Source organism: Diabrotica undecimpunctata, chromosome 4 (assembly GCF_040954645.1).
Source record: "Diabrotica undecimpunctata isolate CICGRU chromosome 4, icDiaUnde3, whole genome shotgun sequence".
Classification (NCBI taxonomy): Eukaryota; Metazoa; Arthropoda; class Insecta; order Coleoptera; family Chrysomelidae; genus Diabrotica; species Diabrotica undecimpunctata.
Window position 1 is genome coordinate 154232970 of NC_092806.1, and position 971804 is coordinate 155204773.

At 33.5% G+C, this 971804-nt stretch overlaps 20 protein-coding genes and 1 pseudogene across 43 annotated transcripts; 9 read left to right on the plus strand and 12 right to left on the minus strand.

Annotated features, from left to right (window-relative positions):
• Positions 1-888: 888 nt before the first annotated feature.
• On the minus strand, positions 889-238622 carry LOC140440249 (nucleoporin p58/p45-like). Of its 2 annotated transcripts, none has more exons than XM_072530626.1 (6): positions 238411-238622; positions 13418-13958; positions 11785-11983; positions 10808-11075; positions 7778-8090; positions 889-1276 (listed from the first exon to the last, which is right to left on the minus strand). In XM_072530626.1, exons 1-6 carry the CDS (start codon positions 238468-238470, stop codon positions 1053-1055), a joined length of 1605 nt encoding a protein of 534 aa, XP_072386727.1. In that variant the 5' UTR covers positions 238471-238622; the 3' UTR covers positions 889-1052. The 2 variants fall into 2 exon arrangements, with proteins under 2 accessions (XP_072386727.1, XP_072386726.1); XM_072530625.1 differs by lacking the exon at positions 238411-238622 and adding an exon at positions 14093-14455.
• Positions 14739-16648, plus strand: LOC140438526 (nitric oxide synthase-interacting protein homolog). The gene is made up of 6 exons (XM_072528186.1): positions 14739-15047; positions 15132-15349; positions 15515-15627; positions 16002-16189; positions 16335-16443; positions 16499-16648. Exons 1-6 carry the CDS (start codon positions 14872-14874, stop codon positions 16568-16570), a joined length of 876 nt encoding a protein of 291 aa, XP_072384287.1. The 5' UTR covers positions 14739-14871; the 3' UTR covers positions 16571-16648.
• LOC140440248 (probable sodium/potassium/calcium exchanger CG1090) lies at positions 23620-206128 on the plus strand. 2 transcript variants are annotated; one of them, XM_072530623.1, is made up of 14 exons: positions 23620-23753; positions 69149-69195; positions 145458-145916; positions 148798-148873; positions 167740-167881; positions 170596-170706; positions 178024-178201; positions 185260-185522; positions 185701-185748; positions 185869-186030; positions 188912-189094; positions 189198-189300; positions 192649-192779; positions 195341-206128. In XM_072530623.1, the coding sequence occupies exons 3-14, from the start codon at positions 145462-145464 to the stop codon at positions 195538-195540; spliced, it is 2052 nt and encodes a 683-aa protein (XP_072386724.1). In that variant the 5' UTR covers positions 23620-23753; positions 69149-69195; positions 145458-145461; the 3' UTR covers positions 195541-206128. The 2 variants fall into 2 exon arrangements, with proteins under 2 accessions (XP_072386724.1, XP_072386725.1); XM_072530624.1 differs by lacking the exon at positions 69149-69195 and having other exon boundaries at positions 23644-23753.
• Positions 238623-242945: 4323 nt separating the features above from the next.
• On the minus strand, positions 242946-254764 carry LOC140440251 (uncharacterized). Of its 2 annotated transcripts, none has more exons than XM_072530628.1 (5): positions 254632-254764; positions 250663-251316; positions 249672-249862; positions 247960-248263; positions 242946-244749 (listed from the first exon to the last, which is right to left on the minus strand). In XM_072530628.1, the coding sequence occupies exons 2-5, from the start codon at positions 251302-251304 to the stop codon at positions 244483-244485; spliced, it is 1404 nt and encodes a 467-aa protein (XP_072386729.1). In that variant the 5' UTR covers positions 251305-251316; positions 254632-254764; the 3' UTR covers positions 242946-244482. The 2 variants fall into 2 exon arrangements, with proteins under 2 accessions (XP_072386729.1, XP_072386728.1); XM_072530627.1 differs by lacking the exon at positions 254632-254764 and adding an exon at positions 254530-254552.
• A 2193-nt stretch (positions 254765-256957) lies between these two features.
• Positions 256958-257580, minus strand: LOC140439013 (small ribosomal subunit protein uS11B-like; annotated as a pseudogene).
• A 1672-nt stretch (positions 257581-259252) lies between these two features.
• LOC140440252 (4-aminobutyrate aminotransferase, mitochondrial-like) lies at positions 259253-266942 on the plus strand. The gene is made up of 9 exons (XM_072530630.1): positions 259253-259507; positions 260144-260286; positions 260355-260522; positions 261901-261981; positions 262275-262517; positions 262669-262870; positions 263569-263785; positions 264850-265118; positions 265241-266942. The coding sequence occupies exons 1-9, from the start codon at positions 259459-259461 to the stop codon at positions 265378-265380; spliced, it is 1512 nt and encodes a 503-aa protein (XP_072386731.1). The 5' UTR covers positions 259253-259458; the 3' UTR covers positions 265381-266942.
• A 12384-nt stretch (positions 266943-279326) lies between these two features.
• LOC140440253 (4-aminobutyrate aminotransferase, mitochondrial-like) lies at positions 279327-296566 on the plus strand. Its single transcript, XM_072530631.1, has 8 exons — positions 279327-279567; positions 288928-289046; positions 291814-291981; positions 293701-293905; positions 294100-294378; positions 295100-295361; positions 295949-296214; positions 296296-296566. The coding sequence occupies exons 1-8, from the start codon at positions 279519-279521 to the stop codon at positions 296415-296417; spliced, it is 1470 nt and encodes a 489-aa protein (XP_072386732.1). The 5' UTR covers positions 279327-279518; the 3' UTR covers positions 296418-296566.
• A 923-nt stretch (positions 296567-297489) lies between these two features.
• LOC140439014 (uncharacterized) lies at positions 297490-298137 on the minus strand. Its single transcript, XM_072528645.1, has one exon. It carries the CDS (start codon positions 298135-298137, stop codon positions 297490-297492), a length of 648 nt encoding a protein of 215 aa, XP_072384746.1.
• A 4900-nt stretch (positions 298138-303037) lies between these two features.
• On the minus strand, positions 303038-308185 carry AIMP2 (aaRS-interacting multifunctional protein 2). Of its 2 annotated transcripts, none has more exons than XM_072530636.1 (4): positions 307771-308185; positions 307266-307433; positions 303960-304191; positions 303038-303435 (listed from the first exon to the last, which is right to left on the minus strand). In XM_072530636.1, exons 1-4 carry the CDS (start codon positions 307966-307968, stop codon positions 303074-303076), a joined length of 960 nt encoding a protein of 319 aa, XP_072386737.1. In that variant the 5' UTR covers positions 307969-308185; the 3' UTR covers positions 303038-303073. The 2 variants fall into 2 exon arrangements, with proteins under 2 accessions (XP_072386737.1, XP_072386738.1); XM_072530637.1 differs by having other exon boundaries at positions 307789-308178.
• Positions 308186-308516: 331 nt separating this feature from the next.
• Positions 308517-358767, plus strand: E(bx) (nucleosome-remodeling factor subunit NURF301 E(bx)). 3 transcript variants are annotated; one of them, XM_072530633.1, is made up of 19 exons: positions 308517-310122; positions 312581-312863; positions 313458-316510; positions 317217-317352; positions 323928-324145; positions 326812-326895; positions 332127-332411; positions 332600-333150; positions 333212-333592; positions 333746-333950; positions 334084-334310; positions 342540-342783; positions 349660-349942; positions 351349-351532; positions 352984-353241; positions 353352-353557; positions 354099-354294; positions 354616-354700; positions 355785-358767. In XM_072530633.1, the coding sequence occupies exons 1-19, from the start codon at positions 309096-309098 to the stop codon at positions 355985-355987; spliced, it is 8109 nt and encodes a 2702-aa protein (XP_072386734.1). In that variant the 5' UTR covers positions 308517-309095; the 3' UTR covers positions 355988-358767. The 3 variants fall into 3 exon arrangements, with proteins under 3 accessions (XP_072386734.1, XP_072386733.1, XP_072386736.1); XM_072530632.1 differs by having other exon boundaries at positions 308520-310122; positions 323895-324145; XM_072530635.1 differs by lacking the exon at positions 326812-326895 and having other exon boundaries at positions 308524-310122; positions 323895-324145.
• A 4426-nt stretch (positions 358768-363193) lies between these two features.
• LOC140440256 (zinc finger Ran-binding domain-containing protein 2-like) lies at positions 363194-374099 on the minus strand. 2 transcript variants are annotated; one of them, XM_072530640.1, is made up of 2 exons: positions 373993-374099; positions 363194-373808 (listed from the first exon to the last, which is right to left on the minus strand). In XM_072530640.1, exon 2 carries the CDS (start codon positions 373800-373802, stop codon positions 373173-373175), a length of 630 nt encoding a protein of 209 aa, XP_072386741.1. In that variant the 5' UTR covers positions 373803-373808; positions 373993-374099; the 3' UTR covers positions 363194-373172. The 2 variants fall into 2 exon arrangements, with proteins under 2 accessions (XP_072386741.1, XP_072386739.1); XM_072530638.1 differs by having other exon boundaries at positions 373937-374068.
• Positions 374100-375260: 1161 nt separating this feature from the next.
• SNRPG (small nuclear ribonucleoprotein G) lies at positions 375261-376148 on the plus strand. The gene is made up of 3 exons (XM_072530641.1): positions 375261-375423; positions 375474-375621; positions 376023-376148. Exons 1-3 carry the CDS (start codon positions 375392-375394, stop codon positions 376071-376073), a joined length of 231 nt encoding a protein of 76 aa, XP_072386742.1. The 5' UTR covers positions 375261-375391; the 3' UTR covers positions 376074-376148.
• A 16904-nt stretch (positions 376149-393052) lies between these two features.
• Msp300 (Muscle-specific protein 300 kDa) lies at positions 393053-870482 on the plus strand. 15 transcript variants are annotated; one of them, XM_072530648.1, is made up of 42 exons: positions 393053-393126; positions 406427-406785; positions 440153-440504; positions 579216-579277; positions 591657-591752; positions 598135-598311; positions 604283-604522; positions 606686-607184; positions 607297-607592; positions 608247-608448; positions 608875-610667; positions 614351-621518; positions 621576-621791; positions 622116-622386; positions 622441-622780; positions 625557-625631; positions 628821-629071; positions 629262-629973; positions 630141-631259; positions 631354-635721; positions 635975-636148; positions 641312-641416; positions 643522-646539; positions 677353-677515; positions 680251-680393; positions 681553-681704; positions 721135-721945; positions 735416-735574; positions 740426-740638; positions 743428-743688; positions 756395-778618; positions 783535-783642; positions 806335-806508; positions 807270-816794; positions 841239-841541; positions 855647-855904; positions 855966-858967; positions 859055-859093; positions 861188-861560; positions 864854-865261; positions 865563-865624; positions 869316-870482. In XM_072530648.1, exons 2-42 carry the CDS (start codon positions 406486-406488, stop codon positions 869545-869547), a joined length of 60444 nt encoding a protein of 20147 aa, XP_072386749.1. In that variant the 5' UTR covers positions 393053-393126; positions 406427-406485; the 3' UTR covers positions 869548-870482. The 15 variants fall into 15 exon arrangements, with proteins under 15 accessions (XP_072386749.1, XP_072386758.1, XP_072386759.1 ...); XM_072530645.1 differs by lacking the exons at positions 393053-393126; positions 406427-406785; positions 440153-440504 and adding exons at positions 495960-496341; positions 550863-551313 and having other exon boundaries at positions 756395-763492; positions 763544-778618; XM_072530646.1 differs by lacking the exons at positions 393053-393126; positions 406427-406785; positions 440153-440504 and adding exons at positions 495960-496341; positions 550863-551313 and having other exon boundaries at positions 756395-763235; positions 763299-778618.
• LOC140438037 (uncharacterized) lies at positions 426362-439760 on the minus strand. The gene is made up of 6 exons (XM_072527751.1): positions 439687-439760; positions 435336-435463; positions 433927-434056; positions 430134-430514; positions 428838-429191; positions 426362-426465 (listed from the first exon to the last, which is right to left on the minus strand). The coding sequence occupies exons 1-6, from the start codon at positions 439724-439726 to the stop codon at positions 426362-426364; spliced, it is 1137 nt and encodes a 378-aa protein (XP_072383852.1). The 5' UTR covers positions 439727-439760.
• Positions 456010-466825, minus strand: LOC140440258 (uncharacterized). Its single transcript, XM_072530642.1, has 5 exons — positions 466638-466825; positions 464707-465084; positions 464019-464213; positions 460062-460167; positions 456010-458431 (listed from the first exon to the last, which is right to left on the minus strand). Exons 1-5 carry the CDS (start codon positions 466719-466721, stop codon positions 456582-456584), a joined length of 2613 nt encoding a protein of 870 aa, XP_072386743.1. The 5' UTR covers positions 466722-466825; the 3' UTR covers positions 456010-456581.
• On the minus strand, positions 573737-576080 carry LOC140440261 (uncharacterized). The gene has a single exon (XM_072530659.1). The coding sequence runs from the start codon at positions 576025-576027 to the stop codon at positions 573763-573765; it is 2265 nt and encodes a 754-aa protein (XP_072386760.1). The 5' UTR covers positions 576028-576080; the 3' UTR covers positions 573737-573762.
• A 3005-nt stretch (positions 870483-873487) lies between the features above and the next one.
• On the minus strand, positions 873488-877452 carry LOC140440262 (uncharacterized). Its single transcript, XM_072530660.1, has one exon. It carries the CDS (start codon positions 877450-877452, stop codon positions 875002-875004), a length of 2451 nt encoding a protein of 816 aa, XP_072386761.1. The 3' UTR covers positions 873488-875001.
• Positions 877453-895097, minus strand: LOC140440263 (uncharacterized). 3 transcript variants are annotated; one of them, XM_072530662.1, is made up of 4 exons: positions 894776-895096; positions 894593-894718; positions 894411-894536; positions 877453-879368 (listed from the first exon to the last, which is right to left on the minus strand). In XM_072530662.1, the coding sequence occupies exons 1-4, from the start codon at positions 894891-894893 to the stop codon at positions 877453-877455; spliced, it is 2286 nt and encodes a 761-aa protein (XP_072386763.1). In that variant the 5' UTR covers positions 894894-895096. The 3 variants fall into 3 exon arrangements, with proteins under 3 accessions (XP_072386763.1, XP_072386762.1, XP_072386764.1); XM_072530661.1 differs by lacking the exon at positions 877453-879368 and adding an exon at positions 879388-885260 and having other exon boundaries at positions 894776-895095; XM_072530663.1 differs by lacking the exon at positions 877453-879368 and adding an exon at positions 888651-890504 and having other exon boundaries at positions 894776-895097.
• Positions 895098-898498: 3401 nt separating this feature from the next.
• On the plus strand, positions 898499-938211 carry LOC140440265 (uncharacterized). The gene is made up of 18 exons (XM_072530664.1): positions 898499-899384; positions 902832-903292; positions 904029-904274; positions 906106-906432; positions 906495-906750; positions 912257-912496; positions 912902-913137; positions 916411-917810; positions 918007-918612; positions 920351-920567; positions 921189-921296; positions 921375-921557; positions 923582-923719; positions 923905-924154; positions 924289-924503; positions 924631-924852; positions 924977-925416; positions 930556-938211. The coding sequence occupies exons 1-18, from the start codon at positions 899116-899118 to the stop codon at positions 931234-931236; spliced, it is 6495 nt and encodes a 2164-aa protein (XP_072386765.1). The 5' UTR covers positions 898499-899115; the 3' UTR covers positions 931237-938211.
• A 5449-nt stretch (positions 938212-943660) lies between these two features.
• LOC140440267 (WD repeat-containing protein 91) lies at positions 943661-945030 on the plus strand. Its single transcript, XM_072530666.1, has 4 exons — positions 943661-943947; positions 944002-944142; positions 944226-944341; positions 944393-945030. Exons 1-4 carry the CDS (start codon positions 943704-943706, stop codon positions 944702-944704), a joined length of 813 nt encoding a protein of 270 aa, XP_072386767.1. The 5' UTR covers positions 943661-943703; the 3' UTR covers positions 944705-945030.
• Positions 945031-946200: 1170 nt separating this feature from the next.
• Hr96 (Nuclear hormone receptor HR96) lies at positions 946201-967177 on the minus strand. Its single transcript, XM_072530665.1, has 6 exons — positions 966469-967177; positions 960123-960350; positions 959792-960011; positions 957739-957951; positions 949418-949630; positions 946201-948732 (listed from the first exon to the last, which is right to left on the minus strand). Exons 1-6 carry the CDS (start codon positions 966978-966980, stop codon positions 948535-948537), a joined length of 1584 nt encoding a protein of 527 aa, XP_072386766.1. The 5' UTR covers positions 966981-967177; the 3' UTR covers positions 946201-948534.
• Between the last annotated feature and the right edge of the window lie 4627 nt (positions 967178-971804).

The window sequence follows — 971804 nt, forward strand, 5'->3', positions numbered from 1 at the left end:
CGGATAGATTTGGGAATCCTCAAACAACCAGTCTCAGATGTTTGCAATTAATCTCGAAAGAGACAAATATTTACTCATTGTTATTACATTACTCATTACTCATAAATAAAAAAATTGCAGAATTGATAAAATATACGGTTGGGTTTACCGAAAGTACAAGCTGAATATAGCCGCAAATGTCAACCAAGAATTAAAATCTTTCGGTTTGGCAGTGTTGGCATGTTTTTATAACGCATATGTTGTATGCTTCAAATATAAAGAGATAAAGCTTTTAAAAAGTACATTTTGATTATACTGTTTTATGAATTCTGCAATTTTTAATTTATATGAAGCAATAACGAGTAAATATTTGTCTCTTTGGAGATTAATTGCAAACATCTATTGTAATCTGGCAACTGCTGATTTGACGATTGCCAAATCTATCCCCTAATCTATCAAAGGATAATTGCTAAAAAAATTTCTAATAATTAACTGCAATTAATCTCCAAAGAAACAAATAGTTACTCATTGTTGTTTTATATAAATCAAAAATTGCAGAATTCATTCATAATATAAACAAAATGTACTTTTCTAAAGCTTTATATTTGAAGCATACAGCATCAACATTATAAAAACATGCCAACACTGCTGTACCGACATTTTTTGTTCTCCATGTTTGACATTTGTGTCGTACGCAAAACAATAGGAAGGGGGAGTGGCCGGTTAATAAGACGGCCGGTTAATGCGGGATCGGTTAAGAGGGAGTCTACTGTATAAGGTAAATTCGTTTTATTGACCTGAAGAATGCCTCTGAGTTCATAAAATTTTAAAAATAAAATAAGCACATAAAAGAGTGCATATTTTACAATGTAAAGTACTTGCAAAGTAAACAAAATTTAAATTCCTTACTTCGTTTTGATCATTTATTCGTCTTAAAATATTCCTCGACAAATATTAAAATTACCTAAATTATCAAAAATACAAATACAAAAATAACAGTAAGTCTATTTTTTATATATAGTAGTATTAGGTTAATATTTATGACAATGTGAGCTAACAAAGTTAACTATAAACTACTGTTTTCCTCTTTTATTTCCGGTGGGTGGTTTTTGCAACTGAAAACTATTCGTACTTTGTCCTAGAGAGGGCGCGGCAAACAACTGTGACGAATTCCCGCCCAATTGGCTTACAAAACTCGTGCCAAACGTCATACTTCCGAAACCTGACGCTGCAGTCGTGGGCGTCGAAAAAGACATCGTACTTTGATTTTGTTGTCCAGCAAATAGTGGTGTACTACCTAAAAACGATCTTTATTTAGATAATCTGCACATAATTGTATAATAAACAGTAGATATGTTGCCTTATCATTTATGTAAGAAATAAAATAAATAAAAAAAAAATAGTGTGTATAGTATACATTTTCAATTCTGTTAGTATAAGAAAAGGTGGAAAAAGGCTTAGTAGCCTTAACAAGTATCGAAGTTAAAATAAGGTATCGAAGAAAATTATAGAAATAAATACTTGTCAGAATATCTGCGTTTTATTTTTTATTGTGTGCTTTTCAGCGCTTTGGTATTTTAATGTAATGTAATGGAAAACAGATATAGTCGTTCTGTAAATGCAAAGTGTACACTATATTTTCGGACAGAGAGAATATATTTTTTGACATACATATCGATGGCTTGGTTCCAAATGTGGCTACCTACAATTTTTCCATTTTTGAGTTATTTACACAATAAACCGCATAATTATTTTAAGTATTTTAAGTTTCAGTTACCAGCGGAAGTCCGTTTGAAGAGGTTTACCCTCCGGACGCTGGTACTCACGTGAGGCATGGTTATATGTTGCCTGAAGTTAAATCTAATAAAATATTCACTCTAACATCACTCACTTTTAAACAACAACATGTACATTTTTTGGTAAGGTGAAGTGGGGTAAATTTGATCTACTTTTTGATTAGTTCAACTTTCATTTATTATAACACTGTAAAGAAACGTTTCAAAAATTTATCAAAAAAATCATATACATTTTGAACGGTTTTGTATTCATTGTTTAGAAAAAAATTAAATAATCTTTAGTGTTGTTAATGTTGCATGATGTTTTTTAAAATCATATCAATATATCACATTTACCCCAGGGACCGGGGCAAATGTGAAAAAAGTTTACATTTTTGTACTAAATATTATATTTGATAGTCTGGGGTAATTGTACAAAAATGTAATTCAAGCTCTCTACTTGTGTTTTTTTAGAATTTATTTTGTTGAAAAAATACAAAAGAATTTAAAATGTTCGAAAACAATGTCAGAACAAAGGAAATAAAAATATAATAAAATTAAACAAACACTCCAAGTTTTCTTTCAGTTAATGTTGAATGTTAAAGCCTTTAAAGGTAACTGGAAATTCGTACATTCCACGTCTGTCGACGATAGGATCTGGTACTACTTTTATAATATCCTCTTGTGGTACAGTATCAATGTCAGGATTTATTGGCCATACAAATTTGTTTCCTTGAGGTCGTGTAAATTGAGGGTGGAAATGATGTTTCAGGGATGACGTGACGATTAAAAGGAATGATTCCGCCTTTTTTAAAGCCGTTGATAATTACTTCGGAGTTCACCTGTTTCCAAGTTGTACACAAAAATTGGGAAAATATTTGTTTTGGTAATTTTTGGCCTACATTTAACTTTAAAGGATTTAAAAACAGCCAGGTCTAGTGGCTGTAAAAGGTGGCTAGAATGGGGTGGCAGTTTTAGAATTATAATATGTTCTCGCATAGCGGCTTCTAACGTCTCGATATTCATATGAGTGGAATGTTCATCATAAATAATTAATATTGGTCTTTCAGATGGAAGTGATGGAATTATAGTGTTTATGAAGTAATTTTTAAAAACGGCTTCTTCCATCCAACCTTTTTTTGTCGCTGCATAAACAGTACCCTCAAAATCAGTAGCTGGTGGAGCTATCCATTGATCCCATAAGTGCAAACCTTTATAAATTATTAATGGTGGAGCTTTTTGGCCAGCTGCATTACACATAAGAGCAATTGTGGTATTTTCTTTACCAGGAGAACTTATTGTTCTCGATGAAGGTGTATTTATACCTTCCACAACTTTTGTCTTCCTGGGGTCAATGCACAAGCTACTCTCGTCCAAATTCCAGATTCTCTCAGATTTGTCGTGAAGTGCATATTCGTCCATTATTGATTTTAATAAATCATAAAATTGGTATATTATAAAAGAGCCTTTTTTCGAGAGTATTCCACGTTTTGTGGAACTTTAATACTTAATCTATACCTCTGTTTAAACCCCAAAAACCAATCTTCGCCTGGAACTCCATCCTTAAAATTAGTTTCAATATGGATAGGCTTTACAAAGTTTCCTACAATTTCTAATACTTCTTTTCTTGGTATCCCCATTTCTCTATCGTTTTTAGACCATTGGCCAATCTAACTTCGTTAGCAGTAGAAATTGACGTTGGACGTCCTTTAGTTGCTTTTACTGCTCCTCGTTTACCTTTTACACGGGAATGTAGGGTCACATATGGTATTTTGTATAATTTTGCGGCCTTATAAATTGATGTTCGAGCTGCTAAAACATTAGACATTGCAGCGTTGAGATCAGCTGCCGAATATTTTCCTTCATTTGAAGTTTTTCTTTTGTAGCAGCGAACCATGGTATCTATAACAAAAAATAAACCTTGTAAAACTTGCCCTACCACTGTTTAAATTTTAAATTCAAGAAGTTATATAAACGGGGTAAATGTGATATACTAATGACACATTTACCCCAATGTGTAATAATACATTTACCCCAACGACAAAATTCCAAGGGGCAAATGTGTTATAACAAGAATTTGAGGTTAATGTTAAGTTTTTATTTAAATAACCTACACCATAATGTTCTCCCAAACTAGAATAAACGGCTATGTCAATTAAAATTATAATAATAGTCTTACTTACCGAAAAAATAATATAATACTTCACGAAAGGGGTAAATGTATAACAAATTCTGTGTTGAATTCGAACACACTCATCGGCTATCCCTACTCAACTAAAATCTGGTTTTGGATTTACGTAGTTTCTAGTGGTGGCTCACTAGACTAACATATTTCAGGTTCCGTCTAATAGGTGGCACACTCGTAATTATTTAAATATCCATTGTTAAATGCACTATTACAATTGCCCCATTATCACATATACCCCACTTCACCTTAACTTTAATTTTTGTAAAGGGTTATACCCTAATATTTTGGTGGCTCAGGCATTTTAACCTGATGATGGAATTATTATTCCGAAAACGTTTGTTTTTTTAATGTAGCCCTTTTAAGGGTTTTTTTAAATATACCTAAATACAAAGATTTAAACCTCTTTTTGTGATACATGGTATACAGCCAGCTGCAGGAATTTATTTTCCTTGTGGATTTTATTTTAAGTTTTGTTCCAAATGTGGCGAATTCCATTAATTTAAAAATTGGCGCCAGAATATATAGAACCATCAGTATGTATGTACACAATGAACCTAGTTCGCAATTCCATATGTAGCTAGGAACACATAGCCACCTTTGGAATGGACATCTTTCGATGTAGGTGAAGTTAGAGCCATTTGTTTTATTATAACCCATGGTATAATGAACACATACTAAAACCATCACATTTAATTTAACAATCAGTTATGTTATCATTCAAGTTACTCTCCTCTAAAATAATTATATTGTACAACCAGCAGGAAATACTTTTCGGGATCTCGGAAATCTTTGTACGAATGTTTCGAACATTTTAATAAAAAAACTGTTAATGGGAAGGATACTAGTTTTTTTGTAGTTTAACTTTACAAACTGCAGGAACACCACTGCGGTATCTAATGCATAAATTTTCATCGCCAGCAGATTTTCTTTCCTCTAGTTCCTTTTTGCTGCCTTATAAGAGTCTTATTCCATCTTAGTTTGATGCTTTGAGATTCTATAAACCAAGAATTATCTGAAAATCTATAGAAATTGAAAACGTCCGAATTGCCTCAATAAAAGAGATAACAGCACCCGGTTCCCTTGGACATAGAGACCCTTCTTAAATAAAATATCGCCCGCTCCACTTACCAATCCTAATCCCGAATACTGCAGTAGTGCAGTAATTAGTAAACAGTATAGTATCTGAGGGCTCCGATTGCGTTATGATTATTTGTTGAAGATAAAAAAAATGTGAAGATAAAAATATTATTTACTTTGATAAAACACATGAATTTGTTAAGAAAGGTAAGAGATACAACATTCTGAAAATAACTAGAGAGTTTTATAAAGACATCTACACGTACAAGTAATGTACAAAGACAAGTACTCTCATAAATCAGGAATCTGAAGTACTTTTACCAATCACAGTGTCAAAAAAAAAAAAAGAACAGCTTTAAAGTAAATAAAGAACCATCAGTTACCGGAGGCGTGCATCTCCGATATAAATTGACAATAAAAAGTTAATAATATATGAGGAGGAATTCAATGCTGTATCACAAATACCCAACAGCAGAAGTAAAATAGAACGACAGTAAACGAGAAAAATAAAAAAGTAATCATAACGTACCAAAAAGTCATTAATGCAATCATAGAAACTGAAAATAAAAGAAATTTTTAATAATCCTTAAAAGCAACCAATAATTACCAAATCGTATCAAAAACAAAGATTACTTCTTGACAGAAAAGTGTCCGGGAGGTTCTTCGGTATTATTGATCAGAGAAAAGTTTATGACATCAGGAAATGAATGGCATAAGTGTGAAGAATATGAAGGATACAGAAAAACAAAGCCGTTAATCTGTAGAGTGCGTTAGAGTTGTTATTCGGAGAGAACGTATCATATAACATATGAAGTGGAAGAGCAGTGAAGGATGAATGTAACGATGTGGCAAAAATAGAAATGATATCCTGCCAAAAAGAAGCTACAGAGGAGTTTTGGTATTACAACGAAAGCGGAGTGACCAGGAATCATAAAATATCTATATCGAAAAATAAAAGATGTATGGACGTATATTTCTAAAAGCTATATTAGAAAGGGAGAAGGGATGACTAAATAACACAAAAAAGCATTCCTCACGAGTGGACCGTAAGAATAAAAAACAGCCCTATTCTAATTAAAAACTCCGTCTAGATGAAACATGCTTCACAATTCGAGGTACCGCCGTTTCCATGGCACCCAACCAACAACCCCTTACAACAATCACCATCCTCCAGGTCACAGCCTGGACAATTTCAGTGCTGACATTCAAAACACTGACACAACATACAACACACAAATTACTAACTACACATCACAAAGACACCCCAAAACTCATCATTCATAGCCACCCCACAAATCACAGAGTATTACCACAACTCAAATTTTACACACACATCTTAAACACCGGAAGCCATTCAAAATACGACATCGGAGACATGACACAATACATAAACCACTTTATGTTACAAAACACTCACCTCAACTTAGAGCCCATACAAATATTTACAGTCGTTGAACAGGAAGTTGATAATCAGTCGGTATGCATACGCTCATCCCGTTTGTCCCGAGTGTCTATTACTATAGATGGATGCCCGGTTCAAACAACTGAGATTCAAACACTCACACGACACAAAATACATAATAAACCACATTTCAACCAAATTCTGCAGCCAAACCTCACTCATCCTAATCATTCCGGTGACGAAAACTATTTCTTTGCAGTCTACCCTAAAATCCCCATACCTACACACCCCTACAAACACATTCTCACCAACACATACTCAACCAACACCATCACCCATACACTCACTCACCACACTACAACAAACCGCACCGTTTAAGACCGTGGAATTATGAATATTAAACTGGTCTGCAATGGTCCGAGAACTTATTTTAGGATTTTCTACAACTCTGTTAATACATTTATTTAATTTTGATTTTATAAATTTCTTGGCACCTTAGCAATATTGTTGTTTGTACAGGTACAATTAGAAATCACGGTCCCAGTATTTTCAAAATTTTGTAAAATCCTTTGAATTGTTTAATGACTTAGAATTGGTTAATTGGGACATCTTACGCTAAATAAAGAACTGACAATTCGCGCACTATTGCCTGAATTAAACATTTTTATTATTACTACTTTCTCCTCAACTGAATACATTTTTAATCAACTTTATTGTTTTTTAAACAATAAATCACAAAATAAAAATTTTGGTAATTCAAATATTGTCAAATATCAGAAACATCAACATGACCAAACGCAACATGTCATACACATTCTTGCAAAATTTTGGAATACGTTTAATTCATAGAACAATTTTATCATTTGTTTTCGTAACATATTTCAGTCCTCTACAAATAGTTTTTCTTGACTTTTGGTGTAAAATAATTAGGGAAGCAGGAATTCAACAATTTAGAATTTTCCTATGGTCCGTTTGACGATTCACCACCCTGTATAAGTTTTTAGTAGCAAATTATTTTTGAATTTGCCGCCAAATATGTTAGTTCATGGTCCGACCACGTGTGGCGCTAGTAACTCTCTCCCCAGAAACTATAGGAGATATCATGCTAGAAAGTTATGTGCTTAGTGTGCATCAGTAGTTTTTAGGAAAAAATTGTATTGTAAACTGTTAAGAAATTTTCTTCGATACAGTTAATAATTCATCGATAAATAAGTGTGCTTTCAAAAAATGGTATGCACCAAGCTCTATAGTATTGACTATTCTCACTTTTACAAAAAATATTTAATCATTAGAAACATAGTTTATTGTTTTAATGTAAGACATAGTTTAAATAATAAAAAAATGTCGTAACCTTACCTAAAGACAAATTACTGAAAGGTGTAGGTCCAGTAGCGATTTTCGGCAAAGGATAATTGAAAATATGGCTGAGGTTTCCTTCGTGACTATCGAAAGGATTGGAATTGTCGTTGTATAACTGTTTTCGCATCTGCAGATACGCTTCTTTCTGCGATTCTACTTGAGAGTGGACCGAGTGTAGACGACCCGCTAGAGCGACGAAAGATTCGTGGAGTCTGCGCATTCCCAACGCCATATCCTGAGACGTCACGGGGTTTGGATTTCTGTGATTTTTGACGTAACTTTCGGCTCCTTCTATTTGAGATTTTAATGCCTGTAATTTAAATATAATTATATTATATATAATTCTAATATAAACATCATTCAGGTCTATGCACCGACATCAGACTCTAGAAGACTCTCTAAAACTGACCAAAAAACATGAACTTACTATTATCATGGGCGATTTCAATGCCAAAATAGGACAAGGTACAGTCGAAAATATCGTGGGGTCATATGGTCTTGGCATAAGAAACGAAAGAGGAGAAAGAAGAAAGGAGATCTAATTCTGCCAAGAGACGGATATGGTTATAACAAATGCACTTTTTAAATTACACCCAAGAAGGCTTTCTACATGGAAAGCACCCGGTGATACCCCAGGAAAAATCATAAGAAACCAAATTGATTTTATCAACATAAACAAAAGGTTTAGAAATTCTATCACCTCAACAAAAACATATTCAGGGGCACATTTCTTCTCAGATTGGTTGCAAATATCAACCTACGACTCAAAACAATTCATAAGAAAATGAGGCCCAAGATAGATATGTCTACTAAAAGAAAATGCAGAAAAAAGTAAAAACAGATATTAATAAGAATTTTGCGAAAATAGTTGAAGGCACTACTGGAGACATAGAAGAACAGTGGAACGAAATGAAGACATCTATTAGCACAATTTCGTATGAATATCTAAAATCAAAAAGAGAAAAGAAGCAAGAATGGATGACAGATAAAATATTGCAGATGATGAAAGAGTGAAGAAAATTAAAAGGTAGAAATGACAAAGACTACAAAAAGTTGCATAAGACTATATTAAAGGAGACAAAAGGAGCAAAAGAAGCATGGCTGACTGAGAAATGTACGAAAATTTAAACACTACAACTCAAACATGACGATTTCCACATGCACAAAAAAATTAAAGAGGTACAGAACACCAGAAAACAACGCAATACAGGCATAGTTGTAGACATTGAAGGCCCGATTTTGACTACCATTGAAGATAAATTACGAAGATGGAAAGAATATAATGCAATAATTATTTGAAGATGCAGCATGAAGTCCGACTGAAATAAATAATCCCTATGACCCAGAAATAACAAACGAAAAAGTAACTATGACCATTAAACGGATTAAAGATGGGAAATCACCAGGACCCGATGATGTGCATGGTGAAATTTTAAAGCTATTAGAGGCACAACAAATCACAACTCTTACGAAGCTATTCAACAATATCTATGAGACTGGTTATTTACCAAAAGACTGGCTACTATCAATATTCATTACACTTCCTAAAAAAGCCAACGCTAGAAGATGTAAAGAACACAGATTAATTAGTTTGATGAGCCATGTACTTAAGTACTCCTTACTATCATTCACTCGCACATATACACCAAATTAGAAGAACACCTGAGTGAAGATCAATTTCGATTCAGAGCAGTACTAGGAACGAGGGAAGCACTTTTCAGTTTGCAAGTTCTAATACAGAGAGCCAGGGATGTCAACTGCGATGTGTATGCATGTTTCATTGATTTCGAGAAGGCGTTTGATAAAGTCCCACATGGGAAACTAATCGATATCCTAAAAACATCAGGACTCAATGGTAAGAATATAAGACTAATCTCAAACTATCCAACAAAAAGCAACAGTGCGATTAGAAAATGAACTGTTTGAGATCTTCACAGTCGAAAAAGTTGGACAGGGTTGCATATTGTCACCGGCATTATTTAACATAACCAAATATTCACTGACGTGGAAGAAACTAAGTATTGTTCTGAAGCTATTTTCTTGTCGCATCATTATTAGAATTACTATTTTTACTGGAATTAACCACAATTTTAGTTTAAAATGTGTTTATTTTGACGTTTCGATTTCCACTTCAGAAATCATTCACAAAATATGAAGTGTTAACAGATAAATACAGATTTTTGTAAAAATCAAACAGATATGTTAGAAGAAGAAAGTATGGTTCTACTCAGTGTCTCCTTGCAATGCAATTTGAGACAAATCTGACAGCTGCCAAATTTGTATTAGCCAAATGTGCACTTGTTACAAAATTAAAGTGGTATTTTATTACAATTTGCTGCTAACTGCGACTGAGAATTACCAAAGTTTTGAGATTGATAGCATCAATCACGCAGAATATATGGGATGGATGGAAACTTGTGAATTTTTACATCTTTATTAGTTAAAATTAAATACTTTTTGAATAAATAAAATTTTTTTCATCTTAAAGCTAGAAATTATCATTATTTAATATTAGAATTATTTTTAACTGTTTTATTATCTTTTGTTTTAGCCTGAACAGCGATTTAAAGTTAATACCGAAAGAAATATTTGGCAAATCAGATAGATAATGTTTTATATTCCGTGATGAAATCCTAATATTAAAAAATAAACATATATTACTACCATAATTAATGCTAAACTCACTAAAGAGTACATTAATTACTTCCTAACTACCGATTATATCACAAACATTTCAATAATGTCTTAGGTTATAGCAGTAGGTATGCGCTAGCACACCAAATGCCTCTCATGATCAGACATATTTTTAACAGAAATTGGATGATACACACATATGACAGAACAAGTTAGAAAGTGTCATTTATACAGTCTCATAAGGTTAAAGATAAGAGTGATGACTGAACAAGTAATCACAGAGGGACATTCTTTTACAAATTCATTTTTTGTCACTCTCTGGATATATTTTTTCATTAATTTTTCTTAAAGAGCTATGAAAAATTACATAAAATATGTAAAGACTGTTCTCACCTGCATATCCCTTTCAAATTTGTCCGCAAGATTCAGGAAAAACTTCAGAGGTTCTGTGTTTTCGTACTGCAAACCAGGCGGAGTGTCTTGAGTTCTTTGTGCTATTTCTACATTTTGTAAACATTTTGCTGTATCATATTTTAAATTTTCTGCTAATTGCCTATTTATTTGTAGCTGATGTTCCACTTCCTTCAGAAGAGTCGTCAACTGCTTAATGTCTTGTTCTACTTTCTTAAAATCTCGAATTGAACATTTCGATATGTCTGAACTAAAAAAAAAATACATAAAATATGAACAATTATTATAGAACTATACAATGTCATATTTATATATAAAACTAGACATGTCTGTGATGAAAAATCAATATTAAATAACAGTTGAATCTGATCAGGTTTTCATATTGGCACAAAGCTAGACCTATAGTAGATTGCAGAGAAGACAACGGAATCAATGCGCTATCAATTTCTTTATTTGATAAACAATCAATCAATCAATAAACTTTTTAATATTGACTTTATATTATAAGTAATTTCAAGTTTTGAATCCTAACTGTGATATTGTATATTGCAATTTAAACTGTTAATGGGGTTATCCCATGTATTAAATAAATAAATAAATCAAGTACTTATTTTGACATAGTCAAAGTATATTATGCATATGCAGTACTCATAATTTTTACAGAACATAGGAGTTAAAGGTGGCTGTAGATAATGCTGTGTAAGTGCAGTATTATAGTCAGTGTTTGAGACAGAAAGTATTTAGAATAATAAAATGCAATACCTTCGAACTACACATGAGTAGCAAGCTGACAGATATTTTTTGATAAGCATAATATGGTATCTGTTCAGTATGACCTAAGAGGTAGAATTTACTATGAATCAGAATGAAAATAAAAAGTAAAAACATTCACTAAAAAAAAATGTTTAAAAATATAATAACAATGTGAGCACATTAGTAAATATTATTTACTGGAGTACCTGTATACTTTCTGTTGCTTCACAAATCCTTTGAAGGCTTCTACAGTTTGGAGAAGTTCGTTAGGAAGTGGCTGATCTTTGGGTGTGACATCTTTTTGTGCAGTTACTACTTTGGCTTGTGTAGTAGCTAGTCCTCCTAGACCAACGGATGGTGTTGTGGTGGTACTACTAGTAGTAGCAACTGTACTGGTGGTAGTTGCTGAAAAATAGAAAATGAATATCACTAGACCTTTAAATAATTTCCCTTTTTTAAAATTTGGAACATTATTTTTAGAGTCAGAAATTATTTGTCATAAAGCAGATCCCAGAGAAAGAATTAGAATATAATACATGCATTCCTATGATGTTTGATCAACTTGAAGAAAGCATCTGAGAGAGTAAAAGACTTACAAGATGTAATACATCTTTTGTATAATAGAGAGATATCGTTGAATATTATAAAACAATTGAAAACATCTATAAAAACAATGAGATGTAAGTCAGAATCGATGGACAACTTATGGAACTTATAAATACAGGTAATAGAATAAAACAGGGAGATTCACTAAGCCCTCTGCTATTCAATCTAATCATGAATGAAGTCACAAGATTGAAAATAGTGAAGGGAGAACATGTTGACATTGATTGATGAAATATCAGAAAATGTTCCTTTTGAAATGTCTTATCTAAGCATCGCTTTGTCTTTTGTACAGAACACCCAATAAATGTATATACTAAAAGAGGTTGTTATTTTCGTAAATAACTATATTCTGTATAAATATTACAATACTGAATAGTCATCTGTGGTATGCAAACTGGAATTAATGACAAGTTTTGGTTTTGCAATCTATGTGAAGTATAGTATGTTTTAAAAATGGAAAATACAGAAGAATTGACATACAGTGCTCAATAATATACACTATAAGTATCTTGGTAACTGAAGCAGAAACTATTAATGTACATTTAAAGTTGGTAGGATAGGCACACTTATTTTTATAATACTGAATAAAGTACAGAGTGGTAGAATAGTACAATGGTAATAAGCCCAATCAAGGTTTCACTAGAAATTTGCAGGCAAAGAAATGGATTTCAACTTGTCTTTTTAGATCTGCACTATCATCATAAATATATTGCACTATTATAATAAACAATAGAATTATCATTATTTAAAAATGAGCGTATTGAAAGATTATGCAATATATTATAACAATAAAATAAGTTAAGGAATTATCGTGCAATAACAAATATTTTATAAGACACAGTAAATCTTCAAAATGATAACCAACTACAAAATTATAAAAGAAACTGTTTGTGTCCGCTGATCTTTAAACTAATCTATTACTGTTTTGCTCTTTTGACGGAATTCTATCTACATGACCTTTTTTGTATTCAAATGTCCAAATTATGATTTAGAATAATTAATGAAACAAAGTAAAAAAAAATTAGGTACAGTAATTTTATTTATCAAAAAATGGATATATGATTAATATCATTTTTTCGATATTGTGAAAGCGATATTGCTTAATTTACTGTGATCCTTCTAGAAATATTTTATTTACATTTTATACCGTCATAAAATGCATAAGATTTCAATACATATCACACATACCTCTTGCATTTGATTTAAAATATAATTTTATATTAAACAACGTACCTCCAAGATTAAATCCCAAGCTAGTATTTAAAGAAGTGCTGGTTGTTGTAATTCCAGTACCAAATCCCAAACTTGGTGCTGTGGTAGTAGCAGCCCCAAATGAAGGAGCAGTTGCAGCACCAAGTCCGAATGTAGGTGCTGCAGTAGTGGCAACTCCAAATGTGGGAGCAGCAGTGGCAATTGCCCCAAATGTTGGAGCTGCACTTGTTGTTAAACCAAAACTAGGTGTAGCTGTTGGTGTTGCCCCAAAAGTTGGGGCTGCAGTAGATGTTGCTCCAAATAAGGGACTAAATGTTTTATCCCCAGAAACTTGAGTAGCAGCAGCAGCAGGACGAAAACTTGATGTGGCAGTGGCTGTAGCTCCAAAACTGGGTAAAGAAGTTGTAGTAGCTCCTAAAGTAGGTGTAGCAGTTGCTCCAAAAGTAGGTGCAGCAGTTGCTCCAAAAGCAGGTGTTGCCATTGCTCCAAAAGCTGGTGTGGGAGTAGCAATACCTCCTAGAGCGGGTGCTGTGCTTTGTTGAACTCCAAAAGCGGATACATTCTAAAAATAATAATAAAATAATTAAAATACTAAAAAAATATTTTAAACAATTCCTTGGTGTTTAAAATTACTTAACCTTTGTCATATACATGAATTACACAATATTACACATATGATTTGTAAAGAAATGTTACCGGGGGTGCAGCTCCTGGAGTAGTTCCAAAACCTCCTATTCCAGCATTTGGTGGAGCCCCAAAGCCAGTAGTTGCTGTGTTTCCAAAAAGCGATGGAGCTGCAGATGTAGTTGTGCCACCAAATAATCCTGTTCCAGTTCCAAAGGCAGGTGTAGCTGTTTGTGAACCAAATAATCCACCAGAAGCGGGTGTTGCAGTCGGCTGTGCCCCAGTTGCTCCAAAACCAAATGTTTGCTGATTTTGCATTTTCAGTTTTTATTTGTTTATTTATTTTTTGTTTGGTAAAATATAGCTGTAATTTCGGTAATGTTCAAACTAACCTACATTTTTTGAATTATACCTCTTATGACAGCCTTTTATACAAGACAGTACCAACATTAAAAATTTTATTTGATAGTTTAAAGTCATTTATTAAAACAATTTTGTTGTTCTTGATAAATATTATTTACAATTATAAGTACTTGATCAACGTTTATTAAAGTACTTAATTTATAAAGACATACTTATGAGTATTTTATTCAATTTCAATAACTATTTCGAAATAAAAGTTGGCCATAGCTGGTTGAATTAATAATAGAGCCGAGGCCAGGTAATTGACATGTAAACGTAAATTTTTGACGTATGACATGTATTTATTATTGTTTGGATTTGGAAATTAGATTATAATTTTGTAATAATTCAGTCACAGCACACAGCATATTATTTAGATTTTGGATTCTTTGTGAGTGGTTGTATTTGCAAATTTGCTACTAAGCATCTAATTTATTTAGTATAAAGCAATGACTAGACACGCAAGAAATTGTACAGCTGGAGCTGTTTACACTTACCATGAAAAGAAAAAAGATGCTAAAGCTTCAGGATATGGCACAAATACTCAAAGACTTGGAAAGGATTCAGTGAAAGATTTTGACTCTTGTTCATTGTCGTTACAACCGTGTAGAAATCCTGTAATAACGTAAGTAAAACTTATTAATATTCTACAATTATGTTATTGAATAACCAGAAAATGGGAAATTTAAATGTGAATTTTTTCCTTTAGGAAAGATGGATATCTGTTTGACAAAGAAGTAATATTGGAGTATGTTTTAAAAAAGAAAAGCGAATACAACCGCAAGTTAAAAGAGTACGAGAAATTAAAGAAATTGGAGGAGGAAAAGGATGCTCAGAAAGAAGCTGAGCATATTGGAAAACAAGTGTCATCATTTCTCAAAAATGAAGATAATATTGTTAGTAAATCTTTGGTCAAGATGGATACAGGTATGTCAATAAAACATGTATTTTAAATATAATTGGTGTATGAAATAAATATAATTTGTGATTTGATTTTATAAAGTTTACTATAAAAGTTTACTGCCTTCACTAGATGTTTTCAAGTCAGAATTTTGTTTATATAGTAATTTCTAATTCCTATTTTTTATTCAGACGGTGCTGGGCCTTCGATATCCAATATGGCTTTAGGGCGAGATAAAGAATTGCCTGCTTTCTGGGTTCCTTCCAAAACACCAAGTGCGGAAAAAAAGGAGTTGGAAAAGCCAGTAAGTGCTATTATATTTCTTTAAGTAAATTTCATAGAACAAGAAATGGTTTCATGCGGTTTTACATTTTTATTTTCAATAACTTTTTTAGTTTGTGTATATTAAAGTTGTTTTTAAGATATTTTCAGTGTAATTCTTCCAAATTTTAATTTTTCTTGGATGTTATTTTGAATTGAATTGTTATTTAGTCACTTATTCCAAAAACAAATACATTTTACAGAATAAAAATAAATAACTAGACTTAGTCTAGCACTTATGTAAATATCTGTATTAATATTGCTTCGATGTTAATTTTATTGCCTCATTGATTCGAGAACTCCATATGCCTAGATTATTTTGAGATTTTAGAGGAAATTAATATCTTTTATTTTTAGGATCCAATAGTTTATTGCCCAATATCTAAGAAACCCCTGAAGATAAAGGACTTAATAAATGTCAAGTTTACACCTGTCAATGATCCAGATGAAAAGAAGTCAATATACACTAAAGAAAACAGATATATGTGTGCTGTTACCCACGATATATTAAGTAATTCAGTTCCTTGTGCTGTTCTAAAACCAACGTAAGTGTCTATATTCAGAAATATATTATTAGTGAATTATTTATAGAACCGATTTATATGTATATATTTTCTTATAAAATTTTTAACTATTATATATTCATATATCTTCATCCGTATCATTCATATATATTCAATTTTGTTTTAGGGGAGATGTGGTCACAATGGAATGTGTGCAGAAGATCATCAAAAAAGATATGATTCATCCCTTGACCAATAAACCTCTCTCAAAGAAAGACATAATTATAATGCAAAGAGTAAGTTAAAGTATTATTGGTTTGTTTCATTTGTATAATTTCGTATTGTTTTTAGGGTGGAACTGGTTATGCTTTCACAAATGAGAAGTTGAGTGCCAAACAAGATCGTCCTGCTTTACAAGCTTAGTTATTTATTGGTTGTTTAATTATAATTTATGTATTATTATGTACATAGTTACTTTAAATATATTATGTTAATATTCTATTTACATTTAGTTTTATTTACCAAATCCTTTAATTAGTAAGGAGTTGCAATTTACAACTAATTATATATAGGAATATACTTTGGTTTCACAAGAAAGAAAGAAAATCAAAGTATTGATACAGATATAGAACATCAAAGCTTAAGTTAAAAACATTGGACAAACATACAACTTAGAGAACTACAATTTTGATATGGAAACAACTTCATATGACGGTTCTCTTGTCATCATCATTCTGTCTTTACAACCCTGTGTGGGTCCTAGCCTCCTCAAGAATTTCTTTTCAGTCGTCCCTATCCATTGCCTTCCTCTGCCAAGCATGTATTCCCATATTTCTCATGTCTTCATTGATGTTATCAAGGAACCTTGTTCTGGGTCTTCCTTTTCTTCTCTGACCAATGGGTTTATCAAGGAGGGTTTTTCTAGCTGGGTCATTTTGTTCCATCCACATTACATGCACTATCCACCTCAGACATCCTATTTTAATATGCTTTATGATATCTGGTTCCTAGTGTATTCTATAAAGTTCGAAGTTGTATCATCTTCTCCACACTCCATAGATTCGCCTTCGTACTTTTCTTTCTAAACATCCTAACATGTTTTCATTACTTTTTGTTAGAGTCCAAGTATGTGACCCATATGTTAGGACTGGGCATATTATTGTTTTGTAGAGTTTTATTTTTGTATTTCTCGATATAATTAAGGAGGAGATTGAGCCCAAAATAGCATCTGATGGCAGTGGAAATTCTGCGGTAGTATTATTTTCAGCCCGGTTCTCTTGTAACCAGTAATAAATATACTGAAATAATGTCATTTGTGTAAATATCACAGTGTGTGTCACAGTGATGAATTTTTAAATTCTAACTTTAATCTTTGGAACTGGGTTGATGAATCCTCTTCCGTTTATACCTGGGAACTCAGAGTGTAATGTTTGTCTTAAACATTACATAATAAACAACTTGAACTTGAGATCTATAGCAAATCATTATTAGGGCAGTGATATTATACATTCTATGAAAATAACGATTAAAATTTTTCCAAAATTAATACTAGAAGGAAAGGTAGAAGATAAGAGAGGCCTAGGGCATAAATGGCCGACCAATCATTAATATACGGTTTGCCGACGACACTATTTTATTAGCGGAATGTCTTGAGGATTTACAACAAATAGTTGACGGACTGGTAGAAGTCAGTGAAGAAAATAAACTGTCTCTAAACACAAAAAAGACACAATTTATGGTAATTACAAAAGCCCAACAACGCCAAGAAAACATAACAATACATGGAGAACAAATTAAAAAAGTTGAAAAATATAAATATCTGGGTACAATAATTAACGAAAATAATGAGTACATAGAAGAGATTAAGGCAAGAATAGGACATACAAGAAATTCTTTCAACAAAAAAGTACTCTGCAGCAGGCACATTTCAATTTCTTTAAAGATAAGACTTCTGAGATGCTACGTGTTCTCCGTATTATTTTATGGGTTGGAGGCTTGACCATTAAAGAAAGATGTTTCGGACAGATTGGAAGCCTTCGAGTTATGGGCCTACAGAAGGATATTAAGAATAAGTTGGGTGGATAGAGTCACGAATGTCGAGGTGTTGAGAAGATTGGGAAAAGATAAAGAGGTTTTAAATACAATTTAAGTCAGAAAACTGCAATATCTGGGACATGTCATGAGGGGCGAGCGTTATAACTTGTTGCAATTAATAATGCAAGGAAGAATACAGGGTAGAAGGAGTTGCGGAAGAAGACGCATCTCCTGGTTAAACAATTTGAGAGAGCTTGGTTTAACTGCACTTCTGCTGAAGAGCAGAGGTATCGAAAGTGCGAATAGCCATCATGGTTGCCAACCTTCTTAGAGGAGATGGCACATGAAGAAGAAGAAGGGCATAAAAAGGTGTCATGTATGTGTACCATTCGCCACTTGCCAGGAATTGTGTGGCGGGATAGAGGCAGAAATACATTGGCTTAGACTTTTACGTCCGGTCTTTGCTGTAACACTACTATTGCTACAGATAAAATAGAATAGGTATAACCATAAAACATACAATTTTTAAAATCAGAATATAACAATAACAGTATGAAAAGTACTAAAAATAAATTAAGCTGGTCGTAGAAAGTTCAAAATCAATACTAAACTCAACAGAACAGAAATACCTGTATTTTATGAACCATGGACGTATTATAAACCCACAGCTCCCTAAATTATACTCTAATATTAAATTATACAAACCTGACCATCCAATAAAACCAATAGTTTCTTGTTATAGAGCTCCGTAATATAAATTTTCAGAAAAACTCTTAGAGAATATTTCAGAACATATTATATATATTACCGTAAAAAATACAATCGAACTACTTAATAAAATACAACGTTTTCAATTACCCAACAACTCCAGATTGATTTCATTTGACATAAAAAATATTTTTGCTAGTAATCCTCCTACAGAAACTTTTGTTTTAGTAAAAACCTTTTAGACCATAATAATACAAATCCAAATATTACATCGGAAATTTTACGTCTTGAAATTTGCATAAATCAGAACTACTTTGAATTTAATAGTCAAATATATACCAATAACAGTGCAACCCCTATCAAGGGTAATCCTCTAAGCCCATTTTCATTTAGAAACAAAGATTTTAGAACATTCCTTATTCAAACAGTTTTTATATTGGTGGAGATAAGTGGACGATATACTGGTATGCATTATAGGAACTTGACTATTTTTATCTTACATGCATTCACTCCATAGTCATATTGAATTTACTGTTTAAATTCAAATCTGGTTGTGTAAATTAATCGATACATTTGTCCTCCCTGTATCCCGACGATTCCTATAGTACCGATCGGGGAATGCATCTCGCGATCCACAGCGTGACGGTCGATAAGAGGGACAGATGAAACTCGACAGTAAACCAATTCAGACATATTAAATTCGTTTTGTTCGTTGTTTCGTAATAAAATAAAAGAAGCAATCACTTGAAAAAGGCACTCTACCGTAACAGCTGTAGTAAAAATAAATTGTAATAAATTTTGTGGAAGTGCAGAAAACAAAAGTTTTCAGTGTTTTATTTTTTAAAAACTCTTCTTAAAAATCTATGTTGCTTCCTCTTTCTATTTTCGGTTGCAGTTCGATCTTGAGCCTCAAAGAACCGCTCTAAAATCGAGTTAGAACTCTTTAATAAAGCAATTAGAGTAAGTGTGGTAACAAAAGACGAGTTACACTGTTCTGACGACAGTTCTAACTTCAAATGACACGTTTTGAGCGTTAGGCAATCCTTTACAAATTACATTACTGCTGCCTTTGCCTACATACCTCTACCTAACTCAATAATAATACCAACCTATTAATTTTCTTTCAACCGTTTTTCCTGCTGTAACAATAGCGTCAGAGATACAGTTACGTAGCGTAGCGCAGACGCGGTGTTGCCAGATCCCGATCTGTTACGTCTTAATTCAATATTAGCAGGAATTATATTTTCTTTCGGCGGGCTTTCAGAATGAGCATTTTAGTTTATGATTTGTTTTGATATTCAGTCTTCTTCTAATATTTTTACATGTCTGCACCATATCATATGAGTTTTTCTGACGTATGTCGTTACTAACCGTTCGTTCTACCAAAGAATATAGAGTTCTACTGTGATATTACAATTTCGTTTTGATTTTCTTCTTTTTGTCCCATTTTTGCATTGAAATCACCCATTATGATTATAAACTTTGCATTATTTCGCACCATTGCTTTATTAATTTATTCATAGAATTGTTATATATCCTCAGCTCTGTGAAGTTGAGGCGTAGGCCTTATTCATTTTAAACGTACACTGTGGGTTAATTTAAATATCTACTGATATTAATGTCTTCAATATATCATTATATTGTGTGAAAATAAATATGGAGCCATCAATGACAATGAATTACAGAGGAAACGTATTTTATTTGGAGCTATACCACTTATGCAGAGATCTACTTACTTACTTTACTTAATCAGTAGAACCCATTTGTACCTTTCGGTGTTGGGCCGTTTACAATACAATTCATTAAATTACAATATTTGACAGTCTTCTGAGGTGTCCTAGCTCTTAACGAACTTTCTCCATTCCTTCCTATTGGATGCCATCTGTGTTGCTTCCTGCCAAGTCTTACCCTTACTCTGCAGTATCTGCGAGATGTCACTGTTCCATTCTTTAATGGGTCTTCCTTTTCTGTTCTTCCCTATTGGTTTGGCGTCCCACACTCTTTTTACTTGTCTATTATTGTCCATCCGGGTTAGATGTCCGAACCATGCCAATTTTTTCTCTTTGATTGACTCGAGTATCGGTTTGATTTTGAGTCTTTCTCTTATTTCTTCATTTCTGATTCTATCAGTTCTTTTTACTCCTATCGTTCTTCTGAGGTATTTCATCTCTGCTGCCTGAATTCTGCTCTGATGTCTTTTGTTTAATATCCAATTTTCTGCTCCATATGTCACTGTAGGTCTATATATTGTTTTGTATATTGTCATCTTGGTCTTTGTTGATATTTCTTTGTTATTAAGGAATCCTCTATTTAGTGCTTGGAATAGTTTTCCTGTGTTTTCCATTTTGTTGTTAAGATCATCCTCGATGTCTCCTTTGTTGTTGATTACTGTTCCTAAGTATTTGTATGAATTTGTCTGTATTATTTTTTGTTGGTCTATCATTACTTCTATTTGATCTTCCGTCCCTTGTTTCCTTGATATTTTCATTATTTGAGTCTTCTCTTTGTTTACGTTTAAGTTGTATTTGCTTGCTTCTAGGTTCCATTTCTCTAAGTTGTATTTCAGTTTTTCTGCAGTTTCCGCAATTAATAATATGTCGTCTGCAAATATACACATCTCAGCATTTATCATTTGCATTTTGTTCCAACCGATGCAGTATTTCTTGAATGTTTTCTTACATTCTTTCACTATCTCATCTATTACATTTATGGATAGTACTGGGCTGAGACTTCCCCCTTGTCTAACTCCTTGGGTTGTTTTAAATGGTTCTGACTGTATATTTAACATTCTTACTGTATTTGTTGTTTTCATGTATATACTCTTTGTTGCTTCTATCAGTTCTTCACTTACTTGTTTCTTCTTTAGGCTTTCCCATATATCTTTTCTTTTGACTGAGTCGAATGCTTTTTCCATGTCTATAAAGCTCAGATGTATTTCTTTATTTTTCTTTAAGGCTTTTTCTATTACTTGCTGCATGGTGAATATATGGTCTTGTGTGTTGTGTCCTTTCCTGAATCCACTTTGTACATCCTCTAATTTATGTTCTATTTCTTTTCTAATTTTCCTTTCTATTATGGTTTCGTATACTTTTGCTGCTACACATAGTAGTGATATACCTCTATAGTTCTTACAGTCTCTTGTGTTTCCTTTCTTGTATATAGGTATAATTACTGCATTTGTCCATTCTCTGGGTATTACTTTTCTCTTCCATATTAGGTTATATATGTATAACAATTTTTCTTTTGCTTTTACTCCTATATATTTCATCATTTCTGGTGCTACTTCATCGCTTCCTGGTGCTTTTCCAATATTTATCTTTCTTATTGCTTCTTCCAGTTCTTCTTTTTCTATAGTTTCTGGATTTTCCGTGTTTCTCATGGATACTCTCCTGTTGTGGCTTTCCTTCTCCATTGTATTCGCTTGATTTCCATTCAGAGGTCCATGCAGAGATCTAAATATTATAAAAAACAATTAAAATCAACAAATTGAGATGTTTAGGGTATGTCTTAAGGATGAAAGATGAAGACTTGATTCGAAAATGCATGTTTAAAAACCTGATGGCCAGAGATAATAAAGAAGACCAGAAAACGCTTCCTGGACTATGTAAAAGCAGATCTAAAAGTACTGGGAATAAGGTTATGGAGAAAACCGCCCCTGAAGTTTGCTGAAACTGCTAGAAATATATTTTAAGGGAAACCAAATCTTATTAAAAGCTGCAGAGTTATAAATAGACTAGAGTGGATCTGTGAAAAACGATCTAATTTGGATGTGAAAGGTGGCATTCGGATTTTTGCAGAAAAAGTTGTGGCGTGATAAGTTCAGTAATAGATCGGGAACATTAATAGAAATTAAAATATTTAAAAATTAGTAAAAATATCGATTTTTTCTACTTTTCTTGCTTATAACTTTAAAACAATTTATTTTGGAGCAAAGAAGTAATAAAATAAAATAGCGATAATTAAATTTTTTATAAGATACGACTGGATAAAAATATTTTGATTTATTACCCGTGCTGCAAAATAGCAATGAATACATCAAAAGAGGGAGAAACAATCCTTTTCTTATTTTAATAGTTTTCAACCACTTAGATTGCACGTAGGACCTTCATAATTCGTCCAGAAAATCTTTATAATTCCTATAATAAAACTGCCATTCAAATTTCATTAAAATCTATTTAATAGATTTTACATAATAATATTGCAACCAAAATTTTCTTTAAATTGAAATTTTTTAAAATATTTTACATCAAAAACTAGAGGGTATAGAAGTTTGTAAATTTTTTTACTCATAGAAAAACACTTTATCCATGTAACGTACTTTATGGAATTAAAATCGGATTATTCGGGTGGCCTCAGGAATGTTAACGAACGTTAACAGATCAAGGAATTGAAATAGAAAGAAAATACAATTCGGATTCAGAAAAGAACGGTATGAGAGAAGAACTTTTTGCTCTCAAGATATCTATGTTTCCTTCATTGATTTTCAGGAGCTATTCAAGAGTGATTTGAATAAAGAAACAATTTAAAATTAAAAAGATTTACATAAATAATTATACCTAGTCTATTCCTTTACAAAGGAATGATAATGATAAAATAGTTATATGACAGCGTACAATTGTTTTGTCGAATATAGACAAAAAAACAGAAATTAGAGCAGAACCGACAACGCCGCACAGACGCCCGGAGTCCAAAAAGCGCATGTACAATTTCCCACAACGAACTCCGCTGGAAATTCACATAATTTCAATCTCTAGTTACGTTTCGTGAACTCAAGAAAATCCAGGTTCCGGGAAAGTTTACTGTAAAACGTATCAATCGAGTTAAGTGCTTTCTTTTGTGAAAACAGCCCAAATTGAAGTTAACGGTGAGAAATTTCATTAATGATTGTTGAGTGCTTATGTGTTTTTGTTATAATTCATGAAAAACATACAGGGGGATTATATACGGTGAAAAAATAGCAATGGTATTATGTAAATGTTAGGGGTAGATGATGTTTTTTTATTATTATTCAGTATTGAGAACATGGTTAATGCGGCACTTGATAATATTTGGAACCCAATGGAACTATAAAATAGAATATTTGAAAAAATTTTTACTACTAAAAGGATTTTCATATTTCAAAAATAATAAACAGATGAATCATTGTTAAATAATAAAAGAAAACGCTGTTTTTTAATTTCCTCAGATGATCGTTTAACATGTTTCGCTTTAACATCAGATTCCTCATAAATTCAACTATAACTTTGGAATTTTGCATAAAGAACAAACAAATAAAAAAAATTAATCGAAAAATTTGCAATTGTTTTAAAAGTACAAATTTAATTCTAATTGAACACACATATATTAGAAGCTCTTCTCTATTAAGCCCACTGGGAACTTATTTAAGAAGAAAAGACTGTTAACTCCGTTAGTTATTACAAATTGTTTGGAAAACTAAAATAGTTAGTTTAAAGTTTCTCTTCTAAGGAAGATGATATTGTAGCGAAACTACTCAACTTGTCTGTGGATAATAAAAACCTTGAAAACTCCACTATAACTATATATATATATACTTATAATTAACTCCAATCCCATAAACATAATTATTTTTATTTTCAATTTCCGCGAGATTATATTTCAAACTGTAAAGGAATTTGATTCCTACTTTGTTCATTGTCATTTTCCAGATTTATTTATGTTAATACTATCAATAACTATCATTTTTCTTCATAAAGTATGGGAGACCGGAGTTTATTTTTGCAATAATTAATTTTTACTGATTTATTTTTTCATCATGATAAGTGGCTCGACAATCCGTTGTGGATCTTGGATTGCTCACAAAGAAGTCGCCATTCCTGTCCACAATATCTGGATCGGTGTATAACTGATATAGTTCAAAATAGTATATTCGACGCCATAGCCCATTTTCATTTACGGCCCCATAAATCTTTCTAAGAATTTTTCTCTCAAAAATACCAAGAAATCTTTCATCATTTTGAGATAAGGTCCACGTTTCAGTCCCATATATCAAAACCATTCTTATTAAGGTCTTGTATATATTGAGCTTTACTACACGTTTTATATTTTTATTTTTTAAATGTTTCTGGAGAACAGTTCTGTTTGCTATTGCTATGCGTCTTTTTATTTCGTCGCTTGTTTACTAGCGATCCAAGATATGTAAATTCTTTGACTTGGTCAAAGGTATGGTTGTTAATTTGAATTCTCTGTTGGATATTTCGGGGGTTTTTAGAAACCAACATATATTTGGCTTTTTCCTCGTTTACCACAATTCCTAATTCACTTGCCGCGCCCGCAAGCCTTGTAAAACACTGCACCATGTCTCTCACACTTCTGCCCACTATAACTATATCGTCAGCAAATGCGAGAATTTGCGTCGATCTATTAAAAATAGTTCCATTCATTCTAATATTTAATTGTCTGATTGCCTTTTCCAAGGCAATATTAAAGAGGAGACACGCCAGTGCGTCTTAGACCATTATTAACGTCAAAGAACGTAGAGTTTTCTTCTTCAATTCTAACGCATGAGCTTACGTTTTGCACTGTTAGTTGGGTCAACTTAACCAACTTAGATGGGATCCCAAAGTCTATTATTGCATTATATAATGCAGTTTTTTTCAGACTGTCATAAGCTGCTTTGAAGTCGACGAAGAGATAATGTGTATCTATGTTATATTCTAGTGACTTTTCTAGAATCTGCCTATGTGCTTGAATTTGATGTGTAGTTGACTTTCCAGCAGTAAATCCGCATTGATATTGACCAACAATATCCTTTGTAAAATGTATTTTAAACAATACATTGCCGAAGATATTATACGCAGATGCTAACAGATTAATGCCTCTATAGTTCTTACACTCCAGTTGATCACCCTTTTTATGCAACGGACATATTATTCCCTTTAACCACCCTTCTGGTACCAATTCATTCTGCCATATAAGTGCTATTAATTTATGGATTGCTGCAAAAAGTTAATCACCACCTTTTTTATACATTTCCGAACAGATTTCATCGATTCCTGGGGCTTTATTGTCTTTGATTTTAGGATGGAATTTGACACTTCTTCTCTTGTTGGGTCTTCACTATGTAGTTGACGTTGTAGATTTTGTTTATTGTCTATGTTGCAACCTCCTTCGATATCGTTTATATTTAGATGTTCGCTGAAATGTTGTGCCCATCTGTTAAGAACTGAGTTTTTATCATGTAGAATTTCACTGTTAGTGTCTTTACAAATTTTTAATTGCGGTTTAAATTCTCGGCGGCTATTATTTAAGGATTTGTAGTATTTCCCCGTTTTATTTTTATCGAAAAAACTTTGTATCTCATTGAGAGTGTTCTGTTCGTATTCCCTCTTCTTACGTCGATTACGTATATACGTCTTTTCCTCTCTTTTAAGACGTCTATACTTTTCTTTATTTCTCCGTGTACAACCTTCGTCGATGATTTTGATATGCTGCGTTCTATCTATTTGTGGCCATTTCGCAATTCATAATCAAACCAATGATTTCTTTTTTCTGGTTTTGTTTTGCCCAATATTTCAATCGATTTCTGTAACAGAATATCTCGTATATTTGCCTATAGTTATTTAATGTTTTCTTCTTCTTCTTCTTCTATGTTTTTTGTCCTTATTTGATCTTCTATTTGCTGTCTGTATACATTTGCAATGTCGGGATCTTTTAGTTTATTAATGTCGATTTTTTCTTTCCTTTTCCCGATCTCCTTTTTTAAACTGGATATTCCATCTTTAAATCGTGCTTTAACTAAATAGTCATCACTATCTATGTTTGTTCCTCTAAAAGACCTAACATCTAATAAGTTAGAGGTCTTGCATCGATGATTATGTGATCTATTTGGTTAATCGTTATTATAGGGAGATTTCCAAGTTCCCTTAGGTATATATTTATGGGGAAATCGTATCCTAACTATTAGCATGTTCTTAGACACCGCAAAGTTTATGATTCTGAGACCGTTCTCATTAGAGTCTACGTGGAAGCTCTCTTTTCCGATGGCAGGCGAAAATATATTCTCTCTTTTGACTTTGGCTTAAAGTCTCCTGTTATTATTTTATTTATTTACTTTTTTGCTTACTGTTAAATTCAAGTATGTACACTATTCAAGTATAGCAAATAAACCCAAGTGGTTGATGTTGTTATCAATAAAATAAAAAAAATGACCCCGAATAGTGATAAAGACGAAATAAATAATAATAATGATCTTAACTATAATTTTTCTTAATTTCTCTTTAGTAGAGTTTGATTCAGATTTATTGTATCGTTACATAAAACAATACCTAATTATAAGTAAACTAAATTTTAATCATTTTAAAAAACTTCCCTTGACTTTATCGTTTGTGATTATATGTTAATGCGATTGCAAGTTCAAAAAACATTAAAATCGAATCTTCAAAATACGTTGATCTTTACTGTTTAAACAGAACAATGTGTAGATTTGTTTTGGTTGATAAAACAATCAAAATATAGTTTCAAATATTTAATATCCAATGTCAATAATGTTTGTTTAATTGATGGCTATTGAATGAACCAATATTGTGAACGGAAATCCGATTGTACAATATTTTGTAGATGTATGATTTTTGTGTTTTTGTTTTATTAAGTTCTTATTTTTTTCACATATGACTAAAGTAATGACAAACATATCAATATAAACATGAATTAAGCAAGTAGGTACTTCAAAAAATTGGTAAGTCACGTGAAGTTGTTTATCGGAGACATCAATGGAATGATGAAACAGGAATCGCCTAGACACGATAAAAAATAGTGATGTTGAATGCTTTAGTATGATATGTGAACAACATGAATTTCTCATTATGAATTTATAGTAAAAGCATCAAAATATCAAGAATTGAACTGAAATCGCGGACAAATAAGTCTTTTTGTCATAGAAATTTGATGACCAGAAAATTATTTGAAGATTGCATCAAATGTGGATTCATCATCATCATTGTGACTTTATAATCCTGTAAGGGTCCTAGCCTAATCAAGAATTTCTCTTCAGTCGTCTCTATCACGTATTCCCATATGTCTCATATCTTCATCGATATTATTAAGGAACCTTGTTCTGGGTCTTCCTCTTTTCCTCTATCAATGGGTTCATCAAGGGGCGTTTTTTTCATTATTATCATTGGCTACACTACCCATGGTGGGTCTTGGCCTGCTCAAGGATAAGTCTCCATTCTCTTGTATTCTTCGCCTTGGCTTTTCTGTTTCGACTCCCAACATTCTCAAGTCTTCCTCCACCTGATCCTTAAATCGTGCTCTGGATCTGCCTCTCCTTCTCACTCCATCTCTTCTTCGGTTATAAATATGTTTTGGCGGCTCCATATCATTCATTCTCTCTATGTGACCTAACGACCGCAGCCGGTTTATTTTGATGGACCTAATAATATCAGGTTTGTCATAGAGGCAGTAAAGTTCGAAATTATAGCGTCTACGCCATAATCCGCCTTCCTGTACTCCTCCATAGATATGCAAGAGGATTTTACGTTCAAAGCAACTTAAACGTTCTTCATCGCTCTTTGTCATCGTCCATGTTTCCGACGCGTAGGTAAGGATGGGCTTGATAAGAGTTCTGTATATCACTAGTTTCGTTCCTTTTGTAAGTAGGCTTGTTGTTAAAATTTTTTTAATCCATAATGGGCTCTATTTGCCAGATATATCTATCTGTTAATTTCTGCACTTACTGCATTATTCTGATTAATTTGTAAGCCTAGGCATATAAACTCTCTTACTCCTTCGAAGGTATATGTTCCGATCTGCGGGCGTTTTTCTAGCTGGGTCATTTTTCTCCATACGCCATCTCGTTTTTTCAAAAGAAACTTCAGAAAAAAGTGAAGGGAAATCGTCTTTACACTTTATGATTGGACCCACTTATCTATCTCGTAAGTAAGGGTATAACTATAGTCAAAAGTTTTGTGTTCTCCCGGTATATGCGCATGGCAACTTTTTACACGACAAATAATCCTTTGCTATAATTAGATACACTTTGTGGTTTTGATATCGTCTTGAATATCATACAAAGCTAAATGGATAATATGAAATTACACCGCTGATTATATAATACTGTTGTTACTTGTTGGTTGATTAAAGTAAAAGATAATTTATTATGTATACCTTTTTTCAGTCGAAACAATATTTTAACAAAATCTATCAAACACGAAAATATTCTAACCAACTTGAATATTAAGAGCCAAAAAATATTAAAATCAGACAATATATTTCTTTTATTGTCCGAATACATAGGGAAACAAGAAAAAGCCAACTGGGAAAAATAAGAAAATTTCAACTCCATTTATTTTCATATCTCGAAGCAGTGAGCGATTGAAAACCTTTAAATAACTGATTCAAACTCCCAAGTTGAGGCATTTTATATAATATCTTCACAATGGTAACCATATAATTTAAATTCAGAAAAAAATGATACATTATTTCGCAAATATATAAAAAAAAACGTCAAGAAATCCAAACTATTACTATAAAGTGTTTCCACAGTTTTCATTGAATTATTATTTCTCTCCTGCTCTTTCCTACCTGCCAATCTCCGTCTTGCAGGTATCTTATGTCCATTGATTCGCCTACTTCATCTAAATGATCTTCAAGGGCTTCGTTTATTTCCTCTTCTTATCGAACTCTCTCTCATTTTATAATTTTGTTTATCCTTCACTCTTATATCAATATGAGTCCATTCTTTGACATGTTCCTATCACGCTAGTCTTTTTATTTATCTCTGCTTTATTTATTGTCTTCTTTGAAACTCTTCATCTTTCTCTTCATCTTAGAAATGCCATCTCATTATCGTTATTTTTGTTATTTATTATCTAGTTTTCAGGTCCGTAAGTCAATATACCTCTTGTCATGGTGTTATATATCCCCATTTTGGTTTTTCTGATAATGTTTGTGTTCCATAACATTAAGTTTAGTTTTTTATACAGCCTAGTGTTTATATCAGAGGCGGATACACGGGGGGAAAATTAAAAGGAAACCTATTATTTATGTCTTTTATGCTGTGGCGCACCCAGGGGGGGTTTTGGGGATTAAACCCCCCCCCCCAGGGCATATAAAGTAAACAATATATAAAGAATAGTAGGAAAATGTACCTTATGTCTTTCACACATAATACAAAAAATCCAAAACGCTGATTGAATAATTAAATTACCACTTTAAATAAGTAGAACACAATAATTATTGTATTATTGTATTAATACACAATAATTCATAATATTTTTCATTATATTTAGATATCGATACCTAATATTAGGCTTATGAAAAAGTAGACAGAACGAGTCTGTTGCGAGTAGCATGCGCCTACAGGACTGTATCTGCGGTGGCCTTGTGAACTATCACGGGTTGTATTCCTCTGCATGTGTTAGCAGTAGAAAGGAGACATCTCCATGGGAGAAGAAAGCATACAGCTATAACAGCTATAAAAAAAAAGAAGAAAGGGAAAGATCAATGGAAAGATGGCAAGAAGAGTGGAACAACAAGGAAGATGTTGCTCAGTGGACAAAGATGCTGATCCCGAGCCTAAGGGACTGGGTAGATTGTCTGTTTTAGGGCGTATCTTGATGGGTTCAGAAAGACAGATACAGATAAATACCTATACTGCGAATATTCCGACATTGTTACTCACACAATGCTGGAGTGTAATAGATGTACAGTGGAAAGAAACAGAATGTATAAAGAAATAGGTATGAACCCTGTGACTGTAAGAGAGATGATCGTGAAAATGACGGGAAATACGGGGGAATTGAATAGTGTTCACAATTACATCCAAGCAGTCATAAAAAAGAAAGAAGAAGAAGAGAAACACCAACCGAGCTAACGACAGAGATAAGATCTAATTACTATTTTAATGGAAATAAGTCGTAATTGAAGGTTAAAATAAGTTTATTGACGTTTGAATTTTTGATCTTTGATCTTGCACTGATAACTTCATCGACCTAGAAAAGGCGTATGATACAGTTCCAAGACTTAAATTGTGGCAAGCTTAACAACAACTCGACATTAGTTTATACCTTTTAGGAATAATCACAGAAGTATACTGGGATAACACTACTTACGTAAAAATAGGATATAGACTATCAGAGCCAATAAAAGTAACTAAAGGACTAAACCAAGGATGCAATATGTCACCCTTACTGTTTAATTTATATATTGAGACAGCCCTCCAAAATTGGAAAAACCCCTGCCAGGGAATGGGGATCCCCATAGGAAATGACGTACTGTTCTCCCTGAACTTTGCGGATGACCAAGTCATCCTAGCTTAAGATTCTTTTGATCTAGAATTTATGATAAAGCGTTATAGAGAGAATATTTAAAATGATGGTTACAAGTCAGCATGAAGAAAACAGAATATTTACTTAGTTATCAATTCAGATGCAAGGTTTGAAGTGTTGATAGACGAGGACGTGTAAATCAAACAAGTGGCAAAATTTAAATATTTAGGTCTACTCATTAATAAGAACAGCTTGGAAGAAACCGAAATTAAACACAAATTAATCAGGAACGTAAAATTGTAGGATGTCTGAACTCCTTATGGTGGGATCACAATATTTCCAAAAGGAACAATAAAAGAATAGGGCAAAAAATGGTTGAATCAGTTCTTTGTTATGGCTCTGAAGTATGGACAATTAATGTAGACCTGAAGAGAAGATTGTTGGCAGTTGAAATGGATTATTTGAGAAGTGCTAGAACATCACGGCAGGAAAGGAAGATCAACGAATCTATAAGAAATAACATGAATGCTACAGAAACGGTCATTGACAGAATAGAAAGAAGAGGTTTAAAATGGTTTGGACATCTATTGAGAATGCCTGACGAACGTTGGCCCCAAAAACTTCACAAATGGAAGCCCCCTGGAAGAAGAAAAAGAGGTAGACCTCGACGCTCATGGAATAAAGGAATTAGAAGAGCGATGGAATCGAGAGGTTTGGAGGAGGAGCATACCTTGGACTGGGAGGATTGGCGGAGGAGAACGGGAATACGGCTATAGCCGTCTTCAAAATGTATTGTATTTACAAGTTGGATTTATTTCAAACGTCAATAACCTTATTAAAACCTTCAATTGTGGCTTATTCCCATTAAAATAGTAATTTCTTTAAAATGCCACAAGAAAATAGCTTCAGAACAATAGATAAGATCTAGATAAGAGAAGGGAGTGTTCCAAAAATGTCGTCAGCCTTACAGTGGCCACCCCACTTTCGGAGTACGGTACGTGCGACAGTCAACTGCGCACAAGTAAGAGAGGGTGGTTTTAGTTGGTAGGCAGGATAATAGATACCTGAATGCATAGCGGTTTGGCACCGCTATCTTCAGTACTTTAAATTAAACCAAAACTTAAATTTTAGGAACTCAAAATAGAGGTAGGTAGCATAAAAAAATTTCAAAACCCCCCCTAAGACAAATTCTGGGTGCGCCACTGCTTTTATGTTTATCTTTTTTATGTCTTTTGGCTGTTGATTCATTAAAAGTTCCTCCCTCTCCCTAATTTGGAAGTTCCCACTGAAGGCAAATGTTTAAATCCGCCACTGGTTTGTATTACTCTCGTATTTATATATGTTTGCTACTTTGGGTCCCAAATATTTAAAATCGTTTCCTTTAATTTATGTTTTATCAGTTGTCTTAAATGTTTGCCTTTTTTTTAGTATTCGGTTTTGTTGTAGTTTATCTCTATTCCATCTGTTCTGTACTCCTGTTCTAATTTTCTAGTCATAAAATTGAGGTTTTCATCTTGTGCGAAAACTAGTTGATCATCAGCGACCATTCCTTCTTATGGCCATTCATTCGTAATTTCTTTGTTAGAGTTTTAGAGTTTTTTTTAAGAATATTTTTAACAAGTAGAGAGAAGTAGCTGTGCGTGATTTTAATAGCTACTTTATTATCACTGTAGAATGCTTTTATTAGTTTTCTGTAACTTCTATATCGTCCATTATCCGACATCGACATACGGATGTGGATCTTCGACCCTACAACAAGAATGTTGCGAATTCTTTGGATCTACCACAGGACAAATAATTAATTTCTAAATAAGCTAAAAGTCAGCATACGGCTTTTCATCAAAGTCCGTCTCCAACAATCAAAATACTTTAGACCTTTTATGAGAGCAGACACAGAAAACATGGAAAGACTTAGATATGGAAAGATACTGGCCTTCTAAGCCAGAGCCGACGAGTTCGAATATCGGCACAAACAACGACATTTTTATTTTTAAAAATGATAAGAGTCGTTCATCATGCTTCGGAAGGGACGTAAAGGCATCGATCCCCCTGGGCTAATGTGCATCGACACTAACTACTTGAAACATGGTTAAAGATCCAATTGGTACCGGAAAGGATTCAAACCAAAATCTCCTCGGCAAAATTGCCATACGACATTACTATACTTACTATATAGATATTTAATCGTTTGCCTTCTTGAGGTCTGTAAATACTAATTAGATGAGTCCATTTGTGGCCATTCTTTTTTATGAGATGTTTTAATGTATAAATATAATCTATTATACATTATTTTTCTGCTGTAAATCATTATGGTATTTCTATTGTTATCACTGATTTGACCGTTCTAATGTCTTCAGGTATTGGTAATATTTTTTAATTTTCAACCGACTTTAAGATACGCCATGTAGACCAGAGGAATTAGACAAAAACCAGTGGCGCACCCAGAATTTGTCTGAGGGAGGGTTTCGAAATTTGTTTATGCTACTTCCATTTTGGGTCCCTAAAATTTGAGTTTTACTTTAATTTAAAGTACTAAAGATAGCAGTGCCAAAGATTCAGGTATCTAATATCCTACCTACCAACTAAAACCACCCTCTCTTACTTGTGCGCAGTTGATTGTCGCACGTACCGTACTCCGAAAGTGGGGTGGCCGCTGTAAGGATGACGACATTTTTGGAACACTCCCTTCTCTTATCTAGATCTTATCTATTGTTCTGAAGCTATTTTCTTGTGGCATTTTAAAGTAATTACTATTTTAAAGGGGATAAGCCACAACTGAAGGTTTAAAATAAGTTTATTGACATTTGACATTAATCCAACTTGTAAATACAATACATTTTGGAGATAAAATATCACCGTATTTCCGTTCTCCTCCGTCAATCTTCCTGGTCCAAGACATGCTCCTCCTCCAAACCTCTCGATTTTATCGCTCTTCTAATTCCTTCATTCTATGATCGAGGTCTACAAGTTACATTTTCCTACTATTCGTTATTTATTTTTTACTTTATATGCCCTGGAGGGGGGGGGAGGGGTTTAACTCCCAAAATCCCCCTGGGTGCGCCATGCGCCATAGACAAAAACAAGCCTTTTTCGAGACATTCTTTGATATAGGTATCTAACAACTGCTTTTGGTAAATTTTGTAATAACAATATATAATTAACAAAATATGCAAAAGATTAAACGTCATTTTTACTTATGAATAATATATAAACAATATTAGATTGCTATTTTATTTTAAATACTAAAGTTGAATACAGATAAATTATAGGAGAAGCGACATAATAGAAAATCCTTTAAAATTAGAGATTGCCAAGTTATTTTTGTTAATTCGTTGCTTAATTATTCTTCAACATATAGCTTCAAAAGTCGATTGTCTGAAAATTATTAATAACTTTTATAAAAATGCAAAAAAGCTTTAATTTTGCGTGAGAATGGGGAAAATATCACAAATATTTAGCTTTAAAAATTTCAAGAAGTTTCACTTAACAGTTATTGCAAAAATGAAATGTTTTATTTCAGAAAACTTTTATCAAAAGATCTGTCACTTATCACACATCTTGGTGTCACCACCAAGATATGTGAATTCTTTGACTTGCTGAAAGGTATTGTTGTTAATTTGAATTATATGTTGGATATTTCGGGGGTTTTTAGAAACCAACATATATATTTGGTTTTTTCCTCGTTTACCACAAGTCCTAATTCACTAACCGCGTCAGCAAGCCTACTTCTGCCCACTATAACTATATCATCAGCGAATGCGAGAATTTGCGTCAATTTATTAAAAATAGTTCCATTCATTCTAATATTTAATTGTCTGATTGCCTTTTCCAAGGCAATATTAAAGAGGAGACACGCCAGCGCCTCCCCCTGTCTTAGACCATTATTAATGTCAAAGAACGTAGAGTTTTCTCCTTTAATTCTAACGCATAAGTTTACGTTTTGCATTGCTAGTTGAGTCAACTTAACTAACTTAGGTGGGATCCCAAAGTCTATCATTGCATTATATAATGTAGTTCTTTTCACACTGTCATAGGCTGCTTTGAAGTCGACGAAAAGATGGTGTGTATCTATGTTATATTCTAGTGACTGTTCTAGAATCTATCTATGTGCTTGAATTTGATGTGTAGTTGACTTTCCAGCAGTAAATCCCCATTGATATTGACCAACAATAGCCTTTATAAAATGTTTAAGTCTTTCAAACAATACCTTGCCGAAGATTTTAAACGCAGATGCCAAGAGAGTAATGCTTCTATAGTTCTTACACTCCAGTTGATCACCCTTTTTATGCAATGGACATATTATTCCCTTTAGTTACTCTTATGGTACCAATTCATTCTGCCATATAAGTGCTATTAGTTTATGGATTGCTGCGAAAAGGTGATCATCACCTTTTTTTGTACATTATCGAACAGAGTTCATCGATTCCTGGGGCTTTATTTTCTTTGAGTTTTAGGATGGCATTTGACACTTCTTCTTTTGTTGGGTGTTTGCTGTGTAGTTGATGTTGTAGATTTTCCTGATTGTCTATGTTGTTTTAACCTCCTTTAATATCGTTTATATTTAGATGTTCGCTAAAATGTTGTCTTATCTTATGGATATATTTATGGGAAAATCGTGTCCCAGCTATTACCATGTTCTTAGACATCACAAAGTTAATGATTCTGAGACCGTTATCATTAGAGTCTACGTGTAGGCTCTATTTTCCGATGGTGGGCGAAAATATATTCTCTCTTCCGACTTTGGCATTAAAGTCTCCTGCTATTATTTTGATGTCATTTTTTGGGCAATCATGGTACTCTCGGTCTAGTGCCTCATAGAACATGTTTTTTTCATCATCCTCTTTTTCTTCCGTTAGAGCATGGATGCTAATAATGTTAATATTGGCGAACTTCCCTTTAAGTCTTATTCGACATATTCTATGATCAATAGCTTTGAAATCGATTGCACTATGTTTGACCTTGCTGCTTACAATAAATCCGGTACGAAAAACGTGTCGGGTAGGATGTTCACTGTAGTAAATATTGCTTAAAAGCATGCCTAGGTTTTATTCCATCCCTCTTAGAATAGAAACTCTTCTTGTAGAACATGATTGGTCTTTTCACTAATTTAAACGCAGTGTGATTTTCCAAATTTACATATTATTTAATTGGACAATGCTTTCGAGCATTTAGTTAGACCTTTGACCTAGAACCATACAAACACAGGCATAGGTTTTATTTTTGAGCCATCCCGCTTAGACAGTATTCCTTAATTGAGTTATTGTTAAGGAAAATTACCAGAAAGAAATAAAAATGTTTTATATAATAATTATTCTATTAATTACAATAAACGTGGTGTTTCATTCTCAGAAAAATACATAAACATTGTATTCTACCACAAAATAAAATCCATAAGGTATTTCCGCTACTCGCGACCTGGTAGTAAGTAGTACCAAACACTAGGCAGCATATTTGAAGAGTTTTCATTAACTCTTAATTGTATTTTTATCATGTATAATTAATTTTTAATGGCGAAAATTACGTGTAAAATGATTTATTTACCTTCTCGCATTCCACTATTTGTTAACGATACTTCTGAAATGTACAGTGTATATAAAAATGAATGGCACTCGCTAAGTTTTCAAAGAAAAATTTCAATAATTTTTTTCGTATAAATCTTCTTCTAAGAGTGCCGTCTCCCTAAGGAGGTTTGCAATCACAATGGCTATTTTTATTTTTGAACTTGCTGCTCTAAACAAATCAATCGATCTGCATCGATACCAATCACGTAGATTCATCAACCATTAGTTCTGCCTTCGGCCTACAGATCTTCTTCCTTGAATCTGTCCCTGTATTATGAGTCTCAAAATTTCATATTTTGGTCCCCTCATCACGTGGCCTAGGTATTCCAGTTTTCTTGTTTGTATAGTGGTGATTAGTTCTGTTTCTGTTTAACCAGAGTTCGAAAGCCTCGATTCTTTTTAAATTGCATTTTTTTAATGTTCAAGTCTCAGCTCCATATAATAATATTAAAAATATATAACACCGAAAGGTACGTAGTCTGATCTCCAAATTTAGATTTTTGCACGTTAGGAGTGGCTTTATTCGTATCAATGCTGATCTGGCAATCTCTATTCGCCTGTTTATTTCTGCAGCATGATCATTGGTTTCATTGATCAAAGTTCCCAAGTACTGATATTTTTCTACTTGTTCTATCACGTTACCATTGATTGTCAATAGGTGATGTATATTCTCCTATTGTATAACTCCTCTACAGATATTCATTTCTTCTGAGTGTTGCCCATCAATTTGAACTATGGCACTTTGGTTCCAATATAATGTTTGCACTATATTTATGATTTTCGCTGTCAATGCGCTTGTTCATAAGTATTGATATTAGTTTTTCATGTCTTACTTTATCGAAAGCTTTTTCGTAGCCAACAAAGCACAAGTGTAGATCAACGTTTACATCCCGACATCGCTGAATCAATATGTTGATGGCAAATAGTCCTTCTCGAGTACCTAATATCCTCCTCAAGCCTTTCGTATATTCTCTTATGTATTACGTTCAGCAGTACTTTTAAAGTATGACTCATGAGGCTCAGTGTTCGATAATCAGAGCACTCTTTTGCTGCTTGTTTTTTAGAGATGGTTATAAATGCTGACTTCAGCCACTCTTGTGGCATCTGCCAATACTTCCAAGTTATCCTCTTCCACTAGTTTTAACAGTTCTACTGGTATTTCATCTAATCCAGCTGCCTTATTGTCTTTAGAGTTTTTGATAGCATATTTGATTTCATCTATCGTGATCTTCTGTCTCTCTAAAGGATTTAATTCTTGTATTTTATGCATTTCACCTCTTTCATCTTGGAAAAGTTCTCTAACGTAATCCTTCCATCGCATCGTCTTAATTTCTCTGGTAAATCTATTAGTGGTACTCCTTTTTTGTCTTTTATGTGTCCTTGCTGTCTATTTCGACCCATTCCAGTCACTTCTCTTATTTTTTTGTGCATATTTCTCATATCATATTTTGTTTCTAGTTCTTGTATCTCTTTACATTGTTTCATCAAATAGATTTCCTTAGCTGTTTTGATTTTTTCCTTAATTATTCGTTGTATTTCTTTATACTTCTGTAGATCTTTTCCTTTATATTTCCTTCTTTCTTCCATCTGTAATAGTATTTCTTCTGTGATCCACTGTTTTTTAGCCTCCGACCTATGTTACATCAACCTCGTATAAATCAGTGAGTGGCAATTCATAAAAATCTAATACTTTTACTCTCATTTCGTCATTAACATCATCAACGCCTTTTAATATCATAGGATTATGGTAGACGTTGTATAATATCTTTTTATATTTTTCTTTTTTACCTCTTAGTGTTTTGATTTGGTTCCAGAATAATCTATTGTTTTCCTTGTAACTTGAATTTAATTCTTCTTCGAATTATCTCCAACTTTCCTTTTTTGCCTTATTTATCAATTTTTTAACTTTGTCTATGAGTTTATGTTACTTTCTATTGGCCAGTTTTTTGTATTTATGTATTCTTTTCGTGTTTCTTTCTTCTTTTTAACTTCTGTTTTTATATTCTTGTTCCACCATCTTGTACCTTTTCTCCTTTTTTTCAATATAGTCATTCCGCATACCTACTTCCTTTGCCGTTTCCAATAATATTTTTTTTTGAATTCTGCCCATCTATTTTCTAGATCCCAGTTCTTTTCTGATTCGTCCAATTTCATAAATTCTTGTTACGGCTTAGCTTAGCAGATTTAACGAGTGCTTACTTCATTTAACTTAGCTATACGTAATCTTTCGTTTTGTTTAGTTTCTTTATTGTTTCCAATGTCTAGTATTATCTGTGCCTGCACTAATCCGTGACTTGTGCTTATATCTGCGTATTTATCCCCACCGCACCCACCACACAATCTTTCGATGAACTCTATCGTATGCGTTCTCAAGATCAATGACTACCATATAAGCGTTTGCTTTTTTTTATTTCTGTACACCAATAGCTTCGTAAGAAGCTATCCAATATCCAATATCCAATTGTTTTACCTTTCTTTATTTTTTGAAGTACTTGAATAAAACTAAATCGTTGGTTATTTTGATGACCGTTGCCGTAACAGAGTAATATTTCATTAATTATCCAACAAATTTATTAACGATTTGAGTAAATGTTTGTATAATCGAATACTGATAACAATAAAAACACTCCCATTCTGTTTTAATCTCGTCTATCCATTTTAATCAAAAGAGATAAAATCTGTCAACTGACTATTAATCAAATACTTTCGAAATTTAATACATCAATTTGTTGAATTAGTGTCAATAAAACAATCAATAATACCGCTTTGTAGTACAACGCTTGGATCCTTTAAAAATTAATTACAACCCAAAGTGAATCTTTTAACCCTTGTATATAATTACACCTTGACGCCCTAAAGAATTAGAGGGACGCCGTAATAGGCTGTAATTACAATTTCTAAAGGCAGAATGAGAAAATTATTTCCTACTGTAGGAGGTGATTTAATAAACTCTTTAGTGAACATACAGTAAGAATCGTGTCATACATGTTTCTTGATATACAGGATGATTACTATTTTGTTTGTTTGGTCGAAAATACCGGGTTATCAAAAAGAAATAGTATATGACATATATCATGGAATAAGCCTTCCCTCTTTTGAATGCTTAGTCATGCCCATACAAAAATCATAAAAAACCAAACAGCATATAGTCCAATCGTCAGAGATTTGACTCTTAAAAAGCATACGAACAAGCTGAATTTTGACAAAATATCAATTTTGGGATCTCAAAAAGTTTACCACTTCTATCCCCGTAGTTCCCCCTAAAACCACCCTCGTAGGTGGGTAAAAGAGCAAAAAAAAATGTAGCTGATATAATTTTTATGATTCTCCTAAGGAAGGCATGTGTGGTCAAGACCATATTTTCTACGGGGCATATATGGACACAGGTTTTGATGGAAATTAAATAATATTTTTTTATAAGTGCAATTTTTAATATTTATTTAACATAATACATTGAATTATCCCATATTATACCAATGAAAATAACGGAAAACCTAAAAAAGGAGCTGGATCTTGCTGTCCCAATTTTTTTTTTCAGGAGCTGGCAGAAATATCGTTTGCAGAAATATGACTCTCATCCCTCTGATCTGGAAATAAACAATCTTGTCGCGGTGTCATTTTTAAAAAAATTACTAAAAATTCTGACTCTTCTAGTTCCTTTCGATCTGACCAACAAAGAATTTGAGTGTTTTTTTGTAGCAAATTTAATGAGAACAAAATCCCCTTTCTGAATATTCGTAAGATAGAATCCAAAATGTTTACCGTCTTCAGTCTCAACTTCCATGAGACTATCATTTGATTCTTTGCAATAATTCTTAATTTCGCTTTCTGATGTCTCCTCATCAAAAAGTTTGCGAATATGGGATTTGGATTTTTTTTCTATATTGCTTGCCTATCTTTCCTGAGCCCGTTTTTTTCCTCCTTCTCTCTTATTTCATTTTCTAATCTATTTTTTCTGATGTAGCGGTCAGAATGGTTGATATTATTTTTTCCTTTCTTAGAACTTATTCTCACGGCCTTTGGGTATGGACAAATTTGTTTCGGAGTAAGTTTTACTTTGGAAATAATTACAATTTTGGAACTTTGTTTTTCGGTAGTTAAAACAGGTTGACAATTATTGTTGACTTGTGGTTGAACATTTGCCGATGATGATGTAGAAGGCATTTCGGAATTAGAGACTGTACTGCAATTTAGACAATCATCAATTGTGGTATCTCGCTGCGATACATCACTGACTTCTGTAACCTCAGCTCCTACGAAATCTTCTGTGAGATAAATATTTTTATTGAAAGTGTTTAAAAGCCCAGAAATAATGTTTTCCTATTAAATGCTTCCTTCGTCAAAGGCTGGAGCTGTTATATGTGCAATGTCCCAAATTGTTATAGCTTTTCCCGGATTTGTAGACATCCTTAAGTTAAATGCTGCACGACAACGACCCTTAAAAGCCAAATACACACACATCTAGAGGCTGCAAACGATGTGTTGTGTGTGGAGGAAGCGTTAAGAGTACTAAACCATTTTCCCTGCAATACAATAAGAAATTTAACGTTGCATGTGTATTATGGTTATCCAAAAGTATTAACTCAGGGTTTCCTTAGAAGCATGCATGTTTTGTTTTAATATGTTTTACAACTTCGAGGAATCCCACGTTGGTCATCCATTCACTTGGAGAAGCAATACCAATGCTGCCTTCTGGAGCTCCAGTCGGGAATGACTCTTTAAATCGCATTCGTGGGAAGATATAAACAGGTGGAATAGCATTTCCATTGGTAATGATTATTCCAACAAACGTCACTTGCTCACCTCACTCTGCTCCAGCTGCTTGTCCCACTTGCTTACAGCCCTTATTTGCGACCACTTTGGGCATTTTCAGAACAGTGTTTACTTCGCTTTCATCTACGTTTACGATTCTATCACTAGTAAATTTGTACGTTTTCTCTAGGTTATCAAAAAACATGTCTACGTTAACTTTATTAAAACTGATGCTTCTGGTTAGATTCGTAGACTCCGGTTTTCGCAAAGATAAATTATTGTGACGCTTCATGAAATCTTTCATCCACTTAATTCCAACAAAATGATTTTCCGACCATGACTTTGGCACATTTTTTTCAAGCTTCAGAGCATACTCATATGCGAATGTTCGCATTTGAAAGTAGGTTAATCCATAGTGTAACTTCGAATATTGAAGAATATAATTTACTAGACTGTCCTCTTCTTGATTTAAGAAAATCTGCTGTGTTGTATATTTTGATGAAAACTTTATTTCAGATATGTCTGTATTATTTATATTTTTTTGATTCAGTTTTTTTAATCTTTTATGTAACATCAGTTTTTCTGATGTAGGTTCTCATCATTATTTCGAACTGTAAGGTAAAAAAAGGATATTTTAGGTTGTTTTGTTTTGAAAGAACCTATGGGGTACAAGTGGACACTGTTCACTTGTTCCTCTGCATGGTGTCCACATCTGCCCCGTATGCATAGTTTTTCAAAAGTACCGGATATCTATGTTTAGGTTATGACGAGAACAAAACTGTAGAAACTTACCTGATATCAAATATGACAATATTCAAAATACGATGCACTTTACAAGGAAACACAGAATGTCACTAAATAATATTCTTCTTCTTCAGGTTCCTTCTCCTATCGAAGGTTGGAAATCATCATCGCTATTTTAATTTTATTGGCCGCGCTTCTGAATAATTCTAATGAGCTGCAACTGAACCACTCTCTAAAATTTCTTAGCCAGGATATTTTGCGTCGTCCTGGGTTTCTCTTCCCTTTTATCTTCCCTTGCATAATTAACCTAAGTAATACGTACTTCTCGCCCTTCATTATATGACCCAAATATTGAATCTTTCTCACATTTCAAAGGAGTTTAATTTTTTGATTTCAGACCATTTTATTGTCCACGCTTCCATGCCGTATAGTAAAATAGAAAAAACGTAACAACGTAGCATTGTTGTGCGGATCTCTAGATTAACGTTACGGTTGCAAAGTAAGTTCTTCAATTTTATGAACGTGTTTCTTGCCATTTCTAAAAAATATTACAATCTCTAAAAAACTGTTTATTTACTTTTACGCGGCAAAAGTAACACAACTTCATGACACAAACAAATGGCAACTGACATTGAATTTATTTATTGGAATAGAACTATAACACCAGTGCCACCTAGGAGAGTCAGTTAGAACCACTCGAAAAGAAATCTAGACGGAAAAAAATCAACTGTCCACATGTCCCTCTCCTTCCCCTAGCACTTTTGTAACATACAGAGGGTATCTACTTGTCAGGAATGTAATAAAACTCATAAACAAGGTCATTTAAAGTTAAACCGATTCCCTTGCGTGTTGTCTGTTTCAAGTATTTCACAATTTTTAAGAATATGTTAATCGTGCAAGCTGTCGAATTACACTTCGTATCTACACTATTTCCTCCTCAACGTATGTATAATAATCAATTCACGATGTGGCGTTACCTTCGTCGGTTTAGCGACTAAAACTGGGGGAAAAAGTTTCTTTCGGCGTTTGCCAATTGATTTTTCAGCATTACCTTTTACCCGATTTGTATCGTAGCTAAGAAAACGGAAGCTGCTGGAATAACGCAATTAAACCTAACCTAATTTTTAAACGAATTTTTCATTTAAAATATCTCGCTTTTTATATAAAATCGCCACCTTTAAAATATTTTACTGGAAAAACAAGATGTAAATTAGTTTGCGGAGTGTGCTTTTCATTTGCCACCCGGACGGTTTTTACATTTTTGCATTCTAATAAAAGAGGCAGAAAATAAAGTTAGCGGTAAATTACATTTTCGGTCTTGTCCATGAGAACCTAACAAGTGTTTTCTAAAGGAGAAAAGAACTCTTTGAAAACTTTGTATCGCTTTTTACAATGTTTTAAATTTCACCATATTTATAGAACAAAGAGGAAGAAGATAAAAATCTTGAATAACATTTTCCAAAGTTTAGAGCTTAAATCGTGACCAATAATGTAAAAGGAATATTATGATTTGTTTGCAAACACTTGTTTATTTCACACTTACTAAGATACCGTCAATTTTAAATTCCGTGAATACGAAGCCGAAGTAGATATTGAAGTTATCATATGTACACCACTGTAAAAAAGTAATGTAAATAAAGATCGGAAATTATGTATATGAATGCCGTACTGTATCAAATTGCCAAAAATGGGGTCAAAATTTTCCTTCTTCTTCTTCAGCTTTTCCCATTATGAGTTCGCCGTTTTCGTCCTCCACAGCACTCTATTCTCCCAGTCACCTTCTCTGAGGTCTCTATCTATCATAACATTTCCGACGTATGTTTTCCATCTTGTAGCAGGTCTTCCTCTCCGTCTTCTTCCCGGCGGGTCCCAGTTTAATATTCTTTTCGGCCACCTATGTTCTGGCATTCTTTGTACATGCCCGTACCACTGCAGGGCTCTGTTTTCCAATTTTTTTGTAATTGAGCATTTTACTTCCATTCTGTTCCATATTTCCTCCGTTTTGTTCCATATTTCCTCCTCTGTCTTGTGATTTGTAGACATCTTCTCATAAAGTCCAGTTCAACTGTTCTTATTTTATTTCGTATTGTTGTTGTCATTGGCCATACTTCCGCTCCATATAGGGTAATATTCATCACTATGCTTTGAAAGATCCTCTTTTTGTTTTCTTTGGTTAGAGTGTTGTTCCATATCACCCCATGAAGTGCTCTTGTGGCTTGTTTTCTCCGTGCTATTTTGATTTCTATATCTTTCATACAAGTACCATCTCGGCTAATCATTGACCCTAAATACTTAAAAGCCTTACAACTCTTAATAGTCTCTTCTTTTAAACTTAAGTTCAAATCTGCAACCTCGGGTCCAATACATAAGTATTCGGTCTTGCACATATTTATCTTGAGTCCCCAAAGTTCATATTCTTCCTTTAATTTCCTTATCATATATTCCATATCCTCCCTGTCTTGTGCAAAAATGACTTGATCATCTGCGAAAAGTAGTGAATGTAATATATTCTCTTGTACTGGTATGCCCATTGTTCCGCATTTTCTATACCATCTTTTCAAAGCCTGATCTATATATATATATATATATATATATATATATATATATATATATATATGTTAAAAAGTGTAGGTGAGAGACCACATCCCTGTTTGAGGCCTTTTGTTGCGGTGATTGTTTTTGTTATTTCATTACCTAACTTTATTTGCACTTGTGTTTCTTTATACAGTCTTTGTGTTATATTTACCCATTTCTCTCTAACGCGCATTCTTCTCATTGCTTCCCATAGTTGTTTCCTAGGCACGCTATCGTATGCTTTCTCTAAGTCGATAAAGGTAATATGTGTTTCAATGTTTTTTCTTTGTTCTTTTCAATCGCCTGTCTCATAATTAATATATTATCTAAACATGATCTGGCTTTTCGGAATCTGGCTTGTTCTTCGCTATAATAGTCCATGTGTTGTTCTAGTTTTTCTTTTATAACTGATGAAAAGAATCTTGCTATTGAAGGCATTACACTGATCCCTCTGTAGTTATTTGGTGACCTTTTGTCACCTTTTTTGAAAATGGAGGACATGTATGATAAATGCCACTCATCCGGAATCTTCTCTCCTGCTTCTATTTTATTGAACAACATTCGTATAAAGGATACTATCCTTGCGCCTCCATATTTCAGCAGTTCCATTTTTATGTTCCCTGGTCCTGGTGCTTTATTGTTTTTGGATTTCTTTAGTGCTTTATTTATATCTTCCTCTGTGATTTCTGCTTCCTCAGTTATTATTGTCACAGGGTCGTATGAGATATACTCCGGCCTATTCTCATGCAATAATTTTGTGTAATGCTTTGTCCACTCTTTTGATGTAATTATCTGTATGGTATTTTTACTTCGTTTATTACTTCTGATGTTTTTTATTTTTTTCCATGCTTCCGTTGATCTGTTATACCCTATCGTGTTGTCTATGTCTCTGCATATTCTCTCCCAGTATTCGTTTTGCTCGAGCTTTATTCTTTGTTTAACTTGTTGTCTTAGGGTAACATATTCTCCCCGTGTTCCTGGGGTTCTGTCGTTTAGCCATTTATGAAATGCACTTTTTTTCTTTTAATCATCTCTTCTAAGTCGTCGCTGTATTTCCCCAAATATGTATTCTTATGTTGTTCAATACCCAGCACTTCGTTTGCCGCTTTGTTTATTTTTTCCTTTATGTGTTGATACATTTCTGTTGGGGTCCATTCTTCGTTCATCTGTAGCACATTCTGTAGCCTATTCTGATATAGTGTTCAAGTACTAAATTGTTGTAGAAGTTCTACTTTATACCTCGTATTTGCGATTTTTTGCATCTCCTCATCTTTCTGGATATTGTCTTTTTGTCGTCTTCCCGTGTATATGAATTTTCCTAGCACTAATCGGTGGTTACTTGCACATTCTGCTTATCTGTATACGCTAAGACAAAATTTTCCGAAAATCAAATATTCTCACATTATAGCCCTACAAATACGTTTTGGCCAAAATGCCTTCCCTTTACAAATAAAAATTGACGGAATAGTTTCTTAAGTTGTTATTACATAAGTATTGATTTAATTGTGATTCATACTGGGTTAAATGACCCCTTCAAAATGTCCCATGGGCTTGTAGTCTACAAAGCTTATTCTCTTTAATATTGGTTCTTGAAAAATTTAAATTGTTTTTTATTCCCCTTTTTTGAATAGCAGACTTAGTGTGCTAGTTCTCTATTCTTTTGGTATTTTATTGCATAATTTTTTTAATTATTGCTTTTAGTTTTTCTGTCATTGCTGCTCCACAATACATTAGTTCGTTTGGTATTCCGTCTTTACCTGTAGATTTTCAAGTTTTTTTTATCCTTGATATTAATAAATATTATTTTAATTGACCTTCCTCTTTTTGAGATGAGCCATGTCATATGAGCTCGCGTGTATGTGGGATAATAATTTTGCGTACAGTATCTCGTTTTAGCCGTATCGGTTTTTGCAGAAATGATTATAACCCATAAACACAATGGCGTTAATCGAACAAACGTGTTTGTAGTCATTAATGCGAATAAGCTTTGTCACTTGATATTATGGGAAAATCACTTACAGTATCTCGTGTTTAAACCGTGAGGAAGGTTATTAGCAGCCCAAGGCGTCATTTTAATCCTTCTATCGATTTATTGTAAATGATTTATAGTTGGAAGTAAAATTTCAATTACCGGATTTATCACAAAATATATCATCATCATGGTTTATTCACTCCTGGCGGAGTGTTTGCCGCCCTTTTGGTCTCTCTGATTCATTTCTGTCTACAATTTTCCTCCATTCTTTCCGGTCCTTACAGCACTTCTTCCAATTGTAGATTCTCAGCTTCTTTATGCCTCCTAAGACATGATCTCTCCATCTTGTTTTGGGTCTCCCCTTTGGTCTCTTTGTTGTTGGTCTCCATCCAGTTATTCGCTTTAGCGTAGTGTCTGGGTTAGCTCTTTCTGTGTGTCCCAGCCACCTGAGCCTTTGCGTCTTCACGAACTTGATTATGTCTTCATCCTCGATGACTTCTTTAATTTCTTCATTGGTTCGTCGAATTATCTTTCCCTCTAAGATTTCCAACCTCATTTCATCTTTTTGTGTTAGGCACATCGTCTCTGCACCATAGGTGATCACTGGCCTGATTGCAGTCTTGTAAATTTTTAATTTGGTTTTCTTACTAATGTGCTTTTCTTTCAGGAATTTTTGGTAGTTCCAGTAGGTTTTATTACCCAATAGGATGCGTTCATTTATTTCATCCGTTCTATCATTTCTGTCATTCACAATCACTCACAGGTATTTGAAACGGTGTACTCTTTCAAATGTATATGCACCAAGCTTAATTTCTTTCTCTATGTTCGTATTCTCTCTTGAACACTTGAGGTATTTTGCTTTGGTTTATTACTAGCCCTCTCTTCTTTGCTTCTTTATCTAGTATTAATATTATGTTCTTAACCATATACAAAACCCTTATACAACCAGTGTTGACATATGGGTCTGAGGCATGGACCATTTCCAAGGCAGATGAAAATCTCCTGCTTATATTTGAACGAAGGATCCTGAGAAGAATATTTGGTGGCATCTGTGAAAATGGTGTTTGGAGAAGGAGGTACAACTACGAGATATATCACAGATATAAACATATATTTGGTGGTAAAGACGTAGTATCCTTTATAAAAATAGGAAGACTAAGATGGGCAGGACATCTGGCAAGATCACAGCAGAACAACCCTCCTAGAAGAATCCTTATGTCACAACCTGTGGGAAGTAGAAAAAGGGGTAGACCAAAACTCAGATGGAGGGATGGTGTAGATGAGGATGGTAGACAAATAGGCGCAGCAAACAGGCAACAGTTGGCAATGGATAGAACTGACTGGCGTAATAGACTTGGGAAGGTCGAGGCTCTTTTATAGGGCTGTAGCACCAATGATGATGAATATTATGTTCTGCATGGTTTTTAAATCTCTAATAACCAGTGCAATATCGTCTGCATACGCTATCAGTTGGGCTGAAGATTCGATAATCGTTCCCATAATTTTGGCTGATCTTACTGCCCCCTCTATGGCAATGTTAAATAATGTTATTGACAGGGAGTCTCCCTGTCTGACACCTACCTCCATTTGTACTTCATCTGGTTCCCTTGTTAGGATTAGTGCCTTGGATTCCTTCATCGTCATTTTCGTGATACTTATTAGTTTTTCTTGGATGCCTAATTAATTCATATCCTTAATTAGCTCCTCCTTTATTACACTGTCAAAAGCTTGCTTGTAGTCAATAAACAGTATATGTAGATCTATTCCGTGCTCGTAACTTTTTTCGACGATTTGCGTTACAATGTGTATTGCATCTATTGTTGACTTACCTTCTCTGAATCCATGTTGGTATTCACCTATTTTTGTTCTAGTTTCTTTTTCTATTCTTTGTCTGATCAAATTAGTTTTTTACTATCAAATCAATTCAGATCAAATTTTAGAACAAAATATATATATTTTTTTATTTGAAACTGCTTCAACCGCAAGGGTTATTAGAAATGGTCGATTTTGCAGATAACATAAATATAAAATAACAAAGAATACAATTAGATTTTGTTGATTAATCCTGACTAAACCAAAAAAAAATTGGTACGATTGTGCCCACTATGTTCACTTAGAATGTCTTTTATTGTTATAGGTAACTGTTTATGTTCTCTTTAAAATGTGTACAACGGAAACTCCACTAATAAGTGATGTACTGTTAGACCACTATCACACGCGTAACACAAGGGTTTGGGTTGCTTCTGTAGTAGGAAATCATGTGCGATCTTGGTGTGTCCTAATCGTGGTCTGGAGATGATAACTTGACCTCCACTAGCATGGAATCCCGTCGTCCTATTCTTAAAATATGGTGTATAGTTTTTAAGATTGTGACACGAATTTGCTTTGAAATGTGTTTCTTGCAAACATAGGATGGATGGATGAAATTTATGTATAAGGATTTTAAGATCTTTTAAATGGCTGTGGTACCCATTTAGGTTCCATTGAATAATAGAATTGAAAATAGTTTAATTAATAAGTCTCCGGAGAGAAATCGCTAGGATCATCGGTAGAAATATTACTTAAAATTTGTTTTGAAATTTTATTTTTTATTCTTGAACAACGGGATTTAAGATATCTTGGACTTAACAATGATAGGATAACATAGGATGTATTTTCTTTGAAAGATCTATCAATTATTCGATATGCTCCGAGTAAATTCTGGCGACACTGAGAGGATCTGAAGAGAACCATGCGCAATTTCAAAGAAGTCATTAAGTTCTTCCTGTGTTAAGTATCCATTGTTGGAGTTTGCTTTGAAGAATTGACTGGTGCATTTAATAAGATCTTCTACTAGTTTGTAGAGTTTTTGTTTTTTTGGTTCGTGGCTTCGGTTCAACGAAGGCATTTTCGTTATCTCTTATTGGGGGGGATATTATTTCAGATACGTTTAGGGTGACGATCTTGATCTAATATATCCATTTGAGTCTCATTGTGTAGGTCGCAGTTTATCGGAGTATGCTTAATTCATTAAGAGTTAATGATTTTTCTAAACGTTTCAGCCTCAGTAAGAGAGGATTGTGTGGAGGAATTTATCGACCAAAGCAATTGATTGTTGTACTGTAGTTTCAGTCTTAGTAGGAGAGGATTGTGTAGAAGAAATTGTCGAAAGTGGAGCTGATTGATGTACTTCCTGTAGAGAGTTTAGATGAACATTATTTTAGGTGTTGTTTGAAGGAGTCTGATTATTTTTATTGGGACACTGAGATGCAAAATTTCCTTGCTGCTTGCATAAGTAGCAAGATTGCTTTTCGAAGGAAAAGAAAATTCGATAGTTGTTATGCTCATGGTTAATTAACATAGAATTGGGTAATTTGTCTAAGTAAGTTGGGGCTAACTTATACCTAAGTTTTTAAGAAGTTGTTCTTCTATAATGCTTTCCGGAATACTTAAACATATGTTGGAAATAATCAATCGTTCGTTTGGATTATTATTATTTTCGTTATTAGTCTTCCGGCTTGAATACGTTCTTGATTAATTACTACAAATCCCATTGTCGTTTGCGAGAAACTTATCGACTGTCTGTTCACTGGTAAAGAAGATACAAATACGATCGTTTATAATTTTAGGAATATAATGTATTTTTCTGGGATCCACTTTACAAGTTACTGCAGTAAAGTAACCTTCAATCTTAGAGTTTGGGAGTGAGTGAAGTAGAATTTCTTAATATATTTCTTAATATATCTCAATAATTTTGATTGTTGGTTTACAAGTAGATTGTCAGAAATTTCCATGGTGGAAGATCCCGCTCTTCTTCTCATTGCGCCGTCTCCTTTCGAAGGTTGGCGATCCAAATGGCAATTGTAGTTTTGGAAACTGCTGCGCGAAAGATCTCTGCGGATGAGCGGTCCAACCATCTTCTCAGGTCTTTCAGCCACGAGTTCTGGCGTCTTCCTACTGATCTTTTGCCCTGTACTTTTCCTTCCAGTATAACTTGAAGTAATTCATATCTTTCGCCTCTCAGCACATGACCCAAGTATTGCATTTTCCTCTCTTTGATTATTCTTAGTAATTCTTTTTGTTTACACATGCGACGAAGTACCTCAACATTAGTAACTCTTTGTACCCATGGAATCCTCAACATTCATCTGTATATATACATCTCAAAGACATCTATTCTTTTTTCTATTTCAGAGTCCATTGTCCAACTTTCACAGCCATACAGTAAGATAGAAAAAACGTAACATCTGATCATTCGGATTCTAAGCTGTAGACTGAGGTCTGATCTTGTAAAAAATGTTTTAATGCTCATGAATGTTTTCCTTGCTTGTTCGATTCTTGATAGGGTTTCTTTTTTTGGATTACACTGACTATTGATATTTGTTCCCAAATATTTTATGGAATTTACCTGTTCTATTATTTGACCCTTGGCATACACCTGTACGTTTATTGGTGTCTTTGAAAATACTAAAGTTTTAGTTTTGGAAACGTTTAGATGTAAACCGAACATTTCGCTGTGGTGAACTACCGCATTTATTATATTTTGTAGTTCTTGTGCGTTGCTTGCCATTAAGACGGTATCATCAGCATATCTGATGTTGTCTATGCTGATTCCGTTAATCTTAATTCCGCCTTGCACCTCGTCTAATGCTTCTCTGAATAAAGACTCCGAATACAAATTAAAGAGTAGCGGTGATAAGACGCAACCCTGTCTCACTCCTCGTCGGATTTGTATGTCTTCGGATGTTGTGTGCTCTATTTCAATTGTTGCCGTTTGGTGCCAGTATAGTTCTGAGATAATTCGCAAGTCTTGTTCGTCAACTCCAGTTGTTCTCAGAATTGTGCTTTTCGATAGTCAATAAAACATGCATATACATCTACATTCATGTCTCTGCATCGTTGCGTTAACACATTTAAAGCAAAAAGAGCCTCTCGTGTTCCCAATCCGTTTCGAAATCCGAATTGAGTGTCACTCATCTGGAACTCGCACTTCTTGTAAATTCGTGTATGGATAATTCTGAGAAAAGTTTTAAGGACATGAGACATCAAGCTTAATATTCGATAATCATCGCATTGTGAGGAATTCGATTTTTTTGGTAATGCTACGAATGTTGATTTTAGCCAGTCTGTTGGTATTTTACCTGTGTCATATATCTTATTGAATATTGCTGTTATTAAATCTAGGCTTTTACTTTCGTTATCTGCAATTAGTTTAAGTATTTCGACATTGATATTGTCTGGACCGGTGGCTTTTCCATCTTTCTGAGATTTTACTGCATGAATCACTTCTTCTTTGGTTATTTCTGGGCCTTTTTCATTTATTCGATTATCTGTGGATGGTGGAGAACAAGGTCTATCGTCGCCAAAAAGAGTTTGTATGTATTCTTTCCATCTCTCTAGTTTGTCTTCTGTACCCATAATTATTTCGTTATTATCATTTTTTAATATTGTTGCTTGTCTCTTTTTGTGTCTACCTGTCATTTCTTTTACTTTTTTATGAATATTAAAGATGTCGTATTTTTCCTGAAGTTGTTTGATTTCTAGGCATTTTGTTGACATCCAGTTTTCTTTCGCCTCCCTGCACTTTTTTCTAATGATTTTGTTGATTCGCTTGTATTCTATTGGGCTTGTTTTATGTTTTCGTCTTACGTCCATGAGGTCCATGATCTCTTGCGTTATCCATTCTTGTTTTTTGTTGTGTTTTATGAACCCGATGTCTTCTTCTTGTATCTTTATTATTTTTGTTTTTAGAGCAGTCCATGTTACTTCAATGTCTGTCTGTACCAAGTTTTCGATCGTTTTTATTTCTTCCTCAAGCTTGATACTTATTTCTTTTTTCTGTTCAGGGTTCTTCAGTTGTGAGATGTCTATTTTTCTTGTCACTGTTTACTTTTTGACTTTGAGAAATCTTTTTAATCTAAAATCCATTATAACTGGATTGTGATCGCTATTTATATCAGCTCCAGGGTATGTTTTCGTAGATTGTATGTATTTCTTAAAGGTGTTATTGAGCAAAATGAATTCAATTTGATTTCTAACAATTGCAAGATCCCGCTGCTGAATCCATTTCCATGCTTGGGATAAGTAACCTGAATACGGCTCTGGTGCTTATAATGGATCATTACCGGAAGGACTGGTAATTAACCTTACGCCAAATCGGCAAAATAGTTGTTTACCCTTATTTATTATAGATGAAATTTATTGTAGTAAATAATAAAATAACAAAATGGCAATACATGGAGGACAAGACTTTGGAATTTGGAATTAGTAACAGCATTAGATATGGTGATTGTTAATACATTCTTTCGAAAGAAAGTCAACTGATCATATACAAAAGTAGATAAAATCGTTCTCAAATACAACTACTTCAAGACAAGAAAAGAGGATATACCCAAGCACTACAAAGCAATAGTCTGTGAGACTATAAGATAACAAAATAAAGTTATTTGTGCTGCACATTGAAGTAAAAACCAAAAACAAAACAAAAATAACGCAGAGGATCGCAAAAATCAAATAGTGTATATTAAAGAAGGTCTATTCAGGATAAAATAATAGAAAACTGTGTTGGAATGTGCAGAATTAGACTTCACATTATGTGATTCCCAAGCAGTGCGTTCATTAATTTGATATTTGTGATACTAAATACATTTTTCTGTGAGATCTAAGAGCTTTTTGAATAAGATTGGATGCCCAACGAATGGAGCGAATATTAATATAAAATTTTATGCACCTTGAAAAAAAGGAGTACGGGTCGAAATCAAGATATTTATCTTGATTAAGTCTTTCATTCAATTGTACTCCTTTGCCCTTTCAATACGACTTCTATATCCCTGCGATGAAGTTACTTCAAAGTAATGAATTGCAAATTATACCCAATATATGCTAAAATGCTCGTCCCTAGTAAAGTTAATAATAACACGGCATAGAGTTCATAACAGCAAGGTGAGCACTTTCATTAAAATCTGAATAACTCCGAATAAGCCTGATGGCGACCGCACAGGGAAGGCTCCTTCGGGGTGGCAAAAAGGGTAGCCCTTTCCTTATATGCCACAAAAAGTTATTCTTCATAAAATGCTCTAAACGAACTGCATATCCATAATTAGGTAGAAACAGCTAAAACATTACTATCATTTTTTTTTTGATTACTACACAATCACAATATTTATGTTGTGTTGAGGAGATATCTTTAGTATGTATACAGGGTGTTTGGTAGGTCGATGGAAATTTTTTAAGGGATAGTAGGGGACGCCATTTGCAAAATTTTTTGCTAATAATGTATCGCTCAAACTGTTAAGGTTTCCGAAATAAAGTTAAATTTGTCAATATTCGAAAATAAAGCTGCTCATCCATTTTATTTTTAAAAATAATTATCCAAGCGAGAGACTTCCCTGACATACAAAATACCTTACGTATTACTTGCTCAGATTGCAAAAACCCTTCGTTGAATATCAATGCATTGTTAAAGTAACCTTCAATAATGAAACGGGTAAGAAAGGTAAAACATAACAACGATACATCATGCTTTTTGTAACATTTATTATGCCTTATTAAGTATGTACATAAACTTCAGAAAACAGTCATTGTTGTTCAAAATGAGAACCACCTGTTGCCCTGCGTCGTATTTCTGATGTAGTTACTTTTAACCTCAATTCTGCCCTTATAATGTCAGCTGCTTCGATTATCCTTTCCATTAAATAAGCTCTAGTTCGGATTGGAAGTTGAAAAACAAGTTCTTTGAATCTACCCCAGATGTGGTAGTCACACGGTGTTAAATCGGACGATCTAGTAGGCCAGAAAAACGGTCCAGTTCGTCCGATCCACCTATTGGGATAGTGATTGTTGAACCATAGCAGGTATATTGTTTTTTGTTTGTTATGCGTTCGGAGAATGACGATAGCTGATGGAAATTTTATTCGAAGAGTCAGTGTTGTAGGTTTACATTTTTATTCCATTCGTAAAACAGGGAGGTAGTACGCCTAGATAATTTTTAAACGTTAAATTGTCAAATATTGACAAATTTAACTTTATTTCGGAAACTTTAACAGTTTGAGCGATACATTATTAGCAAAAAATTTTGCAAATGGCGTCCCCTACTATCTCTTAAAAAATTTCCATCGACCTACCAAACACCCTGTATATCTGATATTATGCTAGATGAGTATTGTATCTTAATTTTCGTACTTAGCATAATGCACTTAGCACGTATTCATTAAAATTGTCATTTACTTCAAGAAAGTTTGCATACATCCAAGTTTATGGTGTTCCTAGTTCTTGTACCTCAGAAATATTGTGTTATTTATTGAATAGGACAATAAGAAAATAACGAAAAACTCTTACAGTCATTTTAAATGAATGAAATCAAACGGCAAATAAATTAACGAGAACGGAGTATGCTGAGAAGAAAACTGTTCAAAGAGGTACTGATCTCAGAATTCGTTAAACTTTAGAGACTTCGATGAATTGGTCATGGAGTAAGAATGGAGACCAAAAGATTACAGAAAAGAGTTTTAGATAATAAAATGCACAAGACCAAAAGAAAGGCCACGGAAAAGTTGCAGCGGACGCACAAAATTTGCTAACAGTGAGAACTTGAAGAAGAACGGCGTGGAACCTGCAATGATGGGGGCATTGTTTGGAGGAGGTCAAGAATTTTTAACACTAGATACATGAATGAAAGACTTCTGGAAGTTTTGAGAAACTTCCAGAAGTCTTTCATTCTTACAACAGATATGTTTCATGTTTGGTAAATATTATTTCGACGTGAACATATCCTTAAGGCTTACTAATTTGCACTATATTGCGTCATATATAAGTTTGTCAGGGTGATCATATTATTTAAATAAATTATTGTATCAAACTAATACGAGCCGGTATCCCTATTTATAATGTTTATAATATTATTTTAATAATATTAATAAAGTCCTGTATGAAGTCCTTTATGCAGAACAGTCATTTCCTTATAAAGACAGTTGTAATCTTCTTCCATATTCTTATATCTCATGCATATAAACTTTCATCATCAACAGCTATTCAATCCATGTTCGGATGGATCTTATTTGCTCTTATTCGTCATTCAACAATTCGCTTCGTCCAACGGTTGTCTTCCCTTCTTCATATATGTCCCGCCCAGTTTCATTTTAACAGCAATATTTTGTCTTTTCTTACTTTTGATCGTCTTTCTATTACCATATTAGATATGCAATCAATGAGCTTATTGTTAAGCATTCTACGCTCCATCCTTATCGGTACAGGTGAATCACAGGTAAGATACACTTAACACTCAAGGAGGGAGGGACTTTTTGGCCAAACATATTTGTACGCTATTTATAAATTAGGTAGGTAATACAAAAATAATGACCTGCGACCTAATGCCGTACAAAAATATTGGTACCAGGAGCAGGGAAAATTTTTTATTTTCGGAAAACTTTTTCCTATTCTTGGTAATTTGACACAGTACATAATTCATACACAAAGTTTCGACTCGGTATATAGAAAATTTTTTTGCAACTGTATATTTTGACTGGGGGTGAGAAATCTAAGGCGCACCCTTTAATTTGAAAATCCTATGCTTTGTGTACCGATAAGAATTGGTGGCATAGTTTATAAAGTTGTTATTACATATCGTAGTATTAATTTATATGTCATTCTTCTTCTTTAAGTGCCGTCTCCCGATCGGAGGTTGGATATCATCATCACTATCTTTACTCTATCTACTGCTGCTCTGAAGAGTTCTATAGAACTGCATTTAAACCAGTCCCTTAAATTCTTCAACCATGACACTCTCCTTCTTCCTATACCCCTCCTCCTCCTATCTTTCCCTGTATTATCAGCCTTAGCAGTTCATATCGCTGTTCCCTCATTGCGTGTCCCAGATATTGTAACTTTCTTATTTTTATTGTGTTTATTATTTTGCATTCTTTGCCCATTTTTCGCAATAATTCCGTGTTAGTTTTCTTATGTGTCCATGCTATTCTAAGCATCCTCCTGTAACACCACATTTCAAAGGATTGTAACTTATTTATGTGTTCTTCCTTTAATGTCCAGCTTTCAAGTCCATATTGCAATATCGAAAACACGTAGCATCTCAGTGCTCTTACTCTCAGTTCTAATCTAAGAGAATTCAGAGAATTCTTTTCATTTTTACAAACGCATTACTTGCTATTTCTATCCTTGCTCTTATTTCGGTTGTTTGATTATTATTGTCTGAAATCCAGGTTCCTAGGTATTTGTATTTATCAACCCTTTCTATCGGTACATTTCCCAAATGTATGTTTGTTGGTATATTTGTTTTCTTTGTTATTATCATGTATTTGGTCTTTTTTATATTCATTTTCAGTTTATATTTTTCACAGAAACCTATGTCATTTATACTGAATCAAATAATCTAATAAAAATGTCCCATGGGCTTGTAGTATATTAAAGTTTGAGGACTTTGTTGTTCTGCCTTTAAAGTACCTATTTGGTAATTTTGATTTCAAAACTTTTTGTTATCTCCCAAATGCTGCCTATGCTGAGAAACATCTTCTATTTAAATCAGCCTTCAGTTTTTGTCATAAAAACTTTTTGTCATAAATATATAAACGACTCAACTTTTTCTATATCATTAGTTATATCTAGAGATTCAGTTGTTAGATACATATTTAGTTTTTGCTAGATTTATTTTTGGTCCTATTTATTGTAGTCTTGTGTTTAGGTCTAATCGCATTTCCTGCAATTCTTCTCTGTCATTTGATATAACGGAACAGCATCGGAAAATCTTCAGCAACAGATAGGCTATAACGATAACTGGGATATAAACAAAGGAATAAGAACACGCATTGAAAAAGCCACAGCCACGTTCTATAAACCAAAGAAAATTTTTATTAATAGAGATATACATTACCTTAAAATCAGATTAATACGCTGTTACATACTTTCCACATTGCTGTATGGCATGGAAAGCTAGAGCCTTACAGATACACTAATAAAAAAAGTTGGGGCCTTTGAGATGTGCATCTACCGACGAATACTACTGATAAGTTGAGTTGATCGAGTAAGAAATTACACAAAAAAAAACACAGAAATAAGGAAAATAATACAAATTCAAAAGCTACAATATTTCGGCCATATAATGAGATATCTAAATAGGTATAACATCCTGGCTCCGAAATCTCTGAGAGTGGTATCAAGAGATATCCACTAATCTGTTTCAAGTTGTCATTAACAAATTTCGATAATTAGACAGAGCACTAAAACAAGAAGAAGAGAAACATAATACAAAAAAAATGGAGACAGGGGAGGAAGTAGTACTAGCATTCGTAGACTTGAAATTGGCATTCTACACAGTAGATAAATAAAATAATTGATAAAGCTACAAACCTCGAGTAAATTAATACAAGTAATTAAATCAATATATGAAAATACTAGAGTGAAAATGCAAATCAGGGGAGAAAGATCAGAAGATTTTTTCCTATAATAGAAGCCACAGTTAGAATGCAGTCTAGGTAAGACAGGCAATATCTTTCTTACGGGAGAACGGCCGACCACGTTGCCTGTTTGCCCCAAGCGGCGCATCAGGACCGGATTTAAGAATCATAGCACTGAAATGCATGCACACACAACAATTGCCTACGGTTGTATAAAATACTATTATTATTGTTTCAACTAAAGCATGATTCAATCATTGATGTATAAATAAGAGAGTTACATTGCCGAACTCAACAATAACATGAAGAAAAATGTAAACCTTGTTTATACCGATGAGTTTTGGACTAAGGTCGGTGCTTCAGTAAAAAAGGAATGGAGGAACACAACGATCAAGAATCCACGAGATGCCTTCATAAAAGAGCTCTACTGGACTGAAAGCTCCAACCCAGAAGTCCTCAGTTTGTTCTTCTTTATGCTGGTAGCGAAACTGGATTTGTTGTATGGACCGAATTAACTTTCTTGGCTGATTACCACGAAAAATGGACAGGTATCTATATAAAGAATGGTTTGAGAATATCTTAATACCAAACTTGCCGAAAGACAAAGAAAACTTTGTTCTTTCGGATAGCGCGTCATACCACTCCCGCATATTTGATTTCCAGAAAAAAATTGTGGAACAAAAAGCAAATCAAGGATTAGCCAATCGAAAAGAACATTTTCTTCGAGAAAGATTACCTAAAAAGTAAATTACTGGACACTGCGGCCGCATTTAGAGATGAGTACGACGAGTACAAAATTTAAACAGTTGCGGAAAAATATGCCGTTAAGATTTTGAGACTGCCGCCTTACACCAGCAAAGACAGAATCAGAAATAATCAAATAAAAAAGTAACTATATTGAGCCAGAGTCCATAATAAGTAAAATAACCAGAAAACAATTGGAATGATTTGAACACGTACAGAGAATGGGAGACGAAAAATAAGTTAAGAAAAGTAGAAGAAGAATGTTTTTTGTTAATTATTGAATAAAAACTGGACACCTATAATTTATAATTTCTTCTTCTTTTGGCATCATAACCCTGGATGGGTCTTTGCCTGTCTGGCTATGTCCTTCCATTCAGATCTCTCTTGTGCCCTTCTTCTCCATTGTCTTATGTTCATTGTTTTCAGGTCGTCTTCCACGTCATCCAACCATCTCGTTCTGGGCCTTCCTTTTTTTCGCCTTCCTTTGGGCTTCCATTGTAACATTTTCTTTGTTATTTTTGCATCGTTTTGTCTCTGCACATGTCCCAGCCATGACAGTCTTTGACTTTTCACAAATCTTACAATATCATAACCTTCATTTAACTCATTAACCTCGTTGTTTCTCCTGATTCTCCATGTGCCATCTTCCTCTTGTACCGGGCCATATACTTTCCTCAGTATTTTTCTCTCGAATGTCCTGAGTTGGGCTTCATCTTTTTTCGTCATTACCCAAGTTTCACATCCATAGGTTACTACGGGTCTAATCAGTGTTCTGTAGATAGTCATTTTGGTTCTTTTGTCTAATAATTTCGATGTCATCAATCTTTTATTAGCATAGTATGTACGATTCCCGCTGGAAATACGTGCATTAATTTCGCTACTTACGGAGTTATTCTGATTGATTTCTGTGCCGAGATAATGTAAAAGCATCCACTCGTTCGATAGTATAGTTGTCTATTGTGATATTATTTTCATTGTAAGTTATTCTTTTGACTGTCATATACTTCGTTTTTGCTTCGTTTATTTTGAGACCTCTTTTTCTTGCTTCAGGATCAATTTGTTTGAACACTTCCATTAGTCGTGGCTTATTCCTACTAATGATGGCTACATCATCTGCATATGCAGTAATTTGTACTGATTTGGTGTTTATATGGCCGGTTATATTGGTTTTTCTGATGACTGCCTCAAGAACTAGGTTGAATAGCATGGTTGATAGGGCATCTCCCTGTCTTACTCCCATGTTGATGTTAAACAAGGGAGTCAGTTCTCCATCTACTCTGACTGCGGCTTTTGAACCCTGCAATGTCATTTTTATGAGGCTGATGTATTTCTTAGGTATACCTAGATTACAAAGGTCTTCCAGCATTTTGTCTCTTTTCACACTATCAAAAGCTTGTTTAAAGTCTATATACATATTATATAGGTCTATGTCGTATTCATAAGCTTTTTCTTGTATCGTTCTTAGTATGAATATGTTATCTGTAGTGGCTCTATTTGGTCTGAATCCATTTTGATAATCACCAATTATATTTTCGGAGTATTCTAATAATCTATTGTAGATTATACCAGAAAGAATTTTGTATATTACATTAATTATATTAATTATATATTAATTATAATTATATATTAATTACATTAATTTATAATTTATTTAATGTAATTTTAGCCTAGCGAGCTGTAGTAAGAGCGCCACTGCTTCACAGGTTGGATAAATTTAATTAAACGGAATTGGACTGGGGGTTTCTTGGGCTCTGAATGATTCTTGAGCTCAAGAAAGTTCTCTGACCTTAAGCGAAACGGCTGCTTCCTTATTCCATCAGGACGAGTTTATGTAAGCTATATAAATAATTTTTAAAAGTACGTCGGGGAATTTAGTTTACTCTTTCACGTTCGTTACGAAATATAAACGGGTGGTTAGCGATGGATTCCTGAGCTGGGATTATGTTTTGTCTCGTTCAGAAGCTCATACAGTCTCATGGTATTGGAAAAGTCAATTAAGATTGTGTTTTGAAACGTAGAATTTATGTATATATTAGGTTTTTGAATACTAGATAAAGAAACGATGGTCTAGAAAGAGGAAAAGACAAAGTGTTGTGAATGTTCCTTTTCCTCAACATAAGACGAGAAACAAACTTTTAAGTGGTTGATTATAAAAGACTCCGATTAATCAATTAATCTTATTTGAGCACACAATTATTTTAACATTTAGATTTAAAATAAAATTTAAATTGTAATATTTTAGAATAACACATGGAAAACAGTTTTTTCACGTCAGTACCTAAATCCAAAGACAAGTCTATTGTTCAAAACTGCCGTCCTATCAGCAAGATTAGTGTGATTACCAAGTTCTTTTTCTTCTTCTTCTTCTTTAAAAAGTAGTTCTGCTTGTTCATTGGCGGATTAATACCTCTATGGAAGGTTGTCACTACATCTTTTGCGCGGTTGTCCGATATTTCTTCTGCCGATTGGTGACTTATCTCTTGCTACTTTGACGACACGGATCTCACCCACCTCATATTTCATTCTTTTTTTCTATTTTGTGTCCATTCATTTATATACTGTACGTTGCATTTTTTTCTAATCTCTTCACTTCTTTTTCGATCTCTCAGCGTATTTCCTGTAATTCTTCCTAGTACTCTCATCTCTGCCACAGAATAAATAACAATCAGAATGCCCTCACCTTTGAAGTGTGTCAGCACGCGATCGCCATATTTTAAACGGAAACATAGACTCGGATTGAGAAATTTGTGACAAGCTACGACAAAACTGTAAATTAAATTTTTAGAGATTAATAATTTAGTAAATTTGAAATAATTTAATCTATTCTGCAACTAAAAGTACGAATAAAATAGTGCATATTATGTCTATGGTTGCCGTAAATAAATTAAACCGGGTTAATTTTTCTAAGCACACCAGATAAAATTTCACTGAACCACACTGGTTGGCTATAAAAATCGCTCCAACACAGACAGAAGACTATAACAACATAGACTCAGCTTGGAAAAATATCAAATTAGCTCTGACAAGCGTATAAGATGAAATAATAGGGTACAAAAAGAAAACAACAAAAAAATGGTTCGATGATGAATGCCTGAACTCTATAACAGCAAGAAATATGGCTAGAAAGAACATGCTACAAAACCCCTCGCACAACAATAATGAAATGTATAGACAAAAGAGAACAGAGACAAGAAAATTAATGAAAAAGAAGAAGAGGGAGTATCAGGAACAAATAATCGGAGATATAGAAAAAAAAAAGAAAGAACAAACAAGCGAGACAATTCTTCAAAGGAGTTTCAGATATCAAGACCGGGTACCAAGCAAGAACAGGAAACTTCCTTCAAAACGACAGCGGGCAGCTTATTACTGATGACAAGGAAATCCTAAAAACCTAGAAGGAATACTTCTATCAACTATTGAACGACCAATCTAGAAGAAATACATCAAACATAGAGGTACATACAGCTCAAATAGAAGACCAATACCCGACATACGAAGAAGTAATACAGGCAATTAAAAAACTTAAAAATAATAAGACACCAGGTAACGATGGTATACCCGCAGAGTGCTTAAAACATGGAGGAGAAGCGTTGTACTGTTCTATATACAAGCTAATTCAAGACATTTGGCGAGAAGAAACAATGTCAGATGAATGGAAAGAAGGGGTTATTGTACCAATACACAAAAAAAGGAAACAAAAAGCAATGTACTAACTACCGGGGAATAACACTCCTAAACACCACCTACAAAATCCTTGCAAACATCCTGCTAGAAAGAACCAAAACATACACAGAAGGAATCGTTGGAGATTATCAATGCGGATTTAGACCGAGCCGCTCTACCATTGACCAGATATTCACATTAAAACAGATAATGGAAAAATGCTGGGAGTTTGATCGTGAGCTTCATCAGATGTTCATAGATTTTAAACAAGCATTTGATAGAGTATGCAGGGCCAGACTGTGGACAGCGATGCAGGAACTTGGCTTTCCAAAAAAACTAGTCAGGTTGATACGGATGTGTATGGAACGGTTACGATGTAAGGTGAGAGTTGGACAACAATACTCGGAGACATTTGAAATAAACAATGGACTAAAACAGGAAGATGCACTTTCACCACAACTCTTCAACTTAGCTCTGGAACACATAATCATAAGTGCAAGAATCGAAAAATTGAATACAGTATTTCATCGAGAAGGACCAAAGTTACTACTGGCATTTGCAGACGATATCGATCTAATAGGAAACACACGATTAAGGATGAAGGAGACTTTCGTAAGGTTCGAGAAGGAAGCAGAGAAGATGGGGCGCCAAATCAACGAAAACAAGACGAAATATATCTATATGAGCCGCAATAACCAAAGCAGAGACAGAATCGGTCAGAACATCACCATCGATGACTTTAACTTTGAGCGCGTTAGAGAATTCAAGTATCTTGGAACAACAATAACTGAAGACAATAACGGATCACAAGAAATAAACAACAGGATCCAGGCCGGCAACAGATGTCTTTTTGCCCTCCAAAACCTTATAAAATCGAAACAACTAGCAAGACCTACGAAGATATAGGTCTATAAAACAATCATACGACCCGTTGTGATGTATGGAAGGGAAAAGTGGACGATAACAAAGGCAAACGAAGAGAGACTACGTGTTTGAGAAAGAAAAATCCTAAGGAAGATCTTTGGCCCTGTGCAGGATGAAGCATAAGGACAATATGACGAACGAACAGTAAGACTGGTGTGGGAGGAAGTCCCAACTTGAAGGAGACCACGCGAACGCCCTCGTCTCCGGAGATAATATAGCAGGAGACCTAAGCACTATGGGCGTGGAGAATTGAATGGAGGTTGCTTAAGACATAAAACACTGGAGGCATGTTATTGAGTCGGCTAAAACCCACGAAGGGCCACGAAGGTTGTAACGCCACGGAGTAAGTAAGTAAGCACTGGTTCCGTTTAAAACATGGCTGATTCCGTCTGAATTAACGAGATGCGTGAACTTATCTTGACAAGCAGAGTGGACATTTTGATTGTTTATTATTCTGTGTCTCTGCTGTTTCCAGTAGCCTTTGTGTTGTGGCTGGATCGGGTCTTGTTTCTGAGGAATATGTCATTATTGGTCTTACACTGGTATTATCAGACAACCGATGGACAAAACATATTTTAGAGTGGAGACCAAAACAAAAAGCAATACGGAGCAGAAGACGCTTATCAACTAGATGGACTGACGATGTGAAACGTGTTAGCAATAATTGGATGCAAGCCGCACAAGACAGAGACAGGTTGAAAAAGCTGAGGGTGACCTATGTCCAGCAGTGGACGCATACAGGTTGATGATGATGATGAAGCTAGATTGGAAAGTTCATGCTATCTAATTTATCTTATATTTGTTCTATATAATTTATAAAGATAGGCTACCTTGATTAACCAATTGACATCATGAAAACTGTCCTTAAATTGAAATATTGCATCCTTAGCCGTTGGTGGATGTTGTTCTAAGAATATTGAAGTTTCTTCCTTCAACTCAATAAGTTTTTTTAAAACATTCCTTTTTGATAGCCAACGCACTTCGCCATATAAAAGATGTTTATGTTCATTTCCAAAAGCTTCATCGCTCCATCGCTACTTAGTCCCACACATTTATGCCATTCAATTCCATTGTCATTAATGTAGCTATCAATCAGATTAAATGTTTCTTTAGTCGTTGTTGTTATTAACAGAGATTTACAAAATAGAAATTCTTTCTGAAGAGTATTTTCAAAATGGTATCTTACAAAACACATTAGATTAACATTATCTTATATGTCTGTACGTTTATCAATTTGCAAGGAAAATAATTACACTCCTTTAAGTGGCCTATAATAGTTTCTTCAATATTATCTGTCATCCCCACAATCCTACACTTCACTATGTTATTTGATAGAGCCAGCGAATTCACTTGCATTTCCTGCTTTTTATCACATGTCGGAGATGCTACTATTTTCATTGCTGGAACTATTAATTTCTCGGCAATTGTGTGAGGATAACCGGTTTCAGCAATTAATTTTGATATTTCACAAGAAGCCAGTACAAGGTTTTCAGATTGAGCGTCCTGAGAAAAATTCAAAGATATATACTTTTTGGTAGCTATTAATTCTCTTTTTATTTATAAAAAATCTATTGGCTTACCCCTGTCTTCCTGGTGCTTGTATTCTAAGTGCCGCTTCATCTTAGAAGGTTTCATGGACTCATTTGAAAGTGCTCGTAACAAATAACACATAATGGTTTGTCATCAGTACTCTTTACAAAACCGAACTGTAATAGTAATCTTTTGTAATTACCACTTGTATCTGTCTCTGGATGGACGTTATTCGACTGTCTATTTATTGTCGCTCTTAGAACTTGTACCCGGCTGTCTGTTTGTGCAAGTCTTAGAACTTGTACTTTGTTTTATAACAAATTTATCCATCGTCAAATTCAACATAATCAATATGCACGAAAAATACGCGCTTTCTAGCTTGACCCTAAGCTTAAACTGAATGGAATAAAAGAATCAGATTAAATAAAAGCAGTAGCGTTAGTCAGAGTGCGGCCTTAAAAAGCAAGATGTAAAGCGAAGAGACGAGGCGACCCGGTACCGGGTCGCTCCCCACTATTTGGGAAACTTTGTTCTAGATAATTTCTGCATGTTTGTTGAGACCAAACATGTATTAATTGTAAGTGTCTTCTCGGTTATGCTGAATAATTACTTGAATCATAATTGGCTTACTGAGCGCGCAATTCTGGCGGCGAAAAATGTTGATGTTAACGAAATTAACTTCCAGATTCAACAGTTGTTACCAGGTGATCTGATATCTTTTAAATCACTCGACAGTATTGTTATTGAAGAAGAAGACGTAAATTATCCAAAAGAATTTTTAAATTCTCTGGATATGCCGGGGATGCCATCACGGATTTACCGTACCACAATGCGTGGGCGGGTCAGGTAGTACTATAATATCTTTTACATTCTGTTCTTAATCTTTTTGGAATGATTTCCCAGAAATTAATACCAGGCGAACGCAATGCTTTTCTATAAGTATTATGTACATATTTAAGGACACATCTGGAAAATGCCGTAAAACTGGACATTCCTGCATTTGTTAATAACACTTTCTGCTCATGAAATATTACGATATCAATTTCCTACGCTCTATTTCGCCACTCTAAAAAGCAACTCAGATAAGTACTTAAAGCTTTCAAATCTTAGGGATTTAGCACAAAGCATGTGGGAGATATGGGTATGGCATTTATAATTCAAACACTGATTACTCTCCGTGTTTAGTAGTTGAGCGTTGCTTCGGTGGCGAATTTTGGATAAGGGGTTTAATTTCGTGATGGAATAATTTGATTTGAGCAAATACACCAGATGAATATCACATGAAAAAAAAAAAACGAAAGTCAGACTAAAATAAGATAGAAATGTTAAACAAAAATATTTTGTTTATGTTTATATGAATTTATATAAATTCCTCGTCAAATGTTAGAGATATTAATAAAATAAATGTTAAGCATTTAACATAAAAAAGTTTTGGTTATTTATTCACAATAAAGGTTCTTTATTCACAAAAAATATCTGTGAAATATTTGGAAATGTATAAACTTTTTTTTCTGATATGTTCTGAATACCAGATTTACTTAATTTTACACTGACAATAACAATTAACATCTATTACGTCATTCAACTTGGTAAACAGATACTGACAAGCCTTATAAACAAGGGAATTTTTAATTACGTTATTTTCAATAGTGGCTCTATATCATCATCAACATTCTGGATTTACAACCCTGCGTGGGTCTTAACCTCCTCAAGAATTCTCTCAACGTCCCTATCCATCGCCTTCCTCCGCCAAGCATGTATTTCCATATTCCTCATGTCTTCATCGATGGTATCAAGAAACCTTTTTCTAGGTCTTCTTCTTCTTCTCTGACCAATGGGTCTATAAAGGAGCGAATTTATAGCTGGGTCATTTTGGTCCATCCGTATTACATGTCCTATCCACCTATTAACGATCACCCAGCAACGATGTACACCCCGACATCGGAGCTGTTTAAAGGGAATATCGGATTATCTTTTCATCAATCGATTATCAGACAACGAACCGATTTAGAAGAAACCGCTACTGATCAACCATGTTATAACAGAAGCGGAAATCATCGGCGCCTTACAAACCATGAAGTCTCAAGCAGCGGTCTTGACTTTATTAAGATCAAGGAGCTGCGTAAGGTACCTGTTCAGAAATTGGTTCTAGTCTACAATACCATGCTCCAGTTTGGTGTTATTCCTAAGGTGTTAAGAGGCTAGGGAAGAGGCTTGCGGTGCTAGATTTTCACGAGAACCAGAGAGGCGTTCGGCAGGTAAATGGCGTTTTATTGAACAACCTGACGCTTCAAACGGTAATCAAAGAAAGAAGAAGAGGCCTTCGTCTCGCAACGATCAATTGAACGGGCCATGAATCGCTTCGGGGTAGACGCAACATTTAAGCGGTATATGGTGGACTCGTACATGAACATGAAACATCGAGATGTATAGAGGCGTCAAACAGGGAGATCCCTTGTCGCCATACCTCTTCACCATGGTGGTTGATGAGCTAATATGCAAGCTTGAGGGAGACAAGCTTGGCCTTCCAATTGCAGATGGCAAGAAAATCTCAGTGTTGGGTTACGCTGACGATTTAATCCTGCTATCCGAAGAGGGGGATGACGATTAACGCTGGTAAGAGTGCAGCTATTATGGTTAACGTTAACCGCGGTAACCTCTTAATGCGTGCCTCGTTCTCTCTTCTTTGTCGGCAACGACAGGATTCGGCAGCTGAAAGCTTCTGAGTTGATTACCTAGGTCGAAGGTATAATGCACTAGGACAGACCAAGGTAGCCTTCAACGAACTGCAGACACAGCTCGATCGTATTCATCGAGCGGGGCTCAAACCAGCACAAAAACTGCTGGTACTTAAAACATACCTGCTAACGAGATATATTGATAAGTTTCAGAGTCCCACATGTAGGCACAGATGCCTACATCCACGCTTCCACTAAAGAGGGTGATCCGAGCGTCATGGCCATGGCCATGCACGTCCCGGCTATCATGGGAAGAAGACTGACTAAATTGATCAGCTCAGCAACTGATACTATGTCATTAACGTTCAGTCTATCATCGGGTCATCGTTTGGGTCATAGATCGCACGTGAGTTGAGCCAGAAACTTGAGGACGGCTATAGTGGAAACGGACTTCGTCAGGGCTCTTTACACTCCGAAAGCTCTGCCTGGATAAGCAATCCATCGCCCTACTGGTCGAAGAGAGATTTATTAAGGTAATACAACTGCGAGGAAATCTACTTCCAACTAGAGGCATCCCTTCAAATCTACGACATGAGCGTAGGTGCCGAAATTGATGCGAACGTAACGAGAGCCTTAGTCACATTTTACAAAAGTGCCCCGCAGCACACTGGCACCGAATAAAGAGACTTGATCAGCTTGTTACGTATCTTCGCAAAGCAGTTGAAAAGAAAGGGTGGATTTGAAAGACAGAGCCGCGAATAAGATGTACCGACGTGACTCTAAAGATACCTGACCTTGTCTTGCAACAGGATGAGCGGGTAATTGTCGTAGATGTTGTCGTCAGCTAGAAGAATCCCGAATGCCTAAGTACAGCCACCACCAATAAAACGGCGCTGTACACTAAGCCTCGATTCCTTTAGACCATGCAAACCCGATATCCTGGGAAAACTATTTGCATGGCACCTTTAATCGTTGGAGCTCGCTGAACATGGTGTAAGCCGAATTCTCGTGTCCTAAGAATTTTTAATCTTTCAAGGTTCGACGTCCGCAATTTTATTACATTTTATTAGGTGTTAGCATAAGAGGTTTATGGCAATTTTACTTCGAGTGTAAGTACCGGCTTCTTCCTATCGAGGGGTCTACGCTTGTCTAGTTAGGTTTTTATCTATTTGACCAGCGTAGATATTGTGACCAGGGTTGCAATCTGATGATTTGGTGCAAAGTATTCCAATATTCCAATCATTGGGAAGAGATTTCTGTGTTCATATTTCAAGCCGCTGTACATCAAGAGGTCTATATTAACTCAGGTCTTTTAGATTCTAACATGACTAAAGTTAGTTAATGGATACCTCTATGAATTTTATTGCAATTTAAAATATTCTTGATTTACCTTACTTAATACTCCAGTATATAAGCTAATATTATTCGTCAAATACGAGTAGCTTTGTACGTTTGCTTAACAGTAAAATCAAATGAATTTTTATTAATTTTTGTATTTTTTTTCAGCCGTCTGATAAACGACTGGTTAATAAAACGAACAAGGAAAACAATAAGTAAGTACACAACACTTACACATATTCCTAAAGTATCTTAACGAGAACAAAACAAATTATCTCAATTTTCACATATACTAATAGATTTTATTTGTAGATGTGTTTGTTTAAATCTCATGAAACGTTTTTCTTTATTCTGAGAGCAGCAAATCTTTTAAACATTAAATATTAATTTGCTGTATATTATACAGGGTGTTTCAAAAAAAGGTAACCCCGTCTCTAGGGTAGGTAAAAAACTGAAAAATAATTGGGGTTTGCTTAGTAAAAAATTTTTGTAAGGCCATCCGTTTTGAAGATACAGGGCGATGAAGAAAAAAAATTTACGCATTTTTTACGATTTTGCCGAAACTACTGGCAACATTGTAATGAAATTTTATACGAATATATTTTGGAAGCTGATACATCCCATGAATTTGTTTTTATATCTGATTCTCATAGAGGGCGCTAGTTACACGGATCGTACTAAGTATTAGTCAATATCACTTTTTTAAGAGTATAATTATTAATCAAAATTTCAAGTAAACTTAAACATCATTCAATTTTACACGAAATAGGTACTCTTGGTAAAACTCGATACTGTGTACCGTTGTCGGAATATTTTGATTTGAAAATTATGAAGTAATAATTGATGCTGGTAGTAATGATAAAGTTCTAATAGGTATACCCCTATTTTCTCCAAGTGTGCCATGGAAATCTGACATTTATTGATTGTTATGACGATAAATCAACAATAATTAGAGTTTTGAAACCTTGTTATTTGTAAAATAAAATCAAAATGTACTCAAATGTTGAATACACTGACATGTTATTAACATTAGGCGAATGTTTAGGATGTTCTAGTGCAGCTGTGACACGTTATGCAGAAAAGTTTCCTAGAAGAAACTTACCAAGTAAAAAACATTTAGGTTAAGATCCAACAGTTAGCGTAAGGAATATAGCAAGACAAACAAATACTTCTTCTTCAAGTACTTGGCGGATACTGAAAGAACAGCAATTACATCCTTATCATTACAGACAAGACCAAGAGCTCTTGCCAGATGATCTACCGGTTAGAATGGATTTTTGTGAAACATTGCAACAAAGGACAGCCCACAATCCAAATTTTTTAAAATGCATTCTTTTTACGGACGAGGCCACGTTTACGCGACAAGATATGTTTAACTCCCATAATGCACACTACTGGTGTGATGAGAATCCACGAGTCAAAAGGGTATCACCTTACCAACACTCATTTAAAGTTAATGTTTGGGCAGCAACTTTAGGTAACAAATTAATAGGTTATCATATTCTACCTGGAAATTTAAATGGTGATATGTATCTTGATTTTTTAAACAATTCCTTATTCGAGATATTAGAAGATTTAACGCTAAACGAGCGAAGATCTTTATTTTTTATGTACGATGGAGCTCCACCACACTTTGATAGAAGGTGTCGTAATTGGTTGAGTAATCATTTTCCGAATCGATGGATTGGTAGAGGTGCAGAAGATCCGATTCATTGGCCTCCTCGCTCATGCGATTTTAACCCTTTGGACTACGCAGTTTGGTCGTATATTAAGGAAAAAGTCTATGCTACAGAGGTAAATTCACGCCAAGAATTGGAAGAAAGAATTCAACGTCAATTTAATGACATCATAGCTGACCCCCTACCGTTTAGAAGGTTAATGGAATCTTTAGAAAAAAGAATAGACTTGTGTATTCGCGAAAACGCAGGGCATTTTGAACACTTACTGTAATTGAATTTTATTTTATGTTCTTAGTCAATTATTTAATTTTCTTCTTGTGAGTTTTGTTTAATTACTAACTATTTTATACCAGCATCAATTATTACTTCATAATTTTTAAATCAAAATATTCCAAAAACGGTACACAATATCGAGTTTTACCAAGATTACCTTTTTCGTGTAAAATTGAATGATGTTTAAGTTTACTTGAAATTTTAATTAATAATTATACTCTTAAAAAAGTTATATTGACTAATACTTAGTACGATCCGTGTAACTAGCGCCCTCTATGAGAATCAGATATAAAAAAAAATTTATGGGATGTATCAGCTTCCAAAACATATTCGTATAAAATTTCATTACAATGTTGCCAGTAGTTTCGGCAAAATCGTAAAAAATGCGTGAAATTTTTTTTTCTTCAACGCCCTGTATCTTGAAAACGGATGGCGTTACAAAAATTTTTTACTAAGCAAACCCCAATTATTTTTCAGTTTTTTACCTACCCTAGAGACGGGGTTACCTTTTTTTGAAACACCCTGTATATATTGCTGTGAAATCAAACTTAAATCCGCCATTAGAACCACTAAAAAGAGCAGCACTTGGAGAAGTTGGCAATACACTACAAGAATCACAAAAAGCACAAATTGGTCTCGGTCCTACTAAAAATGCTTTTAAAAAGCACGAAGGTGGTTTGCAATCCAAAAAAGACGTAGTAAAAACTTTGACTAACAAGGACAAGGCAAGTCCGATAAAACCTATAGCTATACTAAAAAGACAGGAAAGTTTATTGAAACCGGTACAAGAAAAAGTGATACAGCCTAAAGTACCAAGGACATCAACATTCGTAAATAATATTTTTTATTCTTTATCTCTTTCCTTTTACTAAAGTATTCCACCGAATATTGTTATTCAAATTCCATAACAAGCTTAAATTTATAAAAAGTCAGGGATGACATCCTCAAAGGGATGTCTTCCATGCACATTTCTTTTATTATTAACATGAACATGACAGGATAACATAAAACTTTTTTTATATATTTTACATATCATAAAAAGGTCGAAGGTCGACGTACAAAAAACTGAACCTCACGAATTTCTATACTCGGTCCGACATATTTCCGGACGTATAAAAACAAAGAACAGGAAATGTATACCCTTGTGAAAGCTACACCACGTTGGCTTATCCTTCATATAGAAAATTGCCTGGTTTCCGCTTTTCACTTAACATTTCAAAGCTTTGTGGAACCTCAGAAAGAAAATTTTACTCTTAAACGGTCGGTTCCGTTCGCGAATAATCTCAGAAAGTTAAATCGGAGAATAAAACCGAAAACGTGTGGATATCTCATTTTAAATTATGTTTGAAGTGTGTTAAGCGTTTGAGAACTTAACAGTATTCGGAGGATAATAAATATGAGGGAGTGTTCGCTAAATGTAGGTCAAAAAGCGGGGATCGGGGGATATTTAGGCGTCTGCTTAAAACTTTCAACATAATTTTACAAAAAGTAAACATTTATTGAAAAATACATAGCTTATTTCACTAAAGAGTGTTTTACAATAATAATAATTTTATCAATATTAGATCTAATTAATTTTTCCGATTATATGCTTTTTGGAGATGAGGATATATTTCACAAAAATGTAACAGTGAATCGGCATAATTTTGATTACTTACATCAAGCTATCCCTACTTTATTAACAGTCATTGTCAAACTAGGTAATCTATAAATGTAATCAGTTGCCTTTACTACTGCAAAAACTTCGACTTAATCTTTGACAAAGAGGTTTTTACACCAGACAGAGGGGAACCAACTGTTTGGCCATTGCAATCACTGGCATTGTCAAAAATAAATTTTTTATGTATATGTAGATAGATACGTTTATTGACAATTTTATAATAAACACGACATGTCATGTCACAATATAAATAAGTCACTTATGCATATAGGAAATAACTAAGAAATAATTGTTGTTGTTGTTTGTTTGGGTTTATATGACTGCGGACACTGAATCCATTCGCCAATCTTACAATTTTTACTCATTTTTTCATTAGTTATTGTTTCGTATACAATCTTATCCTAAATCTATTACTAGTATTGATCTCTAATATATAGTCTTCTTTTTTGGTAATTTGTTTCTAGTTTTTTTTTCTATTCGGTGCTTTTTTACTTATTTATATAATATAAAATAAGTGATGAGGTCCTCAGAGTTACACAGCAAACTCTTCTGCAGCTATCTACTTAATTCAATAGTTACTTTACTACGGACTGGCCAAGTTCCTCATTTTTCCTCTTTTTTATTTATTTATTTTTTATTTTTTTTGTTTTTTTTTTAATTTTCTATCTATCTATATAAGGATTTTTACAGCTGTCGCCGCCTTCCTTCTTTCAGCCAACGTCTCCAGTCCTTTCTGTTCTGCCATTCTCCATCTCTAAGGTCTCGTCTTTCCATGGCCTCGTCCACTTCATCCCTCCATGATCTTCGGGGTCTACCTCTTTTCCTCCTTCCTATTGGGCTCCAATCCGAAATCTTTGCTATCCACCTTGTATGATCTGTTCTTCTCACATGTCCATACCAAATTAAACGTTTTTCTTCGATGTAGCTGAGTATGTCTTGTTCTACTGCCATTCTTCGTTTTATCTCCTCATTTCTGATGCGATCCATTTTTGTCACTCTGCAGCTTCTTCTCATGAACTCCATTTCGGTTGCTGTGATTTTGGACCTGTTTCGTTTATTTATTACCCAATTCTTTGCTCTATAGGTCATTATACTGCGTACCAAGGTGTTATAAATTCTCTTCTTTGTATTTCTGGTAATCTGTCTATCCCACAGTACTCGTTCATTTGTTTAATACATGTTCTTGTCTGTGCTAATCTGCTGGTTATCTCTTGCTCGGTGGTTCCATTTTTTGAGAGTATGAATCCTAAATATTTGAATTTGTCAGTGCCGTTAATTTCCCTATTATCGTCCATTTCCAAATTTCTCACTGGTTCTTAGGTTCTTGCTCTGTTGTTAAATATTCGGTCTTTTCTAGATTTATTTCCAGTCCATTTTTTGTGTATTTCTTTTCTAATTTTCGGAGCATATAGCACAGATCTTCTTCATCTTGAGCCGTTACCACTTGGTCATCTGCAAAGCTTAATGTGTACAAGAAGTTGTCCCGGATTAGTATTCCCATCCCTTCACATTTTCTTTTCCATGGTTTTAATATTTGTTCGAGGAATATCTTGAACAGTGTCGGAGATGTAGAGCATCCCTGCAATAAGCCTTTTGTGGTCTTAAATTCGTTGGAGTATTTATTGCCGGTTTTAACTCTTACCTAGTTGTTGTTGTAAAGGTTTTTTACGGCTTCTATTAACCTCTGAGTTATTCCGATTTCCTTCATCGTGTTCCATAGTTGTTTTCTGGGGACCGTGTCATATGCCTTTTTTAAATCTATGAATGCCATGTGTACTGGTCTATTTTTTGCCATTTTTTTTTTCAATTAATTGTTGGATTGTATATATGTGGTCTATGCAAGATCTTCCTGCCGTGAACTCCGCCTGATCTTTTCCGATTTTATTTGAGATAGATTTTACTTCGATTAATGTTATCTCAATCTGTTCTTCATTCTGATTTTGTTGTTGTTCCTGTTCTGTGTCTGTCTCTATGAAATCTGGGCGGTTTTCTGTGAGTAGTTCTTTATAGTAGTCTATCCACTCTTTTTCTGATATGTATTGTATTTGGACCTTTTCGTTGTTATTCTTCCTTAAAGATTTCAGTATTTTCCAGGATTCCGAATTCCTTGTTCCTCCTATGTATTGTTCAATTTGTGCATATGTTTCTTCCCATTCTTCATTCTTTTCTTTTGCCCTTCTTCGTTTTACTTCTCTGGTTTTCTCTTTGTACTCCTGTGTGTCTTCAGGGAATTGGGTGCTCATACTTTTCATATATAGAATTTTCTTCTCCTCAATACATTTTTTGGTTTCTTTGTTTATTTTTACTTTGTGTTGGGTATTTCTTTTCTCAAGTTTCCCCAAAGCTTCTAATACCGCCTTTTTTATGCTGTGTTTGACGTGATCGTACGTTTCTTTGACGTTTCTGAAACCGAAATCCTGCAACTTCTGGTCCAGTCTTCTCTGGTATAGGTCCCTTATGGATTCCTCTTGAAGTAAATTTATGTTGAACTTCATTTCTTCTTCTTTCTGTTCATTTTCTACTTGGTCTTCTTCGTGTTCTTTATTCCTTCTAGTTTGGGTGTTCAACGTGTAGGGAAACCCCATATGTGAAATTATTAATCGGTGGTCTGTGCTCCTCTCTTTACTCGTGTATCTCTAATTTTGATAGTACTACTTTTGCTGACAATTATGTAATCGATAATGGATCTTTTGTTGTTTTTGCATGTGCCAGGACTATCCAAGGAATTCCAAGGATTTCCTACCCACTACCCATTTATAATTTTCTTTTTCTACTATTTTTTTATATATTTTTTTATATTCTAACAAATTACAAAGAAATACTTATTCTACATTTACAATGACAATTTGAGTTTAATATCTAAAACATGTTTATACAATAATCTATATAAAAACTCATTGTTTTCTAATGTTAATAAATAATTTAAATTAATGGGATGGTGGACATATGTCAAAGAATACAGCGAATTTAAAAAATTATTAACCTTATTAGATATAAGAGAACAGTCCAAAATTTTATGTTGTAGGTTACCTATCTGACCACAAGTACATTGTGGACTATCAGCTAGGTTCATTTTAAACATATATATGATGGTGTAAGACAGTGGTTAAATCTCATTCTGCATATAGTTCTTGTCATATCCTTTGTCGACTCCGTTTTAGCAAACCAAGATTTATCCGAAATGGATTTATGGTTTCTGCTTGTTCTTTAACGGTTTCCTCAATAATATACCTTTCTTTCCATTCTTTCTTAAGCTCTTTAACTATGTCTGATTCTATATCTCTAGACGTACAAAGATAATGAGTTATTACTCCTTGTGTCACCGCGTTTTTTGCCAATTCATCTACTATTTCATTTCCAGTTATTCCACAGTGGTTTTTAATCCATGCCAACTTAACATTTTTGTCTTGTTGCTGAAGTTCTTTAATTTTATTTATTTCAATGTAATTTACTTTTGATAAAGGATTTATGGCACTAATTTTACTTAAAGAACTTTTGCTGTCACTATAAATTATAAACTTTGAATGATTTGTATTAGATAAATATTTTAGTGCTTCAACTATCGCTATTATTTCAGCTATGTACATATATACTCATAATGGAATTGAGTTTAAACATTTTACTGTTTTTATTTTTGTTATCCGAGTATGCACATCCCGAACCTTCGATACTTTTGGATGCATCTGTATATAGCATATAACAATCTTTGAACAATTGTGAACTGTCAGATATAAACATTAATTTTCTTAAAGATAAAGGCAAACTGCTGTAGTCCATTAAAACTATAACTAAACTTGTTCCAGAGTATTAAAGTCAATATTGTAATTTGGGTTTATGTCATATTTATATAGTTGTTTATCATACATTATCATTTTTGAATAGAAATCTACTAGTTTTCTTTTTTATCCAATATTTTTCTGTTAAGTCTACTAAGAACAGCTGGTGTATTTTGGATATTAAACTTGACTTTTTCTCGTACAATCTAACTAAAAGTCTGATGCCAAGTTTTTTTCGTTTTATATCCATTGGCATTTCACAGCATTCAACTTGTAGGTTACTAATCGGTGTACTTCTTAGGGCTCCTATACACAATCTAAGGCATTTATTAACGATTTTTTCTATTTTGTTTAAATGACACTGTGATGCGTCACTGTATAATATTGATCCATAGCTTTTATATTATTTTTTAAATAATAATAAAGAAATATTTGATTCTGCTTTCCATCGTAAGTGTGACACGAATCGAAGAAGATTTATTCCCTTTTCCGTTTTTTAACTATATTGTCTATATGTTCTTTCCAGAGAAGCTGTCTGTCGAGAGTAATACCCAAATATTTAACATAACTTTGCACTAGATAGGAGATGTAGTTGGGTATTTTTTTTTCGTTTTCTTGTATAAATACATAATTTAATTTTTGAATCAGACATATTTAGTCCATGTAATTCACTTTATGTTTTAATATGTTTAGCTCCTTCTTCAATAGATTTGACTGGATTTTCTATATTAATGTGTTTTTGATAAATGACTATATCATCTGCAAATTGTAAAATTCTTGTGAAGTTCAAATTTTTTACTAGATCAGCAGTATAAATTAAATATAACAACGGGCTTAATATTCCTCCTTGAGGTAAACCATCCATCGCTAGCCTTGGACCAATTGTGTTACCATTTACTGATATATAAATTTTTCTACAGTCATATAATTTTATTATTTTTTGACAAAAACATTCGGGAAGACCTATTTGTTTGATTTTGTTATATAGTATACTTAAATTAATATTGCGTATGCTGATTGAACATCTAATAAAGGAGCTGTTACTGAAGAATTTGAAGCAAACGCTAAATTTATATCTGTTACCAATTGGCTCACTGCTTCCTTAGTAGAATGATTTTTGTCTAAATCCAAATTGTGTTTCTGATATTTTATTATTTTTTTTTACCATTTTTCGAGCTTAAGTTTTATCATTCTGTGTTTTTGTTATGCAGTAGCTTAATGAAATACCTCTATAAGATTCTGCCGAATCAGAATTTCGATTTGCTTAAAGTATGGGAATCACCCGGTACTCTCTCCAACTATCTGGAATATCTTATGTTTGCCAGATTTGTTTAAAAATTTTTAATTTGCCAATATAATATAATGTATATTATCTACTCCCGGAGAAGTGTTTTTCTTGTTCTTAAGACTTATTTCTAATTCATATAAACTAAATGGCACTGAAAGTGGATGATTAGAGTTTTTCCTCTCCATTATATTAATTTTTGAAAATATATTATCTGGACATAATTTTCTCAAAAAAACCCATTCTCCTTCGGTCACTGAATTTATTTGTGGTTTAAAGATGTTTTTAAATTAAATTAAATATAGTTAAAAATAAATTTTAAGTTGTATTTTTGCTGATAAAATTGTAGAATGTTTAAGTTAGGAATAAATTTTCATTCCTAACCTAACCTAACATTCTTAAAGACGCTTTTGACGTAGTGAACAACTAGGATGCATGCATTTAATTAGGCAACAAAAATTGTGTATGAAGTTTATTTAATACAAAATATATGTTTATTTGACACATAAAATTCTTCTTCTTCTTTAAGTTCCATCTTCTACCGAAGGTTGGAAATCATCATGGCTATGCGGACTCTGTTGACTGCCGCTCTAAAAAGTTCTGCACTACTGCATTCAAACCATTCCCTTAAGTTGTTAAGCCAGGATATTCTTCGTCTTCCCACATTTTCCACGGATTTTGCCTTGCATAATAAGTTGTAATAATGCGTATTTTTTCCCTTAAATTAAATGTTCAAATTGGCACCCGCCTGCCTCTTCTCAGTAATAAAACCGAAACGACGACGATAATCTATATCGATGTTTACGTAATTTATCTAAAAATGTTTATATATATATATATATATATATATATATATATATATATATATGTATTCAAAAATATACACGAACAAGTCTTTACCATTTCAAAGCAGAAATAATTACGACGATCAACCCTTTCATTATATGTAAATCCTTCGGATATTTGTGTGTGTGTGTGTGCTCCTGTTAATAGTTTTCTGGAAATACATATTTGCTGAGTATATATTAGCTGTCAACATGCATTTCCTGTTATACTTGAGTCCTAATATTAGTATTATATGATATCATTAATGGACAGAGATCAGCTTTTATTTTACAAATTGATGGAAAAATATGCTTTTACTTTTATCTTATATAATGAGAGTAATACAAGATTAGAACTTATAGGTACAATTAGTGTGATTATAGTGATAAGATATTGATCACTCGTTTTCAAACAATGAATTTCAGTAAAATATTTTGCTACTTATAAAATTTGTTTCCAAAAGCAGTCGTTATAAAAGAAATGTACTTATGTAACATTCATTGCTATCCATAATTCAATAGTGATATAAAATATTGTAATTTGTGTCATAGCAAATAAAGCAACTGAAGGGTTGATTATTATACTATACAGGGTGTTTTAAAAAAAGGTAACCCCGTCTCTAGGGTAGGTAAAAACTGAAAAATAATTGGGGTTTGCTTAGTAAAAACGCCATCCGTTTTCAAGATACAGGGCGTTGAAGAAAAAAGAATTTTACGCATTTTTTACGATTTTGCCGAAACTACTGGCAACATTGTAATGAAATTTTATATGAATATGAAAAAGGTACTCTTGGTAAAACTCGATACTGTGTACCGTTTTCGGAATATTTTGATTTGAAAATTATGAAGTAATAATTGATGCTGGTAGTAATGATAACGTTCTAATAGGTATACCTCTATTTTCTCCAAGTGTGCCATGGAAATCTGACATTTATTGATTGTTATGACGATAAATCAACAATAATTAGAGTTTTGAAACCTTGTTATTTGTAAAATCAAATCAAAATGTACTCAAATGTTGAATATACTGACATGTTATTAACCTTAGGCGAATGTTTAGGATGTTCTAGTGCAGCTGTGACACGTTATGCAGAAAAGTTTCCTAGAAGAAACTTACCAAGTAAAAAAACATTTAGAGCCGTTGAACGACGTTGTCGAGAAACTGGGAATGTGAGACCAAATAAAATAAATTCTGGTAGACCAAGAACAACAAGAACAATTAATAAAGAAAATAATATTTTAAATTTACTTGATCAAGATCCAACAGTTAGCGTAAGGAATATAGCAAGACAAACAAATACTTCTTCTTCAAGTACTTGGCGGGTACTAAAAGAACAGCAATTACATCCTTATCATTACAGACAAGTCCAAGAGCTCTTGCCAGATGATCTACCGGTTAGAATGGATTTTTGTGAAACATTGCAACAAAGGACAGCCCACAATCCAAATTTTTTAAAAAGCATTCTTTTTACGGACGAGGCCACTTTTACGCGACAAGGTATGTTTAACTCCCATAATGCACACTACTGGTGTGATGAGAATCCACGAGTCAAAAGGGTATCACATTACCAACATTCATTTAAAGTTAATGTTTGGGCAGCAACTTTAGGTAACAAATTAATAGGTTATCATATTCTACCTGGAAATTTAAATGGTGATATGTATCTTGATTTTTTAAATAATTCCTTATTCGAGATATTAGAAGATTTAACGCTAAACGAGCGAAGATCTTTATTTTCTATGCACGATGGAGCTCCACCACACTTTGATAGAAGGTGTCGTAATTGGTTGACTAATCATTTTCCGAATCGATGGATTGGTAGAGGTGCAGAAGCTCCGATTCATTGGCCTCCTCGGTCATGCGATTTTAACCCTTTGGACTACACAGTTTGGTCGTATATTAAGGAAAAAGTCTATGCTACAGAGGTAAATTCACGCCAAGAATTGGAAGAAAGATTTCAACGTCAATTTAATGACATCATAGCTGATCCGTTTAGAAGGTTAATGGAATCTTTAGAAAAAAGAAAAAAGAATAGACTTGTGTATTCGCGAAAAGGGAGGGCATTTTAAACACTTACTGTAATTGAATTTTATTTTATGTTCTTCGTCATTAATTTAATTTTCTTCTTGCGAGTTTTGTTTAATTACTAACTATTTTATACCAGCATCAATTATTACTTCATAATTTTCAAATCAAAATATTCCGAAAACGGTACACAGTATCGAGTTTTACTAAGAGTACCTTTTTCGTGTAAAATTGAATGATGTTTAAGTTTACCTGAAATTTTCATTAATAATTATACTGTTAAAAAAGTTATATTGACTAATACTTAGTACGATCCGTGTAACTAGCGCCCTCTATGAGAATCAGATATAAAAACAAATTCATGGGATGTATCAGCTTCCAAAACATATTTGTATAAAATTTCATTACAATGTTGCCAGTAGTTTCGGCAAAATCGTAAAAAATGCGTAAAATTTTTTTTTTCTTCAACGCCCTGTATCTTGAAAACGGGTGGCGTTACAAAAATTTTTTACTAAGCAAACCCCAATTATTTTTTAGTTTTTTACATACCCTAGAGACGGGGTTACCTTTTTTTGAAACACCCTGTATAATACCTACTAATATTGGAAAAATACATAATTTGTTGGTCACTGCTTATTAAAGTTTGTTTCAAACTCTACGACAGACAAGAAATAAATGATTTTTGATCTTTTCGAAGATTATTTTTGTCAGATGATACATTTCCTACCGATCTGTTTTGGCATAGTTAGATACTATAAAAATATTTTATAACTATTACTTCTCCAATTTGTCTAACAACTGCCTTCATTAAAATCTGACTGAGGTTCTCCAGTGTAAAATTTAAAATGTGGAGCACTCATAATACCGTTCAAATGAAATATTTCCTTGTCCGTGACTAGTTTTTAAATTGAAATTAACGTTTGTTATTTGCATTTTTCCTGCAAAGATAATTTACATGTTTATTCTTTACCTTTTTCTTTCTGCATCCGATCTACATCAGACGTACTAATCAAAATGTATGACCAGAGCAAAAATAAGTGGATCTACATAGCAATTTCCATTCAGGCCATGTTTTCAAAGGAAAAGCTTTTATAAAATACACGTTTTATTAGTAAGGTTCGGGAAAAAGACATCTATAAAATAGTGAAACTAATTAAAAAATAAATTTATGGCCTTTTTAAAAATCTCGATTGCCGTGAATGTGGGTGTATATTATTATTAAGGTAGAAAAGACACCAAGGGAAAATTAATTAAAAACCAAGTTTACTCAATTTAAAAACAAATTTTATTTCACAAATATCGGCATATATAGCGGGTTTGAAAATTCAGTTTCGAGTCTGTTTTTTAATATTATCTAATATATATATATACATATATATATATATATATATATATATATATATATACATATATATATATATATATATATATATATATATATATATATATATATATATATATATAAGAAATACAGGATATTCATGACTGTCGATATAAACAAAACCACCAGTTTATTAGGGCTGCAGTCAGAAGGTTGGCCGAGATGTTAGAGAAACACTCTTTTGACTTTTTGTCTAGCTTTCGGAATTCTTTTATTCCTTTTTCAAGACACTGTAATATAGACAAATTTACACATTTTTATAGAAGAAGCGATTCATTAAATATAAATTGTTTGTGAAACACAGCATCTCAAATGGGTACACAGTTAGCTGGTTCATATTCTTTCTATCTATCTATCTATCTATCTATAGCCCAAAATCTATTCATGTGTAGGCCTCTCCCATTTGTCTCTGTCTTCTGTTTGTATTTTCCACATTGGACCTGCGCTTTGCTCAATGTCATCTTTTCATCTCATTTGCGGTCGACCTCTTGACCTTTTTGCAGTATATGGTCTCCAGCGGCCAATTTCTTTATTCCATCTTCCATCCTGATATCTTTCGTTATGCCCAGCCCATTTCCATTTTAATTTCAATGCATGTTCGACAGCGTCTATTGTTTCGGTTTTGCATCTTATCCACTCGTTCCTCTTTTTATCTCTCAACGATATTCCCAACATTTGTCTTTCCATAGCTCTTTGAGTTTTCCTTATTCTATCTAAGTTGCTCTTGGTACACGTCCACGTCTGGGCACCATATGTCAGAACAGGTAGGACGCATGCATTAAATACCTTCGTTCTTAATTTTAAAGGTATTTTTTGGTTTTTGATAGTATATGAGAGTTTTCCGAATGCTCCATTCTTATTCTTCTGGTTATTTCTTAAGTCTGGTTACTTTTGTCTGCTCTGATAGCTTGTCCTAACTAAATATATTCTTGAACGTGTTCTATGTTTGTTCCACCTATGGTAATTACTGATCTGTCTTCTGTATTAGTCATTATTTTAGTTTTCTTTAGATTAATTTTTAGTCCTTTCTCAAGAGATGTTTTTTATAGGTCTGAAATCATTATTCGTAGTTGTTCCATAGTTGTTGCTATCAGGAGTACATTATCGGCGAATCTTAGATGATTTAAATATTTCCCGTTTATACAAATCCCTTTATGGTCCCAGTCTATAGATTTAAAAATGTCTTCCAACGCCAGAGTAAATAGTTTGGGTGAGATTGTATCCCCTTGTCTGGTACCTCTACAAATTCTAATTAATGGAGTTTGTAAATCTCTGTTAGCTGAATTCTCATAGTGGCCTTTTGATATATATATTGTGGATTAACATTCTGTACCGTGAATCTATTCGGAAATTAACTAGCGCTTCTTCCACTGCCCATAGTTCTATATTGTCAAAGGCTTTTTCATAGTCAACAAACGCTAGGTATATTGGAAGGTTGTATTCATTGGTATTTTCAATCAATATTTTAAGGGTTTGAAGGTGGTCGGTTGTGCTGTACCCCTTTCTAAATCCTGCCTGTTCAACTGGTTGGTATACATTAAATTTGTTGTTTAGTCTAGTTGTGATCACCTTAGTGAAAGTTTTATAGATTTGTGACAAGAGAGATATTGGTCTATAGTTAGCTAATTTTGATCTATTTCCTTTCTTATATATCATAATTGTATTTGCCTTGTTCCACTCTTGCGGTATTTGTCCTCTAAACAAACATTTATTGAAAAGTATCTTTAGGTAGTCTTTTATCTTTTCCCCTCCTTCTTTTAACATTGCAATTAGAATTTCATCATCTCCCGGAGCCTTATTTCTTTTCATATCTCTAATTGCTTTTTCTATTTCTTCTCCGATTATGGGGGCTAATATTTCAGAGTTTACATTCATTATTTTCTTTTTCAGGTTTTGTTGAGTTGTATCATGTGGACTGGTTTTAGAGCTGTAGAGGTCACTATAATATTCCCTTGTTATGTTAGATATTTGGGTTCTGCTTTTTTCTATTACACCTTGTTTATTTTCCATCTCTATGATTTTATTTCTTCCTAGGTGGGACTTGATAGATCTTAAGTTTCTATTTTCTTCTATAATCTTCTCGATTCGTTCTTCTTGATATCGTTTGAGATATTGTTTTATATGTCTTCGTATTTGTGTATTAAGGGTTTTGTATTCTGTTGTATTTCTTTTATTTTCTTGTAGTAGACTTCTCCGTTGTTGTAGCGTGTCTAAAGATATGGCACTTAGTTTTGATTTTTTGTCTGATTTTGCTGGTGCTACTTCTAAGCTAGTCTTTAGAAGTTCTTCAGTGATGGCTTTGTTTAGTTGATCTAGATTTAGGTCTGTAAGCTTTAGTTCTTCAGCTGTTCTTAATTTGTTTTGGTATTGTTCTTTATTCTGCTTTAATTTTTCTGGGTGGACTTTTTTCCTAGAGTGTACATATTGTCTTCGATCTTTTTTGTGTTTAATACTTATTTTAGCCCGTATCATTCTGTGATCACTACCAGTAGAGATTGAGTTTATTACTGTGATGTCTTCGAAAATGTTCTTTTTGTTTATTAATATGTAGTCAATTTCATTTTTAGTGTTCCCATCTGGCGACATCCACGTCCATTTCCTATGTGGTTTTTTCTTGAAGAAAGAGTTCATGGCAAATAATTTGTTAGTTAACCAATAGATCTCCTCTTTCATTTATTACTCCATGTCCAAATTCTCCAATACAGTTTTCGTTTTCTTCTAGTTTTTTGCCCATTTTCGCATTGAAATCGCCCATTATAATCATGTAGGTAGTGTTTCGATACGTCATGGACTCTGTGGGGTGTTCATAGAATTCTTCCATTTCTTTGTCTCTGTGTGTGTGTGTAGATGTTGGCCATAATTCTTTCTGTTATTCCTACGTATTCCTCAATTTTATGAGCGTATTTTTTCGAAATCAGAAAACCAACTCTATCTAAACTTTCGTTTTCTCTACCTTTAAAATACAATATATTTCCGGACTTTAGCGAGATGCAGTTTTCAACTTTTCTTTTTACCTCCGATAGTCCGATTATGTCCCATTGCAGGTGTTTAACTTCTTCCTCTAATTCATAGAGTTTCTCGTCTTTAGACAAAGTTCTTACATTGAAAGTTGAGATATACATTTTTGTTGTCTGTATTGACGAACTATTGTCTCTCCGAGATCCGATGAGACTGACCTTATTAGATAAGGTGTAGGATTTGCCACAACGTGAACTACCTACCTGGAGACCAGTTCCGTTCGGGTTTTTATTCGCCATTTGAGAAGGGAGGTGTTGACCATAAAACACCGCGCTGGTCAGACGGGTTGGTGAGTGTATATTCAGCCGCCCACTCTGGGTCAGACGCTGTTCGTAGCTGTCCACTTTGGATGAGACGCTACTGATTTTATATTAACCCTAAAATTAGGGGGTGCCACTTCCGCCATTCTCGCCGTACCGAAGGTATCCTTCTCCGCCTTGAATGCCGTTGTGGTCTTCATCCGTGACCCTGGACAAGGGACCCTGAGCAGGTACTAGTTTCCCGGGTCAAGAAACACCTGGAATCTGTGGAGGTTCATATTACCAAGTGATAATGGACATTTTTACTTTAACATTTATGATCTGATTATTGACACCTGCACAACTTCTCTTCCCGAAGTTCTCATCGAACACCACAAAGAAGCAGAACTAATCTGACTTGATAATGGCAATTTAAACCTTGCCGAAACGTCGTCAAAACAATATTTTTTCTGAAAAACCAAAATATATCATAATAGGAAGAATATGTTTCTAAAGTAGTAAGTACTACATTACTATGTCATATGTATATGATATCGATGTGTAGCTATAGCTTCTGTAAGGTCAAAAAGTTATTTTTGAGAATTTATGTTTTCCACTCGTAAAGTTCTTGAACTCACCGATTGAATTGTATTTTATCTTTCTATTTTTATTTCAAATTAAATATAAACATCCCCATTCCACACATTACGGAACTCATCTCGGCCGTAACACGGTTCTTCCAACTCAAATATTTTTCCATAAACACAGCAACTACCGCTAAACCCGTCGTTCCACACTTCCAGACATACCGCAGAATGAAAATGAAGAAGTTTAGTTAGTTCGGGAGGCTTAAATAAACTGTAGGGGCGTGTTCGCTACCGATATTACCTTCCAACTTAGCAGAAAAGGATAATCTTGGAGGACGGAAAAGGAGTGCAGGACCGAGACAGAGCGGTATCGATTCGGTGTCGAGTGTTAAAAAGAATTTCAAGTGCAATTAAGGCCATTTTTAGTGTTGGAGCTGCTTTGTAAAGTTTAAGATAATTATGAACAAGAAACACTACATTTTTACCGCTTGTTAAAGGGATTTGAAGACGTTTACGTTCTCTACATTTTAAAAGGTCAAATTATACCAGCAAATAATTATGTTTGGAATTTGTTATAAAAGTTAAGTTTATAAAAAATTCTTAAGCACGTAAATGGAAGGTTTTTTTATCTGAAAATATTCAGACATTTTTAAGAATCAATAGTTTTCCATAAGACCCCAGTAAATCATAATTCTCCATGTGGTGGAGTAATAATAAATGTCTTTCTTAAATTTATTGACATTTGATTGATACATGGCAAAAAATATCGATGTATTTTTTAAATCAACATCCCTAGATTGGTTTATATAAAATAGATGAACCTAGGAGCAACAGTAACTTGTTTAAATTTCTAAGAGATGATAATAATATAAATTTTTATTTGGTGAATAAAACATTCGTAAAAATCTATTTTTTTATTGTTGATAAAATCTGAAATTTCATGTTATAGATTGTAAAGATTAGACTCTAACAATGAAAATTCTATACCGACCAGTCAATGACAGTGATAAATTTTATTGATTTCGTGAGAATCGTAAAACTTGCAAAAATTGAGTAAAGTTTTTTATTTTTATAGAAACTCATAGACATCAGTATATAAACTGACTTCATTTGCGGCAAAATGCAAAAATTGCATACTTTGCACCAGCGTTTCCCAAAGTTTTTTGGTCGAGGAGCACTATTCAGGACAGAAATTCTGTAGGTAGCACTTACCATATTGCACCTGAAACCTATATAGGTGCCACAGAGAACGAGTGATATTAGTTTGGGGTGGGGAGGGGGGATATTACCCATTACATCTTCTATTCACTTTATTCACTTTTGTTTTCAATTGCAAAACATAAGAAACATAATTACATATAACGAAAAACAAAAATAAAATGAACACACAGATTTTATTTCTAAAATCGTAAAAACGTAATGTCTTCATTATAATGTGAATAATGAGGCTGCCTTTATTTGCACAGGTTAGTAATATCCGGTTGAATTTGGGATAACTGCAATCGAATGTCAGGTTCCGCATTCAGTCGAGATCTATATTTTGTTTTACTGGCCACATAGACAGAGAATGCTGCTTCACATAAGTACGTTGTTGCAAAAGGGAAAAGAATAATTTTCGCTTTATCTGACAAAATTTTAAAGTCGTCTTTGAGTTGACACCAAAAATCTACTAGCGATTTGTTTTTAAAATGTTTTTTTTTATCACAGAATCCGATGTCAAATCTATCAGGATTTCATACTGCTCGTGTGTTAACCGAGTATGACGAATCCTGAGGCGAGTGAAGGTTATTTGTTCTCTTCTATTGCTAAATTTTGGGAATTTTTGATGATTAATATCAACTTCGTACAGTTTGGTTGAGGAGTTCTTCCATGTATCCTGCCATATTGAATTAATCTTTTAATTAAAGATTGCTTCTAAGTCGGTGTGAAGAGATTTCGTATTCTCTTCTGCGTTTGGGTTAGTAGGTGCATTTTTTGCTATTTTATCTACAACCTTGTTTCCTTCGATTCCAGTATGTCACGGTACCCATATAAAATTAACTTTAATGTTCATATTTTCTGCATGTCTTAGTTCCTTTTTAATGAGAAGAAGTAGTGGAAGATTATTTTAAAGTTGGTTTAATGCCATTATTGAGCTGAGAGAATCTATAATAATATTTCTCTTTTTATTTTTGTTTATTATCAGAACTAGTGATTTAAGTATCGTATACAGTTCAACAGAGAACGTTGTTGTATATGAAGGCAATTATCGGTGTAAACTTTGAAACAGCTACCATATTTGCTTAATATTTTAAGAAATTCTTGATTAATTTGACTTGCTGGCGTTTCTGATTAATTTAGGCGCAATAAGCTGATGTCAGTAGTGGGAAGTTCGAATTGGTCAAGGAGGAGGGGTTTGAATTTAAGAGATATCGTAGGTGTCTGAAAAATGGATACCTATTGTTAACAAGTAGGTATGTAAGTGATCAGTTTGATTTGAAGTTTGGAAACAACTTTTGAAGCGATCAGCGAATACGATGTGTATAAATGGATTAGATTGATTAGACGATACTGCCGCGGCACAAGAAGGACTTAGAATATTGTCTTCTAAACGCGAGTGGAATCTCTCAATTCGAAGAACTGTATTTTGAATAAAATATATTGTTTTTAAGTACGTTTTTTTGGAGGAGTTGTAAAAAATTGAGTTGCAATCCAGTTTGGAACGTACTAGGGCCTTGTAGATATGTAGTAATGTAAAAGAGTCGGCGCCCCATTTTTTTAATTCGAGTGATAGTAACAAATTTATTTCAGACTGACATATCTTTTTTTAATATTATAAATGTATCTTCCAAGTTAGTTTTTGGTCAAAGATCATACCAAGGAATCTAACTTCGTCTACATATTTAAGCTGTCCTCTATTTAATTATAAGTTCTTCGGTTGTTTTTGGTTACTTTTCGTAAAACATACTACTTTGGTTTATGATTTATGGCTTTTTGGACATGGTTATTGATGGTTGTCATGTTTATTTTTGTATGTAAGCAAAATTATGTTTTGTAGTAACCTCGTTTGTAGTATTTCGAGTTTATTCAAATGAAAAGCATATGTTTCACCCCATGCTAAAATGGTATATCTAAGACGTGACTATCAAAGAATAGTATACTATCCGTAAGTAAGACAAATTAAGGATATTGCTGAGATATCTAAATCTGTATAGTAAACATTCTTAGAGTTTTATATACCATATCAATATATACAATGTACATCTCACTTCAAGTGACAATCAATATAAACGCCTAAATATTTTATGTATTTTTTCCTATTCCTATTCCTATTTATTTTAATGTACGCGTTATTGTAGCTTAGATTTAATTCCAAGAAGTCGCAGTCGGGTAAATTATTTTTGTATATCGAAAATGGTATGAAATAGGTTTTATCAGTATTCTTCTTTTTCTTCAAGTGCCATCTCCGCGGCGGAGGTCGGCAATCATCATAGCTATTCGGACTTTTGAGACAGCTGCTCTGAAAAGTTCATTTGATGTACATCCGTACCATTCTCTCAGGTTGCGCAGCCATGGCATTCTACGCCTCCCTATGCTTCTCTTTCCTTGGATCTTTCCCTGCATAATTAGTTAAAGCAAGGTGTATTTCTCTCTACGTGTAATATATCCGAGATATTCCAATTTTCTTGTTTTATTTGTTTTTAAAATTTCTATTTCTTTATTCATCCTTCTCAGAACCTCTTTGTTTGTGACGTGTTCTGTCCACAATATTTTCAGAATTCTTCTGTAGACCCACAGCTCGAATGGTTCCAGTTTTTTCATTGATGTCGCATTCAAGGTCCAAGGTTCTATTCCATAAAATAAAGTCGAAAAAACATAGCACCTCGCCAACCTAACTCTTAGTTCAAATTTTAAATCCCTTGTACAAAGCATTCTTCTCATTTTGTTGAAATTTGCTCTAGCCTTTTCTATTCTGATTTTGATCTCCTGAATGTAATCATTTGTAGAGTTAATAATTGTTCACAGATATGCATATTTGTCCACATGTTCAACGTTTTTTTCGTTTATTAGAAGATTCTCGTTATTTCTTTGAGTTTTCGATATTCTCATAAATTTCGTCTTCTAAACGTTCATTGTTAGACCGTACTCTTTTCCATACTCCGCTATTCTGGTCACCAGTCTCTGAAGATTCAATATTTTCGGCTAAGATATTTTATAGTTATCAGTATTAACTGTCAGTAATTTCCTATTTAGCCATTCTAGAACCTTTATAGTTTCTTTTTCTGCTAGAGTTTTAAGTTTATTCCAAGAATCACTAGTGTAAAGTATGACAGTATCGTCAGCAAAACAAATAATCTTTCCATGTATTTTCATTGCTGCTAGGTCATTTATATATATTGAAAACAGTAAAGCACATTCAACAATACATTGAGGGACACCATACTCAATGATCTTTTCAGCACTTACTTTGTTATTAATTTTGACAATTTGCGATCTACTACTCTAAAAATGCCTAAGCTAGATCGAAAAATATCGCTAAAGTAGAAGAGCCATTATCCAGTATCTTGTACAAACAATCAGTAACAGACATTATAGCATCTGAAGCGGAATTTCCCTTCTGGAGACAGCAGGTTAAACTTTGTAAGATATTGATTTACTCATTCGGCTAAGGCCTCTTCAAAGCTTTTTGCAATGCTGGTAATAAGTGATATAGGACGATAATCTTTTACCAATTTTGTATCATCTTATTTAACTATAGGTATAATTACAGCTTTTTTAAAGTGGTCAGGACATAGTACTGTGTTCAAATATTTTATTTATTAAATAAGTTATCGGATCAACAACATATAGTATTTTTCATATAAAAATGCGTGCACGTCATTCAAGATTTACGACGTCAGAACCCCACAGCGTTGCCAAAACATCAGAATAGATAGTAAGTGAGGAATTTTTAAAATGTCAACTATTTGTCAAACTATTATATAACGGTAAATACACTTATGTCCAGTTGCACCAACAAATAAACGTTTGATTTTTTGATTTGGATTGCCCGTTTATTTTAGAATATGTTGCACCAACCATTACTCAATTGGAACCGACTGTTTTTCATCTGTCAAAAGTAAACAACCGATTTTCTACGGTTATTTAAAAAATCGACTGTTTTTAACCTCACTTTTACACTGTTTATATTATTAAAGTGTTTTTAGCAAAGATTTTGTTTAAAGTATTATAGATTATAATTTAAAAAAATTATCATCGTCGTCGTCGAGTTCATCTTCTGACGATTTGGAAGATATAATGCATATGTTACCAAATATAAGATATGTATATAATATAAGATATGATAGGTAAACGTCTATATTCTTTGGTTCAATGTTCAATTGGATTGGCATAACCTTACAAAACTTTTTTTTGACAATCTTTTTGACAGATCACAGTCCGATTCGAATGAAATAATCAAAATAATATGTACTCGTGCAATGTTGCCACATATAAATTGTCGGTGGGTCAACCAATTGTTTTTTAGAATGGTGCAACTCGTTTGAAAAATAACCATTGATCGTTGATTTAAATCGTCGAATTGACGGTTAGCAAATCAGTTGATTTACAGTCTGTTGGTGCAACTGGGCATTAGTTTTAATACTACTGCAACACATAAAATACATTATAGAACATTTAATACAAAATTACATATTCTAAATTTTAAACTTACCTCTATTTAGAGCATTAATAGTAAAAACGTCCCGCCATTATTTCTTGTTCAAAATAATCTATCTTATATGAAAGCTTATCAGCTTTCTACAGACTATTTAGTTGTTTTGGCATATCACAATCACAATACACAACAATAATTAGTTTTTAAAGCTATTAATCTAAATTTAATATTTATTTATAAATACAATTTATTAATATATAATATATTATCATCAAATTGTGTAGGAAATCAAAACATAAACAAAATTCTTACTCTAAAAAAGCGGCAACACTTTAAACAATTTCGTCACACACTGAACTGTCAAAAAATTTGAAGTATTCCCATATCAGTTGCGTACAATTGACTAATATATTTAATTAAAATTATTATTTTGAGGAATATTAGACTTAAAGAGTTATTTTCTAAAATTTATATTATTAATAATAACAAATGTTTTTGGTTATTTAATCAATATAATTCTAAAATTCCCAATATAATGATGATTAGATTTTTCTCATTATTATACCATGTTGACGCCTATGAAAGATCGAGCAGTTCCGTATGGGTTTCGTATTATTAGCTGTGTTAGGAAAATTTGAACTCTAAGGTTGACGTTCTGGAAATTTAAATAAATAAATAAATTGTGACGTGCACGCATTTTTATATGAAAAATACTATAATTAGAAATTATTTTATCGAAATAACAGATCGGCGGAAATTTTGTCTATGCCAGGAGATTTTTTTGGTTTTAGAGAATAAAGATTACTCCTGAACTTCTGATTTCGTTACGAGTTTTAGAAAAACGTACTATGACATGCAGTTTTTAAAAAATCAGAAGAAAAGGGTATTTTAATATTTTTAGCAAGCGTACACTCTACATTACAAAAATGATCATTAAAAATATTGCTAATATTCTGACTATCCATGTTTACCTCCCTTATTTTGATTTAAAATGGAATTAATTTCACTTTTTGTGTTGTTATTATCTAATTTTTTAATAGTATTTCATAGACCTTTAGAATTGTTTTTTATATTTTGTAGTTTCCGTGCGAAAATAATTTTTTCTTACCTTAATAATTAGCTTATTTAATTTATGTTTGTAAATTGTGTATCCTTTTTTTAATGTTAGGTCATCTGGGTTGTTTATAAATTTTCTGAAAAATTCATTTTTTTTATTAACCGATTTTAGGAAGCCGTCTGTTATCCAGATATTTCGCTTAACCTCAAATCTTTTTTTCGTTTATTTCTTTGGTATTTTAGTTGATTAATAAAATGATTTGGTTATTTTTTAACAAAAATTTCCTTCTTTATTTTCCGTTTAATTTAAGGCAACACAATATGTCATTAATTAAACAAAAATTAGTGTAGTGTTTTTTAAAATTATATTGCAAAGAACTTTGGTTTTTAATACTATTTAGCTATTCCACACTTTATGTAGTTTGATGAATTCTATCATTGGCTAATTACATTAAGGTAATGTGCATATATTAGTCGTGATTATCTATTACTGCCATATATCATCATATTTTAATTAATAAACAGCATTTGGGACAACTATAATATTGATTGACAATGTCAGATAACATTAGATAAATCCTGGATTTATACGTCGCGTCGGCTTATGAAAGAATAAACATGTAGATAACACATATAATAACACGACTTATTTTGCCACATATGTCATAACTTACATACGCATTGATGTACACGTTGTAAAATTCTATCAAACTGGAGATTTCATTTTCTTAATATTAAAACGAAAAGCTCGAGTACAAAAGAAAACAATATAAGGCCGTTCTAGCACAAAATTGTAAACTATTGTCACGTACACCATACGATCAATGAACAAGAACGAGAAGTTTTGTCACCTAATTACACTAACGAATCAATTAACGGAGTAAAAGAAAATTCTTGGCAACAAGAATGATTTCAAACAAATAAGACTACTGTTGAGCATTCGCTAACGATGAACATATTAATAGAAGAAGGCTAATAAGTATGATATACTATCTTTGAAAACTATAATTATATAGCAAATAGATATTAGCAATTTGATAACTCTTTAGTTGTTCCAAATACTTTCGTATTTTAATGGATTTTTATTAAGCGAATTCACATCTTTGTGAGATGTTTAATATATTGTTATGTGACTGTAATATCTCTAAAATTCTAGCTGGGATTATATCAATGTTTTACTAGCGATATTTTTCTGGAATTTCGGTTAAAAACGCTGACTCAGCTTTCAGTGTAATAGATATGCAAAATATAAAAATTACGATCTAATGGAGTGCCTAAATAAATTCAATGATTTATTGATTAATTTTGAAATAACCCTGATAAAAACAACAACGAAATACCTTGAAATACAGTCAAAAAAAATTAAAGTTTTAATCAAACCATAACATAACCTCAAAATATGAACATTCATAGTAAATATCTTAATCCTTTGATATTCTTACCTCACAAATCTACGAACAACAAATAATACCAATCGCACAGAATGAATGTTCATGACCAAAAGTCCTTATTTAGTCTTCAAACATTAAAAAAACCAATATTTCCAACTTCTTATGGACCAAATACACTCAAATTAGAAATGTATGGAAAGGTTTTTAAAATCCCCGCCCATTGTGACGTCAGAGCTTAGGTAGTCCATCATTTAATGCGGTGATCCAGCGTTTGAAGTTTAGTTTTCATGCGATTAGCGAAGTGTTTATCTTGTAAAGTGATAAACGATAATTATTAATGGAGTAAAGACAAAATTATGGGACAACGATTTCCTGGAACCACTAGTAGGAACAGATTAGAGTTAATTCTACGATTTCTTAACTGCATTGGCAAAATAAGGGGCTTATAGATGAATTAAATTGTAATTTCAAGCAATATTACTCTTCTAAAAAAGATGTATGTGTATATGAAAATATGGTTTTATTGGACGTCAGTATAACAAACAGAAACAACACAAATACGGTTTTAAACTATTCAAATTGTGTACGATTCATGGATACACCTACAAGTTACAATTATATTGTGGAAAAAATAATGATGTAGTAAATAATACGCCAACCAATGTGGCATTATCCTTGTGTAAGGATTTACTTAATAAAAGGTCATACAATTGCAACTGACAACTGGTACACTAGTTTAGAGTTAACATACGAACTATTAAAAAATGATACCCGTATGGTTGGTACAGTTAGAAAGAATAGGAGATGGTTGCCTAAAAAAGTTGTGGAAACTAAACTTCGTCCCGGAGAAAGTATTGCACAAGAAAACGAAGATGGAGTCACCGTCATAAAATGGAAGAATGAACGAGATGTCCTCATGTTATCCACCAAACATTCAAATAAATTTTCTACGATAAGAAAAAGAGGCAAGTTAATAAAAAAACCAAAGATGGTTCTAGATTATTATAATAAATCTAAATCTGCTATTGATATGAGCGACCCAATATCTTCATATTCATCCCCACTAAGAAAAACGGTCAAATGGTGCAAGATACTGGCGATTGAATTGTTGTTAAATACTGCTTTCTGTAAATGCCTCTATTATGTACAGTGAAACAACCAAAAACTGTATGTCAATGGTAGATTTTAGAAAGGCTCTAGTTAAGTATCTCACCAATTCCAAAAAAGAAGATGAACCTGAAGGAAGAACGTCGCGGACAACAAGAATCAAACATGGATTGGGAACGAAACCAGGGAAAGTTCGAGATTCAAGAGGTCATTGTGTTCAATGTTACAAACTTAATGTAGTACAAGTGGGCAGAAAACTAGCCAAAAGTAAAATAAAAAAAGGTGAACAGTTTTTGCATGCATTGTGAAGGTAATCCTCATTTGTGTTTGTCGTGTTTCAATAAGGTACATAGATATGTATAATTTTCTATATTTTTCAGAAAATGGTTTTTATTTAATTTTAGTGTTTTATTGTTAACAGTTTATTTCAGTTATGTCATTACTTTCCATAAATATTTATAAAAGATAACATTTTCAATAACATTATATAAAAATTCAAAACTCATTCTATATCTTTTTTACTTATGTAGGTCGATTTGCTCCATTCAAAAGATTTATTCTAGTGCGGCTTGACGGTCGTTTTTATACATAATATTAACAATGAGTGACCGACGGCACAGAAAACAACTTTGTATAATGATATGTTGCAGAGGTCACCGGTGACCCCCACAGCGCAATGGGACGTCAAAGCTGGTGGTCACCGGTGACCCTCATGGGATTGAACACGTTAAGAAGTTTTTACACGAATCAGATGTTTGTCTTCAAGGAATTATCATCAGCTATCTCTCTTTATCTTTACCTTTAGAAACTTTAAAAACCTGTATAAATTTTTTTCAGCTTTTTTTCCTTTACTGGTCTATTAGCCTCTTATAGAAGGTGGATGTCATGTTCTTCTGACCAGTCCAAAAGGGACGAGCCATTTTTTCATTGTCAGAGTACTTTCAGCTCTTATGGTGACTATTAAAATGACAATATGATAGTCAACAAAACTCAGGACAAACAAAATAAGTTCAGATAGTGTCGCTCTTTGGCATTAATTTGTTACACCAGGTTTTTGGAAATGCCTTACGCAAGTTCGTCGCATAGGAGATGTTTGCGTAAAAGTTGTGGATGAACCCTGTCAACTTGATCATAGGAATCAAATCAGTTCCTAGAGTAATGTTTTTATAATACAATCTTTTCCCCCCAATTATCTTCCCTTTGTATTTGAATTTATGATACACTTTTACATAAAAAATAGGATTTTATAGTAGATATGAATTTGCCAAACAGTTTTGTTCAAAACTTGTGAGTTTTTCTATGTAAATGCTTGTCGTTGGGTTTTATCAATTCGTTTTTGTAAATATCAAATTGTACTTATTTATCCTATCTTGAAACGAGTCCCAGTGCTAGTAAATAATAAAGGTAAGCGAATTATGTATACAACAAAACGAAAAATTTTGCAGTTTCCTCTGACTTGCAAATTATGCTTGAATTTCCCTAAGATTTTTCAGTTAACAGCACTCATTAAAAGTTAAGGTAAACATAGAAATTTCTAGCACAACGAAAAGTAACTCTTGAAATCTCTCACTCAGAATCTAACAGCTAATAACTATATTTCCCTCACAATGCCTTTAAAACTTATTTCCAACGTTTTGCCGAGCAAAAATTTCTCAACAACACACTCAACTGGGTATTGGCAACAAGGAATCTCGCGCCACCTTTTCTTCCTTTCCGCTTCGTGAGTTATCGTGCATCCCTTAACTGATTAACTGTTTTAGGAGATCTTTAAATCCCAACGAGATAAACGCCTCAGTTTTCACTTTATTTATACGATTCGGAACGGAAAATTATCTCTGAATTATTAGATTAAATATATTTTAAGCTTTTAGGTACGAAAAGGTCTGCGTCGATTTTTGGCTAAAGATATTTCTAGAGAATATCCCAATGAAAGCATATCCATTTAACGTTATTAATTTTAGTTTTGATAGTGTCGTGTAGGTTTTGGAAATTGTATTAATAGTTTTATATTGCCTTCTTTTATTTCTTTTCTTTATATTAGGCCTTATGCCTGTTCTTGTTTGATCTTAAGATTATAGACGAATTTATTGCGTTGATTACCAGCTATCTGGTTATCTTTTAAAGGGTTTTCTGGTGTTCTGATTTCTGTTTGTCTTAAATATCTTCTCAATCAGGCTATTTTCTCGATATCCATTCTTGTAAAATTCTAGTTGTGTGGATTTTAGAGAAACATTTTATTCGGTTATTTGTTATTATGTCTCTTAAACCCAGTCCCAGCAATGTATTCTTGTTGTTTTTGCTGTATCTGATCTCGTTTTTATCGCAGCACATTTCTAATATCAATATTCTTTTATATGACACCCTTTATATCTTGATATAAGCTGTTGTATTGACTTGCTTTCTTACACTCTCTTTGAGGTTCCCTTTTGTTGGATATTTCTAGTCATAGATACTCGAATATCTAGGCTTGTTTGATTATTTCGTCGTTTAATTACTAGTTTACATCGATAAGATTTTCTTGAAATCTCCCCATAGCCCAGGCGGTACCTGTTTTGGGTTGAGTAAATCGTATATGATCCAATTTTCTTACTTTAGTCGCTTCAAAATATTAATGTAAATGATAATTGAAGTAAAGCTTCTATACTAGCGTTGTATTACTTTTTTCTCTATAGTATAATGCTGAAGCGAGCGTCACGGAACTAGCTTCACAAGATGGCGTTGTCACGGGTAGCGTCATAAAACAGCCGTTCTTCACATCGATTCACTACTCTCGATCAATTCGTTTCTAGTTATAATAGTATGAGTATATATCAACGTAAAAAATTAAATGTATATATCGGCAAGTAGAGTTTTTATTCCCATTATGTGATTTCCAAGATGCATTGCTACGGTTATTTGTACTTTAACACGAATTGATTCTTATGGAGGTGCAAATTCAGAAATATATCGTTCAGAAAAAGATTTTAAAAATTAGGAATATTGTTGCAAAATGGTAAAATTTAATAATAGTAGCATACAAAGATTTGAAGCTGGAGACTTTGTTAGGTTTGTACTATTTTTTATAGTTGGTGAGTGAGGTTACAGTTTGAAATCATATTTAATGACACCGCTAGACAAGATGCCAAAACATAAGCAGATAATCTTTATAATGGATCTCCCATAGAACTAGAAATGTTTGGGAAAGGCAATACAGGGTAGAAGAATGATGATTTCCAATTTTTAAAAATCTGATGAGATTAAATTTGAAAATGACTATGAATTTAATAGTAACAACAGCAGTACTTCATAACATCACCATAGAAAATGGAGCCTTGTTTCATGTAGATCATAATATAGATCAACAATAAGACCATTTAATTATGGCAATAAAAACGAAAAAAAGAAGACAATTTCACTAAATTTTAAGGAAGTTTAGATTATACAAGACATGAATTTAGATTATGAATTAATTATTAGACAACATTTTGCAGAAGTAGATTCACAATTTCTAAAAAAATATTTTCTATTAAAACACTTGTTTCTGAGGTAATTTACAATGTATAACTTCTACACTTACTTTCACATTTGTCAAGATAAATTCTATAGAATATTATGATGCTCATATTTCATCATTTTTGTACTGTGTTCTTAAAATTTGTGTATAGTTTAAATTTACTTATTTAACATAAATGACATTAAAACCCAACACTTTTTGTAAAGTATATTCCACGTTCCACGGCTTCCAAAGCTCATTCCACAATAGAAAATATTACTCATCTAGTCAGTAGTATTAATATTATAAGTAAATCTAGGAATTTTACATCAACAAATGGTGCGGATTGGATTTAGTTGTGAATTTTCTAGAAAAATATTAAAATTATATCGTAATCGCATAATTAACCTTAAAAGAAATGAGGAAATTTGTGATATAAGAACAACAAGTCTGGGATTACCTCAGGGTAGCGTTTTAAGTCCTATATTGTATACAATCTATACCTTTGACCTAGAAAAGCTAACAGACGAATTCAGCGACATTAAGATACTGGAATATGCTGACGATATATGCATTTACATTGGTAATTGTGATCTTGAATCTGGTTACAGTTCTTTAAACCAATTTTTTCTTCGATTTAACCAATGGTGTCACGAGAAAAGTTTAAAGTCTCTAACGAAATCGAAATCATGTATATTTACCCGAAAACGAACTGTTCCCAATCAGATTGTTTTACAAGAGCATAGTTTTCCGTTATTTCTCACGTAACATAACTAGGAGTAACAATTGATAGAAAATTGGTCTGGAAAGAGCACATAGAAAGAATATTAAAAAAAGTAGTGAAAGGATTAAATATATTAATAGCTGTAAGTTCTTATAGCAGGGGAACCGATTCAGAAATGTCCCTGTTATTATACAGATCATTTATTAAATCAATTCTGGATTACCGATGCTTTCTATACACTCAAGCAGCCTTAAGTAACCTAAAAATTAGATAATTTAGTGAATAAATGTCTAAGATTGTCCCTTAGAGCCTTTAAAAGTATACCAATTTTAAATCTTCATGTAGAATGTTGCGAAATGCCTCTAGAGCAAAGAAGAAAATATCTCTGTAATAAATTAGTAACAATCTCTGTAATAAGTTAGTTAAGTTCACAACAAATTTATAATGGATTTAACTAATAAGTACTGGAAGAAAAAAGAATCATTGGTTTTATGTAAATCAGATCAAGACTGCTTACAATATAAAGACAATATGTATAAAAACGAACTGTTACCGATATACCAAACAAACTTAACTGATGTACCTGAGATAGAATACGCTTTCTAAGAGATTATTCTAATTCTAAGTCATTGAGAAATGTGATGTTTAATTTAGACATAGAAAATGATTTTAAACATTATCATATCATATTTACAGATGCTTCAAAAAAAGACGAAAAAACGTCTTGTGCATTTTGGGACCCTACACAAAACTAATTCGGGGCCAAAAAACTTCCGATTGAATTTTCAAGTTATTCAGCTGAACAACTCGCTATATTATAAGCATTAAAATATATTAAAACTAATTTATTTAATAATAAATTTTTTTAAATAATATCAGATTGTAAAAGTGTTTTACATAATATTTTAATTTCAAAAATATATCTACTAATATTAATAATAATTATATCTAACATAATATATTAACCAATTTTAAAAACTTGTACGAGAAAGAAAAAATGGTTAATTTTGTTTGGGTTAAAGCTCATTGTGAGATCATCCACATTAAAAAAAGTAGACATACTGGCCAAGGAAGCAATAAATTTCGATAATTTTGTAAATTATTCATTAATTCGGGAAGACCTTTATATTATTTCAAAAAATATAATTAGGTAGGAATGGATGGATAAATATGATCATTCCACCAAGGGACTTTTTTATAAAGGCATTCAACCGAAAATTTCTACCAAACCATGGTTCTGTAATTTTATAACAAAAAATCGGTTGCCTGTAAAGTCGGTTTTACGGGCGAAGATTTTACGTGACAACGTCTTTTTCTCGGTAGAATATTTATTGATATGAATATTATTAAATTGCACAATAGGAACAAGGAATTGAATGAAAATAAGAATTGCACAAATTTTAACTATAGAAATATATTTTGTTTACTAAAACATTGTACATGTAAACTTAAACTTAACTAATTTCTATTTGAGTAAGAGGTTATAATTTGTTATTTTAAATGTTTGACTAGCAATACGCGCGGTTTCTTCTCAATCGACTGAATTACGATTGATTGCAGAGTGATTTAAACTAATAATTTACTTAACACTATCAACATTTGTCAATAGTATGACATAACCTATAAACTCAGTTTCTCAACTTTTGTGTCAATCTAACAATTAATCAATCAATCATAGTTTACGATAATGAAATATTAGTGTACAATTATTTACCTTTATTGTTGTAGTTGTTGTAAATGACGAATCTAAGCACTCCACATTTTCACTACAGACACAGCTGACGATACTTTCAACGATTTTCAACTTTAGCGATTCAACGCGCCTAATTCTCTAGTGCCGCGCGCAGCGGACCGATCATGTTTGAGTGGGAGAGAGACGCAAGGCATTCGCCGGTCCGGCGGGCCTCTCTCTCTTTCGGCGACTCACTGTAACAGACGTGAGCGGGCGTTACACTTTTTCTTAAATGACTCCGAGCCACAACCTAATTTAAGACGTTGTCACGTCAAAAAAAGATGCAATCAGAATTATCTGTAGAATTCGATTCAATCATTCCCTAGCGCCATCTCACTTATTTAAATAAAAAATTGTAAATTCTCCAAACTGTGTGAAGAATATGGTACACTAGAACATAATGATATTAAATTGTAGTAAAAATAGGATAAAGACCAATATTTTTATGGAAGCCATTATGAAAATAAAAATTTTAGTAAAACCCATCAACCTTTATGGGTTAATAGTTTATAACAATTTAGAAGTTTATAAGTTGCTATATCATACATACAATACATACGCAGTTTAAAAATAAGAATATAAAACAATAGTTTATAAAGACCAATGTATACTAAAACTTGTACACAAATAAAAAAAAATAAATCAATAAAAAATATATATAAAAAAATCAAAATAAGATGTTTAAAACAAAATATAAAAACGCATGTTAATAATAAAAGAAAAATTATAATAATAAACAATATTAATACAAAAAATACCTACATAAAAAATATTGAAAATATTGAAAAAAAAAAGAAAACAACAAAAAACAATTTATAAAAAAAATAAAATAAAATTAAAAACATAGCTTGCGGAACTGGATAATACTGAAAAAACATAACCACTGGATGCATGGATATGAGACTGGATACTATTAGAAAATTGTATACAAAATTGTATAAAATTGTATAAAAAATATATGATTTTTGTAAGTTCACCAATTGTATAATGTAAAATTTTTTACCGTACTTATATTGTTTTTACAATATAATACTTACAAACAAGTCTACCCAATTAGCAGCATACGCAGATGACATAAACATAATGAGCAGAACAATGAATGCAGCGGAAGAAACCTACGTTGAGTTGAAACAGAGTGCAGAAGCAGTAGGGCTAGCAATAAATACAAATAAAACAAAACTACTCATACAAACCAGATCAAATAGACCGGTGCAACAACACTTTATTGACGATATAGAACATGTAAATAGATTCACATACCTAGGAATGGATCTGGTCGCAAGCAATGAAGAAGAACCGGAAATAAATAGAAGGCTTGTGCTGGCAAATAAAGCCTATTTCGCGATGGGCCACATATTCAAATCGCGAGACGTACACCGGAAAACAAAACTCCGGGTCTATAAAACAATAATCAGGCCCATAGTAAGTTATGGTTGCGAAACATGGGTGGTGACACAGAAATCTGCCAGTGCATTAGATGTGTTTGAAAGAAAAATATTACGTAGGATCCTGGGCCCAATAAGTGAAAACAACAACTGGCGAATTAGGTACAATAGAGAAATATACGAGCAATATAGCGAACCACCTCTAGCACAACATACTAAACTGCAGAGATTACGATGGGCAGGGCACGTGGTCCGCATGCATGAGAATAGAATCCCCAGAAAATTATTAAATGCAAGAATGCAGGGAAAAAGACCTGTTGGAAGACCTAAAAAGAGATGGGAAGATGAAGTCGATGAGGATGCCAGGAACTGCCTGGGAACGCGTTCATGGAAAAGAACAGCGGTAAATAGAGATGGTTGGAGAAGCCTGTTGAAGGAGGCCAAGGCCCGATTTGGGCTGTAGCGCCATTGGATGGATGGAGTTATATTGTTTTTAAATTATTAATAATGTAAATTTCAAATATTAATAGATTTTATTTTAATTATTGTCTTAATAATCAAAGTCAAACATGATGAGGCGAATTACCCAGTAATTTTTTTTAATATCTATAAAAAAGACACTAAATAAAATTTCAGCCCAATTTATTAAGTAGCTTTCACAAAATAATTTTGCAATCCAAATTTTTGAAAAAAAGTTATTATTTTCCAAATTTGCAAAGCCAACAAAAAAATTTTTAAACATCTGAAAATTTTTATACGTATAAACGGGCATTCAAGCTTTTAAATAAAATTCGAATAATTGAAATCCATTGAGTAAGAGATCCTAGAAAATTTTTTAAACAGTACAATTTTTAGGCTAATAAACAAATAAAACTTTTTCAAGTATGTATTAACATTTTTTTTTAAACTTATACTTCATCTAATTTATTTACCGTTGCACGTCATCCGCGTCATAGCCCGTGAGGTCACATGATACCAACACGAAATATTTAGGCGGTAGGTTTGTTCTTTAATAAGATTTCCTACTTGGCGAAACTGAATTCAAATCTTTACCACTGTGATTTCTACAAGTTGCAAAGCAGACAGATTGATGAATTAGTCGTCAAGGGAATCTAAAATATGCATTCCACATACAGTTCATCATGGTCGAAATTCGTAGTGAATTCAGTTTCTGGTACTCCAATCAGAGAAAAGAAATAAAACATAATGGACGGTATTAGATTATTATTTCGATGCAGGGCAGCGGCAAGCCGCTTATACGTATTTCAACCTCTTTGTCTGCTTTGTAACTTGTAGAAAGCACAGTGGTAAAGGACTTGAATTCAGTTTCGCCAAGTAGGAAATATTTTTTTTATATTAAACACCTACTGTGTTTATACCATTGGATTCTGGTCAACGCTGACCAATTATCAATTTTTATCTGTCTTAATTTACTAAAGGATGCATTCTAAGAGCTAACACTATGGCGTCCTCTTATTTTATCTAACAGCTATGCACTAATACCTAACATGCAAATTCACAACACAGCACTATGCTCTGCTTTTACACTAATTACACTTTACACTAACTTAAATGGTTTTGTTCGTTTTATTTTATCGATAATTTTATTTACATCTTCCATTTCAAGGTCCTTGGAGCTCGAAATTTCTGATGTACCAAGGAGCATCAATGATGTTCCTTAGTACTTTATTCTGGAATCTCTGGATGATCTGGATATTACTTTTATTAGCACAGCCCCAGAGTTGGCAACCATACATCCATACTGGTCTCAGTATTTGCTTGTATATCAGTTGTTTATTATGTGTGGACAAAACTGAATTTCTTCCCATCAACCAAAGCATTTTCCTGTAACGGATACCTAGTTCCTCCATTTTCTTTTCTATATGGGCATTCCAGCGAAGCTTTGCGTCAAGTGTGATACCCAAGTATTTTGCAGTAGATGCGTGCAGTATTTGGGCATCATTTATTCTAATTGGAATGTTTTGGATTTTTTGTTTGTAAAATGAACGTGAATTGATTTAGACTCGTTTAGTTTGATTTTCCATTTTTTTGTCCACTTATGGATTTTATCTATTGACAATTGTAATTTTTCTGCTACTTCTTCACTGGTATTGCCTACTGCTAGAATGACAGTATCCTCTGCAAAGGTGGCTATAGCATTATTTTCTAGTTCAGGTATGTCGCATATGTATAATAGGTAAAGGACCGGACCTTATACACTTCTTTGAGGGACTCCTGTTTTAATTTATTTTAAATCTGTGTAAACGTCTTCTTCTTTGATTCTGAAGTATCTATCAGATATATATGACTATAGAATTTCTGAATATTATCTAGACATAAAGGATTTCAGTTTATACAGTAAACCTTCATGCCATACTTTATCGAATGCCTTAGCTACGTCTAAAAATATTGTAGAGCAGACTTTCTTTTCTTCTAACGATTTCTCAATTATGTTGGTAATTCTATGTACTTGATCAATAGTAGAGTGTTTATTTCTGAAGCCAAATTGGTGGTTTTGGAATCAGTTTTTTCTCTTCTATTATCGGTTTCATTCTTTTTAGTAAGAGTTTCTCGAACAGCTTTGACATCACTGGTATGAGTGATATTGGCCTGTAAGAAGAGACTTCTGTTGGTGATTTACCTGGTTTTGGTATCATTATTACCTCAGCTATTTTCCATAAATTTGGGACATATCTTAATCTAAAAGCAGCATTAATTAGGTTGGTCAATTTAACTATGGCTTCGCGAGGTAGGTTTTTTAGTAATTCTTCAGTAATTAGATCGTATCCTGGGCTTTCTTCAGATTTATGTTTTCTTTTATTTTATCAGCTACTTCTTTTGGGGATGTTGGTATGATTGTTTCTTCTATCTGATTAGGCTCTATCCATATTTGATCATTAATTTGGTCTCTTATGATTTCTCTTGTTAATAAAATTAGTCTTTAATTTAAAAAAAAATATGAAATACGTAATTTTGGAAGTGAATATTTATTTATACGTAAAATCATAAAAATTAAATATTAATACGCTTTTCAAAGTATCATACTTAAAAGTTTGAACTAACAGGAGCCCAGTTTAAAAAAATTGTTTAAAATTATTGGTCCACCAGAAGCTGAGATATGGCTGATTTTAGAGCTGGCTCACTAATGACCGTATTTAAATTCTAGTATCTCTAATAATACTCGTTTTTCATACATTTTTGGTCTAAATAAACATAATTTTTGACATTAAACACTTTATGATTCATTTTGTTATTTTTTATAAACTAAACCAGTTGCAACAATATAAAACCATAAGACCATTCTTATCCAGCAATACGTTTAGGTATAACTATTTATGAAACGTTTCTAGGCCAAATATTTTTATACGCCCCTAATTATCCCTTATCTAAATCTCCTTTGACCTACATTTTAACCGCCCCGCAAGTAAAGGCCATTCAGTGACTATTAATCCATTACAACACATCAAATTTTTACATCTTTACGATACGTACATCTTATATTTGTCGCATTTATTCGATAAACTCATGATTTTATCTGGGGCACAACTATTTCGAAAGGCACCCATAACGAAGAGAGACACGAAGTCTGACCTTAAAATTCTCTTGCCAAAAGCACAACATCGTTGTCGTATAATCGATAGCGAGTTGGTAAGTTTATCGTAATACAATGAGAAAAGGTTTTGCCGGTTCAAAATGGAAATAGGTTAGGGGTGAAATTTTCCGAACAATACTTAAATAAACGTATAATACGAAGCATTTGGACCTACTGTTGTATTAGTATAGACGTTTAAATATTATTTGTTTTATTGGGTCCATTTTGAACCTGGTTAATTAAAATTTTAGGGAGGTATGAAAGGGGGTAGAAAGGATATTAGGGAGAGGAAAATGCTGGAATAATGTCTGTATTTAAATATATTAAATGAAACACTGTAATAGATATAATGTTAAATACGAGTACAGTGTCACAAATTTAACTTTTATGATTAGATTTAGTGCCAAATGTGTTAGTGTTAATTAAGAGGTTCAAAGGAGTCTGTCGTATTTGTCAATTTGGATCTGGACTTTGTCTTGCTAAGGCAGTAAACGAACAATTTATATATTTGACGTAAAAATTAATATAGGTGTATTTTCATTCACCACTGTTTACTACTCTTAATTCATAGCTACACCAATGTTCTACACGTGTTTTGAGGATTCACCTCTAACCAGGAACACTTGTGGTAGCTCGAACTGAAATGAAATGTTCTTAATCTATATGACCGTTATAGTAATATAACATGTAGGGATTGCAATCCAGCAGCATTTTCAGTCCAGCTGGATTTTTGCAAGATTAGCCTGAATTCAGCTAGAACCAGCGCGTCCACCAAAATGTTGAATAAAAAAATGATTTTAATGTTTTTTTTTTTGTTTTTATTATTTAGGCTTTTTAGTACAAACTAATAAAATAAAAACTCAAAACACAAATTATCTTAGTTGTATATAATCTAATAAGGATGTATTCAGTCGCAATCAATCTTACCTCTCTTTAAAATGAGATGCCAAAGATCAGATTCCAAAAAAAATGTCATGAGAATTGTCATGAATGAAATTTTATCCAAATAAACTTATCTTTTGTATCTTTTGTAAGAGTAGTTCATTTGAAGCTAATTTCATTAATGGCAATTTAGAGCTAACACAAGTTAAGTAATATGTTTTTCTTCCATGCCTTACTGAGAACGAGTTTTTTTTTGGTCTCATGATAAAAATCAGTTTGTTTTTTAAATTTTTAAACAATAGAAACATGAATTATTTAGTTTTTTTGAAACTGAGACCTTAAAAATCATATTTACATATAGCCAGTTTATTTCGATCTTTTTCAAGATTTCCTTTTTCAAAATCTTTTCGTAATTATTTTGAAAATCTGTTTTTTTGGTTATAAAAGTTGTCTCTCTCTCGTTTCAGTTCAATCTTAAGTTCTTGTTCTAAAGTAAAATTCACGGACTCCGAATTAGCTGGTCCATCTGCTACTTTCATTATGATCTCTTGCACTGGTTCCACAATGACGTGTTTATTTATACGACAAATTTTTCATCACTTGCCGCTTTGCATTCTTTTTTGGTATGGGGAAATAACCAGGATTGTTTAGTCCTTCTCAAACTTTTTGGATTTTGTAAGTACATTAATGTATAGTATTTTTCATATAAAAATGCGTGCACGTCACAATTTATATAAAGTGACGTCACTTATATTTAAAATTTCCAGAACGTCAACCTTAGAGTTCAAATTTTCCTAACATAGCTAATAATACGAAACCCATACGGAACTGCTCGATCTTTCATAGGCGTCAACATGGTATAATAATCAGAAAAATGTAATCATCATTATATTGGGAATTTTAGAATTAAATTGATTAAATAACCAAAAACATTTGTTATTATTAATAATATAAATTTTGTGAAATAACTCGTTAAGTCTAATATTCCACAAGGATACAGTAGCGTTTCTATGCGGAAAAGTGCCACTACAATAAAAAATTTTGTTTTTAGTAAATTATCACTGTGCTTAACATTCTGGCCAAATTTTAATTAATTTAATTGTCAAAAAATAATTCATTCTTGTACTTTAAAATAAAAAAATCTTTCGATCAACACAGCGTGAACTGTAAAATAATACGAGACATCTTCAACCGCTTTAGAGAATTCAATAATGCATGAAATAAAACATGAAAAGTATTTTGTCGATCCCTCAAAGGAGAAACAAAAGATGTCCAGGGTATAAAATAAATCGGGCGAAGACCGCACGCAAAATCTTTTTAAATCTCCGCGAGGCTGTAGAGAAAATTCTGAATTTGCTGACATTCGGGAAATATAAGTCTGGGATAAACCGACGACGCACAAAATAAAGATATTTAAATTTTTTGTTTTAAACATGAGAAGGCACTTCAAATACGAGCAGTGTCCACGAAGGTAGGAAATCATTGTTTTTATATAAAAATTGTCTACAAAGATGGAACGCAACAAAACAAGAATAGAACAAAATAACGAAAAAAAAGGAACATCAATAAATGCAACACTATGAAAATATGTGTTATAACCCTAGAATTTGTAGAAAAGAGGACTAAAAAACTACTACTTTACTATATAACAAATCAAGAATTTATGGAGGCGATCACAATATTAAATAATAGAACACGAACAAATAAACATGGAACTTCTAATGTATGGAGGTCCCTTTCTATACTTAAGAATGCTACATCTTCTTCTTCTTGTTAGCCTTCTGTAATTCATATTTGGATATAGGCCTCTCCTCTCAACTTCTTCCATCGATCTCTATTCTGAGCCACATACTTCCCCAATTTATTTAGAGTATTTATATGATGTGATCTACCCATATCATCTACGGTCTTTCTCTTGATCGTCTACCTTTGTCGGATCTGCAATATTGTATTCGTCATTCTAACGAAAATTTCAAGTTATCGATCTGCATTTTACGTTTTTTTTTTGAGAATTTTTCAGTTAGTTATACGTCAGATACGTGTTGAGAACTAATAAATGAAAAGTTACTAATATTAATATTCTAATATCATTAATATTCAATAATCAGAAAAACAGGTATATTCGCTTTTCGGCCAGAGACCTACTAGGACATTTGTTTAAGACATTACTAAAAATAGGTCTCGGAAAGGAAGGTAGATATCTTCATCAATGGGTTGAGAGATAGTGAACTACAGAAAGCTTTACGACTAGCAAGACCGAAAGTTTTAGATGAAGCCATTGCCTTGGAACACGCAACAGCTAGTCAAGCTTCACGGAGCTCTCGAGTACGAACCTCTGAAGAGAGCGACGAAAAAAACGATAAACATCTGGAGGAAATCGTACGGAAAGTAGTTCGTAACACGATGCCGAAGAGACGCGAACCCAGATATTGGAATGGTGGCGACATAGGTCACATTTGCCGTAAATTGCAACAGACAGATCGAACACTAGGCTGAAAAAAGTCATTTAAATACTGATGCTCAGTCAAGACGACCATGCAGTGTAAATTGTAATCACTGTCTTAAATTGGAGGAACGACTTTGCCCCGTGAGACGAACCACCGTCAATAATGATCAATGGCAGCCTCAATAGCTACAAGACGCTCAAGAAGATGATCCATGGATTAAAAGAGTATTAGATTGGATGCATCGAAGTGAGAGACCTACTTAGCAAGACATTAGTGCATGTAGTCCAGAAGTCAAGTGTTACTGGAGCCAATGGAATTGTCTAGTGCTGAAAGATGGTTTTCTATATAGAACCTTTGAGAACAATGATGGTACAGAATCTAAGCTTCAGTTGATTGTACCTAACAGTAAAGTGTTGCGTCAGTTGCACGACGGTGCATCAGGTGGACACATTGATATTACGAAGACTTTGCAAAAGCTTCGAAAGCGGTTCTATTGGGCGAACTGTAAAAATGATGTAATAAGATGGTATCGGAAATGTGAACTGTGTGCAACCAGTAATGGCCCAGGTGGTGAAAAGAGTACCATGAAACAGTATAATATTGGTAGTCCTATGGAAAGAGTAGCAACTGACATTGCAGGTCCATTTCCAGATGCAAATAATGGAAATAAATATATCCTGATAACCAAGGATTATTTTACGAAATGAACTGAGGCCTACATGATACCAAATCATGAAGCTGCTACCGTTGCAGAGGTACTTGTTAAAGAATTCTTTAGCCGATTGGTGTTCCCTTGGAGATTTATTCCGACCAAGGGCGAAACTTCGAGTTAACGCTTTTCCAAAACGTTTGTAAATTGATTGGTGTCAATAAGACCAGAAACCTCTGCATCCTCAATCAGATGGAATGGTCGAGAGGATGAACCAAATGATGGGTAAACACCTGTCTAAAGGTATATCAGATCACCAAAGAGATTGGGACTATTCATTTATTATGAATGAAAGTACAGATCAGATGTTGGGTTATGAAGTTCGTTTGCACTGCGACCTAAAGTTTGTCTGAAGACCTTCCGACGAACACATAGCAAGCGAAGAATATGTCAACCACTTGAAGTTAAGAATAAACAACATTCATGAACTAGCCCGACATCACATCCAGTTAGCTAGTGACATAATGAAAGATGAATGCTATAAAGTATGTCGTCTTGTTTGGCTTTATAATCCACAACGTCGTCGAGGCTTGTCTCCCAAACCGCAAAAACATTGCAGGCATCAAGAATTTTTCCTTACTCAAGATAGACCATGCACTAAAAAATCTGGATGGAAGATTGTCAGAAGCATGCTTGAAGTGATCTTCCGAGAAACCGGCATACGAATTTCTGTGTGTTGCATTAACCCGAAGAGATAGTGTCCTTCATAAAAAGTAGACTGTTATTTCTTTCTGAGGAGTTCATGCAGAGCTGCAGAGTCCTGTAGATTTCGGCATTCTGGGCCTACATATAGAACTGTTGATCGGGATGTTTAGATCTAAGAGGGGAGCAATATAACGAACATGCTTATTTCGACGCACCTCATATAACGGTTGCATCTCGAGACGATGATCTGTGTTCAAGAATGTTCATGATCTATCGACCGGCGGCTAGATTGAAGTACTGATACAAGTGAAAATAGAGGTATACTATTCCAGATTATTCTAGTACATAATAACTTGTATACATAAGCTGCGCTGATATTAGTTTGGTTTATTTAACAAAATTTATAAGGGTGTATAGTACCTTTACTTACCGGCAATTATGACAAGGATATGTCAAATAGTTTTAAATGACTGGGTACATACATTTTTTAAATTTTTAAATAAAACACCCTATAACTTAGTAAGGAGTCACATTTTATTTAAGTTAGTTGTTAGTTATTTCCAATTATTGGTGAAACACCCTTTATATTTAAAAATATATCTTTATTACTATTATTAAAATTTAAAAAATATTTAATATTTGCTCGCAATTGCTTTTATTATAAAATCGCTTGTTTGCATTGAATAAAAGAATGTAGCTGTCATTTTTGGTTTAACAAAGATCTCCATAAAAAGCCTGAATAAATCTTAAATAACGCTCCAATCGATTCCAAGTGGTTCACATTACTTAATAAATAAATTTCACAACCAGGATAGACCAAATTAAAATCAACAACTCCTTAAAGCTCGAGTTCTTTATTCGACTCTCTCCATTATGATGAAGATGACATCCACTAGTGCCGTTGCCGTTGTGTTGACTGACTCCAACCTATTCTTTTTTGGATTTGTGTTGTCAGCAGTTTTCGAACTTGGCTTTTTTCATACTCTCGTGTTCTGAAAGAGATTATCCTTCGGTTTAAGTTGGATTTATTTTGTACACGGAAAGTATTTATTGCGAAATGAGTGATTTTAACGGTCGATTCATGAAATCAGTCGATTAATTGAAAATGTAGAATTGGGGATGGCTTTGCTCCATGGAAATCGATTATTATGTGAAATAAATATTTTATTAGTCCTATATATTTTTTAATTTTCACGTATAAATTTACGTGTACAGAGTGGCCGGACGAAAACGAAACAGAGTAGGTACGTACAGGGTTTCTCATTATATTTTGAGCCCCCACTTATTTTCCTTAATTTCGGGAATACAAAAAAAAAGTTTCAAATAAAAGTTGTATTATTTTATTTGTACCAACCAACAGTGTAGCAACAGACCAAATTTTGTATACAGGCAGTGCCCAATAAAATGCATGTTCAATATTTCAAATGGGACACTCTGTATTTTTTTATAGTTTTGAGTAGCATTTCCTGATTACAAATATATAACATAGTGTAGCATTAGTTTTGTTCTATAATGGCGTATGGTACTACTATACTATACTAAGATAAGAAAAAAATATATTTAGAAAGTCAACAAAATTAATGACTTACAATACTACATTTAAGATTACAATAGATGCTCAAAGTGCTCTCCATTGTCAATGCACAAGTAATATCTTCGTCTCAAATTTTCTAATGCGTCAGATATTGTGTTATTATGACCATTGAAATTTTCAATTTCCGCGCTCAATTTGATGTTTCAAATCGCAAATCGAGATCTTATAAAAATTCCTTGATTATACGAAAAGTTTACATATAAAATTAGAAAAACGGTTTTTATTGTACATATATATGGCACAAACAGTTGTCCAAAAATATTTTAATAAAATTCTGAATTGTGGCAACACTGTAAAATTAGTGAGCTAGTACAATACCGCAGCTGCACCTCTCCCAGTTGTAAATAAACGCATCAAACAAAATCAGTTGTTGGTTTTTAGCAGTTCGAGGTGGTTTATCGCTGTGTTTCGAATTAGTGCTATTTATTTGTTATTCTATTCTTTTTTCGAGCTATGGAAAGGAGACATTGTGTTAATAATACAATGTTATATTTGTGGCAGTTTTGTGATTGCAAAACAAAGTCATAACATAACCTTATTTGCTCGTAATGCGTATCATGCCTATTTTGGAGTGAAAATAGGAGAACAAGACAAATCTTGGGTACCACATATTGTATGTAAAGTTTGTGTAGAAGCTTTAAGAAATTGGACAAAAGGAAGAAAAAAGTCATTGAGTTTTGGAGTTCCCATGGTGTGGCGTGAGCCACAAAACCATTCTGATGATTGCTACTTTTGCTCCTGCGATTTAAAGGGATTTAATTGTAAAAATAAAACAAGTATTTTATACCCGAATCTAAAATCTGCTATTAGGCCTATTTCTCATGGCCCTGATGTACCCATACCTATTCTACCAAAGGAGTTAGAGAATGTGTTATCGTCTGATTCGGAACAGTCTGCATTTGAGTCCACAGATCCCGACGTTAATTTTGAAGCAGAAGAAGGACCACAACTATTTAATCAAATGGAATTAAACGATTTAATAAAAGACCTTAATCTTCCCAAAGATGCCTCAGAACTTCTAGCCTCTAGACTTCGTGATAAAAACTTGCTGGCTCCAGATACATCCACCAGTTTCTACAGAAATCGAGAAAACGACCTGAGTCCATATTTTACTCAAAAAGATTCTTTAGTATATTGTAACAATATCTCCGACTTCGTTATTAAGCTAGGAGCTGACTCTTATGAAAAGGAAGAATGGCGACTATTTATTGACTCTAGCAAAAGTAGTCTAAAAGGTGTTTTACTGCATAATGGTAATACACTATCTTCTATTCCGGTAGCTCATTCTGTTCACCTTAAAGAAACATAAGCAAACTTAGAACTTCTCTTAGAAAAAATTAAATACCGAGACCATAACTGGATGCTTTGTGGAGATCTAAAAGTTCTGTGTATGCTACTTGGGCAACAGTCAGGTTATACTAAATATCCTTGCTTCATTTATGAATGGGACAGCCGAGCACGAGATAAACATTGAACCCAAAAAGAATGGCCTAAAAGAGAAAACCTTACGCCAGGAAGTAAAAACATAAAACACAATGCCTTAGTTGATCGTGAAAGAATTTTATTGCCCCTTCTGCATATAAAATTAGGCTTGATGAAACAGAGTGTTAAAGCTATTAACAAAAACGGAGAATGTTTTAAATATATTTGTTTAAAATTTCCCAAGTTGTCCGATGCAAAATTAAAAGAAGGAGTTTTTGTTGGTCTCGACATTAGATTTTTATGCAAAGACGAAAACTTTCAAAATTCTATGACGCTTATCGAAAAGTAAGCGTGGACTTCATTTAAAGAAGTTATCGAAAAGTTCTTGGGAAATATGAAAGTTCCAGACTATGAGAACATAGTTACAGAAATGCTACACAATTTTCTTTTGCTAGGATGCAATATGAGTTTAAAAGTACATTTTTTATTCGGTCATTCGCATATCGAGACCAATTTCCAGGAAATCTTGGAGCTGTTAGCGAAGAGCAAGAGGAACGTTTCCACCAAGATATTAAGCAGATCGAAAGACGTTATCAGAGTAAATGGAGCGTATCCATGATGGCAGACTACTGTTGGATGCTACAATGTGATTAACCTGACAAAATTTCTACCAAACGCAGTTTGTTGACAAAAAACAAAAGATTTCATTAAGTTGTGCATACAAAATATATAGTTTTCTTTATTTTGAGCATTACTCTTATTTTTAAAATATATTAATAAATGTATTAATAAGCACATTTAGTGTATTTTTTATTTTTTAATTTGCTAAAATATCTTACGTGATAGAAAAAATTGGTTTGCAGATTTGGAATCAGCGCACCAAAATTATATAAAATCACTTGTCAAATTTAAATCATCTTTCAAAAAGTTTTTTTTGTAGACCTGTTATCGCACCAACTTTTTCTTGGTCTGTCAATACTTCTTTGTCCATTTGGTGACTTGCCTCGTACTATTCGTACTATCCTATCCTTTGCCATTCTACTAATGTGTTCATTCCACTCCTGTTGTTGTTTGGTCACCCATCCCTTTATGTCTTCTATATCGCATACAAAAGGTTTCGTAATGAAGTACAAAGTGTAAAAACCTATCCAAGCGCAGATGCAGATACGGATCATAATCTATTAGTAGCAAACGTCAACATTAAACTCAGGAAATCGGAGAAAAAAGTTAAAACCACCAAAATTAACATCAAAAACCTAAAAGACGACAACTGCCAACAGCCACTAAATGCAGTGATAAATAAATTAACTGAAGGAAGCGTTGAATGGGCAGATATGAAAAAAGCCATACTAAAAGCGGGAAAGGAGGTCCTAGGCGAAGAAGAGAAAACCACTAAAAAAGACTGGATGACACCGGAAATAGTTGAGCTAATAAATGAAAAAAGAAAATACAAAAATAAAGATGAAAATAAATATAAAACCATCAAGAATAAAATCAAATATGAAATCAGAAAGGCTAAGGAGGAATGGATGAACAAAGAATGCCAGGAATTGGAAGAACTCAGCAACAAACATGACACCTCAAACTTACATAAAAAAATGAAAGAACTTACAGGCAACACCAGACAAAGAAGAACACTCATAACAAGAGATAATAATGGAGAAATACTTACTGAAGAGAGCAAAATAAAGGAAGTATGGGAACAATATATAATCCATCTGTTCCATGACGAGAGAGAAAATGAACAAGATATAGGTGAAGAAAAACAATACCTACAAATTTTACCCTCAGAAGTAAAGAATGCCCTACAGAATGCAAAACAAGGAAAAGCACCGGGTCCTGATCAAATTCCAGTTGAAATGTTAAAAGCCTTAGATGACGGTAATATAAAGAGACTCACCCGAATTCTCAACCACATATATGTAGAGGGCAACATCCCGGAAGAATGGCTTAAATCGATACTTTTACCTCTACCAAAAAACAACAATCCCAAATCATGTAATGACTATAGATTGATAAGTCTAATGTGCCACCCTTTAAAGATTCTCTTGAAAATTGTTCAAAACCGAATTTATAAGAAATGTGAGGAGCAGATAGATGAAACTCAGTTTGGCTTCAGAGGAGGCATGGGTACAAGAGAAGCATTATTTGCGTTGACGGTACTCTTGCAGAAATGTGGGGAATTTAACAAGAGTGCATATGTATGCTTCATAGACTTTAGGAAGGCCTTTGATCGAGTGCAGCATATGAAGTTAATAGATGAATTAAAAAACATCAATTTAGACAAAAAAGACATTGAGTTTATTAAGGCTATATACTGGAACCAGAAAGCAGTAGTAAAGGTGAACGATATAGAAACAAATAATATACCGATTGCGAGAGGGGTTAGGCAAGGATGCGTCTTGTCTCCGACGCTTTTCAACGTGTACTCACAGGTCATATTCAGAAAAGCCTTATGGGAAAGAAAAGAGGGAATAAGAATTGGTGGAGAAATCATAAACACCATGAGATTTGCAGATGACACGGTAATTATGGCTGAGAGTATAGAAGAACTACAAACTTTACTAGATGCAATAAATAGTGAATGCATTCAAATGGGACTTGACATCAACACAGATAAGACCAAATTTATGATAGTATCAAGGAGTCCAATAAATAATGAACAACTAACTCTTGGTGGACAGCAAATAGAGAGAGTGACAAAATATAAATATCTGGGAGCTTACATCAACACAGAATTAGATCCAGACCAAGAGATCCGGGTAGGAATAGAAATGGCAAGGGCAGCGTTCTTAAAATTCAAACAATTGTTCTGTGACAAAAATCTGAATACTGCGCTGAGACTGAGGTTTGTTGAATGTTACATCTGGTCGCAACTATTGTACGGGGTAGAAACATGGACATTTAAAGCGCAATTAGTTAAAAAGATTGAAGCCTTTGAACTTTGGATATACCGGAGAATGTTAAGAATTCCATGGACTGCCACGGTCACCAATGAGGAAGTGCTGAGAAGGATGGGTCGAGACAAAAAATTGTTGAGAAAGATAAAAGTACGCAAGACTGCATACCTTGGACACATACTAAGAAATAATAAATATAGTCTTCTGCAGGTCATCATGCAGGGTAGAGTCGATGGCAAAAAGGAACTAGGTAGAAAGAATAAGTCATGGCTGCGAAATATTCGAGACTGGACAAACATGACTGTAGATGAATTATTCCACGTTGCAAAAGACAGAGAAGCTTTTAAAAATGTGGTCGCCAACCTCCGTTAATGGGGACGGCATAGGAAGAAGAAGAATATCGCATACTCTTCTTATGTTTTCGCTTCTCTCCTTATCTTTCCCTATCTCGTCTCGTTTGAAATGTGTCAGGTCTTATATCCGCCGTTTTCCATTTATCTTTGCCTGTATTCGATTATGGAAGTAGATGTTTTTGATCATTTGTATATTATTGTTATACTTTCTCCTCCGTGTTTTAGAAGATCGTTGGTTATTCCGTCTTGTCCTTGTGACTTTCTAGAGTGAATTTATGGCTATCTCTACTTCCTGAAAACTGATTTCTATTTCGTGTCTTAATTCAGGTACGTTATTGTGTTGATTATTATTTTCCTTTCCTTAAAACAGTTCCGATTCATTGACACACATGACACAATTTTTCGAAAACGATTTCCACATTGAATGTTAAAACATCCAGAACAAAAAAAAGCAAGTATAACCATAATCATTGTAATTTATTCCCATAAAATAAAATATTCGGGCAAAACTTTTGTGAGAAAGACGTTGATCCTCTCCTAAGTAGATCTATTCAACATCGTGATGGATATATTATAAAAGAGAAACTTCTTTTATATTTATTTTGCTTTTCAGTATCCCTCTGCATTTTATACAACTCCGAAATATACTTTGAAAGGTGTCGCTAAACTGCAACTCTAATGGACATCTAAACAACTTCTCTGTACTCTCTTGTTTATTTTGTTAACACTAAAAGACAGCTAAAATAACCCAAGCGTATTTATATGTCAATAAAGACGGTTTTAGTGAGAAGGAAGTCGCATTGGGGCAGTATGTGTTCCATTTATGGTACACTAAAAAGGTTTTTCTTTTAAAAAGCTTTTATGAAGTGTCCCACAATTTATGCGATGCCATTTGTATCGTAAACTATTAGGAATAAGAAATAAAAACTTGTTTTTATTAAAAGTTTAATGGCTATTAACACTATGGTTATATATTCCACTGGCTAATGTGTGCCTAAATAGTTACTATTTTAAATCTTTGCTCATTTAGCACACACCATTTTAAGTAGTGTCATCCAATTCTCGATTTTAAAGTATTGTGAAAGGTTCTATACTAAAATCACAATTAAGATGCACTAGAAATAAATAAACCACAGAACTTTTTTTTTATTTTAGTTTGATAGCCTTGACCGAGCCAATTAGCCAGACAAATTTAAAGACAAACAATTTTTACAATCAGAGGAATTTTTCTTTTTTTTTTAATTAAACATACAATTATCCGTACACTTTACCGTACAATTTTTAATAAATTACAATTTTTTTTTTAAATAAACATACAATTATCCGTACAATTTTTAATAAATTATAATTTTATTTTTTATTTTTTTTTTCTCCTGCGCTAAGACATAACCCGATTCAAAATCTCGGAGGTTTACATCTTCCTTTTTATTTTTTAATTCTTTAATTTTTTTTCCTGCTATAATATAATACAATATTTCTTAAATGTAAGGGTTAGTTTTAAAGCTAAAATTTATCCGTAAAATAATCCGTTTTTGATATGTTCGTAAATCGTTTTTAATATATGGATATCTCTAGAGAAAATCAAATTGTTCAGGTAGACGGGAAGTGGAATTTTTAATATAATAAGATTATCACAAAATTTGTTTATGTTGACTGATTCGTGGGAACATTCAAGAAAAATATGTAATAGGTTACCTTCTTTTCCACACTTGCAATTAGGTGACTCCGTGAGACCCAGCTTGTACATATGAAGGGGGGTAAGAGCATGATTAGATCTTAATCTGTTTATAAGCCTTATGAAATGGCGATTTGATAGAGTATGAAACACAGAACTTCTAGAAAATACATAAAATCGAGAAGACATAGCATAAATATGAGATTTATTCCTGAATAACTCTGCTCGTGAGTTGTATTATATTCCTGACAGATAACTCTAATGCACATCTCATAAAGTTATCCAGAAAGACTTTAATCTACTTTAGATGCCTTTTAGATTATTCACAGAAAAAAATGAAATAATAAACATATGAAGAGAATATGTCCAAGAGATGCTACAAACTCACTGCTATCAAGAAGATAACAACCTGTTGAACCAAATAATAGATGATAATGTAGATCGTATAACCATAAATGAGCTGCTAGAAGCTCTTGCAGAAATGAAAACCGGGAGGGCAACAGGGTATGACAGAATAATAAGTGAAATGATGAGAAAATTGGACAAAATTCAATAGAGTTATGACTAAAGTTATTTAGTGCCAAATGGAGAGAAGAACAGATAGCAATTGACTGGCAGAAGGCTTAGATAGTACCAATTTATAAAAAGGGCAATAGAATGGATTTCAACAACTACAGAGGAATAATACTCTTGAGTCATCATTGTCATCAATCTGTATGCGTCAACTTCTGGACATAGGTCTTCCTCAGCTCTTTCCATCTATGTCTATGTCTATTGATAACACGCTTCAGGTCGTCAGTTTATCTAGTTGGTGGGCGTACTCTGCTCCGAATTGCTTCTTGTCTTCGTCTCCACTCTACAATATGTTTTGTCCATCGGTTGTCTGATAATCTGGCGACGTGCCCTGCCCAATTCCGTTTTAGTGACGCGATTTTTTCGCTGGCGTTTGTTGTTTTTGTTCTACGACATACTTCTTTGTTTGGGATTCGGTCTCTGAGGCTAATTTATGCGACGTAGGAGCTCAAATTTCTGGTTAACTGTGCTCAACCGAATTTCTAAGTACTTATACGATGTAGTGTGCACAATATCCTTTCCATCAACAGCAATATTTCGATTTAGCACCAGATTGGTCATTATTTGCGTCTTGTTCCCCCAACCAGTTCGGGTTCACAAATGCTGTTGGTACTAGAGAGGCTTTGTTCTCAGTACAAGTCTTATTCCAGAGATGCAGAGACGTCAACTGCGACGTATAAGCATGTCTGGTTGAGTACGAGAAAGCGTTTGATCTAGTACAGCACGCCAAGATGATGCAAATACTAAAATAAACAGGAATTAACAACCAAAATCTGAAAATAATTAGAAGTCTCTACTGGAATCAGACAGCAAATCTCTGAGTTGAAGGTGAACACACTGACTATGTGAAAATCATGCGTGGAGTGAGGCAAAGATGTATTTTGTCTCCTCTAATCTTCAATCTGTACTATGAAAGAATATTTATCGAAGCTTTGCACCAAACTGAAAAAGGTATTCTAGTAAATAGTTACCGGCTAAACAACATCAGATATGCAGATGACACCATAGTATTTACGGACAACTTAGAAGACATACAAGTTCTTATGAACAAAATCACGTATTACAGTCAACAATATTTACTCAATATAAACGTTAAGAAGACAAAGCTTATGATAATTAACAAGAAAAGAATGACAGAAGGTCAACGCTACGTCAACCAATCCCCTGTAGAAAGAGTGACGCACTACAACTACCTCGGCACCATAATAAATGAAGAATGGACCAATAACCAGGAGATTAGAGCACGCAACGGAAAAGCTAGATCCATCTTCAATCGGATGGGGGCCTTCTTCAAGAGTCACAACCTCTCTCTTGATACAAAAGTAAGAATGCTGTGATACTTCTCTGTCCTTTTTTAATGTGTTGAATCGTGGATCTTGAACGGAGATATGTGCAGAAAACTGGAAGCATTTGAGATGTGGCTATATCGGAGAATGCTTAGGATCCCGTGGACTGACCGAGTCACAAATGAGGAGGTGCTCAGAAGAATGAATATTCTTCGGACATATTATGCGAAATGAATCCAGATATGTTCTCCTTCAAGACATCTTGCAATGAAAAATATTTGGAAAACGAGGTCCAGGAAGAAGAAGAACATCTTGGTTAAAGAACCTCAGAATCTGGTTCAATACAACATCTGTGCAGATTTTCGGCGCTGCTGCAGATAAGATAAAGATTGCCATGATGATCGCCAACATTCGTAACGGATAGGCACATCAAGAAGAAGAAGATGCTCGTTTAGATGTGCCTTCTTACAAGTATGTTCAAAAAGCCTCGTGAGTAGCTTTGCAGAGACTAGCTGTGGCATTTTGGTAGATAAATATTTGATTATGTTATTGTAGCGATGGTCTATTCGGCATTCTGTTAATGCTTTTAACATTTTCTGATGGCTTATGATATCGAATGCTTTCTTGTAGTCGACAAATATCAGTGCCAATGGTTTGTTGTATTCTGCAGACTTCTCTATCAGGTCCTTTATCACTAGTAAGGGGTCGTTAGTGCTGTATCCCGATCTACATCCAGCTTGTTCTCTAGGCTGATAGAAGTCTAATTTAGCGTCCAGTCTTTTTTGATTATTTTTATAAAAAGTTTATATATGTGTGAAAGCAAACTGAGAGGACGGTAGCTTTTTAAATCTGTTATGTCTCTTTGCTTGTGTAATAAAATAATGACTGTATTGTTCCATTGAGAAGGAGTTTTTCCTTGGTAGATGCATTTGGTGAAAAGCTTGGACAAAGCCTGGATAATTTTATTTCGACCTAGTTTGATCGCTTCGATCACTACTCCGTCATCGCCAGGGATTTGTTATTTTTCATTCAAGTGCCGGTTTGATTTCGTATGGAGTTATTTCTCGTATTAATTCTGATCCCTGGTTTGTAATTTTGGGGCAGGAGCTGATCTTGCCTTTCGTTGGTGCTCTCATACATTTCGCGATAAAATAATTCGACAACCTCAAGGATTTTGGTTCTATCAATATTAATGTTTTCATCTTTGTTTTTTATTTTGTGCATATTTTTGTTGCCACACTCTTAAGTACTACCATGAAAATATACGAAAAAATATCGAACAAAGGAATAACCGGGAAAATTGACAGAACACTTGAGGAATCACAAAGCGGACTTAGAAAAGGCAGAAGCACCCATACTCATATATTTAACATTAAACAAATAATAGAAAAATATTAGGAACAGAAAAAAATTTAATTGACTTATATAGACCTTGAAAAGGCTTTCGACATGGTACTAAGGCAAAAATTATGGGAAATATTAGAGAAGAGAGGTATTAGTAACAAAATGGTAAGGCTAATTAGGAACATTTACAACAGTAATATGAATCATGTCATCGGTCAAAAAAGAACATCAAAATCATTTACTACAAACGAGGGTTTGAGGAATGACCGACATGGGGAATCTAAAATTGCATTCCACATCATATCGATTGATCTAAGTAAGAACCTTTCATGAACTGGCTTCTAATACTCAAAATACGAGTAAATAAAGATATAGAAAAATTATATTTTAAAGTAAGAACTGCTTGAGGTCCACTGATCATCGTTTAATCCCAAACCGTCCGTCTAACATGATTTGGACTATACCTAAACGTTGGAATAAAGAAGGTATTTAATATAAAATATTAATTGTTATGTTATACTAATAAAAAAAGTACTTTTTGTAGAGAAATATTAATCTAGACACTTTTTAAAGTGATTCAGTAATTAAAAAGAACTATAAATATATAAATTCGTCTAGGTCGTTAGTGAAAGGAGACGTTCGTGTTCTATTTAGACACGGCAAAAATCCATTAGTTGGCAGGAAATTCCGAAAAATTTATTTAGAAGTTACCAGCGGTTCTTCTTCCTTTGTTGTCAAATGAAATTTATTGTATATTGGAAACTGTTTGCCATTAATCTAATGCATATAAGCAAGTTAGTTTGTAAATTAATCCGTACGTACTAGATATATTGAGCTATTATTGGATTTATTTCATTAAGCATTCAGTTTATCTACTCTAATTAACACGTAGAACGCAAATATAATATATATCTGTATTCTAAACATTAAAAAAAACTTATATACACATATTCTATTCCTAAAGCTCGTGTGAAGATCACTTGGAATCGAATTTAAAACTTTGCATTGTTTTCCTAGTTGTTCGAGAACTGGTAACACCTCATTTCGAATGCTTCTAGGTTTTTAATGTTGGATTTTTTAAGTGTCCAAGTTTCAACCCCATACAAAAGAGTAGAGAAAATATAACATGGAAGCATTCTTATTCGGAGCGATATATTGATATCGCGATTACAAAAAATTTTCCCATTCTATTAAAAGTTGACCGTGCAATTTCAATGCAACATCTTATTTCTTTTGTCTGATCAGTATCTTCTGTGATCCATGCTCCAAGGTACGAAGATATTTGTTCAATTTCTGTATTATCTGTAATATCTTGTACTAGCTTAACTTTGATGTTTTGTGCTTTTGTAAATACCATGAACTTGGTTTTCTTCAAATTTATTTTTAGTCCATAATCGTTGTAATATATATTTAGTTGTTCAGCAAGGTGTTGCAGTTCTTCTAGTATTCCAGCCAGAAGGACTCACCCTTATTAAGTGGCTCACCGTTTATTATAAGGCCCTCACTGACCTCGGCAAGCGCTAATTCTGAGATGGCTTCACTGTATAAATTGAATAACAAGAGTGATAAAATACAGCCTTGGCGGACCCCACGGCGAATCTGGATATCCTCGGTCAGTTCATTTTCAACTTTCACTTTTGCTGTTTGGTTCCAATAGAGGTTACATATGATTTTATTGTCTCTACTGTCTATGTTTTTATTTAATAAAATTTATTCAAGCCGATTATGCTGCACTCTGTCAAATGCCTTCTCAAAATCAATGAAACAGGCATATACTTCCTGATTTATATCTAAGCATCTTTGCAAAAGAACACTTACTGTAAACAGTGCATCTCGTTTTCCCAGTCCTTTCCTAAATTCCATTTGTCTATTACTTATGCCTTCATTTAATATCTTATGTATTCTATTTACTTTTAAAAACAATTTCAAGACATGATTCATTAAGGCTATGGTGCGATGTTCATTGCACTCCTTTGCATTGGCTTTTTTGGGCAGCAGTATGAATGTTGATTGGGGCCATTCTTTAGGTATTATACCTGTTCTATATATGGTATTGAATAGATACAAAAAAAGATCAATAGATTCAGTATTCACAATTTTGAGTAATTCGATAGAAACTTCATCAGGCTCAGGAGATTTACCACCTTTAGCTTGTTTTATTGCATATTCAACTTCTTCTCGTATAATATCAGGCTCAGTATCATCCTTAAATTCTTTTGGTGCTTCTGTTCTCTTTTTGTCTTCAAAAAGTTGTGCTATATATTGTGTCCATCTCTGCATTTTTTGGTTTATATCTGTTATAAGTGCACCACTTTCATCTCTTAGTTGCCTAGTTTGAAGTGTTTTTCTCATTCCTGTTAATTCTCTAATTCTTTTATGCATGTCAAAAAAGTCATATTTTTTCTCAATTTCTTCTAGTTCTTGGCACTGCTCATGTAACATTCTCTCCTTAACTTCTTTTATTTTCTTTTTAATTAATCGATCAGTTTCATTATATTTAATTGGATTTTTTGTTTTAAATGATTTTCTTTCATTCATTAATAGTAGTATTTCTTCAGTCATCCAGTCTTTATGTTTTCTTTTCTTTGGTTTTAAGTTTTTATTTGCTGTTTTAATTATTGCTACTTTTATATTTTTCCATTTGTGATCAATATTAGAACTACTTTTTTTATTCAGTTCTTGGGCATTACGTAGATTTTCAGTAAGAGTTTTTATAGTTTGTTCCTTTGTTTGTAGTTCCCTTAATTTCTTAATATAAATTCTACTTTATGTGGATTTTTTAACCAGTTTCAATTTGGTTCGTAATGTTACTACTATGGGGTTATGGTCTGAACCGATGTCTGCTCCAGGGTAAGTTTTGGCAGACAGTATAGAATTACGAAATCTTTGTCTAATGAGGACAAAGTCAATTTGATTTCGGATTATTCTATTCGTTGTATCACCGGGAGATTTCCATGTATACAATGTTCTTTTTGGTAACCTAAAAAGTGTATTAGCTATTACAAATTCTTCCGTCTGGCAAAATTGTATCAAACGGTCACCACGTTCATTTCTATTTCCTAGACCATATTCCCCCACATATCCATCCACTCTTCCCTGGCCAACTTTGACATTAAAGTCGCTCATTACTATTGTAGTGTGATGTTTCTTCATTGATTTTAAGACTTGTTCCAAATCATGGTAAAATAGTTCGATATCGTCGTCATCTTTATCTGCCGTAGGAGCGTAAACTTAAGTAAAATTTACTATACCTTTTTTAGACTGAAGTTGTATTGATAAAATCTTATCATAATAAGACAACTAAGATAGCAACACCATAGCGATGATTGACCTCGTTGTTACCTGAATAATACATGGTTCCATTATTTGTAATTTTTTTGCCTGAACCTGGCCACTGTACGTCACTTATACCTAAAACAACAATTTCGAGGTTTTCCATTTCAAGCAGTACGTTCGCTAATTAACCACTTTATATTCGTCGAGATTCTCTTGATGTCATCTTACCAGCTGGTGAGAGCTTTGACTTAGCTGCGTTTTCCACTCCTTAGTCTCCATTACAGAACCTTCCTTGCCCTTCTCCTATCTCGCAATCGTGCTTCATATCCCGCCCATCTCTATTTAATGCCTTGTAATGCGTTCGAGGCTAGTTGATGATGATGATGATGAATGCGTTCAAGAACATCATCCACATACTATTTCTACGGATTTCATTGTTTTACCATCTCTTAGTCTTAGGCCAAGCATTAAGTGCTCCGTTTTTCTTTGGGTTATTTCTGTCTAGCTGTTTTTTTTTGGGCATAGTGTCGCCTTGTTTTATTCCTTTCCTGATGTCTATTTTATTGGTGTCTCGTGGAGATTTATAGTAGCTGTTGCATTTTTATATTTTCTGCTATAAAATCTGCTATTGTTTCGTTATTTCTTCGCCTGCTGTATCTATTAAGCTTCAAGAAAGACTAGTTGCCCTTGTTTCGTTCTCGTTCTCTGTTAACAGTAACCTATTAAGCTCTTTTAATTCATAACTAAATTTAATAAACATGAATTTGACCAAACTTTGCTACATTTATATATGTATATCATTTTTGCCAGGTAGAATAATTGTCATTGTATTGTGTAGCTATATAAACGTCCAAGAAGTTATTTTGAGACATTGTGAAAAATGAAATAACGAGAACAAAATAAAATGCACCAGATAAAAACGTTTTGCAAAAGCGAAGTAAATCAAATTTTTTAAAAATGCATAGATTATTCATATTCTTTTTGTCGATCACAACTTCCGTAAACATTCAAACTTTTCAAAACATAGTAGATCACATTTCCCATTAAATAATCAATCTTTAAAATTAAAACGTGGAGCTCTAAGGAGACTCAATACCTTAAATGGACCTTCCATTAAAGTATTAGTTTAATGTTTTCATAACGGTAGGTTCCAGGAATAGCGAATTTAAGCTTTCGTTTCTTTATCGAAGCCAGAGTGGGTTCTAAATCGTTGCGTTGTTAGTGTTTAATTAGATTTTGAGTTGGGATATTACAAAAAGACTCTCATATAGGGATTCATCAGTTTTTTAGTGGACATATTTTTAAATAAAAAATCAAAACGCTAAACTCATTATTTCGCTCACAACTTAAAAATTTTAAAATTAATACACTCGCGATCATAAAATCCGGGTTACCTTGAAAATCACCGATATTTCATTTTTAACGAGCTTTATCGTAAATAATAATAACACAAATACAAACTAATGCATGTTTCTGGGAATTGTTGTGGGCTTAGCGGTTTCCTTTGCAACAAAGAATTTCAATAGTGCCGATTTCGCGGGAAAGCGCACACTTCCCAAAATGAACGGTACCTGTAACTGCCGCTTGTTTTAAATGTCTTATTTGTGCTTCGACTTTCTGTTCAAATGCAACGAACAAACGTTTATTATTGCCACCATTAGTGTTTATTAGTGCCATTATTAGTGTTTATTATTGTTTATTTTTTGCCAAAAATACCCTTGACTGTTGTTGAAACGGCACAAATTGTTGCGCTTGTGAAAGACGGTCACACTCAACGGCAAGTCGCAAGAACTGTTGTCGTAAGCCTTTCTACAGTTCAACGAGTGCTTCAACGCTTTCAGGAGAAGGGTTTGCTATCCAGACAACCTGGCTCTGGACGAAGAAGAATGACCACGGTACGAGATGACCGTTTTCTTGTGTTTCAGGCTTTACGAAACCGGACCTCAACTGCGATTATGCATCGAAATCGTCTACAGGAAGTACGAAATCGCAATGTTAGCGTTGCAACAGTCAGGAGAAGATTTAGTTCTTTTGGACTATCTTCTCGGGTAATGGCTACAGGACCGCCACTTCACCTGGCGCATCGAGTTGCACGACTAACTTTTGCTCGACAATATGCGCATTTGGGAATTAACGATTGGAGCAAAGAATTATTCTCAGATGAATCCCGTTTCTGCCTAACTGGATCCGATGGACGTGTAAGAGTTTGGAGGAGAACTGGTGAATGATTTTCACAAGCTTGCATTGCTCCAAGAATGCCATTTGGTGGAGGCTCGGTCATGGCTTGGTGAGGTGTATCTTTCGACTTCCGCACAGAATTACCCTTCATCGAAAATGGGTCCTTAACTGCACGAAGGGACATTACGGAGATTCTGGAAGAACATGTTATGCATACCATGGCAAAGCTTGGAGAAAACGTCGTTTTTATGCAGAACAACGAGCGAAAGCACGTTGCCACGATCAGTATGCAATACTTGGACGAGGTTGGAATTACGAGGTTACCCTGGCCAGCTAGGTCTCCGAACCTGAATCCCATCGAACATATCTGGGACGATTTGAAAAATTGTATTCAACCCCTAACATCTCCTCCTAACAACGGACAGGAGCTTAAGGATCTGTTAGTGAGAGAGTGGAATAACATACCACAACATGTAATCCGGACAAAAATTGAGAGTATGCCCCGTCGTCTGCAAGAGGTTATTAGAGCAAGGGGAGGCAATACACGATATTAGTCATTAAAATTTCACTGACATTTTACCACGTTCTATATTTTCCATTTTTTCGTATGCCTGTTTTATCAACAATTTGGTTTGTTTTCTGCCTTTTCAATAAAAACAATAAAAAACGGTTTTTTTTCTTTCAAAACAAACATTGATGACAAATAAAAAATACGTTAGCATAAAAAAAGGTTATTACTGCACCAGAGGCAAAAATATTCCAAAAACTTGAAATTTTCAAGGTGACCCGGATTTTATGATCGCGAGTGTAGATTGTGATGGAATAAAAGGAAGTTTGGCCATGTGTAGGAACTGGTAACTTTCTTAAGAGAAAAACAGGACTTCTGATCGGGCTGTCTTAGGAAGTAGACGTATCTTTCTCTCGTAGTGTTTTTAACTACTAATTAAGCTATTTTATTTAAATATTTCTGTTTTTGATTACATAACGTCCTTGTTTATACAATTTTGTGTTTTTTTTTTACTTCTTATTACGTCAGTCAATAAACCAATCACGGTCCTAACAACATTGTTTGCAAAAATTATTCTTTATTCATCAAAATATTCTCCTTTGGCGACAATACAATTATTTCAAGGCTTTTCTAGTTTTTTGATGCCGCCATTGTAAAACGATTTACCTTTGCCTTCAAAATAGGCTTCAGTCTGGGCAATTACTTCCTCATCGGAGTAGTAACTTATGTCACAAAGCATTTTTTAGAAAAGAAAAAAGGTGGTAGTCGATAGGATCCAGATCTGGACTATTCAGTGGGTGTAAAAGCAATTCCAAGCCCAATATTCGTGCATTTTTACCATCGTTTTCATCGCTCGTGACACGGTGCATTATCTTGGTGAGACAACAATTTTTTCTTCAATCAATGAGACATTTTCTTTACGATTTCGATCTTCAGTCGCTCCAATAAAATCAATATAGTAGTATATGTTGATTGTTTCTCCATGTTTCATATAGTCTATAAATATAATTCCTTGCGGGTAACAACATACAGAGGTTTACCTTTCCAGCGGTTTGTTTCGTCGCTTTGGACGGCTTTCTTCGGGTGCCCTTCAATCAGATGACAGCCGATTTAATTCAAAGTGAACAAATGGATCCATTTTTCATTTATTATGACATACCGTCGTAAAAACTCAAACTTATTCTGATTAAACATGTCCAAATAGCACCGAGACTCATCAATTTGTTGTTGTTTTTGTTCTGGTGTAAAAAACGGCACCTATTTGTAAAACAGCTTTCTCATACCGAAATATTCGTGTAGAGGCGTGTTTTTTAAGTAAGTACCGTTTTGGGATTAAAAAAAGTCGTGCATAGATATGGCAATAATTTTATTTTTACATGAAAGCCTGTACCTTAATCTACTTTTCTACATAATTTCCGTGAATATTAAGGCACTTGTCATAACGTAGCACCAGTTTTTGAATACCCTCCTTATAAAATTCTGCCACCTGACTTGTTAACCACTGCATTACAAATGTTTTGACTTCTTTATCGTCTTGAAGACGCTGACCGCCCAGGTGTTTCTTCAAGTTCTGGAACAAATGGTAGTCGCTGGGCGCCAGATCAGGGCTGTATGGAGGATGATCTAGAGTTTCCCATTTAAATGATTTGATGAGATCTTTGGTCTGATTAGCCACATGTGGACGGGCATTGTCATGCAGCAAAACGATACCCTTACTCAACTTGCCACGTCTTTTGTTCTGGATTGCACGACGCAAATTTTTCAATGTCTCACAATAAGACGCTGCATTGATTGTCTCATTACGAGGCAGAAACTCCACTAGCAATACTCCTTTTCTGTCCTAAAAAACTGTGCACATGATTTTCCGGGCAGAAATTGTTTGCTTATACTTCACTCTTTTGGGTGATGATGAATGTCGCCATTCCATGGATTGTTGATTCGATTCTGGTGTGACGTAGGCCACCCACGTTTCGTCACCAGTAACAATTTGGTCTAAAAAATCTTCACCTTCACTGTGGTACCGCTCAAGGAAAGTCAATGCACTGCCTAAACGTTGGGTTTTGTGCAAAACCGTCAACATTTTTGGAACCCAACGTGAACACAATTTCCGGTAATTCAAGTTCTCGGTAACAATGCGATACAAAACACTACGAGAATACTGAGGAAAGCAGTCGGACAATGATGAAATTGTAAAGCGTCTGTTTTCTCTCACCTTTTCGTCCACTTTCTGCACCAAATTTTCATTAACGACCGAAGGACGCCCACTCCGTTCTTCATCATGCACATTTGTGCAGCCATCTTTAAATGCTCTCACCCATTTCCTTACCATTCCATCACTCATAATGTTTTGTCCGTAAACTTCAACGATCTCACGATGAATATCCATCGGTTTTATCCAGCGTGACTCACGATTGTTGGAGGCATCTTAAACACTGGAGTAAACAAGAATACAATAAAGAATCAGACTGTAATGGCGTCAGTGCATAGACAAGAGATGTAGGTAACCAGCGCTCATGCGCGGAACGCCGACCGTAGCGCTGCGGCGGCGGAATCGCAAAACGGTACTTACTTAAAAAACATGCTTTAGAGTGATAGCTATCTCTTGCAGCATTAATTTGTGGTTTTTGAATAATAATTTTCAGCGCATTTGAGAATGTTTTCGGGAATAAATGTCTCATTTGGTTTTCACGAGCGCTCAGCATTATTTGTGTTAGTACGACCGCGTATGAATTCGCTTATCATCTTATCATTATTTAATGGTTGTAATGAATGAAGCAGAGTTCCGGTAATACTTTTTGCTTAGTTTGGACGGCATTTTTTTTCCATCAAATACCAGTAAAAAATCACAAAATTGCTTTGAATCCATTGTGCACAAAAAAAGCGTTATTTCAAGCACTGTAAATCGGTAAATAACCCAAATGACAATAATAAATACATTTTATTTATTTTTATTTTAATTATGGTTAATTATTTAGAACGAAAAATCAACGACGCGCTATTAACAAACATTAGTTCGGTGGCCAGCTCTTATAGGCGAGCGGTTTACCCCTCAAAAGACGCTTAGAAACAGAATATACCGACTAAAATTGTTTTTGCATTTCTAATGCACCAAACGTTTTTTATTCGATTCTATATATTTTTCCAAGATGAAATGTATTTTTTTTTAATTTTTACAAGTGGGCCGGCAATTGTTATTAACAATAATAACTAATACAAAAAAGCAATTTCACCGAATTGCTTCGGAATTAATTTTTTTAGGTGTATCTCATTAAAATAAACACTTTTTCTCTCTTGATAATTTTTCGAAAAATGCTTCCTTTTCGAAATTTTCCTTTCCGCTTTTATTTGCATTTGTTTGTTGAAAAAATGCCTTAATTAGTGATTTTTGGGATTTTATTTCTAAAAAACTACTAAATGAATTGCAATTCTACAAATAGCTTTATAATCTTTAAACCGTCGAGTACAAGTTAGAATATTTTGACAAGGATAATTTTTTTCTATCTTGCTAAAAACGTGGACCCAAATATTTCGAATATGCCTTTCGAGCAGTCTACCGCTAAGTGTGTACAGCGGTTGCGGCGATACAGGCGTGCGGCACGTAGAAATATTTGTTTAAATTTAAAAAATTAATTCAAATCAAATATTACGTACAATTTATTAAAAAAAAGATATTTCTAATTATTTTTATATAGACATATTATAATTAAAACAATTAAAATTAATTTTTTACAATGCTATAATAATGTAATTTTTCTTTTAATATACGTGGTGACTATATTATTGAATGTTTTATTACAGTGAAATACATTAAGCAATATATAATTAATTTTCATTGAAAAATATAATAAAATTAAAATATAATATTAATTATACATCGTTTTCATTGTCAATAATTTGAAAATTTTCGTCAACAGCAACAGGATTTCCATCTAATAAGCTGATTTCATTGTCTTCAATAGAGTCGTCTTTAACATTTTTACAATTCTCTGGTGTACATGCACATACTGCGCAGCATTCTAAATTATAGGAAATACAATTACAATTTTTCGTAGAACATTTTCCGGTACATAAGCAGAAATACTTTTGTAACATATCTAAACTAGTTTCGCCTTCAAAATAATTAAAATCGAAACAATTATTTTCCATTGTCCAACCATGGGTTAATGGATCAAGAGATGAAATAATATTGTTTTTTACTTGAATCCATTCATTTATTTGCCACTTTGCTCTTAAGTAATTTTGTAATAATGCTGGTTTCGAAGGTGGTAATTTTTCATTAGATGCATTTTTTTTAGGGCCTACAGCCGAGATTTAGCGAGATAGAAACCATTTATCCTTGTCAAAATATTCTAACTTGTACTCGACGGTTTAAAGATTATAAAGCTATTTGTAAAATTGCAATTTAGTTAGTAGTTTTTTAGAAAAAAAATCCCAAAAATTACTAATTGCGGCATTTTTTCAATAAAAAAATGCAAATAACTCGAAAAGGAAGCATTTTTCGAAAAATTATCAAGAGAGAAAAAGTGTTTATTTTGAAGAGATACACCTAAAAAAATTGATTCCGAAGCAATTCGGTGAAATTGCTTTTTTGTATAAGTTATTTGTTAATAAAAATTGCCGGCCCACTTGTAAAAATTTAAAAAAAAATACATTTCATCTTGGAAAAATGTATAGAATCGAATAAAAAAGGTTTGGTGCATTAGAAATGCAAAAAGAATTTTAGTCGGTTGATGCTCTGCTTATAGGGGTAAACCGCTCGCCTATTACGTACCCACTATTATCAAAGTTAAGATCGTTGCGCCCGGATGAAGTCATTAACTTGGAAGTAACGATTTTCATAGTAGCAACGTTACCTTTAGTGGATGAGGTTAACGGTTCCTTCCCTTAAAATGTCGTGCCGTCCCTGCACTACTACGTATATTTATGTAGGCTCCATGGATATTGATCAAAGGAGGCCGCCCGGCGCCAGCTGAGGTTCACTTTTCGACGTTGATGTAGGTTGGAATCTGTGTCTGTCCTAAAAAAAGAAATTGGGACTATTTGTGTACCTATTAAGAAGGTTTGATTCATTACATTCTTCCTGATTTTGATTTACTGTTCGATACGTCCTTTTCTTTGTATTTATTTGAAATTGCTAAACGTTTAAATTTACCACAATCACAATTTAGCCACTGAATTGTTTACTGTGGACAAATTCGAATATAATTAGTTCTTTGGCGAAAACGTTCGGCGAAACAATTGATACTCATTAGAGTCTTTCTTGCAGATTTCCCCAATACTTAAGAGTTTACTATATATATATATATATATATATATATATATATATATATATATATATATTGTTATGATGTATTGTTTGTGAATGATGAGCAATGAGTATTTTTAATAATATAATATATAGGGTTTTTATCGCGGTTCTCAAAGAATTAGTTTGTAAGTACTTTTTTAAATTATCTTTATTATATCTACTATGAAACACACATATATATCTAACCTAGCCAATGTAAATTTAAAATAAACTATCTTTAAATTGATATTCTTATAAAACTAATTAAATTCTATAGACAATGTAAAATTTAAACAAACTATCTTCAAAATTGAAATTGTTATAACACTAACTAAATTATATTAACAAAATTTTTGTACCTTTCTGTCACTGAATGCCTAAATGAACTGTTTTCCACTGTATAGATTCTAATCACCACTCAATGTCTTCGTGCTTCGGTTATCCTTGTTTTTGTGAAATTACTTTTTCCAATTATCAGCTTCCACCAATTTAAAATATATTTCTTCTTAAGCATTTATAAACCCCCAAGCAAACCAGCAAACAGCATTTATATTTATTCTTCTTTTCAGTATACCAATATCCAATCACCAAATATATTATATAATTTTAATTTTCAATTAATACTTCTTGCATTATCCAATCACCATTTATACATTACATAATTTTTAATCTTCAATAATATTTTCTTTATACTGTTTCTTAATCTTCATTTAACTCACTATATTGAACAATTGGACCTTCTGTCTGACTATAATTGATCTGACTTCTATTTCATGCTAACTCTAATTAACTTTCATACTAAACTGGCCTCATAGTAACTGTAACTCATAACTGATAACTGATCTTATACTTTATAACTTTCTTACTATAACTTTCTGACTGACCATCTTGAATCCAAAGCACCGGGTATTTATATCTTTTTCCATGTTCCAGAATCATCTAGCAAGAAATCCTGTTCGATTTGTTCCATTAAACACATGTCTGAATTTTCTAGAATAATCCATTTCGCACACAAGGCCATCTCCGGTGATCTAGAGAATTCCTTACTTTTCTATCGAGAATTTTGTTGACATTTAGGCTTTACAGATCAGAATATACACTTAAATTAGTAACTAACACTCTAATTTAATAAACTACACATTTTAAACAACATAATATTATAACCACACTTTATATTCGCAACCATTACTTAAAATGTCACTTGGAGAGTATGTATATCTGGTTGCCTAATCACATGGCTCACTTAAATATATTTACAACATTATAATTATAAAAAAATACTTTTTATATGCTAATTTCTTAAAAATGCCCTCACATAAGTAATTTTTATAAAATTCTCTAGTATATCTTCTTCTTAAAGTGCCTATCCTTTCCGGATGTTGGCGATCATCACGGCTATCTTTACTTTATTTATTGCAGCGCGGAACAGTTCAGTGGTAGTCGTGTTATAGTCGTGTTAGTCTAGTATATAACTTATTAAAATAACCAAATACTTTTTATATCTAATATTATCTAATGTGTAACGTATAAATTATTTTCTATAAACACCAATCATATCAATATATACACGTTAAATACTAGGTATAACTTTATATCAGCTTCTATGTATTTTATCATTTTTTGTTCTAATTTGAGCGGGATTATATGACACTAATTGGTACATTTTAAAACGTATTTCTGCTTTGCGAGAAATAATATTTTACATTTCGAAAACGAGAATTCCTACCGGTTTAATTAAACCGGACTTAAAAAGCATTTAGTATTGGTATTTTAATAAAGTTACGTACATCCACTCTATCTATAGGATAAAATCCTACTTTATTCGTTTAATAATGTTATTTTTAATACTAAATAACTTGTAGGCATTCTGAATTCGACGGATATTGATTTCGTAGTAACTGTAACGTTTGCTGCTGAAGCTAACCTTTTAGTTAATTATAAACAGACTAAGGCAAATATGCTCAGAGCATATTTTGCATATTTTATATAAATTAAAGTAAATTGCATAAACACACTAAAGTAATGCGCGTATTTGTATACAATCCATTTAAAATTTCTTGGTATTTTACAATACATAAAATTCTCTTTGATAAAAGGGATAAATATTTATTATTTGTAGTTTTAATGGAAATAAATGGTGCTATTGAATCTTCTTCGTATTTCACACTATAACAATAACAATATAATCCCTTTATTGACTTTATAAGATGGGAAATACAAATCTGCTGTTGGAAATTTTAGAAGGTATTCGCTCCGTGCGTGACCATGGTAGGGGTACCTTGAAACGATGCCAGCGTGCGTAGCGGCGAAATATGACAAAATTGGGATCATGGAATCTTTTTACGCATAAACTTTATCAAAAATGTGTGCAAATACATGATGCGTATTTAATTGTGCTAATAATATCAAAAATAGTAAGTGCAGTTTTTATAGGTTCCCAAAGATTACATATAAATTAGAGAAAAGAAAAAGATGGATCCGTGCTATTAATATGAAAAAATATCACATAACCTCATTTTTATGCAATTGAAATAGGAAATATTTAAATAATTTACCTTAAATGATATTTTATAAGACTTCAAGCTAACTGCAGAGTGCCTGATGACTTTAGCTTTTATATCATACCTTTTACTATTACTGTTTTTAATTATATGCTCTTTCACGTGAAAAACTTGATTTGCCAGTACTAGATTTTTCCCTTTCTTTTCCGTTTGGGGTTAAAAAGATATATTATGATTAATTTTGAGAAACCCAGTTTTTAATACTACATTTATTTTGTACATAAACTGAAAAAATATAATTAAAAAGTTAATTATTAATAATTGTCAATTTCGCCTGTATTTAACAATGTCAAACATATGTCATATATTTAACCTGAAAATTGGTAGGTCCAAAACAGTCAGATGAAGGCGGTAGGTGTCGCGTCAGTCACGCACGGAGCGAATAGATAATATTCGGCATTTTAGAAACATTAGAAAACAAACCAACGAGGATTAGTTGTGTTTGTAGTTTGTGCTCGAATAATTATGTTTTAAAATTTGTAAAAAACTAACTGTGCTCTTAATTGGATTAAACCATACAAGGAGCTTTATATGAATTCTGACAAGGTTTACTATTTCATTTAAAGCAAAATTGTAAGTTAATTTTATTTTATTTTTAAATGTTTTTCAAAGTGCAAGTGCTCGCCAAAAATTTGGATACGTGTAATAGTCTGATAGTGATAAGAATAAAGCTCTGTTCTGTGTTAAGTCTTTATTATGGACTGTTTTAAATAAAATATTATTAATTAACTAGTGATTTTGCCCTTTGCTCCCTTCGAGAACTGACACCTCAGTTTTCTGAGGCGCTAGCTGTAGATCGTTCTCTCTGATCCACCGATCAACACCCCGTCTACAGGACATTTCACAGGATAGGACCTAGTACTGAACCCTGCGGAACATCCTGCGACAAACTAATGCTGGTATCTTTTTCTCTTATGGACCTGTCAGTAAAGTATCTGTCAATTAGATTGACCAGGTACTCACTAACGCCCAATTCTCTCAGCTTGGACATGATTTTTTCCCATGATGCCGTATTAAAGGCCTTCTTGACGTCAAGCCACTCATCTCTTTGTATCCTGCGTAACTAAATAGGTGACTTCTGTGATTGCATCTATGGTAGACCTTTTGGCCCTAACATTATATTGGCGGTCGCTCAGCGCATGCTTTTCTTCTAGCTCTCGCTCAAGGTGACCTTTTACAAGCTGTTCGTACAATTTAGCTATCGAACTAAGAAGGCAAATTGGCCGAAATTGCACCTCTTCCTCTTCACCTCTACCTTTCGGGATAAGGACAACCTTAGCTTCTTTCAACATTGCTAGAAACTGCTGTTGTTCAAGCAGTTTGTTTAGCAATCTCAGGAAAATCTGTGGGTAGCTTAATGTGGCGAGTCTTACTCTCTCCGGCATGACTCCATCTATGCCACGTGCCTTTCGGATCTTCATCCGTTCAATAGCCTCGCCGAGTTCCAACTTAGTAAAAGGTTCCGTATCTACCAAAACAATAACTTACTTTCACCTACTGTATCTGTCACGCCTATCCTCCACCTGAGGAAAGAGTTCTCGTATTAAACGGAGTTTCTCCTCCTCTGGTAGAGGGTAGGGTATCTTCTCCTTCAATTCGGTACAGACAATCTTGAAGGCCTGTCCCCAGATATCCCTTTTGAGATCCTGAAGCAGGTTACTCCATCTTTCTTTCTTAGATCTTCTTACCCCATTCCTGTATTCATTCTGCATTCGATTTAATTCATTTATTCTCCCTTCCAAATCTCCTGCTTGTACTTTTCTTAAGCTCTTATACTCCCTTCTTACCCTCATGCAATTTTTCCTCAGATTTTCAAGCTGCTCGTTCCACCAGTATGGTTGTTTTCTTTCATACCTCCCATTTAATCTTACACAAGCCAACTCCTGTGCACCACTTAGACCCTCATTAACTCACGCACATTTTTACATCCCGGACCAATCAAGCCAAAAGCATCTACAAAAACCTCCTCATTTAAACATCTCTTTAGATTGATATCCCCATTTTTACGTTTCTGTCTTTTGCTAGCTATTTCAAAACTCACATACTTGTGTAAGATAAGCGATTCTTCCTCCAAAACAGTCCAGCTTACGACATGTTTAGAAATGTCGTTGAAACCAGTGTGATGTCCAGAAAGGATTTACTATTACCTATTACATCTACAACTGTAGATGTAGAGTTTTATAAAAAAATCTTATACTTACAATTAAAAAAAATGAAGTTTATTCATCAAGATAAAAAGTAGAAGTTGAACCAAATAATACACATTCACAAAATTTCATTGGAATCGGTTAAGTTGTTTCGGATATTTGCGTAATAAGACTATATCTCTATGATTGGTTAAATGTACGATATAAACAAAAAGTAGAATATCTGATTATTGACGTAAAACTAAGCTTAGATAAAAACCGGCAATTTTTGTAAAGACCTCTATGTATTCTCCTAGTTTAATATGCACGATAATATCCTTTGCCTGCAGTCTAATATTGCGCCAAAAAGAAAAATCTTCGTGGGTAGCAGCAAACATGTACAAGCTGGTTTTATTGCTCTCTTGAACATATATAAATGGCATCATGTTTGTAATATAAACAACTACTTTACATGTATGTTTGACTATAGCCTGTGAGAATATATTTTTTACTTTCTGAGGGATCGCTATTTTTTTAGAGCATGTCATGAATAAAGTGAAAAGAATGTTGAGAATGTAACGGGGAGGGTTGATAAGTATATACATAAATGCAAATGTACTAACAGGTAAAATTTACTTCATAAAAGCTCTAAGATTTTTTGGGAAGCTTTCGGCTTTTGTAAGGGGCATATGGATTTACGTTGTCTAACACTTTTGAGAGAATTTGATACATACTTCACCTTCTTTTGAAGATTTATGAAAGAAGTTACCTCCTGAAAATATATGCGCATACTTAATATGAACATATTCCATCATAAAAAATGTTTAGAAGCTGTATCTACAGTATGGTGGAAATGAAAGAATAAATTCGTTATTTCGTAAACCGGAGACTTTAAGGAAAAATCCTGAAACCCGTCGATTTTTATTTTTAAATAAGCTATTCGTAAGATTACATTTTTATTTTTGACGTCATCTATGTGAGCGTGATGACGTCATTGCTAAAATTTTTGAATAGAAAGGGGGGTATTGTAATACATCATTTGAAAGGTCTTTTAAATACCTATTCAGCTATATCAATATGTCTAAGTAATTAAAGTTTGTAATTGTTTAAAAAAATAATTAAATTTTTATTAATACAATAAATACTTACAATAAATACAACGAAACCTAAATTAAGTGCTCAAATTGTTTACCTTCAGCTAAAATACAATGAGAAAGGCGTGCCGCGAACTCTTCTCTAACATTCTCTAAAACTTCCGGAGTTATTTGAACAACCTCATTACGTATTATTTCTTTCAGTTCATTAATATTTTGTGGTCTATTTTGATACACCTTACTTTTTAAATATCCCCATAAAAAGAAATCAGGAGGAGTTAAATCGGGTGACCTAGGCGGAAATTCTATTGTTCCTCTTCGACCTATCCACCGATTTGGAAAGACGTTGTTTAAGTAGTTGCGTACCAAGACAGCATAGTGTGGAGGCGCACCATCTTGCTGTAGTCATAAATCATTTCTGTTTGGAAACAACCGGTTCAATTCTGGAAGCAAGAAATTTTGAAGAAATTCTAAATATCGAGGACCTGTTAAGTTTTCTTCGAAAAAGTATGGTCCAATACACCTATTATCTATTATTCCCACCCAAACATTAATTTTCTCTGGGTATTGAGTACGGTACTCTTGCACCCAGTGTGGATTTTCCGTAGCCCAGTACCGATAAGTTTGACGATTGACATGACCGTTTAGTAGAAATGTAGCTTCATCAGAGAAAATAATCTTTTTTAAAAACATCGGATCTCTGTTATTTCGTTCCATTATAATGTCACAAAATTCAATTCGTCTATCAAAATCATCTTCCATAAGTTCTTATACTAAACTTACTTTGTAGGGATGCTACTTTTCCTTCTTTAGCTGTTTAAGAACTGTTGAATTGTCCATGTCATTATCTAATGCTGCTTGCCGTGAACTATTATGGGTATTATCTTGAAAAGCTAACAGAACGTCTACTTGTTGGTTTTCAGATATTGGTTTTCTACTACCTTTAGGAAGGTCTTTAACATGACCCTTTTCTCTAAATTTTTTCTCAATTTTGCTTACAGTGGATTGTGAAATTGGTTCTCGACGGGGGTATTTATTATTAAATATCGCACATACTTCTTTCTGCGTACGTGTTTTATCTCCATAACCAATCATTATGAGAATTTCAATTCTTTGCGTTTCAGTTAGCTTCATGTTCAAAGATACAAAGACTTTTTGAATACGTTTACTACAATAATACTATTAATCACTTGACAGAAAGATAATTAAGTTTGAATGTCCAACTATCAATGTTCATATTGATAAGGTAACTAGTTTTTTTAAAAAGGTAAAAAGTAGATAAAAAAGACATTTCATTACCAGTGATGGCCTTTATAAAATTTATTTTTGGGTGTCAATAATACATCATATCTATACTTAATAAATATTTATTGTAATAATAAATATTTAATAATTTTTTTAAACAATTACAAACATCAAATACTCAGACATATTGATATGGCTGAATAGGTATTTAAAAGACCTTTCAAATGATGTATTACAATGCCGCCCTTTCTATTTAAAAATTTTAGCAATGACGTCATCACGCTCACATAGATGACGTCAAAAATAAAAATGTATTCTTACGAATAGCTTATTTAAAAATAAAAATCGACGGGTTTCAAGATTTTTCCTTAAAGTCTCCGGTTTACGAAATAACAAATTTATTCCTTTCATTTCCACCATACTGTATAATGTTTTCTGAATATAAATATATTACTTAAATCCAATCGAGGGAGAACATTTTTATATTAAATATTATTATATATAATAAAAAAATATAGAATACTATCTTTGTCGGGTCGGTACTCGATCCGACCCGAAGTACCGAGATCGTTCAGATATAGCATGCGAACATGATGAAAACGACTTTACTTAGTAACAAATCAATAGAAAACAATATAATACATATGTGTATAAGATGGAAGGCAACCGTATATACCTACGTGCCTCCTATCTTATACACATATTTATTATATTGTTTTCGTTGGTTGCGAGCTATGTCGATACTTTCTACCTTTATTTTACTATTAACTCGTAATTATATTTAGATGAACAAGTTCTTGTTTTTATTGCATCAAAATGGACTTTGTTGTTATTGTCTAGGCACCTGTTGCACTTAATGTTGATATAGGAATTCAGAAATGTTTATAATTATACCTATTAACTGAAACATGGCTTATAGATGGAATCTCCGATGAAGAACTTTTTGATAATCGCTACATAGTCCTCCGCAAAGATAGGCCCAGTGGCAAGACATTGGGTGGTGGAGTTATGGTAGCATTAAAAAAGAAATTTATTGTTGAAAGTATTAAAGTTAATTGTAATATAATTGTTGAATGCTTGTTACTTAAGGTAAGGTTTAAAACATATTCATTTTATGTCTCCTGTGTATATACAGACTTATACCTCCTTATACCTTATACCTCCTGGTATAAGGTCAGATATTTATGAAGAACTTTTAGAACTTTATAACAAAGTATTGTCAGAAAATGTTAATATTATCATATTTGGAGATTTTAATATTCCTGGATTTATTAACTTAAGTTGTGAAAAGAGCAGCTTGCTTAAAGAATTTCAAAATCTAAACAATTTAAATCAATATAATACAATTTCAAATTGTAAAAATAAACTGCTTGATCTTATACTGTCAAACATATCCATAACCAATCTAACTAGGTCTGGGTCTCCTTTGGTACCTGAAGATTATTATCACCCGGCACTAGAAATGTTACTAGAATATAAAGATAATTCATACACTGAGAGTAATATACAACAGTCTTATACGTATGATTATGCCAGGGGGGACTTTAATCTTCTGTATCAATTAATAAGGGACACTGACTGGTCAGATATGTATAATTGTATAACTGCTACAGATTGTATTAATCAATTTTACGATAAATTGTATGACTGCATTGATCAAGCCATCCCAAAAAAAAATTATTATAAATAGACAAAAAAAGAAATATCCAGCTTATTTTAGTATAGACCTTATTAAAAAAATCAGACAAAAAAACAAATTAAGCAAACATATAAAAATAGGGAAAGCTAGTGCTATTGATAACAATAAATTCAAGAGTCTTAGAAATACTATTAAAAAGCAAATCAAAAATGAATTTATGCAGCATCAAAATAATATTGAAGATAACATTTTGCATGACCCAAATAGTTTTTGGACATTCATAAAAAGTAGGAGACAAACCAGCGGTTTTCCTCACGAGATGTCTTTAAATGATCATACATATACAGGCCCTCAGGATATTGCCATGGCTTTCTCTCATCATTTTAGCTCAATTTATCAGGTATCATCCACACATCAGGGTAGTTCACAGGGATAACTTTTCAGTTATTAGTGAAGAAGATGTGAAGGTTAGTATAAAAAAATTAAAGCCAAAAAAGGCCACAGGTAGTGATAATATCCCTGCCTATATCTTTAAAGGATGTTCTGATATATTTCAAAAGCCATTATCACATCTATTTAATCTATCTCTTAAAACTAACACCTTTCCAGACAAACTCAAAGAGGCTACCATTACTCCAGTTTTTAAATCAGGTAATAGAAATAATATAGAAGACTATCGTCCTATAAGTATCCTTAATTGCCTGGCTAAAATATTTGAATCTATTCTCTATATGAATATACTGAAAAATTTTGAAAATGAATTTGCTCCAGAACAACATGGTTTCTTGCCTGGGTTATCCACAACTAGTAATCTGTGCATTCTGTCTAATTTTGCTAGTAAGGCAATAAATAATAAACTCCAATTGGATTTAATAATGACTGACTGCTCAAAGGCCTTTGATATGGTTGACCATGGCATTCTTTTATCGAGATTGAATGAGTTTGGTTTTTCGCATGATGCTTGTACATTTATAAAATCGTATGTGGATTCAAGGTTTCAACGAGTCAAAATTGGTAGGTGTTTATCAGATAAATTTCAGGCTATATCTGGTATCCCCCAAGGGAGCAACTTAGGGCCTTTGTTTTTCTTAATTTTTGTCAACTCACTACCACAATCTCTTAAATTTTCTTCTAGTTTGATCTATGCTGATGGTTTTAAGCTTTTTAAGACTATACATACTTCAAATGATTGTCAGTTACTACAGGAGGACCTGACCTCAGTTGTGGAATGGTTTAGGGACAACAATATGATCTTGAATATTAAGAAGTGTAGAGTCATATCTTTTACTCGCAAAATCGGCTACATTCAAAATAATTATAGAATTGACAATTGTGTAGTATCTAGGAAAACCAAATGTAAAGATCTGGGAATATACTTACAGGCTTACATGAAATTTAATGAACACTATATAAATATTGTTAATAAGGTCTACAAAATATTGGGATTTGTAATAATAAATTAAAAACACTTTAGTATAAACACAACCATTAAACTATAGAACGCTTTAGTCAGACCAAACTTGGAATATGCATCAGTGGTATGGACTCCTGAAGCCAAAGTTCATATTAATCATATAGAAAAGGTACAAACAAGATTTCTAAGGTATTTATACCTTAAGAAATACAATGTGTATACTCACCTTACGCCATCAAAAGAGTTGCTTCAAACATTTGGCTTGCAGTCATTACAGCAAAGAAGAAACATGCATTGTGTTGTGTTTATTCATAATATCATTAACAATGTTAAATATAAGACATGTGGTTTGATCAACTTTATTAGGTTTCATGTGCCAAAGGTCAACCTAAGGGTAAACAGTAATGACCTATTTTCTTGTAGTCCATATAAATCTTGTGCAATAATAAACTATATGCAATATTAGTGTAATGAGTTAATAAAGATCTGTGATATAGACCTCTTTACCTGTAGTGTAAGGGATATTAAAAAATGTTATGAATAGATAAGTAGTGGATGATTGAATTTTAAAATTTTATGAACTTGTGTCTTTTTTTTAATGTGTTTTACTTTCTGTGTTTTTATTTTGTACTTGTGTGTATATTGTAGTTTTTGTGTGTATATTTTTATACCAAGTAATGAGCACTCTTACATGTAATTACTACCTAGGTGGTGTTTGTAAGTTTTAATAAATAAAATAAAAATAAATAAATAAAATAATTATCGGTGAATATAAAATGAGTTGGTTTACAATAAAATTTCTGTAAAGTGGAGAACTTTTTTGTTATTTACTTTGTCATTCTGGACTGCTTTAATACAAGTTCTAGTGTTTTTATTTTTGATTAAAATCAAATATCGAAATATAAAGAGATTTTGTAGAGAACTCGTGATTGAATTATAGAGAGGTTCGAATTATCGCAGGTTTGAATTAACGCAAGTACACTGTATATATATATATATATATATATATATATATATATATATATATATATATATATATATATTGTCATACTTCTTCTTTCCCAACCAAAGAAAAAAATAAATAAAAAGTTCCATCGGAATAAAATTTTAAGATATCATTATAAACAAAATGTATATAGTAATTTAAGATAAGATTTAGTGTAGATAAGAATAGAAACTTGTTTGGCAAACGACCTTTTTCGGTTTCAAACAAAATTATCAAAAAAACCTTTGTTTAGAATTAGAAGACATTTTACCTGAAAGTTAATCTTTTCATTGTTTGTATAATCGAGTATTAAATGACCATATTCTAATCTTTTGAAATATGTATAAATTGTGTATTGACAAAACCAATTTTAAAGTAAGCTATTTAGTTTTTCTCTGAAACCGAAATTAGGCTTTTCCAAAATCATGGTAGACACAATTTGAGCTTTTGATTGAACGGTCGTTTTTAAATGGAAATTTGTGAGCCGATCATGAGAACCGGAGAGGCAGTTATAATTTGGTTATCGAAGGAAACAGTCGTTTGTCTCAAGATAGAGTGTGGTTCGTGAGTTTGGATACCGGCATTGTGAAAAGAAGTGAATAGTTTTGCAGAAGGAGATAACAAGTAGATTAAAAGAGGTCCTTGTATCTACCGTGGGCATTTTGTGAAGTATATGTAAAAGCAGTTTTACGGCATCAAGTTGACAAAAGGAGGTCCTTGTGTCATAAATAAGTAGCTGAGTTTGGAGAAGTGAATCAGGTGTTTTTGTGTAGTCTGCAGGAGGTTTGCAGAGACGTTAGGAAGGAGCCGAGGTGCCAAAGAGGAGAGATCACATCGTTGAGGAGACTGGACTTTTCTGGATATGTTCCAACATACAACTCAATAAGAAAATAAGCTGTAAGTGTTTTGTACAATTGAATTTTATATCTGTGAAGGATCGGTTTGACATCATGGTCATTAGCATTCAAATTTAAGAACTGAGGTTTTGTTAGGCTAATCAAAAGTTTAAAGTTTTGTTGTTTCTAGTTTCAAGTAAAGAAAAATTTAAGTAAAATTGGTTTTCACTTAATATAAATGTATGTAGATTTAAAATCTTATTATTATAAAAATTTGATTTATTTTCTTGTATGCTGATTGATAAGATAACGACAGAATTTGATAATTGTTCTATTCGTTCATATAAAATAAAGAAACGTAAATTTTTGTAATATAATATTTTTTTATTCTTATCCTTCTTCTCTATCCCGATAAAAGACAACTAGAAAATCTTTGAATCCATCGAACACGGGTAATATAAGGAGTTTATTTTACTTTTGATAACAAATAAGTTATATTTTTTATTGGGTCAAGAAACTAAGAAATAAACAATCATAACAATATATATATATATATATATATATATATATATATATATATATATATATATATATGTAAACAATTTTTATTTTTTACGTTTAAAGAATTAATAACATTTTTATTTTTTTTTTTTCAGAACGATGAAGCGTACACGTCGCCACAAATACCTCCAAATATCAGTATTCTTCCTCATATACTCAATAATACAAGTACTATCAATAGGAAACAAAGAAAATGCAACGAGTTCAACCGAAAAATCCGACACAGCAGCCCACGACCATCTCCTGGGCCTGATGCATTCCCACACAGGACACAGCTCAGTGGGAAAGGCCACCGAAGCAACGACGACGAGTACTAGTACGGAGAGTAATGCAGCGCACGAGCATTTGTTCAGCATGTTGCATTCGCATACTGGTCATAGTTCGGTTGGTAGTAAGGGCAAAGCCACGCCGAGTACCGCTGTCCACGAACATATTATAATGAATATGTTACATGCACATGGACACAGTATTATTGGAAATAAGAATATCACGAATAGTACGAAAGTTGTTGCTTCCGTAGGTGACCATGTGGTAAATGACATTTTATTGAATGGGTAAGTTTTTAACATAAAATCTCAGTAGTTAACTAGAATACAGTAGTATTGTAATAAAAGGCACGGTGAACTGCTTGAATATCATATAGATATGGTAATTTGCTGCTGCTGATCTAACATCGATGAAGACATAAAAAATATGGGAATACGTGCTTGGCGGAGGAAGGCGATGGCTAGGGATGACTCGGATGATGGTGATAATGATGATGATCTAAAAAGATGAATGAACTTCAGTTAAACTAGTCTCCAAGATTCCTTAGCTATAAAATACGACTTCTTTATATATTTATTCTGTCCCTTACATAATGATCCTAAGCAGTTCATAAGAAATGGGAGATATAGCGGATCACGTTGACTTAACGAAATTTTATACTATTAGTTAGCTTTTTTCTAGTCTATAGGCATCTAGGCGACTGAATAGGCACCTTTTTTCGTCTTTTATGAGGGGGTCGGTCCAAATGTTCGAAACATACTTCAGTTCTTGACAGTGGGCAGAACCGACTTTCTTAATGCATTGTTATGCAGGATTCCTCCAGCGTGGCCACGATAATATCCTAGACCGCGCGCAGGTGTTGTTCTGACACCATCACCGTCAATGCTAGAGACCTGCTAAAAAAACACCCTCCTCAACGGTGAATTACCGGCCGGATCACCCTAATTGGGACGCAACACCGGTACGGCATTTACCAGATCGCTCATTCACACTCAATTCTCACGCATTCTAGCACTTTCTCACTACGACTGAATTTTTCTCTCTCTCTGTTCCTCCCTGTTCATGTTCAATCTCGCTCTTTCTCATTCTGCCTTATCTTCTTGCTTGCTCCTGGGCATCCCGCCTCCCTTCAGGTCGCCTTTCTTTTTATTCTTCTCTCCAACGTTTTCCTCACATATCTCTGAACTGCTCTCCATCCATCTGACGATCTAAGCATCTCCTTCACCAACTCCGTGACTGATTGCACCCTACTTCCTAGCTCTCTTTCAAGTAAGCTCCTCTCACCTATCCATCTATTGCATACCATTAGATTATGTGAGACAGTGTCTGATATTTCACAGTACAAGCATTTGTCATTTTCTGCCTTTCCAAATCTGTAAAGATATGCCCTGAAGCAACCATGTCCTGTGAGCATCTGCATCAGGAAGTAATCCAAACGTCGGTGCCCGTAGTCCATCCATCTTTTTAGATTAGGAATCAACGACTTCGTCCACTGCGCCACCCTTCTCATCTCGTCCCATTCCTCTTGCCACCCCATTATGGACCTCTCCTGTTTTTCTTTTTTTAAACGTTTTGTTGCTATGTCTTCATTTCTTCTTTCGTATATTCTTCATCTTTCCTTTACTAGCACGTGCATTGGGATACAACCGGTGAAAACTCCCAACGCCTCGACAGAGACTGTTCTGTATACATATGCCATCCTCAATAGACTCTTATTAGGTGCTCGGGTAAGCTGATTTCTGTACGCCTTTATTAAAACTGCAGTACTCCAGACAGGAGTAGTGTAGGGGACCATCGATTGCGCAACAGAATAAAGGGCCCTCCTCCTCTCACTTTTGGCCCCTACGATGTTGGGCATGATCCCCCAACGCGGCAGATCTCACCACAGCTCTATAAGTCACCGCCTTTACGTGCTCTCCCCACTTTTCGTTTTGATTCAGAGTCACCCCTAAATACCTTACGCATTTCTTTGGAACCACTCTCTTTTCTGCACATTCGAATGTTATTCCGTCCCTTTTCCTTGGTCCCTTAAGAACTATAGCCTCGGTCTCACCCGCAGCTAGTTCTAGCTCATGCATTTTCATCCATTCTTCGACTTGATCGCAAGTACGCTGTGTACCAAAGATAAGGTCCTCCTAGTCCCGCGCCAATATCAACATAGCGAAGTCGTCCGCAAATGCGAAAGGGTTACACACTCTCCGTATTGTTGACCTGAGCAGGCACGTACTAACAGTAATATTGGCATCATCACTGGTCAGGTTTTTCTGTGTAGGATGCAGATCACACATCCATTATTTTAGGAATAAAAGACCCTGTATACTATTGTTATAAGACGTAGATGAAGATACGGATAGAACCACATAATTTTAAATTAAACACAATTGTATCTTGCAAAATTTGATACACTTTGATCCGCAAACAGGTAATAGCACTCCAAATAGTTTCCAATAGGTGCGAAACCAAATGTATAGGTAATTTTAAACTATACACCGAAACATTCGATATTCAACTGTATGTCAAACAAATTTTTGAAAAGATCAACACGCAGTATTTCATATCATAGGGTTTTATTGAATACTCTAATTACTGAAACTGTTTCCAAAATGTACATCACGTTAATTAACTGTCACACAGGCACCGGTAATTAAAAGCAAATTGGAAATACATCATTAACTTGTCTGTAAGCGGACTAAAAAAATAAATATTATGCTAAAAGAGATATTTTAAATACAAAAAGGACTTTCTATAAAGTCCAGCTTTTTGTACGGTTCTATTATCTGCTTGTGCATTTATACAACGAATAGTTTATGTATTCTACAGCAATTTAAGGAAAATTATCTTTATTAAATACAAATAGGCACACAAAATTTACCGTAAAGTATGGAGTTGGATTCACGCAAATTTAGCCGATTCATGTCTTAATGTTATTGGTCTAAATCGTCTGATGTCTAATTTTTATACCATTCGATTATATAATTGACTTCTAAGATTTCTGCAACTCATTCTTTAAGATTTATCCAAACGCAGGTATTTAAAAATTGGTGGATTCGCCTTAAAATTTTGGTGGAGCCTTAGGAAACAAAAAAGTGAAAATGTTTCATCTATGTGTAAATAGTACATAACATTGCCGAAAAATAGTTTTAACTTAAAATACGTTCTTTGTTGTAGCACAACCGAAGAACCAACAACGAATAACCCATCTACAAATGAAACCGATGAATGTACTCCCCCGGCAATAAAACAGGTTCGTTTTTTGTATTTTTTCAATTAAACCTATTAATATTTTAAATAAATTTTACACCAAAATGAACAACTCATGCAATACATTTACACCGCTAATTGGTACATTGCTTACCATAGTTTTAATATGCATATCTGAAGAGGAACCATACTGAAACCAATCAAAACAGATAACTGAAAGAAGATATCGTGAGCAAAATAAAACAATGGAGAATTAGATGGCAATTGCTAATTGCAGTGAAAAACTAGTATATACAGGATGAGTCATAACTATTGGGACATGGACTAAGGACAGGTTATTTGGACCAAAATATGGCTATTGGGCCAAATATGCCTTAATAAAATGTTGCTGAGAAAAAAGATACAGGGTGTTAAAGTTAATTTTTGTTTTTCGTTTTTTGCTAATAGTTTCCCTGTATATTTATAAATTGCTATCAAAATTGGCACAGAGGCATAATCTTAGACAAGAAATAGTATTTTATTTACAATTCCACTATCAAATACCAACCTAATAAACAAAGTTGCAATTAACGTAAGGTTTCCGTTTTGACGATAAATCAAAACTAAACACACTTTAACTTAAAAGAACTCACAAAAACTCAAACTAAATGTTCTACATGGTCTCCTCCGATTTCTATGCCTTTTCGAATTCTATTTATAAAGGATTTTCGGACGTTAAAAAAATATTATTCTGTTCTCTTATAAGATTAGCTGCATTTTGAATGTATCTCCAAAGTTCGTCTCGTGTACTAATTTCATTGGCATAAACTAAGGACTTCATATGTCCCCAAAAATAAAAATCTAGCGGGTTGTACTCAGTACTTCTTGGTGGCCATTGAAAATCACTGCCTCTGCCAATCCATCGTTGAGGAAATACGTCATTAAGATGATTTCTAACAGCTAATGAAAAATGAGGTGGCGGTCCATCCTGCATAAACCACATTTTTCTTCTTACATCCAGTGACAGATCATCTAAAATATCACTAAGAGTATTTTCCAAAAAGAATAAATAAGAATTTCCATTTAAATTCGGAGGAAGAACATAAGCCCCTAGTAGTTGGTCGCCTATAATGCCACACCAAATATTCAATTTAAACTCATGCTGAAAATGTCTAGCTTTAATAGCATGCGGGTTTTCTTCTTCCCAATAATGACTATTTCGCCAATTAAAAACCCCTCGTCTGGTAAAAGTTGCTTCGTCGGTGAACATAATATTCTTAATAAAGTGTCTGTCATTGCGATGTTTATTCAGAATACGTTGACAAAACTGTAACCGTCGTGGAAGATCTGTTGGAAGTAAATTTTGAACAGGAGTGAAGTGATAAGGATGGAGGTTCTCTTTTTTTAGAATTCTAACAATAGACGACTGACTTCCTGTTGCTGCTGATAGATGTATACTTATTTCAGGATTTTCATCTACTCGAACCAAAAGTTCATCTTCTTGATTAGGTGTGATTTGTTTCGGTCGACCACCCCGATTTTTAGTGTGAAATGACCCAGTTTCACCTAAACTACGATATAATCTTGCAAAAGTTTTGTGATTTGGTTGCCTTCTGTTTGCGTATAACATTCCATACCTTCTGGCTGCCGAGCGACCGCAAAAATTTTCTTGTGCGTATACACAAATCATATCTCGCATTTCTTCATTAGTAAAATGATTGTGACGAGGCATTTCAATCAAAAAAAGTAATCATTACTTTTAAAAAATGCAACATTACACTACACTGTCACATCAAAAATAATTTACTCTGAACAAATGACATTTACCAACAACAATTATCTGACAGTTCAAAGCATACTTTTCATAAATGAAATAATATTTGAAATCCTTTTTTAAGACGCTAAGCAGTTCGACTGCGTTTTTATCGAAAACGGTTGAAATTATCATGTTTAAACAAGAGTACCAATTTTACGTAAAAATGATGTTTACGTCATATTTTCTAATAAAAATTACTAAAAAGTTTCATCAGAAAAAGTTCAGACTCAATTTGATCATTAGGAATGATCCACGTGGCGCCCTCTATGACAAAACGTAAAATTGTAAATAAAATACTATTTTTTTTCTAAGATTATGCCTCTGTGCCAATTTTGATAGCAATTTATAAATATACAGGGAAACTATTAGCAAAAAACGAAAAACAAAAATTAACTTTAACACCCTGTATCTTTTTTCTCGGCAACATTTTATTAAGGCATATTTGGCCCAATAGCCATATTTTGGTCCAAATAACCTGTCCTTAGTCTATGTCCCAATAGTTATGACTCACCCTGTATAAACAAAAATTTTATTTTGAGCTTACAGTTATTAGCTTAAAGGACAGGATATAAGAAACTCTTTGTTTATATCTAGCTTTCGCAAAATTTATTTGTTTTTTCAGGATATGCTACAATAAGTTTAAAATTATTTTTGCAGTAAATACAATGAAATTATGATAAAATACATACAAAATGATAATAAAAACTTACAATATGAGATAAATCCATAAAATTTTCAATATTGCCACAAAATATTAAAATTTAAGTGCTTAGTTTATTATACAATCATAGTGTTTGAATTTAATTTACTATAATATTTATTTCTTGTCTGGTCATAAGCTGAGCGGCGCGCTTAGTACGCGAACAACCGAACCGTGGAAAGAATTTGTTGTGTTTGAGTCGTGCTGTTTTAACGTCACCGCGGAGATATAATTGTACTATACTCCAAATTCAATAGGATTGTCAGGGCAGACATTTTGTAGTTCGTAAACACTTGATAGTAAGCGGCTATATATTTATTTATTTATTAGCACACAAATATACTTCTCAATTATCATTTTTGCCGGTTACATCTGATATAAGTCCGAACTGGATAAAGTATACAAGCTTTGTTGCGAAATTTATTATTTAGTACCGCGTGCAGCTTATCAGTGTCGTTAAGGTGTAACTGAATGTCAAGAAAGGGACAGGTGGACATTGTTATCTTTTTCGAAAATAATATTCTTATTGCAATAAGGCAACATTGTTAAAACTCGACGTAAATAATGAAAATAAATATTAAAATCAGGTAGTCAGAATTATTACATGAGCGCACAGTCGGGTAATATGGCATCAAAACTAACATGCAGTACATCTGTTGATAAATCGAATAGAAGGAGGTAGTTATTTGTGAAAGAAAAACAAATGATCAAATCGGTTTATGAGGGATTACGTAGAAGAAATCAAGATATGTTTATAGAGGACGTCGCGGCATTGTGTGGTGATTTAACGAAAGTATCGGCTCGTAAGGTTTTTCGAATAATTCAAGGTAATTAACCACTTCAAAAACCTATTCATAAAGGACGTACAAAAATTGTATAGGATGATATTACGAAAAGTATAATCCGAAGAAAAGTTCGTGGATTTTATCTTAGGAACGAAATGCCCACGTTAAATGCTATTCAACGAGAAATTAATGCAGACGCAGATGATACTTTAAATAAAATATCCATGCGGATATTACAAAGAACATTATGTGAAATGGATTTTCGATATGTAAAGAGAAGTCGGAAAAGTTTGTTAATCGAGAGAGACGAACTAGTGATATGGCGGAGACAATATTTACAAAAAATTCGTGATTAGATGTCTTGGGACGTAAAACTTATTATCTGGACGAGACGTGGTTAAATAAGGGTTATACGAAATCCTAAGTATGGCAAGACTTAAATATTAAAAGTTCATGACAGGCTTTTCATGAGGGACTTTCAACCGGCTTAAAAGCACCTTCGGGCAAAGAAAGACGCCTCAATATTATGCACATAGAAAGTGATTCAGGTTTCTCGAAAGGCAGATATAGTAGATTGACAAAAAAGCAAAAATATAGATTTTGATGAATACATGAAAAAAAGTTCAATTACTTGATGTAGTGCGGAAACATAAGACTTCCTACATCAGATTTGCAGTAGACGAAATGGCACGTGAGCATGGCATTACCGTGTTAAGAATTCCACCGTATCATTGTGAATTGAATCCTATCAAACTGATGATATGGCACCTATAAAAAATGAGGAAGCGCAAAAGAACATACCCTTCAAATTAAAAGATGTCAAATTATTATTAGAACAAACCATACAAAATATAACTGGCAGTCATGCATTAAACATGCACAGAAAGAAGAAGATAAAATGTGGGACGTAGAAGACAGTAGTGATGGTGAATTAACATCTGGTAAAGTGAATCAGCATAAAAAGATTTATTTTTAATAATAACTAATATACTTAGTTCTAGTGAATTTGTTTTTTGTTGCTGTTGTTGTTTTGTTATTTCCTTCTCCTACGAGGTTATATTATTGGAAGTACTTACCTAATAACTTTATTATTATTATGGCAAATTTGTTTCTCAAAATGAAGGTATACATTAGGCTGCTGGGACTATTATTATTATTATTTTCTCTAAAGCATTTGGTGTTTAATTTGAATATAAATTTTATTTTAAAAATATCAATAGGTACATAAGATCATTATTCCAATATCAGTACGTTTAAAGAAGTCTAGTGTACAAGGTTTTTTTCGAATTAGTCCTCACAATGATTTCCTTATTTTAAAAATGGACACGCCACCATTGAACTACACTCGTCTCTCATTTCGTGCCCTTCCCTATAATTTTAAAGCGATACCCTGACAATCCTATTGAAGTTGGACTATACTTGAGATTTTTATTATGGATTCAGTCCGAGAGAGACAACTTTTGGCGTGGTTAGATAAAATTGAAGCAGAGGAGAATGAAAATAAACCTGGTTTACAACATAAAGAAGACAGTGATATTGACCCCAGTATGAAAATTTAGGTGATAGTACACACTCCGAATTGTCAGCAGATTCTGATGACAGTGGCTTCTGTTTGTCGTGAAGGTGATCCAATTTATCTTGGAAAAGATATTATAAAAAAAGGAAGTTTACCAGGTGTAAAACAAATAGCGAAAAATATGTTAACACCTATTGAATGCTGGAAATTGTTTTTCTCTGACGAAATGATAAGCGAAATTGTGTAACATACCAATAAGTATTTAGTAAAAATGCGCAACCAGTTTTCTCGTGAAAGGGATGCAGTATGTACCAATAGTGATGAAATTAGAGCACTATTTGGCTTGTTGTACTTAGCTGGTACTTTCAAGGCTCCTCATGTAAATCTGGACGATCTTTGGACTACAGATGATACAGCTCCTGAATGTTTTCGGACAGTTATGTCAAAGAAGCGATTCTATATCCTCCTTCGTGCACTACGCTTTGACGATATCCAGTCCAGAGCAGAACGACGAAAGCATGACAAACTTGCACCTATTAGAAAAGTTTTTACGAGCGATGAAAGCTCGACGAGTTTTTAGAAAAGTGCATGGCTTGGAGTTATAATGTATTGCTGCATTGACGAGATGCTTGAAGGTTTTCGGGGAAAATGTAGCTTTCGTCAATATATACCCAGTAAGCCGGCAAAATATGGGATAAAAATGTTCGCACTTGTTGATTCGCGAACTTTTTATACAGCAAAGTTGGAAATACATGCAGGAAAGCAGCCAGAAGACCCCTTTGAGATAGATAATAATCCTAGTAATGTGGTTAAACATATGATAGAACCAATTGCCCATACTGGACGCAACATAACTTGCGACAATTGGTTTATGTCCATTCCACTGGCTACTAACTTGCTACATAATTACAGGACAACTCTAGTAGGAACCCTAAGAAAGAATAAACGACAAATTCCTCCTCTTTTTGTAGCTACAAAAGGAAGACCACTGAACAGCAGCATTTTTGTTAATGGTAAAGACTGTATTTTACTATCATACGTTCCCAAGAAAAACAAAAATATTCTGATGTTATCTACGTTTCATGATGATGACACAATTGATGAAGAAACGGGTGAAAACTTTAAGCTGCAGGTTATAACCTTCTACAATACGACAAAGGGAGTAGTGGATGTTGTGGACCAGATGAAACGTAATTACTCCGTTTCTCGAATAAGTTGCCGATGGCCACTTACAGTCTTTTTTTCACTGATGAATTTTGCAGGAATAAATAGTCAGGTAATTTATTATAGCAATACTAATACTAAATTAGAACGCCGTAAATATCTAAGAGAAATTAGTACAGATCTCATCAGACCCCATCTGATAAGTCGTGCGTCAATAACAACATTGCCAATATTATTACGACTTCAAATAATGCACCAAGCAGGTCTTCCTGATGAAGAAACTTCAGTAGCAAGTGCAGAAACTAAACATAGAGTCAAATGTTTTTACTATCCTCGAAGTAAAAATAGAAAAACCGCTTCAAGGTGTGCAGATTGTTCAAAACCTATTTGTGGTGAACATATAATTACAATATGTCAAATATGTCGCAATAAATGCTACGAGAGTGAATAAAGTGTTTACATTTCTTTTATGTTATACAATTTTTTCTATATGTATTATTTCATTAATAAAAAGTACATACATTCATGTTATTTATCACTAATAAAATTTTTAAAGAACCAGCAACCGACTAAGTTTCGTTAATTATTGAATATCTTAATAAAATATAATTAAATGAGAAGAAAATGGCGACTGAGCGCAGCCACAGTATATTGCTTAAAAAGAATTCTTTTTAAGCAATATACTGTGGCGCAGCGCTCATAGGCGAACAATCGCGTCATTTTCTGATACGTGAACAATGACGGGTTAAGTTGAGAAAGGACATGGTAAAATAATTTAGTTAAAATTTAATCAATCTCGTAAACATTCTCGTGAACACGTCTGTGTTTATTAAATTTCAAGTTTGTGGATAACGCGGGCATTACACGATAGAAAAACTAAATATTAACAAACTTGAAATATAATAAACACAGATGAGTGTCTTTCTGACATTTATTGAATTTTAAGTAAATTATTTTACCATGTCCCTTCTCAATTTACTCAAAATGAAATTAAAACATTATGATTTCTTTTATTTAGTTTATTGTGTCTCAACTACAAGGATATTGACACTGGGTCAATTTTGTTACTATACATTTTACATTACGTTAGGTATTTACAATAAAGAGAATATGCAACAGAGAAAGTAATAAAAAAGAAAACAATAAATTTTGTAATACAAGTTTGTTTCTCTAAGGAAATCTAGTACATTCTGAACAAGTTCTAATTGGCTGAGGATTTCATTTGTAAGACCTTGTATTAGAGTATGTTTCTTGTTCTTGCTCGTATTTGACACACTGTATAAGAATATGTTGAACTTTTGATGATTCCCTACAGTAGTGTGTATTGGTATGCCCAAAATGAGGAGGAGGTCAATGATATAGACATTTGGCTGTCTAGACAAGATCTTGTCAACAATGATTAATTATAACAATGATTAATTATAATTATAAATTACCAAGGGGGATCTAAAATAGGGTGGGGGAATATATGATATTACTGCATGCAAAATGAGGAAGAGGTCAATCAACCGAGGCCGGTCTAGACAACATTTAGTAATAGGGTGATCTAAAAATAGGGTGGGGGAATATATCATATTACTGTATGCAAAATGAGGAAGAGGCATATACAGTAGGGTAGGGTAGGAAAAATGTGTATAAGAAGCCGAGACTTGTAGACATCGATCAGAATTTCAAAACGAGTGCTATATTTCGAAACGTATTCTTGGGTGAAGGAAACATTTTACAAACAGGTGATTTCTCCGAAGCGATCAGGTGTCCATGTGTTAGCCGTGTGTGACCAATTCTTAGCCCGCGAAAGATTAATTTGTCTCTTCTACTGAAGTTAAGTAGCTGAAAGATTTCGATGGTAGGTTATATTTTGTGTAATTTCGAGGTTGAATTCTTCCATTGGTTTTGCCAGGACTTTTTTATTTGGGACCTGAAAAGTGGTTTATATCTGATGCTAGTTGAACAGATTTGATGTCTTATTTGGTTGTAATTGCTCCTATTGCAGCAGTATCAGCTGTCTCATTACCTAAAATACCAAAGTGTAAAGGAATCCAGATTAATGTTATGTTTGTTCCAGAAGAAGTGAGACAGTTTGTTGCTTTATGTATGGTATGAACTAATAGATGTTCGGAATATATATTTTTAATCGAGTCGATGGAGGACATAGATTCTGTACGCATTGCAGTGTTCTTGACTTTAGTTTGGTTACATAAGCCTTTTAATGCTTGTAAGATTGCGTACAGCTCTCCTGTATGGATAGAGATGGATTGTGGAAGGTAGAACTTCTGAATGATACTATTTGAAGTTGTTACAGAATATCCGATACCTGTCTCAGTTTTGGGTGCACCTGTGTAGAGAATCTCATCATATGAGTTTGTGTGGACCAGCTCTAGGTAAGATTGCCTCAGAATTTGACTTTTGGTTTCATTTTTGTAATAATTATTAAGCGAAAGGTTAATTTTTGGTACATTATTAATCCAAGGAGGAGTTGATGACAGTATATGATTATCTGTTATTAAAAAATCAACATGTCGTGAAAGGGAAAGTAAAATTTGAGATAATGTCTGGTATTTATTGTTAGGCTTGCAATTATAGGGTTTGTAAATCTTATATATAAGGTTGTTTTAATTCGAAGACACTCTAGCAAAGTATTCCAAAAGAAGTTATTGTCTGCGAAGCGAAAGGGGAAGTTCGCCTGTTTCACAGCGAATACTTACAGCGGGACTGGATCTGAAAGCTCCGAGACAAATTTGTAATGCGGTAGTCTGAATAATGTAAAGAGTCCTTAAATAAGTCTTTGATGCATCCATAATCCACTCGAGAGCGAAAGAGAGATCTGTATACCTTAATTAAGATATCTTCATCAATTCCCCAGTGATGGTTTGCTAAAGATTTTAATAGATTTAATCTAGTTAAGCAATGGCTTTGACGTTTATAATCTGTGGTTTCCATATTAGTCGACTATCAAAAATTAAACCTAGTATCTTGTATTCATTATCTACTGTGAGCGGAGTACCATCTAATGTAATTTGAGGTAATAACATGCTACGTGTTCTTTGACTAAATTTGAGTACTTTTGATTCTTTAGCAGAGAAATTAATACCAAAAATTATAGACCAAGAAGTTAGTTGATTTACTGCTTTTTAGATTAAGTTTGTAGTTGTGAACGTACCTTTACCTCGGCAATATAAAATCAGGTCGTCAGCATATAAGTTGTACTTCACTGGGTTATGAATATTCTTGCAAATATCATGTTCTTATAAATAAAGTGGAATTTTCACTAATTTCTTAAGTATTATTTTTATTAAATCACTACAATGAATTGCAGAATTTTTATTCTATTTGATAATTCTAATTTACACCAAATATTTTTTCATTGCAAAAGTTTATTTCTCCACCGTAATTTTTTTAGTACATGTGTTAGTATTGTTTACAATTTCCTGTATTTTCTGTTAAACAGACGAAACCATCAACACAAAAATCCCCGTTTGTTGTTAATGAATAAACGATGTGAAGTTTAAAACCCCAACCGTTGCGATATTATCGGTATACAAACATTCACAAACTAAATTTTCTCTTTATGACATGTCCCAAAAAGTTCGTGTTTCGAGTCGCGTCAAAACGATTTCTACGGAATTTGCATAAACCTTTGGGATTAAAACATCAAACAGAACATAAAGAGAGAGAGACAGTTTAACAGTTTTTTTTTTCTGTAACGTACCTTAGATGAAAATAAAACTGTGTGGCATAAATTTTAGGCTTGGGTACAAAATGGATATTTATGATAACAAGCATATCGTCGTTCAGTGAAGAAATCTAACCCACATTTGCATTAATATAAGTCAAATCTATGAACGAAACCCGCTTTGGTATTAAATTCTGATAACTTTTTTATATATTTTACCACTGTCGCTAGAGTGGACGAATCACAGTGAAGATTGCCACTCTGGCCGGCCAATTACAAGGGCTTTTATTAATTGCAATTGTATTGGCCTTCCGACGGAATGCAACCGATAAATGCATAAAAATCGGGATCAAGTATCTCTCGATCGGGATCAAGCTCACAGTTGCGCGATATCTCGCAACGCAAACGGTCACATAACAGAGAAGCAGTTCCAGTTCCAGAAAACCGTTGCTTAAAAGAAGACAACAGCAACGGTCCAAATCGGAAAACCCGCGACACGGCATACACGTGTATCAACAACGTTACCAAATTGTTTATATCGACGTCACCATCGCAAAATCACGCACCGAGACACGTGCAACATTAGCTTGTGAAAGACCAGCTTGAATCTTATTCACAGCACTTAACATTTAAACATGTGTTCAATGCCGATGCTAAATAACTATCTCTGCGTTTAATAATCTTATTTTAGTAAAATTTTAAAGTAAATACAGATTATCTTTAAAATTTCAAGCAATTTATCGTACGAGTTTGAGGCGCTAAATTTGCCTTAATAAAACAGTGCAATAGGTTCCCTAAAATGGACTAGAATGACACATGGTGGCGTAATCCCCTTTCTACAAGTATAAAAATGTTATATAATTTCTTAAATCTACGCATGTCATTAGAAAATGATTCATGTTATCTAAAAACTGTTATCGAGAAAGAAATATGTGGGTCGCTTATTTATAAAAGATCTCTTGTCACAATATGTAAATTTTGGGAAACAACAAAAACTGTTAAGTTTTATGAAATCCGTTTTATACTTTTCTGATTTTTCGAAACATATTGAGGACCTTAAAATTGAAAATAAATTATGTTAATTACACCTTTTAATATTATTATTGAATTTTTTTTTATTATTGAAAATAGTTGACAAAAGGCCTTGCATAAACAAAAGTCTTGTTTTATGGGGAAAGTTTTGATTGATGGAAGAATTTATACCGTGTTTATTTATAATAATTATTATATTAATGGAAACGGTTGAGCGAGGGAAGGCAGTGAATACTGTAGAATCCCTAAATATATATATATATTATATTAATTAATATTAAAACAGTTCTATACAATACAATTAGCTAAAATTAATTGCCATTTGGTACATTTTTCCTCATTTTTTGCTTGCAACCGTTGGCCATTGGGCAAACTCATTGTAAGACCACTCGTGTTCTTGAGGGAACGTACTGTAAAAGTTTCTTCAAGTCATTAATTTTTTCTTGATGAATTGGTAACTATGCTTCATGAGTTTTACTTCCTAATGAGGAAGGGGGAGATGACGCAGCAATACACAGTTGTTTAGATAATAATTTGAAGGTTTTCTTAAGAAATACACCTATAAAATTAGATACAAAAACCACTCCTTTTTGAAATAGTTCGCAAGTAACTTCGTAGTAGAAAGAAATAGTAAACATTTTCTTTTTTTTTGTTTTTCTCAGTTTTACTTTCTTCTGAAACAGTATTTTTCTTGCAAAATTAGGGTCACCAACTTTGAAAGTCCAAAACATCTGCATTGTCCACTTAATCTACAGTAAACTTTCCTTGTTTTATAGATGAAAGTTTAGTTCATGTTAGGCCCTAGTCCAAGGTCGAAGACCCTGTCACATGGCAAATAGTCACCCCTTAGTGGAAGTCTATAGACAACTGTTTTGAATCTTCCACTATCTGTAAGTTGCATTAAAAACCTAATCATCGTGTGATTTTAATTTTGTCTTGTACAGTTATAACTGTATAAGTACAACTCATCTGTACTAGCTGGAACATTCTCGCCAATATACTTCTTTAAGAAAGAGCAAACTTCATTATTTCCCTTTACAGCAATTCCCTGGTGGTATAAGTAAAATGTTGCAGTGTTATTACTACTATTGTGGATATCAAACGAATAGATGGACAATTGTCCAAGGTAATATATTTCCTGTATTAGAATCGTAGGAAGCGGTATATTTGCCATATAATCAAAACATAAAAGCATCTCATTTTCGTGTTTGGCACGTCTGTCGAAGGGATGAAAAAAACTTTTTGCTACGCCTCTTATGCACATGTAGCTGCGTCACTGCAACTCGTTTGACTGTTTAATTCAACTAAGGATTTCTTATCCTATTCACATTCACAACAAGTGTCAATTTGGAGCCTTCCAAATCTATCATTGAAATGTTCTTTGGAAAGTTTATAGTAAAAACTATACTTCACGTTCAACTCGTTTCTCTTGGAACAAATTGAACATTCTTTTTATGTCCAGCTTAGCATCTAAGTATTTTATTTCCTTAGACGAATTGTGACTTATTTTCGGTAGGAATGACTAAGTGTGTCCTATTACAAGATCCGTATAATCTTGTGGAAGGGTCTTCCGATTCATGTGTTGGCCTCTTAAATCTCTAGGAGACTCATCTTTCACAAGAAGATCTTGTAGTCTTCCTACTCTTTCTTCACCAACGCCGAGCAGTATCAGAAAAGCGTTTTTGCAGACTTTGATCTTTTTCTCACGAAGCAAGGTATACAATTTAAAAGAACTTTTATGCTCAATGAATGGATAACTAACCAGACTGAAGACCATATTATTAAGTTGCAGGCTTTGCAAGATCGCATTGTTACTGCATCACGAGACTCACCAGGTTTTTGTAAGTTGCCAAAGTATAAGAAATAGACAGCATGAAGTAGGATTAAATGCTCGAAAACCTGTGGAAGTGCCTGTTTTATCCAGAGAAAATCAGTGGGCATAAGAACACGTAAATTGAGTTAGACGTGAGTGGGCCTATACTTTGTTCACAGATGGGTCTTGATTTGGATTTGCACTGGAGATAAGAATTAATATAATAATAAGATAGGAATTTGGAGACAAGACAACTATTGACGACAGCAAGGCGGAAGTATAATGGTATGGGGTGGCATCACTGGGTGGAAGAACCAATCTCATTTGTCTGGAACGGTTCCTAAATGTAATAGACTACCGCGATATTATTCTCGAACCTACTGTTGTAACCTTCTTGTACAACAACCTGGTCTCCTATTTCAATTAATGTACGACAATGCGCGTCCACATACTGCCACGCTCTACCTTTATTCCCCTGCCCAAGAAAGTCAATGCAAAAAGATGTGAGGATCACAGACTCATTAGCCTGATGAGTCACACTTTAAAGATATTCTTAAAAATACTACATCAAAGATTTTACAAAAAATGTGAATGGGACATCAGTGACTCCCAGTTCGGGTTTAGGCAAGGTTTAGGAACACGAGAAGCAATAGTAGCAACACAGGTGCTGGTCCAAAATTGTTACGATCAGAAGAAGGATGTGTTCCTATGCTTTTTAGATTACCAAAAGCGTTTGATCGTGTCCAACACCACAAGTTAATGCAGATCCTCAAGAAAGTTGATATAGACCAAAAAGACATAATTTGCATTGAAAACTTGTACTGGCATCAAACGGCACAAATAAAAATAGACAATTCTCTATCCAAACCCATACATATAAGAAGGGGCGTTCGACAGGGATGTGTGCTTTCCCCTCTTTTATTTAACATTTATTCGGAAGCCATATTTCGATGCAAAGATGGGAATCAAAGTGATCAACATTGATCAACAACGATATGCTGATGATGGTGTCTTAATTTGTGACAACATAGTCAATCTTCAATAACTTGTCACTATAATCGGAGAATACAGTAAGCGAATGGGATTAGAGATTAATACCAAAAAAACCAAATTTATGATCATCTCCAGAAACTTGGATGCACTCGAAAACTCCACCATAACACTGAATACTAAGTCCATAGAAAGAGTGAGTAAATTTAAATACCTGGGATCGTGACTTTTTGAAGACTGGGCATCGGACAGGGAAGTAAAATGTCGCATTGAGCAAGCTCGACAAGCTTTCGTAAAATTCAAGAAGGTACTGCCTTGTTCAGAATTCGAACTTCAACTGAGACTAAGGTTTACTAAGTGCTACGTGTGGTCAGTGCTGCTATATGGCGTAGAGGGCTGGACACTCAAAACGAGGGATATAAACAGATTAGAAGCTTTCGAAATGTGGCTCTATCGCTGTATCCTAAAAATACCATGGACAGCGAAAATCACAAATATAGATGTCCTTAAAAGAATAAACCAAGAACGCCAACTTTTCGAAACCATCAAGAAAAGGAAAACGGCGTATCTAGGTCACATCATGCGAAATGAAAAATACCAGTTCCTCCAACTTATAATCGAGGGTAAAATTGAAGGCAAGAGAGGAATGGGACGCAAGAAAATGTCCTGGCTCCGAAACATAAGGCAATGGACAGGGATTAACGACATACAATATCTGATACATATTGCAAGAAATAGAGAATTAATGGAAAATGTAATCGCTAACATCCATTAGTGGATTTGCATCTGAAGAAGAAGATACTGCCAGGGTCGTGCGAATATTCCTTGAGGATAATAAAATTGAGGTTTTGTCATGGCCTCCACGATCACCAGATTTAAACCCAATTGAGCATGTATTGGACATATTGGGCAGACGCATTTTACAACAAAATATTGCGTTCAATACAAGACAGCAACTGTTTGAGGGCCTTTCAATGGAGTGAAATAGAATAGCGCAGCAAGACATTGATCATGAGTTTGCCTTACAGATGTAGGACAGTAACCAACAATCGTGGAGGTCATACACTATACTAACCTAACCTAAAGACTACTTTGTTGGGAGATGAGGGCAACAAATTAGTATTATATTTTTTCTTGTTGCCATTTTTTGACTAATGGAGTTGTCTTTTAATTTTTGTTAAGAGGTATTCCGGTAATTTTAAGAAAAAATGTTTATTTTATATTCGGGACACACGATTATAACTTTTTATTAAAAATATTTGAAATAGATTATTTGAAATCCTTCTCTAATCTCGGATTTTGTTTTGGTCTTCTAGATTATTTTGATGTATGTTTTTTCTTACTTTTCCAATGAGTTCGATTCTACTATCTACAATTTTTTTTACTTTTAAAATTTTCAAAGGTCTTTCCTGGTAAAATAGTATTCCGAAAGCTGATATGAGCGACGTATCTGCCCATATGCAATCTTCTTCTTCAAGTGCCATCTCCGCGGCGGAGGTCGGCAATCATCATAGCTATTCGGGCTTTTGAGACGGCTGCTCTGAAAAGTTCATTTGATGTACATCCGTACCACTCTCTCAGGTTGCGCAGCCATGACATTCTACGCCTTCCTATGCTTCTCTTTCCTTGGATCTTTCCCTGCATAATCAGTTGGAGCAAGGTGTATTTCTCTCCACGTGTAATATGTCCGAGATATTCTAATTTTCTTGTTTTTATTGATTTTAAAATTTCCATTTCTTTGTTCATCCTTCCCAGAACCTCTTTGTTTGTGGCGTGTTCTGTCCATGATATTTTCAGAATTTTTCTGTACACCCACAGCTCAAATGATTCCAGTTTTTTCATTGATGTCGCATTCAAGGTCCAAGATTCCATTCCATAAAATAAAGTCGAAAAAACATAGCACCTCGCCAACCTAACTCTTAGTTCCAGTTTTAAATCCCTGGTACATAGAACTCTTCTCATTTTGTTGAAATTTGCTCTAGCCTTTTCTATTCTTATTTTTATCTCCTGATTGTAATCATTTGTGGAGTTAATCATTGTTCCCAGGTATGCATATTTGTCCACTTGTTCGACGTTGGTTTCGTTTATGAGAAGATTCTCGTTATTTCTTTGAGTTTTCGATATTCTCATAAATTTCGTCTTCTTGACATTCATTGTTAGGCCATACTCTTTTCCATACTCTGCTATTCTGGTCACCAGTCTCTGAAGATCTCCAATGTTGTAGGCTAAGATCACAGTGTTCTCCGCATATCTAATGTTGTTAATGGGAACTCCATTTACCTTTATTCCAGTTGTTTCACCTTCAAGAGCTTTTTTCAGGACCTCTTCGGAGTAGGCATTGAAAAGAATGCCTATAATTCTGACAGCTGTTCGTTAACACGTAGTTTTGCTCGCTGTTTATAGTATAAATTTGATATGATCCTGAGGTCGTTGTAGTCAATCTTCTTTGATTTCAGGACATTCATTAAATGTTTATGTCGTACTTTATCGAATGCTTTATTATAGTCAATAAAACATGCGTATATATCTTGATTGACGTCCAGGCATCTTTGTATTAGTATATTAAGTGAAAAAAGAGCTTCACGTGTTCCTAGGCCTTTGCGAAAACCAAATTGTGTATTATTAACGTCTATGTCCAGTTTGTGATACATTCGGTTATGGATGACTTTAAGTAGTAACTTTAGCGTATGAGACATTAAGCTAATGGTGCGGTAATCGCTGCATTCTCTTGCGTTTTTCTTTTTAGGGAGACAAATAAAAATAGATGTTAACCACTCTTTGGGTAATACGCCTGAACTATAAATTTGGTTCAAGAGTGTCACTAAAACATCAATGTGCTTCTCATCTAGAATTTTTAGGATTTCTGTAGGAAGCATATCAGGTCCAGGGCTTTTCCCGCTCTTCATTGTTTTTAATTCGTGCAATATTTCTTCTTTTGTAATATATGGACCTATTTCTTCTGACGTAAGTTCTATGTGCTCCAGATCTCCTCTTTTATCATCGAACAATTCATCGATATATTCTGCCCATCTTTGTATTTTCTATCCAGAATTGCACAAGTGGGATTTTGTTTTCTTAGTCCTGCCAGTTCTTTGACTTTCTTGTGTAGGTTAAACAGATCATATTTATTTTGAAGGTCTTCGATCTCTTTGCATTGCTCTTCAAAGTATTTTTCTTTTACCTGCTTTATCGTCTTTCTAATCTCGTGGTTTATCTCTCTGTATTTATTGTTATCCTTGTTTTTAAATTGTCTCCGTTGTTCCATCATATTGAGTATCTCGTCATTCATCCATTCCTCTTTTCTCCTTGAGGAAAGCATCTATATGCAATGATTGCATCTAACTGCATTCTTTGTAAATAAATATATTCAGCACACGTAAATTTTATTGAAAAAAGTAATTTAAAATAAAAAGAAAATTGATATGAAACTGTAATCAATTCAAATATTTTCATATAAATCCCATTTACTGTCTGTTTGATGCAATTTTCTGTTTGTTTGATTCTATATATACGGGCATTTCAAACAGTTCATTCCTGTTTGAGGATTTGATTTATTAAATTTCATAGTTCGTGTGTAGGTTTTAAAAAATATTGGCCATTTAATCTTTAAAGGCAACCTCACTCAGCAAAATAGTTTTGAGTGGTTTTAGAGATGAAACACAATAATTTATGGGATCGATTCGGACTGTCAAATAATTAGATTCAACGGCGTGGGAGGTTTTAATAAACTTTTAACTGTCTGCACATTTTTTAATAATAAGTATGTATCGAAATGTAACGAAATCGAACAAAGTAGAAGTAAATAGAGTTATCGCAACAAAAAAAAATAAAAAAGTGAGAAGTCAAAGAAAATTCGAAGGCATTCACAAGGATTAACAACGGGCATATATGACAATAAGAATTTTTTGAGTCTACAGAGAGTCTAAAAATATGGAAATAGTACGTTAAACTGTCGCCTCAAACTGTTCTAATAAATCCTCATGTGCAAATTACTTAACTGAACTCACAAATGAAAGTTTTTCTGCAAGTTCCTAAAAAATAATATTTAAGAAATACTCTAGGAGTTATTATGTTAGGAAGTCTTAGCTAGTTTTCATAGAACAAAGGTTTATTAATGTTGCTGCTGGCAATGAAAATGGTTTCGGTTAGGATTCGTAATTCGGTAGGGATTAATAAGAACGAAAATCAGAGAAGCGAAAGAAAAAGAAGCAAGGGAAAGATGCAAAGAAATTGAGACTCTGCAGTCAAAGTACGTTAGTGACAATGTACATAGGAAAGTTGAATAACTCACAGGGGGACCAAGACGAAGGCAGAAAGGAAATATAACTGATTCTGACGGAAACATCATCTTGGACAAACAGACTAAAATAAGAACGTGGAAAGAGTATCTAGAAAAACTATTTGAAGGCCAAAGAGATAACACCTTTGAGCTAGAAGAAGAGATAAATGATGGACCAAGAATATTACAGCAGGAAGATTATTCCGCAATAACACAGTTAAAGGATGGCAAAGCGGCAGGCCCTGATAATATACAAGCAGAACTAATCAAACTAATGGACAACAAATCAATAGCAATAATCACAAAGATAGTCAACAACATATACAACTCTGGAGAAATACCAACAGAATGGCTGAAATCTGAGTTTATTGCTCTTCCAAAAAAACCAGGAGCTAAAAAATGCGAAGATTACCGTACTATAAGCCTCATGAGTCAAGAAGAACATCTTGGTTAAAGAATCTCAGAATCTGGTTCAATACAACATCTGTGTAGCTTTTCCGCGCTGCTGCAGATAAGATAAAGATTGCCATGATGATCGCCAACATTCGTAACGGATAGGTACATCAAGAAGAAGAAGAAGGATTTGTATTTGAGTTAAAAATCTCAATCTACATCCGGTGATTTATCACAACTATATGAACATATTAAAAATAAAAATTTATTTTTCACTGAAATTTCCATTTAAATATATGACAACACTGCAGTGAATTTATCGTTAGGAGCTTGATCTCTTTCGCTTGACGACCAGAAAAAAAAATGAATTAAGTAATAGTTTAAATTTTGGTCAATGCGCAACAAACCACTTCACGCTTGTCGTACTGTAATCGATTCACAATTTGGGTTCCGAAATGCTAGTGGCCCAATTAGCCATTTAATCATATTTTTTTTTTTCGAAAAATAGTACTGTCCATTGAGCATACGAAAACATTTTAATTTAATAATATATAAAATCTATTAATACTCTAGCAGCGCTGCTGAATCGATGATATATGGTTTTTTTAGATAACAAGCATAATAATCCCAAATTATTTTAAAGTTTCCATAAAGTATAAAAAAAACGAAAATCGAATAAATATTTTTAAACAAAAATATTCTACAAACCAAAGACTGTTATAATCTAAAATTACGTAAAAGAAATAATATTTTTTAATTCTTTTTTCAGTTTCCACATCCTATAATGAGTCCTGTAACAAGACGACATGGTGGTTTGATTATCCACATCATTGTAGCCGTATACATGTTTCTGGGATTGGCGATTGTCTGTGATGAGTATTTTGTTGCATCCTTAGATCGAATATGCGAAGGTAAGAGCGTAAAATATGAGCAATTCCTCGAAAATTGTCACTCATCAGACAATGGTAGGCTAACAGATACCAGTAGATAGAAAGGCCGTTCCACTGGTAAAGTTTAGCAGTCTGTAAATAATGAAACGAAAGTGGTTTTTAATATTTCCACCAAAGGTTTAAAACGCCAAGTAATTTTGTACGTTTTTTAATGGTAGACATGAGTAGATGGCCTTGTTTTCGTCCAATTTGTAGATAAATCAGTGCTAACTTTTAGACAACAGTGAAATAAATACACACTTTTGATTATAGATAATCAGTTTGTTTACTGTTTGTAAAATTTTTTAGAAACACCTATTGCTACTGCTATTTCATATAATAAGTTTTGTTGCTCTCCTCACTTTTAAGATATGAGTTACTATTTTCCAGTTAGAAGAGGAGCTAATTCTAATGAATTACGTGAATTTCAACAGGATAAGATTATGTGGCTATGTGAAGTCAGTTGATTTGGGAAATCGGCAATAGGGTTAGTAAAAATGATTCTACGGCAGTTTGAATTTGAAATTATTGGATCATAGAAATTAAGCAACAAATTCGTAGAGGTACTGGTGCTTTGCGAAGAACGACAGACCGTAAAGAACTTCTATTAAGCATAAATGCACTTAGAAATCGTTTTTCTACCGCCACGATTTCGTAGTTCAGTACTCGTAGGTCAGTAGCACAAAAGTATATAGCTGCTACATGACGATGAGGCATACTGGAGATGAGATTTGGTGCTGGAGTCTGCTTTTGTCAAATATTTCGCCCTGCACGCCAGTTGAAGGATTCAATATCTTGCTTTGTAGGTCTTAGACGTTGATGATATGGTCCACATAAGATATTTTTAATAACTTTCTGTAGATCCATACATCAAAGGCTCCGATCTTCTTTTTAGCGGCTTGGTCTCTAAACTTCTCCAGCGTGGTTCCTTTGTGAGTTAATCGTAGTTCCATGGTAGCTGAATTTGTCGCCTCTTTCGATCTCACCATTCGCTGCCATTAGCGCCCGGGATCTACATTTATACGGCTAACCATGAATTTAGTTTTCCTAATGTTGAGGTCTAAGCCTCATTTCTCACGCGGCGCATTACGGTCTACATATCATTTAGCATGATCGCTAGTAGCACACAGTATCGTGGCGGTAGCGGAGATTGTTGATGTATTCTCTGTTAATTCGGATTCTTTTCTCTAGGTTCGTGAGAGCTTTAGTCAAAATTTCTTCAGATTATATATTGTAAAGAGTCGATGAGAGCAAACAGCCCGGATTTACTTTTCGCATAACATTTCCTTGTCGATCAACTTGCCTGCGACCCTGACTTGAGTGCTCTGGTTCCGGTACAAATTCTTGATTATTCGAATGTCCTCATCTAATACTAGTCTTTGTAGGTTGGCGATCATCTTCTGGTGTTGACAACGGTTTGGCGTGGTCTTCTTGTTCTTTTTCTTCCTTCTTGTACGTAGGCTTTAAAGTCTGTTTCTTTTTTTCACCTCTATTTTTTTGTCGTTCTATTTTCACCAAGCGGGCTCTTAATAGTCGACCATAAAAAACATTTTATTGCTTTGAATTTACAAACTACAAATTTACAAAGTACGGAGAACCGGATCTGCCAAACAACTATTAAAACTAATCCAAAAGATAATAACAAAGCAGACTAAATACCATAAGAATGGAAATCAAGCATTATAATATCTCTCTTTAAGAAGGGGGACACATCGTACCCGGAGAACTACAGAGGAATTCACCTTTTTAAATACAATACTAAAATTAACAACCAAAGTTATAACAAATATACTGAATGGCATTACAGAGTAATAATTCAACGTCAAATATGCAAAATTAATCAGTCTACCCCTCTCGAATTGGCTTAAGTTTTACAGGTGTATTCTGTTCTATAAAATATGACGGTTTTTTAATAAAATATGATGTTTTGAAAGTTTGATAACTTGATACACTATATAAACCCTTTTTTATTATTAAAAATCTAGGTACATAGGATACTACATATGCTTTGGATGATAACAAATATCAAGGTAATAGACGGATGGGAAATTAACTAGAAGTCTTAATTGACTAGCGAAAAAAGGAAGACTAAATATTTGGGCACCTTGTGAAAGAACAAAAGTCTTATTACTTTAAACTCAAGGCAAAATTGAACAGAAGCTGGCTGTAGAGCAATGTAATAGATGCCGAATTTAAGATAATAGTTTGACTATACAAAAAATACTCATTTTAGATCAGCTCTAAATAAAGTACAATTTATGATTTTAAATCTCCTTCAGGAACGCCAAAACATGAAGGAGAACAATTTTCCTGTCTAAAAAGTAATTAGAACCTTAAGTAAGTTTATTGTAATAATATACAAGGAAAGTTAATGAAATTTACCAAAGTTAATAGTCGATTTGTAGACTAACAGAATTTCGGGAAATCTAATTAATAAGTTCGTAATGAATAAGCGTAATTTGCTAACAGTTTGCCGGTAGTTTGCCTTCAAGGTAATTTTATTACATAAATTTAATCATCCTACATGTTATGCAAGTTGAATTATTTTATAAATTACAAAAGCAACTTTCACGAAAACTTCAATATATAATAATATTATAATATATATAATGTATATATAAATAAATATATAATATTAAACATTATGTTAAAGAAAACAAGCCTTTTAATCTCAATAATGACCTTTCTATTTATAGAATTAAAAATGGCTCCGGATGTAGCGGGAGCCACGTTTATGGCAGCAGGAAGTTCGGCTCCCGAATTAGCGACCGTCATAATCGGAGTTTTCTTGGCAAAGGACGATATCGGTAAGATAATGTAAAAGTATTTTCTTTTTAATATATAAAAAAATCTTTGTAGAGATTTCTTTTAATAACTTAAGAACTTTATATCAAGGAAAGCCAATGGAAAGCTTGCCCCGGGCCTTTTCCTTTGAAGTGATATTTACGTGGGCGAGTGGTTTGTATACAAGAGGGTTTTTTATTTTATTGACATTTTGTTGTTTTTGTTATTTTATTGAGTATATTTACTTGTAGTAGAATGTAATTTGTTTAAATAACCAGAAATTTATCAAATGAGAAGAGTGGCAAATCACGATTTTAGTCAAGTAGTTTTTTACTATTTTTCCCGTATTTTCGTAAATAAATAAAATATTTATAGAGGTAGTGTAATGGGTAATTTGGAAGTGATATATTTTTACATTGTTTTTATCTTTTTTGTCTTTGTAGTTCTTAAAATTGTTTTACAATCAAATAAAAAATTTGTATTAGAACCATTCAGTCACAATAAGAACAAATTGTGGAAATGAACCGACGGGAGCGATCCAGATGATTCTGAAAGGCATTAAGCAAGGATATATATTTTCACCTGTATTATTTAATCTATACTCGAAGAAAATATTTGGTAAAACCTTGAAAAATTGCGAACATGAAATAATTCTAAATGGAGAATGTCTAAATAACATCCGATATGCGGATGACATAGTCATTTTTGCAGTCTACAGTTTAACCATCTTAAAACAAAGAATGGGATCACTTACAGGAGATCAAAAGTAAAACAGAGAAAGCTAGGAGTGCATTCAAAAACAAGGCCAAACTATTTAAAAGTCATAACCTTAAACTGGACATTAAAGTAAGGCTCCTACGATATTAATCATTCTGGATTTACAACCCTGCCTAGCCTCCTCGAGAATTTCTCTCCAGTCGTCCCTATCCATCACCTTCCTCCGCTAAGCAAGTATTCCCATATTTCTCATGTCTTCATCGATGTTGTTAAGGAACCCTGTTCTGTCTCTTCCTCTTTTTCCCTGAACAATGCGTCTATCAAGGAGCGTTTTTTTAGCTGGGTCATTTGGTTCCATCTGCATTACATGCCCTATCCACCTCAGACGTCCTTTCTTAATATGTTTTATGATATCTGGTTCATAGTATATTCTATAAAGTTCGAAGTTGTATTGTCTTCTCCACACTTCATTGTCATTTACTGCTCCATAGATTCGCCTTAGTACTTTTCTTTCGAAGCATCCCAACATGTTTTCATTACTTTTTGTTAGAGTCCAGGTATCTAAACCATATGTTAGGACTGGGTGTATTATTGTTTTGTAGAGTTTTATTTTTGTATTTCTCGATATAAATGTGGATTTAAGGAGGAAATTAAGCCCAAAATAGCATCTGTTGGTTGTGCAAGTTCTGCGGTTTATCTCTGCGGTAGTATTATTTTCAGTGTTAAGGAGCGCTCCCAGATATTAGTGCAAAGCAAGCACTTCCCCAATGATTGGAATATTGAAATACTTTGCTCCCAGTGCAACGTATTTCAATATTCCAATCATTGGGGAAGGATTTCTGTGTCCATATTTCTTTTATAAGCTGCTGTAATGCAATTTTGGTATTATGGCCACTGGTGGAAAGGGTAAACTTTGTTGCCAAACTATCCACATTTAAGAGAGGCGTATTTGAACACCTAATTGCTTCAAAATATTTATTAAGGACCACTGAAGCAATAAAACAATTGAAATGTATTTTCCTTCGATTTATTTACACAATAGACTTAAGGGCTGGTTCAAACATTGACAATTATCGCAATTCTGATAGTTACATAAAGCGTTATACAAACATTAGCTTTACAGTGAGTGCGGGGAGACAGTAACAGATATACATAAAATGATAAAATTGAGAGAGACCAACTATATACGTTTTAACACAAAACACCGGGTTTACAAGCGCATTTATCACTTACGCACCACGCACTTTTTGGGATCACACACAACACCCGGCCTTCACTTGCCGAGAGGCAAATTGGCACTGTCTGACTTAAGTTACATAACGAGGGGAGGACGGGTCCCTGATCTAGGAAATCAGTCGCACACACGTTAACACGATAGCTGCCGACCTGAGCGCACAATTTGATAAAATAACTATACTACGATTACACTATTATACAGGTTGTTTTTACAACAGCCACCTTCTTTATATAGTTTTCCTGAGAGAATATCTATTCCGGGTGATTTGTTTCTGACTAGTTTTTTAAATGCATTTTTAACTTCAAGAATCAATGGTGGTTCCTCTTTTCTCTTGTCTGTTCCCCTTACCTCATCTCTTTCGTCATCCAGGTTTTCTTCGTCTTCCTCTATATTAAGTGCTTGGTTAAAGTATTTCACCCATCTATTCAATACATCTTTTCTTGTTGTTAATAAATCACCATTTTGCCTTCTGCATTGTTTTGTCGTTGCCTTGAATTCTTTTCTGTTAATATTAACTTTCCTATAGAATGCTCTAAATTCTTTCTCGCTGTTGAGGTTTTCTATATATTTAAGTTCCTTATTTCAGTGGTTTGGTTTTTTTTCTTTTATGTATCATCTTTTCTTCTCTTTTTATTGTCTGGTAATTCTCTACAGTTGTTCTAGTTGGTTCGGTAAGGATCTTTCTGTAGGCTTCATTTTTTTTTCTTTTGTTGCATTCTTGCATTCGTCGTCAAAATGATTTTTATGGGCACAAATTTCTGTTATCCTGCTGGTGATGTTTTCCGAGTACCGTTCTGCAATTGTCGCCTCTCTCAGCTTTTGCATATTCCATGTTTTTCTATTAATTTTATTTTCTTGAGGGTGTTTAAAATTCTAGCCCTCAGTGTTGAGATCACTAGGCAATGATATGAGTCTATGTTTGCGCTTATACAACTTTTGCAGTTTATTACGTCTGTTCCATGCCTTAAATCTATTAAGATGTGATTAATCTGACTCGTTGTTCTTCCATTAGGAAAAGTCCAGGTTACGTCCTACGATATTATATCTTCTTAATAATATACGATGGAATTGAATCCTGAAGACTCACTGAAGCGATGGAGAAGAAATTTAAAACCTTCGAGACCTGTCTATACAGGCGAATCTTTAGGATATCAAGGTATAGCAGGGTAACCAATGAAACCATACTACGAAAAATGAGGAACGAAAAAGAAGTGATGTACACGATTAAAAAGAGAAAGATAGATCATTTCGGATACATAATGAGAAACGGTCCTAAATATAGATTACTAAAAAAAATTTTCCAAAGCAAATGGATCTTCACAACAACTAATGTACACATAGTTTCAAAAGTTGTATATCACCCCTGGTATTCACGATTTTTATTCTTTTATAAATCCGTATCCTTATCATATATTTAATAGACTTTTTTCATATAAAATACATCTTTTTTGGTTTTTTATTTTATTTTATTATCTATTTAATTAATCAGGTTTTGCCAAGGTATAAACATTTGAAAAATTTATGCTGGTAAAATTTTGTGAAAACATTATTTACAATGGATCGTAATTTAATTTTTGAATCGAACCGTGCAAGAATTATCTCTTTAGTTGAAGACGGCCATTCACAACGGTTCGTGGCGCAAAGAATGGGTGTTTCTCAGAGTGATGTCTAACGAATATGGATAGATTTCATTAGACAAATTCGATAAAGAATAGAGCTCGCTCTAGTATACCCCGAGTTACCAATGAGCAATGGAATTTCCTTTCGAAGAAATTCTTCTATGTCTGTACCAGCCTCTCAAAGAAACTTCAGGCATGCTACAGGATTCAAAGTATCCTTGGATACAATAAGAAGAAGAATTCTAGGTATATTTTGCACCGCCTCTAGTGGGATCAAGAACACAAGCTTCCTCAACAATTTTGGAATTTTGTGCTCTTTTCAGACTAGAGGAATCTGGTTAAATAGTGATAACCGGTGAATTCGGGTTTGGCGAGAACCAACAAGAGCTACACAACTAGCACATACCCGTCCCATATTTCCTTTAGCTGGTGGTAGTATTTTGTTCTGGACAGGTATTATGGCAGGTGGATGCACGGAATTGGTGGTTATTGACGAGACTCTTACAGAACAAAGGTACATCTCATGGAACAAAGATAGAATCTCATGTGAGTTTTGGGTGAAAATTTTGTATTTATGGATGATAACGCCCACCCATATAGGACTCAAGCGATTAATGAATATCTTGAGACAGAAAGTATTCGCCGTTTAGAGTGGCCTGCGAGGTCTCTAGGCATGAACCCCATTAAATATGGGGTTCATGGGATGTGCTCTCCAGAGCTGTTAATGCCCGAAGGAACACATTTTTTGCTGATTGGCAAAAAAAGCGAAAATTTACCGTTTTTTGACATTAATTTGTTAATAACTAATTAAGCCAAAAAAATCTACTGCAGGTAAAATAAAGATTCTTGTTGTAGTGATCCATACAATTCAAAACAACTCTCGTTTGCCTTGCGGAGTCAGTATCACAAACAAGGTACTTTTTTGCTTATTTCCCTGAACTATAAAACTAATGTTAAAATTACACTTAAGACAGAAGATTCAATCAAATATATATTTTATATGTTTTATATTTTTGTACTGATAGTTCTGCTACTTCAGAGAGTCTTGTACGAGCCGGATTCTGGAAGTGTGACGTACCGGGTTATTATTTCAAAATTTGGACAAATTATTATTCATGAATACCAATCACGTTTTGGGTTTGTAGTTTATAGTTTGACTAAATAAAGCTTTTTAAGGAATTTGACTTTTTATCGGTAGATACTATTTTTAAAATTGTATGCATAAATACAATTATAAAGGCAAGAAAAAAGTCAACTAGTAGATTTAAAGAGAAAAGCTCTGACATACGTCGATTTTTATGTTTAAACTTGCATTAAATTTGGATTAAATTTAATGTATCCATTTTATATGACGCGGCTATTAATATTATTTTATAGTTATAATAAAATTGTACTATAAATATGGATACCTGTTGGAGAATAACAGTATTATTTTTTTTTATTTATTTATTTACGCTGCAACCACAAGGGTTATTAGCGACCTAAAAAATATAATACAGGATGATACAGGTAAAGGTAGAAAAAATTACAATAATTGATACAGTTCTAAGTCTTTAAGATAACTTATTGTGTTTTTTAATATTCATGTTTTTTCCTAAGACTTGTGATGGAACAGACATGAAGTCAACAGTGATATTATTATTCTTTAGAGGAATTATTTACCGATGAGTCGGAATCTTCTTCCGATAATGAAGTTTTCACTGTAGAGAGTAAACCTATGTGTTTGCCAAGTTTTCGTATTAATTTGGTGCTTATGGTTTTCATTCTTTTGTCGATGTAGTATGAATGTAATTCCGTTAGAAACTTTATAAGTACATAAGAGTCTTCTGAGTACAATTTTGTTACGCTGATTATGTCTTTTGATCCTTGTATATTTTCGAATAGATCCACTACTTGATCGAAGCTTAACAATTGCTTTTCCCTTTCTACATATTCTCTAACTGGTTCCAATAATGTTTGGAGATTTGGTATATCATTTCTTAAGTTATTGTCATCAGTTTTGGTTTTTTTCTTTAATTGAAACTTAGGTTTTTCAAAGTTTTCTTCGGAGGGTGGCGTGATTGCATCTTCTAGGGTTCTTTTTCCGGTTGCTTTGTTCGAAGTTACTTGGGGTTCGTAAGAATTCAAATGTGTATTTTTATTTGGAGGTAAGTGTTGACTTGTTTCGGGTAAGGTTGATTTATGTTTTTGGGTATTAGAGGATGACTCAGACGATGTAGGTGTTGCGATTGTAGTGTTAACTGAAGAAGTGGTCAAATGTATGGATGTATTTTGTAGTGAGCACTGTTGGGTTTGGTTTATTGATAAATTTGGGATTGCTACTCTTTGTAATGTGGTTTGAGAAGACGTAGTAAGTGTGGAGGGAGTGGTATTTGAGATTGCGGGAGTATTTTGTAGATTATCTTGTTGAGTATGATTTATTGATGAATTTTGTCTTATTTCTGTTTGCATTGCACTATCATTGTGAGGATGTTTAGAAGGTGAAATATTTGGACAATTAGCTGCCTGGTGTCCAGTTAATTTGCATTTGAAACAATTTTCGTTTTGGGCTATAAATATGCGGTATGATGTTTGTTCCAATTCGACAATAAAACATTCAGATAGTACAAAGTTGTCATGAAAAGGTGACACGAAAATTTGTCTTCGGAAGCTTAGAATATGACTAAAGGCAGGATTGGTTGCTTCTATCCGTAGATATGATATGTCTGAGAGAGGATTTAAACCTAGTTTTATTAATTCTTCCATTATTATGTTAGAAGGTATGCTTGGACATACATTGGACAGAATTAAGCGGACTGATGGAGTTATTAATCTTCTCGCTTCTAGTATATTTCCATTTACTATTATTTTCTTTGTTTCTGCTATGAATTTATCTACTAGGTTTTTGGATGATAGATATATGCATATTCTACCGTTTGATATACGGGATGCGAAAATTATATTTTTCGGTTCTATATGCTGACTCAATCCTTCAAGATAGTCATTAATTGTACAATTCTCTAGAGTGTTAAACAAAATAGCTTGATCTCTGCTTGGGATTAATATACTACGTGGTTGACTAACTGCTTTTGAGTATGATGCATTTTGTGGTAGCTGATTGGAAGATGACATCTTTTAAATGGATTTTAAAATCCGACTAAAACCGGTGCTGTTTTACAGCTTTCGTTGTGATACCAGTTCATGTAAATTGGATAATACTTATAACTGATTGCAGTTGTTTACTTAAATATAAAAATCAAAATAGATGAAAAAAGTATATTTTATCTACTCACGATTCCAATATTCAGTATACAAATCACTTTCACTTTTATGCTTAATTACTTTTCTTAAGTTATTAAACCACTATAAAATTAACTTCTTTGCGAGCTATTTTAGATTAGACTCGAACATGATTTTGATTTTAATATAATTCACTATTTACATGTTCAGAACTGAAGAAATAATCGTTTAAATATTTAAATTTTTAAGAGAAACTTTGAAATGCGTCTAAACACTTTGACAGTTTTTTGACGTTTTTTCTAACAGTACTATTATTATTATTATTTAGTATACATCAAAAACCAATCCATCAACTATTTTGAAGAGACTTAGTTTTAATTTAGATCTAGTACTATATTTGTTCAAATTAAATTGAATAATATTGAATATTTGTTCAAATATTTGTTTAAATTAAACATCTTGTTAGCTCTCGTCATGAAACAAAATTTACAAAGATAGGTGGTTGTTGTGCACATGCGATGTTTGTTAATACAGCTTTATTTTTGCAGGAATCTCTGGGGTAATTGGCTCGGCTGTGTTTAATATCATGTTCGTAATTGCCTGCTGCGGACTGTGCTCCAGCGCCGTGGTTTACCTCAATTGGTGGCCGCTCGTCAGAGACTGCTTCTTCTACGCCATTTCCATACTCGTCATGTTGGTTGTCATTTTCGATAAAAAGATATCATGGTGAGTTTTCCAATTAATTTGAAACATAAATTATGATATACAAAAAAGAATAATAAAAAAACATAAACTGTAAGATTAAACACAGAACGAAGGAAAAAATCAAATATTTGAATTACAATTTAAAAGGAAAATTCTCAGTGGTTTGTGAACTTCTTTATGTAAAATGGTATAAAATTTTATTATTAAAATTTTTAAAAATTATTTAAAATGGATTTGTAAATTTTCAGAACGTTTTTGATCCTATAATATCATCATCAGTGAAAAATGTATATGAAGACATTTTATATTCGTTTCACCTATCAAATTAATTGTCGTATAGATTTGTATACGCTTCTGCTTTAGCTTTTGTTACTGCTACTGTCTCTTAATTCTTGGCGATCTTGTAGATTTGAAAATCTACGAATAACGAATAATATACGTGAATAACGAATTTCTTTCTTTCCACTCTTTATATGGTTTTCTCTTCTTTAGTTTTCCTCGAACTTCATTTGACCACCACCAAGTCTCTTTATTGTCAATCTGAGGTTTTCTTAAGTATTTAATTTGTAATATATATCATTGTATTAGGAATTCTTTTCATATATTTCATATTCCAGCTTATTTTCTCTATTTTTGCCCTAAATAAAATTTTTTCCATTTTTCAACATCCACCAATTGATTTTTCACGTCATCTTACTTGTGGTCTACAAATTCCAACAGAAAATATACGAAAACTTTGATAACTTAGATACTAACACCTACGAGATAAATCAACAATCGGAAACATTAAAAACTGGCTCCTCGTTCCATACAAAGAGATATTAAAAGAACCGATAAGAAAGAGAGACAACTGGATGACCGACGAAATACTCGGCAGGATGGATCAAAGAAGACAAGCCAAGAACAAAGACAGTCACAATTACAAAATTTAACAATGAAATTAGACAAATGATAAGAGAGGTAAAACAAACTTACTATGAGGAAAAATGTAAAGAGATCTTAAGAACAAATACGACCTATTCAACCTACATAAAAAGGTTAAAGAAATGGCAAAGCTGCAAAAAAGAAACCACAGCACAACTCTTTTAGATAAAATGCTACGATAACGACTGACGAAAAGCTAAAACATGGAAAGAATATATGGAAGAGCTCTTCGACGACAAAAGAGGAAACCTACAAGACATATCTTTCGAGGACAGTGAAACAAGTATAGAAATTACAAAGGAAGAAATTATGTATGCACTTAAGAACACCAGAAAAGGAAAAAGTTCGGCCACTTGGACACTTAACGCGTCGATTACTAAAAAGTTTTAAGAATTTGAACTGTGGGTATATACAAGAATCCTGAAGATATCATGTAGCGAGCTTGTGACAAACAACGAAGTCATGAGAAGAGTCAACAAAAGAATGGAAATATTGGAAACCCTCACGGGTTTGGACACGAAAGCTGCCATACCTGGGGCATTTTATGCGTAATGAAAGATACAACATACTTCAATTAATTATACAAGGGAAAATCCAGAGCAAGAAAAGTGTAGGAAGGAGAAGAATCTCATGGTTGCGTAACTTGAGGGAATGGTACGGATGCACATCAATCGAACTATTCAGAGCGGTAGCATCTAAGATCAGAATAGCCATGATGATTGCTAACCTCCGTCGCGAAGATGGCACGTAAAGAAGAAGAAGACTTTTTTTTATTTTTGTCTTCAATATTTTAGTTTCGTTTCACTTCTTAGTTAAATGTCCAGAACAATCAACTTATCTTGTTGGATTATCTATCATCTCCTATTATAACTTTCTGCTCTGATTGAATATCTCTAAATGATCTTCTAAATAAAGCATTTCTTTTATTCTCACCTAGACCGACTTAAGTAGCATATACACACAACATTCAACACTTTTTATTCTTTATTAAATACAAATTTTATTCGTATTAGTATATCAGTCGTTCTTACAACTTCTACCTCTAAACTAAAGAAAATAGTTTAATTTAAATATTAATGAAAACCTATACTTTTCTTCTTATAAAAAATATTTATGGAGAATTTCAAAACTAAAATAATGAACTAATTTAAAGTTTCATTTCACGTCGTTTCAGAACATTTATCGGATTCCTTGGGAAACTTTAAATGAGAATAATTATTTTACCTTAAGGAAAACTTTTCTTCGTTCTTATAATAGTGTTGAAATATTCTTATATTTAGTAAGGTGAGATTTTGTGGAAAAGTTGAATTGAAGGCAAGCCTGACAATGCGTTGAATTTGTTAATATGTATAACACGAATAACTTCTAATCTTTGACATTGTCATCAACATTTGCTTATGTTAACATAATATACAAATCCATTCACAAAAGTAAGACAATATGAAGTTTTGTTAAAAAAGAAACGTATAAGGAAAATACTACGTCCAATCTGAACTTAACACCAGAAGATGTTAACCAATACTTTACGAATATACCAGATATTATATCGAAATCAATAGGAAACTCTGAGCATGACATAAACTACTATCTTAGCAGGCAACATAGAAGGTCGAATTCGTTCTTTATGGCCCGAATAGTAGCATCTGATGTGAAAAAATGCATACGTAAATTAATTAAAAAATTCCTCATGTGTTGACTACTATGGTTTTAACAGTAAAATTATTAAGGCATCTCTAGATATAATTATTGACCCACTCACAATAATATTTAACAAATGTATTAACGAGGGTTACTGACCTGAGGTATTCAAAATATCAAGTAATTCCACTTCATAAGAAAGGAAATAAAAATGCTCCAAACAATTACAGACCTATTAGCATAGTACCAATAATAAATAAAATTTTTAAAATCTTAATTAAACATCGTATAACAAATTATTTGTATAACAAATTAATTATATCTAGCTCTCAATTTGGTTTTAGAAAAAAAATACTCAACAACTAAGGCTTTATTAGAAGTAATAGAACATATTGTTCACGGTCTTGATGCAGGTGAACCTACTAATGGATTAATGTGTGACCTTACCAAAGCTTTTGATTGTGTGGATATTCAAACACTATTAATAAAATTGGAGTACTATGGAATAAAGAGTACCATACACGACCTTTTAAAATGATATCTTACAGGAAGAACACAGATTGTTGCATTTTTTTTTAACCTATTTTCTATCCTTCCATTGTTGGATGTAGGTCTCCCCCAGTTCTCTCCATATTTTCCTATCTTGAGCTGTTCTCTGCCATGTGGGACCTCCTTGTTTCCTGATGTCATCTTTCCACCTCATCTGTGGTCTGCCTCTTGATCTCTTTGCATTGTATGGACGCCACTTTCCAATGGCATTGTTCCATCGTCCGTCTTGGAGACGTTCATTGTGTCCAGCCCATTTCCATTTCAGTTTTGCTGCTTGTTCTATCGCGTCTACTGTCTTTGTTCTGGTTCTGATCCAGTGGTTACGTTTTCTATCTTTAAGTGATATACCCAACATTTGTCTCTCCATCGCTCTTTGTGCCTTCCTTATCCTATCCAAATTGGCCTGTGTAAATGTCCATGTCTGTGCTCCGTAGGTGAGCACCGGTATTATACAGGAGTTATATACCTTGCTTCGTAAGTATAGAGGGATTGTTTGATTTTTTAGAACGTAAGAAAGTTTGCCGAACGCTGCCCATCCCATTCTTACTCGTCTCGATATTTCGGCTGTTTGATTTTTCTCTGTTAGCTCTGATTGCTTGTCCTAGATAGATATACTCATTTACCTGTTCTATTTTTTCTGTTTGTATTTTTATTGCCTCTTGATCTTCCGTGTTTGTTATTACTTTTGTTTTGTTGAAGTTAATTTTTAGGCCTTTTTGTAGTGATTTTTCATGAAGTTCATTCAGCATTAATTCGAGTTCTTGTCGTTCCGAGGAGATCAGGAGTATAGTTGCATATAACAATCAAGAATTTAATACTCTATCAGTTTCAACCGGAGTACCACAAGGATCAGTTTTGGGACCTCTGCTATTCTTGATATATACAAATTATTTACCAAGTGCGTTCAACTGTGTTCTTTTTGCAGATGACACAACCTTATTATGTAGAGGTAAAACTGATTACAGTCAGGAAATATTAGAAAAATCTAAATCCTGGTTTAACTGTAACAAACTTAAGTTAAACGAGCAGAAAACTCAGACAATAGTATTTAGTTCCGATAGATGAGTTAAACCATCTGAATCAGTAAAGTTACTAGGTGTTACTATGGATACAAAGTTGAACTGGTCGCACCATATTGAAGGATTGTGTAAGAAGCTCGTCTCACAGATTTTTGCCATGCGCAGATTGGCTACTTCTGTGAGTCGAGATATTCTTAGGTCACTTTATTATAGAAGAGTTCATAGTATCCTGACATATTGCATAATTCTTTGTAGAAACTCGTCTTATGCATATAAACTTTGAAAATTAAAGGCAGATATCGAGCACAGTTTTATTAATTAAATTTTTCCCAAGTGCTTTCGCTCCCTAGAGCATCTTCAGAGAAATTTCGTCAATTTTTGAGCTATCCAACTGGAATGGAAAACAGACTCGTTTAAAGAATTAAGGACGAAGGACCACCAGCCAGGGGCTGGAATGAAAAACAGATTAAACAATAACTTATATTTAATGTTAAGATTAAATAGAAATTTCTGTTAGCCGTCCGAAAACACTGTGATATGGGATACTTCACTACACTTTTCACTGACGCTATTTTCACTATTATATCTAATTACAAGTAGAATTGCTTAGCGGAATGTCGTTTCTATGTTTAAAGCGAACTACTGGCAACACTGCTGGTTTGAATAGATTAACTGTTTATATGAAAATTATAACTGCGGTTTTAGAAAACACTGGTTAGTATAAATGATTGGCTTGATAATTTTTATGAATAATGCGATGCGAGTGTAACTACTTAGTTACAGATACCTATGATATATTAATAAGCGAAGAGAGTATTTGTGAGCGATATATAGCGAGTTTAGCTTACGAGATTTTGCGACCGACTTTTGTAACAGCTTGTTATCAAGTGACTGATAATATCCAAATTATGTAGGCAGGTAGCGCAGGGCTCCTACCCCTAAAAGTACCGTTAAATATCTTTCTTTATTCCTTCTAAGAATTTCAATATCGTCATGGTTAAAAATTAATATCAATTGGAATGGAATTTCGCCACCAACAATTGCAAAATGTCATACACATAAAATGCATATAAAATGTTTGCATATAAAATTGTCACTTTTCAAAAAACAGTAATCCGAATTATTGACTCAGCAGAATATCGCGCCAGCTGCAAACCCTTGTTTAAAAAGTATGGTATTCTTCCTTTACTTTCAATATATGTATATATATATTTGAAAGTTTGTTAACTGTTTATAATAATATATATAGAAGATGTAAAAACACATGCTGATCAACATCAGTACAATACAAGAAACAAAAGTCATATCATTATACCATATTCCAGATTGTGTGTTACACAACATAATACTATAGATTATAATCTGTATAATTGTTTTTTAAACTTGAACACAAATATTGATATTAAGGCAATGAACTCAAAACAATTCTATAAATTAGCAAAACACTTCTTGCTGGAACACTGTTTCTATAGTATGCAGGAATTTGTTTGTTTGAGCTCTTGGTGTGGTCGTTTCTATGAAAACTACTTTACACCTAACTGATTTTTTTTTATATTTTTATATTTCTAGTTTTCACTGTATATGTTATATTATGTATTCTTGTATTATTTCCTATGTATACATAAGTCACTTATTTATGTTGTGACATGACATGTAGTGTTTACTATATAAAAATTGTTCATAAACGTATCCATCTATCAGTTTATTACTCATAGAAATTTGTTCCAGTTGATTGCTATATCTATTCCATGTTCTCACTTCACCAGATATGATCAATTTGTTAAATTGTATTTTATCCTACACGGACTTCTACCCAAATATACGGGTGAAGACCACAACGGTAGGCACGGCGGAAAACGTCTTCATTACGACATGGATGGCGGAAGTGGTAACCCTGGATTTTAGAATGGTATAAAATGAAACCGACAGCGTCTGATCCAGATTAAGCGCATGTCAACAGCGTTTGTAATCACAATGGAAAGCTGCCATAAAACTCGCCAACACGCAAGGCAAGCGTGACGTTTAAATTGCTATTATCCCTTAATCATATCAGATCTGGAAACAAAAACGGAGTTGCCCAAATGAGTAAAATGAAAAATTAAGAATCTCACACTGATAGAGTATCAGTCAGTCCCACGAATTCTGGTGAGGACAAAAATCTAAAATATTTGAAAAAACCATCTAACAGATATGTATATAACGCATGCTTGGAAAATAGTACTTACGCGGTGGTTAAACACTGAAAAAATCATGACCAGGTTTTTAGATTTTGCCAATGATTCCATTTAAAGTAATTTTTGAAAATTTTCCTCTAATTTTAGACCAAAAATAGTACCAGACTCTTGAAAAAAACCTTAATTCCATAAACATTAAAACCTAAATTCCCTTAAAACCCTCTCATTTGAATTTTTTTATTTAAAAATTCATTTGAAAACTTTTCGCTAATTTTAGAACAAAAATAGTACCAAAATCTTAAAAAAAACCTTAATTCCATAAAAATGAAACCGGAATTCTCTTAAAACCATCTAATTTGATTTTTTTTATTTGAAAATTCATTTGAAAAATTTCCGCTAATTTTACACCAACAATGGTACCAAATTCTTTAAAAAAAACCTTAATTCCATAAAAATAAAACCTTTATTCTCCTAGAAACATTTCATTTAAATATTTTTTTATTTGAAAATTTATTCAATAACTTTCCGCTAATTTTAGTCCAAAAGTAGTACCAGATTTCAAAAAAAAAATCTTAGATCCATAAAAATAAAACCTTAATTTCCTTAAAACCATCTCATTTAAATTTTTTTTATTTGAAAATTCCTTTTACAATTTTTCGCTAACTTTACACCAAAAATAGTACCACCAAATTCTTAAAAAAAAAACTGAATTCCCTTAAAACCATCTCATTTCAATCTTTTTTATTCGTTCTTCATACTACTTATAATGTTTTAGGCTGGAATCTTTGGTTATGATCCTAACCTACATCGTCTACTGTATAGTTCTACACTTTAACACTCCCCTCGAACGATGGGCGCAGACTTGGCCGGTCCCGTTCAAAAAGATGGCTCCTACAGAACAATCAGGACTAGTTAGCTACAAGACTTTGGAAGATGGAGGTAAACACCAATCCTACGGTATGGAGCAAACGAACACTGCTCAAGGTTACGGAGTAGAGCAGACTCAACAGTTTCAACAACCTGATTATTCTGATCCAGGTAACAATATAATTTCCTAGATTTTACAACGACATTTCAGAATCGATATAAAGTAGGCATTAAAGAATCTCATATTAAAATATTAGAGAAAATTTGATGCAAAATAGAACTTAGATCGTATTGTTCTATTTAACTTGATTTATATTCCTCAAGAAATATTATAAAACAACTGTTCTAGGTATGAACAATTTTGGCATGGCATGGTCTCCAGAAAAGTATCAGGAGGGTAAGTACTTATTTACCAAAAAATATTTTTTTGCTTTAAGTTGAATTTCACTTAGTTGTATAAATTTTCTTCTGAGTTCTGAATTTTAATATTTAAAAATATTTGCAAACAAAATCGTAGGTTTTGCTAGTCAACTAAGTGGAGCAGAGCTGAACCAAGCTAGTCAGCCAGAACCTACCGCACCCCCTCCTGTACCCGAACCAGTACGACCAGTTCAACCGGATTATTACAGACCAAAAGAATATGACCCAGCTGCTCACGTCGATCCTCTAGTAAGACCAGGTAAATAAGTTATTCACGGATATATTATATTATATGAGTTTGAAATTGACGAAAAAGTTGCCAACGTGAATGCAAACTAAATACTGACAAGAGAAATATACAAGTCCTGGATAGCACTAAATTGTGGTTACTCTAGAGCAGTGTTTCCCAAAGTGGGGGTCGCGACCATGAGGTACTAGGGGGGTCGCCGAACATTTACAAAATAAGACAAAAGCACCACTTTGTTAGATCATGCATTTTTATTTTAACAACGCCGTAAATAGAAATTAACAATTAATTATCAGACGAAATATAAAACTAAATATTAAAGCCCGTAAAAATAAAAGAGTAAAACAAAGTCAAATATTATAATCTTAATGAGAGCTATGCGCCTGTTTCTGTGAAACTAATCTTTCAAATCTAGGCTGTGTATTTGAGACACACACAATTATATCATTTTCAAGTACGAGACGATTTCTAACTCTTGTTTTAATGGCAGTCATAGACGAGAAACTTAACTCACACAAATATGATGTTACAAATGGAACCAAACATTTTACAGCTTCACTCGCCAACTGGGGGTATTCCTGCATTTTTTCGGTCCAAAATTGGTCCGAGTTCTGGGAAAAAAATTGGAGCTTCAACATTCCATCACTTGATATTTCAATAAGTTTTTCTTTCATGTTTATTGGTATTTCAACATGCTGAAAGGAATCGGCTAAAAACGGATGTAGTATCCATCTGCAACTGTCGTAACTATTTTGAATTTCTTCGGGGAAATAATCACAGAGCTGTTGTTTTAAATTGAGCAAAGTAACATGCATGTCAGCAAAAACTTGTTCAAAATTTGTAGCACTGTAATTGGATACATTTTCCATAATTTCCTGAAGGCACTGGAATGAATCGAGTTGTTTTTTGCCAAGTGAGATCGACCATAAATCGATTTTTCTTAGAAACACCTTAATTTTATCTGTCGCTGTAATTATATTAATGTCGCGACCTTGTAAATTACTGTTCAAAATATTTAATTGCTCGAAAATATCAGCAAGGAAACCTAGTTTCAGAAGTCAAATAGGATCGGAAAATTGATTTTCATATGGGGACTTCTCATCTTTCAAATACATTAAAAGCTCTGCTCTTAAGTGAAATACTCTTTTTAAGACGTTGCCCCTTGAAAGCCACCTTACTTCGGCGTGATAGAGAAGATTTTCAAATAAAGCACCCATGTCTTCGCAAATTTTTCTAAAAATACGGGTCTGCAAAGCTTTTCCTTTAATGGAATTTACAACTTTAATAATAGTTTTCATAACACAGTCCATTTCAGGAGATAAAGCTTTGGACGCAATAGCTTCTCGATGTAAAAAACAATGTCTCCATTTGACATTATTTCTTGTAATTTGACGACAAGACCAGATTTATGTCCTGTCATAGCTTTAGCGCCATCTGTGCATATAGCAATACATTTACCCCAGTCAATATCATATTTACTTGTACGTTTCACAAAAGTGTCGAGTAAACATTTTCCAGTGGTATTGGTCTCCAATGGGGAACAAAATAAAATATCTTCTTGAATGCCATTATTTGTATCATATCTTACAAACGTAATGAATTGGGCACAGTTAGATATATCTGTGGATTCGTCCATTTGAAGAGAGAAGTACGTGCATTTATTAAGATTTTCCACAACTTGCGCTTGAATATCTTCTGCCATATCACTAATTCTTCTTTGGATAGTATTATTTGACAGAGGTATAGTATTTAATTTTGCAGCCTCTCTTTCCCCACACATTATATGTACCATTTCAACAGCTGCTGGAAAAATCAGATTTTCAGGAATTGTGTGCGGATTACTAGTTTTGGCAACACGATAAGCAACTTTATAACTTGCTAATAATGCTTTTTCATTAGTAGTGGTTGCCAAGGGAAAACTGTCTTGCTGTTTGTAAAGGACGTTCAGCTTTCTTTCAAAGAATTCTACGGGCTTGTCTTTTTTATCTGGATGTTTGCTATTTAAATGTCGAAGTAACTTTGATGGCTTCATGCTTTCTTTTGACAAGACTTGTCCACAAATAACACATTGTGGTTTATTGGAAATAACGGTAAAACCATATTTAAGATATTCATCAATGTAGAATCTGTTTTTCTTTTTATTGCTGCTACTGCCACTTTCAGACGTAGATGGTTCTGCACTTCTTTTTAAAAACTTATCCATAATTTATAATTTATCGTAGACGTAAATACGTAAACGGGAATACGTAAGTCGTAAAATATTTACTCATTACTCAACACCGCGTTCGCCACCATAGGCTGTTTGGATTCGAACTGAGGTTTCGTTGCACATCGCCGCTTATATAAAGCCAAAACGAGGCTACGAGAACGTTCCAGAGTGCCATCTAGTAGCGAGCGCTTTCGCGATTATCATGGAAGAGTTTTGCGATGTAGACACAAGCTAATATGTCGCGGTATACAATGTGCAGTCGACTTCTTATTATTTATTTTTATTGTAAATGCTATTCTGGCAGAAGTACCTACTACTAATTACTAGTGGGACCGATCGCAATCATTAAAATCATTGTATTAAAATAAAATAATTGTTTTTGATTTAAACTTAAACAGTAAGGTAAAATTAAATTTTAGAAACCATCAGATAATTGTAAATTAGGCACGCTATTTCTGTCAAATAATATTGAATAAATGAGTGGGGGGAAATTGGGGGGCGCGAACAAATTTTTTAGCAAAAAGGGGTCGCGGTTTAGATAAGTTTGTGAAACTCTGCTCTAGAGTTACCAATATTTAGTTTTACCCCGAGAATGGAATACGTTCTTTCAGATAACCATTGTTTTAGTAGTCTCACAGTTGTACGTAATCTAAATTAATAATCTAAATCTAACTTATTTTACAGAGGGGGGATGGTACCAACAAGCTTCGTGGGGATTGATCTTTCCCATCCATTGGCTCTGCCGAAAAACCATGCCCGACTGTAGAAGTGAGAAATACAGAAATTGGTACCCCTTTACATTCTTTGTATCGATGGTTTGGATCTCATTTTATTCTTACTTTATGGTATGGATGATTACGATCATCGGTGAGTTTAAATTTATATCCAGATGAGGTATTTATTTAGTTTGTGCGTGCAACGTTAAGAAGAATCTGACTAGAATTTGAAGGGTTAATTATCGTTATTTTAGGTTACACTTTGGGAATCCCAGATACTGTCATGGGTCTTACGTTCGTAGCAGCAGGAGTTTCTGTTCCAGATGCTTTATCTAGCGTTGCAGTGATTAAAGAAGGGTAAGATTTTTAGATTAACAATAGTTAAGTTGAGTAAATTTTAAATATAATTAGCTTCTGGCAACACTTCTTCCGCTTTTTCGTGAGACAATTTATAGAAAACACCAAAAGTAAAACAGAAAGCCAACAGAAAGAATACTCATCCTACGCAATTGCAATGTACTAAGTTATATGAAGAATCTGAGAGAATGGTTTGGATGCAGCTCAAAACAACTATTTAGAGCTACTGCCTCAAAAAATAAAATAGCTATGATGATACGCCATTCTATTCTGTCCCTCGCTTGCATTTTCCAGTTGCCGACTCCGATCTTCTCGGCATTTTGTGTTACCCCGTCCATCCAACTCAGCTTTGGTCTACCCCGTCTTCTCATTCCCACGGGTTGCGCTGTTAGAATCTTTTTTATCATGTTGGACTCAGGGGCCCGGGCTACATGTCCTGCCCACTGCAGGCGGTTTCGCTTAATTATAGTGGTAAGAAGAAGTTATATGAGGCAGAAATTCACTGGTCAACTAAGGATTAAACCAGAAGCAGTCCTAAAACTACCAATGAGGAAATTGCTGGTCTTTGTTGAGATAACAGAACTTATTTGAGTTTAATGAAAATAAAAACAGGGTATGGTACAAAAATTTTAAGTGCCAGATATTTAAGTGTCTCACCTGAACTATGAGGAAGAAGACCTGTTTATCGCTTAAATATTATTCAGTTTTAAATCGAAAGAAAGTTCAGAAGTGGTTATCCATTCACTGGTCATCGGATTATTGAATTGGCTTAGCATTGTAAAAAATTTAATGAGAATTTGGTAGGTTACCAGTGGAAATCGTGGATACAGCTGAAACAGTGGGTACAGCTGAAACCAATGGACGACATCGAAGATATAAACGCAAGCTGGGAGAAAATTAAAAACTACATTGAAAAAGTAGCAACAGAAGCGCTAGGAAAACGTAAAGTCATACTGAACAAAAGAAGAAACAATAACAATACACTATGGTTCAGAAAAGAAATAAAAGAGAAATGTAAAGAGAAACGAGAGGCTCTATATAGAAAAGAGATTCATAAGAAACCAACGGAAAGAAATGGCAGAATTGAAGGAATACAATAACAAACCAGCAAATGAATGGGAAAGATACCTGACGGATTTGTTTAAAGGAAAGGAAAATAATAATCAACACAATACCTGAATTAAGACATGAAATAGAAATCAGTTTTCAGGAAGTAGAGCTAGCCATCAATTCACTCAAAAATAAAAAGTCACCAGGACCATACGGAATAATCAACGAACTTCTAAAACACGGAGGGGAAAGTATAACCCTAGAGATGACAAAACTTGTACAAAAACTAATATTGCACTGCAATATACCAGAGGCATGAAGAAACAGCATAATGATACCAATGTTCAAGAAGGGAGATAAAGAAGATCCCAACAAATATAAAGGTATAAATCTACTGAACACCGCACTTAATCTTACCACAAAAGTCCTAACCAACAAAATTAATAAACTAACAACTTTATCAGAAGAACAACAAGGATTCAGATCCGGAAGATCCTACGTAGACGCCGTATTTGTACTTAGACAAATCACAGAAAAGGTCATCAAATACAATAGACCTGACAAAGGCTTTCGATCGCATCCAAGTCGAAGACGTCTTACACCAACTGTATAAAACAAACATACCAATCAATATTATACAAACCATCGAAAACATTTACTTACATAATCGAATACAGGCAAAGATAAATGGAAAACTAACACAGTGTATACCAGTACAAAGCGAAGTCGGACAGGGTGACTCGTTAAGCCCACTTCTCTTTAATATATTAATGGACGAAATAATACATGTAGTACGTAAAGGTCATGGATACAGAATGGGGAACAAAGAAATCCAAATATTATGTTATGCCGACGACGCATTAATCGTCGAGACATAAGACGAGCTCCAAAGATTAACACACATCTTCAATACAACAGCCAAGAAATACAATATGATAATATCAGCAGAAAAAACGAAATGTATGACAACATCTAAATACCCACTACGATGTAAAATCGAGAATGATGGGAAAATTATAAAGCAGGAAGCAAGGTTTAGGTATCTGGGAATAGATATAACTAGTTACGGAAATGTTGAAGAAGAAGTACGACAACAAAGCTTAAAAGCAAGCAAATCGGCGGAATTTTTTAATAATACAATCTGGAAGAGCAAACACCTAAGACAAGACACAAAAACAAGAATCTATAAAGCAGCAATTAGACCTATATTAACACCTGACACATGAAAGACACATGAGATGAAAATACTTCGACGAATTTCAGGGAAAAGTCTGTTGGATAGGGAGAGAAGCGAAAACATAAGAAGAGCATGCAATATAGAAGACAAAAATGGATGGGTGACAAAACGAAAACAGGAGTGGAACAAACAAATTAGTAGAATGGCAGAGGATAGCACGGTACGAATAGCACGAGATAAGTCACCAAATGGACGAAGAAGTATTGGCAGACAAAAAAAAGATGGTGCGATAATTTAAACAATTTAGTAATCTAATATTGAAGAAGAAACAAGCTTTAAAGCCCACATGTAAGAAGTAAGAAGAACAAGAAGACCAGTGGAAATTAAGCATAACCACTGGTGAGAATTTGTAGAGCACCAGTGAAAATTAAAATTGTTGGCGTCAAAAATTTGCAGATCAACGATCGAAATTAAGATTCTAAAGCAACGAGAAATTGCTTGAGCAAAAATTTAGCAGATATAATTATATTGTGTCTTATACAATTAAACACGGATGTCCCGACGAACAGAAGTGGTGTTACTACTTCTTCAGCAGCAGACGGAAAATGACATTTGACAATTTAGGTATATTTATATTCATTCGCCAAAAAACTATCTATTCTGAACCTTAGTTAACGGTTTTGGAGATTGCATTCCACAAATATTGAATTTAGACCGTGGTAGGCAGAAGATAACGGTGTTTTTTTAAGGATAATAAGTCAATAAGGAGTCATTATGTAGAATATTACAAAATATCTAGTATTGCTGGAACTTTTATTACTGTTTATATATAAGAATAAATTGTGGAGTAGTTATAACAGAATATCGCGAGAAATTAGAGCAGAGAAATAACTGAATATATAGGATGTCTTATTAAATTAGAAAAATAAAGAGAAAATAAATAGGTAAACTGTAACGTGGAAGCTTGTTGACATGTTACAAAGTGGCAAAAATATATCACACTGTTTTATATTTATTTTTGTCTATTATATGAATAGCATACATAAACAGATGATGATACTGGAGTGTCTAAACAATTTTGTAGTGTTGGTTAAATATACTAATGGGTGTAATCGTTTTAGATATGGTGACATGGCTGTTTCCAATGCAGTGGGAAGTAACGTGTTTGACATTCTTATATGCTTGGGATTACCTTGGTTTATCAAGACAGCTATAATTCGACCAGGATCCACGGTTCGTGTTTTGAGCAAAGGTAAATATTCTTATAACATTTCTTTAATTGCCATAATTTTTTAAATCTGAATTTTCTGATACAATTTATGTTAACATAACAACATTGCAAATATCTCACAAAATGTATATAATAGGTAATCACGATTACAATATTAGACTGCCATTAAAATTTTTTCTATCGTTCAGTAGTTGTATGGTCCAATCAACAAGCCAATCTAACCGCAAACTGCGAACGCTGACTATAGGCTAATTGGCCCTGTATTCATTCTCCAGTACTTAAGTTTGCTTGTAACTCGCGACTTTGTGATCTGACCCCCTATTAGTTAACCAAAAATTGTATCCTTCTTACATCGGGCGACACATTACTTGGTCACGAGACCTTAGTACCAAACTTTGTTCTTTATTTAAACTCAACCAAGAAATCATGTGATCTTGATAATAACCAACAACTTTCAATAACACAGAGGGTTTAAGGATTTTGTTCTGGATTTAACCGATATTTACCTCTCTTCATCACTAAGAATTTCACATTCACGAAGGACACATATGGCAGTGCCTTCTTCTATTCTTCATGTAGTGCTTAATGGATCATTCACTCTGCGTATTGTGTAGAGGTGTTTACTTAGTTGATGGTGTCCAGTGATACTCTGTGACCGTCTTTTACGATTCGATAGACTAGAAAAGTCTCTTGTCAATGTTACCACTGGTTTTCTTCATTTGGGTTTGTTTGTTATTATGGCTTTTTACACTTCTTTTTGAGTTTGATGTTTAGCAGCATCACTTATGATGCAGCAGAATAATTCTGGGCTTTGAATGAGTTTTTTAGCCAGTGACTTTGAAAGTTCATTCCCCTGGACTCCTTTATATCCTCACATCTGTGATAGAGACGCCTTATTAAGGAGATTCTTGCAGTTTTTTGTCAGTTTTGATTTGGATTAGGTGGATTCTTAATCGCTAATATTATTGTCTGTGTCTCGAAAAGGTGTGTATTCATTTCGCTCTGTAGATGATCTTAATGATTTGATCAGCAAGGCTACTTTAGTCTGGGATACTACAGGGTGTTCTAAACTCTAGCTTGCGCTTAATTTGGTTGTCTGTCCAAAAACCTTCGATCTGGTTTTACGAACAATTTTTGGTCCATCAGTGAACCGTATTTGATATATGTTAATATATTTTATGTGACAGATCATTTAGTATTAAGATGTTTTAGCTTTTAGGATGATCAAAATAGTCAAAATACATAATTACAATGGGCGAAGATCAGTGATAACTTCTAACGGTGTAGTTTCTGTCATGTTCAGGAGAATCTGTCTCTATAGATTAGTGAAACTATGCACAATGTGCTACTATTTTGTGCATCACAGTACTGATAAACCAGTACACCATAAAATATGCACAATGTGCTACAAAATGGAGACGGTATAAGAAAATTTTATCCTTGGTAGTATTACAATTTTATCTGTGAAACCTTGTGTCTATATTCCTTGGTTGCTAAGCTCGTAGATCAAATCATTAACCACTATGTTCAAATGCGTTAATATAAGGACTTTTCCCTGAGGCCATCTCTTTGTTGAAGTTCAGTAAATAGCTCCTTGAATCGTTTTCGCGCAAAAACTTCGGATATTTCACGAATTATTTTGGTTTAAATAATTATTATTAAATAATTAATAATAATAATAATACTAAGAGAATTAAATGTCTTTAAGAAATAAAATGAAGGCAGCTAATACTACCGTTTAGTTGCTACCTTAAGTCCTTTTAGAGAAGTCTCCGGACCAATAACCCTCGTTAAGAGCTTACGTTGCCATGAAGTGAATCTGCTTAAAATTTTAACATCCTACATAAATATCAGCAATCTTGTAGTTTAATACCAATTAAATAACATTTAAAGGGTTTTTACCCATATATTTAGTGGCTTTAAACATGTATACTTAGTAGCAGCACTGAAGATGACATTTATTCCGAAAACGTTCCGTGATTTAGCACGAAAGGGTTTTTTTAATAAATATACCTTTTATAAAGGATTTTTTAATAAAAAAATTTGAGGATTCCTTAATAGCTTTTCCTATTTCTTCTTCTACTTCTGGTTCCTATCCGTTTCGGATGTTGGAAATCATATTGGCAATCATGCCCTTGCTTGCTGCCGCTCGAAACAGCTCCGTTGAGGTTTTCTTAAACCATGTTCTTAAATTCCGCAGCCATGATATTCTCCTTCTACCGGGTCCACGCTTACCTTTGACTTTACCTTGCAATATAGAGTGCAGCAGGGAGTAACGGTGCTGATTTCTCATAACGTGTCCCAGATATTGCAATTTTATGCGTTTGATCGTAAACACAATCTCTGGTTCCTTCTTCATTTTTTCTAGAACTTCCTTGTTCGTGATCCTTGCTGTCCATGATATTCTTCTATAAAGCCACATCTCAAATGCTTCAAGTTTTTTAATAGTGGTGTCTGTAAGCGTCCATGCCTCCGCCCCGTACAACAACACAGAGAAAACATAGCATCTCAAATGTCTCATTTTTGTATCTAGGTAATTTTACTCCTATTTAAAAATGTAATTTTATTCTTTTTAATTTCAGGTTTAACGTACTCCACATTATCTCTCCTCTCGACAGTAGTATTCCTAGTAGTAGCGACTCACATGAACGGATGGAAGTTAGATAGGCGCTTCGGCATAATGCTTATGGTTTGGTACCTAGTATTCATAACGTTCGCCAGCATGTACGAACTGAACGTGTTTGGCTACATGAATCCACCAGAATGTAGTTGCGACTGGTAATTTCAAACCAAAGAAATGATACAACTTATAGCTTAAATATATTTATCGTTGTTACCATACCCTGTTACTGGTTTAGAGTTTTGAAACTTCAAAAAGTGTGAGACGATATCAACAGAGTTCTATCTGGTATACAACTCAAAATATGATGGTCTTATTCTTATTAAGATTGGTGTTAGTAGCTTTGTTGATAGAAGAAATGGATAATTAAAAATATGTTAGGGCTTTTTAATTTTTTCAGAATTTATCTGAAGAATTTCATTTTCATTGTCATTATTTTATTTGAATCGCTACACAGGGTCTGCTTTTGTAATTTAATTTTTTTATATTTTGTGTTTGGGTCATTCTAAAATTAGAATCATCCACAGAAATGTCTTATCTTTTTCCTGGCTTCCCTTTCCATTCCTTCAAGGAACTCTTTTCTTCTACCTCTTCTAGGAACTATGTAACAAAGATAACATAACCTAAAAATGCATTTCTTTCAAAAAAAGTGTATAATTTTTTTTTGGTTGAGTGGGTGGGAAACTAAAATTGCCCTGAGGTTTAGTTTTTAATCACATAGAATGTAAAAACCTTTACAACAACAATAAGGTAAGAGTTAAAACCGGCAATAAATACTCCAACGAATTTAAGACCACAAAAGGCTTATTGCAGGGATGCTCTACATCTCCGACACCGAACAAATCCGATATTCCTCGAACAAATATTAAAACCATGGAAAAGGAAATGTGAAGGGATGGGAATACCAATCCGGGACAAATTCTTGTACACATTAAGCTTTGCAGATGACCAAGTGGTAACGACTCAAGATGAAGAAGATCTGTGCTATATGCTCCGAAAATTAGAAAAGGAATACACAAAAAATGAACTAGAAATAAATCTGGAAAAGACCGAATATTTAACATCAGAGCAAGAACCAGTGAGAAACTTGGAAATGGACGATAATAGGGAAATTAACGGCACTGACAAATTCAGATATTTAGGATTCATACTCTCAAAAAATGGAACCACTGAGCAAGAGATAACCAGTAGATTAGAACAGACAAGAACATATATTAAACAAATGAACGGGGTACTGTGGGATAGACAGATTACCAGAAATACAAAGAAAAGAATTTATAACACCTTGGTACGCAGTATAATGACCTATGGAGCAGAGAATTGGGTAATAAATAAACGAAACAGAGTTCATGAGAAGAAGCTGCAGAGTGACAAAAATGGATCGCATCAGAAATGAGGAGATAAAACGAAGAATGGCAGTAGAACGAGACATACTCAGCTACATCGAAGAAAAACGTTAAATTGGGTATGGACATGTGAGAAGAACAGATTATACAAGGTGGATAGCAAAGATTTCGGATTGGAGCCCCATAGGAAGGAGGAAAAGAGGTAGACCCCGAAGATCATGAAGGGGTGAAGTGGACGAGGCCATGGAAAGACGAGACCTTAGAGATGAAGAATGGCACAATACAAAATGTCTGAGACTTAATGCAGCTTGGCTAGCAGGTTATGCCGAAGAATGACCAATTGACACTCAAAGAAGAATTCGGCCATTTAACTAAGAATGAATGTGACTATTAGCTAGAAACAATTATAAAAGGGATGAAAATAAGAGAACTGAAAGCAGGAACTTACTAAAGAAGGTTTTGGGCACCAGAAAAGTATCAACGTTTACTTCCCAAGGTACCTTATATTGCTGCAGAAGTTGTCTAAATAATTTCTGAAACTGTAAAAAATGAGGTACTAATAAAACATATTATGTACAACCCAATTTAATTCCTAATTAGTTAGGAGTAAATATATACATATACCGTTTAACTCCTAATAGTTTAGTATCCCTACGTACAAAATAGACTGTAATCCTCTTACCTATTATGTACAGACTATAACTACATTTGAGTACAATGAAATCCCTAAATATAAAAAGTATAAGGCTTTCAACTATTATGTACTTATAGCCTAATATTAAATTTTAATAATAAAAAATTAAATACTTAATCTCAAAAATCTAATCCACTTGCCAAACTCAGAAAGGTATATTGCCACAATTTCGGCTTCGATTAGGATAGTTACCCAAGCAAGTTAAATGGGAAAATCTATTCTGATGGAATAGATCCCAAAAATATCAAAAAACTAACTATCTGATTTAATGTGTACACACTGACTTACATATAGAATTTATGAGGCTATCAAAGCATCCCTTGCTAAATAGTTACTATTAAATAATATTATACTTGAATACCAGTAAACAAATTAATACCTTGAGGAGGTTATTGCTTAATCAAAAGTAAATATTATTTAAATATACCACAAAAAAATTGTTGAAAGTACATAAAAAAAACGAAATTGTTGAGATCCTACCATTTAGGGCGTATCCCTAAATACACCCTAAATGGTAAAAGTATCTTCATGGTACCAAATATTCGTTACTTAATGCCTGATTGGTTGTTATAGCCAAACATGCTAAACGTTGAGACCAAAAACAAATAATATGACAATAAACTCAATAAATAACTGAGTAAAAGCCGACAAAATTAAGGGACTGAAACCAAAATATTTAAAGAAAGCATAAAGCACACTTGGAGTCTGCTGAAAAGTGCAATTTTGGATGCACAAGAAAATATAATTAAAAGATAAGAAAAAAACAACATAAATGCTGGAACAATCCGCAAATACAAAGAATAAAGAAAGTCCGGCAATTCTTAAAATAAAAATTAGAAATACTAAAGAAGCATGGATGATGGAATGAAGCTATTTACCTAATGTAGTTGTGAGCATTTTAAAATCAAATTAATGAAATGGTCTATCTTATATTTTGTATTCTGTATATTTTTACATGCCTTTCGTCTAAAAGAAAATTAAGTGAATCTTCTTTTTTTTTAAATTAGATTCCGTAAACTTAACATTTCTTTGCTTCCAAATATTCCTTAAATTTTTTTTAATGGAATTATGTAAGCTGCAAATCGCAGATAATGGAACCTTTCCCAATCTACCACCGATGATTATATGGTACCAGAATAGACCTACAAGATCTACAAGTAAGTCCAATCTCAATACGTATGAGACCAGATTACTATTCATAATAATTCTCATTTAGAGAAGACGTTACAAAACTCTTAAACCATATATAAATCGCAAAAAAATAAAAATTAATGTTATCCATTTTTAACTGGTAGGTGGATAGTTGTTAACTGTTTACTTTACCTAACCGTTGCGTTGTGGTGTTAATGTTACATGGTGTGCTTTGGATCAGTGTGTTTTAGTATTAAATATTGTAAAATATATACCTAAACCTAAACGGTAAATGTAGAATCTATACTTCTAAACTTCTTCCGTTTTTCTCTTGTTCTCGTTAGAATCTATAGATCTCGTATATTGTTATATTGGTCTCAGAAGTATGTATATAGCAAAAACCACAAAGAGAATATATTATATATTTATAACATTAATAATAGAATTTATAACAGAAACTCTTATTAAACATTTGGTTTTTACCAGAATTTTAAATTTGACGTTTGAAGTATGACATTTGACAAGTGAAATACCACACGTCACTGTCAAATTTCATTTCAGTTAAACGTTAGATTAAAAAAGCTTTTCAATAAAGCTATCAGATGTATCGAATTTGTGGTTTTAAGAAAAACATAGACACACAAAGCAACAGACAAGTTGGTGTAGAAATGGCATATAATGGAACTGAAAGACAAAAACGCTGTGCTGATTAGAGGAACCTGTCGATTTGTGAGACATCTCAGTGATAAAAGATCAGTTGAAGATTATTTTGTATGGCGATTTCAAGCGACATTAAATATAAAAAACAAATTTAATACATCGTAGAATATATACAGGGTGATCCATTACCAAAAAGACATTTTAAAATTATTTATTAATTGAAGAAGAGCATTTAGGTAAAAATATCTTGTGTGATATGTTTGTATACACCTTTCTGAGACCCTTGTATAGAATACATTTTATATGCAGCTTTTAGTAATTTGTAATACTTCATTTGGTACGAAGCAACACATTTGACCAGTATTATTATAAGGAGAAACAAATGGTACAAAATATAAGATTATAGAACGATCATTCACACAAGAATCCGATTTAGTTAAGATTTTGGTAATAAATATTTTGTACTTATCTATTTCTCGGTACTATTTCAACAATGGATATGTTCCTATGTTTAAGGATTATTTTAGTTTCCTAAAAAATGTGATATAGTACAGATATGATTTTAGAAAAGGTAGTTGATGAACAAATTTTTGAAGGGTGTGTAGATCTTCCATGTTTATTAATAATAACTTTCTTGATGTTTTGATAATTTATACCTTTACAAGAAAATTTTCACGGTACTTTATTTACAGGCTCTTAAACAATAAACTTTAGCAAACTTTTAAGAAATGTTCTAAAAAAATTGTTTGCCTATCAAGCCGAGAAAAAAATTTTTGGTTCATAATTTTGTAGAGTTTTATTTTTGTAATTCTCGATTTAATTGTGGATTTAAGGAGATTAAGCCCAAAATATCATCTGTTGGCCGTGCAAATTCTGCGGTTTATCTCTGCAGTAGTATTATTGTCAGTGTTAAGGAGCGCTCCCAGTTATACAATGTCATTCACAGCTTCGATGACGTCATTTTCTGCAACAAGTGGTCGTGGGATTTGTGGTTGCGTGCTTATTTTCATATACTTTGTTTTGTTGGTGTTTATCGTACAACGTTTTCCGTTCTCCCAATAATATTGATATGATCAGCATAGGCCAGGATTTGCACTGGTTTATTATATATTGAACCAGTGGTTGTGATTTGTAACATACGTATTACTTTGTCCAAAACCAGATTAAACTTTATACAGGAGAGAGGCCTTGGCGCAGCCCGTTATTTATTTTAAAAGGTTCACACAGATCCCCCTGAATTCGTACTCTACATTCAACTTTTTCAAGAGTTAGTTTTGTTAAATTTACCAACTGATTTGGTATTCCTAGCTCTTTCATTGCTTTGAACACTTCCCTTCTATTCACAGAGTCATAGGCTGCTTTGTATTCTACAAATATGTGACGAGTAGCAATGCTATATTCCACTGTTTTTTCTAAACTTTGTTTCAGGGTTTCAATCTGATGAATTGTCGATTTACCACTTCTGAAACCAACCTGGTATTTTCCTACTATCCGTTCTGCATATGGTGCCACACGGTGACATAGTACTGTGGAAAATATTTTATACGCTGCATTTAAAGCATAATTCTCTGTGGTTAGAGCATTCAAAGACATCTCTTTTTTTATGTATAGTGCAAAGTATTCCAATATTCCAATTAACTGAATTTTTAACTTCAAGAATCGTTAGTGGTTCCTCTTTCCTCCCGTCTATTCCCCTTACCTCATCTCTTCTGTCTTCCAGGTTTTCTTCTTCTTCTTCCTCTATATTCAGTGCCTGGTTAAAGTATTTCACCCATCAATTCAATAAACCTTTCCTTGTTGTTAATAGGTCGCCATTTTGACTTCCTTATTGTCTTGTGGTTGACTTGAATTATTTTCTGTTGATGTTAACTTTCTTATAGAATGCTCTGAATTCTTTCTCTCTTTTGAGGTTTTCTATATATTTAAGTTACTTATTTAAGTGGTTTCGTTTGCGTTTTTTTCTGACTTGGTAAATAAAAAACAAAAAACCTAAAACTCAAAACTATTTCTATTTATTTGATGGCTTGGTGCCCAGATAAAAACCTTGAATACAACTTCCCATATGGAAATCGAAACGTCAAAAAAAACACATTAAAGATAAAGATAATATAACTTGTGGGATGTATAGTATCATTATGGATTTACTAAATGTTAATTTTAATATTAAATTTTAATAATCTTTAATTCCTCTTCCTTTTGACAATTAAACAGCTCTGTATATTAGTGAATCTTCCTTATTATTCTTATGAAACTTCTTTTCAAAAATATGTTCATTAGCAATCTTATAAATAAATATTATACAAGCTAAAAAAAATGTAGACAAAGAAAAGATGGTATCCTATAATATTAGCACATTTAAAATACCGTATGATGCGCACAAATTTTTTGAAATATACCCCTTATATTCGGTACCTCGGAGGTAAAGGACACTATGTCCATTTTCTTACTTTTTCAGGAGAGCAGTTTTAAAATTTTTTAAATTTGTAATCAGTAAATACTCAAATGTTTCTTATATTTAACCAAGATTAATATATTATTATTGTGGTGTGTATAATCGTCTTTCATTCCATGAAGTGTTATCTACCTGAGGTTTACCGTTCATTATTTAAAATTTTTTTTAAAATGTGTAGGTAGTTGGACATATGTAGTGTTTACCTCTAACAACTTTTTTAAATAATGTGGCATTGCATGTTAAGGTTTTTACGAAATAAACAATACAAACACATTAAACAGCCTATACTATTATTTTATTAGAGGTAAATATTATAATGTTATAATAATTAAGTAATATTATAGACGACAAGTTTCAAAATTGTTAAAGATGCTCCATATCATCTTCATCTTCTTGTGGGTAATCGTTTGTGGCTTCATCGCTATGTGTTAAATTTTGATAAAACGCATGACAAACTGACGGAACAAAAGGCAGTAGTGCAAAGTCATTGTACTTTTGTTCTGTGATTGGTAATGGGATTACTGAGACTTGATTTAATTGGGCTGGAAACGTTACTTGCTGTCTTCGATACCTCATGAAGTCTACTTCATACATATTTTGATTATTGAAATCGGTGTTATAAAAGAACTTTCCAATGTATTCTTGTTGGACTTGTAGGAAAACACATGTTGACAGTAGAACAGGGTCTTTATTAACATTTTTTTTTCTACTTACAAAAGGAGGATTAGATGACAATTTCTTATCGAACAGCGTTTTCAAGTTTTTGAAATCTGCAAGTTCCATATTGTGCACTGTGTATTTACCTGATGTTTGCCTAACTAGTTGTTGCCAGTCCCATGGTGTTAAAATGGCCAAATTGGAGAGTTTCTTTCTTTTTCTTTCGATTTAAGCATGAACAGTGTCTGCTTCTATATGTGTGTGCCCTTTCAGTAAACACTTTTGAGTGATCGTCTTTATTTACAGTATCCAAAAATAGCACATTATAATATTTATTATATAATAGCACTTATATTTTTTGATTTTGATTTAGTCCATAGCAGTTATCGGTCCAACGAGTGATGTCCTCTACTTGACTACCTGGAATTGTAATGTCAGTCCATTTTAAAATTGACGAGTCGATTTCATTTGCACCTCGGGCCCCTTTCGATTCGTCCCACATTATACATTGTACAGAAGAATCACTGGCATCATGTAATGTAAAATTTAATGTCCAAAGCTTCCTTTTGTAGAAACTAATACAATTGTTTGTTAGTGGTAAAGGCAAACATTTTTGCAAATCACCAGATAGTACTTTGTATTTTGGTGACTCTTTAGCTATTATAAAGTCCAATTGTTTTAAGTTATACCGAGTTTTAGATTCAATTAGGTGAGCATCATGATCAGCCTAGCCTGTACACTGGTTAGTTCATCTGCAGTAAGATTATTTTTTAATTGAGCGGTGAATGTACTGCATGTATCGCAAATGTCTCTTTTGGGCGGTTTAAACGACAACTTGAAGTCTTTATTAAAAATATCTGCGTACAACCACTTTTTTGCTCTGAGCTTTGGATCTACATGTCTTTCATTGCATTCATCAATGTACAGTTGATACATCTTTTCTATTGTAAGTTCTGTGCCCAGATAATCTCTCTTATTCCTTTCTCTGGAATAATGACTCTTTTTTTCTTGATCGAAGAGTAGGTTGGATGTCGATACATGAGAAGATTAATTGCTTTTTAAGATCTGAAACGTTTGTCTCAGTCCAGTATGAGTTGAAAATTTTGTGTCTTTCGTATTCTGGCAATCTTTCAGAGCATGTCATGTGACACATGCAAGGAGGCTTTAACATTTTTGCAGGCATGTCTTTTCCTCTTTTACTGAGATACTCTTTCCCACCAGCTATTTTTCGTTTGCGAACATTACAGGCCCAATTTTGTTCATTTACTACACATTTTTTACCTTTTTGTTTGCACTTAGTTATATTTTGTACCTTTCTTTTAACACTTTCTTATATTTTTTACCTTTTTGTTTGCACTTAGTTATATTTTGTACCTTTCTAAAATAACTTCATTATGTTCATTGAAATTGCCTGCATCACTGCTTAGAGATAAATCGTCCTGAAGAAGATTTTTTTTATTGCCCCACTAATCGTACGAGTAAATAATAGCTTTCTCTTTTACCTTTGTTTTCGCTGGTTTACTTATACGTTTCATATCATTGTCGTCCGATTCTGAGCTTTCACCACTTAGAGGCTCATAGATTTTATCAATATCCGAATTTTCATCTCCAAACAAATTATCATTTTTGTCCACTCCTTTCTTATAACGAATATATTATATCAAACCAGCTAAAAGAAGGACTTGAATCGTGTTTTATTATAATTTATGAAAATATTTTAATTAAATAATATTAAAAAATAAAAAATTTAGACATGACTTTAAATTATTATGTTTAATTTCAAATCGAGAGCTGTCATTCGCTTCTCGTAAAGTGTAGCACAAAACTGTATTGAGTTGTGGCATACTAGAATAAATAAAACACACTAAAAAAACTAAAAATTTAATTTGAAATTAATACAAAATGAATAACTTTTTCAGTGAACAAGTGTGGAATTTAAATATATGTATTATAATTCGAAACTTCTGAAATAATAGTATTTTGTCATATCTCCATTATTAAAAAATTCTTCAAACATTTTGGACATTAACTCAACCGTCTCTCTGGTTATTAAATTTATTAGATACCGTGTTTTGTTGTTAATAATAAAAATAATATTTATCTAAACACATTTTTAAACGTTATTTTTTTTATTTAGATTTAGTGCAATTCCGTTATGTGTGATGGCAACAATGAATTGTTCCACGAACCATTGTCTCCAGTCTGAACCAGAGATATGTAAGAGAGGCTCTCTTATATATCTCTGGTCTGAACACTGGTTTACATTGGGAAAAAAAAGTTTAGCATTTTTATATGACGGGAAGTGTACAAGGGTACATAACACTATGTCCGGATGGTAAATGACGGTGCACACATATAGTAGAGGTAAACAACACCAAGTCCACATGGTGTTGTTTACCTCTGACTGGAAGTGGACTTGGTGTTTATAAAAAAGTCGGTAACTTGCCGTAAAATTATCTCTGGACATAGTATGCTTTACCCATGTGTAGAGCCAGAAAAGTTATATTCAAAAGTGCAATAATCTAAATTTCGATAAAAATGGACATAGTGTCCTTTACCTCCGAGGTACACATATATATTATATAAATAAAAGTAAAAAACATACCCCTTTTTTAAACGTTTATTTTGTAAATAATTTCGATGAAAACGCAATATGCATTTAACTTCTGAGATAGTTTAAGTCTTAAAGAAACCTATGAAATTTGCTAAATGTGTCTAGCATCATTAATAGAGTAAGTTTAATAGTTTAAATATTTAGCCTCAGGGATAAATAAATGAAATAACTTTTAAAATATTTGACCGATCGGGGCAAATTTTGCACAAATTTAAAAGACTGTAATTCCTCGATGTTCAAATGTATTAACAACATTTTATTTTGTTAATAGACAAATTAATAAAATTTATAAATTAGTTCACAAAAACTGCTTTTTTGCAAATATTTCCGATAATTATTTATCAATTTTAATTTAAAAAACGGGAAAATAAAGATATTCTTGATAGAAAAAAATGATATAAATATTGTTTATGTAAAATATAAAGGAAAAAACTTATAGACAAAAAATCAAATTGTGACCATAAATTATTGTTAAAAAAAACGCAAGATAAAAATGCGAGTACTTTTTCATCTATTCGTCATCTAGTATCCCCCACCTTTGTCTTAAAAGCTTCAGATATCTGCGAAAAATTTTTCGACCTTTTTTTAACCAGACTGGGCTATTATAAAGTTTGGTCTATTGCGGAAGATACTCAAGTCATAAAGGTAGGTGAAAAGGACGCAAAAAACGAAGTAGAACGTACAAACTTAAAAAAAAGTTAAAAAAAACTAGATATACCACTACAGAAGATACGTATATGACATAGAAGATTATTGTTTTATAATTGATAAATGCCGTGTAGCCAAATGAAGCACAAAAAAGTTCATAAATTTTTATACCTTACGTCAAAATTATTGTTTAAATATTACCGTTTTAAACGAATCAAAAAAACTTAAAATATGTTTTAACTTCTCTGGTATGTTTTGATTAAATAATCAATTCTACACATAAACATAAAAGCGATTGAAAAAGGAAGCCTTAAAGTTGATATCTTTTCTTCAGCCTGTATAATATTTATTAATCGTAGAATAATAAGTTTTATTGTGATATGTTAAAAAATAGACGTGTTCATTACTATAGCGTAAGTCAAATTGACAATAAAGTTTGTAATGATCAAGTCTCTAAAGAAATTTTATTAAAAATATATAGTGTATATTTTTATTTATTTGTTATTTTTAAAGTTGGTAATAAAGCAAAATCTTGGTGTGGCACTTTATTTAAGAATATTTGAAGAATTGGTTAAATTTTCTCTATCTACATTGAGTTTCAAATATTTTCGCCTTAACGCTTAATTTTTATTCACATATCTTCACTTTTGAATAATTTTACTCCATTTTCAAACTAAACATTAACGAAAGACTAAGAAAGTAAGTAAAAGAACAAATAATGGGGTATTTGGATACGTTTTTTAAAGAAATGGTTTTAAGAAGCTCACCATATAAGGAAAGGTCAAAGGTAAAATAAATAGAGGCAGATCTCCCATATTTCTTGGGAAATATGGGAGACGTGGGAGTGATTAGAAGATATAGAAAAATGGGAGATGTAGAAAAAATCAACTCATGAAGTCATGGTATTAGATACCTGTAATAGGTTTACGTTTAAAAAAAAATACTGAGAGGAGAAATGTTTCAGAAATAGTAGGGGTTACTAAAAATAAAAGAAAAAAACACATTCAAATAAAGACAGTAAACAAGAGATAATTATAGAGAACGAGAAGACAGAAAACTTGTTAGTGAAACTACAAAACAATAAAATCGCAGGGGAAAATAATATTTGTGCTGTAATGCTGAAAAAAAAGGTTGTCGAACTTTCAAAAAAGATAAGATGTCATAAAATTGGAATGAAAGCTAAAAATATGAGGCAGGAAGAATTGCGATAACTACCGAGACGTTACACTGTTGAATTTTTTAGATCTGGCTAATTGGTCTTTACCAAAGCCATCCAATTCAGAAAAAAAAATTGTTTAGATGTTATTGTGTTTATGATGATAATTTGGAAAGAAGTGTTATATGATTGAAAACAGCGACTTTAAGGGAGAAAATAAAGAAGTATATTCATTTCTATCAAGTAAGGATACTGTTTTGTGTCTGCGGAAGCTGACATACCTAATTATGTCACAAAAGCTGGTACTACAATGGCTAAAATTTCGTTCACTTCAAGAGTGGAATTTGAGTGTTCACTTCAGTTAATTTGAGAAGAACTAATTGGACTTGTGCTTATTTTTGACGCATTTCGTGCTCACAAGAACCTATTACTATGTTATCAAACAAAGGTCCTGCAGTTTTTTCACCAACTCTGTTAAAAATTCTTATATCAACAATGTCTCGAACATTATTGAATCAAGTATGTATTTCACAATCCACTATTTCAGTCAGGCATTTCGCATTTCTTCCAGACGTATTATTAAGTATAGGAGTCTAAATTCCAAAAGGCTACCTTCGTACTTTAAAATTTCCATGGCCTTTAAATTATCTTAACTGTTCCAGTGGCTTTCCTGTTTTTGAGCGAAAAATGAAATATTTCTGTATATTTCTCGAAATGTTCTGGGTTCGGGTTGTACCACAGATTTCTATAGGACTCTAATTATTGACTCATTGAGATAACATTCACACGTTCAATGTCTTTTCATCTTTGTTTAAATGCTTCATTATTTTTATGCTACTTCTTGTCGTCCATGGATGTTATATTTGATGTGACTGATATATCTTGCCTAACTGAATTGCTTATTTTAGCATACACTTGATATTTCTCAGGATTTTAAGGTTTTACAAGAAAATTATAAGGATGGACAAATAGATGTGAATTTATTGGAGGACAATTAAACTAAACTATTTTATACTGTCTGTTTATACCTACAGTTATAAAACAGTTGTTAAAAAATTAAAAAAAAAACGAGATTTTGTTTTATCACCATCTTATGTTTATCTTTAATTGAAATATGTCAATAATCAAATTTGTCAATGAAACATAAATTCAATTACTAGTCGTATATAATAAATAGATAGAAAACATTTTAATATATTTATTGCACCAATAGATGCATAGTTGCAAAAACAAACGATATGATAGAGAATAATTATTGCAAATCTTACTTAACTAAAAGCTTTGCGAATAGTTATTGAAGAGATGGTCAGTTTTATCAACAAAAGTCGTAATAATCCTCTTAGGTACATCTTATTTATTTCGTGCATATAAATACATGGTCATAGTACCCAAACTACAAAGTTTTCTTATCATTCGTTCATTGTACTTCACAATTTTCTTGCACCATCTCTTCTCCTTCTTTGTACAGGTTTCCTCTGTGTCTTTTCGTCTATATATGTTTATACCATCTTAAATTTTAGCACCTAAGTGATGTTTTTTATAACCATTTAATCATGGTGTTTTTTTGACTCTATATCGGTCTATATTCCCTGCAGATTTGTTTTTCTATTTCACTAATTTTTCTATTTAAACATTCAATAATGTTCCAGATTTCTGCGCAACAGGTTCATGTACTTGTTATCACGGTCTTTTATATTCCCACTTTTGCCTGTATGCGGTTTATTAAATATTTATCCAAATTTATGATTTCAACTATATTTAGTTGAGTTTACGACGAAGATTTTTACAGATGTCACATATTAGCGTTACATCGACGTTCAGTCAACACCGATTCTGCAGCGAGTCATCGCCTCATGTAAAATGTGAGATCTGACATGTGATTAATCCATATTATATATTTAATATTAAGCGAAGAAGAAGAGGACCTTTGCTGAGGAAAACACTGTGCGCCTAATATCAAAAATAGAAGAAATAAGAAAATATAAGCAAATATACTGCAGAATTAAGTCAGGGATAAAATGAATACGAACGAAATAAGTCAGTATATCTATTATATCTTAGGTTATCCATTTTGATCTTCACATTTGATCAATTAGTGTCTATTTAATATTATTATCTGGTATTTAGAGTACTATTAGAGACTTCTTTATTTGTCTTTATTCTGTATCGTCTTCTCTTGTTGACACTTTTTTCTAACGTCATCCATGATTAAATTGAAGAACATAGGGCCTAATGAGATATCTGGATCATTGCTGGTTTCCATGTTATTGTTTTGGTATGTTGTAAATAATCATAAATTATGGTATCAAAAGGCACTTATCTATTATAAAAAAGATAAAACGCTAGTCTATTACACTCTAACAATTTTTCAGTAATTTTCTTTATGACGAATACTGCATCTATACATGATTTTTCTATACGATTTATTCGTTGATCATCATTCATTCTGGCCTGACAACCCTACGTGGGTCCTAGCCTCCTCAAGAATTTCTCTCCTAGTCGTCCCTATCGCCTTTCTCCGCCAAGCACGTATTCCCATATTTCTCATGTCTTCATCTATGTTATCAAGAAACTTGTTCTAGGTCTTCCTCTTCTTCTCTCACCAATGGGTCTATCAAGGAACGTTTTTTTAGCTGGGTCATTAAGTTCCATCTGTATTATATGCCCTATCCACCTAAGACGTCCTATATTAATATGTTTTATGATATCAGGTTCCTGGTATATTCTATAAAGTTCGAAGTTGTATCGTCTTCTCCACACTACATTGTCATTCACTGCTCCATAGATTCGCCTTAGTACTTTTCTTTCGAAACATCCTAACATTCATTATTTTGTTTTAGAGTCCAGGTCTTTGAACCATATGTTAGGACTGGGCATATTATTGTTTTGTAAAGTTTTATTTTTGTATTTCTCAATATAATTGTGGATTGAGCCGCTAAATAACATCTGTTGGCCGTGCAAATTCTGCGGTTTATCTCTGCAGTAGTATTATTTTCAGTGGTAAGGAACGCTCCCAGGTATACAAATTCGTTCACTGCTTCGATGACCGTTTTCTATAACAAGTGGTCGTAGGATTTGTGGTTGCGTGCTTATTTTCATATACTTCGTTTTGTTGGTGTTTATTATTAAACCCATTTTTGGTTTAATAATGAAACGATTTATTCGTTCTTGTCACAAAAATAAAGCTTTGTCAATATATTAACTTAACAAACTATATAATGGGAAAATAGAAAATATATAACAAATTCAGGCGTTTGACTGTTAATTTTTTTTAATAGTTACGATAATAATGCTAAATAAGCATCATCATCATCATCATCATCTTGGTGCTACAGCCCTTAGAGGGCCTCGACCTTCTCAAGCTTTCTACGCCATTCTGTTTTGTCCCTTGCTTGCATTTTCCAGTTGCCGACTCCGATCTTCTCGGCATCTTGTGTTACCCCGTCCATCCACCTTAGCTTTGGTCTACCCCGTCTTCTCATTCCTACGGGTTGCGCTGTTAGAATCTTTTTTATCATGTTTGACTCAGGGGCCCGGGCTACATGTCCTGCCCACTGCAGGCGGTTTCGCTTAATTATAGTGGTAATATCTTTACCACCAAACGTATGCTTGTAGATATTCTGCAGTTCAAAGTTATATCTACGCCTCCATACTCCGTTCTCACAGACCGCTCCGAATATCTTGCGTAGCACCTTTCTTTCAAAAATGGATAGAGCGGATTCATCTGTTTTCGTTAGCGTCCATGCCTCTGATCCATATGTGAGAACGGGGACTATCAGTGTTCTATACAGCCTTATACGAGTTTTTTGAGACAGACGTTTGTTAGCTAAGTACTTTGATAGACCATGATAACACCTGTTTGCAATTATTATTCGCCTTTTTATTTCCTCAGATGTGTTATTATTGGGGTTAACCGATGTCCCTAGATATATGAACTCTTTGACTGCTTCGAAGTTTTGGTCATTGATGTTTAAATTTATGTCAACATTTCCAGCTCTTGTGTTTGTGTTAGTCGCCATGAATTTGGTTTTATTTTGATTTATCGGTAACCCCATTCGTTCTGCTGCTGCTACTAGCTCGGTTAGGATTTCCGCAGTTCTCGCCCTAGTTCTTGTTATAATGTCCACGTCGTCTGCATATGCTAGAATTTGGACTGATCTATTAAATATTGTTCCCCTGCTATCTAAATTAGCGTCTCGTACAACTTTTTCTAAGGCGACATTAAAAAGCTGACACGCCAGCGCATCTCCCTGCCTTAACCCCCTATGTATTTGAAATGGGGTTGACGAGTCGTTTTGAATGGTAAATAAGCAATATTTTAAATAATATATAATCACAAAACGTAAATAATATTGTTTTATACAAACCACATAATCTATTAATGTCATATAAGCTTCAAAAAAATATGTAAAAATTAGTATAATAAAACTAAGTAATGGGACAATATGAAATAACTGCTAAAAACCACAGAAGGCAATTAGGCTGCGAAAACAGTGCAATTGGATACTGTAACGAACGTCAAACAATTGTCTACAGTTGTCTACAAACGTCTACAATTAATTTCTAGTCAAATTGAATCCATCGCTGTATTATTTCAATAAAATGGTTCCTGGTATCTCTACAAATTAAATTCGTGAGTTTTTGGTTAAAAATAATTGCCACCATAAAACAATCCTTGAAGTAGCGGATGAAATTAATATTCCTAAAACTACAGTGTTGAATATAATGGAGCATTATGAGGAAACCAGAAGTATCTGAGATAAAAAAAGGCTAATGCTTGGGTCGTCCAAAACTAATTTCTGATAGAAATAGAAGAATATTAGTAAAAGTTTGCAAAAAATGTCTAAGAAATACTATAAGGCAAGTTATAGCTGAATGAAATTATGAAACTGGATTAAATCTGTCGATGTAGTGGCTGTCGCAAGTAGAAACATAAATCTGGATTAGGTAAGTTTTATAAGGTTGAATTACAGATAACAACTTAAGTATACTGGTAGTTTGATATATTATAACATATTTTAATTGAAAAGCCGTTAACAGCAAAACAAAAGCAAGCCAGGCTCATTTGGGCAAAATATAAACTTTCTTGGTCGGTAAAAGATTGCTTCCGAGTCATTTTTAGTGAAGAATCAAAATTCGACGTATGTGTTGATGATTACGCAAACGAGTTATTCGCACTACACAGGAGGCTTTTAACAAAGACTAATTTCCTAAATTAATGATGATTTGAGGTTGTATGGAAGTTTCGGGGTCAGCATCTTCTTAATTTAAAGGGAACCATTAGTGCTGCAAAATATCAACAAATACCTCCTTTAATATCAAATGAAAAATTATTTTATCTTCGCATAATTAGTTATTAAATGTTAAAAGACAATTTAGATTCCTAATTTAAATTAAAAAAAAACAAATAACAAACACAAAATATATTACGAAATATAATTATCTATGCGACTTTTGTTTATGAAACTGGCGGCCTCTAGTGTAAAATAAAGACTTTATGTAGGTAAGTACATCGAATCTGTTGCATATTACTACTGTATATATCATCCATTTCTCAACTTAACCCTCACAATATCACATTTCATATATCATCGTTTACTTTTTCTCTCTTGCTACTTTTTTCTAGATATATTATTATATATATATATATATATATATATATATATATATATATATATATATATATATATATTTATATATATATATATATATATACACTACCAAGCATAAAATTAAAGGGCACCCCGTAATTTGAATTTATTTTAGAAATTATTATTCTGTTTTAACTATTTTCGGTTGTAACATAGTTTACTAATGGATTTCTTGAAAAAAAAATTGTTGTTGTTGTTTCGACAAGCATTTGAGATAAAAAGGGCCCCTTAGCCTAATTCCTAAAAACCGTTATCAGCACAGTTTTTGTTTCTATGATTTTAACGTCAATTGTAAATTGTTTGTGTATTGTTGTCACTGTCAGTTTATTGCAATGAGCATAACTTCTGTTGTGGCAGCAAGAATTGTGGCGGCGTTAGAAGATGGCCACGGTCAGCGCGAAACTGCGAGAAACGGTGTAAGTCTCTCGAGTGTGCAACGAGTATGGCAACGGTAGAGATGACCGCTTTGTCGTTTCTAATGCTTTGAGAAACCCAACGGTCACGGCAGTTTCTCTTCGAAATCATCTGCAAGAAGTGAGAAATGTAAACATAAATGAATTGATAGTAAGAAGACGACTTCATGTTGCTGGTTTATCTTCTCGAACTAGAGTAACTATGGCCGAACACCGAATGGCCAGATTGAATTTTGCACGAGAACACTTGGCTTGGACAATGCAGGATTGGAGTCGTGTATTGTTTTCCGATGAATCGAGATTCTGTCTTACGGGCTCAGACAAACGTGTAAGAGTGTGGCGACGTCCAGGCGAGAGATATGCTCAAGCATGTGTTGCCGAGCGTCTTCCATTTGGTGGAGGGTCAGTTATGGCATGGGGAGGCATATTGTTTGATGCTTGCACGGAATTAGTCTTTATCGAGAATGGACATTGACAGCGCATAGGTACCTGACACAGATTCTGGAAGACTATGTTTTACCGTTTATGGTTATTCTTGGAGACGACGCAACATTTATGCATGATAATGCACGGCCCCACACTGCTAGGATAGTTACCGAGTATCTTGACGAGGTTCAAATCACACGATTTGTTTGGCCTGCTCGCAGTCCAGATATTAGTCCCATATAACTTGTTTGGGATGAGATGAAGAGACGTTTACGGAGTCATGTGCCGGCCCCCAGAAATTCGAGAGAGCTTCGCGACATATTGGTGCAAGAATGGAATAATCTTCCGCAGAATGTGATCCAAAATCTGATCCAAAGCATGCCTCGTCGTTTGCAAGCTGTTATCACTGCCAGAGGAGGGAATACTCGCTACTAAAGTTCTTAAAATTTCTTTTTTTCGACAAAAAGCACATCAAATTAAAATTATCCTTTTTCAATATTTAGTATATCAAAGGAAAATTCTTCATTTCCATTATTTTTAATAAACTTTTAACGACAAAAACGTTGTTTTCTTTAAGCAATCCGTTAGTAAACTATGTTACAACCGAAAATAGTTAAAAGAAAATAATAATTTCTAAAATAAATTCAAATTACGGGGTGACCCTAATTTGATGCTCGGTAATGTATATACATAGGTATGTATGTAATTAAAACATTTAAGTTGAGATTAAATCAAGCGAGAATTTTTTTATTATTTTGTTGGTAGTGAGGTAAGAAATACAAGTCTGTTTCCTCAAAAAACGGAAATGAAATGATACTAGATTTGCTAATTTATTTAAAACTCCTAGTCAAGTAGGTAGTTAGGCAACGGAACTCGATTAAGCCAGAAAGTTGACCTAGTCTTCGAACTAGTCTAAGTACAATTGATTCGGAAACATTTTGGATGTAGTTCTGAGCATTACTGTTTCTTCAAAGAAACACCAATGAATGGATATATACATTTCGAAGCCTATAATGTCCAACAGAATCAACCAAAAAAAAATATGAAATTGTTAAGTCACTGCAATCCATTTAGTATTTGAGGAAACGACTATGAATATCAAAGAACAGCTATAACACCGATAAAGTAATATACCGAAGTTAAAATTTTATTGTGATATTTTTTTCAATTTAAATTAACAAATGTCTTCGCTTTATAAAAAAATATATTGTTATATATCATGCGATCATATCAACAAATGTTTATATAAAAATAAATTATTTAAACTTCTTTAAAATATCAGAAATAGCCAAAGCGCCTCACGCTCTCCAACTTGATAGTAGAAGTAATGCATGTGGAAGTCCCAGGACTCCCATGTGACAAGCATTTTGCCGATTTGTAGCCGCTACAGCACAAAAACGTGATATCGGGGAGTGGAGGATGATCTGAAACATTGCATTGGATCGAGGTGGAGTGCTTCCTGATCTACTTGTATCAATTCCCCTCACCCCAATGAATCTACCTACCCACCTACATGTCATTTTTCATTTCTTTCTAAGGGGTTGCGTGTCTCACAGGCTGGGTTCGATTATATTGCTTTTGTTTTCTTCAGAGATCGGTCTGAAAATATAAATTCTCAGAAAAAAAAAGTTCTCAGAATGGTCGTCGGTTGGTAGCTCGGGTGCGTATTTTATTGATACATCGCGAAACAGGCTTGATCATCGAAAACAGATGTCCTTGGCACATAACAATTTTTGGTAAATTATACAATAGAACGATTTTAACTAAATTTACTGATTCCGTTCTATAGGTTGAATGTGTCCACCATCATAATCTTAAAACTCTATCTCATACCAAATTTTATACGTTCAGATAATACAATCATTCTTCTTCTTCTTCTCGTGCCACTCCTAGCGGAGATTGGAAATCATCATGGCCACTGCGACTTTGTTAGCAGCGCGCCTAAAAAGTTCAATCGAACTACACCCGAACCATTCACGTAGATTACGAAGCCACGATATTTTTCTTCTTCCCACACTTATTTTGCCCTTAATTTTGCCCTGCATGATATTTCTTAAAAGTTCGTACTTTTCACCTCTCACAATGTGCCCCAAGTACAATCATTAACACTATTTAAGTTGTTTTAAAAACATTTAAACATATTTCTGATATTTTACAATGAACCATGTTTATATTTTCCTTATTAGTTAGTAGGCAGCATTCAGTCATTTCGTACGAATTATCACACAAAAAAGTCATATATTTTTATTAATAAGTATTAATGGAACATTTGACAATAATACAGCTTTACGCTTAGACATAGTTCCGATTAATTGTAAGTTTTTTTAGTATACAAACATTTTACGTATCAGATGTACACTACATTATTCTGATAACTAGCTTTTATTTTATTTGCTGCCATAAATGTTTCATTACTTCGAAAAATATAATGTTCCCACTATCCATCTCGTGGTTTAGGTACATAATGGCTGTGCTAATACAGATAAACTTTCTATAGTTTATCTGTACGCCATAGTAAATAGTAAATTTAGCAATTCGGCGAGTATACTTTGTCTATAATTTATATTAGCCACAAAAACATTAATTGAGAGGAGAATTTGTGATCAGAACTCTCCGCTAATTGTTTAGAAATTAATAAATAAGTTACTACTAAACGCCACATAGGAAGATCCAACCTCGCGCATGTGGCGTGTGCTGACTGTATCCGAAGAGGTGGACAGTGGCGTGATTATGCTTTTTATACAGGGTGAGTCATGAGGAACTTTACATACTTCTACCATATGTAGAGTCCCTCAGGGAGCATATCATGTGACCACTAAAAAATGTCAACTCCTCTTCTTTATTAATTAACAGGGTGATTTGTGTAATTGACCATTTATTTCATTTTACTGTAGTGTTTATACGGCTCATTTGATTTTTTTAATTTTTGCATGATACGGTACACTACTATCAAGCATTCGACTGGTATTAGCTAAACTAAAAAATTCCAGGACTGGCTTTGGAAATATTAACTTAGGGATTCGTATTAAATATTACACCCTGTATATATTTTTTAAAATGCAATAAGTGATTTTCAAACTACATAAATACCCAATGAAAACGACATATGCGACAATGTTGTCGCACTTTTATTAAATTTTTAGTGAACGATCAAATCTTACCAAAAATAGAACAACCATAATGAAGTATCAAATTATAAGGTAATTAATTTAAACAAATGTTATAAATTTCAAACATTTTAATTGAAATGATAAACTGAGTCACTGCACAACAAAAAACAGTAACTACTAACAATAACGAAGAACAATTAAAAAAAAAACTAAAAATATGTACATAGTTATGATAAACCCATAAATTAGAACTGGAAAAGATACAATAATGGTAACAAAATAAAAATAATTCAAAATAGATTTTCGAAATGGAACCCTGCAGCCTGTACACATTTTTGTTGCCGAATTGTTAATTGACGTATTGAATTACGGATACTCTGGGGATCGTTTCTAATAGTATTACAACAATGTATAATTCTATCAATTAATTGTTGTCGGTTATTAATATTCACTGCGTAAACTAGTTGCTTCAATCGTCCCCAAATATGGTAATCAACAGGATTGAAATCACTGGATCTTGAAGGCCACGAAATAGGACCTGCACGTCCTATCCACCTGTTGCCATAAACATTATTGAGATGTTGTCTCACTGCCAGTAAAAAGTGTGGGGGTGCCCCATCATGCTGAAAATACATCCCTCGGATAGCAACGTTCGCGTTGGCAAGCAAATTCGGCAAAATATTTTGTAGAAAGTTCAAATAGACCTGCCCTGTTAAAGGACCATCAAAAAAGTGAGGACCTACTAATTGGTTATTTATGACACCAATCCACACGTTAACCGAAAACCTTAACTGAGAACGACGTTCTCGAATAGCATGGGGATTTTCTTCTGCCCACACATGTGAATTTCGTGAATTATTAATCCCGTCTCTGGTAAATTGGGCTTCATCTGTACATAGTGTCCTGTATAGCGTTGGTCGATTATTGTTAATCCATCTACAAAATTTCAACCTATCGATCTCATCTCCAGCATGTAGTCGCTGAACCATTTGAATGTGATATGGGTATAGATTATTTTTTTGTAAGACTCTACTTACTTTTGATTGAGTAACATTGAGTTCTCGACTTACTTGTCTAGTGCTTATTGTAGGGTTCATAGTAACGGCGTCCATAATGTCATCTTCCTGTGCTTCATCTACATGTCGCTCTGTTGTCCCACTAGGAAAAGTGCCATTTTCTCGCAAATAATTAAAAACTGACCCAAATGTTGGATGACTGGGAGTTCGACGATTAGGAAATCTCCTGCGATATTCTCTACTAGCAGTCCTACCATTCCCATTACAGAATCCATAAACAAATATTATGTTTGCATATTCTGTGGTTGAAAACTGATGTGGCATTTTGAACGAAAGTAACAAAAGCTCTACCAAAACTAACACAATGTACTTAACGTAGATATGACAGAAGAACTATGTATTCTTGTACACATAAATAATAATTGATAATGACAATAATGTCAATGGGTATAAAATATCAAGAAACGTCAAACGGTCAACGCCAACCTTCATTTTAAACTTTTTTAGATTTATTTTTATTTAGTACAGTTGATGCAATGTATTATTATTTGACATAAAATTTTAATCATTTACAATCAACAAAAACTAACACATACAAGAGGTTTGACTTTTTAATCAATTTAATTTATTATTTATCGAAAATAATGCCCCAATACGATCTATGAGTAAAAATTTAAAATTGAAAAACAATTGATTCTATCGTAGAGATAATACAAAGTGACAGTAAAGATGTTAATTTTCTACGTATTAGATTATGTTGTAGGAACTCATTTTAATTAAAATGTTTGAAATTTATAACATTTGTTTAAATTAATACCTTATAATTTGATACTTCATTATGGTTGTTCTATTTTTGGTAAGATTTGATCGTTCACTAAAAATTTAATAAAAGTGCGACAACATTGTCGCATATGTCGTTTTCATTGGCTATTTATGTAGTTTGAAAATCACTTATTGCATTTTAAAAAAAAATTATACAGGGTGTAATATTTAATACGAATCCCTAAATTAATTTTTCCAAAGCCAGTCCTGGAATTTTTCAGTTTAGCTAATACCAGTCGAATGCTTGATAGTAGTGTACTGTATCATGCAAAAATTAAAAAATCAAATGAGCCTTATAAACACTGCAGTAAAATGAAATAAATGGTCAATTACACAAATCACCCTGTGAATTAATAAAGAAGAGGAGTTGACATTTTTTAGTGGCCACATGATATGCTCCCTGAGGGACTCTACATATGGTAGAAGTATGTAAAGTTCCTCATGACTCACCCTGTATAATTAATGGTGCGAATTGTTACCGCTGCGCTACTGACAGAGTGGATAAATATGTAAACAACGCGCTCGGTTCGAATCGGTACGAAAATAAGAATTTGCGCTGGATCTTGGTAATTGGCGCCTACTGTATATCATATGAATTTCGAGTTTAGACATCCTGATTTACGTCTAAGCTTTGTTTGGTAAGTAATTTGTATGTTAATAGTACTTTCCTTGCTATCACATCCAAAATAAGAAATATTAAGATAATTCTATTGAGGAAACAGATCGGGATCAAGATAGAAGGCAAAAAGCAACAAAAATATGACTGACTATACATACATCAATAACTGAAGTAACAAGAGCTCATAGAAATTAGAATTAGTAGATAGATTCGATCAGAACAAAGTATTAAAAAGTACGATAGCAGGAAAAATCAAAAGAATTTATAACAATCAAGAACTAGAAGCAAAAAAGGCAATTAATTCGATTAACCATTGACCGTTTTCGCACCACGTTTACTCTAAATGATAATACGCATCCACAGAAACGTCGTACAGTGCGTACAGAGCAAGATGTTGCTAATGTAGAGCGTAGCGTAGAGAAAGATCCGAATCAGTCTATCCGCCATCGTGCACAGCAGTTGGATATGTGTCCATCCACTTCATGGATAATTTTGACCAAAGATCTTGGTTTGCGTGCCTACAAAATCCAACTCGTGTAAGAATTAAAGCTACACGATCACTTAGCAAGGCGTAGATTATGTGAATGGGCCCAAAACAAGATTGCCGTTGATCTTGAATTTCATAAGCGAATTTTGCTTAGCGATGAAGCTCACTTTTGGTTGAATCGCTATGTCAACAAACAAAACTGCCGTATTTGGAGTGAATATAATCCTCAAGTGTATGTTGAAACACCATTACATCAGAAAAAGTGACTGTTTCTGCTTTGCTTGCTTTTTCAAAAACGATGCTGGCCAAAACGTTACAGTCAATGGTGACCACTATAGAGCCATGATTACTGACATTTTTATTCCTTATTTGTACAAGCATGATGTACAGGAGCTGTGGTTCCAACAAGACGGCACAAAATGTCACACAGCTCGTGCCATAACTGATTTATTGAAAGAAACGATTGGGGACCACATAGTTTCACGTTTCGAACACGTGAATTAGCCTCAAAGATCGCGCGATTTAACATCGCCAGACTATTTTCTGTGGGGATATGTAAAGTCGCTAGTCTATACCGATAAGCCTGAAACGATTTACCACTTGTAAAATAACATTCGCCGTGTTATTGCCAATATACGGCCACAAATGTTGGAAAAAGTCATCGAAAATTAGACCTCTAGTTTAGACTATGTCAGAGCTAGCCATGGCGGTCATATGTCATAAATCATATTTAAATTATAGCGCCTCTTGAATAAAGTTAATTTCATGTCAATTTAAAAACTCATCTTTGTTTTATTTTATTTTAAAGTTCTCTAAAAAACAGCGTTTATAAGCTATAAAAAATAATAAATTTACAAAATTTACCGGAAAATAAGACAGCAATTTAAAAATGTAGTATATATCTGATACCAAGACTGATTTAATATATTTTCTTTCTAGATTTGGTGTAGTTCTGTAGTATGTACCATAATTAAATTATTTTTAAAAATTCGTGATAAAAAATAATCATGTAGTTATTTATTTTTTACCCTTAGACTAACAGTAAACGGAAAACCTTTTCAATGCAACTAATGAATATAGATGCTCAGAGAAGGTTACCGCTTAAGGACTCGATGTCCATCGTTTTAAATATGAAAAGGTTTGTAACCCGGTCAATAGAGACGGTGATAATCAAATTGTTCGCACAGTTCGTACTAACTTCTGACAATCGCCGTGAAAATAAGGTTTAGTCGAATCGTAAAACACACGGTTATTATTCTTGTGGATCTAGTGGATGTAGATATCCGAATTTATTGTAATAAATATATTTAAGAGATTAAATAGCAATTTTGTCATGCACGAAAAAATAGCGTCAAACGGTCAATTGTTTATGATAGCACTCGATATTTACAGCTTTACTAATGATGCAATAATTTCACTAAGGCTATGGCTCCACGAGCGACAGATTGTCGGTAGCAGTAGCAGTAAAATGTAGCTTGATAAATGAAAACAACAGCAGTGATACTGAGTGGATCCACGCGCTGTAGATTGTCGCTTCGTTTTAGACCGAGACGCGTCGTCAAGGTCGTGTCGCGTTTGAATAGATCCGGACCTATTGTTTAGCAGTAATTTGCAGCGCGTTTGTGGCTCCACTAGCAGTAATTTGTCGCTTTTAGCGGTAATTACCATTTCATCGGATATTTTTGTTCTTGTTTCTTTATTTCTCTGTGTTTGTTAAGTTGTTTCTTTGTTTTTATAAATTACTTTAAAGTTTTTTCATACAATTTTGTGTCTCAAATCATAACAAAAAATTATAAGTTCTAAGAAAGAAATAAATCCAATATTTTCTTTATCGGTATTCTAGATAACAAAAATCAATGGATGGTTTTTTTTTTCAATCCCAATTAACCGTATCAAACTGTACTTTATAATAGATGCCATTATTAAACAAGAAAAAGTTGAATAGAGAGAATAAACAGTTTTTTATTGATTTCCCGAAAATCTATTTTTTGGATTTCCTTTTTTGAACTGGTGATTCATTTCTATATAAGTGGTTGTCTAATCATGTCATATAAATAAAATTTTAATAATTATTGTTTATAGTAAAATTTTATTATCCTTCAGTACTAATGTTTCGTTTTCGATAGCTTGGCGTGATTCATAAATAAAAGAATGCAACAAAGCAGATTTTATGTCGCATCAGAATTTTTTAAATTATTGTAACATAAAAAAGCAAGTTAGATATTGGAAAAGGAAGATTCATTACATCAACCTAATATGATAAATGAATATAATCGACATATAGGAGCCGTCGATCTACTTGATAATTCAGTAGCTAATTACAGAATACGCAGAGGTAAGAAGTGATGGCGGCCCCTTTTTATTCTAATGAAAGTTAAATAGTTAAATATTTTGTTTTTTTTTTATTTTTACGTAGATACATGTATAGGATTATAAAATATGTAATTTGAAATCTTACTTTAAGGTAGGTAATTGCAAAGTTTTCTTCTGGGCTTAGGCTATCACGCATTGATGTATCCTGTTTTCGTATGACATCTTCTATTTCACATAATAAAAAATTAAAAGAAGACACTGACATCCTGTAATATTTAAAAAACTTGTCAGGATATTCTTTTAATTTCTTGTGTAAAAGAAAAAATTTTCCCTCTGTCTGTCTAGGCACTAGAACAGGGTAAATCCACCATTTCCGTTGTTTTTTAACCCTACGTCGACGGCACAATGCCAATATTAAAGCAACTTTTTGTTGAAATGATAGATTATCCATACTATATTGTTGTATTATCGGTGTGAATTTATTTTACTTATTTATTTATTTATTTTATCTACTATATACACGGACATTATATAAACGGACAAGATACCACTGATTGTAGCTGCGTCATATTAACGCTCATGGAGCCACTACAAGACCAAAACGCGGCGATATGCGCTCTGTAATCTGTCGCTCGTGGAGCCATAGCCTAAAACAAAACCATTTGATTTATAGCTTGCTTTAATCATCAGATAGCCAATACTGTCAAGCACGCAAAAACCTTTCCGTTTGGTTTCCATAGAGTACCGTAGAGTTGGGTTACTTGATTACAACTTTGATATTAATTCAGTAATACCTGCCATACTGATAAATCTATCACAAAACAAAAACTATGGTCTTATCCCACTTTGAGCAAAGAATAGAACGTATGTAAAATTTTTTTGAAAAAAAGTACACAAAAATAAAAACCATGTTCCTCAAGTCACTCTGCCTGTTGGGTGACTTCAAAATGTAAGCAAAAATCAGTGCCAATGGCAAGTAAAGCTGTTCTATAAGTAACTTGACATTAAATTTTACTTTTAAAAAATCTGTTACTATTGTACAGGGTGAAATAAATTTTTGAGACATCTTACTTCAAAACGTTTATTCCGAAAAAATTCTCAAAAAGTTTACATTGTATTATACTTAAATCTTAGTTAACAATATTTTTATTAATGTAGTTACCTAATCTATTTGTTTATAAAACATTATCAGCTTCAACCAAATCTGTCAAAAGTTTAAAACGTTCTCGGTGAAGAAGGTGTGGAGCTGGAAGGCTTCATTCACCATCGATTCGTCTATTACGTATAAATGATATGAAAAAAATGTTTCTTTTTTACCCACATTTTTTCTTAAGAATTTGATATGAAGGTGCTCTTCATCTATGACTGGACAGATTTCTCCAACATATTTTACAAGCCGTTTCTCTGTATTAAAGTTCACGAGAATAAACTCCCCACATTGAAAAGAATGTGGTTCCACAGGTTCTTTATTTTGCTTGAGTCTTCTTTATTTTGCTCTTCATTTCACATTTGTAAATTATTATCCTGGGGCTCAGTATCGCTGAATTCTTCTTCGTCGGTCTCGTCTTCAAGTTTTACATCATCTATTTCACTTTGAGAAGAAAGTTCGTATTTATTAGACTTGCGTGACTTCGGGATTTTTTTAACACTTCTCTTTTGATTAGGTAGTCCTACTTCCACCGTTGTCTCGTCTGGTTTTTTTGCTTCTAAATCTTCTCCACAGATGCTCTCCCCTGGAGCAACATTTAGTTTCTTCCGTCTACCGGACATAGTCGGTTTTACATATCCTGTTGTTTCAAACATATCCTTCAACACGTTGACAATTTCCCTAACAGACCTATCTTGAGATCGAATTCGTTTAAAACAGCTTCTCGGTCGAGAGGAATAAGTTGCTTTTGTCACCTCGGGGGAACAAATAAGGGTCTAACCACCTTCTGATATCCCCGGGTGCTCTGTAGAGGGCTTCGAATATACTGTCGAGAGCTCCTCTACTTAAGTCCATTTTCGGGTTATGGACTCGGAAAATATTTATCTTCAGTGTCTTGCCTTTAAAAAGGCAAGATATTTCTTACATGACAATTTCTTCGTCGAAATAAAACACCAAGTTAAGTTCTAACAATTCTCAGCCTCAGAGTATGGAAAATAAGTGCAGGAAGCAGAGCCCCGAGAGCACTAAGCTCTCGGAGAGCCCGTGAGGGACTGCCCTGGCTGACCTGAAAATCGCCAATATTTATATGCGCTATTCGAGCGATAAATAGGGATTTCCAGGTCAAGAGCCAATGGGAAAATTCGAGGCGGGGCGATGCGCATCGAAATGCGCACTAGTCCACAGACTATGGCATTCGATGACACTTTGAACCCGGCTTTTATGCTGTCAGCATTTTTTGTCCCTAGTTTTACTAATGTTACTTTCAGTAGACCTGGGAATCGATCTTTCCTTATAGGGCCAGGTTGTGTTTGCTTCCAATTAGTCAAAACAGATCTCCAGTTACCCTTCAGTGGTCTAAAATAGCAAACATCCAGCGGTTGCCTTAGATGCGTGCTATTGGGCGGTAAAAGAACAAAGCTAATATTATTGTTTTGGCATTCTTGTATGAAAGGTCCAATACTTCGGTCATATAATGAGAGGACCTAAATATCGCTTACTCCGGTTAATCATTCAGGGCAAAATCGAAAGAAAACGTTGGGTCGGAAGAAAACAACTGTCCTGGCTGCGTAACATTAGACCATGGACAGGTCGAACGGTCGAGGAACTGTTTCATCTAGCTGCCGACCGAGAATCATTTCATCAGCTTGTCAATATGACGATAGCCAACGTAGATCAACCCATCGCGATTTGCTCCGATTGTAACGATAGTTTTCAGGACCATTTTCTATACATGTAGACCACAGCTAATCTGCCTTATATACAATATAAGGTGGCAACATAACTCCTGATCAACTAACGAAAAACATCACACTCGTTGTAGATTTATGGATGGACCATACAAGATTGTGTATGGTCCATAATTTTTTCAGCATGTTTAGATGTGCGTCGAACAACAACTTTGCTTCGTCCAGGATCATCGGTGAAACATGTTTCATCCTAATTTACGATATTCTCATCAGAAATGTCTTTTAAAGTAACAGCCAACTTATCACAATATTCTCTTAACACGTCAATATAAACCGCAGCACAACTTCGCTTTATATTTTCTGATAGGCGAATGGATAACTCACTATGACGAGTAATAAATGCCTAGTACCAACTATTACCCGGTCTGTTGCCGGTGAAATATCCTAATCTTCGTCTTTGTCTGTTTAGATAGTTTCGAACGAGATCTTTAATATTGTCTTTATCTAAGGGGAAATCTCCACTCCGCTCCGCAGCAAATAAAACAGCATCTTTTACAACCACTTTCTCCTCCTTTGTCAATGAAGTCTGGCCTCCATAAGTTATCATATTTTTATTTTTTTTAATTTTCGATACAATGTAGATTTTGATATACCCGTATTACTTGAAGCCTCCGCCAATGTCCATCTACCATTACGAATATTTGTTAAGACTTCTTCTAATTCATCTTTACTGAAGTCATGGTATTTTCTCTTACCTAACACTCTCTTATACTTATTAGGCATTTTGTCAAGTCAAAAAATAATTGCCTGCTGTGTCAAGTCACCCCAACAATTTCAAGTCACCCAACTCTACGGTAGTTGGATAAGATTAAATACCAAATCATCAGGTAGTTATTAAGTAACTTTAAGACTAACAGCACTTCTGTTTGCTTGAGTGTAATCATTTCGATTTTGAACTGCACAAAAAACAAGGAAGAAATAGCAAACACTGGATTTAAATTAAACATATTCTGCACAAAATCTTTTTTTTTCGGAAAATTAGCTAATACTGTAAATAAATTCAACTTCACTAGTAATTAAACTTTTAATAACAAAAAGTTTTTTATAAAGAATGGTACATACTAAATGGTTACTTAAAATTCTCTTTTGTATGGTAGTTATACCGATTATAAAGTTTTAAATTATATAGTTAAGTTCACATTTGATTGATTGTACATGTTACACAAGTTGTAGTAAATGATTCGAAAAAATATAAGCTTATTGTAAGTTTAGGCTTAACATTGATTTTGAAATTTTTAACTAGAAAAAGACTATGTGCTGTCGAAACAGCGGTAAAACAAAATACAAAACAGCTTGCATTTTTCGGTAAGTCATTAGCAATATGTTTCTGAGAACATAAAACTTTTGAAAATAGTCAATTAAGTTGTTATAGTAACGATGTATTATCGAAAACGAAATAGAATAAACAAAAGTATATTTTATTTGGAAATATAGGGTTTTATATTAATCAAAATATAGAGTTTTTGTGTTATCAGAAATACTATAAACTTTTAGATCACTATATTGTAAAAAAGTTAAAATTAAACATAGCTTAACTTGTTTGAAGAAGGACAAAGTTGACCAAATATTTAAAATGTCTTTATGTATAAGAGCATATTGTCCAAGGCTATGGAATAACCAACTTTTTAACCCACACACTAACAAATCAGACTAAATAGAGATTTGTGACTTCTCTGAGGTGGGTTTAAATGCAAAGGGAGGAATCATCGGAATCTTGCCTACAATGATCTATTCTGATAGCAACATTGTAACATTCTGCCTCAGCGTCCACAAACTATACAAAATAAAACGATCGATTTGACACAAATAATTATATACGGAATGTTAACTCATTAGTGCCCAGTTTATTTTTTCGCAGTTTTTAATGTGACGCTAATATTTTGTTGGGAGCAGTTTTATTAAAAAACATAAAATTAAATGAATTTACGCATTCGGATTTATAAATCGCTCAGTATATGATATTACCTATATGTAACGCTAGGACCTACTGGGTGCAAAAAATACAAAATATATCTGTAAACAGTTCTATTTATTTAAAAACTGAAAATAATGAAAAAGGAATTTAAACATTTTGGTTTGCGTGATAGGTAACGAAAGAATCAATACAGAAACCTAAGTTACATTTTTTACACATCGTGCGTGTTGATCTTTTGCAAAATCTTCCAGCACAACGTCTTCTTTTGTCGTTTGGAATTTTATCCACTAGGTGTTCCATCCTATTATATCTTATTTCATCGGCTACTCTTTGCCCATTAGAAGATGGAAATGGAGTCCCCCCAGTGCTTTTGGGAGATAACGAATATTTCTTCAAATAAACTTGTACGATAGCCCTTCGAAAGTCTATTTAGGACATCTGAGAGTTGTTTGATTTTCGATACAAACACCACGCGTTATTAACTGAAACATCAAGAACCCATGTAAACAATGCCCAGTACCATTTTCTGCTTCTAATTTGAATACTCCAACATTCTGATCCATTCGATCAGTACCACCCATTTTTTTGTTATACTCTGCAATTACTGCTGGTCTGCTAACTTGTATGTGTTTTTTTTTCTTTTGCGAATAACGTCTAACATTTGCTATTGGATTGATGCCATATCTATTTGAAGCAATTCAAACTACGGAATTATCGACCCACTTAGCTACTAGTACAGCATCCGTCTTACTAATAGTACTTTCATAGTATCCCCTTTCTTTTTTCTGAATATCTTTTTTAGCTCACAAAGGACAGCTCCTAGGTAAACGGTTTTCCCTTATGATCCCCGTGCCTCCGTATCCTTTCAAACGCAAATAAGACAATAAACTGAAGGTAGTAAATAAATTATCAAAGTAAAATAAGAATGGAAAAGATTTCAGATTATCAGTTAGTTCTTCTATCATTTTCACCAGTGGTTCTGCCGCTTTTCCAAAGTTTCTTTCTATGTCAATATCAGGAGTAACAGATTTTCCTTGATATATCTCGAAATCGATCAAATAACCCATCACTGTATTTAGGCACCAGACTTTATATACTTATACTTATACCCATAAATCTTATGAGTTTGGCTCTTAAAAATTGCTTGCAGCTATGTTTACCGTAGTATTTGACCATACTTTCGTCGAAAGCCAGATCTTTTTCAGGAACAAAATACTTTCTAAATCTGTCCTTTACTTTATTTATAAATGGCCGTATTTTCTAGAGCGTATCACCCTTATCAATATTTGCGTTAGAATTCAAGTGAATAAGCCTCAAAATTTGTTCAAATCTGTTGCGTCTCATAGCATTATATAAAAGTTCGTTTCTAGTGTCAAGACTTTCCTCGCCTTCCCTTTGCTGGGAAGATTATTATAACCACTAAGAATCAATATAGCAATAAAACATTTCATTTCTTCTGGCGAGACTCCCGGGTAGATTCTTGAAAGTAGCATATTGGTTTGTTTCCTATACCAGAATAAAATGATTTCTTCATCTAATAACATTTCGAATGAATCAACAACTGATTTGTTTTCAAACAGTGAATAATCTGACTCAGGAAATTGTTTCTCGTTATATGTGACATCTCCCGAAACCCAACCCCGGGATTCAGAAACTTTTGGATATACCATATGAGCAGGTGTAATATCGATATCATTTGCCATAGAAATGTTACCTTCTGTCGATGCTGACTGTTGAATAGGAATTTCTTCTCTTAGTATAATTCCATCAGCAGTTCTAACTTCTCCATCGACAAGTAGCTGACGTTTGCTCAAATTGTCGAAATTTTCGCAATCCTCATTCGTCAGAGTAGGCGGATCCAATGGCGCTATATAAATTGCATCTATAGAGTCATTTATCTCGTCATCATCATCATCAATGGCGCTACAACTCTTCGTGAGTCTTTGCCGCGTTTACTATTGCCTTCCATGTTTGTCGGTCTGTGCCAGTAATTCCCATTGTCGCACTCCCATTTTCTCTAGATCTTCTTGACTGCATCTTTCCACCTTTTTCTAGGCCGCCCTACAGACCTTCTTCCCTCTGGCCTTTCCCAGAACACATTGTTTATAAGGCGATTGTCGTTACTGCGTATCACATGCCCTGCCCATCTGAGTCTATTGGCCTTTATATATCTGACTAGATTTTCTTTTCCGAATAGAGACTCTAGCTCTTTATTGTATCTGCCCCTCCATTCGTTTGTCATGCTGTCTTTTCAAGGGCCATATATCATTCGAAGAATTTTACGTTCCCACACCAGAAATTTATTTATTTCTCTTTTTGTTAACGTCATGTTTCGCTTCTATACGCGACTGCTGGCCGTATTATGGTCTTATATATCCGGATTTTTGTTCCTCGTGAAAGAAGTTTTGACTTCATTAGATGTTGCATTGCAAAGAAAGATCTATTTCCTGCCATTATTCTCGTTTCAACTTCTCGCTCTAATTTGTTGTCATTTGTGATTGTTGCTCCTAGATATTCAAATTCTTTAACCACTTCGAAGTTGTGATCATTTATAGTAATGTTTTGCCTTATTCGCCGTCGTTCTTGTTTTGAGACGACCATGTATTTTGTTTTGTCTTCATTTATTCTTAGACCGATGTTTAATGCAGCTTCTTCAAAGCTCGAGAAAATATCCTTAATTTCTAATGTTGATTGTGCTACTGCGTCTACGTTATCTGCAAAGGCGAGTATGATTTTTACTCTCCGAGCAGTTATGTCTGGTTTGATTTTTGGATATATTTTTCGCATGACATATTCTAAAGCCAGGTTAAACAACAATGGGGACAACGGATCTCCCTGTCTCAGTCTAGAATTTACGCAGAAAGCATTTGATATTTCTCCCCCTATTCTACCTTGTGCAAAAGAGTTACTTACACACATTTGTGTTACCGCAGCTAGTTTCTTGGGTACGCCGAGCTCGATCATTGCCTTCCATAATGTTGCACGATTAATCGAATCATAAGCCTGTTTGAAGTCTATAAAAATCTGATGCACGTCGTGATTATATTCCCAATACTTTTCAAGCATTTATTTTATTGTAAATATTTGATCAATAGTCGATCAACCAGGCCTGAAACCACACTGGTAGTCACCAACTATTTCTTCGGCGTATGGTACAAATCTTTTTAATAATATCGAAGCCAATATTTTATATGTAGTCGTCGTATGCTCCAAATGCTGTATCAATAGCTTCTTGAATAGTCAGACCTCTTTAAAGAACTGCAGCAAGGCCTCTGAAACAAAAAACAACTTAGTAGGTACATACTGCATTTTAAATTTCAAATTTTTAAATTTTAAAGTTCTATAAACACTCTATACTAATACTTCGAAAAATGTTACTAAAAATATCATACAATGAGAACAAAACATATGATATTATATTGGTACAAAATAACTGGAGAATATGCTTATATTACATTCTAGCGTTACAAATATGTAACAGTCAATTTCCTAACCGAACAACTTTTTTATTGAAAAAATATTAATGCTTTTTTACACAAAAAATATGTATTTATATTTTCTTATACTATTATGTTTTCTAATATTAACTTTATTATACAAAATAAGATTTATATACTTACTCTTTATCAACGAAGTCCATTATTTGGAGCTTTATTTCTTTCGTTATATTTTATCCAGGCACAGATTCAAAACAAAGTTCTAATAAAATCGCACATTTACAACAATGTATACACTTAGCACCTTCTGATAAGAACTGACCTGTTTTCAACTGAAAATTTGCGACGCAGGCGACAGAGGATCTATTTAAATGGCACCACTTTGCCGTACATAATTGTAACGCTAAGAAACATTAGGTTTAAATGGGTGACAAAAAGCTCTTTTGATTCAATTATTTTAGTGCAATTTGTTTTTGTGTGTTGGTTAAACACTAAAATTTCAAAACCAGCAAAAATTAGGATCTAGTAAATAGATCAATTTTACACAATTTACAATTTTATAAAAAAATTTAAATATTGGTAAACTTTGTTCCGGAAAGGTATGTCCAAGAAAGAAATACTTAGGGTTAAAACTATCAACAGTTTACTGTACTGTTTAGAAAATGCTTTTTGAATTAAACTTAAACTCTAAGTTCTTACTTGTGTTATCGTTTTCGAAATAAAACTTGTAAAATGACTGAAAAGTAGTATATCTTAGTAAGCATCTAGATTTGACTTTAATGTCTACCTAGATGCCTCTATATTTAATAATACTTGTTTAACCAATACTAAGACTAGACTTTCACATTAAATTATTCCAAAATTTAGATTTTATGCGAAAATGTACAGAGGAAATGGACAAAACCAAGAAGAAGAAGAGAATCCAGAACAAATGTGGGAAATAATTAAGAGAGGGGTGGTAAAATCAGCCAAAAACAGTAGAGAAGAAATTAAAAGATAAGGAAAACATGGTTCGATGACGATTGTAGTTTAGACTAAAAATGATGAAATTAGGATCAAAAGAGTGAAAGTGAGAATACTGAACAGCACAAACGAATTAAAAAAATATTAAGAGAAAAGAAAAGAAGATATAATGAAAATCTACTTGAAGGAATTGAAAATTACATAAATAAAGACATAAGAAATCTATATCTGGGGGTAAACAATGAAAAGAAAGGATATCGTGTTAAACCTCTATTTATGAGAGACCAAAATGGAAAAAGCCTAATGAACGAAGAAGACATTTTAAACAGATAGAAAGAATATAAATAAATAAATTTTCTTTATAGATAAAACCATATTTACAATAAAGACGAATGTTCAGTTTTCCAGACATAAACCTAGGTTTTTCGGTGACAGCTCATTACCCTGTGTTATTCATCCTTTCTTTAAATTTCTTGTAAACCTCAAATGATCACATTTATTATTACTTTAGATAATTTGCCTAGATATTTAGCAATGGACATAGTGTTCTTCTTTTAGCAACCTTCTAAAATACTGATACGATTTTTGATTTATTTATATAGTGCCGCATGTGGCTAAATTCCTTTGATGATTTGTCCCTTACTTTAGCAATGCTCTATAAACTTTTCATCGCCCAGGTTTTTCCAACTCTTCATACAGCTATGTAGGCGATCTTCTACTTTGCTACCTTGTATATATCCTTATTTTTCTAAGCTGTTTGCTAATTTGTTTGATACAATTATGAAAATTGGATAGAAACTACTCTAGTAAGTACTGGAGAAGGATTTGAGCACCTAGTTGCAACTATAAAAATAATACCCAACAGTCTACAGATTATCAGATCAAAATACTTCTTCGTCATATTATGGAATCATCTATCTATCTATGATTATCCATGAGTCTAGCATCCATATCTATCCATGAGTATGAGTCTCCCTTATTAATTTCATTCTTCTTTATAATTCCGTCTTTAGTGTTTTCTCTAGTCCTTTCAAAGAAACATAGAAAAATAAAAGGCAATAATTGATAGGCACATACTTTAAGGAATACAAGTATGTGAAAATAAGGCAGATGTGTTTTATTTTTTATATATTATATTGGATTAATTTTTCTACAATTTGATCAAATTTAAAATATATTTATTTGGAAGACTTTGATGTGAAAGGTCTTATGTCATTGGTTATTGTATATACTAACTTTATTACAATGACTTAATCTTGTAATATTTGTCACGAGATATATATCTTAAACGCCTTAGTTTTAACTTTAAAAGTTTTACTAAAATAATTAGGCATTTCAAAACTTCAAATACTTTAAAATACAATTAGATTTTTCTAAACCTGTTTTTTTACAATTTTTTTTATAAAGGATTTTTGTTCTTTCAAAAACTTTCAAATATAGAGATCTCTAAAAGCTTGTCACGCCACTGACCATAACATACGTCAATGACAGGAGCGTAACAAAGTGTCGTAAAAGCTAGCCTCTTGATATATTTAGCGATCATTTACAATGGGCAAGTCTTTCAAACCTTGTTACATCAATTGTTTAGGTGTAGTATATTTAGTGACTTTACAATGTGATGGTCTCTAAGACCTAGTGATCAAACGTGAGGGTCTCGAGACCAGACTTTGTTAACACTACTATCTTTAGCACTTGTTATTGACACTGGCGTAACAAAGTGGCGTAAAGTAACGTAACAGGGTCTATTAAAATGAGTCCTCATTTACATCGTAGTGGTATCTGAAAATTTTTGAATTTGATGGTATAGATCTATTATATTTAATAATCTCAGAGACTTTGATACAGTTGTAATAAATTACTTGATCGACTGTGCCATATTCATTCAATGATATTTAGAACAAGGTGTTCTCTGAGACCTACTTGCCAATCAATTATCACATTAATTCGATTATGAGAACAGAGTGATCTTTAAGAATACTAATATAATGATACATCATTACTACATTAAATCAATAACTTAAGGTAAGCAATTATCTTTTCAGTAAAAATTGATATTTTATACAATAATTTGGTTATTGAAAGTTGAATATCTCGATGACAAATACAATTTTCACTAAAATAACTAACTATTAGGTGTATCTATACATTTCTATGTTTAATGTAATGTAAACTTTTAAACAATTTTGTCGATTATGACTGTAAGCTAGGCAACAACTTGATCGTTTAATTACTATGTTTTCTCTACTATACGAGCCCAATAAGTTTCAATTTCAATAATTTATATTGAGGAGGAGTGGTAATGTTAAGGAATACAAATATATGCTCAAAAAACATTATTATTTTATTATTTTAAATGACTGCGTGTATTATAAAATATTCTACATATTTAACAAGGTTAAACAAGCGGCTTCCAACTTAGACAATATTCATTTAGTTTTTACTTCCCAACAAAACTGAGACAAAATATTTTAGAAAATGAATTTAGGTTATGTTAGGTTATGTTACGTGCTCGCTTTTATTTTCGGTATTAATGAAAATCGAGCATTAGGTGTTACAAACAAATGTGTGTTACAAATTAAAGATCATAAAATAATGAAATTTATTGAGAGAATCAAAATGTTAACAGCAATACAAAGATTATACCAACATAATAATTCGGCTATAAGTAGCATTAAGATTAATTGCTGGTTTTGTGTTGAAGTATGAATTCTATTTGAGTATATGTTTGTTCCTTTCATCAGAATATTCAAATATAAAATTACTTTTACATTCTATGACCAGTGGAATAATTTTTGGCTTTCATCTTACTTCTTCTCAGTTTGTGGTCAGTGTAGATGAATACGTGCCTGATGGTTGTTGTTTAGTTTATTAGATCAAAGCATTTTTAAAATCTAAAATGGTCTATAAAAATGTAGCACTCTAGATGGATTACCTAACAATTTGCACATACCAAATGACCCTAGTGTTTGACAATGTATATGTATGGTCAAAAGTTAATAATAAAAATTTAATAATCTGTTTGTTTTATTATTTATTACCCTTTTTATGTTAAAGAAAGATCAGGACGACCCATGATATAGTCCAATAATAGATAATTTCAGTAAACTTTAACTTACTTTCTTGAGTTTGGATACGACAACAATTTTTCTGTCCAGTTTTGGAGAATCGTCGACCAGGTCAGTAGTACGTTCGCGCATTATAATTGAAAACAAAGAGCTAAGTGAACAAGAGATAAGGAATAAACAATTCCTTTATTGATCTAAAGAAGGCCTCTGACTAAGTACAAAATAAGCAACTAACCGAATCTTAGCATATGATGTTTTTACAACGACGTGAGACGTATTCCATATTTTATATTTGCAATGTTGTCAGATTTGCCGTTTCTCTTATATTATTAGTAACTTTGATTTTTCAAATTCATCACCCTGTATATTCAGTCATTATTGGAATCTTATATTCAATACGAGTTCAACCATATGTAAAACTTATGATTTTATGTAGCCTGGAAGGTCTTAAAAATATAAAACAGAAGTCTGACAACGCCTAATTGTCTCAATAAATTTTTTAATACTAACTATTTTTACAAAATTTTTTAACATAATGGTTACTTTATCAAGTGTTCAAAATGTGCTCCATTTGTGAGTTGACAGTACCCTAATCGATGGTAGAATGCGTCTATAAAAATACCACATTTCTCCATGATTGTCTAGAAATTATTCGAGATTCATCGATAATTCGTTGCCTTAGCTCTGAAAGACTTGCTCGTTTAGTTTTGTAGACTGAATTTTTCAAGTATCCCCAATAAAAATAATCTTTAGGATTGAAATCAGGTGACCGTGGAGGCCATTCAATTCTACCTCGTCTATTAATCCATCGTCCGGGAAATATCTCATCTAAATAACGCCGAACATTTACACCAAAATGAGCTGGAGCTCCATCTTGCTGAAACCATATCTGATTAAAATTGGCCAAAAAACAAGTTTCTCAGTGTTGGTACAATTTCATTTCAAAGTAATATTTCGTAACCATGTAACGTTAAATTTCCTTCGGTAAAAAATGGCCCAATTAACTGAGTACCTACTATACCTGACCATACATTTAATTTTTGTAATCTTTGAGTATGATTTTCACGCTTCCAGTGTGGATTTACGTCACTCCAGTACCTTAAATTGTGTCGATTTACACTTCCACACAGTTAGTCCAGTTACTGTGGCATTTTCCCTTTAAATTTTTTATAACTGCACCGATTTATCTGAAATTTTTACAGTGGATAGTAAATTACTCAAAAAACATAAGTTATATGGTGCCGATGTGTGCTTCTACCCCTGGGGTGGTTGGCTCCCCATCTAGGGGGTTGAACTTTTTACACTCAAAATAACTCCGGGAATTGATAGAGAATAAAATTTTATCAAACAAACAAAAAATGTCATAAATTTTTTTCGCTAAATCAATACTTTTTGAGTTATACGCACTTAAAAAAGTAAACTTTTCGCAAAAAAGAACATGTTTTCCAATGATTTTGTACGGGAAAGCGTTTTATTGAAAAATCTATAATGAACAAAAATAAAGTTTATAAAAAACAAAGAGATTGTTTTTTTATTAAGTTTTATAAGTACAATACTAAGCGATTTATAATTGTTTGAAGATGACTTTTTATTTTTGGGATACTATAATCGATGCATTTAACATCAAATATCGGAAAATGGACATCTTTTTTGATAAAAACTCATACAACACTTTTTAAAGAGCTAGAAAAAACCTTTAAAATGAGCTATGTTAAACGCCATTTCGCTTAAAACAAAGCGAAATACGAAGGAAAGAATTTGAATTACTCTAGCGTTTAAAAAAAAACGAGCAGTATAAGTAACACTATTTCGATCAGAATAGAAATTAAACGTATGTCTTCTACAATTCATTTTATTTTAGTGTTATTTATAAGTTTTAAAAGTTTAGCCTGTTTAAAATGCGTATTTTTTGAAAAAATCATGTTTAAATTAAAAAATCTTTTTTTTTAATTATCTAAAAATTTACTTTTTTTTCAAAATAAATCTAAAACTATAAGAGATACGTGAAAAATGGTTCTATACTAAAATGTAGTTTTTTTCTTAACAAAAATTTTGGTTTTTTTATTTTTGTTGTAGCTCGAAAAATAATAGAGATATAGCCAATTGAAGTTTGAGATACAGCGGCTGACACACCTGTAATCAGCACTTTGGCCCTTTACTATTTAAAAAGAAAGAATTTTGACATATTTTAATCTACTTAGTCTTGTAGCTTTTGAAATTACCTTCAAAATATTTTTTTAATGGACACTATAGCTTAAAAATTAATGGTGTTATTCTAAAAAAATTTTGGAGCATGTTATTTATATTTTGGAGCATCAACTTATTTTCTGTATATATAAATGCTTTATTCAAGTATATTCGAAAAACTGGTAACAGACACACTAAAATTCAAACAAATATGTATATAATACATACATACATACATCTATATATGTTATGTATATAATATAGGCACCTCTAAACTGAACATTTGCTTCAGAGAACTAACGAACAGAACTAACGAACACAGAGAAGCGACACTCCTTTGAAGTTGCGTGGGCAAGCCGCCAATGAGTGCCAATGACAGGAGTACTTCAGATCTCGAAGACATATTAGAAGCTAGGAGATACTGTACAATTTTGCTGTATGGCCTTGCGAAAGACACCCACATGAACAAAATAAATAAAGTCGAAGATTATTCATCATTACTTGAACAACTGCGATACGAATCCTTTATTAAAGCCACAACTAAAAATAGTGCAGTTAAATTATCATCTCTTGTACCAACTGTAAGTGCCCTGGATGAGCATATCAAAAGAGTTTATTTACAAACTCAGATATGGCTTGGAAACAAAGAGATTGATATAACGGATTGGGAATGGTTCAAGAGTGATGATATTTTACAACCAATAAAAATGAAAAGTTCACCTGCAAAAGAAGAACTATTGAAAATGATTTTTTGCAATTGCAAAAAGAGTTGCGGCTCAGCGTGTGGCTGTCGTAGACTAGGTCTATTTTGCAATGCTACGTGTGGAACATGCTCTTCAGACAATGAATAATTTGATATATTGTAAATAATTTTAATTTTTGTAAATACATTTTGTATACTTTCTAATGTAAAGTATTTTCATGCATAATTTTTTACAATAAAAACATCATGAGTATACTTAATTGTTTTATTTAGACATTTACCAAAGAAGAATAGAGCATAGAGGTGGTTTTTAAGGGTTGAAAATAAGCAATCAATCAAAAAATATTTTATTGATAAGAAAGGAATTTTTGAATATAAATGTACATTAAAAACTTTTGAAGTTGTTTAAAAAGATTTTTTTATATATTTTGACATAGGGGGTAGTTTTTAAGGGTTGAAGTGTTGCAATTAACCAAAATTATTTTATATAAGCAGAGAATTACATTGTAGATGATATAAATGCACTACAAAAGCGTTTGAACCTTTTAAACGATTTTTTACAATTATTTTTATTAAAAGGGGTGGTTTTTAAGATTATTTAAGGGTTGACAATGTACACAATATCCATTAATATAATTGACAATATTTCAATTACCTAATTTAACACGATTTAAATCCATAAAATGCTTTAATATAAATTTTTTTCATTATTTTCAATAAGGGGTGATTTCACCCCTTAAAAATAAAAAGCTCACCTATCGCATATATAACTTTTGAAGAGGGAGGTAAGATAAGCCTAATTCCAAATTATTAGCAAAATCGATTCAGTTATAAAAAATTTAGAGGTATTGACCTCTTTTCCTCCACAGTGACTGGAGTAAGTGTAAAGGTTGCTTCATCGGAAAAACATATTCTGTTAACGAAATTTTCATCATTATTAATTTTATCCATCATTACCTCAGTAAACTCTAATCTACGATCCAAGTCATCTTCACTTAATTCTTGCAATAAGTTAATTTTGTATGGTTTAAAAGTCTGGAAACGAAAAATTATCTCGTAAATTGCACAGGAGAGTCATAACAGTACCAAATCATACCTTATATTTACTTGGCTTAAGTATACGCAAGAAGTTTATTATTTTAAAAATTTAACGAGTGACTGTAGATGGCAATTGATTGGATCTCCCGTCACACGCGACGAGCAAAATTACGAGTATGAAAATAAAATGCCAGACTTAAATAGATTGAACATATCCAGCGATTTTTGGAACAATTTTAAATGCATCCATTCAATCGCGGAAATTTTCCCAAAAACCCTAATATTTCTCTTTATTTACAATAAATAACAAAATACCCGGCACTTCTGTATTTTAATAAAAGCAAGTCATGCATTTTCAACGCAAGATGTGCATAAAAGCACAAAATACTTCGAATAATAACAAAAACTTGTTTACTATTAGATACATTTGATGTGTATAATATATTTAATTTCTAAATAATTCGTTTCAGGTTTAAAGAAAGATAAAACAATATTTTATTTTTGTAAGATTGTTAGTAGGTACCTAGTAAACAATTATTATACATACTTAACATTTTGAATATATATCTTCTAAGAAATATCGGTAATCAACTTTTTTATTTATATTTACTTACTTTTTGAGGACTTTTTTGTCTCTTCGGTGATTGAAACTTTCCTTGTCTGTACGTATTCATTGCGTTTATATTGTTTTTATCACTTTACAACACTAAACAAACTAACTAAAAAACTTTATTATGTCTTTGTCAAATATTTATTAAATTTCCTTACAATAATTGTTTATTCGCATGTAAGGAACACCGGCTCATTCGTTTTACATACGGCATAACGCTGTCAATAACAAAAAAATCAAATTTTCAGTGTAATTTGGGTTGCATACATTTGCCCAAGTTACTTTTATGTGATAAATCCTACATTACTCCCAAAACAATTTATCAGAAGAGACCAAGAAAGTTTGCTATGTAATCGTAAATAAATTATTTCACAATAAATTTTGATAATAAACTACTATTCGAACAATTCCAAATAAGTTTATATGAGTGTAAGACAATAATTACTATTGTAACATTAGCTTCAACTTCTGGACATAAATAATTTTCACACCTTCCAAAAATTTTCTTGTGATTTTTTGTGATATACTAATAGCTTTATTTCATCTTTCTTCATTTTCATTTTTCATTGAAGTTAGTAAACTTGTAATATTATAAGGTACTTTTATATAAAAACGGAAATACTAAAGATGGACGACAAACTAAAATTATAAAAAGACTCCATTGAAAAGTTGTTCGACGACTAAAGAGAAAAACTAGAGCACATATCCTTTGAAGAAAGGTACGTGCGCAAAAATTACATAGTAGGAAAAACTATATGCTCAAAAGAATACATATCTTCTTCATCATTAATCATCATAGCTATTCGGACTTTTGAGACGGCTGCTCTGAAAAGTTCATTTGATGTACATCCGTACCACTTTCTCAGGTTGCGCAGCCATGACATTCTACGCCTCCCTATGCTTCTCTTTCCTTGGATCTTTCCCTGCATAATCAGTTGGAGCAAGGTGTATTTCTCTCCACGTGTAATATGTCCGAGTTACTCTAAAAATAACAGAAAATAAGCACGTGGATGTCTCCTGGTAAAGAATTTGAAATCTACCATTCATTTGGGTGTTCTTCTTAAAGTTCCGCTCCTATCGGAGATTGAAAATCATTCTGGCAATTATAATTTTGTTTGTTACGCGTCTGTATAGTCCACAACTAATAGTTATTAAACTGAAGGGTTTAATTATTGATATTTCTTTACACCAACCGATACGAGCGTTTATTATTTTTGAAGAATTGTCAGATTATGTATTCTACAGAAAAAGAACCTCTTCTATTAGAATATTAAATGCCTGTGAGCGAAACTAATTCCTAAACATTACTAAATTTTACAGCACATGTCCTCAAAATATTAGTTTACCCATAGCATAGATGGTTTAAGCACCAGCTTGGATTTTAGACGGCCTTCACGACATTCGTCACATAATTTAAATATATATATATATATATATATATATATATATATATATATATATATATATATATATATATATATATAAAATAATATAATATATAAATAAATAAACAATTCTCGTTGTTTATTGGCGGATTAATACCTCTATGGAAGGTTGTCACTCCATCTTTTGCGCGGTCGTCCGATACTCCTTCTGCCGATTGGTGACTTATCTCTTGCTCATTTGACGACACGGGTCTCCTTCATGCTGCTTATGTGTTTATTCCACTCTTTTCTATTTTGAGTCCATTCATTTATACACTGTACTTTACATTCTTCTCTAATGTCTTCACTTCTCTGTTGATCTCTCAGCGTATTTCCTGTAATTCTTCTCAGTACTCTCATATCTGCCGTTTTCAGTAGTCTTTGCGTTGTCGCTGTATCGGATCTTTTTTCTGAGGCATATGTCATTATTGGTTTTACACTGGCTTTATAAATTCTTGACTTCATCTCAGTTAATGTGTCTGTTTCGCGATAAAGTGTTATTAAGTCATCCTGCCAGTCTATTTGCTTTTTGTACCTGATCCCTCACTTCTTTGTCCAGGTCTCCAATGCCGACAGTGTAATTCCCAGGTATTTTATTTCCATTAACAATCCCTGTACCTACTAACAGAGCTATTTAATAGATGTCTCCATAATAGCAAGATCCCTAAAGACTGGAACGAGAGTCTAAGTAATACTCTTACACAAAAAAGGGGACAAATGTGATCTACAGAATTATAGACCTATATCGTTGCTCAGTCAAGTATACAAACTATTTATGAGAATTATTAACAACAGGTTAACCTACAAAATGGACAATTACCAACCGGTTGAACAGGCTGGCTTCCGTAAAGGATATAGTACATCAGACCATCTGCTGACAATGAGAACATTGATAGAGAAGGCAAATTAATAGTAACTACCCGTATTTCTTGCCTTCGTCGACTATGAAAAGACGTTTGATAGTATCGAGATGTGGGTCATAGAACAAGCTATTAATAATTGTAGAACAGATTCGAGATATAGGCAACTAATACATAATATATATGAAAATGCAACTATGATAGTACAACTAGACGAAAATACTAATCCCATCCCCATTAAGAGAGGAGTGAGACAAGGAGATGTTATATCGCCAAAGCTTTTCAACCTAGCCCTAGAAGACGTCTTCAAAACTACAAATTGGTCAACCTACGGCATTAACGTTAATGGCAACAAGTTAAACCCCCTCAGATTCGCTGACGACATAGTGATTATAGCGAGCACATTCGAGGAACTGCAAATTATGATGGGGGAACTAGCAGCCAGCTCCCAATAAGTCGGCCTAAAAATGAATATGAAAAAAACAAAAATAATGACAAACACAGATGACCCCAGACGTATAAACTATAAATGGCAGTGAGATAGAACAAATCCAGGAATATATCTACCTAGGCCAAATCCTGAGACTTGACAAAGAGAACCAAAGTGCGGAAATTACTAGTAGAGCAAGACAAGCATGGGCAGGATTTGGAAAACTTAGATACTTGAGGAGCAAAGTGTTAAACCAATGCATCCTTCCTATCATGACATATGGATGTCAAACCTGGACCCTAACCAAGGCAAACATGAATAAACTAGCCACAACAGAAAGAACAATGGAAAGAGCAATGTTAGGTATACGACTGTGAGATAAAAAGAGGAATGACTGGGTAAGATCCAAAACAAAAGTCGAGGACATAGCAACAAAAATTGCCAAACTTAAATGGAGCTTCGCGGGCCACACTGCTAGACAAAAAGACCAACGTTGGAATACTACAATACAACATTGGAGACCTTGCGAAAGTAAACGACCAAGAGGAAGACCACAGATGAGATGGGTTGATGACATTAAAAGAATAGCCGGAACAAATTGGAAATATGTTGCTCAGGATAGAGACCGATGGAAGGAGTTGGGAGAGGCCTATGTCCAAACATGGACGACAGAAGGCTAACAAGAAGATTTTATTTCCGTTACTTGTTCAATACTAATGCCATTAATTTCTATTTTACATCTGGTTGGTTCTTTGCTGACTACTATTGTTTTAGTTTTCTGAGATGAGATTGTCATATTAAATTCTTTTGCTCTTATGTTAAATCTGTGGACCAGTCTTTGCAGACTATCTTCATCTTAGTCTATCAATATTGCGTCGTCTGCGTAACAGAATATTTTTATTTCTTCGTCTCCCATTCTGTATCCTCTTTCTTTGTTAACGGTTTTGATGACTTCATCCATGATTAAATTGAAGAGCATGGGGCTCAATGAATCCCCTTGTTTTATTCCGCTGCCTATTTCTATAGGTTCTGTAAGTTGTCAATCTATTCTAACTTCCATTTTGTTGTTTTGGTAGATATTTTCGATAGTTTTTATAATATTTAGGTGAATTTCTTCATTATACAGAAGATGGATTACATCTTCGAGTCTTACTCTGTCCAACGCTTTCTTTAGGTCAATCAGACACAGAAATGCTGGTCTATTATACTCTAGTGATTTCTCAGAAATTTGCTTTATAACGAATATTCCATCTGTACACGATCTTCCACTACGAAAACCCTGTTGTTCATCTGCTAAACTTATCCTCTGATTTATTATAACTTGTAAAATTTTAGTTGTAAGTTTTAGGGTAGTACTTAACAAGTTTATACCTCTAGTTTTCTGACTGTTTTTTAACTCCTTTTTTGAATAGTAGAATTAGTTCGCTCGTTCTCAATTCTTCGGTATTTTATTGTGTTTTATAATTTTATTAATTAATGTTGTTAATTGTTCTGTCATTGCTGCTCCACAATATTTCAGTCCTTCAATTGGTATCCCGTCTTTACCTGCTGCTTTTCTGTTCTTCAACGTTTCAAGTATTTTACTAACTACCTATACATTTATATTAAGTTCATAATTGGGAGGAAATTAAAAGGAATTTCGTTCATTCTAAACAAAATATTTTGAATAAATATATCGCTACAAGCTAAAAGGCACGTTTGACATTTTGATATGGGTGTTATATTTTTTCTTAAACCTTATGTAAACTCTTGTAAATAGGGTTATAGGAGAAGGAGTAGGAAGATTCGGAGGTCATTCGTTTTTTTTTTTAATAAATAAACCATACCACGTTATCAAGTCCTTATATTGACTATAGATAAACGTACAGACTTTAAAACAAATCTAACTTTTTTAACAAAATAAAAGGTATAACGTTTCTTTGAAGATTTTGGAACAATATCAAATTGAGTAAAAACTTACAAAGTATTAAAAAAGAGAACATAATACAAATAAATGTAAACCTAAGCTGATTATAAAAAGTAGATTGAATATACAAACATTCGAACTAAACAGTAATACAGCAGTACAAACATAAAAAAACATTAATGTGATGAAAAACGAACTAAAAAGTTGTTAAGAACAAAAAATATTGCAGATCTGAATCCTAGTGATATGATGTAGTGCAAATAACAAAACATAGTATTTTATATTAACATTAAACAATAATTATTAATTGGTAGATAATTTTAAATTTAATTGAGATCTTAAACTTCAGTTTAGTATACTCAAAGGGCGATTCCTTGCTAAATAAAGCAAAAATGTGGCGGGAAATTTGTGAAAACAGTCAAAATGAATAAACTGGTAACACAGTTGTATACAAATTAAAGACTAGATTGGCCTGTTGAGCAGTGGAGTCAAAGTCAAAATTGATTAAGCTGATGTCAAAGCTGTAAAATATTTTCGTGAAAGACTTTATTAGCTACTGTTACCAGCTTATGAACAATTTCCACTAATGACAGTTGACAGCTGCCAACCATAATCCTCCAGATCAGTTATCATTATCTTAATTAAAATGAATAAAATCTGGGAAGCTTTGATTTCCTAGATATTTTAACAAATCTGTGAGAACTCTGTATTTTTGGTGCCTGATTCGAAGATTTGTTGACCTTTTGACAAAACTGACTCGTGTCAAGAAGTTATCAGCTATCATCCTTCAGATCAGATGTTATCATGGACATAAAGTACAAAATTTATAGTTTCCCAGAAGCTTTGACCAAGCTACGAGAAATCTTTGTATTTTGGGTGCCAGATTGAAATATTTGGTGACCTTTTCATACGGATATCAGTTTATGAGGAATTTCCAGCAGTGACAGTTGACAGGTGCCAAAAAACTGTCAACCATCATCCCCCAGGTAAGGAAACAAATAACAAAAATTGATCATTTTCCAGAAATGTAAACAATGCTGCGAAATATCTCTATATATGTGTATTTTTGGGGTTTTACTTAAAGATTTGAGAAAGTTTTTAGTTAATGATACCAGTTGGTACGAATAATATCAACTAATGACAGTTGACAGCTGCCAAAACGTATTAAAACGTAACAAACTGGTAATAATACCTCGAAATGTAAATACGATTATTTTTAAAATGTATAAAGACCATGTTTTAACTATAAACGCAGAAACTTTATAAGGAAAAAGAATTACCAACTGTTGAAAACTAAATATCTCTAATATTGATGAAAAATTGTTGTAAAGATGTCTTGACTCGCCCAGATATGATTACAAAAACGCTTTTACCACGTATATTTACTGTCTTACTGTAACTAATCTATGAAACAAGTACAAAAATCAGATCTTATACTATGTACTACTACCACATCTTACATAAGCGAACACCACTTCTTACTCTCGTCCCCTCCGGCATCTTCTATCTGCTGCGATTCCAAACCGTCACTAAAATGAATATCACTCCTTTCGTCCTTGTAACTGATCAGTTCTGGTGTACTGGCATCGACGTGACTCTTGAACCTAGTTGTAAAACCGGCGAAAGAGTTGGAGAGGAAGGACGTGTATCCTGGTGAGTCCATTTTCTGTTTTTTAGAACCGTCCGGTGTCATACTGCGCAGTTTGCGTTTAATACCACCACACTGAAAATAAAAAAAAAAACAATAAATTCATTATCAATTCAACAAGTGTTCTCAATAAAAACGTTATTAGGCTTTCATTAATATGTATATGGCGTACAATGCATATGCGTTATGTAGCAGCGGAGAGAGGGTGAAAGCGCCTTAAAACTGGAACATGTCGACTAAGGGAAGAAACCCCAACAGAAAATCCGGTCCTCCAAGCTTGGGGGTTGGAGTGATGGGCCAGTCCCTCATCATCTGGAAAAAATTCCTTTGACTAAAAATTCTAACGCCGAGCCTCGGAATATGGATGGAAACTTACGACGACGACACCTGGCAAAGAAAAGGACTTTGAAAATTGGTACTTGGAACACTCAAGTCATGACTCACAAGACAATGGAAATTTTTGAAATGACGAAGCAAAAAATGGGCATCATAGTGCTCTCTGAAACCAAAAAGAAAGGCCAAGGAAATGAACAGATTAAAGACTATATTCATATATGGTCAGGAGTAGAGAAACACGTACACACTAAATCAGGGGTCTCAATTCTTATACAAAAATCGTTAAAAAAATATATAAAAGACTATAACAGACTATATAATAAGAAATAATACTGTTAGAGACCTAAATGCCAGAGTAGGTTCTCAAATAGACGATGACGTGGTGGGACGGAACGAAGAAATAGTTAAAAATGGTTCAGAGGACAGCTTAATTGAGTTCTGTCAACTTTTTGGCTTAAAAATAATGAATACCCAATTCTAACATAAAGATATTCATAAATACACTTGGGAACGGCCTTCACTCCAATAGAAGTCGATCATAGACTATATAATGAGACAGAAATCAAAATTTAAGTGTCAAGTCAGCAAAGTAAAAAGAGGATCTAACTGTGGGACAGATCACCACTTTCGTTTAGCTAATCTTTAGTGCCCGTTTAAACAATACTACAAACAGAACACCGAAAGTGAGAGAAACAATACTACACAGTACAAAACGGAGAGATATAAATTGCACCTTTTATTCCAACCCAGTATTAAACATATTTTTCAATCTAGATTAGAAAACGAACTAAATGAGATGGAAACAAATATGGATGTAGAACAAGAACAACCTCAAAAAGGTTATAAAAAAATGCTTATGAAGTATTAGGGAAGAGAACAACGACAAAAAACACCATGAACCACCATGGGTGACAGAAAACGTAAAAGAAATGATACAACAAAAAAAAACAAAATATATAAGAAATAGTTAACAAATAAAACATCTAGCAATAGAGTAACATATCAAAGAAAAAACGGAGAAGTACGCAATCAAATAAAAGAAGCAAAAAACAATTTCTGGGAACAAAAATGTGTCTAAGTTGAAAATTTAATTGGTGGTTCTTAGACTACGGAAGCATGGATAACTATCACTAATCTAAAGAAAAACACCCATAACTCCTTAAGCAACTTAATTCCTATAGAAAAGTGGAAAAATCACTATAAAAATTTACTCCAAGAGTCCAGATTGGAATATATGGGAGAGGAATACAGTATGGAGAGACAAACAAATAGTAACATTAATTCAACTAACAACTAGGTCCGTACTACGTTAATTAAAATGAAAAACGGGCGATCTCCAGAATCTGACAATATAGCTGTAGAGTTACTTAAAGCAGGAGGTCCACTCCTAATAGAACAAATAACTTTTCTAATGAATCAATGCTGCCAACAAATTAAAGTACCATCTGAATGGAAAACCGCCTTTAAAAAGGGTAAACCGGGTCCCTTTAAAAAGGGACCGCGGTGTCCATCTTTAAAAAGGGTAATCGAAAAGATCCAAATTGCTACAGAGGATTAAGTGTCCTACCTACTTTCGGGAGATTGTTTGGAAAGATAATAAATGGAAAAATACAAGATGATGTAGAACATCTAATTAGCGAAGACCAAAGTGGATGTACCCCTGGTAGATCTTGTACTGATAACTTCTTTATACTCCAAAAATTAATAGAAAAAAAGAATAGCGGTTGGTACCAAAGTACATCTAGCCTTCATCGACATAGAAAAGGCGTATGGTACAGTTCCAAGACTTAAATTGTGACAAGCTTTACAACAACTCGGCATTAGTCCATACTTTTTAGGAACAATCACAGAAGTATACAGGGATAACACTACTAGCCCAAAAATCGGAAATAGACTATCAGAGCCAATAAAAGTAACTAAAGGACTAAGACAAGGATACAGTATGTCATTCTTACTGTTTAATTTATATATCGAGGCAGCCCTCCAAAAATTGGAAAAACCACTGCCAGGGAATGGGAATCCCCATCGGAAATGACGTACTGTTCTCCCTGAACTTTGTGGATGACCAAGTCGTCCTAGCTCAAGATTCTTATGATCTAGAATTTATGATAAAGCGTCTATACAGAGAATATGTAAAATGGGGGTTACAAGTCAGCATGAAGAAAATAGAATATTTAGTTATCAATTCAGATGTAAGGTTTAAAGTGTTGATAGGCGAGGGGGTGGAAAACAAGTGGAAAAATTTAAATATTTAGGTACACTCATTGATAAGAACGGCTTGGGAGAAACCAAAATTAAACATCGAATTAATCAGGGATGTAAAATTGTAGGATGTCTGAACTCCTTATGGTGGGATCGCAACATTTCTAAAAGGAACAAAAAAAGAATAGGGCAAAGCATGGTTGAAATAGTTCTTTGTTATTACTCTGAGGTATCGACAATTAATGCAGACCTGAAGAGAAATTGTTGGCAGTTGAAATGGATTATTTGAGAAGAAGTGCTAGAACATCAAGGCTGGAAAGGAAGACCAACGAATCCATAAGAAATAACATGAATGCTACAGAAACGGTCATTGACAGAATAGAAAAAAGAGGTTTAAAATGGTTTGGACACCTATTGAGAATGCCTAACGAACGTTGGCCCCAAAAAGAGGTTTGGAGGAGGAGCAGCATGCCTTGGACCGGGAGGATTGGCGGAAGAGAACGAGAATACGGCGACAGCTGTCTCCAAAATGTATTGTATTTACAAGTTGGATCCTAGGCTTTCATTAAAATGTGAAAAAAATTATTGTTTATGTTACATTACAATTCAGAATTTTAGAATACTGTGACAGACATAAAAAATCGTTTTAAAATCTTCAAAAGCATCTTCAAATTCGAAAGAGTTATTTTTGAAAATTAGAAATATAATGTAGATACAACAAAAAAAAATCATAAGACAAAAAATTACCGGTTCATCCAGATCGTATGGCAAATTAAGATCAGATCTGTACTGGGCATTTATCAACACCTTCTTTCTGTAGTCGTCCGTCATCCGCAACGGTCGCCTGGCCGACAAGACCCTCGCTCTGAGATTATTCCGATAGGCTTCATCGAAGTGGTTTTCTTCTGTGGGGGTATTTGTCGTTTCTATAAAATCTAGACGTGTCGAGTTGCCTCCAACCTCAACATTTGTGGATGTGTTGAGAGTATCGAGGGAATCACTCGAATCATTCAGATCTATCTTTGGTACATTGATATCGTTTGGCAAGTTGCTAGAACAGAGAGAGATAATTGTTCAAAAATGTATATTTTATAGAATTAAAGGAAGTAAAATATAGCTGCAGATATACAAGAGACTTACAAACCTGTGAAAAATAGAAGGATTCCAGTTTCGTTGACATATTTCAGTCTTTTTCTATTTTAGTCACCTTATTCTAGTCATTTATCTAATAACTAGCAAATAACTTTTACCTAATCACTGAAGACAGTATTCCCAAGATTTCTCGTTTCTTCCTTGCCAAAAGTATAAATTTTTAATCGTAGACATCTCGTAGACGATTTTACCAACGAAACAATTACCACTTGAGATAATCTGGTTTATAAAGGTGCAATTCATCGTATTTTGTTATAGTACGTTCAAAATATTCCTGCTTCGATTTCAAATTAAATGTAACGGTGTTTTGGAGCCTAACCAGTACAGAAGACTGTCATTTTCGCTAGCTAGCTACGACTATTTCCACAAATTTCGGCTATGTCTCCTCGTAATCCTCATTCCATATCTTAATTACACAATTTTAGATCAGGTATAAATGTAAGATAACTTTCAAAATAAAATAAACTTTACACAGTGATGAAGGCTATATTTCAGATGAGAGGAAAAAAAGAAGGATGGATAAGTGGCCGATAAAATTGAATAAGCTGATGAAAAAATTGATAAAATCTTGGAGGTCCTTGAAAACTTAAGACAGAAAATAAAAGAACTTAAAATGGAGCAATAATAATACGTGAATCAGTTACAAACAAACATTCAGTGAATTAATATATTCTATTGACTCAGAGGGACCTGCCGTTAGATCTTATGGGACACTTCAATAATGTGGTCGATGATTTGGTTTTCCCCAGAGTCGGATTGAGAAGACGACCGCTTTCTGGATTCCTGTCTGGTCCGTATTCTATTTAGAGTGAACCATGTTTTCCGTGGAAGATCAAATCCTGGTGGCTTGTGGGTAATGCAGGCCATGTTGTTATTGTGCTAAGCAGTCCATTCCAGGGATCATTTTTAGGAGTATCCTTAGGATCTCCTGACTAAACAACACTTCCAACACAGTATCCATAACATATTACATGTTAGTCGAAGGAATTTAGTTAGTTGCTCTCCTATGACCTTATAATACCCTGAAGACTTTAATTACTGGTCAACTACGAACAATACTGACTATATTTAAACATTCAGTATCCTAGTATGGTGTAAACGCACGTTATCGTTCAAAATTATAAAATTAGACTTTGGGAATGACCTAGTGGAAGCGAGGACCATACCTTACGGCTATTTGACTGCTACAAAATTACAAAAGAAATAAATATTGATTACCAAGAACAACATATTATTTTGGTGAACAACCGTACACTAAGATCTGCATCAGTACAAAATAATAGAACAACAAGAAACACATTACTTACCAAATAGTCTCTTCAGCTTGATCAGTCACGGAATTCTTCTCAGAATCTGGATCATCGGATAATTTTGGAGTTCTTGGCGTCGGAATATTTCTTGTGAAAGATCGTCGTGTAAAACATCTTGGAATTACAGGTGATCCCTTACCGGATTCTTTATCGGAATTTTCTTCCAGAAACTGTAGCTCCGATTCTACCTGAAAATGTATTTTAGTGGAAACATACTGAAACACTTCATAACAGATTGTCAAGTAGTTAATGAACGAATTTATAAGATATGAATAAAAACTTACTTCTTCAACTTATACACAATAAATAAACGTTCACTGTCCAATGAATGAACAAGATAAGGATACAAAGTAGCTTTTTACCAATTACTAGAGCAAACATATGACCTAACAATAAAAAACAACATCAAAATAGTTATAGGTAACACAAACGCAAAGTTAGAAATTGAAAAAGAATACATCGGAATAATTGGGAGGCATAGCCTACATAGAGACACGAATGAAAACTGCCAATATCTTATTGACTTTGCAGCCAGTAAAATTACCCTATTTCCCCACAAAAAACATACACATAAGACTACGTCTTAATAGAAAAGTGATCAGCAACAAGCATTTTGGACGTAAAAAGTAGACAGGTCGCATGGAGCGGCTCTGACCACCTACTAGTTCAGGCACTTCAGATGTAGGATCCGTCGACTTAACCAAGAAAAAAAATTCTAGATGTGGGAAAACTGAAAAGACCCGAAATTCAAAAGAGATTTGAAGAAGAAATAAGAAATAAGTACTAAAAGACTAGTAGAAAGTAATAAGTAAATCCACATTAACTGCAGTAAAATCAAAGCTATGAACTAAAGAAAGGAAAGACGACCAATGGTTTGATGATGAGTGTAAGGCAGCAATTGAAGAGCGAAATGAAGCACATGAAAATGAAAATATTCAGTAATTATAGTAACAAATTTAAAAAGAAAACAAACTCAATGCTAACTTACCTCATCTCCAACAACAAGAGGTTCCATTTCCACAGAGTCTGACTCCGGCGATTTGGATTCTTGTTGATTCGTTTTTTTCGGAGATTCTGGTTTTTCTGAGTGTTCTTTATCCTTAACAGTTTCATTTATTTCAGTCTCTTGTTCTTTTAGTGCTTCTTTGGCTTCTTCAATCTCAATAAATCCTTTAAATTCATTGCCGATAGGTTCAACGTCATTACAATTATCTTCAGAAACGCCGTTACTTGATCCGTTTTCCTGTTTGTCCACGCCGTTTTTGATCTCTGTCAAATTAGTTTCTCCATCAGATCCATTTACATCTGCTACTTTATCTTTCATAGGTTTCGATTCTTCCGTACTTTCTCCCCCATTTTTTTCTATGTCCTGTTCTGAAGTTTCTTCATTTCCGTTGTGTGCTTCCTCCTCAATTTTTTTCATAGAAACATGGATTATCTTGGGCTCGTCATTTATTGTCTGAGGCGTTTTAGACCGACTCCTTCTTCTGCGTTTAGAATTAGTTTTGTGGCTTTTTTTGGGACTATCTTTATTCTTATCTAAAGATGCCTCCTCGCCATTTTTTATGTCTTCAACTTGTGGAGTATCCTTTACATCGCCTTCTTTCGGAAGTTCCGTTTCTACATCCATTATGGATGGTGTCTGGAATAAAAAAAATCGTTATGGTGCAAAATGCTTAACCAAAATAACCAAAAAAAAAAATATAAAAAAGTATGATATAAATTTCTAAAACACAATGAGAAAAGGCAAAAGTGAATTATAGATTCGGTTTTATGTTCTTGTATTTGTACAGGGTGGTATATAATATCTCCTGTTACATCTGGTACAGAAATTATATCATTTTTCTGGAAAGTAAGATAATTAAACATACTGGACATAAGACCCCAGTCGAAAATGGCTCTGAGCCTCTAAAAATCATACTAACAAGCCGAATTTTGCGGAAAATGTCAATTTTGTAACCCTAAAAGATATGCAAAAAAGTTTGTCACCCCGAGTATCTCCCTTAAACTCCCCCTTGTAGGGGGGGAAACAGAAAACATCGATTTACCAAAATCTGTACAGGTAAGAATAAGCTTAGCAATAGCTTAAGTCAAAAAATTCCTCAGCTTCTCAAAAAATTCGTGCACAGAACACTTGAAATAAAAACATAAAAAAAGGTTTAAGAAAACCATTATTTAAAGTGGGAAACATTTTGACCAACTCAATATAAATAAGCCAAAAAAATAAGCAGAAATTTTATAATATAAAAATCAACTATCTAATTACCTTAAGAAATAATATCCCAATTATTGTGAAAACTTAAGAATCAATGGCCTAAAGGAAAAAAATTAAAAAGTAATGTTTCCTTTATATAGTAAACCAAATGTAGTTCATTCACACTTCTATGAAATAAAAGTAATACAAAAGATGTAAGTAGTAGATTTTTATCAGGTATTAAAATTACTAAAAATATCTTTGCTATCTTTCTCATAATTTCTTTACGGCAATGTAAATGCTAGCCCAGAAAAACAAACATGTGATCATTATTTGAATTACAATGTTATTAAAGATAGACAAGATATGAAATAACCTTTATGAAGCTAAGCCTAAACTATGTATATATATATATATATATATATATATATATATATATATATATATATATATATATATATATATAGTTTCATAGATCAATCAATCAATCAATCAACAAATCAATCTTGGAAGCCAATCTCCCTCACTTCCTTTTTTACATGCTCTCTCCAGCTTTTTCTTGGTTTACATTGTGTTCTTCCATGTGGTTTTTTTTAAGTAAGCCTACTATATAAATTATTTTGTTCCTAGTGTTAGTTGTGGTAATGGTAGTATGTCATGTCCCATAATTTTTTAACTTGGCGAGTTGAAATTGCATTAAAATGCCACAAGAAAATAGCTTCAGAATAATATTAAGGTATTAGATTGTAATGATTGCATTATTTTGATAATTGATGGCTTGCTACAATCCCACTAAATGATCCCGTATCTCCTAGATTGGTCAGATTGGCAGCAAATATGAGAGAGAACTGACAGTGAACATACACAATATTCTTGTATATTTTTATTGACTTTTTTTTGTTGTATTAAACATTTTATTGATTTCAATTTGTTATTGATTATTTTCTTTTGTTTATATGTAAAACATTATTTAAGTTAGAACTTCTTTTTGTATATTAGGTTACCTATTTGAAATAAAAATATCTACCTGTCCAAGTAATATTTATAGACAATCAGTTTGTTTTCAAGAGATAAATTGGAGTTATTATTAAATAGTCAGTACCTACATTTGTTTTATTCTTAGATCAAATTGGTATGTTTTTATTTTTATGTGTTTCTATATCAGTTTCTCATCCAACTGGAGTTAATGATATATGATTCAGTTTTCACAGATATAGGGTCATTATTTACTGTTACCTGAGCTGAGAATTTACAATGCACAAAGGTGTAAAAAAGGGGCACAGTTAGAATCTCTACTGTTGATAAAAATAATGGACAGAATTATAAAGAAAAAAACAAAGAAAATGATGAACCACGTAACAAAATAATAGAATACAGAAATTTGAATCCTATGTTTAAAACTATAATTACACACTAATGATATAGTGCTGATAGTGAATTTCAAAAAAATAAAATGAGAGCAAATGAGGATAAGGCTAAATTTAAAAACAAAAACAAAACAATTATAAATGAAATATAAATAAGAAAATAAAATGCATACATGGCACGGATATTAGAAGAAATAAAAATATTTTCGAGGTAGTTTTATAAACAAAATGATTGCTTGGATCTATCTTAGATTTAATATCCGTTTTATTAACCTTTTATGTGATTTAATTTGAAATTAAAAAATTTGGTAGTGTGTGTTGATTTTCTAAATCATTTATTTAAATATCGTTAATATCAAGTCTTCTAAGATTAAAAAATCAAAAAAATGGTAATTTATGGGCACCTAATCAAAGGAAGTATATCACTGTTCAATTAGGACCTATTTACATTTAAAATGTCTATGTTTATAGTTTATTATAAGTTATGCAAATATTCAAGCAATGGAATAGACTATGGCAGATAAATACAAAACATTTTACTGAAGGATAAAATTTTAAGTTTGTAGAAATTGTCAGGCACTGTATTTATACTTCAGTTACATCTAGATTTAAGTTTTAATGATTATACCCTTATGATAAAATACCTAGAAATTACACAATTTCTTAGAAGCATACACTAACATTTTTTATTGTGCAAACTTCTATTGCAACCTTTGAGAAATAAGAAAGTTGTGCAAAAGTATGTAAGTTTAAAAATGCACAGGTTTCTATTGAACATTCTTTCTTTATCTCTTATAAAACTTCCTTGATATTTGAAGATAAGATATAGAAGCATAAAACAATAACAAACTATTGTAGTAGTCAAAAACTAAGTTATAGTTTTGTTATATCAAAGAAAATCAATTTTCTAATGAGATTATGTGGTTTTATTGATAAGATATCCTTGAAAAGTAACATACAGAATGCTGGGCACCTAACCCTGAATTTGATATTCAAGCTCGTTACATGTACTTATTTTACACGGGATAATTTAACCATACAATTAGTGGGGAGTGCCTGAACGTAGATAAAGAACAATCGCAGCACAAAATACTTATTGCATAAATAGTTATTCAACCAGAACCAGAACATAGCAGTCCATAAAATTCTAATTAACTTAGATTAGAAAATGACACACTATTTCAATGAACTTGATTTTTTAAAACAAGTTTATGTCAAAAGATTATTAACCGTAATGGTATGTTGAGCCACTTTGTAAGATAATAAGAGAAAGAATGTAACGGAATATGCATACCATAAATTAACCTTCATTCCATTAAATTTAATAGCAAATTGGTCAAAAAACTTCAACAACTATATAATAAATACAAATTTCGACAAATAAAAGTATGCTTACCAGTTATATTATTTATATTATTAACAATTAACCCGGCAACAATATTATAACACTGTCAACACTTCCAGCCAATAAAATAAAGTGTTTAAACTTCTGAAATACGCTCAAAATGGCATGGGACAGTTGACAACAAAGAAATCTTTGTTTTGGACTAGAGTTTCGGTAGGAAGATCATAGGTGGTACTAGTGGAAGAAATTGATGAGGAACGAAAAATTAAAATAAAAAAAAATATTTAAAAAATCCTTTATAAAAAGGTATATTTATTTAAAAAGAACCCTTTTGTTTTACATCACAGAAAGTTTTCGGAATAAAAATCCCATCATCAGTGATGATAGGTATACGTGAGTGAAGCCACTAAATATGTGGGTAAAACCCTTTATTGGTATTAAATTTGTTATATATTACATTAAGGCCACTTAAAGAGAATGGACGAGATGGAGCCGTCGAAACACATTTATAAAAAAAGACCGGATGGAGTGAAAAGAGGTTAGGTCTAGAGCACGATTTAAGGACCAAGTTGAAGACGAGTTACGAGTGATATCTAAGAGTACGAAATTGGAAGACAAAGGCGAAGAATAGGAAGGAATAGAAGCTCATTCTAGGACAGTCTTACATTGTTGCTGATAATTTTATATGATGTTAAAGTTTTAAACAAATTTAAGTACTTCATGACAATGTAAAACTTCCAACTGGGGTTGCTGGCCCTGAGACGTCATCTCTATATGAGCCTTAGGTAGCGAAGATATATTTATATATAGCTAAAAACATAAAGTAAAATTCATAGAACAATATCAAATATAAATATCGGAATAATTTATTTGTAGGATTTCAGTGGCTGGTCAAAATAGTGCGAGAATACGGCTTTGAAACTATTTTGTTGTGACTATATCTACTGTATTTAATTTCCAGTAAATATAGTAGATACCGCTAAGAATAGCTTCTAACTGTTGATATAATTCAATATAGATCCCCTAGTCAATGTCTCTCACTTCCTACTTAGAGTATGAAAATAGACATTAACGAATTAGGCCAGTATTTGGAGGCAAACTAAAAGACAAATATTTTTGATTAATTTCGTTGTGTAAAATAACATATTAAAACCAACAGGGTTGAACTAAATTGGATAATTAGGTATAGTATAATAAAAAATAACAAACTTAATTAACAAAGTATATATATACAGCTCAACAGGACCTAGAGGTCCATGGCTTGGAAAATTCCACTGTTTTCCTCCGTTTTCTTCTGTCCATGGTCGCAGTTCTCCAATTTGATATCCCGGTTGTTTATAAGTCTTCCTTACACGCTTATGCCATTTTTTCGTGGTCGTCCTCTTCTCTTCTTTCCTTCTCCTCTCAGCAGCGAGTCCTTTGCCCACCTTCCAGCTACCATTCTCACTAGATGTCCTAATCATTTAAGACTCTTTGTTCTGACGATCTGACCAATTTCTTCATTCTTTTCTTCAAACGTCTTCATTCTTTAAACATCTTTATAGTCTTTTACTCCCCCGAATATCTTTCTTAAAACACTCCGTTCCCAGATGTTCAGCATATTTTTCTGATTTGTATTCATAATCCATGTTTTGCTTCCGTGCAGAGCTGTGGGGTTGATCACTGTTCGTGTAGTCTCAATTTTGCCTCTCTGGAGATGTTTTTTGCGCTTAGTAGTTGGTGTAGAGCTCCGATCGTTTTCCTTTCTCCCTTTCTCCGCGAAGGTAGTCTTCACTTGTGTCTTCATATGTGGTCTGTTCCATTTCCATATACTTTGTTTTCTGCTCATTAATAATCAGTCCATACTGTTTAGCCTTCGCTTCAAAGAGTTTAAAAATCCTCTACAGTCCACTTTAGTTCTTGGCATTAACACTATATAGTCCGCAAAACTAAGACAAAGACTAGACCTGGCTATTGTTGTCATAAATCATACCTTTTGTTTTTATTCCACTCTCTCTTATTACTGCCTCCAGCAAGAAATTGAAGAGTATTGTGGATAGCGGATTTCCCTGCTTTAGTTAGCTTCTTACTACAAATTTTCCTGTTAGGTTTCCTTCTACCATTAGTCTAGTTTCGGTCTTCATTAAGGTCATTTTTACTAGTCTGACCATCTTTTCTGGAATTCCAAGTACTCTTCTAAATCTATAAAGAGGAGGTTAAACTTTAACTGTTGCTTATACGTACTACTCTGAATCATTTTTAACACGAATACTTCATCTATGGTAGATCTGCCCTTTTTTAATTCTCCCTGGTATTCATTAACCTGCTCGTTTAAGTGCCTTTCCAGTCTACTTCTTATGAATTAAAAATTGCAATAAATCGATAAAGTAGACACTGTTTACAATCTACGACCACGGCGACTTCCCTTCCTACATTTGGAATCAGATGGAATTGAAGTCACATCTTCAATTTTCATGTTAGAAAGAGCTAAAGCTCTGAGTGCACTTTGGACTCCTGGTCCAAGGGCTTTTGTTTTGTTACCACCTGTGACCCTTAATTTGGACAGACACTCTCTGTCAGCTTTGACTTTCATACCTCCAGTGACTCTGGAGATAGTTGCTATTCAAGACAAGTCAGTAACATAAACAAATGTATTATTGAAACTAAGGGAAATGTGGGCTACACCTAAAACTATTTCACCTTCACGAACTTGAGGTCCAAGAGATAGTTGAACTTCTTCTTGGGCTGTTTTCTTTTCTAGGGTCCATGTGTTAGGTTACAATAAAATATGAATCTTATGACTCTTGTTACATCCAGAGAGTGATACTTCTGTAGTTTTCGCACACTACTTTATCTCCCTTCTTAAGAATGGGACATGCTATTGCCTCTCTCTTCCTGTATTTCCTCTCGCTCCTATGTTTTCGTCAGCAGGCTACATATCCGCGTTATAAGTGCTTCTCCCCCAAGCTTGATTAGTTCTGCAGGAATACCATTGCTGACTGCACTTTTATTGTTTTTCATGCTATATATATATATATATATATATATGTTTTCTCTTATTTCTTACACGGTGGGAGTCTCCATTGTTTACGCTTTTAATAACAATAAATAAAATGGAACAAGTGAATTTATTGTTAAGGAACGTGCTCAAAGATATTTTAAATTTTAACATGCATTTTATTAAATGTACAATTATATCAGCAATAATGTCATTTTAATATTCAATTTTATTTATATGTATAATCTTTTAATAAGGCAAATACTGGAAAAAACCAATGAATTCAATATCGACACATACCATCTTTTCGTAGATTTTAAATCGGCCTATGATAGTGTCCTAAGAAATAAATTGTATGAAGCCATGGATGAATTCCACATCCCCGATAAACTGATAAGATTGGTTAAGGCTACAATGCGTAAAGTTGTTTGCAAAGTCGAAATACAGGGCGAACAATCACAGGCATTTGAAACGCATGTTAGGCTGCGACAGGGAGATGCGCTGGCGTGTCTCATTTTCAACATAGCTTTGGAAAAGGCGGTCAGGGATGCCCAAATAGACAGCAGAGGAAACATTTTTAATAAATCATCCCAAATTTTGGCATATGCAGATGATGTTGATCTAGTTGCCCGCACAACACGCAAGCTAGAAGAAATGTATACCACCTTGTCAAACGCCTCAAAAAATATGGGCCTGCAAGTAAATGAAAATAAAACTAAGATAATGGCATCAACACCCAACAATAGAGCCAGAAACATCGGCCACCAATTCACGGTTGATAATTCTACCTTTGAAGTGGTGGACAAATTCACATACTTAGGCTCCCTGATCACCAAGGAGAACGTCATGACGGAAGAAATCAAGCGAAGAATAATACTAGCAAACAAATGCTATTTTGGACTGAGTAGACATATGAGAAGCAGAAACTTAAGCCAAAAAACAAAAATAACCATATACAAAACCCTTATACAACCAGTGTTGACATATGGGTCGGAGACATGGACCATTTCCAAGGCAGATGAAAATCTCCTGCTTATATTTGAACGAAGGATCCTGAGAAGAATATTTGGTGGCATCTGTGAAAATGGCGTTTGGAGAAGGAGGTACAACTACGAGATATATCACAGATATAAACATATATTTGGTCGTAAAGACGTAGTATCCTTTATAAAAATAGGAAGACTAAGATGGGCAGGACATCTGGCAAGATCACAGCAGAACAACCCTCCTAGAAGAATCCTTATGTCACAACCTGTGGGAAGTAGAAATAGGGGTAGACCAAAACTCAGATGGAGGGATGGTGTAGATGAGGATTGTAGACAAATAGGCGCAGCAAGATTTTTATTTAACATAGACCACATACCCGATATTTCCAACATATTTATAAATTTTTTTTTGGTCTAAATAATCACGTTTAATATATATATATACATATATATATATATATATATATATATATATATATATATATATATATATATATATATATATATATATATATATATATATAATATAGAAGTACTTATATATATATATATATATATATATATATATATATATATATATATATATATATATATAGTTCTTCTATATTTTAGGACGTTTATGACAAATTTTATTCTATTGTATATATCCCAATCCCAGTCTAATTTACTAAATAAATGATCGGAGAAAAAATAAACACATTAAGTAGTGTATTAGTATCGTTTAAAATCATGTACTAAACCTTCTCTGAATTCCGTATCGTCGTGTACCGATTGATGTATTTTAATTAAAAGGAAAGTACAATCAATTCCACCCTGTTGAACAGGAATATCAGGGCGCGCGCAACCAAATCATATGGACCAAAATCAATTTTGAAGTCTGCGGCAAGAATTCAGATCTAAATTTACAAAAAAAAAATGTTATCCAAGCTGGTTAAACCTGTTTGTAGAAATCCTTTACCTATTGGTAAGTTTTTTTTAATTCTAGAGTGATTTATGTATAGATTTTTTTAATATAACAGTCGATGATTTACATTTGATGTTACTTTTTAAATAATTTCAAATAAAAAACAGATATAGTTACTCAGAAATAAGAAGATAAAAAATAGTATTGAATTGTAAAAAGTATTCAATAAAGAAACACTTTAAAAAAAAAATTTTTATAACATTTTTTTAATACTATCAAACTAATTTAGGGGTTATAATGAAAATGACTTCTAATCTAACTTCTAGTATGTACCATTACAAGAAAGGTAGGAGAAGAAATGCTACTATTCAATTGCCTATTATTTAACTTTACTATTATTAATCTAAATCTACTATTCATTCCAAGGACTTGTAACTCAGTCATTCTTACAACTGAATGATTACCTATTCCTGATTCTTTTTAGCTGGCCAACATTATTCGATCATGAAAACGATAAATACCACATTGTTCAAGTTATATTGTAAAATAAAAAATAAATTAAGACTGTCGCCTTGTTCGAGTTCTCGTGTCATTGATATTTCCTATGATATTTAGTTCTTTGTTCATATTCTTGCGCCATTATAGGTCTTTTCCCCATAATTATTAACACCTTATAAAAATATTCTTATTTTACAGAAAATATACTAAAACTAGCAACATGCAGAGGAAATGCCAGCGTTGCCAATTTTGTACCAGAAGAACCTTCTGGACCTTCAATGAAAACCGATATACCTGGACCTAAAAGCAAACAACTAATGAAACAATTGAGCAATGTCTACGTAAGTAGCAACTGTTTTTTATACTATATATTCCTACGAGTATATGCAACAACGGTTTCACTTTATAGAACCTTGGATCCACCCAGTACCTAGTGAATTATGAGAAGTCATCTGGTAACTACATAGTTGATGCTGATGATAATATTATGTTAGATACATACACGCAAATATCTACGATGCCTTTGGGGTACAATCATCCAGCGTTATTGAATGTGTTCAATGATGAGCACAATTTGGTAAGTATTTTTGGGATAATCTTAGAGGTTGGAATTACAGAACATCAGATTTCGTATCAAAACTTGGTCGTTTTAATAGTGGAAAATTTTTCCTGCTGTCTATAAATGTTCAATGGCTAATGATCTTTGATACTTCTAAATATGTCTCTCTCGTTGTCTTTCCCTCATTGATATATCTAATATAGGTACTATACTAGTTGATAGTGTCTTTGTTTTATTCGATGAAATATATATATATATATATATATATATATATATATATATATATATATATATATATATATATATATATATATTGTAAATATATAGCCTGTTTATTAAGAATACTTTTAAATAGTCAATATTAGAATTCCATTAGATGGTTTTAAATTTCTAATCCTTTGATTAAGATACCAAATAGGGATAATAACCAGCTTATTATTCAGCTCTTTAGTTATAGTGAACATTAATAGTAAAATAATAATAAAATAAACTATAAGCATATCCTAAAGACCGTTTTACAGCTCGCAAGAAAACTTGCTGCAATTTCTTGCATAACTAACAGTCATGCAAGTCTATTTCAAGGTCTTTATGTGCGATTTTACAGCTTGCAATGCAATTAATGTTGAAATTTTTACCCTTAACCTTAGAAACTTATAAACTTTTGTTTTTTTAATTACTTATTGCGGTTTATTTAACACTATTTAGTAAATTTCGAAATGCCAAGACCATGATATTATTATTGATCCGTATCAATCAGTGATTATGACATTTGAAATTGTGGAAAAATCAAACTTTCTACAAATTCCCCTAAACTTGCATGAAAACTTGCAGAGAAAATGGTACCAAACCGATTATAGCGCAATTTCAAGAAGTTGCAGGAAATACAGCTGACGACATACTGCGCATGCTTCTAGGCAACTTTCTTGCGTCTTGCAGGTACAATTGCAAGCTGTAAAACGGACTTAAGGAATGGTCACTTGAGTCATGTATTACGCTCTCCCTCACTACCAAATGAAAATTGTTACAAAGGTTGATTTTAAGCAGTCAGTTGGAATTTTGTCTGGATCATATATTAGGTTGAACAAATACTGCATTGGGAGATGCTTTTGGTCAATTTTTTTTAAGAACTTTTACACGTAAATTGTCATGACCACCGATCTTCTTCATTGTTCTTAGAGCTTGCTAAACCTCAGACTTCAGAATTCCTGGACCAGACCACTCTCCTTAGTTGACAAAGTCTGGTTTCTCTGATCTTCAAAGAGCAATTAACGTTACTTCATTTATGTATGATACTTATTATATGTGTATATGCATTCTCAGAAATGAGTACTGTTCATTTCTAATATGTTTTATATTGAAATTATTTAATTAAACTATATACCATTTTTTATTGCAGAAAAGTCTTATAAATAGACCAGCGTTGGGGGTATATCCTGGCATAGATTGGCCTCAAAGAATGGAAAATCTCTTTAAGCAGGTAAGTACCCTATTACTATTATTTTATTACAAAGACTCTTAAATGACAAAACTACAATATTACGGGAAACATTTAAGAGACGTTTGTTGGCATCTGATAAGACTGGTAGGTCGAAATGGTGTCATAAGTACTATACACTGCGCCAAGCTTTCGACATCCTCTCTGATCTCTTCTTCAGGGCTACCAGGGTCTCAGTTTTCTGAGCTCCCAAACACTACACTGTTCACTACTCACTGCTCTGCTGCTCTGCTGTGAGCTGTGATATTCCATTTTGAACTTATCTATGTTTATAGGTATCTCCCAAACTTCCAAAAATAACACCAATGATGTGCGGCGCCTGCTCCAATGAGAATGCGATAAAGACGTCGTTTATAGCATACAGAATGAGGGAAAGGGGCAATAAAGACTTCACAGAAGTTGAAAAAAAATCAAGCATAATGAATCAGTTACCTGGATGTCCAGAGCTATCTATTTTGTCATTTAGGGGAGCCTTTCATGGAAGAACCGTAGCCACATTATCTTGCACACATTCAATGGTAAGTTTAAAAGATACGTTGTTATATTTATTTGATATGTTGGATTGTATGAGTTTTATAGTTATTGTGTTCAATTTAAATTTCATTTGACTTCATTAATATTTTAAATTGTTTTAAAATTGTTGTGTTATTAATGACAATTCTTTTTAAGGCTATACACAAACTAGACGTGCCCTCTTTTGCCCATTGGCCAATTGCAACCTTTCCCATGTATAAATATCCACTGGAGGAAAACCGTAGAGAAAACGAAGAAATAGACAATAAATGTTTAGAAGAAGTAGAAGATCTTATCGAAATGCAAAAAAAGACTTGCCCTGTAGCTGGTTTAATTATTGAACCGATTCAATCAGAAGGTGAGATTGTTTTTGAGTTTAAGATATTATTTTTCTAAAAATAAACGAGATGGCCACGTAAAGATTCAACAGTCGCTTTTGTTGGTTTTTTCTGCTTGTAGTAACATCCTTATTGAACGCTGGCTATCAATCTAGCCACCTACGTCTTTTTATAGTAATTGTAAACAGTTTTAGTAATATTTAGACACTATATTGATTTCTATTTTTTAGCTACGATATCCGACCTCTTCTTGAGTAGATATGATATGAACGTTTTGGCGCAATCCCTAGATTGCAACTGGTCGTAAGCGACAAGGCATCGTCAAGACAGCCTGTACTTAGCGTTGTCAGCATCATGTCAGCGTCTAGTCAGCGTCTTGTCAGCGACAAGTTAGCGACAAGTTAGCGTTGACAGCATCAAATCAGCGTCTAGTCAGCTTTTAGCCAACGACAAGTTAGCGCTGTCTACATTATATAAGTGCGATTTAGTAGTTGCGATTTAGGGGCTGTGCCACAACATACATAGCATATCTACTTTTTTTCTCCTTAAAATGATGTCTCCCTATGGAGATTGGCAATTATATTAACTATTTTTGCTGTTAAAGTGAACTAGTGGTTTCCTATTTACCAATTTAAAACTCCATATTTCTTATATTTTTCATATCAGTTATATTTTTGTAAACAAATACAACAAAACAATATGCTCTTGCTCTTTTCAGGCGGTGACAATCACGCTTCGCCAGAGTTTTTCCAGAAGTTGCAAAAAATTTGCAAAAAGAATGGCGTAGCATACATCATCGATGAGGTTCAAACAGGATGTGGACCTACTGGAAAGTTCTGGTGTCACGAACATTTTAATTTGCCAAACCCTCCAGATATTGTTACTTTCAGTAAGAAAATGCAGATGGCCGGGTTCTTCCATTCAGACGAAATTACGTAAGTTAATAGTGTGATCAGTACATACTTATAGCTCAATGAAAATTTGAAACTTTTTTCGCTGTAAATAATTTGTAATATCAAATTAACACTTTAAGTCTTAGCGTTATAAATAATATGATATTCTAAACGACAAAATGACTGCCAATGCGTTTCTTCATTAGTATCTCTAACTATGGAACATATTAAAACCTATGAATAGAAATTCAAACGAATTTCATGAATGCAATTGCTAGTTTTAGTATTTATTTAATTTATTTATCAAAATGAGCTTAAACTCAAATAAAATTAGTATGGTTGAATTAATAGGTATTTTCAATACCTTTCAAATTTCACTATTATAACAATAACCGTTCAAAAGATACAAGGGGGCGAACGGACTTTTGACTAGCACTGTATAACGTATAGTAGAGTGCCTAGCGTTTCTTTTTGCTTCTATCTTCTTCTTCTTCATGTGACTTCTCCGCTACGGAGGTTGGCAATCATCATAGCTATTTTTGAGGCAGTAGCTCTAAATAGTTGTTTTGAGCTGCATCCAATTCTCTCAGGTTTTTAAGCCATGAAATTCGTCTTCTTCTGATGCTTCTTCTGCCATCTATCTTTCCTTGCATTATGAGTCGCAGGATGCCATACTTCTCGCCCCGCATCACATGTCCGAAATACTGTAGCTTTCTTTCTTTAATTGTAAGTTCAACTTCCTTCTCTTTACCTATTCTTCTCAGTACTTCATTTTTCTACATGAGCTGTTTTAAAATCTGTCCAATTTCATTGATGTTATTTGATGTGTATTCCCTTAAGTCTTTTATCTTTTTCATTTATCATCTGTTCTCTTACTTCTGGGTTTCGTAGTTTATTGAGATAAACTGCTTTGTATTGGGTTGTGTTGTCAATTCTTTATAGGTTTTTTACCATTCTTGTAACCAGTGGATTATAATTAGAAGATATATCTGCTCCAGGGTATGTTTTAATTGACATCGTGCTATTTCTGTATCTCTTATTAATTAGTAGATAATCTATTTGGTTTTTAACTATTTAATAAATACATTAATTTTCAAATATTTTAGCGTGAAGCACCCTTCCAGGATTTTTAATACTTGGATGGGTGATCCAGGTAAAACAATTCTTTTAGAAGCCATTCTCGAAGTGATTAAAACCCAAAATTTACTGGACCAAGTAAATAGAACAGGAAAACGATTGTTTGAAGGACTGGAACAATTACAAAAGGAATTTCCTGACATGCTGCATTCTCTAAGGGGCAGAGGTACGTTTATTGCAATCAACGCGAAGGGTAGCGAATTAAGGGATAATATTATCAAGAATTTAAAGAAAAATGGTAAGTGTTAATTTGTAACTATGTTTAATTTATTGTATTAATATTTACTGTGTTTGTCTTACTTCAAATCATTACAAATATTATTCTTTGACTTTATTTGATGAGATTTACTTCTTTTTTAGGTGTTCAAAGTGGTGGATGCGGAACTGAATCCATTCGCCATAGACCAGCTCTCATATTTAAAGAACACCACGCTGATATCTACTTGGATATACTAAGAAACGTAGTAAAGGATCTTAGTAAAGGAAAGAAGAGAAACTAAAATGCGCACTATCTGTCACAATCTTGTTTGGCTGTATATCTTTTAGGAAACCCATTGAGCTGTGCAAATAATAATATTCGAGAAGTTGTTACTTAAGTTTTGAAAAATGAGGAAAAAATAGCTGTCCATGAAGATGAAAATATATTTACATGTGTTCCATGTAATACTTTTCATCAAAAATGCTTTTGACACAGCAACCACCAAGTGCTCAGGTTTCGAGTAACGCTAAAACGTTGTTGCCAAGTCAATTGATACCAAATCAAGACTGCATAATGACCAATCCTCTAATTAGATGTTCTGTGTTAAAATGGTCACTTGTTTAAGCAAACTGTTACAAATAGTGATTACAATATCGATGTTCGTTGTTTGCTTCATCACCTTTATCACAAAAGTTGGCACGTTCCTAAAAGCATAGCGGCAGATTTTAAAAAATTATATAATTAGATGATTTTGCAAAAAAATTACTAAAAAAATGTATTGCACAAAACTTAAGTAGCTTCTGTCATATATATTATAATATAAGTATGTAATATATACAGCTAGATAGAAAATTACGTTCTTAACACCGATCAGTCTTTTAGTAGTAATGTTATTGATTTTCTCGAATTTATCAAATTTAATCGGGATTCTCTCCTTCTTTTACTTTTCTATACCCTCTTTCCAAAATTTTCTTGGTCCAACTCTTTTTTCTTTTCATGTGATGTCCATTTATCCATTTATTCGTATTTGTTTTTGTATAATATCTGTAAAATATTTTCCATTTTGTTTTTGTACAATATTTTCCATTCTTTGCATTATTTTGTCATATTATTCATCGGTTGCAGAACAGTTTCCAAGCAGACAGGTTTCGACCCGACATATTAATATTAATAATATTTGGAAGGAAATATAAGAAAAATAAAAAATAAGGTAATGAACGGTCTTTACTATTTTTATTTCACTGTAACAAAAAAAACAACAACAACTTCTTCATCCAAACATATAGCAATTATTGTTAATTTTTTATCCACGAAATTTGCCATCTTTTCAACAGATTGGTCGCCGAAGAATGATGTATTCCGGGTGTGCACGAACAGACGAAACGAATAGTTCTGTGACGGGACTGTACCGGTTCGGCGCTGGATCTGTAACGTTAAGAATCGACTTGAATCGACCTTAAGAAAATACAGACTCGCGAATGAGAGTTGACTGTATGACTATCATAGACTTTTGTAAATCTACAAACGATTAATTACGACGTATAGAACAAATGATCGACAGTAGTAAACAGAAGTAATTCGGTCTTTGCTTAGTCTGACCTGTGTCTGAGTAATAAAAAATGAAAATCAATCAAGATTTCGGAAGTCCAACATAACAAACATTCATCAATATTATTAACGGTTCGTATGACTTATATCTAGCTCTATATAAGAAAACATCTAACAATACTGTTGTCTTCCAAAAAGTGTCATATATTTTAAGGTATTAAAAAGAGTTTTAAGATATTTTTAGCCTAGTTAGTAAAAGATAAATGTTTAATGTTGAATTTAAGTAAAAATGTTCAAATATATTATTTTTATTAGTATTTTGTTTCAAATGATTTTATATCCTAAGTAATAAAAACTGTGTTTAAACGCGAACTTGTAACAGAAGAAGCAAGACATAAAAATTAAATGTCTAGATACTTAAAACTAATTTAATAGTTCATAAATACATGAGTCATCTGCAAAGTACAAGTACACGGCCAACATTCGCAAAAGTGACAAATCAATGATATAAGATGGATAACAAAAACAATAATAGAAAAACCGGCATGTTAACACTAGTGTGGGAATGCCTTAACACCTAGAAGAAGTCGATAGATTGGTTATACTGGCATGAGTTCCAGGTCACCAAGGAATGGCAGACGAAACCAAGAAAATGGCCCTTACTCGGGAACACCGCTTAAATGGGGAGAGGGTGCGAAGAATCTCCCCGTCAACTACTACTGAGATACAAGAAAGAGGACAAATAATCTAAATATATGTCATGATAGTACCCATTGCCACCTGGAACGTACGCAGCTTATTCATGTCCAGGAAACTGGCCATCACTCAACCCTAGATGATAAGAATGAAAATAGACATCTTTTGGATGAGTTAGTAAGATGATTTGGTTTAGGAAAACAAAAAATAAAAAAAAGATGGATACATCTATTATTCAGGAGCAAGCGACCCAGAACATCAATACGGAACGGCTATATTAATATCGGACTTCATTCCCTTAATAAATGATAGAATAGCAATGTTGAAATTACGAACAACTCATAGAACCCTAAATATTATTTAGGTCTATGCTCCAACAAGTGACAAGTCAGAATAAGAAATCGAAAAATTTTATAACATAGATGAAATAATGTGACTGACAAAAAGAGGTGAGATAAAGATGATCATGGGTGACTTCAACGCCAAAATTGGTCGTGGTGCTGAATGAGACAACATAAGAGCTTACTGTAGCTCAGTACCAGAAACAATAGGGGAGATAGACTAGTACAGACTACTACTAGTAGGGAACAGCCTCTTCAGCCAACACCATATATATATTTAGGGATTCTACAGTATTCACTGCCTTCCCTCGCTCAACCGTTTCCATCTCTCTCTGTTGTTCCATTCTCCATCGTTCAGTCCTCTCTTACTCATGGCGTCGTCTACTTCGTTCCTCCAGGATTTTCGGGGTCGTCCTCTTTTCCTCCTTCCTATGGGGCTCCATTCGGTTATTTTCTTTATCCATCTGCTGTCGCTAGTTCTTCTTACATGTCCATACCACTTTAGTCTTTTTTGTTCTATATATGTTAGTATGTCTGTTTCTATTGATGTTCTTTGCTTTATTTCGTCATTACTTCTCCTATCCATTCTTGTTACTCTGCAGCATCTTCGCAGGCATTCCATCTCTGTTGCTACTATCTTACTGCTGGTTTTCTTGTTTATGATCCAATTTTCAGCCCCATATGTCATAATACTTCGCACTAATGTTTTATAAATCTGCGTTTTTGTCTTCATATTTAGGTGTCTATCCCACCATACTGAGTTAAGTTGTCGGATTGCTGTTCTTGTTTGTCCTAATCTTTGTGTAATTTCTTCCTCTGTTGTTGCCTTTTTCGTGATTATAAACCCCAGGTATTTGAATTTATCCTTTCCTTTGATTGTTACGTTGTCATCAATCTGTAGATCTTCTATGTCTTCTTCACTTGTAGATAGGTACTCTGTTTTCGCGAGGTTAATATCTAGGCCAGCCTTGGTATATTCTTCTTGTAGTTTTTTCATCATGTAGCTGAGGTCGTCTTGGTCTTGTGCAATCACTACTTGATCGTCTGCAAAACTTAATGTATATAGGTATTCGTTCCGTACCGGTACTCCCATGCCTTCGCATTTTCTTTTCCATGTAGTCAAGGCTTTCTCTAAGTATATTTTGAATAGGGCTGGAGATATGGAACAACCCTGCAGGAGCCCTTTTGTTGTGGTGAAGTCTCCTATGATTCTTGTTCCCATTTTAATGGACACTTTATTTTCTTTATACAGAGCTTTTGTAGCGCTTCTATGAGTTCCGTCTGTATTTCTAATTTGTACATTGCCTCCCATAGTTCTGACCTTGGTACAGAGTCATACGCCTTTCTCAGGTCCACAAATGCCAAGTGTATATCTCTATTTTTTGCTTTTTTCTTTTCCAACAGTTGTTCCAGTGTGTATATGTGGTCTATGCATGATCTTCCTGCCGTGAAGCCTGCCTGATCCTCTCCGATTTTGCCTTTTATCGCTTGCTCTATCTTTTCTCGTAGTATCTTCCCATATAATCTTCCTATTGATGATATTACGCTTATTCCTCTGTAGTTTTCGCATCGTTTTCTATCTCCTTTCTTAAATATAGATGTCATATATGCCGCCGTCCATTCCTTTGGGAGCTGTTCTCCATTTATGGCTTTCTGAAATATCCATTGTATCATCCGGTGTAATTTTTTTGATCCGTATTTTATAAGCTCAGGTGAGATGCCTCCAGGTCCCGGTGCTTTCTTATTTTTGATTGCTTTTATGGCCGTTCTCATTTCCCTATCTGATATTTCTATTTCTTGTTGTGGGAATCTGCTTCGTCTTCGCCTGTTTTCTTTTCCAATGAATTGTGGTCTTTGTTCTGTTAATAGTTCCTTGTAGTAGTCCTTCCATTCTTTGTCCTGTATATTTCCCAATTTAATTTTTTCTTTTGAGTTTTGTTTCAATCCTCTCAGTACTTTCCATGACTCCGAAGTTCTTGTACCTCCTATATATGTTTCAATATTTAAGCAGATTCTTTCCCATTCTTCATTCATGTTCACCAACATCAATCAAACAAAATCCTAGAAGGCTATACACCTGAAAATTACCTGCAGACAGAGAAGATAGAATTGTGATAAATCAAATTTTCATTTTGCTCGATATCAATCTATGAAAATATACCCTGGAGCTGACATTCATAGCGATCACAATCCAGTTATAATAGATTTTAGACTAAACAGATTTTTGAAAGTTAAAAGGGAAAAAGTGACAAGAAAAATAGATATCTCACAACTGAAAGCCCCTAAAATGATAGAGAACTTGGTATAGAATCAAAAAAAGCAGTTCAATATTTTCAATTTAGTTTGTACAGAGAAAATTCTTGGTTATGTGGTTGCGAGAAAAATAAACGGTATTGTTGACCATGTCTTCTGTTTTCTACAGAAAAAAATAGGTGAACCAGCGGCGGTGTCCACGATTTAAATTTTTTTAGAGTTTTAAAAAGGAGACATGAAGTTTCTCCGTTACATGTAAGATATGTAGCCAATTTGATTTAGTTTACCAAAACAAGAATCGAAAATTCTCTTAACCAAGCTTTTAAAGCAAGTATGTGTTTTAGCCAAACAAGAATTAGCGTTTCGGGATCATTTTGAGGGCGATGACTCTGACAATCAAGGCAATTATAGGAAATCATCATCATCATTCTGGCTTTTCAAACCTTCATGGGTCCTAGCCTCCTCAAGAATTTCTCTCCATCGCCTTTCTCTGCCAAGCACGTATTCCCATATTTCTCGTGTCTCCATCGATGTTATCAAGGAACCTTGTTCTGGGTCTTCTTCTTCTTCTATGGCCAATGGATCTATCAAGGAGCGTTTTTCTAGATGGGTCATTTTGTTCCATCTGCATTACATGCCCTATCCACCTCAGACGTCCTATCTTAATATGTTTTACTATATTAATAACAGGGAATTGTTAACATTAATTGCCAAAAAATATCAAAAAGTTCGCCCAAATCTAGAAACATTAACTGTTTTTTCGAGAGTTTCAAGTGATGTACAAAACGGTATTATTGAAACGAATTAATATCAATTTATTGATGAAATTAAATCAGAAATGACCGAAGCAAGTTTTGTAGCTGTTATATTGGATGAAAGCACTGATATTTCAAACCATTCGCAACTTTGTGGGCAACACAGTGGCCTACAAAAATTGGTTAAAGGTAAGTATTAAGATGCAATTTTTGTTCATTCTTATGCGTATAGACTCAATTTGGTTTTACAGCAATCAGTGGAACATATTAGAGAGTGTATAATTTTTTTTAAACGTTATCAGGGCTTGCTGCATTTTTTTCAAAATCGTCCAAAAGGGCTGCTGCTTTTTGTAAATTAGTACAAAAACGTTTACCAAAAGTAGCAGCCACAAGGTGGATTACATATTGTTTGGGAATAGTGATTCGTTTAATTTTATCCTACAGGCTTGGATTAGCCGTACGATGCTCCAGTCCAGTACGTAAAATAATATAAAATACTTAAAATAAACAAAAACTTATATTTGGGACGTTCAAAATAATTTTGACGTGACAACGTCTTAAATTAGGTTGTGACTCGGTGTCACTCATGAAAAAGTGTAACGCCTCACGTCTGTTACGATGAGTCACCGAACGAGACAGAGGCCCGCCGGACCGCCGAATGCCTTGCGTCTCTCTCCCACTCAAACATGATCGGTCCGCTGCGCGCGCAGCACCAGAGAATTAGGCGCGTTGAATCGGTGCGTGCTTGTGTCTCTGTCTTTCTCGAGCGTTCTTGGCGTTGGAAAACCGAGAAAGCGTCATAATACAAGTTCACACGTGTGGTTAAAGTATCGTCAGCTGTGTCTGTAGTGAAAATGTGGAGTGCTTAGATTCGTCATTTACAACAACTACAACAATAAAGGTAAATAATTGTACACTAATATTTCATTATCGTAAACTATGATTGATTGATTAATTGTTAGATTGACACAAAAGTTGAGAAACTGAGTTTATAGGTTATGTCATACTATTGACAAATGTTGATAGTGTTAAGTAAATTATTAGTTTAAATCACTCTGCAATCAATCGTAATTCAGTCGATTCAGTCATATCAATAAATATTCTACCGAGAAAAAGACGTTGTCACGTAAAATCTTCGCCCGTAAAACCGACTTTACAGGCAACCGATTTTTTTAAATAAGTTTTTTTTACATCTGCTTTGGTAAAACTTTAGAAAAAGTGACGCATCGCCACTGCAGAATAGAATACAAAAGAATCAATAAAATCATTATAAAAAAGTGTAGAAAAGCTAAAGAAAACTGGATGTTAACAAAATGCCTAGAAATTGAACAACTTCAAAGAAATCAACGAGGAGAAACAATGATTATCCTTGCAGCTGAACATGACTTAATGCTAAACACATTATACAAACTACCACCTAGACGACTGTATACATGGAAATCACTTACAGACAACGGAGAAGACGTTATTATAAGAAACCAAATAGACTATACTTGTTAACAAAAGATATCGAAATAGTTTCAACAGTGTTAAAACCTACCCAGGCTCTAATATTCAATCTGACCACAATCCTTTAGTGGGCGTGTGTAGAACCAAGTTACAGAAAACACGCGGAAAAACTGTAAAAAAAACATGACATGAGAAAACTGAAATGTAGTGGAGTAAAGAAATAGTCAGCAAAACAATAAATAGAGAATTCAAAGAAATCGATAATACAACGGAAAGCACAGAAGAGAAGATATAATCCCTTAATAAAAGATAGACGACATTAAAGATAATTTTATGAAGAACGAAGAAGGAAAGAATAAAACATGGATGACGACAGAGATTCTGCACCTGACGGAAGAAAGAAAGAAAAACAAGAACAATAACTCTATGTATAAAACATTACAACGAGATATACAGAGAAAGATCAGAGAAGCTAAACAAAAAGAACTGGAAAAAAAAATGCCAAGAAATCGAAATTCTATAAAGTAAATACGAAGGCTTAAACGTGCATAAAAAGGTAAGAGAAATTACAGGCAAATTTAAAAACAGAAGAGTAAGTAAACTTGTTAATGACAACGGAGAGGTAATCATGGGCAAAGAGCGTATTACCTGGAAAAATTACATACGAAATTTATTTTTTGATGAAAGGGAGAACCAGTCCCCAATACTTACGGAAACAGGACCAGACTGAATTTTTTAAACTTCTTGATGATGAATCTTTAAGAATACTATCTAAAATCTTCTGTAATATCGCTTGTCAAGAATACACCAGTGGACCGAGTAAAAGAGTTTACCTATCTTGGAACAATAGTAAACGAACAATGGGATCACTCACAAGAAGTAAAATTTAGAATAGAGAAGGCTATGAGTGCATTCAACAATATGGCCAAACTCTTTAAAAGTCACAACCTTAATCTGGAGATAAAAGTAAGTCTCCTACGATTTTATATCTCCTCAATATTGTACTACGGAGTTGAATCCTGGACACTTACTGAAGCGATGGAGAAAAAACTTGTAGCCTTCGACATATGGCTATACAGAACAATTATAAGGATATCATGGACGGACAAGATAACCAACGAGACTGTACTACGAAGAATTGGGAAAGAAAGAGAAGTGATGTATACGATTAAAAGGAGAAAGTTAGAATATCTCTGACACATAATGAGAAACGGCACTAAATACAGATTACTGAAAATAATCCTTCAAGGCAAAGTATTCGGAAAGCGAGAAATTGGGAGAAGAAGAATATCATGGTTAAAAAACCTGAGGAAATAACTAATCTATTTAAAGCATCAGTTAATAAAATAATTATAGCCAGAATGATTGCCAATATTCGAAACGAATAGGCACCAAAAGAAGAAGAAGACGTACAGATTAGAACAAGAAGATATCTGTCTAATAGACAAGAAAACCTGATGCTACCTACATGGGCCAGAACATAAAAGAAACAGTGGCTCAAAAGGTTGGAAAATGTCTTAAAAATGTACCTACTTAGCGGGTACATAAATATTTTCCTCGTTGACTACTATTTAGTGATTGCTCTTCATCGTCTAATTCGATAAACCTAACTGAGATGGCTTTATATGTTTGTTACGGATCTATTAGTGTCAGGCAAGAAACTAGAGAATGAACACCAGTCTCCTAGAAGTCGGTAGAAGACTAATGTAACCCGATTCCACTTGACCGTGTTCACCTTATGCCAAATTATCGACGATTAAGCATACAGAACTGCTCTACCACTACTAGGTCTCGGACGACCTACTAAAACTGTACCAATTCCGTGAAAAATTGCTGACATAGCAATGTATCTGCAACAAAAAAATCACCACATGACCATATACGTATATGTTCAGAAGATAAGTTATAGCAGTGGCACCTCTAATATCAGTTATGTTTTTGATTCCACATATTTATAAGTATATAGTATATAGTTATACTTATTTTTAGATTGCAACTAAAAGATTAAAAATTTGACGAGATATCTTATTGTTATAACACGTGCGATCCAGTGATGTATAAAATTATTCGCTAAAAATATTAAAAACAAAGATATCACAAATAAACATCTTGGATGTTTTAGTGTCATTTAACAGTTTATTATAATACCGACTTGACATAAACCATGTTAAAACAACACTTAACACAGGGTCGCAAAATTTTCAAGGATATCCTGATAAGATCACATGTGAACAGATGGAATCTGTTACTATGTAATTCTCCTGTAATTTGAATATATATTATTTACTCAGTTTTAAGATACGGTGTCCATATCAATAATGATTAACATGAGGTTTAATAAGATCAAAATCATTTAGATATACAAATGATAAAAACAATTTAGGAAGTAAAATATTCAGTGCTGAAAATGCAGCAAGAAAGGAACAAAATTTAGATGATATCTAGATTATATAATAAAAGAGACTATAGGAAATGAAGCACCAAAAAGCACCAAACCTACCAATTTTCCGCAGCAAGACGAATATACGAATCGCTGTGCAACTTTTGGCATTCGATTCGGAAAAGTGCCAGGAAAGTTTGTAAACAAAATTTATGGTGGTAAAATAAACATTGCATTTTGAGCATAAGGAAAATGTATTTCCAAAGTACATTGAAAAAGAAAAACTTGCAGCTCATAAAATCTCGTCCGGAATGAGTTCAATTTTGATACTCGGGGGTTTTTGAGGTCGTTGAACACGAATATTATGACGGTGATGATCTCTAAGGTATTTGGTGCCCAGGGTGATCTCGTCTTTTGGAGTTTCAGTGCTAACATGCTTTCATTACTTTTCGTTAGAATCCAGGTTAGGACTGGGCGTATTATTGTTTTGTAGAGACTTACCTTTGTATCTCTCGATATAACGAGAATTTAAGAATAAGATTGAGGCCGAAATACCACCTGTTCGCCGTACAAATTATGCAGTTTACCTCTGCCGTATTGTTGTTTTCAGTGTTAAGGAGCGTTCCCAGGTATATAAAGTTTTTCATTGCTTCGATGACGTCGTTTTCTATATCAAGTGGCTGTAGGATTTGTGGTTGCATGCTTATTTTTATATACTTGGTTTTGTTGGTGTTTATTATTAAACCCATTTTTGTAGCCGATTCTTTTAGTGCTACTGGTCACAGGGTCTCCCTGGCGCAGCCCGTTATTTGTTTTTGAAGATTCAGACAATTCCCCTTGGATTCGTACTCCACATTAAACATTTTCAAAAATTAGTTTTATTAAATTTACCAACTGATTTAGTACTCCTAGCTCTTTCACTGCTCTGAACATTTCTCTACTATTTACAGAGTCATAAGTGCCTTGTAATCTATAAATATGTGATCTATGCCACATTTCAGTGTTTTCTTCTAAAATTTGTCTCAAGGTTGCAGAGATTGCCGATTTTTAATTATTAAAAAGATTTAATCTTTTTCGTTCAAAGCAATTGGCACCTCTGTACGCTAACCACTGCAGTGATCAAGTTTTAGGAGACATTCGTTGGACTTTTCGAGTTTGAATTTATATCGGCCCGAGTGTCTGATGAAGCAGAGATGCTGAAATGAGTCATAACACTCTATTGATACCGATTCGAGCACGGGAAGTTTAACGAATTTGTCCTCCTAGGCCATATATTTGGCCATTTAATTTAATATATATACAGTAAGGTCTCGTTTTCGTAAGAATATAAAAAAATCGAATAAAAAAGAAATTACTTGCCTTGAAAAAGTAGGGATAAGTTTCATAGCCTTCTAAAATTACATAAAACCAAGACAAACAAAAAAAAGTTTGCAGAAATTAAAAGAAGTATGCTGCATGATAAATTACTTCGAATATCTGCAAGAAATTTATACAAAACCTTAAAAAAAACTTGTATTAAAAACTTAATTACTTTTATTTTATGAGAAAGTATTAGGTACATATAATTTTACATTTACATTTTTAATCATTATCACTATCTGAAAATGGTTTATACCGTTTGAGAAGTGGCTCAAAATCATCTTCATCGTCAGAAGAAACTGTCTCTGCAAAATATATTTGCGGTAAATGAGATGGATTTTCACAAATTCATTCTCGTTCTGTGTAACTCTTCCTTTTCTGACATGATGCTAGTAATTTTTTATGTAGTTCATGATATCCTGACATGCAATTCTGCAGCTCACGTTGTAATTTAAAGGCTCGTTCAGAATTGCGGTCATTAATAAGAAAATGATTTTCTAATTTACTGCAAAGTTGAAGACCTTCTCGAATTAATTTGACAATGAGTGGGTTGGTTTTTCTTTTCCATCATTATTATCTTCTAGACTCACAACGCCATCTAAAGTTAGATCTAATTTTGATCAATTATATCATGGCCACTTAATCCATCATCCATAAACAATTCATCTAGGTACATCGTGGCTGCAGATATTAAAACCATCTCGACCAATTTCATGTGCCAAATTATATATTTCATCTGATAGTGTCGATGTTTCCATGGTTAGATTGCTTGTTACATACGCTGGTCAAACTTTTTTCCAACAGGCATTTAAAGTTCTTGGTCTTATTTGAGCGGAAGCAGATGCAAGATGAATCAAACAATCAAAAATAGAAAATTGCTTCCACACGTTTTTTACTGTTAAGGGCTCATTTTCTGGTTTACTCACAATGGATTTGTAAGTTGAGTTTTTGTAATATTTTTTAAATGTTGCAATTATGCCTTGATCTAATGGCTAAATAAGGCTTGTTGTATTGGGCGAAAGAAATACTATTTTAACGTTTGGATTTTCTAAGTGTGGATGACCTGCTACATTGTCAATAATTAATAAAACTTAAAAAATATATACTGGAATTATATGCCCCATACACAAAAAAGGAAACGTTCTTGAATGTTCCAACTTTAGAGGGATTTCCCTTCTTAATACAGCGTACAAAATTGTGTCCCTGATACTTAACGAACGACTGGCACGGTATACTGACAATATAATAGGATCCTACCAAAGAGGCTTCTTGAAAAATAAATCTACCATTGATCACATATCATCTATCAGACAAATATTAGAAAAAACGACAGAGTACGACATAGACTGCCATTACATCTTCGTAGACTTTAAGGCAGCGTACGACACTATTGACAGGTCCCAATTATATTCGGCGATGATCGAATTAGGAATACCAAAAGGATTGGTAGAATTAATTAAAATGACAATGATGAAAGTCGAATTTAAAGTGCGCGTACAAGGGGATGTTTCAAAACAAATTTAAAACCAACAGAGGACTGCGCCAGGGAGATGCTGTATCATGCATGCTGTTCAACCTAGCGTTAGAAAAAGTTATGAGAGATTCGGGAATAAACTTAAAAGGTACGATATATACCCGTAGTATACAAATAATGGCATACGCTGATGATATCGTCATAATTGGAAGAACCCAAAATGAAGCAGTGGAGGCTTTCACACGTATCAAAAATGCCGCAGAAAACATCGGACTCCTGATTAACATCCAGAAAACTAAATATATGCCGGCCGTATCAAGAATTCAACAAAATAACTTAGAGGTGCAACACGAAACGATAGAAATGGTAGAAGAATTCTGCTACTTAGGATCACTGGTAGACTACAAAAATAACACATCCAACGAGATAAAAAAAGAATATGCGTGGCTAACCGCTGTTATTTTTGGCCTGGACCCTCAACTAAGAGCGAGAAGTATGTCAATAGCAACAAAGTGCAAACTTTATAAAACAATAATACGCCCAGTGCTCGCATACGGATCGGAAACATGGGCAATGACGACCCGAGATGAAGAGTTACTGCGAGTCTTTGAAAGAAAAGTATTGAGGACCATATATGGCGAAGTAAACGAACAGGGTCTGTGGAGAAGGCGATATAACTTTGAACTCTATAGACTTTTTGGTGATGCAGATATTGTAAAGACCATCAAAATAAACCGCCTAAGGTGGGTGGGCCACGTTATGCGGATGGATGAGAGTGATCCCACTAAAATAACTATGCTAAACAGGCCGGTCGGAAGAAGAAGAAGGGGCGACCTAAACTCAGATATCTGGACGATGTACAGGAAGATCTGGGGGAGATTGGAGTGAGGGGCTGGAGAAGACAGACACTCGATAGGGAAGGATGGAAAAATGTTTTGAAGCAGGCCAAGGCTCACGAAGGGCTGTAGTGCCAACTGATGATGAGATTGCAGAATATTACAATAGACATTACTAAGTTTATTGTTGTCTGCTTTATAATTTATTACATTTCTTGTTTTTGTAATGTAACACATTTTAAGAAATAGCTTGTTTTTATAGTTATCTAGTGTGGAAAATTTTAACATCATCATAGTTCAACTGGTGGTCTGTGTTAATGAAATGTTCGGCAACATCGCATGTGTTTTTACCTTTGTGACAATCACTTTTGTGCTGGGTAATACGTTGTTTTAGCCATTGGCTTGTCTGTCCAATATAGCAGCCTTTGAAGCTTAAACATGGTAGTTTGTAGATCGTATTGCTAGTGTACATTGCTAGTGTCTTGTCTGTAATATGAGAAAGCAAACTTTCGGTATTAATACAGCTGTAACTGCCAATTTTGATGTTAGTGTGTGGTAATTTTATTTATCAGGTTTCTAACGAATAGCGATCTTGTGTATTCAAAGTCTTGTGGAGCATATCTATCTAACGGTATACCATAATAGGGTAAGTTGTAAATTAATTATTTTAGTAATGTGTTTGGATAACCGTTGTTAAATTAAATTAAGTTTTAAATCTTTTTCTTCAAGAGCTTGTCTCCACTGTTCTAGATTTGCTGTAAATCTCTTTTAGTATTTCCATTCTATCATTATATCATCAACATACATTAAACATTACCTTTACCCTGCAGTTTCCCTGTTATCTGATTTAAAACTAAAGAGAATAAAGAAGAACTCATCACTGAAGCCTGATGCAATTCTACTTTTACATAAAAATCAGACTTTCCCGTACCGTCCCAACGTTAGTTAACGTTAGTTGTTACTCCTTCAAACGTATCTCTCACAATATTCACATGCTCACCAGGGAATAATACAAAGAAATAAATATTGCAAATAAGTTAATAAATAAATAATTAGCTTTTGTAAACGAGTTCTTTTATGAGCAATAAAAGGTTTTACGGTATATAATATTCATAGTTGATCTTGATTTATAATCTTTGTGTCTTGATAAAAAGCTTCAGTGCAGGCGCTGACGAAAAACAACAACTTGCCGAGCTATATTACTAAAATACCCGCATACGAATAACACAGTTGATTATTTCTCCACGGAGGTGAATGTTTTTAGACGCGTAATTTTCAATTGAATAAAATAAAGCATCGTGTGTTCTGCTTTACTGCTGTTGTTTTTCAGTACGTTGATATTCGAATCATGTGGGCGAAGTCTCTAACCACAGCCGTTCAAAATGCAGCTAAAACAAGTGAGTAAATCTTCATTGCGTTATATTGATAATGATTAATTATATTTTTATTTTATATGGTAAAATCATAAATAAAATGCAAACTCAATAATCAGAATTTTATTAGATATATACATATTATATTTAAAAATAATGAAAATATTAAATATCTGCGAAATAAAACTATAATATTCAATTCAATTAATATAAATTCGCTACAAAGTACATTATTAGATAATTTTCTTTGGAAATTTTGTCTTAAAGGGTAATTTTTAAGGGTTACAAAATAATTTTATATTATAAAATGCATTTCCATAAGATAAAAAAATCTTTATTTAAAATACTTCTTCTTCTTCTACGGCACTACAGCCCAAAATGAGCCTTGGCCTCCTTTATTTTTTGCCTCCACCCTTGTCTGTCTGTGGCTGCTCTTCTCCATACACGGACTCCTAAAAGTGCTTGTGCGTCGCTGCTTACTGTGTCTTCCCAGCGCTTTCTTGGCTTTCCAACTGGTGCATTCTGGCGTTTCCCTGCATTCTGGCGTTCAGTGCTCGTTTTGGTAGCCTATCCTCTCCCATTCGTATCACATGTCCGGCCCATTGCAATCTTTGTATTCTAATGAAGTCTGACAGTGGTGTTTCCTTATACAGTTGATAGAGCTCGTTGTTATATCGAATTCTGAAGATTCCGTTTTCCCTCACAGGTCCTAGTATTCTCCTCAGTACTTTTCTTTCGAATGTGTCGAGTTTGTTTTTGGATGTTTCTTTCAGGACCCATGCTTCGCTGCCATAACATGCTATTGGCCGAATTAAAGTTTTATAGATTCTCATCTTTGTATTTCGGTGGACACTTTTAGACCGAAATATATGGGAGAGGGCAAAATAAGCTTTGTTTGCCTGCGTTATCCTTTTTCGTATTTCTCCATCCTCTGCTCCATCGGCATATATTTCTACTCCCAGGTATGTAAACTTTCCAACCGTTTCAATGTCATCTTCATGCATAATGTTTTGTGGGATTATATTTCTTCTCGTCTGTACCATTATTTTTGTTTTTTCTGTGTTAATTTCCAGACCTAGCCTTTTCGTTTGTGTTTTTAACTCTGCGTATGCTTCCTGTGCTCCTGTTGATGTTCTTAAAATACTTAAACATGATTAAGATTTAAATAGCGCACAATCTTTAGTTTTTAATTTTGGCTAAAAAGGCGTAGTTTTCACCCCTTAAAAAACACCCATTTTAATCATATATCTTTTGAAGAGAAAAGGAAGTTAAGTTTATTTGCAAAATGTCATCAATTGTGCGTTTCTTTAAAATTCTGAGGTTTGACAATATTTTACCGTGGAAGAATGGATTATGAACAAAGAATGGAAGGACTATTACAAGGAACTGTTAACAGAACAAAGACCACAATTCTTTTGAAAAGAAAACAGGCCAAGACGAAGCAGATCTCCACAACAAGAAATAGAAATATCAGATAGGGACATAAGAACGGCCATAAAAGCAATCAAAAATAAGAAAGCACCGGGACCTCGAGGCATCTCACCTGAGCTAAAGTACGGCTCAAAAAAATTACACTGGATGATAAAATGGATATTTCAGAAAGCCATAAATGGAGAACAGTTCCCAAAGGAATGGACGGAGGCATATATGACATTTATATTAAAGAAAGGAGATAGAAAACGATGCGAAACCACAGAGGAGTAAGTGTAATATCATCAATAGGAAGATACTGCGAGAAAAGATAGAGCAAGCGATAAAAGACAAAATCCGGGAGGATCAGGCAGGCTTCACGGCAGGAAGATCATGCATAGACCACATATACACACTGGAACAACTATTGAAAAAAAAAGCAAAGAATATAGATATACATTTGGCATTTGTGGACCTTAGAAAGGCGTATAAATCTGTACCAAGGTCAGAACTATGGGAGGCAATAGGCAATGTACAAATTAGAAAAACAGACGGAACTCATAGAAGCTACAAAAGCTCTGTATAAAGAAAATAAAGTGTCCATTAAAAGGGGAACAAGAATCATAGGAGACTTCACCACAACAAAAGGGCTCCTGCAGGGTTGCTCCGTATCTCCAACCCTATTCAAAATACACTTAAAGAAAGCCTTGACTACATGGAAAAGAAAATGCAAAGGCATGGGAGTACAGGTACGAAATGAATACCTATATACGTTAGGCTTTGCAGACGATCAAGTAGTGATTGCACAAGACCAAGAAGACCTCAGTTACATGATGAAGAAACTACAAGAAGAATATACCAAGGCTGGCCTACAGCCTTGCGAAAACAGAGTACCCATCTACAAGTGAAGAAGACATAGAAGATCAGTATGGTGGGATAGACACCTAAATATGAAGACAAAAACACAGATTTCTAAAACATTAGTGCGAAGTATTATGACATATGGGGCTGAAAATTCGATTATAAACAAGAAAAACAGCAGTAAGACACTAGCAACAAAGATGGAATGCCTGCGAAGATGCTGCAGAATAACAAAAATGGATAGGATAAGTAATGACAAAATAAAGCAAAGAACATCAATGGAAACAGACATACTAACATACATAGAACAAAAAAGACTAAAGTGGTATGGACATGTAAGAAGAACTAGCGACAGCAGATGTATAAAGAGAATAACCGAATGGAGCCCCATAGGAAGGAAAAAAAGAGGACGACCCCGAAGATCCTGGAGGAACGAAGTAGACGACGCCATAAGTAAGAGAGGCCTAAACGATGGAGAATGGTACAACAGAGAAAGATGAAAACGGTTGAGCGAGGGAAGGCAGCGAATACTGTAGAATCTCTGAATATATATACAATGGATTATCAAAGGCATTAACAATTTTGTGGAACATCCTTTTACAATAATGATGCTTTTTATGATACTCTGGTCCATGGGTTGAAGTTTCGTAGTGACATTTGGTTTAAAAAATATCAATTCAACGTTGGTAAATTTTTTATCTACAGCAATTGGATGTGTAGGACAGTTGTCCGGTACATCAAAATCTTTGGTTGTTGTCTTTTCATTGTGGTATCCAATTCTTTAATCAATTTTTCGAAAACCTCCGAAATCATCCATGCTTTTTTATTATTTACATAATCCAATTCCAGAGATTTAACTACTTTCTAAACAATGTGGATTTTTGGCCTTCTCTGAAAATCTGTGACTTCTGTGAGTATAGTAGGAGTAATAATTTTTCAGGGTGGTGCAGTTGGGTGAGTAGATAGCGAATATGTCAACAAATTGACCTTGATTGTCTATTACTTTCGTGGGAGATGTTATTTGTAATCAAAAATTTAGAAGCAGGTAATTAAAATTGCTGACATTTCCACAGTTTAGCAGCGTATCTTCAGGACATTATTATTATATTATCACTTTTAAAAGTTGTTTGATATAATATGTGTATAAATGCGTCCGTTAGAATCTCTGCATCTTCAATGGGATTCATTTCTATTTTAGCGAGTTATTCATTCCTAACTTTTAGCTCGACCTGATCTCTGTGTTGGTATTTTGATAAGTACTTGTATTTTATCGGGGTGTTTTTTAGATGACATCTTTTTTAGTCTAAGTTTATATGTTCTCCATGTGTGTTATATTTAAAATGTTTTAATTAATTTGTTAGAGTTAGAGTACTTATATAAGTAATAGATACCTATTCACAAAAATTAGTAATCATAAAAAATTATATCTATATCCGCATTTAAACGACATACTCAAAAAAATTTTACAATGTTTGATTGTTTAATCTTATCTAATATTTAAATCAATTGTTAACACTGAACTCACGCGTCCCTGGTATAATTTTAGAATTTTCAAAATTTTATATTCAAATTTAAAGTTCAAGGTGAGGAAGGTGACATACATTTAAAAACTTGATTTGTTTTTTGACGTATATTATTAATTAGCAATATTTTAAATATATCATCATCATCAGTGGTGCTACAGCTCTAGTTGAGCCTTGACCTTCCCCAGTCTATTTCGACAGTCGTTTCTGTTCATCGTCAACCGTTGCCAATTTGCCGCGCCGATATTCCTTGCGTCCTCGTCCACACCGTCCCTCCTGCTCAGTCGTGGTCTGCCTCTACTCCTATTTCCCACTGGGACCGATAATAGAGTTCGTCTGGGTGGGAAATTTTCATTTGCTCTTGACACATGTCCAGCCCATCTAAGCCTACCTATTTTTATGAAGGATATTACATCTCTACCATTTACTATTTTTTTATACTTCTCGTACAATTCGAAATTATATCGTCTTCTCCAAATACCATTCTCACAGAATGCGCCCATTATTCTTCTTAGTATCTTCCTTTCGAAGACGAGCAGAAGATTTGCGTCTGTTTTGGAGATGGTCCATGTTTCTGACCCATATGTCAGCACTGGTAGGATGAGTGTTCTATATATTATTAGTTTGGTTTTCTGGCTTAAATTTCTGTTTTTTAGCTTCTTGCTTAGTCCAAAATAACATTTGTTTGCTAGCAGTACCCTCCGTTTTACTTCTTCAGATGTGTCATTATCGTTTGTTATGAGAGAACCCAAATATGTAAACTTATTTACTACCTCAAAATTATATTGGTCTATACTGAAGTTTTTTTCGGCGTTTCTAGCTCTATCTCTGTTATTTGGAATAGATGCTAACATTTTGGTTTTTTCCTCGTTTATTTTAAGGCCCATATTTTGTGCGGCTGTCAAGAAGGTGGAAGTCATCTCTTTAAATCCTCGTGTAGTACGTGCGATCAAATCCAGATCGTCAGCGTAAGCCATAATCTGCGTTGATTTATTAAAGATTGTTCCCCTATTGTGTAACTCGGCATCTCTTATAGTCTTTTCTAACGCTATATTAAAGAGAAGGCACGCCAGCGCGTCTCCCTGCCTTAACCCTGCATATGTTTCAAACGCTTGTGACATATCGCCTTGTATTTGCACTCTGCAGATCACTTTACTCATAGTTGTTTTTACGAGCCTTATTAATTTATGGGGAATGTTAAGTTCATTCATGGCTTCGTATAATTTACCTCTTAGGACGCTATCATACGCTGACTTAAAGTCCACAAAGAGATGGAACGTGTCAATATTAAATTCATTGGTTTTTTCTAAGATTTGACGTAGCACAAAAATCTGGTCAATTGTTGACCTACCTGGCCTAAAACCGCTTTGATACTCACCAAGGATTTCTTCCACGTACGTACTTAAACGGCTGTAGAGGGTGTTGGAGAATATTTTGTACATTGTATTCAGAAGAGTTATACCCCTATAATTTTTACATTCCAACAAATCTCCCTTTTTGTGCAGTGGACATATGATTCCAGTGCACCATTCCTCTGGCATTTGTTCTTCTTCCCAGACTTTGACTATTTTAAATATATATTGTATATATATTTAGTTCTTTTCTTTTCTTAAATCTTAAGAAAAGAATTTGTAGAACATTATCAACAAGAATATTCCGACATGAACACAATTAATAAAGAAATGCAACGAAAGCTCTTGAAAACAGGACTAAATGTTGCAAAGAAAACGAAAATTAAAGAAGATAGAATAAGTGATGGAACAATACGGTTGATGAAAAAGAGACGCACATTTCTAAGCTAAGGAAAGTGAAACACTGATCCTTTCAAAGAATTGAATAAACAAATAAAGAAGGGAGTAAAGGAAGATTTAATTATCTACAATGAAAACAAGGTAGAAAAAATAATAGAAAAGAACCGAGGCCTGAAATGCTTAAGATCAAACTTAGGAAAGCCTATAATAATCTCATTGAAGAATAAAGATGGAAAATAAATAAGAGAAAAGAACGAAATCCTAAAAGTTACTCAAACATTTTACCGTGATTTATATTCCTCAAACAAGAACCCAGATAACACTGCAAAGGAAGATCTTAAGAGAAAGATAACAAGTGTCAACTCAGAAATACTCGCTAGATTCCTTCGAAATAAAACAAACTATGGCACAAATAAAGAACAATAAGGCTCCGAGCCCAGATGGAATACTTGTAGAAATGTTGAAGGAGGGGAGTGAAATTATTCTCGACGAATTGAAAATTTTTTCAAAAAGTCCCAGATGAATGGAATGAAAGTTTGACAATAATTCTCTTCAAAAAAGGAGATATAGGAGATCTGAAGAACTATAGGCCAATCTCCCTGCTGTCCCAAATGTACAAACTGTTTATGAGAGTAATAAATAACAGGTTAACGTCGAAGCTCGATAGCTATCAACCGGTAGAACAGGCAGGATTCCGAAAGGGTTACAGTAAAGCGGATCATCTTCTTACAGTCAGAACGCTGATAGAGAAAGCTAATGAATATCACTTGAACTTATACATTGGCTTCGTTGTTTATGAAAAGGTATTTGACTCATAGAACTTTGGGCAATAGAGAGAGCTATGAATAACTGCAGGATAGACTCCCGATACAGAATGCCCATACATAATATTTACAAGAAAGCTAGAATGAAAATACAAATAGATACGAAAACCAAAGCTATACCAATCAACAGAGGAGTTCGCCAGGGAGATGTGATCTCACCAAAGATATTTACATTTGGACTGGAAGACGTGTTCAAAGACATTAACTGGGCAGATAAAGGAATAAATGTTAGTGGAAGAAAACTGAGTCATTTGAGATACGCTGATGACATTGTAATATTCGCTACAAGTTTCGAAGAACTACAGACCATGATGACACAACTATTTCAAGCTTTGGAAAAAATAGGTCTTAAAATGAACTGAAGATCTAAGATAAACTAAAAAAACAAAAATAATGACAAATACACCGAACATTAGAGAAATAACCTTGAACGACATAAATTTAGAAACAGTAAGCGAATACATCTACCTGTGATAGATAATCAAAGTTAACAAAGAAAATCAAACTGCCGAAATTACCAGAAGAATAAGGTTAGCGTGGGCAGGATTTGGAAAACTGTTGGATCTTGAAAAGCACTAAAATAGAACAATATTTGAAAATCAGAATTTACGATCAGTGTATACTCCCTATACTCACGTATGGTTCACAGACTTGGACACTCACCAAGTCTAATATGGATAAAATAGTAAAAGCACAAAGAGCGATGGAAAAATCAATGCTCGGGGCGAGACTTATAGACAAAAAAACAAACAAATGGATTAGAAGCAAAACCAACGTAAAAGACGCAGGAGAACATGCTGCCAAATTAAAATGGAGCTTCGCCCGACTGAAGGATAAAAGATGGAGCCACTGAAGACCACAAATGAGATGGGCTGATGACATTCGGAGAGACGAAGATCGGAGAACACAACTGAAAGCAAGTGGCGCAAAATAGAAAACACTGGATTGATTTGGGGGAGGTCTATGTCCAAAGTCGGATTACTTAAGTCTGAAGAAAAAAAAAAAAGAAATTTATATTTAGTGATTTTTTTTAAGGAGTAGTCAACAAAGGTAAAAATGAAGTAAAATCTCCCAATTTTTTCGAATGGCAGGGAATTTCCTGAAAATTAGTATTTAACACAACTCATCTGACCCTCTAAATAAAAAAAATTTATTTGTCCCGATGTGTACTATTTGCGGGTAAAAACTACCCTTGTATAAAAAAATTATAAGAGTCCAAATTTAGGTATTTTAAAGATTCAATTCATGTTCAAATATTTTGAATAAAGTTCCTTTCAAATGTTTTAATATAGTTTATAAAATAATTAAATTACTTATCTGCCCTTAAAATCTTTAAAAACTACTCTTTCGTGTCCGAAAAAATTGGGAAAATCGTTTTTAGAAGATTAAAATGAACTTTGGGTGCATTCACAATGTGTTATACCTCTTTTATTATTCATTAGACAACCTATCACTCATTAAAAAGTTACAACTATTAAAAAAGCAACCCTTAAATAAAATTTTATAAAATAATAAAATAAAGAAAACAACTATTATTGAAGGCTTGAGACTGGTATACATACGATGAATTGTAAATTTTTAAGTTTTCAAATAATTTTTCAAAAAGAATGTGATTTTATTGAACTGAGTTTATTTATCTAATTTACTAACTTTATTTATTATAAAAAATGTTACTCAGTTTATTAAAGTCTTTATTTATACAAATTTATTACACTAATACACTAATTTATGTCACACTGTAATTATATAATTTGTTTACAACATTTACTACAATTTATACTCCCGACAATACGCGGCGCGTTACATTTCAAAACTCGACTCGATATTAATTTTTGACTAACTTCAACAATGAAACTTTCTCTATATATATCAAACAGCCGTTAGCCTGGAATCTCTCGAAGCGGACGGATGTTGAGCTGTGCTGACCCTTCTCGAATAAAAGGGAACGCCAGACCGGTTTCATAGCGGCCCGCAGAACCTACGAGAACATACTAGAAAATTCGTATTAGAATAATAAATTGCTTACAGGTTAAATATGATTCATATTTATCGTAACAATATTGTAACTTTTAGAAGACATACCCATTTTAGAAAACCAAACAACATTTGAATTTTAATATTGTTATCAACATTTCCTACATTCTAATATCTTTTCTTTTAAATTTTTCATAAAACTTAATACAAATTATATTCGTTTGAAATTATAATCATGCGATTTTTGATTACTAGCAAAAACTATATTTACACATAGGCTGTAGATAAATACTTTCAATCAAAACATTTTATAATACAGTATGTGTATGAATAATTTATAAGGCTTTTATTTTTATTTTAATTTTATAAACATTGCATTTCTAATGGAAATGCGTCATTGGTTTTGCTATAATTGTTATTCTTGTATATTGCATAACATGTAATTATCACTAGCTGGTTATAAATTTTTAACAATAACAGAAAAAAAATAACTATTTTAATAATATTTCTCGCAGATCCGTACTTTCTCAATAATATCCATTTCAAGAATTTTCCTTTCTGTACGGAAGAAATTTTTTGTGGGGAAATTAATATTCTATTTATTTATTTGGCAATAGTTACTTGTATATGTGCATGTTATTATTTTTCTATACAACAATTTATTTAACAAAATCACTCGACTGACGTCTCGTGATTTAAATGTCAAAATTTAATTCGCGAAAATTGCCAGGCAACAAACTTTCATAGCAGTCGAAAATATTGCGGCAAAATTGTCTCTCTTATGATTATTATATACGATTAAATACCAATAGAAATAATGCATCAAAATTTCGAATATTTTTATTACCGCTAACTGTATTTGTCATTGACAAATGGTTTTTTTATGAATTATTATTGAACGACTCAGATTTGTTTGTCGAAGACTAAATTGTTTTATATTGCTTTTAGCTGAATTAATAATACCTAAATGAGATCGTGCCTGTGCACTCTTGAACATTTTGTTGTACTATAAAAACAGATATATTAAAAATTTTTTTGTAGGTGGTGTTCGGGCGGCTTCTACAATTTTATCTGGGGAGCCTAAAGAGCCAACTATAGTCACCTCGGAAATACCTGGACCAAAATCGAAACAGCTTATTTCAGAATTAGATACTGTGACAGTAAGTCTTCATTTGTTGTATCTTCCTTACAAATGTATTAAATGTGAACTATACTTAATCCTAAAATTGTTTTCTTAATTTACATTTACATAATTTAAAATACAATCACTTTACTTAATTTTTTCTGTCTTCCTCCTATTTAAGGCTAGGACGACAACAGAATAGTGTTTTAATCTGTTGTAGAACTTTTATAACAAATAAGTCACTTTTGGAGAGTCGATGAACTTTTTGCCTAAAGTCGTCTTATGAAATCGTCCTACGTTTAAAACCAGCGAAATTCTAGTTTGGCAATTTATTTGTTGGGAAAGCTCGAGTTTTGTATTATATTTTTTACCGATCACCAAATTCGCACAAATAAATTTTCAAAAGAGTCAATTTCTTGAAAACAATAGAAATCTTTGGGGAAAATTGTCATGTGATGATTTTATATAGTTTTAAAATCGGCCGAATTAAACAACAATGCGTCGATTGATTTTCTCTTCTTGGATAACCATCATTTGTTCACAAATAGAAGAATTCAAGCGTGAATGCACCAGCCTCAGTGGTGCATTCACGTGCTGCCTCAGAGATAGCTGAAATTTGTTTCGGAGCATTGCGACTGGTAATAAAACATGGATAATATTACTATGAGCCCGAAACGAAAAATCAAATCAATGGTATAGGTGTTACATCGTAGCCAACAAAAATTTTTCGCGCACCCAATGTTGGCAAACAAATGGTCTCGAGTTTTTTTGGAAAAAAATTATTTTATCACGATTTCATTAGATAATTGTAGAACTGTTAGTATTGAATGGTGTACAACATTTGTTTGTTAGAAGTTTTCACAAGTACAGCCGGAATCCTCACATCGTCTTATCAGGACAATTGCAGTTCTCACACGGTTCGTATAACGTTCGATATTTTGAAGGTAAAAAGACATCGATTTGATGGGCCATCTGCATACAGTTTTGACTTGGCACCGTGTGATTTCTTTGCGTTCCAGAGAATCAAAAAGAAATTACGCGGTAAACATTTTAAGATGCCAGATACGGCGGTCGAATTATACAAAAACCTTATTTCTGATATATCTATTTCGAACTGGTATAAATGCCCGCTACACAAAAAGGGCGATGAATTAGAATGTAGAAACTATAGGGGAATAACCCTCCTTAATACAGCATACAAAATATTTTCGAGTATTTTATATGGTCGCCTGAGTGAATATTCAGAAGAGCTTCTTGGCAAATATCAAAATGGTTTTAGGCCTGGTCGATCAACAACAGACCAGATCTTTGTGCTAAGGCAAATACTGGAAAAAACCAATGAATTCAATATCGACACATACCATCTTTTCGTAGATTTTAAATCGGCCTATGATAGTGTCCTAAGAAATAAATTGTATGAAGCCATGGATGAATTCCACATCCCCGATAAACTGATCAGATTGGTTAAGGCTACAATGCGTAAAGTTGTTTGCAAAGTCGAAATACAGGACGAACAATCACAGGCATTTGAAACGCATGTTGGGCTGCGACAGGGAGATGCGCTGGCGTGTCTCCTTTTAAACATAGCTTTGGAAAAGGTGGTCAGGGATGCCCAAATAGACAGCAGAGGAAACATTTTTAATAAATCATCCCAAATTTTGGCATATGCAGATGATGTTGATCTAGTTGCCCGCACAACACGCAAGCTAGAAGAAATGTATACCACCTTGTCAAACGCCTCAAAAAATATGGCCCTGCAAGTAAATGAAGATAAAACTATAATAATGGCATCAATACCCAACAATAGAGCCAGAAACATCGGCCACCAATTCACGGTTGATAATTCCACCTTTGAAGGGGTGGACAAATTCACATACTTAGGCTCCCTGATCACCAAGGAGAACGTCATGACGGAAGAAATCAAGCGAAGAATAATCCTAGCAAACAAATGCTATTTTTAACTGAGTAGACATATGAGAAGCAGAAACTTAAGCCAAAAAACAAAAATAACCATATACAAAACCCTTATACAACCAGTGTTGACATATGGGTCGGAGACATGGACCATTTCCAAGGCAGATGAAAATCTCCTGCTTATATTTGAACGAAGGATCCTGAGAAGAATATTTAGTGGCGTGGACTTGGACTAATAGACTTGGGAAGGTCGAGGCTCTTTTATAGGGCTGTAGCACCAATGATGATGATGATAAATGCTCTGAAGCTATTTTGTTCTGGCATTTTTATTTTTAATTTTATTTCTTGTTTCTGGAACGACTTTTTGCAAAAACAGTTTGCATTCCCAATCAAAATAATAAATGGCAGAAATGTTTTGACATGATTGGTTTGTTCAAATGCATATTGATCTGAAAGACGAATACTTTGAAAAACAAAAAAGCTGTTTTTTCCAAAAATATATTTTCTTTCTATTATTTATGTTAAGGACGTTTATTATAATGAAAATATCGATGGTCCAGAAACATGGATTACACGGAAGGATCACGTGTTAATGTACTGCTAAACTCTTTGAATTTTTATGATCTCATTCGAATTAATAGGTATCTTTAATAGCAAAGAAATTTTACTAGGTTTGACCCTTACAAATCGTCATAGTGTGGTGATCGAAAACTCAATTCGCTATTTCAGAATAGTATTCGTCAGACTTTATTATCGTTTGATTTAGAGTTTGGTGGTTTTCCATGATTTTAGTCTTTATTTTACTATTGAATGTATATATGTCTCTATTGAACTAAATTGTAAAATTTTTTTAATTATAGATCGAAAATAATAACTTCTTTTTTTTTCAGCAAAGTGGAACTATACAGTTTTTTGCCGATTACCAAAATTCCATTGGAAATTACATAGCAGATGTAGATGGAAATAAATATTTAGATATATTTATGCAAATCTCATCGATGCCTCTAGGATACAATCATCCAGAAATGTTAAACGTTTTCAAAAATGAGGAGAGTCTAGTAAGTCAAAATAATATCAATAATATAAGTTGCCGATTATACCAGAGTATTCGATTCATTTTTACATACACAACGCGTTTGTTCCAGTTGATAAACTAGAATGAGTCAAAATAAAACAAAACGTAGGAACAATATTTTAAAACCATATTTCAAAATAAAGGCGTGCTCAAAAAATAATATGAAATTGTAAGAATAAAACTCAACAGTGTATAAAGATAAACATTGAGAAAAACTTGTCAGAAGCTTCTGCATAATCCAAATTTTACTAGGCATTTACTGACTGAAAAGTTTTAAATTAAACACCGATATACGAAGGGATATGTTTTATTTCGTCTATACCCGCAAGTTCTATCTGACGAGCTAATAATAGCGAAATATGTATAATATAATGGCAGGTTAACGAGGTAAGAATATTCCTTTTCGTATATTATTTAAATATTAATTTTACTTTGTTTAAAGTAGAAAGTTGCGAATTATTTCTACATGGTTAGCGTTCTTAGATATTTTATGAAAAATATCATGCGCGCCATCTTGTGTTCTTTATAGAAAAAGGGCAGAGAATGTATATATATATATATATATATATATATATATATATATATATATATATATATATATATATATACAATGGAACAACCTGGAACACCTGGAACAACCAAGGTCTATGTATAGATGGAGAATACCTAAACCATCTTAGATTCGCTGATGACATCATTCTAATTGCTAGAAGTCCTGAAGAATTACAACTACAAATTAATGAACTTAATACAGCTAGCAATGAGGTAGGCCTAAAAATGAACCTAGCAAAGACTAAAATAATGTGCAATGATCTGATCGCCAACGTGGAAATAAAAATTAATGAAACCTCGCTAGAAGTAGTAGATGAATACATATACCTGGGACAGCTCATACATAAATCGGGATCACTACTTCCAGAAATCAACAGACGAATAAACCAAGCGTGGTCAGCATTCGGACGAAATTCCATAGTCTTCAAGTCCAAAATGCCACTATACCTCAAGAAGAGAGTATTTGATCAATGCATATTACCCGTCTTGACATATGGATGTGAAATTTGGATATTAAAGAGAGAAATAACGTCGAAACTTCAAGTAACTCAAAGAGCAATGGAAAGATGTATGCTAGGGATAACAAAGAGGGATCGTAAAAGAATTGAATGGATACGGAGGCAAACCCAGGTGACTGATGTAATCCAAAGAATAAAATCCCTGAAATGGCAATGGGCAGGACATATGGCAAGAAGAACAGATAACAGATGGACCACTAGAACAACTATGTGGTACCCCAGGAACGCTAAGAGACCAAAGAGGCGCCCGAATCTCAGATGGGATTATGATATAAGAAAATTAACAGGAACAACGTGGTCTCGAATAGCACAAGATAGAAAAATATGGGCGCAAATGAGCGCAAATTATTAGAACAACGAATAACTAAGACATCGTCGAATAATAATAAGAACATAGAATAACATTGAAATAAGGGAGGCTGCACCGTAATTGGAAACGGTTGATAAAGCTGCACATGATGATGATATATATATATATTATATATATATATATATATATATATATATATATATATATATATATATATATATATATATATATATATATATATATAATTGAGGTTTCCGTGCTGTCAAACATTAAAAAATGCAGTATAGTTAAAAAGCTCGTTAATAATTTATTATTTATTTAGAAAGTTTTAGTCAACCGCCCAGCACTTGGATCTTTCCCTACAGAATATTGGCCCAAAAAACTGAAAGAAGTCTTGATGTCAGTGTCACCAGGCCTACCAAATGTAATGACGATGATGTGCGGTTCGTGTTCTAACGAAAATGCCTACAAATGCTTGTTTATTGCTTACAGAAAACATCAAAGGGGAGAAGATGTGGATTTTTCTGGTAAGCATATTCCACCGTTTCACACAGTTTTTTTGGTTCAATAATAATTTTCCATTTTTATTCATAGACGCTGATTATGTTGGAAATTTTGATCAGCAACTAAGTTGGCTTGTATATAGCAAGGCTAGTGTAAATCTGCGATATTAAAATTTGAACCACTTTGTATAATTTGTTCTGTAAATGAATATTTTCAGAGTTGGAAAAATCTTCATGTATGGTCAACCAACCTCCTGGTGCTCCAAACCTATCACTACTTTCATTCCACGGTGGTTTCCACGGCAGAACCATAGGCACTCTATCTACTACACATTCCAAAGCTATACACAAACTGGATATTCCCGCATTTGACTGGCCAGTGGCGCCTTTCCCAAAGTATAAGTATCCATTAGAACAAAACGAGAGAGAAAATCGACTTGAAGATGAAAAATGTTTAGCCGTCGTAGAAGAGCTGATTGAGAAATACAACAAAAAAGGTTCGTTTTGTTTTTTTATCTTATATGCAGAGATTGAAACCAATACATCTGAAGTATCAACAATGTTTTATTTCAAACTCTTTAATAAATTTGCTATAATCAGTTTATATTTACTATATTATATTATAGAGGGCGCTATATATATATATATATATATATATATATATATATATATATATATATATATATATATATATATATATATATATATATATATATATATATATATATATATATATATATATATGTATAATTTACTTGGAACAATGCAAAAAAAAAAGATTTCAACACATCAGCAATAAGAAGAAAAGTTTATTAGTCAAGCACGAAGCACTAATTTGTAGTCCGAATGAATTCGATCTCTTTTTATATAGAATTGTTACGATAGCATTGCTACGCTACTGCACGACTATGCGAGTGCTCGTTTAGAGATTCCGAGTACAGGCGCTCGACAAAGATCTAGATTTTCTGACGTCACGAGAGGTCTACAAGCCAGATATATTAATTTGTATCAGTTAGTCGATCAAATAAATGGGTACCGATAAGTAAATAAATGTTATAAATTAATTGTGATTTTAGTGTTAGTGTTACAATACTGTAAACAAATTAATACCAATATCACAGAATAATTGCATCTACTGTGCGTTTGTTCTATCCAAATTATGTTTCTTCATTGGTCTCCATTTTTATTCAACCAACAAATTTTCTTACTCTTTTGAAGGTGTTCCCGTTGCTGGTATAATCATCGAACCAATCCAGTCAGAAGGAGGAGATAACGAAGCATCTCCTGAATTTTTCCAAAAACTACAAAGAATTGCAAAGAAACATGGTGCTGGCTTTTTGGTAGACGAAGTCCAAACGGGTGGAGGGGCGACTGGAAAAATGTGGTGCCACGAACATTTTAACTTGGACAATCCCCCAGATATAGTTACTTTCAGCAAGAAAATGCTGACTGGAGGATTTTATCATAACTTAGATCATAAGTAAGTGTTGTGCGTGAATAAGATTTAAATGTCGCTTGTCAAAATGTTTAATGTGTTTTAAATGTAATCATTTTTTCCGAATCCTGAGAAAACTAATAAGTATATTTGAAAAATTTTAACGCAGAATAAAAGATTAGGTTCTTACCGAGGCCCAAAAGTCTCTGAAAACTTCTATAATGTTTATTTTAATAAGTTACAGGGGTGAAAAGGAAAAAAAAATTAGTGTGACTTCAAATATTTCATTCAGAAGAAACTTTTTGGTTATTTTAAGGGACTTTTAGCCCTCGGTAATAATGCAATCATTCATTCTGCGTTTAAATTTTTCAAAAATACTCTCAGGATTCGAATAAAATGAATACATTTAAAACACAGGGAACATTTTGACATACGACATTTTGCGCCTATGCCCTTATTTTGCACCTATGCCCATTATTTGGTCCTTCAATATTGAAAATACTAAATTTTTCTTAATTTCGAATCACTTTGAAACACATTTAGAGATAGCTTAGATAAGGTTAGGTTTCCTTTTAATACTTATGTGACTTTTTCTGTTTTTTGCTAAACTTACCCAAATTTTGTTTTTTCAGACCAACACAAACTTACAGAATCTACAATACCTGGATGGGAGACCCAAGCAAACTACTGCTGCTTGAATCATTCCTGAAAGTGATGAAGCAGCAAAACCTTTTGGATCAGGTAAACACTGTTGGAGCGAAGCTAAAGGCTGGTTTACATCAATGCCAAAATGAATTTCCAGTACTAAATTCTGTCAGAGGAAGGGGGTCATTTTTGGCGGTAAATTTGGAAACCTCTGCTTTGAGAGACAAAGTAGTGGCAAACTTAAAGAAAAAGGGTGAGTTATGTTTATTCTATTGTATTTACAACAAAAATACTATCATTTATATACTAAGTGGTTGTATTTAATATTTTTTAGGTATACTTACTGGAGGATCCGGTGAATTGGCTATAAGATTTAGACCATCTTTGACACTGCAAGAGAATCATGTAAACGTATTCTTGGATCGATTCAGGCAAGTCCTCAAGGGACTAAACTAAGAATGTTTTTAGAGACACCGACGACGTTTTAATAAAGTAAAATATTTTTACTGTGCATTTATTTTTGTAATGATATTGTAAGAAATAAAAATAATATACAATGAATTTTTGTAAAACAAATTGTTCCAATAAAACAATTTAATACCGTGCTTCAATTATTTTTAGTTTTTTAAATTATTTTAACAGTGCTGGCGGCAATAAATTAATCAACCAATGTTTTCTAAACCCGGACATCTATAAATTTTTTATATACTTCTTTCGATAACTATTGTAAAATGGCACTTACCTGTAACATTAATTTTTTCTATAGTAAAATCCACAGTTAGAATGCAGTGTAGGTAAGATAGGCAGTATATTTGTTACATGAGAACAGCCGATGTTACGTTAGGAATGTCCTACGGTTAATTTTCGCAAGAGACTCCTGGTTCGAAAAAATACAAAATTAAATTTCTATTACAAAAAAATTACTTTTGTAGTAAAATACACAAATGAGACTTTAAAGTTTTATTTAATTCAGTTTGCTTCGGTGGTACAATTCGACTCTTAGCTGCTGCAAGGAAAATTGAGACAACATCATTCCGAAGAACTTTTAAAAATACTACAGCCGCAAAAGCTTTCTTAATTGCATCTGAAAATATGTGCAAGCTCAAATGATCAGCTTCCATGGGTCCAGTCTGAATCCAGCGTGGAATCTCAATACTCGACGGTTCAGGAAGATGAGTAACCCAATTACATAATTCTTCAGCCATATCATTCTTAACTGGAGTATCCCATCTTTGGCGCTTTTCCCAAAGTTTCCGTAGTAACAGTTTGGGGAATAGGGATACTGGACAGGTAAAACCAACAGGGTCAAATATACTCTGAGCTATGGAAAGCATCAGTTTCGTAGTTATGGGACGTTTTAATTCCATTCCTTGAAAAGTGTCACTATTGATTTTCAGAGTGTCTCTCGAAGACTCCCAGAGAAGATCAAGAACAGGGACAACTGTTTTTGTATTACCAGAGGCCTCCAACCCTCTTAAGTCTATCTTAGCTTCCTCCATAAGGGCGGTTGCTTCTGATCCAAACATTCTCAACTCACAACACAGTTATCCACATAAAACCCAGTCATAAGCTTTTCAATTGTGTTTTTAGAATACGAATTATCATTACATTTCTCCAGCGCCTTTCTTAAATGAAACTCTACATTGGCACCCAGAAGAAATGGCCTACAATTGACTCCAAAAACGACCCTCTTGTGTCGAAATACAAATTCCTTTCCTTCATTGTTCACCCATAGGAACCTCAAGAAATCTCTGACCTTTGAATGTATAGAAATTTGAAGAAAAGCCTTTCGAATATCCGTTACAACTCCTACCTTTTGTTGCCTGAATCGTAATAGAACAGAAGGAATAAGTTCAATAAGATTAGGCCCTACCTCCAAACACTGATTTAAAGGACAACCCTGTTCATGAGATGATGCGTCAAAGACTGGCCTAATTTTTGTGGTTTTACTATTATTTTTAATAACGGGCCTGTGAGGTAAATAATGCACGCAATTATTCTCTTCGGGATTATTCACTATTTCAATCACACCCTCGTTCAACCACTCATTGAATATAAAGTTATACGATTCAAACAAATTAGACCTTTTCAATTTATTTAAAGTATTATCTAACCTTCTCCTAGCGGTAACTAAATTATCTGAAAATAAAGGATGCTGGTTCAACCAAGGTAACATAACTTTATACTTGCCTTCGCTGTCACGTCGTACAGTGTCATAGAAAAAATTCTTAGCCTCTTTCGTGTTATTTTTTCTACAGGGCCGGTTATCCCAATAACATCAAGCTCCCAGAGTTTCGCTACAGAAGAATTATCAACAAACAACGAAAATGTAATCATTCTTGTACTAAAATTAGAAGCAACCGCCGGCACCTTACCCATAAAAGTCCAACCTAACAAAGTTTCAACTGCTACAAGACCACACTGTAACTAATATTTCCTCCCTGTATACAATTTGCCTACAATATCAGCTCCAAACAAAATCTCAATTGGTGCTGTCTTTCAGACATCGCTGAGTGAAGTATTCATGTCACTGAGTTCCTCAATCCAAGGGCCGTCATAAATAGAAGAGACATCTGTACAAATTTTTGGTTGATCTAAGGCATCAAATGAACAAGCGTAGGTTCCTTCATACGCAGTTACCTCGTACAATTTATGTCGTTGTTCAGAAGGGCTTCTATCGCCAAATAATGCATGTACAATCTTTTCCGTTCCCTTAGCAGAAAAACCCATTTCTTGCGCGGTACTTTGTAAAATATATGTCCTCTGCGATCCAGTGTCAATAAGTGCCCTTAATAGTTTAGAACCATGTGCACTTCTTATGTTTATTCGCAGAATTTGTAAAAAAACCTGTGTATTATTCAAATTAACAAGCGTCTGATCCTCAGTAATATTTTCTTCCGAACGGGTGGTACTTGAGGTCGATGTATCAATTTTATTAACAGGCAAATTAGGGTACATCAAAACAGCATGTGATTTACAACATAATATACAGTTCAAACGTCCTCTACACTTTTTAGAAGAATGTCCTACTTTCAGACATCGAAAACAGGCTTTCTTTTCTGACAATGTTCGACGTTTCTGGTCCATAGTAAATTTTTGTGCTTTAAAACAATTTGTACTGTCATGCTGCCCTTCTCAAAATACACACCTTGAGGGGGAGCCTTATAACTGGCTACCCACACTCGAGGGTTGGAAATCTTTTGATTCCAAGCCTTACTTCAAAGGACTTTTGTATGGATGTATCTCCTTAGGTTTGGTTCTTCAGTGACCGTTGAAGGATAAGGATTGTTAATGTGAGCAAATATAGCTCCAGAGAAATAAAATCACTTTAAGTTTATCGACTTATACTTAAATATTTTTAAAGTAGAGAGGCCCAACACGGCCGTAGTGTACTATACAATGTCAAAAAATTCTTTCTTTATAACACGTGAAAGAGAAAACCGTATGTATAAAAAACCGATTTCGGCGTAGAGAAATATTTTATACATGAATTGAGAGTGTTTTAAAAATACACATGCCTCAAGGGCGATGTGTGAGAATGAACTGATCTGATAATACTACTTGATGCGTAAAAGTTAAGATTACTCTTCTTTTATTTAGGTGTGAAAACTATTTAAGAGGTTGAGGCGCCAATGAGTCGGGTGTCCCGAGCAAACTAGATAAAGTGACTATTTTACTTATTCTACACTAAGAAAAGTCTAAAAAATTACATTTTTATTTTATATTTTAAAAACAATATGTTCATTTCTGGAACACACCTGTAAACCTCATAATTTACTAACCCAGCAGCGGTCGCTAAGGGCTGATCAGTTGCTTGCTTAGGTAATTTTACATCTTTCTTGGCAACGAGGCTATTGAATCTAAGATCATTAACAACCATCCAGAATTTCACTGACTTTTTAAAAAAACAACTCACAATATCATTATCGAATATGTTGAAAACATTAGATGATGCGTGTCCTTCGTAAGGAACACCTAAGGTGGCCATTATTGACTCTTATTCTATTGTCAGCAACCTTAACTCTTTGACTATGATCTGAAGGAATTTTTGATTCATTTAACTGAACACGAAATCCCACAAAAAGCAATTTTGCAAGAATTTGATGATCAACACGATCAAATGCTTTACTGAAATCAGTATATTGCTTTCGACTACTAAACTAAATTAGTAGCTGTAGATTTTTTGCACAATACGGACTCAGACTAAATATCACAAAAACCAAATGGATGTTAGTAAGCAAAACCCAACAACCACCACAGCAACTGATATTAGACAATGAAAGAATTGAACACGTGGATTCGTACATCTACTTGGGAACAACAGTTAACTCAAATTGGGATCAAGCAAAGGAAATACGTATAAGAGTAGAAAAGGCAAGAGCATCGTTCACTAGCATGAAGCAAATTTTCACCTCTAAAAGCCTCACCCTACCTCTCAAAATTCGACTTCTGAAATGTTATGTATTCCCGGTTTTGTTATATGGAATGGAGGCGTGGACAATGACCGCAACAATGATGAAAAAAGTAGAGGCCTTCGAAATGTGGGCTTACCGACGTATATTACGTATATCCTGGACTGAGCACGTGACCAACAAAGAGGTACTACGCCGGATAGGTAAAGAGAGAGAGGTAGGAATAAGTATAAAGAAAAGAAAGTTGGAATACTTGGGTCACGTTATGAGACATAATAAATATAGAGTACTACAACTGATCATTCAAGGGAAAATAGACAGCAGAAGGGGTCCAGGGAGGAGAAGACACTCGTGGCTCCAAAACTTGCGGCAATGGTTCGGATTGTCATCTGCTGAACTATTCAGATCTGCCGTAAACAAAGTCAGAATAGCCATGTTGATTGCCAACGTTCGGAACGGACAAGGCACATGAAGAAGAAGAAGATTTTTTGCACAAAAACCATGCTGAGACAAGCCCATTGCATAACCAAGATAACTGTTTAGCTATCAAACTATCGAAAAATGTAGGAATTGCAGACTTGATATATGTATACACTTCGATAATTTTAAATGTTTTCTTTCTGACCACATTTAAAAATCGGCACAACAAAACGCTCCTTTCAAGCATCAGGAAATAAAGATGACCATAATGAACTATTGAATAAATTGTGTAATGGCGTGGTAACAATGCAAATAAACTTTTTTAAAAGAAAATTGGGAACATCATCAGATCCACAGGAAATCTTATTTGGAAGATAACTTATGCAATCAAAAATATCGATAAGAGTGATTTCAGATATATTATAATTTGTGATAACATTGCTATTGATGGGGACATTGATAAATCTGAAAGTTATTGAGTAGACAGTTTGAAAGAAGTCGAACAAATTAACAATTTCTTGCCCATTAGAAGCAGTCTGAACCTTGTAAAACTGTGACTAGAACGTTTATTATTGACATATTTCCAAAATGATTTAAAATTTTTTTTAACCCAGCATCGATACTTGTAACATATTGATTAAAGCATATACCCGACAAACGTTAGTATTTTGTCCTAAGAAGAGAAAATTCACTATAATTGACATTGGTACGATATTTCATACACAATGAGTGAACATACTTTTCCTCGGAGGTCAAAATTCTCATGGAAAACAATTTAGGAAAAGTTGATATTTTCTATCTATTCAGAGGTATAAAGTAGAAAATCCCTAGTGAAAGATTTTCTTAGAATATATTAGTTAAACATTAATATCATCGGGAGCCCAGCAATCTTGCCAATTAATAGGGGCCAAAAATGTATTAATTCAGTGTAACTGCCATTTGAAAAATCATAAACAATTCCTCATAAGCTATTCTTGACGAATTAGATATATTTGAGATTGTTAAACAACATTCATAGGCAATATGATGTAGACCAAATCTAAAAGATTGTATAGAATTACATTGATAAAATTTTTAATAACCAAGTGTTTGAGCAACATCCATAGCTAGATCTCCTCTTGGACAATGTGCCAATACACCATACTCCAATTTCAATGGAGTGGCAGTGTTGGATATCAGACTTAAGGGGCAATTCAGGAGAAATATAAACACCCCCAATAACAAGTTGAGATCCATGAACTTTGCACAAAATGTAATGCTGTTTATATGATCTTCTAATAGAAGAAAATTGAAAATTGATTGAAAATCGTTGTTAATGAATATTAGAACTCCACCTCCACTTCATTTCTTACTCGTTCTACTGCTTCTATCACTACTAGAAATGTTAAAATCTTTACAATTTAATTTACTATCCATTACGCTGTTATTTAGGTTAGTACTGTACTTTTGACTCCAATAATTATATCACAAGAGCAGCATGGAAGACTTTTTAGATCAAAAGTTTAGTACATAGACTACCTACATACTGGTAATATACTGTTACTGGACTAGAGCTAGAGCCTCTTTTTTTGTTTGGCTACCACCACTAAGGTGACGAATAATCTAGTTAATCTCTCCAGCAGATGTTCTTTCCAATCATTCTTTTTTAGCAGCCTTGTTCTATTTTTGTCAGGTCTTTAGAGATCTTAAATGTGGTTTAAAAGTTTAGCCCCAGATTTAAGAGCTAATTTAACTGTTGAATGACTTTGACTGGTCTATTTCGACCAGATGGTTTGCCTACTCATATAATACAACTTATAGTAGCTTTATAAAAAACTGTAGCAAATCATAATCAGTTATTCCTTTATCATAAGTTATTGAGATTGGTTTTCAAGAATATTGTAAATCATATGATTACGAGATCTTTCTATGCGTTGCTAAACTTCTTAATAAACAGCACTGGGTGTATTCTTAGTTTTGTTGCCTTTCAGAGACACAATCTTATCCTTTGTTTATTTCTTCTTCCAACTTAACAATTTTCTGAATAAGGATTGCAACACTTTTAAATATGTACCTACATCTACAACAACAGCTCTTGCCTCAGAGGTCAACAATACACAACATTTTTCTACCAAGTATAATTTAGTTCGACAGCGATCACAAGCAATGGTCTGTTCTAATTCTAATTGATAATTGATTGTGATTGTAAACTAGTGGTGTACTGAAAAACTATAGACAGTATTTGATCAAAAATCAAACAAAATAAAGGTTTTGAAGCTTATATTTATAATAAAAACAATTTTATACAACAGTTTCACACCGCTGATACCACTTCGTCAAATTTCCATTCATTTCTCTACCATTCGTAACCTGTTTAAGGGCAGAATAGGCAGCAAGATCCCCCACACTATAACTACTTCGACCTGCTAACCATTGGGATTTTCCTAAGGATTTATTTAATGTAGCAACATGTCCTGCCCTTTCACTTTTCGTTTGCGCCCTCAGAAGAAGATAACAGGTGTCTAATATCGAATCGATTTCTACACTATCGGAGTCGGAACTGTAACTGAGCGGAGAACTGATTACCCTAGTTAGATATCGTAATAAGTTGACTTCTCCAAAAATTGGAACGTGTGATACCATGAGTTCTGTGTCGATGCCCACTAAAAATAAAGTCAAAATTAGGCTGACAAATTTCAATCTTACATATGTTACAGTAAACAATGCCATTATATACATATACAGTTTTAAACTTTGTTATAATAAATTTTTATTAAAAAATTAGCATTTTTGTTTGTTTTCCTGATAATATCTTATTGATTATATAAAAAATGAATCCTTATTTCCCTATGTCACGCCATAAATTAAGAACGACTTTACCGATTTCATTGATATTTTTCTACATTGCACAGAAAATTGAAAAATTAACGATTGTAAGGAAACAGTCAAAGCAACAATTCTATTTTAATATAAACAAACAGTTAATATTATACTCTTTTGATTTGATGTCACTAAAACTGCAGCTATGTTCACATTTATTTACTTTAATACACATGTCTGATTTTCGGTTGAAATTAATTTGTTAATATAAATAAATTTTATATCAATAAAGAAAAGCAAACAATGTCATAAATGTGCAGAGTTTCACTGGTCGGACTATAAGTAATATTTTAACAAACCTACTTACCATTTTTCCATATCAATTTAATGTTAACACTTGGTACACCACTTTTTGGTACGTAACTTGCCAATGAGTCACCGAGTTTTTTGGCATTTTCATCCAATGTTGAAACTGAGGAGTGTATATGGGACGTAACCTTCAATTCGACAATGTCATGTAGTAGCTTCTGAATTATCAGTAACGAATATGGCGGATTTGTTGGGCTTGCGTTCACAACAAGATCAGGAAGAGCATCCAGCTAAAACATTTTTATGTTTATTATACAATTATATTACAAAAATAATATCATAATAGTATCAGGCACTGTACTGGGCTCACATACTAATCAGTAGCACATAATAGACTGGATCTAATACTAGTTATAATCCTTTAGCAATTGAGATGGAGTGGTACATTAAAATTTTAAGGAAATTTATAGCACTGGCGGTTTAAACAAAATATGTATTTTAATTATGTCTGCCCTAAAAATGTTGTGAATTTAATACTTTTACCTATGCCCACTGGTATTGAAGAAATATATCAATAGTTGACCCTTATTAACAATAGCAGATTCCAAAGGGTGTAACTATGGTTAAAATAGTATTGTGACCATACTACAGAAGCATAATATAGGATGCTACAGACGAAAGTAAGATATAATGTGGATACCAAAAGATCTCGAGAGTTTCTTGTGATAAAACCTAGATTTTGGTATGCTTTATTTGACAAATTGTTGATGTGAGAGATAAATCATAAGGAAACACATTATTTTTAGATTTGCTAAACATAACACTTATCTTTATTCAACTGGAGACCATTGGAAAGAGACCAATTATATAGGGAAGTCAGGTCTTCTTGGATCCTTAGACAGTCAGATTTGAAACTTTGAAGTATAGTTTAAGGTTATCAGCAAATAGCAAAAACTGACACAACTTTATTACTCCATAAATATCATTAATAAACAATTTAAACAGAAGAGGACCCACATGTGAACCTTGTGGGGCCCCTGAACTAACCAAGATAGGAATTGAGAGTGTACCCTTTATACAAACAAACTGAACTCTTTCATCAAGATAACTACTTAACAATTAAAGGCCCACTCAGGAAAGCCAATACATCTTAATTTAAAAATGAGCAAAGAATGGATCACTGTGACCTTTGAGAAATCAGTATAAGTAGAGTCCACTTGGTACCCATCCTCGAAAGCCCTGACAATGTAGTTATAATACAAAACAAGATTTGTAAACATGGATTTACCCTGCCTAAATCCATGTTGTTCATTAATCATGAGATTTCTACAATGCTAAGTGAGATATTTGTTTAGAATTAGTTCAAAAAGTTTAAGGAGGGCAAATAACATAACAACAGGCTTATATTTTTTTATATTGTCTTTCACCATTTTTAAATACTGAGGTTATCAGAACCATAACTTGCAAACAAGTTTTGCTATATCCTCACTTGATTCAGCTGATAATTCATTAAAATGCATAACATTTCAACATTTTGGCCTAGAAATAAAACAGGATATGTCAAAGTACATGATACTCAGAGACACAGAGAAAAAAGAAGATGGTCAGTTTGCTTTCACATCTAAGTGGATGTGAAGACCATGAAGAATGGATGTGGAGTGGACCATTTTACTTATCTGGAAGTTATTATAGAAATATATTAAAGAAAAAGGATATAAAGAATTGGCAAGGTAAATAAAGATGATCTAAGATCCCTGATAAAATCCAAATATATGTAGAGAAAAAGAAATATAAGAATATATAACAATAATAAGATCCAGAGTAACATATGCTAGTAGAAAATTGGAATAGTGGGAAAGAAAAATGTTCAGAGCTATATTTGGAGGCAAACACATGGTGGAAGGTTGGGTATGGCAAACAAATATGGAACAAAAAAAAACTGTATAATGGATCTAGTATCAGCAACTTCATAAGGCTGCAAAGAGATAGGTGGATGGGACATTTGAGTGGAATGGATAATGAGAGGATGACAAAGATAGTCTTAAAACAGGGCTCAATCACGAAAAGAAGAAAATGACAACTAAGATAAAGATGGTTTGATAGATTACAAGAAGATAGAAAAATAATAGTTCATGATTGGAGAGAAAAAACAACAAACAGAGAATGTATAATGATTATAAATAATAGTTATCAACTTTTGGGTGTAAATTATTTCTATTTCTTATACAATCAGTGGGAATGCAATTTCTGTGATAGATTTTTTTACTCTCACTTGAGCTTGATGTTGAAATTAACAATTTGACATTTTTTTAGGTAAATCATTTATATTTAATAGACTGTATCAATAAATTATTTTGGATTTCTTTCCTGATAATTAATTTTTATTTTAAGTGGTCATACCTTTTCAAAAAGTGGATTTTACTCAAAAAGACATAAGAAATACAAGGTAAGAATATATAAAGTTCTTCACACCTAATATTTATTCTTTTATGTATAATTTTTATTTACTTTTACATATTTTTATATAAGAACAATTTCCAAAAGAATGATTATAAGCAATATATATCCTATTCACAATAAATGAGACAAGACAAAAGTCATAGACTAAGAATACATAAGAGGGAAGTATTTAACAGTACAAATTAATAAAAATTGGGGAAATTGAGAGGTTTGAATATCTATGAAAAATTATAACAAAAACCAAACATAGAAAAAAAAATCCAAAATAGATTAATGAAAGCGAACAAGTATGTTTATGTATGAAATACTTATTAATAAGAGCATATCAATGTCCATATGAAAAAATGAAATAATATAACTAGTACAAATAACACCATTTAGAGGACTCAAGTAGCTGATAGATTGTAGATTGAAAAGAAGACTAGTATGTCTTAAGTTAACAAGGAAAACTAAACAAAAAATAATATATACAACAATTGCAAAAAGGACTAAAATCTACAAAATACTTATATATACATTATATAATCTACCAAATTTATTTTACACATACTGCCCATTTTTGTTTTCTACTTATGTACAAGTTGATGACATATGGACATTATAAAATTACTAAGAAATTACAGATAGCATGGAAGGATAAGCAATTATATTTATATACTAAAAATTCAATGTCAATCAAAGGTGACCAACCCCAAACTACTTATACAACAAAACAAAAATGTATAACTTTTTATCTTTGGCTCCCTAAGGGATACAACACATAAATTTGGTATTTTTAACAGACAAACAAAATAGTAATAAAATTAGATAGAAACATGCTTTAACAATGATGAAATATACTAAATATCTACACAAATGCCATTTTGAACCTATTAAGATCTGAATATTACAAAATACCACTCACCTTTTCTGCTGACATACTTGGGGAAGTCTTATTTGTTGCTACTGAATTTGCATTAATTTTTAAATCCAATTTAATTGAGAGAATTTGTTTCTTGAGGTCTGCCAGCTGTTTTAAAATTTCCTCTTGTTTAGCTTCTAATTCTGCCATGCCAGGAATTTGATGGTTATTCTGAATTGAAAATGATTAATAAATTAAATATCCTTAAATAGCATTAAAAAATGTGCTTCAGATGTAATACATTCTAATACTACAGTTATTATTAATTAGGATGGTACACAATTATGCCACTAAAAAAATGAACAGAGAACAGAAAAGTCAACAGGAAAACAGTAATAGTTCCTTCTTTGCTTTGAATAGTTATTTGACAGTTGTTCGCAAAAATTGATAAGTGTGGTATCATGCCAGGTGATTTTGTGGATTTTAAGGTAAGTAGGGCATTACATACACTTAAAAATATATTCAACAAAAAGCTTAATGCACTTAAAATATTTAAAATATATAAAACCTTTAAAAACTGTTTAACCTGGTCGAATATCCTCGATTTTTCGTTCGTTCTGGAAACGTGATCTGTGGACTCGTCGACCATATCTTGGGAGTCTTTTGAGTAGATATTTTTTAGAGCATACATACACTTCGGTTTGTCAATCTTTTGATCGTGATGAATAATTTGTCGTGTTCGATACATTTTTATCGGCCCATTCATTTTTCTTCGCTAAAATGTTACAATTATCTTTAGAAATTCGATATATATTTTTTTGGTAATCAGTCTTCCCTCCGCTAAATAATTTTTCACTGGCGCTCTTAAAAAGGGGTGCAGATGATATTATATATCATCTTTAAAAGAGGCAAAACTTCATATTTACTAAGCCTAATTACATAATTCTACAAAATTAATTTTATTAAAAATTTTATGATGAAATCTAGTAATAAAATAAGGATTTACAATGTTTTATAATTTAATAAAAATATATTAACGAGTCGATAATGTGTATTGACAAACCAGTTCTGTCATTCGGCCATTTTGAGTTTAAAACTCACTGCGCCGTTGCGGATTTGCACAATATGTTTATTCTCTGTCTCTCTTTCCGGCTAGTACCGGAAATGAGCAAAATTTTTAAAAATTATTTGCAAAACGTCAAAATATATACATATATTTTCCTGAAAAATTACTTATAGACTCTTTAATAAGTATGTTATACATTTATACGTAATTTTATTACAAAATTTTAAAATTATGTTTCAAAGATTGTTAGCGACATCTATAATTTTTATCGGGAGTCAGTTATGAAGGCTTGTGCTGAACGTCTGGGCACAGCAAGAAAATCAATTTTTGGTTAAAGTTGAAGCGTGTGTGGTTTCTAAAAAATATTTGTGCAATAAAATTTTAGTGAGAACTATTTTGGCATAAAGTGAAGTGGTGGTGTATATTTATAAACGATATATACATTATAATTGCAAGTTGTCATGGCGGCCGTGGGATCGACCAATAGGAACGCTCGATGCGTCGGTTGTTAAAGTGTTCTTTTTCGCTTTGCGATACGCGTCATTTAAGTATTGAGTGATTTTTTGCAGAAGTGATTAATTTCATCTTGTTTAATAACAGCAAACGCTGAAAATGACATGAGAAAGCATGTTTGTGCAAGAAAAATGCAAAGCATCGAAGCACAATGTATTTTGTGTTGTTTATCACGTGACCTATCCGATTATTATGGCGGAAAGATCGGACAACGACCATAAAGTAAAATTTTGACATTCTCATTTGTTGTTTGTCGTTTGTTTTCCTAATCTACCACGTGTATTTTATTCAAAGATTGACAGTTGACCCCAAGGATGTCAACAAGAGGTATGAAAAAGAGGGGGCGTCCCCCTAAGGTCCAAGTAGCAGAAAGAACCAAAAAATTTCAGATACACCTCCTTAAGAAACCCAAATATTTGTTAAATTATAAAGGTCCAGACTCTCAGTCAAGTACTCCAACAGCTTCTAGAGCATCTTCCCCACATGAGAGTGAGTCTAGTAGGCGTAGTAGTAATAGAATTAGGGGTAAAGATGGACATAGAGCTGGTCGAAAATCTGGTTATGCTGGATCTGTTTATCAACGTAGGGGCTACAATACGGCCCCGAATGACTATCATGAATCTGAGTACCATTATGGCTCAGATTTTGGAGATGATTCCAGTGAAAACAAAAGTGATATTGAAGATGAAATGGCATTAAGCGAGAGTGAATCTGAAGGATCTGTGCCTGACCGTGGTAGTGATAGTGACTTTTCATTAAGTGGTTATAGTACTGTTAGTGGAACTCCTCGTAAATGTTACAGTTTGAATAGGGCGCCCACGCCAGATCCTCCTTTATGGCTACAAAACCGAGAAATACCTCCCCTAGTTTTACCTAAGTCTTCAGATGATTTATTAGTACCTAAGGAAGAAATAATGGAAGTGCTTAGTATATATGAAGTATTAAGACATTTTAGAAACCTGGTAAGATTATCTCCGTTTAGATTAGAAGACTTCTGTGCTGCTATAATGTGCGAAGATCAGAGTAGTCTTTTGGCTGAAATTCATATTATGTTACTCAAAGCTTTATTAAGAGAGGAAGATTCACAGCAGACTCATTTTGGACCTCTTGACCAAAAAGATAGTGTAAATATATCTTTGTACCTGGTTGATTATATTACTTATCCTGAAGTTTTAAGAGCTTATATAGAAAGTGATAAAAGCTTTGATCAAAAGGTATTAGAAATTCTTTCTACTACTGATTATCCTTTCTCAACACTTGAGGATAGAATAAAAGTTCTTCAATTTTTAACAGACCAATACTTGACTACAAACCATGTAAGAGAGGATTTGATCAGTGAAGGTAGGTGTTTAGTACTTGATTTAAATTTTATATTGTCTGTATTTGTTATACATTTTATACATTTTTTTCTTACAACTAATCAATTGAACCAGTCGTTTATGCATAAAATCAGAAAAATTTGCAAGTAGTATAAAAACGTTTATTATAATAACAGACATCAATTGCTAACAGTGTATTCATTTGCTTCATATTGATCTGTGTAAGAAGTTCTTCAGCTTGTTTTACATGTCTACCACATCTATAAACTGTTATCTGCAATTATTTTTGTAATATACATAATAATAACTGAATGGAGGTAGGTATTACACAAAATGAAATAAAACAATATATTTTTTTCTTAATATTAATTTATTTTTTATGAATAATACTCAAAATGTGTTAGGTATTATCAATTTATGCAATAGTTATTATATTGTACCATATTTCTAAAAAATGATAAATAAGTATCTTACCATTTTACAGAATATTTATCTGTTGTGCTATGTACCTATGTTTATAGTTAGAAAAAACAATTACTTTATCACACCTTTTCTTTTCACATCATTTTCCATTACATTGGAGTAGTTTTAATTGCATATTATTTTATTGGAAAAAACCCTTGTATCTCAAACTACTACATATTTCTGAAATAATATAGTGATCTTAAGGCATACTAATCTTATTAAAAATTGATTTTTTAAATTTTTTACTCTTTTATTTGAAGACAATACAGTTACAAATTTTATTCAACAAGATTGTGCAATCTTGCTGCCCAATCTGTAAATAGATTGTGCTGTTATTAAGTTTGGGTAGATAATAAAATACTGTCTAAAAGATTGTGTTTAATACTCCACTTCAAAATCATGATCGTCATCAGCCCTTGTTTACTAGACTACATTCTTATTTTCATTTTGATATTCTGAAGCCACATTCTACCAATTTTTAGTTAAAATTTATGAGGGGAGAATGTCCAATAGTTGGCTGTATACCATAATTTAAAATGTTAAAAGGAAGTATAAATTTTTTTTTAATTATCCACATCCCATTATCAAAATATTTTAAGTCTTATCAGACTATTATTAATAATAGTTGTACACTTACAACTAGGTATAAAACCTTTGGTTTGCTCATTAAAACATTTTAAATTTTTAATATCGATGAAATAATATTGATTTTTAACTATAAGGTATAGTATTTATAAAGTCAGTTGAAACATTTCACTCCTACGAGATTTATAAGGGCAGTTCAATATTACATTTACCGGTAATCAAGTTAAAGTATAAATAACATGCTTCAATGTTTCAAACGTATTTGAACAATCCCCGTACTTCATAGGAAAGAGATAGAAGAAAGAGAGAATGAAAGATACATCCCATCAAATAAATATTGGACAATGATATGTTATTCAAAATCACCAATATTTAACGGACTACTTGGAGGTTCGGTTCCAGCCGGTGGCAATGGTGTACAGATAAGAAACGCTGTTGATTTATGCCAGTGCTGTACAGCTAAAATGTTTATTATTTTACGAAGTATAATAACTGTTTTAAATCATTATACTGTCAATATGGCCTATTGCCATTATATATAAATTATTTTTGTTGCTAAATATGACATGTTAAAAACTTTTTTATACACTTATGTACTTTACGACAGTTTTAAGTAAATTAAAATTGTCCTTATTCTGTTCTTCATTAATCTATATTTGAATATAAAAATAAATGATGCGCCCATGTCTGGTAATATGATGTTATTCTTTTAATGTTTGTCCGCAACCATTTTTTTGGGTGTTTCAACTGACTTTATAAATACTATAACATCTTTACTTGAAAATGGAGACTGCGAACTGGATAAGCCTACAATCAGTAGCCAATCACATATATTTGTACTTTTTACAAGCATCACTTATAATGGGTCTGTTAAGGCCGAAATTGTATCGATGTTAACTAATACTTTTGGATTTTATTATTAAAAATGGACCAATTACAAAAAACAAGGTTTTATAATACCTTCTAATGTTACAATTTTTAGTTGTTTCTTTTTGGCGTCTTTAATGCATTAGTTGTGTTTCTCCAGATGTGTTCGCCATCTCCTGGTACCTATTAAATGATCACGTACACAAAAACTAAGCCATTATTCATTTATAGTTGTAATGTTGTACAATTATATATTGGCTTTTTTGATTATTGTGTTGTCATTATAAATAATAGTGATTGACAATTTGACAGTTTGCATTTAAAATGAAATGGTGACAGCAAAATTAGAAAATTTCAATTTAAAGATATGTTTGACAACTTGTCTTGCACCTAATGTACTAAATTTAGAATTTATGTAACCTAAATGAGAAATTATCGCAAATCTTACATTGAACAATGTATACTTATTTCTTTCCTTATAAAAGATAAAATTGTTAATTCTAAACTTTGTTTATCAATGAAAATTACTGGTTTAATTTCTTTAACACCATATTTCTTTTCAGTATCTATTGGATATGATGACCACTGTCGAATATGTCACAAGCTTGGAGATCTACTGTGCTGTGAAACATGCCCAGCGGTATACCATTTGGGATGTGCTGATCCCCCCTTGACTTCTGTTCCTTTAGATGATTGGCAATGTCCACTATGCAGATCTCACAAAGTCTCCGGTGTTGTTGATTGTGTTCGAGGTTTGGAGAAACAGGGACTATTATCCAGACAGGAGCCTTTAGGATATGACAGACACGGAAGAAAATATTATTTTCTCTGCAGAAGGCTGTTTGTGTAAGTTTTTAATTTAAAAAAGCTATGACATGTATTGGTAGGCTGATATTCATTATAGTTTAGGCAAAATAGAGTATAATCCACAAAACAATCTTGAATTTAGCCAATCTCTTTCATCTAGATAGGTTTTTCTGTTTTTGTTTGTAAAATTTTTCTTGTCTTTCAGTTGCAATAAATATATTTTTTGTTCAACAAATTACTAAAATAGAAAAATTTTTAAATCGATCACTTTAGAACCACATAAAAAATATTTTCTTCATTTTCATATCTTCAAATTATTCTCTAGTATGACTTTAGACTTCTTTTGGTATTATTTCGATTCCTGTTTTCTTTTTAGAGTCATTCTATAAAATAGCTGTTTACTTTTCACTAAATGAATTTGAGTAATTAATGATCATTCGCAGGACAACACATGCTAATATATCTGTTTTTTATGTTTCATTACAACATTTTATTGTATTGTTGCTACACCATAGTAAATTACAACTATAATATTTATCATGCAAATAATTTATCCAGCCTTTCATGTCATTTAGCTATGTGAATATGCATTATGAATAGTATTTTTATTTATAAATTTATTTTTGATAATAGTGAAAGTCAAGAAGGTGAAATCCATTATTACTCAACTCCTCTTCAGTTCCAAGAAGTGATGAAGACCCTTGATGCCAAAGATATGGAAAGTGTTTTATACAGAGAGCTTCAAGATCTTAGCAGTGAAATAACAAAACATATGGAGTTGACAGAAAAGCTCACTAATCAATATAAAGCTAATAAAAAAACCTATCTTGATGCTGAGAATAGTGCTATTATTAAAATGAATAAAGAAAAAGAGGAAAAGTTGGAGGAAGAAAGGCGTCAGTTGGAGAAACATGATGTTGAAAATGAAGTAGAAAAGACGGAAGAAATTGAAACCACTGAAGTACCAATGGATGTAGAAAATACTGAGGTTGTAACTACATCAACTATAGAAAGTACAATTGATACTAGTGAAACAGAGAAGGAAGATGAGAATAATAAAAATAAAGAAGTGGTTACGAGATCTAAAACTGGTGCCTTAGTACCTAGAACATTTAATCTGGATGACTTGAGAAAGAAGACCTTGGGCCTTTTAAACAGAGATGATACTGATGAGTCTAGAATGACAAGGTTAAAATCTAGTCAAATGGCCAATGGCACATATTTGTTTAAACTTGGCATGGAAAACTCATTTAAAATGTATGTTAACCAATTCACAGTAAATGCAATTGCCTTAAATAAACCCCAGAAAAATGAAGAAAGAGATAAGAAAAGACATCTTTCTCATAAATTCTCACTGACTCCTGCTTCAGAGTTCAAATGGATAGGAGCATGTAGCGGTTCCAAAACTCTTATGTCAAATACTTTAAGACAGTCTATTTTACAACTTGAGCAGCAAGTTCAATCTTCTTTTATGCATCCCAACTGGCATCTGCTAAGGAAACACTGGTTGAATCTAGTCTCAAATTGCCAACAACCTAAGGATTTTGCTAGGGTTCTTGTTGTACTGCAAGCTTGTATTAAACCTGTTGTCTTTGCTAATGTATGGCATGAACATCTGGGACATATTAAGTTAGCTAGAGTTACTGCAACTGAAAGGGAGGAGCGAAAGAAGCTAGAGAAAAGGGAAAAGAAGGAAAGGGAAGAAGAGGAGGAGAGGAATAGAATGATCATTAGTGGTTATGTGAAATATACAATGAGTTTTAAGCACCAGCTGTGGAAACAGAAAGGTGAAGAGTACAGAATTCATGGAAGGTGGGGTTGGTTGTGGATTAGGACACCTAGAAATTTTCAGCATGTTGATTGTAGACAACTAGGTTTAGCTTCACCTCAGAGAATAATGGTACATATAAAAGATAGCAAAGGAACTAAGGTAATGTCACTAGATCCAGCAGCATACAAATTTCTTAAGTCTGGTAATTTAAGTGATACAGATGTTCCAAATTCCCTGAAAAACATTGAAATTGTCCCTTCTGTTAAACAATTTGAACAAATTAATGTCAGCAAAGCTCTAACTGCTACTGGTCGAATATTATACCCAAAAGTTGCCAAAAAATCAAAATTAGATAATTTATTGGCAAGAAGAATCCAACTGAAAACTTTGGAAGAACAGAAAATTTCAACATCAAAATCAGAAGGAGTCAAAAAAGAGGAAGATGTTGATGTAGAAACAGAAGAAGAGCCTGTCAGTGAAGGTATTGACAAGCAACTAAATAATTTGATGACTGGAAAAGTTATTTTACCAAATAATAGTCAACAAACTCCAGCCCCAAACAGAGATGTACTGAATTCTATAGCAAAGCGTATTAACCTTTTAAGAACTCAGTATACCTCTATTGCTAGGTTAGCTAAAGATTTTCAATGTTATGTTAAAGGATGCAATTCTGGGGCAGGTAACAGTATAGAAACAACCTGTTATTCACCTCTTTGTATGCAGAGAGTAAGAGTGAGAAAAGATCTGTTAAGTTTACTGAGAAAAGCAAATCTAGCAACAAACTCACCAAATAAACTGATCACAATACAAGCACCTGCCAGTGTCATTAAAAAGCCATCAATTTTAGAACAAACTCTAAAGGCACCCCAATTGAGTTTATTACCTAAAGAAAACAAAGAAACCCTTCCTTTAACAAGAGAAAATATCTGCAAAGGATTAATTACTGCTTTAGACACAGCTGCTAAAGTAGAAAATCAGAGTGACATTTATGTACCTGTCAAAGAACTTAAACTTGAAGTCAAATCTGAACCGCAAGAGATGGATTTGAACAAAATATCTGCTGAAGCAGTAAAAGAAATGATTTTAGGAGGAAAACCTTCTAAAACTATGACACACACTGTAACTACAACATCCACAGTTACCACCAGCACAACAGTAGTTGATGGAGCGGTGAGAAAGTTATCTTGTTCTGAAAACATAACGGATGTTGTTACAGTAACCAGTTCTTCAAATAATGGGTCAACTAGTTCGTTACAAACTTTCAATAGCAAGACTACTGCATACAGTGCCCAACAAAACAGAAGATTTTGTGCTTTTAAACTAGGCACAAAAAGAGAAGAAAAGACTATTAAAGCAGAGCGTGCAGAAGATGGAACTGAAAGAATATATTCAACCCAAAGTACTGAAGGGAAAATAGTATTAAAGAAAGTACCTTCTATGGACAATAAACGCAAAACCAAACAGATAGTAAAATATCCAGCCTGTTCTTCCTTTAAAACATTAAAAAGTTGTTCTTCATTATTAGTACTACCACCTCATGATACTAGAAAATTAGGAAGAAATGCTGGAAGGATATATATTCCTGGTTTCCATGCATTGGCAAAAGCAAATCATAGTGTTTGGCCATATCCCTGCTCTAGACCACTATTCAAAACATGCTGGGTCTTTAGAACAGTCAATTTGAAATCCCTAGCTTGTGCTGCTCTTCAGTTGAAGATATTGTGGGCTTGCTTAAGGTGGGATGACATGCAAGTGAAGCCACAGAATGCTGACGGAAAACACCAGATTACTACAGAGACTGAAATTTTATCCTTGGAACTGCTGAAGCATAGGCATAAGGGAAGGTTCCTGGAGAAGACACAGTATCTGAGAAGGAAGGTTGTGATTCCTTTGGAGCTTCCAAAAACTGTTCGAGGTTAGTATTATAATTTTTTTCTTCGTTTGCATTGGCTATTTTTAAGTTTTTACAAAACATTGGTAATATAAAGAGTTTCTCAAAATCTTGTGATTGATTTATACATTTTTTGGATCAATTTCAGAAATGTTTCTCAGTTAATATCTTATATAGACATAGTATCTTGTAGAAATAGTCAATATTTTTTAATAATAACCCATTTGGGTTGGGTTTAACAGATTGATCATTTACAAATGCAATAATGTCTACAAAAGCATGCAACAGAATTGTAAACTGTGCTTTTAGATGATAAAAAGTTTAAATTGGGTGTTTCCCTAGGTTTTTATCTACAATAATGTGATAGTTACAAATTGTTGTCAACTTGATATAACATGTTGGTTTGGAAAAAGTCTGAAACAGTTTAGAAAATATCAAAAGAACATCTGATCAAACTGTTTAAGTTTGGATTTGATTTAAATATACAGAGGAGACATATTTCACTCTAGCCATTAAGTGATAAGCTGTAACATCTTAAAAGGTCATAAAATTTCCATTAAAATGTAAGTTTTATAGTTTTTTTTTTTTAGTTCAAAGATATTTTTTGTTATAGTTCAAAATTTGCTAGCATGGGCCAGTGACATTGATCTTTTAGTAAAATATTTCAATTCTATCCTCTATGTTTACAAAAATAAATAGTTTAGATGTTTTTTTTTGTATATATATATAGAAGTAACATCTATAAGAAGTGGACTTAGAAAAAGAAAGCGACCAGAATCACCACAGAATATGGATCCCCAGGTCTCTGAAGAATGGGTGGATGAAGATAAACTAGAGTTGTGGGAAATTAAGCAATATGGAGAAAAGTAAGTGTTGATTTTTTCTTTTTTATTGATTTTTTTATAAAAATTCCAGGAAATCTATTCCTTATGCAGAAGTAGTTTAAATAATATTTTTATATTCATAACCGACATTGTTGTGTGTGCCAACAATTGTTTAAGTTAAATAGTTGGTGTTGTACATGAGTTTAAAGGAAAGAAGATGTAAGGGAGTGCAGTATGTTCAGATAATTAAGATCAAAAGAAACAGTGTATTTTTTGTACTTCATAAAATTTGTATCATATGCCTGACACCTTTTCGTATATAATGTGAAGTATCAAGTGAATTTTCTGTTCCATTCGTTTCTTCGGCTTCCTGTTCTGAAAATAGTTTTCTTTCTCCTCAACTACCAGTACCTCGTCTTCATTTTTGTCAAATTTACCTAACAACGCATCTTCATTTTCTTTCAACTCCTGTCAATCATTTGACCAAAACTTCTAGCTCTCTACTTGCCATTATGTAGTTACTAGAATTCATAAAAAATTTATTAAGTACACAAAATACTTGCCTGGACTATTTTTCTATCCCACTGCATATATTTGCTTTGAGTTTCCAGAAAAAGTAAAATACAGCCATCTTCAGTGTTTACAACACACTACCAACGAGAATAGTTGAAGTCTTGTAATGCAACCATGCGCAGATGCGACCCAAGCATAGTTTGATAATGCTTAGGATACAAATATTCCTCACCTGAGTACTGAGTGGTTAAAGAATGTACCCAGGCTCTGCAAAATAAAATTATAAGATTCAACGAAAGTATTCCGTATACAAATGAAAGTAAAAGGTCCATTTGTCTCTCTGTGGCAGTCTCGTCAGAAAATATTTTTAGTATTATAAAGGTACTGTGTCTATAGTTCATGTAGGTCTTTAAAGAACTTTGTACACACGAAATACGACCACAATTCCGTGCATTATAGTTGAGAAGAAATGTCTGTTCGCTCACCGACAGAGCCAATCCAAAAGCTTAAGTTCACAGTTCAACTTAATACTGAACTATAATTTGAATTTCTTACTTTTACCAAGATCCTCTGCGAAATTATACGATTATTGGCAAAAGTAGGAAATAAAGGGTATGTAAAGAATATTTCCTACATTTACCGTCGACTCTGGTAATTGTATACAATTACCGGTAATTGTGCACAATTACCAGATTCCTACTCTTACCGTAACATATATATTACACTCCATAATAAATATATCACTCCACCGGGTTACTGTTTATTGCTATTACATATTCATTTTTTTGTAAAACCGTAAAAGTATTGTAAAAACAATTCTGTAAAGGAATATTTTTCTTTATCTCTTAGGACAAACTCCAACTTATTTTTCACCTGTTCATGTTTGACTGTGTGTGTTAAAATTAACAGATCTTTTGACGATCTTTTTAGTAATATTTAAATATAGTAAATGTAACAATGTAGGATAACAATTTGGGTGAAGATTAATAATAAGTATGAAATACAAACAAGTGCTGCAAAATACTCATCGACAGTCACAATAACTTCTTAATTTGATGAATAGTACGAACCCACCAAGAAGAGCTACAGTTTTGAGAATAATTCAGCGATTTATAGTGCAGATCGTCCAATTTTACCATTGTTAAGACCCTTTTACCATTGTTACCATCAACCCTTTCGTTGATAGCAGTCGAGAGTTGTATTCTCAAGTTATGGTTTTGCCTTTTTTAAGATAATCAGAATAATTCCTTAGGATTCTTAAATCACCGACACCGTGATTTTTTTTTTTTTATTTCTCGGGTTCTTCTTATACTGCCGTGTACCTAGAGTGCGTTGGCGAATTATCTTAAGGCCAGACGTCTGTCTTTTGCGGCATGCAAAAGATCGCCAGTGTTATTTATGCCTGTCCAGTTCTTTATGTTCCGTAGCCACGACATTTGTTTGCGACCTACTCCTCTCTTGCCTTCAATCTTTCCCTGGATGATTAGTTGAGGGATTGCGTATTTTTTTTTTCCTCTCAGAATATGGCCGAGGTATCCAATTTCTCAGGTATATTAGTATTTTCATCTGTCTATTAGATAAAACAGTTATTAGTCATTCGCCTACGTGCCAATACCATCCCAGTTGATTTACCACCGTTGTTTGATCTGTTTCGATCATGTTTCTTTTCCTTTTTAATATAATAATCACTTTTGAACTGAACTTGGTGCACTTTATCAGATAACAATAAGGATTCAGATCCGGAAGATCCTGCATAGACGCCGTATTTGTACTAAGACAAATCACAGAAAAGGTCATCGAGTACAATAAACCAGCATATCTATGTTTTATAGACCTGACAAAGGCTTTCGATCGCATCCAAGTCGAAGACGTCTTACACCTTGATACCAATCAATATTATACAAACCATCGAAAACATCTATTTCAATAATCGAATACAGGCAAAGATAAACGGAAAACCAACACACCAAATGGGGACTCGTTAAGCCCACTTCTCTTTAATATAATAATAGACGAAATAATACAAGCAGTACGTAAAGGTCATGGTTACAGAATGGGGAACAAAGAAATCCAAATATTATGTTAAGCAGACGACGTCGCATTAATCGACGAGACAGAAGACGAGCTCCAATGATTAACACACATCTTCAATACAATAGCCAAGAAATACAATATGATAATACCAGCAGAAAAAAACCAAATGTATGACATTCTCTATCTAAATACCCACTATGATGTAAAATCGAAATTGATGGGAGAATAATAAATCAGGAAGCAAAGTTTAGATATCTGGGAAGAGATATATCTAGTTACAGAGGTGTTGAAGAAGAAGTACGACAACAAAGCTTAAAAGCAATTAAAGCAGTGGGATCTCTTAATGACACAATCTGGAAGAACAAACACCTAACACAAAAACAAGAATCTATAGAGCAGCAATTAGACCTATATTAACATTCACAGGCGGAGACCTGACACATCTAAAACGAGACGACTACTAGAAACAACAGAGATGAAAATACTCCGACGAATATCAGGCAAAAGTCTGTTGGATAGGGAGAGAAGCGAAAACATGAGAAGAACATGCAATACATAAACGGATGGGTGACAAAACGGAAACAGGAGTGGAACGAACATATCAGTAGAATGGCAGAGGATAGGATGGTACGAATAGCACGAGATAACTCACCAAAAGGACGAAGAAGTATTTTCAGACCAAGAAAAACATGGTGCGATAATTTAAACAATTTAAGATGCTAATATTGAAGAAGAAACAAGCTTTAAAGTCTACGTACATACAACAAGAAAAAGATCATTCTTTTCTTGTGGGTCTAAAAAATCGCTTATTATATCCCAATGACCGCGCCACCTTAGGCAAGTACCGAACCGAAGAAGATGAGAATTTCGTCGTTTTTATACCGGTTATATAATACTTCGTATAATACTACATAGAGATGGTTGGAGAAGCCTGTTGAAGGAGGCCAAGGCCCGATTTGGGCTGTAGCGCCATTGGATGGATGGATGGATATAATACTTCATTTCCACAACTTTTATAGCTTTAATTTTATTGGTCGTTGAAAATGAATTATTCTCTTCTCTTTTAATAAGCCTTTTGATCATTCGAGTATTACTATTCATCGTTTATTTATATGTTTTATAAAGAACAATATGGACTTATTTTTTTATCTTACTTCAAGAATAGGTTATAATAAATAATGGATTATTATCGTAAATTTACCTTAAACAATCTTTCCCAAATTGTTTTAATTATGTATATATTTTATATTCTTTCAATTATTAGTTTAACTACACTGGTTCATAACAACGGGCGCTTGAAAATTTTTACAAATTTTGATCATAAATAACTTTTTGCAAGATGGAAAATCGTCCCAGGTTAATTCACATCACACAGAGTGGACTCGCTAGTTAGATGTGTAAGAAATCGCGAAAAACTACCTTAGTATGCTAATTCATGGAATGATTCGGAAAACACCATAATTCAAACTTAGAGAGGACAATATCCGATATTGATATTAAGAAGATGGTTTCTTCTTCCAATATCTTCTTCTTCAAGTGCCATCTCCGCGGCGGAGGTCGGCAATCATCATAGCTATTCGGAATTTTGAGACGGCTGCTCTGAAAAGTTCATTTGATGTACATCCGTACCACTCTCTCAGGTTGCGCAGCCATGACATTCTACGCCTCCTTATGCTTCTCTTTCCTTGGATCTGTCCCTGCATAATCAGTTGGAGCAAGGTGTATTTCTCTCCACGTGTAATATGTCCGAGATATTCTAATTTTCTTGTTTTTATTGAATTTAAAATTTCCATTTCTTTGTTCATCCTTCCCAGAACCTCTTTGTTTGTGACGTGTTCTGTCCATGATATTTTCAGAATTCTTCTGTACACCCACAGCTCAAATGATTCCAGTTTTTTCATTGATGTCGCATTCAAGGTCCAAGATTCCATTCCATAAAATAAAGTCGAAAAAACATAGCACCTCGCCAACCTAACTCTTAGTTCCAGTTTTAAATCCCTGGTACATAGAACTCTTCTCATTTTGTTGAAATTTGCTCTAGCCTTTTCTATTCTTATTTTTATCTCCTGATTGTAATCATTTGTGGAGTTAATCATTGTTCCCAGGTATGCATATTTGTCCACTTGTTCGACGTTGGTTTCGTTTATAAGAAGATTCTCGTTATTTCTTTGAGTTTTCGATATTCTCATAAATTTCGTCTTCTTGACATTCATTGTTAGACCATACTCTTTTCCATACTCTGCTATTCTGGTCACCAGTCTCTGAAGATCTTCAATGTTTTCGGCTAAGATCACAGTGTCGTCCGCATATCTAATGTTGTTAATGGGAACTCCATTTACCTTTATTCCAGCTGTTTCACCCTCAAGAGCTTTGTTCAGGACCTCTTCGGACTAGGCATTGAAAAGAATTGGCGACAATACGCATCCCTGTCTTCCAATATGCTAGCGTTTAAATTAACCCTGGCCTCCTGTAAAGTATGGCTGCAATAAAGGCGATTCGGTGCCTCTCGACTCCCAAGTTCTGACGTTCATCAAATTGTGCGTGCCATGTCCCAACTGTTACGTGATCTTCTTTTCGGTCTTCTTCTGGAGTCGTATTTTCGAATTCACGAATTTTTTCGTGTACGAGTTAACTTGGAAACAGCAGATATGAAAACACTTCAGAGAGAACATCTACACTACTACACTTCATGTAGAGAACATCAAAAACTGGGTAAGAAATAGAAGAGTAGAATATAACGATCATATAAGCCGAATGACAACAAATAGAGTAGTAAAGACGGCAAGAGACGGTTCTCCAATATGAAGACGATCAGTAGGAAGGCCACGAAAACGATGGAACGACAACTTACTGGAGGCACATTGAAAAACAGACCTCCACATAAAAAGAAGAAGAGTTAACTCGAATGAAAAATTTCGTATACAAATCTGAATGTGTATTTTTGAACGTTCTTTGAAATGTTATACGTATAAGAGAAGAATTTGCACCGGCAACACTGCAAATTCAAACAACCAAAACTAAAATAAAAGATTCGGATGTTTTTCTTTACAACTGTCCAAAAAATTCCAAAATTGGACCACACATAAAAAAAATAAGATCAAAACTTGTTAACATTTTTAAGCGGCTGTTTTTGTGCACCTGAATTTTTTTATACATAAGGGTTTGATGGATTTTTTGAACCCCGCAATATACCCTTATTTACCTTTAACCTTGCAGAGACCAATTATAAATTTCTTGTGGAACTATACACAATTGAAGAACTTAAAACGCACACTATCTACGCATTTGTCCTATTTGCAGAACAATGCTATACATTTGCATAGCATGTGTCTTGATATCAACATGGAAAATATAGTGCAAGGCAATATGTATTTTTTACAGTTTTGACTTTACAGCTATAGGGTCTCGACATATTCCTATCGATGCTCCTATTATTCTTATTATGACCTATAATGCACAATCGACACGGGCTGATTAACAGCTAACATTGGAAAAGAAATTGTTTGATATGTGCATCTATTTTCAATAGACAAAAAAGAAAAAGACTTACTCATGAGTAAGTCTTTTCTTCTTTTTACCTTTTGTAAGTCTTTTTATTTTTTACCTATTGGAAAAGGTGTTATAAACATATGTAAAAGTTAAAGTCGTAAAAACATACAGTATACCTTGACCTGCACTATAAAATATACTCTATCAAGGACTGTATTATATGTGTTTTGTATTTCCTTTGTTAGGAAATATTTCCTTTTGGCGATTCGTCTGTAAATGCGTTAGGCATTATCAAGATCAAACAAGTGACGGGCTATTGTAGCATTAGAGATCAAGGAGAAGAAGGACGAAACATTCCTTTGTTACGGAAATTAAGTAGTTTCAACAAAGGTTCACAACTACAATTTGAATGTGTTTTAAGTTATTTCATTCTTTAAATGAATAGTGTACAACATGAATTGGCTAAAAATAAACTGTGTCTCTGTCCCATACCACCTTTTGCATGCTCTGTCCACTAACCGCTTGTGTCGTGTTGATTTTCATCGCAGGATCGAAAAGGTTAATCAGCAAGTTATAACTAGGAGTCGTACCGGCAATCTTCCGCCAGCCAAACCGACCATCGAAGCTCCCGATATCAAAGTGGCGGTCAGCGGCAAGGCTACGCCGGAAGAGATCAAGGAGAAGATGGAGCAGCAGCTGCGCCTACAGAGGGCCGCTCATCAACAGAAGAGGGCTCTCGAAGTCAAGAATTTGGGATTGAAGAGCGGTGTGTTGGAGATGGTGGGCAGTACGGCTCAATGTAAGTATAAAACTTGTATGTTTTTTTTTGTATAAAGGAAGATTTGTTTTAAATAAAATTCTTGTAGACACAATATTAAAGATGACAATAATTTAGTTTGTGCATCTGTATACTCAGTTTGAGAACCAGTAGTTTAAATATTTGCCAAATATCAAAAAAATATATCAAAAATCTGCTACAATAACAGCTATACCTTCGCTGGTGATTCGCCTAATGAGGAGTCAGGGGGAAAACAATCTGAGTCCACAAAAACAGTTTTCATGGAAATCGAAATTTAATGTTTTAAATTAAAACAAACTGTTTTAACTCAACCGTATAAATCGGTAAATTTTTTCAGTAGTACGTTGACATGTTTACAGAGGAAAAATCAAGAGAAAAAATATTTTATTGGTGAAACATCATACAAAAAATTGAGTGTGCCGGCATAGACCATGAACGTTCTTCCCCAGTAGCTTCTGCGTCACAAGATGTTTCTTCCTCTGAACTTCCCTCCTGTTGTACCTTGTAAATGAGTGTAGAACTTTCTAGAGTTTACGTTTTCCAAATATTTGGTCAAGTGGAGAAGATCTTCTAATTTAGCAGCTTTGACCGGAAGTGGGCCGTTGTAGTAACTTTCGGACTTGTGATATTATGAGCTTTCCTTAGATTTCTTTTCGGGTTTCATTTAACTTTGCATTTAAACAGCGAGCTTGTAAATAACTCTATTCTCTATTCTCTAGAAATAGGTATTCTTGTGAAAGATAAATTGAGGGCTATTTTTCCTGATTTCCAACACTCGAATAGGTCTCGTAGGCATTGGGCATTTCTTGGGATACTTGTTGGAGAAATGCTTAGTCCAATTCAGTAATTTGATATCTTTCCCATAGTCCACCACTTGGAACGGTTTCGGTTTCATTCTGCTGTTGCGGAGGACTTCTCTCCAATCATCTGGAGTTTCCGTATAAGCTTTGTCATTAATTAAACTCATGTCTCGGTCGCACTCTAGATAGGAATGTCCTCTGATGGGAAAAATTACTTTCACAAACTCAAACCGTCCATCTGTCTGAACTGGATAATGAAGAAACCGAAAAACTGTAGTCAGCCCCCTTTTTTGTTACCGATTCGTCATAAGTATTGAAAACAGAGGTAGAATCGGCCAATACATGTACATTAAAGCTTATAAAATTAAGTTGCCGTTTATATTAGACATCGTTTGAGGTCACATTAGGGGTTGGTAAATTTTTTTGGAACTCTATGGTTATGGCTTCGGTATCGATTCGAAAATTTTTCACTTCTCGCAAATGAAAATGTTTCTCGTTGTTTTTTTCTTGTAGTTTCTCCAAGATTGTCATACGATAATTTATTATCGAGATTTTTTTCTAAGTACATACATAGTATGTAACTTAAGTTATGTTGAGTTCTTCAGGGAGATTTTCCGGGAGTAATGCGATTTTCTTCCTTTCAAGGACCCAATCAATTCTGTCACTTTGACGATAGTATCTTCAGAAATTTTGTGGGGCCTATTTCCGTGTTTTCCTCTAGCGTCTAATGGTACAGATAGATAGATAGATAGACAGTGCCAGTTGAGGCCAGTGATTTTCTAATTCTTTGCGCTCGGAAAGCAGAAATTCCATGAATGGATAAGAATGGTTTGAAACATACTTGCACATCACTAAACACTCCATCAGGGCTACGATATTCACATTCTAACACGATATGAATAAGAAGCAAGATTAGGTGTCCCTGTACCCAATCGAATGTGTCGCACATAACTGGGATAACGGTTATCAGACCAACTAAATAACGGTTCTTATCGTCGTAGTTAGCAAGTTCATTGAATTGAGTCAAAATGCGTCTCCTTTCGTCTTCATTGACGTTCCCAAAACAACGAAAACGGTGACACTTGCAATCTGGCCCTATATCATGAGTGGTGGCTCTCAGAAGTTTCATAACATCACGAACACGGCCTTTCCGGTTTTTCTTCTTTTTTTAGCAGCAGTCCCCACATCTACATCACTACAATCGCTACGACTACTTTACATTTTAATCAGTATGCATTCACTACTTTACTATTGTTCAAATAGAATCAACTGGCAAACTAGAATACACCAATGAAGTCGCTAAACTAAGAAAGGGAATCACAGAATTGCTGCACCCGACCTGTTGAGACAGGGACGGGGCGCCTTCGGACCCTGACGGTTATTCTCTCGCATCGCGCGGCCTATGATGGTTCTTCCCCAGTACACCGTTTCAGTTAACATTTGTTATAAAAGGACTGTAAATGTTTTCCCTTTTACTTCGTACCATCCGAAAGTAATATGTATTCATCACTAGAAAACTTCGTCATCTCAATTTCGACCAAAAGTGGATGTTTGTGGTTTTCCCCATGACTCGTCAAATGTTTCCAACCACACTGCACTATGTTGCGAAGTTGCCACGCAATTAAATTTTAATGATTACTTCTTGTAATTTTATTCACTTCCTCTTCACGTTTTACAAATATTTTAAAACAGAGCTTCCTTAAACAGATAATAAATACCACGAGAAATACTTGATATTCATGTAGCTGAAATTATATTAGTTGTATCTAATATAGCGATACTTGCACAAATTATAATATAGCACAAAATATTAGATAAAACTTAGTTTATTTTGATATTTCTATTGATTTCTCTATTATTATAAAGCAACCTCTGCTAGTAGTACTACAGTAACAACATCAAAAGCGTCATCTACAAGTAATGCACCATTACAAGCAATACAACCTAAAGGTAGGTTATTTTTGTTGATGGTGTTGTCTGTCTTTACTTTATTTCACAGCAGTCGTTACTTTGTTATACTTTTATCTTTTTATTTTACATATTTTCCCACTAGGGGATTTTATTCAGTTTTACAAAAGGATTAAACTACCTCTGAATAGATGTTTAGACATGGTTCATTTCTTTTTTATTGTGCATGTAATAGGTTAATGTGTTATATTTGAATGTAGTCTGTGATCAAAGCTGCAATAAATTTCGCACACGTACGTACAGTAGATCCGCTGGATTTTTGCACATTGCCATCATTTGTGTTATAGGAAATAAACCAAAACATGTGAGCCAAACTTACGTCGGTTATACAAAATAGAAAATGGCTAATATTACAATGGACGTTTTGATACTTCTCTTTTATTTCATTTATTGGATTTTGAAAACTGAGTATACATTTTATGAAAGTGATTTTCCAATTTTTGGAAACCTACAGGTTGTTCAATAACAACTACAGTAAATAAATCTTTAAACGGTAGTAATCAGAAGTGATTTCATTGCATATAAGAGAATCATATGGGTTATGATCTAAAAAACTAAATAGAAATCTACCTCAGTGCTCCATTATCTTGATCATTTTGTTTATTCAGTTCTAAATATGGTTGTCAGAATTAATTAATGACTTTGTCATTGCTCCAAAGGCCCTCCATACATTTTTTTCTAATTCGAAATACAACACATTTAACAAGTTGTTGTGCTTAAGAACTCAATGGCTTTCCAGGCATACTCTAAAAATAAAAACTCTTCTAAAAATTTATACGACACTACTGTCTTCTCTCTGCCAAAGCAAAATCTTCAATTTCCGATTTCTCTGTTTTTAAGATTAATCATTTCAGGGGTTTACAGAGTAATCATCTCTCGTTTATTTTGCCGCAAAGTACCAATAATTGTAAAGTTGTAAGGAGGTTTCAAAAAAGTATCCGCAAGGTTCACTGAAGTGAACCAATTGTCCATTGTGACTTTTCGGTAACTTCCGTAAGTAGTTTCAGTCAACTTTTTAACATAGTATTCTCCTGAAGATTCTCCATTTGTGTGCGTATGTTTGCCGAGGTAAGGGTCTGCGTTCAAAATGACGTTTATTCCGTATAATTTGTTGTGTGTTCGTTGGAGAATTAAGTAACGAAACTCTGAATGAAATGCACAAATTTATTTAATTGTTTACAGCTTAGGGTATAAAACTATACTGACATTTATAAATACAAACTATATCTTAAAAACCTCTCATAGTTCTTGATCATATCGCTGACACCTCGAGATTATCAGCTTGGGTATTTATCTTCGATGTAGTCTGAATATTGAGATAAAACACACACACACACACACACACACACACACACACAGTGGCGTGCTCGCCACAACACCTCCCTCCTGAAGACCGAAGCTGGGGTGTCCAAGAAGGGCTTCTTTTGCAGCTTCGAAGTTTTGGCTTATAGTGAAGAGCCTCTACGGACATACTCCGCACAGGGCTGGTAGGGCCACATAAAACAAAGAAACCAACCGGCAATAACTCATTCTACTTTTGTTGTTATGAGAAGGCCGTAGATGAAGTGTACCACAAGATAATCGAATTATATGTTGCAGTTACGTCGTTAGTTGCCATTGTATTAACAAAAATAAATTAAACAAATAAAAAATGCAAATACTAGATATAATAGCTTAAAAGTTTGAAAATAGCGAAACAGAGTAAATAAAAAAATGAAAATAAATAAAAAATTAATATAATTCGACTAACCTTAAGTACTTCCGTGAGAACTTGGCTTTACACCGAAAAGCGTTGAAAGTTTGAAAATGTTGCAGCGTCTCAGATCAAGTGGATTTACACTGGAACGGGTGGAGAACGTTGTACCTTCTGGATCAAGTGGGTTTACACTGGAACTGGTCGAAATTCTACTATGAAGAAGATTATCTTTTTGTTCTCCAGAAAATATAAGTCGTCCAACAAGACCATTTAATTCATCCCTTGTTACGAGAGAATTAGTATGTTTAAAAACTTTAAAATTTTTAGACTTTAGGCTGAATTGGGTATTTGTGTGCAACAGAATTTTTTCGAACATAGAATCGTTCATTAAACACTGAAATACATCTAATGGTACATTATCATCTTTGCCTGTCCAGATGGTCCTTGAACAATATGCAAAATATTCCTTTTTTTGTAGTACGTTTCCGAAGATTAGATACAGTACTCCAGCTATGACCATTTTTGCCTTTGAGACTCGTAGTCAAATTGGAAGTATGCGGTTCAGATTCGTCCACAATGTTTTCGGTTTCTCGCTCTTCAACTTGTTGAAAACACACTTCTTCATTACCTTTTTCGTTTTGATGAGGCTGAGTTATTATTTGCTGAAATGAATGGTCTTGTTGAAATCTCATATTGAACTCTATTTGAAGTGCTAGGCATAGAAACAGAAGTAGAGTAGTTATTAGGCTTTCTTTTTTCGATTTAGGACTTCTTCTTCTCGTAGCACAACACCCCGGGGTGGGTTTTGGCTGACTGCACAACTTGCTTTCATCTTGAACGGTCGTCCATAATAGGTGGGTCAGTGGGTAGCCCCATTGTTCTTAGATCTGACCATATATTGTCTCTCCATCGCGTTAGTGGACGTCCTAAGGGCCTTCTTCCTGTGGGGGCCGTTTTAGGACTGCTACACTCAAAATCAAAATTCTAATTGGGTTAAGGATTTTGTACTCTTACCACTTATCGTCACATATTCTAGCCATTTTTTAATTAAATTTTCTGTGAATGAGAAAAGAAAATAATAATACCAAGATAAAAAAAAACTTACATCAACACTAACCTTTCGTAAAAAATACGAACCAACTGCGATCTTGCGGTTAACGACTGCACAAAGAAAGGCAACTACACTGTGAATGTACTCGACAAACTGATTCCCGAACCCGAAGCTACTTCAGTACCACAATACTTCTACACATCATGCAAGGTTGCCAAATCTTAAAAGAATAATCAGCGTTCGTAAATTTTACGAATGGTTGGTGTTCTAGAAAATAACTAAATGACAATTTAGAGGTTAGAATAAATGTTATATTATTCGCTATTAGCTAATAAATAAATTCTTACCCTAATAAATCGACCACGAAGGTAACACTTAATCGTTATAAAAACTGTTTGATAAAAATATGTATATTCAAAGTACGAAAAAGGATTGAATATTTAAATGACATAAAAATAATTTATAAACACTACAAACGCTGTCAAAACTTACAATTATCGGTAGGTGAATCAATCACCAACCATCTTCATATGGCTGTCTATTCGATGTATGCTGTTGTGTATGGACAAGAGGCTTAAGTTCATCGATTTATTTCCGAGAGTAGAAAAGAGATGTAATATAACAAATAATTCGTGAATAATATGATACTCGTGCAAAGATCTAACGAATGGACTGAACATAAGTTGTCGGTTAGCAGTAGTGTGTGGGTGTCGAGGTATTCTGTCAATCTGTTGACCATTATATCTTCTTTTTCTTCTTTTCTCTATTTCAATACATACCAGCACCTGTGTGAAGAGTGTCAAGTGCCACGCAATTACAGTTTCTATATTTCCTAGGCATATACTGCTTTATCTTCTTCTGTAAGTACCTTGTCTTCCAGAAACATTGGTGGACAGTCGCATCATCTTTACTTTGCCCGCAGCGGACCTAAATAGTGTGGTGTTCCACACCACTGGCGGAGGTTCTTTAATCAGGATGTTCTTCGTCGTCCAGGACCACATTTCCCTTCTATTTTTCCCTGAAGATTTACATATAGTAATTTATATTTAGGAGTTTTCATGACGTGGGCAAATTACTCCAAGTTTCTCCTTTTTATGGTATTCAGAATCTCTCTCTTTGTTTCGGCGCTGTAAATTTACTTAAATCGTCACTCTATCCACCCACGATTTCGTCAACATTCGGCAGTACGCCCACATCTCGAAAGCCTCAATTCTTTTACACATTGTTTCAATGAAAGTCCATGTTTGCCGTAATATACCATTCTTAAGGGGATTCTTAGCCTCTGTCGGTTAGTACAGACACTCCCACGGTTGGACAATGATTCACATCATTATCATAGGCTCTACACTCCATAGTTTGTCTTGGCCTATTCTAGGATCATTTTCCATTTTGTACTCTTACCACTTACAAGTCGTCTTCCCCTGGTCCTTAAATCGTGCTCTAAGTCTACCTCTTCTCTTCACTCCATCCGGTCTTTGGTTATAAATGCGTTTCGACTGCTCCATCTCGTTCATTCTATCTAAGTGGCCCAGCCACTGCAGCCTGTTTATTTTGAAGAAGCTACCAATACTAGGTTCACTATAAAGGCGGTAAAGCTCAAAATTATAGCGCCTACGCCATAATCGGTTTTTCTGCTCTCCTTTACAAATATTTTTGAGGATTTTACGTTCAAAATAGCCTAAACTTTCTTCATCGGTGTGTGTCATCGACGATGTTTCTACCTTTCGATTATAGTTTATCCGAGACGTTGTTGTCTTATACTTTGCAATGACCAACAATTCTAAAGAAGGACACCATATTGTATTTGCTTGATTCATTTAGTTTTCTCAAGAATTTGATTATTGGGTGATTACAACAATATTTTGTCTACAATACGATTTATTAAGGTTAAGGTAGGTTCGTCTTCAAGCTGTATGAATTTTGACATCCAGACCTTTTTGAAATCAGCTTTTAGATCAGTATACTTGTAAACCAGTTCCTTTTGCAGTTTTTCTTGGAGAATACTTTGTATTATTCAAAACATTCCTATGACAGTTTTCTGTCTTTCTATGGTGCTGTTTTCTAATTTCATGTCATATTTTGTCATTCTTCTTATATGGTTGTGGTAATTTTCGTACGTTTTTGCATGTAGGTGAGTTGTATTTCCATGTTATCTTTGTAACTAGGGTAGTCTCCTTAGTTCTACATCCCGATCTCTCTTAAACATTGAAGATTTTGCAAATTGAACGAAAAAATCTATTCTTCCTCTTCAAATTACATTTTCAGATCTTTCTGGCTTTCACATAACACTTTGCTTCTCACAATGTTATCAATATGCCTCATTTATCAAGAGGATTTGTCTACATTGTCAGAATATGACACTTTATAGCGTTTTTTAACTACTTTTATCACAGATACATGTTCAAATTGAATTCTATCATCAATATTCGTACATAGTCATTTATTAATTTTAATTTGATCCTCCAGTGACGACTAGCGATGGTCAAGTGAAGATAGTAAAGAACGTCGTAGTTCCAAGCCAGGCCATAGTCAGTGGTAAAAATACTCTAACCTCATTACTTACTTCGAATACTACTAAATTGGCCGGTCGAAGGATATTGATGACAAAGGGACCTGATGGTACCACGAGGGTCATAACGGGCTCTACTATCATACCTAAGACGCTACCTACAACACAACAAAGCCTGATAAAATCTCCTGCGGTTACCGGAGCACAACTGGTGCAAACGCCCACGCAGAGTCAACAACCAAGTTAGTATATTTTGATTTTTTTGTTTTTAATTACGCTTTAGGAGACACTGACTTTACAACGAAATTGCGTGTGTATTATACATTTATTAATGTGTGTTCAAAGTCAAGAGCAAAAATTTAATTCTTAATTTATAAATCGTTAGAGCTTTTTATATTATTTCGTTTACGCGTTTTCTTTTTCTCTGCAGCAACTTCAACTTCAACTTTAGCCAATTCGCAACCGCAAACGCCGCAATCTACCAAAGATTCTCCGCAACGTGTCCAAATAATGCGCATGCCCGATGGCCGCATCAGTGTCAAAGGTCTTTTACCTGGACAACAGCTCGTTCAATATCCGGACGGTAAGCTTCAGGTTTTAACAACATCACAACTCCAATCGTCCGGTATCGTAACGTCCAAACCGGCAGCTCCAGTGACAACAACTCCCAAAGCTATCATTAAACAGACTATACAAACTTCCGCAGGTACTAGGGCGATTGTTCAATCGTCTCCAGTCGTAAAGCAAGCCATCATTGGTCAACCCCAAGTTCAAACTCCGCAAGCTGTGAAGAGTGCACAACCGCAAGTATCCACTCCACAATCTCAACCTCAACAAGTAATTATCAAGCAGACTTCTTCTGGCCAACCATTGGTGCAAAAACTCGCTCAAGGAAATGTTGTTTTGGGAGCTGGAGGACAAGTTGTACAACAGCAGGTACTGCTCAGCACTAATCAAGTCATCAACCAAAATGGACAACAGGTTGGTACTTATATAAATTACATTATTTATGAAGACCAATTTCTCTTTTCAATTGTTCCAGGTTATAACAAACCAAATTGTCGTCAATAACCAGTCACTAGCCCAGCAATTGGCTACGGGAAAAGTTCAAGTAGCTACAATTAACGGCCAACAAGTACTAATTAGACCAACTGGTAATAACCAAGCCCAGGTTGTCGCCCAATTAACTCCCGGACCCGTTACTCAAACAGTGCCACAAGCACAGACTCCGGTTAAACAGGTTATTCGTCAAACAGAACCTCAGCAGCAAGCGCAGCCGCAACAACAGCAACAAGCGCAGCCGCAACCACAAGTGCAACAGCAGCCGCAACCACAAGTGCAACAGCAGCCGCAACCTGCCCAACAGCCACCAACGTCAACACATCAAGCTATTCAGCAAGCTTTACAGAGTCCAACAAAACCGGTAAGTGTAAATTCAGACTGCCCATTTTCTAACAAGTTCTTTGTTAAAAATTTCCCCAGTTTCTCGTTTTTCATATTTCTTGGTCTATACTACTGTTAACTTACTGGTACTTAATGATCGTTAAAATAACCGTAAAAAATATATTTTTTTCAGGCGCAGGATAATCACATCGATCAGGCGACCATGGATCAGTTGATGACAGGTCAGCCGCCCGGAACCGTCATTAAATGTGTCACCGCGCAGGTTATCCAAACCCAGCAAGGTCCCAGGATCGTTCTACAGGGGCTACAAGGAGCTGACTTTACTCCTCAGCAGCTAGCAGCTGTCCAACAACAAGTTAAACAACAGTTACTTAAAGGTTAGTAGATATTGTTTGTAGTTTTGAGTCGGTAAAAATATAATTAAAGTTGAAAACTATTGTAGTAAGGTTCATCTTCTGCATGTACCCATGATCCAATTACAGACCATGTATGTTTACTGTTTATTTTCAGCTCAAGCTTCAACCGGCAAGCAAGGAGTATTGGGTCCGACCAAGATCTATCTCGCGGTACAGCCCAGTAGTACAGAACCGTCAACGGAAACGACATCAACAAATCCCCCGCCTTTGGCGCCGGTACAACAAACCACCGCTCCCGCTCAGCCAGTTGTTACCCAGCAAGTCGTCAACCCTACTGTCGTAACTCCGAAACAAACACCCGTTAAGCATATACAGCAACAGGTACGTAAACAATCTCAGCAAAATCAAAAAGTTAGTGTTCAATGATTAGATATGGGCTATTGGATGTATCTTCGTAAATGTCGTAAATGGTTTTGCGAGAAATTTTTCAAATATTTAGGATTATTTTTAACTTTTAATCCAAGTACAATTTTGTGACATATTTTAAATTTGTTTAAAACGCAATATGAAATTAATTAGTGCACTGTACCTCAACAAAAAGTATCATTTTATATACGCAAATGAAGAATTTATTTATTTAAAAAATATTTACCTAGTTTAAAGCTTGCAATACAATTTTCACGATCGTACAAAACACATTGATCGCCAAGGATATTAAGCATATATTCGTTAATCTGCCTACCTTGGTCGTGATTTTTTATAGATGTTATACATCAATAGGAACAGACATACGAACATATATAGAACAAAAAAGTTAGTCTTTGATTGTCAGTGGTATGGACATGAAGAAGAACTAGCGACAACAGATGGATAAAGAGAATAACCGAATGGAACCCCATAGGAAGTAGGAAAAGAGGACGGCCCCGAAGATCAAAAAGCAATCAAAAATAAGAAAGCACCGGGACCTGGAGGCATCTCACCTGAGCTAAAGTACGGATCAAAAAAATTACACTGGATGATAAAATGGATATTTCAGAAAGCCATAAATGGAGAACAGTTCCCAAAGGAATCGACGGAGGCATATATGACATTTATATTTAAGAAAGGAGATAGAAAACGATGCGAAAACTACAGAGGAATAAGTGTAATATCATCAATAGGAAGATACTGCGAGAAAAGATAGAGCAAGCGATAAAAGACAAAATCGGGGAGGATCAGGCATGCTTCACGGCAGGAAGATCATGCATAGACCACATATACACACTAGAACAACTGTTGAAAAAGAAAAAAAGCAAAAAAATGCCAAAGTATTTGGCATTTGTGGATCTGAGAAAGGCGTATGACTCTATACAAGATACTAGATACCAGGTCCGAACTATGGGAGGCAATGTACACATTAGAAATACAGACAGAACTCATAGAAGCTACAAAAGCTCTGTATAAAGAAAATAAAGTGTCCATTAAAATGGGAACAAGAATCATAGGAGACTTCGCCACAACAAAAGGGCTCCTGCAGGGTTGTTCCACATCTCCAACACTATTCAAAATATACTTAGAGAAAGCTTTGACTACATGGAAAAGAAAATGCGAAGGCATGGGAGTACCGGTACGAAACGAATACCTATATACGTTAAGCTTTGCAGACGATCAAGTAGTGATTGCACAAGACCAAGAAGACCTCAGTTACATGATGAAGAAACTACAAGAAGAATATACCAAGGCTGACCTAGATATTAACCTCGCGAAAACAGAGTACCTATCTATAAGTGAAGAAGACATAAAGATCTACAGATTGACGACAACGTAACAATCAAAGGAAAGGATAAATTCAAATACTTGGGGTTTATATTCACGAAAAAGACAATAACAGAGGAAGAAATTAAGCAAAGATTGAGACAAACAGGAACAGCAATCCGACAACTTAACTTAGTATGGTGGGATAGACACCTAAATATGAAGACAAAAACAGAGATTTATAAAACATTATTGCGAAGTATTATGACATATGGGGCTGAAAATTGGATCATAAACAAGAAAAACAGCAGTAAGATAGTAGCAACAGAAATGGAGTGCCTGCGAAGATGCTGCAGCGTAACAAGAATGAATAGGAGAAGTAATGACAAAATAAAGCAAAGAACATCAATAGAAACAGACATACTAACATATATAGAATACCCGTTTGGTCTGTATCGTTTAAACTGACAAGAACCAAGTCGAGCAAAGAAACATGTTGCTCTTTAAGTATTAAAATCTTCAACCATTGTCATCGACCTAGGGTCGCATTATAATTTAAATTTAAATATGTAAAACCATATATTGATGTCTCCGCTACAATTTTAGTGTTAGCTTCAAGTACCTACCAAAAGAAGGCACTGAGGATGATCTGAGCTAGATCGAAAACGTTAACGTTATGCATCTATAAATTTTGGACGACACTTTTAACAAATTTTAAATTAAATGTTCTTATACTAATACAAATTTTGAAGTTTTTTTACTTCTGGAAAACATGATTGTTCTATCGTTTGATAGAGGTTCAGTTTATTTTCTAGTCCTCGAGTGCCTATTTTGGTAAAAACTTTACTCAAATGGGACAGGAGACTGATAGGTGTACAATATTTGTATTTCCGTAGAGTCTCCTTTTTTATAGATTAATAACATTAGAACTGTGCTCCAATCGCTTGGAATTATGCTCTGATATAAGTTGGAAAAATTCCAACTTTTCAACTTTAATGGGCTCAACTACTGTACCATGTTCTTCGGGTGCCTTCCCGTGTTTCATCGTTGTGAGTGCATGTCAAGATCGAATTTTATTTCGTCCTTGGTAATTTCTGACATATCTTCTGAACCCTGGTTAACCACTCACCTTCTTTTTTTCTATCTCTTCGAGTATGCTCTGTATCTTTTGCTGGCTTTTATAAAGAAAATCAAGAATCGAACAATCAAGGAAAACATTCATGAGCATGAAAACATTTTTTTTTACAAGATCAGACCTTAGTCTGCAGCTTAGGATCCGAATGATCAAATGTTACGTTTTTTCTGTCTTACCGTATGGCTGTGAAAGTTGGACAATGGACTCTGAAATAGAAAAAAGAATAGATGCCTTTGAGATGTATATATACAGACGAATGTTGAAAATTCCATGGGTACAAAGAGTTACTAATGTTGAGGTACTTCGTCGCATGTGTAAACAAAAAGAATTACTAAGATTAAACAAAGAGAGATAAATGCAATACTTGGGTCATGTGTTGAGAGGCGAAAGATACGAATTACTGGAAGGAAAAATACATGGCAAAAGATCAGCAGGAAGACGCCAGAACTCGTGGCTGAAAAACCTGAGGAGATGGTTCGACCGCTCATCCGCAGAAATCTTTCGCGCAGCAGTTTCCAAAATTACAATCGCCATTTGGATCGCCAACCTTCGAAAGGATACGGCGCCATGAGAAGAAGTATAATTTCAAAACCAATATGATAAAGTAAGAGAAATGATAATTCACTGATTGAAAAGTAAGTGAACTCAACCTTTAATGACGAAGAATAATTTTTAAGTGTAATAGGCTATTCAATAAGTTTTGCGATTCAATAAGGGAGGATTAGCCTAATTTTGTTATGTTGGTATACTCTTCATATGAACGTATGTGAATTTTCATTATTCCATTTCTTCAATTAATACAGTAGAAAGATGGGTTAAGGACGTCCAAAAACAGCAACAACTCCAGAAATCGTAGAAAAAATACAGGATATGGTATTGGAAAATCGTCGAGTGACTGAAAGAGATTCATTGGGAAGTGCAAGCAATATTTTGATTAAGGTATTGGGTTTCAGAAAGCTGTGTTTACAATGGGTGCCGTATTTGCTAACAGTAGAACAAAACACATTCGAATACGACTTTCTCAGCAAGATTGGCAGCGTTTTCAAAAGCATAAAGTGGACTTTGTACGCCGATTCATCACTATGGATGATACTTGAGTCTATCACCATGATCCTGAAATCAAAACAAGATGCTAAAGAGTAGTGTGAACCTGGTTCTTTGGCTCCGAAACGAGTTCGTGTCCAGAAAGCGGCCAAGAAAGTGTTAGCATCAGTTTTTTGGGATACGAAAGGAATTTTGTTTGTGGATTACTTGCAAACTGGTAAAACAATCAATTAATCTGATTGTAATCTTTTAGACCAGCTGAAGGAAAAAAATCGTAAAAAAGATACGGTTTGTAGAAGGAAAAAATCCTTTTTATCAGGACAATGGCTAATATTTATGAATTAAGATTAGAATTGTTGGAGTATCCATCGTATTCACCAGATTTGGCCCCCAGTGACTTTAATCTGTTTCCATAACTAAAAAAAAATCATGCGTGGAAAGCGTTTTTCATCAAATCATGAGGTCATAACGGAATTCATAAATTGGAATCTAGTTGGAACAAGTGTATTGATGTTCAAGGAGACTATACTGAATAATAAACTGTATTTCAAACCATAAAATTTTGTTTTTCTTTCTATTGATTCTATTCTATTCTTCTATTGAGTCAAAGAAACAATCTTTTTTCAACGATAGAACACAAACTGTTAAAAAAAAGTCTATGTATAAAATGTGCAATGAAAGAAGACGTAAGCAATTGTTGCAGTGCAATATTCTCGTTTTATTTGTTTTTGATAGCACAACATTAATTTAGTATCACAAAATGATCGTGATAAGTGTAAATATCCAAGTACGCCCCTGTCTATATTTCCGAGTAAAAGAAACAGACAACGTTTTTCAGCGATAAAACAAAAAGTCGCTTACTTAAAAAGCAATAAATTCGGAACCAAAGAAATTTTTAACGTCTGGCTTTATTTTTGTGTGATGTGTAAGGTGTGCAAATAGTGGAGGAGGAATAAACAATTACAGTAGTGTGTTATGATGGGTGTTACATTCTCCTTTTTGCAGTTGCCTGCATTATTCCAAGCTAAGTTTTATTTGTTTTTCTTAATATAACATATGATCAATAATGACTCAGATTATATAAAAAAAAACAGCTGTTTATCTGTTACTCAGTTTAACTTCTCAAAATAATTCCATTTGTATGTCGTAACTGTATGTTATGCTCGGATTTTTGCACTGTATTTCTCATTTACTTATTCGAAGAACTTGTAGATTTTTTCTTTCTTCTAAGGGTCCCCAATATACATTTTTTTGACAATTAAGTTTATAAAGTAATAATTGATGGTATGTTTTTGCGACCGATTTCTGAGTTTACAATTTTACTCTATCGTCAGTCCTAATGTACGTATGTTAATGTACGACAGTTACTGCAGTATTGACTAAAAACGGCTACAGACACAACTGCAAGCTTGTCCAGCATACTTTGGCACCACACGTACAAGCTTGCTTGATAAAAATAGAAGTAGTTTAATAAAATATGTTTAGGACGATACGCTCGCTTTGGCAGCTTTTGTTCTTGTGAAAAAAAGAATAAATAAAAAAGCGTGCGGTTTGGTGTAAACAATGGTTGATGAAAAGGAAAACCTATTCTCACATTAGCTTACTAAGTGAGCTGAAAATATATCCGCGTGACTGGCACAATTATCTTAGAATAGATGGACAGACGTATTTAAACCTTTTGTCTCTTGTATCACCTAGGATTTAAAAGCAAGATACGATCATGAGAGAAGCCATAACACCACATGAAAGATTTCTTGTGACGATGACATGAAGTATTCAACTATTAGTGAGTTCTTCATCTTCAACTTTTTTTCTTGTCTCTTCTATAATTAGTCCGGAAGGAGTTTATTTTTTTAATAACTTCATCCTTATCGGCATTAACGTTAATTAACCTATACTTTTCTATTAATATTTTGTACGCTACATCCCTCTTTGCTTCGTTATGATAAACTTTGGATTTAACGTGTCAAGGCCATGGCTAATTTTGGTATTCTTGAATAAACTCTTCCAATGATTCATGGTTAACCTTTTTGCGGTCACTAGTCATGACGAAAATTACTCAAATGCTACCTCACAAAGCAATATAACGGACGCCAACTTGTTCAAGCTTGAAAATCGTGGGTACACACGTACCGTTTTGCTTGCGCAAGCGCGCTTAATTCAAGCATGCATAATTAAGATCGTTTTAATCCTCAAGCCGCTTGTACAATCACAAAGCTTGCACCACATTTCCCTACCGAGACTCAAGCGAGCTTGTACAAAAAGATTGAAGAAGCGTGCTGTACAAGCTTGCATGTGTGTCAGTAGCCGACTTAATAATTAACTACACAATAAATTGGTTTTACTAAAATTTGATGGAATATGTGGTCAATACAGTATGGTAATACTGTAAGGGCAGGAACATACCATCACTTATTACTTAATAAACTTAAACGATTGCGAGTAGAGACTTTTCTTTCCACATCACCAGATATTTTTTTTTATTTGTGGTCTATCTAGTAATTGTAACTTATATTCAAATATCCTTTTCACAGATGACACTTAACATGTCTCTCAGGATTCTTCGTTCAAATATGAGCGGGAGGTGATATGTTCGATGTTTTCGATCCATATGTCGGCACTGATATTATAAAGGTTTTGTATATTGTTACTTTTGTTTGCTGGCCCAAGTTGGAGTTCTCATTGGTCGTCAGTGAGCCTAGGTATGTGAATGTATCCTCCACTTCAAAACTAGAGCTATCAACAGTGAATTGATGACCGACGTTTCTGGCTCTGTTGTTGGGCGTTAATGCCATCATTTTGGTCCATATTTTTGAATCATAGGCTTCGTTCCTCTATGATCTTCATGGCTCTCTTCTTTTTTTTTTTCTTATTAATTCCATTCCAAGATTTTTGATATCAATCTCGATTGATCTGCTCCTCTTAAGTGTCTTTACACAAATTAGGCGTTTCTCTTCTATGTCGATCAGTATTTGTTCCATATTGCAGAAGAAAAAAATCCAGTGCTTTCCTTCGTTTTACTATTCATTTATAATATGGTCCAATCTCGTTAATCTCAACTTTCTCAAGAAATCTATAAAATTTACCGAGTTTTATGCCATATATGTCACCATAGTGAGCACCATAGCATCATAAATTTTCCATGACAATCAAAGATGGGTGTTCTAAATTAGGAAGTAATTGTGTTCTTATCCATTTATTAAATATTGTAGGTAGTATTCATTTCACCGTGATAATCTGCAGTCAAGGATTTGGAACAAAATAACAATCGGACGTTTGAAATAAAACATTTTGCTGAACCGGCATGAACCACAATAAATCTTTTTCCATCATAACCACCTGGTTTACGTACATTTCTGCTGTTGTCATTCTGCCACGACATCATTTTATTTCCTCTAGAAAAAATCCACGTTTCGCCTAAAAATGCAACAAAAAATTATTTACGTAAGAAACACGCTCGTTGTGCTGCGATATGAGTTCTTGCAATTAAAGCTCTTCGATAATAATCTTTTTTAAATTGAAGGCCCAAATATTTTAATATTCTACTAAAGGATGTTTTACTTGTAGAAACAATTCTTTCTTTAGCCTGCAGCTCATTGATCAACGCTTCACGGGTTACATGTTCCTCTAAAAAATTATCTACATATTTTAATATATTACTATTATATATTAAATCCTACTCTTAATTCTCAACAGAAAGTTGGTTTATTTACTATCCTGGTACATATTATATTTCGAATTGCAATTTTATTGCCCTCAGGTTAATCAGTAGTTTTCGTTTTTAAACGAGGTTTGCTTTTTCCCGGAGAAGATAAAAGAGGATTGTTTTCTTTTATTTTTCGTATATTGTATACTGTTTTTCTCGCCAATTTAACTGCAGCTGCTTCCCTCTAAAACAAAGTTAAAACATCAATATTTTTAATTGAAATTGAAAAAAAAAAACAAAAATAAAAAGTTCCTAATTATAAATATTTTGTTATGTAATAGAGTTGTCAAATAAATAATATTACTAATATATAAGCTTCATAATAGTGCACATTTGAAAATTGTACATTTTGTACCTCTTGAACAGCTGACAACGGGTCCCCATTCCTTTTTCTTGTTCAAAATACTCGATTAAATTTAAAACGAGTTCTTTTGCTTGTGAGGTAAGAGTTTTTCCAGGCATAATCTAAAAAAATCAATAAAATATTTTCTTTTTGTCATTTATTTCACTTTTGAGGAAATTTAAACAAAACCATTCCTTAACTCTGTGAATGAGGTTAGCTTTGTATGTAAATTAGTGGCAAAATAAATAGACTTACCAAAAAATTTCAAACTCCAAGATAAAATTAATTGTGAAAACAATTGTTTGTGTAATATAAATAACTTTCTAAATGCAAAAACAGGACAAAAATCCAACAAACTGACAGCCGCAAGTAAACAATCCAGAAACGGCACAAATTGTACTTAAAATCTGAAAACGTCCCCAAGTGTCTTTTTTGTATCTATCTCTTTTCGAGGTTTGTCTTTAGTTTCATGCGTGGAAGACAATGATGCTAGATAAAAAGTATGTGTTTTATCTCGCCAACTGTAGAATAGATTACTTCCAATAAATTATCTAATCGTGGAAAAGAATAAACATCCGTTTTGTGTCTGGTTTTAGTCTATTACTATATATCTGTGACATTCTATTAATTATCATATTTTTTTTACAGGCTGGCGATGTTCCTTCCCACGTGCGGCAGATACTAGTAAATGGCCAGCAAGCCCAAACGTCGGCCCTGTTGCAACCCATCAAGCAAGTAGCCGAAAACCAATCGCAGCAGTCCCAGTTGGTTTCTACGCAATCTCAGTTACAGTCGTCCACTCAGCAGCCACATTCTCAGCAGCAACGGGTAGTGACCTCAAGTGCCGACGCCAACAAGCAGTTCGTGGTGACTCCAGATTATATTCAGCAAAGTATGTTAATTTTACAACCATCAGTTATAGTTTTTAATCACAACAGAATATACCCATTGCAAAACGAATTTGCTTCAAGGTTTCATAAAAGATAAATTGAATGGTGTTAGATCTGTTCCGTTATATTTTACAGGAGATAGGCTGGAAGATCATTTATCATCAATAGATGGTTGTGGGAATATTTGATCTTACTTATGGTATCTGTAAACAAAATAGGTTTAGAATTACAAAGATTTTTATTGCAGTTGGGAAAGATTTCTTTATAATAATCTTTCAGAAGTAATTCATAGGAAACCCACACTTTCACTCTTCCCTGCAGGCTTCAAGACGTCAGTATTAAGTAAAAAGAGTTATATTCGGTAAATCTTTTGGTTCATCTTCTTAAGGTGGTATCCTCTTGTGTTGGTTCAAGATATTCGCAATCATTAATGGATTTTTGTTTAGCAAAATGATCCAGTAAAGTTCCAAACCACTTTCGCAAGTTAGCAGCAAGCCAGTAGATTCTTCTCTTTCGGGAACTCGCCTGTCATCAATTGTTCCATAGATAATAATCTGGAGTAACACAGATTTTTCTTTTTTTTTTCCTCATGGTATTCCATCTTTCGATTTTTTTATTGTAAAATAGTAGTTCGCGTTTAATATTGATTCTTCTAAGTACTTCATCGTTGGTAAATCAATAGAACCGAGAATTTCTGTTATATCCACATTCAAGTGTTTGCATTATCTTCATAACACGTAGTAAATTATAGTACTCTTTGTATAATTTCATATTTTTCCATTAATGGATGAAATGTTTTCCCTTTTTAACACTATACCAAGAACTTTATAGGCGTTTGTTATTTATTACTATACGAGTTGGACTGTTTTCTGGGCGAGAAGACATACTAGATGTTTTAGAAAATGTTCTCGAGAGTGCTGCTTCTCATATCTCTTTCTCTTTGTGTGTGTGTACCAATACCAAAAAAGTTCAGAGGACCAGTACTGTGCAAAGTACTTGCAGTGGTGTAAATTATCTTCGGAAAGATAACATTGATATAATTTTTGAATTCCTGTCTATAATCGTAATCGGACCCACATCATTTGGAACCACGGGCTGATATTGCCTATGAGGTACCTAGGCCGTATCCACTGACCATGAAACAGACGATTTAAAAATTTTGTCCCTAAAAGCAGTGGCCATTGATATCAGGAGCTCCTGTTGCCTTGTTTATGCGTCATACCGACCACTACTAACAGCGTATTCTTTTTTTAACTCTTAAGCTACATTTAGGGTATCAAAGACAGAGTATTACTGTAGTACTTTTGGGGTAAGTTTAAAAAACAATGGTTGTGGGACATAATTAAATTTACGTAGATACATTTTTTGTCTGTCTTGCTTTATACAACACTTCTCACTATTCAATTGATCATTACGGATAAGCAAGGGTCTTGAATTGTTTTTAGATATTATTACATATTTTTTTCTGTGATATTTTCGTTCTAGTGGAATGAAGACTGACTTATTTGTTGTTTTGTGTTTAATTATTGTTAGAAGTTTTGATGGGAACGTTTCTGAAAATTTATTTTTAAATTAGATGCCTTCACCGTTACCGGTAACAATTACAAAGAAAAAAATTAACATAGACAATCTGTAATCAGTTTTATCTTGGAAATAGGTATAGATCTTTGGAACAAAGTGCTGCGAAGACTTGTAGTATATTCACAAAATTTATGTATTAATAGTGATGGTAAACACATTGCTAAAACTAATTACAAAGGAATTACAGCAAGAACTACGTTATTTTGCTAAATAGAGAAAGGCTCATTCCTAAATATAGGTCATTGGTGAAACTGCACAGATTTTACATGACAGCATTTGACTCCTTCGTTGTAATTATTTTCAGAACTTATTATTTTGTAAATTTACTCAGTTTATCAGTTCACAAAGTCTTAGTAAGGCTTACTATTATAGTTTCATTCTTTCTTTTTCTGTTTGCCTTTATTCATATGTGAGGCCCGCTTCCCTAATTACTTTTGGCAATAACACCGTTAACACAATTTCTGCACCGAACCTAATTTTTGCTTAATGAACACTTTCTGTAACCCACCTAAAGGTAGACTATACACCTGGATACACTATACTGGTTTCCAGTAGATACTCAAGAAAAGATAGTTCAAAATCAAATCATCATATTAAATATCAATTGTCGTCAAATGTCTTGACCTAACCATCTTAAGTTATGCTATCTCATGTTGGCACCCGTTTGTGTGATCCCTAGACTTCCTCTAATATACTTATTCCTAATTGTATCCTTTTTTGTCATTACACTTATCCATCGAAGCACTCTTATTACCTCCACGTGCATTCGTTGTTCCTCGTTCCTTTTAACTGTTCAACATTGAGTTCATTACACTATAGCTGGTCTTATAACAGTGTTATAGAATGTTCCTTTCCATCACACCACTTGTTTCCTTCCACTTCATCCATCCTACTTTAATTTTACTGCATCCAATCATCCAGTTATCATTTTATTTGTAGTAACTCCATCTGTAAATGAACATTCCAAATACTCTGTTTTTGTCCTACTAAGTTTTAAAACTTTTTCCTCGAGAGCTTGTCTCCATTGTTCCAGTTTTTGTTCTAAATCCCTTTCAGTATTTCCTACTAACATTACATCATCAGCATACATTAACCACCAGAGAATGTTACCCTGTAGTTACCAAGTTATCTGATCTAACACTAATGAAACTAAATAAGGACTAAACATCGAGCCCTGATGCAATCCTTCTTTCACATGAAATTCATCAGTATCTCCCACAACTGCCCTAACACTACTTCCTATTGTTATACTCTCTGAAGTTTCTCAAAATCTTCGCATACACAAAATTTCTCCCTGATCATAACGAACAGTACAAAATTATGTAAAAAACTCAAAAAAAAAGAAGCAAAGAACAAAAAAAAACAGTACAATTTGAACTCAATAACGAAAAAACAAAGATGGATATTAGTAAAAAATAATTAGAAAAAGAATTTCAACGGATAAATGAAGAAAATCTGGCAGAAAAAGTACCTGAAAACTGGAAGGATATATAAAAAAAATGTGTTTAAGAAAACATATTCAGTTTATGACTTTATATCGAAAGTTAAGACACTTACGTGCTTTAACTCTTTGGGATTATTTACTTAAAAAGATCAGTGAACAAATTGAATATTCAGATACCATTGTGATATGAAACGTCATCAGAAGGAAATCAAAATTTATACACTCGATTTCCACGGAGCAACTGAGCACTCTTTGCACAGTGTTGCCACGACCAAATTTTATTTTCTGTAGATAATCTTGTCAAAATCCGATAGATTTATTTAGACGCATATTATTGTATGAAAATGTGAAGATTGTCAGTTGCCTAGTAGACACTTAGCACTTCAAATAACCTTAAGGCCAAGTCCATCTAAACTTCTGATGTTGACAGTTAAAAAGTTACTTAAACCAAAGAGACATAAGTATTATTAGAAATACATTTATGATAGAAATACCCCTACATGCAAGGTATATGTTAGTGTAAACAAACATTCGTGAAGATAAAATAATTATTGATTTGGTTACCAACTTATTAAAGACATCCCGAATTTTAAGATAGGTTTTGAATTAAGTAATATACAGTGTGTCAATTTTAAAACTTACAATATCTCACGAACAAAAGCTTATATCGAAAAATGCTTGAAACCGTTTCTAGGATAGTAAGGCTGAATTAAAATGACATGAAAGAAAAACTCACTTGGGAAATTGCGAGAAAGAAATAACGGAAGCATGTCGCGCTAGTACTAGAACAACATTTGCCAAAGTTCGTGCAGAATTTGAAAATAGGCTGTATTATTGTTTACAAAACAACGGAACCCACTTTGAACATTTACTTAATTGACATTTTTAACAAATTTGTAGTTCAACAAAAACCTCATTAGGCCCGAATTATTGCTTCACCCTGTATAATTATTATTTATACTATTGGATGGCATTTTTTATAGTCTTTTCAATGATGTATCACAAGTAGGGGTTTGCAATTTAAACTTTTTTGATTGTGGTGGGTGGGGCTTAGGGGATTGATGGGAGTGAGTTCTCTTCTATGTCATTTTAGTTCCTCCTTACTATCGTAGAAACGCTTTCAAGTCTTTTTTGATATCAGCTTTTGTTCGTGAGATATAGCCCATTCTAAGTTTTAAAATTGACACACTGTATTTGAAAACCACTTCAGCATTAACCTAAAAAAACAGTTCAGATAAATGTTCCACATGAAGAAACCTTGTTGATATTCATTTCACTGCCCTTATTGGATATATTTCAAATCGCTCGCTATTTAGCACTAAATGTGATCAATTTATTGTCAGCAATATCAGGCAAATAGCGAAAGTGTTTAGCCTGATCAAGCACATGGCTAAAATACTACAATCTAGCTGGACTAGAGTAAAAAGTTTGGTATCTATAGTTTAGCAAGACAACAAAACATTTAGAACTGATAGTAAAGACTGACTTAATAACTGGTATGAAACGTTTCCATTAAATTCAAATTGCATAAAGAAGCTGGAAAGTCGAATTCGTTCTCAGACCAATAATTCCATAGACTTTTCCGCTTTTTTAAGCTCTCCTAGGTCTCTTTTTAGACCTTTGTGGTTACATAAATGTTGATGTAACTGTTCCAGACTGTAATCAAGAAATTTATAATAAAACCGTTTAAACATTGACTTTGACTTTTCTTGTAACAAAACCCTTGCACTCCGTATTTTATTTTATTTTGTACTCGTTTTGCTTTGGGTTTCTTTAGATTTATTAGTTTTATGTTTTAACTCTTCCTTTTTATTTATTTCTTTTTATTTTTACATGTAACAAAATTGATAAACACGGTTAATGCTTTTAGTTACAAAAATTAAGTACTTCTGTTTGAAACTGGTATCAATTTTGTTACATAAACATATTAAACAATTGCGATGTTTTTTTTTTACTTAATCTTTTAGCGGGTCACGTATAGTTAAGTGTTTTGAGCATTTAACCATTTATCCACCACTTCACATTACTATTAGCCACGCTGTAAATTGTTAGAGTTGTTATACGAAGTTACTCTCAGACCTCTTTTTAAGATGGCAGCCGAGACGTCATCAGAGTGCAAGTTAACGTAGCCTCGTCTCTTAAGGTCACTCCCACCATGTGAAAGCAATCCTTTGGCCATATGGTGAGCGGCCGCAAGATCTCCCTCTTAGACCTGGTGAGTGGCCACATTATAGGCCTGACCTTGAGATAAGAGCCTAGGGGTAATATTGCATTCTGATGATGTCACGGCTGTCATCTTGAAAATCGTTATATAATGAAAACTTGTTAGGTTATCAAGATTCTGAACAAAAACAATTAGCTCTGATATTTTCATAGAAAATATCTTAGATATTTCCACAGAAAATATCTTTCAACGGGAGAAATGTGTTTCAATTTATTAATTAAATTTTTTTTATCGTATATGAGTAAGGTCAAATGAAAGCTGGTTTAAGTTTCCCACCGTCATCACAATTGGTGTAACGACCCTAGTTGAGCCCCGACCTTCCTTATTTCTCCGTTCGGTCTTCTTCATTCTTTGCACAGTGGTGCCAGATTTTCCTGGCATCCTTATCCACATTATGATTTTATTTCAACCTTGGTCTAGTTCTCTCGGGTTTCCTCAGTAGATGTCCTGCCCATTGTAGGCATCTAATTTTTATTGCAGTAACTACAACTTTGGCTTCTTCTTCTTCCTCTTTATAAGCAATTCTGCTTGTTCATTGGCGGATTAATACCTTTATGGAAGGTTGTCATTCCATATTTTGCGCGGTCGTCCGATACTTCTTTGAGTCTGACTCTGTCAAACGCTTTCTTTAGGTCAAACAGAAATGCTGGTCCATTATACTCTAGTGATTTCCCAGTAATTTGCTTTATAACAAATATTTCATCTGTAAACATCTTCCACTATGAAAACCCTGTTGTTCAACTGCTAAACTTATCCTCTGATTTATTATTATTTATATGTTTAGTTTCTCATGCAAAATTTGCCTCACGGTGGTCCACACGTCCATCAGAGGCGCTAATACTTAATCTGCAATCTTTTTGAACCATTTCGGTAATTTTTTGAACGTTCTAAGTCACTTTTTGAAGTCACAACATAGTCCCTGTCGTCCTTAACAAAATTGTACCACTGAAAAACTCTGGCACGAGATAGGCAATCATCCTCTTTAAACCCTCTTTAAAGCTTAATAGATTTCCGACGCCAAATTTTGAATTCATTCTGCTCAATTTTTTTATACAACGTTTATTCGGCGCGAGAAATGTTTTCACCATTGTTATTTGAAGATTTAAACGAGACTGTTGGTTGCAACTGCTTCAAATGTTTACACAAGAGCAAGGGATGTTACTCATGTTTGTTTTCTGTGTACTAGAACTCATTTTTTCGCTACCCTATATTTTGAAATACCCGTTCCAATTCCGTTCTTTTTTTTTCAGTCAAAACCACTATATCCATATCTAGTTTGGTAATTTCTTTATGGTTTCGGCCATCTTTCCGCTCACAATCTTTTTATCCGAGCATTTTTTAGTCGATCACTTGCTTATTTGTCATTCAATTTCGTCAGTGTTCATCTTCGTTAATATTCAAACGGCACAATGTTGCTTGTTACTGTTCCTTTCTATTTTCCATTTACTTTTCACTCCCGAGAAACGACCTTCTTGTTTATTTCTGTTGTTTCCAGTTAAGTTTCTTTTTCATTATTTTCTACAATCGTTCCTTTAAATTTCCGTGTACTATATTGTATATTTCGCCATTGTTTGTACGTACTATACAATATCTGTGAAATCCCCATATTTTTATCGTTCTCCTCTACAGCGATCAAAACGGCACTGAAACAAGAAAACCTAAATCCGGAAATCGAAGAGAAACTGCTTCAACTTCAAAGGTATCAGGAGCGGCAGATGAAACACGAACCCGAAGTTCCCGCACCGGTCGTGAAACTCAGTCAACCGATTGTCAACTCTCGACATCCGACCACGTCTCGAAAACGGCCTTTAAGTTCCTCCAAAAATGAAGACGCTGACTGGGTTATGGAAACTCCGAAGAGGAGCCGACCGAATAGGACCGTTGAGGTTAAGAAAATCGAAGTGGAACCACAGTAAGTAGAATCTTATTTGTTTTCTATATAATTTGTGTTGGTGATGGTGTATCGTTTTACGACCAAGGTACTTTAGCCATCGAGTCAGTATTAGAATTTCTCTGTTTTCTGGGGAGAGGTTTTGTATTTCGTAGCGCTAAAGTCCTCATTCTGTTGAACTTGATTGCTTGGATCGTCCACTGTGAACATACACGTAATAGTAGTTAGAAAATCTACTAAGCATCTGAGATTTTTTGAATGAAGTTAGCTAAGGTGTTTTAGGCATGTCGAGAATTATTGCGTGCAACTGCAACTTGACACAAATCTGACAGCTGCTCGGAATGTATTAACAAAATGTACTCATGCCATTTTATTGCACTTTGAACCAAAAAACAAAAAAGTTTTTACGGGAGTGTGTATAAAAAGCAAAAAGACAAAAGCTTTGATTTTTCTTTTTTAATGATAGTTTGTGTTTTTTGTTTAAATAACTGAAAGAACGGTATAATAAAATAAATATATTGGCAAAAACAAAATAGTCAACTGTTTAATGACAAAACTGTTGTTTTCATAACATTGCAATGTATTAGAACATTTTGGTATTCGTGATTTTGAGTTCATTAGTAAACAAAAGGTCAGACACTGAAAAATATTTACAAATATAAAGCGTATATTTGTTCTGTTCTTTTGATTCAATTAAATACATATCATCATAAGTGGCTCGACAATCCGTTGTGGATCTTGGCCTGCTCACAAAGAAGTCGCCACTCCTGTCGATTCCTAGCAACTTCCCCCCATCTTCTGACTCTCAGAATCTGTAGGTGTTCTTCCACATCATCAATCCATCTCCTTCGTGGTCGTCCTGTACTTCTTGTGCCCTCTGGTTTTGAAAATGTTAATCGCTTCGTGTATTCGTGATCTGACATCCTAGCAATGTGTCCATCCCATCTAAGTCTCTGCCCTTTAACGAATTTCACAATATCTGGATCGGTGTATAACTGATATAGTTCAAACTTCGGCGACATTTTCATTTACGGTTCCATCATTTTGAGATAAGGTCCACGTTTCAGCCCCATATATCAAAACCGGTCTTATTAAAGTCTTGTATATATTGAGCATTACTGCACGTTTTATATTTTTATTTTTTAAATGTTTCTGGAGACCGTAAACAGTTCAGTTTTTGGCTGCGGATATAATAACAAACGGCTTTCGAAACAAAAAATTATATGTTTGGGATAATCTATTTTTCTTCGTCTCTAACTTAGAAAAAACTGTCGTATTAAAAAAATATGTATTGTTGCAGTATGATAACAGTTAAAATTAAGCAAATGAGCTTTAAAAATGTAAGAACGAATGTTACTTAATAACTGTGAGTTGAATTTAAATCTAAATTGCGACGTTTCTAAGTTATTCTTATTTTTATCTACTAGACATGAGCCCGCCAAAGAAAAAATAGTTTCTCCCAGGACTAAGGTGAAAATAAAAGAAGTTTGTGACTCCGAAAGAAAAGTTACAAAGCTGATGGTTATGCTGTTCAGGCACAAAGAAATGCTGAAAAAGGATATACTCAGGAAACGAGCTCTCTTAGAAAAAGAATTACAGTATGAAATTCAGGTAAGCAATATAATAAAATATCTTATTTTTAACAGTTTTATTATTTCGCATTTAATTTCTCTCGATTTAAAACAAAAAATATTTACTGAGAAAATTATTATGATTCAAACTATGATTCAAATTTGCCGCCATCGCCATTTTGACGGGGATAATTGACGTTTCCCCTTCCTTTACTTTTATAATTTCCTCCTTCACGTTTCACGTTTTTAATTTCGTTCTTTTGCGATTGTTGGTTCGAGGTGTGAGGACGTTAGTTTTATTAGAAACGTCTTCAACATTATAATTTGCATTCAAAATTATAATTAATAAATTTTGGAAAGAAGTAATTTCCAAAATGCACCAGTTACAGAAATTTCCTCGCGAACCGAATGAGGTTATAAAAACTCGTGGTAAGTTTTATTGAATTTGTGGTTTTAACTTACACCATGTTACTGAAAATTCAGGAATTATTACTGTAATTAATCTTCAAACCGTGTTTTTAAACAAATAAATCCAATTTTGTTTATTAGTTAATTTAACTTCAAAAAATAATTTTGTTTGAGGTTAGCTTAGCGACACACGTGGATTTTATCGTTTTCATGTTGAATAAGTTCCGATTGCAATCAAACAAAGAGTAATTAATATCATAAATAAACCAGAAACAAAGAATAACATTTAAAAAATCTAAATTCGTTTATTTATAAATTTTTGTTTGCCACACCTAAAATCTTGTCTGTATCTTATATCATCACATTCCTCACTTTTATGCATTACTAAAATATTATTGAGCATATTTTTAATATTTCCGTTCCTCGAGGAAAGCTTAGTGCTGCATTCTTTTAAAATCCATCAAAAATTTTTATTAATGTAAAAATGTCCATTGTCCATCCAACCAATGGCTTTACAGTCCAATTCGAGCTCTAGCTTCATTACAGTTTGTAGCTATTCTCCCCCCACGATTGACTGCACAGGAGATTTTTTCATCCTCATGCATATCACTTATATATTTCGATAATTGTATGTGATTCATCACCTGTTTTTCTCATTTATAGGGCATAGTATTCGTCTGTACCTTTTTTTCAAAGATATTCATGTGGTTTACAGATTTTAAGTCAATACCTAAGTTTCACATCCATAGCTCACTATCAGACCAGGATTATGGTCTTGTAGATTCGTATCTTGGTTCTTTGATGTGCATGTCGTGATTTAAATATCTGGTACATGTGTAAAAATCTTTATATAATTTTTATGACCTGCAAGCTATATTTTTGATTGTTTTGTAATGTTAAAATATAGTTGTATTTATAAAAAAACAGTTTTAAGTATAATAATACCATGATGATTCAACCTTTATTGTCTTCTTTTCCCGTCTGAAAAAGAATGAAAGACACCTGTATTCTGAAGTCATATTAAAGCAAACCACATGAATTATGTCTTTAAACTTTGTAATACATGGAAAACTGTAATTTTAGCGGGAGGTGACAGAAGAATTAGCTGCACGCACGAAAATCGAAAGGACCAAGCAGGATGAAGTACGAACTGGTAGTAGTAAGAGAAAATCTGCTGCTACAGCTACCACTGCTGCCATTACACCTCCTCAACCAAAGACTTCCACCTCCTCATCCTCTTCGAGACATAAGAAGACACCTAAACATGGAACGCCGCTGAAACCAGGACCTTCTCCACCTACTGCAACTACTCCATCCAAAGGACACAACAAACGAGAGAAGGTTTGTATAACTGATAAAATTCTACCAATTGTTTAAAAAAAGGATAATAAATATTTTGGATATTAATTTATCAATAGGATTTGTTATTAATTATTATATTTATGTTTTAGGTTTATTGCATTTGTCGAACACCTTATGATGAAACTAAGTTTTATGTGGGTTGTGATCTATGCAATAACTGGTTCCATGGTGATTGTGTTGGCATAACAGAAGAAAGTAGCAAGACACTAACAGAGTTTATATGCAATGAATGTAAACAGGCAAGAGATTCACAAAAGTTGTACTGTTTGTGTCAACAACCCTATGATGATTCACAGTAAGTGTATATACAAACCTAATAGTTATTGGACACTTGATTCTTGTTTCAAATTGCTCCCTATAAATTATTTTGAATCTAATATAAAAAATAAATATTTTGATGTTTCTGTTTGGTACAGAAATACAAACTTTGCTAATTACAGAACCAAAAAAAATGAAGTAATTATTTAGTGAGTAAAACTTAAAAAATCACCCCGACGCCACGCTCAGTTAGATTTTTATATCTAAAATAGAGTGCCAGTATATATTACAAAAGGGGAATATCATATCCTGCTAGGAAACAGGCAAAACTTTTCTTATAATTTTGCCTGTGCCGAAAGTTGAGGAGACAATAAAAAACTATATAGGACATATTGTGTAAATCTTGTTATCAAGTTATCTAAAATTATTGGTATAAAAATGTCTTTAGAGAAAAAAAGTTTGACTAATGGACACAAAACTAAATACCTTAAGTGTCCAGTAACCATTATATTCACCCTAATTCTTTTTGTAATTTGTTATGTTAAAAATGGATTTATTTATGTTATATTTTCCTGCAGATTCTATATATGCTGTGATCGTTGTCAAGACTGGTTCCATGGAAGGTGTGTGGGCATTCTGCAGTCAGAAGCAGATAATATCGATGAATATGTATGTCCAAGGTGTCAGAGAAACAATTCCGTCAACTTTGCAAATATGAAAGATTTGCAGGCTAAGGACCATGAAGGATTGAGGAAGCTTATCAAGCAATTACAGGTAAAGAAAACAAAACATTTATAGTGTGTAATATATACTGTAGGTTTAACCAAAAATACTTAATTGGTTTTTGTGTTGTCCTGTGATATTTGAGAAATTTTGTTATAAATACAAATTTTCTTGATGCACACAGGTAAATTAAATGAGGAAACCCGTGCTGACATAACCAAGATTTACCACTATAACAGTCTTATGACTATTATCTGGTTTTTCACATTTATCCTCAGCTCCGTTTTTCCTAAGACAAATTTTTCTAAGATTTTTTTTGTCTTACTGGGATGTCGAATATGTGCACATAATTTATATTTTCTTTTCTTGCAGGTTCACAAGAGTGCCTGGCCATTTATGGAACCCGTGGATCCAAATGAGGCTCCAGATTATTATAAAGTGATAAAAGAACCTATGGGTAAGTTGAGACTATTATGATGGATTAGGTAGTTATTTTTTGTTGCAAGGAGAATTACAGTTTGAGCTTTTTGTGCGTTTACTGTTCAGACACCTTGCAAAATTATTTTGGTTAACTGTTTTTAGTTTTATTGTTTGAATGATATTCAAACAGTGATTATAGCAGTAATCTACAGGCCATCTTTACTTATTCACTATGCTTGCTGGTTGACTAATATAAGTCTCAATGCATTCGTAAATAGTTTTATAGTTAATTTTAAAAAATCTAGAAATAGCATTGAATTTAAAAAAAACACTGAAATGGGTGGGGTCATGAGTTGCAATGTCGACATGAGGGAGGGTATTAAAAAGTCCAAATTTTTTATGACGTAGTTTATGTTTGTTCCCTATTATTGTATGGTGTATAAAATTTCCTACATTTAAAGTTTATAAGAAATTTGTTTTATTGGAAAGAGATGCAACTATATGACACTATGCTGAACAGCTGGTCAGATGTTAATGATAAACGATTGTGTTGATTATTATACACAGTGGCAGGTAAATGGTTTCATACTGAATACCATTGAACTACATCAGGTGCTAACTCAGGAGATTACCATGATAACATGAATGATAAAAATGTTTGGTGATAGGAGCTGTAAAAATGTTGATGGAACAGGAATTTTTTAAAGTAACTGTAAATAACTGGAGGAAACTGTGTGAACATGTCAAGGTTGAAAATTGGAAAGAATTGGAAAATGGATGTCACATCGATGTAATTACTGAAGAGTTAAGTATTGATTTAAATTATGTGTGTTAACGACAGTCAATTTGATTATGATCATGAATAACATGATACAAGGTGTTGTCTCAAGGGAGTAAGACTTCTTAAATTGTCTACTCACCTCATACATTCTGCTAAGGGGCATCTGCCATGATCTCTGTCACACACATACACATATTGTTTCTTTTGAATGCTTTTTTGTTGGTTTTGTCATTTTTTACCTGTCGCCAAGTTGACCTATTGTAATTCATTGCTTCGTTAGGCTATGTATTACATATATCACCAAATATTTTCCACCTTTTTATATTTATTTTATTTTCAGACTTGCAAATGATCGAAACAAAAATAAACGATCAGGTCTACACGAAACTGAGCGAGTTCATCGGTGACATGACGAAAATTTTCGATAACTGTAGATATTACAACCCCAAAGAATCGCCGTTCTACAAGTGTGCAGAATCGTTAGAAGCATATTTCGTCAACAAGATAAAATGTTTTCGGGACAAACTGTATGAGAAACAATAAGTGAATATAAAATAAAGATTTTTTAAATTTTTTCTATATATAAGCTTTCCAGAAGACTTTCAGCAGGTCTGAACGATCTCAGCTTTATTAATTTTTGTAGTATTTGGTCTATTATTGTTAGTGATCTGCTAAAAGTCTTGAATGTAAATATATATTTAAAAACGTAGTTCTGTGAATATGTGTATGAATGAAATTTTATTTTGTAGTTATTTTGATATAATTTTGTTATTTATTCCTAATTATTTAAATTGATTTTTAAGTCTTTGCCAATGTGTATATGTAATTCTATAATAAAATCAAATATCAAATATATAAGTTTTAAATTGCTCAGATTTGAGTCAAAAAGTGTACAATGAATGATACATGCAAGCTGTTGATTATTAAAAAGTGTTTAATAGATTTTTCTATCGTTTTAATAGTAAAGATAATATCCTGCTTTATTATATTGGTTTTTTTATCGAAATTTTTAATTTATTAAAACCCTCTTAAATATGACAATTGGATATTAGATCTAGCAGTAACAAATCCGGTATATATTTATCCATTCCTAAAAAATGGTCATTTTTAGACTATAATAGATTTGGTAATAAATAAGCCTAAAATACATATTTTCTAAAAATATGTTTTTTTTTTAATTAACACATTCGCGGCTGCTCTTTTCGAGAGGTGTTACCCAGGAGCGTCAATAACTTTTTTCTAAAATATTGTAATTGATATTACAATATATATTAAATTAATTAAAGTGTATATTTATAGAATATGATTTGAATTTTTGACTCCGATCGGAGTCATGCGCACCTGGCTAAAAATTTCTGCTATAACGCTGACCGGCTACGATCAGCACAAGGCAAATTAGAACGTTTTTCGAGAAAAATAATTATATAATGGAATTTTAGCAAAAATCAGTTTATTTATTCTATAAAATACAGAAAGATTCGCATATTGATTTGATTTTGATTGACATATGAGCAATTTCGAAGCATTCAACACAAAATCCGGGTTGATCAGGACATTTTGCTCAGAGATATGTTATCTGCTTTCTAATTTCGTTTTTGGGGCATATTTTGCAACTCTTTCTCTGTGTTCATCTCTTATTAACCATAGGAACTTTTAAAATAATATGTCTGGAGGCAGGAATATTTCTTGTGAAGGGTCCGGCATTCTTTCCGCCATTTTAAACTGCCACAGCAAAGGACTGCTTTTTGGCACTTCAGTCCTCAATCACACACTGACAAACATTAACTAACATCGGCGTCGTACTAAGTAAAATATACCGTTTTAAAAATCAACAGGTTCTGTCCCCGATCGGAGCCATTCGCAGCGAAAGTGTTAATTACCGTCCGTTGCGATTCATCTAATTGTGATTTTTGGCTTAACATTTTCTCATCTGTTTACGCTCCCTGTAGTACTCCGGCAGCCTGTAGGTCTGCTAGTGTAATTTAATTACCTGTACAGATAGAGTATCCGTTTTTTTTGTCTCCTATTCTTCCTTGGTGGACACTGTTGCATAGTATAATTTATTCAGTTTTTCATGCTTAATCTCAGTATACTTTTCCCACATGGGTTTTGCGATAGATAGGTTTATCTTTATCAGTATTGTGTGCATTTATCTCATAACCATAGTTGACATCTCCACGAGTGCGGTGAATAATTATATTTATACATATGTCTACTAATTATGTATTAATTAGAATCTGTCTTCATCTTCTAAAAACCGTGCCAATGACGTATTATGTCTTGTTGACATGAGATTTTAACTCGCACCGTACCGAGTTTTATGAAAATAACATTTCACTTTTGTTTTTTTCGTGGGAAAAATTTTTTCCACGCAGAAAAGGGGAACAGTTTTAAAGAAGTTTTTTTATGATATTCCAGATTTCTCTGTGTCAATGTCAAATTCATTTTTTGGAATGTGTGAATCTGTTTTGAAATTTGGTGAGCTAGTTCATTCATTTAATTGAAGAATTAAATTTTTCTCTATCTTTACCAACTGTTCGGTCTGGTTTGCAGTCCGCCTGTAAGGTCAAAACTGAGGATTAGAGTAATCAGTGTTGCTGCACACCTATAATACAGTATGTCTAATTGAAAAATTAACTCGATGTATAATTACAGCAATTAAGTAGCTGAAAATAAATTACTATTTGGTATGTCCACACTTCTTACTAAGAAATTCTAATCAAAATTTATCTTCTAATGTAGAAGTGAAAATGTCCTAATTGAGCAAAAACTGAGTTGACTGTCTCTTTCTTGTTGTGCTACTGTTTATATTGCTCATTCCATGACATTATTGCACTATTTCTGAGATAGGAAATTTATGACAGGAAGAAAATTTAAAATTATTGAGTTCGCTTATTCCGGTTGTCACATAGGTTAGAGACAGTCCATTGGATGAAAGAGACATTCGTACAACGTAGATGACATTACGTAACGTGTCCATACTAGAAATTTGGCCAAGAATCTTGCCTTTCTTCGATATTGTTCTGAAGCTATTTTCTTGTGGCATTTTGAAGTAGATACTATTTTGGGAACAAGCCACAATTAAAGGCTAAAGTAAGTTTATTGACGTATCAGTTTCCACTTCGAAAATCGTTCTCAAAATACAAACATGAATAAATTAAACAAATTTTGTTTTGTTGGTGAAAAATTCTTCTAATAATTTAATTTTATCTGACTCATTGATAATTCAGACATACATTATACATTTTAAAGTAGACGGCTTTAAAATGATATTGCCAATATTGATGAGTTGCGTTCCTGGTACGACTTTAGCGTAAGATAGTTATTCAATTACATAAAATCAACTTCAACTTAATAATATCCGTCAGAAAAAATCATAGCATGTGATTCGTCTATAAAAAGACAACAACTGCCATGATGGCAGTAAAATTCTCCTGTTTGTTGATTCCTCGAGTATGTCTTCTATTTTTACCACTATTTTAATTATCAATAATCTTTATTTATTAGTTACTCGATTTGCATAAATTCTGTTTCCATTGTGTACTGAAATCTGTCAATTTGAGGCCCAATATAACCCGAAACATGTTATGTTTTAGTGGTTGCCTACATTTTGAACAATCCTAATCTTGTATAAAACATATTTAATTTTGAATATTGTACATACGGAAACTATGGTAAAAATGTACACATCTGAACAAAGTCTAAAAGAAATATTAATATGATTTATAGTGATTAAGCTCAGTGGATGTTTTATATAAAATTATATGTTGTATTACAATTATGTATTATGTTTGTGATATACAAATTGCTCTTGTGCGCATCAAATAGCATTTTAATTTGGCTCGTCCTCTGTTTGTACGAATAACAGCTATCTGAAACTATGGCATGCGGATTATGGCATGGATTTTAATACTTATACCTTGTATTGGACATACCTTGTATAACATTTATGTTTTGCCTTTCTTTAAGTACTTATGAATCTTCAAATAGCATTTATCATTATTGGCTCTACACCCTAGTTAAGCCTCTATCTTCCTGAGCTTCGCCTTTTGTTTCTGTCTATAGCTAATCTTGTAAATTTTCCGCGTCAATCCTCCTGGTCCACACGATTTCTTCACCCCAGCTTTGCAACGCTTCTTATAATTTTAAATCAAACTGTTTGCTACTTAGAGATACAAATACGAACAGCAGCAGATGAAGAAAACAAATAAATTATAGAATAGTGACAGAAAATTTTAAAAGCTTTATTTTATTGAAAGAGTTACAAACGCTGTAGTGCTGAGACATCTGCAAAAGAACTAATGTCATAAAAAAGCTGGAACATGTGGATCTTATTATTAGAGGAAAGAAGATTGATATACTTTTTTACTCGTTCTACAGGAAAATATTAAGAGTAAAAGAAGTGTAGAAAATAAGAAGGATAACAATCTCAGCGCATGGTTGAATTGTACCTCGATATATCTTTTCAGATAAACGACTAATAAAAAAGTCTGATCGATCATTTTTATTGTCTAGAAATAGAATTATAGTTTCATTTTTATTGTCAGGAATTTGCTTTTCCACATTATTTAATGTAGAGTATTGTTGTTTTTCCGATTTTTTAGCCTTTCTGTAGTCATGCCATCTTCTTCACACAAAATATAGCTACAGCACAACTCAGATTCAGGGTTTTATTAATTAAAATATTGTACCATACATTTTGCACCTCTGAACAAATAAGACTACATGTCAAGTATCTATCAATCAATCATTGACATATGTAGCAATCATTGACCAGAAATTATGAGACAAAAGTATGGTAGAGGACAATAACGAAAAGGAAGGATGAATACGGACTAAAAGTGGATATTTTTCTGTTATTTATGTAGCTGATATGAGGATACTTAAAAACTTTTGGATATTTTATGATTTGTCAATGTTTTGACTATACTTTCACCAAAAATCTTTAGCTTGATAGTAAAAATCATTAACACATTACCAGACTATAATTTTTAATATATATAAACTGGTTAAAAATTTAGGATTAATACAAAACTTTGTGATATTAAATGAACAACAGTTTGTATATATCAGTTCCATACCTATATAATTTCACCATTAGAAAAGAGAGATGTTTAGCGATAGTGCCATTTTGTAGATGTATATAAATATATCAAGTTTCAATTTCATAAGTTGCAGAGAAATTGATGGTTTAAGTTTGCACATAATTCAAAATTTTTTATAATTGGTCAGTAAGAGTATTGACAGCGTTTTAACAAATAAAATATTTACATAATTTTGTGTTTGGTTTTATTTATCTCTTGTTTTTATGCGTATGACCCTCTCCTATACGATTAAGACAGACGCCTCGTCTTATAACATGTTCGGCCATCCAAAAATGGTTAACCCACCTGAATAACCATTCTTTCCAGTTGCTTTTCATATTAGACATACCTTTTTATGTCTATTTTTTCTTTGGTGGTGTTAAAGTGATAATAAAAAAAAATAAATGCTACGCGAATGCTTATATTTATCTTTTCCGCTTAATTTTGCACTTTTTTCTCTTCCTTCTTTTATGTAGACTTTAAAGCATGTTTCATGTTGGCCTAATAAATTGTTTAAAATATCGCACCATCTTTTTCTTGGTATGCCAATACTTCTTCGTCCATTTGGTGACTTATCTCGTGCTATTCGTACTATCCTATCCTCTGCCATTCTACTAATATGTTCGTTCTACTCCTGTTTCCGTTTTGTCACCCATCCATTTATGTGTTCTATATTGCATGCTCTTATGTTTTCGCTTCTCTTCCTATCCAACAGACTTTTCCTGTCCGAGTATTTTCATCTCTGTTGTTTCTAGTAGTCGTCTCGTTTTAGATGTGTCTTGTCTCCGCAGTGTATGTTAATAATTGCTGCTTTACAGATTCTTGTTTTTGTGTCTTGTCTTAGGTATTTGTGCTTCCAGATTGTGTCATTAAGAGATTCCGCCGCTTTACTTACTTTTAAGCTTTGTTGTCGTACTTCTTTAACACCTCCGTAACTAGTTATATCTATTCCCAGATATCTAAACCTTGCTTCCTGCTTTATTATTTTAAAATCAATTTCGATTTTACATCGCAGTGGGTGTTTAGATGTTTTCATACATTTGGTTTTTTCTGCTGATATTATCATAAAGGGTGTTCCATAATAAAATTTAGTTTTCAAATGAGCCTTATGCCGACCCTGTGCAATTGTATGAAGTCGTACCACTGCCGTCGCCTCGTAGAATCGTGCAGATTTGGAGAGAATTTATTGTCAGTAGCCTTATATGCTGGAGGCATACTTTAAAGGCGATGATTCGTTCACCATAGCTCGTCGTCAGTTTTGTGAACACTGGGCGAATGAGAATCCACGACAATTACACCAGAAGCAACTCCATTCTAAAAAAGTGACCGTGTGGTGTGGCAGTCACACGGAATAATTCGGCCATATTTCTTTGAAGATCCAAATGAACGCAATGTAAGTGTAACCAGCGAGCGGTATGTCGACATAGTAAGAAATTTTCTTGCGTCCCAAACTACAGAATTTTCCGGGTTATAATGAAGACGGCACCTGGTTCCAACAAGATGGTGCCACACCACATACAGCCATTCTCTCGATGAACGCGGTTAGAGAATTATTTCCAGGCACCGTCATCGCATTAAGCGGTGATATCCCCTTTCCGCCACGATCGCCTGATCTAACCCCGCTGGACTTTTTTTGTGTGGATACCTAAAGAGTGTGGTAGACACTGACCCTCAACAACCAGAGCACAGTTAAAACATCGTATTCCAGACGCTATTGGGAACATTCCTGTGAATATGTGTCAACGAGTTTTTGCTAGCTTAAGATCCAGATTGGAGCAGTGCCAGGAACAAGACGGTCAACATTTAAAAGACCTTTTATTTAAACATTAAAATCCGCATGTCTTTTGATTTTAAATTTTTAATTAAACTTATTTTAACATGTAGGGTAACGGAGTTTCATTTATTCAAAAACTAAATTCCATTACGGAACACCCTCCATTATATTTCTTGGCTGTTTTATTGAAGATGTGTGTTAATGTTTGGAGCTCGTAACCGTGGCCTTTACGTACTGCTTGTATTATTTCGTCCATTATTATATTAAAAAGAAGTGGGCGGAGTCACCCTGTCTGACTCCGCTCTTTACTAATACTGTGTTAGTTTTCCATTTATCTTTGCCTGTATTCGATTATGGAAGTAGATGTTTTCGATCTTCTTCTGATTTCTAGAGGCATTTAAAGAATTGTTAATCTTAACTTTTCCTATTATTATCAATATATACTTTTTTTTATTTCGTTTTTCTTATAGTTGTTAATAAACACATTTTCTCATTCAATTTCTTTATTGAACCTTTATTTCAGTTGATAGGAATAACAAGCCAGTTTTGTCTTTGCCTTAATTAGTCTTAAAAAAATGTTGATGTGCAATAGTGGCACAACTCAAAGTAAGGGTTGAACTTAAAAGTTTGTGTTTCAATTCATTAAAGGCTACCTAACTCTCTTAGAAATACACCAAAATTAATTTTTTTTTACAAAAATCCCATCCATGTAGTAAAACAAATAAGACAAAATTATTGGCACACAAACTTTAAACCCCTGTTTTGTGTTGCGCCACTATGGCAGACAGCCGACGTTATGTTCAACAAATTCATCTGTTGATGATGCTAGTATTCATGTAAGTATCGCCAGCCTAGCTATCTTCTAACATTTATTCATAAATAACAACGATATGATTTTCATAAATTTATTTTCATTCATAAGCAGACAGAACATTTCTATCCTTCCAATTGTAGGACTTAGTTTACATTTAAAAAATATTATAGATTATTATTAATATAAACTATTAATAAGAATAAATTTCAGCAGAAAATAAAAAATACAGTGATTATGACCAATCAGATTTATTATTTCTTAAATATGGAATATTTCCGGGAATAGCGCACCTTCCACCATTACTAAAGATAAATGCCACTCTTAAAATAGTTTGAATGAGAAAAACAACAACCAGATTTAAACTCATTATATCTAGGGATCAAAAATGTTAATCTAACCTATACGCGTGGTGAATATGATTAAATCCGGTGCATCTTGATAGAATAAAAATAGATCACTCTAGTGATCGAGTATGTACGGTATACATAACCCTAATATAGTTATCTCTCTTCAGTCCCGACTCCCAGGAGGAAGTGTAGTGGTCATCGTGTATTGTCAGTTTCCCAAGATCTGTCTCTGATCATTTCTTTTACCTAATGCATAGGTCTTTTGCACATTCCGGTAATTTGGTCGATCCATCTTGTTGGGATCTTCCCCGTGATCTTCAGCCTTCTACCTTCCCTTTGATAATAAGTCTTTCTATGTTTTCTATGTCTGCTCTCATAATAAGTCCATTAATTATTGGAGATGGACTTTGCTGACCTTTAGCTCATTTAAAATTGAAAGATTTGTTCTGTGGTCAGTCCATAGAACTCGTAACACTCTTCTCCAACAGAATTCATCACCATTAAGGAAGTGTAATTTTCAATAATCGTCGAAATTTATGACCAACAAATCCTTTTAAAGAGTGGCATGTCCAAAAATTGACAGTAAGGCACAATAGATTATAATTCTCAGTGGCTTCGACCTCCATTGGTTATTTTCATTACCATATTCCGTTTTCTGAGGGTTTTTTAACTGCAATCCCGAGTCTGCATTTTCTTTTAGACGATTTATCCTAATAAAATTTCGTTTGTCACACTATTTTCCATGTGTTGCAAAGAGGGCTTACTAATTATGAGTATTACAGGTGTTTCTTCGAGTTATATAAACCAAAACATGTAACATGAATAAAATAATTGAGATGAGTATCTAGGCCACTGAACACTGGGAAGAAATCATGTAGAGTACAACAAAATATATTGGATGAATCAATGGAAGAACAAGCTATCACTATATACTTTTAATATTATTGAAAAAAAAAAACATCCTCTTAGGTTTGAAACTGTGGAGATACTCAAGACGAAAATTATTTTCACAATGAACTACATCACAACTTAATTAATTGTATTTCGTTTGGAATGATGATCTATTAAAGGTGGTCTTATGATCTATCAACGAAACGAAACAGGGTTTAGGTTTAGCGATATAATAATAAATAAACTTGTTTTAACGTTACACTGGGAACTGTCCAGTTTAAAGAATTATTTTAAACAATAATTGAATAATACTTCATATACAGTAAATTCAATCAACTTACACCTCTAAACTATTAACACGTTGCCTGTCGTCTCGGTCTATGTGACCGAGAAAAAAATTGCTCTGCACGCCAGCGAGGTTTATTTGACCGAGAATTTTAATGTAACTGTGATCCCGTCTCGGTGACTATGGCGTGAACGGAAAGTATTACAAAATCCTCTACGGCAGGCAACGTGTTAACGGAATTCGCAGAAAACCTTTCGTTGTAGTTAAAGCAACATTAAACTGCACTAGTGTTCTCCATAATAACACTTTCCTAAATTTTAGGTATAAAATAAATATGTGTCATTAACCCGTTGTTCATAGTTTTACATATTTTTTTAATAAATAGTATTCTTGCATATTGTTATTTAACGTAAATTTCTTTCACTTACTTGTTTAATGATTTTTTTCTTAAACAAATACTACCGTGCTAAGGATAATTTATATTTAAAGTAGATAATACAAAGTACTAAAATATCACTTTTAATTTTTGTTAAAAAATATTTCGGAGTAAACTAGAACATTTTGTCAATTTAAATAGTGGTGATTAGATTGACCATATGTCTGTTAGAGTGTACCGTTTTTGAGACGTCTGTGATTACGAGTTAAAGTTAGGGTTTTGGTAAATATATTTAACTTTTTATTTTCAAATGAAAATACTTCTTCTTCTTCTTCGGCCTTTCCCATTATGAGTTCGCCGTTTTCGTCCTCCACGGCACTCTATTCTCCCAGTCACCTCTTCTGAGGTCTCTATCTATCATAGCATTTCCGACGTATGTTTTCCATCTTGTAGCAGGTCTTCCTCTCCGTCTTCTTCCCGGCGGGTCCCAGTTTAATATTCTTTTCGGCCACCTATGCTCTGGCATTCTTTGTACATGCCCGTACCACCGCAGGGCTCTGTTTTCCAACTTTTTTGCAATTGAGCATTTTACTTCCATTCTGTTCCATATTTCCTCCGTTCTTATTCTATCCGCTCTTGTGATTTGTAGACATCTTCTCATAAAGTCCAGTTCAACTGTTCTTATTTTATTTCGTATTGTTGTTGTCATTGGCCATACTTTCCATATTCCATATAGGGTAATATTCATCACTATGCTTTGAAAGATCCTCTTTTTGTTTTCTTTGGTTAGAGTGTTGTTCCATATCACTCCATGAAGTGCACTTGTGGCTTGTTTTCCCCGTGCTATTTTCATTTCTATATCTTTCATACAAGTACCATCTCGGCTAATCATTGACCCTAAATACTTAAAAGCCTTACAACTCTTAATAGTCTCTTCTTCTAAACTTAAGTTCAAATCTGCAACCTCGGGTCCAATACATAAGTATTCGGTCTTGCACATATTTATCTCGAGTCCCCAAAGTTCATATTCTTCCTTTAATTTCCTCATATCCTATATTCATATCATATATTCCATATCCTCCCTGTCTTGTGCAAAAATGACTTGATCATCTGCGAAAAGTAGTGAATGTAATATATTCTCTTGTACTGGTATGCCCATTGTTCCGCATTTTCTATACCATCTTTTCAAAGCCTGATCTATATATATATATATATATATATATATATATATATATATATATATATATATATATATATATATATATATATATATATGTTAAAAAGTGTAGGTGAGAGACCACATCCCTGTTTGAGGCCTTTTGTTGCGGTGATTGTTTTTGTTATTTCATTACCTAACTTTATTTGCACTTGTCGTTTCTTTATACAGTTTTTGTGTTATATTCACCCATTTCTCTCTAACGCGCATTTTCATGAAAATACTTGTACTAATAAAATAATTGTGGAAACATTTTAATGTGTTTATGTACGGTTTCCAACCATTTTTAAACTTTTCATCAAACATAATTAAATTACAATCGGCATTCCTAATGATCATTAGGCTAATTTGCTTAATGTGTTTAGGATCTTTGTAAGCTGTTATATTATATTTTACCTCTCAAGCACAACAGTTAGAAAGTTTCTGTCATATTGATCTAAACTCAGTATATTGTAATTCAAACGTGTAGTTTCAAGTGACCATCATGCCTAGACATAAGTTGGTTATTGTGGAATTAATTGCAAATGTGCATAAATACTTTACCATGGAAAAAGACAATGGTGGAACTTTAAAGTCATTATTATGTATAAATCAACGCGTTTGTGACGCACTCGGGTTAAGTGAAAGCGAGCTAAAAACTATAATGAAGACTGTCAGAGATTCTCAAGATCTTACTGTGACTGAGTATCACGAAGACAAGAAAACAACTCGTAAACATTCTAGGAGCATCGACTTACTTGATGGAGAAAAATTTGAAATTCGCAATATTTTGTATCGAATGGGTGAAAACAATCAACATGTCAGTTTAGATACTTTACTGGCCAAAATAAGAGAAAGACAAGTTTCTGGAATTAAGAGGACTACCCTTTGGAAAGTGTTGAGATTTAGGATTGAAATTCGAAAAGAAAATAATAGGTTACTTTTATGCGAAAGGAGTAGTGTGCAAAAGAATTAAAAAGACGACAGCATAAAATCAATCAAACCCACAGATAGCGAAGGCAAAAGACACATCATTATTCATGCAGGCGGGAAAGAAGGCTTTATATAAAACGCAGATTTGATTTTTTCTTCAAAATCAAAATCTGCTTATTACCGTGAAAACATGAATGCAGATATGTTTGTTAAATGGCTTGAGGAGAAACTGTTACCTAGTCTGAGTGAAACATCAGCTACAGTTTTAGATAATGCACCTTACCATTCGGAGATTTTGGAGAAACAATCAAAACAGTCGTGGAATGTACCAAGCGTAAAAAATTGGTTAGTTAAAAATAATATCAATTTTCCGGAATACGCCTTCAAATCTAGAGTTACTGGAAATTTCGAAACGTAATGAAAAACCAACACTTTATATAGTTGACCAAGTTCAAGTTATGGACATCCAGTACTACGGTTACCGCCGTATCACTGCCAGTTTAATCCCATCGAACACATCTGGGGTATATGTAAAACGTATTATGATAATCACGTTGGATGCTGTGGATACAATGACGGTGCAGTTAGGGAAATGTGGCAAGAAACTCTTAAAACTGCAACTCCGGAAATATGGACCAAAACTTTGAAAAATTAATAGAAGAGTGGTGGATCCGGGAAAATAAAATTCTTGAAATTAATCCAGTGATTATAGATTTACATAATGATAGCGGTAGTGAATTTAGTGACGATGATGATGATTTATAAATTTAAATAATCCATAAGTACACTATTATAATGTTATTTACAAAATAATTGTACAGCAGGTTAACCATTATATTTATACATTCATTATTAGCCAAATAAACAATATTTAAAATTCCATTTGAATTATTGCTCCTCATTTTATACAAATACAGGCAAAAATATTCTAAACAAAGTAAGTAATTAAAAAGATTATGGAGAACACCAGTGCAGTTTACCGTAACTTTTACTACAACGAAATGTTTTCTGCGAATTCCATTAATCGTTTAGAGATGTAAGTTGGTTGAATGTACTGTAAATTTCTTTTTCTACATTATCCAAATAACATTCGTTATCTTAACCTACAATACATAATTTACAAAAATTGTTTATTTAACATAAATATTTAAGAAATAAAAAGTCACACAATTAATATAAACTTTGATTTTTTGCCGAAAGTTATTCTTCAAATACACTAAAGTGTAGTGGCCCTTGAATTTCGTGAATTGTATAAACGTTAACAAATAACACCTAGAAATAAATTTAGACACCTGCACTAAATGATATTTGCATCACAGTAAGGACTCTATACATTTAATTCATAATGTGACTAATCACACATTATTTGTTTTTACAGGATTATCCAAAAATATGGAATTGCAAAACAACTGAATGATATATTACAAAATATATTACATTTATATTGGACAAACAGGTAATATGTAAAAAATTAGATTATATACACACATAACTTCAAATATTCATTTACAGCACTTTTGTATATTCTATTTAGCGTATTTTCTGTGCAGCTGTTAATTACTGTACTAAATTTTATATATAATTTATTTTTTGTCTAATATGTCCAATTATTTCGGCTATGTTCCGAATTCGGCATCTGTTTCAAACACATCTATATTTACGTGAGGATGGGGCCATTAAAAAAGCGAAACAGAATCTATAAACTACTTACTAAAACTTTACAGCTATTATACCAATAGTCTCAAAACAAAATTGTCTCACCATAAATTGAATACAAATGCCCAAATTAATTAAAAAACAACTTCCATATTTTTGATATACCTGTAAACTATTATTTTTTTGATTCACTGATATTTTTTCTTCTATAGAAAGCAAATATATACAAATATAAAGAAGTATAATCATTACAATTACCATTATAGAACATACAAAATAAAACTGCTGCATCTAATATTAAATTAAGAAATCCTCTATTACTCTTGAAAAGTTGATCGATGATATATGAAGCCCAAATGAAATTATCAAAGGAGGCAATCTACAGTTCCAAAGAGATTTTAATTTATTATTGTTTTTCCATAAAGATGTATTTCTTATAGAATAGAAATATGCTGTATTGTCAGAACTAAAATGATTTCCTTTGAAACAAATCTTAATGCCTAGAAGGCTGAGGTTAGTTTCTTACTCAACAAATTGATATTAAGGGACCATTTAAGGTTGTTGTCTATAAAAATAACAAGAAATTTTACAAAATCAACGACACTGATTTTGCTGTAATTAAGAAATAAATATTGAAGAGCTCCTTTATATGGCTACTGTCTTATCCACGTGAAAAGAGAGTAAATTAGAGTCGACCAAGTTTTTATTTTAAGTAGATCAGAAGTTATAGCTGCATCTTTGCAATATTAGAGATTCTTCAGGTAATACTGGTAACATCAGCAAAAAGAAAAATATTTTTATTGATTTTTAAGTTAGTGATGTCATTTATAAAGATAAGGATAAAGAAAGGACCCAATACTGAACCTTGTGGTACTCCACATACAATGCTTTTGTGAGTATAATCAGTATCATTTGCTCTAACTAGTTGTTTCCTATTTCCCAGGTAAGATTGGAACCAATTCAATGAAATCCTCGAATTCCATAGAAATTTAATTTTTTTATCAAAATGTTGTGATTTACACAATCAAAAGCTTTGGCATAGTCACAAAAAACAATGGCAGTATAAAGATTTTTGTTTAGTGCTTGGTAAACCTCATGAAGTACAGAAAACATTGCATCACTGGTACATTTATTAGATAAAAAGCCGGACTGATTTTGTGATAAAATGCTGTTTTCAACGAGAAAGGACATAAGTCAGACTTTTATAAGTCTCTCAATAATTTTTTATAGTACCGGTAGTAAGGCAATAGGTCTATAGTTGCAAGCATTCGATTTTCTCTCACCCTGATGAAGAGGAATAATAATGGCTGTCTTTAGGCACTCTGGAAATATACCTTTTTCAAAGGAATCATTATGTAGTGAGACCAGGGCTTCCAACATATTTTTTGGGAGATTTGACAAAATTTTTATGGATAGTTCATCAGTACTACATGAAGATTTGCTTTTGATACTATTATTGATTCTTTCTTTCCTAAATAAAATAAATGACTGCATACAGATTTGCCATGATAACCAAATCCTTTGTATTAAACCAATCTACATAAACCGTAGAGCAGAAAGTTTCATTCATTATTGTATTTGTAATTCATTAAAACTTTGATTTGATTTGGACACCCTTTAAAAAATATACACATGTTACTAAGGGTTTGTTTCAAGTTTTAAAATTTATAGTTTTTTATTAAATAAAAATATGGATAAGACCTTGACTTGCAAAGTCTGTAATACTGTTTTATATATACATTGTAACAATGAAAGCTAAAAATCTTTTCATTTGCAGTTTCTCTTTCTCTTAAATCAATAGTTTGTCTTTACTTGTTTTATTATCAAGTTTTTGCCTCTATTACCAAAGAGATAAGAAAAAATATAAAATAGAGAAGAAATATGGTTTCTTATTTTCAAAATGCAACAGTTTCTATCTTGTATTAATAATTACAACTACACTCAGTGCAATTTAAAAGCATGATTGACGAAAATATTTAGGGCACTGTATATTCTATTTTACTACTTTTACCTAATCCAATGAAATGTAGTCGAAAAACATCATTAAAAATTCTAAAAAAACAGCACACAACAAAATTTAAAATGGATATAAAAACAATTAATGAAATATCTTAGGTTTACAAAGTCATATTAGCTGGTTGTAGGCATAGTTTTAAAAACATTCAGTTTAGATAAAAATGACAATAGGAAAATAAGATTTTTTTTATTTTAGAAATTGTAATGAGGCCATATATTTGTACATTAGTGGTAAATGATCGTTGGAGGACATCTAAATGGCTGTAATTTTAGGGAAAACAAGGTTTAAATGTTTATAACATACATCAGAGGAATAAAGAGAAATCGAAACATGCAATTGATTGAGACTCATTTTTTGAAGATTCCTGAAAACTCTCACCATAGATATCTAGAGAGAACTCTATTTGAAGAAATACTCTACATATCAATACATACAATAAACAACTTTCTTTTAGTGGCTTTCTTTTCATGATTGTAACTTAATAGCTTGAAAATATTGTAATTACCACTATTTTTTGTAATTTTTATAGTTTTCAGTCTAAAAAAATAATTTAATGTATCCATAATAATTATGTAAATTGGCTGAAAGACTTGTCATATACATATATACCTTTTGGTATAGAACCTCAAAAAACTGAGAGTAAGAGCACTGAGATGCTACGTGTTTTCCATACTGCAATATGGACTTGAAAGCTGGACATTAAAGCAAGAACACATAAATAAGTTGGTCCTTTGAAATGTGGTGTTACAGGAGGATGCTTAGAATAGCATGGATACAGAAGAAAACTAACAAGGAAGTATTGCGAGAAATGGACAAAGAATGCGAAATAATAAACACAATAAAAATAAGAAAGTTACAATATCTGGGACACGTAATAAGGGGACAGTGATATGAAGTGCTAAAGCTGATAATATCATGAAAGATAAGAGGAGGTACGAGTATAGGAAGGAGAGTGTCATGGTTGAAGAATTTAAGGGACTGGTTTAAATGCAGTTCTATAGAACTCTTCAGAGCAGCAGTAGATAGAGTAAAGATAGTGATGATGATATACAACCTACGATCGGGAGACAGCACTTAAAGAAAAAGAAGATAGAACCTCAAATTTTATTTTCACTAAAAGTACAAAAACAGACATGATCATTTACCTCTAAGGTACACATATATAATTCCGTCCTAACTGATCTAAATATATTATGTAGTGAACAAAAATTCCTTCATATGTAAACTATGTAGCCTATAGGTTGATTCCAAGAACATCCAGTTATATCTAAAACCTTCAAAATCCTGATATTAGATGTAATCTTGGCGCATAACAGCAAAATAGAATTACACAGCCCAACAAAATGAAACAACATTTTTGGTGTTGGAGAATATGGAATTTTGATTTATTGGATGTGTTGTTCAAAAATGTTTTATCAACAGGAAAGTGCCATTCAATACAGTGTTACACTTCTCTACCCCATTGTGTCAATCAACAAAAACTGAATGACCTCGTAGAGACCTGAAGCTATCCCAGAAGGTTTCTGAATTACAAAAAAGAGCATAGGAGGAATTTTATAAACAAATGAGTTTATCGAAATACATACCATAAGAATGGTCCCTTTTTATTTACAGTTTGAAATGTGCCCTTTTACACTATAAAAATAAATTTGGCTCAATGCCCACTGCTCCTTCTTCTAGTATGAAATAGGAATATCCAACAATATCACTAGTGTTGAAAAAAATTAATTATGAAGAGTGGATAATTTGTATTGATTTAAAAATGGTAAACTGTCTACTTGCATAGCAAAGTGGATATGAAAAATATCCTTGTTTTTTATGTCTTTGGAACAGCATAGCAAAAAATCAACACTGGGTTAAAAAAGATTGGCCTTTGAGGAAAACAAAAGATCACTTCAAATTTTTCTCTGCTGCTGGTAGGAGCTTTCAACCAAACATCACATGTATTGAGGTTCCAATCCACAACTCCATGATCAATTGTGAATAGTGAATACCTTATTGGTGTTTTAGCAGCTCAAATTACTATATCTTACATATTACAAAGTTGAAGAAGCTCCTCCAATTACCAGAATAATTCCTAGGATTTAATAAACAAACGAACCTACATATAGAAACAAATAATTCCAACAGAGATTAAATAAAAACTGGTATTAAAGACCTGATTTAATGCATGTTTTACCCCCACTTTACTTTACAATTTAATGACAAAAATTATACAAAAAAAATCTTATTTTCCTATTTAACCTGTCAACACATATAAAACAACTTATTGATATTTTAACAGTTACACATTTTAAAAACAGATTATGCATTTTATATTCCTGCATACCTAAACATAATTTCTGTAAAAATAGTTTATTTTTTAATAACAGGGGAATTTGATCGCGATGTAGATTTTGATTTATCATTATTTTTATCTGTACCTGCATCTCCCCAGTCAGATAAATCATATTTTGATAGATCTTCGTCATCATCTTCCTCTTCCTCCTCTTCTTCTTCATACGTTTTCTCCTTTCTAATCTCTTTCTTACCTCTATCTTCAGATTCTGAATTATGGCGACGCTTTTTCCTTCTACCAAACTCGTCATAGTCATCATCAGAGTCCTCTCGTTCTTTATATTCTACAATACCCCTATCATTATAACCTCCGCCGAAACCTGTCCTTTCTTCAACTTCTCCAAACTTAGGAGCGTTGCAAACGTTACAAGACTGCCGCCTCGCCCAGTTTACATTACCGCATTTATTACACTGCCAATCATCAGCACTGAAGAGACCCCTGCTTTTTTCAGCAGCAGCTTTACCAATTTCAGTACCTAATTTACGTTTATTACTTGCAGCTATGCTATGAGACTTACTTTTTCCGCATCTATTACAAGTGCTCCTGCGGGCAAAATTAAAATTTGAACAATCTTCACATAACCAGTCTCCATCACTTGCATTCTTTAGGCTTGGAGGTGGAGGTACTTCCAGCTCGGTGTCAGACATTGCGATCTAAAACAAATAATAATGCTAGATATCATGATTAATTAATTTAGTTGCCTACACAAATTGTATTTAATGTTTAGAGCTAATAGAAAATTCGATAATATGTATTCAGATTTTATAAGTTTACAAACTACTTTATATATCATTATTCCAATCAAGATCACTAAATCTTCCTTGAAGATCCTTATACCTTTACAAACAATAAAAGATCTAATTTATCTTAAAAATACGAAAATTTGAGCTGCTTAAACTTTGCTACGACGATGTTGGTATATTATTGTGACAATTATGACATATGACATTTAATACTAAATTTTGACTAATAAGAATGTAGCCTTTGTTGTATTCCCTGGCCAGCTACTTCCTAATGCTTGTATTTGTCAAAAATTCTTAAACAAAACATCAAAATATTGTTTGTGTTAAAATTAATTTATTCCAAAATTATGTTCGTATTATGTATTTTGTTAAAAGTGATAATTTTGCCTGGCTATATAACTTAATAAATATAAACCATCTTTCTTCTTTCTGTTTAACCTCTTCATTCACAGCACACTCATAAGTAGCAGTGCCGGTCCTATGTTAACAAGTAAAACGACGATTGACTTGTGCCAGGGTGCGTAACTATATAAATATATACATGGCGGTACATTCAAAAGGCACGTAAAATTAACTAGAATTATAAACTCATTTTAAAGTAAGGGAAAATCAATATAATCCTAAAATAACAACAAAACTGACAAAACCCTTATTTTCAATTACATTAAAATGCCAAAGTGGTTAAAAAATTAAAGGATAAAATATAGAATAAAATCTTTATTTATAATAATGTTATGTTACATGTGTTACAAGAAATATTAATAATACAAGCCAAGTGTAATATAATTTATTGTTCTTAATTTTGTAGGAACTTACCAGTATTTAAATAATTGCTTTCGCATTCTAATGTCAAGTTTTATGTGAATACATGCCTGCTCTCGGTGTTCTTACCTGGTTCGCTGGTCGTGGTAAAAACAAACTTGGAACGGCTCCTCTCTTAATGCCCCTCTGTCCAACTTTGATTATATCTCTTTATCTACTGATCTCTTTAAAATGACAAGGGCATAGGGCATACATGAAAATTGTTGTAGTTTCTGTTGAAAATTGAACACGGATAATCTAGAACAACTTTTTTGGTCAGTTCTTCATATTTCCATCTAATGTGTTTGATTTCATAATTAAAAATCGTCTAAAATTGTACATTTTACACTATTTATGAAAAATTAAACATATAATAACAATAATGGCGTCTTGTTCTTATTAAGGGAAGGAACCTCTCTTTCCTTGTCTAAGGAAGGAACGAAGGATTATTGACATTAACATAAAGTGAAAACGAACAACGTACAGAACGAGACTAGCAGTGCCACCAAACGGAAGGGTGCCAAATAAAAACGTGCTTTTTTTGGCTATCTTTGTCACCAATCTAGGTTTATTTTACTGTGCTCCTCATTCATTGAAGCTTGGATTTTATTTAAAGAAAGTAAACGTTATTTTTCGTTTTATTCCACCCTCCACAGTATATTTATTCTTTGTTAAACTAGACTACTCCAAAAATGTCAAAAGCTCACCCTCCAGAATTAAAAAAGTAAGAATAAATATTTAAATAAATAGTAAATATTAACATATTTTTTGTAGATATATGGATAAAAAAATGTCACTTAAGTTGAATGGTGGCCGGCAAGTTACAGGAATTTTGCGAGGATTTGACCCTTTCATGAATTTAGTAATCGATGAATCGATTGAAGAGTGCAAAGATGGATCTAAGAATAATATTGGAATGGTGGTAAATATATTTTCACTTGATAAACATAATATTTTTGTGTGTGGGTTTTTTGGTTTATATTCTGTACATTATAACAACTTTTTTACCTTGTTGCTATTTAATGTGTACTCATTTATTTAAACCCCAAGATACCACAAGGTACCTTAGTATCTAATTAGTATTATTGTGTCTCCTTCACATCATTTAACTACACATGTTCTTTGATATAAATATATCATTTTGTGAGTGATTATCTTTATATTATTTTCTGCCCTAATGTATATTTATTTAGGTCTAGTTTGAGTTATTCTCTTATTATTTTGTTATGATTATTATGTGTTAATTCAACCCAAAGTTTGGGTTTTTAAATGTTCATTGAACTAGAAAAAATGTTATTAATTTATATTTTTCTTATGTTTTAGGTAGTTCGAGGTAACAGTATTGTGATGTTAGAGGCACTGGATCGAATATAATAGGATCAATAATTTAATTTAAGTTATACTTATATATTTTTGTTCAATAAAACTTAATGTGATTTCGAGTAAATACATGGATAATTTTTAGTTTTGGAAATATTTGAAATTCAATTTTTATCGCACTTTTTATTGGTTTTCTTTTGTTCTGTCAAATTTAACCTTACACTTAATGACGATACGAGACATAATGCTTAAAGATTTACATAAATAATAGAAGGAAAACATATTTTTGGGAAAGGCCATCTTCATTGTTTTTCATAGTATTTTTATTTAAGATAATATACTTTTTCATTCAAACAAACCAATTGACAAAGCTTTCATTCAAGTCAGAAATATATATCTCAGAAAAAACAGATTTTTGTATGCTTTGACTGCCTCAGCTGGCATCATATTGTCTAGTACATAGTTTGTTGTTGATTATTGGGAACACAAAGAAATCACATGGTGCCAAGATGACTGAATGCAGGATGAATCATCAGATCGATGTTCTTCTTCAAATAGTTACATGTGTTATATGAGGATTGTGAAAGCTGGCATTGCCTTGTTGCAAGAGAATACAATGATTTAGGTTGTTTTTGCAGAGTTCATCAATTACTTCTGCCAACAAATAGTTGTATGCTATTCAGTATTATTGGTTCTACCATTATCTAAAGAAATTGTGACATGTCTCATTGTTTCAAAAAAACTTTTGACCATTTATTTGCCAAAACTTGGAGTGAAGGATACTCTTTGCTTCTTCTTCTTCTTTTTGGAAAAACTTCCACACTGTTTTATCAGTCACGATGTTCCCTATCAAATTTGAGCTGCCTTTGTTGAATCGTTTAGTGTGATGTAGCAAAAAAAAATGGACACACGACTTCTTATGAACTTTTATATGCTTGAATTTTTCATATGTGTAAACAATTTAAATCAATTTACACATTATTGTTAGGCCAACTATAAAATCATCACATGAATAGTGTCCAGATTTCTATTTTTTTCATGAAATTGATTGTTTTGAAAATTTGTTGCTAAAACATGCGATGGATTTTCAATCTGTCAATGATGTTTAAGGGGAGGGGTAGAGTTTATTTTTAATATTTAAAATATAGTTTAAGAGTTATTTTTTGAAAAATTCTTTAATATAAATTTATTTATACCATTGGTACATTATAGTACATTTCAACAGTACTTTCTGAAATTTTGGTACAGCAATATTAAAAATTGAGCGAATGATAGTTAATTTTCCAAGATGCAATTAAAGTCTCTTTGCAGTGTTAATAGTAACTTATAACTGGATCATGTGTTGACAAAAAAATCTAGAAGATTTCGTTAGTTTATGTGTTTCACTCATAAATGTCTATAACTCCATCAATTTTGCTCTGATCACTCTGAAATTTTAACTGGATATTCTTGAAGGGATATATTATCGCATAAAAAAATAGAAAAAATGCTGTAGCCCCTTAACATAACAAGATATGTCAAAATTTAATAAAATCATGTTTATAAAGTCAAGTAACTTCAACTAGGTGGTTCTGTTCAAAACTTTCAGTGTATTCCTTGTAGACGCAATCTCAAAGGATTCTTTAAAATGATTTTCCCCTTTGAAATAAGAATATTTTGGGACAGTGGAGAAAGAACATTATTTATTTATTTATTTCAACGGTAGAACCATTTACAATAGAATATAAAAAATAGTAAAAAGTAAAGATCATGTACAATAAACATCAAAACAATAACAAAGAAATAATTAAACAGTAAAAATTTGTACATTAAAACTATATCAAATGACAATGGTTAAAAAAACATCCGCTCTCAACCTGTGGTTTTTCAGTGTAGCAATGTTAAATTGAGGCAATATTACAGAATAATCAATGAAATAATTTTCAGTATCTTTTACTAATATGTGCTTTAAAAGCTAAATATCTTAGAAACTTTCGCTGAACGCTCTCCAATCCATCAATGTAGACTGCAACTTGGACTTAGTTTCAGCAAGCCCAGGTGAGATTTATCGATACCAATTTATCAAGAAGTTTCGGGATTGCTGATTGAATAGTTATACCTCTATAATTGTTAACACACTCACGATTGCCAGATTTATAGATAGGTTTAAGAAAACTATTTTTCCAATATTGTGGAAATACCGATGATGACAATGATAAATTAAAAAATTGTTATAAAGGTTTACAAAGGGAAAAAATACAGTTCTTAAGTGGTGCAGGTATACCATCAGGCCCTGAAAAATAGTTTTTAAACTCATAATTCCCCCGAAAACATCAGTCAGACTAAATTTCAGAATCTGGAAATCCACACTACAGTCCAATTCAAAATTAGGTAAATTATACTCACTATCAAGATATGTACCTGAAAAATAATTGGCAAATAGATTGACTATTTCATCATTAGTAGAGCTGGGAAGAGTCATTTTACTCTAAGGAGTAGATTAAGCATAATAGACAGAGTATCAGACCCTTGAAACTACCATAGAAGAAAATTTGAGATAGGAGAATATTTGTTATTTATAACCAAAAGTGTTAAATTATTTTTGTATATTATTAAAAAACTAGCAAGAAATCACCTAGTCATTTCATGAGAGTGATGCTGTATATAATGTGGACTTCTCAATAAAACGGAAAATTGTACAAATAATAAAATATTGATAAATGACACCTACATATCATAATGTAAATACAAACTTTGTCATTTATAGTTAATATAATATTATTTCAAAAAGTGGAGTTTACTTAATAGTACAGACCTGCTTATATTACTATATAGGGTGTTAACATGTTGGGAAAATAATTATTGAGTTTAGAAAATATGGTCAATAGTAAATAACAGAGAAAGCTATATTTTCTAAGAGTATCACAGTGTATAAGTGCTTTCACAAATATAGATTACAAGAAGTATAATAAATATACGTAAGAAGTAAAAATAAGTTGTGTTTCATTTGTACCTTTCCCAAGTATCTATCCTACAATTTGTGTTCACTTGTGACAAACAGTGCTTAAGTGCTTTCTGGTTATTTGGTTTCATTTCCCTTTGATTACGTAATTAATTTATGTATTTAATAGGAATACCTATTACATGAAAATGTACTTAAGAAGGGAACTTAAATACCCATCTTGATGTGAAAGCTGTTATAATATTTATAAAAATAACATAGCAGTGGTAAAAGTGGGCACAATGATGTCAGAATTTTTCTGAGTGAATAAAGGATTAAGACAGGGTTGCTGCCTATCCCCAACTCAATTTAAAGTATATATTCAGGAGATACTAGATACCTGGTGCAGGAAGTGTTACAGAATGGGTATAGAGATGGAGCAAGACACTCTGTACACCTATTATTTGCAGGTGATCAAGTAGTTTTAGCAAACGATGATGAAGATAGGTAATTTAGTCCTACAGGAGAATTGTTTACATTTCCAGCAGAACGATGTTTCACCTCATGAATCTCTTCTTGTTCGACGATATATGGATTGATAGAAGGGGAGCAATTGAATGAACTCCGACATCAACGGAGTTAAATTCTTTTTTTTTAGTAATGTCTTGAATATTTTTTCTTATAAAGCAGAACCCGACCATATGGACGAACTTATAACACGATTTCGTTATCGTTAAGCAATTCTTGGCAGTAGTCTTTCGTTTGGAAATACAAACGTCTTGCAAATTAATAAAAAAATCTAAATCGTAGTAATTTCAGATATTAAGTAATACTTATACATATCAACAATCCTCATTAATCAAAACACCTCATGTAGCTCTTTTTTGTGAAATACGTAATCTATTTCTATTCCAGTAATATCATTTTACTAACATCAAAAAATATCACGAAAATGTTTCGATTCCTTTAAAATTACTTGTGGTTTCTAGAAATAAACTTGCCGAACGCATCTTTTGGTAGTTCAGCTACGCCCAGCTGTTCAAACCCATCAAACTTCTTCACTGACGCGTGGCCTTTAGAACCGAAATATTAAACGAGCCATCTTCGAACAGAAATAGTTTTACGCGAGGAAATCATTTGAAGATAAATGCATTCTAAAAGACTATTGTTGTAAATAAAATTCAAAATACATACAAAATATTAATTTCTGGGAATCTACGAAAGTTTTTAGCGGAAGCTTCTTCTTTCGGAAATTCGTTGAATATGTTCATTCTAACTATTTCCGTATTGGCTTAGATACCAATATACAATATTTAAAATGCCAATATTAGGTATTTTAAGTTAAGGTCCTAAAACTCTTCTTAAAGATAATTCACACAAGAATATACAACAGGTGTGAAAGAGACATTACCCCCACACAGTTCGGTTTCAGACAAGGATTTGACACAAGAGAAGCACTTTATAGCTTAACTGTCCTACTTCAGAAATACAGGGATCAGCAAAAATATGTCTTCCTATGCTTTATAGATTACCAGAAAGCGTTAGATTGTGTTAATCATTCAGAATTACTAAGATTGCTCCTGGAACGTTCAATAGATGAGAATGACCTTAAAATCATAAAGAACCTTTATATGAATCAAGTGGCATCTGTGAGAGTAGGACTGGAATCTACATCATATTTCTCAATCGAAAAAGGTATACCACAGGGTTGTGTTCTGTCACTCCTTTTTTTTAATCTTTACTCTGAAACGATTTTCGATAGAACCTTAAGTGACACTGACGATGGAATCAAAATCAACAGACAGACTATTAGTAATCTTCGCTATGCTGATGATACAGTCATAATAGCTGATAGCCAAGAAGCGCTACAACGACTAATGGATAGAATAAATATTGAAGGAGAACGACTGGGCTTGAAGATTAATATAGACAAGACGAAGGTAATGGTGGTTAGCAGAACACGAAATATGCAATTAAATATAAGAGTAAACAATAAGAACATCCAAAAGGTCCCCAAGTTCAGATATCTTGGTAGTTGGATAACTGAAGATCTAGATCCAGACATAGAGATACGTAGCAGGGTTGAGCAAGCCAGAACAGCATTTACTAATACGAGAACCTTGCTAAGCAACAGCAGCCTTAACTTAACGCTTCGATATCGCTTTGTGTGTGTGTGTGTGTGTGTGTGTGTGTGTGTGTGTGTGTGTGTGTGTGTGTGTGTGTGTGTGTGTGTGTGTGTGTGTGTGTGTGTGTGTGTGTGTGTGTGTGTGTGTGTGTGTGTGTGTGTGTGTGTGTGTGTGTGTGTGTGTGTGTGTGTGTGTGTGTGTGTGTGTGTGTGTGTGTGTGTGTGTGTGTGTGTGTTTGGTGAGTTGGCTTGGAAACTAGTCCTTTAGCCACAGAATTGTAATGTAAGATATTAGTTTTTAAATAATGTAACCAACTTTAAATAAAAAGTTACATATTAGTTCGTATACTTCTCTACTATCTAAGGAGAGTAAATGGGTGATGTTTATGGGAGTCTGAATTTTAAGTTCTGATAGTTTTGAATACAGCTGATTCTGATCTGTTTCATACCTATGTTTATCGCACTTAAAAAGAATATGGTTGATGTCACATTGTGATATATATCGCTTTGTAAAATGTTATATTTACTCCATACTGCTATATGGTCTAGAAATCTGGACCATAAAGGCCAAGGAGATGAACCGATTGGAGGCCTTTGAAATGTGGTTATTTAGAAGACTACTTAAAATTCCTTGGACAGATCACACAACAAATGTCGAAGTATTAAATCGAATGGGCAGAGAACGAGAATTGCTGCCAATCATAAAAAGAAGAAAAACTGCTTATTTGGATCATATATTTCGAAATTTCAAGTACCAGTTCTTAAACCTTATTATGAAAGGGAAGATAGAAGGAAAACAGGGCATCGCAAGAAAGAAATACTCATGGCTTAAAAACATAAGGGATTGGACAAACCTCAATGCCCATGCACTCTTTAGAGCCACACAAGACCGAGAGGAGTATGCCAGAATTGTCGCCAACATCCACTAATTGGATAGGGCACCATAAGAAGAAGAAGGGCAGCTGTACTGGAACCCCAATAAGACTCGAACTCCGACCAGAGACTCGAACAAAGAAAAATATGTTATTTTGAAAGATGCTAAATTGATTTCCTTCGAAACAGATCTTATTGCATAGCAGGCTGAGGCTAGTTTCTTACTTAACAAATCGATATGAAGGGACCATTTTTAAGGTTGCTGTCTATAAAAATAACAAGAAATTTTGATAATATACTGTATACTGAAATACTGATCTTGCTGTTATTAAGAAGCAAGGGTTGAAGAGCTCCTTTATAGGATAATGCTACTGTTTTATCCACTTTAAAAGAGAGTAAATTAGAATCGGACCAGGTTTTTATTTTAAGTAGATCAGAAGTTATAGTTGCATGAAGAGTTGCAATATTAGAGTTCCTCCAGATGATACTGGTATCATTAGCAAAAAGAAAATTTTTTCCATTGATTTTTAAGTTATTGATGCCATTTATAAAGATAAGGAAGGGTAAAGGACCCAATACTGAACCTTGTGGTACACAATGCTTTTGTGACTAGAGCCAGTATCATTTGCTCTAACTAGTTGTTTCCTATTCCTCAAGAAAGATTGGAATAAATTCAAAGAAATACCTCGAATTCCGTAGAAATTTAGTTGTTTTTATCAAAATGTGATTTACACAATCAAAAGCTTTGGGATAGTCACAAAAAACAGTGGCAGCGTAAACACGATTGTTTGGTGCTTGATAGACCTCATGTAGTACAGAAAACATAGCATAACTGGTACATTTATTAGATAAAAAGCCGAACTGACTTTGTGATAAAAAGTTGTTTTCAACGAAAAAGGACATGAGTCGGGCTACTACAGGAATATTTGCTTTTGATACTACTGATTGTTTGGATCATTTCAGATTTATCAACTGGTCTTATAAAGAATGAATTCTAGACCTTTTTTGAATTGGGGAGATAGGAAATAGGATATTGTTGTGGCAAAATAGTTGGTGTTATATTTTTACTCACATTAACGAAGTGTTCATTTAGATTTTCACAGTTTGGAAGAGAAAATGTTTGAGCTGTGTCAGTTTTATTTTGAAGATCGTTTATTATGGACGATATATTAAGTTTCTTTTGCAACATTTTTAGAGCTTCCCAGATGATTCTGATAGTACATTTTTTTAGCTGTTTTGATAATTTTTAGACTACAGCTTGTTATAACTGAGACGTACGAGTTTTTTCCATATAATATAATCCTCTTTTTGCTAATAAGTTCGTGGAGTATTAAAACATTTTTATTTAAAGAGTAAAAAAAATATAGCATATGTAAAATAAAGCTGATTAAGAGTAATTTAAAAAGAAATGTTAATAGTCATTAAAGTTTTAGTCTCAGCCAAACAAATATCACCCATGTTTCGTAAAATTTTCCGCTACCCCAGATAAAAAAAAACAATCAACTTAACTTATACTTTTTGGCTTTAAATAGCGGTTTTTTTTTGTAAAATAAAAATTATATATTCATAAAATATAGGCCTTTAACTATTGAATGGCGCCGGTTTTAATTCCTAATTGTTATAAACAAAGCAGCTGTGATTTTTTAAACAAATTAAGCTAATTAGTCGTAGAAAACATTTGTCTTGACTTAATTTTGTACGCAAAAGTTACCTCTACTTTAAAGCAATAAATAAGGGGTTGAAACATGTTTTAATCAAATATTTTTATTTCTACATCAAAATAAAATCGACGAAGAAGGGAATCCATTTAGAATTATAACTCTATCTTTTTTATAAAAACAGTTATGACCCTGCAAAATTTATAAACATTTAAGAATTTTTATAAACAAATAAACGTATCTCGAAAACGAATAGACCAATCGGATCTTCCAATGTCTCATTCGATTTATAATTAAAAGAGTTAACATATAATGATTTTTGCATAAAAAAATAATTTTTGCAAAATTTCAAAAAGTAAAATTGGAGAAAAATTGACAGTTTTGGACCATCAATCATTAGTTTTGCGTAAACTATTGGATCAATTTATTGTAGCATAGTTCAAATTAAAGATTTACGTTGAAATGTTGATTTCATACAATAAAAATTATAATATTAAAAAACACCTTTTTTGCACCTTAAAAGTGCCATAACAAAATTATAACCAACAGTTTGGAGTTGCAAACATTTGGAGGTTACTCCAGGTTAGAGCTTGGACTAATTGTATATATTTATTTTCTTAAATTCATTATTTGATATACAGTCGATCTCTACGTTTAGATCTGCTTTAGAAAAAGGAATGAGGAAGTCTTAGAACTCGTTATTCAAAAACTCATTCATTTAATTTATTTCCGGAGAACTTTTATTAATGACTATGTAATGGCTCCCTCATTAGCACCCACATGACTAAGAGTAGGTATAATAGGTGTTTCTAAAAATACGAAAAGCACTGCCAACGCGGCGCACAAGAAGGCAGTTACCTTTCAATGGCATATTAACTTTTATTACAAACATAAAGAGAATAATATAATACTATGTATATAAAATTATTAGGTGTTTAGTAATTAAAAACGGACAAATCTGTAGAATTACGCGAAGTAATGCATAAATTAGAAGTAATTTTGTAGCTGTACCAAAATGTGTATATTTTAGACAAAATATAAATAATATACAGTGTTTTCAGATAAAACTATCCATCTTAAATAACTTTTAAGCTTCTAATATTTAGGAAAAGCTCAAAAACACGTCAATTATTATTTGAAGGGGAAGACATTATGACATATTTAAGATTGCTAGGAAATGCACCCATGCACCCTCTCACCCCCCGTTATTTTTTTTATTACTTCCCCCCTTTTTTAAATTATATTTGGATTCTCTTTTTTGTACTGATTTCAAAAATGTATAATACATTCGGCTAGACTTGGGCGACAATTTTTAAACGAAACTTTTCCCGCTCGTTAGATAGGTAGAAGAAGACAGAAAATGGGTTGGCTACCTAGGTCACTGAGTTTAACACCTCTAGATTTCTTCTTATGGGGTTTAAAAAAAATGTATGCTACTCAACCAGAATCTCTAAATGATTTACGACAAAGAATAGAGGATGAATGTCGACAAGTGAAGAATTTCAAAATTGATTGTACTATTGTATGGAAGTGAATGGAAGTCATTTTGAAGAATTATTGTAAAAATCTTTGGTAGTGGTGAAATGTCCATTCTAAATGTAGAAGTAATTTAAAAATAATTAAAGGATGATACGGGGGGTGAGACGGTGCCTTTCCCGACAAGCTTAAATATGACATATTGTCTGCCCCTTCAAAAATTAATTGGCGTGTTTCTGCGCTTTTCCTAAAAATTAGAAGTTTAAAAGTTATTTAAGGTGGATAGTTTTATCTCAAAATCATGTACATATATAGAACTTAACCTAACCTAACCTAACCTAACCTAACCTAACTGTATATAGTAACCATGTCTTTTCTTCGTATTTAGATCGGTTCGAGTAGAAAACGTTTTTGATTTTACCCCGCTATTAGTATTATTGAAGTTCTCATTTGTATAAGATGTCATAAGTTAACACTTCATATTTTTAAAGTATTCATCTCTTTTTAAACACTTTAGCAGATAGGGACAATCTTTTCGAAGTTAGTATGTAATTCATTTACAAAGTCTTGAAAATCTTTGCAACCAAAAGCGTAGGTAAACATTCTTTCAGGAATTTAAATCGAAATCGAATTTCTAAATACAGGATGTTTACAAATGATACGCCATTTCCTGAACTTCAAATCACAGTAACTTAATAATTTTAAATTAAGCACTCCATTTTTATTGAAACTGTATTTTACGGGTAATAATTTTACACATTTGAAACACCTTGAACTTTTTGATTTTCCAATAACAAAAAGTGGCAATTTATGCTTCCATCGGAATTAGCACAGCACGTCAATCTGTTCTTTGGAACTTTTTCGCCTACAGCTTTGTTCTCTAGGAAACAAAAGGTGACATCCGGAGGTTTCGTCACATTTGTACACGTACACTAGTTCATAATTTTTAATCAATGAAAGTAACATATTCTTTATCTATTTATTTGTAGCAGATACATCGGCATCATTTGCTTTTTCAATAATTTTTTTGAAGGAAACTTGTGAATGATTTTTCCATCTACAAAACCATCCAATTTGTCGCCTTTAAGTTCACATTATCCAAATTTTCAGCTTTTTCTTTTAAAACTGGACCGCTGATAGAAACATTTCGGACTCTCTTCTGAGTAAACCACTCGGCTAATGCATGTTCGACATCTGAATCTTTCCGACTACGTTTTCGTTTTGGGGTCGATTTTGAATTAGCTCGCCAATCGTTGACGAAACTGACTTGGTTTTTGCTCACTTGAACTTGTGAAACTTGAAATTGTGAATCCAAATTTTTTAGCAATTTTGATTTGACTGTACTTGGATTGTTTCGCCTATTCAATTACATCAACTTTTTCTTTTAAAGTAAGATCCCTTCTCTTCAAAGTTAATGCAAATACCCTGGCCAAACTAGTACTATTGTGTCAAAGCTGTATGTAGGTACTCTATTTTTGAATAGAAACAATGTTTCAAAAAGTGTGATTTAATTTTAAGCTTAAATCATAACAATCTTTTGCTATGCTCTTTGTCAACCTGAAACGTTGTGCTCTAAATCTTGTATCGTGATCATGGAAGTTGGAGTTTATGTTAAACTTACCTTCGTTGGCATGAATTTCAATCAGCGTCTCATATATATATATATATATATATATATATAATATATATATATATATGTATATATATATATATATAGTGGCATCATGGACGTATAAACATAGATGGACCCAGCAATAAGATACCTTAAACACACACTGTTTTGAAGCTTCGATATTCCTGGACAAGAGGGTAAAGGGGAGTAAAACGGGTATCGATAGACTGTGATACTTCCTCAATGAGCATAAGCGTGCTTGTATTTTTCTCGCGGGGATAATTATTCAGACGTTAATAATTGGAAGTAGTAATAATGTATAAAAACACGTTTTTATAGAAAAAATAAAATACAATTTTATTTGCTTTAAAATTAATACAATAAAATATAGTTGAGCTCAAGTTAATTTTTTAATAGGTATCAAATAATCCTACGATAAAAAAAAACAATTAAAAAATATACATTTGTCAAATTTAAGTACATACCAATATTTATTGATAATGTGTTAAAACATATTTTTTCAAATTGTGACAAATTTGTTTTAATACAATATCAATAGATTCCACGTAGTAAGGGTTTCTGCTACAAAATTATTTATTGATCATTCCAAAGCTCTTGCTGGCATTTGACATAAAATTATTTGCAAATATACCTACTTATTAAAAAGTAGGCGTGAAAATGTATAAATTATTGGAAAGCTATTTACCGAACAGAAATATTAAAGTAAAAATGGTAAATAGACATAATAGAAAACGTTGGTATAGAAATAAATTTTTATTGATTGCGAAAAACAGTCTTAGTAAGAACGCTTCTTATGCGCACGGTGTTAGCATCTAAAGTAGTCCTCGTTTCATGATGAATTCCAATTTTAAAATATTTCTCAAGAAACAATTTTAAAAGTTGCATAGAGTGACCATCGATTGCATCTTCATCATACATATGGTCACCAAAATGCTCATAGATTGATTTTGGGACATTTTGTATGGTTTTATTAATCAAAATATTCATAAAGTTTTTAACTAGTCTGTTGTAGATATTTATAGTTTTATTTAAAAAATCTGAAATATTTTTCAGCTTCCTTACAAGTTTAAATAACCAAAAAGGATGCTTTTAAAAGGTTTTTTTATACTGTTTTCTCTGTTGAAGTTTAGAGTAAGTTTAATCATTAATCAATATTATTTGGAAACCTACGTAGAAAAATAAATGAGTTTTATTCATTTCACTCATTTATTGTTAATTCATGAGAAATATTAAATTAAAAAGCTACTAAACAGATCTTTTTAATCAGATGATGTCTACTTACAATTTAAAAATGTCTATACTAATTTCATGAACTAATATCTTGTTCAGTACATTAATTAATATGAATAAACCCAATGGTACGCCTATGAAAGACATATTTTAAAATGTAAACACACAGGCTTCCTCAGTTCCTCATCTTAAATAATGTAAACAAACAGTACTTACAAATTAAATGAGACATTGGGATGTAAATATTTCGTTTTTTTTGCAAATGCAAAACTGTAGCACCATTATTATAATTTGTTTATTTAACTGTTTACAAATATCACTTAAAATACAGCCAAAATATCGAAAAACAACTTTTCCTCATCTTGGGTAAAAAGTAAACAAACATGGACATGACATGGAACAGCATTTGAAGTTTGACGTAGAGCCATAAGACAGAGAAATGTAAACACCGTTGCCATTAATAAATAGGTTTCAGTGCTTCTACATATAAAATAATTGGTTGATATCTGTTATACGCTATTATTAAATGATATGCACACTATGTGCACATTTGATGCTTTAATTACAATTAAATATATTAATATAAGTAATAAATTATTATTTTGGTTTGATAGCACCTGTAGAGTATAAAATAAATATAGTAATATTTTCAGCGATACGTGAATAAGATATTTTAATAAAAAAATGTGACAACATTTGAAGGTGCTGAGAATGTGACCTAGTCAAATAATTTTGGCTTCACATTTTTATGTAAATAACTGAGTCCATCTGTGTTTATACGTCCATGAGTGGCATAATACCTAAATCCAGAAATAAAGGTTTACAGTGTCCCCTATACTCTGCTCTTGCAAGTATCCTCACTCCTCTTTTTTGTACTTTAAAAATTCGATCTGCGTGAGAAGAATTACCCCAAACAGTTATTGCGCACTGTAAATGGCTCTAAGGGTACTTTTAGGAATCATATAAACTAAGTTGCGTATTAAAAATATACTTGTAGCAAATCTAGAACTTAGGTAACCTGTATGAGCACTCCAATCCAAATTATCATCTAGAAAGATTACTAATAGTTTAACACTATTTCTTGAGATATACTTCCAATCGAAACTAAAAATCAAATTCTGATTTTTCTCTTCATTTAGCTTCAGCCTATTATGTAGAAACAGTTTTAAAGTAAGATCCCTTCTCTTCAAAGTTAATGACGCCCTAATTCTTTTGCAAACAAGTAGCTCTCTGGGTAATTTATAAATTAACTATTAATTCTAAGTTAACTGTTTCTAAAAATTTATGCCAATGAAGTGGGTGGGCAATAGACACTTTTAGACAAGTAAAAAGGTACTTTATGACCTATGGATGTTTCTATAATGATTAACACTTTGCTAAATTATGTAAACTTTTTATAATTAAATAATATAATTAAATTACAATCGGCATTCCTAATGATCATTGGGCTAATTTGCTTAATGTGTTTAGGATCTTTGTAAGCGGTTATAATATATTTTAACTGTCAACCACAACTGTTAGAAAGTTTCTGTCATATTGACCTAAACTCGGTATATTGTAATTCAAACGTGTAGTTTTAAGTGACCATCATGCCTAGACGTAAGTTGGATATTGATGAATTAATTGCAAATGTGCATAAATAATTTACCACGGAAAGAGACAATGGTGGACCTTTAGTCATTATTGTGTATAAATCAACGCGTTTGTGACGCAATCGGGATAAGTGAAAGTAAGCTAAAAACTGTAATGAAGTCTGCCAGAGATTCTCAAGAAGATCTTACTGCGACTGAGTATCACGAAGACGAGAAAACAACTCTTAAACATTCTAGGAGAATTGACTTACCTGATGGAGAAAAATTTGAAATTCGCAATATTTTGTATCAAATGCGTTGCAGTTTAGATACTTTACTGACCAAAATAAAAGAAAGACAAGTTTCTGAAATTAAGAGGACTAGCCATTGGAAAATAATAGGTTACTTTTATGCGAAATTAGCAGTGTGGTTCACAAAAGAATTAAATTTTTAAGAGAATTGTAACGATATTATATTTTGCCTACCTCAGGGTAAGAACATAGAGGTAGAAAATTGGGGACAGAAACTAATGGGGGTGAAGATAGGGCAAGCAAAACAATCGTTACTTGTGCGAACGGCACTCAGAGGTTAGCTGGAGAGCTGGGGTCGTGGATAAGTGAACAACAGGGGGGTTGGATTGGGGTAACTACCAAAAAATGAAATAAAGGGATACTTACATAAATCTCCTGGACAAAATGAATAAAATTGACAGACAAGAAATACCTCTAGCTACTTCAAATGGACGCCGCTTCGAGAAGACTTCCTGCTGGAGGAAGAAAGAAAATTTCTTCTTCCCTAAAATAAAGAAACACAAACAGATTAGGAAATTTTTCTAAAATAAATAAAAAATGGATCAGAGAAACAAATCAAAACGTTTATTTTGTCTCAAACAAACAGTTATCAAAAATACAGATTGCACAAAAATATAGTATATAAATAGTTGCAGAATACAGAATAAAAAAAAAAAATTACATGTGTCCGTTTACAAACTCCAGGGGTTGGAGATACTACAAAAACTTACCAATGTTACCGCACAGAGATTAACCTTTTTTTAAAACAAACAAAACAATTTAATATCGAAAAAAATAAAGCTAGCTGTTATATGTTAACATTAAATTAAAAAAAAAACAATTAAAATGACAGCTAAGTTAAACCATAAAATTTAATAGTTATTTAACCAACAAGTGTATTAATAAGGGCGATTAACAATTGAGATATATTAACGCGCGAGCGAAGCGAGTGCGTTAATATTTGAGATTGTTAATCGCCATTTTAATTCATGAGTTAGTTACAAAACTTTTCCGTGGACCGTACTTTTCAGAAATAAAGATATCTTAGTTTAAATATTTATTTACTTAACGATAAACAACAATTTTTTCAGCTTTCATTGACTTTATTCAAAGTTTCCTTAGTGGTAGTTTTATTATAGTAAACATTAATATTCGAAATGGTACAATTACTGAAATTAAAGGAAGATATTGATAAATAATTATCTGCTGTATAGCATTTTGACAAATTTATATTTTAGTCTTCTTGGACCTCTGTAAATTCTGTGATAGAAGAAGTTAAATTCTGGTGGAGTTAAATTAAACTCTTCGTCAATATCCATCCTTTGATTTTTCAAATACACAGAATTTTAAACAATAAAGTAAATAATGACATACAATGGCAGATAGTACTAACATCGGCTCATGTTAAATTAATTTTTTAGTGGGTTTATAAATAGGTATATGTTTGGTTGCCTACACCACAGGTCACTGCCAATCTCAGAGCGTTTAATTAATTTATGCAAGCAATGTATGTTGTGTTGCCTATAATAAAATCGTTCATTAACAGAAAATCATTCATTAATAGGGGTCATTAATCAATGATTTTGAGGGTGTTAAAATTGATCATAAATGGTCGGTCGACGGAAAAATTTATTAATTATTACAAATCGTTTTAAATTTTAATGAAAGCAATTATTACTTTTAGCAAAAAAATGTCTGTCTAATTTGGAAAAATTAATATGTCAATTGTTACCTTGATTCACAAACTTTGCCACTTAACTTCAAAAAAAAAAACTTGCTACTATCTTTGGGATTGGAGCTGCAAGGACAAAACTCTCAACAGGAATAAAGGAAACAATTTCCATACTTCAGGAACGACGATCTAAGACGTAAATGGGGTTTGATCAAGCAGGCAAACGACAACAAAGCTGGTGGGACATCCTATATAGTCATTTTCTAAAATTTCTTCAGTTCCGGTGTACTGCACAAATCTTATGGTGATTACTCTGTTCTAAACTGCCATTATTATCACCTTAACCGGCCTTAAGACATTAAAAAAAAAAATTGAATCGACTCCCGATTCAAAATCGCCCAAACATCTTTCTACTCTGAAATCTCTTGCTTGACTCCTATGCGTTAGATTTTACAAATTCAACCAAAATAAATTCTCCTCGCGTCTCACAGCTAGTTTTGGTCTATGAACCTAAACAAACAATCTACCCTCCTTAACCTCGTTCTTAGCAACGAACCGACAAAAAAACATCTTGATTATTTACTTTTAAATTGGGTAACTGGAAATAAATTCGTAAAAAAATAACACATAACACGTATTATATTGATTATTTTAAATGTTGCAAACAGACAAACAGGGGCGTCTTTAGAAATTTTTAACATATAAATATTTCGTAGTTAAAAAAATTTAAAACGCTACAGAATATACTAGACTTAAATCTGAAAAGGCAACATTCGTATACTTAAATGAGACATCTATATTTGCAAAGGGTGAAATTAAAAGAATTTGATAAAACGAAAGCATAAAATCAATAAAACACACAGATAGCGAAGGCAATAGACACATCATTTGGTTTTTTCTTCAAAGTCAAAATCTGCTGATTACCATGAAAACATTAATGCAGATATGTTTGCTAAATGGCTTGAGGAGAAACTGTTACCTAGTCTAACTGAACCATCAGTTATAGTTTTAGATAATTAACCACCTTACCATTCGGAGATTTTGGAGAAACAACCAAAACAGTCGTGGAACGAACTGAGCATAAAAAATTGAACTGAATGTACTATAGACAGTTATTCCTTAACCTGATAAATATTCTATTAAGCAGTAGTATTTTTATTAAAATGTATTCCTATAAACGAATAAATTTATTAAGGAGTAAATGGAAACGTTTCGGGACCTCAAACTATTCCTTAAACCGGGATATTCCTATAACCGGTATTCTAATAAGCGGGTTCAACTGTAGTCATATAAAATGAAAATATTGCTAAGATCTGTAAAACACTTTTAAAAAATCCCAACTCCAGCTTTTGAGGCCGGCAATACTGATATTTCTTTTAAATCGATAACAGACATAGCAAATTGTGCCATAAAAGTTTCATCCAGTATGGCATACGTGAAATAATTTTGGAAATTTGTGATAGAATGTCCTAAATCTCAGCTTGCGGCAGAAGCGTTAAGCCAAGGCGTCGCAATGCCAATATCTATATTTAAAATTTCGCTGTAGAGGAAGGGGCGTCTCACACGCCGACTTTTTCGACGTCGCGTCTAGAATTTTCAGTTTTTAAGTGTTACCGATATAAGGTAACACGCCGCGTGCCCTTTTTACGAAAATTCACGGTAATTCCATTTTGTTTTTGTTAATTAATATTAGTTTTAGTTATTGTTAATTATTTGTAACAGTGAAAATGTGACCAAAGGAGTATGATCGATTTTTTGGAAATAGAAGAGATTTGTTGTGAACACGTGGTGCTTATATCTCACACATTGAATTAAGATAAAAAATATCTATTTTACAAATAATCTTTAGGTGTTATTTACAAAATTAATTGATTTAACTGAATATGACAAGCCGGCTTTGTTTCCGAATTTTAGTTGAGTTGTGCATTATATTTTTTATACGACTGTCTTATAATCGTATAGGTAATTTTGTAAAGCATTTAAAAAACACACATTGAGATGTTTATAATGTTAATCAAATTCTTTAGGTATCTAAAAGAAGGTTTCTAATAATAATTTGACGATTTAAGACTTTTTACAACATCTAAACTTTATATTATTGAGCTATTTCATTTCCTCCTCTTTTTTGTTCTTTATTATTCCCTTTTTTCTGTTTATACCGACCAAATTTTTTATTTTTCTTTACTGACTACATTTTTTTTGACTCTTTTAATTGCAATTTTCGGTGTACGAGAAAAAGAAAAATGCTGTGACTTTCTGAGTCTTCCCCCTCTCTGCATCTCTTTATTTGTAGTGTTGTTTTCATAAGCTTAATCCTTTACATTTCTTTTAAAGTCTCGGTACAAATAAATTGTTCCTTATAAGTTTTTTATTTGATCGTTTATGGTTTTGCTTGCTTCTATTTTTTTTTTCGTTGTATGTTATTTAACCCAGTTGTCTCTCTTAAATGTTTTAGCTACTAGTTTTTAACCAACTGTCTTCTTTAATAGCTAAATCTCTTTTATAAATACACATCGATTTATAGAGTCCTTTGAGACTGTCTGATTTCTAGTTTCCATTCTATTCTGTTGTTTCCGTAATCTTCTCTTAGGTCTCTCATCAGTTTCTGGATATTTTACATCCAACTTACCCTTGGTCTTTTTGAAAGCCTGGAGGAATCAACTCGTAAAGTTTGTCTTGGCGACATCTCTGGAAATGTCCTTTATTTAAAATGCCCGTGCCAAATTAGTTAACGTATTTCTATATCAACAATTGTTGAAACTTCTATGATCATGATTCCTTTTACTTCTCTGTTTTTTATTCTATCTCTACTGTATCTATCTTTTTCTGCCGATCTTCTAAGCATGTCTACATCTACTGTTTCAAATCCATACAATAGATTCTTCTTCAGCTTATTTGCGTCCACGCCTTGACAAAGGCATCCCCATGAGTTCTCTGCTCGTTTCGTATATGTTCTCTCAGAGGAACTAATAACATAGCCCGTTTGATAGCAGTCTGTGTTGTTCTTAATTTATTGGCTGATAACTCTTTGTGTGTTGTACCAATAACTGGTAGCATACAACTGTTGAATATCATTTTCTTTTCAACACAACTTTTCAACACAAAACTGAGTCTTCCTAGTGATGCCCAAGTAGTCGGATTATTCTAGTGTTTTCTGCCGTTTGATCCTATTTGCCCAGTTTGATCATGTGAGCTAAGTACATATGGCCTTCGATACCACATTTTTTTATGAAGCTTCATTTTTAAACCGATTTTCTCAGATTCTCGTTTAAGTTTTTTTAGTAGAATAGAATAGAATTTATTTAGTCAATATACAAAAACAGTTTTGTTTTTTACCAGTCAAAGGAATAGTGACAATTTTTACATACATACATATAAAATTTTTGCGAATTTAAACATTACAAACAGATATTTAATATTAACAATTTAAGAAACGACAAACACACTAAATAAAAATATAAAAACAAGCAATATCATCATAATAGGCAAATACCCTGACCAAACTAGTACTATTGTGTAAAAGCTGTATGTAGGTACTCCGTTTTTGAATAGAAACAATGTTTCAAAAAGTGTGATTTAATTTTAAGCTTAAACAATAACAATCTTTTGCTATGCTCTTTGTCAAGCTCTTTGTGCTCTAAATCTTGTATCGTGATCATGGAAGCTGGAGTTTATGTTAAACTTACCTTCGTTGGCATGAATTTCAATCATCGTCTCATATATATATATATATATATATATATATATATATATATATATATATATATATATAATACCTAAATCCAGAAATAAAGGTTTACAGTGTCCCCTATACTCTGCCCTTGCAAGTATCCTCACTCCTCATTTTTGTAGTTTAAAAATTCGATCTGCGTGAGAAGAATTACCCCAAACAGTTATTGCATGCTGTAAATGGCTCTAAGGGTACTTTTAGGAATCATTTAAACTAAGTTGCGTATTAAAAATATACTTGTAGCAAATCTAGAACTTAGGTAACCTGTATGAGTACTCCAATCCAAATTATCATCTAGAAAGATTACTAATAGTTTAACACTATTTCTTGAGATATACTTTCAATTGGAACTAAAAATCAAATTCTGATTTTTCTCTTTATTTAGCTTCAGCCCATTATGAACAAACCAGTTTTTTGCTTTCTGGGTATCACTATCTATTTTAATGTTTAAATTAAATTAATATCAGTATTAATGAGAGTTGTATTATCTGCGAAACAAACAAATTTTATAAGAAAAGTATAGTGAAATAAATCATTTAGATAAATAAGAAACAAAGTTGGTCCTAATATCGAACCTTGAGGAACCCCATATTCGACAGTGGCAAACTTAGAATAGCTGTTATTAAGAAAAACTGTCTGTTTTCTATTTGATACGTATGATCTAAATAGATTAAGAATGTTTGCCCTAATACCGTATTTATGCTTTTTTTTCCAACAGTAATTCATGCGAAACACAATCCAAAACTTTGGATAAGTCACACAATGTCAAAGACACAAAATGACCTTCCTCCAAGCCATCAACTATATCTCTCATAATTTTCTGTATAGCTAGTTTAGTGCTACACTTTTATATATATATATATATATATATATATATATATATATATATATATATATATATATATATATATATAGTCGGTTTTTTATAACGTCTTACGACGTTGTCCGACTCCCAAACGCCACTGTATTCTGTCTTGAGTTAGGTTTTCGTCCAGATTTCGAGCGCTAATCGCTTTCCTAACTCCCAGGGTCCAGCTCTGTGGTGGTCGTTCTCGTTTCCTCTTCTCTGGGGGTCCACATCATCGTTTTTTTAGGCAATCTTTCGTCCCCCATTCGGCTCACATGCCCATACCATATGAGCTGTTTTCTCTCAATATCCTCAACTATAGTGCCCTCTATACCCATTTGTTGTTTTATCACTTCATTCCGTATTCTGTCGGCTCTTGATATTCTCATCGATCTTCTGATGGCATCCATTTCCGTGGCTTCGACCTTTTTCTTATATTTTTCGGTTATTCTCCATGTCTCAGCTCCATACAGTAGCCTAGTTTTAACCATTGTCTCATAGATGTTCCATTTTCTTTTCTTTGATATTTCTTTACTTCATAGAATTCCGTTTAAACATGCTATAGCTCTTCGTGCTTGTACAATTCGATGTTCTATTTCTCGTTCGTCTTTTTCACTACGGTCGAAGATAACGCCCAGGTATTTATATTCGTTGCATGGATTTATTTTTTGATTGTCATCGATATCGAGTTGTTCTGCTTCAGCTCCAATTGAGAGGTATTTTGTCTTTTCTAAATTGATATTTAATCCCCATTTCTGGTATTATTTAATTAGTTTTCTAAGCATGTATTCCATGTCATCTTTGTCATTTGAGATTACCACCTGATCATCTGCAAACTGTAAAGTATATATGTAATCCTGATCGTTCAATTGCATACCCATTCCTTTGACTTTCCTTTTCCATTGTTTCAGAACTGCAGAGATATAAATCTTAAATAGAGTCGGAGAGATACAACATCCTTGTCTGAGACCCTTAGTAACTGCAAATTTTTCAGCTAAGAGGTTTCCGAATTTCATTTGGGAGTTTGAACCATAATATAGATCTTTGAGAGCACTAACCAATGTTTGATGTATGTTTGATGTGCCCAGGACTTCCCATAGTTTATTTAGCGGGACTGTGTCATATGCCTTCTCAAGATCTACAAAAGTCATATGTAACTCTCTATTTGTCACAATTTTCTTTTCTATAATTTGTTTAAGACAGAAGATGTTATCTGTACATGAACGACCTGCTCTAAATCCTCCTTGTTCTTCGTCTTCAGACGATTGATAATCTTCCTCTATCAGGTCCCGTAGTATTCGACCGTATAGTCGACTCATTGAACTTGTGACCGATATCCCTCTATAGTTTTTACAATTTCTCCTGTCACCTTTTTTTCTATACTATTTACATACTACACTACATGCTACACTTTTTTCTAAACCCATATTAATTACAGTGAAGTATTTTGTGTTTTTCTAGTTTTTCTAAAGCTCCCTTTTTGAACACTGGTAGCACTTTTGTTACTTTTAATACATCTGGGAAAATTCCTTCAGTAAGACAATTATTATAAAGTATAATTAATTTGTTAATAATTCAATTGATTGTTTCCACAATTATTTTGTTGTTTAAGAAATAAAAATCCGTGCAGTGTGAATTTTTCAATCTATGCAAAACATTCCTGATTTCAGTATCACTAACAGGTAATAAAAATAAAGAGTCGCAAGGAGAGTATACATCTTTCAAAAAATCTATGGCTACATTTTCATTTGTAGAATTAAAAGAACTTCTAATATGTTTAGCTACTGAAGAAAAGTAATTATTGAAATTGTTTGATGTAATCGCGCTTGGACAGACTTTTTTATTTTGAGTAGTTCCTCTGTATCATTGCTTACAAGTACTATGTTATCGGCAATTCTTAGATAACTTAAAAATCTACTATCGATTTTAATTCCGCTCCTAATTTCTCCCTGTATAACTCCTCTTTCCGATTTTATTTTGCTTGTTCTGAGACCTTCCGCTACGTTTAGTTGCATAGTGGCATTGACGTATATCTATTTTTGGAGTATTCCATATCTGACATCAATCCTTACGCTATTCATAATTTTTAATACGGCCCAAAGTTCTATGGAATCGAATGCCTTATTTAACCCACAAATGTCAAATGAAGCGATTTGTTACAATTTTCTAGCTAGAAGTGTCCTTATTGTCTATAGGTGTTCTATTCTATGGTACCATAACCTTTACGCAATCCCGCTTCGTCATAATGGGCGGGGATTTTAAAAACGTTTCCAAACATTTCTAATTTGTGTGTATTTGTCCCATAAGAAGTTGGAAATATTGTTTTTTTTAATTGTTTGAAAAATAAAAAAGAACTTTTGGTTATGAACATTTATTCTGTGCGATTGGTATTATTTGTTGTTCGTGAATTTTTGAGGTAAGAATATCAAAGGATTAAGATATTTACTATAAATGTTCATATTTTAAGGTTATGTTATGGTTTGATTAAAACTTAATTATTTTTTACTGTATTTCAATGCATTTTGTTGTTGTTTTTATCAGAGTTATTACAAAATTATTAAATAAATCATTGAATTTATTAACGAAGTTAAAAAATATTTAAACCTAATTTTTTTACCTAAATGTGATTTTGCTAGTAATTTTATCCCCTAAAAGACTAAATATATTCGTTTTCTCGTTGTTTAAATAGTTAATGGTAGTTTTGTTGTCATTACTGACAAAATTCAGTAGTACTGGATATCTTCAATACACGTTTATTAGCCATTATATACCCAGATCTAAAAAATAAACTAAAAAATTATTACAACATTTAAAAAACGTTTTTTAAACACATATTATGGCGATTCGATAGAAATGTTTCCGCAGAATGTTATATTACAACTTAAACTACGAGAAAACGAATATCTTGAGTATTTAACAGAATAAATTCACAATAATTTAAATATTTTTTAACTCCGTAAATAAATTCAATGATTTATTGATTGATTTTGAAATAACGCTGATAAAAACAACAAAAAAACATCTTGAAATACAGTAAAAACAGAATTAAAGTTTTAATCATATAATAACATAACCTTAAAATATGAACATTGATAGTAAATATCGTAATACTCAGATATTCCTACCTCACAAATAATACCAATCGCACAGAATGAACGTTTATAACCAAAAGTCCTTATTTATTCTTCAAACATTTAAAAAAACCAATATTTCCAACTTATTATGCGACAAATACACAAAAATTAGAAATGTTTGGAAAGGCTTTTAAAATCTCCGCCTATTGTGACGTCAGACTTAAGTAGTCGATTACATAGATACCTAAAATCAGCGGACAGCGGCAAAAAAGAAATTTACTTACAATCTAAACGCCTGTGAACTCTATACTCTATGTTCTGCTAAAAAGCTAGAACAGCCAGCAAGAACCACTTTCACAAATAATTAAGCCTTTAACTTTTTAGCTATTTCACCAGACCTTGTCTCTAATTAATTTTAACAACCATTTAGCAGCATTTCAGAATTCTTCTTGTACAGGTCTAGTTAACGAGGATCATATGTTTTTTGATTTGGTTTGGTGGCTTGATAATCTCCAAAAAGTATTTGCCACCTAGTTCTAGCAAATGCAAAATGTAGTTGATTTTTTTAGGTTATATGCCACCGTCTGCAACTTAATTATGTATGAAACAGCTTTACAAATACTCAGTAAGGAAGCCTTTTATTATTCTTGCTGTAAATTGATTCTTGCTTATTTTTCATAGTACTTCAGCCCTATTAACGTACGTCCGAGCAATGTACATTTTACCCTACGCTTGTCCGAGTATTTTTCCAGTGGTAGTTCGGCCCCAGCTTTTTTTTGTCGCTGACATTGATTTTTGATCCGGAGGTGGAGTTAGAGGTTAAATAATTATACTCATATTACTTTTGCGGTCTAAGTCGTTTTAGTTTAGTCTTTTACATCATCAGTAGGATGCTAGAGCCCTTAGAGAACCTCGATCTTTTAAAATTTTCTGTCCTGCAATATACCGTTCTGTTCTATGCCTTCTCGTACTTACTGCTTGTAGAGTTGTGTCTACAACGTCGAGCCAGTTGTCTGATTGACCGCTGAGTAGATCGATCAGCTCAGCGGCCCCACTGCCGATTTCAAGCCCGGATAAAATAGAGAATTGAGTGCCGTATTAACCTGCTCATCAAGATTAGTTGTTTCCGAGTTACAATTTTCGGTTTCAGACGGATAGACAGATAACCCGCGTGATTATAGATGATGCAAATAATAATCAAAGACAAATTTGAAGTTAAACTTTACAAAAACTTGACAATTAGTTGATAATATAATTGAAAAACTCCAAAGAGTCTATAACAATAGAAGGACAACGAACAAGAAAAAAGAAGTTAGTTTGATGGATATAAATAATATAATTCATCACATGTTACAAATAATCTGGAATTTTACATTTCTAGTAACCAATTTTGAAGTATTGTTTAATAAAATTTGTGCTCGTAACTTTTCATTTCATTTGATTCGATTCACATTTTTAGTGGACATTAAATCATAACAGCCACGTTATGATCCAATATACAACCCACTAAATAAAATTCCGTTTCGGTCCACCGGTCATCTCATGCATATACGTACAGAAATAAATAGATACACTTTTTAATACTGTTGCAAAGATTGAAGATAAAACGCCTACTTGCCTGCAAAAAATATTTTCGTGCGAAATTCGCGATATTTTTAGATTTTCTCTCGACCAATTCGAGAATCGTTCTCCAGACTCCTCGTACGTTTAGTGGTTTGTAATAATATCAAAGATAATTTTATCCTCAATGAATCAGACAAATGAGAGGTATTTTTAAGTATCATTTCATTTGTGGCACTTCAGATTTTTGAGTTGAATTAGTTTCTTGCACTGAAAACTCGTTAGTATGACGTCAGGATGTCAATTTTATTAATATGACGGCGCTGAGGTGAAACAGAACATGATGCTTAGCAATAACGAATCAAGAAATGAACACTCAGATTCCCAAAAAAAACCTACGATAAGTTACAAAGAGTCTGTGTGTGCTGTTCGCTGTTTTACCAAATCATCTGTATTACGAAGATTACCAATCGAAATTCTAAGTCCTATCAATGAATTTATTAATTGTATTTTACATTTTTCTGCTATCCTTTTATCCTTTATGACCATTATATATCATATGTCTCAGTTGAGAAAAGAGCACATTACGCTGTTTACGTTGTAAAAGGTACTTCTATTCTCACTTCTCAACTACCTGTTGAGCCCTGTTCGACCTTGTTTACTAGCTTTTTTGCATTTGCATCTTTTGTTTATTGCTATTCTGAAAGTCTCTAAGGCTGTATTTCGTCCAGTCAAAGATGGCAACAATATCTCTTAAATTTCCGAGAGCCAAAAAGGTTAAACTAATATGATTTGTATTGTTCTGAAGCTATTTTCTTGTGGCATTTTAAATTAATTACTATTTAAATGGGAATAAGCCACAATTAAAGGTTAAAATACGTTTATTGACGTTTCAATTTCCACTTCGGAAATCTTTCTCAAAATACAAACATTAGTAAATGAAACAAATTTTGTTTTTTTGTTACTTGGTGAAAAATTCTTCTAATAATTTAATTTTATCTGGCTCATCTATATTGACAATTCAGACATACCTTATACATTTTAAAGTAGACGACTTTAAAATGATATTGCCAATATTGTTGAGTTGCGTTCCTGGGACGACTTTACTTATATACTATACTTAAGATAGTTCATTCGATTACATGAAATCAACTTTAACTTGAGAATATTCGTCAGAAAAGATCATAACATGTAATTCGTCTTTAAAAAGACAAATACATGCCATGATGACAGTAAAATTCTCCTGTTAGTGATTCCATAGTAAATTATGAGGGAAAAACCAGGAAAAAAACTTCATAATACTATCCCGACATGGTAAGTATTTGATCGTGCATTTAGTTTACCTTCAATAAACACCAAATTCCGATTTTATATGTTTGTTATTTAAAAAACATAAATGTGGCCTCATGGATCAGAGTTGTTGGACACATTCCTAAATGATATAAACGATAAAGAAGAGACAATAACATTTACTATGGAAAAGGAATATAATAACACATTACCTTTTCTGGATGTTTTAATCTCTAAGAACGATACTGGATACGAAACTCAGGTGTATAGAAAACCAACACACACCAACAAATATTTAAATTTCAAATCAAATCACAATATTAATATTAAAAAGAGAATTATTAAATCCTTATACGATAAGGCCAAAATTACTTGTTCTAACGAAAATTCGTTCTTGGAGGAAAAACATTTGTTAACATCTGTTTTATTAAAAAATGATTATCCTTTATCGTTTATAAATAAGGAATTTTCAACAATCGATCGAATAGAACAAAACAACTTAGAACGAGATCCTACAGCATATGCAAGGAATAATACGAGGAAAATAACAATACCATACATAAAAGGATTATCGGAAAAGCTTCAAAGGATAGAAAATAAATTCAACATTTCAACAACATTCAAAACAACAAACACGTTGAGATCTATTTTGTCCAAAACCAAACCTAACAATGAACAAGAAAGGACAAAGAATTGCATTTATAAAATACCTTGTGAATTCGATCAGTTTTATTTAGGTGAAACATCAAGACCATTAAATGTTAGAATAAGTGAACATCAATCCTATATTAAAAATAGAGAATTTGATAGATCTCAAATCTGTAAACACGCATGGGATAATGAACATAGGGTTCAATGGAATGATTCAAATATAGTCCTAAAAGAAACGGATGGTAAAAAGAGAAAAATCAAAGAAGCGGCTCTAATTATGCTAAATGAGACCAATTGTGTCGCGAATTACTCGGCAGAATGTGGTAGGATCTGGTTACCCATATTGAAAGAGGAAGTTATTAAAAGGAAAATACCAGTATTGGTAAGTCAGTAACATATAGAGAATACATCATTTATGTTTTTTAAATAACAAACATATAAAATCGGAATTTGGTGTTTATTGAAGGTAAACTAAATGCACGATCAAATACTTATCATGTCGGGATAGTATTATGAGGTTTTTTTTCCTGGTTTTTCCCTCATAATTTACTATGGAATCACTAACAGGAGAATTTTACTGTCATCATGGCATATATTTGTCTTTTTAAAGACGAATTACATGTTATGATCTTTTCTGACGGATATTCTCAAGTTAAAGTTGATTTCATGTAATCGAATGAACTATCTTACAAGTAAAGTCGTCCCAGGAACGCAACTCAACAATATTGGCAATATCATTTTAAAGTCGTCTACTTTAAAATGTATAAGGTATGTCTGAATTGTCAATATAGATGAGCCAGATAAAATTAAATTATTAGAAGAATTTTTCACCAAGTAACAAAAAAACAAAATTTGTTTCATTTACTAATGTTTGTATTTTGAGAACGATTTCCGAAGTGGAAATTGAAACGTCAATAAACGTATTTTAACCTTTAATTGTGGCTTATTCCCATTTAAATAGTAATTAATATGATTTGCTAAATAACAGTAGTTCTGCTGCGACTATTTCCATTGATAATATTGATTTACGATGGGATCGATCCATGTATCCACGTATGGATATTGTATTCTTTTAGATGTGGGAACTTGGAAATTGTCTGTGAAAGATTTACGTGGTAGGGAAATTTCAATGAAGATTCCACTCTCAGCTTGGGGATTCGTCTTCTCGGATAGACGAGATCACTAGTGTATATTTAAAAAAATGAAACCGTTTTTCTTCTGTGCCCAATATAATGTTTCTTCTTTGATCCAAAAATATATTGCGTCTACTGCATTCCTTCTTTATTTAATATTCTTACCTTTAAGGACTCCATTTCTGCTATAGATCTTTAATCTTCTGGTTGTATTTGTCTTTATATTTCCTTTTTTCACCAATATAATGATTTTTGTAAAGACATCATTGTAAAGGTTTTTAGGAGTATGGAAATTACGATAAAAATCACACTTGAGAGGCGCTGGAGCTATTTTGAGTTGAGTTTTGAGTTGAAACGAAATTCGAATATCTGTTATTGTGTGTTTGGTTTTCTATATCTTTGTTTAAATATCGTGTATCCTCCTTTGAAGTATACACTTTTATAAAATATGTTTTTGTCCATTGTCATGTACTGGAAATATCCATTTTGATGTTTACTTATCTTTTATCGAATTTCCTCATATTTTGTACTCCAATTATTGGGACAACGTGTATAAACTGCCTAATATCTTTCTCGCCGAAAAAAAGAAAATATATCGTTGAAAATACAGCAAATATTTTCTTTAGAAACATGAATAACTCAGTTCAATGCGATATGTTTACTAAACAATCACTACATTGTGTTTCCGAAGTTGTGTTTACTTGTGTAATAGAAGAAAGCATATTGCCAAATAAAATTGAAATATAATAATAACAATGTGGACACTTAAAATAAATTATTGTTTTGAGAAGTATTTCAAAAAAAGTTAGATTAAACGGTAATTCTATAACAAATAGTAAACTAAATCAGAAAGAACACGACTGATCTCAATTAAAGAAGAAATGTATAATAAAAACAAATAAGTATGAAAAAAAAATTATCATCATAGAAGCTGTGATTTTCAAATTATATCAACTTTAAAATTTCTGGAGCATTCTTCACTATTATTTCCTATTATTGCCTATCTTTATATTTATTTCTACTGTTTATTTTTTGCATGTTCCATACCTTCTTTCACATTTTGTTGCTTGTATTTATAGTCCTCGTTCAATATATTTCTTTTGCTACTTTTCTTATTATCTTTATATGTTGTTGAGTTCCCTTGTTGATTGTGTCATTGTATATGTGTGAATATCTTTATGTTTATAGATGTCGTTCATTATTCGAAGATCATAATCTACACACAGGTCTATTAATCTTTCTCCGTTGTCATTTACTGTATTTTCCCGTGTTGTTCCACTATCTTACCATTATTTCTTTTGCTGGTTCGGCTATTAAAATCTTTAAGTAAATTTTTTTCTCTGATATCTCCTATGTCGTTAATAACCTTTCAAGCCTCATCAAAGAAGTCTTATCATGGTTATAAATACAATCCTTTCTGTTCTCCATGACGTTCATGTATATTTTCATAATTCGTTCAGTTATGATGTCAATATTGGTGATGAACCTTTTATATTCCTTTTTATCAACATGTCTACCCTTTTCTGCTCCTTTTTCTTTGAATAACGGCGTTACATAATGCATTCCCATGTACGTTATACATTGCCCAGGAGTCACGAAGACGTGGACGTGGAAGTAGTACTTATCGGGACGTTCTATGAACTATGAAAGTTTCTCAAAGTTTTATTACAGTTATGACTTCGGCAACCCTCACTACCACCGGGGTTCAATCCTTACCATTTAACATCCTTTGACGTGATATATCTATTATAATTTTACCCCTTTTACTGAGGGTTGTGAGAGTAAAAGGGTAAAGGTACACGGGAACAAAACCCGAACCCGAGACAACTCATTGAAAAGTCTAGAGAATTTCAAGTACCTATGATTATATGCTTCGTTGACTACCAAAAGGCATTTTATTTATAAAGGCAATTCAAGACCGAAAGAGGTGTTAGACAAGGGTGCGTGTTGTCACCTGACTTATTCAACATTCATGGTGAACATTTTATGAGGATGGCTTTAGATGGATAAAGGCCAGTGGAATAACAGTGGTTGGTAGGAAAATCTCCAATTTAAGATTTGGTGATGACACTACACTTATAGCAGCAAATGAACAAGAAATGTTTAATCTCCTGCGAAGAGTTGAGTACGAAAGCAATAAAGTTGCTCTGAAAATCAATAAAGCTATGATAAAGATAATGGTGGTCGACAGATTCCACACCATTCAACTGACTAATATGTTACAGGAATACCAGATAGCGGACATTTTTGTCTATCTCGGGTCTAGTGTTACTAACGATGGTAACTGTGAAGCAGAACTTCGGAGACGTATTGGTATGGTAAAAAATGCGATGAGTCGCTTAACTGAAGTTTGGATCTCTCAAAATATCAAGATGAGACTGGTAAATGCTCTTGTATTTTCAATATTTCTATACGGGGCAGAGGCTCTATACTCTTTTTTGTCTTCTCTTGAATTTTCTTCTATAAACATGTCAACGTACTACTGAAAAAAATTACCTATTTATACGTTTGAGGTAAAACAGTTTGTTTTAATTTGAAACATTAAATTTTGAATTCCATGCAAACTGTTTTCGTGGACTCCTCTTTTGTGGATTGTTTTTCTCTACTCCTCAATTTTTAATTTCGTTGATTTTGAATTTCACATAATTTATAGAAATCTTTGTATTTTTTCCAGATCCGATGGCAGGAGAAGCACAACAAACACAAAACTAACCCTCGCTTATCCAGTACACAATGTCGGGCGGACCAGGCCCTCCGCCCTCTTCGGGCAACCATCGGAGTGGCACGCCGGGAGGCTGGTCGCCTCTCCATTTCCGACCAGGCTCCCCTTACACACCATCGCCGCCCCCTCGAATGGGCAGCCCGGCCGCCAACATGTTCGGCAACCGGTTGCCGTACGGTATGCCGTGTCCGCGGCCAAGATGGCCGACGCCAATGTCGCCGGTCCCGGTTCCGCCGCATCCGCACGCTTTTTCGCCTCCTCCACCCGGGCAGCCACCCGGACCGAAGCCGTTCAGACGTCCTTTACACCCTGTAAGTATTAAATACTCCATATATTTTATTTTTTGCATCTTTATAACAAATTCACGTTAAGTTGCTATAATAGGTAAGCTCAGTAAACGTTTGTTTTGATCTATTTGAAGAATTAGATTTATTTCTAGCTAAATTGCATATACATTGATTGTGAATACGAATAAATACAGTGATGGGTCATGGTTGAAAAAATTTATTTTATTTTTAGATTTTGCATCATTTCTATTTTTCACTTTACGATACTGTAAATATTATTCATTGAATTGACTGGACAAGTCACATTGAGAACAAATCTAATAGAGGAGCCAACATTAAAAATAAACAATGATATAAATGTCAAGGGAAATAATTCATAATACTGGCGCTAGGTAACTCTCTAAAATAATTAGCAGTTTTGCAATAGTCTACGCCTCTTTGAACATTTATTTTGAGTTCTATACTCAATCTCAAATAATTTTTTTTTTATTTTATTAACGCATCAACCACGCAGGGTCATTAGCGTATTTAGATTAATACAATATAGATACAATAAGTAAAATATACATTAGTTTACAATAATAATAATAATAATAATATTTTTGTGTGTTACAATGTTCATTTTAGATCTTTTGAAGGAGTTGGCAGTCTTTAAGATAGGAAAATATTTTTCGGGTGTATGTATTTTCTTCTAGGGCATCTCTTAGGGAGTTGGGTATGTTATATTTGAGTCGTTCACTATTATATTTGGGACACTGTATTAAAAAATGTTTTACCGTTAGAACACTGTTGCACACTTCACACACTGGTTTATTTTTGCGCTGTAATAAATAGTCATGAGTAAGTCGTGTATGGCCGATACGGAGACGGGTAAGTATCACTTGCTCTCTCCTGTCTTTTATTTTTGGTTTCCAACGATGTGAATGTTTGTTGACTTCGTATAGCCTTGATGGAGTGTTGTTCCAAGTTTCTTGCCATTTTTAAATTATTTTTTGTTTTAAGTATGGTTTTAAATCGTTTTGTACCAATATATTACTTTCTTCGGACATCGGGTTAGTTGGTGCGTTCTTAGCCAGTTTATCTGCAACTTTGTTACCTTCAATTCCTATATGAGAAGGTACCCATAAAAAGTGAACTTGGATGTTCTTATTTGCAATGTTTTTAAGTTCTTTTTTAATAAGAAGAAGAAGGGTCACAGTTCACAAGGTCACAGTACAATTGAGTCAGTGAGGATAATGAACTTAAAGAATCTGTGATTATTATACATCTTTCTTTGTTTTTGTTTTGTATTAACAATAGTGCTTTTAGAATTGCAAATAATTCAGCCGAAAAGATGGCTGTAATTGATGGCAATTTGAAACTAACTGAGGAGTCTTCCGAATAAATTGCTGCTCCAACTCTGTCTTCATTTTTTGACGCATCGGTGTATACGTTGTAGGTATTGCCATATCTGTTTAATAGTGTATAAAACTTTTGTTTAATGACGGTTGATGATATCTCTGATTTTCTTAGGTTTGTTAGACTGATGTCGATATCAGGAATAGATATTGTCCATGGTGCTGGGTTGTGGATTGAAGAGGTATCATAGGTTTTTGGAAATTGAAAATTTAATTTGGATAAGTATGATTTTATACGAAAGTAAAAAGGATAATCAATTTGATGTGTTTGTTGGAATTTATTTGTAAATCGATCAGCAAAAACGTTATGCAGTACTGGATTATTTCGGTTTGATGACACTGCCGCTGCATATATTAGGCTTAGATATTGTCTTCTGAAAGAAAGAGGAAGTTCTCCACTTTCCCAATAAAGAGTTTGAATGGGACTTGTGTAGTGAGCACCTAAAGAAATACGTAGACATCTATTTTGGATAATATCTAGTGGCTTCAAATGTGTTTTTTTGGAGGAGTTGTAGACGATGGCTCCATAGTCAAGTTTTGATCGAATTATGGATTTGTAAATAAGTATTAAACTTGAATAATCGGCACCCCAGTTTTTAAAGGCAAGGGATCGTAGTAAATTTATACCAGGTAGACAGGATTTTTTCAGCTGTTGAATATGTGTCTTCCAAGTTAATTTTTTATCAAACGTCATACCCAAGAATCGGATTTCTTCTACATAATCTAGTTTTTGTTCGTGTAGATATAATTCTTTTGTTTGGATTTGATTTCTCTTTGAGAAACAGATTGCTTTCGTTTTTGTAGTGTTAAACTGAAGTCCACTTGTAGCTGACCATTTCTCAATGTGTGTTAACGCTTTTTGAATGTGATTGTGAATCGTTGCTATGTTTTTTCCTCTACAGAAAATAACTAGGTCGTCAGCGTATAATCTAGCTTTGACGGGGTTTTCAATTTGTCTTAATATCGAATTTATTGCTACTAAGAATAAAGTTGTGCTTAAATTTGATCCTTGTGGTATACCATTTTGTTGAATTTTTGTTTGAGAATATGTTCCGTCAACTCGAACTTGAAATTGTCTGTTTTCAAGAAAATTTGAAATGTATTTTAATATGTTACCCCTTATTAACCAGTTGCTGAGTGTTTTAATGATTGAATATTTCCAAACTGTATCATATGCTTTGCTTATATCAAAAAATATTCCAACACAATGCTGTTTTATTGCAAATGCTTCGTGGATTTCTGATTCTAAGTCAACGAGATTGTTCAAATAATTTAGTCTCTTAATAATTCCAATTGTAGGGATGTTCACGAAATTAACAAGACGATTTTAGGGATAGGAATAGGACGAAAATATGAAGGGCCTGAACTTGCAAGTAAACTGTCACAACTATTTAACAAAATCTTAAACGACACAGAAACACCAGAGGAATGGCATAAGAGCATCACTCCCCATATTTAAAAAAGGACAAAAACTTGTTCTAATGCTGAAGAACAACAAGGTTTACAAGAGGGCGGTCTATAACAGATGCAGTATTCATAATAAAACAAATAAAACAAAAAGGCTATAGAGTTCGGCATGTCAGCGTATATTTGCTTCATTGATCTGACGAAGGCGTTTGACAGGGTTTTGCCTGGGAGACATTCTAAATATATTAATAGAAAATAAAACACCGACCAACATAACAAAGATAGTCCATAACCTAAATAACAACAATGTAACCAAAGTTAGAGCAGGAGACCAATTCACTAAAAATAACACCGGGAGGAATTAGACAAGGCGACAGTTTAAGCCCCTTCTTGTTTAACCTACTCATGGGCAAAATTATAAACAAGGTAACATCTCTTAATCTCGGATACAGAATGGGCAACAAAAGAATTGGTATGGTGTGTTACGCAGATGATGCAGCAGATGATCTTTAGAGACAGCTCTTTCAGTTCTTTCAAATAAGCCGCCAACTAAATATGACCATTTCTACCAACAAAACTAAATGTATGACAATAGCAAAAGATCCGCTCAGATGTAAGTTAGTGGTTGAGAACAACCCCATAGAACAGGTGATGCAATTCAGATATCTGGGCATAGATATATCAAGCACACACGACCCAGTAAAGGACCTAAGGAGTCAGATCAACAAAGCATCCGCATTGTCGGGATCCCTGCGGGAGATAGTCTGGTCAAATCCGTATATGCGCACAGATAGTAAAATTAGAATCTACAAGACTTGCATAAGACCGATCATGACACATGGCATAGAAGTGTGCGAAGATACCAATAAAACGAAACAGATGCTAAGGGTTGCCGAAATGAAAACCCTAAGAACAATGGTGGGCAAAACAAGAAGAGACAGGGTGGGAAATACAAACCGCCCGGTTCAAGACCTCCCGGAAGACTACCTAAAAGATGGACGGATAGTTGGCAATCTATCTCCCAGGAAATTAACCAGAGGCAGCTTCAGAATTAAACAGATCGAAAGAAAGATCTCCAAGAAGTAGAAGAAGAAGAGGAGTATTTCTATCTATAAAAAAGGGGATTCCTCAAAAACTGACAATTACTGACCCATAAGCATTATTTCTACTTTTGGGAAAGATTGAAAAGGTTGTAAAACAACAATTATATTTATCTTTTGAGTCCAAGAAGTATTCGTTTTACTACGAACGCGGTATATAATGTTGCGAGCGAGGTGATTGGCAGACTTGTCAAAGGCTTTTGACTGCGATTCACACGACATTTTGTTCCACAAATTAAATTACTATGGAATTAGAGGTATCCCTCTTAAGCTTATAACTTCCTACCTATGTGGCAGACACCACGCGGTAGTGTCTAAAGGTCATCTATCGGATTTTCGATCCGTAAAATATGAAGTCCCACAAGGTTCGGCCTTAGAACTTCTTTTGTTTATTATTTATGTCAACGATTTGCCTAAATTCATATCTCCGTATAAATCCGTACAATTCGAAGATGATACGACATCTTTATATCAGGAAAAAATAATGATGATTTAAAAATGTCTTACGAGGAAGTTTCTACTAAATGTAGCACATGGTTTGCTGCAAACAAACTGAAACTACGATAAAACGCAAAACTTGGTTATATCTGCAAGTAATCTACATAATGATCCGGATAACAAAGAGACTGTTAAACTATTGGGAATAACCAGATATAATCGACGGAACGGGTCGGCTCATATGCACATCAAATTTTCAGAATGCAAAAGTAATCTATCAGGATTTTAGCAGGTATTAGTTATCTAGAACATTGCCGATCTTTCTTTATAAAATTCAAAATTATGCCGCTACCGACTCTGTTGATATTTCAAGTTCTGACTGAAATTCACAGAAAACAGGGTCTTTGATGTTCACGATAAAAATTGCCTTAACTATATGTTGGTATTACAATATTTTACCAAAAAATATTGAATAGCTAGCTGTAATAGTTTCGAAAAAGTTGTAAAGAAATATCTGCTGAAACACCCACTGAACTGCTTACTGTGACTTTGCCATAAATCATTTTTTTTCTTTTATTAATACGTGTTCTCGTTTGTGATGTTTTTATGTTACGTTTTATATTACTTTTTTATACACCACAAAAAATTAAGCAGTTCTGATTGCGAAGATGAAACAAAAAGAGAAAATATAAATTTAAAATCATCTCAAAGTAATGATGCAACTAAGAGTTTTGTAAACAATATTGCATTATGTCCAGACTCTTCTCTTCGATGCAACGAAGGGTCAAAACAAATCACAAGACAATTAACTATTGCCTCCTTCTTCAGAACAATTATTAATAGCAAAGAAAAAGTAGAAAGAGATTGGTTGGATTATAGTAAAACCAAAAATTAAATTGATTTCCAAGCAAACAACGCTAATGACAAAAGGGACGAATGATTGGAAAAAGTACATAAAAAATTGTCAGAGCATGAAAACTCCAGTGACCACATTAACTTCATTTTAATTTCTATAACAAGATCTAAAATTACAGCATAAATTGACACTGAACTGGAAAGACAAATGATAATGAAAAAAAATATTGTAGGAAAGTACTTAGACGTGTGGTAGCGACAATCAAATTTATTTCTTCATATTCTTTAGTGTTTCGTGCTAAAGATAAAGTATTTTTTTATTGAAAATAATGGTAATTATTTCATGAAAGTGACCACATGTGGAATGAAAGTGAACGCCTTAAAGGAAAATTATAAACGTCTCAAAAGAAATCAAAACCCATTAACAAGGTCCGAAGCTGTCGGTTTATACAAAAAAACCTAATACATTTGAGTACGAACTATTATTTACTATATGGGAAACGATTTTAGAGAGAATAAATGCTCCAAATAATACTCTTCAACGAAAAGACGAAAAAATTATGTTTATGTTAGTTTGAAATCATAATTTGTCTATTTAATTTTTGTAAAATGTATATTATTTTTTACCTTTTTTTTTCTTGGAATCAGACAATTAAATAGAACTACATAGATACTATATGCTGTAAAAACAAATTACCAAACGCAAGGTATGTGTCACAACTGAAAAATAGACCCGAAATTACAATGTTGCCTTGGGCCCATTTTAGCTTTAATCCGCCACTGAACAAACACATTGAGATCTATTTTATCAAAAACTAAACCTATCAATAAACAAGAACAAAGAATTGTATTTATAAAACACCTTGTGAATGCGAACATTTTTATTTAGGTGAAACTTTAAGACTATTAAATGTTAGAATAAGTGAACATCAATCTTATATCAAAAATTTAGAATTTGATATATCTCAAATATGTAAACACGCATGGGAAAGTGATCATATGAATTCAATGAAGAGATTTGAGTATAGTCCTGAAAGAAACAGACGGAAAAAAGAGAAAAATTAAAGAGGAGGCTCTAATTATGTTAAATGAAATCAATTGCGTCACAAATTCCTCGGCAGAATGCAGTAGTATCTGGTTACAGGTTTTTTTGTGTTTTTCCTCATGATTTATTATCGGATCACTAACAGGAGAATTTTACTGTCATCATTGCATGTGGTTGTCTTTTTTAAAGACGAATCACATGCTATAGTTTTTCTGACAGAACAATTACATGCTATTCTTAAATTAAAGTTAATTCAATGTAATCTAATGAACTATCTTCCAATAAAGTCGTCCCAAGAACGCAACTCAAAAATATTGACAATACCTTTCATTTAAAAGTCATCTACTTTAAAATGTATAATATAATGTCTGAATTCTCAGTATGAATAAGATAAAATTAAATTATTAGAAGAATTTTTTACTACGTGACAAAAACAAAATTTGTTTAATTTATTACCTAATGTTTTGTATTTTTATAACGATTTCGGATGTGGAAATCGAAACGTCAACATAAACTTATTTTAAAGTATAATTGGGGCTTATTTCCAGCACATACTAAATTGCATTTTAATAAATTCTATCTCTGAAAAAAGGTGGCATCAAAGCGCAAAACGGCACAATCTAACTTTTGATCCCTGAGCTACTCCTTACGTACTATCAAAATTTCACGTCAATCGGTGTTATTCGACAGATTTGCGAGCCAAAATCGTCAAACGCTGGACTGCTATTATTTAAGTTTCTAATAAAAAATATCGCTTGAATATTTCTTTTCTGTTTATTTTTAAATAATAAAGAAACCATAAAGTTTCTCCAGATAAATGATCGATAAAAAACATATAACCATTAGTAAATAATTTATTTAAAGTAAATTGATTTCAAAGCCGTTTTTTAAGATGATCTAATAAACGAAATATAAGTAAGCAGTCTAAAATAATCTGAAGAATAAGTATTGGTCTATTTATAAATACAATCACTTTGAAATGGTGTGATCTATATTTAAAAATATATTTATGATTCACTGAAATTAACAACTGCATGGATTTTATTTATGTACCGGACGTCCACTTACATTCTGATTATTCTCAAATAATTATAAGCAATTGTAAGTGGATAATGGGATGAGAAAAAAGGGGAGAATTAATTTTCTTTTTCTAATATGTACTCTTTACTCTATATATGTAATGTCAAAACAATTGCAGGTTCAATATCTATGGCAAAATTTAAAGTCAATAATTAAAATATCTCTCTTTTTATTTCCAAGTAGATTTCATAAACTTCATCAATATTTTTAACTATGTTTATAATTAGCGCAGTTGATAATACTGTACCGTAGACAGTAAACTATTATTAAGAAGTTAACTCAGAACACCGATACACTATGTGCTCGAAGGCACTGTTGCCCAGTTCTGGTAGATTATGCGTAGGGTCGTCTATGGTGAGAAACACAAGAAAGAATAAATATAAAATAACAAAAATGAAACATGGAAGAGAATCCTCCATCCTAAAAAAAAGGCGCTACTTTTTTTAAATGTTTGAATTCCCAAAAAAAAAACAGAAATGATATGTTCACAAAAGAAAGAGAAAAATTAAAATATCAATCAAAATAAAAAATGATAAAATTCACTATATCATAATATATTCAAAATATCAAATAATATAAATATTACAAAGTAATCAAATAATATAATCAAATAACGTAATCAAATATATCAAATAACAATAAAGTTATCATAAGAAATATGAGAACTGTCCTAAATAATTAAGTCCTCTTTGGAATGGATTAACTGTGTTGCAAATAAAACAAAACATGCAATTAAATAGGAAATTTAAACAAGCCATAAGAAAAAAATACTATTTAGTTAATTTATTTCAGTTAACACATGTTTAAAATAGAGACTCAACAACAATATTAATTAGTAATAGCATTGGAATCAGTTGTTGTAGCAGAAGCTTTTCCAAATTTATAGGTGTACGATTTTATTTCTTCAGGTCTTTGTACAATGGTTGGTATTGGAGTAATCTTTAGGGGAGAGTTGGCTAAAACAGGATAGTCTGGTAAAACGGGATACCGACGATAATTTAAAAATAAGCGGCGCCATCTAATGACCGGGGATGTTAATCACTACAGATACCGTCTATTTGAATGTAGCAGGAGGTTACTCTGATTAATTGTTGATCTGTGGCTTGTGGCAAATACTACATGGTTCCCAGGTCCAGAGCAAAACCTGAGCTGCTGATCCACCTGGCAGTAAAGCTTTCTATCATTCGTCAGGATGGATGCAAAAAGAAATTTTTACTAATTGGTCATTTTATTGAGTTTTCAAAACCCTCCAAAGAACATCCTGTTCTTTTACTTTTACACGGACATACGACCCACACAAAAAATATTGACGTCATAGAGAAGGCTAGAGATATTGGTGTTGTAATGTTGTGCTTCCCTCCGCATACCACGCATCGATTGCAGCCTCTAGACTTCAGTTTCATGTCACCACTCAGCACTTATTATACGCCAGAAGTTTAAAAATGGATGCAGCAACATCCAGGTCGACCAATCACAGTCTTCCAAATAGGAAAAATTTTCGGAAGCGCATATATGAAAGCTGCTAGCGTACAAACCGCTGTGAATGGGTTTAGAAAGACTGGCATTTAACCTCTCAATCCGGATATTTTTAAAAACTGGATGTTTGAACCAGCTGAAACCACATAAACACCGATGAATGATCGGATGATTGGTCACGTTTTAGAAAATAATCGGCGCTCTCCACCTCGTATACCACCATTATTACAAAACCAAGTTGATGGTGATGCAGTAAATAAGAATTCTCCAAATACATTGCCTTCAGATACTTTTACACCACAAAAATCTCCTAAGGTGCTTGAAAATAAGGAAAATTGTCGTATTACTCCTCCTCTTCTTTCTTGCAACAAGTTCTATGGTAATGCGATACCCTCTTGTTCGTACTCTATCAATAAATTTCAAGTCACTCTCAGAGAACTAATTGCCCATCCTCACGCAGAAAGAAAAATTAACCCTAATGATAAAAGGAGAGGAAAAACACCTGTGTTAACCGCAACACCTTATAAAGAAGAATCGGAGAGGTCTATAGGTAAAAATCCCATCAAAAAACCAAAACTTAATTTGGAAGAAAAACAAAATTGGAAAGGCAAAGGAAAAAATAAGAAATTTGTTCCAAAACCAAGAAAAGAAAAAAGAGAAAGAAACAAAAGGGATAGCAGTTCAGATGATGAAGACGAAAACGAAGTTTGTATTTATTGCTTGAAACTTTATTCCAAATCAAAATCAGATAATGGTTGGGTAATGTGTAAGCACTGTAGACTTTGGGCTCACGAAACTTGCCCCGGGATAGAGAATAATGGTGAGCCATACTCGCATATTAATGTTTATGAATAATGTTTTATTTTTCAAGTCAATATATTTAATTTCAATATCATCTTTATTCACGTTCAAAAACCATCCCGTTTTACCCGAGCAGGTGGACAAAACGGGATACTTTGCAATTTTTAAAAAAATTGACTTTTTAAATGCTATCGTCAAATGATTTAGGCGTAACTATACTTAAACATAAGAAGTGGTCAATGAAGAAGTTACAGTTAAGACGAAGTAGATATCAATAGCATAGTCAAATAGTTGTGAGTCAAATAACGTTAGCTATTCCGTTTTGTCCAACTCTCCCCTACAATTAAAAAAAGTTGTAAAACAAGTTAGAAGGAAAGTCGGGAACAAAGCCAAATAATTTGAAGACAAACACATCAGAAATCACGGGAAAAGTTTATTTGCTAAACTAAAAGTGATTAACATGGAAGATAAATTTTTCCAACAATCAAGAAAGAACAACAGAGACATTCAAAAAATGAAGATCTTACATCAAAGTCTAAGCACATTTATCTTTCATTTATTAACGAATAAAATAATAGAAGACTTAACCGCTCTCCACATGAGGTAGAGAATAAGCAAAAATGAATTAGCCTGATCTGACCTCTTTATTGCACACCACCCTACAAAAGATTTAAAAAGCCTGAACCACAAGCCTGTAATTTGGAACAACAGATAGTTAATAGTAAAAGGTAAATATAGAATAAAAGTAAGGCTAGAAAACAGACAAAAGCACGAGGAAATAAACAGAGAATGGGAAGCGTGTAAAACCATCATACAAGACGCGGCCAAAGAGATCCTAGGTCTACAAAAAAGCCCAAATCAACTGAAGGACAGTGGTTCGATGAAGAGTGTCGCAATATAACAGAGAGGAAAAATAATGCATATCAACGACTACAACAACGACATAGAACACGAAAGGCAGAGGAGGAATATAGAATGCTAAGGAGGGAAGAGAAGAAAATACATCGCAGAAAGAAAAGAGAACACATAGAAAAAGAACTCCAAGAAATGGAAGAACTAAATAAACCATCAGAAACCAGAAAATTCTACCAAAAACTTAACAAAAGTAGAAAAGAATTTAAACCAAGAACAATGATGTGTAGAGGCAAAGAAGGAGATATAGTAACTCAACAGAGTGAAATACTACAAAGATGGACAGAATTCTTCAAAGAAAAGTTTGAAAAAAACGAAGATCCACTATATGATGGAATTATACTGGATAAAACGGATACCAGAGAAACAACCCCACCTTCAGTGGCTGAAATGCAAGAAGCAGTTACCAGACTGAAAAACAACAAGTCACCTGGATTAGACAATATCAGCGCAGAATTAATAAAGGAAGGTGGAGACTCCCTATTGAATGCGATACACGAACTAATAGTGAACATATGGAATAATAAACAACTGCCACAAGACTGGAATACCGGAGTAATTATTCCACTACATAAGAAGGGAGATCAGCTTCAATGTGAAAACTACCGAGCAATAACGCTACTGACTGTGGCATATAAAATACTGTCAAATATTGTGTATGACCGATTGAGACCATATGCGGAACAAATAGTTGGGGGATATCAATGTGGTTTCCGCGGGCAGAAGTCCACAATAGATCAGATCTTCGTCTTGAGGCAAATCTTGGAAAAGACTAGTGAATTTAATATAGACACACATCATCTTTTCATTGACTTTGAGAGTGCCTATGATAGCATCCATCGAGAATTTCTGATTCATGCACTGAAAGACTTTAATATTCCAACTCAACTCATTGATATCATAAAAGAAACACTTAAAGTACAAAGCAAAATTCGAATTCAAAACGAACTAACAGATACAATTCATGTGAGAACGGGCCTACGACAGGGAGATGCCCTATCCTGTATTCTATTCAACATCACATTAGAGAAAATAATTAGGGAGTCAAAAGTCAACACCAGAGGAACAATAATAACAAAAAGTGTACAAATATTGGCATTTGCAGATGATGTTGATATCATAGCCAGAAGCGAAAGAGAGATGATAGAAGCATTTAATGCGATAGAAAGAGCGGCACAAAACAGTGGCCTAAACATTAATGAAATAAAAACCAAATACATGAAGGTCAGTAAATCGACAGGCCAAAGAAACCTACAGAATCTGACAATAGGAGACTATAACATCGAAAGCGTGAAAAATTTTACATACCTAGGTTCACTAGTTACCGCAGATAACAATGTCAGTGAAGAAGTTAAGAGAAGAATACATATCGCTAATAAAACATATAATGGACTAATTAAACATCTAAGATCTAACAACATCACAAGAAGCACCAAATGCAAAATATACAAGACCCTGATAAAACCGGTCCTTGTATATGGATCAGAGACATGGACACTATCGAAAAGCGATGAAAACCTATTAGGCACATTTGAACGAAAAATCCTTAGACACATATATAAGGGGGTAAAGGAAAATGACATATGACGCAGAAGATATAACTTTGAACTGTACACAGCATACAACGAACCCGAGATCATAACATCCATAAAGATCGGACGTCTGCGCTGGATGGGCCATGTTGAACGAATGTTGGAGACTGAAACACCAAAACATATTATGAGACAAACACCAGTAGGAAGAAGGTCAAAGGGAAGACCCACACTTAGATACATGGAACAAGTGGAGCAAGATCTGAAAACACTTAAGATTACCAACTGGAAAAACAAAGCAAGGAACAGAACAGAATGGCGGAAAATCCTAGAACAAGCCAGGACCCAGAAAGGGTTGTCGAGCTACTGATGATGATGAAATATAGAATTCACAAAATTTGAATTAGATCTATTATTACATATGGGATAGAAACCATGGAAGTGACTATGTAAGAAATGAGAACGTAGAAGTACAATGTGGCGTGCCAAATTTAGCACAATGGGAACACGTTAATGCTGTGTAGTTACGTGCAAAGAATGGAGGAATAAAAAGTACCAAAAATTGCGATAGAGAGAAAGTCACGCAAGAAAAATCACCGAACAAATGAAGGAATAGTTAACAATCTTTTTCTTCTTTCTTCTTGTATGTAGGATTTAAATAAATATCTTCAATATTAGCCTTCTAAATTGTTTAAATTATCTCACCATCTATTTCTTGGTCTGCCAATACTTCTTCGTCAATTTGGTGACTTATCTTCTGCTATTCGTATTATTCTATCCACTGCCATTCTACTAATGTGTTCGTTCCGCTCCTGTTTCCGTTTTGTCACCCATCCATTTATGTCTTCTATATTGCATGCTCTTCGTGTGTTTTCGCTTCTCTCTTCATCTAACAGACTTTTCCTTAATATTCGTCAAAGTATTTTCATCTGTGTTGTTTCTAGTAGTCGTCTCGTCGTAGATGTGTCAGGTCTTGTCTCCGCCGTGTATATTAATATATGTCTAATTGCTCCTTAAGATTCTTGATTTTGTGTCTTGTCTTGTGTCAATCTTCTTCCAGATTGTGTTATTAAGATATCCTTAAGTTAACAGTCTACCTTTATAAAAATACTACAGTGATAAAGGTCGATTCAAACACATCATCAGTCACGTCTCGTCACAGTCCCGGCGCCGAACCGAACAATCCGTCATACAAAATATTCTTTATTAGAAATATGCCGCCGGCATTCACATTCATCAGTTGACGAACAGTTTCCCAGCAGTCAGGTTTCGACACGTCTATCGCCCGGCCGATTTTATAATCTCAGCGACGAATTTTTTGGTTTTGCCGGGAACATGACGGGCGGTACAAGTGAACAAAATAAAATTATTCACGAACAATTAATAGAATGTGTGAGAAAATATAATGTTTTATATGATTTGTCGCATGCAAAATACATGAACATTAATTTTAAAAATAATATTTGGCAGGAAATAATAATAATATTATTTGTTAATTCTTCATCCGAGAAACTTTCCATCTTTTCAACAGATTGGTCGCCGAAGACTGACGAACGAATAGTTATGTGACCAGGCGGGACCGGTTCGGCGCCGAACATATGAAAAGATCTTAAACAAGAAAAAGACGAACACGAAGAATAGATAAAAGTATAAAAAATCACCCATTTATTGCTTCAAATAAATGAATCATCAGGACATTGAAGTGTTGATTTACTTTGTAAATTTAACTATACTATATTATATTCGCCTAACAGAAAAGTAGAATATCAACACTACGGACGCGTGATATATTCATTCCCAAAATCTAGAGATGCTGAAGAGGTATCTCCTTGTTACAAAATCACTTATACTGTAACTGATTATATACAAAAGCGTATCAAAAGTAACAAGTAGAAACTCACAAGTAACGACAATCTACACCTCTAAACAAAGACGCATAATTTGCAGTTTTAACAGATATGGATTCAGTAATCCTTACGAATCACATTTATGTCTGTTGAATTTAATTAGGTATATAAATATAATTTTTACTTATGTGTGTGTGTTTGTATAATAGTGTCGGTTTATAATTATAGTGTTATTTAAATAAACTTAGAACTGTGAACATTTTTAAGGTGTTTGCTGTTTTCTCTCAACTGAAGTAAGTAAATTATTTTGACTCTATTATAATAATTGTTACGATGATAAAAGGGTTGCAAGTGTCAGTCCATAATTGAAAAGATATATTAAAAAGGTCAATACTCACAATCTAATATTTACTTTCAAAGTTTTACAGAAGCGATCGGTTTCGAGGCTTTCAATATTTGCCTCATCCTCAGGTCCAGCAAAGAGATTGTTTTGTTAAAAACCAATAATATAGATATCGCCAATAAGAAGTTTTCCGCTAACATCTAGGGTACTGTCTGTCTTCATCTTTTCCTTATGACACTATCATTGTGAGGTGATATGTTGATCATTATATACGTATGTAAATAAAAGGTCTTACTAAGTAAAGAGCTTTAGGTCTTTACCTTGTAAGAACCTGTGACAAAAACAACAAAAAAAGGACATCATACTGCATAATATGTGATTTTCTATCTTCCATAAGTTTTTAAACTATATAAAGTCCGGATGTGGCAGCTTATACTGTATGTGTATTTGTCTTTACCTACTTTTAATTTTATTACAAACCAGAAGATAATTCTACCTTTTTAATAATAAAAAAACTTTGACAACAACAACATATATAATGATCAACATATCAGCTCACTACAATAGATAGAGTCATAAAGGAAAAGATGAAGACAGACAGTACCCTGGATGTAAGCGGCAAACTTCTTATTGCCGATATCTATATTATTGTTTTTTAACAAAACAAACTTTTTGCTTTGCCTGAGGATGAGGCAAATATTGTAAGCCTCGAAATTGGTCGCTTCTGTAACACCTTGAAAATAAATATTTTGAGTATTGACCTTTTTAATATATCTGTTCAATTATCTATTATCTATCTATTATCTATTATTTTATTAGAATATTAGCCTGTAAATAATATTTTGCAGGTTTGTATACACAGTCACTAAAACAAATTAATATGTCGGAAACGGATTCTGCCAATGAACTCGTAAACATACCTTTAACTCCCCCCAAAAAGAGATTGAAAAACGGCCATTTAATCGTAAACGTGTATAAACACGAGTTATAAGAAAATCTGAGTATCGGATAGTTCTGTGTTTAAAGTTATTAGAGCGATAAGAGGAATAGTGCATCAATTCTTTTTTAGAAATGAAATTCCCACGATAGATAGAGTTTTATAACAGGTCAACGATGACCCAATCTACCTGATTTCAAACGTACTACTTTTTAGAAGCTTTTGAAAAAACTTCAATTCAAATTTAAAAAACGTGGCAGGAACAGTATGCTTACAGACAGAGATGACCTTGTAATCTGGAGAAGAGAATTTTTAAGGCAGATAAAAGATTATAGGAATGGCAATCGTAAAATATATTATTTAGATGAGACTTGGATTAACGCCGGTCATACTAAATGAAAAACATGGATTGATAAGTCAGTCACCTCATCAAGACAAGCATTTTTGGATGGACTCTCGACAGGTCTGAAAAATCGATCATGTAATTCCTGGACCCCGTTGTCCAAATATTTTTCCTAGCAGGATGGCTTATAGAAGGGCATATCTGGATTCATTTCGCATAATGTGTCCAAAGTACTGTAACTTTCGAGATTTTATGGTGGTCAGTACCTCTCGGTTCTTCTTCATTCTTCTGAGGACCTCCTCATTGGTGACTCGGTCAGTCCACGGGATTTTAAGTATTCTCCGATACAGCCACATCTCAAAAATGCTTCCAATTTTCTGCACATATCTTCGTTCAAGGTCCACGATTCAACGCCATAAAAACGAACAGATTAGACGTAGCATCGCAGCATTCTTACTTTTATAGCAAGAGAGAGGTTGTGGCTCTTGAAGAAGGCCCCCATTCGGTTGGAGATGGATCTAGCTTTTGATGTGGAAATGAGTAGCAATGATAAATAAAAGATACGAAATTATTCGAAATTACATAAACAAAATGGAATATTTTAAAAATGAAAAACTGTAACCCATTTTACTCATTGTACCTATGTAGTTTTCCAGTACTTATTTTTCGTAATTGGATATTACTTATATGTAATAGTAAAAAGTTTTTTTCATCATTTTCAAAGAAAACCTTTCGTTTTATATCCGCAAAGTATGTTCCTTTGTGCGTTGTCGCCTATGCAATATTGGGGACGATCTATCAATGGATTTATATATAGTTTTGTCTCCTGAATCAAAATCTGAAAACGGCATTTTGGTATGTCGAACTATCTTCGACATAACCGGCATCAAAGTCAAAAATAGTGACGTCACAATTCATCTAAATATACATTCGTTTCTGCTGACACAAATAAATGTTAAATCGAAATCGAAACGTCGACTTAATAAATTTTATTTTTTATTGTTAATGTAATGTATAAGTCTATCTACCCAATAATATATGTATAAGTATTTTCCCTAACTTTTACACAAGAAGAGGTCTCTTTTTTATATCATTAATGATAATATTATTACTTATTTTCAAATATTGGTCTTAAAGCGTAAAATGTATAAAAACAACTTTCTATTTTTTGCCTTTTGATTAATACCACAATTATCTAATGATGTGTGAATGACAGTTTACAAAAACTAATATTAAAGTATACTTCTTTGGAAGATTAATCATTGATTACTATTATTTTAACAGTAATCCTAAAAATTATAAATTAATTCATTTCAAATTTAGATGTTATAGACTGCTAGAATCTTAATACAACCCTGTACAATTATATAAATATCAGGTTTCGCGTGTTCTGTATATGCATTTGTTGACGGCTACTTTTCTGTTAAATGAATTTAGTATAATAATACTAATTTTATAAACGATCGGAAAAAATTATTCCACAAATAGGAGGTATACTGTGGAACAAGAAAGACCTGCTCCCATGATAAAACAATTCATTTGCAAGCAATTGCGATTTTTGCGAAAAAGGTGACTGACACCTAAATGGAAAACTTATAAATAACTGCAAGAATTGCAGCTGGACATACCGTGAAATAACTGTAAATATTTTTAAACGCGTCTGCTTGATATTTATGAAGAACATTCACCGAACACATTCGTTCACGATTTGTAATAAGTAATTGGATTTTGTGCCCTGTCCAAATCTACGTCAAAATATCATGAAAAATAACGACTAAATATAGGTCGGGATCAAGCCTAATGAGCCGATATTTGTTTCGAATGGATTAAGAAATGTTGATTTACCTTTTGAATTATTTCAGGAGATTTGAAATCGTCTGAAATAATCCGTTTTGGATTGTGTCTGGATCCGTGGGCTGAGAGAGATCACAGTCGTCGGTTGAATATTATTCGTTCTTAGGATCATTATTCTTGATAAACAATAACAAATTATAAGTAAATAAAAATAAATATACTTAGAATACGTTTTTATTGTTTTATCGATTTCGTAAAAAAATGGATATTTTTCAATGAAAAACTGCAAATAAAATATTCATTTATGCTATAAAAACATTTGTAAAAAAATATTTTTTTTATTTTAGTCATATTTAGTACGTCTATATCGAATTTTGAATTTGACATTTTTAGGGAGCTTATTAAAAAGTTGTCTACAGGAGCAGTCCGATAATATCCCAGCAATTGTCCTCATTTTTTAATTCTGTGATTTGAAGACAGAGATCATGTGACTTGAGTGTCTCAAGAAAAGAATTCCATACTGCAGTCTGCATATATTTTTTTATTTAGTGTATTATTATTATTATTATTACATAACAAATGAGAGCAGAGGAGCGAGCTCCTATTATGCCCAAAAAACAAAGAAAAATATCTTTATAAAACTAATACCAATTATAAAGTTACAATTAAGTACATCATACAAAAATTATGAAACAATAAATAAATAATGTGGTCCTAAAATAACACAATCTTATAAATAAAATAAAGCGCCAACAAGTTTATTTTTGAAGATGTTAACACTAGTTGCTGATATGGCGTCTTAATCCAAATTGTTCCAGATATTAAATATACTATTTGGCAAGAAGTTCACCCTGGACCTTGCAGTAGTTTGTTCTCTCTTTAATTTGTAACAATGGCCTCTTAATCTTTCGTCTTGATTTAAAGTGAATATGGTGTTTAGGTTCGCAAAATTATGTTTTAAAATACAGAAGGACATAATTAGATCACCTCGAAGACGTCGCTGCTCGAATGTCGTGAGATGAGCCACGGATAGGCTATCTATATTAATAATTAGGTTTTACACGGCCGTATGTCAGTCTTGTGGCTTTACACTGAACATTTTCAAGTAAGATTTTATCGCGACTGAGATCTGCACTGGCCCAGTAAACTCAAGAATAGGTCTAACGTACTTTGAGTAAAGTTTACTAACAGAGGTTAGAGATATAACTTCGCTTTCCTAAGATTCCACCTAGGTCGAGGGTGTGACCGGATTATTGGGATTGGTATGCTGTTGGTGATAATCACAGGATGATGTTGAGTATGTACATAATAAGAAGTTATTATGCATTTCTGACTGAGAACTGCTTTTAAGTTGCCAATCATAAGGTTATAATTATTTAATTTAGAGGAAAGGCTTTGGCACTTAAATTTCAAAGAAAGGTACCAAGTTCTAGCCTCAAAGGTTAAAGTGTTTCTTGCTGTCAATAGTTTGTTCGTTGGAACGAATATTCCCCAGTAAGTACAAGTACGTACATAAGACAAACTAAGTACGTACTGATGGGACATAAAGTATGTACAATGTACGTACTTTGCTGTACGAAGTACGAACTCAATACGTACATAAGACGTACTTTCCCAATTTATGGTAGGTACCTAGTACGTACTGAAGGTACGTACCTAGTACATATTGAAGGTATGTACCTAGTACATACTATATATACATATTATGTACATTCTATACACACTTATGATGATTTGTGTAAATAAAAGTAAATATAGGTGAATATATCTTTATTATTCATATTTGAAGTACAAAAACAAGCAAAACTTATAAATCTTAAAGTTTACCAAATGGTTTTGTTTTAAATATACTTCCTCACCCACAAAATACATTTTTCAGTTTGACTATATAAGTTAAAAAACACAGAATGAATAAGATAACAGGAAACCACACTATAAGCACCAACACCAAAAATAAGTAAAAAAAATCTAAATGAAACTGTCTTGCAATGAATTATCACATCAAAACTGTACTCCAAATTAGGTTAGGTTAACATAACCTAACATAATAAATATGTTTAGCTCTTCTTTCTCATGGGTATACTTAAGACGTAATAGTACGTACTCTTCTGTACGTAATGATATGTACCGCAGTGTACGTACTTAAAACGTACATTTTACATCATGTACGTACAGTACCAAAATTGTAAGTACTTAAAACGTACTCTGCTGTTTGGGTCATGACAAAATTATACTTATTTTGTAAAGAATAAAAGACAACAGAATTAGTTAAATGCTTTATTACATTTATAAATTATTTCCTTGTAAATGTAGGTGACATTTCTTCTAAAATATTTTTTATTGTTAAAGGAATATCGTACAATACACTGCATTGCACTAGTTTCGAACTTTTGGGACCTAAAAAGTATGTCATAAGTATTGCATAGAGACATATATGGTAGAAAGGGAGAGAGACATATGTGGTAGAAAGAATAACTAAGTAAGAAAAATATATATTTTCCGGCTGATTCAGATCAATTTCGTTTATTCTGTCATTGGTTCACCAATATTTGCACCATTGCACCATTTGCAATTTGTGTTAAATTAAGTTTAAAATGAATAAAGGGTAGATAGGTTGAGAAAGGATCTGGTTTATCATAGAAGAATTATACCTGCGCAAAAACAGATAATTGTTAGTTGGTAACAACAATAAAAATAAAAAATAAGAAAACAGGAAAGTTACTTCCCAAAAAGGGAAGAATATGGTACGAAATGCGAAGAATAAAAAAAATTATCATAAGTAGCACACAGTGAAAGACAATTTAAAGAAATTTGGCTACAGCGGCAACGTTGCAAGAAATATCAGAGAGTCAGTACAGTCCACTCTCTCCTCACCCCTCAACGTCAGACAGCATTAGAACAAGAACGAGAACGAAGTTGCGGCGATCGACACACCATAAATATTTTATATTTTTATATTTTATAATTTCAAATGTATCACTTTTTTCTAAATAACAAGTGAAGACGAAATTCTGTATCAGCTTCCGACAAAAGGTTTATCGACAGGATTGGAAAGATGAAAACTAATAATTATAACGAGTGAATACCCACCTTAATAACCTATGTTTATTTCTTTGTGTCTCGGTCTGTGGAAAAATACTATGTATTGAGATTTATATAGATAAATAATAAAGGTGTGCAAGTACTTACTTGTTTGCAATACAAATATTTTCCACAGACCGAGAGCATGCATCGACAACGACACAAAGAAATAAACATAGGTTAGGAATGTGGGTACTCACTCGTTATAATTATTACTTAATTATTACTCACTCGTTATAATTATTACTTTTCACCTTTCCAATCACTTTTCCAATCCGGCTCGAAGGACCATTTTGTCGGGAGCTGATTCAGAATTTCTTCTTTACTTGTTATTTAGAAAAAAGTGATACATTTGAACTTATATTTATTTTCTTTACATAAAACATAAAATATTTATGGTGTGTCGACCGCTGCAACTTCGTTCTCGTTCTTATGCTGTCTGACATCGGGGGGTGAGGAGAGAGTGGACTGTACTGACTCTTCGATATTTCTTGCAACTTTGTCGCTGTAGCCAAATTTCTTTAAACTGTCTTTCACGCAGCAACACACAGATCGATGTGTTTGTAACCATGAGGTAATAATTTTAATAACAAACAATAAAACTGTAATGAACATTGTGCTTACGACATAGGGTATTACTATGGAGGTTGAAAATTGGGGACAGTAGTTACTGGGGGTGGAGATAGGGCAAGCAAAATAAACGAAACTTATGCGAACGGCGCTCAGGGTCTATTTGGAGAACTAGGTCATAGATAAGTAAATGGCAAGGGGGTTGGATTGGGGCAACTACAAAAAATGAAACAAAGGGATACTTACATGAATCTCCTGGACAATGACAAATAAAATGACAGCTAAGCCACGCCCTACAATTTAAATTATTACAATTTAAATTGTTATGAAAGCAATTATTAGGAAAAAAAGTCTATCTTTACTTTAAAAGTTCAAACAAAAAAAGTTACCTGGATTTCACTAAAATGCACTTTAAAAGATTTCTGGCGTTAGAAACTGGACTTACATTCTCTATAGCACGAACAAATTCATCTCCATACTACGAAAAGTATTTTGAAACGACTTCTTAGGACTGGCTACTTGAGGTTGAAATTGGCACTAGACGCAAACCTTGGACTCGGTTGTTGGAGACGACACAAATCTCTTAGATACTTAGAAACATAGAAATATAATTCACCATTTCCAAGAAATTTGCCGGTCTTTCCCGACTAAATTAAACACGTTTGTTGATCTTGACCAAAAATTCAAATCTCACTTTTACTGTAACTGAACTATTTTCCATGAAAAGGGACGAAAAACAAGAAAACATTACAATTTTAACGTAAAATTTGGACAAACGCCGAAGCCATTGCCCCTGACAATGGCCTCAGCGAGAGTGTCGCAATTATCTTTCCGACAAAACCTTCCCAGAATCTAAATGGACGTTTATTTGAAACGCAATATCGAGCGGCTTTCAATCAAAGAAAATACCAAAGAATATGCGTCTGTGAAATATAAACAAACTGTGAAACGGTTTATATCAATTCGGCGACGAAAAGAGGAATTGAAATACTTTGGTGTTTTAATACGTATACGAGGGGATTTCAATATATACCAAGGAATTTACAAATGCTACAAAACAACAAGAGATACATTAAAAGCTTAACAAAAATGGTGCGAATAAAAGTAATAAAGGTTACCTTTTGCGAATACTGGTAATACCATGGTATCACTAATTTTCTTGGCGTCTTCTTTAATCTCAACAACTCCGTTGCTTGATCTGCCAATTTCTGGACAAGCTGTAGTTAATACAATAAGTGTATTTTGCTCATTCGCGGACTCAGTTATATGCTTTATAGTTTGAATTAAAGGGCTACGGGTATCGCTTATTTCATCCAGACGGCTTCCGAATATAACCATTAAAAATCCATCACAAGGAGGTTCTTGCAACGTATTTAGGGCATTACTTACTGCGTTAAATAAATCAAAATTATACCTCGGTTTACTAAGACTTGGTAGTATGTTATTTTCTTCTTTAGTCAGTTTCTCTCTTTCTAAAACATATACGTTAAACTATTATTATGTATCTGTTCTAAAAAAGGAACAAAGATATTTGAGAAATACAATAATGAGAAGTTTACCTAACGATTAAAAACTAAGCGTGAAACTATTTTTAATTTGTCTTCGTTATTCAGTTGACTACTGGAGACAGTGACATTGGTTTTATTAAGCTTACTTAGCACAGCTTAGGCGTATAAAAAAAATATATAATTGATGGATTCGACCGTTATTTGATGGAAATTCATTTTATGTAACAATAAAACACTGAAAACTTTGTTTTCAAACTTCCACAAAATTTATTTTAAATTCTTATCACTACAGCTGTTTCGGCTGATTGCCTTTCTCAAGTGAAGCCTTTCTCTTAGATATCTTCGATACCTATTATAGTCCAAAGCATACTTTTCATAAATGAAATAATATTTGAAATTCTTTTTTAAAACTCTAAGCAGTTCGACTGCGTTTTTATCGAAAACGGTTGAAATTATCATGTTTAAACAAGAGTACCAATTTTACGTAAAATGTTTACGTCATATTTTCTAATAAAAATTACTAAAAAGTTTCATCAGAAAAAGTTCACTCAATTTGATCATTAGGAATGATCCACGTGGCGCCCTCTATGACAAAACGTAAAATTGTAAATAAAATACTATTTCTTATCTAAGATTATGCCTCTGTGCTAATTTTGATAGCAATTTTAGCAATTTATAAATATACAGGGAAACTATTAGCAAAAAACGAAAAACAAAAATTATCTTTAACACCCTGTATCTTTTTTCTCAGCAACATTTTATTAAGTCATATTTGGCCCAATAGCCATATTTTGGTCCAAATAACCTGTCCTTAGTCTATGTCCCAATAGTTATGACTCACCCTGTATAGCGTTCTGATTCATTTAACGAGCATTGTAATTATATAGAAAAAGCTTTTAGACTTACCGTCATTAAAAATGTCACCAAAGAACGAAAACCTTACATGTGACATGATATCCAAAACATCCCAATTATATTTTTCTGCCTTATTATTCGTTGGAGATTCAAGAAAATTATCTGAATCTTCTTTGTACTCACTTATATTCCTCTTTACCCGTATATTAAATACTTCAGTATGTTCTGGAGTTGATATAATAGCGTTGGGGTTCATGTTGTTCATTTTAATAACAGATGGTATGGTGTCTTGCTTTTGTTTTCTTTGTCCATTTTTAACCTTCTTATGTTTTGGTGACATATTTTTACTTTGCCGTTGTACGATGTGATCCGAAGGATGAAAATTATTTAAATTATTATGTTCCGATATATTATCGCTTATTGAGAGAGTTACTAAAAAATATGAAAAATAAATATATTATGGATAATTGGGTTTCGCTACCTTTTTCTTCTCAAGAACTGAAAAATACTGTAAGAAGATAAGGAAGGATACAACGATCATTACATAATTATGAAAGTAGTTTATACATATAAATAGGTTTTTTTTATGAACAAAAATAAACAAAAAACTGTAGATTGTAGATCTTTGTATATGTATATAGTCCATTTCCATCATATTGATAGCACATTATATGCAAATCCCTAAACTGTTGATACGGGTGACTCAATGAAAAATAGATATTTGTCAACAAGTTTACAGAAGTATATAGGAAAACAATTTTAAATTGAGTATGACCACCAGGTATAAAGGTTGAAGCAGAATAGAATACAATAGTTTTGAGGGTTACTAATCCCTAAATAAAGTTGCCAGTGTCGGAGTGATGGAGATTAACAGGTACTAATGAATTTGCAAGAAATGTAAGATGTTTATTTTATTGGTTATATATAAAATAATTTGTGGCCGTAACAGGGGCCGATTGGTAAAAAAATGAATATTCTTTTAATCAAATTCCATTTCAGGAATTTCCAAGGAATCTTCAACTCCAATGTTAATTATTACCGGTTCCAGCATTGCATCAGTCATATTATCCAAATTCCACATTTTATTTTCTTCCTTGTGAGCATGACTAACAGCATTTTTCCAATTTTCTGGAGTTACTTTTGATAAGGAATGTTCTAATAATTGTTGTAAGTCTTCTAATTTAAAAGTTTTGTTGTTGCGTCCGACTTCACCCTTTACTTGAGACCATATATTTTCTATCGGATTCAGATCACAGTGGTATGGGGGTAAACGTAAAATAATTACATCACGGTTTAATGCCATTTCATCAATTATATATTTTTTATAAGCTGCTTTATGTTGCCTTACAATAGGTAATAATTCCTTTTTTGTCGAATTCTCCTTGTACTCAATTGCGTGTTTATCCAACCATTCGATTATCTCTCCTTTTTTCCATGTCGTTGTTGGCAATTTTTCTGCTAGTCTTGAATGGTAACTAGCATTATCCATGACTATGACAGAATTTTTTGGAATTAAATCCAACATTTGCTCAAAATATTCTTCAAAAACGTCAGCAGTCATTTCCTCGTGGTAATCTTTGGTTGATATTGAGGCAAAACTTAATAATCCACCATTGACAAAACCATATTCGTTTCCAATATGGGTTATTATGAGTCTGCGTCCTTTTCCAACGGGAATATTGTTTATTCCAGTAGATACACCTTCGATGAATGTCTGACGGGAACTTTTCACATTTGTATCAACCCATAGATATGGTACAGTATGACCTTCATTTAGCCAAGTCTCGTCCAAATAAAAAATTGTTTTCCCTTATTCTCAGTACTTTTTAATAGTTCTTAGATAATCTCGTCTCCAACATACAATGTAATCTTTTTCAATTAAAACGGAATTTCTTCTATTCTTTTGCCAACGAAATCCCATCTCTCTCAATAGTCCCCATAATTTCTTGTTGCTTATGATTGGTAGCTCTTCGTTTTCTCTAATTAATGATTGGATTTTGTCCAATGTTGGAAATTCTTTGTTAAAAAAAAAAATGAGTGGACGCTGCTTCTTATCATGTTTTTATGTATTTCTTCAATTTCCAAGGGTTTACTCCCTCCACTCTTCTTGGGAGATGAAACATTTCCTCCTTTTCTTTCTTTTAGGAATCTATAAATTGTTGCTTCTCCAACCCCTGTCATATTTAAACACATGTTAACGATTTCACGAACATTACTTAAAGGGCGTTGATGTACAAGTGCATCGTGTACATTTAATATTATATTTTTCTCTCTTAGACTGAAGGCACCTTTAAAACTACACTTAACCGGGATAAAACCTGTTGTCGACGTCATTTTTAAATGCAAATAACAAAATATCGACACCAAAAACGTAGGTAGGTAAGACATGAACAATGTACATCTACAAACTAAATGGAAGATGCAAACAATTTCTAATTTATATTATTGGCATAAGCTGTAATGTGGCATAAAAACTACTTAAACTATCATTAGTGAAGCCTTATCAGTAATTCCAGATAATCGTTCAAAGAAGGTATTCTTTTTGTGTCAGGCGATAACTTGTATAGAAAACAATAATCACCTTTAAATTACTGTTTACATTAATTTATTTCGTAAAACATTGAATTCTCTCGTTAATCACCCGTGTATAATTAACAATAATCGTGTGGCATATATACCGACGTTTTTTACGCACAAAAAAGGTATAGTGAGATTAGTGGACACTTATTTTACAGAAGATTTTTTAAAAGATAATGAATTGTTGACGGCATCTTAAAATATTAATTTTTTTTATTTATTTCAAAACAAGTATAGGGTGACGCCTATGGTTTTTTGACCTGTTGAGGATTTGCATACATAATGTGCTATCAATATGATGGAAAAGGACTATAACATTATTCACTAATTTTTTTTGTCACATAAGTTAAATCTGCGAAAGTGAGCCGCTAGTCCGTTTAATTTTGTACAAGATACAAGAAAATGATGCCTATGTTACATCGCAATAAGATATTTATTCAATACATACACACTACGCAAAAAAGGGTTTTAAAAAAAGTTTTAAGTTTAGCCTAAAACCAACGATTTCTTGAGATTCTTAAGGTGCGTTTTCACCAAGCGCGCAAAATGTTTGCAAACGTTTGCAAATGATTGCAACTGTTAGCAAACAATTTTATTTGGTTGGTGTAGACAGATTTGAGAACGCTCCCAAACAATTGCAAACGATTGCAATTGTTGGGCACGGTTCCGTCGGCTGTCGATACTTCAAAGGGATTCGTTGTTCGTGCGTGTTTGGTGGAGACACTAGGTTTTATAGTCTGTCATAGTAAAAAGGAATAGTTTGTTTTTGGTGAGCGATTAGTCGAAACTTATTTGTTTTTTACAAAAAAATGGAATGGGATAATGAGAAATGTTTAGAATTAATTGAATGTTACAAAATGAAACCAGAAATATGGAATGCCAGTCATACGCTATACCAGAATGAATTTTAAAAAATCGACGCCTGGTGTGAAATAGCAACAGAAATAGTGTGGACGAATCATTTAGAAGTTCTATTGAAGGATTCTACGGATAAATAAATAGAGAAAAACTGACAAGAAAAAAAATAAAAGGGACAGATATTGTAAAAAATAATAAGTAGCGGGGATAACCACAGAAGTAGGAAAATTATGTTACGGGTAAATCTCGAAATTGGGTAAAAGTTGTTTTACCCGCATAATTTATCAGGGTCAGGATTATTGGCAGTTTTTTTGAAATTAATTCTTTTTTATTATACATATTACTAAAGAAATATCAACGCTATGTTATACAAGCCAGGAAAAGAGTGTATCGTAATAAATATTATTACCAGTTTTCATTCCAAGAGCATTTTTACAATATCTTACAAGCAAGTCCACACTTTCTTTAAGAAGTTCTTTACAGTTTTCAGTATTTCTTCGATATATATAGTTCCCAGCAGTTTTCAGAATAGTATTGTGCTGAAATATAAAACATTATTTCAAGGCATTACCTATAAGTTCAAATTTAACAGTAATGTAGCCATTATTTTGAATATTGTATGAATTTTTTGCTAACTGATTTAAAACAAATTCAAATCATCAGGAAATAAACGAGTTATCTGCAGATATAAATAAATATTAAGAAATTAAGACAACATAAAACAGTATAAAAACTGCGATCCCGACAAGGAATTTTGGAGCTTCTTCTTCTTCTTCCTATGCCGTCCCCATTAACGGAGGTTGGCGACCACATTTTTAAAAGCTTCTCTGTCTTTTGCAACGTGGAATAATTCGTCTACAGTCATGTTTGTCCAGTTTCGAATGTTTCGCAGCCATGACTTCCTTTTTGTATCTATTCCCTTTTGCCATCGACTCTACCCTGCATGATGACCTGCAGAAGACTATATTTATTATTTCTCAGTATCTGTCCAAGGTATGCAGTCTTGAGTACTTTTATCGTTCTCAACAATTTTTTGTCTCGACCCATCCTTCTCAGCACTTCCTGATTGGTGACCCTGGCAATCCATGGAATTCTTCGGTATATCCAAAGTTCAAAGGCTTTAATCTTCTTAACTATTTGCGCTTTTAGTGTCCATGTTTCTACCCCGTACAATAGTTGCGACCAGACGTAACATTCAACAAACCTCAGTCTCAGCGCAGTATTCAGATTTTTGTCACAGAACAATTGCTTGAATTTTAAGAACGCTGCCCTTGCCATTTCTATTCGTACCCGGATCTCTTGGTCTAGATCTAATTCTGTGTTAATGTAAGCTCCCAGATATTTATATTTTGTCACTCTCTCTATTTGCTATCCACCAAGAGTTAGTTGTTTATTATTTATTGGACTCCTTGATACTATCATAAATTTGGTCTTATCTGTGTTGATGTCAAGTCCCATTTGAATGCATTCACTATTTATTGCATCTAGTAAAGTTTGTAGTTCTTCTATACTCTCAGCCATAATTACCGTGTAATCTGCAAATCTCATGGTGTTTATGATTTCTCCACCAATTCTTATTTTGGAGCAATTACTCTTGATTTTAGATCAAAGAAATTTATTTTAAAAATTTGAATAAAAAATTTGCATTACAATACGACAATTTGTTTATGAAATTTTAGCAGATGTTCACATCTAAATCTAATCTAATATATCTAAACGCAGCTGTATTCTTATACTAAATAAATATTGGAAGTGTCCATGTTTAATATCTAATAAAAACAAGTAATATAAAAGTCCAGCATAACGAATAGAATTTACCTTAACTCTAGCGACTTCGTGCATGTCTAGAAACCTTATTCCAGCGTCCGAACTTGGTACAGCAGCCGCTTCAGTAAAAAAGATGACTATATTCATCTTCTCTGTAGATTTTTCAGCAATACTGTAACCTGTAAATGCATATTTAAAATAATTTACCTTTCATTTTGATTATTTTTACTACCCCCGTTTTGTTATTGAACGACCATTACTATATGTGTATCCTCCATTGAGTTCATTGAAAAATATGGGTAAGAAGCTTGCTTTTCTGTCTTTTTGTAATTCATTTGTGCGATTTTCGTCACTAAGATTGCATAGTTTCCAAATTTTCCACAATACATCGACCTTTTTTGTAAACTTCAATTAAGTTTCCTTTCATTACATTATCCAATGCTATTTGTTTATACAAAGTATATGTAATGTTATGTCATAATGATACCATTTCTCAATTGCCAATGTAACTATGTTTCGCGTTAATTGCTTACCTACCGGCTGTTTTCCTTCTGTTTTATTTCATTGGACTTTTTGTTTGGACAAAAAAATATTGAGGGCATTTCAATTTAGACATTTATATAATTTCCTTTTTTAACATTTAACAATATACTTTTATTGTAGTTCCCTACAGTACTGACATACACCTGTGATATGCTCTAAACACATAAATACATTGCATTTGTAGCAGGAAAAACAAGTTTTTCTATTCTTTCTTCAGCTACAGTAGATGCACCTTTCAGCAGGTAATGGCATTTCTTCATTTTGGTGCGGCACGGTGCATCACTTGGAGTTACTTCCAGAAGTCTCACCTTCAGCATCTTCGGAAGATTGCCAAGAGCTGCTCTTCTTTTCAAATATAAATGAACCAATGCGTTTGCTAAATTTCCTAAAACATGTCATTGTTGTATATTTGGATCTTCGTTGTTTGCTTTATATATCACATGAGTATTGATTCCTGCAACATTTAATAATGTCTCATACAATTTTGCCAAGAAAAAGAATTTGTAGTAATGAACACAATGTTCAGATTACCAAACCGTACATTGTACACGTGGACATCACCAAGGGATAATGCAGACAACATCGTCAGGAATCAAATCGATTATATACTAATCAGAAGCCGGTTTAAAAACTCCATCACGTCTACAAAAACCTATCCAGGCACTAATATAGAATCGGATCACAATCCGGTGGTGGCTGTAGTAAATATAAGATTCAAGAAACTACAAAAAAGTGCAGTTAAACAAAAGATAGACGTTAAGTAACTGAAAAACGCAACTATACTGGAAAGGACAAGAGAACAGGTAAACAACAATCTTAGAAACATCGCTGCAAAAAATAAGAACACAGGCAATGTAGAGAATAAATGGATGGAGATAGAAAAGGCCCTTATGACAGCTGGTGAAGGCTCCTTAGCTCCAAGCGAAATTAAGAAAAAGGAATGGATGACAAACGAAATTTTGCCTCTCATGGAGGAAAGGCGAAGAAATAAAACCAACAAGACAAAATACAAAGAAGTGAACCGTGAAATTAAGAGAAAAATTAGGGAAGCCAAAGAGAACTGGGTTCTGGACAAATGCAAGGAAATAGAAGAATATGATAGAAAGTACGATAGCTTTAACATGCATAAAAAGATCAAGGAAATAACAGGTAAAAAAGTGAAACAAGCATCCATAGTAAAGGACAAAAAAGGTAAGATAATTACAGATTTAAATGAAAAACTGGCAAGATGGACAGAATACATTGAAGAACTTTTTGCAGACGAAAGATCAGAAATAGCAGTGGCAGAACCTACAGACAACACAACAGGGCCTGAAATCCTAAAAAGCGAAATAGAATATGCTATAAGGAACACAAAAGGGGTGTACAGCTGCAGGACCAGATGAAATTCCTGTAGAATTGTTGAAACTAATAGACGACGACGCACTTGAAATAATGGTGAACCTCTTTAACACAATTTATAGAACAGGCATCATACCAAAGAAATGGCTCTCCGCCGACTGAATAACGCCAGAGAGTGTTCAGACCACAGAACTATAGCATTGATGAGCCACACACTAAAAGTATTTTTAAAAATAATTCACAAAAGAATATTTAATAAATTAGAAGAGGACATAAGCGCCACACAGTTTGGATTCAGAGGTGGACTGGGAACACGGGAAGCTTTGTTTGGTCTGAGTGTGTTAATGCAAAGATGTTTGGATGTAAACCAAGACCTCTACGTAGGTTTCATAGATTTTGAGAAGACCTTCGATAAAGTCAGACACCAAAAGCTGTATGAAATCCTAAGAAGAAAAAACATCGACAGTCGTGACATTAACATCATATCCAGGTTGTACTGGGGACAAACAGCAAAAATCAAAGTTGATAATGAGTTAACCGAAGAAATTGAGATTCGTCGAGGTGTGCGTCAGGGTTGTGTGCTTTCTCCACTATTATTCAATATATATAGCGAAACAATATGTCAGGAAGCGCTCCTAGAGCAAAATATTGGTATGAACATTAACGGAGAGTTAATTAACAATATACGATACGCTGATGACACGCTAATAGTAACAGATAACCTAGCAAATTTACAGTTTTTGATGGAAAACATAAACACCCATACCAATAAGTATGGTTTAAAACTGAACATCAAAAAGACTAAATTCATGATTTAACAAAGAAGCTATACACCAATGTGAATTTAACCATAAATAATCAGCCAGTTGAAAGAGTTACGTCCTACAAATATTTAGGGGTTTGCTTCACTGATACTAATGACCAGACAAGAGAAATCAAGAGGCGAATAGAGATAGCCAGACAATCGTTTGTCAAAATGAAAAAGTTTCTATGCAGCCGGGACATAAATATAAACTTACATAAGAACGAGAATGTTAAGGTGCTATGTTTTCTCCGTTCTGCTGTACGGCATGGAAGCCTGGACACTGAAAAAGATAAACATCAAAAACATTGAGGCATTCGAGATGTGGTGTTACAGGAGAATGTGGAAAATACCATGGACAGAAAGAGTAACAAATCAAGATGTTCTGCTGAAGATAAGGAAGGAATGCGAAGTCATAAAAACCATACAAATGAAAAAACTGGAATATCTGGGACACATAATGAGAGGAGAAAAGTACCCTCTGCTTAGACTCATAATCCAAGGAAAAATCTCGGGAAAGAGAAATGTGGGACGTAGGAGGATTTCCTAGAATCCCGAAGCAATTTTTCCACAAGTGGAACTGATGTAAACCAGTTATTCATTGTTAATGCGTGAACTAGAAATGTGTTTGTACAATCTTAAAACCACATCACTAGGGTTGTTAGAAAATTTATATAGACCATCGGGTTGGGATCCCACGTAGACTTTCATTTTTGAAGTCTAAAATTTTTTGAATCACAAACTGCAAATACCCTGATTCCGAATTTATTAGGTTTTGAGGAAATGTACCGATGAAACGAACATTTCTCTCTCAAAGCAGGGAGCATATCATCAATGATAACAAATGCTGAATGATTATAACCATTTTTAAGAATTTATTGAAAATGAGAGCTTAGCTTTTTAATTTTTGATCGCTCTGCACGTGTTTCTTTATCATCAAACCTAATGCAACGAAGAAGAAATTGGAACCATTGTAGAGTCATTCTTAATTTCTTTACCATAAACGTCTCTCCTCCAAAGATCTTTTGCGCTGGCACGATTACGGTGACCTAGCCTAGATAAATATAAGAGTCATATAAAAGCATAGATTTTTGTAGGCCCTTGTAAGCGAATTATTATGTTATCCTGTCTTGTTCTAGTGGTTCTTGGCTTTAGAGGATGAGTCTTCCAGTGAGTTGTGTGGTTCTTGCCAAAAACAATAAAAATTTAGATTGACTTGCTATAATACTTTTAGTTTATTAACATACCTATACCTATTCTGATTCACTGTCGCAATGTATAACCTTCTCAACGTAATGTTCCTCTTTCTCTGATCCATCTTCACATCTAAGAGCTCACCTCGGAATATTTTTGTATCGATATTAGTAGCGTCGGTCTGAGACACCCGAAAGCGAGTTTACTTTACCAAACTATGTCACTGTAATGGTCACACGACGACTAACCATCAGCATGTGTAGTAGTTTTTAATCAATGTCGTCAGTCACAACGATACACGAAAGTACTAAAATCACCTGAAACGTTTGACTCCTTCCAATAATATGTTTAATTACAACACCAAAAAAATTACTGAGCAATTCTTTGTAGCACATTTTCCAGATTTTGGTATCTATCTTCGTTATCCTTGTCCTTCGTTCCTTGTTCTGTGCTTTTATAACTTTATATATCTCTAGAACTTACTCCTAATAACTGAATTGCACATAAAAATATGTTACTTACTCATGGATATAATATAAATAAAAATTGATACAATATTCATTTTTGACAATTATTATCAAAACTTTATTGATTAAGTATATTTGCCACTTGTCATAATGACATTCAGGCTCATATAAGGCGTAATCATGAGCACTAGAAAATAAAATCTTCAAAAATGGTCGTGGGCATCTGTCAAAATCGCTATATTAGTGACATTAGCGTTCAAATTTTTGTTATCAAGTGTTTTAAGGTATTTTATTTATAAAGCATTTTTTTTATATTGCGTTATTAGCGTTAGCATATTTATATAACGTTTTTTTTTTAATTATTCTCCCTTTTGAGCGTCTTGTGAAGTGTGGAGTTCTTTTCATCTCTATTTTTCACTTGCTCCATTATCGAATAAGAAGTAATATCTCTCATTCTTTATGTTTTTCATTGCTAGCTATGTTTTTGATATTTTTTACTAATTTCGTCATTTTTTTTTCAGCCTTCTCCAGCACCCAACCGCTGCGCCTCACCATCAGACGGGCCCTATTTCCGAGGCATCCAACCCTATTCCCCTGATCACTTCCGAGGCATTCAACCATACTCTCCTGAGCACTTCAGAAGTGCTCCCCAATCCTACACACCCAATACCGAATCGCCCTCGTTCGGTCCCCCAAGTCGAGATTTCGAGTACGTCGGGGTTCCTTTGGAACCACCTCCCTTACCGCATAACTATGACCCCGACGAGGAGGAGGATACAGGACCTACCACTGCTGAGATTATTGCTAACCAATCGCAGGATTACATAGATGAAAAGTTGGCGGAGTATCAGGCTACGATTTATTTGTTACAAGGTAAGTGATTCCTTTACTTTACAAAAATTGATCACGATGTGAATAGATCACATTGTGATGGCGGAATGGGTTGATAATAAGCTAGTAATAACATAGGAATATTAAGAAAATATTAAAATGATATGAATAAAAAATATATATAATAGAAAACTAATTGTTGAAATGAAAAAGACAGCAAAGATTTAATTTCACGTACAAAGCGTCTATGTATCTGTTGATACGTATTTCGACTTAATAAGTCTCATCAGAACAGTTATTCATAGCCGTTCTCAACGTGAAAAATAATCTTCTCTGTCTTTTAAGAAGCAACAATAAAATGGCTTCGTTATGGACGCAATAGCGACATCTGATAGAAAAATCGGTAAGATAGTTTCGAAACAAATTCAGATTTCTGCTTTAATCTGAACCTTCTATAAATGCAAGGTATAACAGACGTTGATAAAGATGTTAATAGAGACATGGGGAATCTAAAATTTGCATTCCACGACAAGTCTATCAACTAAGCAGAAATTCTTAACGAATTTGTTTCTTGTACTCATACAGAGTAGATCCGAATAAAATGAAAAAGACAGCAAAGATTTGATTTCACGTATAAAGCGTCTATGTATCTGTTGATACGTATTTCGACTTAACAAGTCTCATCAGAAGAGTTATTCATAGCCGTTCTCAACGTGAAAAATAATCTTCTCTGTCTTTTAAGAAGCAACAATAAAATGGCTTCGTTATGGACGCAATAGCGACATCTGATAGAAAAATCGGTAAGATAGTTTCGAAACAAATTCAGATTTCTGCTTTAATCTGAACCTTCTATAAATGCAAGGTATAACAGACGTTGATAAAGATGTTAATAGAGACATGGGGAATCTAAAATTTGCATTCCACGACATGTCCACGACTATTAACATCTTTATCAACGTCTGTTATACCTTGCATTTATAGAAGGTTCAGATTAAAGCAGAAATCTGAATTTGTTTCGAAACTATCTTACCGATTTTTCTATCAGATGTCGCTATTGCGTCCATAACGAAGCCATTTTATTGTTGCTTCTTAAAAGACAGAGAAGATTATTTTTCACGTTGAGAACGGCTATGAATAACTGTTCTGATGAGGCTTATTAAGTCGAAATACGTATCAACAGATACATAGACGCTTTGTACGTGAAATCAAATCTTTGCTGTCTTTTTCATTTTATTCGGATCTACTCTGTATGAGTACAAGAAACAAATTCGTTAAGGATTTCTGCTTAGTTGATAGACATGTCGTGGAATGCAAATTTTAGATTCCCCATGTCTCTATTAACATCTTTATCAACGTCTGTTATACCTTGCATTTATAGAAGGTTCAGATTAAAGCAGAAATCTGAATTTGTTTCGAAACTATCTTACCGATAATTGGTGAAAGTCTAATGGTACGTTCTTACGAGTAATCAATAACCCGGTCAACTTTGGAGCTCTGTAAAACCCAGAAAAATTATTGAAATTAAACAAATTTGTAGTGAAAATTCTTCTATGAAAAACTCTCTATGATATTGATCTGATGTCTTTTTGTTGTAAAATTACCAGAAAAAAAGTCCAAAGGTCCAAAAGAAAGTTTGTTTCAAAATTTTTAGTTATTTTTGTTTATAACTTTTCATTATCCACCTTACGATTAAAAGTAATACAAACAAAGTTGTAGATGTTTTAATTTGCTACAAATAAGGTCTGATAAACTTTTTGTTATGGTTATTAGTTTACGAGATACAGCTCGAAAATCCTTTCCCCTCCTTTTCCATCTCCTTTTGATTCCGTCTTTTCTCTGCCAAGTAACTAAACTCTTTCAAGCTTCTTGAATTCTGGAGAAGGCTTGTTTTTAAATATGTATATCAAAACTTTTATGATAGTAGGTAATGGAATAAGATTTACTTTTATTTACAATTTAACAGAGGAGAATATAGCATATCATGTGATTAACAAATATGAAATAGTGGAACAGAAGACTTTTCACATTCTTCCAGTGGCTTAAATAACTTGATCTAGTTTATGTCTTTCGCCATTTTAATTTAAAAACCTTGGGCAGTGCATAAGCTGTGTGTAATATAAAAATAGTAATGTACAACTAGAAATAACGTTGAAGAAATCTTGACGCCAGTCATTTCCGACGTGCCGGAATAATTTTATCACGAGAAAGAACTAATCGTGTTATGACAAAGTCTATTCCAAAGTTTTCCCGACATTTAGTTTTTGGTTTATTTTTGTATCGCGTGCGTCTTCGTCAATGACTTAATCTTGGTAAATGCCGTCATGTCTAAACCAACATTCATTTATATAAAAATAGTACGCAGATCAATGCTTTCACTCATTTGATATCCTGCCAATTTTTTTAAGCAGATTCCACCGATGTGTTACCCTAAAGATCTTAGAATTGGGTCATAGGAAGATTTTAGGGTCAAATGTGACTGGATTGTAAAAACCTCACAACGTGGTTGACCTATTTTTACGCTAACGATAATACGTTTTAGCAACGACTAGTTTCACATGTTTCTTATTAAAGTTTTTTAAATTGATTAAGGATTTAGAAATAGGGTGAACTCAACAATTATAAAAATAAAAGAAAATGTTAATAACTAGACTTCGGCAAATATGCATATTGCATATTTTGCATATTGTTCATATTTTATGCAAATATTTCATATTTTGGCATATTTGTATAAAAGTTTGCATAAAGTGCATAAAAGTTCAGATTTTTATACTGTATTTGAAAATTTTTAAACATACCAATTTATTTCAATTCTTGTATAAAATTTTGTACTCATTTTAATCAAGAAATGATTTAAGTACGTAATCTCTACAGGTACAAAACATTTACAATTTCAAAGAAGATCAATTTAAGTAGCCCTCAACATTCTTAGAAAGTCTCGGTCACTGAGGCATTCAGTTATTGGATAATCGCTAAGGGTTCGCTCATTTGCATTTTATGATCTAATCCCCAAATCTATCTACAATTTATTGTATCTTAACAGCAGGTAAACGGCTAATAGTTTTGTTCCTAATTTAGGGATTTTCCAAAATCTCCCAGTTTATTGAATTAGGTACCTAAACATTTCTAATTTGATGCTCAGATTTGTAAATCATTTTTGTTTTGATATTCAAAGCGTAAACACTCGTTGTGCGTAACAAAAAGGAAGATTGTGGTTTTATAATGCCTAAAACAACCAGTGCGTCAACTTGGATTAAACCTTATAAAGAGCTGTCTATGGATATGGGAAAAATCTACTGTTCAGTCTGTGGCAAAATTGTAAGTATCTAATATTTTCTTTTAAATATCTAATATTTCATACATACAGGGTGTTTCCAAATGACACAACGTTTGACTGTAGATACTTCTCGAAAAATTGAACAAAACGATATAGTTAATGAGGGGTCAAACTTATTTACTTTTCGAGATACAGGGTGTTAAAATTAAAAAAAAAATTAAATTCTTTTAGTTAATAACAACAATAACTTTAAAACCAATAAACGTATTTACTTGAAATTTAGTACTCGTAGGTTGTTTTTAAATGAAAAATAGCTTCCTTTAGTGAGAAAAAATTGTCCATGGTACAATACAATGGTGTGTATTTAGAAAAATTTTTCACCTTTCCTTTTTTTTATGAAGTCAGCTATTCTAAAACACAATTATTTTTATTGTAATTGAATTAACAAAAAAAAAACTTTTGTTGAATTTTAAAATAAGTTATATGATGTACTAATGGTTAGTAACAAAAACTAATTTGTGGATTAATACTGCATTTAAGTGTTTTTTTTTTCCAAACCAGTTATTTGATTAACCAAAAACACCTTGTATATTTTTATATTTTAAAGGTTGGGTTAAAATAAAGGTTTTTATTTTTATTTATAGATAGCATGTGAGAAGAAATTTCAGATAGACCAACATGTGAGAACTGCTTCACACATTGCAAAAAAAGGAAAAATAGGAGGAAAACATCAAACTTCAATGGCTAAATGTTTCCAATCTACTTCAAAAAAATTAGATGAGCAAGAAACTTTTAATGAAGACTTGTGTCGCGCATTAGTGTCTGCAAACATACCGCTTTCAAAATTAGCCAATGTAAATTTTAGTTCGTTTCTAAAAAAATATTGCAAACTTATTGTTCCAAGTGATCGGTCTCTAAGAAGAAATAATGTGAACGGGCTATACTCGTCGGTGTTAATTAATATTAAGGAAGAAATTGCAGATAATTATTTTTACATATCTGTAGACGAAACCACTGATTCCTCAGGAAAGTATATTGCTCATTTATTGATTGGTGTTCTTAAAGAAGATACCTTACCAAAATCTCATCTTATTTCATGCCAGCAACTTGAGAAAACAAATGCTTTAACAATTTCGCGTTTTATACAAGAATCATTAGCAACTTTTTTTCTTCCGACAACTATTCCTTCTAATAAATTACTGCTTATTTTATCGGATGCTGCTCCTTATATGGTGAAAGCAGGACAAAATTTAAAAATATTTTTCCCAGATTTAATACATGTTACTTGTGTAGCGCATGGATTAAACAGAGTTGCAGAGGAAATACGAAAAAAGTTTCCTCTTGTAAATACCATGATATCCAGTGTCAAAAAAGTATTTCTTAAATCTCCTATAAGAATTCAACTTTATAAAGAAATGCTACCTAACATTCCTCTTCCACCACAACCTATTTTAACGCGATGGGGAACATGGTTAGAAGCAGCTAATTTTTATGCAGATCATTTTGTTAAAATAAAGAAGATAATTGATACGTTAACAGATGAAAGTTCCCAATCTCTTTTGGATTCTAAACAAACTTTTCAGAGTAACTTGCTTCAACAAGAACATTCATTTATAAAATCAAATTTTAGTTTTGTTCAAAAAACAATTACTCAGTTAGAATCACCAAAACTGTCATTGTTCGAAAGTACAGCATTAATAAAAGAATTTGCGTCATATTGTCGGAGCGTTAGAGGTAATATTGGAAAAGATATTTTAAAAAAATTTGAAGCTACTATGGAAAAAAATAAAGGTTACCATATTCTTTCTGAAGTAGTCAGTGTTCTAGCTTGAAATATTTCGGAAACAATTAATTTAGAACCAAATGTTTTGGTTAGTTTGAAAAATGCTCCCGTTACATCAGTTGATGTTGAACGAAGTTTTTCCATATATAAATATATGTACTCAGACAGAAGCCACAAGTTTTTGTTAGAAAATTTTGAACACCACTTGGTCATTTATTGTTACCATAATTCTAAATAAGTTTATTCATACTTAAAAATGATGTAGTTACTTAAAATAAATGTAAATCGTAATGAATAGTAGGAAATATTTAGTTATGTACACTTTTTTTTTTAAATAAAATTGTTACTATTTTACGATTTTTTTATTTATTTGTATGCATATTTTGTAAAATATTTGCATATTTTCGGGTAAACACGTGCATATTTATGCGCATATTTTCTACATTTTTATTTGCATATTTGCCGAAGTCTATTAATAACACTTCACAAACAACATAAAAACTGATTTATATGGAGCTTAGTGGAAAGTATGCTAAAGAAGTACTTTTTCTTTTTTGCGGTTTATAATTTAGTATTTGTTTAATTTAGTCTATTTTTATACAGGGAGTTTCATCGGTAAATGAACATATGTTAACTGCAAATAAAAGACACTCAGCCGATCTCAAAATCACCATATTTAATAAAAAAAGTATTTTGTCTTTCTTGTCAATATATTCGGTGGTTATATGTTGTATATTTACTTATATAAAAATCCAGATTCGTCTTTTCAAAAAATTAAGAAATCTGTTAACTAACTAAACTAGGAGTAAGAGAGGTTAAGTTAAAGTAAACGTTGCAAAAATGTGCTCTACAGAAAAATGTTGTTTTTATTGTAAAAAAAGTTGTAAATGTTGTGATCTCTAGCATTTGCATGAGAAATTACTGCCACGATAGTAGTGCTAGGAAATCCAGTGCAATGAAAGAAAATAGGTACAGTCAAATGTGATCAATGTGCAAAAAAGTGAGGTTAAGTCAGCAGACATTAAGAATTCATCTTTGAAACGTAATGAAATCATCGAGTTTCAAAAATCTTTTTAGAATAGTGAAGAATCTATGGTTTTCTTAAGTAGTACATTTAATTCCCTCATAGTGGAAAACCAAAATGGACTGCAGAAACTGCGAAATCTGAAGAAAGAAAATATCCAAATAAAAAACCAAAGTCATACAGCTAAAGAAAAGAATCTGCGAATGAGAAATTAGTGCACGTCAGACTATTACAACCAGTATCAGTACCTAATTGTGGCAAAAGTGAGGTCTCGTGATATTAAAACAAAAGATATTTTTCTTCTTCTTTATAAGCAATTCTGCTTGTTCATTGGCGGATTAATACCTCTATTAAAGGTTGTCACTCCATTTTTTACGCGGTCGTCCGGTACTTCTTCTGCCAATTGGTGACTTATCTCTTGCTATTTTGACTACACGGGTCTCCCCCATTCTTCTTATGTGGCTATTCCATTTTTTTTCTATTTTGTGTCCATTCATTTATACACTGTATATTACATTTTCTTCTGTCTTCACTTCTCTTTCGATCTCTCAGCGTATTTGGTTAGACAGCTAAAAATGGCTAATAAATAACCTACAAATTCAATTTAGGTTAGATAACATTTAATGTAGTAATGTAAATTACTCAGTTTCTTCTTCTTCTTCTTCTTATGGTGCTCTCTCCAATTAGTGGATGTTGGCGACAATTCTGGCATACTCCTCTCGGTCTTGTGTGGCTCTAAAGAGTGGATGGGCATCGAGGTTTGTCCAATCCTTTATGTTTTTAAGCCATGAGTACTTCTTTCTTCCGATGTCCCGTTTTCCTTCTATCTTCTCTTCCATAATAAGCTTTAAGAACTTGGAATTTCGAAATATATGACCCAGATAAGCAGTTTTTCTTCTTTTTATTATTGGCAGCAATTCTCGTTGTCTGCCCATTCGATTTAATACTTCGATATTTGTTGTGTGGTCTGTCCAGTCTTTTAAAAACCCATATTTCAAAGGCCTCCAATGGGTTCATCACATTGGCCTTTATGATCCAGGTTTCTACACCATATAGCAGACCATGCACCATGTAACATTTTACAAAGCGATATCGAAGCGTTAAGTTAAGGCTGCTGTTGTTTAGCAAGGTTCTCATATTAGTAAATGCTGTTCTCGCTTGCTCAATCCTGCTACGTATCTCTATGTCTGGATCTAGATCTTCAGTTATCCAACTACCGAGATATCTGAACTTGGGGACCTTTTGGATGTTCCTATTGTTTACTCTTATATTTAATTGCATATTTCGTGTTCTGCTAACCACCATTACCTTCGTCTTGTCTATATTAATATTCAAGCCCAGTCGTTCTCCTTCAGTGTTTATTCTATCTATTAGTCGTTGTAGCGCTTCTTGGCTATCAGCTATTATGACTGTATCATCAGCATAGCGAAGATTACTAATAGTCTGTCCGTTGATTTTGATTCCATTTTTGCACTTAGTTTAGTATACTTAAATGCTCAATCAATAATGAATAGAATTCTAGAACTGAAAGGATTGGTAGTTAAGTTGAATATGCCAAATGTAATTGTAGTGACTGAACATTGGTTTAGAGCTAGTGAAGAACCATATTTTAATGTGAATGTATTTAGTGGAATATCTGAAGTCTATAAGATAAATATAACACAAAATTTTGAATACTTTTCTTACAGATTGATAGGTATTTGGCAGTGGGATGAGTATACAGACCTCATGATTTCCATCACAATGATCTTTTGGAAGTAGTTGTTAGAAATTGTTTAACTTTTTTTATAAATATGGCAACTCCACGTCTGCATGTTTGCAAATTTAAAAACCAGAAGATATGCTCTTTTTAATGGCGACTCAGACATCGGGAAGAATACGAAGTGAATCGTTTTCCAAGATGTCGGCATGGCTGTACTTAAACAATATTCTTAGTGTATTATATTCTTACCAGCGAAAATAAATACAGTCCTTAACAGTAATTAACTTTATTTTTATCTGCCTAAAGATAAAAAACCTAACAGTAGTGGACTTTAATATAGACCTGATCCAAGAGAGTTTACCACAAAAATTAACAAGTCAATCACTTCCAATGGTTTTACAATATCGAACAAAACTGTGATAAGAAAACGCTCATCGAATCCCTCCAGGATGTGATGATTTTAGTGTGGATATTATTAGAGAGTTTGCTGAGGAACTGCTACCGATTATAAAGAAATTAGTTAACCTCTCTCTTATTACTGGATTAATCCCAAACTCTATGAAAATTGCTATAGTGGTCCATTATATTAAGGAAGGGACTCAAAGCAACCTGGAAGTTATCGGCCAATATCTCTTTCAACAGTCATGTTAAAGATCTTGGAATCATCTGTAAACAACTTCTTCTTTTGGTGTCTATTCGTTTCGAATATTGGCGATCATTCTAGCTGATTGGATCATAATTATTTTATTAGCTGATGCTTTAAATAGATTAGTTGTTGTTGTGAAGAACGATTTCCTCAGGTTTTTTAACCATAATATTCTTCTTCTACCAATTCCTCGCTTTCTGAATACTTTGCCTTAAAGGATTATTGTCAGTAATCTGTATTTAGTGCCGTTTTTCATTATGTGTCCGAGATATTCTAACTTTCTCACTCTCTCTCTTGTGTAAACAATGAAGTTGTACAATTCCTTGATTCATCCAGCTACTGGATTAATAGGCAATGGTATTAGACATGGTTCAAGCACAGTCTCTGCTGCTACTGACTTAATTACAGACTTATACAACAAATTAGACAAAGGGTTAAGTTGTGTATTTATATCATTGGATTTGCAAAAAGCTTTCGATACAGTTGACATATGACATACTTATTTTAATGCTTGAACAAATGGGATAACTGAAATTGCCTTAGTTTGGTTGAGGGACTATTTGAGTGACATAATACAAAAAGTGCTATGTAACAATGTGCTAAGCGCAGCAGAAGATATTGGATGTGGAGTTCCTCAAGACTCAATTGGTCTTCAGATCCCAATTGGATTGGTGTCATTATAGACTATATTGAGACCAACACTTTTTCTGATTTATATGAATTCCGTATCCAATTTACCTCTGAAGGGCATGTTGTATCTGTATGCAGATGACACTGGTCTTCTGTATGCCAATAAACATCCCAGAAAATTAGAAACTGATGTAGAACAAGTCTTTTTAGACATAGATGAGTGGCTTAAGTATTACAAACTCTCACTTAATATATCAACTTAATAAATCAACTACTTCAAAAGTTCCTCCGTATAAACGAGTTTTAACAAAGCTTGTAATGCATTGTATATAAACAAGAGGTCATATTTTCTTTTCGAGGAAGGTACAAACCACAAAATATTTTTTTTTTATTTGCATATGATCCACAATAGTTATCCAATAAATCCCACGTATGTTCGAAACAAGGTATAATAAAATATGATATAAAATCTAAATTTAAGTTTTGGCAGATATAAAAATGATTTAAATACCTACGCAGGATATTATTTAAAGAACCAGATTATTTCAAAATCTTTAATAGAGGAGACAAAGTAATTTTTAAAAGTCTAATCGCGACAATATTGGAAGTAATTATTAATTAATAGATTACAGATAATTGGACAATTAAAATTTTATAGGTATTATAAGGTTTTATATCTCTTCTTCCATCGCCAGGTGATAATTACTTTTACTGGTAGCATCATCGGTCCATATTTCTTTGAGAAAGACGTTGGCCTATAACGTGATGATTACTAACTTATTTTGGCCTGAACTGGCTGATGTGAAACCAACCAACGAACGTACAAAAAAGTTGGGGGGCGAAAGGTTTGGAAACCCACTAAAATCTAGAAAAAAACGAGAATTTTTTTTCGCTACTTCGATTTTATTGGCCAGAACATGCTTACACACCATATAAATTTTTATAAAAAAATTTTAAACTGTTTTGGAGCAATATTAAAAAATTCGGTTTTACTTTGTAACCTAACACCCCATAACTTTTTCTGGGGGCACTTTTCCATATAGGTAATTTAGTCCGAATCGACTTATTTTCATATTTAAAATTCGTGGTTTAAATTATGATCAATCTTTTTGTGACACCTTGTATTGGGAGACCAAGAAAGCGATGGGAGGATAATGTGGATGACAATAAATCTTCTTGGCAGTAGATCGTGGAGGAGACTGGCTACCGTAACGAATGGGGAGGTTTGCTAACGGAGACATGGGCTCGAATTGGGCTATATGGCCATAGGATGGATGGTATAATCCAGGGCTTCCCAAACTTATTCGTATTGTCAAGCCCTTGGGATTTTGCTATTTTTTTGCAACGCCCCCTCAACCCAACGCCCAATAATATTTACCAATTTTGGTACTAGCCTAGTAACAGGTTATAGTTGTAACAAAAACACTATTTGAACATTTTTATTTATTATTAGAATTTAAGACCGAAATCAAAACATAAGCACAAAAATGAAAAGGAATATTTATTTATGTAACTGGCTGGTTAATGTGAGGGATGTGGTTGCTTTTTTGAGCACAGCTTATAAAAACGGGGCTCCAGTTTGGAAATTGCCATTCTCATTTCTTTTTCTAAGTTTATGTTTGACCTGTACTTGTTATTAATTACTGCAATTACAGAAAAGCCCGTTTTGTACAAGTACGAAGTTGCAAATGGTAATAAAACCTTTAATGCAGCAGTGCTGATGGCATGATCTTCATGAGAAAGTGAGCTTCAAAATTCAAACAGTTTGTCCTTATCGTATTAAAGCTTTAAACTGGAATCACAGGACAATTCTGTCAGTTGTTCTTCTTCCTCTGTTGAAAATGTCGATGGCGTGGATGACAAGAAAGGGTTTCTGACCGAGTCATATTGCTCCATATCTTCGGTAAAATATTTTTCAAAGTGTTCGCTGAATGATAACATGTATTGTGATAACATATTTTTTAAAGAAGGATTAAGGATTTCTATCAATTTTTCTTGTAATATACCTTATAAACCAGGTTAACAAACAGTTTCTTAGTCTTTTAATTATCTCTTACATAAGAGCAACTTCTTCTGAATCCCAGTAATTTTATCTGCCAATTGCAGGATATGAGGATTGTTTCCCTGCCAAGACTTATTAAGATCATTTAATCTGTTAAATATGTCACAGGAGTATGCTAATTTTATTACAAACTCTGAATTAATAAAGTTTTGCGCATCATCATGTGATTCTGTATGTAGATACGTGTACAATTCATTTTTTATACACGTGCGAGTACGTTGCCTTTGGACAACCAACGAGAGTTGCAATAATAAATTAAAGAGGTGTGCTCGGCCCCCATTTCTTCACAAAGTTTATGGAAAAGTCTTGATGGTCGTGTTTTAATCCTATCCATCACAATAAATAATTCAGGTGTAACGTTCTTTGCTGCCTCTATATGTATGACACAATGTGTCCATTTTACACTTGGACTGTAGACTTGTAGTCCTCCATACTACCCAGATATCGCTCGGGGACCATCTATACACACGCCTACACAGTTATCCCAGTTCATATATATTATTTTCAGTCATATATGAGTTTAAAATATCGAATGAATCAGCAGCTTTACAACTTTCACATATTTTTCTTCTTCTTGCAGTACCGTCTCCTATCGGAGGTTGGCTACCATCACAGCAATCTTCACTTTGTTGGCTGCAGCTCTGAACAACTGTATTGAACTGCACCCATACCACTCTCTTAAATTTCGCAACCAGGAAATCCTCCTACGTCCCACATTTCTCTTTCCCGAGATTTTTCCTTGGATTATGAGTCTAAGCAGAGAGTACTTTTCTCCTCTCATTATGTGGCCCAGATATTCCAGTTTTTTCTTTTTTATGGTTTTTATGACTTCGCATTCTTTCCCCATCTTCAGCAGAACATCTTGATTTGTTACTCTTTATGTCCATGGTATTTTCCACATTCTCCTGTAACACCACATCTCGAATGCCTCAGTGTTTTTGATGTTTATCTTTTTCAGTGTCCAGGCTTCCATGCCGTACAGCAGAACGAAGAAAACATAGCACCTTAACATTCTCGTTCTTAAGTTTATATTTATGTCCCGGCTGCATAGGAACTTTTTCATTTTGACAAACGATTGTCTCGCTATCTCTATTCGCCTCTTGATTTCTCTTGTCTGGTCATTAGTATCAGTGAAGCAAACCCCTAAATACTTGTAGGACGTAACTCTTTCAACTGGCTGATTATTTATCGTTAAATTCACATTGGTGTATAGCTTCTTTGTTACAATCATGAATTTAGTCTTTTTGATGTTCATTTTTAGACCATATTTTTTAGTATGGGTGTTTATGTTTTCCATCAAAAACTGTAAATTTGCTAGGTTATCTGTTACTATTAGCGTGTCATCAGCGTATCGTATATTGTTAATTAACTCTCCGTTAATGTTCATACCAATGTTTTGCTCTAGGAGCGCTTCCTGACATATTGTTTCGCTATATATATATTGAATAATAGTGGAGAAAGCACACAACCCTGACGCACACCTCGACGAATCTCAATTTCTTCGGTTAACTAATTATCATTTTTGATTTTTGCTGTTTGTTCCCAGTACAACCTGGATATGATGTTAATGTCGCGACTGTCGATGTTTTTGCTTCTTAGGATTTCATGCAGCTTTTGGTGTCTGACTTTATCGAAGGCCTTCTCAAAATCTATGAAACCCACGTAAAGGTCTTGGTTTACATCCAAACATCTTTGCATTAACACAGTCAGACCAAACAAAGCTTCCCGTGTTCCCAGTCCACCTCTGAATCAAAACTGTGTGGCGCTTATGTCCTCTTCTAATTTATTAAATATTCTTTTGTGAATTATTTTTAAAAATACTTTTAGTGTGTGGCTCATCAATGCTATTGTTCTGTGGTCTGAACACTCTCTGGCGTTATTCGTCTACGGGATTGTGACAAAAGTAAAGGAGAGCCATTTCTTTGGTATGATGCCTGTTCTATAAATTGTGTTAAAGAGGTTCACCATTATTTCAAGTGCGTCGTTGTCTATTAGTTTCAACAATTCTATAGGAATTTCATCTGGTCCTGCAGCTTTACCCCCATTTGTGTTCCTTATAGCATAATCCTCACATATATTTGTTTCTTGTATGTACTGTACATAACATATTAATTGAGCATTATTATTACTATCAGTCGCCTCTTCCAGTTGAATGGCAAATAAACCTGAAAGTTTCCCGACAATTTGCTCATTAATATCTTCTGCCATGTCTTGAATACGGCGACTAACCGTATTGTTTGAAAGAGGTACATTTTTTATTTCTTTATCTGCATATTCTCCAATCATCACTGTTACCATATCAACCGCTGCAGGTAAGATCAGTTCCTCAGCGATCGTATGTGATTTTTTAAATTTGGCAACACGGTAAGCTACCATGTAACAGGAGAGCAATGCTTTGGTATGAATTGATGCTCTTGAAACCAAAGTTGTGGTCTGATCTCGCAATTTTCTTACAAAAAAGTCTCTTGGCTTACCTTGTAAATGACTTTGAGTAGATTCCAAATGCCGTTTTAGTTTATTAGGAAGCATACTTTCAGCCGCCAATACTTTCTGACAAACAACACATTGTGGAAGTTCTACATTCCCTTTAGTAACGCAGGTAAATCCAAAATACAAATATTGGTCGTCATATTTTCGATATTTCTTCTTTTTACTTAAATTAACATTACTGTATATTACTATTTAACTCCGCGTGGGTAATAAAACAAAACAAAAGCTTGACTAAATGACATAACACAGGCGATACTAGGGAAAACGGGGGAGGGGAGCCCCAGGGCGTCGCGACGCACAGTTTGGGAAGCCCTGGTATAATCGGTACTATTATTTTGGCAAGTGCCATACTTACTCCATAACCATTATACATATTCTGATTTTATTCTATGATTCAATTTTAGATCCAAGTTTCAAGAGCTTGTACTCCAATCCTTTCAATAATTTTTCCAACACTATGATTACATCACATACGTATTTATTTTTGTAATATTAATGTAGGTACGATAACTTTATTAATTTTAGTAAAAATTTAGCACTTACACAGACAAAAGTATTACTACCTACATAATCTATTAGGTAACACCCAGGTCATTCCTATTTTTAGCTCACTTTAAGTGTTATTTCACAGTAAATATTAAGATCGTAAACAAATCCTATATACTTTTGTAATACTTACTGGATACCTGTTTGTCGATAACCTGGTTAAAATATGGGTGATTACTGTATGCCAAATTGTAATTGGCACAATTTTGAATCACGAGACTTCGTTTATAGAAAATCTAGCCTACTTAAATATTATAATTTATAATTTATAATTATCTATTGGTATTTGAATTATTTGATTTTTTAATCTGAATAATTCTATTCAGGGATGGTAGATGAAGATTCAATCAATGAAGTTTCAATCAATCAACCTGGACTTATTCCAGGAACAGTTTACATTCCTTTCTATTCTTTGCCATGACCTCAATGTGGTCTTCGGTTATAAATTCGTTTTAGAACCTCCAACTCATTATATCTTTCGATGGCCTACCTATCTGAGCTAATTTTTTAGAAGGATCTAATAAGATCAGGTTCACTGTAAAGGAGTTTTGTTCTGAAGCTATTTTCTTGTGGCATTTTAAAGAAGATACTATTTTATTGGGAATAAGCCACAATTGAAGGTTAAAATAAGTTTATGGACGTATCAATTTCCACTTCGAAAATCGTTCTGTTCGAACTGAGTGTTGCAATACAGACTCGTTCCCCCAGTGCGACAGAGAAGACTGACGCAAAGCAGTCCCTGCATCTCTTTCTAATGGGCTAGGTTTATTACCCACGTGACCTTCCCACTCCAAACACAAGTGAAGAGAAGGTCACGTGGTCGTACTGTGGGAACGGGTTAGTAATGAGAAGGTCAAGAACGATTCGTTCACAAAGATCGAATCCTTTCGAAGACCCGTGATTGATACAATCACGTTCTGTCACCCTATCGTTCGAATGACCCTATGGATGACGCTGTCTAGTGTTTACGAAACGAACTGTGTGATAGCGACACGTTGATCGGTCAATTCGTCGCGCTCCTAATGAACGAATCTCTATGAACGGGTCTTGCATTATCATTAATTTATATACTCTCAGAAAGATTCATAAACATACCAATATTAAACTCTACACACCTGACCTTTACACAACAAATTTAATTAGTCGTTCATATGAACGGATCTTTATGAACGGATCATTTTAATGATTGACCTGGAAGACCTGGGTCACCGAAACAAACCAGGTCTTCCTATCACTAGAACGGGTCTGTATTGTAGAGCTCAGTCTGTTTGTATTATATGTCTATGGTTATAAGGTACCAAAATTCCCATCTAATGTTTCGTCCGTTTCATAGATGACCAGTATAGCAAAAGATACACAAAATTATTAATATAATTATTTATTTTACATATAAATACAATACAATAGGCATAAAATGTCATTTAAATCAGTCCATTGCTAAAACTATTTTAAAATAAAAGGCGGAGGTATAAATTAATTTTGTATTTGGTGACGTTTTATTTATCATTTGGTGAATTTTGTATATCATTCAATTTTCATAAAAGCTGCTATTTCTTTGTTATTTGCAAAAATAGCCGAATTAAAAGAAATCTGAATAAAAATATCCCGTATCCCAATAAAACGAACGCCTTTAACTACAATTACAAAAATTGTATTCACACCATACGACTGCTCTTAAATATACAATACATGAATGAACAATAAATATATAGAATGATATTACTGAAAAGAGATAAGTAACACTAAGATAAATATAATTTAGTAAATTATACACTAAAAAACTTAAAGAGCTATAGCACATTTATTGTTTAGAGAAACTTATAATTTTTTATTTCATAGTAAGTAACATACACCAAACACTTTCAAAATGTTCTATCTTTCCGTAAGTCTGTAATTTTCGAGATTATTTCTACACCATTTTGTATAATCTTTCTTCATTATTAATCCAGAAATAAAAAATAATTATTTTTCTTCAACTTTAAGAACTTCATCACTTTTCACAACAGCTTCATCTGGTACTTGAGTATCTTCTGTAGCTGAAAGAGTTGTTTCTAGTGATTCTTTTCCTTCGGCAACTTCAGATGCCACATCCTCAGCTGCTGCTACCTTCGTTGCTTCATCAGTTGCTGCAACATCAGTCGCTGGAACCTCAGCTGCCACATCGCTTGCTGCAACGTCAGCTTCCACAACGTCAATTGACATAGGTTCAAGTTTTTCACTAAAAGTATTTTCTGTCTCTTTAGTTTCAATTACACTATCTGCACTTATAACAGTTTCAATTATTTCTACGTGTGAGTTATCAGAAGTTTCAGGCCACTTCTCTACCACATCTATGGCCATTTCCCTGATACCATCTTTATTGTATTCGTCTAAGTTGTTTTCACCCATTTGTAAAGAATTTCTGCTAGTTGTAATAATGCTATCTATCAGTTCCGTGTTAATATTTTCTTCATCCAATTCCTCTGATTTTTCGATTAGTTCAGCAATAACTTCTTTCTCAATTCGATCTAGCTCCTCCTGCTTTAAAACCTGCAATGTTTCTTCTACCCAAGACGCTTTTATTTCTGTGAGAAGCTTATCCACGAACATTTTAATTTTGTTTATAGTAAATATTGATCTTATTTGCACGTTAACTATTCTATCGTCAAAGAGAGTCAACAGTAATCCCAAACATTCTCTGTATATGAAAAACAGTACCCCTGTTAGGTACCAATCGTTCGAGTTTCCAGATTTTTTTTCATCATAAGTAAATATGTTTTCGCTGTAATGCGATCTTAGAGAATTCAAAGTTTCCCCTGCGTACAAAGATATATTGTCGGTCTTAAAATCATCTATGCTTTTATTTAACGACAAGATATCTTGAAAAGTTTTTTCCTCCAAGGCACTTTCAAGCTTCTTCAATATACACTTTAACATCCATAACATTTTAGCTGCTTTTTCTTTATCTTTAACTTCCTTTAGACTTGCAAGATACTCTATTTCTTCTCCAGGAAGCACTGACGGTTCAATCAATTCATTTATACCAAAAATCGGTACGTACCGATACAAATACCTGGTGTCTCGTTGAAACATCTTAAAGTAGGGAATGATTTGTGTTGATGTCCAAGTCATTCCAAAGTGCTTGACTATGAGAGGTAGAATTATAGCTGCTGTTCGTCTAACAGCAAACACATGATCTCCTAGAAGACTTCCATAGAAGTGTTTTATGTTTTCTGCGAAATATTCTTTAGGCGCAAACTTAATTATATGCATAAATGTCATCAACAGACCCTTTCTTGTTCTCCAATGTGATTGAGAGTAAACGATCAGTGTTCTTATAACTCTCTTGATAGATGGGAGAGATTGAGCAAAGTCTACATCTGCTGGAAGGTCGTTTAAGTTCTCTAAAATGTTAGCCTTAACCGAAACTGATTGTTCTAGATCTAATATATCTAAGACTTGTGGCATAATGTGCTCTACAAACGCTTCTTTACTAATAAGAGTGCTCAAACTTAAAATGTTTTTAGCCAGTTCCAGCTTCACGTCAGTACAAGTATCGACCACTAGCATTGTTATCTGAGGTACTACGCTTTGTATAAAAACTGACTCAAAATTATTTTCACTTTGGTCGGATCTCTCATAGGACTCTTTTAGATTTCGACAATACGGAACTAGATTTTTAACGGCTACAATCCTGACTTCGTCCTCGACATTCTTGATCAGTTTTTGAAACATTGCTAGTATTCTTCCACGCAGTTTGGGATAATAGATAACCTTCTGTATTTCTGCTATATCTACTGCTAGAACGAGACGGGTTTTCCAAGAATCACTTTCTAAAATCAAAAAGAAAAACAGTCAGATTAAAGAATATCAAGAAACCGATATAAAGAAACCGACACAAAAATTCTTAGTTAAATACTATAACATGACGTTATACACCAGCATTTCTGTGTCTGATTGACCTAAAGAAAGCGATTGACAGAGTAAGACTCAAAGATGTAATCCATCTTCTGTATAATAGAGAACTTCAAAAACTATCGAAAACATTTACCAAAACAATAAAATGGAAGTCAGAATAGATGGACAACTTACAGAACCTATAGAAATAGACAGCGGAATAAGACAAGGGGATTTATTGAGCCCCATGCTTTTCAATTTGATCATGGATGAAATCATCAAAAGCGTTAACAAAGGAAGAGGATACAGAATGGGAAATAAAGAAATAAGAATACTCTGTTACGCAGATGACGCAATATTGATAGCCTAAGATGAAGATAGTCTGTAAAGACTGGTCCACAGATTTAACATAAGAGCAAAAGAATTTAATATGACAATCTCATCTCAGAAAACTAAAACAATAGTAGTCAGCAAAGAACCAACCAGATGTAAAATAGAAATTGATGACATCAGTGTTGAACAAGTAATGGAAATAAAATATCTGGGAATTATACTGTCTAGCTATGGTGACCTGGACAAAGAAGTGAGACATCAAGTACAAAAAGCAAATGGACTGGCATGATGCATTAATAACACTATATGGCGAAACAGACATATTAACACTAAGATTAGGTCAAGAATTTATAGCGGCAGTGTAAGACCTATAATGACATATACCTCAGAAACAAGACCCGACATAGCTACAACGCAAAGGCTACTGAAGACGGCAGAGATAAGAGTACTGAGAAGAATTACAGTAAATACGCTGAGAGGTCGAAAGAGAAGTGAAGACATTAGAAGAAAATGTAACGTACAATGTATAAATGAATGGACACAAAATAGAAAAAAAGAATGGAATAACCACAAAAGCAGAATGGAGGAGACCCGTGTCGTCAAAATAGCAAGAGATACATCACCAATCGGCAGAAGAAGTATCGGACGACCGCGCAAAAGAATAAAACTGTGAAGTATCAGATATTAAAACCAAATAACGAGGTATTTCTTGGTGACTGATGTATGTTATTGATCTGATGTTATAGAAAATACTGGAAGAGGATAAAGTGTCACGATGGAGAAGTGGAAACATCCTGTTCATGAGGTGTTAGAGTGTGTGAAGAGTTAGAGTGAAAACTTGGAAAAGAAAAATGTTTAATATATAAAGATTAGGAACGAAAGACACAGAAAGACTTATAGTCCAGAGAAGTAAGCAAGTCCCGGGAAATTTGACTCGACCAGGAAGTTTTTTGAGTTTTATGCACCTCAATAACTAAAACCTTATGATTTCTGCAGTCGGTTCAGTGAATTTTTTAAATCATTAACAAGTTGAGTTATTTAAAAGGGTGCTTTCATAGGCATGTATATAAAAGACGTAAAAATCGTTCCTAAATCGGGGTAAAGAAGAAACTTTTATTGAGGGCAGTATATACAGACCAGCAAATTTTTTCCTATGAAGACATTGGAGCTTTATTAAAATGCTTGAATTGTAAATCAAAATTAATAAATATTTAATCATGAATTAATTCTTACCGGCAAAACTCTCGAGTGTTTTAAAAATGGATTCTTCAATTTCGTTTTCACTCAATATTTTACAAATTGCTAAAGCTACCTTTATAGTTGTAGCTTTCACGGAATCCTGTAATAAAATAAATAAAGTACATTATGTATAAGAAAGACACATACTTATAATAAATGTAAATATTACTTATACAAGAATAATTCATTTTTGTATCAAATTGCTTTGCCCATTTTAGGTGATTTTTTGCAAATTTTAGAGTTAATCACGCTAGTTTTAAATTCTTTTTTGAAAAAAATTTTAATAAATCCTTACCGCAGGAGAATACATTAAGAAAACAAACTATGGAAACATGTTTAGGGGGAATGTATCTAAAAAATTAAGCGGGAGTTAGAGAGCAATTTTTTTATATTATCGTGTATGAAACGACAGATGTAAGCGGCAGGTGTATAGCTAATCTGAAAATTGGAATTTTGAACGAAAACTTTACGAGAAATTTTATTTAGTTAACAAACAATTTAACTATTATAAGTAGGTTTATACAAGATAGTTTAACAATTTTCTTTTATAGAATAGAATGGAATAGAAATATGCTTTATTGTTACTTAACATTATACAATTTTATGGACAAAGCTTACAAAAAGTCAGAAAAATAACAATAACAATTTAAAATTTACTGAAATAACTTTTTGCCGAATATAATATAGATTTCTTTACTAACTCAGAGGACGGGATCGGTAAATACACATCAAAGGTTGAATTTCTGGTGGAGTAGTCATGATTAGGTCTTGATGAAAAAACGTATGTGTTTACGAATTAAGCAAACAGTTTCTAAAATTATAAAGAGGGAAACGTTAAAATCCCGTGATTTTTGAAGTTGCTTCTGAAATGTGTTATTCTATTGAGGCTAAAGAGATACCGTATTGCTCTTTTTTGTAATTTAAAAATAACATCAGATTGGGCAGCTGTACTAGAACCCCCAAAAGACCATATCGAAGATGGGACTCCAACAAAGCAAAAACTGTTATTTTGGAAGATGCTAAATTGATTTCCTTCGAAACAGATCTATTGCATAGCAAGTTGAGGCTAGTTTCTTTATAGGATAATGCTACTGTCTTATCCACGTTAAAAGAGATTAAATTAGAGTTAGACCAGGTTTTTATTATAAGTAAATCAGAAGTTATTCTCAAAAAGGAAATTTTTTTTATCGATTTTTAAGTTAGTGATGTCATTCATAAAGATAAGGAAAAGTAGAGGACCTAATACTGAACCTTGAGGTATTCCGCATACAATGCTTTTGTGACTAGAGTCAGTATCATTTGCTTTAACTAGTTATTTCCTATTCCTCAAGTAAGATTGGAACCGATTCAAAGAAATACCTCGAATTCCGTAAAAATTTAGTTTTTTATCAAAATGTCGTGATTTACACAATCAAAAGCTTTGGCGTAGTCACAAAAAACAGTAAGAATGTAAAGATTATTGTTTAGTGCTTGGTAAACCCCATGTAGTACAGAAAACATAGCATCGCTGGTACATTTATTAGATAAAAAGCCGAAGTGACTTTGTGATAAAATGTTGTTTTCAACGAGAAAGGACATAAGTCGGGCTTTTATCATCATCAGTAGCTCGACAACCCTTTCTGGGTCCTGGCTCGTTCTAGGGTTTTCCGCCATACTGTTCTGTTCCTTGCTTTGTTTTTCCAGTTGGTAATCTTAAGTGTTTTCAGATCTTGTTCCACTTGTTCCATGCATCTAAGTTTGGGTCTTCCCTTTGACCTTCTTCCTACTGGTGTTTGCTTCATTATATGTTTTGGTGTTTCAGTCACCAACATCCGTTCAACATGGCCCATCCAGCACAGACGTCCGATCTTTATGGATGTTATGACCTCGGGTTCATTGTATGCTGTGTATAGTTCAAAATTATATCTTCTGCGCCATATGTCATTTTCTTTCACCTCCTTATATATGTGTCTAAGGATTTTTCGTTTAAACGTACCTAATAGGTTCTCATCGCTTTTCGACAGTGTCCATGTCTCTGATCCATATACAAGGACCGGTTTTATCAGGGTCTTGTATATTTTGCATTTAGTTTTTCTTGTGATGTTAGATCTTAGATGTTTAATTAGTCCATTATATGTTTTATTATCGATATGTATCTTCTCTTAACTTCTTCACTGACATTGTTATCTGCGCTAACTGAACCTAGATATGTAAAATTTTTCACGCTTTCGATGTTATATCCTCCTGTTGTCAGATTCTGTAGGTTTCTTTGGCCTGTCCATTTGCTGGCCTTCATGTATTTGGTTTTTATTTCGTTAATGTTTGGGCCACTGTTTTGTGCCGCTTTTTCTATCGCATTAAATGCTTCTATCATCTCTCTTTCGCTTCTAGCTATGATATCAACATCATCTGCAAATGCCAATATTTGTACACATTTTGTTATTATTGTTCCTCTGGTGTTGACTTTTGACTCTCTAATTATTTTCTCTAATGTGATGTTGAATAGAATACAGAATAGGGCATATCCCTGTCGTAGGCCCGTTCACACATGGATTGTATCTGTTAGTGCGTTTTGAATTCGATGTCGGGCTTTTATAAGTCTCTTAATAATTTTGGATACGACCAGTAGTAAGGCAATAGGTCTATAGTAATAATTGTGGTACATTTTTTTACAAAAAAGGCTCTTTGACTTCAAGCCAGTGCTCTGTAACCGCAACTACAGGGGGAAGTTCTAAAATTTCGTTTTGAAGAGACAACGAAATAGTTTTTTTGTTGACTTTCCCTTGATTTTTGCAGGTGAATAATTCTTTCAGAAGTGAGAAAGGACCTAAAAGCATCAAGATCAGCTTCCGCCTTAGTTGGACCAAATTCTGTAGACATCGTTAAATTTTAGAAGGATTTTTCGTATACCTTTAGTATTAGTGTTAAGTGCTTCGAAAGCCAAAAATAATTTAACGCTTGTGTTGGTGAATGCTTCGTAACATAGTGAAACAGGTTGGTCGTGTAGAAAAGCAAGACGTAGCTTAATGGTTTTCAAGATATCCGCTTCCTTTAATCTTGCTTGGACTTGTTAACCTTGGACTGTTCGAGTTATTGCTTAATCTAACTTTTTTACTTCTGTTTATCAGTATGTTATCAGAGAATGCTAGGGATTGGTATTTTCGGTGATATACAAGTCCTACCCTGTTGATTCCGGTTTATTTGATAACAATTTCAGGAAGAATTCCGAATAAAAATAATGACAGTTGGACCACTTGTTGCACCCCCTAGCTGACTTAAAACTTATCTGTTTTTTTTTCAATTATTTTAACCTTATTCTCTGTTTTTCTGAGTGCCACTTTTATCATTCTTACTAATTTTTCACTGTTAATCATTTCACGTAGTGCTTTGTATATTTCTTTCCATTTTACTCTGTCAAAAGATTGTTTAAAGTCGATGAATAAAGCCACTGTATTCATAGCTTTCTGCTTGTATTTCGGGCGAAACATTCTCCTATGTTATTATCTATTTTTTGTGATATCTTATATCATTTATATGTACTGCAAGTATTTTATATGCAACATTTAGTAGTGCTATTCCCCTGTGAATATGGCATAAACTTTTGTCGCCTTTTTTGTGAATTGGGCACAGTGTGGCCTTAGTCTATTATTTCAGTATTTGTTCTTGTTCCAATATTTCTTTCAGCAACTTATCCAAATGCTTAATTAGGACTTCTCTTCCATATTTGAACATTTCAACTGTTATGTCATCCTTTCCGCCCTCCTATTTTTCTTTAGTTTCTCTATTATATCTTTTTCATTAGTTCCTTCCCACTAGTTTTCTTCAGTTCTTCTTATTTTTCTTCTTCATGTTCTGTAGAATTAAAAGTACTCCTTATCCTCTTCTGGTATGTATTTAACAAAATATCACTTCTAATAAAAATGCAAAAATAAAAAAATCTTATATTTAAAATAATATTCAGAGTATACTTACCATGTTATCATTGGAAATATTATCAAAAACAGCTATGAATTCATTTTTAATGCTTTCTTTGTCCAACAAAGCAACGAAATCAATGAGACCCAAAGCAGCTTCTTTTCTCACAATAGGCGACTCGTCTTGAGATAGTAAACGGAAATTGTGCCTTAATTCAACCTTCTTTTCCTCTTGTACTTTTGGATATAGTGACTAAAATAGTAAAAAAGTATTAAATATACAAAAATAAAAAAAACTCGTACTATATGCAACTAACAAGAAAGGTCGAATTACGAGTACCAGTAGATCAGCCAGGTCATTAAGAAAAGCGAGTATAACTTAAATAACAGAATAGCTGCACACACGAAAAATAAAATGTAAAATCTTTATGGAATTGTGTCGACAAAAACCCTCTACCAGAAAAGATCAGAAAACGAAGTAAGCAAATATTCGGTAACATTGAAGATGGACATTGTGGATGAATAGCCAATTTATGAAAGAAAATCTAAAGATATTGTAGCTAAGGAAGCATTAAGATAACGACCAGTAAAAACATAAGAGAAATCCCCCAGACAAGAATTATGAGAAGATCTGGATTTGGAAGATTGTACTGTTGCGCAAAATGATTTATATCCAATGCAACAACTTCAAAGTTCACATATGCTTAGTCAAAAATAGATGTGAAATAAATTATTTTTATACTTACTGAAAAAAGAGCCACCGCGGAACATTTACTCGTAAACCATTGCTCATTTGCCAACGAATCTAAAATCGGAATCAACAACTCTTCAACGAGCTCATTACTCAATTCCTCTGCGATTTCCTTTAAGGCCTCCAAAGTTTTCTCTCTAACCAAAAATTCGTCAGTATTGCACATCCTCTTGAGAAGCTCCAACACCGGTTGGGAATTTTCGTATCCCCCAACCAACGGTATTAATTGCTTTAGTTGTTCCGGTAGATTCAAGAGTATTTCATCGTGAAAGTTAATGTTTTCTTCTAGAAATGGTAGTAGTTCTTGTCTTGTGATGTTTTCTCCCAAGTGTTCAGCAAGAATACCGAGTCTTTTGGTCATATCAATCTGCTCCTAAAATATTACAAAAACATTCATTTAATCCCAAGGTAACATTAACTGATATCAAAAATAAAAAAAGTAAGCATAAATGAAAATCAATAAAAAAACTACCAAAAGAAATAAATATAAGATTTATTATATCGGGGATATCCTAAATTGAATATTGTCAATATGGTATGTGGCACTGTGGAATTTAAAAATTGGTTCATGAGCCAAACCGGTATTAGAGCTAATGCACACTACAGTGGCTCCGACCAAAGCCAGCAACATGCTTCTTCTACATTGGCCGCACTTCCGGCCAGGCTTTCCACATTAATTTTTCTTTTCAATTACGAGATACATGTGTATGAGTATAATCGTATAATAAAACGAAAGAAAAAAATATTGGATAAATCCAATTTTTTAATAGTCCTGTACAACACAAAGTATACAATACATGTATAGATCACTGTCTGGCGGCAGTCTGGCTGTCTTTCCTGCGCATTATTCCATAAGAGTACATACTAACTTTAACTGCAACGACCGCTGGTCGTATCGTTGTCGTTGGCTCATTAAAATCTATGTAAAATTAGCCGGAGCCGACCATCCGCAATTCTGGCTGTGGTTGGAGTCGCAGCAGTGCGCGTTAGCTCTTAAAGCGGCTACAGACACACATGCAAGCTTGTCCAGCATGCTTGTTCAATCTTTTTGTATAAGCACGCTTGAGTGTCTGTAGGGAAATGTGGTTCAAGCTTTGTGATTGTACAAGGGGTTTAAGGATTGAAAGAATCTTAATTATGCATGCTTGAATTAAGCGTGCTTGCGCAAGCAAAACGGTACGTATGCACCCAATATTTTCAAGCTTGAACAAGTTAGCGTCCGTTGTGTTGCTTTGTGAGGTAGCATTTGAGTAATTTTCGATATAACTAGTGATCTCAAAAAGGTTAACCGTGTATTGGAAGAGTTTCATTCAAGAATACCAAAATCAACCATGTCTTTGGCGCATTAAATCCAAAGATTATCATAACAAAGCAAAGAGGGATGCAGCATACACAATATTATTAGAAAAATCTAGGTTAATTGACAATAAGTCACCAAATGGACGAAGAAGTATTGGCAGACCAAGAAAAAGATGGTGCGATAATTTAAACAATTTAGGAGGCTAATATTGAAGAAGAAACAGACTTTAAAGCCTACATACAAGAAGGAAAAAGAAGAAGCCTTAATTTATTTTTCTTTGTAGCTATGACCCACTTTTTTTTTTAGTAATTGTCTTTCGTTTTTGCACTTTTCGTAACTTTCAGCTATTGTATTGTTTATTAAATACCTTTTCCTTTTTAATTTGCTACTAATATATATATATATATATATATATATATATATATATATATATATATATATATATATATATATAATTTAAAAGCAGCAACCTGTAACTATATACTTATACGTCCATATTTTAGTTATTCTAAAAATATTTAACATTATCTTGGCCTATATATTGTTATCTTGTTCTAACGACATGACACATGACGAATGCGTTTTTAATAATATTTACATACACGTTATAAAAGATTCCCACTTACCGAAATATTTTCATCTTTGATGGCTTGGCTAAAACTCTCCTTGAAGGTCTTAAGATCCTCCATTAGGACACTTTCGTCACTCATTTCGAATAACTTTTGATTTTCCACGCGAAAATCTTAGGTAGAATACCTTTAACCCAAATCTCGTGTCAATACAAATATCGTGTCTTATCACACATCAAGTGTTTTCTTATCTATCTTCATCATAGTTATCGTTTTATCATTTGTAATTTTTATAGATAGGAATGCCTATTGTGGTTTTCTACTTATATACGTATTAGTGGAATTTGGGGTTTGATTTATTAATAGATACGATTTGAGTGAGTGTGAGTTTCTTGTCACACTATTGATAGCCCTAAATATATGAAAATAAGCACGCAACTACAAATCCTACGACCACTTGTTATAGAAAACGACATCATCGAAGTAGTAAACGAATTTGTATAGCTGGGAGCGCTCCTTAACTCTGAAAATAATACTACTGCAGAGATAAACCGCAGAATTTGCACAGCCATCAGATGATATTTTGGGCCCAATCTCTGGACCTGGACCCTAACAAATAGTAATGAAAACATGTTAGGATGTTTCGAAAGAAAAGTACTAAGGCGAATCTATGGAGCAATGAATGACAATAAAGTGTAGAGAAGATCATACAACGTTATAGAATATACCAGGAACCAGATATCGTAAAACATAATAAGATATGACCCAGAAGAAGAGGAAGACCCAGAACAAGGTTTCTTGATAACATCGATGAAGACATGAGAAATAAGTAAATATGTGCTGGGCGGAGGAATGATAGAGACGACTGAAGAGACATTCTTGAGGAGGCTACGACCCACGCAGGATTGTAAAGCCAGATGATGACGATGAAATATTTGCAACACGAATATGCCAGTTATGATCAGATATTATGAAACTTAGTTGTAAAGAACGCATAATCTTACTGTTAGTAGAAATAACATCCATAGAACTCAATACTACGGTAATGATTTTTACACTATCTCGAATGAAATCTAAAATAATAGCCTAATTTGATTAAGTTATGACTTACTATAGGCTTTGAGCAGACTTTTGTTTTGGGGAGTAGCTTAAGTCTACTAGGAAGGAGAGCAAGGGAACATAGAAAAGTATTGATTTGTCATACTTATTGGTCAGAGAAAGGTCTCTGCGGCATTACCAGATGTATAAGTTTTGAAAACAATTCTTGATTCAACATTTTTGAAATTGCAGTTATTTTTTATGTTTATTGTTTATAATGTTTAATACAAACATTATTAATGTTTGTGGCTTATTCAATTGTGGCGTATTCCCAATAAAATAGTAATTACTTTAAAATGCCACAAGAAAATAGCTTCAGAACAAAATTTAAATAGTACCGGAAACTTGTAAACTCTTTTGTAAATCGGGCTGAAATGAACACCAATCCGGACTAATTAAAAAATATTAATCAATAAGTGAAAATGCTACAAAAATAGTTTATTAACTCTTATTAACACGTGCTACATATTTCTATTTTAAATGTATCATTTGGCCTACAATTTCCATGTTGCGAATAATTTTAAGTGTATTGTTTGTTGCATACATTAGACATCAAAGATTAATAATAATAGTCCAGTGTTGAATATTAAAATTCCCAAATAGAAATGATATAGTCAGCTTCTTAGTTTAATTTTATGTCACTTTTGTCTTTGTTTAAATATATGAATATATTTTCTATACTCAAATTCTCTCGTAATTATGGATTTGTTGTATTAGTTGCAATTACCACCTTATCATTGCTAACTTAATCCCATTGAACTAATCCGGGTCCAAATACAGGAATCTGTTAGAGTAGAGTAAGAAAAATTTTAATATCTTTCATTACTCTATTTTGCCTCTTTTTGCTGTCTTGCTAGTTAAAATAAAATTACTAAAACAAAAGGCGTCTATTTCTGATCACATTAATTTGTTCACTTAGCATTTTCACACGGTCTATTCTCAAATCTACAATTCATTTGTTGCCCACCCGCATATTATTCCTTTTCGTTTCCTGCCAAAACGGAAAATGGATTATATAATCAGCAATTCATCTATGCGTAATTATATTTTTCGGCAATAAATTTAGAAGGCGCGCCTCTGACCACCATGTTGCAATCCACGCTTCGAAGTCACGACAATGGTTCCCCGAAAACGTGACCTTCATATCCTTCCATCCTTGGTCAATAGACCAAGCAGGCGAGACTCAAACGGTTGATTGTCATAATCGCAGAGTTTGTGCTTTCTTTTGTTTTACATTGCGTGATGTTTGGCCAATTTTTTTACGATAATGGGTAGCTATCTATCGTCGTGATGGCGTTATTCTAATTTGGCTCAATGGCAAGGCAGGCAAGGTGCCAAATATTGGGAAATTTTATTATACAATGTAAATTCGTTCGAGTTCTTATTTTTGGTTTTACGAATATAAACAAAACAGAAGTAACGTTCAGGATTGTAGTAAAATATACCGCATAATATATATTATTATTATTATATAACAAATAAGGGCAGAGGAGCGAGGTCCTATTATGCCCAAAAAAAAACAAAAAAATATCCTTATAAAACTAATACCAGTTATAAAGTTAAGTAAAGTTAAACAATTAAGTACATCATACTAATATTGTTAAACAATAAATAAATAATGCAGTCCGAAAATAACACAATCCTATAAATAAAATAAAGCGCTATGAATTTTATTCTTAAAGATGTTAACACTTTAGTTGCCGATATGGTGTCTTGATCCAAATTGTTCCAGATATCAAATATTCTATTTGGCAAGAAGTTCACCCTGGGTCCCTGGACCTTGCAGTATTTTGTTCCCTCTTTCAAATTATGTTTTAAAATACGGAAGGACATAATAGGGTCACCTCGAAGACGTCGCTACTCGAACGTCGTAAGATGAGCCATGGATAGTCTATCTTCATAGTTAGGTCTCATGCGACCATATATGCCAGTCTCTTGGCTTTACGTCGGCTCCACATATGGGGGATGGGGGCAAACGTTGGCCCCAACAACGTTCGTCCGATGTGTGTACCGACAAAACTGTGTTGGAGCGAAGCCAATGTTGGCGCCAACGTTTTTATGACTTGCTCCAACATTGGGAGCTTTCCGTAGGCTGTTGGTTTTTGCGTACACATCAAAGGGATTAGCGCCAATACTGGTGTTGCCGACCACACATTGGCGCTACATCAGTGTTCCAATCGGCGTGTAATTATGCTATTTGCGCATAATTTAAATTTTGGAGCGTAATTTTCACATCCTGCAAAATTAGGTACCTAATTTTGCACAATCTAGCAAAGCAAAATAAAATAAACCAATGACAAACCACAGTTTATAAAAAGAGTCATCTCCTTCTTTTTTCTTTTAAAACGCTTGTGATGTAAAATCGATCTTCGGCTAACTGAGCCACTTCCGTTGAGTTGTTTAGGATTAACACTCCAATACACGCTGGTAATCTATCAGAACGTCGTTTATTCTCAAAAGGCTATTTCTTATATAAATAAACAATATACATATCTGTTTTTTTCAGTACCTTTCAGGCACCCAAAGAAAATGTACTTATCTAAACATTTTACAAAAGTATATGTTTTTCATTTTGAAATATCCATTTTGTATCATCATAGGCGTTCCTGAGGTGTTTATTCATTAAATTATGTTAATAAAAATTTAGTATTAAATATTTTAATATAAATTATTATAATATATTAATAAAAATAAGAATTTAACCATTAACAATGTTGTAAATAAGAATACTTTATCTCTTTGGATATTTCAATACTAATCTTCGCGTTTAATCACTTTACTAGAAAACCTGGAATTCATATCCGAAGGTACTATTTTTTTTTATATTATTATTATATTATTTTTTTTATATTACCATTCAAAAGGGCGATTTGTTGGCAATTCCCATACAGCTATTTATTTATGCATATCATAAAATAAAAATGTTTCTACCGGAAGTCTCATTTTAATTATTCTATTTTTAATTTCTCTGCAGTATTACTAATCCTCAATTTTGCCACCTATTGGTCGCTGGTCCTTCGAGATTTATATTTATTTTGTTTTATGTACCAAATGTAGGAAGGGGAGAATATAGTTTTAAAAATATTTGCTTTTAAATCATTGAACCTTTCCTCTACAATGTCTTTGGAGGATTTGTGTGTGATGATGTTTGGCAAGATTTTGAACGAAATATTAAATCCTGCGCCTAATCGTTCCATGCACGATGCATTCAATCGTGAATTTAAGCAAGAACGGCAATTTGAGTCAATCCATACAACGTAAGGTACCACTTTTAAATCAGAAGCAAATAACAGCTTACAATACGATAATGAAAGCAGTAATGGAGGAATATTTTTCATCGATGTACCCGTCGAAACTGGTAAAACATTCTTAATTTCATTAATTTTAGATACAATTCGAGTACCAAGTAGCTGGCAGTTGCATTATCTGGCATCGCTGCTACACTGTTAGAAGGCAAAGGCTCATTCTGAGCTCAAACTGACATTCAATTTGCAAAGTATAGAGGAACCGACATGTAATATATATAATGAAAACATCAGCCATAGCGAAATTGCTACAAACTTTAAAATAATAATTTGGGATGAGTGTACGATGGCGCACAAACGAGCATTAGAGGTACTCGATCGAGAATTAACAGATTTTTGAAGCAACGAGATCTTTTTCGGAGGTGGGCCAAACTCTGCCTGTTGTTTCTAGATCAACAGCTGCTGATCAAAAGACATTCAATTTAATAATTTAATAATTTTATTTTTATTCTTGTTGGTTCACTATCCACTACTTGCACATTTTTTCCTTGAGGTAAACTATTAAAAATAGTCTACGTCCAACGGTTAAACAATATTATATAAGCATCTTCCGATTAATACATAATATTAAAATTTAAAATCGTCCTAAATAAAAAACGAAGATGAAACGTGACGAAAGTTTCAGTTGACATTGTTTTTTCTTTGTAAATTTGCACAAAATATGAATTCATACCTATTTCTGTCTTATTACACAACATTTTGAGAATCTTCGATGCCTACGTAAACAACATTATCATAAAAATACACTAAAATAAATGTTTTCCATTTTATTCAGTTGTTGAAGTTGACCTTCATCAACTTTAAAAGGTTTAAAAAAACCTTCATACAACGGAAGCAGAGTTGTAAAATTGGAAAAATGCTAAAAAGACTATTTTGATGGTAACATTAAAATGGAAATAGCATACACTTTAGTCAGAAAATATATTGTACGGGGATAAGTTAATAAATAGTTAGTTTAGGAAAGGGAAATCGTTAATATCCAGGTCTACCGTTCTACTGTTTTAACACCTGATTCTTATATATATATATATATATATATATATATATATATATATATATATATATATATATATATATATATATATATATATATATATATATATATATATATATATATATATATATATTGTTATATATATATTTCTATATATTGTTAGGATTGTTTATTTTGACTTTGATTTTAATTTATTGAGCCAATAAAAAAATTATAATTTAATTGGTATCAAATGTAAAATAAGACTCCTTATATTACCTGTGTTCGATGGATTCAAAGATTTTCTAGTTGTCCTTTATCGAGATAGAAAAGAAGGATAATAATAAAAGAAATAGTATATTACAAAAATTAAGTATTCTTTTATTTTATATAAAAAAGGAATAAAACAATTTTCAACTTCTGCCGTTATCTTATCAATCAGCATACAAGAAGAAGAAGATTTTAAATCTACATAAATTTATAATAAGTGAAAACCAATTTTACTTAAACTTTCCTTTACTTGAAAAAAAAAACAACAAAACTTTAACTTTTGATTAGTCAAACAAAACTCAATTCTTTAAATTTGAATGATAATGACCATGATGTCAAAACAGATCCTTCACAGATACCAATGTCAACTGTACAAAACACTTACAGCTTTTTTTTTTCTTATTGAATTGTATGTTGGCACATACCCAGAAAAGTCCAGTCTCCTCAACGATGTGATCTTTCCTCTTTGGCACCTCGGCTCCTTCCTAACGTCTCTGCAAACCTCCTGCAGACTACACAAAAACACCTGATTCACTTCTCCAAAAACTCAACTACTTATTAATGACACAAGGACCTCCTTTTGTCAACTTGATGCCGTAAAACTACTTTCACAAATCTTCACAAAATGCCAACGGTAGATACAAGGACCTCTTTCAATCTACTTGCTATCTCCTTCTGCAAAACTATTCAATTCTTTTCACAATGCCGGTATCCAACTCACGAACCACACCCTATCTTGAGACAAACGACTGTTTCCTTCGATGACCAAATTATATCTGACTTCTCCTGTTCTCCTGATCGGCTCACAAATTCCCATTTAAAAACGACCGTCCAATCAAAAGCTCAAATTGTGTTTACCATGATTTTGGAAAAGCCTAATTTCGGTTTCAGAGAAAAACTAAATAGCTTACTTTAAAATTGGTTTTGTCAATACACAATTTATACATATTTCAAAAGATTAGAATATGGTCATTTAATACTCGATTATACAAACAATGAAAAGATTAACTTACAGGTAAAATGTCTTCTAATTCTAAACAAAGGTTTTTTGATAATTTTGTTTGAAACGGAAAAAGGTCGTTTGCCAAACAAATTTCTATTCTTATCTACACTAAATCTTATCTTAAATTACTATATACATTTTGTTTATAATGATATCTTAAAATTTTGTTCCGATGGATCTTTTTATTTATTTTTTTCTTTGGTTGGGAAAGAAGAAGTATGACAATATATATATATATATATATATATATATATATATATATATATATATATATATATATATATATATATATATATATATATATATATATATATAAACTTTGAGATTTCTTTGTTTGGGTAAACACAGTTGAAAGAATAGGCTAAGTGTACTCTTGTTCCTTTATTATTCCAATATTTCGTCGATAGTCATCGACATCATCAGGGATGAGCTACAAATAGTTATACATGAATATTTGACAGTCTATTTAACTAAGTTACTTACGATTTGAGATTATCGCCGTAAAGAAAGCTGGTCAATGTTATAAAAATTTTGTAAAAAGTTTTTTTCACAAAATACATGTATTGTAAATTTACAAAGACTGGTACAAAGACAACGCACAATTTTTACTGTTAATTACTGGACAGAAATTCCTCTCTACAGATTTTTACATCTTTTTTTATTTAATTGTTAACCTGAACTTTATGTATGACATGGATTATTTGTTATTAAGGAAATATATGACATTACAATAAATTCTTTCTCACCCGATCAAAATGTGTAGGTTTTTTTATTTAACTTACTTAATTAAATTGTTGCAGACATTAATTAAAACAAGTAAACAAACATTATGAACTCATATGTCACTACATATTTAAAAATAATTAATTTCAACACAAACAAGCGGAGGTGGATGCGGAACAATAATATTCAATCCAAGCGCCAATGTGTAGGAGAATTAATTTTTTCTTTCTGTTGCAGGTAAGGATGCAGCCTTGAATTATTGTACATGTTTTTTTCGGTAAGTGTTTACTCGTGTTTGTTTTTATTGCATAAAAATCATGTATGCAAATTTAACACGCGAAAAATCTTTGATGTTTGTTAAACTTTTGGATATATTTTCAAGCTAAAAATATATAATATAGAAAGTGGATATATTAAATACAATTATTGTGAAGTTTACCTTTGGCATATTATAAAAACTCGTACATATTATAAAAACGTATTTATACTATTAACCCTTGTATAATGACTATCAACTTGTGGGATCGAAGAAATATGTGCCCAAACGCCATTTTTTATGTTATCTGTAACGTTCTTGTGTTTTCCTCTACAATCATTCATCGAATACATCGAAAAGTAGTACCTAACGAAGCTGTAAAAAATAATTTGCACGCTCTAGTTTGTTCGCATTTTAAGTCAAAGTAAAATCCATTGTTCTTAACTTTATGCGCTCTCACCGTATCAGTTAGAACATACCTTTACTGTGGATTTATTTCTTGCATAAAATGTAAAATAAAATTTCTTTGCATATTTATATCTACTAATGACCAATATTTACGAAAAATATTTAATCTTTCCTCTTAGGTAAATTTAGAAGCACATCTGTGCCTACAATTTACACCACAGGGCGGTCGCATCTCTTTGTTAGGTACTGATACTCCCGTAGTACTATTGTATGCTTTGCCGCTGTTTCTAAGCAGCTTAGTTTCGTTTCTTCGCCACTTTAAAGGGTCATCTTTTCTTGTTTTGCTTCTGGATACTCTTATTTTTTTGATCCACATCATAATTTTGATGAATGAACCATTATTTGTGAAATTACGATCTTTAACGGAGTTATCATCATCTTCCGTGGACATAAAACTTGATGGTGACAGTAGCAGCGTTGGTAAAACTTGAGGAATTTCATTACATAATGGTTTAGGAAATAATGCACTTGGTTCTTGATACTGGATACATTTTAAAAAAATTTAATACTGTAATAAAGTTAATCTTATTACCTTATACCTTTACCTGATAAAATTACCTTACGACATTTCAGGTTCTGTCGCAAGACCATTACTATTGTAAAACTCATCGTTTAAGGTAGACTCATTTCCACCACTGTCTATTATATCGACTTGCATTCCGTTTGGCTTGTTAGGTTCTACAGCAAGAACAATACTATCAGCCTTATTTTCTTCGTTAGAAATAGATGCGACAGGTATAAGTAATTTCCATTTAGAACGGTAATTTTTATCCTTTTGTAACCTCTAAACAATATCCCTTACAATCTGCAGTAAAATTTCGTAAATTGCACACATCAGGGGAATGTCAACATTCTGTGAGAAACTAATACTTACTTAATTCCTAGACGTGAAAGCATTAATTCACCACGCCATAATATTATCATACAATACAAATGTAGGTATTACTTTTGCCACGAATTTCTTAAAGAATCACACAAAACTAAGGCTCTTAAACTGCTACTATCAATCTTAAATCACACAATTTACTATAAACCACTTTGCAATAACGACTTATTTTAAACAATGTCACTATTGCACGAAGTAGTATTTAAACTCGGTGTAAAATATGCTTATTTCAAAAAGTGTCAGAATAGCACTAATCAATAAGTACAGCACCCGCAACGGCTAAGACACACTGAATGTTATGCCGATATTGCAGCGACATTATAGTAAGTATCAGAAAATGTCATAGAGACACTATTGCCACCTAGCCGTCATGATTGTGGTGGTGTTACCGCAGTATAGTGACTATTATAACTTTTTTGGGGGTATTAACTCAAAAATCGCATATTTTGATTAATGCCACTATTGCTGCCGATGAGCGATATAATGTTTTTGATTGTTCCGGCAACAACTTTAAAGTTATTGTAAACTATGCCAGAAGCCAGAAGCTGTACTTGGCATCTCGCTGTCATTATTTGCGATCATAACTATGTGGCCAAACCTTAAGAATATTACATTCATGTGCAAGCTTTTTCTTATGTTTACTACTATAATTAAAAATAGTTTCTATTTAAAAATATGGAACCTTTCATGATTTTGAGTATATTCCTTTGCTGGGATTAGACTGGCGTGAAAGAAGAACGACCCTATTGATAAGTCATCGTTGCTCATATTCAGACATTAAGTTGATGCACTTACTTAAGAGGATAATGGAGCGACGCTCCATCGTATCGTATAGCAATCTATCAAGGTGGCAATGAAATTAAATCTTTATAAGACACAAGGCTTACAACAGTATAACTTTACTAACCAATCGTAGTATGTTACAGTACGCTTTTCTCACAAGCTCTTATTTCCGCTGATATTATGGGTTTACTATGCAATTAATTTTTGCCAATAGTAGTTAAATAAAACTATTTAACTCGAGAGTAATTTCAGATAACTGTAATTTTCGTCTATTCCCACAAAATAAAGTAGTAAGTACAAAAATGTCACAAAAAATAGTCTTAGAACCTTAGAAAATATTTAAATCTTATTACATAATCGTTGCCAGCCATTGCTAATGACGTCACGGGGTTTTAACACGTTAGGGCGATAAATTGACAGTACTAAAGAAAACGTTAAATTTTCGTTGGTAAGTAAAAACGCTGCCTTAGTCAGTACTTATAGAAAAAAACATCTTCAGGTGAGGAATGCAACAGTCTATAGGGAAAGGGCCTACAATTTTACCGAAAGTCTACAGAATATTTGATTGCCAACAATCGTGAAATAATTTTTAAACCATAAAATAACTTAAAAAACCGCTTTTTGATCCCATCATTTTATTACTCTCAAAAAACCTGCTGCTAATAAATTAAAACCAGTTTTACTTTTCTTTAATTAATAAAACAAACCTTGTATACATAATTTACAAATGCTACATTGATATAAATAGAAACTTGGTCATATCCAGTAGCTACTAATAAATTGAAACCCGTTTATTGTGTACATACATAACAAATTTGTATTGAATTTAATGGGTTATTTTATTTAAAGCATTAAGCTCAATTTTTGAAATAAGTATGACAACTATTGCTTTTTAAGAAATATAAATCAGAGTAGGATTAAAATGGAAAAGTTAACATCACTTTTATGTATTTTGTTCTACAACAAAAATTTAAAAAGAATGACGTTATTTTATGTTGGCTTAAAAGTTGTCGATTTCATGTTTTAAATTATCAATATTTTCTGCCTGTGATAAAGGTTTTGTATAGAGGAAAGGCACCAAATTTGAGACACTTTGTTTGAAAAACAAATATAAAACAGAATATTCAAAAGTTTTTAAAACATTTATTTCAAAAACTTAAATTTAATGTTTCTAGAACACAACAAAAAAAATACACGAATTAAACACATATTTTTGCAAAAAATACATTTAATTTTTTTGCGACATTTAATATTAAAAATAAAAGGTGCTCTAATTTGGAATAGCCAGGTATCTAAACTTGAGCCAGGTACCTTAATTTGAGATACTATTCAAGAAAGCCCTTTCCTTCACAGAAAAGGCAAATAAATGTGCTGGACTTTATTTCTCCACAGTCTTCATGTGCCCACCTGCCACATTGGTAACACTTTGTCCATCGTTCGCCATATCTATCGACGGAAAATTTGCCGGTGCAAAGTAAACATTCCGCGTCGTTTTCTCCACTTTAATTGGACGATGAATCAGCTAATGGAAAGTCTTCACTGCTATCTGAGCTTGAACTCAAAGAAACTTTCCGCTTCCTTCTTGATGTTTTGCCTTTTGATGTAGAAGGTTGACCTACATCTTCATCTGCTATTTCTTCTTCGGACGTTGCTGTTTTTTTTATCTAACACCTTTTGGTGAACTGTTTTTTCTGGAGCAAATACACAATCCAAGTTTAGCTGGCGTACTAGTTTTTTTACTTTTTTTGTTCTAATTCTTCTTTGTAGGGTGTTAAAGTAATTACTGAAGCCTTTCCTGATCTGGCATGTGGTTTTTTAGTGGTATCTCTCTTGTATGTAGGGATTTAACATATGTCTTTCAGAGAAAGAAAAAGTTTCCGTAAAATTATGCATTAGAGGGTTAAGAAGGCATGTGACTGAGTCAATTTAAAAGACGTTATCCACTTATTGTACCTACGCAAGAGAGGTACCTCTAGGTATAATCAAATCGATCGAAAATGTCTACCAAAATAACACAATAAAAGTAAAAGTAGAAGAACTAACTGACTCTAATGAAGCTGGCAATGGAATAAGACAGGAAGATTTCCTAAGTCCTCTATTATTCAATCTGATTATGGATGAAATAATAAAAAAGTAAGAACTAAAAAAGAATACCAAATGAAAGAAAACTTAAAATAATCTGCTATGCTGACGACACAATACTACTCTCTCAAAGTGAAGATGATTTACAACGTATGCTGCACCAATTTAATATAACCCGCCAGAAACAATTTCTCCAAAAAAGACAAAATGCATGTTTATAACAGCAAATTTTCTAAGATGTAAATTGGAACTGGAAGGTCAGATGATAGAATAAGTGATGGAGTTTCAATATCTTGGTATCACACTCTCTAGCTACGGAAAGCTCGAAACTGAAGTGGAAGATCAAGTGAATAGTGAATAGAGCAAACACAGTCGCAGGTTGCCTGAATGAAAGAATATGGAAAATATCGGGAAGAAAATGAAAGGCAGAATTTTAAACAGTTATCAGATGAATAAAGACACAGCCGACAGAAACACAACCTGACACAGAGATGATAAAAAGGATGTTAGAAACAGCAGAAATGAAAACACTTAGAAAAATTGATAGCAAGACACTATGGGACAAAGCTAGAAGTACATATATACGACGTAGATGCAAGGTGGAGAACATCAAGGACTGAAGAATATAAAGACGGCAAGAGAAGGTTCCCCAATAGGAAGACGATCAGTAGGAAGACCACGAAAACGATGGTCACTTACTGGAGCCATATTGAAAAACAGACAGTCATGTCCATATAAAAAGAAAAAGAAGGAGAAGACAAAGGTACCTACAAAGAAATCACGATGGAATTATTTGTTAATAAAATAATTCAGTTGTAAAAAAATAATGAATTAACGACGCCGCAGGAATTGTGGAATTTTTCAATAGTTCACTGTTTCAGATTTCGTTTTTAAGAGTGAGTAACCCTCTCCAAAGTATTGTTGGACTATAGGACACCTTACGCAAACAAAGATGAAGCGAAGTTTGATGTCAAAACAAGCAATAAATGACTAATCTCTGAAATGAAGAAGACGAAATTAATTTTACAATTTAAAGTTATTCTCAACAAGATACATGAAAAATAAGCTCTGGTTTTATATATAAAACTATCTCACAATCAACACTCTCTTCTTCTGTGATATCCTTGTATAATTTGAAAACTAGACACTGAATCGATTGTGCAATCCAAGTTTACTAGGTCAGCCAGTGAGCCCAAGTCTAGTCTGTCTACGGTGACCACTCAATAAAAATGAAAACTTTTAGACTAATAGCATACTGCAACATGCAAGTCGTTTCTCAGTTATAAAATGTCATGTACATAGCTATAAATTTTGTTTTTTTTAAAGGAATTAGTTCATGGACAGTGTGTAGGTAAATACAAGATAATGCGCAAAAATGTTTTACGACCGATATAATTTATGGCAATTAAATAATTTCAGCTACATCGTATAAGAAAAATTAGCATCATAAACATATTAGAGAGAAATTATTGCAGTGCTGTAAAGATACAATGTAGAGCAATAATTAAAAAAATAATAAACGCAAACTAAATCATCTTAATTGGTACTTATTTGAAAGAAGTATTTTAGAGAAGAATATAAAACAATAATAATAATAACCTAATAACGTAATAACTAATAGTCCGGTGTCTAATCCAGTATTGTAAGAAAGGATCCAATGTATTGGACATCCATTTCATCAACTGAAATCTCGTTCCTTTCACATGAATGAAATTGTTTTCAGTTTGACTTTTCTGCAACCTACCACTTTGCAAAATTTAGCCCAGTCTGGTTAAAAAAAAGGTCGAAAAATGTTTCGCAGATATCTGAAGCTTTTAAGACATAGGTGGGAGTTACTAGATGACGAATATATGAAAAGGTACTCGTATTTTTACCTTGCGTTTTTTTAAACAATAATTTATGGTCATAATTTGATTTTTTGTCTATAACTTTTTTCCCTTATATTTTAAATAAACAATATTTATTTTTAAGCATCGAGGAATTACCGTCTTTTAAATTTCTGCCAAATTTCCCCCCGATCGGTCAAATAGTTTAAAAGGTATTAAATTTATTTATCCCTGAGGCTAATTATTTAAACTATTGAACTTGCCCTATGAATGATGCTAGACACATTTAGCAAATTTCATAGGATTCTTTAAGACTTAAACTATATCAGAAGTTAAATGCATATTGCGTTTTCATCGAAATGATTTACAAAATAAACGTTTGAAAAAGGGGTATGTTTTTTACTTATAAACAATTTACAACAAGTAATAACTTTTATATTTTTTAAGCTACAAACTTGTACGTACAACCATCGGATAGCTGGTAAAAAAACTCACATTAAAAAAAAAACCTTCTATGACCAAGAGGAACGAAGTTAACGACTATTTTTATAAAAAATTTTATCTCCATTGTTTATAAACATTAAGAAGTAAAATTGGCACAAATTTTGAATGAAAATCTAAACTTTATATTGAAACTTATAGCTATAAAATTCATCCAATTTTTCGAAACTTACAGCCCTTCGAAACGAAGGTACTTTAGATCGACATAGGAAAGTGGAGAGGATAACTGTTTCAGCTCCGATCGGAACTTCAAATTGAAATACGTAGGAAAAATTTACATTATCTCGGTTTTCATTGCAGCTGGAAGCCTCTTTTTTTTGGTAGCTCGTCGATATATGAATAACTACATAGTTTTCACTGGCCGGAAAATATGGGAAACTTCGGAAAAATTGAGTCCATTTGAAATTCACCGTAAAAACTTACTTTTTTTTTTAAATTTGGCTGGAATAGTCTGTCGCAGTATTAATAATGATGACATAATTTTCACCCCCCCCCCCCGGAAATCTCGGTTGGAAAATCAACATATTTTCTTTTCATTTTATATCAATGATGTAATAATACTTATATATTTAAATTTCAGGTAATTTTTTAGATATTATATTATTATATTCCTTATATTAATTATAATTGTTTGTATTTTTATAATTAACAATATTCATTTTTATTCCATTTTTCGTACAATTATGATATACAATATTAATCTAATCTGCGTTACTGCTTTGATAAAATAAGTCGATTTTTTCATCACCTGTCTTTCAGCAATTCGTTTGTTATCCCGTCTTTACCTGCTACTTTTCTATTCATCAGGTTTTCAAGTGTTTTCCGAACTTCCTGTACATTTATATTTTCTTGAGTTCTTCATTTATGGTAATTTCTGGTGTTTCCGGTTTTAGCGTAATGAAATCATTCCTGTTCCGAGGCGTAATCCTGTTTGTATGAGCTGAATGGTTTTGGTAGTTATATTAAGTCTATCAGTAGGGTGCTAACCTAAACGTCAGTATGTATTAAAGTGTCATCGAATGCGATAGTCTGTGGACTAGTACGCATTTCGATGCGCATCGCCCCGCCTCGAATTTTCCCATTGGCTCTTGACCTGGAAATCCCTATTTATCGCTCGAACAGCGCATATAAATATTGGCGATTTTCAGGTCAGCCAAGTCAGTCCCTCACGGGCTCTCCGAGAGCTTAGTGCTCTCGGGGCTCTGCTTCCTGCATTTATTTTCCATACTCTGTGGCTGAGAATTGTTTCAACTTAACTTGGTGTTTTTATTTCGACGAAGAAATTGTCATGTAAGAAATATCTTGCCTTTTTCAAGGCAAGACACCGAAGATAAATATTCTCCAAGTCCATAACCCGAAAATGGACTTAAGTAGAGGAGCTCTCGACAGTATATTCGAAGCCCTCTACAGAGCACCCGGAGACAACAGAAGGTGGTTAGACCCTTATTTGTTCCCCCGAGGTGACATGGCGCCCGACAACGTGGTTAAAATCCGAACCCACGACCCAGCTCGAATTCACAGAATTCATCACACCATTGACTTCAACATAGGTTGAAGTCAAGAGAAGAATGGGGAGAACCACATAGTGTTAGAAAGCAATACTCTAACACTCCGACATCGAGGCCTTCTGCAGACCTGATTCCTTCGACGTGTCAGGCTTCTTCGAAGTTAGAAGCCCCAGATGCCGATGGAAGTCCCGGAGTAGACCCAGTCATCGCCCCCCTAGCCGAAAGTGGTCGGACGACCACGTAGGCTTCGGCTCACTGGTACTCTACGAAACCCCGTTGAATATGGCAGATGGGATCCGGACGACCGAAAAGAAGACGAACCCGTTGGAGGAGTTGGCACACCGACCGAGGATGGACCTGTAGGAGCTTGAGATGCCGTCATCACCACCGACCTCCCCCTGTAAGTAGTGCAGTGTTGTGTGAATTATTTTGAACATTTTTATGCATATTTTCACATGTATTTTGATTGTATTTTTTATTCAATAAATATTTTTCCCAGCCGCAGAGTCTCCAGAGGAGGGGGGATGTCATCGAATGCGATAGTCTGCATTTCTGCATCTAGACTAGTACGCATTTCGATGCGCATCGCCCCGCCTCGAATTTTCCCATTGGCTCTTGACCTGGAAATCCCTATTTATCGCTCGAACAGCGCATATAAATATTGGCGATTTTCAGGTCAGCCAAGTCAGTCCCTCATGGGCTCTCCGAGAGCTTAGTGCTCTCGGGGCTCTGCTTCCTGCATTTATTTTCCATACTCTGTGGCTGAGAATTGTTTCAACTTAACTTGGTGTTTTTATTTCGACGAAGAAATTGTCATGTAAGAAATATCTTGCCTTTTTCAAGTCCATAACCCGAAAATGGACTTAAGTAGAGGAGCTCTCGACAGTATATTCGAAGCCCTCTACAGAGCACCCGGAGACAACAGAAGGTGGTTAGACCCTTATTTGTTCCCCCGAGGTGACAAAAGAATATATTGCTGATTTATTAATAACAAAGAATAATTTTATATATGCAGCTTTCCTGAAGTATTCTTCGTCTAGTTTCCATGAACGTTATCGATCGTTGGATATCATGTTGGCTACCATACCGCCTCTAGTCGATTTTCAATACCATTGTCATACATTTTTCAGTCATGATGTTCTTTTTCTACCAGGACCGCGTTTACCTTGGATCTTTTCCTGAATGAACAATTGTAAAAGTTCATATTTTTCAGTCTCATAATGTGACAGAATTATTTCAGCTTGCGTCTTTATATTATATTGATCAGTTTGGTTGTTTGCTTTAGGTGTCTAAGGACCTCCTCATTTCTAACTGTGTCGACCCAACTTATTCGTAGTAATCGTCTATATAACCACTTCTCAAAGATTTCCAAGCGTTTCACATCCTCTCACTAAGAGTCCACGCTTCCATCCCATATATTAACACTGGAAAAACATAGCAATATGTCATTCAAACGCGAATGTCAATACTAAGACCGCGGCTGCAAATTACGTTCCTCATTTTTACAACAGTGGATCGGGCTTGTTCTATGCTGCTTTTAATTACATAGGGCTATATACAGTCTATGCGGCTATATACAGGATGACGGTATAAAAGTAGAAGATGCTGTACTGGACAAAGTAAAAAACTCGTGTATCTAGGCAGTAATATCAATGTTAGCTGGGATCCAACTGTAGAAATTTATTTTATTTTAATGTAATACTAATATATTAAATAGAAATTCTTTTTCTTCTCTTTACAGGTATGCTTCTGCGTTTGAAGTGAATCGTCAACATAATTGATTATATCCTCATCTTTATTTTGTACAGCAATATTAGTCATATCATTAATAAAGATATCACATATCACCTACCAAGTCCTAGAATACTACCTTGAGGTATACATATGCTAGTTATTATCTATCTCCGTTGATTTGCCTTCATTATCGTCCTTATTTATTTTGACTAAATATTTCCTATCAGTCAGATATGATTTAAACCATTTCACATTTTACTTACACGTAAGAAACATTTTTTTTAGTGTACACTTGTCGCGTGTTAAAAAACTGGTAATATTCGGTATAAAGTATTACGTTTTGGATCCTAATTGAATACTCAAAAGGGCGAATGCGAAGTTGTGCTTTATCGTGACAAAACATCTGCATTTATTTGGGGTTACTCAGGACAATCAAGTCATTCCAGATCAATAAGCGGAATGACCTCTTACTCATAACGACAAACTGTCAATTCTTCTTATCTTCTTAATTAATGTAAGTAGGTCAAATAGAATTGATCGGTACTTTTTAACGGTAAGAAATTTTATTGTTTTAAAACTATAAATGTGAAAAGAAAAATATATCGTAAAATTTTGTTAATTTTGCAGATGCATTTTAACTGTTTTTTTTTTCTCAGGACTTCTAAACCTTTTTTATCTTCTTCTACTTTGGTGTAGTAGCCTATTTTTTATTATATTTTCTCATACTTTCTGAACAGACTTTCCTGAAGGAACAGAGGTTCCTTAAAGCTTCAAGCTAAGTAAGCTTAAAGTTCTCCAAGCTTTATTAAATGTACGTTATATTGTATATTTTTATTTATTGACGATTTAAGTGAAATATGGTTGATTTTTATAATTTTTCCCTGTATTTAAAACCATTATATTTCATCAAAAAACTGAATAAACAAGCGGTTAGTATATTGATAAACCTTTAAAATGAGGTATGGTAAAAGGTTTTTGGTGTATTTATTTATTAAAATACGTTAAAAAGAGTTAAAACATTTAAACTAGAGTAAATTATTAATAACTTTTGTAAAAATGATTTTATAACAATTTTGCATCAAAAGGAGGCTTTTTTGGTGAATAATATGTGATAAAAAAAGGAATTCTGTGTGCCAATACAAAAAAGCTATAATTTATTTATTAATTTAAAAATACTGAAATGTTGCAACGAAGAATAATAAATTTTAATACACATTATTCAAAATTAATTTTACGTTAATTTCACGATTATATTTGATGGAACAACTCTTTTCCTCATAGGCCAGGAACGATAATTTCTCAGACCAAAAAAGTGGTAACAGAATGGAACCCATTGGAAAAGGAAGAAAAAACATAAAAGGAAGACAAAAATGAATGGAAAAAGTTGTATGTTGCATGAAAAAGTGTAAATAAAAAAATTGTAGAACTTTTTATTACCTACAACTTTGCCATTTAACTTCCTTCCAATGAATTTGTAGTTTTACAGGAAATAGTGATGAATCTCTTTTTACCTAAAAACTCACCCCTTTCTACTTCCCGACCTCAAACCGCCCGTAAATTATTTTTTCTTTTATTTTAGTTATATTTTCTTCGTTTTCCAAAGGGTTTGTCACCGGGGGCCTTAGTCGTGGACTAATACGCACCCCGATTCACATCGCCCCGCCTTAAAACATCTACGATTTTTGCTATTGGCCGACTGATCCGAAAATGTCACATAGAAACATACAAATATGGGACATTTTCAATTCACGGCCAGTTTTCGGCTCTCATATAGAGACTCCTGTACCCTGTGAGTCCGTTGCTGGGCTCTGCTCTTGTTCTTCGAACTGGGACTTTGTAGCTGGACTTTTTCCACCTTTCACATCGAATGGACTTGTCGAAGTCTCTTTGTAAGGCACCGTGGAAATAGATAAGTGGCCATAGTTTTTCAGGTCCCTTCCTTCCTATATAGTCATATGGCGCCCAACGTGGGGCGCGATGTTAGTGTGGGAAGGTTAGGGTCTTCACAAAGAATTAACCCCGTATCAGCTCCCTAAGTGCTCTACAGAGGGCTTCGCTTCTATCCAGTCGAAGTTTCTTCTGCGTTTCTATCCCAATTTGGTGGGAAATTTCTCACAAATAAAACGCAATTTTGTAGCAGAAAGGTTCTAGAAAAAGAGTCTAAGGACGAGTGGGGACAGAGCCTCGTGAAGGGGGCTCCCAGGGTATAGGAGACCCTATAAATTTTATTCTTTCGTATCGATATGTGCATTTCCCAGTCCATCGGGCAATCGTAAATTGAATAGGAGGTAAAAGGCGGGGCGATAAGTGCTCATTGGTCCACAGACAAAGGCAAACGATTTTGTTCCCCACTTTTACTATTTTTTTGTTCACTTTTCACCATTTTCATGTTCAAAGGCTTCGGCCCTGGTCTCTAAATTGTTAATTTTTGCAAATTTGAGATAAACAAATCAAATTGTTTATTAAACACTATTCAATTAATCGTTTTCAAATTTTTATCACATATTTCCACTACAAAAGCCTCCTTTTGATGCAAATTTGAAGGTTGTAAAATCTTTTTTGCAAAAGTTATTAAAAAATTGTTCCATTTAAAATTGTTTATCTCTTGTTAATGTTTTTTAATAAATAAATGTACCAAAATCCATTTATTGCAGCTCATTTTAAAGGTTTTTCAATAATCCAACCGATTCTTTTTTCAGTTAATTCTAAAATCAGCAACTTTCCATTTAAATTGTCAATAAATAAAAATATACGAAAAAATTTTGGATAAATTTACAAATATGTATAAAACCTAAAACAATTGTAGTAGTAATAGTTACAGTCACTCAAAAAACACTGTATTTTTGTTCACTGGAACACTATTTCACTGGGATAAAATTTGATTATATATTATATATATATATGATTTAATTATATAATTTTGTTATCATCATTACCGTAACTATCGTTGTTTGTTGTATGTTATTATAAATAGATTACTTACCTTTATTGTTTTTATAAGGATTAGAACCAATGACAAATTTATTATAAAATAGAAGCGACTAATCGGTTTTTTGTATTAATTACGGTTAATTTCAATTTTTGTTCAATACTACCAAAAAATCATTGTTTTATGATACTAGTATGAATAACACCATATTTTCAAATGTATAAATTAAAATGTAATACAAAAATTATATATTTTTATTCTACTAAATAAACTATCTTTCTCTTTAAATAAACTGCCCACAAATTAGTACCTTTTGCATCATTAAATATACAAATATTAACAGACAATGAAATTCACGTGGTCTAGAAAATATATTGTTACGCCAGCCCTTGCTACGTACCTGATCGAACATATTGGGCGTTCTATGAAGATCTACGACTGTTATCACGTCACGAGAATTTCCACTGAATTTTAGAAACATTCCAAACAGTGAGACGGACTATATGTACATAAGGGCAATTAGTTAAATTAAATTTAGTCTGATAAATATATTTGTATAGTTAAATATATAAATATTATAAGTCATCGTTTTAGTGTTGGTGTCAGAAAATAAGTTAAATAAATCTCACAGACTTCTAACTGATTGCCATCAAAATTTTTGCAACTATTTAACAAAATACATGATAGAGAAGAAGTACCATCTAAATGGCTTAAATCTACGTTTATAGCTTTACCAAAAATGCTAAACACATACAATTGTGAAGACTACAGGCTTATATGGCTAATGAGCCTTGAAAATATTCCTAGACATTATTAACTCAAAAATAAACAAAATATGAGAAAAAGTCAGAAAACGCAATAGATACGATAGCTAGTACAAATATGGACTTTTTCTATGACATTAATAATGATCCTGAGTTTTTGACAGTCTTTCTTACCGAAACTTACAACAATTTAACATTAAAGCATTTTGCACTAAAAAAAGTACGATAAACTGCTGAAAAAACACCCGTGCAATGGTTTAACAATGCAATAGTTTAACAACTTACAGATCTAATCTTTCTCTTATTAAACAATTTGCAGATGCCACTAAGGATCCCTATTTGTTCAAAGTATATAAATAACAAAAATTTGAATATAATTGGCAATTACAAATTGCTATAAAGTCAGCTAACTGTAATTTTATTACTAATTCCAATACTAAACCTAGAGACTCTTAGAAAATAGTAAATTTCGAAAGAAACGACACAATATCCAGTTCGGTACAACCTGATCTACCTCCAGACGAAATAAATCAATTTTTTACTACAATTGCAGAGAATATAATTACATCTCTTCCCACTATTAATGTCGATGTCCTCTTCAATTATAGAAATGATCCTTCTCCAAGCAAGCCTTTTTCTTTCGTCCCGTTGTGGAAGAAGAGGTCTCTCAAATAATAAAGTCTCTTAGTAATTCTAATTATTGTAGGGACGTTCACGAAATTAATATCAAAATTTTTAAAGAAACTTACCAAATAGTTTTAACACCTTTCACTCATCTTATTAAGTTAATTCTATCAACGGGAGTATTTCCAGAAGTACTAAAATACTCCAGTACTAAAGTACTACCAGTCTACAAAAAGGCGATTCTTCAAAAACTGACAATTACAGACCCAAAAGCATTGTTTCTACTTTTGGGAATGTGATTGAAAGCTATGAATATAACTTCTATGTGGCAGACACCAGGCGGTAGTGTCTAAAGGTCATCTCTCCGATTTTCTAGCCGTTAAACATGGAATCCCACAAGGTTCAGTCTTAGGACCACTTTTCTTTATTATTTATGTAAATGATTTGCCTAAATTCATACATCCGTACAAAACCATACAATTTGCAGATAATGCGGCATACGTTATATTAGGAAAAAATAATGCTGATTTAAAAATGTCACATGAGGAAGTTTCTACTAAATCTAGCTTATGGTTTGCTGCAAACAAACTAAAACTCTGATTAAACGCAAAATTTGTTTATATGTGCAAGTAATTTACACAACTGTGCCGTAACATCCACTGAACTGCTTACCATAACTGTGCAATAAAACGTTTTTTAGTTAATATGTGTTCTTGTTTGCATATATTTTTATGTATAATTTTTTTTTGACTTGCTACAAACAAAATTTGAATTGATTGAAGCAGTAAAAACGTTGTACTACCAACAAACAACAAGAATTAAAACAGGAAATCTCATAACACCGGGATTCAAAGTGACTAAAGGACTACGACAAGGATGCTGTATATCCCCAACATTATTCAAAATATACCTCGAAGCAGCACTCAACAAATGGAAGAAAAAATGTACAAATATGGGCATACCACTAATAGACTTAACTTTGTACACTCTGTGCTTTGCGGATGACCAGGTCATCATCGCACAGGACTCTGAAGACCTTAGTTACATGATGCGAAAACTATTAGAAGAGTTTACAGAGTGGGGTTTGGAAGTGAATATGGAAAAAACTGAGTACATGAGTATCGGAGGAGATCAACATAACCTTCTCGTAGAGGAAAATCAAGAGATCAAACTATTTGATAACTACAAATACCTGGGAGTAAAGATCACTCAGGACGGAAAATTAGATGCAGCCATTAAGGAACGAAATACACAGGGAAGGAAAGGCATAGCTTTACTGAACAGCGTACTGTGGGATAAAAACATCTCTAAAGAAAATAAAAGAAGAATATACAACACTATAATAAAAAGTATCACAACATGTGGATGCGAAGTGTGGCCCCTAAAAGACAGAACAGAGAAAATGCTTAGAGCAACAGAAATGGAGTTCTGGCGCCGCTCGGCGGGAATCTCCAGATGCGACAGAATAACAAACGAGAGAGTCCGAGAAATCATGGGGGTTACACATAATATTGTTGATGACATCAAAACGACACAACTCAGATGGTACGGACACGTAAGGAGAATGCCGGAGAATAGAATACCAAGAAAAATTCTTGAATGGCAACCAAGAAGTAGGCGGAGACCAGGAAGGCCTAGAAGAAGTTGGAGAGAAGGAGTTGATAAAGAAATCAGAGAAAGAGAACTGGAGGACGATCTATGGAACGATAGAATGAGATGGAGATTGGAAATCGGAAGACGTCGAAGAACGTTGTAAACCGACATTATATATATACAAACAAAATTTGTATTTGTTATATAGTTAAATCAATATTCTACTCTACTCTACGAAAGAAGTAATATACTGTATGCAATTGACATTTAAAAATGTTATAATTGTCTTAATGGATATTTGATTTTTTGTACCAAAAACAATTTTATATTATATTATCAATGTAGATACTATAAATTGTTAAACTATTATGTACATTTTGCTATATTTCTCCAAATAAGGCAAGAAACTACTTAATTCCCGATATTTATTGAAACGGCTCTAATATTATTTTAGTCGGTATATCTTCCATATCGAAAAATTTATGTTGCTTCAGCACGAGCTCGTAATTTCTGAAGTTTTATGAATATTGCGGTTAATAGGCCGATGTTGAAAGCTTAGAAATATTTTAATGTCATACTGGAGTGTTTTTGAGTCAGATATAATTGCATCTGAACGCATTTCATCTGTTTAACGGAGTTAAAGAACATAAAAGTGTAGATAAAATGAATGATGTAATTGACAATGCGATAAAAGACATAGAGGTATGTGGAGAGCTAATTATAGTCGTTTAATAAAGACTTTGCCTGGTTGTGACATTAATCTATCAATTCTTATTATTGCCGTAGAATTTCCTTTATAATAGTTTTATACACAACAATTTTTTGAGGCTGACATTTAGATTAAATATTATTTTACATTGGATTAAACCACAATTGATTGTAATGATAATTTTTCGACTGTTCTAACAACCATTCAAATTTCGTCATTTTGTGTCATGTGGAACAATTTCACCCAATCATGTCAGCATTAGACTGATAATTGCATTCAGTGCAATTTTCAATCCCTATGACAACACGATCGAGTTTGACAACTTCATCCAAATAAATTTCAAAATGTCACGTTTCGGCAATGAGAATGTTCAAAGTGTAAATGCGCTAATCAAAGAAAAAATTCCCAGAAATACAACCTACAGTCACAAATATATTTGGGGAATATTCATGGAATTTGGCTGCGGACGAGAATATGAGTTGAATGAACATAGAAGCTTAGAAGAATTGGCGTTGATACTAAAAGATTGGGCCGTCAATATGAGAAAGAAAAACGGGGACGAATTCAAAGAGGCAACGGTGAAGACAATGTGGAATGTTTCGTGCAAACTATTGCAAGAAAAGTACTATAATGACTATAATATTATGATTGACCCGTTTTACAATATAGTGTTTAAACCAGCCCGAGATGCCCGCGATGCAATCAGGAAGAAACTACAAGCAGATCCATGTAAACGTAAGGCCAGTTCAGTTTCGTTAAATTGGTCTGAAATTAACAAAATAATATTGCTTTGGGATGAAGATACCCCTGAAGGTCTTATGCGTAAATTTTACCATATTGCTGCTGTAGAATTAGCGTGGCGAGGAGGAGAGGCAGTTGCTTGTCTGGTGGATTTTTTTCAAATCGAGAAAAATAACGATGACACTCCAACAAATCGCATTGAATACAATCCGGTATTCAGTAAAACGTGCCAAGGTGGTTCTAAAAGCTGTGCAAGTAGTAAATGGTTGGTTATCAATAGTGAGAGACAAAGATGCTCTGTACGTCTTTTTCATAAACTGATATCAAAACGAGGCGACAATATTACCTCACCACGACTGTTCTTAAAACCAAATCGACACTGGAAAAATGAAACTGACAAATGGTACGATAATGTACCTGTTGGAAGAAATACAATGAATGGATGAACTAAGTCTTCTGCTGAAGCAATTGGCTTGAATGTAAAGGAGAAAAAGATAACAAATCACTCGAATAGATCAACTGCTGTTAGCGAATTAGCAAAAAGTGGTGTAGAAGAACAATTGCTAAAAATTACTGGTCATGGCAATCAGAATTCTATAAAACCATACTTGAATCTCGATCAAGAACACCACAACAAGATTTTAAATATTATGCGTGGTAATGGATCTTCTATAGTAGAGAACAGCAACGAATCTGATGTTAACTTAAATTTTAATAATTGTACTTTCACTAACTGTACTTTTAATAAATAAATGTTTCGTTATGTTATGATTTTTTTTTCGAAAAATTATCCGCCGAATATCCCTCGGACATTGATGAATGCCTCGTAATTTCATGACAAATTTCTCAAGCTCGTTGCTGTTACCAAGAAACGAGCTTTCGATTGTCATGAAATTATCTCGTCTGTTATCAATGTCCTAGGGATATTACTACTGATAATTACATTTTAAATTTGTTTTGACTATAATTAATTACATAAGCATAGAAAGACATTTTTTTGCTTTAATCGCTTCGAAATATTATTATAAATGATAATTTCTTCTTCTTCTTCTTCTTCTACTTGTTGTTGTTTGTTTGGGTTTATATGACTGCGGACACTAAATCCATTCGCCAAATGGATCCATTCTTCTACTTCTTGGAGATCTTTCTATCTGTTTAATTCTGAAGCTGCCTCTGGTTAATCTCCTGGGAGGTAGATTGCCAACTATCCTTCCATATTTTAGATGGTCTTCCGGGAGGTCTTGAACCGGGCGGGTTGTTTTCTAGGGCAATTTTTGGAAGTCTATTCTCATCCATTCGTCTTACATGATTGTACCACATCCTCCTACGCTGCCTTCCCCATCTTACAATATCTTGAATTTTGCACTGCTCTCTGACGTTTGTATTTCTCAACCTGTCTCTTCTTGTTTTGCCCACTATTGTTCTTAGGGTTTTCATTTCGGCAACCCTTAGCATCTGTTTCGTTTTGTTGGTATCTTCGCGCACTTCTATGCCATATGTCATGATCGGTCGTATGCAAGTCTTGTAGATTATAATTTTACTATCTGTGCGCATATACGGATTTGACCAGTCTATCTCCCGCAGACATCCCGACAATGCGGATGCTTTGATGATAATTTCACTATGCGAAAACTTCAAAAGGTGAGCTAAATTTTTTATTAAACAATTTGTGAAAAAAATAAAGATAAAATATTAAAATCCGTTTTAAAAGTGAAGAGTGCTGATTTCGAATGGAATATTTGGCATTATGCCGCAAATAGACGTTGCCCGATTTTTACGATTCTCATGAGATCAATAAAATTTATTACTTTCATTGACCAATCGTAGCAGAATTTCCATTGTTAGAGTCTAATCTATTGTTGTTGAGTTTGGCAACAAATATGAGACATCTGAAATATGTCTAAAAAAGCTGAATTTAAACTTTCACGTTACAAACAATCTAACATGTTTAAAACTACTTTTTTTTGATTGCATAAGTGTGATTTTTGAAAATACAGAGCTTCAGCTACATATTCCACTCAATACCGTCTTCGTAGAGGCATTTTCTGTGACGTACGGTCGTTTGTGCTGTCTTCTTCAGCCTGTATTCGTTCACTGTTGGACATAGGCCTCTTCCATTTGCTTCCATTAATTTCTACTGTTGGTAATTCTCATCCACTGCTTGCCCGCGACTTGTTTGATATCATCTGCCCACCTCTTCTGTGTCCTGCCTACTCCTCACCTGTTCCCTCTTGGTCTCCAGTTTGTTAATATCTATGTCCAATTTTCGGGATTATCTCGGGCAACATGTCCGACCCATTGCCACTTGAGCCTTGCTATACGTTCTGCGACATCAGTAATCTTTGTTCTCTCACGAATGTCGATATTTCGAATCCTGTCTCGAAACTAATCCCTAGCATGGCCCTCTTCATCGCTCTTTGGGTTATACTGAGCTGCTCTAAGTTTTTCTTTGTAAAGACCATGGTGTCCAGTCCATATGTAGTTACAGGCAAGATACATTTATCATAAACTCTATGTTTTAGACACATTGGCATATCTTTATTATTCAAGATAAAGCGAACTTGCCGAAAGCTACCCAAGACAATTGTATGCGTCTTTTTATTTCGGCTATTTACTTTTCTTTGTCGATTTTAATGGTATGTCCATAGTGGTCTACATTTTCAAGACTGATGTTGTCAATAGCAATATTAGTTTGTAAATTACTCATTATTTTTGTTTTCTGAAGGTTCATTTTAAGACCTATTTTATTTGAGTGCTGATTTAATTCCTTGAGCATTTGCTCCAGTTCCTTGATATCTGTACTAAATAATACTATGTCGTCCGCAAACCTCAAATGACTCAAACGTACACCATCAATGTTTAGACCTTTTTGCTCCCAATCGAGCTGTTTGAATACATTTTCCAATGCTAAGGTAAAAAGTTTTGGTGAAATAGTATCACCTTGTCTAATACCTTTACCAAGACGCATTTTTTCAGTTTTTTCGTCTTCATTGATTTTGATGTGGAATGTGGCCTGTTCATAAATGTTTTTAATACCTGTAGTGTACCTACCGTGAGTCTATTCGAGCATCCCTCAGGGCTGACAAAAGGACCAAGTTTCAATACTATCGAAAGCCTTGTGAAAGTCAATAAATGCCATATGTAGAGGTACATTATATTCTGTGGTTTTTTCTACCAGTATTTTGATGGTTTGTAAGTGATCGTTAGTACCAAACCCTTTTCTAAATCCCGCCTGTTCAATCGGTTGATATAAATCAAGTTTTTGTGTTATGCGGTTGGTTATTATTCTTGTTAGCAATTTGTATAAATGTGACAACAAACTTATAGGTCTGTAGTTTTCAATATTAGTAGTGTCTCCTTTCTTGTGTAAAAGTATTATTTCGGCGTTTTCCCACAGACTGGCTATTCTTTTTTCTGTTAGACACTTATTCAACAAAACTTCCACAACCTCTACAACGATGTTGCCACCCATTTTTAACATTTCAGACGTTATACGATCCTCACCAGGAGTTTTTTTATTTTTCATTTGCTGTAAGGCATGTCTAATTTCCGAAGAAGTTATTTTAGGGAGAGTTTCCGAGCCGGCTTTTAGAATTGTTCTATGGTCTGTTCTGGAGTTCTGTAAAAGTTTAAATTCTGCCTTTTTAGCCATATTTCAAATGCCTCATATTTATTGCCAAAACTCAAAATCCAAATTTCATGTCAAAGGTCAAAGGAACATGTATGAATATGTAGGTATATGTATTATACGGATTTGTTTGACGTTTCAATTACCACTCCGGAAATCGTTCCCTAAAAGATTATTTCAAAAATAGTATATGTATATCAAAAAACAAACCGCACTTCACTATTTTTGAAATAATCTTTTTGAGGACGACTTCCGGAGTGGAAATCGAAACGTCAGACAGCAGTTAAAAATATAGGTAATTATCACTACAATCAACTGTGGCTTAACCCAATATAAACATACTATAAAACAGTAGGATTTCAAACAAAGTTTCAGAACCTCCTTAGACATTTAGTAAATGAGCTATTATGTCGAGTAATGTTTATTAAATTTTGGTATGGATTGTAAAATAAAACACGCACTTATTAGGTATATTCTACATTTATTCGACACTTCAAATTTATTCTCGAAATTCCCTTTCCAACAAATGTAGTATTACAAAATTTCATTTCTTTTTATATATAATCTGTATTAGCACAAATTTTACTTTTCCTTTCTAATCTTCATACTGTTTATACTAGTCAGCTGATGATATAATTTGTAATCAGGACCCGAAATGTTAAAAAATCACCTGCCCAAACTATTAGCATCCGAATTGCGTAACAAAATAAAAGCGACCGACTAATCGGCGCAAACCGCGAACTTTTCGAACAAAAACGAGTCGATTCCATCCATACATGGCCTACTTCGCCGTATTTCTCGTTTCATCCGCGCATTGCGTTCGCCCAGCTGTGTAAAGGAATGATCGATGAAGCCGTTGCGTTACTATTGCACTGGATCATTGTTTAAGACAGTCTGGTACTCAGAATCCTCGCGAACCCAAACAAAGATTAAATACAACCACTTGCGTAAATTCAGTATCGAGCGATCTCGCGAACACGCGACACGAAAAGCGTTCAAATCGACATGAGAAAACCGGTAAACGTCATTTTTTTCGAAAAAGTGCAATGACAGCATGAGCCAGCCGACGAAGGATCCTGGGGACGGGGCCAAAAGGCGCCCGGACAGCCCCCAGAGTCCCGCCAGTAAAAAACTAAGGGAGAGGGTTAGTTTTTTCGAAAAGGTGTGGACGGGGTCGAAATCTGGGGCTGTGGGGGACGATGGTGGTGTTGACGTGGAGGATCTGGAGAGAAGACTGATGGAAGAAAGGAGTAGAAACGTTGTGGATACACACCTAGAGCAAGTTACTTTGCGGCACACGGGATCTCCGAGACATGTGGTGCAGATGAAAGAGATTGGACCAGACGGAACTTATAAGGTAGTATTTAATTGTGAATACTTCTTTTGCAAAATTTTGTTATAAAAATAAGGAATTAGTAAATGTACATTCAGGGATATTATTTCATCTATTAACATGAAAAAAGTAACGTTGATATTAATAACAAACAGGTTTACCACAAGAACTGTCTAAAAATAATAATTCACGTTTTGTAAAATTTTTTTTACAATATTTGAAGCTCTCGGTTCGCCAATTTTCTTCCAAATTGTTTTCATAGTATCTGTGAAAAAATAATTGCGAATCTTTAATCAAATGATTAATGAGCTTATGGTTTCTTGGCAATATTCTACGTAATTATAGCTAATTACCACAACCAATACTGTAATATTTTTCTTATAAGATCAAGTAAAACAAAACTGTTATTTGCGATTACCACAAATTTTAATTAATAGTGTTCCTTTTACAAAGAATATTGATTTTTTGCGACCAAAGGACAATAAAAAAACAAGATCGAAAAAGAAGAGAGATATGAGAAATAAAAGTACTTTGAAAAGTTTATCTATACGGAGGATCAAGAATAGCTGTAACTATTTGGTGCAAATAGTATAAACAAAATATGCAAAAGATTAAACGTCACTTTTTACTTATAAACAATAAATAAACAATGTAAGATCGCTATTTAATTTTAAAGAAGATTCTGCGTGAAAATAAGGACATCACAAAATATTCAGCTTTAAAAATTTCAAGAAGTTTAAATTAATAGTTATTGCAGAATTGAAATTGTTTATCCCAGAAGGCTTTTATCTACAACGTTATTGTGTGTAAAGTATTAGGTCTACATAACTTCTAAAAGTCCCAAATTGAAGAGAAAAGCTTATTTTATCAAGTTAAATCATTTAACGATTAGAAAGTTTATGTTAAATATTGTAAAATAAGTTTGCAAAAGTAATGTGATGTGAAAATAACTCAGTCGCAATGTTGGTAGGTTATTTTTTTTTATTTGCCATATTTACACGAATTAAAAAAAAACATTGTCCTAGGACACTTAATAAAAGAAAACCATTTGAAAGAATAAAAGTTCAACTCAAAAAAATAAAAAACGATTAGTTAAAAATCCATAGATGCAGTAGCGCACCTAGAATTTTCCTCTGGGGGAGGGGGGGGGGAGGTGGGTGGAGGTAGGTTTGGTTGGGCACCTAAATTTTTTTATGATGCTACCTACCTCCATTTTAAGTCCTTAAAATTTGTGAATAACAGTGTCGGAATGGGGTCCTGGGGGGGTATAAGTCGTAATTTCTCCGTGGGGGTCCGCAATATCTCCGTATATTTGGGGTACCTCGTGACATAGATAATAAAAATGCATTGTTTATTTAACGGGAGTAATTTGTTTAAAATCTAACAAATGTTTTTGATTAGTAATCCTTATTTTTATAACAAAATTTTACATGAATATTGGTTTTTATTTTTTTACAAAAAGTGTAAACTAGAACTGACTTTTATTAAATTAAAAAAATGATTTACACTATTAAGTACTTTAAGTTGCTTACTTGTTTTTAATATAAGTATTATTTGGAGAATCTTAAACACAACACATTGTATAATACTACCCTCCTAAGGAAGACCACAGCATCTGCAGTGGTTTTCATTTATATCAATAAATCTGTAAATAAACTATGTTTAAAAAAAGGAGCAGTAGTTTATCCTAATTTTATTCTTACTGTGGCAGATACTGGGAAAATATCGTAAGTAATATTAGGAATTGCTAAGTAAAATTACAGCAACTACGAATGTTATGCTTATGCGGTGGATTTTCTTAGCATAATGTTAAAGAAAATACACTCGCGATCATAAAATCCGGGTCACCTTGAAAATCACCGATATTTCATTTTTAACGAACTTTATCGTAAATAATAATAACAAACTAATACAAATAACAAACTAACAAACTAAATACAAACTAATGCATGTTTCTGAGAATTGTTGCGGTTTCCTTTGTAACAAAGAATTCCAATAGTGCCGATTTGCCGGTAAAGTGCACACTTCCCAAAATGAACGCTACCCATAACTCCGCTTGTTTTAAATGTCTCGTTTGTACTTCGACTTTCTATTCAAATGCAACGGACAAACGTTTATTATTGCCACCATTAGTGTTTATTAGTGCCATTATTAGTGTTTATTTTTTGACAAAAATGCCTTTGACTGTTGTTGAAACGGCACAAATTGTTGCACTTGTGGAAGACGGTCACACTCAACGGCAAGTCGCAAGAACTGTTGGCGTAAGCCTTTCTACGGTTCAACGAGTGCTTCAACGCTTTCAGGAGGCAAGTTTACTAACCAGGCGACCTGGCTCTGGACGAAGAAGAACGACCAAGGCACTAGATGACCGTCTCCTTGTGTTTCAGGCTTTACGAAACCGGACCTCAACTGCGGTTATGCATCAAAATCGTCTAGAGGAAGTACGAAATCGCAATTTTAGTGTTGCAACAGTCAGAAGAAGACTTCGTTCTTCTTGACTATCTTCTCGGGTAATGGCTAGAGGACCGCCACTTCGCCGGGTGCCTCGAGTTGCACGACAAGCTTTTGCTCGACAATACGCGCATTGGGAAATTAACGATTGTAGCAAAGTGTTATTCTCAGATGAATCCCGTTTATGCCTAACTGGATCCGATGGACGTGTAAGAGTTTGGAGGAGAGCCGGTGAACCATTTTCACAAGCTTGCATTGCTCCAAGAATGCCATTTGGTGGAGGCTCGGTCATGGCTTGGGGAGGTATATCTTCCGACTTCCACACAGAATTACCCTTCATCAAAAATGGGTCCCTAACTGCATGAAGGTACATTACGGAGATTCCGGAAGAACATGCTATGCCCAACATGATAGGGCTTGGAGAAAACGCCGTTTTTATGCAGGACAACGTGCGACCGCACGTTGCCAGGATCAGTATGTAATACTTGGACGAAGTTGGAATTACGAGGGTACCCTGGCCAGCTAGGTCTCCGGACCTGAATCCCATCGAACATCTCTGGGACGATTTGAAAAAACGTATTCAACCCCTAACATCTCCTCCTAACAACGGACAGGAGCTCAAGGATCTGTTAGTGAGAGAGTGGAATAACATACCACAACATGTAATCCGGAGAAAAATTGAGAGTATGCCCGTCGTCTGAAAGAGGTTATTAGAGCAAGTGGAGGCAATACACGATATTGGTCATTGTAATTTCACTGATTTTTTACCACGTTCTGTATTTTCCATTTTTTTTTCGTATGTCTGTTTTATCAACAATTTGATTTGTTTTCTGTTTTTTTTTTCAATAAAAACAATCAAAAACCTTTTTTTTTCTTTCAAAACAAACATTGATGACAAATAAAAAATACATTACCCAAAAAAAGGTAATTACTGCACCAGAGGCAAAAATATTTAAGAAACTTGAAATTTTCAAGATGACCCGGAGTTTATGATCGCGAGTGTATAATTAAACAACAAAATAACTTTTTGAATAATTTATTAAAACTAGATATTTAATAAAAAAAACCACTTATTAGACCGGATAAACAAATAAAATTTAATACAAAAGAGGAAAAATTAAATACAGAAAGAAATTATCTTATTAATCCTTATCTTCCTCAAGGTGTTGCCAAAATTGTTACCTATTTGAAGACATTATGGTTTTGAGATTTTTAATAAGGGTTTCTTTTTTATTTTTTGATAGTCCACATGAAGATGTAAATGCCTGAGGGCTGGGACGTTTTTTATTTAAAACTTTATTTTGAAGAAAATTCATTCCAAACATACTATCAGTTTATTTGTTAACTTGTACTTTACAGAAAATGATCCCCTGTTGGCAACAATTTCTTCTTTTTTCGCCAAGTAAAGGACGAGGCCCTATTTTTTAAATTTTTGCTTTTGACGCGAAATCGTGCCACTTAAAAAAACCTGTATACTGCATTGTTTTTATTATAACCCTTTTTGAATTTGTATTTCCAACAGCTGTAACAAAATCGTTAAAATCGTAGGTTTTCTTTTTTTTAAAAGATAGTTTCACCTGATGGTGGAAGCTCATCGGCGGACATGAAGGTGTGTCCTTGTTCGAAATACTAAATACAAATATCTTGAGCAGGTATAGCGTCAGAATTTACAATATATACAAGGAAATATAAAAAGCTGCAATTTTTATTTTGACCTGAGCAGTTATCAACCCAAAGGACAAAATATTCGACATACCTGTAATGCAAAAAAAGGCATTATATGAGCTAATTATGTCTTCTTTTCTCCGTCCAGTAATACCGTCGTACCATAGGCATGTAAAAGTTTTTTGTTTTTTCCTTTACCCAGGAGTACAAAGCTTTCATTGAATGTCGATATTTTTTGGGTAAATATTGCTTTCTTTAACATTTTGATTCTTAGTAACATTATGACTTTTTGTAAGTCAACATAGACTTTAAGGGTTGTTGATGTATCTGGTTCATTTGTATCCAAACGGTATAATTCTCTTGAATCTCTGGCACCTTGAATGTGTTCTTTCCAGCTATCATATTCACTACATGATGGATTCAAGCTCTCAGAATTATGTTCTTTATTATGTAGTTGGAATGCTTTACACAGTTCGTACTCTTCATGGCCCAAGTTTGTGAAAGATATGGTTTTTATTTTTAAGATGCTTTCGATAAACCTTATAGGGGCATTGATTAGGAGGGTAGGTTGCTAAATAATCCTTGTGTATGACCTGTATGGTTAAATCACTAGGCAGGTATCTACTATGCAGGGCGTGTTCACGTCTGTAATGGGATATACTGGGATTAAAACTTTCTATATGCGTATCAAGGTTTAGAGTAGATATTTTGCTGTTAAAAGCCGCCTTCACACGTCTATCTTTTTTAGAGCAGATATGAGTAGACGGTTGAAATACATTTTGTATGACAAATGCTTTCGTTTTCGAACGTTTTCTGCGGACGTATAAATAGACATGTTTACAAAAATACAGTAGAATCCCGATTATCCGTGCGCTCTTTATCCGGGCGGTGGATTCTCCGTGCCGCATATTAAATTGATCATCCGTGCGCGGATTATCCGTGGCTAACGGCCAGAGGTTGGTGGCGCCCATAAACGCTGAATAATGCAGCGTGTAAACATTCATCGCTGAATAATGCAGCACCGTGTAAACATTCATTTCGGGGAATCCCCAAGTTTTCTCGTATTTTCGTCAACTGCTGACCGGTTCGTTAGTTGAACGTAAACAGGCGCACAAAATGCAGCGTACGGGTGCTAATGAAAAGCGTAAACGCAATGTTTTAACTATTGAGCAAAAAATGGAAATTTTGAAACAATTTAAAAATAAAATAAGTGTTGCTATGTTGGCTGAAACATGTAATATTGGGAAACAAACAGTTCGTGACATTGTAAAGAAAAAATCCGAATTACAGAGCTTTGTAGCTAAAGCGGACAGTGCAAAAGCAATTTCTGACAGGAAATCTTTAAAAGGGTCTACGTTTCGAGAACTTGATGATGCTATGACCAAGTGGTTCTTGAAGAAAAGATCAATGGGGGTTCCAATATCAGGACCTATGTGTGCTAGGCAAGCTGAAAAGTTTCACGAGCAGTTGAAAATTAAAGGCACCTTCTCGGCATCTTCTGGTTGGCTTTACAGATTTAAAAAACGTCATGGAATACGAGAATTAGCTGTTCAAGGGGAGAAATTAAGTGTTGATGATGTAGCTATGGTAGAATTTTGCTACGATTTTGAAAATCTCATAACGGAGCACGACCTAAAACCTGAGCAAGTGTATAATGCAGACGAAACTGGGCTTTATTGGAAAGCAATGCCGAGAAGAACCCTTGTTGCAGGCTCAGAAACTAGTGCACCAGGTTAGCTTTAATTCTTTTTACGTATAAAGTATTTTTCAAAATATTTTTTTTTTGGGTTTCAAATCAAGCAAAGACCGTATAACAGTTTTATGCTGTGCTAATGCCTCAGGAACCCATAAGCTTAGGTTAGCCGTCATTGGAAAACACTGCCCGTTAATTATTATAATCAAAAGGCAGCTTGGATGGATCATGTAATTTTTAAACAGTGGTTTTTCCAAAAATGTATACCTCAAGTTAGAGCTTATCTACAAAAAAATAATCGTCCACCAAAGGCTGTACTGTTACTGGACAATGCGCCATCGCATCCTGATGTAGAGCAACTAAAGTCAGCAGATGGGAACATATTCGTAGCATATTTTCCTCCGAATGTAACATCTATTGTCCAGCCAATGGACCAAGGTGTTATCGAGGCCATCAAAAGGCTTTACAGGAAAGACCTTATGCTTCAACTGTTGGGAGAATGTGATATTGTGGGATTTTGGAAACGCCTAAATTTAAAAGAGGCAATTTATGCTGTAGCTCGGGCTTGGAGTAAAGTGAAAACGGATTATATTAAAAAATCATTTTATAAAATAGTGACGTTAGAAGATATGGAAGATGAAGACGGTAATCGCTTAAATAAAGGTGAGCTATCGGTCGAAAACATAGCATCTACAGCTTCACAAATCAAAGGTTTGGAAGAAACGAACAATAACGAAATACAGGAATGGATAGAATGTGATCGCCAAGAAACAGGGTATTAGATTATGAATGACGATTATCTTACAGAAAGTTCTGACACAAGTAGTGATGACGATAAAAATTGTGCTGACAACGATTGCGTCATTAAGACAAGTCATCGGGAAGCAAGGGATGCAGTAAATGTACTTATTCAATATTTTGAAGAACAGCCTGGAGCTGATGACATTCATGTACTTCAGCTTAAAAACATAAAGGAAAATATAAAGTGTAGAAGTTACGAAGCTCAAAAACAAACCAAAATTAATGATTTTTTTAAATGATTTTTTTTTAAATATGTAATGTTTATTCATAGCATATACATTATGTAGAAATAATAATATGTATGTTCTTTTATTTTTTGATACATGTATGTTGTATGTATCACGTTTCTGCTCTTCGTTTGACACATGTATTTGTCTAAATAAATTATTAAAAAAATAAATTGAGGTCTTTGGATTATCCGTGTTTTCGATTATCCGGCGAAGGCTCGGTCCGGTCTGGCCCGGATAATCGAGCTTCTACTGTAAATTAAAAATCTATGCTGTTATTGCTTTAAACAACCACTATATAATGACAAATGATTGGCGTCGGGTCAACGGAGGTTCGTGGAAAGTCGACGGCGCACAGTGTTGCCATTTATAGTGTGTATATCTCATTGAAAACTTAACGTACTGTATGTGTGTCTTTTGTATAGTTGCAAAGATGTGTAAAAATAGATTTTACCTTGTGTAGTCTTGTGGTACATTTCGTTTGTCCAAATATATTGTTTTACGTTACAATAACGAAAAAAAACGGGTCACAGAGAATATTTTGCCTGAAATTATTGCTATGAAAGATTCTTGATTCATACGTTGCTTTACACTCGTTATCGATCAGCCGTATTTTTCTGAGATTTTTGCTATCTCCTCTTTTCTGGAATATTTCCAATCTAGAGAGTCACGTTTTTATATTGATTTTGGTAATGTTAGTAAAATCCTAGTTTGTGTTTACATATGTGAGATCTACCAAATTCTCTATTTTAAATATAAGATTGATGTTCACTTATTCTAACATTTAATGGTCTTAAATATAAATGTAGGTGAGACATCCAGACTGCAGGGGTTCCTGACCTATTATTCTACTCTTTCGAGTAAACTTTATAATTTTCAATACAAATTTTACTTTTAAAAGCCAGTAATACTATTTTTAGCCAACGAGGTTACAATGTTTTTAGTTTATTGTAAAAATGAACTAAATGTGTAAGGATATATTAAGTCAAGGTTGAAATTTTTATCATTTTGATGATAATATTTACTCCAAATACTTATAAAATGAAGATATTATTCCGTTTTTAATTTAAACATATCAGATTTAAGTTGAATACATTCAAAGCGGGAATGTATTTGTTTTCGTAAATATTGATTTGATTAATTATATTTAAAACAATTTTTTTCGGTGCTTGTTTTTCAATTTGTTGTATTGTGCTGGCTTCATTGAAAGATTGAGTGTGAGTTTTCCATTACATAACATTTTATTATCCTGAAATGAAAATGAAAAAGACAGTAAAGATCTCATTTCACGTACAAATTGTCTATGTATCTGTTTATACGTATTTCGCTTAAATAAAGCTCATCAGAACAGTTATTCATAGGCGTTCTCAACGTGAAAAATAGATCTTTCCTGTCTTAAGAAGCAACGATAAAATGGCTTCGAAACGGACGCAATAGCGACATCTGATATTAAATCCGTAAAATAGTTTCGAAACACAATTCAGGTAACTGCCTTAATCTGAGCCTTCTAAAAATTGCAAGGCATGGCCAGACGTTGATAAAGATGTTTTCATTTTATTCGGATCTACTCTGTATGAGTACAAGAAACCAATTCGCTAACAATGTCTGCTTAGTTGAGAAGACATGTCGTGGAATGCAAATTTTAGATTCCCCATGTCTCTATTAACATCTTTATCAACGTCTGGCTATGCCTTGCAATTTTTAGAAGGCTCAGATTAAGGCAGTTATCCGAATTGTGTTTCGAAACTATTTTACGGATTTAATATCAGATGTCGCTATTGCGTCCGTTTCGAAGCCATTTTATTGTTGCTTCTTAAAGACAGGAAAGATCTATTTTTCACGTTGAGAACGCCTATGAATAACTGTTCTGATGAGCTTTATTAAAGCGAAATACGTATAAACAGATACATAGACGATTTGTACGTGAAATGAGATCTTTACTGTCTTTTTCATTTTATTCGGATCTACTCTGTATGAGTACAAGAAACCAATTCGCTAACGATTTCTGATTAGTTGAGGAGACATGTCGTGGAATGCAAATTTTAGATTCCCCATGTCTCTATTAACATCTTTATCAACGTCTGGCTATGCCTTGCAATTTTTAGAAGGCTCAGATTAAGGCAGTTATCTGAATTGTGTTTCGAAAATATTTTACGGATTTTATTATCCATTTATTTAGTTATTGTTGGCTAAGATTATATAAAAATCAGCTTGTCCTCATAAAAATAAAATTTTCCTCCTGTCCAACAAAAAGTGTCCAGTTTCACTGAAAATTAATATTTTTGAAATGTTCAAAATAAAACAAATCCAAAAACATAAAATTATAAATTTTATTAAAACACAATCTGACATGCAGTTGAACAAAAAGTTATTAGTGATTTGAGTCATATAAGCCGAAATAATAATATATTGTAAAAGATCATAAAGTCTAACAAAATTATAATAATTGGAAGCTTACCAAATCTTTGTAAATATCTTAGTTACATAATATATTCAAAGTGATTATCTCCAATTACTCTGGAAAAATATACGGCATGATAAGTCAGACAACAAATTTTTATTAAGAGAAAAAATGCAGTGTCAAAATGAATTTATTTAAAGAAATTACAAAAGGGATTCGAAAGAGGGTTACTGTAAGTGTTCAAATTGATACCCATCTTGATCAATGCATTTACTGCAAATGTAACCTCGGAAACCTTTTTTGGATGGTGCTAGAAAGGTCACCAATGGAGACACTGCGGACGGCAGCCAGATGGTTGGTGGAGAGCGAGTCGTGGGTTCGAAACTAGCTTTTGGAACCAGGAATGGGTCCAACGGACGAAATAAGTAAAGATACGATAATAGATATTGGAAAAGATACAGAAATAAACAAAAAGATAGATGGGTAAAATTACCAAAGATAAGATAAGATAGGGAACAGGGCGCCACTTAATTTTTTGGGGTTTAAGGAGAAAATTAAGAAACCTTAGAAAAGAAAAGAGATAAGGAAAGATATTTAGGTTCAGAGATCAAACCCAAGAAAAGATATCAACTGTTAATTATTAAATAAATTTGGTTAACACTACATAACAAAAAATAAATATATAGGGTATTACACTTACTTACCTACGAAACTTAATCAGCCTGATCTTTCTACTGGTCAAAGGTATAATTATATTTAAAGGTAAAAAGCAAATATTCAGAGTTATGGTTATATCAGGGAACTTTGTTAGGAGTCGACAAATAAAATACATACATAAAACAATAACAATATATTCAACAACAAAATTATGACGCTACTGAATGCAACACAAGTAATAAAAATACACAAACAAATATGAAATGGTGGTAGGTATACATATAAAAATAAGCAGAAATATAATTAGAAAATACCTTTACAAAGATATATAATAAAATCATGCACAGATAAAGTTTTGGCGTATCTCGAGATATTACAGCAAAAAAAAAATTGAATACAAATTATAACAAACACAAAAGATAACAAAAATTAATAAAATCTAAGTTTACAAAAATACAAAAAGGTTACTGAAATGAAAACATAAAAATTCAACCAAACCGCACTTGGTTAAGTCGATTATTTGGTTCGTAACAAAATATTGACTGTTCTTTAAATTTCTTTAAATGACTGCAAAATTCAGTAGCTACTCTCAACTACATTTGAAGACATGTATGAACTTTAGATACGTCCAGATAATAGAAGATGATATGATACCATACCATATTATTTGCCCAGATAGATGGAGATATTAAGATTATGTTAACTTACAGTAATTCCTGACGACTGCTGCATTAATTCACTGAAGTTAATACTGTACTTGTATTAACCACTGAATTTATGACTATATTTAATCCAATATAGTATAAGATCAAAAAAAAACTCAAAATAACAAGTGTATACACACTTATAAAGAAAATGCACAGAGACGGTAAGGTAGCAGATACGATAATGTGAACTAAGCGTCTTAACTAGACGAATGCCCACCGGTAAGTGACTTGGTTCCTCTAAAATTTTACCAAACTACCCAAGAAAAGGTGAGGGTATCTTCCACTCAAAAATCATAGGCCAGTTGTATGTATTTCTGAGAAGGTAAAAAGTTCTAACTAACATTGAACATAACGGTATACTTCTACCTACAAACGTGATGAAATATCAAATCTCCTAGATTAGGTTTTTCCCGAAAAACATTACATTACATTACGAACGGGCGTTCGACGACAATTACCGAATTTATGACAAAGAACCCGGAAAAGGATTAACTAAGGATTCGCCAGACCGGCGTCTTTAAATAAATACTTAGGTAGATTCTTCAGTCATATTTCGGTAGTTTCCCAATAAAAATTTCTGATCGTAAACACGACCATCAACGTATCATCCACATGGGTAAAAGGAATTAAAATTAATTTAATATATTAATTAAAAAAATGTTACACAACGTTTGGCGTTGCTGGGCCTCACAGGATGAGAAAGAAATCACAAAGTGTCAGGCGACATGACGGTGCAGGCCACTCAACGATTCCTCGTCTGCCTATCCATTCTCCAAAATGAACATTAGGATACTCCCGCACACATGCCGCGTAGTTTGGCGAAGCTTCATCCTACATGAAATGATGGATGTTCACAAGTGTTAGATTGTTGTCCAATTGCCCACATAAATCTTCGAGCATTTCTAGATACCTTTGGGCGTCACGTTATCTGCCCACACACACACCCTGGCGGGTTCAATTCTTCTTCAATAAAGACGTGAGGATTCTGATACTATACTTACTTATCTTTATGCGTTTTTATTCATATTTCGAGTTCGACAAAAGCTATTTACATGCGGTTTGCGCCATTTTGTTACGAATTTAATCCAGTTCCATTATAATTTACAATAAATAGGTGTTTCCATTAAACATTTTGAAGAAAAACAAATTTTAATTTTTGACAATTACCTATGACAATTAAAATTAAATGCAATTATTTTATAGTAGATGTAAATTAATTCATCCACACTCTTTCTAATGACACTAATTTCGTTAAAATCGGTTGATCCAAACCAAAGTTATAGGTATTTATCCACAAATACTTTCCCACTCTCCTCCAGCCTTTATTTGAAAAAATAAAAAAAAGTACTTGAACAACTTGATGCGGAATTTAGGCCTATTTTTAGTTTACTTATTTAACACTTGGCATAATATTTCATATTTTTCACAAACAACTGGTTTTCAAATTTTTATTCACAGGTTACGCCATCTAGCGGTTAACCCAGAAACTTGAAAGTTATTTCCAGCGATTTCTCTTGACCACTTTTACTAAGGAATTTTTTCTCCAAAAGTTATAACATGAATAGTTTCTGATATATATATATATATATATATATATATATATATATATATATATATATATATATATATATATATATATATATATATAGCTGAGAGATCAGCTTGTTTTACCACCCGGTACATAAAAATCATTTTGATGATAATTTTTCGACTGTTATAACAACCATTCAAATTTCGTCATTTTGTGTCATGTGGAACAATTTCACCCAGTCATGTCAACATTAGACTGATAATTGCATTCAGTGCAATTTTCAATCCCTATGACAACACGATCGAGTTTGACAACTTCATCCAAATAAATTTATAGATCTTCTATAGTAGAGAACAGCAACGAATCTAATGTTAACTTAAATTTTAATAATTGTACTTTCACTAACTGTACTTTTAATAAATAAATGTTTTGTTGTGTTGAGTTATGATTTTTTTTTTCGAAAAATTATCAGTAGTAATATCCCTAGGACCTTAAATTGGGAAATTTGTTGCCAGGTAGATTTTTTGCAATTAAATTATTTTCAGTAGTAATATCCCTAGGACATTGATAACAGACGAGATAATTTCATGACAATCGAAAGCTCGTTGCTTGGTAACAGCACGAAGCCTTCGGCTATGTGCTGTTACCAAGCAACGAGCTTGAGAAATTTGTCATGAAATTATGAGGCATTCATCAATGTCTGAGGGATATTCGGCGGATAATTTTTCGAAAAAAAAATCATAACTCAACATAACGAAACATTTATTTATTAAGAGTACAGTTAGTTAAAGTACAATTATTAAAATTTATACTTTGAACATTTTCATTGCCGAAATGTGACATTTTGAAATTTATTTGGATGAAGTTGTCAAACTCGATCGTGTTGTCATAGGGATTGAAAATTGCACTGAATGCAATTATCAGTCTAATGTTGACATGATTGGGTGAAATTGTTCCACATGACACAAAATGACGAAATTTGAATGGTTGTTAGAACAGTCGAAAAATTATCCGCCGAATATCCCTCGGACAGTGATGAATGCCTCATAATTTCATGACAAATTTCTCAAGCTCGTTGCTTGGTAACAGCACGTGCTGTTACCAAGGAACGAGCTTTCGATTGTCATGAAATTATCTCGTCTGTTATCAATGTCCTAGGGATATTACTACTGAAAATAATTTAATTGCAAAAAATCTACCAGGCAACAAATTTCCCAATTTAAGAAATTTTGCAAAATCAATGATTGTATTTTTTCCAGCACCTATTTATATGAAGAAAAATTTTAAAAGAATGAATTTTGTCGGATGAAAATTTACAAAAGTTGTTGAGGATCTCAGTATCTCAAACACAACCAGACTTGTGAAATGAATCAAACAATATTCAAAAACAAAAAGCTAATTGAATTTTAATAAATAAATGAAATCAACAATAAACTATTTTTCTTAATATTTTATATTTTTTGTATTTACATATTTATTATGTAATTGAAATTGTATATTCTTTTTTTTTTAAAGACAGTCAAGATTTGATTTCACGTATAAAGCGTCTATGTATCTGTTTATACGTATTTCGCCTTAATAAGGCTCATCAGAACAGCTATTCATAGGCGTTCTCAACGTGAAAAATAAATCTTTCCTGTCTTTAAGAAGCAACACTAAAATGGCTTCGAAACGGACGCAATAGCGACATCTGATAATAAATTCGTAAAATAGTTTCGAAACACAATTTCGAAACACAATTTTTCTTTTTTTTTCTTTTAACAATTATAAAATTTTTGTCATAATGTCAATTGAAAATTAATTTTTTCTATAAAAGCATTAATTATTTTGCATTTAAATGTGCGGCCCACATAAAAAATGTTGTTTTTTTGTGAGCCGCACATTCAAATTTTTTTGTTCCGCCGTCCGAAAAAGATTGCCGACGTGTTTTTGCGGTATTCCTGATTTACGGAAGTCGATTACAATATTTCCGCTAGTAGCCTTAAGGCCCTGTTTTCTTTACTAAAAAACTTTTCTTGTATTTTTACTATCTACCTAGTTTTAAATTATTGAGGAAGTTGCCATCCGAAAAGCACCGACGAAAATCTTACCACGAAATTACTTCTCTAATATTTATGTTATAATATTTCTAATGACCAGCAGCTCACATGCGATCAAAAACACACAAAGAAAACATTTCGTAGTTGATTAATAACCAAAGGGTTTAAAATCGCGCGTTACGATCAGTTTCGTTCCTGCTGCGGTTATCTTAGGTCAATGCTTGCATAATACTTTCTTTAAACTACACTTACAAGGCTTAGTCGTAGACATGTAGGTGTAAAGGTGCCCCAACAGGTTTCTGCACATCAGGGGCGTAGCTGATTGCAGTGTCGTGGATTTTACACCAAGAGATCAATCAGATTTATAGAGTATTCGTTTAAATAACGTAATTAAAGACTTGCAATAATCCTTCCTTCTTTCGCATGTATAGTGTATAGTAACTACAACACAAGGAAGTCATAATAAATTTAAATAAGTACTTCATAATCTAACGTGTATATACAGGGTGTCCAGCAACTTTCCTGGCAAACGAAGACCGAAGATTCCTCAGATAATTTTAAAACAATTTAACCCGATTCACCTAGTCCGAAAATGCTTCATTAGGGAGCTAAAATTGATACTTTCATGAAGAGGATTAGACAGTAGATCAAGAGATACACGCCCGTATCCGAAAGTAGAGTAATTCTTGTATTCTAAGTACAGCATTGGGGAGTGAAATAAGAGTGTAAACTGTCTGCTGTTTAACATTTGTAGAGAATACATTTGCCAGGAATTTTTATCAAGCTCAAGTGAAGGAATAATCGTCAATGGAGAAATCATAAATTCGATATGCAGACGATAATGTGCTGTTGACAAAAACATCCAAAGATCTTTAACTTTTACTCGGAGGTATGAACAGAACCTTTTTAAGTCCATTTTTATAAAAATGAAAAAACCTTTTAATAATCGTAATATGTCTCAATCTATAATATCGAGTTTCGGGATGTGGTGTTATTGTCTAATATTCAAAAAAATAAAATGGCAGAATTAAAAAAAGAAGAAGTACTATGTCGAATGATAAAAAATCCGAATGAATATTAAATATAAAAAAACAGAAAATTTAAAGATGTAGACTATCTAATAGGGGGACAAAATATACATTTCTATAAAATATAATGCAAGTGAAGACCGAGAAACGAAGGAATCCAGGTTGCAAACGAATGTCCTGGATCAGAATAATGAACGGTTTTGGACAGTTTGGAAATCTCCGATTGTATAGTAATATAAAAATAAAGATGACCACACGTGGGATGATGCCTGAAAGCCCTTAAACCCTATTTTTTGTAGTCAAGGCAACGATCTCATTTGGAATTATGTGAATCGAACAATTTTGTCATGTAGTGTACAAATATAAATGGACTTTTTGTTGCCGTTTTTACGTTATTATTCTAAAACATACACTGTATTAATTAGAAGTATCATTTTTAATCTTTTCTCTTTTTAATCTGATAACTTATAATTGCTCATTAAATTATAATTTTTTTTATCTTACTGTTTAATTAATGAAAACTGAACAAAGTGTAGGTCAGAAATTATTTCATTCCGTATTATGCAACATAATTATATTATGTATACACAAAACCAGATGTAAAACATTTTCATTCATAGAATACATTTAGCCTACTTTTTGTCAGAGTTCAATAAAATGTTTATCGTTGCATATAGAGATTAAGATGTTTGATTTCAAGGGTACTATATATAATTTTTTCGATAAGATTTGATAAGAGTCTATGTAGGTAGGGTAACTATTCTTAAATGAATATATGTAATGTAGTTTTTTACAGCGATTTGTTGGGTAGTAATCTTTAATTTATTGACCTTAGATAGGCTTATATATGGTTTTAGGGTTTAACAACACCCCAACAAAGAAAATATTCATTATCTTTAATTTTTTTGAATTCGGAATAAACGGCAGGAGCTCTTAAACCCCATTTCCAACTACATAGATATTTATTTACGATTTAAACATATGTAATGGCTTTATATGACCCTTTATAAAAGTGTCATTATTCATCACCAGTTCACAACATAAAACGACTTAGAAAATGTTACACAAAGTATTGTTTTGTTTGTTGCAGAGAAGAATTAGTATGTGTTTAGAAACACATTAGTTTCGGTGAAAAATTTTTCAACAATCTTTGTATTATATAAATTTTAAGTATAATTTCTTTGTTAAAATAAGTATTTGTTTCTTTTTGGCTTGTGATATGTCGGTTATAGCTTTTGTACAAGTAAACTGAGATTAAAAAAATATTTTACTACACCCAAGATGGTTTCGCGCGCAATCTCGCAACGTGAACACACACCAGTGAAGTAAAGTTCCAGAAAAACCGCAAACAAAGATCCAAATCGCGAAAAGAACCGCGAAAAACGGCAACCGCGAGTGCCAACGGTCGCGAAGTCCTAGTGAACCCGCGAACGGGTCTACGGTGCCGACGGGACGCTTTCTGGACGCTTGGACCACCAGAAACAAACAATAAATGCGAAATTGCCACGTGGAGGCATACAATAGTGCATGTAAGGTACCAAAACTGACAATCTAGCATTAAAATCGAACGGAAGTGGCGCCAGCCGGTCGATAAATCCTTGAAACCGCTTATTGAAAAATAAGGGGGCAAGAAAATATTGACACTGGTGCTGATTTGGAGCTCATCCGAGCCCTACCGAAATACCCAAGTGTAGACTCTCCAGGTAAAGTCAACACTACACACACACACACACACACACACACACACACACAAACACCCAAACTCGATCATACCTCACACATACACATTCCATATACATATTAATCACCACACCTACCCATTCTACATATATACTATTTACACAAATTCATACACATACGCAATTCATTTCCACACACTTACTATTTACCACACCAACACAAATCTACATATACAATTCATAAATTCACACATATACATAATTCAGTCAATACACTCACAATACATCATGCCACGAACACGATCAAAAGCACGAAAACAAAAAGATCCACCCAACCCACCAAAATCACCAGACACAGACTGGCACACAGATTCAGACACACACTCCACCTCATCACACACATCACACGTGTCTGTCACCATATATGGACACGAACAAAAGTCGCCACAGGAATGGAAGCAGGCTCTGGAAGAGATCTGCCACCAAAATTCCGAGGCGGCCAGCGAACACCTCACACCAATAGTCCACAACATAAACAAAGAAACCAAACAAACAATACCCTCACCGGAAGTCATTAAAAATATCATCCACAACGCCTTCATGTCTGTTTATCCCGGATACCAACCACCCATCACCCCATCCTCACTCCCTACCCCTACCACCCTTGCCCATACCACCACCCTCTCCTTTACCTTCACCTAGACCAGCCACACCCAAACCAACACACCCTACCCCTAAACACACACAAATACTACATTACACTAATCCCCAGGAAGTTTTCTAGTCAAAGAAAGCTTCTCAGAACCCTCAAAAACCACAATCTCCTCGGAGATATCTATATCCTCTCCTATATAACAAATAATGCCTAACAATCTGAAAGGAATCGTTTTCCAAGGAACTTGTGCTTAGTAGCGGGCTTGGTCGCTTCTAGTCGGTTAAGGTTATCGTTCTTCTGATACTCCTGCCTACAGCGGCGACACCCGGTCTTAGTCTTCACAGAGATCCAAGTATGCATATTGCACCAAATAATAAACATATAAACTCCACCCTTGAAGAAGCAGAAAGCTTAAGCAAGGTTAAAACTCAGGCACCACACCCAAGATAAAGCAAACATTGTAAAATGCTGAACGAGTATTTAGCTTTCTGTGAATTTTGTATACTAAATGTATACCGGGTAAAATACCATGATTTATTATGACAGTACTTAATAAAATACATTATTCAAAGTTGTGAAACTATAGGTTTGATTGGGTATCTATGATTTGAGTGACAACTTTCTGTGTTAAACTAAAACTATACAGAATATCATTAAAAAATTACAAATCATGAAATGTTTATATTAAAATATCCAGTCCACATTAAGACTACATTTAGAAATAACGGTATGATCAGAAATAAATAGTTGTATCAGTTATAGAATACAAATTATAGGAACTAAAAATCCCCCAAATAAAGAACGGTACTACGATTTTACTATTTTGCAGTAAGTTTTTTACTAATATGTCACTGTAATTTAAGTTAATCACTGAAATTATCACTTCACACTGCGCATCCAGATCCAAATTTAATAGGTAGAAAGATTTGTGCTTGTTTGACGATTACTACTCTAATAATTTTATTTCCAATTGTCTGTTATCAGTATGTGAACTTTCATGAACTTTATTAAGGAGCTCAATCATGTTAAAATGCTAGGTATCTACTACGAGTAAATCCTTTTCTTAAGGGGAGTCACATTCTTCTCTTTTCTTCATGGCTTAAATATGATTATAAAATAATCTTTATTGTATATTACCAAAATACAAAAGGCGGAAAGTACAGTTGATAACTTTTTACAATGAGATAACATATTACAAATTCCAATTGTTTAGCTCTTTGTAAATTGAATATTCCACGTGAAAAGACTAATATTAGTAACAATTACTTAGGGCACATTTATGATCATATATTTAATTACAGATTTTTAATGATCTCTTACACTGTTTTTTACGTTCTTGCAGCAAATATATTTTAAATAATAATAATAAACACACTTTTTTAAAACTACTATAGACAATTGGATTTTTTAGGATAAAGTCCTTAACAATACAAAACGGCATGACTACTGTGGTGCATTGTAGTATAGTAGTTAACCCGTATCGATTACCTATCAAAACCTGAAAGTAACAACTCATTTTTCCTCTTTACTTTCGTAATTACAGCAGGTCGATATATCCTACTTGTTTCGATGTTTAATGAATTGATTAATTGAACAATAATTGGAACACAATGGGAGTGCAACTTCGTAGTATAATTAATGAAGCGTCAGTGTCAATGCCCAGGTAGAATGTATATGTGGTATAAAAAGAGAGAGTTTTTAGTCAAAAATAAATATGATAATGGTGTCCACCATATATTTTTATAGGAATATTTTAAAAAGTGTCTTTTATGCATCAATTCATCGTCAGTAATTGTATCATGCTATGAACTCCTGCCACAAACAATTTCGTCTTTTCTGTACGTATGATTTGCGCGAGTTCACATTGCAAATCAGTTTAATTTCTTCAATTTATTATACAGTCTTGCAAATCATCACACCTTAAACAGGTGTAGGTATATGTGGGGTTTAAATCGTGAATATATATAAAAATAAATGCCAAAATTATGCAAAAATAAAATTTGAGGGTACAAAAGCGACACAAGTAATTTAAGTAGTGAGTAGTTTCTTTCCATTTAGTTCAGGAAATGAAGCTCGAAAAAAGTTAAAACCCCGCAATTTTTTCGTCCTCCATGGATTGAGTTGAAATTTTAACAGAAGGTAGGTGATAGCCCAAGGATCAAAATCTATATCGAACCGAAGTGCGCTGAAGGGTTTTAGGGGTGAAAACTACCCCTAATTGTCAAAAATTATAAAATAACATATTAAACCTGAATATGGGTAAGATTTGGTTTGAATTAGTTAAATAATGATTATTTTATACTTTTGAATAGAGTTCCATCATATTTCAACCCTTAAAAAGCAACCCTTGTTAGAGATTAATGTAAAAAAATTACTAATTCTAAAAAATTACAATTCAAGGATTTCGCCTTGGATCGATTTGGATAAAAATTTGGATTTAAGCTCAACTCACCCTCTGCTTTATAGTTTATGTCATGCCGATGAACCCTAATTGTTCTTAGGGGTGAAAACTACCCCTAATTTTCAAAAATTGTAAAATAACATTACAAATCTTAAGATGAGTGAAATTTGGTTTGGATTAGTTCAATAGTGATTTTTTTATACTTAAAAATACAATTTCATAAATTTTCAACCCTTAAAAATCAATTGTTATGAGTGCTATAGGTGAAAACAATTTTTTGCCAAAATTTTGCAACTTTTCAACTTTTGAAAATCACCCTTTAAAACATTGCAGTTTTTATAAACTAATTTAATAGATATAAATTGAAAAAAGTAGAATTAAATACAAAAAAATTTATCAACATAAACAGGCACCATATATTCTTATACATTTCCATAAATAGTTAAAAATATTTACATTTATAGGTAAAACAATTATAATATTAATTTTATTCGTCATCAATTACATCTTCATCGTGATCTATGTCATCCTCATCTTCTTTAATTATTGGTGGACTATTATTGCACCCTTCATCTGAGCACCCAGAACAAGTAGAGTTACAGTATAAACCAACTTTTCTGCACCCACATGAAACGCCGCATCCTTTTTTGCATTGGCAAAAAATAATTTTCAAAAGTTCATCGGGTGCAGGTTGTTTGTTCATGCGTACGGGTAATAACAAACCATCTTTGGAATATCATCCCCAATCTGTTGCTCTGATATTTTCATTGCCAAGCCACTGTTGAATTTGGTAATAGCATCTTTTTGAATGCTCATCTAAGGCATCAACAGTGGGCAGAAGGGATGATAACTTAACCGCACAGTTTTTCGTTGTAGCTTTGATGAACTGTTCGTACCGCATCTGCTCGAGAAAAGCTTCCAAATCATTTATTTTTTTTTAACGTAAGCTGCGTGTCTTTAACAGTTCCGTACAACATTATTGCACAGTATCTGCCAGCATCTAAAATATCTTCAAGCTTAGCAGTACTACTGTAAAAAATTTCGGCATGTTCCCTCATGACCGGTCTTTTTTGAAGAATATCAAAAAATTTTTTTTTACCTTTATTGTAAAAAGCAGATACAGTATCACAGCCAGTAAAAGCATGGGAAAAAGCTATTCATTTTGAACTATCTGGGTACCCTATTTCAAAAAATTAATTGGTTTTTTTAACGTATTTCCTTCATTTTTAACGATAGAGTGTTTCTTCAAAAACGATTTTGTAGAGGTTTTTAAGAGCTACAAGGATCTGTAAATTAAATCTTTTTGGAACCCTTGGTTTTTAAATGGGGTGAGTTTAAAGGGCTTGAAAAAGATTGGACAAATATTCATTGTACAACAAATCTAAATAAAGGAAAATTTTAGTCATTAAAAAAGCTACAATTTAGTACATTTTTATTTTTTTCATATATTCAGTATTTTCGGGGATATTTAAAAAAAGAAGGGTAAAAAATATGAAATTGTAAATCGTTTCTCGCTTTAAGCGGTACTTTTTCTAAAACTAAGCATTTTAAATGGGTCAAACTTCTTGGACATGTTAACAATAAATGTACAAAGAGAATTGCAGAAAGGTGAAGATCGATTTTAATTATGGGGGTGGTTAGGGGGTTGTTTTCATCAATTTTTTCGTAAAAAAATGAGGTATTGACCTTATTTTCATCATAACTCACTCAATTTTTGAGCTAGAGTCTTTTTTTTTATGATAGGTCTATTTATGCTCTTTAAAAAAAGTTCTATGAGTTTTCTTCCAAAAACGCATCATTTTCCCGATATTTGACTTTGAATCTTTCAAATTTGGCATTTGAAGAAAACCGCTGAAAATTGATAGGCCGTATTTCGGTTCCTATTATATCGCAAAAACATTTTAAAAAATGAATTGTATTTGTCTTTTTAAAAGCTACAAATTTGTTCTCTACAATTTTTTTGATAAAATGCACCATTTTCGAGTTATTCGCGAAAAATCGATTAAAAACGTCGATTTTTTCGTCTAAAGGTTCCTACTTTCAATCGCGAATAACTTGAAAAATATCAGTTTTACAAAAAAAATGTAAAGAACATTTTTTGTTTAGAATCACTTTTTTAATCGAAACCTGTGGTTAAAACGTAAAAAAAATTTTTCACCCCCGAGGTGGGGTGGCAACCACCCCCAAGGCTTTGGCGCACTTTGGTTCGATATAGATTTTGATCCTTAGGCTATTACCTACCTTCTGTTAAAATTTCAAGTCAATCCACGCAGGACGAAAAAATTGCGAGGTGAAATGCTTCATTTCCTGGACTAATTAGCTCGTAGACGACTAGAAATTGGTAAAATCGTTTTTGGATTAAACGAATACCCATTTATGATAAATTTTATGCACTTTTAACAAAAAATGTGACACAACATTGTGACATTTTTTTATGTCACGCTTTTTCACATAAAAGTTTCACTTTTATATATTATCACCTTCTTGTTCTACACCCTCTAGCCTAAAATCCCACTGTAGGATCACTACAAACATACATTTAAAATTAGGAGAATACATTGATATTGGGTTGCCAGTCAAAAAGTGGACGCAAATATTTTTAATTCAATTATTAGTAATTAATTTTTGATAAAAAAATTATTTCGTTCATTTATTTTTTAAATAAAATACATACGCTACTAATGGCGTATATGCATGTTTTTCATATTAAATTAGAGCTCTTTTTAATAGAATTGATTTATTTAGTCAATATACAAAAATAGTTTTGTTTTTGACAAGTCATAGGAATAGTGACAATTTTTACATACATACATATAAGATTTTTGCGAATTTAAACCTTACAAACCGATATTTAATATAAACAATATAAGAAGCGATAAATACACTAAATATTAATATAAAAACATGAAATATAATCATAATATGTAAATACCCTGACCAAACTAGTACTATTGTGTAAAAGCTGTACTTAGGTACTCCGTTTTTGAATGTTTCAAACAATGTTTCAAAAAGTGTGATTTGATTTTAAGCTTAAACGATAACAAGTGAAGACTTTTCACTTCATCTGGCAAAACGTTATACAATCCAACATCAGTCGAATTTTTTATGCTTTATATCAACCTAAAACGTTGTGCTGTAATAGCATCTCTAGATCTTGTATCGTGATCATGAAAGTTGGAGTTTTTGGTAAACTTACCTTCGTTGGCATGAATTTCAATCAGCGTCTCATATATATAGAGTGAAGGTAGTGGTGTAATACCTAAATCCAGAAGTAAAGGTTTACAGTGTACCATATACTCTGCTCTTGCACGTATCCTTACTACTCTTTTTTGTAGTTTAAAAATTCGATCTGCGTGAGAAGAATTACCCCAAATCGTTATTCCGTACTGTAAATGGCTATGGAATAGTGCAAAGTATAATTATAGCACATTCTAAGGGCACTTTTACGAAACATATAAACTAAGCCTAAAACCTAAGTAATCTGTATGAGCACTCCAATCCAAATTATCATCTAGAAAGATTCCTAATAGTTTAACACTACTTCTTGAGATATACTTCCAATCGGAACTAAAAATCAAATTCTGATTTTTTCTTCAATTAGCCTCAGCCCATTATGTACAAACCAGTTTTTTGCTTTCTGGGTATCACTATCTATTTTAATTTTTAAATTATGCTGATTAATATGAGTATTCATGAGAGTTGTATCATCTGCGAAGCAAACACATTTTATAGAAAACGAATATTGAAATAAAACTTTCAGATAAATAGGAAACAAAGTAGATCCTAATATTGAACCTTGAGGAACCCCATATTCGACGGTGTTAACCGAAACTGAGAATAGCTGTTATTAAGAAAAACTGGCTGTCTTCTATTTGTTAAGTATGATCTAAATAGATTAAGAGTGTTTCCCCTAATAGAGCATGTATGCATTTTTTCCAATAGTAATTCATGCGAAACACAGTCACAAGCTTTGGATAAGTCACACAATGTCAAAGACACAAAATGAGCTTCCTCCAAACCATCAACTATATCTCTCACAATTTTCTGTATAGTTAGTGTAGTGCTACACTTTTTTCTAAAGCCATATTGATTACAGTGAAGTATTTTGTGTTTTTCTAGATATTCTATCAAACGAACCTTTAGAATACTTCCAAAAATTTTGCCGAAAATGGGAATAATTGAGACGGGACTATAATTTTCAATTTCGTCTAAAGCTCCATTTTTGAACACTGTTAGCACTTTTGTTAGTTTTAATACATCTGGAAAAATCCCTTCAGTAAGACAATTATTATAAAGTATAATTAATTTGTCAATAATTATATTGATTGTTTCCAAAATTATTTTATTGTTTAAGAAATAAAAATCCATGTATTGTGAATTTTTTAATCTATGCAAAACATTTCTGATTTCAGTATCACTAAAAGGTAATAAAAATAAAGAGTCGCAAGGAGAGTGTACATCTTTCAAAAAATCTATTGCTACATTTTCATTTATAGAATTAAAAGAACTTCTAATATGTTTAGCTACTGAAGTAAAGTAATTATTTAAATCGCTTGGACATATTTTTTTATTTTGAAATTTATTTCTGTGATAATTTATAGCTTTCCCACTGTCACGAGATATATTTTCTGAATTGGAAAAGAAATTCTCATTGGCCAGTTTTTCTTTAGTGATATTGATGATTTATAGTGCTTCTTAAACTTTTTATACACAGTATATTAGACACCAACAACGACATTTTTCTTAGATTTGCTCTAAATAATAGTCAGTTATTAAATTACTTCAATGAACTCTACACCTATTAGTAATACACCAATGCCACTTGACAGTAATTTATTCTCTTTTAATTATTAAAAGTACTTATTAACTAAAGTTTTAGCCATTTTTAACTTAGATTATATAATATTTTAATGGGATTGAACCAAGATTGATTGTCGTGAAAATTACATTTTACGTTTGTTTTTTTAACTCCTTTGTTAAGTTTGAAGTTAACAATAGCCCGATATTAATTTAGTATTATATAAACTTATTTTCAACTGAACTTGCCGACAAATATCAGTCGGCTGTGTTTAATTGCCAGGTCTTTGATGTGATATACTAAAATAATATTACAATAAAACGGGCAGCAGTTTTTAATTAATAGTTACATTAGATAAACACTATCAGGAAAAAATATAACAACGATTATATTGTACGAATATATTTCGCTAACGAACTGCTGTGTGTTTAGATAAAAATAGTATGTGTTCTCACGGTAATGAAATCGTATTTGTACGTTCGAAGGTTACCAATACAAATGAAAGTTTTATTTATGAGAAGATTATTATAATAGAATATCGACATGTGAACATCATTAAACAAGACTAGTGATTGTCGACTTAACATGAACTTAAAAAAAATGCAATTTATTCCTCCAGAAGAGATCTCAATCATGTAATACAAAATATATGTAGTAGGTATCTATGAACTTTTCCAAACAGTAATAATCATGATAATGCAGGAATAATCCATGCTTAATCAAATAACCACACCAGAATTGTATAACGGATGAAATTAAATGAAGAATACAGCTGGCGAACGGTGTTAAATCTTGCTGTTAAACCTTTTTTCCGTCGTTCAGAGCTTCCCTGTATTTGATTTCATCTGTTGTATTTGGCAAATATTTGTAATATACTTTTTTTTTTCAATTAAGTACTGCATTTCCCACATCCGATCCCTGTCGATCGGATTAGCCAAGCGGGCTGGGCGGCTGGCTTCTCCTCGCTTCAATGCGAGAGATGTCAGTTCAATCCGCGGCTCGGTGTACAGAAAACAAAAAGGCTAAGCAGCAGTTTAAAATTCTAAAATGAATCTGCGGCTTAGTCTAGAATATGCTGGTATCTGATCGCCCTATGGTGGAGCAGTACGGCAAGAGATAAGGGCTTGCGGCTAGGTGATACTCCTCCATAGATCCCTACCGGAAGGGCGTCGAACGCCTAAATACCGGGTATATATATATATATATATATATATATATATATATATATATATATATATATATATATATATATATATTTCCCACACGTTGATTTCATAATTGTAATCCTTCTTATTTCCTTTAAGCTTCTTGCAGATCTATCTTTACCTCCTCTATATCATGCTCTAGAGTACGAATCCATGATGGCAGCCTATCACCTCAACCGTTCTGGATACTGGCTAAGAACGACTGGTCAGATGGGTCATTGGGACATTTGGAGACAAGCCATCGAGTGTTGTCCTGTGCTTTTTATGGTACAGTGGATGCAACGAAAACCTGCAGTGTTTCGTCGGGGCGGGCTCGCCTGGATCACAGATGGATCCAGAATTAACGACAGGGTACTATATGGTAGCGGTTTCGGAGACTCTCGGCTCCCATGCATCAGTCTTTCAGGCCGAGGTCTTTGCTACTGCTACGTGCTCAGGATGTAATACATAGAACTCTACTAGGCAGGATCATCTCTATCTACTCTGACAGTCTGGAAGCATCCAAAGTTAGTTCTAAGCTGTTTCTTGGGTGCAAGAGAGCACTAGATGATGTTGCGCTGAACAGTAGGGTCAACTGAAAATGGGTAGAGGGACACACAGGTGTGGAATAAAACGAACCAGTTGACACTCTTGCAAGACGAGGCTTATTCACTCCTGCTGTGGGACCCGAACCTGTGTTTGGAGCACTGACCAAGATAGTCTCAAATTACCTACCCTGATCTACATGACTACTAGAATACGTAATGAAACGAATAATTTTGTCCGATAATTTAATTCCAAAATCATCAATTAGTGGTTAATAGTAAATTTAATTAAATATGGTCTAACAGCATTTGTACGTTAAATTGTCAGGAAGCATTTTAATAATGGGTGACACCAAGAGCAAACAGATATTGGTTTAAATATTGATTTATAAAATTGGTTTATATTGATTTTAAAATGGATAAGTATTCTTGAAGTTATTATCTTAAACAGACAGTAATCCCCTAAGGCAGCATTTAAGGACGTTGCTTATACTAAATATACATCGCTGATGTATCGAATGTGGACGAAACAATGATTGCTACGTTTGCAGCCAATAAAGTCATAATAAAACTTAACCAAAATGTAAAAAATGGATCAGAAAAGCTACAAACTGGTTTAAAAATTAAAAACTGGCTTTAAAAGTAGAAAATTAAGATGCACACTCTAATTTAGATTAGAAAAAGAATCTAGAAATAGGGCAAAACCTGGTTATAAACTGCCCTTTCAAATATTTTAGCAATGAAACTTGCTAAAATATTGAATGAATGAAATAAAATATTTAGCAACGAATTGGAACAATATTCTCCGAACATTCCTTCTACAGTAAGGACCTCGTCAAATCCAGTTGGTTTATATTTTTAAAATTATTTATTATTTTTACTACAATCGGTTTCAGTAACTGGACTATAAAGGAATGTCCTGCAAGGTGCATTATTAAATATCGTGCATTTAATACTTTTATATGAAACTATTGATGAGACTGAGCTAATTAGAAAATCCTCAAAATCATTACCTACGTATTTTTTCTCCATATGTTTCAGTTGTTCTGGGGCGACATTATAATTCAATGTCCACTTATATACAAATGTTTAAATGAAATTCAAAAAGATAGGTTTCTTATAATGTTTTAAAAATCAAGTTTATTATGTAATCTTAATAAATTCTTAAAGATTTTCCTTTCTTAAATAATGTAGGAAAATTTCATGTTTTCTCAAGATATAATCATTCCGATTGCGTGATGTTCAAATCAGCTGGGTGTTTCTCTTGTCCATCCATTTACTCGAAATAGCGGTAGTATCGATCGAAGAAAATTTCCGAATATAGATCGACGAGACAAGTTTCATTTTGGGTGAAGCAAAGTCAAGGTTTTCCCGACAAACAGGCGTTGATTAAAATACGAATTAGATCATGGTTTACGAAATAATATGACAATGGCAATTAGTTATCCTGTGTGATAAAATAATTATGAATATTATGAAACTTTAATTAATGATGGTTTTACAGATTGTTTGTAATGATTTATTTTAAAAAATACAGTTAAGTAACTGATAAGTTATTTAAACTGTTAGTCGTATTCAAACTTTTTTAAAAGAGCTCAATTAAAACAAGCAGAATATCTACAAGAATGGAATCCAGCAGTTCCTAGAATAATAATTTTGTGATTGGGTCAGATGGTTGTGACTACCGGAACATAAACAGCGTTTCAGCCAGTACAACAAATTTCACAATCAATAAAAATATTTAGAATTGTGGAATATGCAAATGGAGGTGGATTCTGTCGATACAAACATAGAAAGGCGTCTAACCAACACAGAGGAATTTTCTTGCCATCGGACTATTTTTTAGCAACAAAGGGAGCACGACCTCACCATAATATTGTGTACAACACTTGTTGTAGACATTCAGAACAGTTTTTCCAGGAACACTTACGTACCTGCTTTATTTTTAGACATCGAAGGTGCTTACGACTCGGTATCTCTTACAATTCTCCAAGAAAAAAATGATTAAATTTTTTCATCTTCCAGCACAGTTTGCTTCTAACGTTGTGAACCTGTACACAAATAGGATAATTTATTTAAAAGACAATCATACTCTTATAGGACTTAGACTTAATAACAAAGGATTACCTCAGGGCTCCGTTTTAAGTCCTATTTTCTTTAACATTTACACAGCAGATCTACACAACATCACTATTACTAATATTGCGTTTAATATTGTACACTATGCTGACGATTTCTGTTTGTATACAGAACACAAAAAATATCAGCAATCCTTTGAAAACCTGAATAAAGTGTATGGATTCCATCAAAAATGGTTTATAGAAAATGGTTTTGAATTATCTTGCAGTAAATCACAAGTTTGTTTATTTACCAGACATAACTTTCTTAATGCCAGTACAATCAATTTAGGTGGGCACCAACTTTCTTTTAAAAACACAATTAAATATCTGGGAATGATACTCGGTCAGAAATTGACCTGGAAGGTACATATTGATGACATGTTGAACTGATGCAATAAGGGATTCAACTTTCTTAAATCAATTAAATAATAAAACTTGGTGGGGATCGGATATGGAAGTAAGTTTATTATTTTACAAAGCTTACATACGATTTATTTTGGATTACGGAAGTGTTTTGTATGGATCAGCAAGTAATGTACTACTAAACAAACTCAACGTTTTACAGAACTCAGTCTTACGAATATGTTTAGGAGCCATGAGATCCACTCCAGTAAAAGCTCTATATTTGGAAGCCTTGTAACCTGCTTTAAATATAAGACTAAGTTTTTTGTCCAAAAAATATTTAATGAAAGTATACTTACTGAACTCATCTCTATACGAAAAGATAATGACTGAATTGCCATGACCTGACATATAAATATTGGCAAAAAAGAAATCTCCCTTTGCGAAGCGTATAATCAAAATATAGCACTTTTAAAAAATATAGATAGAACTAATTACATATTCAAAAACTACTCTTCTTTCTTTTTACATACAGAAATTATTGTACCAAATTATAGTGATAACATATATTTAAATAAAAATATTTTTCTATCTATAACGAGCAATTACAAAGAGGCAATAGCTCTATATACAGATGCGTCTAAATCTCCAGATGGAACCGGATGTGCTTTTTTTATACCATCGGAACATGTAGAAAAGAAATTCAAACTGAACCCGGAGACTTCGATTTATACAGCAGATGCTATTGCAATTAATTACTATTTAACTGGGAATAAGCCACAATTAAAGGTTAAAATACGTTTATTGACGTTTCAATTTCCACTTCGGAAATCGTTCTCAAAATACATTTTGAGAACGATTTCCGAAGTGGAAATTGAAACGTCAATAAACGTATTTTAACCTTTAATTGTGGCTTATTCCCAGTTAAATAGTAATTAATTTAAAATGCCACAAGAAAATACCTTCAGAACAATATTAAGGCTATTGCAATATATGAAGCTTTATTATATCTAGCTGAAGTTGATTTTGCCCATATTATAATTCTGTCTGACTCCTTAGCAGTATTAAAATCTATTGCTAAATATGGACCACTAAACTTACAAACTGCCCATACATTTATATAATTAAACATATTAATCAAACTCTTTTAACTAAAGGAATCAATGTACATTTTCTCTGTATTAAAGCACATGCAGGATTTGAACATAATGAATATGTCGACTTATTAGCCAAAGAAAGCATTTCAACTGATACTGGTATTCTACATAAAGTAACGCTTTCTGATAGTACGTATTATTTCTTGCAAGTCAACATTGCTTCGAGAGTGGAGCTACCAGTGGAAGGAATAGTCTTTTGTGAATCAAAATAAATACTCGTTAATTCAGCCAGATATTTCCAAATTTCCTTGGTACAAGTCTTGTAGAGCTTCCAGGAGACACATGACTTCCATTATTAGAATACGATTCGGGCACGCATGTTATCCAAAACCCTTTTTTAAAAAACAGGTTTTGCATTATGACAAATGTGTGCATTGTGGGGAGGAAAGTGATTTAGATTATATATTTTTTGGTTGTTCTAAAAATACAGTCCATCCAATACTCATCCAAACTTATAAATGATTTATTAAAATATAAAATAGTACCTCCTTGGAACATACTATATTTATTATCACTTAGCTCTGTAGATGTTTACAACTCTTTAATTACATTTTTAAAAGACAGCAAATTATCATTATAATTCTCTAAAAATTATTTAGTTAATCTTGTTACCTTTGTTTTAAACCATTTGTATAACTTCCTCTTCTCCGTGACCTAGTGTTGTTGTGTCTTATACAGTGTGGCGCACCGAAAACGAAACAGAGGCATTTACTGGCAGATGATTCCTTTTTTGAAAAAACGCTCGGATCCGTCGATTTTGTTTTCGAGGGGGACACAAAATTGGCATAAAATCACTTTAACATTTGCAGCCCCTTAAGCGGGGGTGGCATCATCCCTAAAATCTTAAATGAAAAGGGGGGTCGAATGATCCATTATTTGAAAGGTCTTTCAACTCCCTTTATAATGATGTAAAATTCATGTATTCAATTCAGTAGTTTTGGAGATTTATTGATTTAAAGTTTAAAGTAGACTTTAATAGGTACATCAAATTAGTTTGTACTTCTTTCAGAAGAAATTTGAGTAAAAGCATTTTCTTGATAAGTAAATGCTTTTATTTACTACGCCCATGGTTTATTAATAATAAAAATAGCAATTGAAGTGTCCTTTGTTACAAAAAAAGTTGTTTCTTAAAGAAAGATAAGTAGAGAATGCCACGTACTTATTTTAAATAGGAAATAGTACATTAGTTTGCGATTGATTTGACCAATCTTTGTTGTTAAAATATCATTTATTGCTTTATACATAAATTAACCATGGTATATTCCACGGCAGAAAGGGTTGAAATTATTGAAATATTTTTCGGAAATGATCAGTGCGCTAATAGAACAGCACAAATTTTTAATGAGCGACATGAGAACAATAATGTGCACCGAAAATATGTTCTAGAACTTGTAGCTAAATTTCGGGAAACTGGATCAGTCGCCAATAAAAAACGTAATATTGAAAATCCTATAAGGAACGAAGCAACAGAAGTGGGGGTTTTAGGGCAAGTTATTGTAGATCCTACATTAAGTACCCACAAATTGCAAACTTCGTGTGGTGTTAGTCGACGTACTATCCAACGGATTCTAAAGGCCCATAATTTTCATCCGTATAAAATTTACCTTGTACAAGAACTTAATGAAGACGATTTTGATAAGCGATTAGAATTTTGTGAAGTTATGAGTGAACGAATTACAAACGATGAACAATTTTTATTTAACATTTGCTTTTCCGACGAATGTTCCTTTTTTTTAAATGGCGAAGTAAATCGTCATAATTGTCGATATTGGTCGGACTCTAATCCCAGAATTTACCATGAGGTACACACACAGCAGCCACAAAAATTAAATGTTTGGGCTGGCATTTTTGGCGATCATTTGGTTGGTCCTTTTTTCTTACCTGGAAATTTGACTGGTGAAATGTATTTGGAATTACTGCAAAATGCCATAGATCCTGCGCTAACAGGTATAATTGAAAATCAGAATGATGGTCGATACGTTGAGAATATGTTGATGTTCCAACAGGATGGTGCCCCACCACATTACGCATTAAGAGTTCGGCATTATTTAGATCAGACCTTTCCAGGTCAATGGATTGGTAGAAGAGGTGCCGTTGAATGGCCCCCAAGATCGCCAGATTTATCACCTTTAGATTTCTTTTTGTGGGGTTACTTAAAAAGCAAAATCTATGCTACTCAGCCAACATCCTTAGAAGATTTACGACAAAGAATTGTGAATGAGTGCCATCAAATTACTCCTCAAATATTGCAAAATGTCCGGCAACGTTTTCAGCAAAATCTTTATTATTGCATGGAAAGTACTGGTAGTCATTTTCAACATTTACTCGGCTGACAGGTCAGTTCATTCTTTATTTTTTAACAACTTTGCTGCTATGTATTGATCTCCTCTTACGATGATGTATTTAAACTTTAAATCAATAAATCTCCAAAACTACTGAATTGAAGTACATGAATTTTACATCATTGTAAAGGGAGTTGAAAGACCTTTTAAATGATGGATCATTCGACCCCCCTTTCCATTTAAGATTTTAGGGATGGTGCCACCCCCGCTTAGGGGACTGCAAATGTTAATGTGATTTTATGCCAATTTTGTTTCCCCCTCGATAACAAAATCGACGGGTCCAAGCGTTTTTTTTTAAAAGGAATCATCTGCCAGTAAATGCATCTGTTTCGTTTTCGGTGCGCCACCCTGTATAAATCAATGCCTTGATAGGTCTCTAGGTGAGAAGAGTGTGTCAACATAATCTTTTATGTTGATAGGGCATTTAGGTAAAATATAATGATGGATACTGTCTTATTCCTTTTGTGTCTGGCTGTTTGAAGATAAGTTTAAGCCAAAAAAAAAATGTTGTGCATAAAGATTTCAAAAACTTTGCCATCTCAAGTGGAGAGTACCACTTCTCAATTAGGCCAGATAAAAAGCTGGCCTATTAATTGAACTGTGAATAATGTGTGCCACTTTCAACACTTGTCCTGTGGATAATCCGAATTTTTGGACAGGAATTTATTATATACAAATATACATTTTTTTATGTAAATGTAGAAATATAATATAATTCCACTCTATTAAATTCTATGTCTCTTGCATATATAATGAGCTTCATTTGCTATCCAACATTTAAATTCTCCTGGTCTTTAGATTTCGTCCCTGTTGAATATTAATATCCATTCATAAGATTTAAATATAGAACGGATTGTTAATTACCTAATTTTACCTGGTATAACCAGAGACATTCACATAAATAACATTATGCAACCGCAAGGTTCTTTCGCGAGGTCAGGTACATGCTGCTTGTGGCGAAAAAGAAATTGGAATCGACATAATATTAGTACTTTTAAAGATGGGCTATTAGCTTTGATGAAAGATTTGATATTCAAGAAGCTGCACATGTTCATATTTCATTTATATAACGGTTCTTTGAGGTTTAAATTATGATTGAAGATCCGAATAAGTGTGTTAAGTGAGCAGCGGATTTGTTTACTACTGTGAATTAATTATCAAGGTCTACTTCGTGTGTATTCTGCAATTAACAGAACGTGTGATTTATATGACTTGTGAGACAACGACGCACTTGAGGATAATTCCTGCAGCCTACTAATAAAAACAGATACAATCGAAGACACGTACTTTTTATAGCCATTATAATTATCTTTCAATGGGGTTTTAATATAGATATAGTTAAGTTCTTGACCACATTGCTAAGCAATTTGTTTATCTACTTGATATGTTTGACAAACGTTAATAAACGCATCTGAAATATGCAAGATAATTGTCAAATCTAACGGTGGGCATTTCAGGTCAAATTTGGCTTATTGTTTATTGAGATAAAGCGGCAAAAGTACTCACAGAAACAGAATACAAAGGCTGATGTCTGCGGTCAAGTAATCAAAATGGGGATCACAGAATTGGTGCGTGTCCTCAGCATGTAACGATGAATCGATGATCGACGCCAAGAACCGTACAATTCGGATAGCCAACTTCAGCAATCAAAGAGACAGGACGTTGTGTTAACAGAACAATTGCAAGATAAAGTTTCTGGCAAGACAACGAGGTAAACAGAATTGACATCACTCTATAATAATAATAATGAGTAATGTGACTTAGAGGGATAGTTTCAAGATAAATGGATGATAATATAAAGTAAATGAACTTACCGCCTGGTATAACTGACTCGTTCAGAAGCTGGCACACAAGTAGAGTAATATCGAGATATTTCATTAGCTTAAATTTTCATCTAAGGAGGGTGAATTTCGATGATTATGCAAGATGAGGGCTAATTATGAATTAGGACAGAAAACCGTTTTAAATCAAAGGGACTCTCTTTATTGTAAAACGATCTTCTGATAGAAAAAACACAGCGGTGGCCACTATAGTAAATGTGTGTTTTATAGTTTAAAATAAGGCCAGATAATTAATTGTATAGGTTCTTGGAAGATAAGGATTTGCGAGTGGACAACGCAAGCAAGCAACTGAGTCTTTCTGAGAAGTCAAGAATCATATTATGGACGCAAAACGATGCTCAGATACGGTAATTAGAAATGGGGGCACTTGGAACGTCCTGCTGATTTGTTAGCCATGGGCGTAGCAAAAAAAATTTGAAAGGAGATACCGTAAAATACATTGAATATGCTTCAAGGTTATGAAGCTAGGATATTCTTCTGCTTCCTGGACCTCTTTTTCCATGAACCTTAAAGTATGGTCAGAAGTAGGTTATATCGTTGTTCATTACGTATTATATGGCCAAAGTATTCCAGTTTGCAACGTTTTATGACTATGACTAGTTCATAACTAAATTTGTCTATTCAGGAAATCCTTACCACCACATTTCAAATGCTTTGAGTCTCTTCAGTGATGTTTCAGTTAAGATTATTGACTCCAATGTATATAAGAATTTATAGAATAGAAATATGCTTTATTGTCACTGAAAATTGTACAATTTTATGGACAAAGCTTACAACTTAAGAACTAGTTTACGAATAAATTTAAGTTGCTGCATGTGATACCCAAATAAAAATACTTAGTTGCTTTTACCTAAACGTACTGTAATTTCTTAGTTATTCGTTAAGGAACTCTTCCACCGAATAATATGGTCTTTCAAATAGATAGGCTTTTGTCAATTTACGGAACTTAAGGAAAGAAGTTGTAGATTTAAGTTACAAAGGGAGATGGTTGTATAACTTTTTGCCCAATATAATACAGATTTCTTTACTAACATGTAGGTGTTTACGAATTAAGCAAACAGTTTCTAGAATATTTAAAGAGGGAAGAGTTAAAATCCCGTGATTTCTGAAGTAGCTTCTGCAATGAGTTTTTCTACTGAGGCCAAAAAGATACCGTATTGCTATTTTTTGTAATTTAAAAATAACATCAGATTGGGCAGCTGTACTAGAACCCCAAAAATATCGAAGATAAGACTCGAACAAAGAAAAATATGTTATTTTGGAAGATATTAAATTGATCTTCGAAACAGATCTTATTGCATAGCAGTCTGAGGCTGGTTTCTTACTTAACAAATCAATATGAAGAGACCATTTAAGGTTGCTGTCTATAAAACTAACAAGACATTTTACAGAATCAACGATACTGATCTGGCTGCTTTTAAGAAACAAGGGTGAATATTGGTGTATTTAGTAAACAAACTTGTATTTACTCGATTGGTGAGAAAATAAACTAAAACAGAACAGAATATAAACAGCATGCAAAAATCATGGACTAAAATCGACTAACTAGACCGAGGTTTATACTAGTTCCCTTTTTATGTATTAAAAAAGCAAGGTATCTTTCCACCTGTTCGGAAAGTCTTCTCCTTTCCATATAATTGTAATAATCTGATGGTAAAATGCTTCTGCAAATTTTTTTCCTCCTTTGGCTATCGTTTCTGCAGTTACTTAATTTTTACCTGGTTTTACTTTGAATTTAATTTTTTTTTTCAAACAAACAACAAGAAATGAGACACTCAAAAACAAAAAGACAACCAAACTCCACAGGGAAAATAACAAGGCAATAATAAAACGTAGAGATCAAAGATATTTTATTGTGTATATGTCATATAAATCCTTTTAATGATAAACTATTGTATTTCTCGAATTACCAGATCAAAAAGTCACTTTTTAACTAATTTTTATAGTTTCGAAACTTATGAATGAAATTTTTTAATTTATAATACTAGACAACGTTTTCCAAATGGTTTCTCAATTACTAGTGATACTCAGTGTTTATCACATTACACTAATTATATGGAATCAACGATGCAATTCCTACCAGGAGCATATAATTTTCTTTCATAATTATAATGCTTTGTGATTTATTATATTATGAGATGATTTAAAATTACTACAATTGCCGCTTTAATTTATTAAGTTAGTTATGTTAATATTATTGGTAAGATAAATGTTGGCAAAAGCTGATAAATTAAAAAAAAATTGTAGAGTACCAATTTTTGACACATTCCAATCCCATTGAATAATTATATAATTCAGTGCCGTTTGACGGTTCTTGTATTTATACAGAACACGATACTGGTACTTCACGAGTGAGGGGAGTAGGCAGATTGAGATCCCGAACTCGAACGAAACCGTATCTCTCTTGAAAATGGCTCCAAAATAGGTGCCAAAACGTCGAGTATTAAATTATCAACGCGGTTCTTCCCGAGAACTTAGTAATTTTCATTTATCTGACCGCGGAAATTTAATAAACATTCTGGGGAATGTTTCCTGGCAATGAGAAATTTCAATGACAAAGAAGTAAGTATTTGAAAAAGAACGATACTTATACTAAAAAAATATTTACTACACTTTACGTAGTCAAACAACTATATTTTAAAATGAACTATTATGAATCAAATAAATAAAAAAATTAAGCAAGCGTTTGTCAATGTCCATATTCATCATTGTATAAATTAAAAAGACACACTTCGTTGCTTTAGAACAGCAAGAAAACTTATTAGTGGACATGTTTACACGTCCAGAAAACAAAAGAATGGTATAAACACGTTTTGGTACTGTTTGTGTCTTTCCAAAGATTATAAATAACTTTATTTTGCTCATTTTATGCCCTTTTCCAGGGGATCTGGGACTCGTTAAGTAGATGCCGGTGTTTCGTGCGGAACACCTGAAAAAAATTCTCTTTTTAAGAACCATCCAAAGTCTGAATTTATTTAAATAGACACGATAAAATAATTTATCTAAAATATGAAAATAAAATAATCTAAAATAAAAATGATAACAAAATAAATAAGAAAGATGATTTAAAATAAAAATGGTAATAAACTGATTTAAAAATGTAAAAAAAAATGTAATGTATATAATAATTAGGGCCTTTTAACGCTACTCAAATATTTTAAAACATATTGGAACATCCAACTGATTACGAAAGGTCATTGAAGGAAAGTAACATCTATCTGTTAGATATGTGTTTCCGAGACAATTTCCTCCCCTAGAAATCAAAGGCTTCAAATTATTGATGCCAGCCTTAAAAGGTAAAAGAAAACAACTTACAGTTGAGAAATCTACTGCTTCTAGGTTAGTTACTAAGGTCAGGGGTGTGTTGAAGCAGTACAAAGAACGATTGCTCAAAAATGGAAGCTTTAACATCGTCAGTTTCATCATTCTTTGTTGTATAATACGCATCTGTACTGCCAAATTGCCTGCTTCCTGCACAATTTATTCGGATAAAAATTATACTGAAAAAATTATTGCAAGACTCGAACAAACGAAATAAGTAAGTTCCCACAAAAATTTGAGAACCTGGCACTTTAGAGTTCAATTTCGTATCCAAGGCAGAAGAGATATCCGATTGGCCGCGGGGTAAACCTGGTACGACCATATACGAAGGTTCACGGCCAGAGAAAGATATAAGGTAGCGGTCAGAGGAAAACAATGTAGGGTCTGGGCGAGTAAGAAATGATTTTTTACGCGCTGAGAAATGAATGTTTACGGAAGTACGTGTCTAATTCAACACATCAGATGGCAAAGGAAACTCGGTGATATACAGTGACGGTATAAAAATATATTGCGTGGAATACATAGGTATATGATTAGAGAAAAATCCTTAGGATCTAGGTTTATGTTTATTTCTTGTTTATGTTGTTTCTTTTTTCTTTAGTTTATGTTTAACTTTACCGTGTTGGAGTCAAGCAAACGCGTTTTGGAAATCTATGAACCATACAAACACACTTTTATTATAGTCTTTGCATTTTTGTGCTTGTGTAACAGTGCTTATATTGGCCCATCCCACCTCTAAATCCAAAGTGTTGTCTGTCATTCCAAATTGCTCTTCACATTTTTTTATAATGCGCAGTTGAATTTCTTTAAGTAGTAACAATATATATTATTAACTATTACTAAATATTTAAAGTAAAGCAATCTAAAATCTTAAAATAAACTACAAATAAAGACCTATAAGTAAAATACACGACATGCTCTCTGCAAACGTATTGTATCGTCTGGTTCGAAAATTAAAAAGAGCAATCATTTCCTATTCTCTGCTAAAAGAACTATTGTTGGTATAATAAATTGAACAACATAATGGACAGACGTACTAAATAAAAGAACACGTATGAAGCACCAACAGATTGCTATCGGGAATTGCATAAATCATTATGTACTTGAAACTTAATGGAAATATTCAAAGCGTCTGTTTTGAATTACAGTTAAGCCATCGGACTTTAACAATAATGACAATTTATGGCGATGGTTTTTCACTACAATCATCGTTTCATTTAACTTATGTGTATTTCTTACATCGCCGTTTGAGGCATAGTACTTGGCCTGGAATTCAAAAAATTATAACTACAGCAACTCGACACACCTATAATAGAGATGTATGCGAACTATCTGACTTTTATAGTTCATCTACAAAGTATATACACGGTAATAAAAGCAGAATGTTTTCCTATACGTATTTTTAGTGGTTAAAATATAAAATCCTTATAGAAAAGACAGTTAAGATTTGATATCATATATGGGGCTTCTACAATTTATGTATACGTATTTCGTCCTTGTACGATTCATCAGTAAGAAGCCCTGAACGTAAAATCAAAGGAAGTAATAATGAAATAACTTCCTAAAGACGCATACGGCGACATTTAAGAATAAAACAAAAGGTAAAAATCCGAAGATTTCTACTTGTTCGAAACCAAAATTCAGATTCTTATCTAAATATGTGCCTTCTACAATTTACAAAACAAGCAGATGATGAATGAACCTACATGGGTAATTTAAAAGCGCATTCTACATCATATCGATTCGTCTTAGCAAGAACATTTCATGATCTGACTTCTTACACTCAAAATACGTGTAAATAAAGATATAGAAAAGCCGTGATTTCACGTATAGTGCTTCTACAGTTTGGTTATATGTATTTCGTCCTTTCAAGACTCATCAGAGCGACTGAGTAAGAAGCCCTGAAACCCTGAATAAAATCCTTCTTTTTCTTCTTCATTTCAGTATTTAGGGATTTGCAGCGTACTGATATATTTATAAATTTTTTAAATTCTACACCCGCGGTACAAGGTTATTTGTTAAGTCCAGACATAATCACATTGTGGCGATTCGTAACCGATACGAAAATTTAAAAAATATATTCGGGCTTGGTTTCTTTGCACAAGCTTATCAATAATTGGGCCCAAACCTTTTGGTTTGGGCCCATGCCCCTTGCACTGCGGGAGAAAGTTCCACTACTAAGGACTATATAATATGTGACATAGGGTCAAGTGGTGCAAAACCGAGACGATTTTTAAATCTTTTAATTTTTTGTAACCAAAAAAACCGATTTTAAGGCTTTGTCATATTGCCCTGTATAGAGAAAGCCAGGTAGTATACCTCACGGTAAAAAAAAATTATAATGTTTATAATAAAGAGCGTAATTTTTTAAAAACGGTGTCTCGTTTGTAACCACTATTTAGGCTAAATATGAGACAGTGAGAGGTTAAAAATAAGACACTGTATTTTCTGCGCTTTTAGTTATTTTATATGAGAGTGCAAATAATGAGCCACTGGGGAATAAAAACGATACACATGCAAAGGTTTAAGCGTTTACTAAATCAAATAACATAGTTAGGTTTTAAATTGTAAGAATATTCTTACAGAAAACTTACATAACTAAATACAAAAATATGTTGCTATTAGGCAACATAGGAGAGGAATATGCCAAATGGGGGCTTACTGTAAACATAAGCAAAACATAATATTTAAAAATTGGAGGAAATACCACAGATCTGAGGCTTGAAAACGCAGTCATAAAAGGCTGCAACCAGTATAAATATCTAGGAAGCATCATATCAGCAGATGGCAGAGTTAAGATAGATGTACAAAACCGAATAACCCAAGGGAACAAATGCATCCGAATACTGAATTCATTACTGTGGTCTAATAAAATAAAGATGCATACCAAACTTCGCGTATACAGAGCACTTGTAGAACCAATTACCACATATGGTGCCGAATGTTGGACGATGACAAAGAATGAACGAGATAAAGTAGACGTTGTGGAAATGGATTATCTTAGAAGGTCATGTTGAGTATCGAGAATGGAAAGAATCAGGAATGAGGAAATACGAAACCGTACAGGAATTAGAGATACTCTTTCAGATAGAATACAAGGAAGGCAATTACAATGGTATGGTCACGTGATGAGAATGGAGGAGGAGCGGTGACCAAAGAAAGCCTTAATGTATGTTCCGCCAGAAAGAAGGAAAAGGGGAAGACCACCAAATTCCTGAAGAAGAGAAATTACAAAAACAATGCAATCTAGAGGCTTAGAAGAGGGAGATTGGAGAGATAGGAAAAGATGGAGGCTGAAATGCGGGAAGCGGCAAACGCCGTAGGACCCCCGTTATATGATGATGTTGCTATTAAACTAAAAAGAAAACAATTTAAAAAACAAGCTAAATAAACCATACCTAATTCAAAAACGAGGTAAAAAAGATTTTTATTAGGATTTAAAGAACTAAAGTAAAAAACATTATTATTCTAGGTACTTTGTACTACATATTATTGAACGACGTACTTTTCAAAGTCGATAGGAAACCAATATTGCTGAGAGATACGACAGGTCGTACTTTCTATTTCTGACAGGGGCAGTTTCGTTTGTATGTCACTTTTGTCGATGAAGTACTTTTCCTCAATGGCTGGAAATTTAAATCCTTTGCGCTCTTAAAAGTTTTAAGAATTTATGCCACGTAGTAAACTTGCGTCTTCTTAGTATTAAATTTAGTTAGGATAAAATCATAAAATCAAAGTTCATATGCTTCCGTAATTTCAAGGTTTGTTTCTCCATTTTCAAAAGGCTCGTCATCACAGTCATCTTCAATAATATCTTCTAGAGTCAAATCCTCTACATCGCTTTCATCTTGGTAAATTTGCTGTTCGTCAATGCTGCTTTCACTGTCACTTTTAACTACTGTTTTATTCGTCTTTTATTTCTTTCGTGATTTTGTAGATTTCTTACCTTTACTTTTCTTATTTTGTTCTTTCTCTTCTATTTCCTTTAAGTACTCTTCTGTTGTTAGGACTTTTGCCACAGAGTCTATCTTTCTTCTTCTTGCTGTTATGTTTGGGGTTCTTCGAATTTTCTCCAGTAGCAATAATCCAAAGGAGCAAGATGGCTTGGGAGAAGCACTGTTAGATTGATCTGAAACAGACTCAATAAACTGTTCGGTCTGCGGCAGTGGAGTTTCTTCATCGCAATCTTCGAAAATATCAAGTGGATTTTTAAGCACCCCATGTTCTTTATATCTAAGTAGCTTTGTAGGATCTAAGCGTTCTGCTGAATATCTGTTCTTATCGCATGGAAATATCCCAACCTTTTCAAAAGAAGATTTAATAATTTCTGCAGATAAACCTTCATTCCAAATGCTACAAATCAAATCACTAAATTCGCTTCTAGATGGTTTTGTCTGATTAAGTCTTTGTCAGTTAATCAAAGCTTCATTCCATTTCAATTTCAATGGACCAAAGCAACATCTGTCAAGCGGTTGCAGCAAGTCAGTTGTATGAGCAGGGAGTTTCAATAAAGTTATATTTTCTTACACAGAAAATTCTATCGTCGATTTATCCAAATGGGTAACATGTCCATCCAGTATGACCATTCATCCATCCCTTTTCAGAGCATGTATTCGGTAAATCGGGCTTACCTAAAAAACATATTTTTATTACTAACTATATTTTAACAAAAGGTTGACATCTTACCTTTCCAACTGCTCCATAAATTTTGTTCTTGGAAAATTATTAGAGGAGACGACAAAGTATCACTTCCTGAAATGCAGGCCATTACGGTGATATTTTCCTTTCCTGACCCCTCTATGTTCCGGTGAACTTTCTGACCAATACCAGCAACGCCTTTTATTCTGGTTGGATCGGAAGAAAAGCTGGTCTCGTCTAAATTCCAGATATGACCGGGCTTGTCTTGCAATTTCAAATCAGATATGCAAGTATTGAGGCGATCGGTAAAGCCAAAGATGATGAATGGATCACTTGTAGCTGACCTTCTACATCTTTCTAGTTGCTCAAGCTTTTTTTGACTTAGTGTATTACGCTTGCAAACATTTTTAAACCACTGTTTGCCAGGCTTTCCTTCCTTAAACTCGGTAGTAAGGTGGTTTTCTTGTACATAGGTTTGAACTATAGCTTGTATCTCTTGTTATGTGAGAGCAAATCCCCATTTTGCCATAAATTTTATCTTATCACTTAAGTATTTTTCAATTTCTTTGGTCAGAGAAGTTTTTTTTCCCTGTTTACCAAGTACACGTGTACGTCTTCTCAAAAGAGCAGATTTGTCAATTTTAAACTGTGTAGCTTTTTGGGAACGTAAACCTTAGGCATTATTCTTAAACGTATAAAAACTCCGTGTTGTTGGTGGTGTCTCGTTTTTGCACCTGTTATGTACGACGTGCCAGCTTGCCAAAGAGTGAAGATAGACTAAACTCGTTACGGAATATCATAGCCGCCTGTGCTATTTTAGAAATCCGATACTTGCCGAGTTTTTAGGATCTCATACAGCAGCGCTGTATAGATTGAACGAATTTAAAACGGAACATACAATTTAATATATGTCTGTTTGAACTGCATTTGAAATAGTGGACCAATATAAAACTTGGACAAAAATAAATTCATACCCGGTGATAGACATTGTATAAAATATCGTTCAACTATCTGTCTCCTTTTAGGGCGCACCATAGTCTGTATAGCGCCGCCCAAAGTCAATGTTGCCAATCGCCGTGTAATAATCCGATTTGCGGATCTTTTTGAGAGTTATATCTTCTTCGTATCTTTAAATAAATCGGATATTTGCCTATATTTTTCATTGTATTTACCAATCTACTACAACAGACTAATAACAAAAATAAACTTAATGGTTTGTAGTTATTTCCTTTCTTTCCTGTAAATATTTTATGGTTAACACCTTATTTAAAAAACATCTAGAGGAATGAGATTGGCAACACCGCTCAAAATATCCAGTGACTGCTTAGGCTTAGATGAAGAAAAGAGGAGCTTACCTAATAGTCGGAGAGATAGAGCCGAAATTTTGAACTGATCAGTAATAAAACAATGTTTCTAAAACATTTGATAAAACTCTACGTCATCGTCTGAATCTTTTATAGAATATTTTGTAGTTTTAAAATGATATTATGATAATGTTTTTTTTTCAAACTAAAGTCATATTTACTTTACAAATCACATTTTTTTTCTTAAATATAAATATTTTGCGAATTAATTTTTAATTAAATAAATGTTTGATATTAGAATGAAAAACAAAAAAAAAATATTTTCAATATAATAATCAATTGAAATTATCTGATGATTGATAAAAATTAATTATGAAACCGGTTAAGTAATTTTATTAAATTAAAGTAATTTTATAATGTTAACTATTGAATATTTTCGGTATAACAAATAGTAATTTTATTTATTTTTTATTACAATAAAAAGGTTTTTAAATTTATATTGCATAAATAATGGTTGTTAAGATATAAGAAAAATTTGATTTATTATTACATTATTAATCAAATACAAAATATATTATTTATATTTATCAATAGGTAAAATTCAATTTGTAGAATTCCTTTAACATTTTACAAATAATTATTAATAAAAATCAATTTAATAGTGGAATTATCAATTTTTTTAATTTTGAAATTTACTTTGATATTTTCAATATTTTTTTTTTAACTTTCAAATTGATTGAATTTTTTTTCATTAGTTAATTATAATTTTACAAAATCTGATTGGACATTAATTTTGCATCATTATTATTTTAAAATATTAAAATAATAATGATGCGCGTTACATTTAGATCAGTAATTCTAGACGCATGCGCTAAATGTAATAAGTATCAAGATGCTTTTATCCAACTTGGTGAAACTAACTTCGATTGTAATGAAGTTTTTGAAACCTTAGAAACTTTCATATGTCACTTATATGAAACAGAATTGACGAGAACAATTACAAAAAGAAAAGTAAACGATGTCAGATTTTCACTATTTAACCGGCAGTATAAGTTGCAGGATGTGAACGAGCCTTTAAAAAAAAAACTAAAAAATTTCGATGCTTCAAGCTTACCACCATGTCAAGATGAATTACACCAACATGTACTGCTTGCTCATTATATTTCAAATATTTGGACAAATGCTCATAAAAAAGTACTAACAGAATTGATTGTTGAAGAACATGGTTGGTAGCCTGAAGATGAAACATATAAATTCAAATGGTTTAGTGACGGTGAAAAGTGGAAAGTGACGAAGATGATGAATGTGATGACATCAATGAAAGTGAGAAAAATGACGAAATTTTTAAAGTTTTTCTAAATTTTTTTTTCTTATCGGAAAAATCGTTTGAAAATTTTTGGAAAAAAATCATGGTATAACTTACAGAAAATCGAAAGGATTCTACAAATTAGATTTTACGGAAATTTTTTTGGAAAATTTTGAGGAAAACTCTACTTGACGCTTTTCAGAATAGTAACAGAAGTGAGCATACAAATTTTCAAATCAATCGGTATAAAAATATCATAATAAAATCAGTTTGAAAATTGTTACCGAGACCTAAAATGCGCAGTCAAGGGGTACATTTGACCCCGTTTTATGGCTCTCTGTACCAACCCAGCTGTCCACCCTTTTGGAATTAGAGTTTTTAGGGGCTAAATAATGAGCCATGAAAATGGCGGACGTATTACTTATCGTTAATTTTTCCCCAAAAAAATGCCCCTGAAATGGCGGACCCCTGTCCGCCACCCCTTATGTATCCACTTTCGCGTCCGCCCTTTGGGATTTCGTCTAGTTATACCAAGATCTTACTCTGGGCAAATTTTCAGCCATATTATCGATCGTTAATTTTTCCGAAAAAAAATTACCCGGTATAGCCACCCCCTGTACCACGAGAGGCGTCCGCCTGTAAGGCAAAGTCTTAACCCAGTTACAATGAATATATTCCAATAGAGAAATGTCATATTATTGATCAGTTCAAAATTTCGGCTCTATCTCTTGGACTATAAGGAAGCCATAGGTGGTCTGACAGCTTAATAACTGCTTGTTTGGTCTAGTTTTCACAGTGATTCTAGGCAACCTATTTGTTTGGAGTTTTGACTTGTTCTTGAATGAATTCAGAATCCAGCAGCCCGCTGAAGTATTGGATTTTTATAATATAATTATTTGACAACCTTTTGTTGGCCAACCACCTAGAGCGGAGTTGAGCCGAAATACATTGATTTCGTATGTTCCGTTTTAAATTCGTTCAATCTGTATATGAATTGTATATATGAACAGGAAAAGTTCATATATACAATTTAAAAGTTTTTTTAAGCAAAATATACAGTCAGATGCGATAGTTTTTTCTCATGTTTGTGTTTACGTTTATTTATTATTATTTTTTTGCGTAAAATTTCTCGATTCACTGCCCTAAATTAGCCACGTAGATCGGTAATATTGCGCACCAACCATTTGACTCTATGTGTCATATATATACGTCAAGGATTTACTTTTAAGAGTTAACTATATTAATTTGAATAGTTTTAATAACAATAAACAACAATAAAGACGGTTTTGCTTTAGTGCGTAGAATTTTCCCACTTTCTCTTAATCCTTAGTAATATTTTCGATATTTCACCAGGAATATTGGAGTATTCAGTTATCCTATCCTATGTTACTTCCGGTTAACACTAACAGATAAAAAGTTTTCGAATAATTTGAATACTGAAATCTTAGTTAAAAATTCATCAACTTGGCAACGGCGCAATATCCATCAAAATAGCAAAATTTTGCGCTTCGTGCTTTCTCTCTAATTATATCACCGTGTTCAATCACCCGTTTCATACAAAACAACTACAATGCATACCTTACACAAACTATCTTTAAGCAAAAGGATTCAAAGTAAATATTTAGCTGGAAGATAAAATACCAGCAGGTGTGGCTTGTTCCTTGACAGAAACTGTTTGTTTTATGTTGCGTGCAATGTATAATCTAAGTTCGGTTTATAATTCAATAGATTACTTATAGATTTTATTTACCTGTGTAGGAGGATATACCGCACTGAAAATATCTCTGAATCACGATATTTCAGACGGAAATATGTATGAATAAAAAGAAATCAAAAGTTGGTAAAATATTTTGTAGTTGTATTAGTTTATGTTATAGAACATGCGTTTACATCAAATTTAAATCTGTATTCATTTATCAGTTCGAAGATTCATTTCAAATTGTGTGCCATAAATATATGGCACACAATTTGAAATGCTCACGTCACTTTCTTTTTCAAATAATTGATCTATGAAAGGAAATAAGCAAAAAATAATAAAAAAAAGATGATGGCAAAACCTTAAGGCAAAATTATTTACCATATTTTTTTTTATTTTCAACTGAAATTGTGGTCAATTTTTATTAAATATAGTAAATGATATTAAAATAGCTTGGGAACAAGCTTAAGACAACGAAGGAAGATATAATAACGGTTCGTGAGAAAAATTTCCACTTGGATGTCTGTATTTGCTGAAAATGTCGTGAAAATTAAAAGTGTATATTTTGTTTAAAATTTGAATTGTTTCGATTAAGGGTGACCTGCTGATTAAAAAAATCTAAACATGTGACTAAAAATTATGCACCGTTTTTCCGGAAAATCGAAAAAACTGTAGATTTTTTAATTCGATTTTTCCTCTTTTCCGGCAAACTGGGGTCAAGGGATCAGAAAAAAACACATGCTTGGAATAAGCTTGGCCAAGTGCATGTACCAAAACATTAAACAAAATTTTTTTTTTTGGAAAATTTGGAAAAAATATTCCAAGGGGGTACCCTTGGATTTTTATCAAATTTGGTTAATCGGCTATATTGGCGTCAATTTTGGTCCGAGAGTCAAGCGAATACACATTTCCTACATAAAATTGGCCGCTCGTTCTTCTGCCATACTCAGAATTTTCCTACATCTAACGGTTCGTGAGAAAAATTTTAAACTTGGATGTCTGTATTTGCTAAAAATTTCGTAAAAATTAAAAGTGTATTTTTTTTTTAAAATTTGAATTATTTCGATTAAGGGTGACCTGCTGATTAAAAAAATCTAAACATGTGGCTAAAAATTATGCACCGTTTTGCCGGAAAATCGAAAAAACTGTAGATCATTAGATTTTTATCAAATTTCGTTAATCGGCTATATTGGCGTCAATTTTGGTCCTAAAGTCAAGCCAATAGACATTTCCTACATAAAATAGGCCGCTCGTTCTTCTGCCATACTCAGAATTTTCCTACATCTAACGGTTCGTGACAAAAATTTCCACTTGGATGTCTGTATTTGCTGAAAATTTCGTAAAAATTAAAAGTGTATTTTTTGTTTAAAATTTGAATTATTTCTATTAAGGGCGACCTGCTGATTAAAAAAACCTATACACGTTGCCAGAAATTATGCACCGTTTTTCCGGAAAATAGAAAAAACTGTAGACCATTGGATTTTTATCAAATTTTGTTAATCGGCTATATAGGCGTCAATTTTGGTCCTAAAGTCAAGCGAATTTACATTTCCTACATAAAATTGGCCGCTCGTTCTTCTGCCATACTCAGAATTTTCCTACATCTAACGGTTCGTGAGAAAAATTTTAAACTTGGATGTCTGTATTTGCTGAAAATTTCGTAAAAATTAAAAGTGTATTTTTTTTTTAAAATTTGAATTATTTCGATTAAGGGTGACCTGCTGATTAAAAAAATCTAAACATGTGGCTAAAAATTATGCACCGTTTTGCCGGAAAATCGAAAAAACTGTAGATCATTGGATTTTTATCAAATTTCGTTAATCGGCTATATTGGCGTCAATTTTGGCCCTAAAGTCAAGCGAATGGACACTTCCTACATAAAATTGGCCGCTCGTTCTTCTGCCATACTCAGAATTTTCCTACCTCTAACGGTTCGTGAGAAAAATTTCCACTTGGATTTGGATGTCTGTATTTGCTGAAAATTTCGTAAAAATTAAAAGTGTATATTTTGTTTAAAATTTGAATTGTTTCGATTAAGGGTGACCTGCTGATTAAAAAAATCTAAACATGTGACTAAAAATTATGAACCGTTTTTCCGGAAAATCGAAAAAACTGTAGATTTTTTAATTCGATTTTTCCTCTTTTCCGGCAAACTGGGGTCAAGGGATCAGAAAAAAACACATGCTTGGAATAAGCTTGGCCAAGTGCATGTACCAAAACATTAAACAAAATTTTTTTTTTTGGAAAATTTGGAAAAAATGTTCCAAGGGGGTACCCTTGGATTTTTATCAAATTTGGTTAATCGGCTATATTGGCGTCAATTTTGGTCCTAAAGTCAAGCGAATAGACATTTCCTACATAAAATAGGCCGCTCGTTCTTCTGCCATACTCAGAATTTTCCTACATCTAACGGTTCGTGAGAAAAATTTCCACTTGGATGTCTGTATTTGCTGAAAATTTCGTAAAAATTAAAAGTGTATTTTTTGTTTAAAATTTGAATTATTTCTATTAAGGGCGACCTGCTGATTAAAAAAACCTATACACGTTGCCAGAAATTATGCACCGTTTTTCCGGAAAATAGAAAAAACTGTAGACCATTGGATTTTTATCAAATTTTGTTAATCGGCTATATTGGCGTCAATTTTGGTCCTAAAGTCAAGCGAATTTACATTTCCTACATAAAATTGGCCGCTCGTTCTTCTGCCATACTCAGAATTTTCCTACATCTAACGGTTCGTGAGAAAAATTTTAAACTTGGATGTCTGTATTTGCTGAAAATTTCGTAAAAATTAAAAGTGTATTTTTTTTTTAATTTGAATTATTTCGATTAAGGGTGACCTGCTGATTAAAAAAATCTAAACATGTGGCTAAAAATTATGCACCGTTTTGCCGGAAAATCGAAAAAACTGTAGATCATTGGATATTTATCAAATTTCGTTAATCGGCTATATTGGCGTCAATTTTGGTCCTAAAGTCAAGCGAATAGACATTTCCTACATAAAATAGGCCGCTCGTTCTTCTGCCATACTCAGAATTTTCCTACCTCTAACGGTTCGTGAGAAAAATTTCCACTTGGATGTCTGTATTTGCTGAAAATTTCGTAAAAATTAAAAGTGTATATTTTGTTTAAAATTTGAATTGTTTCGATTAAGGGTGACCTGCTGATTAAAAAAATCTAAACATGTGACTAAAAATTATGCACCGTTTTTCCGGAAAATCGAAAAAACTGTAGATTTTTTAATTCGATTTTTCCTCTTTTCCGGCAAACTGGGGTCAAGGGATCAGAAAAAAACACATACTTGGAATAAGCTTGGCCACGTGCATGTACCAAAACATTAAACAAAATTTTTTTTTTTGGAAAATTTGGAAAAAATGTTCCAAGGGGGTACCCTTGGATTTTTATCAAATTTGGTTAATCGGCTATATTGGCGTCAATTTTGGTCCGAGAGTCAAGCGAATACACATTTCCTACATAAAATTGGCCTCTCGTTCTTCTGGCATACTCAGAATTTTTCTACATCTAACGGTTCGTGAGAAAAATTTCCACTTGGATGTCTGTATTTGCTGAAAATTTCGTGAAAATTAAAAGTGTATTTTTTGTTTAAAATTTGAATTATTTCGATTAAGGGTGACTTGCTGATTAAAAAAATCCAAACATGTGGCTAAAAATTATGCACCGTTTTTCCGGAAAATCGAAAAAACTGTAGATTTTTTAATTCGATTTTTCCTCTTTTCCGGCAAACTGGGGCCAAGGGATCAGAAAAAAACACATGCATGGAATAAGCTTGGCCAAGTGCATGTACCAAAACGTTAAACAAAATTTTTTTTTTTTGGAAAATTTGGAAAAAATGTTCCAAGGGGGTTCCTTGGATTTTTATCAAAAGTTGGTTAATCGGCTATATTGGCGTCAATTTTGGTCCGAGAGTCAAGCGAATACACATTTCCTACATAAAATTGGCCGCTCGTTCTTCTGGCATACTCAGAATTTTCCTACATCTAACGGTTCGTGAGAAAAATTTCCACTTGGATGTCTGTATTTGCTGAAAATTTCGTAAAAATTAAAAGTGTATATTTTGTTTAAAATTTGAATTGTTTCGATTAAGGGTGACCTGCTGATTAAAAAAATCTAAACATGTGGCTAAAAATTATGCACCGTTTTTCCGGAAAATCGAAAAAACTGTAGATTTTTTAATTCAATTTTTCCTCTTTTCCAGCAAACTGGGGTCAAGGGATCAGAAAAAAACACATGCTTGGAATAAGCTTGGCCAAGTGCATATACCAAAACATTAAACAAAATTTTTTTTTTGGAAAATTTGGAAAAAATGTTCCAAGGGTCCAAAATGTCCCTTGGATTTTTATCAAATTTGGTTAATCGGCTATATTGGCGTCAATTTTGGTCCGAGAGTCAAGCGAATACACATTTTCTACATAAAATTGGCTGCTCGTTCTTCTGTCATACTTAGAATTTTCCTACATCTAAGATTTTTTATAACGAAATTTAGAGTTTCATAAAAAGCTATAGCGGGATCAGATGGCAAAATCTCCACTAGGCTGCACTTCTGGAACTGGGCAGGCCGTGTGAGAATGCATGACTCACGATGGACGATCAAAATTACAAATTCGAGGCCAAGAGCAGGCAAACGTAGTAGAGGAAGACCATCTACACTTTGGCAAAAATTGACAACAAAAAGCACAAAATCGCAAAGAATGGAGGAGTTTAAAGGAGGCCTATGTCCAGCAGTGGACGTGATAAATGAAGGCTGGATGATAGAGACCCCTTTAACCAAAATTTTAGCTCCCTAGGTCGCCCCAGGGGTCCTCTATCGAAAAACATGTGTTTATTCGAAAAGAACAAAAAATTTCTGAGCAATTCTTTGCTTAAAAGAATCTGAAATAATTCACGCATATACATTTCGAAGCCCAAAAACACTCTGATTTTTTTCCGATTTTTTGGATCAAAATTGAGTTCAGGAAAAATATTTTTTAAAGAATTTTTAGGTTATGTAGGTAATTTTTGTGGTGTTTTTACCTCATAAACAACTGCATGTCAATAAATAGCGATTTTTGATATATTTTTTCATTATTTCTCGTATATAAACATTTGTTTATTTTGGAATTGTTTTATTTATTTTGCAGGATCAGGTTTGCCATTTTCAGACCAGAACAAGCTCAAAATACAATAAACCCTTTTTTTGATATAATTTTTTATGTTTTTAGCACATAAACTCAACCGCTAGAATAATTTTTCATCTATTTTTCGGTTTTTTTCTAATAACAGGGTCATGTTGCCCATGTTCAGACTCTAAATTCGAAGTTTGCCAAAAATTACCTACATAACAAAATTCTTTAAAAAAATTAAATATTTTTTATGAGCTCCATTTTGGTCTAAAAATCTCTGTGAAGTGTTGTGGGCATGAAAATGTATGTTCGTCAATTTGTTCAGATTTTTTAAAGCAAAGGATCGCCCAGGAAAGCGATAGGAGACCTCTGAGGCCACCTAGGGAGCTAAACATTTGGCTAAAGGGTTTCTAAGTATAGACTTTCGAGTAACCAATTCCAAATCAGAATTCAGCGAGTGTAGATTTTGCCATCTCATCCCGATGTACCCTTTAACGATAAACAGGAAATTTATTTTTCAAATAAAATAAATTGACCAATTATTAGCGCTTCATTCTCCACATAATCTGATTATATACTCCATTTTTTAATAATACTGGGGTGCTAACATCGTGCTTTCATATTGACAAACAGTTTTAACATTTGCATTTATATACGAGCCCCTTTCCATAGCAGTTCGCCCTTCTATGGAATTTGCAGTTGTCGATTACCATAACCAAATTATACTCTACATGTTTTTATAAGTTCCCATATTAATTAATGTGGCATTTTTAATACTATTTATTAAAAACATTACCCTTATGGTTTTTTATTTATTTTCAACAATAAAAAAAATTCACTAAACCCTGGCTATGCATTTACTTATGTCAACATACGTTGATTTTTTCATAATTACATCAAATCCAGAGGTAGCTATGGAAAAATGACATCAAAACAATAATATTGTCAGTTAATGTCAAATATATTTTGTAGTATTGTAAAGCTGTTTGCCGTTTGTGGATTGTCCAATTGCTTGAGGTAAAGTTATCGATAACAAAATTTGTTCAATCATTATTAGATTTTTTAATTCTGGAAAATCCAATATGGAAATCGCGAATATGTTGCAATTTTCACGCTCTAGTGTACGAAATGTAGTCAGAAGATACAAAACTACAGGTTCGGTCATCACAAAACCTAGAAATGTACGAAAAAGTAAAATAACCAAAGCAGATCGAAGGGCATTAAGGGGTGGGGATGCGGGGTCGCGTTTAGTGGCATTCGATAGATTTTAAAAAAATATTAAACTCGTGTTTTTGGTTTTTTATTTGAAAGTGTTTTTCTCGAGATATTAGACCGTTTCCATAATTTTCCTTGAACAATACAATAAAAAATGTACGTTCCCATTTCAATTTTTTTTGTTAAATAAATTGTAACAATCAATTTTTTCGACCCGGACAATTTTTTAAGGTTTTTTGGATCATTCTGAACAAAATAAGTTTGTCGTAATTATTCTGTGAAGTTAATCGTTTTCGAGTTATAAATAATTTAAAACTAAAAAACGCAAAATGATGATTTTCAACCCTCAAAAACACAATTAAAAAATATTATTTTGGAATTCATGAAGGACCTAAATTGAAGTTCAAACCTTGGTATATCATTTTCCGATAAGTATTTTAGGATTATTTAATTTTAAAACATTGTTTTTTAATCTTTAACGAAGCTCTTCAGAAAGAACGAAAGAAACTCTCATTGTACAAATGAGCGCTCGCCCTGCCATACGAGCTTTATTAAGGGGGTATGTTCACGCCGCAGTTAAAATAAGCGGCATTCCAATAAACTAACGTTTAACAATTGTTTGAGTAGATGGCAGCACGTACATCATATTCTAATATTCTAATTTTCCCGAAATTTAATTCTCTGAACAGCGACATTGTTGCCAGCGATTCAAAGTACTGGGACTTACAAAAGATACAGTTTACTCTCAATCCGCAGTATTCTTCATTTTAAGTTGATTAGTTATTAGTTGAAGTTTCACAAATTCTAATTTTCGGATTGGATGTTTGGATCATTATATAATTTTTGTATCGTGTTGTTGTTTATTTACCTTTAAGGTTGAGTTGCTGTTTTGACAATAGATGTAAACACTAAAAAGTATATTTATCCTACTATACACATTTTTAATTAATTTCAAACGTTTACTGATTTTTCAAATTAAAATTTAATAAAGATAATCATGTTTTTCATTCTTTTTTGTGTTGAAAATTATGAGAATAGGAAAAGCTGCTAATGTAATATAAAAAAAAATTTTACATCGGACCTTTTTATTCAGAATTATCCAAAAAATTCAAAAAAATGGGCCAAAACAATTGATCGTTACAATTTGTTAAAAAAAATTGTTTAACAAAATTTTAACAACTTTTCGCTTGGGCGACATCTTGAATCTTATTATGGGGTATCTCAATAAAGTGATTATGCAAAAAAAATCTTATGGGAATTCGAACAAACCCGTGCTTTTCGCCTTGTCTAAATTGTAAATGGTATTTTAGAAAATTTAAATAGATATAAAAAGTGCATGAATCATATTTTCATAAAAATACTTCTAAATAAAAATGTGTTGTCATAAAACAATAAATCCGGATAAAAATTATTACTTTAAAGGTAATCAGCTTTATATGAGTATAATTGTATTTTATGAGAATATTTATAATGTTCACGTCAGCTTTTAAGTAACACTAAACATATATATGTGGTTTTCTTAGTTTTTTTTTTCAGAAATTATTTATATTATTTATAAATTTTTTTATTATTTATAAGAAAATAAAATCTGTAAAATCATTCAATCCAAAGAGCCAGTTCTAGTTTGCCTTTTGTCAACTGCATGTTTTAAAAATTCTCCAGAAATCATGTTTAAATTTACAGGAAACCTACACATCTACATCTCGCGAAGGAGACTTCACCAGTGGCACAAAATCCGTAAAATTCGAAAAAGTAACCGTCAAAAAAACCATCAGACATCTCACCTCGAGCACCTCGTCAACATCCATCCGACAAGTCACTTCCAGTCGAACCCCATCAGAAGAAAACTTGGACTCCGCGTATTTGACGCAAAGCAACGGTAACTTGGGTTCGATAAGTAGTGGTAGCTCGTTAACGGGACGGTTTCCGTCCGAGGAGAGCCTGAAGAGTCCTCGTAAGGTCGAAACGTCGAAGGACGAATGGGACGGGGATAGTAGTAGTTCGAAAGTGACTAGTAGTAGTTCGGAGTGGTATTCCGATTATAGGACTCATACATTTCATCAGAGTGAGGCCAGCAGGTTTGAATTTATCAGGAGTAAATCGCAGTACGATGAACACATACAACATATAAAAGGTTAGAGTTTACTTTATTTTCTTGATAATAAATAACAGGTAATCGTTTTATCTGGTAAATAATTCTTATCAGCACTGCATTTCTTTCTTTAAAACACAAAAGCAAATAATAAAAATGTACAAATAATGAAGATCAGAGTTGTTTTGAAACATTTATAGAATGTTTGTAATTGAGGACTTTACACAGTGTTCTACAAATACCACAGATTTCTTAAAGTATCTGTTCATTTCCATCCATTTCTGTCACTGCCCTCCAACATCGAAATCCAATTTTTCTTTCCAAATTGTTTAGGTACTTTTTGGTTTTCTTTTGATACCTTGACCTAATTTTCCTTCTTTCTCGCTTTCTTTGCGCTAAAATTTTAGGTGAGTCTAGGCCAAGTATACTATTTTCCTCCACTCTTGCTGATTTTATGCAGCATTCTCCCATTGTTGCACCACATCTTACGTAGATCACCAATTACTGCATCCTTTTTTTTTGGCGACCAACTGACCCTCTTCCACCAAGCCTCTTCCTGAAAGTTGTGTTTAGTATTTAGTTAATTATTCGATCTCTGTACATGTCCTGCTCATCTTATACGATTATTTGTCTTGATGTATCGTACTGTTTTTGTTTCCATGGAGCTTTTCTGTTCGCCCAGAGGATTTTTCGTTGTAAGACTAACAATTTTGTTGTTACACGCTGGTTCAGTGTATATGTCTACCTTCCATACGTTATTATGGGGGCACATCCATACTCTGTAACGAAAAAGCTGACAAGAAAGATAGTCAATAAAACTAACAATTACAGCACAGTTCCACGACATTCGAAGAAAACATCTGATACTTAGATCTTTTTCTAATCGCCAAAAGTGCCGTCGCCTTCGGCAAAATAAAGCAATAAACAATACAGGGCGGTATCCTGGCTTTGAATGAGGGGGTCACCATTGGAAAAGAGATGGTCAGTAAAACCCATCGAGTTAGAATCTATGGAGAAGCTATGAGCATATCAACGTGTGTATTAAAAACGGCGTAGGTAGGCGTGGCTAACTGTGAAACCAATATGGCGGTGGGATCATGGCTGGACTCAATAATATTAAAACTACTATAAAAATATGAGTAGTTATTCAGAAGATTTAATCATAATCTGCAAAGTGCAATACATTTTTAATAAACTATGATTTATTTATCCCGCGGTAAACACAAAAAACACAATATATTATATATATATATATATATATATATATATATATATATATATATATATATATATATATACATCGGTTTAGAACGTCTTTCGACGTTGTCCGATACCTAAACACCATCTCTTCCTATCTTCGCAGTCGTTTGTTGTTAAATTTCTTTCGCTCATGGACTTGTTTACGCCGTGTTGCCATTCTAATCTGGGTCTTCCTCTTTTCCGTCGACCTATCGGTTGCCATTCTATTACTTTTTTGGGGAGTCTTGATGCTGGCATCCGTTGAACATGCCCATACCACCTTAATTGTTTCTTCTCTATATCTTGAGTTATATTTCCTTCTATTCCCATACGTTGTTTTATTACATCATTTCTGATTCGGTCTCGTCTGGAAATACCTAAAGATCTTCTCATTGCATCCATCTCTACTGCTTCTATTCGCTTTTTGTTCTTTTCACTAATTCTCCATGTTTCAGCGCCATAAAGAAGAGTAGTTTTAATCATGGTCTCATATATATTAAATTTCCTTCCTTTCGTTATCTCTTTACTCCACAGTATACTATTGAGACATCCTAAGACTTTCTTTGCTTGAGTGATTCGTTTTTCTATTTCCCGTGTATCAGTTCCTGTATTGTCAAAGGCAATACCCAAGTAGTCATAGCTCTGACAGCAGGAAATATGTTGTCCGTTTTCGAGGTCTATGTTATCTGACTCGTTTCCAATACAAAGATATTTGGTTTTTGTTGTATTGTAACACAATATATTATACATAAAGATAAATTAATACAGTCAAATACTATTAATTTATTCTCTGAAGTACGGGCCATTACTTTGTTTACATATTTGTATACTAACCTGTAGAACGTTATTGCTGAAGATTTTTTATTAACATTGCTTCTGCCACTGCAACTACGTTGAGAACAAGAAACCATTATTATGCATTATCACAATATATTATTACAGTTTCTATAAAAGTGTTATAAAACTAAAAATATTCGAAAAACAACAAACGTAAATAATCACATACGATCTGTCAAAAGTGTCAAAACAATATGGCCGAAGTGAGGTCGTTTTTAGTCACGTGATGCCCTCTCCATAGATTCTAACTCGATGGTAAAACCCTATTAAAAGATAAAGAAACCTTTCTATTTATCGAATAAGTTAATAATATATTTACAAATCTTACCAAATAAAATGCAGGTTCCATCACAATTAAACAACACGAGATATTGGCAATGAATATAAACATCATAAGCCATTTTAGACAGACAACTAAGATCTGACTGATATTGGACCTTTCTATTTCTCTTTTAACTTTTTTCATGAGAAAGTAATTATTAAGCTCTGAGATTTCATTTAAAGTGAAGTTCCCACATCCAGAACTAATTTATTACGAAAAGGGAAACTCTTCAAGTACACATACTTGATGTACTTAAAGCGATAAAAATAAAAAGTTTTAAACATAAGGAAATTGAAATGCTACAGCGGTATTAGTATCACTTTGTTTGTGCTTCTTCTTTTTCTTCATTCTGTTCACTCTGCATCCACTCCTGGATAAAGGCCTCGCCATATATTCTCTCTTCGCTGTTTTGTGCTAGAAAAAATATATCAATATTGCGCAACAAACTTAAGAACATGGCTACCGTCTAAGATCTGAGCACCACGGGTAATCATGACAATGGGATGTCCGGTATCTTGGCAGTGATCTGATACTGCAAAATGAAAAAAAAAATGTCTAATGCATACTAAATGCTCTTACATTTAGGTTTTCGTGGACCGACCAGTTTTGCCCATGTATACGTGGCCACGATTATTTTATTTGTGACTGTAAATTTATGAAATAAAGAGAAACGATGTAGTGGGAGTGGGCTAAGAGTTAGATGCACGTGAATATGCACTGAGTTTTTTTTATTCATACAATGTAACAGTTGGAGTACCTATAATAGATATTAACTTCCTTGCAGGTTCGTACATTCAGGACGTTAAAGAAATGTTGGTTTAATTATTTTTTGTCTTCTATCTTTTTTCCTTGTTCCTTTTCTTTTTCTCTCTACAAAGTACCAAGAAAGAAAGCTGTAGTGTCAAAATGATGACTTATATTGATAAAGCAACAATACATTGTTCTAAATTATGAATATTTCTGCTTAATTTATATATTTGTAAATGTATAATACTTAGACACACCTGCAAATGGCGCCAACATTGTGTAAAAACATACAATACGATTGTACTTGTTTGGAATAGGCAATTACGGTTGTAATGGGTTGACATAGATTTAAAATTGTTACACAGAATGAATTAGATAAGAATTTTATTTAATTAAAGAGTTTGTAATCAAAAATGCCTTGTAAGTGAATGATGATCTAATGTATTTGCGATAAAACTAAATTTCAACATTTGAATATAACATCATAAGTATTTCTGGATGGTTTATGATAATTTTGATAATTGATGTAAGTGTTTTAGTTAAATACGGTAAATATTTTGACTTTCGAACACTAAACAACTTTTGACATATTGCCGCGTGAAAGGCAGAAGCACAAACTCGACCGAGTACATAAAATTAATTATGGAACATCTACCCTTTTTTTCTTTCAGCGTAATATCGATTCCGGAATAGTTTCCTTTCTACCTCCTAACCATTTTCTTTAATTTTGCTCTCAGTTAAGTAGTAGTTTTTTTTGTTTTAGACTTTTGCTATTGGTGACAAATTTGCCAAATTATCAATTTCTTATAAAGATCTAGAAGCAGTATTTTGAAAAACTGAGTGAAGTCTTTTTAAAAGAGAATTGCTAGCAGAATCCTAAAAAAAGCAACGATAATCTAATGTAGAACGACAATATACGATACGAATACGATACGAATACGACGAAGTATAATTGGTAGAATAATAAGGCAGTCTACTTTCACCATGTTTTTACAACCATGTTCAATAAGTTTAGTCCTTTACTACTTCTTTCTATCAGGTAATCTGTTACATAACTTCCATATTGCATATGTTCAATAACATGTAAAATGTGACAGTTCATATCTGCTATTTCTCATGGCATGGCCAAAATTTTTGAATATTGTTTTTATGATGGTAATTTTATAACTTTAGAATGGTACACTGGTGTCACTGGCGACACCGTGCAGTTTCAATTAGATGCAGTCAGCACATTTCTAGAGAGCTGGCTTAGATTCTCAGTATCTTTCCCTCTTTTAGTTCCCAATCAACTGTAGCAGTCACTGTTTATTGTACATCACAGTACAATTCGCGTTATAATTTTGAATATAGAAGTAGATGACTTCTGTAGATGAGCAGAGCGTTGACTCGGGCTTTAGAAGAAATTGTGCGTGCTTATGAGGCTAGTGAGAGTTTTGAAGATGTGTCTTTAAGTAATACAGAATATGTGTGTTTAAGTGAGGATGAAGGCAAAGAACTTAGTGTAATTGAACATGATGCCATTTTAGCAGAACCAGAGGTTAGTGCAGAGGAGAGTGAAGATTCGCAGAAAGATAGCGACCAAAGAAGAAAAGTTTTATATGGAAAAAATGATTTTAAGTCATATAAAACTCCGTTTGTCTCGAAGAACACTAGCACAGTTAAAAAAATTGCTTCGTCTACCAGGTCTAAAGGCTCACGCTTCAAATACACTAGAAGAGATTTTGGGTTGACAACTCTTTTTCAGCGACTCAATGGATAGACTATATTACTCAATACATAAACCCATAAGTCTCTAAACAATCTCCTAAATTTAGTCGAACTCCAAGTTTTACAACTGCTACAAGCAAATAAGAGATTTTGACATTATTACAACTATTAACAACTAGCTACCTGAGTACCTCGGATTTATGGCCAAAACAATTTGGATCATTTTTAGAGCAACAACGTCTCAAAAAGGCTTTTAATTTTTGATTAATTTTCTTCGTTTTGATGAAAAACAACTAAAAACGAGGGGAAACATGATGATTTTGCACCTGTAAGATTTCTTTGAAATGAATTTAATCAAAAATTGTGAAGCTAATTACGCTCCTAGCATATATGTGACAATTGGTGAACAGTTACTCAGTTGTTAGATGTCTTTTTAAAGTTTATATTCCAAATAAACGAGACAAATATGGAATTAAAATCGTTATATTGTGCGACTCTAAGACTTTTATACATGTTCTGCAATATTATATGTGAGAAAAGAGAGAAGAGATGCATCAGAAGCTTTGCCCACCCAATACGTTATTCGCCTATGCAAACACCTCTCTAATAGAAATGTCACCATAAATAATTGGATTTCGTCCTTTTGTGTTAAAAAATCTTTTTTACAAAAAAGTTGACAATGGTTGGCACCGTTAAGAGAAAACAGTCAGACATTCTGCCAGAATTTCTTAAAAGGAAAAAAACTGTTCCATGTTCTGACTTTGCTTTTGACTAGAATAAGACGTTAGTATCATTGTCTCCAAAATCACAAAAAAATTGCTCTGTTGGCGTCAACACTTCATACTTATGGCGTACTTGATGAAAATACTAGCAAGACCGAGATTGTTTTATTTTATAACTCTACAAAAGGAGGAGTAGACACTTCTGATCAGTTGTGTCATTCCGGAGCTAGAAAAACCCGTCGGTGGCCTCTTAAAATTTTTATGGCATCTTTGATGGTGCAGGTAATAATGCTTATGTTATTATAGCGCAAATAGAATTAAATCAGATCCAAATCTCAAAAAATACTCCCCGGAAATTAAGTACGTTATTTGGAACGACAGAAGAACATTCAAAGCCTCTGTGCCAAGTGGTGGATATTTAGCACTAACCCTGCACCAAAAATTATTCAGTAAAATTGTTTTGAATAATGATTCGAAATATAAGACTTTACAACCACTAAACAAACAATCGATATACGCGGCAGAAACAAGACCTGACACAGAGGGGACAAAAAGGATGTTAGAAACAGCAGAGAAGAAAAATTGATGGTATGACACTATGGGACAGAGCTAGAAGTACAGATATACAAGGTGGAGAACATCAAGAGCTGGATAAGAAATAGAAGAGTAGAATGGAACGATCATATAAACACCGAATGACAACAAATAGAGTAGTAAAGACAACAAAAGACGGTTCCCCAATAGAAAGACGATCAGTAGGAAGACCACAAAAACGATAGAACAACAACTTACTGGAGGAACATTGAAAAACAGACAGAGTTATGTCTATATAAAAAAGAAGAAAAAGAAGAAGGTATAATCATCTTGAATTCCCCAGAAACTTCGCGCAGTCAGACGATTTTCTCCGAACTATGTGTCAACACAAAGCGGCGTGACGAACTGAAATAAAAGTTAATTTCAAAATTACACAAAAAGTGATAAATTCGATCGGAAACACTCGAGTTCTTTGTCTATGTGAAAACATAATTTTTGTTAAATACCAACTCTATGATGATGGGTGTTCATGCAAAATGTGGAGGGGATACTAGTGAGAAATACGATTGTGATTTTTTTCTATTAAGTTAAAACATAATGTTATTTGTTAGATATCTCGCTGATTTTAGATCAGCACACTTTAGATAATGCTGCTAATCCATTCGTTTCGTAAGCTAGATTCAGACCCGATAGATCAAATTTTGACCATCTTTTCTACATTTAATATAGATAGATAAAACAAATTTAACCATGAATTTAACTACTTCTTGCTTATATATAATGTAAAAAACTTCCAAGCAGAACCGTCGAAAAAACGACATTGATAGAGACGTCTCTACCGAGTATTCGAACGTCATAAAATATTAACAACAGTCACTTTTATCGCTAGAAAGGACAACACGAAATATTATTTAGGAGCTGGATATACAAATTAACAGGGAATAATTTATGATCGTAGCGAACGAAGAGAAATCGATAAAGCGACATACGGCAATTCGGGAATACAACTTACATACCATTAGTGCTTAGCCGAGTGTATACAATGTAAAGTTTACTGAAGAGGCAGACAGTTACATTTGGAAATGTAATCAGAAAACACTGAATACATTTCAAGTAAAATTGAAAAATGCCAATTCAACACTATTTTTTGTTTATAGAGATCAAAGAACCTAGTTTATTATGTAACATGAGATAAATACTGCTCTGAAGCTATTTTCTTGTGGTATTTTAAAGTAATTACTATTTAAATGGGAATAAGCCACAATTAAAGGTTAAAGTAAGTTAATTGGTAAATACCACCCGCGGACCAACAAGTGGGGTAGATAGGACTCCTAAGCCATAGAGAAGGCAACTTATCTAAGAGAAGGATACTCTGATTTAAAACCCTGGTCCTCCAAGTTGGGGGTTGAGGCATCGGGCCAACTCCTCGATACTCGGAAAAAATGATCAAAGGTTAAAAATTTCAGCAAAAAGCCTTGGAATTCGGACGGATTAAACTATAAACGAAATTCGCAAAGAAAATGGATTATGAATTTGGGTGCTTGGAACATACAAGGAATAAGGACAAAACAGGAGGAGGTCTTCCGTGAACTGAGTAAAATGAAACTAGACATCTGTGTATTAACTGAAGTAAAGAAAAGAGGAAGAGGAAATGAAAAGATAAACGAATACCTGCATTTTTATAGTGGCGTAGAAAAGAGCGAACGAGCTAAAAGGGGAGTGTCTATAGCAATACATCAGAAACTGAAAAATGTATTAAATCATGGCAAGAAATAGATGAAAGAATTATCCTCATGGAAATTAAGAAAAATGGCCATGAAATAGTGGTAATAGGAACATATGCACCGACGGATGACTCAAGGGTTGACAGCAAGGAAGAGTACTTTAACAAGTTAACAACTGTTCTAGCCACAATTAATAAGAAGAAAGAAATTTGGATCTTAGGTGATCTTAATGCAAGAACTGGAAAGAGCTCCAACAGTGAAATAATAGGGAGATATGGAGAAGACATTCTGAACGACAATGGTCGAAGATTAATAGATTTTTGCGAGGCACATTCTTTGAAAATATTAAATGGTTTCTTCCCCCATAAGAATATACACAAATTTACATGGACGCAGCCTACCAGGAATTTAAAATCAATAATTGACTATTTCATTCAGCGTAAAGATTCTAAACTAAAAACGAAGGACGTGAAGGTGTTTAGAGGGCCAGAATGTGGAAGTGACCACCATATGATTATTGCAAAAGTAATGGTGACATTTAAGAGAGAACAATCAAGTCACAAAAACGATGAAATAACAGACATAGGAACAACCATAGAAAACATAAAATATAACCAGGAAAGCTTTAAACAAGATTCGACAAAGTTCTTATATAAAATTAGAATAGCTTAGAAAATAAAAAATATAGAAACAAAGGACCTAGACCCTGAAAGTCTGTATAAGGTAATTAAAAAATATATTCATGAAGCGGCAAATGAAGCACTGGGAAAAGTTGAAAATCGGAAAAAAGGAAAACCTGAATGGTTGTCAACGGAACTAGAAGAGAAAGTTTGGAAAATGCGGAAAGCGGCAATCGCCGTAGGACCCCCGTTATATGATGATGATGATGTAAGTTAATTGACGTTTCAATTTCCACTTCGGCAATCGTTCTCAAAATACAAATGAGATTAATAATATATTTCCAAGAATAAGGCTTCAATAGCTTTATTTAATTGCACTCCATCTATCTACCTTGCCTTATTAGGTTCATTTTTGGACATATATCTCTCCTCTTCCACTACCTCGAAAGTTTTCTGTTCAGTATTTTCGTCATAAACTTTTTTCTTCTCTGTCTATTCTGCGCCAGTTTTACTGGAACCAATTGGCGTATAATTATACATCTACCAACTATTAAAAAAGCTCTGGGAACATTCCCTGGAGCTTTGATTCAGCCCTGGTAGATAAAGGTTTTTGTATTAAGACGGTACCGCTCTGCCTTAACATGATGCTAAAAGTTTGCCTGTAGGATCCTAATTGGGATTATTGATCTATCTAGGCCAAATCCTTTACCAGATTCACCTCATTGCTTGTTCCTTTTATTTATATAGGTATTCAAAAGATTGACTAATTTTTAAGTTTCTTTGCAGGTCTTTTTGCTTTTGTCTAAATACTGTTAGGCATTGCAATGGGCCCATATCGTGCCAAGACTATAATCTCGAGTCGGCTGTACTATGAATCGCCTGGTAACTGTGCCCTGTGGTTGATAAAGATATCTCTGGCTTTAAGGACCCTTCTCGTAGTCTGGGGGTAGAATTTTCTAGTCTTATTTACGACCATCTTCCTCAGTGGAGCCTTACTTGGGTGGTTGCAGTTTTGTAACCCTGTCCTGCCATGAAAATCCATCGATAAGCCTGTAGTAAGCAGTTTCTGTTCTTAACAGCTTCTCCCAGCTGCCGTGGACTTCCATATTGAAACTGCATACATCACTGCTCTAAATTAGACATGGAGTGATTGTATCTTTTTGGAATGCGTTAGAGGGCTGATCCTCAAAAGGTATGAATGGGCTAATCTCTTGCCAATTTCTTTTTAACTTTGGTCTTCTGTCGAGGTGAATTCCTAGGTACTTGACGACTTATATTCTCTCTTATCCTGGTAGATTTGTCCATGTATCCGCCTACTGTGCAATTCTCTCTAGATGACTTTCCACTCTATTAATGCTTCTTCTGTTGTTCTTTGCGACTATGTATATTGCTGTGTTTTTTATATAGAGCGCTGTGTTGGTTCTGACATCAGTGGCAAATCTGAAACAAAAATGCTATATTTTACCCCCGCTCTTTCCCCTAAACCCGCCCCCTAAAAGCATGTAGCTGAGATAATTTTAAACAAAAATATTTATTAAAACTTTTTGTGTAGAATGAACCGTTCTCTCACAAAAAACGCTTGAAACGACCGTCGATTTTGAATGTCAGTTACGCGCGCGAAATCAATGTTCAATAAAATTTATATCAGCTCGATGGTAAAAATTTGATATCTTTTGATCCAAATATCCTATCGACAAAAATCAAGATGCGTTTTAAAGGTAAAGAGTGCAGCTTTCGTATGCAGTTTTTGTATGTTGCCACGAATAGACATAGTTTTTATAAAGGTGTTAAATAAATAAACGTGACGCGATTTTTGCCATTTTTTACGATTCTCGTGAGATGAATAGAATTACTCAATTTCATTGACCAGTCATAAAATGTTATGCTATAGACTCTAGTAGTAGAAAACTTCATAGTGGCCGGTGAATGAAAGGGATAGATTATATTGATCTCATGAGAATCGTAAAAAATGGAAAAATCTCGCCACGTTTTTTTATTTAACACCTGTATAAAATGTGAGTTTATTTGCGGCAGAATACGAAAACTGCATACAAAAGCTGAACTCTTTACCTTTAAAACGCATCTTGACTTTTGCCGATAGGACACTTGAATCAAAAGATATCGAATTTTTACCGTCGAGCTGATATAAATTTTATTGAACATTGATTTCGCGCGCGTAACTGACATTCAAAATCGACGGTCTCTTCAAGCGTTTTTTGTGAGAGAACGGTTCATTCTACACAAAAAGTGATAATAAACATTATTGTTTAAAATTATCTTAGGTACATTTTTTATTTAAAACTTTTTTTCTACGGCGTACAGATTTTTGGTAAATCGTTTTTTTTTTCCCGTTTTTACCCCTCTACGAGGTAGGTTTTAGGGAGAAGCCTGAGGGTAAAAGTGGTAAACTTTTTTGCATCTTTTTTAAGGTCCCAAAATTAATATTCTCGGCAAACTTCAGCTTGTTCGTATGATTTTTAGAGGTTCAGTTTTTTTATTTCTTATTGATTTACGATTTACAAATCTAGTATGCTCTCAAGGAAAGTTCGAATGAAAGTAAAAAGGCAAAAAAATCGGCAATCGTGGAAAAAGTATTAAATTAGCAATAAAGTAGTCAAATTAGCAATGATTTGTATAGAAGAAAAATTTTCAATTGAAAATGATAAAATAAATTAATAGAATAGAAAACAACTAGCGGACCAACTCGACATCGAGTTTTTTAAATGAAATTTTTATTTTGCGAGAAAAATTAAGAGATCAATACAAACCATATAAGCAAGAATATACATAACATGCATCAATAATAATAATTAATAAACTTAATAAGAAAATAAAAGTCTTAATAAACAAAGTTTTATAATTTAAAAAAATAGACCGGAAGTAAAAATATTTTTATCAATAACTCAAAAACTATAAATGATAATTTCGTGAACTTACATTTTTGAACTCTACGTTGAATTATCTATTGATTTGACTAATAAAAACAAAACCGGAAGTCGACCTCAAAACCGGAATGCAATTTGTAGTTCATCAAATGTCGACATGGATATCATTTAGCAGTTAATTTTGCATGCTGATCACGAATCCGGTGTCAGATTTGCTCTATCTTGACGTTTTATGCGCGTTTCGGGTCACTTCCGGTGTCGGATTGCAACCGGAAGTACATATTTAGATTCGTCTCGACGAGACCTTTCGATCCATATATACATTGTGGGGTCTAAAACTTAAAGTAAATTTTAACTTCCGGTCATCACAAAACCGGAAGTGAATTTTTGTACCAAAAGTATATCTTGACAATCTCATACGTAATACTAATAATATTCCGAAAAAATATTTTAATTATCTAATATGGTTTTTGAGTAAACTGGTGGACAAGAAAAGGGCTTAGCGTTTTAGTATATAAGATACCGGCCTCTTTATCAGTACAAAATCACTCCAGTATCAACCTCACCCTCACTCACACACACTAACACAATACAGTTTTTAGAAAAAAACATATAGTATCATTTTTATTAAATACAAAATATTACAAATTATATTTACCCTTTGGGAATCTATTTAAAATTCGACCGACATTCCTAAGAGACCTTCGTGACCAAAAATATTCATAAAATATTTTTAAAATGCCATAAGGATGTTTTATAATAGCCGAGCATAAAATAACGAAAGATATAAATTTAGCCAAAGACATCAGTCTATTAGTATTTCTGATACACGCGCAAAATTTTTGATGAACTGGCACGCAATCCAGATATCAGCATGATTGACATGCTACAATTTCCGTGATAGAGGGCAGATGATACGGTCAAAGACCTTGATTTATTTTACTTCGCTACCTTTGAAAATGTTCCGATACATGGATGATGGATCTTGCGTTTTATTGATAATCTTCTTATAGTTTATTTGAGAACAAAATGTTTGGTTTAAGTTTATACAGGGTGGTGATTTTAATGTGAATGGAGTTAATAAAACTGTATGGAAATTTATGAAACACGTCGAATTTTATAAAAATTTTTCCGCTTTTTCCGATCTGCATAGGATCGGTACAGTCCTTTTTTTTTAATTTGACTAAAAAGTTGCGAATTAATTTGTTTATACGAGATTTAAACACAATCATGCTATAAAGTTTGAAAATCTGGCAAATGGAAGTTATAGAACAACTCAAAACGAACATTGTAAGCTTTGGCAAATGTTATTTTTTTACGAATATATGGAACTTTTAATAATGCTTTTGTGAGACGTACGGTCAGCTCGTAGCGAATGCTGGCGCGCGTACTGCGCGCGCGTAAATCAAGTTTCAATATCTTGGCAAAAAATTAACATAAAAACATTTTAAAAATTTTAAACATTTACTAGTTCGCTTTTAATTGTTCTATAACTTCCATTTTTATATACGCATGTTTTATTGACTATAATAAGCATTCGATAAAGTACGACATAAACAATTAATGAATGTCCTGAAATAAAAGAAGATTGACTACAACGACCTAAGGATCATATCAAATTTATACTATAAACAGCGAGCAAAAGTACGTCTTAACGAACAGCTGTCAGAAGAAATTGAAATTAGACGTGGAGTGAAACAGGGATGCGTATTGTCGCCAATTCTTTTTAATGCCTACTCCGAAGAGATCCTGAGAAACACTTAAGGGTGAAACAGCTGGAATAAAGGTAAGTGGAGTTCCCATTAACAACATTAGATATGCGGACGACACTGTGATCTTAGCCGAAAATATTGAAGATCTTCAGAAACTGGTGACCAGAATAGCGGAGTATGGAAAAGAGTACGGTCTAACAATGACCGTCAAGAAGACAAAATTTATGAGAATATCGAAAAGAAATAACGTGAATCTTCTAATAAACGAAACCAACGTCGAACAAGTTGACAAATATGCATATCTGGGAACAATGATTAACTCCACAAATGATTACATTCAGAAGATCAAAATCAGAATAGAAAAGGCTAGAGCAAATTTCAACAAAATGAGAAGATTGCTAGGTACAAGAGATTTAAAATTGGAACTAAGAGTTAGGGTGGTGAGGTGCTATATTTTTTCGACTTTGTTTTATGGAATGGAATCTTGGACCTTGACTGCGACATCAATGAAAAACTGGAATCATTCGAGCTGTGGGTCTATAGAAGAATTCTGAAAATATCGTGGACAGAACACGTCACAAACAAAGAGGTTCTGAGAAGGATGAATAAAAAATAGAAATTTTAAATACAATTAAAACAAGAAAATTGGAATATCTCGGACATATTACACGTGGAGAGAAATACACCTTGCTCCAACTGATTATGCAGGAAAGATCCAAGAAAAGGGAAGCATAGGGAAGCGTAGAATGTCATGGCTGCGCAACCTCAGAGAATGATACGGATGTACATCAAATGAACTTTTCAGAGCAGCCGTCTCAAAAGTCCGAATAGCTATGATGATTGCCGACCTCCGCCGCGGAGATCGCACTTGAAGAAGAAGAATAACTTCCATTAACTAAAATGCCAACGTTTACGGCTCAATTTTGTTTAAAACTCTTATAAACAAATTAATTTATCCAGTGGCGCACCCAGGACGAATTTTGGGGGTTAAAACCCCCCAGGACCCTATTCCGACACTGTTACTCGCACATTTTAAGGACTCAAAATGGAGGTAACATCATAAAAAAAATTTCGATGGCCAACCAAAACCCTCCCCAGAAGCAAATTCTAGGTGCTCTACTGAATTCATCACTTTTTAACGACAATTTTAACTATAAACTGCTATAACTTTTTTATTTATAATGATGTGTGAATTTTACGTATGTATTGGGTTTTATTCGCTGCGAGCTGATCGTGCACCTCAGAGCGCGTTATTAAAAGTTCCATATCTTGGTCAAAAATTAATACAGAAACATTTACCAAAGCTTAAAATGTTCATTTTAAGTTGTTTTGTATCTTCCATTAGCCAGATTTTCAAAGCTATAGCACAATTTTGTTTAAATTTCTAATAAACAAATTAATTCGCAACTTTTTAGTGACATTCTTAATGTATAATTGTTATTATTGTTTTAACGAGAAAAATACAAAGATCAAAGGCAAAAGAGAAAGAAATTATTTAAATAAAAAAAAATCAAAAAGTAGAAGAAATTATGAACAAGATAGAAACAGAAAATAAAAGACACAACTCAAAACCATTGTACCACTTAAAACTAATATTTCGAAGCATTTCTAAAGAAGCAAAAATATTTCGAAGAAATATATCAAGAAACGGATAGAGAAAAAGAAAGAGAAACTATAACGAACACAAAACAAGATAATGAAGAAGAAGAATAGATCTATACAGAAGTAAAAAAGAAAATATACAAAACATAATGACGGTATTAGATTTTTGTTTTGATACAGGGCAGCGACAGCCGCTTATACGTATTTCGACCTCTTTAGGTCTTCTCAGAGCGGTATAGCCACTACTCTGAACCAAAACAAAAATCTTTCCCGTCCTAGACAATAGTTATCAAAATAACTATATATGGACGTAACTACGACATCTAAAAACAAAAAGAGAAATCAAACGATTTCTACCTGGCGAAACCGAATTCAAATTTTTACCACTGTGCTTCCAAAACTTGAGAAGCAAACAGCTTGATAAATTACTCGGCAAGGGAATCTAAAATTGCATTCCACATGCCGTTCATCATGGTCAAAGCTGTTTGCTTTGCAAGTTTTAGGAAGCACGAATTTTCAGTAAACTTTAAACAAATAAAAGGCAGAAGTCCAAGAAGAATTCTCTCTCCTGATGTCACCCAGATTTTTAAACCGTTCTTTGTCTCGTGTTGTGTAAATGTACCAGTTAATGTTTAGTACCATATTGTTGGATACTTTTGGCGAAATGCCCCTAAAGATGCTCTGAGAGCGAAAGTACTTGGGCAAGATTTAATGACAAACTGTGCTCGATATCTGCCTTTTATTTGATTAAAGTTCATTTATTGGAGCATTTAACCTTATATCACTTAATTTTTAGTAAAATTAAATATATCTAATAGTTTAAAAGATACAATCATAAATCCAATTTTTTTTCAAACTTATTAGTCTATTTTTAATAAACAAATTAAAAACGCTTTCTATGATCTATTATTCCATACTGATTTTTACTGTGGTGTTTATTCAACGATGTAATATACTAAGGATGGAAGATGTTGATATTTTTACATGTAGCTGTTCAACAACGGAACTGACGTCACATTATTAGCTACAATGTCCGACTTGAATTTGACAGGTGATTAATGTGAATATAGTTATTCCCGATATTCTAATTTCTAACAGGTAACATTATGTGTTACGTCAATAATTTAATGTATTCTTTTTGGTAAATCAATAAATTCGTTAAATTTTTAATATTTTGCATCCAGTCACATCAGTGGCGTGCGATGCGCAACTACGTACCTGTAAAATATATGTTTTATGTGTTTTTATGTTATAAAAATAATCATTTTTTAATTTTCAAATGTTTCACGTCATTATATCTTTTATTTGAATGTAAATAAAAACGAAAATTAATAATTATTGTAGATATATGTACCAGAAAATTTTTTTGTACACCACTGACATTCCGGAAACAAGAGTCAGCCATTATTATCAGCTACTTTGGACGCAAATATTTATTCTTAAGGTTCCATCCTTATTATATTACATCGTTGGGTTTATTAGGTTGTGTGACACAATGTGACGTTTCAAATATTACCATACCAGACATATTTGATATCGAATACTGTAGCATTACCTGCATGCCTACCAATCCATTGAATATAATATGTACATAGATAAGAGATTAGTCATATAATACAGTGAGCAGTGAGAGTAATAAACACGAATCGACCATAAACAAAAGTATTAATAGTAAAAATGATATCATAGCTATAAATAGCAGAGTTTTTATGACTATTTATACACATTTATCGACCATTTATGCTTGTTTGTAGGCACGGTATGCAGGGTGTAATTAAATTTAAAAACAATCAATAAAACATCAGTGTAATTTAGAATAAAAGTGTTTATAATTGCTATTGTACACATTATTGCTAAATAAAATTATCAAAGATATATTTCACTTAATTTATGCCCAGCCACAGATATAAAAGAGTTGGCGAAAACTTATCATAAATGGCGCTGCTATGAATGAAACCAATAGCCCAAAATAAATTTCAAAACTCCCGTGTTCTTCTCTACCATGAAGAATCCATGTTAAGAATTTTTTTTTGGGAATCTGTCTTTGTACATTTGAGTTGATATGTAACAATTATTGATCACAAACCGGTTGTTTTGTCGATTAGAGTGAAACTGAAGACTGTACCAAGCTAAGAAAATCATGGACACAAGGCAAACAAACACGACAATAGAACATATGCAAAAACGAAATTTAAAATAAACTAGAACTTAAGAAAAGTCAAAGAAGATAATGAGGAAACTCTAACTAATGACCATAAATAGGAAAAAGTTCAACATGCCCTTATATTAGTTAAAACAGAAACCTTCAAACTACTTGGAGGAAAAAGAAAACCTTACATGAAAGTAGAACAGCTTAAACTTATGAAATAACTAAGAAAACATAAAGCAAAAGAGCAGTGGCTCTCCGAGAGATGCAAGAAAACAGAAGATCTGGATAAAAAGTGTGATAGCTTTAATTTACACAAAAATTCAAAGTAATGACAGATTCTAGATATAGCACAAGAACGAATATCCTTAAAAATGATAAAAAGGATATAATTACTGATGTGAAGGAGAGATTGCGTCAATGGACCAATTACCAGAGCTGTAAAAGATACTTTTTAAAAGTATCTAGATACTTTTAAGATACTTGAGGCAAAAAGTATCTTAAGATACTAAGTATCTAAGATACTTTTTTGTGAAAGTATCTAAAGATACAATATACCGGAAAAGTATTTAGAGTAAAAATATCTTAGATACTTTTAAGTATCTAAGATACTTTTGAGTATCTAAGATACTTTTAAGTATCTAAGATACTTTTAAGTATGTAAGATACTTTTATGTATCAAAGATACTTAGATGCTTTTCTAGTATCTAAGATACTTAGATACTTTTGTAGTAACTAAGATACTTTTAGGGTATAATATAAAGGTACTCGGTACTCTACTACTCTACAGTAAATTGTCGATACTTTTGTTTTAAAAACATCATTTTAACCCTTTAAATTATCATACAATTTTAGTTTGAGCCAGCAGGTACTTTGAAATGGTATACTTTGGGCTTTGGGGTAGATAAGAAATAAAAGACGTTAAGTTATTACAAACTAATAACTATGTATTGAAAACAAAAATCCAACATTAAATTTTCAAAACAATATAAAATAAACATAAATTCCTGTGTTAAAAACAGCATAAGATGCATTATGCATTAAAAACAGAACATTCAACATAATTAAATTTTTAAACAAAATAGGATAGGATATAAAAAATAGTAACATTTTGGTAGCTAATAACTAGTTAGTATAACCACTAGCTTTTAGTAAAACTAAATTTTCAAAAGTACGATCAGACAAGGCATGACGTCGGGGTGAATTAATAAAAGTTGCAAAAGAAAACATTCTTTCAACAGCTGCAGAAGAAGGTAATGGCGTATTGAACTTTTTAAATAATTGTTCTATATTATATTTTTTTAACATTTGTATGTTGGTTTCAGAATCGGCCAAATATTGTAATAGTTGCAGCTCAGCTTGTCGTTTATAATCTAAATCAGTATAGCCAGTGTTTTCGTTTTGCGTTTGAAGATCGGAGTATTCGGAGTTAATATCAAATTCAAAGAAGTCGTTTTGCATTTTGTTACTTTTCATTACAGTAGTAATGTTATTTGTACTTACATCAAATTGTTTTAATTGTTCCTCATTTTCCTTAATAATTTTTATAGCTTCTGTAATTACCAAATCCTTAATTTCACTAAGGTCATTTTCCATTTTCCTGATTCCTCGAAATGCAGTAAGCTAACGTGTTTTAAATAAAGGATTAATAACTGCAGCAATTATTGCAGATTGGTTAGTCAACTTAAGAAGTTTTTCAAATCTGGAGTTTAAAGATACTGTCAGAGCGTTCAAAATAGGTTCCACATATTTAAACTTATTGGTTTTAAGCTTTCCAATGTTAACAAACAAGCTTACGATTGATGGTAGAAGGAAACCGTAGTACATATTTTGTTCGCCTTGAAGAATGTCAAGTGCCAAAGCAAACGGTTTTAGTATTTGGCATAATTCTGCTAAATAATTTAGATCAGTATCTCTGAGCCGATCTTGTTTTGCAAAATTTAATTTTTCGTATAGAGATTCCAGTTTTTCTTTAGACTTAAGAATCTGGTTCAGAGCATCGAACATGGAATTCCAACAAGTCACACCCAACGAGATAAACGGATAATGCTGCGTGCCGGCGGGCGGGATGCAAAGAACAATACACATCGTCTCTCCCGCTACGGCCGGCGCGACAGGTCGAAGCTTGTCGGATCATAAAAAGTATCTATTTCTCAGGTCCTGAGTAAGTATCTAAGATACTTTTTTGTATCTAAGATACTTTTAGTATCTAAAGATACTTTTAAAGATAAAAGATACTAGATACTTTTAAGAAGTATCTAAAGTAAAAGTAACTTTTAAATGAACCAAAAAGTATCTTAAATAAAAGTATCTAAGATACTTTTAGTATCTTAGATACTTTTTTTTATCTTTTTATCAAAGATACTTTCAGCTCTGCCAATTACATCCAACAACTATTTAATGATGAAAGAAAATAACTGTCATTAGAAACCTCAGAGGAAACCAGATGACCAATACTACGCCAAGACGTCGTCTATGCCATCAAAAACACAAAAGGTGGCAAAGATGCTGGACCAGATGATGTATCCACCGATCTATTAAAAGTCATTGATGAAGATGTTAGTAATGTAATGGTTAAACTCTTGTGTGAGAGTGTCACAATCCCCAGACAATGTCTGCAATAAACCTTTGTAGTAATTCCCTTTCCTGTAGTAAAGAGCGCGAACTAGGCATAACCATAAAACGTCGCAAACTAGAATACCGGGGCCATATAATGCTCAATGAACAACGATACAACCTACTTCGGACCATACTTCAAGGTAAAGTGCATGGGAAAAGAGGTCCAAGACGAAGAAGAATATCCTGGCTGCATAACCTACGAAAATGGTTTAACTTAACCACTACCGGAGTTAGTGGCAGCAGTCAACAAAGTCAGAATAGCCATGTTAGTGTCCAACATCCGTAACGGATAGACACCATAAGAAGAAGAAGTAATTCCCAAACAGTCAAGTGCAACAACCTACTCAGATCACTTAACAATAGCTTGCAATACACAGCAGAATTGTTAAAACTCTGACATTAGTGACACACAATTTGGCTACAGAAATGATAAAGACAAATATGCTTTTTTCGGTACTGTGCTGTCCCATAGATGCATGGACATGAATCAGAATATACACTTATGTTTTGTAGTCTTTGAAAAGGCATTTGATAAGGTTCAACGTAAAAAAATTGTAGATTTAATAAAGAGCAAAAAATATTGACAGTCGTGATTTGAAAATTATATATAATATATATTAGGACCAAACTACCAAGGTAAGAGTTGACAACCAGAACACCCGAGCTATCAAAATACAGAGAAGATCCCGCCAGGGGTTCCGTTCTTTTTCCCACTACTCTTCAATGTCTACAGTGAAGCAGTACTTAAAGAAGCGCTCTCAGATTCAATACAACCCGTTATAGGTTATATTGTACATTATATTGCCTTCTGAAAGACCATCAGAAACATAAACTACTCACAGTCGAATGCAGAATTCTGCGTAGTGTAAACAACAAACTCTGGAGATTCTTATCCTGTGTAATCCATAAAATCTCAAATGTTGCCACAATTGATGAGAGAATAAACATTCTCAACAGGAACTATACACTCAGAATCATCAACAGCCCCTATTCAAACATCCAAGAAACGCTAAAAAGTTCCTGCTCTCAACTAGGTCACGTACGAACCTGGGTCGACAAACAAAAAACTTCACATTCCGTCTATTCGAATGCAGGCTTGCATTGACGAACTCCCGGGCGAATACGCTGACATCCTTAAAGCTATTCCGCTAGCTTACCGAACCTTCCTATAACCTAATCCTTTTGCTTACCCCGGGCAGATATATATATATATATATATATATATATATATATATATATATATATATATATATATATATATATATATATATATATATATACTTAGAACTCATCAGAGCGCTCTGATGAGACCTTTTTTTTTGTACTAGTACTGTTGGATTCGATCCGGAAAGGAGCACATGCTAGAACATAGCATCCAAAGTATGGATTATATGCGCCACATGCACCCCTGACCAGTCGCCTACCAACTAAAAACCACCCCTTCTTCGGACAAGGCACCCCCGGACGAGTTCAATCGGTGAACGAAACATTGAGATGCCTTGTGCAGTCTGAAAATTTGGGAGAAAATTGTAAAGGGGTTCTTACCTAAAAACGATAAGAACCACTTAAAATGATATGCAGAGACGGTATTGTGGGGAAACAAAATATGGGTTCATAAAAAGTGCAGGTGTGTTCAGCCTGACAAGGAAGGAATGTGAATTAAAAGAGGCATGAGGTCGTGAAAACTACGTACGTAATATAATTACAGATCTGGCTGTAAAGGTGCCGTCTATTCCGTCGTGCAGCCGAGCTGTAAAGAACCACAATCTATACACAAATCATTTGTTGTCTTCTTTATTCTATACGTGTACGACCTAAAGGAGCCATGGCCGGTGAGAAATTGTGTAAAAAAATAATTTAACCTTCTGAACCTACATTTAGACCAAGTTACGACATCAGGGATTAGCATTTTGGTCCATTGTGCCTTCTCCGTTTGTGCCTCCCATTCATTTTGCCATATTTGGAGCATATGTGATCTTACTTCGGATTTTATTTCCGGTAAATGACCGTTTTCCCTGTTATATAAAGTGTCTCTTTCTTTAGCTAGGAGGTGAATGGGGAGCGTACCTGTTATGACCTGTAGGGCAATCGTAGAAGTAGTCCGGTATGCGCTTGCTACCTTTAGTAGAGGCTTCCTTTGTGCCTTTGCAAGCAGTTCTTTATACTTAGCCATTCTCAAGGCTTCGTACCATACGGGAGCGCCGTATAAGAGGGTAGAATGCACAATCTGAAGGTACATTCTTCTTTTGAGGGCACTTGGACCGCCGATATTTGGCATAATTTTTATTAATGCCGCGGTTCTCTCTTCTGCTCTTTGGACTACTTTCATCAGGTGCTTTGTAAATCTTAGACCTGTGTCTAGTTGGATGCCCAGATATTTAGCACAGTACGTAGGCTCTATACTTGTACTACCTACTACAAAAGCCAGGTTTGGGCGGGCTCTATGGCCTTTCAAGATCAGAACTTCTGTTTTTTCTGTTGCCAACTCTAGATCTTGTTTCACCATCCATCTTTTGACTTTTCTACAGCTTCTGTTGACTAACATTTCTAACTCCAAGTTATTGTTACACTGAATGAGTAGAGCTAAATCGAGCCTAGATCTCTGATGAGACCTGGTAAGGTTGAAATACGTATAAGCAGATGGCAGATACTATGCATTGAAATTAAATCTAAAACCATCTTTCCGCTTCTGATATAAGTTATATTTAAGTTGCAATCTCACTTGTGTTTGGTAGTGTGAAGGTTACGTGGGCAATAAACCCAGCCCAATACAAAGAGATGCAGGAACTGCTTTGCGTCAGTCTATGTATTATATGTATATGGGATTCTAGAAAAATGTTAGCAAAGGTTATATTTTTTATGTATCTCATGAAGATACATTTGGTTTTTGAATAGATCTGTGAAGTTAATGGGAGCTACTCGTACTTAATGTCAAGTCCACCTTCCCGAGTGGTAACTTATTACATGGTACTAACTGTTAAAGACTTTGACAACCGGGTATCATCGGTATAACTGTAAAAAGTGGGATTAAGAAAATGTTCTATAATGTTGCTATAATTTTACTATGACAGTAATTTAATAGAAAACATTTTCTTTCCACCGCAACGGCACCCCCCACTCAAGATTCAAGCTGACCAATTCTTGGGGCAATGGCAGCAGATTTTGTTGAAAGACTTCTCTATAATACCTGGCATGAAATAAAGAAGATAACTTCACCAAAGCTTGCAGGCAAGGTTTCGGAATGTTATTCCTGCAATATATACCTGGAATGGATAAAATATGTTGAAGTGGAAATTTTAGATTTATGATGTAGATTCCCACGGATAAAAAATGATTGTAAAGTCTCCTTTCAAAAGCGTTGTCGGTATTAAAAAACACTTTTCCCTTGGAGATCGGTTTATTATCAGATCCGTATGTTTGTCCTTCCACCGGACAAGTTTCTTCTACCATATGCCACAAGCTTAATATAAAACCAATGGACAATCCCTCTACGTAGAAAAAATAGTTGTTTCCGTTATCCAACAGAAACCCGGTTAAAATATCTTTCTTGTTTGCTGTTTGTATTGAACCGTTGTACGTATCTACTGCGTTATAAATTCTTTTAGCGAAAGATTCCTCGTTCAGTATAAAAAATATCCTCTTAAAAGTGTTCTGAGCATGGTGGTAGACCAACGCAGGCGCCTGTGGAGCCATCAAATAAACTTCAACAGATACAGTCGTACCAAATTCCAATAATGTCTTCTCTGACAGACTCTTGTCTTTCTTCTCTGGCTTCAAGTTAATTTCATTAACAGTCTTTATATCTATGTATCTAATTTCGTCGTAGACAATATTCCTAGATATGTTTACATATGGCTCGTGGCACTGTGCGACTTCTCGAAAATCCCAGATGTTACACGCCAAGGAACTTATATCAAAAGTGCTTACTGCTAACAGAACTGATGTGGCTTGAGTCGCTGGTTCTTCGATGTGATAAAATATTGGACCCACTTCGCTGATCTCAAAATCTTTTGAGTGTTTACCAAAGAGACTACATTGTTGATCTTCTTGTTTTATTATTTTGTTGCCGTAAATTTCCACAAACAATTTACTCATTTCAAGTTGTTGCACAAGCCTTATCTTGGGTATATTGTCCACGAAATGCATGTGGGCTTCATTGAAGACAACAGTTTCTTGTACAGCTTTTGCTACAGTTCTACACTGAAGTACCTCTGGGATGTAATAACGGGCATAAACACTTTCAAAATCACGCCTTTTAAGTTTTTCGGCTGGTAAATTATGTACTTTAAATATTTTGACAACTAAAGGATTTAAAGCTAATTTTTGAGCTCGGGTTAGGAGGTTTTTAGCTGAAACAAACACAAGAACGTTGTCCACGAAACTGTTTTTTGCTAATATACGATATGTCGCCATGTAAGATTCCGTGAAAAAAATTTCTGCTGGAACCTTAACGGTTATTGTGTCCTTGTATTTAGTTTCTCCCTTCTTTTCTTTTGTAGCGTTTTTAGGCTCTTTAGCATTAGTTTTCTTAGCGTTTTTAGTGTCTTTACCATTAGTTTTTTTAGGTTCTTCGTCATCTTTTGAACAGGAGTAAATTGTTTCATTCACCTTTAGTTTACCAGAATCTACATTTTGAATCGCTTCATAAAATATAGAGGAATCTACGTCGTTGTTCAGCCAAGATACTGTTTCATCTTTTGGATAATTAGCACATGTTAGAATAATGTTTTTCATGAACGATTCTAAAGACTTTTTAGCTTGAACTGACTCCGAATCCAGATCGTCTTTCACTAGCTTAAAAAGAGAACTTGATTTAAAAGATTTAGTCTCTTCGTTGATAACTTTTGACGTTGGTATGAACAAATTTTCATTTTTTAACAGTCCTGGAGCATTGTTTATATTATTAATTATATTAAATTCGATTATTTTTGTTTGAAATTTTTTAATCTCCTTGATGGACATTTTATCCAAGTAATGTTCCATACGGATTGGCACCCAGAATCTGTCATTATTTATAACAGTGAAGAGAAACATTTGACCGTCGTTGGTGATGATTTTCGCTACAGGTCCCCAACAGAGCACATCTACATCGTACTTACATCTGTTAGGGACCAGCTCGTACTGTATATGGACTGCTGATAGGATATTTGTGGAATCGAACTCTGTATTTGGTATTTCTGACTCAGACGGTCTTTTAGCTCCATTTTTTATTAGCTTACTTTTACTTTTCTCCTTCGGTTTTTCCTTAGGTTTTTCTTTCGGTTTGGCTTTGTTTTTCTTTTCTTTCTTTTTCTTTACGATTGGGAAAGATAGAAGAAATGATACACTAAAAGTTATCATTGCTTCTTAACCTGTTTATTAAACTGTCATAGATTTTGACAAATTTGACAGTATCATCCGCAACTGTTTGTTCTGCTTCGGTTTATATTTTAATTGTCTAATACACTATTGTCAACTAAAATGTCACTCATTGCAAGTGTATTTTATCATCCTTCGTAACTAAGTGATTCGTGGCACCACTGTCTATAATGAAATTTATTTTACTAGATTGTGAATTGCTAACTAAATTGGTTTCCCCTGCATTCAAGAATGTTACCTTTTCACCATTTTATACTGGGAGTGCTCTACTTCCATTTTTATTTTTCAACACTGATAGCGTTTGTACTCCATTTACCATCCTGATTCCAGCCTTATTATTCTATCTATTCCATGGTTGTTTATTTCCTACAAATGCAACATCAGGCTTTGTTTTATGATCATTTTTATTTTTCCTGGCCTCTTCTAGTTTTTGTCCTCTTCCAGCTTTTAACTAAGTCTATTGTAACTTAAGTTTCATCTTGGTAAAACATAATATCAATTGCTGTGGTAGCCGCTGGACATGTTTTAGGAATTGCAGAGAGTAACTGTGATACAACTTCACTATCTTGTACTCGACCTCATGCACTTTTAAATTCCCAAACAATTTGACTAAATTCTGTTAAAAACATATTTAAAGACCCTGTTGTGTATTTTAATGACTTAAGTTTCCGATGTACTTGAACCTGTGTCGAAATTCTTTTCTTTTGGTACGTATTTTCCAATGTACCTATAATCTCTTTTGCTGAGGTATGTTTTCACTGTCATGCAAACATTCCACAATTAGAACCGGGCTTTCGTTTTCTTATAAATTATTCGAGGAACATTCTCTGCAGGTTTGTCTTGGTACAACCAAAACCAGCTTCTTCTAGTAACAATAATACGCTGAATAACCTGTTACAGAAATTACTTCCATCAAAAGGCTTGATATTTACAAATTAACTTGTTTCTGCCATTGTTAATTTCATGTGACTTAATGCAAATGAGTCGGAATGTACAAAACTCCAGCCTTAAAACTGTGGTTGGTATTTAAATTATTATTTAAAACCAACAGGATTTATTTGGGACCCAACGCCTTTGTGCAAAGCATTGTCGAAATGATTGAAAGATGATGGCAAATGTAGCGAAGGCAATAATAAAAATTTTCGTTCCAATGAATCAGAAATAGAATAAAAATCACTACTCGGAATCAATGTTTTACAAATATTAATGATTTAGAATAATACAATTTTTATACTCAATAAAATATCTTTAAAGTAATTTTTTAATTATTAGTTAATTATAGTTTAGACTATAGAAATAGAAAACTATCAGAAAAGTGTGAAGAAATAGAAAGGTTAGATAAACAACATGACAGTTTTAACATACACCGGAAAATTAAAGAGACAGCTGACATATACAAGAAGAAGGGTATCGGAAATATCATAGATAAAAATAACAAGATAATAACGGAATATATACAGATAAAATAAGCAGATGGGAAGAATACATAAAAGACCTATTCGATGACGACGAGAAAATCGAGGCCATTGAACCAAGAGGAAGAAATGGCCCACTAATCACCAAAGACGAAATTGAGAAAGCGCTAAAACGTATAAAAAATGAGAAGGCCATGAGGCCAGATGAAATACCTTCAGAAATCTTAAGAATATTAACAAAAAATCATATGGGCACACTAATAGAATTATTTAATGACATTTATTATACGGGAGAGATTCCGAAAGAATGGTTAATATCAATATTTATTCCAATACCCAAAAAATCAAACGCAATGACATGTGAAGAGCACAGGACAATTAGCTTGATGAACCATATTCTAAAAGTGTTCTTACGAGTGATAAACGAACATCCTGGAAAATGTTGTCTATCCACTTATGGAGTTCACGTTTTCATTATAGTCCCCTGTTTTCTTCGATACAAAGACAATGCGCCATTTTGCAGAAAACCAGTATCGCTGCCAATATGTGCTACAATTATGTATTAGACATCTACCAATACTATCCATAAACCATTAATAAAGGCTTGTCAAGAATTGGTACTGTTTTATATTATTAAAATTTCTACATAATAAATCTTTCTTTTTTCACGCCATATTCCCGAATTGATTGTAGATAATTACGTCGCCATGATGTTATTTCCCCATTATCGGTTAAATTGGAACTTAGGCAGCGTTTTATATATCGAAAGTTAATATCACGTGATGTTTTTACTCTCGAGTAAAAATCACATTTTTATATTATATGTATAGATCAGTATATTATAACTGTGTGTATGGGAAAATAAAACTGCTCTTACTATCTTCCTTACAATTTCATCATATTTTCTCGAGTTTATACGAAACGAAAAAAGTAAATAGACATGAAGTTTGTTAAATGTCACTTTATGTTTAAATGAACTACCACTGTAGTAGAGGTATATTCTTATAAAACATTTTGTATAAGGGTATAATGTAACTGTTGTAATGGGAAAATAAAACCGTTGTTTCTACTATTCTTATAAGTTTATCATTAGACCTTCCGAGGACTTCCTAGACTAGGAAATAAGCCAAATCGATTCAGTCGTTCTCGATTTATTATAAAAAAAGGTATAAAATATCATAAAATGTCGTGTAACAAACGGATCAAATGAACCAAAACTGTAGAGGTGAAGTCGTATAAAACATTTTGAATTTACAATTAAAAAAATAAGGGTCATTCATCGAGATAAAAAATATCCTATCTCCCAAGTTGAACGAACAAATACACTTTTAAAATTTTTTTATTGTAATCGACTCAGTGGGTTTTGAATATTAGATTGGACTAACATCATGAAACGAGATTTTTATGTTACCGTCCTCCATTTCATCGTCAACATTGATTAGGTTGTTCATTTTTACAATTAATCTTGAGGTAGTTTTTTTAATAAACGAAAATAAATTAAACCAAAACCAAAGGCGAAAATGTTCAGAAAATCAGAACTATAAAATACAGGTATCTTTTGGTAATAATTCCAACGACATTGTAACCCGAGGACTCAATGTCTTGCATTATATCTAGTTCATTAGTTTCTATCAGATTAAATTTCGTTATTATTTATAAATGCTCATATCTAGTACACGCAAGAATATTGTTTTACATGTATAAAGCCTTGCGACTTTATGATTTTGTTTATTTATAACGCGTTTTTCTTTGCAGATGAACAAGAACGAGTGCAGAAGAAAACTTTTGTGAATTGGATCAACTCTTACTTATCTAAGGTAAGTAGACGTTTACATTATACAATTTTTGTACGAAAAATCTGTTTATAAGCAAACAATTGCAATGTTTTTGCAATCAAGTTTTGCAATGTTAGAAATAGTTATTTTTTAAATTTTTTTAAATTATTTTGATAGAATAACTCTCCCTCTTGCTTATTGTACTCATAGAATCATTGCAAATTATTTTTTTTGACTTTATTATTGAAAAAAAGATTATTGAGAATAAATAATGTAAATATCTTTTAAAGTAATTAATGAATAACTCCAGTGAAATTTCGAGGAAATTTTTAACACTACAATACTCAACTTTTCACGTAATATGAAGGTTGTAAATTCATTTTTACAATAGTTATTAACATTTATTTAAAATTAACAATTCTTAGGTTTTTTATAGTTTTCTATGCAACAAATAAATCGTAAATGAACATTCACAAATGGCTATTTGAAGCTATAAACGTGTTTTATTAGATAGTTATTTTAAATTTCGGATAAAACGCTTTAATTTTACTGCTAGACGAATTTTTGGCCTGAAATTGTTAATAATTTAAAAAGTCCACCGAACTCACAGCAGGAATCCGTAGAAGTTATTGAGGGCCAGAAAACTCAAAATATTTTTGTAGGGTATGGGCCATTTGGGCCAGGCGGTCAAAGTCCAATTCTGACGTTACTGTCTTTAAACGTTAAATCTGCATTATGGGTCAAGCATGAACTTTAGCCAAGACCGAAACCATTTGAAATCTTTCAATTCTTCTTTTCCTTGTCAATCTATTGTCAACTGTTAATTATTTTTCTTTTCCGTAGCTAATATCTAAACGAAGCCACCGACCAATGGGAACAAAGTGCTGTCCACAACAAAGTTCCGTCCACCGACGCCACAAACGATCTGTTTGCTCCTTTTTCTAAGCAACCGTTAACTCTCATTTCAATTGTTAAATATTTCTCTTTGCGTCAACTGTCAATTCTCCTTCTTATTAGCAGCCGTTAGTTGTAATCTCAATTATCAAATATTCCTCTTTGCGTCGATTGTCAATTCTTCTTCTGATTGGAAACCGGTAGCTGTCATGTCAATTGTCAAATCTTCTTATTTTATTCGAGCCATCTGTCAATTCTTTTTCTTTTCGTATGTCATGTCAATTGTCAAATCTTCCAACTATCAAACGAGATAGGTTTCATATGTTGTACGGCCTTCCTCTTGAATGCCTTTGTACATTTATTATTATTATCATCCATAGTGCCCTATCTCGTTTGATAGTTTGAAGACTTGACAGTCGACACAAAGAAACATATTTGACAATTGACATGACAGACGAAAAGAGGAAGAATTGACACATGGCTTGACCAAAATAAGAAGATTTGACAATTGACATGAAAGCTACCGGTTCCTAATAAGAAGAAGAATTGACAATCGACGCAAACAGCAATATTTGATAATTGAGATAACAGCTAACGGCTGCTGATAAGTTGGCAGTCGATGCAAAGAGAAATATTTGATAATTGAAATGACAGCTAATGGCTGTTTATAAGAAGAAACGAGCAGATCGTTTGTGGCGTCGGTGGACGGGACTTCGTTCCCATTGGTCGGTGGCCTCGTTCTGACATTAGCTACGGAAAAGAAAAAGAATTGACAGTTGGCAGATAAAGAAGAATTGACAGCTGACATTATATAAGGAAAAGACGAAGAATTGACTTTTTTATCTGATTTCTTTGTACTATTTTAGGCCAGTAAAGAAAAAAAAATGCAAAATACAAAAATGCAGGACAATGGGGATACCGCTCACCAATACTATGGTATATACGCTTAACTTTGCAGACGATCAAGTAATAATGGCTCAAGATTATGACGATTTAAACTATATGGCACGAAAATTAATTGAAGAGTATGATATATGGGGTCTAAAAGAAAACCGAATTCCTGTGCATTGGAGCAGAACAAAAAGATCTCATATTAGACGATAACACTACGATAAAGCACTGCTGTGACTACAAATCACTATTTCACAAGATGGAACATTAGACAAAGCCATAAGAGAGAGAAATACGTCAGGGAGAAAAGCCATTACAATGTTAAACACCATTTTATGGGACCAATCCATCAGCAAAGAAAATAAAAAGAGGATATATGAGACTATAGTAAAAAGTATCACTTTATACAGCTGTGAGGTATGGCCACTGAAAGAAAGAACACTGTCAACGCTGAAAGCGACGGAAATGGATTTTTGGAGAAGAGCCGCAGGAAGATCTAGAAGAGAAAGGATTACCAACGAGCGCATTAGAGAAATAATGGGAATCAAACAAACAATCACAGATGACCTAACAACAAAACAACTTATCTGGTTCGGACACATACAAAGAATGGACGAACAACGAATGCCAAAAGAAATACTAAAGTGGCAACCAGAAGGAAAGAGAAAACGAGGTAGACCGAGAAAAAGTTGGAGCGAAGGAATAAATAAAGAACTGAGAGAGAGGGCCATAGTAGAAGATCTATGGAACAACCGGTCCAAGTGGCGATTGGAAGTCGGAAAACGGCGGAGAACGTTATAAACCGACAAGTAGTAGTAGTAAAGAAAAAAAAAACAGTTAAAAAAATCTATTACGGGTTTTTGAAAGTTCTGAAAGGTGAGAGATAGCTTATTAGACAAGGCGAAAAGCTCGGGTTCCTTCGGAAAAATATTCCCACTAGATTTTTTGCACTTTTATGAGATACCACAGAGTAAGGTTCAAGAGCTTGTTAAATTTTTTATACAAATTGTAACAATCAATTTTTGGATCATTCTGGACAAAATAGGCCTCTTGTAATTTTTCTGTAAAATTGATCGTTTTCGAGTTATAAACAGATGAAAACTGAAAAAAGCGCAAAATTGCGATTTTCAAGGCTCAAAAACACAAGTAAGGAATATTGTTTTTGAATTTACCTTTTAGTGACTAAAACTCTTTATGATTGTCTAAAATCAGCTAGACGTCTTCACGGATTTTTCATAAGCTACCCCACATAAACATTTTAAAACGTTCAAATAGTTGTATAAAAGCTCACAATAGCTCAGATAGACTGAGCTATTGTGATCCGTTAAACAATCTTCATTCTTTAAAATCGTATCTTGTACTCATTTTTCCAAACACTCGGTATTAAAAATAATTACGCGTCTGTCTTTCCATCATATTGTAATTAAGGATTATTTCTTTTATCATTTTTCGTAAAATTATGTTGGTCATTTAGCTAATTAGTTTATCAAATTAGTAATTATTTGCTTTTTAGGATTTTGCATAAAACTAATTAAAGAACGAGCTATAAAATTAATTTAAGTATATATTGTTTCTTTGCAATCAATAACTTTCTGTGGATAGTCTAGTAGTTAATAACAATCTGATACATTGTTTCCATATTATACACTGCTCCAAACAATTAGATGAAAACATATTTATATATTTGAAAAGGTTTGAGTAAAAACTTGGTACATGGTCTAGCAAATTATCAATGTGAGGTTGAGCTTTAAAACTTACCAAGATTACTAAAAATACGGTTTTTCCTTTAAAATCTTGGCCATTCAATAGAAATTTGCATCAATCTTTGGATCTGTTCAAAGGAGAGATACATTTTTTTTCTTTCTGGAACCCTGTACCAATTTGTACAGGTCTAGTGGACTTATACTAAATGTTGAATGTTGGCGGAGTCACTTAGTAGTCTCTGAAAAATATTGAACGTCTACACAAATGTATATGTTTGTCTGGATCGAGACTCTCATCCGGCCGCGGTCAGTGCTTTTTGGCAAGCTTGCGGTAGGCTATGGACTAAAATATTTTGTAGTTCATCTTCTTTTAGCAAGTTCTTGTCTTCGTCTTCTTCTTCTTTTTATGTAGACATGCCTCTGTCTGTTTTGAATGTGCGTCCACTAAGTTGTCTTTCCATCGTTTTCGTGGTCTTCCTACTGATCGTCTTCCTATTGGAGAACCGTCTCTTGCCGTCTTTACTACTCTTTTTGTTGTCATTCAACTTATATGATCGTTCCATTCTACTCTTCTATTTCTTATCCAGTTCTTGATGTTCTCAACCTTGCATCTACGTCGTATATCTGTACTTCTAGCTCTGTGTTTTCTTTAAATAAAATATAAGAATTCTCGCTTGTTTTTTTAATACTGACAGAACTCAGAAAGATGTAGTGTTCCACAAAAGAAATACGTCCACTTAGCATGATATTTGAGAAGCAACTGAAATATGATAATACTGTGCAAAAATCTCAAACCAATGTTTCTAATAACAATATCGACACTTGTGACATCTGGGGGCCATAGGCATAAACTAACTTTATGACGTTTTTACACAAAAAATATAGAATGTTTGAAACCTGTTCACTAATATAGTTCAGTTTTTTATTTTTTTTTTTGAGATATGACGCTCTTTTTCCAAGGTAGCAATTTAGTCTGTGAGTTGGTTTATATATATATATATATATATATATATATATATATATATATATATATATATATATATATATAAGGATTTTCACTGTATTCCTTCACTCAACCGTTTTCTCCAATTTTTCCTGTTTAGCCAGTCCCCTTCCTGTAGGTTTCTTCTACTCATTGCTTCGTCCACCTCATCTCTGAAAGATCTTCGGGGTCTGCCTCTCTTTCTTCTTCCTATCGGGCTCCACTCTGTTATTCTATTTATCCACCGATTTTGGTCTGCTCTTCTGACATGTCCGTACCAGGTTAACCTCTTCTGTTCGATGTAGTCTATTATGTCGGAGTTCATTCCCATTCTCCTCTTAATCTCCATGTTGTTTATTCTATCTCTTCTTGTTACTCTGCAGCTTCTCCTTAGGAATTCCATCTCTGTTGCTCTTATTTTGTTTTTGGTTTTCTTATTTATTGTCCAATTTTCACACCCATAAGTGAGGATACTTCTTGTCATGGTATTATATATTTTTTTCTTTGTTTTCATGCTGATGTTCTTATCCCATAGTACCGGGTTCAATTTTCGTATGCAGTTTCTTGTTTGTCCTAGTCTATTTTTTATATCTTCCTCCGTTGTTCCTTTGTTTGATATTATGAAACCTAAATACTTATACTTGTCTGTTCCTTTGATTTACTTATAAACATCCTCGTCTTGTACGATCACTATTTGGTCGTCGGCAAAACTTATATTCGTTCCTTACTCATTCCTTCGCACTTTCTTTTCCATGGTTTCAGGGTTTTTTCCAGGAATATTTTGAACAGGGTGGGGGATGTGGAGCAACCCTGTAGTAGTCCTTTTGTCGTCTTAAATGGACTGCATATTCTATTGCCCGTTTTGCTAGCTACTTCGTTATTCTTGTAGAGTGCTTTTACCGCGTTTATTAATCTTCGTGGAACTTCGATGTCTTCCATTGCTTCCCATAGCTTGGTTCTAGGTATTGAGTCATATGCCTTCTTAAGATCAACAAAGGCCAGATGGACGGATCTATTTTTGGCCATTCTTTTTTCTATTAGTTGTTCGACCGTGTAAATGTGATCTAAGCATGCTTTCCCCGCTGTGAAACCTGCCTGGTCTTCTCCGATTTTATCTTGTATATATATATTTCTAATTTTTCCTTTATGGTCTTTCCATACAGTCTGCCTATAGACGATATAATGCTGATTCCCCTATAGTTTTCGCAGTTTTTTCTATTTCCTTTCTTGTATATTGATGTCATATATGCTTGGGTCCATTCTGCCGGTAAGTCTTCTCCATTCAGTGCTCTCTCAAACATTTTATGTATCATACGGAATAACTTTTCCGATCCGTTTTTTATCAATTCATTTGGTATTCCGCCGGGACCTTCTGCTTTTTTGTTCTTTAGAGTTTTGATCGTTCTTTTTACCTCAGCTAGGCTTAATTCGATTTCGTCATGTGTGTAGATTTCTATTCCGTCTATTTCTGATTGTTTGAATTCGGGGCGGTCTTCGGTTAGCAATTTTTTATAGTATTCTTGCCATTCGTTTTCTTTGATTTGACCGATCTTGATTTTCTCTGTCTTATTTCTTTGGAGCGACTTTCAGATGCGCCATGACTCTGAATTTCTCGTTCCTCCTATGTGCTGTTCTATCTCTGTGCATGTTTTTCCCATCTTTCATTTTTTTCATTTGCTACTTTTCTTTTCACTTCTTTATTTTTTTTTCTGTATAGTTCCAAGTCCTCATAGTTTTTTGTGTTCAGGTATTTTATATGAAGTTCTTTTTTCTCTTTTATGCATGTTAGTGTGTCTTCGGTTAATTTCGTAGTTTGGTGGATGTATTTCTGGTCCACTTCTCCAAGAGCTTCTAGGGCTGCTGTCTTCATGCAAGTTTTTATGTGTTCGTATGTTTGTTCTAATGATTCATACCGAAACTCTTCTAGCTTTTGGTCCAATCTTCGCTTATATAGGTCTTTTATTGTCTAATATAATATAATTGTTATCTGTCTAATAATATTTATATTATATTATATACCAGCATCCATACAAATACCTTCCCGATATACATTGTTATAATAGTTCGTGTTGGTCTATACTTTAGTGACTTGCTTTAGCGATTATAGGAACACTATGTATATGAATCCACTCTATAATTCGCCTGATAACCAATTCGACGTAACGCTAGATCGTTATTTAACCGACACTTTAACATTTAATGAATGAATTGGCGTTTGATTTGCTTTCCAGACTTATGGAGCATGGTACGAGATAGTCGTTTCTCCTCTCGACCTAAAGCCTTCTCTATCCAGCGGTTTTCCGCTAAAACTAGACGCTGTCACGAACTGTTCAGTAGTTCAAATGTCACGAGTCATTTAGTGTTCGCGAAAATCACAGCGCCGGCTGGATTTCTGAGCCGATAGGGCTCTACGTTTAATTTATCCGAAGGTTGTGGTTTTCAGGAGAGGCTAATGTGTGAGATGGGGTGAGATTAATTGTTTTTGTTTCATTTATACAAAGTAAGTTATTTATAATGCTGTATAATTCTCTTTATTGTAATCCTTATCTATAATATCCAGCTTCTAGACACATTTTAAAGATATTTTCTATTATATAAGGTATTTTATTCTGAAATGAGCACAAATTACAGGTAAATAGGTGAAACTGTTTTGTTTTAACAAAATATTGAATTTTTTTTACATATTTGAAAAGATTAGGACAAACTATTACATTAAATGGCTTTTGTATTTTCGCATACAATTTTTTAACCAATTAATATGATTCAATTCCAACAACTAATATATAAATATCTTAAATTTTGAACCAACGATAAAATTTGTTATATTGTTGTATTTTTTCAACACTTATCCACGCAAGACGTTTTACTTCGTAAAAGAGGAATACAGGTCCGTCGGACACACTGTTCTAAATGGAGACAAATTTATATTTTGAATGTTTTTGCCTGTTAAAGTTGGCTTTAATATTTATTAATTACTTACATTATTTTTTCATAACCATAAGTTTTCCGAGCAACTAGAAGTATATGTTAAAAAATGTAGGTGATTGGGCACATCCTTATTCGAGACCTTTTGCTACAAATATGCTTCTTTTTCTTCTTCCTTTTTATAAGCAATTCTACTTGTTCATTGATGGATTAACATCTCTATGAGGCATATGTTATTATTGGTCTTACACACATAGTGGCATCCTAGAGGCATCCTGCCAGTCTGTTTGCTTTTTGTACTTGGTCTCTTACTTCTTTGTCCAGGTCTCCATGTGTAATTCCCAGGTATTTTATTTCCATTACTTGTTCAATACTGATGCCATCAATTTCTATTTTACATCTGGTTGGTTCTTTGCTGACTACTATTGTTTTAGTTTTGTGAGATGAGGTTGTTATATTCAATTCTTTTGCTCTTACGTTAAATCTGTGAACCAGTCTTTGCAGACTATCTTTATCTTGGGTTATCAATATTGCGTCGTCTGCGTAACAGACTATTTTTATTTCTTTGTTTCCCATTCTGTATCCTCTTCTATTTCTATAGGTTCTCTAAGTTGTCCATCTATGCTGATTTCCATTTTGTTGTTTTGGGAGCTTCTGTATTATACAGAAGATGGATTACATCTTTGAGTCTTACTCTGTCAAATTCTGTCAGACACAGAAATGCTGGTCTACTCTGGAAATACTCTATAGTGGTTATATACTTATAGTGGTTTGTCAGTAATTTGCTTTATAACGAATATTGCATCTGTACACGATCTTCCACTACGAAAACCCTGTTGTCTATCTGCTAAACTTATCCTCTGATTTATTAGCACTTGTAAAATTTTAGTTGTAAGTTTTAGTAATCTCCTTTTTTGAATAGTAGAATTAGTTCGCTCGTTCTCCATTTTTCCGGTATTTTATTGTGTTTTATAATTTTATTAATTAATGTTTTTAATTGTTCTGTCATTGCTGCTCCACAATACTTCAGTAATTCGTTTGGTATCTTGTCTTTACTTGCTGTTTTTCTGTTCTTCAGATTTTCATGTATTGTCCGAATTTCCTGTACATTTATATTAAGTTATTCATTTGTGGTAATTTATGAAAAATTTATTAAAATCCTTTGTAAAAGGTATATATTTAAAAATCCAAACGGGCTATGTTAGACAAAACGTTTTCGGAATCCATAATTCCATCATCAGTGTCTAGGAGTACATGAATGTAGCCACTAAATATATGGGTAAAAACCCGTTAAAAATAATTATTTACATTTGGTTTACAGTATTTCTTATAAAATGTTAAGATGTTAAAGTTACCGTTGGATTAGGTAACATGGCGACATATGACTCCACGTTGAAGTTGCTAGTCCTGAGACGGTGTGTCTACGAGGACTTTATGGAAGCAACTGAGAAGCAAGTCCTCGTAGACACATACTCCTAGACACTGATGATGGAATTATGGATTCCGAAAACGGTTTGTCTAACATAGCCCGTTTGGGTTTTTATATACCTTTTACAAAGGATTTTAATAAATTTTTTAATATATGGTATACAGCCAACTACAGGAACGTAGATTCCTTGTGGGTTGTAATTTTGGTTGACATATATTTAAGGTATATTTAAGGTAAGCTTTTTCTTTTCTTTACATTTTTCCTTCACTTCTGTACAAAACCATGGAGTTCTTCGCCTTGGGAACGATTTATTTTTATTTATATTTCTTTCACCAAAAACTTCCTTGGCCGAGGCTAAGATATTAGACTTAATTTTTTGCCCAGCTTTCTTCGAATCCATCACTTTCTGTGATATATGTATTTCTGCTTTTTTTTTAAATTTTTTTTTAAATTAAACAACAAATTAATTAACTGTTAGTTATAGTAATAATGTGAGAAGACTCTAAGTTTTCAGAGCAACTAGAAGTATATGTTAAAAAATGTAGGTGATTGGCCACATCCTTATTCGAAACCTTTTGCTACAAAGATTGATTTTGTTACTGTATTACATATCTTTATTTGGGCTTTTGTCGCCTTACATAATCTTTATGTTATATTTATCTATTTTTCCTCGACTATCATGTTTTTAATTGCTTTCCATAGTTGTGTTACACTTCTTTAAATACCTTTTATTGAAACACCAACAATATTACAATACTTAATACAACTTTTACACAATGACAACTATAAACTTGAAAGACTCAATACTAATGAACTTTTTTAAACTGTCAACTTCCTGTATTTATTACATTTTCTGAGGTTCCAGACATTACTAGACATTTCGAGATTTTTCGATGACATCTCGAACATTCTAGTTTTCTTTAATACCTCTTCTTTTTCGTCAAAGGACTTTTCCTTTTATAGTTATTCTCCTCGACTAACTGGTCTATCAGGGACCGATTGAAAACAGGGTGGATCAGTTCCATGGTATGGAGCCAATCTCTCGATATGAACCACCAAGGGGTTACTTCTAGCTGAAAACTGGATGCGATAGATTAGATCGTTTATTTTCTGCAGGACGGTGTACAGGCCTTCCCATGTTCTTTTGAAGTTTTGGACAGAGCCCTTTCCTACGTTTGGGATTGTTTAACCATACTGGGTCACCTCTTTCGAAAGTTGTCCCAGTAACAGTCATGACGAGTCTGACCTTGGCTTAATAACTTTGAAACTTCAAACTTTCATGGGCAAATTCGTAGACTTTTTCCAATTTTTCTTTCAAATTTTAGAACTATGTCAGGGACGAATGTTCTTCTTCGCATCGAGGCAATCTTTCGAAAATACGATTTTGGGGAAGCTTCATTTCTCTTTCGATCATCGATTGGAGAACAACCGGTTGCTGCATGCTCGGAACTTCTATAGGAACAGGGATAGGGAAATTAAATTACCAGCGATTTTACTAAAATAATTTACTAAAGTAAATTTAGTAAATAACGAATTTACTAAATAAATCAAAAATCATGATTATGGATATCCAATAACATTTTCCTGAAATCCGAGCTATTTCGGAGTGCTAAGTAGTCTCCAGTATGATTTATCTTGGAGATCTAGTTAACTAATTAGTTAATTAATTATGATCTAGTTATGATCGTAGTTGAAAGTCTTTGTCGATTATATGGCAAATTAACCTTTTATTTCCAAGAATTCTCTACTGGCTCTTTTCCTTCCTTTTCTTCTTAAGACTGTGATCTGCCCACCTTTTGCTCGTACTCTCAGTTGCTCTACACACGCCTGCTATCTCCTCTGCTTGTCATCGTTTCTAGCACACACTATCGCCGCAACAGTCTCTCCAAAAGCTCCTGCTCCAAACTCCTATCTCACAGGAACCCAATTTCTTTCTAGTCGAAAGAATTTGACTTAATCGAATTTTCACAAATATACTATACACCTGTTTGTTTATTACAGGATGTACTTTCGTTGTCCACTGCTACCAATCCTTGGGGCTCGTTCCACAGATACCAAACACCTTGCACAATTATTATTTGACAAGATCTCTCCTAACTTTCACTGCAGAATATGGAACAAAACAACTTGCGTCTTCCGACGTTCAAATCACAGTAATCTTCCTTTTCCCGGGCAAAACCTGACTTCCTTCACTTCAATCCCTCTTTCTCCTTTTCACCAATCAGACACATACATCCTACATACCACGACAGCCCTTTCGACCAATCAAATTCTGTGACTTGTCAAACACAAGATCAATGCTATTATGATATCACATAACCTTGGTATTTTCAGATTTTACACAAATAAGATCTTTTCTTTGTTTCTTAGTTTCTAGAAACCTAGTTTCTACAGCTAATACTAATAACAGTTAGTTAAATAAAGCTAATAATACAATTTCTTTGTAAACAAAATACTTAAACCGTATATTCTAAAATTGCTATCTTTGTGCTATTAACATGAATTGTTTATCAGAATTCCTCTATTGTTTAATAACATAACGTACATTAACGTACAAATATCTATTCTCCTGTTTGCCTAATTTCTACTAAATTAGAAAAACCGGCCGATGAATTTAATTTTTTATTATATATATATATATATATATATATATATATATATATATATATATATATATATATATATATATATATATACCCGGTATTTAGGCGTTCCACGCCCTTCCGGTAGGGATCTATGGAGGAGTATCACCTAGCCGCAAGCCCTTATCTCTTGCCGTACTGCTCCACCATAGGCTGATCAGATACCTGCATATTCTAGACTAAGCCGCAGATTCATTTTAGAATTTTAAACTACTGCGTTAGCCTTTTTGTTTTCTGTTCACCGAGCCGGGGATTTGAACTGACATCTCTCGCATTGAAGCCCGCTTGGTTATCCGATCGACTAATTTTTTATTAGATTTTACTAAAAACCATAACAAATATATATATATATATATATATATATATATATATATATATATATATATATATATATATATATATATATAATTGTGCTATATTGTGTTAGTTATGATTAAATCGTCCTCCTCCCCCTAAGTGCCTTGTCTGTTGAGGTTGGCGATCAATATGGCAAATTTCTCTCTATTCTGGGCTTGATGAATTTCCTTTTGTGTGGGTCCAATCTCTGATGTTTCGTAGCCAAGATTTTTTCTTTCGTCCTATGCCCCTTTTACCTTCAATCTTGCCTTCTAATATTACTTGGAGCTGCTCAAATTCTCTATGGCGCATTATATGTCCTAGATATGACGTCCTAGATATTAAATCGTATTCTCGGCATATTTCTAGCAGTCTACGTTCATTGTTATTGTTATTTTCATGTGCCACATTTGTGCATATTTATTTTTATTTGCCACATAAACTATGGAATCCTGTTAGAGCTATTAAATCATATCACTATCGATAGATTCCAACATACTATGTTGACGATATTAATGCAATTTTTAGTATTACCAAAAACCGAATTGTATCAAGTTCATTATAAAACTGATCATACAACTAGATAACCGTTTATTTATTGATGTTCTTCTTGTTTCAGCGAGTTCCACCGCTAAGGATAGAAGATTTGATCGAAGATTTAAAAGATGGTACCAAACTTCTTGCACTTCTAGAAGTATTATCTGGGGAAAGACTGGTAAATAAAATGTCTTTACATAATAATAATAGTATAAGGACACTATCACTTATCATACACTTGACTAGACTTCAACAACCTGATTTCAACGAACTATATCATGTAGGGTCTATAATGAATAATACAAGGTGAAATTTTGAAATAATTTATCACGTGTTATGGTATTATTTTAAATTAGATAAATACAGACAATATACTTCTACTCTAAGTGCCAGTATATTGGGAAAATTTCTGTTTAGTAACCGTGTTAACATTTTTTTGTCATGAATAGGTAAAAACTGTCTAGATAGTCTGCTAATTAAACTAAATCGGTAAATAATGCCGATTGTTATCAATCAGTTGTTGGTGTCTTGACATTTTACATTAAAATAATAAATTTCTAATTAAAAGCTAATTTCTTGCAGAAATAAAAATGAAATATTTAACTGAGACCCACCGAATTGAGATTTTAATGTTGATTGGTTACGGGAAGAATTGTAGAAGTTAAGTTGAAGTAGCAAACTTATTTAATCAGAGGTATCCTGAGTTGGGTAATATTGCACAAGGTACTGTGTCTAAAATTTATGCACAATGCAGAGAACTTGGACATGTCAAACCATTAAAAAGAAAACCGAACTTCATTGAAGATGAGGTGAAAGTGGATATTTTGTTAAGTGTCGCAGAGAATCCAACGTCAAGTTCACGTCAAATTGCACGTCAAAATAATGTGAGTCACACAACTGTCCTAAGGTGTCTCCATGAAGAAGAACTTCATCCATATAAACTGACTTTTGTGCAGGAGCTAACAGAAGACGATTCAGATCGTTGAATGGATTTCTGCGAAAGAATGATGGATAAAATTAACACAAACGAAATAGCTCTTGGCATAATTCTTTTTTCTGATGAATCAACATTTACATTAAACGGAGAGGTCAACCAACAAAACTGTAGATATTGGTCAGCGGAAAATCATCATTGGATGTGTGAGACACACATTCAGTATATTCAAAAGTTTAATACTTGGGCAGGTATTATAGGAGATCATTTAATTGGTCCTATATTTGTAGATGGTCATTTGACAGCGGAAAAATATTTAAACATGCTAAGAGATGATGTTTGAATGAAATCTTCTTTAATAATAAGGGGTACTATTAAGTGGCCAGCTAGGTCGCCAGATCTTACGCCTTTAGATTTTTTCTGTGGGGTTATCTCAAGAACACAGTATATGCAACACAACCAACTAGCATTGAAGACCTTAAAGAAAGGATAATTACAGAAATACGGAATATTTCACCTGAAACTTTAAACAAAGTTCGAGACAAGTTTTATAGGAGACTGTGTTATTGTCAACAACAAGGTGGAGAACATTTTGAGCATTTATTTTATTGTAATCCAATCAATTACCTCTGGTATTCTATGAATTAATTGTCTTGAAGAAAATTATACTTAATTTCAAAATTTCACCTTGTATTATTCATAATAGACCCTACATGATATAATTCGTTGAGATCAGGTTGTTAAGGATAAGGAGTTTTTAAAAACATAAAAATATACAGGGTGTTTCATTTAAAATATAGATTACGGACTATGCCAGACTTGCGTGGATCACCCTGTACATTCAAATTTATGTAAACCGCATATTTAAATTTAAAAGTTAAGGTATCTCAACGTTTTTTATTATTTTTTAAAATAAGGACAAACAATTTTATTCCATAAGTGGTTTCCACACTGTATATATATATATATATATATATATATATATATATATATATACAAGCGCGGGTATTAAAACTTGTTTATATAATATGTTTATACAATTGTTGTGAATTTATTAATTGTTAAGTCTTTAATTTATAATGTCTTGTTCTTATCTTAATTCATTAAAAAGCACAATGACTGATATTTATTTATTTTCACTAAACATACATAATTTATTAAAAAGCGAACGTAACATTTTATCGCGAGCGCGTCGTCCGAATTAACTGTCCCTTCCAAATAAAGTTCCGTTATTATATACCAGTGCCGTTATCTCGAATCGTCTAAAACCTTCGATGGCGAAACGGTAAAAGCAAACTGGATTTCCCTCGCATCGCTTCTGGAAGGTCGCTCAGGTAAATCGAGGCCTCTCGTAAACTCTACAACATATTAGATTAAAAACATGTTTTAAAGGTTAAAACTATGACTCATATTTTTACGTAACATTGCCCCCCTCTCAAAAGATGGTTCCTCCTGGAACCTTGTTGGGACTAGAACTGGAACGGTATGCTGGTATCGGCAACTGGACCCTCTTTTACAACTTCCAGTTGTATAAAAATGACAAGGGACGGTTTTCTCTCCGCACCAGTAACTATGCGGATTGCAACAGACTAACACCTGGACTTCGGTGTCTTTAAAGATCTCCTCCACCATATTTCGGATAACCCTCCAATCTAATTGGCGGCACTCCAACTTTGGCATGGCTAACTTTTGCACGTCGGACTCTAGTACGTGCCCTCTCAATTGAAGTAAGGCTTCCCATACATCTCGGTAGGTAGGTTGGTCACGGGCAGTGTCTTTTGTTACCAGGTAGAAAAGGTAACGTGATGCATCTTGGAGTTTCAAGGTTTTACCGGGAGCTGGCACTTGGCATTGAAGTTCTGCAACTCGACCAAACTTCCTTCGAAAGACGGATGCCAACCCTGGTGCGTCTTTGATACTGGCCGGGATGGTAAGGGCCAGCGAGTAGTCATCGGGGAGCTCGAGTAGATCTTGCTTTTCTTCAGTGGTAACACCATGTCTCGCTTTACCGGTACCTCCATAGGCACCCATGAATTCCTCAAACGTGAGGTCAGACACATCTTGGACTTGGTTTACTTCCACTTCTTCATCTACGTCGTGGTCACCTTCGAAAAATGCCAACCGGTTATGGTGTACTATCATCGGCTTTCCCCTCGGAATCTTGCTTATTCGGTAGATGACATCGTTGATCTTCTCCATGATGAGGTATGGACCTTCCCAAAACTGCTGCAATTTGGGAGAACAACCTTTTCGCTTCTTGGGATTATACAGCCATACTTTGTCGTTCTTCTTAAAGCAACCCTTTTCGGCTTGTGTATCGTACCGTTTCTTCATTCGGTCGCTAGCGATCTGAAGGTGGGAACGGACCAACTCATGTACATCGTCCATTCTTCTTCGTAATTCGATCACATAATCTTCACCTGCTACATCTTCTCCAGGTCGACACCCAAATTCTAGATCACAAGGTAGTCGCATTTCGCGTCCGAATAGGACTCTGGCTGGTGTCTGGCCCGTTGATTCGTTAACAGCAGATCTGTAGGCCATTGTGAAGAACGGAAGGTATTGGTCCCAGTCTCGCTGATGATCGGACACCATCTTTGTCAAATACTTGCCAACTGTCCTATTCATTCGTTCTACCATACCATCCGATTGCGGATGATACGCGGTAGTTCTTGTTTTCTTCATGCCTAGTCTATCACATATTCCTTGGAATAGATCACTTTCGAAGTTCCTGCCTTGGTCACTATGGATCTCCAAAGGCACTCCAAATCGGCTGATATATTCTTGGATCAACTTATTTGCAACGGTGGCGGCCTTCTGGTCTGGAAGTGCGTAAATCTCGACCCACTTAGTGAAGTAATCCATTACTACCAACATGTACTTGCCCCCATTTTCACTTTCTGGAAATGGCCCTGCAATGTCCAAAGCTATTCTTTCAAACGGGCTTCCAACATTATATTGTCTCATAGGAGCTCTCCTTTTCCGGTGAGGCCCGTTACTCGTAGCACAAATAGTACATTTCTTACACCAGTCTTTTACGTCGTCGGAACTGTTCATCCAATAAAACCGTTCCCGAATTCGCTGAAGGGTTTTCCTTACACCAAAATGCCCTCCCGATGGACTGTCGTGTAACTGACGAAGTACTTCGGCTATTCTGCTCTTTGGGATCACCAACTGTCTTCTCTTCTCTGAACCGTCATCATTTTCCAGGACTCGTTTAAGCAAGCCATCTTCGATGATAAATGAGTCCCACTGGGCCCAATACGTCTTAACTACTGAGCATAGGTTTGATATTTCCTGCCAAGGTGGTCGACGGTTTTCCTCTTTCCATTTTCGGATTTTCTGTATAACTGGATCTCTCTCTTGTTCTTCCCTTATCTTAGTAGGCGTCCAGTCGTCGTTGACAATCGTCGTTCTTAGCACTGCTGCTTCCTTGGATTCCGTTTTGTTGCAGTGGGGACACTCTGCTGGGCATGGCCGTCTGGAAAGAGAATCAGCGTTTCTGTGGCTAACTCCGGCTCGGTGCTCAATCTTAAAATCGTATTCTTGGAGTCGTTCGATCCACCTGGCTATCTGACCCTCTGGATTCTTAAACTGCATCAACCACTTAAGGGCGGCATGGTCGGTTCGGATTAAAAACTTCCTTCCATAGAGGTATTGATAGAAGTGCTCTACTGATTTCACTACTGCCAGAAGTTCTCTTCTCGTGACGCAATAATTCCGCTCAGGTTTTGAAAGAACTTTACTAAAATATCCGAGGACTCGTTCCTGTCCTCCTTGAATCTGAGACAGCACTCCTCCAATTCCCACATTACTTGCATCTGTATCTAAGATGAACTCTCCTTCTGGCAGTGGATACCCTAAAATTGGTGCTGTTATTAAATGCTTTTTTAACGTTTCAAAGGCATTTTGGCAGTCTATATCCCAGCGGTATTCTCTTGCTTCCTCTGTAAGTCGCGTTAATGGCTTAGCGATATCTGCAAACTTCTTAATAAACCTCCGGTAGTAAGTACATAGTCCAAGAAAACTTCTCACTTGATGTTTGTCAGTTGGTTTTGGCCATTCCTTAATGGAATCGATTTTTCCCTTATCCACGGCCACTCCTTCTTTACTGACTATATGACCCAGATAATTGACTTTACCTTGAAATAGCTGGCACTTCTTGGGGTTTAGCATCAATTGGGCAGCTTTAAGTCGATTAAAAACGTTTTCTAAATTCCTCAAATGATCTTCGAATGTCTCCCCCAAGACGATTATGTCATCTAAATAAACCAGGCATGTTTTCCAAGATAACCCTCTCAACACATTTTCCATAAGCCTCTCAAATGTCGCAGGAGCATTACAAAGACCAAATGGCATAACGTTGAATTGCCACAATCCAGATCCTGTGGTGAAGGCTGTCTTTTCTTTATCGACTGGGTCCATTTCTACCTGCCAGTATCCAGACTTCAAATCTAAAGTAGAAAACAATTTACTTCCAGCCAATGTGTCCAATGTGTCATCGATTCGAGGCAGAGGATAACTATCTTTCTTGGTAATGTTGTTCAGCAAACGGTAATCCACACAGAACCTCGTCGTTCCGTCTTTCTTCTTAACCAGGACCACCGGAGAGACCCATGGACTCGTAGAAGGTTCTATCACCCCACACCTGACACCATTTGTTGTGAATTTATTAATTGTTAAGTCTTTAATTTATAATGTCTTGTTCTTATCTTAATTCATTAAAAAGCACAATGACTGATATTTATTTATTTTCACTAAACATACATAATTTATTAAAAAGCGAACGTAACATTTTATCGCGAGCGCGTCGTCCGAATTAACTGTCCCTTCCAAATAAAGTTCCGTTATTATATACCAGTGCCGTTATCTCGAATCGTCTAAAACCTTCGATGGCGAAACGGTAAAAGCAAACTGGATTTCCCTCGCATCGCTTCTGGAAGGTCGCTCAGGTAAATCGAGGCCTCTCGTAAACTCTACAACATATTAGATTAAAAACATGTTTTAAAGGTTAAAACTATGACTCATATTTTTACGTAACACAATTATACTTAATTATTTCTATTAGGTGTTCCGTCAATTACAATTTAATAAAGGTATTACTTACGATTACTCCCTTGAAAACTCCATTTCCCGGTATGTCATCTCCAAATGATATATCCTTTTTAGTTCAGCAGCTTCTAGTAGCAAGTAACTAGAAACAGAGCACATGGACAGATAACTTCACATAAACATTAAAGTGGTATCGGTAAAAATAAAAGAAAAAACTAGGTTCCTAATAAGACCTAAGTAAATTAATTAATTGATTGAATGAAAATTTGATGGACATACAGCGAGACATAAATACAACAGAACAAATTACTTATACATTGGAGACCATGGAACTACAAATAACAAAGACCAAAACTACAATTTAGATGATCAGGTTCCATAAAACAACATGCTGAATTAAGATAGATGCAAATAGCCCGGGATAAAGAACGATGGAGGAAGTAGAGAAAGATCTATGTTCAAATAAAGATATTATTGGCGATGTTTTTTTTATTATTCTTGTTTCCTTGTAATTTATGGTGTTTTGGTTACATATCACGTTCAGTCACAATTAGCTTATTATACTATGTTTCAGCCTGTGGAGAGAGGCAGAATTCTCAGACGACCACATTTCCTGAGCAATGCCAATACTGCCCTTCAATTTTTGGCATCTAAGAGAATCAAGCTAGTCAATATAAACGCCAGTGATTTGGTGGACGGGAGACCACCTGTCGTATTAGGACTGATCTGGACGATCATTTTGTACTTCCAGGTAAGTTTCGTTTTTATTAGAAGCTTTTGTAATGTAAGTGTGTATTCTGTTTTGGATATTGATTATTAAATATAATAAATTATAGAATGTGGGACAAATGCGTGGATTTATTTCAAAAGCGACTAGTAGGATGTACTTACTATTCCGTACTGCTGCAGGTCGCAATTTTCTGAGGCAAATTTAAATTAGTTGTTTAAAGCTCAGAATATCTAATGTTATTATAGGATTTAAACAAAAAAGTACGTATTATATTTAAAAGATGTCACTTATTAGAAGTGAATATTATAAATTATTGTTTTCTGACCAGTTTTTATGCCATTTCATTCTCGCTATTTTAATTTCCCTGTAATAGTCAATTAATTATTTAGTACTGAATTTATACGGTATATGAATAGTAAAAAAATACCTATCATAAATTGTACACCTATAATACGACTATAGAATGGCCAAATGCCAGTGATTTATTACTCTGTCTCTCAATAACAAATACCGTTTACACACAGGGTGTTTCAAAAAAAGGTAACCCCATCTCTAGGGTAGGTAAAAAACTGAAAAATAATTGGGGTTTGCTTGGTAAAAAATTTTTGTAACGCCATCCGTTTGCAAGATACAAGGCGTTGAAGATAAAAAAATTTTACGCATTTTTTACGATTTTGCCGAAACTACTGGCAACATTGTAATGAAATTTTATACGAATATGTTTTGGAAGCTGATACATCCCATGAATTTGTTTTTATATCTGATTCTTATAGAGGGCGCTAGTTACACGGATCGTACTAAGTATTAGTCAATATAACTTAGTTAAGAGTATAATTATTAATCAAAATTTCAAGTAAACTTAAACATCATTCAATTTTACACGAAAAAGGTACCCTTGGTAAAACTCGATACTGTGTACCGTTTTCGGAATATTTTGATTTGAAAATTATGAAGTAATAATTGATGCTGGTATAAAATAGTTAGTAATTAAACAAAACTCACAAGAAGAAAATTAAATTAATGACTAAGAACATAAAATAAAATTCAATTACAGTAAGTGTTCAAAATGCCCTCCGTTTTCGCGAATACACAAGTCTATTATTTTTTCTAAAGATTCCATTAACCTTCTAAACGGTAGGGGATTAGCTATGATGTCATTAAATTGACGTTGAATTCTTTCTTCCAATTCTTGGCGTGAGTTTACCTCTGTAGCATAGACTTTTTCCTTAATATACGACCAAACTGCGTAGTCCAAAGGGTTAAAATCGCATGACCGAGGAGGCCAATGAATCGGAGCTTCTGCACCTCTACCAATCCGTCGATTCGGAAAATGATTACTCAACCAATTACGACACCTTCTATCAAAGTGTGGTGGAGCTCCATCGTGCATAAAAAATAAAGATTTTCGCTCGTTTAGCGTTAAATCTTCTAATATCTCGAATAAGGAGTTGTTTAAAAAATCAAGATACATATCACCATTTAAATTTTCAGGTAGAATATGATAACCTATTAATTTGTTACCTAAAGTTGCTGCCCAAAACTTACACTTTAAATGAGTGTTGGTAATGTGATACCCTTTTGACTCGTGGATTCTCATCACACCAGTAGTGTGCATTATGGGAGTTAACATACCTTGTCGCGTAAAGGTGGACTCGTCCGTAAAAAGAATGCATTTTAAAAAATTTGGATTGTGGGCTGTCCTTTGTTGCAATGTTTCACAAAAATCCACTCTAACCGGTAGATCATCTGGCAAGAGCTCTTGGACTTGTCTGTAATGATAAGGATGTAATTGCTGTTCTTTCAGTATCCGCCAAGTACTTGAAGGAGAAGTATTTGTTTGTATTGCCATATTCCTTACGCTAACTGTTGGATCTTGATCAAGTAAATTTAAAATATTATTTTCTTTATTAATTGTTCTTGTTGTTCTTGGTCTACCAGAATTTATTTTATTTGGTCTCACATTCCCAGTTTCTCGACAACGTCGTTCAACGGTTCTAAATGTTTTTTTACTTGGTAAGTTTCTTCTAGGAAACTTTTCTGCATAACGTGTCACAGCTGCACTAGAACATCCTAAACATTCGCCTAAGGTTAATAACATGTCAGTGTATTCAACATTTGAGTACATTTTGATTTGATTTTACAAATAACAAGGTTTCAAAACTCTAATTATTGTTGATTTATCGTCATAACAATCAATAAATGTCAGATTTCCATGGCACACTTGAAGAAAATAGAGGTATACCTATTAGAACTTTATCATTACTACCAGCATCAATTATTACTTCATAATTTTCAAATCAAAATATTCCGAAAACGGTACACAGTATCGAGTTTTACCAAGAGTACCTTTTTCGTGTAAAATTGAATGATGTTTAAGTTTACTTGAAATTTTGATTAATAATTATACTCTTAAAAAAGTTATATTGACTAATACTTAGTACGATCCGTGTAACTAGCGCCCTCTATGAGAATCAGATATAAAAACAAATTCATGGGATGTATCAGCTTCCAAAACATATTCGTATACAATTTCATTACAATGTTGCCAGTAGTTTCGGCAAAATCGTAAAAAATGCGTAAAATTTTTTTTTCTTCAACGCCCTGTATCTTGAAAACGGATGGCGTTACAAAAATTTTTTACTAAGCAAACCCCAATTATTTTTCAGTTTTTTACCTACCCTAGAGACGGGGTTACCTTTTTTTGAAACACCCTGTATAATAAATGTTAAATTCGATTTTTTACTTTCAATTCCAAAACAAATACACATTTACCTAAGTATATCTTTGAAAGTACCGCTTAGTGGTTAGGCAGATACATATTTACCGTATCCTATGTATGTATGCTAGATCTACTTAATTTTTTAATGTTAAAAGCTTCGTAATAATCAGGATATGGAGTTTTGGCATACGGTAAGTAAGCTAGTGTAGCAGATATTGTATTATCATCAAATATTATTTTAATGTGCATGTCTTAAGTACACTCTCGATTAGAAAACTTCGACAGCGAGAGCCTTAAAAGACTTCGATTTTTTTGTAAAATGAGGTAGACCAATGAAGAAATGAATTTTAGTCTTAGACTTTTTAATAGATTTCGTAATAAGTATTTTAGATCTGTTCAATGCTGTTCCTGACAGAATATTTGCTTTAGTATAATATTTATCTTAGTACAGGCTCAATGATTAATGCTTTCAGTAGTTTATACTGTAATTAGTGCTTTTAAGTACGGAATTATTGTACGGGATGGTGAATCGTCGAAAGTACAATAAAAAATGCAATGGGATATTCTTAACTGTTGAAATAAGGCCTACTTTATTATTGTAAAGAACGAGTCATTCGAAATTGTTTGTAAAAGTCTGAAATATGTATGAAGTTATGTTGAAACCGTCCTTCAAGCTACGTACATACATAGGCAGAATGGTACGTACTGTAGCCAACAAAGTAGCAGCTGTCTTAATAATTGATGAATGTAGAAACAATTTCCATGCAGCAGAACGTCTTTTTATTAAGAGGTACCCCGATCGCCCTATACCGAGAACTTATTTGAGGGAGCTTTTTCGGAAGTTTAAAGAAACAGGTAGTGTTTAAGATGCCAAGCGATCTGATCGAGCAACAATTGATGATGACAACAAAATGACATAATTGCATAAATGGTAGGGAATCCTACTTCTTTTACAGCCCAAGTTGCGTCTATATGCGAAATTAGTCAAAGGACAGTACATCGAGTGTTGGCTAAAAATAAATTTTACAAACTAAAAATTGTGCACCAACTTTCAGATGATGACCCCGACCGAAGACTAGAATTCTGTAACAATATGTTCAATCGAATTAACCAACATTCAGATTACATAAAAACAATTTGTTTTAGTGACGAAAATACTTTTTCTCTCGATGGAAATGTTACACATACAATGTGAGGTATTGGAGTAACACAAATCCTCACATCTTTCGTGAAAAACAGACTCACATTCCAGAAAAATTAAATGTTTGGGCACGTATTTGGGAAACCAAATAGTTTTTCTCAATGCTAACTTAACGTGTGAAGTGTATGTGACGATGTTACAAAAGGCAATTGAGCCGTTAATTCTTGAAATTCTGGAAGGTAATCCAGATGAATTCGTCAACTTGGAAATAACGTTGGTGCTCCTGTACATTATTATGGTGCAGTAAGATGTTACCTAGATGAGGAATATCGTCGTAGACGAATTGGACGACGACATTCGATAGTATGGCCAGCTCGGTCACCAGACTAGATCTGTTCAATGCTGTTCCTGACAGAATATTTGCTTTAGTATAATATTTATCTTAGTACAGGCTCAATGATTAATGCTTTCAGTAGTTTATACTGTAATTAGTGCTTTTAAGTACGGAATTATTGTACGGGATGGTGAATCGTCGAAAGTACAATAAAAAATGCAATGGGATATTCTTAACTGTTGAAATAAGGCCTACTTTATTATTGTAAAGAACGAGTCATTCGAAATTGTTTGTAAAAGTCTGAAATATGTATGAAGTTATGTTGAAACCGTCCTTCAAGCTACGTACATACATAGGCAGAATGGTACGTACTGTAGCCAACAAAGTAGCAGCTGTCTTAATAATTGATGAATGTAGAAACAATTTCCATGCAGCAGAACGTCTTTTTATTAAGAGGTACCCCGATCGCCCTATACCGAGAACTTATTTGAGGGAGCTTTTTCGGAAGTTTAAAGAAACAGGTAGTGTTTAAGATGCCAAGCGATCTGATCGAGCAACAATTGATGATGACAACAAAATGACATAATTGCATAAATGGTAGGGAATCCTACTTCTTTTACAGCCCAAGTTGCGTCTATATGCGAAATTAGTCAAAGGACAGTACATCGAGTGTTGGCTAAAAATAAATTTTACAAACTAAAAATTGTGCACCAACTTTCAGATGATGACCCCGACCGAAGACTAGAATTCTGTAACAATATGTTCAATCGAATTAACCAACATTCAGATTACATAAAAACAATTTGTTTTAGTGACGAAAATACTTTTTCTCTCGATGGAAATGTTACACATACAATGTGAGGTATTGGAGTAACACAAATCCTCACATCTTTCGTGAAAAACAGACTCACATTCCAAAAAAATTAAATGTTTGGGCACGTATTTGGGAAACCAAATAGTTTTTCTCAATGCTAACTTAACGTGTGAAGTGTATGTGACGATGTTACAAAACGCAATTGAGCCGTTAATTCTTGAAATTCTGGAAGGTAATCCAGATGAATTCGTCAACTTGGAAATAACGTTGGTGCTCCTGTACATTATTATGTAGATATAAGATGTTACCTAGATGAGGAATATCGTCGTAGATGAATTGGACGACGACATTCGATAGTATGGCCAGCTCGGTCACCAGACCTTACACTATTAGATTTTTATTCTGTAATGTACTTGAAATCTAAGGTTTATACTACAGCCTTCGACAGTATGGACATTTTGAAACAACGAATTGTTGAAAAATGTAGGGCAATTTCAACGCTTACGACAAGAGTTTACCAATAGGATACATTACTGTCAGGAAGTAGATGGAGCACATTTTGATCACCTGGTTCTTAAATCTTTATTAATTATATGCGAAACTACAATTTTAGTATTATTTATAACAATGGGAACATAAGTCCCATTGACAATAATTATTAAATTTTGAATTAGAGAATAATTTCAAATTTCAGTCTGTTTGTCTGTTAATAATCTGTTTAAATACCTTTGGAATCAAAATAATCGAGAAACCAGCAATTCAATAATTTATAACTTCCCAATGCGTTTCTTAGGGTGTATACGTCGATTCACTATCCCGCATAAAATACTAAATAGACAAACATCTGTATGTGCAATTCTATTGATTAGACTTTTGAGAAATTATAAACAAGAGATCGATATTGTTAAATTAATCAGATTATTAACTATTTATAAGCCATGAATATTGTGAGTCAATTAAGCATTAACAATATTTTTTTAACAGATCGAAGAAAACCGAAGGCAACTCGAATATTTAACTCAATGGGGAAGTACCAGCAGTTTGGAGAGCGCTGGAACCACCTCATCAAAGGACAAATGGAAACAAGGAGCGAGAAAAACTCTGTTGAATTGGGTATCCAACGCTCTACCCTCTGATTCCGGCATCGTCGTCAAAGACTTTGGAGCCAGCTGGAGAGACGGCATAGCTTTCTTGGCTATCATCGACGCTATTAAGAAAAATTTGGTAAGTAATTGTTAGCCATCATCTTTCTTATACTTCTCCATATGTTTCATATAATCGGTTCATTTTTTTTTCTTCAAATGTGAGGAATTTAGGAAAAGTACTTTTTTGTTTTTTGTGTACTTTGAAAAGTACACTGAAGTACTTACAAAAGTACTTTGAAGAAATTCTTGACGTCCTAATTGAACACGATTTTCTTCAAATTAGTTAGTGCACGCCATATATCCTCGTAGCTTGTCTTGTCTGTATACGACTGATACCATATAAAGCAAGGATCGAGGACCATCTTCTAATCTCAGTACTCTTCCAACTTTATGCTGCTGATTTTTTAACTCGTCCAAACGACCGAACTTCTTATAGAATACGGACGAGATTCCTTAAGTCATCTTAAGGTCTTTGGCAACACAGTGGGCTATAGAGACACGTTATGTGGAACACTAAAAAGGTCCTGCTGAACTTCTGTGTTTCCACCGAAACTAGCACTCTTTCTCTCTGCGTAATTTGACATACATTCATTAAAGCTTAGTCGCCGGTCATCTTTGATCCCATGTTAAAGAGTTCGTGCTTCTTCTGTTTCATTTGAGCCAGCATAAGGTGCAAGACAATTTATGTGAACTACTTTTGGTTTACCTTTCGACAACTTCTTCTTAATTCGGTATATTACGTCATTTATTTCCTTTTTAATTTCATACGGACCCTCCCATTGTCTTTGCAGTTTAGGAGACAAGCGTCGATGACGTTGTGGACGATAAAGCCAAACAAGATCACCTACTTCGAAGCTTTCATTCTTGCATCTAGAATCATATTGAACTTTCATTCTGTCACTGACTAACTGGATGTGTTGTCGGGCAAGCTCATGCATGTTGTTCATTCTTAACTTCAGGCGGTCGACATATTCTTCGCTTGCAACATGTTCTTCGGAAGGTCTGCAGCCAAACTCTAGGTCGCAGGGCAAACGAAGTTCACGACCTAACATCAGACAGGTTGGAGTCTGGCCTGTAGTTTCATTCACAGCCGAGCGGTAGGCCATTAGGAATAAATGCATGTGCTGGTCCCAATCTCTTTGATGTTCGGATACAACTTTGGACAGTTGTTTACCCATCGTTCGGTTCATCCTCTCGACCATTCCATCTGATTAAGGAAGCAGGGGTGTTGTTCTGATCTTATTGACACCAATCAATTTACAAACGTTTTGGAAAAGGGTTGACTCGAAGTTTCGCCTTTCCATAGAACTACCAACATTGTACTGTTTCGTGGGTGCCCTCTTTTTACCAACTGGACCATTACTGGTTGCATACAGTTCACATTTCCGGCACCATCTTCTTTCATTATCTTTACAGTTTATCCAATAGAACCGTTCTCAGCCCTTTTGCAGAGTCTTCGTAATACCAAACTGTCCACTTGATGCACCGTCATGCAACTGACGCAATATTTCTGACACTTTACTTTTAGGTACAATCAACTGAAACTTAGATTCTGTACCATCATTGTTCTCAAAGGTTCTATACTGAAGACTATCTTTTAGTACTAGGCAATTCCATTGGCTCAAGTAAGACTTGACTTCTGAAATACATGCACTAATGTCTTGCCAAGTAGGTCTTTCACTTCGACGCATACAATTCAATACTCTATTTATACATGGATCATCTGCTTGAGCGTCTTGTAGCTGTTGAGGCTGCCATTGATCATTAATGAAGGGGGTTCGTCTCACGGGACAAAGTCGTTCCTCCAATTTAAGACAGTGATTACAATTTGCAGTGAATGGCTGCCTTGACTGAGCATTAGCATTTGAATGACTTTTTCCAGCCCAGTGTTCGATCTGTTCTAGCTTTCTGGGTTCTAGGATTCATCCTTCTAAGAATTGTGACACGTACTATGCGTCGGAAGTATGCTATTTCGTTACATTATGTTGGAGACTTACTGTGATCTATTTTAAATTGATTTAGTCAACTTTTATAAGTCACCAGTTCAGGTAAATCATCTCCAGCATCGTTTCTGAATTTTCATCAATTCCAAAAACTATTACTTGAATTATAGCCTTATATTGTCTTTTGGATCAATACTTGTAGTAAAATATCGGTGTAATTTGTACCAGTAAAAAGAATAAAAAGATTGTTTATACCTAGATAATATTATATTTACTGATTTTTATTATTTATTGCACAGATTGACATCGCCGACATGAAGAAAGCCACAAACAGAGCCAGACTAGAAACTGCTTTCGATGTAGCAGAAAACGAATTAGGAATTTCGAAATTACTAGACCCAGAAGACGTAGACGTACCCAAACCAGACGAAAAATCTATCATGACCTATGTTGCACAATTCTTGCACAAGTATCCCGAACCGAAAAGCACCGGACCTGACGCCATAGCAGCTATCCAAATAGAGTACAACGATCTCTTAAAGTGGCTGCAACAGAAAACGCAGACTTTGGATAATTTAGAAAAAACCAATTCTCTTCCTTTGGATTATAGAGAGTATGCAGAGTTTAAATCAGCAGTGGACGAGAAAGAAAAGTTGTATAAGAAGTTAAAACTGCTGATAGAGTCTCAAAGTTCAATTTCTATAGCCAAAGAAAGTTGGCATGAGGTTGTACAGTTATGGGAGACCTTGCAGCAACAACTTTTGAGGTGGTTATGGCTTTTGGACTCCAAGCTTCCAGGTTAGTACACTTGAATCTGAGTTTGTAAACACAAATTCAAATAAAAATACATTTTTAATATACACCATAGTATATGCACACTCTATTTTTTCTTAAATACATTTTTTTACAGGTGACTTCAAGTTCATTGGGGAATGGTTAGCCAAAGCAGAAAAACTAATATACTGTGACACCATCCCAACCGTCATGAACGAAGAAACCGCCATGATCATAAGTAGAAAACTAGAAGAACACAAAGCCTTTTTTGCCGACTTACCTACTATTAAAGAGACTTTCAACAGGGCTTGTCAAAGTCCCTTAGTTAGAGAAGTGCCTTCTGAACAGTTAGAAAATATGACTGTTAGACTGAATGACATTGGACCTAAAGCGGCTCAACGTAGAGTCAAGCTGAAGTTCCTGGAACACAAGGTAAATCTTAATTTACTCAGTTAAGTTTTTTCGTGCGTTTTTAATGATATATGTAATTAGTAATTTAATTCAAGAACAAAAAATTCGTTGATCATGGCTTTATAGTAGTAATTATTCCCATAAAGCTCACCAAACAATACGTTTTCCTGGATGTCGACGTTGTAACAATTGCTTAAGGACTGTCTTCAAAATGCAGCATTTTTGTGATTGTTGTATTATCAATCAAAAATTAGCTTCACCGTGGAGCAAAATTTTATTGTGAAAATCCGAATCAACAGCATCCTTTTTTGAAATGTACAATGTTCTTGTAGTACGACTTCTAGTAGTCGTGAAGCGTTAATTCTTGCTCGAGTTTTATTTTGGAAGCCCGCTAACCAAGATCTTCCTGCAAAATCATCAATAAAGTGAATGGGGTCAAATTTTTGTCCACATCGTTTTGATTCTAAGCTCTCCAGCAGCAATTGATTCTTCGTACAACGAAGATCGAAAACGGGACCATTTTTTTTCGGCTATGATCAATTAGATGCAAGTTATAAAAATATCTAGTTACAAACTAAAGCTTTATACCTCTAAAAAGAAACATTCTAATAGTTTCTGCTTAATTTCATCGGTTTGTCAACAATTAATAACTTTATTATGTATCTCGTTTTATAGTGTTGCCTTATTGCATTTTTGCAACTTACTGAGACTAAACTGAAAGTATGGACTTCCAAATATGGACGAGTGGACGAAGTGACCCAATTATTGGACCAATATCGTAATTTTGTGACGAAGAGTCACATATTTGTAGAATTTCAGAAAGCCTTTATTGACATGCAAGCCGTGAATGAAGAATACAAACGAGATGGAAATATAGGTAAGGTTTATTACAAAAATGTAACAGTATCTATCAATAATTGTGCCATTAGAATATGGAAACTGCAGTAAGGAGTAACATGAGCTTTTTTTATAGAGTTTTTACGTTATTCATATCGATACATTTGTAGGTTATGTCATAAATTAATAATGGTACTAGTCATAAGCTTGCTTTAGTATGCCACTGGCAAACCAGAAACTCAAAGACGCCATTTAATTTTTATTTTTTGGTCGACACTTTAAAAGCAAACTCTCCTTCCTGCGATTTTATGTTCTTTCACTGAATTAACAGAATAAGAAATAATCAGAACGTAAACTCACAATTACCACTTTTACTCGTTTATATGTTTAAATTATTTCTTTATCAATTTGAACGACGCACTATAAAATTTGATGATGTCATTAACAATTCAAATCTAAATTTCAGACAAAAAAGAAATTGCCGAAATTGACAGATTTATGCGAGACATCTCCGAGCGTTGGAAGAACGTTTCCATGGAGCTCAGATGCGTTCAAAGTATGCTGGAGGAAGTTGTTGCTTATTGGAGACGTTGGGACACCCTATCAGAAGAATTCGACAGATGGCTGGCAACTGCTGAAAAAGCCCTAAACCTACCCGAAGAAGAGCAAATGGAATTTTTCCAAAATATCAGTTTGTGGCGAGATAACTATCAGTTGTTGGGAGATACTGTAAGTTTTCTTATAGCGACATGCCAAGACAAGATAGCTGTTGAGCTTAAAGACCGGTTTCAAGTCATGTCGGAACGTTGGGACAAGATATATCCCCAAGTTAACAAATACAGTCATGCTGGTGATATATTAAGAAACCGCAAAGACTTCAGATCTGGGTTAGAAGTTTTATCCAAATGGTTAAGGAAAGCGGAGAATGTACTAAATACTCCTTCTTTGGGATCCATGGAAAGAATTAGAGAGCATACTCAGAACTTGCAACGTCTACAAGGTGAAGTAGAAGAGATCGAAAACTTATTCAAAAACATCAGCAAAGCCTTCCAAAGTCTTATTCAAGATTTATCTAGAGATGAAGTTGAAAAGATGATGAATACCTTAAAACAAGAAAAAGAGGCACTAGTTAAAGTACGAGCTTTGATTCCTGCTCAAATTCACCTGTTCAATCAACTGTTGATCCAACAAGAGTCTTTAGAAGCAGGTCAAAAAGAGATTAATAAATGGTTAGATGACGCTGAAAACATTCTAAGTAGTCTATCGTTAGACGCAGATAGAGAACAACTTAAAGAACAAGTAGAAAAAGTGAAGCACTTCTTCACTAGAACATTATATTACAAATCCATGTTAGATAGTAAAAACAAAGTCATGAACAACATTATTAAATCAGTAGACCAAGCAAGCAACCCAGATGTTGCTAACATGACAGCTCAAATGGATCAGTTGAACGACAGATTTGAGTATGTGACTCAAAGTTCTCAAGTATGGGAACAGAAATTACATGAAGCCATTAGATGTTGGCATAACTTTTCAGAATGCGAACGAGTCATCTCCAGCTGGTTGAACCAAGCCGAAAAGCTGACATTAGAGAAGAGAATCGACAGCAAAGAAACTGTCGAGCAGCACAAGAACTTCTTCCAATCGGTGAATGAGAGATGGATTCACGATTTGATTCAAAGTGCACAAGATCTTTGTAACTGTCTTCCTAAAGAACAGCACGCTCCTATTTTGTCTTCGGTAGACTATTTACAGAATAAATGGAAAGAGGTGCTTTCCTTTGCTCCTCTTCACCTGATGAAGCTCGAATTCAGACTGGATGAAACAACGTTCAACTACTACATTAAAGAAATTGAAAAAGAAATTACCAACCAAAAGATATCATTCAGCCGCCAAGAAAACGTAGAAACAATCTTAAGACGAAACAAAGAATTCTTCTCTTCCAAAGGTCCGCTGGCTGAAACACAAAAGAGTCTAGAACACCTTATAAAAATCTCCAATATATACACTGCAAATTATCCTAAAGACCAAACCCTAAAGCAATCTGTGGAGAAAGCTGAACAAGCTTGGCATAATGTTAACATCAAGATTGAAAATCTAAAACAACAGTTGGACCAAGTTCCTGAAAGATGGCAAGCTTACCACACTAAGTTCGAAGAAATGTCCAAGTGGATGGATGGAGTTGATGATACCTTGAAAAATATTCTAAACGATGTCAATTCCATGGAAGAATTCGAGCGAGAAAAAGCTATATTTCAGGTTAGTATTCTATGATTTTTTGTCATATCGGTTAGGCTTATAGCGTACATATTACGTAGTTTATCTACCAATGTAGTTTGGGGATTATTATGGCTTTAACCTTTATTAATTCGTACTGAATACTAAAGATTATGCTCAATTTTGTCATTAATTCGTCTTTTTCATTATCAATTATCTTCTTATGAGCTCAAACGGTCTCAGTTTATTGTTCAGTATATGTCAACTATGATAAATAAGGTGTGTATTCAGTCGCGAGATCTTATATATTACTGATAGCATACTCGATTCACTCAAGATTTCAAATTTTTATATAAAGATCTGTCTGTTTTATATAAAGATAAATCGGATTGTCATCTGCTGAACTATTCAGATCTGCCGTAAACAAAGTCAGAATAGCCATGTTGATTGCCAACGTTCGGAACGGACAAGGCACATGAAGAAGAAGATATAAAGATCTACTTTCAGATTGTATACTGCTGCAATCAAAAAGTATCTAAAAAGACTGACACTATTTTTGAATAAAAATTGAAATTTCAGTAATCATTTTCATCTAAAATGGTAAAATTTGATACAATGCCGTTTTCTCTTACATTAATCAGAACTGGTTGGACAGGTTTTTTTCTATAAAACCGTTAATTTCGCATATTTTGTGACAATATATCAAAGTATATCTAATAAGCACATTTAGTGGCATTTTAAAGCCAATTAAACTTATCACTTAACAAATACGAGGGCAAGGGAAAAGTTGTCAGGTTAATAGTGAAAAAATGAAAAAGTTTATATACAAAATTTTTTTATTGCGTTGCGATCTTCTTTTATTCTAATATATTTTGTCTAATATTTACGTAAAAACAAAATCCATCCTAAAAGTTTCTAAATAGGAGTTCTTAACTTCTTCTTCATAATGTTCAGGGTCGGATTTAAATTATGTTCCTTTCTTAATGCATTTTTCCATTCCTTTTCTTTCATTTGTTAATATTTTACGTCGTCTAGTGATTTTTATCTTTCTTTTCATATATTGTTCATTTTGTCTATCCATTTCGTCCTGTACTTCCTCTTTTTTATCATTTTTTTCCACACCATCTCAATCGGGTTCAGTTCGCAATGGTAAAGCGACAATCTCAAAATCTTAACGCTATATTTTTCCGCAATTGTTTCAATTTTGTACTTGTTGGGGAGGGCGGGGTAATGGCGTAACCTTAAGAGATCGTTATTTTTTGTGACTTAATTTTGAGATGAAAGAAATATGTAACTGCTAGCGATCTAAGAACTAAGTTTTTAACTTAAATTAGTTTTCAGAAATTTTTCATTCGCCTTGATTAAGCGACAATAAACGCAAAACTTTTTTGTGTAACGTTACGGCATTGCCCCAGGCCTAGGGGGTAATGGCGCCACCTACTGAATTGAAATGATGGATAAAACATGTTCTAAGCAAATATCTTTATTGAAATTTTATTTGGAAACATAAAAAATAACAGTATAATGAATGATAAATGAAAACATAACCTAAAAACAACCTACTATTCTATTCACAGAAGTCACAAACATAATTTGTGGCACTGTCTTTTCCACTGCATTGAGAATGAGCCCATTTCGAGCAAAGTGTATAGCGATACCAAATTCAGTGTCTTCAAATTCTCCACAAATTAAACATTTCTCCTTATCGGCAAACACAGTGGGTAGGGAGATATCATCATTTGAATCATCATCACAAAGTTTGTCATCATCAAAATCTTCTGACGATGTTTCATCAAAATCGAATTTTGGTCTGATAGTTTTCTTCATTTTCTTTGTTTTTTTATTCTTAGAAAGTTTGTTTTCAGATAAAAACGTCCTTCTGTTTTGTTTCAATTTTTTTGATTTTTTCCAATATTTTTGTTTCATTTTGCAATCTGTAAAATTTCGGTTCACTGCTTTCGCTTTTTGCTTCAACTCTTTTTCTTTAGATCTTGCAGGATGTCTTTCATTGGTGTCGAAGTCAGGATAATAGAATGTTGCTTTCTATCCTGACCTTTTTGTTTAGGATCAGTCCTGTTAGTTGGCATTGGTGAAATGTCGAGAATGCTTTTTGAAAATCTACTTTTCCTGACGATGTCCCCGGTTGACTACGATTAATAATCTCGATAGCAGTAGCAGGTCTTTCAGGAGGATTTTCATTAATAGGTGCCTCATTAGTAGAGGTATCATTGAGTTTTTCAGAATTTTCCTCCTTGTCCTCAACAATTATTTGCTCTATGACTGAATAAGCGGGAGCAAAATCTTCTTCACTGAATTTATCTGGTTGAAATGGAAAAATTACACATGCTTTGAATCCTGCCTCTGCCTTTTCAAGGGTAGCAATCCTCAAGTAAGCTTTGCTGAATATCGGAGCAATATCGTATGGAGTGTTTTTTTGTTAAAAATTTGTTTTCATAAAATTATCACACTCCTTATTGAACGCATTCTTAAGAGGCCTGTAGAAAGATACATCTAAGGGGGAATGAGGTGGAAGCGACACAACGTGAATGTGGTTTGAACGGCAAAAGTCATAACATGGCAAAGAAATATGGGTTCCACGATTATCCATTTACAGAAGGACAGGGTCCTCTTCACTTGACTTAGTGGTTTTCTGGAAATGTTTCAGCCAATCTAAAAATAAATCTTCGTTTAACCACCCATTGTGTGAACATCTATAAATGGCTCCAGGAGGTCCTCCTCGCTGCAACAAAGGTGACATCCGTTTCCTTGAATAAATAAACATTTGGGGGCGTATATATTCCTGAAGCGCTCATGGCACACACTACAGTGATATTCTTGACACGCTCCCAACTCGTAACTCCTCCCACTTGCTTCTGTCCTCTTGGTGCAAGAATTTTTCCCGGTTTTTGTACTGTTTAAATTCCTGCTTCGTGCCCCAAGTATTCCAATTTCCTGATTATATTCGCGTATATTCCGTATATGCGCGTATATTCCAGTGCTATGATTCATAAATCCAGTCCTGATGCGCCGCTCGGGTCAAACCGGCAACGTGGTCGGTCGTTCTCCCGTAAGAAATACATTGCCTATCTTAACTGCACTGCATTCTAACTGTGCCTTCTACTATAGAGGCTTAAACAATTGCATTACAATACTATGTATTCGATCAAATTGGAGAACTGATAGCCTGGGGAACTTTTCACTTTACCCTCGTAGAGTAACTTTTGTGTCTACAATTTTGTAGTTATAGCTAAATAGTATTGACATATTTTATATAAATATTTTATGTTTTGATGCTACAGTTCAGACAAATAAGGGTAAATTTTAATAATACAAAAAGTAGAGTACTTGAAACACTTTAGTTGATTCTATGTGCACTTATTCATTAAACCGTATTATGACCGTGATTGAAACCATTGTTCTATACAATGGTGTTGCATGGTATTAGATATCATTTGAAACTATAAAAAAATACTTGGTGCATTCTATATATGTAATACTTTGGCAATTTTTGTAAAAGAAAATTATACGAGTGTGATTCGATAACTACTGTCTTGCCTAATCATTTTTTTTTGTAAAAGTAAAAACATTTTATTTTATTTTATTACAATCAAAACAAATATTTATAGTAGCGGTTATCGAACGATTCACAAAACAGTTAACGAAAAATCTTTTACTGTCAAACTATATTTTTGGGTTTGATATTCTAATGTTTATATGTTTTGTAGAATGTGTGCAAAGAAGCAGATTCGAAGCGTGAAGACATGAAATGGCTAGTCCAAACTCTAGATTCACTAACATCTCACTGCCCCGAAGACCAAGCATTGTCGGAGCAGAAACAGTTAGAAGCCCTAATCATCCGGTATAAGAACCTGATACCTACTCTCGAAATCACTATGGTGAAAACAGATACTCTTTCAAAATGCTACACGTACAGAAGAGAAGTGAAAGAGATTTGCCAACTGTTGACACAGGTGCGCGAACAATCTAAAGTGCAAAGACAACCCGAATCGTTAGAAGTTGTTAAGCAGAACATTAAAAAACAAGAAATGGCTATTTCTCACTTGGACCAACAAAGACCTACGGTAATGTCTTTACTGCAAAGAGGAAAGGAACTGACTAGAGACGAACATGCGCCCAACTTTATGCAACAAGAAGTTAAAACACTTGAAACTGGTTGGACTACTACATACGACGAAACTGTTGATACTCTACATAAGCTCATAGACACCCATCACGTCTGGACCAATTATACTGAGCAAAAACAAGAAATTACAGAACTTCTACAAAAGGCACAGACAGATCTGCAACGGGTTACTCCACAACAATATGGTGCTGTTCCTACCGAGTTGGCCAAAAAACAGGAGATCATAACAAACTTGAGAGATGCTCAGGAAGATATGCTAGCTAAACTTACTTATTTAAGCGAAAACCTTAGCAAACAAGTGCCAGATCAGAAACCAAAATTGGACACGGAAATTAAACAGATAGAACAAAGTCTAAATGACACGTTAACGACCGTTAAAGAAAATGTGACTTTGTTGGAACAGTATAACACCAAAATGAACACAATTTCACATCAGTTGAGCAATGTTCAAAGTTGGACTGTTCACGAAGCTCCTCAGCTACTAACTTCCATAGATGTATATGCAATAACCCCTAAGGATAGAGTAGAGAAAATAGAAATGCTTCAAAAAGAAGTGGAATCCAAAAAGAAAGTGCTACATCAACTCAATGAACAAGCGCACCAAATATTGGTTGAAGATACGCCGGAAGCTAGAAAACTGAAAGGACATATAGCACAGATTCAAGAGAGGGTTGATGTACTAAACCAAAATATTCAAAGTCAGTCTGCAATTGTGTCGGATGATTTCCAAAATTGGGAAGCCTATCAGGCTAGCCTACAGGACATAACTCCTTGGATCGAGGATTCTGAAATTAAACTACAAATGGGATTGCAGAAACCTGCAACTCTCGAAGAAGCCGTGCAAATTCAGAACCAAGCCAAACAATTCCAAAACGAAGTTAATCAACAATTGGACAAACTACAAGGTGTGGCAAGTTTGACTCAGAAAATATCCATACAAACGCATGCGCCGGATGAAGTAGACTCTGTTCAGACTAGAGTGTCTGTTATACAAGATACAGCTGCCCAGTGGGGTCAAAAACTAGACAAACTAGTAGCCAACTGGGTAGACTTTGATAAGAATGTCCAGCATTTAGAGAACTGGGTCGTCAAAAGCGAAGAAGCTTTAAATGCCAAACCTGTTAATGTAAAAACTCCCAATGTAGACAAGTTGGAGAAAGAATTAGCCAAACTTAAGGCCTTTAACAACGAAATTTCAGAACAGCAAGCTAAACTCATTTCATTAACACAAAGTTCAGATAGCATTAGCTACAATATAAGCCCAGAGGGAGCTGCGCTGGTAAAAGATCAAGTGCAAGAACTTAAAGGCCAGGTTGCTAAATTAGCCGATAGTACTAGAGCCAAAATTAATGAAATATCAGATGCTATTTTGATGAAACATGATTTCCAGACTAAAGTAGCTGACTACGGCAATTGGATGGAATCGATGAAAGCCAATATAGCTCAGTTGGATGAAGTACCAGCTGAAAAGGTTGACACAAGCATAATGAATATACATACATTACTACAAGAATATTCCGATAAACAACCTCTGTTTAACACCATATACAGTGAGATTAAAGAAATCTCGTTGCAGTCGCCACAAAAAGCAGTAGAACCTATAGCACAAGAGTATTCCACTTTAGTACAGCAAAACCAAGACATTCAGCATAAATTACAAGAAAAGATGACTCAGCTGCAAAAATGGAGCGAGCTTCTTAACTGGCATGCGGATACCATGAATCAGCTATCACATATTAAATATCAAGTTGACGCAGAAAAACTAAGCCCAGAAGAGCTGAAGAAACTTATTTCAGAAACTGACAACGTTTTAGAAAAACTGATAACCTGGAAGGAGGCAGCTCAAGATATAAACAAAAGTAACATTACTATTCTAGATAAACAGTCTGGTTTGCCCAGAACTGCAGAAAATGTCGTACGAGAAATAGAAGTGAACACTATAAACCTTAAAGGGCAACTAGCAAACAAAGTAGATGCGCTGCAAACACTAATGGAACAGCGTAATCAATACACTTCACTGCAACAGGATGCTATCTCAGATTTGGACAAGACGAAAGCTCAACTTGCAGCTATTATGAGCGAAGTGAAACACTCCAGCGATCTTCCAAAAGCAGTCGAAAACTTGAACAACCTCTTGGAAGAACAAGCTGCTAAATCTGCTGTAAAGAACCAACTTCACACCGAAGCCATGCAATTAATGAAGAAGGACATACAGAATGTTTCTGCGATACAGAACTCACTAAGTGCGATCGAACGTATGTTTGGAAAAGTGAACGATGATATTCGGGAAGATCACTTAAAATTGTCCGATATTATATATGCTTGGAACGACTTCCAAGAATCTAAGGATAGAATTGTTACTGATATAGGAAAAATTGATAAAAGCGTGGAGCATTTGGAAGTTCCAAACGATATTTTCCAAGCTAGCTTAAATTGTGAAAAGGCGAAGAAAGCTCTGGAAGCCATAAAACGATCAAAAGCAGCATTGGACAAGGCGGACCTTAAAGCACAAGCTGTTATTAAAAAAGCAGATAACATCCCTGGAATTGAGTCAGAAGTTAGAAGAGACTTAAAGATATTGAACGATGCGTGGTCAAACATATACGAAAGAATTCTGAAGAACGTACAACAAACTGAGTCACAAGCAGCAATTTGGAAGCATATAGAAGACACCAAGACGACATTGTTGCAGTGGTTGAGCGAGCAAAACAACGAAATTATCAAAGCAGCCGAAAAACCTAACGAAAAGGAATTAGCTGCTGCTAAATTGAGCAAATATAGAGAAGAATTGCCAGCGCAATTGAGGTTAAACCAAAGCATACCTCACAAATACTCGCAACTTTTGAACTCCACAGACGGCAAAGAAATCCCAACACTACAGTCTTTGGTGACACTGTTGAACGAAGGATTTGCTACACTTGAAGAAAATGCTAGACAGTTAGAAGCCTTAACTTCAACATTTAACGAAAACGAGAAAACCATCAGGAAGAACATCAAAGATACTGGAAACAAAGTCTCATCATTAAGAGAAGAAATAGTTAAATGCGAAGATTTATCAGGAGATAATGCGAAGATATTGGAACGATTACTGAAGATTAGAAGCTTAAAGGAAGATCTTAAGCACTACGATGGTGATATTAAGCACATTGAGCAAGATATACAAACAATGAAAGCCAATTATCCGAATTTTGAAAACACACTAAGCAAGGAGCAACAAGCTTTGAAGAAAAGGTATGATACAACTGTTACTTACGCCGACAAAATTGAACACGCTTTGTTGTCCTTCCTCAAGAAGTTCCACAACGAAAAATATGGTGCTTTGCAAAGAATTATCAACACACACAAGGAAAAGATCCAGTGGTGTTTGCCTGAAGCCACAAGCGACAAATACAACCTACAAGTAAAATTAAACGCACTAGAGCCCATTCAGGGTGTACTTGACGACTGCAATAAACGTAAAGATGAATTGCAAGAATCTATAAAGGCTCTCGGACAAATCGAGAAACCTGAATCAGTTAAACTACAACAAGCTGAACTAGACCACTTACTTCTAGACCTAGACAACTTGCATCAGCAATATGGTAGTACCAAAGACATACTAGAAAACAATATAGCTCTGCACGACAAGTACGAGAATCTTTCCGAGAGTGTTTCCAATTGGTTGAAAGAAACCGAGAACAGAGTAAAAGCGGAGAGTAGTCTACAAATGGATCTTAAGAATATTGACTCTAAAGTAACAGAAGCTACAGCTTTGCTTCAAGACGTCAAAGACTATCAACCAGAAATTGAAAAATTGATACCTATTAGTGAAGAATTGGTCAAAGCCATGCCAGAAAGTCGCATAGCACCGTTTGTGCAGCATTTAAATAACAGATACCAAGCAATTAACAAATTTTTAGTCCACTACATCGATAAACTAAACGAACTCAACAAGTACAAAGGAATTTATAATAATTGTATTCAAGATGTAGAGAACTGGTTGGTAAAAGCTGAAGAAAAAGTTAATACCTTCTCGAAAAGTGCCAGGAAACCTAACAGTACCATATTGGAAGAACTTAAAAACTTTGCACAAGAAAAAGAAGTTGGTCAAACTCTCTTAACAAGAGCTGTTGAACATGGAGAAGCTTTATTCCCAGGAATAACTCCAGAAAATAGGGATATCATTAGAACTGAACTGAGAAACTTACGGGACAAATCAGAAGTCCTGATCGACAAAGTTAACAAAATATATAAACAAGTGGAGGCTACGTTGATGCAAAGGCATTCATTTGATGATAGTTTACAACAGGTGAAACTGTGGATAGATGACGCAGAAATGAAGCTAGGCGAAGAAGGCAAGCTGGATGCTACTTTGTTAGACAAAAAACAAACTCTTCATAACTACAAAATATTGTCACAAGACGTTAACTTACACAAAACAATTTTGAAACAACTTCAAGACAAAATAGGTAACTTATCCGATGCTGATGCCGAATCCAAGCTGGATGAAAACCTACAAAAGTACAGCAGTCTTGCGCAGGAAGTAGAAAATCGAATTGAAGTTGCAGATGAGTATGTAACTAACCACGAAGCTTACAATCAAGCTATTGAAAAATGCCGCGATTGGCTCAGTGCATTAACAAACGAAGCCGCCTTATTGGTCGATGAATCCTCAACCGAGAGCCCAGAAGCAAAATTAGCAATAGTAGACAATCTTTTGTCGCAAAAAGAAGAAGGTGACAAGATCATAGCATCTTGCAAACAACAACTAGAAACTGTATTGACTCAAACTGCTGCTCCTGGTCATCCTTTGCTAATTAACAATTTTGAAGAGCAGGAAAAATCATGGCAGAGATTCTTGGATCTGTGCGAGGAGGCACAAGAGAAACTCAATGAGATACAAATCCAGCACGCTGAGGTGTCTAAAATAATGGACGATCTGGAAACTTGGCTGAAGTCTAGAGAAAACTTTGTCAAAGATCAAAGTTTAAAGAACACCGAAGACACTAAAAAGGCTCATTTAGAAAAGTTAGAATGCTTAGAAAAGGAAGTTCAACAAAAGGAACCTGACTTTAGTAAGTTCCTAGAGATGAGCAAGTCCCTAGAAGTCGATTCTAGAGTATCACAGATACCAACTAGATATCAGTCTCTAAGAAATGCAGTTAAAGAAAATCGTAACAAATACCAAACATTTGTAGCCGAACACCATGACTTTAATGACAAGTATAACGAGTTTTTGAACTGGTTAACGAACAAAGAGGAAGCTCTTCAACATTTTTCTCAAATTGTAGGCGACTTAAACGTTCTACAAACTCGACAAAAAGATATTAAAGACCTTATAGACGAAAGAAATGCAAGAATTCCAGAATTTGAAACTTTGATCGACAAAGGTGAAAAGTTGTATGCACACACGTCACCAGATGGCAGGGAGATCATAAGACAGCAGTTAAAGAACTTGAGAACTATCTGGGATGCACTAACAGAAGATTTGCAGAGTACAAGTAATAAACTAGAGCAGTGTTTGACTCAGTTCTCAGATTTTACTGTGACTCAAGAACAACTAACAAAATGGTTAAAGGATGTAGAAAAGGCTATGCATCAGCATACTGAATTAAAATCTACTTTACAAGAAAAACGAGCTCAGTTACAAAACCACAAGATAATGCATCAAGAAATTACTTCCCACCAGCAACTTGTGGAATCCGTTTGTGACAAAGCACAGCAACTAGTAGACCAGACTCATGATAAATCCCTTAATATTTACCTACAATCTATCAAACAACTTTTCTTAAACATAGTTAGCAAATCTGAAGAGCTACTAAAGAATTTAGAAGAATGTGTAGATAAGCACAGCAGCTATAACCAACTAATTAATGACTTTAAGAAGTGGGTGGAAAACCAAAATGAAAGACTTTTGGAATTTGTGGACACGACAGGAGAAAAGAACGATATTAACAAAAGGATTGAAAATATTCATGGAATCAAGAGAGACAGCGAGTCAAAAGGCCCCCAATTATTGGATAATCTAAAGCAAAATGTCATAGCTGTAGCTAAAAGTACTGCCCCTAAAGGGGTTGATAACTTAAAGAGAGAATTAGCAAGTATGGAGGAATTGTTGAACAATCATCTTCAAGCTATTAACAATACATTAGACAAGCAAAACGAGGTACTGAAACAATGGGATGATTTTGAAACCGCTTTAGAATCGTTGAATCAGTGGTCCAAAGCTATTGAAGCTGAATTTAGAGACCAGCCGCTTCAAGCTACTTTACCCGACAAGGAAAACAAACTGAAACTTCTGCAAAGCCAACGAGAACTTATTTCTGCCAAAGAAAAAGATATTGACGACTTTGTTGACAAGAGTCACGCGTTATTAAAATCTAGTGGATCACAGAGGATCAAACCTGTTACGTCTCAAATCAGTAACAGATTCCAGAACTTACATACTCTAACAAAAGACATTCTTAATAGATGGCAAAATATTGTTGACGATCATAAAAAATATAAACAACGATTGGAAGAGACATCGGCGTGGTTGGCACCCTTGGAGGAGCATTTGCAGGCTCTCAAACAAGGTGAAACTACCGATAACGCCGAAGCTAACAATAGATTACAGGTTCTTTTATCCGAAGCTGAACAAGGGGAACATAAGTTGAACTCTTTGACATTGCTTGGTGAAAGGTTATTGCCTGACACGGCTACAGAGGGCAGAGAAATAATCAGAGGAGAAATCAAGGAGATTAGAGACAGATGGGAAAGTCTGGCTGAAGGTAAATATCACATTTTTTGTATGTTTCAAAGTAACTATTAACGTGTCATTTTTCTAGGAGTCAAACAACAACAGAAACTGCAAGAATCGCAGACATTACAGCTAGCCAATTATCAGGATCTGCTTCAACAAGCTTTGTCGTGGCTGGATTCTATTGAGAAACAAGTTAAGCTTGAACCCAGCTCATGGACCTCCATCCAGGAAGTTAGAGCCAAGTTGTTGAAGCATAAGACAACTCAGCAAGAGATAATAACTCACAAGAGATTTATCGAAGGTAAGTAAATTTTGATACCACGATGAAACTTTTATAGAAAGTGTTTGTCACTTTTATCTTTATTTTTTTTTCTTTTGATCATGAACAAGATAGTAATAATAAACACTTTGACTAGTCATAATACGATTATGGAACGAGCGAAGCAATACAACTACGTGATCAGAAGGGCCAAATGTATATCCTTGTTCCATGTGCTAATGTTTTTTTTTAATTCTTTTAATTGTATGTTTTTTGTCTATTTTTGTAAGTGAGTAAACTTTATGATCAAACTATACATTCCGTAATCGTAATACAGTCATTTTTTTCATGATTTAATTGCTTTAGGTGTCACTGAAAAAGCACAATCTTTGGCTCAACTCACTAACAGTTCTGAGAAGAAAGCGGAAATTGACGAAAGTGTAGCATCCATTAACAACCGATACCAAAATGTGCTCAAAACAGCGCAGAACAACACTAAGCAGTTAGAGGATTGTCTGGACATATATCAGCAGTTCTATGACCTTCACAAAGCACAACAAGATGAGCAGAAGCAATTGTGGGAGAAATTAAACAGCAATTTGGACTATGGAGGAAATAAACAAATCCTAGAAAAGAGGTTTGTACTTAAGTCTTGTTCCTGATTGTTATAATCAGTTATATTGTCTTTTAGATTAAGTTATATCACTGACCTGCAAGACAGTCTTTCCGACAACATGGCTAAATTAGACGAACTCCAGAACTATATCCAACAAAAAGCTACCAGCTTGCCAGCTCGAGCTCAGGAAAATATGCAAAGAGACGTCGATAATTTAAAATTCGATCGTCAGAAGTTCGTTACCACTCTAGCAGACGTCAAATCTGCTCTGGAGAATAGGTTAAAACAGTGGAACGATTACGAAGTTACAATGGATAAGTTGTTATCTTGGTTGGCTGATGCTGAAGTTTCTTTGAAGAGCTATGCGCTGAAGAGTACTTTAGAAGAGAAACAGGATCAACTTGATAGATATCAGGTAAGTTAGTCTTAATTTATTAAATATTGTAACGCGAAATAACCACGCCATTGAAATTGAATTGCAGTTTTATTTACTACTGGTATAATTGTTCTTACATTTTACCACAGATGGCGTTCTAGAATTGACAATGTTAGAAATCACATGATTCACGCCGAAATTCGAGATCATTCTTCTGTGAAAGCCGTTGCAGGTCTAGATTCGCTGCAGTATTTTTAAATTTGTACACACGTGAATCATATTTATAAAAATATCACGTATGGATCAGTACACATTACTGATTCGTATATTATCGTTTAATTTATCACTTCTGTGTATAAGCAATAGGTAATCTTTGATTTCAACTTCCAGGCTTCACTTACAACCTCTTTTGCAGTTCCAGAACATTTGCGAATCCCTATTATAGAGAACATATAAGCTTAGAATCTAAGTTTACATTTTTAGGCTCACTAGTTCTAATTATTCCTCTCCAAATAACCCCAGCTCACCTAAACCGGCGAACTCTTGGTTATTTCTATAAACAATTAGTTGTGTCTTGGAATGATTCACATAGAGCCACAATTTCTTTATGTAGTTTAATGCAAGATGCATCTGACTCGAGCTAGTAGTTGGTGATAGAGCACTAGGTATGGAAGCACTAGGAGAGCACTAGGAAAAATTAAATCCCTATAGTTGGCTGTATACCATGAATCACAACGAGGCATTTATAAGATGTGTTAATTTTAATCTGGCTTTTCTAGGAGTTGTTTTAAAATTTTCCCAGTATTAAAGCAAACCTAGATGCTTTCCTGGGATTGATGTTTGCTTTAATTTCATTGGAGACATCTCTGTTGGAGTGACTAGTTAAATTTCACCTTTTTCTGTACGACGTTTCCCCACTTAAGTAGTAATAACACACTTAAGTGTGTTATTACCTTGTCACATAATATGTCACGTGACAAATGTCACATAATATGTCACGTTTTCCATAAAATGTTCTGTTCTAACGTCAAAATTTTACTTTCTAAGCGAAATACCTCAATTATATCACGTTCTACATTAAATATCACATTTTCACGTCAAAATGTCACGTTGACTTTTTACATCACATTCTACATAAAATATCACTGTACATACCTGTCATTGTCATTGAATCATTTGGTAGAAATAAACACTGTCTACATTTATGTGTAGATATTCGTTTTCCTACATATTGCACAGGCACCATACTTCTCATCATCATCATCATTCTGGCTTTACAACCCTACATGGATCTTAGCCCCCTCAAGAATATTTCACCAGTCGTCCGTATCCATCGCCTTCCTCCGCCAAGCACGTATTCCCATATTTCTCATGTCCTCATTGATGTTATTACTTATACATTGATGTTATAACCTTGTTCTGGGTCTTCCTCTTCTTCTCTGGCCAATGGGTCTATCAAGGAGCGTTTTTATAACTCATTTTGTTCTATCCGCATTACATGCCCTATCCACCTCAGACGTTTAATTCTTGTATTTATCGATAAAATTGTGAATTTAAGGAGGAGATTGAGCCCAAAATAGCATCTGTTGGCCGTGCAAATTCTGCGGTAGTATTGTTTTCAGTGTTAAGGAGCGCTCCCAGGTATACAAATTCTTTCACTGCTTTGATGACGTCGTTTTCTATAACAAGTGGTCGTAAGATTTGTGATTGCGTGGTTATTTTTATATACTTCGTTTTGTTGGTCTCCAGATTTAGCCATACGGCTCACACTCCCTCTAAGGGGAAAATTTACTCATCCCAGATACTTACGGTATCAAAAGGATTGAGCTCTGGTGGGTCTCTTTCCGTGTTATTGACCCTTGGTGACTTGGTATGCTGAAGTGTCTCCCAAAAATTTTCGTACACATCTAGATGTTGAGAGAAGTACAGCTTTCTGCAATGTCTTGTAGAGATGTTCATTCAGACCTAGCTTTTTATGTTTTCTAGGAGGTTCTTCGGAATGACTCCAGTACTAGAGAGAATAATAGGTATTGTCTGGGTACTTGCCATTCTCCACTGTCTTCGTATTTGAATTTCCAGATCCCTGTACTTGGCGATCTTTTCGTTCTGTTTAACACGAAGATTATTGTTGTTGGGTATCGCCACATCAATTAGTGTTGTTGGTCTTTATTATTAAATTCATTTTTATAGCTGATTTTAATGTTACATACGTCTTTCGTACAGCGTTTTTCGTTCTTCCAACAATATTGATATTATCAGCATAGACAAGGATTTGCACTGATTTATTATATATTGAACCAATGCTTGTGATTTGTGACATACAATTTTTTTTTCTAGAGCCAGATTAAACAGTATACAGAGGAGAGGACCTCCCTGGCGCAGCTCGTTATTTGTTTTAAAAGGTTCAGACAGTTCCCCCTGAATTCATACTCTACATTCAACTTTTTCAAGAGTTAGTTTTGTTTAATTTACCAACTGATTTGGTATTCCTAGCTCTTTCATTGCTTTGAACATGAATATTCAGAGTCGTAGGCTGCTTTGTAGTCTATAAATATGTGATGAGTATCTATGCGATATTCCAGTGAAAAATATTTTATACTCTGCATGTAGAAGCGTAATTCCTCTGTGGTTAGAGCATTCAAAGATGTGTATGGTGCAAAGTATTCCAATCATTGGGGAGGGATTTCTGTGTTCATATTTCTTTTATAAACTGCTGTACCATACTTGTAGCAGTATAAAAATGTCAAGTTTATATATTTTATTACCGACTTTTTAATTTTATTTTATTTTATTGTTTGTTTTAATTTACCTTTAGGAACTATCTAGAGTGATCGAGTCTCAAAAAATAGATGTAAAGGAGTTTATTGCGATTTCAGATCGATTAGAACAAGTAAGAATAAGTGTAAACTTTCACACCTCTGTCTATGTAGTCATTGTATTCTACTGTTCTATTCTTATCTACGTATATGGTCTAAAAATATTTCAAGGGAATAGAATAACTGGCTATACATTTATATTAAATAAGTTTGAAGTGTCGAAAGAGAGTTTTTTTTACTTTTTTCGCGAGTTACTTTGGATGAACGAAAATAAAAGAAAGTCACTTGAGATCAAATCAGGGTTTAATGGGGGATGGATCAAGAGTTCAATATTTTGAATGCTCCAAAAAGACAGTGACAGGTGACATTGTGTTACTCAGTAACGTGATACATGAACATTTTAATTTATTACTGATTAGTTTTCCACATAAGGTTTACTAAAACCAATATTGTTGTAGAAAGAGAACAGTGGGCTCTCTGGTTCAGTGGCTTCGACTAGCTGTCTCAGGTATAGGTCTTGTCTTACTATAGAAAACATTGTGTTAAATTTCCATGAGAGAATGTTCCAAAAAAGAATTTAAATCCAGGAAAGAATCCAAGTTTGGTTTGAATTGTAAGAGAAAAAATATTTTAACAAAGAAAGAGTATTTAAATATTTTCAAATCTAATTCTACTTTCTGTTGCCCACCAAGAAAGTGAGACATATCTTGTCGACAAGCTGATTTTAACCAACCGATAGGGTGACAGAACGTATACGAGGGATGTATAGCAAAGGTTATACGAAGAGTAAGGGGAAATTGAACTAAACTAGTAGAAAATAACGAAGTACAGCATACTCGTCATAAAAAAAATTTATTAAAGAAAAACAACAGCAGAGACATCAGAATTATATATAACCTGTACTGGAATCAAACAGTAAAAGTGAAAGTTGAATATGAACTGACTGATGACATCCAGATTCGCCGTGGGGTGCCCCTCACCATTGTTGTTTAATTTATATAATGTAGCCATCTGTGAATTAGCGCTGATAGTTAGGCATAAAAATACACGGTGAGCCGTGTATTTTTGGCCTAGCCTTTTGGCGAAAACACTAGAAAAACTACAACGCCTTGCTCAACAACTCAATATATATTGCAACAATTATAGATTAAAAATAAATCTGAAGAAAACAAGTTCATGGTAATTAAGAAAACACCAAACATCATATATAGATAAACTAATACCAGATAATTCAGAAATTGAGCAAATATTTTTATACAAATACCTTAAAGCACGGATCACAGAAAGAAATTAGATGCCTAAAAGAAGTTTCCGGTCAATTTTTAATAGAATAAAGAAGTTGGAAATAAAATATTATTTGACAAAATATTTATGTAATTATTGGGAGTAACACATATCACTGATAAAAGGAAACATTTTTACAATTCATCGCAACAACATCGATTGCGCTGAGACTGAGGTTTGTTGAATGTTACGTCTGGTCGCAACTATTGTACGGGGTAGAAACATGGACACTAAAAGCGCAAATAGTTAAAAAGATTGAAGCCTTTGAACTTTGGATATACCGGAGAATGTTGAGAATCTCATGGACTGCCAGGGTCACCAATGAGGAAGTGCTGAGAAGAATGGGTCGAGACAAAAAATTGTTGAGAACGATAAAAGTAAGCAAGACTGCATACCTTGGACACATACTCTCTCTCTTGTCGTTTCCTCATTGCTGAGGATCGTGATTTCCTACAATGCGGGCTGTCAATTCTCTCCATCTCTTGCGATTTTGGGCTGCTCTCATGGACTCGGAAAACGTCTCTCCAGTGGCTTTCTGTACTTGATCTGACCATCGGATAAGTGAGCGTCCTCCGCCTCTACGTCCTTCTACGTTTCCGCACACAATTAGTCTTTCTAAGTTGTCATTGTCTCTTCTCGCAATGTGGCCAAAAAACTTTAAGACATTTGCAAGACACTGAGAGGAGAGTCTGGTCTGAATGTTTAGCTCTTCGAGAATCGACTGATTGGATCTGTGCTCCGTCCACGAGACGCGTAGCATTCGTCTCCAGCACCACATTTCGAATGCGTCAATCCTTTTCCTATCCTCTGATTTGATTGTCCATGTTTCGGCACCGTAACTGAAGATTGAAAAAATGAGTGTCCGTACCAGTCTCATTTTGAGTTTTTTGGATAAAGAGCGGTCCTTCCATATTTTTGACAGTCGACTCATCGCGTTCTTGGCCATCCCTATTCTTCTGCGAATTTCCGTATGGGAGGAGGCTGCATTGCTTAAGGAAGATCCTAGATACGTGAACTCGTCTACTTTCTCGAATTGATTTAGGGCGCCTGTTGTTTGGAGGATATTCGCGTGGTCCACAATCATGATTTTTGTTTTCTGATTATTAATCTTGAGCCCACACTTGTTGCTTTTGGTTTCTACTCTCTTTATCAGTCTCGACATCTCCTCTTCAGATGTTGCTATCAGTGTTGTATCGTCTGCGAATCTTAAGTTTGAGATCTTTTTTCCTGCAATGGAGATGCCGCCTCTCCATCCATCGAGTGCGTTCCTCATTATGTATTCTCCATATAAACACATACTAAGAAATAATAAATATAGCCTTCTGCAGGTCATCATGCAGGGTAGAGTCGATGGCAAAAAGGGAATAGGTAGAAAGAGGAAGTCATGGCTGCGAAATATTCGAGACTGGACAAACATGACTGTAGACGAATTATTCCACGTTGCAAAAGACAGAGAAGCTTTTAAAAATGTGGTCGCCAACCTCCGTTAATGGGGACGGCATAGGAAGAAGAAGAACATTGACTGCACAAATTCTTAGAGATTAAAGCCAAATTATGCTGGGCATATTATTAAAAAAAACATCATCGATAAAGTAATACATTTAATTTGATGTTTACTTTAAACCAAATGCATGCAGACTATACATGCTCAGAATTATATATAGGTTAGACAGGGAGAAGTTTTAAAAAATGGGTGACTGAAGATAGTTTTTTTCAATGGAAAAAATAAATATCACGTATGTTAACCATGTTTTATATAAACTACAAAAAGAAAATAAAAAAAAAATAATTGATTTTTAACGAGCCAATTCCATAAATAGTAACAAAACCATTGTATATGAAAGCAAACGTTATTCTATTTCTTTGTTTTCCCTAACAGGTGTTGGCTCTTCTTTACTCCTTCAGTTCTTTTTCTGTTAGATGTTGTATCGCTATACCCGTTACTGTTAAACTATGTTTTAATCAATTTTCTATTTTAGTCACTGGCTCTCGCCTTACGGCAGAATGAACCCGAATTCGATAGACTGTCTGACAGTTCAGCAGAACTGGTTCAGAGTAGTGGGGATACCAGAATAGCGAATAACGTCCAACAGATAATTTCCAGATTCCAATCTGTTCAAGTTACCGCCAAGGAGATCTTTAAGAAGTGCGAACAGGCACTTTCAGACCATAAATTGTTTGCTGATAAGTACAGACAATGCGCCGACTGGATCACAGTTACCAGGAATAGGTAATACAATTAATATTTATAAAAGTGATAACAGTAAACTTTTACTCATTTATTTAAATATTTGTTTCCTAGATTTTTCGAGGCTTAAGGTTTTTTATAAACATAGCTTTCTAGTTTTCTTCTAAAAATAATGCGAAATACTTGATACGTGTTTATTAGAGTGGTTTTATTTAAAATATGTATTTTTTAGGTACGAGAATTGCTTGAAGGACATAGAGAATGCATCGCGTCAATCTCTCGATGATCAAGCCAAGTCTATCGAAGAACTTTTGGCACAACAGCCCAATGCCACCTCTCTCCTCAACAGCACTATAGAAATGGGCGAAAAACTATACCCGTCTACCTCTCTAGAAGGTAAAGAAATCCTTAATAAGCAACTACAAGAACTACGAGACGCCATGGACCTATTGTTCGATGAAATAGGCAAAACCGACAGAAACCTCAAGTCCAAGAAAGTCAGATGGTCAGGATTCGAAGAAAGTCTGGCTAAAGTATCCAACTGGTTGAAGGATACCGAAAGACATATACCACAAGATTTAGAACTGCGTGCCACTTTAGAAGAGAAAAAATCGCAACTTCAAACTTACAGAAACCTCTTACACGACGTGTCGTCACACCAACAAGACATTCTAGATTTAAAAGAAAAAGCTGACAGTTTACCGGAACGAAACGAACTGATTGATAGTCAGTTCAAGACTGTTTCTGAACAGTACGATAAGTTATCTAAAAAGATGCAGAACTTTGTTGATCAGTATGAAGTCATTGTAAGCAACCATCAACAATACGAAAAAGCGTTACAGCAGGGACAAGAGTGGATAGATACCACCAACAACAATATTACTAGCTTGAGTGATCTGGATTTGGACAGGACTAGTTTGCAGTCTAATTTGGAGAGATTAAAGGTAGCGTATTCATCAGTTATTTTACTCACTTAATTCGTTATTTCATTATGTCTACTGTTATTTTACAAACCTATCTACTACTGGTGACAGTATGCTATTCATAGTTTTCTCACTGTCTCCATATATTCCCAAGGACGTCCTTTTTATTTAATATTTTTTATGTCCAGGTACTAAAGGCATCAATCCGTGAAGAAGAATCCAGACTACTTACCATCAAGGCTCTAGGCGACAAAGTAATTCCAGGAACAATCGATTTCGGACAGGCGAATATCCGTTCCCAAATAGAAACCTCTCAACAACAATGGGCAGCTCTGGTATCAGCTCTCAATACAGCTATCCAACAACTAGAAACAAAGCTACAATTATGGACCGAATACGAGTCATTAAAGGATCAATGTTTACTTTGGATAAGAGAAACAGACAATAAGTTGCATTCTGTAGACTTAAAACCAACAGCAACTGAAAAGAAGAACCAGTTAGATATATTGAAACAACTCCAAGGAGAAATAAAAGCTAAAGAACTCGAGATAGACCAGGTAACAGAACGAGCCCAACAATTGAACAAAGGTATAATGGGTAGACCTTCCCAAGTATCAGAACTTGGAGTTAAATACCAACAAATCTGCCAAAAGATTAAAGATCTGACCAACCGCTGGCAACAACACGTTGCAAACCATCAAGATTTTGATTCCCAGGTGGATCAACTTACGCAATGGATGGATGACATTAAAGAAAAACTATCGTATTGCTCTGAAATTATTGGAACGCCACAAAAGGAGCTTGAATCTAAGTTGCAAACGGTACAAGAACTTGTTTTAAGAAAAGAGGAAGGTTCTTCCAAGCTTCAAGCTTTAGTGGAGCTGGCTCAAACTGTACTAGCGAACACTGCACCTCAAGGTCACAATGCAATTAACGAAACTCTTGTCAGGCTTCAAGAGGAATGGTCAAACTTGGCAGCAGCTATGGTCGAAGCTAAAGGACACTTGGATGATGCTCTTACGAAATGGGCCGAAATGTTGGAAGAGATAAAATCTCTTGTTAAGACGATAGAATCTTTGGAGGCCCAATACGAAGAGCTAGCAGAACCTCAAGCTACACTTACAGAGAAAAAAGCTGTGTTAGCAAGAATAAAAACCTTGGAAGAGAGAACCAGAGCTGAGAAAATCGATGTTGACAATTTGAAAGCACATGTTGCCGAAGTATTGCAAAAGAAGAAGGGAGGTGAAGCTACTGCGGAAGCACAAGAAACATTAAAACGCTTCGATGCTATTGCAGAAAAGATATTCGTAAGTTTATTTAATTTATTACTACTCTTTTTACAGTATATTTTTTAATTGTTTAAAACCATTAATATTAATAATGCTTTTTAATGTTATTTAGAAACTATCATTGGACAGAGACGCTCAATATAAAGACCACAAAGTATACAAAGAAGCCCACGATGAAGTCCAGAGGTGGATGACAAGGGCTCAAGAAAAAGTGCCACAGTTGCAACGACCACTCGGAGAAAAACTCACCGTAGATACAATTGCAGCACCACTGGATCATCTCCTTAATAAGAAAGCACAAGGTGAAGTCCTATTGGAAAATCTTGAGCATACAGCTCAGGTTGTTTTACCAAATACAAATGCCAAAGGTCAAGAACTTATTAACAACGATATAAGGGCTTTGAGGGAATCGTTTGAAAGATTATTCAAAGACTTAAAACAACAAAGAGAACAGTTGGATGCTGTTTTAGCCAACTGGAGGGAATACAAAGATGAATATGAAAGAGTTTCTGATTGGTTACAGCAGATTGCAATATTGATAAAGAACCAAAAAATCGCACTTATGTCTACGTTACCTGAAAAAGAAAAGCAAGTCAAAGACGTCAAGGATATCTTACAGAAACTTGTCGACGGGAAAGACCAAATAGACAAGTTAAATAAATCAGCAAGTATTTTATTAAAATCACCATTAGAGAGTCATGTAAATCACCAGCTTCAACAACTCAACTCTAGATATCAGGTGGAATTAAGTCTAGCAAATGACGTGCTAAAGAAAGTTGAAACCAACTACGACCAACACAAAGAATACGCTGATAATCTTGAAAAGACTAGAGCTTGGATCGATAACGCTCGAGAACTAATCAGAAAATGTTCTGAAGCTGTCTCTCACAGTAGCAGAGAAGTCTTACAAGGTCACCTGCAACAAATACAAGATCTTCTTCAAAGACGCGAAGACGGACAAAATCTAGTCCATGCTACAGTTAACTGCGGAGAAAAGGTACTGAGAAACACTCGATCAGACGGCAGGGAAGCTATTAACAACGAAATAAAAGAAGTCCAAAATGATTGGGAGAAAATCGTCAAGAAACTGTCGACTACCAAGGTCAATCTAGAAACAGCGCTTCTTCAATGGGCTGACTACGATAGTTCTTACAGCCAACTACAACAATGGATAACAGATCGGGAAGCTAAGTTACAACAAGTAACTGAACCGAAAATCACAAAGTCTGAGAAGAGAGGTCTTGGTAGTTTACCAATTGGGGACAGAAAAGCTACTCTTCGTGAAACTGGAAGTATTCTCCAAGACATCGTTTCCTTCGAACCGATGATCCAGTCTGTCGCTTCTAAAGCTGAAGACCTAAAACAGGCAGCACCAGCTTCAGAAATTTCCACCAAATACGAAACACTGTCTAGACAAGCACAAGAGTTGTACGACAAACAAAAGGAAGTTGTTGAGAAACATGAAGCTTTCGTAGAGGCCGCTAATGATCTTCATCAGTGGATACGGAACGCTCGGGAACGTTTGGGTAAATGTTCAGAACCTACTGGAGACAAGGAAAGTCTCGGAAGTAAACTGTCCCAGCTTAAAGCGCTTAAAAACGAAGTTCCAGAAGGCCAGAAGAAACTTGAGACCGCTATCGATCTAGCAGACAAAGCTATTCCATATGCTACCGATATGGACAAAGAAATTATTGAAGAAGAAGTTGGTTTGTTACAGGAAGACTTCGATAACTATGTAGAGAATCTTAATCATACTAAGAGTCTCCTAGAAGTTGGTATTGTGAAGTGGACTGAGTACGAAGATCAATACCGAGATGCTCTAGAGTGGTTGTCTCAAACAGAAAAGATGGTACAGTCGTACAATAAACTCCAAGATAGCTTAGAGGAAAAACGAGCAGTTCTTGAGCATTTCCAACTACAATTACAAGGTCTGTTTGATTGGCAATCGGAATTGGATAGATTAAATATGAAGGCGCAGGTCTTATTGGAGACATGCGCAGACACACGTGTCAGTAACGCAATTACGCAGATATCTACAAAGTACAACGCGATTCTTTCCTTAGCTAAAGAAATTATGCGCAGACTAGAACTACATTATCAAGAACACCAGCAACACAATGCTTTGTGTCAAGAGTGTCAGGACTGGATGGACAGGACCAGAGATAAGCTAAATGGCTGCCTTGAGATACCTTCTACACTTAACGAAGTCAATAACAAGCTGCAAATAGTTAAAAGCATTAGAGCTTCCTTAGAGCAAGGTCAAAATAAGCTGAGATATATTCAGGAACTAAAAGAACGTGTTATAATGAATACAGAACAGTCCGGAATTGCTAAGATTAAAGAGGACACTGAAAATCTTCGTCTAGACATGGAAAAACTCTTAAACGACGTGCAAGACGCTAGATCCAAACTGCAAGCTAGAGCTAACCAGCTGGAGGATGTAGACAAGATATACAAACAATTAGTAGAGTGGTTAGAAGAGCAAGAAAGCCAAATACAGTTGGATGATGGTTATCTTAACGAACTAGGTGAGAAGAAGGCGAAATTAGAAAAACTAAAAGCAATTCAGAAGGAAATCGACTCACATAGCGACTTGGTAGATAAATTACAAAGCAAACTCAGTGAAGATGCTACACTGGTAACAAAAGATTACGAAAATGTCATTCAACGTTACCACAAATTAAAAGAAGACCTAAGCTCTTTGATCTCTAACTTACAAATAGAAGTAGCAGACCATGAAAAATATAAAGAATCCTATAACTTGGCTTGTGATTGGATCAGAAAGGCTCAAGTTGAGATTCAGTCATGCTCAGACCTGCATCAAGAACTCGACAAGATATTAGAGAAAGAAAGTAAGATTTTAGAAATATCTGACTCACTTAAAGACTGTGACGATTTGATACATAAAACTATCGAGTATAGCATATTAGTTATGAAAACTACTGGCTCGGAAGGTAAAGACATTATCAGGAACGAAATAGAACAACTTAATGCTGATTGGGATGGTTTGCAATTCATTTGTGAAGATACTAAGAAGTCGCTGCAAAACTGTAAAGATGCTTGGGAAGAATTCAAAAAGTCTTATAACTCAGTCAACGACGCTATCGATAAATACCAAAAACGTTTGGATGAGAATATTAACGCTGAATTTAATGACAAAAATCTGGAACAATGTCGTGCTCTTCTACAAGATATTACAGCGCTGAAACCAGATATGGAACATTTAACAGACGTTTGTGAAAGTCTTATTGAATACTGCGCAATTAGCTGGGTGAGGGACAAAACTGTCCAACTTCAAACCAAATACATTAATCTCTTGACCAGCATTCAAAGTCTTGTTTCAAAGATAGAGAAGAACTTGACAGATCAAACCGAGTTTGTTAACACTAAAGCCGAATTAGAGAAATGGCTACAAGATGCTCATACTGCAGTCCAAGACTGTGTGGGCGTTAGCAAAGAACCTGTCATTAAGGAAAAAATTGGAGTCATTGGCAATATAGCTGCCAATATGGGAGAAGGTCAAGCCTTGTTGTCAAAACTACAAGATGCATTTGCTAAAGCTATAAATGTAGCAACCAGTGAGAAACAAAACGAACTTAGAGACGATATGACAACTTTAAGAAACAGCTGGGATCAAATTAATATGGACATAAAATCAATCCAAGCGCAACTTAAAGCAAGTTTGGCAAGATGGGAAGAATTTAATAGCAATAAACAGAAGTTTGAAATATGGTTAAGCAATACGGAAAAGAAACTACAAGAAAAAACATCAACTAGAGGTGAAGTCAGTGAAATTAAGACTCTGTTGGAAAGATTTAAGAATCTTCAAGCTGAAATTCAAAACAAAGAAGCTGATTTGGAAAGATTGAAGACTGAAGCACAAGATTTGAGCAATTGGGTCAAGGAACCTTCAGTTTTGGAACCGGTCAAAGAACTAGAAACAAGATACTTGAAGTTATCTGAAGCTTGTAACTCTATTAAAGAATCGTTCGAGCAAGAACTGGAAGATTTCAACATATACCATCAAAAACTTCAAGAAACTGAAAAGTGGTTGTTACAAGTGTCTTTCCAACTCATGGCACATAATTCCCTATACATCAGCAATAGAGAACAAACTGAAGAACAGTTAGCCCAACACGAAACACTTCTACAAGAAATTCAAAAGTACCAAGCCACCCTAGACGACGTTAGAGCCAAAGGACAAGCCCAAATTAACAAATACGAGAAAGAGGCGCCCGCTGTTAAAGACAACATAGAGAAACAACTGAACAATGTTCAAGACAGTTACAATTCCTTATTGCAGACAGCAATCCAAATCAGAAATAGATTGGTCGATTCTCTGGCTAAATTTAAAGAATATGAAGATACATTAGACAGCATCATTCAAAACCTAGACGAGTACGAGCCAATTGTAGCCGAGGAAAGTGAGAAGCCCATTGAGAATTTGGTTGATGCTAAAGCACAACTAGAAACTGCCAAGGTGAGTAAAATTTTGTATTATCTAGCGTGACTTGTCATGGGACACTCGACTTCTTATAATTTGGTTATGAAACTAGTTTATTGTGGCATTTTTATATTAAAACACTATTTAATGAAAATATGCCACAATTTTATTTAAAAATACTTTATATTAGATGTTTCGATTTTCACTCTGGAAATTTTTATCAAATTAGAAATTCCATAAGAAAGTTTGTTACTTAGATCACATTATAATAACACAAATTTTATTTTAGACTCTCCATAACAAGTTGCAGAGCGAGAAATCTAGACTGGCCGTGGCAGTACAAGCTTGCGAAGCTGCTACGGCTTCTATCAGTCGACCCAGCAGTCCCAGAGATACTCTTCCCCCTCCAGTGCCGATCAAAGAACTAGAATGTAGAGCTAGATTAGAAGACGTCATCGATCAGGTAAGTGTAGATGAGATTGAATGATTCGTGGAAATGATGGTGAATAAAATAACAATATTGTTTATATTGCCATAAAATGGAGGGTTTTCTTAAGATATTTTAGTTTTGAGTTTTATATATTATTTAAAAATACCAAAAGAGTTTGCTATATATCAATTTGAATTATAACAAAAACTTTGAAAAAGCTAAAGATAAGTGATTCTCTTCTAACATCTAGAAGAAGCGCAACTAATTTGACTTGAAAATGCCTAGTGTGACGTTGCTGAAACGTCGTCAACACAATGGTGTTTCTAAAAACGATAGTTAGTCAACGCGTAGTCAAATTTGGAAAACTACAGAAGCAGCACCGATTTTGCTAGCATCCTCAAACACATCATCGTTTTAATTGACTTAGCTCTACTTTCCCTCGGCATATAAGGAGTCGCCTGTAAGGATTGTTGCACTACAACCATGTCTAACCCCTCTTAATTTTGAGTGAAAACACCCATAGACACGTATTTTAATTCCGAAGGAAGATGACTGATGTGAGGATAAGGAAAAGAGGAAAAAGATGACTTCAGGTATTCTATCCTAATTAGTAAACTTTTTTGGTATATTAAGTTGTTTTTGAATCAGTGAAACTTATAACTAGAATAGTATTGTAAATAAATATTAATATTAACAAAATTAATGTCATACTCAGTTCTTTCAGAATAAATAAGATTTAACGTAGTATATAAGTGTTGCTACGGTTTTCTATGGCAAACAGGGCATATTTTATATTGGTCATAGCGGTATAGTATGTCAAGAGGCTTCTAATCCATTCCGCCCAGTTTTGCAGTTCAGTTCTCTTCTTCTTGTGTTATGCAAGACGTTATTTGTCTCTGGTACTCAGTTGTGAGACCTTCGTACGGACCCCGTACTTTTATTAAACTCAATAGGATCAACTCAACAAAAGCTACAACTTTCATTTGTCTGTTATACGAATAATTAGTTCACATCCACTAAATATTGATCTTTGAATATTCAGTTTATTGCCTCTATAACGTTTCTTCCTTCTAAATAGATTCCTTTATGATCTCTTGTGTATACCTAACTGATTGTAGAGGGCTTAGTTAATTGGTCTCACCAGCATGCATAGATTTCTTTCCATCAAACTGCATAAAACTAGCACTAGACTTACTAATTTAGTTTCCAGTGCAGTCAAGAGTACCCAGCGTTCCACCTCATCAGATCCAGATCATGTAATGTCACCGTCAGATCCCACTTTTTATTTTTGTTCAGTAGCCAGTACACGTATGGATTTCACTTTCCACTCTTTGTAACATTAAAAGACTCTTACTGGCCTGTCTCCAAGCACATCGATCTTAAGCCGCTGTTCAGATGACTTCTGCCTCGTCGGGATTCCACTTTTTATTTTTATTCAGTAGCCAGTACACGTATGGATTTCACTTTTCACTCTTTGTAACATTAAAAGACTCTTACTGACCTGTCTCCAAGCACATCGATCTTGAGCTGCTGTTCAGGTGACTTCTGCCTCGTCGGGTTCAGTGCCAGATTTTTTTAAGCTATCACACTTGCGGCATTCTTTCCATGTAGTCTGTCCGTCTTAATCTGACTGTCACTTTGTTGATACCCACGTTGGATTCTAATATATTTTATTTTCGCACCCACGGGGGTTTTGGGGGTTAAACCCCCTTAGAGCACTATTCCGACACTGTTTCTCACAAATTTTAAGGACTCAAAATAGAGGCAACATAAAAAAAATTTCGCTGCTCAACCAATCCCCCCCCCCACTAGGTGCGCCACTGGTTCGTATGTAATAAAGGCGCTGAGGCCTTCTAATCTCTACTAGTAACTTAAGGCATATTTTCTAGACCTTATTTCATTTTCCGACACCATTTTGTCCAGGTAGTCTTTGGGAATCTATCTTTCTCGTCGAAATCAGTGTATCTAGCAGCATTTGTTAGATCCCACCAAGCATGAAAATCTCACATCATGCATTAGTGAGATTCCATGATATGACGAATTTATAAGTATGACAACGAGATATTTAAAGTATCTCCATATATGTATATATTGTACTATGTAATTTTTATATCTCAAAATAAAAATTTTTAGTTCATTTTTCAGATATAGTCACCCCATCACCACTAAACGGTATAAAAAACTAAACATACATCATCACTAAACGGTATAAAATCATAATTACTTATATTTGTATTTTTGATTGAAGTTCTTCGTGAATCGTCCATTTTCATGTCACTGTCATTTTGTCTTATGTATAAAAAACCTTAGCAAACTAATATAATTAAAATACATAACTAACAAGATACTCAATTTATTAATCTGTAAGTCTTTGCATATGCATTATAGTTCAATTTAAACGAACTAAACAAAACATTTAAGTCAGACGTATAAGAATTAGGAAATGTCATATTAGAGGTTAGGATAATAATCCTGTAGCTTATAAAAATATGTATCTACGAGACGAAATCCAACACCAACGTAATTCTTAGCTCATATAATAAGCCTACTTGGCAATAAATTGAAGTTTATGGCACAAAAATACCTTTAAAATTTAAATAATTAGCAAAAGTTAGTTGGAAATTGGAAACAAAGTAATTGAGTAACTATTCTGTTACAATACTGGAACACTGTCAAAATGTCACCACCACCAAAAAACACCAACATCAATCATCGTTTTTCATCACACTGCTCTCTTTGTTCAATATATATTCTATTGTGGACGAACAATCAGCTGAATATCATGGTTTTAGGTTATGTGAACAGGAAAACAGGCAAAAATAATATGTGAATAATACAACTGGATGGACCTTAAGAGGCGTTTTAAGTAGAAATAAGATAATTTTATTGTTGGTATTGAACTCTTATTTAACATTATGTTTATCTCATGATGACTTAATTCTTATCAAAATCGTTTAGTAGTAAAAGTTAGAATAAAATTAAGAAAGATGCAAAATATTAAACTTTAAGAGGGAAAAAACTGGGGTGGCGCGGATGATGACAAAAATAAGAATAACAGGAATATGCTGATTCCAAACTGTGCACAAATGACCCAGATACGAAACAGCTGAGAAAAGAAACTGGAAGATGTAGAAAGAAATGAAGTAGGACTAGATGAAAGGTTATTATTATCCAAAATACATAATGGATGTGTTTGTACTGAGTCAGGAAATTCATATATGTATTAATGCGGAAGGGGGAGTTAGGCAGGGGTGTGTCTTTTATATTGTTTAAAAATACTTATATGTAGAATGCATTTTCAAAACATCAGTTCAGAACAGCGACGAAGGTGTTAAAATTAACCGAATCATACTGAATAACATTGAAAAGTGTCGAATCAAAAGCGGAACGAAAAGTTCTGTGCAAAGTATTTGGTGGTTGAAAGTTTCGGAGTTGGTTTCTAAACTCACGATCTCTACTGGATTTTGTCAGTCGAAATAGATATTAAAAAGAGAAACGTGCGTTATTGTTATTAGAGGAAGATGATGAAGATGATATATTAATTATTGCTGCATATTAAAAAAAAATAGAGTAAACGAATGATTTTAAATTAAAAGCGAAAGACACATTAAGTTATTAATTTAACCTAGATTATACACAGATCAAAAAAAAACTTTGGAAAGATTTTAGGTTAGGAAAAAGAGTTGTTCACAACAGCCTTATCTTTTATAGAATCTAACTTACATAGATAGATACATTGTTAATCAATTTAAAGCAACCGCAGTACCTCACCTACCCGTTATCCTGCCCCCGAGCGGGTAGGTTTGGCAGGCGGAGGAATTTCCACCTCGGACGTAGACAGGTCGCCGCCGAGGATCTCTCCCCTACCACTCTTGGATCTCCAGGTGGGTACGTGCCGGGGCACCCACACCACGCCTGACACAAGGTCAGGAGAGGTATGTACGGGCCCAGCTCGTTCAACCTCACCAGGCTCTTTTGGAATGAGAGTAGAGTGGTCCCACGAGAGTCTCGTCTCGGATACTAGGAGTGTAGACCGGTGACCGTGTCGCCGTGTACGTTTCTACAAACCCGATACCTCAAACGACGGCTCTCCACCTCCCGATTCCTACCCATTAGTCGCCTCTTACAACAGGCAGGGCTTTCTGACCCCGGCCGTATTCTTATCTCCGCGAGCCGGACGGAGAAGATGACAGACAGCGGAATTTTCGTCACTCACTGCAGCGAAGCTTAAGAAACTTCCACCATTTAACTCTTCGCACTAAATCTGAACCACATCCTAAGCTAGGCAGAGAACACCCCGGCCAATGTGAACGGCCATATAGGATTGGGATAGAGAGATTTGGCAGAGAAATTACTAGTCAGCTTAATAATTCTGCAGAGATTAGACGAAGAGAAACTGCACGAACGGGATTCATAAGCTTGCGCTAGTTCCTTTCCAATTTGAAACTTTTATTAGACATTCGCCTAAAACACTGAAATGCTGTATGGTATTTGAATGAGCAGCAAAAGGTTTATAAGCAGCTGATGTTGAAAATAGATGAAAAGATCGATGAGAGAAGGGACGGGTATAGATAGAAAAAGGAAATCGTGGTCCTGAAAGATTAAAGAATGGATCAAGATGAATTTTCCGTGATAATTTCCGACAAAAACAGAGATGACATCTGGTAGGAGGAGGAGAAACTATAAAAAATACATTTTATGTCGTGGTGGGAATCAGAACATAGTATTGTATAGGTTAATTTTATGGTTATAGAGGCATAAGACTCTACTATGGGTTGATGAAGTCATGTGCAGCAACATGCACCATTTGTAACCGTTATATGTAACAAAAGAGTAAATGCCATCGGTTTGGCATCTTCATCTTCTTTAAAGCAGTTTTGTTGAAAGGCAATATATAACTAAAAAATTTACCCACTAGCAACCAATTTTACAATACCACTACATTTTTTGCTATTTTTATATTTTTATCACTGAAATTTCTAATTAGTAGAAAGAAAAGACCAAATAGTTTGCTAAGGACCGATTATAACAATGTTGTTATTTTATTTATACGATATTTTGAATTGGAGTGTGTCTTAATGTTATTATTGCACTGTGATTAAGTTTTTGTGCACATTGTACAGCAAAGACAGACCACAACAGCTGTTCTTGTTATAATACTAATTGTTTGCATGTGTTTTTGCTACTTGCATGTAGGCGCACCAAGAATCAGAAAGTTCTAAGTATTTTACTTCAAAAATGCTTTTGAACAGAATAACTGCACGTGATTATATTAACCAGCTAACATCACAAATACATAAGGTAAGTCTGAACTGCACTATAGCTATAATTTGCACCATGTTCTGCCAGCTTAACATTTCACCCTTCCTAACGCATGTTAAAAATGATGATTTTTTCAATGTTTTTCTTCTTCGTCGAAATTTATGGATCCATTGATTCAATTATAAACCCGTAGGTCCCATTTTGTCATCTTTGAACATATTTCCACTAATAATCGAAAACTTATTGCAACATTTTGACATTGAGGTTCTTAAAATAAGTCCAGTACAACAACTTTTTCGTAAATTATCTTAAGAAATCCAACCGCCTCGTAATTTGGTTAATTAAGGTCATTTAGCAGGAATTCTTACCATTTTTTATAAGAAACATTGTATTTCGACATTTTTATTCTGAAATAGTCAGTTTATTATTGAGTTCTGCAGTCATTAGTCGTAAAAATTAATATAATAAACTGTACCCCTCTAAATACGTACGCCTAAGGAATTTTCAGTTAGAGTCATTTATTATTGTTTCTCAATACCAAATAAAACTTTTTCCTGTTATTAGTATACGAAAAAATACTGGTATACTAATATCTGAACGTTTTTTGTTTCCTAAATACATATTATTAGTTTCTTAACATTATTTTTAAATACTAAACTTACATTCTATTAATCACCTAATTCTATTAATTTTTCATTCGCTGTCTGTTATTTTATTTTCATATTATTTTCTTGTTTATATACTTTCTTTATATTCTATATTATCCTTTGGTACTTTTTTTTGTTACTTTGGTTTATTAACTGGTAAATCTTTTAAGTGGTTCTTGTAAACCCAGGGCTCTTGGTTCACACGGAAACCCATGGAATCTCCTCAAAGTAACAGTCAGTTCTGCTGAAGGTAGTTTACAGTGTTTAAGAGCCTGCGACTGGAGGTGCCTCTTTGCTCGTTTGCTCAACTATTTTTGTCTTAGGAAGAATCACTCATTTCTGAGTCCTCTTCTCTACTAACTGTTTTATCTCTTGTCCATTTTATTCCCACGAGTAAGGACGAAATGCTGCCAGGCTCGGCAGTGCAGTCATGCTGTACCAAGGCTATAATCTCCAGAGGTCGTCAGCTCTCTGGGGCGTCGCTTAGGCAAGACTTCCCCCTTGTGCCAAGTATCTCCTGGGAAAGATGGTGTTACACCTCGGGATTAGGGAGTACAGTATTCGCAACATATGATAAGTCAGTTGTTCTGACGATTTGCTAATTTAGCATAGTTTTGATATATAGTTAATGAAATAGCTGCAGCTTTCATGTCATATTCTCAGTTGATCCGGAGGTGATGATTGGGATATACCTTCTTTACACCTGTCCATTTCCACTTTTTACATCCATAGGACATTCCCTACTATCCATTGAGGCGTGTCTGGAATGGGCACTTTACCACACAGTATGTCCTGTATGAAGTACTTACCACATAGTACGTCGTGTATGGAGTACTGTAGAGGTCAGCTTGGGTGTCACAGATCGACACAGTATGTTAATTTTGACTCTGCTCTCATAAAATGAGGTGTACACTATTTAAAGTCTTCGTTGCATGTATAAATGGTCTCCTCAACCAACTCTGTATTACTATTTTGCAGTAAATTCTTTGACAAACTGAAATCTTTGTAACCATCATTTTGTGATGTGTCCCAATAATCAATACTGCCAAGGATCAGCCTAGACTTAATGCCTGTGTTTTCACTTTTTTGATTAGAAGTTTAGATATCTCATAATGACGTTAACGTATAATTTTATTGCTCTGGATATATAGCCTTAAAACCTCTGGAGTTTGTCCTGGTGATGGTTACATCCGAGTTTGACACACAAATTCGCAGCTCTTGTAACCTGAAAATTTTTGTATTTGTATTCATATTTTTAGACCTTAGAACTAAGGACTTAAATTCTAAATTATGCCTGCTTTCCATGGAATACTTTTTTGTGAATGTATTTGTCAAAGTTCCTTCGTGATATCTAAGTTAAATATATATACATTATATAGTCTTTCCTTCTTTTGCTTACATATGTACCTTAGCTTTTCATTATTAACTTTTTATTAAGATAAAACCTCACAAGACTTTTGTATTTATGTTATTTATAATGTATCTTTTTGCTTACAGATCCAAGCTCATCTCAGCGACTTGACAACTGCGGTCGCAGAGTTTGAAGAACAAGAAAAACAAAGAAACGAACTGAAAAACTGGATACTAGCCCAGAGAACTGTAGTAAATGAATGGAAGAATCGCCCAGTTAAATTAAGACCTGATGCAGCTAGACAAGAAATCAACAATATGAACGATCTTTTGGCCGCAATCGACCAACGAAGAAATATGCTCATCTCAGAATTAGCGTCTTCCGGTAACGAGAATGATGAGTTGGAGAAGATGCTAGATGATTTAGAGAAAGACTTAATTGGAATAATTGCTCAAAAACAGGCCAACTTGGAAGTTATTGATGAGTATAGACAAAACGTACAAGTAATGAATAATTGGTTTGATAATCTCGGTAAAAGAATTGAAGCAATCGATAAAGGCTCTGGTCTAAATTGTGAACAAAAACAATCGTCCATTTCTGAAATTAAAGCTGAATTCGATGACCAAGGACCAAAGAGGCTACAAGAAAACAGCCGTTTAGCTTCGCAAGTTATTGAGTTTGTAAATAACCTCGATTCCCAACAAATAGAAGAACAATCTAAAGCCACTGAAAGACGATACAACGATATTGCTAAGAGACTTCAACGAAAATTGCAAGTTTTAGAAATGACTAAGAAGGGAATAGAAGATACTCGAAATGAAATAACTGCAGCCAGAGACTGGATTAAAGACAAAACGGTCTCACTACGCAAACCTGAGCCTCTTGGTTTCGAAAGCAGAAAAGCTGATGATAGAATCAGTGGTCTACAAGATTTACTCAAAGAAGCTGGAAATAAACTCGTCCTTAAAGAAACCTTATTGAAACGTATTAACAACATGACTAATGAATTAGAACCAAACGAAGCTTCTCAAATTGAGAAAAGCCTCAAAGAACTAGAAAGCGAACAAGGTCAGTTAGTAGACATGATTAAATCTGAAATTGATCGTGTAACAGCTGCTGCTAATACAAGGCGTAACCTGGAATTAGACCTTGAAAAGGCTAAGGCATGGTTGAAGGCTAAAAATGCCGAAATCAGAAAATTATCTGGCTATCTTCCTCTACAAGCTAATCAAGTAGAACGAGAAATAGCACAGCATGAAGCTCATGAGGCCGATATTAAACAATTTAGCGAAGGCGATTTGAATGACTTGCTTAAACTTGGCAATAGTGTTCTCAAAGACTGTGATGATAACGATAGAGAACGTCTGCAAAGATTGATGGATGAAGTAAAAGATGAATATGATAATCTTAAACAAGAATCTGCCCAGAAAATCGCAGCTCTTCAAGATTTACTTAAGGGCAGAAAGCAATTTGAGACACAGATCGAAGAATGTGTGAATTGGTTGAAGGAAGCTGAAGTAGCAACTTCCTCCGATATCAGAGCTGCTAACTTGGATGTGCTAGAAGAGCAGTTAGTCAAGTATGAGAAGTTACATGACAATGCTAAAAAAATACAGGGCTCTATTGAAAAAGTGACTGAACAAGGCAAAGCTATCTTACCGACCATTACAGAATCAGACAAAATTACCCTCAATGACACCCTGAATAGTCTAAAAGATCGTCATAGAAGAGTTGCTGACATCATAGAAGATAGAATGACAGGTCTTAAGCAAAACATAAACCAATTTAAAGAAGCGCAGAAAATCATTGAAGAAGGAAGACAATTTATTCAAGACATTCAGGCTCAACTTAAGGAACTGAACAAACCACTTGGACCTAAAGTTGAAGATGTTCAACAAGTGATTTCTACCTATGAAAGAATCCTACGAGATCTTAAAGATAATAGAGCTAAGTTGTCTAATGTACCTGGAGCCAACACAGCAGATTTACAGTCCTTGATCAATTTAGAAGATGATTTGATTAAATCTGTGGAAGACCAATTAGCTAAACTTCGTCAATTGCTTCTTCTCCGCGAGCAATACTTGGCACTTATTACCGAGATAATGACATTTATTACTAAATACACTGAGATAGTAAGAGATATCGAAAAGTCTGGTGGTACCATTCAAGACAAGATTCAAAAATACGACGATGTAATTTCTAAAATTCAAGAATGCGAAGCTTTGCTTGCTTCAGCATCGGATAAAGGTCAACAGATCGCAGCAGATGGTTCAGCTCAAGACAAAAATACAATTACACAGCAAATTCAATCACTTAAACAATCTCTACAAAACCTAAGAAGAGCTGTAGAGAAACAGCGACAAGAACATGAAAATACAGCTGCCGAACACCTTAAAATTGCTGCAGAGTTGGAAGAAGTACTGGATTGGCTTCATGATAATGAGAGTGTCGTTAGATCCAGACCTCTACTCGGTAGAGATATTAATACTGTCGATAAAGAACTAAAGAACCATGAAGAATTAGCAGAAAAGGTCAATGAGCATCTAGATAAAATTAGGAAGATCAAAGAAGCAACAAAACATGATGAGAGTCTTCCCGGATCTATTCAAGAACAACTACAAGAAGCGAACTCTTTGTTAGTATCATTACCAAGAGAACTCGAAGAAAGGAAGAAATATTTGGATACCAACAGAGTTCTTAGAGAGGAATACGCGATACAAAAACAGAAATTGTATGATTGGATCAAAGAAGCTGAAATTCGTTTAGCAACCCACAAAGACGGTGTTGATTTCGAAAATATTGTACAGGAACTTGAAGAACATAAAATATTCTTTAGTACAGAAAGCAACATCAAGGACTTAGTCAATCAAGCTATCCAACAGGCTGCTGATAAAATCTATCCCAGTTTGACTTCATACGAACAAGAGGAGCTTAGTCGTGAGCAACAACAACACATGCAAGTTTTGAAAAACACCCTCAACTCAGCCAAGTCACAGAAAGCGCAGCTGGAGCAAGACGCTGAGATCTGGAAGGACTACTGCAACACCTTGGAGAAGGTTAAAGCTGTCATATCCAGGACACAGTTTACCGACGAGCCCGTGTCTACTCTCGCTGGACTGCATTTTAACATCCAGAAGATTTCGCATGCTTTGAACGACATACATGTAAGTAGAATATTTACTAAATTCATTTTTTTTTTCTGGTGTGTAAGATTTCAAGATTAGATAATAATGGTGGGGAAGATTTTTCTTGAGTTTATGTGGAAGTCCGGTGTGTCACACCTTATCGAAAGCTGGACTGATGTCCAAAAAGGCTGCGCTGTATTACCACTTGTTATTCAGGTCATTATTTATCTGTTTTACCAAGCGATGAACTTGTTCTATGATTACATGTCTGCTGCGGAAACCAAATTGATGTTGACGGATTAAGTTTCGTTCTATGAGGATCGGCTCCAAAACCGTTTTATGAGAAGTTTTTGAAATACTTTCGAGATTATTGGTATAAGACTTTAGGCATGTAGGATGTTAACTCATTGTAGGATTTTCCAGATTTTACTATCATAAGAATTTTCGCAGCTCTCCGTTGATTAGGGAAGTGATTATGGATTAGAATTGCAATAAATACGTGTGTCAATATCTTTAGTGTCTTTTCGGAAATGTTTTCCGATTATTAGGTCGCACCCAACAGCCTTTCTAGTATTGAAAATTCATTTGATTTGAAATTTTTTTCAAACATTTCTAAATAATGATGTACAACACCATAAGATACCATTATCATATTCTCTCATTGCGTATTTTGCGTAAGAACATAATCAAACCTTATGAAATCAACAATATATTCCAATTCTTATTTTATTCTTCCTGTTACTACATTACAATGAGTAAAAATTATTCATGGCAAACCATTTTAAAATTAATAATCATTGTCGACATTGCATATTCATCAATCTCGAAGCACACTGAACTTTTCAATGTCATTCGTTAAAAAATCTGGAGGTGTCTTGCATAATATATTAATAAAAGATCTATTTTTATATAATTAAATCTGCGGGAGAATATTTTAAGCTAATAGTGGTTTTGTATTGTATAAGGTCCAGCGCACAGGGGACGACTGGTTTGTAGTGAAATTATTAACAATTTTATTACCGTATATACGAGGATGTATAAGTATTGTTTACTGTAAAATAATAAAATTATAAAACTCAGATGGTCGGTTCTGCATCGATAATTATTATAATGTTGTATTCAATATGGGCTCCGAATATTTTTAACATTAACAAAGTTTAATGTAAGTTATAAATTGTGAATTTTAGTGATATATTGAAATAAACTGTAAGTGTACAAATTCCTTACGTAATATCCAGTTAAATTAGTATTAAAGTCAGCAAATTGCAATTATTTGATATTGTTGTCAATAAACAAATCCAGTTTTACCAGCAAAAAACCGCTTTTAGTAAAGACCGATATACCTGTTTTAGCAGTTGTACAGAGTCGGACTTACTTTTCACAAACGTTTATCGAAATGAATTCAAACATGGAATCACACAACAGTTCTACAATACAAGACCATCAAAATCAAATAAACACATCACAGTCATACTCTTCGGCAGCGTCGAGAGTGCAATTTCCATTAAAGTCCCAAGCAATTATCTTTATTGCCTTAGAAAACACCAAACTTCAAGACTACCTTCTCCCACTTGGAAATATAATTCAACCGAAAAATATAATCTTCTCTTCTAGATTATCTAATAATCGCATATGTATGTATTTATCCAATAAACAAATAGTGGACGATTTTATGAATAATCATGGTCAAATAGAAATACAAGGTGAAATTGTCAGAGCAAGAAGGTTAGTTACACCAGCGGAACGACTTGTGCTCTCCGGCGTATGTCCTTCAATACCGCACGACTTGCTAATCAGTGAGTTACAAAAAATCAGCATGGTTCCTGTCTCCCCCATGACCTTCCTTAAAATAAGTGCTTCTGTGCCTGAGTACAATCACATCCTTAGTTTTCGAAGACAGATCTATATCAGTCCTCACAATCTAACACTACCAGAGTCATTTACTCTTGTTTTTGACAACACGACATATAGAATATTCATTTTTCAAGACAGTTTAGTTTGCTTTAGATGCAAGAAGCCAGGACACATCGCTTCACAGTGCTCCGAACCACTAGCTCAACTAAACCCCAACCAAAACAACGAAGCATCGGTATCCAGCGCAACAAATATATCCTTGCAAGCATCAAATGACACAAACCCTTCTCAGTGTGAACAAAGGTCTATTTCCAATATCCCGGAGATACCGAACAAAGTAGACTCATCAAATAAGGACAGTCACATAATTAATCAACCAAAAAGAAACTTTGATGAAATTATTTTACCTGAAGCAGATCCATCTTCAAAAGAATGTAACATTTTTCCGCCACCTAAAGTCCAAGCAAAATCTAAAAAAGCTAAAATTAGTTCAGCAAGCACTTCTGAATGCTTATTTTCTCTCTTACTTGACCCTGCTAAAAACTTCATAGGAAATCACCCTCTACCTTTCCCTCTAAACGTTGATCAACTTAACATGCTCCTAATGAATATCATGGGGTCAGCAGATCCTATAACCACAATTAAAGAATATACCACAGATCAGCTTTGTCCCATATGCTCAGTCAAGCTTATCCTCATTTAAAGGAAAGATCCATAAAACGTAAATTCAGGTCCATAATGAAAAAAATCCATAATTATATTAGCAGTGAGGCATCGGAAGCTGAAAGTGACACATCTCAGTTAAGCCAACATTAATTAAAAACATCCCTTGTTGTCTAGTCCTTTCTGACTCTCTCAGCGCAGTCAAAGCTATGCAAAATGCCTAAAGCCCTAAACACCCCATTGAGAAAATTATCAGGGCCGAATTAATGAAAGCTCAAGAAAATTTCAGAAGAGTCCACTTCCTATGGATACCATCTCATATAGGCATAGAAGGGAATGAAGAAGCAGATACTAGTGCGCGTAACGCTATCACCAGTGACACATCAGAAACACAGTGTCGGAGTATCGCAGGCGATCTAAAAGTTTATTTCAAAAATAAGGTGTTATTGTGGAAAATTTCACGCTTATGCATGATAATGCCAGGCCACACCTTTTGAGAATTGTACAACGATATCGTCAGGATTCCTTTATAAGCGTTAAGACTTTTCCTTGAGCAGATGTCCCCTCAGACCATAACCTCGTTGTCTCAAAAATGAAACTGAGGGTAAAAAAGATAATAAAATTCAGAAGTTTTAAGGTGAATACTCAGTTACTCAAGATAAATGAAATCTGTGCTGAGGCTTCAACTTGTATCAATCAAGAAATGAAGAAATTAACATCAGAAATGAAAAACACTGAGAATGTGAACATTATGTGGAGCAAAATCCAAGATTCTGTTATAAAAACACAGAAAAACTCTACAAAAGAAAACAGAAAACCGAAAACCTTGGATGACTCAAGAAATACTGGAAATCTTGGAACAAAGAAAAAAATATAGAAACAAGGACCCAAATAAGTACAGAGAAAAACGTAAATTAGTAAGGAACAAAATAAAATGGGCTAAGGAAAAGTGGATGATGGAAACATGCATAGAAGTGGAAGAATTGCAGAAAAAGCATGACCATTATAATTTACATAAAAAAGTGAAAGGATTATCTGGAAAATCACGAACAAATACACCTAACCAATACACCAATATTAATTGATAAAAACAATAAACCTATTAATAACCCAATTGAAATAAAACAAGTATGGACTAAATATATTGAAGATCTTTTCATGGACACAGCTTTCGACAAAGTTAAACATAACATTATCATGGTTTTTGTCTAAAGAGAAAAGGACTCGACAAAAATGACATTAACATAGTGAAAAATCTCTATTGGAACCAAAAGACTGTGGTAACATTAGATGGAAATAGCACGGATGCGCAACAGATAAGTAGAGGAGTGAGACAGGGCTGTGTACTTTCCCCATTACTACTTAGAAGCGGGGCACATACTTAGAAATGATAAGTATGAGTTGTTGCAGCTGAATGAAGGGTAAAATCGAAGGAAAAAGGGATCCTGGTAGGCGACAAATATCCTGACTGAAAAATATTCGCCACTGGACCGGGTTAAACACACAGACGCTCTTAAGAAAAGCAGAAGATAGAGACGAATTTGCAATGTTTATAGCCAACCTTCATTAGTGGAGACGGCACTAGAAAAAGAAGATCGTCAGGAGGTTCGAATTCCCGCCATGGTTTGGCATGCGAGAAGTCCCGGTCTCGACCCAATAGATCATGTCTGGGATATCGTAGCGAGATGACTACGACAAATACTAATCCACCAAACACATTAAATAAATTATTTTTACGATTGGTTGAAATTTGGGACCAAATTGATCAAGATGAAATAAGAACAGTACCTTCTTAATATGAGAGATTGTTGCAAGCAGAAATAAACGTCAGATAAGACAATAAGTGCTCTCTTTTAATTTACCTAATTTAATTTACCCCATTTCTCGTAAAACGAAACGATATAATTATTTTATTTTAGTTATTCTAAAACCAACCTTAAAAAAAATTATGCGTCAATTTTGGTGTCGTTTTTGTTGTTAATCTTTTGATAATAATGGCATACTCTATTAAAAATATCAATTAAATATCTACAATCAAAAAAATTGTATTAATCTTTATTTGTATTTATCTTTTATCTTGTTTATAATCCCTGCACTGTGCGATAGCATCATCCCTATAAGATAGGCAACCAAAAAAGTATTATAAGGTAAACAACTTTTAACAGGGCAGTGATGTCATCCTATTTTTAGAATTATGATATCAGATTTTACCTCACTTCTCACTTGTTGGTAATTCTCGGTCATAGGCGTACCTTGATATATTTAATTCAACCATGACCTGCGGTCTAGTCTAGATCAAAGACGCAACCGTAAGCATTTATCGCCATTTATAGAAAGTGCAACAGTACAATACTTTTACCATCATTTATTTTACATATTTTAAAGTTTGAAACTATGAATATTTCTTGTCTTATTATCAAAAACATCAATTTATGATTAGCTCAAAGCTATTCTTTTCTTCAATTTCAATTCAATCTTGGCATACATATTTTTACTATACAGAGTGTACTCAAAAACTGTTCTCGGAATCAGTTTGATGTTAATCATCATCAAAAATAGGGGAACTATAAGTAATGCTTTTATATATAATTATAAATATAAATATAATATATAAATAATGTATACAGTGCAAGTCAAAAGTCCAATAACGGTTAATGTTATAATAGTGAAATTTGGAGGGAGGTAATAAACAAACGTAGGCTTCTCAACCAGTCATAACAGGTGACGTAATAGTGACAGATGACGTTACAGCGCCACTGTGACAGATAATTTTAAATGGCATGATACCTCGTTTGAAAGGTATTGAAAATACCTATTCAGTTATAATAATTTTATTTGAGTTTAAGCTCATTTTGATGAATAAATTAAATAAATACTAAAATTGTAGCTTCTCATTTAATTAATAAATATTTAACAAACAGTTCTTATAGTGTGTTTAAAATGTGCTCCATCTACTTCCTGACAGTAATGCATACTATTTCTAAACTCATACCGTACTCGTTCAAATGTGTCGGGGGAAATTGTCGGGTGCTGCATCGTAAACTTTAGATTTCAAGTATACCCACAGAAAAAAATCTAATGGTATGAGGTCCGGTGACCGAGCTGGCCATTCTATCGTACCTCGTCGTCCAATCCATCTAGCACGATATTCCTCATCTAGATAGCGTCTTACTGTACCATAATGGTGTGCAGGAACACCATCTTGTTGAAACGTTATTTCCAAGTTGACGAATTCATTTGGATTATCCTCAAGAATTTCAAGTATTAACGGTTCAATTGCATTTTGTAACATCTCCAGATACATTTCACCGGTTAAGTTAGTATTAGGGAAAACAGGCCCAACTATGTGGTTTCCCAAAATACCTGCCCAAAATTTTTTTTTCTGGAAATGTATGTGTTTTACGAAAGACGTGAGGATTTGTGTCACTGCAATACCTCACATTGTGTGTGTTAACATTTCCATTGAGAGAAAAAGTGCTTTCGTCACGAAAACAAATTGTTTTTATGTAATCGAGCTGTTGGTTAATTTTATTGGACATATTTTCACAGAATTAGTCTTCGGTCGGGGTCATCATCTGAAAGTTGGTGCACAATTTTTAATTTGTATGGTTAAAATTTGTTTTCAGCCAACATTTGGTGTACTGTCTTTTGACTGATTTCATAGATATATGCAACTTGGGCTGTAGAAGAAGTAGGGTTCACTACCATTTTTGAAATTATGTCAATTTTTTGGTCATCACTAATTGTTGGTCGACCAGATCGTTTGACATCCTGAACACTACCTGTTTCTTTAAACTTCCGAAGAAGCTTCCTTAAATAAGCTCTCGATGTAAGGCGATCGGGGTACCTCTCATCAAAAAGACGTTCCGCTGCATGGAAATTATTTCCACATTAACCAATTATTAACACAGCTGCTACTTTGTCGGCTACAGTACGTACCATTCTGGCTTTGTAAAAATTTAAACGTCTCGTTAAACAATAATTAAACTAAATATTCTTCTTCTTCAGGTTCCTTCTCCTATCGGAGGTTGGAAATCATCATCGCTATTTTAATTTTATTGGCCGCGCTTCTGAATAATTCTAATGAGCTGCAACCGAACCACTCTCTCAAATTTCTTAGCCAGGATATTTTGCGTCGTCCTTCCATGCCGTATAGTAAAGTAGAAAAAACGTATCAACGTAGCAACGTCAAGATAGATCGAAGGTCCAAATTCTCTCCAGACTACAATGTTGCCGATATTCGAAAATTACTTAGAGCATAAGTAATATATACAACGTTCACGGTTGCTTTAATTCATTAGTGAAGAGTCCATGGAAATATTAGTACCTAGTTAATTAATTTATAGATATATTTTTTGAGAATATGTTCATATCATTTTTTAAGAGTGTCGTTCGTTGACTAGCAATTGAATAATAACGAATAGAGAATAGAGAATATTTTTTAAATATAACCTTAGGAATTTTAGGAAATATGTCTGACAACCTTGATTTGAAAGGCGGTCTCTTTAATACCAGAATGAGGCATGTTTATGTTGGAAAATTATTAGTGGATGTACTATAACAACGTAGCATTCTTGTGCGGATCTCTAGATTAAGGTTACGGTTGCAAAGTAAGTTCTTCAATTTTATGAACGTGTTTCTTGCATTTCTATTCTAGATCTGATTTCTTTTGTTTGATCTTCATCTTCGGTTAGCCACGTTCCTAAATATTTATTTAGAATATTTAGAAACTAAATATTAACTAAGAACAACTAACTAAAAACAACTTGACTAAACTAAGCATAAACAGATACTAAATATTCAGGTATAAACGCGTTTGCAAACTAAAAATACTTACAGAATTGACTAAACTAAGCAGACACAAAAACTAAATATTGAGCTATAAATGCTTTTGCAAACTAAAAACAACTAGATTAATTGACAAACGTCAAACTAGAATTTTAGTATTTATTTAATTTATTCGTCAAAATCGTCTTAAATCGAAACAAAATTAGTATGATTGAATAGGTATATTAAAATAATTGTAGTTTCGCATTTAATTAATAAATATTTTAACGTTCGCTTTTGGTTAATTGTCAAAAAAGTTGACGTTGACGTAAAAACAATTCTTCTTCATGTGCCTTGTCCGTTCCGAACGTTGGCAATCAACATGGCTATTCTGACTTTGTTTACGGCAGATCTGAATAGTTCAGCAGATGACAATCCGAACCATTGCCGCAAATTTTGGAGCCACGAGTGTCTTCTCCTCCCTGGGCCCCTTCTGCTGTATATTTTCCCTTGAACGATTAGTTGTAGTACTCTATATTTATTATGTCTCATAACGTGACCCAAGTATTCCAACTTTCTTTTCTTTATACCTACTGTAATTGTTAAAAACAATTAGAGAATTGAAAAACGTCAACTGTGATAAGTAACCAGAGGCGAACATTAAAATATTTATTAATTAAATGCGAAACAACAATTTTAGTATTTATTTAATTTATTCATCAAAATGAGCTTAAACTCAAATAAAATTAGTATGGTTGAATAGGTATTTTCAATACCCTTCAAACGAGCTATCAGTAAAAAACCGTAGTAAATTACGTAATACCACTATTTATATAAATCACGATCTACGCTACGAGGATAGACAAGACCAAAATCTTAGCACTACACATCTTAAACTAGCAAGAGAAAAGAAAATTTATGCTAACATTCTTGGCAGGTACTTAGTCATAAATAGTGAATATATAAAGAAAAATATTCTGCCTAAGATTATGGAAACGGATGAAAATGAAGATGATATTAAATCAGAAAAACCTAAACCACACAGTGCACGAGAAACACCAACACTTAATTCTAAAACATTTTTTGAATCCAGCATCTCACAATTTACCTTAGTTACGCCCAAGAATTCATCCCAGAAAAAAGAGGCTACAAAACAACAAAACCTTAACCTGATAACTACTCTGACTGAAAAATTGATAAAGGAATCAGATACTGATAAAAGTAAGTTAGAAAAAAAGAGTTGGGAAAAGAAAAATATTAATAGACCATAAAGAAGTACTAATACTGCACCATGGACTTTGGGAGTACCTAAAATAATAACTACCCTAACATCATTGGACAAACACACTACTAACCATAGTATAATACTTCAAAATCTGCAAAACTTATTATCAAAGTATACAAATTTCTCTCAAATTTATACAGATGCTTTAAAATCAACAGATGGCGTGGGAGCAGCAGTTATATCCTCTAATATGTGTCAAAAATATAAGTTGCCAATACACTATAGTACTCTTAATGCAGAATTATATGCCATATACGAGGCACTCACATATATTATATCCTCACCAAATCAGAAATATATAATTTTGACTGATTCACTAAAATCACTACAATCTATAGGAAGAATATACCCAGAGAATCATATTCTTGAAAAAATAAAACAAAATCTGATAAAGATAGCAAATTGTAATAAGGAGGTAATCTTTAATTGGATCCCATCACATAATGGTATTAGAGGTAATGAAGAAGCAGATAAGTGTGCGCGTGAAGCCGTCAATTCAGCTGACTCTATTATGGTGAAATACGTGATAGCTAGTGATGTTTCAAGTGTTATCAAATCGCGGATCCTAAGTGAGTGGCAAAACCGGTGGGAATTTTCAGTGTCTAATCTTCGGAATATTAAACCGGACATTAAACCATGGAGATGTTTCCCCACTAAAAGAAGGGATCAAGTGACAATAACTCGTCTTAGATTAGGTCATACCAGTGCCACGCACAAGTGCTTAATTACTAAAGAATCCGAACCAAAATGTGAGCAGTGTAAAGTTAAACTCTCGGTGAAACATGTTGTTGTAGACTGTCCAGTTTTCTCCACAGCAAGAATCAATTATGGTATCTCAATAAACTTAGAGAAAGCACTTGGTGCAAATTGTTCATTCACAAATATGTTAAACTACTTAAAAGCTATTAATTTTGTTAATATATAATATATTTAATATTGTAAATCTGATTCTCGCAATAACCTTCGGGTTGATGCGAATTTGTAAAAAAAAAAAGAAGTACTAAGACGAGTGGAGAAGAGCAGAAACGAAGATAAACACGAAGAAGACCAAAATCAAGACATAACTATAATATATTTAATATTGTAAATCTGATTCTCGCAATAACCTTCGGGTTGATGCGAATTTGTAAAAAAAAAAAGAAGTACTAAGACGAGTGGAGAAGAGCAGAAACGAAGATAAACACGAAGAAGACCAAAATCAAGACATAACTCTACTTCAGGTACCACAGAAAGAGTATCATTCTTTTATTCATCTTGAATATTTCTGCTAAGCAAAAATGTTCTTCAAAAATATTCTTTCTTCTTTTCCTTACTTGTGAAGCAGTAGCATATCCTTGCTCTGCTCTAGTAGGGCTAAAAATATACTACCCTCTCCAGAAGAGTTGTAGGACTTAAAACTATTGATAGTCTTTTGTCTATTGGATTACATTTTTTTTATAAGAATTCTTCCCACTAGACTCTTTGATGTTGTTGATCATCTGTACATATACCCATCAAGCTCAGTATTAGTTAAACGTTCTATAAATGTTGCACCGTGAACCTGAACATTCAAAATAGCCCAGTCTGGTTAAAAAAAAAGGTGGAAAAATGTTTCGCAGATATCTGAAGCTTTTAAGACATAGGTGGGGGATACTAGATGATGAATAGATGAAAAGATACTCCTAGTTTTACCTTGCGTTTTTTTAAGCAATAATTTATGGTCACAATTTGATTTTTTGTCTATAAATTTTTCCCTTATATTTTAAATAAACAATATTTATGTAATTTTTTTATGTCAAGAATATCTTTATTTTCCCGTTTTTTTAATTAAAATTGATAAATAATTTACAGAGATATTTGCAAAAAAGCAGTTTTTTTGCACTAATTTATAAATTTTATTAATTTTTTATTAACGAAATAAAATGGTATTAATACATTTAAACATCAAAGAATTACCATCTTTTATATTTGTGCGAAATTTCCCCCCGATCAGTCAAATATTTTATAAGTTATTTAATTTGTTTATTCCTGAGGCTAATTATTTAAACCATTGAACTTGCCCTATGCATGATGCTAGACACATTCAGCAAATTTCATAGATTTCTTTAAGACTTAGACTATCTCAGAAGTTAAATGAATCTTGAGTTTTCATCGAAATTATTTACAAAATAAACGTTTGAAAAAGGGGTATGTTTTTTACTTATAAACAATTGTAATAACTTCTATATTTTTCAAGCTACAGACTTGTACGTACAACCATTGGATAGCTGGTAAAAAAGCTCACATTAAAAAATAAAAAACCTTCTATGACCAATAGGAACGAAGTTAGTGACTATTTTTAAAAAAATCATATCTCCAATGTTTATAAACATTAAGAAGTAAAATTTTCACAAATTGTGAATGAAAATCTAAACTTTATATTGAAACTTATAGCTATAAAATTTATCTAATTTTTCGAAACGACGGTACTTTCGAAAGATCGACATAGGAAAGTGGAGAGGATATCTGTTTCAGCTCTGTTTTGTTTTCGGCATCGGAACTTCAAATTGCAACACGTAGGAAAAATTTACATTATCTCGGCTTCCTTTGCAGCTTCAAGCCTCTTTTTTTTATTCTGGGGTAGCTCGTCGAAATATGAATAACTACATAGTTTTCACTGGCCGGAAAATATGGGAAAACTCGGAAAAATTGAGTCCATTTGAAATTCACCCTAAATACTTACTTTTTTTTAATTTGCTCGAATATTCTGTCGCAGTATTAATAATGATGACATAATTTTCACCCCCCATAAATCTCGTAAAATCCCGGAAAATTAATATATGTTTTTTCATTTTATATCAATGATGTAATAATACTTATATATTTTATAAATTAAATTTCAGGTAATTTTTTACACATTATATTATTATATTCCTTATATTAATTATAATTGTTTGTATTTTTATAATTACCAATATCGATTTTTATTCTATTTTTCTTACAAATATGATATACAATATTAATCTAATCTGCTTTACTGCTTTGATAAAATAAGTCGAATTTTTCATCACTTGCCTTATTAAATTTTGCAATGTTTATTGAACTTTACTTTTTTTATTTTCTTTACATACATTGGTTTAAAAGTTAAAATTTGGATCATTTATTCGACTTCACTGTCAGGTCTGAACCTTTTTGTTGCAGGTTGTTTGTCTTCATTTATTAAGTCAGTCTTTCCATACATTTTTGCTTTTGCATTTTGCTCTTCATTTTTGCCAAAGTAAAGACTTCGTAATAACAAATACCTTTTTCAAATTACCTCCTCAACGGTTATATACATGGACATCTCCACAACATACCAAAGAAAAAATAGTGAGAAATCAAATATACTACATTATGATAGCAAGGAGGTATCATGCTGTTACTGTGATAGAGGCGAGGCCAAAAAAGATTAGAAGACCACACAGAAAGGCACTAGATTTCAATAAACTTAGAAACAAAAATATACGACAAGAAACAGGAGCCGTAAATGAAAACCTCCGTTCAGTGCAGCAACAAATTAACGATACAAACAACGTTAACCAAATATTAAAGTACATAAATACAGCTATACAAACAGCAGGAAAGAAACATCTTACAAAAACAGACTTGATCTTAGACTTGATGGAACAAAGAAGAAAGATGAAGAATTACCCAGACAAATAAAAATAAATAAATAAACACATAAAAAAGAGAATAAAAGAAGCCAAAGAGGAGTGGATTAAAGAACAATGTGAAGAAATAAAAGAGAGAATAAAAAAAGAGATAACAGGATGCATAAAGAAATGCCAAATAGGTAAACTTAAAGACAAAGATGTAAATCTTATTGTAGATCTAGAGAATAAAATAAAGAGATGGACAGAATACCTGAATGAATTATTTGAAGACGATAGAAACAACTTAACTCAGATAATTAATGCAACTGGGCCAGACATATTGAAAGAAGAAGTAGAATACGCAATAAGAAACGCTAAAAATGGAAAAGCAAATGGACCTGATGAAATTCCTACAGAACTGTTGAAGCTTTTAAATGATAAATCCGTAACCATAATATTAAATTTTGCAGCGAGGAGCTAAAACAGTTTCCCCTCCACTTTCCTATGTCGATCTTTCGAAAGTAACTTTGTTTCGAAAGGTTTTAAGTTTCGAAAAATTGGATGAATTTTATAGCTATAAAATTCAATATAAAGTTTAGATTTTTATTCAAAATTTGTGCAAATTTTACTTCTTAATGTTTATAAAAAATGGAGATATAATTAACAAAAAAATTGTCGCTAACTTCGTTCCTATTGTTCATAGAAGGTTTATTTTTTTAGTTAAATGTGAGTTTTTTTACCAGCTATCTAATGGTTGTAAGTACAAGTATGTAGCTTGAAAAATATAGAAGTTATTACAATTGTTTATAAGTAAAAAACATACCCCTTTTTCAAACGTTTATTTTGTAAATAATTTCCATGAAAACTCAATATTCATTTAACTTCTGAGATAGTATAAGTCTTAAAGAATCCTATAAAATTTGTTAAATGTGTCTAGTATCATTCATAGGGCAAGTTCAATGGTTTAAATAATTAGTCCCAGGGAAAAACAAATTGAATAACTTTTAAACTATTTGACCGATCGGGGGGAAATTTCGCACAAATGTAAAAGACGGTAATTTCTTAATGTTGAAATGTATTAATAACATTTTATTTTGTTAATAAAAAAATTAATTAAATTTATAAATTAGTGCAAAAAACTGCTTTTTTGCAAATATCTCCGTAAATTATTTATCAATTTTAATTGAAAAAACGGGAAAATAAAGATATTATTGATATAAAAAAATGGTATAAATATTGCTTATTTAAATTATAAGGGAAAAAACTTATAGATAAAAAATCAAATTCTGACCATAAATTATTGTTAAAAAAAAACGCAAGGTAAAAATAGGAGTATCTTTTTATCTATTCGTCATCTAGTAACCCTCACCTATGTCTTAAAAGTTTCAGATATCTGCGAAACATTTTGCCGTGAAATCGATGATTTTTGTATAACCAGACTGGGCTAAAAGGCATCTCATGCTCTTTGGTTTGCGTACATTCACCGGTTAGGTTCTTAAATGCCGTCTTGAATGAAATAATATTTTAAAGGCACATCGCGGGGCTAAATAATTAGTGATCACTTCGCTCCATGTTTTTCTTTTTGACCTTCATAGTTAAGTGTTATCCTTATATCGTATATATACAATATACATCGTATTATTGACATTATTAATTTTATGCATATTTCGACAACAATATTGAAGTGTATTGCTGTATTTTTTACTCTTCGTATTATTTCAATTTTTATTTTTGTATATAGTGTAACTTCTGTTTTACAACATTATTCCTCTATGGTTACTTTTTATAACGTAAGCTTTTGCTAATTTATATTGGCGCGCCTCTGGAATAATGCATTTTACATACAAATTTTCAAGGACGCGAGCGTCCCGTCACAAAATTGTTTATTGTTAAATGAATTTTATCGCCACCGTGCTGAGCGTGAGCGCGTTATGTACGTGTGTATTCGCCTAGTCAATTTTTTGTGATATGTTCGAATTTCCCGGTGATTTTCTTAATGAAAAACTTTTTTTTGTTAGTGATACAGACGATAATTTCGAAAAGTGATCAATAATGATTCGTATTAAAGAAGATGATAAGGTATGGATTGTTTATTGGATTAAGTGCAATAAAATACCGGCTTTATGACTAATTTATACGGAATTAGCAGCAATTTGCTTAAAAAAAAACAGTATCAATGCATAATATGTAGATATGTAAAATTTGTCGAAAAATTAATTATTAAAGAGATGTTCATTAAAATACCAGCTAAATAATTATGCTGTTGGGCAAAAAAACATACACTTAATTTTTTGTAATTACTGGACATTTTTATGGGTACAATGGTCAAACTCTTAAACAATATTTTAAAAATCGCCTTAATATTAATCGCATTAAATATGCCATGTGTTTGTAATTTGCGCACTAATGGAGTAGATTTTTTCTCGATGAGCTAATTCTCTTCATCCGCCATTGTCCCTGTTTCGTTTTACTTTTGAAATCATTTTTCCATCGCACATGTGATATTTCTAAAGATCTCGCTGCGCAACGACACCAGTTTTTCCTTCATGTTTAAAATCTTTTCGTTTGTTAATACTTTCACCCTCACAATTTTCGGTAGCCTCTATCGTTGCACGTGGTTATACCATTAACGTCGTCTTTGTTTTCACTCATCACTCATTATATTTTGCACCCCACATTGTACTAATATTTCTTAGTTATACGCAGATAAGTCAATCTAGTTTATTACCTTAAATTATTTTAAATAAACACACTCTAAACCAGTGTTTTCCTAATCTTTTTGCCCTCGAGACTACTTCCCGATGTTTTTCGTTTCAATAGGCATCCGAATGTCGAATTTTTAGAAATTTATTCGGTGCGTATTGAAGAAAAAGTTTTTTTTCTACTCTAACTACTTCACTTGATCACTTGCCACTCTTGCCAGGTCTAATGCAATGAAAGAGTGAAGATTAGAAACCTTTCGGATACGTATATGGGAATGTTCACAGGCTCCCTTATAATGTGGATATGTTCTACTTAAATTGTCTTTTTGTTGGTTTTTAATAAAGTTTTTGTCTCTAACACCCCAATTTATACTTATTGCAACAAAAAGTCTCTGCAAGCTTTAAATTTTTCTACAAGTAAAGACAAACTTTCCTTACTCTGCATACTCATACGATGCGTTGATGTTGTAAAATTTTAGCAACTTAACATAACAAATTCCGAAGTAAAATTTCGGATCATCATCATCATCTTTGGCTCGACAATCCTGTGTGGATCTTGGTCTGCTCTAAGATTCGTCGCCATTCTGTTCGGTTTCTGGCAACATGTTGCCATCTTCTGATTTTTAATATCCGTAAGTCGGTTTCAACTTCATCTAACCACCTAATTCGCGGTCGGTCTTTGCTTCTTCTTCCTACAGGTGTTCCTGTGGTTAGCTTTTTAGCAATCGTATTTTCTGGCATTCGTATTATGTGTCCAGCCCATCTAAGTCGCTGTGTTTTAATGAACGTTATGACATCTGGCTCATTAAAGAGCTGATACAATTCAAAATTATATCTTCTGCGTCACTGCCCTTGGTCGTTTATAACTCCAAATATTTTGCGGAGTATTTTACGCTCAAATATTCCCAAAAGTCTTTCATCTTTCTGCGTTAGAGTCCATGTTTCTGCTCCATATGTGAGGACCGGCCTCAGCAATGTTTTACATATAATAATTTTAGTTCTTCTTTGAATGTTTCTTGAGTGGAAATGCTTTTGGAGTCCATAGTATGCCCTATTTGTAAGATTTATTCGTCTTTTGATTTCTTCGCTTGTTTTATTGGTAGCAGTCAATAGGGACCCAAGGTATGTGAAGTTGTCAACACGTCCAAAGGTATGACTTCCAAAGACTGTTTCTCGTTCCTCATTTGCTATCGGATCCTTAGTAACCAACATGTACTTGGTTTTGTCTTCGGTGATGACTAGACCGACCTGTTTCGCCGCTGTTTCCAATTCTAGGAGATATTGCTCAACATCTCGCTTGCTACGCCCTATTATGTCAATGTCATCAGCATATGCTAAGACAGCATAAAATTTCGGATCAGCGAAATTAAAAACAGTAAGCATTATCACAAGCAACTCTGTTGCAGATATTTACGCAAACTCCCTTGCACTGAGATACTTCTACTTTGGCAAAACTATCATCAATACAAATTAATAACACCTCATTTTTTGTGTAGTTACTTCTATGACTTCTCCACCGTTGGACGAAATCAGAATATTTACAGATATATAAATATAAATTTTAGAACGAACAATCAATCGTCTCTATTAGATGATCAACGAGTCAGACTAGAACTTTTGAGAATCTAACTATAAATGACTACATGGATATTTCTCTTAAACGTGAAAAGTGGTATATCTTTTTTTAAATAAATTTTCTGCTCCTGTAATACACCTTGCTCGGCCATATAGGGTTTTTATCTAGCAATGTATTTACATAACGATTTAATATATATATATATATATATATATATATATATATATATATATATATATATATATATATATATATATATATATATATATAAAACAGTTTGGATTGGGCATTTTTGACTTAGCTTTGGAATTTGCAGGATTTTTCTTAAAAAACGTCATAATGTATGACTATGTACACAGTAGTTAAAAATGAATGAGTTTTTCATTAAAATACCAGCTGAATGAGCATCTGCATATCGATTAAATTAGCGTGTAATAGGATTTAAATTGGGGTTCCTAATTCAATTATGGAATTTGCTTAGAGAACGTTGATAAGTTTTCTCTGGCAATATACTTATGTATACAGCAGTAAAGAGATTTATTGATATGATTACGTATTAAATTTACTATTTTTTTTTAGTTTTGTTTTTGTTATTAATAAATCTCAAATATCTCTTTCTCTCTCTCTCTCTCTCTCTCTCTATATATATATATATATATATATATATATATATATATATATATATATATATATATATATATATATATATATTAAACCTAAAGCTCAGATTAATACTTTTAAGAATTAATATTAACAGGCTTCCGGCCTTTGAACTTTGGATATACCGGAGAATGTTGAGAATCCCATGGACTGCCAGGGTCACCAATGAGGAAGTGCTGAGAAGAATGGGTCGAGACAAAAAATTGTTGAGAACGATAAAAGTACGCAAGACTGCATACCTTGGACACATACTAAGAAATAATAAATATAGCCTTCTGCAGGTCATGATGCAGGGTAGAGTCGATGGCAAAAAGGGAATAGGTAGAAAGAGGAAGTCATGGCTGCGAAATATTCGAGACTGGACAAACATGACTGTAGACGAATTATTCCACGTTGCAAAAGACAGAGAAGCTTTTAAAAATGTGGTCGCCAACCTCCTTTAATGGGGACGGCATAGGAAGAAGAAGAAGAAGGCTTCCGGGTTGAACCGCGTCGATTATCACTACGCAGTGTAGTTGACATAATATCATAGAACCTATTGTTTCTTTTTTCTTTCTATGCTGCTTTTACATCGCTGTTTTTTAGTTTGCTGATATTTAAAAATGTCTTGGAGGTAAGGCCGTGGTCTATCGACTGATGCCAAGATCCGAAGAATGCGCATATTTAAAAGTATTTTAATATTTATATGGCATTTTCGGATCTCTCGGCCAATGGAAAATTAAGAAATGTGTAAAAGGCGGTGCGATGCGCATCAGGGTGCGTATTAGTTTGCCACTAAAGGCACCAGGATGACAGGGTGCCTTCTTTTTAGCTGTAGTGAATCTTAGTTAATAATAAACACTAGCAAAACGAAGTATATGAAAATAAGCACGCAACCACAAATTAACCCTACGACCACTTGCTATAGAAAGTGACGTTTCTGGGTGCGCTTCTTAACACTAACAATAATACTATCGCAGAGATAAACCGCAGAATTTGCACGGCCAACAGATGGTATTTTGAGCTCAATCTCCTCCTTAAATCCACAATTTTATCGAGAAATACAAAAATAAAACTCTACAAAACAATAATACGTCCAGTCCTAACATATGGTTCAGAGACCTGAACTTTAACAAAAAGTAATAAAAACATCTTAGGATGTTTCGAAAGAAAAGTACTAAGGCGAATCTATGGAGCAGTGAATTACAATGGAGTGTGGAGAAGACGATACAACTTCGAACTTTATAGAATATACCAGGAACCAGATATCGTAAACCATATTAAGATAGGATGTCTATCTTATTATGACATAGGGCAAGTTGTAATACGGATGGAACAAAATGACCCAGATAGAAAAACGCTCCTTGATAGACCCATTGGTAAGAATAAGGTTCCTTGATAACATCGATGAAGACATGAGAACTATGGGAATACGTGCTTGGCGGAGAAAGAGGATGGATAGGGATGACTGAAGAGAAATTCTTCCTCCTGTTTATTGTCATGTAGTCTGTTTGATCCCTTACCATGCATTAGTCCGCCTAAAGACAACTTCCATATGTTAGGTCTCCTGGATGGCTTCTTATATCAACTATTAGTTAGAACTAGATACTATGAAAAAACTTAAGTAATGTACCGGTTAGATAGTGGACGATGATGCCACCGATCTCAGAATTCATTAAACTTCAGAGACGTTGATGGCTGGTCATTTAGTGAGAATGGAGACCCAAAGACTCCCAAAAAGAGCTCTAGATAGTAAAATGCAGAGTGCAAGATGAAAAGGAAGGCTACGGAAAAGTTGGGAGGATGAAGTGGCAGCGGACGCGCAAAATTTGCTAGACGCAAGGACCTGTGGCGCGTTACTGGCAAGGTTGAAGGCATAATTTTAATGAGGTCAAGGCTCGATTCGGGCTGTAGCGCCATTGTAGAGAGAAAGAAAGAAACAAAAATTCAAAAGTCATATGTACATGGAGCATAAAATGCATTTCTGAAATAGAAAACTATTTACCAGGAGAAATTTTTCATCTTTCCCTCGTAAGTAGTTAACTATTAAACTTTGATTAATCTTTAAGCATCCGAGATATTGATATGGGACAACATTAAACTCATTTTAGTTTACTAAACAGTTTTACACACTTTAAAAATCACACTTTTAAACATAGTACGTGTCATTTAAACTTTCTGGGAATCACATATATGTATGATTGCTGATCTCGCCAGTAAATTTTCGTTATTCTTCAGTATTCATTCAGTTTTCAGCGAGTATATGATTAGCGTATTGCGTGTTTATCAGCTTATGAGCTATATCTGATACGTTTTGAAAACGATTTGTTTAAAGTGCTTTTTATTTGTTACAAAATCAAAGGTAAACGTTTTATTTTTATTATTAAATAATTTGATAGTTATTGTTTCTAAAAGGTTTAAACAAAAATCGGGACTATTAAATTGATGGATGAAATGGATAGATCTATCTTATCCATTTCTTTCTTGGCAGCATACTTTTTTGTTTTCTGTTTTTCTCGTCTATAATAGTTGTTAAGGCATTTCTTTTTATTGGTAACTTTGACAACACCTTTTCCAACCATCTCAGTGTGCGTCCTAATTTTCTGTGTTTTTTTGGGCAGCTCATATCTCCGTCATCTCTTACTTTAGTTATCTTCTCTGTTCTTTTTCCTCCCGAAGATTTTCTATATAATTTTTCTCTTTAAAATCTCAATATGTCTTATTCTGGTTTACGATAATTGTTTACCATGCACGATACACTGCTGTTGGTCGAATTATTATTCTATGTCTTCAATAGAATGTTCAGACATTTTTCATATTTTGGTCCCCGTGAAAGCCTCAAATTAGCTGTCAATTAAGTTTCACAAAACGAAATATTGCGTTGGCAGTGCTGCCATGTTCTTATAATATATATTATGCTTCAAATACTCTTATGGATGCTTATGGATTCTTTAATTTTATGATTTATATATAAAACACGAATTAATCAATATTTGTTATAAATATTGATATAAATTACAGTTAATTAGAAAATTTGATACTATAAACGATGTCTACGGGGATGAAATTTATATTAATGAATTCTGCTTCACTTACTGATGATTTTACAATGATTTTTATTCTCTGGAAAACTGTTGGGCAATACGCACTTTAGTGCACTCTATCCTAACCAAGCTTTTATATGACATTTATAAGCGTCTATATTCTTTGATTTAACATACCCTTAAATCAAGTCAGAGTTGCCAAGTCTCCAGTTTTTTCATACTCTCACATAATATAGAAATGCATTGAAATTATATAAAAATTCATAGATTTTAGTTAAATTAAAAATAATAATCAAATGCAGGACGATTTTCACATTTGGTCCCATTGAAGATAGCTATAATGAGCCGTCAATTTAAGTTCATAGAACAAATTTTTGATGTTTGACTGTGTTGTCATGTCTTCATAATGTATAATGTTGTAGGCTTCAATTACAAATAGAGAAGCTTTCAAAAATACATTTTTATTATATTATTATATGAATTATGCAATTTTTTTATTTTTTTATATACAACACGAACGAATAAATACTCGTTTCTTCTCATATTGCTTGTAGTTAATTATTACATTTTTTTGGCATTTGCCTTTAATAATAAGCTGATAGATTTGGCAATCCTCAAACCACCAGTTGCCAGATTGTTACAGATGGTCACCAGATGTCTGTGGAAAGTACCTGAATACTATTCTTATTATTCTTTGAAAGAATTTCTTTTTTAGTTTACGTTAGTTTGTTAACGTTCTATTGGATTTTTATTAATTATAAATCACATGCTATTTCCCGATTTATTAAAAAAACATGGCAACACAGTCAAGCGCCAACATTTCGTTCTATGAACTTTAATTGACAGCTCAATTATAGCTATCTTCAATGGGACCAAATGTGAAAATCGTCCTCAAATGCATATACAATAAAATTGATTAAAATGATATAAAAAATTAATAGTATTAATTAAATTACCGTATATAATAGAAATGCATTGAAATTATATAAAAATTCATAGATTTTAGTTAAATTAAAGATAATAATCAAATGCATATACAATAAAATTGATTAAAAGGATATAAAAAATTAATAGTATTAATCAAATTACCATATATATATATATATATATATATATATATATATATATATATACATATATATATACATAAGAAAAGAGGGTTGACCCTAATAATAAGGTCCTAATAGATAAGATTTGGAAAGTGCTAATTTACATTATTTAACTGCACTTAAAGTAACAGAAAATATTTGTTTTATACTTATTTAAAACTTGTAGCTTCTCATAATACAAATTATAATTTCGTAAAAGTAACTTTATATTTGTAACATTCATATACATATTTTACTAAAATAAATACGGCAACACTGTGAGGCGGTGCCTTGAGGAAAATATATTTGGTTAGGTTAGAGTGTACTAAATTGCGTATTGTCCAAGCTGGGGCTTTTAAAACTATTTTTTCTTTTTTGATAATTCTAAAGTATTAATTTTTAAATATCTTATTGCTTTTGATCGCCTAATATTATATTTAATTTGTAATATAAATTTCAACACTGCCAAACACCAATATTTCGTTCTGTGACTGTCAAACTAATTTGAGGCTATCTTCACTGGAACCCCTGAAGCTGGAACCCAATGTGAAAAATGTTCATCTTTGATACATTTTTATCCTGATGATAATTATTGTATTATTGTCTATTGATATCGCTTCGTTTGTGCTATTTATTATTATTTCTTTAATGCTCTTATCTAGCCTGTGGGCGAATCCCCACAGGCATTTTTTGTCGGATTGTACCTACCTCTGGTAATGGCAATACCACAATATCTATATAATAATAATAAAATTAGGTAATATTAATATTTCTGGTTAATCTGCCATCGTATCTCTCTTGATATCAAATAAAAAAATCTTTCGAATCAAACATTCTGTATTTTCTTAAGAAATTATAATATGCTTTAAAGAAGGCAACATCGCTCAAACAAATGCGCTTAAATTCATATACGCATCTTGACAAAACTGTCATGGGAGACATATTTTGAAATTTATGTCAAAATATTACATTTTTTAAACGAGGTCAATAGAAAAATTAAAGTTGCACGGAAGCCAAGAGGTAAAGCTGAATTTGATAGTCTCTGAGAATCTCATTCAGGTTTACTTACCAAACGTGATATTTATGTGAAGTTTTTACATATTTTTAATTAGATAATTAGTGAACAAGGCATTAAGATAAGCAATTTGAATACATTTGCCAAATTAAACAATATAATCGTAACGTATAATTCACAGTTTAAAAAAATTAACAACTCTTGAACAACAACTTTAAAAAAATGCATCTCATTGTATAATGTATATTTGAAAAGTCTTAACCATATTTGCCTTAAACAAAAATGCCATGAGACAACAATTGATAACTTAATTCCTATTTGCCAAACTTTCCCTTTATTGTAATTTTTTTTTATAATTATGTTTATTTACAATCTAAATCATTACAAAGTATTAAGTATAAAAATGTGTTACAGGTTTTGCGCGTGAAGGAGAGACATCTAATGATGTCTCACCTTATTCTCTTTTGGTTTAGTTTTGAAGTAGGTCTTAGGGCCAGGTTCTATCTAGTCTTCTTGTGGCTGGACCATTGTTGAATAATTCCCTTACTAGCTCATTTTCATGGTGAATGGTACGGTCATTTTGTGACTCTGTGGCTCGAAGGATTTCTTCTCTGATGAAAGGAATCTTTAAGTCGTAGTGAAGGGTTTGATTACTTACGTACCATGGTGGATCCACTATCGATCTTAGCACTTTAGACTGGAATCTTTGGATAATATTTAGCGACGTTGGCTTTGCACAACCCCATAGGTGTAGTCCGTAGAACCGTATTGTAATATGAAAACTTAAACATTGCGGCTTAAAAAAAAAATCGTTTGCCTCTCCGATTAATATAGATAGTCTTCCTCGCGTTCAATCTTATTTGTTATTATTTGCTTCAATTACATATTGAAGGTCATAATTTCTTTATGGAGATTTAATAATAAATAATTTACATTACTGAGAAAAATAAATATGTGTACTTTACAGTAATGCTAGCGTAACCATAAATACTATATCCGGAACGAAAAGAGTGAAGCTAGATAGCTATCGGAGTCCTTCTGGAATGAACAGAGAGAAAAAAACCCTATTTGGAGGCTTTTATTGCTAATTAATTGATCTTCTTCAAGTGCCATCTCCGCGGTGGAGGTCGGCAATCATCATAGCTATTCGAACTTTTGAGACGGCTGCTCTGAAAAGTTCATTTGATGTACATCCGTACCACTCTCTCAGGTTGCGCAGCCATGACATTCTACGCCTCCCTATGCTTCTCTTTCCTTGGATCATTCCCTGCATGATCAGTTGGGAAAGATCCAAGGAAAGAGAAGCATAGGGAGGCGTAGAATGTCATGGCTGCGCAACCTGAGAGAGTGGTACGGATTAGAGATGTGTAGTTCACCATCGAAATAGTTCAAATGAACGATTCTTTAAACTGAACTAATTGAACTAGTTCATTAATTTTCATAGAACTAGTTCACTGCGAACGATTTGCATTATAAATTGTGTCTCAACTTTTAAAGAAGAAAATAATGAATGAATGAGATCATATATTTATTATTTTGTGAATGGGATGGACTGACCGACTGACTAGTTTAAAAAAAGAAGTGCCGATTAGCCTCAGATAACAGATCATAATTCTTATGAACGTGACAATAACATAAACAGTTTTATCTTAATATCATAATGGTTCGGATCTTATGCCATGCCCATGCATTGGCTTGAACGTTGACATGCTGTGTTGTTTCTCGTATTGCAATTTTGAAATAACAATTTTAAGCTGTGGTTAAAATAATTGATGCATCTACATAAAATATAATTTTATGTAAAAGTGAGAATGAAAATGTGTTATTTAATGTTCCTAGAAAATTCACTGATTTTTTTTGTAAGATTCTTTTAGAAATAACCTAATATAGATACCTATGAGTATACGTAAATATAAAAATAAATCTAAGTGAACCATATTTATATTTAAAACGGTTAATAAAATACAAATTTTAATAATTTTTTGCAAATAAAAAAAATGTTATTTGCAAAACATTTGAGAAATAAATTTAAAACATTTAAACCTAAACATACGATCGAAAGAAATGGTTCCGAACCCGAACTACTTGTACGGTAGTGAAAGAGTGAAAGACTGACTTGAAAACCGAAGAAAACGCGCGGCCGGCGCCGAGCTTGTGTGATGATACGACGAGACATCTGGCAACCGGTTATGTTAGGGTTGGATTTCGATTTCGGTCCTACAAATAGTTCTTTCGCGAACTAGTTCACTGAACTAGTTCATTTTTGTGAAATAGTTCGCTTGAACTAGTTCGTCTAAAAGAACTAATAAGCACACCTCTAGTACGGATGTACATCAAATGAACTTTTCAGAGAAATTAATTGATGTCGAATGGTAATTCAATTAACCTCAAAAAACTACCAAATTACCCACAGCACATAACTGACTCATGGCAACATTGCTCCTATGATTTCTAGACGAGTCAAATAATTTTTTATTTATTTATTTATTTAATGGCGTCCGAACCACTGAGGTTATAGACGACAACAATAGAAAATACATAGAACAAACAAAGGTTATACATACTAACATGAAAGGAGATTGATATATGTAATTTGTGATACAAACTAGATTTTAATTTAAATATCTATTATGCATATAGCCGTTTAAAGCTTTATAATGTTGTTTAGATGATTATTGTCTCTAAGAAGCTGGCCTATGTCGTTGGGAAGGTTCAGTTTACTTCTCGTTTCCTGGAATATTTGACATTCGGTTAAAATATGTTTTACTGTACTGTTGGTTTGACACTGGTTGCAGTATGGGAGGTTGTCTCTTGTGATTCGGTAAAGATGTGTATGGCGGGTGTGACCAAGTCGGAGCCGAGTAAAGATGACTTGTTTTTTTCTTGGTAACAAAATGGTTTGTTTTTTTAAAGCATTGTCTTTAATTTGACTTAGTTTTTCGGAACACTGCGACCATTTGTTTTGCCACGCACAACTAAGTATGTTTTTTAAGCACAATTTAAGATCACTTGGCACTATTTTATTTAGTTGAACTTGACCATCACTCTGCTTCGTGAGCTAGATTGTCCACAACCTCGTTACCGTGTACCTACTCCAATATGAGATGGAACCCAGATTATTACCACGTGTTTGTTTTCCTTTGCAGCATTTTGAAGTTCTTTCTAAATGTCTTTATGAATAGGGTTGCTGGAGTATATGTTTTTTAAAGGAGTCAGTTATGATTGTGTAATTTCTCTGGTCCGTTTTTTTAATGAGTTTTGGAGCTTCAAGGATTGCGTATAGTTCTGCATTGGAGATAGTACAGTTGTTATGCAACTTAAATTTAGCATTATGAGTATAAGAGAAAATGTCTAGCCCCACTCCGTCCGTTGTTTTTGATGCATCTGTGTAGATCTGTCTGTATTCGCTAAATCTATTCATAATATCTTTGAAGTGGTTTATTAATATGGCTGGTGGGGATTCATGTTTATTAAATTTTGATAGATCAGATCACTGGTGGTTTATTTACAGTCCATGGAGGAGGTGGTCTTCGTAAGGGTAGTATATTGTCGGGAGTATTATGCATTTATGAAGTAATCGGTAAATTCATTCATAGAAAGGCGGATTGTATTGAGGGTAAGATGAGAAGTAGTGGCTGAAACGATTGTTATGAACGTTATGGTAGACTGGGTTATTTGGAGAGGATAGAACTTTACAAGCAAACGACAAACTTAAAAAATCTCTTCTAAATTCTAGAGGGTTTTGCCTTGACTCACTGCATATACTTAGTATGGGGCTTGTTCGAAAGGCACCCAAAGCGACTCGCAGGCCCGTATTTTGTACTACATCTAGTTCTTTAAGAACAGATTTCTTGGCTGAGAAAATGGCTGATCGAAATAAGGATGAAAAGATTCGTAGAAGAGTTGCCGTATTGCTGCCCCTGGTGATGTTCGACAGTATCTTCAAAATATGAATGCTTTGCTGGCAAATACCTTTTAGATTTTTTAATGTGACTTTTCCAAACCAATGTTTTGTCAAATGTAAGACCGAGGAATTTTATTTCTTTTACAAAGATCAGATTTCTTACCACTCAATGTTAAAATTGGATTATCCTCTTTTCGCTTTTTTGAGAAGAGCAAGCATTTTGTTTTTTCGTTAGAGAAGCTGAGTCCTGTAAATAAAATTTTAATATACGTAAAGAATTCTATATCAGATACCTTCTCCAAATCAGGTTTAGATTAAAAGAAACGATTTTTTTCATGACAGTTGTATAAAATCGATTATAACGTCAAAATTGCCACAAAACGAATTTTTTAGATTCTCAAAAAGTCGTTACCATAGAATTTTTTATTTTCGCGATGGTTTCATAATTTTTATTTCGTACGTCCCATCAAAGAGAAAAAAAAAAGGAAAATTACGATCAAATCCCACAAACAATGACAAAAACAAATATTTTGATCTTATAATTGAATTTCGTAATATTTGTCGACTACCTCAATGATAATCTGATAAAATTATATCAAATAACTATACTTCGTTGTAGTGTCCGTATCAATTTATCTATTGAAAGATAATTTTATAAATAGTGGTTTGTTAACAGGCTTAAAAAGATTTCGTCATGAAATCAATAAAATCATTGCTTTAGATAACATCATAAATACTAATGCAGATAGAAAATTATAAAAAAATTACGAGTGGATAAATACGTATCAGATAGCATTTAGGCGAGGAAACGAAGCCTACTATTAATCCTACCAATGTTCCGCAGCTTTTTCTCATCATTCTCCTCGTCATCGTTGAATCCGTTCTGTTCTGAGGCATAACCCTGCCTATATGAGCAAAGTGCAAAGTATATTTATAGTCCATCAGTAGGATGCTAACCTCGCTGAAGATTCTCTCCTCCTTTATCCGGCCTTAGGACCGGCAACATTACTGTCAAGCTACTCAGTCCACCCAACTGTTGGCGAAGTTAAGATTAAGATTTGATAGAGGCAATTCTTGGAAGGAAGAAACGATCTATAGTGAAAGGAAGAGTGATCATAATTTGAATAAATAAAAATTGTTCGGTATCAGTAATTCAAGAAAAATTCGCAAAAATTGTTATTCAATTATAATGATGTATAAAACAACTTTTCATGGTAACAATTTTCGATATTGTGAAATATAAAGGTACTTTACTCTTAAGCGAAATTCATATTTTTTGACATACCTCGTATAAGGTCGATAAAATTTGATATCTGATAGTTGCATCTTGGGTATTAGATCATGCACAACTTTTTATAAAGAATAACTTTTTTTCGTAAAATTAATAATAAAAAAATTTCCCTTGTTCTCTTCCAGTTCTCTTCCAAATTTTCATTGTATGCGACATTTACAAACCTTATCCCTCTATATTTATTACAATCCTGAATGTCCCCTTAATCTTTATACAATGACACTATCACACACTCTCTCTCTCCATACATTGGGCATCCTTTCTTCCTCAAATATCCTACTCATCATTTGCCACAAAATATCAACCCTTTCCTCTCCCAGAGCCTTCCAAACCTCCACAGGTATTCAATCAGGTCCTACTGCCTTTATTATAGTCACAGCAACTTCATTTCTCTCTATCCCCGGTATTATATTCTCCGTTAAAAATCTGTTATCATTCAGCATCAATGTAAATATACTAAGTAAGCAAAAGAGATCAAATAAAAATTAGCAAAACATCTTTAAGACTATTATACACAAATGTCAGAATGGGCTAGTCAGCATTTATAACTGGTCTCAAGGGCGAATATATCCAGAGAAGCTGATATAGCGTAATTAAGTTGTAGAGACTTATTGTAAACAAATTTTCCTACATCTTCTATTATAAACAAATTATTTTAAATCTAGTTAAAGTACCTTTTACTTTACTATTATTTTATTTAGGATTAAACCATAATTGATTGTAATGAGAATTACATTTTATATTTGTTTTGATGTTTGGAATACCAATTCCGAAATCGTTTCAAAAAAATTAAAATAAAAATTATTAATGACCTTAAAACCCAGAACATTTTTTGAAAAAAATAAATTATTTTTAATTTAATCTTATTAGTGGTATTGTTATAAGCAAAAAATAAAAATTAAATAACAGATTTTCTTCAATAAACGTCTAAGGAATGATAAACTCTGAAGCCGTCCCGTCCACTTTGGATTTTGGCCGCCCTCATGACTTGTAAAGTTGGTGGTAATTGCGCAGCAGGCCGATTTTTAGGGTTTTGTCAATTTTTCATTTCAAGCTAAATAGGAGCGCACTATAATTCGATCAAACTCTAACAATGAGATTGGATTATCATTTGTTAATTGAAACAGTCTCCAGGCATTGGCAACAGTCATGTTGATCATGTTTGTAAACAGCATCCACTACCATTTTTTACCTCTAACAGAAATCTTGTAGTTGCTTACTGCCCTCTTCTTCTTTTGATGTAGACATGACTGTCTGTTTTTCAATGTGCCTCCAGTAAGTTGTCGTTCCATCGTTTTCGTGCTCTTCCTGCTGATCGTCTTCTTATTGGGGAACCGTCTCTTGCTGTCTTTACTACTCTATTTGTTGTCATTTGGCTGTTGTCATTCTTCACCTTGCATCTACGTCGTATATCTGTACTTTTAGCTATGTCGTATAGTGTTTTACTATTAATTTTCCTAAGTGTTTTCGATTCTGCCCTTTCTAACATCCTTTTTGTCCTCTCTGTGCCAAGTCGTGTTTCTGCCGCGTATGTCATTATTCATCCGATGACTGTTTTGTAAATTCTGCCTTTCATTTCTTTTACGATATTTTTACTTCTCCATATTGTTCATATTCAGGCAGCCTGCGGCTCTGTTTGCTCTATTCACTTGATCTTCCACTTCAGTTTCGAGATTCCGTAGCTAGATAATTTGATGCCAAGATATTTAAACTCCATCACTTGTTCTATTATCTGACATTTCATCTCCAATTTACATCTTAGTAAATTTGCTGGTATAACCATGCATTTTTTTTGGGGGGAAATTAACATATTAAATTTTCTAGCGATTATATCAAATTGGTGCAGCATATGTTATAAATCATCTTCACTTTGAGAGAGTAGTATTGCGTCGTCTGCATAGCAGATATTTTAAGTTGTTTTTCTCCCATTTGGTATTCTTTTTTAGTTCTTACTTTTTTTCATTATTTCAGCCATAATCAGCTTGCTTACTGCCTGGTCGTGTAAATCAACTCCATAAATGCATTTATTATACATATTGAAAATGTGTGGCTGTTGCATATCTACTTTCTCTTTGGCTACTGATAACCAGCGATTGATCGTACTAATAGTTTGCAGTTTGTCATAGTAACAATTGAGACAGTGTTATTTTCTTGCCACCTAATAAAAAGAAGCACCGAATGACTATCATAATAGTGTTCAAATGAACCTCTCCCTTTCATTTTGAATATTTGTACTTTTGTCATCGGTCATTTTTGAGTTCGGCTTTCTGTTATCGTACCAGTTTGCACGATAATTTTGATGTTTCAACATTTTTAGTAAACCATGGCTACTAAAATAATGGTCGAAAAAAATGACATGATCAGAGGGGACTACAATAATTTTGAGAAGATCAAGAACTACTCGGGATCCAAAGGGTAAATTGTAAACTTAAGGATTTCCTTAAGAGTTACAATAAGTTTCGAAAGCATAACAATATCCTGTGGAACTGGAGTGAAATTTGGTTTGCTGTCCCCAAATGGGTCCATCGGGATATAATGGGTTAACCTGTAAGCGCTGGGTGGTAATACTAATTTGACAGTTTACTTATTTGGCCTCGACCTTGTACCATGTTTTGAGTAAAATTCTGAGAGGTCCTGTTGTATCGTCGGATTGATATTAAATTCTGATCTGTCTGTGATTATGTTGTTAATCATAGGTGATGTGTCTCTGTCCAACAATTAACTGACGAATATTGATTATATTCTTATTGCTGACTTCTTCTTTTAGTGTTTAGTAACCAGAGTCTGCTTTATTCTATTGATAAGTTTGCTACTCATTTTTCTTCATTTATAAGATGAGGAAATTTTTTTAGCAGGTTTTTTTCTTCATGAAATGCATAGTTGGAACAGGTATTTTGGGATTTATCATTATAGTGATTTGAGGATACCCTGTTTAATATTTATGTGTATATAGTGATTTGATTCATAATTTATATATCTTTTGGTGTGGGTTAGTTCCATATCCTGTATCATCCTCTTAACACATCCAGAAATGGCAGTGCACATTAAATTATGAAGCCATGGCGACGAAGTCACGGGAAAGCTAAGTAAACGCTTTCCATTGACCATTCGGTGTATTAGCGAACTATCTTGCTTTTTGTAAACCGGATATATTCTTTTTCCTGCAGCTGAACCACCAGCTTTTTTAGAAAACTTTTAGAAATAAATTTTTTTCATTTTAGTCTGTTTTTGCGATGTTTTACAAATAAGTACTTAATTAATTGTTAAATTAATATAAAAAATATATTATCTCATTATACCTTCCTTTCTACGAGTAACATACGAATATGTATCAAAACCGAATAGTTTAACGCCAGAAAACTTTATCAAGCGATGAACAAAGGCGTGAAAGTCTATACTCAAACTGGTATTAACTCTACACCCTTATTTTGCAGAACCAACAATTGGAACTCGACCTTCTCCACGAACGTGTCAATGAAATTATTCAGCAAGCAGACCAGAAAAACAGACTGAACATTCAGTCTCAAAGTGACAAAGTAACAGAGGAATGGACATCGCTCGTGTCGGGGTTGGAGAACAGGAGAGACACTCTTACAGGTCAGTTTTTAGACGAATTTTATTATTTTTGTGTGCTTTAAAAAAATATAAAAAGAAAATGTGATATTTAGACTATGACGGATCTGTTTTGAGGTGGATGTGAGAGGTGGCACATATATTTTTTCAAATTTGTATTCTTCTCATATTTCTTGTTCTTATAGTATTGGCATTACTATACAGAGTTATGACCATTTTTATTTCGAAATCCCTATGAAATCAATACCATGTATATAAAGAAGTAATGCATAAACAATTATTTATTTTATATAATAAGATAAACAAGATATTGTAGTTTTTAAATTAAGTTTAATTGAAATCATTGATAAAAATTTGTATACAGGGTAAACTACAAAACAAAATTACGATATTCTCAATTTTTTTATGGATCACCCTATATTTTATTTTTTAGAAATATTGTATTTATGATAATCTTTCATTTTTATATAGCATTCCTTACACCTAAACTCATTACTTTCCGAGATATTTTTAGTTTTCTTCAAATTTCGGAAATACATTTAATTTTTATAAGTAGAAATAAGTATTGAGTAGAAATATCATATTTTTTAAAGAAATACATCATCATCCTTGGTGCTACAGCTCTATAAAAGAGCCTCGACCTTCCCAAGTATATTACGCCAGTCAGTTCTATCCATTGCCAACTGTTGCCAGTTTGCTGCGCCTATTTGTCTACCATCCTCATCTACACCATCCCTCCATCTGAGTTTTGGTCTACCCCTACTTCTACTTCCCACAGGTTGTGGCATAAGGATTCTTCTAGGAGGGTTGTTTTGCTTTGATCTTGCCAGATGTCCTGCCCATCTTTGTCTTCCTATTTTTATAAAGGATACTACGTCTTTACCACCAAATATATGTTTATATCTGTGATATATCTCGTAGTTGTACCTCCTTCTCCAAACACCATTTTCACAGATGCCACCAAATATTCTTCTCAGGATCCTTGGTTCAAATATAAACAGGAGATTTTCATCTGCCTTGGAAATGGTCCATGTCTCCGACCCATATGTCAACACTGGTTATATAAGTGTTTTGTATATGGTTATTTTTGTTTTTTGGCTTAAGTTTCTGCTTCTCATATGTCTACTCAGTCCAAAATAGCATTTGTTTGCTAGGATTATTCTTCGCTTGATTTCTTCCGTCATGACGTTCTCCTTGGTGATCAGGGAGCCTAAGTATGTGAATTTGTCCACCACTTCAAAGGTAGAATTATCAACCGTGAATTGGTGGCCGATGTTTCTGGCTCTATTGTTGGGTGTTGATGCCATTATCTTAGTTTTATTTTCATGAAATACAAGATTCCTTAAATTCCTACAAGATATGTTTTGTATAATTACGTAACAACGGGCAGTGACCATCGTATAGTTAGAGCAAAAATAAATATTAACATGAAAGAAGAGAGAAAAAGGATTAAAAAAAAAACAACGAGGATAGATGCCTTTAAACTAAGAACAAATGAAGAGTAATTCCGAAAGGTCTTAACGGATAAGTTCGAATCTGATCCTTCACATAATCAAGATCAAATTGACGAGATTTTTAAAAACATAAATAAAAACCTTCTCGCAGCAGGACTACAGGCCGCAAAGAAAACAAGGACTAAAGAAGACAAAATAAGCAATGAAACTAAACAGCTAATGACGGAAAGAAGACAACTACTAGCGCAAAACAAACGCTATACTCAAGAATACAGAGAACTTAATAAAACAATTAGAAAAGAACTAAAACGTGACATACAAAAATGGAACGAGAACTTAATAGAGCGAGTCATTGAAAACAACAGAGGCTTAAAATGTCTAAGACCCGCACTGGGAGTTCAAAAAATCATCAAAATTAAAGACGCCAACAATAAGGAAGAGAAGAACAAATATAAAATAACAAATATTGTCGAAGACTTCTACACATCCTTGTACAGCTCGCAAGGCCAGCCTAATGAAACAACAAAGGAGAACGTCAAAAGAAAAATAAAAAACGTGGGATCAGAAGTACTACCAAATATAAAGGGATTCGAAATAGAAAGAGCTTTAAAAGAGCTAAAAAATAATAAAGCTCCAGGACACGACGGTATAATTGCCGAGCTGTACTAACAGAGTTATTTAATAGATGTCTCCATAATAGCAAGATCCCTAAAGACTGGAACGAGAATAATCAAAATTAAAGACGCCAACTTTATATACATGGTGTTCATTTCATTGGGATTTCGAAATAAAATGGTCATAACTTGTTAAATACTCTGTATAGTTATTCAAAGCCCAACATTATAAGAACAACAAGAATTATGAGAGGAATATAAATATGAAAAAATATATAGGGTGTCCCATTTAAAAAATGGTATGTTTGCTGTACCACGTAGTTATTAATCACCCTGTAGAATTCCACATATTTTCCAAGTATGGAGAATATCATTGCATACATTTTTTCTTTTTTTTTTTGTTATCTTGTACCAAAATGGAATTATCGACCAATGTCGTACTAAAAACTCACCATGTATATATAAACTACTTATTTTCGGGACAAAAATAAACAAATTATTTATTTAAGGAATCAAGTTATCACGGATTAAAATCAAAATTTAAATATTCGAACATCTTGTCTCAAACTGCACCGCTTTATATACAGTATACTTCACTGCTCCATTCTCACTGCTAACCTCTGTTGTCTCCAAATTGAATTTTATTTCAAAAACTTAAAATAGATGTTTAATAAATTGTTTTTTTTTACAGCATTATCCCAAATGTGGGAGGTCTTTGAAGGAAGACTACAAAACTTCGAAAGCCTTCTTAGTACCGTCGCAGAAAAAGCCAAACATCTGGACTACGTAGTGAGAAACAAGGACCACGTTGTTCAAACTAAGAAGAGTGTCGAGGTAAGTAACTGTCAACTATGTCGCCAATAAAAATCGTTGTAAAAACATTTTAATTACATATTTTCTTTTAAAAATTTTGGAGTCAATTACTCTGATAATTATTATCGCTGCAAGTATTTTTCCCGTGGGGACCTATAATTTGCAGATTTCTGCTATCGAAGTGAAACTATTGAAGAATTTATAGACCCTCCAACCTATTTGTTGGAAACCAGCTGAAACTTCTCAGTTTTATTGTAATCGGGACATCAGCACTCCTTTATTACATGCCTCTAAGATACTTATTTTCTTCTAAACACCATGAAAGTCTTTCTGAACGTACATATAATTTTATGCAGTTAAGCGAATACTATCAATTTACAAGTCTGAAAATTTGATAAAAATTCGACGATATTGGAAGTTTATTTCTGCAAATTTGATCACAAATTTGATAGACCTTGAGATAGAGAGCGAAGAATAGACAGAGAAGACCCTACATAGTCTGTATCTAGAGTTCTTCTTCTCATTGCGCCGTCTCCTTTCGAAGGTTGGCGATCCAAATGGCAATTGTAGTTTTGGAAACTGCTGCGCGAAAGATCTCTGCGGATCCATCGTCGAACCATCTCCTCAGGTCTTTCAGCCACGAGTTCTGGCGTGTATCTAGAGTTATTGTATCACAAATGCAATAGAATTTATCTTTGAGCTGATACTCCAGTCGTCAGAGACGAAAATGTCATTAAACCTCTAAAAATCATATGAAAAACTAAATTTTGCTGGTATTGTCAATTTTGGGACCCCAAAAGAACATTCAAAAAAGTTTCCAATCTAAAAAGAACCACGCCTATCCCCCTAAAATCCCCTTTCTAGGAGGTATTTTGCCGCAAATGAAGTCCGATTTTATAAAAATGGTAAATAAATAAACGTAGCGCGATTTTACCATTATTTGCGGGAACCATACTTATTCGTATGGTTTTTAAAAGTTCATTGGCGTTTTCGTCTCTAACAACTGGAGTATATGTCAACGATTCCTTTAAGTTATCGTACGTATAGAAAACGTCAGGATTTTAGGTAGGATATGTTAGGTCCTTAATAAACTTCCCAATTTATTTTAGTTTTGTTGCTGTATTCTGTTGATACATAGATTGGAAACAATTGTTGGTATATAATATATGCTCTCTTACAGGAACTACAGGCTGAAGCTGAGGGTATCAAAACCCACCAGGCAGAGGTCAAGAAACTCTCAGAAACTATTTTGACATACCTTAAGGAGAGCTCACCAGCGTCTGCTAACGCACTCTCCGCTAAATTGCAACAACTGGATGAAACCTACGAAAGGTAAGTTTTTATTTACTTTTTTTCATGATTTTTTAGTTATGAATCACTCACTGGCTGGAATTATTAGGAGTATTAGTTTATTTACAATTCTATATTTGTTAAAATTTATCATTTAAACGATAACAACTACAAAGTAGGGTAAAAGGAATCACCCTATTTGAAAACGATATAACTTTTGCAAATGGCGCCAAATCACAATTCGGTTTTGACATTTGTAAAGTCAATAAACGCAGAATACAAATCTAGAAGCCATAAATCGGTTTACTCATCAAGAACATGGAATAATTGTTTCAATGTTTTTTTGCGCAACAATTCGTCGGTTGTGTTGGCGCAGCGTGAATTTCCTATAGTTTATTTTTATGAACGAGAGAGTAATTAGCATAATTTTAACTGGTAGCTCCGACCACTCCATGGGCGTGCTCAAGATTAATTGAAAAATTACTTTGAATAATTGTAAAAAATAAATGAATTATTTCAGTGTTATAAAGTGTTATGTGTATGTAAACAAAAGTGACCTCTTTTATCACACACTATATTAGAACTGACTGGCCTACATTAAAAAATTCACATTTTTTTTAATTTTTAAAAATTACAAAAGAGAAAAAGAGTTTTTAAAATCGTCTAAGGTATGTTAAATAGATGAATAAAAATATTAATATAAAACTTACAGCTACTTGTTACAAATCCAAATCAGATTCAGAAGATGAACTTTCAGAACCAAGATTTATAATAACTGGCTCGATCATTTTATCAGTAATATTGTCCAGCTTCCACATTTTTTCCTCTTCTTTAATAGTGTGATTTACTGCCTTTTTCCAGTTTTCAGGTTTTACATTATTTACGGCCTCCAAAAACAACTGTTTAACATCATGAATTTTAAAAGTGGTATTTTTTCTTGAAACTTCACTCTTTATCTGTGCCCATACCAGTTCAATCGGGTTTAATTCACAATGATATGGTGGGGATCTAAGTATTGTCATTCCACGATTTTTGTCAATTTCATCAATTTCGTATTTTTTAAATTTTTCTTTATGAAGGGCACACAACGAATAAAGTTCCTTTCTTATAGATCCGGGATGGTACGTAATATTTTTTGAACTCAGCCAATTCTGCAAGTCTTTTTTTAACCACTTGGTTGTGGGCAGTCCTTCTATAAGTCTGGAGTGATAACTTGCATTATCCATTACTATTACACAGTTCTTAGGAAGAAGATCTATCATTTGTTCGAACCATTCTTGAAAGACATCAGCGTTCATGTCTTCATGGTAGTCACCGGTACGAGTTGATTCAAAAGTTAATAAACCACCTTCAACAAAACCGTCTGAACTGCCAATGTGTACTATTATCAGCCTGCGTCCCTTTCCTGATGGTGGGTTTAAACCAGTAGATAAGTTATTTACAAAAGCGTGCCTTTGACTTGTAACAGTTTCATCCTGCCAAAATTTATTTGGTGTATGACCCTCGTTGATCCATGTTTCATCAAGATAAAATATTTTTCTTTTTTGGTTTCTCATTTCCTTTATGGTTCTTAGAAAATGTCTTCTCCATATGACAATATCGCTTCTTTCTAATAAAATAGACTTTCTGGGATTCTTTTTCCAGCGAAAGCCTATTTCTTTTAAAAGTTTCCATAACGTACTTCGACTCATTTCTGGGTAATCCTTATCATCTCGAACTGAGACAAGAACTTTATCCAATGTTGGAAATTCTTGTCTAAAGAAGAATTCATGCACTTTCCGTCGAAGTCCTTCTTTAAAATGATATTCTATTTGAAATTTTGGTTTCCCTGGAGCATTACGTGGCATTTGAAAACTACCACATCTCTCTTCTTTAATAACTCTGTAAATCGTAGATTTCCCAACACCAAGTGTACTGCTAACTAACTCAACGGTCTCATCAACACTTTCACAAAAACGTTTGTCTGTAAATGATTTAAAACAATTAAATATTAATGTTTTTTCATTAACTGTTAGAGGACCAATTTTTCGGCGTTTACACGGCACTTCCAAATTTTCCATAACACTAGTATACACAATAAACTGCACCTTGCAACTGAAGTACCTACTTTTAGTGAACTGTTAAGAATTTTGAATACGAGACTTGGACCTTCCTATATACAAAATGGAAAAACCCACTATCACATTTTCTGTGGAATAAGTTTAGAAGGTAATTATCTAGTCAATTACTGTCGTAGATTCCTGGAATTAAAGAATTAAATGTTTGATTGTTGAAACCCTTACTTCGTGGAATGCACTCATTTCAGATAAAATAAAACGTTTTATTTTATCTAAAGAATTAAACTTTATTTTGCAAATAGGCAAAGAATTAAACTTTATTTTGCAAATAGATAAAATAAAACGTTTTATTTTATCTAAAGAATTAAACTTTATTTTGCAAATAGGTAGGTACTTATTAAACTTTTATTGGTTATATATAACCAATAAAATAAACATCTTACATTTCTTGCAAATTCATTAGTACCTGTTAACCTCCATCACTCCGACACTGGCAACCTTATTTAGGGATTAGTAACCCTCACAACTATTGTATTCTATTCTGCTCCAACCTTTATACCTGGTGGTCATACTCAATTTAAAATTGTTTTCCTATATACTTCTGTAAACTTGTTGACAAATATCTGTTTTTCATTGAGTCACCCGTATCAACAGTTTAGGGATTTGCATACATAATTTATTGTTTTATTACTCTCTCATACATAAAAATACACTATAGCAGATTTCCTGGCCGTCCGACAACAACGGGACTACGACTAACACTGCAGTATTTGGCCTTGAAGAGACTTTGAAGACACTGGGACAATACGAGATGCCTCCAAGGCTGGCCGGCCCCGGAGCAGCCGTTCTGCTAATAATATCGCTGCTGTTGCTCAAGATGTCGAAGATTAGACCGGAACATCGACAAGATGACGTGCCTCGCAATTGGGCATTAGTCGGAGATTCATGTGCAGAATTTTGGTGAAAAATTTGAAAATGTTTCCTTATAAGTGTAGACAGTGCATTAGCTGTTCGCTGTTGACCGCCAAAAGCGTCTAACCTACACTCTAGCGATCCTAGCTACATCCGCGCTACAGAGCCATGATTACTGAGTTGTTTTGTTTCTCAATTGGATTAAGTTGAGACTGGAGAACATGTGGTTCTAAGAGGACGGTGCAACCGTGCAACGGCGCATACTGCTCGAGCCACAACCGATATTCTGAAGGAAGCATTTCCGGGTCGCTTAATTCCTCGTTTTAGTGATTGCACCGGCCGCCCAGATCACCCGATTTAACCGTTCAAGACGTCTTTTTATGGAGTTTTTTGAAGTCGCGTGTGAACGTCAACAAGCCTCAGACTCTTGAAACCCTTAAGTAGAATATTCGCCAGGATTTCGAGAATCTGTCGCCCGAAGTTCTGGCAAGAGTGATATAAAATGTCATAAAACGGGCCCATATGCACTTCTGGCGGCGACCACTTTGCCGATATAATTTTCTTGACTTGATGGAATAAATACTAATGAACTAATTAAAAAAAATTCGCAAGCAGAACCAAAGTTTTTCATTAAAAAAGAAATTACAGCAAAAGAACATCCTCCAAAATATACCTGGTACTTTGTTCATATTTTTACCTATCTACGCCAAAACTAGTGCTTATTATATTTGCACTTTCTGATGTCAATTAACCATCGACCAGAACAATTTTATATTGTTTTTCTTTATTTTCGGCACAACTGTTGAATTTGGGAGACCAGAGCATTCACCAAAAACAGATTTGACATGACATGTAATCACCGCATAATCTTTGGAATCGGAGCATCGTAATCTTCCATTATGCTTTCATCTATATTCGTAAATAAACAAACTGGATAGTTTTGTAAAGTGCGTACTTTTTGAACTGACTTTACGGCAATCATTGAAAACACCTGCTACTATTTCACTAACCGAAACAACAAATATTTTTTGGTTGATGATATAATTATATAAATATTTTTTATCCGCACATGAATCAAGTACCGTGTCGGTATTTATAACTAGAGGCCTAATACATTTTTAAAAGGTAGACAAATGCACAAATAAATTATTAACGAAATATTCTGACTGGCTGACGCGTCCAGGCAAGGCACCACTTGGCGGATATCCAAATCAACGTGTAAATGATGCTAGCGGTGTAGAATTTGTTGAATTAAACAAAATTAGTGTTTCCACATTCTTTTCTACTAGAATGTGTATATTTTTAAGAAGATTAAGTTTTGTAAAACATGTAGAAAAGTTTAAGGAACCCTCTTTTTTTTTTACTTTTTGATGATGTCTACATCAGTGGCGGGTCTAGACATTTACCAACCAAAAGACATAAATAATAACTTAAGCATTTATATAAATATGCATTAAGTTCCCTTAGTTCTCTTATAGCGGGTTTATTGGGTTGGATTTGTCTGTCTGTGATTTAAGTTCCATATGAGCTAATATATTTTTATGTTTCAACAATTTTGTTCTTAAATTTTGGACCTTACTGGGTGGAAGGAGGGTTAGTTTCCGCATTCCTCTTCGTGTATCCACCACTAGTCTACATACAGGGTGCGGCATTAATGTAAGTTCAATTACTTCATTTGTCGTAAGAAATACGAAAAAATTATTAGGATAAAAGTAAAAATATACAGGGCTACGTATGTTGACGGGATGGAACAAAGTTTATCTTTTTTTTTTTTTTCGTGAAACACCCATCAAATGTATATTTTTACATTGTTGGACTCTTGTTGTAGCTGGTGTTTTATACACCTTATCTTTTATATACAGCAAGAAAAAAAATCTAGCTGTTTAACTCTCGAGATCGTGGAGTCCACCTTGTCTTCTTGACGGCCTTGCCATGACAGGCATCACATTGATGCCTGTCCGATGGCATAATTTCCAAGAGTTCCAGCAAAAAATATTCAACAAATATCTCGTTTGACTGTGGGTGTGAATGTAGTGTGGATTAGAAGTTGAATAATAGTTGAAATTAGCTCTCTTTACGGGACCATCCTTGTGGAAAGTAACTTCATCTTATCTTCAAATAAAACGTATTCAAAGAAATATGCATAACTTTGAATTTGTTCCTGCACCCACCGACAAAATTCTACTTGTTTATTATAGTCATTCTCGTTAAGCTCTTAATGTAAATCAGTTTCTACTTAGAAAAGAGTTAGCAATAGTAACAAAGCAATAGAAACTTTAAAAATAGTCTAATATCAAACTTTTAAGCAAGTTTAGTAGTGTCAGTTATAGCCAGCTAGGTAGAATGTTATGTTTTTATTAATATTTTACACACCAACAGTCTTAACTGTTTAGGTATTTTGATACCTCATCAAATATCAACAAATTACGGATCAGTCTAGATTATTATGCATTTTTTTTTTCTAAAAATTATTTTTGATGAAATATTTTCATGGCCAACCTAATAATTTCATTTAATTGTTGTCGCAATTAATGTTTGGCTCGAAGAATCACGAATAACTCACAAATTAAAGCAATTAGGTATAAGGAAGGTTTAAAAAATATTAAGTAAATACAAGGGTGTTCTATGTAAGAAAACTCAGCAAATATTCATAGAAAGTTTCGATGAATCCTGTATACCAAAATTAAATATGTCTATATTTTCATAGTTTTTTACACAGGGTGTTAATATTGCTACGAAATTAATAAAAAAAACGGTATTATTTTTTAAACTACCTTGTATAACGATATTGTAAGAACGAGAACATCGAGATGAGTTCAAAAATCTAAAAATATACTCTAAAGATAAGTTTGTTCCACCCTGTTAATATGAATGGCCCTGTATATTTTAAAATGGTGTCCTATCTATGCTCCCACTTCTTGATATTGCGCATTAACACAAATATACGTTCACAGAGATTCTGTACAAAAAAAATACAAGAGGTTAAAAGTCTGTCTGGGAATCACACAGTATTGATTTATTTAAATAATATATAAATCACTCTGGGAATCCCACAATATTTATTTACTAACATTTCATATTATCCTCGATATTTTATAATTAAAAAATGTAAAACAATATAACCCAACATAACTTAATCAGACTGGGACACAATTCTCACAATTTGTATTATTTAAAAAATTTTATATTTTCTTTACATTTTATTATTAAGAATGTAAACCAATGATAATAAACCTAACCCAACGTAACCAAACCTAATCAAATCTAACTAAGTGGTAAAAAAGCAGTAATTTTCTTTTAAAACTAGGTAAGAGTAAAATGTTCGTAGACATCGTTCCGTTTTACTACACTAGTACCGAGATGAAACAAAATAATATGAGATGAAATAAAATAAAACGATAAATAAATAAATATTACCTATATCGTACAAAATTGTATAGTACATAATATTTAACACATACTTTTGATTCAATCCAAGCAGTGGCTCTTGAATTTGTCGTCCAAAGTATCATAAATTATCCCAATATCCAAAGGAAGCAAATCTTCGAAAGACGTTAAGTTCTATATACACTCGCGATCATAAAATCCTGGTCACCTTGAAAATTTCAAGTTTCTGGAATATTTTTGCCTCTGGTGCAGTAATAACCTTTTTTTTAGGCTAACGTATTTTTTATTTGTCATCAATGTTTCTTTTGAAAGAAAAAAAAACGGTTTTTTATTGTTTTTGCAGATATTGAAAAAGCAGAAAACAAACCAAATTGTTGATAAAACAGGCATACGAAAAAAATGGAAAATACAGAACGTGGTAAAATGTCAGTGACATTTCAATGACTAATATCGTGTATTGCCTCACTTGCTCTAATGACCTCTTGTAGACGACGGGACATTCTCTCAATTTTTCTCCGGATTACATGTTGTGGTATGTTATTCCACTCTCTCACTAACAGATCCTTAAGCTCATGTCCGTTGTTATAAGGATATGTTAGGGGTTGAATACGTTTTTTCAAATCGTCCCAGATATGTTCGATGGGATTCAGGTCCGGTGACCTAGCTGGCCAGGGTAACCTTGTAATTCCAACCTCGTCCAAGTATTGCATACTGATCGTGGCAACGTGCGTTCGCGCGTTGTTCTGCATAAAAACGACGTTTTCTCCAAGCCTTGCCATGGTATGCATAACATGTTCTTCCAGAATCTCCGTAATGTCCCTTCGTGCAGTTAAGGACCCATTTTCGATGAAGGGTAATTCTGTGCGGAAGTCGGAAGATACACCTCCCCAAGCCATTACCGAGCCTCCACCAAATGGCATTCTTGGAGCAATGCAAGCTTGTGAAAATCATTCACCGGTTCTCCTCCAAACTCTTACACGTCCATCGGATCCAGTTAGGCAGAAACGGGATTCATCTGAGAATAACTCTTTGCTCCAATCGTTAATTCATTAATGCGCGTATTATCGAGCAAAAGGTAGTCATGCAACTCGATGCGCCAGGCGAAGTGGCGGTCCTGTAGCCATTACTCGAGAAGATAGTCCAAAAGAACGAAATCTTCTCCTGACTGTTGCAACGCTAACATTGCGATTTCGTACTTCCTGTAGACGATTTCGATGCATAATCGCAGTTGAGGTCCGGTTTCGTAAAGCCTGAAACACAAGAAAACGGTCATCTCGTACCGTGGTCATTCTTCTTCGTCCAGAGCCAGGTCGTCTGGATAGCAAATCCTTCTCCTGAAAGCGTTGAAGCACTCGTTGAACCGTAGAAAGGCTTAGGGCTCTTGTTAACGAACGTTTTTTTCAACGGGTAACGGGCCGATGCTAAACGGGTACCCGTGTCGACGGTTCATAAATTTCAAGGGATATGCGTCCGTTGACAGTATGAAATCTCCGAAATATCGTCAGTTTTAAAGTAACAAGTGCACGCAATATATGTTATATCATGTTGTCGTCAAAGCAAAAAGTTATACTAGCGTATTATTTGTATAAAAAATGCAGAAGAAACGGGAGAAGCGTAAAAGAAAAATATGGATACATCCTATTTTGTTAGAAAGAGAAAAGTATGGTGCTTTCCATACACTTTACGAAGAATTGAAAAAAGAGGAAACAAAATTCTTCAATTACTTCCGAATGGGTCAAGAAACTTTCCGCAAATTGTTAGGAATAGTACATGATAAATTAAAACGCTGATTAAATTAAATTAATACATGAGCTGTTTATTTTTATAGCTTTCAGTGGTTTTATCCCACAACACAGGTCGATTTTCTACCGCACTTATTAAAATTTTCGTATCAAAATCCATATTTTAGCGGCAACAAAGAAAGAAATTTATTGAAACAACGGATGCTCGCCCAACGCCGTTAACACACTTCCATAAACTAAAAAGGTTCACTGAGGGTTCACGGTACCGTCCCGTCGAACGTCTTGCCGAGGGGGACTGGATACGTAGACGGTGAAAAGTTAACCAACGGGTTGGTTGCCGTTGCGTGAACAAACATTCATAAGAACCTGAAAGACACTGAGCAACGGCCGACGGGACGGTGTCAAAACCGACCCGTTGACCGTTGTCGTTAACAAGAGCTCTAACGCCAACAGTTCTTGCGACTTGCCGTTGAGTGTGACCGTCTTTCACAAGCGCAACAATTTGTGCCGTTTCAACAACAGTCAAGAGTATTTTTGGCAAAAAATAAACAATAATAAACACTAATAAACACTAATGGTGGCAATAATAAACGTTTGTTCGTTGCGTTTGAACAGAAAGTCGAAGCACAAATGAGACATTTAAAACAAGCGGCAGTTACAGGTACGGTTCATTTTGCGAAGTGTGCGCTTTCCCGCGAAATCGGCACTATTAAAATTCTTTGTTGCAAAGGAAACCGCTAAGCCGATAAAAATTCCCAGAAACATGCATTAGTTTGTATTTGTGTTATTATTATTTACGATAAAGCTCCTTAAAAATGAAATATCGGTGATTTTCAAGGTGACCCGGATTTTATGATCGCGAGTGTATGTAAACAGTCTATGCCAATGTTTAAAAAATCTACTACACAGATTACAGCTAAATTTAGTGAAATATCAATAATTATCCCGCAACTATCGATCCAGGCTCCAGACCAGCATATTTATGTTCAGTAAATTCATATTAGGCGATTAAATAAATTAAAAAAAAAGTAAATGAAATTCATTTCACATAGAATTTTCTTAATTAAAGTTTAGATAAAATAGAAATGATATTCACAAAAAAGTATACGTTTAAAATAATGGGATCATTGTTTTAACATTGAAACAGTAGAATCATCTGTATTAAATGTTTAAATAATGTGAAACGGAAAGAAAAAATTTGGACCTACATAGTTGTATGTCAACAAGTGTGCGAATCACCAAATTATTTACAAATGTTTAGCGAACTTTTTTTTCTAGAGATGTGACATTCCCGGCATAATTGCATAAAAACTCGGCATTAATAACCTTAAAACATTCATATTTCCGTCGATGATCAAATAATATCTATTTTTATATCGCATCTAGTTGTTGAAATTATTCTCGCATTATAAGATTTAAATAAGAAATGACACGAATGTGGATTTGTATAAGGTTGTAAAAAATTATAACGGTGTTTTTGTAACAATTGCGATTACATAGTTTCTATTTTTGTTGTTTAAATTTTAAAGAATTAAGATAATAATCGTGTTGACATTATCAGAGCCGGCTCGGCACTCTATTTAAAAATAATTTGTCAGGGGCGGATTGACACTGTATTTAATTTTATTAGTTTTAATTCACGGGTGATATGTCAAATTAAATCTGAGCGTTAGTGCCTTGTTTAAGCTTACACTTTTTCAAGGACAGACTGCTCCCTTTTTTGCGAGAGCTTTTAAGGGGACAAGTAACGTTAGTTACGAGTAAACGTTTTTGGAGTGTCATGCGGCTATAGAGCAGGGGCTTTTATGGTGATAATGTAGAAAATGAGTGCTATAAGGGAGAATATAGACTAGCCAACCAAGCCATAAACAAAAGGTACCTCCGGTGTTACCAGACTTACTAGAAAAGTTGTTGGCGTGCTGTTAAGTTTGTCTATGCGATATTTGATGAGGGTTGCTTCGAGGATATCGTAATACTTATCAGGAATTTCGTTACCAGCGAAGTGTAGAAGCTTGGCTGGTGGTAATGTAACTTTTATTCGGGGGAGCCTGGTGAGTATGTGACCTCGGCGGTGGCAAGGACTTCTTAGAGTTTGCTTAGCTTTGTTTTTGGAGCCAGCGATTGTGTGGAGGACGTAACTTTTGCTGAAAAGATCGGACTTCTGAGGATTTTCTTTTCTGTTGCTACAATGGCGTTGGTTTGTCGAGGATTTAGTGTAGACACACGCCTTGTATTCGATGATAGACCTGATGAAAATCTTGTAGGTGTGCAAGAGAGTTTTTGTAGAGGTATTTTCGAGTTTTCCAGACAAGAGTTCGCCAAGAGTCTAGCTTTTTCTTACCCTGTCTAGGGTGCTTTTGATATTAATGTCCCAGTTGGGAGTCCTGTTAAAGTAGGACACCGAATCTCTGAAATCGAGATTTTTTCCTAGAAGGGCTATCTGGTTCCTCCCATCATCGCGGCTGTGAAAGGATTTGAATAAAATTAGTTGAGTTTTTGAGAGATTGAGTGAGACTCTTCCATTTGTTGCACCACCTGACAATTCTGTTTAACCCGTCTGTGCTCTATCGAACACAGACGCATGTCTCAGCGTCCCATTGTATATTCCTGCAAAGTATTGTCAGCAAATAATAATGACTCTGATCTAGTCAAGGAGTGGGTATACTTTACCTGGGGTTCTGAGTAGAGAGATAGGTTTGTAGGATTCAGTGGTGGTTGAGGATTTCTCTGGTTTGGAAATCATGACTGTGTTGGCTACCTTCCAAGAACTAGGAAAGTAGTTCATCACGAGGCATACATTGATTATGTTTGTAAACAGCGGATATATAAATAGTTTACCTTTTATTGCTCTAAATTTATTTTATCATTCAATAGCGTTAATTCCAATGCCGTTAAAATTATATCAATAAAAAAAATGTAAGTATACAGAGTTTTTAAACAGAGAAAAACTAAGAAAACCATTTTAAATAAAAAAATATTTTTAATCTACACATTGGAAAGAATCAGTACAAAAATACCAAAAAAATGTACAGTGTGTTAGATGGCTTATTGTTCATCTATTGAAAGATCAAGTTCACCATTAAATCCTTTATTTCATCTTCCACATCATTGTCGCTAAACAAGAACCTATAGAGTGGTTTTGTATTCACTGGTATAAATTGCAGCAAAGATTTTAGATTATCTAATTTTGGTTTAGAAATAGGTTTCCCTTGGAGCCAGAAAGTTGCGGAGATATTGAATAATGGGTCTTTCTTTCCCTTGTTTTTTAGAAATATCTATTTCTATGAAAATATCCTGATTAAAGTCATTTTTCATTAAAATATTGCAAGGTTTTTCTTTTTGAATTTTAATTTCCCTTATTTTGAGCCAACTCACCTTGCCACAATTTGTAATATATTTTGACGATTGGTAATTTGCTTTTCCAATATGCCTGTTTCTTTCTGTGCACAACTAAAGCATTTTTTTGCGATATAATTTCATAATTACAATGAAATCATTTACTGTATACAACCGTTGTTGCAGTTTGAGTGCAGATTTGATATCTTCAAAATCATTAGGTAGAGTCATTAGGTAGAAAACTGTCCTCAATGTAATTTGTTTAAGAGTAGGGTGACTTTCCAAAACTGTTTTCATTATTAATAGAATCTTGATGTTGCAGTTTTCGCCGCCACACGAGTCAGACTAAAGGATTAATTTCTTGGAAGTCACATTTTCTTTAATGTGTTTTCTAAGGCAGCTGCCAACTTCTTGAGCACCCCGACTCCTTCAATCCAAACATAACAATGGCCTTTGTTCGTTTGTCCACTGTGCTTAAGTTATATACACACGACTGCCTTTTCTAGTAGACTATATTGGTCGGGATTCTAAGAAGAGGCAGAGTTTTCTCTGGATCAAAACATAGGGTTTCTGTATCAAGCTGATTCTTGACTGCAAGCATTTGCTTTTATTTTGTGCTTTTTCTGCTGTTTCCAAATGCAAATCTTTTTCTTTTCCCAAAATCAGTACTTTATCATTATCCACACAATGTTTTATTTCACTTTCTAAACGATCACCCACATTACAAGTATCTTTCATAAGTTTTTTCCTACGAAGATTGAATTTTGTGAAAAAAATTTGTTTATATAAAAAAAAACTGGATTTCTCATTTCTTCAGAGTACAACTCGTACATTTTTTGCAACAGTTGTTTCTTTTGTAAGAAATTCGGCTTCTTTGATTGATCGTCTGTAATGCGACTTGTATTTCGGAAATTTGTGAATATGGTCAATAACTTCATGAAGTCGAATGGGATCAGTCTTATTTTTACCACCACTTTTGCCCTTTTTCAACTTTACAACTTAATATTCTTAGCGTTTGTAAAAAGAAATTGTTTTCGCCACATAATTTTTACACTCTACTAAATTTTCTAGTAGTTAATGCTTTTATGCGTGTTCTTTTAGACCATTTTTCTCCGATATTTTCATTCATTCTTTTGTGTAAAATAATCTTTGTTTTGTACACAAAGTTTTTTCCTTATTTCTCTGTTTTGATTGCTATGTTTTTCCTGTCCTTTTTTGGTCTACTCTTGGGAGAGTGGTTTTCATTTAAAACAGAATTAATATTTATTTTTCAACAACATTGTTTGAACATGACAATATTTCCCTATTTACATTTGCTGTCACGTTGTCTATAGCCTGGTTAATTACAGCTTTGCTCTCTTTGTCATCAGAAGCCATGTTATTGAGGTTTTTGGCAAATTTATTAACATCAGCGTCACCTACATTATGATTAGTATTTTCAAAGCTTAAACAGTACGTTTTTTCATTTACATTTTCTGACATACCGTCTAAAAACTGATGATTGGAAGCCCTGCCCTCATCAACGGCATTTTTAAGATTTTCATCATTCGGTTCATGTTCCTAGATTACACTCTCATTGATTTGATCAGTATCAAGATTACAAGACTAAATTTTTATTTGGAAAATGTTCTTAAAGTTTATTTGGTAACAAAGTATTTGTGTTACAATAATTCGAGGTGGTAGAAAATGTCCAACGTACCTTGAGATAGCGATTCAAAACTTACAGGTTGCAATTCACATAAATCCTTACTATTCAGGACAGCGAATGTAGCAATATCTGCTGTTAAGGATGTTGGTGTAATATCTAGTACTTGAGAAATTATAGTTAATTCCTCAGTATGTGTATCTTGTTCCTTTTCCTAAAAAAAACAGCATATGTAGCTGAAATAAATAAATAAGATAGAATAGATCCATTATTGAATTTACACTTGCAAAATCTCTAATAAATTTGGTCTGTCATAATAGTCTAACATGAATTTTGAGGTTAACCTAGAAACTGATCTATAATTTCTTACCTGTAAACAGAGTGCAACCATTTTTTCTGTTCTCGTCTGAAACCTGCTTATATTTGAAGATAATTCCCCAATTTAGAAGTTTTTATTTGCGTACACAACGTAAATCGTGCTTGCTCATTAGACCACGGTCATTCTAGAACAGTTTAGTTTAGCATAACTAGATCAAAGACCAATAATAGCGCTTAGTCTACTATTGCAAAACCTAGAATGGCAGTTACGAATATACCCTTGTTATGCAAAACAAAAAACCCTTCATAGACAAAATGTCGCTTGGTTTAATTTTGTTTTTTTTTAGCGATCGTTAGCGTGACAATAACAGGGATTTTTTCCAAAAAACAGTTTTAGCTATTTGCCTCCAGAATTCTCTATAATCTCATAAAGAAATGGCACTTGGTCGACTGCATAACGCCGTCCATATAATCATAAAAAAAGATAAAAATAATATTCAACTTCTTAGATTAAACGGAAATCTGTACATTTTTAACCAAAGAGTCTGATATGCATACTAATGAAACACCCTGTACATGCACTTCTAACGTATTTCGAAAAAAATAGTATCTATCTTGCTTTTTTTAAACTTTTTTTTTACTATCTCTATAACGTAATACAATCGTTGCCAAAAATATAACGTAACTCTGCGCGACGACGACCGACGCCTGCATCATCGCGACGCCGACGTCTTCCAAAATCTGCAACCGGCAAAAACTGAAACAATCGCGACTCGACCTTTCGACTAACTGGATGGCTGGAAAGTGAACTGGGGTAATACACCGACTGGCACCGCATTTTCAACCCTACAGGAAAAACTAGATCGACGGAAAGATACATAGATTTTAGAAGCGTTTCGATAGTTGTGAAGAGCCACGTGGATTCTTATTAGTTTTCGCATCGCACGTGGGGCACACACTTGGATTTTGTTTTTTCAGTGAATTGTTAGTTTTCAGAATTTTTAGGGTGTCAGAAGGGAAGCTTTTAGCCAGAAACTAGAAGGTGATCATTATTTTTTTGTTTATAATCTTTCTATCACACTAATTTATTTTTTAGGTACCAATTGCATTTTTATATATTTTTTTTTATATTATTAATTATTTTTGATCCCACTGAACTATATATTATTCATATTACATAGAATAATTTTGTTTGATGTGGCTTGTGTGTGGTATTTTATTTGAATATAAGTATCTCCATTATTGCTTTAAATTTTTAATACAAACTTTTAAATTTTCAGTAACTTTTCTTAAAAAAATATTCATAGCGTATATTTTTTTATCAATTTTAACCTTTCAGGTAACAATAGTGCTAGTGTTAATTAATAGTCGTTGTCTAATACACTTCACTGAGTTTTTAAAACAATTAAAAAAAAATAGTGCTAATTGAGTGAACCAAGGACTGACACATATGTTCTATTTAAAGGACATTTAGAACTGGAAGTGAAAAGTGCTAGTGATTTTAAATAGACTGTGTTTTAATAGAAATGTGCTGGAAAATATAGAGTGCTTTCACAGGATTAAACAAATCAAAATGTAAATATGATGAGGTGATAGGGTAACTTCCGTTATTTTTTAGTTTATTAAGAGTCTTTGCGACGTTGATTCTTGATCCGATTTGGTTTCTTTACTTTTATGTTATAATTCATCTTATTATTTAGTTTGTGGTAAGACTTCTCTTGCTTATTTCCTTTTTTCTTCTTTTTTGTGCCATCTCCGCGTTAGGGGTTGGCAATCATTATAGCTATCCTGATTTTATATAAGGCTGTTCTGAATAGTCGATCTCATCAATACCATTCCTTAAGTGATGGATAACCTGGAAATTCGTCTACTTTCTATGCTTTTCTTTCTTTCGGTCCATGTCTTCTTCTTCTTCTTCCTCTTTATAAACAATTCTGCTTGTTCATTGGCGGATTAATACGCATCTTTTGCGCGGTCGTCCGATACTCCTTCTGCCGATTGGTGACTTATCTCATTTGACGACACGGGTCTCCTCCATACTGCTTATTATTATTTCACACTTATATTTCAGTATTGGTTATTTCACTCTTTTTCTATTTTGTATCCATTTATTTATACACTGTACGTAACATTTTCTTCTAATGTCTTCACTTCTTTTTTGATCTCTCAGCGTATTTCCTGCAATTCTTCTCAAGATTTTCATCTCTGCCGATTCCAGTAGCCTTTGCGTTGTGGCTGTGTCGGGTATTGTTTCTGAGGCATATGGCTTACACTGACTTTATATATTCTTGACTTCATCTCAGTGTTAATGTGTCGGTTTCGCCATATAGTGTTATTAAGGCATCCTGCCAGTCTATTTGCTTTTTGTACTTGATCTCTCACTTTGTCCAGGTCTCCATAGCTAGACAGTGCAATTCCCAGGTATTTTATTGCCATTACTTGTTCAATACTGATGTTATTAATTTCTATTTTACATCTGGTTGTTCTTTGCCGACTACTATTGTTTTAGTTTTCTGAGATGAGATTGTCATATTAAATTATTTTGCTCTTATGTTAAATCTGTGGACCAGTCTTTGCAGACTATCTTCATCTTGGGCTATCAATATGCGTCGTCTGCGTAACAGAATATTTTTTATTTCTTTGTTTCCCATTCTGTATCCTCTTCCTTTGTTGATGGTTTCATCCATGATCAAAATGAAGAGCATGGGGCTCTATGAATCCCCTTGTCTTATACCGCTGCTTACTTCTATAGATTCTGTAAGTTGTCCATCTATTCTGACTTGCATTTTGTTGTTTTAGTAGATATTTTCAATAGTTTTTATAATATTTAGGAGAACTTCTCTATTATACAGAAGATAGATTACATCTTTGAGTCTTACTCTGTCAAACGCTTTCTTTAGGTCAATCAGACACAGAAATGCTGGTCTATTATACTCTAGTGATTTCTCAGTAATTTGCTTTATAACAAATATTGCATCTGTACACGATCTTCCACTTGCACGATCTTCCAGGATCCTTGCCTGGTGTAATAAATTGAAGCATGTATTTATAATATCTCTCATCACGCATATGTTCCAAGTATTTCAGCTTTCGTATTTTGATGATTACCATTATTTCCATTCTCTTGTTAATTATTTTCATCACTTATTTTCTTGTTACATGCTCTGCACATGAATTTTCTTATACATATAATGAGTTTATTTCAGCTGTCACCGTTTTTCGCATTCTATCTTCCAACGCTTGCGATTGTTTCAGTCATCTGCTTGTAGAGCATTTACTTCTTGTCTCCACGATCTTCTTGGTCTTCCATTTTTCCTGCGGTTGGTGGGGATCTACTGTAACATTCTCTTTGGCCATCTTAGATTATCCATCCTTTTAACATAGCCATACTATTTCAGCCTTTTGCATTCTATAGTTTTCATTTCTGTATCTCTTTTAGTGATCATTTACGCCAATAATTTATTTCCATTGCTTTTATTTTGGATGCGTCTTTTTAGTTATTACCCATAGCTCTAAACCATAGGTAACAATACTTTCTATGATAATTTTGTATATCGTACAGTTGACGTATTGCTGAATAATTACCTTGACCAATTCTGGTAGCTGTTTATTTTGTAATCCGACCAGGTTTTTGTTTTTGATGGAATTGATAAACCCCACTTAGTATATTCTTTATCTATTTTTCGCAACATGTACTGGATAGCATCTTGATCTTCTGCTGAAGTATTATTTGACCATCCGCAAAATGCTAGCTGTACAGTTTATGAACTCCAATTTTGAAACCCATTGGTTTGCATTTTCTTTTCCAAATATCCAAAACACCCTCCAGATAAATCTTAAAGAGCATATTCTCTGTAAGCTTCATTCGATTTTACTCTTCATAAGCAGCTGCAACAACTCGTGCTTTTCATTTTTAAGTATATGTCCCAAATATGCTGCCATCCTCCTATTTATTAATGCTGGTCAAAAGTTCTCTGTTTCTTCCCATTCTGTACAACACCATTTCGTTCCTAATATGATCGGTCCATGGTATTTTCAAAATTCCTCTACAAAGCCACATCATAAAAGCTTCCAGCTTTCTCATTAAGTCAACAATAATATTCCAAGCTTCGTTACCATAAGAATACAGTGGATATAACATTTTACCATCCGATATCGGATTTGCAGATTGAGTCTTTGGTTACTCAAACATGTCCTCATCTTCAAAAAGGCTCTCTTGATTGCTACATTCTTGATAAAATTTCTGGTTTCGGATGTAGATCTTCAGTAATCCAGACTTCTAAGTACTTCATTTAATCCACCTGTTCAATATCTTCATTTTTTATACGAATCCTTGTTATAACTTTACCACTCTTACTGATAACCATGGTTTTCATTTTCTTTATGTTTGTTAAACCAGCCTCTTTCCCAATACCACAAATTGTGTTTAGTAGCATAATATCTACAGTAATTTCTTTTATTTTTAATCTCTTTCACCATGATTTTCATCGTACTCGTTGTAGAGAACGAAATAAATGAAGCGCCACTAAATGTACCAAAATTCATACGATTAAAAAAAGTTTCTTTGTATGAGTTTGCTCTTGTAGAACTTTCCATTTATTATGACTTTTGTCCACCCATTTTTGTATTTTCTTCCTTATGACATTCTTTGCTGCGATGCCGGAGAATAGTTCTGGACATTCCACGGTTTCTCTGGAGCCTTGTTTTGCCAACTAGTCTGCTAATTCTTTGTCACTCTTTTCTGTCAGAAGTAGTTTACTTCAATGTTTGAGTTTTTTAACTATATGGTATACAGCCAACTCCTGGGAATTATCCCTTTTTAAGTAAATAGCCAGTTCCTACCTTAAGTTTAAGTCTTAATTGCTCTGTCTATCAAGTAATGCCTTTCACTTTTAAGAAATCTCATTTTGCTAACTTGGATTCCTTGCGTCATTAGCTTTCACGTTCATATAGCAGAGGGAGTATAGCATGTTACAAGGTTTTTGACTAGCATCAGACGTACACAGGAGTGTGTATAAACTTAAAGACTTTGTTGACTTAGAAACCAACAAGACTTTATTACTTAAGCGGAAACTTTCTTTAGATTTTGTTCTAGTTCATCGTTACGTATCTCTTTCGATCTTCTTCATTTTTATTTTCCACCCAGCTATAATATTCTACAAAACTAAACATTTTTAGAACTCTTTCCACATTTGCATCATCCTTACATGACCCATTCACTTGATTCTTTCTGCTTTTGCTACTCTCGTTATACTTGTTTCGCCATATATCTTTATTTTTGTCCTAGTTTCCCCAACTTTTTCTATTTTCTTGTCTTATATATTCCTCTTCGAACTTTTCCGTTCTTATGTCGCTAGTATTATTTGATCAACTTTTCTTAGGAAGTATGTAGTGCTTTCAAAGAAATTTATATTTACTGTTTTTTTCATACAGATTGCCATGGTGGTCGCCAACTTCCGAAACAAATAGGCACTACAAGAAGAAGTACTACTCTTTTTTGGTCTGTATGTAATAGACAAGCAGAAAACCTGGTCTGTTGCGGTTGCGGGCGGTTCGGATTTAGTAGATAGTTTCTTAAACCCTAATTTTTCTGCCCGGCACCTATTGTATCTTAAATTATACCTTGACACGTAGTCTTTTATAGTTTTATACATATACAATTTTAGGTACCTGTATTACATCTTTTGGTACACCAATCACTTGGTTTTCAAGCTTCTTAGTTTTCAAATTAACGTTTCTACCAACCCTAATAAAATCCGACCCTCAATCAATTAATAGCATATATAATATTTATCCTTTCTCTTTCCTAATCTGTTTACTTTGTTGTAGAACTGTAGTTTTTAAGATATTATAACAGAAAGTGCACATTTAGTGATACACAGATTTAAAAATGATTATTAACTTTAAAGGACTTAAAACTGAAAGTGAAGTGTGTTGGTAATATCGGTGAGAGACTGGGTTAAAAATTTCTGAACTCTAGTGAATTTAAACGTCAACAGTGACCTATTTAATGCACAAATATTTATTAAAAAAAGCTTCACCAAGTTTTTTATGAGACTGTCTAAAAACCTTGGGATTAAAATACTCTTTTTTTTTTTTTTTTTTTTTTTTTTTTAATTTTTATGGCTTCGGCAGTTTGCCATACAGCCAGTTACATAATCTTTTAATCTCATTAGGTACAGTAAAAAGTTTTTGAGTTATTTGCAATCGAATAGACTAAAATAGATAAATTTACAACATTTAACAAAAAGAAGAGAAAAAATATAAATAATACATACACATATATATCCATAAACATATACAATTAACATGGGTCACTCGTTTCACGTCCAGGGGACCATCAGGACATTATAATATATAACATACACAGAACTAGGCCACGGTAAATAGGATTAAACATATAAATTAGAGAAAACAAAGGTAAAAAGTAAAAACTAAAGAAAAATATTACATTTGGTCAAAAAATCGATTATGCAATCGTAAATTAATCTATTTTGAGTCGCTAGGGCAGATAAAACGTTAAACGGAGATTTACCGGTAATACGAACTATATTATTATATAATAAGGTGGATTCCAAATTATATTTGGCACAACCAAAAATTACATGATCTAGGTCACCTTCTACTCCACATTCCACACAGTTTTTACTCTCGATCACATGAATCCTTGCAAGATGAGCAGGAAAACAAGCATGTCCAAATTTAAGCCTAGATATGGTTGTTATATAACGCCTAGGGACATTATAAGTTCTGTGCCAATATGCAACAGGGACAGTTGTGTGTAAAGAAGTGTATCTATTTGGGTTGGTAAAACAAAACTCAGACCATAGGTCACTCCATTTATATTTTAAAACTGCCTTGCGTGAAGCAACCAAATCAGAAATACTGGGTAGAAATTCTATGGTATCCACTGAATAAATACTTAATTTGGCTAGTTGGTCCACATGTTCATTATGTTTAATTCCACTGTGTGCTTTGGCCCATATAAATATCACATTTTTTTTATTTTCCTTAAAGTGTTTAACTAATTTTTTAATTAATATTATGTAGGGATTGGAGTATGTGGTTGGAACAAAAGGTTGGTTAATGGCTGTGAGAACTGACATGGAATCTGAAACAATAATAACGGAGGAATCTCTGTTAGAAACAAAAAGTAGGGCTTGATATATGGCAATTGCTTCCGCACTAAATATGGAAATATTTGCTTTTAATTTGAACATTTTTTCTACCTTCTCCATGGGGATGTAAAAGGCACATCCTGTACCGTCTTCTGATTTGGAGGCATCCGTGTAGATAGTACTGTAGTAATCCCAATTGGATAAGATGCTTGTTATAATGTTGTTATTTGCTCTTCCAGTGTTAACATAATTTGGTTTAATAAATTTAACGCTATAAAAAAGAGCTTCAAAATCATTTATATCTGTGTGTGATTTTAAATTAATAGCTTCATCAGCACAAACTGTGTTTTCTCTAAGAGCTTCACATAGGGTTGGAGAATTTTTCTTAATCCAATATTTATTCGTTAAATCATAATTGTTTAAATTTGTTAATTCGGTATAAAGGAAAGTGTTCTGGTGTTTAATTTTCAGTAAAAATTTTTCGGCCAAGAAATGTCTTCTAAGAGAAATTGGAGGCTCACGTGCTTCAACATAAAGGGGCTCAATAGGAGTTGTCTTCATGGCACCAATACAGATACGCAAACACTGGTTTATAAATATGTTTAATTTGTTTAGTAAGTTCTTGCTGGCAGATCCATATAACCAACATCCATAATCTATGATAGAGCGAATGTAAGTTCTATAAAAAAGTAAGGAAGTCTGAACATCTGTTCCCCACCAAGTTTTAGTTGTCATTTTCAGAAAGTTTAGGCCTTTTTCACATCTATTTAACATATATTCTATGTGAAATTTCCATGTGAGCTTGTGATCCAGTATAATGCCCAAATATTTAATTACCTTTTTAAAAGGAATTTCTCGCTGTTTTACTAGAAATGTTTCGATATTGGGAATATTATGTCTACTGAAAATGGTCACTGCTGATTTTGTGGCCGACAGCTGAAGGTGATTTTCTTCCAACCATATTTCTACAACGTTGTAGGTATCCATTAAAAATCCAAAAGCTTCATCTCTCTTCTTTGTTTCACAGTAAATGCAGAAGTCATCTGCATATTGGATGATCTTAAAAGGATATTTTTCCAACTTTAATTTATGTAGGTCAGCTGTGTATAAATTGAAAAGAAAAGGACTTAAGACAGATCCTTGTGGAATTCCTGTGAAAACATATCTTGGGCCTAATAAATGGTTGTTAAAATCCCTGACATAAACATGTCTTTCTGAATATAATCCGATAATAGCATACACTATTGCCTTAGGAATGTTAAAATCAATAATCATTTTTTTACTCAAAATATTTAAGTTTAAGGTGTCATATGCTTTCTCAATATCAATAAAAATTGTTGGAAGAAAGTTATTTCTAGAGAAATTATTTTGAATATTTGTTACTAAGGTTGTAAGTGCATCTAGCGTACCCACTCCTCTTTTGTATGCAAATTGACAGGGCGTAAGCAGGTCTTTTTTATGTAGCCACCATTCCAGCCTATGTTTTATCATACGTTCGAAAGTTTTTTGCACACATGATAGCAGAGAAATTGGTCTATAAGAATGGGCCAAATTAGGGTCTTTACCTTGTTTAGGAATCGGTGTGATTATAATTTTCCTAAAATCTTCAATGCACTCACCTGCAAGCATCTCATCAAAAATTTCTAGAAGAAAACTTTTTGCTATAATTGGTAGGTTCTCTAACATCGGATACTTTATTTGATCAAAACCCGGGGCAGTACTTTTTTTATTTCTTAAAGCATAATTTAGTTCATTAATGTGAAAATTATTTGCCAAAAAATGTTTTTTATCTAAGATCGTATGTTCGATATTTACAGTGAAAGGAACAGTCTGGGGAGCTACATGATTAAAAAACTCATCTATTAAATCATCATTATGTGGCTTACCAATGTTTATTGTTTTACGATTCATTTTTTTTGCTTGTTTCCATATCATGCTAGTTGGAGTATTTTTGTTGAGATTGGAACACCATTCAATCCAACTTTTTTTAGCTTTTTCTTTTAATGTTCGTTTAGTAAGTGCCATGCATTTTTGGTATGCAAGAAAATTATCTTTTGTGGGGTTTTCTTTGTATACTTGCAGTACATGTTTCCTTTCAGAAATTATGTTGTCACATTCTGCATCCCACCAAGGTGAAGGTGTTCGATTTTTGCACTTAAACGGTCTGTATTCTTTTAAAGTTCTTTGTGCCGCATTATTTATACAATTGATTAAGAATGCATATTTTTCTTTGGTGGTTGGATATTCTGCATCAGTAAAGTTATAAAAGTAGTCTTCCACAAACTCTTTATATTGTTCCCAATTAGCTCCTTTTAGGTTCCATCTATATCGCGGAATTGTGATGTCCTGCGGAATTTGCTGCATTGCAAGAGTTATTTTTATCATAAAATGATTCGATCCAAGTGTGTCAGAGTAAACTGCCCAATCTATATCACTAGCTACGTCCGAGGAGCAAAAGGTAACATCTATCATAGAATCATTGCATCCTGGCCGGGTAATACACGTGGGTTCGCCAGTATTCATAACTACAAAATCACAATTATTGCTTGCTTCAATGAGTTGTTTACCAATAGAATCGTTTTTATGGGATCCCCAAGTAGCATGATGCGCGTTAAAATCCCCACCAATAATACATGGAGTTGAAAACTGCGAAAAAATATTTACCCAATCAGTTGTGTTGGTTTTAATATCCGGTGACCTATAAACGGAAATTATACTTAAAGTTTTATTGTTGAATTTGATATTAATACCACAAACAAGAAGATCGACATTAAAATTGGAAACTATGCTTAATTCTAGGTGTGAAATCGACTTTTTGACCAAAATGCAAATTCCTGAAAAACCATCTTGTCTATCTTTACGAATTACATTATAACCTACGAAACTATATACTTTTTTGGGTTTAAACCATGTTTCACTTATTATTGCTACATCAATATTATTATTTACAAGATAATGCATTAGACTATTTTTATTCGAAACAGCAGAACGTGCATTCCACTGACAAATATTTAATGTCTTTGGTAATGGAGTGAAGGTTACTTTTTACATGTGTCCTCCAACACTTTATTTATTCCTGTTTGAATTAAATCATTATTCAAATTTTTGATATCTTCAATGGTATGAATACCTTTTAAAAATTCAACTATAAAATCTGCAATTGACTTTACAATGTTTTTGTTATTTAAATTTTGATAATTTGGTGGATTATTATTTCGAGGCAGTGGTTGATTAGGGCCAAACTGAAACGGAAACATCGGTTGTGGAGGAGGAGTGTCATTAGAAATTCGACGTTTTTTATTGCTATGGCCGGTAGGACTTCGTGTAGGATGGGTGGGCAAAACGTAATTGCTATTATTCTTAAAATTTGAGTGTAAAAGGGAGTTAGAATTTCCAGACTTAGATTCAATCGCTGGTAAAGGCGGAAAATTGGAGTTGGATAAAATAGAAAAACTATTGTTTACAGATATACCAGAATAAGACATTTCACAATATTCTTTTGCCTCAATAAAGGAAATATTTTGTTCAACCATAACATTCTTAATTTTACGTTGTTTTTCATAATGAGGACATTTTCTTGAAATAGAAACGTGGTCATTTGTTTTACAATATAAACAGCGAATTTCTGAATCGTGACAAACATGATTTTCAGCTTTTACATTACTACACTTAATACATAACTCTTCAATATTTTTACATTGCCTAGAAATGTGACCATAGCGTAGACATCTGAAGCACTGTGTAACTCTGCTAAAAAACCGCTCCACCGAAAAATATACACTATTTATTGAAATATAACTAGGTAAAGTGTTCCCTTCAAAAGTTACAATAATAGTTTTTTTGGGGACATACTGTATATCACCATCCTTTTCTATTCTACGATGTGTACGTTTAACATCAACTACTGTTGAAGGAGATTTTATGTTATCTAAAATATATTTCGTATCGAATTGAGTATCAATATCTTTTATCAAACCCTTAATTTCTAATAAATGATTTGGTATAAACGCTACAAGATCATTTTCTGATAAAAGAGGATTGTTTACTAAAGCATTGGCATCAGAACATGTTTTTAGACTAACTTTTATTCTATTTTTTCCAACAGATCTAATTTGGTTAATATTGTTAACATTTAGTTTTTTGTGTAAGATATCTCCCACAAATAAGGGATGAAGACGGCCGGCATTTTCAATATTTTTTCGTTCGATAAAAACACAAATATTACTCAAATTATACTTATCTCCATTTCTTAGATTAAAAACTTTAGGTGTTTTATTTTGTTTATAAATATCCTTTTCTTTATCACTAATGACCTGACGACTGGTTTCAGCTGTTGTCTCAGAACTTAAAGTGGTATCCATGTCTTGTACGGGGACCGATAAATAATTTTCTGATTCCGCATCACTTTTAGAGTTATTTGCACTCATTCTCTGGTTAATAGTTACACCTAACGGCGTCTTTCTTTTTAAAGCTTCCCCCATTTAGGGGGGAGCTATTTACACTCCGTACACGTTAACCACCGTACCACTCCGTTGGCTACCTGAATGGGAATCTTGAATACTTATTAATTGTAATATAACTATTAAATACTGTTTAATATACACACAATTATTAAAAACTAATAGGAGAACTTTTAATTATCAAGTTTAACTTTGACAGTTATTTGACGTATGATTAAAATACTCAATGTGCCAGTAACCGTGACATACATAAATATACCGAATATATTTTTATAATTTTGTCGTTTGTTTTTTCATTTTCCTTTCTTTTCTTTAAGTTTTGACTTTATCAATTTAAATTATATAGCCGAAGTACTGTCATACATTTCTTTTATGCACCTATTTTTGAGTTTTCTACGTAATTGTATTTATATATTTGTTAAACAGCATTGATCACATAAACTGTCAAGTTTATGTCACTTGTCAAGTTCCATTTTGTCCACCCTGCTTTCACTGTATTGTGTTTATTATAATTATAAATATTATGGTTAAATTTACCGAAAGTACAAGCTGAATATAGCCGCAAATGTCAACCATTTTTTGGTTTGGCAGTGTTGGGATGTTTTTATAATGCATATGTTGTATGCTTCAAATATAAAGAGAGAAAGCTTTTAAAAAGTACATTTTGATTATACTATTTTATGAATTCTGCAATGTTTAATTTATATGAAACAATAACAAGTAAATATTTGTCTCTTTCGATATTAATTGCAAACATCTGTTGCAAGCTTGCAACTGCTGATTTAACGATTGCCAAATCTATCCCCTAATCTATGAAAGGGCAATTGTCAAAAAAATTTTTAATAATTAACTGCAATTAATCTCCAAAGAAACAGATATTTACTCATTGTTGTTTTATATAAATCAGAAACCGTTACAAAAATAACGCTTATTTTTTCGACTACAGAAAGGCTTTGGATCGTATCAAACAGGACAAACTGGTCCTAATCTTTCAAAAAATAGGACACTGAGTACTAAAAGTAGAATTCGAAGAACAACTGCTAATAATATTGATGGATCTCTTGTCAAAGGCCAGAATGGAACTTAAGATAAACCCCACAAAATTCTTGTCTTCGAGCGGCCGATTAGAAATATGATAGTTTTATTTTGTGCATAGTTTAGTTAATTACACTTAGGAGGAGAAGTGAACTCCCAAATTAGATTACTCAAAAGAAATTAAAAGACGTGTGATAGCAATGACGGGATTCATCAATATGCAGAAACCGATGTGCCACCTGGGGACAAGTTGAACAACCAATACACAAATTCTATGAACAGTGGAGAATCTAAGCCTTAAATTAATGAAACTTTTCTTTCATTCAGTTTATATTATTGCATTGGATAAACCGTTTTCGAAGAATAATATATAGGCGAGCGGTTTACCCCTATAAGCAGAGCATCAACCGACTAAAATTCTTTTTGCATTTCTAATGCACCAAACCTTTTTTATTCGATTTTATATATTTTTCCAAGATGAAATGTATTTTTTTTTAAATTTTTACAAGTGGGCCGGCAATTGTTATTAACAAATAACTTATACAAAAAAGCAATTTCACCGAATTGTTTCGGAACCAATTTTTTTAGGTGTATCTCATCAAAATAAACACTTTTTCTCTCTTGATAATTTTTCGAAAAATGCTTCCTTTTCGAGTTATTTGCATTTTTTTGTTGAAAAAATGCCGTAATTAGTGATTTTTGGGATTGTTTTTCTAAAAAACTACTAAATGAATTGCAATTTTACAGATAGCTTTATAATCCTTAAACCGTCGAGTACAAGTTAGAATATTTTGACAAGGATAAATGGTTTCTATCTCGCTAAAAACGTGGACCCAAATATTTCGAATATGTATTTCGAGAGTATCCCGCTAAGTGTGTACAGCGGTTGAGGTGCTGTAGGCGCTAAAAGAAATGCATCTAATGAAAAATTACCACCTTCGAAACCAGCATTATTACAACATTACTTAAGAGCAAAGTGGCAAGTAAATGAATGGATTTAAGCAAAAACAATATTATTTCATCTCTTGATCCATTAACCCATGGTTGGACAATGGAAAATAATTGTTTCGATTTTAATTATTTTGAAGGCGAAACTAGTTTAGATATGTTACAAAAGTATTTCTGCTCATGTACCGGAAAATGTTCTACGAAAAATTGTAATTGTATTTCCTATAATTTAGAATGCTGCGCAGTATGTGCATAACCACAGGAGAATTGTAAAAATGTTAAAGATGACTTTATTGAAGACAATGAAATCAGCTTATTAGATGGAAATCCTGTTGCTGTTGACGAAAATTTTCAAATTATTGACAATGAAAACGATGTATAATTAATATTAAATTTTAATTTTATTATATTTTTCAATGAAAATTAATTATGTATTGCTTAATGTATTTCACTGTAATAAAACATTCAATAATAAATATAGTCACCACGTATATTAAAAGAAAAATTACATTATTATAGCAATGTAAAAAATTAATTTTAATTGTTTTAATTATAATATGTCTATATAAAAATAATTAGAAATATCTTTTTTTTTTAATAAATTGTACGTAATATTAGTATTGAATTAATTTTTTAAATTTAAACAAATATTTCTACGTGCCGCACGCCTGTATCGCCGCAACCGCTGTACACACTTAGGCCATCCGCACATGAAGCTACTAAAAAGAAACTAAACTAGTTGGTAGCTAGAATTACCAACTGTTTACTAACTGTGAATCGCACACTACGCTACTGAAAATTAATAGAAACGAGTCACTTCTTGCCTGTACGAGTAGCTTTGTCATAGGGTGTTTAAATTTTAACCTTTATATTATATATTATTGAATGTTATTATCGCGTTAAAAATGTCACTCACTCGAAAAAATTATTAAGATAACACAATATGTTTGTGTTCTACATAATTATGTACGAAAACGGGAAGGAATACCATATAATATATCATTCCAAGACTTTTCGGTAATATCTTTACGCGAATATTCATTTAACGTATAGTTGTATAGGCAGGGATGTTTTTCCACTTCTTGCACTAATTTTATATTAAACGACTGTTCTACCAATTTCGCGTGTAAACTTTAAAAATATCACAACAAACTAGAAACTAGTCACCAAGCGACCTGCACGTCCAGTCTGCTGTGGACTGATCACTGATGCATTAGAGACCGGTTAGTAACTGGTAGCGCTGTGTGCGGATACTCATTAAAATACATGGACAGTAACTAATAAGCAACTGATTGGTAACTAAAGTTACCAACTGGTTTCTTTTTAGTAGCTTCATGTGCGGACGGCCTTAGCGGTAGACTGCTCGAAAGGCATATTCGAAATATTTGGGTCCACGTTTTTAGCAAGAGAGAAAAAAATTATCCTTGTCAAAATATTCTAACTTGTACTCGACGGTTCAAAGATTATAAAGCTATTTGTAGAATTGCAATTCATTTCGTAGTTTTTTAGAAAAAAAAAATCCCAAAAATCACTAATTAAGGCATTTTTTCAACAAAAAAATGCAAATAACTCGAAAAGGAAGCATTTTTCGAAAAATTATCAAGAAAGAAAAAGTGTTTATTTTGATGAGATACACCTAAAAAAATTGATTCCGAAGTAATTCGTAGAAATTGCTTTTTTGTATTAGTTATTTGTTAATAACAATTGCCGGCCCACTTGTAAAAATTAAAAAAAAATACATTTCATCTTGGAAAAATATATAGAATCGAATAAAAAACGTTTGGTGCATTAGAAATGCAAAAAGAATTTTAGTCGGTATATTCTGTTTCTAAGCGTATTTTGAGGGGTAAACCGCTCGCCTAATAGAATGAACTTATGTAAAACGATTTCATATGATCCGGCATAGACTATTCTATATTACTACTTTCCCCTTAGACTCACCTAGATTCACTCTTTTAATTTTTTATTTTTGTTTGCCATAAATGCATTACTTTACATATATTTTATTAAGGGCGTACGTGCACAAAACATTGTATTTTGTTAATCCCTAACTCGCATTGATTATTATTGATGCTTCGTCATAAATGCGATGAATCGGATTATCCCGAACATTCGTAAAATTGCCGTTAAGATATTTATATCGTCAATAAAACCAATTTATGTTCAACAATAACGAATTATTTTTAGCTATTGCGACCGTTTTATATTTTTAAAGACCGAGACCGAAAGTTATGCTTCGTTATTCAAAAATAACCTGCTTGAAACCAGCAAAAATGTTCAAAAGGATCTAAAGAATCGCAATTTTATATATAATTATTGCTTCTATAAATATTTTTTGCCCTGTAGGTGGGTATTGTTGAAATTACTGGTGGACTGGAAAAGCCAACGAATTGTTATTTAAGAGTTGTTTGAATGGTGTCCTTTATTCCTGACAAACCGGTCGTTGTGTAGAAAATCCACTCGTTGAATTAAAACTTTGATCTAATTTATTTTCTTAATCTATACGTGTAGCATACAGCACTAAGCGTAAACAACGTAATTGTGGGCCGGAATTTAAACTTATGAAATAAAAAGATCACAAATCGGGCTTAAAATGAAAAAGATGACACTGACAGCATCTTATGTTTTTTTTTAATTTGTAATAATATCAACAATATTGTTTGATTCGTTCTACACACAAAAATGACGAAGATGCTACATACCTAGTAATTTTTATCTATTTAATTTTTATCTATCTATAAATTTAGGTTGTAGTCCAGTCTTCAGAGATTTTGACCTCTAAAAATCATACGAACCAGCTGAATTTTGCTGAGAATGTCAATTTTGGGACCCCAAAAAAGGTTTACCACTTAATCCCCCGACTTCCCCCTAAAAAGTTAAATTTAAATTGTCTAGATTAAAAAAAGGTGCTACTATAGTATACGGTTTACCTCGAGTGGGCGATCTATGAAAAATTTGAAATTCAACAAAAATTTTTGTAGAAAAAATATTTATTCACAAATAATAAACATTTGGAGCCAAAGACTTCTTCTTCTTCGGCTTTTCCCATTATGAGTTCGCCGTTTTCGTCCTCCACAGCACTCTATTCTCCCAGTCACCTTCTCTGAGGTCTCTATCTATCATAGCATTTCCGACGTATGTTTTCCATCTTGTAGCAGGTCTTCCTCTCCGTCTTCTTCCCGGCGGGTCTCAGTTTAATATTCTTTTCGGCCACCTATGCTCTGGCATTCTTTGTACATGCCCGTACCACTGCAGGGTTCTGTTTTCCAACTTTTTTGTAATTAAGCATTGGCCATGCTTCCGCTCCATATAGGGTAATATTCATCACTATGCTTTGAAAGATCCTCTTTTTGTTTTCTTTGGTTAGAGTGTTGTTCCATATCACTCCATGAAGTGCTCTTGTGGCTTGTTTTACCCGGGGAAAATAAAGACTTAATTAATAAATAAATAAAAACTTTTGTAAATCTACCAGGCCATTTTATTTGAAAATAGGGGTTGATGTTTACGCATACCCTGAAAAAAGATTACGGTGTTGTTGCCTTTCATTATTGTGTGAAAACCCTTCCGAGAAAAGATTATTGTAATTGGCAGCTCAATATTATTATTTTACTTTTATAATACTTTGTCATATCAATTTACTATTTTAGTTGGGACTAAGTCACAATATTGGCTTATTCCTAACTATAGTGTATTTTTATGTATGAGAGAGTAATAAAACAACAAATTATGTATGCAAATCCCTAAACTGTTGATACGGGTGACTCAATGAAAAACAGATATTTGTCAACAAGTTTACAGAAGTATATAGGAAAACAATTTTAAATTGAGTATGACCACCAGGTATCAAGGTTGGAGCAGAATAGAATACAATAGTTGTGAGGGTTACTAATCCCTAAATAAGGTTGCCAGTGTCGGAGTGATGGAGGTTAACAGGTACTAATGAATTTGCAAGAAATGTAAGATGTTTATTTTATTCGTTATATATAACCAATAAAAGTTTAATAAGTACCTACCTATTTGCAAAATAAAGTTTAATTCTTTAGATAAAATAAAACGTTTTGTTTTATCTATTTGCAAAATAAAGTTTAATTCTTTAGATAAAATAAAACGTTTTATTTTATCTGAAATGAGTGCATTCCACGAAGTAAGGGTTTCAACAATCAAACATTTAATTCTTTAATTCCAGGAATCTACGACAGCAATTGACTAGATAATTACCTTCTAAACTTATTCCACAGAAAATGTGATAGTGGGTTTTTCCATTTTGTATATAGGAAGGTCCATGTGGCGTATTCAAAATTCTTAACAGTTCACTAAAAGTAGGTACTTCAGTTGCAAGGTGCAGTTTATTGTGTATACTAGTGTTATGGAAAATTTGGAAGTGCCGTGTAAACGCCGAAAAATTGGTCCTCTAACAGTTAATGAAAAAACATTAATATTTAATTGTTTTAAATCATTTACAGACAAACGTTTATGTGAAAGTGTTGATGAGACCGTTGAGTTAGTTAGCAGTACACTTGGTGTTGGGAAATCTACGATTTACAGAGTTATTAAAGAAGAGAAATGTGGTAGTTTTCAAATGCCACGTAATGCTCCAGGGAAACCAAAATTTCAAATAGAATATCATTTTAAAGAAGGACTTCGACGGAAAGTGCATGAATTCTTCTTTAGACAAGAATTTCCAACATTGGATAAAGTTCTTGTCTCAGTTCGAGATGATAAGGATTATCCAGAAATGAGTCGAAGTACGTTATGGAAACTTTTAAAAGAAATAGGCTTCCGCTGGAAAAAGAATCCCAGAAAGTCTATTTTATTAGAAAGAAGCGATATTGTCATATGGAGAAGACATTTTCTAAGAACCATAAAGGAAATGAGAAACCAAAAAAGGAAAATATTTTATCTTGATGAAACATGGATCAACGAGGGTCATACACCAAATAAATTTTGGCAGGATGAAACTGTTACAAGTCAAAGGCACGCTTTTGTAAATAACTTATCTACTGGTTTAAACCCACCATCAGGAAAGGGACGCAGGCTGATAATAGTACACATTGGCAGTTCAGACGGTTTTGTTGAAGGTGGTTTATTAACTTTTGAATCAACTCGTACCGGTGACTACCATGAAGACATGAACGCTGATGTCTTTCAAGAATGGTTCGAACAAATGATAGATCTTCTTCCTAAGAACTGTGTAATAGTAATGGATAATGCAAGTTATCACTCCAAAATTATAGAAGGACTGCCCACAACCAAGTGGTTAAAAAAAGACTTGCAGAATTGGCTGAGTTCAAAAAATATTACGTACCATCCCGGATCTATAAGAAAGGAACTTTATTCGTTGTGTGCCCTTCATAAAGAAAAATTTAAAAAATACGAAATTGATGAAATTGCCAAAAATCGTGGAATGACAGTACTTAGATCGCCACCATATCATTGTGAATTAAACCCGATTGAACTGGTATGGGCACAGATAAAGAGTGAAGTTTCAAGAAAAAACACCACTTTTAAAATTCATGATGTTAAACAGTTGTTTTTGGAGGCCGTAAATAATGTAAAACCTGAAAACTGGGAAAAGGCAGTAAATCACACTATTAAAGAAGAGGAAAAAATGTGGAAGCTGGACAATATTACTGATAAAATGATCGAGCCAGTTATTATAAATCTTGGTTCTGAAAGTTCATCTTCTAAATCTGATTTGGATTTGTAACAAGTAGCTGTACGTTTTATATTAATATTTTTATTCATCTATTTAACATACCTTAGACGGTTTTAAAAACTCTTTTTCTCTTTTGTAATTTTTAAAAATTAAAAAAAATGTGAATTTTTTAAAACCCTTTTTAATGTAGGCCAGTCAGTTCTAATATAGTGTGTGATAAAAGAGGTCACTTTTGTTTACATACACATAACACTTTATAACACTGAAATAATTCATTTATTTTTTACAATTATTCAAAGTAATTTTTCAATTAATCTTGAGCACGCCCATGGAGTGGTCGGAGCTACCAGTTAAAATTATGCTAATTACTCTCTCGTTCATAAAAATAAACTATAGAAAATCAAATTGATATGACAAATTAAATTATTATTAAGTATTAAGTTAAAAAAAAACATGGATTAGTCATTTATTTTTCTTTATTGCAATACTTACAAACTTTTTTAATTATACAGTGAGCGTTACACACATTTCTACTGCATATTTCACAAATTTGTTTTTGTATCCTGTCCTTTTTTGTTGGATACATGTGACACATTTTCCTTGTTAAAACTGGAGGTTTTTCTAGTTTTTGCTTTTTATGGTGTGCTTCAACTTCCTGTAAGCATTTTTCAATACACTGTTTTATTTTCCATTGTAGTCCCCTTGATTTTCTTCTCAAAATTTGAGGCAACAGTTGTTCTGCTGTCGTTGTAAGAAATAATCTTCGCTTTTCATTTTTGTTTTCGTTCCATTTTCGATGTAAATTTGTCCAAGGAATAAATGAGGCTACCCCAGCCACGTCTAAAATATTCATAAAAAATGCAAACGTTTAGTTCGTCTTTTGCACATATATTTATGAGCCATTTGGTCTAGCGTATCGACACATTTTGTACTATTGTAATAGAGTATCATATCTCGTTTTTTGTTAACATCATCTGCACAGTAAGCATTGTGATGCTTGGTAGACAGTACTAGGACACTTTTTTGTTTTTTCGGAACGTAAGAAACAAGAGATGCTTTTGGAGTAAATCCGAAAATTGAAGATTTCTCTAAACGGTTCTTGTTTGGTAGAAATTCCCGAGGAACAAATCTCTTATTTTTTTCACTGTGGTTGTGGGCTATAGAGTTTCTAGATAGAAATGCTGCAGAAGTAATTTATTTTAACCTTTATCTCTGACATATTATCTAAATTTGGAAAAGATGAATCGCTTCATGACAATTATAGGCAAGAATACGAAGTCTATTCATTAACAGTAATGTAAAACTTTCATATTTATTTACAACTGAAATACATATTCGCGGTAAATTTCGCAAAATTACCGATATTGTAGTAAAATTGCTAATATAAGTAAATATTTTAAAATTACCAGAACATCATATTTTTAACGAAACATTTCAATATATTTGTCTGTATTGTAGGTGGTATCTAAGTCCCCAGTGTAACAGTTGGATCAAGTGTATATGGGACATTGCATTATAAATATTTTTAGCCTGTCGTCTTATTTATGTACAGAGTGTGAATAGAATCAGGTCACGAGTCAAATAATTTCTAGTGCAAATCGTTAAGTGGTTGATATATTTGAATAGTATCGCGTTGGTACAATATTATCTTAAAGGCGGCTTATTATTTTTGGGTCAGTGTTAAAATCTGACTTTATTGTTCTAAAATTTTAGATCAATAAACCAGACGCCGAAAAAAATACTATTTATATGTGCAGATAATTGTTTGGGAGTTAAATATGCATAATAGGGGGTTGTTTATGTAGAAAGTATTGAAATTGGTTGGTTTAATATAATTGTAATGTAATTGAAAATAATAAAACACTTGGCGTAAATCATGAATGTTATCATGTACAAAGAAAATCACTTAACAATTCGTCGAAAGGTAAATTTATTGTAGCTAGAGCAGCATCTTAACGTCGTGACGCTGACGGCGGGAGGAAATAGGCGCGAAATGGTACCATTGCGATCAGCGGTTATTGTAAACGCGTAGATGTTACTATCCCGACTTCCGTTTCTTTACTAGCAATTCTGTATGTATATGGGCAAAAACCCCGTACTTCGAGATTCCTGCCTTGATTATATTGTCTCAGATTTCTCACCCCTTGATGTACGTTCTACAATTATTAATGCAGGACTATCTGATTATGAAACAGTATATACCAAGTTTAACACTCTTAACAATCCTCGAAAACCCAATGTTTAGGTACGATTTTTTCCGCTCAGAACTTTCGTTAATTCCGAAATTTGTGCTTGACTTCTGGATGGCACTTTCACTCTGTGGACGTGGACTATAATTTCAGCGATTTTTAAGATAAGCTTGTCTGTATTTTCAACAAGGCATTTCCTTTTATTATAATTAAGTGAAAACATCACAAACCGTAGACTACCAAAAGGTTTCCGCATATCAGCCAAGAATATGCGTTTACTATAAATTTACTACCAACCTCTTTGTCACTGAATTGACATGATTCTTCAGAATCGTTGATACTCAAGTACTCAAACATTTTCTCTTTAAAACTCTGAAAATCTAAATAAATACTTTGTTACTGTGATAGAACATCAACTATTTTGTCACAACAAGATCCTATTTCCTATCTCCCCAAATTCAAAAATGGTCTCGAATTCATTCTTTATAAGACCAGTTGATAAATCTGAACTGATCCAAACAATCAGTAGTATCAAAAACAAATCTTCCTGTAATACTGATGGACTAGTCATAAAAGTTTTCTTAAATCTCCAAAAAAATGTGTTATTAACGATTCCTTTGAAAAAGGTATATTTAAAGAGTGTCTAAAGACAGCCATTATTATTCCTCTTCATAAAGGTGGTGAAAAATCGAATGTCTGCAACTATCTATTGCCTTATTATCGGTTCTATGTGGTAGTAAACTAGTAATTAGTATTGTTTAGAGACTTATAAAAGCGCAACTTATGTTCTTTCTCGTTGAAAACAACATTTTCTTACAAAGTTAGCTCGGCTTTTTATCTTATAAATGTACTAGTGATGCTATCTTTTTTGTACTATATGAAGTCTATCAAGCTATAAACAATAATCTTTACACTGCTACTGTTTTTGTGACTATGCCGAAGCTTTTGATTGTGTAAATCACGACATTTTGATAAAAAAACTAAATTTCTATGGAATTCGAGGTACATATTTCATTGAATTGGTTTCAATCTTACTTGAGGAATAGGAAACAACTAGTTAGAGCAAATAATGATACTGACTCTAGTCACAAAAGCATTGTATGTGGAGTACCACAAGGTTCAGTATTGAGTCCTCTACATTTCTTTATCTTTATTAATGACATCACTAACTTAAAAATCGATGAAAAAATTTTTCTTTTTGCTGATGATACCAGTATTACCTAAAGGAACTCTAATATTGTAACTCTTCATGCAACTATAACTTCTGATCTACTTAAAATAAGAACCTGATCAGACTGTAATTTACTCCCTTTTAACGTGGATAAGACAGTAGCAAAGGACAAGACAAGAGCAGACAAAGGACAAGAACACACACTTGAACAAAATCTGCACGGAAATAGAAGGGCATAAAACCAAAACTGAGACCAGAGACATGTTTAAAAAAATAAAGCAGATAACACGTTCCTTTACACCAAACTACCTTGCTATCAAAGATGATAACGGAACTCTACTCACTTCTAAAAAAGATATTTTACACAGATGGAAAGAATACTGTGGACGACTGATGATGGAGGAAAGCACAGACGCCCCATCACAACAAGAAGATGCCAGTTTTGTGACGGAACCTGACGTACTCAAAAGTGAAGTTGAAGCAGCAATTATGAGGCAAAAAAGTCAGAAAGCTGCCGGTCCAGATAACATACCTATTGAAATGATTTGGGCCCTAGATGACGTTAGAGTGGATATTATACATCAAATTTGTCAAAGACTGTGGGAGACAGGTAAATGGCCTGAGGACTGGACACAATCACTATATATTCCCATACATAAAAAGGGAGCGAAAGATTTATGTAGCAACTATCGCACAATTGCTCTAATTGCGCATTGCAGTAAAATACTCTTACACATAATTCTCGAGAGGATAAAGTCCTTTTTACTACCTAACATTGCGGAGGAACAAGCAGGTTTCGTCCCCGGACGTGGTACTAGAGAACAAATTTTAAACGTACGGCAGATTGTAGAAAAATCCAGAGAATTCAACATCACAACATATTTGTGCTTCATAGATTATAGTAGAGCTTTCGATTTGGTCAACTGGAGTAAAATGTGGCAGGTTTTGTCTGAAATGGGAGTCCCCAATCATCTGATACTGCTAATTAAAAGCCTGTACAATAACAATTATGCCAGAGTTAGAATAAATGGGGAACTAACCGATAGTTTCAGGGTCACAAAGGGCGTGAGACAAGGCTGCATACTAAGCCCAATTCTATTTAACATCTATGGTGAATGGATAATGCGGAAAGCTACTGAGGACTGGAACGGTGGCATCACCATTGGCGGGAAGAAGATTTGCAACTTGAGATATGCAGATCATACTGCTATCCTCGCTAGTTTTAAAGCTGAATTGATTCACCTGCTACAACGGATAGAAGCCATAAGCTTAACGATGGGCCTTAAAATAAAGAGAGATAAAACGAGAATCATGATAATTGACAGAGCTAACAACAATCAAAATCATCTGGTCATGATAAACAATATCGCTGTTGTAGATAAATTTGTGTATCTGGGCTCATTAATAACCAACAAAGGAGGCTGTACTGAAGAAATAAAGCGGCGGTCAGCAATCGCAAAAAGCGCTATGGCAAAATTAACAAAAATTTGGAAAAGCCATGAAATAACTACCGATACAAAAATGAGACTAGTAAGAAATCTAGTTTTTCCAGTTTTTACTTATGCATCGGAATGCTGGACAATTACTGAGATAGACAAAAAGAACATAGATGTATTTGAGATGTACTGCTGGAGACGAATGCTGAGAATACCACGGGTAGCCCGAAGAACAAATGAATCCATACTGGACCAGCTAAACATAAAGAAAAGACTAAGAACACAAATATCAGAACAAATAATAAGCTATTTTGGACATGTGCTTCGAAGAAATGGTCTTGAAAAACTTACCATCCAGGGAAAAGTAGAAGGCAAAAGAAATAGAGGTAGATCTCCGACACGATACATGGACCATATTGTTGCTACCATTGGCGCTCCATTGTCAGAATGTGCTAGAATGGCAGAAGATAGAAAAACGTGGAGGAAATTGGGAAATTTAGCTAATAGCTTCATGATATCACGATACCTGCATCATGTTAACGACTAAGAAGAAGAAGAAGAAGACAGTAGCATTATCCTATAAAGGATTTCGTCAACCCTTGCTTCTTAATAACAGCCAGATCAGTATCGTTGATTCTGTAAAATTTATTGGTATTTTTATATGCAACCTTAAAGGGTCCCTTCCTATTGATTTGTTAAGTAAGAAACTAGCCTCAGCCTGCTATGCAATAAGATCTGTTTCGAAGGAAATCAATTTTTCCAAAATAACATTTTTCTTTTTTCAATTCTCATCTTCGATATGGCCTTCCTTTTTGGGGTTCTATTACAGCTGCCCAATCTGATGTTATTTTTAAATTACAAAAAAGTGCAATATGGTATCTTTTTGGCCTCAGTAGAATAGCACATTGCAGAAGCTACTTCAAAAATTATGAGATTTTAACTCTTCCCTCTTTATCTATTCTAGAAAATGTTTGCTTAACTCGTAAACACCTACATGTTTTTCCAGCAACACCTAATCATGACTACTCCACCAGAAATTCAACCTTTGATGTGTATTTACCGATCCCGTCCACTGAGTTATAAAATAGTAAAGAAATCCATATTATATTCGGCAAAATAAATTATACAACCATCTCCCTTTGCAACTTAAATCTACAACTTCTTTCCATAAGTTCCATAAATTGACAAAAGCCTATCTATCTGAAAGATGATATTATTCAATGAAAGAGGGTTTTTTAACGAATAAATAAGAAATTACAGTACGTTTGGGTACAAGAAACAAAGTGTTCTCATTTATATATTTGGGTATCACATGCAGCACCTTAAACTTATTAAATCGTGAGGTTTTATTATGCAATTTAGTGAAATTTTGCAATGGATTATGTATTTTATTATCTTTTATTTTGTGATATTGATAATTGATGTAATTTTACTAAATTTTAATTGTTATTGTTATTTTTTTCACTTTTTGTAAACTTTGTCCATAAAATTGTATAATTTTCAGTGACAATAAAACATATTTCTATTCTATTCTTCTATAATAGATATCGCAACCGAAATTTTGATATTAGAATTACATTTTGTATAAATTTTTATAAACTTTCAATATATCGTTACAACAGTTTTATAATATTGTAAATATCTCTAAAGCAGCCAATTACCGTTTTTATCATTTTATTTACTCGCAACCAATTTAAAAATGTTTTAATTAGTAAATATGTTTTAAAATATGTAAAAATAAACCAATGAATGAAAATTGTCTCGTAGAATGTGCTTGTTCGACCGCAGATGACATAATTCCTCGTTCGAAATGATAGTCATTTTCAGGGTGATTCAAATCTTAAAAACGGAAAAAAGGTTTCCTGTATTTCTCTCTCTGTTTCTTCTAGTTCGCGCGGATATTTTGGCACGACCGATGAGGTCGAAACTTTAAAAATAGCCATCTGAACTGAAATTGAAATATACTAACACTTTTAACCAGTGAGTGATTCTGTTAAAAAATAGTGCATGTTATTTTATGTTATGTGACTATATGTGTCTAATTCGTTGTTGTGTGTTTCAGGCTTTTAACTGACTTAAAAGAAAAACGCCAAAAGACAGACAAAGATTTGAAAGAAATAGAACAAGCGTTGTTGGATATTAAGAACAAGAAATCTAGTCTCAGCAGTCTAAAACAAGAAGTAGAAAAGTTCTACGTTTTTGACGCTAACATAACAAAAACTCAAGAAGACTTAAACAACCTTCAAGCTAAAGTTAGTGACGATATTGAAAATACAAAAGTCTTCTCTAGCGGTATTATTAAAAAGTATACTGCTTTACAAAATCTTGTTCCATCTGACGTAGCACAAGAACTGAACCAATTAGAGCTACTAGCAGAATCTATTTCTAACGCCATGGAAGAAAAAGATAGAGAATTCAAGAAAGCTAAAACCATCAGAACTGACTTCAGTAATGACGTCGATGAAGTACAATCCTGGATCAAGGACGCCGAGCTGCAAATACAAGACAGATCCATCGAGCCCCAAGTATTACACCAACATCTCCAACAAATTCAATCGGAATTCGCAAGCATCAACGACAGGCTTGACAAACTCACCAGAAACGGAAGGAATATTATCCAGAAGACTAAAGACGACGAAGAAAAAGAAATCACCCAATCGACAATTAATAATTTGACTGAACAATTGTCGCACATTAAATCGTTGTTGGACGAACGGAAGCAACAAGTTGGTGAAACATTGGATGCTTGGCAGAGGTTCTTGATGTTATACCAGGCTGTGATGCAGTGGGTAGCTGAGAAGAAGGTCTTCCTCAAGGATCCACTTCGTCTGAGTACTTTGACTGAAGCTAAACAAAAATTACATGAATATTCGGTAAGTAGATTAAATGAGAATTAATTTTCGAAATTGAAAAGGTTTTTCGTTTAATGTTTTAATGTTAAAAATGACAGAACACTTAAGTGTTATTTCATTTTTTTATTATCTTTTGTTTTTTTAATTGCAACTGGATCTATCCGTTATAAAAAGAGCATTAATGAAAGTTGTTTTCATGGATGTGATGTGTTTATCTCCAGAGCCTCCAAAAATTATGATGATTTATTGGCCACTTGAAGTCGCATAATAGATATTTTGAATAGTTTTCCATTCTATTATATCCTCTTCTTCATCGCGCATCTTTTAAATTGTCCCAAGTTTTGATTCCCTTTAATTCATCTCTATAAAGACCTTCTTCTTCAGGTTCCTTCTCCTATAGGAGGTTGGAAATCATCATAGCTATTTTAATTTTATTGGCCGCGCTTCTGAATAATTCTAATGAGCTGCAACCGAACCACTCTCTCAAATTTCTTAGCCAGGATATTTGGCGTCGTCCTGGGTTTCTCTTCCCTTGTATCTTCCCTTATTCCCTTCCCTATAAAGACCATGTTTAGTCAAAACATGTCATCTCTTCTTGGCTTATTACATATCTATCAAGCCAAGCCAGCTTATTGATTTCTTGCAACGTTCAAAACTTGCTTTAATATCTCTTGTCTCGAATAGTCGATTGATGTGCATCCGTACCATTCCCTCAAGTTACGCAACCATGAGATTCTTCTCTTCCTACACTTCTCTTGCCCTGGATTTTCCCTTGTATAATTAATTGAAGTATGTTGTATCTTTCATTACGCATAACATGCCCCAGGTATTGCAGCTTTCGTGTAATGATGATTTCCAATATTTCCATCTTTTGTTGACTCTTCTCATCACTTCGTTGTTTGTTACATGCTCGGTCCATTATATCTTCTGGATTTTTCTATACACCTACAGTTCAAATGCTTCCAAATTTTTAGTAGTTGACGCTTTAAGTGTCCATGCTTCTATCCCGTAAAGCAGAGTCGAGAAAATATAGCACCTTGCCAGCCTAACTCTCAAGTCTAATCTCAGTTCTCTTGTACAAAGTAACTTTCTCATTTTATTGAAGTTTGTTCGTGCTTATTTTATATTCGAACTTTGATTTCTTTGGAGTAATCGTTTGTGTGATTAATTATTGTGCCAAGATAATTGTAGTTTTCAACTTGTTCTGAAGTTTTACCGTTAATTTTCAGGCTTTCATCATTATTTTGGGGTTTTGATAGTTTTCTTGATGTTTATTGATTATCCATATTCTCCATACTCAACTATCTTGTTCATTAACTTTTGGAGGTCTTGGAGGTTGTCTGCTATTATGATAGTATCGTCCGCATAACTAATGTTGTTAATTGGTGTTCCATCGACCTTCATTCCTGCTGTTTCTTTCTCAGGAGCTCTTTTCATAATTTCTTCAGAGTATGCATTTAATAGTAGTAGTGACGATGCACACCCCTGTCGTACTCCTCTTTTAATTTCGAACTCTTCTGAGATGTGTGTTTATTAATGCCTATGTGTGTCCACTGTTTATCATATAGATTTGTTATAATTAGAAGGTCATTGTATTGTAATTGTTCTGCTTTGAGGACGTCCATTAGCTCTTTGTGGCGGACTTTGTCGAAAGCTTTGTTGTAATCTATGAAACAAGACGTACATATCTTGGTTCACATCCAAGCATCTCTGGATTAGTACGTTGAATGCAAAAAGAGCTTCACGGGTACCTACGCCTCTACGGAATCCAAATTGGGTTTTTTCAATATCCATTTCAAGTATTTGGTAAATGTGTTTATGGATAATCTTCAAAAACATTTTAAGTGTGAGACATCAGACTTATGGTGCGGTGGTCGGTGCAATCTCTAGCATTTTTCTTTTTTGGGAGACAAATAAATGTTGAGGTCAACCATTCATTGGGTATGTCACCTGTCTGATAAATTTCATTAAAGAGCTTTAAGGGGACATCCATGTACTGGTTTTACTATTATTTTAAGGATATCAATAGGCATTTTAAGGATATCAATCTGTCCCCGGGCTTTTTCCGTTTCTGGTGTTCTTTAGTGCATACGATATTTCTTTCTTTGTAATTTCTATACTTGTTTCTCTGTCCTCGAAAGATATGTCTTGTAGGTTTCCTCTTTCGTCTTCGAAGAGCTATTCCATGTATTATTTCCATCGTTTTAGCTTTTCGTCAGTCGTTACCAAAGTATTTCCATTTTTATCTAAAAGAGTTGTGTTGTGGTTTTTTTTTTGCAGCCCTGCCATTTCTTTAACCGTTTTATGTAGGTTGAAGAGGTCGTATTTGTTCTGAAGATCTTATATCTCTTTACATTTTTCCACGTAGTAAGTTTGTTTTGCCTCTCTTATCATTATTCTGATCTCATTGTTAATAATTTTGTAAGTATGACTTTCTTTGTAGTTGGCTTGTTTTCTTTGGTCGATCCTACCGAGTATTTCGTCGGTCATCCAGGTCTCTTTCTTATCGGTTCATTTAATGTCTCTTTGTATGGAACTAGGAGCCAGTTTTTTAATGTTTCCCATTGTTGGTTTATCTTGTAGGTGTTAATATCTAATTTATCAAAGTTTTTGTATATTTTCTGTTGGAGTTTGTTTTTTATATTAGCTTCTTTGAGTTTTTTTAATATCTGCGTCACAGTTATTGCTGATTCGTGTAGCTCCATACATTTTTTCACTCCATATGTCTCTACATTCATTTATCTTATAGTATCTATCAATAATTGTAGAATCAAGCCGTAACCCTTTTGATTTCTCACTATATATCTCAATTATTCGTTGCGTTTTGATTGTCCGTCAGAATTTCACATTTCTTTCTCATTCTGCGGAGGACTTCCGCATTGGTAACCCGGTGAACTCAGGATTTACGTGGTATACGTCTATCACACCATGTCTCGAACAATTCAAGTCGATTCATACTTACCACAGTTAATACCCATTCCATTCCGTGAAGCAGAACTCTGAATATGTAGCATTTCAGTAGACGGCATCTTGTTTTTAATTTTATATCTTGGTTCCGGTAAATGAGTCTCGTCCTAACGAATGCCGTTTTTGCTATTATTAGTGACTGAATTATTTCTAGTATAAAATGACATGTAATTTTTACTATACGCATTGATCTTTAATATCGGCTACAAGAAATAAGTGTTTTATCAAGGTGTTACCAATCTGTGTGGTTTCCGTTATCTCTCTATGAATTGGAATAGTGTAACCTGAGTTACACAGTGATGATCAAGCTGTTTGTGGTGATTCGACATTAGTTACTGAAACAATATTAGATAAAGAAACTTGGGAATTAATATTTCTTTCTAACTCACGTACAGTCCATCTAATTTACAAACCGTTGCACGTCATTATCTACGTCAGAGATCGAAGTTAACATAGTTGCCAAAGTATAAAAAAATCCTGAATCCATTTTAAATCAAATAGGTCACATAATTATTGCAAAAGTGTACAACAACAGTATACAACAAAATAAATTAATATTTAATGTAAATAAATAGAAACAAAACAAGAGTTAAAAAATAATCTTTTTAAAAACAATTTGAGCCGCTTGTTTAAAAAATAACATAGTTTAATTAATAGTAAATAATAAAAACAAAACTAAAGTGTCAACACCGCAACTGTCAAATAAGTGTTACCAATTTATGCCAAAATTTCACCTTCGTTCGATTACAGTTACAGTGTGTTCCGAACAAATGTTCTTCATAACGCTTTATTATGCATTTATACAAATTAAATGAAACATATTATTGTGTATTTATTTAAGTTAACATTAATAGAAATCTTTAAATATTATTTTTACGCGTATATAATAAAATATGTCTAGTGGCTGTAATGCCAGTGTACTCGGCAAAGTGATTCTTAAAAAAAGAACACACCTACCGCCTAAATATTTCGTGTTGGTATCATGTGACGTCACGGGCTATGACGCCGATGACGTGCAACGGTTTGTAAATTAGATGGACTGTATTTGTCTTTTATAATTAAGTAAAATTTAAAATCGGTTTGATGTTGTATTATTTTATTTTCTAAATCGTTTTGTTGTTCTGCTAATTTGTCTATACTACTAGAAATTTGAGGCTAGTTCAAGAAATAAGTTTGTTTTACTGGGTTGTAGTTTTTATCCCATTCAAATAAAGGATCTGGTTGCACCAGTATTAATAATAGAGGTGAACTTTTGATTCTCAACGTAGCCTTTAAGCAGTAAATTTTGTTAATTTTTATTTAAAGTATAAGTGCGAATTTGGGGTATTTTATTAGATACAGCCGACACCCGCCCCTTAGTGTCGAGTCTTTTATTCGTTTCCCTGGCTACTGTTTAAATCTTTCTGGTCAGGTGTGGAAGGTCGATATTGGATCGGCTTCTGCAATTGTTTTGAAAATGTCCCATTCTTCCGTAATTAAAACATCTTATTTCTCTTAATTTTGGACGAGAGATTAGCACTCCATTTAGCACTTTGTGAAGTTGTAATCGAAGAGCTGGTTGCATTTCAACATCCTGTAGTCCATCTATATTCAATGTTCCAATTTGTATAGCCTGTATTCCAATTTGTTCCAGAAAATTTTCAGGTGCCTGATTATACGTCAAATGCAATTAATATCGACCTCAAATTCTTACAGGCTTTCGTTATGTTTTTTGATATCGAACTTTTAGCTGACTTTGGAAAACCTGCTTTAGATAATGCTGCCCATATCTTGTTTCTAAAGGTTGAACGATGGAGGTATAACTGGGTACATCCTGGGGAATAAATTGCAAGACGGTTTCTGTCTGTCCTCGAAAGCGACACTACCAAGGAAACTGCCCTTTCTTTCTCAGTCCAGGTCATTTGCTCTAGTTGCAGTTTCGAATTGAAAACGATAAGTTTTCCATGCTGTTAAGCATGGAAAATGCTTGGTATCAACTATGTTAAGTGATCAAGCTGTTTGTGCTGATTCGACATTAGTTACTGAAACAATAGTAGATAAAGAAACTTTGGAATTAATATTTCTTTCTAACTCACGTATTTGTCTTTCTAAATAAAATTTAAAATCGGTTTGATGTATTATTTATTTTCTAAATCGTTTTGTTGTTCTGCTAATTTGTCTATACTACTAGAAATTTGACTTACCTCTACTGAAAATTTTCGTGAATTTGAGATAAATCATTCATGAATTCTACCTCTACTTTTCTAGATTCTTCCTCTTCTTGTTTACTTTTTTCCTACGCTTATTCTTTTCGTCTTTCTCTTCTTGTCCACGTTTATCTTTCTCTTCTTGTTTACGCTCCTCCTTTTCTTCTTTCTATTGCCTACATTTCTCTTACTTTTCTTGTCTACGCTTCTCCTTCAGCTCGTCCTCATCTTTCATTTTTAAAAACCATGCGGGGGTTCGGGCGCATCTACTTCTATCAAAATCAATAGATCTTATATTTACCATCAACAACTACGAAAGAATTCTTTGATATCACCGCTGTCACCAATGTTTCACGTCTTGAAAATAACTTTATTGAACACCTACTGGTTTATATTACTTTTAACAGACTGACAACAACTATAAACTTCAAAACTCAAATACTACTACTGTTCTTAACTGTCAAAAACATTTGTTTATATATTTTTTCTGACGTTCCAAACTTCACGTTCATTTCATGAATTTTCGATGTCATCTTGAATGTTCTTGAACTACTTCTTCTTGTTCTTCTACTCGTTGTTCGATTAGTACCGAGATATGTATAATGCTTAATTGACTTTTTCAGTCAATCAAGCTCAATCCCAACTCTTTTGTTGAGGTCTAATCCGTATCGAAAACTGATTTGACGTATGCAATACATGAATGTTTGTAAATCGTCCAGATTCTTCTTCTTCTTCTTTTGGCATCATAACCCTGGATGGGTCTTTGCCTGTCTGGCTATGTCCTTCCATTCAGATATCTCTTGTGCCCTTCTTCTCCATTGTCTTATGTTCATTGTTTTCAGGTCGTCTTCCACGTCATCCAACCATCTCGTTCTGGGCCTTCCTTTTTTTCGCCTTCCTATGGGCTTCCATTGTAACATTTTCTTTGTTGTTTTTGCATCGTTTTGTCTCTGCACATGTCCCAGCCATGACAGTCTTTGACTTTTCACAAATCTTACAATGTCATAACCTTCATTTAACTCATTAACCTCGTCGTTTCTCCTGATTCTCCATGTGCCATCTTCCTCTTGTACCGGGCCATATACTTTCCTCGGTATTTTTCTCTCGAATGTCCTGAGTTGGGCTTCATCTTTTTTCGTCATTACCCAAGTTTCACATCCATAGGTTACTACGGGTCTAATCAGTGTTCTGTAGATAGTCATTTTGGTTCTTTTGTCTAATAATTTCGATGTCATCAATCTTTTATTAGCATAGTATGTACGATTCCCGCTGGAAATACGTGCATTAATTTCGCTACTTACGGAGTTCTTCTGATTGATTTCTGTGCCGAAATATGTAAAGGCATCCACTCGTTCGATAGTATAGTTGCCTATTGTGATATTATTTTCATTGTCAGTTATTCTTTTGACTGTCATATACTTCGTTTTTGCTTCGTTTATTTTGAGACCTCTTTTTCTTGCTTCAGGATTAATTTGTTTGAACACTTCCATTAGTCGTAGCTTATTCCTACTAATGATGGCTACATCGTCTGCATATGCAGTAATTTGTACTGATTTGGTGTTTATATGGCCGGTTATATTGGTTTTTCTGATGACTGCCTCAAGAACTAGGTTGAATAACATGGTTGATAGGGCATCTCCCTGTCTTACTCCCATGTTGATGTTAAATAGGGGAGTCAGTTCTCCATCTACTCTGACTGCGGCTTTTGAACCCTGCAACGTCATTTTTATGAGGCTGATGTATTTCTTAGGTATACCTAGATTACAAAGGTCTTCCAGAATTCTGTCTCTATTCACACTATCAAAAGCTTGTTTAAAGTCTATATACATATTATATAGGTCTATGTCGTATTCATAAGCTTTTTCTTGTATCGTTCTTAGTATGAATATGTTATCTGTAGTGGCTCTATTTGGTCTGAATCCATTTTGATAATCACCAATTATATTTTCGGAGTCTTCTATTCGGAGTAATCGTCCAGATTAACTGCAAAAACTATGGTGTCATCATCGTATCTAATGTTTCAGCCATTCACAGCTTATTTATATATATTCTTTTGTATTAGCTAGTAGTAAATCTGAACTACGAACTGACATTTCTACCTACTGAGTCTGAATCAATCATATTTTGTACCTGGAACGATATGGTTGACTTATTGCTAGTTCGTTCTACAAATTGTTGATACAAATATGATGAAGCCGTGCTTTTACTATTGTATTCTTGAACATACATACAAATTAACACAAACAAACAACTTTCGAACATTTAGTATGTTAGATACAAAAAACTACAATTCTAGCGTGCTTCACACCAATTTAGAATGATACAAAAAGTTTCCCCCAACTTTCAACGTTTGCCGTTTAGTACTAGTTGTGAGAAAAGTTTACATTTCGGTGCTACGACCGTAAAATCAGACAATTAATCGTAAAAACATTAAAATAACAGAGTATGATACCGCATTCATGCTTTTTCTCAAAACCAAAACTCGATATAATGGATAGCGTGACGATCCGACCCTTGAAATATTTTAGAAAGGGTTCTTACCATGCAGATATGAATAATTTGTTGTTTTGTTTAGTTTCGTAAAATATTTTTGCAGAACATTTTTGCATGATCGTAAATACGATACAGGGGTATAAATATTAACATGAGTTCGTGGATGGATTGACACAACGCCGACCTTCATGTAAAATTCAAATTTATAGGATCATAGAAAAGTTCAAATTTATATATTTTTATTCAGCGAATCATATTTCCTAAATTGTAAGAAGCCATCTAAATCATACGAGAGCTACGACATATGTTTTAAGCTACGACACCGTGACTTTAGACATATTATGTTAGGGAGAACTGAGGAAAGAATTCTGAAAGGCAAAAAAACATACGAAATGAATAGAAACCTGTTGAGAAGCGAGTAAAACAAAGATGAACCTATATAAGATTTTTAATAAGGCCTGTTGTAACATATGGGATGGAAACAACGACGATTAACAAGAAATGGCCTACTGAAACTTGAAAGAAAACTAGTGAGAACGATACTGGGCCTCAATGTAACAAGAGAGGGAGAAATAAAGATGAAAACAAATGCTGAAGTCGAAGAAGAATAAAAGGGAAACATTATGGTCAGATACAGAAAATCTCTTTGCTCTTTAATGGATAGTACATATACAGTGAAGCGCACACTCAAATATGCTGAGAAGGATAACTAACTGGACACCACTATGGCCCAGGTGTATTCATACGATCGGCTATAAGGACGATGTCATCTGCAAATCTCAAATGACTGAGCTTCTCTCCATTTATATTGATACCATGCTCGTTCAGATATGCCTTCTTACATGTTCTAAAAGAATCGTGAATAACTTTGGAGAGACGGTGTCTCCTTGCTGTACTCTTCGCTGTATACAGAATTCAGTGGTTAGTGTAGCGATGGTTTATTCGGCATTCTGTCAATCCTTTTAACATATCTGATGGCTTTTGGTATCGAATGCTTTCTCGTAGTCGACAAATATCAGTGCTAATGGTTTGTTGTATTCTGCACACTTCTCTATCAGGTTCTTTATCACTAGTAAGTGGTCGTTAGCGCTGTATCCCCATCTAACTCCAGCATGTTCTCTAGGCTGATAGAAGTCTAATTTAGCGTCTTTTTTGATTAGTTTTATGTGTAAAGTTTATATATGTGTGAAAGCAAACTGATAGGACGGTAGTTTTTTAGATCTGTTATTTGCTTGTGAAATAAAATAATGACTGCATAGTAGATGCATTCGGTAAAAAGCTTGGCCAAAGCCTACTCCGTAATCTCCAGGGGATATGTTATTTTTCATTTCTAAAAGTGACGTTTTGATTTCGTATGGAGTTATTTCTGGCATTAATTCTGATCCCTGGTGTATGTTATATTGTTTTCTCTTACGTCTTTTCAGATTGACAGGTAGATATATATAAGACACACAACAAGCTATAATTGACATAGAGGAATAATCCACCTCACCCAAGAATAGGATTTTGAACGCCATTGCGTTAGCTATAATCCTTCTTCTTCTTCTTTTAGTGCCCTGTCCGATTATCGAACGGTGGAGATCATATTGGCAATAATAACTTTTTACGGCGGCTCTAAATAAATTGGCGGTGGTCTCTTGATACCATTCTCGGAGATTTCGGTGCCAGGATGTTCTACGCCGGCCTGGGCCTCTCCTTCCGGCGATCTTACCCTGTATTTTGAGGTGTAGAAGGTTATACCTCTCTGGATGTCTCATTACATGACCGAAATATTGTTGCTTTTGAATTTTTATCGTTTTTGTTATTTTTGTGCTCTTTTTCATTCGATGTAAAACTATTTCATTTCTTATTCGATCTCTCTAATTTTTTTCATTAATGTCTCTGTAAGGGTCCAGCTCTCCATACCATACAGCAATACTATAATCCCTAGGGATTGTAAATCTTAATGAATGAATGAACATACTCAAAATTTTTTTTCGGTATTAACCTGAATTCTCTTCAATTATTCGAAAAATTTTGGAGTTTTAAGAACCCAAAACCATTGTTTAAAGTAAAAAAGTTAAAACCCACAATATACCACAAAAAAATTGGTAAAAATTCTTTTAAAAAGGCATATTTATAAAAAAACCCTTTCGGGCTAAATTACAGAACGTTTTCGGAATAAATCTTCCGTCTTCAGTACTGCTACTAAGTATACAAGTTTGAAGCCACTAAATATATTGTTAAAAACCCTTTAAATATTATGAAATTAATATTAATATGAATATTCGGAATATTTACTCCGAAAACGTTGTGTAATTTAACCCGAAAAGTTTTTATAAATAACTAAAACTTTTATAAAGGGCTTTTTACTAATTTTTTAAAAACAGTTGAGGTGAAAAGACAAGATTCAATTGAACTGATTCTGGTAACAACCTAAAAATACTTTTCTATTATTTCTGGGCGTTATAGTTGCAATAAATTTGTTACATCTGTATTATCAAAATCTATCAACAATATACAAACTGTGAAATCCACCAGAAGACGTATATTCACAGTTACTACAGAATTTTACTTGCCGCTGTCGACGATTGTCCATGTCGATAAATACCCGATAAAGCCACAATCAAGATAGCAGCCTTTTCCTCTTCTGTTCATTGGCTGGCCGTCGCAATATCTTCAACTTGTTTGAGATAAATGGGTCAAGAAAACTGCATATCAAACGATGGCAATATGAATATTATATGATGTATATTTCCCATTCTTTTTTTTCACTCTAGATTCACTATGAGACCTAGCGTCGCCTTTTGCTTCAGTTGGTGGTGACAGATCTGTCGTTTGGATTCCATTAGTTATTATAAATTAGTTTGTTTTATTTTTTGTTCATCTTCCATTTGAATCATTTATATTTTTTGCATTTTATCAATTTTTTTCATTTGTTGTAAAAGTTTTTTCGGTGATTTTAGAAGCTTTCAAAAACTTTTGGGTAACATTTTCTTATTCCTAATCTATCACTGTTTTTTTTAAGTTGCTTTAATAATTTCAGAAGTTTTATCGGTCTTTTTAGATACCACTTCGATTTTAACTCAGAAATGTTTTAGACCTTCTCGTCGTTCTGTGTAATAGACACTGACCTCTGACACTATGTGTACATATCCACCAACTCACCCCGATTAATCTTATAATACATATCAAGTATCCTGAATGTAAGTGGCTAAGTATGGGTTGGCCTATGAAATTATTCATCTCTCCTGATGTGCAATACACGAGAGAAGGCGAAGTACATAGGATGATAAAAAGACTCTTGTTATAGTGAAAACAGATTTCATTTGTCTCTTTGTCTCGCTTAGACATGGACAGAAACCACGCTAATTCGGAATAAAACATACAAAAAGGCATCGTTAAGTTGGGTACTACCTCTCAGTGTATGTTAATATATTTAGAAGTTATGCACAAATAACGCTACAGCCCTTGGTAAGCCTTGGCCCTGTCGAGTACCTATCTCCTCCATCCCTTTTACTCCAATATCTCTGAAATCTTCCTCAACATCGTGCAGATATCTGAGCTTAAGTCGAGTTCTCCTTTTAAGGTACAAATGGTTAAAAACAAAAACGCAAAAAACGGAAAAACTGTAGGTCCAGACGAAATACCTGCGGAACTACTGAAATGTCTAGACGATGAAACTCTACCTGTACTTCTGGACCTATTTAATGAAGTATATAAAACTGGAAAAATCCCACAGGAATGGTTGGTGTCCACCTTTGTAGCAATACCAAAAACAGTATATGCCAAAGATTGTTCAGACTATAGGACAATATCACTAATAAGCCATACCCTCAAAATATTTCTAAAGGTGATTCATGGAAAATTATATAGAAAACTAGAAGATGATATGGATGATACTCAGTTTGGGTTCCGCAAGGGACTGGGAACGAGAGAGGCATTGTTTGCTTTTAATGTCCTTTCTCAAAGATGCTTAGATATGAACCTAGATATTTATTCCTGTTTCATCGACTTCGAGAAGGCATTCGACATGGTCCGACATGAAAAACTAATAGAAGTACTGAGAAACAAAGATATAGACAGACGAGACTTACGAATCATTATCAATCTGTATTGGAATCAAAAGGCCAATATAAAGATAGAAGAACAAAAGTCCGAAAATATAGATCTAAAGAGAGGAGTAAGACATGGCTGTGTTCTGTCACCATTACTGTTTAACGTGTACAGTGAAGCCATATTCCAGGAAGCGATAGCGGATCTGGGTGATGGAATCTCTGTAAACGGAAGAATAGTAAATAACATAAGATTCGCTGATGACACCGTTATAATGGCAGACACCCTGGAATCGCTACAAGAATTGGTAAATAGAATTAACGATGATTGCATTAGATACGGACTAAAAATAAATAAGAGAAAAACTAAATTTATGATTGTCTCAAAAACGCAACATGGAAATGAAAGATTAATGATAGAGCAAATCCAAATAGAAAAAGTAGAGACATATAAATATCTGGGAACCTGGGTTGATGACAAAAATGACCAAAGCAGAGAAATCAAAGTCCGAATTGAAACTGCAAGGCAAACATTTGTGAAAATGAAGACAATGCTTACCAACAGAGACCTTCAGTTGCATCTCAGATTGAGGGCTCTAAGATGTTACATATTTTCTATCTTACTATACGGAATGGAAGCTTGGACATTGAAGAAACAACACATAAGGAAAATAGAAGCGTTCGAAATGTGGTGTTACAGAAGAATATTAAAAATTCAGTGGGTTCAAAGGATTACCAATGCTGAGGTACTACGACGTCTAAATAATGAATTAGAAATTATGAACAGCATAAAAAGAAGAAAACTAGAATATTTGGGTCACATAACCAGAGGAGAAAAATATGAGCTGCTGAGAATTATTATGCAAGGAAGGATCCAAGGAAGAAGAAGCATAGGAAGAAGACGCATCTCCTGGCTGAAGAACCTTAGAGAATGGTTTAACTGTAGTTCACTACAACTTTTCAGAGCAGCAGCCAACAAAGTGACCATAGCCGTTATGATATCCAACCTCCGATAGGAGATGGAACTTTAAGAAGAAGAAGGTTAAAAACATCCTTTATTGCCATCGCAATCCATCTAACCGCCACTCTAATTAACATTTTAGGCGAAACTACGTTTTTATTATTTAGAGGACCATTATTTACTTTAACAAAACGGAATTGAATATTCTTTAAAGCGGTATATAAAATTCTACAGAATAGGCCTTAATGACTAAATCTAATGCATAGATTTACTTTCTTTGCGAGGTAGGTTAGGATTCAGGATTTAATTACCCATTTTCTATTATTTTATAAAATAAAACCCAAATAAAAAAAAAAAAAGAATTTGAATTATTACCAGAGGTACCAGAGAAGAAATGTTTATTGCTTTTAATGAATGAATTATTTCGAAAAACTTTTAAATATAGTAAAATCTCTAGATTCGATAAATTCGGTCTTTTTAGAAGTTTCATATCCAATGAAAGATTCTTAAACCTATTTCCGATTCTGATTTTCTTTCAGATCAATTTTCCAAACTAAAGAAATGTCATGTTCATGTAGATATTTGCTAAACATTTAAGCAAAAGTTTTATTTTAAACGATGAAAACTATTTAGCTGAAACACTTTCACTTATCTACTTTTTTCGCTCCCCGGTATATAAGCGAGAATACCCCTTTTATCATTTTATCGGAACAACTAAATTCAGAAGGAAATGCCACAATTTTTAAAATTCCACATCCGTTAGATACAAAATTAATTCGATGAACCTTTAGTCCGATATAAAATTAACCGAATGAATCATACAATTTATTATATTTGCACATTTTTTTAGAATGCCGTGAAGAGCTGCAAAGGTGCTACCAAAAATTTGAGTGATATGGCCAAAGAATTAGAAAATATCGGCAACGTTACCAGCGTGGGTGACCTTCCGCAGAAGATGGAAGAAGCCGAAGAAGCCAAGGCCGAAGTTGAAGCAATTATTCTAAAGAGGGTATGTATTGTAATTATCATTGCGAATATCGGAAAATAAAACAATTATCATTAAGTTAAGATTTTTTATTATTCACGTTTTTGTTTTAACATTTTTGTTTGGTCTAGTCTTTAAGATATACCTACTTAGTTTTTTTTTAATCGAACTATATATTCCTTTTCAATCCAATATTCATTTTAAAATATCACATTGAAATGTTCCGTACTTTCGTGTGCTCTTAGTGTTTTTATTTTTCAACGCTTTTCCCTATTTTTAAGTGTCTTATTTCCTTTTAATATCTTGCAATTTTTCTCGTTTTTTTAGCTTTACAATTTGTTAAACATTCAAGTTTGTCACATTGTTTTCTTATCTATTCAGTAAAAACAGATTTTTGGTCTATGGACGCTAAAAACAATTACTCAAATTCCCCAGTTTTCACATCATTTTTCTAAGTGTGTTATTATATGTCTATCTTAAGAGAAAACGTGCTCCTAGTATCGGTTTTATGCATTTTAAAATCCTTTTCTAATATTGTTGCACAATATAATATTTACTGAACTAGGCTTATCACATTTTCAGTAATTTTCTATGTCAAAGGATACTATTAAACTATTTTCATTATTCCGCACTGGTTTTATTAAGCCAGTTTCTTAATTTATTTTATTTTCTAATTTTAACTTTTGATTTTCCTCGGCGACTCGCTTTGTTTTTATTTTTTGAAACACCTGTATCTTTTTTTCTGTTGTCCATGATGTTTTCCAGCTCAATGTTTGTTTTATTTTGTCGTTAAAATGTATATTTTAGTGTTGATTGAATATCCGAATTAATTGAACATTCAGATATTCGGACTAATTGAATATTCGGATATTCAATCAACGATTTTAACAAGTATTATCGTCATATTGCCTTATTTTTCTTTAATACTCATTCACGGTGTCGGATATCTGTGTTAATCAACTATACACATATAGTCTAGGCGGGATCTGTTTTGGATTGGACATTTTCCATAGGAAGCTATTTTTTTGCTGGAATCCCTTCAGGATGTGCCCAATATCGATAATCACGATATGCGCCAGTCGCAAACCCTGTGCTAAATTTTTTATTTAACAAAATCTAAAAACAATTGAAAATTTCTCATTTTTTTGCTCCTATTTTCGTCTATAATTCGGAAAATATTGATCCTAGAGAAAAAATCACAACAAGTTAAAAGTTTCGTTATTCAATTCTACACAATATTTCGTTAGCTAGAAATTGAAAATTTAATGTTTATTGTTGAAAAATAGCAATAATTGGAAAAAAAGTACAAAAAAATGAAGTTAATCCCTTAAATGTTTTCGACTTTCTAACCTTGACTTACAAGCTTCATATTCCGCCTAGCAAAACTTTTTAATATGTTTAAAACGTGTGCTAAATTTTGTTAAGATCGGTCGGATAGGTTTTGCATAATAATTTTGCAACCCAGCCTACTGGAAAAAAATCACAAATTTTCAAATTTATAGTAGACCTTGAATAAGGCCCTCAGATAGTTGCAAATTTTTTTACCCATAAAGGAAAGCTCAAACTTTCAAACGCTTTTTGTAAAATTCAAATCGGTTCTCTAAGAGAGCATAGAAAATTTTTTAAAGTTTTAAACATTTTTTATATATATTAGGCTTATAAACAAATTAAATAACTTTACGAGCTTTAAACATATCAATTTCAAAATTTATACACTTAAAGAACATTAAAAGACGCTTCTTTGCCTCTTAAAAAAAAAGAAATACATTCGGCTTACTGGTTGCCGAGATATTGAAGGTCAAAGTTGGCATACATTTGATGTGTAACCATAAGTGATAGAGGGCTCGTTTTTAAACAAATACCCTCGTCTTGTCAAGTACTTTTTATATGAAAAGTTTTACGTAATGCGCTTCATGGCAACATCCATAAAAAAGACAAATAAAAAACCGTTTTCGCGTAAAATGTCGCTCGGAATGCATGAGAGGTGATGGTGGGGACATTAACTCGAAATGTGATTTGTCGACGAGTTCAAAATCATAGCGCGCGCTAAAAATTGCATTATCTCGGCTTCTTGTTAACCAATTTTGCTCTTTTTTTTTAATCGATGTCTCGGACGACAAGGATTTCAAATATCATATTTTCAAATACCATTTTTATTTGCAAATTGGGAAATTTGCTGTAAACAATTGTATGTTAAACAAGTAATTGCATTTTTTTTTTCATGCATTTTTTTAGCTTGCAATTTATACATTGATGTAAATGCAATTTATACATTGATGTAAATTGTTACTTTTAGTAAACAAATATATATTTATAAATTGCTAATAAATAATTTAAATTGTTAAAACAAAGGCGAACGAAAAAAAATTTTTTTTTTTCATAAATAAACTTTATTTTGAGTCAATCTTCAATAATTTTTTTGGAAGGACGTCTTTTTCTTTTTTTGGAAGGACAAAAATCTTCAAGCCTTATTTCTTCATCAAAACCTTCATTTTCCATTTGAATATCTTCATCATCGATCTGTAAATTTAATGTTTCTTCTCCTTCATCTGTAGCTTTATCTTATGCCTCTAGAAAATCTAAGGAATCCATCGACTCCATATCTATATTTGAAACCATGTTTGGTACAACTGCATGTTTTTGTACAAAGTTTTTTACATTTGCAATGTAAATATTCAATTTGTTTATAAGCCTAAAAAATGTTTAAAACTTTTAAAAAATTTCTAGGCTCTCCTAGTGAACCGATTTGAATTTTACAAAAAGCGTTTGAAAGTTTGAGCCTTCCTCTATATGTAAAAAAATTTGCAACTATCTGAGAGCCTTATTTAGGGCCTACTATAAATTTGAAAATTTGCGATTTTTTTTTAGTAGGCTGGATTGCAAAATTATTATGCAAAACCTATCCGACCGATCTTAACAAAATTTAGCACACGTTTTAAACATATTAAAAAGATTTTGTTAAATAAAAAATTTAGCACAGGGTTTGCGACTGGCGCATATCGTGATTATCGATATTGGGCACATCCTGAAGGGATTCCAGCAAAAAAATAGCTTCCTATGGAAAATGTCCATTATGGTCTGAATTTCTACAGATCCCGCCTAGTCTAATAGTTTTACGTAATTACTGGTGATAGCACTGACCGCATACTCTGCATATCGGTGATAGTTATCTTGTTACCTTTCTGATTGATATCGCCATACTTCCAGTGTAATGATTTGAAGATTTCTTTCATTTAGTTCATTATAATTCATATATCTGGATTAATTACAGATGCAAAATTTTAATTAGATTTTTTATTATATCCCAGGATTCTTATTTGAGTTCAGAAATAAACATCTTTGTCGTTGGAGTGTTTAATAATAAACAGGAGTAGAAGTAAATAAATAAAATTCAAATTTGTTCAATACAATAAAAATAATGTTAAAATCCCTTAGAAAATTATTACACATGTAAACAAATCACTTAGAAATATCTATGTTTACCTTACAAATTAATTGTATTATTTGTTTCGTTTCAAAACTTTATGCCTCTTCAATATTGTTTAAAAAAAAAAACCGGTTAACTTTCAATTATAAAAGGTCCCTGATATTCGTTTATCAAACACTCTCTAGCTAACCTCCTTTCTGTTGTTCTGCTTACACATAACTTAATAACAATCCTTCTTTCGTTTGGCTGCGAAAAATCTCCTTGTCTATGATTCTCACGATAAATAATAACTTATTTGTACTTACAAATACTGCAAAAATTAACTACTGCAACTTCTCCCAATTAGTATTTATAGACCAAAACTGTTACTTTTTAAAATCTTACTCACAAAAATTTTACTTACGGTGAACAACAGATAAAACCCTATCGGTTTTCATTCCATGCTTAATAAAAATTTTCCTTTTACTCTCTTTTCTTCTACCAATGGTCTTTCAGTCCTTTAAGGTCCAACCAAATTTCCTAGTTCTAACAATTTGATTAACTTTCAACTTTTCCAAATTTTGTGTTCCATGTACAAACTAATAATGAGCCTGCGTAAAAATTAATTAACTTTTTTCAAATTTCCCAGAGGTTTTCACCACCGATGTGAAAGACCATCTTCTTCTTAATGTGTTCTCCGTTGCGAATGTTGGCGATCATCATGGCAATCTTTATCTTATCTGCAGTAGCGCGGAAAAGCTGCACATATGTTGTATTGAACCAGATTCTGAGGTTCTTTAACCAAGATGTTCTTCTTCTTCTTCTTCTTCTTCCTGGACCTCGGTTTCCAAATATTTAGACCATAGAAACCTTTATCGGTTATATTTTGTTTATTTAATTGTCTGATTACAGACTAATTCTGGTTTTATCAGAAACGTAACTCATTTTGCCAATCTTCCACTATCCGATACTCCTGGATTGATTGTGTTACCTTTATAATTCAGAAACTTCTCAATTATCTTCTACTAAAGTACCTACAGCCTCTAGAAGTTGTTTTTGGTGCTCTGAGTAAGCTACTGTAGGATTTTTTCTTGTTATTTAAGCTAAATAGCGGTACTTATGTTCGGTCGGTAGTCTTTCCTTGGCCTATTTTGTTTTAAGTTTTCAGTTTTTAACTACCCGTTTCTTATTTCCCTATTTAGAGCATATTTCCTTATTCCTATAGATCTGCTTTCACATTGTCTAGGAAATACCCGTTTTTGATCTTCATGTAGCTGTGAAAATGCTTCTTTAACTGCAGAATTGCTTCTCCCTATAATAGATACATTTAGATATAAAGAATAAAAGCTATTTCTTTATCTTTGTTAAGAATAGAGGGTATATCGCTAAGTTTAAGTGTGTATGTATAACCCGTTATAACACATTATGTAAAATCCATGTATCCAATATTTAAACTATTTGTTTTTTAGAACGGATTACTTCAAGAAACATCCGAAGAATGGGAACAGTGCGAGAAAAAGATAAAGGATGTTAAGAGCTGGATAGAAAAGACTAAGACAGCCTTAGACTCGCCACAAAACAAGAAAAAACCACTTAGGGACCAACACGGAATTAGAGAGAAAATGTTAGCCGACATTCATATTCAGAAAACCAAAATATCGCTGTCAGTAGAAAAATTACAGGTAAGTTTGTTTTTTATACATCAATTTAAATTATTCTATGCATTTGGTCCGTGGTAAGATGCATCCTAGATGCTTTTGTCAACAGCAATAATAACATATGCTTCAAAAACGAAGAAACTAGTGAGATACTACGAAATATCAAAGGACTCGACAGAAACTCGAACATTATTATCTTGAAATATCTGCGTCAAAGCACTTATTGGCTCCAAATTCAGTAACTTTCTTACCTGGACCAAGACTAGGTATAAAGTTTAAAGACTCTGGGACTTTTTCTTCACGAGTTCTTACACAGAAGGACAAACAATGATATAGTTTAAACTTGTTGAAAAAAAAAATATCAAGTTACATTAACCAACAAATATTAGGATATATCTTAAGCATACAAAACTGAAGTGAAAACGATTTGTTTCTGTTGTTACAGATATAAACTGAACGAACAACTTCATGGAGAAAGGTAGTAGCCAGATTGTATTTCCAAAGCTGTCAATTGCGCAAGAAATGAGTCATACGCCATCCTAAAAACATTCTGCGTTTCAAACTATGCAGTAAATAGACACATTGTGCAATCCCTATGGAATATTTTCTACAGTATATGAAATAATGTATGGTTTTTCTGCATTATCTGCACAAGAAAACCAGTATTTGTGTTTATTTACTACATATTTATCCTCATGCCTAATACCTACCAACGTTACAAAGTTAACGAAAAGAGGTATTTTATATGTAATATACGTTACCGGGGCGAAATATTGGGAAAAACCAAGTCAGAAAATACAAATCATTGATTTGATCATGAGTGCGAAATGGCCACAAATAGAAAGAACGCAGCATATCAAAAAACCATCTACGCAGGTTGTACACAGAAAGAAAAAGAAGAGTATAGACGTCTTAGAAGAGAGGAAAAACGTATCCATCCACGTAAGAAGAGGGAATACGAACAGACCACTCTCAATGAGATACATAATTTATTCGATAAAAATGAAACGAGGAAATACTACAAATTCTTAAATAATAGCCGTCGAGAATTTAAACCACGATTAAAAATTTTTAAAGAGCGTAACGATGAAATTCTACATGATAAAAACTCAGTTAACAGATGGGCACAACATTTCAGCGAACATCTAAATATAAACGATATTGAAGGAGGTTAGAACATAGACAATCAACAAACGCCAACTACACAGTGAAGACCCAACAAGAGACAAAGTGTCAAATTCCATCCTAAAACTCCTAAAAGACAATAAAGCCACAGGAATAGATGAAATCTGTTCGGAAATATATAAAAAAAGGTGGTGATCAACTTTTTGCAGCAATCCATAAACTAATAGTACTTATATGACAGAATGAATTGGTACCAGAAGAGTGGCTAAAGGGAATATAAAATCCACAAGGAAAATAATTCCTGTAGCTGGCTGTATACCACGTATAACAAAAGAGGTTAGTCTTTGTATGTGGGTATATTTTATTTTATAAAAACCCTTAAAAGGGCAACATTACAAGCACGAACGTTTTCGGAACAACTGTTCCATCATCAGGTTAAAATGCAGGTTAACATGCCTGAGCCACCAAAATATTTGGGTAAAAACCCTTTAAAATGAAAAATGTTACCAAAGATTGTACATGATGTTTATAATATTATATGATGTTTAATATTTTAATTAGATTTTACTTCAGGTAACATACACCCATGCTTAAGTGAGTTCCAGTGTCCGGAGAGTAAACCTCTTCAAACGGACTACGTTGGAAGAGGTTTACTCTCCGGAAGAGAGTTGTTGCCAACCGTAGTCCGTTTGAAGAGGTTTACTCTCCGGACACTGGAACTCACTTAAGCATGGGTGTATGTTACCTGAAGTAAAATCTAATTAAAATATTAAACATCATATAATATTATAAACATCATGTACAATCTTTGGTAACATTTTTCATTTTAAAGGGTTTTTACCCAAATATTTTGGTGGCTCAGGCATGTTAACCTGCATTTTAACCTGATGATGGAACAGTTGTTCCGAAAACGTTCGTGCTTGTAATGTTGCCCTTTTAAGGGTTTTTATAAAATAAAATATACCCACATACAAAGACTAACCTCTTTTGGAATATAAAATGTCCGTTGCATAAAAAGGGTGATCAACTTCAGTGTAAAAACTATAGAGGCGTTACTCTGTTAGCATCTGCGTATAAAATCTTCGGCAATGTATTGTTTGACAGACAAACATTTTACAAAGGATATTGTTGGTCAATATCAATGCGGATTTACAGCTGGAAAGTCAACTACACATCAAATTCAAGCACATAGGCAGATTCTAGAAAAGTCACTAGAATATAAAAGATACACACCATCTCTTCATCGACTTCAATGCAGCCTATGACAGTGTGAAAAGAACTGCATTATATAATGCAATGATAGACTTTGGGATCCCACCTAAGTTAGTTAAGTTGACCTAACTAACAATGCAAAACGTAAGCTCATGCGTTAGAATTAAAGGAGAATTATACAGAATACTTAATGAGAAGAGAGAAGAATAAAGAGAAAGGAGAATAATAAAGGAGTGGTCAGTATTGGAGAATAAGAAGACTCCACTAGTCTACTTTTTTCTAGAAACTAGAAAGTACTGTCAACTAGAAAATTGTGGCTTTCGCGAGAATAAAGAAATACTTAGGAATGACAAATTAATAATACATATATGACATATAACCAACACAAAAAATAACAAAACAGGGGAAAATGATGAAATATTTGTCTTATTTTGAGTACCTGTATGTAGATTGTTTTATCATATTTTTACTTTTAGGTCCATTTCCGTTCCGGTATAGAGAGTGACTCGAAAGTCACCGAATCGGCCGAAGAACTGCTCATCGAACTCGACCAGCTCGCCCAGGTCATAAAAACTCAAAGTACAGAACTAGAGACCGCCATTGCCCAAGTAGACAACTACCAACAAGAAGTTCAACAGCTACGCCAACAAATCGTCCAAGTTGAACAACAGCTAAGAACGACAATGGCGCCAAATTATCTTCCCCATGACAGAGACCAAGCACTCCGCGACCAACAGGTAAGCCCAGTGTGTTGTTTGTTTTCTTTTGACATTAACTCAAAAATAACTACTGTGTAGAATAGATGGGAGTGGCATGAACTGTTGTGACGTTGTTTTAAAGGTCCCAGTTCAGGAAAGTGACTAAAATTTCAGATGTTATAGCTACTAGAGCGCTATCTGGTGGCAGAAATACGAATTTTTTTCGAAAGCACAGAAAATATTTGAAAGAGAAGCTTTGCTTCGTAGATCTTGGTAATAAAAACAATGACTTAGGAACAGATCATCTATTTTTATAGCTTTTTAGTGCAAATTCTTGGTTTTAATGTGTTTTAGATGTCCAAAGATTACGAAGACATGAAACAATAATTCTGAAGGTAATCGAATAATTTTTTTCTAGCTTTATAGATTGCTTCTAAGTTATAATTTTATAAGTTAGATCAATACTATTATATTCTATTTGCTTAATCTTAGAATAAACACATTTGTGCAAATCTTCACGATTTTTCAGCCTCATATTTCTAGATGACGATAATAAAAACTTTCAGAACAATAATTCCGAATTATAGAACTAGCTTGAAGAATTATATAGCTTCAAGGTTCAACCAATAAAGGGGAAAAAGAATTCGTCTAGTGAGTATCATCTCAAATTAATCATTCTACGTAATTTCGTAAGTTATTTTTCAAACAGCTAATCATGTTTTTTTAAAAAGAAGGATTTTGGTATTATCAAAATAAAAAAAATTGATGGTTTTACTACATAAACTTATTTTTTTATCTGTGATATAACGTTTTCAGGTACATATTAGTATCAAAATATCTGTAAAAATGTTTAATGAAAATTGAAAAAAAATCATTAATTAATATTTTTATCCATCAATATCAAAGCAAGAAAAAAATTGTATATGTATTCAATACTGTAAAGAAATAGTGATGTATGTCTGATGAAGGCGATTTTTCAAGTGCTTTTGATAAAATTTTGTATTTTTTGCCATTTATAGCGCGGTAGTTGTATTAATTTTAAAGGTTGATGTTAGTTACATGTATGTAAAATATTTAACGTATTAGTTTCTCTACATGTTAGTAATTGTCGTGAAATTTTTGACAAATGCGAAGAAATTTTTAGTTGGAAGAGATATCTAATTAGAAATTCTGTATAGAGAATTAGTTCAGTTTGTGGTAGGTTTATGGGGTACACTATTAAATATGAAAAAAGATTCTATTTGTCTTCAAATACTCACTTCATGCCTCCTTGTATCGGAATTTTCCAATTTTGCTCATAACCCAGTTTTACAAATTTGATAGACTGAGTGACTGTATTGTATAGCATGTGATACAGTTTCAAAAAATATATTTGATCCTCGTCTGTAGAAGCGACTTCAAGATCCAAGAGCTCGTACCGTTTCATGTTAAAAGAAAAACAATTATATATACTTTCTTCATTATTTATCCACAAAATCCTTCTCAAACTTTTCACTGAAAAATGTTTTAGGATATTGTCCACTATACTACATGTTTATTTTGGTTTATAAAAACGCATCTTCTACAACCTTTCTTTTTACTTAAAAATCTTACACGACTAAAAAATGATAAATAAAGAAAAAATACGAATTCGACATTTCTTTGAATGTATTGTTTCGAAAGGAGATCATTCATTACTGTCAGTTTTCAAAATGATATTAAGGCCAACACCAGAGCGATCAAAATTCAGTGTATTTATGAAAACCCAACCTCGGTATTATTTAAATCGACTTTTAAGGAAATTAATAGACGAACTAATGGATAAAAGGGGTGCAAATACAAAGGAAAAAATATCACACAGAAGAGATCAATAAAAGTTGAGACGAGAAACAAGGAGATTATCTCTTTTGTTATTTAAAATATGCCCACACCAAATGTACGGTCCATCTGTCCGTCCGTCCGACAGTCGCCAGTTCGTCTGTCCGACAGTCGCCATTTCGTCCGTCCGACAGTCATCAGTCCGTCCGTCCGACAGTCATCACTCCGTCCGTCCGACAGTCATCACTCCGTCCGTCCGACCGACAGTGCGTCCGTCCGTGAGAAATTTAACATTGATTTTTTTTATTTTCGGTTTCGATAAAACTAGAAAAACCTCATTTATTTAGATACTGTAACAGTCATATTAATCGAGCTTTGATAATGGTATCAGTATCAACGTGAAAAACGCTGATACTAAATGATATATTAGTTCTGGATCGTTTTAAATTGTACTAGATACTTCTAAAAAACCAGTCTTGTATGCCTGTATCAGCTACTTTTTCTCAATTTGTCAATCACTCATCATCAATTTTCCTGTCTTATAGTATCCAACGATTATATATTATTCACATATCACAAAACTGAGCTTTTTCCTATACAGGATGGATACACAATAAGGTAAGAAGTTACTTACAAACGACTTTAGTCATCAATACATTTTGTATAGTACTCTCGACCATCCAATATGTGTACATGCTAACATCCATTTAGATCAGTAGAAACAAAACACCAAAATTGTTGTTGATTTAATATACCATCATTACACCACGGTGTCGGTAAAATAGTAAATCTGAAAAAGCGCACGGACTATCAGTGGCGTGTTCAAAAAAGGTTAATTCAAATTAACTAGGTATCAAAAGTAATTTAATATTGATACGCCACTGAAAAATTGATTCAGATCATGCCACGACCATCATTTGCCAAAGCGCACTGCAGCCATAGTGAAGCGAAATTTAGTAAAACACAAGAAAACACACGACTTATATTAATAATCATTTTATCGAAATGTACTTTTTAATCTATATTTTAGGAATATTCACGAACATTGTACTGTTCTTTTTGTTGGACATTTTAAAGTAAAAGTCAATATTATATATAAAATGCTTTAGATGTGAACGCAGACAAAACATTTATAATATATTTTTTATGTAAATTAACCAAAAGAGTGTGAATCAACCGATTATAAATTATTAAATACTCACTATATATTTCATGTTGCAATGTACATTTTTTTGTAGTTGTTTTTTCATGTTTTGTGTTCTATTTGTACAGAACTTTGTACAAAACACTCATATCTGTAATTATTTGTAGTAGAGACAATAAGTTTGTTTATTTGTTGCGATTAAATATTTGATCGATCATTTTTACCCTTTATTTAACAATATGATTTAGAGAAAAATGTTGAGTCGAGTTATACTTAAATAATAAATTGTTATCTGAATAATAAATTAGTAAAAGTATATCTTAACTGCATCAAAAACTGTTTAGTTGTGATAAAATGGAAGAAGACTTAGAAAAAATATACAGAATTACAATAAAAATGAGTAAAGAACGAAGAAAGAAGAGTTTTTGAAGCGTTCAATAGATGTAGTTTAAAAATGGTCGTTTTCGACATTTAAAATTCTATCAATACGAACACAGCCTTTTTAAAATTCTTTTTTGGAAAACATCTTTTTTAAAATTCGTTTTTTAAAACGGTCTTCTTGACATAAGTATTTTGAAAACTACATTCTTAAAAACTTTACTGTAAGTAGTTTAAAAATGGCCGTTTACGTTAATTTGAAAGCTGCCTTAAAATATATTTTTTAAAACCCACATTTTTGACTAAATAACGAAGTAATTTGTTTTAAAAATGGTTGATTGTAATATTTTGGAAATGGACGTTATTCAAGTACGAATTGAGAAATGCTTCAAAACGTGTTTAAAAGACACGTTTTAAAAACTACATTTTTGAAAGACATTTCAAAAACGACGTTTTTAAAAGACGAAGTTTCAAAAACGACGTTCTTAAAAGACACGTTTCAAAAAAGATGTTTTTTGAATACGTTTCAAAAACGACGTTTTTTAAATAAGATGTTTCAAAAACGACGTTTTTAAACTACGGCGTTTCAAAGACGACGTTTTAAAAGGACCTATTTTGAAAACGTCTTTTGTGTGATGCGTATCTAAATACGTATTTTAATAAAATCCGTGTTTAAATAAAATAGGTCAATTGGAAAACTACCGTTTTAAAATACTTTGTGTAGTTTAAAAACGGTCGTTTTCAAAGTACGTTAGTTTCAGAGCAGCCTTTTCAGCATACCTTTTTTAAAATCCACTTTTTAAGGGAATTTGTTTTAAAAATGATGTAATTTTAAAAGCGGATAAAGCCTATCCAAATACATACAACTTCCGTGATCAATTTTTTTTTATGAAAACGTCCTTTTTAAAATAGATTTTATGAAAGTGGCCTTTTTAAATTATGCATTTCGTAAACGGCGGTTTTTAGATAAAATTTACTTCCAATATGAAAACTGAAATGTCAGATAAAATATTGATAAAAGTGGCTTAGTACCAATAAAATAATTATATAAAAGCTGAGATATCATAAAAAATACACTCGGAAGAACATTGTCAGAGCTATTATACAGAAATTGGAATAGAAATTGTAAAAGCAGACTTGAACAGGATTTGATTCGCTGTTGTATATTTACATGAAATTTAACGTTTATTTAACGTCACTGCACGTTTACGAAATATAAAATAGAAACAATAGGATAGGGTTCAGCTAAAAACAATCAAGAGAAAATATTTTTTATTTTGTAGATAATACATAGTCTAATAAAATGATAATACTCTATTAGTTTTCTTGATAGAACAATATATTTTTTTAAAAGTCATTTTTGCATACAATATTGTGTAGGTACTTTTAGGATAATTTTACATCATGTATAAACTTTGTGTTCAGTCTTCGTGTATAAACTTTTACTTTAAAATGTCCACATACTTAATTTCCAAGGAACTTTCAAATTGAAAGAAAAAGATTATCAAAAAAAAATGTAATTCTGGAAACATTTTGATGAAAATTTAAAAATGCGTAGAGGAGGTGGCCTAAACCGCTCATCAAGGTGTTTCCATTCCCCCCCTCCTTCCGGCGGCAGCGGGGATTGTGTTTGTTTTGGTTATCGGGCTCTCTATTATTTTGTGGCGTAGACAATCAACTTTACATTCATTGATGTTAGTTAAGTTTCGTATTATATTATTCCTTAAAAGAATATGTAGTTATTTAATCGACATTTGAACATTTTAATGTTATGTGAGGTTATGTTTCACATAAAAACATGATACAGGACAGTGTATGCTTTGGGACCATAACGTTTTGTCAGTTTTTGTATTTATTAATTTAAATAGAAATACTGACAAAACTTTGTGCTCCTCGCAAGGCATAAACTCTTTTACATATTTCTAAGCTACAAAAAGCTTTTATGGAAAATTTATTTTGTGCATTTGGACAGAAAACAATAGTTATTAAATTGTTTTTTGTTATACGACCGTCAGAGCAGATGGCAGCTTTGTAAGCTGTCACTAAAGTGGGAAAAAAGCATATACGTCTTGTCGGTCTCTGGGTTTGAATTTGTAGACACCTAAGCGTTTCTAATGATCAGCAATAACTTTGGAATCACTACAAAATTCCAATACAAAGACAGACTGACTAATCGTTGTGCTCCTGAGACATAGACTGCCTTACATATATCTATTTCGACTATCATAAAGGACAAAAAAGAAATATTTCGTTTATATGACCGTCGGAGCAGATGACACCTTTGTCAACTGCCGTTTAGGCGGGAAAATTATCAAATACATCTTGTCAATGAATGCATCTCTGAATTTGAGATTGCACATCCCTGCGCATGTCTGATGATAGTCACCGATCTTGAAATCGTGATAACACGCTGGGAAGTGAAAATAACGATTATATAATCTTTAAAGGATTGATTTTTGTGTAAAAAATGTTTCAAAATGGGTTGTTTTAAGGGAACCCCTAAATTGTCTACGCCACGCCTTTTGGTTTACTATTTGCTTCATTTACTGCTTTTATGCTTTGACCATTCTCACCACATATGCTTGTAGTTGCCATATTTTGCTTGAGTTTCACCACATTTTTACCACTTGGTTTTTGTGTTCACTATCTTCATCACCTACACACAACGTTCGGGTAGAACCTAGAAAAAAAGTTGAAGAAGACAAAACAGGTATTTTTTATTTAAATAATGTAAGATCAAACACTTTATGTAGCCAAAATATCTTAAATGATGAACAGCTATACTAAAAACAATTTATTTTTTGGTATTTAGTTAAGAATATTAAAGAATTTGTGCGAAATATTACCTAGATCAGAGTAAAAAACTCCTATCCAATACTGTCTATTATATTTAATGAGATTAACCACAGTTTCAATTGAAAATAAGTTGTATTTTGGTGTTTTAATTTCCTCTTCGGAAATCAGTCTTAAGTGGAAACCGAAAGTTCAAAATAAACGTGTTTTTAATTAAAACTGTAATGAACTAATAGCATTTTGACTTAATTGGGTCAATTAAGCCTCATATTGACTTTATTTTTCTATTTATTGATCGTTACCGGTATATTTGTGTTCTCTACCAAAAGGAAATTTATTACATAAATAATAGTAACCTCAATATAATTTAAATTGTTTTGTACCATTACCATTAAAGTTATTGTTCCGATTTAACTCAACCTTGTGGATGTATACATTAAATCCTTTTTGTTTCTATTTCTGCGCCATCCCTAGATGGCGCCTTGAATCCTAGCGTGATAGCTTGCTTTTGTCTACTTCGAAGTGAGTACAGTGAAATAAGACATTGAAGTCGAATATACTACGCTCGTATTACGCGCGTATTATATATACGCTCTCTATTAATCTAATCACAGTATTATTTCTGAAAGATTTGAGTGCAAAAAGTGAGTCTGAGTTTGAGTCTGAAACTACAAAAAGTTTATTGTAGTTTCAGAAATTTTTGTAAAAGTAAAAAATTTTTTATTGAATAAATTGATGACAACATCCCTCAGTTCCTTTTCATGCTTTTTTATCGCAGATTTATGCATCTATGATCCATCTTTTATGAAGTCAGCTGATATTTTTACCATTTGGTGATTAAACCCTTGCTATCTTGAGCAGTCTGTCCTTCATTCTAATTAGAGATTGTTCTATTCTGTTTATTCCTTTTCCCTCACATTCCATCCTTTTCTATTCGGAGTCCAATCGTTTATTCCCTACATAATGTAAGTACATGTTGCACATGTTATATTATAAAAATGTACATTACATTTTCTTCTGTTCTCTTGAATTCTTATTCGAACTCCCATAAGTATTTATTATTTCTGCCAGTATTTATTTCTTATTGACTATTAGCTGCCTCCAATAGCCTCTTTTGTTGCCTCAGTTAGGTTAGCTTTGTAAATTTAAAGATCATCTGTGTCGATTTCGCCATGCGATGTTAATAAGTCCTCTGTCAATATATGGACCTTCTAAATTTTTTCTCTGTCTGGAATCAGGTCGTCAATCTTCTCTTTTACCGTTATATATTTTTTTATACTCTGAAAGAGTCACTTCTTGTCTCCATATACATGTCATTTCCACGATTTAGGATCTCTGCTGTCTTCAATAACCTTCTTCGTTACCTCAATAGTTTATTCTAGCTGTATTGTCTGCATATACATATTATACCCACGATTTGGCATCCGTTCTGTCTCTAATAACTTCCTTTGTTGCCTTAGTAGTCTGTTTTGGCTGTATCGGGCCTTGTTTCTGATACATATGTCATTATTGGTTTATAGTGGCTTTAGAAATTCAAGGTTCATCTGTGTCGTTTTCGCTGTGCGATATGATTAACTCCTCATGTCATGGAGGCCCTTTTATATTCCAGTAACAGTCTGAGATTGGTGTTGTATATCTGTTAGTTTCCCCTTAAATTTTAGAATACTCTTCTTGATCATTATTTTTTGTCTCCATACAAATGTCTCCATACAAATATTGTCTCCATTTTACTACCACTATTTGGGACGAAATCTTGTTAGATCCGACCACATGCCACGGGTATAATTCCCCAGAGTTCGCCAAATCCTGGGGCATCGCTTAGGCAACACTTTTCTGTCTGCATCTCCTGGGCACGATAGTGTTACCTTGGAATTAGAAATCGCAGTAGTAGCAGCACAAATCTCAAATGTATGATAAGTCAATTGTGTGCTGTCAACCACACCCTGTCGGCGATGAGAACTTTTTCTTTCTTCTCCCATAAGTTGAATCTGTCGTTTAGTCTTTGTAGAGTATGTCAGTAGTTGAACAACACTCTGGAACAGGAAACTTTGATCTTTGGACCAGCTGCCTTTTACACCCCCACCACTCCCAGTTTGACGTCACAAGCCACGCCCACAATCTCATTTCATATCACCGTTTAGTTTGCACCCAATCAGCGTTTTATGAAGATTGTAACGTCAGAGTCGAAGTGGTGGGAGTGTCGAACTATTTTGTGACCAAGTGCTGTTGAACTACTTGGTCATCTTGGACTATCGATATTGCGTTTTCTGCGTTATAGATTATTTTAATTTTCCTCTTCATTTGTTGACTCCTTGATGGTTTAATTAATGATTGAATAGCACAGGGTCAGAATGAGCTTTCCAGACTTTTTCAATTATCTGTGTCTATAGTTTCTGTAATCTTTACAACTATTCTTCACTCTGGAACAGAAAACATTAATCTTTGGACCAGCTGCCTTGGACATCCCTATCACTCCCAGTTTGACGTTACAAGCCACGCCCACAGTCTCATTTCATATCAGCCTTTAGTTTGCGCCCAGTCAGCGTTTTATGAAGATTGTGACGTCGGAGTGGTGGGAGCGTCGAAGTATTTTGTTACGGAGTACTGTTCATATTGGACTATATATTGCGTTGTCTGCGTTACAGATATTTTAATTTTTTTATTTACTCTTCATTTGTTGACACATTGATAGTTTAATTAATGATTGATTAGTACAGGGTGTACTTTCCAGACTTTTTTAATTGCCTGGATTTGTGTATGCACCCTGGGTTTTGTGTATGCACCCAGGAGAGTAGATCTTTGAGTCTTACTAAGACGATCACGCATAGAAATGCTGGTCTATTATACTGTAATTCTTCTTCATTATTTGTTACATATTTTTCTTACATTCAACACGTATATGTACTTGTAAATTTATTCAAAACTATAAATTTAAAGATACACAGCGAACTTTCTGTACCGACAACTAACAGATAAAAAAGTAATGCGTATTTTTGAGAAACATAAAAAAATAAAATGGAAGAGAGTCAAACATTAAAAGCCTTATTTAATACGTGATAGGAGATGCATTGTATCATGTTCTTGGTTTGTATTTCGCACTAATTTTTTATATATCTTTATTAAAACTTCTGACTTTTTTGACGTTTCTATTTAAGCAGGTAAGTTGTGAAATCTGCCAAAAAGTCTTCAGTTTCTGTTGTTAAAAGAAACGTTGCAGTACAAACATTACTTAAAAAGACATTAAAAAATTCTAACATTCATTAAAATACTGCAGTGTTTTATTGCACATGTTAGGTAAATGCTGTCAGTACAGTCAGTAGTTTGAATTTGAATGAATTGATAGGTATTTTGCTTTTAAAAAAATAATAGACATCACTGAATACATACAAATGGGAATGAATATACATACATACTTCTAGATAAAACAGAAGTGAGTTATGGGTAATACGGAATTCCCAAAAATATTTCTATATTCTTCCTTAGGTCTCAAAGATTTATTTCCAGTATTTGTCTCAGATGAGGCGAAGTAGTTCAAAGGCCAATTTTTTTACAAATTTAAAACGAGAAAGTAATTCATTGTTCTTGTAACACAAAGGATGTAACTTATTAACTTTGTGTTTAGGAGTGTATAAAATATGGCCAACGCCTTATTATGTGCTATCCACTTATAATTGGCACATTTCGTGTCTGAAATGTCTGTCTGTCTGTCAACCACTGAATGTGTGCTTTTATAGTATTAAATTATTTCCGGTTTTTCCAATTTATTGACTTTTGTGTGGTGCATGGAGCACAGTTCTTCTCAAGGTTCTTCACAAGGTTATGTTATTAGAAAAGCCACAGAGTAGGTATTGTACCAATGCCCCTATTTTAATTAGCCTGGAATAACCTTTTTTAAATGCATCGTAGTTCTTAATATTGGGCGACCCAAAAAATCTGTAGAAAAGAACCCTGTTTAAAGCTGTTAGATCTGATAATCCTCTGATATTATGTCTTCGGGTCCTTGTGTTTCTCGGAGGTTCCGCCCCTGTCACTAAAACCCACTTTTCATTTGAATATGTTCACATGATTAACTTCTGCTTGTAAAGAGTCGGTTCTGGATTGTTGTGATTCACACGAGGCTTTCAACTCGAAAAGTTCAGGATCTGAAATCGATTCTTCATCGCTAGAAGATTCGCGCTGCTAAATTACATAGTCGATATCTTCCTCTGGGTCATCTATAACATATGTAGTCTTCCCATCAAGTCTCTCGGTCTTATAAATATAAATCTTGATCTTCAGAACGAAGCAAGGCTTGTATTTTGTTACAAATGCTGTCAAATACCTTATTGTTTACCAATACACAATCCGCAACCCGTAACAAGAAAAAACACCATAATGCGAAATACCTGGTCTACTAAATCTACACGTTTACAAAACAATTGTTACTACGATGCAAACATTGTAAGAGTCACGACGATATTGTAAGACTAAGCTTATTATAGACTACACAGAAGGTATTTAAACGGATATGCGCAAAAGGCTTACATTGTTGCCGCGATCAGCAGATATTTGGGGGACTTTTGCCTATTAGCGACCCTTTCAGATCTATTGTGGTTCTCTAGTCCTAGATAACATTCTCTAGCCTGACCCTTTTTATAAAGTCTAGTAGCTTCGAGACTGTACCTTCCATGTAGCTATTTGCCGGTGGATTTTCTTCTCCTAATGCAAAGAACCCCACATTTGCCAGACTGTCACACTGACATAGAATGTGCTCGGTTGTTTCTTCTTCACAGGTCTTCATCTGATAATCTCTTTGTCCTGGTAAATTCTTCCACTATTCCAGAGATTTGTGAGCTATCCACTTCCTTGTAGCCGTTCTTGTAACTGTCTTTGCAACGCCGCAGAAAGTTATGACCCTCGTGCTCCGGTACCAGGCTACCGTAACCTTGCTACAGTCTCGTAGTTTATTTAGGGCACACACACACAATCCCATACTAGCTTAGAATTGACCTCTACAGAATTGAGTGCCTTAAGCGCTGCCTGACTATCTGTAAAGATAGCAACTGAACGGAACGTTCTTTCCTACCTTCTTATTTTTCCACGCAGTGACGGATTGCCGTCCGCCTGGAAAACTGTAAAGCGTAGATAGACTTACCAGCAAATGTATTCCTTGATTTGTCTCTACTATGCCGGCTCCCACTCCCTCCGATGTTTTTGAGCCATTCGTGTACCAGGTAACAGCAGCTTGTATAAGTACACCTTACTGGTCTTCCAGGTCTAAGCACTCTTCCCCTGCCTGGTATATTAATTGTAAACTTATTGTTAAAGCTATATATCGTAGCTGTTGCATCGTTAGGTTGCCCCATCACAATATCGGCTTTTAGCTCCTCGATTAGCTTTCTGTTGTCAGCACCATAAATCTGCCCGCCTGGAGATTTAAGAGTGGTAGAGGAGAGATCCTCGGCGGCGACCTGTCTACGTGCGAGGTGGAAATTCCTCTGCCTGCGTCACCTGTCCGCCAGTGGGAGGGGATAACGGATAGGTAAGGTAATCGCAACACAGGTACTACGGGGGAGGTGGAGCCCCTGCGATGCGTATGCAACGCGCCACCTTCATTTTGGTGTCGGACTCGTAGGGGCAGTGGAGGCGCTAATGGTCGTATGCCGAAAGGCCAGGTAGACCAGGGTCCTGCCAATTTTAATTGGAGGGCACAAAGCACAGCTATGATCGGGCCTCGCCCTGTATAAATATATGAAGTGGTGGTAGATTCAGCAGGACTTCCAACGCTGCTGTAGGCGTTGTACTCATATATAATAAGGCAAGCAAAAAAAATTAATGTAACTGCTGATTGTACTGTGAGAGCTATCATAGCTATTTTCTATTAAGTGTAAAATTAAAAACAAAACTTATAATTTATAAATTTAAACAATATATCACTGTTTTTTTTGTGCAGACCTAATTAACTATTTTAATATATTTGTGTCTTCATTTGGAACCTAAGTTACTATCATAAATTAAGAAATTCGAAATAAAATGGTGTAGAAAGCTATACAAACAGGTATCTTTTATTTGCATGTGTTTGAAGTAGTAAAATAACAGTTATTCTCGTAAAACTAACATAATTGGACAACATAGTTAATACAATAGTTTTTAAATCATATCGGTTCTTCTTATTCAAAGGCATCTAGGTTTTACCTTGGACGATCATCATATGCATACACACCACACTTAATATCATGCTTATTTTTTTATATTTTTTGGGTGAGCCAGAAAGCGAACACAATCATAACTATTTATGTTTGTCTACTGTATGGTTATTTTTCAACGTACATTTTTGTTTCTTCTTTTTTTGTTCGTTACGCTGCATTCCTTCCACACCTATTCCCGTGCAGGTTCATAAAGAGCGAGCCCGTACTTTGCAACGAAAATTAAGCGCTCGGAACGAGCGAATGAAAGTCATAGCGCAAAGGGGCACGCCCGATCAAGAACCGCTTGGTACTTAGCACTAAATCCTTACCTCCCAAATCTCCCGACAAGACCATGAAACCTTATCTTGATGCGCGACTTGGCCACCACTCTCTTACGCGTGTATATATATTATTGTTATTGTGTGCTGCGCGTTACTGATTTCTTGCATTGTTGCTGTACAAACAGGCGCGGATCGAAGCGAACCGGCAGGAGATCTCCACGCTCGTCACCAAAATCCAACAAGTGGATCCTTACTCCACACAACCCCACCCCGAATACTCCCTTCTCGGAGTATCGTACGCTGATATCGCAGCCGGACGCTCTAAATCGCAAGAACGTCGATCAGCTTCACCCGCCTACGAAAAACACGATACCGAATCTATGCATTTGGAGAGAAACCTAACTGTACTTCTCCCTGAGCCAGAAGATGTAGAACCGCCTGTTCAGCTGGAAGTAAAAAGTGAAATTAAAGCACCCCTTGAAAATATTCCTCAAATTTTAGAACCAGAAGTTACAAAACAACCCGAAATTCAACATAAACCAAAGTCTGCACGACGTAGTCGTTCACCCAGGCCAAGAAATTTACCAAACAAAGCAAAAGTTCAACCTGACCATTCTGTTACTTTAACTCATACCACCATTGTTAAAACAGAATTAACAGAACCTATAGTAGTTACAGAATTAATAGAAGAAAGAGTAGATAAATCTGTAGATCATTCTGATGATACTGAATCTGGTTATTTATCAGTTCAACAAAGGATAAGAGGTAGATCTCCTAGTCCTATGTGGGCACCAGGAAATACCACTTATGCCGAAATCTTAAGAGGCCAATTCAGAACATCTGAAGAAAGAGAAATGTACCTTCAGGATGAAAGAAATAAACAAGTATATCAGGAATTAGAAAAGCAAGCCATTGCGCACATTGAAAAACCTGTAGATGTAGAACCACAAGCCGAACTTGAGTTCGAAGTTCCTGATGTACAAGATAACTTTAACAATATAACTGAAGATAATTATGCGGTGCCTTCTTTTATCCAAGACTGGACTCAGTACCATCAACAAGAGTATTCTGCACCTTCGCAACTAGAGCAGCAATATTACGCTCAAAATATGAACGTGCCTGTTGTGGACTACATGCAGCCTACTCCAGAAATGGTAAATTTAATGGCCTCAAATCAACAAATTCTAAATACGCGTGTAGAAACTTACCAAAGTTCCAATACTTATCATATTCCTTATGAAGAGGGTGCTTACGAGGACACGAGGTACTCGGAGGAAACTTATTCTAGTCAGTCTATTCCTACGAGTGTCGTACCTCCTCCAACTGAACCAATGGTGGTAGAAAATATAGTGCCTATAGAAGATAACGAAAAAGTCGAAGAAGTGTCTCGTGAACCACTAACACAAACGTCACAACCTGATGTTACTGGTTCGCATTTCTCGTACGCTCAAATTTTGTCTCAGGGACTAAGCGGAAAATCTCTCCAGCCATCCAGTATAGCAACAGTGCAACCTTCGAACGCTCGACAAGCCCCCAGACTAAAATCTCCCTTGCCTGGGTATTCCACGCATGCGGAAGATACGAAGTCTAAATCGAGGGAGCACAAAACGCGCAAATCTTTGAAGGATAGATCTCTTAAAGAAGAGAAATTCCTCAATGTTGCTTATAAGCAACATCCAGAAACATTAAATGAAGTAACCTTCGAACATGATCAGCTGCCTTCTTACCATGGAGAGCCTACCAGTGTAGGAGGTCAAGAAGCAACTGATATTTCCTCCACACAAGACTTAAAACTTAGTGATAGTGATGTTTCTCCTATTATAGATATACATAAGACTAATAATAAGTATAAGAAAACTAAACCTTTAGATGAGTTACATACTAAACAAATAACTGTTACCAAAACAAAAACAAAAACCGTTAAAGAACCACACAAAGAAATTACAATCGTAGAAACCAAAATAACCACCACGTCTAAATTAGAACCAACTGACAAATCCTCAGTAGATGAATCGCACGATAGTGAAGATATAAGCATTGTAACAAAAGACAAAAAATCCAAACACAAACGAAAACCAAAGCATCCCAGACCGAACGAAAATAAGGCTGCTTTTGTTATTGAAGAGTTTATTAGACACATCTCTGACGAAGAAATAGAAGATAGAAATGATAATCCTCCACAACGCCAACGTAAACCCAAAACAAGTAAGCCAAAAACTCAAATAAAACACTCAGAAGAGTTTATAAATCAAGAGCAAATCCAAACTAGCATACTTGAGCTTGAACAGACCTCAACTATTGATACTAGTAGTTCTGCTTTCATCGAATCAGAAAAAGCAAGCAACGAATTAGATATAGATCAGCCCATAGAGAAGGGTAAAAAGAAGAAACAGAAAAACAAACCTCAGCTTCAAGAATACGCGACACCAGAAGCAGTTATAAATCAAGAACAAATTCAAACTAAAACACTTGAGCCTAAAGAGACTCCAAATATTAACATCAGTCCATCAGAAAAAGCGAACAGCGAAACAGATAAATTAAATGTACATCAGCCCACAGAGAAATCCAAAACGAAGAAACATAAAAACAAACCTCAGCCTCAATCACCAGAAGCAGTGAAAACAAAGAAAGAAATCGTTGTTTTAGAAACCACTACTTCCCAAACAACCACAGAAATAAATGTATCTAAATCTCATTTAACTGAAGCCACCAAAGTTACAGAATCTTCTATTACCGAGATCGATACAAAACAAATAGTTGGTACCGAATCACCAGAATCAGTCAAACCTACCGATGAAGATAGCAGCAACAAAAAATCCAAGAAGAAGAAACACAAGAAACCTCATCATGATCAAGACACAAAAACTGATCAACATGAAGTGCCTTTAAAAGAAGCCGAATTAGCTGTAACGGAAACAACTGTAACAGAAAAAGCAGAAGATAAAGTTGAAGAACCAGTAATTAAGCCTAAAAGAAAGAAGAATAAGAAGGTTCAGCCAAAAACCGAAGAGCCTGAGAAAGAAATCGCTAGTCAAGAAACGCCACAGTTGGTAAAGTCTGTTGAACCTGTAGATATTTTAACCGAAGTTGAGCAACCTCAACCCAAAGACACAATAATCAATACAAGTTATACGGAAGAGCCTTTAAATGCGCCAACTACTATGAAGACTAAAACCAAGAAACCAAAGAAAACACCTGTCGTTTCTGAAAGATTCATCGAAAATGAAAAGACACATAGTAATTTAGATCTTGTTGAAGTCGGCAGTGAACAAAATCTTCAATCCGATGTAAATTATGTAACCACACAATTCATAACCACCGAGATTCAGGTAGAAGACAACTATGTAGTTACTAAGAGTGTTACAGAAAGAAAAGTTGACCATACATCTGAAGACAAAACAACCACCGAATATTCTGATATTGCACCTCAAGGATCGTCTAGAGATACTACAATACAAGATACCTTGAATGAACCCACTAAGAAATCTAAAAAGAAAAAAGATAAGAAGGTGCCTCATATAAGTGAAATTTTAAAACCTGTAGATATTGTCACTGTTGATAGTAAATCTCCAGAAATATTAGAGAGTACTCCAGGAACTTTATCTGTGCAAAAACCCAAAGATGTACCACTTAATATTTCCACTACAGAACAAATAACAGAATCCGTAGTAACAGTTAAACCTGTTTATACTGTTATTGTTGATAGTAAATCTCCAGAAATATTAGAAGATGATGAGAAAACTTTAGATAAACCTGTACAAAAAGCTAGTAAGCAAGACGTACCAGTTGATAGTTCTACTACAGAACATCTTACAATATCCACAGAAATTGTAAAACCTGTTGATACCGTTACTGTTGACATTAAACCTGCAGACATTTTGGAAGGTGCTCAGAAAACTTTGGATAAACCTGTACAAAAATCTAACAAGAAAAAAGATAAAAAGGAAGACGTATCAGTTGATACTTATATTACAGAACAACTTACAATATCCACAGAAATTGTAGAACCTGTTGATACAGTTATTGTCGACATTAAATCTGCAGAAATCTTGGAAGATGCACAGAAAACTTTAGATAAACCTGCAGAAAAACCTAGCAAGAAAAAAGATAAAAAGAAAGACGTACCATTTGATACTAGAGAACAACTTACAATATCCACAGAAATTGTAGAACCTGTTGATACCGTTACTGTTGACATTAAACCTGCAGAAATCTTGGAAGATGCTAAGAAAACTTTAGATAAACCTGTACAAAAATCTAACAAGAAAAAAGATAAAAAGAAAGACCTACCATTTGACACTTCTACTACAGAACAAATTACAATATCCACAGAAAGTGTAAAATCTGTTGATACCGTTATTGTCGACAACAAATCTGCAGAAACCTTGGAAAATGCTCAGGAAACTTTAGATAAACCTGTAGAAACATCTAGCAAGAAAAAAAGTAAAAAGAAAGACGTACCTGTTGATACATCCACTACAGAAAAAGCAGCAGAGAACCTAAAAGTCGTTCAAACTACAGTCATCGTCGACAGTCAACTTCCAGAACTCTTAGATGTTCAGGAAACTTTAGATAAATCTGTACCAAAGTGTAACAAAGAAGATAAAAAGGAAGAAGTATTAGTTGAGTCTTCCACTACAGAACAAATAGCAGAATCCCTAGAGATACCCAAATCTCTTGATACTAGTATTGTTAATAAATCTTTGGAAGTTTTGGAAACCAAAGACGAACCTGTTAAAAGATCTAAGAAGAAGAAGGATAAAAAGAAACCAGACATACTAGTAAAAACGACAACCATAGTACAGGAAACAGAATTTATTCCAGTAACAGAATCTGCGGAAACTGTTAAAAAAGACAGTACTCCTTTAGAACCTATAGTGGTAGAACATATTGAACCACCTTCAGTCAAGACTAAAGCTGAACATGACGTTAAAAATAAATTAGAAGTCGATACCCCTACTACAACAGAATCGCTAGAGGTAGTTACTATTGTCACCCACCAACATGAAGTTAAACAAGCTGAAAATATTGAAACTTCGACGACAAATATCCAAGAAATTGTAGATGAGTCTGTTGCAGAAACTAGGGATCAAGAAAGTCAGAAAATTCTGGAGAGCCATACCATAGTTGAATCTCCACTTGAAGGAGAAATACTTCCAAACTCTGAATCTGTTGATTTAAAATCTTCTGATACTAAAGTAGAAGCATCTATAAGTAAACCTAGTAAGAAATCGCATAAGAAAAAAGATAAAAGTAAACATAACATCGATGCTGATGAAGCAACTAAAACTTCTATCAAGGAACAAGTAACTGAATCTTTGCTTGTCGTAGAATCTATCGATGAAACTAATGAAGCAGACATTGTAAAACAAGATGAACAAACTACTGAATTAATTCACTCAGTGACTGAGATCGTTAAAGATTCAGAAGTTCAAAGTACTTTGGATGAACCTAACAAGAAGTCTAAAAAGAAAAAAGGTAAAAAGAAACCTGAATTTAATGAAAAAACTGAAATTTCTACTAAAGAGGAAATAACAAAACCACTGGAGCTGAAAACAACAACTAATATTATTGAGTTGAAACCTGTTGAAACTGATGAAACTCTAGAAGTAAACCGTAAAGTAGAATCTTTACCTACAGATGCATTGAACGTAATAAGTAATCAAATAAATGCACTTTCTACTTTCATAACAGAAAAAACTCAAGCTAATCAATCCCAAACAGTTGTTACAGAAGTGTTACCTGCAAGTGAACTAAAAACAACTGAAATAGCTGTAGTAGAAACTGATAGAAAGTCAAAAAATAAAAAACAGAAGAAGAAACCTCAGCAAAATAAACAGGACAAAGTTCCTGAAGTTATTAAAGCAGATGAAAATTTGCAGACTACTATAACTACCACATTGACTGAAATTGAGACATTGAGTTCCTTAGAAAAAGATCAAAAACCAAAAGATCAATCCATAATTGACGAAAATAAAGAAAATATTATTTTAGAAGCTGATACAAGGCTTGAAAATACAAAAACTGAAGAACCAACAACGAATTTAAACAAAGTTGTTTCCCAAACTACAGAATCATTTTTAGTAAATGAAAAACTTCACAATAAAGACATGATTCCTACAAGCGTTGGTAATAAAGATAAAGACGAAGAAAAGGCCTTAATAACACAATATTTAAGAGAAGGTTCGTCTGATTTTATCGAATCTGTCATAACAAACGCAGTAACAAAAGTTACAGAACTGTCTAAAACAGAAAAGACCGTAAAAACTACAACAAGTAGTCAAATATTTATAGACTCACAGAAATCTACACATCAGATAAACGAAGATGATAAATCTCAAGGTACTGTTGTTATCAAAGAAACTGTACTAACTGGTGAACCAAAAGATACCACAAAAATCGTATTTATTACTCATGAAGAAGTAAGAATGAAACCGGTTGTAACACTAAAAATGGAGTTTGTTGGGGAACCTGTTGTTGAAGAAATACATCATATTGAAAAAGGATTGTGTAATGAAGAAACGAAAGATACAATCGATGCAGTACTACAAGAAACTTCTGTGGAAGAACAACTGTTAACTAGAACCGAAGAAGAAAAAATTGTTCAAAAAGTAGAAGAACGTCAACAAATAACAGATAATGTAGAAAAAGTGACAAAAGAAACTAGTGAAAACTATGATATTGAAATTGAACAAGTAATATTTGGATCGGTTAAAGAACGGCCAAGTCAAAAAGCTATTAGGAAAGCAAGAGAAGAGAAAGAGAATAAAGAAAAAACTGAAGATAATGACGACAATATTCGTACCAATAAAAAACGCCAGGCGTTACCTTTGGACGCACTGTTAGACACAACTGACATAAAATCCCCTGACATTATTGAACAGATTGAACCGTCACTGTCAAGAACAGATTCAGTTATTGAAACCGAAATTACAACTTTCGAAAATATAATGGAAGTTTTGGATTCCAGACAGTCTAAAAAAGTATCTGCTACATTAATAGAAGACCAAAAAATCCAGAAACCTAGTGAGTCACATGACATTTTACAAGATGTAACTGTAAGTAAAACAGAAACTGTTTTTATTTCAGATGAAGAATTAGTTGAGAGAGATATCGAAGAAGCTGATAGTTCAGACATTGTTACAATTTCCGAATTGGGCGAAACAGAAAAGAAACACATACAAGATACTCTCAGAACTGAAAGTGCAGTTGACGATTTTATAATTCAAGAATTAAAAGATAGTGATGTAGTAGAAGCAAACATTACGTCTGCTGAACAACAGGTATTAGATATAACAGAACCATCTCAAAACACTGAAGATATTCTTTTACAGCTTAAGCAAGAAACATTATCCAAGTACAAGCCTGACTTATCTAGTATACCTGATAGAAAAGTAAAACCCCATTCCACTTGGTCAACAATAACTACCACTGTAACTGAATCTACTGTAATTAGCGAAAAAGCAAACTCAGATAAAACAACACAGGAGACAACTATTACAAGCGAGACAATTCAAGAAACTGACAAGCCAATTAGTAAAAAACCTGTAACTACAGTTCAAATTAAAGAACAAGAATTGATAGTTGAAGAACCAACTACGGAAAACAGTATTGAAAGCAAAGAGGCAGAAGTTTCTGATAAAATCCCAGAACTTGATTCATCAAGTGTCTTTATAAAGGTTGAGAAAGATTATTTCCAGAATCTACCTTCGATACCAATGTCACCAGAGAAACCTTTGCCAGAAATATCTTATCTAGAAGCAACAGTAACTACAAGTGCTCCTCAAACCATCAAAATTGTAGAGAAACCACAAGACGATTTACAAGATATTCTTACTACTCTTAAAACTGAAACAATACAAAAGTATCAACAAGAAGTTCAAAAAGAGATTACAGAAACTGTTTCCAAGAACAAGAACGAGAAAGAAAAGGAAGTAACTGTTTCTAAGAATGAAAAAGTTGAAGCTAAAAAGAAAAAGAAGAAAGATAAGAAAAGAAAATCTGTAACATTTGAAGAAACTCCTCAAATAATAAATATTGAAGAGCAACATCCTTGCATAGAAGAAACACAAGCTTTGACACCAGATGATGATTCTGAGAGTGCCGAAGAATTCGTTTTTGTTTCTGCGGTAGAACGAGAAGAAAAAGACAAAGGATGTGAAGAAAAGCATATTGATGAAATCGTACAAACCTTTGAAGTTATTCATAATACTACAGTCTCAGAAAACTTTAATACTGACCATATTAGTATCGATACACTACAACAAGAAATTACTGAATCAGTAGAAGATAAAAAATCCAAAAAGAAAAAATCTAAAAAGCCTAAACATGATCAGAAACCTGAAGATATCGGTTCTCTTCAGGAGCAAATACCTGCAAAAGTACAAGAACATAAGGTAAAGATTAATGTGAATGCAACTTTTATTACAGAAGAAATAAACAATTCATTACTGCCAGAAATTCCAAAAACAACTGACGAACTAGAAGATGTGCCAGATAAAATTGAAATACCAGTTGAACAACCCAAAACGATTCACAAAGAGAAGTCTAAAAAACAGAAAACTATAGAAATTAAATCTGTTCCTGAAGAAACAGTTACTGTTAGTGAAAAACCAGCGTTCCAAGATGGGCCTAAACCTAAAAAGAAATCAAAGAATAAGCAGGCTAAACACGAAGATGCAGTACCCATAGAAATATCTAAGAATGAAGTAATAAAAGAAAAAACACCTCAGGCAATTTCACAAGAAGTAAAAACTATAACTGAGACTATTATATCAACAGATATATCTAATGAAATAGAAGAACAAGTGAACAGAACTGAATTACTTAAAGGGGTAGAAGAAAATGAACCTGAAACACTTGAACCACTTACACAAGAAATTAAAACAATAACCGAGACCGTTACATTAACAGATAAATCTTATGATAAAGGAACGTCTGAATTAGTGAAAGAGGTAGAACAAGAACTGCCAATAGAAGTTGTTGCAACTGAAATTAAACCTACTTCTGCTGTACAAATAGAAGAACAAAAACCGATAACAGAAAAAGCAGTGTTAGATCTTAATGTAGAACAGACAATTAAAGTGGATGAAGATTCAGAAAGTTTAGATTTTAGTGCTAAACCAAGGAGGAAAAAACAGAAGAAAAAAATAGCTATAGTGGAAGAAACTCCTAATAAACAAGAACCTATGGAATCAAAGAACAAACAAACTAAACACGAAAAAACAGTACCCACAGAAATATCTAAGAGTGAAACACCCAAAACGGTAATTGAAGGAAAAATACCTCAGGCAATTACACAAGAAGTAAAAACAATAACTGAGACTGTCGTATCAACAGATATATCGAATGAAATAGAAGAACAAGTGAACAGAACTGAAATAGTTGAAGAGGTAGAACAAGAACTACCAATAGAAGTTGTTTCGAATGAAATTAAACCTACTTCTGCAGTACAAATAGAAGAACAAAAACCGACAACAGAAAAAGTAATGTTAGACAGTAATATAGAGCAGACAATTAAAGTGAATAAAGATTTAGAAAGCTTAGATTTTAGTGCTAAACCAAGGAGGAAAAAACAAAAGAAAAAGATAGCTATAGTGGAAGAAACTCTTGATAAACAAGAACCTCAGGTTGTTCATAAACCGATTGAATTCATCGACACAACAAATGTTCAGGAAATAGGTGTTTCCTATGCTACGATAGTTAAGGCAAATGTTACTGAAACACAAACAGTGACAGAAGAAAAGAAAGTCGATGAAGAAACAGCATTAGAGCATGTTAAAGAAAATGTTCAATATCCGGACTCAGAGGACAGTACTACTTCTGAAATGAAAAAACCAAAGAAGAGAAAACATAAAAAGAAACATCCTCAAGTATCTGTACCAGAAGAACAAATCGTTGAGGAAGTTCAGACAGTACAAGAAGCAAAAGAAACGGAAGTCTCTGATAAAACTAAAGAAGAATCAGTGATTTTAACAAATAAACCTTCTTGGGCTAGTATCGTAAGTTCAAACTTAGAACCAAAACCTCAGTATCTCGAACCTGTTGAAGTCAAACCTAAATCTGTGCCAGAATATATTCTGGAACCTTCAAAGGAAACTACAGTTCTTTCGGATGCCAGTGAGTCACATCCAGATGAAAAGAAACACAAGAAGAAAAAACACAAGAAAAAGCATGTAGCTGAAGAAATTCATAAACCAGCATTTACAGTCACAGAAGAAATAAAACACATATCAGATACAGAGACTGAAACTATAATAGAACCAGTAGCTAAACCAGAGGGCGTTGATGATATTGAAAAACAAGACGTTACTCATAAAAAGAAAAAGAAGAAAAACAAAAAGCATCAACAAGAAGTTGTAGAAACAAAACCAGAAGAGCTAAAAGTTGTTGGACAAAAAGATTCAGCAGATATAATTGTCACAGAATCAGTTACTACGGAAACAGTAATTACTGTCGGCAAAAAACAAGAAACGATAGAAAAGAATGAACTTACTAAAACAGAAAGCTTAGAAAAGTCGCCAGATTTAGTTGTACTTATTAATACCAATATCGAAGAACCAAGAACAATCGTAGAAAAAGAAATTGAGTCTGTTAAAACCGAAACAACTATTACGAAATCTGATACCGATATTTTAGAATCCGCAAAAGTTAAAAAAGATTACAAAGGTCTTCCTATTGATGAGTCTACAAATCTCTTCATCGACATTTTGGACGAACCAATTATTTTATCTGATGAAGAACAAGAAATCAGTAAAAAACCAATTCTTGAACCATTTGAAATAGTTGAACAACCAAAAATAACCGACGTTGTGACAGTATTTCTTGATGAAGAAAAATCTTTAAATCTAGACGAACCTTTGAAAGTTCAACCAAAAATCAGTAAACCACTAGTAACAGAGACTACTGAACTAGCAATTACTGAGAGTATTCAAAAGACACCAGAAATACAAACCCAAGAAATGAGTTCAGTAAAAGTAGAATATAAAGGTCTTCCTGTAGATGAAACATCTACTCTTTTCATGGATTTATTAGATGAACCTATTATTCTCTCAGATGAAGAGGACTCCTCATCTAAACTAATACCAGAGCAGGGCGAAAAAGAACCTCATATTATAAAAGATGCAAAACCAAAGGAAGATAAACTTTCAACTGAAACTTCTACAGATTTAAAAGACACTCAAATTGCTGAAATAAAATCAACAAAAACTGAGTATAAAGGTTTACCTGTTGACGAATCCACAAACCTCTTTATGGACATTTTAGATGAACCTATGGTATTTTCAGATGAAGAAGAACCACTTGTTACAGAAAACAAAGAAAGCGAGGTCCCTAAATGTACTGAGGAAGTAATAACTGTGGAAAAGAAAGAAATTACCGAACTAAAAAATCTCGATGAGAAAACAACTGAGAAAGCAGATGTCCAAGTTACAGAAGTAACTACAACATCTAGTGAATATGGTGACTATATTCTGGTATCACAACAAAAATCTGTAACACAAGAATTTTTAGATGTAGAAAAGTCTGAAACTTTGAAAAACACTGAAGTAATCCCAGAAAAATTAGAAATAAATATACCAAAGCCGAAGAAGGAAGAAACTCTTATTGAGAAGGTCGAGTATAAGGGACTACCAATCGACCAATCTACCACTCTATTCGTTGATGTATTAGATCAGCCAATTGCATTTTCTGAAGATGAAGATACTCGTGAAACTGAAATAGTTGATGTAATTCCAAAGGAGGAAGACATTTCCAAGAATGTTGATCTTGAAGTAACCGTAGAAAAGAAAGAATACAAAGGTTTGCCTATTGACGAATCTACCAATCTTTTCATGGACGTATTAGACGAACCAATGGTCTTTTCAGATGAGGAATGCCCCGTTGTAAGCGAAAAAGAAAATATTTCTGAAAAACCGACTGTAAAGACCGAAAAAGTTGTGGTTGACGACTTTTTGAACACAGAAATATCCACGCATAGCGATCAAGATAATAAAAAAGATACATTCGTAATTACTGAAACCACATCAATCGTTCAAACGGAAGTAGAAAAAGAACCGGTTGTAGTAAAGAAACAGGAATACAAAGGTTTGCCTATCGACGAGTCTACCAATCTATTTATGGATGTATTAGACGAACCTATGGTCTTTTCGGATGAAGAATGCCCCGTTGTAAGCGAAAAAGAAAATATTTCTGAAGAACCGACTGTAAAGACCGACAAAGTTGTGGTTGACGACTTTTTGAGCACAGAAATATCCACGCATAGCGATGAAGATAATAAAAAAGATACATTCGTAATTACTGAAACCACCTCAATCGTTCAAACGGAAGTAGAAAAAGAACCGGTTGTAGTAAAGAAACAGGAATATAAAGGTTTGCCTATCGACGAATCTACCAATCTATTTATGGACGTTTTAGACGAACCTATGGTATTTTCGGATGAAGAATTCCCCGTTGTAAACGAAAAAGAAAATATTTCTGAAGAACCAACTATAAAGCCCGACAAAGTTGTAGTTGACGACTTTTTGAGCACAGAAATATCCACTCATAGCGATGAAGATAATAAAAAAGATACGTTTGTAATTACTGAAACCACATCAATCGTTCAAACGGAAGTAGAAAAAGAACCGGTTGTAGTAAAGAAACAGGAATACAAAGGTTTGCCTATCGACGAGTCTACCAATCTATTTATGGACGTATTAGACGAACCTATGGTCTTTTCGGATGAAGAATGCCCCGTTGTAAGCGAAAAAGAAAATATTTCTGAAGAACCGACTGTAAAGACCGAAAAAGTTGTGGTTGACGACTTTTTGAACACAGAAATATCCACGCATATCGATCAAGGTAAAAAAGATACATTCGTTATTACTGAAACCACCTCAATCCTCCAAACTGAAGTAGAAAAAGAACCGATTGTAGTAAAGAAACAGGAATACAAAGGATTGCCCATCGACGAATCTACCAATCTGTTTATGGACGTATTAGACGAACCTATGGTCTTTTCGGATGAGGAATGCCCAGTTGTAAGCGAAAAAGAAAATATTTCTGAAGAACCGACTGTAAAGACCGAAAAAGTTGTGGTTGACGACTTTTTGAACACAGAAATATCCACACATAGCGATCAAGATAATAAAAAAGATACATTCGTAATTACTGAAACCACCTCAATCGTTCAAACGGAAGTAGAAAAACAACCGATTGTAGTAAAGAAACAGGAATACAAAGGTTTACCTATTGATAAGTCCAGTACTTTGTTTATTGATATATTAGATGAGCATATTGAGTTTTCTGACGAAGATGAAAGTCAAACAGTGCCACCAAGTGATACTGTAACACTTTCAGAAATTCAGCATAAGACTGATCTTAAAAAAGATCAGAGCACAAATCAAGAAACAGCGGATGGTCTTGATATTAATTCCACATTTATAGAAGTAGAGAAGTCTGTAACAACATTGCTAAATAAAAAACAAGATGGAGATCAAACCAACGAAGACACATTACAAGAAATCCCAACTGAACACATCTGTATTGACTTAACTCTTGAAGAAATAGATACACCTACAGTAAAATTGGAGAATAATTTAGCTGCAGACACATTCACAACAGTAGTGTACGATGTAGTTGGTCAAAATAAGGCAGAAGCGACTTATATACTAGAAAAAGAAGAAGCTAAAGTACCAGAGATAGATCAAGAAACTGCTGATACAAGACATTTGGAAGATTTCCTGACTTTAGATCAATTTACTATTATGAAATACGATATAATCTGTCAAAACAAACTAGAAGCAGAATATGTAATAAACAAACAAAAAGCTTTAATTACAAAAGAAGAAACATCAAACGTAGAAAGTGAAGAAATTGTACCGGAAGAAAAAGAAGACTCTTCAAATGTAGAAAAAGTCGAAGCAATGCCAACTGTAAATATAGAGAATTCATTAGTTCTGGATAAATTTGCAACCGATAAACATGACGTCATTCAGCAAAACAAAATAGAGGGAGAATATGTAACAAAACAGGAAAAACCAAAACCATCTGAAGTTGTTGAAGTAGTAGAAACAAACATTATTAAAGAACCATCGGTGTCTGATCTTAAAATTACTGTTGACGAAACTGTTTACCGCTATGACGTGATCGGAATGCGCAATGAAGAAACCAAATATTATGAGGTACTATCTAAACAAATTACTGATAAGGAACCTAGTGAAATTACCGCAAAAGCAGAAAGCAAGCCAGTTCTAGAACTAGAAGATAGCTCGAAGTATGACCTAAGTCAGCTGCTTCAAGCTGAAATCGCATGGTATGAACGAAAAGCACAAGAAGATAAGATCATATCTGAGACACTTGCGGTTGAGGAAAATGTTGTAGAAACGAAACCAACAACTGAACAAAAAGAAGTCGTAATCAAAGAATCTGAAATCACGACAATTGTTCAAGAGGTAGATTTGAAAAATATGGAACACACCCCTGATGAAATTTACTCTGAGCTACAAAACAAAATAACACTAAAAGAAACTGAAGTAAAACCTGTAGATATTCCTCTGAAAAAAGAAGATGAGAATGGAGTGGAAGTTGATACTAAGTTCCTAACAGAATTAAGTGATAAACATGACCTAGTAGAAACTACTAAAACCGTTGTTGAGACTGGCATAGAAAATGTTAGAGTATTAGAATCTGTAGACATTCCTGTGGAAAAGCAAGTTCAGACCAAAGTTGCAGTAGAACCCACAGACATCTCTTTGCAAACGGAATACAAAAATATTGTGAAAGTTGATACTGATACTCTTACAGAAGTAAAGATACCTAAAATAGTAGAAACCTTGATAAATACTGAAATTGTTCAAGATGAAGAATCTGTAGATGTTGCCTTCCAAGTAGAACCAACAGAGGAAACAAATATTAATATTAAATTTATTGAGAATGAACAAGTTACTTCTCAGGTTACTGATTCTGTAATAAAAACAGAAGAATCAACAATTTTAGTTTCCTCAAAAGAACCGGAAGTAGATACAATTCTAATAGACCCAGCGAAAGATATTGAACAGTCACCTAAAGTTAAGGATAATATAGTTTCTTCTGAAGAACCATTTGTAGAATCGGAGGAAACTGATGTAGTTCCTCAATTAGTACGAGCACATTCACAATTTGAGGCTATAGTGGACAATATAACAGAATTTGTTCCTAAATCAGAACTTTACCAGTCTAAATCCTCCTACAGTCTAAATCCAGATGCTGCAGAATTTATACCCAGCTCACGATCGCAAATAACTGTTCCCGATACAAAAGACTATACTCAAGTTTATGAAGAAGAAGAAGAACTAAGTTGGGAGGGAGGTAAAAGCGATTCGACGATGTTCGATCAATACGAGTCTACGTACAACTTACCTCCTGCTCATACTACGAAATGGGTGACTGATATACTTGAGGATAACGAGGATAAGAAACGAAATGAAGAGAGATTAGAGCAACAAAGAATGGAAGAAAGCTTGCTTCCTAGAGATGTGGTTTCAGAACTAAAAGTTGACAAAATTAGAGATATTATTAGTTCTCAACCGTGGACAGAAACTATTAGTACAAACTTAGAACAAAGAGTTGAAATTATACCTACAGGTCCAGTTGAAATTATACCTACGGCTCCAGTCGAAATTAAACCTCTAAATAAATGGGAAAATTTAGGTGGAGATAAGACATACGCGGATATCGTAGCTACAAATCCGCCAGTTAAATCAAAACGAGAAGATTCTCCCACGACCATTAAAGATACCAGTACACAAAAAGTGGAAATCAAAATAACGGACCTAGACGAACCCTTCAAACAAGAAGTATTCGATAAGCCTGCAATTACAACAGACACTGAAGGTTTTATGGAAGTTGTTACCAAAAAGGGCAAAAGGTCCAGATCAAGATCGAGATCAAGGTCTCGACAAAGACAACCAAAAGCTCCTGCAGAATCTTCTCCGGAATCGATAGAGGTAGTAAAAACTATAGTTACTGAAACCAAAGAAACCTTTGTGGAACCTATTAAAACAGACGAAATATTCGACAATAATGCACAACACCCTAGTGTTCTGACTTACGCAAAAATACTTGTATCACCAGGTATCAAACCAAACGATAAACATTCTGAAACGTCTATAAAAGTAGACGATAAACTTATAACCTCTACAAAAGATAGTTTCATCGAAACATCATCAGAGCCCAAAAAAGATCCTTCTATTGAAGACCCAGTAGAAAAATTGGAAAGTAAAGGTAAATCGAAAAAGACTAAAAAGAAATCCAAGTCTCCAGTGACAACTGAAAATAAGGAAGTTGAAGAAAAACCAAAGACAATGTTCACAATTCCAGACGATTCGCAGAACTTACAAATTGATATCGTAGATGCTTGTCATGCAGCAAAAGTTGAAATACAGGAAACTACCGAAATACATAAATCTGAAGATACCATAGTCCACGAAAAAGAACCTGAAGAGACAATTTTATTAACTGAGGTATCAAAGAAGCAGCGACAGGAATCACCTTCAGCTCAGATTAATGCCTTTATAGAAGCAGAAAGATATATTGAATTGGATGTACCTAAAAAGATAGATACGGTAAAATTAAAAGAAGTAGAAACACATGTTGACACGGCTGATCAGGTTACTAATAATACTACAATTTCGTATGCTAAAATATTATCCAGTCAACATGAAAAATCACCTCCTGCTAAACCAGAAGTTAAATTGACTGAAACAGCGCCTAAAAGAGTTACTGTGACAACTGAAGTAGTTAAGAAAATAGAACCAGTTCATAAAGAAGAAATCAAGTCCGATATTGATGAACATTTAACAATTGAGAAGAAATCTAGGAAGTCAAGAAAACGATCAAGAACTCCAAAGCATAATATTGAAGTTCAAGAGAATAAGCCCCAAATTCAAGAAATAGTTCAAGAAGATATTAAGCCTACTGAACTTGTCGAACAACCTCAAATAAGTCCTACTGATAACAATGTCTCATCCTATGCTAAAATTTTAGCAACTCATCTCATAAAACCAAGTTCTACACCTGAAGTTACAATAATTGAAACAGTATCTTCAGAAACTACAAAAGTTGTAGAAGTTGAAGAACCTGTAGTTACAGAAAAAGATACATCGGTTAATGTAGTAGTAGATAATTTGGAGGTTGAAAAGAAAACTAGAAAATCTAGGAAACGGTCAAGAACCCCCAAATCAACGATTGAAGCCGAGCAAGAGATCATTGATAAGTCTGAAAAAGTAGAGGAAGTAGATACCAAACACGATGCTGAAGAATCAAATAATGTGTCTGTTAATACCTCTTATGCTAAAATTTTAGCAACCCACCAAATTAAAACTACAGTAATACCTTCCCTAGAAGTGACAGAATCCTTACACAAAGATATCACTACCATCGAAGAACCCGCACTAGTAGAGCCAACTGTACCCACAGAAATTAAAGCAGATATAGACAAACAATTAAAAGTTGAACAGAAGTCAAGAAAGTCTAGAAAAAGATCCAAAACTCCTAAAGAAAAACCCGAAGAAGACAAAATTGAACATATTGAACCAGTTAAACAAGAAGAAAAGAAGCCTGACTTAATTGAACATCTAGAAGTTGAAAAGAAATCTAAAAAATGTAGAAAAAGGTCAAGAACACATTATCCAACCGATGAACCAAAACAAGAAATTTTACCTGCTGAAGATATATCGATATATAGCACCAAGCCTGAGCTTCAAGAGCCTGTAAATATTTCTGCTGATCAAATTCACATTAAAACTAGTTTCCATCACCTAACTTACGCAGATGTTGCTAAAACTGGAAGAAGTAGAGAATCCTCACCACACCCAAGAGCCTTTAGTGAAATAGATACTAGTAAAATTCAATACGTGCCAAGAGATGACTCCCCTGAAGCCAAACCAGTAGATCAAGAAGAAGTAGTCGAATCGAAAGAATTTTTACCTAAAATAAAAGAACCAAAGAAGATTTCTCAAAGAGATAATATCGAAATCAGTACATTTATTGAAGAAGAAAGATCGGCTATATTAAAGGAAAATGATCATGTCATCGATAGTTCTTGGGTTGTAATAGAAGAACGAGAACTTAGTGATATACCGGAAGTAATACCTGTCATTATTGAACCAGAACCAAGAGATACAAATACTCCTGAAAAAGATGAACCTACACAGGTTAAACCTGAAGATCAAATTGAATGTACAGAGTCTACCAAAAAGCCAAGGAATCGGTCTAAATCCAAACGTCAAAAGGCTCATAAAGAACCAGAATTGCCTGAAACTATTGAGCATTCACCACGTGTATTACCAGCTATAGTTACTGTTCAATCTGACGAACAACTTGAAGTTAAATCAAGGTCTCCTAGTAGAACCTATGCATCAGTTGTGAAATCTCACATAGAAGAAGTTACTCCTGAATATATTCAGTATACCCAAGTTATTAGTTCTATAGAGAATAAACCCCAAACCGTTGAAAGCATTACTGATTCAACAGTTGAAGAAGGTACACAAGAGATAGTTCCAGAAAAAGTAGTTGAACCGCCCACAATGCAAGAACTACATACAACAGAAGCGAAAAGTAAGAAAAAGAAAACCAAGAAACATAAAACAGTTGCACAAGATTCTCCTAAAATATCTGGAGATCAAGAACCATTCACTATTGATGAGTCGTTAGTAATACCAGAACCTAGTGATCAAATACAAGAAACTACTGTAGTAGAAGTAACTGAGACAGTTAATAAAGTTTGGCCATCAAAGGGAGAAACGGTAAAATTAGAAAAACAACCAGATTCTTCTATAGAATTGGAAGCCAACATATATACCATCGAAAAACAATTTGTCGAAACAAATAAAGATGAAGTTGAAACACAAGTTGATGGTGATAAACAAATTCCAGTAACTTCCGAAAAACAAGATCAAGTACAGTCTGTTGATATCGTTCAACCTGTAGATATTCAACAAGTAGAGAAATCTGTTGAGCCAAATTCTAAATCAGCTTTAAATAATCAAGTAATAATAACAGGTATAACAGAATATACAATAACTACAGAAGTTCAATCTAATGCCGATAGTAAAGAAGACATTAATATAGAATTTATTAAAAAAGAAACTAAAGAAAGTAATTTTGAAAACGTACAATTGGTTGAGACAATTGTAGACTCCACTATTCCAGAGACTATAAAAATAATTAAGGAGACAAAAGAGATTTTAGAAGTGGAGAAATCATCAGATTCTGATCAACTTAAAACTTCAGAAATCAAAGCGATTGAGGATAAAGATCATCAAAAAACTAAACCTATTGAAAATGTTTCAGAGATACTTATTGAACCTTTGAAATCAATAGAAGCAGAAAAAATTGTACCATCTAAAGATGAGCAAAAACTTCTATATTCAGAAAGTGTTAAACAAATTCCAAGCCAGTCCCCATCAAATATAGAACATATATTGAAAAAAACTGACACACCATTTAGAGCCGAAGAAGATAGTGTTATTACAGTTGAAGCTATCCAAACAATACAACCGAAAGACCAAGAAAAAACTGAACTTCCTAAAGACACGCCAACAAGTATCACAGAAGAGCCTGTCGAATCAAAGAAATCTAAAAAAGGCAAAAAGAAGAAAGATATCATACAACAAGCAGAACCTGAGTCTGTAAATATTGAAACACCTGGCAGGGACGTAGAAAATAAAGAAGTGTGTGTAACAGTTGAAATCGTTCAATCAGTTCAAACTGTAGAAACAGAAGAACCTGAAATTAAAGCTGAACCTTCTAAAGAAACACCAGAAAATGTTGTCGATGTACCGATAGCATCGCTTTCGAAGAAAGCTAAGAAGAACAAAAAGAAGGATACCTTACAAGCAGAACAAGATATAAAACCTGTATCTGTACCAATTACCGTTCAAGAAGATAAAGAAGAGACAGTTACAGTCGATATTGTTGAAGCAGTTGAACCTAAAGTAACTGAAGATGCTGATGTTAAGACTGACTTAACTCAAGACTCGCCAGAAAACGTTGACGAGGTACCGCCATCATCGCCATCAAAGAAATCCAAGAAGAACAAACAGAAGGATACGGTACATACACAACAAGATGTAGATCCTGTGTCTGAACAGATTGAAAAGACTGAAATACCAATTACAGTCCAAGAAGATAAAACAGAGACAGTTACAGTTGAAATTATTCAAGCAGTTGAACCCAAAGGAACGGAAGAAGCTGATGTTAAGCTTGAATTACCCCAAGACTCACCAGAAAACGTTGTAGAGGTACCGATAGCATCGCCCTCAAAGAAATCTAAGAAGAACAAAAAGAAGAAGGATACAGTACAAACAGAACAAGATTTAGAACCTGAATCTGTAAATATTGAAGTCCCAACCAAAGTTCAGGAAGATAAAGAGGACGCAGTTTCTGTTGAATTTATACAAGTTGATCAGACCGAAGCTATCAAAGAGGCTGAGGTTACGACTGAACTATTGAAGAGTAACAACGAGGTACCAACCGAAACTCAATCGAAAAAATCTAAGAAAAGCAAAAAGAAGAAAAATGATACTCAGACAAAAGACGATACACAATCTGATATTGGTTTGGTCTCAGTTGAATCAGATGAAAAATGTACCATCATAGAAGAATCAACCAAATTGCAAAAAATTGAAATAATACGATCAGTTGAACCTCAAGAACAAATAACTACTGAGGATAAATCACAAGAGGTTCGAAAACTTACATACTCAGATATCGTTAGAGAAGAACATATAGAACCAAAGAAAGATACTTTAAGACCAGAAGTTGAACAGAAAACTGAAATTACATTACTTAAAGATATTGAAGATCCAGTTAAGATAACTGAAGAAATTTTGGTTCAGACTGATCTATCCCAAGATGATAAACATGTGTATTCAGAAAACGATAATGAAAAATTGATGGAATCTGTGCCAAAGAAATCTAAGAAAAACAAAAAGAAGAAAGGTATTGTGGAAGTAGAACCTGATACTAATGTAATCAAAAATATTGAAGAACCAATCAAAATCGACACTGAGGAAGTCATTGAGGCTGTTAAAACTGAAGCAATTAAAGAGACTGAGGTTGAAGTTGAAGCTGTTACAGATGAGAAAACCATAGTATTGCCGGAAAGTGTTAAAGAAGTTCATGCTGAATCTCCATCAAAGAAATCTAAGAAAAACAAAAAGAAGAAAGATCCTACTCAAATAGTACAACTTGTACAATCTGAGATTACTCCGAGCTCAAGTGCAACAGAACAAGTGATACAGTCTGAGGTTACTTCCAACTTTAATGTAACAGAACAAGTTGTGCAATCTGAGGTTACTCCTAGCTCAAGTGAACCAAAACAAGTTTTGCAATCGGAAGTAACTCCTAGCTCAAGTGAAAGTGATATTAATACTGAAATTGTTCGTGAAGTAACAATTACTACTACAGAAACGCCTAAAGTAACTGAAAGAACAGAAGAACAACTTTATGTCACCTCTAGCGGTAAAAAAGAAGAAGAACTGACACCACAACAAGAATCTGAATTGTTTAAAGTTGAAATTTGTGTTGGTGAAGAAGTTGTGGATCACAATGAGTTGAATAAACGAGTAGTTCAACAATTTTTAGAAGATGCTAAGTTATACGATCAGTCTGTTTTGAAAGAAACAATTGACACGTCTAGGAAAGTAGTTAAAGAATTTTTAGATGATGCCGTGAAATATGATGAAGCTTATTTACAACAAAATAAAACCATTGAATCGAATGATACGTTTATGTCTGCTCAATCAACACCTTCGAAATCACCCAAAAAGAAAGGAAAGAAGTCCAAGTTTGAGTCTGAGGAATCTAAAAAACCTGGATTTATAAAATCATTAGTGACAACTGTAGTTAGTAAGATCACTGGAAAATCTAGTCAGTCTCAGGACGTAGATGAAGAAATTGTAGGCCCCCAACCTTTAGAATCAGACTCTTTAAATACGCTTATAAATAATTTATTAATAGACGATGGTTTTTGGCTAACAAAGAAAATATATGATGAAGCCGAAGAAAATTGGCAATTGGAGTTAGCGATACAACGAAAAGAACAAGGTTCTGGTGACGCTGTGGTTTTACCAAGTGGCCCACCAGACGACGACGGTGGTTCTGACGGTTCTAGCGGTAGAAGCTCGCCTCGTAATCAATCCGGAGAATCTTTCGGTAGAACACTACCCAACTCTGAATATATGATGTACAGCTTACCCGGCGGTATAGCTGGCTGGAAAGAACAAAGTACTTACTTACCTCCGGAACCTTTAATCGACAGTAATACTGTAGTAACTTCGGTCGGTGCCACTGAACCCCTACCCGATACCTCCTCTTTAGGGCCTCACATGCAGCCAACGAAGTCGACGACTCTAGGTGGATCCGGCGATGACAGACATCTCAAAAAGGTGAAATTTCATTGTGTTGTCTGTGTTGGGTTCCAGACTTTGTGCTTGTCTCTCATTAACCTAGTTATTTTCGTGTTTCTGAATCTGTTTTGCTTACTAATTTTATTTATTGGATAGTGTATTAAATACATGTGTAAATATTTTGCTTTTATTTGGGGCTTATAGAAAAGAATATGTGTACTTACAAGGTGAATTTTTTTTAGAAACAGTATCAGTTCCGATACAGTTTGAAGCGTACGTTGTGTGTAGTTATATCACTCTGATGAGTACTTGCGCTGTTTGTAGAAGTTATCTGAACGCTAGAATTGTTGGTTGGTGCAAATCGGTATTGGACACACCGAAAGTTTCAATATTGTTTTGGAGCAATCGACGAATAGCGCTGATACTCGAGGAAGGTCAGCAGTGAGTGATAAAAACGAGATGAGATTAAAACCGCTCTCGTATTGCCTTTGATAATGTCTGCCACAGTTACAGACGAAACGTCAGGTAGTAACTAATAGTATAGTCATGATAATTATGGTATATTATACTGTTATTAGACAGTTAAAAATGTCTAGACCTGTTACTGCGGGGTAGAAGACGACCGACTACTTCCTGCAGTCGCTCTATTAAATACTTTGGCTAGTTACAACACTGGGATATGGAGTTTGTACTTAGCAAGTAGGAAAAATGTTGGATTATAGAATGGGTGAGATATGTTGGATTATAAGCCGATACATTTGGAGAGTCAGAGTGGTAGAGATCAACCTTTGCCGCAATTCCAAAGAAGCATAGACACTGTAAGGCTCACTGTCTAATTAGATGAGCACCGTACACTGAAGCTGTTCCTTAAAGTATTACACAGAGAAAGGCTATGGCGAGATAAGATGGTAAAATTTGCACTAGACTAGATTCTTATTTGAGAATGGGCATTCAAAAGTAAATATTTAGAATCCTCTCTAGCCAAATTTTGAGCTCTCTAGTTGGACCCCTCTCTAGGTAGGCAAAAATCTGTTTTTTCGAAAAGTAAAATTTCCTAAGCGATCCTTTGCTTTAAAAAATATGAAAAAATCATAAACATATATTTCAATGCCCAAAAATACTCACTTCGTATTTTTATCATTAAAATTGAGCTCAGGAAAAATATTTAAATTTTTCAAAAAAGCTATTTTTTCTCCGAAACATCCTTAAAATAAAAAAAAAAAAAAAACATTTTTTGTGGTTCCTCCCATATTTTACCGCATAAACTCAACTTTCATATCAATAAATAACGATTTTTGATATATTTTTTTATTATTTCTAAAGGCGGGATCTGGTTTGCAAGTTTCAGACCAGAACATGCTAAAATATGACCAACTTTCTTTTTTGATATTTTTCCCATGTTTTTAGCACATAATTTCAACTGCATATTAACGAAGAACGATTTTTCACCTAGTTTTTCCGTTTTCCCCATAGCAGGGTCGTGTTAGCCGTTAGACAGACAGAAAATATTCTGAATTCGAAAAGACTGCATTTTCGGTGATTTTTTTTTTATATTTTAAGCACATTTAAAGGCGAATCGAGTTTTAAATGTGAGTCGAGATTTAAATGTGAGTCGAATTTTGGGGATGTTCCGGGGAGAATTTGTCCAGTTTAACACCGCCATTTAAAAGAACGGAAAAAATAAAAATTCAAATATTTTTCCTGGGCTCAATTTTAAACCAAAAAAATCAGAAAAAAATCTAAAATGAGTATCTTTGTGCATTAAAATGTATGTTTATGATTTTTTTCAAGTTTTTTAAAGCAAAGGATTGCTCAGGAAGTTTTTCTTTAAAAAAAAACACATTTTTGCGATAGGGGACCCCTAGTGCCACCTAGGGAGCTGAAAATTTGGCAAAATGGGTTCTCACTCTTCACTTGGACACTTATTTTAGTTTCAAAAACCGGTGTGAGAACATTAGAAGCATCCTTTTATATGCGGTTACTACTGCAGAAATGCTATGACTAGGGAAAAGATATTTTTATTTTATTTATCGATTACCAAATTGCGGTTACTACTGCAGAAATGCTATGACTAGGGAAAAGATATTTTTATTTTATTTATCGATTACCAAATTGCGGTTACTATTGCAGAAATGCTATGACTAGGGAAAAGATATTTTTATTTTATTTATCGATTACCAAATTGCCTTTAACAATCCTACACATGAACTATTGATACAATCGCTGAAGGGATTGAATATCAGTAAGCTTTTTGTTTTGTTTCACTCATAAAAGTGTTAGAACTTTATAACTTCACTAAATTTTAATGTGATTGTATATAAACATGTACGCTGTTAATATAATTAATTTCGTTGCCATTTTCAAAAAATTTAAAGTATACAGAATAAATAATACATAAAATAAATATATGGAAGCTTTTAAGTCTTATTGTAAAGATGAAGTACACATATTCTTAATCATAAAAGGCTTCTTGATGTTACGTAAAATGCTTCTGGCGAATAATATAAGGTATTTGGTGTTTGATAAGGTTTTATCTTTTTGAATTTTAATGTTTGCATGTGTTGATTTAAATTTGAGTGTGCCGATTTAATATAAGTGTGCTACATCTAATAATTATAAACAAATAATAAACGGGTGGAAGAAACGGTCAAATCCATTTGACAAGTTTTAAAATACCAAATGCCGTAGTAAAATCCGAAAGAAGAAGATATTAATGTTTGTACATAACCTAATTTATTTCTTCTTCTGGATTTTCATGTAGACTCTGTCCTTTCGTCACACAGCCAGGTTTCGGACCTAATGTACAGAATTCTTTCATAAATCAAGTGATTCAAATTTACCATCACTCTAAGATACTATTTTTGCCAATATCTCAAAAATCTCCAGGATTTTTTTCTGTAATCGATTTTATTGTGTTTTATCTTAGTTATATTTTTATTATTTTGTTTATTAATGTATTTATCAATTCTTTAAAGTTTATAAGCTACAAGTTTGTGGCAATTAGCTTCGCATTGTTTTCTTAGACATATCCTTCTTGATATTTATATTTTTTGTGAGTTATCCTATTAATCCAGTAAATGGCACGTGGAAAAAACTATGTTTTATGCTGTGTGCATTTTTTTAATGTCTTATTTTGGTTTCTTCGTTGAACACCGACTATGATACACCGGTCATACTGTAGTCAATGGCTTATTTCCAGAATTCTGGAACCCTGAATCCACTGTTACAGGCCTAGTTCACTTGTAACGTGTTTTTGAGAGTCAGTAAGTAGTCTTCAAGTACTTGTTTCAAAATATGATGGACTATTTCAGTTTCTATGCTAAACAGTCTGCAGTTTAAGAAAAAAGAGTTCGTATTCGAGTTATTTTGTTCGATATTGGTAAAACCGTAAAAGTTCTCATATAACACAGCCTCAATACGGACAGGTGTCTCTTGATTGTTCTATCTCCAGTAAGGAAGCCTGTAAGTTCTTTAGGAGTACTTCAGCTCTATTAATATATGTTCATCCAATAGACATTTTGCCATTTGCTTGATCGGATATACTTTTCCAGTGATAGTTATGAAATGGGGTCGCTTATATGCTTCTAATGCTTTGTCAATATGTATCTTTCTCTCCATATATTGATCTGCTTAGTTCAGAAACCATCGTGTTGATTTATTTTTCACAATGCAAAATCTGGAACACAGAGGTATATTCTTCTAGTGGAATAGACAAGCTGACATTTTATCCACTACTATCAATTCCTGTACCCTATCATTCCTGTTTGGGTGTCTTCTCTGCTACATCTCTCTCTTGAGCGAAGGTAAGCGAATGTTCAGTAGTCGTCACTGGACTCAGTTAATAGATATTTATTACTCTCTATTTGGGTAATCGTTTTATATAGTTTTGTCAATTATTTATACATTCCAGTCAATGGCACGTGAAGAGAATCACGTGGAATGTGTTTGCTTTTTTCTAATGGCTGTTCATAATCTTCGTCTAATACATTCACAAATCTTTTGGAAGTTATACTCCGATAAATTGTCTCATTTGAGAATTAACACTTCTGTATTAGAAATCAGTAGAGTCAGTGCTAAGCTTCAACTGTATATTATCGCCCTGTTTTTAGTTAAAGTAGGTATTGCCCACAGGTTGATCGTTCCTGACGACAAGTTCACAAATAAAAGCTTTGTATATATGTTCTAACAAACGAAATAGCTTAAACTGTATTTATTAGATCTAACAATAAACGAAAAATGCATTCTAATATAAAACTCATAATTTCTTGCATGCAATAAAAAATTCGTTTAGTATCCATGCATTTTTACTAAACATTACACCCATTGCATAAAATATACTAATATACCTACTGATAAATAATTCAGTTGTAATTGTACTACGGTTACACTAGTTTTCTTCAATAACATCCTTTAACAGTTGTCATGCAAGGTGTCCAAGGCAGATAACAGTTCATCGAAGATCTTCTTTGAACTAATTGAGCTAACAGTCAACTTGTACAAACATTATGATTTACTGTTGATGACTTGCTTACTTTTGAATTGTTTATACATAATTTGTTATTTGCATGTTCGTATTCAATGCTTTCTAAACGAAAAACTTGTCTAGTCAAACGTGTACATATCGTATAGTAAATACAGAACTATCATAATCGTACGTCTTCACTTAAAAATATTGAGTTAGTATGCTTTACCAGAAAAAACATTTATGACGTTCACAGTAATCAAGAAGGAACAACCAATTAAACAATAATAATTTGGTAGTGGTTGAATTATAAAATAAACATTCTGAAATAGCGAAGAATATTTTTCCTAAGAGTTTATTTGAACAATTTTTGAACCTACAACAATGATAATTTTGTATTTACAATATGTATGATAGTTTGAATGTTGAAAAATGGCTGACAAGGGTTTTTGTGTACAAAACACAATCTAAACATGCTTTTTTTTAAATATAGGAGTACACAGACGAAGTCCAACTACTTCAAAAATCTTTGGATACTACAGAAGGGACCATCGAGGCTCTTCCTTTGGAAAGCTTCGAGGACATGATTGCAGCTCTAGAGGTAAGTCGAAGTTTTTACTTTTTATCATAATATATAGTGTAATATACATCGTTTTTATTAAATTTATTGAGAATAAATCATCAAAGTAGAAATGCGAAGATTAATATTGACGAAACCAAAATCTTAACTTGTCTTTTTTTGTATTGAGAATATTTAGATTAAAAGAGTGAAATGCTGGAGCAGGCAAATGCTGAAGCAGGCATTATTGGGGAGCAGGTGTTAAGGAAAAATAATAAGAATACATGTTATCACATCCATCCAAAGCGTGTTCTTTATACTGTCTCGACATACCATAGGTCAAAACCTTGATACAGCGTTGACTTGCGTCCTTATTGACCACTTGTTTATAGGACTTTAAATTGGAATAGTGATATAATTTTTATCTTCCTAGATTTGGTACATTCAATGAGGTCTGTGTTGTGATTTAAAGATTTTTTGTTTTACTTTAAGTGCTGTTTTCGGTTATCAAATATATCCGTATTTTAACCTATGAGTGAAATCCAAGATTATCTTCTATACCTCAGTATTACAACTTTACACGCAAAAGTCTCTCTTGTTTTAGCTCTTATGGACTAAAGTATAATTTTTTATTTATTTTGGTTGGATTGTTCGTATATTTTGTTTATTTCTAGAATAACTTGTGGTGGAATTATCGGGACAACTCTTCAAAAATGTCTATTAAATCATTTGCAGACAATGGCGTGACATTGACCTCAATGATTCAAGCACTTCTACAAAGTGGGTGTTTTAAAGGTCGTTTGGGTAGTGAATTAGAATCGGCTATTTTATAATCTCCGTTTATAATGCACAAGTACGCTTAGTGTTATGCAGTATAGAGAATTGTAAATCAGATTTTATTTAAATTAGGGACAAAGATGTAGAGACAATTTTGTGTGATACCTACTGGTACGTCCATGTAATATGATATTGCTTATAATTTGTCAAAAATATTCCAACTAAATCTACAAAAAAAGTACCTAAAAGTTATAAAAATCTTAAAACTTGCTTGGAAACTTTTGACGTCTGTTAAAAATCTCCGAAAATTACTTAAGATATTTTTAAAATCTACAATCAGTTGAAATTGATTCAAATCAATTGAAATCGCCTGACTGATGATCCAATTATCTGTTACAAATATTTAAATGAACATTTATAAACAAAAGATATTTTCAACCTAGTTTAAAGATGCCTCATTTAAAACTCACTTGCAATCTTTCGATTTCACCATACAATAAAAAATTTTAACTGTTAATGATCTAATTATCTTTCAAAAACATTTATAGACCCAATATCCATAAAAAACGTAATTTTAAATTATAAGAATCCTAAAACGCTTTAAAATATTCTAAAATCGCTTAAAGTCTCTTAAAGTTTCTTGCAATTTCTTAAAATAATTTAAAATCGACATGAATTCTCTTCGACATGCTTCACTTTAACATCTACAAACAAAACATGAGTTATAAAAAGTTCGTAATCCTTAGAAAACCTTAGAAATGTCTTTAAAAAGCTTAAAATTTGTTGAAATCCCTTAAAACCTTTTACATCACACGAAATCTATTAAAATTTCTTGACATCTCTTGAAATCACTTGAAATTAATTGAAGTCGATTAAAATCTCTTGAAAACCTGTTAAATATCTGTTAATCCTATTAAAATCACTGATACTTTAAATTTGAAACCACTTGAAATCATTTAACATTCCTTGAAAGCCCGAACGTTCATTAAAATCACTTGAATTCTCTTAACGTATAATCTAAATCGCTCGAAATGATTTTAAATCCATTGAAATTATTTAAAATCTCTTGAAGTATAATCTAATCATCATCATAAAATCTCACTTTAAGTGCATAAACTTCCTTAAAATAGTTGAAAATTACTTGAAATCATTTAAAACCTCTTTAGTCACTTGAAAATCTTTAAAACGTCTACAAAATTGTTTAAAATCGCTTGAAATCGCTTGAAATCTCTTTAAATCTGGAAAAATCTCTTAAAATCACTCGAAATCTTTTGAAAACTCTTGAAATAAATCTCTTTAAATCCCTTCAAATTATATAATTATTTTTCAAAAAGATTGAACTTAATATCATTAAAAATTATCTCTTGAAAATCTTTTAAATATCTGTTACTCCTATTGAATTCACAAAGAGTTTGAAACAGATGAAATCATTTAAAATTTCTTGATACCCCTTACGTCCATTACAATCACTTGAAATCGCTTGAATTCTCTAGAAAGGAGTTTTAAAAATCCCTGAAAATTTTGAAAACCTTTAAAATTCTGGAATCCCTTAAACCTTTGAAATGTCTTTAAATTGTTTAAACTTTCTTGAAATCCAATAGTTTTTTTATATCTCTTACAAGCTCTTCAAATCAGTAAAAAAATACTTGAAATCACTTGAAAATCTTTGAAATGTGTGTAATATTGCTTCAAATATCATTAAATCGTTCAAAATATTTAAAAATCGCTTAAAATAATTTTAAATCTATTGAAATAATTTACAATCTCTAGGAAGTATAATCTAATTCTTAAAATTTGGAATTTGGTAAACTGATGGAAAAGCATTTTCTTCATTACCAAATGAGGGCTGTTCTCTTTAATTGTGTAGCATTTAAATGATTCTTGGCTCCTAAGCAACTGTAACACTAAACTTCTTGAAAGCTCCTAAACTTCAAGCCCCTAAAGCTACTTGAAATTTCTTGAAATCACTTGAAAACTTCGTGAAATTTCTTAAAATTACTTGAAATATTCTGAAACTACTTGAAATCACTTCAGAATCCTTGAAACACCTTAACAAAAGTTCATGGTATCATATTTTATTATGTCTTTTAAAGGCTTTTGAAATTTCTTGAAATCCATAGAAATCATTTAACAAGTAAAGTTATCTCAAAATCTTTTGAAACACTTTAAAATCCCTCCTACCTACGCCTCGTTTAAAATCTCGAAATATCGCTTAAGATCGATTTAAATCACTGGAAATATCTTAAAATTGCTGAAAATTTCTTAAAATCACTTGAAATCCTTGAATTCTCTTGACATTTAGATTTAAATATGTCAAAAAGATTCAGCTTAACATCTAAAAACAATAAGGTGTTAAAATATTTAAATCCCTTGAAAACCTTTTTATTTTTTTTAAATCACTTCAAGCTTCATGAATTCTTTAAAACTCGTTGAAATCTCCTAAAATTACTTGAAATCTATTGGAATCATTTAATTCTCTTGAAGTATTATCTAATTATCTTCCAGACAGATTTAACTTAATATCCACAAACAGAAAGTGCTTTGAAGTTATAAAAAATCTCAAAATCTTTTGAAAACCTTCAAAATCTCTGTTAACCTCATTTAAAACCTTTGAAAGTCACTTGAGGTTGGTTAAAATTGTGGGAAATATTTTAAAATCTACAAATCATTATATTTTTATGGTTTAGTAAGTTGCAAAAGTTACTGAACGACAGAAACAAGCAAAAGCGACGATTAAAGACATGAAATTAAAGAAAAAGAATGTAACTGCTATTCAATCACGACATAAACACTTAGAAAATAGATATTTTATGGCTTATAATATGAAAAGTATGAATTTGTTCAATCTACGAAAAGACAACTAATAAGGAAAATATTATTCAAATAATGAGGAAATCTGCTGGAAAACAACAACAACTTTAACGAAAAATTCGAAAACGAAATCAATAACTAACAATTCATATCAATATTTCTGTTAAGCAGCAAATTGTATTGCTACAACTGTTATTTTTTCTTTCTTTAGTATATCATACTTCAGTTATCTGTGCGAGATTCACTCTGTACATATAAATGTAGCACAAGATGCGTTACATTTATATCTTTATGTTTGTCTCAATAAGGAAGGATGTTGCATTTACGAACAAAAACTGTCATGAGAAACTCGTCTTTTTATGACACTCCAAGTAATTACTATGTAGATACGAATATAATGGATAAATCTCCGTTATACAATCGTTATAGACCCGATTGACCATTTTGGGAATGTAGGTACTCAGCTGGGAAAAACTCAATTCAACACGACTATTGTACTCAATAAAGTGTACTTAATTATGGTGTATATATTGAATTAACTGTTTTCTGTAAGCTACCTAGGCGGTCTGGTACTTTTGTGGTCGCCAAGGAAGCTTGGAGAAGGACGTGGAGAGCAAATAAACAGTCTAGGAAGGTAAATATCTGGATTAATAATTGACGGAAGTAACGAGAATAGCGCAAAAATTAAAAACTGATGGACAAGGCGATAAATGCTTTAAACATATTGAATGCATTCATCTGCCTCTGAACACTTTCGGCGTGACAAAAACTCTTGCAAGTATTTTAAAAACAATTTAGATTTTGAGCAGCATGTGCGTTTATATTCAATCTTGTAAATCTCTTTTGTTTTGACAGAGCTCTTGTCTACAATCGTTAATCTGCTTTATTGTGAAAACTCTACAAGATCTCCGTGTAAGTTAGCTCCATTATAATAAATACTAAACACCCTTCATATCTTTTACAATTTCCTGTAGGTTGCAAATGCAGTTTTTATTTTTAACTTATTCCAATTTCAAACGCCCATTATCTCTTTTACTTCTTACTTTATTTAGGAAAAGGTTTTCACATTGTTATTTGATATTTCTTAGAAAATATTCCTTAGATTGACATTTTTATCTTCCCGTTCCGAGATAAATTTCAGAAAAAAACCACTTCACACCTTCAAATTGTTAACTGTGAATTCAATATAGAGATCTAATATTTATTTTTCAACGAAAACTCCAAGTTACTAAGTCATTATTTTTCGTAAAAGATTTGTAGTTCTACGGGGGTATATACAAGATGTGTACTATTAAAGTAGATGAACTGAAGTTACATAACTGACTGTAGAATCAAAAATATCATCCGGATTGATGGATAATGCCAACTGAATCAATAATGCCAAAAAGGGCAATAAAATAGTTCATTACGATGAAAAGGTAGTAACGATAATTGTAGTATAGTTACTAAATACAAATGTGGACATATTCTTAAAGTGTCTTAATATTTCTTAAAAAAAATTTTAATTTCTTTAAATTTCTTCTCTTCAAATTTCTTCAAAGTTCTTCAAATTTCTTCAAATTTCTTCAAATCTCTTCAAATCCCTTCAAATCTCTTCAAATCTCTTCAAATCTCTTACAATTTCTTGCAATTTCTTGCAATTTCTTACAATTTCTTACGATTTCTTACAATTTCTTACGATTTCTTACGATATCTTACGATTTTTTACGATTTCTTACAATTTCTTACTATTTCTTAAAATTTCTTAATTTCTTAAAATTTCTTAATTTCTTAAAATCTCTTAAAATTCCTAAAAAAAATCGGTTGCCTGTAAAGTCGGTTTTACGGGCGAAGATTTTACGTGACAACGTCTTTTTCTCGGTAGAATATTTATTGATATGAATATTATTAAATTGCACAATAGGAACAAGGAATTGCCGCTATAAACTCAGTTTCTCAACTTTTGTGTCAATCTAACAATTAATCAATCAATCATAGTTTACGATAATGAAATATTAGTGTACAATTATTTACCTTTATTGTTGTAGTTGTTGTAAATGACGAATCTACTCACGAATTGAAGACAAATCTTACGATCTCACGATTAAGGTCTTACATCTTACGATTTTTAAATTTTTTTTAAATTTCAAGTGTTTCTAATAAAATGCATGGGAGGAAATCAGCTTTTTTTAGATTGTCACCTTGAAATATCCATAAATTGACTGTATTTTTGTATCAAAGTGGGCTACTCCAATTAACTCAATTAATATACACAAAATAATATAAACAAAGCTTAAAAGGTTCTTTATGCTTTGAAAGTGGTTTATAAACAACTGAATTGTAATGTATATTTTACCGCCTTTAATAAATATGAAGTATAGACTAAATATTGTGTAAAGAACAAACATTCAACAGACCTAATAGTAAAAACATATTGATTTAAGTGTGAATTTGAGATAATGTGCTGACAAAATGTTAAATCCTAAGAAAACAAAATTATGTTTTTATGTATATTCATTATACTTAATACTCTTGGGTAAAATACCTCATATCATATATGTCTTTAGACTCAGTTAATAATTTTCATTGAAGTTTAAACTATAAAGAATGTTTACAATCATTGCTCAATATTAAATGGATAAATCCATAGCAATATTATAAAAGAATATAGGTCCCTAGGTAATTTCCTAAAATTATATCTGATACTGGTGGTTCCTCCTAAAATAGGACACTGTAAGCACTCCACATTTTCACTACAGACACAGCTGACGATACTTTCAACGATTTTCAACTTTAGTGATTCAACGCGCCTAATTCTCCAGTGCCGCGCGCAGCGGACCGATCATGTTTGAGTGGGAGAGAGACGCAAGGCATTCGCCGGTCCGGCGGGCCTCTCTCTCGTTCGGTGACTCACTGTAACAGACGTGAGCGGGCGTTACACTTTTTCTTAAATGACTCCGAGCCACAACCTATTTTAAGACGTTGTCACGTCAAAATTAATTTCTTAAAGGTTCTTAAAATTTCTTAAAATCTCCTAAAATGTATTAAAATTCGTTAAGATTTTTTAAACTTTCTTAAACTGTCTTAAAATAGCTTAAAATTTCTTAATATTTCTTACAATTTCTCAAAATTTCTTATAATCTTTTAAAACCCCTTAAAATCTTTTAAAACCGCTTAAAATCACTTAAAATCTCTTTAACACCTCTGGAAACCTCTTAAAATCCCATAAAATCCCTAAAGTCTCTTAAAATCTCTTAAAATTCCTTAAATATCCTAAAATCCCTTAAATTCTCTTATAATCACTTAAAATTCCTTAAAATTTCATAAAAGTTGTTAAAATTGCCTAAAATGTTTTGAAACTTTACCAATTTTCAGATGAAATTTTTGATATTGTCATTTAGTAGTTGACGAATAAACTTTTTAAGTTTAAATGTGCTGTTGCTTCTGGTGGCATATCCCTTCATACGAGCCCAGATTAATTCAATGGGAAGCACGTGGTGTTCGTGTGTATTAAGGTATAAAAAAATTGCTTATTACAAGCTTAAATTTAGTTAGCCCAAGACTCCAGAACATATCAGAGGTAATGTAAGTCGAAACAACTTCACCAGCTACAGGGGGTCATGTAAGATGCCCCCATTTTCAGTTTTTTAATAATCAATAAGTTAAGTCTATTGCATTTACCTTGATAAAACCATGAGGATTATATTTTAATACGGATGTCCTTCGAAAGTTTTTTTTAAGTGGCCATACAATGTTTTTTAACAACTTTTTATTTAACTGATGATGGAATGATTTAATTCCGAAAAGATCTTCTAAAATAAAAATTTAAGCTTGTAATAAGCAATTTTTTTATACCTTAATACACACGAACACCACGTGCTTTGTATTCAACAGGTATACTAGCCACTCCTGGATATCTCCACTTCATGGTTTGTTCCAGTTTCACTTTTAATTCAATGGGCTTAAGTTCGCAATGATAAGGCGACAATCGCAACACCTTTTCATGCTTTCCTTGTTTCAAAAGTCTACAGATGGTTGTTTCTCTCCAGGAACTCAAGTCATGATGGATGAACATTTAGAACGAACAGTAATACTATTGGGTTTTAATGTACAAAAACGCCATGTATATTTAACACTGCGGTCTTAAAATAAACAGGTAAATGACTCTTTACATAAGTAAAATTACATAAGTACCATTTTTAGATAGTTCACTTAATATGCTATTAATAATTATCAAACGGAGTATAAAATTACTTAAAATAATATGTTAAAATATTTTAAAAGCTTTTAAAACGTTTTAAAATCTCTTCGATGTTCTTGAAATCCACTACCTTACTGTCACATTTGACATATTAAAAGATGATTCTACAGGGTAGTATAAAATTTGACACTTATTAAAAGCAACCCGTGTTATCCTATTTATAAATAAATGTAATTATGCCCCGCTTTCTCCTACTAACTTTTAATTACTATATCGGAAGAATGACTTCATTGCTCATTAATAGTACTGACCGTAGATATAAAAGATTGGCATTTATTTTTTGTCGTGAAACACTTATGTAATCACTATTTATAAACAAAGCAAATATGAATATAATATGAATTATCAGACGATAGTAAAATAGTGTCTACACAAATTCTATTTTTATTTAAAAAAAAGTAGAACACATCATCAATCAAACTTAAAATCGGTGTATACTATTTTTTGTTTTCGAAAAATACTGATTAAACTGGTGTGTATTTATTTTCGTAGATGATTCAAGCGGCACGGTACGGCTTGTTTTTAAATATGATTTAATAAACTGGGAAAATAATTATTGCCAAAGATTTATGTTGAATGTTGTAAAAATATATAAATAGAAAACTGTAACACTTATTGTAAGTAATCTACAATATAATACTGTCTGATATTAAAAATGCAACGCCTAATAAAACTCAAAAGTATTTTTGGCAAATTAATAATGTTGTTTCGACCGGTTGTAGGAATTCCACTTTTTTGTTAGATTTTTTACTAATAGCTGGTGTCGGTTTCATTCTAAACAAATGGTGATATTATATTTTTGTATATAAAAACGTTTGGTATTATGCCTCAAGTGAGAAAACAAGCTAATCTAAAACAATTAGCTGACTTTGAACGGGATAGAACTATTGCTAAAGGATTAGAAGCCTGCTGAAAACCAGAAATTTGTTTCGAGAAATTGGAAATGAAATTTATAGAAATGTATCTACTGGACTTCGAGTTTGGAATGACTGGATCAAAAAGCAAAGGAAATAACGTCGTACATGTACTGGTATTCTCCAAAGAAGTTCGTCTAAGAGTAAAAGCTCTTAGAGAACAGGTCAAGAATGTCTGGCTGCTACAGAACAACGACACCCGATCAGTTTTTCTTCGTTTTGTTTGTTGTCAGGTGTGTTGGCTCTGTTTTATCGACCGAGTCTTTTTGCCATTACTCGAAGGATATACGGGGATGAGATCGCAGTAGTGTCAAGAACGTATCAAGTGGGATCAGAAATGGATTCGCCAAATATGCAGTTAAAAGGAGAAAATTCAATTTTGCCCAGAACCTTAGATTTACGCGAGGACATATGATTATAGGATGCAATTTCATATGCAAACAGGTCTTTTATGGTTTTTATGTTATGAAGACTAACATCACATTTAGTATACCATGTTCAGCAGCTAGAAGACCCAATTGTTCTATAGGAGATAATGTAAAATCTCATATAATAGTGGTTTCTAATATTAAGTTAATTTGTGACTTAAATGTACTTCGGAATCGTTACCGTTCTTCCTGACCGGATAGATTTTCTGATATTGCACCTATTAATTGAACATGTATGCAACGTGATAGGTAGAAGGTTGGATCAACTTTCTACCTTAATAATGGATTTACCGTCACCTAGGACAGGAAGTTGCTTTGACAATTTTTCAAGAAGACATGTAACCTCATTCAAAGAGTTATTATATCTCTTAACTTACGAGAGGCACAGTTCCTTTATCCACCACAGAATCTCTCGAGGAACTCTTATCATATACTTTTTCAAGATCTTAAGCGCTTCAAAATTATTAAGTTCTCGTTGATTTCCTTCTAGTATTATCAGTTCTGTTGTCTTCAAAACAATTCATTGACATATAGTTCCCACTCTTAATAATTTATCCCAAATGTTTTGTATTAGATATCCTCAGTGTTTTCTAATAAATTGGCAGATAAATTGACACATTGAAGTAGTCATGTCTTGTAGATCTTCTATCTCCTTGAATTTAATTTTTAGATGTTCTTCTTTCGTCTTTTTAACTTCTCTTTATTTCCGTTATGTTAAGATTATTTTCAAATGCTCTGAAAATCACACCCATATATCTATATTTCTAAAACAAATCAATCGATTGCTTTCTTTTAATGTCAAGATGAAAACGGTGTTCTATTTTCAATGAGTATTTCGCGAGAAACATCTATGAGGTTGTAAACCTTCCTTAAAATAGCTTCCTCGATCTCACAGTTGCCAAAGCTCGCAACTCTAAGTTTGTTTATTATTAATTCCTCACAATTTCGAAGTTTTTCGTTTAACCTATGATAATATATCCCAATTAGACGCCAATTACGTTATGTAACCGGCTTAAGAGGATTATACCTTTAAGCTCGTGCATGTGCGAATGTCACATGGATTCGGAACGTTTTTTTCTATTAAAAGAAAGCTGCAGAATTGACTTTTCTAATTTTATTGAAATATTAAATGGAGTGAAAAGATGTTAGATTACAAAAAAAATAAATAGTTTAATATTATTGTAAGTATTAAATTGCAAGTTTTTAAGTGCCGACATATTGGCAATCATTGGTGTTATTCTAATCTTTTGAGACTCGTGGATTATTTGACTTGATATGTCTTGGATTTTAATTAATTTTGGCAGTTGTTTTTGGCATTGATACAATTCTGTTAACGCACATAAACCGTATTTGCATCGTAAAGAAATCCATAACAACTTAAACAGAAAGCACACGACGATGTCAGACTTCGACAATTACAGCACGTATTGAATTCTCAACAGTCACGATTATTTTTAAGTGAAGGATTCGACCGTTACTTGATGGAAATTCATTGTATCTAACAATAAAAACACTGAAAATTTTTGTTTTCAAAACTTCTACAAAATTTATTTTAAATTATTATCACTACAGCTGTTTCGGCTAGAGTGCCTTTCTCAAGTGATATATTTTTGGTATGTGTTTACACTTTATAGTCTTTAACTGAATAAGTTGAGGAGGGGAGAACTGTTTTTTTCAAGTTCAGAATTCAGAATTGTCTGTATTTTTTAATTTGTTGATTTCCATTGATTCTACTAAAGATAGCTTAAGCCCTTTATTTTGAATGTGAAAAATTTGAAATTCGTCATTAAGGTTATGGTCTAGAAGGTGAAGTGCGTACGTAGAGTCTGTTTTTCTATTATTGAAAGCCCTTTTATGCTCTGCTATACGTTCGATAAAAGTTCTACCAGTTTGACCGATGTACGTTTTTGGCCAGTCGCCACATTTAAGTTTGTATACACCGCTGTGTAATTACTTTTTATTTTGGCTCTTGTTGTTTTAAATATATTTGCCTAAGTTGTTGTTTGTTTTAGAAGTTGGTGTTATTCCTTTTTTTTATGTGCTTAGTTATTTTTGTTGATACTTGCCTGTATATGTAATCGAGCCGAAGGTACTGGGTTTTTTTCTGGTGGTGGAACTACTAATTTCAGGCCTTTCTTATGTAGTTTTTTTTGTATTTTTCCTCTTTTGTCCCTTCTTTTCTCCCGTTTCGTTCTCTCTAGATTTTTCTCTTACCTTTACCTACATACCTCTTATATTCACTTATATACCACTTAATAACTTCATGTTCTTTTGCCACTTCATACAAATTTTGGTAAATATAATTTACATATCTGTAAAAACTATTTTGACGTGACAACGTCTTAAATTAGGTTGTGGCTCGGAGTCATTTGTGTAACGCCCGCTCACGTCTGTTACAGTGAGTCACCGAACGAGAGAGAGGCCCGCCGGACCGGCGAATGCCTTGCGTCTCTCTCCCACTCAAACATGATCGGTCCGCTGCGCGCGGCACTAGAGAATTAGGCGCGTTGAATCGCTAAAGTTGAAAATCGTTGAAAGTATCGTCAGCTGTGTCTGTAGTGAAAATGTGGAGTGCTTACAGTGTCCTATTTTAGGGGGAACCACCAGTATCAGATATAATTTTAGGAAATTACCTAGGGACCTATATTCTTTTATAATATTGCTATGGATTTATCCATTTAATATTGAGCAATGATTGTAAACATTCTTTATAGTTTAAACTTCAATGAAAATTATTAACTGTGTCTAAAGACATATATGATATGAGGTATTTTACCCAAGAGTATTAAGTATAATGAATATACATAAAAACATAATTTTGTTTTCTTAGGATTTAACATTTTGTCAGCACATTATCTCAAATTCACACTTAAATCAATATGTTTTTACTATTAGGTCTGTTGAATGTTTGTTCTTTACACAAAATTTAGTCTATACTTCATATTTATTAAAGGCGGTAAAATATACATTACAATTCAGTTGTTTATAAACCACTTTCAAAGCATAAAGAACCTTTTAAGCTTTGTTTATATTATTTTGTGTATATTAATTGAGTTAATTGGAGTAGCCCACTTTGATACAAAAATACAGTCAATTTATGGATATTTCAAGGTGACAATCTAAAAAAAGCTGATTTCCTCCCATGCATTTTATTAGAAACACTTGAAATTAAAAAAAAATTTAAAAATCGTAAGATGTAAGACCTTAATCGTGAGATCGTGAGATTTGTCTTCAATTCGTGAGTAGATTCGTCATTTACAACAACTACAACAATAAAGGTAAATAATTGTACACTAATATTTCATTATCGTAAACTATGATTGATTGATTAATTGTTAGATTGACACAAAAGTTGAGAAACTGAGTTCATAGCGGCAATTCCTTGTTCCTATTGTGCAATTTAATAATATTCATATCAATAAATATTCTACCGAGAAAAAGACGTTGTCACGTAAAATCTTCGCCCGTAAAACCGACTTTACAGGCAACCGATTTTTTTTTTGTTAGTATTCCTTCTCACACCTTTATTTATTTGCTTATTGATCAATCTAAGACCTCTCCCTTTATCCAGTTACTGTTGGCTAATGGTTCCTTTGATCTTAAATTGTACTGCATTGTCCATAACTACGGCAGAATTGATCGGTATAATAGGAAATGTATATGAACAAAAACAGAGCAACCCGTGTTTTCCTGCTCTTATAGTAAAAGGTATATACATCTGAAAATTTTAGTTTTTTTATCGTCTTATTTTCTCTGCTATTTGAAAATTTTCTATACAAAACATGATGTGAGCAAATTTTGTTAAATACTAACAATATTTCTTAATAAAATGAAGAGCAACAGTAAATTAAATATATATCTTTAAAAACCCACACATTTTCATCTTGGTTTCTGAGTTACGGAAAATTTTATGCAACATATGACAGGGGACTGTTGTAGCCATCCAGGAGAATGTTTTTATGGACAAAAACAAATTATTTTTGTGTAAGTTTAATATGACATTCTTTCTAAGACTCGTAATTTCATGACACTATGACATTCAGTCACAATAAAATATAAAAAACAAAAAAATATTCTAATACTTTTGAAGTTACTTAAGTAGCAAATTAATATTAATTATACAATGCCTTACATAAAAAACAGTGTTCACATTGTACAGCTGGTTCATACGACTCTTAAAGCGTATTTTGTAGAAAATTGAGCAGTGTATTTTGAAGGATAAATACTTATTATTTACATACTGTCACTATCACTGCCAAATCTTAAAATTTGTCATATAACTTATTCTGTCAACCTCAAAAAGTGGCTCCACATGCTAGCAAAGAACTAAAAGCAAGAATTGTAACGAAATTAGAAGATGGTTGATCACTATCTGCCGTCGCGAACCATTTTAACGTAAGCAGAACAACAGTTTTTTATATTAATAAAAGATGGAGAGAACAAGAAACTCTCGAAAAAACGCAAGCTTCTGGAAGACCAAAAATATCTACCGCTCATGAAGATCGTACGCTTTTTGGAGAGATTAGAAGAGAATCGTTTTGAAGATGCGAAAACTACAAGAATTATGTCACAGTTTCCGGGAAGAGAGGCAACAACTTGGCGCAGAATTAAAGCATCGCTTCTTAGATACCGAACTGCAACAAAAAAACAAGCTCTTACACCACAACAGAAGCAATCAAGACTTATATTTGGTTTAAACCATCAGCTACAAAATCAAGATTTTTGGGACAGGGTAATATTTGCAGATGAAAAAATTTTTCAATCTTCTAAAGGGCAAAATTGATAGATATCGAGCAACTGGTCATTTTAGGGCCAATGTATGGGGATGGATTTCATCTAGAGGAATGGGAATAGTGTGGCGTATTGGTGGCAGCTTTGTTGGGCAGACTTATCTGAATATTCTAGAAAACATCATGTTTCCCAGTGTAGAACAGTTGTATCCAGAAAATAATTTTATCCTCCAACAAGATAATTGTCCTGTTCACACTGCAAATATAATAAACCAGTGGCTCCAGAATAACACCATCGAAACCTTATGATGGCCCAGCTACAGTCCAGATTTAAACCCAATCGAGAATGTGTGGGGGATTACTATAAAACAGTTGTATCGGCGTAATTTTATACCTCAAAATGCTGTAGAGCTGTGGCACAGTATACAACAGGTTTGGGAAGAGTTCTCTGATCAAGACAATTTCATAATTCCCCCGCTCTTAGAGAAAAAGACGATGGGTTTTAGGGGGAAGCCCGGGGGACGGAGTGGCAAACTTTTTTGTATCTTTTTTGGGGTCCCGAAATTGACATTCTCAGCAAAATTCAGCTGTTTGTAGAGATAAAATCGATAAAAAAATCGTTTTTAGAGATAAAATCCCTGGCGACTGGACTATATTGTATATCTAATTTAATTCTAAACTTTCCGCCAATGTTGAAGGAATATCCTTCTTGAAAATACACAATCCACGGCAAACCGTTCTTTCCTTTGTTTCTCTATAATCTCGAACTATACTACTTTTTTTTAAACAGCAAATAACAATAACCATCACTTGAACATCTTCATCCTTTCTTTCAGTTATCTGATCTGTCGTTTGTTCTAAAGTGAGTTACCGGGTCAACCGCATCCTCTTAACGTCAAAAAATCGCCAGTTTTCTCTGATAAACCTGCGGCCGTTCACAAAACTGAACGAAACTCCTCCTCCTGCAAGCCAAGGAGAGTCATCTCCTGGGGAAGAGCGACCACGACCACGCAACTCACCGCGATCGCGAGGAACCGGTTGCCGGTGGGTTAGTTAATCTCTCGAAACCGTCGAACGCTTTTTAATCCGCGAACGAGACAGCGACGAAAATTTTTCATTAACAATTTTTTATTTTATTGAACAATTTTAGTTGTTGTATATCTGTGATAAGTTGCAAGAATTAAAGACGTAGTGATTTTCTAATTGTGATTTTAGTTTAAGGTAATACTCATTTACTAATAGTAATTTTTATAAAAGGTAATACAACTTTTTTAAACAGTTATTACTAAAAATAAATGATTCGCAGCAATTCTTGTCCTTCTGTTTCTCTTCTGATTAGTAATAAAATGTTTTGTATAAACATTTACAATATTTCTTGTATAGGAAGAATTTTTTGCTTTCTGTAATTATTTTTTTCTTGTTTCTCTTGCGTTTGTAGGTTTTCTTTAATATATCTGTTTAGGATTACTAGTCATATTTGGCATTTTTTTGCCATTAAAGTTTTAACTTGTCTGACCTCAGTTTTGCGATCTCTTTTAACACATTTTTCATTAATAAAATTATCACAAGAATTATCGTATTATTTTCACATAGGTTTTATCACTGGTTTTGATTTTCTTATACAACTGGCTGATAAACGCAAAACATAAATGGTTAATAAATAAACGGGAATGACAGAAACTTATTCTTATATACTCAGTGGCAAAAATTTAAGTTGGTTGAACAGCAATTTTTACTTTTTTTCTTCGAATATTCCATAAAGTAATTACATAAGGATATCTATAACAAATAATGTTTAATATGTCTGAAAGGACTATCTATTTCTTCAATTAATTAAGGGTTAATATAAATCGACCCGTTTTTGTATATTTTTTTCCAAACTAGGAACAAAATTATGAATTTTTATGTGTTAACTTTTGAAACACACTGTATAATGTTGCCATGTAGTCAGTCCATAATTTAATTGCCCTTTATCATTATATATGCCGTGTCCTATTTTGTAAGAATCTCAGTAACTGTATCTTGCAGATCTATGCTTTCTATATTAAATATATTTAACAGACTTGATCTATCATCTCTTATTTTCTCACACTCAAGGTTCCGACAAATTCACATTTCTCATTTGAACACATTTCCAAAAGCATGTCTTAATTTAACTAGTTCGTTTTCTTCTCCTAATCTTTCTTCTTCAATATCTTCTAAACTTTTCTTTCGTCTTTTTATTTCTATTGTCATATTTAGACTGTCACCTTTTATGTTAAAATGATGAAAGAAATCCTTTTAATATTGTATTCGTTAACCACTACCAGCACAGCATCGTTTTGCGAAATTCCTATGGTGCACACTAAATATTTCAATAAAATAATTCACTGGTTGAATTCTATTAAAGTAGTCTACGACTCCATAAACTTCCATAAAGGTTTCTGCATCTTCAACTACTACTATTTCCGGTTTTTATATTTATAGTTTTTAACGTCTTCCGGTAAAGACCAGTGAATAAACTTCACCGAGCTGTAAATTTCCATCTCTTACCGTACTACTCATCCATAGACGGACTCAATTTAGCTCGTGACTTTTTGCAGATATTTAGATTTCACACTTTATGCATTTGTCATTAGATTTTCTAACTGTTTGCGGGGCTAGAACCATGGACATGTTACTCTACACACAGCATTTGTACATAATCCACTAGATCTAAATGCGTGTTATTCCTCTGCTAATGTTGAGAAATGTTTATTTTTTTAGGCTTTTACTGTGTTGGCCAATTTTGAGAACCTTTACCAATGTTACCTCTCCACATACATGGACAAAAACATAGTTCATTGGGTATTTGATCTGATCCTGATTACTTTATATTTTTAACTGGCTTGGTGGTTTTTTAAATCTTAAATGTTTTTATTTTGTTTTAAATATCTCACAACCGATATAAACACCATTGTGGAATATCCACAGAAAACTTCGTTGTTTCTCAGTTTTTCTGTAAGATTTAGATGCTCTTCAGACTGAGTCGTACTTGCATACATATACAATTCTGCCTTTTTAACGATATATCAGGAATTAAGTGCATCCCTCCGTCATATTCATTTCTGATTTAGTCATTGGTTATTTTAATCATAGACTTTATTGGTCGCCATCATCTCAATGTATCCTAATCTGCTCTTAATTCTGTTCTTTTTGACTCTAGGTTACATACCATAAACTTACACGCTTTAATCTCTGCTTTCAAATGTTATATCTCTCTGTCATTATCTTTCCCTCATTTTCTTCCTTTCCCTATTCCCCACTCCCTCTTATTTTTCTCTCCCTCTCACACAATCTCTCTTATTCTTACCCTCTCACCTCATATCTCTCATTCTTACCCCATATCTCCCTATATCGTTAAATTTTTATTTTTCTTTCCCTTCCTTTCTTTCTCTCCCTTTCTGTATCTCTCTCCATCTCTGTCTCCCTATTTCTTTCGTTCTTTCTCTCTCACCCTTTGTCCCCTTTTTCCCTTTGTATCGATTTCTCTCGTCATTTCTCTCTATCCCTAATGATAACGAAAAAATGCAATATTTGATTGTGAATAGAATTAGCAATTAATTGAAAATCACACCAAAGTATCTACCGTAACTCATTAATGTTATTTGTAGAAAGAAATCACTTACTATCTGTAGAAGTGTGCTGCGGCAGGGTATGAAAATAGTGTCTTAGCGTCTTGGGGAAAGAAAATCGAATTAGTCCGATGTTTCGTTTCGATTTCTCTCTCCCTCGATATGTTTGTGTGTGTAGGGAAAAGAATCCGTACCTAAAAATCATCAAGGGTGGTCATACTTTAGGTAATCGTACTCTAGTAAAGGAAGCGTATCCTAATAAATTATTATTTTAAAACGGCCGCATTCAGCCTTGATACGAAAAGCTTTCTAAAGCGTGTTCTGTGCTTTCGAGGCAATTAACAGCAAGTGTGTTTCTTTGAACTTGAAAACAGATTACTACCAGAATGGTTAGCTAGTTTGAAAATGAGAATCGACTGAATATAAAAAAAAGAATATACTGTAACCCTTTAAAGTGTATATATAGTTGGAATATATAATTAAATAATATCATATTTTATTACAAAAGATAACAATGTACTTTATCAACGATTTTTTGACGCGTTTCTATATTTTCTTTTATATTTGTCTTCCCTTGATGTTGATTCACGATATATTATCTATCATAGTCTGTCAATAGTTTTATTTCCGTGTTTATTCATTCATTCAAGTTTCTAACATTACCATTAATGTATAAACCATCTTATACCAAGATCAATAGGACCCAACCCAAGCGGTAAATATCAACTACTTTGTATTTTTATATCATTGTCCTGGCCTTTGGCAGCTTTTCAAGTTTTTAAGGTTTTATGTTCACTTGATTGACATTAAACCATCGAAACAGCGTACTTTATTTTGGCAAACGGAAATTAATGAGCTAGGTCAGTAGATAAGGTGCTAAAATAATTAATTACCTCAACGTAAATATTAGCAAAATGATACACGGACAAAATGTTAATAAAAGCTACAGCTTTTTAGGTTAGATTCGAGTAATAGCCTCCAGTGACCTTTAAGTTGTAATATGATTTTATTTTAAGGACTGCCACCATTTCTTCTACCTTTATGATAAGATTTTTTATGATTCTATGTCTTCGATAAGATCAGCATTTAAGTATATTTAAGCCTAAAAGCAGCATTCAAATAACAAACTATTTGCCATTTACCATACACGATAGTTTACTATACCACATTATTTTGCTTTACAAATAAAAGAAATCTCAATGAAATAACGTTTATTTATATAGCTTTCAAATTCTAACTATTTTTCTAACTTAAAACGCGATTTTTTGACAAGTACTGATCACAACACATTAAATTAGGCTACTATTAGGAAGAAAATGAAACGTCCTTGTAAATAATGTGCTACTTTGCCCCCTTATTCCCATTTAAAATTGTACGGGTAGGTTTATGTATATACCCCTGCTAGGAAGTAGAACGTTCAGGGCTAAAAATAGGTGTCCCCCTTAAAAAGAAAATTGACCTGTCTTCCCGATTTTTCATATTATTTAACGGTAATGAAGAAATTAACAGTTGGAAGTTTTTAAATTGCCACCCTGTACATAGCTCCCACATTTTAAGATCCATATTTAGACTTCAACTTTTTTAATATCCACGTAATATTTACACATTGCTATTTTTTTATCGTTGTGTTATTGATGAGTTATGTACATTTCTTGGATAAAACATTTCTTTGAAATAAACTTTGCAAAATTTATCACTTAGCCATTCAATATTCAATGCCTCTGTCAATATCTAAACTATTTACCATAAGTGACTCATTACAGGTGCATAAAATCGTGAAGTGAGTTATAAATTTCGATGTTCTCATCGCAAAGGTCTTTGTCATTGTTACTAGAGTGACCTCATACACCAAAAGTGTGAGGTTTTGCTTTACCGGACACACTTTTTAATATCTTGGAATCTGTTTAATACGATCGTGAAAGAATTTTTATAATACCAGATTGGTATAATTATTTTATTCAAACGTTTGCTTAAAAAACATATGTATGTAGGTATACAAGTAGTAGAATCTACCTGCTATATTGTATATAATCTTGTTTTGTATGAGGTTTATTTATATATACGAGGGACAGTCAAATATTTTTAGTAGTGTCACCACCAATTTTCGTTAAACGACGTGACTTTTTTGAAGATATTATCAGTGTAATAAACAGGTTATAACACAGTAATGAACTTTAGGAATCTCCCTCCCTTATGCCATTGAAAAGATCGTTTTTTCTTCTATTTTTGCTTTTATTGTATTATTTTGATTTATGTTTTCGCTCGTTTTGATTATAAATAGTGGCAAGTTTTTGTGTATAACAAACAAATGAGATTAATATATTCCAGAGACATGTTTATATCAATTTTCTGTCTACGAAGATGACGGCGGTACATAATTTCCAAATTCAAAGCCTTGTTCTTCTGTTTATATTATGTATCTTGTTGGTTGTTTATCATTGTGGTTCGTGAATTAATGTTCCTATAGGTTCTTGAGGTATACAATATATGTAATGAGGTATACATGAAGAAATTTGGAAAAATAGAACAGACAGTAGACTAAAGAAAAGTAGAACTAAATTTTTACAGACACTACAGTTCATTTTAAAAACCATTATTTATGTTCATTTGGTATATATGCACAGATTTTTTTTTAAATATTTAAGCTGTTCTTTGAATCGACATAAGGTTAGTAACTAACGTCAATTGTGATAGAGGTTTAGTTAATCTATTTTGATGTATAGTTTTTCCCTATTCTCATTCGCTCGGTTCTCGCCAAAGATATTAACGAACTACTCCTGATATTGGTAGGACGACACCACTGTCACTTCTCTAACAGTCCAGTCGTCTTCTTTTACATATAGTGCAGACTATGGGCTGCTAGGGGTCGCAGATGAGATTCGTTGATAAGATGTGGTCTACTATTCTACGAATTAGCTGATATAATACTTGCTTCACTTAAGTCTGGCTTACTTTATTAATCTTGTCAAAGTAGAATAATTATGGTTATGGTGGATTGAGGCAGGGTTCATTGGTAAGCCCTTCAGACAGTTATATATCCTAAGGAGGGTCCATTGTATGTCCCATAGCCCATAAGGACCTGGTCTTCGTCGTTTCTGGGGCCCAGGTTGGTCCGGGCTCCCATATCTGCTATAATCAGTAGGGCTTCCAAATCTGAGCTCTTCCTGTCGGTCCAAACGTCTAATTCTTTAGTAACCTGGTAGCCTCACAGAAAGCCACAAGTATCTTTAAGGGTGGCTCGGTTGCATAAAAGCTGACCCAGGATCTGCCACCTCTGGTAGGCCAGTGTCGGGTACTTCCAGAGGACATGTGAGGAGATATCCTCTTCCTCATCACAAAGATGGCACCGTGGGCCATCCGTCAATCCAAGCAGATGAAGGCGCCTTAGAGTCTACAGTGGCTGCTAAGCATACTGACCACCAGAGAGCATCTTCTACGGTCTAGAAGTTGGGCTATAAGATTTTTGGATGGTTCCACTAGGTGGAGCCGAGCCTGTCTCATACCTCCACAACTGGCCCAGGAGTCTTGAAACCTGCGCAGAAGAAGCTCCTTCACACTACACCTACCAGTACTGAAGGACACTCCAATCAGAGGTTCGGGTCCCATAGGCAGAGTGGATGAGCCTTGTCTTGCCAGATCGTCAACCCGTTCGTTCCCTTCCACGCCTGTATGTCCCGGTACCCATACCAAGTTAACCCTATTGGTCAGCGAAAAATCAGCAAGTGCTCTCTTGCACTCAAGAACCAGCTTAGAGCTGACTTTGAACGCTTCAAATTCCGAGCAGATAGAGATGGTCCTGCGTGAACAAGCCCTATCTATTATCTCCTGAGCACATACGAGGATAGCAAAGATCTCGGCCTGAAAGACTGATGCATGGGAGCTGAGAGTCTGGCTAGATTCAAATCCTATTCCCCGACTATGAAGTAGATTGACCTAAACCAAATTATAAGGCTATTGTGGAGCGAGAGCGATCAATAAATCTAGTCTATATCTCAAAAGTTAATGTCAGGAATTATAAATATTAAAGTCTGCGTTAAATCTTTACAAATTAAGACGTGATCCATTCTGTTACTTTTTTCCGGGCTCGTTATAATTCTTAATAAGTTCGATGTTTCTTCTTTTCTTCCTTCTTTTGGTGCATAAATACGTCTATGATATTTAAGTGAACTCTACCAATCTTAAACTTTGTTATTATCCTGGTGTTTACATACATGTGTAAAAAACTTTCTTTTTACTAGTTATTTACAATTTTCCTGATTTCTAAACAAAAACACTATTACCGAATAATGTATTATTAACGTAAGCATTTCCGACCTTCATAATTACTAAATAACTATTTTTAGACGTAATTTTTATACGAGTAGGTGATTCTGAAATGTTTGCTACAGAAAAATACTATTCTTATATCTACATAGTTCAAGGTACATAATTTATTCATGAAGAAAACAATAACAACAATTATTTATCTACATTATACATTAAGTATAAACAGAGATAGTGGATACATATTTCTTTCGTGACATCTAAAAACATTGTCAAGGTCAAATACCTCTGTCTGCGAAGGAAAATTGTTTTAGAGTGATGCCACAAGTCATGCATCGAAATTTTTAGACAAAGATTTTATATTTTAGAGCTTTCTATGTATGCATATTCCTTTCATTTTGTAATTTAGAATTTATTGTACTCGATTTTTATCTATTCTGTTTATCGGTAATTGAAATGCCTCGTTTCATTATAGTCCATGATTTGTCTGGTAAATTTTTGGGAGGTAATTGAATAATTGTTTTGATTGATTGTTAGGTAGGTAATGAACTTAAGTTTTATTACATGAGGTAGCAATATTGTATTTATCTTTCTCATTCTGAATTATTTACGTAAAGTGTGTAGGTATACTCTTTCATTAAAGATGTCCAAGTGTTATTATATTTTATAGATCTCTAACTGTTCATCATATTATATATTTTTTTCGATATTTTGTTAATTTTTTATCTTTTTTTACTGTTAATAGTGAAGATTCTAGTTCTGGAATATGATTCAGCACCTTCATCTACTTCTACTCTGAATAATCATCTGGTGCTGACCCCATCGATATAAATTCTTCATCCTCGAGGTTTGCCTTGATTAGTTGATATAAATAAGCAGACTAAAGTTATTAAAGTAACTGTAGTTATTTAAATCATTCTTTTATAATTTATTTACAAGATATTTAGACAATTCTAATTGTTCTCTTTTATTTTTCAGACTGTCACTAGTAATTTGAAGAAACATGCAACTGAAGCGATACGACTTGAAGGACAAGTCAACTCACTGACTGCAGACCACGAAACCCAAGCTTTAGGTGCCCAATTGGCAGGCATTCGAACGCGCATCGCTACATTATTGTCACAAGCTGAACACGGAAGACTTTTAGTAGTGGTAAGAACAAAACAGTATTGTAAACAATAATCTTCCTAAATATGTACCGGTAAAGTCTGAGTGTGAGACACTGAAAGAAGTCAAGTTCTTCAAAGCGTGTTTTATCACGAGAAATATTATAAGTTTAATGCAAACTCTTACAAAGAACACATCTATGTAACGATGTCTTTCCTAACGTTTCTCATAACGGATTTATTGTTAAAACAAGATATATGTGTTTAGATGGCTTACCAGCCTTTAACCTTTTTATAGTGTATAGACTACTATATATCATTTTTCCTAGTTCTCGGGTGATTCTTGCAACCGTTTCTTCTCTAGATTCAGTTGAATGCCAGTGCCAGTAGTAAACATTGATCAACAATTCCTCTAACTTCTCCAATACAAGTGATAATCAAACGACGACCTTTACCAGTGTACAAACCTTCAGTAAACGCCTGACGACCATTTGTAACCTATTTATCTTTCTTAACTTTTCATGCAAATTATTTCTTCTTTCTCTATAAGCACACATATTCTATCATGCTTCCCCCAAACCAAGTCTAATTTGTGCAAAATTTTCCATAATTTGCCTCTTGCTATGTTTCGTAATTCGTTACCATTAGTGCCTGCTAAAAGTTAGTCCAAAAATAAATAGATTTCTCTTCTGATTGTTTGTTTTACCATATCGTCTATTAACTGAGGTTTTCTTCCTGTTGACGTTTCTAATACTTTTCCAACGGTGTATAGCCGACTGAAACATTAATAGTTTTTTTTTGTTTTAGAATGCACAAGAAACCCAACAGAAGAAAAAACAGGAAGTCACCAAGTACCAGGAACTATTGATAGAGATCCAAACTTGGCTAGAAATTACAAGGACCAAAATCGAGACCTATTTAATTAAACCCCAAAACGAAACCCAAGCTGAAGATCATATAAACAACCTCGAGGCTTTACAAATAGAAATTTTGCAAAGAGAACAAAAGCTCGAGGAACTCAAAATCGAATGTGAGAAATTCAAAAGCTACCCAGATCTACAGCCTCTGGTAAAAACTTTACTGGAACAACTTGAAACTGTTATTACCATCTTTGAGGAACAAAAAATAATAATAATCACTAGACTCGAAACAACAAGGACTATTTTAACACAAATAAAAGAAAGTAGACTTAAACTTGAAACACCCGATGTTTCTCTTGAGAACACATTAGATTCGACGTCTATGCCAATAGAAGAAGCTCCTGTTACTGTTGAAACAAAACACGTGATTCAGGAAACAGTTAAAGAAATTGTTCCTAAGCCAGTAACTTCTATTGAAACACAAACAGGTCGAAGTTTATCTTCTCCTGTAGAAGAACCATTGACTAAAGATTTTACTGTAACATACAACCAGCCTGTTGATGTTCAAATACAAACCATGTCTCAGCCTGAAAGTGAAGTTGAGCATGCTCAAACAAAGGAGACCATAACCATTTCCAAGAAGACTTCTGGAGATCAAGAAACCATCCAGATTGCTACAAAGCCTGTTACAGATCCTCAGCCGATTATTGAAGAACCTGATGATCTTCTGGTAGAAGCCGATTACAGAAGGAGACCTCAATCTGAAACTAGAACCACTGAATTGAACATAACAAATGTCCAACCGAATCAACCGTTTGAAACTGTATTTGTTGAACCAGATGAAACCACGACAGAGGTCATTGTTGATGCTGATGGTACCAAGAGGATAATAGTAAAGAAATTGCATAGAACCGTTGTCAGACATCAACAATCTTCCCAACATCAACAATTCTCCACGCTTAGTACTCTAACAGAGGGAGGAGTACCTGTGACACAATCTTTCTCTCAAATTACATTGACTGGACAACAGAGTGCTACTTCAGTTGCTAAAGGCGATGGAAGCAAAGCCACAGTTAGCAGCCAAAAGTATGGTGGACGAGTTGTATCCGGAGCTCCAGGAGGAGACATCAACATCCAGGAATATGAAACTGAACCAGAAACTCACTTTTCAGCAACAGGCCCGACTTTTAAACCAGAAGAAGTGGAAGTACAAGGTGTTAAGCTACATGAAGGAGATATTACTTTTGTAGATGGTCAGAATAACCAGTTAATTCCAGCTGGTTCCTCACAAGTTGTGCTTGAAGGGAATGAAATCCATACTTCCAGTTCAAGCGTCAGAGCAGTTGTACAACAAGTAACTAGAAGAATTATTAGAAAAACACGTAGAATCATACGACGAACAGTTATTATAGACGGAAAAGAGCATGTTCAAGAAGAAGTCATCGAAGAACCTGAAGAAATTGAGGTAACTGAAGAGGGTATACCTAGAGTAAGCATCAACGTAGTAAGAACTGAAAACGGTCACGTTGTGCAACAACAACAGTTTGGTGAACAACCGATAGTAGAAGAACCAGATGTTGTTGTAACTAAAAAGGTAACTACAGTGACTTTAGATGCTCAAGGAAGACCAATAGATACTTTACCTGAAGATGTTACTGTCGTCACACAACCAATGGAACAAGAAATTACTATAACTGAATTAAAGCAAACACAGACAGATGAAAAAGAACCTACTGCACCTACTGTACTAACAGACACAGAAGTCGAAGACCAAATTCGTATTTCATCTACTGACGCAACATCAAAACCAAAGACTGAAGTTCATTCAACTGAAAAAGTTTCTGAAATCACTGCAGAACAACCAGACGAATCGGTTCTTCTTAAAGGGACCGAAGAGAGGTATGTGATAACTCAAAGCACTGCACCACAGCCTGATAATGCACAAGTCACTGAATTTGTAAAAACAACTGCAATAAAACCAGTTCCTTTGGTATCCGATTTCTTAGATAATGAAAGGCTTGCTCATAGTGAAATTAAAAGTAGTGAAATTGATATCGCACCTAGTGTCGACGCAGCACGCATTGATGAAGTCAAAAAGACTCCAGATGACGAGTCTATTAAACAACAAGCAGTTAAATATGATATTTCACTTACTACAGGCGAACTCCATCCTACTGAACAAAAAGAGTCTCCGTCTACTGAATCTATTGAAGCTGATCTGCCTCCTTCACATTCAGTAGGTTATTTTACAGGGGCAATAGTAGAAGAACTGAACAACATTGTTAGAACAGTGGAAGCAGCTGTACCTCCACCAAAAGACGTAACCAAAATTGAAGTAAAATCTCCAGATGACAAGAAGGACCAACGTAAAAGTGTAAGTGAACAGACCGTTACAGTCACCGACATTAGACCTTCATCTGTAATTGTTAAAGAAGAAACAATTACGGACGATACTGACAATGCTGTTGTTGTTTCTCCCATAGAAGTCGAAATACCTACACAGGTTATAAAGATAACCGACGATGTCATTGATAAAACTCCACCAATTGAAGTTGAACCAGATACTGATTTACATTCACCGAGTGCCCCTCCATTGGAGGAATTATCAGATAGTGGTTCCACTGAACGTCATCTTTCGCAACAGTTCATTCTCACAGAACAACAGCACCATGTTCCCGTTGTTCAAGAAGTAAAGAAGTCTCCAAAGGCCAAAAAGAAAAGAGAATTTGGAAAAACTAAAAAGGTATCTGGTACCCCTAGAACACAGAGTCCTATTACACCAGCAGATGATGTATTTGAACAAGAAACTGAGAAAATATCTCCAGGTATTACCTCCGATGAGATTGTAGAGGTTGCTCAAACAGTTCCTAAAGAAGCTATTCAAGGAACAACACCACCGTTTGGTATTATAAAGATACAAGAAACAGAATCGGTAACATCTGTGACTAGAGAAGTTGGAGGAAATGTAGAAGTAGCTTTATCTCTCGAAGAAACGAAACCAGAGATAACTATTGTTCGTCAACAAACACAGATAGTTCAGGAGAAGACTCGACCCACCAGTACCAGTTTAGACTTTATCGAAAATGAAAAGCAATTTAGTGAAGTAAAGATTTCACATGAAAAACCTGAATCTCAAATAGAACCACTTCAACCTTTAGAAGTAGAAACAGTTTCTATTAAACCGGATGATTTAATTGTTAAGACTGAAGAAAAGAACATAAAAAAATCTACTCCGGTACCAGCTCAAGAAAGTAAAGTGATAATAACGGAATCTATTCCTGCTCCAGTGCAAGAAAGCAAAGTGGTAGTACCAGAATCTATTTCTCCACCAGTAAAAGAAAGCCAAGTGGTAGAACCAGAATCTATTTCTCCACCAGTAAAAGAAAGCAATGTGGTAGCACCAGAATCTATGTCTCCACCAGTACAAGAAAGCAAAGTGGTAGTACCAGAACCTATTCCTACGCAAGTACAAGAAAGCAAAATAAAAGAACCAAACCAAGAAGTTGATATAGTTCTATCTCTTGAAGAAAAATATGAAGACTCCTCAATGGCTACCCCCAAGGTTTCCATCGCTATGAAGATTGAAGAAACATCAGATCTGACTAAACCTTCTGAAATCTTACACAAAGATATTCACGTTCAGTTACCAAAACTGGCAACAGAAATAACTGAGATTAGTGAGGTATCTTCAGTTGTACCAAAATTGGAAGTTGAGCAAACAAAACCATCTACTCCAAGCGATATCGACCACGGAGGCAGAAAGAGTAAAAAGAAAAAGAAACACAAAGACAGTAAGACGCCAACGCCAGAAGAAAAAGAAGAACCAAAAGAAGTTAAACCTGTAAAAGAATCTCCAGTGGAAGCGACGCTAGAACCAGAATCTACTGAAGTAGAAGAAAAGTCTGGATCTGTGCAGATCGAAACTCCAATCGAAGAAAAGCCAGAATCGGTGATTCAAGAAATTGAGGACGAAAAAGTTGAGTCTGTCGTTACATCTATAGCAGAATCGGTAGATATATCAATTCCTGAAGAATCTGTAAGATCAGAAGAAACTCCAAAGCCAATGCAAGATATATTTGCCTCTGTTAGCGAATCTGATGATAGTCTTAAAGGAAAAGAAACAGGATATGAAGCAGATAAAACCCTAGAGGAGAGCCTTGCTGAAGAAGAACAAGATAAAAAGAAGCGTAGAAAGAAAAAGAAAAAGCAAAAGGTCAAAGTTAAGGAATCCGAAGAATCAAACGTTCCAGCATCTGTATATGAGTCATCTGCGGATAACTCGGTACCATTTAGCGATGATGAACCTCTTAAAGTTGAAAAAACGGAAGTTGAACAGCCAAAGAAAACGAAAAAGCGCAAGAAAAACAAGAGAAAGCCAGAAGAAGATAGTGAACCGGAGTTAGAGTCAGAAGAACCTGCTATATGTGAAGCCGGAGACGAAATTATTTCGCAGGATGATTCCTACCATACAATTTCAACTCCTTCAGAACCTGGTACCGTGAAAGTTGTAGAAGAAAATATAGTTATCCGATCCGAAAGCAAATCACCTGAAGAAATAACAACAAAAATTGTAACTACTGTTCCTGTTATAGAAGCTGTCATTACCCAAGAAACTGTAGCTCAGACGTCTCCAGTTAATATAACCAACGAATTTTTGGAAATTGAACGAGCTGTTCAAGAAGCTCCAGTCCAAAAGATACCTGAAGTACCAAAAGAACAAGTATCGGTTCAAACATCACCAGAAACTCCAAAAGAAATTGCAGAAGCATTCATCCAAACAAGCGACGAAGAAAAAGAGATTGTCACTGTAAAGCCAGAAGTTAAAGAAGGTTTTACTCAGGTTGAGATTGAAACTACCGAAACTCTTACACAAACAACGCCAAAGAGCGAATCTCCACAAGAAAAAGTGACAATGGAAATTACAGAAATTTCTACACAGACAGTTACACCTGAGAAAGTAGAAATCATCGAGGAAGCCATACAGACCATTTCGCCAGAAACGACTGAATTGGTCCGAAGTGATTCTGCTATGCAGACCCGTGTAGAAAGTCGGGAAGAATCAGCTCAAACTAGATCTCCTGAGCAAATTCAAACCACCGAAATAGCATCGCAAGTGAAACCAGAAATTATGGAATTTGGACTACAGACGTCTCCTGAACCTTCTGCTCCGCCAATCGAACAACCAGTTAGTACCTATTCACCTATGCAGAAAGTAGAAACTACAGAGATTGTTACGCAAACTAGTCCAGTAATCATTCAAGAAGTAGGTGACATAATGACACCAAGTCCAACACCAACACCCACTTCATCTGAGATGTATGAGATTCACGTAAAGGCTTCTGTGCTGGTACCATCATCAGATAATTCTGTAAGCGAGATAGTCGAAAGCAAAATTCTTACTATCGAACCTACAAAGGTAGAACAAGAAATACAAAAACAAGAAACTCCAATAGAGCCAGTTCCAATAAAATCCAGTTCAGAATCAGAAGAAGAGTACGACGTTCAAGTTACTTTTGATGGAGTTCCTGTAGATAAAAACGCTGTCGTAACAACATTCTTAGACAACGAAAAAGAAGAAGATTGGACCTCAAGAAGGCATAAAAAACGCAATAAAAAGTCGAAACAAAAATCTCAACCAAGCGACATCGGTATCGAGAAAGATCTGTTTTCTGAATTCAAGAGGCAGACTACAGTGGAGGATACTTTATCTCCGCTTTCTTATGCCGCCATTACTAGAAGATCGAGAACACCTTCTCCAACAAGACATAAAGAACATGAAGTTCCACAAACATCTGAGCAAAAAGCGGAACAAGAACCAACACCACAGAAAAAGACCACAGCAACAACTACTCAAGTAGTTTCTAAAGTATTTACAGACATCGACGAGGATAAAGTAAAAACTATTTCCAACAAAGGTAAGAAACCTACTCCTGCTGAGTTGGATCAACACGAGACAACAGTTGATATTACTCTCACAGTTTCTCAAGAACCAGAATCGGTTCCTGGTATTGAAATAACGACAAAAGATACCTATACTGTAAAGTCAGATGATAAGATTCCACAAGTTGCGTCTTTTACCGTTGACTCGATGCTTACTGAAGCTGAAATCAAAGAAAAAGATGTTCCTCTTTCACCAGAACCAGAGGAGGTGGTAGTAAAATACGATGTTAGTGTTAAACCATCAAGTATTACTTCAACTGTTGATTTTATAGAATCAGAAAAAGACAGTGCTTTCAATGATGAAAATGCAGTACTGATCAATGATAAACCAATATCATTACCTCAGACACAACCTACTGAACCAGAAGCAAGCATTATCAAAGCTGATGAAGGTATACCTTCTCAATTTCCTAAAGAATCTACTCCTGATACTGCTGCTAAATTAGATAAACCTGAAAGTAAACCGTTGCCTCAAATGCAGGAAACTGAAACCAAGCCCAGTACCACTGAACTTACGACAGACAAACTTGAAGTTACTATTAAGGAGGGACAACAAAAGAAACCTCTGCCACGACCAGAAGTATCCCATTTATCAAAACCAACTATTAAAGAAGTTAAACCTGATGCAACAGTTTTAAACAAAGAATTAGAGAAAGTACCAACTTATCAAACGGAATTAAATATAACAGAGGTGGATGAAAGTAAATCTATTGAACAATCGCCTGAAGATTCCACTGTTACTGCTCCTGAAAGCACAGACAAGCAAAAGAAGAAGCCTCAGGTTGCCAAACCAAAAGGCAAAACAAAACACGTTACGTCTGTGACCATAGAAGAAGTTCAATCTCCAAGAATCATCGCAGATACACCTCTAACACCAGCGTCCGACTCTGGACCTCTTTCACCACCAGAGTATTCTGTATCGACCTGGCAAAGACCTGCAGATGCTTCTACTGCTTTGATTCAAGCAGAAGTCCAACGTTCTGCAGTTCCGATTAAGGAAGTTAATATTAGATGGAACCAAACACAAGCTCTAGAGAGATTCAAAAACTTGCAGAATGCAAAGAAAACGACACACCTCAGCGATGTATTGTATTTAGCTACTCTAAACGAGGTTATCACAGACGAAACGATCCAGCAAAGGAACGACAACATTCAACAAAATCTAGTGTTACTGCAACAAGCTGTGGAAAGAAGAGATGTGGTTATCATACAGCAAACAGTGATAACTACAGTCGAAACAATCACTACTTGGTTAGAAACAATCGAATACAGAATATATGTTAACAGACAACAAACTCTAGAAGGTCCATCAGCGGCGAGAGTTCAAGAATTTAATGAACTCAAGCAAGAAATTGCCAATATCGAAACCAAAGTAGAGCAACTTCAGTCGGTGATCAAACAGACAGACGATATTTACAATGAAGATGAACGACAGAGAATAAAGAGCTATGTAGATTCCCTTCAACAACAAGTCAAAGTAATTGAAGAAGTTACAGAAGAAAACGAACAAATTGCTGCTGAAGACTTGAAGAGGTGGAACGAATTTTTGGATGAGGTAACTACAACTAACAAACAAGTCAGAGAATTGAGAAGGCAATTGAGTGAATTGAAAGATTCCGATGCGTCCCCTCAAACCAAACTCAGCGAACTTGAGAAAATAGAAAACAACAACAGATCCCAAATTGTTAAAATTGTTCATCTGATAGCCACTGCCAAAGGTTTGATGAGAGATTTCCCCACTAAAGAAATTCCGCGGGAGGTTTACCTAAACAACGAAATAGCCAAACAGATTGAGCAACAAGTCGTCGTAGAAAGAGAAAAAGCTTACCAATTCCTCTCTTTGGCCGATGAATACGAACAAACTTTAAAAGAATTCAGCCAAATTATTTTAATAGCCGAAGCATTGATTGAAAGCCCAATATCTGTTCGTAATTTGGAACATTTAGAAGATGAAATGCAGAATCACCGCAAATTCTTCGTTAACTTAAGTCATTGTAGAGCAATTCTGGAATCGCTCGAAGAAAACCTGGATTCTGAAACCAGAGCAATACATTCACAACTCCATCAAAATCTGTACGAACGAGCCAGTGTTATATTAGACAAATCAACTGGACGATTCCAAGTAATGTCATTAGCTGCTTCTAGATGGACAGTTTTAGAACAGAGTACCAGAGACGAACTGAGATGGCTACAAGTAGCTCAACAACGTGTTCCGGATCTAAATAGCGTTACATCTTCAGATTATGAAAGATACATCGATCTTCATAACTCTTTAGCTGCTGATATAGACTACCATCACGCCAAACTTACCCATCTAAATTGTGTCGCTCAAAAATTACAAGAACTGGTTTCTTGTTCCGAACTAGAACAAGCTTACGTCGAATCCCTTGAAATTATCCAGAAGTTACAGGAGGACGTTCAAATAAACCTAGAGCGCCTACAAGCTTTTAAAGATAGTTGGAAGATGTACAACCTGCTTAGCGACAAAGTTGAATATTGGTTGAAAGAAGCTGGAATAGAACTTAGTCAAATCGAAGTACCTTTTGGTCCAAGAGGTCATCTAAGACGCTTTTGGGAACTGAAAGCTCAACATGAAGTGCATAATTCAGCACGAATAAACGCTGGAACTGCGCTTGATAAATCTCTTCAAATTGTTCCTATTAGTGACGAAATGTATCAGAGAGCAAATAACTCAGAACTAAACGCTCAATGGCAAAGAGTATCTAAAAAAATAAATGAGCTAGAAGCTTCTATTTTGGATAACATTTCAGCGCCAGATGTTCCAGTAAATGAGAAGCTTCTCTTCTTGGAACAAGAACTACAAGACCTCAAAACTGACGTCGACAATCTAAAAGGTATTATAAAAACAGAAGAAGAATTAAGCTTGTACGTTGAAAGACTCCAAATAATGGCAACCAGAACAGAAACTATTCAAAATGAATTGAGTAGACTCGGATTATTATCAGCTGCTGAGTCCGAGAAGGTCGGTACTCTTCTAGCCTTGTCCAAGAGGTTAGAGGTAACCATCGCAGAAGAACTAGAAGGAGGAACTTTAATTAAAGAGCAATTACAAGCCATTCAAAAGAGCATTGAACGAGTTCGAAGGAAACATGGAGAAATGAGTAAGAGACTAGACCTATGTGAAAGCTCAGAAAAACTAGGCAGCGACTCCATCGAGAAGTCAGTCTCCGAGTGCTACGAAGTAGGGGAAGAACTAGTAACCTTATGGCAAGACTTAATGGCCATCAGACAACTACTTCACGGTCTTCCAACCAGACTGAAAGTATCAGTGTCTCCACTCACCGTCGAAAGAGACATATCTAAATTGCAGGACGACCACACAGCTTTGGAGAAACGGTGCGGCGATATTCTGGCTCTTCTGAGAAGCAGGTTGGCGTTGTGGAAGAGATTCGAGCGGCAGTTGGAGTTAGTGCAGCAGAGTGTACAAGAGGCGGACTTCATGGTCGAGCTTCTTACCGTACAAGGAACTGTGGATTACGAACGACTGAGGAAAGCAACAGAAAGATTAGAGGTGAGTTTTTGTTTTGCTCGTATTTTATTTTAATTTGTCTTAAGGCCATCAACAGTATTTATTAGATGCCAAAAATTAAAATGTTAACGTTTATGTAAAATATAATTCCTTATTTTCGTAGTATTGACAAATTGGTTATGATTTTATGTTATAATTTTTGTAGCAAAATTACTTTTTCTTCATTTATTGCCTTTTTTCACGATTACTTTGCATATTCGTGGTTTAATAAAATGTATAAAGTATTCTTTGTTGGCAATCATATTGGAAATAAGAATAATTTAGTTTGTCTTAAACTCAGAATAGATCATCGGATGTCTTGTGAGACCTCTTTTGGAGGTTTTGCAGCTATAATTTTTTCTTCTTCAGTTTGGACCTTTTCTTTTGACAATATTGTCCTGTAATGAGTTGTTGAAGGTTATACATCACTTAATGTGTCATCACATAACCAGAATATTCTAATTTTCGAATCTTTATCCTTTTGACTACTTCAAGTCTTCTTCATTCGATGTAGTTTGTTTTTGTTGGCATATGAAATACATAATTCATTTTGTTGATGTTTTAGTTGTACATATGCTCTATTCACTGGTTATACGTGTTTCTTTGGTAAATATCATGGATATTAGCACACTGGTGCCAGAATAGAGTTTTGGTACAATGAACTTTCATTCATCATTTCCCACCTGCTGTAAGATACTAATCTTAAGAACAGAGTTGACAGATTAAAAATAACTAATGACAAATGACGTTCTATAATGCAAGTTTAACACCTGACAAACACAGAATGAAAATAAAAGGAGCAACATCTGACAAATGACAGCATATTCGACATCTTAAAGTGGGGCGTTGCTTTTTGATGTGACAGATGTATGCAGCAAGTGCTTCAGAAAATCCCTTGTAGTAATTTTCTATCATTGATAGTAACTGCTTCTTATTTCTGTGTGTTTTATGTTTCACGTTTTATTATTTAACGCTGTTATCTCTCTTCTTCCTTCATTTTTTCCCAAATATTTTATATTTTTATTCTATTCTATGGCTTCCACTTGTTAGTACAATATTTGCGTATTAATCATTTGTCCAGATTTTGTTTCTTTAATTTTTTCGTTTGTTTTGTGTTTTCCCTCTATATAAAGTGATCCTCTTGGTATCAGTCGCTCACTCTGAGTCAGACTCTGCTTTGTTTGCAAGTTTTGGTCCATACAGAAAGACTTGAGTCAGGAATGAGAGACTTTAGATCAATTGTTGATAAAGCATTGAAGGGTCACAATACCAAACAGCCAAATAAGAGATCGAATATTGAATCGCTAGTAAGAGACTATCCACAATAGAAAGATATCCAAGACCAACAGGCGCCATACAACCAGGAAGACCTTTAAAATATGACGAAGTAGCTGGCAGTCAACTTCATAAACACCTCAAGCCTAATATAAAAAGAAGAAGAGTAATGACAACTATTTGCACTTGATACTGCTCACTGCTCTTTCAATAAACCCATTTGACTGTGGATATCTAGGTGAACTAGTTTTGGGAGTAATTTCGTTTTTCTTGAAAAATTTTTGAACTGGGGAATTGGGGACCACCGTTCGAAAAGATAACATCTGGCTTACCATGTCTTGTAAAATAGCTTTAAGATTATGGATAACATTTTCATTAGTGGTGTAAACTGGAGTAACCTTGATTGAGTTTGCAGTAACAAATACTGTTTGCTCTCAAAATAAAAAAAATCAACAGAAACTGTTTCCCATGGTCTCTTTGCAGTTTCTTTGGGTATTAACATTTCTTTCTTATCGGAATTTTGATAGTTAAACAAGCTGGGCAACTCTATCAGATCTGTTATTTCTTTATTAATAAATGACCAAATAGTCTCTTGCTGTTAAAATTTAGTTTTTTTGTTAGTGTTAAATTGGTTTCTCGAAGTAACCTGTCTTTTGATTTCTTGTCCCTAATTGCTATCACTATTTGATCTTTAATTAGCCTATCTTTTAATGTACCAAAATCACAACCTAACACCAACTAGTCTTTTTAAATCTTCTCTAAAGTATCAAAACTCTCACCTGGTTCCTGCTCTCTTTTATTAAATTTATGTGACTCTACTGATACATTACTCTGTAGAACAAATTCTTTCTCAAATCTTTTAGTCAACAAATTATAACTCTTATTTTCTACTTCTGTTAAATTCAAGCTCAATTCAAAGTGGTTAAAGACGCAATAAAGAAAAACTCTGCTACTTTTTCCCATCCGCTACAAAATAGTTTACGAACTCTACACAACTTATTTCGTAGGATTCTCCGATAGATCCAGATTGCAAAGGCTTCTAGTTTTTTGAAAAGTGTATCCGTCAAGGTCCAGCTTTCGACACCATATATAAGAATAGAACAGTAAAGAATGTGTCATTATTTTTCTGTAATTACTTATTTTTAAGCCTGTGTTAGACTGGTGTTTTTTTCCACTGGTGTTTTCTAATTTCTTTATTGTTTCTCTTGTACTCATCGACGCGACGTTCTCTGGCTCATCAGTCTTAATATTTTCGTCGAATATTTTGATGTGTTGTCTTTTCCTAGTTTTTTTATCTATTTCCGGTGGTCTTCAAAATTGTTTTTGTTCTTTAATTTGCAAATTAATGCTTTTTTCCTTCAACTGTTTTGTAATAATTTTATTATGGTTTTCAATGCACATATTTCATATTTTGTTAAATAATATTCGTAGTCTGAGAAGATATCAGCTCCGGTGATTGTTTTAATTTAATTGATTGACTTTTGATATCGTTAAGTAATTAGTATAAAGTCAATCTGATTTCTTACCATTTTATTTTAAGTGTTAGTACTTTTGAGTAAATGCTAAAGTACTATAAGTATATTATAGATATAGAATATAGATAGATATTTAAAGAGACAAGTTTATTCTTAAATCATTATTAACAAATTAATAATGATCTAACTGATGTTATAAATAGTTTTTAAAACATTTTATCAGTATAGGAGGAAATTTGACTTCCTTTTGAGGTAATTTTAACAGAAATTCCAATACCAACAATGTTAAGAATTTACAACATTACCTATTATTAAATAATATTAAGAAAATAAATATATTCGACCAAATTGTGCTTCACAGATTCGGTCAAAGGCTTCTGATCGCATTTACACAGGTGATATATTAGGTTTATTGTATCAAAGTGACCCACCAATAAAAATACGAACAATCAGAAATATTGGATTGAAATAAAGCTTAAAAATAAGTCTGACCCCTAGTTTTGTGCGGTTCGTCCGTTCGGGGCATTAGTGCAGCCAGAACTGCAGCAAATATAAATACTCGTGACGAATTCGGACTTTACGAACGTGACGAACATTAAAAGTGCTGTCGACAAAAAGTATGTAATGTGGAAATGTTTGCTTTTTGGTTCACAGAAAACTAAACAAGGCACTTCTTAAAGTGCCTTCTCCATTACTGAAGGTTGGCTATAACAACAGCAAATTGCTCTCTATCTTGAGCTGTTCTTAGTATCGAAGAAGGCACACTTACTCTTAAATTAAAAAAGCTAAAGCAATTTTGAGTATAGAGTCCTCCTTAGTGATTGAACTGTTATTTTTGGAAGGTTTAAAAGCAAAGGAAATTTATGAACGAGTGTTGAAAGTGGCTCTTAGCCTTCAATTAGTACAGTAGAGAGATCGATTGCTGAATTTAAACGTGGTCGTACAAGCCTTGAAGACATGAAGGACGTCCAAAAACGGCAACCATTGCTGTATTGCAAAGTCGTCGAGTGACTGAAGTAGAAGCCGTAGGCATCTCATTGGGCAGTGTAAGTAATATTTTGACTAAATTATTGGGTCTAAGAAAGCTGTGTTTACAATGGGCGCCGTGTTCGCTAACACTGGAACGAAACGACGTTCGAATGCGACTTAATGAGCAACATTTAGAGCGTTTTCGAAAAGATAAAGTTGATTTTGTGCATCGAGTCATCACTATGTATGAGGCTTGGGTATATCACCATAATTCTGAATCAAAACAAGAGGCTAAAGACTGGTATGAACCTGGTTGTTCGACTTTGAAACGAGTTCCTGTCCAGAAATTGAATAAGAATGTGTTAGCATCAGTTTTTTAGTACGTGAAAGTAATTTTGTTTGTGGATTACTTGCAAACCGGTAAAACAAAACATTCTGAATATTTTGTAACCTTTTAGACCAGCTGAAGGAAAAAAAATTGTGAAAAAAAACCTGGTTTGTAGAAGAAAAATATCTTTTTCGCCAGGCCAATGCACTGGTCATAGAGCATTTTAACAATGGCTAAAATCCATGAATTTAAGTTGTTGTAGCATCCACCGTATTGACCAGATTTAGCGACTTCCATCTACTTCATAACCTTCAAAAATTGATGCCCGAAAAGCGTCTCAGCTGTTGTGAGGTCATAACAGCTGTTTAAGCGTATTTTGCAGCCCTTCCAGATTGTTACTTCAGGGACGGAATTCTTAAGTCTTGATTTCTCTGTCTATCAAGTCTTGTAATACGTTTCATTCAGGTTTCACATCCATATATCAGAGTAGATGCGGCGATTTTCGTATAGTTTTTGCATTTTGAAGTCATATGTTATGATTTCACCATTTGTTTATCTTTTACTCAGTCAAAGGTCTCCTTCAGGTCAATAAATCAAATTTTCCGTATAATATATCTATTAACATTCATAATGTCATGTGATATTATTAATGTAGATACGATTTAGTGTCCGTTTGGCAGTCCTTATGTTTATTTTTTTTTCTACTTGTTAGTCTCCCCGCCTTCCCACTTTATTCAACGACCAGTCATACACTCTTATACGATAAGTCTTTTGGCTGCTACATACCTGAGGTCACTTTGGTTATCCATCCTCTAACCCCTAATTATTTCTTGAGCTACCATCTTTCCAACAACACCTCATGCGCAGTAGAAAAGGAGCAAAAAAAATCGGTTGCCTGTAAAGTCGGTTTTACGGGCGAAGATTTTACGTGACAACGTCTTTTTCTCGGTAGAATATTTATTGATATGAATATTATTAAATTGCACAATAGGAACAAGGAATTGAATGAAAATAAGAATTGCACAAATTTTAACTATAGAAATATATTTTGTTTACTAAAACATTGTACATGTAAACTTAAACTTAACTAATTTCTATTTGAGTGATTTTGTTGAGGATAGGACGATGATAGGAGAAATATGAAATGAAAGGAAGTGTTTCTGCTGTAATGTGTCTTGAACGCCAAGAACGCTCGAGAAAGACAGAGACACAAGCACGGAAGCACGCACCGATTCAACGCGCCTAATTCTCTAGTGCTGCGCGCGCAGCGGACCGATCATGTTTGAGTGGGAGAGAGACGCAAGGCATTCGCCGGTCCGGCGGGCCTCTCTCTCGTTCGGTGACTCACTGTAACAGACGTGAGCGGGCGTTACACTTTTTCATGAATGACTCCGAGCCACAACCTAATTTAAGACGTTGTCACGTCAAAATGATCACAATGAACCTTAGAGTTCCTTATGGAGATAAGATTCCTTAAATGCTGGATGTATTTTGTAAATGGATCGCTGTTAGATCATTTTTAGAATTTTGAATTATCAAATCGTGTTTTTCTCCTCTATAGGCTTCTATAATATTGTTTAATCTATTATTAATAATTTTGGAGTATATTTTATAGGCTGCATTCAAGGCATATTTCTATTTTCTCTATCGTTATGGTCGTTTTGCCTTGTTCATTCACGCTTTAATTTGTTTTATCATTTTGTAATCGAAAGTTTATCATATACGCAAATCATTTTCAATTTGACTAATACACTTTTCCCATGATTGCTGATGTGTTTGCCTTGGAAATTGTTTTTGCTTCGTGTCACTTCTCTGTATGTCTGTATATTTATTTTCCTCTACAAACATCATCTTTTCCACCGATCTTCACCTAGTTATACATTTTCATCATCATCACTGACTTGACAACTCTTTTTTCTTAGCCTGTTCCATGATTCTTCTATATTTTGATCTGCTTCGTGCTTTTTTCTTCATTTTTTTTCTTCATTTTTTTATTTTTAAGGTTGTTTAAGGTTGTTTTCCTATGATCAACTCAACTGGTACTGATATTTGTCCATTAAAGAATACATTGCAACTGTGTGAATAACAAATGTCCATGCCATTAAAAAAATTTGAATTTAACAACATTATGAAAAAAATTAGAATAATTCGCCTATGATATTTGAAGATGCAGAATAATCATGTTAAATACGGAAATAAATCAAATATTCGCCGACTAAAACATTCTCTTTTGTTCTATATTTACTCCTTTTAGATTATTTGAATGCTCTTGACTAGATTTCAACTTCGCGTCGAGTATTTATCTTAATATTAATGTATCAACCAAAGAGAATTTTATATCTATAAATACCGGCATATCGACACAGAAAACGCTTTTAGCACGAGAATCAAATCCATACAACCAGAAAGAATGTTTATTTTAGTTACACTCTATATTCTATATTAATAGCAGAGATATAGAAACTCTAATTAATTACGACTACGTGCAGGATGTTTGGGAACATTTTTTATTTTAAAGAAAATTCCAGAGCTTTGTTGTTTTTTTTTATTTGAAAAATATAATAATGTACTACTAGGTGCCAGACATAATAAAACATTTATGCACAAGGAGGTCTTAAGATATAATATGCATTACGATACGTAAAAAGATGCCAGTATTATAGGGGAATAATATAAAAACTTGATTAATTAAAAGATGAAAGCATATATAAAAAAGACAAAATTACAGATTAACTAGTCCATCTTCATACATCAGAAGACGATACAACAAAGTATTAAGATATGTCAGATTCGAGAAGACTGTCGTCTGTTTGAAATGAGGCCCATAATAGGTATAAAACTACTAAAAGACAGTAAAAACAGAGCTTAAAAAGAATTTTGCAATAATAGTTTAAAACACTACTAACGGCATATAAACAACAGTGGAACGAACATATATTACCATACTTAGAAGAGAGAGGAAATTAACAAAATTTAGTTAAATGTTAAAAAGTTGCGTAAGAAAATATGGTATTCGAAATAAAAAGATCAAAGAGGAAGCATTTCTGATGAAGAAATGTATGGAAATTGAATCACTACGACGCAAATATCTTATGGGATCTCATCTACAAAAAAAACTATTAAAAAAAGCCAGAAGCTCTTTTTAACGATAGAGGCATTGGAAATGTGGGGCCAACATATGTTAAGGGTCTCATATACAGGGTGTCCCAGACTAATTTACCCACGCTATATCTCTTAAATGAATAGAGATTTTAGAATGGGACAAAAAGTGATCTATTCTACTTGTAATACACTTTAATATGACATAGAAAAAAATCATCCCCTAAATATTTATCCCTTAGTTACAACCCCTAACTTTAATTTTTTTAATAGCACCCTGTATATTTTTTTATAGTTTTGGATGTGGTCTCCTATCGTCTATTCAACAGATTTATTAAAAATAAAATCGGTTTGTAAATAAAATATTTGTAAACAAAATAGAGATTTTTTAAAGGGACAAAAACTGGTCTATTCCATTTGTAATACACTTTAATATAGCGAAGAAAAAATCTTCCCCTAAATATTCATCCCTTAGTTACAACCCCTAACTTAAATTTTTTAATAGCACCCTGTACATTTTTTTATAGTTTTGTATGTGGTCTTCTATCGTCTATTTAATCGTTTTTTTTTAAATAAAATGGGTTTGTAAGGTATCAAGAAAATATCAGTTTATTTTTTATTTTTGTTAAATTAATCAAGATAGCCTTAAAAAATATAATAGAAAAGAAATATGCTTTATTGTCACTGAAATTAGATAAATCGTCAATATTACAAAATAAAAGAATGAAAGTAAAACAAAAACAATTTATTGCAAACTTTAAATAAATTGCAAATTGAACATACTACTCGTACAAATAAAATACAACCTTAGGAACAATAAAACTTAAAGGAACAATAAAAATTACATCAAAAAAAAATCAAAACACCAACTAACTAATATTATTTACAATAAATGTTCGAATTATTGTAATCCACCTGCTGCAACACACATTTCGAATCGTTCCAGAAGATTTCTGGTACATGTGGCTCGAATCATTTCGGGAGTAATTTGGCGACATGCTTGTCTTATTTTTTCTTTTAATTCCTCTAAATTTTGCGGTTTTGATTGGTAAACAATATCAATGAAAGAGTCAAGAGGTGACAAATCACATGAACGTGCGGCCCACATAATTTCTGGAGAGTTGTTTGCTATCCAGTGGTTATCAAAACGGTTTTGTAGGTGGTCGCTAACGATTCGCGCATTATGTGGAGTAGCTCCGTCTTGTTGCCACCACATTTCTTGACACTCATGAGGAATATCTTCTAGCAAATCGGGTAGAATGTTTTCTAAAATGTCTAAATATCGAACACCTGTTAGAGTGCCGTTAAAAAAGTAAGGACCTATAACACGGCCATTAAATAAACCGCACCACACATTTATACCCCAAATATTCTGAAATCTTGTTTCCATCATCCAATGTGGGTTCACGGGAGACCAATAATTGGAATTGTGACGGTTGACAACACCATCATATTGTGAAATCTAGCCTCATCACTCCACAATATTTTTGATAAAAAAAGTGGATCATCACTGATTTTTAACATCATTTTTGCAATAAACTCAAGACGTCTTTGGTCATCACCAGGCTGTAATCCTTGAACTAGGTGCACTTTAAAAGGATGGTACTTAAAATCTTTGAGAATTCTATGCACACAACTTTTTGGAATGCCACATTCACTGGCGAGGGTTCTAACAGACACCTTGGGATTAAAATTAACATATGCTAGTACATTAATAAGGTTTTGGTTACATCTTACTGTGCTTTCAATTGTACCTCTTTTATTATTAGGAAAATGTCCCTGTCTAAGTAAGCGTTCCAAATTCTTAAAGGTTTTTTCGCTAGGAATGTTACGATTTGGAAACTTTTCTTGATATAATTGTCGGGAAATTCTCCATAAATCAAAAGGATATCAACGTACTCGTCAGGCGAAAATAAATAAGGCATATCGAAATGTTATAAATACACAATTACAACAAATATAATTATTACTGGTCTAATACCAAACGTCAAAAATAATAATCGTTAATTTGACAGAACAAATCATGGCAACCAGAATTAAGGGTAATATCCAAGACGTAAAATAACCGCAAAAGTTTTTCAAATATTGTGACTTTACTATAAGAGATTTTTTTGTTAATTTTTGCACACTGGAAGATAACGTATGCTCCTACAAAGACCAAATTTTGAAAAATTAAAAATAATGTTTAAATAAAAAGAGTGTGTACTTCGTACGCACGTAAGAAGTTATACTACGTAGTTAAAATAGTAAAATTTTTAGTGATAATAAAGCATAATATTTCTTTTCTATTCTATTTTTTAAGGCTATCTTGATTAATTTAACAAAACTAAAAAATAAACTGATATTTTCTTGATACCTTACAAACCCATTTTATTTTTAAAAAATAGATTGAATAGACGATAGAAGACCACATCTAAAACTATAAAAAATGTACAGGGTGCCATTAAAAAATTTAAGTTAGGGGTTGTAACTAAGAGATGAATATTTAGGGGATGATGTTTTCTTCGCCATATTAAAGTGTATAACAAATGGAATGGACCAGTTTTGTCCCTTTAAAAAATCTCTATTTTGTTAATAAATATAGCCTGGATAAATTAGTCTGGGACACTTAATTAACAAAAATAAAAAATAAATTCATTTCTTGATTATTTACAAACCGATTTTACTTTTAATAAATCTGTTATATGATCGTTCCATTCTACTCTTTTATTTCGTACCCAGTTCTTGATGTTCTCCCCCTTACATCTACGTCGTATATCTGTACTTCTAACTCTGTCCCATAGTATCTTACCATCAATTTTGCTAAGTGTTTTCATCTCTGCTGTTTCTAACATCCTTTTTGTCCTCTATGTCAGGTCTTGTTTCTACCGCGTATGTCATTATTGGTCTGATGACTGTTCTGTAAATTCTGCCTTTCGTTTCTTTCCCGATATTTTTATTTCTCCATCTTGTTTCATTCAAGCAGCCTGCGACTCTGTTTGCTATATTCACTTGATCTTCCACTTCGGTTTCGAGCTTTCCGTAGCTAGATAATGTGATGCCTAGATATTTAAACTCCATCACTTGTTCTTTTATCTGACCTTCCAGCTCCAATTTACATCTTAGTAAATTTGCTGTTGTAGCCATGCATTTTGTCTTTTTCCCCCTTTTGGGGAAATTAACATGTTAAATTTTCTGGCGGTTATATTAAATTGGTGTAGCATACGTTGTAAATCATCTTCACTTTGAGAGAGTAGTATTGCGTCGTCTGCATAGCAGGTTATTTTAAGTTGTTTTTCTCCCATTTGGTATCCTTTTTTAGTTCTTACTTTTTTTATTATTTCATCCATAATCAGGTTGAAGAATAGAGGACTCAGGGAATCTCCCTGTCTTATCTCATTGCCAGCTTTAATAGGGTCGGTTAGTTCTTCTGCTTTTACTTTTATTGTGTTGTTTTGGTAGATATTTCCGATCGTTTTGATTGTTCCTAGAGGTATCTTTCTTGCGTACAGTAAGTGGATAACGTCTTTTAATTTGACCCGGTCAAATGCCTTTGTAAGGGAAACTCATAAAAACTTATAAACATATTTAAAACTCTTAAAACATTTTTCAGATCGTCGGAGAGGTACCTAAAATGTCGCTTAGGTTTTTATTTGGTAACCTTGTAAATCTTCTAGTACACTAGAAATTTACATTGACTCTTCAGTTCATTGTGGCACTATGGATGCCACATTTTAAATGTATCTCCGTAATTTTTTAAAGGATGTTTAAACCTAACAATCGTAACCCAACTCCATCTAGTATCTTTTTTATGAAAATGTCCGTTAAATAATCTTAAACTAATTAAACATTTGATAAAATTAATTTTTTTGATAAAAACAAATATTTTTATAAAAAATATGAATGTTATAAAAAACACTGTAGAATTTACGCAATACATATGCATATTATTAATAACTTCGAGGCCGTTATCAGGTATTTATTATCTTTTTTTTTTTTATTAATTTACCAGCTTTTTAAAATTACAAAGATGGCATGAATAAATAAATAGCAATGACCTTTCCCATACGACAACAAAAACCAGACTAAACATTTTCTTTTATATAAAAATTTTAATCAGAGTGTAAACGGTACGCCACAGAAAATATAGGCCAGTTTAAAATGTTTTTTGAGATTTTGTTTCGGAGACCGTCTGTTCTTGTCGTACTCTAGTCAATTTGCTTTTTGTACTTCGTCCATTGATTCATACAAGTAGCATAATTCTGGAACCCTGTTCCAACTGTGGATACAGTCTCCCCATTATCTGCAAATGTCTCTTGACTGGCGAGTGTCCATTAAGGAAGCCTGTTATTACTCTGAATTGCTCCCTGTTTGTTTTCTGCAGTACTTCAGCATTATTAGCCCATGTTCTGGACCAAAGTATTTTTTATTTGATCCTCTTCTGGCAATTTTAGTGCCGTGTATTATATGTGACTGCTGACTTGCACTATATTCCTACATCTTAGGCGATATTGACTTCCATTTCCCGTTTTTGTAACCCAATTATAGATAAATCTGTTTAACATCATTCTTCCATCTTTTTCTGGGTGGCCTACTGATCTTCTACCGTCTGATCTCTCAAAAAACAGCATTCTGTCTTCCTTTGATCTTATCACATGACCTGCCCATCTTATTCGGTTAGCTTTTATGGCTGACGATGTTTTCAATACCATACATAGTCACCAATTCAGCATTGCGGCGCCTTCTCCACTCTCCTGTCACTTCATCTCTTTGAGGGCCAAATGTTATTCTGAGAGCCTTCCTTTCCAATACCAACAGCTTATTCTTCCATTCTGTAGAATTCTAGTCATTCATTTCTACATTAGTGCTTAGTTCACCTTAGTTCTTCTAAAGGCCCAATAACCGTTTGACTATTTGTGTATATTATCCCCAATATTACTTAATATCTATATTGAGATTGGATTTATCTGAGTGAGAAGAAATACGTGAAGTAAAGATATCAAGTCGTCGCTTGTTTTTGATGATACATTATTTACAGTCCAACGTGAGGTGGAGCTTGCTTTGAACTCAACTACCTAAAAAGAGTTAGTGAGGAACGTGAAATACGAATTAATAAACAAAAGACAAAATTAATGATTATCGATAAAGTCAACACATATTCGAAACAGAAGATTATTGGATATCAATTCTTCTATTACAGTTGGTCCCGGTTTTTGTGTTTTCTGACTATCACTTCAGTATTCGTTTGCCCTGGCACTTCCTTATTGTCTCAGATGTTAAGTATGAGTATTATTATTTTATACTACTCCAACGGTCAGAGACGAAAATGCTATTAAACCTCTAAAAATCATACGAACAAGCTGAATTTTGCCGAGAATATCAATTTTGGCACACCAAAAAAGATGCAAAAAAGGTTGCCAGTCCTACCCTCGAGTTTCCCCTAAACCCCGCCTCGTATGGGGTCAAAAATGTAAAATGTCGATTTACCAAGAATCTGTACACCCTTGAAAAAACTGTTTTAATCAAGAAATATGACTGATAAAAGCGTGTCATAAAAATCATCTAATATACTACTTCTAGACTTTATTTCTTTTTATTTTTATATTGCTTTATATTGCTGAAAACCACCTGTTCATCTATTAATTTCTGAAGACCACCTGTCCATCTATTATCAAAATTTGTAGATAAAAATCTTAAACGAAAAAGAAAGGAAAATCATTAAATTTATCGTTTACAATCGTTTTTTTTTTATTATTTATTTATTTTTTTGTTTAATTATTATAAATTTAAAAAAAAATCATTGTCACATTTTATCGTACAATTTTGACACATTTCAGACCGTACTATTTCGGAAGAGACCAAACAGAAGCTGATAACGTGCTAAATCAAAGCTCCGGTTTTCAGTATTCGATATCTAGGAGGACTGTGAGGTTTTCCTGCGCGGACAATTTCGGAAAACGCGAAGTTAGCGATTGCGCCAAATTTATTTTTAAAAAATATTCTAGTTTATAGTGACAATTTTTATTGGAAAATCAGTTAATTTTGTGACGAATTTGTGTTATCAAATGACGGACGGTTGATTTTAGTTATATTGTGACTTTAAAAGTAATCGTTTTTGAAAGTGTGTTTATACCGAGTAAACCAGTACGGTCAGTAGTTATTAAATTCTTATATTGTAATAGTTTCGGACACATTTACTACATTTATATTCGTTTTCTATAAACGAAATGGAAAAATCGTGTAAAGCAACTATCGGCTGTGACTCTATTTTTTAATAACATTTTTTTCACCTCTCACTGGCTATATTTCTTGAATTATTTCATTTTTTTTTGTACCACTCAATTTTAACGATTTCGGACCATCGCGTTCAATTCATTATTCAATTGTTACTAATGTTTCTGTACAGCAGTTCAACACAGTTTCTTAATTTTTACATGATCCAATCAGTAACCAATCTGTAAAATCAATTCGATTAATAAGCAACTAATGGAGAGCGTAAGTTTGAAGTGGAATAGCACTGAAAAATTTACTAGATTGAGTCATTTATATCAATTATCTTGAATTACATAAACAGCATATAGTCCAAAAAGAAGTCCTTAATTATTAATAACACAAGTAAGATTGGATTAGCGCATTTTGTTTTGATTTATTATGGTTTTTTGTTGCTTCATTCTATGAAAACTTAAATGTAAACAGTCCACTCCTCTATTCTTTTATTATTCTTTCTATGTTTTCATTGTTCATGTATTTTTTTCTCTTGACACGTCCACTGCCTTGCTCATCATCTATCTTTCGAAGATATTTATTTATTTTTCATTAATTTAATTAATCTTTTTTTCTTGTTTTGATTTTATTTTTAAATGTGTTAATTGCGTATATTGCGATACTTTCTGATGAAATTCTACTTTTTTAGATCTATCCTTTCGTTTTTCTGTTAACTTCCTAGAAGGTTGTGTTTAAACGTTAATAATCATGAGCGCTATCCATGTTTGTCCATCGAGTCTAAGAAAATACCACCTGAACCCTTTTACCATCAATATTTCATCTTTTAGTGCATCCCATCGAAGATCAGCAACAATTTTGGCAATTTCTTATCTTCTTATTCTTAGAAAAATCTAAATGAATTAAATACATCATCGTTTATCTTTTTCGACCAGCTGTCATCAGTATTTTTTAACAGATTGCTAGCTTAATTCCACTTTAGTCTGGCAGGTCGAAATGAAAAGCCTAGAAGAAGCCAAGAAGAAATTAGAAATGCTATAAAAACACTAAAAAACGATAAGTTCCTAGGTTTGAACAATATTGATAGAGAATTAATAAAAAAAAAAAGCTGTCATGAACTCATCCTGGCCACAAGAAATACTCTAAACAGGTTAGGTACTACCATACGCCGAAGAAATGATTAGTAGCTACCAGTATGGCCTCAGAACTTAGTAGATTTCAAACAGGCTTATGATTCAATTAATCGTCTAAAACTATGGAATGCAATGGTTGAGCTGGGCATACTTAAGAAACTAGCTTCGGGAACGCGAATGTGTGGAAAAAAAAATAAATGTGAAAACATCAAATGCTTTCTGCGTAATGCGTAATTTCTGGAGAGAGACAGGGAGATCCGCTGTCACCGTTGTTGTTTAACCTGACATTAGAATATGTCAGGTACCATGCCAAAAATTTATCCGAAAATCAAACCAGACATAGCTGCTGCTTGTAGATAGCTTGAAACATGGAAGGCAATAGTAAACAATTGATGATGATCAAGTCGTTCGATGATATCGTACGTTTGGATTCCTCTGCGTAATTCCTTGTTTCTAATTATACTTCTGATAGTGATCCTGAGCATTGTTCTTCCATTTTTCTTTGGGCTTATCTCAATTTATTTACTGATATTTTAATAGCTTCGTACACTGTTAGGTACTATAAAAAACTTATGTTTAAATGAATGCGGCATTTAGCTACTCCTGTGCATTTTTTAGGTATAAAATTAGTTATCGTTTTGGTTTTATTGAAATTCATTTTCAAAGCTAATGGTTGTCGTGCTATTTGAAGTTATTTAGGCATGTTTTTAGATTCCGCCAATTGACCTGAGATTGCCACAATATCGTCAGGATTCAATCGCTCTTTATTGATATTTATTTTTACGTTATTTAAGTCTGAGATAATTAATTAATAACGTTATGTTATTTAAGGTTTGGTGACCTGGTCACTTGGCCTGACGTCTCTTTCGATATTTAATTTCATAATATTTATGTGGAGTATTGTTGCGTGTTTGTAGATATTCTGAATAAATTTTTGCAGTCATTTAGTCCCAAGATGATTGTTACAAGTTACACAGTGCCAAATACCTAAAGTAATTTACGAAAATTAGTGCAAAAGACTTATTGTATTCCCGAGTTTCGACAATCATGACCTTCAGCTGTTGTAAATGGCATTTTTTTCCAAATTGTATAATATAATTCGAATATATTATTGCCACTGAATTTAGCAATTGATCTAATTTTACCGGAAGATAAATAACCTTGTAATTAAATAAAAGGGGACATATCTATTACAGTTTATATAGGCAAAATTAGGATATTTAGATTAATGTGAGATTACAAATTAAGGGGTTTAACTTGTGATTGAACGCATATTCTTTACGGAATTAGCCTTTTCTTGTGACTGGAAATAAAAGCGTCGCTTTTTTAAGCCTACATGAAAATGTAATGAATGAACTTTAGTGAACAACTTCTGAAGAAAAAATAAACAATGAATAAGATGAAATATAACAGAAAATGAAAAGTAAAATATTTTTAAACAAATTAAGAGGGATGTGGATTAGTTTTGATTATTATACATTTCAGTACAATACTATATAAACATTCAACCCGGAAATTAAAAAATATGAATACATAAGTGTGATATGTGAAATTTTAAATCATATTTATGACGTAAACAATAAAGTATTTTTAGACATAACTCTGTAAACTTGGTATAATATTATATAAAAGTAAGTATTTACAATTTTATGTGTGCCAATAAAAGAAAGAGTATTTTGTCAGATTCAGTAGCAATTGTATAGTTTTTCTCGTGGATTTGAAAACAAACATACCTGTCTTACTCCACGTGGGATTCATTATTATAATTATAGTCCAATTAATCACAGAAATATTACAATAAAAATAACACTCCCATTGAAAAAATGAACGATTTTAAATACTTCTGTTTATTATGCTTTTCTGCTGTTTCATTCAATCACAACTTAAATGTTCTCCTCTGTTCTTTCATCATTCCGTATTATGTTCTCATTTCTCATGTAGTTTTTTTCTTTTGGCTTGTCCATTGCTTGCCCTGGTTCTGTTTGAACGTTGATGCTATTTTTCCATGTGTGATCTATCTTTCGAAGATATTCAGTTGTTTTTCATCTTCCGCTTTAAGTGTAGTTATCACTGAAGCGCAATGCATTACTATAAATCTTATTTTCTTGTTAGCATTTTACCTCTTCTTCTTCTTCTTCATGTATCCTCTCTTTGTCTTCGGAAGTTGACGACCACCAACTGGAATTCTTCTATCCTAAATATCTATTTGTGTACTCTAAATGATGTACTTGCATACATTCATTTTTTTCATTCATTTTCAGATCTATCCATTCAAATTTCTGTTTCTTAGATTACGTGTTTTATCGAAAACTAGTAACCAATAGCGTTATTTGAAATTTGACCATCGCCTTTAAGAAAATACCACATGGATCCTTTTTATCATCAATATTTCTTCTTGTAGTGTGTCATCAGCAATAATTTTGGCAAATTCTTATCTGTTTTTGATTATTTCACTACAGAAATCTAAATTGATCTAAAATAACCATTTTTCTTCTTCGTCAACCTGTCATCAGTATTTTTTGCCACAAGGCTAATTTAGTTCCAAAACCCACTAAAAACAATAAATCGCCTGGTCTGGACAATATTGTCAATATAGAAAAAGGCCTGGAAACAAGAAATAATGCCAAAAGGATGGTGTGGTAGTATTATTCTAGCAATACGTAAGAAAGGAAAAAAATGATTCTTTTTGTGTTTTTGCAACATTGGTCGTTTTGGAAACGGTAACGTGAAAACTCCAAAAAAATACATCCAAATAGGATATATATATATATATATATATATATATATATATATATATATATATATATATATATATATATATATATATATCTAACGCAAATGATTTTGACTAACGAATATCCTGTTACATTTTAGGACTAAAATATTGCTCTAAACAACTTCACTTTTGTTACTAATCCAAAACCACTCTAATTGTTTTCTTTCATGGGCACAATATAAATGAAATAACAAACTTGGTGTAAATTTAGAATTAAATGCATAAAACATTAATGACTCTAAACAGTAGCTAATCTGTAAACACGAGTAGGTAGAAATTTTGATTCAAACTGCTAAACAAATGGTTTAAAGATAGACTAATACTTTAAACAATTAGTAAATTGCATTTCAAATGCGTAAATAGGTTGTGAATACCTTTTTTGAAAGTTATTTCCTGTTTACAAAGACATTTTGTTTAGAATGGCACATAATTTATTAGCGATAATATTTGGTAATGTTTTTTCTTTGAAATAATTTGGTAAACAGTATTGTTTGTTAAAACTATGGAAATAACAACGTAGGAAGATGTGGTGCTGCTGTGGAATCTTAATTGAAATAATGTAGGAGGACGATAACCACCCATTGTTCGTCTTATATCGTTTTGGAATGGATGTATCCCATTTTTTTTGTTGTATGTAACTTTTGATATTTTAAAAAACTAGTTAAATATAAAGCAAAATAATTTTTAGTCCAGTTATTAGAGATTCGATCTCTAAAAATGTTTATTAGCACTTTTTGTTTAGAATAAACCATTCTCTTAGAAACAATGCTTGAAGCGACCGGCAATTTTGAATGTTAGTTATGAGCGTGAAATCAATTTTTAAATCAAATTTGTATCAACTCTACGGTAAAAATTCGATATCTTTTGATCAGACTGTCCTATCGACAACAATTAAAATAAGTCATGAATGTGAAAAATCATGAATGTGTGAATGTGAATTAAAATAAGTTTTAAATATGAAGAGTGAAGCTTCGTATGCGATTTTTTCGTTTTTCCACAATGAAGTCAGATTCTATAAAACCGATAATTTGTCATTTTTTATGATTCTCATGAGATCAATAAAATGTTTCACTTTTATTAACCGATCGCTGTGGATTTTCCATTGCTAGAGACTAATCTTCAAAATCTATAACATTAAATTTCGATTATTTAAGTTTGAGCAGCAGATATAAGGCATTTTAAATATGCCTAAAAGACGCTAAATTTAAACTTTCTTATTAAAAAAGATCTCTCAGGCGAGAATTGCGGAAATCCTAACCGAGCTAGTAGCAGCAGCAAAATGAATGGGATTACATATAAATCAAAATAAAACCAAATTCATGGCGACTAACACGAACACAAGAGTTGGAAATGTTGACGCAGATTTAATCATCAATGACCAAAACTTCGAAGCAGTCAAAGAGTTCATATATCTAAGGACATCGGTTAACCCCAATAATATCACATCTGAGGAAATACAAAGGCGAATAATAATTGCAAACGGTGTTATCATGGTCTATCAAAGTACTTAGCTAACAAACATATGTCTCAAAAAACTCGTATAAGGCTGTATAGAAAACTGATAGTCCCCGTTTTCACATATGGATCAGAGACATGGACGCTAACTAAAACAGATGAATCCGCTCTATTGATTTTTGCAGCCTGCAGTGGGCAGGACATGTAGCCCTGCCCCTGAATCGAACATGATAAAAAAGATTCTAACAGCGCAACCCGTGGGAATGAGAAGATGGGGTAGACCAAAACTGAGGTGGGTGGACGGGGTAACACAAGGTGCCGAGAAGATCTGAAGTCGGCAACTGGAAAATGCAAGCAAGGGACAGAACAGAATGGCGTAGAAAAGCTTGAGAAGGTCGAAGCCCTCTAAGGGCTTTAGCACCAAGATGATAATGATTAAAAACGATCTCACGTCACGAGAAATCTTTCCACGAAGACGGCATTGGGCTGAATTTGTAGCTGCAGTTGTATAATTTCGAAAAAGGTTCATGCCCTCTATTTGTTGCCAAAACCCAAAATCGAAACTCATGTTGGGCTTATGTTCATGTCAAAATTAGGCTCTAACAATTGGACTTTCACAGCGATTAGTCAATGGAAGAAAGAATGACCAAACTTGCGCAACCTTTAGTTATTTATTTAACAAACAGCTTTATAGAAACAGAGTTCATTTGCGGCAAAAATCAAAAATTGCATAGGTACGGAAGTTGCACTCTTTATCTTTAAAACGCATTTTGATTTGTCGATAGGACACTCTGATCAAAAGATATCTATTTTTTACCGTCAAGTTGATACAAATTTACAGTCCCAAAATTGATATTCTCAGCAGAATGCAGCTTAGGTTTAGTGGCATTTTCGTCTGGAGAAGTTAGCGAGTTTTTTCGATTTGTTTAGACTCGGGATCCAAAGTGCGCAGGTCTACGCAGCTAATTCCCTTTCAGGATCTTCATTCGGACCCTTGAGAACTAATTGATATGTATTTCAGAGTACATAAGAGGCCATTTTTGTAGGGTCTTGAAAAAAAAGTTTTCGTGGTTGATCAAAACTGATTTTCGGATTGAATATTGATTTATCCATTTTTTTCCTCCTAAAACTATCGTTGGATACGAGAGAAATTAATATACCCGCCTTCAATAATAAAAAAAATTATCAGTAGACTATTTCTTAATTTTTTTTCAAATTCCCGCATTTGTGGTTCTTCTCCTTCTAAAGGCTACCGTTAGCTTTGTAGCGGACAAAGGGCTCTAAAATTCCAGTTCTGATTGGCTAAAAGGTCTATGCAAATTTACTAATCATCAATTCATTAAATATATGAAGAAAAAAAAATCATTTTAAAGCTCTCTTTGGCTTTTTCGCCTCTGACAACTGGACTATTTAAAGAACTTACCTGTTTTAAAAAATATAAAACAGTATTTTTGCGTCAATTTGACGTGACTAGTCAAATAAAGAACAATATGGAACATAATTTATAAAATCAATCAACTAAACAACGCAACTGTACCACGAGTTGTCTGTTTTGTCTGTAAAAATCTATACACATAATACTTCTTTACTGAATGAATTTTTAAATTCCAACTTTTCTTGTTCGAGTAATACGCACTACCAAAAAGTTAATCGCGAAACATGCCTGGCCGTTAAAGTTGATGTTGAAAGTTCAAATGCCAACTGAAATTTTAATAGTTTTACTAGCACAACACACTTATTTATTTATTACAAGTAGCTGCAGTCATTTTCCGGTTTGCGTTACCATTATTATCTGTATTCACAAAAGGAAGTGTCATTAAACCCAAACACTTTACAGTCTTCTATCTAATCGGGTGCAATTTCACCATAAAGTGAACCGATTTACAGGATATGTTACATTATTAGCATGAAAACGTGTCTAATGGTCCATAATTTAAATTTTTATCAGAATAATTCAGTTAGCCGTGACGTCAATAAAAAACATTTAATTATAGGAGCATTTTTTTACTCAAAAGTGATTTTACGTCAAAAAAAAAATATAATTACAGGTAGAAAGTAAATGAGAAACCAAATTAATCAGAAAGGAATTTCGTCAAAATGGAAGAAAAACTTATGGTACAAAAATAGAATTTGTACTTTAGATTAATATTTCAATATCTGAATGTATCAATCTAACTACCACTCATGTATTTATCATAACCAGCACGATTCTATGATTCTAAAACAGGAATTTTAAAAACAAACGAAAGCCAGGATACATAAATCATTCTTTATTGCCTTGCTCATAAAAGACGAGAACCCGGCGAAATGGTAAAATAAAAAAAAGAAGCAAATTGAACATTCTCAAATTGAGTGTGTAAAACGGCTTTATTGTATACAAAATAAAAAATAAAAGTGCGATAATAGTATCGGACTTGAAGATGACAAATATGGAACAAAACAATTACCAAGATTTGTGGACACTTAGTCGTTATTTGTGGACGGTACAAGAGTAGAAACAGTGCCGCAACTTATTCCTTCTCTCCAACTTGTTCTCGTTATCTGCCTCCTTTTCGGCCTACCTCGGATTTTGTTCATCCATTTTTTGTGTTTGTCCTAACCAGATAAGTTGTTTTGTTGATAAGTAATTGTGATTTTCTGACGTTTCAGATATTAGACATTTCGGGATTTTTCGATGACATCTCGATCATTAAGTAATCCTGGACGCGTTCAGGATTACTTCGCATGCGCAGTGTAAAAATGAGCGTTCGCGGTGATAAAGTTCTGTACTGAGAGAGACTGATATAGTCCTAAATCTTGTTGTTCGCGGTAACTTAGTCCGTAGTTCAGAACCAGTTTTACCGATCTTTGGGATTTGAAGAGAACTCCTGAGTTCGTATATCCGCAATAGGAATTTCAAAATACTTATTTCAAATAAATACTATATATTCTGTGGTCTGAGCTTTAAACAGATAAACAGCTGATTCGTTAGCGTTGGCGCCTATATTTCTTTACTTTTCGTTCTTTGATTGTTACCGGTTGTTTTTGTTATTTCATCTAAATATGGCATCTTCACTATTAACCACGTAGTCACTGGTAGATAGTCCTCGATGGTCCTCCCTGAAACTATAGATTTCTTTAATACATCTTCTTTTTCGTCAGTGGACTTTTTCTATATATGGAATAAATTTCACGAAACTGCCGTAACAGTATATAACTAAGAAATCTTTTAAACAGCCTTGATATCGCAAAACTGTAATCATAAGCAATGGCAAAGTGCAAAACAATCTTGATCACTCGAATATCTGCATTTGGAGGAAGTAGAAAAGTATAAATATGGAGTACATAAAATATAACAATGAGCCTACCAGAAGGATAAGAACAAGAAACACATGAATAGTTTATCATTTTTCTGGCTGCATTTGATTGATTTGTTGAGATATATTTTGATTAATATGTCTCTCTTTTAAAGTGTTTGCAATATATAGTCTAAATATTTGATAATATAAAAGCCTTTACCAAGTCTATAAAATATAGATCTGTCGATTTATTGTATTAAATAATTTTTTAAACTACTCCTTTTAGCACAAACGCAGTTTTTACAGAAAAAAATGTAAAAAAAATCTGATTGTAGGTTCATCCCATTAAAATAGCTTTACATCCCATTAACTTTTTAATTGTACTAAAAATGAGTAAAAGTACAAAAATAGGTGTTACACTTTTCGGTTATCGCCAGATGTAAACATAATTAACATGTTTTTAAAGTTAACAATTACATCAGGCTTCGTATTTCGTAATTTTTTTCATAATTGTTTATCTAATTAACTAAGGTATGTTTTAATTTGCTTAGAAACGCTGATAAAAGTGTTTAATAATCAGTTTTATGGTGTTCGAATAAGCAAACAAAGGTAGATTTAAAAATTACCGTGATTCGTTAATAAGGTAAATTTTCAATTCAGTTATGTTCACATTAGAATTTTATTATATGATATAATATTATAGTCCAGTCGTCAAATATTCGACGTCAAAAAATCATCAAGTTTGTCCCTCCCAAGTGAGGACTACAGAACAATTTATAGGTCTGCAAGAAACAGTATACAACGGAATATATACAACTATATTAATACGGAAGAGAATTACTTATACATAAGGTTACATATAAAAACGAATAAACTAAGAGTTACACAACGAGCCATGGAACGTGCAATGCTGAATGTGAGCCTCCGAGACCACATAACAAACCGACAAATCAGGCAAAGATCAGGAGTTCAAGACGTCATCGAAAGAACCACGAGACTTAAGTGGAACTGGGCAGGACACTTAGCCAGAACACAAGATGGACGATGGACAAGACGAATTATGGAATGGAGGCCCAGAAATTATAAAAGAAGCCGAGGACGACCACCGACTAGATGGACCGACGACATAAAAAGAGTAGCGGGAAACTGGCTACAAGCGGCCCAGTGTAGAGAACACTGGAAAGAACTGAGGGAGGCCTATGTCCAGCAGTGGACGGGATTGGCTGATTGATGAAGGTTACATAGAGAAATATCAGGAAATTTTGAGAGGCCTCTCTTCTGCACTCCTAAGCAAACCTAATGGTTTGAACATGTAATGAGGATGGTCGATAACTGATGGCTCAAGAAAGTAATACCGCATCTTCCGGGAGAAATAATGAAAAGACGAAAACTTCCATCATCATGGAAGAAAGAACTGGATCTCGCATCGACGATACTCGATGGCTCAAGAAAGAACTGCCGTACATTTCGAGAGAAAGCATAAAAAGCTGAAGACTTCAATCGTCATCGAAGAAAGAACTGGATCTCGCTTTGCAGGGAAGAGGGTAATTGGAGAGATAGGAAGGAATAGCTTTACAAGGCGTATGCAGATATCACTGCAATATTGGGTCTTCAAATAAATATGTACTACCAAAGTGATAATGTTGGTTATTAGTAGGAGAAATAGTTCATTAGATACTACACGTAAGAATATATGAGCAACAATAACGTGGGTCATTCCTCCAATATTTTATATTAAACATTTTTGTGTTCTTGAAATGTGTACCTATTTCTACATATCTTCCGTTTCTACAGGTTTTTTCCAGTTATTAGTTTTATAATTTTTGTGATGTCGTCTATTTATCCTACTACCTTATGGTCTAAATAAATCTTCCTAAATTGACTCCCTTTGTAGGAAAAATATAATTCATTCTTTTAAATTTTTTGTTGATTGTATTGGTTTTCTGGTCAATGCTCTTTATAATACAATACGACCACATCAACTACTCAGATCCATTACTTTCTTTGATATATATTTTTTTCACAAGTGTATCTGTTTTTTTTTTCATCGTTTTCGAGAAACCTTACTTCTAAGCAGTTCTTGCATATATTGATTCTCATCTCTTAGTAGAACGTGCTATAACTCTATTAATTTATGTTGTCAGTTTGACAATTGGTGCCATAACTTCCACTCACCTAAACGTTATAAATTTTAGTAAGTACCTCACTCATTTCTGCCCCATGCATTGTTTGTTCTTTCGTTTTAACTGTTTAACAATTAGAGACCTACGTTAACTACTCTTAATTGCAAAGAATTGATATTTTTAAAAATTTTCTAAAAATTTTGTGATTAAATTTTTATTTTTAGTACTATTTCTTTAAAAACAACTTGTATAATTTTATGGCCTTAAGACAATCCATGGAAAATCATTGTTAATTATGTATTAAACTCTCTAACAATTTTTTTATTTTACCTTAGAGCGTCTCAGTAGACCTAGTTTCCCGCGAGAACCTCGTCTCCGAGCTCAAGGACGCAGCGAAACCGTTGTCGGATAGCTGCTCCCCTGAAATTTCGGCCAAGATCGAAGCGGCAGTGAAGGAAGCCGTTACAGCCTACGAAACGACCTGCACCAACTTGAAGGAGCTGTGCACCAAGTACCATAACGCCGCAGACCTATGGAAGCAGTACAAAGAAGCTTCGGACTTGGTCAAGGAATGGATTGAGAATCCGATGGAATCCGTAGATAATTTAGAACCCGAGGAGGCTATCCAACATGTCAAGGTAAGTTTTTTGCACCATTATATTGTATTTTTTTGTTAAATGAACTAAGAAAAGAAGTGAAAATAGTAAATAAAAATATTTATGAATCAGGTACCGTATACAAATATTTGTAAAAAAAACATACACAAGGCATCAAAAGTTGTGTACGGGGAGTTTTTCTGTATAATGTTTTCTCTTAAATCCTCTCTGCTCTCTAAGAGGACAAGGATTTCATCTCAAGAGGCCTTACAGGCTTCTTCTAAACCTTGTTTTTATCGATTCCATCCATTTTCTTTGGAGACCCATTCTTTCCATTTGTACCACTCAGTATTTATTACTTCTTTGACAATTCTTCCTCCTTTTATTCCACGTAGGTGACCTAGTCATCTTAGTCCTTTAATTTTACCAAGCATCGTTATTTTTGGTTGTGCAAATACGTCTTCCTCTTTGGAGCAGCAGCCTTTCTAGCTTTTACCAAACTTGCAGCAAGTTTTGGAAGTCATTGATTTTGGTGCTGCTGTTCTTGGTTTTATCGTAGGACTACCTCTATTCGATTTCTTCGCTTTGGTTGGTGTTTTTCTTTTAGAATCTGTGAAAGTCATTACTGCTGATGAAGATGACGTAGTTTTAGGTACTGATTTCTTTTCAACTTTATTCGCCTTTGTCGGTTTTTTCTGTCTTTGATTCGGCTTTTTTAGCCTTTATCTATTTATTTACAGATTTTGTTCGTTAGTCAGTGCCTGAACGATTGGCTGCGAAGGCAGTTTTTTTTTAGTTTGGTTGTTTCTCTAGCTTTCTTTTTTCTTTTTCTCTCCTGAATTAGGTTTTTTTAGTAAATCTATTTATATATCTTTCTATATGTTTATTTATCCATATATCTATTTATCGAAACTTTTTTAGCTTTTCCCAAAATTTTATTAGCTTCCTTTTAAAGTCAAAATTGTGTTGCGTTCTGCACATACGATGACCTCAATATAACAATTGGGGTCATCCTGAAGGGGGAGAGAAGATATTCTGTTCAATCTAGAACTCGCTGGTTTCCCCCTTTCGGATTGGGTATGTATATTCAAATAAAGAAAAGAAATGAAAACCAGTGGACTGTATAAAACTCTATTTTAAAAAGAGGTGAAATTAAACATAAATATACATAACCCAATATACAATTATAAATAAAGAAGGATATAAACTTAAAAGAAGAAGAATATATGTAGTACAAACTTAAATATTAGTTAATGTGAAACAACACACAAAAAGAGAACCATAAACAAAACAAACCTGTCGATTCTAAAAAAAATTACTGACCGAAAGCAGTAAAATAATTTCGTATATATACCACGTTATAGATAGAAATAATATACAAAAAAAAATAAAAATATGAATATATATGTCATATAAAAACTAATTAATAAACTCAATTCAAACGTATACTCATAATACACATTATGAGTTAATATTAGGTAATAAACTACACAACCCTGTGATATACATACAAAAAGAATAGTGAAATTATTATAATCTAATAAATATACAAATCTACGTAAGTAAGGTAATAACGTTTAATGTTCTGAATAAAGTTCAAAATCGCGACACAATATGTAATAATTGGGCACCAAATAAACGTACTTAGCCCATGCAGCAACAAAATTATGGTGTATTGTTCCTTACCCAATGAAAAGATAGCACTCACTCCGGCTACCGCAAACGATGTCTTCACCGACGAATAATAGGAACCACAAAATTCCTAATGCAACTTTTCTGCATCAAACGACTTTCTCGGTCAAAGGACCGATGCCAAGTGTCTTAGGTACCTTTTACCCAAACGCCCATACACATGTGTGTGGTTTGAGAGATAAAACTCGACTCTTCCTATTTTTATCTCAAATGTGTGTCATTTTGCAGATGGCCCGTCTCGTAATATGTAGTTTTTAACACAGATGCACCCTTGTACATGGAATCTTGATATACGGGGAGAATCAAAACTACCACAAAGTCTGTTAATATTAAATAACTGTTTATATATCGTTGCGAAACTGCAACAAATTGAATCTGGAACATATTTTCCAAAATGGTTTTCCACTTTCTCTCAGACAAGCTTTTATATCCAGTTCGAAAACTTAATTTTTTATGTCAATAATGATCTTTAAAAAAAACCACTGTTATTCACTTATCATTGAGTACTCTTCTATAAATTTTATATAGAATTTATTAAAAATATTGTATTTAAATTATTAATTCAGTATTTTCCAAAAATCATCCTAGTGTGAATATAACCTCAAAAATGTCTGACGTCAAAGAAACAAAAAGTGGATAACACTATACGGGAATTATAATAATTATGCGAGTTATTTTAGTATATATAGCGCTTCTTGTTCTCTGTACCAATCATTTTTAATTCATGTAGCTATAAATTTCTTGTCTGCATGTTTACAATATGGAATACATAATGAAGCTGACGATACGTTCTGTCATTTTCGGAAAGCCCGTCTCTTGCGACGCTTTTTTCATCTCCAAAGAGGGTCTCTGATGCGAGCCAACTGTAGCAACCCTTTGTGGCGTCGACGTCGGCTTCGGGGGAGTCTTGTTCATTTTCAGTGCCCGCAACATCGTCTACCACTTCGGTCGTGGTGAGCGTCGAGAGGAAGTTCTCGTTTTATTTTTAGAGAAGTGTCTCATCTCAAGTCGGCGCGAAAAATGTATAAATATCCCGAAGTGTTCTCCTTTTGTTTCTAATATTTAGAACGCGATTCGGGGCCATCGATTTTGCAAAAAAATTCAAAGTCAACGTTTTATGTGTTTCATTGTTCGTGTTGTTGACCGGCAAAACTTTGTCTTCGGATAGTATTAGCATACTAATACACGAATTAGCGAATACTGGTCGACACGGGATACAGTGTGCTAATTCTTGTGAACTAAATACTTTATCGTGTTCTTATTTTTGTTGTAGTGAAAGTGTTATAGTAGTAAAAGTAACTTACAAATTTGTTGGACAAAATGTACAGTAGTGTCTGTTGGTATTGTAGGTTTTATATAAGTATCCTATCTTCTTACTCCCTATTTCTTATGGTATCTCGACCCCCTTATTTATTCTTTGTCCAGGTTATAAGTAATGGTTCAAAATTTACAACTCGTTTAAAATATGTTTTTTTGTGACTAGTTTTGGAGGCAAAAATTAACATTCCATCCTCAGGCCGATACAAAACAACCAAGGAATGTCATTACTAGATATTGGTTTTAGATTCTCTTTGTGTATGTTGAGCTTCAATCTTTTTATTTTTTCATAGAGCACCTAACACCGTTTTGCTCTAGTGTATAGGTAAGGCATTGAACAAACGTAACATATTAAAATCGAGCTATCAAATAACACAGAATAACAGTGATAAAAGCAGAAGATACTAGAATATTAAACTAATGTCAAAAAAATAATCAAAAAGTTTGTACATTCAAGCAAGTTTCTGGTGTTCGAGGTATCGAATTTTTTATGTTAATCTATTTCATCGGGCAATCTAACATGCCAATCTCGCTTCCAGTCTGTACGTCGTAACAGAATCGTAGTGGTTGTGAATATTGAGGAATTGCTTTTCTCTATCTATGCTATTTCGCCATCAGTTCCTATTTTGGGTTGTGCGTACTCTCCCCAATGGCATTGCACCCAAATCGAACCTTGGACTCCCCCAAACTATGCCTCCAACCTTGCCGGTCTCTCGCCGATTTTTTCCAGATTCTCAATCTAGAAAATTTTGCGCGTCCGGTGCCACTTTATCCTCCCACCTTTTCCGTGGCCTTTGTGTTGGTCTTGCGCCCTGCATTTTACTATCTAGGGCTCTGTTCGGCAATTGTTCGGTCTCCATTCTCACTACATGACCAGCCCATCGAATTCTTTGAAGCTTAACGAATTTTGATATCTCTTTGAATAGTTGGTAGAGTTAATGGTTGTACCTGGATCTCCATATTCCGTTTTTGTTAAAAGGTCCAAATATCTTCCTTGGGACTCTTCTTTCAAAGACTTCTCACCTTTCTTTTTGTGTTTTTTGACATCACCCGTGTCTCATATTCATAACATACTATTGGTCTGATAATACTTTTATAGACCCTGATTTTTGATCTCCAGTGTGTGTTTTTGGAGCGGAACACATGGGCAAGTGAAAAGTAAGCTTTGTTTTCCTTTAAAATTCTTTGAATTTCTGGTTTTTCTGTCCAATCCGTGCTTAATTTAACTCCGAAATATGTGAAACTTTATAAAGTTTCAATATCGTCCTCTAATTCAACTGTGTGTCTGTTTCCCCTAGCTTTTGCCTGTATTAGCTTCTTTGTTATTAGAATAGTTATTTCTAGTGTTGTCTCTTTTGTCCCTGTTTTTAATTGTGAATATATTTCTGCCGCCTCTTCTGTTCTGCGAGACCTAATGGTGATATCATCGACAACCTGTATTGTTTTATTTGTTAGCAGATTAGCTCCCTCTATATTCAACTGCCCTATTATGTATTTGAGAGTCAGGTTGAATATTATCGGTGCCAGCCTGTCTTCTTGCTTTATTCGTTGTACGTACTGCATTGACGAAGTTTAAATTTACTATTTTTTTTTATCTATAAGTCGATCGGAATGGTGATCGTACTTGACTACTGAAATGTCTCTTTATCACCAATCTAAAACCAGTTTGATTATGCCTCAATTCTCTATTTTCCAATCTCACGATTGCTTAATTGTTTTCATGCAAACTTTAAACTAGTTCTTCTTCTTCTTTTTTCATGTAGACATGACTCTGCCTGTTTTTCAATGTCCCTCCAGTAAGTTGTCGTTCCATGGTTTTCGTGGTCTTCCTAATGATCGTCTTCCTATTGGGGAACCGTCTCTTGTCGTGTTGACTACTCTATTTGTTGTCATTCGGCTTATATGATCGTTCCATTCTACTCTTCTATTTCTTACCCCAGTTCTTGATGTTCTACACCTTGCATCTACGTCGTATATCTGTACTTCTAGCTCTGTCCCATGGTGTCTTGCCATAAATTTTTCTAAGTGTTTTCGTTTCTGCTGTTTCTAGCATAACCAATGTATGGCTTTCAAACCAGTCTCTCCTTGATTACAGATATAATTGCATCTATATCAGCAAACTTCAGGAGAAGTTTATACTATTTCCGTTATAGCAGCTTCAGTCCAATTGCGTTTCCAACTTATTGTTAAAGTCTCAGAAACATATCACTGCTTATTTGGAAATTAAGTAGTTATCCATACATTACAGTCCCTATGTCCAAATGGCATGTTCAAATTAAATGTTCTGAACCCTCTTTCTGTTCATTACAAAAATGTCTTTTCACTCTGTTGCTCATTTTTACTGTTTCATAGATCAGTCTTTGAATCTATCAGTCATTCGTACTGCTCAATTTTGTTCTAGATTACTAAAACTTTGAGATTTCAATTGAATATTCACTCTGAGGTACAACTCCCATCTAAAATGACTTTTTGTCACCCCTTGGAACTATTCTGGAGCTAAAATAAAAAAGTACCTATTTGACTTCCACAACTTCCTCATTTTTAGACTGTCCAATTTAACTTCAACAGAGATATGAGTTCAAAAAATGTTCATTGTGTTCTATAGACGTAAAAGTTCGTATAGCGTTCCAGTGTGAAGTCCAAATGGTTAAGTTAGCAAAATATCTTGATATAATAGAAACTCTAAACGAATCAAACAAGTTTGACCTAGTATTCATCTTCATAAAACTGAAACCATTTATGATATCTAAACTATATAAGAGCAAAATCCTAAAACAAATAAAAAACAGCCGGCTAGGAAAATGTAAGATCAATGTCCTCAAAGGCTTGAGACATTACTACAAAACTTTATACGATGTTGCATGGTTGCATAAGAAAAATTCAGGTTTTCTGTCTGTATTCGAAGTTTCGTCTTCTATTTAATAATAATAGTCTCCCGTTTTATACCGCGTTCGCGGCTTTGGGAGTATAGCAGGGTAGTCTGCTATATCTAGGGCCTACGGTATACAAGGAAGGTAACATGGCCAGTGCTACGCTTCAACCGCCTATTATTACCCCTGGTTTTACCCAAGGTACTCATTTTATTCAGGCTGAGTCGACCTGGGGCCTATAGACATTTTTTTAAATGTCTAGGTATTCTTGCCGCTACTTGCCGGTATTCTACCGCTTGCGCTATGCAGGCCCTTCTATTTAAGCTCCTTTAATATATATATTTCATGTGGCTTGATCCAAGTTTTTTCGTTATGTTTATTGAATGCCCATCAGATTTGTTATCTCAATAATATCAGTGCTTGTATTCTTTCACTGCCATAGCTCTATGCTTAGACATTAGATCACACAAAAATACGGTACATCGTGGGAACACTGAGAGTTTTATAAGATATCTTCTTCCTCTTTATAAGCAATTCTGCGTCTTCATTGGCGGATTAATACCTCTATAAAAGGTAGTCATTCCATCTTTTGCGCGGATCCGATACTTCTTTTGCCGATTGGTGACTTATCTCTTGCTGTTTTGATACACGGTCTCCTCCATTTTTCATTCATACGTTACATTTTCTTCTAATGTCTTCACTTCTCTGTCGATCTCTCAGCGTATTTCCTGTAATTCTTCTCAGTACTCTCATCTCTGCCGTTTCCAGTAGCCTTTGCGTTGTGGCTGTGTCGGGTCTTGTTTCTGAGGCATATGTCATTATTGGTCTTACACTAGCTTTATAAATTCTTGACTTCATCTCAGTGACTTCATCTGTTTCGCCATATAGTGTTATTAAGGCATCCTGCCAATCTATTTGCTTTTTGTACTTGATAACTCACTTCTTTGTCCAGGTCTCCATAGCTGGACAGTGTAATTCCCATGTATTTTATTTCCATTACTTGTTCAATACTGATGCCATCAATTTCTATTTTACATCTGGTTGGTTCTTTGCTGACTACTATTGTTTTTTCTGAGATGAGATTGTCATATTAAATTCTTTTGCTCTTATGTTCAATCGGTGGACCAGTCTTTGCAGACTATCTTCATGTTGGGCTATCAATATTGCGTCGTCTGCGTAACAGACTATTTTTATTTCTTTGTTTTTCATTCTGTATCCTCTTCCTTTGTTATAACGCTTTTGATGAGTTCATCCATGATTAAATTGAAGAGCATGCGGCTCAATGAGCCCCCATGTCTTATTCCGCTGCCTATTTCTATAGGTTTTGTTAGTTGTCTAACTATTTATACACAAAATGCCAGGTGCCAGGTTGTATAGTGTAGTAATTATCACTAAATAGCCAAAAACAGACCAGACAAATTACCTTAAGGCTTAAATAATTCATCGCCTTCTATTTCGTAGGTATGGTGTAATAATTCGTGTATGAAAGTTCTAAAATTTAGTGTAACTTCTTTATTTTATATGTAATCGTCTTAAACCGAGAAGAATTTATTTAATAGAACTTTAACAACAGTTTTATACCAATTAAATGTACACTCCGGAAGAACTGAAGGTATGTAATTCCTATAAACATATGTCCTCACATGAAACCTTTTCCTTTACAGTACTTTCTGTGTATTTACATATAAATAAAAAGTGACAACTTCGGTTTTAATGCCAGCAGTAGAATGCAAAATGCAACTATTATTCCAATTAAACATGCAAATGCTTCTTTCGTGTTGTGCGTTTTATACCAAAGCGGAAATTTCTCGTTTTCGGAGAATTTGTAACAAATGCGGATGATGTCAGTCTTTTTAACTTTTTAACTCTTTTAATACTGTTTTGGTTGTGGATGCACCAGTTCTAGAAAAAGGTTGATACTTTTAATATTATTTCTGTTAAAAACTTAGCTGCATTCATACAAGAATTATATTTTTTTTATTTCGTCTTTCTTATAAACAAATATTTTATGTGTCTCATTTGATATAGATCTCACCATATATTCCTCTCACTTTTTAATCTTATATCTCCCTGTGAGCTTTATTCCGGAGGAGAATGTGCCTTAACATTTCCATACTTGATCAACAAATCTTTTATCTCTTTCCATATGAGTGATAAACAACCACGTTTACCAGTTAAAAATTTTACTCCAGTAGACAAACCTTTGGTAAACGCCTGACGAACACTTGTAGACTGTTCAACTGTCAAATTTTCTTACAATGTGTTCTCCATTTTCTTTTCAAATGTCTCTTAAATATCGCCTCTTCCAACAAATTATTTTTTTTTCTCTATAAACAGAAGTTTCTCCCAAACGAAATCTAATTAGTGCCAAGTTTTCCACAATTAATAAGAGGACATCAAAAAGTATCTACAGTACATGTTCAGTCTAGAATGGTTCATCCGCTTCAACCTCAAAGTACAAATACAAAAAATGTATTAAAATATTCAAATTAACGAATGTCTACAACGCAACTAGTCTTCTCGAGAAGAAATTCGAATTCGAAATTTGGTTTCGAAAATTAGTTTACGGATTTTAATATCAGATGTCGCTATTTGCGTCCATACGAAGCCATGTTAGAGTTGCTTCCTAAGACAGAAGAGATTTATTTTCGCGTTCAGAGCAACTGTGAATATCTGTTCTGAAGAGCCCTTTTAGGGCGAAATACGTATAAGCGGATACACAGAATCACTATACGTGAAATCAAATATTAACTGTCTTTTTCCTTCGAAAAGAAGAGTTCACCTATTTGGGTGATTTATTTTCTAATATATTTTCTTTCAAATCTAATTTGTAGATATAGTGATCTCAACCTTAATATTTTTACGATTGTATAAAAACTAAGTTCATCGGATAAACTTTAAAGGAAAAAATATGATTATAAATAACTTAATTACTAATAGAACATTCTTGTCAAATGTGCATGTTTCCTCCTCGAATAAAAACAAATATCAGTAATAGTTGCAACTCTTGAAATGTACATTTTTTAATCGATAACGGGAAATGAAACCTCTGTCAGTACGTCAGATTTTACTGGAAACAGTTGGTAAAGTTTTATAAGAAACTTTTTGTTTTAACCTTTGTGACTGACATCAATGTTAAGTGCCGGAAGATTGACTGAAATTTTGTTGCCAAAATTACAAATTTCTCGTAAAATTGTGATTTATACATTATTTTATTGGAATGTCAAGTACATTAAGGTCTCGTTTTATGCAATGGAAACGTTATACAGAAAAGCGCATATAAAAAAATTGCATAAAAAAAGACATTAGGGAAAATGTTCCTATGATAAGGAAAAAGCTCCATAATAATTTTAATTATTTACTTAGCAGGCTTTAAATATGACCACATAACGTCTTGTTATTTGTATAATATGCAAATGTTTCAAATTTTGATAAAAATTAAGATGACAAAAGTTATTCATAGTTTACTAAAATCCTGTTAAGGGTCCATCATGGGCATATATGCGCTCATGATGGACCCTTTGATACGCCCATGATGGACCTGTTGCATTTTGCATAAAATAAGTAAATACCAAATTATTTTATTAAACCACAAGATATTCTAAACTATAAATAGTATTACAAATAGGTATTTTTAAGAAAAAAGTTACATTCACACACAAATTGTATACGTCCAGGATTTACATCTGCACATTTATTATGACACAAATTCTTGACAACGAATCCATTTTTCTTTGGACCATGAATGCGAAAATAGTTCGTTACAGTAAATGCAAGCTGCATCGTCCGAGTCGTCTTCTTCAAAAGAAGATTCACAATCGTCTTCAGAACTGTTTGTAGTTGAAACACGAACTTGCCTTTTCACTTTTCTTGCGTCTTGTTTTCTTTTTTTTTTTTGCTTTTTTTCTGCAATTTTTTGTTTTATATCATCAATTTCTGGCGTTCAATTTAAATATCCTGTTTTACCCCGTTTTCTACCCCTTTTCTGAGTTACTTCAGATACTCCGGCTAAAGGAGGAGGACAAATATCTTCGACTGAGATATTTAGGACTAACGATGATGTTGATTTCTGATCAGTGATTTTTGTTAAACCTTCAATCGAAGAAACATTTTGCTTCCGATGTTCCGGTAGTGAGTTCTCGTCAGAACATCCTGGTAGTGGGTTTTGTTCATAATTTTCTCTATCTGTTGTTATAGACAGCAAAAATAGCCAATCCTCGAAGACATCTGGATTGAAAGGTTCCATTCCTGTCTTTTTAAACGCATTTATTGCATTTTATGGAAGAGCACTTTTTAAATATGCTCTATTAAAGATACTGGCTACTTCAAATTGGGTAACTGTTTTACGTGGATTCTGTCGCAGCCATAATTGAATTTCTTGGCCGTAGTAAGTTTGAAGTGGTCTAAAAAATCCTACGTCCAAGGGTTGAACGTGATGAGAGTAGTGAGCAGGAAAATAAAACATAATAATACGGTTTTCTTTTGCAAACTGGAGAGCTTCAAAACTTTTAATGACTACCATGACCATCGAGTAACAACAAAACTTGGTCGGTTTTAAAAGCCTTAAAAAATGTTGCAGCCAGAGACAGAAAATGTCGGAAGTCATCCATCCTTTTTCTTGAGCGAAGGCTACACTTGTGAAAGCGTGAAAGTAAAGGTCATTGACCAAAGAAGAAATCATTAGACCGAATTCTCGGTTCAACTTTGATAAAATTCGGTGTTGGGGCATACCCCAAGACGACACTCGAAAGGAATATTTGTGAATGCGTTTACCAGAAAGCTACGTTACAGAAACAAATGGTGATAACAAACAGTGATAACACAGTGATAACAAAAATAGCTGGGAACATAGATTGTCATGATGCCTGATAATCAAGCAATTATCAAAAGTGGTACGGAATTGTTTAGGGAAATCAAACTAAGTAAGTGAAATGAAGTTAGCCAAAAGTGGTGCAATGGTTAATGTGGAATTAGTTCACTGTAATGCTGAAGGAAACCTTAATCTGGCAAACGATCTAAAAATTTAGAAGATATACAGGCAATGATTATTAATTAGTCTTTCATTAGTCAACAATTCTTGTAGATCCTTATTTTTTTCTTCTCATTTATAGTCCAGTCTATATTTTAGGAACAAATATCTTTTTAATACTTTCCTTTTCCATATTTTCAGCATAATCTGTTCTTTTTTCTTTCTCCATTTTACTTTTTTTAAGTATCGTGATAGCGATGTCAGTCATGGGTGTTTTCTATGACAAATAAGCCATTACTGAGAAAGTATAATTGTACAGACTCTTAAAAGTCTTGATAATTTGGAAATAGCTCGAAGACAAAGGGTCTGGATAGGATTTGGTAATTCGCGAGGTCTAATGGCAAATGAAAGTGATTAAATGTAGCGTGACTGGATTCAAACGAAATTATTACGGATCCATTTGTGTTTCGATTTCCATCGGATTTAATTGAAATTTCACGTCGGCCAAGGTTAATAGGTTAAAGTCATAGTCATTTAAGATTTTTGAAGGAAACTCAAGTTGCACCATATGTTCTCGCCTACAAAAGTGAAATGAAAATAGATTTTTGACTTTAATGCAGGTATTTCGGAATATTTCTTTGCGAAGTTGCCAGTCCAAGTGCACTTATATTTAGAAGAATAGTTTTAAAGGCACAAATACTTTTATTGAATAAATTTAATCTCAAAAAGTAATAAGAAAAGCATAACTTAACACTTATATACCAACATCTGCGTTCTAAAGTTAATTCCGGTTTATCAAAAATAACTGTGACCCCAAAATTTCCCGACAATTAAAAAAGTTGACACATCTTTCTTCTTTTTCTTTATTCAGATATTTTATCTGATTTTTGGGTTGTTAAAGGCTTTTTTATTGTGAATCCAGTCCAATTATATTCTTATTAAAGAGTTTGACAATATGTTTATCCTTGGAATTAGAGTAGAGACATTTGACGCCATTAACGCCATTTTAAATAAAACAAATTTAAAGCATCAATACTCTCATTTTAAACATTTATCCAAAGCAAGGGCAAATACTCATTTATAAATACCCTACCCACTGAGTATTTACCCTTCCCACATCACTAGTCCAGTGTCCGTGTCATGCGTTTTTGTTTTAATAAACTATCTTCTTCTTCTTCATGTGCCTTGTCCGTTACGAACGTTGGCAATCAACATGGCTATTCTGACTTTGTTTACGGCAGATCTGAATAGTTCAGCAGATGATAATCCGAACCATTGCCGCAAGTTTTGGAGCAACGAGTGTCTTCTCCTCCCTGGACCCCTTCTGCTGTCTATTTTCCCTTGAACGATCAGTTGTAGTACTCTATATTTATTATGTCTCATAACGTGACCCAAGTATTCCAACTTTCTTTTCTTTATACATATTCCTACCTCTCTCTCTTTACCTATCCGGCGTAGTACCTCTTCGTTGGTCACGTGCTCAGTCCAGGATATACGTAATATACGTCGGTAAGCCCACATTTCGAAGGCCTCTACTTTTTTCATCAATGTTGCGGTCATTGTCCACGCCTCCATTCCATATAACAAAACCGGGAATACATAACATTTCAGAAGTCGAATTTTGAGAGGTAGGGTGAGGCTTTTAGAGGTGAAAATTTGCTTCATGCTAGTGAACGATGCTCTTGCCTTTTCTACTCTTATACGTATTTCCTTCGCTTGATCCCAATTTTAGTTAACTGTTGTTCCCAAGTAGATGTACGAATCCACGTGTTCAATTCTTTCATTGTCTAATATCAGTTGCTGTGGTGGTTGTTGGGTTTTGCTTACTAACATCCATTTGGTTTTTGTGATATTTAGTCTGAGTCCGTATTGTGCACTTGTTTTTTGTATCTTACTCATTTGGCAACTCAGTTCCTCCATGCTACTTGCTAGAATCACAGTGTCATCAGCATACCTTATGTTATTAATTATTTCTCCATTTATCTTTATGCCTTCTGTGCTTTCCTCCAGCGCTGTCTTAGATACTTCTTCTGAGTATATATTAAAGACAATAGGAGACAAGATACAGCCCTGTCGTACCCCTTTCTTGATCTCAATTTTATTGGTCAATGTAGATCCTACTTTCACTTTAGCTGTTTGGCCCCAATAGAGACTCGCTATTGTTTGAATGAAGCTGTAGTCGACTCCGATCTTATGGAGAACTTCAATTATCTTTTCGTGCTTTACGTTATCGAATGCTTTTGCGTAGTCTATAAAGCATATGTACACATCTTTGTTCATATCTCTGCAGCGCTGGATGAGTACCTGTAGACTAAAAAGTGCTTCTCTTGTCCCAAGAGAATTCCGAAACCCAAACTGCGAATCTCCAATGTTATCCTCACATTTTTTGCTTATTCTGTTGTAAATAACCTTGGTGTATGCCTTCGAAATGTGGTTAATTAGACTTATCATCCGATGTTGATCACAAGACTTTGCTTTTGGTTTTTTCGGTATGACAACAAAAGTTGACTCTAGCCAGTCTTCAGGAAACTCCCCGCTGTTATAAATATTGTTAAAGAGTCTAACGAGTGAGTCTAGAAATTGACTGTTTGTTTCGCACAGCATTTTCAATACTTCCCCGTATACGTTATCGTTGCCTGGTCTTTTGTTATTTTTAAGACCCTTTATAGCATTCTCCACTTCTGATTTTAGAATAGAAGGGCCAATAAACTATCTGCCTCAATATAATTCGATCTTTATTTATAACCACGCGCCAAAAGCACAGAATAAATAACAATCAGAATGCCCACTCTCAGATGCCGCATTTGAAGTGTGTCAGCAGGCGATCGCCATATTTTAAACGGAAACATAGACTCAGATTGAGAAATTTGTGACAACCTACGACAGAACTGTAATTTAAATGTTTAGGGATTAATAGTTTAGTAAATTTAAAATAATTTAATCTATTCTTCAACTAAAAATACGAATAAAATAGTGTATATTATGTCTATAGTTACCGTAAATAAGTTAAACCGGATTCATTTTTCTATGCACACCAGATAAAGTCACTGAACAGCACTGGTTCCGTTTAAAACATGGCTGATTTCGTCTGCGCGAACGAAATGCGCGTACTTATCTTGACAAGCAGAGTGGGCATTCTGATTGTTTATTATTCTGTGCCAAAAGTATAGAATAGAATAGAATAGTTGAATGTTGAATTTTTACACAACATATTCCGTTCTAGATTACCTTATTCTTAGAACAACAACCTTAACAACAAACTTCTGAAATGTCGATATTTTAATAAATATTTTGTTTAGGTTTGCGAGGAAACCTTAGCTGCCCATACCAAACGTCTAGCAAAACTCCAACAACTAGTGTCCGGAATAGCATCCGCTGTTGGACTAGACGCCAATGCACTACTCGGTGGAGAGGTGGAAGCTCTAGGCAAACGCCTTGAAGATGTCAGGGAATCGCTCACAGCCCTCGCAGACGTCGCAGAATCCAAAGCGAAGATCAAGAAGGATAACCAGAAGGAAATTAATGGAACCAAAGATTATTTGGATTCTGTTCAAAAGGTAGGTTATTCTTTATTATTTCTCCAGTTAAATTTTATACTATATAATATATTTCTTATAGAGTATCACCAATATTGACAACAATGGTGTAGATTCGGACAATGAAGAAAAATTGCTCGTCTTGAGGGACCACCTATTAGCTCTTAGCAAAGCCGAAGGACAAATCCAGAAGCTCAAAGACAAAACAATTGAAATTTCTACCACAAAAACCGAAACATCAGTAATTGAAATTCTTGAATTATGGCAGCAAGTTTTCAGAGAAACCTTCCAACAATATCATCGTTTGAGTACCAGATTGGTTAAAAACGAAGACGGTGCAGCTGCTCTCAAATTATGGCAAGAATATTTAATGAATGTACAGCAGTTCTTGCAAGGAACTATTCCTGGAGATTACCACAGTCTTTCAGACCATCAACATCTTTGTCAAATACACCAGAATTTGCTAACGACTCAGCAAAATGTTTTACAACCGGCTGGTAAAGGTGATCAGTTAGCTAGTGGATTGGTAGAATCGAGTGTAATGGAACAATTTAATTCTTTAACGAATCTTCACAATGAGACGCTTTCCAGAATCTTAGACAGACACGCCGAAGTTCAGAATCGTTTGGATGCTTGGGAAAAGTACAACGGCGATCAGAATAAGCTGCTGAATTGGCTTAAAGGTATCGAAAAAGAAAGGGAACGCATGCAGCTCCGATACATGCATATTAGACGAATTCCTAAACTACTTTCTAGAATCCAGAACCTCTTGGACAAAGTTCCACAAGGCGAAGAGCAGGCTGATGATTTGCAACGACAACAAAATCAGTTGTTGCAATTCTGCGATGATGCTTTAGCTACCTCCATTAGAATGGAACACGTTGCTATAAAACAACGTCTTTCTAATCTGCAAGCTGGCTTAGATACCTGGAAACAATTCTTAGATAGAATAACTATTTTAGTCAAAACATACGAGGACACTGTCTTTAAGATCCAGAAAGAGTTTGATGAAATACAAGAGATTATTAATGAAACCGTATTGCACCAGCAAACCTCCCATTCTGTACTTAGTAACAAACTGGATATTCTTCGTAATACTAAAGATCGTCTAACTGCTACTAGTAATACGTTACAACAACTCAGCCAAATGCAAGAACAGCTTAAAGAATGTCTCAGTCCTTCAGATATGAAAACTATTAACCAGAAAATGTGGTTGTTGCGTCACCAACACGACGATCTGGAGCATCAACTAGCTAATCTTTGCCTTCAATTAGAAGAAAAACTAGGCATTAGGTCCATGTTCGAAGCCAGACATACCAAGTTCATAACATGGGTTAACGACGTAGAAAAAAGACTGAACCAAGATTATGATATGAACCAAACATTACTAGAACCCAAAGAATTGTTGAGGAAACTAGAAACTGAACTTCAAGCCGAGATGGCTCTCAAAGAAAGAGAATACAATTGGTTGGTGAAAACTGGTAAAGATATATACGAATCATGCGGTGAAGAATACGCCGATGTAACAGCAAAACAGATAATTCAGACACGCACAGAGGAAGTCGTAGATGAATGGGATAGGTTAGACCAAATCGGCAAAAGTAGGTTCAACAAAATAAACGACTTAATGCAAACTATTTTCCAACTGGAAGAAAGAATTGCCGAAATTAGAGCTTGGTTAACTCAAATTGAGATCCAGTTAGCGAAACCGCTAGTATTCGAAGGCTGTACCCAAGAAGTTATAGACCGAAAGCTGCAAGATCATGACAAACTGAAAAAGTCCATAGAAAACAAAAGCGGTAACATTAGCGAAGTACTTAACCTGTGCGACTTAGTATTAAACGATCCCGATATAAACAAGGCTAATTTCTCCACAGAAAATATCAGTAATGCTGTAGTTAACATCGAAAAACGTTGGAAGATTGTTTGTGGACAGTCAGCCGAAAGAAAGCGTAAAATAAATCTCATATGGAAACTACTCCAAGAAGTTACTAAGCTCAGTGAAAGAGACGAACGTTGGGTCTCCGACAAAGAAAAAGCTTTAAATAATTTAGATAAGCCTACAAGTTCCTTAGGCAAAGACGATATCCAAAAACTCATCTACGAAGTTGAGACCGAAATTAAAGATATCGAATCTCACGAACCTGCATTCCAGATTCTAAGCCAAACATACTCTAAACTTAACACAGCACCAGGTATAGAACCGAAAAATATACAAGAACTAACATCCAGAACCAGAGTGATCATCGTAAGGTGGGAAAACTTATTGCCCAAGGCTAGAGCTATCCTAAACCAACTCCAAACTGAACTAGCACCGTTTAGAGAATTTTCTGTAGCACACGAAGATGCTATAGTTGGCCTTACTAAACTAGACGCACAAGTAACTGAGTTACAACACTTACTTCCTGAAAAAGTATCGCCTCAAGAAAGACTTAAGAAACTTATCGAGATCGAAAAACAACTGACCTTACAGACGCCCAATTTGGAAAATGCTGACAAACTCGGGTTGCAAATAATGAAGAAGAGTACAACAAAAGAGGTGGAGCTTATTCAAGAAATGATTGACGAATACCAGATTCTGTGTAGAAACTTGCATGAACGAATCACTTACATAAAGACTGAAATAGAAACTATAATTATAGAAAGTAGACCTCAAGAAGTAGACGAAAGTGTTCAAGTTGAAACACTCAAGTTCGAACGTGATTCTGCTGTACAAGTCAATACCTTACCACCACAATTACAAAAGATGACTTCCATTAGCGCCAAGGACGCGTATTTAGTAGAGCTGGAAGCTGCTTTGGAAGAATGCAAAGCTAACTTGCGACAACTAGAGGAAAACGTCAATAAAGAAATACCTAAACAGGGATCTGCCGAACTGCCAACCAGTAGCAAGAAAATAGCGAAGATGTCGGCAAGTTGTTTAACCAGTACTGAATTAATCAAACATCTTCATGACCTTCTAATTAACGAGTGTGAAGCTACTGATATCGAAGCCTACTCTGAAGAGGTCATCGAGCTTTTGGAACGATTTAGAATTCTGCTGGTCAGGGCTAAAGACAAAGAACAAAAACTACGAGAACTTAGGTGAGTTATTTTTCGTTTGAACCTTTACCTATCTTTTCTATTTCTTTTTAATACTAACGTTAACTGGTTGTGGTTTTCTTTCCTTAGAACTGCTGCCTGCGATGCTTATAACCTTTTATGCACACAGTAAGTAATTGTAATTTAGACACAGCTAACTTTCTGAACCTCTTGTAATAACTAATTTCTTAACCGAACTAAAGCGTTGTACACCTTAGTTGAGTTGTGAAGATTTTTCAATTTTCTGTCTGAAACTAGCTAAGACTAGTATTTGAATGATATTTGCGAGGGCATGGTGAAAAGTTCTTGGCCTGATCCTTAGATGGCACGACTAAATACGAAATTATTGTTTTATGTTACATGACATAAATCGCAATATACACTCGCGATCATAAAATCCGGGTCACCTTGAAAATTTCAAGTTTCTTGAATATTTTTACATCTGGTGCAGTAATAACCTTTTTTTTAAGCTAATGTATTTTTTATTTGTCACCAATGTTTGTTTTGAAAGAAAAAAAAACGGTTTTTTTATTGTTTTTATTGAAAAAGCAGAAAACAAACCAAATTGTTGAAACAGACATACGAAAGAAAAAATGAAAAATACAGAACGTGGTAAAACATCAGTGGAATTTCAATGACTAATATCGTGTATTGCCTCCCCTTGCTCTAATAACCTCTTGCAGACGACGGGGCATATTCTCAATTTTTCTCCGGATTACATGTTGAGGTATGTTATTCCACTCTCTCACTAACAGATCTTTATGCTCCTGTGCGTTGTTAGGAGGAGGTGTATGGGTTTGAATACGTTTTTTCAAATCGTCCCAGAGATGTTTGATGGGATTCAGGTCCGGAGACCTAGCTGGCCAGGGTAACCTCGTAATTCTAACCTCGTCCAAGTATTGCATACTGATCCTGGCAACGTTCGGTCGCGCGTTGTCCTGCATAAAAACGGCGTCTTCTCCAAGCCCTGCCATGGTGGGCATAACATGTACTTCTAGAATCTCCGTAATTCTTCGGGCAGTTAAGGGCCCATTTTCGATGAAGGGTAATTCTGTGCCGAAGTCGGAAGATACACCTCCCCAAGCCATGACCGAGCCTTCAGCAAATGGCATTCTTGGAGCAATGCAAGCTTGTGAAAATCGTTCACCGGTTCTCCTCCAAACTCTTACACGTCCATTGGATCCAGTTAGACAGAAACGGGATTCATCTGAGAATAAAACTTTGCTCCATTCATTAATTCCCCAATGCGCGTATTGTCGAGCAAAAGCTAATCGTGCAACTCGATGCGCCCAGCCAAGTGGCGGTCCTGTAGCCATTACACGAGAATATAGTCCAGAAGAACGAAGTCTTCTCTTGACTGTTGCAACGCTAACATTGCAATTTCGTACTTCCTGTAGGCAATTTCGATGCATAACCGCAGTTGAGGTACGGTTTCGTAAAGCCTGAAACACAAGAAAACGGTCATCTCGTACCGTGGTCGTTCTTCTTCGTCCAGAGCCAGATCGTCTGGTTAGCAAACTCGTCTCCTGAAAGCGTTGAAGCACTCGTTGAACCGTAGAAACAGTTCTTGCGACTTGCTGTTGAGTGTGACCGTCTTCCATAAGTGCAACAATGTGTGCCGTTTCAACAACAGTCAAGGCATTTTTGGCAAAAAATAAACAATAATAAACACTAATAAATACTAATTTCGGCAATAATAAACGTTTGTTTGTTGCGTTTGAACAGAAAGTCGAAGCACAAATGAGACATTTAAAACAAGCGGCAGTTACAGGTACCGTTCATTTTGAGAAGTGTGCACTTTTCCGCGAAATCGGCACTATTGGAATTCTTTGTTACAAAGGAAACCGCTAAGCTGACAATAATTCTCAGAAACATGCATTAGTTTGTATTTGTGTTATTATTATTTACGATAAAGCTCGTTAAAAATGAAATAACGGCGATTTTCAAGGTGACCCGGATTTTATGATCGCGAGTGTAGTTACACCTTCATTATCAACAGTAATAAAATGAAGAAGTTTTATGTTATAGCCATATAAAAAGAGACACAACAGATAATCTACGTCACAAACAAATATGCTACAACTTTCGACAAAGTATAGTGGTCATAAAGGCAGGCTAAATGTTCAAAAAAAAAACATTTTTCTTATCGTACATATAACTTTTTACATTGCCCTCGTAATACTTGTAATTATCCTCTTATTCTAAATGTTTATTTTTATTCAGCGAGGCCGGTCGCATCCTATGCCCACTCTGCACGAAACGCAACTGGGCTCAACTAGATAACGACCTCTGGAGACTAGAGAAATGGTTACAGGTTGCCGAAGGTACCCAAAAGACTCAAAAGAACCCACCGTCTAACATAGAATACCTCGAAGACGTCATCCAAGACCACCGAGAGTTCCTGCTTGACCTGGACAGCCACAAGAGCATCGTGAGATCGTTGAACATCGTAGGAACTCACTTGGCCGATCACAGTGAAGATACCAGCAAGGCTGACGAGTTGAGAGTGAGGTTGGAGACTGACAATAGAAGATGGGACGTGATTTGCCATCATGCCACTGCGTGGCAAGTACAACTTCAGAGAGCATTAATGAATGTAAGTATATTTTAAACTTTTTTACTTATACCAAAAAAGACGGGGCATGATAAGGTCAATTATAAATCTCTATATAAGCTTGAATTGCATGGTTAAAGGGAAATGCGATATCAAAGAGTATTAGGACAAATTATTTGTTTAAAACGAAGGTACTGATTGTAATCACAGCTTTTTAAAATATAAATATAACAAGCATTCATAGACGTTTTAAAATTTGCTTATAAGTATAAAATGTATGTTTTTATAAGTCTCTTTTTCTAGAAGAAAGATATACAGGCTTGGAACTACAAGAAATGAATACAATAAATAATATATCTTTCAACGCCGTAAAATATAAAATTCGTCCCGACACACTTTGTATATAGTCTGAGAGCTTCGTCTTCTTCTTTTGGCATCATAACCCTGGATGTATTTTTGCCTGTCTGGCTATGTCCTTCCATTCAGATCTCTCTTGGGCCCTTCTCCTCCATTGTCTTATATTCATGGTTTTCGGGTCGTCTTCCACGTCATCGAACCATGTTGTCCTGGGCCTTCCTTTTTTTCCGCCTTCCTACCGGCTTCCACTGTAATATCTTTGTGGTTTTCGTGTCTTCTTGTCGCTGAACATATCCCAGCCACGACAGTCTTTGATTTTTCACAAATCTTACAATGTCATACCCTTTATTTAGTTCACTAACCTCGTCGTTTCTCCTGATTCTCCATGTGCCGTCTTCCTCTTCCACCGGGCCATATCCTTTTCTCAGTATCTTTCTCTCGAATGTCCTGAGTTGGGCTTCCTCTTTTTTCGTCATTACCCAGGTTTCACAACCATAGGTTACTACGGGTCTAATCAAAGTTCTATAGATAGTTATTTTGGTTCTTTTTGTCTAATAATTTCGATGTCATCAATCTTTTATTAGCATAGTACCTATGTACGATTTCCACTGGAAATACGTGCGTTAATTTCGCTACTTCGGAATTCTGGTTGAATTCTGTGCCCAGATATGTGTTTATTCATTTTGTTGTTTATTATCGTTTATTTTAAGCCCTCTTTTTTGTGCTTCAGGATCAATTTCCTTGAACGTTTCAATTAGTCGTGTGTTGCTTCTATTAATAATGACGACATCGTCTGCATGATGCAGTAATTTGTCTAAAAGAGCTAGACAATCTTAAGTAGGTATTGGAACATATGAAAATTGATGCACAGACATGGTGAGAAACAGGCACATATGAATGAGTATAAAAATATTCATTCAAATATTCAACAAGATAAAAGGAATTAGGAGAAAAATGTTGGGACTAATGCAGCGGACACCACATCAGAAAAAATTAGAGATGAAATTTTATAGTAACGAAACCTACTTGCATTGTCAGCTAATCACTTAATTAGAAATTTGCAATAACATTTAAAATGGTTCCTTACCTGATATTTGTAATTATTAATTTTTTTTATTTATTTATTGTATTTATGTATTGTAATTAGTTTTCAATCCTTTAATTATCAAAAACGTAACATAATTTTACAGAGTTGAATATAAAGGTAATACCAAGTATACATTAGGTAATACTAATCCGAAAATCATTTTATGTACATCTTACACAATACGTTCCGGTGAAGATAGCCACAAATGATGCACGAAATATAAGCGTTTGGCAGTGTTGACATTTACATTAAAAACGGCCAAAAGAAATAAAATATATAAAAATTAATAGTTTAGAATTACCAAAAAAGAAAAAGTAAATAATTTTAAAAGTTTTTAAAAAGTAAATAGTAAAATTTCAGTATAAATAATACAAGTTAAAAAAGACATCTGTTGCAATCTGGCAAATTATTAACTGCAATTAATATTGAAAGAAACAAATATTTATTCGTTCGTGTTTTATATAAATTAAAAAATTGCAGAATTCATAAAATAATATAATAAAAATGTACCTTTTCAAAGGTTTCTCCCTGCACATTTGAAGCATACAACCAAAGAATATAGATGCATTCGTCTATATTCTTTGATACAACTATGTATTATAAGGACATGGTAACACTGCCAAATACTAATATTGGTTCTGTGGTCTTCATTTATGGCTATCTTCACCGCAATGTATTCTGTAGGATATCCCATTTTATTTCATAATTTTTTCCATTTCAATAAGCTACACTGAGGACAAACAAATAATTATATCCTCGATTACAATCGGGCATCGTTGTCTTTTTTTTTCAATTGTGACGCCACTGCATTTTCTGTGAAATTACGTGTAGTATCCTGTAAAAAATCATGCAGCGTTGCCAGATGTGAGATAAAGTTAGAACTGGTTTTCTCACGGGATAAAGAATATACATTTTATAACAAAATGTTTATAAATACATGAATTAATAATAATGTTATAAAATATCGCTTAAACCAATCTTAATTCTCACCCATTCGATTAGGTTGACCTTAATTGGCACTGTTATTTCTTTTAATATAAAACATATTTGACCAAAATTTTGAAAACGCGTAAATATATCTTAAATGGATGGTTCGAATTATATAAAAACAGGAATAAACCTATTTTTCAGTGTGAAAATTTGAAATTTGCTATTTGCAATGTTGCCCAATTTACCATTTTTCTAATATCATTAGGTACTTTGGTTTTTTAAATACAACACTCTTATTGTACCTTATTTATTGAAATCTACATTCTTATGTCAGTTCAACAGTATACACTACTTTCGATTTTATGTAGTCAGAAACATCTTAAAAAGATAAAACAAAAGCATAGAAACGCTTAATCATCTCAATAAATTTTTTTAAACTATGTACCCACAACTTTTGAACATCATTAAAAATTTACTACATTGCTAACTTAATGTCTACCTAATCAAGTGTTCAAAATGTCCTCCGTTATTAATTTGACAGTATCCTAAACGATGGTAGAATACGTCGATTACATTTCTCCATGTTTCTCTAGAAATTAATATTGATTCATCGAATTCTTTGCCTTCTTAGCCCTGCAACACTTGCTGGTTTACTTTTATAAATTCTACTTTTCAAGCATGCCCAGTAAAAATAATCTTTAGTATCCAAATCGGGTGAATGCGGAGGCCATTCAATATTACTAATCCATTGTTCGGGAAATGTCTGATCTACATAACTCCGAACATTTACACCAAAATGAGCTGGATCTACGTCTTGCTGACACTATATCTCATTAAAATTGGCTCCAAACTTATTTTTCAGGTCAGGTACAATTTCTAAGTAGCATTTCATACATTTAGTTATTTGAAATCTCCATAAAATTTTGAAATTATGAATTAAATAGTGTTATTTTGTTTTTAGAACCAACAATTCCACAGTATCATCTCGGAACTCTGTATTTGGCTGGAGAAAAACGAGAAGAAGATCCGCGCGTCAGAACCAGTGGATCTGACAGCGCCGCACGACATCATAGAAGCCAAATACCAACGTTTCCTAGACCTTCGTGTGGAGCTAGAAAGATGCGAACCTAGAGTTCTTAGTCTCCAAGAAGCAGCCAACCAGCTGTTCAGAGAAGAAGCTCCCGAAGGTTCCAGCACGATTTACAGGAGACTGACCGAGCTACGTTTGAAACTCCAATCATTGATCAAACTTACGGGGGTATATACTCTTAAATTAGGCGCTGTTTTAGGAAGGGATCCCAACGCGATAGGTTACTCGGCGTCTTCTGCTTCTACCTCTGGTTTACCGTTACAATCTCTCAACTATGATGTAAGTTTAATGGAACGTTGTACTATTTTATAAAACCGTAGCTCTGTTTAGTATAAAACATTGTTTGTTGTAGTAAGTAACGAGTGTTAAGTTAATTTGTGCCATGTTAAAAAATTATTGTTATAAGTTTTGTCCTACGAGAATCCACCTTGACACTTAAACAAAGGAGGGACTCTCGTTAGAGATAGAGTAGATTTTAAATGTGATTATTATTTTTTTGAGTAGCACTATTAGTATTAATTGTTTAGAGTAACAATTATTATAAAGCACTGTTTCATTTTTTCCTTTGCGTTTTGGACAGCTTTTGGACCATCCCAGTCAAGATCGACCCGACGCCTCCTCAGCAGATGCAGCCGCCTACAAGTAAATATTTTTTTATTTTTTGTATTTCTTAAGTTGGTAACTGGATTTTTACAGTAAGATGGCCATTTTAATATCAAGGTAATATACACAATAGATATAATTTCTGACAATATATATGAAACTCCCCCCAGGACACCTATGTCTTGCGAAATAGCAAAATAATTTAACAACAGCGATATGGTGTTGATTAAATTGACATAAATCCTCTGCCACCCATTATTGCCGTGAGTAAATTCATACAAATACTCGAGAAATTTAATGTCACAAGTTAAAAGAATGAAAATAAGTAACGAAGCACTATGAAATAACCAAGAATGTTATAAAAATTCTACTGATTACTATAAAAATCCATTTATCTACTAGCTTATTATTTGCATGAAATCTTTCATTTTACACATCACAACAGTAACAAATCTTTATTTATATTAAATAAAACATTTTCTATCATTTATTTCTACAACTACAATTATATTTTAAATTTTACAAAATTCAAATTGTCGCAGTACTTTTCCAAACATGATCGAAACTATTCCAGATAATTAATTCTTTTTAATTAGTTTTTATGATCTCTACTCGCTACAGAGCTTGGAGATCTAATTAACTGTATTGTTTGTCAAAACTACCGGAAAGTACCGGAGAAATTATCTTAGTAAAGAAAGTTATTCGACCTGTAAACTACGTTTAAAAATCACGTAGTAAATTCGTCTCTTTCTCTCCGAATACCTCCCATCTGTCTACGCTGCGCTAGTCTTCACGAGCAGTACATTATTTCATTTAGAGTTTATTGCACATCATCAATGACATTAGTGCTTTATGGAAGTACAACCAACTGCTTAGAAATTTGCTAATAATAATTTTAGAATGATTCTAACTGTAGCATATTTGGAATGAAATAAAATTTGTAGCAAAATTTTGCTATTTAAAAACAATGATTTACATTAAATATCATTAAAAAAAGCAAGTATTCCAATTAACCTTTAATGTGTGGATTGCAAATGACAGTTGGGGATTGTTTATTGTTGGTATTATTTCCAAAGTTGTCATTTTTAATTTTTATTCTCAGAGTTTTGTATAATTAAAAAAAACCAAAACTTTCTATGTAAACTTATTCAATTCATAAAAAACAAAATGTTAAAACAACTCCGAGCTGGTAAATTTGCAATAATTAATATTTAAAATGTTACATTCTCTCATTACATAATTCCCTACGTTCATTACTACGCAGACAATACGGCAACATTGTGTGAAAATGTTAATGTCAAAATGGATGACGTTCGATTAGCTTTAAAGTAAATAATGAAGTCGTTGTTTCGGAGATCACGACACCGAAAATTTCTGTTATTTCTTTCTAAGCCACTCACATTCATTTACTGCTTGTTCTCCTCTCATTAAATGGATTAGTGATCCAAAAAAATAATGTAATGCAACAGTATATCGCATATAAACTATCATAGGATCAGGCAACAGGGAAACTACCGGCTAAAGTCGGTGCCAGACGCTCAAATATTTTTGATCAAACTAGTTTGACCAAACCAAAAAATTGACAGCATATTACGTCACATCCTGAGTTTGATCAAATGCTCTAAAAAATAGAGGATCTTCTATCACTTTCATATCAACGTGATGAAATTCATTCATTTTCCTTTTTTATTTGGCTGACAGTGTGTGGGTTATTTGTCTTCCTACTTTGTTATAAAAGTATAAGTTTTATCTTGGAGCCAGGAATAAGTTTCTACATAATCGATTTATATCGAGAAAGAAGCTGTTTATATAATGACAAGCATCCACAGTCTTTTTATTTTCATTGTGGATAAGAAAAAATTGAATCGTAAATAAAACAACTAATAAATAAGCAAAATAGACTATTAATTTCATTGACATATACTTCATCTAATTTACAAACCGTTGCACGTCATCCGCGTCATAGTCCGTGAAGTTACATGATACCAACACGAAATATTTAGGCGGTAGGTGTGTTCTTTTTAGAATCACTTTGCCGAGTACACCGGCATTACAGCCACTATACATATTTTATTATATACGCGTAGAAATAATATTTAAAGGTTTCTATTAATGTTAACTTAAAGAAATACACAATAATATGTTTCATTTAATTTGTATAAATGCATTATAAATCGTTTTTATGAAGAACATTTGTTCGGAACACACTGTAACTGTAATCGAACGAAGGTGATATTTTGGCAAAAATTGGTAACACTTATTTGACAGTTGCGGTGTTGACTAATATTAATAAGTAATGAAAAAAGTGTTGTTTTTGTTTATTCCATTTTACATCTTTATACGACGCATACAAGCTGATCAAATTGTTTTTAACAAGATTATTTTTTAACTTTTTTGTTTCTATTTATTTACATTAAATATTAATTTGTTTTGTTGTATAATCCACTTTTGCAATAATTGTAACCTATTTGATTTAAAATGGTTTCAGGATTTTTTTATACTTTGACAACTATGTCAACTTCGATCTCTGTCGATGATAATGACGTGCAACGGTATTTAAATTAGATGGACTGTACGTCAATTTGATCAAATTTGAACGATCGTGTGACAGGTAGATTTTTAAAATTTGAACAAACTAATTATGACTCATACTAAGTTTGCTCAAATATTTGATCGTCAGACCAAAGAATATCCCACCCACGGTGGATAGAGTATTTCTTGGTCTGATACAGACTTTCATTCTCTGTTGCTTAATTTTTGCTGATAATGCAGTTAAAGTAGATCGTGAGAACTAAATTTCTTAGATTTGAACATATTCCACAGAACGACAAGATACAGGATATTTGAACCTCATAAGGTAAAAAAATGGTAAAAACAAAACAAAAAATATTCAATTCCCAGATACGTGGTTTTCATGAAGAATATCCGGATTTACTATTTTTGACTCGTATGAGTTTTAGTTTTGGCAACTTTGTACAGTAATTCATCGAGATAGGTAATGATGGTCAAAAAACTGTACGGGCACAGGCGTCTTAATGTACACCTGAAAATATTGAAGCTGTTCAGCAGATTATTGATGAAAATTCAAATAAAGCCATTTTATAATAATTCTGATATTATTAATTTGTTTTTGTTTTGTTGCGTTGTTATTTAGAGGTTAGAATTTTTGTTTATCGCCTTCAAAAATAATGTCAATATATGTCATTCTCTGAAAGTGACATTTTTGTCAAGTCTTTGTTTGTCATACTTTGTTCTTGGAGTATAGTTGCAATAATTGATTTTTGGTTCTTATATGTTCATTTTGCAATATTTTTTCAGTCCTTAGGATGTTATTGTCTCTCCAATAACGATGTCATAAACGTCTTTATACTGATTTTAGAATTATATAATTACCAACAGACAAGATTATATTAAAATTAGATTATTTTTTGGTATTAACTAAGTAAACTAGTATGTTTATTGGAGATGGTTGCATTCTACAGCATCGTACACGTACACTCCACTGACATTACATGAATCATAATAAGTGTCCAAGGAAATGACTTAACGTATTGTCGAACATTAATAAATGCATTATACATGTTCCCTATCTAAAAAGAACATTGATATTTAAAAAAATTATCACTTAACAGCTTTTAAATTTTACTAATACTTACTAAACCTTTACTTTTTTTAAAAACAGTTTGTACCGTGGAAGATTGGCTAGACAAAGTTCTATTTTCTGTTACAGTGGTTCCGATGATGAATCCGAAATAAACACTTCAGTCTTGCGACGAGGATGCCGATTCTTGGGTAGAGTGGTACGAGCATCCGTACCCATACAAGCAGTAATGCTGCTGATGTTGGGCGCTGCATCTTTAGTTCCTTTTTCCGAAGATGACTATGCATGTTCACTTGTAAACTCCATAGCAAACAGTCTTACGCCGACCCTGAGGTACGACAATGGTCCGCCGCCGATTTAGACGTGTAACACAGCCCGAAGTTAACAATAATCAGTAGTTTTGGACTCCTTTTTTAATGTCCTAATGGTCTGTGATAAATTGGTTGAATAGAAAGCGACGAATTCGAGAAAACGTAACTGCTGAAGGAGAATAAAACTACTGATGGATGCTGTGAGTTACGAAATCCATTCCAATGATTTAATTGAAGATTTTAATACACCAACCACTTCACTCGTGTTTTAGAATCTTTAACCGTTTTTTATATTTGTTTTATATTGAACATATATATTTGTAAATATGTGACTTATCTCTGATACCGTCGATTGAACACGATTTTGACAATTTTGTAATATTCTATAAATAATTAGGATTAGTTTTTTTGTATCGTTATCAAATGGAACATTCACTATATATCTGTATATTGGGGAAACTTGCACAAAATGTGTGAACAGAATTAATATATTTTATATGTTGTTTTTTTTTTAATTTTAATGTTGGTTGTGAAAATTAAAGGTTGTAACTTAAAGGAGTGGAACACTTTTGGTTACATATCCGTTAATTTTATTGTGATGACCGTCTTGGTGAGTCTGTGAGAACTTAGAAGATCTCTCCACTTTTAAGTTTTTCGAAAAATATAGAATACTCAGTGCAATTCTTCTCTCCAAATTGCACACAACAATATTTTGGCTCAGCGAAGACGGCGAAATGCCTTGAAATTTGTTTTTATTTAATAATTTTTATTGCTGCTTTTGCTAATTTAATTTTTTGACTACATGCTGTAATTTTATTAACTAAGGTAAACATTGCTTTCAATTGTATTGATGCTTTAAAATGTGTTTAGAAAACCCATATATTAAAAAATAGGATTGTTTTTGCTATAAACATTTATATATTTATTTGGCATCTCAGTATAATATATCTACAATGTTCAGTTAAAAATAAAATTTAAAATAATACCTACCTGTATTTTCATTATATTTAGCCCTACTCCTTAGTCCAGATCTGCAGCTAACTTCATGGCGAAGAATTCTAAGGGAGCTGTTATACGAGACGGGTTGATGACGCGGAAAACAAGACGCATAATTTCTAAGCTGCGTGATAACGCGGACTTGCCGACAGCAATGTCATTTGTATAATTTACTCCCATGGTAGTGGTATTGAACAACATAAGATACGCTGATGATACTGTCATTTTTGCAGACAGTCTTAAAGGTCTGCAGACACTTGTCTCCAGGGTGGCCGAAGTAAGTAGCAGGTTTGGGCTTGATTTTAACATCAAAAAAACCAAATACGTGGTTATAAGCAAAAATAGGATATCACCTGGTCAATTACTAGTTAATCAACAACCTATATCACAAATCACCAACTTTTGTTATCTGGGTGCAAACTTAATTAACAGTGGGACCAATCGACGGAAATTTAAGGATCGAGAAGGCAAGATCAGCTTTTGTCAAAATGAAAAAAATCTTTAACAGCCACGATATAAAATTGGAAATAAAAGTTCGTTTACTAAAATGCTACGTATTCTCCGTTATTTTATATGGCGTGGAGTCATTGATCTTAACTGAAGCATCACTGAAGAGACTTTGAGATGTGGTGCTATAGACGCATGTTGAGGATTTCTTGGATAGACAGAGTTACCAACGAAGAAGTACTACATAGAATGGGTAAAGAGCGCGAACTAGTCATAACCATAAAAAGTCGCAAACTAGAATACCTGGGCCATATAATGTGCAATGAACAACAATACAACCTACTTCAAGGTAAATCTTCGGGTCATCTTGAAAATTTCAAGTTTCTTAAATATTTTTGCCTCTGGTGCAGTAATAACCTTTTTTTATGCTAACGTATTTTTTATTTGTCATCAATGTTTGTTTTGAAAGAAAAAAAAAATGGTTTTTTATTGTTTTTATTGAAAAAAACAGAAAACAAATCAAATTGTTGATAAAACAGACATAAGAAAAAAAAATGGAAAATACAGAACATGGTAAAAAATCAGTGAAATTTCAATGACCAATATCGTGTATTATCTCCCCTTGCTCTAATAACCTCTTGCAGACGACGGGGCATACTCTCAATTTTTCTCCGGATTACATGTTGTGGTATGTTATTCCACTCTCTCACTAACAGATCCTTAAGCTACTGTGCGTTGTTAGGAGGAGGTGTATGGGTTTGAATACGTTTTTTTCAAATCGTCCCAGAGATGTTCGATGGAATTCAGGTCCGGAGACCTAGCTGGCCAGGGTACCCTCGTAATTCCAACTTCGTCCAAGTATTACATACCGATCCTGACAACGTGCGGTCGCACGTTGTCCTGCATAAAAACGACGTTTGCTCCAAGCCCTTCCATGTTGGGCATAACATGTTCTTCCGGAATCTCCGTAATGTATCTTCGTGCAGTTAGGGACCCATTTTCGATGAAGGGTAATTCCGTGTGGAAGTCGGAAGATATACCTCCCCAAGCAATGACCGAGCCTCCACCAAATGGCACTCTTGGAGCAATGCAAGCTTGTGAAAATCGTTCACCGGTTCTTCTCCAAACTCTTACACGTCCATCGTATCTAGTTAGGCAGAAACGAGATTCATTTGAGAATAACACTTTGCTACAATCGTTAATTCCCCAATGCGCGTATTGTCGAGCAAAAGCTAGTAGTGCAACTCGAGGCACCCGGCGAAGTGGTGGTCCTCTAGCCATTACACGAAAAGATAGTCAAAAAAAACGAAGTCTTCTTCTGACTATTGCAACACTAAACTTGCGATTTCGTACTTCCTCTAGACGATTTTGATGCACAACCGCAGTTGAGGTCCGGTTTCGTAAAGCCTGAAACGCAAGGAAACGGTCATCTAGTGCCTTGGTCGTTCTTCTTCGTCCAGAGCCAGGTCGCCTGGTTAGCAAACTTGCCTCCTGAAAGCGTTGAAGCACTCGTTGAACCGTAGAAAGGCTTACGCCAACAGTTCTTGCGACTTGCCGTTGAGTGTGACCGTCTTTCACAAGTGCAACAATTTGTGCCGTTTCAACAACAGTCAAAGGCATTTTTGTCAAAAAATAAACACTAATGGTGGCAATAATAAACGTTCGTCCGTTGCATTTGAACAGAAAGTCGAAGTACAAACGAGACATTTAAAACAAGCGGAGTTACAGGTAGCGTTCATTTTGGGAAGTGTGCACTTTACCGCGAAATCGGAACTATTGGAATTCTTTGTTACAAAAGAAACCGCAACAATTCTCAGAAACATGCATTAGTTTGTATTTGTGTATTAATATTTACGATAAAGCTCGTTAAAAATGAAATATCGGTGATTTTCAAGGTGACCCTGATTTTATAATCGCGAGTGTATTTCAATAATCAAACACTTTTAATTACTTACAAAACAAAATCCTGACTTTCGAACCGATATGAAATTTGAGACACAATAAACCTTCACGCAGTACCGATGAATTCTGATAGCTATAAAGCATGTACCAACTACTTAAAAAGGCGTGGCGTGACCGAGAGTGAATGAGCTAAACAAGAAATTGAATTTCATGAGAATACTATGTCGCTGTCATAGAAACGAAGCTAGAAGTTCCAAGAACAGGAGAACATGCGTTAACAGCAATGTCTGATATGTGTAAATATAGATTTATATCACCTTCAGTCAATAATGTAGATGATATATGTTAAAGTTATACTGAATCATCAATACTACATCTTTGAAGCAGTTTATTTTATCAACCAAGTCACTTTAAATTTCTCAATCTGTACAAAGTAGTCAGAGGAAACATTAGGGAGAAGGGAGGTCCAGGAAGAAGAATCTCCTAAGCATTTTCTTTATTATGTGTCTGCAAATATGAGTTTGCGTAACGAAAACGTCTACACTGGTAACAATTTTCCCAGTGTGCACTCTCAAATGCCTCTTCAAACTTTCTGGTTTAGTATATTCCTTAAATCAAATTTCACACTTGTAAGAATAATAATAATAATAATTTTTATTCATCCTGAAAGATAATTTACATGATATAAGACAAGTCGAGTAAAAAATATAAGTATTAGTAAAACATTACAATTTTAGAATTAAAAGATAAAAAGTACATAGGATTAATTATTTACATCACCCAGACATTCACTTACACTGTAGAAATAATTTTTGCAATAGAAAAGATTTTAATTTACTCGAAATTTATTTAAATTTGTTTTAAATTTAATACTGTTGGGAAGATGATTGAAAAGTCTTATAGTTATAATCGTGCTGTATTATGTTTTGGTGTTTTGATGAAGTCATTTTGCCTAGTTGAGTACTGGTCATAATCACAGTTTAAATAAAAAGTAGTTATATTGGCTTTTACATGTAGTATACATTTAAAAATATATAGAAGGTACTGTTAAAATGTATTTGTTAAAATATTGTCGACATGAATGCCTGGATGGTAAATTAAAAATTAACTGAATTATTCTTTTCTGAGAGACAAACACTCTTATAGCATTCACAGCACTACCCCAAAGATTAATATTGAAGGCCAAGTGAGAATAAACAATTGCATAATATATATTCAATAACTGTTCCATTTTAAGAAAACTTTTTAATTGCAATATTCCGTAAAAATTATTATTTATTCTTTTGCAAACATAATTAATTTGAGATTCCCAGCTCATGTTACTATCAAGATACAAACCTAAATGTTTAGTGGAAGTTGTACAATGAACCAAGCCATCATTTACTCTTATAGAAAACTGGTAACTTGATTTTGATCTATAGGAGAATTGCATGCTTGTGGATTTTTTAACATTAACAATCAAAGCATTTTTTTTACACCACTCTGTAAAATCTTCGGATATAACATTCAGTTGAACAGTTAATTCCTCGGCACTTGAAGAAGATGTAGCAATAGTTCATCTGCATACATAAATGTGTTATTTGAACTGATATATCTTGGCATATCATTAACATAGCATAGGAATATTAATGGCCCCAATATTGAACCCTGAGGAACCCCAATATCACCATAATCTGATCGTGAGTCACTAAACTTAACGCGGATCTTCCTAGAATGTAAATAAGATATAATGAGAACTGACCCCTAAAACCAAGATTTTTTAACTTTTCTATAGCAACTCTTACGTTTATGTCCTTAGTGCCCCCACAAAATCCCCTCGATCCAGTGCGATGTGAATGAAACTAAGTAATTCAGTGGTAGCACCCTCTGTTGATCTTTCAGGCAGAAATCCGTGTTGGTTGGAACATGATATTGTATTTACTAAGGAAACTATACATTCTTTGGTGTACACGTTTTTCATAAATTTTGCCCAAAATAGTAGGGACCGTAACTGGACTGTAATTGTCTAAAACGGAATTATCTCCACTCTTGAATATTGGAGTTACAACTCCTACCTTCAAGCTATGTGGAAAACACCCTGTTCCACTGATAAATTTATTAAATCTGCAAGGGGTTGCGCTATTATATTCACTAATACACTTTATTTAGTTGAATTGCAATCAATACCTACTGAGGTAACATTTTTCAAGGACTGCTTGGCTAAACTGTTTAAAACAAATTTCACACTTATACGGCTTTTCTCCAGTGTGCACTCTCAAATGTTTTTTCAAATGACCTGCTAGACTAAACTGTTTAAAACAAATTTTACACTTGTAAGGCTTTTCTCCAGGGTGCACCCTCAAATGTTCTTTCAAATTACTTGAATGGCTAAACTGTTTAAAACAAATTTCACACTTGTAAGGTTTTTCTTCAGTGTGCAATCTTAAATGGTTTTTTAAATTGCCTGCTTGGCTAAACTGTTTAAAACAAATTTCACACTTGTACAGCTTTTCTGCAGTGTGCACTCTCAAATGAGCTTTTAAAGTACTTGTTTGACTAAACTGTTTAACACAAATTTCAGACTTATACGGCTTTTCTCCAGTGTGCACTCTCAAATGTTGTTTCAAATGACCTGCTCGACTAAACTGTTTAAAACAAATTTTACACTTGTAAGGCTTTTCTCCAGTGTGCACTCTCAAATGGTTTTTTAAATTGCCTGCTTGGCTAAACTGTTTAAAACAAATTTCACACTTGTACATCTTTTCTTCAGTGTGCACTCTCAAATGTACTTTTAAATACGTTGCCTGAGAAAACTGCTTAAAACAAATTTCACACTTGTAAGGTGTTTCTTCAGTGTGCAATCTTAAATGTTTTTTCAAATAAACTGCCTGAGAAAACTGTTTAAAACAAATTTCACACTTGTACAGCTTTTCTTCAGTGTGTACTCTCAAATGTGTTTTCACAGTGTGCACTCTCAAATGAGCTTTTAAACTACTTGTTTGACTAAACTGTTTAAAACAAATTTCACACTTATATGGCTTTTCTCCAGTGTGCACTCTCAAATGGTTTTTTAAATTGCCTGCTTGGGTAAACTGTTTAAAACAAATTTCACACTTGTACATCTTTTCTTCAGTGTGCACTCTCAAATGGTTTTTTAAATTGCCTGCTTGGCTAAACTGTTTAAAACAAATTTCACACTTGTACATCTTTTCTTCAGTGTGCACTCTCAAATGTACTTTTAAATACGTTGCCTGAGAAAACTGCTTAAAACAAATTTCACACTTGTAAGGTGTTTCTTCAGTGTGCAATCTTAAATGTTTTTTCAAATAAACTGCCTGAGAAAACTGTTTAAAACAAATTTCACACTTGTACAGCTTTTCTTCAGTGTGTACTCTCAAATGTGTTTTCACAGTGTGCACTCTCAAATGAGCTTTTAAACTACTTGTTTGACTAAACTGTTTAAAACAAATTTCACACTTATATGGCTTTTCTCCAGTGTGCACTCTCAAATGGTTTTTTAAATTGCCTGCTTGGGTAAACTGTTTAAAACAAATTTCACACTTGTACATCTTTTCTTCAGTGTGCACTCTCAAATGGTTTTTTAAATTGCCTGCTTGGCTAAACTGTTTAAAACAAATTTCACACTTGTACATCTTTTCTTCAGTGTGCACTCTCAAATGTACTTTTAAATACGTTGCCTGAGAAAACTGCTTAAAACAAATTTCACACTTGTAAGGTGTTTCTTCAGTGTGCAATCTTAAATGTTTTTTCAAATAAACTGCCTGAGAAAACTGTTTAAAACAAATTTCACACTTGTACAGCTTTTCTTCAGTGTGTACTCTCAAATGTGTTTTCACAGTGTGCACTCTCAAATGAGCTTTTAAAGTACTTGTTTGACTAAACTGTTTAAAACAAATTTCACACTTATACGGCTTTTCTCCAGTGTGCACTCTCAAATGTTCTTTCAAATTACTTGCTTGGCTAAACTGTTTAAAACAAATTTCACACTTGTACAGCTTTTCTCCAGTGTGCACTCTCAAATGGTTTTTTAAATTGCCTGCTTGGCTAAACTGTTTAAAACAAATTTCACACTTGTACATCTTTTCTTCAGTGTGCACTCTCAAATGTACTTTTAAATACGTTGCCTGAGAAAACTGCTTAAAACAAATTTCACACTTGTAAGGTGTTTCTTCAGTGTGCAATCTTAAATGTTTTTTCAAATAAACTGCCTGAGAAAACTGTTTAAAACAAATTTCACACTTGTACAGCTTTTCTTCAGTGTGTACTCTCAAATGTGTTTTCACAGTGTGCACTCTCAAATGAGCTTTTAAACTACTTGTTTGACTAAACTGTTTAAAACAAATTTCACACTTATATGGCTTTTCTCCAGTGTGCACTCTCAAATGGTTTTTTAAATTGCCTGCTTGGGTAAACTGTTTAAAACAAATTTCACACTTGTACATCTTTTCTTCAGTGTGCACTCTCAAATGTACTTTTAAATACCTTGCCTGAGAAAACTGCTTAAAACAATTTTCACACTTGTAAGGTGTTTCTTCAGTGTGCAATCTTAAATGTTTTTTCAAATAAACTGCCTGAGAAAACTGTTTAAAACAAATTTCACACTTGTACATCTATGGCTTTTCTCCAGTGTGCACTCTCAAATGGTTTTTTAAATTGCCTGCTTGGCTAAACTGTTTAAAACAAATTTCACACTTGTACAGCTTTTCTGCAGTGTGCACTCTCAAATGAGCTTTTAAAGTACTTGTTTGACTAAACTGTTTAACACAAATTTCACACTTATACGGCTTTTCTCCAGTGTGCACTCTCAAATGTTGTTTCAAATGACCTGCTCGACTAAACTGTTTAAAACAAATTTTACACTTGTAAGGCTTTTCTCCAGTGTGCACCCTCAAATGTTCTTTCAAATTACTTGCTTGGCTAAACTGTTTAAAACAAATTTCACACTTGTACAGCTTTTCTCCAGTGTGCACTCTCAAATGGTTTTTTAAATTGCCTGCTTGGCTAAACTGTTTAAAACAAATTTCACACTTGTACATCTTTTCTTCAGTGTGCACTCTCAAATGTACTTTTAAATACGTTGCCTGAGAAAACTGCTTAAAACAAATTTCACACTTGTAAGGTGTTTCTTCAGTGTGCAATCTTAAATGTTTTTTCAAATAAACTGCCTGAGAAAACTGTTTAAAACAAATTTCACACTTGTACAGCTTTTCTTCAGTGTGTACTCTCAAATGTGTTTTCACAGTGTGCACTCTCAAATGAGCTTTTAAACTACTTGTTTGACTAAACTGTTTAAAACAAATTTCACACTTATATGGCTTTTCTCCAGTGTGCACTCTCAAATGGTTTTTTAAATTGCCTGCTTGGGTAAACTGTTTGAAACAAATTTCACACTTGTACATCTTTTCTTCAGTGTGCACTCTCAAATGTACTTTTAAATACCTTGCCTGAGAAAACTGCTTAAAACAATTTTCACACTTGTAAGGTGTTTCTTCAGTGTGCAATCTTAAATGTTTTTTCAAATAAACTGCCTGAGAAAACTGTTTAAAACAAATTTCACACTTGTACAGCATTTCTTCAGTGTGTACTCTCAAATGTGTTTTCACAGTGTGCACTCTCAAATGAGCTTTTAAAGTACTTGATTGACTAAACTGTTTAAAACAAATTTCACACTTATATGGCTTTTCTCCAGTGTGCACTCTCAAATGGTTTTTTAAATTGCCTGCTTGGCTAAACTGTTTAAAACAAATTTTACACTTGTTCAGTTTTTTTTCAGTGTGTACTCTCAAATGTGTCTTCAAACTAGTTGCTTGACTAAACCGTTTAAAACAAATTTCACACGTATATGGCTTTTCTCCAGTGTGCACTCTTAAATGGTTTTTTAAATTGCCTGCTTGGCTAAACTGTTTAAAACAAATTTCACACTTGTACATCTTTTCTTCAGTGTGTACTCTCAAATGTGTCTTCAAACTAGTTGCTTGACTAAACCGTTTAAAACAAATTTCACACTTATACGGCTTTTCTCCAGTGTGCACTCTCAAATGGTTTTTTAAATGACCTGCTTGGTTAAACTGTTTCAAACAAATTTCACACTTGTAAGGTTTTTCTTCAGTGTGCAATCTTAAATGTCTTTTCAAATAAACTGCCTGAGAAAACTGTTTAAAACAAATTTCACACTTGTACCGCTTTTCCTCAGTGTGCAACCTAAAATGTGCTTTCAAATACCCTGCCTGAGAAAACTGCTTAAAACAGATTTTGCACTTATAAGTCTTTCCTTCAGTGTGTTTCTCTAAATGAGTTTTGAAATTACTTTTCAAAGAAAAGTGCTTAAAACAAATTTCGCACTTATAAAGCTTTTTTCCAATATCCATTTTTATATGTTGTTTCAAAGAAGCTGTACCATTAAATTGCTGAAGACAAATTGTACATTTACAAATATAATTTTTTAATGTTGTTTCTTCAGTATTTGCACTTATTTGTTGTTTTGTGGTGCATACAGGTTTAGTTTTCATTATGTTCTGGGAAAAACCTAAAATAAAAATGAAACTATAAAAATTTGTTTATAGAGGATACGTAATAATAAAAAATACTGGAACATACTAAATCGACAATACTGACATCTAGAAAAAGATAATATAATTTTTTTAAGAAAAACATTCCAATAAGTAGTATTATCAATATAGTGATATCAAGACGTTCCACTAATTAAAAGGGGAAAAGGAAATTGCCATAGCCAATTGCCTAATATTGCTAAAACAATTGGATCTTTTAAGAAAAATTTAATTTTTGTGATATACTGAGCAATTTAAAGGTAGACAATTTCCACATTTGCTATACTTTTAAACGTAAGTAATTTTGTTTGAATTATAAATCTAAAATTTGAGTTTAGATGTGTCACGTGACAGCTGTTTGTTGAGATTTCATTATATTGATAACTGCTTGTCCAGGCGGTCCAGGATCTAGCTGCTTAGGCTTAGTTGCAGGTAATATTGAAAAGCACATCATTAATATTTTTCAGTGTAAAATGTCGGGAAGCTTTTGAAAATTCCTAATTTGTAATTTAGACTTGCAATCAGTTAGCTCTTGAGTAAACATCTTGGAAGAAATGCAAAATAGTGCTAGCAGATCATAGCAATATAATCTTGTTTATTGTGAAAAGTGATCATCGAATGATGTTAAAGAATATGTAGACCACAATAACCTTCCAATAAAAACATTCTTAGCAAAAATGTCAATTATTAACACAAATTCTAAATTTTTAAATCTATATAGACAGCAAAAATCAAAACAATATTTCTAAAAAGTAATTTTCTCTGATAAATATCTAGTAAATGAATATTTAAAATGGCAATATAAATTAAAAGAAGACAAAATTGGAATCAAAGTTGATTTATCACTGTTTCGGAAAAGACTTTGAAACAACGTCAGAATCAGCTGAATACTAGAAAAGCTGACGTAGAAGAAAATAGTGGAACACTTCACAAATGGCATTCATAAAATTATTAGGGATTATTAAAAGATCTTCAAATATACAAATTAATAATAATACTAATAGTAACAATATATTGAATGGCTTATAGATATATTGAAAATATATAAAGTCGATGATAATCTAGTGACCTTTTTAAAACATATAATGGCAGAGTGGAATACTAAAATTCACCTTCAAATACCTGGTGAAACCAATATCAAAACTGAAGATATCCCAATTAACCGGGACCTTTTCCAGGGGGAACTGAACTCCACTGGCTCAGGATTTAACATCAAAAATAACAATACTGTTGTGGCGAAGCTTAATCATCTGTTGTACATGAATGATTTGAAATTAATAGCTTCCACTCGAAACCACCTAGATCAGATGCTAAAAACTGTAAAAACTTTCTCAAATGATATCAGTATGCATTTTGGACTAGACAAGTGCCGTATACTAAATATAGTCAGAGGAAAGGTTCAGCCCGGAGGTTTCGATATGCAAGATGGCCAAAACATCGAGGCAATGGCTGAAAATGATATGTATAATTATCTCAGAGTAAAACAAGCGTAGAAAATTGACCATAAACAAATGAAAACTGAACTAATTTCGGAGTTCGTGCGAAGAGTAAGACAACTAAATCGGTCATATCTTGATAGTAAAAATTTGTTTAAGGCATTAAATACGTATGCCTGTTCCGCGCTGAGCTACTCATATGGTATTTTAAAGTGGTCAAAAATGAATATAGAGGGTCTTCAGCGGAAAGTAAGAACACTTCTCACAAAAACGCAAAAACATCATCCACGCAGTGCAGTAGAGAGAACAACATTACCGCGGTATCAAGGGGGAAGAGGACTTATGGATATAGGTGAGCCATTGGATAAACAAATTGCTAATTTAAGAACTTATTTTCAGGTACAGACTGAGACATCTACTTTACATCGAGCAATTTGCTTAAACTGAGGGAACAAAAATGCGCATAAACCACCTCACTCAGCAAGAAAAAAAGCGTTCCTGGATGAGTAAACCTCTGCATGGGCGACATCTCAATGAGATCAGCCAAGAATATGTCGACAATACAGCGTCGAACTATCGGTTGACATCAGGAAAGATGTATCCCGAGACTGAGGGATTCCTACTTGCCATTCAGGATCAGGTTATTCCAACTAAAAATTACCTGAAATATATTGTTAAAGATCCTCAAGTCCAAAATGACAAATGCCGATATGGATGCCAAGCCCAAGAAACCATCCAACATCTTACCGGTGGCTGCCAGGCATTTGTCGGTACTGATTATAAAGAACGCCATGCCTCAGTAGGAAAGATTATCCACCAAGAACTAGCTAACAAACTGAGACTTCTCCAAACCGACCATCTACCTTATTACCAATACGTCCCTGACAGAATGCTTGAAAATGACAACTACAAGCTATACTGGGACCGCACTGTGCTTACAGACCAACCAGTGGCGCATAATAGACCGGATTTCATACTAGTTAATAAACTTACTAGGCAAATAACACTTATGCCCATATTTATAGTCGGTAGGTATTCAAGTATCGGTCGATGCTCGAGGTCGACCTTGAGTCGTTTTTGTGTTTTATAAACGGATCTCAAGCACGAAATCGAGCTAGAGTACACAAAAATGACAGCTCGTGCTCAAGCATCGGATCGACCTGCCTTGAGCACGGGATTCTAACCTAACTTGTTTGTTTATGTTTATATTTTTTTCCAATTCGCTTCCAATACAATATTTTTTTTGTTTTTTGAGATTATGGATATTGTTGTTCAACATCCAGGATTAAGTCATGGCAGCTTAATATTTGATCAAAGTTGATTAATAGTTAGAATGGAAAGAGGACAAATGTTTGATTTATTAATAGGTGAATTATTATGAATAGTGAATAAACACGCAGCGCAGGCACTACCTACTTACTCCAGTATTAAAGCAAGGTATTTATTGATAATGGGATAAACAAAAAATAGGTTATTTGATAGATATATCTTTTTAGATAATGATCAACAAAATAGATATAATAGTGCACATGTAAGAAATGTTGCCAAAAGGCTATTTAGAACATGGAAAATATGGTTTCCCTGTCTGCAATGAGGCCTACAAATCAAATACATATCTTTCAATAATAAGTGCTACAGCAGTACTCTGGAATATATGTTTACAGGAAAATAATGATAGTGATGATGATTTTCTAGAAAATACTGATGTGCCAGTAAATAGAAATGTTATTGATGTGGAACAAGGTTTAAATTTTAGGAGACATTTTATTCAACAATGTTATGCATGAGAATGTGAATATATGATTGAATACTTATATTATGTTAAATGTAGTTCTTTTTTATTTTATTTGCCAAAATGTATTGTTAATTTAAAATAAATGAGAGTTATACTATACTCAGACAATACTTTATTGAGTATAAGGGGGTTTTTATTTATTTATTTATTTAACCTCCTTTAAAACACAAAATGATTGTTGTTACATTAAAAGAGTGCTTGCTACTGCTAAAAACTAATAACTATATTAAAAATTAAACCTAGACAGAATAAAATAGGTAAAAAACACTATACATCTAAATTAAATTTTAAGACAACAACTTTTGCAGATTAGAAATTTGTTTCAAAAGCGACTTTTATTTGTTTCACAGAAGAATTTAAAGAGTCTATATCACAGTTAATTATCACATTGTTACATTCTTCTAACATCTTATAGATAGAAAAGAGTTTGTTGTTGTAGCCAACCTCCGTTGAGGAGACAGTTGACAGTGAGCACATTCAAATATGATATTTCAAATTACCTGCTTGACTTAACTTTTTATAACAAATTTCACACTTAAACAGCTTTTCTTCAGTGTGCAATATCACATGTGTTTTTAAATATCATTTCTGAGAAAAGTGTTTGAAACAAGTTTCACACTTGTAAAGCTTTTCTTCAACATCCGTTTTTATTTGTCGTTTCTAAGAACTTGTCACATTAAATTGTTTAGAACAAATTTCAAACTTGTAAGGTTTTTCTTTAGTGTGCACTTTTAAATGTTTTTTCAAATGAGCAGCTTGGCAAAACTGTTTAAAACAAATTTCACACTTATACGGCTTTTCTTCAGTGTGCACTCTCAAATGTGTTTTCAAATAACCTTTTTGAGGAAACTGCTTAAAACAAATTTCACATTTATACAGTTTTTCTCCAGTGTGCAATCTCAAATGGTTTTTTAAATGACCTGCTAGGCTAAACTGTTTAAAACAAATTTCACACTTGTAAGGTTTTTCTCCAGTGTGCACTCTCAAATGTGTTTTCAAACTACTTGCTTGACTAAACCGTTTAAAACAAATTTCACACTTGTAAGGCCTTTCTCCAGTGTGCACTCTCAAATGTGTTTTCAAATGACCTGCTTGACTAAACTGTTTAAAACAAATTTCACATTTGGGCTTTTCTTCAGTGTGTACTCTCAAATGTGTTTTCAAACTACTTGGTTGAATAAACTGTTTAAAACAAATTTCACACTTATACAGCTTTTCTCCAGTGTGCACTCTCAAATGGTTTTTTAAATGACCTGCTTGGTTAAACTGTTTCAAACAAATTTCACACTTGTACATCTTTTCTTCAGTGTGCACTCTCAAATGTTTTTTCAAATAACCTGCTTGGCTAAACTGTTTAAAACAAATGTCACACTTGTACAGCTTTTCTTCAGTGTGCACTCTCAAATGTATTTTCAAATAACCTTTTTGAGGAAATTGCTTAAAACAAATTTCACACTTATACAGTTTTTCACCAGTGTGCAATCTCAAATGGTTTTTTAAATGACCTGCTAGGCTAAACTGTTTAAAACAAATTTCACACTTGTAAGGCCTTTCTCCAGTGTGCACTCTCAAATGTGTTTTCAAATGACCTGCTTGACTAAACTGTTTAAAACAAATTTCACATTTGAGCTTTTCTTCAGTGTGTACTCTCAAATGTGTTTTCAAACTACTTGGTTGAATAAACTGTTTAAAACAAATTTCACACTTATACGGTTTTTCTCCAGTGTGCACTCTCAAATGTGTTTTCAAACTACTTGCTTGACTAAACCGTTTAAAACAAATTTCACACTTGTAAGGCCTTTCTCCAGTGTGCACTCTCAAATGTGTTTTCAAATGACCTGCTTGACTAAACTGTTTAAAACAAATTTCACATTTGAGCTTTTCTTCAGTGTGTACTCTCAAATGTGTTTTCAAACTACTTGGTTGAATAAACTGTTTAAAACAAATTTCACACTTATACGGCTTTTCTCCAGTGTGCACCCTCAAATGTGTTTTCAAACTACTTGCTTGACTAAACTGTTTAAAACAAATTTCACACTTGTAAGGTTTTTCTCCAGTGTGCACTCTCAAATGTGTTTTCAAATGACCTGCTTGACTAAACTGTTTAAAACAAATTGCACATTTGAGCTTTTCTCCAGTGTGCACTCTCAAATGGTTTTTTAAATGACCTGCTTGGTTAAACTGTTTCAAACAAATTTCACACTTATAAGGCTTTTCTCCAGTGTGCACTCTTAAATGTTTTTTTAAATGACCTGCTTGGTTAAACTGTTTAAAACAAATTTTACACTTGTTCAGCTTTTCTTCAGTGTGCAATCGAAAATGTGCTTTCAAATACCCTGACTGAGAAAACTGCTTAAAACATATTTTGCACTCATAAGTCTTTCCTTCAGTATGTTTCTCTAAATGAGTTTTGAAATTACTTTTCAAAGAAAAGTGCTTAAAACAAATTTCGCACTTATAAAGCTTTTTTCCAATGTGCATTTTTATATGTTGTTTCAAAGAAGCTGTACCATTAAATTGCTGAAGACAAATTGTACATTTACAAATATAATTTTTTAATGTTGTTTCTTCAGTATTTGCACTTAATTGTTGTTTTGTGGTGCATACAAGTTTAGTTTTCATTATGTTCTGGGAAAAACCTAAAATAAAAATGAAACTATAAAAATTTGTTTATAGAGGATACGTAATAATAAAAAATACTGGAACATACTAAATCGACAATACTAACATCTATTATAGAAAAATATAATATGAATTTTTTAAGAAAAACATTTCAATAAGTAGTATTATCAATATAGTGATATCAAGACGTTCCACTAATTAAAAGGGGAAAAGGAAATTGCCATAGCCAATTGCCTAATATTGCTAAAACAATTGGGTCTTTTAAGAAAAATTTAATTTTTGTGATATACTGAGCAATTTAAAGGTAGACAATTTCCACATTTGCTATACTTTTAAACGTAAGTAATTTTGTTTGAATTATAAATCTAAAATTTGAGTTTAGATGTGTCACGTGACAGCTGTTTGTTGAGATTTCATTATATTGATAACTGCTTGTCCAGGCGGTCCAGGATCTAGCTGCTTAGGCTTAGCTGCAGGTCATATTGAAAAGCACATCATTAATATTTTTCAGTGTAAAATGTCGGGAAGCTTTTGAAAATTCCTAATTTGTAATTTAGACTTGCAATCAGTCAGCTCTTGAGTAAACATCTTGGAAGAAATGCAAAATAGTGCCAGCGGATCAACTAATATAATCTTGTTTATCGTGAAAAGTGATCCTCGAATGATGTTAAAGAATGTGTAGACCACAATAACCTTCCAATAAAAACCTTCTTAGCAAAAATGTCATTAACACAAATTCTAAATTTTTAAATCTATATAGACGGCAAAAATCAAAACAATATTTCTAAAAAGTAATTTTCTCTGATAAATATCTAGTAAATGAATATTTAAAATGGCAATATAAATTAAAAGAAGACAAAATTGGAATCAAAGTTGATTTATCACTGTTTCGGAAAAAGACTTTGAAACAACGTCAGAATCAGCTGAATACTAGAGAAGCTGACGTAAAAGAAAATAGTGAAACACTTCACAAATGGCATTCATAACATTATTAGGGATTATTAAGATCTTCAAATATACAAATTAATAATAATACTAACAATAACAATATATTGAATGGCTTATAGATATATTGAAAATATATAAAGTCGATGATAATCTAGTGTCCTTTTTAAAGCATATAATGGCAGAGTGGAATACTAAAATTCACCTTCAAATACCTGGTGAAACCAATATCAAAACTGAAGATATCCCAATTAACCGGGACCTTTTCCAGGGGGACTCGTTGAGTCCACTTTGGTTTTGTTTAGCGATGAACCCACTATCTCAGGATTTAACATCAAAAATAACAATACTGTTGTGGCGAAGCTTAATCATCTGTTGTACATGAATGATTTGAAATTAATAGCTTCCATTTCACCTAGATCAGATGCTAAAAACTGTAGAAACTTTCTCAAATGATATCAGTATGCATTTTGGACTAGACAAGTGCCGTATACTAAATATAGTCAGAGGAAAGGTTCAGCCCGGAGGTTTCGATATGCAAGATGGCCAAAACATCGAGGCAATGGCTGAAAATGATATGTATAATTATCTCAGAGTAAAACAAGCGTAGAAAATTGACCATAAACAAATGAAAACTGAACTAACTTCTGAGTTCGTGTGAAGAGTAAGACAACTAAATCGGTCATATCTTGATAGTAAAAATTTGTTTAAGGCATTAAATACGTATGCCTGTTCCGCGCTGAGCTACTCATATGGTATTTTAAAGTGGTCAAAAATGAATATAGAGGGTCTTCAGCGGAAAGTAAGAACACTTCTCACAAAAACGCAAAAACATCATCCACGCAGTGCAGTAGAGAGAACAACATTACCGCGGTATCAAGGGGGAAGAGGACTTATGGATATAGGTGAGCCATTGGATAAACAAATTGCTAATTTAAGAACTTATTTTCAGGTACAGACTGAGACATCTACTTTACATCGAGCAATTTGCTTAAACTGAGGGAATAAAAATGCGCATAAACCACCTCACTCAGCAAGAAAAAATGCGTTCCTGGATGAGTAAACCTCTGCATGGACGACATCTCAATGAGATCAGCCAAGAATATGTCGACAATACAGCGTCGAACTATTGGTTGACATCAGGAAAGATGTATCCCGAGACTGAGGGATTCCTACTTGCCATTCAGGATCAGGTTATTCCAACTAAAAATTACCTGAAATATATTGTTAAAGATCCTCAAGTCCAAAATGACAAATGCCGATATGGATGCCAAGCCCAAGAAACCATCCAACATCTTACCGGTGGCTGCCAGGCATTTGTCGGTACTGATTATAAAGAACTCATGACTCAGTAGGAAAGATTATCCACCAAGAACTAGCTAACAAACTGGGACTTCTCCAAACCGACCATCTACCTTATTACCAATACGTCCCTGACAGAATGCTTGAAAATGACAACTACAAGCTATACTGGGACCGCACTGTGCTTACAGACCAACCAGTGGCGCATAATAGACCGGATCTCATACTAGTTAATAAACTTACTAGGCAAATAACACTTATGCCCATATTTATAGTCGGTAGGTATTCAAGTATCGGTCGATGCTCGAGGTCGACCTTGAGTCGTTTTTGTGTTTTATAAACGGATCTCAAGCACGAAATCGAGCTAGAGTACACAAAAATGACAGCTCGTGCTCAATCATCGGATCGACCTGCCTTGAGCACGGGATCCTAACCTAACTTGTTTGTTTATGTTTATATTTTTTTCCAATTCGCTTCCAATACAATATTTTTTTTGTTTTTTGAGGTTATGGATATTGTTGTTCAACATCCAGGATTAAGTCATGGCAGCTTAATATTTGATCAAAGTTGATTAAGAGTTAGAATGGAAAGAGGACAAATTTTTGATTTATTAATAGGTGAATTACTATGAATAGAATATGCACGCAGCGCAGGCACTATCTACTTACTCCAGTATTAAAGCAAGGTATTTATTGATAATGGGCTAAACAAAAAATAGGTTATTTGATAGATATATCTTTTTAGATAATGATCAACAAAATAGATATAATAGTGCACATGTAAGAAATGTTGCCAAAAGGCTATTTAGAACATGGAAAATATGGTTTCCCTGTCTGCAATGAGGCCTACAAATCAAATACATATCTTTCAATAATAAGTGCTACAGCAGTACTCTGGAATATATGTTTACAGGAAAATAATGATAGTGATGATGATTTTCTAGAAAATACTGATGTGCCAGTAAATAGAAATGTTATTGATGTGGAACAAGGTTTAAATTTTAGGAGACATTTTATTCAACAATGTTATGCATCAGAATGTGAATATATGATTGAATACTTATATTATGTTAAATGTAGTTCTTTTTTATTTTATTTGCCAAAATGTATTGTTAATTTAAAATAAATGAGAGTTATACTATACTCAGACAATACTTTATTGAGTATAAGGGGTTTTTTATTTATTTATTTATTTAACCTCCTTTAAAACACAAAATGATTGTTGTTACATTAAAAGAGTGCTTGCTACTGCTAAAAACTAATAACTATATTAAAAATTAAACCTAGACAGAATAAAATAGGTAAAAAACACTATACATCTAAATTAAATTTTAAGACAACAACTTTTGCAGATTAGAAATTTGTTTCAAAAGCGACTTTTATTTGTTTCACAGAAGAATTTAAAAAGTCTATATCACAGTTAATTATCACATTGTTACATTCTTCTAACATCTTATAGATAGAAAAGAGTTTGTTGTAGTAGCCAACCTCCGTTGAGGAGACAGTTGACAGTGAGCACATTCAAATGATATTTCAAATTACCTGCTTGACTTAACTTTTTATAACAAATTTCACACTTAAACAGCTTTTCTTCAGTGTGCAATATCACATGTGTTTTTAAATATCATTTCTGAGAAAAGTGTTTGAAACAAGTTTCACACTTGTAAAGCTTTTCTTCAACATCCGTTTTTATTTGTCGTTTCTAAGAACTTGTCACATTAAATTGTTTAGAACAAATTTCAAACTTGTAAGGTTTTTCTTCAGTGTGCACTTTTAAATGTTTTTTCAAATGACCAGCTTGGCTAAACTGTTTAAAACAAATTTTACACTTGTTCAGCTTTTCTTCAGTGTGTACTCTCAAATGTATTTTCAAACTACTTGCTTGACTAAACTGTTTAAAACAAATTTCACACTTGTACGGCTTTTCTCCAGTGTGCACTCTCAAATGTTCTTTCAAATGACCTGCTTGGCTTAACTGTTTAAAACAAATTTCACACTTATACGGCTTTTCTTCAGTGTGCACTCTCAAATGTGTTTTCAAACTACCTGCTTGACTAAACTGTTTAAAACAAATTTCACACTTGTAAGGCCTTTCTCCAGTGTGCGCTCTCAAGTGTTGTTTCAAATGACCTGCTTGACTAAACTGTTTAAAACAAATTTCACACTTGAGCTTTTCTTCAGTGTGTACTCTCAAATGTGTTTTCCAACTACTTGTTTCACTAAATTGTTTAAAACAAATTTTACATTTATTCAGCTTTTCTTCAGTGTGTACTCTCAAATGTGTTTTTAAACTACTTGCTCGAATAAATTGTTTAAAACAAATTTCACACTTGTAAGGCCTTTCTCCAGTGTGCACTCTCAAGTGTTGTTTCAAATGACCAGCTTGACTAAACTGTTTAAAACAAATTTCACATTTGAGCTTTTCTCCAGTGTGCACTCTCAAATGGTTTTTTAAATGACCTGCTTGGTTAAACTGTTTAAAACAAATTTCACACTTGTACATCTTTTCTTCAGTGTGCACTCTCAAATGTATTTTCAAATAACCTTTTTGAGGAAACTGCTTAAAACAAATTTCACACTTATACAGCTTTTCTCCAGTGTGCAATCTCAAATGGTTTTTTAAATGACCTGCTTGGCTAAACTGTTTAAAACAAATTTCACACTTGTACAGCTTTTCTTTAGTGTGCAATCTAAAATGTGCTTTCAAATACCCGGACTGAGAAAACTGCTTAAAACATATTTTGCACTCATAAGTCTTTCCTTCAGTATGTTTCTCTAAATGAGTTTTGAAATTACTTTTCAAAGAAAAGTGCTTAAAACAAATTTCGCACTTATAAAGCTTTTTTCCAATGTGCATTTTTATATGTTGTTTCAAAGAAGCTGTACCATTAAATTGCTGAAGACAAATTGTACATTTACAAATATAATTTTTTAATGTTGTTTCTTCAGTATTTGCACTTAGTTGTTGTTTTGTGGTGCATACAAGTTTAATTTTCATTATGTTCTGAGAAAAACCTAAAATAAAAATGAAACTATAAAAATTTGTTTATAGAGGATATGAATGTGTCTATGTCATAGATATAAGAACAGGTGTGGGAGAAACTGAACAGTCTCTTACTTCATATTACAATAATTATCTCTAAGAGATCTTTTAAGAAAAATTTAATTTTTGTGATATACTGAGCAATTTAAAGGTAGACAATTTCCATATTTGCTATATTTTTGAAAATAAATAATTTTGTTTAAATTATAAATCTAAAATTTGAGTTTAGATGTGTCACGTGACAGCTGTATGTTGAGATTTCATTATATTGATAACTGCTTGTCCAGGCGGTCCAGGATCTAGCTGCAGGTCATATTGAAAAGCACATCATTAATATTTTTCAGTGTAAAATGTCGGGAGGCATTTGAAAATTCCTAATTTGTAATTTAGACTTGCAATCAGTTAGCTCTTGAGTAAACATCTTGGAAGAAATGCAAAATAGTGCCAGCAGATCATAGCAATATAATCTTGTTTATCGTGAAAAGTGATCTTCGAATGATGTTAAAGAATGTGTAGACCACAATAACCTTCCAATAAAAACATTCTTTAGCAAAAATGTCAATTATTAACACAAATTCTAAATTTTTAAATCTATATAGATGGCAAAAATCAAAACAATATTTCTAAAAAGTAATTTTCTCCGATAAAAATCTGGTAAATGAATATTTAAAATGGCAATATAAATTAAAAGAAGACAAAATCTTAATAAACGTGAGGTCTTACCAGTGCATTGTATAATAATATTAGAGTTTCAAATCTTTTTAAAAATTTTAAATTACGAATTATGAAGCCAAGAGTTCTGTATGCCTTTCCAATGATGATCCGATAATGTTCATTAAATCTCAAATTTTGCTGAAACATTAGTCCAATATCTTTGCAAGTGTTCTTTCTTCCAAGTACAGTGCTAGAAATTTTGTATTGGTTCTCCATGTACTGTGTTTTTGAGTGATAGTAAAAACAAGACATTTAGAAGTATTTAGAAACATTTTGTTATCATCAAACCATTGACTTACTGAGTTCAGATCATGCAGCATCTCAGAGTCCTGCAGAGTTAAAATTTCTCGAAAAATCTTAAAATCATCTGCAAATAGCAGGCTTGTCAAAAACTTCACACAGTGGGGCAAATCGTTAATAAATATAGCGAACAGAAGTTCTCCAACGATTTCTGAAGTGGAAATTGAAACGTCAATAAACGTACTTTAACCTTTAATTGTGGCTTATTCCCATTTAAATAGTAATTACAAGCAGTGAATTGTCTGTTTTTCGGAGACACAACAAAAGGGAATCACTTGATGCTTGTGGTTCGACATTTGTGTGGACGTTTGTGGGATGATTTTGCCGATCATAGACGATCACACGATCAGCCATCATCGCCGATAGTGTAGTGTAGGCAATAGATATAATTCAAGGTAGACTGAGCGGTGCAATACATGCCTGTGACAGAGAAAACTGACGCAAAGCAGTCTCTCTCTTTCTAATGGGCCGAGTTTATCGTCCACATGTCATTCCCACTACAATCTCCAATCACAAGAGGATAGCAACATAAATATAAGTTAAATTTTTGAGGTAACAGAGGCAGATAGCCATGTCGAATGGGCTACCTAAGTCTGATGTTACACTTCTATACATGCATTCGCCGTTACAAATTTATTTGGGAGTCAATCTGCACAATCATTACATATGTAATTCTATAGGTAAGACATAGCAGAAAGAGAAACAGAATTAATAACAACTTACTAACAATGAGGGATTGAATCAATATTTTGATGAAAATGTATATTTTTATTTTCATATATGTATGAAAGGAGTTGAATGCAAAAATTTTTTTACACATACTCTGCAGTAAAATTCATTGTTTATTTTGTTACTAATATAATAATACAATACAAATTAAACTGCAATGTTCATAAGAATTTAAAAATGACAATAATGTAATAATATTAATAAAAAAGTCCTCCCCGACTGGGAATCGAACCCCGGTCTCCCGCGCGACAGGCGGGGATACTGACTACTATACTACCGAGGACATGACACAAATGTATTTCAAAATTGACAGTTCTGGATCATACAGTGATTTATTGATAAATAAATATTGATAAATAAAAATTATTAATAAATAATACAAAACATATCACATAAATAATAATATTAATAAATATTTTATTATATGTATAACATATGTATATATATATCTTTATATAATATATATAATATTAAATTATATATACAAAAGGAACATTTTTATATTCGAGAGAGGAAAAGAGAGAAAATATATCTTCTGTCTCTCTCTTACTCATTATCTTACATATGTAATGATTTCACAGATTCACTCCCATACAAATTTCCAACGTGGAGCGCGTGTATAGAAGTATAACTTCAATAATAATAATTCTAAAAATAATATTCATTTCGATAAATATGTATGCTTATTCCGAGCTGAGCTACTCATTTGGTATTATAAAGTGGTCAAAAACGGATATAGAGTCTTAAGAGGAAAGTAAGAACATTTCTCACAAAAGCGCAAAAACACCACCCACCCAGTGTAGTAGAGAGAACAACATTACTGCGATATCAAGGTGGAAGAGGACTCATGGATATACGTGAGCAATTGGATAAACAAGCAAGTAAACATCTTGAAGGAGAAAATTTCAGAAATAGAAGTCTCAGAAAGCATAATATTCTAGCTGAGGTGCAAAATAGTGCTATCAGATCAACTAATATAATCTTGTTTAATGTGAAAGAGTCACCCTCAAATGATGTTAAAGAATATGTACAGCACAATAACCTTCTAATAAAAACATGTTTGGCAAAAATATCAATTATTAAAGCAGGTTTTATATTTTTAAATCTATAATAATTAACTTTTGAGCGATTAATTGGTGTTGTTATACAATGTTTTAATCTCGCATTTTTCTTGTGATTTACCCTTACCAATATGGAAAAGCCTCCCTTCTTTCTTAGTTCTATCCTCTTTGTCCCTCTCTGTTTGTTGGCTCAAACTTGAAGTTTGAGTTTTACTTTAGCTAAGAGGAGAGTATGATCTGATCCACATATCGCCTCTGTATATGATCTGATTGTTTGGATTGATGATCCAGTGAATATTAGTGAGGATGTAGTCAATTTGAGTTTAAGAGCTATTTCCAGGACTTTTACAAATATAAAGTCAGGGTACATGGTGTTTAAATCGAATATTCATAACAGCATAGTTATTTGTGATAGTAAACTTGATTAAACAGCCTCCTCTTTCGTTTCTATGACCTATATCAAACTTTCCCAATACATTCTTTAGGTTGTCATTCTGTGTAGTGTTGCAGACTTTTGTGTTAAAGTCACCGCATTTGAGGAACAGCTCTTTATTTGGAATGTTGGTAATTGTTTCCAACTTTCAATTTTTCATAGAATTCCTCTACTGTTATGTTGTCTGCTGTACTGGTTGGTGCATAAACTTGTATGATATTGAGTTTGTGATTTAGAAGTAGCAAAAGCTTGTAAAATTTATCAAAGCAATGTTATTACACTTATCTAAATATCTTAGTAAATCATAATTTATGCAGTAATCCTTAGTATTTTTGACACTTTGTAAATAGTAAGAGAGTATCAAAAAATTTACCAGACAGTATATATTATGGTAATCTTATAGCAACAAATGGACAACATATTGCAAAGTATTTCAGTCAATTTTATTTAACAGTTTATTCACCACAACCAAATATTAATAACTTGGAAGTAAAGGAAAACAGCTATCTTTTTATACCTAACTTTTCAATATCAATGAAAGTGTCATTGATATATTTTCAATATCAATATAGCTTTCATTGATATTGAAAAGTTACAGTAAGTACCCTCTACATATATTACATTTTTATTATTCCTCTCACCTGAGTTATCTTCTTGTGATTCATTATTCAAGTGTTCAAGATCTAGGGATGTAAATCGCTGACTCTCTATGTATCCTTGACCATTTTCAACAAACTCTTCCTTAATTTTAGCTCTTAGTCCGATTGCTAATAAATACAAATTACATTAAATTGTTTAGCACTATTTTTATTAATTGCCTTACCTGAATTATCTTCATCTATTTCATTCTTCAACTCTCCAAGGTCTATGGATGTAGATAGCTGACTCTCTATATATTCTTGGGTAGTTTGAGCAAATTCTTTCTTAACTTCAGGTTTTACTTCCATTGCTAATAAATACCAATTGCATAACATTGTTTAACACTAATTTTTATTAATGGTCTTACCTGAGTTACATTCATCTGGTTCATTTTTGAAGTGTTCCACATCTATTGACTGACTCTCTATATATTTTTGGTTACATTCAACAAACTCTTCCTTAGCTTCAACTTCCATATTTAACATATATATACATATAAACTGAATAAATATATTGGGGTAAGTAAAAGCATCCAGTTAACTCAATGGGTAAAAGTAAAGAATAGATAGACGCTATATAGGACAGTTCAAAAAAGGTTCAAAGTTCAAATGGGAAATGGGCGATTTGGTATTTGGTTACGGTTGGTTTGTTGGTTACGGTTACGGACGTTACGGTTTAGTTTATTCTGGTTTATGTTTATACGTTTATACTTCAAAAATTCAAAACACAAAACACTCCTTAAGAGAGTGACAGTTGACAGTGACAGCATAAACTCAAACCGTGGCCGTCGACTTAAATCTATTATGAAAGATGTAGTTAGGGGGAAATGGGAAAGGAGTACGAACGGAGCTATTTATTTTGCATCTACACCATAGATAAAGAATATATATTAACAATTTAGACCTTGTAAAAGTTCATAAAATCCTTTCTTTTAATGTTTTTTTTTTGTTGTAGTACGCTTGTTAATAGTGCTCTCAATTGTCTTTACTCAATTAGGAATTCACGAAAAGCTTTTCCCGAAAAAAGATTTTAATTTTAATATTTATTTGGTACTTAGAGAAAGTAATAAGTCAGTGTTAAGTGGCCATTTCTTATAGTATCTATTTATGTACGTATAGTTTATTATACTAATTTGTTATGTCCAATGTGCCCTATTGATCTACACCTAATCAAATTTCGATGACATTGATTTGCAAACTGTCTCTTTTTTTGTTTTTTTCACAATAAAATCTTTATTTTTAATATATTAAATTGTTAAATTTTTAATTTTAAAACTTAACTTAAAAGTATTTATTTTTTTTATTACATGTAAATAAAATTTTTTAACTTTGAATTAAAAATAGGTGTATTCCAACACTACGAAAAACCGTCACATAACTTTTTATTATACTGTTTTCCTGCCCAAAAATTAACATTTAAAAAAAATTTTCAAAATTTTTCAACCAAAAATTTAATTTCCTCAGGACTTTTCATCAAACTTTTTGGAAAATTTTCGAAATTATTTCATTGAACAATTGTCCCGTTGAAAAAAGTATTCAATGAAACTTTTTACTAAATTTTGAAATTTTCTATTTCGCCGAAACTTCCAAACTTCCATTTCATCCATAATCTTTTAATAACAACAAAAAGTGTTCCTGAATTATTTTTGAAATATTTAACAGAAAATTTTACGTTTTTACGCTGTATGGGTACTATTTAACCTTGTTTTAAAACAACAACTAGTCTCTCTCTCCAATGGCGCTACAGCCCAAATCGGGCCTTGGCCTCCTCCAAACTATGCATCCAACCTTGTCGGTCCCGTGCCGATCTTCTACAGGTTCTCACGTCTAGCAAATTTTGCGCGTCCACTGCCACTTCACCCTCCCATTTTTTCTGTGGCCTTCCTTTTGGTCTTGCGCCCTGCAAGTAACAACTAGTAGTAAAACATAACTTTCACAATGAATAAATATTGCTGAAATTATTACAGTATAGTCTTAAATTGATTTATACTTAATTTAAAATAAGCTGATGACATTAATTAAAATTAAAATAAATTTTATTTATAAATTTATGACATTTACTAAAATATATAATCTTTATAACTGATTTTTTTATTCGTATATGAATGAATAAATAAATTATTGGTTTCAAAATGAATCTACGCTCATTGCCTGTCTCGATGGTCTGATCAAGACACCTCATCTAAAGCATGCCATTTTTTAACAGTTTGGTATTTGTACTGCCCCAGATCAGATGGTACGCATTCATATCATACACAATTATTAATTGCAGTTCATTGTTCATGCAATCTCTCACTAAGTGTTCCAACTCCCTTGATGGTTGTTCGGGATCATCATGTGGCAGGTATGCTGATCTAAGAACTATCTCCTTCATAACTCCTCCCTCTATAAGCTTTATCTTTACTGTCGTTCAGTCTGTGGAACAGAGATCACAACCAGTCTTCTGTCTTAAGGTCTTGATTTTGCCTCTTTAGACAGGTCCTGGTAGTTTCTTCTTCAAGTTTTTTCTCGGGGACGCGGGTGTGGACCATGGGGCGCTTGGGCATATTATTTGGAACAATTATATTTAAGTTTATTCCCCCCCACAGGCCCTCAATAGTCTTCACCACTACATTCGTCCATTTTTTTGTATACTCGTTAACGCAGTTCACCCAGTTAATGATCAAATTTTGAGTCCGATTTAGTTGAGTATCAGGATGGTGTCTGTGTGCTACCACCATTCTGAATACTTTTGTCAAAGTGCTTTCTGACCTAGTCTGCTCATTAGAGCACCTTGGTTTCTTAGCAAATCTGTTACGAAGGGGGTGATGGTATTCTCCTCCTCAGAGGGGGAAGAAGAAGAGAATTGAAGTACTATTATAAAAATAATACCTCAATCAACCATGGGAGCTTATGCCTTGCCTAGTTCAGTATCTCAAGTGTGAGTTTGTCTTGTCTTAAGCTAGGAATTGAACCCGAACCCTAAGCTGATAGCAAATAAAACAAATTTTAACCAATCATATTTATTAAAAAAAAAATAAAAAACAATAATCAACCCTGCCAATGCTTAATAACAATTACTACAACAACTACTACAAGTTGGATACTACCGGCGGCTAAATAATCCCTAAATTTACTTTTCTTTTCGACTTCTTTTTTTTTGAGTGAATAGTGTTAAGAGAATGCAATTTGTTTTTTAGAAATGAATGTCCACTTCTATTCTATTGATGAATGTACTTAAATGTTATTCGATTTTAATTTTTATATTCAAATATTTTTTTGTGTAGTATTTTTGCCGCCCTCTTATAATTTGCTGCCCTATGCAACTGTCTATATTGCCTAATGGATAAAGCGGTCCTGGTCCACACAATTTTAACAGTATGTCCAGCATTAACCCAAGTTTCGTCTAAATAATAGATTTTCCTTTTTTGTTCACGGAACTCTGACATTTTACGCAGATAGTTGCGACGTCATGTAATGATCTCTATCATCGCTAAATTCCTGTTATACTTAGCATAAGTACATTTCAATTTATGTAACTGCTTACGCAAAGTTTTACGACTCATTTGGGGAATTACTTCATTAGTTTTTATTGCAGAATAAAATCATGTTGTTTTTGTTTTTAATATATATTATTCATCTAAACAAAATCTCTTAATTTTTATTTTTTCTTGTCTGTTAAATATCCTAATGGTGTTTAAATATTTTACTGTATTTTTACCGTATTAAATAATAATTTATTAATGATAATAAATAAGATAGACCAACGCATAATGTGATTTATTTTTATTTTTTATGTAACTGTATATATATCATCCTGTAGAATCAAAAGGAAATGAGAAGACTTTCATGTCTCCTTGAAAATCATTGTCATAAGTAATGTTGTTTGCCTATTTACGATCTCTATAAATTTAAGACATAATGGAATTTCTACTATTACAAACCTAATAAATAAAATAAATAAAATTTATTGAGTCTCATAAATTTTGCTTTCTGTTAATATTCTTAATAAATGAACAAATAAGAATATTTTATTGTATTTTAGACTAGCAGTAGTGTACACGGAGCCGTGGGAGTAGCCACGGCTTTTTAATTAAAATGCTGGAATCAACCAGCGCTCCCTGTCGATATTTCAGAAATAGTGAGTTATGCCGTGGTTCAATGCCATTTTGGTGATTATTGATATTTGATCATTTTTGTTTAACTAAGTCTTATTTATAACTAGTGCTGGTATAAGAACACCTGTGTCTGTAAATTTGGTCCCGTATTCGTGTACCAATGAGTACACTGATACTATCTTTACTATAGGAAACAAAAGTGTGTGTAGTGATATAGGAATAGTGTTTATTGAAACCTGAGTGAAAAGCTCATTGTGTTGGTAAAAATCATATTAATCATGATTAATGATTGCTTGGATAACTCGAAACCCCTCTTAAGTACTCGGTTAAGGTAGCGAAGCTTTTGCATTGCTAAGAATTATATTACCGGCCCTCAAATGATTAATGAATGGCGGCTAATTCAAATTCGCATGTAAACAAAACATTAACAATTTTGTCCACAAATGAGCAAATTAAACTATTATGAAAATGTCGAATCGACAAGCATAAAGAACATTCATTGGTGTTACTCCAAATTTGGCAGCTACTTAAATAGTCCTTGTAGGGACAGGATCTGTCAAATGCATCAGTGTTAGTAAATAGAGTATCTATAAGAAAACTTCCTTTAAGTTATGGACCCCGTACTGCAAAGACTTGGCGATGTTACAATACAAAGGCTTGAAAAACCGAAAGAACCCAAGATGGGACCTCAAAGTCTCCCTATGGAGAAACCCAAAGAGAATAAAGATGAAATGCACAGTAGTTTTGATGAGGACAGTGGAGATGATATGCCCATTCCAGGCCTGAAGAGGCCGTTTATGCCATCTAATGAGATATCTATGAAAAAGTTTAAATTTGGTCATGGAGATTTAATGCTAGGCAAAAAACCTGATGATCTGAGGTAAGTACATTTGAAATAAATAACTTACAGCCTGTGTTTATGAAAATAGGTGTATATTGTGTATATAGCTGAATATGGGAATATGTGCCTTAATTTCATCCAATTCGGTATAGACACAATTAGTTTTTGGAATAAAAATGATGAAGAATGAGCTTCCTCTTTATGGATCTGTGACTATGGTCAAATATGAAATAAGATCTTTAAAGTGTTGCAGTAGCTACATCATTTGTAGAGTATAAAAAATGGCAGCAGCTCTAGAATAAGAATCCACTTGCCTCAGTATCAAAATTTACCTCTTCAAATCACTTATCCTTATACTAATCATAAATAACTTTTAGTTATTTACACAAACTATTTCTAATTCCAACAACTTGAGATAGACCTCTTGTATATAATGAATGTTGCAAGACATTTGAATTATTTTAACAAATTAACAAATAATGATTGTTAGTTTTCATTGGTTTTTGTCCAGTGGTGTCCTGTATTTTATAATTATTCTCTAATAATACTTGTTTACTCGCAAATCACCATTTTTCTTATTTATCATTATCTGTTACATACTTATGCTTATATATAGCTATAAAAATACAACTATAAAAGCAAATTCGAACTCATTTTAAGTTCATTTATATCTTTTGCCTTTAATAGATCGGTCAATTTTTTTCCGTTGTAGGTTACCATTCCTTCAAACCTATAATTTTTTATGTGAATTCAATATTTGTCTGATGATTTCTTTCATTCTATATAAGTATGTTGCTATTATATTTTCACCTTGTTCCATTTTTATTGTCATAAAAATATTTGATGTTTTAACTTCCCGATTATAAACAATTTTTAAAATTACTTCTTAAATAAATTATAGTGTGTTCTTGCTTTGGAAACAAAACAAACTAACAATGTGGACATTTCATTATAGATTTTTAAGTTTCCTCATTAAAGTTTTACTGTATTTAAATGGAATATTATTGAAGATATTATTTGAGGATGGTTTATTTGTTTAAATAAATCAACAAACACAAGAGTGAAAACATTTACAACAAGTTATACATTAGCATCTCTTCTCTTTAAAGACAAAAACTAGCAATATACAAAAAATAACAAACATGTTAGTGAGTGAATATGATACATTCACTAAAAGCACATATTTTAATATATCCTTTGTATAGACATAGAATAGAATAGAAATATTCTTTATTGTCATTGAAAATTGTACAATTTTATGGATACAGCTTACAAATAGTCAGAAAGTAACAATAACAATTAAAATTTACTGAAATTACATAAATCATCAATATCACAAAATAAAAGGTAATGAAATAAACAATCCATTGCAAAATTTAAATAAATTGCTTCCTATGATATCCAAATATAGATAAAAATACTTTAGTTACTTGTACATAAAGATACTGTAATTTCTTAGTTATTTGTTAAGAAACTCTTCTACTGAATATGGTCTTTCAGATAGATAGGCTTGTCATAGATTTGTAATATAATACTTAAATATTCTTTATAGAAAAATAGAATTTTGTATAGATTTCTTTACTAACTCACTGATGTGATCTGTCATCAAAGGTTGATAAACATTGAAGGTTGAATTTCTGTTGTCATGATTAGGTCTTGCTAGAAAAACATGTAGGTGTTTACAAATTAAGTAAACAGTTTCTAAAATTAATAAAGAGGTAAGGGTTAAAATCCTGTTATTTTTGAAGTAGCTTCTGCAATGTGTTATTCTACTGAGGCCAAAAAGATACTGTTTGCTCTTTTTTGTAATTTAAAAATAACATCAGATTGGTTAGCTGTACTAGAACCCTAAAAAGGAAGACCATATCAAAGATGAGACTTGAACAAAGGCTGAGGCTAGTTTCTTACTTAACAAATCGATATAAAGGGAAAATTTAAGGTAGCTGTCTATAAAAATACCAAGAAATTTTACAGTATTGACGATACTGATGAGGCTGCTATTAAGAAATAAGGGCTGAAGAGCTCTTTTATAGGATAATGCTGCTATCTCATCCACATCAAAAGAGAGTAACTTAGAGTCAGACTAGGTTTTTATTTTAAGTATAGTTGCATGAAGAATTGCAATATTAGAGTTTCTCCAGGTGATACTGGTATCATCAGCAAAAAGAAAAATTTTTCCATCAATTTTTAAATTAGGCATGTCTTATAAAGATAAGGAAAAGTAGAGTACCCAATACTGAACCTTGTCGTACTCCACATTCAATGCTTTTGTGACTAGAGTCAGTATCATTTGCTCTAACTAGTTGTTTCCTATTCCCCAAGTAAGATTGGAACCAATTTTAAGAAATACTTCGAATTGCATAGAAAATTTTGTATCAAAAAAATGTGATTTACACAATCAAAAGCTTTGGCATAGTCACAAAAAACAGCGGCAGTATAAAGATTATTGTTTAGTGCTTGGTAAACCTCACGTAGTACTGAAATCAGCATCCCTGGTACATGTATTAGATAAAAAGCTGGTAAAAGGAATCATTGATTAGTGAGACCAGGAATTCCAACACATTTTTTTTGGGAGATTTGAGAAAATTTTTATGGATATTCCATCAGTACTACAGGAAAATTTGCTTTTGGTACTATTGATTGTTTGGATCAGTTCAGATTTGTCAACTTGTAGTATAAAGAATGAATTCAAGACCTGTTTTGAATTTTGAATTCATGAAGTATTCATTTAGATTTCCCTTCCTAGTTTAAGCTATTAGTTTTATTTCAAAGATCGTTTATTATGTACAGTTTATTATGTACAGTTCTTGATGTACAGTAGTGAATGTATATTCTTGACAGATATGCAGATACCTTTGGTAGGCCAAGGTTTGTGATATTTTGGCTTAATTGTAATTAAATGAAATGCCTTATTGAAAATACAGACCAACCTATCTAAAAAATCACTGAAATTATATTTCACATTCACAGAAGAAAAGTGCCACCCAGAAGTCAAGATATACAGTACAATACAAGTATTCAGCAATAGTTGTTTAAAGATTTTTAAATAGAATTCTATGAAGATTATTAGTGGTCACGATAGTGAATTTAATGGAATGTATAACATCTGAAATGGTCTGCCATCAACTGATAATGCTTATTAATTGCTCATGTATAAAGTATGTAGGCATTTGTATTTAGTTATCAACCAATTTTTAATGTTCATACACCTTTTACACTTTAGTATATTTTAATTGATATGTACTTTGCATATTAAAACAGTATTAAACATTATTAAAAAACAGATAAAGAAAAAATTATTTTATCATTGTTTTCAAAGTATATATTATTATTGTTTTTTTAATCCTGTAAGTACTTTAAACCAAATTAAGTGAGCAATATAATATTAGCAAAATAAATAAAAGGGACAAAGAAACAAAGCTTTATTAGAACATCCTTAGTAATGTAATAAGGAGATACAAATTAATACATGTTTTGTCCTTTTAGTGAACCTGAGATGTCAGATTATGATTCTGAATCAGAATTAGATTATTCTGAAGAAGAACCTCCAGAAATAGCAATGAACAAGGCCCTTATTAAAAAACCTATGCCCAATAAGGATTTCATGGCTTCCCACTCACAGCTTCCTTCCCAAATACCTAGTGCCTCAGATGATGAGGTTAGTGATGAATCATCTTTTCTCGAAAAGTTAGTTCAGCAAAATGCACCTGAAGAACTTCCTCCTCCCATGCCACCTGCTCCAATTGTTTCTAGTTCGAGTACAATCAGTGAACCTAGTACATCAGGTAAACAAGAAGCTGGTACTGAAGAAGATTATGACATAGATATTAAAGAGAAGTTAAAAGAGATGGGTGAGATTAGTTTTGAAACTGTAAAGAAGGGGGAGAAGCCTAAAAAGACTGAAGTAGCTATAGAGAATGAAGTTGTGGTCACCACTAAGAAGCTAGGTAAGTGTTTGATATTTCTGCATATACATGCCCCATTACTACTTAAAACCCATTTTTCTTGCGGTATTTAAAAAAAGTAAGTAATATTTCACTCAAGTAGTTGCAAACGTAAGTGAACATTTTTCTAGAAACACCTGAAAAACACCTTATTAATTGGAAGAATATTTAAATTTGTTAAATCTCAAAACATTTCATTAACTTTATTTAAAAGAACTATACATGTGTAATTTCTTTCTAATTGTAATATTCATTTTTAATCAAATTCCTTTGTTTATTATTTATTTACAACAACAATAAAATTTAGATCTAACTGTTTCTTTTGCATTATTAATAATTTAATTCATTCAAAGATTATGTTACTATACCATACCTACGAGACTAAGGGGAACCTATTTACTAAGTTTCTGGACTTTGTACTTTTGCTTGAAGACATAAAAGAAAATCTGTTGACCCCAAATTTAATAGGTTGTTCTTTATTCCAAGAGCAACATACATACCAAGTTTCAATATTCTCGCTTCTATAGCTCTCTCGCTAGTCTTGCTTCAATAAAAAATGAAAAAAAAAACCTATTGCTCCAAATACTATTTGATTCAGAATTAAACTTTTGTAATCATACAGACCAAATATTAACAAAATCTAGTAGGATGTTAGATTTTAATGATTCAAACATAAAAAAATTACAATTTTTATAATATATATCTAATTCACTATTAATTGATAAAATAAAATTTGCAGGTGTTGACGGAGAAGAAATCCCTGGTTTACCCAAAGGTATTGCCTTGAGAAGGAACATTCGTGAAGTAATGGATGAAACCAAACTGGATGAATCGACATTAGCTGCTCAAAGACAGGAAGTGGAGCGTCTGAGAAGAGTTCAAGAGCAACAAAGACTTCTGAGAGAACTTCAAAGACAAGCTGCTCAGGAAAGAATGCAAAATAGAGTTATATCCATGTTGCAGGGGAATCAGTTTACAAAACCTGGTAAGTACTCTATCCACAGGTTTATAAGTTTTAATAATTTAGTCACCCATTTTAGCATTCTGAATTATTTTTCTTGAAACATATTTTGATTTTTCACTACAAATGTGTAGGCATTTGCAGCGTTTATACAGTCATTGTGTAGTACTTAATTTTACCTTATATAGCTATTGTTGAGTAGATTTTTCAATATATATTTTATAAAATTATATTACAATGGATATTATAAAGCACTGTGACCAATCAATTAAATTTTTAGTAGCTGATTATTACATTTTCACAAATAAACACTGATGAACTTTAAATTAATCACATTTTTATTGCAAGCAATCACAAAATTTTCATTGTCTTGCCTATTTTTATATTTAGTGTTAATTTCTCAATATAAAATTATTTGATTGCTCAGTACAGTGTTTGTAGTGTTTATTTAACAGGTTAAAATTCATTCAGAACCTGTTATTTTGTTAACTGTAAAAAATGTCAAATTAAAATAACGATGTGTCATTTATGACCAATGGGGATAAAAGATCCAGGTCTTTACAGTGACCCCTTTTCGAAATTTTATGACCTGGGTCTCTTACTGACCCAACCAAACGTGATCTTAGGACAGCATCTGTCACCTGTTGTAGCAAAATACCAAGTTTGAATTAAACAGTTTTTTGTACGAGCACTTTGTATAATTAAAATATTTTAATTTCTCCTTGAAAATCTATTTATTCCCATGTTTTCTTCTATATTTCTTAGTCATAGTTTCGTTTTCTGGCCCAAGCTTTGTTTGACCTCTATATTTCCTTTAATTATAAGTTGTAGCTGTTCACATAAACGCTGTGTAGCATTTATGTGTGTGAGATAGTCTGTTTTCCTTTTTCTGAATTGATCATTCTACTAAAGTACATTCGTTTACCAAATTCCCATCTATAAACATGAGCACGTGTTGATATTCGCCGTCTCATTCGTCAAGAGGCTATTAAATATAATTTATTACCTTAAGCCAGACAGATTCTCATGTTACAGATCCAAACTTGCCAGCATTTTAAATTCAAATTGTATCATGTTGATTTTTAAGTTAATATATTGTGTTATATTTATGTTATAGTTATTGTTAAGTCATTTACTGGTCGTGTTATTTTTTAGAGTTTAGTTTAATTGTGATATAATGATTAAATTTCAAGAAATTCTTACACTAACAGTTTCAAAAGTAAATATTTTAAAAAATCATATGATACACATCAGTACGAACTTGTTTGGCTTTCACATGCTTCTATTGACAATTGGGAATTTGTAAAATGAATAGGGTTTAGTTCAGCTGATCCTTAACATTTACCTATAAAGCCTTATTTGAAACTTTTTCCATCCATATAAGATATAAGACAAGCAACCAAATCCAACATTTTACTGTTAAGTCTTATATAGGAGTCTAATTTCGAGTGGCACAACAGTTTCTGCATATTAATGAATCACCCGTTATTTTGTACTTTTTGCTACTAGCTTTTGGCAAAAGATTCATCAGTATCTGCAGATGTTCTTCGGATGCCACCAGATGTTTTTTGTAGCACTTCATTTCCCACTGGTATCACAACTTTGCTGTTGCTTCCCACCAGTCACTTCTTGCCACATGTCTTAGTTGCTCTCCTTTTTGCCCCACCCTTATCTCTGTATCCACTATTGATCAGTGTTAACTAACTGTTACAGTTGGTAACCTCTTTTAGCTGACTTCTTATACACAGCACAAAATCTGTGCGACTCTCCCTTTTGCTGTTGCTATATAACATACATACTGGTCTTCACTCTTCATGGTGTAATTCAATTCTATATGTAAATCAATTTTCTGTAGGTACATCAAATCAAACAAGAATAGGCAACACTGTATTGGTAAAACTACCAAATGGCCAAACCAAACCGATGACACGTATCCCAAAACGACCCTTTGAGTTGCTCAGAGTACCCAAGAATGCTTCACAACAACCGATGAGCGCTCCTCGATCAAGAAGCCTGGTAACTGCCAAGAAAATACCAAGCGGTCCAGACCTAACACCTTCGGTCAGTATTGCTCCGGTCGCAAAGAAAATGATGCCGCCGATGATGCACAGGCACAGCGACAGCGATAGCGAGAGTGACGAAAGGAAAATTATGTCGCCTCCATTAGCACAAAAACCTAAAGGTATCTATTGATGATCGTGTCTATTTAAATGAACGACTAGTTATTTGATTTCTTTTATTTAGCTAAACCACCTGTTCAGACAATAGATATATCGTCAGACGATGATTGTATAGTAGTGTCTGAACCAGAGGAGGAAGAGGAAGAAACTGATCACGACGACCCGACAAACTCTGGTATGCATACGAATGATCAATTTAACCAACCTGACGAACAAGGAAGGGTGCTGGTGAATGTGGGGCATCCAGAAGGTGAACCTGACGTATTTGTCGCACCACAGATAGCTAGGATTATCAAACCACATCAAATTGGAGGCGTTAGGTATGTTTTACAGAAATATTATAGTATATATATTATTACATATTATAGTATATCAAATGTTTTATAATCTATAAAAAAATACCTACAGCCCTTTTTCAGTGCCTCATCTCTTTCTAATAAACGTACAAAAAAATTATATGTCCATCCATATTTCTCAAAAGAAATTAATATATATTTGAGGCAGGCGGTGAAAGGAAAAGTGGTGTAAGTCATCTGAGCATCATTTTGAGATACAAAAGGTTTTATTAGAAATATTGTAATTAAATCTATGTAACATTTATAAACATGCTTGTGGTATTTTTTTTATTTACTAAAAACATATGTAACTCTACTAACATTTTTGTACAAATAAAACTATGTTAAGGGTAGTTTTTAAAGGGTGAAATGACTTACACCACTTTTCCTTTAAGAGTTTAAAGAGAATGTACAGAAAGCAAAACATGTTTATTGTTTTTATATTAGAAAATCAAAAATAAATTCACTAGTTTATTAGTCAATATTTACTTCTACATCAGGGCCCTGATTCTAATTGAGATTTCGACTCAAAACATGTCGAAATTAATATGGCGACGTCGAAATGCGACTTTGCGAACCTTGTGGATTTCAGCTGAACTAACCAAACGACGTCACTAATTTTCGACTTATCGAAATTAATTTCAACTTCAAGAAAGTGGTTGAAATTTCATTTCGAGTCGAAATTAATCTGACATGACTGACTGGACTGGGAGAAGTGAACTTAGGTTCAGTTTAGGTAGGCGGTGTTTTGATCCTTGCAAGGAAAACTGAGGCAAAAAGTATTAATATGGCTGTGTTTTACGGACATTTACTAGTTTTGGAGGAATTAGAGAGGATAGATATCCGACGCTCATAACGGAGGATAAGAAGAATGTTACGGGATACTCAAAATTCTTTTTCACTAAGCGATGCTCAATTTAGGCAGCAATTCCGGCTTAATAAACAAGCTGCAAATTATTTAATAAGGGTATTAGAACCATATTTGGAAGAAGGTGTTTATGCCTCTAGGATACCCAAAATGTTTAGTGTTAGTATTACTTGGTATTACTAAGCTGCAGTAAATTTAAAAATATATTAGAATATAACCACTAAGTCAAATCTTAGTGGTTATAACTTAAGGATCTCCCACATCGCCTTTTTTTTCTTGCCATCTTTTCTTTCAATTCAAAATATAATTGAGAATGGCCAATATTTATGATTTAACAACTCAAACAAGAAAAAAAAAGACGTTCACGTAACGTAAACAAAATAAACATTCAACAAGCGTAGTGCAGCCAATAAACAACAGGGCACAGGGCCAACCCAAATTTTCAGCGCTGTCAAAATGATAAAGTAAATATCCCCAGTTTTAACTACAATCGAAATGAATGAGAATCGCTAGCGATTGCGACTGTCATGGCGTAGTCGCTTTTAAATTTCGACATCGAAATGAAATAGAATCAGGGCCCAGGAAGTGGTCCAGCTTCGTCATTGACTTCATGAGTTGATAGAGGAATATATGGTAGTAAATCAAACATATCCCGTTTTTTGGCTGGCATGACTGGTCGAGGTGCTGTGTACAGGCAATCTCATTTTAAGATTTTTCAACAATGTTGGTCTTCCCTTCTGCTTGCTTCGAAAGATATTAATTTGTGAAAAGTAAAAATCTTCATTTAGTGTTTTTTATAGAATAGTGAAAATGGCTCATCTTTTTTGACTCTAATCCACTGCATTTTTAACCATGACACTGATTGGTCATAAGGTTTTTCTTTTTGTAATTGATTTAGTGAGTTGTGTCAGATCTTTAAAGTCTTCTCTAAGCATTTTTGTGAAAATGAAAGCTTTTTTATTTCTACATCAAACTATGACTGAAAACCAATCTTCAGGCACATAGATCTGTTTACCTTTAGAGTGAGTTTCAATTGAACCAAAGTCTGAGTCGTTTGGTAAGTAAAAGTGTCCGCTTACCATAAACTTGTGATCAACATTTTTCGATACTATTATTTTCACTTTGAACTAACTGTAACAAGGCCAAGGCAAAATTCCAGTTGTTATTTTAGCTGGTGTAGCTGTCACTGTACAATACAACATGTTTTGAATTTGCTGCACGTAATTCTATGTACTTTGTGACACATGTGTGATAGATGTGGTTAGTTTTGGGAAAGCTAGGGCTTTCTCTAGGTCAAAAGTGAATGCATAGTAAGAATTGTCAGTCTGGGCCTTTTCTGTATCATTTTTCTTAGAAGTATGTGCAGGCCTTTCTAAGAAGAAATTCGTGCTCTACTTCAATCAGTCTTATCTCATTATCATTTGTTATTTATTGCAGCATTTTTTTTTAATTTGTAAGTATCTCACTTAGAGCACGTATATTTTTGTGGTACATGAAAATGAAGGTTGTACTCATTATTGAATGTACCTCGATAAATATCACAGGAAACGGGGACAAGTGATACAGAAGGGCAACATTAAGGTCAGAAGATAGATACCTACGATTGGGATTCTTATTTCTTGTATAGTGCGATTGGTAAGATGGAAAATTTTCAATATGTTTCCGGACACAGTTCATACATTCTTCAAATATTTTATTGGTTGGTATACCATGCCTCGATTATCTGAACCAGGTGGTTCCCCTTGTTTTATCTTATTAATGGGCCGTGTCATTCATCCATCAGATATCTGAAAGGTTCCAAGAAAGTATTTTTTACATACTTTAACCTTAATAACTAACTTAATAACTGCCTTAGGAATGAAGGAATAGTGGTGTAAGTCTGAGTGGTGTTTGACTGTCAAGTTTGTGCTGCTATCTGTGAGCAAATAAAAGAGGTATGACTTACACCACTGTTGCTTCTGATAGATTTGAATATGGAGATTTTGAATATACACTTATCTCTATTGTATAAAAAAAGTGACTTACACCACTTTTCTTTTCACCACCTCATTTCGAAAGAAAGCGTATTTATGTAGGTATATATATTTTATTGGTTGGTATTTAACCACACCCAGTCCCTAAACAATCGAATTTCATGATTATTCGAACAAGAAACTGTCGTTCCGTGCGCGAATGATATCTTAATGATGTGTAACCGCGAAATGTGAGTCGTCCTTGGAGTTTTCCAGGACCGGCGTGGTAATTTTAACATGAAAAATTTATTTGTACTTATATTTTTTGTTTTAATAAAATATTTTGCATTTCAATTGTGATCATTATATTTTAAGTTCCAAAATTTTTAACAGGAGCAATTAATATAATTTTTTAGCTGCCCAAAGAGATTTTCCTGATTGATTTGACGTTAGTTGAGTTAAACTTAAAACTTCCGTTGTTCTTATACACCTGATATAGATATTTTATGCGGTGTGAACACAAGGGTACACATTAAAACCTTTTATGTGTAAAGTATTCGGTCTGGGGATGTCTGAGCTCGTAAATAACATGCTCAGCAACAGTCACCCTATGTAATAGACAATGTACACAAATAAAACTCAATGATGGATATCCTCAAGGTTCAGTTCAGTAACCATAAAGTTATTATTAACATTCATATCATTGATATGCCAGCAACATCCTCAATTAATTTTTGCTATGTAGACGATGGGACGAAGAGCTTGAGAGAATATTTTCGCTCATGGAGCAGCAGTTGGATTGCAATGTTGGATCGGCCACTTGCTGGCATCTGACAGCCGCCGTGTTGGATTGCCCACATGTTGACAGTCGACAGCCACGATGTTGACAGCTGACAACCACCATTTTGACAGCCGGTAATCGTCCTGTTGACAACTGACAGTTGCCGTGTTGTATTGGCCATAAGTTGCTATGTTGGATGCCTACAACAGATAGAAGGAAGCCGCTTTTCCCACGGTCGATACAATTTTCTCATACCCAACCGCGCCAATCTCTCCTAACGAATACATAAGTGTAAAAGTCTGCTTAATGTGCTTCCAGGCATTGCTTTGAGTCACTGCTGCTCTGTTTAGTGAGTTAAGTGTTAACTGTACTGCTAAGATGTTTATTTTTTATACTAGCATTTAAACAAGTAACAAAATATTATATTACAACTTAAAATCGCCGTCATTTCTTTGAGTATTACAAATTCCTAAACCATTATAAAATTACACCTTGTTTTTTTAGTATAAATGGCGTTGTCTATTTCAAAACTTCGATATACTTCACAGTCTCCCTCAGTTTTCTTTTAGTTTGAGTATTATGGATATGATCAGACCAATATACACATTTTTTAACAATTTTTTAACCACTCCCGAAGTAATTCTTCTTTTCTTCGCAGTTTAACTTCTGATACACGTTTGATTTATTTCAATAAATCGTAATAGCTCTTGCTAAACGTTGCTTAGGTTCAGCCTTTACAGATCTATCACAACCAATTTTTTTTATTGTGGCATTATTTGTCGTGATTTTCGTACGTCTGGAAAAACCGGAATAATAACTTTTTGACAAAAAACTCTTTCTAGATACATACATAATACACTTTTTACTCGAAAACTGAATTTAGTAGCGAAATTCGGTGAAGCCAATTGTCATATTTGCTGCCCATTGACATATTGTAGCGCTGTTGCTGATGGAAAATATGCTTTGTTTTTTTATTACCCTGTTTTGTTAAAGTTGTCTCCAATTCTTAGGCTGTAAGTTTCTAGGAGGTTATATTTGTCTTTTTCTGCAGCTATTTGCAAATCGAATACAGCACAGTGGGACTTTTACATTCGTTCTAAGCTTAAGAACCACTAAAAAAAATCTAAATTTTGTGGAACCGCACTCGCTAATACACTTATGTTTTGTTTTTCTTCATAAACGTTTAATTCAATTTAGTTCAAGGGTCCATTTCACCACAACTCCAACTTAATTATTATTTTTTTTGCCTTCATTTATCATTATGTTCACTTTATGGAGTTGTGTCCTATCCGGCTCGAAGGACCAATATATATATAAGCGAAAAGCTAAAATATTCGTCGACTACCTCAAATTTTATTTAGGAATTCGCGAAGATTAACAATAATTAAATAACCGATTGATTAGCACAGGAGTGTTATCTGCTATTAATATGCCAGTAACGTAATAAAACTTAATCGTGAGATTCTTATCGTAATTTCTTTTGTGGTCACTGTTACTTCTCACCATTACATCGTAATGTGAACGTAGTGTAATTTATAAAGCAAATATATAAAAGCAGTGAAATACTATTTTTGTAGAAGGCAATAATAAATACAGAAAAAAAACATCGTTATTTATGGTGACATGCGCGAAATGGCGTATTTTCACCTAGAGTTCCCGGACTCTTTGAAAGCTCGGCATTTATTCATTGGCCTATCGGCAAGGTCTTAATTACATAAGATATCTACATAACTAACGATTGTAATTAAAACATGTGAGTTAAAGTATCAGACTTGTGGTGGATTTCTAAAAATTTTGATTCAAAACTTTTTTATTAAATATTATAAACTTATATTACGTTTTCATCATACTTTGCAGTTGTTTGTATGATTATTGTTTTTTCTTCTACAGATTTCTTTACGATAACGTGGTTGAAAGCACTAGTAGGTTCGAAAGTTCCTCAGGATTCGGTTGCATCCTGGCCCATTCCATGGGTTTAGGAAAAACCTTACAGATCGTCACGTTCTGTGATATCTTCCTGAGGCACACCTCCGCGAAGACGATTCTCTGTATTATGCCAATAAATACGTTACAGAATTGGATGGCAGAATTCAATATGTGGATTCCGCTGGAAGAGAATGCTCCAAACAGGTAATTTTTCATTTACAGTATAATAAATTTATTTTAATCAAATTGGGTCACCTAATAATGTTCCAAAAATAATAATTTTAATTGTATGCACAACACAAATTAAACATTAATGATAAAATATGCTTCTACAATTTCTTTTTCGATAAATTAAGATCAGTAAAAAATATCAAAAGAGTTTTAAATAGTTTTTTGAAATTTCTCCGATTTGGACGATTATTTTTGTTGTCTTTTTGCTGGCATTGGTTTAGTTTCTCTTCCTCCTGTCAGATTTCTCCCGTTAATGTTGCCGCATTTACCACTTACGTATAAATGAATGCCTAATCGAAACGCACTTTATTTCCATTCGAACAATTTGTTCTAATATAAAATTATCAATTTCTAATTAATTTCAATAACGTTCCTTAGCCCACTGTCGGCTCACGGTGAAGTCAGACCACGGTTCTTCAACATACTGGTATTAAATGACAGCCACAAAACTCTAGTAGCTCGAGCGAAAGTTATACATCAATGGAGGACGAATGGCGGAGTTCTTCTGATCGGATACGAACAATTCAGATTGTTAAGTCAGCGGAAAATGCCAAAATCTAGGAGGAAGATTAATCCAGAGATAGATGACGACCGGAACAGTAAATTGTTTGATGGTAAGTAAAAAATGTCCATTATTCTGCTCCAACAATAAACGAATTATCAATTTTTTCTATGATTGATGGTATTCAGATTTTGAGTAATTTGTATGGTATTATCGTCAAATATGAGAATGGTATGACATTAATTTAGCACAAAACACACTATTTTTGTTATTTTCTTCATTTATTTTTGTAACGTGTATGCATTTCCGTCCAATACGCTTGATACGGAGGTTTTTCCCACGGTGTTGTCCATTACAAAAAGTAATTTTCGGCTATGATCTAGCGTTGGTTAGAAAACGTGTAACCGTTTCAAAAGTTTCAAATTATTTTTCAAACAAAGTTTCAAAAATTCAATTAAACATAATTTCTAATAAATATTTAAATTAATATTAATCCCGCCACCTATTCCCCCAAGTACGGTAACATCTAAATTACCTGTCAAGAATCCAACTGCAGTTCATAGTTCCGATTTTGGTCTCACCAAATCCGAGTGCTGGTGACCTCCCACTGAACATCATTTTATTCCTTTTTTTTTGTCGTCCAGGACGCATATTTTGTGGGGTCTCCAGAAGACGTTCACTGAGAAACTTAGTTATTTCTGGAACTATGTTTATTGGCCCGATGGTGCCCTGATTATGGATTGTGATATGATGTATTTCGAAGCCATACTGTTTTAATTAGCCGCTGTGAAATGACACCCAGTATTTAGTTATTCGCCGGTTTGCTGTGTGATGGTTGACTATCTTATATAAATGCCTTTTCGTGGAATATCCCGTTTGTTCAGTCCTATGGATTTTTATGGTGAATTATAATGGTTTAGCCGATATGGATACAACGCTTTCGAAATCCCATCATCTAACTAGTTGGTAGAAATTATATCCTTTCTACAAGCCACACAAGCGTTTGGATAAATCAGGTTGAACCCATTTTATATATTTTTTTATTGAACAGTGAAGATTATCTACAATATGAACTAAATAACAGTGATGGGATTTTATTATAAATTTTATAAAATATGATTTTGTGTTCATATAAGTATTTCTCATTCATAATTTAATACCAAGATATAAAATATTTGTTTTCTTACTATATGATGTAATTATAATTTTAGTTTTATATAGCACTTCTCATTTGTAATTTAATATCTAAACACATAATGTTTATTCTTTTCCAAGATGATGCAATTTTCCTAGAATCTTTTAATAACCTTTTGTTCATTACAAAATAATAAAGAATAGCTTTGTTTTAAATTCTTTATTTTATTTCTCTGTCTAAGCTTTTTTCCTTACCGGGGTAAATAATGGATGGCGCCCTTGAATTCATTTTAATTTTAAGATAATGCGAACAGATATGAAAATATATGAAATTTGAAAAAACTACACCCAAATCTCTTCCGACACGAGCGAGGGGCCGAGTATCATTATGTAGTGTGCTCTTCGAAATTTGTACCTTGAGAATTTTTTTGCTAAATCAGTATATTCTCATTTTGGTAAATAGTTTGCTTACAAACGACGTCCTTGAAGCTATAAGAGATATCTCACACGTACGATTATTCACACATTATCACCATTTTGTAATAAGAGACACTAAATTTTTATACACATATTTCTTTCGCATATAATTATAGGAAAACTAGAAAGAATACGACATTTCCTATGTCTTCTTTGTATATTTGTATAAGACATGAAGATGTGGCTCGTGTATGGGTAATTCCACGACAATTATGCAAAGTTGGACAGGCGACCCCTCTCAATTTGAAATATGTTATAAAGTATGATGATTTACTAAATTTTAACCTTCTAGGTCCAAAATAGTCGTTTGTATGATCAATTAAATGCTTTCCAAGTAAAAAAAAATGTTTCCCTTATTTTATCACTTTTTCGGGCTCTATATGCTCAAAAAAATATACAAAAATACATTTTTGATGTAAAATTTTCCGCTGAACATGATCTCGGTGTTAAAATTAGCCTAACTAATTGTTAAAATTCCGAAATTTGGAAAAATGTTAAATTTTCTTAAAAAAAATCATATCTCAAACACATATCTTTTTTTTCTTTCAAAATTTGGGAAAAGTTGTTAAAAAGTATACACTTTAAAGTAAAAATGAACACAGTTCTTTTCATACATTCACATATCAGAGGGTCATATCATATTACATTTTTAATTCAATTGGCAAATTACCAATTTTTCAGTCTTACGTCTTTCAATCTTACGTCTTTTTTGAGTTTTTTGCAATTTCTCATTAATTTCTCAACCCAAATGCCATTCTGAACACAGATTTGGATTCTCCACAAAATTTTACACGAAAGTAATATATTTTAATATGATTTTCCAGTTTTTTTAGATGAAGTTCAAACTCATTATTTTTCTAGCTGGAGGGTTAGAACAAAAAACACGAATTTATCAACGGAATGAATCTTTCCTAAAGCAAAGACAATATTAAAACATTAATCAATTTAAACAATAATTTTACATTAGTGTAATTAATGTGAACGAAACAATTTTGAGTCAGACAAGCAAAACGTACACCCTTGTTCCCAATCTATTTTAAATAAACACTTATCAAACTCGCGCACAACTAACTAAAACAATGACATTATACCTAATCGATGTTCAAGCTCAGACTAATTTACTCGATATGTGTGGTCAGGGATGAAAAGAATCTTACCTCGCCTCTAACCTTACTACATATTTCTCAAAAATTATTTATAGCAGAACAACTTGAATAAATCTTAAAATGTACATGACAAATTTTAACAGCATGTTAATCCTACAGATATGCGCCACTGTTTCCTTCTCACATGTTTAAGTCCAATATCCTTCACAACACGTTTTCATGATACAGATTTACAAATGTTTCTATGGTATACTTCATCGGTTTGATGTTTTTAACTGAAACTAGGTTAGCTTGTGAGATATGCGTAGCTTTATTGGAAGAAAACTCATTTTCTACGTAAACCGAACAAAAAAATAAACAAACCAGCCAGTTTTTTTTAAACATTTTTTGAATCTAAGTAATAATATAATCCTTGTTGCTTGAAAGTTAGATAGACGTCATACGTTGTATGACAGCTGTCAAAACCTAAAACAGTTTGTTCTCATGTAATGCTATCTATCGAAGGCTACATTAATGTCCAACCACCCTCATACGTAAAAAGAATAATTTTTTGTGAAAAACGAAAATCCTTCATTTATATAAAACTGCTTAGAATACTCGTTATATATGAAGACAAATAGCTCTGAAATGTTGAAATACCAGTAATTAGAATTTTTTTCCTGTTTCAGACGTACACACAGCTTTAGTAAAACCCGGTCCAGATCTAGTCATCTGTGATGAAGGCCATCGCATCAAAAACTCTCACGCCTCGATATCACAAGCTCTGAAACAAATGGAAACTAAACGTCGTGTTGTTTTAACCGGCTACCCACTACAAAATAACTTGATGGAGTATTGGTGCATGGTAGATTTCGTTAGACCGAACTATCTCGGTTCTAAAACCGAGTTTTGCAATATGTTTGAACGGCCTATAATGAACGGTCAGTGTATAGACTCAACGGAAGCTGATATTAAACTTATGCGATACCGTGCTCACGTACTTCATTCGTTACTGCTAGGTTTCGTTCAACGACGATCTCATCTTGTGCTACAGACTGCTCTACCGCAAAAAGAAGAGTATGTTCTCTTAGTTAGGATGACACCATTCCAAAGAACCTTATACGAAACGTTCATGAACGAAGTTGTGAGAATACAAGCTGTGCCAAATCCTCTTAAAGCGTTTGCCGTATGTTGTAAGATCTGGAATCATCCAGATGTGCTTTATAACTTCCTTAAGAAGCGCGCTGGGGGAGAAGCTGTGGATATTGATTTGGAAGAAGTGGGCGGCGCTCCGATCACGAAAGCAACACCAAACGAGAAGCCTCCGCCGAAATCTAAAAGGAAAACTCCGGCGAAAGGCAAAAACGGAAAACCAGCTGCTTCTGTAACGCCTTACAATAGCACCTCTGAAGGAGCTGTTCCTCCAGTTAGTACTGTAGCCAGTAGTTTTCCTACTACATCACCAATTACATCGTTTAGTAATGCTTTGGCTCAACAGCAAGGAAAACCAAAAATCCAACAGTCTACGTCGAGCCAAGATTCTACCACAATCCAAGATATTTCCAACAATTTTCCCGATACGATCTTGCAGCCTTACTATGATCAGGAGTTTGATCAAAACGCACAGTTCCCATCGTCATTTCCTAATAGCAATAACTATTCGTATCCCAGTGCCTCAAACTCAAACAGTGAATACAATAGCGGTTTTAATTTATCAGAGCAAACTCAGAAAACGAGTTTCCTGAATTTAGACACGCACAATTCCACACCCGCGGCTCTTACCGGTCTCTCATCAGAAATCTCGTTAACGCCGCTGACTTCTAAGACTAAGGACCTTACTCTCAACACTGGAAGTAGTACCTTAACGACGTTGACTAATGTAACTAATTCTATAAACACCACCAGTGCGCTGACGCCTTTAAAGAACGCCTGTAATATGTTGAACTCGGTGGGTAGCATTGCTGATAGTGGAAATAGCAGTTTACAGACTGGATCTGAGGATATTATGGAAATCGGTGGTAGGGAAACCAAGACTCATTCGGCCTACAATCAAGATCAGCAGCATGGAGAATACACTCCCAATTTAGAGGTAAGTTTTCAAGTTATATCCGCATGAAAATCAACAAGTGATGACAGATATCTAAATGTACAATTTAAGACAATCAATTCTTCCTCCTTTAAAATGTTTACCATAAAATAAACAAGCTTAAAATATTGAAATATTGTACTTCAGAAATGTAACTGTATATTTTTGTAAGTGCTTTAACTTTTACTTATTGTTATAGATTAACTCCAACTTCCAAAACGATTATAACTACCAGCAAAACTTCTCAGTTGGGAGCTGGAACCAACCTCCGCCTCACGAGAATGTCCAAAACTACGACCCGCAGCACAGCGACTATTTCGGTCCACCAAACAATCAGTTCAATCCACACATGACCTCCTCTCCCAATTCTTGGATCAAGAAAGAGGAACCAATATCGCTCACACCTATTTCCAAGAGTGAGAATAGCGTTGATATTAAACCGAAGATCAATATCATAAGTGATATTAAATTGCCATCCGTATTTAGTACCACTCCAGTTGAGAAGAAAATCAACATAATCAGCGACATTAAAATCGAGCCAAAAACTGAAGGTTTCGATAAATACGATATGAAACCCAGCTCGATGCATTCCTTTCCGTTACTTCCTGCTATCAAGTCCGAATTCAACAATGAGATTAAAACTGAGGTGAAAACTGAGTTTAAGACTGAACCCAAAACGGAAATTAAAAACGAGGAGGAAGTTAAAGAGGAAAAATTGCCACCGATACAGGAAAATCCATTTGCCAAATTAAACCCATTGGCGTTGAGGGACTCCAAGGAAGATAGTGGTATTCCCTATGATTGGGTAAGTGTAAAATCATATAAATACTGTAATATGTTTTTTAATTTATTTAGTTTTTATTTTACAGTTGTTGTTAACATTATTATAATTTATTTACACTAACACTAAAACATAATTAATTTATCATGTATATTATTACTTGACAATACAAATTTACATTTTAGACTGACGTTTACAATTAAATTTCTTTATATACAGGGAGCGACAGATAAACTGCGAATTAGAAATATCTCGAGAACTAAAGGAAACTGAATCATGAAAATTGGAATGAAGGGGAGAATTATTATTCTCTATACCTATCTCTTGCGGTTTTCAAATATATTTACTGTATACATTTTAGTCACAAAAAAAATCGACTCGAACAATTCACAGACTTAAAAAAAATCATTGGACGCTTCATTCGTATACACTACCTCAAAATTTACATCCTGGAGATTGTGTAAGACGTGTAGAATTTTGTGAATGGGTTTTAATGAAATGCCAATATCAAGATTTTATAAAAAAATTATTTGGTGTGATAAATCGAAGTTTACAAAAAATGATATGTTTAACTGCAATAACAGTCACATTTGGAGTGACGAAAATCCTCAGCTCACGTGGAATAGTAAACTTCAAGCAATCTTTTCGTTCAATGTTTTTTGTGCTCTGAAAAATAATAAAATAGTCGCTCTCATGATTTATGACGAAAATTTAAACGAAGAGCGTTACTGCAATATTTTACGGCAAGTAATTGTACCAGCACTGCACGCTTTACATAATAATAAGGCTAACAAGGCTTGGTTTCAACAAGATGGAGCACCGGCTCACAATATTCGAGGACTCGGCATATTATTTGATGAAATATTTAGAGCGATAGACGGATAGCTAATAAAGATCCGTTTCTCTGGTCACCAAGATCCAGTTGTCACCGTTAGATTACTATATTTGGAGATATATTAAAAATAAGATGTTCTCTGAACCTGTCACTACTGAGGAAGCTATAATAAAGTCCTTCAAGTTCTTAACGACATAGATGGAGAATCAATATCAAAAGCTACTAATGAAAATCTTATTAAAAGCGTTCATAAATGATTGGATGTTGATGGCGGAGATAAAGGAGATTTACTTGAAATTCCTTATGTTCCATCCGCAAAGTTTGGATTCTCTGCGCAGTTTGGTTTTCATTTTTAACGTTTAACGTAATATAAAATTAAACTTGAAAGAATCGTAGTGGGATTCAAAACACTATTACTGCTAAGGCAATTTTGATAAAGGATTTATAATCTACTTGAAAAATGTCAACCGATAAAAGATACAATTTCAAATATATTTATTTAAAAATTAAATTTTTTTTACAAATACATCAGATGGTGTATTTGTAAAGTGTAATTTGTAATTCCAATTATAAATCTGTCGGTTCAGAGATTAAGTTGACTAACTTTATTTTAACTTCAAAAACTCACTTAATTACAAATTTCACAAATTCTAATTACATGAATAATTATCGCTTACAATTCACACGAATATCGCTTACAAAACAATTCGCTTATACTCAAACGACGCTTATACCTCGGCGGCTTATATAATGAGAACAAATGTTCTCGAAATAGTTAGCGGAGGGAACGCTGCCGAATTCCCACGATAATACGAAATTCCAGAAGAATTCGTCTCCTCGAATTTCTCTACGGCACAGGGCTGCAATCAGGCGTTTGCGACCCTCAACAATAGTATATATGATTCTAATAGTCGTTTTTGTTTGCAGGCGATCGAGCTGTTAAAAGACTACAAACCGGGCTGTATAGAAAATTCTGCCAAAATGGGAATATTGTTTTGTATCATACGCGAAAGCATAGCTTTAGGTGATAGACTGTTAGTTTTTAGCCAGTCTTTAATAACGCTAGATTTGATCGAGCAGTTCCTCCAGATGAGCCAAGTGCCAGGCGAGACCTTCAACTGGGCGAAAAATAGCAGCTACTACCGTAAGTTTTTTAATAATTTTTATTACAAATGAGAAATTATTATAGCTTAACCTAGATATATAGTATCACGTGTAGATTGAATTATTTCTGTTTAATTTCTGTTTATACAAAACTTATATATACAAACTGTATATCCATACTCAATCAAGATAAAATAAGAGGAAGGAAATAAAACTTAAAATGAGCGAAAGAATAAGAAAGATCAAAGAAAACAATTTAAAAAGAGTAAATGTTGATAAAAATGGTATAAAATTCATTGGAAAAGAAAACCTTAAATATAAAATTTTATCAAAAAACTGACGATACCAAATTAAAATTTATAAATTTATACACAGTGTGTTAAAAAAAATCATCAAAATAGGACTAAAAATAAAAAATTGAAATACTTCAAATTTGGCCCAAATTTTCTGCTATGCGTTTTTTTGCATCTGAGTGTATATACAGGGTATTCTGAAGTACCTATAAAAACTTTTTGAGCATTTGTATTGACTCTTGAAAAATGCCACAGTATCACTCATAAAAGTTATTTTCTACGTATAGAAGTGTGTCACGGAAAAATTATATTTCTGAATCTTAAAATATTTTTATTGTCTATCTTTGTTTACTATCGATATGTTACAGGATTGGATGGTTCAACTAGTGCTCTCGAAAGAGAAAAACTCATCAACGAATTTAATTCGAATCCCAAGATCCACTTGTTTTTAGTTTCGACCAGAGCTGGATCTCTCGGTAAGTGTTTACATCGATACCTTGTTACTATAAGAACAACGACTATCCGAAGAGAAACATAACGAGCTATTTTTTAAGGTATCAACTTGGTTGGAGCCAACAGAGTGGTCGTTTTAGATGCTTCTTGGAATCCTTGTCACGATACGCAAGCTGTCTGCAGAGTGTATAGGTACGGTCAGAGGAAACCTTGTTTCGTCTATAGATTAGTCGTCGATAATTGTTTGGAAAAGAAGATCTACGATCGTCAAATAAACAAACAAGGTAAGTGATTATTATTTACTATACATTATTATGGCAAATTATTAATTCTTGTATAATTTTGTTATTTTTCCTATTAATTTTTTAACATAATCTCCTTTTTGCTCAATATATTTGATAAAACACTTTGTCAAAGTTTTTCGAAAAATAATTTTACTGGAGTTACTCAAAATAATGTGAAGTTTCTGATATTGCCCTATCTTTCATTGCACAAAATGCCGTCGTCTATGCCATTTTTGACATAGACGACGGTTTGGACACAGAAAATAATCTTCTTCTTCTTAACATGCCATACACCAAAGTGCGTAGGCGACTATCTCATTACTACAATTCTGTTCTTGGCGGCGTGACACAGCTCGCCTGTATTGTGTATTCCTGTCCATTCTTTAATATTCCTTAACCAGGATAACTGTTTGCGGCCGGCTCCTCTCCTACCTTCGATCTTCCCTTGTAGGAGTGGTATTTCATATTTTGCTCCTCTCAATATGTGCCCAAGGTAACCAATCTTGCGTTTTTTAATTAATTCAAAGAGTTCTCTTTCCACGCCGGCTCTCTTAAGGACGTCATCGTTTCGAAATCTATCCACCCAAGGTATGCGCATCATTCTTCTCAATGACCACATTTCAAATGCTTCAAGTTTGTTGATAGATGTTTTTTTCAAAGTCCACGTTTCCATGCCATAAAGCAAGATGGACCATATGTAGCACTTGACCATTCTGTAGCGTATTTCGAAATTTAGGTTTTGATTACATAGGAGCGGTCTGAATTTCACAAAAGCTTGTCTTGCCATTTGTATTCGGGTTTTTATCTCTTGTTGTGGATCCGATTGGTCATTGATTGAGGTGCCAAGGTATTTAAAAGTTTTCACGCTTTTTATGCGGTCGTCACCTATGCATATTATCGGGTTTTCTGGAGGGTTTCTGCTAATGACCATATATTTCGTTTTCAAAATGTTGATTTTGAGGCCATATTTTTTACCTATGCTATTCACCCTATCAAGTAATAACTGCTTGAAAGAAGAAAATAATCACACGGTGCTAAATCTGGCGAATAAGTTGGGTAGTCGATCCAGTTATTTTTCCAGTTGGTGTAAGTTTCTTGTGCAAGATCGCTTTATAAGCAGACTTGTCGTTTTAATGAAATGGTATTCTTTTGCTAGACAAATCGGGCAGTTTTCTTGTCAACTCGGTGTTGACAAGAAAACTGCTGTTGTGCTATTTTTCAATCAATTACATCAAAACTTCGCCAGTTTTTCTCAACTACTTTGAATGTTTCTTCGTCTTCGACATGTAGAAATTGACACGTGTTTCAACAGCAGTTACGAGTAAAGGTATTAGGTCGAAAGGTTTTATTTCTCATAAGAAAAAGCTAAGGTTCATTTTGGTCATTTTTTCATATCTTCATGTTCACGACTGAACGGTTCGACGCATTGTAATGTATCGGGTGTCGTCGGAAACGAGATGTCTCCCGTATTATGTTAAAAAACGGCAGGTCTCACGTAAAATGTCACATTTTATGTTACGTCTAACGTCAAATGTCACATTTTGTTACGTCTAACGTCAAATGTCACATTATATGTTACATCTAACGTCAAATGTCACATTTTATTTTACGTCTAACGTCAAATGACACTTATTATGTCAAAACGTCACGTTTTATGTCATAATAAACGTCAAATGACACGATTTATGTCATAACGTCACGTCAAACGTCACGTTTGACGTCAAATGTGATGTTTAATGTAGAAAGGAGAACATTGAGACCAAATTATAGTAAAGGATGATGTTAAAGCAGTTAAAATCTTCACATTTCGGGAAGTTGAGAATTAAGATAAAGATAACCAAGATAAAATTCACATTAGTAGTAAAGATAGTAATTTCGTAGTAATTTCGATAGATAGTAGTAGTCGTGTAATGTTTTGGCTAGGGTTACAACTTCTACCTTACTCATTTGTCACATTTTTCATTATTTTAAGCGAAAATAGAGTCTAAAATTATACATAATTCCTAATATATTACAATTTCTAGGTATGTCCGATAGAGTTGTGGACGAATGCAATCCAGATGCTCATCTCACCATGAAAGATGTCAGTACACTCTGTTGGGACGACAAAAACGACGAGGGAGAAATAAAAGACTGGTCTGAAGTCAAAGATAACTATATAGGTAACAAATTTCAATATATAAAGTGCGTAAAATTGTAGCCATCTTCCTGTAACATACACTTACTGTGTACCTGCAGCATAATTCTCAGTTTTGTGTACAAGCTTTGCGTGTAAATGTTTTTTATTAATTTCTGGTGTTTTTTTTTAATTTTATACAATGATATTGACGAAACTTCTTTATTGTAGACGTAGTTCTGCAGAAAGTTCTTCAAAAACATGGCAAGACCTTAAACAAAGAACCATTCCAACACGAATCTCTTCTAGTCGACAGAAAAGAGAAGCAGTTGTCACAGCAAGAAAAGAGGCTGGCCAAGAAAGGCTACGAACGCGAAAAGCAAGCATCACGGCAACCCGCGTATAGTTTGATGGGCGCCGCGAGAGGTCACAGGCCGGTGGCTTCCGTCAGGCCGATGCAGCAAGGGGAGAGACCTTCAAGGTAAAGATTTTAGTTTTATTATATTTTGTGAAAGTGCTTTACGTATCTTGACTGCATTTACTGTCTCAACTGGAAATGTAAATGATCGATGCATGTCTAAACTTGTATTTAATCATTTTAATATAATATTTTAGGTGGATTCCAGCTGAGCATTGGCAGCGGCAAGGAATGACTGCTCAAGAAATGACACTACCTTTAGACGTAGTAATCCCAACAAATCAACCCGAAAAGGGTAACATAGTCTTAAAGGCTGGACAGAAGGTTCTCGTCCTTAAATCTCCAAAAGGGGTATATATGCAATTGGAAAGCGGAAAGATAGTTGCGATCAAGACTGCAACTAAGTTCAAAGGTATTTATATCAAAATTTTGCACACCAGGCATGCTTAAAAAACAAATTATTGCACAACTGTGCAAAAATATTGTATTCTCTAAATTTGTACAATATTTTGTAATTGTTTTAATTTTGTCATCATTAGGTAAGGCCGAAGAAATCGCAGACTCATCTAAGGTGTCAAAACCGCCTCTTTTGCCACTGTCGATCAAAGGAAATCCTTCTCTTTCAGTGGTGCCACAAAAAAGACCACCGGTCAAGCCTTTTGCACCGAGTACTGCCAAATTTGGTGGTGTTCAGAGTGCAAAACAGTCGGTTCCTAACCTGGTGTCAAGGATGCGTGCCACAAATAAGAAGTTACCAATAGGTAAGTAGTTTTTAATACAGATATCACTACAAAATTCCAAGTTTTACAATCTTCGATGGGAATATAAAAGTATTTTGAAAAGTTATCAAAGTTACTGTACCGTTTTAAACCCTTATGTTTTCAGGAAAAGCAAGACCTCCTCATATTGGTAATGAACTAGCGAAATCCATGGCACTTTCAAAAGACGATGGCTTCCCGATGGGTAGTGGCGACGACGAACCCAAAGAACCTCCCATGATGCACCATCACCCTCTCGAACGTAAAAGGCTGCCAATACCTCATCCGCCTCATCCTGCTCATCCACCACACCCTCAGGAAAACAGCGACGACGACATCGAGAAAAGAATATCGTTATTGAAAAGGAATATTTCTATACAGAGGGTGGGAGCGAAACAACCTCCTCAGCCAGTACAACAACCGGCACCGCCTCCTCCTGTACAGGCGCCACCACCACCCGTTGTCGACGAAGAGGAAGAGAGGGAGGAAAGTAGTCCAGATAATTCGGCAGTGGAGCAGATGGATCATAGCAATTCGTCGATGTTAGGTGATAGTACTCCCTTCCAGGTAATCATCTTATATTTTCTATTAAAATATCTACTTTGTTTTCTAGATAACTTTAAAGCGCCATGAATTATTGCACATTGATGTTGTGCAATAAGACAAACATAGCAATAATTTAAATCTTGTGCCGTGATACCAATATATTACGACAATTAAATAAAAGAACTTTGATCAGATAAAAGGCATATATCGAGCACAGTTTAATTAAATCTTGCCCAAGTACTTTCGATCCCTAGATCATCTTCAGGGGCATTTCGTCAATTGTGGCCTATCCGGCAAGAACAAGATGTCATAAACATAAAATTGTACATTACACTACACTACAAATAGACAAACAAACACTTTAAAATAATTTAAGGGAGGCTACATTGCTTGAAGAAGTCGGAGACAGAATGACAGATTCTGTCTCCGACTTCTTCAAGCAATGTAGCCTCCCTTAAATTATTTTAAAGTGTTTGTTTGTCTATTTGTAGTGTAGTGTAATGTACAATTTTATGTTTATGACATCTTGTTCTTGCCGGATAGGCCACAATTGACGAAATGCCCCTGAAGATGATCTAGGGATCGAAAGTACTTGGGCAAGATTTAATTAAACTGTGCTCGATATATGCCTTTTATCTGATCAAAGTTCATTTATTCGAGCATTCAACCTTATATTTATTTTTTAATTAAATAAAATTTGGCATTTATTGTGCAATCTGTACAAATCACGTACGGGTAACATTGCACATATCAAACATTGAACAAAATTTTTCGCGAGGGAAATATTCTTCCTAATATTTCTTTCTTTTTTGCTGTAACCGATATTGAAATGGTCACCCACTTACTTTTATGTTGACTCCACTAGAGTCATCCCTGAATTAGACTTATTACACAAAAGTATTATGCCTTTAATTTGACCAACCAAATTATTGCACAATAAAAAGATTTTGAATATTTTTGACAGTCTAAGGACCATTATATTTAATATTAAACGAGAAGAAAAATTGTACTTTCATTTTATTTCATATTTTATATCAACTCCACGGGAGTTAGTCACGAACTAAACATGATGACCAGCCAATTTATTGCATAATAATATTGCACATTCTGTATTGACTAGTAAAATTATTGCACAATGTATTTTTTAATGAATTGGCAGTCTAGAAATTGTTTTAATTCTAGATGTTATAAAGGACAAATAATTTCAAAATTTCGTCTTCTTCAAGTATTCTAAAGCATCAGTCGTATACAGGATAATTGAGTTATAGTTGCCAGACCCGAAGATGAAGACAAAATGTTGTTCTGCGTTGAAACCAGTAGACTCATCCGTGAATTAGACGTATTACACGAAAATATTGTGCCTTGTAAATTGACCAAATTATTTCACATTAAAATTGTACTACGTAGGTTGATCACAACAGTTTACAAGGCACATCAATGTTGACCAGAAAATTGATTACATAATAATGTGCATTCTAGATTCTTCTTCTACGGCGCTACAGCCCAAATTGAGCATTTGCCTACACCCTTGCTTGTCTGTAGCTGATCTTCTCCATGCTAAAAGGTCTTGTGCGTCGCTGTTTACTGTGTCTTTCCAGCGCTTTCTTGGCTTTCCAACCGGTCTCTTTCCTTGCATTCTAGCATTCAGTGCTCTTTTTGGTAGCCTATACTCTTCCATTCTTATCACATGTCCGGCCCATCGCAATCTTGTATTCTAATGAAGTCTGACAGTGGTGCTTCCTTATAAAGTTGATAAAGCTCGTTGTCGTATCGACTTCTGAAGATTCCGTTTTCCCCCACAGGTCCTAGTATTCATCTCAGTACTTTCCTTTCGAATGTGTCAAGTTTACTTCTGGATGTTTCTTTCAGGACCCATGCTTCACTGCCATAGCATACTATTGGTCGAATTCAGGTTTAATAGATTCTTATCTTTGTATTTCAGTGAAAATTTTAGACTGAAATTGTAACGTAAATATTTTTGCCTACCTCAGGGTAAGAATACGGGGTAGAAAATTGGGGACAGAAACTATGGGGGCGAAGATAAGGAAAGCAAAACAATCGTTACTTGTGCGAACGGCACTCAGGGGGTTGTTGGAGAGCTGGGGTCGTGGATAAGTGAATGGAAAGGGGGTTGAGATTGGGGTAACTACCAAAATATGAAAACAAAGGGTTACTTACATAAATCTCCTGGACAAATGGGCAAAAAAAGACAAGAAGAAATACCTCTAGCTATTTAAAAGGGACGCCGCTTCGAGAAAACTTCCTGCTGGAGGAAAGAAAGTTTCTTCCTTCCTAAAAAGTAAACATACAAAAAGGTTAGGAGATTTTCTAAAATAAAAACAAAAATGGATCAGGGAAACAAATCAAACGTTTATTTTTGTCTCATACAAACAGTTATCAAACATAAAAATGGCACAAAAAATATACTATATAAATAGTTGCCAAATACAGAATAAAAAACTTACATGTGTCCGTTTACAAACTTCGTTTACAAAGGGGTTGGAGATACTACAAAACTTACAAATGTTATCGCACAGAGATTAACCTTTTTTTAAACAAACAAAACAAATGAATATCGAAAAGAACAAAGCTAGCTGTCATATGTTAACATTATATTAAAAAAAACAATTAAAATGGCAGTTGTTAAACCATAAAATTTACAATTTATTATTTATTACAAATCCTTTTAATTTTTAATGAAAGCAATTATTAATAATTATCAAAAAAATTGTCTGTCTTTACTTTAAAAATTAAAATGTTAATTGTTACCTGGATTCACAGTTTACTACTTAACTTTCAAAAAAACTTGTTAACATCTATAGGACTGGAGCTGCAAAGGACATAACTCTCAACTTGAATAAAAATAAACCATTTCCATACGTAGGCAGGAACGATTGGAATAGAAACTTGATGGAGGAAATCAAGCTGTCGACGGGGACATTCTATATAAACATTTTCCAAATTTCATTAATGCCGGTGTACTGCACAAATCTTATGGGTGGTTACTCTGATCTAAATTGCCACATTGCATAGAGTATCATCACCTTAACCGGTCTTAAGATATTACACAAAAAAAATTGAATCGACTCGCGATTCAAAATCTCTTCTGTCTGCTTTGCTTGGGGCTTAAATGTCGACTCCTCGATGCCTTACATTTTACAAATTTCCACGCAAAATAAATTTCCCTTTACGTCTCACAGCTAGTTTTTGCCTACAAACTTAAAACAAACAATCTACCCTTTTTTGACCTCGTTCTTAGCAACGAACCGACAAAAAAACTTCTTGATTATTTACTTTTAAATTGGTTAACTGGAAATTTTTTTTACCTCACAATACATACAAAGAATAGGGGAATTTTAATGTAAACAAAGACAAAAACAACTGAATACCAAAACTTGATATTTAGAATCTCAACTTAAAACGCCATAATATATTGATCGTTTTAAAATTCATTTGGAAACAGAAAAACGAAAATATTCCACCAAATTTAAAACGCTACAAAATATATGGGAGAGGGTACAATAAGCTCTGTTTGCCTGCGTTATTCTCTTTCGTATTTCTCCATCTTCTGATCCATCGGCATATATTTCTACTCCCAGGTATGTAAACTTTCCAACCGTTTCAATGCCATCTTCATGTATAATGTTTTGTGGGACTATATTTCTTTTCTTCTGTATCATTATTTTTGTTTTTTCTGTGTTAATTTCCAGACCTAGCCTTTTGTTTGCGTTTTTAGCTCTGTGTATGTTTCCTGTGCTCCTGTTGATGTTCTACTCATAATACAGCATAAGCGGCCAGTTGAACCGTTTCGGTTGGTTCTGTTGGTCAGTAGGTTTTCTCGTCCAGTTTGCATTTGCCTAACCATATACTCCAGTGTCAGGTTAAACAAAGTTGGGGCCAGCCCATCTCCCTGCTTTAATCCCTGCGAAATTTTGAAAAAGTCTGTCCGGTGGTTTTGTATTCGTACACATGCTTAAGTTTCATCCATTCTGGCTTTAATGAGTCTATATAGCTTGTGTGGTATTGCCAATTCAGCCAATATATTGTAGAGTTGGTTCCTTTTGACTAAGTCGTATGCCTGTTTGAAGTCTACAAACAAGTTGTGAACATCAATGTCATGTTCCCATGATTTACTCAAGATCTGTTTGACTGTAAATATTTGATCCAGAGTCGATCTTTCCCGTCGGAAGCCCGTCTGATACTCTCCAATAATATTTTCTGCTAGTGGTTGGAGCTGCTGGTTTATAATATACTTGAGGACTTTATATGCTATACATAGTAGAAAAATTCCACGGTAGTTTTTGCACTAGAGCTTGTCTCTTTTTTATAGACCGGGCATACTGTAGTTCTTCCAGTCGTCGGGTATTTTCTCTTCTTGCCATATGTCTTTGATAAGCGCGTGGATGTGACTTGCTAGGTGGTCGCCACCTACCTTATACAATTCTGCTGGTATTTCGTCAACTCTCGGGGCTTTATTGTTTTTCTGGGCCTTAATAGCTTCGAGAACTTCCTCTATGGTTATAGCTTCTACTCCATTCTCTACTTCATTCTCTTCTACGTAGTTCATACCCATTTCAGCTTCCATGTCTAGTTGTGTACCAAGTAGGGTCTGAAAGTAATGCTTCCAGGTGTATGTGACTTTCTGTTGGTCACTGATTATTGGCATTCTAGATTGGCCAGTAAAATTATTGTACAAAATATTTTTTAGTCAATTGACAGTCTAGAAATTGCTTCAACTCTAGATGATATACAGGAAAAGTAATTTCAGTCTCTTCTTCTTCAAAAACATCAGTCATCTAGAGGATAATTGAGATACAGTTGCCAAATCCGAAGACAAAATATAGTCTAGTATAAAATTATGGATAATTTGTGGAACAAAAAGAGCAAGCGACTTCTTGGAGAATCTTTATGTTAAAAATGCGAATTTAAAGAAGAAAACTATTCATGCTCTGTGTACTTCTGTGTGAATATCTTGAAATCGTTGATTATAGGAGCTCTAATGATGTATCCTTTCATAAGCACTTGGAATTTGTCTAAGTTTCTCTAAAACTCCAAGTATAAGGATGGGGAAATTTATAATTGTTCAAAATAAATCATAAACATTTTACTATATACCTACTCTATATATCAAAGTATTATAACTATATTAATTTATTTTAGGATACCTTAGATAGTATAACCAGTGCATATCAAGCCACGAACGATGACAACCTAGAATCCTACGAAGACGATGAAATTTCTGAACACTCCGATCAGAAGCATCACGAACAAAGTGAAATAAGCGACCACAGCGATGACGTAACATATGTATCAGATCAGTCGCCCAATTCTCAGTACCACCCCCAAACATCCACTTCCCAACAAGCAGCTCCAGCTGCAACGGATCCGCCGAAGACAGAAGGTCAAGAATATGGCAACTATAATAATTATTACAATTACCAAGCTCCTCCGTATCACGCTCCACCCCCGCCGCAGGGTTACGCCTACCCGCAACCACCGCCCCAACCGTATGACATGATGTATCCGCCGCAGCCGCAGCAGCATCAGTACAATTACGGCTATCAAGGATATCCGCCGCCGCCTCAGCCTCATTATCCGCCTCACCCGCCGCCCCCTCAACCAGGTTACGACTACAGCGGACAAGCGCCTCCAGCGCAACCAATGTATGCCGGATACCAGCCGTATCCGGCGCAATATCCACCTCCGCCTCCACCTCAAGGTATGTACCCGCCTCCACCGGCCGGAGCACCCGCCCCTCCTTACAGTGACTATCAGCAGTATGCTCCGGCGCCTATAAACAATGTTGCTCCACCTCCCGCGCAGTATTATCCTAATTCTTAAGGGAAATATTTTAAACTGTTATAGACCAGTCGATTTCGGTAGATATACAATCGAATTTGAATGAGTTTTAAAACAATCGTTCTGTATATTACTGTTTTATATTATTATTTAAGCAAAAAATATCTTTTTAATTATAATATTTGATTATTGTCTTTGTATCGTATGTACTTACATAAAGTCCTTGAATTTTCACAAGATAAATTTTATATTTACACTTGTTTTTCTTTTAATTATGCTCGTATTGTTAACCCATTCGCTGTACTTTTCACGTTCATCGTCTCATTGTAGAACTAGAACTAACTCAAACACCAAAAACCGCGAACCTCCTCAACTTTAGCAGCGACCTGGAATCGTGCCATGCGCACCGAGCAAAACGTCCCGAATTCTGGACATGCGCACCGGGCAAAAAGTCCCGAATTCTGGACATGCGCAGCGAAGGGGTTAATGATATGCTGATATTACTGTTAATGAATTTTTGTCGATGTTTTAGTTTGATATTTTTGTCCCTCGTAATTGAATTCAGTTGAGATGATGCTTTTTCGAAATATCTACATATATAGACTACTCACTTGTGGTTTCAATACCGGTATGATTATATAATAATGTAGATTTTGGCTATTCAATAGTGGCACTTTAGTAGTAATCCGAGTAAATGGTCTGGAGCAGTTAGGTATCCCTACCAACACGTTGATTTTATCACCAGGAAGTGATTAAGTAACTTAATCTGGCCTTTAATAATTCAATGGATACTTATTTGTCTTTTTTTCTTTTGCTAGTGTTCTGAGATGTTTTGTACTGTCTTATCTGAAATTGCAAATCTAGACTGATCATTCTTAAGACAATTGATTTGCTTTTAAAAATCATAGTTTTTTTATTTTAAACTAGTCAGTAACAGCATTTTTCAACTGTTAAACTGTGTATTAATATTAATATACTTTTTAACTTATAAATGGGGACTAGCTTGGCAAATTTCATGCTTAGCATTGAAGTAAATTGAGATCTTTCAAGATGTCGTCTGTTATCTCCCATATGTCGTCTGTCAAAGGTCATTTGGAGTCTGTCAACGTTTATATATCGTCTGCAAACATTCACGTGTAGTCTGCACAATCCATTATTGATCAATTACCATAACAAAAAGAATTTTCTTATTGTTTACACTTTTTTAGATGTGTATTTTTGTCTATATTATTAGATTTATAACGTAAATTATTAATTCATCAAGTGAAATTGGGGAAGTGTATCTAGTAAGTTCGTTATAAAGCTTTTTCCTCTATATTTTATATATTTAATCTTATCAAATATTCGAAGGAATGCTAATTTTTTTAAAATAGAATTTTTCAAATTATTTACGCCTATGAATTATGCAACCAACAATACACCGCATCCGCCATTTACCGCTCTTTTCTTAATTTCATTTCATTTCTTAATTTCATCATCCTTAATATAGGATATAATGGTCTACATATTTTATCATCTCAGCTGATTTACAAAATATATGAGACTTAAGTATCAAAATATGTCAGTATAATTCAACTGCAGTGTACTTTATATTATGATTTATGTAATTACTTTATATTTATATAAAATAGTAAGTGTATGTTGTTTTAAAATTCATTTTAAGTGTAAACAAAATCGAGATCTATAAATCAAACGCTGTGAACTTCGTTTTAACTTTCGTCTTTGTACATAAATTGAGTAATTGTTAAATATCGTAAGTTCTCACCATTTCTTAGTGTAAGAAACTAAATTATGGTTTGTATATATTAATGATTAATTTGCAAAATATATATGAGAAGTGTTCGTTAAAAGTTATGCTTCTTTTTATCGGTAGGTTTATTTTTATGTGATAAAACCCCAAATTCATACATTTTAGTAGTTTTACTACCAACTCAGCTAGAGAGTGACATGGATGTTGCATTACTAGCTTTAAAATGTGAAGTTTTTTAATTAACTAAATATAATTCAGTGTAGAATGTAATTAATTCGATTTTGACAATTGAATTTTTATGTGATTATTCATTGCCACTTGCTAATTTCGATCCCAAGCTTGAAATAGTCAGTAACAGTATTCTTTCACCTATTTAAGTGTAAAATTGATATTTTTTCCAATATTGGCAGAAATTTTAACTTTTAATTTTTCAAACTTTAAGCTTAACAGTGTATTGACACAATTCAAGGAGTCGACTGTCATAGGTCGTATGTCGTCTGTCAACGATCTTATGTCGTGATATAGATAAACTTGTAACGATTTAAAACAGCTAAAGTTTGCTCTGTTTTGATCATTTAATATCACATTTAACACAATTTTGCTTTATACAATTTCTAACAAGTCCTTAATTATATTAATTTGTGATTATTTAATTTTTTTTAATTCTTAACGGTCGTAAGCCAAATTCGACTGGTCTACAATTCCGATGTAGTGCAATAGTGTTTTAAAAGAAAGATCTGTATACTCTAAGATTTTAGGTGTTCAGTGGTATTGCAGATACGCATACGAAATTATTTGGCGATAACTATAGGACTTTTGTGGGTGTGTACATGGGGTAGTTCTTTCAATAGTGATACAACAATAAATACTACAAGAAAAATATGAGATGCGTTTGATTCGTCGTGTTTAAATGGAAATTATACAGTAGTGGTTCATATAACTTCTGCCAAATTGTGCTTCTGAAGTATCCTCTGGATACTTCTGGATTTCTATTTGTCAATCCTTATTAACTGGTTTGATAAGTATCGTATTCGATCAAAAATATCTTTATCGAATACAGTATTTATGAATGCTTTGCAACAATTCCACAAATTATATTACTAACATTAAGTAAAAGTTATATTTGAGTGTTTGGGTGGTTATATTGTATACAGAGCACGCCTAAAGTCTCCTCCCTTTCACTGTTCAGGACCACAAATTTAAAGTTAATAACCTTTTAAGTAGTTTATGTCCTTACTCGAAAGGTCAAGCCAAATGTTGGTTGGTAACTTTAGCTTTACCTACAAGTGCTTATTTAAATTTTGTGGTTCAGAAAATAGTTGGACGGGATAGTAGACTTTAGTCACGGTTTGTGTACTTATAAAGAGATGTAAAGATGTATACATTTGATATTTCATTCCAATCAAATTTTGTATCAATACACAATATTCTTTTTTACATAGTAATTGGATTTATTCAAGCAAGAACTACCCTAAAACGAAAGTACAGTTGTCACAAATATTTAAAGTTTGTTTTGGTTTTCGATTTTTAGTAAATATTGATGTATAAGAGTTAACTAACACAATATTGGAGCAAAGATCCATAAATATAGTGATATTTCAGTGATAGAAGATGTTTGATCAAACTTTTATTCATACATATTTTCAACCCAGATAGAAAAATCCATAAACGACAGAACTCGTTTTCCATTTTTGTCTAGGACACAAAAATCCCGCAACTATACTATTTTCCGTAGGCAATAAATATTTTATAACGGGTCAGTGGCGTTTTAAAATGGAATCTGATCGTTAAGTACACTCAGAACACAATATTAGTTGATTGGGTATGAATATTGGGTAAAGTGTAAACTTCATCACCGTAATGAGTAAAAAAACATCACATCTTGACGTACAATTTTTTTATTTTTGGAAAAACTAAAACTGTGGCGTTTTTCTTCGAACGCTTGGCAATTATCATCAATAACATGACGGGCATTATATTTATACGTCCGATTAAAAGTTAATAAGAGGAAAATCTTAACGGACAAAATTATTGACCGGACAAATTTCCTGACTATAATAATCACATAATTAACAATCTAATTTTCTACAAATATTTCATTGACACGTGATAGTATGCTTGACGAACAAAATACAAGGGGTGTTTTTGCTGTCCTGCAATGCAAAGTTGAGGTTTACAACAAGAATGTCGTGACGGACAAATTTTTATGACCTTTTAATCTGAAACTGGCACGTTTTACTTTGAGACGCTGCAATGATCATAAGTATTATGAACATAGTTATATAGTTACGTCTGATTGAAAGACAATAACTGAAAAACACTAATAAAATCTTGGCGGAGAAACTACAGGCAGCGTTTTGTTATTCAGATACGGCAAATTTGCAGGTTTACAACTTTTCAGTGTCCTAATGCCCCCTATATTTTGTCCACCAATCATAATCAATGTTTTAATGCTTTTAAATTGTTGTCTGCAACCATTTCCTGGCCGTTTTCCACTTATTGTCTTCCAATGAAACGAAAAATATAGTGTTGTTGGTATTATTTGTAGTCATTGCTTATTTGACAGCATCTCAATTGATTAAATTTCAGATTTTGCTGCCATAAAAACTTTGTCCGTCATAAAAAATTTGTCCGCACGGACTAATCTACGAAATTACATCTACCGGTGTTTCCTTGGATTTATTAAGTTAATGTACTGTAATCAACAAATAGTAATAAACAAATCTGCCTGTCCTATACGGCAATGTTGATATGCAATAAGAATATCGCGACGGACAATTTTTTAACCGATAAATTTGAAACTTGACTTACAATCAGTATTGAACATAGTTATATCTTTATGTCTGAAGTGGTGAAGGCGAGGAATATATTAAGGGACAAAATAATTGGCCGGGCAACATTTCTTGACTAATAATTAAATCCTTAACAATCTAATTTTCTGAGAATACTTCATTGACACGTGATATTAAGCTTGACGGACAAAATACAAGAGGTATTTTTGATTTCGTATACTACAATTACAAGAATATTGTGACGGATAAATTTGTCCGTTAAATCTGAAAGTGCCACGTTTTGCTTTGCAACGCTGCAATGTACATAAATTTTGTGAACATAATTATATCGTTAAGTCTAATTTTATGACAATTAGTGAAAAACGCGAGGGAAATATTGGCGGGCAAAATACAGGCAGCGTTTTGGTAGTCGGGCACGGCAAATTTGTAGATTTACAACTTTACATTGTCCGAATACACACTATATTTTGTCCACCAATCATATTATGATGTTTTAATGTTTTTATGAAGTATTCTTGGAACATTTCTCCGCAAATGTAATATATTACGGTTGTTTGACAGATTTGTGCCCCAAAAATTGACTGAAACAATTTTCCGGGCGTTTTCACTTATTATCTTCCAATGAGACAAAAAATATAGTGCTGTTCGTATTATTGGTAGTCATTGCCTATTTGACAGCATCTTAGTTGATTAAAATTTCAGATTTTCCTGTCATAAAAACTTTTTCTGTTGTACTAATTTACGAAATTACATCTACCTCCTTAGGTTAATTGGCTGTAATTTACGAAACCCAATAAACAAATTCGGCTGATAAAAAAATTGTAACCGCGGTAGAAAAGTAATTCTGAATAGGTTAACTTTTAGAATATATGTGGCAACTGTGGATTTCAAATAATTAGTAATAAACTAGCTAAATTGACCAGTTTCAGATATCTATTGTATGACATTTACATTTGAATGACACACAAGTTGTAAAATAGTGATAGTTACATCAAGTAATTAGCTACAATACCTTACAATTAAGGTACCCTCGAAGAATAACCTACTTATTTTATGCTCTTATTTTTTTAAATTCTAATATCACAAGCTACTTTGTACTGAAATAGGTCATTTTATTAAAACGCCCCGTGTTTTATCTCCCTTAGATTATACTTCAGATGGCTTTTGTAGTTCCAATTATATACTTAAGGATAGTATCATTACTTATAATGAATGTAATTATTATATGTTATCTTGTAACAAGATATTGATTTCAGATGGAGAACTGACCTACACTTTCAGCTACTAATAATTTAAAAGTGTGCCGATAGTACCATGCATTTCTAAAAAATTATGGTTTTCAATGGTTATTGGCGAAATTTTGAAACAATGTTTGAAATATGGCAACAAGGTCGACTACGGCGCCTCATGTAATGACTTAATGAACCAATTCACAAAACAGTAATTGTCGAGCATACTGAACAAAGTTATGAGTCAAATTTTCTCTAAAATTATGTCTTTCTATTATTTGTAACAAAATAACATGTGCAAATTTTCAGATCGATCTGTCAATGAGGAGCTCCTTAAATTTTCAACGAAATCATGGAGTAAAATTTGTTGTATTTCTTTTTCTTACAACTCTTACTGCAACAGAGCAGTTGCCATCAACATAGAAACTTAATTAACTTTTTTCAATTATAAATCATCGTTTACAACAAGATATTACACATATTTGGCAACCCCTGCAACCAGGGGGGCAATCTTACATATTTTTATGTTAGGGTAGCCCCTGCATACCAACGGACTAACCTTACATACTTTTATGTATACCAGCGTAGTATCACAAATAAATTGATTCTAATATTTCAAATAATAAAAGGAAAAATGTGTCAAAATAATATTAAAACGTGTGTTTTCCATGTAAAATGTTCTAGGGACTTTTAATCTGAGCTCAAAGAGTGTTATAATGTTGAAGAAATTCAGATACGTGGATAATAGGAAAACTTTCAGAAAATTTTATTTTTTATTCTTAGAGCAACATTTTTAACTTTACATGCAGTACATTTTGGACACAAATTTTAAGAGTTTGTAAATTTAGAATTGGTGGACCTTTTTCCCAGCTTTCATTGAAAAAATTTCAAAATTCTGGTATAAACATCGTACTAAATAGAAAATTTTACTTTGGAAATATATTTTTCAGAATTTTTTAGACAGTCCAAAGTAAAGTTGAGCAGAAACAAATTTATAAAATTTTGCTCCCTGATTTCGCAGAAAACTTAGGAGCGATAGGGCTGAAAATTTGCAAGTTTTGTTTTTAAGATATATTAAAATAATTAGTAAGGTCCATTCGCTTAACTCGGGCATATTTTGACAGATTCATAGCTGGAAACCTACAACACAAAAGTTCCTAGCTCACAGTATTAACGGCTTAAATAAACTTTTATTACAGACTTCTTTCATTAAAAAAAAAAAGAAGAATTAGTATAAATACTGGAAGTGTATCATCATCATCATTTTGGCTTTACAACCCTGTGTGGGTCCTAGCCTCCCCAAGAATTTTTCTCCAGTCGTCCCTATCCATCGCCTTCCTCCGCCAAGCACGTATTTCCATATTTCTCATATCTTGGTCTATGTTATCTAGGAATCTTGTTCTGGGTCTTCCTCTTCTTCTTTGACCAATGGGTCTATCAAGGAGCGTTTTTCTAGCTGGGTCGGTTTGCTCCATCCGCATTACATGGCCTACCCACCTCAGACGTCCTATCTTTATGTGTTTTACGATATCTGGTTCCTGGTATATCCTATAAAGTTCGAAGTTGTATCGTCTTCTCCAGACACCATTTTCATTTACCGCTCCATAGATGCGCCTTAGTATTTTTCTTTCGAAACATCCTAACATGTTTTCATTGCTTTTTGTTAAAGTCCAGGTTTCTGAACCATATGTTAGGACTGGGCGTATTATTGTTTTGTATAGTTTTACTTTTGTATTTCTTGATATAACTGTAGATTTAAAAAGGAGATTAAGCCCAAAATAGCATCTATTAGCCGTGCAAATTCTGCGGTTTATCTCTGCGGTAGTGTCATTTTCAGTATTGACGAGCGTTCCCAGGTATACAAATTCGTTAACTGCTTCGATGACGTCATTTTCTATAACAAGTGGCCGTAGTGTTTGTGGTTGCGTACCTATTTTCATGTATTTTGTTTTGTTGGTGTTTATTATTAAACCCATTTTTGTAGCCGCTTCCTTTAATGCTACGTACGCCTCTCGTGCTGCGTTTTCCGTTCTCCCAACGATATTGATATCATCAGCATATGCTAAGATTTGCACAGATTTGTTATATATTGAACCGGTAGTTGTCATTTGTGACGTACGTATTACTTTTTCCAGAGCTAGATTGAATAGTATACAGGAGAGTGGGTCTCCCTGACGTAGCCCGTTATTTGTTTTAAAAGGTTCAGAGAGTTCCCCCTGGATTCGTACTTTGCATTCAACTTTTTCAAGGGTTAGTTTGGTTAAACTTACCAACTGATTTGGTACTCCTAGGTCTATCATTGCTCTAAACAATTCTCTTCTATTTACAGAGTCGTAGGCTGCCTTGTAGTCTATAAATATGTGGTGCGTGTCTACACCGTATTCCAGTGTTTTCTCTAGAATTTGTCTTAGGGTTGAAATCTGATGAATTGTTGATTTACTACTTCTGAAACCGGCCTGGTATTGTCCTATTATTCGCTCTGCATATGGTGCCATACGATGGCATAGTATATTGGAGAATATTTTATACGCTGCATTTAGGAGCGTAATTCCTCGATAGTTAGAGCATTCAAAGATATCACCCTTTTTGTGTATGGTGCAAAGTATTCCAATATTCCAATCATTGGGAAGGGACTTCTGTATCCATATTTCTTTTATAAGCTGCTGTAGGGCTATTATGATATCGTGGCCACCTTCTTTATATAATTCCGCTGGGAGATTATCTATTCCGGGTGATTTGTTTCTGGCTAGTTTGTTTACAGCGTCTTTAACTTCCAGGATCGTTGGTGGATCCTCCTCCCTCTCGTCTGCTCCGCTTACCTCGCAGCTTTCGTCTTCCGGGTTTTCTTCTTCCTCTATATTAAGTATCTGGTTAAAATATTCCGTCCATCGGTTTAGTACGTCTGTTCTTGTTGTTAAGAGATCGCCATTTAAACTTCTACATTGATTTGTGTTTGCCTTAAATTCTTTTCTGTTGATGTTAACTTTCTTATAGAATGTTCTGAATTCTTTCTCTCTGTTGAGGTTTTCTATATATTGAAGTTCCTTTTTTAAGTGGTTTCGTTTCTTCATTCTGTGTATTTTCTTTTCTTCTCTTCTCTTTGTCTGGTAATTCTCTATACTTGTTCTAGTTCTGGAAGTGTATACTAACCCATAATATTTTTGATAGTATATATTTAAAAAATATATTTCAGTTGTTATAATTTAACATAACTATTTATTATATGGTGCAGATAAATAAATATTGATTGTCGGTAATTCGTAAAGTTCTATTTTATTTACTATTAATATTGGCTATGAGTATGTGTGCTTGATTATATAGTAATTTCCAGCCACTTTTAGTCTGTCAAAAAGTAACTAACTAAAATAATAACTAAATTCACTAGACAGTTCGGAATGGGAATAGCGAACCGAGTATATGCAATTTTTTTAGAGAAATCTTAGAGAAATTTAGAGTTCTTAACTTTGTTCACTTAGCTCTGAAATAGTAGTTCTATGGAAAAGTATGCAACCAACGATACAGTTACATGATTTTCTAATTAACTTAATTAAGTTATGAGCTGATTAGTGATTTGAAACACTCATTAAAACTTTTGTTTGTGTTTGAATGTTTTTATACTCGTAAAAATTAATATGTAAATGTGGTAACAAAGTATTTTTTTATCAAAGCTGCTGGAACATGGTTAAAATTGTTTTTTCCTTCAAGTGATATTTTTCTTTGTGTTTGTCTACCTACAAATCTCCACTCAACCTTTTTAAAGTATCAGTGACGTCAGTTTTCGAATCATAACTGTAAGAATTGCTGAAGTATCCTGAAGAAAAGTTTTTAAAGTTAACAAAACATTTGACTCAGTTACATCTTTAAGACTGCTTCATAAATATCTGTTTGATGTTTGACATGGTACTATTGGAGCATTAAAAAATTATGTTTTTCGTTTCAGCATTTATGTATTGTATACCTAAGGTTTATATCAGTAGGTACTTGCAGATTCCGCCATTTAAGGTGGGCCTATATTAAATTATGTATTTATTTTTAAATCTTATTTTCTCTTTTTGTATATATATAGTTAAAAACCGTCACAATAAATTTAATTGAATACAAATTTGTTTTCGTTATTTTTTTTTAATGAGAGATACATAGAATGCTTATGCTATCCCATAAAGACTATTTCACCATAGGGCACATATTAAAATCTTGAAATATACACTGAAAAACAAAATTCCGAGTCTATGAAACAATAACCAGCCATGTAGTAAGTTATGGGTGTGAAACATAGATCATAACACAGAAATGTGCCAGTGCATTAGATGTTTTTGAAAGAAAAATATTAATGAGGATACTTTACCCAATCCATGAAAATAAGAGCTGGCAAATTAGACATAATAAAGAAATATCAAAATATTTATTTATTTATTTCAACGGTAGAACCGTTAACACTAAAATACAACAAATAGTAAAAAGTAAAGATCATGTACAATAAACAAAAACAATAACAAAGCAACAATTAAACAGACATAAGGGAGGTGGGAGTATTAAAAAGTCTAAATTTTTTACAATATAGTTTATTGATATTACCTAATATCTTATTGTATATAAAATTCTCTTTACAGTTAAAGTTTATAAGAAATTTGTGTTATTGGAAAGAGATGTTGGTAAGAAGAACAAAAAATGAACACTGGGAATAGTTTACAAAAAGATGGAAAGTGACTTCTACGGTACACAAAAACAAATATGGAGATTCATAAGAAACCAAAGGAAAGAAATGGCAGAATTGAAGGAATACAATAACATACCAGCAAACGAATGGGAAAGATACCTGACAGAACTATTTAAAGAAAAGATAGATAGAGATAGCCATAAATTCACTCAAAAATAGAAAGTCACCAGGACCAGATGGAATAACCAATGAGATTCTAAACACGAAGGAGAAAATATAGCCTTAGAGATGACAAAAATTATCCAAAAACTAATATTGCACTGCAATATACTAGACATAGCCAATGGTAGAACCATTTACAATATTAACCTGTTTTATATCAAAATATTAACCAGATATTTGTAAAGGACCTCGTGTCCTTAGAGGTATATTTGTTTGGCCTGCTATAAGACACGAGAGTGTTTATATATTAGTGTTGCAATACATATCAACGAGTGGAGGATGATCACAAAAGTAAAGACATCAATTTAGCAGCAGAACATTGAGAAAGAGAGTTGTAAATAAATCATATACTAGCAACTAACTGAACATATTATAGTTCCGGGTAGTGTCAATTTATGCTCTTTGAGATGTGGTGAGTTTTGTTAAACAAACATTACTTAGCAACCCTTGAAGGTAAGTCAATTAGATGATTGAGCCTTCAGTTACTTTCAACTAACATTATAGAAGAAATAAATATACAGTTCATGAGCTATTGAAGAAGCAAAAGCCAGGGGGTGAAGCTATTCCTGACCCTGCTCAATATACTCTAACAATATAGAGGACATACAGGGCTCTAGCAATTACAATAGGAAGGAGACTTGCTCCAGATGCAGGGGAACAGAATCGCTAGAAGATTACTAAATGCAAGAAGAAAACCTTTTCAAAGACCAAAGATATAAGGCTGAAGTAGATTACGATGCCAAAAGTCTCCTAAAAACACGTTTGCTAAAAAGAACAGTAGATAAAGATCTTTGGAGAAACTTTCTGAATCTGACTTGGGCTGTAGTGCCATTGAATGGATATATTGCTCAGGTAGGTAGAAAGATTTTATTGTATTACTTGGAAACAGCAAAACATACTTTTGGATTGAACTTATGTTGAAATTAGACACTTCTTGTAATTGGAAGTGCAACATCCTTAGGTTATATAATTGCATAAGAACTTATCATTATTATTCCTGTTCTATATCTTGCAATACAAATTCATTTAGTAACATTTTTGTAAATTTCATATAAGTAATTGCTTAGTAGACAAAACTTTAGTTTGCCAGGTCTGTCACAGCACTAATGCACAACAAAATTAATAGAAAGTTGATGTACCCATCAAGGAAACAAGCTAATCAATATAACAAATTTATTAAATTCTTTATAATCACAAAATTTTCTTAAAAACCTAGATAGACCAGTAATGTTATGATCCCTTCAAGTTATCAGATTTGATAGGTCCAGGACCTATTAGCTCCGTTTCCCTTTTAATTTCAAGTTCATTCTGTATTTTTACTAATTTTTCTTTCTCTTTAATCTGTTGTAACTTTAAAGCTCTCTTTTTTAATTTAACACTTCTTTCATGCAATTGCTTCATATCCTTCTTGATATTGGTTAATTTACCGTGATATAGATTCATTTTTTTAAACATGTCCTGTATCTCTGGCGAATATTGTACTTCTGCTAAATCTAAATTTTCTTGGTGTATTTGAGTTACCAACACCGTTTGTTTACTGGTAAGTTCCTTAAGTTGACTTTTTACATTGGTTAAAGCTGGTTTATAAATAGCGAGCAGGCCTTCAGACAGATTCTTCACAGAATCATTATAAGGATTGATTTCTGAATTACTAGACATAGTTACTAAAAAATAATTAAAAGCTACTTGTAGATTAAGTAAATAAACAATGAAATCTAACCTCCTGTTTGTTTGTCAGTGACATTTATAGATGTCAAATAGTAATTGTCACTGTCAATTAATAAATAGGTTAAAATAAATATTGAAATAAGTAGACTATATACCTAGTAGAAATATTAATTATTTAAATATATATAAAAATGTCTCACACTCAATTTATGGACGAAATGATTCGAGAATATTTATTATACAGAGGGTTCGGTTCAACTTTAAAAGCATTTGATGCAGAATTAAAAGCCGATAAAATGAAAAGCTTTAGGGTGGACAAAATAATAGATCAGTTAATATTTTTTATTAACAGCTATGATCTTAATTCACTAAGGGAACTGTGGGGTCATTTAAATAGGCACATGTTTTCCAAATTAGAGAGCAATTTTTTGCCAAGTAGGTATAGCAAATTCACTTTTATTTGCTTTAAATTACAGTTTTAAATTGTAGGTATAAGGAAATTAGAAAACGAAGTTTTGAAAATGTACTTGGTAAACACAGTGTACAATAATAAACCTGAAAAAATGAATGATTTCTTTCTGAAAATGACAGCAGAGCTACAAAATCAGAATGAATGGAAAGATTGGTTTGGTAAGTGCAAAAAGTGGGTGTCATAGACATCCATTATTGGAGTTATACAGTTTTTTAAATGCTTTTTCTTTTTATATTTTTAGTGTTACCATATGTTAAAAACCCAGAAGAAAATCCAACCTTTGCTCTTCATTTTACCAAGCAATGGCAAGATAAAGTGTTAATTTCTCTTCATAATTTTTTAGCAACAATAATTCAAGTAAGATTTTAGGATTTCCACAAAAACATGTATTAATAAAACTGTTTTCAGTACATGCCAACTCCAACACTGATGCATTATGAAGAAGATGTCACTAAAATCAACAAACTCGAAGAAAGAAACGATTCTTTGAAAAAACGATTGGCCCTTCTATTAGATAAAGGCCCACAAGCAAGTGTGACTCCATGCCAGGTGGAACCTCCACCTCATCTACTGGATGACTTTTATGTTATAGCCCAAGAAAATAATTTGGGCGAAAGTCAGGCTCGCAGTTTAAGAAATATTATAAAAAATATGAGTAGTAGTGCTAGTCCGATTTTAGGTAGAAAAGATGTGATAAATAAGAAAAGGGTTGGGAAATAAATACCAAATATGGTTTTTGTGCCACTTTATGTTTAAATCTGTGTATCTTGTTAATGCTATATGAATCTATGTGTATATTGTTCATTGAGAATAGAAAGTAAGAATAAAACTCAACTTATATATCTTTCTCTTTCACTTTATTGCTATATAAAGCAATATTTTCTAGTTTGTTATATGTTGTCCATTTTGTATAGGTTCATGGATACTTAATAATTAACTGAATAGGACACTTATTCGCTATATGCAAGTACTTGTACTTTTATTAGCACTTTTCATTAGTACTATCATTGAAAAAAATGGGATTTTGCAAATGTTGTATTAAAAATTGTAAAAATACAAAAAGAAATAGTCTATTCAAGTCCTATTTGTTTCCAAATAATAAGCAAAAATTATGCAAAGAGAAAAGTGGATTTCTACTCTCAATTACAACAATTACTGTATTAAATAATCAAGTTTTTCATTTTATCTGCAGTTTACTAAAAAGTTCGCTGAAAAGAATTACTATATCATCTATACTTAAGAATTACTATATCATCCTTAAGATACTTAAGAATTACTACTTACATCATCTTTAGAGCGAATTAGAGTTCAAATTACGAGTCAGTTAGGAACAGAGTTAATACATTCATTGATAGCCTCAATAACTACACGTTTTGGGAACCCTGACAATAATATGGGAAAATCTTCTTTTCTGGATCCAAGGGATTCGATAAGGATGACTGTTTAAAAAAGGTTAAAGAAAGACTTCAAGAAGAATTAGTTGGGCTAATTAAAAATAGTCAACAAGACGATACAGTCCCACAGCCTTCCAATGATGCACATCAGTTATCGCTGCGCTGATGAGATCAGAGACGTCAAGTACAGAAAGTGACATCATTTGGCAAGATTTTGACAACTTGGTCAAATTTTCAAACACTGTAGCAAGCTCAACATTATTACCAGTACTAAAAAGTAACTAAAGTTCACATCACTAATCTCTATCTTTAATGTTCAGATTATGAAATCTAAATGTAACAAATATATTTTCCCATTTTACGATTAAAAATCCATTAAAATTTTTTCAAAGTTAAATATTGATATAAATTACAACAATTGTTGTATTAAATAAGTTTAGTTCATTTTATTTGCAGTTTACATATGAGTAATACATATACTAAAAGTGATAATATTTTTGCTGTTCTATGACTCTAGGTGTCGCTTTTCCGAGCTTGCACATAGCAAATAGAACAAGATTAATTTTGTAACACTAGAAATGTATCTTTATAAGGTTTAGTAAATTTCATTTCTTTGCCTAACAAGTTTTTTAATGCCTACTCTTATTTTGTACTCTTGTTATTATCTAATATTGAAGAAGAAACAGGCTTTAAAGCCTACATACAAGAAGGAAGAAGAAGAAGACTAGTCTTGCAGCTTTGGAGATATATCCAAGTAGTATTCTTAACACTATTAGAGCCAGTGTAATCCATCAAGAAAATATACAATAAATAAAACAAACAAACAATTCAACAAAATATATTTTATATAAAATATGTTACATTCATAATTACAAACTTAAAGCTTTCAACACATAAATATATACAAAATCATGATCAACTGGGACATGTATTCTACATTTTGTACACTATATTTAAACTCGTTTTAGGACTAATTGTCTTAGCATAAAACATAACCTTCAATATCATTAGGCCAAGGGGATTTCTGGTGTATGATTGTATGTATTAGTAGACCAGTGCGGATCTGTGAAAAAAACGACATTTGGATGTGAGAGACGGCATTCGGATTTTTGCAGAATCAGTTGTTTGATAATAACTGACTTATCCTCCCTCTCAAATAGGTCGAGAATATTAATAAAAATATTTAAAAATTTAAAAATTACTAAGAACATCGTTTTTTTTTTTCTATTTTCCTCGCTTATAACTTTAAAATGATTCATTTTGGAGCAAAGTAAAGAGAAAAATGGCAATAAATACAAAAAAACAGGGGAAAAAAGCCCTTTATTATTCAATGTGTTTCAAAATAATTCGTTTTAAAGAAATTATTATTGTAAAATGAGGTGAATGTAACAAAACTCCCAAAATAGTTTTACTAATTGCAAAGTCATCAACCTCCAGGTTGATGACTTTGCAATTGTGAAAGTATATGGGAAAACTAAAAATGTGCTTCGAATGTACATTAGCAAAATCTCTCGCCTTGAAGACAATGGTTAGGTATATTGGAATTTTTTACAAGAAATCAATTTCTAACAACACATTTTTACCAACTGAAGAAGATTGCTTTTTCCTGAAGGAAGAAACTCATGCCACTTGAAGCATCTAAGTCTCCTTCCTCTCGTATGAAAACAATCATTAGTTTCCTTGATGATCTCAGTAACTTTACCATCTATTAATTAAATTAACTTGACTAGCAATGATTCATTTTGTCATTTGTAAATTGATATTTGATCATTTATAATTTGATATTTACATTACATAATTTTTTTTGATCAAAACAAGTGTTGTTTCTTTTCACCCCATGACAGTGCTGAATGTTTGTATAAGCCCCACAGGTTCTGCAATTGAAATATACTTGGAGAAGAGTGTCTGTTTCTATTCAACCCACTCAATGGAGTGAACAGAAACAGCATGTTTAAATTTTAAAAAATTTTTTCCTTGTACTTAAAAGGAAAAACAATGGTGTAGGTTTGTAGAGGAGTCAAGGACTGCAAGGCCCATAAACCAAGGTAGCTTTCAATTCCTTACATCTCATAATACTTTGCGATATGTATGTTCAAAGTTGAAAACTGTTTCTATTCACCCCATTTTACGGTACTGAACAGAACTTTTTCTGCAAAAATCCGAATGCCACTTCTCACATCCACCTTAAAACAGATCCGCCCTTGTCTATAGGACAAGTTGAAATATCGATCTGAGATATAGATGGCACTGATACAAAAAATCGGTTGCCTGTAAAGTCGGTTTTACGGGCGAAGATTTTACGTGACAACGTCTTTTTCTCGGTAGAATATTTATTGATATGAATATTATTAAATTGCACAAATTTTAACTATAGAAATATATTTTGTTTACTAAAACATTGTACATGTAAACTTAACTAATTTCTATTTGAGTGATTTTGTTGAGGATAGGACGATGATAGGAGAAATAGCATCGCACCAGCGGACCGATCATGTTTGAGTGGGAGAGAGACGCAAGGCATTCGCCGGTCCGGCGGGCCTCTCTTTCGTTCGGTGACTCATCGTAACAGACGTGAGCGGGCGTTACACTTTTTCATGAGTGACTCCGAGCCACAACCTAATTTAAGACGTTGTCACGTCAAAATGTATTAGTGTCATGTGTAATTCATTTTACACCATTGTGAATTGATTTCCACGTTATTGGATTAATTTAATAAGACTTTTTGGATCATTTTAGGCAGAAAAAAATGTTTGAAAGGGATTTTATAACTAAAAGTAAAAATGTTTAAACTGTAGTTTTACATAATTTGTGTAGGTAATTTTGATCCCTGAAAGGAAAATGGGTTGGACGACATGAATATAGATTAACATGGCACAAATGGACATTTTATTTGAATATTAAGGGTGGCCCAATTAGATATTTTATCTCCTTTGCAACTTCACCGAGAAGTATGTGGACCTCACGAAATTTTACAGTCGAAGTCCTCCAAATGACTAGCATTCTACGTAAACCCTCTTTCTTCTTATCGCTTTAACGTCATCGACATGACAAAACTAATAGACTAATTCGTTTAAAGGAATGATCTCGCCGTTTCAGTTACATGAAACAATATCTCGACTTCTAGCAAGGAAAATGCTACCTAGTATAATATTTTTGCTAACGATGCAAATCAAATATTTCAATCAATAGCGGTTCTACGTCGGTAGGATTGATATTCAAGTAGACGCTGATGAGTTCCTCGTTGACTCTTCTGACGTCCCCAAGTTTTTGCATCAGCTTTAAGAAAACTGATTTTGCTTCGCATCCGGGGTAGATGCTTTCAAGGTACCTTCGCAGAAGGTAGTAATAGGCATTCTGAAACAAAAAAAGGTAAATTTAATGACACAATTTAGGGTTTGTACAGAGTTGGAACTCCAAGAAATTAACATACAAAAGATACTTGTTGCGACGTTGCCAAATATTCAATTCGTCTCCCTATACAGTTTATAGTCCGGGAACTAGACCAGAGATAGACAAGTTTGTGTATTTCAACAAAGTACAAATGTTTTGTCTACTGTCTAAATACAAAATCTAAGAGACTTGACCAAACGGTCGCTCTCTTCCTCGACTTTTATCCATCTTGTTAGGGATAATCTAAAAGTTAATTTTATTTTTTTATTAGCTTTATCAAACAGGGGACCATCACTGATCACTATCACTGATTAAACATCATTCAAATAAAGTTATTACTCAGTACAGTGGTTTTTTTGTTGTGCCTATCACAATAAGTTAAAATTTAAGTCAAAAACAGTAGTTAATAATAATATTTGTCTGAATTGTCAATATAAATGAGTCAGATAAAATTAAATTATTAGAAGAATTTTTCACCAAGTAACAAAAAACAAAATTTGTTTAATTTATTGTTTGTATTTTGAGAACGACTTCCGAAGTGAAGGAAATTTATTTCCTCTCTAGCAACAAAGAAAAGTCCTTTGACATTATTTAATACTTGCTCAATTATATATTATTATCCAGCTAATCCATTATAAACGAGTCTTACCTGTTCTAGTTTTATCACGTCCTGGTGTACAACCTTCGGCCTGTCTGGCGAAAACAAAAGAATCATACATAGTATTAGAATTATATTTTCGTCGCCTTTCCAAAGAGGACTAAACGTTTTAATAAACGTTTCGTGTTCGTTGTAAATGTTGCCTTTATTGATTAGCTTGAGTATTTTTGAATTTACCATGAATTTTTCGCTCGTGTGTGGAATCTAAAAGAGAGAAATGCTTAGTACAATAAATAATTTGTTAAATATTAACACATTAAAAACTCTGTCCAATCATCATTGGGGTGCAGACGAAGACTCCTTACTTCAGATTTATAGATGTCTTATTCGTTCTAAAATATACTACTACAGTTTCATTTATATATCAGCTAGCCCATCAGATTTAAAACTTCTTAATTCTGTATACAACACTGCACTTCGAATCTGTCTTGGAGCCTTCAGGTCGAGACCCGCAGAGAGTTTATACAGAGAAGCTAATGAACTTCCCCTATGGCTACGTCGCCGGCAACTGCTTTTAAAATATTCGTCTCGAATCTCAACTAATACTGAAAATCCAGCCTATAAATGACTAAGTAATGACTTTTTAAATTCTCCTCCTATTAAACTTCAATCTATGCAAAAGTATCTCTCACCACATCTGAATAACATCGATGGCTTGAAAAGCAAGCCGTGTCTTTTAATATGGAGACCGAAAACATACATATATACTACATACTAAACTACATACAGATTTACAGTCGTATTTTAAAAATATCATCAAATGTCTGGGCAAGATCACTGGAACAAAATCCCTTATAAGCTTCGTGATATCCATCCCACCATTAAAAAGTTTGAGATAAACATTTAACGACTTCCCAAGATCCACCTACATGTACACACTATATCTGTTACACACTTCTATCTGTTAAACATATTCTCGTAGACTGTTCCTATTTCAACAACAGAAAAAAGAATCTTTTGAGTCGAAACCTACAAAATATGCTCAGCTCGCCAGATCAATTCCAAAACCTTATTAATTTCCTCTGTGAAACCAGGCTTTACCGGGAAATTTAGAAGAAGAAATGTAGTTTAGAATTTGATAATTAATAATTGTATAAATATTTAATGTATTTAATGGCTTTCTTTATCGATTGTAATGTATAGTCTTGTAATGTAATAAAATTGTTTGGAGAAGACACGAAGAGCGATATTTTCAATGTAATATTGCGGAAAGAATAAGTTATCGGGGGGCTCCGTTATGGTTTGGGCTGGTATCAGTTCAGAAGCCCATACTGATTTAGTTATTGTAGATAGAGGTTCTATGACTGCTGCAAGATACATAACAAGTATTTTAGATCAGCATGTGGTACCTTTTGCTCCTTTCATTGGACCTAATTTTATTTTTATGGGCGACAAAGCGCGTCCTCACCGTGCTAGAATCGTCAACTAATATATAGAGGAGGTGGGAATTGTCAGTATGAACTGGCCAGCTTGCAGTCCCGATCTCAATCCCATAGAACATCTATGGGCTATGATGGGAAGACGTCTTCGAGCACGAGTACCCCGTCCATACAACTTGGCTGAACTTACAGCGGCTCTTCAAGAAATATGGGACCAATTGGATCAATTTGATATCCAGAGGTTAATTACCTCAATTTCTAGACGTGTAGAGGCTGTTATAAGGGCCCGAGGGGGAAACACTAGATATTGATTTATTATCAATGTTTTTCTTAATTTCAGAAAGTTTTGAATATTCTTGTATTTTTGAGTTTTGGCGTATGTCTCTATAAATAAATGATTTTTTTGGATAATCTGTAAAAAATATTTAAATCTAACATATACTTTTACATATATACCTGAATTAAAACTAATATCTTCAAACGTTTTCTTTTTTCAGCAAATAATACCCATGGATCGATTTTTTGCACCTGAGTGTATAATACAAATATACTGATAGCTGCAATACATGCCCGTTTCCCCTGTGCGACAAAGAAAACTGATGCAAAACCGTCTCTGTATCTCATTCTAATTTGCCAGGTTTATTGACCACGTGACCTAAATGACCAATGAGAAGGTCACGTGGCCGATAAATAAAGGTACTTTCAACATGTTGCCTTCGAATGGTATATTTTTTTGAGAGAGCCAGTTGATGATGTCACCTTTTCGCCAGGCAGTTGTTGGTGTTGGCTTCAACCTTCGACTACGGTATGACGCATTGTCCATAACAACGATAGAATTTGCTTCAAGGTTTGGTAGAATCTTTGAAAACCAACCTTCGAGCGTCCATTTCCTCATGGTAATCGTTGGTTTTCTTGGATTTGAATATTAACAAGCAGTTGCATTGTCCAAAAAATCCTAATCGCTGCGTATATGTGTTATTATGAGCCTCCGACCTTTATCCACTGAGATTATCGGATGCTTATATGCAATCGTTAAAACAGTTACAGCAAAAGACTGCAATTTTACTGCTGTAGATGCCGAAACTAACAAAAATGATACGATTCGTGAGTTTTCATTGCTGGAATGACGCCCAAAAACATACGATCAAGATTATTAGAAATTGCATAATATTTAATGTAGAAAAGGGAGCAAATGTTAAAGGGAAGAAAAAAAATGGAATTTTTGTTAAACAAATAATGAAAAAAAAGACCATCTCTAATACTTCTTTGACGTTCTTGGACCGATCATTTTCGCTTATGTATACGATTTATTACGAATTTTTAATATGAGATTATCCCAATTATACAAAGTAAAATATTGTAAATATTTGCAACTTTGTATATATTTTTATTTGTATATATACAACTTTTGCCAATTATTACCTAGCAATTAGCAATTTATCAATGGCGCTGATAACGTATTACAAAGTTCAACTTAGATTTGCTCGTATGATAAATTTGTTGGCGTTTCTAAAACGATTCAATGATAATGAGGACACTTAAAAAAATGTATAATGTTTAGGAATATGCTAATAAACGGCAAATTGTTTTACAAATAAGCATATTTTATCTTATTATTGATAAATCAAGCGTAAAAAAACAGCCTTGCACACGATAATTGACAGAGATATGTGAAAAAAAAGGCTAACTGGATGAAATCGTTCTTATCTCGATTCTTTTTCCGTTTCTATAATTCCGGGTCATTTAATGTTTTACGTGCTTTTTACACCTCTTTTTTATCAAATATTTGGTTAGTTATGAAATACAAATTATGAAATATACTTTTTTTTTATTTGCTATTTCTGTCGCAAAAACTTCTCATTGTTATTAGCGACATGTCGATTTTTAATTAACGAAATTCTGATAGAAGGTTCTTTTAGAAAATTTACAATACTTATTGTCTAAATTACGGTTCCCATCTAATAACGTTTTTGGGTTGTCGCATCTAATGAAGTCAAAACTTCTTTCACGTGATACAAAAATCCGGATATATAAGACCATAATACGACCAGCAGTCGCGTATGGAAGCGAAACATGGACGCTAACAAAAGAGAAATAAATAAATTGCTGGTATGGGAGCGTAAAATTCTTCGAATGATATATGGCCCTTGCAGAGACAGCGTGACAAACGAATGGAGGGGCAGATACAATAACGAGCTAGAGTCTCTATTCGGAAAAGAAAATCTAGTCAGATATATAAAGGCCAATAGACTCAGGTGGGCAGGGCATGTGATACGCAGTAACGACAATCGCCTTATAAACAATGTGTTCTGGGAAAGGCCAGAGGGAAGAAGGTCTGTAGGGCGGCCTAGAAAAAGGTAGAAAGATGCAGTCAAAGAAGATCTAGAGAAAATGGGAGTGCGACAATGGGAATTACTGGCACAGGACCGAAAAACATGGAAGGCAATAGTAAACGCCGCAAAGACTCACGAAGAGATATAGCGCCATTGATGATGATGATGATGTCACAAAGTTCCTCTCGGATAAATTTTGAACAGTTTAGCAACTGTTATATAACTTCTATCATATACCAGCTGAATTTTTCTGTCGAAAAAGTGTGTTATTCTTTTAAGATGTAAACGCAAGCTATAAATTATAGCCTGATTGGCATAATTTCTATTTTAATTCTTTCACGGTTTTATAAATGGTTTGATATCATTTGTTTCAGCTATTCTAGAACAGTATTAATAGTACGAAAATTCCGAGACAGCAAAATCATATTAAATCCAATGATACCTAAAATGCACAAAGTGCACAAACAACTGTGTAAATTATCTATTGACAGCGGTCACGAGTTCACTAAGACGGGTATTTGGAACAGTATTAAAACATAATTGAAAAAGAATATAAGGATATATTGGGAAGTATGGACGATCCTTTCCTTTATCGGGAATAAGGAATTTTAAAAAACTACTTTTACACTTATGAGGTTTCTCTTTTTAGTTTTGCATATAGCTGCTTAGATGGCGCCACCAATAAAATTTTTTTGATACAAATGTAACCTCAATCTTTTGTTGACATAAATCGATAGTTTCACTGCGAAAAATCGCGTAGATACCGTGAATTTTTGAAATTAGTAAGTCGGTCGGAAAATGGATCTTAGCCGAGAACATTTTCGAGCAATAATGTTCTACAGTTTCAGACGATCCCAGGTCAGGTTCAGCCTACAAAACAAGCAAAACATTAATGCGGTTCGTCAGCTAATTAAGGATGACCGCTGTGTAACATACCGGGAGATAGAGGCATCTTTGGGCATTTTAAAGACCTCGATCCAAAAGATCCTACTTGCAGAACTGAGTGTTACGAAGTTGGTTTCCCGTTGGATCCCGCATTTACTCACAGAAGAGCAAAAAGCGGTTCGCGCCAAATGATGTCGAAAAACATTGGAACGGTTCAACAAAGGAAGTTCAAAAAACGTTTATAGTATTGTTAGTGGCGATGAATTTTGTATTTACTCATACGAACCGGAAAATAAACGCCAATCCGCTGTGTGGGTGTTTCACAATGAGGAAAAAGCAACAAAAGTGAACCATTCTCAAAGTGTGTCAAAGAAAATGGTCGCAACTTTTGTGTCAAAATCTGGTGATGTGGCAATAATTGCTTTAGAAGGTCAAAGAACGGTTACTTCTGATTGGTATACAACCGTTTGTTTACCAGAAGTTATCGCGAAACTTCGACAAAATAACACACAACGGCGAATCATCCTACATCAGGACAATGCAAGTGATCACACTGCCCAAAAGACAATAGAGTTTTTGAAGCTTCAAAACATCGAATTGTTAGAGCACCCACCGTATAGCACCGATCTTACTCCCAACGACTTCTTCATGTTCCCAAAAGTCAAGAACTAAATACGTGGGCAGCGATTCCATTCGCCAAAAGAAGCTATCGATGCCTTTAAAATAGCAATTTTGCAGGTGTCAACTGAAGACTGGAATAATTGTTTACCAAATGGTTTGAATGTATGCAAAAGTATATCAATCTTGGTGGGACATATTTTGAAAAGCACTAAAGCACTTTAAGTGTATATATTTTTTGTCTTTATGGGTATATGCAAAACTAAAAAGACAACCCTCATACTACAAAAACACACAACTTCAATAATAAAACCTCACCAAAACGATCCATTCAATACCCTGACCTCGTAATAGATATAAATTAAAGAGTAGGCACTCAACGCTGTATGTAGAAGATTCGGACTGCGCAAACTAAAACACTTATTCACATATCATCATCATATAACGGGGGTCCTACGGCGATTGCCGCTTCCCGCATTTCAGCCTCCATCTTTTCCTATCTCTCCAATCTCCCTCTTCTAAGCCTCTAGATTGCATTGTTTTTGTAATTTCTCTTCTCCAGGAATTTGGTGGTCTTCCCCTTTTCCTTCTTTCTGGCGGAACATACATTAAGGCTTTCTTTGGCCACCGCTCCTCCTCCATTCTCATCACGTGACCATACCATTGTAATTGCCTTCCTTGTATTCTATCTGAAAGAGTATCTCTAATTCCTGTACGGTTTCGTATTTCCTCATTCCTGATTCTTTCCATTCTCGATACTCGACATGACCTTCTAAGATAATCCATTTCCACAACGTCTACTTTATCTCGTTCATTCTTTGTCATCGTCCAACATTCGGCACCATATACTTATACTTATTCACATATACAAAACGTATATCCGGCCCTTGATTAAATAAAAGGATAACACCTATGCTCTGCTCAATCGGGACCTGTCACAACGTTGCTACCGTTGGAAAGGAGTAAACTACAAACGATTCAACTACCCTCCAACCTAATACATCGACTATCGAACATCCCTACCATACTGGAGTGACTCATCCCTCTGTGTAAAAGTTACACCCTACAAGCCGTCAGGAGACATAACTTCAGAGCCCAAAACAGTCAAAACTGCTTGCTTATCTTACGGTAATGTATTCGTCAGATCTCCTAAAAAAAACTCCCATTCCTACCCACAAAACTGCTGATCTTTTTTTACCAATACCCCTTTTTTACCATACACCTACATCGATATATCACTTCCAGCTTTGCACACGGGCAGAGAGGGATCGGTTTTTGTATGTTTTCCCGATCCAGATGTAAGATTAAGGTCATAGCTGCTTTCAACGCGAACGCTAGAGCCAAAATTCATAAATGAATTCATTCAATCTTTAAATCATAATCATTCAATTCCGTCATTAACAACACAACAAAATTTTGAAAAGAACCGTTACCAAGCCCTCCTCTGAACACCCTCCTCCGCAGGAAACCAACAAACCACTACCTAAATACCAGCAGGACAAATAATCAGAAACCAGTGCCGTGACATCCACAAAACACTGTGTTGAGGTCTTTCTATACCATGCTCTCAGATTAGCAAGCCAGGATATTCTTCTTCATCCTGGGGCCCCTTCTCCTTCAATTTTACTTTTTAAAATGCGACATTTATTCTCTTGGTTATTGTCCCACAACTCATTGATTATAGTTCAGAAGTAGTTGTACTGTGAGACACGTTCAATTCTCATTTGGTTCACATACAGATTTGTTCCAATTATGTTTTCCTTGCTGATGATCATTAGCTTGGTTTTGCTGGTGTTTATATCCAGTCCATATGTTCTACTTGTTTCCGTTATTTTGTTCATTAATTTTTGCAGCCCTTCTACGGTATTAGAAAACACTATTGTATCATCTGCATAGCGCATGTTATTGAACTTGACTCCATTTATTAAGATGTCTTCATCAATATCTTTTAGAGCCTCTTCAAAAATGTGCTCCGAGTACAGATTGAATATCAGTGGTGAAATTATACATCCCTCTCTTACTCCCTTAAGATTTTGACCTGATCTGTATATTCTCCATCTATTCGGAGCACCGCTGATTGATTCCAAAACAGGTTAGCTATTATTTTTAAGTCTCTTCCGTCAATCCCTGTCCTCTTCAGCACTCCCATCATTTGTTCATGCCTGACTCTATCGAAAGCCTTCTTGTAGTCAATCAGGCATGCAAAAACATTACAGCTGACATCTCTACATTTCTGAAACAATACCTGCACACTAAATAAAGCTTCCCTCCTAGCAACGGCGATCACAATTTTAAACTGACTGGGCGCAATTTGTTCCTCGCAGTTCTGGTAAATTCTTTTGTGGATGACTTTTAAAAACAGCTTCAGCAGATGGCTCATTAGGTTTATGGTCCTATAGCCTTCACAAAGTTTTGCTCCTGGTTTTTTCCACAATGGTACGAACTCCGATTTGAGCCACTCTACCTGCCTTGTATATTTCATTAAATATTTTAGTTATTATTATTTGTTCTGCATCTAATAGATTCAGAACCTTTCCATTGACATTGAAGTTATCATATCGACTCTGATACTCCTCTATTTCTTCACATTGTTCTGTTTTTTTGTTTCTCTTTGGCTTCTCTTATCTTTCTTCTGGTATGTACTTTCTTATATTATTGGAGATTTTTTTTGTTTTTTATTTCCTCTGATCCATAAGTTCAAGTATTTCACCGGTCATCCACGATTTACGTTTCTTTGTATCTTTCTTCAGGTGTTGTTCTTTTATTTCTCTCACTGTTTCTATTATGAGGCCACAAAATCACCTAAACAGGACTTCCAGAATATCCAAACAAGAAAACTAGACCTCTACAATCCAAACGACAATGACTCGAAGTAGAAAATGGTCATTGATTTACAACTGGCACTATATACCACGGAAGATCAATCGATAATCTCACCCTTTATAGAATGATGACCAAATATAAGTAATATTAAAACGTTAATCTAAACCATAATAAAAGGTATGCCGCAGCTTATAAAATGTCTCACTGTTTCTTTAAATTTGCTAATACATTGAAAAGGCTTCAAAGCAAAATACAACATTTTGAATGCACCTACCTCCCAACTTTGTATTTTAGTATCATAGTATATTGCACTTTTGACCATCATCACTTCCGTACACCCTCCTTTCAACAACGCGACTTGGTCTTCTTGACACATATTTCGGAAAGCTCCGATTTTCTTCGCCATCTTTATTAACCTTCTAACATATATTGTCGTCAGATTGATAACATCGAGTAAGGCAGTTGTGTCCATCTTGTGTCGAGAATTCTAAAATAAAACCAATTGGTAGTTGTTTCGCATTAATATTAAAGAGAAAATATTATCTTTGTCAGCAAAGATAATCAGACTAACAAAAATGACTATGAATGGATCCTGAGCTAAAACAACAACAGAAATAGGAGTGTGACACGGTGATTCCCTATCAACTATACTATTCAACATAGCAGTAGAAGGAACAGTTAATGCCAGCGGAATTAAAGTAACTATAGCCCACTCCTCAACATAAATGAAAAATAGTTCTTATGGGAAAAGAGGTCTAGAAATTAATGGAGAAAAAACAAAATATTTAATCTGCCCTAGGAGAGAAGATAACAAGACGAGAGAAATCAAGATAGACAACTACACTCTTGAAAGAGTTCAACAATTTAAATAGTTGGGATTAATTGTGAATGGCAAAAATAAGAGAAGTGAAGAAGTAATGAAACGAATATTAGCAGGCAACAAAACATACTGGAGATACCATTATAGCTAATGGAGGACAAGAACTTATCCAGAAATACAAAACTAAAAATATACAGTTGCAATCAGACCAGTAGTTAGATATGCAGCTGAGACAATGTGCCTCAGAGATAAAGATGAAGAAAGATTAAGAATATTCGAAAGAAAAATCCTCAGAAGAATCATGGGCCCGATAAGAATGGAAAACGGAGAAATGATACGAAGAATGAATAAGAAAAATAATGAAGAGAGAAGATATAGTTATGATTATTAAATCGCAGAGATTGAAAACCTAGAGAGAGAGAGATTGAAGGACCAGGTCATGAGAAATATCAAAATCCTAAAAGCGAGAAACTGGGGGGGCTTATGCACAGATCGAAATAAGTGGAAGAGAATTGTAACAAAAGCCAAGTCATACAACAAACTTTGACAATATATAAGAAGAATGCGGAGTAATTCAGGCCATAAGCGAATCAAAGAGCTATAAGTAAGAGCTACAAACGTTTCATCAGGAATGAAAGGCCTTGATGATGATGATTATCTTGTAAAGTTCTGCAGAGATTAAGAACTAACGTTTTCGGTCTTATCAGACCATCTTCAGTGAACTTTGAAGTATGTGCTAAAGAACCTCATCACCAAGCAATTAATGTTGTTGGATTACATATTAAATGCATAAAATTATAAAATTGAAACGACATATTGTCGCCGCATGTGGGTTGGTTTGAATACACCAGCCAACTAAATTCTGATGCTGTTAAAATTAAATGTTTTTTAATACTTTAACATTTCTACTTAGGCAGCCTGCGGCTGCCTAAACGAAACAACATGGAGAAATAAAAATATCGGGAAAGAAACGAAAGGCAGAATTTACAAAACAGTCATCAGACCAATAATGATATACGCGGCAGAAACAAGACCTGACACAGAGAGAACAAAAAGGATGTTAGAAACAGCAGAGATGAAAACACTTAGAAAAATTGATGGTAAGACACTATGGGACAGAGCTAGATGTACAGATATACGACATAGATGCAAGGTGGAGAACATCAAAAACTGGGTAAGAAATAGAAGAGTAGAATGGAACGATCATATAAGCCGAATGACAACAAATAGAGTAGTAAAGACGGCAAGAGACGGTTCCCCAATAGGAAGACGATCAGTAGGAAGACCACGCAAACGATGGAATGACAACTTACTGGAGGCACATTGAAAAACAGACAGAGTCATGTCTATATAAAAAGAAGAAGAAGAAGAAGAAGGAGAACATTTCTACTTCTCGAAAAGGAACATTAACATCCATTGGATAAATAATATAAAATTGAAATTTTGTACGTGTCCATATTTACATCAATATAAAATAAATATTAAACGATAAAAAATAGATACCTACTTCAAATTTGTTGCCACCGGCCAAATTTTCGAATTCTTCATCAATCGGCATCAAGAAGGCTTTATTGGCGACTATGAGTTCGTTGAGTTTCGCCCTTTCTGCGTCGTTTAACTCTCGGGAATTCGAAGGACTCTGCGGTATCGAGGAAAAAGCTTGGAATTCTAGTTTTATCGCTTCGCACAGAACTGATTCTATTGGATTATTATCCTCCGATCGAACACTAAAACACAAACGAATACATGAGGATCTCAGTTACTCTTAAAATAGGTCTGGGAGATTGGTGGACGATAGGGGAAAAGTACTATATCTGATGTGACAAACAGAATCTTACCTATGGACGTCGTGTATGACTTGAGATACATCAACACTGGTATCACAACTGTCAGGGCTATTATGATTACTTATATCACTCGTAAAATTAGTACGTTGTATTGAGCTGGAGATATTGCTGTTGGAGCAACTTATATCGGTTAATTTTGACTGAGAGACAGGTTCTTCCTTTTTAGGTTCCAGTATGTTATTATTTGTATTCGTGTAGTCGTCAGAAGAAGAATTATACCTAGAATTAAAAATGATTGTTAGTTTGTTTGTTCTCAATTAACAGATTCTCTTATCCAATAAAAAAAGTTTATAAGAAGTACAGTCGACTCTCGTTAATTCAAAACTCGAGGGACTCTTAAAATATTACGAATTATTGAGTGTTTGAAATATCAAATGGTTCGAAATTTGTGAGAGAAAATTAATAAAACTTCGAATTATTAAGTGTTGATCAATTATTATTTATTAACTGCTATTCCATAACGATGACAAAAGTTTAGAGGTACATTCGTGTACATACATGTATGTATTCATAATGTAAATTAATCAATCTTTCGAAAGAACTGTATTATACTGGTTTGCTTCAAAGCAGATTGCTGCTGCTCAGACTGCTCAATATATTTTTTTAAAAGAAAAAGTGCCTGAAATGCTTTTTCATCACTTTCGTTTTGTAGACAGAAGGTTTGTAAGGTATCGAATGAGGATCTTGCTTCCTTAACTGACACCTTTGCCAAAGGTTCTGATGTATCGTACTCATCTTCATTGATACTTTTTTCATTCGTATCTGTCGCAGATAAAATTTCGCCATCAGTTAGTGAACCTGAGACAGCAACATCTTCATCCACTTGAACAAAGTCAGAAAAACACCGCTGATGTCAACTAATGGATCTATTGTTGTTTTTCATCATTCATAAGTATTGGAAGATTTTCCTGATCTTCTTTTAAGAAACAGGATTTTTTGAAGCAGTTGAGAATTGTTAGGGGTGTTACACTTTTCCATGCCTTGTCAATCAGTAAAATAGCTGTCAGAACCGTGATATTTGCAGTTAGCTGCTTGTCGAGAGATTTTAAAACGAGCTTAACAATTTCTTTGCGATAAAACGTTTTAAAATTATGGATGGTCCCTTAGTCCTTCTTCTTTATGTGCCGTCTTCTACCGAAGGTTGGCGACCATCAAACGATAGGTTTCTCTGTTTTGTGCCGCATGTATTATGTTCGCAGCTTCTGGTATTTGAAACCATTCTCTCAAGTTTCTCAGCCAGGATTTCTTCTTTCTGCCCAAACCTCTTCTACCTTCAATCTTGCTTTCCACGATAAGCTGTAGCAGACTGTAGTTATCATTAGGAACACATGGCCCAGGTATGACGCTTTCCTCCTTTTAACAGTTGTTAACAATTCCACCTCTTTACCCATTCGTCTTAATACCTCTGTGTTGGTCACTCTCTCTGTCCAAGGTATTCTCAGTATGCGGAATTCCCTTGATCCAATGTTTGCAATATAGAAGTTGTATTTGGCGGAAAGAAGTAGAGTTCCACGTTGGACAATGTATGAGGACTGTTGTGGACAGTGCAATTATCTAAAAATAGTAAAATATTCCGCTTTTGAGGTTTCATGTCCCCATTAACCGTTAAAAACCAATTCTTAAAAAGTTCTGCCGTCATCCAAGCTTTTTTGTTAGCACGATAATCCGTAGGAAACGATTTCACACCTTTGAAACATCGCAGTTTCATTGCTTTTCCTATTACTAAGGGTTTAAGTTTTTCCGATCCGTCCATATTTACTGTAAGTAAAACTGTCAACCTCTCTTCACTATGTTTTCCCCCATGACATTTTTCATCTTTAAAAGTAAACGTCTTGTCCGGTAAACATTTAAAAAATAGGCCACTTTCATCAGTATTAAAAATATAGTTGGTGCGTGTTGATTTAGTTTGAGTCTTCTTACAAACTCTCTCTGATGACGGGTAGACCCACAAACACGTGTTAGGGAGTGGTAAGAGACTCAAATTAAATCGAAACGCTACCGTCCTCGTATATTAAAAATATCTCCCACAAATATTTCCCCACAAACTTTTTTAAACACAACTCCATTTCTCTTTTTGAATTTTGTAAGCCACCCTCCACTTGCCGCAAAGTTTTTGATGTTTAGAATAGTCGCGAACTCTTTTGTTTTTTCTTTTAACAAGTTTCCGCTAATAGACACTTTTTGTCCTCTACACTGTCTTAGCCAAATGATCAGACTTTCTTCCAGATGAGGAAATTCACATTTAGTAGTTCTTTTCCGTAATCCAGCTGTTTGAGCAGCATTAATTTTCTCCTTGTTATTATGGTTGAGAGAGTACTCAGAGGAATCTTAATTCTTTTGCATCACTTTTTTTCTCACCCTCCTCTACTTTTTATATTAACTTTTTCTTTTCAGCAATCGTCAAACATTTATACTTTTTAGGGCTCATGACTAACAAAATTTTAATCTGTATACCAATGAAAGAGTAACAGTAACTAATAACTAAACAAACCAATTTATGAGAAGTGTGTAGTCAAATTATTCATAACACAAAGGCGCGGTGATACAAGTTTGAACTGTACTTACTACAATCTTTCCGCCTCCTTCTCTCTGCAACTTTGCAATGGTCGAGTGTTGGACGCCGATGAGTTCGAATTAACGCGTCGTTTTGTTATTATAGCAATGATTTTTTTCGTTCGAATTACCAAGTGCATAAACATGTATTGACTTAGTTCGAAATATAAAGAGATTTTGTAGGGAACTCATGATAACTTTGAATTATAGAGAGGTTCAAATTATCGCAGGGTTGAATTAACGCGAGTCGACTGTAGTTACTATTCCCATTATAGGTAATGCCCAGGTAATCAAATAAAACAACAATATATTCATTAAAACTAAAGTCATCCATTATTGCTTAATTTTGTTACTTAATACAAATGTTGTAACAACAATATCCAACAATATTTTCATACAGAAAATCATAACTAAGAATCGAAATATTTTATGTGCTCCTTCAAGTCTACCAATTGATTGCGCGTGAAAAAAAAACACTGTTCTATTGCAGTACAGAATTATTTCAGTTATGACATTATTCTGACATTTTGACTGGAAATGCTTTATCACCCTACCCTCCCCCCGTAGGATTGGGAAACTTTTTTGTAAATTGAAATTATCAGTAAAAGCCAGCATGTTCAGATGATTTTTAGAGGTGCAGTGGCATTTTCGTTTCTGACAGATTTGAAGCATTTACTTCCTTACTGTACATATAGTCCTCTTTAAGGTGCTTATTCATCATTTACTAAAAGCCAACTTCTCACAAAAATACAACCAAAATTTTAATTGATTAAATTTTATTAGTCAAATTTCTATTAAGTATTGTTTTGTTTATTTTGTAATCTGTTTTGAAATCGCAGGTGTAGAATGATAAAACATTTTCACACAACAACTTTTTTCCCACTCTACAGATAAAACACGCCATTCTTGAACTTCAGGTGTCTTAATTACTTCTAAGAACATTACGTCAATATCAGAATAATTTTTAGATAAACTTTTAATCTGCTGAACAGCCAAATACTTTAATATTAAATTCCTAGCAAGACTGCCAGATCTAATAGCAAAAATATTATTTGTATTAGTCAGGAATGACTGTACCTTTTACAGTTCAAATCATAATAAAAATATAGTGTGTCATAGTAAAAATAGAGCTGATGGTGCCATAAATATGTTAATTAGAGATTATAGATAATTTCAGATTAGAAAAAGTTGTTGAAAGAAATCAACAAAGTGATGGAAAGTAGGAATATACTTTAAATAAGGAATTAAAATGATAATTTTAGTAAAATAAAAAATCTACTGTTGATTTTCTCGATCTAAACACTACATCTGTCTGCTTTTTTTTATGAATGAATATAAATTTATCTTCATTCTACTCTTTCGACAGTGATTCTAATTATAATAAGGAAGCAAGAGAGGTCTGAATGAAAGAACACAGCCAGACAGGCAAAGTCCCTCCAGGGTTATGATGCCAAAAGAAGAAGAATCTCGATTAGTGGTAGCGTTTTTACCGGTTCTTCTGTTTTCTAGTATCTTCTTGTCACGATATTGGCTTATATTCAACAGGTTGTTAACATATTATTGCCAGGTTTTCAAAATGTCTGTTGTGTCCATACTATGTTCTTGATCTTCTTATAAAACTCCCTACTATTGTTTATAGTTACATTTTTTTCAATATTGTTCTGAAGATAGTTTCTTGTGGCATTTTAAAGTAATTACTATTTAAATGGGAATAAGCCATAATTAAAGGTTAAAGTATGTTTATTGACGTTTCAATTTCCACTTCGGAAATCGTTCTCGAAATACAATTTAATTTACTAATGTTTGTATTTTGAGAATGATTTCCGAAGTGGAAGGAAATTGAAACGTCAATAAGCGTACTTTAACCTTTAATTGTGGCTTATTCCCATTTAAATAGTAACTATTTTTTTCAATGCTATGATTTTACATCAGGCTTCTCCCTTTTTCCTTGTCCTGTCTCTGCTCCCTATATGTTAAATTGTCTGTTTCCATCATTTGTGCATTGTAATCTAATTACTCTGTTCTGATGTTGGTATCTTGTGTATAGCTTACACTATGTGACAAGATTAAATATTCGATCTAATACTATTGCAGTGTAAAACACTGACTATTCTGATGATTCTCTATAATTATCACGAATGGTGTGTGTTGTTCTGCCTATATTTAAGATTACTCAAGATGCTTCCAGTCATAACATGGGCATCTATATAAAGGAATTTTTTAGGAAAAGACTTAGATAGTAGTGTGTCTTAAAAGATTAAACAAACTTACAGAAAAATTGACGAAATTTCTAGAATATAAGAAGAAGTTTCTAAAAATACAGACGAAATTCTTAGAAGATTAAAAAATGATTGAATAAACTTCTAAAGTAAGTAATGAAAAACCTGAAGAAATTTCTGGACAAGCTCATGAGAAACATTTGATAAAATATACATTTGATAAATGTATATTTCTAGCATGAAAAAGTAAAACAACTAATGAAGTCCCAACATTTTATGATCAATTCTTAAGTGACAAGAGAATTGTTATCAGTGTTTATTGTTAGTTACCTTAGTATGCTACCAATCAAATATTCATAATGCTGGAACCTTATATTAGTAATTAATATCGAGCTATAAAAAAAATTGTAATTAGAAATGGCTGTACAATAAAAAAAATTGTTAGAAGATTTATTCACTTCCACACAAGAAAACACATTTAAGCTATTTATTTACTTTTGTAATCCAAGCAGAAGAGTTATTTGTCAGAAATATAATAAAACAACTCAATCAAACCTCATTTGTTTTGTGTGTGCTCTCTTTTTAAATATGTTCATAAGTTTGATTCACAAGGAAACCCTGAAAAATCAGCTAATATCAGAAATTACTTTATGATATAAAATTAACAGTGGTGCAATTGGTGTTTGTGGTGGAGTATGACTCACATTGAGAATTAATTTACTTAAATAAATTCTAAAATTTGTTGTATTTATTTTTTCATCTATTTGCAAGGATAGTGTAAAGAAATTTACTACACAATGAATAAGGTAGTAGAAATAATTAACATAGAATTTTTAGATGATACTATGCTACAATATAATAAAGCATGTATTGGATCATTAAGAACTGCACAATAGCTTAGGAAAACAAATTGATTAAAAGCAATTACAAATAGATAAAACACAGACACAAACATTCTGTACTACAGAGGAAACATATCTATTAGTGAAATTAATTGGTAAATCTGTATAACAAAATTGAAAATATAATTTTTCTGCAAAAAACAAAATTAAGGTATATTAAAAGCATTTTAAAAAATGCTTTTAATATACTGTTCAAATGTAGAAATGGTTCAGTTTAAAGCATTCAAAACAGTATTGAACCTACATACCTCCAATATTATCAATAAGATTATAAAGCAAAAATATATACTTAGATACAGTATCATATCTAAATGTGTTTGCAAAAAAACTTATATGAAAAACTCAGTGCAGCAGTAAGATCAATATTACACCCACCTACTATATTATAAATATTATAATACACCAAAAAATATATAGATAGGCTAAAATCTCCTCAAAATGTTTGGAAAAAAGCTTCAGAATTAGAGCTGTGAAGTTGGAAAGAACAAATCGACCAAATTGTAACATAAACAAATGCTCACATACATAAAGCAAAGGTTGATTTAAATGTATATCTTCGAACTGTTCTAAATGTGAGAAATATTAATATCTCCTTCAACATTATTTGTATTATAGATAGGTGTAATGAAAAATAGAGTGCTAAATAAATAAAAAGTTATTTACCTATCAATTGGTGACGCACTGTCTTCTAAAGAATCTATTGATAAATTAGTATAATCACTTGTAACCTGTGCTGGTGATGTTACATCTGCACTTGTATAATTTGAATCAGAATCTGTATTTGATTGGTTTTCAAAACTTTGTGAATCTGGTTCTACATACTCCCTTTTTAACCTTTTAAAATTTTGTTTCTGTTTCCCCATATTCTCTCTTTTGGCACGGTTTTCTTCAATTTTCTGTCTTTTTGCTACCTTATCTTGTTCTGACATTATCAAATCCTTGCACATACCTATAGATAAACACTTATCCAGTCTACATTTTTGACAAAATCTTCTAGTTAAAGTTGTAATATCACATTGATTGTTGAATGGGCATTTTAATGGTTTTTGAAGGAGAGCATTGCGTCTAAAAAATGCTTTACAACTCTCACATGTTATCGCGTTAAAATTGTACCCTAACGCCTTGTCACCACAAACACCACACACTTTTAAGTCAACTACTTTTGCACCTTTCATGGCGAGTATTGCTAACAATAACACTAGAACTAATCAAATACGATATGACACTTTTCAAAAAGTCGTCATTGTATAGTGATAACGCACCATCTATTCGAAATGAGATCTTTGTATGTGTCCAATTAGATTATGAAGTGTTTTGACCTTGTCCTCTTATTCAGATTATCAGTTTAAAAACATATCTTCATACATAAATAATGTAACTGTCATTATCAGCTGTGCATAAGAAATTGACAGGTTGATTCATTGTTTCTTCTTTTTATCATCTGAAATCGACTCTTCCTGTTTGGTGATTACGGTCATGTTAAATATAAATTTATTAATTTGTTACACAACGTGATAAAGTACTTAAGTATTTATATTTATATAATTAAAATGACACTATACTGAAATATTTAACAGCTCAATAAATATTGATTCACGTTTAAGTTATCCTTGCCTCAAATTGTGTTGAATGGGATTACGTATCATAAAATTTTACTACTTACAAGTAGATATTAAACAAAAAATATACATAAAAATAAACAATAGGTACAAACAGAGACAATATTCAGAAGTATACAACAAGGCACTGATAAACAGAAATAGTTGATTATGGTAACTGATTAAATCGGTACGAGGGTAGGGTAAGAAGTATCATCAATTGAAGATTGCACAAGACTTCATCATCTCTAACTGGTCCACGGTCCACACATTGTTTTGAGATATTTGGTTTATCCTGGCTTTGATCTTTTATGTCACACAATTGTTTTTGATCATTACTGTAGCAATCAGATATTTAAAACTTGTTACTCTGTCGTACCTATCTGTGTCAATTTATCGAAATTTCTTAATCTTATGCTCCTAAATTCATTCACAAGTATTACTATTTACATAATCGTATGCTTTTTGGAGTCTATGTAGAGATGAACACATCTAAATTATGCTGGTAACACTTTTCTAGTATTTTTGCAAAAAATTGCATATGGTTAGAAGCTTTTCCTTCCGTTCTTTACCTGCTTGTACAAGTTTTTCTTAGTTCTTCTAAATCTTTCATGTTTTTATTCACATCTTGTTTGCTGTTCTACGGCATCATCTATATTCATCAGTTGTTATTCTAGTGGGTCTGAACCGGATCTATTGCCATTCTTGATTTTTTCCGTTAACTATTTGTACCTACACATTTTCATCATACCAATCATACATATAATAATACTGTTCTAGATTATCAACAATTACAGATATACAAGGCTAAGGCTATGATCTACGTCATGGGAGACTTTAATGCCAAGGTTGGAAATGAAAGTTATGAAGAGCTCATAGGGCAATTTGGGTTAGGCGAAAAAATAAAATCCACAAGGAAACTAAGTTCCTGTAGCTGGCTGTATACCATGTATCACAAAAAATTTAAGTAAAAATCCTTTATAAAAGGTATATAAATTAAAAACCCAAACGGGCTATGTCATGAAGACAAAACGTTTTCGGAAACCATGTTCCATAATAAGTGTCTAGGTGTACATGTTTTGAACTAGTAAATATCAGGGTAAAAACCCCTTAAAATTTATCTGTTACAATTTCGTTTACATTATTTGATATTATTTGGTATCTTTACCAACTTTTTATTATTATAAATAATTACAAATAATGTAAACAAAAATTGTAACAAATAAATTTTAACGGGTTTTTACCCTGATATTTAGTGTCTCAAAACATGTAGGGGAGAGGTGGGTACAGTGACACAGAAAAATTTGAATTTCTGTCATCGCTAGACCATTAATAGGATTTTACTTGCAAATATCAATTTGGACGTGTTATTGTGTTGCAAATACATCATGAATGACTACATTGCTATAAATTAAGAAAACAAATAGATTTAAAAAAAAGTCTGAAACTTTGCATTGTGTCAGTGTTCCCTGGTATGAAGGGTACACTGACACAAAGACATTTTTCAACTGTAATATGTAAGTATTATTATTTAGGACTAATTAAACAATAAAAACGTATCTTTATTATTGATCTATAGAAAAATATTATAAATGCTTGTTGTTTTCTATGAAATCAAGTCCGTTTTAACATTAGGAAAAAAGTGTCGACCCCTGCTAATTTTTGGATGGTCCAAAATTTTTATAATCTGGTTGTTGAATATAACACCAATGTCTGTGACACATGGAAACACAAAGCATGTGACATTTTTTGAATTTTTACGTAAAAAACTGACTTCCATCGTACCAATGGTGTTTATCACCACAACTTTCCCAATATAATATTTTTCGATTTCTTTATTGGAATGGGCTTCATATTTGAGTCTCACTAATAAGAAATCATTGATCTTAATGTCGCAAATTTTGGCTGGATCTAATGTCAAATCACATAGGTCTTCATCATCACTATCTGAAAATATTTCACTTCCCTCTGACGTGTCAGAATTATGGAGACTATAAGTTTTACCATCTTCGTCTTCCGACTCAATAACATCATCATTGTTTTTAATGTCTTCTGAGATTATGCTTCTTTTAACTGTTTTCGCTTTTTTGGCTCTATTACTTTCAATTTCGTTTTTCTCTGGAGTGTCAGTAGCAATCATAGTCTTGCCTTTTTTTCTTCTAGTTTTAACCGAAATTGTCAGATTTTTTTTTGGATATTCACGAATAGCTGATGGACTTACAAATGTCAATTTTCTTCCACTTGTGGATGAAGGTGACAATTTCTGTAATGGAGTTACGTCCTGGTTCTTGATAGAGTTATCTGTGGTACCTCCTGTCGAGGTAGATGGTTTTGGATCAATATTTGGTGAATTAACTAATGGTCGTTCTGTAACTTGGCTTGCGAAATAATCATCATCATTAAATACGTGACGGTCAAAGGGAAATATTCCAGTTTTTTTAAAAGCTGCCGATATATTTACAGGTGTCATAGATCTGGGGTAAGCGAGTCCCACAAATGATGCTACATGGTAGATTGTCACAGGTGTGCCAGGATTAGCTTTTTCCCACGAACTTAAAGCATCGTTGTAAAATATATGAAACGGTTTTAGCAGACCCACATCTAATGGTTGCAACTGATGGGTGCAATGAGGAGGCACAGTCAAAACAGTGACCCCATTATCTTTGCACAGAATGATAGCTTCAAGAGATATATGGCTCTCATGGTTGTCCATGATTAATAGTGAAGGGTTAGCTTTTGAACTACAAGTATGTTTAATGAAATGTTTTAAAACTTCAATAAAACATTCTGTGTTCATCCATCCTGCTTTCGTAGCCAAGCCTAACGTCCCGCATGGCGCTCCTGCCAACATATGGCTTTTAAAATAGACTCTCGGAAATACCATTACGGGTGGGATTGCACTTCCATTTGCACTTACAATGCAGCATGTGGTAACAAGTGTACCTCTTTCACTGCTTTGAATTTTAGACACTTGTCTAGTGCCTTTTTTGGCTAGCACCTTTGTCGAATTGTTTTGAACTGTCGAATTGTTTTGAACTGTCAAAGTTCCGGTTTCGTCTAAATTGTAAATTCTGAATCCATTTGAAAAATTTGGATGTCGCTGCAAAACTATTTCCAACTTATTAAAAAATAAGTTTACATTTTCTTTATTGAATCCTGCTGCTCTTGCTAGACTACATCCCTCTGGAGTTCTTAAGGATATTGTACGATGTCTATGGCGAAATCCTTTATACCAGTCGACTGAAGCTTTTTTTTCCTCCTCCCAATTTTTTGGAATTTTTAATTTATTTGCTTTCGCTAAGTCATATGAAAGTTTGCGACAATCGGTAATTGTTAAACTGTAAAACATTTTTGAACACGTTATGATATAATCAACGAGAGCTTCCTCTAGTTCCAAAGAAAATATTTGGTTTATTTTATAGTTAGGAGCCATTCGGCATTCGGGATCATCTCTGTATTTCTTTACGTATCTGTTTACGGTTTTAAAGCTTAAGTTTTTCTCTCTAGCAGCTTGACGAATTGATATACCACTGATAACTAGATTGACTGCTTCCCTCATAGAATCTTCATTGAATCTACCCACTGTCTTATCCGTTTTCTTCTGACGTACCATCTGTAATGTAAATTCATAATTAACAAAAGCTTCTTAGACCCTAATATGATTTTCCAGCACTCATTTGCTGTCAAGATTTTATGAAATTCACAAGAAGGGTACAGTGACACATCGTGTCACTGTTCCCTATCAATATTCGTGTCACTGTACCCACAATGCTGTTTTATACAAAAATTTGTAAATTTTTTGTTAATCTACAAAGATTTTAAAGAAATTTTATTGCTATTACTTACATTTTATACGACTTTTTTACGACCCAGAACACAATGCAATAATTCAGGTTTGTTTCCTCGTAGTAAACAACTAAAAACACCCTTGACAAAATACTTCTGCACTAACAAAACACAAACATGCGATTTTCTCCAAACACAACAGATTCTGTCAACTTTTTATAAGACAAGTAGTATTCTTATTATACCAACTGTAAAATTCCACAATATCACCAACTTGCTAACATATTTTCTACTAGGATTTTAAATGTGTCACTGTTCCCTGTGTGTCACTGTTCCCGCCTCTCCCCTACATCTAGACACTGATGATGGAACATGGTTTCCGAAAACGTTTTGTCTTCATGACATAGCCCGTTTGGGTTTTTAATTTATATAGGTACCTTTTATAAAGGATTTTTACTTAAATTTTTTGAAAAAATAAAAGGTTTGAAAGATTAGGTATGTTTGTCATGGAGGAGAAACTTGTAATCACTAACACCTTTTCAAATTAAAACCGAATAGAGATCAACACAAGATAGTCCAAATAGAATTGTTAGGAATCATAGTGATTTTGTCATG

Excerpts from the sequence above, each read along its gene's own strand:
- LOC140440249 (XM_072530625.1), bottom strand. The coding sequence starts at position 14,338 with ATGCAAAATCAGCAAACATTTGGTTTTGGAGCAACTGGGGCACAGCCG. Across the intron at positions 8,091-10,807 it reads AATTTGAAAGGGATATGCAG|GCATTAAAATCTCAAATAGA; the intron begins GTGAGAACAGTC and ends TTTAAATTACAG. Across the intron at positions 1,277-7,777 it reads TTTCAGTAATTTGTCTTTAG|GTAGTACACCACTATTTGCT; the intron begins GTAAGGTTACGA and ends GATCGTTTTTAG.
- LOC140438526 (XM_072528186.1), top strand. The coding sequence starts at position 14,872 with ATGACTAGACACGCAAGAAATTGTACAGCTGGAGCTGTTTACACTTAC. Across the intron at positions 15,048-15,131 it reads TGTAGAAATCCTGTAATAAC|GAAAGATGGATATCTGTTTG; the intron begins GTAAGTAAAACT and ends TTTTTCCTTTAG. Across the intron at positions 15,628-16,001 it reads AAAAGGAGTTGGAAAAGCCA|GATCCAATAGTTTATTGCCC; the intron begins GTAAGTGCTATT and ends TTTTATTTTTAG.
- LOC140440248 (XM_072530623.1), top strand. The coding sequence starts at position 145,462 with ATGAAGCGTACACGTCGCCACAAATACCTCCAAATATCAGTATTCTTC. Across the intron at positions 185,523-185,700 it reads ACCTGATTATTCTGATCCAG|GTATGAACAATTTTGGCATG; the intron begins GTAACAATATAA and ends CAACTGTTCTAG. Across the intron at positions 189,095-189,197 it reads ATGGATGATTACGATCATCG|GTTACACTTTGGGAATCCCA; the intron begins GTGAGTTTAAAT and ends TCGTTATTTTAG.
- LOC140440251 (XM_072530627.1), bottom strand. Across the intron at positions 249,863-250,662 it reads CTCTTGTTGTTGGAGATGAG|GTAGAATCGGAGCTACAGTT; the intron begins GTAAGTTAGCAT and ends ATACATTTTCAG. Across the intron at positions 248,264-249,671 it reads CAAGCTGAAGAGACTATTTG|CAACTTGCCAAACGATATCA; the intron begins GTAAGTAATGTG and ends TCTCTGTTCTAG.
- LOC140440252 (XM_072530630.1), top strand. The coding sequence starts at position 259,459 with ATGTTATCCAAGCTGGTTAAACCTGTTTGTAGAAATCCTTTACCTATT. Across the intron at positions 260,287-260,354 it reads AACAATTGAGCAATGTCTAC|AACCTTGGATCCACCCAGTA; the intron begins GTAAGTAGCAAC and ends TTCACTTTATAG. Across the intron at positions 260,523-261,900 it reads TCAATGATGAGCACAATTTG|AAAAGTCTTATAAATAGACC; the intron begins GTAAGTATTTTT and ends TTTTTATTGCAG.
- LOC140440253 (XM_072530631.1), top strand. The coding sequence starts at position 279,519 with ATGTGGGCGAAGTCTCTAACCACAGCCGTTCAAAATGCAGCTAAAACA. Across the intron at positions 289,047-291,813 it reads CAGAATTAGATACTGTGACA|CAAAGTGGAACTATACAGTT; the intron begins GTAAGTCTTCAT and ends TTTTTTTTTCAG. Across the intron at positions 293,906-294,099 it reads AGAAGATGTGGATTTTTCTG|AGTTGGAAAAATCTTCATGT; the intron begins GTAAGCATATTC and ends GAATATTTTCAG.
- LOC140439014 (XM_072528645.1), bottom strand. The coding sequence starts at position 298,137 with ATGTTACCTTGGTTGAACCAGCATCCTTTATTTTCAGATAATTTAGTT.
- AIMP2 (XM_072530636.1), bottom strand. The coding sequence starts at position 307,968 with ATGAATGGGCCGATAAAAATGTATCGAACACGACAAATTATTCATCAC. Across the intron at positions 304,192-307,265 it reads CAAGTATGTCAGCAGAAAAG|CTGGATGCTCTTCCTGATCT; the intron begins GTGAGTGGTATT and ends AAAATGTTTTAG. Across the intron at positions 303,436-303,959 it reads TAAATTGATATGGAAAAATG|TGGGCATCGACACAGAACTC; the intron begins GTAAGTAGGTTT and ends CTTTATTTTTAG.
- SNRPG (XM_072530641.1), top strand. The coding sequence starts at position 375,392 with ATGTCAAAAGCTCACCCTCCAGAATTAAAAAA. Across the intron at positions 375,424-375,473 it reads CACCCTCCAGAATTAAAAAA|ATATATGGATAAAAAAATGT; the intron begins GTAAGAATAAAT and ends TATTTTTTGTAG. Across the intron at positions 375,622-376,022 it reads AGAATAATATTGGAATGGTG|GTAGTTCGAGGTAACAGTAT; the intron begins GTAAATATATTT and ends CTTATGTTTTAG.
- LOC140438037 (XM_072527751.1), bottom strand. The coding sequence starts at position 439,726 with ATGAATATTGTATCAATTTTTATTTATATTATATCCATGA. Across the intron at positions 435,464-439,686 it reads TATTTATATTATATCCATGA|GTTACAGTATTGCTGAAAAA; the intron begins GTAAGTAACATA and ends ATGCATTTACAG. Across the intron at positions 430,515-433,926 it reads TGCTCTTGGAATGAAAACTG|TAACTCTCTCAATAAGCGAT; the intron begins GTAATAATATTT and ends CATATTTTTTAG.
- LOC140440258 (XM_072530642.1), bottom strand. The coding sequence starts at position 466,721 with ATGAGTGACGAAAGTGTCCTAATGGAGGATCTTAAGACCTTCAAGGAG. Across the intron at positions 464,214-464,706 it reads CCGCGGTGGCTCTTTTTTCA|TCACTATATCCAAAAGTACA; the intron begins GTAAGTATAAAA and ends TTACTATTTTAG. Across the intron at positions 458,432-460,061 it reads AACACTCGAGAGTTTTGCCG|AAAGTGATTCTTGGAAAACC; the intron begins GTAAGAATTAAT and ends TTTTGATTTTAG.
- Msp300 (XM_072530643.1), top strand. The coding sequence starts at position 496,039 with ATGAGCCAGCCGACGAAGGATCCTGGGGACGGGGCCAAAAGGCGCCCG. Across the intron at positions 496,342-550,862 it reads GACCAGACGGAACTTATAAG|GAAACCTACACATCTACATC; the intron begins GTAGTATTTAAT and ends TTAAATTTACAG. Across the intron at positions 865,625-869,315 it reads GCAGATGCAGCCGCCTACAA|TGGTTCCGATGATGAATCCG; the intron begins GTAAATATTTTT and ends TTTCTGTTACAG.
- LOC140440261 (XM_072530659.1), bottom strand. The coding sequence starts at position 576,027 with ATGATAACTTTTAGTGTATCATTTCTTCTATCTTTCCCAATCGTAAAG.
- LOC140440262 (XM_072530660.1), bottom strand. The coding sequence starts at position 877,452 with ATGTACAAGTGTGAAATTTGTTTTAAACAGTTTTCTCAGGCAGTTTAT.
- LOC140440263 (XM_072530661.1), bottom strand. The coding sequence starts at position 894,893 with ATGTTAAATATGGAAGTTGAAGCTAAGGAAGAGTTTGTTGAATGTAAC. Across the intron at positions 894,719-894,775 it reads ACCAGATGAATGTAACTCAG|CAATGGAAGTAAAACCTGAA; the intron begins GTAAGACCATTA and ends GGTATTTATTAG. Across the intron at positions 885,261-894,410 it reads ATCACAAGAAGATAACTCAG|GTTTTTCCCAGAACATAATG; the intron begins GTGAGAGGAATA and ends TTTTTATTTTAG.
- LOC140440265 (XM_072530664.1), top strand. The coding sequence starts at position 899,116 with ATGGACCCCGTACTGCAAAGACTTGGCGATGTTACAATACAAAGGCTT. Across the intron at positions 912,497-912,901 it reads GAAGAGAATGCTCCAAACAG|CCCACTGTCGGCTCACGGTG; the intron begins GTAATTTTTCAT and ends AACGTTCCTTAG. Across the intron at positions 925,417-930,555 it reads GTGATAGTACTCCCTTCCAG|GATACCTTAGATAGTATAAC; the intron begins GTAATCATCTTA and ends AATTTATTTTAG.
- LOC140440267 (XM_072530666.1), top strand. The coding sequence starts at position 943,704 with ATGTCTCACACTCAATTTATGGACGAAATGATTCGAGAATATTTATTA. Across the intron at positions 943,948-944,001 it reads AGAGAGCAATTTTTTGCCAA|GTATAAGGAAATTAGAAAAC; the intron begins GTAGGTATAGCA and ends TTTAAATTGTAG. Across the intron at positions 944,143-944,225 it reads TGAATGGAAAGATTGGTTTG|TGTTACCATATGTTAAAAAC; the intron begins GTAAGTGCAAAA and ends TTATATTTTTAG.
- Hr96 (XM_072530665.1), bottom strand. The coding sequence starts at position 966,980 with ATGAAAGGTGCAAAAGTAGTTGACTTAAAAGTGTGTGGTGTTTGTGGT. Across the intron at positions 960,351-966,468 it reads AGTGCGTCACCAATTGATAG|GTATAATTCTTCTTCTGACG; the intron begins GTAAATAACTTT and ends TTTTAATTCTAG. Across the intron at positions 949,631-957,738 it reads CTAAAATACAAAGTTGGGAG|ATTCCACACACGAGCGAAAA; the intron begins GTAGGTGCATTC and ends TCTCTCTTTTAG.